Source organism: Lutra lutra, chromosome 3 (genome assembly GCF_902655055.1).
Source record: "Lutra lutra chromosome 3, mLutLut1.2, whole genome shotgun sequence".
Lineage (NCBI taxonomy): Eukaryota > Metazoa > Chordata > Mammalia > Carnivora > Mustelidae > Lutra > Lutra lutra.
The window spans coordinates 160589673-161601703 of record NC_062280.1 but is presented as its reverse complement, the minus strand read 5'-3'; the positions used below and the strand labels follow the sequence as shown (position 1 = coordinate 161601703).

At 35.7% G+C, this 1012031-nt stretch overlaps 1 protein-coding gene across 4 annotated transcripts; it reads left to right on the top strand.

Annotated features, from left to right (window-relative positions):
* Positions 1-67397: 67397 nt before the first annotated feature.
* Positions 67398-994758, top strand: LOC125094686 (protocadherin-9). Of its 4 annotated transcripts, none has more exons than XM_047720109.1 (5): positions 67398-68019; positions 69230-72400; positions 406345-406446; positions 682431-682506; positions 992533-994758. In XM_047720109.1, exons 2-5 carry the CDS (start codon positions 69365-69367, stop codon positions 992904-992906), a joined length of 3588 nt encoding a protein of 1195 aa, XP_047576065.1. In that variant the 5' UTR covers positions 67398-68019; positions 69230-69364; the 3' UTR covers positions 992907-994758. The 4 variants fall into 4 exon arrangements, with proteins under 4 accessions (XP_047576065.1, XP_047576062.1, XP_047576066.1 ...); XM_047720106.1 differs by having other exon boundaries at positions 682305-682506; XM_047720110.1 differs by lacking the exon at positions 406345-406446.
* The last annotated feature ends 17273 nt before the right edge of the window (positions 994759-1012031 follow it).

Sequence of the window (1012031 nt, the reverse complement as noted above, 5' to 3'; positions counted from 1 at the left end):
AGAGACTAAATAAGGAAGCTTTTCGTCAGCCTCATAAGCGATGCTTGTAAAAGAATGAAATGCATGCAGTGGAAAGACCATGAGGTTTATAAGGGTTTAGAAGACAAGGAGGATTTAGCTTGCTCCTTCCCCTTCTTAAGGACAAATGAAAAGGGGAGAACTAGAGAGAGGTTGCCAGTGGGCACAGGAGTGACTCTCCCTTTGACCAGGGGAAGGATGTTCCCAGAGAAAGGGAACAAACAAAGGAGAGTAAATCCCTGTTAGTTGGGAGATAAGACTTCATTCTAAATAGCCCATGTCATATCTATCCTGCCATTACACTTTTTTTTTTTGAGGCAAATGAAGGCCAAAATTTTAATACATTCTACATTACATAAATTACCATAGTGTGTTTTGCTGTTTTGACCTTTTCAGCATTCCTTCTATAATTTGATTGGGCAGCTATTATACTTGCTTTCTGTTTACAACATTTAACCTGAAAGGAAGAGAGAGATTGAGCCAAACAAGGAAAATACTAAAATAACACAGACACTTAATTAGAGGTATAATGTGCTACAAGTCAGGGGACCAAAATGCCAGCAAGTCTGGAACTGCCTTGTGAATTTCTTGATTGACAGAGGCACCGAGAGAAGTGAAAGTGATAAGAAAAGTGAGGACAACCAAAACCAATTATTGGTATTATTCAAAGTTCATTTACATTAAAATTTTCTCTAATATAGTAGATGCAATAATAAAAATGTTTTAAAAATAAATTCACAATTGAGGAACATGGAAAGTGCTGAGTTTACAATACAATACCTTTGGATAAATAAGATTTGGCAGAACAAATCCAATCTGTCAGGTGGTATTTCTTAAGTGCCTAGAATGTATAATACATTGGGTTAGGAACTGAGCACAAATAAATATAATACATATTTCAAATAGCTTACAATCTCTAGCTAAAGTTGCAGACAATGAATGTGTACTGACACAAATCTGTACATCTGAGTGATTTTCCCCAAGAGCATTCAGCAACCTGAATGAAGTAGTCAGGATGGACAGTCGGATTGATTGAGGGTTGAACTTTGCCAGTCGGTGTAACAGAAAGATTAAGGAACAAGGAAGTTGAAGTTGTTTGTAAGATGGTGGTTTTAGTGAGTTCTCGGAGTATGATGAATGGAATACAGTATGTGAAGTAGGGAAAAGGAGACACAGTAGACACTAAAGAGAATATACAGTGTTGTAAAAGAGGAGGCAGAGATTAGTTTGGAAATACATGTAATAGAAATGCTGTGAAACTAGTACCTACATTTCTGATGCTGAAAAAGAAAGACAGGGATTTGTGGCATGGTAGCAATAGCTGATTTTTATTTTTGTGAGTATAACAGAGAAAGAATTATGAGAAAAGTAATTACATAAGAGTATGTGAATCTTAATTTTTGAAAGATAATTTAAATAAACCAATAAGAAAACTATCTTTAGCACAGCCAAAAGCCCTAATTATATTCTATATTTTAATTGGTTAATTTATGTTTTTAATTTATTATAATCCACTAAATGTACAATGCCTGCCATTGTGAAATTACTCTGAAATAGAAAAATGATTATAAAACTAGTTCCCAAAAATATGCCAATGCCCATGTATTCAAACTAGTACTACTTTCAAAGTAGCCTGAATCTATATCCAAAAAAATGGTACATGACTGAGTGACTTTAGATTTCGTTGGTTGATGATATTTCTAAATCATTGATTTACAATTCTCATATAAATCAATATAGACACATTCTTTAAAAATAAGACATAAACCTAAATAACTAATCTTGTCTAGATTTGCCTGCCAGAAATTTCAATTTTCTAAACTTCTAAAAATAATACAAATTATATTTTAGTATTTCATATCATTGCATGCTAGTAGTACAAATACTCTGGAAAGATTTCTACAAAAACAAAAACACAAAACCTCAAATTTCCAGCTAAAACTTACAGTATCTTGAGCTAGCAGGCTTTCAAGAGGATAAAGGCAATCTCTATAAATCCTACTCTTGAAAGGGGGGACATGAGATTCCATTTCTGAGAAGATGGAATAGATACACTTTTCCCTATTCCCCTCTCTAATTATATCTAAATTCCTTGACATTGCATATAAAACAAACATAAAGATGAGGATCCTTGGTGGCTCAGATCGTTAAGCATCTGACTCTTGATTTTGGCTTAGGTGATGATCTTGGGATAGTGAGATTGAGCCCCACACGGGGCTCCACACTTAGCATGGAGCTCATTTGAGATTCTCTGTCTCTTCCTCTGCCCCTTCCCCTGCTCACATGCTCAGTCTCTCTTTCTCTCTCAAATAAATAAAAAAATTCATACAGTAAAGCAAACATAAGGACAATCTGAAAATATAGAGAGAAAAAGGTAAACTAACTAGAAACCAGGGGACCCAAGGAACATCAAGGCTGTAAAGTCCTAGGGTTCCTTTTTGCTTCATATACCCAGGATTTAGAAGTGAAAGAAACCAGCATCCCAAAATACCAATAGGTACAGATAGGAAAAAAAGGAAAAAAAAAAAAAAAAGCCATCTCTTTTTAGCCAAAAGAGTAGGGGAAAAAATGCAACATAACAAGACAATATTCTTAAATATTAACTGTTCTACATCAACTAATACCACAGGAAACACAATAAAACTGTGGTCCCATCCTTAAGAACAAAGACTTAGTCAGAAGTGTAGACTTTCACTTTTGCCAGGAACTAACAAGGCACTAACTTCTTGCCAGGGCGGTGTCAGAGAAAGCTAAGTAGTAAGCCAAAACTTAGTCCTTCTGGTTCTAATTCACCACCTGACCCCACTACCCCACCCCACTTCCACCTCTGCCTGGCAGTGTTAAAGTCTCACTCCTCTTCACTGCTAGGAAGAGTCAAATGGGAATTTTAGAGCTATCAAATGGGAATTTTAGAGCTAACAAATACAACATGCAAGATAAAAAACTCAATGCATGGACTTAACAGCATAATGGAGATTATAGAGGAAAAATCAGTGAATTTGAAGATAGAAGAGTATAAATTATCCAATCTGAAAAACAGAGAGAAAATGAGAGGGAAAAAGGAAAGAGTATCAGTGACCTGGGTGACTATAACAAACTATTTAATATTTATGTCATCAGAATTCTAGAAGGCAAGAAGAAGGAAGCTAATAAGAAGCATTCAGGGCTAAAAAGAAACTTGAAGAAATAATGGCTGAAAAGTTCTCAAATTTGACTAAAGACTTAAACCTACAGATTTAAGAAACTGAGTGAAACACACACGCACACACACACACACACACACACACACACACACACACCAAGACAAATGGCAATCCAACTTTGAAAATTAAGGATAAAGAAAAATCTTGAAAACAGTGAGAGCGTAGTAACACCTTATCTATAGATGTAAAACAATTAGAATGATATCAGGTTTTTATCAGAAATCATGTAGGTCAGGAGGGGGTGGGACTACATTTTTTCAAGAGCTGGTAGAAAAGAAATGTCAACTCAAAATTCTACATCCAGAGAAAATCCTAGAGAATTTATCACCAGACTTACCCTAAAAGATTGGCTAAAAGAGATTCTATTAATAGAAAAGAAAAGAGGGTGCCTGGGTGGCTCAGTGGGTTAAAGCCTCTGCCTCCAACTCAGGTCATGATCTCAGGTCCTGGAATCAAGCCCTGCATCAGGCTCTCTGCTCAGCAGGGAGCCTGCTTCTCTCTCTCTCTCTCTCTCTCTCTCTCTCTCTCTCTGCCTCTCTGCCTACTTGTGATCTCTTTCTGTCAAATAAATAAATAAAATCTTTAAAAAAAAAAAAAGGAAAGAAAAGATACAAGGACTCTTCGAACATTGGGAAGTAAAAAATAGCAGAAAACAAAATTGGTGCAAATGTAATACTTTTGCCTCCTTCTCCTGAGTGTTACAAATTTTGTTTGATGGTGAAGGAAAATTTAACATTGTCTGTTTTGGTTTTAAATATACATAGGAAAGAAATTTAAGACACTCATGTTATTAACAAGAGAGGCAAAAGAGCAGAATGCTAGGTTTTTACATTTCATTATAGCTGGTAAAATGTCAACATGAATCTACTGTGATAGGCTCTTGTAGATATTATGGAATACTACTGAGAAACACTCAGAGCAATCCCACCAACAATATGAGAGCTCTAGTTGTTTCACATTCTTTTTATCTACTAGTGTATGTCAATCTCTTTAATTTTAGCCATTCTAGTAGGTGTGAAATTGTTGTCATGATTTTAATTTATATTTCTCTAGCAAGTTTATGTCTTCTTGCCTTTTTGTTTTCTATATTGTATGTCTCATTAAGTAGAGATATTTAATTCTGATGAAATTAAATTTATCATTTTACTATTTTTACTATCATTTTTGGCTTTTGGTTCCTTGTAAGAATCATTCACTGCCTAATCCAAGATCACAAAGATATTCTCCTATATTTTCTTCTACAGGCTTTGTGGTTTCAGCTTTTAGATCTATGACTATAAACATATTTGAATTAGTTACATGTGGTGTGAAATAGAGATCAAAATTCATTTTTAATAGATTTTTCAAATTCTCCAAGCAACATTTGTTAAAAAATCTTTCTTTTCTCCATTGTATTGTTTGGCTCCTTTGATCAACACCAATTAATTTTACTCATCAACTTTCTATTCTGTTTCCTATATCTATTTTCTCTCCTGTAACAATACTTTATGCTTTAAGCACCTAATTTTTACAGTAAATTTGAAATAAGTTAGCATGAGTCTTTCAGCTTTTGTTAAAGTCATTATTGTTTACTTCTCTAAGATCTTTACATTTTCATAATGTCACTTTGCAATTTCTCCAGAGTCTTGTTGGAATCTGATTGAAAATGTGTTCATCTACAGATCACTACATCTGAAACTATTGCTGTACTATATGTTGGCTAATTTTTATTAAGTAAGAAAAAAGAAAATGTGTTCATTTAAAAGTCATTTTAGATTGAATTCTCCTCTTAACAATTCAGTGTCTTTCAATCCATGAATATTGTACATTGCTCCATTTACTTAGATATCCTTAATTTCTCAAAATTTTTTGTTTAGTTGATTTTACTTTTTAGCTTTCATTGAGATGGTCCTGCACAATTTTTTATTAATTTTTCTCTAATATTTTAAGGTTTATGATGTTATTGTGTCTTAGTCAATTATTAATATAATAACATCAATTCAAGAATAACAATAATAATAAAATACTAATAGGTAGTTAGACATTCAGTTTAGGCATTTGCTATAGAAATATTTTTTTATAATGGATTATGTTATTTTTCTCCCTCCATGAGAATAGATTGTATGAACATATTGAGAATAAAACATTTCATTTACAACCATGACAAATACTTCTAGGAGAATGTTGCTTTAGGAGAGCAAAAAATAATAAAACATATAGCAACAGAAAAAAATTGTATTATGCAAAGGAACTGGTCTATTTAATGATCAAAAGGCTAGTGTTCTGGCCTATGATGTTCTATTAATTAGTTATATGACCTTGGGCAATTTATGTAATCTCTCTTGTCTCTCTCTCTCTCGCTCCTTTTTTTTTTTTTTTAGGTTTTTATTTATTTATTTGACAGAGAGAGACACAGTGAGAGAGGGAGCACAGCACCAGGAGCCAGAGAGGGAGAAGCAGGATTTCTGCCAAGCAAGGAGCCTGATGTGGGGCTCAATCCCAGGACCTGAGCTGAAGGCAGACACTTAACGACTGAGCCACCCATACACCCCATCTCTTTTGTTTCTTGACTGCAATTTTCCCCATCTGCAAAATAAAAAGCTTAAGCTAAATGATCCATAAATTCTTATCAGTTTTAAAGACACTCTCTTTTCAAAGATCACTCAACCAAAAAGTAAATATTGTTATTTAGAAGTTCAGGGAAATTATTGTGTATGTTCCTTCTGTAGAGGTGGAGTGGCATGGTGGAAATATTTTTGCCTTGGAGACATAGTTTAGGGTTTGAATCGTGTTTCCCCATAAAAGATATATTGAAGTCCTAGCCCCCAGTACTTCAGAATATGACCTTATTTGGGAATAGTGCATTGCAGATGTAGTTAGCTTGGTTAAGATGAGATAATACTAGAGTAGGATGGGCCCCTGATCCAATAAGCCTCTTTTCCTTATAAGAAGATGGTCATGTACCCACAGGGAGAATGCCATGTGATGACTGAGGCAGAGATTGGAATTACGTAGTTGCAAGCCAGGGAACATGAAGATCATCAGCAAACCAACAGCTAGGAAGAGGCAAGGAAGAATTCCACTACAGATTTCAGACAGAGCATAGCCCAACTGACACAATGATTTTGGACTTTTAGGCTCCAGAACGCTGAGAAAATCAAGCCAACCAGTTTGTGTTAGTTATGGCAGCTCTAGAAAACTAATACAAATGGAATACAGATTTTTATACAAGCTTTTTCCAGTTTATATGACTGTGCTACTTAATCTGTTTGATCTTAAGTCTCTTCTGGTATAAATTATGGCTCATGAAATCTACTTCACAGCTTTGTCTTGTGAATGAAATTAGAGAACATGTAAAAGTGACTCAAATACTCTCTCACCATAGCAAACATTCAACAATTTCATTCCTTATAATTTATATTACTGGCAAACTTTTGGATAAGTTTTGTAAAATGTAATTTCTTAGCCCCATCCAATTTTGTGAGCTAAAATTTCTGGGAGTGTGTTTCTTGACTGTATATTATTTTAACCTATTTCTAAGGTGACCATTATCTACATTAGCCAGCCTACTTGTAGATCTCTTTTGGGGAGGCACTTATTTGAATAAGAATGGTTTCATTGCTGGTCTAAAAAATGTCTTACATCTATAATATAGAGTTACTCCTTTCAAACTTAAAGCACTCTTCATAGCTAGAATTGGTCTCTGGAATTTATTATTTCTTTAAAAGAAAATCTATCTTTCCCTTTGGAAAGTAGTTTGTATACATATATTGTAAATTTCAAAATTTTTGTAAATTTAGTTTTCAACCAAAATTCTAAAGTTTGCCTATGAAATCATAACCTAAAAAAAGTGTTTCAAACTTCAAAGTTTCAAGAGAACCACATAGTCTTATTCAAAGACTATGAAATAATTTTGGTTACATGCATTTCACAAATTTGAATGTGTAACTTCATTGATATTCTCTCAGAAATATTGTTGTTGTCATAATAATCTTTATATTTTTAAAGGTTTTTATTACACTCTAGATCTTTATGTGTGTGTCTTATTTAACTTTCATTATAAGATTAGTAACTAGTTCCATCTCAAGTGATGGTGGACAGGGTAAGTTCATCGTTTCTGTTATAAATTATATTTTTAGAATTTGTATTTTTATTGAATTATGGAAAATCATATAACAGCATGGACCCAAAAGCAATTTTTGAAAAGATAAAAGTTAGTGATAAAAACAGTCATATAAATATTACAGTCAAGACTTGTCATAAATAAGTAGTGAGAAGGATGCCAATACTGATGTAGATTATGAATCTGTGTGAGCTGGAGAAAATAAAACTGAGTATGATAATTTTATACAAATAGACTAAAATGATTTGAAAGTCATAGGATTGGAAAATGGATTATATTTTACTAGAAATTCATTAACTCAAGTATTTAGTATATCATAATTTATGAAAATTATAAATTTTCAAAGCCATTTTCATTTTGGTAGATAAATCACATTTTTTTCTAGAACAAATACTCAATATTAATTCCACTGTATTTTGATAAATTTATCATGATTTAGGTACCAAAATTATAGACATATTAAAGTGTTATTTCTGTAGGAAATCATAAATAATCATACTAGAACACATTGTTAATATAATTAATAATTATTATATTATATATTATATTATTATATTATATAATTATATGTTATATAATTATATTATATAACTAATAGTAAACATTATCCTTGGAGAGAACACAGAATGGAGAATTAGCAAATGTCCTTTATCAATGGAAATATAAATAGTAGCAGAAATAGCATTTCACATTTTAATTAGACCACTCATGTAGGTCATGAATCAGCTCTTGGCATATATGATTATTAGGTAGAAGTCTTCAAAAATTTATGGTCAATTCTCATTATTCCCAGATCATATTCTATATTTGTGAATTCATCTACTTCCTAAAATTTATTTGTAACCTCAAAATTAATGCTTGTGGCACTTTCATGGTTATTTGAGAATATGCTCACAGCAGCAAAAAATTTGAGACACCTGGCATCTACATTCCCAGCTGAGATAATATGAGTAGCAGCTTTACCTTCTTATTTTATCTGTCATGTAGAGATGACTGGGAAATGGAAACAGTAGCAGGTAGTGAAGTCAAGTACAAGAAACTCCAGCTCTGGGATGAGGACTGAATCCTAACTGGCAACTGATAGTGGGGAAGTCTTAGGCAAGTCACTTAACACTCCGAATCTCATTTTCTCTTTTATACACACACAAAGAAAAATCAACCAGGAGAGTTGTTTTTAGGGTTTAAGATTATAATTTATATTAATTACGTGTATCTATATGTACATATTTCCCTTGGGGAATGGTTCAGTATTTATAAATTCAGCTTTTGGTAACTTTATAGAACATAACTACTGTGCATGATAATAATTAACTGACCATTGTCTCTCGCTGGAAGTTGTATGAAGGGAGAAAAATTTATATATACACTATTTTATGAACAATTATACAGATTGTAAAGGTGTGTTATCTGGAGCAAGTGTCTTCCAATTTAAATGGAATGTTGAGCAGATGAGTTTTTACTAGTTCCCCAAACACACTAAAATAACAACTAAGAGATAAAATGTAGATACACAGAAGAAAAAGGAGGGAGTAGACAAGTTACGTGAACAACTTTTGGGAGACTGAATGTGTATAATTCAAGGTAATGGTTTAGAGACTAGAAAGCTGAAAGTATCAGGAGAAGTAAAGGCAAATGGTCTTTTTCTTCCCTTCAGTAATAAGTCCCTTCTCTTCTCTCAAAAAGATAGAAGGAAACTGAGTCCCTGGGCAGCCTCTAGGAGTAAAGTTACTATTCATTTTGGACAATCTTCCATAGCAGTTTGCTGGCTGCTATGAAGGACAGGGGAAGAGTTAGCTGAAACTGATAGTATCTCTAGGTCCCTTTCTCCATTCCAGCAGGACACAGGAAGTTGATTCTCTTGAGAGACTGGATCAGAATTACTCTGAATAGGAGGAAACAGGGTTTAGCTGAGGGCAGCAGTAAAACACCACACCAAAATAGTAAATATTAACTAACTAAATGTTTTAAACTGAAAACTGTAAAATCCTAGTCTTTCCCTAGCTCTGTAGCAGGCTTCTCACCTAAAAAATTGGAAGACTCCTCTCTGAGGAAACGATAAGCCAAAGAGTAATATAGACAATGACTGATAGGTAGGTGTCCCTAAAAAAAATGGTAAAGTCTACAATTTTTTTTTTAAAGATTTTATTTGCTTGACAGAGAGAGAGCAAGCACAAGCAGGGCAAGCAGCAGGCAGTGGGAGAGGGAGAAATAGGATTCCTGCTCATCAAGCAGCCAGATGTGGGGTAGATTCCAGGACCCTGGGATCAAGACCTGAGCCGAAGGCAGATGCCCAACTGACTGAGCCACCCTACAGTTTTATAAGAACCCTGAGAACACAAGCTTTTAGTTAACTTTTTAATATTTTACTCCTAAAACTAAACTGGCAGTCAAGGGGAAAAAAAAATGCCATAAACAGAGGATAACAAAGCAAACAAACAAAATAGGAAGAGGAACTCATAAAATAATAGAAAAATGCATAGGAAAGCAACTTCTTAATCTGAAATTAATAATATCCATATTAGTTATCTAGTGATGATTAATAGATTATCTTAAAATTTAGTGGTTTAAAACACAATAAATGAGTGAGAAAATCAAGAGGTACAAACTTCCAGCTATAAGATAAATAAGTCATTGGGACATCATGGCAACTATAGTTAATAATACTATATTACATGTTTGAAAGTTGGTAGAGAGTAAATCTTTAAAGTTCTCACCACAAGAAAAAAAAAATTCTGTAATGATGCATGAGACAATGTTAACTAAACTTATTGTGATGATCATTTCCCAATATATGTAAATATTAAATCATTATGTTGTACAACTGAAATTAATACAATGGTTTATGTCAATTATATCTCAATTAAAAGATAAAGGTTCCAGATGATTTCTAGGTCAAAATGGTAGAGAGATCACACACCTGCCGCTTCCTTTTCTCCCTAAATACTAATGAAGTAACACCCAAAAACTCAAAGTGTGTTGAGAACAGGAAGGAATTCTTCAATATTACAGAGAATCTGAAAAAAAAATAAACATTGGTTATCTCCCACAGCTTTTTGGAGTTAGGAGTTTGGGAGAAATTTAGCAATGTGGTTCTGGCTTAGGATTTCTCATGGTGTAACAGTTAAGATGTCTGAAACTTTCGTCATTCAAAGGTTTGAATGAGGCTAGGGGACTCCTTCACAAGGTTAGTAGGTTGGTGTAAATTATTGACAAGAAGCCTCGTTTTCTCCCCTGTAGGCTCTCTCCCAAAGCTACTCCAATGTCTTTATGTCTCTGGTGACTGATGTTGCAAATGGTTCAAGAGAAGTCAACACAGAAGCTACAATATCTCTTATGGCATAGCCTCAAAAGTCATAAAGCCACTTTCTCAGTATTCTATTGTCATACTGCCTTATCGTTATTCATTGTGGGAGGGGTCTACACAAGGTGTGGTTACCAGAAAACAAGGATCATCACAGTTCATTCTGGAGAATGTTTATTGCATCATCTGTAAGGAAAAAGTAAATATTAAGTTGGAGAAAAAAAGATATTCCAAAAAGGAACTTCCTAAAAATAAAAATAAATCCTTAGAAACTTAAATTTTGATGTCAAATATTAAGGATCCAGTGGAAATTTTAAAATAAACTTCACCAAATTAAAATTTTTAAAAATGTCTAGATGTTAGAGCTAAAAGACAAAGAATCAGAAAATTTGAAAGATATGAGTATTATTACAAATTGCCTAGAAAGCTGCTTACCAACAATTCCTCCGATCACTGTATATTCATGAAATTCCTCCTATCATGTTTTCTACTCATTTTGAATCGAGGCTGGCTCTGGGATTTTCTTGGACAAAGAGAATTGGGAGCAGGAAGATTGAACATAGTAAGGAGGGGGTGGAGACCCCTTCCAAGCTGGCCACTGATTTTCAATGAATAACATTCAGTTGTTTGTTTACATGAGACAATCTGAAAGACAGTATGAAACTACCTACCATATAGGCATATGAAAACATCCCATGGTGTGCAATATTGGGAAAAGTAAGAGCAAATATTTATCTGCTAACTCCCCCTCATATCCTATATTTCAGGGCCTGAAGTTCACCTCAAGAAGTATGAACTTTCCTACCATTCTAGGTTCTTATTGATGTCAATGGACATTACTTACTGGGGAACTAATTACCCACCACCAGCACTGCCATTCATGAGAGAAGTTCTTTATTTGACTCTGGAAATGGTGAGCTGTGAGAATATCTAGGTGTTCCCTAAGACAAGAGTTGGCTGCTACAGATGCTCTGCTGTTTCCATAGCAGGTGCAGTGGAGGTTAGGTCATCATTTCAAGGATTCCCCCAAGACAGCTAGTTGTAGGAGATTAGGGGACAACAGTGGCAGCTAAGAACATCCATTGTGAAAGCATCTCAATTTGAGAGTCAAATGGGATTTAACAAATTTGTTTGGAGGCAAATAAATTGGGTTACATCCCTTGTACTACTCAGATTTGTTCACACTCTCTATTAACAGTATGAAAGTAAGATTACCACATTACCAAGAATGGAGGTACAAATACAATCATTCAGTAACTGGTTGCAGAACTCTAAAAAGTATCTCAGAGGTTAGCAAACCATGCCATAGTCCTATCACTGAAGCTGCTCCCAAGATGTAGTTGACAGCCCCCATCCAAATTCTAGATTCATCACCTCCTTCTGCCTTGACCAATATTTCACCTTGCCTAGTGAAGTAATGAAATGACTGAAATCTTCATGTCTGTGAGTTCTGAATGTAGCTTTCTCACTCACATCTGGCTGAATTTGCTGCATATATGCGACTAGCAATGTCATCTTGGAATTCATTCATTCCATACATCTTCTTTCCTGCACCTGTTGGACAGAAGTACCCCCAGCTTCTTTTGATATTACGGGTTAACTATACTGGTCAATACAGTAATTCTTTCCTTGCCAGCTAATCCTAGAATAAGGAACCTAATATGGCCTAGTGTTACTTGAAACTTCCATTTCAGTGAAACTCTTATAGTTTCCTCTGGAGGAAATTACTCCCATAGTAAACAGAACCTCTATTTCAGCAGCTGTTACTCTATTTCAGGGAAAGGCTGTACAAATTCTACAAGTTGATCATTGGAAGCTATTATGAGGGAATCAATTCTATTTCTTCCTGTTGTTGCCTGAAACTTTTGGGAATATAGCTCCTATTATTAGCCACTGGATCATCTGATATGCCATCTCCAAGAAGACAATGCATTCAAAGTCATAGTCTCCAAAATGGCCACAATACTATTTTCTATTCCCTATGGTTTTCCACAATGTAACTTTGCCAGGCCCACATCAGAAGTGGGAACCCAACTCCTTCAATTTTATGAAACTGAGCCAGGCTTACTGAGTGTCAATGGTGATATTATAGTTTGAATCATAAGAAGTTTTACAGTTCCCATGTGTCCCTTTTAGAACACCTGGTATGAGAATGCTCCCTTCCCAAACCTAGACATCAAGCACAAGCTACATGGCAAAGCCACGTCTAGATACTGAAGTTAACAGCCCCAGCTGAGCTCCTGACAGCAACTGCTAGTCATGTGAATGAGCTAGCAGTGCCATCAAACTTTCTGCAGTCCCAACTACAGTTCAGCCCCAGTAACAGAGCTAATTTTTCTGGAAACATCCAGTGAGCACACTTCAGCTGAGCCTAGTCAATAAATAGAAGACTGAGAGAGAATTTATTTAAGCCACTTATTTAAGGGTGATTAGTTGTACAGCAACAGATGACCACAATAGTGCCCCAAACACTTCAAGGTGATAACCCCAAGTTGATACCTTAGCATACCATAAAGACTTACCATAAGTCATTCCCTTTATATAGCCCTCTTAGTTAGAGGCTGTGTGGGATATTATGTTATCAGATTAGGCATTCTAAAGGCCATGGTCATAAAATGGTGAAGTTGGCAGGAATAGGGAAGGCAAACCCATATGCACAATATGTATCAATTTCAGTGAAAGGAATCTCCGTACCCTCCAAAGTAGAAGGTGCCTGTATAATCTGCCAAAACTAACTGGTTTCCCTGATAATAGTGTCATACTGAGGAGCCAGCATTGTTCTTTACTTCAGTGGTTGGATATTCTGCTATAGATAATTCAGCCTTTGCAATAGGTAACCTACAATTTTTGACAAATACGTAGCTTCCAGCCATGCCACCATAGCTATTCTGTTCATAGGGCCATTTTGCAGGTATCAGGATGACTGGGAAAAGAAACTTGCTAACATTGATAGTATAAGTGATATGTTACCCAGTTTTTGAAAGCTTGTTCTTCACTAGAAGCACACTGGTAGGTGTGAGTATGAGACAAAAAATTCTCACACTTTGTACAGTCTCCCATTGAGTCCATCCATATAATTCTCCAGACATCCTTACCCTCAGTCTTCCATTCTTATTTCTTTCCAGTCATTATCTACTAAACAGCATTATATGTATTTATATATTAGATGATATCTGCATACAAAATGGATGACTGAGTCTTTTGCTCACAACTTTGTCTCCTGGCATGATTTAATTTTACCAGTTATCTTTAAGGGCCACCTGTAATTGGGGTTATAACATGGCAGCAGCTTTTTTTTCCTGGTGGTTACAACATAGTGTGGTGGCTCTTCAGTGAGCCAGGCCTAAATCTTTTCTTCCTCTGTCAATTGGTCAAAGTTACCCTCCATAAGGACATAGTTGTGAGTAGAAGGATAAACATCAGAAAAACAGAAGTAAGTGACAAGGGAGACTGGGCCATCTGTTCACTTAATTTACTTGTGCTTTCTGAATGTGCTTCAGCCTACTCTTCAATGTGTCACTTCTATTAAATATTTGATTGCTATAGCACCTGCCTAACCTAGGACTAGCTAAATTCAAAACAAGTTGCTTCATCGTGGAAAGTTCTGGTTACATAATCTCTTGGTGTTCTTTGGTCATGTTCACAGACAACAGTTGCTTAGATAAAAGCAGTTTCCTGCATTTGCAGACAAACCATGCTTTTCAAGCAGAGTAGTTCTCTGCCATGGTGTGTGCAGCTTTGCTCGAGGACCCTTTGTGATTATTCCATACCCAGAGACACAACAAAACATCTATATCTATCATGATTTCTCTAGCATAAATTGGTCAGTGGATGACATGGCTACAACAACAGGACAGTCTGCACTGACGACTGGATCTTTGAACCTCATTTGGTACTGACAGCATTCAGAATCTCCTGATCAATGGTTTGGAGCTATATTCTCAAATGCTGTGCCTGTTGCATCGATAATGTAAAGAGACATGTCAATTACAATGGCTCTTTCCTAATGTATGTAGTTCTGTGAGCAGCAGCAACTTGTCTTTAATTTAATGCAGGATATCCTGAATGTCCCAAATCTCTGAACCCCTAAACATTTCCTTAATCTTACATATCTCTGATTTATATGGATTTATTATTACATCCTGGAATTATTTCGCTGTCATGACTCTCACTTGGATATAAGAAATCTGTTGACGCTTTAAAAACAAAACCAAAAATTTTCATGCAGTTCTGCCAATCCCATAATTAGATCTTTGGTCTGATTTTCAACAGAGTCTGTGTAAGGACTGCAGAAGATAAAGGGTTTTTTTTAAACCTACCATAGAAACTCTTTGGCTTTGACGGCCTACCTTAAGTTGGCTATTTACTTTTTATAAAGTCTGCAAGCCATTAAAAAGGACACATCACATTATTTAATGCTCATTACTGGCTGTGTACCAATCAACTGCTCCTGTCATACACTTATACCTTATGTGAAAACATGACTATGATAAGATTGAGTGCAAAAGCTATCAATATCTCACTAATCACAGAAGCATGGTCTTATTTTATTCAAGTGTTAGGCCTAGAGCCTAAATTCCCCTCTTGCAGATTGACTTTTTAGGGCAAGTACCAGTCAATTATTTCAGCCCAAGTTCTTTTGAAACTGTGACTTTAACTAAGACTTGTGTACTAATGCTTTGTTGGTGGATAAAACCCCAGATAATGAGAGGTAAGTAAAAATGAATATGGAGCAATGATGAGAGAAAGCAAATGCAAGATTTGTTACTAAGCTAGTCCAGTCTCAGAAGTTATCCTATGCGGGTGAACCTGGACATCAGAGCTACTCCAGCTCCCACTGCAGTGGAAATAATGGAGACTACCTAGTCCTTAACCCAGAAGAGACATGGGACAGACAGCTGTGGTTAGAGGTTTAGTGATGATGCAATGGAGGCTGATACTTGATTGGTTAAACAACAGAGAAGGAAAGTAAAAATTAGTGAATATATGTCAGTATATGAATTGGTCCCAATAACATAAAGTCAAAACATAAATTCTGAACATTGCTGTTGGAATCATATTTTGTTTTTTAGATTATTCATGTGGATTAATGTTAGTAATTAGTATCATATTCTTCAGGTATTCTATATACCAGACATTTGCAAACATTTTCTTTTAATCTTTACTCTAAGTATTGCAGAAATCTCTAGTTTAGAGATGCCATAACTGAAACTAAGAGAGACGAAATAATGTCCCATTATCAGATAATTAGTGTTTGTGATCCAACCTAGTTCTGAGTCAAAATCCCACCTTTGTTTTTACTATACCTTGACAACTGTTTGTCTGTTAATAGCAAAAAAAAAAAAAAAAAAAGTCAGGAATATATATGTTGTTCCCTTTAAAACTTATAAAATAAGAATGGCATAAATTATTACTCTTATTTTACAATCAAGAAAACCAAAACTCAAAGAAGGTAGGCATAGTACCTAAGTTCACATTCCTGGAGAGCTTAAGGTTACGGAAATTCTTCTATCACCAATCTGAAAATTCAGTAAACCGCTACAAGGACTCCAGGAAACCCAGAAACATTTTTAAAATTCAGCTCAACTTTACATTATGTGTCACATTTGTCAATGCCCATTCCATTCTGCTGCACGTCTGCCTGCTAATTTGGTTATTTTTTCCCTTTGAAAGAGGGAGACAAAATTATGAAGAACTGCCATAATACGGCCTTCACTCAGAAAGCATTTCTACTAATGGAAAAACACAGAAAAAAACAATAACTCATGTTTGACAAGGGAGAATTTCTGTATATTTTTTGCAATGATTAGTTTTCTTTTGCTGCATTAATGGAACATTCTAGAAGGGATAGGATGGTCTGCACCAATAAGGTAGGTGTTTTTAAGGTTTGTGGCGAAGTTCTGAAGTATGAGTATCTACTGCAAAAGCCGACGGAACTGGGATCTAATACTTTGTACAGCCACATGATGACAAGGAGACTTCTGATATGCAAAATGGAGATTTCTAATTGGTATGCAATTTCTAATTGAAATGAGCTTCATAGATGCCTTGTTCTGGATTCCTTAATATCTGTCAGTCCTGTGGTTTAACTTCACCACTTTAAATTCCTATTTTTTGTTTATATATTTCAGAAGAGGTAGGGTGTTTATTCATTTTACTATCACTCTTACTTGGTCCCACAAAGTTGGACACTAATGAAGTAAACTCTCAGTTGCTAACTAATTAATCTGAAAATGCTAAATACCCACATGAATTAAATCCTTGTTTTCATGAGTCACTCACTAAAAATGAAGAGCTATTTAAGGTTGTATAAAACACTGATTAATTATCAAAAATAAGAGTTCAGGGATACTTAAATTCTTCGCATTTTAACAGCAGACAGTGTTTGACTTTTATCACTAAACTAAGTCATTTTGGGATTGAGGATGCAAAAACTGAGCTCTCAACTATGAGAAAGGGGTAACAGGACACAAGAGAATGACCCTATTCCCCATTTTTGTGACAGCATGCAAAGTGTGTTGCTGTGAAGTGAGCAAACAAAATCACATATGGGGAGAGGCAACAGCTGTCTCCATAAAGTCTTTGGCCTCCTGCTGCCCTCCATCCTAGAGGCAGATGAGGTAGTTGATGGCTGCCCACCATGCTATACTTTATTGCTTCATTGACTGTGTTGCAAATGCTGACAACAATTTACCAGCCGCAAAGAAATTATTTGATTTACTCAAGTTCTTTTGCTACCATTCCAGAGTCTTGCATGTCCTCAGTTAAATGGTGCCTTTGTAAAATTGCAAGGCAAAAATAAACTGTTTTCCCCTTAACCAAATAGATATAGTACTGTGATGTGAAATTACTGAAAAAAAATGTGATTTGGGGAAATTACAGTTCCTTGTTTAGTATGTATTTTGCATGCCCTACAGCCTTCCCTAACCAGTAGCTCCCAATTTCATTTAAATTGTAATGATTTCCTTTAAGGACAATTAAGTTGCCTAAGAGCATTGCATGCATACTAATGCACCAGAGGAAAAGCTCAGTGTAGAAGAGAGTAATAACTGTTTATTAATATGATAATTAAGTGTTAATGCTTAGCAACCTAATGATATCTGTTAAATAACTTACATTTTGGAACCAAATCCTGGCAAATGGAATTCTATTAAAAATAACAAAATGCAGTGAATATAAAAATAAATGATGCTAATCTGCCATTAAATCACATATATTTTCTGATTTGCATCTCATATGAGAGAAGTCCCCTATTCTCTCTTTTCTACCAAATATGTGAAACCAGTGTAATTATCCATGCCCATTTTAGAGTTTTTTGGCTTCTGGATATTTATATACATTCAAAAGGAAGGAGAAATAATAAAAAGTAGGGGTGAAGATGAATACCATTTTAGAATATTCCAAACTATCCTCTTAAAATTATGCATTTAGATTTTTAAGAAATTCCCAAATAAGAAAATGAAATGTCCAAAATGTGATATTCAAAATTTTAACACTTTCTATGGGTCTTATTTCTCCAGTCTCAAATTATCTTTCATTTTTTCATAGACTATTTCATAAATAATTGAATATTTCCAATACCCCCAGTGTTATCTGAATTATTTTCTCTTTTTAAAACTCACTTTTAAATTTTAAAATGCCTATCTTTAATTCTTCATTATCATTACATTACACTTTTAGTGACATACACATTTGAGAATGTAATTAGCTATCTATTCTTATATTAATAGTTTTAATCAATGTGATATATTGGGAGAACAAGTAGAAATTGTCATTGTTCTTGCAAAATGGGTAAAAGGAAAATGTGTTCTACAAGTGTAGATCACTCTTCTATATAAATGAAATGAATAAACCTCTTATAGGTTGCTTCCTTTTGGAGATGTCAAACTATTTCCTATGTAGAAATGAGACACAACAATATCTTATCCATTGAGTGATTTTTGGTCTTTGATCTTCAGTCTGAACCCAACAATCAAAGAAGGAAAATATCCCATCCAACAGCACAGTTCTGAACTTCCATTTTTCTCTTGTACCTGCCACCCACCCCTGTCCCAGGGTGTGCTCTCTTCTTTTCACCGCTGTCCATGAGTTAAAGTATACACCAACTGATGTGTAAGGTCCTTTGAAAGAAGACAAAAAGCCTGGGGTGCTAGGGTGGCTCAGTTGGTTAAGCATCTGCCTTTGGCTCAGGTCATCATCTCGGGGTCCTCGGATGGAGTTCCACATGGGGCTCCCTGCTTGGCGGGAGTCTGCTGCTCCCTCTCCTCCCCAGTTTTGCTCTCTCTCACTATCTCTATATTTCTCTCTCCCTCTCAAATAAATAAATAAAATCTTTAAGAAAAAAAAAAAAAGAGAGAGAGAGAGAGAAGAAGAAGACAAAAAGCCTGGTGAGTTTCTTTCCAAAGAGTTACATGTATGAATGTTTATAGAAGTAAGAAGAAGTCAAATGCTCTAGTGGATCAAATAAAAATGAGAATTAGGAACAATCATTGGATTTAATCACAAGGAACTCCTTGAGGGCCTTTAAAAGGGTAGTAATCTCACAATATTAAGAGCTAGGTCAGACTGCAGTGATCTGAAGTATGACTGGATTAAATTAAATTGCATAAAAATTAAAACAAAAAATAATTTTCAGGTGGTAGCCGCACTTGAGAGTGTAGCATTAATGTATAGAGTTGTCGAATCACTATGTTATACACTTGAAACTAATGTAACACTCTGGCAACTATCGTTCAATTAAAAAATACAGTTTTCACAAAGCTTGGCTATAAAGGGAGGAAGATGGAGGACATTAGCTAGAGAAATAATGTAAAATTGAGAACTATTTTTAAAGATGGAGCATTTTTTTTTATAAAGAATTTTTTATTCATTTATTTGACAGAGAGAGATCACAAGCAGGCAGAGAGACAGGCAGAGAGAGAGGAGGAAGCAGGCTCCCTGCTGAGCAGAGAGCCCGATGCGGGGCTCGATCCCAGGACCCTGAGATCATGACCTGAGCCGAAGGCAGCGGCTTAACCCACTGAGCCACCCAGGCGCCCCGATGGAGCATATTTTTAAAGATAGAGCAATGTGTTTAGATTGTAAAAAAAATATTCAGGAGAGATTGATTGAAAATTAACAGGAAAGGAGTAAAAAATAATTTAACAAGTTCCCTGAAAAAATAGGAGGAGATGAGACTCAGGGCACAAAGTTATTGGCCTTGAGTCCTACCCAGGAGCACCTAGATCTCTCAAACTGCAAATAAGGAGGATGAAATGATTGTATAAGTATTGTGAAAGCAAGAATCTCTTACCAAGTCACCTTGAATTTCTCAGTGAAATAAATTAAAATAAAAATCACTGCTATCTAATCTTTTCTTTACTACAAGTAGTTTTATGTTTGGAGTATTTCTCTTCACAGTATTAAGCAGTGGAGTTTTCAAAATCCAGACTTTCAAGGCACATCTGTCATTATTTTCCTTTCATCTGTAAGACCTCTCAACCTTAGTGGTTGTAGTGGATCTAGTTAGTCTTACCTATTTCCAAATCCCAGCTCAAGTTATTGTCTTATGTCTCTCTTTGGTAGGGTAGTGAGTAATTCTTTCCTATTTGGCCCCATGTTTGCCCCTTTGGCTTCTGGTCAAAATTAGACAGACATACTGTCTACCTCTCTGCAAACTTGGCTGATAGCCGCAATGCTAACAGGAGAGGGCCTCTGTCTCTTGGCTAACTCTTCTCTTCAGTCCAGGACTTAAGTTCCACTCTCTCCATTAAAGCATGCTAGATATTCTGTTTTTCTACTTTTTCTACCTGACTCTATTTGTATCTTATCTTTTGTAAAGTATAAAAAAGGAAAAAAATGCAAACAGAATAAGACGATTGCTTTTGTTGTGAGCACCAGTTATTAGCTATTTATGTTGAGAAGTTTGGACTTTCATTAATATTGCAAGAGCTTGGAGGTCTCGTGTCATGTCTCCTGAGCAAAAAGTAAGAGAACAAGCTCTTCGCTAGAAGAAGAGAGGAATAGTTTGATTAATTTGGAGTTAAAATAACTTCTTACTTGATTTTATGATATAATAGAGTAGAACTTACATATAAGGGCTATCCATGTAAAAGTAGTGAAAATTAAACATTCCAATGAACATGTTTCCAAGGAAAGTTGTAGATGGGGGAGGATCAAACTCAGGTCAGGAAAAGTTAGAATATTTAGAGGTCTGAATGGAAATACAGCACATTTCTAAATTTTCTTTGTTAACCTAATGAACAAATACATGTCAATGGTTTGGGGATAGGTAAATTAGTATCTAACAGTGAGTATACTAAGACATTCTAAGTGTGCACAAGAAATTTATCCCTTGATGCCAGATGTTTAAATTTATTGTATTTTTGCTTGATCAGATTTGTTAGTGCAACTGTCAGAGCACTAATAAGAAATTACATGCACTGCCTAGTCCAATAGATAGAGCTAAACTTGTAAAAGAGATCCTATGATTTATTTAGATAGACCTAAAATTATAAAGGAGATCATAAGATACAAAACCAAAAAGATTCACACTAGTTAAGGCATTATGAATGCTTTATTTTTATGAGGGAAAAAAAACAATAAATTTGATTTCAAGATGTCAAATTGTGCTCATGTGTTTATATTTCTTCCCTTTACGTATAATAGAAATTATCAAGTAAACACAATAAATGTTAAAACATGGCTAAGAAAAAAACAATGCTATCAATAGACCAAAACTTGGATTAATTTTTTAATAGAGGAATCAAATGGAATTGGATTAAGAAAAAAGCCAATTAGTTTCAAAAAGCCTTTGATTAAACATATCAGAAGAGAGACAAACACAAACCAGTGTACTAGTTCCCCCCTCCAGAAAATTATAATTGAATTATATAGTCAGTGTTAGATGTGAGCATACACTTTTCACCTATCTTCATGTGTGTGTGCAGCTGTGTGTGCTTCGTGGTTGGTGGGGAATGAAGGAGTATGAAAACTTCATCAGGACCAAAACTGATCCTGTCTTACAGTCGTAGGGGTCACTTGGTGGCAAGTCAAATAGATAGTCCAAGATGGAGAATTAGTACAAAAACTTAGGGATGCACTTCTCCAAGTGAGTGTTGGATTGAGGCTGCCCCCATAAAACCTTCAAACTTGAGGTAGTAAAATCTCCAAATGAGACAAGTTTCCTCATTACCTCCTTCCCTATGTCCTACTCATAACTGCACTTAGATTGAAAGGCATTCTCAATACCTCACAAAAGATGAAAGTCTAGCAGTTGAGTAGTAGACAGAGATTTGATCAAAGATGGAAGGAACCCCTTTAGCCTCCTTCACTGAGAGGGGGCACAGACTGTATGCAGCTCCAGAGGAAGTGCAGAGTGAGTTTTGCCCACAGGCTTCCATCATCAGAGGTTTCTGCCCTGCCCTACAACCCGTGTGGAGGGGAATTCTCCAAGTATAAGAAGACAATTGAAGGGATGACCAGCCAAAGAATTCACTATATTGCTCGTGCTCTTGATACCAAAACCAAAACCAAACAAAACAAGACTTAATATAGTGCCACAATCCAAATTCATAAATGGCACGTTCTCTCAACATAATAAAACTAGAAATTAGCAACAAAAAGCAAACCAAACAGCTCACTGCTCAGAAATTTAACAAAACTTCTTAATAAATCTGGGGTCAAAAGCTAATTCAAAATTAAACTGCAGAAGTACTCTACAAGAGGACTACAGCAGAAATGAGAGCTAATCCACCCTCCTCAATCCCGGAGGAGCACTGAGCTGAAATCAGCGCCTACCACGAGGGCTGGAATAAGATGCAGAGGTCTAGTTGGAAGTCTACAAAAAGGAACCACTCTGCCCTTTGTCTATCACCATCTCACCAATACAAAGGCCTACGCGCGCACGCGCGCACACAACACACAGCATAACTCCTGGCAAAAGGACAAGTGGTTCTTCTCTAAGGAAATTGGAATAATAATAAGGTGAGAAAGATGAGAGCAAAGGTTGTTTTGTTAGTTTTGTTTTGTTTTTAAAGATTTTATTTATTTATTTATTTGAGAGAGAGAATTGGAGAAAGGAGAGGAGCAGAGGGAGAGGGACAAGCCAACTTCTTGCTGAGCACTGAGCCCAGTACAGGGTTTGAGCTCATGACCCCGACACCATGACCTGAGCCGAAATCAAAAGCTGGAAACTGAACCAACTGAGCCACCCAGGCACCCTGAGAGCAGAAGGTTTTTTTTTTTTTTTTTAGATTTTATTTATTTATTTGTCAGAGAGAGAGAGGGAGAGAGAGCAAGCACAGGCAGACAGAATGGCAGGCAGAGGCAGAGGGAGAAGCAGGCTCCCCGACGAGCAAGGAGCCCGATGTGGGACTCGATCCCAGGACGCTGGGATCATGACCTGAGCCGAAGGCAGCTGCTTAACCAACTGAGCCACCCAGGTGTCCCGAGAATAGAAGTTTTTAATGGAGTGTTAAAGTCTCACTGTTCTGGGGATTTAGAGTGCCTGCCTGACAGCCAGCTACTTGTCTGCAACCTAGCACCTGGGAAGCAAAGACTGCCAGTCAACTTCAACATTTCCCCATACATCAGGGCCCCTGCAGACTTGCTAGTCAGGGAAGGTGAGAAATCATTCTGTATATACTGTAGAAGAAGAAACCCATACCACCCTCCCAGGACTTAATTACTGAATAAAATGGACAATCAGAAATTACCAGATAGATATATAATGAACACTGGTAGCATGAAAGACAAAAGTAGATTCTCAGAAAAATGTATAATTCAGAAAAAGATATTTTATACTACTTAGTATATCCAGAGAGATTAGGGGCAAAAATTGACATGTTTAACACAAAAATAGAATGCCAAGGGAGAGAAAAAGGAAAGATCAGGGAACAAACAAAAGCCATTATGAGAATATGGATTTTGTGTGCAAAACATGATATTTATTATTTTGTCCATTCAACAATTATTTATGGAATGTCTACCATGTATATATGTCAGGCACTTTATCCCCATGCTCTCTCATTTGGAAACTGTTTGGCAGGAGAATCTTGCCAAAAATTCAGGTTTAAAATGCCATTATCACTGAGAAATAAAAGAAAATTTTTTAAATGCCCAGTAATACACAAATAATAAAAATAAAAAATTTAGATGAGAGAAGCTGGACACTAGAGGGAGTAGACAGGGCAAAATCCTGAGGCAAAATGACAGAAATGAAGTACAAAAAGATACTGGATGTTGAAGAAATTTGCCTACACCACACTGCTTGCGGCAAAGCTGTGAATGATTAGTTGTCTGGCAAGTGAGTAGATGCTTCTGGTAAGTTTCCCCACATCTGGAGAGTGTTCCCTAAGTACTGTCTTCAGGCCTCCAAGGAGGTTGTACTGAACCAGAATCTCCAGGGGCGGAGCACTGGCAACAATGAGCCTCCAATCAGGAACTGAGAAAAGGAAAGGAAGCAGAAGCGGATGGGCGGGTTTGCAGGTGCTAGAGACAGACATCTTGATTTTGAGAACTTAGTTAGTTACTTAGTTACCTAGTTAGTTAGTTAGTTAGTTGCTTAGTTACTTAGTTCCTGTAACGCTTGAGTCCCTGGGATCTCCCAGAGCTTCAGGCATCAGTGCTTCCTCAGTGAGGTTAGTAACGTCCTTTGATTCTGTCCTACTTTTGCCTTGTTTTATAGTATTTCTCTAAAGTCGAATGCAAACTCTCTGAAAGGAAAGAAATTATTGGTGTGATGGCCACGTGCTTGGCTTATGTTTCTAACCCTCAGTTTTACTGAAATGGAGACACCAACTCCTATTACAGAGAGCTGCCATTAATATTTACTAAAATGGTCATATAAAGAAGACCTGTCATGGTGCATCGTGCATACTGAGAACTCACGAAAAGAGAACTGTTAATGTTAGTGAATTTGTAGCTGCTAATGACAAATATTTTCGTTGTTTTCATGCCTTTTCTCTACAAATATTAATCACTTAAATATTTTTCCTGAAAATATTTAAGAATGTGATTATCTGTATAACTGCTACAGCTAGTGTTTTACTATTACTCTTAAAACTCTTCAGAGAGTTGTCAGTGTGGCTGAATTTTATAGAACGAAATGCTTCATTTATATTAATACATAAGTGTAATTGAGGAAATCTTTTTTTAATCCATAGGAGCAACTGTAAGGAAGGGTTGACAAAACCTAGAATGTACAAAAACCACCAGGAAAATTTGTTAAAGAACACAGGTCCGTCTCTCAAGAGTTTCTGATTTGGACATTGGAGTAATTCCTGCAGAACCCCCAGTTCCCCAATTCTGTACTTGGGGAATCAGCCCTTGCTTATGAATTGTTGAGAAATTAAAATATCTTCCTCTGTCTGAGTCAGCTATTTCTGGATGAGCCATTTATTACATCTTAAACTATTAATAGAGTTTAATATCCCCATCTTTACTCTTATTTTAATTCAAAAGGAAGAGAGTTCTGCTGTAGGGAAGTCAATTAAACTACTCATTACTATAAATATGATGAAGGTAGAAAAATTTTATATTACCATAATCCTGTAAGGTACTTGCAGGCAGATTTAAGAGAAAGCTTAGCAGAATATTTATGGTGTGTTCAACTTCACAGATGTAAACTGTGAGTAAATCTGTGGTTGGGTGTATTTGATTAGTGCTCCTGCTTTGGCTGTGATGGTTCAATACCCAAAAAATGGGCTAGAATAAATTGAGGTTAGAAAAGGGTTGAATGCAGTCAAATGGCCAGTTCAGGCTCTTGTTTGGGGCTCTTTAAAAGCAAAGTTATTTACTTTAACTTTCAGTCGGTTATTTTTCTATCCAGAAACCATTAGTTCATTTGTTTATGCAGTAAATAACTAGTATAAGTGCCCGCCATGTATGAATGGATATGTGAAATTAATTTATCTTATTCTTACACAAGGGCTCTTAGTGAAAAATCTAGAGTTCAATACTGTCCTGACCTAAAAGAATAACATTGCTATCAGAAGGCAAAACATTCAGGACGGACTACTTCCGTTTAAAACCTATTTGAAATTCTCTTTGCAAGACTGTCTTCCAGGGGAAGTAGTTGAGTAGGACTGGTTCTAGAATTTTGCATTTAGGAACCTCATTCATTTACATTTATATCACCCATTCATCAGCACATAGAGCCACACAGATGATTTCATTCTATAGTTTGATTTGCTTATCAAAGGATCACACCCCCATTTTAAAGCCTAAGCATTCTTGTAGCTCTTCACAGGTCATTTTTTAGAGGGCTTCACAAAAACTAAATCTCCTCAAACATGTCCATTATTATTACTTACCAAAAGAAAAAAGCATTTCAGAACACTTTGACCTGGGAAATATTTATTTACTCTTTATTTTTCCAAACTATGTCTGGAATTGCTAAGATAAGATTTAACTTTGGCAAAAATATGATAACTCAATATTAAGTAATACATTAAATAAAATTATATATGATTGGTAAGCTTATTCTACTAACACATTTGAAAAGATTTAGTATTCTGATCTTTAAAAATTATTCATACTGGATTAAATATAAAATATATGGACATTTCTGTTAAAAAATTCAGTGGTATGTCTCTGTCAGAAATATTTTACTATTATTTCTGTAGGAAAATCAGGTTTGATTTATATCATTTTTACTTAAACTATCTTTTATGGGTCTGTAACACACCTTATGTGTCAAGAGTCTTCTTGCCTAGACCCCCACCCCCCTCCCCCACCACACACACTTTTGGTAAATCAAATTCAGATTGACATTTCTTTTCCTAAGGATATCAACATCATAAGAACTACATCTGTGGAAAACAAAGGAAACTTGGAAATAACCTGAAAAGATTACAATAGCTGTCTGAATGCAGTGAGGTGCAAGTAATAAACCTGGTGGAAAGAAATAAAACTGATGGGATATATAGATAGTAATCTGTTAATGAAAAAAATAAGCTCAAGGAAGATCTAGGAGAGATAATGGAAAATAGAGTGAATAAGTCTTTCTAGACAGAAAACCATTTTGATGACAAGTTGATTCTGGTAATTAGAAATTTGGGTACTGAAAAAAGCAATCAGATACAAACAAGGAAGTGATGGTGGCTTGAGGGTTAGGACTTGCTGGTGGAGTAAATGCTGTGGTCCCGACAAGATCACCTTCTTGATTATAGAATAGTTTAAATAACTACTCTATTTCAGTGAGTCTAGGATTAAAAACATGAAAACACCATGGGAAGAATGGGAAGAATATATACATTTCTAGTTAGCCAAATGGGTAAGAACCATTCCAAGAAAAGAAATTCTCCAAACCAAAAGAATAGATGATAGGAGGGTGGAGGGCATACTAAAAATACTGTAATATGCGCAGCACCTTAGAAAGCTGTACATTATTCAGTCTTTCTTATTTGATCCCCACAGTCACCAAACAGGAGAGACGAAGATAGTCTCAAGCAGATGAAAAGTTTTATACTCAGGCTAAATTTTCTAGATCACCTTTGTATTTTTCTCTGATAGTACCCATAACTTCCAACATCTCTTGTTTCTTTCCTTTGATTTCTTCTCCTATGGCTTTTTTGTTTAAGCTAGGAATTGTGACAATAAGTATTATGATCTTATTCTCTAGGATTCTGTTTTGTTTTGTTTTGTCTTGTTTTGGGAAGGGAAGGAGGGAAGAAGGGAGGGAGGGAGGATGAACAAACAAGAGGAGGGTCAGAGAGAGAGGGAGAAGCAGACTCTGCTGAGCAGAGAGCCTGATGTGGGGCTCGATCCCAGGACCCTGAGATCACCACCTGAGCTGAAGGCAGACGCTCAACCAACGGAGCACCCAGGCCCTGTTATTCTCTGGGATTCTTGTGCTTTTTTTCAGCAGAGGAAAACTGAACGGTATTAGCCGGTCTTATGTTTTCTACTGATACATAGTGGTGCAGCAGGGCTACTGTACTGGTTATGTGCCGTATCTTTGTCTGAGCTGCTTACTGTCTGTACTCCAAGACTTCCTTCTAGATTTCTTAAAAATTTTTATTATTTCATTATTTTCTTTTTCTTACAAGTTTTTGTTTACATTCAAGTTAGTTAAGGTATAGTATAGTATTGGTTCAGGAGTAGAATTTAGCATTGCATCAGTTGCATGTAACACCCAGTGGTCATCCTAACACATGCCTTTCTTAATGCTAATCACTCATTTAGTCCATTCCCCATCCACCTCCCCTCTTAAGTAACTCTTAGTTTGTTCTCTAAAGTGAAGAATCTCTTATGGTTTGCCTCCCTCTCTGTTTTTATCTTTTTTTATTTTTCCTTCCCTTCCTCTGCGTTCCTCTGTTTTGTTTCTTAAATTCCGTATATAAGTGAAATCCTGTGGCATTTGTCTTTCTCTGACTTATATCACTTAGTATGATACACTCTAGTTCCATCCACATTGTTGCAAATGGCAAGATTTCATTCTTTTTAATGGCTGAGTAATTCCCTTCTAGATTTTGAGGTGAAGATGTTTTCACCCTTTATATATCTATTGGTAGTTAAGACTGTTAATAAATTACTGCATCTCCTTCTGCTTCTGCACTAATGAAGAGACCCAAAAGTGTGGTATTCAAAGTGAACAAGCTGTCATGAATGGAAGTGCTGGAGAAAGCAATCAGGGTGAAGCCAAGCCACCTGACCCACATCCTGGCACAGTCTCCTTGATACATGAGTTGGTAGAGTAGAAATGTTAGTATAATCCACTGTCTGTCTTGGACATGGAGAAGAGGGGAGGAAGGCAGAACTTTCCACTCTGGAACTTCTAGAAAGCTAAATTGATAGACACAAACTAGAATGGTGGTTATTAGGGGTAGGGGAAAGGGGATGATGCTGGGCAAAGAATATAAACTTCCAGTAGAACATAAGTTCTGGAAATCTAATATACAGCATGGTGATTATAGTTAATAGTATATATACTTATAAGTTGCTAAAAGTAAAAAGAAGATTTTAAACATTTTCACAAAAAAAGAAATGGTAGTGATGTAACTGGTTGTTAGCCAATGCCATGGTAGCGATCATTTTGCAATATATAAATCAAATCAGCAGTTGTATGCCTTAAACTTATACCATGTTACATGTTGATTACATCTTGATGAGGCTGGGGCAAAGCTTAGCAAACTTTTTTTTTTATTTAGAGAGAGAGCAAGTACATAATTTATGGGTGGGAGTGGGCAGAGAAAAGAAGAGAGAGAACCTCAAGCATATTCAGCTCTGAGCACAGAGACCAGCACAGGGTTTGATCTTATCACCCTGAGACCATGGCCTGCGACAAAACTCAAGCGTGAGGCATTTAACCAACTGAGTCATCCAGGCACCCCAAGAAACATTTTGCTTCTATAACACATACTTGAAAAACTCTGGATTATTTTTTTGCTTCTTTATACAAGTATTTAACATGAACTTTTTCTCAGGAGGGTAGTTCTCTTACTCCTGCCAGTAAAACAAAATATCACCATGTCCATCTCTAGATCTACTACAAACATAGTAACCTGCATGAATTAGAGCAAGTAGATGCATAAAGGGGAATAGATGGGTGTGGTGGGCGAGAGTAACTTGCTCGCCTTTGAGCCAGTACCTTTTACTGTGGTAACAGCGCCTCAATTTTTCCTTCCCCTACTTTCCATTCATAGGATTTAGACTTCTGCTCCTGTCCCCTTCCCCCAGATTCCAGGAGTGGGAAGGTGACTCAGGACTGGACAATTGGGAGGAGTTTCATTCCCCCTAGCTGTAGGGATGAGCATGGAGCACAAGACAGATCAATAGAATCCATTTCAGAACTACTTAGAAAGCAGTCACATGTCAGGGGCACAACAGAATCCTGATGGACCTACAGTCAGGACAACCTTGAGGCTGAGACTTTTTGTTAAATAAATTACCTTTCTTTCTTTTTTGACAAAGGCAGTTTGAGTTGATTTTTCTATAATTTTTTCCTTAAAGTCTAGACAAGGTGCAGGTCAGACTGTTGGAATCGTATTTTTTTTACTGTAATCAAACAGAAGCATTTGATAAGGATGTGGTATGTAACCTGAGGATGGAGGTAATAATTCTGGTCTCTTAGTATTCGCAGTCTGGTATAATCCCTCCCTCTGAGTGTCGGCTAACCCAGTGACACTCTTATAATGAACAGAAGGCAAAAGTGATGGACTATCCCTCCCAGAATGAACTTATAAAGGTTTTTGTCCTGCACACCCTTCCATATTCTGTATCTTGGCTCCCTTTCTCTGAGACGGACTAGCTGCAGTGTTTGAGCTACTCAAGGGGGAGGTCCAGATGGGGAAAAATGCCTCCCACCAATAGCCAGCAAGGACCTAAGAATCTAGTCACATAATTGAGCTTGGAAAGGGCTCCTCCTGGAGTCCAGCCTTTAGAGGATTATAGTCCCAGCTTGTACCTTGATCTTGGACTTAAGAGACACAGTGAGTCCAAGGAGCCAGCTAAACAGCACCGAGATTTCTGAACCTGTGGAACTGTCAAGGAACTCTGGTATAACAGATTTTTTTTAAAGATTTTATTTATTTATTTGTCAGAGAGCACAGGCAGGGGAAGTGGCACGCAGGGGGAGAGGAAGAAGCAGACTCCCCACTGAACAGGGAGCCAGAAGTGGGGCTCGATTCCTCGGATCAGACCTGAGCCGAAGGCAGATACTTAACCTACTGAGCCACCCAGAGGTCCCAACAAATGTCTTTTTTAAGCTGCTAAATTTGGGAATGATTTGTCATGCAGCAATAGGTAAGTAATAGAATGAAGTTAACCCCCAAATAGATTAATAAAATACCCTTTTGAAGAAGTATCGATTATAATTTATTAGTGGAACTTAAATTATTAAATTCATGTATTCTTTCTGGTATAATATGAACACCTTGAACAGAATTTTTTAAAAGAAAGGGAGACAAGATAGGGGAAATAGCCAACAATTTCTGCCCCTCTTGCCTTCAACTTCTTGCGCATCAACATGCTTCTACTGGTGGGTAGAGTAACATTCATGTATTCATAGCTTTTCCATCTCTGGCCAATAAGTTTCCAACTGTCTCATGAGTGTTTACCCTTGGTTTGAATGCTGGTGTGTTTTGTTTTGTTTTGTTTTTGCTACTTTTACTTTTTGTCCCTTTGTTTATTCTCTTTATTAGGTGTGGAGAATGGAAATGTTATAATACAGTTTATGTTTTGTCATTTTTCTGTGTCAGCTTTATTTGATTTATGCTCTTGTACTCAGGGTACTTTCTAGTCTTTGAGGCATGTGAAATCTTCTCTCACCCTATAATTTTAAGGAAATTTTAAGGAAAAGTACACATGTTTTATATATATATATATGTGTGTGTGTGTGTGTGTGTGTGTGTGTGTGTGTGTGTGTGTAGCAGGGCATCTGGGTGGCTCAGTCAGTTAAGCTTCTGCCTTCAGCTCAGGTCATGATCTCAGGGTCCTGGGATGGAGCCCCACATTGTGTTCCCTGTTCAGCAGGGAGCCTGCCTTTCCCTCTCCCACTCCCCTTGCTTGTGTTCCTGTTCTCACTGTCTCTCTCTCTGTCAAATAAATAAATAAAATCTTTTTAAAAATATATTATCCTAGCTGTGGTGGAACTTATGAAAAGTACATATCTGGATTACTTTCAGCAGATTGTCAATTAACTTTTAAAATTCATATATCTTTTCTCTTACTGGATTAAAAGCTTCTTGTGGGCAGAGATCATATATTGTTTTTAAGTTCAGATGTACTTAGCTATATAAATATAAATAATCAAGAATTGAAGAAAAGAGAGATGGGAAAGTGGGTTCAGGTGAAAAGGAGAAGGGAACACGGGTGAATAATTTATTCTAAATTTTATGAAATAGAAATATTTGGTATCTAAGAACAGGCTAGACTACCATGGGAATAAACTGAAGGGAAAAAAGGACACTCAATGTAAAGTATCTACCTTCACTACATGTCAATTCAATATTATTCAAATATATAAATATGACAAAACATGTAAATTATAGTCAAGGTAGATAAGAAAACAAATAACACATTTTATTAACTTCCATCTGTGATGCATAAAAATAATTGAATAATTGCCCTTGTGGATGTTTTCTTTAAATAATTCAACTCCCATACTTTCATGAAAAGAACAAACTAAAAGCTAATGAAAATATTATACCTTAATACCAAAAGCTAAACCTCTAGCCAGTGTTACTATTTGATACACATTATTTATGATGGGTATAGTTTAATTTACTCCAAGGCTCAATGATCAACATTGTGTGGTCTGTTTTACCAAACCAAGCATACCCAAAATAACAAACACAGATTTATCAAAACAAATATTTTATTAATGTTGTCATGACTTCCTTGGGATTGCTTTTTCTCCATAAAACTAAAGATACTAGAAAATTTAAAAAAAAAAAAAGGTATATTCTTGCCCATCCATTAGTGGTGGATAAGCCAGGAAATGTGTCAGGAAGTTTAAAAGCTTCTCCTTGCACCTAACTAAATCATTCAGTAGGGTTAAAGTCAACTTTATGGAATAGGACAGAGAATGTTAAATAATTCCTGTGGAAAGTAGTAGCAGGTCAGTGAGTTCTACTGAAACTACTTTCTCCATCTTCTTATTCTAAACTAATGAATTTCTCTTTTCTCCTTACATGAATGTAATTCTCCATCATATGTGTTAGGTACTTATATTACTAGCATATTTAAGTGCTACTTGAGAAAGGATAACTGAGATACCATTCTTGGTCTCTAAGGTCTTTGCTACGAGGAAGGAGTAATCGTCTACAAAGGCATAGTAAACTTATCACTATTAAACCTTACAAAGTTAGTATGTATGCAAGTGTGTATACATACACAAATACACTCTACACCAAAAAGCAGGGTATATAGTGTTGCACTTTCACTCATTTTTGATACCCCCTACCATACCTACAGTGGAGTTTCCAGAATGAATGAGATAGGCTATAGTATCTGGGTACATTTTAAACTCTACTTAGTGAAAACTAGACCCCTTTGTGCTTGAGATTAGGTGAGAATTTTCAGAATTAGAGTGCTAGGAAAGACGCAAGCAGTGTGATTGTCAGTCTAATAGAAGATACATGTTATAGTCCTTGTTTCATGTTATAGTCCTTGGCATGTTATTAGAAATTCAAGTTTGTGGCTCAATTGTCTTAGTAATGTCAAAACTTTATATAAAATTTATCTGGTCATAAAATACACTGAAAACTGATATTTGTAAACACTAGTTCCAGATATATATCAAGGCAGACTAGAAACAGGCCATATGATTTGGCCAGATCCATGTGATTTCAGACAATGTTAAGTAATGTTTTCTATGACTGGCAAGTTCAGTATCCCAAGTTCAGATAGAACCCCGGTGCTATAGGATTAAGGGGTAAGAGAGAAGCTTCAACCAGGCAACACACTTCAGGACTGATTATATCTTGAAATGAAACTAGAATTCTAGGACAAAATCCGGTTATGCTCATAAGCCACAATCACAAAGGAAGTAGAAAACTGACTTGGGAGCAAATTGACTCCTACATGTTTGTTCCCGGGGTTCTAACTAGCTCTGTGGTGGGCCAGGAAGACTAAAGGATCCATGAGGAATGCTGCAGTCAGACGGCAGAGGCAGAGCAGCGCTAGTCCCAGATGAGGGAGTTTTAGGAAGGTATGACCAGAAGAAGTAAGGTTGAAAAGCTGAAAAGTGTGTGCATGTTGGGATTGGGGGGGTGACTAATACTCATCATTTGCATTTGCATGGACTAAGAACAGCCAACATAAAGAGCTAAAAACAAAAGAAATAGAAGTAGTGTACACATTTAGTAAAAATCTTAAAGGAAAATATGTAGAAAAATATATTTTTAAAATATTTTATTTATTTATTTGACAGAGAGAGAGAGAGATCACAAGTAGGCAGAGAGGCAGGCAGAGAGAGAGGGGGAAGCAGGCTCCCCGCTGAGCAGAGAACTTGATGTGGGGCTCGATCCCAGGACCGTGGGATCATGACCTGAAGCGAAGGCAGAGGCTTAACCCACTGAGCCACCCAGGTGCCCCGGTAGAACAATATTTTAAATGACTTTTAAATCGAGTATTTAAACCAAAAATACATTAATTTAAACCAAAATGTATTTTAAACCAAAAATGTATTTAAACCAAAAATACATTTAAAATGGAAGAGCCAACGGGGCACCTGGGTGGCTCAGTCATTAAGCATCTGCCTTCCACTCAGGTCATGATCCCAGGGCTCTAGGATCCAGTCCTGCATCGGGCTCCCCACTGCACAGGAAGCCTGCTTCTCCCTCTCTCATTCCCCCTACTTGTTCCCTCTCTTGCTGTCTGTCTGTCAAAAAATAAAGAAAATCTTAAAAAAAAAAAATGGAAGAGCCAAAAATCATAATGTACTTTGTAGTTATTACAGACTTGGAGAGAATATGCTAATTGTGACTTAGGGGCAGGAACTTGTGATGCACAAGAGGAGATCCTGTGACCTGACAGTGTCAGTGGATTTAGGGCTGCCTCCAACATTTAAGTTGCAGTTAGAAGAAAGATTGATGGAGATTTAATATAGGGATGCAAGACTTGTTCGTAAGCAGTAGCTGGCCCAGAACTATTTAGCAACTATAGGTTTTATTCTAATTTTCATTACAAATTAGCCATCTAAATATCTTTCTTCTACCCCAGTAAGAAGGCTAATCTTCAGTATTTATCACTAATACCAGCCTTGCTCATCTTTAGCTATATTCACTTTCTTAAGGAAATCTCAGCTTTGTAGTCATTAGTGATCATTATCCTTAAATGAAAATGTACTGGAAATAACTTTTATATCATTCTTATTGGGTAATTTAAGGGAGAAAATGGGAATATTAATGTCGAAAATGTACAGTATAATAGCTAAAAAGCCTATTGAAGAGAATAACAAGGATTACCAGGAAAGAAGTATCCTTGTCTGGTGCTTCACATAAGGTCTCTATTATTTCATTCCATTACCAGAAAAAACGCCTTGCCTTCAGAAGCAAAGAGAAAGAATGCCAGCCAGTGCAACCTAACACCAAACTGGTGCTCTTAGCTCCCAATACTTGAAGTACCAGCTTTCTTTCATTGCCAGAATTATTCATGAAAACCCCAATTCATGCTTTAATTCTCTATCTTAAAAGATCTGATAATATAACTTTTACTTAACCATATGCTGCCTCTAATTATCAGAGAAAACAAAGTACCCAAAGGTACTCTCCTTTTGTAGTAACTGTGAGACCTGTGCTTGACAGCAGATGGGACTCAGCAAGTCTAAGTCCAAACAGTAGTGGAAGAGCACTGACCAGCCCTGAAGATGGGAAGCAGGACAAGGCCCGGGGACAGTGCACTTTTGCACTTAGACTGAGTTTATGCGGCACCTGTTGAGATTATTCCACATGCCCATGTGGGCTCCCCACATCAGGTCACCGGTACCCCCTGATGTTCCACTGAATAGTCCCTATTCATGGTATATTCCATCCAAACCTCTCGTAGTTGCAATTCCTGAAGCTGTATTACCCTTCCACTTACCCATGACTCTCGTTCTCTTACTCCTATTCAGCTTTCCACTCTTGTTGCAAAATCCAGCTTCATTGAACTTCAAAAGTTCTCTGTAATTATAGTCTCTTTATAAGAACCTTCCTCATAGGGCACCTGGGTGGCTCAGTGGGTTAAGCCTCTGCCTTCGGCTCAGGTCATGATCTCAGGGTCCTGGGATCGAGTCTTGCATCGGGCTCTCTGCTCAGGAGGGAGCCTGCGTTTGTCTGTCTCTCTGCCTACTTATGATCTCTGTCTGTCAAATAAATAAATAAAATCTTAAAAAAAAAAAAAAGAACCTTACTTATACTTTCCTTCTTAAACTGAAACCTAGATTTCCACTAGAAACTTCTGCTGCTTCTGCAGCCACCATGCATGAAAATCAGTTATTTTCCCTTACCTCATGTTAATTGACTATGAAGCCAGGAAGCAAAGTCTCCATTTTTCTAGACATGCTTTTTCAGGCTTAATTCTTACTCTTTTACCCTTTTAAAGAATCCCCGCTTTCAAATTCCTACCCTCTTACCCTCCTTTTCATTAATCTATTTTGAAGAGTCACTTATCATTCAGGAATTAAGCTGAACCGAAGGCTCTCTGGTCATTGCAAATCTTGCCCCAAGAGTAAGAAATATGCATATAACAATTTGGATATCCATTAAACAACCACGTCCCTCTCTTTTCTTCACTCAGTGACCTCTGTTGCCCCTCAATTTCTGTAGCTGACTCCCAAGAGCATACCTTAAATTTCTAAAAACTTAATTCTTATCCTAACCTTTCACTACAACTTTCTATTCCTTTCGTAACTTCATTTCTTAAAAATAGAATATATGATATATAGATCACTTAAAATACTTGACTCTGCCATGGAGGGAGAAGATGAGAAACCTCTTAAACTTTGAGGATGCTATAAAAGTCAGAGGGAATTTTTAAAGGTATAGAGAAGAAAAACAATTTAAATTTTAAAGATTCAACAGAGGAAAAAAAGAAATGTCGAAAGTTATTTGTAAAGCTGAATAAAATACGAGTTTAAAGAAAAACACACAAGGCACAACTAAAAGGTAAAATTCCACATTAAATTTTTGTAAATAAAGGAGAATGTCCTAAATACCAGCAAATCAAAGTCTTAGATAAATGAGAAATTTCTTGAATAGTTTATAGAAATGGACTCAAGAAGAAATAGAGAACTTGAAAAGTTTATAATTATAGAAATTGAATTTATAGCTGGATTTATGTCCTGCACACAAATACATGAGGCCTAGATACTTACATTCTTTATCCTCTGGCTGTTTATCAAACTTTTAAGCAAGATTTTCTAAAATAAAATTTTAACGCTATGTATTTCCCCCTGAATACAGTGTTTTTTTAATGAAAAATGTTTCTGGAAAGGTAAAATCCCCACGTTTCACAAATGAAGAAACTAAAAGCTGGAAGGTGAGCTTTACATGGTCAAGGGGATGTCATTGCCATTAAGTGTTCCAGTTACTGTGACTGTGGAAAAAAAAACAAAACAAAACAAACAAAAAACAAAAAACAAAACTAGTCCACCATGCTTGTGTTCCCTCTCTCGCTGTCTCTTTCTTTGTCAAATAAATGAATAAAATCTTAAAAAAAAAAAAAAAGAAAAGAAAAAGAGTAAAAAACTTTAATTTGGCACATGAATCTACTATCTGGGGGAAATTTCAAAGAATTTGCAGATGTGTTTTAAAGACATCCCAGTAACTAAGAAGCAGAGTTTTTAAAAGATGGGAGCAGATAGAAGTAAGATGGACACCTAGAACCGATAATGTCTCAAAAAGCCAAGGATCCAAAGAGCTTCGGAACATAGGATTTTCACCCTCAGTGAAATGGTAGTAGGAGAGACCAACCCACTAGGAGAGAGAACAAAAACATGTCTGTTTGCCAGGATTCTAGAGAGAGCAAGTCCCATTCTCCCCACTTCAAGATTTGAATTAGAGATCCAGCCCTAACCTCAGTTTGGCTTTTGGTGAGCCGAAGATTTTAGTGCAACATTGTCAACATATATCTAAAAATATCTGAAATATCTTGAAAGCAAGACTTGCCCCCAAATTTCCAAGAGAATAGTAGAAAAAAATACACCCACCTCATTCATGAGCTTAATATTGCAATGGTAAAGCAGCTTTCTCTCCCCCTTCCTATTATGGTTGAAAACTGACTTCTGTGCTTCAGATCCAAAATACACAAAGCAGAATTTGGGATAAGAGAAACAATAGCTGTATTACTTTGCTGGACAGAGGAGGCTGCAGCAGGTTATGGTCTTAAAACTATTGCATGCCTGACCTGAGGAAAGGGCTTGGGGGGTTTCATAGGGAAATACAAGATCTGATTTTGATGAGATCATGTCCTTGATGCCAGACTCCTTTGTCATGTGTTAGGGTGGTACTAGGTTCCTGAAATAAAAGGCTAAGAAGGAGGGAAGGGGAGTTTGCAGAAGAGAGAAAAAGTTTACTTTAAAATCCCAGCTTCACCGAAGCATTAGGGCAGCCATTTTGATTTTTCTATTACCAGCAGAAAGCCGGAATTGCTGGAGTGGTGCTATACCAAGCAAAGCGATACCCTCCCCAGCTCCTTGTTAGAAGAGGGGTGGGCACGTGACTATTTTGGTCCAAATACGGTTCCTGAATCAGGAGTCTGAGACCTTTTAAAAGAGGCCCCAACTCAACTTCACTTCCCCTTTTATTTTTTTCATCTCCTACCTGGACTGCATATGTCATGGCTCTTGAAGTCATTTCTTAAGCATGAAGATAAGGTTCACAATTACTGTCTGCATTAAAAATCTTTTGTGTCCTCTTTCTAAACAACATGAATTTATTGTCGTCCCCCATCCCTTTCTCCTTGTTCTTCTTTGTGTTTAAAAGTATATAAGAAACATTGCAAAAGTGATTGATGTTCCTCCTATAACAGGAACCCATAACTAGGGCAGCAGCCCTACGATGTCATCAATGCCTCAGGCACCATCTACCTATGGGGCCTGCGGATTTTGAAAAGTGACTTTTATCCTCAATTGCAACAGAGCTCTGCACTCCCATGCATCACAAAGACATCCCAGAAGATAAAAGAGGAGGCGGAAACTAAAAGTAAAAGGGGAATGACAGCTAAATCTGTTTCATTTAATCCAAGAATAAAGCACTCTCCTTGGGGTTCTGCCCAGTATTATGCCATTTACATTTTATTGGCCAGAAGCATATCCCTTAGACCACACCTAGGTGGGCAGCAGCCTGGAAAATCCTGTATTTAGCTGGAAATATTATTAAACCAAATAGAACTGGGTTTCCATTCCTTTAAAAAAAAAAAAAAAAAAGAGGAGGTGGGTGGGAAGGAGTAGACAGCCAGTACTGTCTAGTTACATCCTCTTTCTCCTCAACATTCTGATCTTGTTTGATTATATGTAGCAAACCAAAGTCCTGGGGATATCTAATATCTAGCCCAAATTAGACAAATGGATATTTTTCAAGTTAGGGAAAAAGTCTTAGAATTTCGGTAATGATTTTAACTATTAATACATAGAGACCGTTTGTCCAGTCTTTTCAAAGAGATTACATTAGTGTATGTGGTAGCATTCAGATTATTATATTTGATATTGGCAGTCAGCCCCAATGTATTAAAATAAAAAAAAAACTAGGATAACTTTGTCTAACTTCCCAGTGAAAGCTTTGGATATTATATTCTTAACCCAAATGTCCTTATTATATTTTCCTCAGGCGTTTAGCCATTTTGTTACAACTTACAGCAGCCATAATTCTCTATTCCATAAAAAATGGAATTTTACAAGCGGGACAAACGGTTCCATAAATTAAGAGGAATACCTGCCTATGCTGGAACAACGCATTTCTTTCTTATTCACATTTTTGTGATGTATTTGTCTTAGAATCACACTCTCATTTTTCTTAAATTTACAACTTCTTTTTATGGGTTGAAAATCCGGTGAAAAAATTGGTTGACACCTAGAATATCAAGAAGCAAGGAATTTGTAAGTTAAATGCACATTTCAGATGCGAATGTTTTCTCAAAACCTAGCTCTTCCTAGAGCATTCCTGAATGTATTTAGTAAGTCTTTTCTCCCCACCCACTTTCAGTAGGTGAGGTGTGTGTAAACGCATTTGTACACATATGTAGTTAGCCATGTAGTTGAGAATTTTTTATTGTTTCTCTGAGACACAATCTCATTGGTGTATTTTTTCCCTTGGAAATTTATTATTAATCCATATATTAATCTATACATGACAACTGTTAAAGGAAACTAATCCTGTAGAAACAGTAAGTACAGCAGCAATAATATGCATCATGCCTTTCAGTTCATACTGCTTCGGATCATTTTCTCACAGGTTACAAGTAAGGCAACTTTATCAGAATGGGTAAGCCTTTTCATATTTTCACATTTGAATTATGCAGTTCTAGATCAAGTTAGGATCACGGAACCCAAGTGCTTTGTGCCAGCCAGACACCTCAAAGCCATGCAAATACTGAAAATAGCATTTATAGAAGTAGGACTTTCCAGCATTGTTACCAGCCCAGTATCTAAGTACCTACTAAATTCCAATAAAAAAGTATAAAATTTTAAAAATAACTAAACTTTTTCAAAATACATGTGGCTTAAGAATTTCAACTTAAGGGATGCCTGGGTGGCTCTGTCGGTTAAGCATCTGCCTTCAGTGCTGGTCATGATCCCAGAGTCTTGGAATCAAGTCCCACATTTTGTTCCTTGCTCAGATACCACACCTTGCTCAGCAGGCAGTCTGCTTCTCCCTCTGACTGCTCTGCCTGCTGCTCCCCTGCTTGTGCTCTCTTCCAACAAATAAATAAATAAAATCTTAAAAAAAAAAAAAAAAGCGGGGTGGGGGGTGGATTTCAACCCAGGCAGGGGCACCTGGCTGGCTCAGTCAGTAGAACATGTGACTCCACATCTCAAAGTTGTGAGTTCGAGCCTTACACTGGATGTGGAAATTACTTAATATCTTAAAGAATTTCATCTTAAAGTTTCTGAAATATTTTTCTTCTGATATTCTTAGAACAACTCTTCTTGAGTCAATACTAATTTATTTTTTATAGATATATAATATCTTCGAACTCTTACAGATTTTCTGCAGGTGGATCAGACTTCATTCATAAATATGTATAAGCTATTACTGTATCCCACATCCCATGTTTTGGGGAAAAAAGTTTGTTGATCTATAAACTTGAAAGAAAAAATCCAGGTTTGCCTGGAAGAAAAGTTAAAGCTAAAATTAGTTATGCATTTATACTTCATGTGACTTTTGAAAAATAAAATGTCTAATGCTTTATTTCTAAGTCAGTTTCAGATTAAATAGATCTAGGATTACAAAGAACTCTTAGCGAGCCATTTCTGTATTGGAGAATCATGAGTCCTCTCCAAGTATTTAAAAATGTCCAGTGGAAACTATGCTAGGTGCTTAAAGCTAAGGCAGGATAAGAATGAACAAAGCACATGCTGTGACCCTCTAACACTTAAAAGCTAGCAAGCAAAAAAATAGCACTAATACAAGACAAAATGAAAGGTGGAATGTTAGAGGTGTTTAGGAGAGAAGGGAAAGAAGGAGAAAGAGGGAATGAATGCTCTCTTTGGACTTCAGAGGTGCTTTATGTATTATCCTCAAAAGTAGACGTTCCCCATTTTATTGATGAGAAAATGTAAAGAGACAATTACTTGCAGCGTCTGCATCAGTCTTTCTCTCTGAAAGACTTTGTAGAACAAAATACTCCCTCTGCCTTCCTCCCCCATCCTGCCATATATAGAAATATTTTCATAGTTAGCAAGAAATAAATTTCTATTGGGTTCTATCACTTAGATTTGGGGCTGTTTGTTACTGCAGTATCACCTATAATATACTCTAAATGAGAGGCATTCTGGGTAGAGGAAACAGTAAATACAGATGTTTAAAAGAGTACATGAAGAGTGTAAAATGAAAAAAATGAAGTTCAAAACAGTAACAAATTTAGTTTGGCTAGAGTATGTCACCTGTGTAAGGTAATAATGCGGGAGGAGGTCATGAAGGCCAGTTAGGCCTGTGGTTTGGAAGTCCTTTAATGCTGGAAGGACAGCAACTATCCTCAAGTCAGTTGGTGTGATTCAGTGCTTAGACAGAAGGCTTAATGTAGCCTATGAAGATTGCATCAATATGCAATGCGTAGAATAAAAGTGCTTTCTAAACTAATGAATCTATTATCCTAGATTTTGAATCTGTTCTCTATATTAAGTGGATATAAACAATCCTTCTCTAAAATGGTTTTTATAGGGGCGCCTGGGTGGCTCAGTGGGTTAAGCCGCTGCCTTCGGCTCAGGTCATGATCTCAGAGTCCGGGGATCGAGCCCCGCATCGGGCTCTCTGCTCAGCAGGGAGCCTGCTTCCTCCTCTCTCTCTGCCTGCCTCTCTGCCTGCTTGTGATCTCTCTGTCAAATAAATAAAATCTTTAAAAAATAAAAAAAATAAAATGGTTTTTATAAAAGCTACACAATAGGATAAGCTGAACATAGTCACTTTTGGAATAACATTATTTAAAATAAGCATGTTGGCTCTGTTAGACAATTAATGGTGATAATATGAGGAACATAAATATACTAAGACATAGCATCTATTCAGCCCACAGATAACTTGAAGAAATACCAAAATTTGTTTTGGTAAAGATACGGGTTATTATGGGTTATTCCCCATAGATCATTGCTAGGATTGTTAATATAGGAAAAAAAAGGCTTTCCCATAGCATGGATCCAATCAGCAGTGGCTAGTTCGCATCTGTAGTGTAATAGATACTAAATAGATAATAGATACTAAATAGATACTAAATACTAAATACTAAATACATACTAAATACATACTAAATAGATCCTAAATGTCAAGCTGGAGCGACACATGGTGTAAGTATTGGGCTAGGAGAAATTCATACTACTGCAAATAAAAACTGAAGATGGGAAGCCTGAAAGTGAAAACAAAGATGGTGCTCAATGGACTAGCAAATATCTGGGCTGATAAGGAAATGTTCAAACGGGGTAACAAATAGCAGTGAGGGCATTTTGAAACTCAGGTAGGCCAATAGAACTCAGCCAGGGAAAAAAAGGTAGCCAATCCCTGCCCCAGGTCTCCATATTCTGGGATAGTGGACAAAACTAATCAGTTACTAAAAAAGAGAAAATAAAGGTTTCTGGAAATGCTATGTAAGTGACCAGAAAAAGACCTTGTAGAAAGAAGACAATAGCAGAACTAGGAAAAGTAGAAGCAGATGCACTGTGTAAACTGTGTTTTCCTTAGCTCTAGCTCCTCCCCTTTGAAAATGAAATATACAATCTCTTTGCAGATTTGAAGTTCTAGATATGCTATAGATTATTCCAAGACCTCAATAATTAAGATCTTTATTGAAACAGTCTAAATTATAAAAGATGCATATTTTTAATACATACAATTGATTTTGTTAGAAATGAGGAAGATGAACTGTAAAGCTGATTTTTAAAAAGTGTATTTATCTGCACATTTTCCAAAATTCAATCTTAAGAAACCTTAGGCTCAGAAGATATTAATTTTCTAAGAACAGATCTTTGTTCACATGCTCTTTAGAATTACTAAAGCATTAACTTTTCTCTTGTAGCCTCGTAATTAAGATATCAAAGTTCCCAAGGTGTCCCATAGTAAAGAAACATCTTTTAACTTTGAGTTAAAGAAGGCTATTTCCACAGTAATTTTTTACTTATTTCTATGAAAACAAACTTAGCAATATCCTTTTAGTGCTAGACTAGAATGCGTAAACTATGATTTCTCAACCTTGGTGCTATTGAAATGTTGGGACCGTATTTGTTTTGTTTTTTATTGTTACACAACAAATGACAAATTAGGCAACTTAAAAACACCCATTTATTAACCTGCAGTTCTGTAGGTCAAAAGCCCAATACAGCACAGATGGGTTTTCTACTCACTTGGGCAGAGTTCTTGTCTGGAGGCTCCACGTCCTTTTCCAAGCTCATTCCTATTATGGTAAGAATGCAGTTTGCTGTGGTTTTAAGAATGAATACACTGTTGTCTTGCTGGATGTCAGCCAGGAACTGCTCTCAGCTCGGAGAGGCTGCTAGTAGATCCTTGCCCACAGGCCCCTGAGTCTCAGCAAAACAAAGAACCTCTCCCATGTCTGCTTTCCCCTTTCTGACCATCAGGAGAAAACGCTCTGCTTTTTTTTTTTTTTTTTTTTTTTTAAGATTTATTTATTTGACAGACAGAGATCACAAGTAGGCACAGAGGCAGGCAGAGAGAGAGAGAGGAGGAAGCAGGCTCCCCACTAAGCAGAGAGCCCGATGTGGGGCTTGATCCCAGGACTCTGGGATCATGACCTGAGCTGAAGGCAGAGGCTTCAGCCCACTGAGCCACCCAGGTGCCCCAAATGCTCTGCTTTTAAAGGGTTCCTATGATTCCTGCACTTGATTATCTCCCTATCTGAAAGTCAGCTGTGCTATATAACATCACAGGCACGAAATCTCATTATATTCACAGTTCAGGGTATATGTACTTGGGTGGGACAATAAATCTTAAGGGACATCTTAGGATCCTGCCCGCCACAGGGTGGGATAACTTTTTGTTGTGGGTGCTCTTCTGTGCATTGTGGAATATTCACTAGATAAGTTACACCCTTGACCCTGTTTGTCTCGATCAAAAATGCCTCCAGACCTGCCAAATGTACCCTAGAAAGCAAAATTGTCCCGGTTACCAACTACTGGCAAAAACCCCATTATGGAATTCAGGGCAAAAATATGCATAGTCCTATTTTCTTTAAGTCCAGTGAAATACAGATTTTGTTAACACAATGTATTGGTGCTGATTTTTAAGTGCCTTTCTTAGCCAACATCTGTATAATAAGTATTTTCCTCATTGGGAACCACAGCATTTGTTTAGCTATCAGAACCACGACAAACCGGTTTTGAAAACTTAGGCAGAGAGAAGGCAGAGCAATGGGAACTTCAAATATTGAGAGAACTCATTAATGAAAGTAATAGCTTAGAGAGTATTGGCTTTCAAGTGCTAGTTTCCCTTTAATCTGATATGAACTTGCCACCTTTGGAAATTTCTCTACCCTCTTCATATTTATTTATATCTTCAACATGGGGCATTTTCAGGGTTTTAAGTTTCACAGTTTTACAACTAACTCTGTAAAATGGAAGTTATCTTTTATTACTTCTAAAAAGTATCTTTTGTGAGTTTCTGGGGACAGCCTCTTCAAATGTTCTCAGATTGCTAAAAACTTTCATGTCCATTCTCTCATAATATTTTTGAATTTATGGATTTTGTAATATTCCTTCTTGGCTTTTATTTCTCCAGGTTGAAGAATTCCAAATTTTCAAAATGTCTACTTACAGAGTACCATTTTTTGGCTCCATAATTCATGAGTCCTCAAGCTTTTGTGAAGAGAGGAGAGGAGAGAAGATAGGTTGCCCTTTTTTTTTAGCCTTGCTACTACCAGTAGTATGGAGAGCAGGGTTATGGACTAATATTGCCAAAGCAGATACTAACTCATTGTGTGATTTTAGACTACTTAAATTTGATAAACCTTGCTATCCTTCTACTAATCTTGGGAGTTATATTTCTCTAGGATTGTTTAAAAAAAAAATCTGTAACTTACGCAAGTAACTTACTGTTACTTAGTACTTAGCTCATAGAAGTCCCTAATAAACATATTCATTCATTTAAGAAATAATGTGTTGGAAACTAGTTTGTCGTAATGCTGAGTAGAAGTTGAAAACACACACACACACACACACACACACACACACACACACACACAAGTCTGGCTCTGATCCTCATTGGTCTAGTTAGTTTTATGCTCATATGAAGATGAGGGAAAGAAAGACAAAGATGTTAATTGATGTTCTTGACCTACTAGTAGGAAAACTGAAATTTTACAAGCCACCCCACAGGACTAGATACAATGATAATTTCCAATACTGTCTTTTCAAGCTTTAACAAGAACTAGTAAGCACTTGATGAGTAGTTTATACCCTATGATCATCTTCTGGGGGTGACTTTACAAAATATAGACATCTAGACCATACCCCAAGATAATATGATTCATTAAGTTTCTAGTGTGGAATACCATCTGAATGTCCAGAAAGGATCACAGGTAAGTCTGAAGCATAATTCAAGTCCGGAAGGTATGACTGTGTGGCCAATGAATTATGGCTGTGGATAGCATCATTCACTGACCAGTTGTGTACCACTGCCTTAATTTTATTACATTATATGGACTTTTCTCACTGTTCTAATTTCTTGCCTGAAGAGGTTTCCAGAAATGCAAATACTATTTCATGTCTGAATGTATCATTATTTTACAGAAGAGTACAATATTATTGTATTTTGTGTTCACCATTGCTCAAAGATTCTCACCTTCCCAGCATGTTGTGCTATCTTCAAGGCAAAGCTCACAGTAATTAATCTGGGAATATGGCTGATTACTGGAGAATCAAATTAAAAATGAAGTAATTTTTTATACCTAGTACTGGTACTATGTACTCTATACTGTGAAATTCATGTTTCTCCTCCCTCTAGTATATAACTTCTCCTGCTCATCTTTAGATTTTGTTACTCATGTGCCATTTCATTCTCCACAAACTTAGTAATATCTACAAATCTAGCAGATTTACTAATTACTTTAGAAATCCTATTAAATGGTTATGGCTGAGTAAGTTGTTATGGCCTCAAGCAATTTTTAGAAACTCTTCCATTCACAGCTTTGCATCTATTTTTAATCTATGTTCATTAATTTATGGACAAATAATTGGAAAAAATCTATTTCCTCCTTTCCCTAATCCTTTACTTTTCCACATTGGATTTAACTTTTTCAAAAAAAAAAAAAAAATTGCATGCTATTGGTCTCCTCTTTCAATTGTAAAAGTAATCCAAAATATTCCTCAATTAACCAAAATGATCTTCACTTACAGTTTTATATCTCTTTCTTAATATATGCAATCCCATAAATATCCCCTAATCTTACATTTTATTGTAACCTAAGTAGGAATAAGTACATAAATTAGACTCATTGGGCTATAATTCATAGTTACCCAGGAGCCCCTCTCAGGAGTAAAGTCAACTGGTTTTCTTGAAGGAACTATTTAATTACATGGTACCATACTTTCATAATTTTACCTGGCATTTTTTTCTCCAAATTCTTGGTAATTTCTTATTTAATAGTTTATCTCTGTTTCCTTAAAATTCTGGCTTTCAAGTGTTTACCACAGCTGAGAGTAAGGTAATTATCTGTTAGATCTGTTTCACATGGTGACCAAAGACTATCCAGCACAGTTGTTGATGACCAGAGACATCTTCCCAGTTCAGCCTACCTACTTCCTTCTAATTTTCTTGGATGGTAGTAGCCCCAGATTGAGATGGCACCAGGGTGTATAGTGTGTGTGTGTCATTGAGCTTTTTGTTGGCCTTTGGGTTGGACATTCAGAACTTGATGGGCATCCAGGATTTGATTTGCTTGGCAAAAAGTGAAGAAATGTCACAGTTTTTCCATTTCCAGGGTTCTGGAGCCATTCATACCCATTGCAAACGTAATTCTTGCTGTTTCTTTGCTGCCTTCTAATATTGTTTCACACAAAGTCTAAAATTCACCACGTCCTCTAGAGACTAGAGATCAGGCTCTATAATTGAATAGAAACTGGTTGTGATTTGAACTTTTGTAGTCTTCTAGAAGAGATGAATGTGATGCCTTCATTATAATGATGGACAGAGTCCTAGAAAGTTAAGAATTCTCAGGTTGGTAAACTTTGCATTTTTTTAAGAAGAGAAGTAAGGCTGTTTGCCTGTGACTATTTGCCAAAGGCACTGAAAATCATTTGTTTTACAAAGGTTATTCAAGGCAAGAATAGTTTAGAATTTTCTCTTTTAAATATACAAAGTATCTGCTATATTTTCTAGGATGATGATGAATCATTTCCAAAAATATATACATTTGAACTAAAATGTATTCTACTTGAAAGAAGCCTAAAGGCAAGTAAAGTTTAGATATTGGAAATTATCAAGTTTCATATGGAAACATATCAACTGATATATATACATATATCTATATTTGTATTCATATATATATATATATATATATATATATATATATGAATGACAGCAAAGATTCTTACTTTCTCATACAGAGGTTCTCTCTCAGCTTCTAGGAATATTGTTTTTACTTTGACAGTTAGAATCAGAACTCATAAAATTAAGTTTACTAGCACAGAAGATAAGACTGATAAAATTAATTTATAGGGATGAGAGTCACAGAAGGTGGAAATGTCACTGTCCAAATATTAAATATTTGAATTCTGTCATTAAGCCAAATATAGTAAAGACTTCAATGTCTTTTTAATTTACTTATGCTATTTCATCACAGGATACCATATTTGAATAGCAGATATAATGAAAACATATTGAGAAAGAACAAAGGGGTCATTAAAATATATGTAAAAATGGGAAGTAGGCTACAAAAATTTATTTAAATATTTGTATTCAGAACTGGGGGCTTCTCTTTTATGTAGTATCTTGGTCTACACAGCTATTTTTATTTGACCAACTTTTTAAATTCAGAAATGTATATATCATCGGTATGGTATAGGCAGGGTTTTTTGTTTTTTTTTTTAATGGGATAACTAGGAAGTTAAAAATTTAGAGAGGAACTGACTTGTAAAACTAACAAATATAATATATTGAGTTGATTGTTATAGATTTGGAAGGAAGTCTGTCTTAAAAGAAACAGCCTGAGCTTTGCAGTGAGAACAAAACAATTTTGAATCTCTGCTCTGCCACCAACATGTGATATGAACTTGTCATGGCACGTAAACAAGAGTGTTTCGAGAGGTTTATTTGCAACATGAAGATGTAAGTTCCTAGAGGGGTGAAAAAACCTTACACAGGAGATGACATTTGTAAAATATTTAGTGGAGGACCTGGCGCATAATAGCCATTCAATAAGTGGGGGCTGTTATGTTCAATAACAGATCATTTTTTCCTCAAGGTGAAGGAGTGGAAAGGACTACTAAAAAGGCTGTGATCATCATTATGGTGATACCATTCTGATGATAATGTTATATAATGATAAAATACTATTGGAACTTAACCTCAGAGGATGGATTTTGTATGCTGTCTGCCATCAGTAACATTAATTTGCTCTAAAGTTGTATTTGTCCCTGCCCCTTAACTTTTATAAAAAGGGGTGCAGCATAAAGAAAACAAAAATGTGTCATTATGTTCATTTAAAAATTTTAGTTAAATAATGGACATCAAAATAGGGTAAACCAGAACAGCTTATTCAGAATACAAAGAGTGACACTGAATTAACTACTTTTAACATATCTAAGTCCTATCAACCTTGAACCTCACAAGCTTTCAAATAAACCAATATTGACTTGGTAAATTTCTAGGGGTCAGGACAACTTTAACTATGTTTAGCAGGTTTCCTGGAAGTATCCCTTGATATATCCAATAAGTTGCCAGGAAGAGATCACAGAGGTTGAAGATAGGAAAATATAGTTAATTTCCAGGTTGAAAATAGGATAGTTGAATAACTTCAGACCTGCCACTTTGAATACCTCCAGTCCTATCAACCCTCTTTCATGCTAGGATCTTATTTTATCCTTTTCCATAATAGAGAGAAACATTTGGAATAAGGATTGTGGGGGTTATTGCTGTTTTTGAGGAGAGGTTGGAAATAGTGAAACTGTGAAGGGCTGAGTATCATAAAAGCATGACTAGTTCCTGACCCTTAGTTTCATTTTGTTATATAAGTCTGCTGTGGGAGTACTTGGGTATGTTTACTTTATTTACAAAGTCATTTGTCAAATACATAATAACTAAGTGTCTATTAGATACCCACGACTAAGACAAGAGATACAAAGCAACCAGAAAAATATGGAATGCTCTCCTCACCTTTACTAAATTAGTTTATTGGGTCCGAGGAATTGTGTATTACGTACTGATGAATAGGAATAGAGGGCATTCAGTGAAGTGGAAGACCTAAAATGAGAAGAGCACATGACTAAAAACAGTGGTAGGAGCTGGTTCTACAAGGGGAAAAGGGATGTTATTCTGGGAAAGTTGAAGTCTTTCTGGAACAAAAGCTGCCTTAGTTGAGAGTTCTTGCTAGGGATGAGTTAAGGAAATGAAGGGAGAAAATGCAGTCTCAGGGTGGAAGAGTGATAGCTCTGACAGAGAGTTGAACTTTGAACTAAGTAAATATTTAAAATGTACATTTGTAAATAAGGAAAGATGGGTGTTCAATTAGCAACTACCCATCACTATCCAGTATAGAACAGTGGGTGTTAGAAGATTGAGTTTGGATCGAACATAATTTATTCGACTGAAAGTACTGAGTGAATTTGTGCCAGAGACACATCAAATGTAAATGTTGGGCTCCTGCACCTTTCACAACCTTTCTGTCACTCTAGGTAGACAAATGGTTTCAAGTGTTCTGCATTGTTGGAAAGAGAAGATTGTCCCCCTGGCAGAGTTCAGATGAGCTGAGCAAAGATTCAGACTCAAAAGGCATCAACTCCACTGAACTTTCAGAGGAATATATGCTAATATCAAAGCCAAGTCCTTGCAGGACAGAAGTGGGAAGTACAAGTAATCCTTGGCCACGTGGTTGTGGGTAGAATTCATTCACATAGTGAAAGAGTGGTTATTTGTTGGGTTTCCATGCAACTGTCTAGCACTGATGAGAGGTGGTGATTGATCTCCTGAAACCAGTATAGACTTTTAAATGATTGCCCTGGAACTCTTCTCTCAGATGCCACAGACTTGGAGGACTTAGTTCTCAAATCCAAGCTTTTGGAAGTCAGTTTTTGTTTCTCTCAAATTAATGCCTTTGAGATGAATATCAAGTGTGTTTTGAAATTCAGCAGATAGGCATTGTCTTTCTAGTTATCTAAACTTTTCCTTTCCCAGAGGTTATGTGGAAAACCAGAATTTCCCAGACTAGAAGATTATTCAAGTTAATGCATATAAGTATATAAACAAACTCTTTTTATTTATGTGTCTAGACACAAATACCAAACATATTTATTTTATATATCATAAATACACTATATCTTCTGTTTTCTGAAACAGCATTTTTTTTTAAAGATTTTATTTATTTATTTGACACAGAGAGATCACAAGTAGGCAGAGAGGCAGGCAGAGAGAAAGGGGGAAGCAGGCTCCCTGCTGAGCAGAGAGCCCCATGTGGGGCTCAATCCCAGGACTCTGGGATCATGGCCCGAGCTGAAAGCAGAGGCTTTAACCCACTGAGCCACCCAGGCACCCCCACCATTTCTTTTTGTTCAATCTTTTTTTTTTTTTAAAGATTTATTTATTTTTGAGAGCATGTGCTTGCGAGTGGTGGGAGAGGCAGAAGGAGAGAACCTTTAAGCAGACTCCACATTGAGTGTGGAGCCCAATCCCACACCCCATGAGATCAGACCTAAGCCAAAACCATGAGTCTGACACTCAACAGACTGAGCCACTGAGGCACCTTCTGAAATACTATTTCTGATTGCTCCTTTAAAGTAAAAATGTTCAGTCAATTTAGAAATGCATTATTTCTTTTACTAAGTGATAGCATTTCATAGGATAATGTATTTTATGTGGAGCCCTAATTATATTTAAGGAGGACATTCCAAACTTATTCTCTCATGGAATGCATTTTTCTCCAGATCTGTTTTATTTTTTCATGAGGGCTGAGGAACACCTTACAGGAAATGTTGCTGGATGGCGTAGAAATCAGCTTTATAAGGGAGCCTTTTCTTCTTTCTTCCATTTTCTTACTCTATCTAAGCTCTCAGAGGGCAGACACACTCTTATTCATCCTGTATTCTCAACATCTGACATGTTATATAAATTATAGTTGGGCTCAAACCTGAATTGTTCAAATTTTCTTCATTAATTGGGTCTTTTTCCTGGTAAATGCATCAACATGCATTCCTTGCTAAGGTATTGTACCGATTTGAAATTTGGCTTTTCTTGTTACTGCCATGTTAGTATAGCTTTCAATAAAGATGAAGAATAATTAAGTAAAACATGTTTTAAAAGTCTGTAACTGCTTAATGCTTTTTATGATCTTGGGATGGGTAAGACTCTTGTAGCTATGATGTAGAACTCAGAAATGAAAAGGAACACATAACAGATTTGATTACATTTAGACTTAAATTCTCTAATAAAAAAATCATAAAGTTGAAAGGCAAATAAATAAAAATAATTTGAGCATCTTTTCAAAATGTATTAGCTTCTATATTTCCATAAGAAATATACAATTTGTTAGAAAACAATGGCAAGAACAGGGAACTACTAAAAGAAATAAAAACATATATCATGAAAAGTCAATTCATTTTTGCCTATGGGATTATGATCAATCTTATTCATTTTTATCAATGTTAAAAAGGATTCAGTATATACTATTGGTACATCTTTAAGTTGATAGCTATCAGGAAGACATTTTGGTAATATTTAATATTTGCATCTCCTCTGACCCAACATTCTTAGTTCTAGATATTTATAGGAAGACAAAAGAAACAAGGATATATGTATTGTGATGACCAGTATGGCAATGAGTTTTAAAGAAAAAGTATATTGGAGTGGTTAAATTTCGAGAACCTTCTTACCAATACTCATAAAAGTGATCTCTGTAGTTCCACCCAAAAAAATAAATATTGAATTCCTACTTGTGCGCATGAGTATTGTGGGGGCGAGGGAAAAGCCTGAGAGTCTAGAGTTGTGCACGAATCTGTTGGTAGCTGAAGTGGGAGAGGATACATTCACATTCTATATCACACTGTTCTTCAAAAATTTCTTTCTCCCTGAGAAGTTTATATAGCTTTGTAACTTAAGGAGCTATTTCAACAGAAACATTTTTATATGTGAATGTCACATTTTGGTGGGAGGAGAGTATTAAAAGTAAGATTAGGGGCTCCTGGGTGGCTCAGTGGGTTAAAGCCTCTGCCTTCGGCTCAGATCATGATCCCAGGGTCCTGGAATCGAGCCCCGCATCGGGCTCTCTGCTCAGCAGGGAGCCGGCTTCCTTGTCTCTCTCTGCCTGCCTCTCTGCCGACTTGTGCTCTCTGTCAAATAAATAAATAAAATCTGAAAAAAATAAAAAATAAAAGTAAGATTAAATTAAACATGGAATTTAGTCACTAATGTGAATAGGTAACCATTCTTTTTGTATCATGCTAAATTAAGTAATCCTGTTACTAACGTGAACTTGTTAAAATGTTTACAACACTTGCTTGTTACGTGGGGGAAACACTATTTCTCAGTCATTGAAAGCCTTGTAGGAGCGGTTTGAATTTAAATAGATTAATTGTATAAATTTAAGATACAGAGTGATAAAGACAGTGCAGTTTACAAATTATCAGTATTACAAACAGCAAGTATAATTCATACCGATATTTAAAATATAAAATATTGTTGAAACAAAAACAATAAAGAAGTTAAATTGGGAAACAGAAAAATCCATGTAATTACTCAGTATATGTGTCTTTTTTTTTAAAGAGTAAATGAGAACTTGACAAAATGTCTATGAATCTCATAAAGTCTTAGTAATAAAGCATTTTTAAAAGATAAGATATTATGTATTTTTTCAGTTCTATGCAATTTTCTGGATTCTTTTTCAAGCTTTTAAAAAACTATTCAGAGAAAAATAAACCATTTCCATGTTGCATGGTCCAGACCTCATAAAAAATTAACAGAATTCTGGAAACCTGATCAGTGCATGTATTTGTTTCACTGTTGGTAGTTGAGTTTTACTAAGTATGTGATTCTGTTGAAAGAGCTATGCATGTGGCATGCGGCCCTGCTGGCTACTTTATGGCAATGTCACATATGTCTGGAGTTGGGGTTCAACCCAGAAGCCTCAGAAAAATAATCAACAGACATTACAGTCGGCGGATGCTAGCTCTTCATATTGTAAGTGGTCTATAATGCACTGTGGTATTTTATATCTGTTTAAAGTACAGATGATTATCTTTTTTTTTAACTTATGAAATTATGGAGGGGGGGAACCCTGACTTAAAGAGAAAACATTCTAAGAAGTATTTCTGCAATAAGTTTAGAAGCCAGATGGAAATGCCCTTAAATTGATTTGAAAACCACTGCAATCCCAATAGAAGATTTTTCAGTATGTGCAAGGGAGAGAAGAGGAACAGAGGAAGAATAGAGGGAGGCACAGGGTGTTGAGGCAAGCATCTATGACAGCAGACAAAGGGAAGATCCCATTAGTTCTTAGGTTTAATTTAATTGTTGAAATGCTCCCCATGAAGTACTGAAGGGGGATGGGAATGAAGAAGGTAAGCATTATAAATGTTGACTTCCCAAGACAAACTGATGAATGAGTCCAAAGCAAGTCCATATTTGGTGACCGGAGTCCATACCACAGTGAGATTCAGAATCCTGCCAGTGACAGTATTTGACTTCTCTGTTGCTCTATGAATTGAGGTCTGTTCTGTACAAGGAGGTGTAGCAATAAGAAGAGACCCCAACACATTAAGAGGAGAGAGCTCAGGATGCCTGCAGGCCAGGACTCTGCATAGGCCTCAGACCTTGTGGGGAACGAAGGGGAGAATTAGGAACTTGGCAGGCAGAAGTGGCACCTCAGGGGAGGCTGGGGCTCTAGGGAATTCATGCTCTGACCTTACATTGTCATTGAAGATTCCTGGTGAGCTCTCCAACTGGTGGGAGGCCCCACACATTAGTGGAGTGGTCTCGCAGTCTGCTCCAAGTAATGCTGTAAGAACATATATATAGATTAATTGTAATACATATATATATATACCTATATATATAAGACTGTACAAAAGCCCTAGAAACTAAAATGGCTGAACAGAGATTCTATTTTAAGGCTCTTCCTCAAATGGTTTTGCATATGTAGAAACCTACTTAGCTGTGAATTCATTTGTTCAGTTACCAGTGCTGTTCTTAATGTTTAATATCTGCTGAGTGGTAGAGCAAGGAAAACCATCTTTATACTCAGATACTGTGACTAAGGACTTATTTTTCTCTACCAAGCAACAAGCTGGATATCCTTCATCCTGGAGAAGTGGCATCCCTGACAGCTAGGAAGAGAGAGCAAGGAGCCATGACAAAGCCATGAGAGGTGACGTTTTTAAAGTTTTTTCTCAGGATTGCACATTCTACATGCAAAATGGCAAAAATTAGATGGAATTTATCCTCTTAAAGCAGAAATAATCAGGTGACTGGAGGTACTCTAATTGCAACCAATATAGTTGATTCTGTGTTCAGATTAATGGAAATTAACTCATTTCTGGGATGGATTTCTAAATCTAATATATAGTGTATATGTATTTATACATACATCTGTAATAAGTATACATAAATGCATAATTATATGTAAATATATGTAGTTTTTTTTTTCTAGATACGAGAATGATTGCATGTTTAACTCCTTCAAATAACCCCTCACTGTGACAGTAAAGAAATAAGATGAGGCAAAAGCCACAAGGGTGAAGAGCACAGAAGGTTTTAAGCAGAAATGAAGTTTCAATAAATTTATGGAAGATCAAAAAAAAAAAAAGGAAGCACATGTTCAAAGTGAAGAGACCTTTAGTTCAGGAAACATGAACTTTAGATCTGAACCTAGAAAAATCTCAGCTCACAAGAAGTTTAGAAATAATACACACTGCTCTGTGACTTTACTTTTTCCTAGGTGATCTGTGAGAGAACCCCGGAATCTCAGTCTTAACCCATTTCTCCTTCTTAACCTATTTCGGGTTCATTCTTTCATGGGTACTACTGGTCAGGGGTTGGGTCTCCAAGGTCTGAGTCCTGGGTTTTTGCTACGTTTATCTTGGGGCTCAGCCATCTTCACAGTCAAACCCAGAACTCTCAACTACACAGAACAATTGGCAGAAAAACCTGCATTCAGGAGACAAGAACAGGATACTATGAAAAAGGATCTCTCACAGAATGTGAAGCAACATTGGAGTTTGAAAATATGATTGGGAGTTTTTTTTAAATGGTAGTAAAAGACAACAAGAAGGAAAGGTCTTTACTGAAAAATGACATCTAATAAAAGAAGAAAGGATAATAGCATTAGAAAATCTGTTTTGTAACATGTCCTTACTGATTCAGGTAAAGATCATCAGCACATGCCAGAATCATTTGGTGCCAGTTTGGCTGTCTTTGAATATTTTGTTACTTGACAGTGTATCATCCCACAGATCATTTATTGATTGAAAAGAGGGAAAAGTTCTCTGCAGTAGAGAGGATTACAGTTACTTCCTATAAAATGACCATATTTGACATTGTGAAAAGTGAAACAGTCTGAAATTGAGTCTCCTGATGTAAGTAAATATGAAGAACATAGTCTCACCTGTGAAATATTGTTGCTCTGAATGCTTGGCTCTAAGACTCTGGTTCTAATCCTATGATCTCCAGTATGGTAGCCACCAGACCTGTGTGGCTATTGGAAACATGAATTGGGCTCTAAGTATACAGTGTACACTGGATTTCATAGATACAGTACTCTAATAGCTACTAAATTCTTTAAAAAATTTATATTGAGGGACGCCTGGGTGGCTCAGTTGGTTGGACGACTGTCTTCAGCTCAGGTCATGATCCCGGTGTTCCAGGATCGAGTCCCACATCGGGCTCCCAGCTCCATGGGGAGTCTGCTTCTCCCTCTGACCTTCTCCTTGCTCATGCTCTCTCTCACTGTCTCTCTCCAAATAAATAAATAAAATCTTTAAAAAAAAATTTATATTGATTACATGGTAAAATGTGTTTTAGATATACTGGGTTGAGCAAAATATCTTATTAAAATGCATTACCTCATTTTTTCCTTAAGGATGGCTACTAGAATAGTTAAAATTATATATCTATATACACACATATATATATGTGTGTGTGTATGTATATATATATGTATATATATATATATATATATATGGCCCAAATTGTATTTTTATTGGCCAGCACTGTTTTAGCTCTAATTCCCAGTTTACAAAAAATTCAGGTCACAGAGAATCAGGTTAATGACCCAGGAGGAGGCAATTAAGGAAATCCAGATTGTGGAATAGTCTATCCTACAACTGTCCTAAACTGTTGAGGAAAAAAAAAAAAATTAAGAATGCTTTAAGACTAAAGAGCTAGAACAAAGGCATTGGTAAAAAGATTGGATTGGGTCCAGAAAGAAGGACACATAAATGGCTATAAACTCTCTGAGAATGAGAAGAAAACTTTGAGTATCAACGAGATAATAGATGTTTTGTGATTGTTACTACTACACCATGGTATTGTGGTTTTGTTGGAGATTGTTCTTGGCTGCATTCTGAGTGGTTTTGTGGTGACAAGTCTGTATCTTTGGAATGACTGAGCAAATTACGTGATGAAAAGAACAAGGACACTGGATACGGTATTTAAAATTGCCAAATCTAGATAAAGAATTGTATTTTTCTACATGTAAGTTTTCTTATTAAAAGGCAAGGGTTAGGGTGCCTGGTGACTCAGTCCTTGGGTGTCTGCCTTTGGCTCAGGTCATGATCCTGGGGTCCTGGGATCGAGCCCCGCATCGGGCTCCCTGCTCAGCGGGAGGCCTGCTTCTCCCTCTCCCACCCCACCTGCTTGTGTTCCCTCTCTCGCTGTCTCTATCAGTGTCAAATAAATAAAATCTTAAAAAAAAAAAAATAGCAAGGGTCCACAGTTTCAATTGCAAAAGGATGGCCAAAATATTACATTTTCTATTTCTCTGTCTTTCACAGTTTTCTTCCATGCGTATTTCTTAGTGATAAAAAAAAAAAAAAATTGCAGGGCTGCCTGGGTGGCACAGGCCAAGTGTCCAACTCTTGGTTTGGGCTCAGGTTGTGATCTCAGGGTCATGAGATCAAACCCTGCATCCAGCTCGGCTCCCCACTCCGCATGGAGTCTGCTTGAGAGTCTCTCTCCTGTCTCTCCCACTCATGCTCTCTCTCTACTCTCAAATAAATAAATCTTTAAAAAAATACAGTACATAACTGTTTAGTGTCAAATAATATGAAAATATTAGCAGTTTCCACTGTAAAAGTAATCTTCTGTCCATTGATATTGATTCAGTTCCTTCCTTTCTCATCAGTGATCATTTACAATTGAAACACCAGATGCAAAATGGTGATGATTATACCAGTCAGCATTCCACCACTATCATTAACCCTGTAATTTTTACTCACGTAAATGTAAAATAATGGAATAAAATTGGACTCTACCATGGGTATTCACTGTAATTAAAACATCAAATTATGAAAAGAAAAATTACTTGTATAGTAACTTGTCATAGATTTCTCCTCCAACTAGGTATCTGAACAGCTTTATGGGGACTTTGCAGAACTGCATTTTAATGCTGTGTATCTGTCTTGTTTGACTTGATTTGAAATTTATACTCTCCTTTGTCTTCCTAGTAACAGAATAATCTCTAGCAGTTTACATCCAGATCTAACATGAAGATACTAAAATAGAATATCAGCCATCTAAAAAATTGTAAATACACTTAACATTAGTTATAAGTGATACAAAGTAGACTGTTCACAAATCTCATTAATAATCTGAAATTCAAGGAGCATACAAAATGTTTCAGTAACTTTTGTATAATTTTTAATTAAATGCATATATTTGATAACCATTTAACTTTAAAATGGATGCTATTGGTAATTTGAAACATTGTCATAGAAAATACATGTTTTTCCTTTTTTGTTTTTACTATTCACTGATTTTTGATGATGGAAACTTCCCAAGTGTTAAGGTGTTAGTATTTCTGTTTAAAAAGGAAACACAGCAAGTTACCTCTCTATACACCTTTTTAGGTCCTGAGTACCCTTCAGTCTCAGCCACCATTGATTGATGAATAAGTCCTCAAATATCAGACTTAGAAATCAGCACATTGTAAATTAGTGAAACAGAAGTGGAAAATGTTCATTAAAACACAAAAGAGGAAAGAAAGAACTAACAAGACTAGCACAAGCAATTTTGTTTTTTCTGAAAGAAATTTTGCTTTTCCTGAAACATTTTTTAAAGTACATGCATTCATAGTTGACATCATTGTATTGCTGGTTTTTCTAGCTCTTGATTCTAATGTATCTTTTGCAAGAATCTGACTATAATTCTATTATAATTTATTAAATATCAGAATTAAATTACTATGTGACCAAAGTGAATAATCAACTTAAAAACATGATTAATAAAAATTTCAAAAGAATTTCTTAGACAGTTTTGATACTTGAAATCACAGAAAAAGTTATCTAATGGTTTAATGTTGCTCTTAATTTCCTAAGATAAGAATTTTGTTAGAGTAATGAAATTTATAAAAATTATAGCATAAATACATATGTTTAATACATTTGGGCATTTTAGTTTTGATATGCATTACCAAAAAGGTCCTCTAGATGGCAGTGTTTACCATAGTTAGAAAATATTTTAGCACTACTTTAACTTTTAAAATTCTTCTCAAATGAGTCAAATTGTGCATAGTGAAAACTTCAGTCTGCTAGTACTCAGGATTTCTCCAGAATTTTTATTTTGCTCTGAGTGAATATTTAACCTAATTCAACAAGAGTTTGCTCATTTATTAAGTTATTATTGCAATTTAATCGGCAAATTTCCAGGAACTGTTAAATTGACCCAAAAACTTAAGAATAAACATATATGTGGTCTGTATCCTTTAAAGGAATTAAAATGAGTTCTTGAGACTATGATAACCAGAATGAAAGAAATTTTAGCAACTAACTATTTTTTTCTCCAGGCTTGTATATACTCATAGATTTGAATAGAGTTATAGATGCTTTACTGGGAATTATAATCTTATACTTAAGGGAGGTTTTCATCTTCTATTTGATATAATCATAGTTTAATTTTTTGCCCCGATGAAAAACCAAATGAGTCAGATATATAACAAAATCTAGGGCAATAATGTTTCGTCAGAGAACTTGTGGGTGGGAAGATTTTTTAGAACTATGAAATAATAGAAACGATAATGGCATATAAAATTAACTGATACTAGATATATTATGCACTAGCATAAATTTAGTAAAAATGCCTCACATATACATGAATCTTAAATTTTCTGAAAACAAGAATGGACAAGAAATGGCCAAGTTCAGGTCATTGGAGTAGGAAGATGATTTCTTCAGATTTCAACTAGTATTTCAGAGCTATAATTTGTAACCTATTTTGTCCTGTCGGTTATCAAATGAACTCCAGTGCTGTTTTAACTTTTTAATTTTAACTGTTTGAACTTTTGCTCTGGTGATTTAGAAAACTTAAATATAGATTAGATCACAACACATGAAAAATACAAATGCTCTTCACCTAGAAGCAGCCTTTCTCAACTTTGGCGCCACTGCCAGATTGGGCCAGGTAATTTTTGGGGGGTGGTGTGGTGGGTGTGTGTGGGGTACAGCGGGTTAGGGAAGTTGGGGGAAGCTGGTCTGTACACTAGAGAAGACTCAACATCAACCCTGGCCTACTAGATAGCAGTACAAACAGTAACAACCCTTCCCACGAACTCTTTCTTCTCCCACAAATGCTTCTTCCCATGCTCCAGTTGTGATCATCTAAATGTCTCCAGACACAGTCTGAGTTGAAAACCATGGGTACAAAGGTTTGATTTTTCTTTTCTCTTCATGTGTATTCTCTTACAATTACAAAATGCCAATCACGTTAGTACAGTTCATTAGTCCTTCAGTGGGCAAGTTAGGAATGGGGTCAAGGAAAATTACCAAGCTGCTATGGTGAATTCTTACATTAGGACTCTTGTTTGCAAGTAATCGTTACCATAAAGGCTACTATAAGGTATCTCTCTTTCACCGTGGAAGGGATATGACTGGAGACCAGCAATGAAGTGGAACCAGGTAATTCTCTGCCAAAGGGGGTCCTCATCTCTTGATTCTTTTAGAACCTCATCTTTTTTCTTCTCTCCCTCAAAACTTCCTTTGGTTTTCTGGCCTATGTAATGAAAAACTGTTTCTAATTCCTCCTGAGTACATAGTTCAGAGTGATTACCTCTCAGAATATCACTGTTACAGACTCACGTTCCTTAGTGAAAGGGATTGTGGGTCAGTCTTGAATTTAATATCTTCATAAATCAAGAGTTGGCAGATGGGGTTGGATCCGTATACTTCTGGCAGGGCGGAGGAAGTCCACACCATGTGAAGCTGGCTGTTTTACTGACCATATGGATGGAACGTGGGGAAAAACATTTCCAAAAAAGGAAGTCTGGTAAGCTTTGAAGATGACCCATAGGTGTGCACACGTGTATTTTATCACCTCCTTGCTGATAGCTTCTAGATGAGCATCTTGGTGCCCTCATATTGCTCAGAAAGTGTCTGAGCCCTCCCGTTCTGCCCTGAAAGAATGCCAAAATAGCCTCTTTCTCCTACCAGTCCAAAGTAAAACTAAAACTTAGCTCAAGATACCGAATCTCTGAGGGGGAAAAAACTAAATATATGTAATGTGTAAATTCTTCAAGTCTCTGAGCATTATTTCCATCAAAAGAATGCTTGGTAACAGAAGTAATCCCTGTGTGGTAAAATGATAGGTGTAATTTTTTTCCAATGTTTTTATCTCTCTCTCTCTCTCTCTTTTTTTTTTTTTTTTTTTTTCCTGTGGGTCACAACAGTTCTTAAGATTCCTCTTAGGTCCTTGCTACTTAAGGTGTGGTCCACATACCAATATCAGGATCACCTGGAAATTTGGTAGAAATGTACAACTTCAACTCCCACCCCAAAACTAATGTATCAAAAGCTGCATTTTAATTTAACAAGATATATGGGTAATTCATATCCATATTAAAGTTTGAGAAATACAGAGTTTGAATCGAAAACAGAACTTCGTATTACTTGAAACATCATTCTAGTAACTCATTCTATAGTTAAGCCAAATATTTATGTTAGTTATAGTTAAGCCTAATATTAGGCTTAAAATAATAAACTCAGTAGGCCTTCTGGACTAATATGAAGATCAAAAACCATTCAATTGCTGGCATATTTATTTATGAATATTACCAAGAACTTGCTGCCAAGCATTTGAACTGTTAAGATTAATGTCACAAGCAAAATTTTTTAAATCTAAAATATAAAGGAGAGATACTGTGAAGAGTTAGCAAAGTAGAAAAGAATCACAGGCTAGTATGCCTCAGCTGAATTACACTTGAAAAAGACATTTGCATATTTCTGTGCTGAGCATATAGGAGGTTTTAAAGTATAGTAGGGATGCCTGGGTGGCTCAGTTGGTTGGATGACTGCCTTCAGCTCAGGTCATGATCCCGGAGTCCCGGGATCAAGTCCCGCATCGGGCTCCCAGCTCCACGGGGAGTCTGCTTCTTTCTCTGACCTTCTCCTCGCTCATGCTCTCTCTCACTGTCTCTCTCTCAAATAAATAAATAAAATCTTTAAAAAAATAAAATAAAATAAAAAGTATAGTAGATATTCTTTTCATACAGTGTAGTTCTTAAATAGATTTTTGAGTGAGCTAGTAAAGATTAATGGTACTAAGTTTGTCCCATATGAGTTTGATAATTGCACGTGATTCTCATTTATATTTTCTTAATTGTGCTATTTACATGAAGTGTCATTTGGTCATTAGGATCTTCTCATCTGTTGTAATATACCAAAAAAAATTCTGTCCAGTTTCACGGTGAGAAACATTACTGAAAAATAGTCCCGTTACACCTCTTCACCATAGTTGTTAAAGATACTTCTATTGGTATAGTTGTTATTCCCAGAAATTAATAAATAAATTTGCAATTAGGTCAGAGATACACTAGCATTGATCGCAAACGTGGTGCTCTTTACTCTCCAAAGTCTCAATACATTGCTTGAATATTTTTGTGACTTATTAAATGTTTATGATCTTTTTGAAATTATTATAAGAGGAATTTATTGCTTTTTGTTAAATTTTACAAGTGATATTTTTCCAAAGAAAATTTTCCTAATTAGGTTTTCTTATAAATTCCACATAATGCACTTTGTAACATTTTATTTTTTAAAAATAAATCAATTATGATGTGTCCTGGATTACTTTAAAGCAGATCAACTCCATTCTATACAGTTGAGAAGTTTCTTTGGTGAATTTTCAGCAAGGATTAAAAGAGCCTCAATCTTTTATGGCTGGAGCATGGTAAATTCATAGGTGTAAGATTGAAAAGCTGATATGCATTTTAGAACCTTTTAAAGGAGCGTATTATTATATCCTACATAATCCATTTTCATTTAAGAAAAAATTAAAGAATTATGTGTATACACACAATTTTTGTAGGCAGAATGGTATTGACTTAAGTCCCAGTCAAAGCATAGCAGTATCTTTCAAGGGCTGAGCCATCCTTATATCCATTACTTGGCTCTTATCAGTGATACTGAGTTAAGCCAGGCTGCCGGAGTCCGTGGGATATGCATAGTCTCCCTGACTCATCCTAATTCAATTAGAGGGAACTGTGGGTTGAATTCGGTTCCTGAGAGGAGATTATAAGAGAAAAATGAGGCTTATCCATCCTGCCCTATATTAAGTCTATTTATGTGCACATTATGTAACAAATTGGGCTCTTAGAAGAATATCATATGAATTTGTCCTGAAAAAGACAGGAAAAAATTACAGACATGAAGAAGTTTGGGGGAGGGTACAGAATGAGTTACTAGAATGATTTTTCAAGTAATACAAAGTTCTGTTTTCAACAACATACTCTTATTGAGGAAGTACTGAAAGAATAAAAAACTTGTACTATATTTTAACTTGACAAAGTCCTAATATTTAAGAAAATCATTTCTGCATTTATCCTTGGGCAGATGCTATTGTGCTTGAAACGTGTTTTTTGTCTTGAACATTTTTCTATCTCTATTTTTAAGCGTAAATAGAGGTGCTTCCAAATGTGCATGTTATTTTTTCATTTTTGGACATTTATATAAATATGAATTGAATAGATCATACTTGATATTCTAACAGTTTTTACCCACAAAAATGTCATACACGGTAAAGAAGTTTCATATGTTTTATTTCACTTGAAATAACATGACTTTAAAGTGATCAAATTAGAGTTAAACATATATGTTCTCTTTACAGTCTTTTTCATGTTTTCCTGAGTGATTACCTGTACAGCACTGATGACAGCTTTGCTATGTCTGTATATAACCTTAAGTCTTACATAACCAATAACGAACTTGAAAATTCAATATTTCCTTTATATAGTAATCATGATAAAATAGTTGCACTGGAAAATGTCAGTTAATATTGTAATAACGTTAGAGCTACAAACCTGACATCTGTAATCGTTGTCAGTCATAAAAATATAGCAAATTTGGATAAATTTAGTTCAGTCATTCAAACAGACTGAAGCTTCTTGTCACCTGCTTTCCTTTGTGATTTGATTACCTTGGACTAGGTTTTCCTTAAAGAAAAAAAGAAATGTATTCAAAGGAAAGAGCTAATAGTGAAGCAAAGGAATTATTCAAGAAACTTACCACTTTCCCAGTTTGCACAGCCTTAAAAGGTGTTAATTTTCTTTCTGTGGTGTTAAAATTCTGCATTGTCATTTTCTAAACAGTGATAATACAAATAACCTTTAGTATCTTCACACAATTTTCCCCCTAGAAGTACGCTACAGTAGTGTAGCCTCTTTTGTGAAATGGGGACAATACTACCTGCTGGGACATTAGAGCCCTGGTGATTGATTAACGTCTGTTAGACACAATAAGCTATATGGATTAAAGGAACTTCAGAAGTATAGGGCATGGGAAGTATATTTTTAATTTAATTTTCAAATTTGATTACAATATAGAACCAGTATAAAAGATATGAAAATTTTAGTCTTGAAATCCTTGAGGTCATTTGATCATTCCAAATACCACAGTCTGTCTCTTATACATAATGTTTCTTAAAAAGCCTTTGCAATCCGTGTGAAAAGTAATTTTAAAATGCTGGGCGATAACTAGAAAACTCAAATGAAAATCCAATTAAACAGGTCATAATTTAAGTTATTAAATGTTACTACATGGACACTATTGTTTAATACATATAAGCAGAGCAGCATTAAATTTTTGAAATTTAAAAATTTTAACTTGACATGTTTCCATAGAAATCTGTAATAGCATTTTAGTTTTCAGTCAGCTGGCTGAAGGTGACTTAGCTTCACAAGTGTCCCATGACTTACATAACACGCAGAAAACACCAAAGGCAATTTGACTACAGCCCAGATGATGTAATTCCTAAAGTCCTAATCAGGTACAACACAGGTGAGAACATCTTAATTCCTGGCTATAGAACCCCACATGCATTGACAAAGATGAATAAGGGTTAAAGAGATCTAATTAGAAATCTAGAATACATATTGAAAGCTCTGAATTAGAAGTCATAATTGGAAATCTAATATTTTTTAAGTTCACTAAGGAAAAATGTCTAAAATGCAGAAAACATATTTCCCTAGAAAAACTAAAATTACTGTTTCCCAAATCATAAATCCACAGACGTAACTTTTGAAATAGAGGTGGATTGTGAGCAGCTCTCATTATGAACATGTTCTATATACTGGTTTGGGCAGAAGCCTTAAGTTATTTTTTTCCTGGAATATTAATGAGATCTCTAATCGTAGTTCTCATTCTGTAATTTATAAGTTGGAATATAATAGGGCAAACAATGAGCTTCAGTCGTTCTGGCTTTAAGAGCTGGTACGGTTAAAGAAGCTCAATAATTTAGAAATGCTAAATAAACACAAAATAGGATGCACTGAAGTCAGCTCTATTTCTGTATTCAATTTCCTTCACAAAGAATCTAGAGGTACTTACTTTTGGGGGCTTTGACCTGTAGGTTCCATTAATTGGAGTCTCATGGTCATAAATTTAATCATGAGATGATTTTTTTCTCTTCCCTAACCTTCATCTGTGTTCTAAGATTTCATCTATGAGCATAGGATAATAATGGGTTCTGGCTACAAGTCAAGCTATCCTTTAGCAAACAGAAACAATTACACTTGGTAATAAGGTTAAATAATTATTGCTAAGCTATGTGTTGCGATTACAACAGAACTTTGAAATGACTACAGTATGATTAGAATAGGAATGTGAGATAGCATGATACTTATGAATTGAACTGGAAAGTGGCTGTGCTGCAGTGTTTATTATAAATGTATCAGGATGATGGTTCGTTTATTTTAAACTAGTCCAAAGCATAAAGTAGGTGACGGCTGGAACAACGTACTAGCTTTAACTTTAGATTTTGTGAATGGCAAAATCATCATCACCGGTAAGATAAAAGAATTCCTTTAATTCACATTGTATCAGATAATTTTTTTTTATTTTTAGAAACTTAAACAGCCCTTTTTATTAAATTTATGTATTCTAATCCTATAAAATACTGTTATATAGGTTATTTAAAAACAATATCAACCTTTTATGAGAAACCAGTTTTATATTTTACATGTAAGGGATCAGTGTATTTTACAGTGAGGTTTTAGGCACTGCACTTTTACTGTGAATATTCACTGGAGAAGTGTGAATAAAGAAAGAGGAGCTCACGTTTTCATAGATGAGAGAAAACTGAAATGCCACACGGGTTGGTGAAAAAAAAAGGAATTATATACGATATCTAAGTTTGGTAGTCATAGTGACTGTTTTGTTTTTGTTTTCCTTTTAATATCTAAAAATAAGTTGTTCCTATTGAAAAAAAAAAAAAAACCCAAAAACATTGTACTAAAAAACAAAAGCTATCCCCTAAATTTGCCATCATAGTACCTAACTATGTGAAGAGCCTTTAATGCATCTACAGCCCAGTACAGAATATGGAACACGGAGGTTTAAAATAAATGCTCTTTATCCTCGGTTAGAGCATAGAGTTAGAGTTAGAACAAGTTACTCCATCATGCATTAAGACCTTCTCAGACAACCTTTATAGGTCATTCAAAAATACTTTTTGGTGTGTTCCAACCGAACTGTTATTAATGCCTCAAACTTAGGTATCTGCCATTATAGGTATAGCCCCTTACACAAATTTTCGTGGTTTAGTAACTTTAAGATATCAATTAAAAAAAAAAACAAAACAGTGTTTGGGGGTCTAATATTTACGGAACAAAGCTAATCCTTTCGGGAGTCATTCCATTTAGCTCTTGTATGAAAATGAGAAGCGTGTGAGGATATGCCACAGAGCAGGTCAGAAAGGCACAGGGAAAGACAAGTATTACAATTAAAGTTGGAATCAGAAGTGCAAAGGGAAAGGAAATGTTCTACAGCTGAGGGAGCAGCTGGACAAACTCCTTCCACCAGCCTTTCGCTAGCAAAGTTTGCAGTTAGGTGAGCTGGAAGCGGGTTTTGCTGCCGCCGCCGCGCGACCAGGCGAGCTCGGGTTCCCAGGTTTCTGGCCACCGCGGGAGCCGAAGCGCAAGGACACCTAGGATCGGCCGCCGTGGCCCGTGCAGCTCGAGCGGCGACTTCACACCCAACGCCAGACTGGCCTAGGGGCTGATCACAGGAGCTCCCAGACGCAGCCACTTTCTCTTCCGCCCCCCACCCACTCCCCCGGCAGCTTCCGTCACCCTGCTTCTAGGAAGTGCTCCAATTAATTTTCTTTCCGGTCTTGATTGAGATTCAAATATCCTGTCCCGACCTTTCGCTGTCTGCCCTCTCTGCCCTTCTCGCCAGTGTTCCTGCCAGCAAAAGCCTCTAGTTGCGGCACTGGGCATGTTGTCTGCTGAACGCTCTCCGGAGAGCTGTTGGCCGGTGCTCCCTCCCGAGGGGGTGACCGTGCGTATCGTGCCCCGTACCCCGTGTTTGACTCTTTCCCTTCTTTGCATTTTGGCCCCTCCATTTAGTAAAGACAAGTGCGAAATGTGCGCCCGGAGATGAGCCCTCTCGGCGTCCTCCGTCCGCCCGCCACGGTGCGGTAGGCTCCCCGGATCCTTGCCTGCTCCCCCCGCCAGCCTCCCGCGCCGCCCCGGGCCGTCCCACCACCGGTGCTCCGCCGTTCCCCGCCCCGCGCGGCACAGAGCAAGCCCTCAGCACTGTTCGCGCGCCGTGAGAACCGCAGCCGCGCGGGCTTGGGGAGCACCAGCGTTTCCCTCGCGGGCCGGACCCTGCTGGGCATGCTCAGTGCGCCTCCTGGAACCCGGCTCTCCCGGGGCCAGGATCAGTTCTCCGGGTTTTCGCGGCTGCCGAGGGGGCGCTGAGGAGGGGAGGCTGGGAGACAGTCAGTGCCTTGTTCCTCGCCCCCTCCCTCGCGCCGGGCTGCGGCCGCCCGCACCGCAAGATGCGGGCCAATCAGGCGCTGGGGGCGGGGCTCGGCCAGCCACGCCCTCCCTCTGGGCTTATTGAGAGTTATATCAAGAAATTCAGTTCAGAGAGGAGAGAGGAGAGGGAGAAGGAGAGAGGGGCAGAGGAGAAGGGAGAGAGGGAGAGCATGCAAGACAGGAAGGAGCGCCTTAGAGTCTCTGAAGCACGAAAGAGATAACCGATTAGGAATTTTTCAGGCAACTGTCATCCCGGAGAGCAGCCGGAGACTAACCATCACCCCAACTCTGACGTTTCCTACAAGAAGTTAGAGACTTAAGCAGTATTGACATCGGAGAGATATGGTATGCTTGATGCTGTGGAAAATACCCCAGAGCTGAAGAAGTGCAACTGGATGTTGTGTGTGTGTTAAATACCAGAAGAGCCCAGACCCCGTGGGTAATAGAGACGAAATGTGGAGAGAATGACTAACGACAAATCTGTGAATTTGTTCTCTGGAGTTGCTAATTTGCCAGCCCGAAGCAACACATTTTACAAGGAAGAAACGTTTTGCTGCTTCTGATTTCTCCCCAAACTGGTGCTACCAGATGCATGGCTTTCTATGTGTTGGAACAAATCATTCCTAACTGCAGCATACCGGGAAAGGGGAAAGGTTGAGGCAACTAACGTAAGTGTAAAGTTTCGCATGCACAATTGTAAATTTTGTGTTTAGATATGTCCTCAGTGTGGACGAGGGATGTTTGTAATTGGGTAGACGGTTGGGGCAGAGCTCACCTACTGAGCTGTATCTGCATCCCTACCTGCATCACTCTGCTGGAACTAATCGCGGGCATCAGCTACCGTGCAGCCTAATGCAGATAAGATTAGAGCCTGGGAACTGACCAGTTCTACTCAAGTAGGTAGCTGCCTGGAGGCTTGCACCCATTTAAATTGCAGTTAGGGGAGCATCTAAGCAAAAGCCTTTTTACCTGCGTTATTGGGTTGCAGTATGTATGTGTGGCAGATGTTACTAATATTATAACCAGGGATCAGGGTTAAGAAACTGCATTTTTTTTTCCTTCTATGCTCAGTAGAAAATGTTGTGCTGTTACATGGAAATGTTAGCTGCGTTTCACTTACATCTCAACACTCTCTTCCACATCTAGGGTAAGGAATCCTGTTTTATACATTTTTAAAAGTTTTAGTGTGCTTCTTAATCCAAATGGGGAGAATTTGGCAATATGGAGAAATGAGAGCAAGGTCTGGGCAGGAAATTTGAAGTCTTGGTATTGTGCTTTTAGGCAATGAGGATATGTAGTGGCCAGTGACTATTGCTTCTGATGCTGCAGCAGCATGTCCGGATGCTTGTTTCCCAGTAAGACTGGATTAGAGGCAGCTGAAGAACTGGGAGGAAAGAAAAAGATAGGCATTTTAGACGAAAGAGATGACTCAGTGTAGCAGAGAAGAAAACATCACATTCGACATGTGACAAAGCAATTAGCAGGAACCATAGCTAAATAGTTAGTGTTTTTCACTTGCACCTAAAAAAACTAAGGGAGCTGGGTTAGAAGCCAGGAGGCGGGTAAGACGGGGGAGGGGAAGAAGAGAACATAAGAATGCATGTTTTGAATTAAACAGTGTCCTGAAAAACAGTCTGGGTGAGTACAGGTAAAAATAGCAGCTGTCCTTAATTCAAAAGTAGATGAATTTCATTTTCTCTGGGCAAACGCAACAAGCAGTGGCTATTTAATGTTTTCATCCACAGAGTTAACTTGCAAACAGTGGCAGAGCAAACTGCCATGTTTACTAATATGCAGTGTAAAATGTGTTGTGATATTTCATGACTGTGTGTTTTTGTTTACTGAAGAATAATATTGTCTATACGATTGTGTTGACAGTGGCTGTCTCCAAATAAGCGATGAGATGTAATGCCTCCTCCAGTCCATGCACGCTTCCTCTTGCAATTCGTGCATCATTCCTCAGTGGAAACCCTTAAACCCTAAAATCCGGGAAAAGAAAATAAATACATTATCATGGACCTGAGGGATTTTTACCTGTTGGCTGCTCTGATTGCCTGTTTAAGGCTGGATTCCGCAATAGCTCAAGAACTTATTTACACTATTAGAGAGGAATTGCCTGAAAATGTGCCCATAGGAAACATACCAAAGGATCTGAACATTTCTCACATCAATGCTGCCACAGGGACCAGTGCCAGCCTTGTCTACAGACTGGTTTCTAAAGCTGGGGATGCCCCTTTGGTGAAAGTATCCAGTAGCACTGGGGAGATTTTCACAACCTCCAATAGAATAGACAGAGAAAAACTCTGTGCTGGAGCCTCTTATGCTGAGGAGAATGAGTGTTTCTTTGAACTTGAGGTAGTGATCCTCCCCAATGATTTTTTCAGGCTGATCAAAATAAAAATAATTGTCAAGGATACCAATGATAATGCCCCCATGTTTCCATCTCCTGTCATCAATATTTCCATTCCAGAAAACACTTTGATCAACAGCCGCTTTCCAATTCCATCAGCAACAGATCCTGACACAGGCTTCAATGGTGTTCAGCATTATGAATTGTTAAATGGGCAGAGTGTTTTTGGACTGGATATCGTGGAAACTCCGGAGGGAGAGAAGTGGCCACAATTGATTGTTCAGCAAAACTTGGACAGAGAACAGAAAGATACCTATGTGATGAAAATCAAAGTAGAGGATGGAGGCACTCCACAGAAATCCAGCACGGCCATACTGCAGGTCACAGTAAGTGATGTAAATGACAACAGGCCAGTGTTTAAAGAGGGTCAAGTGGAGGTGCACATTCCAGAGAATGCTCCGGTAGGCACCTCTGTAATTCAGCTCCATGCCACTGATGCAGATATAGGCAGTAATGCTGAAATACGGTACATTTTTGGTGCCCAGGTCGCCCCTGCAACCAAAAGACTCTTTGCTTTAAATAATACTACTGGGCTGATAACAGTTCAGAGGTCCTTAGATCGAGAGGAGACGGCCATTCACAAAGTGACAGTGCTGGCTAGCGATGGCAGCTCCACACCCGCTCGAGCAACGGTTACCATCAATGTCACTGATGTAAATGATAACCCTCCTAACATAGACCTCAGGTACATTATAAGTCCCATCAATGGCACAGTGTATTTATCTGAGAAAGATCCTGTCAATACAAAGATTGCCCTAATTACAGTTTCAGATAAGGACACAGATGTGAATGGCAAAGTGATCTGTTTTATTGAGAGAGAGGTCCCATTTCATTTAAAGGCGGTGTACGACAACCAATATTTGTTAGAGACCTCCTCTTTGTTGGACTATGAGGGCACCAAAGAATTCAGCTTTAAAATTGTTGCCTCTGATTCTGGGAAGCCCAGTTTAAATCAGACTGCCCTGGTAAGGGTTAAGCTTGAGGACGAAAATGACAACCCACCAATTTTCAACCAGCCTGTAATTGAGCTGTCAGTTTCTGAAAACAACCGACGTGGGTTATACTTAACAACTATTAGTGCCACAGATGAAGACAGTGGGAAAAATGCGGACATTGTTTATCAGCTTGGGCCGAATGCCTCCTTCTTTGATCTGGACCGAAAGACAGGAGTTTTGACAGCCTCCAGAGTCTTTGACAGAGAAGAACAAGAACGTTTCATTTTTACAGTAACTGCCAGGGACAATGGGACCCCTCCCCTCCAAAGCCAAGCGGCTGTGATAGTTACTGTTCTGGACGAGAATGACAATAGCCCCAAGTTTACTCATAATCATTTTCAATTTTTTGTGTCTGAGAATCTGCCAAAGTATAGTACTGTGGGGGTAATCACAGTGACAGATGCAGATGCTGGGGAGAATAAAGCTGTGACTCTTTCCATTCTAAATGACAATGATAATTTTGTGTTGGATCCCTATTCTGGAGTCATAAAGTCAAATGTCTCATTTGATAGAGAGCAGCAGAGTTCCTACACTTTCGATGTCAAAGCCACTGACGGAGGACAACCACCCCGCTCCTCTACTGCAAAAGTCACTATCAATGTCATGGATGTCAATGACAATAGCCCAGTTGTCATTTCTCCACCTTCCAACACTTCTTTTAAGTTGGTGCCCCTCTCGGCCATTCCTGGCTCTGTGGTAGCAGAAGTTTTCGCCGTGGATATTGACACGGGGATGAACGCCGAGCTCAAGTATACAATTGTGAGTGGGAACAACAAAGGCTTGTTTCGGATTGACCCAGTAACAGGTAATATTACTCTGGAAGAGAAACCAGCGCCTACTGACGTGGGCTTGCACCGTTTGGTGGTCAACATAAGTGACCTGGGATACCCAAAGTCTTTGCACACACTCGTGCTTGTTTTTCTCTACGTTAACGACACTGCTGGGAATGCCTCCTATATCTATGACTTGATTCGCAGGACTATGGAGACCCCACTGGACAGGAACATAGGGGACAGTAGCCAGCCCTATCAAAACGAGGACTATCTCACCATCATGATCGCCATTGTCGCAGGTGCCATGGTGGTCATAGTCGTGATCTTTGTCACTGTCCTGGTGCGCTGTCGCCATGCATCCAGGTTTAAAGCAGCTCAGAGGAGCAAGCAGGGTGCTGAGTGGATGTCCCCGAACCAGGAGAACAAACAAAACAAGAAAAAGAAAAGGAAGAAAAGAAAGTCTCCCAAGAGCTCTCTTTTGAACTTTGTTACAATCGAAGAGTCCAAACCCGACGATGCAGTGCACGAACCTATCAACGGGACCATAAGTCTGCCAGCTGAGCTGGAGGAGCAAAGCATAGGAAGGTTTGACTGGGGCCCTGCCCCTCCCACCACCTTCAAGCCTAACAGCCCTGACCTGGCAAAGCACTACAAATCTGCTTCTCCACAGCCTGCTTTCCATCTTAAACCAGACACTCCAGTCTCCGTGAAAAAGCATCATGTGATTCAGGAACTCCCTTTGGACAACACCTTTGTCGGGGGTTGTGACACCCTTTCCAAACGCTCTTCCACTAGTTCAGATCACTTCAGTGCCTCAGAGTGCAGTTCCCAAGGAGGCTTCAAGACAAAGGGCCCCTTACACACCAGACAGGTAAACGAGCACTTTTACTGGTCTATAAGTACTGCATACAAGTGCCCAGTCAACCAGTATTAACGTGCCAGTGTGTCTATTGTTTTGGTCTAACTTTAGCTTAGTTTGAAAGAGGGAAAAAAAACTTGACCCCTTTTCTATTCCTCTGGGGCTCAGTCAAGAATTTTTAGAACAGCTTTGAAATTTCTGAGTTCTGAGAATTATTTAACCTCCCAGTTTCCTTCAAATGGCAAAAGATGAAAAGAGGAAACGATTCCAAAAATGTCCCAAGATAATGTTTGCTGAAGAAGAAAACCTGTCCTGATATGCCAAATTCTGCTCCTGGGGTTTCCAAATTGACTGCTTTGAGATTTTTCATATTACCTTTTGATCTAAAAAGTCACCTTCAAATCCCAAGTTTTAAATGACGTTTGAAGGTCTGACCGTAATTATTTTGGAGCTGTGGTTGCTAAAGGGGTTAATTTTTTTTTAGTCTCTAAACAAGATAGTAGATTATTAAACGTACATCAGCTGTGAAGCACATGATTGTCTATAGATTGCAACGAAGCCATATAGGAAGCCTTCTCTTTGATTTCAGATGATTTCATTGTAATATAGTAAATTGGGTATTGAATAGAAAGGTTGGCAAATTGTCCATAATGGCCAAAGTACTCTTTCAAGGAAAAAAAAAAAAATAGAAGGAATGCTTTCTCCCTGATATAACCAATTTATACAGAAAAGAATGAATCCATTGTAAATAGTCTCCCATCTTAGTAATGCATAAGTGATCTGTCATAACTCATTTTAAACTGTGAAATATGCCATATGAAGAGGGATTAAGAGGCTGAGAAACTCATATTTCAACCAAATCCAGAATTAGTTTTTCTTAGGTCTAATAATTCCTTGTTAATAAAGATTTAAATGCAGCGCTGTCTAATTTATTTCACTGGTGCTTGTCTGTTGCCATGAAAGTTGAGTGTCAGTAATAGCCTGTAGATGGCACTAGGGTATCATGTCGCTTGTGCTGGCCAGGTGCCAATCCCGCAGTAGCAAGAACGGGGGGAGGGAAGGATCAAGTTGGTGCTACAGCCAAAGAATACCTTTTATTTAATGATAGTTGCTCTGGAGCAGCTAGATTTAAATTCATTTGCTTGCTCTTTTGCGATCAGCTCTCACCACACCAACTTTCTAGGATTTCGTAATCCAAGTGCTATCCTTGCTGGTATGGAGTCCACCCATGACGATGGCCAATCTGAGTTTGTTGAAAATAAGGGACATACAGATTTCAGAAAATTCAGGAAAACAAAATAATTTTGCAGGATAGTATTGACAGTTGTTGCCTAGTGTTTGAAAACTCAAGAGTTTTTCCTTTGTTATGTATGTGGGGGGTGGGGTGAGATAGAATGTTTTATTGAAAGTCTAGTTTCCTCTTACACTCTAGTGTTTATTGCTCTGGAATGACTTTAAGGTTTGGTAGTAATAAGATACTTACAAAAACAATTTTGTCAATGAATCACATAGATATTTCCAGAACAGTAAGCTTAATGCCTATGGATTATTCAACTATAATCTCCACTTTTTAAAGTGGAAGATTAGATACCTAGAGCATTTTGAAAGTCCACATACTTGGAGCTTAAATGCACAGAAAGAAAGGAACTAAAATAAGTCCATATAGAAATTTTAGAGGAGAGTATGAAGTTTTTCGATAGAAGTTCAAGTTGGAAGGACGTATTTTTATGTTAACTCCCTCAGCTTTTTAAGAGAGGTTGGTGTTGTAAAATTTAGAAAATTTCAGAGCTTAGTAAAGGTTTATAAAAGTTGGTAAATAGTTAATCATGTAATTTATGAAGCTAAATATGAAGTTGCTATTAAAAGAAAATGGCTTTTCTAAAATTTACTTTTTAATGTGAAGCTCACTCACAATATACTGAGATTTTATGATTTGCATAATATCTTGAAAAAAGCTAACATGATGGAAACTTTTCACATAAATTCTGGAATTTGTTTTCCAAAGGAAGAGACTGACATTCTTCTGACATCATCTTTCTTTTGATGCAAACGTGGTGTGTATTAGCATTGACGTACAGGCCCACTTTTTCTGACTTCTCTGCAAGAGTTGAAACTATATGTAGTACAGAGACATAAATGTTAAGTGCATTTCAGTGAATTATGGAAAAGATACTTTGTTGAGGCTTAGTCATAAGAATATTTGTATGACGTAATCTTTAAAATAGGATGCTGACTAATTCTCTAACTGGAACTAAAGTGCATTTTAGACATTCCTTGAGACCATGTGTCTCTGTAGGCATTTTGATGTTCAGACATAGCTATAATTCACGATTATGATAAAGAGCTATTGAAATGGCTTTGCTTTTTACCTTTTACAAGTTTTCATGCTGAGAAAGAAAAATTGCAGTGTTGGAGAAAAGGAATATTGGAAGTAGGGAGAAGTGATGGTGATAGCAAGATGCATAATTTTAGTATAAAAGAGGCATTTTTTCTATGAATGAAGAACACAAATTATATACTATCCTTTAGTTTTCCTTTTTTAACTGAGCCACATGAGTGTTATCTGAAGATGTTCTAGTTAAGCTAAAATAAAAATTCTTTTTTTAGCTCCTTCACTTCAACTGGTGGCTTTTATATAAAATGTGCTCCTGAAGCTACATGATTTTTAAAAAGTAGGGTTTATTACAACAAAAGCCTTCAAAGGAATTTATAAACATATAATCTGTGAAGATTTTTAGTTGAGTGGGCACAGATTGCTGTTAACAGGAATACCTTTTCACTTACTGGTGCTAGGTGATGTGTGAGTAAATTCCAAGACTCTTGAGTAAAGGGTTACCGAATTTAAATATCATTAATTTGTATCATCTATACAATGAAAACATAATGTCTGACTCTTGTACCCTGAGTTTGCTTAGAGTGCATTGGTTCTTACTTTGTCTCCTGATCCCCTGCTGTTTTGCCTTGTGTGACCCTGCAGAGAGCACTGGAAACCAGAATCCCCATCCCCTCTCTTTCACTGAGCTTTCATTTTCTTCAAATATACTAAATCGGCCACTGGATTTTCCATGAAATATTTCACATGAATCTTTGGAAGTATCCTTAGCACTCACAAATTGAGTGAAATGTCCCTTTAAAAAAAAAAAAAAAGCAAGGTCATGTCTTGATATTTATTCACAAAGAAGCAGAGTTCACTGTTAGAGGGTTAAGAGGAAGACAACATAATCAATTCCAGTAGCACTTTAAGGGATAAAGCTCATTGGTGTATTTTTCTAAAAGGAAAATATATTCTTCGTGGGATTATTATTTTTATAATGTGTGATGTTAAGTTTTCAAATTTTAGGGTGTCTCAGAATCTCCTGGAGGGTTTCTTAAAACGTGGGTTATCGGAGCCCTCTCCCAGAGGTTCTGTGTCAGTGCCATTGGGTTGGCTCCAGTGGCACTGAAAATTTACATTGCTGACGAGATACTCTGCCATGTTGGTGCTGCTAGTCCAGGGACCATACTTTGAGAACCACTGCCTCAGCATGTTGGAATCAAACACGTCCGCTCCTTTCCCTTTCAGATGATCATTTCCAGAGTACCTGCTTGTGCACAGCCCAGCTCTCAGTCCGCTTATTGACAGCTGGTTTATTGTAGCTAGAGGGGCTTTACAGTAAGCTGTTTATTGCTATTTCCCAACCCAGTTGACAGCATTCGGGGAATTAATTTTCTTGGCCCCAGTGTGCTTTTTGTGGGGGGGAATGAATGAAAATGTTTTTAGTATTTTTTTTTAAGTGACCTATTTACATTTGACAACTTCTTCCAGCAATAAAACAATCTGTGAGAGTTGTAGTAGAGTTTGGTTCTGGGTAAGCAATCATGTTTAATTTTCTAAATGAAATGCTTATTTTAGAGTTTAAACATCCTGACTTTAACTGGGCACAATTGAGAGTACTGGCTCGTATATACATATGGGTATATATTGAAGAAATTATACATTGAGAATATGTATGCATGCTATACTCAAGTGTATACATGTATTTAGACTGTGTAAAGGGAGTTGCTGCTCTTCCCAATCATTTAGAGATACTATAGTACATTTAGGATTACTTTTCATTTTTGAGGAATCCCCCTGCAGCCACTAAAATGCTATGTCCTGTAAAATGCGTGAGGCAGTCATAGAATTGCTCTTGAGGATGAAAAAAATGCAATTGAGAGTGAAGGGGGCAAATGTTAACTAATGTAAAGTTAGTAAAAAACTTTGAGATACTTTACTAAGTTTTGCAGAATATTGTTGTCTGTTGAACGCGAGAGGCACATGGAGAAAAATTGCTCCCCCAAATGCAAGTTTTTTTTAAAGTGTTGTCAGTTGTGATTTTTATTTCTACTCCTTCCCTTTGGCTAAGTGCCCTATGACCATGAAATCAGTATGAGGCAAAGGATACCCAGAGCCCTTGGATTGACTTAGGAATTTGAAGTGAGGATGGGCCATCTATTCAAATTGGTTACCTTTCCTCTTGGATTTGTGAGACAAATACATGATTTTTTTTTCAACTTGACACACCCAAGCTATGAAATTCAAGGTGCATTTTAGTATTCATTGCTAATAACCTTAAGGAGAATAAAAATAAAAGTTGCCACTATATTAAGCATAGATGTGTCTTCTGATTACTGAATATGTGTTAACACAGAGAATATAATTTCTGTAGTTAAAATACTATCTCCTAAATATTGCAATTATTTCTATATATAGAAACACTCTAAACTGATGTTCCCTTAGTTTCAGATGAGTCATCCTTATGGTGTCCCAGAACATCATTAAAATTACCTTGCGAGTATTGTACTTGTGATAATGTGTTATATTTTTATGGTATATGTGTAGTCTTATTAAATATTTCAAGCTATAATGCATCTTCTCATAATAGCACAAATTAAAATATATGTGAAATAGTAAGAGAGAATTTCGATTTAACGAAAAACCTCAAACCTAAAATCACATCTCCTCATAACTAATTGTGAATTAGTTTGACTCTTGAACTTTCATTTTTCATGTTGACACACATGAGATGTGTGTAAACTGTGCCCCAAATATTAGAAATGGCCTCTTACTGAATTATTTTTCGTATTACATTATCTTATCTGACAGTACTGAGGTATGAAAGTGAGACCTGTAAATTATTTTCTCAGAAGCTCTGTTCCCCCAGTTCTACTTTGTTATTCAGATTTTTTGATTTCCAATTGTTTATTGCTTGGATGGGAATGCAGAAGTCCCCCAGATGCTAAAAACTGCAGTGTTTGTGTTGGGCTAGCGGTACCAGATTGAGCGTTTATAGGATCCAGGGCCATGTCAACTGTACTGCCCTCGTTTAGTACTTCCTTGGTTTGACTCTATCAGAGTTGAACTCTTAGCTTATGCATTGTTACAGACCAAAACAAAACTGAGTTTGGTGGATTATTTACCACTTTCATTTAAAAATCCCTGCAGTAAGTATTCTCTGAGTTTAGAGTGGTGTCTTCTCTGAATTTAGGGTGGTTTTTCTTGATGCAGATCCTTTATTCAAACTAATCTCTCGCTAATATTAACAAATCAGTTACTATCTTACATAGTCAACATAATTGGGAACTAAGAATTATTTAACACAGATCTTAAATTTTTGGCTTTCTTGATGGTTGACTTTATGGTTAATATATTTTCCAGAATTTCACATACCAGGGCCCTAAATTTGCCGGTTTTGTTTTGTTTTGTTTTGTAGTCACAGGTCAGATGTTAGTGAGAATTTAGGACTGCAAATCCGTGAGATTACTCTGAAGTTTTCAGTATCTCGAGGCATAGGAGTTCAATAGCCAATGTTGCTAAGGTGAGACATCCTTTGTAATAGTTAGGACCCCCCAAATCTGCATCGTATCACAGAGGAAAGTCCAAATCTAGAAAGAAGATCTCTCATGTAAAGACTCTGCTGTTTAAGATTTCATAGGTTACTTCAGATAGCTGTTCAAAATGTCAAACATTTCATTTGGAAAGGAACACATGGTTTTTACCTTTGTTTGATACAAACCTATTGGGCTGTCAGTCATCAGAAACATAGAACAAGAAAGACATATTACTATGATTGACATTTTGGTTTTGATTTATATTCTTTTTTCCCGAAGCCAAGATTGATTAAAATGGAAGTTCCTAAGTAAAACAACTACCCTTTCTTTTTTTTTTTTTCTTAAATTTTATTTATTTATTTGACAGACAGAAATCACAAGTAGGCAGAGAGGCAGGCAGAGAGAGGGGGGGAAGCAGGCTCCCTGCTGAGCAGAGAGCCTGATGTGGGGCTTGATCCCAGGACCCTGGGATCATGACCCGAGCCGAAAAGCAGAGGCTTTAACCCACTGAGCCACCCAGGTGCCCCAACAACTACCCTTTCTTAATGGTAAAGAGTGATGGCAGGAACAGGCTGGGAAAACAACCCATATTTAATCTCTCACTCACATGTTTGTCCTCTAGACAGTTTGTATTCTATAGTCAAGAGCGGTAACAGAATTAGTAGAACGTTCCGAGCCATAATATGACTTTAAGGCGTTCAGAACTTGAAGTCGTTCATTAGGGATGTGTTTTTACATAGTTATCCATTATTTAAATGGCATGTGAAAATATTTCCCCTGATCTTTAACAGTCTGATTGATTATAGCGCCATCAGCCCTTATCACATTTAAAATGAGGGACTTGGGACCACCTGTACAGCTGTGGGTAGTGGAGTTAAAAGCACCATCTTTGAGGCATACTTGATTAATTCTTCCTGGTCACTTCACGCTCATTATTCTGGAATTCCTTGAGAAAACAAGTGAAATTAACTTAACTTTTCTTAGTAGGTTCCCCCTACAGCCTCACCCCTCATTACTTTATATAGATTCTTAAACTGTATGCGCTGCAGGGAGATGGAAATTTGGTCAATTTTACCATGCTTGTATAATATCTTATATTTTAACATTCTTCCATTGCTTGACTTTCTATCTGACCATCTCTACCTCTTAGTATTACACTGCTTGTGAATATCCAGTCTCTGGCCTTTTTCAGTCTGTTAGCAGTTGATTAAGAAATACTCTAATCCCTTCCAGGATATTGAGAAACTAATGGATTGCAGAGTATTTGGATCTTTAAGCTTCAATTGTAAATGGTATGAAGAATTGTCATTGAGCTGATATTTGCATATATATCTCCCAGTGCTAGTTACTTTGCCTCCTTTTTGTCCTCCTAATCTTCAGCTTTCATTCTAAGAATATTTATTTTGGTCGGAAATAAGCATGCCAGTGATAGAAATTTGGGATTCACCTCCAAATGAATGCCATCACAGACAGGGAAGTTCTGGCACATTTTGCATAGATCTGTATGAACACAGTGAACCCTTCATAAGCTCTTAGATTGCAGGAAATCAGCGCTGAAAATTAAGTGGGGTTTTAAAGATTTGCAGAGTAGAGAGCTTTGTATAATGCTGGTATTGCAGGTGCCTATTAAATATGAAGTAAAGGCTTTGTAATAAAACTAGCTAACACATTTCCCTTCACATGAGAGTGATTTATTGCCCAGAGAATTAGTCTTGCCTATTTTTTTCCCCAAATGCAGAAACATTGGAAGTGTCTGAAAGAATTAAAATCCCAAATGTATGCCTTAGAAGAGACAGATTTGCTTTTTGATTAATCTAAGTGATTCCAAGTGGACAGTGCAGGCCTGCTCACACTTACCTTTGGGACCTCCAATGCCTGTGATCTGGCTGGCAACTCTGCCTGAGAAGAAACTCTCAATCGTGCGTGTAGCTTCTCCTCTAAACGCAAATCAGATTAAAACCCTAGGTATCTATGCAACTGTAGCATTACATAATGAAGAGGGCTGGCTACTAAGTGAGTGCTTTGATCCTCATAGGAATTGATATTGAAACATTTCTCAAGCTGTATTTTTAGAATTCGTCTTTGTTCCATTTGTAAATAGTGTGTATTTGTAGCACAGCATCTCATTCCAGACATAGGTGCATTTCAGTGTCTTTACCTTCATGACAGTATTCAGTAAAATGCCTTGCAGTTCTTTAATACTTAATGTCTTTGGCCCTGTTAGATATAAATCAGTGGAAATAGCCATGCATATTTTTCAAAGACTTTACAAATCCTATATTTTTGCCTACTAGAAAGAGCACATAATCCATGCACAGTCCACCAGGTACAGTGGACTTGCTGAGAATTATCATAGATGATTGATTTTTAAAACAAAACAGTTTTGGTGCAAGACAATAGCAACCGCAATTCAGCAAATGAGGTTTTTTTTTTCCTCATTAAACAAACCTCAATATGGAGAAGAGTGGAAACACAGAAGGATGTATAAAATGAAACCATATCTTTTATAGGAAGAAAATGTCTTCTGCTGACAGTAGTTCCATAGTAGATCTTTTCTTTGGGAAAAAAAAAATTACTGGTGCTTTTTTGGATTCGTAAGATGCAACCAATCTGTGCCTCTGTGTGATAGCAGCTGCATGCTGAGGGCTTTCAAATACTCAGCTACATCGGATTCTGCAGGAAACTTTGTGTAGAAGGTGCAAGTGACAAATGGAGACAAAATGGAGTGAGTTCTGAGTTGTGAGTTGATGCCCTCCTGTGTCATATATTCATGTCATTGAACCAATTTTCACATTGAGAGCCTAGAATCACAATAGCCTTCCTTCTGTTTGTCAGCTGTGAACACACCTGCACTGGCGACTTTCCTTTGCTCCGTTTCTTGTCATTCACTAGGTGGATTATATTCACTTATGTTACTTGATATACATCTGTTTTCCTAAGTTTCTAGATAGATTTTAAAATGACGCAAAACTATTTCTGCCTGTCTATTCTGCATGTCTGTATATTTTGCTCAAGAACATCCATAAAGTATCAACACACCCACCATGTGTCCTTTCTTCCTAGAAATAGAAAATCTCTATAGTTTTCCTTTGCAATTTTCTAAATCTAGTTTTTCTCACTGAAAACTGTTTTCAAGGTGAAGAAATGATGTTAAGTTTAACTGTATGGATTAATGTTTCAATGTATCCCCAATCTTCAAATTTCCAACACAAAAAAGATGTTAGAATTTTTATAAAAATAAATCCTCTTTTTGCTGCAGAATTGAAATGAGTATCAAAATTACATTAAGTTGTAGTAAAAACAGACACAGTCTTTAGGATATTTTAGTTTGACATGAGCTCATTCTTGGTCTTGACAGCGAAATCTTCTGCCAAGCACTGATGGCAAAATATGTTGAATTCATTGATTGATTTTTAAACATGGTAATAATTAAGCAAAATCATTTTGACACCTCAAGTCTCTGTTTTAGACAATTAAATTCTGCTTTCACTAAGGTTATTGACTTCTGGATGATACTGGAAGCAACACTCCTTGGGGTTTAAACCATTCCTGTAGGACCATCTGTTATTGGCAAGGCTGTGCATCCTCTCCAGCCAATGCAGTATCAACCCCAGGCACAGATTCAGGATTGTTCAAAACACGGCCCTGGTTCCTCACAGTCCTTCAGTCCCAAGTGGTAACTCAGTTAAGCCAAATACTAGTATATCGTAATTTAAGGCTAAGAATTAAGGTGACTGTAAGAAAGTTCCCTAAAGTAAGAGATTGTGTTTTTCCAAGATCAAATCTACAAAAATTCCTAGGAGTGAACTTAGTAGGCATTCAGTAAATGTTGACCAAACTGGAGAGATAAGTTGATATTGGAATCATACTTTATATATGTACAACAGTTCCATTGATTGAATCCCCATAACCATATAAAGAAGATATTCCATTCTTAGTCAGCTAATGTAGAAACTGAGATTCAGAAAATATGTTTTTTTTTGTTTTTTTCAAGTCACATGGCTAAAGCCAATGGCTTTTATTTCCAGTCTAGAACCTACCTTTACACTGGTATTTCTTCCTTATGTGTGGTCTACTTTTATTTGTAAAATCCTATTTTTAGGCTATATATAAGTTTGGAACATTTTCCTCATTAGGGACATATTTTTGTTGGAAAGGATTGCAACCCATTTATATATTAAAAAATATATATATATTACAAGGCAACTCAGTGCACCCAAAATTATTTTTCACAAGTTACCTCCCAGTAAGCTAACTTTAGATTGCATTAAAATGTGGTAAGCATATGACACACCAGAGCTCATCTGCACCCATTGTCGCTGTGACAGAGGCAAAAGTGAATACAGTACCTATGGAGAGAGTGAATGTTTGGTTTTAGCTACCGTCCATATTTTCCTCTACAACATCTGTGGCCTGAAGACAAAAGCTTTAGTTTAAAGAATTATTTGTGGCTGAGGGGTCACCATGCTCTCCAATCTAAGAAATTTTGTTCTCTCTGGTACCCCTCCTTTCACATTTCTGGAGGTCTAACTTAACCATCCTATAGATGAACTAGTAGGGATTATCTTAGGCTCTGCGTCTTACCATTTTGATTTTTTTAACAGTGAAGTATAGTTAACACCTTTGTATCATTTATCAGTGTCTTGACTCAGTGGTTCCTGCATGTAGATCAGAGAGAAGCAGAAAATTAGAAAACTGCCAAACTGCTGATTCTCATGGACATAAATACTCTCCTGTCATATAATCAGATATCTCTGCTTTTCCTCTTCTCCCTAATTTCTTCCACACCGCTATGTCTGCCCATCAAAATACCTTTTTTTTTAATTGGGATATAATGGGAAAAGAAAGGATGAACTAAATAAACAGAATCAGATTTCTTTTTTTTAAGATTTTGTTTGAGAGAGAGAAAAAACACCCGAGTGGGGGAGGGGCAGAGGGAGAAAGAGTCTGAGGCCGACTCCACACTGAGTGGGGAGCCCAACACGAGGCTAGATTCCACCACTCTGAGAACATGACCTGAGCCAAAACCAAGAGTTAGACACCTAAGGACTGAGCCACCCAAGTGCCCCAGGTTCCTTTTATTCTAAGCCTCCTCATCAAAAATTTTTACTTAAACCTTTAAATACTTGGATTATTAAATGAGTAACTCTAAACATAATGATTAATAGATTTAGTTGGTTATTTGGTTGATAAGCACAGGTGTTTTAGAGGTAAAAAAGGAAAAAAAAAAAGAAAAAAATAGTTGTTACATTAAAGTTCCCTTAATAGACTTTTGAGTCAAACCAGACATCACCCTAGAATCACATATGAATTCTATAAAAAGAAGGAAAATAATAATTGAGTAGTGACTAGAGCAGTGTCTAGCTACTATATTAATTTTAGAAAGATAAATTTGGTATCTAAAAGAACTCACAGAATAGTTTCTCAAGACTCAAATGGGCCTTCGAGACTCTTTGGCCTATTTAATTCTTTTTCCAGGTGAAAAAAAAAGGAGACCCAAGAAATAATTTGATATTTGGAGTAGGAAAAATAACTCCATGAACTGCTTCTAGAAACTGTGACACTGGGCACGTCATTTAAATGTACCTGTCCTAGCTTTCCTCGTCTGTAAAATGAATGTAATCATGCCTAGTCCCTAATGTTATCATGAGATGGAGACATGGGCCTCTGTAAATGTCTGCCCCATGGTGGGCAGACACTCAAAAACAAAACAAAACAAAACACCCCCAAACAAAGCCTACCTGCCCTTCTCTTTGTTCTGTCCAATGACTCTGGCTTGCCTCTGACAGAGGTGCCGAGGTCACTTAATGCATGTTCTCTTAGTTTTGCTCCTGGTGGTTTTTTGGAATCTGAGTTTTATATCTTTTCACTAAGAACTTATCTCTGGCAATCTGCTTTTGGTTTAAAACTTTTTTTTTTTTTTTTTGGATGCTTAGGATTTCTGAAAAGTTGACCTTGAAACAGCATCAGAATAGTGCCGACAGGATCTTATGCTTTCTTTTGATGTTAGTCCCCATTGTTTCACATTTATATAATTGCTTCATCTCTCATTTTGAGTATTTCACCATTTTCATTCGCATGTTGTATTTAAAATTATTCTGCTTTTAGCATTTGCTATTAATTTACTTCCCTGTTGATTACCCATAGGAACTCCACCAGTCTGGGGATTTTCACCTTAAACATCACTCCTATTACAAAACAACATATAAGTGAGTGAATCTGTTTCACAGTCAGTACTTAACACAGCTGGAGTCATTTGAAACCTGCTGGTTTTTGCTTCCAATTATTCCATAGACTAGAAAGCGTCTCTGTTGAAGTAATGGCATCCATGGTGTAATCAAACTAGTTAAAATGCCTTGGAGTGTATGGATCATATTTCTGGGATTCATCCTATGTAAGTCAGAAGCATAATAACCAATAGGTTTTTTTTTTCTATCTTTGTCATTTTAAAGTAATATACATTCACTTATTAGTATGTTTTTAATGTATGAATATGCAAGTTTATAATGTTCGACTATGTGGATGACATAGTAACATAAATGGGATCCAACAAATAATAATATAACACAATATGATAGTATCTGAAGAATACCTTTTTTTAATATCCTGAGGTCAAAATCATTGCCTTATGTTAGACTAGCTGAAGTCATCAAGATAAAGTTATTGATTTGGATTTGGAACAAAATGTAGTGGGGATTTTTTACTAATTCAATTAACTTTATCAACCAAATAAGTAGATTTGGCCAATTTTTAGTTGGCTTCCTTGTGACTTGGATTGTAGAAATTAATTTTTTTTTTTTATTTGAGAGAGAGAGAGAGCATGAGAAGAGGAAGGGTCAAGGGAGAAGCAGACTCCCCACTGAGCAGGGAGCCTGATGCAGGACTCCAGGACTCCTGGGACTCCAGGATCTTGACCCGAGCCGAAGGCAGTTGCCTAACCAACTGAGCCACCCAGCCAGCCAGCCCCAGAAATTAAAATTTTAACTTCTTATTCACCTTTCCTACCTTCTCAGTATGATAAAATTGTTTTTGTATTGGCATTTTGGTTTAGTTCTAATTTTATATATAGACAGTTGCTAAGTAAGAAAAAAGGATTTTAGAACAAAAACAATATGAAAACTTATTCCTTGTGCTCAGAAAATTTGAATCAAACAAATACAACATGGCACATTGGCATGATTTCCTTTTAGACTACTGCTTGTTTTGTGCTAAGATGCCCTATCTTACAGTAGTGGGAAGTGAGCAGAACAGTGACAGACATAGATTACCTTGAGTTATCAGACTTCATGGAATTGTAAGGATTATAGCATGGCATTTAGTAGTTGTTCAATGAATTTTGCTTAATTCCATCACAAGGGCAAACATGGTGATAATCAGACAAAACGAAGATGTTAAACACATCTTAAATGCCAAGAATCAGGCTTTAAGTATTTAGATGTGTTGTTGTTTTTTTTAAGATTCATTGTTTTTTATAAAAAAAAATTTAGTCTTCTCATGGCATCAATTACAAGTAAATGTCTACTATATATTGTGAAATGTAAGTTAAGACGACCACCATTTTTTGTTGTCCATTTCAATGAAAACTTCTGTTAACTCTTAGAGAAGTGATTGTGCATCCCAGAAAGTATATGTAAATTCCAGTTCAGATAATGACCAAACACTTATTTTATGAAGAGAATTATATTTCTTATACTGCAATTCTCATAACTCTCCTTCTATGAACAGGGTCCACTTGATTTTCTCCCCTAGAAATGTGAAGGACCTTTACTACTTGTTGAATTCTTATTTGGCCGTAAGCCTGACAAATAGACAATATCCATCCTTATCACTAGACTGCTAAACCATGTTACATTTCCTTAATGGATACTAAAACTTATTTCAGAATTATATCCTGTAGTTTCAAATGTTTATTCTTTTCTGAGAATATTTTTTTATCTTTTAAAAAATACATAACTATGATTTTTTTCTGCCAAAGACCTGTAATATGATCTACTGATCTACTGATATATCATCTACCTATATATGTTATATATATGTGTTAATCTTTATTTTTTATTAATTTGGTTATTTAGTAGACATCTATTGAGTAACTGCAATGATCCAGAAACAGTGTTAGACTGTGGGATTTTTAAGAAAATAAGACACTTGTATTTGCTCTAAAAGATTCCACTGGGTTTTAAACACAATACTTTTTTTCTTGGAATTCCCTTACTTAGAATATGAGTTCTCTCTGTTTTAAATTGATGTCATCATTTCCCTGAAATATATTTTTGAAGCCTTTTTTTTAACTAGAGCTGGAGACTTGATCTTTCAGTAGGGTAATAAAATTCTAAGATCTATTACTCTAATTATAAGAATGCCACACTTAAATTTATCCTTTGGTTAATTTAGAGGGAAATACACTTTTTCATCCTTAAAATCACACTTCTTCTACAGACAAAGGTGTTAATAAAATATAGTTGCGAGAAAACTTCATTTTTGTAACTGTGAGATTAATGTATTTGCTATATTAAAAATCATTTTAAAAACATGGCACACATTGATAATATTGAGTAATAACCTGAGTTGAAGAAGACAGTGTTCTCTACAAATGGAGTTTCACTTATGCATGGACCCCTTTTCAAAGGGACATTTTGAATCATGGTATTCTGCAAAACAGCCTTCACCCTTTGAAAAGACATAAGCTTAAATGGAACATAGATGTTAAACTCTGGCTAGAATAAATGTTTGGCTTAATTGGCATTTACCTCCAGATGGTTATGAGTTGGGCGAGTCCATTTTCTTATGAATATTTATCACAGTATTTCAAGGAATGGATGCAATGAAGTAATGTTGAAAAATAGAGACCTGTATTGTATATATTTTTTTTCTTAAATTGAGAAACATTCATACCCTGAAAATTTGGTTTCCTTTAATCACAGAAGAAAATGTCATAAGTGAGCTTTACATTTCAGGCAAGACAGACTATGATTTTTTTTAACTTTAATCATTTCTAAAACACTAATTTACATATGGATGATGTTTATATGAGCAGGTCATTTCAAAATTTTAACACAGTATTCAAAGAGAATTTTTTAAAATAATGCATTTAATGCCTCACCTGTACTTTTCTTGTGCAGACATTTTTTAAGATAAATTTTTACTGCCAGAAAATGTACTATTTTAATTGCAGTTAGGCTTCAGTGATGACCATCAAGATGGTGCCTAACTCCAAAAAGATCTTTCCAACTGTTCTGTGGATACTCAGGCAACTATCTCTCAGTAATTGCTCTAACGTAAATGAGTTACAAAATTGAAACCTTAGGAATATGTACACCTTAGGAATAAAATGTGTAGTGATATTTAAATACACTGTTTAAAATATAAACAATTTGGGGGGAAGTGATAAACTTATTGATATGACCAACCACTTAAATAACCTAATCCATTTTTCAGTGTGAATATATGAACAGTTAGGTAAGCTAATTTAGTACCCAGAAACAGAATAGATTAAACTTAGCAAAATAAATATATTTAAATAAAGGTTGGATGTGGAAATCATATGAATGTTATTCTGTCTGCAGTAACCATTTCTACATACAATCAGAACTGTAATTGTTAACTTGGTGTTTTAATAGTTTTAATTCTTTGCTTATTATGATTTCTGTAAGTGACTATGCATTGCTTTACCAAAGAAAATGAACCCATAGGGGTTAGTAAAATATATAGATTTTCCAGTTTTTAAAACTTTGGTACTTCCTGCTTTCTAATTTTTGGCAATAATCCTATCAAAAAACACTTACACTTCGCTAAAGTTTCACTTAGCATCTTGAGAATTAAGTTTTCTCATCTGAAAATTAGATCATGGGACTCAGCCATTTTTTTCATTTCCATTAAAAATTGAGGGACGCCTGGGTGGCTCAGTTGGTTAAGCAGCTGCCTTCGGCTCAGGTCATGATCCCAGCGTCCTGGGATCGAGTCCCACATCGGGCTCCTTGCTCGGCGGGGAGCCTGCTTCTCCCTCTGCCTCTGCCTGCCATTCTGTCTGTCTGTGCTTGCTCTCTCTCCCTCTCTCTCTGATAAATAAATAAAAAATCTTTAAAAAAAAAATTGAACTATGGCTTTAATTAATACTTAGGCATCCTCTTTGGTAGATATCCTCATACCACCCAACATCTGCCTGGCCTACTTCTTTCTATCATTTGATAAATGTTCAAACAGTGCAAATCAGTGTTGACATTGACTCATGAAAAACAATTACAAAATAAACCCTATGGTTCAGTCTCTCCCGACAACGGACGATTTGCAGTATCCCCATTGTTTGTATGATCTCTGTTTTCACTCTCTTGCCTTAGTGTTGATAACAGAGCATTGCCTTTATCTTCTTTGAGGTCTCTGCCTGATTAATTTTTTCCCTTCTGAACTAGAAAATTAACTTTTTTCCTCCTAAGTCAGAAATCACAAAACAGAATAACTCTAAAATCTCAAGCAGATTATTGGTGTTTATAGATTGATTAGAAAATTATCCACTTAAAACAGTATGTAGCTACCCTATTTTTATCAGTAATAGTACTCTGAATTTTGTTTTCTGTAATAAAGCATGAAAATGACTTTTAGTATCTTAATTTTTGTGAATATGGAGACACATAGTTTTGGGATAATGTGTAAATTTTTGAAAAGTCAAAGGGGTCATTTGGATTGATGGTGGTGTTTATGATCAGGATATGTCTTAGAAAAGCTAATTAAACCTAGTGCTTGTTGATTCTATTGGCAGGCTGTTCATTCAAAGACAAAATTGGGTTAAAATGAAAAATTAATGTAAATAATCAAAACTGTCAGTCTATTGCTGAAGGAAAATCAAGTTTGGGATTAAAGGGATTGAACTGCAAATTAGCTGACATAGTCCCCAAATATGTCACCTGAGTGTCAGATGACAAGTGCTGTTTGCTTACAGGACTATACTAGAACTATGTTTTGCCACAACAGAGCAGCCTACCATATTCTCTCCAGAACAGTGCAGAAGCAGGGCCTTTCAGGATGGGTCTGAAACCTAAAGGGTAGGTAGCCCAGGAATGCTTATGCTCATATCTAATCCCTCAATGATTTCTGACCCTCAAATACGCTTGCATTTATCCTAACTGCACTGTGTTCTGTAATCTTATGAAAACTTGAGGAAAGAGCAGTTCTATCAGTGTTTTTGCTGGAGGTATTACAAAAAGACTGTTTTACACTGTAGGTGGGTGTGTTTCTGAGTTGACAAAGATGGAGGAGGTATAGTTCTTGAAATGCCACACGTTGGCCACAAGACACTTTGTTTTGTTTTGTTTTATATTAAGCAACCTCATCTAATGCTCACATCTTGAATGTGCAGCAGTTGAGATGCCTTTCTTAACCATACAGCTATGTGGACCTGATATTTTATTTATTTTTTTTAAAGATTTTATTTATTTATTTGACAGACAGAGATCACAAATAGGCAGAGAGGCAGGCAGAGAGAGAGAGGAGGAAGAAGGCTCCCTGCTGAGCAGAGAGCCCGATGTGGGGCTCGATCCCAGACCTCCAGGATCATGACCTGAGCCGAAGGCAGAGGCTTTAACCCACTGAGCCACCCAGGAGCCCCCTTATATTTTAAAATTTTTCTTCCATGGATATAAGGTCATTTGAAGGTTATTCAAAATAAAATCCCCTTACTGTTTCATGTTACTAATCCAGGCAACAACAAATCATAAAGAATCTAAAAGAACCTAAAAGTAATATAAAACAAAACAATAAACCACAAAGATTAGTTGTCAAATGGATGCACTCTGATTTTTGCCTAAGAGGCATCTTCGCTGTTTTGAGCAGGAATGGGTGGAACGAGAAGTAAGAAGTTATTGGCAAGGTGAGCAGCTGGACAGGCCAAGTCTTAAAATCCTATGAGTTTATGGAGCATTGTCAGTGTGAGCCATTCTGGGGACAATACAGTGAATCACAGCTATATGATTAATCAAATCAGTCCTCTATTGTAAAAGTACAAAGAGAATGATGTCCATTGGCATCTGATTTGGAGTTGGATATTTGTATATTAATGAGTTTGTGTAGACTGTGCCTTCCAATGTTTTGCCTGGAAAAGAAATTCATTAGGAATTTGGACGAAAGCAACATTAGACAACCATAATAGAGTAGCCTATACAGAGGAAAAGCTAACATTAAGAAGAATAAACTCATTAATCCTAATAGTACGTTATAGAGTTGAAACTAATTATCGAGTACTTTAACATGATTCGTCATTACTTTATTACTAAAAGATGTAAACATGCTTTAAACGTATATAATAGTAACTGGCCAAAATAAACCACAGTAATTTCAGCTAAATAGAAAACAGTTTCACAGGAGGAATGAGGGATATTTGGGGCTCTGAAAGAGAAGATCACAATATTCACTTTGGCACCATTATCTCTTTATTTCTAAAACATGGTGAAACTAGATTTCCAACAGCAGATAAGGATGATAGCCAACATTTACTTGAGTGTTCACTGTATGCCTGGCCTTCTCAACCATTTACACGTATTAACTCCTTAAATAGGAACCGTGACCTTGTGAGTCAAACTATTATTAATATCCCTCTTTTATATCTGAGAAGAAGTTAAATGATTTACTTAAGGTCACAGTTCTTGTAAGGGAAGAGTAGTTCAGGACTCAAACCCTCCCAGTGTTCTACCAGAGGCTTTGCTCTGGTTGCTAGGCAATACTGTCTCTTCATTGAACTTTAAGTTAAAAAAATAAAATAAAATTGTGGTGCATCACCAGGAATCAGTTGTGCCAAAAATAAATTCTTTGTGTGATGGTATAAAGAAAAGGGGACAAAGTCTAATGTGTTTTGTTTGTGATTCCTTTTGTGCACACATTTTTCTGGTAAGTACTTGGCACGATGATGCTGCCGTCCCTGAGGCAACGTGTGGTTCTTTCCCGTTTGCAGAGAACCTTCTTCACAGACAGTATTCAGCAAGAGCAGGAATAGCATTTGTATCTTTTCAACAGTAGGATTCTGAATAGTTTTCACCAACAGTAGATCTTAGCAGTGAATTTAAAACATTCTGCTAATCTCAAAATAGAACAAGAGTTTTTTGATTATCCTTTTTTTAAACTACTCATATCTGATAAGAAGGGAAGTAGAAGAGGCGGGAGGTCAAACTAGAATGATCACAAAAAGATCTCTCTTCTGCCCTAGACTAGAATGATGCTGTCTGACTTTTGAGGCAAATTTTATTCCAATCCCTGTTTCTGAATGGGTCAGCAGGGCCAAGCACCACCCACCTCTGCATAAACTTGCCAGCTCAGATCAGCCTATTTGTAGTGCACAGGGAGAACACGTCTTCACGTCTATTGGAAACATGCATGTAAGTATTGTTTATTAAATTTTAGCCCTTTTCTCAGGTTTTTCAGTTTTATCACCCAACAACCACAAAAATTAGCCATTGATTTTACGCAGTTCTATAAATATATCATATGTTATTACAGGCTTAATACCTCCTTGCTTAAAACTCTTCACAGTAGGTGGTAAACACTTGTCACCACATGTTGGGCTTTCAGTATCCCCCTCCAGTCTGAGAACTGGAGAGAATGATTTCAGCCCCATAGTCAAATAAAATTTCCTTATCATTGATTCTTATAATGGATGCATTATGGTAAAACTTCGAGGTGAGAAAGTTGCAGTTTTGATCTCAGGTACATTTGAACGTTGAAAAGAAATAGCTAGGAGTTATGCACACACAGCTTTCCTTCTCCCATTTGGCAAAGGAGAATGATTCTTGGAACAACATCCTAACCTTTCTGTCATTGAGTCTAGTGCATGTGGGTCATTGAATACCTTTCATGAATGCTATTTTTTTTTAAAGATTTTATTTATTTATTTGACAGAGAGAGATCACAAGTAGATGGAGAGGCAGGCAGAGAGAGAGAGAGAGGGAAGCAGGCTTCTTGCTGAGCAGAGAGCCCGATGCGGGACTCGATCCCAGGACCCTGAGATCATGACCTGAGCTGAAGGCAGCAGCTTAACCCACTGAGCCACCCAGGTGCCCTCATGAATGCTGTTCTTGTTTAGAACATAAATTCTGTTGCATTCCTAAACAATAAAAAAAAAATGGGCCCTTTGAAAAAGTTTTCTCTTATAAGAAAAGCAGATTGAGGGACGCCTGGGTGGCTCAGTTGGTTGGACGACTGCCTTCGGCTCAGGTCATGATCCCGGAATCCCGGGATCGAGTCCCACATCAGGCTCCCAGCTCCATGGGGAGTCTGCTTCTCCCTCTGACCTTCTCCTAGCTCATGCTCTCTCTCACTGTCTCTCTCTCAAATAAATAAATAAAATCTTAAAAAAAAAAAAAAAGAAAGAAAAGCAGATTGACTTATACTTTTAAAAACCTGTAGTTTGGGAGCTAAAGTTACATTTTGAATGCGTGGACTCAGTAATTATTTGAAGCTTGGTTTGATTTTGGGGCAGCAGCTTTTTCTTGATGACCCTGACTAATAAGCTTTAATTGGCAGAAAAATTTCAATTATTCTAATTAAAGAGCAGAATTGAACATGCTGACCGAAATAGACTTCCTGTTTCCAATTAAACAACAAGAATTTGGTAAGGGCATACTTTTAGATCAACCATTGCTGTAAGAAACCAAAGTTTACCTGTTAATTTATCAGTGAACTAGAGTGGCAAGAGTTCTTTAGTTTAAATTATTGAGGTAAGATATTAGAAAAGCACAATTCTCAGATATGAGTACAAAGATATACAGGCAAGTTTACTTTGAACTCAATAACATATGTAAGAATAGAAATCAATTTGTGGTAGGGATGTGAGGAATGCTTTTGTATATTTGTTTAAAGAGTCATTTTTAGAGAAGTGATCTTTTTTAAAATTATACTTTTTAAATGTAACTCATGTTTAATGAGACTAAACATAAAAGCAAACGCTTTTAGTAATCTCTGTTTATCAGGTTCAGGTAAAAGACTGCCAAACTGTTTTGGTTTCACAATAAGTTATGGTCTTATGATGGAGTCCCCAGTTGGGGGTTGGAAATTAGAACCCTGGCATATGTACATGGTAGTTTAACATGATGTGTTGCTTCAGCTTTCCAGATGACTTAAAATGTGGCTGGAGTTCTCCTTTATTTAGAAACTAAACAGATAAGGGTTCGTGAGAAACTAAATTAATTTTGCATCGACATTCTGGGTGTTGGTGATAATTTGTAGTGACATTATGTCTATTGGTTATGATCGTGATAGGCAAGTTCCATCCAAATGGAAATTACAAGAGCCAAATTTAATAGTCTTAGTGTTGGAAATTCCTGCCTTGAGGAGAGCATAGGCTCTCCAGCATGTACTTTGCTTTCTACCTCCACAATTAGATATTAATATACACCAATTCTTAGAAGTTGAGGAAGGATATGAGAGGATAAATGGAACTGGACATATTAAAGGAGCAGAGTGAAAGTTTTGTGGTGGTTTTTCTGTAGGGATGTGGTAGAAAATGTACACAGACACCAATTCCTGGCCATTGAACAATCAAGAAAATGAATTAACTTTCCAGAAGATGAATAAAAAGGGAAGTGGAAAACAGCTATGTAACTTAAGCTGGTATGTTTCTTCTCATCAAATAAATAATCTTTCACAAATATCAAGAATTGATTCAACAAAGAGGCCCAATATTGTATGGAGTGTATGATTTTGTCCATTTAATCACAGCCACGTTTAGCTCTTAAAAATGTTCACAGGAAAGGTATGCTTTGCCTGACCACAATAAGGAAATTAGATACAATGAATATATACAACAAATCTATTCAACTGTATGCATATAGCTGTGTGAAATGTCTGAAGTGAAAAGATTTTTCCACACCTTACCAAAAGGTTTAATAAAAATATTTTAATTACAACATAATGAAGCCTTCCTTAATTTCAGCTCCTTTTCCTGCTATAAAACTTATCTATGGCAGTAGAATTATGGCAATATACAGTTGACCCTTGAACAACCTGGGTTTGAACTGTGCAGATTCACTTACATGTGGGGTTTTTTTTTTTTTTTTTTGGTAAATACAGTACAGTACTGTCAACTTATTTTCTCTTACAATTTTCTTAACATTTTCTTTTCTTTGCTTTATTGTAAGAATACAGTGCATAATGTATATAACATACAACGTATGTGTGAATCAACTGTTTATGTTATCAGTAAGGCTTACAGTCAGCAGAAAGCTATCAAGTTTTGGGGGAGTCAAAATTATACACAGATTTTCAACTGTGCCCCTAACTCCCATGTTGTTCAAGCATTAACTCCCTACACTGCCTAAGGCTGCGTATTTTTTCAAATTATCTGAGAACTTTTTAAGCATCTTTATTGCAAATTGATAAAATTACAGTTTTAAAATTACTCTATTAGTTTGGCAAGCTCCAGAACATGTTTTTACACAGATAGCTGATGGGGGTGCTAATCTTTAGATTTTTGCCCGTATGACTTTTTTGAAAGGATTAATGCAACTGCACAACATTACAGTAGTAGGGTAAAAATTCTATAGTCATTTCTCTGCAGTGAGGTGATAGAAGAGGAAAATGGACACCCATTCCTAATTTGAAATATCTACTCAGTAGATTATTTCTTTTCCTTGATTGCATGCATTTGATTTTTTTTAACCCATAAAATGTATTTGAATGCTGTCACAGATTGGCAGAAGTGAACAGTAGCAACATGAAAATAACTTAACTTGGTATCACTTTTATAGATCAGGCAGTGGATTCTAGCAATTCATGGTATATTTTAAAGCTTTTAATAATTACCTCTTACAATTATAATTATTAAAGCTGAAAGGGTCAGGAATATGCCAAATGTAAGATCATTTGTAAAAAGTAATTTACAGACTTGATAATCATATGACATTCGAGGTGATTGTAGGTGAGTTTTTGACATTCAGAGTGGCATTAAAATAGAAGTATAAAGTCAACCATAATAATGGAGTTTTAGATGTAGACGAATAAGATGATTGTTTTAAATTTTCAGTAAATTTGTTACCTAATTTGTGGAAATTCATAGCTTGCAAACCCTTATTTATTCAACTTAAAAAATTAAGACTTAAATAAGATTTGAAGTTATTATTTAGTTTCTCGCATTCTGAGAGAGTGGTCAAGAGAGTGGAAATGTCTTCACTTAGTGTGAATGTAGCTAAATGAATCATTGCTATGCTACTCTCCAGGTCTTAAAGGGCAAAATGTTGAAGAGACATAGCAATTTGCTTAATTAACCCCTGTTCATTTTACAGGGCAAAAAATAAGATCACTCTTTGGCAATCACATGTTACTTGAATTATATTTAATTTTTATTAACCTGAAAACATACCAGCACACTCACACACACAACCCCTAATGCATATATGGACAGAAGAAATCCCTCTACTCATACATCAGTATCTTTCTTTCTTAACATACAACAAATGTTAATAGCTCTGATGAAAAAAAAAATATGGTGCCATAGTTAGTAAGGCAAAGGTCATGTTTTACAGTTTATGGCCTGATTAAAAGTAGATGAAGTCTGTATTTGTGTGTTTCCTCTACATTGCCTCCCAAATAATATCGACTGACTTCTTGGAGAAGATGTATACGCTTTCCATTCTGACCAATAAAAGGCAACTTGGTGAGTTATAGAGATTGACTGGGTGCTTGACATGTGGTGCTGCTCCATTAAAACAGTGGGCAATTGGTACTGGGGAGGTTTAGGAGAATTTAACTTGCTTGCTTGTTCTTAACTATGTTGATATCCTAATACTCTAAACATATAAAAGTGCAAGTTTAGTTCACATACGGTAGGTTTCCTTATATTGCTTTAGTAGTTCATATGTTAAAAAAAAAAAAGAAAATAATTCGCTCCTCGTCATTCTATAATTGTGTTCTGATATTACCAGGCAGTTTTTGTAGACATAGTCAGATAAGCACATTGTTCATTATCTAAATGCAAAATGAATCTTTTCGATCATTATTGCCTAAGTAATTTTTAAAGGATGATCATTGAGTGGTCCCTCCTTCCACTCCACCACTTCAAGATAGGTGGATGTGTTTGATTCCTTTTCCATTCTTTTATTATTAAAAGAACCCTAGGGAAAAGAAAACATTTGTTTTCAATTAAAACAACAACAAAAGCACCCTGGTAATTATATTGTTTTACTTCTGCAGGATAGCCACGTTTTTATATACTCCAAATAAATTGTCACATGTAACTATAGGCTGAAAACGATGAAATGGGGCTGAAAATAATTTCCCTTGTTGTACTACGGTGTTTGAATAATTATAGATGTAAACACTTAACATCACATTTTCCTGTAATACCATTATTCCATAGGTACCATTCACAATACAGCATATGCTAATGCTACTTTGTGAAATGAGTTCTTGAGATTTACAGTAAGGCACTACACAAAGCATTAAATTTATTAAAGAATTACAGGGAAATTTTTCCCAATTGAAAACTGATAACCGAAAGTATTATTTAAAATGAATAAACTGCAGAGTAGATAAGTTCAATGTAGCAATATCTTTCTATTTTGGTTTCAGATTAAGTTTTTATATACACACAAAAAAATTGCCTCAAGAATTAGGTGATATATTTTAGAAGATTTAAAATAACCAAAATAATGTTACAGTGTGTTACATTAGGAATTTATCAAGAAAAATTATTACTGTTAATTATTGGTAGAATTTTTTCCTCCCTGTGCTAGTGATTTAAATTGATGGGGATTTAGTAACATGTATAGGGATACATCTTAATATCTACATTTGCTGAACAGTGTTAAAAACACAAAACTGTCCACATTAAGATGGACTTTTGTACACTATAATTTGAATTAAGTAATGAATATATAAAGTATTTAAAAAGTTGTATATCCAAATGTATAACATTCCATTTTTGGCTATATTTTGTAAAACATTTTTGGTGTAATCAGTATGACTCTCACATATGTCAAATCAAGTATTTTACTATTTATTTAAACAGATATATACCTAATGTATTTGGAAGCTTATTACACTCATATAATTGTATATATTGTGGCTTCAAAAGTCTGTACTTATCCTTGCTTTAAAAAAGTAGTATGTGCATTTCTTTCCAATTTATTTTAATTAATTATATTAAGGAAAACATCCTTTTACTAAATGTATCTTAAAATTCACAATAAAGTTTCAGAAATTGTTTTGTACAATGTTGAGATTTTGTGTTGAATTTGTTTGTGAGCATTTTTCGACATTGGTCTCTGGTTTTCTAATAAGGGTTCCCCGAACTTAACCATATTGATAAAATGATGAGTGGCAACGTGTGGTGTGGTGGATAGCTAGCCCCTGGTGAATCGGGAAGCTGTTCTCCAAGTGGTGAAGTGCTAACACCTGTGGAACCTTGGCTAAAAGACACCAAATGGGCTTTCCACTCCAGTTTCTAGTAACTAAACATGTCCAGGGTTCTGCATTGGGATGTCAAGGAATCTGGGCTCTGAGTGCCCTAGAATGCAGAGAAGCAGTTACATGGAGGTAATGTGGAGAAAATACATGCAGGTCTATTTATCCAACTTGTTAATGCTCTATTTACAGAAGTTAAGTAGATATTTAAGAGTTCAAGTTTGGTGTGTTACCTTTGACATCCCATTAAAAAGATAAAGCTAGACCCCAAATACGGTAAATATAAATAAGCATATTTGGTTCAGGTTAGTTGACCGAGGGACAGACTCACTTATTTTGCTAAGAAAATTCAGGTTTCTCAAGTGAGGAAGAGCTCTGCTCTGTTGTGAGTTCACCACGGTATTTTAGGTCACCCTTGAAGCCTGTGGGACACAACCAATCAGCTATTTCCACATGAAACACATGTTCTTCTACCCTGCTGGATGGGGATAAATATGTGTTTCATGTTTAGATTTCCTATGATCAGAAGTGGGGGGTGGCGCTAGATTTTTCTTAACCACCTTCCCAGTTGCACATGGATTATTTTACGCATACTTGTTAAAGACAAGCAAAAAATCATGGATGTCCTTAAAATGTCCCAGCATTTTTCATGTGCAAGGATTCCATTTTGTAATGATACTCACTTGAAATAGCAGAGATGAAAACTTACTAATCATAAATATGGAATGTGTATTAGAAAATTGCTGTTGCTCTTAAATTTATGGTTTAGCCCAGAGAGATTTAGCCCATCTGCCCTACTTGCCGGTTTTGTTTTTGCAGATGTTTTCCCCTTAAAAGGAGTAAGTTGGTCAGGTCCATTCATCAAATGTAGTTGAATGAAAATATTTTTGCCTGCGCTGAAGTTCTGATGCTACCCCTAAGACAGAACACTTTTTTACTTTCCATTCATGTCATGAAAAATCTTTTGAATACTGAAGTAGTCCAGTGTGAGGACCAATAGGAACTGGGCAAGTGGCTTGTTGGCATCCTAAATATTAAACAACCAGGGATAACAGGGTGCTTTTTCCATACGAGAGGTGAAGTGATTCCAAATATGCATTTTCCCTTTCAGATAAGTTCTTTGTAATTATTTCCTGTTCTAATGCTATCTAGCAGTTATATCCATTTCTTCTTTTATATTTTTTCATGAGATAGAATTTCTTACAAAGATTTTACTTGCTTTTTAATTTGTCAATAGTGCATGTTCTGTTAGTATATTAAAACACATTAATACAGTACATTATCCCAAGACATTTTCACCACTTAATTTCACCTCAAACATGCATTCTGATATTAACTTGCAGGATTAATTAAGAATTATTGGTCATATTTTAGAAGATGCAAGTCATTTTTAACAAGAATCAGTGGGGAAATAGGAATGAGTATTATTCCTGGCACCAAGACATTCTGATCAACAATACCAGCTAATGTAGTCTATACATTTAAGTATTTGATGGCTAGAAATAAAGTGCTTAATCTTAGAGATGTATATGCATATGTGTCCATATATTTTATATAAATAATTTATGCATATATGTGTGGAAAGAATATGTATCTTTTTATTTATTTTAATTTTTTTTAATTTAGCTAGATTGAGAATTAATTCTTCTATAATATAAAACCTAATTTTTGTTATTTATTAAATGTTATCAGCTACTTATCTATTATACAATCAGATTTTGATATTTAAACATATTTCATTTGATAAAGCACAACACCCACTTAGTTTTTGAAACTATACAAGTCATCATTTATTCATGAATATATAAATAAGTTCAGAATTCTCCAGTTAGTGTAAATGAATCCTTATTCTAACTTTTTTTTTTTTTTTGGTGACTTTAAAGTACTGTGTCACCAAGGATGATTCCATACTTTATTTAATAAATATCTAATGATTACCTATATGATGGTGTATGTTTTTGCCAAGTGAGTCTTTACACATAATTTGATGTGTCTCACATGCTGCACTTAACAGCCTTCATTTGTACGGTGAATAGGTTTTGGAGGGGGGTGGGGCAGGTGATGGGGATAAAATAGAGTTTTGTATAGCAAGTGGAATTAAATAATATGCTGCAAATTCAAAAGAAATCTGGCAGAGTTCCTGATTTAAAGTAGGAACTCAAATACTTTATGGATAGATGAATGACAGAAGACTCCTAAAGATGGAGTTGTTGTTTTTATTAATGTATATAGCAACTCTAATTTATACCTTTTTCAAATAAAATTTCAGTTAATCTTGTTAGATAGCAAGATGCATGCTAAGATTAATTTTACTTTATTTCTTTTTCCCCAATATACTTGAAAGATAGAAAAAGTTTTGTTCCCTATACAGTGGGAAAAATAACTTTTTTGTTTTGTTATACACAGTGCACACTCAATATTTAAAATAAGTATTGTCCTTATAGCCCAGAAAAGTTATCATCCAACTATTTTCCATGTTGAATATGTCTATATTTAATAAAATGGTACTCTATTTTTTTAAATATTAAAAACAAATACCAGTAAACTTTTGATAAGCATGTGTTATTTGCATTATTACTTCAGGTTTTATATAGAAGAGGATGGGTGTTCAAATTAATCCATTTATGAATCATAACTATTAATTGGTAGAGTTAAGGGATTATTCTTAAATATATGGATTAAATGCATACATGTGATATTGTGCCTTTTAGCAATTACTTATTTTAGTCATTTCAGAAATATTCAGTAGCTCAAGCATATAAATGGTTATTAATATAACAAATACATTTGTTACTATAAGTATTTCATTTTATAACCAGCAGCGCTTAAGCTTTCTGTGTTCTGACTCCATTGAGTATCATTTAAAAACTGTAGGCTCACTCTCCAGAAAAAGTCATATACTCGCAAATATATATATATATATTTTTTAAATTGCAAATTATTCAGAGTTTCCACAGACCCTGTGAAGCCTATCTATGGAATCTGCCAGGGACCTAAGGCCCTGGGTAATAACCAAATACATGTAAATTGCTGGCTCTCTATGAAACTCCTGCTAAATATTCTTTGAAAATAGTTTGAAGTATTTCAAATAAAAGAAATTTAATATTCTTTTTTCAGCGCTATTTTTTAGAAAATGAGCTTTTTGGGGGAACAATTACTCCTATAATAATGGATAGAGCCTAGAAATAGTTTTCCTTCCTTGTACAAAAAAATAAGATTAAAACATTAAAAACATACATTTTGCCATAGGAATGAATACATTGATCATATTAATAAAATGCTCTTCATCACATATATAATTGATGCTGTTAGCAGACATGCAAATAAGCAGCTTGATAGCCAGCGAAATGGAATAGGGCAGATTTAAGTTCTCTTTGATGTATGCAGTCCTCGCTATTTCTTAAATTTGATTTCTTTTTTATATTTTGTCCATTGTCCTTTTGCTGCTGTAAGGTGCACAGAAAATCCCTACAGAGTGACATCACACAGGTGTAATTTCTTGTTCATCCTCACATTTCTAACATAGATTTTGCCTGTCATTTTCTTTCTTCTTATAGAGAGAATAATAAAAACAATACTTTTCTTTGCCTATAGCCATATAAATTTATAATTTCACATAAAAATAGTATGTTCAAAACCCACAAAAAATGTGTGAATTTGATTTTTATCCCCATTCCTGAGAAAATTAAAGCTGAGTGTCTGAGTCTTTTTCAAGGCCACACAACTCCTATGTGGCTCAGCTAGGATTTTTTTTTTAATCTTTCAACACTCATGCCAAGAATCAGGATTGATTTGAAAAAGAGACAAAAATATGTTAATGACTGATATGAAACATTGCATAAATATACATCAAAATGTATTCACCCAGAATTTATCTTTGAAAATATGTTCAAAACTTTAAGGAATTTATTATAATATTTTAATAGTATTTGTCACACATGCAGAGAGACTTTTCACAGTACATTTTCACTGTAGTTTTCTCTAACTCCTGATCAGAGACATTTCAAACTTGAAGTTGTAAAGATTTCTGTCTTCCTGTCTGTGTGTCTTTCTCTGTCCCTCATCCTCCCCCTCTTCCTCCCTTTCTTCCCTCTTTTCTTCCTTGACGTGTGTCTTCTGCCAGAATTAAGAGATAAATGTAGTTTCTCATCTCTCAGGGGTAAGAGGTCCTGAGTGAGAATTCTAACGAGTACAAACTTACTTCCATGTTCTGAGTACGATTCTTTACTAGTCCGTTTTTCAAGGATGGATTTCTTTCTTTATTCCCCTCCTGTTATGATTCCCTTTAGTTTCAGCCAATTGATATTAGTACCAGACCTGCTATATATAATAATTATTATGCATTAAATATATTCCACACATTATTTTATTCAGGGATTTTTTTTTAATTTTTTTTAATTTTTTTTTTTTTTAAAGATTTTATTTACTTGTCAGAGAGAGAGGGAGAGAGAGCAAGCACAGGCAGACAGAATGGCAGGCAGAGGCAGAGGGAGAAGCAGGCTCCTGCTGAGCAAGGAGCCCGATGCGGGACTCGATCCCAGGACGCTGGAATCATGACCTGAGCCGAAGGCAGCTGCTTAACCAACTGAGCCACCCAGGCGTCCCTCAGGGATTTTTTTAAACCCTCAAACAGCCCTATGAAATAAATGTTGCCCATATCCTCATTCCATTGATGAAGAAACTTGAGTCTCATAGGCATTAAGTAATGTATCTAAAAAATTTGTTTCAACTTCGTAACAAACTGTCACAAGATTAAATAGTAAATCACTTCAACTTTTCCTTTAAAAGTTAGTGATCCCTTTGTTTTTTGACTTTATTGAGGAATATTATACATATTATTCACCATTTATATTGTACAATTCCACAGTTTTTAGTAAATACAGCAACTTGTGCAACTATCACTATAAGTCACTTTTAGAACATTTTTATCAGTCCAGTGAAGTCTCTTGTGTCTAGTGACTGTTGATTTCTTCTCCCTAACCCCCAAATCCTGGTCCCAAGTAACCATTAAGTCATTACTTGTCTTTATAGATTTGCCTTATAGATTTGACTCTTCTGGACATTTAGTATACATGAAATAATATCATATGTGTGATTTTTCTCTTACATTTTGCTTTTTAGTGATGATTTTTGACACTTTTAAAATAAATACATCTTTATTACAATTATTAATACTGTAAAAATATAATAACGTTTACCTATATTCCCGTGAACATGAATCACTTCCCCCAACTGGCCTTGATCCTTATATTTCACAGAAAGAACTGATAAAATCAAATAACAAATTATCATTATTGCCCCCCCGAACTGGTATTTACATCCTTCATTACCTACTAAATACATAACAGACTACCTATTAAAAGATTCATTAGAGGACCTCAAAATGTATGAAATTAATAATAGCCACATGAGGCTTCATGGGCATTCTTATAAGCATTTTTTGAGTAGTGCTTTGGATGTGGCTCTGCTGACCTCCTGTTCTGGAGATTCCTCAGTTGATAGAAAAGATCCACCTTCACTGAAACTGGCAATTCTTCCCTGACACCGATCACAACATTGTAATTATAGCCGGCTCATGATAGACATTCTCTTCTTGATATTAAAGGTGTCTCTTCGTTATGGTTTTGAGACATGTTTGTTTTTACCATAATGCTGCAAGTATTCGAACTGCAGAGTGGTTCCAACGATGCCACTCTTTTCAAAAATTTATAGAACCATATAAACTATCAGTTCTCCCTCAGGAAGTTACATGAGTAGAAACAAACTACTTGCTATGTTTTTGCAATTATTTATAGAGATCATTAGAAGAAAAAACTTCAAATTTAAAGGACAAAAAAATCTAACAAAATAATAAACAGGAATATTAATATATTTGAGAAGTAATGATAATATTATAAAACAGCAAATAATCTAATTATATGTGCTTTTATCTGAAGATGGCATTCCTGGGTTTTGGTAGCAAATTTAATTCCTCACTTGTAATTTTTGAGCAAATATTTCAGTGACTGTATTCTCAGCAAATATTAAACAGGTGGTAATATGAGGAGATGACCAGAGATAGTCACTAACAGATAAATAGCTCACTGAAGATTCATCATGCCTATGAAGAATGAAGTACAAAAAATAATGGAGAGGAAAGTGAAGTTACAAAGCTTATTTTTATCTTCCGTGTTCACTACTGAATTTTTGTCTCAGTCCCTTGTTTTAATTTGGAAACAGTGATTTTTGTGAGTGTCTCAAGATTTGCGAAACAGAGAAATATTAAATGTGTTAACATTTCTATAATGCTTATATGAGTGCAATAATCAATAAATTAATATTTGAAAGGCTTAGAAGAGTGCCTGGGACATGGTGAACATCATACAGCACTTAAATAATATTGCTAAGCGAAACAAAGCTCCTCTCTATTTAACTTTAACAAGTATTTTTGTTTTAACAGTATTTAACAGTAGTATTCTGTCCAATCAGTTTTTTTAAAAAGATTCATCTTGAATCTTGTGGGAGAAAGGAACAAAATAATCTAAATGTATAAAATTTGAAGGTTACATTGTTTCTCATTCCTGTGTGTGTATGTGTAACTTAGGTATCAGTGACACTGACGTTAAATGCTAACCCTGTCTATATAGTAAAATCTGAAACAGAAATGTTTAAAACTAGCTTCACTTCCATATAAATGTGGACAGAATTAGTAGAAGGTTGTTGCTATGGGGATTATAGGAGACAATCAAATTGAAAAATTAAAAAGCCTCTTTTTGAAACTTCCATAAACTAAGGTATAGGCTTTTTCTTTCATCATTACCTGTAATTAAATTTTTTCTTTTCTCACTTATATGGAAGTGAACTGAGAATATATATCCAAGGTGATCTACAGCATATAGGCTTTGCATGAGAGGTTACTTATCTTTACGATGGATTTCTTTTGGAAAAATTCCTGTTTTGGACTTTAACAAATAAGTAATAGAGTTGGCATTCAGGTTCACGTCCTAACTTCATTCAAGGTCAGATCGGATTTGAGATATTGTGCTTTTCTGCATTTACTTATGTCAAATATAATGAAATGTTAATAGAGGAAAAATCGATAAGTGACTATGCAAAAGGAGTTGTGTGAATGGAAGGAATAAAGTCATAAGGGAAGTGTGACAGAGACTGTTTTCTTCTGGGTGTGCGTGTGTGTATGTGCGCATGCGCATGTATTTTCAATATCCTGCAGCGCACAGCAATACACTTTATGTATAGTTGACCAAGAACTAAAGCTTCAAGGAAAGGGAAGTTCTTATGACACTAACCACTCTGGTATGGGATTGACTGGTCAGATATCTCTCTTCCACCCCACTGAAGAATTTATCCTAGATACAGTTTGAATCTGACGTGTCACCAGATATATGCTTGATTATAACCAAATGTGAATTTAATCAGGCATAGATGAGTGCAGTAATAATGCCTCCTCTCTAATTGGGTTTCATGTGCATATTTTCAGTTTATCTCTCTAGTTTTTACAAAGTTAAACTGGGCGCTAATGAATTAAGAAAGGAACAATAGGAGGAAGGAGCCCACAACAGAACTGGGCAAAGATGGTTCCTGCTAAAGAGTCTGACCTTCTGGCTATTTAATGGAAGATATTAGAGTTTTGCATAAACTTCCTTACAAACACATGGAAGTCATATATGCTTCCGGTAATAAATAATTCAATGATCAAGGTATTTAAATTGAGTGGTTGTAAAAGTCACACCTTAAAAAAAAGTTGCTGCTTTGCACACAAAAGTAGGGTAAGAACTATCCCTCTTATAGAATATCTGTTTATGTTATGTTACGTATGTTATGTTATGTTATGTTATTTTTATTTTATTTTATTTATTTATTGGTGGTCAGCAAACAAAGTTTATTGAGTGATAGTTATTGGACAATAGTACAAAAGTCCCAAAGAGGGAGGGGGCCTGATCTGTACTATTTCAAATGGCATCTCCTGGAGAATCTGCTTTCCTCACGATGATTTCTACTTTTCTGAGTTTAGCCGTTAATGCTTAGTTGTTTAGCTTTCCATTTTATGAGAAATCCCAGGACTCTTCTGATACATTTTTAACTCTACCCCTCTAGTTTTGAATTCATTTTCATTAAGTCATACTGGGTGTGTTGTTTTCATTTGGAGTCCAAGGATCCTAAAAATATTTTATAAAAGCCCTTATAAATTTATGAATTTTATATTTATAAGATTCGGCAATATATATATGGACAAAAGGCTCTATAGCCAACAGGTTCTGAAGTCTCTCAGAAGAGACTGATACTTAAGAAGTTTCTCAAAGTTTAGGTGGGTAGTAACATATTTGTTTGGTTTTTAGTTTTTTCATATCACTTCAATATTTATTCTCTTGTTTATACTTAACGCATGGGTTTTGGAATGTCAGGTGTTTTTTCCTCACATCTTATCATTGACAAAATTAAGGTCTCTTAACATGTACTAAGAGCTATATTAATCTCTTTTAAGTTTTCCAGCAATCCTTTTGATCATGGTTTGATTTAACCCAATTTTTACTAGCAAGAAATTAAGGAAGTGACTTACCTAGGGTCTTGTGGAAAGTAGACAGTTCAATTCCAGTAAGATCCCTTCTTTCTGATTTGATTCAGATTTTTTTTTTTCCATTCATACAGTTTTTAGAAGGAGAATTAGCAGAGAAAAAGAGAGAGAGGATACTCTTGGGAGATGCCTGAGGCAGGACCAGTAGAGGACAGAGAGTACGGAAGTGTATTAACAGTCTGGGTGAGGGTGCTGCTGGTTTGGTCAAGCAGAGATTTGTGCAGAAAGTGGTTAGAGGTGCTCCAGAAGTAGGAGACTGGAGTCAAATTATAGTGAGCAGCAGAAACTCTACAGGTGTTTCCAGGGTTTTCAAACTGAAGTGTGGGAATATGTTCCTAACATGTAAAATTAGATACTGTTTTCTTCAAAAACCTTGGAAATAATTTTCGCCGGTAGAAAGCAATTCAGGATTGTGAGCAGAAGACATGGACAGAGGAGTAGACGGTGGAGATAAACTCTTCAAATTCATTCAAACACTTTTAGTATTTATTGAGAGCCTGTTATATGCTCAAATATGAGACAACAAAATGAGTAAGACATCCTCCCTGTGCTCAAGGAATTTCTGTTTCTCAGGAAACATACATTTTCCCAGGAATTTACATTCTCGACAGAGCAATATAGTGGTTATATAATGTACATATTAGGTATACATAGGTATATGTTTATTTTACTTATGGAATTATGACTTAGCTCATAACACAGATTAAAACCTCCAAGAGTGGATTATTTTCCCAAAAAGAAGTGTTTTCAGAACTTTCACCAAGTATTAGTGGTTATTAAAACATCAAAAACATATTCAGTCTTCAGAGATCACATATGACCGGAATAGAGGCTAAGGCCTTGAGAACTTCTTGTGCAGTCATTTTGCAATATTTTTCAGTAGGATAGAAAATAGAAATGTGTGGTATTTCTACCCCCCCCCAATTTCCTACTTATTTATAAGAAGGCCAAATGAAAAATTAGCTTTCATTTGACATTTTTAAATATTACTGAGAAGAATCAAGAAGTTAAGGGATAGACATCAAATGCTAATGTATTCTAACTGAAAGAGAAAAGTCAAGTTTTCTGCTATGTTTCAAAATACATCATTTAAAATTACAGAAGTGTTTGAATTATAAATAGTAAAACTATTCATATTTTAATTTTATTTATTTATTATTTATATTTTAATATACCTGTCAACAAAGTTGACAGGTATATTAGTTAATGCATTTGAGTGCTTCTCCTATCTATAATTACTAATTTTACATGAACAGCTTTTTACTTGATTCTGACCACCGGGTATACGGGATTGAGCATTTTCAGAGTAAAAATCCAAAGTTCTGTCTGGAAAATACAGTATTCAACTTGCTAGCTCATCTTTCTAAAAAGGATACATTAATTACTCAATTTCCTCTAGATATTGAATTCATTATAGATACAACAAAATAAAACATTTCTTCCTGATTTAAGTTATTTAAGTCTTAATGAACTTACCATAAAGAAATCTAGTAGTTTCAAATTTGGGAAAAGTAAAAATTAGCCCTACTACCATTCATCCATTAACTCATTAACACTGGTATTTTGCTCACAGGTAGTGTCTCTGTCTGTCTTATTTTTTGCTTCTCTAATGTCTGATGTATTAAAAATACCAGGCTTAGCGCCATCATGTGATAAGCAGCAGGACCGGAGGTAAAAGGCCCTAGTCCCAGGAACAACGTACTATCTCTACTCCTCAGGGTCTTTATCTGTACAATCAGAAGATTCTTTGGTTATTAATATTCAACAAGGACCTCTCCAAAATAGCATAAGCCTTTTGAATAGCGCAAGCCTTACAAAACAAGACTGGCAAATAAGCTTTTTTTTTAAATTTTTTAAAAAGATTTTATTTATTTATTTGACACAGAGAGAGAGAGAGAGAGATCACAAGCAGGTAGAGAGGCAGGCAGAGACAGAGGGGGAAGCAGGTTCCCCAAGGAGCAGAGAGCCTGATGCGGGGCTCCGTCCCAGGACCCCGAGACCATGACCTGAGCCAAAGGCAGTGGCCCAACCCACTGAGCCACCCAGGTGCCCCTGGCAAATAAGCTTTTAGTTGATAAATATAAATCTCAAGAATGGCATAAAGGATGTGCCTTTGTGGCAGTATCTCAAGTTATATCATTTTTGATCATGTTATTTTAAGAATATTTGTTTCATTCTTATTTTAGGAATATTAATTTCAGTGGATTAGTTTATATCCACTAATTGCATTTATAGAGATAAATTTAAATCTCATGCCTTTCTTTTGAAGCTAAGTTACTTTTTCCTTGCAGTATTAGTGTAATAACCTTTTTCTCTTCCTAAGCTCCTTATCTCTACCTGGAACTTTTTGTTTCCCCCTCACTCAGTTCACATCTCAGTTCAGGACTCCCCCAATGCTGTCTGTCCTTTAAAATTATTATCTTTTATAACACTGTACATTTTTTTTTAATGGTATGTATTTTTGTGACTAAAGAAAAATAAACATTATGAGGCTGGTTTCTTCCTAGTAGCAAAGTCATATTCCTATTTGCCTGGATTTGTTTTGCTGTCCAATAAAGTTAAATTTAGTTAAAAGTAAATAATATGAGAAAAATGTTTCCTCAGTCACTGTAGTCACATATCTGCTACTCACTGGTCAGATGTGGCTCATGGCTACAATCCTGGAGAGTGTAGATTTAGAACATTTCCATCAGCCCAGGAATTGTTATGCTGTGCACCACAGTGATTGATATATAAAAGATGCATGATAAATGCGTGGTCAAAACGCAAATCTGAAATTTTAATGTTTTGAATTAAAACCTATCATGTTTCGCTGTCTCTAGATGGAATTATTTCTAGGCAGTGAAAGATACTATAAAAGTGAAAAGGTGAAACCTCAATATCCCAGATCCTTGTTTACCAGCAAAGTCACGATTTCCAGGCCACTTCACTAGCTTTTTCTTTTCAAGTGTGGTTACAAGTAGTTCATTAAAAGAAAAAATATATATTTCTTTATAGATAAATAACGTGCTAAGATTAGCAGAAAATTAATTTGTTAGAAGAATAGAATTATTGTTAACAGACGTGATCATACGAGGAATCATATCTCCCTTGCCAATTAGAAAATACTTTAAATACAATTGTTTATTTTATAAAAACCAGCATTATCAAAATAAAAATCCCCAAACCTTTATCTTTAAACAACTACATTTACTTGACATTAGAAGGTTTAATAAAGATTTAGACAAAATTAAGATCAGGATGGGAGGGCTAAATATTTATGACAGCAAATAGCCTCTTTTATAACAATACTAATATAGGTTTGGTGACATAATAAAGTAATGACTAAAGGCAGTAAATTATTATCAACCAAAATTATTATCACAAAAGCAGTAATCTCACATGGATGCATGGAAATTGGTATAATAAATATAATGCACAGTTTTTTTTTTCCAATTCTGTTTAAAATTCAACTTCATTAGTAAATCATAACAAATAAACTGGCTTGTTAGTTTTAATACCAAAAATTCCTTACAGCTTTTTACAATGAGATTTCACTCTTGAAACTGACTTGCTCATCTGAAGAACATGGGCTTTGAAATTACTGAATTGTGGATACAGCTGTATTTTCCCTTAGCTTATATCAATAAGATAAAATGGATGTGATTTCAAAATTTTACTGTAATTTATAGACATACACATGTGATCAAATGATGATGATACATATTTATACATGAAGTATTATACAAACTATGATGCAACTCAACAATGTTTTTGATCAGTTATCCATTAGAAAAACAGAATTTTATAGATATACTATTTAAAGATGTCAGAAGATCTTCTGCTGGGAGCAGAAACTTTATCTAAGAAAACCCATTATCTAATCTTCACAGGTTATAGCAGACCATACTGTATAAATCATATCCATCTGTGGACACTTTGGTGTACATTTCTATACACTGCCTTTCCTCTATCCCCAGAGGTTCAACAAGATTCGGGGAAAGACAGTTATGATTGTTTTCAGTTACTGAAGGAAGCAGCTTTTATATTTACTGGGAGGATCAGAGAGGCATCATGCAACCTGGAGAGCTCCCTTGGCTCCAAGTTTTAAGTTGCTGGGGTGTGTTTGTTCTTTGGTTTGTCTTTCAGGGCTGCACGGAACAGCATGACCGTCATGTTCAGCTTTGATGCCTGTGGGAGGGATAGGTTAGATATAAAACACAGTACAGAGGAAGACAGATGCTTGCTGCATTTGTATTGAAAAGTTTAGAGGAAAAAATGTTAAAAGCATTTGGGTCCACTAAATTGAAACAAACAAATGAACAAACAAAAGTACTTTTAAATTGCTAGTCAAACTACCAGTGGTTCCTCTCGTTTAATTAGAACATATGCTATAGAAAATGGCCTTAATATTTCAGATTTTGCTTTTCAATACCATTTTTTCATATAGGCTTAAAATCAGCCTGAAAGTTTACCGTGTCTGAAGCTGAAAGTGTGTGTTGATTTGGGGGATTGTACCAAACCCATATGGTAAGAAAGAAACAGTACTATAACTATTGTTACACATTAATTAACGTTATTACCCAGTTGATCTTTGGCCAGATCTTTCACTTTCCCCTTCTTTTTTTCATCCGACTCTTTTCCCTTTAAGACAGATCATTAAAACTTAACTAATTCCATTTAAGGTATTGCTACTAAAAATGTACTCCACCCATGGACCAGAAACATCTGCATTACCTCGGAGCTTGTATGAAATGCAGAATTCCCATTCCTACTGAACCAGAATCTGCATTTCAGCAGGATTTCCAAGTGATCTGAATGCATATTAAAGTTTGAGAAGCAATATTTAATGTGTACATTATGTTGCAATAGACATTTCCTAATCCCATATAAAGTTTGGATTCCTGAAATGAAGAAATTATGCTTTTCTATTATATAAAGTCATCAAGATACGAATTTTTAACTTCACTGTTATTCAACATACTCAAAGGTTAAGTCAACATAAATTATTTTAATATTATACTTATCTGTTAGGATCCAAATTGTTAAGTATATGCTTTTAGGATTCAAGAGAGTATGAAGTATAATTCATTCCAATAGCAGATTATTTCATATCTATTGGTAGCTTAATTATGTTTTCATACACTAGAACAAGTTTTAGCTTTTGAAATACTTATTAAAAATATTTCCAACTAGTTAAAGAATATCAATGGTAACATGTCCTCATGATACTAAGAAGTTTTTCCAGAAGATTTGAGATCTGTGGTCTCAGTGTCATGTCTTTAAATACAGTAGATTAAATATCCAAACGAATTAAATATTTCAAATGATTGATTTTTGGATTATTAAGTGCAGCTTGTTATATATAAGTGCAGCTCATGGATAACTATTTCTTGGCCTATTGATGAAGTACATTGTTTTTTTTTTTTAGATTTTATTTATTGATTTGACAGAGAGAGATCACAAGTAGACAGAGAGGCAGGCAGAGAGAGAGAGAGGGAAGCAGGCTCCCTGCCGAGCAGAGAGCCCGATGCAGAACTCGATCCCAGGACCCTGAGATCATGACCTGAGCCGAAGGCAGCGGCTTAACCCACTGAGCCACCCAGGCGCCCTGAAGTACATTGTTTTAATGAATACTTATTTTATATATTGCAATCACTTATACCGTATGTTACATATTTATATATTAATATATTTTGCATGGATAGCTATCATCCTGATTTATGACATCATGACTGTCCTCTCACACCCAGGATACGAACTTTGGACCTATATACATCCTCTTCTCTTGGTTCTATTTTAGCCATCTTATAAAATTAAATTGAATAATACTTCCTTCTCTCATTTTTAGCTATTTTTTTTTTAGTTTGAAGTCATTTACACATTCAACTACTTTTAATCTCTGAAAACAGTTTGGAAAGGAATACCATTTTAACTTGTTTATCAGACCTCATCATTATTTATAAAGCATAATGCACTTAATAAACACTTGAGTTGAACAAATCATTTACTTCTTTCTATGCTATATGTCTTCAACTAGAAATCAGAGATATGTTGGATTCTCAGAATACAATATGAAATTGCATAGACATTTTCAGAATGTCATAAAGCTCTTTTTAAAAACTATTCTGTGTATTACATAAAGTAAAACATAGTTCTATATTTTAAGAAAATTATAAGTAGCTCCTAATTATAATACTAGCTAAACATTAAAATAGTTTATTTAGTTATGTGCCAAGTAAAAAAACTAATTTTTAAGTTGTTATTTTATGTTTTTCATATACAGCTGGTGATAGATTTTCACTATTCCCCACTAAACACATAAAATACACAGAATTAGGCAATGAGGTAGGGCACCTGGGTGGCTCAGTTGTTAAGCCTCTGCCTTCAGCTCAGGTCTCATCAAGCCCCTGCATCGGGCTCCTTGCTCAGCTGAGCCTGCTTCCCCTTCTCCTCTTCACTCTCCCTGCTTCTGTTCTCTCTCAAGCCGTCTCTTTCTCTGTCAAATAAATAAATAAAATATTAAACAAAAATTAGGCAATGAGAGTAGAAATCTATATGGTAGAAATATCATTAAAGAAAATGTCACAAAATTGTCGTTGGTGGTGGTGGTGGTTGTGGTGTTTCCTTACTGTGTGTGTGTGTGTGTGTCTTTATGCTAAGGACACTTAACATGAGATCTACTCTCTTATTGTGCATTTTTAAGTGGCAAATACTTTGTGTTGTGTTCTTTTTAAAAAACAAATTACAAACAATACATTTATTTTAGTTGACATTCTTTCTAATAGATCAAGAAACTAGTATAACATTTATTCACTGCCCTCAAGGACACTGGCAGGTACAGGGGATAGAGAAAATGAATGGACAAGTAATTACCGTAAAAGGCAGTATATGAACCCCAGAAGGGAAGTCTTGATTATGTCATATGGACATTTTGTGGAAGGAGTTATTGCAGTCAGCTGAGAAGACCAAAAAGAAATGCATTAGGATAAGGTTTGAAAGATGAATCACCTTTTGACAGATCAGAAAAGGTCACCCTAAATGAATGGAAAATAGTGAAAAACTGTTCTATTTCTACAATTCATGGTTTTATTTACCAAGGTAATAAAATTACTTTCCCTGATAACACCAGGCATGAATTTTACAGGGTAGAGTTGTCATTTACAATTTACGAACACCCCTCACCCTGTCCATGCATTAGTTTTAAAATCCTGTACCTCCACAAATTCAGAGATCTAAATGGGGATCAAATTAGATTTTCACATGAACAAAAGGCATAATTTGTTCAGAATTAGCATAGAATCTATTGCACGAAAAGGACCTCAGCCTCCTCCTCCATTTTAACTTTCATTTTCCCTTTTTTTGCTGGTAAAAAAGCTATGTGATTTTTATTTCCAGTTTGTTCCCTATGTCGTGTAATAATATGTTCAGACACCAAACACCTGAAGGAAACTTTATCATGCATTTCCACTGATCAGGTGGTTGTGAAGTACCAGCTAAATAAAGAGACACTGTTCTCTTTTTCACTTGAGCATGAAACATAGACGATTTAGCATCACATGCAGATTACGTGTTTTTAAAAGAGGCAAATACAGCTCTGGGGCACTACTTTTCTCACTAACACCAGGCATTTAAGTAAGAAAATTATCCATGCATCATAGAATGACTGGCAAATATACATGAAAAGATACTGCAGATCTATATCTTCCATCTTAATTTTAACTACTTAAACAATGTTGTTATTTTGTGTGTTGCTCAAATTACTATTTTATTTTTTTAAGACTTTATTTATTTAGGGGCGCCTGGGTGGCTCAGTGGGTTAAGCCGCTGCGTTCGGCTCAGGTCATGAGTCCAGGTCCTCGGTTCGGGCCCCACACCGGGCTCTCTGCTCAGCAGGGAGCCTGCTTCCTCCTCTCTCTCTGCCTGCCTCTCTGCCTACTTGTGATTTCTCTCTGTCAAATAAATAAATAAAATAAAAAAAAAGACTTTATTTATTTATTTGTGAGAGAGAGAGAGAGAGAGCGCAAGCATAAGCAGGCAGAGTGGCAGGCAGAGGGAGAGAGAGAAGCAGGCTCACCACTGAGCAAGGAGCCTGATGTGGGACTCAATCCCAGGATCCTGGGATCATGACCTGAGCTGAAGGCAGCGGCTTAACCGACTGAACCACCCAGGTATCCCTCAAATTATTATTTTAAAATGTAACAATAACCTTCATTATAATGTTAAAATTAGTCAAACTGCTTAGACTATCTTTTACCTCAAACTCAGTCATAACTTTTTTTTTCTTTTTGGCTTTTGAAAAATAAAATACATAATGTATGGGAAATTTTGTAATTAAAATTGATTGCCTTTATCCGCTGAGGCACCCTGCTTTAACAATATCCCAAAGACTTAAGAGAAACATAATAAAAATAGCAACAAGATATTTGGAGTGATGTTTGGATTCTTAAAAAAAAAAAAAAGAAGGAAGAAAGAAAGAAAAAGAAGAAGAAGAAAACAGGTTGTGGATGCATCTAGTTCATAGCAAGCTTTTTCAAAAATATATTAATCTACATGGCCCAAAATTTCACCTGACATGCTAACTTTGTATATTTTTTTCTTAGTAATTAGGAATTTAGGCTTAGAGTTCATAGAACTGGATTTCATTCCTGCCAGTTGCTTGCTTTCTGGTTTTAGGCAAAATTTTAGCTCCCCTAATACTTTCTAAAATGCATTGCAGTAAGGCTCAAATGTACTTAAAAGAGTTAGGCACTCAATACATAGTAATTATTTTTATTATTGTTGATTTCGGCTATAGCAATAGTAACAACAGTTGTCACGATCATTCATATCTGTAGATAAATTAATTGAATCCAATTCAACATCTAGCTAAGAAAGCTGCACTGAGGAAGGAGAGACATTCTTTTTGTTCATTTTCCTTTTTCAAGAGATTGAAGGGAGAGTCATTTTAGAATTTAGATCCTTCCTGCCATGGCACCTACCAAATATTCTACAGAAGTTGGAGGTAGTCGTGAGGAGAATTTTCTCTATTTCCTCACTTCTCCAGGAAGGACTAGTAAACACTTTGACTTCCTTCAACCAATGGTTCCTTAGTCTGAATGGTGAAAACTTCCTCTCCAAGTATTGAGGGATGCTGACAAGTTGAGGACTAGGCAGAAATCGGTTCATCTCAGGCCAAACAGCAAAGATGGAGATTGTATTCTGAGTAGGAAGAAGAGTGATTGGACATTTTCAGCAGAGGGATAGCTTGATCTGACTATGATTTTTTAAAAAAAAATCATTCCAATTGCTATGTGAGAACTGACTTCAGTGGATAAAGAATGAAAACAAAGTTAGAGATAATGGTAGCTTGGACCTGTGTACACAGCCAAGGAAGTGGTAAAGAATGGCAAGATTTGGGATTTACTATCTAGATAGTAGAGCTGATATGACATGTTGACAGATTAAATAAAGAAGTTGGAGGAAACAGATGATTTGTGTCTAACCTTTTGATTCCTTGGGCCTGAATGAAAAGAGGGAATGGGGAATCCTGGCTGATGTAGATTGAGAATGGACACTAAGAGTCCTGTTTTAGTGAGAAGAAGTTTAAGATGCTTATTTGGCATCTAAACATCAATACCAGGAAGGTAATTTAATTAATGGGTCCTGAAAGGGAGGGTGGTTATATCTGGAGATATATATTGGGAATCCATCATTGTGTAGTTTAATGCCCTGAAATCTAGGTAGCATCTGGGAGAAGAGATTCAAGGGCAGGGCTCTGAGACATTCAGAAGTGGGAGGAGGGGAGCCACCAAAGTATACAGAGAATAAGGTGAAGGGCAAATCGAAAACAGTGGTGTCCTAGAAACCAAGTACAGAAAGTGTGTCTGGAGAAGAGGGTAATTAACTGGTAAAATTCTGCTATCGGTGCGTGAGTGCATTAAAAGACAGAATGGGCCATTGGAGGAGAGGTGGTGACCTTGAGACGAATGGATCTAGAACCTGTTTCATTGCAGTTTTTTCATGTCTTGCATTTTCCGTCAGTTCCCTTTGATGACTTTAAAAGAAATAGCTCAGTTACCGTATCCCTCCCTTTCTCCATGATTGACCCCCATTAGTCTGATTCCACACCCACTTAGAGAGTTGGCACACACTGTTACTCTCACCTTGTTTAGGATATTCATGTAGAATGTTTATAATGCCTCTGTTACACTATTACCTATGAAGATTCAAATGCGTCCCATTTTAACGAGTTAAAAAAATTACCTTAACTGCCAAATGCTTTTCAGTTGTTTTCATATTCATTTTGCAAACATTTTGAGAGTGCTCTGTATTCTTTTTCTACTATTTCCTCTCTATTTTCTCTCTCTAAAACCTCTTGTGATATGAATTTCCTCTACAGCTCTCCTGAAATTGCTCTGCTTAATGACACCAATGATTTCTGAAACATTGAAACCAGTGCCTTTTTATGATTGTTCTCTCTATGCAGCTACTTTAAGTAGGAAATTGAAAAAAAAAATTATTTGTACTATTTGCAAGTTTGATTTACCATGACTTAAATTTCAACGATAAATCCCCAGGAACTCCATTTTGACTTTAGCTTTTCATAGACCCTAGTTTGAAAGCCACTGATCTAGAAAACAAGCATTATGCTAATGTCTTTTACAGAGGACAACACCTAAGGTAAAGGCCAAGCTGATTGACTCTGGGTTCCTACACATCTCCCATGGTTAAATTTCACATTAATTTGAAATTGATTTTTAGTAATTAAAATCACAGTTATATTAGCCTCTTGACACAAATTTAAAATGAAGAGCTTTAACTTTATAAACGATAATGCTTATTGCAGTTGATGGTACTAAAAGGTAACAATAGAACTCTGTAAACACATTTGGAGTTGCTATCCCTGAACATGAGCCAGCATCATAATCTGCTTATCAGTGAGAAATGTTCAGGGAGTGTGAAATTCAACAAGACAAGCCAAAGAAAATTAATTCAGACTTGCCTTAGAATGCCAATTGACCTAATCTTCTCAATCTATTAATTCTGAAGGTAGAAGGAGCAATAGATGGAAAAGCCTAGGGGGTAATCATAATGACACGAGACCTAGGGGCAGCTCACGGAGTCAGCCATGCTCCTGAAGACCAACCAGGGAATTTTGAATAGTTACTTTAAATGTGCATAGGCCATTCAGAGTCTTATAGGTCAAAAGCAAAATCCAAAAATCAATAACCAAAAGTGAATTAGGAAACTGGAAGACATAAATAATGTGATGGGGTTGATTTGATACAAGTGACTCTCAGAGTTGAAGGCATCCTGTACTAACAGCAGTGAGCCATGCAGAAACCCAACAGTGAGCTCCAGAGTGAGCTTCACTAACAGATTCCTAGATAATAAAAACTTTGTATCATAATACTTACAAAATGGCATAACTGCAAAAAAAAAGAAAAGAAAAGAAAATCCTACGAAGTAGTGCCAGTTACATAGCATGCACAGTGTGCTTGTGAGTTAAAGTTAGTAGGTTTCACAATCCATAGCCTGTCCATTCTTTAATTTTCCATTACAAATAATAAAGCAGAAAGCATCTGTAATTAAGAGATAAAACTGATCTTCAAGGAAATATTATAGATTGTTAAGAAGCATCTCAATATATCATACTAAAATCAAATATTCATTACCTGTTTCATCTAAACTCCAAGGAATCAAGTTTTATAGGAAGAATTTCAAAGAAATAATATCAATGGGTCGTTTGGAAATTTAGAAGCAATTCTATTCAAAGTGTCTAATAGCCCATAACTACATGCACTGACAGATATATTTTGGTTTGGAGTTTTCTTGGATGCCTGAAATATAGGCCATGGATTTCTTAGCAAACCATAGTTTTAAGTCTATCGCAATCAATATTTGCTTTCCGGTTCTATTTCTCTTTTCCCTTCCCCTTAACCTTGACTTTGAAATAGATTTTAAAAAGATGATAGAAACAGATTCCCAAGAGAAGTAATGAGAGCACATCTAAGAAACGAGAAGAAATGTTGTAGCCTAGCTTAATATTTTATCATTTTTCTCCAAAATAACAACTCATGGTTAAAGAAGATCTATGAAATATTTGCTTCATAAATGATGACCTCAAAATAAATTCTGGTGTTTTTTACCTTTAGTTCTAATAGAGTATGACAGGCATAAAAACAAGATTTAATACCAGTAATTATTATAATTATTATCAATTAAGTAAACAGCAGTTAACACTAGAAATATGTTTTTGCTTAACTTGGTTTGTTGGGATGTAGTCCCTGTAGTTTTGATTTGACCTATAACCTAGTGACTTTAATGACCCACTTAATAGTCAGCAGTTGTGTACCGAACAGGCTTCGTTGCATGGTCTGTGGCTAGACTGCCATGGGTCTATCACAGCCACTGCCTTAAGCCTCAGCAATCCCCTTACAAGGACTACTCGCGCAGATACTTTTTTTTTTTCTTTTTTCGTGCAGATATTTAAATAAAGAAAATAAAATTTCTATATGAACTTTTGTGTCTGACAATTTTGAGTGAGTACTGGCTTTGACAATTACTAATGGGCATTAGACAATAATTGTTTGCCTCTGTTTTCTTTTCCATAGTATAGGGATTTTATTACCTCACTCACAGTAATTAAAGAATGCAAACTCAGAACAGGGCCTGGGATGTAGTAATACGTTCCCTTATGTCTTCACTACTCAACAGTGGTTTTTGTGCATTACTGTATACCACAACTCTGTGTAATTGGGGATATGGGCGTAAGTGCGTAAGCTGATATTTAAAGTGTCTGTCCTTGTGGACTTCAGAGTAGAACTGGGAAGAAATGTAAGTAATTTTGTAATAATTTTAATAATTTGCACTGTGCTCTCTGTGGTCAATATAGAGTACCAGTGGGTTTTATAGCCAGGGGATATCTTCGTCACTCTATTGGAGCTCAGGAAAGTCTTTCTCTGTCATGGCATTGTTTTGAAAAATTTAAAGATGAAATTGCTTGTATAAATCTTTATTCGGTATCTAGCATAAAATAAGTATGCAGCCAATGTTACTTGCATTAACATGTTTAAGACGGACCTAACTGGCAAAGAGAGGGGTGGATGATTCAGGATGATGCAACAGCAGGTATAGAGACCTGGAGTGAATGGGACTGGCGCTTAGAGGAGGGTGGGTGGGGAGGAAGGCTAACGGCACACAGTAACAAGTTCAGACTAAAAGGGATGGAGTATTCAAGGCTAGAGTCATGAAAAGGCCAATGATAAACTAAGTTAAAAAGTGTAGACTTTAAAGTGTAGTGGAGGGGCACCTGGGTGGCTCAGTGGGTTAAAGCCTCTGCCTTCAGCTCAGGTCATGATCCCAGGGTCCTGGGATGGAGCCCCACACCGGGCTCTCTGCTCAGCAGGGAGCCAGCTTCCTCCTCTCTCTCTGCCTGCCTCTCTGCCTGCTTGTGATCTCTGTCTGTCAAATAAATAAATAAAATCTTTAAAAAAAAAGTGTAGGCATTAAAGTGTAATGGAAACTCATCAAAAGTTTTTAATATGAAGAACTGACATAATCAAATATAGACAAAGCAATGATAAGGAACGGTTACTGCATATTAGAATGAACAGTGATTGCATGCCGAATATATCACTTAATCCTCCCAATATAAGATTCATTATCCTTATTTTACAACTGAAGAGGTCAAAAAATAACAAAATAACTTATTTGCTCATGATCATACGACGACACTGGTGAACAGAGAATTCCAACCTATTTTAGTGTCGCTTTTAACATCTATGATACATTTTTTCCCATCTCAATCTCTTTCCACGTACAGAGAGGTAAGAGAGGAGTTGGCAGTAGTAAGAATTGAGGAAATAATGTCATGTTGGACTAAGACAGTAGCAGCGAATAAAAAAGGAAAGGACAGGCTTGAGAGATAAAGTCAACAGCATTTGACACCTGAGTGTTTCTATTGTGTTTGAATGAGAAAGAGGATTCAACGATGAGCTGCAGGTCTGGTTTTGGCACTGGGTTGATATTGCTTCCATTGAGCGAACTAGGGAAATCATGAAGAAGACAGGTTTGAGGAGTGGAGGTTAAACATCGTGGGTTCACTTTTAGACATGTTGAGGTTGAGACGCCTGGAACATATCCAAATTGAGAGGTCCATTGGAGTAAAAGCATGTCTTCCTTTCTGAAGGCTGATACTTGAGGACCATCACCAGTAAAAGGTAACAAACAGTCGCTGAAGTCTTGGTCTACAAGAGGCTGTAAGAGAGAAGAGGACAAAAGGAGAAAACATCAACACAGGGACAAACACCAATACTTAAGGGTTATACATAGAGACAAGATTGTGGACTTGTGTTTTCAGACACAGACAGAGGTATGGAGTGGGGGGGGGGAGGCCAAATGTCAACAAAAGAAAGAGGGTCAAGGTGTTAAATGCTGCCAAGATACTAAATGAGGTAACACCTGGGAAATCAACTGGGTTGGATGCAAGAACTCCTGTGAGAAATTTTGACATAGCGGTTCATTCCGGACGGCAGTCGGGCAATTGAGCAGCAAGTGGTGGTGACAAAATGGAGAGTGAATGGAGATAATTTTTTTGTTCAAGAAGTTTGATTCCCAAGAGTGGAGAAAATACAGGAGTTTGGGACAGGGACAGGTGGCAGAAGATTTTATTTGAAGACACAAAGTGTTAATTATTTAATAACAATAAATGATGGATACTCTCAATTTTAATTTAAAAAAGCAAACCTAGGTTTTGAAAGTAGTTTCAATATCTGAAACTTTTATGATTTATAAGTAATAAATCATAATAATTCAAAGGAGTAATAAAATAATACAGCACTAATAAAGGCACTTAATCAAATGCTTATTATGTACTAGACACAATATTCCATATTAACAATAGACTTTAGTTCTTACACTGGGCTATTAAGAATGTGCTATTCTTGTTCCCATTTTTAGAAATGGAAACACTATGGCTATGAGAAATAATAGTTAGTAGTCCAAAAATTCCACTGTCTTTCCAATAATATTTTTCTTTAATGTTTTTTGTGATAGGATCATAGGAATAAGGTCTTATGAGGATAAAAAAAGTATCTTCACATGCTCTCAAGAAAGGGAATGCCTATGTCACTGCAAAAAAAAAAAAAAAAAGTCCCACGAACAAACTAGGTGTGTAGTAGAAGAGACAAAGCTAGATAAAGGATAAAAATAATCTATTCTTTCTTCATGTTGTTATATATATATATATATATATATATATATATATATATATGTATGCATATATACATTTTTGCTTAGTCTTAGTCACTTACAGGAATAAGTGAAAAGTGAAGCTGGGTAGCACTGTCAGTTGAAGCCTCTCTGAATACGTTTTCAGTCCTAATAGACTTGTATTTTTGCTTTTTGTTTTTATTTCTGGAAACCATTCAGGAGACACTTTAACAATAGTGCTTTGATGGTAGAGTGGTTTTAGTCAAAAACTTTAACATTGAGTGGAAAGTGCCTTTTAGCTGAAGAGAAAATAAATGAAGAAAGTGGGGCAAGATGCGTGTGCAAGGATCCAGGCAGATCATCTGGTTAAGCATTGGGGACTGAACCTGAAAAGATTTACGGGACCCTGAGCAATTTGCTTCAGGCTGGTAATAATTGCGACGCTGCTTCCTCCCCACTTCCCTTATTCACTTTCTCTGCATCGCCGCTCTTTTTGAGTTCATCCATCTTAATGAAATATCCATCTTCCGTCTTTCTTTCCTGCTTTACATTTTAGACCTTATGGGGGATTGAAAGTCGTTTTCTCAGCTGGACTCACTCGCTAGCCAGAGGCCAACTTTGCTTCCAAGTAAGACTCCATGCAATTTCCCCCATTAGGCATTTGTTTCATTGTCTACGTGAGAGCAATAAAACTTATCATCTAGCTCAATCAAACACATCAGCTGGAAATGTCTTCTCGCTGTGAATGAGCAGATCAGTTTAAAAAATAAAAAAAATAAATAAAAAAAAGGTTTCCCTGAATTTTGTTGTTAGAACAGTATGGATATATTGTTTGAATATTAGTCATGGTTTCTATGTCTACATATTTGTGCATTTATAAATCTGGTGCTGGTATTTTAAAGTAAGTACTATCATGATTTGCTTTATAATTAGTTAAGATGTGGGACTGGAGGTATAACTTTTAGGTGAGTTTTGAGAGTTATAGAAATAGGTACTTTATTCTATCTGCAATGAATTTGAACAAATAACCCCTCTCCAGCAACAATTAAGTTTCCATTCTCACGTAAAATAAGGGAAAATATATCTATGAGACCTTTTTCACTTGTCTAGGATGCTCCCTGAGCTTTGAATGAGACGATCGTTGGTGCAGGTGGTAGTGAGTGAGGGCTTAAGGGAAATAGTTGTGGAAGCAGGAAGCTGGGTTTCACCAGAAACAACCATTTGTGTGTGTGTGTGTGTGTGTGTGTGTGTGTGTATAGATTTTATTTTCTCACAATAAATATTCTTGTGATTTTAATGAGTGTTTTATCTTGCAGCTTCTATGGTCTATGGAATATTGAAATATTGAATATTTATCCCCCCCCCCATTTTGTAGCCTGTTTGGTCCAGGCCTTGCATATGGTAGTGTCACAGATACTTCGGGCAGTTTATATGTGAGCGTTCACATCAGATAGCTTACATATCAAGATAATTTATTTATAATGAATCTTGGGTTGTAGTAGATAGAAACCAACAAAGACCCCTTTTTTTCTGGGGTTGTGAAAATTACTTGTCTGTGATAGTAATAATTATTCTTCAACATTAAAAAACTAGTTTCTCTGAAGAATATCATTAATGTCCCATGCATAAGCACCATACTGTCCAAGCTGAGAGGATCATTAAAGGCGTATTGAGTCAAATAACAAAAGATGTTTGCTTCTGCTCATATGTGGATTAGCATGCAAAAATGCTCAAAAACAAAATTCCAGGGCACCTGGATGTCTCAGTAGGTTAAGGGCCTGACTTCTGCTCAGGTCATGATTCCTGTGTCCTGGGATAGAGTCCTGCACTGGAGACGCCCTGCTTCTCTGTCTCTCTCTGCCTGCTTGTGCTCTCTCTGTCAGATAAATAAATAAAATTGTAAAAAAAAAAAAAAAGCACACTTTCACTCAACCTTTCAATAAGTGGACATGCCTCTTTATGAAAAAGAGTATTTACCTTTATTTAAAAGTCAATGAATAAGTATTTTTCCGATATAAGATATGCTTAATTTGTTTTCAAATGTATAGTAACTTATAACACATATATTTGACATTGACACAAGATAAATAAATGAAAGACCTGTTTAAGATGGAAATAAGAAATCTAGGATGGACACATCAGCTAATGCTGTGGGATCTTCCTCACCCAGACCCAACCCATCTTACTTTCTGCTTACCTGAAGGAATGTGGCTTTAGCTATTAATTCAATGAACAGATAAATTTAGCATTAACAATTTTATAATCCATAATAAAAGGGACATTCATAGCTGGGCTTTCTGCAGGTAGTACCACCATAATAAGTAATAAATTTCTTTCCTCCTTCCATACAGTTCATGTGTGCATGTATGTACATATGTATGTATGTAATATCTACTATCTGCAATCAATGGTATATTTCAAAATGAATATGTTATGTACAACTACACAAGAACTTATACAAGTTATACAACTTATATAACTTACACAACTTATACGAGAACATATAGAAATACAATGTATATTTGAAGTGTGTGCAAGGGTGTGTGTGAAAAAGATATTTAATTTTCCTACAAATAAATATTCTTGTTAATCAATGTTTTGTCATGTAGACCATATGGTCTATGGGATATTAAAGATCCTTTTTTCCCTCTACTTTAAAATAGAAAATAATATAAATAAGTTAATTATAAACTTAAAAGTCTATAAATTATACAGATTATTAGCCATTTGTCCTCTTTAATGGATAGTTTCAGTTGACAAGGAAAACCTGCCATCTAAGTTGTAGGGATAAAGTTAGCTTTTGTTTCTGTACAAAGTGATTTTTTTTTTTAAAGCACAAATAATTCATGCATACAACTCTACTGATCAAGCCTCTTTGGAGGAAGTTTATGGTTTGATAAGAGGGTGGGGGGTTCTGTTTTATTTTTGTCTTATAGCTGGAGGCATAAAACAGCATTTTCTGGCTGTAAAGAGTACTTAGAATTCGAAATTCAAAACCTATCGAGGCGCACACACTTCCTGCTGCCTTGCTAACCTATTTTCCAGGGTCATTTTCTTTCAAGTGCAGTTAAATTTTTTCTCTGTCGAACTGAAGTATGTACCAGAGGCTCTTGGGATTTGAGTTCACCATTCCAGACTTTTATCTAGAGCAGGTAGCCTAAGTGAATTTTCCATCTTGCGAAACTCCTGCAGTGAGGCCGCAGAGGGGGAAATGGAGCTAAGTACTGACAGATGTGCCACGAGGCCCCAGATTGTGAATCAGGGTTGCAGTTGGAAAAAATATATATAATTTGCTGATCTTACAGGATATATCTTTCAAAGGGCTAAGCTCTTCACCCTTACATTTTCCACTGTAATATCTTTCACCGGAAGGTTGATTTAGTGCCTACGCTTCTCAGCAGACATAGTTCTCCACCCTCCACTCCTTCCTCTCCTTGTTTTCATAAGCAAATTGTAAATTCTCTCTTTTTTTTTTTAAGATTTTATTTATTTATTTGACAGACAGAGATCACAAATAGGCAGAGAGACAGGCAGAGAGAGAGGAGGAAGTAGGTTCCCCGCAGAGCAGAGAGCCCGATGCGGGGCTAGATCCCAGGACCCTGAGATCATGACCTGAGCCGAAGGCAGAGGCTTTAACCCACTGAGCCACCCAGGAGCCCCATAAATTCTCTTTATTCAAGAAGTGTGCTATGGGGGAATAGGGACTAAAAAAACCCTTCATGTGGATAACTTTTAGTGCTCCCAAACCCTGCTCCAAATTTTTGGTCTCTCTGTATAAGGTAACCACAGTGATCTAAAATTCCCTCTCTCTGATTCTTCCTTAAAGATGTTATTATTATTCTTATTTTGAGTGTTTCAAGCTGTAAGAGACAGAGTTTCAGAGAGTTTAGTGACTCTTTGCTATTTAGATTTTAGCTGCTGTGGCTGCAAAGTTATGAGTTTCTACTTGAGGTCTAAATACAGCCCATAGATTTATTTTACTTGATCTTGCAAGTGGTCTACATTTGAATTAGCTGCCAATATTTAAGAATTAAGAAACATTAGCTTTCCTTGAATGCTTCCATGAACCAGCAACACCACTCTACTCTTTAATAGCCACAAAACCCTTTAAGAATGATCCCCAGCTACCGCTTTAGAAAGCACAGCCTGCCTCAGATTTGTGGGTCCTATACTGCCCATTATTCCCTCCACTTGAGGCCACATCTCTGTCACCATTTTTCCCTTTCTCTCCATTTTAGCTTCACCTATTTACTTTAACTGCCTGTTCATTGAAGTCATTTGAGTTTTTTCCTCATCCTACCGGGAAAGCAATGATGTTACAAATTTTCTACCAACTCTTATGAATTAGTATGTGCTGGGAGAGATGTATTAAGAATAATTCTGGGGCTCTGGCCTAACAGCACAGTATACCTCCTAGGATTACACCTCCTGTCAGGGAAAGCCAGGAGAGCAATCATGCCAGACAAAGCTGACACACACATGAGATGAAGGACAGTAGGGTTGCCTGAAATTGTTCCATTACAGCAACTGGAAGAGAGACTGGTGCTTACTGAACATTTTACTTTAGACAGATGAACACACAGTCACAGATCTTGGCTGCATAATAATCTTGCTAGGCCCAGTTTACAGATGAGAAGCTAAAGTCCAAGGTCTCATCTGATGTGATAAAACCAGTAAATGGCAGTCTTACGTTTTTTTTTTTAATGATAATTTTTTTAAAAGATTTTATTTATTTATTTGAAAGACAGAGATCAGGCAGGGTTGGAGGAAGCAGGCTCCCCGCTGAGCAGGAAGCCCGATGCGGGGCTTGATCCCAGGACTCCGAGATCATGACCTGACTGAAAGCAGAGGCTTAACCTACTGAGCCACCCAGGTGCCCCTTAAGTTTTGAATGTACATCTCTGTTTATTACATTGTATTCCCTTAGTGTTTGAGAAGTTTTAATTTTTTTTAATTTTTTTTTTTTTTTTAGAGCAGCCAATGAATTCCACATACCTGTAAGCAAAGAATTAGATGCTAAGAGTAAGGCTTTTTATAGAAATCAGTTGCACTGCTTTCATTTATTGAGGGCTTATGACCCGTCCATCATGCTGCTCGGTACTTTATAAAGGTTATCTCATTTACCTCTACAATTTCTCAGTTTGTAGGAAAGTATAATCATTACTTTACAGAAGAGAAAACGTAGGTTCAGTGGCCTCAGGCAATATATCTAAGATCACAAAACTAGTAAGTCACTGAGGCAGGATTTATATCCCAAGGTATAATTTCTTCAATGCCTAGTTTCTATGCACTATACCATTAAAGGTCTTTGATGAAATGTATAACAAAATGAGGATATAACTACATTACCGACGATAAATCACTGCATCGCAGTTTTGCCCATGTTTAGTTCTTGAGATTTGGGATGAGATCTCAGCAGCTCAGGATCTTGGTTCAAGGCTTTCAGTTTCACTTCTGACAAATAGGGAAGAAGTATGTCAACTTGATACAGGATTGAATGAATAAAGTTAAGTTTTAAATGATTGATGACAATCTAGTACCCATCTAGTTTTCTAGTTTTCAGAAATCTAGTTTTCTGTTATGAATGGGAATAGAACCTCAAGACATACCTTGAGCTAAAAAGTCAACTGTTACCCTCATTTTAAAGTTTTACCCCAATTTGTAAGTATTTATGCTGGCCTTTACTTAATGTAGATGCCCCATCTTCCTTTTTATCTTTTAAATATTATTTGGGCTAGAGTGGATACAGATAATTAAAAAAATCATTCCCTGTAGAAAAATTTACTTGGCGAAATTAAAAATGACAAAAATTGCTCATTAAGAATATGGAACCAGTTCATGGTAAATGGATTTGGGTATGCTATATTTAATGTAGGAGAGATAAGTTGCTTGGGCCAGGAGTTGTCAAACTTTATGACAACACTCCTTGATAGCTCCAGGGATATGGTGGCCATATTTCTCCCTCACTCATGATTACATCTGACTTTTAAATTACTTCCCTGGTTCTCATTTCTTACTTCTGGTAAGTATATTCCAATATGCATCTCCATTGTTACTATAATGTTCTAATGTTCTAATGTTAGACTGCAAAAGTTTGATTCTTAAGGGAGGACCTCTTATAGAGTTTCCTTTATTTTCTCAAGTCAAAATGGTATTACTCAATTTAGACTTCTTGTTGTCCTTTCTGGACAGCCACTCTCAATATCTGATATAGAAATAATCCTTTCACCACAGATTTTACTCATTTTAAAGTAACTTGTAACAAATGTTTTTTGAAAACACTTATGTGAAATATAGTCTTCTGTGTTAGGAATTATGTTCTCCCTTTATAAGCAAATAGTTTTTATCTAGAGCAGTGTATATGTGTTGCCATTTCTTTCCAGTGGACACTGGGACACATGATCATGTAAGTTTTAAGCTTTCTTAATGAAGCATTAAATTCAAATATGAATACCAGAAAACTTTGCAAAAGGATGTAAATAAAAGTAACCTGATACTTTTATAATACCATAGCACAGATAACTCTGAATAACATGAAACGATTCCCATCCTTAAAGAATGTAGCATCTAGAAGGAGAGACCAGCCTGTAGATAGGTGATACCTATTACCTAATAAATGATATAAAAGAGAAACGAGATGATAACAGGATGCCCTACAAGCATATAGTGGTGTACCTAATCTAGTTCCTGAGATCTGGGGAGCTGGGTGTGTTGCTAGCATTATAATTCAACATAATGAGACACAGCAGAAAAAGAAGCAGAGACACATGTGAGATGTTCAGCAATGAACTAACTGGACAAAAATACGTAGAGAGGAAAATAAGTGCTAAAAAGATTAATTTACTTGTTCAAGAGCACTTACGTGGTTAATAGAAGTTTTTGTTAATCATAAAAATTGCCATTTTACATATCTTGTTAGGAAAACACATGGATACTTTGTTTTTGTTTTTCAGTAGCATCCAGTTGCTAAGATTCTGAGTTGACATTGACATGACAGTTTCAACAGCTACAGGATAAGTCTAAAGTATCATTTAACTTACAAAATAATCTTAGTCCATTTAGAGCTTTTTTGGTGACAATAATTAAAAAACGAACACTTCACAATCTGCTATACGATTCTATTTTAAAGAAGCCAAAAGAAGTGTAAACAGCAATAATGTTATGAGTAAAATCTGTCAGAACTTTCCTTAACAACAAAAACAACAAAATGGAAGGACTTTTCTATAGTAGAGCATTGGAACACATCAGTGTGTAAGTTTTAATTTTCTTAATGAAGCAAAGATTTAAATACAAATACCACAATGAGCATTGCAAAAAATATGTATAAATAACCTGAACTGATAATTTTAGAATGTTATAGCTTTGATTTCCTTAAAGTGTGAATTTTCAATAGTTGCATAGTTTTTGCCTCATATTTACATTCTTGGTTTTTATGTCAAATGCAATAATCTGTGCAAAAAAGGTAGGGGCACATGGGTGGCTCAGTCGGTTGAGCCTCTGCCTTCAGCTCAGGTCATGATCCCAGGGTCATGGGATGGAGCCCTGCATCGGGCTCTCTGCTCAGCAGGGAGCCTGCTTCCCCCTCTCTTTCTCTGCCTACCTCTCTGTCAACTTGTGATCTCTATAAATAAATAAATAAAATCTTAAAAAGAAAAAAAGAAGTAAAATGTAACTGTGGTTTTCATTTATAAACAAGCATTGATTTTCTACAATAACTCTGATGACAGCCAATGTCAACAATATGAATAGAATAATATCTATATGATTGAGTTTGCAATGTCTTGTGAATGTGTGTGAGGAGTAGGGAAGAATAGATAATACATATACTTATAAGAACCTGTTCAATGAACATTAATTAATTAATTTATTTATTTATTTAAAAGATTATTTATTTGAGAGAGAGAAAGGGAGCACAAGTAGGAGGGGTAGAGGGAGAGAAGACTCTATGCTGAGCACAGAGCCCAATGTGGGGCTCAATCTCATGACCCCGAGATCATAACCTGAGCCAAAACCAAGAGTCAGATGCTCAACTGTGCTCCTCCATGAACATTTATTAAACATCTCCTGGAACTAGTGCTCATCTCCAGAAATACTAGTATGGTCCAGACTTGCTGATGAAAGATGCCCTGAAAGTCATTTTCAAAAGTGTTGTATAGATTCAGGGCAAGTTGAGCTCATTCAAGTTAGAGATAACAGAAGTATAAGGATTGAGATAGCATTTTATATGAATCTTGAACAATGGTTGACAACTGGTAGTATCATTAATACTACTTCTGTAGTATTAATATTCATTTTTCCAGTCACTGAAGAACTTTTTAGTATTCTTGGTATAGATCTGTTCCTCTCCTCATATTTCCTCCTTCTCCCAGTTTATTTCCCCATGGTTATGAACATTCTGTATCAGCCTTTAGAATCAATGTTCTTGAACTATAACAATAGAAGATGGTGATATGATGCCAAGGCTTAGCTGAGAGATTATATATTGAAATCATTTTCAAATCAGATATTTTACATTAGAAGAAGGCTGCAAGAATAAAGGTTTTGTCACAACTTGTCAGAAATGTGAATACAGATTGCCACCTGCTTTGGATAACAAGTGATTTTCTAGAGGAGTTGTCTACAACATGGCTGCCTTTATCAGTGTGTTTTCTTCTCTCCCGGCATTGTATTTGTCATTTTTAATATGGGCTTTTGTTATCTATTGCTGTAAAGCAAACAAGTTGTTTCTGCATGAAATAGTAAGGATGTGACCTCAAGTTCCTGAAGACAGCTCCGCCTTTTATTTTTCCTTGGGTGTATTAGAAGATGCTTCATTTCTGACTATTTCATGTAAATCTAAATCCTTCTATACATTAATTTTAATACATTTGCTAACAAATTGGATTATGAATATAACTCCAGTCAGCTATCTGTTCTAAGTTTGCTCATAGCATAATATCTATTATTATGGCATAGTCATAAAAGGAAAAAAATAAATGTTCCACTATTTATTTATTTTTTTCTCTCACTTTTTTTTTTTTTTTAAGTGATCTCTGCATACAACGTGGGGCTTGAACTCATGATACCAAGATCAAGGGTCATACACTCTTCTGACTGAGCCAGCCAGGTGCCCCAAAATGGTCTAATATTTACATGGAATTAGAGCTTAAAAATATTTAAAAGGATTTTGAAAATGAATAGGAAATGGATAGATGCCAAAGCTGGGCTTGAGTCCGTTATTTACAGCAAGTGACTCAAAATGTTGATTTTTCTGCCACAGGGGAACATCAACCCTTGTAAAGAAAAAGAATTGACTTAAAGCAAATGAGTTAGAAGGGTACACCAAAAGCTTTTCCATGGTTAAGTTAAAGTTTGATGAAAAGTCGCTCTTCTCCTTATGAAACAGTAAATTTGACTTTATGTACTCTAGAGTTATATGATACAGTCCTTAGCAAACTCTGGTACTGTCCTTATTGTTTTTATATTAACACCTTAAATCCTCACAATCACACTATGAAGTAAATATAGTTATTATCCTTATCATTTTATAAAAGAGGAAATAGAGCCCCAAAGGGCTTAAGTAATTTGCTGAAAGCTATGCGGTTATTAAGTACTAGAAGCAGATTAAAACTTATATAGTCTGGCCACAGATTCTCTCTGCTCTTAGCCATTTCATTATTCTCTCTAATGATACACATGGTCCTTTTTAAAGTTAAATAACATAACCTAAATGTTTTATACTTTGGTAGGACAAAGCCTTAAAAAACCATAATGAATTCTTATGGATTTATTATTAGAATAAGGAGTGGTATTGTTCTAAGGCAAGAAACCTGTATTAATCACTAATGACACAGTGTTAAGAACACTTGTTTTTCAGTGACCATTTTATAAAATATGTGATTATTAATGTTTTTTTTTTAAAGATTTTATTTATTTATTTGATAGACAGAGATCACAAGTATGCAGAGAGGCAGACAGAGAGAGAGAAGGGGAAGCAGGCTCCCTGCTGAGCAGAGAGTCCGATGCGGGGCTCGATCCCAGGACCCTGGGATCATGACCTGAGCCGAAGGCAGAGGCTTAACCCACTGAGCCACCCAGGCGCCTCTGTGCTTATTAATGTTATAAGCAAAGATCTTTTCTAGTTAACCAAAGAAGAGATATTTCCCCAATAACGGAAATAAGGGCAAAGTTGTGGTCTCTTGGACAGAAAAGCAGTCAGGGATAAACATGGACTTGGGACACTCATTGCAACATTATGTATTTTTTTATCCTGATAGAGAAAAGGAACTTTATTTCTCCTATTACCATTATAATAAGATAGCACAAAATTAAAAAGCACAACAAAAAAATCAAAACAAAACAAACAAAATCCTTAAAAGTTCTTATTGGGCACACTTCCTATATAAGTCTGACAAAATAAGTAGACATTTGCCAAGATATATCAATTATGTTGTGTTACAAAACTTCAGTTTGCTTAAACAGTGTACTAACCAAATAATTTATGTAAACTCATTACACTTATAGTTTAGGTACATACCTGAATAGCTACGTTTTGTATAATAAGTAATTAAATTTTCGAAGAGGTTAAGTGACTTGTTTAAGATTCTGTAGTATAGAGAAAGTGGGCTTTCAATTCAAAGGCATGCCATGAATCCTGTGAGTCACTCTTAGCTTCCTGCTCTAGGCAGTCATCTTTTGGATGCCTAATCCATGTGTATCACAGGTTGGGGGGTACACAGCTAACAAACTAAGACTCTGTACTTACGGCACTTATCTATATCTGATAGAGGAGAAAAACAATTTATTGTAGGTCCTGTGCTCATAAAGATTAAAGGTGAATTAATGAAGTATAAAGGGCCGGGGAATTATGGCGAATGTGAAAATAAAGAGTGTTCAGCAGAGGCTGTGCTGGTAGGAAAATCCAGGGGAAGCCATTTCAAAGCCCTCGATCTTAACCATTCAGACAAACTGACCCCAACCTACAGCATTTTGCACTCAAGAAGAAACAGATTCAGAGAGTCTAATTAATCATATTGGCTTACGTGTGGTTAAGCCATTACTTGCAATATATATAATATATATTAAATCTGCAAAATGGGTAGAATTGTGGCACTTCTAATTAACACAATGCAATAAGCTGTTAAGAAGTAATCACAAATCAATAAATCAGGCCTTCAAGTAAGATTTATTACACAGTGAAAAAATGCAAATGCCAAACACCTTGGAGAATTACTCAAATTTACTAAGAAATAAAATGATATTAAAAAACTAATAATTAATGCCTATCCACTTGCCAAAAATACAAAATGAAGTATCCAAAATTGACTTAGATTCCAAAAAACAGACATTCTCCAAAAGAGGTGATGGCAATGTAAATGAGATCTTTTTTTCCTGGAAGGAATGGCTAGATGGATGGATGGCTAGATAGATAGATAGATGGATGGTAGATAGACTGATAGGTGGAAAGATAGAATAAAATGTTTCTTTGAACAGGGCTCAATCTCAATTCTACCATTTAATTTTAAGGTAGTCTTGACAATTCATAAAACAGAACAATATCAGACTTACTAAGAACTAGATGAAGTAATTAATGTAAGGTTTTTAACCCAGAACATAGTACAATAAGCACTCATGAAATATTAACTATTAATATTATAAAATAAATAATGGTATATTCTGTAGCCATAAAATCAGCTATGAATTTTTGGCATGCTAAAATATTTATTAATGTATTATGGATAAATAAAAATCATAGGTCATAAAACAATATTTATGGTATGATTTTACTTTGTAAAAATAATTGTATTTATTTTCTCACATATGACATTTATGTTTCACTATTTAACTAGATTAAACTGTTTTATTTATTATCATAGTTGCCTAATGAAACAAATGGAATGAGAGAAATAAATAATACCAAAAGAATTAACAGAGTTTATTTCTGAGTGATAGGATTACATGTGATTTTTTTTTTCATTTATTCCCTCACATATTGCTTTTCAGCTCACATTATCAAGCACCTACACTTTGCGAGGGCTCTGTTTCATATGCTGTATATCTGTGGTCTGAGGGTCAAGGTCTCTGCCCGATGGAGCTTTCACTGAGGGGGATAGCTGACAGGTAAATAAATTCATTTGTAAGATAATTTTCACAGGGTTAGTGTCACAGGACCATGAAACAGAGTAAGGAGGTAGAAAGTGACTGGGTAGCATGAGGGAGGCAGAAGTTCCTATGTATAAAGCATGGTAAGAGATCTGAGGAGTTAAGAAATAAACTGAGACCAGGTTGAGGAGACGAAGACACAGGTCAAAGTCCTGAAGGGGAATAACAAGGGCCTTTGCCCATGTGACAATGGGAGAAAAGGGCCTCCAGAGCAGAGGGCCCATCTTGGAGGGTAGTGGAAATTAGACAGCTGGAGTCAAATGCTAGTTCTTCTTTATACTCCTGTTGATTTTAGTATTTTTCTATATAGACATGTTCCATATTTCCAGGTATTTTAACTCATAGTATGTAGAGATCTGTGCTGTTGTAAGGGACAGACATAACAAGTATAAAAATGTTTATCCACGAAATGAGAATAGCAGAAAATTAACTGGGAGATGTATTATAATTGCATGGCGTGCAAATGCACATGCATTTGGGCAATGACTAGAAGATATCAAAGCACATAATTATGTTTGAGTGGATTAATAACTTTTTAAAAACTAAATCCTTTAAGCTTTCAGCTAATTAATTTTTTACAGTAAGGTAAGGGAAAAATCATGTCATTTATTCCCTTCACAAACTTCAGAAACCCCTTTTATCTTTTACTTTAAAATTCCTGTAGGCTGTCATACTTCTCTTTATTATAATGGCCTGGTTTCAGATTACTAATAAATAAATCTGGACTTATTTATTGATAGTTCTCTTGACTATGTATAAAAAAAAAGTGACAATGTAAGCCCCGATTACTCCTTAAAGAATTGTATGGTTTGGCTACTTCAATATAAGTGACGATAGGGTGCCTGTGTGGCTCAGTTGGTTAAGCGTCTGCCTTTGGCTCAGGTTATGATCTTGGAGTCCCAGGATGGAGTCTTGCATCAGGCTCCCTGCTCAGTGGGGAGCCTGCTTCTCCCTCTGCTCTCCACCCCACTCTCTTGTGCTTGTGCTCTCTCTTTCTCTCTCTCAAATAAATAAATAAAATCTAAAAAAAAAAAAAAAATCTGTGATGATACATCTTTCCAAAATATTATGCAAGGTTTAAATTCAATTAACTTGACACAGCAAGTTTTGGGATAAAAATAAACTTTTGGGGGTCCTCTTTGACATATTAATAACTAAAACCAGAAATTATAATCACTACCTGAATATCTTTCTACAAGATAAAATGAAATGTTACATGATTTGAAATTAGGGAGTTTAATGTTTTCGATGTGACCTTGTTACAGAAAACCTGCACTGAAATTTTAAATGGCTGGAATGACAGAAGCAAATTTAACATAGAAAAGTTAGAGCACACATAGAGGATAATTTTAATAATTGTGTTTGACAAATGAGACTAAAGTACCTGATTTATCTTCTGAAAGCACTAGTCAAGATCCTATATATTACATATTTTTAAAATATGGGCTTTAGATATTTTTAATACACATTCTACTTGAGAGTAGCTTGATTCCTATCTGCTGAGGACTGATACATTTATGAACAACTGTCGTATAGAGATCTGTAACTTTGTGCCTATGGGTAACAGTACTATACTGTACCCTTAAAAATCTGTCAAGAGAGTAGATATGTTAAGTGTTCCTACCACAATACCATTTTAAAAAAGAATATAGATGGATTTTTATACTACCATGATGCTGAAATAGGAAAAGAGATTGATTCAAAAAAGAAATTATGAGCAATTAGTGCAATTTTCATGGAGAGTTGTGGTCGTCCCCATTTTTATTTATCAGGGCTCAGATCTATGTGCGTTTCTTTATATTTGATTCCTTTTGATTCTCATTCATGCACACGGAGTTGCTACAGTAACGAAACATTTGAAAGCTCAGAGTTGGTTACTTCTCTGATTTCATATGCAGGAACTTAAAAGTGTTACTATTTATATATGGTAACTAATTAATTGTCCTGGCTACTGTGCATCATGATCTGAATGTGGAAGAAATGGATAGCAATAAAAGACTGCAAAAATACACATACAGGATCTTGCCTGTATTTCCTCGTTAATTTCTACATTTCCCTACTAAATTTAATGACATACTTACGAAATATTTTCTCTTTTAGTGGCCTCAAACCAGAGTGCCGTCTCCTCGGTTTAGAATAGCGCAGGTAGTTGTATATTGGACAGTTAGCTTTTTTCCCAAATACATTAGGACCGAATACAGTCATGTGTTGGGGGTGCTTGATCAGTTTTCCTTCCTCTCTGACATGAAAAAAGATGTGAAAGACTGAAGCACCTTATCTTCTCCCCTCATTTGGGAGTTTTAGAAGAGGGCATTGAAGTCCGGCCGATTTTATTTTCTGTTGCAGAGTCCTGCAGGCCAGGAACTAGGTCAAAAACTGCTGACCTTCTGTGAACAATTTCTTCTGGTGATCAGATAGGAAAGGCTTTTGATGCTTGTTCTGTGAGTTAGGAGTCCAGCAAGTGGAAGCCAACGCTGCTTGTGGTCTTTGGCATGTGAACTTGAATAAAAATATTTCACAGAGAAATTCCCGAGAGAATCTATCTAGTCCACTTTAATCAGCTGAAATTTTGAGACTAAAGTTCTGGAGAGAAGCTTTCAGACAGTCAGATGCTTTCAAAGTTAACATTTATTTTGAAATTGTTGTATTTTAGGAGAACTCCAAGCTATAATTCAATTTGAGAAAGTGACTGGCATATCTTTCTATTTTATCAAAAGTCAAAATTTACAAATGTTCATTTTGTGCAAATGCACATGATTGAAGGTAGCCAGTAAGTATTAACAAATGGAAGGAATAGAGCCAAGGAAAATTTAGCCTGAATATGAAAAATTAATAACCCTAAAAATTACTGGCTATATAATTGCTTCCCAGAAGATGTGGCAAAATCTCTACTCCTAGGTCATTTAAGAAGGCTGACTTGAACAAAATGCTTACACTGTGGGCTAGGCCAGCTAATATGTTTTGGCTCTTTCCAATTCCCAAACACTGTTGACTGTACATAGAATATCACAGTTATCGCTTTAGGAAGTCCTGAGAAGGGCAAAACTCTCTGTAATCCTTGGTGGAATTGTGGTGTTGCTATTATTACGACGTCTTCTCTAGTTGTGAAACTAATGGAAGAGGCACAAATTACAGACATTTGGCAAGGGGAATAGTTTCATTTTCTATTATTCTTCCCTATTAGCTACCAATTCCCGTTCCCTACTCACATTAACCTGCCTGACAGTCCCTAGAAATTTAAGTGTTTATTAGGTCCCAGGCTTCTATACACTGTCAGGGGTACTTTCTCCAGTCACCAGTTCCCCACCACAAATAAGAGCTCTGCATGTGGGGCTGTGACCTGTGGAACGTGACTTACTCCTCTCGGAGTTCAGTGGCTCTCTTTGGAGCTTACCCTCAGATAAGCTGCAAAAGCCTTGGGCTCTGTGGATAAATTACATTGAGAACAAGAAGGAAGAAAGAGATGTAGCTATTCAGAGGCTGGAGTCAGCCAGTCCTTAGCCAGGTGTTTCTGTCGTTGAAGAGCTTTGAGCATGGAAATAGCAGCATGGCAGCAAAGCAACAACTCCTGAATAATTCATCACTGCCCTACGCTCTTTCGAGGCTGTATTCTTATTTATGAACATGGATTATACTGTTATTGATTGCAATCCTCACGGAGACATTTCATTAACTAGGAGGTCTGTCTGTTTGCATATACTTTGTTTCCACGAGAGTTTCCTTGTATTCAAACGGAAATTTATAGCTGAAGTAAAATTAAACAGAATTGTCTAACAATTCTGGCTCATTCTACAATCAGGAAGGGGATTGGAAATGGTTTCCTCTTGATACCCAGAGTATTAAATCATTTTATTCCATTAATTGTACTGTGATCTGAAAGAGTGATGAAAAAGACCCCAAAAAAGTACTCTCTCCAACAATCTCTCTACCTACATCATTTACCACCGTTGTTCCAGATAGATTATCTGAAATTTCAAATAAATTTTCCCACGGTATTTGGATTTCAAGGATGCTAAAGATATCTAAGTGACTAGGCAAATTGCTTGAATGCTCCACAAACTAGCTCCTAACCACATTAATTCAAAGGGTGTGAGAATTCAATTGTGCTCAGCACGGCATGAATGTTCAGAGGGAATCCAGAATCTGCCTCAGTAGGACAAATTGTTCTCTTAGGTGCCTATGAGCAGAAGCAACCTTTCTTAAGAGGAATCCTGAATGATACTTGTGGCACATGATATTGTAGTAGCTGATTAAAGTGAAATGCTCATTTATATCCAGTAAAAGTGTGGTAGTGTAAAGGGTGCTGCAGCCTGAATTTTATCTTGAGTCAAGATATTCAAAACATGAACCCTAAGAATAGCCTTAGACTATGTGTGACTGAAATCAAAACAGAAATATGAAGACAATTTTTATTGCAGGAAAGGAAACTCGGAAAACTTTTGGAGTATTCCAAACATCTCTGTTGCATTTTGTTGCTATTGTGGATGATGATTTGTTTGTTTGAAACCTGTAAGTCTGAAAGGAAATGAACCACAAGAAACTAAGAGGGGTCAGATTTCTCAGGTGGCAGTAATGCTCATCTGAAGAAGCCCTTCCGACTGCCTTTGAGCTGCAGTGCTTTGACAATAGAAGAAATAAAAAAGAAGTTCACATCAGGATTTGATTCACTTGCACAGTTACAAAGAAACTCACAGTTCTAGCTACTATGCTAAAAATAGGGAAAAAGTAAACAGGCAAAGACTTCTTTCTTACAGAAAGAAAATATTTTGGTTTCATACTTTACTTATGTCTTAAACAATATTATTGGTTTTATTTGCACTAAGTGATACTTTTTTTTTTTTTTCAATGAGGTTTATCTTTTTCTGGAATGAACTACATGGTGACCTGCTTCTCTAACATCTTCCCATTCAAATCCCTTCCTTCCTTCCTTTCAACAATTTCCAGTTGTATGATCTTGGAGAAATCATCTTATTTTGCTGATGGTTAATCTCTTCATTCACAAGAGAGGAGTAATTATATTTCTTTTTTTTTTCTTTTTTTTTCTTTTTTCTTTTGAAAGGTAAAGATAGTGTCCCTGGGCTGGTGTCTATCTTATTGTCCATGAATAGAGTGATACTTTTTCCCTTTTTCTCTTTTTGAGTGTGACATAATTTTGGACTACAGGCAGACAGTTATTTCCTCTTGCTGATAGGAACTAAACTAGTATAATTTCAACATGGCAGTCTCTGTATCTTTTGTCTACATCATTCATTCAGTGCTCCTAAGGTTGGATAGCTACAATAAAAACACCAGAGAAGGGAAGTCCCACTTATCATGTCTCATAAATGGTAAAAGCTGTAACAAAAACTTTTTTTTTTTTTTTGTATCCATGCTTTGGGGCTTTCATCCTTTGAGATTAAAAAAAAAAAAAAATCCAATGGGGCGCCTGGGTGGCTCAGTGGGTTAAGCCGCTGCCTTCGGCTCAGGTCATGATCCCAGAGTCCTGGGATCGAGCCCCGCATTGCGCTCTCTGCTCAGCAGGGAGCCTGCTTCCTCCTGTCTCTCTGCCTGCCTCTCTGCCTGCTTGTGATCTCTCTCTGTCAAATAAATAAAATAAAATCTTAAAAAAAAAAAACGAAAAAACAAAAAAACAACTCACTAAAAAAGAAATTCAGTGTTTCTCATTCCTGCTATTTGCTACATAAACATTTGAGCCCAGGTTATGGAAATTAATTGACATTTTGTTCTATTAGCTTGTATGGTAATCCCTTCTTATCCATGGTGGATATGTTCCAAGACCCCTGGTGGATGCTTGAACCACAGATAGTACCCAACTCTCTCTCTATACTATGTTTTCTGTACACATACCTAGCATGATAAAGTTTAACTTATTAAAATAAGCACAGTAAGAGATTAAAACAATCATAGTAAAATGGAACAATTTTAACCATCTGCTGTAATAAAAGCTGTCTGAATGTGGTCTCTTTGTCTCTCAAAATATCGTATTGTACTGGACTCACAGTCCTGTGCATGTGAGATGATAAGATGAAGCGAGGTGAACAACAGACACTGTGATGTAGCGTTAGGCTCCCATTGGCCTTCTGTGGATATGTCAGAAAGAGGATCATCTGCTCCTAGACTGTGGTTGACTGTCGGTAACTGAGGCCTCACAAAGTAAAACTGCAGATAAGGGGGCACTGCTCAGCTGTGTGAAACAAAATGAAGAAGCAGATGCATTTACTTTCTTTGGGCCTAAAATACGCACTGATACCCTTGTCCTTGTAACTTGTCTCTTAGGAACATTAAAAGGTCTAGTGATACCAATTATGCCAATTATAAGAATGTGTATATGATGTACTACAGAAAGACATGGTAATTATCGTTATTTTAGAGGAAAGCTTAAAATTCTGACATTCAGTTACCTTTGCAAGAAGTTTACTTTTAAAATCACTTCATTTGGCATCTAAACCCATCACAGATGCTTTATGATTTTATGTTTTTAATTAATGTCAACCCCCAGGTTGCAGTGAGAGTTGTCTGATTTCCCTGCCAGAGCCCAGACTGAGAGAATTATGCTGGCAATGAAGAAATGATGATGCCCATTAAGGTTTCAAACTCAAGTCTGAAACTTTAACAAAAATCTGCGCCTGCTTATGTGCTACTCTTATGGTTGTCTTCTGCTAAGGGCCCTTCTCTGGTCACTAGAAAATATCTTGAATAAATATTATCACTGAAAAACAGATTACCTTCATAATTATATTACTTCTTCATTATCTTACGTGGCATGTCTTATCCAATTCTTATTCAATAAAAGAAATTATTTGGAATTATAAGCACTTTCGTATGATTTTACATAGGTTTGAGAGTCAGTAGAGTTTCCTCACAGTGTCGGCTGTGGTATCATCATATAGGTGTCATCCCAGAGATTTTCAGAAAACTGAACATTCTTTAAGCTATTGGGAGAAGTAGAAATAATCATTAATAATAATAATAATAATAAGTAGAACAATAATAAGTAGAAATAATCATTCTTAGATTTGCTGTTAATGTAATTTACATTCATTCATTTATATAATATTATCTGAGCACCTACTGGATCTATGTCTTTGAAACATGAATATCTCAACAACAAATAAAAGCCAGCTGTCAAGAAATTTATAGTTTAATAGAGGATATTTTTAAATTACATAAATCCAGAGAGTGATAAGTGGCCCAGGTGATCTATCTACCTATCTATCTCTCTCTCTATATATAGATATATAGATATAGGTATAGTGTCAAGTACAGATAAATATAAAGAGGTATGATGCAGTTAAGATCTATTAATGCCCATAAAGGAGTGTGTTTCTTCAGTCAATTAATATTCCATATATGTCAGACATTGATGTAGGCACCAAGGATGCAGGAGATAACATAAAGGTAAGCAACTTATTTTATAAAGCAAAGAAGGAAATAAATAATAAAAAAAGAATATCAGATAACATTAAATATTCCAAAGAAATGTGTTAGAGATTGAGAAGAAGGACATATGATACAGGCTGGCCTTCTTAATGATGTGGTCTTGGAGCTGAGCCTTGAAGGACGAAATTGGCCAGCCACATGAAAATCAGGGAAGTGGATGTTCCAGGCAGTAAGAATAAGTTCGGAAGCTCTGAAACTGTCACATGTTTGCCTGTTGTATTAGTATTTGAGTTAGATTCTTAGTTATTGATAGAATTCAGACACCTAAAGGCAGATGAGTTTGGTATTGCTTTTTTTTTTTTTAATTTCCATAAAACAGCTTCCTTTTGTTGGTTATTTCAGAGTCCAATGTTTTACTCCTCTTTGTACAGTTCTTAGTATTCTGGATATTTCCTTTAGGGTATCTAGCTTCTGTCAACAGTGAGTAATTCCTCAGCAAATACAGAAGGAAAAAGGGGACTGCCCCTGGGAGGCAAATAGAAGATGGCTTAAAAATAAAATTGTCTAATGGAACACATCATGCATCTAGCATATGCTCCATTGTTATAAAAAAAAATACAAGAATGTTTGCTTTTCATACATTTGGTGATGACGATGAAGATTATAATCCAATCGTAACATAAATAAATTGTGTTTTTTACACCTCTGTCTTTCCTCTGGAAATCTTCCCATGCTTCTGTCATGCTCCAGCCTCTGATACAGTAACATCAAGTAATCACTTAGCCAAAGTCTTATAACAGATTTTAAAATATTAGAAAAGCCTGAAGCATTGAACTGTCTCTGAAAAACTTTTGAAAGACTTAAAAGTGATGCTGGAATTACTTGGGCCTGCTGGCCTATTGTTTTTCAGGTCCAGACAGTTTTCATTTGCTCCTGAAAAATAACAGAGATGAGTTTTAAAAGGCAGATTAGAGAGAAACCATGAAATAGCTGATAAGCTGGGAATGGATGCCAAAACACAAAATTGAAAATCACATGTATAAGAAGCAAAACCCCTTTGATAAAAGACACATTAAGAGAACACAATGAAAATTAGGTAAAAAGAAATCATTATAGAATAACATTTCTTGGGGCGCCTGGGCGGCTCAGTGGGTTAAAGCCTCTACCTTTGGCTCAGGTCATGATCCCAGGGTCCTGGGATCGAGCCCCGCGTCGGGCTCTCTGCTCAGCGGGGAGCCTGCTTCCTCCTCTCTCTCTCTCTGCCTGCCTCTCCGCCTACTGTGATCTCTGTCTGTCAAGTAAATAAACAAAAATCTTTAAAAAAAAAAAAAAAAGAAATGTTATTCTTTTTTTTTTTTTTAAAGTTTTTTGTTTATTTACTTGACAGACAGGGATCACAAGGAGGCAGAGAGGCAGGCAGAGAGAGGGGGAAGCAGGCTCCCTGATAAGCAGAGAGCCCAATGCAGGGCTCGATCCCGGGACCCTGGGACCATGACCCGAGCCAAAGGCAGAGGCTTTAACCCACTGAGCCACCCAGGCGCCCCTAGAATAACATTTCTTAATATAGCAAAAGTTACCAAAGCAAGATAGTGTCTCTGGCATATTCTAAACCAGCAGTGGATTCTTTTATACATTTACTTTTTACATCTTCTATGAGAACTTTTTGTCATTTCAAGTTTCTGTTTATTTTTATTCTCTTCCTCCCTACATTTGTTTCAATTCAACACACCAATTCCTTTTAAATTAGTTGCATAAAACAATATATGCCTTGAGCAGGATGCCAAAGTATATGTGTGTGTTCATTGTGTGTCTTTAATTTTAAGGTCACAACAAGGCCAAATGAGACTCCTATTGCTTTTGTCATTCATACAAAATGATTTCCTTTGGCGATTTAGTTATTTCAGGGTGAACTAAATTTTTCATCAGTGCCTATTATACTGTAAATGTATTTTTTTTCAACAAATGGTAAATCTCCAGTAACTGTAGATAAAAATGTCGTAGAAAGAAAAAAACCCCTGGGTAAGCAAAAGGATAGATATTAAAGGTTTTTGTTTTTTTTTTTAATTGTATGAACTTCATCAGCATCTGTGGAATCCCCTAAATGTGTAAGGTATTTCAAAGTATACAAGGATGAAAATGACATAGCTTTCATAGGTGAGAAGCTCATACAGCTCACTATTTTGCAATAAACATATTGCAATTTGCAATATGTTTAAACAAGTAAATGTGTTGTGAGAAGTGATGTTTAATAGTTTGGAAGGGACAACTAGCACAATAGTTCACAATATTAGAGAAGAAGGTTTGGAAAGAAGAGCTTGGCCTGGGTCATAGGGCCATGAATGTACCCTTGGGATGGCATGGCCACAAAGTCCTAAGGTGAGAAAGAGGCACAGGTCAGGTCCAGGGGGCACTGACTAGGGTTAGTTGCAGAGGTATGTGGAATGCCACACCAAGGCTTGGGGGCCAAGGAGGTAGCTAACCACTTCTCATCCACAGGAAGAGACAGAATCATATACGCATTTTGATAGAACGCACTGCTACATCGAGATCTAAGCCTCAGTTCTTTAATTAACATCCTAGATTTACTCTTCCTGGGGATTTACAATGTAAAACTCTCATTTTCCTCATGCTTATTTCTTGAGTACAGTTTTGAAAGAAGTTCCCCCCAATAAAGTGAGTTTTGCATTAATGATGGCTCCTTTTTCATATTGATTGATAGAAGGCTTTATTTTTTTCATCTTGTTGGGAAAAAAAAAGTGTTTTTGTTTTAAGAGTACAAAGACAAGACAACATGCCTTTGAACAAAGCTGATATTCCCTTCTTTCCAAAAGAGCATCAATCATTTTGAGGCAGCAGGTATTTTCTTGAGATGCTTAAGCGTGTCATGTATAAGGGGATTTAATCAGAGATTTCGAAGTATTCTGTTATTTACCCAAAGAGATGCTGATTTCAACTTATTTACTGTTGTTGCAAAATTGAAGAAATGCTAAGAGATTTAGGTTAGAAAACATACATTGTTCGTAATTCTTTCTTCTTCAATGAGGTAAAATCAGAAGTCTAGCAATGTCATGCTTTTTACTCTGAAAGGTACAGAGAGGCCTTAGGCACAAGTGGATTTCTGGAAGCAGCAGATTTCATAAATTTGAACTGAATTGTATCAGGCATGGAGTGCTGCCAAATTCTAATTCATTAGTTCACTGTTTGGCAGAGTTCCGCTTCCGATCGACAGTGAAGCATACAGGCTTCTTGTGGGGGTATGGAATGTTCTCATTTCCAAAAGGCGGCTTGTGCTTTTGTTTAATGTAAAATGTGATTCTTAAAACAAGTGCAACACAAAAAGGTCTTGTAAGGTCTCTATGTACGAGACGATGAAAGTTTGGGGCATTTATGAAATACTACAATTTCTCTTATGTAATTTGGGATAAGTGTTTTAAGAAGCAAAAAACTATTCTTAAGAATTTTTGACTTCACGTGCATCATCTTGCAACACATTGTGCTCTTTGGCCCAATGACGATACGGGAAGCCTGAGTGCACCCGAGCCATGGTGACTTAAAAATGAGTGTGATCCCAAATTGAGTGGAGATGTTTCCTTTAGCTCTATTCTGGTCACTACTTTCTGAGGTCTTTACAATGCCTTAAAAGCCTTAAGTCCCTGAGCTTAGTGACATTTTTCTCCTGATTATTATTTGCCTCAGTTTTGATCGACTGAAAAGGTAATTTTTTTCCTTCCTCAAAGTATTGAGCAAAAAGCTTTCCCAGCTTCTAAAAGGGCAATATTCCCCATTGTTAGTTGCTGTGTGAAATGAGGTCCTTGGATCAGATGAGGTCTTCCAGTTCTAACGTTAAAGGATTTTAGAATGCAGTGCTTCCTCTTAAATTTCCTACCCAACTCGGAATCATGCCCATTTCTTTCAAACCAATCATGAAAGAAGTTATAGCTATTGATTTGCCAGAAGAAACTAACTCTATCCCCCTTGCACTGCTCAGATACATACACCCACATCCAGCAACCCACAAGGAGAAATGGCAAGGGAGTTAGGAAATACAGTCATGTTCCTTCACGACATTAAGTATTAATAGTCCTAAAGAGGGAGGAAGAAATGTTATTTTTTTCTTCAAGTATTTATTTATTTATTTATTGGTCACCTGCTATATGCAAAGTGTTGTATTAAGCTGCAATGGGAGAGTATAAAAATGAAAAAGGATTCTTTCTCGTCAGAAGTTTGTCTCTAGTAGTAGCAGAAGACACAATAAGTGGTCCTATTTCAAGACAGGACAGAGACAAACCCACAAATGTGATTTAAAAAAAAAAAAAAAGGAGTCCCAGATATTCATAGAATGAATAATTTTGAATAGAAAGGCCAAAGAGACCATCAAGAAAAGGATGAACCTTTCACTATATTTTGAAAAAGTGGAGGACTTTTCTGGGTTAAAATAGGTAAAGGCAGAGGACAAGACCATGTACAGCGTAAGTCATATATGGTGAATGTTGAAACCAGTTTTTCCATAGATTAAGTTTTGTTTATGGAGTGTACAATGGAGAGTAATTGGAAGGTTTGGGGAAGGTGAGAGTCACAATTAAAATTGGTGAGACACGGTTAATCTAGTGTAAGCGGGTGGGTTGGATTACAGAGGATTAGTTACTAACTCTGCTTGGGAATAATTGTGCAATGAAAAGATACGGTCTTCCTGGGGTTCTTGTCAGCGAAAGAACAGCACTGAATGCCCATGCTTACAAAGAAGAAGTTCTAGTTGCTCTGTTTTCCAGTGTTTGTTTGTTTGTTTTGGTAAGTTAAAAACAAATATGCATTCACTGTAAATGGCTTTCTACTTATTAACAAATCATTATTCTCACTCCTTGATATAATTACAAGCACTTGTTTTGGTGTATTGTGGTTAAAAATCACATGACTTAAATAAATTATGCTTAATTGATTTAGCAAAACTAAGGTTGGGGGAGCAACATGGGGCCATGGAAATGAATAGGAAACCAATGATTATATTTCATTGACATTCATTCAAGGTATTTTGATTATGCATTTATTTTACTTGCCAAAGCAGTCAAAATAGGCCTTAATAAATGTAATGGTCTCTATTAGTTATGATTTTTTTGGACTTGTTATAGAAAGCAATACCTTAGACATTTTGTTTTGATTAAAACTAGAATTTTGTTTTACCAATAAAATATGGACTGAAAATATTCCTGCCTACATATAACCCTTATAAGCATTTATTTTCAGAATTTTGGCATTAAAGATGAATATTAGATATTCCTGCCACTAAGAAGTTCTGTAGCTTTGAGTCTTAGTTTCTTCTATTGTTAAAACAGAGATAAACATACAATCCAGGGTGCTTGTAAGGATTAAATACATTAATTTGTGTGAAAATGTCTAGGTAAACGCAGAATTTTTAAAACCATACCAATGCAATTTTGTTACTATGCCATTGCCTTGTTTTAAAGTTAATAATCTTAGGTTTTAATAGGAAGTAAAAGCTTTTAGGTTTTCTTTATGGGAGTAGAAATTGTAATTTCTTGGTGATTTTAGAGTAATAAGAAATCATAAAAATATCAAATAAAAACTCATGGCTATTAATATTTATAGTTTGATTTTCCCTTTAGTGCTACTTTGTTTTTTATGAAAGTGGAGGTTTGTTTCTTTCCTTTCCTGTGAAAATAAAGATGATGACCACAGTAACACAGGCACTGTGCCTGAACTAAGATATCTCATTGAATTATCATCACCTTTAAAGTAAACACTATTGTACACCTTTTATAAATAAAATGAGACTTAGACATATTAAAAATGACATATTTGATATGACAGAACTGGGGGTTGAAGGACAATTCAGGTGAGGGCAATCAGCAGCAGGAGCCCTTATCCTTGCTATATTATGTTTGCTGAATCCATACTGATGGTATGAAGGTAACTTTTGAAGGATCACAAATTCTAGAAGAACAGTTCTGTCCTAGGACTTTTCCCACATAATTCCTCATGTTAATATTCCCTCAAAAGATCTAGCAACATTGTTGGCACATAGTTGCTCCATAAATACGGTTGCGGGCTTACTGGTATCATACAGTAGATAAGGGCAGAGCAGTGGGTGCTGAAGTTTGAATACCAACTTGAGGATGAAAACCATAGCCCTACTTGAGGCATCCTAGTTGCAGCCCTATCATAGAAGCTCAATAAAAGTTTGTTTCTTTGGATGATTCCATTCTTAAATAGGACTGATAAGATCATGGGATAGTTTTGTATCCTAGGAATCAAAAACTTGATGTAATATATTTTTGACGATCAAAGGAACTTGTCTATTTATTACATTCATCACTGGATAGTTTTCTGTTGCTGTATTTTTGCAATTTAATATGTAAACTCAAACCTTGAAGAACATGAAACCTCCAGGCCTTGATCAATTTTTTTTAAGACTTTAATGGTAAATAAAAATGTCTTTATGACAAGTGTAAAGAATGTAGAGAAGGACTTCAAAGGACCTGGAAGAAAAATATGACTGAAGCAAGAAATGCCAAGTTTTAAATGCAAATGAATATGTTGATTGATTCAGAAAAGTGGTAATTTTAAAGAGAATGTTGGTTTCCTTTGCCTTAATCTTCTCATTTAAAATTAAAACTTGTACAAGCATTCTAACCAAATGCTGGTTATTGCATATAACAAGGAACAACATAATTACTTTTTTCTTTTCTTTTTTTTCCTTTTCTGTGTCTCATTGCACATGTGCACACTGCTGTTACCTAGGAGAGGAAGCAGTGTACATCAGCTGTAAAAATCCGGAGAATAGAGGAAATTCCTATAATTGGTCCCTAACTGTCTGGGGAGGCTGCTTCACACACAGAAATGGTCTTGAACAAATCTTATTCTGTAGTATGTTTCCTTCAAATCACAAAGGGGAAGAAAAAATACAAATTCCAATTAATGTAATTTTGCAGGAAAAAAAAAAAGACATAGAAGGTATTCTTAACATCCTAGATATGCTTATAAATTCTCAAAGCCACTGAGACTTAGTGACTTCTGAGGACTTAAAGTATGTTAAAAAGATAGACCGGTATTTAAATGCTGATCTCAACTTTTCACTGGGGACCACTAAAAAGCTTTTCAGAAGAAAAGGACAGGATCAGCAAAACATGAAATCATTATAGCAGCAGACTCTCTAGGTCTGCTTTATATTATACTTTTGAAAAGGACATTTGTTTAAGGATATGATAGTTTTATCCTGCATGTAATGCATGCTCATTTACTGGGGAGGATGGAGCGAATTGGAGGGGTAGGATGGAATACTAGGACAGTGAGTTTACAGACCAAAAAAGCAAGAGAACTGGCCCAGACCCCAGTTATTTCTTAGCAGTTCATCTGCGAAGGTATTTTTCTAATACCTAATGAGGGGAAAAAAAGGAACAGTAGTCTCTGTAAATGTGTCCCTGAAATATAAAGAAATTATTTTGGCTTTTGAAAAGTTGGCTGTCATGGAAGAGTCCCCAGATGTCCTTGCCTTCTTTCAAAATCACTCCATCTTAGTTGTTATTCCTTTTTGGTTGAAAACAACAACAACAGGGGCGCCTGGGTGGCTCAGTGGGTTGAGACCTCTGCCTTTGGCTCAGGTAATGACCCCAGGGTCCTGGGATCGAGCCCCGCATCGGGCTGTCTCCTCAGCGGAGAGCCTGCCTCGTCCTCTCTCTCTCTCTGCCTACTTGTGATCTCTGTCAAATAAATAAATAAAATCTTTAAAAAAAAAAAACAACAACAACAACAACACTGAATGCGGTACCCTCTTCAATCTCATTAACACAGCTGTGAACATTAGCCCAAGAGGTCACTTTAAGTGAGAGGAGCGTGTTCTCCCTCCCGAAACAGCACAGAGTGTGTGGTTAGATGCGACCCAACAGCATGTTATTGCTATCCTAATAAATATACGTGATGGGCTGGTATGTATGATGCAGACATCTTCTCACTCTCTCCTCTTACTCCATTCCCACTTGTGCTGTTGAAAAAAAAATACTGTAAGTAGATTTAAGTAACTGCGAAGATAAACCCATTTTATCTTTCTAAAAATTATCATTTCTCATTCAGAAAATGAAGGACTGACAGAAAGTTTAAGCATACAATTTTCATCTGTTGAAAACAAGAAATTGAATAAAAAAGAACGCTAAGTCTAAAAACGACGGTCTAAGAAGTCTTTTCAGATCAACTGTAATACTTGCAGAACAGATAAAATGCTGTAGCCTAGGGGAGGGGAGCAGAGAAACGGTCCATTAGAGAATCTTTCCATCATTGTTTATCTACTTTGTATGTATAAAAAATGCTTCTCTTTGCCTCTGGGCACCTATATAACAAAATTCAGAGCCTTGAAAGAATAACTAAATTTAAAAAGAAAGCCAAAATCACAGTTGTTCCTTGCCAAACTAGACTCTCACTTCCTATCAGAAAAAGAGACGGGGCGGGGGTAGGGGGGATTAAAAGCTGCTTCACTATTTACTTTATGAAAATGTTTAGGAAAAAACTGCTCTTAAGTAGAAGTTTGTTTTGACTGAAGAAGGCTTTTCTGGCAGAATACGTTTAATAAAAGAGAAAGAAGTTGCCAGTTATCCACAAGCATTGAAAGCATTTCAAAATTGGACCCCTTTCATAAGTCCTTAATGTAACCACTGCCGCTTCTAAATGTGAGCAGTCTCAAAGATTCCTGGAAGGATCTATTTTGGAAAGGGTCATTTGCTGGCTTCCAATGTTCCATGCATATTTTTTGTGCACTTTACAAAATTTACTGAGCAGATGATTTTTCAAGATTTCCATTGACATAAATAGTGGCAGAAAGCCTGAATCAAGATGTCCATCAGAGCAAACCAAGGACAGTATTCCGGATTGTTTGTTTTGTCGTGGTTTGTTTTTTAGGAATTTGGCTTCAAAATTACACTAGAAATTTCATTTGGAGGAAAGAACATATGGCGTGTGTGATCCCCTCCATTGTACAAATCATCATAAATCCACATATCAATTTATATGCATTTTGTATATGCTTAGTTTTTTGACATCTTAATGAGTCAAGTAAGTTAACATGAGCATGTAGCTTCATTACATAAAATTTTAGGAAAACCTTTATTAGAGACACGGATTTCTGCTATTATTCAATATCAAATATAACAGAGACTGTTTAGCATGAGTTTCCTGGAAACATTTGAAGACATTTCAATGTCATTTTATGTTGACTGAAATGGAACGTGGACTATTTCCTCAATTACCTGCCTAAAACATTCAGCAAAAAGAGACCTATTAAATCTGAAGATTAAAGGCAAGCCAGCTTTATAGCAGACAAAATTAATTCTTAAACTTATTGCTTTGCAAGTTAAGAGCAAAAGACTTTCTGATTATAGATATTAAGATCCTATAATGTCATCCTTCAAAAGCACGTGTTAATCTAAAATCCTTATAAAATATGATTTTGGTGTCATTTTATTGACAGATATATCATCTCTTCTGAAGTCTGAGAAATGTCATTGAAATGACTTTCTAAACACTTTAGGGAGACTTTTCATTCATTATACTAGTATATTTTATATGCTATAAAGAATAGTACAATAACCACCATGTAGTAATTTGACTTTGAACTAGACTATTTTGCATTAATGCTTCTCTTAGTCTTTATCCATAAAAGATTCCCGTTACTTATTTCTAGATTTGAAAAGTTACAACATGCAAATCTGAATATATGACTGAAACTTCAAAAAGTTTTCTTTGTGTAGTCTACTATTTTATACCATAAAGCCTATAGTATAAACTGTAGTGTGGATGATAATCTAATAGGGTAAGATATCCTTTCCTATTAGGCATGAAGAGTCCCTACTTGTTATTGAGGAATCATATTTTCTCTTAATTAAGACTGTTAAGCTTCTCTGGTAATAAATGAGGTGCCTAAAATCCCTCAACATTCCTATCATGTATGAAAAACAAAGAACAAAAAAAATTGAAAAGGTAAAAATAATTAATACAGAACACTTGAAAGAAACCTAAGAATCATAATAGAGAGATACTTCATTTATAAGTATCTTGTTCAGACCAAACCATGAATTCTTGAAGAATTCTAGTTCTTTGGTGTTTGCTACTAATATTTAGACAGTCTTCCCAAGAATGCTTTGGGCAGTCATTGACACATGTTGGAGTGAACATTTTTTTTTCTTACTATCATCATTACATTGTATTATGGTGTGTAATAGATTTTTCCTTTAAAGTCATTTAGGGAGACTAATGAATGTCTGATTTAACAGAATTTTCATTTTCTGGTTATTTTTATGTCAAACACAGAAGATGAGGAATCTGAAAATCTGTGAACACTCCCACCCCCCTATTAAGTCTATGGATATACCTTTAAGTAGTGATAAGTGTCCAGAAGAACTAATTTTTGGAAGTAATGGGGTCAAAGTGATAGGTGGGCTTTAAATAACTGACAAACATGAGAGATTTTTAATCGGAAAGAACGTGGTCGCTGAGATATTGTTTCCTACTTTGTCTCATTTTTGTGTAAGGAAAGTACGTAGTGAATTGCAGAACATTTGCATGTCCTCTTTGCATGTTTTTCTCCCTGATGCATACCATACTCACCTTCTCTCAACACCTTTAAAATGTAAGTGGAATGAATCACAAGAAACATTGGATCTGATATACAAAGGTATTCTCTGGACACTCTATTAGCATTCTTTTATAGTAAATAATAAAAGTCGTTCACAATGGGATTTAGGATGGTTGACATTTTTACTCCTTCAATGTCTGTTTGGTATATAGCAAGTGCCTAATGTTTTACGCTTTTAATATGTGTGCTTGTTCCCAGAACTATAGATATTTCCTAGTATGAATATTTTATAAATTGTATGAATATTTCACTAATTAACTGAGGTGGTTCAAGATTAATAGACAATGGTTCTTTATCTGGACTGTATTTTCTTTAGTAATGACAACACCAATAGTAAGATATATAGGGCAAGGCCCTTCTCACCTGAACAGTTCATGAGGACAAAAACAAGGATTATTGTTCCTAAGAAACTATTAAAATTTTTACAAAGTTGTAGCACCCTTTGTCCTTCATTTTAAAACATTTTCTACTTGTTTCCTGAAAAAATAAGCCCACTGTTTTTTTTTTTTTTAATTATTTTTATTAACATATAATGTATTATTTGTCCCGGGGGTACAGGTCTGTGAATCATCAGGCTTACACATTTCACAGCACTCACCATAGCACATACCCTCCCCTGATGTCCATAACCCAGTCACCCTACCTCTACCCTCCCATCTCCCAGCAACTCCATTTTGTGAGATTAAGAATCTCTTATGGTGTGTCTCCATCCCGATCCCATCTTGTTTGGCCCACTATTTTTAAAGCAAATTAAACATCTCTTTTGGAAATTGTGTGGCAAAACAGAGGTTGAGAATTATCACTCTAAAGAGTTCTATTTGCATTTCTTTACACATTTTTCTGTTAGAAAGCTCCTAAAAGGTAACCTTTTTGTCTTTCTTAAGGCTAAGGGGAGTTCCACTGTGACAGTTACTACTGCCCTACAGGGGAATACAGAACCCGTTTCCTCATGAGTAGAAATGGGAAGTGTGTTCTCTGGCAGGGTTCAGTCTCCCAGAATACACAGGTGTTTAATGCTTAGGACACACCTAAGTATAAGGATGCATTTCTTCTTCAGTTTCCCTTTTCTAGTCTGCCTGAGCATGTAACAGCCATATCTTTAAATTAGTTTGAACTGTATAGGACTTTGGTTGGAAGCCTCTATCACAGGGGAGGCTACATGTATATGATGATATATCTCTCCCTTTGTATCAGTCCCCCAGAGTTCAGCCTGCTATTCTGTCTGGCCAGCAGAATGTCCCCTTCTTTCCTTCCCTCCTAGATCTTTTGTGACTTTTCTAAATCTGTAAGCCCAAGACGGAAGGAACACCTTCTTGGAGAGCTCTCCTACTTTTTCCAGTTTGGATACTACAGATGTCTTTTATTTTGTGCTAGAACATTTATGTTAGCTATATTTCGATTTTATGTTATAAATAGATTTATATTTTATATTTATATTTTATTCTATATTAGGCATATTTATATTTTATATTTGATAAGCATCAATGAAGTCAGTGTGATGAGAATCATTTTTCCAATAACTAGCATAAAGGCGCACTACAGAAAACCCCAGTCCTGGAGCAGATCAAACTTTAGCCATAAGGCCTCCTAATTCTAAACCTTAGATTCCTTAATGTTAAATTCTATGTCTATCTCATAGAATTGTTGGGAAGTTCAATGGAGGATAAAGAGTAAAACTGAGTAAAAATGAGTTCTTAAAGTCTAGTCCGTTGCTTTCCAAGATACTAATGTTGTATTTGATGAAATTATTTGTTTTGATGTATTTAATATATATTTAAGGAAAATAAGTCTAATTTTTCAATGCTTGTTTTCTCATTTTATTTATTTTCAAAATCTATCAGTTATTTCTAAATTTTGCAAGGATTTTAATTTCAGAAACCAAATTCAAATATGCTAGCATCTATTTGTACTTATTTATTCTCTTAATATTTTAATTTTACTTTTTCTTAGTATCAACTTGCACTCTGAAAGCTTATATTTATTAATTCTGTAACATTTTCTTGAGCATGTGTTACATAACTAAAACTCTTAATTGCTAGCTAGAAAGTAGTGAACTAGGCTGCCATCTTTGTTTCATTTAAAATTCAAACACCAGACATGAATGGGGCCACTAAAATTGTTGCTGATTTAAAAGTCACAAAATCACAATGGATTATAACCCATAAGAGTTAAAATGCCAGCTTTTTATTTGAATCAGTTTAAAGCCATTTTTCTGGTCTTTGATGCAGAGCAATTTTATTTCCATATTGAATCAATGTAAGATCTTAGCAGAGGAAATTAATGTTGATAAATGGAACTACATAAAAGTTTATTAAAACTTATACCATCATACCTCGGAGGTATAGCAGGTTTGGTTCTAGATCATTACAATAAAGCAAATATTGCAATAAAGCGAGTGAAAAAAGTTTTTTGGTTTCCCATTGCATATAAAAGTTATGCTTACATTATACTGTAGCCTATTAAATCTAGCATTATATCTGAAAAAATTGTATATTCCTTAATTAAAAAATGCATTATCAATAAAAATGCTTAACATCATCCTACAATCTTACCTTTGTGCTGATGGCTTCTAACTGATCAGGGTGGTGGTTGTTGAATATTGGGGTGGCTCTGGTGATTTCTGAAAGTGACAACAATGAAGTTTGCCGCATCAATTACCTCTTTCTTTCATGATGCATGCGATACTGTTTGACAGTGTTTTACCTAAAGTAGAACTTCTTTCAAGATTGGAGTCAGTCCTCTCAAATGCTGCCAATGATTTATCAATTAAGTTTTTGTAATATTCTAAATCCTTTCTTGTCACTTCAACAATCTTCACAGCCTCTTCACCAGAAGTAGATTCCATCTTGAGAAGCCACTTTCTTTGCTCATCTGTAAAAAGCACTTGCTCCTCTATTACAATTTTATCATGAGATTGTAGCAATTCAGTCACATCTTCAGGCTCCACTTCTAGTTCTCTAGCTATTTCTACCACATGGGCAGTTACTTCCTCTGCTGAAGTCTTAACCCTCTCAAAGTCATCCATGAGGACTGGAATCAACTTCTTCCAAACTCCTGTTTATGTTGTTATAGTGATCTCTTCCCATGAATCACAGAAGTTCCTAATGGCATCTAGAGTGGTGAATCCTGTCCAAGAAGTTTTCAACTTACTTTGCTGAGATTCATCAAAGGAATCACTCTCTATGGCAGCAATAGCCTTATATGATGTATTTCTTAATAATAAGATCGGAAAGTTGAAATTATTACTTGATCCATGGGCTGCAGAATGCCTCACTGGTTGTGTTAGCAGACATGAAGGTATGAATCTCATTGTATGTCTCTATCAGAGCTCTTACGTGAGTGACCAGGTACATTGTCAATGAGCAGTAATATTTTGAAAGAAATATGTGTTTCTGGAGAGTAGATTTCAACAGTGGGCTTAAAATATTTAGTAAGCATGTTGTAAACACATTGGCTGTCATCTAGGCTTTGTTGGTCTATTTATAGAGCACAAGCAGAGCACATTTAGCATAATTTTAAGGGCCCTAGGATTTTTGAAATGGCCAATGAGCACTGGCTTCAACATCAAGTCACCACCTGTGTAAGCCCCTAACAAGACAGTCCGCCTGTCCTTTGCACCTTTGAAGCCAGGCATGGACTTTTCTTTTGTAGCTATGAAAGTACTAGATGGCATCTTTTTCCAAAAGAAGGCTGTTTCATCCATCTGAAAAACTGTTCTTTAGCGTAGCTCTTTCTTCATGAATTATCACAGCTAGATCTTCTGGAGAACTTGCTGCATCTTCTACATCGGCACTTGCAGCTTCACCTTGTACTTCTACGTTACGGAGACGGCTTCTTTCCTTACACCTCGTGAACCAAACTCTGCTAGCTTCAAGCTTTCTTCTGCAACCTCCTCACCTCTCTCAGCCTTCACAGAATTGAAGAAAGTTAGGGTCTTGCTCTGGATCAGGCTTTGGCTTAAAGGAATGTTGTGGCTGGTTTGATCTTCTGCCCAGACCACTGAAACTTTCTCCATATCAGCAGTAAGGTGGTTTTGCTTTCTTATCATTCATGTGTTCACTGGAGCGGTACTTTTACATTTCCTTGAAGAATTTTTTCTTTTGCGTTCACAGCTTGGCTAACCGGTGCAAGAGGCAAAGCTTTCAACCTAGCTCAGCTTTCAACATACCTTCCTCACTAAGCTTCATAATTTTAGCTTTTGATTTAGGGTGGAGACATGCGACTCTCACTTCCTCTTGAACACATGGAGGCTAATGTAGGGTTATTAAGCGGCTAAATTTCAGTATTGTCTCAGGGAATAGGAGAGAAGAGGGAGAGACAAAGGAGGATAGCTTGTTGGTGGAGTATTCAGAATACACAATATTTCTGATTAATTTTGTTGTCTTATATGGGAACATTTAATATTAAATGCCCTATAGAAATTATAATATTAACATCAAAGATCACTGATCACAGAAAATGAATATGTAATGATAATTAAAAAGTTGGAAATATTGCTAGAATTGCCAAAATGTGACAGAGACACAAAGTGAGAAAGTGCTGTGGGGAAAGTGATGCCAACAGATTTGCTCAACACAGAGTTGCCACAGAGTTTCAATTTGTAAAAAAAGGAAAAAGAAACAATTTCTGAAAAACACAATGAAACAAGGCATGCTTATAAATTTACTAAACCATATGAAAGTTTAATTCTGTTTGATTTTCTTAAAACCTATAGTATCAAAACAATGGGGATGAAATGGAATTAATTGTCTACATTCTGGATTCAAATGAACATGTTCTGACATTTATATGTATCTTCCCAGACTTGCATATGTGTAAAAATTATTGATATTTCACATCAATAAAACTGTTTGTTTTATTGATGGTAACACAAAATAGCAGTCACCAATACCACCATAATACTTTCTAACCCAAAGTGCATTTAGGTAGTCATCTAAAATTGTTTCAAATAAAAATGTAAAACCCATATTTATAAGCGGTAAGAGGCAAGTCTTAGACCCACTGAAAATAAAGAATTATGGATGCAGAATGGACTCCAGGTGAGGATGTTGTCAGAAACCAAGGAATTCTAGAGTTGGTACAATCATTTTCTTGAGACTCAGGATCATGGTTATTACATGTAATCCAAAAGAGGCACACCATTTTGTTTCCCTTCCTCTCTTCTTCCCAATATTCAACTTCCATGCTTTCTACTTTCCAGTTCTTATTTCTCCTTTTCCCACTCACTCATAACACTTAGCTCACTGTTCCTATTATATATGTGCCCTTGTCTCTCTTTTATTGTCCACACTAAGGGACTTTCAGAATATTATAAACAACAGAGATAGAGCCATTCAAATTTTCTTTAGGACTCCCAGAGCTCTTAATCATATATTTGCCTTATATTTTCTCCATTGTTAGGAATCTAGTTCCTTACCTTTTGTGATGTGCCAAGCTCTTCTCCAAAGTTAGCTTCCAATAAAACACAAAACAGCAATCAACAAATATTACAAGTAAATGCAGGGGAAATGCAAAAGAAAGAAAATGTAGCACCTAAAACTAAACCAGAAAATAATGCATGCCCTGGAAAAGCATGCATTCACAGATTGTTCACTGCTGACTTCACTTTAAGCATTCCAATAGCCAAGACAACAAGAGAATGTATTACATATGATCCTCAGTGTCCAGAGCATGCATTTCTCAAAATAAGAATGAACTCTTTCTGATCCTAAGAGAAGAGAAAGATTTATCCTGATTGTACAAACAGAGATCATTGGAGAAGGCATATTAGAATTCACCAGTGCTTTTAAGAAACACATGATAGGCCCAACTGTAGATCAGTTAAATCAGAATCTTTATGGGAAGGGGGACCAATAATACCTATTTTTAAAAAGCACTGAAGGTAATTATAATGTGCCCTCAGAGTTGAGAACACCTAACACAGAGTAGAGAGGACAGGTTCCTCGACTTGAAGCAGCTATATACCAGATGTGTGTGCTTGATGGTATTATTCTAATTTCTAAATCAAAGAATTTGAATTAGACACTTTAAAGGGTCTTTCAAGTTTGCAGTATTTTTCTCCTTATTCTTCCACCGGTGGACTTTTACCTCTAATGGTTCTCATGTTGCACATTTTCCAGAAAAAGCTAAGATATACATGGATGGCCACCTGCGGTCATCATAATTAATGGTCAATTCTGGCAACGTGAGCCAGACACTTTGTATGACTAAGTTCTGGACCCAGGAGGTACATTTAGTCTTTCAGACAATAACTGACTAAAAGTGCTTGTCATAAATCAGTGGCCATTGACTCTAGTGAGCATGTTCTTTTATGATTTAACCCTTTCTTAAACCCCAAGAATATTGTTGTTTTGAAAAATAAAGCAATGAGGACTGAGTACAAAATAGCATTTTTCAGTTGCAAAAGAGAAATCAACTGATGGAACGATATTATGAAGAGCATACTTCAGATAAAGAGAAATACCCAATCCTGTCATAAAACTAACCCCCAAACACCAGGAAAGACCACTTGAAAATAATCCAGATGACTTAATTATTGTTTGTTATTTGTGACCAAATATCAGCTGATGGAAATTGTTTTGAGGTTAATGAAAGCATAATTGCTTTATTTCAAGGGTTCATATCCAGAATCAGATTGCATACTGTAGAACAGATGTCACGCTATGGTGCAACCTGAGCCTATTACAACAATTTCCTCTCAACTGGATTGGGTAACCAGATGTACAAGTCATATACTTTGAAAAGCAAAACTTCTGATTGTTGGGATGCTTTTAATTTTAAAGTAATAGTAACCTCTTTGGGGTATGTTCAAATCCTTAGTGATACTGGATATTAATACCCACTGCAAATTCAAGAAATAGCAGCTTACAAATAGGTCCATATGATGGTTTCATTTTTATTCACAGAGAAGTGGGAGAAAAGGAGATGAAGTTAGAGAATTTTGTATTACCACTCTATTAGTTTCATTGGTAACTTCTGTGCTGGAATCAAATGGGGAATTTGCTCTGATTGCTGTACCCTACTGTGCTGAATCTCGGAGCGATTAAGACTTGTTAATAGCAGTGAAGAGTCAATAAGACTGCTCATGGGTTCAAATGGCAAAGTTGAATAGTCAGAAAAAAAACTAAGTTGTTTTAATAAGCAAATTTGACTGGCACGTAGTGTGACTGCTAATGCCAGAGGAAAGTCTTCTGTTAATGTTTCAGATGGTTATGTTATCACTGGGGTGATTTGACAAGAATCTACCATGGCTTATGCAAAAGAGGACATGGCAGATGTCAGGACAGCAGAAGATAGACATGTGAAAGTCCCAACTAGAGTTTTGCCCTTGAGAATTGGGGGCGAGTGTCATTTCCTTCCCAATATAGACATCACCTTAATGCTTTGGGTTCTCAAATAGGAGATCCTGAATCACACAGAGGCACACACTGTCGATATTGTTTCATATTATTTTACTTTAAACCATAACTGTTTTATTTTGTTTCCAAGGAGAATTTCGTGTGATTTGATCAAAGTATTTAGTTACTCTGATCTGTACAGGGTATTTTCAATGATACATTAACAGATTACCATGAATCTAGTAGTTTGGATCAACAGAAGACACAGACTGTATGTAACACACAAAACACAAAACACTGTAACACTGTGTAACAAAACACATGATACATGTGTTACAAAACACATGTAACACTGAACACACAAAAACCATTATAACCATCTCTTAAACATATCATGCAATTTACATAACTTGCATAAATCATGGACACACCATGTTTTGAGTACCCATGATGTGCCAGACGATGCACAAATGGTCTAAATAGCCCAGATCATTTGGTCCTTACAACAACCCAGAATATGACATCAGTTATTTTATACCTTTTTATAGAGGAGGATTACTAAGGCTCAATAAGACAAATACTTTGCTCACAATCTCTCAAATAAATAGTAAAGATGGAGATTTAAAGCCACTTCATATGATAAATTCATGTATTTTCCATTGAGCTAAAGTGTAAATAATGCTATAATGAACATAGTCTGTGTATATCCTTTTGAATTAGTGTTTTTGTTTTCTTTGCATAAATACCTAAAAGTGAAGTTGCTGGATTGTATGGTATTTCGAGTTTCAATTTTTTGATGGAACTTCCACATTGTTTTCCATAGTGACTGCACCAATTTACATTCCCAATAACAGTCCATTGCTAAATGGCTAAAATGGATATCTCAGTCTTTCTCTGTCTCTCTTGCACAGAAAATTTCCTTATTCTTTGCTATATTATTTATGCATGGCTTTTTTTTTTCTTAAAGATTTTTGATTTTTTATTTGACAGAGAGAGATCACAAGGAGGCAGAGAGGCAGGCAGAGAGAGAGAGAGGAAGGGAAGCAGGCTCCCTGCTGAGCAGAAAGCCCAATACAGGGCTCCATCCCAGGACCCTGAGATCATGACCTGAGCCAAAGGCAGAGGCTTTAACCCACTGAGCTACCCAGGGACCCCTATGCATGACTTCTAAAAATAAGACTGGAATCAGATTATTTGTGGGCATTCCTTTCAGCTTCAAAATTTTTTTAGAAATTTTTGATGTGGAATAGAATCTCTCCTTTTTGGATATTTTCAAAGTTGTGCTTTTTAGTAAAAGCCACATATTGATCATGAACAAAGAACAACAAATAATCCTTGTGGTTGATGACATTTTTAGGCTGAGCAGATTTTTTGAATAGCTGGAAGAGACCACCAGTGAAGAAAGAAGTCCCTTTTGCTTCTGTATATTAATAGCACATAAGTAGCTTTCTCAGAATCTGTAACAACAGCACTACCTCTCACTATTTCAGACATAGCTGAATAAATGCGGATAGGTTAAGTGTTCTAAAATGTATTATAAAATTACATGTCACAGCAGCTGAAAGCCAATTTCCATTACAACATAGCTTCACTGTGCAGAAGTTGAGTCATTTCTATTTTGGTAACTGTTCTTTATCACTAAAGATAATTCATGTTATATTTTCATCCTCATGATGGAGGCAAGAGGATCACCCCAAAGTTGTGACCTACAAAATTGCACTTGATAAAGCAAACTAAAGAAATAGTGATAGAGACTCTCATGCTTTCATTGAGCTTATGGTTGTAGATTTCAATAAGCAAGATTTGATTTAAGTAGATTATCAGCTAGTCTTCATCCTTACATTATTACCTCAATCTGACTTGGCTTCCATGTTATCACTTTCTAGCTCGTCATAGGCACAGACAGAATATTTACTGAGTAAAATGAATGAATGAGAAGTTCTTGCTTCTCACATTGCTTCTCATGTTGCCACACAATAACATTCCAGGGCACATAAATATAAATAATTTCCATAAATTATTTTATGGAGCCTTCTGCTAATAAACACATGGTGTAAAATTTGTGGAAAGAGAAAATGGAGCCACAGATGTTTTACTGTTCTTTTCTGTTATTATTACCTACTTTGTAAAATGTCAAATTAAAGTCCAAGTGATCAAATCAGATTGCAACTTTAGTCTCCATTTCAAGAATTAGACAGTGCTATTCATCTGAAACTATAGCATTACATAGGCAGTTTAGTTATCCTTCATTTCTAGTGGGTGCAATTAAATACAGCACATCAAATTCTCCAGGTATATACTCAGTACCACCTCCTAATCTGCTTGACTTTGGCAAACTCAGAGGACCAGCAACAAGTCTGGGTTATGATGCCATCTAGAAAACAGGTACTCTTCAAGAGGACCAGGGGGCCGCCATGAAGGACTGATTCATTCTGTACCTCACTGTTTGTAGTTAGAGTTAATAATATTCAGTATGGGTGGAGAGGAAATAATGGCAGTCAAGGAGGCACCACAGCAGACACATCAGAGAAGCCCTTTCTTCCTTTTTAGGGACAGGAAATGTTATTGTAAATAAGGATGGCATAGCTTCACTATATCAACACTACCAGATCTCCTACCCTCCCACTGTCCAAGAAGAGAAAAAAAAAATATATATATATGGCTGGAAAACACTGTCTTCACTTTGCAAGTGGACTACAATTGGGAGTGCTCCCACTTGTATTTTTCTGCAAGTGTTTTTTTTTTTCTTTTCATTGACCCCTGAAAAGTCAGTTTACTGCATGCGTTTTTAAATTCCTCTTGACTATTGTTATTGTACATCCTCCCCTCAGAGCACTGCTCTTTAGAAACCACTAATTATTCATATCTCCTAAACACTGCCCACCAGTGTTCTTAATGTGAAATTGCCTTGGCTAGTGAAGTACTGGTATTTGGTGAGATGTTCTACCTCATAATATTAGAAAACCTTAAGCTTTATGTGAATGAAAGTGAGACCGATTGAAAAAAGACGGGGAAGACACAGGAAATGTTCTTTATAAAATGACATCTGTGGGAAGAAAATGGAGGGAGATGTAGAAAATACAAATTGGATACATGCAGCTAGAGATTAGATTATTTTTTCCCAAGCTGGGCTCTGAGGCCAAATATCCAGTTTGAGCTGCCTATGATACCCCCGTGTGTTTCTACCCTAACTCATGAAATCATAAAACACCAACACATTAAAAACTAGAAAATATTAATATATTTTAACAATTCACAACAGAAGTCTTTATCTGAAATTGTGCTGCATCTTGAATCATGGTATCTTAAAACTAGTTGATAACATTTTTGGCACATGGAATTGTTGTACACTGTAAAACTGATGGCATCTTAGTCAATGAAATGCGTCATTATTACCAATAATAGTTAAGAGTAATCTTTCCTACCCAGGAATGATTTTTATAAATTTATGCATATTACACAGTGGCCTGGAAATTTATCCCTCATGTTATTTCTACCTCATAAGCATGTCCCCTTTCCAGTTTCTATGGGTTAATAACCAACCAGTGCAACATATTTTTTTTCCTCTTTAAATAATCATTTGTTTGACAGAGTTTTAAACATAAATTTGGGAGAAGACTTGAAAAGTTTAAGTTGCCATCTCACCCATGCCAGATGCCACTTTCACATTGGTTTAGAAGCTCCTGGAATGTCTTTATAGATGACTTGTCTATTCTCATGCATGTTGCTAAGTTTATATATGCTGCTGTCTGGAAGTATCTTCAGATGAACTGTGGTAGCAAACCCTGCAATTCAGTCTTGATTCCTGAATAATGTGCTTTAAAAAAAAACAAAAACAAAAACAAAAAACAAAAACAAAAAGAAAGGAGGAGGGGAACCCAAGCTTTAAATAAAGAAGAATACATATGTTAGAGGCAACTGCAGCAAGAGAGGATTGGCTATGGGACCAAGATTTCGGTGACTCATTCTCCAGGGTCATCTTACTGCTGTATGAGCAGCAGGGCTAGTAATTCGAGGTTCCCTCAGGATGGCCACGTATATGAACCATGGTGAATTACAGTGCTGAAAAGAAAGGCCCATTCTGGATTATTAAAACAGCTAATTCTGGGGCGCCTGGGTGGCTCAGTGGGTTAAGCCTCTGCCTTCGGCTCAGGTCATGATCTCAGGGTCCTGGGGTCGAGCCCCACATCGGGCTCTCTGCTGAACGGGGAGTCTGCTTCCCTCTCTCTCTCTGCCCGCCTCTCTGCCTACTTGTGATCTCTCTCTAAAAAAAAAAAAAAAAAAAAAAAAAAAAAAAAAACAGCTAATTCTGTGATAAAGGGTGATTTATATCACTTATTACAAGTTTGTATTTTTATCTAAATGAAATGACCTATATCTAAGAACCTCAGGGAGCGTTTTGAATGTTAAATTCTCCTGAATCCTGATCTTTGCTGTTTGAAAATGGAAAAAGAAGAAGATACAACTATTGGGTTTTTATTTCTTAAATTGTGTATTTTGGTCAATATTGGGTTTCATAGTTACTCTGAAAATGCTTGGAAGCTGTCCTAGAAGGTTTTATGAAGAAAAATCACTTTTATTGAAGTTAAATTGCTCATCATGAAAATATAATTATTGGACATTAATATTTTAAAATCATTAAAATGTTATTGATGCAAATTTTCAAGTGTGGGAGTCTCCCTAACCTGATTTAATAAATGTTCACTGCTATCTCTTTTAAGAGACATCTCTGACTGTGAACATTCACTGGTATCTTTAGGTAGAAGTCTTTCTCATACTACCCTCACCATAGTATGTGTTCTTTTTAAAAGAGCACATGAGACCTCCATGTATTCCTAAATTTAACTAGTCCATGAAACAGGCACTGTTTCTAGCATCGCTTTTGATTAATTTATTGCATGAAGAGTCTAACCTTGACTATTAAGATATTTTCTTAGTGATGTCTTTTTATAACCTTTCATTTGTGGATGAGCAACACAAGAAGAGGTAATGCACTCATTTAGATAAAACACAAAATGCCTGCCAGGGAACCTGGGTTTGTTCCAATTCTCCTCTTAGGCAAGTCTTTTATCTCCCTTTGATATAGACCAGGGTTCTATAGAGCACTAAACTAATGAAAAGGAGTTGTCTTTTTCTCTAATGTTATGACACAGAATTTTGATTTGATATTATAGAACTTCGGAATTTGAAGACCTTTTGGTCATGTAATCTAGCTTTTCAAGCAATGTAAGAATTCCGATTCAGAATTCCTTACATGCAATTCTTCCTGGCAAGTGGATCCAGATACACAAAACTCATCATCTTTACAGTAGCCTATTTTTTTAAATTAACTTATAATGTATTATTTGTTTCAGGGGTATAGGTTTGTGAATCATCAGTCTTACACAATTCACAGCACTCATGCTAGCACATAACCTCCCCAATGTCTATAACCCAGCCACCCTATTCCTCCCCATACCCCAGCAACCCTCAGTTTGTTTCCTGAGATTAAGAGTCTCTTATTTTTATGGTTTCATTTTTCCCTCCCTGCCCCCCACAACACCCCTGCCCCCCACGACTCCCCCACCCCGCTTCTCAAATTCCTCATATCAGAGAAATCATAAGATAACTGTCTTTCTCTGATTGCCTTATTTTGCTTATCATAATATACTGGCAGTCTATTTCACTTTGAGGCTTCAGTTACAAGTCAAGTTAAAATCCACTTTTCTCTTACCTTTATCTGTTGGTCCTCTTCCTACCCTCTGGGAAAAAAAAATGGATAGATCAACTTTTCTCCAACTTAAGACCCATCAAAATTTTGGAGTAGCTTATTATGGCCCTCTTCTACTGCAGATAGATCAAGATGTCACATTCCAAATTTAGTTTATTTTTTATTTTTTAAGATCTTACATTTCTTGTTTGAAAATTTGATATGCAGATTTTATATAGGCACAAGATTACCCACATATGGTCTGACTGTGGCAGAGTACTTTTGAAGTGTTGTTTCTCATGATAAGAGTATCCAATCTATGAATGTATCTTTTGAGAAGCATTACTGAAATATCTTACAGGAATATGTCATCTTAAGTTCTGGTACACAAAATGATTATTGTAGAAATTCAGAAAACACATAAATTACGCAGGATAGATTTCCTAGGTATAATTGCATCTGAGTACGGCCTTAAGGAATGCATAGAGTTTTAACTAGAAAAAAGGATCAGGAGTATTTTCCTTCTATCTGAAAACACTTTGTATTGAATTCCTGATTTTATTGACCTGTCGGATACATTAAGGACCTCAAACTTTTTGATGTATACTTTGTCAACCATATTTGTAGTTATATATTTGCAGTCACTTGTTTTTCTAATGCTATATTCTGCACGTGGCATGAATTACTACTAACTTCTCTGTTTTTGATTTTGATCCACTATTACAGACTGTTAAAATTACTTTGCATTTTTGCCATTATCTGCTGCTGTTGCTATGATCTATGGGATACTTTCTATTTGACACACATGCCTTCTGTACCTTAATTTAAGTTACTGATTAAACATGGTGAAAATGGAAAGTCTTTGCTGCGGTTTCAGTTTACACAGGTACCAGAAAGTGAATCCCTAAGATATTTCTAGCTGGAGAAATCAGGAACAATTTCTGGAAAGGCATAACCTTTTAACTGTGGATTAGAAGATGAGAGGAAAGGAGAATGAGGAGTATATTTTAAGTAATTCAAATATATTCCTGGAGGTAAGAAGGTAGGGTAAGATGGTGAAATGAAAGCACTGGTTGCTGATAGGAACAAAATGAAAATTGAGGCTGCAGTAATATCCATTCTTTCCTCATTTCCCCCGATCAGGAAATCAGCTTTAATTTTCTAACTCTCTGATCCCTTATACTTTCATATAACTTACCAGTTGAAATTTAAGTCATATCTATAGGTACAGAAAGCAATTTGGTAGATAATTAAACTGCAGCAGACACCTGCATTTGTAATCCCTGTGAGAAGAGAACACCTCTTCCCTGATAACAGCAGCAAAAATTTCAGGTAGGTTTTTTTGTTTTGTTTTGTTTTTAAATATTTTATTTATTTATTTGACAAATGGAGATCACAAGTAGACAGAGGGGCAGGCAGAGAGAGAGGGGGAAGCAGGCTCTCTGCAGAGAGCCTGATGCGGGGCTCGATCCCAGGACCTTGGGATCATGACCTGAGCGAAGGCAGAGGCTAAACCCACTGAGCCACCCAGGCGCCCCTTCAGGTAGGTTTTGACTGATGTGGTGTGAGATCACAGAATCAAATATGTGGATAGGTGAGTGGGCAGCAGCTGAGCTCTCACTGAAAGGTGGTCTTGTATCATCAGAACAAGAGTGGGGTTCCACAGTCCATCACAGGGTCTGTTCTAAGTGTGATCCTGTTTCTCATACCTATGCTTTTTGTCTTAAAGGCACTTGGTCTAGACAGTACTGTACCGTGTAGCTGACCCCTGAGGCAGGAGCCAAAAGTTGTGTGAAAATAAGACAAAGTAGTTTGCGCTGAGTTTCTTTGGATTTTATTTATTTTCTAAACATTTTTTTGAACTTCCCCCAATTTTTCTGCAACATTGCCCCATAATTGTTATTAATGCTTTATTATAAGCAATACTGAAAAAAAATTGTGTCACTGAGATTTTGTGAATGTAATATTTTCTATCCTGGCTTAACCTCAGAAGCAATAAATTGTTAGGGACAGCAAACAAGATGTCAATAAGTTTAGTAACACACAAAAAAACTGGAAGAGTTTGCCATGTTAAATCACACATATTAACCCTATAAGTTTAGGAACAATGACTATAACGTGTGCCTTCTTCTCCTTTCAAATCCATTCCATTTTTTAGGACCAGTACACCTATCATAGAGAGGCAAAGACTCTCTGATGGTCAGTGGCGATGTATTTATTTAATATCCATCTCCAAAGAGGTAGGTCTCCTGTGATATGGACACTTCCTGGATCCTTTCTACAATCTCTGTTTTGGGATAAATAATACATTGGAGACCACAGGTCCAAATGATAGTTTAAAATATAAGTCGAAATTTCATATTTAATTATAAAATATATCATCAAGCCCAAACTGTAAGTAATGTAAGTAAGCACCAATTTGAATTAAACATCTAAACATCTGAACTTTCTTTTTGTTGTTCACAATTGTTAGTCTACATTGTAACCTGGTAACATATTTATTTATTTACTTTTATTATATTTATTTAGTAAATATCTTATTTAAGTTTTCTCACTGCAAAAGACATCATAGAATATGAAAACCAATGTAATATCTTGTAAGCAACATAACCATTTTAGAGTATTAGATCTATAAATTTTAGATATTTCATACATTTAAAGAAAAGCTGATGAATTACTTCACTACCTAGAATTAAGGCCTTATATATAATGGTCATCTTATAGTTTTGCTTTTTGTTTTTGCTGTTTGGGTTTTAAACGTTTATTCATTTTTGACGTGTTTTGTTTCTAATAGCAAGATGGTATGAGAGATACATTGAAATAATCCTTTCCTGTAGAGCTAAGGGACTACATCTGTCTCCTGTTTCTTTCTTTGTGTGTGCAGAAAGTGAAAATGCCCATTCATAATAAGAAAATGTAAGTCTGGTAGGCACCAAGGTTTTAATATTTAATTTTCCACATTATAAAGCAGACTCTTCTCTGCCTTCCCATAAATGCAGAAATGGATAAGATTAATTAAACATTAAACCATTATTCTTCATAAAAGAAAAGTCCATTGCCAGTCATGTTTGATATACTTTCTTTCCAAGGTGATCTTTCCCAAGTCTTAACTCTCATCTCTTCTTAAAATTTTTAAAATAATAACAAGGAATGTAGTCATTTTACTGTCATTTTTCTCATTTATTTTTTTCTTATATTATTGTGATAGACTTTCATATGAATTGTGGATTGATTCCAGAATAGAGAATTTATTTGATATTATCCAACATAGTACTTATCTTGTAGTAGAACTGTCTGGTAAGACAGAAAAATTTCTTTTCTAGATCTTTTAGCTATAGAGAATAAATATGTTATATATTTACATAGTCTATATTCATTACATATTACATACACATGTAAATATATAATATATATTGATTTTTTGTTATAAACATAAATACATATACATATATATGTATTTTACTTGAGGGAAGAGCAGATATGTGAATCCTTAGCAGCCAATCACATTGACATTTTTGATTATAGTCTTTTAATGAGTGACTTATTCCTAATAGATTCATAAGATAAAAAAAAGTCAAGAAATATTAGACCCAAATATACAGTTGAAATAAGGCGAGAATATTGGATTGAAACACACGCACAATACACATGCACACATTTCTCATGCATATAATCTCTATCATGCATTGTTACCTCCTACATCTATAAACATAACTCATAATTGCTTGCACTTTTTAAACCATGGGCATAATTACCATGAACATAATTATAGCATTTGCCAGATTCTGTATATCATAGAGAAGTTTGCTTTCGATTTCTTCCCTTCTTTTGTTAGGCAAGGTTATTAGCTATTTTCACTGTCAGATGATGATATACTTTCTGTGTTTTACAATGATATTGAAGAGAATCCACAGAAACATTCCGCATAAAATATACATATAATGGAACTGCTAACTATTTTTCATGATATGTTACAAATGTTCTCAGAGGACTGTCTTCTGTCCTGAGGTGGCATAGAGTTAAAGGGAAAAAAAAAACTTGCCCGTAGTCAAATGGTTACACTAGGCAGGAGAATGTCTGCCATTGGAAAGAGGCAAAATGGATAGACAGACCAAGATCTAACCTATCTTGGCCATCCCCTTTTTGACTCTTAGAGTAGGTAGGGTTTCAGTAAATCTTCAGACTCATGTACTAGTGAGAAGTTTTTGAACAGGATTGTATACTGGCTGTTCCATCCTCATTCCTAGGTAGCACCTCTGATTGGAACATATGGAGGCTCAGTATCTCCTAGGGGAATTCAAGGAATGGAAAGGGATGTAACACTAGTGTTTATCCATAGAAACCTCACTAGTAACGACACTCTACATCTTTTTTTCTAAACAGCAACTGAAGCAAAAGTTTACAACCAATAATACAAACTGGGGGTTAAATGCTAGAGGGAGAGCAGAGGGTGATAATAAACCCACTGAGTGTATGAATTAAATTAAATAAAATAAACAAACTTAGGGAAGACCTCTGTGGTACCCAACTGTCATAACTTTGATTAACCTCACTGTGTTTCAGCACTGGGTCATGCAAGCCTTTGACACAGTTTCTTTGAGATGTCAGTCACATTTCAATAACTTTTCAGCATGGACTTGTAAGTCCTGTCTCTTCATTGACTTTGAATGAGGCAGGTTGCTTATGAATGCAGCTCGATGTGTCACTCAGAGATACATGCATTGTGTTATCTTTGATTGGCATGTCTGGGAGTTGTGGAAAAAATTCCAGCATGTCCAAATGTGCTTCTCTAAACACTGAATATCTTTACATAAGTGTTTTCTCCGGGAGAATCCGCTCATACCCTTATGATCATCATCTGTCACTGAAGTGTCCCCTCTTACTATAGAGGAGGTATATCCTAAAGGGGTAGGTTTATAGGACTTGAGAACTCAGATTGCGTTTGCAATTCTGATCCTACAAGCCTTTGGGGCTACAATTTAACTAATGTATCACATTAACTGCCACATGCAGAGCCTATCTAACAACCTAATTACTTTGATGAGAATACCTGTGTAATATCCTTCTACTTGGCAAAAACAAGTGGAGCTAAAAAGATCCCAAAGCATCTACTTCATCTGGAAAAAAATAATAAAATAATTCCCATCATTAACAAAATGCCAGACATATAAACAACTGATTTGCAAATGATCCTTACGAACAAAGAAGTGCTCTTGTCCCCAGTACTGACTCCCTTGCAACAGATGACACGATCTGTTGGTATCCGCACCAGTGCAGTTAGAGAAACTATGGCTAGACATGTTATATATACATACACATAACAAAAGCAAAAAACCTTGAAATACATAGGGGAATTGACCTCTAGATGGCTGAAGCAAGGATATGCTCAAAATGCCCTTCCCCATAGCATAAGCCTGTTGTGGTGCAAAGAGGGCACACACACACACACGTGTATGCACACACGTACACACACACGTGTGTGCACACGTACACACACACACACGCACACACACTAGCACCCAGCAGTTTACTGGATTATCAAGGAAAGAGTCACAACCAATGTCTCCCCAAACTCTCATTATCCCACAGAGAAGAATGCTTAGGCTGGACATAGGTAGACCAAGCACACCAGGGAAAATGCTCTAGGAGGGGTTCTCCACCCCAATAGTGCTTTACATATTAGAAACAAAGGGACAGAAACATGTGGACAACCATGTACAGGTAAAATTCTAGACTTTCTGGTCAAAAAAGTGGCCTTGGAAGGTGACGTCTTTTAGAGAATACCACATCTGTCTGTTCTTCCAATTGAGCTCATTGGATCTGTTGAGCAAGTTTTTATAAAACTATAATAAGCAGGGGAAAAATCTGCCTCTAGGACCATCTGGGTTGTCTTTCCTCATTTAGAGACCAAATTCAATTAATTTACTATTAATGTTGGTAAGGAGTATCTTTTATAATATAAATATATCTGGGTCCATTATGGGACAGTTGTCATTTATATATTGTTATTCATTTTAAGTCTGAACTCCCACCTAACACATAGCAAAGTTCAATTGGTTTAATGAAATAAAAATCTTGATTGCCACGGAAATGAAATGTGATGGACTAAAATAGCTTGAGGACACTAGGGATATTTGGGAAGTACCAAAGCCAGATTTCAACTGTTTTAAATTTTTGTCTGCAGTCAGCCCTACTCCTTTTCAGGAAAGAGAAGAAACTTCTTCATGCTCTTCTTTGTCGTACCTTTCTCCTTGCTGCCAGGAAACTGGAACATTAATGCCTTAATTAATGATTAATTAATAATGGATTAAACAGACCTTTATAACTATCCTTGACATCTAACCACTATTTATAATATTGTTTCCATAACTCTAATCCTACTAGTGATCTAATCCTACTAACTGATCTACACATTAAATCTTCTTAAGAAAATCCACTATGAACTAATATCCTAGCTACATTAATCTAATGAGCACTTATTTAACAGAGGCAAAATTTCACTCTATGAGACTTTACTACAGAACAATGTTATTGGTTGATTAAGATGGATAAATGAAAAGTGAAATAGCTTCGGTATGGTAATTAACTTACTGTAGTGTCTCAGCAGAAAGCCCGTGTTCAGGAACCACATAGTCTAAATTTGAACCCTGATCACTACTAACTACCATGTCTATAATTTTGTAAACCTTTTTGTACTTAAGTTTTCTGATCTGGAATATAAGGATATTAATAGACCACTAGGAATATTACATTAGTACAAGTAACACATTGAAAACAGTAACTGGCACATGAGAAGTTCTCAATAAATGTTAGCTATATTGAATATTAGCAGAGAATTTAGATTATTTTGAAGAATTTCAATCAAAAAGTAAATACCATATACTAACATGTTAATAATACTAAGTAAGTAATTAATAGAAACTAGATATATTTCAGTTTAAAAATTAGGCTGTTCATTTTAAACACAATATGTATTTTGTAAATCTCTTATCATATTTCTCAAAACTCTCAACTCTTTGTATGTTAATACATGAAGGAAAATGTAAAAAGAGATGCTTTGAAATTCTTAAAATACAAAGAATGTTGAAGGATAGATTAAGTACTTAACATGTTCAATCATGTTTCCATTGTTCTCAACTGAGCATTATATAAAATTATACATACAGACATATAAACTTTAAGGAGAAACTTTCTTCTTTTTTAAATTTTAAGATTCTACTTATTTATTTGACAGACAGAGATCACAAGCAGGCAGAGAGGCAGGTAGAGAGAGAAGAGGAAGCAGGCTCCCCACCGAGCAGAGAGCCTGATGCGGGGTGATCCCAGGACCCTCGATCATGACCTGAGCTGAACGCAGAGGCTTTAACCCACTGAGCCACCCAGGTGCCCCAAGAAGAAACTTTCTTTACTTGAAATATATTTGACATATAACATTGTGTAAGTTTAAGGTATACAACATGTTGATTTGATACATATATATATTGTAATGATTGTCATTATAGCATTTAAAAGAATCTTTTTAAAAGGACACTATATCAGAGCAATTTCTTCTAAAATGATTTTTTTTTAAAGATTTTATTTATTTATTTGAGAGAGAGACAGTGAGAGAGAGCATGAGCTAGGAGAAGGTCAGAGGGAGAAGCAGACTCCCCATGGAGCTGGGAGCCTGATGTGGGACTCGATCCCGGGATTCCGGGATCATGACCTGAGCCGAAGGCAGTCGTCCAACCAACTGAGCCACCCAGGCGTCCCAATGTTAAAATGATTTTTTAAATTTAAATTCAATTAGTTAACATACAATGTATTATTAGTGATGTCATATCCATTTGTATATAATAAGGACAGTTAAAATATTTTTCCAATAAATGTCAAAGAATGAAAAAAAAAGGACACTACTAATGGCCAAACTGAAAGGTAGACAATATGAGTATGTCTGGTCAATCTGAGGCAAATTATGCAAAAATAAGTGAGGCTGTAAGAGACAAGCCCACTGGAATATATGAGAGGTGATTATAGATCACTTATTCTGCATTTTATTGAGTTTAGAACTAAGAATAAATAAATTTCAAATGCATCATAGACTGGATGATGGCAATATTGATAATGAAAGAGGTAAGTAGAGACATAGGTTCAAAAATTTCTAGAACTTCTTCTTCATGTATAACCATGTCCACAATTATGTTGTAATTTTTCTATAACTTAATATTTCTGTAACACAGGGGAGAGAAGAGATTCTTCCTTTCCTCCCATGTTTTTGTTCTCTTCCTCTTCTGTCCAGGTAAAGCCAAAGAGCTTTTATTTTAAGCCATGCCCTCTACACCACACCAACATAAGGTGTGGGTAAGGGGGAATAAGGATTAAGAATAAAGGGTAAGAATTAATTGTTCCCTAACAAGATTGTATTATTCTTACATCAGCAATACTAATATGCATGCACTATGTTCCAGCTGCAGAGTAACTGAGGTGCTATAAAATATGACACCATAGGTCCAAATCCTTGACTGCATAAGGCCCAATGGCATACACAGAGAGTAGTGAGCTAGGAAGGAAAAGAGGTGAACATCTTATTAGTACCTGCTCTGTGTCAGACACAGACACTTTCTTTCCATTATTCCACTAAATTTTCACACATTTCTGTACATTTCTAGTTTTGCAGATAAGAAAACTAAGGCTCAAAAACTTGCTCAAAGTCAGAAGTTTCATAAGATATGGAATGAGGATTTGCACTCTGCACTGATTCCAAGCCCAGGATTCTTCTCTTTCCACACAACTGATTTCTAGTTCCAGGCTTGCCACTGGCTATGTTGACATAAACACATCACTTTCCTAATGTGTTAATTTAGGTACTTGTACCAGGATCAATCTGGATCTTGGGAATATCTAAATTAGTAAAACCCAATGGGGTGAAACTAAATACATTCATGCCGTTGACAGGAATGTATCACACAGAAGGTACACAACAATCTCTCGACAGCAGTGAAAGGTTTAGCCTCACAGGGATAAAGGTTCCTGAAAATGTATTACTCTCCCAGGTCAGATGAAACCTAATTTAGACAGCAATGACTATGGGCGGGGCGGGGGGCAGGGGTGCCTGGAAGATGAAAAATCAAAGAGAAACTAAAATCTGTCTTCTATTCCCATTTCTTCTAATTCACTGTGTATTTCAAAAGAAGATTCCTTTTGTTTCCTCCTCCTCCACTTCCTCCTCCAAAATTTAATCAAAACAAGAGAGAATTACTACAGGTGAGGTCAATGATCTACATCAACAAATAATACCACAAGAAAGGTAGGGGTGATACTGTAGTAGATGTTAGGTTATTAAATTTAATAAAGAATAATGTAGCTTGAAAAGTGCTTTGGGTTTGTCATAAATTAATACTGGGCAGCCAACAATATGTTTATTGTTTTATAGCTAAGAACTGATTAAGAAGTCTCATAGGACCTCTACCTTGTTACAGAATTAATTTTTAACATCCTTTTCTACTTCACAAGATTGAAAAATGCTTGAGGAAAGAGAACAGGTTATTTATATACCCTTATTTTTCATTATGCCTATAATATTCCCATACACATGTTGGATATTTAGTAAGTGTATATTAAAGTCTTCAATTGAATATATATGTCTACTACATCTGAGACCCTCACTAGTCATTTATCTAGTTGCATTTGCTGTATTTATTTGTCATGAATAACAAAGACCTGAGCATATTTAAAACTCAGTTTGATCTCTGTCTCCAGTGGATAGCAGTATGGCATACTACAAATGCCATTGCTCTGACAATATTTAGTAGTTATGGAATGCATGCATTTTACTCTTTTGAGACTGTGGATTCATTATTATTTAGTATTTGAAAAAAATAAAGTTATGATTCAGAATAATTGTATAAATTAAATTAAAAGTAAAGACTTATATGTAGTCATGGCTAGGCATGAATGCCAGTTAATTTTTTTTTTAACTCTTTAGATGAAACATATTTTGAGAATTAAAATAGTGTTTGGGGTAATTCTTTAGGAGTGATTGTTTAATCTGAACTAATTTTGAACAATAGTATATAACATACATATAAATAATGGATGTTTTATAATCTACTGTAACTAGATGTTTTATGAAGGAGAAGTACAGAAACTTAGGTATTTTTTAATAACTTCTTAGAAACCTTTAATTTCTTCTTAATATTCAGAATAAGTTGGTTCTCTAATACCTTATATTTTTCTTTAGATTAAACGAGAATGAGATGACAGATATTAAGTTTAATTGAAGGTACAAACTCTCTCCTAACCATGCTTTCATAATTTAATAATCATATTAATGGGTGTCATAAAACCGCTTTAGAAAGAGACTATCTGAATAAAGGAAAATCAAAGTAGGGCTTGAGCTAGTGCTAAAAACAAGAAAGATAGAAACATAGGGAATGAAAGTTTTTCTCTTCAACCAAGTGTATGTTTATAAGGGATGGAGAGCACTATTCTTTGCCTTAAACATGTGAATAGAGGTGCTATGTTGGAGTACAGCCATTTGTTGATTTGTTCTAACTGGGGACAGGCTAGGAGAGGAAAGGAGGGAGTTCTGGGTGGTTACATCTCTCAGCATATCTTGCAGGAAATATGCTGCCATATGTCCATTTAAAAGTAGGAAACCATGGCAGTCTTGATTTATTTGCTTTCTACTTCTGGGAACTTTCTTCTGTGAGTGAGGTAAGAATATAAAGGTGGGTAGAAAGAGGTCCTTTACTGCCAGATGTCCATAAATGTGAATAGACTTTGTCTTTTCAAGTTTAAAGGGCAGAATCAAGCTAATTTAAGAAGAGTGAAATTGATACCTGAATGAATGAATGAATGAGAAAGCCTACAACAAAATAGGGGGAATTTGCATACTAACTTTGATGAGCTCACTTGCATAATTCTTTTTTCAATGTTTGTACCACTAACACAATAGCAACAGAATTGTTTCTCAGAAAGAATGAAATTAATTTCATGGGTGAACTAATCTATATATTAAAAGTGATATTATTTGCCTCATCTCCTTGGAAGATTTCTGGAATGGGAAAGTTACATTCAGCTGAGTAGGATCCTTTCTTCCTAACTGTTAATTTCACACTGAGCCTCAACTTTCTCATCTGTAAAATGGTGCTAACATATTCTTCATGAGGTTATTGTTAGTGATAACCTAGAAAGTATATATAATGTGCCAAAGAGGTAAGACATTTCAGAGATATTGATGCCTTTTGGCAGGTATCTCTACCATTTTATAAAAAAAAAAATGCTTGATAGTTACAGTTAAATGCCATATTTTATTTATATAGACATTAGTTTCCTTGATTACAGTTGGAATTATCATATCTATAATCAGTTATTCATAAATAAGAAAAACAACACAGCATAAAAACCCAGTTAGGAATCTAGACCAATTAATGTATGTTGGGAGAGGACTTCTCATAAATTCAAGTTGGTCATCTTAAGACAGATTCAAGTTCTTAAATGTGTTCAGTGTATATTTATCATGACCAATTAGACCATTAAATAAAAGAACAAATAATCTAGAGCTAGGTGAGAAAACTGAATCCCGGGCGCCTGGGTGGCTCAGTGGGTTAAGCCGCTGCCTTCGGCTCAGGTCATGATCTCAGGGTCCTGGGATCGAGTCCCACATCGGGCTCTCTGCTCGGCAGAGATCCTGCTTCCCTCTCTCTCTCTCTGCCTGCCTCTCCATCTACTTGAGATCTCTCTCTGTCAAATAAATAAATAAAATCTTTAAAAAAAAAAAAAAAGAAAGAAAGAAAACTGAATCCCAGGGCAACTACAAGAGTTCTGTAAGATTACATACATTGATTTAATGGCAGATCCCAATTTCGTGCCAAGTCTCTTGCACTCTCAAATCCAGGCAACTTTCCACTATGTAACAAAAGATTTTTTCTTATGAGAGCAATACTCATATGATCTTGTATCAAGAGGATTCTCTTGCTGTGATGCAAGGACTTCTTCTAACTAAAAATTTTGAAAGGGGTATACATTTAAGTGGCATTTTCTTGAGATTGCTGATAGTATATAAAAAAGCTTAGAGAGTAAAGTACAAAGTAATATGGAAAAGGGTAGAGAAAAATAATTATTCTGTATGATGGAAAAAAAATTTAAGATATCACAACAAAGACTTTAAAATTTAACATTGCTCTAGGCAGTAATATGTTGTAGTTCTCTGGCAGAACACAGAGCAGATTTCCCCAGTCCCAATACAGTAGCTCATGGGGCCTGCAGGTTCAACACATTTTAAAATAATAACTCATGCACATTGTTTGCTTGTGGGACAAATAGTTGTGGGACAAACAGAAGCAAGAATAGGAATCTGTACGTCTCTGACTACACAGAAGGCCCAAATAAATTACATTTGCAAATCTTATGATGTCCATTTATTCTGATATCTTATAACAATTCCCACATTTTAAAAAATAAATATTTATATAGGAGTACCTGAAAGAGATGAAGACTATTTTATGATAGATTTCTATATTTGTCTCACTGCTCAGTTCTGAGTTGTTTTGAGGGACCAACATTGTCATTAATTGGTGTCTTCAGAATCTTGCAGAGTATATGGTAAGAAGTCAGTAGTTGTTAAATAGATTAATAAGTAGATAGATTCTGTTAGCAATGGAATGTTCCTTCTCAATGCAAAGTGCCTCTAAGCCATTTTCCTCTGCAGTGGTCCAAGTAATTTCCTCAAAACAAGATGTTCTTAAACTACTCAAACATATGCTGACTCCTTATTACCAAATCTATATTTTTCTGTGTCTTAATACATGAGAAAGTAACTTGAAAACTCTAATATGTCATAAATAGGAAAAATATAAATTTATTTTAGCAAGGTTTTTACAGAGGGCTTATTGCATGACACTGAGGACTCAAATGTTAATGAGACCTAGTATTTGTCATATTGGACCAAGTATTCCTGTGACTAAACACTAATATGATGTAACTGAACTTTGTGTAAAGTACTATGTAAGCAATAATGAGAAAGCAATTTGGTTTGTTGGTCCAGGGAAGAGTTAAATTACAGATACTTTAAACTGGATCTCTAAAACTGAATGGTACAGAGATTAAAGGAGAAAAAGGGAGAAGCAAACGAAGGGTTTTGAGTAGGGAAAGCCAAGTTGTTGAGTGGCAGAGAGAGGAATTCAACACTCATTTCTAAGCCCTCATTCTAGATGAGGGTCTTGAGTGAGGACAAGCGAAAATTCACATTCATAGCGAATATCATCAGTATCTACAGGGGTTGCCTGTGTACACAGAAAAATCTATATTGCACATTCCATCATGCAATTGCATAGAGACCCAGTGTAAGAACAATGACATAAGTATTAATGCCTTTTCTGCCATTAGCCTTCTTTGGGGCCTTTATAAAGATACTTCTCTTTTAATGCATAGTCATGATGTGTCATAGAATTTAGAAGACTTGCTTTTAATTCACATACTACATACAAATATGGGCTTGGGAAAAAATAGAAAGTCTTCTTAAATTCTTCATATATTTAAATACATTGTTCTTAGAGACAGCATGAGATTATTAAAGAAGTGGCATATGAAGTTACAAAGTTAGGGTAAGATGAGTACATAATCATTGTTTTCTGTACGTAGTTATATATTTTCTTAAAGAAAAAACACAGACAATGAAAGATCTGGTGCTATAAAACAAAGGTCATTAAAGTGCTTAAAACACAGTGTTCTAAACCAAACACCAGACACCTAGCTCAGTATCTTACTAAATACTTGCATTACTCTTTGGGGGTCCTTAGGTTATTTATCTGGCTCACTGCTACATACCCTATCTTAGCCATTATAAATTATTGCTTAAACATTTCTAAAACATGTAGGTTTCCATATCTCAGGGTAGATTACATCATTTAGTCAGTCAGTGCCTGAGATTAAGTTCTACTCCTGCATCTTGAGGAAACAAATGAACTTCTGTCATTTTCCTATGTAAATCACTGCAATTCCAGACTGCACAATTTTTTTTTTTTTTTGTCTACTTGACTAAATTTTTTTCCATGACTCTTCTCTGCTAGTTTATTGATGAGTGGTGCATTCTGCATTTACCTATCTTACCTTAGAAGTATAAACTAGGAATCTGTTTCAAAGACACTTTAATACTCACTTTTAATTTTTAAAAAGAAGAAAGATTTATATCAAAATGAACCGTCTTTCCTTATTTACTGATGCAATGGTAGTGTTCAGAAGGAAGTAGAAGGTGTTGTGTTGATCCCAACAATTGTTAAGCTCTCACAGGATTGCTTATAGACAGTATAGGGATACATTATGTATTTTATTCCAGGTTAATATCCAAAAGATACAAACCTAGTTAATTAAATGATAAGGATCATAACAACAACAAAATGAACAACCAAACTCAAAGGAAAACAAACAAACTTGTAAACCTCTTAAGGCTTTTAGGTCCAAAATGGATTTTAATTGAAGTTGTAGCCTTTTATTTTTCCATCCAGCACAACCTTGCTGAAAAGACATTCTGTTTCCTATTTGATATATTCTAAACATGATCTTAACCATTTGTACTTTAATTCACTGTTATAAACCACCTGCTACTGCAAAGAAGATGTTTTAAATCCCAAGCACAACCAGATTAATAATCATATGATGCATGCCAGGTCATCTAGCTTTTTTCCGACCAAATAAACTAATTTGAATAAGTTACTTGTTCTATATTTAGATGCTGACCCTGGTAAATTGTGATGACATCCAGAAAATTACTTGTTAGGAAAAGGTATTTAGGATAAATAGGTTGCAGTGTGAAGGTGCTGCAATGCCACAGATATAAATATTTAGGAGCTTGATTAAATTTTGATCTTTAGTTCAGGCCAATCTTCGGTTGAACACTATCATGTTCTATGGCTTCATACCCAGAAAGCTGTGGCCACTTGGAAAGTTAATTTAAGGTGTATGTCTACATTTCACCTTGCCTGGCTTGCAGGGAGTCCCGTTTATAATAGATCTTTCACAAACAAAGAAGAAATGCCGGGAGTTCACTTTAATGAAGCACAGATAAACAAACAAAATCCATTGTGCCATATGGCAATTATGCCATATGATTGAATTTATTACCAAATAAAACTGTTGGCTTATGCATTTCACAGTTTTTACTCTACATATCCAGGGTTTTTTTGTTTGTTTGTTTGTTTTGTTTTGTTTTTTTTAGAGGTTTTCCATAGAGTTATTTGCCCAGAATTCAACAACAACAACAAAAAAAAACCAATGTGTCTTTGTTGCAGGAAGTGTAAGAAAATGAAATCCAACTAGAACAGTGAATAAAATTACAGACTAGTTCCCACCCAGACTTATTACAAGTGACAAGAGCTATGAAGACATTTAACCTAATGAATATAACAATTTTGTTTGGTTATGGAGAAGTGTATCCTTGTATCCAGTATCCAGAGCAAAAGTTTCTGTAGCATGTAATCTTTTGCTTCTAAAGAGAAAGTAGATACTTTCTGACCTTAAAATTATTTAACATTGCCCATTTGAAGTCTTAACTGCCAATTATTGGGCTGCTAAATTGTATTCAGTTCAGACAAACTTGGTGTTGGAAATTTAATGTCATTTTTCATTTATGTAGTGATGTTACATTTTTCTTAATATATCATATATTTTAGTCCTAATCATCCAGTCAACTTAACGTGAATCCCATAAGGAATACTAGCATGTCCTTTGCTTGGGCAGTAACTGAACAGTTCTTACGCTTTATGTGAGTTAGCTTCAAATCCTCAAATAAGTTATATTTGAGATATGACATTTTTATGGCTCAAAATCTTTTTTAATTTACACCCTTAATTAGGTCACATTAAGAAAAGTGCTTTTTTTTTTTTAAATCCAATGTATCCATTCATCTGTGAAAGTGGACATTTATATTATTACTTCAGATAAGATTGCTCTCTGTGGTTCAGAGGCTCTGATGCATTTAACAAGTGTAATTTCATAGCATGCGTACATAGACAATATTATAAATAGCATTCAGTGTAAATTTTATTCAGGCTATAAATTTATACTTTATTCTGTTTTCTTTTTCATTCCTCTGTGTTTCTCATTTTTCATTAGGCCACTTTTAAAATAAACTTAAAGTGTAATGCTTATGTTTAGAACTCATCACAACCTCCTCTCCCAAGAACAAAGCTGGATGAGAACTCTCCTTACTTCCACTTGGATATGCAGTTTGACTTTCTCAAGGAAGTTGGCAGTGATCCTTAAGTCTGAAAGGGAATCCTTCAAGGAGGATAATAGTGCTTTTCTTTGGCAGTAGGAAAAGAAGCAAGAGAACACAATTAATTCCCTACTCTTGCCTTCAATGGTTCAATTCAGCTGGGCCCGTTCACCGGCATTTTCAATGATTGGCGTGGAAAGGAATACAGAAAAGTGGGTCTACAGAAATGCTCCTTAACTAAGACAACTCACTTATCTTTAACCTGTCAAAGTTGCCACCAATTAGTGTCAGTATCATAAATTCTTTACAAATTTGTTCAAGATACATTTTTTTCTTTTTCTTTTTTTTTTAAGATTGGTTCCGTTATCAGAGCATATCCTCAAAGTTCATCCTTCTCCATTATATAAGTTTCTTCCCTTTTTTAATGGATAATGTGAAATATGATAAAGTTGTGAATAATATTTGGCCCCATTCATAGAAATTTCCTGAGAGGCAACATTAATAATGGGTTGGCACAATAAGTTTGTTAGAATGAGTTTGACACCTTGATTGCATTTCTGAGGTGTATTTGTTCTTGCTTTGGGGGAAGTATGTATATTGGGTTCAACAGAGCATAGAATTTTAAGTTAACCTCTTATTTTCCTCCTCTTGAACATAATGATTTTAATAGTATCTTCTTGCCTTTTTAAGGTGGGTGGAATGAAGAGAAATGTGTGTGCTTTTATCAATTATCTCTAGTCTTATTTTGGCAGTTCAGCTTAGAGTGAGAAAGTATCAGTTACTGTTCATCCATCTGTTTTGTAGATCACTTGCCTAAGCCTCATTCCCAAGAGGATTTTTTTTTTATCAAGTTGAATTCAACAGTAATTTACTCTAATCAAATCCTAAGGGAGGGAATGATTAGTACTTCATTTTCCAACTGGCCTACCTAATCTTTTCTCCCTCTCTCATTCCCTGGATAAACTTTTGAAGAATCTGAGGAAATCACTAGTTGATGTTTGAAACTTATCAAACCTTGTCCAGATCTTCTTTTAAGGTAAACAATATTTTTTTTAATGGAGAGATGTAACTAAAATTAATTTATAAGGATGAAGATAATATAATACTTTCATCTAATTTCCTCTGATTCTATGTGGCTATGTCTCTAGCATTATCTGGTTGATACTGTGATCTGTATCACAATATCTAGGTTTGGGTACTTTTCACATACCAAAAGAAATAAGACAATCTCTGGATAAATCTAAGAGAAAGAGGTTGAACAAAAGAATTTATGTGTTTAACGGATTGTACTGAGGCAGGAGAGCTAGGTTCTTGACTCATGGAGTCAAAGAATGACTCTCTCAGACAAAGGAGAGTGAGCAAAGCAACAGAAGTTTACAATCAAGGATACAGAACAAAAGCTCTCAGGAGTGAGAGGGTTCTGGACAGGCTTGTCACTGAGGGTTTCTAGGGATGGTCTTTTATAGACAGCTAAGCAGGAAACTTAAATCCTTTTAACATCTCTATTGCTATCACCATAGATAAGGACCAGTGATAACATCTTCAATGGCTCAGTTCCTTTTTAGGGTCAGGTAATTTTCTTGGTTACAAGGAGCTGTTATAACAAGACCCCACCTCTGACACCTAGGACAGGATGGTCTGGCTTGTTCCCTTATCTCTGGTTTCCTTTCATCTCCTGCATTTTTGAGTTTTGTGAGCCTGATCCCATGGCCCCCTAACTGTCTCTCCCTTACGTAGCCCCACCTGTCCCTTACTGTCATGCGTTCCCTGAGGTCATCAAATTAAAACATGTTGGAATAAGGCAGGAAAGAAAAATACAATATTGTGCTAGTTACAAATAAAGAAAGGAGAAATGATAGCAACTCAAGTATTGCTACTGCTCCCATTGCTACTCCAAGTAGTCCCTAATATTTAGCTCCAGCCATTTAGCAGTCTGAACTCATTGCACTTATATTCTCATTTACTCATCCCCAAATCCCACCAGATAGGAGCTAGTAGTGTTCCCATTTCACTGGTAGGAAACAAAGGCATATTATTATATGAAAGTTATATTATGCAAACCCATTTCTATTGCCGAAATGGACACTTGGAGCACTTAAGTACCTCTTCCAAAATCACAAAGCTGGCAATGTCTGGATTCTAACCCAGATGGTGGTGTGACTAGTGTCTTTGGTCCTAAAAACTATGCTGTGCTGCCACTCCTTATTGAGTTAATAAAGGATTAAAATGTAAAACAGGATACAATTATTACTGTCATCCAGATATAAAATTAAAACATGCCAAAGATTTTTTAAAATTCATTAATTGAGGAAGCCAATAAGTTATTACATGTGGTTCAAAGGGGAACCCCAAATTCCACATATTAAAGTTAAATAAAGAATGGTAGAATAAGTGAACAAATGGCTACAAACTGGCCAAACAGGCCAGTTACCAGAGGGGCTTAAGAAATTACATTCCACTGGACACAATTTATATTTTTATGGATGAGAATAATCTGTATTACTATCTCTATTAATTGCACATTCATCCCCTTAATTTTTTCACTGCTGAAAGGACCCACAAGGGTCACTTTATTCTTAAGGGATACCTTTATTACAGTTAGAAGACACAAAACAGCAGCAGCAGCAGATGCATTGTGCATTAAATAGGGTCCAGAGATATTAGGTAGAGGGTCTTTTGTACTCCCACTCCTGGGTGGGTTGCACAGGACTGAAACCATCACCATAGTATATGCAAAGCACCTCTCTGCCAGGTATCCCAAAGCCTCCTCATGATGGGAAGCATGCTGTTCACATAGGCACATTCTAGCTATATGACAGCATTCACCTTTAAATCCCCACCCACCAAAACTAGATGCAAATCATAAATCTAACTACTATTTAACAATGCTAACAGCTTGATACATCCTACTCCAAAGCAACAAGTAGACTCATGGTTACAGAATAGCATTTATAGTTAAGAGATTCTATAGCATTGGGTCAGTAGCCATGGGAATTAGTATGTGGTCCATACAAACCAGCTGAAATGAACTCGTGCATTTTTCTACAATTTAAATTCTATCTGTACAGAGCCATGAAAGTTCCCCAAACCCTAAACAAAAAGAATTAGATAACAATGAAGTAGAGATGTAACACAGACAGGTGGCAGGGCAAACTGCAGTCTTTCATGACTTCTTCATAGAAAGTATATTAAAAAATAAGACAATTACTATAAAATACCAGTCTAACTAGACAAAAAATAAAAAAATAAAAAAAAAAAAATCCAGGCACTCTTCTGCTTGAGTTTCTATTGAGAACGAAAGTTTCTGATACATGGATATACTTACTGTTGATTTTCTCTTTTGTTCCCATTTCTCTGCACATCCTCACCCTCCCCATAGAGACTGTAATTTACAAAATTAGAATTCACAGAAAGGGGCTGTGCATAGTTCTGGAGTTAACTTAAAACCTTATCTGTAAATATATAGTTGAAATTTTACATTCAGCAATATCTCATCTCAAGAAGTAACTGCTATAATAGTGATTTAAAGATGGTTAAAAAATAGTTTCTTTGCTTCTCTTATTTCTTTCATTTAAAATTCTTTCTACAAAAAGAAACAGAGCAGGTTAAACTATATGAACTGACAAATAAATGCCTCATTGAAATAAAATAAAAATATTATTTTTTAAAATTTGAAACTTTGAGCTTTGCATACTTATACATTCTCGATGGGAGATAGAGTTCTCAGGGGTACTAAAATCGGTTCCTTGAAGAGGATGGTGAAAAAAAAGCCTTACTCTTTGTGTGTAAAAAACAAAGATATACATACACTACAGAAACACTATACCCTTTATCTGTGACATTAAAATTTCATGGGGTTAACAATTAAGAAAAAAAGCTGTAGGGGCACCTGGGTGGCTCAGTGGTTAAGCCTCTGACTTCAGCTCGGGTCATGGTCTCAGAGTCCTGGGATCGAGTCCCGCATCAGGCTCTTTGCTCTTCGGGGAGCCTGCTTCCTCCTCTCTCTCTCTGCCTGCCTCTCTGCCCACTTGTGATCTCTCTCTGTCAAATAAATAAAAATCTTAAAAAAAAAAAAAAGAAAAAAGAAAAAAGCTGTAAAAGGCTACATAGGGGAGAAATGAAAAAAAAAAAAGGTTGACAAACACAACCTCTGTTTAGTTGATGGAAAGTGAATTATAATACAGTTCATAGATGATCTTTGTCTATCTTTTTTTTTAACATTGAACTGATCAGTTGTTTTGACTTTAAGCAGATTGAACTCAAACTTTGCTGGTAAATTATAATTATGCTACGTTATGTTCTTTAATTTGATTCAAAAAAAGTAAATAAATGAAACTTGGGTTACACTGTATAAAGCATTACTCTCTGTGATGTATCAAATTAAACACCTTGACTTTTAATTAGCTCTATCCAGCAAAACAGGAACATTTTATTGCCTACCTCAGTGATTGCATTTCTCAGTGTGATCCAGGTGTTTGATGGGCAAAGTTTTGGCAGTTACTATATCCAAAGGAAAGGTGACTTGGCAATGCACAGACTAACGCAAAGTGTTCTTTCTGTTACCATATGGAACAAAAGCAATTATTAATGATGGAGGGTAGAGCAATTTTATCACTTGCAGTTTGTTCAGAAATAATCTTCATAGATGACTGTGTTGATGCTGAAGTTATAAGACATGGAACATTGGAAGTCACCTATGTTAGGAATGTAAACAATATTTCCTTTGCCTTTTTCTAGAGACAAATGCAGAAGAAATATAGTGACAAATATTTTGTGTGGTTTTTGTTTGGATAAAGTTATATTTACCTAATTAAGATTACAAGCTGATTTAATCTATTTCACTACATCTTAGTGCTATACTTTTACTTAGTATTACATTGTGGATTCAAAATTAATTCTTTTTTTTTTTTTAAGATTTTATTTATTTATTTGACAGAGAGAGATCACAAGTAGATGGAGAGGCAGGCAGAGAGAGAGAGAGAGAGAGGGAAGCAGGCTCCCCGCTGAGCAGAGAGCCCGATGTGGGACTCGATCCCAGGACCCTGAGATCATGACCTGAGCCGAAGGCAGCGGCTTAACCCACTGAGCCACCCAGGCGCCCCTCAAAATTAATTCTAATGAAGTTTCATCTTGAGGGCAAAATATTAATAAGGAACTAAGGTCTAAGTGTAGGAAATAAGATCACACTGAGGTCAGTGATATGATTCTAACTGGAAAATTAAGTAATTCTAGTGAAATTGGGCCAACATCACAAGGCAATGGATGTCCACAATATCTTGCAGAGGCCTTACACATTTTTGCATTTTAGTCAAATGACAAGAAAATGTTACTTTGTTTTTAAAAAAATGGAAAATTTAGCTTCACTTATTCTTCTAATTCTTTGATAGATACTTAGTGTAGGTACTCTTAGGAACAGCAGATCAGGGCAAATGAGAATTCCCACCCTGGAGGAGTTGTGTTGCGGAGGGCAAAAAAACAGTGTACATGGAGAGTTACAACAGAATGTGTCTGCTGTGGGTATGTTCTGTCTCAGAATGCAGCAACATGTGGGTCTAAATGTAGATCCTTCACATGTTGCCTGTGTGTCCCTTGGAGAGATGTGTTACCTCACCTATTGAATGACAATCATGATGACTATCATAAAGCTACTTTTACATGTGTTAAAGCAAATACTTATCATGTGACAAACACCCTGCCTAGCACAGAGTAAGTGTTCAAAGAAACTAATATTAGGGATAAAGAAAATGATGATGGGAATGATAACTAGTAATAATTATATACACAGCCCTGAAAGGTGCACTAAGCAGAGGCATGCTGGGAAGTTGGGGTCAGATGCTACTCTAAGTTGGTTATGTCCTAAAGGAAGAAAATGACTCAGAAATAATCTAACTGGCATTATCCTGATGTCAAGTTGCAATACTAAAAATGTAGCTAAAACTAATGTGCTTGCTCATACGGCAGGAGGATAGTGGCATGACGTAGCTGATGACTGGATAGACTAGATGCATTTAAAATTATGTGTGAATTTCCTGAAATATATTTGCAGGTTAAGACAGGAATGCCATTAGTTACATAAAATTAATAACTTTTTAATAAATGAATGACAACAGCAGCATGGGAGGCTTAATTAGCATAAAGAGGTGAAAGTTACATATAAGCCACATTTTTGTAGCTACTATATAACTATGTTTATATATTTATATATTTACAAATTCAATATATATTTACATATAGTTATACATATATATGATTTATAAGTTATATATTTATTATCTATGTTATATGTTATGTACTTATACATAATATGTAAATACATTAAAATATTATATATTAATAGCTATTTTATAGTGCATAATTAAAGATCAGCAATGTGACAGTGAATTTTAAATTTCTTCCATATTCCTTAAGGGAAAAAAAAAAACTTTCATAGTGTTGACAGGAATTTGCAATTTTCATGATGTTGTACTCTTTGGCTGGTATATATTATTTATTCTTTGCAGCAGGCCATACATACATAGTACAATCTAAGAGTTGCTCTTTTGGCCTAGTGCTCACCTCTCCTGAAATGAAAATGTTTATTTTATGTAAAGCTCTAGTTCCTGGGATCTTTTATCTAAAAGAATAATATGTAAATATCATATATTAATATCTCAGATGATAATAACTATATCTAAATTCCACATGTTACTAGACTCATTACTTCTCTTACTCGCTACACCGGGTTTATGCATTTACCTATTAGGCTTGCTTTATCATAAAGGACTGGAAAATATGATAGAGACAAAATTAGAATTTTAATTCCCTTTGTTAAAGAAATAAAGAAATATTGTTCCAGGAACCCATCTGAAAGAATGGCAAGCTAGATAATGAAAGGGGGATGAGATTCAGTTAGTTCAAATTGTTTATTTATTTAGACAGTCAGTCAGTAAACATGCATTGAGTAGTCAACTGCGTTCTAAATGCTAGGAATACATTAAGTATTGACTTCATGGAAGAAAGAAAATGAAGCAGGGTAGTAGACAAAAATGGATTGGGTGGCAGTACTTTATTGGGGAGTAATATAAAAACAACCACAGGCCTAGAGTCAGAGAGGTTAAACAGATACATATATCAGTCAAAGCTCAGCCATTTCCTGAATATCTATGTTACTCAGGCTCAGTGAACTTCTCTTTTCTTATCAATATAAGAAGGATCACACCAACCTTGCAAAATTGTCATGAGATTACAAATATTATGTGTATAATGCCTGGTGCATTGAAGGTCTTCATAACTGTAATCATTAAAAACCATATAATGAAAGCCACAAAGATCTCTCATGTGGTTGTGTCTCATCTTAATGTCCCTTCGAACGGCTTTTTTCAAAGTCCTCATAAAGTAAATAGTCAGGTATTAATATTGAACTTTTAATTCTCATAGTAAACACAGCATAATTATTCCTTGGTCAGGACTTTTTACTCCTCTAAAAGGGCGAAGAGGTGATGGTGACATGCTCATCAGGTATTTTGGGAAATTATTGATCTCAGTGAACCTGGTTCCAATGCATCACTACCAGCTTGCATTTCAGGGGCCACCTGGCTTATCATCTGCACAACAGGCACTATGACATTAAAAGAATCATTTCCATACTTTAATTTTCTGTAAATGAATGCAGAGTAGTTTTCCATATGAGGAACTTAAACCTAGATTGCAAGGACTCCAAATGTGCGCCTGCTTAGATGTTGCTTTGTCTATTTATTATGAAATTCTGTTGTGTGTATGTAAAGCCTCTTCCACTAAATTGTCAAAACTTTGAGGTCAAGGACTCATCTATACCTTTAAAATAGTATGGAAATGTAGTACACAAAGTAAGTGTTGTGTACATAGTAAGGGTCACTTGTTTCGGTTAAATGTAATTATGTTATATGATGCACTTCAAGAGGCATGTTGTCATTTCACTAGGGATTCATCACAAAAGCTTTGATTTTTCATTTTATAAATAAGAAATCAAAGCTTCAACATGCTAAATAGCCTGTCCTGAAACCAAACAGTGGAGTCTGAAACAGTTTTTTCTCATTATCCCAAAGAACTATTTTGATCTAAAATAAAATATTTCACTTTTTCTAGAAGAACCTGAAAATCAGTTTAGCTTTATGGGAGGATGAGTTTTGAAACAATACTTACGTTATTATGATATTAAATATCAGGATTTTCTAGAGACTTTTATTCAAATGAGTAGTACAAATATTGATTGTGGGTTAGAAAGTATTAGGCACAAATTTTAGAGACCCTTTTAAAGAATCAGTAATGAAGGTTTATGTATGCTTATGAATAGGGAAGATGTCCAGACTATAAGCATACCAATTAAAGAGAGATGCATTTGAAAAATGAAATATGCCAAACTACATGATTAGGCTATATTATTGGCTTACTTAGAAAAATGAATTTGATCATTTTCATAACACACAACTACCTAAATCCCATTGGCAAAATAGAACTTCAAAATAAATCAAGATTATAGCTGGTAAAATGTTAGGCATGGATTTAAAGTAGGAAGAGGGTGAGGAAGTGAGGAGGAAAGAGAAAAAGTGACAAAATCAGAGAACCTTCTTTCAGTAAGTCAGAGATCACCTTTATTTTTTCTTCTGAGACATGATTAATCTCCAATACCTCTTTAAAATTTCAGATGTGTGAGACTGCCGTCGCTTAGGTATTATTATAAGAAATTTTTACAAAATGTACATAGTTTTCAATTTGCATAGATGTTTTCTTGACACAGGACTGGGACCACTTATCTCATTTCAAATAGGTCACAGGACTTCGACTAACATTAACTGACTATGACATGGCAATGGTATAGAACCAAACTGCTAAAATTATGCAAAAAATTTTGGTGACCTGATTAAAAGTTTTGTGTGTCCATACTGCAGTGTTATTCTTTATGAATTATTAAAATGAGAAACGGTGCATATTTCCTCAAATACACATTCACTACTATAAAATTGATATGCTTATTCAAATTTATTAAAATGTTCACCTAGTGTCCACCCAGTTATTTAATATAATGCCCAGTTTAATTAAAATTGTGTATTTGATAAAGAAATGTTGATTTTCATGTTTGTATATAAAAATATCATCAGCCCCTGCTGTATCCTTGTATATTCTCTATTCCTGCAATAAATGTTATATTAGGCTACATGCTGCATGGTAGAAATGGTACAAATGGAGATGTGTTCTTCCCCTAAACTAGGAATTTTTTATCATCCTGAAGTGGGATTTTTCTACCCTGAAATTGACAAAATAAGTTGTTTATCACTTTGGCATGATTGTCTTTTTTGGCACATCTGCCTCATTCCCACTGTCACAATTTAAAACATGATCCACTGTTTATTATGAATAATCTTCAGTTTCACATAATTATGCTATCAGCTTACTAGTAAGTAATTTGTATATATCATTTAATTATTTCGAAAGAAAATATGCTGAATCTGAACTGCATTACCCTTCATTTACCATGTTAAAATTAGAACTATAATATGGCCAAATTAACTTTCATTATAAAATATGAAATAATCACGACTGATGATTAACCTGCTACTTTTCACTTAAAGATGATATAAACCTTTTTACATTAAATACAAAGCAAGTCCAGAAATATAGTTAATGTTTTAAGATAACTTTGATGATCTTACATTTATCTTGTATTTTACATAAAATACTCTTTTAAAATAAAGCACTTAAAATATCTAACACACAGTAAGTACTTAACATATATATGTTGGATGAGTGAAAAAATGGATAAAAAGCAATTGCATGTAAAGGGCCCCAAAGTTCTCATAAATTATCCAATTTAATCCTCACAGTGACTCTGACATAAGAAAGGGTACTTTTATTGACTGCCTTCCACATGTGAGGCACTTTATATACTTAATCTTCCTTAATTTTAACAGCATTATCTTCAGTTTACTCATAAAGAAACAGATTTGAAAAACTGAGTGATTTGGTCAATGACATCATTATCTTAGTGGTCAAGTGAATATCAATGCAAGTTCTAGCTGACTCAGAAGTCCATCAAAATTTCTTTCCTTATACCACAAACTACTATGTATACTAAACATATATTTTGAGATTGTCAAATTTAGTAATGGATAGAATTACATGTTATGTATCTGATACACTAAATATGTTTATCTTGGGGCTATTAATATATTTTATATTTAAGCAATAAATACAAGCTTTAGAGCTTAATAAATATTATTCAATCATGTATAAATTTAATGACAGCAAAGAAAATGAAAAGAGCTCATTTTGAAAAGAGAGAAGATGGGGCGCCTGGGTGGCCCTGTGGTTAAGTGTCTGCCTTCGGCTCAGGTCATGATCTCAGGATAATGGGATAGAGCCCCACATCCAGCTCCTGGCTCAGCAAGAAGCCTGCTTCTCCCTCTCCCTCTGCCTGTGCTCCCCTTCCTCTGTCAAATAAATACAATCTTTAAAAAAAAAAAAGAAAAAGAAGAAACAAAAATCAAAAAAGTGGATTTTGTCTCTTAGTTTTCGATGATATCGTATCATCCCTCTTGTCACTCATTTTATTTTTATTATTATTATTATTTTTTTTTTTGAGAGAGAGAGAGAGCAAGAGCACATGAGCTGGGTGGGGGGTTGGGGTGTGTGGGCAGAGGAAGAGAAAGAGAATCTCAAGCAGGCTCCTCACTCAGCCCGGAGCCCAACACAGGGCTCTTTCTCATGACCCTGAGATCATGACCTGAACTGAAATCAAGAGTTGGACACTTAACCAACTGAGCCATCCAGGTGCTCTGTCACTCATTTTCTGAGGAGGCTGCTTTTATCCTATAAAATTAGATCATTTCTGAACGTACATCAAAAAATCATAATGTCTTTCAAATTTTTATTTAAAAATACACATTTTTCACAGATAGGCAAGTTTCATAATAGTTAATTCGTGTGCTCACTTCATCTCTGGGTACACAGAAAATTCACAGCTAGAATTATTCATTTCAGCACTTCCCTGCCAATGACCCATTCTTTTCCGGTAATCTAGCATGCAGTTCTAAAGACCTGTAGCCAAAGAACAGGGTGTTTTATGGTCTCAAAGAAAGTGTTCTGTTTCTTGTGTTGTATTTCCAAAATTTAGAGTTCCTTTGCCCAATAGTATTATTGTAATATACTAAGTTACTGAGAGGTGAAGGAAGATTTTTCCTTTTACCTGATTTTTTTTCTTAGAACAAAAGATAATACAATCCTCCATATTTTTCATTTTTTGCCAAAAAGTGTAGGCAATTACACATGATCTTCTTTCCAAATCAGGTGATGACCCAACTAGAGAAAAGAGATATAAAACACTGAATGAATGGAACAGCAACTCAAAGGCCAGGAGGTTTCAATTAGAAGAGTGTTAGTGGAAAGATATGTGACTGCAGATGTAGCAGTGTGTGATGAGAGGAGATCTGAGTTCAAGAGTCAGGTTATCTTGTGAAGGAAAGGTTTCAAAAGAACATTCTAGAGAAGAGGCAATGGTTCTAATTTCAGTGAAGTTGAACTGATTTAAAAAGTGAGATTAAAAATTCTTTTATAGAAGGTAACCCATGGAATGGGAGAAGATATTTGCAAATGACACTACAGATAAAGGACTGATATCTAAGATCTATAAAGAACTTCTCAAACTCAACACCCATAAAACAAATAATCAAGTCAAAAAATGAGCAGAAGACATGAACAGACACTTCTCCAAAGAAGACATACAAATAACTAACAGACACATGAAAAAATGTTCATCATCACTAGCCATCAGGGAAATTCAAATCAAAACCACACTAAGGTACCACCTTATACCAGTTAGAATGGCAAAAACTGACAAGGCAAGAAACAACAAATGTTGGAGAGGATGTGGAGAAAGAGGAACCCTCTTACACTGTTGGTGGAAATGCAAGTTGGTGCAGCCACTTTAGAAAACAGTGTGGCAATTCCTCAAAAAGTTAAAAATAGAGCTACCCTATATAGTGCAATTACACTACTAGGTATTTATTCCAAAGTACAGATATAGTGAAAAGAAGGGCCACATGTTCAGAGCAGCAATGTCCACAATAGCCAAACTGTGGAAAGAGCTGAGATGCTCTTCAACAAATGAATGGATAAAGAATATGTGGTCCATATATTACTCAGCCATCAGAAAGGATGTATACCCAACTTCTGCATCAACGTGGACAGAACTGGAGGAGATTATGCTAAGTGAAATTAAGTCAAGCAGAGAAAGTCAATTTTCATATGGTTTCGCTTATTTGTGGAATAAGGAATAGCATGGAGGACATTAGGAGAAGGAAAGGGAAAAGGAAGGGGGGGAAATCAGAGGGGGAGATGAACCATGAGAGACTATGGACTCCAGGAACCAAACTGAGGGTTTTAGAGGGAAGGGGGTTGGGGGGACGGGTTATCCCAGTGATGCAATATGTGAGGGCACATATTGCATGGAGAACTGAGTATTATACACAAATAATGGATTATGGAGCACTACATCAAGAACTACTGATGTACTGTACGGTGACTAACATAACATAATTTAAAAAAAACTGTATTCATTCATATCATTGAAAAACATTCTCTTATGGAAAGGGGGATATCATAAAGGTGAAAACCATTTCATTGTATAAGCAGATATGATTTATATGTTTAGTAATCCAAAGGGATCATTTGTAAAGTATCATGCTAAGCACATTTGCAACCAGTTTAAAATCTATATTTTAACTGGGAAGGAGGATGGCCCCAAAGAGATGTGGAGGAAATGTGAAAACAGCCCCTATTATTGATAGAACTAGTCTGACACTGCTCTAAATGTCTAACAGCCCTTTAAAAATTCCATGTGAGTTTATTATTTTTGCCATACAATTCTGAAACATTTGAGTTTCCAGCAGTGCAATGCATAAACAGGTTAGTTTGAAGTAATAAAGATATGCATTTCTGTAATCCTCACAGCAAAACCTAGCCTAAACCCAACATGATAGTTTTAAACTTCAGGACTCAGATTTTATTTATTTATTTATTTATTTTTAAAAAACATTTTATTTATTTATTTGACAGATAGAAATTACAAGTAGGCAGAAAGATAGGCAGAGAGAGAGAGGGGGAAGCAGGTTCCACGCCCGAGCAGAGAGCCCAGGACTCTGAGATCATGACCTGAGTGAAGGCAGAGGCCCAACCCACTGAGCCACCCAGGCGCCCCCAGGACTCAGATTTTAGATGAGGTACTATCCGTTCCTTCTTCACATGAACTTCATGCCATGCTTTTCAGCAGATAATCTAGAGGAAAACACACAGCTTTTCAAGAGATAATAAAGAGGGGAACACAAAGCTTAAAATATTTCTGCTTTTCGTGACATTTGATAGCAAGGCCTAAACTGAATATCTCATATACAAACTATGTATTATTCAAGTGTATTTGATTATCTTGAAATGTCTCATGCAACAGTCTTAAGATCACTAAACTCTAACCACACCATCACTACTGTAATTTGATGTCAGTTGGCCTCTTTGCAACTAGAGTCGAAGTATTACATTTAGCCCTGCACATAACCATCAAATTGACTGTGTGAATTCCCTGCTTAAAGAACTTCAACGGCTCCCCACTGCCTACTCAATGACAGAAATTCCTTAGTCAGGCATTCAAGTCCCTGTGCAATCCACCAGTCTCCTGTGTTTTCTATAAGTGCAAGCTAAATTATCTTCTATGAGTACAAACTAAATTAGCCTGTTTCTTGTCCATCATGAATCATTTCTGCTTCAACATAATTTAAAATAATACACATTTATTGTAGACTAGAAAAATATAGAAAAGGAAGAAAAAAAAAGAAAACCACTTGTCGTGCTGCTTGAAGAAAATCAATATTATTTGCTAATATTGTTAGCAAGTTTGAAATTATATTGAATTTAGAGGTTTGCAATACTTCTCTTAAGTAGTTTTCCTTTTTCTAAAATTTTATAATATATATATTTTGTGAGCATCTTTAATATACTTATAAATAAATTCTTGAAAGTGGGATTACTGAATTATAAGGTAAAAAGATTTGAAAGCTTTTCAGTTTTTATCAGCACCTCTGCCTGCAAAGCAATCACAGTGATTAGCCTCCCAGAAGGCAAGGGTCTGGTGTTCATTTTTCCCCTCACATAGGTGTATTTAAGGGTTTAAACTTTTGAATATTTTTTCATGGATGTCATCATTTTCCCAGTACTATTATTGTATTTTTATTGATTTTAAAGATCTAAATATATGTGTAACACTTTGTCATATATCATGACATTTTCTTCAGTTTTTAACTTAAATTCTACTACATTTTATAAACATTTAAAAATATTTGTTTAGTGGAGATTTTTTCTTTTATGGTTGTTTCCTTTGCCATAATGGTTAGAGAATATTTTAGGCAAATCCTTACCTATATTTTTACATATATATTTTAGTAAGTATCAAAGTGTTATTGCCCTGCTCTATAGGGGCCCTGTTTTGGCATGTGATGAGAGGCAGAAATATAACATTGTCTTTCAAACAAATTTATCAACTGCCCAGTTACTATGTATTTAATAAACTAATAGTTTTCATTGTCAATTAATTATGAACTAAATTCATGCATATATTAGTCCGTTTCTCATATTTTTATTTCTCACTATCTTCTGGCAAGTATTCTTTCAGGAATACAGTTGATTTATCATGCATTTTGTATCCATTATTCAAGTCTAATCATTATTTCTTTGCATCTCTCTCCTATGGGAAGTAAAGCCTGAATGTGTTTTTTGTTAACTTTGAGAGGTATGAAGGATAAATAAAGATGGTAAGTAGTTTTAGGCTTTTTTTTTTTTTTAACAGTGTTTCATTTCTTTAGACCTTTGACTTTGTTGTCTTATATGTGAAAACACAGATGTTAGCGCACACTGCTGGATAATAATATTTTTTAATGCCAGTGTTTTACATTTGTGTATCATTCCACGTTCAGAATCTTTCACTTGTAAATGTAGTTTGACTACTTTACAGATGACATCACTGATGGTCAGAAGGATCTCAAGATTGCAAAATCCAAAGAAACTCACTAACCCTTGTTTTGCCTGGGTACCAAGTCTTCACTACTCCAGGTCACAAACAGCTAAGGTCATGCACCTGAAGTCCAATTCTAACAGTTTCACTATGGCACGGTGCAGTTCCTTATGTCTTTCACATCTGGTACATTTTAACTTAAGCTCTGGAAGACTTAAATTGTTTGATCTTTTAATGTAGGAGGATGACTTTTGAAAAAAGAACCTCTCTGTCCTTTTATGATAGAGAAGTCTTATTAAAAGGGACATAAATATCATGGGTACTACAGAAAGAAACATTCTCACAGAGACTCAGTATTGGGACTGAGATAGAATGGAAATATGGAAATGTGTGATTATTTAACAGCATTGGTATTCCATTGAGGCATTCCAGTTCATTCCATAACAAGCTTTGGTATTTCTTCTTTTTAACAGTCTTGGTTATCCATTGTTTGCTTTTATTCTTTTTATTACCTTTTTTTCCCTTCACTGCCACTCACTGATGTTTACCTTGAAGACTTTTTTTTAATTGTGTTATATTAGTCACCATAGAGTACATCATTAGTTTTGATGTAGTGCTCCATGATTCACTGTTTGCGTGTAACACCCAGTGCTCCTTGCAATCTGTGCCCTCCTTAATACCCATCACCAGGCTCACCCATCCCCCCCAACCCCCTCCCTTCTAAATCCTTCAGTTTGTTTCCCAGAGTCCAAAGTCTCTCATGGTTCATCTTCCACTCCAATTCCCCCTTCATTTTTCACTTTTCCTAATGTCCTCCATGCTATACCTTATGTTCCACAAATAAGTGAAACCATACAATAATTGACTTTCTCTATTTGACTTATTTCACTCAGCATAATCTCCTCCACTCCCATCCTTGTTGATGCAAAAGTTGGGTATTCATCCTTCAAAAGAAGACTTATGTCATACCTGAAAGTGGTGTAACATAAACCTAGACTTAAAAACTAATAGATTATTCTCTCTGGGGTTAAAATGCTTATTGAGTGATATACACAAAAATGTTATTTGGGATGTGTGCATCAATATAAAAAACAAAGAAAAATTCCTTACTGTATTTTGGAGTTACATTATTATACATGGCTGATATTTTCAATTTTGTGGATATACTTATAGGTACATATGTATTTTAATATTTATAAAAATAATATATGTTATACACATATATACATGAGTGTATATACATGTATGCACATGTATATAAACACATGTATTTAGAGGATACTAAATGGGTGACACCGATTTATATCCTACTTCATTGGCAACCTACTTTTTCTTTCTTTTTCTAAGATTTTATTTATTTATTTGAGAGAAAGAGACAGAGACAGACAGCACAAGCAGAGGGAGGGTGGAGGAGGAGGGAGAAACAGACTCCCCCCAAGCACAGAGCCCAACTCAGGCCTCTATCCTAGGACCCTGAGATCATGACTTGAGTGGAAGTCAGATGCTTAACCGACTGAGTCACCCAGGCCCCCCTGCTTTTTAAAAATTTCTTAAAGAAACCCCATTTTTTTTTTAAAGAAATTGCTTTTACATTGGATTTTGGAAGAAAAGCTGAAATACAAAACCCCAGAGTGTTTTCTATTCACACATATAATATACTCCCTTTACTTCTTTTTTCCCACCTGTACAGAAGCTGATTCAGTGATGATTAAGTGGCAGTATACATCACAATTACAGTTTTTGTTCTTGCTTCTAACCAGATTGCATTTAAAGCATTTTCTTTCTGAAAGCTTGAGTGAAAAGGTAGGAGTTAGTGTTGGATATTGTGTTTTACATGAAAAATTTCCATTGGTGGGTAGCAGTGGGATGGGTTAAGGGTAAGGAATAGCATGGCTCTGGGGAACTGACAAGACACTTGATAGCAATGGTTCTGCTTTCTACAGATAGACAGTGCTTTTCCAGTCTGATGGGCATGGTTAAGCACCTGCTGACATCCTTCAGGCGTAAATCAGAGATTCTCTGTGCGAGGTACTTGGCACTCCAGAGAAATGTACCCATTCTGTGAGTGTTTACATTACTTTCTCAGAATTTTCCCTCTTAGCTCTCTTTCTGTACTTTTTAATGTGCTAACTTCTTTAGAGGACTTTTTCCTACAGATATCCCATAATCAGCCTAAAGTATAGATATTCAAGCTCAGCTAAATAGGTTGAGAAGGAGTAAATTGTTTAGAGGAATTTGTAAGCAACCAGGCAAAGAAGGTAGTTCTTAAAGTATCTGCTGATACTAGAAGACAATAAGGAAATGAGTGAGAAAAGACCGTGACAGATATCTCTGAGGAAGAAAAAGCAACTTTCTGAAAGAATTTTTGGTAAAACTGAGCTAAGATAGAAACTGCAATGATTACTTTTTTGGTACTTATTTCTGTAGTTTCTTAGTATTAATTCTTACATTAAATTAATACCATTCCTTAAATGCATACATAAGATTCAAGATACAAATATTTCCTGTGTTTCAGCAGGCTTTACTTTAATAAAGATAGTATGAATCTAGACAGAAATATCTCTATGGGTTGTGCTTGACATACACATTTAAGGGTAAGTTATTTTGTGCTCTCCAAGTATTTTTATATTTCAATTAAACAAAATAATACATATAAAACAGTCCCTGGTACATACTGAGTACTCAGTAAATTAGCTCATTATTATTTTTATTTTTACTAAGGGTCTATTATTTCTTGATAATATAACAAGGATTAAAAGAAGCCAACAAAGTTATAGTTTAATTAATTAATATGTTACAGGTTAGCTGACCTAAAATGCACTAGTGACTTAAGCAATGTCAGGTTCTTTAGGGACTGTGAAGAGGGAGCATTAATGAAGATGTCAACCACTTCAGAGGCAAGGGCAAAAAGCCACAGACTTAGTGACATATCTACTCTAATGTTTTATTTTCTTTTAAATGTAGTTCAATGATTTAAAATCACTAGGAAGAGTGTGTTTGAACTTCTAGAGATGTGTAATAGATGTTATACAGTGCCATGGAACACAGGGACCCATTATTATATTTCATTGTCTCTTTTATTACCTGAGGGTAAGTGCAGGCAATAGAACAAGGTGTCAAACTTACTTTTAACCTTTGCTAGAGGAAGAAGTTAGATGAAGGGTTGAAAGGTATTTCTAAGTTATTATCCTTAGAGACACCTCACTTGCTGTCCCTTTGCAGCTACTGAGCATGAATGTTATCCAGTCTGTATGTCAGCCCCTCATATCAAGTTCTACTTAGTCCTGTTGTGTTCTCCACGGGGCCATTCACCCGAATGCCTCTGCTTCATCTAATGCATTGTAGATGAGTTAGCTTTTCCCACTGTGCAGTCTAGTTGAATGAATTGTACTTAACAACACAATAAACTCCCTTTCTGAATATGTAGAAAAAGTTACATTCTTACATCATTTCATTTAGGACATTCTGGATAAAACGTTAAATTTACTGACTGTAGTACATTCCCTTAAGTTATATGGTGAGACAATAAAAAGTTAATATTGGAAGTACTTGATATTTACCTCATTTATTTTAACTTTTACAAATTTAACAAAGATTCTTAAAAGCCCATTGACTTGTGACTTAAATGGATGGTTTCACATGGGCCACATTAGTAATCAGATACGCAGTATACATAAAAGGATGTAGAGAATATGGCCATTTAGATATGTCAAGCCAGACCTATTCAGCAAGTTCTCAGATAATCTTTCCTATGACCAAAAAAAACCCAGGAAAACTAAAGCATCAAGCTATATCTGACTGATGGCAGATACCATATTCACAGCATTTCTAGGTTTATGTAAGTTAATTTTAACCTTTGACAACTTTGTTATTGTTTAGTTGACTTTCAGGATTAGAGTGAGAGAATAATGACGTTATGAATCCACAGATTTTCATGTAAAACTCTAGATTCAGAGGACCCAACTTCGGAACATCATTTGCAAAGGATTAACTGGCATGACACAATTAGGGTAAATGCTTTGTGATTTATCCAATATCTGCCTAACTTCTAGAAAAAACTGGAAAAACTAGTTTACTCACCATCACTCACTTTCTAAATTAGGAATCAGCTTTCCTTTTGTGTTTCATTGCTGTTTTATTTTTGGCATTTTAACTTTATTATTTATTTGGGTTTATGGATATTTTAACCAACCTTTCCTATCACTGCCAATAATAAATCTACTTCATCAAGTAAGAACAGGTTGTGGGAATACAAATTTTCTCTATCTCATTGCCACTCTTGTTTGTATTACTCTTTTTAAATTCATTTTTTTCTAGTACTTTTGGCATAAGGTAGCTATGCAAATCATAAAGCTTAAAGAAAATTTAAAGAAATTTAATCAGAAACAGGATTTAGACAAAGAATTTAAAAATAATTGTGCACAATAAAATGCATTGTTTATAATCAGAAGATATAAGGAAAAAGGCACTACATTTAGGAGACTTTGAAAAAGCCCATCTTTAATAAAATGATAATAGATTTTTTTATTTCACTTAATTTTAATAAGCATTTCCCCTAAGCATTTAAACATTCTTTAAAATTATATTATGCCTAGATGTATAGAATTACAGGGCTGGGCAATGCTTCAGAGATCACTTAGTCCTATTACTTAACAGATACGAATGCTTACAGAATGTCATGATTTAGAGATGATATAAGTATTTTGACATTCTGCAAAGTTAATATTTATGTATTGCATACTATCCTATAGCTCTATTTGTTTGTTTTCTTCCAGTCATTTGTTCCTCCTGTGTCTTTTGTTGTTCTTGCTGCTGCTGCTATCCATGTTGTTTTTAGTCTTGCCAATAATACTGTTTTTAGTTTCTTCATGATCAGAAATTAACTGTTGTGTGAGTACTTTGTGTCTATGTGATTGTGAGTGTGTGTGTGTGTGTGTGTGTGTGTGTGTGTGTGTGTTTAATTTAATCTGCAAGAGTGGTTTTTGAACTGCTTAACCTTCTGCAATGTTTTTTAAAAATATTTTTTATTCATAAATGTGGATAACACTTAATTTCACAAGGATGTTGTCTGGAGCAGCTAATTAGAAACTACTTAGCACATTTATAATAAGTAATCTGAAGTTCTTATTTGATCATGTTTCCCCACAACAGTGAACTGTTTAGCTCTCAGTTGGTTGTGTTCCTTATTTTTTATCACTTCTGGGTATGTAGTTCTTCTTTATATCAAGAATGTATAAATGCTTTTTACCCCATAAATTCGCTTTAGCGATGGTCCCAGGATGCTAAAATTAAAAAAAAAAAATTTCCTTTTTTGGACAGAGTAACCATAGATCAAATGATCAATGAGAGTAGAAAATTCACTTAATGGTATTTAATTTTAACAACTTTTTACAAAACTCCTGTCTTAAAAGGCCCAGTTACTATTTTAGTATAATGAATCCCTTTTTTTTTCCTAGTAATAAACAGCTTAGCAACTTTTTTATCCAAAAATCCTATTGTTTTACTGTGTATTATATTTGATAGATTTATTTTCAAATTGACTGGTTCCTAAGAATAGAGATCATTTATTTTGTAATGCAGGTAAAATGCTTAAATTTAAAAAAAAAAAGAAATTAACAGGATAACTTGTAGTTAAAACTGCAGTTATATTTTGAAAATATTTTAAACTTCTTAAAAATTTTTTTAAACTCTGCCAGTCACACATTTGATAATGAAAGCAAGGTATAGGAAAATTATCATTTTAATTTTACATGGTTTCTAAAAATAGACTTTATTTTTCAGAGAGTTGTTTTAGGTTTACAGCAAAATTCAGCAGCAAGTACAGAGTTCCCATAGAACCCCCATTTCCACACACGCAGTCTCCCTAGTCTACCCTGCACCAGTTTTACATACTTTCTACACTGACTTTGAAAAGAGAAAGAAAACAGAGATGGATAAATAATGCATCAACACAAAATCCATAGCACTACTGTCAAATGTGGGTCCTATCATATACTGTGGTTATCTTGAGCCAGTTGTACGAAAGAGAACCTCTGATAAGAGCAGTTAAAGAGGTGTGAAAAGCATCTAAAAATGGTCTTTTAGCCAACCTCATGTAATTGGAATTCTGTTACTTGAGTTGCTGAGGATTCTTGTGCTATTGCTGAGAACTATATCCATCCAGGGGAAAACTACAGAAAGATAAATTTAGTTTGTCTACCTCTTAGTTGGTACAATGAAAATATATTCTAGAGAGACAAAATTTAAATAAAATGAATATTTTTTGAAACAAACTCTTCTGAGTCTAGGAAATAGAATATTTTTGAAATGAATCAGTTCAATTTTATGGGTTATGGCTTTGTCGTGGTACTGTATGATAATTTAAGTTAAAACAGTGACAGCAATTCTGTCAACTGATAAAGAAAATAGAATATAGGAAACATTCCCTCAAACACAGACACACATATACCATTTATCGTGTATTGCCTCTTTATTAATGGCTCTCCAATGTAGGTATTAAGTAAACTGTTTTTTTTTTTTCCAAAATAGATTAAAACCTGTTTAGTTTCAAACAAAGTTTGTTATTCTTTGTCAAACATTAACTATGTTTCAGCAAAAAGAAAACATTAACTATTAGGTGCTAGCTTATTTTTACCAAGATAATGTGCATAATTTAAAAGTTAGCGTTCTTTTCCTTACTGGCCTGAGTACAGCTTCAGCTTTGGCTTAAGAGAATCAGATTTGCCTTTCAGTTGAAGGTATTTAGTTTCTATTTAATTGTGGCTTTTTTGTGAGGATAATGATTCTAACCGCAGTTATTTGGACCAGGTGTTGTTATATAACAAACCCAACAGTTCATGATAAATAGCGTATTGTCTGAGACCTTGTTTTAGATTCATTTAGCCAGGGAAAGGAACTAATCATTTCTTTGGTAAGAAAAACTCAGTAGGTGACAAGTACTATGATAGGTACTTTATATACATTATCTGATTTAATCTTCACAACAAGGAGTCCATTAAAGTGAATGAGAGAGCAGAAAGCTAACAATGCTTCTAAAGTCACATAGCTATGAATGACAAAGGTAGAATTTAGTAAAATGTATTTGTCCTGATGAGTAATATGATAATGTTTCATTCTGGTTAAATATGTAGCCTCTCTTCTCTATTAACAGAGGCTGCCATCCTGAGCTGCACTTTCTCACATTGTTTTTCTTTAATCTGATTTGCCCCACATGTGCATAAGGACTGACCTTGAGGATCTTAAATGCATTACCTTTTTAAAAATAGAACATTTAAAACCTTTTCTGAATTTTGTAATAATTTTAAGTAATCTATGACTTTGAAGTAATAACCAAGAAACACCTTGGGTCCAAGTCGAAACTGTAATAATTCACATGCAATCCAAGTGAATTCTATACCACAGTACACAGTTTTTTGTTTTTTTTTTAATTTATTTGATAGACAGAGATCACAATAGGCAGAGAGGCACGCAGAGAGAGAGAGAGGAAGGGAAGCAGGCTCCCCGCCGAGCAGAGAGCCTGATGCGGGGCTTGATCCCAGAACCCTGGGATTATGACCTGAGCCGAAGGCAGAGGCTTTAACCCACTGAGCCACCCAGGCGCCCCCACAGTACACAGTTTTTAAAGAAAGTCTGAAATACTTCTTGGACACAGCTATATTCCATGCTGTCTGAGTAATTGGAATGCAAGTAACACTCGATTGAATCACACAGTAGCCAAAGACTAATGCCTACTTCTGTGCTATTCATGCTTCAGTGAAGGTGGTAAAAATGAACACAACAATTTGAAAGAATATTTGTCTTTTGGAAAAAAAAAAAACACTCTCAAGATTTTAAATCAAAATATATGTCATGGGGGTGGGGGCAAATGTTTCATAGTTTTCCCATCAGCTGAAGGAGACAACTTGATTTTCAACTAAGGGTTGCTTTTTGGTTCTTAAAACATTATTCACTGATTTTAGTCTGAAATTTTGGCCAAATTCTGGGCTGAGAAGACAAACTGGTAAGACATCTGAAAGGAGGGGTGCCTGGGTGGCTCAGTCAGTTAAATGTCTTGAATGCAGGTCATGATTGTGGGCTCCTGGCCCAGCAGAAGTCTGCTTCTCCCTCTGTACCTTCCCCATAACCCCCACTCATACTCTGTCTCAAAAAGAAAAAAAAAAAAAAAAAAAAACTTAAAAAACAAAACAAAAACACCTGAAGAGAATGGACCACTTTTAGTTGGGAGGCAGCAATGGTAAATAGTTGGATTTCCCCAAGAATGAAATTCAGAAAATTCGTAAGATTTGGAAATTTTATAGAAGAGATTCATGAATCAAAGTACTGGTTTGGCATTATTTTAAAAAGAGAGAGAGAGAGAGAGAGAGAGAACTTATGCCTGTTTTATTAAGTGTCTTTATACAGGAAAAAACAAACAAACAAACCGGAATGTCTGAGGTCTTTTTTATAAGCAACACAGCAATGTCAGATAGGTTGTATCTTGGTATTCTTACGTCACCTTATCACTTTGGGCAATTTTACTTAATCTTATTCCCATCATCTATAAAGTAAAGAAACACAGAAGAGGAATCAGGGTTAAATGCTACAAAATATCTAGAGCATAAAAGACACTGATTGCCTTAAAAAAAAAAAAAAAGACATTGAATGCCTTCCACAAATGTCAGTTTCATTCTTTCCTCCCCATATTAACCTTGACCATTAGCCTAGGAGTGGAAATGATGACACCAACAAGAAGGGTTTTGTAAAGTTTGCTAAGTTACAGGAATGGGAAATTAAAAAGTGAGAACTAGATAGTAGAATGATTGAAATACTTTTTCACTAAGAGTTCTCACTAGTCCATGATTTGAATTCATCCCCATCACTAATATAGATATTACTTAGGAATGTCCTGTTCTGCTCCTGAATATCCAGAAGTTCTAACACTTGTTTGGGAGTGTATTTCCTATGACTTAACATCACAGCCAAAAATTAAAGGAGTATAAGGATTTTCAATTATATAAATAAATATATTGTTGTAGTCAACAGGAAACCTTGGAGTAGAAGAGGAACAAGAAAATGGAACATTGTTCCATTTTCTCTTTCCTGCCAAATCTACCCATTGCATATCTGGTACCTTTTCTACCACCTCATCTTCTAGATTCCCTAAAACTAGAAAGTGAATTTACTAAGATAAATTGCATTAATAATATTGGAACTATATTGTAATGTCATTTAATGGCAATGCCATCTAAAGCCCTATTTATAATTCCCTTGTCTGTAACTGTATCCACATTACAGGCCAGTGTTGACTGCAGGGGCTGAAATCCCTGCAAATCTGCTGTATTGAAATAGGTATATTAGTCTCCTCATGAGAAAAAATAAGCAAGAGGTGACTTTCAGAGAAATGATTACCATACCTGTACCTGAAGTGTTATTCTGAGGTATTTTGGTTTTGGTTCAGAGTCCTGAAAGTATAGTTGATACTTTTGCTCTTTTATTTTATTTTTTTAAGTATTTTATTTATTTATTTTTGTCAGAGAGAGAGAGAGAGAGAGCAAGCAAGCAGGGGGAGCAGGAGGCAGAAGGAAAAGTAGGCTCCCTGCTGAACAAGGAGCCCGATGTGGGACTTGACCCCAGGACCCTGAGATCATGACCTGAGATAAAGGCAGATGCTTAACCAACTGAGCCACAAGGCATCCCTACTTTTGCTCTCTTAAAGACAAATTAATCAAATCTTATTTTTCACTAATAAACTAAATTTCCCTAATAGCTACTTCTTTGGGTTTCAAATGGTAACAAGTTCTCTTTCAGGGGTCAAAACATGCGTAGCTCAGATCTTCATTAGTGTGTTACCAAATTGTGTGATTACTTAATTTTGAAGTTAGTATAGATATTATCTCCCTTTACCTAGTGGTCTAGTAATCTACCATCACTAAATAACTGAAATTCTAGTCAGTAAGTGAATCTAATAGCTGATTGGGCCCCAGAAATGCTGAAGGCAATATAAGAAACTCATTCACATTGCCCACATTATTATTTTTCTGCAAGAAACTTAATGATGTTATAAAACTGAACATTACAGTTGGGGAGTAAAAGCTCAGGCTTCTAGGATATTTCTCATTGTGCTTTTTATGGGAAATAAAATGAAGTAACATAGGGGAGAAATCATGTGGTTTAGTGCTGTTGAGATGACAACTTTAGCAAACAAGGTATGCCACCATCAAGGAAGGCTGGAAAGGCATTAGGCATTATAACTGTCTCTTTAGTTGGGGGCATAAACTATGTGGAAGGAGTTACGGCAATGGCAGTAGTTCAAATCTCTGTGGGCCCTTAAATATGAGATTTTTTGCTTTTTTCCCTTAGGTTTTTATTTGGATTCTAACAGCTAAACATACATCCAGGAACATTGTTATTGAGTTACTTTCTTTACAACTCAGTACAGGCTTAATGAAGAAATTAATAATAAGCCATATTATTGAAGTTTTGACTTTGCTACAGATTGAGTACTATTAATCCATAGAGTAAAAAGCAAAATACATAAAATAAAAATATGCCAGTAAAAACTGGGATCACTTTCCATGTATGTTTCATAAGTTAGATATAGAATAGATCTTTGATGTGAATATTAAGAAATAGAAAATAAAATAAGAACCACCCAGGAAAGTGGATAAAGGGCTTTTTGTTACCTTAAAAATAAGATCAGAATGAAAATAAGTTTACTTGAAACTGATAATTTCAGCATAGATCTCTGGAACCGTTTTTGACATACACTCAAAATCCTAAATCTTGTTTCTGTGTTTTAGATTTAAGTAAAACATATTTCCTTTAAAAGATTACATTATATCTCAGAAAATAATCATAAAACAATTTAAAAAAGCATGAAACTCAATAAAAATAAATAATACTTAAAGCCATTTTGCTGGAAATGAAAGCAAATGATTATTTTTATTTATCATGAGTCACTAGTTAACTGATTTTCTAAGTGATATAAGGAAAAAAAATGATATGGTGTCTCTGACATACCAGAGGCAACATTAACAGCAAATGTCCCCCACAATTTGAACTAAGCCAGAGAGACAGACTACTGATTTTTACATGTTTTGTAAGTTTAATGTTTATATGAGTATTAGTATCTCCATTATGCAAATGAGGCAATAAAAGGTAGCGCCGGATCAGCTGTGAGTGACATCAAAGGCAATGATCTCACAGCAACACTACCGTGTGTCCTTGTAGGAAATTCTGAAAGCACAATTGTATTGGTTATAAAAGTAAAGAAAGGATGTTTGCATGCCCGTTTATATGTGATATAAAAGTAAGATTTCTAACACGCAGAAAAGATAATCATGGTGTAATGAACGGCAGTGGGATTTTGATTCATAACCCCTGTATTCAGAATACTTCCCTTTAGGCTGTGAGCCTCAGTTTTCTCATCTGAAAAGAAAAGTATTCATATCACCTTCTGGTTGATCCGTGATAGTCATATAAGATGCTGCACATGTTTGGTCAATTACAGAACACATGCAGATGCTGATTTCTTATTACCACAACTATTAATTACCCTAGCAAAGTGGAAATCAGGAAGCAATTTTTTTTTAAAAAGTGCTCCAACCCTGCTGTCTAAATTCCAGTCTATAGTCATTCTACTTATGAAATTTCTTTGGATGATTGAAATGTAGAACATTTGTCTCTAATATCTGAAGAAAGTTGGAAGATTAAACATATGACAAACTAAAGTGAATATGAACAAATTCAAAAGTTGTGGCTGCCATCACAGATTCTTGGGCATGTAAGCTAAAATCTGTATGTACCAGTAAGAGAAAGACACTGACACAAGTCCTACAGGTCATGGCAATCCTCATATTCAATGAAACATGATCATATTTGTAGTTGGAGTTTTATAAACTTCAGCTTTTGTAACTTCGAACAGTGTAGATTTAAATTGGCAAAATCTACACCATATTAGCTTCATCTCTTACATTTTTCATGAGGGTTTTTGTGTAGATAAAACATAGATTTTGTTTTGAATTTCAGTTTTATGTACTTTTATAATATTTAAGTCATTTAAATAAAGAACATATGTGATTTTAAATTTCACTGCACTGAAGGGATGCAGAATTTATTTAAATTAATACTTGAGTTCAAACATGTTATGAATTTACAAATTCACTGGAGGAGGAACAAAGTGAAACACTGTAGAAAGCATTCAAAGGAGAAAGAAGTTGAAATTGAGTCATTTTATATCCACTGCCACATATAACATCAAGGATTGAGGAAAAGTACAATGAAGTTCTAAAAGTGATAACATACTTTTAGGTCTACAGTCTCTATAATGTTCAGGAAAAATAATTTCAGAGAAGATTATAGAATTACTTTATGTGAACACTGGTTCTACCAGTTCCTAGCTGTGTGACCTAGACCAAGTGATTTAACCTACCTATCTTTCCATTTTTTTCATCTATAAAATAGTACTTGTCTCAGGTTATTCATAAGAGTTAACAAATGTGAGCATCTAACATGTGATTCACCCAAACCTTTTGTGATTGGAATATACCCTCGATGTAATAGCATATGTTCTTTTTCTCATATTTCTATCAAGCTTAGCAATTTTCCTTCATTTTTCTTCTTCAGCATTTCAGAACTTCACTGTAAAATTACAGAACCTTTGCTTTTATAGCTGGTAACGGTTAGTATAGTTAATATTACTGTTTTCTCTTAAAGCTGCACAACATTTTTTATTCACCCTCCAGTGAATCTATAAATTCCTAACCTTTAAAATGCCTGCCATGTGGTAAGCACATGGTAAGTACCAAATAAGAAAAAAATAGCATCATTATTTTTTAAATCCAGTGATAGATTATGCCTTCTAATGGATGTTTAATCCAAGTGCTTACAGCCAAGAAACATGTATTCAATAATGAAATTTTACGGTAGTGCCCCAAATTCCTTCTATTTAAAGTGTTGATGAGGACCAGCAACATAAGCATTACTTGAAAACATGTTAGAAATACAGACTATCAGATCCCACCTCAGAAGTAATGAATCAGATGGATTTTCACAAGTTCCTTGATAATTCACATAAATATTAAAATTTGAGAAAGACTGCCCTAAAACATTCTCGTTCAACATTAGTCATTATTTAATCCACCCCTTCAACAGATACTTAGCAAATGCCTATTTTGGTTTCTTGAAATTTTTCTATTCTAATCATTTGAGGTGATGGTGGATGCAAAGGGGGCAAAGGTTGATTTGGAATGACCAAGCTCAGACCTCCTCACTCTAATCAGCATCTTAGCTTGAGCTAAGGAAGAGGTCACAGAAACAATTAACAAAAATAAGGACAATCCTGTGAATTTGGGATACTAGTAAATCGATCCATGACAGGTGTGATTGATTGTACTTCCAGGTATACTAAAAGCTCCAGGAACAAACTGGGTAAAGAAGTAACACCAAATATGGACTTGGTACTTTTTGCCCAGAGACCTCCATGACAACTTGAAAAGGGACTAAAAAATAACGTTAAAATGCAGGGGGAGAATATTTATGTTCTAGAGGGCTCATTATTTGACCAAAGAGGTTCTTTATAAAACTAGCCTAGTATATTTAGAATACTTTTATTTACAACAAGTGACTAAATAGTTCTATTTTAGGAGTTAATTATTTGTCACAGCATAACTTCTTATAAAAGGAAATTACAAAATTTTCACAAAACTCTATATTGACTTAAGGCAGAATGCAAATTTGCTTATCCTTCATATATTCATGGCCTAATGCATTACATGGATATGGTGTATGTTCAGAAAAAAATTGTTCAATAAAAATTTATTGAATGGAACTTGACTGAAGCCTTTGGGTTCATTCATAAGAGACATAGTTCTTCCGATAAATTACTGCTATCTCATCATACATGACCATTGAGGTCATGTATCTTGGGCTCTGTAAATAAATAGCAAACTTAGGAAAAAACAAATAAAATATAATTTATATAAACAAGCAATTATATTTCTATACTTATATATAATTAAAGTGAAAAAGAAGACAAGTGATATTTGTATCTTTAATTATACATCCTTTACAACACTGTTCCTTCTTGTTGTTATAATATTCTGCCTCTGAGTGTGGAAATGGGTATTAGGAAATAATGCACACAGTATTAATGATTTTTACTCTTCCTTCTTTTGGCATATATAACCTAAAACAACCTTAAAACTTTCCTGGGTTTGAATGAAGGCAGTAAATGCACAAAAGAAGATAGAGTATGTCTATTTTATATGGAGTAAATTCTGTCATCTCTCTAGTTATATTGTCTAATTTTATAGCTACTGTTCTTCTTCCATGCCACAAATTAAATATGATTCTGGGGTGTCTGGATGGCTCAGACAGTATAGAGTATGTGACTCTTGACCTTGGGGTTGTAAATTCAAGCCCCATGTTAGGTACAGAGATTGCTTAAACACGAAATTCTTTTAAAAATTAATATGATTCTATCATTAATATTAGAAATAATTGAAATATTAATTCAAATGCCAGAAACTTCCATGACAACCAGTGACTTCCTTATAGTGTTCTTTTCATTGGAATACAGCTAAAATTGTGTTTCTAAGCTGCTCAGTAATATTTTTTAAACATATGTTTGATAATGCAACTAGTCTCACAGAATTCGGAATGCCCGTTCTCAACTCAAGCACTCTGAACTCCAATATTGTGTTATATTTCAAATTATTAAACACTTTGTTTTTTGCTAGATGAAGTGACAATTATACTCTCTGCCAAGACTTCTTAAGACCTCCTACGACATAGTAATAACTCTCCCTTTTCAGGAGAGAACAAGTGGCCAGTCTGTCAAAAATTTAAACATTATTAGTTGAAAGCATAAATAAGTGAATAAATAGATTTTATTAGTTGAGAAACTTAGCTCACCATTAGGGTTTTCTTATGACTTGCCAAAATTCTAAGTTCTTTTATATCAGCCTTATAAGAAAAAATCAGGAAGAAGATGTAAAAGAAAAAAAAAAAGTTTTGTCACTACTGAATTGTCCATGCAACTCGAATCACTGTTACATAGTTAATAGATGCTTGATAAAATTTGGTGAATGAATGGATGGCCTACATACTAATCTTGACGTAGGATATCATCTGAATTTGTTTGCATACCTATTTCTAGAAGCTGGGTAAAACTGAACTGCAGTCTAAGATGATCTGAGATCCAAGAAACATGGGTTAATATAGTATATTAAATAACACTATGACCTCATCCACAGAACTAGAGATAAATGTCACATCAAGCCATTCAAGCAGAAATTCTTGTTCTTTAGGCAGTAACTCTAGGAGGGAAAAAAAAAAAAACCCAAAATGATGAAATAGACCAAATCCCCTTTCACATTGCAGAGTAGCTGCAATTCCTAATAGTGAGTCTCAGCAGCTTTTGGGCTGATCAGGCTATTTTGGTGCTATATCAAGAGAAAATTTTGACAGTCTTGGCTCGCAATTTAACCTCATTCAGAACTGTTACAATCTGGTGGGGGAATATCCACGGAATACTAACCATCTATCTTGTTTTAAAACCAGCCATTCTCTCATAAATAATAGCTGTATTTCATGCATGATCCTCCTTTTGTTCTGCTGCTGCAGAGGCAGCCAACTAAGCAACAGAGGAAGCAAAAGTAAACTAACATATTCCCAGTCCTCTTGGCATCACTGATGAAAATGTCTATGATGCTTATGATGATCCAAAAGACATCAGAAGAAAAATTGTGTTGGCTTGTGTTGTGTAAGTAAAGTGTGTGTAACAGGAAGACGGAGCATGGACAGCCAGTGTTTGCCAGTTGAGAACAAAGCTTGGAGGGAGAATGCGTTATGGAGCCACGATGTGCTGCAGTTCATGCAGAATAAGAGATGAACACTGAAAATATTTTTAACACTCAGAACTTGCATTTACCATTTATATTCTAGTAATGGTTGAATTACTTACTATATTAAAATTTATTTCTTAAGGAAGATTAGAAAGTATAAACCTTTCTCTCTGTAGATTAGAATAAAATGGGGTTTTCAACATATTTGTAAAATTGGTACTAAGAAGATTTATTCCTATATCCTTTAATCTTTGCTCTCATGGAGCATATCAGCTACTTTTTTAAGGCCTACAACTAAGAATCCTGGTGGAGGGTTTTAGCACAGTAAAGCCCCTTCTTTGAAATACAGGCAGTCCTGGTGCTACACACTGGGGAAGAGCCTTAAAAATGACGATCAGCTGAGGTTCTGCAAACAGGTCTGAATAACTGATGGGAAAAATACAATTGTCCTGTCACTTTTTCCCCCAAACATTGAAAACTCTCTCCTTGATGGCTCTATAAGTATAGGAAAATGAACAAATGGTAAAACTACTACTTATTTAGTGTACTATAATTTAAAACCTCAGAAACATCGAGGATTAAAGTATTTTGTTTCTTTGCAAAAAGAGCAAAACAAAACCAAAAACTTACCAAGAGTAATTTAAATAGTGCTTGCCTTTTTCATCTCATCATAGAACTTGGAGTGCAGAAGCAGCATCTTTTCTATGTCTTAGTGAATTGTCACACTCCTTTCCAAGTCTGGATCAGCTAGCAACATTGTATCCACTGCAGTTTCGATGGTTCAGTCTCTGAGAATTCCATTATTGTGATCTTTTTGCCAGAGTCACTTCTTCTGGGGCATCATCATCCTTTCTGTCACAGCTACTTCTCTCAGTTATGTTAAAAAATTTGCCTTCCCAGGCGCCTGGGTGGCTCAGTTGGTTGAGCGGCTGCCTTCGGCTCGGGTCATGATCCCAAGGTTCTGGGATCGAGTCCCGCATCAGGTTCCCTGCTCAGCGGAGAGCCTGTTTCTCCCTCTCCCTCTGCCTGCCTCTCTGCCTACTTGTGTTCTACCTATCTGTCAATTAAATAAATAAAATCTTTAAAAAAAAAATTTGCCTTCCCTAAGTTCCTCTAGCTGTAGATCTAAAATCTCTTGAACAGTAATAGGATCAACACTCCCACACTCAAGTTATTTCTTCTATAACTCATTTATGTTCTATCCAAATTTTACTTGTAATGCTTGTAATATCACTTTTTGTTTCTTTGCTGCACTTTCATCTTTGTTGGCCAGTTGCCTCTTTCAGTTACCCATTTCTGTAAAATGTCACGTGGGTTTATCACGAAGAAACAGAAGACAACAGAATTCTATGCTTTGCTGTCTGTGGATTTTGAAAGAAGTACCAAGATTGGTTACTGATAAATACATAGTGATTTGTGGACTGAACAGCTAGCAGCAAAGTTTGTACTATGTAACTTTATAAACTATGTCAGTCACTGTGGTATCTGAAGTTTGAGCCATGCTGTTGGGACGCTGGTGTTATTTAAATCATGGTAACTATAATACATACATATAGGAAATGTATAAATGACCCTGCCTGTATAAATGATTTGTTAATAAAGTTACATGATTTTAGATGCTTTATACCTGTAGAATAAATTCTTTTAGGTTCTTTATCAAAAATAAAAACATTGAACAGTCTATAGGGGATATTGGTTTGCTCTCAGCCATAGGTGTGCCTGAATAGAATTTGCCTGAGTAGAGTGTTAACATTTCCCATAGTTATAAAGATGATTAGAAAGAAAACTGTAGGATTATATCCAGCTCGGTCTCACAGGATTGGCTACTAGGCTACTTTGGGTCAAGGAGCATTTTGTTATGTTTTGTCTTGTTTTCACCTTACAGACAGTGAAACTTCACTTTAACAAATGACCTGTATAAATGATGAGGCTCTGGAGCATTCATTCTTGTTAACTAGGCTAATAAGAAAACGCTAATTTACATTGGGAGATCTGTCAACCCCAACTGGTTGTTTGTATTTGGCAATTCCTTTAGACAAACTCATTCAATTAAAAGGTGAATTCATTTATTGGAATATTGTCTATTAGTTACAGAAATAGAATATATTAAGAGGCATATCTCAAAGTATTTTCTTCAATCAAATAAGCATATTCAATAATTTGTCTCTCCATATTTCTCTTCAGATCATGGGTACCATTTAATAGAATAAGCACATTCTAACCTTGGTGTGAAATGAGTACTGACAAACTTTAAGTTTCCAATGCTTATTTGTCAACAATGCTTATGAGTGACCAAAATTAATTCATTTTTAACTCTTCCCCTGTAAATACTTGAACTTCACAGTATATATATATATATATGTATATATTCTACATATATTTGAAAACTGCCTGCATACTGCATGTGTATATTGTTTCTTTATCTTTTCTTTTGCTTCCTTTAGTTATTTTTGTGGTTGTTGTTGATAATCTTTCTTTAAGGACCTACAGTATTGCTCCTTGTAGAGAAGAGAAAGCTCCTTAGGATTCTCAAGGGCAATATTTACAGAACACTACCTTGATTATTTTTGTACTGGGAATATTCCCATCAGGAAGCCATTTTAAATTGTTGGTGTAAGTCTTCATTCATAGAATGACTTTTTCCTCTGAAAGGAAAACACAGAAAGTAAATTTTATAACTTTTGACCACCCCTCCTCCACGAGGGTATGTGTTAATATAACATATAACTTCTTATCTGTATATATATTCCCAATTATAAGACTAAATGACAACAATATACCAGGAACTAGTGAGGCATAAATTTTAAATCCAGGCCCTACATTTATTTACTTATTTTTTATTTTTTAAATTTTTGTTAAATTTTTTTTATAAACATATAATGTATTTTTAGCCACAGGGATACAGGTCTGTGAATCACCAGCAGGCCCTACATTTAGATGGGATTTGTATGGGCCAGAAAATTAAAACATACTAAAATTCTCTTTCAAACTAAATTGTCAACCTGTTTCAAAATGAGTGTTCCCAAGACATGGTAATAAATTGATTTGTGTCATGTTTATATTTGGAATCTTATAAAGGCAGGTTTCAAAATAGCCTTCTCTGGTGTTACATGGATGTAGCTCTCAGAGTGTCTTGTACTAACATGATGTATACTCTGACATGTTCCATTTAAGGAGTCCTTTGTGGTCATTTTTCTGCTGCCCACTTCCTTGTCAACTTTTTTCCTTATTACTAGATGAACAACACTCTTGATTTAAAAAACAAAACAAGACAAAAACATATTGGGCTCATGATGTCTCATAAGGACACTTAGTAATGAAAAGTCACAGAACTGATTATTTTCATGTAATTCTCTGCACATACTTTAAACAGTCAGTCATAATTTCCTTTTCCCAGTTGTAGGCTGATATTTTAAATTAATATATAGACCCTCTTTTCTTTCTTTTTTTTTTTTAGATTTTATTTATTTATTTGACAGGCAGAGATCACCAGTAGGCAGAGAGAAAGAGAGGAGGAAGCAGGCTCCCTGTGGCGCAGAGAGCCTGACGCGGGGCTCGATCCCAGGACCCTGAGATCATGACCTGAGCTGAAGGCAGAGGCCTTAACCCTCTGAGCCACCCAGGTGCCCCTAGACCCTCTTTTCTTAATAATACTAGTGACACATTTTTTGTCGCTCTCTCTAATTAGTTATTTAAGGCTGATATAGGAATGCTTCCCACTAGAATCACTAAATGTACCTAACCCAGTTATGTTTCCAGACTGACTTTTGTTATTGTAACATGATTAAAATACCACATTAATTATGCAAAACTTTATAAAATGGAATTCAACAGAGGTAATAAATGCATATTAATAAAACATAAATTATTAATCTGTATAGTCTGCTGAATGAGATGCAGAATATATATATATATATATATATATATATATTTTTTTTTTTTTTTTTAAAGATTTAATTTATTTATTTGACAGAGATCACAAGTAGGCAGAGGCAGACGGGGGGGGGGGAGGAGGCTTTCCGTGGAGCAGAGAGCCCGATGTGGGGCTCGATCCCAGGACCCTGGGATCATGACCTGAGCCGAAGGCAGAGGCTTTAACCCACTGAGCCACCCAGGCGCCCCTATATATATATTTTTTAAAGATATTATGTTTTATTTGTGAGAGAGAGAGAGAGAGAGAGAGAGAGCGCTTCCTCCTTGCAGAGGAAGCAAGAGACAGAGGGAGAAGCAGCTTCCCCGCCAAGCAAGGAGCCTGATGTGGGACTCAATCCCAGGACCCTGAGGTCACGACCTGAGCTGAAAACAGACGCTTCACCTACTGAGCCATCCAGGCATCCCTATATTTTCAATTCATAGAGATTAACTGTACTTTTTATACACTTATTATCTTTAAGCTTATCCAGCTAAAAAAAGAAAACCTTTTTCCTGTTTAACCAGGATTCAAGATCATTGTCATTAATTTTATTTTAGCTTTATAATCTAATTTGAATAATTATTTGGTACATTGAGAGCTCCAGAGACATTTTCGTATTTTTTTAGACTAGAGTTTTCATTTCACAAAAGAACAAGTAGAAATTGATGTCTGAAAAGATAGAGTTTTGTAAGTTTGCTGGTAATTTTTACCTAAACATAGCACTGTTAAATTATTTGGCCTGTATATTTAGGGATTTGTAAATGGGTATAGCTCTGAGAACATATATTTGTGATATATATATGTATATATATATTTTTAAGAAGCAACACAGACCTGGGGATGATAGAAAGTACCATTTGTAAATTTGGCTTTTTAACTAGGTAATTTTTCTCCAAAATCTGAGAAAAACTTTGTAATCTAGAATAAGGGATAGTAGAAGATAAAAAAGATGAAATAATTGGTGAAATTTTGATTTAAAAATTAAACCACAACTCAGAGAAATATTAAGCAAAATCAAGCAAAATTTGTGAGTGTACAAGACCTAAATAATACCTTGTCAGATGCCAAACAGGAACACTGATTAAAAGAAAGTTGAGAAAAATCTGATAAACTAAAATGGTTGAACTCCTAGTCCCAGTCAGTCTCCAGGAAACTATTCAGTGGAGTAGAAATGTTACATTTCAGATATTAATAATAAATTTAATACTAAAGTTAGGACAGGATTTTAAGAAGAGAAGATTTGCAGTACAGGGAAGTGAATACAGATTACATTTGTTGGGTTTCAACACACCCCAAGTAATCATATAAAACAACATCCTGTTCTATGAGACTGTCATTAACCACAGATGGTACTTGTTTAAATGCATGAAAAAAGAACACAAACGAAAGTGATTACATTGCTTAAAGTATTATCATCACCACAAATAACTGTTTATTACACATAATTCATTCTTGAATTACCAATGTTCTCTATATCCTTGTCTTTCATTTCTTTGAGTCAGTCTTGCTATTTCCGACATAATAAATTGAACAGTGTTTAAACTCTAGGACGATTAGGTATGGGTATTCCTTTTTTTCAAAATTAAATCACAGAGATTTCTTTTATCATCAATACTACCTTAGTACACCTCACATTAAGTTAGATTGATTGACAATGCTTTAATGGCTTGCTAATCAAAAAGTTACTGTACTTTTGCAAAATAATGAAATTTATTCCATTAGCCGTTATAACAAGGTCACACAGATAATTTCAGGTGTTTATTATGCACACCAAATATAAATAAATATTCTTCACAGATGCGTTAATTCATGGGTTGTGCTTTTGTTGACACTTCTATTATCCACTCAGCACTGACTATATTTGTTGACTACCACCCTAATAGGCTGTTAACATTGGGCAGTTGATTTTAAGGCAGTTCGCCTAAATATTAAAAATTTGTTTTTATTGGGTGCCTGGGTGGCTCAGCTGGTGGCTCAGCCTTTGGCTCAGGTCATGATTCCAGGGTTCTGGGATCAAGTCGCACATCAGCCTCCCTGCTCAGTGGGAAGTCTGCTTCTCCTTCACCCTCTCCCCTTCTCCCCTGCTCATGCTCTCTCTGTCTCTCAAATAAATAAAATATTTTAAAGAAATTTCCTTTTATTTTCTAAAAAAATTAGGTTTTATTCCTTCTGAAATCCCAAACGGTTTTACTGATTTTGATTCGCTAATTTCCCTTAACGCAGAAAGTGGTCACAGTTGCATGACAACAGCATTAGACTGAAAACTAACACTTCATAGCAATATAGTGTAATAAATGGCCAATCAGAGTGGTACATAAAGAGGGACCTTTGAACATTGACTATGAGGCAAAAAATATTGTTAATGTAGCCATGTAACCATTGTGATTTTGAAAGTTTTAATTCAAATAGCCTTTTCACACATTTTCCACTAAAATCCCAAAGTTGTGTTCTAAAGCCTATGTGAAATATATGAATAAGAATAAAATATTTATTACAGTTTGTTGGGTACTTGGTTAAAATTTTGAGGGCTTTGACAATGATTTAGGAACGATAAAATCATGTTTTAAATTAGTGTAAATTTTATTAATTTACCAAGTATAAATTAATAAAAGACAGTGTTTCTTTTCCACTTAAGATAACACATTAAGAAACCATTTTATGTTTCACATATTTAATCACATTTCTTAAATGGTCTTTTTAAATTTTATTTTTAAGTAATCCCCATACGCAACATGGGGCTCAAACTCACAGCACTGAGATCAAGAGTCACATTCTCCACTGACTGAGTCAGTCAGGTGCCCTTCATTTATAGTAATAGATTTCTGAATATTGTAACTTTTCTTTCCTACATGATAAATGCATCCTAACTGCCTTGCCTTTTGCACTCTTCAAAATCTTTGACTCTAGTCCTCTCACCTGATCTTTAGTGTTTAGGTAATGTATTTTAGGGGGATGGTAATTATACTACTCAAATGCAGACTCTGTTAACCACCCATGAGCCTTTGACTTTGCCCACTACAGTAAAGTGATAGTTTCTTATCTGTGGACCAGATCCAGACTGGCCACTACATAACTGTAGTAGAGAATTACTTTCTGATTTATTGGAATGTTATGAAAGATTTAGATATAAATGTGAAGAGGGCCTCTAGATCATAAATAGTACTTTATTTTGATACGCTAGTCTCACTCTCTCTTAATAAAGAAACTTTAGCAATCTAATTCATCAAATACCTATTGAATTTCTACAATTTCCAAGGTTCTGTGTTTACACTTTATGAAGATAAATAAGACATGGTTCCTGCCATCAAGAGGCTTGAAGTCCAAAAGGAGGATGACATATTATATAGGAAGAGCTAAAATAAAAGATTTTTTATAAAAGTTCACAAGTTGCACAGAGTAGGGAAGGGATATATAGGCACAGTTGAATCCCTGAGTTTGCCACTTTATGGCCAAGTAAGATTTAGGCCTTTCTTTAGAAGGAGAAGGAAGGCATTGTAGGAAGAGAAAAGAGTGGCCGAAATACATTAACACTTTTGATGATGAATGAACAAATATCTAATTTTGCAAGAGAAGCAGGCAGCAGGATCAGAAGAGATCTACAAGCAATTTATTGAAGGATAAAGAGGAAAGAGCTTGGGGAAGACAGAGAACCTAGAGGTATCAAATTCAGATCTCAAATCTGAGGTAGGTAAGGGAGGACTGAATAGGAGACTCAGGACTCAGAGCAGTTCTGAGAAAAACTTATCCAGGCTGATGGCACAGCTGGGAGCCAAGGCACTGGCACTAGTCCTGCTGCCACTATCAGCCTTTGGTAGGAAGCAGCCCAAGGAACCTTGGCTTCAGTATCAAAGGGCAGCTGCTAAAGACTATGCCTAACTGTGGCTCCTATAAAGTCTGAAGGAGATCTGAGTGGCTGATGTCCATTGACATCACAGCCATCTGGAAGAAAGCCATTTTGTTAACGGGAACATACAGAATATAACAGAGGTAAGGAGCTACCTCATGAGGGACTTGGAATGTCATGCTTTGCAATGTGTACTTTATCTAATGGAAAGACATTGAGATGTCTTAGACATTTCTATAGAACTATCATTTAGAAAGAATTAGCATTTGGAACTATATCTAAATTAATATACATATAATGAATATTCATAAGGGGACAGGTTGGCTGCACAAACAGACTCAGTGTCTGTTGCACTAACTGAAAAAATGTTGTCTAAATATTAATATTAAAAGTTAATGGCTGTGAGTAAAATGCAACGTTGACAAAAGAATCAAAGACTCAGGGAGAGATAACAAGTAGGATTAAAGAATGGGAGGGAACAGAAGTGTTTCTGAATTTAAATCTAAATTTCTCGAAGAATGCTAATGTCATCCATTTACTCTTTCAAAAATATTTACTGAGCATCTACTATGTGCTGAATACTATTTTAGCCACCAAAGATATGGTAGATAACAAAAGGGGCAAAAATTCCTTTTTAAATGGAGTTTACATTTGAGAGGGATGAGACTGAAAATAAAGGTAAGATTTTTAACAAGTGGTGATAAATGTTAGGAGAAAAATCAAGCAGAGAGTGTAGAAGTATACCAGGGAGGGGACACCTCATCAAAATGACATTTGAGAAACAAACACAGAAATAGCTGAAGCAGGCAAATAGGTATCCAAGGAAGAGTGAGGGATTGAAGAAAAGTAGCTAGGGGAAAGGCCCTAAGGTAAGAGCATTTCTGTCACATTCAGTAAAGGGCAAGGGAGCCAGGGAGATTGGAGAAAAGGGAGTACAGAAAGTAGTAGGAGACATTGCCAGAGAGTGGTGAATGGTGATGATTATGGGGTGGAGGCGGGTATCTTTTATGACATGACATCAAATTAAAGGTTGTTATTTTTGAACAGAGCAGTTACATGATCTCACTCTGGTCTTCATTCTGCTTATTCTTTTGAGAAGAGACCATAGGAGAGCAATTTCGGAAACAGGACAACCTCATCTGAGGCTCTTCCATTACCAGGCAAGAGATGTTTAGTGATGAGTGTGGTGGGAAGAATTCAGATTTTGGATAAATTAATCAGACATGATCAGACCTTAAACACTGCTACCCTGTCGTTTTTTACACATTCACTTCTCAGAGGTTGAAGCAATGGCAATAAACATGTCTTAAGTTACTTTGAATAGGACAATAAAACTCTATATTGTGCATACATTGAGTGTAGCTGGTGTCAGCCTTGAACAGATGTACTTTTATTTCTCTTGCTTTAGCTTTGGAAAAGTAGCTTCGTTTCATGAAGTTTTATGATCAGTTCTATTAATAGTTTTCATAGAAACTAAAGAAGACTTTGAAGGTGCAGATTCATTTGTCACAAACACTATTTCCTTTCCTCATAGTTTTGCTGTTGGTTTAAAAAACACTTCAGCTGAGAAGTCTTTACTGACCAAAAGCCCACACTATACCTGTGTTACCACTCTATATGCCCACAGTCTCTCCATTTTGCCTGCTATGGCACCTATGCTTTGTAGTGCTTGCTGATTTAAACTTGTCTTCCTCTGAGCTGACTAGCCTTTTCCATTGAATGAAATTCTTTCTTCTGCTTCATTACACAGGTATTTGATTTACCAAAGTATGTTTCTAGTTCTTCACATACGAAAAGGCATAGCTTCTCACAAATGTACTGGATGTTATCTATTTCCACAAATCAAATGCTCCACTACACTAAATCTCTATGTATGGACTCTCTCCAAATAAGACATTTGCTTTTATTCTTGTCTATAAAAGATCTGTAACTAAAATAATACAGGTAAAGTACTTAGAGCAGCATTTGGTACATGGAATGTGCTCAACGTGTTTTTCTCCCTTTACTATTGTAACTATAATCATTTTCTTTTTTGAAATGGTTGGAAGAATAGAAGTTATAAGTGGAGTGCTTTGGGCAATCCACATATTTACTTATTTTAATTATTCTTTTTTTCTTCAAACTTTTAATTTAGGTTAAAGCTTTTTGTATATGAAAATTATATTAATAATATATTCCTATCACTGCCTTGTCAGTATTTTTTGTCAATTATTTCCAAAGCTTTCCAATCTCTAAATTTATAGAATTACATAATGGGGCTAGGTAGTTCTCCACAAAGTAGAGTAGGAGTTTCTTACAGTTTTGATATATCATGCTGCATTGGCATTTTTATTTGTTATTAGCAATGGTCACAGTATTGTCATTCACTTAATCATTATTTTCTTGAATAAAAAGAACACATTTGAAAAATTCTAACTGAAATATTTGGATGGAGTGTTTTAATTTCTTGTAAGGAAACAATGGATATTGTTAAAAAGATTTTAAAATCTGAATCAGAGAGTGTTATCAGGCTGTGTGTGAAAAAATTAGAAAGGGACAGAAATAAATATATACATATGATGAGTTATAGTGCAGAAAGGTGGGGTGAAATTTCAACTAGATGGGAAAATAGATGGTGAGATTTTAAGAAACATTCTGAAATGTGCCTATCGAAACTATCAGAGAAAACAGTGATTGCTCAGTCCCTCTAGAAAGAATGAACTTTTATAGAGACGTGAGAGCTGGGATCCCAAAGCAAGTTTGAAAAAGATTCCAAGGATCTCTATTCCCTTCCCTTATGAGAACCAGATTTTATGAGAGAACCAGATTTTAAAAATCACATTTTTTCCTTTAAACAATTAATTGAATTAAATCAGGTGTTATATTACATAAGAAAGTAGGGATTTAAAAGGAAAGGGGTATAGAAGGGAATGTCCTAGAATCCTCTTGTAACTTACCCAGTGAGCATTAATAAAAGCTACATCTATCAGATTGGTTTTTGTAGTTGTTGTCGTTTTAACTTTATATTTCCAGAAAATCAAAACATTCCCAATTCCTTTCCTCTTCTCTTCCTCTTTCATAACTGACTTCAATAACCTTCCTTTTTGTGCACTCACAAGAAGAACAATAATCTTGTTCCCCAAAGAAAAACAAATGTACTGAATTGACTGAGAAGTTTTGAGCAAAAAAAAACAAAAACAAAAACAAAAAACTACTTCAAAAGAGAGAACTAAATGTTGAAAATGATTCATGTAGGAGAATTATACTGTTTGGTGTCCTGAAATACTTTCATTATTTGGCTATCTGCTTTTAAGCATTTGATTTTTTTTTTTTCCTAAGCATTTCATTTTAAACAAAAAGTTGTACTGTTGTATTTTTTTTGTTTTTTTTTTTGTTGTGTTTTGGTCTATCACACTAATACACTAAGGAATTGCAAATAGAAGATCCATTTCCCATTGAAACAACATAAGGCACCTAAAAAATGTCTATACTTAGGACAAACAAATTCTGGCTCCAGCTCAGGTTTATAGTGTCTGATCGGGTTCCAGGGGATTCTCCTAGTCTCAAGTGTTAGAATAAACCAATATATACTGAGAACCATAGTTTCTATAAAATCTTTTTTTTTTTTTAGTTCCAAACAATCTTTTACATATTAATACTAAAATTCTATGCCCATAATTCCTTTTTACTCAAAGATTATAAATCATATGTTAAAGACACATCAGGCTGCAATATACACTTTAAGTTTTTCTCAGTTTCGCTTGACTTTTATATTTTTACAGTTGAGTAGAACCATTTTTTTTTTTTTAATTTTTTTTTTTTTTTTTAGGATTTTTACTTATTTATTTGTCAGAGAGAGAGAGGGAGAGAGAGCTAGCACAGGCAGACAGAATGGCAGGCAGAGGCAGAGGGAGAAGCAGGCTCCCTGCTGAGCAAGGAGCCCGATGTGGGACTCGATCCCAGGACGCTGGGATCATGACCTGAGCCAAAGGCAGCTGCCCAACCAACTGAGCCACCCAGGCGTCCCGAGTAGAACCATTTCTGTAGCACTTGTCTTGAGTTTTCTTCCCCTGGATAACCTTATAAATGGAATTACCTGTAGGGGTTTCAGGATATAAATATCCTGTTAGATGATTTTCAAGATATAACACTCTTATATTGAATTTTACTCCAAAATATTCACTATTATAGGGAGTTAGCTAGCTAGTTAATAGATTTTTCTATTATTTATTATTACATAGCCAAATACATGCTTCTTTGTAGAAATTCTGGAATATTTACCTAACATTGCCACCAAATCTTGGAAGTATATTATGTAAGAAATTCCCTTCCTCCCCCTTGGGTTTCAGTATGCAGAACCCCACCCTCCACTGTCAACAACTTGGGATTAATATCTTCATAAGGTCAGCAATTACTCCTAGTGTGCTCAAAGGTACATCTCTCAACTGTCTGAAATAAGTCTTATGTAAAACTCTTTAGTTTCTACTAGGAACTCAATTACATTAACCATATTGTCACTTTGGGAACTTCACTAAGATTTTTGGGGTAATGGGTCATTGAACCATATGTTTCTTAAGTATTCTCTTACTACGGAACAGTTTAATTTTTTCTTGATACACTTTAAGTAAATGCGTTTTTTTTTTCTAGGAAAATTATTTAAAAAATTACTGGATAAAAGATTATGATGATTTTAGCTTTGATAGATGCTATCATATTACTCTTACCATTGATTTTGCTAATATAAGAAATAAGTTTTGAATATTTAAAATTTTGCCAATCTAGCTGTCAAAGATTATATTACATGTAATACCCACTGACTTTTTATAGTATTTGGTGAGTTTTGCTTTTTATATTTTGTCTTTTGTGATTTGGAGGGTGGTCGTTGTTCATTTTGTTTAAGAAAAATCACTGCGGTAGTTAGGCACGAAACAGGGAAATGGGATTACCAGTCTGTTACAACTGATCATTATACTGTTGTTTCATAATGTGGTTCTTCCTGTTTTCTCTATTATGCCCAGGTACAGAGGGTTGGGCAGAGAAAGCTGATTTTCCTTAAAGAGAAAAATCCCTGAAGAGAAAGTGCTTTTTGCTTGGGAAATTAGCAGGAATGAATATGTAAATCTGAATGTTCAGATTATTGGTTCAATTTGCTTGGATGACATTTTGTCAAATATATGGCAGATTACCTACAGTTTAGGAGCTTGAGGAAAATGCAGATTACTGCTCCAGACCTTTGAATTAGAATCTCTGGAAAGTGTGGGTAAGGAATCCGCATTTTAGCATTGTTCAGATGCAAACTATAATTTGAGTGCCAATGCTGGGGGTTGGGGGGATGAACCAATTTATAAATAATTATTAGATTTTGCATTCAAGAGCTGAACTGAACAAATATTTAGATATACCTACTAGAGACCACAATGTTTTTTTTTCTTTTTCTAAAAAAGATAGCTATAAAGTTGCATAATTTAAGGAGGAAAATATATGTTAAGACTCCATATGATTTTCCATGGCCCCTGCATAATTTAATCAGTAGCAATCGCATGCTTAGGTGAAGTGTGATAGGCTCAACATAAAGTTGTTTTGCTTGTACTATGTAATCACTAAAAACAAGCACAGCAGGTAGATTCCTGAAACAGTTGTGAGCCTGAAGAGGAAAGGTTTAAAAATAGGAAAGGCAACTTTCATGCAAACTGTAAAGTGTTAATACTTCTCATACTTAACAGTGAAAGGCTGTCCAATTCCCCTTACATTCAATGTTAGTGATTTCACAAACTTCCATAGTATCTGTTGGCAGATTTAAATGAACTTTTTTTGGAAACTGTGAAGGTAAAATGAGCCTCCCTTTTCTTCACAGTAGTTATGCTTAGCAGTACTTAACATCAGGTGGAAATCTTGTGATTGGTGTCTTTATTTTATTTTAAATATTTTATTTATTCATTCGAGAGAGAAAGTAGGGAGAGGGGCAGAGTATCTCAAGCAGACTCTGTGCTGACTGTGGAGCTCAACATGGGGCTCAATCTCAGGACCCTGAGTTTATGACGTAAGCTGAAATCAAGAGTCAGACGCTCAACCAACTGGGCCACTCAGTTGCCCCTTGTGACTGGTGCCTTAAACATTTCTTTTCAGAGGACAGAATCAGGGGTAAATACTTTTTTAATTTATCCCATAATAAAACAAAGTACTAATATGGTAGCTATTAAAAACCTCTACATGGAAAACAATCACATTTTATTTAAAACATATATTTTTGTACTTATAACGTATTCTATCTTGTTTAATTTTCATATGATGGCAGGGTGGATAAAAGTCAAGAATCTGCCAATTATTCAGAATGCTCTTGAAGCATTCTGGGTCACAGAATATCAAGAGACAGAGGAAAGCTTAATGGTCTCTGTCAAAAGAGGTTCTTAGTCTTCTACTTGAAGATGTAACGTGAACAATGGATGATATTCACATGCCTAACATTCCTATGAATATACCCTGCTTTTGACAATCCCAGGATTTTTTCAGAGAAGCACAGCAATTAACACCACAGATTTTTTTTTAAATCAATTAATCTGCCTAAATCTGTTCCCATTAGTACTGTTTATTCTTAACCTCCATAAGGGTAAAAAAACAAAACAAAACAAAACAAAAAAAAACAAAAAAAAAACCCACAAGAGTTTAATTAGAGGAAATTTCCTCACAGTAAATACATGTAATGATTTCCTTACCATAAAGAAGTTTTGTGGCCTGCGAAAAGCAAATTCGGAAAGAAAGGACCTGATCTATTATAGGGTGTGAAAAGCACTAGCGAGAGATCAAGCTGCTCATTCTCAGTGTAGACTGGGAAGTAAGGGAAAATCAAGCAGGTTGAAACCAGCCTGATCCTTCTCAGGCAGATTGTAATCCTATGAATCTGATTTTGGTTGAATTTTTTGTAATTTGTAGATTGCTAATCACAAAATATTTGAGCTTTATTTTATTTCATTTTTTAAAAAAAGATTTATTTTAGAGTGAGAGGGAAAGAGCATGTGCACGCATGAGTGAGGGGGAGGGGCAGAGATAGAGGAAGATAAGCAGACTCTGTGCTGAGCATGAAGCCCAATGGGGCTCGATCTCACCACCCTGAGATCATGACCTGAGCTGAAATCAAGAGTCAGACGCTCAACCAACTGGGCCACTCAGTTGCCCCTTGTGACTGGTGCCTTAAACATTTCTTTTCAGAGGACAGAATCAGGGGTAAATACTTTTTTAATTTATCCCATAATAAAACAAAGTACTAATATGGTAGCTATTAAAAACCTCTACATGGAAAACAATCACATTTTATTTAAAACATATATATATATATTTTTTAAGGATTTTATTTATTTATTCCACAGAGAGAGAGATCACAAGTAGGCAGAGAGGCAGGCAGAGAGAGAGAGAGGAGGAAGCAGGCTCCCTGCCGAGCAGAGAGCCCGAGGCGGGCTCGATCCCAGGACTCTGAGATCAGGACCTGAGGCGAAGGCAGCGGCTTAATCCACTGAGCCACCCAGGCGCCCCTAAAACATATATTTTTGTACTTATAACATATTCTATCTTGTTTAATTTTCATATGATGGCAGGGTGGATAAAAGTCAAGAATCTGCCAATTATTCAGAATGCTCTTGAAGCATTCTGGGTCACAGAATGTCAAGAGACAGAGGAAAGCTTAATGGTCTCTGTCAAAAGAGGTTCTTAGTCTTCTACTTGAAGATGTAACGTGAACAATGGATGATATTCACATGCCTAACATTCCTATGAATATACCCTGCTTTTGACAATCCCAGGATTTTTTCAGAGAAGCACAGCAATTAACACTACAGATTTTTTTTTAAATCAATTAATCTGCCTAAATCTGTTCCCATTAGTACTGTTTATTCTTAGCCTCCATAAAGGTTAAAAAAAAAACAACACCAAGAGTTTAATTAGAGGAAATTTCCTCACAGTAAATACATGTAATGATTTCCTTACCATAAAGAAGTTTTGTGGCCTGCGAAAAGCAAATTCGGAAAGAAAGGACCTGATCTATTATAGGGTGTGAAAAGCACTAGCGAGAGATCAAGCTGCTCATTCTCAGTGTAGACTGGGAAGTAAGGGAAAATCAAGCAGGTTGAAACCAGCCTGATCCTTCTCAGGCAGATTGTAATCCTATGAATCTGATTTTGGTTGAATTTTTTGTAATTTGTAGATTGCTAATCACAAAATATTTGAGCTTTATTTTATTTCATTTTTTAAAGAAGATTTATTTTCGAGTGAGAGGGAGAGAGCATGTGCACCCATGAGTGAGAGGGAGGGGCAGAGAGAGAGGAAGATAAGCAGGCTCTGTGCTGAGCATGAAGCCCAATGGGGCTCGATCTCACCATCCTGAGATCATGACCTGAGCCGAAATCAAGAGTTGGATGCATAACCCACTGAGTCAGTTAGGCGACCCTGGATACAATTTTAAAAATAAGTGCAAACTGAATAGTACTTCAAATTTTTTTCAGTGAGGTTGCTATTTTCTCCACCACAGAGCACCCACACAGAAAATAAGGGTTGCCTTTACTTCAGCTCATTTCTGTTTACTTGGAGTTTTGGAGGAATTGGGAGGGATGGAGAAAGATACTACTATCACATATGATGTTCTCTACATTAACTAATATCTTTTTTGAAAGAAAGGATATTTGCAGTTATTTAAGAAATTCATTAGAATATAATTACTGATATAACTGATATAGTAATTATAATGAGTAATAGTAGTTTTATGAAATTGTAAACTAAATGTACTTTATTATATGCCTTAAAAAGTGAGCATTAAATGTGAATCAAGTGGTTTTATTTAGCTTTCATTTTTACAAAAACATTACTGTAGCAACATCCTCAACTTCAAAATGTTAAGGAAGTTTAGAAATGTAAGAAAGGAAGTTTTATATTGTTAAAAGATAAACTGGGTATGTAATTTCATTTGAGTTTAGTGGGACAGTCTGTAAGTCCTATTAGACTCTTTCAGGTGCCAAGCTGCCCAACTTCTGGCTACTGAAAAAGAAAAAAAATAAAAAATAAAAATCCCTTCAAATTATCTTGTTAGGTTTCAGCTGGGACAAACAGTAAATAGTCCTGGCAGTATTTAACAACCTCTTGGAAGCAAGAGGCATCTCCAAAAAGGGTGTAAAGGGCATTCCTCTTTCAAGATCCAGAGCCACTCCCAAAAATAAACAAAAGAAAAAAGCCTTAGATAATTTCCAAGAACTGGCCGTAGTCAGTAGGACCCTAGCCACAAATGGGTGCAGCCCACATTTCTGTTCAGTCACGTTTTGGGGTTCCCCAACCTGAGAGTTGCCAAGTCAAGTTCTCAGGATACAAAAAGGAGACAAACAAGAAGGCAATAGCTGCTTCTGGGAAAGAAAAGATGGACAACCAATGGGTACCTGACAGGAAAATTCACGAGGCACAACTGCAAATCTAAGTTGTAAACGTTTTTTTGTCTGCCAATCCTAGTTTGGAAAGGAATGAAACCATGAAATTTTACCTTCCTCTGTTGATCAGCACTACAGCAGAGATCTAGGAGAGCTGACTGTGGTTAAGAATTCTCACCCTTGGCTCCTTTCAGCCAGTTTCCCCAGGATACTGTCTGTAGGCTCCAAAGTGAGTGGGCTGTCCCAGGCAGTTTCATCATCGTCACTGGAAACTATAAAGAAAGAAAAAATATTTTTTTTCTTTTATCCTCAATGAGTGTTTTCTTTTACCCTCAATGAGTGAGTGTTTTGCTGTGACCCCTTTATCTCCAGAGCACCTGTAAAGGTTTATCTAAAATGGTTAAAAGTTTTCTCCTGTGGCCATTGTAATTCAGGATTATGTTTGGTATGATTAACCTGATTGTTCAGCCTTAAAATTTTTTTTTTACTCACCTAAGGCCTCACACGGACCTGGTTCAGTTTCAGTCAGAACCAGTCCATCCGTGGACCTCGCCTGGTTTCCAAGTCAGACTCAGTCCAACCAAGCCGGTTTTCTGAATCAGAACTAGTCTGACCCTGGAACAGTTCTGACCCAGCCTGGTTTCTGAGTCGGACCCAGTCCCACGCCGGACCCAGTCCGGTTTCTGAGACAGAACCCGTCTGACCGCAGAACCATTCTGATCCTGGAACTGGCTGATATTTTAGTCGACCCAATCCGATCCCGGACCAAGCCGGGTTTCTAAGTCAGAGCGAGGTTGACCCTGGAGCAGTTCTGTTTTTTTTTTTTTTTTTTAAGATTTTATTTATTCATTTGACAGAGATCACAAGTAGGCAGAGAGGCAGGCAGAGAGAGAGGAGGAAGCAGGCTCCCTGCTGAGCAGAGAACCCGATGCGGGGCTCCATCGCAGGACCCTGGGATCATGACCTGAGCCGAAGGCAGCGGCTTAACCCACTGAGCCACCCAGGCGCCCCAGCTGTCCTGTTTTTAAGCCAGACCAAGCGAGAGAAAGAAATGCTCAAATAAAGCTTGGAAGCTGATAATGGAAACGCTGCCGAGCCAGGATCCTAGAGGGACTCCCACAGCGGGGAGAAAGCGGGAAGGCCGTCCGCTCAAGGGCTCCACAGGTACAGCTCAAGGCACTCAGTATTCGTTCGCTCGCTGTCTCTGGGTTATCCGGGTCTCCTTTGGTTCTCTCCTCTGACACCAGAACTGTTAAATGACACCCCGAGGCATATTAAAAACTTCAAGACTTTATCTAGGCAAGAGTTGATTCAAATGAGGCAGCATCCAATCTAGCAGACAGGAAGGAACTCAGGGGAGTTGTACGGAATAAAGACATAGGCTGCAGGGAGCAGAAGCAAGTGTTAATACTCAGTAAAAGAACGGATTGGTTATTGTAAGGTTACTTTCCTTGAGGGCATGGCAGGGGTCTGTCCGGCAGATTACCTCACTGGAGTTGATCAGGTGATTCCTGATTGACTGGTTTAAGATTCTTTTCTGGGAGAGCTAAACTTAATTAAGTCTTGGTTTGGTGATAGGGGACTTAGTGTAAGCAATCCATTTTGGGCCTCTTGCCTTGCTATAAATATTGTGCGACTAAATATAGTTTAGAGACCTTTCTAAACAGAATGCAAGTTTTAAATTGAAGGAGATGACAAGAAAGTAAGATAAAGATTCTGATAGGATTAGCTCTTCGTATTTTCACAGGTAGAGATGACTTAAAATTATATTTAGTGTTCTTACATGTATAGTTGATGAATTAAGTGTACCACTTTGGCAAGTATTTGAAAGAAGATCATTTTTCCTTTATTTTTTTTCTGCTTTCAGTCTTTTGCTAGATGATTCTAAACTGTAAGTAATATGCTTTTCAGAAGTGAGTTTGAGGTTTGGGTTCAAATGCACCTGTTCTAATGCAGACTTTGCCATTTACCTGTAGAAACAGGAATGGGCTATTTAATATTTCTGCTTTAATATTTCTTTAAAAAAAGATTTATTTTATTTTTTTTTAAAAACATTTTATTTATTTATTTGAGAGAGAGACAGTGAGAGAGAGCATGAGCGAGGAGAAGGTCAGAGGGAGAAGCAGACTCCCCATGGAGCTGGGAGCCTGATGCGGGACTCGATCCCGGGACTCCAGGATCATGACCTGAGCCAAAGGCAGTCGCTTAACCAACTGAGCCACCCAGGCGCCCAAAAAAGATTTATTTATTTGAGAGAGAGAAAGAGTCTTGAGCAGACTCTGCACTGAGTCCAGAGCCCTAAGCGGGCTCAATGTCAGGACCCTGAAAATACCTGAGCGGGAAACCAAGATCTGATGCTTGGCCAACTGCGCCATCCAGGCATCCCAGCTATTTAATATTTCTGAATTTCAATTTCCTCATGTGTCGAATGTCAACGATAATATCCAAACTTTAAAGGCATTGTGCTAAATGTAGTAAATACGAAGCTCCTAATTTTCTAAGCACAATAATAGTCTCTTTACTATAGCTCGATAGAGATCACGTATCAGGCATCTTTGTATATCCAGCTTTTAGTATAATGCATACACCAAGTGCATGCAAAGCTAATTTTTGTTGATAACTGCTTCTTGAAAAAATAAACTTTTAATGAATATGCTTTACATAAAAAATCTTCTAGAATATCCTCTTCTTTAATAGTTGCAGTAAGTTTTTAAAGAAAATTTAAATGAGGTAATATTTACTAAATATATATTGATTTTTATCAGTACTATTGTTTGTGCTGGTACTGTGTAAAATTGGAAAATATTTGGTATTTTTTTTTAAAGATTTATTTATTTATTTATTTGACAGAGATCACAAGCAGGCAGAGTGGCAGGCAGAGAGAGAGGAAGGGAAGCAGGCTCCCTGCTGAGGAGAGAGCCCGATGTGGGGCTCGATCCCAGGACCCCGAGATCATGACCTGAGCCGAAGGCAGCGGCTTAACCCACTGAGCCACCCAGGCGCCCTGGTATTTTTTTTTTTAAAGATTTTATTCATTTATTTGACAGACAGAAATCACAAGTAGGCAGAGAGGCAGGCAGGGAAACAGGCTCCCCGCTGAACAGAGAGCCAGACATGGGGCTTGATCCCAGGACCCCGGGATCATGACCTGGGCCAAAGGCAGAGGCTTAACCCACCAAGGCACCCAGGCGCCCCTATTTGGTATTGTTTTGTACTTAGTATGCTTGTTTTACATTGCTTTATTGGGTTATTCTGTTGTAAATTAAGTATGTGCAGGAATTGAGAAATTTGCCCAGGAGTTAAGAGCTATCAAAACTGAATGCTGTGCCACCACAAGTGGTTCTACTAAAAAAAAGAGTAGTAAGGAACTGTGAACTTTGAGTGACCCAGGGATGACAAACCTTTATTGGAAGTAACTGAAAACTTTTCTCACTGAGGATTATTGCCATTAAATCCTGACAAGATTTTCCTAACACACAAAGAGGTAGCTTTTCATCTTTGCTACCGTTAGTGTATGTTGCATGAAATCCCCCCTCTTTCATAGAGGCCCAGCACTCAAACCATGGACTCCTCTCCCTAAATCAGCTATCTATACAGCATACTTCACTGCCAGACATTCCCTTGCCTGGTAAGTTAATACACTTAGATTTTTGTTTTAGTTGTTGTTTTGTTTTTTAACTCTGGTGACTTTGTTTTAATCTTTAGAAGTCCTCTCCCCCTTGGGGCACCTGAGTGGCTCAGTCATTAAGCATCTGCCTTTAGCTCAGGTCAGGATCCCAGGGTCATGGGATTGAACCCCTGTTCAGCTCTCTAGAGGCTCAGTGGGGGGACCTGCTTTTCCTTTTCCCTCTGCCTGCCTCTCCACCTGCTTGTGTGCTCTTTCTCTCTCTCTCTCTCTGTCAAATAAATAAATAAAATCCTAAAAAAAAAAAAAATTAAAAAAAATTTCTCTTCCCCTTCATCCCCCCTTCATATTTACTACATTTAGCACAATGCCTTTAAAGGTTGGATATTATCGTTGACATTCGACACATGAGGACACCTTTTATATTAGTAAAGACTATGCTGTCTAATGTCTACATGAGCCACAGGTAGCAGCTGAACCCTTGAATGTGACTAGTTTAAGTTGAAATATGCTCTAAGGGTAAAATACACAGTAATTCCAAAGACAGTGCACATACCCATGTAAATTATGAAGATCTCATTAATATTTTAAATTGATTTCCTGTTGAAGAGATGGTATTTTGGATATATTGGGTAAAATAAGGAGCATTATTAAAATTAGTTCCACCTATTTCCTTTTGCTTTTAAGATATGACTATTTGAGATACTTAAAATTGCATATATGGCTTATGTCTTCTACAGGACAGTCCTGGTTTAGAACTTAACTTGCCGATTCTCTGCTCATTAACAGAAATCTTCTCCCACAATTAAATTGAGGGACAATATAAAGAATGGTTAGAAATACGAATGAAGGGGCGCCTGGGTGGCTCAGTGGGTTAAATCCTCTGCCTTCAGCTCAGGTCATGATCCCAGGGTCCTGGGATCGAGCCCCACATCTGGCTCTCCGCTTGGTGGGGAGTCTGCTTCCCCCTCTCTCTCTCTCCCTGCCTCTCTGCCTACTTGTGATCTCTCTCTCTGTCAAATAAATAATAAAATCTTTAAAAAAAAAAAAAAAAAAAAAAAAAAGAAATACGAATGAAAAGATTTTGTTTGGAATTCTTGGCTAAAAAAAGAAAAGGAAAAAGAAAAGCGTCGAATAAACCTGGCAGGCATGACAGCCCTAAGTGGTTTCCAAGTCTTAGCCATTTATCACTCTGGGAAGTAGAGTTCAACACCACTAATAGGCAACAATGCCGCTGAGGATATAGACTCATTTACTTAATATGGATATGCTGCGTCTACTCTTAAGTATAACAGTGATAGGTGTAGGAGAAGAAAAAGTTTTCCTCCACCTACCCTCTTAGGATCCCTTGAGGATCTGAAAATTAAACTGGCAAAGACATATTAACAGGATGAAAGCACATGTATTTGTTTAGTGTATGTTTCATGTGACCTAGGAGCCTTCATAAGAAAATGAAGACCCAAAGAAACAGACCTGAGTATTTTTATGCTAGGTTTCATGAAAAGTGGACAGTCATGGAGAGATATGATAGGTCAACGAGTATGAGGTAAATATAGTAAACCGGGAAAACTTAGCGAGGCCTATTTGTTCTCATTCTTTGCAACACTCCTTTGCTCTGAGATAAGGATGTTCTGTTCTTCCACATATGAAGGGAATCTTCTCACATAAGAGTTTTATGACCTATTTCAGAGGAGAAGGGTGGGGTAAGATCAGATTGAACTTCCTGCTTCTGTTGTTTTCTCAAGCCTCTTCAACTTAAAATATTCATAATGTCAAGGAGTCCTATTTTGGAGGTAGCATGTCCTAGACCCCCATCAAGGGACATTATAAGTGCATAGTTTTATTATCTGCTTAGGGAAATGTATGACTTCAAACAAATTGCAACAAAATAGGACATATTGAAATTGGTCACATAGGGAAAAAATTACTAGGTCTATATTAATGTGGAAAATTAAGAAATAGCTTCCTTTATTTCATGATAACCATATCCATTATCCCTTAAGCAAGAAAAACACTGACAAAATCCCTGGAATTGCAAAATATAACAAATATAAAAAACATTTTTCTGTATGAAAAATCAACTTAAAAAATAAGGAAAAGAAGTCTCCTGCATATGTGGTTTAAGTTAAAGCATACTTTTTCTTTGGGTTTTCAAACTAACTGAAATTTATGATTGCTTATTAATGACTTCCAGATATTCCACTGAATCGATTGGCTAAAAATGCACAAATATATAATTTCCATTTAAAAAAATGTTGTGAGGAACAACCCTTAACCCTCATATAATAGAAAACACATCTTTTTTTTTTTTTCACCTTTTTTAAGGGAGGGGTGCCTTGTGAAAGGAAACATATTGTAATGTGATTGTTAGAGCCATAGTTTGTGTCACTGTGTATGTTTACAGGCAACATAGGAGACTGACTCTTTTTTAACTATGGCTTCTCTAAATTTTATTCATTTATTTTATTTATTTATTTATTTGACAGACAGAGATCACAAGTAGGCAGAGAAGCAGGCAGAGAGAGGAGGAAGTAGGCTCCCTGCTGAGCAGAGAGCCCGATGTGGGTGGGGCTCCATCCCAGGACCCTGGGATCATGACCTGAGCCGAAAGCAGAGGCTTTAACCCACTGAGCCACCCAGGCGCCCCTTCTCTAAATTTTAATCTTTCAAAACTTACACTGATTTTTATTTCCCAACTTGATGCCTAAGTATTCAAATTAATATATGTTTTATTTCATAGTCTTAATTTTTTTAAAGTAATCTCTGTGTGCAACATGGGGCTTGAATTCACATTCCCAGGATCAAGAACCACGTGCTCTTTTGACTGAGCCAAGCAGGTACCCCTTAATTTCTTTTAATTGTAAAATTAAAGTACCACAAAAGGAGTAACAAGAGCAAAATTCTTTTCATATCAAGTGAAAGAATATTGGACTTGTGTGATGAAACCTGTTCTGCCCCCAACAACCATATGGCTTTATGATTTTCATATCATCTGAGTCACAGTTTCCTCACTTCCAAAGCAGCAGTGGTGGTAGGTAGTATTTGCCATTGGAATTTTTGAAGTTCCAAACTAAAATTTTGTTTTAAAGTTATATCATGTAAACCATACCATTATGGAGTATTTAATGGAATTTTTAACCCTCACAGTTTCCTGGTATTTATATAACATGGTTAAGAAGCTTCCAAACTCTGAGCACCTGGGCAGCTCAGTTGTTAAGTATCTGCCTTAGGCTCAGGTCATGATCCCAGGACCCCACATCGGGCTCTCTTCTCAGTGGAAGCCTGCTTCTCCTTTCCCATTCCCCCTGCTTGTGTTCCCTCTCTTGCTGTCTCTCTGTCAAATAAATAAATAAAATCTTTGGGGGGAAAAAAAAAAAAACTTCCAAACTTAATTTTATCTCACTGTTAGGTTGGAATTGAACTTCAGTTAATATCTAAAACAAGAATATAATTTTAAACAATTGAATAAAATCTTTGAAGGCATAATTATATATTTAAATGGAAGTTTACTTGTTCTGAGGTATTATTTTAAAATTAGGTGAATAAAAAACTTTTTTGTGGGCCACCTGTGTAGCTCAGTAGGTTAAACATCTGCCTTGGTCCTGGGATCGAGCCCCATGTCAGGCTCTCTGCTCAATGGGGAGCCTGTTTCTCCTTACCCTCTGCCTTCTGCTCCCCCTGCTTGTGATCTCTCTCTCTCTCTGTCAAATAAACAAAATCGTAAAAAAAATAAAAAATTAAAAAACCACTCCCCCCCCAAAACAAACCAAACCAAAACAATAACAACAACAACAACCTTTTTTTCCCCCTAAATGAACACATCCAAACTCCTGTTCTCCTTTTATAAAGCTCAAATGTGGTGAGTGGGGACTTGCCTGTTTTTCTTTTCATTTTATCTATCACCATTCAGTGGACTTGCAACAAAAGAATGATTAAATACATGATTAACATCATGTAAGCATGCTTCATTCCAGTTTCCTGACAAGATACCAAATCCTCTGAGTTTTATGTGAGAAGTAATCCCAAGATCCAGTGTCAGCATAATTCCTCCAAGACAGCTTAAATATTTATCATTCTTTCTTAAATCAGGTAATCCCTTAGGTCTGTTTGGATTCCATTTCTGCAGATATACATATCAATATCCATCTGTCTATCAAACATCTATCTCCTTACACAGGCATATACACACATATACAGAAACACATACATATATTTTTTCCCTTGGAATACCCTAAAGGATTGTTGAAATGCTTGCCATTTGTTTCTCCTCATAGTACTCTAATGAAATACGTTTTTAAAAATGTGCATGGTTGACAAATTATATCTTTTGGGGAAAATCTAAACCTGGAAAAAAACATGAGGGGAGAGACATTTATTATGATTACTAGACTGGAATCTCAATAGGCTAGGATTATTGTAAGTAAAATTGATTGCGTCCATGATTTGATTTTAATCTAGTTTTGCAGAATCATATTCTACAAGGAACAGATATTTTATTTAGTACATTATGATGAAAAGACTTCAGTTCAAAGGAGTTCAATGCATTTGATGTGATAAAAACACTAACTGATTATTAGGTTTTTAAAAATAGTTGTTCCTTATTATTTTATCACCATTCAGATAATTTCTTCTGCTCATAATATTTATATTAAATGTGGAAAATATTTTAGACTCTCATATTAGCACTCAGGCTGATTGTCTCTGTAAAATGCAGCACTTCCTTAGGAAAAAATAAATAGGATTTAAAATTTGCAGCACAGTTGTTTCGTTTTGTTTGATCTGGAGATTTTCAGAGAAACCACTTGCCATAGAATGAGTTGGAGCCGTCTCCTTACCAGCTACAGTTGTAAACAAGAGTCTATGGAAACCAATCTCCTGTAATTTTCCAGTCTACTGTTTTCCATTATCAAGGAGTTAGAACACTTGGCAATTTTGAAGATGCTGCTCAACAGAGGTCTCTAGCACTTTAACGGTTGGGACCAGATAGAGCTATTTTCTGAGGTTAAAACCAAGGCCAAGAGATCTACCCAAGTAAAGGAAAAGAGACAAAAGGGGAAATTCAGAGGGTGGCATATCATATTTCTTTTTTATTGAATAATTTATTCCCAAACGTTCTTGCTCTCTCTTCATTTCTCCTATAGGCTCTTGATGCTATATAAATACCGTATCAATTCACCACATTCCTTGAAGCTCCCCAACTTATTTGTAGTACAGTGGTCCCTCCCTTTATCTGTGGTTTCATCTTCTGTGGTCAAATGAGGGTAGCCTGGAAGTAGATAGTCTTCCTTCTGACTTACTGTCAGAAGGTCAGTAGTAGTCTAACACTACATCACAATGCCTCCATCATTACCTCACTTCATCTCATCAGGTGGCATTTTATCATCCCATGTCATCACAAGCATACTCATTGTACTTTTATTAGTTTATTGGTATAATTGTTCTGTTGTACTATTAGTTTTTGTCATTCATCTCTTACTGTGCATGATTTATAAATTAAACTTTTTATAGGTCAGTATGTGTTGGAAAAAATATAGCATATGTAGAGTTCAGTACCACCCACAGTTTTGAGGCATCCACTGAGGGCCTTGGAACATACCCACTGAAGACAGAGGAAGACGGTGATATATTTTTGAGTTGTAATGAATATGAAGAGTATCCACATTTTTTCTTTTAAAGATTATTTATTTATTTGAGGGAGAGGGAGAGAGAGCATGGGAGGGGAGAAGGTCAGAGGGAGAAGCAGACTCCCCATGGAGCTGGGAGGCTGACGCAGGACTCGATCCCGGGAATCTGGGATCATGACCTGAGCGAAAGTCATTTGCTTAACCAACTGAGCCACCCAGGCACCCTCCACATTTTTTTTAAAGCTAAGGTTGTGCTTTCCTTTTCTGTAAATAATTAAAACCATCTTTTACTTCTATATCATTAATTCCTTTACATCTTGTTATATTAAATTTCAAAGTCACATCAGAATGGCTCCATGCATGCAGCATACACTTTGTTGTTGCTTTAAGGTGAAGAATTAAATAGTACCTGAGACCTAATGGGAGACTCTGCAGTGCAGTGTAGAGAAAGGAGGGTGACCATTGTCAGGTAGCAGTAGCTCTTTTGCTTTGGAAAGCTTCTTAAATTCTATGATCCGCAGGTTCATTTAGTAAGCTAAATGGAACCCTAGTAATATCTACCTGCAAGAGTTGCTGTATGTATTAAAATTATGTTAATTAATTAAAGTGCCTCCCCAAACTGAGCACTTAGTTGGTCCTTCATAAACGGTGGCTGCTTCTTCTGGTATTTATACTTCCTGACTCCCTTGTGGTTAGATGGTCTCTTGTGAATAGTACACAATGAATTGTGGGCAGGAGTGAGGTTTATTCCTGGTGGACGGGAGCATGTAATTGCTCATGTAAGATTGTCCAGAACTCTTTATTTCTCTCTACCATGGCAACCAGCAGTGTTACAGGTAGTAGTTGCTCCATAAACTTAGATCCCAAAGTGAGTAGGACACAGAGCAGGGCCTCTAGCTGATCTGTGGTAGACGTGTAATATGTGTGAAGAATAAATCCTTTTTATTTGCCTTAAACTACTATGTTTTGGGGGCTATGTACTGAGGCATATCTACCCTATCCTGATTTACATAATCTTTAGATACGTATAGAGTATAATACCAACATCATACTGGTTTCTTTGAAACTGCTTACTGCCCTGCAAATTCTGACAAGGATTAGGAAACTTTCATGCTTGCATTTTAGATTGCTTCTCTTTCAAGAGAAAAGTGATGAATATATCCTTTTGTTCTCAAACACATTAGAAAAGACCAAATCTACATCAATCTAATTAAGCTGAAGCCTGTTTTGCTAGTTTCTTCAAAATTGTTGTAGGACACAAATTCACTCCCAGTACTTCTGATTTCAGAATAATGTTGCAGTTCACTTCATTGCTGAGTGAAATCTATCTGTATACAATTTTGAAAGTTTTAAAAAGATGTAACAGTTTAAGACCAGCACTCCAGATGTTGTAAGGAGCACACAGTTGTTCATAGTTCCTGATGATTATCTTTTTCTTCCTTTTCAACATATATCTGCCTCTGCAAATGTGAGTTAACAGGATACAATGTGCAATACGCAGTCGCACAGTGAAATGGCAGGAGATATGCTTGCCTTTTATATTATCTGAGATGGTTAACGTTGTGAAAGAAGTCTTGCGTCCTCTGCAGATTTCTCCCTTACCACTCTTGGTAACTGCAAAGAAGGCTTTTCTTTTGTCAGATGGTGTAGCATGCTAGCACCCTTTCTGATTAACACTGGGAGTTTTTCTTGTAATATGTTGAAGAATTTGAGGTGCAGGTCACACTTTTTTTTTTTTTTTAAAGATTTTATTTATTTATTTGACACACACAGAGAGATCACAAGTAGGCAGAGAGGCAGGCAGTGAGAGAGAGGGAAGCAGGCTCCCTGCTGAGCAGAGAGCCCGATGTGGGGCTCGATCCCAGGACCCTGAGATCATGACCCGAGCCGCAGGCAGAGGTTTAACCCACTGAGCCACCCAGGCGCCCCCAGGTCACACGTTTAAATGTGTTTTTTTGTGTTGTTGTTGTTTTTGTTTTTGTTTTTGTTTTTTTAAATCTATCTGCCTGATCTCCAATTTCTTGTCTGTGTTTCACTATCTGTTTGGGGCAAGTAAGATTGATAGTGCTACCTTGGATTCCTGTCACTTGGTGCCTGGTGAAATGGTGTAAGACACATCACCCACGCTGAAGCAAGGAGCACTCCTTTGGACTTCTTATCAGTAATCTTTGACTTCTACCAGCTGCAACTGCTAGAGTGCTTCACTCAGCCTCCTTTTCCCTCCTCTAGATTCAGAAGTAATGAGAATTCCCCGAGTTCCTGCCTCCAAGTCCTGCACTGAGATTACATCAGTTCATTTAGCTGGAGCTTTTCAGGCACTGGTTGGCAGGAATTGATTTCCTTATTTTGGTCTCTTTGCTTTTGGATTCTGCCCAAAAGACAGATTCAAGGAAGTGAATTCTCTCTTCAGAAGGTCTGTTTCAGATAATTACCTGAAAATGTTAGAAAATGTAAGCCAGTAGGGAGGTTGTTTTTCTTTATCTGTAAACCCACTAAGAACGTGTCTATAATGCACTTTTCTTCTTGGGAATTTGTTGAGAGGCAAGAGACAAGAAGGGAAATGAGAAAGTTAATTGATTTGCCTTTCAAATTGTTTCATTAGAAAGTTTCTAAAAGATCAAAGGTTCTGAAATAACAATAAAAAAGTAAATTGAAAAAAATATAGCATGTATTTTTAAACCAATCTTTTCTTCATCAGTCATCATGTCATTTCAAATACATTTCCTGCCAGTTTTCAAACCACATCTTCTTTCCATTCAAATACAGCAATTATTGTATGCCTCTGCTAGGTGTATATACAAAAATATGATTAATGCATTGTTCCTGCTCTCAAGGACCTTGCAGTTCAACGAATATTGGGTTTTCTGCTCATTTGACTGTCTCCATAACTGGCCTGCAAGGCCTCTGGGGAAGGCAGTCAAATGAACAGAAAAACTGGTATCTGTTGTTAACTGTTGTGATTGGAAGGAAACACTTCCAGGCTGCTTAACCTAGGACAATGGAAACAGTAGAGAAATGAGGGGGGGAAAGTCCCTGTTTGAAGGCGAGGGAACTGAGGGTTGCTGGAGGGAAGGAGAGTGGAGGGGTGGGGTAACTGGGTGGTGGACATTAAGGAGGGCATGTGATGTAATGAGCACTGGGTGTTATATAAGACTGATGAATCACTGAACTCTACTTCTGAAACTAATAATACATTATATGTTAAATAATTGAATTTAAATAAAAAATTAAAGGGGAAGGTTTTACCTTTTGTTTCTGTTTTTACTGCTACTAGACAATACTAGAAAATATTTTTTCATAGTACGTATGACATAATCTAACTTCATGAGTACAAAAACAGTAATTAAATTAAAAAATCGTTTGACTTGTCAGCTATGTGAGGTGTAGCTTTATTTGGTTCTATAATGATGATAATGATGATAGTGATAATAATAATAGTAAAGTAGTACAAACCAGATTTTATTTGCCACACAGGTTGCTCTTCTTCTCCAAAGATTTTATGCAGGAGCATTCTAGTGTAAATGATCTTAAAGGAAGTCTTTATAGAAAAGACACCAGAGAAGGGAATTGTGGAGGAAAAATCCAATGCACATCATCTGGGAAATGATTCTAGGATGGATAGAATTGGCCTATATTATTTTTGATGTTCTGTTGGATTTGAGTCCATGAGTGTTGCTCTCAGAGTAATTTAGAGAAGGTAATTTGGGGATAGAGGAGGAAACGGAAACAAAAAGGGTGATTTGAATATCATATTTCCATTATATGGTGATAATTGTTAGAATTGTGGTACTGGGGGGCGCCTGGGTGGCTCAGTGGGTTAAGCCGCTGCCTTCGGCTCAGGTCATGATCTCAGGGTCCTGGGATGGAGTCCCGCATCGGGCTCTCTGCTCAGCAGGGAGCCTGCTTCCCTCTCTCTCTCTCTCTGCCTGCCTTTCTGTCTACTTGTGATCTCTCTCTGTCAAATAAATAAATAAAATCTTTAAAAAAAAAAAAAAGAATTGTGGTACTGGTAGTGAGAATGGAAATGAAGGGATTTATAGAAGAGCCGTTTAAAAAAAAAACATAAATAATATCCAGGTCTTACAGAGTGATTAGACATGACAGGTGAGAAAAAAGAATGTAAAGCATTTATTATTTGTGAAGTGACATAGCAAACAAATGAAAAATAAAAACAACAAACAAATGAAACCTAAAAAACAAAACAGGTATTTGTGGTAGTAAAGGTCCTAGATTTGAAATTTAGCTCTTCACTTCTATTGTGAGAGGTCGGAGGAATTCCCTAACTTTTCAGACATTTCATTTCCTCTTGGGTAAACTGGGCTGTTGTAAAAATTACATGGAATAAAGCTTGGGAAATACCCACCACTTGTAGTCTCTGTTGCTCCTCTAGAGTGCCAAGCAGTGCGCCCGTGTTTTGTGCACCTGACCTCTTGAAATCCTTCCACAGCAAAAATGCTGAGGAAGTTTTCTTCTCATTATGATTTGGAAGAGTGAGGATCTTGTGATGTCATCAACCTGCTCTGTCTTCCTTCCTTCAGGCTGTCATGACAAACCACTGCAGACGGGGTGGTTTACAAACAGAAGAAATTTATTGTTCCCAGTTCTGGAGGCTGGAAGTCTAAAACCAGGGTGCCAGCATGGTCTGGTGATGCCCTCTTCCAAACATAGTTCTTATATCCTCACATGGGGGGAAGGCAGGCTAGGGGCCTCTGTGGGGTGTCTTCTATCAGAGCAAGAATCCCTTTCTGGAGGATTCTACCCTCTCCTAATCACCTCCCAATAACCCCACCTATAAATCCCATTGTCTTTGGGGATTAGGATTTCAGCATATGAATTTGGGGAGGGATACAGACATTCAGGCTATGCCTGCCTGAAGTCACATAGATAATGAGTAGCACAATTAGAATTTCTATCTAGGTCTCTCTGAATTCAGAGTCACCCTCCCTGTTACACAGCACTCATTCAATAATGGCATTTCTCCTCTTTGCAAAGTGTTTGTTACACTTTTCGAACATACAGTAAAAGTGGTGGGCCTTCACCCCAGAGGAAAAAAAAAGAACATACATAAACACAATATGTTGGCATTATGGATGCTCTTAAAGCAGTAAAAATCTCTGAGAAGCTGGTAGTTTCAAAGTTAATTTTTTTTTAATTTATTTGATAGACAGAGATCACAAGCAGGCAGAGAGGCAGGCAGAGAGAGAGGAGGAAGCAGGCTCCCTGCTGAGCAGAGAACCCGATGTGGGGCTTGATCCCAGGACACTGGGATCAGGACCTAGCCAAAGGCAGGCTTTAACCCACTGAGCCACCCAGGCGCCCCTCAAAGTTAATTTTTATAAACTTGAAAATATGTTAATTAGAAAATAAATACAATACTAGAAATATATTTCCTCCTTCAGAATGGTTTCTTCTGTTAAGCTTCCTATGTTACTCTAATTAGGCAAATGTTGAGTAGCTTCAGTGTTGTCTTGAAAGGGCATTTAGACCCACAGATGCCTGGATTCTGTTCCCAAGACTTCCCACAACTACACTCATTCCTCTCATTCAGGTCTCTGCTCAAATGTCAGAGGCTCTCTTTGAACAACTGCATTATCTACAGTCACCCCACAACATGCTGCATTCCATATCCAGCTGCATTTTTCTTTTTTTAGAGATTTTATTTATTTACTTATTTGAGAGAGAGAGAGGAGCAGAGGAAAAGGAACAAGCAGATGCCACACTGAGCGCAGAGCCCAATGTGGGACTCGATCTCACAACCCTGAGATCACAATCTGAGCCAAAGTCAAGAGTCAGTTGCTTAACCAACTGAACCACCCAGGCACCCCTGTATTTTTCTTTATAACATTTTATAATTACTTTACAGTGTGTATTATAGTTTTATTAAAAACATTTTTTTCCCCTATTTCCCCACTGGAATGTAAGATTCATGAGGTCTTGGATTTTGTCTCACTTGCTTTTTGTACTCAGCACCTAGAACAACTGTGTCAAACGGTAGGCAGTAAGTATGTACTATGCACATAAATGGAAGAGTTTCTAGGTAGCAGCCAGGTGGACAACATCTGTATGGTGCTTGCTGTTTTCAAATAACAGGACAGAACAGGAAGGAAAGAACAGAGTAATTCTGGAACTTTTTTTTTTTTTTTTAAAGATTTTATTTACTTATTTGACAGACAGAAATCACAAGTAGGCAGAGAGGCAGGCAGAGAGAGAGAGGGAGAAGCAGGCTTCCCGCCGAGGAGAGAGCCCGATGCGGGGCTCGATCCCAGGACCCTGGGATCATGACCTGAGCCGAAGGCAGAGGTTTAACCCACTGAGCCACCCAGGCGCCCTAATTCTGGAACTTTTGGTTCAGAATCCCCAAGACTCTCTTGGGGAGTGGCTATGTAAGAAGAAGACAACAGCATGCAGTTGGGTATATTTGGAATATCCTGACTAATGTGCTTATTTACTAACATTTCCTTTAGACAGACACTTTTTACTTAAAATATGTTGAGAGATCCCTATTTAAAAATGCTCCACCTGGGTGGCTCAGTCGTTTAGCTTCAAGTCATGATCCCAGGGTCCTTGATCCCAGGAATCAAGCCTTGTGGGTAGGGCTCCTGCTCAGTGGGAAGTCTGCTGCTTCCTCTTTCTCTCCCTCTACCTCTTTCTGCCCTCCCCCCCCCTGCATACTCTCCAGCTCTCTCTCAAATAAATAAATAAAAGTCTTTTAAAAAAATTATACCTGAAAAGTAGTGTACATGTGTTTACAGTAATTAGAAAAAGCCCTAGGGGCGCCTGAGTGGTTCAGTGGGTTAAAGCCTCTGCCTTCTGCTCAGGTCATGATCCCAGGGTCCTGGGATCGAGCCCCACATAGGGGTCTCTGCTCAGCATGGAGCCTGCTTCTTCCTCTCTCTCTCTCTGCCTCTCCACCTACTTGAGATCTGTCTGTCAAATAAATAAATAAAAATCTTAAAAAAAAAAAAAAGAAAGAAAGAAAGAAAAAGCCCTATACTTGCAGGTTAGCTCCATCCAGTTAGTTTCAGGATGTGGGCTTCCCTGTGCCAGATAATGCCTTCAAGTCTGGCTAAAAGCCCTTTCCAAAGGTGTGCTAATGTATAGCAAACTATTAATACAATTATTTGTTACTCTTTGAGGGTCAGAGGTGAGCCACTTACAGTGTTGCCATTTAGCATTGATCATAGTCATGCTGTTATTGCTATTTAAGATTCCCCGCACACTTCAATGCATAACAATCTGTTTGCTCTCATTTATAGTAATACTTCTGTAGTAGGAGGAGAAGTATGTATAGTTATAAGTTCAATTACAGCTCCTGGTTTATCATTGGCAGTGTCCTAGACTGGACTGTGGCCCTGACGAGGGCAATGCAGTGAAAAATGAGGATCATGCAGAGTACAGTGGAAACTTAAAATGAGATTGGGTTTAAATTCACTGCTGGGACTTGCACACTTGGCACAGAAGAACATGGGGTCACTATAGTAAGATAAGGAGTATTTAATCACAGCCTTCAGGGAAGCTAAGATACTGGTTTTATGGCTGTTGTTTAAATGCCTAAACTTTCTCTTGGGTGATGTATATGTTTATATGTGAATGTGTGTGTATACATGCTTAGACACAAACACATAGATATGTATATTTTGAACAAATAAGCTTTATTTGCATATTGAGAGATTAAAATTGTAAAGTCATAAAAAATGCCTTTTCCAATATTATTTTTTACAATGCTTGATAACATAAGAAAATATCAGATAATATAAATGTGAGATTTTAGAAATAATGTTTCTTTATGATCTTAAAAGCTATTTAAAGGAGTGTTACTATTTAAATATGATATAAATTCAGTTTTTTAAATTTTTATTTATGCATTTATAATTTCAGAGTTTCAGAGAATAAGACTGAGTTGGAAAAAAAACTACAAAAATTATAAGCAAGAAAGAGAAAAAAGAGCACTGCATTTTATTTGTGGGTTTATTATGAGCCAGGTATATTGATTGGCCATTTCTTTTTGGGGTGGGTGGCAATACTAGTTATGCTCAGAGAAAATAGGGAAGCTAAGTATCATCTCTAATTTTAGGGGAAAGGATACAAAATTAAGACATTCTGTGATTTGACCATTTTTAAATTGGCTGTCATTGGTAGAGCCATAATTTCTATTTAGATCTTTCTGAATTCAAAGTGTATATTATTTCTGGGTTTATCTAATTTTTCTCTCTCTTTCCACAAAAATAATGTTAACTTGGTCTTTGTTTACTGTCTGTTTTTCTTAACATCTAATTTAGGGAAGGGCATCACAGAGTAAGCATATTTCAGTGCTGGGATCCCAGTGCATGAAAGACTCTCAAACACAGCAAATACATGGTTAAGTACATCTCTGCTTTTGATGGCCAACTTTTGTGCTGATGATCTATTACCTTGTTGTAAGGTGCACACTTTGATTATTTCCAAGTGTTGTCATGCTGAGAATTTCATATCCTCTCACTTATTTCCCTAGATCAGTTGTCAATGGATAAAAAATTGGTTTGAATCTGAGAAGGAGTGGTTAATTGAAGAACTACTGTGCTTCCCTTTGGCTTTCTGTCATTTATTTATCCATTCAGCAGATACGTGATGAATGCTTACTTGTGTAGATACTGTGCCAGACCTTGGCCTGATCTTTATGGAGCCCAAGGGCCTCTACAAGGGTTGAGGACACAAATTTTCAGACAGGTAATACAAAGAAGACAAGTAGTGTATAGGGTCCATCTGTAATAACCCAAAAGATACCTACCTCATGTTAAAGAGTATCATTGTTACTCAACACTTGCTAGTCATTGCCGTATTATGATATAGCTCAGCATTGCCTATAATGTAATTGTGTATTTGTAGAGAATATGTTTAAAATGTTTTTTTTACCAGTAGATAGTTTCTAGAAGACTGGGGTTATCTTTGCATTTGTAGAGTTTAGGAGGCAGTATAGGTTAATAATTGCTCAATAAGGTAGAAATACTAATTTAGGAAGCAGTTGGTGATACCCAGTAAGTGGGAAATAAGTCTCTGATCAGGATAGGAAGAAGATACTTATAAGTACCTACTATCATAGGTATATTGAATTGGTAATACCATTTAGTGATCTAAATCAATGTTGTTATTAGAATTATCTGTTTTATAAATGAAGAAGATAACATAATTAAATAAGGTAAATGGGGTTTCATACTGCAATAAATGCATGTTTAAAATAACTAGAATCTTGAGTCAAATATACCTGACTTCAGTTCTGGTGATTTCAAATTATATTCTTGTAAAGCATTGTGTAAGATATTTAAACTCACTTATCATCAATTTTCTGACATATACAAGGGAACATAATAAAAACCTTATAAAACTTCTGTGATATATGATATTCTTTGACAAGTGTGTGACATCTAGTTGGTTTTTAATGACTGGTAGATAACATTGTAGTGGTTGTTTTGTGCTTAAAACTGTTCTGTCTGCTATACCTCCAAGAGCAAAGATTTCCAAACAGTGTATCAGTGGTATTGAATTTTAGGAAAGCAGAGATAGTGGCTTGTTATCTTTCCACATATTTGGTTATTTTTAAGTTGTTATGCTAGTGGGCCCAAAGGCCACCCAGACTATACCCATGCTTCTCTGTAGGTATGGAGTCAACTTTAGCATCTCTCTCCCAAGCTCTAGTCAATCAGATTCATACTATCCAGTTAATTTCTCTCAGCAACTAAGTGGCCAATCTTCTATGGAAAATATACATTGAATCATGGATTTCAACCTGGAAAACACATTCAGAATTCCTGAGTTAGCTTTGTCTAGTTATTGGGGGTATTCCTAACCCCAAGGAGGCATATCTAGTAGCTACACCCTGAGTTGAGAAGAATTGGTTTTCAAAGAAGCCTATATTCAACCAGAAATGTTAAAAAGATAAGAATACCCATTCCATGGTGATGATTTATATCTTTTTAATTAAATATCTGTATTGTCATGAATCTGAGAATATATGATGAACAGTATAGTAATATAGTTATAGACTAAAGAGTCATTCATCTTTGTATCCCAGATTCCTTGCATGGTATATATAAAATAGGGCCTATATTATCAGTGCTTGCTTAAAAGCTTCAGTTGAATCTGCTCTTCCTGCTTTTGTGATAGTGTGGATGATGATGATGATGACGGTGGTGATGATGATGATAAAAATAAATCAGGCACTCACACTCATGGAGTGCCAGGCCCTATATTAAGTGCTTTATTTGTAGTATCCCTTAAAATCTTCACAATATGCCCATTACTAAGGTGCCACTTTCATCTGCATTTAACAGAGGATGAAATGAATGGATGGGGAGGTTAATTAGTTAAGGTTTACACACTATTATAGAGCCATGATGTGAACCCAGGCACTGACTCCAGAACATGAGCTCCTAGTGTTATATTTTGTTGTCCCCTATGAAGAACAAGGAACTCTTGAGTCTAGGGGTCTTCCTTAAATAATTCCCCTGAGACACACTTGTACCAAGAAAGCTTCTTTATCATCTGTAATATTGGACCTCCATCCCTTCCTTTAGTGAATATAATTAATAATTGACTATGCATCTTATTGGAAGCAGGAAATCAAACACAGAGATACAAAAATAGACATAGAGATACAAAGATAGATAGTATCTGGTCACCTAGCTAACTAGAATAGATGTAACAATCAGATCCAGAAATAATCACATTTTTGTTGATTAGGCTCTCAGGTTTTTGTTTGTTTGTTTGTTTTTTTAAGTGCCATTCATTCTCCTAACAAATAAGTACTTAATCTCTTAAATAAGTAAATTGCAGCCGTGGTCTCATTTAGTACATTAACTGCCTTATGAGAATTGATAAGACCTCTTTAAATATCCTAATATCCTGTGGTTCTCCTTTTAAAGTAACGGTACTTAGTTTTGTAGATTCCACTTGAGTAAATCCTTGAATTTTGCTTTCTAAAATATGCTATTTACTTGTTTTATAACTACTTGTACCGTTTCTGTATAGACAGTTTTTCTTAGAATATGACCTCCCCACACCAGCCACCCCCATGTGTAGAATACGTAATTCCATTTGAATCTGACTCAGAATCCTAGAGATAGTGCTGAACATTTAAAGACAATGAATATGGATTGGATGTCAGCTGATTCTATCCACACAACCTTTTGAGATACACACATCTTACAATCTCAACAAATACTGAGAATTTTCAGAAAAATGATTTGATATTTGTAAACCATTTGGAACTTCTCCGAGTTCATTTTGACCAATGCTTTAGCAACTATTAATCTTATATTTAGTGTTTCAACAAACATATAGTAATAATATCAAAAACGCCAAAGCAAATAATAATTTTTAGTAAGTGCAATATTTTCTTCAAAGGACAAAAAAAAAAAAAAAGATCAAAATAGTTCAGTGACTTTTAAGCAGAGATAAAGCATTCCACTAAAGGGAAATTGAGTTTCTTAATAGAATCAACACAATGGTGAGAATTTTAAGCAAGAATTTAGCATCTCAAGATACTTTTAGCATCATATAGTTTTTTGATGGTTTCAACGAATGGAATACACTTATCCCAAGCAAACATATTCACTTCTTTATCCATGCAAAAAATACATATTTTTTGAGTATCTACTGGCTACACGTCCCAGTGCCAGATAATATGACAGATGCTATGTAGTAAATGTTCCTGACATTAAGGATTGTGATTTTACTCAGGGTGAATTTAGTCCTGTTATTTCTACTTTTAACCCTTTAAGCTGTTTTGATTATAACAAGTTTCTTAACATTAAAGCATTGCAAAGTTTTATTTTTTTAATTTTGAATTGTTGAATGTTAACATAATAACTCTGTCAAAAATTTGCATATACCCATAATGCATTTTCTAATATGCATTAGAAAAATATAGCTAGAAAAATTCTGAAATTTTACTAATACTGATTTATTTAACCTCCAGAGCTGCCACATAAGTATTTTAGGGCTCTTAGATGAATTTTTTTTCAGACAAAATTGGAACATACAACAGAATCCAATAATTAATCCAACATCTTTTGAGCCACTATGTGCAAAAGCTCACATATTCCCAGACAAAAATAAACAAAGGTCTTTGCATGCTTTGTCTGTGGGTGTGTATGTATATATGGTAGAATATACTTATGCTTTCATTTATGGATTAAAATACATGAAAATAGAAATGTTGCAGACTTAAAAGAGCAGAATTTTATTTCCCAATGTATTTCTCTGTTAACTAAGTTATGTGCCTTCAATTAAAATGAACGATTATTGATATTTTGAAGAGATTTTAGAAGTGATTCTAAATATATGGTCAGAAAGAATAAAAAGAAAACATTTATGTTTTACCCTCCCCTTCCTTTTTTTCCTTTATTTGCCTAGTCTATCTGTTACAACTAGGTTTGCTATTTTTTACCCCAAAGTGGATAGGTGAGTGAGTAGGGGGAATCAACAGTTTCTATCTTCCACTGATGATAATTCAGAGATTCTGTAATTTTAGAGCATCTTAGAATAGAGTGTTTTCCTTCACTGAAAGGAGTGTGATGATCTCTAGCTCACTGGGTTTTTATGAGGATTCAATGAATTAGTAGCTATAAATTGTTTAGAACAATACCTGGCATGTAGTAAGTGTCCATTAAAAGTTGTCGTAACTCAAGTAATCACAGAACTTGTTTCAAACATGAGTCTTGATAAATACTATAATAAAAAACTTCAGTGTGTCATCTATATTGTTAACATATTTAACTTAAATGACAACTTTGCCTGAAAAGCAAATCATGTATGCATGTAAGTATGTATGTATGCATATTTACATTTTTTTTTTAAGATTTTATTTATTTATTTGACAGAGAGAGATCACAAGTAGATGGAGAGGCAGGCAGAGAGAGAGAGAGAGAGAGGGAAGCAGGCTCCCCGCTGAGCAGAGAGCCCGATGCGGGACTCGATCCCAGGACCCTGAGATCATGACCTGAGCTGAAGGCAGCGGCTTAACCCACTGAGCCACCCAGGCGCCCCAGATTTAACATATTTACATTTTTTAACCAGCAGATTACAAAAGTGTTTTGCATTATTTGGTTTGTTTTGGTGCATAAATCACTGTTTTGAGATAGCTTATGGACTGGAGACCATATTTGAAAAGAGAGAGTGAGAGCAAGAGAGACCAAGACCTAATTTCTTTTATGTGTATTTTAGTCTCTGCCCCCCTTTCAGTATTTTTTAATACTGTTTTATGCTGTTAACTGAAATTTCCCATCCCCAGAGTACCACACTTTGTTTCTTCATTCTGTAGTACTTTGCTGTTTCTTGTCCTGTGTGGTATTTCTTCTGTACTATTTGTGGCTTCCATATCCCTCTGCTCCTCCTTTCTAATTGTGGACAAAGTTCTGGCATAAATTCTGCCCCCCCAACCCCATTTTTAATAATATGGGTCAGTGGGTCAGACAATCAAGATGAAATTTAAATTCCCAGTTTATTTCATTTGTAAATTGTGCCCAAATGTAAGTTTTACTCCAATGATCTTTCTTTCTCCTACCTTGGGATCTCTCCTGCTCCCCTTGGCTTCACTGAAAAAATATTCTGTATTGCACTTGACCTCTCCACCCTTTCTCAGACTATGAGCTGCTCTCTAGATGCCTGTTCCCTTTCAAACTGATAGGTTTGCTTATTTGTGTTATTTGTCATGTCCATATGGGCACCACCATATGGATATCTGCAGTGCATCAAACTCATCATTGTCTAAAATGGCACTATCTATGCTCTGCCTTTGTAGCTTGTTTTAGTAAACAGCATACCATTTCCTCAGACCAGAAACCCTGAATACCCTTCGTTCCCTGCCCTATCTCTCCACAAATAAGTCACAAACCTTATTCTTTCTTCCTAATACACATCTCATGAATTTATAAACATATATGTGTTTATATATAATTTATATAAACAGCTCACTTCCTCCTGTCCAGGTTCACTGACCACTTCTCCAAGCCTTTCATCTGAATGCCTGCACCTCCCTTCTACCTGGTCTTCTTGCATCCACTCTTAAGCCACCTCTACTTGTGCTTTGTTTTGTTTTGTTTTTAAAGGTGCTGCTGGTGAGATTACAAATATGATTCTGCAAGTAGAACTTCCCATGGATTTTTAACTATCCTTCAGATAACCTCCCAACTCTTTAACAGGGCTTACAAGGTGATGTGTATACTGACTCTTCAGCCTCATTTATTTTAGTTCCTAGAGCCCTTCAGCCTCCTTTCTCTCCTAGCCTCAGGGTGTGCTTCACCCACCTACCCAAAGCATCTTCCCTTTTCCCCCTCCCCACTCCTTAAAGGGATAACTTTTGCTGTCACTTCTGTGACATTTCTTAGTGTATCCCCTTGGCCCTTTCCTACTTGCCCTACTGTTGTGTATGCTGTGCACCCTGTTTGTTTACACTTATCCTGCTGTTGCTCATTGATATCTCCCAGCACATAAGAACACCAGGTAATTATTTGGGAAACTGAATTTGGATTCAGAAACACGAGGACCTAATCCCAATCACATCCCTTGTAGCTGAGTAACTTTGTGTATGCCATTTAATTTCTCTGGCTTTTATTTCTCCCTTTTATAAAATATGGACTATAATTTCAGTCTTGCATGGTTGCGTTAAGTTTTAGTAATATCATACAGTAGCTAACACGGTACCTGGAACACTTAAAACACAGCACGCATGGCAGCTGTTATCTGGATATTTCCCAATGTAAGTTCTTAAGCCTTCCAGTGACTTTAGTTGTATAATCTATTCATCCTGCCTACCAAGACCTAACAAATACTAAGATAACTTAACATATATTAGGAGAAAGAGAGAAAAGTTGAGAGGCAGATGGTTTTTGCCTGCCAAAGTTGTAAAAAATGGCCAGTTTCCCTTAGGTCTTTTCTTATTGGCCCTTCACTACTTGATAATGAATTTTTGTGGTGTTTTACCTTTTTATTGTGCTTCTGGCTTTTTAGCCTTAATTAAGAACCACTAATCCTTACTCCAGATCATGCAACCCATCTCCCAGAAAGACGGAGACAGGAGGATGGTTAGCAAGTCAATGCCAATGTTAAACCAGCTAATGTTTTCTTTCCCTTTATAAATGTGTTTGCATTTTATAAGCACTTTCAGAGATAAAATGGTTTAACCTAAAGGCTGTAAGAGTAGGTATTTTCATTGCCAAGGTCAGTCTGGTAAGTAATTATTTTGGAGCAGGTTCTATTGAAGGAATCTTAAAACATTCTCTACTTTATCTGTGCTCTGAGTAGAGCCTGATTCCTAAGATGTTCCTGCATCTTCATTTGCAGCCATTAATACAATTCAAAAACCAAGTGAAGGAATAAGATTTCTGATCCCCCAAAGATCTATATATATTGCTTGTTGAGCTTTTAGTTGTATTTTTTTATTACAAACTCTTGACATGTTTGTGTATGCTGAAGATTTCAACTAAAAGAGACAGCAGGGTGATACTGAATCAATACTTATTGTTTTGTATCTAGGGAAAAAGAAGCAATATGAAATATGGAAATCTGAAAGAATATAACTGCTCTAGGATCTGCTATGAGATCTACCCTCTTGCTTGTCAGATAGACATGATTTTTAGAGCAGAGAATTTGTTGGCTTAACGACGACAACTTGCCGGTTTCATTAGTTCCATATCTTACTCTAGACAGAGTCACTGATCCAGTCATTAAAGTACCAGTCCTAAGCTTCCATTAAGTTTGAGCCAAATGATAGCATCTTTTGGAAGTGCTTTGTACAACAACACTATGCAGCCAAATACTGCTTATAGATGAGTAAGCTTGTGATAACTTCACTATGAACTGGGTTCTGCTCTCTTTTTCATTCCTGATTCGGTCTAATTTTCATGAGCTTGCCAAGAACCTCAGTATTAGTGCTTCTTATAAATACCCCGTGAAGATCACATAGAAAGAGAGTCATTCTTAGAAGAGTGGAAAATTTACAAATATAAATTATCAATATGGTAGGAACTGAGTGGGTGGAATCACTGATTGATTTTTATTATGGTAAATTTGTGGCTTTTTTATCCTACCTGCTCAGGGGTGTGTGGAGAGGTTGAACAGATTAGATCCAAAGAACAGTGAATTGATTAAACATATTTAAGGAGCTCTTCAGAATAAATGCTATCAGATCATGGGTTGTCTCTTGCGACCAAAATTTGGATGGGAATTCCTGAGAGTGAATCTCTAGTGAAGAAAATAATATATTTTCATTTTTAAAACCAAAGTATTTCATTATTGTGTGTCATACTGTGCACCCCACATAACATCAGCCAGCCTGGGATTCAGAGAACCTGCGGGAAATCTTGTGACAAACATTTAAGGTCAACTAGATAACATTTTCATTCTTTGTGATTCCCTCTGAATTTGCTATTGTTCAATCTGAATTCATTGTTCTCCGAAGGCAAGAAGCAGAACAAACACTAACTGTTGGATATCTTGTCTTGCTGTCTATCTGCAGAATTTTTTTGGCTACATGCAGTTTTTTAGAATATGATAGAAAATAGTATTTATGTTTATACATTTTGTGTTTTTCTTGAACATATCATTTTCTTACAGATGCATTAAACTTCTTAAACTGTAATGTACAAGTTTCCCAAATTGGCAGTTATTTCACAGACAGGCAAGGTAAATATTTCCTTTGTTTGAAAAGTTAACCCTGGAGTAAAGATGAGGATACAGAGTCAGGTGCCATTAAGTGCTTGGTGCCTTATTTAAAAGTACATGACTTCTTTATAGTCATCCACAGGCAAAGATTCCTACAAAAGGTGTTAATAAGTTCTTAATATATATGTATATATGCCTCTTGGGGTTCTTCACCAACAGTGAAGTGAGAACTATAATAATCGGCCCCTTGAGAAAACTCTTTTCACTGCAGGGAAGAAGAACCTGGTTGCTTTTTTTCATAATGCTTGGATCATGTTTCATCCCTATTGTTACAGATGTCCAAGTATAAAACAATCTGGTAAATGATTTTCTACAATTTATAGATTTCTACTGTGAGCAACATTATCCCTTAATGTGTGCCTGTAAAACAGTTCATCAGGACTCTATGCATCATATGCTCAAGATTCTTTTTAAAGCAATATGCTAAGCCCATGAAGTAATAGTTCTATATCATTCAAATATTATCATTTTTACATTTATTCACATGTTTCATTTATTTTTAAGATTTTATTTATTTTTTAGAGAGAGAGAGCATGAGCAGGGGAGAGGCAAGGGGAGAAACAGGCTCCCCTCTGAGCAAAAAGCCCAATGCAGGACTGGATCCCAGGACCCTGGGATCATGACCTGAGCCAAAGGCAGATGCTTAACCAGGCACCCCTATTCACATTTTAATAAACATAGCTTAGTATTCAAGAAAGCTATTTTCCATTAAAATAGTAATAAAAAATAACAATTAAGGAAAAATTAAAGTTAAAGAGGGTAGATACTTTTGAGTTTTAGACTATTAGAAATATCTGATTACAAGCCCTCACATCCAAAAAGTAATTTACCTTTCAAGGGTGACTAGAATTTTTGGTATCCTAAGGCTTTAAGCACATGTCTCCACTGCAAACCCTGCAGGTATGTCAGTATTATAATGTCTTTCACTGGTTTGGCTTTTAATTCAAACTATAACAGGCCCCCATGTTTACCTGTCAGTATAACAGTACTGACCCAGCAGCAGATTCAATTCTACAGACATGATATGAACACCTAGTGTGTACAAAAACTGTGCGAACCACTGAGCAGGACATACCTGTGAATAAGGCAGAGGCTCTGCCTATAAACTGACAGTATCTAGGGGGAGAGGCATAAGCTTTATTGAGCTATTAATTAAAGCCAAATAGCTTCAGAGTTAGCAGGCCCAGGGAAACTCCATTCAGCATACATTTGTTCTATCTCCCTCCCACCCATTTACCGTTATCTTTGTTTTCCCATGCAGTCTGATTTCTTTCTTTTGGCTTCCTTCCTTTGAGGCTGAGAATATACATCTGTGTGGGAGTAAATGCCCCTAGTCACTGCACAAGCACATGAAAACAAACAGAAGGGATAGGCAGCATGTTATCCTTTTGGAAGCATGGCCTTATTCCTCTTCACTCCCGACAGTGTCACTTCAGGCCCTGAGCATATGGGCAAGGGCTTGTCTTCAGAGCCACTCATGGCACATAAATAAAATTTACTTTACCTTCCTGGAAAAATGCAGTGTTTGTGAACTACTTGGGAGAGCAATGGATTTATGCAAGGGAAAAAATACACCCAGTCAAGCTATTAAACACTTGTTTCCATTGCCATTTTCAGTCACTAGGCTATGAAAGAGGAGCTCTCATGTTAGGCTATAAGGTGAGCAAGTGTTTGGATCCTTTTTGAAGTAAATTACTTGTCAAGATTTCTTTTAGGGATCAATTTCACTATATCTTTGGAAGCCTAGGTTTTTGAGGTCAGTTATCAAGGATTAGGGATGAGCAACATATGTAATGAGAGAAGTAGCATAAAAGTTATTTTTTCTATTACTGAAAAGAAGTGCAATGTCAGAAACAGACATTTCTCAAGTAATTAATTCTTCTGAATTGATTTTTTCAGAGAAATCTTGTGTAGAGTGTACCATGCTTTTGTTGATTAAGAAAGTGATAATATGTTCTATAGTGCTTTGGGGTAAATCTTAAAGTTTAATGAATAATCTTAAAATTAATTAATTATCTTAAGGTTAATCCATGCAGGTCCTTAAATCAACTTTCCAATTTGACATTCATATATCCATTTCACTATGCATAATTTTAACATTAGGAGAGTTGACTTTTAGTGTAGGTCTGGATTAGAACACAAGATCTTGGTGGCACGCAATTAAGATCCTGTTTTACTTGGAATGGCGTTATACGTTTTCACTAATATGTTTTATTTTGCTTAAAGGTATTATACTTATTCCTTCCTGTATCTATTTGTGAAGTTGTATCAAGAACTTCTCATGATGAAATGTGATCCCAAATTGATAGGCAGCAAGGCTGGGAAAGAAATAGAGCATTCATAGAGAGGACCTTCTGGATGTCAATTTCCAATGAACAGAAGGAGGGAGGGTCCTTATATGCAACTGTATATTTTACATAACTTAACCTTTTTTTTTTTAAAGATTTTATTTATTTATTTGACAGAGAGAAATCACAAGTAGGCAGAGAGGCAGGCAGAGAGAGAGGAGGAAGCAGGCTCCCTGCTGAGCAGAAAGCCCGATGTGGGGCTCGAACCCAGGACCTGGGATCATGACCTGAGCCGAAGGCAGCGGCTTAACCCACTGAGCCACCCAGGCGCCCCCCATAACTTAACCTTTGAAATAGATGTATTTATATATATGAAATCAAAAGAAAATGCCATTCTTTTCTATTGCAGATGTCCTTTTGGTTAGAGCTATAATTAGAAAAACATAACTTGAATATTTAGAAGGTGTTTTGTTTTTACTTGGGGGGGGGGTTGAGGAGGAAAGAGAATGGCAAGTGTACTTCTGCAGGTGCTGCTTACTATTCAACTGAAGATATCATCCTGGTGGAGACAGTTAGCACCATGGTCTTTTGGAGAAGGCATTAGAGTGGGTGTTAAGAAACCTGGATTCTAGCTGGTTTTGCCACTAGTTAATGTAACCATAAAAACCTCACTAATCTTGTCTCATTGCCTCTCCTGCATTCCCCATTAGCACTTTATGTTATATGCATATTATCTGAATATGTATATATTACATCATGTATCCTGTGCTTATTATGCAGGTATGGTGATAAGTCCTTAACATGCATTGCTTTATTTGAAATGTCTTCTCAGAATATTTACTAGATTATATTGAAATTATCTTTGTGTAAGTCTAACTTTCCTGTGTGACAGAGACTATAATTTACTGACATATACTGGGTGCTTATTAAGGTTTGTTAAGAGGAACTGATCTTTTATGTCCCTCATTTCTCAATTGTTTGGGTTTTTATTTTGTCAAATAAAAATATGATTATATTTTCTTCTCATCAGGGTGAGGAGGGTTTTCTTAGTGTTTTCCATACTGTTGTTATGTTATAGTTTAGCCTTTTTTGGGTACACATTTCCTGTGTTATCAGAGATCATTGCTATTTTAATTTTATGCTTATAGCTCAGATGACTCACTCAGACACAGTGAAACATTCTCTCAACAGATTGTTCTGAGTGATAAAATAAGCAAAAACATCATAGATTCTCAGTTCCGTGAGACAATAAAAATATGCAGCAAAGCCACAGGGGTTGCCAAAATCTTTGATCTTTACTTTTGATCTTTACATTGATCATTGCGAACTTGACCTTAGGTCTTTTAAAAAAGCTCTGCTTCTTTATATTTTTGTATTTTTGTGATGCAAATATTAATGTATTTACTAAGCTTTATCAGTTTTATCAAACAGAAAAAAGTTTATTTGATTCACCAAGATTGTTATTTTGTCCCTGTTAATCTAAAAACATCTTTCAAGAGTTATTTTCTAAAATAGTGTTAGGGTCTATATCTTAAAAGCTGAGTGTAAAATCCATTAGCAGCCCACACCGAGGGCTAATTGCTGGAGTGTAATCTTGGCAACGTTTTTATAACTGCTAGTGAAGCCCACATAGCTAAGAGGGTACATTATCTTATAATAATTATATTCTCAGGGGAATAATTATATTCTCGGGGGATTTTGTTCTTAACATATTAAATAGTGTGAATAATAGCATGGGCCTTTGACCGAGGATGGAATTCTGATCTGTTGGGATGAAGATCTCCTGCTAATATAAACTATGTTTCAGGTGTTTCAAGTTTATATTTGGGGTGAATGAGTTACATTTAGTTAAATACTCTTCCTTTTTCCCTTTCTTTTTGACCACTAAAACACCCCAGTATGATTCAGAAGGAGAGGAGGGAATAATGAAAAATAAGGATAAGAAAACAAGGAGAAAATGAAAACAAAAACAAAACAGGCCAAAAGTAATCAGGGGACAGCAGTCATCAGAGTTTGATGGGAAGTTTCTTTCCACACTGTTCTGGACAACCAAAATGAGGCCAAGTGTTTATTCTTTTGGAAAGGAATACTGAAGTTTCTTATCATATTTAGTTAAGTTTTAGTAGGCATGATAGGTACATTAAAAACATTTATAGGATTTATGTAAGGAAGGGGTGGTAAAGAATAAAATAGAAAAGGGAAATTTGAGTCATATTGTAGAATAACTCAGACTCAACTGAGAACATTTACCACATCAGGCACTAAAGTTGTATATTAGGCACTAAAATGGTAAGGATGCTAGATAGAGGACTCTGTTTTTAAATGTTATTTCACCCAGATCTTTGCTGTGGCTCCCCTTATCTCTTGGAGATCCAAGTAACCTTTTCTTTCTAATTCCTTAGATCCTGTGAATGTCTCAGTCTCCCCTCCCCGCCCCCATTTGTAAATTCCTGAGGGCTGGCATTTCCATTGTCAGTTACATTTGTGCCTGTTGTCTATGCATAGACAATCTCACTTCACCTGATATGTCCAGATATCTGATAGGATATCAGACCCAGCATCCTCATTTTTTCCCATTAAAAAAATCCATTTACAACAAGCATTTTACGTTTTAGGTAATTTTACTGAAAATTTCAGAGGCCATCCCCTGAAGGTGCTTACTCTTTACCCTCTTTCTCCCATTTCACTGGGAATAATCTCTCCCCCTTCTCTGGAGCCCTGATACAAACTGACATCCATGCCCTTAAGGGGCTTCCCCACCACCTCCATGAATTTGCTCGTTTTCTTGAATTATTAATGTTCAGTAAGATTTAGCCACAGCTTTTCCTATCTCTGAAACTATAGTGTAAAGTCAGCAGCCTTTGGAAGATCCCAGGATATACTTTAACATCTGCCATTCCACTTATGATACTCCATTGAAAGCATTAGATTTGTTTTAAAAGGGATGGCCTGGAGGAAGCCTAGGGCATAATTCTCTTGGGGCTAAAGAAATGAGTGAGTTATTGCACTTTTATGTGCATGTGCATATATTGTGCACAAATACACACTTTCATACATGAAGATAACACAGTGAATACTTTTGAAAAGCACTAAGAATTCCACATGGAATTGGCATTTTGGGTATCATTTTGATAGCCATACAAAATGTGATATGAATTTTAATTTCTTCTTTCTATCCACTCTAGTAATGGAATTTTGTTTTAAGATTATATTTCTTACTATTTTCTGATGCAATGGGTATTCAAGCTTCTCTTTGAAAAATGATACTGCTTTCTTCCATTTTTCCCCCTTTGAATGTAGCTTCAGGAAAAAGGAGTTTCAGAAATTGGCTCAGTTTCTTCTTGACCTTTGTGGGCATTTTTGGTTGTCTGCTCAGTATCTGTGACTCCACTTCTCATTCCCAGTAGAACCCTGATTGTGTTTGGGTTTCTTCCTTGATTCTAGCCCTCTTTCCAGGGCTGGAACTTTGTTCAAATGAGCTAATTCTATTAATATCATTCTTCTTCCCTAAGTTAGGGATGGATTAGTCTAAACCAGTTTAAACTAATTTGAGAAGAGATTTGCAGTGGTCTGCTTAAAGTTTCTATGCATTTATGGGGCACCTGGGTGGCTCAGTGGGTTAAGCCTCTGCCTTTTGCTCGGGTCATGATCTCAGGGTCTTGGGATCAAGCTCAGGGTCTTGGGCTCTCTGCTCAGTGGGGAGCCTGCTCCCCCTGCCACCAACCGCCACCTGCCTCTCTGCCTATTGTGATCTCTCTCTCTTTGTCAAATACATACATAAATAAAATCTTTAAAAAAAAATTCTATGCATTTAAAATAGACAGTAGGAAGCTCACACAACTTTCCTACAGGACCTCAACAAAGTCACACATGCATAATCATGATTGTTACACTGGGGGGCCATCCCATGACCATCGGAGATAGCACACTAATGATGATAACTACAGACCACAGACATATAAAGGAGCTGGAACTTGATGGTGGTATTAAACCTCCAGGTCAACAAATGCTGACATGTGCTCTAACTTTGGATTCTTGTTAGAGGAGTCACTACTTTTCCATGTACTCTAAGCCATTTCTTCCCTCTTATTAAACCACTGTAGACATTTTGCTGTTACTTGAGTCTATGTTTTCAGTGATTGCATATTTCGGTCTCAATGTCCCATAGGCCCTGCAGTTACGTCACATTATTTCCATTGTACTATTTCCTGTATGCTTTATCCCTGTATTTGGTACTGCCATTCAGTTTGTCACAGAAAAGAAATCTTAGATTTTTCCCTTCCTCTTCTCCCTCACTTTTCACATCCAACTGATCACTAAGTCTTATTGATTCAAACTTCTGGATAGCTCTTAAATTCATACAGTCCTCTTATGCCTACTTCAACTGGCTTACTTCAGTCCTTAATCATTCTTTATGTGGATTGCTGCAATACATGCCAATCACTTTCTTGGCCTTAACATCTCTTCCCCCAGCAATCCAGTCTCCAAAATTACTTCTAGGAAGAGCTTTCTGAAATACAAATTTGGCATGTCATTTTCTTGCATAAATTTGTAAGCAATTTCCTATCCCTTGAGGATAAAGTCCCAAGTCTTTTCCATGATATTTAAGACATGCTATTTTCTCTTTTCATTTTAGTACATTTCCTAGCTTATTACTGTATAAACCCCTTCTTCCAAGTAAACTGAATTTTCCCCAATTCCCCAGATTTGACTTTTTTTCTCACAAGTTGATGGTTTTTTAAATTCACCTCCTTCCATGTACTCCCTCTAGTTTATAATATTTGTGTATGGCAAACTCTTTTATCCTCACAGATTGTCAGGGATTAACTTTTATGTAATTGCTACCCTAACACTCCTTAGGAAGCACTGGGTCTTTCTCTACAGGGCTCCTGCCATGTCATTGCATACCTCTATTAGAGCACAACAAAGCAAATTCTAATTGTTTCTTTTCTTTTCTATTTCTCTATTAAACCCTGAACTCTTGGAGCTAGGCACCATTTGTCACTGTATTTCTGATATTCTCATTGTGCCTGGCACATAGCAGACAAGCAATGTTTGTTTTCTCATGACTAGAAAGAGAGTTGCTAATGCAAAGACTAAAGGCTTTCTATATATGATGTCAGCCCAGTGTGTTAAAAAGGAAAATTTCAGAGAGTTAATTGTTCTTTTTCAGCTATCCTTGTAATAACATGTGACCAGTTTTATATTTGTTTTGGTCATTTCATTTTGTTTTTCACTTAGATACTTGAAGTTACTTTGTAGTTTTGTATTGATTTTTTGCTCTGGGAAGTATTCAGGAACGGGAGATAGGGTGGATTTGTCTGACATGAGAATTTAAGCCACTAATCAGAAAAACAATGGAAATCACATTTTTAACCAAAATTATTAATTACATGTTATTAATTGAATGTATATTCTGTCCAATTTAGGGTTAGACTATAGAACTTAGAGTACACTCAGAAGATGTCTTCTATAGCTTATTGTGGGTGAAGATATTGTAGTTATAAGGATAGACTAGGTCATGTTGTAGTAAAACTAAACAAAGCATCCATACACCCCTCCCCAAACCCCAAGAAGCTTAATGCCACAAAACCTCATTTCTCACTTATGCCATAAGCTCCATGCATGGCAGAACACCTCCATTCCATGCACTCGCTCAGGGACCCAGACTGACAGAATGTGCCTATCCTGGAGATACACCCTTAGGAACATTGTTCCTCCCTGACGAGGGAGTCCAGGAGCAACTGGGACACCAAGCTTCATTTTGGGAGCAAACAGATAAGAATTGTGCAAGGATTTTTTTTTTTCCCCGTCAAAACTTGCAGGTGACACAATTCATTTTAATCACAATTCTGTGGCAAGAACTAGTTATATGGCCTTGTCTAATGCCAAGGGGCTGAAAACCCAAGGGAGCAGATAGCAACTGTGACTGTTAGTGAGTAATTCATTCTACCACAGTCTTTTGATACCCCTTTCATAGATGGGGCTATAGTAATACAGTTTTGGACAAGTTAGTGAAATTTGTGAGGAGGCAGGGAGAGAAAGGAAAGAACTTTTCTTTCTTTCCAGTAAACAATACTGCTTTTCATTTGAGACTCAAGTTCTCTCTCTCTTTCCCCTCACCATCTTTATCTGTTTATTTGGATTTGCACTGAATTGCATATAGAGCATTAAATGAAATATAAGTAACATATTAAAATAATACATCATCTTACTGTTTTTATCAGGATTTCTCATTCTAAGGTGCACTTCCCAGCTGTGTTTTCATTTTATTTTAATTTTTAAAAAATATTTATTAATTTGAGAGAGAAGGAGAGAGAGTGCCTCACACGAGCTGGGAAAGGAACAGAGTGGGTGGTGCAGAGAGGGAGGGAGAGAGACAAGTTGACTCGGTGCTGAGCATAAGCCCCAAGCAGAGCCTGAATCTGAAGGTTGTGACCTGAGCTGAAACCAAGAGTCAGATGCTTGACCTGAGCTGAAACCAAAATTCAGGTGCTTGATCTGAGCTGGAACCAGGAGTTAGATGCTTAACCAACTTAGCCACTGAGGTGCCCCTAAACTGTGTTTTTAAACATGAAGGGGAACATGTTGGCTGATAGCCCTCAGAAGTTTAAGCATAGCCTGCCTACACTTCCTTCAGGTTCAGCTGTGCCCTGTTGCTCTAATGAAGTGAGGACCTCTAATGAACCCTCCTCCATTTGGGTTTTATTTCTAGGTAGGCTCTTGTCACTTAGTGTTCCCTGGACATCTCCACACCCTACTTGCTCAGTAAATATGGGATTAACATTAGGAGCACAACATTTGTTACTACAGGTAGTGTCTAAAAGAGGGCCTGGTACTTGGTAGACTTTTATGTATATTAGTTATTTTATCTTTGCCCACTGTTCCAGGAGAAGTCCTAAAAGAGGATTTCATTACCTTCGCTTATATGAAATGCTCAAGTCTTAACAAATTAATGTGATTAGTAGATCAAATATATTGAATGGCTGGGGTATCATTTGCCCAACCTTGGAGCAGGGAGGGATGTGTTGGTCAGCTGCATCTGACATTTTTGAACTGATTGTTGGGGAGGGGGATTACTTGGAGAAGAGGATCCTGGGAAACAAAAGAAACAGACAAAATGCCTACTCTGCTTATTATCCAAATAAACATTAGTGTGTTCATTTGGAATTGTCATATGCATATATGAGGAGTACTGATGAAGTCTCATTTTCTCTGAAAATACAGTATCTATCAATGTTTTTATACATTATTCAAATTATCAGTTATAATGTAGGGAAATATTTCAGAATGAATCGAAGATACATAAATTTTTAAGTCCTGAAGAAGTAGAAATTTTCCTTCTGAAATAATAAGTATTTTATGACTTTAGGAGTTAATTATTTAATGAAACTGTAGTTTGTTTTATTTGTATAGATGAATTTTTATTGGTTCTTCAAAATACTAAGCTTTTTTTTTTTTAAAGATTTTATTTATTTATTTGTCAGAGAGAGAGAGAGAGAGAGTGAGCACAGGCAGAGTGGCAGAGGGAGAAGCAGGCTCCCTGCAGAGCAAGGAGCCCGATGCGGGACTCGATCCCAGGACGCTGGGATCATGACCTGAGTCGAAGGCAGCCTCTTAACCAACTGAGCCACCCAGGCGTCCCCAAAATACTAAGCTTTTACCAGGAAAATTTGTTATATATTTCTTACCTCCAGCACTCCTCTGTGCCCCTATTGTGTACTGCAGTTTTTAACCTGAGTTAAAAATTTGATAAGCAATTGGTTATTGAAAAACATATTTTTAAGTTTTTAATGGAATCTTACTGTTTATTTTTATAAATAAGTCATATTAATGTGATTATTACTTAAGTGCTTTCTTTTCATGAAGAAGAGTAGATTGAGTGCTTCTGGTATTAGATTTATAATATCATCAGGAAATTGGACAGTTTGACTCAAATCCAATAAATTTAGATTTGGGTGTGTATATGTTTGTTAAGGCAACTAGCTATATTATTTTTTTATTAGTAGTTACATTAAAAAAATAATACTTTAGGGGCGCCTGGGTGGCTCAGTGGTTTAAAGCCTCTGCCTTCGGCTCAGGTCATGATCCCAGGGTCCTGGGATCGAGCCCCGTATCGGGCTCTCTGCTCAGCAAGGAGCCTGCTTCCCCCCCCACCGCCTGCCTCTCTGTCTGTCAAATAAATAAATAAAATCTTTAAAAAAACAAAATAATAATAATACTTTAAATATACCAGATTACATTTTCCTAAAATTCTAAACCTATGTCTGCACATTTAAATTATTGTATTTATCAGTAGTGATATGTACATAATTATATAAACACAATATATATTGTAAATGTATTTATAATGATCATAAACATAATCACTGTATTCTTATTCTCTCACATCTATGGTGATTTTATTTTATTTTATTTTTTTTTAAAAGATTTATTTATTTATTTGTCAGAAAGAGAGAGAGAGAAAGCACACAAAGAGGCAGAGAGGCAGGCAGAGGAGGAGAGAGAGGCAGGCTCCCTGCTGAGCAAGGAGCCCGATGCAGGACTCGATCCCAGGACCCTGGAATCATGACCTGAGCCGAAGGCAGCAGCTTAACCCACTGAGCCACCCAGGCGTCCCTCTATGGTGATTTTAAAGTATCCCTGAAAAATGTTTGAAATATGTGACTTCATGGTGTAATCAGTATTTAGTATTTTTATTCTAAAAACACTTCTTTTAAATTAAAATTTAATTTGTTTTATAATATAACCCCCCAAATAATTTCTTAATACTGATAAGCAATATCAAAGCCTATTTCCTTGGATTATAGGTGAGTTCTTGACTTCAAGTGGAATTTCATGCAACTTACTTTAAAGTGTTTGTGATTTCCATTTCTGGTGTAAAACAGCTGTTTTCATCATTCCCATATGAGCTGTTATTTATATCTTCATGGTAAGTTTCTAGGAATTTCTTTTCACTGGACTGTCTCATGACATATTCTGAAATTTGCTATCTTCCTCCCAGCTCTCTCATTACTACCTCTTTCCATTTCTATTACAATGATCTTTTCACTATTTTTATTACCAAAAAATTGTTCTCTATGCCAATATTCCAGTATTCTTATTGCTCAGAAAGACATTTTTCCATTGGCCAAGAATTAAGACTTATGGGATTAAATGGACTACTTCATATTCTCAAATTGGTCTTCTTTATCAGAAGTTCCCATTACTTTCATCTTGCTGAGATACTGAAATATATAGCAGTAATATGCTTTCATTTATGATGTGGAATATTCCTGAACCACGACCCATATGAGATTTTCCATCTCTCATTCCTGTGATCTGTGACAGTAAGCTTGGTACCAGAGTGGAACTTTCAGAGTAATTCTGTCATCTGAAAGCTATAGTACGGTTCTCACAGGAAGAGCTCTCCTAGTATCAGTCAGATTTATACAGCATAACAAGAATAGCATTGTGTACTCAACATAAACCTCAAAATTTCTTTAAGATGATCCATATAAATCCAGAATCAAGACCTCATAATTGTGTGTTAATACTTTGGATCGTAAGAGGTCACAAAGGTGGCTATAGTCATAGCAACAACAAGAAAATAACCCTTAAAAATGACACTTTTAGAATTGAAAATATATGGTGGAATATTACATCTGTTCAGAGAATACCTACAGTAAAACTGCAGAAAGTTTAAGTATCCCGAGACTCAGGGTGAAGAGTACGTATGAGAGGGAAGAAGCTAAGTCCAAAACTGCTTCTGTGCAAGCCAAACAAGCAACGTAATGTCATGATTTCATCTTGATAAAGTGAGCATTTTTCTCCCAGTTCCAACACTGCTTAATCTGGATTTTGAAAGAAGTTGAACAAAAATCCACAACTTCTCTTGAACTGACTTAGACTTTTCCTCCCTCTGAAACAGCAATCAGAAAAAAGTGTAGGATTTTGTGGAAAGTTGAAAGGGATGTAATCAGGGATTGAGGGGTACTCTAAAGCTGCTTTTAACTAAGTCTGTGGGGTAATCTGAAAACTAGATCCTCCAGTGTCGGTATATGCTAAACCCCAGTTTTAATTTACAGCCCATAACATAGTGTCCTTGGCAGTGATTCATAAATCCCCATTTCAGCAGACCACCGCTGCATGATAATGGTGCTTTCTCTGGAGCAGCTTCTATCTCTGCTAAGCCTGTGTCTCAGGTCATGAAGGCTTCCGCTTGGAGAATACCACCCAATGCCAGTCTTAACAAATGCATACATAGCCTTATTGAAAAATGTGCTGGTGCCTCATATCGTTATGCCGGTTCATGGTCATTAAAATTTTATCATATAAACCCTGCTGTCTGCACAGAAGAGGAATTGAAAATGTTGGCAAGAGATGACCACATATTTTATCAGAATCTCCTAAAAGGGAAAACCAACATGTTTAGAGCAGGAAGGAACCAAAATAGCATCGCCTTTAATTTAAATATAACAAAATGTCAAAACCCCTGAAACTGACATTTATCTACTACAGTTCATTTTCACATTTTCATTGAATGTCTCAGTCTCCCAAAGTTGCCTGACAGTTTGATCCAGTTGCACATGATATGATTTTCATATGTTTCTCTTAGAAAGCTGATATTAATCAAAGGACGCCACTGAGACCCAAAGGCAGCGTGCTATTGATTGCAGTGTTGACTTATCAAAGGGCTGAGAGATTAGTGGGCTTAGCACTTTATGTAGGAAGAGAGATTTCAATGGCTGGAAACCTGATTTAGGGAGTGTACTTTAGCTTGTGAACACAGATAAAATATGGAACAGTGGGGACAAAACCGAATCTCACAGTATCCACAACATTTTCGTTAAATGCCCATGTATTCTGCTCCCCCATCCACTCATATCCCTCCATACAGTTGTGTCTGAATACATTTTGTTTATTGTGAGATGTGGCATTTCATGTTACTCATTTTTAGATTTAGAACAGACTGTAACTCTACTAAAATGCTCATGTGCTGTTCCAATTTTCATCAATGGTAGGAGTAATCATTTTAAAAAGAGAAAATCTATCAGAGCTTTGAAAATAAATGGGAGTTGTTCTTTCTTGTCTGATTTTAACATTTTATTGTTTGTAATAGTTGTAATTATTAATGTCTAAGTTTTCAAGGTTATAATCAGAGTGTATTTAATTAACTTTTTAGCGGATGAGAAAATCAACCAAGGACAAATGTTGGATTATGTGCTACACTGGTAAACATTTGTATTATTTTGTGTGTAGATGATACAAGAGTTCCCATCATTGGTAAGCAGTGTCTGGATAGTAGTATTCTAGAAATAATAATAGATTCACTCTCATTTATCATTTTCTCTTCAGCCTTTTGAGATTATTGTGGAGTTAGATGGGGAGATATCTTGATCCCAAGCAAAATTAATTAATCTGTGTGGACATTTACCTTAGGTGCACATAATATTCATTTTTTTCTCTTAACAAGTCAAAATTTAATGTATAATTTAATTTAAATTTTTTTTTTTTTTTTTTTAAATTTGACAGAGAGATCACAAGTAGGCAGAGAGGAAGGCAGAGAGAGAGGAAAGGAAGCAGGCTCCCCTCTGAGCAGAGAGCCCGATGAGGGGCTCTATCCCAGGACCCTGGGATCATGACCTGAGCCAAAGGCAGAGGCTTAACCCACTGAGCCACCCAGGTGCCCCTATAATTTAATTTTAATATGTAGTTTAAATTAATATATAGTTGTATATTTATTTGAGGCAGTCTTTGTTTTTATTGAAGCCCAGTTTCTGAGTTTAATTTTAAAAGGTTCAAAAGATAAGAGAAGATAAGCTTGTGATGAATAATTGCAAGTATTTGCTTAAGAAATTGAAAATTACATACAATTCTGTGAACATGATTCTGTCATCCTGGAAATTCTGAGTAAATACAGTGAAGAAATTTAAGTGGGGATTATATCTATTGTATGTAATGTATATGCATATAAATGTTATATTTAGCACATTCATTTAAGAATAAAGCTAGTCAGGATATTTTGATAAGGGATGTGTGCCTTCTACATGACTTGCAGAGGTTGGAGAGTTTATGCCTGCCTACCACTGTACCCTGTAGAATACTCTTGGTCTGAAATCTATATGCAATAACAGAGCAAGTTTTTCAGCTCAGATTTCATAATGTCATAAAGAAATTAATAATTTCTTGATAATAATTGAGTCTTCCTTCTTTTTTCTTTAAGCATTATATGACATAGCTATACATATATTAATATATGAATATACACATATATGCATGTGTACATATAGGTACATATACCAACAGACCACAATATTTCAGGACCACTGTATTCATGCTGTAACCATACAGTTCTTTTCAGTGGGAATGTAATATTATTCTAGGACTGACGAGCATATTTAAACAAATCAACTAAACTTATAGCAATGAGGTATTCCTGAACTTATGCTTATTAAATCATACTTCAGATAGTTTAAATAGTTCAGATGCTTCAGATAGTTTTAAAATTATAACAGAATAAATTTTAAGAAGGAGAAGAACATTCTAGCATAAAAATATAGACCTAAACAATGCCATGGTGTATTTTGCAAAAAAAACACCCATATTTATTCTTTCAGAGTTAGTTATGTCATCTAGTTCCTTGTGCCCAGGGTGGCATGGGTGGAACATAGGTCTGTATTTTACAGCATAGTTTATGTTTTCTTTTTCTTTTTCTTTAACTAAACATGCTAAAAGATCATCAGTAAAATCCCACTTTACTCATCATGAAGGCTTGATATGAATGTCATAGGCAGGATCAGTATATTGAAAATGTAAAGAATTGGTCTTAGATTATTACATTCATGTTCTGTTGTTTATACTTCAAATAGTATATTAACATGTTTAAGATTATGTCCCTGTCCATTTTATTTACACAAATTCAAATAAGGGGCACCTCAGTGACTCAGTTGGCTAAGCCTCTGACTCTTGGTTTAGGCTCAGTTCATGATCTTAGGGTTGTGAAATTAAGCTCCCTGTCAGGCTCCACACCTGGGGCATGGAGCTTGCTTAACATTTTCCCTCTGCTCCTCCCCCCCCGCAAATTTTTAAATAAAACACCATCCATTTGAAACTTGAACTTGTAAGTTTATTTCCTATAAAATAATTTCGTAGTCTGAATTTCTTCCTAATCCTTACTGTCCTCAGTGGCTAGATGTTTTGTTTATCATTACTGAAATGAAAAGGACAGTAAGTGTTCAAAGGATAGTGAATGTCTTGCTTCATGGAATTATCTCAGAATAATTTCCAGGATAAGAATACTCAGCCAATTGTTCCTTCACCAACAAAGACATTTAATAATTTAAGAATCTTACATTACAGAAAGTAGAGAGATAGGCAGTTCTGGGGTCCAGTGGCTCAGTGACATAAGGGTAGCTTTCATGAAGGGTGAAATTTTGAAAATTCTCTTGGCTTTCCCACAGGGACATAATAAGCCTGCCACAGCACTGATTATGAGGCCCTCATGCCATTGTTTCAGGCAGGAAGACACCTTAAAACAACATATCCTCATTAGCAAAACCTTTATGTACAATTCCAGCATCTATAGTTTCACAGATTGACTAACACAATTTTCTTCTTTCAATGTCCCATTTTTCCCCCTTCAGTCTTTCAGTATCACATCTATGACACAGAAACTCAGCCGCTCTCTCTACAATTAGCTTTTCCTTGTTTGTTGGGTCCTATCATTTATATGAACACTGACTTCTCTGCACTCACCTATAGCTCTAAGTGTCGAAAATATTTCATTGTCCTGCCTCAACACTTAGGAAAAATTAGATGCACTATTTGATAACATAGGACCACAGCAAAGAAAGAGAATTTCTAATTTCCATTGGCAAAAAGATAACTATTATAGCCCCTTGTTGTTGTAGTTGTTGTTGTTTTAATTTTATTTATTTATTTGACAGAACACAAGCAGGGGGAGCAGCAGGCAGAGGGAGAAGGAACAGACTCCCCGCAGAGCAGAGAGTCTGATGCTGGGCTCAATGGGGAGCTCAGGGTGGATCCATCCCTGGACCCTGAGGTCATGACCTGAGTTGAAGGCAGATGCTTAACCGACTGAGTCACCCATATGCCCCCATAGCTACCTTGCTTGTAAATCAGTGTAAGAGGAATGGCAGAAGAAGTGGACAGAAAATCAGGGAAGTGAATACAGCTTGTAGTCTGAGGAAATTCAGACCTTATGATTTGCTTACTTTTCACCACTTATCATAGCAGTTAAGAGCCAGCATTTAGAAGAAAACTTAACAAGCAGACTAAAAACATGGACCAATCTTCGAAATCAGTGACTCATATTTTACAAACTATGAAAACCATTCTGGTAGATCTACAAATAAAAGCTGATTCTAATTGTTTCAGAACAAAGCACTGACTTAGGCAAGCTCTTCAAATTGTTACTCAGTAACTTGCATGGAACAGCATCAGTCCTGTTATATGTAAAGAACTATTTTCTTAAACTTGGTGCCCTTTATGTAATATAGCTAATGATACTTAATGCTTCACAGTTTTAATTCAAACTAAAAAATAGCATGGCCATTTGTCTAAGTAGTCTTATAATAAATCTCATTCAAATTGTGCTAATGACATGTAAAAACTTTCTGGATTTACATTTAATCCTTAGGACAGGAGAGATTTTGTTTTAATAGCAGAATTTTTACATAAATACAAGCAATTATTCACTTTTCCAAGTTGGAAATATTTGCTTATTAAAACTGAAATTTTCGGGGCACCTGAGTGGCTCAGTGGGTTAAAGCCTCTGCCTTCGGCTCAGGTCATGATCTCAGGGTCCTGGGATGGAGTCCCGCATCGGGCTCTCTGCTCAGCAGGGAGCCTGCTTCCCTCTCTCTCTCTCTGTGCCTGCCTCTCTGCCTACTTGTGATCTCTGTCTGTCAAATAAATAAATAAAATCTTTAAAAAAAAAAAAAACTGAAATTTTCTTTTCTTCCTTTTTTTTTTTAACTGAAATTTTAATTCCAAAAGCCGCTAAGTGATTGCCTTCACACCTACATTCCATGACTGCTGACTTTAGCAACTTCCACTGGAAACTTAGTAGCTAATTACAAAATTATTGTTTGTATAGGTACACCTGTACTCTCTATAGAGTTGTCCTCTTACTAAGGCTTTTTACAACTTCTGTTTTGAAATTGTTTTTTCCCTGTATTTACCAATGGCAGGTTTCTGTAAAAATCATAGGAAGCCCAAGTAAAAGACCAGAAGGGCTGTAACTCCTTGACAGGCAGTTTCCAAAGTTGGTTTCTCTTAATTCTCTAATAGTAGGTCAGAAGCAATATAAAACATTTTAAATTTAAAAAGTGCACTAGCAAGATAAGTGTTTCAGACATAAATAATGGAAAAAGCTATCAAAATATCCAAACAATGAAAAATTCAGTGTTTTATAGAATTGTATCTTAAACATAGGTTAATGGATATTTTGGAGAGATGTAAGTGTTACTTGGATTGGATTTTACAGGTGGGAAAAAAGGGTTAAGAATTCTGATTGAAATTATTACAATGGATTGTAGAAAATGCAGTTTATCCTTAACTTCACTGTGTGTGTGTGTGTGTGTGTGTGTGTGTGTATACTGAATAATTTTCTGAAATAATTTTCTGAAATAACTTTTTTTTTTTTTATCTGCTTGCTCATTACAAAAATTATGGATGCTTTCAACTTTAGATTACTCTGGTTTTGTTATTGGTTCTTTTCTTAACATATGCTTTCAAAGTAGTTTATGGCTGGGAAAAAAAGAGACAACATTATAGCTCACTGAAAGCTTTCCATAAATGGTTTAAAATTTTTTACTCATTTATGCTTTGAATACAAAGTTAGTTTGAATCAGTAATTTTTTCTTCATTATTTTACTCTCAAAATGTCACTTGTGATACCACAGCATATAGTTATAGGGTTAGGTATTCTAAATTTTCTGTATCAGTGTTACTAGGACTTCAAATGGGTTACTGCGAATGACTGGTTTAAAATACTAATAAACAAACTTGCTTTAGGAGTTGAGGATTCTTTAGGTCTTCTTATACCTGCTACATTTTATTTTATTGTCCAGAATTTTAAATTTTGCCTTCTAAGTCATAAGGTAATACCTTATATCAATAATGAGAGAAGAGTGAAGGTAAACTCTAATATATGGAGTGAGAGACACTCGGGCTTCAAACTAAAGACTCTAAGGTTGGTATAGAGAGCATACTGTTCTTTTCAGGAAGAATAAGTTTACCAGAGAGCACCTGAATTTCGGTAGGAGTATCCTGAATCTCAGTTGAAGGAAAGAGTATTGGCTTTAGAGACTCTTGTGAGCATTCTGAATAATAGAAAAAGTATCATCTTTCACTTTGCCTTTTGCACCCATGGAGAGTGTTTTCTTACCGGTTTAAAGCTATAGTTGCAGAGCAGGATATGCCTGGGACATTTCTTTTTTTCTAATGCACAATAAAATGTAGTCTCTTTCTGATAATGGGATCACCAAGCCAGTAAGAAGAGTGACTGGTTTAGAAATTGTGAAGTTGTGGGTGTCCCAAGACCTTCACTTATTTTTATAGTTGTTTTGACAGGAGGATAAAAGGTTCTGCCTTTTTTCCAAATATTATTTATTAAATTGAGAGACTTAACCTGGAAAGAATGAAAAAGTAGTAGAAAAACTAAAACTTCGAGTTTGGGAGTTGAAAAATGGAGAGTAATGAGAGGTTGCATGAGGTTAGTATTATTATTTATGTTTAAATGTTCTTGGCAAAATTTTGATGTGTTTTCCTAGTTGGAAAAAATGATGAATAAGCATAGTTCCATAATGCATATTGATCATTCAAAAGCACATTGCAAACTAGAAGGCAAACAGTTCAGTCAAGGCTCTTAAAACATGCAGGGAATTATGCCAGTAAAGGAAGCTGCTTTCTAGGGAAGATAGGGATGTATTAGCTTTCAAATGAAGAGGTTAACCACTAAAGAGGTATTTTAGAAGTGATGGAAAAACAGAGAATATTGAAAAAAAGATAGATAATTCTTCATGATTGGGGAAAGGCCTCCATGTAAGTCTATGCAGGATATTTTCAAGAACTAGATAATTGCAGTGAAAACTGTCAAAAGACTAGATTAACATTCTTTTAAAGAAACCATTATATTTTTCTCATGCTTCCCTGTACAACTTTTCACATACAAATCCTATCTAAGGACAAATTTGAGGAAAATATCATCCTCCTTTCTTTCTCCTCTTCCTTTCTGATAAAAAATGATTCCAACAGCTTTTTAAGTATTTTATCAAAATTATTATTCCATCTGTCTTGCCTTGATATTATGAGTTCCATGACAGCAGATCATTTTTTTTCTGATTAATTTTTTGCATAATCAGTGTTTAAGTCAAAATATTATTGAATAAATTAAGAAATTGATAAGAATATATTAAGATTTATTTAAAATTATAGAGTTCGTATAGGCTATTTTTAGAAGCTAATTTGATTTTAGGCCAACATGATTTTGCCAGAATTATCTTTCTGATATAATTCAACTCTAGTAATCTACCTGAAGTTAAGAGAGAATAAAGGTCTTTGAAGATGCTAAGATATCTCTAACCTCATTTGTAACTAGCCCATTAAAGTTAATGTGTCATTTAATCTAAGGAGTCATTGTGTGTGCAGTGAAGCAGATTATTTATTTATTTATTTTATTTGACATTTTATTTATTTATATTTTATTTATTTTACTTTAAATTTTTTTTTACAACTTTTTAAATTAACATAAAATGTATTATTGGTTTCATAGGTAGAGGTCTGGGATTCATCAATCTTTACAGTGCTTATTCCATCACATGCCCTCTTTAATGTCCATCACCCAGTTACCCCAGCCTTCTACCTCCTTCCCCTCCAGTAACCCTCAGTTTGTTTCCTGTGATTAAGAGTCTCTTACAGTTTGTCTCCCTCTCTGATTTTGTCTTGTTTCATTTTTTCCTCTCTTCCTCTATGATCCTCTGTTTTGTTTCTTAAATTCAGTGAGATTGTGTGATAATTGTCTTTCTCTGACTGACTTATTTTGCTTAGTATAATACCCTCTAGTTCCATCCACATTGTTGCAAATGGCAAGTTTTCATTTCTTTGATGGCTGAGTACTCTTCCATTTTATTAATACAGACACACACACACACACCCCACATCAAAGCAGATATTTAAATAGCATGTTTTCAATGTAGAGAAGTAACACATGTTAGTAAAATACTTAGAAGAAAAACAAACTTGGAATGCAAGTACAAGAGAGGAAGTTTTAAAGTTTGCAGTCTTATAAGCCTTGGGTTAACTTTTAATAGTTCAACATCTTTATCTTTTTCTCTACATTGCACACTTCAAAAAATGAATTTATTCCATGGATATAGTGTTGTACTTGCTTAAAAATATAGAACAATTTACATGTTTTATACTTTTAAGAACATAATGAAAGAAAAAGCCACAAGATCAGCTATACATCTAGCATATAGCATAATACTAGGTTTTATATAGTGTTATATAGTATTATATGGTATTATATGATATAGGTTATATAGTATTAGATATACTATATATAGTTAAAGCCATTCTTTCTTCATTCTACAAACTTTTGGATGGGTTTATTGAGGTAAATTCACAGGGAATAAAATGCATATTTTAAAAATAGCAATTTTGTAGGTTTTGACATGTGGCTATACCTGAGAAATCATCATGTTAACCAAAATAGCAGACCTCTTCAACACCCACAAAAGATCCTTCAAGCCTTTGTAACTACTCCCTCCTACTCTACCTTAGTAACTTTTAATCTATTGTTTCATGAATGGAATTGCTTTAGCGTATAGTGCATGTTCAACAAATGGAAATTAAGTAAATCAATATTAAGTTCATGCTCCAAAGCAATTCTTTTCAGAGAGAATAATTAAGTTAATTTTTGATGCCAATGGCAAAATTGCTATTATATACTTCTGAATTATGTGCCCCTGTAGTCTGGAAAGAAAAAGATAAGATAAAGGGGCTTTCCTCAATAGCAATCAAGATTTTTGAATATTTAACAGTAAGGAAGCATTCATATTAATTTTTTGGACACCCCATGAATTATATTTGAAATGACTTGGTTTTGTTGTTTTATTACATTTGTCTAGTATCAGATAAGAACCTGTAACAGAGGCCTGGGTTTTCCTAGGAGAATAAAAATAAAATATTCTAGACCATTTTCTTCTATCCATTTAGAAGAAAAAAAAATAGAGTACAGTACCACAAGTAAGCAATACGTTCTTCTTCCCTAGCACATGGACACATATGTATGTTCACACTGACCCACACACATTTATTGTACATTTTACCAATATTACGAATGGGTAGCTCACAATTTATAAATAATGACATGTACTCATGATAAATTCCATATAACCAACTGATTCTTACAGAATATTTTTACTAATTGGTGGTAAAGGACAAGCGAGTATAATTTTAACATGCATGTTGGTTGATATTTTCATTTATGTTAACAAATAAAGCAGAAGTAAAACTAACGGAAGTAAGGCATATTTCAGAACTTCATTCATCAAAAATGTAAGCACTTATTTCATCAGAGAATAGTTTTCAAATACAGGAAGAATTATTTCATCACTTTTTTCCTCTTGTATGTAATATAACAGCTACAGTTTATTTTGTAATATTAATATTTTTCCATCATGTTCTTAAATCTAGATAATCAACAAAGCAATAAATCAAGCCCTGATATGTAATATTTGCCAATTTCTATGGTGTAAGTCTTTCTACCACAGCCAATTTCAACGTACCAACATCTTTCAGAACATAGAGTTGAGAAGGATTACACATAGCACACCGTTATATACTGTTTTTGTCAAAAGTTAAAATAGATGGAAAAATCTTGAGAGGATACATAATAGTGAAAGTAAAGCAATGATTTTAATATCATTTATTAAATTATAAATTCATATGCATTAATTTTTAATAATGATTGCTTAATAACTAGCTCAAAAATTCCTGAGAAATATAACAGATTTTAACAGCACCAGTACACCATTGCCCACAGAGCACTGCACCACTAAAAATAGAAACTATGACCAATGGCCATTGAGTGTTATGATAGCTTATTCTGACACAGATTTTTGCTCTTTAGCAATTAATCACTGTTCAATCACATGAGAGTCTTCACTAAAGTCAACTTAAGTTTGTATCAGATGGTAAAGTTCTGTAACTCTTAATCTAATTAACTCAATGGTTTCCCACCATTCCTTTGCATTAAAATACACCAATTTAGGGCTCGTGGGTGGCTCAGTCCTTAAGGGTCTGCCTTTGGCTCAGGCTCGGGTCATGATTCCAGGGTCCTGGGATCCAGTCGCACATCAGGCTCCCCACTCTGCAGGAAGCCCACTTCTCCCTCTCCCGCTCCCCCTGCTTGTGTTCCCTCTCTTGCTGTGTCTCTCTCTGTCAAATAAATAAATAAAATCTTTTTTAAAAATTAAAAAAATAAAATACACCGACTTAAAGTTAAAATAGAAAAATCGGTTTGTTGGGCCATCTGATAAAATAATTTAGAGTAATACATGACTAATAGTTGCATGCAGGTGTCACTTTTCTGAGGTTCTTGGGCATAGAAAACAAATGGCAACCAGAGCTGGTACTAGTTTCACCTCCAGATACAATGTCTTATAACATGGGACATCCTTAAAATACAGTCTGATTTCTTATTGATATAATTTAATAGATTTTATTCATTTATATTATTTCTGATAGACTGTCTTTGCATAAAAATTGCATTTAAATATGCATTCTTTCCAGTCCAACTTGCTTTTCTTGTAAGTGTTTCCCAACTGCCTCTTTTTTAAGTTAGTTTTGTTTTTTTTTTTTTTTCTTTTTTTCTTTCCTGTTGGCTGCTTGTAGCCATGGCAACAACCTGGGGTAAGCCATTGTGAGCCTCTCCATCCAGGAGCTTTGTAAAGGCTGGCCAAATGCCAGGGATATATGTTGATTCACAGCTTTGAAAGGGTCCATTTAGTTGTCCAGTCTTTGATCCAAATTGAGAGTTCTTTGCTCTGTTTGCTTCCCCTTAGGCAAACTATCTTTCATTTACTCGTTTCAGATTCTTGACTTAGCTATTAGGTGTCACTTCAAGTAACTGTTAAAACAAAAAGATTCACTTCAAATATGTCTTATTTGCTTTTCTATTTCCTGGAAGTTGATTATGTTGGCATATAGAAGATGCAGTTTTACTATAGAATTTCTGGTATGTCTTTGAAGTTTTGAAATTGTGTTACAAAGGATGCTAATGTGATTGCTTTTTTATGAGTGAAGGAAGGGAAATGACAGTTGGTGGAGAAGAGAAAAAGAAGTGTAGGACTGGAGTACTAATTTGAAACAGGTGTTGATCATTTTTGCCTAGATTAAATAGAGTAACTATAAGCAAATTGTTTTCTGAAATAAAGGCTCAAAGTTAAAAAGCCTGAAAGAAAGTTTTTCTGTGAAAGCTTCCCCAAGCCTCTTCCTGAAACAGAAACGTTACTGTAAAACAGAAGTTTCAAAGTGTTAAGAGTGGTTGGTTGGGAATACAAGCTGAAAGAGAAAACTGCATTGCAGTGATTGGTTTGATTTGGTGAATAAATTGTTATTTTCAGATTCAATTTGTATCAATAGGTAAAGCTCTGTACACCTGCAGACCCATCACAGTCAGTATCAGGTCACTGAAGCAGCTGATCTTAAACAGTCCTTTTTCCTTTCCACAATAATTGCACACCGATTCTTGAATCCTCAGCCTAGGAGAGGAACCTTTGATGTCTGATTGGCAAGCCAATACTCTTTTCTATTTCGAATGGAAAGAACACCACGATTTAAAATTTAGAGAATATCTAAGAAAATTCTGCCTCCTTGTTGTTTAAAGAGCTGAGGGTGTTGAACTGCTAGAAAGATTCATCTTTATTAAATGTGAACACTGGAAGTTTAAGATACTGTTTCCTGAAAGAAAATAAAGAAATCACAGTTTGGTTATTCAGAGTACTCAGTATAGAAGGTTTAGTTAAACAGGTATTCGTGAAAGTTGTGCACAGTTCCTGGCTAAGAAGAAAAGCAGTGAAGTAACTTCACAGACTTTTCACCATTAAGGGGTAGGGATTAAGGTGAAATACCTCAGCCTTCCTAGGCTCTGATGCAGGTCCATAGTTAAAGACAATTTCCTTGTCATTTTAGCTCTCAGAAGCTGGAGCATTTTTATTAAATGAAGAAATCTTCCATTTTGAGGTCCTAATGGATACAAAATAATTCACAAATATATTTTTTAATTAAAAAAATTAAAGATTTTATTTCTTTGAGAGAGAGAGAGTGAGAGAGAGCATGAGTTGGGGGAGGGGCAGAAGGAGAGGAGAAGCAGACTTCCTGCTGAACAAGGGAGCCCAATGGGGTTCGATCCAAGGACCCTGGGATTACAACCTGAGCTGAAGACAGATGCTTAACTGACTAGATGCCCCAATTCATAACTATTTTTTATAACTTTCCACTTGGTGAATATTAACAAAAATGTAGCATTTATATATGTAGAAAGAAAGAACCAGAAAAGCTTACATTTGAAAATGACATCATAATCAATATAAAAATGCCATGCCACATCCCTTGGTATATTCATAGTAACATATAAACTTTTAAACCCAGAGGTATAGGAGGAAAAAATACATAATTTATTTCAATGATACTTTTCTAGTATCAAAAACTTTTATGGGTGCTTGAGTAAAATAAAGCTGTACTACTTGTCATGTATAAGTATGCATTGGGGTATTTAATGATTCTGTTTTTCCTGTTACATTCATTTATTAAATATTTATAGAGTGTCTGGTACTCAGGCACTATACTAGGTGAGAGATATACAACTGTGAATGGTTCTTGCAGGATTCCACTTAATCTTCTGAAGAGAGCCTATAGGTATAGCAGAATATTCTTCCCTGTCTGCTAGTAGTGGTACAGTATAACAATATAACATAAGCAGTTGTCAGTTTATTTCTTGAGTTTGAAGCTTGAGTAGGTCTGTATTGGGTAACATAAGAATGAGTTGTATACTGAATGACAAGAAATGTAAAGAGAGACAGGAATTTTGAAAATGGAATATATTTCTTTTATTTCACATAGACAAGGAAAGAAAATGAGGATATAAATGCCAAATTATAATATGTAGATATCTATATAATGAAAACATTCACATTTAATTGTATACTTTGTTTCAACAAAGTTTTCTCATACTTATTTTCACCAGCGTTTTAACTACTGATAGAAATTTCATATATTCAGATTTTGTGGGCTTAAAACATTTCATACACCAAATAAAAATTTTCCATAGTTTCACATGATTTAGGTTAACAGATGACAGATACATAATCCAGTCAAAACCAAACACATTGTTAGTGGTATTATTATGATGATTCTATTCCCATAATTCTGCATATGGTATATTGTAACAGGCTGGATTGATTTATTTGACCTCTCCTCAGATATTTGTTTATTGACTAAAATCTACATGGCATTTTTCCCTGTGGGGATTTGGCTAGTATGTAAGAACAACATGTTTTGATTTTTCCAGCTGCTTTCTTGATGGACAGTCTGTTCCTGATTTTTCTTTTTGCTTTACAAACAGTTTGTGAAGAAAGAAATGCCTGCATTTCATCTCCTGATGTGGGGATACTTTTTCAGGGGTTCAATCCTCCTGACCCATACTTCGCCTTCTTAGTAATTCAGACAGATATGGATATTGTTTGGGTTGCTGTGGATTCAACAAAGCTTTACTTGAGCAGTGAATCCAGAAATAATTTTTTTTGTCAGTGTACTTCAGCTTCTATTTAACTGCAGCTTGTCAATGGCTGGTGGGGAGAAGGCAGGTGGTTGGATGCATTGGCATTAGTCACACATGATATAGCATTGTCAAACTGGGATAAGTGAGTATCACACAACCAAATAAAAGCTTTTTTTGTTGTTGTTTTTCTGTATTTTTTTTCCACAGATGGATGCTGCCGGTAAGCAGTACTTGACTTTTAGAAAAAAAGAAACATATACTACACACAGAGACTAAAAAGGAAAATATAACTTGATACATGTGCATTTTGAAATATAAAATACAATATAAAATTAAAGGTTTGCTTGCAGAAAATTTATTTTAAAAATTACCTTTCTTAACCATAGAAGATTTGTTTATAACTGAAAAATTCTTAGTTTGTAGATGATTGAGAGTATGTCCACTAAAGCAAATTATTGGTTAAAAGCCACCTTACCCACTTACCATCCCTATCCAGGCATCTTTCTTTCCCAATTAATGTCATATAGGCAAAACAGTTTGCTCATTGTCCCTGGAATGTGCCAGGAATTCCCCTCTCCTGCCCCTAAAGTGTTGCTCTGTCCCCAACAGAAGTCTCTTGCAGCTTTCTCTCTGCCTTCAGATAATCCCTTTATAATCTTTTTTTCTCACATTTCCCCATTTTCCCCATCTACCCTAGCTTGAGGTTATCTTTCACCTCCTTAAGCATTTTCTGAAGACTTAGTATAGTCAAGGTAATGTTCAGGTCTTAGGAACCGTGTCCTCCCTCAAGGGCTTCTAGTCTTGTAGGAGTTCTATACAAAGCAGACATCACAATGGAAATGCATAGGTAGTAAAATTAAAGGAGCTACTGCCTGAAGATACTGGGATAGCCTCTTAGGCAACTATTTGAACTGACATTTTCAAAAGGAGGAGAAAATTCTTATGTGAACTTTGTGAGGGAAGACATTTCAAGAAGAGGGAAAAGAAAGTATGAGAAAACAATGATGTGAATAATGGGCTGTTCAAGGAACTATAATTAGCACTACTTAGGGGAAAGTGAGAAACAGGCAGGGCAGGTGATAATGGTTGTTATGAGACTAGATATTTATGAAGTTATGAGATCACAAATGTTCTTATTTGGCCAAATTAAGTTCAAACGTGCATGGAATGGAGAATGAGAAAAAAAAACGGTCTAGGAGAAGAATGGCAAATACAGCTGTGAGTGCCATCGCTCCCACTCTTGTACCCATAGGCACAGTACTAACCAATTGGGGTGCTCATTGTAGCTAAACCAGAGTGTGGCTCAAACTTCTGAAACCCACCCTTAGTCAATCCAAGGGGCCAAGTGAGGGACACATTTTGTCATTACTCAGATCAGATGACTCTGAGTTTATTGTTTCTTTTGGGAATCTCATGGAAAAATATGTTCTATTTAGTAACTCACTATTTGGCTGCCCCATTTGTTATGATATGTATTTTATTTATTTGTTTTTCTTATGAAATGCAAAATGAATCTCACATTTTTAAATATTTTACCCATTTATGACTCTTCTAACTAAATTGCAAGTTCACTTAGAATCCCAGTGATGTTATTTACCTAACGTATTTTTTCTTATTCTGAACATAACTTGCACATTATTAGGAATTAGTCCATATTTGCTAAGTGAACGTGTGAGCCATATAGGCTATCAAAAGGCAATGTACAAAAAATAGTAACAGACAAGAACACATGGCATGTTAGTGATAGATGAATTTGAAATAAATAAATAAGTAGTAACAACAAAGAGTTGGCTTACTACTAAAGAAAGAAAGGTATATAAATGTATTATCTCCAAATGTACTTGAGTCCTCCTGAGTTGTAGAGCTATGGTGTATATCAAAGTAGTTATTTTCCCTCACCTACACCATTACTTCTAAATTGATATGTACGTTCTAGAGTATCAGTCTGAGATTATTGGATATGTAATTTTATTCTGTGGACAGCAAAAACTTTGAACATTTTTTTCTCTACTTACCACACTGATAAATTCATGTGTACTAGAGTTTTAATTACTCATAGACTGTTCACAGCAGTAATTTTGTCAAATTCCTGAAGTCTTTGTAATTCTTGTTTTGTAATTCTTATTAAAAACAGTCATTATTCAAAAAATAAAAAACAGTCATTATTTTACATTTGGGATATATTTCAGTTCTAAAAATATAAAAATAGTTAAAATGTTTTAAGTATGATTTAGCCTATTCTTCCTTCATAACTGAAACAAAAATGTAAAAATAGAATTATTTCTTCAGTAAACCTGGGATCATGGGCACATACACAGTAACAGGTGGGCACCTCTCTTTTTCCCCTCATGGTGCCCATCTGCTGGTACCCATCTGCCTTATCTTTGTAAACAGGGATATTTTCAACTGTAAGGGAATATCAATGTCTGCAAATTGCTTAGAGAGCAGGATTTATTTAGATTCCCAAAAGTGACAGTATAATTCACTTACAGTGAAACTTCATTTATAGTAAAACCAAATGAATGTTCAGATATCTAAATGTATTGTGTTGTTTAAATTGCATTTTTGGTTTATATAGAGCCACTTTTCTTGGAGCAGGGTTTACTTATGAAATCAAATTGAATTCTACTCTATTTCTGTTCAACAGATCACGATTCTGCCATAAATGAAATCATTCTGTTTTCTAAACGGTGGAAAACAGGACATGGCTAGCTTTGTCTGGCTGGCATATGATTCGTATTTCCCATGTATCAGAGCTGCTTCTTCATCCTCTATGGCTATTTCAATGGCATTCACATTGTTAAATTCAGAACCATTGGAGGTTGCATTGATTGTATTTCCCTTCTGAGAGTGCTAGAAATCCTCTCAGAGGACAAAGAAGTGTCTTGTAGAAAATATCATTGAGCACTTAACGGGTGCCCTTGGGTCCTATGTAGTAGGTGCTATTATTGAAAAAGACTGCAGTGTAAGAAGTACACTTTTGAAGGCTTATGTGAATTCTTACATAGAACCTACCCATAAATAATATGAAAGAGAAAATGCTTTTATATAAAATCAATATTGTTATTTGAGACTATTGCTAAAATATTAGCCATGAAACAAGTCAAATATGCTTGTATTCTGATTTTGATGAGCAGTAGCTTTGGTGATGTAATAGGTCAGTGAACTATTTGAAAGAATATGGGAAAAGTACAAATAAAATTTACTGAATTGAGACCAAAACTCATTTTCAAGAAGTTCATTTACTGAGCTTTATAGAAGACTTGCATGATTGTAAAGCTTGAGGTAAATTGGCAAGATGATTGGAAAAATGACACAGTAACTTCCTCTCTATAGAGGCTTTGAGCCAGTCCACTTATTTGTGAATCCAATTTATCAAATCCATCTCTTAAATTATAGAGCCTGCTTTTCCTGAGTAGCTCAAATTGTCTTACAGACATTATCTCATTTGTCCTTATAAAGAGATGGGAAGTTACTATTGAATGAATACTTCATGGAGTGAATATGTTAATGAATGGAAATTCAAAGTAAGTGTTTTTAATCCTTACTGTATCACCCACTGGCTTTATGACAATGATAAATAACTTAACCTCTATTAGTCTTCTTTTCTTTATCTATACCATGGAGAAATATTTGTACTTTTCACTTAATATCATGGGGAGTATTGTAGGAAGTCATGCCTATGCTCAAGAAAATTCTTGGACTTTATCTGAAGATAAGGCGTGCACTAAATTTTAATAAACTTTAAGCTATGCTAAATAAAGTGTGTTTTGCTATTGAATTAACCTCATCTAAAGGCAGTTTATTCTTATAGTTATCAGACTGATTTTAATTCATGAAAGTAATGTTTAGTTATTTATTTATTTTAGAGAAAGAGAGCATGAGTGGAGATAGGGGCAGAGGGAGAGAGAGGGAGAGAAATCCTCACGAAGACACCCTCCTGTGTGCGGAGCCTCATGCAGGGCTCCATCCCAGGGCCCTGAGATCCTGATCTGAGCCAAAATCAAGAGTCCACTGCTCAATCAACTGAGCCACCCAGGCACCCCCTGCTGAAATTAATTTTTAAAGCATTTCCTGAGCCCAAAATATTTATCAGGTATTGTGCTTGTATAGGTTATAGAGATGAATAATGTGGTTGCTACCTTTCAGGAACTTCTAATCTAACTGGAAGGACAAACATGCTAAGAATTTAATAAAACAGGAGGAATCAAGAGCTTTAACTGTCCCCATGAACACTGAGCCATGGGAGCATAAATGAAATAGAGATTCATTCTGCTTGGGTGAAATAAAGAGAACAATTATGTAGGAACAGAGATTAGAAAAGGAGATTAGGACCAAATGTAAAGGAGTTGAATTGTAGATGTAGATTGAATCCTGTTAACAGAAACATCAAAGTTTTTAAGCCTCTTGAATCTGATCAGTATATTTAATCTGGTCTATGTGTTTGAATGGTAATTGTGATGATAGTGAGAAAAGCAGATTAAAAATGGTTGTGGAGAGGAACAACAATAGAGACAGATAAAGCAAACTGGATTTGATGACTTCTAAATTGAATTAACTGGGTATGTAGTGATACCATTAACCAAATATCAGAAGTAAGGAAGTAAAGTAAAGCTAAATGGAAAGAAGGGATAACATAGTATGATCTTTATAAATTAAGTTTGATGTCCTCTGTATCCTACATTCTGATCTTGACTTAAAAATCCACCCAAATATCCACCCAAATATATGCAGGTTTTTTTTTTTTTTAAAAGATTTTATTTATCTGACAGAGAGAGATCACAAGTGGGCAGACAGGCAAGCAGAGAGAGAGAGAGGAGGAAGCAGGCTCCCTGCAGAGCAGAGAGCCCGATGCGGGACTCGATCCCAGGACCCTGAGATCATGACCTGAGCTGAAGGCAGAGGCTTAACCACTGAGCCACCCAGGTGCCCCCCAAATATATGCAGTTTTGATACTTATCCTTGTTTACGTAACAGTAGAGCCATGGAGGCCACTGCACCTGTCCAAAGAGAAAAAGGGAGAAAGAATACAATAGTGAGGACCAAACCTAATAACATTTAAAAGGTTGTTCCCAAGCAAGGTGCCCATGTAGGTAGCAGGAAAAAAAAGTTGTTTAAGTGAAGAGACAGAAGTGAATAATGCAGTGAAAAGCTCTAGAAGAAAATCTCAGTAAGTGAGTATCTTATTGTTAAATGCTCTAGTGATGTCAAAGAAACTTCATTGAGCCCAAAACTCATTTTGTAAGATCTAGAATTGCTCTTTGGAATGAACAATTACAAATCCACTGTGGGGTGGAATGTGATGGTTATATTATAACAATCTAAAAGATGATAAGATATCTAAAAGAAGATAAGACTAGGTAATTCAAAAAGTTTGGTAACTAAGGAAAGGAAAAAATAGGACATCCTCTTGAAGAGGAACTAGGCTCAAAAGAGATCTTTGTGGAGGATATTTTACACATCTACAAGCAGAAAAAAAAATAGATGGAGGCAGTGGAAATTCAGGAGGGAGAATATAGCATTCTCAGAGTACAGCTGTAAGAAGTAGAAGAAGAAGAAGATCAAAAACATAATTCAGAATTAATTGAACCACTTATTCCCAAGGACTGTAAGGAAGTCCGCTAGTGGTGGTATAGAAATAGGTCACTTGCTGAAGGGTTACTTATGTGTGTTTGGTGGGGGAAAGATAGGTATTTTGAGTAGGGTAGTTACAACTCAGAGCTTTGTTAAAGGAAGTGGAAAAGGAAGCCAAGTAGATGTGATTAAGTGTGCCTAGTGGCCCCGAGATGAAAGTAGCGATACTAACAAAGGAAATCTAGACTTCAGGTAAGTGGAGTGATAGAATGTTGTGGGGGAAAGACTGAGGATGTGGATTTTCTCTCAGCAAGTGAATAAAAGTTCTAGAGGACACAGTCAACCTAGAAAGGACTTTTTTCAAGGCAAGAGACATGAAAGGGTCCAGCACGGGCCTGTGCCTATGGCAGCCCTGCTTCTACAAACAGCCGAGTCTCTGTTTACACAAAGGACGTCTAGATAAGACAGAACAGCTCTCTGTGGATAATATTCCAGCAAGACGTATATGTTAGAAGTTATAGAAAGTGATCCTTCTTATAGTGGGGATGACCACATTGCCTAGATTTAAGGAAGGGAAAAGAGGTTGTGTGGTTTTGAGTGGCTTCAAGTTAGAACAGGAAAACATATTTTGATCTGGATTTTAAGTCCTTAAGTATAAAGGATATCAAAATGGTTCCAAAGAGCATGTAAACAGAGTTCAAAATGGGTTGATGGCCAGAGCATTGGGTTACACTTTGAGAATGGGAACAAGAACGTGAGACCCAGAGAATGCTTGCTTCACGATGTAACACTTTTCCTCATAGTGTCTGTCTTCCTCCCTCAGGGCCTTTCCTCTCTTGGGTGCCTTAGCTTTTTTCATAGTTAAGGTCAGTAGTCTTATGCTAAACGTGTTTCTTCAATCCAAAATTGCTTTTATGCTGAACATTTTATTTCTCCTATTTAACCTCATCTTTTTTTTTTTTTTTTTTTTTTAATTCATCAACTATGGGTAGAACTCATTTGAGGACAACCCATCAGGAATGAGTGAGTTTATCATCTGAAGGATGCCAAGTGAATGGGCCCAGTCTATGCACAAATCATAGGTTATGTGGTCAGCCCGTGGATTTGAATGTTATATTTTTAAAAAACATTTTGTCATAATCACAACATATAAAAATCAAAACCTTGAACTACTTCCTGGAGTTTTATATCAATGAAAAAAAAATCAGACATATGGAGAAAGAATTATGCGTAGAGTTTATCAGAGACAGATATATGGTTAAATGTATATGGTATATCCATTGAATGCAATTACAGTTTTTTACTTAACATTTAATGATACTGGAAAAATGCTTGTAATAAAGTTAACTAAAAAAATAGAATAGAAAATGATCCATATTTTAGAAGGGAGAAATGTATATGTGTATGTGCATACATGCGTGTGTGTGTGGGTGTGTGTTTCACAAGCATGTATTTAGAACAAAATCCTGGAAAAAATACAATATGATTCTTGCTCTGGTTATTCCTGAGTAGTAGTTTCATAGATGACTTATGCTTTTCCAATACACTCACCTAGATGGGCTAAATTTTTCGTAGTGGCCATGTATCACTTTTCTAATCATAGAAATGTTACTAATAAAAAAGAATACTTACGTGATCACAATTGTAATTTTGTTATGTCACAGTTTTTATGGATATACAGAAGTGTGCATGAACACACACACATACACACACACACACACTTTAACACATTGTCTGGATCTTAAATGAGTATAGTGGCTTCACTTAGTAATTGAGCCTAATTATCTCCTGCAGGTCTGGGAAGTGTGTTCTTTTTGCCACAATGCCTAATGCCAGCCAATTTACACTTAGGTCCTCTACAATTGATCTTCTGTGCTTTTCATGATACAATAACACTTTAGAATTTTCTCAACAGCATGACTGGTTAATCTTTTTACATAAAAAATGAAATTATTTTTCTATTATTGAGTGTTTCAGTGTTAACCATTTGATTTATTTGGAGGCGAGGGGTGTAGAAATCATCCCAATTATGGGGGTAGAAGCTGGATGAATCAGAGGTTGTCTCTGCTGTTCATGAGGTAGAAAACAATGTGATTCACTAACCATTAAATTTATTTGTACTCTTCCTGTTCATTAGTCCATGAATAGCATAAACTGGGTGAAACAATGATTCAGAAATTTCTTATCAGTGTTCATTCAGCAGGAGAAAATTTGAGGTCCCACAGTTTGTTTTACTTTTTTTCTTTCCTTCTTGCATCAGTGATAAATTAGAAAAAAGTAATTAAATACTGTTGGTAATAATTTGCTTGTTGTACCTTGAAAGAGAATATGACTCATTACAGAAGACCCGCTGTCTGGGTTTATTCTGATTCTTTCTGTCTTTCTCTCCTGCATACACGTGCACACAAACATGCTATCAGATATTTAAACATTGTTTTGCTGATGTGACTACAGCCTAAATCCCACTAAATCTCATAGTCATCAATAATGCAACCATTATTAAAAATACTATTAGAGAAGAGTTGTTGAGCTCTGAATTTGGGCCAGGTGCTGTAGAACATGCTACACATGACTCATTCCTTGTTGAGGCTTTCATATTCATTTGCTAGTATTTAAATTAAATATTAATTTACTTATAACTTTTTAAAAGGTTACATTTATTTATTTTCTTGTAACTTAACAATTAACAACAGAATCACCATTCAAAATTTTGTTAAATCAATTGTTTCAAGATCCAGTGCTTTTTTAAAAAAAAATTAAGCTTTTTAGGGGCATCTGGGCAGCTCAGTCTGGTAAGCGTCTGCCTTCAGCTCAGGTCATGATCCCAGGGTCTTGGGATCCAGCCCCACATCAGGCTCCCTGCTAGAGGGGAGTCTGCTTCTCCCTCTTCTTCTGACCCACCCTCCCCCACCCCGGCTCATGCTCTCTCTTGCTCTCCCTCTCTCTCACTCTCAGATAAATAAAATCTTTAAAAAATAAGCTTTTTATTTTAATTCTAGTATAGTTAATATTCAGTGTTATCTTAGTTTCAGGTGTACAGTATTATAATTCAACTCTTACATACAACACCCAGGGTTCATCACAAGTACACTTTCGTTAATCCCCATCACCTATTTCCTCCATCCCCTTACCCAACTCCCCTCTGGTAACCATCAGTTAGGTTGCTCTCTATAGTTAAGAGTTTGTTTTTTGGTTTGTCTCTCTCTCTTTTTTTTTTTCTTTGCTTGGGGCTCAATCCCAGGACTCTGGGAGCATGACCTGAGTTGAAGGTAGATACTTAACTGACTGAGCCACCCAGGCACCCTGGAATATATCTTTTAATAATATTCTGGTTTATTGGACTTCAGACTATAAATGGAGGATATGAATACAGACTTCTCTTTCCTCATGGTTATATTGTTCATAACATGTGCCTAATAAATTCTGAATGACAACTCTTTACACAATTGATAACATTTTATTGTAGAGTTGGTGCTAATAGTATTACAGTTAAAGGAATGATTAAAAATGATATATGAAAAAGAAATGTGGTAATATATTGAGTCAGAAGTTGTTTTGCTCAGGTGTTTTATATATGTCTTAACTTCCTTTCTCTTTAGCTTTATTTTGATATACAGAATTGTATTGGTCACCTTTTTTCATTTTGTTTATTTTTATTTTATTAACATATAATATATTATTTACTTCAGGGATACAGGTCTGTGAATCATCAGTCTCACACAGTTCATAGCACTCACAATAGCACATACCCTTCCCAATGTCCATAACCCAGCCACCCTATCCCTCTGCCTTCTATCCCCCAGCAGTCCTCAGTTTGTTTCCTGAGATTAAGAGTCTCTTATAACCATAAGTCTCCCTCCCCAGTCCCGTCTTGTTTCATTTTTTCCCTCCCTTCCCCTCATGACACCTGTCCTGCCTCTCAAATTCCTCATAAACAGAGCAATCATATGATAATTGTCTTTCTCTGATTGACTTATTTCACTCAGCATAATACCCTCTAATTCCATCCATGTCATTGCAAATGGCAAGATTTAGGGGTTTTTTTGATGGCCGCATAATATTCCATTATATATATATACCACTTCTTCTTTATCCATTCATCTGGTGATGATTCTTTTTGTGGACATTGCTGCTGTAAACATTCGGGGTCACGTGCCCCTTCAGATCACTACATTTGTATCTTTAGGATAAATACCCAGTAGTGCAATTGCTGGGTCGTAGGGTAGCTCTATTTTCAACTTCTTGAGGAACCTCCGGGCTGCTTTTCAGAGTGGCAGCATCAGCTTGCATTCCCACTAACAGTGTAGGAGGGTTCCCCTTTCTCTGCATCCTCTCCAACATCTTCCGTTTCCTGACTTGTTAATTTTAGCCATTCTGACTGGTGGGAGGTGGTATCTCACTGTGGTTTCGATTTGTATTTCCCTGATGTATTGGTCACCTTCTTTCTAGGTCACATGAATATTATGATTAATACCACAATGTTTGTGAAATTTTTTTTAATCCATAGAAGGGTAACTGACAGGGAGTAAGAACTAAGTATTTAATGGAAAAATGGAAGTCAAATACTTTCATATTTGATTTTACCTGCTATTTTCTGCCTCCTGCCAAAGGTGACTGATCTGAATTTGAATTACTTTCCTTTACATCGGTAAAGTCCAGTGGAAATGTTAATATGCCCTGAGGTGTAGTATCTTTATCACTGGGACAAGGCATCTCTGCATGAGTTAAGAGTTGTCACAGATTGAGCAATATATATACAAGTAAGGAAAAGAATATTGCAAAGAGACCAGGATAATCTATTAATATGGAATTCTGAGTCTAATAGAACATTCATCAAAATAATAGCAACTATCACAATCTGTTAACTAGTATTTTATCAGTCTGGAAGCTGTATCATTTCTGATACTCTTCAGTGTTATTCTTCTGGCTTCCAAATGCATTTGTTCTGTTTGGAGTTGGTGGAGTGCTATTATCTGTGGTGCTGTTGTGCTTTAACTAAAGTTACAATCTTGCCTCACAGGTTTTTGTAGATTATAGAGAGAAGAAAAGATGATTGAGAGAACCTCCCCACATCCACTGCATCTAAACATAATGGATTACAGTTTCTAGTTTAGCTGATTAAAAGTTAATGTTTTGGAGTTCTATAATTTGGAGTTTGAATCCATACTCTATGTTAGCTGAGGGACTTTGAGGAAGTTATTTAACCTTCCTATGCCTCAGTTTTATCTTGCAGCAACAGCAATCATTGCAATAATAATAATGGTAGCTTATTTTAGGGAAAATATGAGGTTAGAATGAAATTATATGTGGAAAGCTCTAGCACGGTGCCTGCTGGTTGGTAAGTTTTCAATAAATACTAGCTGCTATTGTTACCGTTATTTTAATCAACATGATTAACTTATTCTTCACATTTCTCTAACATTAATTTGTTAATTGAAGATACGTACCTCGGTAAGTAACATCCAAAAGGGTTTTTACATGTATTCTTTTCAGAGAAAAACACATAAAGTGCTAGTAGCAACACAAAGCAGTTGACAGTTGATTAAAAAAAGTGTGATAGATTGGTCTAGTAATTAAAGCATTGGTTTTGGTAGTAAACGATGGGTGGAATTTGCTATGAAAGAAAAGCAAGTGCAGAGTGAGGGCTGAAGGCTTATTAAGCGAAGGGAACAGATCAGATGGGGTCCATAAATGGAAAGAAGTTTAACATGCTCATAAATCAGTGAAAGACTCTAGATCCCTAGCAGCAGAGGAGGAACCAGTCTTTGTGTGACTAAAAGCATATGCTTTTCAGAACTCTCTATAAGGAAAAGAATACGCCTTAACCATAAGGCCTTTGAAGAGGCCTGTGCAAGTGAAGGGACTGATGTGTTAACTTTCCTATAAATCCACATCTAAGAGAAGTATTTACATGAAATGAAATGAGTAGGGTGGCCTCCAATTATGGAAAGCCCTGAAATCCCAAAAGAGGACTTGAGAACTGAGTTAGAGCAGTGTTTCCCAAAGTGTAGTACTAGCACCGGCAGCATCAGCCTCACATGGAAGCTTGTTAGAAAGACATGTTTTAGGGCCTAATCCCAAACCTGATCCAGAAATTTTGAGGCCAACAGACTATGTTTTAACAAAACCTCCTGGTGATTATGATGCACATTCAAGTTTGAGAATCACTGTATTGGATGATGGGCTGTGGGCTCCCTATAATGAAGATGGGTTAGGGAATAGCCTGCTCTGAATGAGAGGGGTTTAGGCATGTTCCTAGTGCTCAGCATTGGCTACACTGGAGGCAGACTGGCAAGTGTTAGTGCTGTTGGGTCGGTAGGTATACAATACATATAAGAAGGTATTTAAGAAGAGGGGAATTAACTAGATTTGCATCCTGTCAAGTATGAAGGAGGTTTAATTCAGAATGAGTCTGGATATCCAGTTTGCTTTGAATACCAGTAGTGAAAGTAAGGACTTAGAGGTGGTTTGCTGGATAGAGATGATGGGATTGATGGATGATGAGAAGGATAGAAAATTCTGTTTTTAAATGTAGTTAGAGACCCAGACTAAGCCGAGTTCAGTGCACATTGTGAATTCTTTTCATTTCTGTCCTGGAGGTGTCCCTTGAAGTCTCAAATTGACAACAGCATTCATTCAGGGCTGACATTCTCCCAAATCGGTGTCCCAGGTAGGGGGCTTTAAGGCTTTAAGGCTTTAAGGCTTCAGCAGGTGATGTGGGAGATGTAAGACTTTAGGGAGGCATGGGCTTAGTCTCTTCAGATTCCTAGCATCTTCTCCCCCTCAAACGGGAGATGAGTTTATACCAGAATTGGCTATCTGAATACACTGGGAAGAGGGAGGCAAATCTAAATGTGAGCAAAACATAGAACCACTTGGAGACATCAGAAAATGAAGTTTGAGATTCTACAACAGCAATAGCACAGATTAATTTTTTCTTATTCTCTTTAACCGTTTATAAGTAACACACAGAATAAAACAAGAGGAATAACAGCAACATTACCTGGAGTTGTTTAGCATCTTCTATTTTCCCCCAACTTTTATTTTATTTAATAAAAATATATTTTTTTATTTCATCACTCCTGTGATATAAATAGGGCCAGAACTATTATTCTTATTTTGAAATGAGTGTGGGGAGGCCTAGAAAGAGGAATTATCCTCTATTAAGTTTAAAAAAAAAAAAAAAAAGTAAAGTCTGTTTTGAACATGGTAACCCTGGAATATCAGTGACATATCCAACTTAAAAGTATCTAGTACACAATGGGGTAAAAGGAACTGAAGTTAGTTGCAAGGACTGAAAGTATAGAGTTAACATATTTCCTGGATAGCAACATAATGCAAAACAATATATAATAACTATGCCCCTCACCTACCCAAAAGTAAACTAACAATTTTATAGATTGTGCACTAGCTGATTTATCCTTGCTTGAATTGTTTACATAGAAAAGAAATGTGATACAGTGTTTTTCCCAGTAGGTAGCTGTACCTAAAAAAATTCCACTATTGGTTTTAGTGCTTTTTACTTTCCAGTAACTTTGAATAGGCTCTAGTGATTTTAACTGCTAGGAAGACTGTAAACAGAAACAACGGATTTGTTGAGAGCTTTTCATTATTTTGTCCCATATTATTATGGTTTTGTTTCATTCTTTTATTCCAAAGTGTACATAATATATCCAGTGCTGATTGGGAATTATTCTAACTTTAATAAAATCTGCCCATTTTATGTGTACTTTTGCGTTGGGTACATAATAAATGTATTTGCATTTCATCATGTATGCTAATATGAATGATGAAGTAAGCTCTGATTAGAAGCCCTCTTTTTGTGTACAATCATACAAGACCAGGAGCATTTCCACATACCAGTTATTTCCAAAAGCAGTGGTGTAACTGCGTTCTATGTCTTTAATTGTGTAAAATTGTTATGCTCATGACTCTCTCCACCACTCTCAGATTGGCTGTTGTACATGTTAGGAAAGACCCCTGAATAAAAATATTAGTGACAGTCACCAGGACTCAAAGGTTTATAGGCCCTGAGGTTTGATCACACAAATTGCTGACCAGCACTAGCCAAGATGAGGAATATGGAAACAAAAGTGGACATCGCCTGCATACACACATGAGGATTCTTATTTAAATTCCACTGCATGATGTGAACATACTATAGGGTTAGTAACTTATTGCTGAATGAGTGAATGAAAGTTATGTATCCCCCCTTCTGGTTATCCCATGCTCCAACAGCCCACGAAAGGAGGGACTAGTGCTTTCAACTATGCCACAAATGACAACATACTGAAAAGATTTCTTTTCTTTTTTTTGTTTAAAGATTTTATTTATTTGACAGAGAGAGATCACAAGTGGGCAGAGAGCCAAGCAGAGAGAGAGAGAGAGAGAGAGGAGGAAGCAGGCTCCCTGCGGAGCAGAGAGCCTGATATGGGGCTGGATCCCAGAACCCTGAGATCATGACCTGAGCTGAAGGCAGAGGCTTAACCCACTGAGCCACCCAGGTGCCTGAAAAGATTTCTAAGCCAAATTAATATAGTGTTTCCATACAGAAAATTTTAACTTAAAAAATTTTATTAGCACACTTTCTAAGTTGATAAATATAAGTAATATTTTAAAATTTAAATATTTCTGAATCCCTCATAATCCTACTATTTTATCATGATTAATGTTTTAGCTCTTTCCTTTTACTCTTCGTGTTTTGATACAAATATATCTACAGATTTATTATCTTAATGTGTATAAACTGTCATTTTTTTATTCAAAATTATATCTTAGATATTTTTAAACATTTTCACATTTTTACTATTATTGTTTTGATGACAGCACAATGGTCAATGTAATAATATTGGATTGATAATCTAAAATATATTTAGCCATTTCAACTCTTGTTGTAGATATTGCTGCTATAAAATATTTTGGAGAATTGTTCTTTCTACTTTTATAAACATAGGAAGATTTTCCAGGGAAAAAAAATTCAGAATACATTTTCATACTCTTTGGGATATTTCATTGTAATGTATTCATGCATTGAGAGTATTGTTGAAGCTTGAATATGTATTATAATTATAAATAATATATATTTTAATTATAAAATATATTCAAGCTTCAATACTACATATATATATACATATATATAACATTTGTCTTGACATTGGAGGCCAAATTAAGCTTAGATGAGTTACTTACTTTAAAAAGTCAAACTATGGAAAGAACCTAGATGTCCATCTACAGACGAATGGATAAAGAAGATGTGGTATATATACACAATGGAATACTATGCAGCCATCAAAAGAAATGAAATCTTGCCATTTGCGACGACGTGGATGGAACTAGAGGGTATCATGCTTAGCGAAATAAGTCAATCGGAGAAAGACAACTATCATATGATCTCCCTGATATGAGGGAGAGGAGATGCAACATGGGGGGTTGAGGGGGTAGGAGAAGAGTAAATGAAACAAGATGGGATTGGGAGGGAGACAAACCATAAGTGAGTCTTAATCTCACAAAACAAACTGAGGGTTGATGGGGGGAGGGGGTTGGGAGAGGGGGGTGGGGTTATGGATATTGGGGAGGGTATGTGCTATGGTGAGTGCTGTGAAGTGTGTAAACCTGGCGATTCGCAGACCTGTACCCCTGGGGATAAAAATATATGTTTATAAAGCTGTAAAAAAAAAAAAAAAAAAAAGAAAAAGAAAGGATGAATCCCCAAGTTTTGTAGCAACATGGACGGGACTGGAAGAGATTATGCTGAGTGAAATAAGTCAAGCAGAGAGAGTCAATTATCATATGGTTTCACTTATTTGTGGAGCATAACAAATAGCATGGAGGACAAGGGGAGATGGAGAGGAGAAGGGAGTTGAGGGAAATTGGAAGGGGAGGTGAACCATGAGAGACTATGGACTCTGAAAAACGATCTGAGAATTTTGAAGGGGTGGGGGGTGGGAGGTTGGGGGCACCAGGTGGTGGGTATTGTAGAGGGCACAGATTGCATGGAGCACTGGGTGTGGTGCAAAAATAATGAATACTGTTATGCTGAAAAAATAAAAAATAAAAAAAAATTAAAAAAAAAAAGTATTTCTCCCTAGGAAATGTTATCATTTCCATTTGAAATTGAATTATATTTAAAAATTTGAAAAATATATGAAATTATTTCCCTTTAAAGTTATAAATATAATTATACCTTATTAAAATATATAACGCCTAGCTATTATATTTTAAAATGAAATATAATATTATATATAGTAATATATACCACAAAATAGGAGCTAAATAAATGAAAATTATGTTCAAATTAATGGTCCCAAAGAGATGCTTTTTATAGTAAATGACCTTAATGAAACTTATAAAGCTAAAAGAAATTTGTTTTTAAATCTTTCCTTTCACTGATCTTCCCTCTTCTAGGTTATTGAGTTCTAAATGGTCCAAGGACCAGTGTGGAAGGGACTATATAAAATCACCAGGGATATGGCTAAAAATACTTATTTCCAGATCTCATCAACCAAATCTTTAGGGGTTGAGACTTGGGAATCAGTATTTTTAATAAGTTCCCCAGGTAGTTCTGATAATTTCAGACAGGATTCAGAACCAATGACCTAGATTACCAGAGATGCCACTCTATTTCTATTCCTGTTTTACATTTCTTCCAGTCCATTCTTCATGTTTTAAATAGACCCCATTTTCTAAGGGCTTGGGCTTAGGTATGATATTTTCCCTGTAATTTTAATCCCATTTTAATTTTAGTACCATTATTTTAATATTTTAATTTTAATCCCATTATTTAATGATGCCTCCTACTTCTTTTTTAGATTTATCATCTAATCCTTATCTAAAGCCATTCTGGATATAGGGCAGGACAAAATACCTGTGAAATAAGTAGAAATGTATTACTTAAAGGACATTGAAATACCTTATTCATTCTTCACTCTAACTGACAAGGTGCAATTATCACTTACTACTAACTAAATTCATTCCTAGTGTTTGAAAATTAGAATGTGTATATTATCACTGGAAGACATTTCTAAATGTATGTATTGACATTATCATCAACTAAATTAACATGATTGCCAGTACAGGAAGCACAGAGGCCTGAAGAGGTATTTGGTGGCAAGGAAACCGAATGACCCACTGGATATAGGGTGCCACCCACATTGAGCACACATGGGATGTTTGAGGAAAATGGAAGGCGCACTTAAAGTTTTAAAGTGGGAGTTTGGAGAAAGGTGCGGAGAAGGAGTTCTGAAGACAAAGTGATTAATAGTGCAGACATATGGGCTGCACAGAAAAGCCCATCTAGCTCTGTTTTTGCCTAGGTTTACCGCTAGCCAAGCACATTTACCCAAACCCTAAACAAAACAAAACAAAACAAAACAAAATACAATCCCACAATGATTTAAAGTGAACTCAAATAATGAAAGTCCTCTTACTTCACCAAACCAAATCCCCCCCAACCCCAACCCCAACTCCTCTTGCTACCGTGTTTTTTTTTTTTTTTTAAAGATATTTTTTATTTATTTGACAGAGAGAGAGAGAGGGTCACAAGTAGACAGAGAAACAGAGAAAGAGGAGGAAGCAGGCTCCCCGCCAAGCAGAGAGCCCGACTCGGGGCTCGATCCCAGGACCCTGGGATCATGACCTGAGCTGAAGGCAGAGGCTTTAACCCACTGAGCCACCCAGGTGCCCCTGCTACCGTTTTTTTCATAAAAATCTAGCTGAGAGGCCTGTGATTCTATTTGCCTTAGTTTTTCAAATTCCCCCTATCTCCTGTGTGACATTTTTAAACAGGAAACACTTGCTGCACCCTCTCTCCCTCCTGTATCCTCCTCTTTCCAAAGGGGACCTTGTTTAATGTCTGCTAAATACAGAGAGGAGAAAAATGATGCCACAAATAGTTTGGGAAAAGATATTTGTTATGTGGACCACTTCAAGGTACACCTTTTATTTTTCTCTGGATGCTGACCTTCCCAAAGAAAAGTCCCTTGAAGATTGGTTGGACAACTCTAATGCTAATCATCCCTGTCATCATCATCATCATCAACGAAAAACAGCAGCAATAACAACAGCTGAAGCATTTAATTACCTGCTATTATTTGTCAGAAATAACAAGAGCCTTAAATAAAATAGCTCATTTATTCATTCCCCAAATCCCATGAATCTACTATTTCCCTTCCCACTTTAAAGAAAATTAAAACACGAATAATTCAGGAAACATCTCCAAAATCACACATTTACCAAATGAGAGGAACTGGATTCCAAGCTGGACTCCATAGAAGCCTACAGTCTACTGCTTACTGCCAAAAATTTTGAAAACGTATTTGTTTTAAAATATGTTCGATGTGATGAAATACTTAAAAACAAAAAACAAGGTATACATTCCTTCTTTAAGAAACTGGTATTTCCTGTGAATATTTTAAAGGAATCTGATTAGTGTATAGCATTGTGAGAAGTTTCTAAATCTATACTTAAATCTATTTTTAAGTATATGATTGCACTAAGCAAATAAATATATCAAAGGAAAACAAAAGTTAATTTTTTTCCTCTGTGACCTAATCCTTTTTATGCAATAAATCAGGACCTTGGTAACACTACACTGCAGAATAGGAGCATTTTTCAAAGGCATTTTTTCTCTTCTCAGTTTTTCAAAGAACTTCATCAAAACTAATGGGACTGTAGAGAAGATTTATCAGAAAGTCAGTCAGGCCTGTTAGATCTCCCCTGCATGTGGGAATGGGCACATCCATCTGCCTTCTCTAGAGACTAGTAGGATAGAGAACTCATGACAGATATTATGCCTTTTAAAGAGACTATTTTTTTAAATAAAGGCTCTTTCTTCCTATGCTATTCTCTAATAATGAGTAGCAATCATTAAAATAGTTCTATAAAATGTTATTTAATTTTGTAGTTGTAATGGATAGACTAGAGAGTGAAATATCTTAATATCATGACTGATTTTACAATGGGGACAGACTCTTTGGCAGTATATGTAGTAATGAGAATTCCTACTTCGTATGATACTGGTTTCCTTTTAATCTTCATTTAAATAATTAGATGTGATGTTTGTAAGTATATTCCAAGTCCAGTAATATTAGATCTATCTAATGATATGTGTATCTGTCAGGGGATACTTCTGCTGAAGAAAAACATCTTGTGTAGATACCCTCAGAAAGAATAAAAGATTAAAATGTGAAAGTAAACTTCTGTCATTATAGTTTCTTAAAATAATATAGTGGTAAATATATGTGAATAACAAACATACTATAGAATGAGGAGATAAAGTGATTGAAACTATCCCCCCCACCATTTTTGAAATTTAAACTGTTGTTTGAAGCCCAGTGTAAGGGGGAGAATGTGAAAGTTTTTGGAATAAGCAACTTTTTAGAAGTCATATTACATACCTATATAATATCTTTGTTGCAAGAAAGTTATTTATAAAGCTGCTTTTATTTCTTTTTTAAAGATTTTATGTATTTGAGAGAGTGTGAGAGAGTGAGTAGGGAGACTGTGGGGGTGGGGGTGGGAGAAGGGGCAGAGGCAGAGGACGAGAGAGGATCTCAAGCAGACTCCACACGGAGCATGAAGTCCGATTCAGGGGCTCAGTCCCATGACCCTGAGATCATGACTTGAGCTGAAATCAAGAGTCGATATTTAACCGACAGAGCCATGCAGGTACCCGTGTAAAGCTGCTTTTAAAAATGTAACAGTACTTCCAGAAGTATATTTGCTCTATATAATGGATTTCTCAATCATGTGCACTTACCATAGATGTAAATGTGTGTATACTTACAATTGGGAGAAAGCTCCATAAATGAACCAGGTCAATCAGTTTGATAGAGCATTGTGGAAAACAGATCTGGTAAAGACCAATATAATGCAGAAGGAGGTTTTATAAACTGATGTGTGACTCTTTTAAAAACATCTCTGTCTCAATACAGTTGTTATATTTAAAGTTAAAACAACAACCAGAAAAGAAAAGAGAACAAAACAAAACAACCCCAAACAGGCTTCATGTCCACACAGAAACTACAGAAAGACCCAGAGGTAGATGTCTGAAAATGAAAGCATTAGATAGATACACTGATAATTAACAGACTAGTCAATATGTCCCTTTCTAACTCCATTCATAATATTTTCCATTAGAGACAAAAAACAGCCTAATAACCTGACAATAAAAGTGTGGTCAGATGGCAAATGAGTAGAAAGAAGGAAATTCATAGAAGATTAAACTCTCTCTTAGGAAAGCTAACTTTGTTTCAGTGAAAGTTAAGTTGTGACTAATTAGATTTAGCACCTCATTAGTTCTATTTGGAAACCAAACAGGGATAATCACTGACCTCTAAAACTTAGTAGTTGTCTTTTTTAAGTTGGGGGGGGGGGGAAGAAATGCAAAAATTGGATATCTTAGAGTCCTGGTTAATTGTTAAGTTCATTTCAAACACAGAGTAGTGACCTTTGGGGCTAGCTCCACAAATTAAAAAATTCAGTCTTGAACATATTTTATTACCATTCTAACTCAGTATAAAGTATGGTTTCAAGTACACACCTAGGTGATATCCACTTTGATATAAATTTTGAGAAATGTATTTTGTCTTTGTTTATTTGCATTAAGTTAGGATTTTGAAGAGCTTATGAATTATTCTAGGCAACTTTAAAATCCTTAATAAAATCTTTTACTGTGAGTTTATTGATGTAGTAAGTTAGATTTTTAATAGTAAATATTTCTCTTAATGATTGCTATGTTGTCCCTATTTCAGTATTGATAGATTGATGGTTTTACATAAAACTAAATGTTTTGAAGTCTTTAAATATTTACCCCAAGCAATTCTGCAGATAAAGACATGCTATGAGAAAATTTAACTTGCTTACTTTTTTATTAAGGTAGTTGGGTTGTAACTGTTTCTGGAGACATTGGAAACAACTTCTTAGCATTATGTCAAATAATAAATATTTATTTTGCAAATGATATAATACAGGAGAAACCTATTTTGTATGGAAACTTGGAGGTGTAATAAAGTTGAAAAGTTTTCCTGATAAGAACTGATTTCTTTTAAGCTTCCTGCAGAGTACTCACCTTTTACTGATAGAAATTAAAACTAGAATAAGAAATAAAAGCTAAAAATGCTTAATATAGCAAATACATCCATGTTTTTGGTGTGGCTATTAGTTGTCTCTGGAAGATTCTCTTGAGCAGGGTTTCTGGGATTCACTATTATCATGGGGGACTCTCCTGTCCCCTCTGTCCCACTAGGAGAACACGACTCCGTCTGTTCCTCCTAACTTCTTAGATCCCATGTTGCTCTCTCTCTGTCTTTCAGTCACAGCCAAACAACTCCAGTTTTAATTAAACCAAGGGGATTGACATTCTCTCCTAGGTACTTAGAATGCTGTACCAAGAGCATTCTCAGACCATGCCAGGCAGGGAACAGCCATGGCTTTTCCCATTTTGGGATTTCTCTAACCTTGTTTTGTTAGCAGTAAGAAACAAACTAAAACTTGGATTCCCGGCAGCACAGCATAACTCCTGCTCTTGTTCCTTTGTGTCTGGTGAAATGATTTTCAGGGACATAATTTGTAAAATTTTATGGCACAATTTTTCAGTGTTTTACATAGTTTTGAAATGTGGTTAATGGAAACATGATAACTGTGTATTTGAAATCGTCGTTCAAACATCAAATCTCCCACTTTTATTTGAGGATGGTAATTTAAAAGAACTAGCTTAGCTCTATAGTTGGAAAATAATCTTTTGATTAAGACAAACTTAGTTTTATGTTGAATTTATTAGCTATGTGACTTCAGGAAGATATTTTGCCTTTCTAAGTCTTAGTTAATCTTTGTAAAATGTGGGTAATTATAATATAAGGTAGTTTTCATCTGTCATTTGGTAAGTGGGTAAAGGACGTTAAGTACTTAGAAAACTGACAGGCTTATATCAGTAATCAATAAATGCATATCAGTAATAGCAATAAAGATATTATTTCATATAAATATTTTTACCATTTAAAAAGTATCAGCATAAATTAATATTCTCGGTATTAGGAGAATTTTGATATTTGTTTCCTAGCTTAAGATTATTTAAAAATACTGTGAATAAAATGAAGTGGTCATGAATTACATCTAACACCCACTTGTTAGCATGGATAAAAATTGAGAATGTTATTATTTTCTTCTGTACAAAGAGAACTTGATCCTTTTCCTTGCTAAATTTTATTTTCTCAGAAATATGATTGAAGAATGGGAATGAAGCTAAATTACATTGTCCTTTAACAGTAACTTTATTTAGTTTAAAAGTCGAAGAGTGCCAAAGAAACATGCAAAGGTAGCATATACTTGAGAAATATAAATAGGTTTTGCTCATCTCCCTTCACATCTTTTTTTTTTTTTTTTTTCAAAGATTTTACTTATTTATTTGACAGACAGAGATCACAAGCAGGCAGAGAGGCAGGCAGAGAGAGAGGAGGAAGAAGGCTCCCTGCTGAGCAGAGAGCCCGATGTGGGGCTCGATCCCAGGACCCTGAGATCATGACCTGAGCCAAAGGCAGCGGCTTAACCCACTGAGCCACCCAGGCGCCCCCACATCTTTTTTTTTTAATGTTTTTCCTTTGCTACTTCCATTTGTTATCGGCATTTCTACTACTTGCTGCTAACTCTCAAACCTGCTTGAAATTTCAAGCCAAATTAGTTGATTTTGTGATTAAATGACATATGAACTGGGCCTTGAAGGTTAAGCAGGACTTTGTCAGACTGAGTACAAAAGGATAAATGCTATATAGCCTGAGCACAGGCAAAGAGGTGGGGAAGAACCTGGTTTGTTTGGAAAGCACAGCATTCTAAAGGGTGGATGGTCAGGCACGTGGTTATGAAGGATGAAAAGGAGCCTGGTATAGTTGGCAAAGGATTCTGACTCTTTCTGAGGTATTGATGATTCATCTTGGTTTGTGTTGTAGTCAATAAGGATTGATTGAAGTCTTCACTTTTTGTTTTTGAATTTTAATAATAGGACGTTTTTTCAGCTTTCACTGAATGAGTGGGTTAGTTTCTTTTGGGTATGGCCCAGTGTTCAAGTTCCAATGTCATAATCTGAGATGAAGTCTGTGTTATCTCTTTTAAAGAATATTTAAAAACCTATTAATCACCTCTCCTGTCTCCAATCTAATCTAATGCAGATAACCTTTACAACACAATTCTGTTACCATTCTTTTCTTCTCTTTTCCATGACACCTTGACTCAAGTTAAAAACCAGTAGTTTTCAGTGCTGTACCAAATTTCCCATAAAATCCTTTATCTTTGAACTTGAAATAAGACTTTGACCTAACTTTTTAGCTTTTGTTACAGTGATCCTGCTACAAAGACACCCTTTCCAACTAAATGGGACTGTTCGCATTTGGGCAAGTGCACTAGGTAATACTCTAAATTTGCTCATGCCTTTATTCATTATACTTTTCTGTGCCTGTTCTGTGTCAGCCTGTTTAGTACTAGGCTCTTAGGATAAACATAAAAATGAGCTATAATTTTGATGCTATATCCTTCCTTAAAACAGTCTTTCCCACAAGCAAATTCTTATTAAAATTCTTCAAGTTCTTGTTCAAATGTCACTTTCTCAATGAAGCCTATCTCATTCACCCTATTTAAAATTGTAATCACTTATTCCCAGCGTGGGCACTCTGAATCCCCAACTAACCTCTGCTTTTCTTTTTTTCTTAGCATTAATGTTCAAACATGCCATATAACTTACTTTTATTATAACTATTGCAAGTAATTTGCCTCCACTCACTGGAATGTTAGCTTTGCAAGGGCAGGCATCTGTGACCGGTCACCAATGTATCCTAACTGCCTGGAACATAGTAACGGTCAATAAACTGTCTAGCTCAAAAGACAGTCTCTTAATGAAATTTCCTCTGAGGACCCAAGCTACAGTTTATTTAGTACTTTTCTTGTGCCTCTCAGATAAGACTTAATGTTCTCCCTTGCCATATCTTCTTATTAAAAAGCTCTGTGAGGCTAGGCTAGGGTTGTTTACATATTTTTATCTTCCTTAGCATGTAACCCCTTTGCCCAGTGAGTGGCAAATTAACTGTTTAATGGAAAAAAGATGAATGAGGATTATAAACTGTGAAGTAATATACTGTGAAGATCTGCCTTATCTTTTTTTCAAATATAGTGGCCCAATAATAGTCATCTAAGAGGTCTCAGTAATTATCACTTTGTTCATTCAAGCTCTTTTTATTTAAGTTTAGTATTTCAGAGCATTTTAGATAGCAGTAATACAGATGATCTCCTCTCTCTGACCTGGTTGAATATGTTTGATATAAACTATTTTCTAATCATTTTACAGAATGAGATTGAGCTCTGCCTGGAAGGAAGAGAGTTCAAGATGCTGCAATGTTTGCTGCAGGAACACACAATACAACAGATGTTCTGTTCTTCTTTATAGTCATAGAAAACCATCTTCACTTTGCAAAATTAAAGGGTAGAACTGACACAAATATTGAACAATTCTCCTGACTTCTTAACCCCACCCTAAAACTTAGAGTTTGAAAATTGGTTACAGCTGTTTCTTTCTGTTTCTTAGGGTTTCTTGTTCCTTTCTTTCTTTCTTTTCTTTTTTTTTTTCAACCTTAGTGGTGGACACATTTATGCACCAGCACTAAAACAGCCTCTGACTGCAGGTGCATTTACCATTTGGGGAGTGTGCCGCCCTTGTTTTGTTAGCCTCAGCATTTTCAAAAACCTCACTTTGCCTGTGGTGCTGGTGAATATATCACTGTCCACCTCTTTTGCCTTTTGTATTTACTGTTGTCTTATGCTTCAGCGTTTCTGATGCCCTTGAGAAGCTGTAACCATACTTTACATTTGAAAGAGTGCCAGCTCATTTAATCAGGAGGAGTTTGAGAGGCATGGATGAATTTATTCTATCTAACATTTAATAAAAAATAAATTAAAAATGTGACTTACGCCATGACATGCTTAGCATTACCTTTCTAGGTTTAAATTTGAGAGTTGTCAGCACCCTTCCTGGTCTGGAAACTGACATGTTATCAATCTGGTGCGTGGGTGACAAGGCCGCTGATGTCTTCCCAAGGTTCTTGTTTAATAATTAATTTTTCATTGTAGGCATGTTCAATAAATGGATTACAAAACTTAAGCCCATTTAAAAGGTTTTAGAAATTCATTATTAGTTTTAAAAGATGAATGCACAAATTAACTGTCCCATGATAGATGGGGCATACCAAATATAGCCAGATCCTCTGTGGTTTTAGCCTATATTTATATACAGTATAGAATAAGATACGAAGTTGGTACAGTTTTGTAGACAATGCCGCTGAATCACTGAGGGAATGATTCTTTTCATAGGAGAATCAAAAAGGGAGATCAGATGACAAAATCATACTTTAAAGATTTTCATCTTTTCGCTTGCTCTCAGAAGTCCTCAACCACCTAGCCTATGGACATGCTTCATGCTATTTCTGGAGTCAGTACCTTAGTTCGAGTTCTTCCACTGAATGATATTATGATTTAAAATGAAAGGAATCTTGGGGCACCTTGGTGGCTCAGTGGGTTAAAGCCTCTGCCTTCGGCTCAGGTCATGATCCCACGGTCCTGGGATCGAGCCCCGCATCGGGCTCTCTGCTCAGCAGGGAGCCTGCTTCCCTTCCTCTCTCTCTCTCTCTGGCTGCCTCTCTGCCTACCTGTGATCTCTGTCAAATTAAAAAAATAATAAATAAATAAATAAATAAAATGAAAGGAATCTTATCAGTTATCACATCTTAATTTCCTTGATTAAATTTCGTTGCCAGTTATTAAGCTGTTATCTTCCAGCTGCAGACCTACCAGCTCTGTGATTTCAGGGAACAGGATCTTGGAACTCTGTTTCCCCTTGGCCATCTGGCTTTCCCTTAGGATCTACCAACAGGGAACTCCTGAGGAAGGCTCACTGTCCTGAGAGAGGGGAACGTGGCTTCCTTCTTTGCTAGTCATGTCTTTCATTGTCCCTTAGCCACAGTACCTCACCTGGCATCAGTCCTTCCTTTTCACATTGCTTTTCTTCTTTTTCTTCATTCCTAGACTCTGTCCCATTGTACCCCCTCGGAGTCACCAGGCAGAGCCAAGCAGTGCTCCTCTTCCAAAGTCCAAGTTCCAGTTCTGTGGGGTCCTCTGACAGGCATCCATGTCTAATAACCCCAAGCTCTTCCCTTGTCTTAAGCTATATAAGTGTTTGATCCTTTCCCCAGGTATTCATAACTACGTTATCTCAGTGTCTTTTTTTCATTCCTTTTCTTCCTTCCCTCCTTCCTTCTTCCCTCCCCTTCCTTCCTTTTCTTACTTTTTTATTTGCATCTTTAACTGTCCAACATCTGATTAATAATTCTCTATGTTAAATTTTCTCTGTTAAAACAACTAGTATGCTTTGTGTTTTCCCAACTGGTCCTTGGCTGGTACTAGCGCTGCAGAACATTAAAAAAAAAAAAAAAAAGAACCTATTTATCTCTAGCCTTCTGAGGGGTTTCATGTAATTGGATGATTAGAGAATTCTGATATTTTTCATTCTTAGACCATGAAAATGTTTTATATATAGATGATTTTTTTTTAAGATTTTATTTATTTATTTGACAGAGAGAGATCACAAGTAGACAGAGAGGCAGGCAGAGAGAGGGAAGCAGGCTCCCTGCTGAGCAGAGAGCCCGATGTGGGGCTCCATCCCATGACCCTGAGATCATGACCTGAGCCGAAGGCAGCGGCTTAACCCACTGAGCCACCCAGGCACCCCTATAGATGATTTTTTTTTTTTAATTGTAAAATCAGAGTTCTTAACAGGTTACCTCACAAATTATTTACCCATTGATTTTTTTCCCTCCCACTCCTCCCAGCTTTTTGGTATGTCTTTTGTATTATGAGCCAAGGTGTAAAGAAGAAGGACAGTAGTATGACATGGCTACAACTCTGAAATTCTTCCTTATTTACTGTTGTATTAGTGAGGAAGTCTGCTATTCAGTCTCTCTGCTCCCTGCCCCTTTAGAGTAAATGAGAAGCTTCAATAGAAAAACAGAGAAGTCATCTTCCTTCCATTAATGTCTTTCATTGACAGTATACTAACAGTTTTGCTTTCTGAAATGGCTAGTCTTGCTTCATAGCCATGCCTCAGATTATACTGAACACAGGTTATGTCAGGACTTGGTCTAACTTAAATCTTTCCCCAAATAAAATAATTAAAGTGTTTATTTATAGAAAGTTAGAATTATTGATGTCTTATTTTTCCATATTTAGTATGCAAGTAAATATCAGGTAAATCAGGAAAAGAAAAAAGAACTTTCCTTGTTTAATCATTTTTCCATTTATTATATATTAATTAATTCATTTTTTTCCAATGGATATTTTACAAATGGTTATTACCTATTAATACAACATACTAAACACTGAACATTTTTAGGGGCAAATTCTTTGTGGAGTCATTCCTTACAAAATAATAAATAATGTGAGCAATTCAGAGAAAATTGTTTCATGAAGACTGAAGATTATTTGTTGTCTCTAGTAGAATTCATTTTATAGTAAATCTAAATTTTAGTGTCTAAGCTTTGATGTAGAACATTTTCTTCATAAGACAATGGCAGATATATGTTTTCTCCTTTGTTGCTATCTTACTTTTTAGCTGTAGTCCTTTCTGGATTTTTTTTTTTTTTTTTTTTTTGGATCAAGACTCTAAGTGATCCGAGATTTTTACTCTGTAGTTCTGATTTACATTTCATTAAAGACAATTAACAGGCAAAAATAATGACATTCTTTAGCCCTAAGAGATCCTTCATGATGAAATTCATTGGCCTGTTTCTTTGCTGTTCTGTCCTTTGTCTTTTGGAACACACATTTTTATCAGATAGTTTGTTGTTGTGACTAGTCAGAAGTTGTCCAGGGTTTTATGTCTGGATTAAGTCATTAATTAGTCAATGTTTTTGTACCACCCACTCTATTGAACTAAGAATGTCAGGGGGCTGTGAAGGGAAGACAGATACTGGCTCTAAAATTAAAAAAGCTCATCTTCTAACAAGTGTAATGATGTATTAAAGAATACATGAATCAATATCACAGAAGAGGTATAATAGTTAAAAGAACATTGCTTAGATGTAGTTAATCTGGTGCACTGGCAAGGAGAACAAGCAACACTTCTGATGGCTTGATGTCATTTCAGGGTGCCTCACTCCACTGGAGAAAAGAGTTTCCTCAATATCGAGTTAGATCCCTTCCCTTCCAGTGTCTTTCCTCAGTGTACCCCATCTACTAGCACAAAATATGCAGAATGCAGTAGGGCCTCAGAAAGAATTTAATGAATGAATGTATCAGTAGATGACTAAAGCATTTGTTTTCCTGTGAGGATATTTGTTTCCTTACTTCTCCTGAATCTCAGGTTATAATCTGTTCATTGATAGATCAAAAGACATAAAAGATTTGTTAGAAGTCAGTGGTCACTATCTTAATATATATCTCTAAAAATCTAGAGTTTGTGGCACTGCTTTTCACTGTAACATTAGGCCAAAAGAAATTTTACTCTATCAGTGGAGACTTAAAACTTCCATCAAATGGGAAGGAAGTAATATTAAATAAAAAATATACTCTAACATGATCATCTATCATTTCCCACATTCTGAAATATTAAAGTATGAGACTTCTTCTAATAATCAAGAAGTATGCCCCAATGATTTTTTACATTGCCTCCTTCTCTCATTTCCATTTATATTTTTGCTAGTGAAACTTATTGCTATCCTTCATGAAAACACTATTATTTTTCCCCTAAGGAAAATATTTTATTTCTTTTATGAAACTATGCTTTACTTTTACTTGAACTTAGGTGAAAATGTTAATGGAATTGAAAAGCAGTTAGTTAAGTGAAATTATAATGAATTAATTAAATTTGAGATAAACTGAAATAATAGCATATGCTAAGTTTGTTAAAGAAGAGTAAATCAAAATTATGCTTTAAAAAAAGTGTGTAGCTGGTGAAAGTAATTTTATTGTGACGTCTCCCATGATTCTTAGAAATAATTTTTTTTTTTTTCCTTCCTGGAGAGTACTCTTTGGGTAACATGTACAGGAGACAGTTAATTTTGGTAAAACAGCATGAATCATCCTGGTCCACTGCAGTGGGGGAAAATGTGCTTCGTCTGTTCTTCCCTATTAATAGTTTTTAGATATGAATGAATTGGTTTTACAAAATTAAGTTTATACCTGCTGGTGCCTTGGAGCTCCATGTTGATTCTGTTATATATACAGATAAGTTATGGAGTGTAGACAGGTTAAAAGCACTGACTCACAGAAAAAAGATTAAAATATTTTATGAACTCTGGTGTTGGCAAACTAGAATCAAGGACATACTAAAAAAAAAAAAGATTACTAATGTTGAAATCCTTCAGACTGGTCTTCTGGAAAGGAAAATTATCATTAAACAATAACAAGAAAACCAAATTTATGAAGAGAGAAATGCCAGAGCCTATTTTTTTTTCTATTTTCTGTAGTGAACTTTTTCCTTTTTTCCCCATTTTATGATTGTAGCTTTTTTGATACAGTAAAATAGTCATAACATCAGATTTCCATTTTTAACAATTTTAAGTGTACAGTTCAGTGGTATTTAGTACATTTTATGGTGCTATGCAGCCATCACCAAAATGTAGTTCCAGATTCTCATCACCCCGAAAGGAAACTCCTTGTGCATTAAGTAGTCACTTCCACTCTCTCCTCTCAACCCCTGGCAACCTCTAATCTGTTTACTGTCTTTATGAATTTGTTTGATCTTGATATTTCATATAAATGGAATCATACAACATGTGGCCTTTTTGTGACTTTTATGGCTTCTTTCACTCAGCATAATGTTTTCATGTTTTATGCATATTGTAACAACTATGGCCATACATTATTCCTTTTTATGGTTGAGTAATGTTCCACTGTGTGGCTACACCACATTTTGTTTATTTGTCAGTTGATAGACATTTGGGTGGTGTTCACATTCTGATTGAATAGTGCTGCCAAAAATATTTGTTTGAACACCCATTTTCAGTTCTCGTGAGTATATACATAGGAGTGGAATTTCTAGGTCACATGGTAATACTGTGTTTAATTAACTGCAGAACTGCCAAACTGTTTTTCACAGTCACTGATTTTATACTCCCATCAGCACTTTCCCAGTTTCTTTACATCTTCACCAACACTTCTTTTTCATTTTGTGTTAGTCAATTCTAGTGTGTCTGAAGTGGTATCTGTTGTGGTTTTGATTTGCATTTCTGTTGTGACTAATGATGTTGAGCATCTTTTCATGTGCCTGTTGGCCATTTTTATATCTTTTTACAATTTGTGTATTGTAACTTATTTAATAATCTCCCTAACTTTGACTTTGGTTCTTTTCTATTTTTTTTGTCATCATAAGTATCATTGCTATGAACATCTCTCTATAAAAATTATGTGCATATCTAGTTATTTCTATAGGATAGCTTCTTTAAGGTGGGATTTTGGGGTCAAAGCAGGTATTTCTAGGGTGTTGATATGAGTGAACTTATTCTTTAGAAAAAAATACTTCTCTGTTAAGAAAAAAATATGGAAAATTTTAATCAAAATTAGTATGAATAGGAATTAGAAGATAGAAATTATGTAAGTTATCCAATGGATAATGAAAATATCAAATATAAGCATAAACCTTAGTATTTTATTAGAAATCAAGTGTGGAGCTATTTATGCTCTTCAGAAACATGAATTTCTTTTGAACATAAATGAGAAGTTGCTATCAATTTTGTTTGCTATTGAATTTATTTATTTTTTAATCTTTTATTTATTTGAGAGAGAGTGAGAGAGAGTATGAGCGAGGAGATGGTGAGAGGGAAAAGAAGACTCTCTGTGGAGCTGGGAGCCCGATGCAGGACTTGATCTCAGGATTCCAGGATCATGATCTGAGCTGAAGGCAGTCACTTAACCAACTGAGCCACCCAGGCGCCCAAAGATTTTATTTATTTAGTTGACACAGAGAGACATGGTGAGAGAGGGAACACAAGCAAGGAGTGTGAGAGGGAGAAGCAGGCTTCCCGCTGAGCAGAGAGCCCGATGAGGGTCTCGATCCCAGGACCTTAGGATCATGCCCTGAGCCGAAGGCAGATGCTTAATGGCTGAGCCACCCAGGCACCCCTTTGAATTTATTTATTTATTTAATTATTTAATTATTTATTTATTTATTTTAAAGATTTTATTTATTCATTTGTCAGAGAGAGAGAGGGAGAGAGAGCGAGCACAGGCAGACAGAATGGCAGGCAGAGGCAGAGGGAGAAGCAGGCTTCCTGATGAGCAAGGAGCCCAATGCGGGACTCGATCCCAGGACGCTGGGACCACGACCCGAGCCAAAGGCAGCCGCTCAACCAACTGAGCCACCCAGGCGTCCCTGAATTTATTTTTGATATTGATTTGGTTCTGACATTTACTTAACTGTCACAAATGCTGTATTCTTCTAAGGAAAAGGAAGAGGATAGGGAGATAATGGACTGTCCCTTGAGTTTTCACCAGCCCAGGCATAGCTAGTGTTTGGAGTTTACTGCTTATAATTGTTTTTGATAATCTGAGTTTTAAAACTATCCTATTTCAATCCTCAAGATTTAAGGCTATACTTGATTATTATTTTAAATCTCATCCAGTTTAGTCTTTAAATTAATAGCTCCATTCACCGGACTATTACCAAATTTGTAAAGGAGTTAGAAAACTGTAAACAATTACAGAAAAATAAAAGAACACAAACAAAAAACCACAAACTTTCTTCCATTGAAAAGAATTACTATCTTTTTTTAGATAAAAAAAGTTGCTGATACATTTATTATACTGCTATGACTTGAAAACTTATTATTTTTCATCAGTCTCTGAAATGTGCTATAATAGAGTACCTTGTTTCTTCTAAGGAAATGGCCAAGGCATCTAGTAAGATGGTAATTTTGAGTTGTTCTACAATGCAGGTGAAAATGCTGCTGGTCTGAAAAAGTATTACTCCTTGTTCAACTTTTTATTTCCCCATTGTGCTAATGGCTCACCCTGTTCTTTAATATTCTGTGAGAGTCTTAGGAAGTGGCTGCTTTATCAAGTGCATAGTCAATTAGACACTCTGTCACATGAAGTGAGGATGTAAATTTTAACAATAATTTAGATATCTAAAATAATTCACAAGTACACAGGATTGTTAGTTCATTATTCATGAATAAAGTGATTTAAAGCTAAAGCTGAGATGAAAGTCTTTCTGGTAGAGAGGTTGAATAAAAAAAAGACTTAGGAGCAAAAAGTAATTTCATAAAGTGCTATTTCTACAATCACCAAGTGGCATTTATTACTTGATAAAATTAGTGGAGGAATAAATTTTTGTCTGTTTCTCAAATTATTTTATTTGTAAGATCATAGGAAGCAAACCATTGGAAAGATGAAATTAAATTGTAGACTATTTAATGGCTACAGCCTCTATATTAAGGAACTTGCCTGTTCCTGATAGCATTGTGACTGTCTTATTTCATAAGGTCATTTGGGGTATTGGTGGGTCAGATAAGGAGAATATTTCTAGCTAATTTAACATTTCTTATTAGTTCATAAATTAAATAGATTATTCAAAAACTAATTAGAATGTAATTTTTTTCAATGATACACATTCTGGTTGCTCCATATTATTTCAGTTGGAGTCACAATCAGTTCATGTTGTAACATACAGTATATTTATACCAGTACTTATTCACTGTGTTTGAGAATTAAGCATGGGTCTTTAATTTCACCCCTCAAAAATCTTTCTCCTAAACTCACCTACCATCCGAGTAGTTTCTGTTGCTTAGTGTATATGTTGTGTGCCAACAAAATTTGCTGCACGTGAGAATCTCTTTCACGTCAGCAAATTTGCACATCGCTTTTTTTTTTTTTTTGCCCTGAATGGCTCCCTGTAATCTCTGCAACCGCCATCAGCAACAAAGCTCTGGATAAATAGTTACAAGATCTTTTTGGTGTAGATCACCATTGCACCCCCTACTAATACTGAATGAAGCTGTGAACAAATCATGTAATGATCATGGGCATTCATTTCCTCATCTGTAAAAAGAAATAGGGATAGGTAATTGCACCTAGCTCCAATATTCTAATGCCTACTAGTTCTTTCCTCCTTTTTTCATTTGCATTCTTGCCTCGTTCCTTCATTTACATTCCATATGGGAAATATTGTGTGTGTTCTACTTTCTAAACCATTTTCTAAGCACTCAGAGCACTGTATAGAACAATAATCTCCAATAATGAAAATTCAACAAATATCCCAAAAGTCTATGTCATTCTTTCTGTCATGAAATGTACTACCTTGTCTTATGCTTTTTTTTTTTTTTTTTTTTTTTTTTTTTTTTTTTTTAGAACACAAAGTTCACAAACTTGCCTTTTGGTGTCTAGTGAGGGAGAAATTGTGTGAGGACTCTTAAAAAACCTTTTCTTGGCATTTTGAGGGTGGACTGGAAATGGAGAAACTGGCAGAAGTGCTTTGTGTGAGATTTTATTGTATAAACATCAGACCACATGTTAAAAAGTTGCCTTCAAGATAGAGCATTTTATTTTCATCTTGCATCATACCCAAATTTCTATGGCCTCGATTAACTTGTGTGCATTGTCCAATAAACTTTCATTTCTTGGGGAGCAAAGGATTTTATTCAGGTTTTACAAACAATCCATTAAAAATACTTTTGAATAGATATTTATGGTGTCATAAAGCACATTCTTAATTTACTTGACGTTCTTAAGAAGAATCTCTATTTAAAGTTTACATTTTAGAGCCACTTCCCTTGCTTCAGACCATGAATATATTGCCTGGCCCACTCATTAGGTAATTATTATTTAAAAGAAAATTACATTTTAAAAAATGTGGAGCATCTTTTCTAATCATGAGGCTGTAGCATCACGGTTTTGCGATTATGCAGTTCTTTGCAATATAAATTCTGCCTACCGATGATTTAGTTGATTAAAAAAATAATGAGGTGCATATCATATGACTCTTTTTTCATTTTGTAAATTTATTAGTATAATACACATTATGTAGGTTGTTGAATGTGGCGATTCACTAGAAAAGTGCAAAACAAGGTCAAATTGGAATGCAGATGAGGTCATAAACTTTTAAAATAGTCAATAAAGCAATTAATGTATCAACAGCATGTGCTATTAAGCAGCAATGTAATGATGCCAGTGATCACACCAGGGTCCTCTGAGTGTTTATAAACAGGCGAGGAAGCTGGGCTCTGTAGATATTTCATGTGCATGAAAAATACCAACTTGTAGCCTTGGAATCACTAAATAGGGTTTGATTTCAAATGTTCACAAAAGCTCAGAAATACACATATTACAGAGCATACTTTGAAGTAATAAAATAGGAGCATACAAACTACAAATTACAGCTCCCTTTTTATTGTAACTTTCTTTTAATTGCAAAGCAATATGCATTCACTGTAATAAATTTAAGTAAAACTAAAGTGTAGAAACTAAAAAAAATCAAAATCCCTGCCCTTTTTAATACCATTTGTGGAGGTAGGCTTTGTTCATATTTAGTTTGAAGTATTCCTTTAATTTTCTGCTTGTGATATATATCTATATGTTGATCTAAATACAGATACAGGTATAAATATAGATATTACCATAGGTATATGCCAATCTATCTACTATATATGCATTGATAGTAAAATAATGGAATCATGCTTTATTGTTTTGCATAGTTACTTTTTCTCTATTCCACTCATTAAGTGATTATTTTATGTTTGTTTTGAACACTTGAAATATTATTGAGAATGAAGCAGATCTTCTCATGGAACACTAGATAGCTCAATATTCTGTGCAATTGATAATACTTTGCAGTATATTTTTAGGCATCTCAAACCATCATGGCTTTAGTACCCCTAAAAGTGTATTGGAAATCACTATGAAAATTCACTATAGAAATTGTAATAAGGGGCACCTGGGTGGTTCAGTGGGTTAAGCCTCTGCCTTCAGCTCAGGTCATGATCTCAGGGTCCTGGGATTGAGCCCCGAATTCGGGTCTCTACTCAGTGGGAAGCCTGCTTTCCCCCTTGATCTTTGCCTGCTGCTCTGCCTACTTGGGGTCTCTCTGTCAAATAAATAAATAAAATCTTAAAAAAAAAAAGAAATTCTAATAAGATGTCAATTAACTTAAATATCAAAGATAAAACAAGCAACTGAAAGTCATTCTTCCCTCTTCAGTTGTATAGATGGATTATCTAGTATTTGGGCTTTATTTCCAATCTACATCTAAAAGGTAGTATCAGATTAAACTGAATTTTTTGCCCTGTTGCATTTGTTTTGTTAAGATTATTTATTCATAAGGTGTCAAAGAAAATATAGGAAATGTTTATGCTCCTGTTTTGGCAGATGTGGTGAAGAGACCTTACTAATGAAAAATAGTCTGGGAGTGCCTGGGTGGCTCAGTTGGTTAATCGTCTGCCTTGGGCTTAGGTTATGATCCCAGAGTCTTGGGATGAGCCCTGCATTGGGCTCTGCTCAGTGAGGAGCCTGCTTCTCCCTCTCCCTCTGCCTGCTGCTCCCCCTGCTTGTGCTTTCTCTCAGTCAAGTAAGCAAAATCTTTAAAAAGAAAAAGAAAAATAGTCTGTGAATTTCTGAATGTTTAGGTCATGTTTATGGCTAGGGAATGGATATAGTGCCTATTGATGATCTGGGTATTTAGGGTAGGATTGACTATTACTTTTCTGTACATTTTTTCCCTCTTAGATTGTATAAAGAGCATGCACCACTGTATTGAAATGCAAGGACACAATACACTCAACTCCAACATTCAAACACACACACACACACACACACACACACACACCCCTAAACATCTATTTTACTAATTTACATGCTTTTGTAGTAGAAAGACGATAAGCCATTATCAGTTAGTCGTCCTGCAGTTATTATTACAGAACTTGAACAGTACAGCAGATGAATATCATTCAGTGAATAACTAAATTTTATAATCAGTCATGCAAATAAGCTATGTTGATGCCTGGTTGAAATCAAAAGAGAAGTATAGCCTGTGAACTTTGATATAGTTCATGGCTGAAGAAGAAAACAACCCTGGTCTTGTTAACACCTGAAATTTAAAATAAGCTTTAGGAGAAAAAACATATTATCAGACTTCACTGTATATACAATGCATTTTATTAGGCATAGCTCCTTGTTCATAGGCCCAGTTATGAAAACAGTTTAAATATGAAACATAATCATAATTTATTAACTGTGAATGAATTAACTTTATATTATTTTAATAATAATTTAGCATTTTAATATATTACAAATGTTCAAATGCACTTTTATATTCCTTCAACAATGGTAGTTTTTATTGCCAGGGACTGATCTTGGTACAGTGGTAGAGAAGACAGAAAGAGTGCATATTCTTGTCAAGGCAAAGAAAAAAACAAGCCGATACACAAGCAAGATGATTTCACCTTGTAATAAGCACCCTGAAAAAGATAAACCTGAGAAGTAATAGTAGAGACCAGGTGTTAATAGGCAGTAATAGCTAGACAAATCTGGGACTCTCTTCTGAGAATATGAGAGTCGAGCTGAGATCTGAATGGTCTAGGTAAGCAAAGATTTGGAGAAGTACTTCAGGCAGAAATAAGAAGTGCAAATAACCCGAGGCTGACTTTCTTGGCCAGTTCAAAGAATGGAGAGATAGCCAACAGAGCTGGAACAGGAAGAGTGAGGTGTAGGGTCTTTTGTATAAGATACCTTTTCAAATCAACCTTTGACAACAATGTAGGAAATTACTAAAAACCTGCTTATCATTAAAAATAGTGAGGAAATATCCAAGTGATATTTTATAAAATAACGTGTCAATTGTTTTGTTAAGGAGAAAAAGATAGGGGCACCGGGGTGGCTCAGTGGGTTAAAGCCTCTGCCTTTCGGCTCAGGTCATGATCTCAGGGTCCTAGTATCGAGCCCGGCATAGGTCTCTCTGCTCAGCAGGGAGCCTGCTTCCCCCTCTCTCTCTGCCTGCCTCTCTGCCTACTTGTGATTTTTGTCTGTCAAATAAATAAATAAAATCTTTAAAAAAAAAAGTAGAAAAAGATAATAAAATTTTGATAGAAATTATTTTGGTAATAAATTTCAATTATAGTTAAAGTAGTCCCTGCATAATTTGTTGTATGTAGATGGATTTTACTTCTGTTGTTTACTTTCTTGAGTGTAACCAGTATGTGGTTCCATTTTAGAATTAAAGTGTTGAAAAATATTTTATCAGATCCAAATATATCCTTGCTTCCGTTTTTTACAAATGAGGAAACCCAAGACTGAATGGTTTCAAGGATTTTTGCTATGTCAGTCAAACAGTGGAAGAAAGCATCTAGAAGTAATATCCTGAGCACTCAGAGCAGTGTGTTTTTTCCTGCTGCACCACATGTGAATCTTTCTTATGGAAATGCTGAAGAGGTGGGAAAAATGTTGTGGTTTGAAAATGCAGATTATAGATGCCTTAAAAGCATCTGACAATTTTCATGAGCACTTAAATATCTTATTTAAATAATTCTTAAAGCAATCTTAGATGATGGCAAATATTAAAAAAAAAATTCCAGCCATTAAAAAAAATATTGAATGATTTCCTTGTTCTCTGTTTTATAATAAATGGAATCTTGAGCTAGTAAAGATGTTTTTTCAATCCTAATCTAACATTTGATAAAGTTACCATTTATTTACAGCTTTCTTCATGAAATTTCGAATTTTATAAAACTTAGTATGAGTATTTGTACAGTAGTAATGTATAAAAAGGGTATATAGATTGTATAAGTTACCTACAGTTATGAGCATTTGTATCATTTATTTAGTTGGTATTAGGATATGATGTTCAGGATGAGAATTTTGCAAAAAATAGCTTTTCAATAGAATGCAATTCTTATTTACATTAGATTACATCAGTGAAAATAAGAGTGGATGTATAAAGTAAAAGTTTATGATTTCTGTTGCCAGATCACACATTAAACTCATGTTTTAATTTGAGAATATTTTTAAAGCCATCTGCTGCATCTCTAGTAATTCCAAGAATGCAATCAGTTCCCAATTACCTTCTCAAAAGAAGGGTGAAGTAAAGCAGTGAATAATCCAAAACTATTTATATTTGACTAATTACCTTTCTATCTTTCTTTTTTTTCTCTCCCAAATTATCTCACACATATGCCTGACCTCTCTCACACACTCCCATTTTCACAAATTGGAAATGAACATTTTATTTATTTATTCATTCATTTATTCATTTATTTTACTTTTTTTTTTTTAAAGTGACTGCTGGATAGTGAAGAGAAGAGTATTCTCTCGTAATGCATCATCTGTAAATTTTATTCTTCAAAGTGACATTTTAAAATGTCATAGCTTTTTTTTCCCCTTCTTAAAGGTAGTGAGAACTCAGAAGAATCTTTAGCACCTAAGAATAATTCATAGGAATCAGAAAACAGTCCATTAAACAATGGGGTATCATTTACTTAACACATGATTTGTGTTTATAAGTATGTAAGTGTAAAGAAATAAAAATGTACAACTTCAGATATATCTGTGTTAACAGGATAGCACTACTAACTCCTGCAGGGATCCCGTTCACGTTAGCCTGTAGTTCTGCAGCTACTTCTTAATTTTGAAAACACTCAGGAGGTCATAGTAATATTGTATGTATTATGGTAGATCTTGGCTGCCAGCAGCAAAACAAAGCACAGCAAAACAGAACAAAACAACTCAAACTGTCTTAAACAAACAAAAAATATGTTAGTTCTCCTATCTGAAAGGCCAGGATGTACAGGCATCAGCCATGGTTTGATCAGGAATTTTGCTCTATAATGCTGCCATTTTCTGAGTTTACCTTTGCTTTGTCATAAGATGACAGTCTTATGGTTTCTCTCATGGTAGCAAAAATGCTTTAAAAGTTCTTGACCTCACGTAGCACATTCTACCTGGAACATCAAACCCAAGTTTTAGGCTTCTGTCTGGTTAGAGCAGTTTAATTCATTGGGTCACCTTGAAATAGTCATTGATGTCTATGGATGCCATATGTGCATTGGCTTTCTTGGGTTGTGTACCTGTTCTTAAACCAACCACCATGTAAGGAATTTGATCCTTTGGATTGGCAAAGCAGTCATAGGCCATCCATCCTTAAGGCCAGGGGTGGAGTCATCCTTCCTAAACTCTGATAATGTGTAATGTAAAAAAATACCAAGTGCTGTAATTTATGTCATGGAAAGGATGAGAAACAAATAGAAGTACTTTTATAATGAGAATGAATGTAGGGAATTATTATTATTTTTTTAAAGATTTTATTTATTTATTTGACAGAGAGAGATCACAAGTAGGCAGAGAGGCAGGCAGAGAGAGAGAGGGAAGCAGGCTTCCTGCTGAGCAGAGAGCCCGATGTGGGACTTGATCCCAGGACCCTGAGATCATGGCCTGAGCCGAAGGCAGCGGCTTAACCCACTGAGCCACCCAGGCGCCCCGGGAATTATTTTTGATTATATAATTTGCTTCACACACATACATACATTACATTTTTTAAAGTGCTTCAGTTACTATTAATGCTATGTTACAATTTTATAATGAGATATTGAATTTTCTTCTTCCTCAATAGTAAACATATATTTTTTGGAAAAAACAATTTTTAAAATTTTCCTTTATTTATTTTAAAAAATTTATTTATTTGTCAGAGAGAGCACAAGCAGGCAGAGTGGCAGGCAGAGCTATAGCGAGAAACAGGCTCCCTGCTGAGCAAGGAGCTGATGTGGGACTCGAACCCAGGACTCTGGGATCATGACCTGAGGGGAAGGCAGTGGCTTAACCGACTGAGCCACCTGGGCATCCCTTTTTTTTTTTTTTTTAATACGACAGATCAGAGGGCTTTATTATGCAAGGCAAGCTTCTTATCAATTCTGATTGCTCTTATTACCTTATAATTGTTACCTTTCCAACAACACAGTAAAAGTTGGGAAAATTGTTAACTTCCTAATTACAAAACAAAGTATGTTTAGTTGTAGTTAAATACCTTAAAGTTAAACATAAATATAATAACTGTGTAATTGTAACAAAATAAAATAATATGTGATGTATGGTACCTAGCTCATACTTAAAACTAGAAAATAAAGAGGTGCCTGGGTGGCTCACTTGATTGAGCATCTGACCTTGGCTCAGCTCATGATCTTGAAGTCCTGGGATCGGCCACTCATTGGGCGCCTTGCTCAGCAGGGAGTCTGTCTGCTTCTCTCTCTGCCTCTGCTTATCCCTCTGCCTCCCACCCCCCCTCTCTCAAACAAATAAATAAAATCTTAAAAAAATAAAACTAGGGGCGCCTGGGTGGCTCAGTGGGTTAAAGCCTCTGCCTTCGGCTCAGGTCATAATCCCAGGGTCCTGAGATCGAGCCCCGCATCGGGCTCTCTGCTCAGCGGGGAGCCTGCTTCCTCCTTTCTCTCTCTGCCTGCCTCTCAGCCTACTTGTGATCTCTGTCTGTCAAATAAATAAATAAAATCTTTAAAAAAAAATAAAAAAAAATAAAACTAGAAAATAAGATATAATTATTCAGAGAAAGGTAATAAAATATTATCCTTCTGTAGTGTCCTAAAAATATACTGTAATAAAATTATTGGACTGTTATTTAAAGCAACTGTTACAGTCTATGATCTGATTTATCTCAGAAAATATAATCTTTGCAGCAGAAGCAAGAGAACACCATGATGTTCATGCCTGCCCAGACCCAGCTTTAATCAATATAACACAAGTACTTTTTGTCTTACTTCAGAGTTGTGATTAAAAACATGCAATTAATGGTTGGAGCATTGAGAGATAGATACTCTCTCCCATCATTTTGTAAATATACACACACTTATTTTTGTGTGAATTGTTTTATATATATGTATATATGTATACATAATGTGTGTATAGTGTAATAATAGGTTACATGATGGTTCCTCCTTCTCTGAAGTCTTACTGAATATAGAAGTATTTTTCAAATAAGGGAAATTTTTTTTAAAAGATTTTTATTTACTTATTTGACAGACAGAGATCGCAAGTAGGCAGAGAGGCAGGCAGAGAGAGAGGAGGAAGCAGGCTCCCTGCAGAGCAGAGAGCACGATATGGGGCTCCATCTCAGGACCCTGGGATCATGACCTGAGCCGAAGGCAGAGGCTTTAACCCACTGAGCCACCCAGACACCCAAATAAGGGAAATTTTTGACATGAATTTTTTTAACTGAAGTTGAAAGAAATATGTTCTTACTTTGAAAAACTCTAATTAAGTTCTTCAATACTGCATATATGTGCCCAGATAACCTATTAGGTAATTGAAATGCTATTGATGACTAAAGCATTAGGTCTTTCTGAGTGAATTTGTTGGGTCATCATTTTCTTTACTTCTGTTGACTGTCACTAACAGAGGTTGGGATTGTTTTTTATTTTTTGTGTTTTTTTTTTTATTTGTTTGTTTTTTCCTAGAGAAATTTTAAATGTTGAGAATAAAACTAACATTTAATTTATATATTATATATATTTTATTCCTTAAACACACACTCAGCCACAGTAGTCAGTGAGTGTCTATATAGTGTAATTGGTCACATAGTACAAAGTTGCAAGTATGTACTGTATAAAAATATGTCTGAAAACACCTTTTCTGGGAATCACCTATCATTTTTTTAAAATTTTTTTGAAGATTTTATTTATTTATTTGACAGAGAGGGAACACAAGTAAGGGCAGAAGGAGAGGGAGAAGCAGGCTCCCCACTGAGGCAGGGAGCCCAAAGTGGGACTCATCCAGGGACCTTGGGATCATGACCTGAGCGGAAGGCAGATGCTTAAGACTGAGCCACCCAGGCACCCCGGAAATCCCCCTTTAATACTGATAAATAAACTGAAATGTACTAGATGATGTGAACAGGTATAAATTCTTCTACTTAAGTATTCAGGCAACTTATCCATGTAAAAAGCTGAAATTAAGAGAGAGAAATGGCATAATGACTACTATATAATAAATACAAAAAAATGAGCTCATAATTTTTTAGTGCTTCTAATATCTCATGCAAACTTTTCAATAACCTGTGAGATAGGTATTATTGCCATTTTAAAAAATGATAAACTAGTTGACTTAACCAAAGGATTTTAAAACCAAACCTATTTGACCACAAACTTACGATCTTACACCACCTAATTTGAAAGCGGTACGTGACAAAGGGAAGTACATCTTTTAGGAAAACTAAAGAGGGATATAGAATTCCTGTCTGATTTGTTAAGTACAAGAAAGAAAGAGGATTGTATTTGCCCTATTTCATTTGTCATATGCAAAGAAAACAGTAACGTTATCTAAAGATACTGAGAAAGAATGAGAGAAAAGAATAAAAAGAATAAAATTATTTATTTCCCAGCTTCTACTTCGAGCAAGACTCCTATATTAATGGACTGCTCCTTTCTTAGAACTTTTATAGAAATCTTAATTGATAAATATAAATTTTTCTCTTTTTCCATTAAGCTACCTTTTGTTAACTGATAGCTTTTTCAACTTTAGAGTTTTGATGAAAATTTCACTCTTGAAAAAATGGAACATGCAGTAAATTTAAACGTACGTCAGAACCAGGAGTACACATTGTTAATAAAAACAAAAAGAAATGTTGCTTGAGAGATTGAAGAATCCTGGTGTTTTCTCTTTTCCCAGATTTTTGCTTAAAGCACACATTCTCACCTTTTCTTTTTTTTTTTTTAATTTTAAATTTTTAATTTTTAATTACTTTTCAGCATACTAGAATTCATTGTTTATGGACCACACCCAGTGCTCCATGCAATACGTGCCCACCAGGCTCCCCCAACTTCCCACCCCCTGCCCCTTCAAAACCCTCAAATTGCTTTTCAGAGTCCATAGTCTCTCATGGTTCATCTCCCACTCCAATTTCCCTCAACTCCCTTCTCCTCTCCATCTCCCCATGTCCTCCGTATTATTTGTTATGCTCCACGAATAAATGAAGCCATATGATAATTGACTCTCTCTGCTTGACTTAATTCACTCAGCATAATCTCTTCCAGTCCCGTCCATCCATGTTGATACAAAAGTTGGGTATTCATCCTTTCTGATGGAGGCATAATACTCCATTGTATATATGGAGCACATCTTCTTTATCCATTCGTCCGTTGAAGGGCACCTTGGTTCTTTCCACAGTTGGGTGACCGTGCCCATTGCTGCTATGAACATTGGGGTACAGATGGCCCTTCTTTTCACTATATCTGGATCTTTGGGGTCAATACCCAGTAGTGCAATTGCAGGGTCATAGGGAATCTCTTTTTAATTTCTTGAGGAATCTCTACATTGTTCTCCAAAGTGGATGCACCAACTTGCATTCCCACCAACAGTGTAAGAGGGTTCCCCTTTCTCCACATCCTCTCCAACACACGTTGTTTCCTGTCTTGTTAATTTTGGCCATTCTAACTGGTGTAAGGTGGTATTTCAGTGTGGATTTGATTTGAATCTCCCTGATGGCTAGTGATGATGAACATTTTTTCATGTGACTGATATGTCTTCATTGGAGAAGTGTCTGTTCATGTCTTCTGCCCATTTTTTGATATGATTATCTGTTTTGTGTGTGTTCAGTTTGAGAAGTTCTTTATAGATCCTGGATATCAGCCCTTTGTCTGTATTGTCATTTGAGAATATCTTCTCCCATTCTGTGGGTTGCCTCTTTGTTTTGTTGACTGTTTCCTTTGCCGTGCAGAAGCTTTTGATCTTGATGAAGTGCCAAAAATTCATTTTCACTTTTGTTTCCTTTGCCTTTGGAGACATATCATGAAAGAAGTTGCTGTGGCCAATGTCGAAGAGGTTACTGCCTATGTTCTCCTCTAGGATTCTGATGGATTCCTGCCTCACGTTGAGGTCTTCTATCCATTTCGAGTTTATCTTTGTGTATGGTGTAAGAGAATGGTCGAGTTTCATTCTTCTACACATAGCTGTCCAATTTTCCCAGCACCATTTATTGAAGAGACTGTCTTTTTTCCAATTCCTTTTTATCTCTATGTCTATGTTCCTTGTTGGGAATAATAATTGAAGAGCCCCTTTCGGTTCCTTGCGGGCACCCAGCCCACCCGCTTTCTGCCGCCTCTGCCTGGAGTGAGGCCATGGTCCACACGGGGTCCGAGGGGCCTGCGGCAACCCCAAGGCCGGTGACGCCGCCGGCTTCCTCCAGGCCCGCGGCGCCACGACCTCACCTTTTCTTTTTAAGGCAGCATCTGGAAGAGGTGCTTAGACCAGGCCAGTATTGATACAGGTGGTAGAAATGATCTAAGACATTTCTGAAGAGGAGATAGGTGGGGTGAGCCAGTGATAGTATTCTCCTTTCCGGAAAACCCAGTACACACTGCAAGACAGGGTTCATGTGTGTAACAAATTCAGCGAAAGCAGAAAAAGGCTACTTCCAATCCTTGCCTTTGTAACTATTGAATTATACTGTAGTACTTAGTCATCATGTCTACTTTTATTTACATCATGTAATTTTGGCTTTTTGGAATATTTTGGAAGCACATTCTATAGGAAAATGTGTATATTATAGGAATTGACTTGGATTTGTTACTTCATGGTTACTGGCAAATAAGTTACTGTTAGAGTTATTTTCCATTATAAATCTTACCTGTGTCATACATTTTAGGCCAATTTTCCATGTTAATTTTTAACTTTTACCATTTCAGTGTATTTTAAAATATTTAATAATGTTTGCAGTTAGCATTATGACAAATCAAGAAAATGGATGTACATGTATTGCATTCAGTAAGAACAGGGCTTTAATTTATAGGATAGGAAGAATTTCATTAATAAGTTAATCAGGGAAGGTTTTTTTTTAGTAGAAGTTGTATAATTAATGATATCTTTAATAAGATGTAAGAATTAAGTACATTTAAATTAAGTCAAGTTTTAGATAACTAATTATATTAGTAATAAAGAAAAATTAAATCTTTTTCAAGTATAATTTTCAAGTATAATTTACTGCCTTTTATTTTTTATGTCTTAGCCTTATTTTACCCTATTCCAGGAATTTCTTTAAGATCAGTACTTTATATATTCTGTTAATAGATACAACACCTAGCATATAGCATGTGTTTAAAATAGACTGCTAATAGCAAAACACATGGAGCTTACTTTAATAAGCATTGTACAAAGGCTGACTATGATGGAACAAATGTAGCTTATAAAACAGCTTGGAACCAGCATGTGTGTTTTTTAATGCATTTTTTGTTTATTTTGTTTTAGATTTATACTGAGTTTCACCCTAATGCTCTTTACTACTTGAAAGGGTTTTGCTAAAATATTTGTTTATTTGGCAAATATTTATTAAATACCTACTGAGTGCCAAGTATAAAGCAAGGGGTTGGATATAAAGTAGTAAAGAAAGCATACATAAACACAATTTTTATGATTCTTTAAAATTAGTGATTAGTTTTAAATAAGTAAGCATGCAAAGGAATATATGATTACAAATTGTGATAAGGCTTGTAATGAAAAATGTAGAGGATATGAAAAAGGAAAAAGGGGCTTTCTTTAGATCAAATAAGGAAAATTGTCTTATAGACGGTAATCAAATTGAGATCCAAAGGACGGATAGAAGATTCTAGAGCATTGGGGAGTGGTTGAAGTGGTGAGAAACCATAAGGAAATGTTGGCCAAAATAATAATTCTTTATCTTACTTTAAATTAACAATCATTTTAGGTAGAAAAATACATGATCCCATTATATTTTTATAAGATTATCTTGCCATCCTGTATGATGTGGGCTTGCATTTGGTTTGAACTTGGTCTGTAGAGATGGAGAGGGGGTGTGTGTGTGTGTGTGTCAGAGAGAGAGAGAGAGAATGAGAGAGAGTGAGAATATATGGTGTGATCAGGATCATCTCTTGATGGTCTTTTAAGAACTTTGAATATGATTGAGAGAAGAGAAAATGGGTGATATTTTAAGGGAAATGTGGAACAAAATATAATTAGTTGCATTTGTTTTAAAATGAGAGTCACGGGATATTTGTATCTTGTTGGAATGATCCATTAGAAAGGAATGCTAAAGATTCATGGGAAGGACGTCTGAGGAAGTGTGGTGTGTGGGGGTTCAGTCCAGGATAGATGATGGTTGTATTAGCTTTTTTTTTCTTTTTTTTTTTAAAGATTTTATTTATTTGTCAGAGAGAGAGAGGGAGAGAGAGCAAGCACAGGCAGACAGAATGGCAGGCAGAGGCAGAGGGAGAAGCAGGCTCCCTGATGAGCAAGGAGCCCTATGTGGGACTCGATCCCAGGACGCTGGGATCATGACCTGAGCCGAAGGCAGCTGCTTAACCAACTGAGCCACTCAGGCATCCCTGTATTAGCTTTTAATATTAAAAGGATATTCCCACCATTATTAATGAGGAAGATGATGGGAAAAGATAGATTTAGATTCAGGACCATGTGGATTTTGTAGACTTTTTGGATAAAATATGAAGTTTCTGCTGAACGACTTTTAGTTTTTCAATGAAATGTGGTACTGGGTCTTGATTTTTCATTGGAATCCATATTAGGGCATTCCGTTACAAAAGTAAAGAAAGGACATAATTATAAGAAAGTTTGCCTAGGGCACCTGGGTGGCTCAGTGGGCTAAGCCTCTGCCTTCGGCTCAGGTCATGATCCCAGGGTCCTGGGATGGAGCCCCGCATCAGGCTCTCTGCTTAGCGTGGAGCCTGCTTCCTCCTCTCTCTCTCTGCCTGCCTCTCTGCCTACTTGTGATCTCGCTCTGTCAGATACATACATACATACATACATACATACATACATACATACATAAATAAATAAAAGGAAAGTTTGCCTAGGATCCAATTTTGCATTTTTGCAACTAGTCAGAGCTAATGAGAATTCTAAGTGTATGGTTTTATATTTTGTGTGGCCTTTAACCTCTTTGCTCTGATAAGGATGCTAGTATCAACACAAACAACATGTAGTTGAGAAAAATTAGTTCATTCTTTGCTAACCAAATATGGATATTGACCATAAGAGTTAAGGATAATTTTATGTAGTTCTTCATAAATACAAATATGTTTATTCTTTATAAATACAAACAGGTATAGTTTTTTGGCTTTGATAATTTAAATAGCTATATATATATATATATATGCATACATATATATGTATATATATATGTACATATATGTACACACACACACACACACATCCTTATAGAAGTTAATAGCCTAAATAAGAAAGTAGTATATGTGTAGGTCTCTAAACTATGATTCACTTATATAGAAGACTGGATAAATATAAAATAAAAATACAAAAATACAAAGTATTTGTAAAAGTAAAGTAAAAACTACAAGGTATTTTTTGTAAAAAATACAAAATATTTTGCAAAAAATACGAAGTAGATATGGAAAGATTAAAATAGGAAACATGTTAATATCTGTAATAAATTTCACTTTATGAGCAAATACATACATATAACAGGTACCTTTCAGAAATCTGTAATAAAGCATGCTAGGTAATACTATCCTTTTCTTTTGTAATCATGAAGAAATTATAGTAGCTTAAATTTTGCAGATAGATAATCCTGAGTAAGAAGAAAATTTGTGTTGTTGTTTTCTTTTCCTATATTTGGTTTGCAGAGTAACTTTACCCTAAATATCTTATAAGCTCTAGCTGAAAAGTAACATTTATTTTTTTAAGATTTTATTTATTTATTTATTTATTTGTTTATTTATTTGACAGAGAGAGAGAGAGGGAGGGAGAGAGGGAGCATAAGCAGGGGGAGCAGCAGGCAAAGGGAGAGGGAGAAAAAGGCTCTTCCAACTGAGCTGGGAACTCAAAGTGGGACTGGATTCCAGGGCTCTAAGATCATGACTTGAACCAAAGGCAGATGAATAACTGACTGAGCCACCCAGGTGCCCCTGAAAATGATCACTTAAATGTGTTCTTAGATTTCAGCATCTGAAAATAAGTTTCTTGATCTCTTACGGTTAATAGCAACAATAACACTAATAAACATAATTTAAAAACTAGTAAAGATAATAATGCTAGAAAAAACATAAATATCAAATAGCTGAATGCATATATCTAAATCCTTTCTATTTTGGTAAATTAATATGTTGTGAGAAAGTTGGATAGCTTAGGGTTTGTTTCCATTTATGTTATGAAAAGGTTTAGAGTATATTGAGTGGTCAACAGATGTGAGTAAAGATTAGCTTAGCATATTTTCACTTAACATTGTTATGCTATGTGGGTTAAATGCTTCATTCAAATATTACAGTTTCGCTCTTAAAACCAGGGTTCTTTTCCTTGCACCTTAGCTATTTTCTTTAGGAAATCCAGTGGCCTGGGCCATTTCCACTGAGGAGAACAGATTTCACCAGAAGCACTATTTCCCAGCACTCCTTTCTGGTAGAAGCTGGGTTCCTAGTGGAAATGATGCTGCTATTAGGATGATCTGAAGTACGCTGGAGAGAGACCTTCTGCTCAGTTACTGTTCAAGCTGGAGCCTGCTATGACAGTTGTCAACAGTGCCCTTTCTGATTTCTCCCAGTTGTGTTCCATTTAGAATAAGTACTTAAAGAGACACCTGCTAGGAAAGCCAGAATAGAGAAGCTGCATGATTCTGGCAAACATATGTAGACAATAATATCCCTTCCCTACCTTGGGCAATAACTTAATAAAGCCTTTAAGACAACAGAATCTTAAGTAGTCATCCTTTTTGTGTTGATAAGAAGGAGGAATATGGATACGAGCATCAGAACTTCCTTTGTGTGCCTACAGCTGTGATCTGGGCACTGCCACACTTTCCTGCTGCTATGACTCTCTAGCCATATGCTGCCGCTTAGAGCACAGGCTACAATTCAGGCTATAGTGCTTGTGAAGTTGGCATATAGGCTGTCATCATCGTACTCTAAACACCCTGCAAGCAAGATTTGTCCTCTTCCTAAGAAAATCAGACAAGATCCCCCGAGTGTCAAACATATAGGTGTATATATTCTAAAGATAGAAAGAGAGGTATGCTATTCAAGAAGAGTGAAATATTATTTATTAATTATTACCTAGGGGGAAGAACTCAGAAGTTTATTAATAGAATGAGAACAGAAAGATATACCCCAAGCCTATTATAGGTTTCCAGTGAATAAAGGAACAAGACACTGCCAACAAATCATTTAAACACGACAGATTAAGTGTTTGGATCCCTAGGGTTGGGGACCATGGTCTACTCTTGAGAATTTGGAAAGGGTTTAAATGGAAAACAGAAATGAAAAATTAGGTTCAAATTTGTGAAAGAGGTATCTTATTTTGTTTTTTCTTTATTCTCAAGAACTATAAAATTTAAAAAAATGATAGTGCAGATGCAGCTATTGATAGAAACAAAGGTAATGTAAACTCTCCTCACTCTCCCAGACGTGCTGTTCATCCTTTTACTGTTATTTGATTACAGATAAAATGTAATATCCTGGAGTGAATTTAGGTCATATAAATGACAAATGACAGTTTGTGTTTGGTTTTCCCACCTTCCCTGACTTCAGCTTAAAAGACATGCCCCCAAACTTAGCCCTGCCTGTGTTGCCTAAATATTGACTCCTGTTGTCCATACTGGTTCTCAGCTTTGTTAGGTTTTACTTAATTGCTACTCCCAGTAAAACAGAGTATGCATGGGAATCATGTGTATTTCTTGCCTAGGGGGATCTACAGTTTATTCATGAAGCCAAAAATCATTTGAAACTCAAGGAATTATTTTACTGGTTAAATTTCAGGCACTGAGAGATGCCATAGAGGAAATGAATTTTAGCCAAAGGGCCTGTAGAGTCCTCCTCAAATTATGCCCCAAAAAAGAGCTACCTAGTGGAACTTTAAATATATCTCTAGTTTCTGTATCTCTTAGACTGACTGCTTTATAAATAACTACCATATCTTTTATACATTTTTTTCTGTTAAATTTTTAAGATGATTAATCTTTTCTTCCTCCAATACTTAAAACTGAAAAAAAAGTGGAAAAAATAATTGCTTTTAACTGAAATGCAATTTGCTAGTTAGGGGATTTTAGGATTGAAGGATATTCATTAGATTGATTGAAGTAGACAGTAGACAATAGTTACTTTGCATATTTTTCCTCAAAGGACAAAGGGAATATCTCTTGTCTCACTTTGTATATGTCCTGTCTTTGAAAAGAAATATTTTTTCAATGCCTCCTTTTTCTTTCCCAATCTCAGTTCCTCATTCTTTTAAAAAAAAATGTAGCAAAAGCTCACATCTTATGGACTGTTTCATGTGATTAACTAAATCACACTGATTATTGAATTGCTCTTCCACACAGTTTTACTTAGAAATATATTACTTTTCACTCATTGTAAAGTTGCTTTTGGAGGGGGATGATATCATAGCCCTCAGTATATAAATATATTGCTTCTTACTATATCTTACTGCAGTTATTTCTGTTTCCTTTACTATACTGAGATCTCCCCAAGGTCAAGTACATTATTTTTATATTCCTGGCACCTAGTTATCTAGTTCCTGGCACATAGGGTACACTTGATAAAGGTTTGCTGAATGAGAACATTAATGAATATAGAAATGCTTATTGAATGATTCTTCAGTTTCTTTGTCCCCACTTGCACCTACCTTTCTGTATCACTGCTCTAAGTAAAATGTTCAGCATTGACTGGAGTTTTTTGAACATTGCTGATACAGCCTTCAACTTGCTAAGCAGTAGTTTTTTTGTATCAGCAAAGTGGTTTGAAGCTGGATGCCTTTGGGCAGGATTCTCACACCTTTGCTTTTGTTTCCCTGCCTATTAAATGGAAGTAATAATACCTATCTACCTTGTGAGATGGTTTTTGGGTTAAGTAACTCCATAAATGAAAAACATGTAGGAGATTGTCTAACACGTGTTGGTCAATATAGTAATTATTATTAATTCTTACCCTAATAAAAACATCCATTGAGATAATTTAACATTAGAACTGATTGTTCCTCTCCCAAATAATTTGTATTTTATTCACATCTCTTCAACTGAGGAAACTTTGTGGTATCAGAACTAATTCTGATTATTATAATTCCATAATTTGAGGTAATTTATATGTTTACATTCTGTAGCATGGCCTATCTGTGACTCTTCTGTTCATTATAAAGTCTAGTTAGATAGAGATACCTTGTAGCGACTTATCATGCTAGTTCATGGCAAAGATATGGACTTTTTAATGAAAATTTTAAACCCACAATTTTCTTTTATTAGTTTAGTACGATGATTAATATTCTCAAAATAAACAAAGGAGTAAAAGCCTAAGCTTCTCTAACATCAGACAGGCTTTTATTAGTGTCATATCAAAAGTCATTTAACTACTATGTGGTTAAAATTGTCTTATTTAAACCAGGTTATGTCATAACACTGTTGCAGATAAGGTGAATAGTTCATATTGTACTGTGTGTTCAGTCGCTTGTAATTAAACTTCACAATCTTAAATTTCACTTCAGAGCTGCTTTAGACTTTCAGTTGGTATAAGACCTAGAAATCTCTACATGTGCAGTTTGTCATTTATGAATGGGTTTTATTTCCAAAATATGTGGTTAAGGTCAATTGTTTGAAATTAGGAAGATGTTCTGTTATAGAAACAGTAGGTTTTAAGAAGAGGTTAGGTAAACATGCTAGCTCACAACTAATTTGCCCATAAATTACCTTAAAAAAAAAGTTCTATAGAATGTTTACTAATACATGACTGTTATGTGGAAAAATGCTTTCAGAAGTTCAAAATAGAATGTCAAGATTGTCTCTCCCTCAATTCTGGACTTTTAATTTCCCTGATTTTTATCTAAGACAGTTTCTACAAAAATGGAGTCAAGTCTGTTTCATCTCAAGCCTGTAACTTACAGTAGGAAGTTGAACAAGGTAGGCATCAAAAGGCTCTGAATAAAGGATTGTAACTGGAGAGGGAGGAACGGAATGGGGTTGACTTAGGGAAAAAAAGAAATGAGATTTTCTTTTCTATAGTCATTTATAGCTACTCCTTTATATCAATACCCTCTAACATGGGAAACACATTTCTCAGAAGGTAATTGATATGATACATTGTAGTGTAGGGGAAGATATTAGAAATCCAACTTATTTTTTTTCCTAAAGAAAATAACATTTAACCTTCTAATATTTAATATATGAATTGAGACTTAACTCCATCCCCAAGGTCATTGTGGTCATAAATACCTTTGCTAGGTGTTCTGAGGAAAGGGTAGGAGAACCATAATGTGGAAAGTTGAAGAATGGCATCCTTAGTCACACATTTCCTTTCACTATAATGTATAATGTTTCATGTTTACTCCTGTTAGGTAAAATAACAATTATATTATTCCATTATGCCTAATCCTCAGCAAGTGGGCATGTGTCTGTATTCAAATGGCCAAAGCACATAACTGATAATTGAACATAATGTAAGTGAGTGTAAACAAACTAAGAAAAATCACTTGTCTAGTCCTAGAATAAGCTTTACATCAGATATGCTGTATTTTTAAAACAGATGATTTATCTGATCTAAGAAGTCATAAAAATGGAAACTGTAAAAGGTATTTGAAATTAGGTATTACATTGTCTATGTTAATAATGAATTTTACCCTAGGTTTTTATTGTGCCTTAGTAAATTAGTGATGTAAATACATGGCTATAGTTGAAATTGGATAGTTACACAAAGTAGCTCCATGTTTCTATCTCATTTTTAAAATTGATTGAAGTATATGATCAGAATAGATTGAAACCACTGGTCTAGAACAGTATCCTGTTGCTTTTTCATTTTTCTTTGAGGGCTTCCAGTGTTAGTCTGTCCTTTTCCTCTTTCACACCTACACCTTATGGCTCATGAATAGTTTCTCTCCTTTTGTAGCTTTCTGTACAGTACAACCCAATCTCATGTGCATTTCTTTTTATAAAATAGCCATGGTGTGGTGTCTCATTATTTGGGAGTTTGCTTTTGTTATTACTCGTAACAACTTACATCTTGAGAAGGGGTAAAAAAAAATAAAGGTGAACCTTTAGATTTCTAAAAGGACTAAAGCAATATTTTAAAAGATCTCATAGCATTTAGTACATGAGTGATGGATTAGGAAAAAGAGGGGAGTATTGAGGAGTTGGATGCCAGGACTAGGCCCTGGGAAGCCACAATGAAGAACAAAACACAGAGCTACTCAGAGGGCGAATTCCCCCAATGATACTACAGTTCATTGAATACAAAAGAAGTAAAGTAGCACTTTTAGGGTATAGTTGCAGCCAGTAATATTAGATAGAGTGTTGATTAGAAAGGGGATGGACATACTACATAAAAAAAATTGGTCAAGAAAGAAATTGCCTGAAGCTTCTTATCTATTTACTAATACCAGATGAATTTTTTAAAAATATTTTGTTATTTATTAGAGAGAGAAAGAGAGCAAGTGAGAGAGTGGGCACGAGCAGGGAAGAGGAACAGAGGGAGAGGGAGAAGCAGAATTCCCACTGAGCAGGAGCTCAAAGAGTGGGATTCAGTCCCAGGACACTGGGATCATGACCTGAGCCAAAGGCAGATGCTCAACCAGCTGAGCCACCTAAGTGCTCCCAGATGAATTGTTATATATAAAGCATGAACAAAGAAAAGACAGTGACCAATCTTCTAACTTAGCTTTATTTCCTTGTTTTATTTTACGGTTAAGAAAGGATGGTAGAACAAGTGTAAGTCATAAAGCTTAAGTTTCTATTAGAACTGCCAACGACTCAAGTTGATCTTGAAACTTTTTGTTTGCCAAAACCAGGTTTGGAATTTCTGTATAAGAGTAATGGAGATTAGAACTGTGTCAAATCATTCTTGTGAAAAGTAAATGAGACAGTGAACCAGGATTTCAGATGGACATTTTTGGAACATTTATCTCAAGAAGGCCGCAAATTAGTGATTTCAGGACTTACTGTAAAATATGCTCTAGTATTTTGAGAAAAACTATGGTATTACACATATGCTTGATGGGGAGAATAGCAGAAGCCATTTCTTAAGGAGAGGTAACTGCAGACATACAGTTTGCCTACAATTGTAAGTCATATATCCCTTTCACGACTCAACACAAGGTTATATTTCGAGGTTAGGAAAGGCCCACAAAAAGAAAAAGCATGGCATGTGGAAAATATTCTTTTGAAAACAAATTATGTTTTCCTGGGTTTAATAGCAGTTGTCTCTCATTCTCCATTATTTGTGTCTGCATTTGGTAGGAAGACATGATCAGTCTGTTTAACATGGAAGAGAATCTAGGTTTGACTATCTTTCAGCAATTCTATTTCTAAGAACTAGAACAACTACCTTCTATAAGTAATTTGATTTCTTGCATTGTGCTGTGTGTGTGTTAGCAATACATTCAGGTGGAGTTCCTCATAATTAGTGTGGATTAACATAGGATTAGGAGATAGTCATAATAACCTAACTTAGTTTTCTTCTTTGGTTATTAAGAACATTTGCCCTCAATGGAGGTTATATACCAAAATTTATATCACATCAGTTGTATTAAGATCATATTTATAACCTAATGTTATCTTTTAGTATATAGCACACTATTGTTTAAGGGTAGCCAGAAGTCTTAACTGTAATGCAATTACATTCCTTATAAAATATAAAAGATATAGGAGCTATTTAGTTTTATTCCTTTCAACTTAAATATCTTTGGGCTTCTAAGATCTCTTGGATATATTGTTTGAAAGGGCTTTCTCCCATTTTATTATTCTTGTTTTGTTTCTGCTCTTCATCAGGACAAACACATGTTCAAGGACACATCTGAAGGATGGAATTTATGGGCTGCCTGTTCCAGTGTGCATTAGATTTGCAGTCATTGAATAGATTAGTTTAAGCAATTAAAAGAGACACCATATAAACCTTACACAAGCATATAATGATGCCAGGAGGCAGTAATGGCCTTGGGAGAATATAAATCAAATAATCAGGATAAGATTATATTATGGTTCCTTTCCAAAAATGCAAGAGAGGAAGCATAAACTTTTCCATGCATTCATCCTTGATCTTATTTAATGTTTTTGAAAGGATAGGAAAAATGTGGTTCTAAGAAAGGGATTTTTTAAGGACACATCAGTAAACATTATTCTGGAGGTTTGTGTTTGGTTTTGTTTATGTTCATTTGCATATTATGGACTGCCGTTTGCATAATAAGACTACTGTTATTTCTAGTCAGTCCATGGATGGTTACACATATGAATAACACAGTCGTGTATCCTTTGTGATATATATTATTGTAATCTATAAAAGTATCCTGACAATTCTCTGCACTGGAGGCCTGTGAATCATGCTACAGTGTTAGATGACAATTCCACAGTATTGTACTGACATTTAAAAGGAGGAAGATTCTAAAAACACATAGAATTCATCCAGATGCACTTTAGATCTGCAGTGCTGTGATTAGGAAGCTGATCTCATGCATGGCCAAAGATCTGGACGACTTGGCCCTCCTTTGATCAATATCTATGACTGACACGATTGCACAGTGATCTGCATAGATAAGACAGCCAAACAATTAGACTGAGTAGCCAGCAATTCTGACACTGATCATTATAGGCTAGACAGAAAAATTCGATATAGGCCAACTTCTTCTTTTTTTTTTTTTTAAAGATGCCCTCAGAGATTTGTAACCATAATGGATGAGGGGATGGTGTGGGGAATAATGTAAATCTCACTGCCTGGAACACTCCTGCAACTCTCTGGAAACATTAGGATCAGTGTCATTAGCCAGAAGCCACCCCGAGTAAGAACTCAAGAGTAGTAAGCTGGCCAAGTGTGAGAAACGGGAGTGTTAAGCCTTTTTTTTTAACTCCTTAAGTTTTTCATAAGGGCTGCCAAAGAAATGCCCCATTGCTTGTTATTCTCAGTATGCATGTAACTTCACGTAATACTACACATTTCAACAAATTATTTTTTACGTTCTTCTACAGTGAAAATTATGTGAGAGTAATAATCATCACACTATCTCTATTTGTTATGCATCTAGGTTTTCTGAAATTCTAATCAATTTCAAGAAGCATCGACCTGGAACAACTTTCATAGGTGTGAGATAATCTCGTTTTCCTTTCCAAGACTATCTAAGGGAGATTCACTTTTCTGTTTTCTCTTCTTTCAAAGAGTATGTATTTATAATGACAGAAAAGAGTAAAAGGAGAATTGGATCTAGAATGTTATCGTAATAACACACCTATTGCAAATAATAGCACACATATATGCAAATACTTTAGACTTTAGAATGTTATCATAATAGCACACATATTGCAAATAATAGCACATATATGTGCAGATACTTTGGACACATAACCAGGAGCTAAAATGTTATCAATATTATTATCTTAAGACCTGTGATTTTTTTCCAGGAAACACTTTGCAATTAACTTTTACTCTCAAAAAAGTAAAGGATAGCTGATTACGCCTCAAGAGTATGTATATGCTCCATTATATAAGAAGAAAGATCTAATAGCTGATACTCAGAAGAATAGATTTAACTTCTGTAGTTGATTCGGGATATGTCTGTGAAAATAGAATATGAAAATACCATGTTGATGCTTTAGGTGAATGCACAAATATTTCTGAGATTTTGGTAATAATTGTTAGAAAATGCATCAATCAATGCTTGTTATTGGAAAAAAAAAATGGTTTGAAACAGGGTATTTAATTGATGTGAGTGATCCTATTTTCCTGAGAAAGTGTTGCACAAAAGAGTCAAATTTTGATTTTGATTTCTCAATCATACTATAGAAGTTGAAGAGTATAGTATTCTTTAACCTGACAGGATTATGCTGTGAACATAATTGTAAGCACTAGACTGTAGTGATTTCAATTTTTTAGTACTTTATATGCTTCTGGACATAACAATGAGCAATAATATGTTGAAGTAGAAAGTGTCTACATATAAAATTTGCTCTTGGGGGGCTGAATTAAAAAAAAGTATTTAATGATATATTTTAAAAAGTAAAGATTAATGGATTTAACTCCTTTATAGCAAAGTATTGGACAGAAAATTAGGTATGTTGCAAACATTTAGGAAAAGAAATAGAATCACTAAGAAGTATTTACAGTAGCAAGAATGCCAAACAAAGTTCATTTTTATTTTTGAAGAAATAGATTGGCAGCTTATTGGAATGCTAAAGAAATAAATTAGCAATGTCAGCATGGCTTTTGACAGCTTTTGTTATATTTCAGGGAAGAGAATAGATAAATAGTTTCTAGGTATTAGGTCTGAGAGGATCCAGCTATACTTAAGGGGAGTCATTGTGTTACATGGTAACAGGCAGGTTTTGGAGTGAGAAGATTTCAGTTGGAATTCCAGCTCTGATAGCATCTAAGGATCTTGATGAAATCATTCACATTTTCCATTTCTGTCTCTATGTTAAAGAGTTGTTATAAGAGTTAAAGATCATATACATGTGGTTCCTAAAATATCATTAAGTGATAAAATATGGTAGTGTGTGAATATTGTCTTAGAAAGAGTTTTCTGGTATTGTGGTGTGGGTATTTATTTGCCCTTGGTCTATTTTTATCATTGACTCTGATGTAAACATATAGGTTATGCTTATCAAATTTGCACTCAACTCAAGGCTGAATTGAAAGCTCATGTATTGACTGACATAATCAAGGTTTAGAAAATCTTGACTGATGGAAACAACATTGCCCAAGCCATCAGCATGAGATAAAGCCCTCCCCTCAAATAAAAGAAACCAACTAAAAGAACCAAGGACGAAGGAGTCATGATTTGACAACATCTCAAAGAATTAGGAACTCAGTTGATTTTAAGTGGACTATGAGTCATCCTATGATGAGAATGCCAAGAAAAGCTAATGGAATCTTGGGCATCATTAATAGAAGTATACTGTACAGAGCCATGGAGTTAATTCCCACAGTTCTCTGCACTGATCAGAGCAACTGGTAGATAATGCAATGTTCTGGACATTGTACTTCAAGAGATGTAAAATTAGAAGAGAAAAAAGAAGTATCTGGAAATGTTGGTAGGTTAAGTGTTATAGTTACCTGCAAGTGTTTCAAAAGCTTTTACATGGAAAAAGAAATAAACTTCTTCTTTTAAACTTTATCTGCTAAAATGTAGGATTAATGGAAGTTATATAAGCAGGTAAATTTGGATTTTCTGTAATTAAGAAACTTCTTTCTAACTGAACTGTTAAAAATGGAATGCTTTTCCTTATGAGGTGGTAAATCCCTTGCCAATGTAAGTGTTGAAGCAGATGCTGAATGATTTCCTGTTAGAACTGGATGAGAGTCTCCCTCGTTCCACAAACAAGTACTGAGTGCATGCTAGGTACTAGGGTTACGAAGATGATAAAGAGAGACTAGTGAATGGTACAGATTTTAAAATGGCAATATGTGCCAGGAGGCATTGCAGGAGAACCTAACCCCACCTCCTGTGAGGACTTCTAATTATCCTGTAAATGTGAAATCCCATAATAAAGTTTAACAGATAAAAATAAAATGAAGTGGGATGCCAGGGTGGCTCAGTCGGTTAAGCATCTGCCTTTGGCTCAGGTCACAATCCCAGGATCCCGGGATTGAGTTCTGCATCAGGCTCCTTGCTCAGCCGAGAGCCTGCTTCGCCCTCTGCCTGCTCTGCCTGCTGCTCCCCCTGCTTGTGTTCTCTCTCTGGCAAATAAATAAATAAAATCTTTAAAATAAAATAAAATAAAATAAAGAAATTAAACCCTTGATATCAAAATATTTAGTTTGATTTAACTTCTGACTTTAGATAGCATTTATTCTGAGAAAAATGGTGCATTTTCTTTGTATTTGTATTCTTTGCTTTTCTTGTTGCAATTAGTAGTATTAGAGTTACATGTTGGGCTTATCTATGATTTTAGACAGTCCCATCACTTATGAAATATTCATCTGAATATTTGAGAAAACTATATTACATTAAAACAGTACTGTTCAAAGAACTTTCTGCAGTGGTAGAAATGTTCTGTATCTGTGCTAACCTATACAGTAGACACATGGTTCTTTTTTTTTTTTTTTAAGATTTTATTTATTTATTTGACAGAGAGAGATCACAAGTAGACGGAGAGGCAGGCAGAGAGAGAGAGAGAGGGAAGCAGGCACCCTGCTGAGCAGAGAGCCCGATGCGGGACTTAATCCCAGGACCCTGAAATCATGACCTGAGCTGAAGGCAGTGGCTTAATCCACTGAGCCACCCAGGTGCCCCAGACACATGGTTCTTGAGCAGTTTAGATGTGAGTAGTGTGATTAAGGACATAATTTTTCAATTTTATTTAATTTTTATTATCTTAAATTTAAATAGCCACATGTGACTAGTAGCAACTATATTGAACCATGCTGCTTTAAATAATTGGATTAATTTGATATCAGTAAAAAAAAATAGCACCTGTCAATAAGCATACATATATAGAACTAGAGGAGTTATTTATTTTTTTTAACATTATGAAGATTTAAATCCACGTTTCTATTTGAAGTGATGCTTTTCCTCTAACATAACTTGGAATCTGTCTCATGTTTGACAAAATTTTGTATACTTGAATCCTTAAACCTTACTTTTCTAATGTCCCATCAGAAGCTATCTTGGGATAGTCCTCCAGCCTTGTTCCTTTGCTTTCACATTGTTCTGTCCGTTAAGCTTGCATTTGGCATGTTTATTTATTCATATATTTCGGGGTCAGGCTATGGGCCACTTTCAGTTTATCCCTTCAGCTTCATGCCATTGCATTTTATTTGCTGATGTTTCCTGATTCCGAGTTCCTAACAGCTCTATACAGAATATGTTTCTAGTTTTCTTCTCTTTTTCACATTCTGGTTTTCATTTTCTTACCTCGTCCCCATAGAGTTCATTTCTGAACCTTCATTCCATTGAATGCACCGCTGCCTCTGTGAATGCTGGCATGCCCTCACAACACTGTAGCCAAAGGTTTAGGGCACTAACATTACTGTGAATAGTTTTTACCTGAAGTCAGCTTAAAAAAACTGTCATTTAAAAATCATAGAGACGGGGCTCCTGGGTGGCTCAGTGGGTTAAAGCCTCTGCCTTCAGCTCAGGTCATGATCTTAGGGTCCTGGGATCGAGCCCCACGTCGGGCTCTCTGCTCGGCAGGGAGCCTGCTTCCCTTCCTCTCTCTCTGCCCGCCTCTCTGCCTACTTGTGATATCTCTGTCAAATAAATAAAAATCTTTAAAAAAATTAAAATAAATAAAAATCATAGAGTCATAGAAATTTAGAGCAAACCTGAATTTAAGAAATATTTGAATCTCTCTAGAGGTTTTTTTTTTTTCTTAATTTTTAAAATTTACATATAATGTATTATTAGCCCCAGGGGTACAGGTCTGTGAATCTCCAGGTTTACATACTTCACAGCACTCACCATAGCACATACCCTCCCCAATGTCCATAACCCCACCACCCACTCCTTACCCACCTCCCCCTGGCAACCCTCAGTTTGTTTTGTGAGATTAAGAGTCTCTTATGGTTTGTCTCCCTCCTGATCCCATCTTGTTTCATTTATTCTTTTCCTACCCCCCAAAAAGTTGCATCTCTACTTCCTCATATCAGGGAGATCATATGATAGTTGTTTTTCTCCGATTGACTTATTTCGCTAAGCATAATACTCTCTAGTTCCATCCATGTCGTCACAAATGGCAAGATTTCATTTCTTTTGATGGCTGCATAGTATTCCATTGTATATATATACCACCTCTTCTTTATCCATTCATCTGTTGATGGACATCTAGGTTCTTTCCATAATTTGACTATTGTGGACATTGCTGCTACAAACATTCGGGTGCATGTGCCCCTTCGGATCACTACATTTCTATCTTTAGGGTAAATACCCAGTAGTGTAACTGCTGGATCGTAGGGTAACTCTATTTTCAACTTTTTGAGGAAATTCCATGCTGTTTTCCAGAGTGGTTGTACCAACTTGCTTTCCCACCAACAGTGTAGGAGGGTTCCCCTTTCTCCAAATCCTCACCAGCATCTGTCATTTCCTGACTTGTTAATTTTAGCCCTTCTGACTGATATGAGGTGGTATCTCATTGTGGTTTTGATTTGTATTTCCCTGATGCCGAGTGATGTGGAGCACTTTTTCATGTGTCTTTTGGCAATCTGGATGTCTTCTTTGCAGAAATGTCTGTTCATGTCCTCTGCCCATTTCTCGATTGGATTATTTGTTCTTTGGGTGTTGAGTTTGATAAGTTCATTATAGATTTTGGATACTAGCACTTTATCTGATATGTCATTTTAAGACTAAATTGCTTTTATTCTCACTTTATTCTTAGAAAGATATCTTAGTATTTCTTAACAAATGATTCTATTTTCCTAAGAAAACCATCATTATTAACAGTTCTCATGAGTATATATAATTATAACCACCATAGAGATTAACATGCTGAACTATATATACCTATAAGTATAGTTACTTAGTTATAAAGTTATATATATATACACATGTGTGTGTGTGTGTGTGTGTTTCAGGACATGAAATGTATGAATTTAACAAAGTATAGCAGTTCTAGGTTCACATTGAAGGGAAGATAAAAAAATTTCCTATATACCCTCTGGCCCCATACATGCCTCCCCCATTATCAACATTCCTCACCAGAGTGGTACATTTGTTACAGTTGGTGGATACATTGACACATCATGATCACCCAAAGTCCATCTTCTGCATTAGGGTTCACTCTTGGTGTATATTTTATGAGTTTGAACAAATACATAATGACATGTATCCACTATTATAGTATTATGCAGTGTATTTTCATTGCCCTAAAAATTCTCTTTGGTTTGCCTTTTCATCTCTCCCAACCCCCAGTCCCTGGCAACTACTGCTCTTGATACTGTGTCTCATAGTTTGCCTTTTACAAAATATCCTGTAGTTGGAACCTTTCAGTATGTAGCCTTTTCAGATGGGTTTCTTTACTCAGTAATATGCATTTAAGTTTCTTTAATGTCTTTTCATGGCTTAATAGGTCATTTATTTTTAGCACTGAATAATATTTTGGGTTCTGGAAGTACCACAGTTTATTTATCTATTCCCCTAGTGAAGGATATCTTGGTCACTTACAAGTTTTGGCAATTTAAAGTAAAGGTGCCATAAACATGTATGTGGAGGTTTTTGTATGGACCTAAGTCTTCAACTCCCTTGGGCAAATACAAAGGAGCACAATTGCTAGATTGCATTAACGTGTTTGACTTTGTAAGAAACTACCAAACTGCATTCCAGAATGGCTGTACCATCTCTCATTCCCACCAACAATGATTGAGTTCCTCTTGCTCCAACTCCTTACCAGCATTTGGTGTTGTCAGTGTCCCAGCTTTCGGCCATTCTAATAGATGTGCTATAATATTTTGTTTTAATTCTATTTTATTTTTATAAAAATGTTGTTATGTTATCTCATTTGATACTTGAAACAAGTTAAACAGTGAGTGAGGTAGGCGGGACAATCATTGTTAGCCTTGTTTGCTAAATGAGAGAACGAAAATTCAGACATAAGGGACTTGCCCAAGAGTTTTTGTGTGAGTTAAAGAGATGGGAAAAGAATCAGACCTTTTCTTGCTTAATGCCCCTAATCCTTATGGCAAGAAATAAGAAATATCATGTGCATATATAATAAATATTTTTAATATATGACATATAGTTTAGCTATTTCCTTGTCATAGCATAAATTAGTCATGAGAACATTTTCAAAAGGATTTAGGTGACCTAAATTTAATTCTTAAAAGTCTAAATACTCTTTGACCTCGAATTTTTAGCTTCCCCTCCTTAATTTATAATTTGACACTGACTTGTATATTTTGAAGAAATTTATCTTAATTTTTTATGTAAGAATGTATATATTTATTTTTACATATTTTATCTTCTCTTTACTAGAGCAACTACAGCTGACATTAAAAATAATCAAAGATTATTCTATTAATATGGTAATAGTGTTATCACCTTCTCCATGTTATTAGGGCATAATGAGTTGCTATGATTAAAAATAATCATTCATTCATAAGCATTGCAATAAATAAATTATGAAACCTGCTGCATTTGATTAATGATAAATTTCTGATCTAAGGTGTGATGGCCCTGAGTGGAAAAAAAAAGTAGAACAATTTAATATAAATAGGAAAAATCAAGATTTGTAAAAGGTCACGATTGGAATGTTTGAGCAGGTTGCTTTTTGGAGATACATGGAGGAGGCTGCAGTAGCTTAATGCGTGTAATCTGGAAGGCTTCCTAAGCATATGGAGTGGTGAGAAAAAGTGGCACAGAAATGCTAGTGACGAAAGATGAAAATTGGATACATCAAGGGAAAAGGCTGGGGGAAGGGAAATGTCTGAGGGAAGATGAGAGCAGATGCAGAGATGGTCAGTTTATTTTTTGACATCATAAGTTTATTTTGAGTGTGCTCTTTAAAAGAATAAACTACTAGAATAATTCAGTGATAGGCTACACTGGTTGGAATGATTACAGGAGGTTATACATGATAGCAGTTTCTAGTTGCAGCATATTGATTAAAAGAGAATTTAAAATTAAGAATATCCAGTAATGGGTGAACTACAGTTTTTTTTTTTTTTTAAGATTTTATTTATTTATTTGACAGAGAGATCACAAGCAGGCAGAGAGGCAGGCAGAGAGAGAGGAGGAAGCAGGCTCCCCGCTGAGCAGAGAGCCCGATGCGGGGCTCGATCCCAGGACTCTGAGATCATGACCTGAGCCGAAGGCAGCGGCTTAACCCACTGAGCCACCCAGGCGCCCCTGAACTACAGTTTTTAAGTTTATGCTTTGCATAACATCAAACTGACTTGACTTTATGGTGTGTGTTATTTCCCTTCAGAATATAAGGGCATTAACAAGGTATGAAGAATTTTAAATGGTTTATTTTTCCTTTAATTCTAAAAAGAAACATTAACATTTTTTGGTCCAAAATGTGCAGAATTTTATTGGCATGTTCTCATTATTGAATGTGTTATCACTAATAGATGAAAAAATACATATTTAATAGTTTTGGATTTTTATTTGATGATATTTAGGCAGAAGCAAGGTGTTTAGTTCTGTAATGCTCTTGATTTTACATGTGTCCCAGATCTCTCACTCAAAAAAATGATGATGTTAATTTACCTTGAACATACACTTTTACTTCAAAAGGATATTTATATGTAGATGCTTTTTCCAGATAATTGAAGGAATATTTTTAGAATATACATTTTGTCTGTCATTCTGAAACTGGAAGGAAATTTTGCCAAGAAAGGACTTGAGATTAAAAGGAAAAATTTCTTAATTGAAGGTCTGTTAGAATCCTAAACAATTTTTTTTTGTATTTTTCCCAAGAAGTCATCCCATTCCAGTAGAGTGAGCCATAGAAAACACACAGTAGGTCCATGTTGCCTTAAAGCAATCATTTTAAGTCAAAGAGTTGACATACAGAATTTATTTGACAGTGACCTCCTAGGCCAAAGCTAAGGACTGCACTTGCTCCACCTCAGAAGGATACAATTTATTTGCTGTTCACTGCTAAAGTATGTAATCACCACAGTCCCTTTCCTTTATAGTTTTGGTGTTTACTAATATCATTAGATTCTTTTTTCTGTCTTTATCTGGTATACCTAACCTTGTCTCAGAAGTCAAATATATAACCATAATGAGAAGTAGTCCATTTAGGCCTAACCCTTAAATACAACTGATAGTATTGAGTTCTCCAGAAAGTTATACAAAATTAGATTTCACTGCATGTCTGTTTAGAACTTCCCCTACTGCCAATAGAGATATCCATATTACCATTGGCTTTGTGAATATAAGCAGCAACTGAGTTTTGGCTATTTATTCATTTCACACCATTCTAAAACTCACAAATTATCAACCTAAGAGATAATGTATTATTGTTTTCATTATTAAATCTGTAAACTATTCATAGTATTACTAGTAGTTTCAAAATTTATATCACTACAATTTTAACATGTTACTTAATAGATAGTATGAACATGAATTTTCTCTAATGTCTAACATGTTATACTTGTTACCAAAAAACAAAAATGTTGCCTTATTAGAAATTATTACCATCTACAAGATTAGAAACAGACAGGATCCTTTTGCTTTTAGATTGGTAAGATGAATCCGTTAGTCCATTGCATATTGACTCATTACATTGTGTTTTGTATTGATTCCTCAAAAAAAGAATAATAAACATTTGGAGTTTTCACATGGAGATGCTGCCCTCATCTGTGTCATCTTTGACCAACAAATATGTTTGTAAGATTATTTAAATAGTTTTATCCCATCATCTCCACACTATTAAGGGAAGGGGGGAATAAAAAAAGTGAAGATACCAGTCATAAAAACAAGGCTTTTTCAATTTAATTCACTTAGCATGGGGATCAGTAAGAGTCAGTAGTGAATTTTTATTTATTTATTTTATTTTATTTTTTTAAGATTTTATTTATTTATTTGACAGAGAGAAATCACAAGTAGGCAGAGAGGCAGGCAGAGAGAGGAGGAAGCAGGCTCCCCGCTGAGCAGAAAGCCCGATGCGGGGCTCGAACCCAGGACCTGGGATCATGACCTGAGCCGAAGGCAGCGGCTTAACCCACTGAGCCACCCAGGCGCCCCAGTAGTGAATTTTTAAACCTTACTTGGATTCGTCCTGGGTTTAAAGTGATCTACAAAATATTCAATTATGAAAACACATTAAACCAAATAGAAAATATAAAATGCTGGAGATAAAAGATTGTATTTAAAAACCAAACTGAAAACCCTCAATTGTATGGTCAGTCTTCAACAAAGCAGGACAAAGAATGGGAATAGGACAAAGAATGACTCTTCAACAAATGGTGTTGGGAAAACTGGATAGCAACATGCAAAATGATGAAACTGGACCACTTTCTTACATCACATGTTAAAAAAATTAAAATTGGATTAAAGACCTCAATATGAGACCTGAAACCATAAAAATTCTAGAAGAGAACACAGACAGTAACCTCTTACATCGGCCATGCAACATCTCTCTAGAAATGTCTCCTGAGGCAAGGGAAACAAAAGTAAAAGCAAACTCTTGGGACTTTATCAAAATAAACAGCTTCTGCACAGTAAAGGAAACAATCAATAAAACTAAATGGCAACCTATGGAATTGGAGAAGATATTTGCAAGTAACCTATTTGATAAAGGGTTAGTATCCAAATGTATAAAAAACTTATAAAGCCCTAAAGCCAAATAAACCAATTAAAAAACAGGCAGAAGACGTGAATAGACATTTTTTCTGAAGAAGACATCAGGTGGCCAACAGACACATGAAAAGATGCTCAATATCACTGATCATCAAGGTAATGCAAATCAAAACTATGATGTGATACCACCTCACACCTGTCAGAATGGCACAAGAAACAACAGGGGTTGGCAAGGATGGGGAGAAAAGGAAACCCTCTTGCCCTGTTCATGGGAATACAAATGGGTACAGCCACTCTGGAATGGAAAACAATATGGAGATTCCTCAAAAATTAAAAATAGAGGGGCGCCTGGGTGGCTCGGTGGGTTAAGCCGCTGCCTTCGGCTCAGGTCATGATCTCAGTGTCCTGGGATTGAGCCTGCTTCCCTCTCTCTCTCTCTCTCTCTGCCTGGCTCTCCGTCTACTTGTGATCTCTCTCTGTCAAATAAATAAATAAAATCTTTGGAAAAAAAAAAGACTATCCTTAAAAATTAAAAATAGAAATATGCTATGATTGCAATTGCATTACTGGGTATTTATCCAAAGAATACAAAAATATCAATTTGAAGGGATACATGTGTACTGATGTTTATAGCAGCATTATCTACAATAGACAAATTATGGAAACAGCCTAAGTGTCCGTTGACTGATAAATGGATAGAAGATGTGTGTGTGTCTATGTGTGTGTGTGTGTGTGTGTGAAATAGATATTCAGCCATAAAAAAGAATGGAAGAATAAAATGTTGCCATTTGCAATGACATGGATGGAGCTCGAGAATATTATGCTAAGCAAAATAAGTCAGTTAGACAAAGGCAAATGCCATATGATTTCACTCATATGTGGAATTTAAGGAATGAAACAAAGGAGCAAAGGGGAATAAAAAGAGGGAGGCAAACCAAGAAACGGACTCTTAACTATAGGGAACAAACTGATGGTTACCAGAAGGGAGGTGAATGGAGGGATGGGTTAAATAAATGATGGGGATTAAGGAGTACATTTGTTGGGATGAGCACCAGGAATTGTATGCAAGTGTTGAGTCTCTGTATTGTATACCTGAAACTAATAGTACATTGTGTGTTTACTAACTGAAATTTAAACAAAAACTTAAAAAAAAAAACCCACAAGGTATAAGGTGGGAATTCATATGGCATTTTACTCTTCTGGAATTGAGTCTCTTCCTAGCATAATAATCCAAGGTTTGATTTTTGCTGTAAGTTTTCATTGATACATATAAAAGAAAAACATCTGCTTATAATCAATGAAATTTTCTTGGTAGTATCTGTAGCATTTTAGAAACTGTTCTGACTCATATCTACTTTTGCAGATTTCCTTGAATACTTAAAGACAACTACTTATGATCCCTCTACTTTTTTTTTTTTTAAGATTTTATTTATTTATTTGAGAGAGACATAGCAAGCATGGGGAGCAGCAGTGGGAGGGAGAGAAGCAGGCTCCTGGCTTAGCAGGGAGCCTGATGTGGGGCTTGATCTCAGGACTCTGGGATCATGACCTGAGCCAAAGGTAGATGCTTAACTGAATGAGCCACCCAGGGACCCCAATCCTTCTCTAATGTGAATCTAGGAGAGTGATCATGTCTTCAGAACATTGAAACTCTAGGTAAGTCTATCACCAAACTATATTCATGAAAGATCTTTCTTATTATCCCTTTCTCCAATGAATCAGTTTTATCTAATGCATTATTAAGTAATTACTTGCCTTACAATTTTTATTAATGAAAGACATCTATAATTTATAATTAAAGTTTTTGGTCAACATAAACAATTTAATGCTAATTTTCTCAATTGATTCAATTGATTCCTTTCTCACCAAATAAAAATACTTGATGTTTTAGGCCATGCAGACTTATACTGGATGAACATTTAAATTATATTAATTTGGAGTGCCTAGGTGGCTCAGTTGGTTAAGTGTCCCAGGGTCCTGGGATCAAGTCCTTCATTGGGTGCTCTGCTTGGCGGGGAATCTGCTTCTCCCTCTTTCTCTGCCACTCCCCCTCTGCTTGTGCTCTGTCTCTAGCTTTCTCTCTCTCAAATAAATAATAATCTTCTAAAAAATAATGAATTGTATTAACTTAATTTAAATATTTCTTAAATTTATGGAATATAAGAAACAGTGCAGAGGATCATAGGGGAAGGAAGGGAAAACTGAATGGGAAGTCATCAGAGAGGGAGAAAAACCATGAGAGACTCTTAAGCATAGGAAACAAACTGAGGGTTGCTGGAGGGGAGGTGGGTGGGGGAATGGGGTAACTGGGTGATGGGCATTAAGGAGGGCACGTGATGTGAGGAGCACTGGGTGTTATATGCAACTGATGACTTCTTGAACAACACCGCTAAAACTAGTGATGTACTATGTGTTGGCTAATTTAAATTAAAAAAAATGAAAAAAAATTCTTAAATTTGAAAAGAACATAGACATCTATTACTCCTTTTGAGAACTTCTTAACAATTCCATTTATTTTGTCAGTTTACTTCATAACTATTTAACATCAGGCAATGTGTCCATTGGGATCTATGTTGAAACTAAAGTAACTTGTTTCTTGATCATTGTGCTCAAAGTCTGGTGGACCTTATTTCAGGGATATAATCCCCATGTTACATAAATAAACAATGAACTCTGCTTGTTTTTATAACATCCTTTATAATATGCCAATGGAGTATATGTTTTGTTCTGTTTTGGTTTGGCTTGGTTTCAGGAGTAGAATTTAGTGATTTCATCACTTATATATAATATCCAGTGCTCATCACAAGTGCTGTCCTTAATCCCCATTACCCATTTAGCTCTTCTGCTACCCACCTCCATGCCAGCAACTCTCAGTTTGTTCTCTGTAGTTAAGAGTCTCTTCTATGGTTTGTCTCCTTCCCTTTTATTTTTTTTCTTTCCCCTGTGCTCATCTGTTTTGTCTCCTAAATACCATATCTTAGTGAAATCATCTGGTATTTGTCTTTCTCTGATTGACTTATTTCTCTTAGCATAATACACTCTAACTGCATCCATGTTGACCAAGGGAGTGTTTGAACCCATGCTTTAAAATATATCACAGTGTTTCTTTTGCAGTTCTATTTTAAGTTTGTATGGTTGTTTTAAGAAAAATAGAAATGGTAAAGCTTTTTGTACTATAGTCATGTTAAAGTTGGTGCAAATCAGTTGAAGAAATAATAACTAGAAGATATACAGTTGTTTTAAATACATATATGTGTATCTGATATATGTGTGTATGTGTATATATCAATTAATTTTCCACAGCTGCAATCTTTTAGACCTGACTAATAAATAAATTGCATTATGTTCTGCTTATCTTACCAACTGATAGTCAATATAATTTAACCTTCCATAGAAACCAAGCCAGCCATGGATAAACATGTATGGTTTTTGAATAATTTGAAAAAATAACCAGCATTACTTTTAGAATTTTACAAGTTAATTGAACATTGTTATTAAGAGTTATATTAGTGATCCTATTTTCTTTGGAAAACATTTTTTTTATTCTCTGTGGTGCATTAAAATTGTAATGAATGCTATTTTCTGTTTTCTGAACTGCCCAATTATAAGTTCTGTTAAAGTAATAATTGTAACATCCATAGCTAGAATATTAGAGCATCTAATCTAATCATGTAAAATTCATGTAAAACCCAAGGAAGTAAATAATAATGTGAGAGTGACCTTCATTATTTCTTGGGCAAAATTTAATTAACAAGAGATTGTCTCCTTCCATGAACCTACTGTGGCCCTTTGAAATTCTTTGGAGTGATTGAATTCCTATCATAAATTCTTTACAGGACTTTCAAAATTACTGGAGGAAAGTAAATAGATAAAATAAATCTAGATTTTAACTTTGATGATAGTCAAGAAAGCACTCTGATTCACATGGGGTCTGATGATGTGGCATTGGTTGGAAATATTTAGTTATATGTCACTTTTAAAAATTAAAACTGTTCTTTTGTTGTTATTTTCTTTTAAATTGCCTCTGTAAGATGTTTATAGAACACTGACACCTAATTTTGGCTGATGACCAAAAACTCTGTTTGTAATTAAATATATTTTTTAAGTGAACACTAGATCATCAGAGGTGTTTTGATTTCAGTTCAGTTACAAAAGTATGAGGACTGATCTTTATTGGCTGTAAGTCAATTCAAAAAACAAAAGTTTCAGGTAATTTTCTGAGACTTTTTGCTTTAGGTTTTTTAGTGTCAAAATTATTCCCTAGTAGGTACTCTCATATGTTAGATGCTGTTTCAGAATACTGAGTCACTTGGGGAATGAAATAAAGGTCCTCAGTAAGTTAAATGGGTTCAGAATCTATGGAAAACTTTTGACATAAAGTCTCAAGCACTTCAGAAAGTCTGTTGATTTCTGTTTCATTGATTGAGATGATTTGAGCTCTTAGGCCAAAAGAATATCTTATTTAATTTAATTTATTTTTTCTTTTTAAGATTTATTTATTTACTTGTCAGAGAGAGAGAGAGAGCGTGAGTGAGCACAGGCAGGGGGAATGGCAGGCAGAGGGAGAGAGTGAAGCAGGCTCCCCACTGAGCAGGGAGCCTGACCCAGTACTTGAATAGGGACTGGGGTTGTGACCTGAGCCCAAGGCAGATGTTTAACTGACTGAGCACCCAGGCATCCCTTATTTAAGTACTTTCTTAATTGATATTTTTGTATGGATGGCTTACAGTTGCCCAAATGCATGACAATTTCTTTCTTATTAAGAGAATGCCTTTGTTATAGCTTATGATTGATAAATACCTTATAGAAAAGAGTGATACAGGATGTTAGTTTTATTTATTTTTTAATTTAAAATCAGGGCACCTGGTTGGCTAAGTCAGTTAAGTGGCTGCCTTCAGCTCAAGTCATGATCTCAGGGTCCTGGGATCGAGCCCCGCATCCAGCTCCCTGCTTAGCTGGGAGTCTGCTTCTCCCTCTGCCCCTCCCCCTGCTTGTGCTGTCTCTGTTTCTCTCTCTAAAATAAATAAATAAAATATTTCAAATAAAGTTTTAAAATCAGATGTATTTCAAGGCACCTGCTCTAGTCTTAAGATTTTCAGAAGCTCTACGTGCCAGCTCTTTTGTGTGCTCCATGTTATATGAAGAATACTATATTCAAACAGATGTGGGTTTTTTTATCATGTCCTTTAAAAAATATCATTTAAGTATTTCCTGAATTTTTAATTTAAGGATGTGAATCTGTTATTTAAAACTATGTTAACCCACATACACTCTCACTTTAAAGTAGGTAGTAACTTGCTACAAATTGGAATATTTGTAATTGATCATTTAATTCAGGTCCTAAAAGTGAAGAAAAAGACCAAGGTTGAGTTTAGGATAGAAAGAACAGCAAGTTTTCAAAGAAAAACTTGTCAGAAAATAGGATGGGAAATTTGAATGTTTTCATTCCTGAGAAAAATGTCTAAGTATAAAACACAGCATGATGAATCTCTGTAGAGAGAACCACCTACTCGCTTTCGTGAGTACTCCTCTAAGTGACACTTCAATGGAAATGGGGAGATCGCTTATTTATGTTTTAACTTAGCTTAAAAACAGCAGTAAAGCTGTGTGCCTAATATAGAAATGCTCCCAAGATCTAGTTCATTTCATGAAAAAATAAAAGAATAAAAACTTAAAAAAATACATCAATGAATAGAATGTCCTAGTTGCACTTGTAAGGGGAAAAATGGAAAGATAGTTTTGTTTGTTTGTTTATTTGTTTTGGTAATGTGACATATGAGAAAACAAATATGGGTCCTTAAATATTAACTGCTAGATAGTGCACATTTATAAAATTGAAGTCATTTAAGTCCATGTTACTGACTCATCATCTTTCTCTGTCTCTAGTCTTATACAGTTGAAGGCATGCCATGAAGAAAATGGAAAATTAACCCTCCTGCTATATCAGTGCTGTTCTCTGATGGCACTTCTTTCTTCCATTGATCTTATTTGCAAGCAGTGAAATTAGTCATAGAATTTCTTGTCTTTATCCAAACTACTTCATAAATCCATCATTATAAATACTCCAGTTTTAATATTCCACCTCCAGGATTTTCTTTGCATCATTAGTTTCATTTCAGCCAGTTGCTTTTACAACTATACCATCCCTCCTCATCATCTTCAGTTGTAGTGTTTTCAAGGATGTCATTTCTTCTGTCTTAATACTGGGGCAAGTCTCTTAAACATGAATACATCTTCATGTATGATTCTTCCTCTTCTAATCATCAATCATATTTCTCTTTGTTTTTGGAAATGAAATTCTCTTTGGATGATATGTAACATACTTCCTATCTTATTCTTACAAATCTTATAATACTCCATCATCAAATGTGTAATAACTCCTTTTTTTTTTAAGATTTTATTTATTTGACAGATGGAGATTACAAGTAGGCAGAGAGGCAGGCAGGGGGGGCGGGGAAGCAGGCTCCCTGCTGAGCAGAGAGCCTGATGCGGGGCTCGATCCCAGGACCCTGAGATCATGACCTGAGCGGAAGGCAGAGACTTTAACCCACTGAGCCACCCAGGCGCCCCAAACTCCTTTCAATCTTATAAGTAACTCTCTTTCATTTTACTTTGTCATTTTCATTTACTTTCTTTTAGTCAGCTCCCCCTGCCATAAGTAATACCATAGACTGGGTGTTCTCCAAACAGAAATTAATTTTCTCACATTTCCAAAGGATGAAGGTCTAAGATCAGGGCACCAGTATAGTGTGGTTCTGGTAGGAGCTCTCTCCCTGTCTTGCAGATTGCTTCCTTGTTGCTAAGTCCTCCCAGGGCAGGAAGAAAAGACACCAAGTTCTTTCGTGTCTCTTTCTTTATAGAAGGCACTCATCCTATCATGAGGGCCTCACCTTCCTAACTTCATTTGAACCTAAGCATCTTCCAAAGGCCCCATCTCCAAATACCATCACACTGGGGAGTTAGGGCTTCAACATACAAATTTTGGGGAGACACAGTTCACTTCATAGACACTTTTCTGAAGTATTTAACATCTCTGACTGATCTTTCTTTAGGAGAGGATTGGTTTGTATTTCATGACATCCCACTGATGCATCTTAATTTGCCTTTCTCTATAAAAAACTTCAGTTAGGTCATAGATAGCTAATAGGCATCACATTTGCAGATTATGTGAAACTTGGAGGTGTAGTACTTGGTTACAAGGCTATCTTGTTAAGATGGACAAAAGTAGGGGTGAAAATAGAGTTCAGTGTAGCTGTGGTACTGGTATGGTTGGAGGATTATGAGGCTTATCAGCACATGTCAGAAAGATGTTGGGATTTTAGTTGCTGGAAGTCTGAATATTAGTCAATAGTGTGATGTGACTGCCAAAGTGCAAATGCAATTTTAAGCTACTTTAGTCAGCATACAGCTTCCAAAATAAGGGAGATAAAAACCTCACTCTATGCTCTATCTAACTACAAAGAACTGTTACATTAAATTCTGGGTCAACATACTCAGTGATTTATTAGGGTGAGTCAAAATCATGAGTTATGAGTATCCCCCTATGGAAATAGAAGATTCAGTCTAAAAAGACAGCAACTTGGAAGGCAAGGTTTCAAATTCCTCATAAACTGGAACATTTATAATGCTACCCCAAATAAAAATAATCCTGTTTCCCCGGAAAACAAACAATGACCAATTTGAATATATAAACATGTAGGGATATAAGAAATAGTCAGATCTCTACTATAACATTTAAATTACAGCTGTTATAACACATCATCTGCTTTCAAGTTACTAGAGAGATGGTACTTTCTAAGGGTGATGTTCTCACAAGAAATTTCTCATTTCAAATGGTAATCAACCACATCCCTTTGTTCCTTTAGTCAGCAAATGCATTTTGAGCACATCCTTGCCTTCAGTCACTGTTGTAGGTAATGGGGATGACTCAGTGAGCAAGAGTAACAAAGCCTAGCCCTTGTATTCTTAGATTTGCATAACAAGAAAATCAGTTTTCATTCATCACTTTGGTTTCTTTACCTCATTGCCACACCTGCTACATTTTGTCCCTTGAATTTTTTTTTATTAGTTTCAGAGGTAGAATTTAGTAATTCATTGGTTGCACACAATGCTCATTAAATCATGTGTCCTCCTTAATGCCCATCACCCAGTTATCCCTTCCTCCCACCTACCTCTCCTCCAGCAACCCTCAGTTTGTTTTCTAGACCTCTGTACGCATCCAAAATGGAGACTGATTCATATTCTCTGAGCTGATGTGCCTTCCTCAAACAGGGCTCATAACATGAAAGAATCCTAAAAATGTTCTGCATAGTGCAGCATCTTTTGTTTTGAGGGATGGTTTTTGGAAAAAGATCACCTTACATTCAAGCATGTATGGTATTTGATGAACCTTAAAAAAGAGATACTGCAATCTTTCTGGCTCCAAAAAGACCAATGTTTGGGGGCAAATTTCAGCTAATTTTATCTATTTGAATAATATTCCAATAACTACTCTTAAATATTCCAAAAATGGAAATAACTCATTAGGAGAGCAAGTTTACTGTCACTGGAAATCCTAATGTAGAGCTGGGTAACCAGTTTCCTTATTCCCTCCCTCCCTCTTTCTCAAAGTTCTACTAGTGAATCCTTCATTCCTCTGAATTCTGATTTGTTATATAATTTAATCAGATCTTGTTTGTTGATGACATGCTCTTGAGCAAGGAAGTATAGGTAGCATTCTGAGTTGCGATGTAAGATATTTGATTGGAGGGAGAGAAAGTTTGGGGTGGGTGGTGCCTGGTATAATTGTCCTTGGTCTGTGAGACAGAGAGAGGATGCTGTTGGGATGTTACACTTTGTTCTAGAGTACAGGCTGGATCCATGAGCTGTCCCTGCAGTGATGTACAGCAGAGGTTTCCACAAGGAGGCAGTGGGGAAGGGCCCAAGTTCCCTTTGTGGAAACACTCTAGCACCCTTGAAGCATCGTAGTGACATGCAAGTTAATGTTGCTCCTGTAAAACCCAGAAACTGCTCTTTCCATCAGCTTCAGCCCATTCAGTATTTAGGTTAAAACTTAGTATGAGTCAATGCAGTGAGTGCAGAGTAGTGGGTACAAAGTCATGGGCCTAAGTTTGAAGGAAATGCAGAGTGGCTTTGTACAAAGACTTAATCTTTCCAAATACCAGTTTTATGAATAAAACGAAGAAAATAGTTTCTGTCTTGCAAGGTTGTTGTAAGATTATATATTCACATACATAATTATGTACACATATGATTATAGCATGTATCCATATAGAGAGAGACTCACAAGTGTCATAAGGCATGGGCTAGCAGCAGTTGGGGACATTTTTAAAAAGTGGATAATTGTGTTGTTTCAAGGTTGCAGTAGCCCCTGATACTTGGCGGATGCCACTGCCTGACCCCACTCCTCTAATCTTTGCCCAGAGGTTTCTTCACTTGCTATTGTGCCTTGACCAGTTATGCTAGAGTGTGAGGCATCCTGATTGCCATGTGTCCCTGAACTTCCAGTTGGTTTGCTGAACTGCAGACCTACTATATTCCAGTTGGAAGCCAAAGGGAAACGGAAACTGAAGATCACTGTTATGCCTTCCAGCATCTCTTCAGGAAAGCAAGTATGTTTTTCTTGATTTTCTATGATTTGATTCCCTTATCCTTCATTTAGTATAGCACCCCCAATAGAATTCTGAACCTAAGGAAAAAACCCATATACTAGCTATAGTAGGTAGAATTACTCTGAAGAAAGCTATTTCAAACATATACTGCACAATAGGTTTGTTGGCAAGAGGAGTAGAAATGAGGAGTCATGAGCATGTAACACTAGTGCCCCTCTCGTTATTAGTGGGTCAGGATGGAGGATTGCCATGCGACAAGAAAAGAGCAGACAAAAAGGAAGGAGAGAGGAGGCACTTGTGCAGTTAGAAATATTTTGTGTAATATTTTTGTAACAATAAGTCTGTACTCTAGATTATTTGCCAAGAAATTTTGGAAATAAGTATATAAGTGTATGTATACAACATATATACTAAATTTGGCAGTGACCAAGTAACCACTAGTAACTAGTAACAAGTAACCTTGTGGTTAAGACATGTAATGGAAGGGGTGCTTGGGTTCCTCAGTTGGTTAAGCTCTGACTCTTGGTTTTGGGAGGTCAAGCCCCATGGCAGGCTCTGTGCTCAGTGTGGAGTCTGCTTCAGATTGTCTTTCCCTCTGCTTCTTCCTCTACCCGCGCTGACACACACTCTCTCTCAAATAAATAATAACATCTTAAAAAAAAAAAGAAAGAGAGAGAGGGAGATAGTGGAATGTTCAGTCACTGATTCAGCAATTACTTTCGAACATGTACTATGTTCCAGGCATTGTAAACACTGGGGGTGCAAGGGTGAGCAAATCCTATTAGGTCCATGACATGAAAGACATGAAAGGGTAAATAATTACAACTGTGGCATGTGGCTTCAATATTAACATTTTTTAGTAACATTTTTAAAAAATCATATTATCATCTATTGGTAATTATTTACTAGCAGAACTTTGTAAGCTTTAATGCCTATTGCACATGTTTGTATATATATCTTCATGCATACCCGTTCTGGTTTTAGCTTTTCTTTTCTTAAAAATCAGAAATCCGATTATCTGTTTTGGTGCTTCCTGCTTTCACACTGGGGAATGCCATGAGTAGTCAAGGTAGAGGACAGGTTATAGCATATAATTAGTATCCCTTAAATCTGTGACCTTACATTTAATACTTTATATTTCTTTGGCTTCACATTACTGTTTACCCCCTAGGGCAATGATTTCACTCTGTTATGAAAAGAATTTTATTTTGGATGAGATGAATGAGAAAAGGATAGGATATAAGAGTAAGAAACACATTTCTAGAGCACCTTTGATATGCTAGGTACTTTCATGTACTTGGAACAAACTATTAACTTACAGTACTTTTTAAAACATATCTTTGGGGATGTAAAATAACACGGTAGTGGGAAATGTTAGTTTGAATAATTAGGACAATGTTGCTGTAGATGCGGGAGGTTGAACATCACTCGGTAAATATGAGGAAGCAGGATTTGTTATCAATTACTGCCCAAGGTGCCTTCCACAATCCACTGTGCTTTTGCTAGAGAAGCTTTGTACCCAAGAGTGTGCCATCAGCACCCTGCTATTTCATGAAGGAGAAACTAGATTGTGCATAACCATGTGAGCTGTTCATCCTTGGGAGTGTAAGTTTAAAAGATACAGTGAAATTGAGAGAAATGACTTGGAGTGTTACCAGACCAGTAAAACCGGTTTGCTTACTTGAGTACAGATGCTTCCCCCTACTGGAGTTAAAATCATCTCTAGTAACTGATGAAAGAACTAATTACAACCCACCCCATGTTTATTTTATAAGGAGAGGATTAACATACAAATTCACCTTCTCCTTTGAAATTTTCTTTTAAACAGATAGATCCCTGCAGGCACTTAGAAGATGGAAACTGTATCTACATTTAAAAGGGGAATGAGGAATTTAAGGTTGTTATCAGGGAAGTGGAACCCCCAAACTCCCCTTTTCTAACCAAATGCTATAGGAAGTTCAGTGAGGAAAAGCTAGAGAGCACCATCAATTCTGTCTGTTTTTGTTGGGAGACCTAGTTTGGTGTTTTGACATCTGTGTCCTTATGGATACTGACTCTTTAGGAAGTGGAGGCACTGGGAGACCATTTTGCTCAGGCACACTCATCTTTACTTTCTTCCTTCTAGTTCACTCCCCCAGCATTTAAAATGACCACCCAGGTTGCTTATGTGAAAACAGGGTCTTTGATGACAATTTCACTTGTGACTGTGCTTATTTCTTATTTGAAGTTACGAGTCCAATTATGTCAGCGCTCACTCTTTCTGATGTGAAAAGAAAACTCCCTGTGGCTGAGCGAAATATATTCCATTTTCCTCATCCCCTGAGACACCTTTCAGTCCAGGCTGCTTTGGGAGACTTTCACTTGGATGTGTCCCTATATAGCCTCGCTTCACTTGTAATACCATTTGCTATCACCTTGAGTAAATGGTATGTATTTCTGCTGCTGTAAAAAATCAAAAAAGGGGGGGGGGATAAATTGATACTTAAAGCCAAATCCTTCATCATGATGAAGTATTTACTAATAATCTATTTATATGTGATTCTGGACTAGAGGCTTTGCAGAGTAAGTTAAGAGCTCTTTGCACTATGCTCTAAGGCTTTACCAGTAACCAGCAAACAGGGCAGAATGAAAGACATTTTACCCAGTAAACAGTGAGAAAAATAAATTAATGATAAAATTCAATATTTTTCTTGCTTACAAGCCAAGGGTTAAATATATCTTATAGAAAATTCACATTCAACCAGCTGTCCTTATTAATGAGAAAAAATAAATATACAATGGGAAAACCTCTCCCATACCATATGACAGATGGATGGATAAATAGCTTGTGGAAGAAGAGCTGTTTGTGGTTAAGTAGACAGTTTTATAAGCTCTTCACATGGTTTTAATCATTTAAAAAAGTCCACATGATCACCTGTCTTGAACGTTTATTTTCCTTGTCAAGGTCCTGGCAATGTGTGTAGATACTTACTAGTGAAGTTTTTCTGTTTATACATGTCTGTGGTCATCTGCTTTACATTTTTAAATTCTACCATTTAGTGTTATACATTAAGATAATAACACTGTTTAACCAAATGTATACAAAGACCTAATATACAAAGAGAAAGCAATAATTTTCCCAGAACAGAATCTGAAATTTTCATTTAAGTAATAACCCTAAGAGTAAAAAATATCGCAAATTCCTTTTTGTGAAAGTATTGTGTTCCCCAACTGTAGATACTATACATCAGGCATCTCAAATTTATTTTTAAAAATCCTACATGACATAGCATAATGATAATGATTATATAGATGAGGAAATTAACATTTGTAAAGGTTGAACAAAGTACTAAAAATCTCATAGCCATTAAGTGACAAAATCTGGATTCAAACCTTCTTTCTGATTATACAACACTGCTCTAGGATGTCACAGAGATGCAGGAGAAAAAATGGCAACTTCTGAGGGAATTCTGTGTATTAAATTGGAACATACACAACTATCTGAGTTATAGACAAATCTGATTTTCTTTAAATATAGTTATTTTTGTCACTATATACATCATCTAATTTAATATTTATAGAAATCCTATGGTGGGTATTATTATTTTGCTTTTTTTTTTTTCTTTAAGATTTTATTTATTTTGACAGAGAGAGAGATCACAAGTAGGCAGAGAGGCAGGCAGAGAGCAGGTTCCCCGTTGAGCAGAGAGCCCGATGTGGGGTTCGGTCCCAGGACCCTGAGATCATGACCTGAGCCAAAGGCAGAGGCTTAATCCACTGAGCCCCCAGGCACCCCTTATTTTGCTTTTCATATCATAATCTTGTTTACCAAGATTAACTAAGTTTCCATAGTCATTTGAAAGTAGATAGAACCTAGGGCTAGATAGCAAGGTCCAAGGACATTTCTTCTAATCATGAGATTCTTTTGTTAAATATAACTTGTTCAGGGGTGCCTGGGTGGCCAAGTGGGTTAAGCCTCTGATTCTTGATTTCAGCTCAAGTCATGATCTCAGGGTTGTGAGACTGAGCTCCAGCTCAGGCTCTGTGATAGGCGTGGAGCCTGCTTAAGATTCTCTCTCTCCATCTCCCTCTGCCCCTCCCCCCTAAATATATATTTTATATATATTCTAAAAATATATATTTAATATATTTATGTATATATATACACACATATATGTAAATTGTTCAGTTTTTTTTTTAAGATTACTTATTTATGAGAGAGAGAGAGAGAATGAGAAAAAGAGCATGAGAAGGGGGAGGGTCAGAGGGAGACACAGACTCCCCACTGAGCAGGGAGCCCATCACAGGGCTTGATCAGGGGACTCCGGGATCATGACCTGAGCCGAAGGCAGTTGCTTAACCAACTGAGCCACCTAGGTGTCTTTTTTTTTTTTTTAATAGCATTTAAATCTGAGTTTAAAAGCTTTTCTGTCTTTTTTCTTTCATATACAGGTACCCAGTTTACCCAGAACTGGTGCCAAGCAAAATTGTGAAGTATAGAAGTTTCTATTTCAGGGTCTTCTCACTCCTGTCCGTATCCCTGTTTCCTTTATCTTGTTTCTGTATTCATTTTTCCAAAGCTCTATTTTATTTCTTGTTTCATTCCAACTAGTCCACTAAGATAATAGTTGATAAAAGATTAAGGCTCTGCATCTCCCAGGAGTATTTACATTTTAATGGGGGTCTCTTGCTGATCAAAATGCCTCCTCGATGCAGAGGAATAAATTCTAAAGGTAACAGGCGGGAGAGATATTTTTAGATAGGAGCATCTGGCTTGGCCCTCTAATCACATCCATAAGCTGCGTACTCCATTTATTTGTAAGACCTCGGCTTTGCTGTTTATGGTGAGAAGGTTCTCTGTAATTGCACATGCTTTTTCAAAGGTTTGAATCCTGTCTCGGAGATGGTGTGATACTGGTACCTCAGTGTTTATTCTCTCTCCTAGTTCCGCATTTTTGATGACTGGAACAAATTCTAAAAGGCTTTTTAACGATGATGTAAGGCCTTGAACAAAATGAGAATCTGTTGTTTTAGCATATTTGGAAGAGAATAATTCAGCTGTCACGGGATGAAAGACTTGTCTGGAAATGCCATCTTTCCTCCGATGTGTTATGATGCGCAACTAAAAGGGAAATACCGTTTTGTATAAACGTTAGAGTCCTCTTAGATATAAAGAAAAGAATGCATAATAAAGCACCCAGCAAGCTTTTGTCACTTCACCTGCAGAAATCTCTCTTTAAAGCATATTTAGCCAAACTAGTACGCCTACTGGTTTTATTAACTGAAAGACCTGAAAAGATTAAGAGAAAGTTTTTTCTTCTTTTAAGCATTGATTTAGCATATATGGTAGATTAAATTGGGTGCTCTCACATAGTAATTTTCTATGCAAAAATAGATACCCTACTGGGTAGTTTCAAATCTAAAATGCTGAATAATTTTCAAAAAGGATTAGTAATTAAGTGTGATGATAATGCATTAAAAATGGAAAACAATTAAGGGAGGCTTTCAAACACATTCTTGAAGTGAACAAAGTTGGGGAAACATCCTGAAAAACTTGGCTTTCATTTGGTCAATTAATTAATATCCTAGTTTTTAACTGCTGAGGACAGCTGTTTTGTTCGACAAAATGTTAACATTTGCCACTCATTTTAAATTTTGAATAAAAATCTCTGGGCATTTACCTATTTCCTGCTTTATGTTATTCAGTTTTCCAAATACTCTCAGGATGCTTTTGTATTCTAGAGCTTACAGTTAAAGCTGTTCAGTGCCATACCTTTTTTTATTTTCTGTATCACTATAAATGCTCAAGAAGGAAGCAAAAAGAAAAAGTCACATACATCTGAACCCCACATACAAATCCAGCATTCCAACTTCTTTCCCAAGAGCAAGATGAATAAGTTTGAGACATAAAAGGGCAAGACATCACTATAATATCTCACGTAGCAATTGATTTTTTTTTTCAGAAGTCCCTAATTGTTATTTTGGTTTACCGTAAGTCATTTAATTACCAGCAATTCCTTAAATGTCTATGGTATGCTAGGACCTGTACTAGTATTAATAGCATCTACTTCTCTCCAAATAAATCTTAACATTTATGCAGTTTGAGGTCTCCAGATAACCTGTTAGTATGTCCTGCAAATTTTGTGGTAAACCAACTATTTCTGCAGAATTCCCAATTTCTGTCAATGGCACCATTGTTTTCTGAATCATACAACTTCAGTTTGTGAAAGTATCTTTAAAAGTCCATTAGTCTCCATAGTCCCACATCTGTTAATAAGTCTTATCACTTCTACATCTGTACTATCTCTCTCAGCAATTTTCCCCATTAACAAAAAAAATTCCCTACTATATTTTATTTCCCTGTAGTTTAGGTAGTTGTAGTAACTACTTGATTTTCTTCTTATTATTATTCTTTTTGTTTTTTAATATTTTATTTATTTATTTTGAGAGAGGGAGAGAGTGAGTGTGAATGGGGGTGGGGACAGACAGAGAGAGGGAGAAGCAGACTTCCTCCAAGCAGGGAAGCTGAAGTGGGCTCAATCCCTGAGATCGTGACCTGAGCTGAAGGCAGACGCTTAATTAACTGAGCCACCCAGGTGCCCCTTGATTTTCCTTTTAATCCAGTGCTTTCTGTTCAATCCAGACAACTCCCTGAAGACAGATATACCTTGTCAAAGAATACATTTAATATCTCAGACCTCTAACCCTGCTGTTTCCCCCGCAAAAGTATGAACATATTTGCCTGTCTGTGCATGGTCCTTTTCAATTTCACCCCAATCTATCTTTTTAAATTTATCTCACATGTTTTCTCTAAACATAACCTAATTTCAAGCTAAAATGAATTATGTATTCTTCTCTAAAAAAGATCCCATACATTTCCACCTCTAGATGTATACTCATGCTGATTCTATCCTTCTGTTCCAATTCTTTAATTTTCATTTAAATCTGTCTCCATGAAGTCTTTTCTCACCAACACCCCTATCTACCATTAAAAGGAAAAAATAACATGTATCAATAGGTTATTTTAAAACTTTTTTGGTTCTTTATCTTCATTTTTCCTGTGGCAATTATATTCTGCTTTGTACTGCAGTAATCTGTGTACTTGTCCTATTCTCATACTGGGGAGTATTTTTTGGAGGGAGAACATATTTTACCAGTTTATTTTTACAATAAAGTTCATTTTTTATACTAAATTTATGCTAACAGCTACTGTCTCTGACTTCTGGTTTTCTCATCTGTAAAATGGTGATAATCATTTGTTTTTGACAGGGATATGTTGGTAGATGAATAAGGTAACACTATGTAAAAATCCTTTTGCAACGTTGTGTTTGTTTTAGCTCTCATTACAGGGTTTTCAGAGATTGATATGTAAAGTATGAAAATTTCAGACGAGTTGTCTGACCTTGAGTATTCTGGCTATTTTACACTTCCCTGCTGTCATGCCAACCAGCTCCTCACAAAAGAGATGCTTCATGTGAGGATAAGCTCTCAGTTGAGCACAGTTGAATTATATGCCATAAAATCAACCTAGTCAATATTACTTGATTAACATTTTATATCCTTATACTAAAATGTGATTTTGAAGTTATTTCTCTTTCTTTTAAAGTTGAGACTGTTTGCATGAAGGATGAAGAATTCATGGCAGAAACAGAGCACATTTATTGAACATATATGTTGTATAAGGCATATGGTAGTTTCATTTTATAGAAAAGTGTCATGTTTTTGGAGCTATTTTTGAAAGATTCATATTTACTAGATACTTTCCCCCTTCAGGCTACTAAAATTCCATGAGGAATTATTTCTAAAATATACAGTATTTTTGGTAGGTCAGACAGAAATAAAAAAAGAGAGATTTTTGCTGTAAAATCTATGAACACTTTATAGTTTTGAGAAGACCAGTGACTCCTGGATTCTCCAGTTTTCACAAGATGTTATAATTTAGGATTACATATTTATGGCATTTGTTATGATTTATTTATTCATTTATTTGTTTATTTTTTACTGTTGTTGCTGTTAAATACTCAGTACCACAGTTGGGTATTCTTTTCACTGGTGTTATATAGGACCTTTTACAAAATATTTTTAAGGCAGCAAATGAAATATAATATGAGTCCATAAATGTCACAGTATAATATTCTTTGTATTTTCATATGCCTTCAATGTGATTTAATTGTACCAGTGTTTAATTAGTATCTGTTTTGTACTCAGCATTTCTTCACTCTAATCAAGATTCCTTTGCTTAGCATTCATGCTATAATGTGATCTCCAAATTTTTCATGTTTTACAATTAAAGAGGTAGTTCTATTAAAGGAAGAAAGATTTATGAGAATACAGAACATTAATTGATAGAGATTTTGTGTAATAAATATTAGTGGCTTGGTTGTTGAAAAGTATTGTGGTTTTGAGCAGTTCTTGAATTAATTATAATAACTGCTATTTGAATATTTCTTAATAATTTTCAAAGTCATTTAATAGTCATTGTTTCCCTAGATTCCTCACAGAAGCCCTAAGTTACAGACATAGAATCATTATAATTTTTGAAATATGCCATTGGGAAGAAGGAATTTCTGAGTTTTCAGGAGACAGACCCAGGGTCCTGCAGTTCCTATTTAGGAAGGCAAAGACTCAAAGCCCAAACAGATTTTCTGGCCCCACCTTGGTGCCATTTCAAAGCAAATTCTTTGCAATCTCCTTTCCCACTCCCCCTTCCTTGCAAATGGCAATTGCTTGAAGTCTTCTCATATTCCTATATTGATAGAAAAATTGCACCAAGAGTCACTCTTCTTTGAATACAAAGTGTAATGATAGATATAGAGAAGTAGAAGGTCCTTTGAGTGTAGAGATATATTAATCTCTAGGAGTCTCCAGAGAAAGCTATAATGTGACAAGTCTATAGTTAATTTCAAAGAAAGTTTTCAAAACCTTAGGATAATTGTGTTTGAATCTAATGGAGATAATTTTCATGTAATTTTGAAATTTTTGAGTTAAGTAAACTGAACATTTCAAGGAACAAGAATTGTCACTAGGAAAATTATTGGCAGTAGCGGAATGGAGAAATGACATCATTGATTATCTATGTAGACAATTTAAGGTGGAACATTAAAATAATCTTTGTTATTCATCTTCTGTTGTCCTATTTCAAGTAGATAACTGTGCCTATGACAAAAATAGGCTCTGCCGTTTATCCCAAAAGGGCACAATGGTGAATGGGGGGCAGGTGAAGGATGGAGTTCATGACTAGAAAAGGAGCAGAAGCCTACTATTGTGAAATTATACACAAGAAGTAATGTAAAGATAACAACTTACCGTGATGTGTTTGCTTTGCAAGGGCAGTAAAAAGCTATCTTATTACTACCTTTAATATGAATCAGTACCAGAAAATGATGTTTAAGTCATGCTTAATTTAAGAAAGTCATGATAATGCTTTTCAAACTATCAAGTAGGGTTAATTGTAATCTCTTACCGTTTGTTTTTCTACTCATAAATTTGATATAATAATGGGAGGGATATATCAAATGCTATTCAGAGAAGGCTGTGTGAGGTTATAGGTACTTCTGTTCTTCAAGACTTGCTCTCCAGCTGTTGTTAATCCCTTACCTCACTGGTTAGTTTCTCTAGAGATATTTGGATCCTTGGCCCACACCACTTGAGAATTAAACCAGAAAAATCAGTTCTATCATTTAAATTAAGGAATTCAGATTTGATATTAGGTCTTCACTAGCTTTCTTTCAGGTCAGAAATTATGCAATTCTGAATGATTAAACATTCCTATTGAAATAATAAGAATGATTTCTAAAGAAGCTTGAACAGGGTATGTATCATTTGCTCATTTGCTAAGGAGGAAAAGGCAGCTAAGGCTCTAGAACATGTTCCGGATCTGAGGGACTTGGTGGAGGCACAGTCCTTGTTCCATTTCTTCACCCTCCTCACGTAGCCTTGAAATGTGCACTTGATTGCATAAACCATATAGGGAGAACATATAGTTTGGATTTAAAATATGGCTTAGTCAGTGACGTTACTCAGAGTGGCTTTAAAAAGAGTGGTGCAATACCTCATTATTCCGGAACGATGAAGGAATGGTCAGATGAAAATTTCCAAAACTGAATTAGATAATATTGCTATATGCAGTGAATTGCAAACTCACCCAATCTCAAAACTTTTGTTCTTTTTTTGGTAGAGGAGATCAAAATATGTAGGTTTATTGAATAAAAATCAGAGGCCGAGGAGCAAGTGACTCTCGGTTTCAGTCCAGGTTATGATCTCATGGGTTGTGGGATGGAGCCCTGCATCAGGCTCTGCACTCAGTGGGGAGTCTGCTTGAAGATTCTGCTCCCCCCCCCACTCATGCTCACACTCTCTCTCTCTCTCAAATAAATAAATTATGATGTAATGCCATTGAATATATCATGTGTTGTAATATAATATTAATAATCCATGTATTGTACATATTCACCCATATTTCCAGTAGCTTTTGTATATTGAAATGCCAAAATTTCTTTACAAGATCCCTTTACAAAATCCCTTTTAACAGAACATATCTTGAAAACCACTCTTTATTAAGATTTATTTATGTATTTGAGAGAGAGAGAGAGTACATGCACATGCTAGTTGGGGGAAGGACACAGAGAGAATCCTCAAGCAGACTCTCAGCTGAGTACAGAGTCTGATGTGGGACTTGATCCCACAATCCATGAGATCATGACCTGAGCCGAAACCTAGGAATCAGTGGCTTAACTGACTGAACTACCCATGTGCCACAAAAACCTATTATGAAGGAAAGCTCTCATAAAGATATATTTCCCTAAAAGAGAAGTGTCATAAAGATTGTGTTCTTGACCAAAAAGTCAGAGTAAAATATATCAGATAATGACAAACAGTATATCATAAGGGATAGATACAATATTTATAAACTTTATTATAATTTAGAGTTGAAAAATTATGTTCAAGGCATCAGCATGGTTTTAAGGATGCCTAAATATTTCTCCCCTTTCCCCCAAATCCATATTATTATGCAAATGGATTCAAGACTAATGAGATATGAGATTGAGAATTTCTCATGTTTATAATCTAAATATTTCAGCACAATAGTATATTTGTAGTTTTTATAATATGGTTTTGCTTTGCAGGTGATACCATTTATACTGCTTTTTTTTTTTTTTAACTTTTAGATCCATTCTCTGCCAATCTCAATTTTCCTATTAGTTGAAATGCAGATTAAATTTTCATTAATGAAATGTATCTGGGTTTTATGCAATGATCTCTCCTCCCTTCCAGTCCTCATTCTTTATTGATAAATCTTTTATTATTTTCTGGTTTATATTTGAGTTATCTATGTATTTATCTTTTTTTAAGATTGTTACTTTATTTTGTACACAAATCCATACAAAAAATAAGAGACCTGGGTTGTATTTTCAAGCATAGCTTCATTAGTTAGTAACTTATGGAGCCTTTGATTTGTTTTATTATAATATAGCATGATTTTATTAAGATTCTGATAACCAGGATTCCTTAATCTACACAATTACATTAATTAAATTAAATTCTAATTAAATTAGAATTCTTGGTATCCTAATTGATTTATCGATAGCTAAAGTTTTTCCTTAATGATTCAGTTATTTTAAATGCATTTGTTTTGCATAATGAAAAGTAGCCAAGCATTTACATTTTTTTTTCTCCAAAGGAATCGCTTGAGATCTCTACCACAAAATCAGTCTATTAGTTTAATAAATTTTCTTTGAAAAGGTGGCTCCCCTTTTAAATATCTGAATGTTTTCTACTCTTTTGCTCCTAAACGAAACCCCAGTGAGTTGCTAATTGGATGAAATGTAGTCATGATGGTAACTGCCTCTCTAATCTATTGATTTAAAAAAAAATTTTTTTTGAGCATGATATTACCTTAAGCAATTCCAGACTTGATTCAGAGACATATGTTACTAACAAGGAGGAAAAAAAAATGTGTTAAAATCATTCTGAATGATTCCATGGATGGGGTACCATATATCATATACAAATGAAAACATTTGTCTCTATTTTAAACTCAAAAAGAAGAAATTAACTGAAATAGAATTGGTAGTGTAGCATTTATTGAATGCCCAATGTCAGTCAATGTTTGAAGTACTTTAAACATGTTTATATATTAAATATGACTTTATATCATGCAAGTATATCGTGAGCCATCAGTTAAATACAGAACAGCTTGAATAAAACCATGGTGCCCAAATGCAAGCAAAATCCATTATCTCACAGTAACTAACTTATTCCATCCCATCCCATTTATGTTGAATACACAAGTCTTCCCCTTTTATATGTTTTCTGATATTAGATGTCAATATGAGGAAATAACTGATAGTTCCTTAATTAAATTGAATAATATATAAATAAATGTATTTTAAAATAATTCTCTTAGAATTTTGCTTGTCATATATTTGCATATACATGCAAATTAAACTGATTAGACATGTGAAATTTGCAAAGGTAGATACGTAAATAGACTTATAATACATTTTACTCTAAAGTATAAGTGATTATATTAATCCAACAAAAGTAATTTTCTGGATTTTCCTACTCTTCCAGTGTTGTTATGGTGATGAGTTTAAAGTGAAAGATATAAAAGAACAAAAAGGAGATAGTTTCTTATTCTTTTATTTAAAAGGATGACATCAATGACAGTAGTTTCTGCATGAAGTTAGGCATTGTTGAAGAGAATACTGGAACAAAAAACAACCATCGCATGGAAAGATTGCATTTTAATTTGTGACTGCTGCAGTTTTTACAGGGTTTTCTAGAGTTTATTTCGTGTTCCCAAATTCAGTCAAGATCCTCCATTCAAAAAGAGCCATGACTCCAAGTTTTGTAGATGTCCACATCCAAATTACTGCAACTAAATTAATTCATTATTATACCTTGCAAGCTTCCCTATACTCTAATTCTATGGCATCATTTTTTAACCACTATTTAAACATCAGTGCTTTACTTATTCTTGTCTGTCATGTAAAGATTATTTCATTTAAATCTCAACTTTGTAACCGTGATCATCTTAAATAAGCCCTACTGATATTTTCCTCTTTTATTTTTCCTAATGGTAACTAACTATACTCCTGGTACTTGAGGGCTTCTTGTCAAACCACTAATTACCTCTCAGAAGGTTTGGACTACTCTAGTTTGGAAGACTGAAATGTCTGCTACTGATAGAGAGGTTGAAAAAATTTATTTTGAATCATAGGAATGAGGTGTACTTTTAGAGTATTGAGGTAGGAGCCACACACAGTTTTACTCCATCTGAAAGATTATTTATATATTTGTTCAATAGAGTTCCTGCAAAAACAAAGTTTATACCAAATGTGAGATAAAAAGTAATGAACAAGCAATATATTTCCTGCCCTCATCTAGCTTAGGAACAAGACAGGCAGTAGCAAGAATAAAGAAGTAAGTATTTAACTTCGTATAGTTTTACAGTTGCCCCTTGAACATTAAGGGTTTGAACTACCTGGTCCACTTGTATGTGGTTTTTGTTTTTTATAAGTATAGTACTATAATTGTATTTTCTCAACGTTTTATTTTCTCTAGCTTACCTTATTATAAGTATACAGTATGTATTACTTTAGCATAGTATATTACTTTATTGTAAGCATACAGTATATAATATGTAATATATAATACATAATATATATGGGTTAATATAATATAATATAACCCATAATATATGGGTTAATCAACTGTTTGTGTTACTGGCAAGCCTTGAGGTCAACAGTAGGCTGGCTATTAGTAACTGAGTTTTACAGGAATCAAAAATTATATGTGGGGGCGCCTGGGTGGCTCAGCGGGTTAAAGCCTCTGCCTTCGGCTCAGGTCATGATCCCGGGGTCCTGGGATCGAGCCCCACATCGGGCTCTCTGCTCAGCAGGGAGCCTGCTTCCCTTCCTCTCTCTGCCTGCCTCTCTGCCTGCCTCTCTGCCTACCTGTGATCTCTGTCTGTCAAATAATAAATAAATAAAATCTTTAAAAAAAATAAAAAAAATTATATGTGGATTTTTGGCTGTGTAGAAGGTTGGTGCCCCTAATCCTAAGGTTATTCAAGGATCAACTGTACACTGTGCAAAAAGAGGAAGTTAATACCAATTTTCTATTCTGTATGTAACAATTTCAGATAAGAGTTAAGAGCATACTGTTTAGGGTCAGGCATTCCTGGATGTGAAACCTGATGGCACTGCTCTGCAAATATCTGCAAGTTACGTAACTTACTAAAGTTGGGATTCCTTATTTGTACACAGAATAATAAAATGAACCTAATAGAGTACCTATGATTACCAAATAAGATAATTTATATAAAATGCATAGCCAAATATCTAGCACATTATGCCCATTCTAAAATGATTATAACAGTACTAGTTGTTTTTACATGTTTCTGACAAATAAAAGCAGATGGTAAAACTAGAAAAATTATATTGAGAACCATAATGATTGCCACAAATATTTATATTTTATATCTCGTTGTTTAATAAAAAAAGCTGCATGATCTGAACAGAATTGTTCAGTCTTTCCAGATTGTGTACCACACAGTTGTGTAAAATGGCTTATACAATCTGACGTGTAGGGTATTAAGTCTTTGATACAACATATAATAATGAGATAAAAATATGTCAAAGAATTATTTAAAAATGCCTTTGCTGATACCATTCTGGTTTAGGAAGATTAAAGAACTTGGTTGAGAGCTCACTGTTATTAACTGGTAAAACATTGCTATTCAAACTCATATGTCTTTGAATCCAAAGACATTGTAGCTTTTATTGTTATATTATTGATATGTCTTTCTCATTTATTTATTTAGTGGACAGATAATGAAAGAGCCAGGTATAACTCAGGGTTTTCATTACCATCTATGTGCAGAGACTTCTCCAAGCACTATTTTACTTTACATTAGTTTCAACCCATGATTACTTATTTGTTTAGATTTTTTCAGAATTTTAATTATGTCACTCAACATGATGGCATAACTGTCCTTAATTTCCTTTTCCAGAAATCTGGTTAAATATGCCATTTAAAATATGAAAACCCCTTAAAAATAGTCCTTAATTATTCCCTACATACACCTAGTTTTTAAACCCACATTATTAATTGGAAAGCAAAATGGCACAAAACAAAAACTGAAGCTCAGGAAAGTGCTCTAAGTTATGTTGTCAAATTGTAAAATTATTAAGAATAGAGTGTATAGATCCCTGATGCAAAACTGTGACATTCATGCCTTCTCAACAAAAATATTCCAAGTGACATTGAGCCTGATAATACCTCAAAAAATAACCTGTATAATATATTTAGGAAAGACCAGATATCATTTTTAACCCAAATACCCATCTTTTACTACTTTTACAAAGTAGGTTTTGTGATTCTTCAAAGGATGTTCCATTACTAACATTGAAAACATTGGGATTTTTAAAAACATAACTTAAACTTTTCTTTATTTCTAGTTAAATACTCTTATTTTTCTGCTGTTTCTATTAGGGTCTACTTTGTAATCAAAACAATGCACCTCCAGGTGAACAACTGTTACACAGTAATTATCCACAATAAAGATTTTACTTCTCATTATTTTACTGGAGTTAATTGTAACTAGTCACCTTGACAGAGCTTATTTCTTCATTTTATTTGTACCATCTGTCACTATATTTCTATTTGTACAGTAGATACCTAGTTTATTGTACTGTACCAAGTGAAGCAGACACCACTGAGTACAACTCAGTATCAGATTAACTTGATAAACTTTAAGTACTCAATTAGAAAAAAAAAATAACGGGGCGCCTGGGTGGCTCAGTGAGTTAAGCCGCTGCCTTCGGCTCAGGTCATGATCCCAGGTCCTGGGTTTGAGCCCCACATCGGGCTTTCTGCTCAGCAGGGAGCCTGCTTCCTCCTCTCTCTCTGCCTGCCTCTCTGCTTACTTGTGATTTCTCTCTGTCAAATAAATAAATAAAATCTTAAAAAAAAAATAACTGAATGAATTAGTAAAATGTAAAAATGCAAATATACTGAAATTGAGTACAAATATCAGAAGGAAATGTTATCCTCATAAAATATTCACTACAAACTCAACACATAACTGTTCTGCTTTTTGTTGTATCTGCTTTTTTTCTCTTATGCCTCACTACGCTTTTACATTTTTCCCAGGTAGTATATGGTAGGGAAGAAAATAGTGTACAAGTCAACTTAGTAAAGTTGCTACAAAGCTATACTATCAAGTCATTCTGGTGACCAATGTCATGGTGAATTCTGGGATAACAGTGACAGGGGCAGTGCTGGCTGGCTTTAGGTACTTTGGGTTTATTTGTCAACCATGATTTTTATTTATATAATTTTTGACATTTTAAGATTGATTATTTGGGGTTGGGATCATTACATTGTAAGTGGATCTTCTTCTTAGTTCAGTTGAAACCCAGTTCTGTTCTGCCCCAATATTTTCTGCCAAGTTTATATTTTTTATAGAATTACTGGATTCCAAATGTTTCATATAAAAACAAATGCCATGTTTTGAGATGTTTAATTAGAGCTGAGGCAAATTAATACAGATTTTCTAATTAATATTTACAGATTCCAAAACACTTTACAAGATTCTAAGATCTGATTGATGACACTTTTTTTTTTTTTGCCTTGTTTGCCTGACATTCAAATTGCTGAAATCTAAATGAGAACTAAACGTTTTTGTCTTGACAGTAAAACAACAACTGCAAATATATCCTACCTTGGGTTGAGGGAAAGCACTTTTATAAATCTAATCTATGAACCACCAAGGGCGTTCTTATTCCCAATTTAGATACTGGGGTCTAATAAATCTACTCTGCTATTATAGCAGTACCAAATCTTGAAAGTGTTTTTCTCAGTGGGTGCCAAATTTGGCTGTGTTATTTGGATTATGAAAGAACATCAACTACAACCACGATAATATATACTATTGACAAGTCATCTTAATCTTTCCTGTTGAGTTTTACAAGATAGATACTTAGCTTATTAAGCTAAGAAACTGAGAAACTTGTTTTCTCTAAACCCATTTTTTAATATTCTCTTTATTAACAATTTGAAAATAAATTGATATCATAGATAAAAGGCCATTTAGATCACAGATTATTGAGAAAAAAAGTCCTTTATAGAAAGAAGGCATTTGCTTTTGGACAAAGACTTCCATACAGTAAGAAATCACACATATCTTAGGACATACGGAGCAGAACCTAGAAAGGCAAAAATATACTGTGAAAAACAAATAGTATTGGTTCCCTGGGTGATAGAATATAAAGAATATGCAATATTTCTAAAATTTCTGTTATATTACTCTTACACGACAAAGAATAGTGTTCTCAGTAACTCAATAAATGTCATTATTTTAACTCTTTCTGTATCAATGCTTTATATAATTTATAATACATTTTTATAGTAATGCAAAAACTATAATATTTGTATACAACTGTCAATTTTCCAAATGTTTCACATTAGATATTCTAGAAATGGTTTTATGGACATATTTTCCCCTTTAGTTACACTACTATAAATATACTATATTCTGAATTTGTAATATATAATTAAAAAGCATCATAAATCTATTCTAAAAAATTAGGGTATTTACACATTTGAGCCTGGTCAAAAATGTTGTTTTTTTTTTTTTTTTCTTTATCTTTCCAAATGAATGAAGTAGCTTTTCTTCTTATGAAGGAAGTAAATAGAGTACTTAGTTAGAATATACTACTCTATGTAGGGAAGTCATCTTTTTCCTTTCTTTTTTTGTTTGTTTTGTTTTGTTTTGTTTTGTCAGTGTGTCTTTTGAATATTCAACTGAGTTTGCAGGTATAGCAAAAATATTTTAGAAATCATTTTGGGATCAAATAAAAATAAACGGTTTCAAAAGTTAATTTCTTTAAAATGATTTAGTATGGAAAGACAGTTGAAGGGATGTTCTTAGGTAACTTTGATATTATATGGAGGAAGAAATGGAGACGCTGGAAAGCTAAGTGAATTTACTTTAATATTAAACATCTCACAAGTGGCAGAGCCAAGATTTTTACTCAAGGCTTCTACATCCTGCAAATCAAAAGTGCTCTGAAACTCTTTCAGGAAAGAGAGAGATCATGAATTATTCTTGAGGTGTCCCAAAAGAGAGACTCTACAATTTCCTTCCTGTTATGATAGCAGATTCTAATATTTGTGTCCATTTGACTACTGACTTCCCCTTCACAAATCTGCCATTTACTTCATTTCTAGTAATGTTAACAGTTTCACTCAAACAAAAGGAAGCAGACTTGTACACCCCCCACCCCCCCCAAACACACACATGCATATATATGTGTTTGCCTGTACTGTCACTCATATGCATCCATCATTGCAAATATAAATTCTCTCAGGTAACTCCATAGTACTTTGCTACATAGTCAAACATTTGTGAGGAGGGCAACGTTGATAAACAAATTCTGTCACTTCTGGAAAATCTTCATAAGAATTGAAATTATTAATAGCATTAAATCAGGTATAATTACTTGGGTGGAATCAATGGCTGATTATATCAGGTGTTGAGGACTTGGCAAAGGAAACTTCTCTCTTCTAGGAATATACGTATGAAGTAGAAAATTCATGCCAGCTGTTTGATGCTTCCTACTTTTGAAAGCATTAGGAATACAGTGCATTAGAAATCCAACGAGTAATAGTATTTTTCTCTTTGATTTATGGGTGTGTGTTTGTGTGTGTGTGTGTGTGTGTGTATGTAGGTGTGCTTGTCATTCTTCTGAAACATCATTAGTTTCAAACTAAAATTAAATATATTGCATTTTTCTTCTATATCAAACTTCCATTTATACTTTTCTGAGGATACAGCAGAATCCCTCTGATTGACCATGGAATTTTTTTTCCTCAAGATTCCTCAGCAATATATTTATAAACCACCGAGTGGGTGAGATACTTGGAGGTTGGATGCTCATTATTTATTGTTCTTAATATTTTGTTTGTTATGTAGACCCCATATATTTTGAGACTATTTTTACATCTCTTATTTTTTTGCTGCAACGTGATTAGCTCATCTTTGAATATTAAATGAACAAAGAAGAACAAAAACAGAGTAATGTTTATTATTGGAATTTAACTTACAAAGAAAATTTAAATACATAATATTCTATTAATGACTAATACAGTTTTTTGCAAAGCTTTAAGCTGATCCCTTTTTTGGAATAAGTAAGATGGGGTGGGAGTTCAGTGAGCTGCAGTCAACAAAACAGAGCTGGAAAACATTAGTTGATGTGGGCAGAAAAGATAGGTTTCCCTTTTGAAAATTTAAAAACCCTGAGCACATTCAGTGTGTGCTGCCACTTAATGCATTGTCCAAGTATTTCCTGCACATCCAATTTTTATGAGAACCTTAAAAGGTTTCTAGTAGACAGTTTAATCACATTTCCTCTCGCCACTTGTATGTGTGCTTCTTATATGGAGGTTATTGTCATAAAAAACAAAGTTGTTTGGTTTCTCAGTATGCCTTTTCATTTTCATTTGTTTTTGGTGGGGAGGGGTCAGAGAGGGATGTGGAGGCTGGATAAATACACCAAAGCAGATAACATTTACAAATGCATGCCAGTGCTTGATTTGTCAAATGAGCTATCATTATCATGTGTAAAACACATATTTGTATGTCTCTAGACTTGGCTCTGCCTCCTCCCCTCCCCTCCAAAGGAATTAATGACCAGGAACATTAGTAGATGAATGACAGCAGGACAGTTGCACATAATCCCTATGATATATGTGTAGTCAGATGAAGTAATCTTTTTATTTTTTTTTTTTTTAAGTTTTTTTTGTTTTAATTTATTTATTTGTCAGAGAGAGAGGGAGAGAGAACAAGCACAGGCAGACAGAATGGCAGGCAGAGGCAGAGGGAGAAGCAGGCTCCCCGCCAAGCAAGGAGCCCGATGTGGGACTTGATCCCAGGACGCTGGGATCATGACCTGAGCCGAAGGCAGCTGCTTAACCAACTGAGCCACCCAGGTGTCCCTGAAGTAATCTTTTTAAAAATAGCTTCCTAAGATTTTCATGCTCATACTTCTTCCGTGGCATTTACAACAGATATCCTAAATTTACAGATCAAAGGTTATAAGGAATAAAAACAGAGCCCTGAAATGGAAAACCAAGCATTGTCCTCCCCAGGTTTCATTTACCACCTGTAAATTTTCTTTAGTTGAAGTTTTCGCTGCTGCTATCACTGACAGGACATAGGAAAGTACTAAATCAAAATTACTCTTCTTGAGAGAGATTTTATAACAGGAACAATGGAAGAAATAAATTTTGGTCATTTTGCGAAAACTACTCAAAATGATTTTTAAGGTCACAAAATGGTGTTACGGATTTGAATGACTGTATCCTTGGAATGAGAGCAGAATGATAAATAGCAAAACTTTTAGGTAAAATAAAAGTGCATATTCTTTTGGTTTGATGTGGTACTTTCAAAGTATATACAGGCCAGAGCATACCATAGGAAAACAATTTAGATTAAAAGACCATGTCTACATTTCATCAGAAACCAGGTGAATATTGGTTTCTTATTAACATAGGTCATCAGAAAGCAGCAAGTAATTTCTCAATTTAACCAGATAACTGCCAATTAATAGTGTGAGAATACAAATTATACTCTGTCACAGGACTAGATCATGTGTCACCTAGGAGCATGGTAGAACACAATACTTCTCTCAAGTTTCTATTCATTTCATTATCAGGAATTACGAAGATTTTTCCATGATATACTTAATGTGAAAATCTCCTGCTTCATTTTATCCCTTAGTATATCTAAATATTTTTCTTACTTTGAAGACTAAATAATATAGAAAGTATACGTGTACTAACTAGCATATTCCAAAAGGTTCACCACTATATTTTATTATATGGGTGTGTCTACACCATTATGGTATAGAACAAACTTCAAATTATCAAAAATATTCAGTTTCTAAAGTTTTAAATTTTCACATAAAAAGTAAAAATAAAAAATCAAATTAATATGAATTATTCAATTTAATAGTAAAGATATGATTTAATCAGATTATAAGGCTATTAGACATGAAAAATGTCAGTATAACATTAGGTATTGAGTTCGCACAGTTTTAGAACTTTGAGTTTTGACCAAAATATTTTGATAGCACGAGTTTTTAAATTTTTTATGTATGGTATTTAAGATGAAAATGATAAACAGCATAATCAGCATTGTTCTTTGGTTAAAAAAAATCATTGTTCTTTTGGTTCTGCTTAAAGGTAAATATATTTAAAATATCAGAATCATGTCCTATAACTTGTATTCAATATAGAAGTTATCCTCAGTCCAAAAAAAATATTTTTAAGCATAGAAGATGGAGTCAAGAGATTTTTTTTTTTTAAACCTGTACATGACTGTGAAACTGTAGGCATACTTACTTTAGTCTGATATGGAAAGGTGATGAGCTGTGGAACACAAAGTCAATTTCTTTCCTGGTTATGTGACTTTAGAAGATTTCTTTAACATTCTGAGCTTCCATTTCCATATCAGAAGAGTAGAAAAATAATGTTTACCTTGTGTATTGTGAGAACATTGAATTTTGTGCAGAAATGGCCAGAGTAGAACCTTGTACTATGTACCTGGGACCAGATATTATCATCTTCATCATCATGATCCCACCACCTTGTTGAAATAGATGTCATTAAAATCTTCTTTATCTTGGAGAAAGTTCAAAGTACTTCTCCTACAGGTTTTATACTTAAAAAATGAGATAATTGAGGCCCTAATAGATGACCCACCAAGGCTACACAGCAAATATATAGCAAACTGAGAAGAAACCCATGGCTCATGACTTGCAGCCTAGTGTTCTCTCCACATGATTTTAAGTAAAGAGAATAAATATAATATGCTTTGCTTTTCTCACATTTTTCCTATTTCTGTGTGGCATGTATACAAGTTAGGGTGATATGAATTCAAATAGGACTTCAAATTAAAGAATTTGGTTGATAGGGATTACTTGGCTATTTATGTCATTTTGTATCCTATAAATGTACATTAACTAGGGTTATATGCTGAATCCCCACCCTTCAAATATTTTGTTGAAGTCCTAACACTTAGTACCTTAGAATATGACTGTACTTGGAAATAAAGTCTTTTAAGGGGTAATTAAGTTAAAAGGAGGTCATGAGGGTGTGTTTTAATCTAATACTGATGGTGTCCTTATAAGAAGAGGCAATTAGGACATCAGTATACACGGAGGGAAGACAATGTGCCTCAAGATAGGAATATGGTGACTATCTATAAGGCACGGAGAGAGGCCTCAAGAAAAACCAATCCTTTTGATTGGTTAAGTACACTTTTGGTACTTTAATTTTGAACTTCTAGCCTCCAGAACTGCTAGAAAACAAATTTCTGTTGTTTAAGCCAACCAGTTTGTGATACTTTGTTAAATCAGGGTTACCAAACTAATACAGTAGGCACTAGACACTCTTCTGAAAACTTGATCTACATTGTCATTCAGAGAATTTCAAGACTAGTTGTTTCCAAGTCTCATGAAAATGTTAAGACCATTTACCCAAATGAGACTTTATTCTTTTCCTTGAAAAAAAAAAAAAAAAAAAAAAGACCACTGAGAGTCAAAGGAGAAGAGCAGTTCCCAGAAATCTCTCATTGGAAAGCCATCCTCATGTTACTGAACACTTTCCTAGTCCAGTCGTATGAATCTACTTGAGTAGTAGACTGTGTGAACTACTCCTAAGAAGAAACTCTTTATATCATGTTTTACTGCTTCATTGTATATCTTTCTCTCCTAAAAGAATGTTTGTTAGTTCACGTAATACAGACTCTATCCCCAAGCACTTAGCACAGAAAATTGTAGTGTGTGGCATATGTAGGTTCTTGATAAACGCTCATGGGATTATACTGAAACCTCTTCATAATGCTGATCTTAGTACTTATGCTATGTAACTATTTGCCATCATTGTGAATCAGTCTTATAACATGATCATGTGAACACCTCAGTAATTAAATTTGCTTGGATGGTCTCCAGGAAAGACTAACTCATGCCAATGTTATTATAGCAAAATTCCAGAATGGTAATTCTGGTTCTTGGTTGTAGAGATGATCCCTGGTACCTAAAGCTAATTAACATAACAATACAAATCTTAATCCATGCAGCTTACAAGTGAAAACCCAATTAGAGTGATGTGATATTAATTAGAAGAAAATAGGAGTTTGGATTGAGAGCATGGTGACACAGCATGATTTACCAATAGGGTCATGTGTGGAGGGAGGGACTAAGGGGTCCTATCAATACAGGGCATGACAGCTTCAATTAATTGAGATATTGTGAGTGTTATTTTGAGAGTATTTCAGATGTCTTTGAACTCATCTAAAAAAAAAGATTTAACGTACAAAAGTGGTGATTTGGGGTTTTTTCACAGATACTGTACAGTAGGCAAGAAAGGGAATGGGAAAATTGTATCAGGGAAAATCAGTAAAGGAGCACCTACTTCCTCACTGCTCAGGTAGGACGGGAGCCACATGCAATGATAGAGCCATATATGGGTACTGTTTTTTTAGGGGAAATTGAGTATGTTGGTTTATAGTGCTTTTCTAGGAAAATAAGGTTTGGAAAGAAAAATAATATTTGGAAATATAATAATGTAACTCAGGTATTGCTATTGCCATGACAGTTTTATTAAGATGATTGTATGTAGATAATAAATAAATGAAGCCCTGCAAAGAATTAACTATAGTTAAATTACCATATCCAGAGGCAAAGCTTTATTTTAAGAATTATCACAGAAAATTGTTAAGAAAAATATTTTTATGCTATTATCTATTTATTTTACTTCATATTATTATATTATAATACATTACTATGCTATAAAGTATTTGACAAAGGGAATATAATTTTAAATGTGTCCAAATATGCCATTAATGAAAGAGGCATTGAAGATGTAGTAAGAACAACAAGAGAATGTACAAATCGACTTAACTTGTTTAAGTGGATCAACATACAACAACTGATGACTAAATAATTATGTCAAACTCAAACTCAGAAATGAACAGGGAGTTCAAGTTAAAGACTGTTGTTCAGGGAAAAACAAACTTTTAGAATCAGTGAGACTTAGTTAAATCAAATCTGTGCCTTGTGACCCCTCCACATAAGACTCCAAAAGGAACACATACACAGTTCTCAAAATATTAAACAATGATATATTTGGGAAAACATTTTCTGAGGTGGGTTTTAAAGATTTGGTACAGAGACACACAGGTAAATTGAAGGTTTTTATGACCCTGAACATGGAAAGTGAGTTATTTTCACCATTGGAAGAAATTTTTGATTTTTAAAATAAAATGGCTTATACAGTGGCACCTGGGTGGCTCAGTCAGTTAAGTGCCAGCCTCTTGATCTCAGCTCAGGTCTTGATCTCAGGGTCACGAGTTCAAGCCCTGAGTTGGGCTACATGCTGGGTGTGGAGCCTACTTTAAAAAAAAAATGGCTTGTAAAAGATATTTAGAAATCATATTTTAAAGTTTCTGAATGAACAGTCATATATCATAACATATCTCTCAGTCCTTTTTAAATTAGTTGAGAATACAATTTGGGAGTTGAATCAAATTGACAAAAATTAGATTTAAAGTTTATTTGTAGGTCATTTATTCATTTTAGTTTTATGATTTATATACTTCCTATTTCCTCTTTACTTCCTATTTCAGATCATTTGCTGAGATCTTTAATGTCTCTTACAAAAATTTATGTTTATATTTGTCCCATTCATTTATATATTCATCCTACTTTGTGAGTTTTAAAAAAGCATCCAGGGGACACCTGGGTGGCTCAGTTGGTTGGACGATTGCCTTCGGCTCAGGTCATGATCCCGGAGTCACGGGATCGAGTCCCGAATCAGGCTCCCAGCTCCACGGGGAGTCTGCTTCTCCCTCTGACCTTCTCCTTGCTCATGCTCTCTCTCACTGTCTCTCTCTCAAATAAATAAAATCTTTAAAAAATATATAAAAATAAAAAAGCATCCAGGGTTTATCTGCTGTATCACAGCAGGCCAATTTGCCCTGTGGGATGTGCATTCTACTAATCCCAGTCCCTACAGATTTTAATAATAATGTAACTACACCAGCAAATTTGAAATTCTAAACACTCTAACTCTGAGCAGTGAAATTCTCTAATATTTATCAAACTTGTAGATATTTAAATGTTTTTATATGTGTATACTTTGTGTGTGTATGCTCATGTATGTACACTTTGCTATTCATATATGTATTAATAACATTATTTTCAAATATTTATTAGATTGACTATACACATTTCCAGATGACATTTTTATTTGTTTGTTTTAATCAGTACATGATGAAGTTACCTTTTTTTTTTTTTTTAATGAAGAGCTTTCCTAGTACATTTGAATACTGGTAGAATCTCATTTTCAGTCACATTACTAAGATCATCAAAACTCTTACCTTGTGTTTAGACCTGATTATAAACAGTAGTTGATTGAGAATATGTACAAAGTACAGATGCTGAATTTTTTACATTTTCTTTTCGCACAAAGCCTGTGCTTACCTGTGTAATATATTTAAAATAATAACATGGTCGGGGAGAATGCATTGTGATGGAAATCTTACTGTATTCAAAGTGGTACTATCTGAAAGGGTATATATTTTTTTTAATCCACCCTGCACTGTCTCTCTTTGAGGACTGCCTGAAATGATATAGATACGTTTTAAATGTAACACTAATAGTTTGATTTGATGAGAGCTAAAAAAAGTAGTTTTATAAGTCACATACGTTTTTAAATGATACACTTTCTTGAACAGTGGGTGGCTACTTGTTCATGGATTGAATTGAATTCTTACAATTCAATTCAAACATTTGAATTCTTACCCAAGGGAATTTTCCGAAGGATTTTAAGGAATACAAGTTGAAAAACAGTATTGAATAAGAGAGTAAGTAAGCAGTGGTCAAATATGTTAAGGATAAAATAAAATTTAAGAAAGGCTGTCTTTTAGGTTGCAGGATTTGAGAGAAGTCGGTGGTCTCTTTATTTCTCTTATGTCACTTTTCTTTTCTTGGCCCTCCTGTTTTCTGCTTTAATTCTGTGCCAGAATGACTGCATGCTTTCAGACCTGACCCCGGTTGAAAGCTCATTGCAGAGACTAGATGAAGCAGGAAGATCCTGTATCTTTAAACCGATTTTAAACATAAAATTATTAAATTGCATTGATATGTTAAATACTGTATTTAAACACCAAACAGACAACAGTTTCATGAAATAGGTAGCTAGTAAAATGGAAAGAATTGTGGAGGTGCATTGAAAACATTTTGTTGCTTCTTAGAATCTACTTCACCCTCATTAATAAGCTATAATAGGAGAGTGCAGTTGCCAACATTAGGGCCTCTTGCCATGGCAGAGAACTCAGAAGTGGGCTTTTTAACCATTTAGCTTTGTGACATTGAGCAAATTACTTACTCTATGCGTACGTTTCCTTATCTAATAAAAAGAGGATGTAGATTGCATACATTCTATTGGGTATTATGAAGATTTATGAAAAGATAATACATTTGAATTACTTGGAACCATATCTAGTGCATAGTAACGTTACCTATAATTATAAGCTTTTGATTTTTTATAAGGTTTTGATTTTAACTTGGATATTAAAATAACCCCAATCATATAGAACTAGACATGTTGATTATCTTGATTAAAATGGAATCTTTATTCAATTTATAAAGTTAAAATATTTGAATACAAAATTTTCAGAAATAATTCTTATGAAACAGAGTTTACATATAATTATGTACACAGCTAAAAGGTGTTCTGTGCTTTTCTCATTTCACTTATTCTTCATAGTCAAGATTTGGTGCATATAATTAACGATCAAATGTGCCAATTATACAAATGCTTATGCATATTAGCCAGGTGTATCATACCTTAAATATTAATTCTGTGAATTTGGAGAAATTATATGAATGATGCTATCTTCTGCTCTTCAGATAATGGGCATACAATAATACATCTATTTAATTTTTTCATGTGTGTGTGTTTTAGTTATCTGAATCATGATACATTAATATGTTATATTTGTAGTTTCTGAATCGAGCATAAATATTCTCTTTCATACTCCAGTGGTGCCTGGAGAATATTAGATAAGTAACTAAAAACTAATAAACATACACACTAAAAATTAATAAACATACACTAGTTCTGTTTATTTCTAAACATTTAGTAAAATGATAAGGGTTTTTTTTAAGGATTTTATTTATTTATTTGAAAGACAGAGATCACAAGTAGGCAGAGAGGCAGGCAGAGAGAGAGAGGGGGAAGCAGGCTCCCCGCTGAGCAGAGAACCTGATGTGGGGCTTGCTCCCAGGACTCTGGGATCATGACCTGAGCTGAAGCAGAGGCTTTAACCCACTGAGGCACCCAAGCGCCCCAATAATAAGGTTTTTTAATATGATGAAAAAATAAATGAGTTATAAAAATATGACCATTGCAATAATAGTTAGTCTTGGGAGGAATTATCCTTTCCTCAAGGAGATTGGAAGGGAGATGTATTTTGATTGGCTGTATCACCTAAAGAAAGACTAAACTGTGAAACTGAGCAGGACTGTCAAGTTCCTCATACCTAGTACAAGAGTGGCAAATTAGAGTTATCTGCAGCACTAGCAATAGGAATAGATTGCATTATAAATCATCATATCATTGACAGACAATTACATTCAGAACTTCCCAAGCATGAGATGGTGGCAATATTTGTCCACCAACAAAGTTATTCAAGCCAAAAGCTCAGTGAGGATGTGAACATAAGGAAGTTACTTCTGGGTGAGTTGCTGGAATTAATTTCTCCTATTAACTTCCCCATACACATCTCTAATAGAATCATGAAAATTAAAGATAGAAAATGCCTATTAGTGCTCATTGAGTCTGCTCTCCTGGCCATTCAGAAGCAATTTGAATGCAGTGTCTTTCTTTCTTTCTTAGGTCAGGGGAAAGATACTTCTTTGTAAAAAGGAGGCAGAGAGGTAGCTCTTCTGGAATTGAAGAGGAAAGAGGTGATTTTTTTTTTTTTTAAGATTTTCTTTATTCATGGAAGAGAGAGATGGGCAGAGGGAGAAGCAGGCTCCCTGATGTGGGACTCTGTCCCAGGATCTTGGGATCATGACCTGAGCTGAAGGCAGATGCTTAACCAACTGAGCCACCTAGATGCACTGATCATTTTTTTTTAAATTACAAATGTGACACTTGATATTTGCAATTAGATATACTTATATATTCAAAACATTTGTGCAATATTAAGTCAATAAGTTTTGATAAGTTGTTGCATCACATTTAATTTCTACACAATCATTTTATCAAAGCATAGTCAACCACATGAGTGAGTGTAGTGAAGAGATGGCATGGCTTCTCTATATGAAAGGCAATCAAATATTGGTATCACTTATGCATGAGACAAGTTAACCCAGCTAAGCAAGTTACTTCATGACATAGTTGACAAAGTTGACCTAAACTTTTTTTATTTTCTCAACAATGATGTTCCTCTGACATTTTATTTATTTTATTTTATAATATTTTATTTATTTATTTGAGAGAGAGAGAGACAGTGAGAGAGAGCATGAGCGAGGAGAAGGTCAGAGGGAGAAGCAGACTCCCCGTGGAGCTGGGAGCCTGATGCGGGACTCGATCCCGGGACTCCAGGATTATGACCTGAGCTGAAGGCAGTCGCTTAACCAACTGAGCCAGGTGGCGCCCTGACAACATTTTAAATTAATGGTCTTAACTATTCTACAAATGGATTAATTTATTAAAGCTGGTACCAATAACATGAAAAATTTTAGAAGAGTTTAAATAACTGTTAGAACTATTACTATTAGGATAGTTTTGAATATTTCCCCAGAAGTTTTGCTAATCACCCAACTCAACTCCATTGTACTCATTAGGAAGCATTCAAATAACAATCCACCTCATTTTAAGTCACTTTTTGTACATGTGCTCTTCCCTTGAGGTCTAAGATTCTGAAAGGGTGATGCTATGTTTTAATTTTAATTCTTCCAGTAGGTTTGAATGTATGCTTTTCTCCTGCTTTAGGTGAGACTCTGCCAGGTCTTCCACTAAAATTGGCTTTGTCTGTATATAACTTCAGTAAAATAAAGAGTACTTACCTACTATGAGAGGACCAGATGCAGCAAATAGAACCCTTCACCTTAGTTTTATCAACTGGATTAGCCAATAGAACATATTCAAGATGATTTAGTTGTCTGCCTTATAGAGGGAACTAGTCTGAATCTAATTCTGGTTTTTAGTCTTTTAAAAAAAAAAATCCTATTTCTTACATAAATACAATTTCTGCTTTCATAATTGCAATAATTAAATGTAGTTAAGAATATCGAGTTTTAAAATGCTTATCCAATATTCCTAATTTATTCACTTTGGAAATATACCAATCACCTGAAGTCTTTTAACAATGTTTTCTGGTTTACCAGAGAATTCTCAGACATAACTCTACCATCTGCTCTAGATTATGCTTTTCAGGTAGAGATCTTTGCAAGCTGAGGTAAGAATTTATGTTAGTTTGTTGATTGTATACTTTATGGTCTTTATGCATAATGAAATTTAGTACAAACATTCATCAGTCTTACTCAAAGAGGAAGCCTCCATCACTGAACTCTGAGATTCACTCTTAGATAGTTTTATGTAAATGGTAGTCTTGCAGATTCCAAGAATAACCCTATAATCTGGCTTCACCATAATTGTTGACGCATTCATTTGAAGAGACATTTTTAAAATACTGATTGAAAATATGCAAACATTCGGGAGGTTATTGTTTTAGGATGCCTTTGATTTTGGAAAGGGGTTATTTTTTGCTCTGAAAATTATGGCTCACTAGAAACAAGAATTCATTCAATAGAATTGATTTGGAACACAAAATGCTACATAATTTTCAATATATCCATGTTATATAAGTGCAGAAGGCTGCATAATTTTATATTACATGGATTGAGGATTGGGATATGTGTTTTGTTTCTGCTTCAACAGTTGCCTGTAAAAAAGATGATGAATTGCAAGGTGGTTACAGGCTTTAATTTTTTGATTGAATGAAGGGATTGTGTTTATAGAAGGTCATTCAGCTCCTGAGGGGAAGGTTATTAATATAAGAAATTATGTGCTGAGGTAAACCACCTCAGTCAGACAGTGAAATTCATCATTCACGACTTGTTTAGGGACATGCAAAATACACTGTAAATTGAGTGTCTCCCTTCCAAGGAGATTAATGCTGCAGCTCAGGAATTTTCAGAAGTTGTGATGAGAGTCCTGAGGTTTAGTGACAACCAGCAGACAGTCAATGTTTCCTTACTTTATCTGGAAACCAAATCCATTTTAGGATACTTACTTAAATTCTTGTTCTGCTTATCTTGCTTGAAAATAGAAAAGGAAAACTGTTTATTCCTGTCATTCTTGAGTAAAAATTAAAAACACACATCTTAAGATATGTGGGTTCATTAAGTCTCTTCCAAGGCAAAGAGTGCATAAGTAAATGCAAACAGTGTTTGGATATCAAGCTTAAGTCCTTCTGAACAATGGCATGCAGTGTTTATTCTTGGAACAATGTTATGAGGGCCACAAACAGCATATTATTTGGATTTTTCTAGGATGTGGACATATTATCAGTTATATGAATATACTTAAGAAGGGAAAGAATGTTAAAAAACATTGCCCTAATCTGTTATTTTTTTTAAAGATTATTTATTTATTTATTTGACAGACAGAGACCACAAGTAGGCAGGGAGGCAGGCAGAGAGAGAGGGCGGGGAAGCAGGCTCCCTGCTGAGCAGAGAGCCCTATGCAGGGCTCGATGCCAGGACTCTGGGATCATGACCTGAGCTGAAGGCAGAGGCTTTAACCCACTGAGCCACCCAGGCGCCCCGCCCTAATCTGTTATTTTGAGAAATGAACATCATGCTAGCTTTAAAACTTAATATGGAATAGTAGGAACATGTTTTATATAATTTAAAGTGTTAATGTTAATTAACAAAACCTGATTTGTATAGCCCCTCATACTTGTCAAATTCTTTCACATCTAATTATCTCATTTAAGCCTCTTAGCCACCTTCCTTGACAGGCAGGAAAGGGGTTATTATCCCCCTAGTGACATAACCATTTGCTCATGGTGTTAAAGCTTTTTCCACTAGAACACTCTGAAGACTTTGCCTGCATGCAACCAACCTGTTTGAACGAAACAATCCCAAATACTCAGTACTTCCAATTAGCTGCAGAAAATCTATGGGGTCCTGTGAATGCCAATGTATTTTGTGGTTCCAAAGTAGAATTTGAAATTGAAAATACTGAATATTTTGAAGTCAAAAACAGTTTTAAGAATATACTACCTGCTACGCACTGTGAACAGCACTGGAACATCACAGGGAAAACAAGCATGAAACCACATGATTATTTTACAGAGAAATGGATGTTCAGGAAGTTGTATTTGGTATGGACGCATAAGGAAAAGAGTAACGAGAGTGTAAGCCTATAACTTGGACTTTGGGGGAGTTGGTTTTAAGATGAATGAAGGAATCTTAGATGGAATACTTAGCAGACATTTAAAAATGCATAATGAAGCCTAGCGAAATAGTTGGTTCTGAAGCAGTGAATTTGGGTGTCACTTAAAGGCATATAGGAGATAATTAAGGTGTGGAATTACATGAAGTTTCCCAGAGAAATAAGAACATGAGAAGATAAGCTAACCAAGAAAGTAGATTTGGACAACACCAATGTAGACAGTGCTTCTGGTGAGAAAGGGACAGTCAAAGATAATGAAATGAAGAAAATTATTGAGGAACAGAGAGATTAGCATTAGGGAAGGAAAGGGAAAGAAAGAAGAGTGGTAGCTTTCTAAGAGTAACTTGTCAAATGTTAAGGAAGCTGAGGCATAATTGAGGAATAAGGAAGTTGAATATAAAAGGTGCAGAATACTCTTTCCAAAGCACACAACAAGAGAAATATGTGGAAAACAGAGGATTGAAAATACCAGTGAGAGTTAGATTAGTTACGAGTAAATTCTGTGACAAAGTTGTATCATTATTTAGACTTAAATCCATTTGGCATGACAAGAGTACTCGGTGGTCTTGTCGTGATAATATAGGAATAGCAGGGCACCCATCTGATACTTGGGCACATATCTTACTTCTCTGCTTATTTTTTTTCAAGAAGAGAAATTTAGTGAAAGTTATTACTGTACGTATTATAAAAAACTGTTGAAATGGTTAATTAAGACATTCTTTTTTCTCTTTGCCTTAGTAAAACTGAGTTTAAAAATCTGTTCCCCTTTACTTGTTGTACACTTTCCTGCAAAAGGAGAGTAACAGAGTGATATAAAGCACGGTTGAAAAAAGTTTTAAAAAAGTATAATATAGGGGTGCGTAGGTGGCTTAGTCAGTTAAGCATCTGCCTTTGGCTAGGGTCGAGATCTTGGAGTCCCAGGATGGAGCCCTGCATCAGAGGAGGCCTGATGCTCCTTCTCCCTCTGCCCTTCCCCCTGCTCCTTCTCTCTCTGTCTCTCTCTCACTCTCTCAAATAAATAAATAAAATCTTTAAAAATAAAAAGGTATAATATATACAATTATAGAAGTTGATGGTGAAGAGTCTTATGGTTATAAAAAAGAGAAATTCATTTATACCAGCTAGATTAAAATATAGATCTGGAATTCAGAGAGAGAAAACGAAGAACACTTGGGTTCTTACCTAAAGTGGAAAAGAGAGTGATAAATGAAGGACTTTCTCTGTGTTATCTCTGTGTCTCTCACTGTCTGTGTCTCTGTCTCTTCTTTTACACTTGGTGCTTTTTTGTTTCTAGAAACATCTGTTTACTTTCTCTGTACTGTTTTGTCACTCTTTCACATGGCTGCTTCTGGGACCTTGTATACTCCAACCCTTGAATTTCAACTTCAGTTACCAACTGAGACTTTCTTTTCTCCATCTTGATATCCATTTCCTCTAAAGCATTGGGAAAGAACTCATCATTTTTTGAACATAGCATATGCAGCAGTTTTGGCATAAGACATGGTCATCTTAGATTTTGCCTCTCTGGGTGTCAAGGCACACCACTTTGCTACTAATGTGCCAGGTTGTAGGGGAGAAAAGATAGGAGAGATGTGATTGTGTCTTGTATGTTGGGGTGTCTCTTCAGGGGATTTGGGTATAGCAGAAGGAGATGTCTTAAGTAGTTTGTAATGTACATAATTTAAAGTGAAAACATAGCACTTTATATTTACAAATGGTTCATATAAAAAAAGAGAATTATGACCTTGGGAATATTTTAGTAAGGGGATATTTATGTATTTTTTAAACTTGTAATGAAATTAAAAGGGATCTTCTGGTAGATTCTCCCATATGAACTTCCTGCTTGTATTGGGTTTTCACACCAAGTATTTGTCACTTCTTTTCTGTAAACTTATTTTACACTGCATCACAATGAATGACTATCACAAAAACAAATAACATGTCAACACATTTATTGGACCAGAGCCCTCTTGAGATAATCTCTGAATTTTCATCAAGACTATAGTGATTAATGTTTCTGATTATGATAATCAAATAACTCATTCATGGTTGTTTCAAAGAGCACTTGAAATATAAAATGTGTCTAGAATATGGTGAGTTGTTTGACTCAGACTATTGGAATATCGGAAAAGCTGAAAAATATTTTTGGCCCTTAATATTATGCACTTAATATGTGGGGACCCCGCTTTTATATGTAACACCTTCCCAAAGGCCTGGGCAGTTCATCTTAAAGTGTACTATTATTTGTGAAAGTGTACTCTTTGTTTATGAGGAGTGAATTGAGCAAGAGTTGTTGTCTTATCCAACTTGACATTAACATAAAGCATCCAAAGATGGGATAAAGTTTTCAACAAGTGAGGTTTATGTTTTATTACTTGCTGCTCAATAAATGCACTAGGCAACTGAAGTATGGGAAAGAAGGTTATTACTTTATTTTCCAAAGAAAACTTCGTTTGTACTTAGTTTCAGTTGAATGAGCAGCAAAAAATAAGATTTTGTTTTCTTTCATGTGTACTTTCTATAGCTTATTTAAAAGTTTGCAAATATTTGCTGAATGTGTCCTTTATTGGGTGGGTTTGTGTGTGAATGAGTTTTCCGTTCTTAGGCAAACTTGCCTTGTGTTTAGCTATTTATTTTAATAAGCCTGTGGACAAATTTTTATACTTCTCTGCGCTTTAGAAAGCTCACTAGGGAATAAGATTACAAAGAATATTCTGTATTTGGAGAAGATACATATAATGTCAATTAGCTTAAAAGCACAAAATACAAGTTGGTAAGGTTCAGTCAGGCCTTGCTCAAAATCAGCCATTAACACAAAAGGGTCTAAGCTACATGGATAAATTACATATACAGTTACAATACTTAGACCTACAGTTCTGGCCATATTCAAACATGTATTTTTCATAGTATTTGGTTTTAAACTCATGAGACTCTCCTTTTTAGCTGATGTTTCACAATACCTGATTGGCCCTTTTAACTCCCCCAAATCTGAGCATGGGGTATTTCAAGTTGAACTGAGAAAGATGTGTTTTATGAATACATTTGAATATTGAATTAAGCAGATGGTTTCTTGAGATTTGGTTATAAGTCCCTTCCAGGGAGAATTTTTTTTTTTCCTATTAAATTGAATGGCCATCTGGATTGAATGAACTAGAGACTCTAAATTCAGTCTATTGATGGGTCTTTGTTATTAGTCTTTTTCATGAGAGTGATCTGGGCAATTTGTGAGAATATTAATGAGCTGGGTTCAGAGGTCCCTTTAAACTCTTTGAGCCTATAATTTAAAATATGGAATTGAGAATATGACTGAATTTCTTTTTGCTTCAATTATATTAAAAGAAATTAAGATAGTTTCTACTCTATGTCATACGTCATCCAGAACAAAATATGTCACCCATTGGCCTCTGAATATTTGACCTTGGGTCAGTCAGTCTCTATGCCTTAATTTCCTCATTGATGATAGAGTTTAAGAAAAGAATCTTTAACAGCCCTATCAACTCTAAGATTCATTGAGCCTATCAGATATTGAAGTCACCCAAAGGAAGGGAATTGCTACAAATCCTTACTTGCAAGCACAATTTTCAAGCCCGGATTCCAACTCTTAAAAGAGTTTCAGTGCCACTGAGGGGAATAAAAAGAGACCTAATAGAACTTCAAAGGAGCAAAGGCTAAAAGAAAGGCAAACAGGGATTCAGAACTACTGAGCTCAGTATCAGGAGTATGAATCATATTTACTCTGATTTCCTGTTTCTTTTCATGTTGAGTCTCAAAAGAAACCAGCTACCTTATCTGGTTGCTTCCGTCTGCTTCTCTACAGACACACAAATATGCAGATTCACACACACATACACACACACATACTGCAAGCCCCTGCCTCTTAGAAGCTGGATAAAAGTTGTATTTTGTTTTTTAAAGTGTCCCATAGCTGTTTGGATTATTGCATGATATTATGGATTGCAAGATTAATTTAAACAATTTCTTGCCACAGTGAGGTAAGAAAATCAACACAAATTAGTGTTGGTGGTCTCATTCTCTTGGTATTCAAAACAGTAGGAAAAAGATATTGTGTAGTCTAGCAGAATCTTCTCTTTTATTTCACTGAAGGAAGGTGAAAAAGTCTACTCATTCTTGTCTAATTCTTATCATCTAAAGTTGAATAACAAAAATCCTTGTAAGAGAGCTTGAATTTGTAATAGAGTGCTAATTCAAGATAACAAAGCATCAGTGGTATTGAATTTAAGAGGTGGTATTGAATTTAAATTCAATTAAATTGCATTTATTAAATTTAATAACAAGAATTATTGAATTCAATATGGTATTGAATTTACATATACATATATATGTATTCTTTTTTCCTAAAAATACTTTTTTATTCATGCATTTTATTAGTTTGGAAGTGTATTTCTGTTATCAGTATTATTTTTAAATTTTTTTTTTATTTGAGAGAGAGAGAGAGAAAAAGAGAGAAAGCATGAGAAGGGAGAGGGCAGAGGGACAAGTACACTCCATACTAAGCGTGGAGCCTGCCTTGGGGCTCCATCCCAGGACCCTAAGATCATGACCTGAGCTGAAACCAGGAGTCAGACACTTAACCAACTGAGTCACTCAGGGGCCCCTCTGTTATCAGTAATATTAATATGAAGAGAAATGTTTTATAAAATGTTCTTTATTTATTATTTAATCACTGTTAAATATTGCCCCTCCTCCAACTCATGTAAATTATTATGAACCGAAACATTAATTTAGTTGGAGTATATTTATTGTAATATCATCGTAGGACAAAAGTTATGTTATTGTTGGTATATTTCTAAAAAAAAAAAATAAGGAAAAAAAACCTATAAAAATACTACCATCTATTTCTAATCTCTTCAGTTTTACTCTCGTTTCCCTTCTATTTTGAGATATGTGTATATATGTTGCTGAACGCATTTGTGAATATAGAGTTCATATAAATGACTACACTGAAAATACTGTCAACTCTTTGAGGACAAGGATTATTTCTTAATTGTATTCTTTTAACCAAATCATTAAAAAGTATTTGGCACATAGAGGTTATTAAGAAATATTTGTTGAATGAATGGATGTGTTTATTTGGAAGAATTTATGAAGTCATAAAATTTATAACATTTAACATGCTTCTTGAAGAGAATATTGAATCATGTGTTTTATCAACATTTTCTTGCTCAGAAAACAAATGTTTCCCAGTTATACTTGATATTTATTACTATAAATTTTCAGAATAAATTTTTATGTTGCTGTAATCTATTTCTGTTCATTTTCATACCTCCCTTTGCCAAGGGAACAACTTCATAAGGAGAAATCAAAGAAGTGGTAGTGTTTTAGAAACTCATCTAAGTGTTAACAGTTCTATGACCTGAGAATTAAAGATAAACAGTTAAGTGGTTTTGCTGAAGCTATATTAGTTTGGAGCTTGGAGATAAAGTAATTTAAAGGTGGACTCTATTAGCAGTGACTACATCTACAGATATTTCCTTATTTGTTAAAATATATTCCTTCAGGGATTCTCAGCACAAACCTGTAAAACAAACCGTTTTTAAGACCTTAAAAGTGATCATGTTTCTCATGTGACTTGGTTTTGTTCCTTAAAGTACATAGAACTTCAATTTTAAAAATAGATTTAAAAAATGCTCTAGCCTTTTAAACATTCACAGCTTGATAGATTCCAGATTTGCTAAAGAGTTTCCATCCAACAGCACTGTGATTAGTTTCTTTAATTTGGCCCTAAATACTCTAAACTATTTCAAAAGTTACCCAATGCACCAATTCTTATCTAGAAAGAAGGTAGAAGTGTAGTCAATAGACTTCAGGCCTTTGACAGTGTTTTGTTTTTGTTTTTGTTTTCCCTCTTCATGAATAAAAAGATATCTGTGGGGCCTGAGAATTCACGTTTTACTTTGGTTTTAATACAGCCACACACATTTTCAAAGCTATCAGCAAGATGAGAGCAAATGCTTATAACGGAATGAGTGGTAAATTTTCCACTTTCCTGAAGTTTCCTCTATCAATGAAATTATTTACACCATTTTATGAAGATCTAAATTTAGAGATTTATATTTAGGGGGAAAAAACTTCTTTAAGTTTTGGGTAACATTTCTGATAATGTCTCACATATATACTGCATTTTTTACTTTGAGAGGTAGAGAATATCTAAACTCTAAACTTCCCATTTTATAGACAAAAACAATGAAGCAAAAACACATAGTCATATAGTTGTGGGGTTGTGGGTCAAATCCAAGACCCCAAGAGCCAGTTGGAACTTTCCATTGTATTCTGGAACATCCTTTTTACTCTAAATCATGAAAAAGTTACGAATTTTCACTCAACTTTAGATACTGTACAATTTGCATAAGCGAATTAAAATCAAAATATGAAACACTCAACTTAAAAAAAAATTAAAATTATGTATTCAAGGGATAGTATTTGTTATTAGTATACTACAAAAAATCAAAGTGTGTTTGCTCTCTTTTTCTCTTTGTATAGGCTATTAATACTATCAGTTCCAGCTTCAAGGTATGTTTTAGAAAACTTTCCAGGAAGAGAATTATAATAAACCACTGAACTTATTCAAGAATTTGCCTAGAAAAGATAATGTCCAAATAACTGGCACAGCCTTGAATTTTGAATTCATTTTTAAGCACTCTGGGTGTGAATCTCTAAATTTATTATCTGATTTCTTTGACTCAAGGTTAACTTGAAGGCTGTTGTTAGACTGGCATGCAGATAGTGAAGGCTAATATTATGTTAAATTTTTATTTTTGGAAGACTTTTTCATGATATAAGGACATAGTCTTACTAATGGAAATTATATTCAGTCAAGATTTTTAAAACTTTCTCTCTGTATCACAGAAATTTTAAAACATAATTCTTGATAGAATCATTTTTCAGACATATTTCACCCTAAACTCCAGATGCATTTGTGTTAGACATTATATATATTAACTTAGTATAATATAATATGTGATTTATTTATAGCAGATTTAAAATTTTATAAATAGAGGAACCTAGGTGGCTCAGTGGCTAAGTCAGTTATGTGTCCACCTTTGGGTCAGGTCATGACACCAGGGTCCCAGGATTGAGTCCCATGGCAGGCTCCCTGTTCAGTATAGAGTCTGCTTCTCCCTCTCCCTTTGCCTGCTGCTCCCCCTGCTTGTGCTCTCTTTCTCTCTCTTTGTCAAATAAATAAATAAAATCTTTAACAAATGTATGCGTGAAAAAAAACAAATGTATTAGTGTGTATGTGTATATATATACACACACACATACATACATACACATATACACACACATATACATACTTTATATAGTTAAGGGTGAAATGTTTTAGAAAAATGTAGTACTTGTACTATTAATTAAAGTAATCCTTTGAAATAAGTACTCCTTCATATACAAATATATGCAATCATCTCTATGAAAAAAATATATGAATCACCCACACAAAATATGTATTTACAACCATGGTGTGTGTGTCACACATGTAAATGCAGTTCACAAATGGCCACCACTGTAAGGATGGAAAGCCCATCCCTGTGTCCCTGGACTCTGCCACTCTGCACAGGCTCATATAACTTTTCTGTGCATTTTGATAACTAATACTGTTGTTTTCTGATAAGTTGTTTTTAGCATATGTATTTGGTATTCCTTCAGAACTGCTGTCTCAGGGATTTTAGTACAACAAATAATGGAATAAACTTAAATGAACTACAAAAAAACCCAAAACAATTGCCTTGAATAAAAATAGAGCATGAATAATCCTGATCAACCCCAGTGCCAAAAACGTCTGTTATTGTATTACTTGAAATATGTTTGGACAGAAGTTAACTTCTCTCTTAAGTGTATGTGGAGTGGCAAAGGCTTACATTGCCTGCATCATTTATTTAAATGCATAATTAAGTTACAATGTGAAGTGTCGACTGCATTAATAGGTCTTTGCTCAAGCAATATAACATGTAATCGTTTTGTAATTTGAAACCTTTCAATGTAGAATTGCTCTTGTGAAACGGCTTTACAGTAAGGTAATAATACAAGGAGGGGACCAATAGAGAAATTTTAAAGTACAGAACATTAGTGTTTGAAATATACTTCCTGAGGAATTTTATTTCCATACATACCCAAAGCAACTGGCTCAAAAGAGGTACATAAAACTCTAATAGAACATCCAGGAAGCATTTACAGAAAAATGTCACAATGTACACAGAGCCGCTACACTTTGTTGTCCTCATAAATGTGGCTTTGCGTTGCTCCTCCTTCGTGTGTAATGATTTGAAATTGTGTTTAGTTTATCTGTATGAAGTTGGAGAGCTTGGTAGTAATTTCTCATGAAAGAATTTGTAGCCAGATGTGGGAAAATGTATGGGTTTATTTGTGTATTTATTTGTTTAGCAAAATTTTGTTCATTCCATGTACCCAGCACCCTAGCACCTTAATTGTTCAATTCAAGGAGCTCTGCTTGGCTGTTGCATATTTAGACGGAACCTGCTAAGGAACTATGACCTAGGGTGCTGTTGTTTAACTCTTAATTGAATTATCAAAAATTCTACGGAACTTCAAAATTATTTTTCCCTTTCTTCCCACTTTCATTATATATTTTATTGAGAAAAGGGGATAAAATTCAGCTGAATGCAGCCTTTTTGAAAACCAAATGATTATTTTTGGAATCTCTCTCTCCTCTCTCTCTGTCTTACCTCTATTTCTGCATTTGTGAATAGTCCCTTGGGAAAAACCTTGCAAGGCTTTGCAAAAAAGGAAAATCAACTGAAAAAGCATTCTCAGGAAATGGACAATATACAGAGTTGCTGAAACTTTATAGTAACCAAAGTTATTTATGGCAATAGGTTGTTCTCAAGTATCACTTAAGCAATAATACATTGAAAGAAAGCTATTTCTTGGTATGTTACTTGGCACCTATACGTTTTATTAAATTGTTAGAATTATTTGAAAAATGTCAGCCAGCCAGTGATAGAGGCCATTAAATTTTGGAATAAGGTATGAGACAGAAATTCCTAAGCAAAGAAAAAATGTCTCATCCGGTACTTGGGCTAGTACCTCTTACTGAATTTCCTCAGACTTTAATTTCACATTCTTAAGATTTTTTTTCCAATCTTTTTTTTTATACTTAGTTAAGATTTTTTTCTGCTTACAAAGTATCCCTTGTATCTTGACTGTTTTGGAAAAAAGTGGGTTTCACTTAGTGTATCATAAAGTTGTAAATTGAGGTAAGTTTCTACTAATGCTTTAAACATGACCTACTTGCAATAATAAAATGCACATTAAGAAATACTTTTTTGGGGGCGCCTGGGTGGCTCAGTGGGTTAAAGCCTCTGCCTTCAGCTCAGGTCATGATCCCAGGATCCTGGGATCGAGTCCCGCATGGGGCTTTCTGCTCCATGAGGAGCCTGCTTCCCTTCCTCTCTCTCTGCCTGCCTCTCTGCCTACTTGTGATCGCTCTCTGTCAAACAAATAAATAAAATCTTAAAAAAAAAAGAAATACTTTTTTTTAAAGATTTTATTTATGTGTCAGAGAGAGAGAGAGAGAGAGAATACACAAGCAGACAGAGTTGTAGGCAGAGGGAAAAGCAGGCTCCCTGCTGAGCAAGGAGCCCAGTGTGGGACTTGGATCCCAGAACCCTGGGATCATGATCTGTGTCAAAGGCAGACACTCAACCGACTTAACCACTCAGGTGCCCCAAGAAATACTTTTTTTTAAATTTTAATTTCACTTGATCACAAGGAGCTACAGTTGAAGAAACCCAACTGGTCTACTTAATGGGCCTGTGCCAAAAGTCTTATACAAAGTAGTAAGGGTTATTGGTCATTTCAGGGAGTCTGAGGCAGATCTTAGTCAACTTGCTTACCAGGTGGTTTGCTGCCCTAGAAAAACCAAAGGTGAACTTGGCAAAGTCTCCTGGGTAGGACCCGGGCATTGAACAGGAGCTATTTGTTCATGTATATAGTAGGTAACTTCAAATTTATGCACTTGGGTAATATATTACTGTGAGAAACTTCCTGTCATAAATTGCTAAGGATTCAGTTGGAGAAACAAAGCATGAAGCCTAAAACCACTGCTCTGTTTAATGTTTTAACGACAGGTGCTCTCAATCTATGCTATTAGTGCACCTTATTTTTGTGATAGCATCTATGAGACAAAATGCTAATTTGGGGATACAAGTTTCCAATGGATTTGTCTGCTGTGAAACAAAAGAAAAACAAATAAAAACAAACAAAAGAAAACAGCTACAAAGAAATTATCACCCAGAGAATTAGAAGCCAAAACAATCTAGGTGACTATAAATCATTGTAAAGTCTTGCATTTATTCATTTATCCCACTTAAAATTTTCACTTAAAATACTATAAAATACCAAGTAATACTGAAGGCATTGTATTATATGCCTCTAATAAATTGTCAATAAGACGGTCATGTTCTTTAGTGGAGTGAAAAAAAGCAAAACTATGTTTAAACGAAGTAGAGAAAGACCTTTATGCTATAGCACCATAGAAGGAAGAATTAGCATGTTTCTTACCTGACTTTAGAGAAACATTTCCTTTTCTTTTTTTTTTTTATTTTTTAAGATTTTATTTATTTGAGAGAAAGAGAGCAGGAGCGGGGGTGGGGTGGTTTCAGAGGGAGAGGGATAAGCTGACTCCTAGCTGGGCAGGGAGCCCAATGTGGGGCTCAATCCCAGGACCCAGAAATCTCCACCTAAGCCCAAGTCAGATGATCAACCAACTGAACCACCCAGCCAGCCTAGAGAAACATTTTCTACTGACAAGGGGAGAATCAAAAGGTAATAACATCCACATGGTATCTTTACTTCTGAATGTGCACACTTACAAGATTTTATGGCTTATAAAACTGTTTTACCACCATTATCAAAAGTCTTGTTGAGGTTTTTAACAAAGCCATGCTAATCCGTTTCCCTGTGTGCTTATTCATATTTAGGTATTCGAAAAAATGTAGAAAAACTTAAAAAAAAATAAGGAAAATACCTATGTCCTTCTACCCAGAATTAACATATGCTAATATTTTGTGATATTTCTGTCTCTAATTTTTAAAGAAAAAATACAATTTTTTTAGAGAAAGAAGCAAAACAAACAATTTTAAAAAAATAAATGATTCCTATTTACTAAAGGTATAGTTGGCATTCCTTTTGAATCCTTTGATGGTCCACCTTTGTTTTTCATTTTACTTAAGGAATCTCTTTTTTTTTTTTTAATTTTTTTATTTTTTTCAGCATAACAGTATTCATTATTTTTGCACCACACCCAGTGCTCCATGCAATCCGTGCCCTCTACAATACCCACCACCGGGTGCCCCCAACCTCCCACCCCCCACCCCTTCAAAATTCTCAGATCGTTTTTCAGAGTCCATAGTCTCTCATGGTTCATCTCCCCTTCCAATTTCCCTCAACTCCCTTCTCCTCTCCATCTCCCCTTGTCCTCCATGCTATTTGTTATGCTCCACAAATAAGTGAAACCATATGATAATTGACTCTCTCTGCTTGACTTATTTCACTCAGCATAATCTCTTCCAGTCCCGTCCATGTTGCTACAAAACTTGGGGATTCATCCTTTCTTTCTTTTTTTTTTTTTTTACAGCTTTATAAACATATATTTTTATCCCCAGGGGTACAGGTCTGCGAATCTCCAGGTTTACACACTTCACAACACTCACCATAGCACATACCCTCCCCGATATCCATAACCCCACCCCCTCTCCCAACCCCCTCCCCCCATCAACCCTCAGTTTGTTTTGTGAGATTAAGAGTCACTTATGGTTTGTCTCCCTCCCAATCCCATCTTGTTTCATTTACTCTTCTCCTACCCCCTCGACCCCCCATGTTGCATCTCCTCTCCCTCATATCAGGGAGATCATATGATAGTTGTCTTTCTCCGATTGACTTATTTCGCTAAGCATGATACCCTCTAGTTCCATCCACGTCGTCGCAAATGGCAAGATTTCATTTCTTTTGATGGCTGCATAGTATTCCATTGTGTATATATACCACTTCTTCTTTATCCATTCGTCTGTTGATGGACATCTAGGTTCTTTCCATAGTTTGGCTATTGTAGACATTGCTGCTATAAACATTTGGGTGCATGTGCCCCTTCGGATCACTATGTTTGTATCTTTAGGGTAAATACCCAGCAGTGCAATTGCAGGGTCATAGGGTAGTTCTATTTTCAACATTTTGAGGAACCTCCATGCTGTTTTCCAGAGGGGTTGCACCAGCTTGCATTCCCACCAACAGTGTAGGAGGGTTCCCCTTTCTCCGCATCCTTGCCAGCATCTGTCATTTCCTGACTTGTTAATTTTAGCCATTCTGACTGGTGTGAGGTGATATCTCATGGTGGTTTTGATTTGTATTTCCCTGATGCCGAGTGATATGGAGCACTTTTTCATGTGTCTGTTGGCCATTTGGATGTCTTCTTTGCAGAAATGTCTGTTCATGTCCTCTGCCCATTTCTTGATTGGATTATTTGTTCTTTGGGTGTTGAGTTTGCTAAGTTCTTTATAGATTTTGGACACTAGCCCTTTATCTGATATGTCATTTGCAAATATCTTCTTCCATTCTGTCAGTTGTCTTTTGGTTTTTTTAACTGTTTCCTTTGCTGTGCAAAAGCTTTTGATCTTGATAAAATCCCAATAGTTCATTTTTGCCCTTGCTTCCCTTGCCTTTGGTGATGTTCCTAGGAAGATGTTGCTGCAGCTGACGTCGAAGAGGTTGCTGCCTGTGTTCTCCTCGAGGATTTTGATGGATTCCATTCTCACATTGAGATCCTTCATCCATTTTGAGTCTATTTTCGTGTGTGGTATAAGGAAATGATCCAATTTCATTTTTCTGCATGTGGCTGTCCAATTTTCCCAACACCATTTATTGAAGAGGCTATCTTTGTTCCATTGGACATTCTTTCCTGCTTTGTCGAAGATGAACTTAAGGAATCTCTTCCTTGAAATTGTTACAGATTCTGGCCATGTGTATTTCTATGATTTGAATAGGTATTTATATGGTGTTTGGTTTTAAAATTTATTATAATTCTTTTTTATTTTAAATCAAAGTATCTATTACCCAAGCTGATTAACTTTGTGTTCACCACAGTTTGGTGAACATTTTAGCTTTGTTTTCAAATTATATTTAACGATGATAAGGAAATTAAGCCAATTGAGAAGATACAGAGAAGATATTAGAAGGCCGTTGACACAGGCTCCAGGCTTTCCAATTTGAAACAAAGTAGGTTCCAGGACAGTAAGTGATTGGGACACATTTTCAGAAATGGTGAGAATCCACACTATATATCTCTTAAACTATACATTTTCATCAGTTTCTAGAAGTACTCTTAAAATATGTCTTTAAAGTAAGCATGTTTAGGAACATTCTAAGAATTCTTCCCTTGTCTGCTTATAAACAAGAAATTCTTAGGTGCCTGGGTGGCTCAGTTGGTTAAGCGTCTGCTTTCAGCTCAGATCATGATCCTGGAGTCCTGGGGTCCCCATAGTGGGTTCCCTGCTTAGCAGGGAGGCTGCTTCTCCCTCTCCCTCTACTCCTCCCCTGCTCATGCTCTCTCTCTCTAGATAAATAAATAAAATCTTAAAGAGATAAATAAATAAGAAATTGTTCATTTGTCTAACTGAGGAAGTATTTTAGAGTCAGGAACTAATGGAGGACATTGTCAGACAGCATACTTTCTGAGAAAGTACTTAGATTTCTTTTTCTCTATGCTTTGCAGTTTTTTTTTTAAATAACAATAAAAACATAAACAGTTAAATGGTTCCAGAAAGAGAGCACAGTGGTAAAAAGAAAACCATGAGTGTGTGGTGTCCTAGAAGGCTAGTGACATAAATATGTCCAGAAGGAAAGGAGTTATCAGTTCTGTCAAGTGAGATGAGAATGGAGAATTTCTCTTTGAGTTACTAATGTAGAAATCATTGGTGGTTATGACAGAGCAATTTCAGTGGAATGCTGGTGGTAAAAACCTGACACACGTGGGTCCTCCAAAGGAATGAATGGAGAAAAGTTCAAGACATCAAGTACACACAGTTCTTTACATCCTTTTCTGTAAATGGGAATTTCTTATTAACCTTAGAGCTCTTTTTAATCAAAAGTTTTAAGAATATTTTATAGTTCTTCACAAAAAGAATTTCTTAAAATGGGTAGGAATAACATTTTCAGTGGGAGTTTTTAACAAATGGAATTATTTAATGAAACCTATAGCACAAAAATATAAGGCTACTGCCTCTATAATGATTGCACAAAATTTTTAACAGTGCCATTGATTTTTAGCAAACAATCATGATTTTAGAAGAAGGTGGGAGGAGTAGTAGAATAAAAGAACATATTGTTGCTGCTATAGAGTTTGGCATAAAATGTAAAGAACCCCCTTTTTAGCAAGAAAACACCTCTGTCTTAGTGATGGTTCTGTGATTTTTCATAAAACTTTTGTTGCTTTTGCCACTGTTGATAGCTTTTCTCTTGATATCATGGCTTTGAACTCCCTTCTTAGAAATTTGTTAAAAACGAAAAGGCTAATATTCCTGACCATGAGGCAAGTTTGAGTAGGTATTTCTTTTCCTTCCTTTCTTTGTAGGTATTTTTGTAAGTAGTGAATGACAACTTCCCAAGAACTACATTGGGTGTTTTGGGGAAGCAAGATTTATCCACATATTAAAATGGAGACTATTAATCATAGGTAATGAAAAACATCAAATGGATTTTAAGGTATAAAACAAATGTATTTACAGTGATTTCCATTTAATACGATTGTTTTTATTGAGCTCTGGACCTCTCAAGTGATTTGTCTGCAATATGAAATCTGATTTAACAAATCTGTCTTAACCATATTCATTATATAGTTATTCGTATCAAATTTGGCAAACGGAAAAAAAAATTAGTGGATAAAATCTTGAGACATTTATAATAAATCTTTCCATTTCAGGCTAAGGCTCTCCCTGAAATAGAAACTTGCTAGAAAGAATTCATAGTGATTAAATTGTTCTTCACTTAAGAACTTGTTTTCCTTAAAGGTTTGGCTATTGATAGTATTTGATCTCAAAATATTGCTTATAGAGTTACTTTAATTTTTTTTTCCTCAAGCTTATAGATTTACAATCTCCAGAAGCTATTTACATCATAATATGCAAAAATTTTAGAAAGTGAGGAAGGCAAAGTGGGTTAAACTTTTCCTCGGGTGCCATTCGCTGCTTTACAGAGGCTGCCCTGAATTAGGCACAGGAGAGGCTTAAAGTTGAGCTCTTGTTGGGATGGGAGGACTTACTCAGGTGTTACAGTCATATTGCAAACACACCCAGTCTGCTTATATTTCTTTATTGAATTTGGAAGAGAGAGGAAGGTGACGCAGGCTCACCCTTGGTACCACCACTGTGAAGCACTCACCCCATTATTTGCTAGTCTTCCCTTATGGTAAGCCCGATTCTGTAACTTCTCATCTTGGATCCACAGTTAAATTTAATGCTGTAATAACTTGTCTCTATCCTCAAAGCAGTCCTCACAGGCTTCATGGTTAAAGCACTGTCAAAATCCTTGCAGCTCACAGACCAAATCACAAGAATTCATGTCTTCTAGCCTTTGCATATGCGGTTTGTTTTGTTGTTAATGTGTGCCAACCATGATTCGCTCATTGGCCCATCTTTCCAGATTCTTCCCACATATCAAATGCAGGAGTCTAGTCATTCTGTCTTCTTTGTCCCTAAGCAACCTGTGCATACATTTTCATATGGTGTTTTCACGTATCATAGTGGTTATTTATTTCTATGTGTGGTTTCACTGCTGGAGTGAATATTATAGATATTAAATCCCATATCTTAAGGAACCAATCAAATCCTGACCCATAGCATGCACTCAGTAAATATCTTATGATCAAACGAATGAATAAACAAGCAGAATAGAATATGTGGATGAATGAGCAAATGAATGAACGAACGCCTTAAGGGAGATATGGCAGAGGAGAAATAGCCTGAGTTCTGTCACTTAGGAATGCATTTACTTGGCAAATTTTTGCATGAAGTCACTGAATTTATCTGAACCTGTTAAAGAAGGTTTGTTTTTATGTCTCTGCAGAGGTTTCTGGTAGATAATACGTAAAATTTTGTACATAAAGGTATAAAGCATTATACAGTATAGGGTTTTTTTTTTCACATTCAAAGGCATTATGATATATTCCATGAAAAAAAAAAAAGCTCCCAACATATGACATTAAATAAGGAAAAGGAAGAACAAATGCTAGAGAGCAAGAGATCAGATCAAAAGATGAGTGAGGCCAAAATTTGCTATATTATCCTGAGCACCAGACAAAGAAATGTTAACCCAGGGATTCTAAACTCAGGCTGCATATTATAATTACCTGGGTATTTAAACCATGTTTTTGCCTGAGTTCTAATTCATCTGGTGTGAGGTAGGGCTCAGTTATTGGTATTTTTTAAAGCTCTCTAGGTGATTCTAATATACAGCCAGAGTGAGAGCCACTGTCAGGCCAGAGGTATTGAAATGTTTCTAGGGAGAAACACTGCGTAAGACATGAGATATTTTAAAAAGATTCATCAGCATGAATAGATAAGAAGAGAAGCTAGGAACAAGCATTGGATGATTAAAACGTCTAGGGAACATCATAGATGACAATAACTGTTTTAAGGTCGAAGCTGTTTTCCTTAGAAATCAAAGGAAGCCACTGTGGAGAAATACGAAAGATAGTCCTTCATAATTAAGTGACATTTTCAGACAAACCTAGGCACATCCCAGGAATTAAACTGGTAGAGCAGCATTTTAGAAACTTCACTTAGAAGTTACTTATATTACAAGCAGAGGATAAAATGGTTATTGCTATTTGCTTATTTACCCATGAAAATTCCTAGAGGAGGTAAGTTTTGAACATGGTTGAAATGATACTATTTGTACAGAGGACAGAAACAATGTATCTTTTTTTCCATGCAGAAAGGTTTCTTTCTTTTTTTTTTTTTTTTTTAGATTTTTTAAATTTATTTGACAGAGAGAGATCTCAAGTGGGCAGAGAGGCAGGCAGAGAGAGAGAGAGAGAGCGGAGGAAGCAGGCTCCCCACAGAGCAGAGAGCCCGATGTGGGACTCGATCCCAGGACCCTGAGATCATGACCTGAGCTGAAGGCTGAGGCTTAACCCACTGAGCTACCCAGGTGCCCTCAGAAAGGTTTCTAATAGGGTTTTGAGAGCCATGTTTTCCTAGTCTGTCCTATTGCTTTTTCCCTTAAACTAACCATGAGATACTCGACTGATATTTTTCAAGTATTAATTCTTTTTTGGTGTTTTGGTCCCTTTTCTGTGTTTAAAAGTATTTCAAAACAAGTCTAAAAGAATGTAATGTGTTTAAAAACATAGTTAAATATATAAAATAGTGGCCTTGAGGTGAAAATATACTGAACTTAACACTAGCCTCAAAAATTAATTCACTTTTTTAAAATGTCTTTGATAGTAATTTTCTTTTTTTTTTTTTTAAGGATTTTATTTATTTGACAGAGAGAGAGAGAGATCACAAGTAGGCAGAGAGGCAGGCAGAGAGAGAGAGGGGAGGAAGCAGGCTCCCTGGTGAGCAGAGAGCCCGATGCAGGGCTCGATCCCAGGACCTGGGATCATGACCTGAGCTGAAGGCAGAGGCCTTAACCCACTGAGCCACCCAGGCGCCCCTGATAGTAATTTTCTAACAGATTATTTTTTGGCATGGGGAAAGTAAAATTTCATTGGTTAATTGAAAATGTGCCACACTAGTTTGAAAAAACATTACCTTCCCTACTTATGTCATACAAATCTGTTCATATGAAAGAGTGAAGGTTATATTCCAATGGTGAACCTTTTTCGAAAGCACTACAGTATCTTTCATTAATGTAGAAGCCTTAGAAATTCCAACATTATGTGTAATAAAAAACTGCAAATACTTATAAATATTTCTTGCCCTGAATCTAATTAAGAGATTTAGGAAAGAAGGAAGCAAGGATAACAGGAAGTGAATAATATCTTATTTTTGCATAAAAAAATCTTATGAGGAATATGGAAAACAACCATTTTAGTATTTTCATGGAGAAAGGTCAAGCCATAACTTAATGTCTTACATTGTACAATTCACATCCTTTTCCAAGTGCATTATTTTGGTTAACCTGTTTCAAAAAATACTTGGTATTGGTACAGAAGAAAAGTGAATACTTCAAAACCTTAAACTAAGTTTTTCACTTTTGTTTGCTTCAAATGTATCATTTATAAAGGCTGTGCATGTAAGTAGATAAAGCATGAGGTGTGCTCCTGGAAATTTAGGTAAGCCGCCCAACCTTAAGAAGAATAGTTTGTATGCCTAGTTTTCCTTACCTGTAAGTGGGGAGAATAATAATATTTATGTCAAGTTTTGTATGATATATATCAAGCACTTAGATAATACCTCACACAAATAGTAGCATCATGTAAGATTTAGCTACTAAAATCATAAGCATAATGACATGGCTTAAAAGGAGACAGGGTAAAAATAAAATAACTACACTTAAGATTTTTTTCATTTCACTTAAAAAATTCTGACAATTTGTTTATCCTGGGGATATTTTTAATCTTTTTTTTTTTTTTTGGAAAGTCTCCATATTAATGCATGTTAGTATGAGTCTAGACCCTTGCTAGTTCAAATGGTACTCCTTTAATTAGACTCTTAGCAAACAACCATGTCTCTCAGTAGACACTCTAAATGTGGAGTAGTTTGTCACAATTATTTGGTAATCTCTTTCAGTGTAACTCACACAGCAAAAGTGACAATATTCCTGTCACTCCTCAGAAATGTCCCAGCTCTGCGGGTTTCCACATTCAGGAGAATGAAGAAAGCCATTACGAGGTATGCTGTATCTCTATAGAGACCATGTTAGTACTGAGCAATTTGTATTTTCCTAGTGATTTATATAGTCTGAGTTAACTATAATAAATATTTTCTTTGCCATCCTCTTTTATGTTCATATTTTTATACTAATACTTTTTTAAACAACATACAGTTTTAGAACAAAAGATAAATAATATTTTCCCTCTTTGATAATAGTCTAGCTATTAAATATGCTGTTCTTATCATTGAATGCAAAGTGTTGATTATTACCTAGTTGGGAGAAAGTAATGAGCAACTTTCTTTCTTTTGGAGTTAAAGATTCCTAATTGGTTAATTTTTATTAGTTGAGCTCAAAGATACGAAAATCTGTTGGTTGAAAGACTGATTTGCTTTATCCCCTATACTTAAGGAAGATAAAGAAGACAGTGTTGCTCAATATGAGCAAGTTAGCTGGAATTTCCATTAATCTTTTCCCTTTTTTCCTGCCTTTTCTCAGCTTGATCTTTTATTTCCTTGTATATTTGGATTTAAAATAAAAATTACTTTTCTTTTTCCTTAATGAGTCCATCCATTGTAAAATGTAAAAGACGCATATTTTATTCTTTATTCTTTTTTTTTTTTCTATATTGGGAGGGGTATTCCAGTACCAATTATTCTAACATGGCTGGTTGCAAAAATCTGTTACCTTTCTTTTTTTTTTAATTTTTTAATTTTTAAAATTTCTTTTCGGTGTACCAGAATTCATTGTTTATGCACCACACCCAGAGCTCCATGCAATATGTGTCCTCCATAATACCCACCACCTGTCTCACCCAACCTCCCACCCCCCGCCCCTTCAAAACCCTCAGTTTGTTACTCAGAGTCCACAGTCTCTCATGGTTCATCTAGGCCTCCAATTTCCCCCAACTCACTTCTCCTCTCCATCTCCCCATGTCCTCCGTGTTATTGCTTATGCTCCACAAACAAGTGAAACCATATGATAATTGACTCTCTCTGCTTGACTTATTTCACTCAGCATAATCTCTTCCAGTCCCGTCCATGTTGATACAAAAGTTGGGTATTCATCCTTTCTGATGAAGGCATATGTTACCTTTCTTTTAATTTATTAAAACTGTGGTTTGAAAGATAACATAAAATTTACCATTTTAATCATTTTAAAGTTACCATTCAGTAGTGTTAAGTATGTTCACATTGTACAATAGAATATCAATTTTTAAGGAATTGTGTTTCAATAGTTAACTCTAATATTAATACATACAAATTTGTTTCATGTATTTCTATAGTCTTAGCATATAGATTGTAGATAGATGATGGAGAGATAGATAATACAAATATGTATATATGTATGTGTGAGTGTTAGTGTGTCCTATGTATTCTATTTTCTCATTGAAGCTAGGTTTTTCCCGCATTTCCTTAAAGGTATTGAAAATATATTGATTGTTATTAGTAGTACAGGATTTTTCCACTTGTTTTTGCCAAGTAAAGGGATCTATCATTCTCAAACCTCCCAGTAGTAATGTAGGTCAGAGAAACTACTTTGAATAATAGAAATTTGATGGAATAAGCACCTTCGTTTCTAACTATTAAATGAGGCGGAAAAAGGATAAAGTGGTGTTTTGGATAGTTTTATCCCTTAATACTTCCTTTACACTTTTTCTTTTTCTTTTTCTTTTTTTTTTTTAAAGATTTTATTTATTTATTTGACAAAGATCACAAGTAGACAGAGAGGCAGGCAGAGAGAGAGGGGGAAGCAGGCTCCCTGCTGAGCAGAGAGCCTGATGTGGGGCTTGATCCCAGGACCCTGGGATCATGACCTGAGCTGAAGGCAGAGGCTTAACCCACTGAGCCACCCAGGTGCCCCTACACTTTTTCTTTTTCTTTGTGTGGATCTTACTAGTCAGAAACATCCTTCTAACCAATAGCATATATTCTTCTTCCTATTTTGCTTTTATTTGCTCTCTTTCTCCAAAATCTCAATCACTTGATGGTTGAGAGAAGAACTATAATTTAACCCTTTTATTTTTCATCATTACTATATATATTTCAGGTGTGTAGAACACAGAAATTTCTCCCATGAATCACCTTTATTTCATCCAATAATAACACAATAACACTTACTCTATGGCAGAAATAAACAAGTTTTATTCATATATAAAAAACTATGTAAATATTTTCAAAGCCCACATAGAATGTTCTGAAAGCCATTGAAATCCTGAGTATTTCCCAATTTTTTGTAGAGAATTTAAATGAGCTATAATTAAAATAAGTTTCCATGAACAATATTTTTATTCTTCCTTAGGTATTTTATAAGGCCCAAAGCACAAGAACACAGTTTGTACAGGGTTTATTTGTCTAGAGAATGTGGATAAGAAAAAAAAAATAATAGAGTTATCATGTTGACTTACGAGTCTAGTTATCAAAGAATAGTGAAAAAATCTACTGTGTTATATTGATAAACAAAGGAAAATAAATTATTTTTGGAAATTTTTATTCCACAAATTCTCACTTTACCATCATATTCCAGGTCCACTACAGTCTCAGCAGTTCCCAGTTAGGTCATCTCTAAGGTCCTAGTTCTCTCTAGTGCTCTGTGATACTAAATAAAGATGATGATATTGACAGATGACATTTTTGTGGCACCTACGCTATGCCAGGGTCTGTGTCAAGCTTTTTATGTATATATGTGGCCATCACTTACATTTTGCCCTTGATGAGTTTAGATTGCTTTTCATCATAATATACCTAATTTAGTAAGTATATGCTTCTATTTTTTAATGCAGAGTGAAAATCTCTGATGTTTCTAAGAAAATAAAACTTGGAAACAGAAGTCATGCCAGCTTTGGAGTGCTATAAAGTATTCTGCGAGACAGGGTTTCTACATAAATGCTTAATATCTGTAGACCAATAACAAAGGGGATAGTTGCAGTAACCTGTTCCTTAAAAGTTATTAATCTAGTATTAACCATTCTTGAGAATTTATGAGGTGATTATAACCTACAAAGTTGGTTCCTGTGCTATGCTGTTACATTTTTTTCCCTTTATATTGAATAATGTGGTAAGCCTCATAAATATATTACTGTTTTATTTTCTCATCATTTATACTTTCCCTCTTTAATCATCTTAGTAAAGTAAAAATAAGAACATGTTAAACTTTTAACCATAAAAAATATTTAATTAAATAAAACTATTCTGTTCAAGTAGAAAGTCATACTTTTTGTTGACTGATATTGATTAATCTGAATGTAGTTATTAATAAGTTTGTATTATGAATTTAGATATAAAATGGAGCAAAGTCTGTATGACTAGCAAGCTTTTAATCATTCTTAAATCATCAGACTTTACCCATCACACTTAACTTAGATATAACAATTATTGCTTACTTATAGAAAAAATGATAGTATCAGCTATTGGGTAATTTCTGTACCAAACATTACTTCAAGCATTTCATATGTATTACCAAATTTTGTCTAATCTAAGATGTTCAGATGTTACTGTTTAACATCTTAGTGTAACGTATGCTGCAGTTTCATTTACCATTGGGGGAAAAAATGCTGTTGATTAAACTCTCGTAAGTGCTTATTTATGGTTTCTTTAATACGTTTCCTGCCTCAAGATATGTTAAAATGTAAGAAAGCTTACATATTGAATCATTAAAATATAGCTCATTTAATTCTAACAACAACCCCATTATTATTATTCCCATTTTACAAATAGGGAAACTGAGGCATACAGTGGTTACATAATTTGCTTGAGTTCACACAGATAGTAATTAATAAAGTTGGAATATAACCAACACAGCACAGTTTCAAAAACTACAAGGTTAACTACTCTAAGATAGTATTTAAGTCAAAAAAATTCACAGGCTATTTGGCTGTCAGGGACATAGAGATTATATATTCATACTACTGAAGCATAACTTGATAACAAGAAAGATGGAGTAGCTTGCTGTAGGTCACAGAGCTAGCTGGTGATAGCACTAGAATGAGATCCAGATTTTCTGGATCCTGGAGTGATCTAATGACTACCTCTAAGCTGCATAAAAAATGTCCAAGCAAATGTTAGAGAAAATAGTTCATATTTGAAATTTTTCTTAAATTAGATTTTAAATAAGGTGTGGAATTTAAATGGACTATCATATTTAAGTATTCTCTTCCTGGTAGGCCTTCTGTCATTGGATACACAAAGTGCCTTGATGGTTAAAATAGAAGCATAGAAATGAATAAGTGCACATTGTTTTCATGCCATAAATGCATATTACCTTTACTAAGCATCTTTGATCTATAAATTTTATGTCATTTCCCTTCTATTATGTTCAGTTCCCTTTATCCATGAAATAGCATAGAATGCAAGCAGTTAGAGCTTTGAGTGTCTTATATTCTGCAATCTGTAGGAAAATGTCTCATAGTTATTGGAATTCACACAAGACTGCATCTCAGTATGAGTAGCTGTTCCCTGTCACTGTTTTTGATGCTTGAGCTGAAGTATTTTTACAAAATGGTATAGTGTTCAGTGTATGAATTCTTGAGATAAGACTTTTCCCTTGTAGCAATGAAATCCGAAAATCAATGTCAGATGGAAATCTTAACTCTAAGAGTTAGGGAGATTGGTGGAAGAGTTTTAAAATAAGTATGAATTTTAGCCGCCAGACTTTGGAAATGTGGCAGTTATCGCAAGTGTGAAATTCATGGGTGCAGATGGTTGATCAAGATATCCAAGGATGGACTACTACTATAAATCTCCCGACCAAAACTGGGAAAACAATTTTGATAAGGGAAATATATCTGACCTTTTACATAAATTTGTAATACAGGTTTTGCTGGATTCAGAGATACACAGAAGTTAAATTATCATTGGAATTTCATGAACATTCCAATTGTGTCATTTGATGGAAATATTTAATAGAATAAAAATGTGTCAAATGGAGAGTGAAAGGAGCATGTGGGAAGAGAATAGAACTAAAATGTATTAGAGTGTTACTATTTTTGTGTGTCTTCCATTTCATACTTATAACCTCATTTAGGACAGTAGTCTTCTGGTACACCTTGAGCTTGAATTCACTGAACCAGGGGCACACTGAGAGCAAGAAGAACAAGGATTCTCCATGTTTGTAACTACAGTTTAGAACCTTCCTGTTTAAATTAATAATACCAAATGGAGTAACAGCAAAATGGTAACATTATCTGTTACTTTCTGTGAAAGATATGTAAAGACAAAAGCCTTTTGCTTTTGTTTTACTTGATCTTGGTCTTTTCTTTCCTTTTCTTTTCTCTTTTCTTTTCTATACCTATCACAGATTAACCTTAACTAACAGTTTGGATCTAAATAAATAGAATTTAACATGTATATTACACTACATATTTACATTTTCCTGTTTTTGGTGTTTTATACAGTTGTGTGACCCAAACACATATAACTTCCAATGAAATAAACATGTTCAGTCCTTAGAATAGGTATTACAGTTGATATCAGCTTTTAAGTTAAAATAATAGGCAAATCATTTAACAATAAGTCTTTATGTGTTACAATATTTGGGAGTAATATAGGTAATTTAAATTAATAGATTTTCACTAATAATAAATAATTCACAAGCCAGTTTATTTTCATTTCCTTTCCTCATAAGAACAACCTTTTCTAAAACTCCAAAGGTAAAAATATTTAAAATACACACACAGGCACAAACACATACTATAGACATATATATCCATACATATATATTTGGGGAATAATTCCTAATATCAAAATATTTAAATTCTTAGTAACATATAGGATTACCCTCCAAAATTAAATGTTAACAAACATGATAAAAGCTATGTTACACCTCAGTCACTTACTGTGAAACTTTGCATGTATTATAATCAGTAGAGACAGTATTCTAGAAGACACACTGGCTTACTCACTAGATAAGGATTTATTCCTCTTTCATCCTTTATCATAAAGGAGCCGAATCTGCACTTTGGCAAAATATTAACAACAACAACAAAAAATACATATCATTTACAGATTTATTAGAGTTAAGTTCTCACATGTCCACCTGGGAGAAGTCAAAGATCTTACAGGCCATTTTATGTAAGATTGGTCTTGCAAACAGTTTCTAACAAATCCCGGGACAATTGCTGACTATCATTATAAGTAGTTGAAAACTTTCCTTGATATGTATTTGTTATATGTAACCTATATATGGATGAATTTTCCCTAAATCTTTAAATTTTTTAACCACTTATTAGCTACCAAATAAGTATATATAAATTTGAAATTGAATTACTAAAAACTCATTTATATTACAGTAGTACATAGATACTACATACATTCATGTCTAATGCCTATGTATATTTTCTAGAAACATGAATATTGTTTTATTTCATACCATTGAACTTATGTTAGAAAATTGTAGGAGTATTAGTAATATAGGAAAATATAAAAATACACGCCTTTGACCAACTCTATATACTACAATCTCTGCCTTCTGATGTAGTTTGATTTAATTTTTAAAATGGAACCATTCCCTAAACCAGATAAACAGGGATTGGGTGCTAGACATTCCTTCCTTTGTTTCTTTCCCATAAATATGATGTTGAGACTGTTCTTTGGAGGAGAAACAAATTATCTGTCTCCCTTTGTTGACCTTTTCCATAATTATGCTGAAGTCAATCTATAAGTCTCACATTAACAATCCCTGTCTGCCTGTCTGCCTTCCACAAATATTCATCCAGCAAATATATCAGAGATGCTGTTATGTGATATGCTAAGTTCATTAGGTTGAGCAGGCACACATGCTTCTTTGTGTCTCGGATATTATAGGGGATACACTCTTAATAGTAAGTTATCATAAAGTGCAAAAGTACTACAATATGTTCAAGATTCAAGAGCACATAACAGGGCCCAATTTAACCTGTTCGAGGAAAAACACAATAATGTTAATGTAAGTCTGGAAGAAGTCTACCAGGTGAATGATCAGGAGTGGTGTGATCACTGTGATCATGGACAGATGAGAATGTTTCTCCAGAATATTGCATGTGTGAATGCTGTGTGTTGGGAGAGGTCATCACAGGTTTAAGAAAAGTTCCACTGGTTATTTCTCTTCCCAATTCAGGGCTCTTTCCTGGCTCTATTTTCAAGACCCCATGCTGTTTCAAAATACAGAATGACAATACCTATCAAACTTGACATTCTTAGTTAATGTGGTATCTACCTACACTTTTAATTATTAAGAACAATGACTATGTAATGTTTCTCAGTTCGTGTTCAGTATTGTTGGTTTAAAAACTCCTAAGCACTTGGGGCTCCTTGGTGGCTCAGTGGGTCAAAGTCTCTGCCTTCTGCTTGGGTAATGATCCCACGGTCCTGGGATCGAGCCCTGAATCTGGCTCTCTGCTTAGCAGGGAGCCTGCTTTCTCCTCTCTCTCTCTGCCTACTTGTGATCTCTGTCTGTCAAATAAATAAACAAAATCTTAAAAAACAAAACAAAACAAAACAAAAAAACTTCCAAACACTTAATTGTGAACTCAGATATGTGTACTTATAGATGCATTCTTAAGATTTAGATTTTAAATGAATCTTATATATTATATATATTGTATGAATATATGTAATAGATGGGGTTTTAAGGTTGTATCCGCATGTAAATGTGCAAATCTGATTTTATTTATAATAGTTGATAGCCCCCTATTATTAAAGAAAGTGCATGTTAGTGTTTTTCAGAGGCTAAATAAATATAATTGATCATTTGGGAATTGCTCCATTGGAGATTCATGGAGACGTTTTCAGTTTGATTCCCTGTAATCCAGCAACAGCAACGGCAACTAGCAACTAGCTACACTAGCAACTAGCAACAAGTTTAAGATTTGTTTTCAATTACTTAACTCTGGATAAAGAGTATAAAGGATGGCCATCACCTTTTTTTACTTTTTATTACACATGTTCTGCCAATTTCTTCTTTACCATAGAACAAGTGGCCTTGGGTTTATTCATAGGAAGAACCACATTTGACAGATTTTCTGATGGTGTTAGTGCTGGTTGCATGCTTGATGGACAGCACCAAACCTTGCTGTGGCCCAGCTCCTTCTAATTAGTTGTTTGAAGCCACTCTGTGTGCCACAGGCATAGGCTTATCAGTCAAAGACAACTTTGCCATTCCAAATGACAGGTGTGATGCAGCTGTTTGTGGAATGAAGTGTACAAAGACAGAGGAGAAGGGCCTTTCAAATAAGTGACAACCATAGTACTGTTCATTGAAAGATCCTGAAAATATAACAAAACAACCAAAAGGTAGAATATGAAAAGGTACAAATCAATATTTGTTACATCAGCATGGGAAACCTACATGAAATGACAATAAGTAATATCAAACTGTGAGAATGAGAGAAAAATATACCTGCCTCACAGTACTTTTTAAATCAACTGAAGTTGTATGTTGTGATCAATACAGGTCAGCCATTTGCTAGTGGAATTAACCTAGATGTGTAGAGTTTTCAGAAGGCTCTGCATATATCCGTGGATGCTAATAGGGAAGCCTGCTAGAAAGTCTTGTATTCAAAGTCCTACAGAATACATGGTCATAAATAATTTATTGAGACACTAAATATCTCAGGATATTGAAGAGGAGTAAAGGTAATACAAATACATGTGAGAAGAGTATAGAAATGGAAAATACAGAAAAATGGAAAATGTTAACATTTTTTCAGAAAATTGAAATATTGAGGGGCACCTGAGTGGCTCAGTGGGTTAAGCCTCTGCCTTCTGCTTGGGTCATGATCTCCAGGTCTTGAGAGCGAGCCCCCCATTGGGCTCCCTGCTCAGCAGGGAACCTGCTTTCTTCTCTCTCTGCCTGCCTCTCTGCCTGCTTGTGATCTCTCTCTCTCTCTCTTCTCTGTCAAATAAATAAATAAATAAATCTTAAAAACTTATCTGACATTCTTAAAAAAAAGAAAATTGAAATATTGAAATAATAATAAAATTTTCTTCTACTCTGTGATAATTGTGAACTATGAGATTTCTTTCTAACTACCATTGAAAGGATTTGGAAATTGAATAGAAAGTCAAAAGATTCACTGTTAGAAGTGCACATTGACAAATGAAATATTTTTCACAAAAACATTTCATGTATAAAATCCTCATTCTGATTTCCAAATATCTACCAAGAATCAGTGTTTTATACATGATATTTAATATTTTATAAAACAATTTTAATTGTATATATACATTATAGGATTTATAAATATGTTTTAAATTATTATGTAAGCTACAAAAATTCTGATAATAAGATACTTCAAACATGAAATGGGTTTTTGGGTGTTTGACTGATTTTATGTATTTACGTAATACAAATATTGTTATACTCTATAGACATATATAATAATTACTCCAGGGAGCACATGAGATGTCATTGGTTGTATCACCAAATTCTTGGAAGAATGGAGGTAGAATTACAGCTAGTCCTCTTACCTGTTCTATAGTACATAATATTGTAGGTATAGATGTAAGAATGTTTTACCTATTTAAAAGTCTTGATGCACACTTGTCTATACCAGATAAGAATACAAAAATGTTAGAGATAATATAAACTACATAATCCAAACTTTGACTTGATTTTAGCTTTTTTTAATTATAAAATTCTGGGTTTAAAAATGCTAAAATTTCTAAAGTGGCATAGAATCGCTGTCATTGTTGAAGAATGGTTATCTAGATTTATTTTTCCCCCCTTTTACTCCTTTGGAACTGCAACGACCAATAGTGTGTATTAGACTTTATGTGTATGTGTTGCATATATTAAATACAGATAAAATCTTTAAAAAGAATAGATTAAGTAGATACCTTCTCTTTAAATCCCATTTATTTCTTCAATTTTGGACTTGCTAGAAACCTAGATGGTTTGATATCTACAGCTTGTTATGTGTGAGAGAGATTCTGGAGCCAAGACCACAAGGAGATCCATATTCAGCAAGTCAGGAATGGAGTCTGAATATGGCTTTTTGAAAATTTTCAAATTTTATTAAGTATCTAATAACTTTGATATGGAAGGTGGACTGAGGCAGAGTTTCATTAATGACCGGTAGATAGGTCATAGCTTTTTTTTTTTTTAATTTTATTTTTTATAAACATATATTTTTATCCCCAGGGGTACAGGTCTGTGAAACGCCCGGTTTACACACTTCATAGCACTCACCATAGCATATATCCTCCCCAATGTCCATAACCCCACCCCCCCTCTCCCAAGTCCCCTCCCCCCAGCAACCCTCAGTTTGTTTTGTGAGATTAAGACTCACTTATGGTTTGTCTCCCTCCCAATCCCATCTTGTTTCATTTACTCTTCTCCTACCCCCTTAACCCCACATGTTGCATCTCCTCTCCCTCATATCAGGGAGATAATATGATAGTTGTCTTTCTCCGATTGACTTATTTCGCTAATCATGATACCCTCTAGTTCCATCCACGTCATCGCAAATGGCAAGATTTCATTTCTTTTGATGGCTGCATAGTATTCCATTGTGTATATATACCACTTCTTCTTTATCCATTCGTCTGTTGATGGACATCTAGGTTCTTTCCATAGTTTAGCTATTGTAGACATTGCTGCTATAAACATTTGGGTGCACGTGCCCCTTCGGATCACTACGTTTGTATCTTTAGGGTAAATACCCAGCAGTGCAATTGCTGGGTCATAGGGTAGTTCTATTTTCAACATTTTGAGGAACCTCCATGCTGTTTTCCAGAGTGGTTGCACCAGCTTGCATTCCCACCAACAGTGTAGGAGGGTTCCCCTTTCTCCGCATCCTCGCCAGCATCTGTCATTTCCTGACTTGTTCATTTTAGCCATTCTGACTGGTGTGAGGTGATATCTCATGGTGGTTTTGATTTGTATTTCCCTGATGCCGAGTGATGTGGAGCACTTTTTCATGTGTCTGTTGGCCATTTGGATGTCTTCTTTGCAGAAATGTCTGTTCATGTCCTCTGCCCATTTCTTGATTGGATTCTTTGTTCTTTGGGTGTTGAGTTTGCTAAGTTCTTTATAGATTTTGGACACTAGCCCTTTATCTGATATGTCATTTGCAAATATCTTCTCCCATTCTGTCAGTTGTCTTTTGGTTTTGTTCACTGTTTCCTTTGCTGTGCAAAAGCTTTTGATCTTGATAAAATCCCAATAGTTCATTTTTGCCCTTGCTTCCCTTGCCTTTGGCGATGTTCCTAGGAAGATGTTGCTGCAGCTGAGGTCGAAGAGGTTGCTGCCTGTGTTCTCCTCAAGGATTTTGATGGATTCCTTTTTCACATTGGGGTCCTTCATCCATTTTGAGTCTATTTTCGTGTGTGGTATAAGGAAATGATCCAATTTCATTTTTCTGCATGTGGCTGTCCAATTTTCCCAACACCATTTATTGAAGAGGCTGTCTTTGTTCCATTGGACATTCTTTCCTGCTTTGTCGAAGATGAGTTGACCATAGAGTTGAGGGTCTATTTCTGGGCTCTCTATTCTGTTCCATTGATCTATGTGTCTGTTTTTGTGCCAGTACCATGCTGTCTTGATGATGACAGCTTTGTAGTAGAGCTTGAAGTCCGGAATTGTGATGCCACCAACTTTGGCTTTCTTTTTCAATATTCCTTAGGCTATTCGAGGTCTTTTCTGGTTCCATATAAATTTTAGGATTATTTGTTCCATTTCTTTGAAAAAAATGGATGGTACTTTGATAGGAATTGCATTAAATGTGTAGATTGCTTTAGGTAGCATAGACATTTTCACAATATTTATTCTTCCAATCCAGGAGCATGGAACATTTTTCCATTTCTTTGTGTCTTCCTCAATTTCTTTCATGAGTACTTTATAGTTTTCTGTGTATAGATTCTTAGTCTCTTTGGTTAGGTTTATTCCTAGGTATCTTATAGTTTTGGGTGCAATTGTAAATGGGATGGACTCCTTAATTTCTTTTTCTTCTGTCTTGTTGTTGGTGTAGAGAAATGCAACTGATTTCTGTGCATTGATTTTATATCCTGACACTTTACTGAATTCCTGTACAAGTTCTAGCAGTTTTGGAGTGGAGTCTTTTGGGTTTTCCACATATAGTATCATATCATCTGCAAAGAGTGATAGTTTGACTTCTTCTTTGCCGATTTGGATGCCTTTAATTTCCTTTTGTTGTCTGATTGCTGAGGCTAGGACTTCTAGTACTATGTTGAATAGCAGTGGTGATAACGGACATCCCTGCCGTGTTCCTGACATTAGCGGAAAAGCTTTCAGTTTTTCTCCATTGAGAATGATATTTGCGGTGGGTTTTTCATAGATGGCTTTGATAATATTGAGGTATGTGCCGTCTATCCCTACACTTTGAAGAGTTTTGATCAGGAAGGGATGCTGTACTTTGTCAAATGCTTTTTCAGCATCTATGGAGAGTATCATATGGTTCTTGTTCTTTTATTAATGTGTTGTATCACATTGATTGATTTGCGGATGTTGAACCAACCTTGCATCCCTGGAATAAATCCCACTTGGTCGTGGTGAATAATCCTTTTAATGTACTGTTGAATCCTATTGGCTAGTATTTTGGTGAGAATTTTTGCATCTGTGTTCATCAAGGATATTGGTCTATAGTTCTCTTTTTTGATGGGATCCTTCTCTGGTTTTGGGATCAAGGTGATGCTGGCCTCATAAAATGAATTTGGAAGTTTTCCTTCCATTTCTATTTTTTGGAGCAGTTTCAGGAGAATAGGAATTAGTTCTTCTTGAAATGTTTGGTAAAATTCCCCTGGGAAGCCATCTGGCCCTGGGCTTTTGTTTGGAGATTTTTGATGACTGGTTCAAACTCCTTACTGGTTATGGGTCTGTTCAGGCTTTCTATTTCTTCCTGGATCAGTTGTGGTAGTTTATATGTCTCTAGGAATGCATCCATTTCTTCCAGATTGTCAAATTTGTTGGCGTAGAGTTGCTCATAGTATGTTCTTATAATTGTCTGTATTTCTTTGGTGTTCATTGTGATCTCTCCTCTTTCATTCATGATTTTATTTATTTGGCTCCTTTCTCTTTTCTTTTTGATAAGTCTGGCCAGGGGTTTATCAATCTTATTAATTCTTTCAAAGAACCAGCTCCTAGTTTTGTTGATTTGTTCTATTGTTTTTTTGGTTTCTATTTCATTGATTTCTGCTCTGATCTTTATGATTTCTCTTCTCCTGCTGGGTTTAGCGTTTCTTTCTTGTTCTTTCTCCAGCTCCTTTAGGTGTAGGGCTAGGTTGTGTACCTGAGACCTTTCTTGTTTCTTGAGAAAGGCTTGTACCGCTATATATTTTCCTCTCAGGACTGTCTTTGTTGTGTCCCACAGATTTTGAACCATTGTGTTTTCATTATCATTTGTTTCCATGAATTTTTTCAATTCTTCTTTAATTTCCTGGTTGACCCATTCATTCTTTAGAAGGATGCTGTTTAGGCTCCATGTATTTGGGTTCTTTCCAAATTTCCTCTTGTGATTGAGTTCTAGCTTCAGAGCATTGTGGTCTGAAAATATGCAGGGAATGATCCCAATCTTTTGATACCGGTTGAGACCTGACTTAGGACCTAGAATGTGATCTATTCTGGAGAATGTTCCATGTGCACTAGAGAAGAATGTGTATTCTGTTGCTTTGGGATGAAATGTTCTGAATAGATCTGTGATGTCCATCTGGTCCAGTGTGTCATTTAAGGCCTTTATTTCCTTGTTGATCTTTTGCTTGAATGATCTGTCCATTCCAGTGAGGGGAGTATTAAAGTCCCCTACTATTATTGTATTATTGTTGGTGTGTTTCTTTGATTTTGTTATTAATTGGTTTATATAGTTGTCTGCTCCCATGTTAGGGGCATAGATATTTAAAATTGTTAGGTCTTCTTGTTGGACAGATCCTTTGAGTATGATATAGTGTCCTTCCTCATCTCTTATTATAGTCTTTGGCTTAAAATCTAATTGATCTGATATAAGGATTGCCACTCCTGCTTTCTTCTGATGTCCATTAGCATGGTAAATTCTTTTCCACCCCCTCACTTTAAACCTGGAGGTGTCTTCAGGTTTAAAATGAGTTTCTTGTAGGCAACATATAGATTTTTTTTTTTTTCCATTCTGATACTCCATGTCTTTTGATTGGGGCATTTAGCCCATTAACATTCAGCATAACTATTGAGAGATATGAATTTAGTGCCATTGTATTGCCTGTAAGTTGACTGGTACTGTATATTGTCTCTGTTCCTTTCTGATCTACTACTTTTAGGGTCTCTCTTTGCTTAGAGGACCCCTTTCAATATTTCCTGTAGAGCTGGTTTGGTGTTTGCAAATTCTTTCAGTTTTTGTTTGTCCTGGAAGCTTTTAATCTCTCCTTCTATTTTCAATGATAGCCTAGCTGGATATAGTATTCTTGGCTGCATATTTTTCTCGTTTAGTGCTCTGAATATATCATGCCAGCTCTTTCTGGCCTGCCAGTTCTCTGTGGATTAGTCTGCTGCCGATCTAATATTTTTACTATTGTATGTTACAGACTTCTTTTCCCGGGCTGCTTTCAGGATTTTCTCTTTGTCACTAAGACTTGTCAATTTTACTATTAGGTGACGGGGTGTGGACCTATTCTTATTGATTTTGAGGGGGGTTCTCTGAACCTTCTGGATTTTGATGCTTGTTCCCTTTGCCATATTGGGGAAATTCTCTCCAATAATTCTCTCCAATATACCTTCTGCTCCCCTCTCTGTTTCCTCTTCTTCTGGATTCCCAATTATTCTAATGTTGTTTCGTCTTATGGTGTCTCTTATGGTGTCTCTCAAATTCTGCCCTTGTGGTCCAGTAGCTGTTTGTCCCTCTTTTGCTCAGCTTCTTTATTCTCTGTCATTTGCTCTTCTATATCGCTAATTCTTTCTTCTGCCTCATTTATCCTAGCAGTGAGAGCCTCCATTTTTGATTGCACCTCATTAATAGCTTTTTTGATTTCCACTTGGTTAGATTTTAGTTCTTTTATTTCTTCAGAAAGGGCTTTTATATCTCCCGAGAGGGTTTCTCTAATATCTTCCATGCCTTTTTCGAGCCCAGCTAGAACCTTGAGAATCGTCATTCTGAACTCTAGATCTGACATATTACCAATGTCTGTATTGATTAGGTCCCTAGCCTTTGGTACTGCCTCTTGTTCTTTTTTTTGTGGTGAATTTTTCCGCCTTGTCATTTTGTCCAGATAAGAATATATGAAGGAGCAAGTAGAATACTAAAAGGGTGGCAACAACCCCAGGAAAATATGTTTTAGCCAAATCAGAAGAGATCCCAAATCGTGAGGGGGGAGAAAGGTTCAGAAAGATGTTCAGAAAGATAAAACAAAAATAAAAACAATTAAAAAAAAGAAAACGAATAAAGAAAAATTATAAAAAAGAAATATATATATATATATATATATATATATATATTAGATAAACTAGTTAAAAACGTTAAAAAAGAAAAGGGTAAAAGTTAAAAAAATTTGGCAGGAGAAAAAAAATTGAAAAAGATAAAAAATTAAATTAACTACAAGGCTAAAGAATCATGGGGAGAAAGCTATGAATTCCGTGCTTTGCTTTCTCCTCCTCTGGAATTCCGCTGCTCTCCTTGGTATTGAAACTGCACTCCTTGGTAGGTGAACTTGGTCCTGGCTGGGTTTCTTGTTGCTCTTCTGGGGGAGGGGCCTGTTGTAGTGATTCTCAAGTGTCTTTGCCCCAGGCGGAATTGCACCGCCCTTACCAGGGGCCGGGCTGAGTAATCCGCTCCGGTTTGCTTTCGGGAGCTTTTGTTCCCTGAGCGCTTTCCGTGGAGGTCCTGAGGACGGGAAGGAAGATGGCGGCCTCCTGGTCTTCAGAAACAGAGGAGCTGAGAGCCCGGGGCCCCAGTCCTCAGTGCGCCCTCAGAGAACAGCGCCCAATTACTCCTGTCACCCTGACCTCCGGCCACGCTCCGAGCTGACCGAGCCTGTGACCAGTTCAAGGTAACCCCGAGTTTAGAGCTCACTCCTCGCCTCTGTCTCTGTAGCTGGCTTCCCCGTTCTAATACCTATAAGCTCTGCGACACTCAGACACCCCTGATCCTTCTGTGACCCTGTGCGACCTGAGGCCGCGCTGACCCCACCTGGGATTCACCTCAGTTAAGCCTCTGGAGCGATGTCCCTCAGCGGAACAGACTTTTAAAAGTCCCGATTTTGTGCTCTGTTGCTCCGCCGCTCGCCGGGAGCCGGCCCCTTCCCCCGTGGTCTATCTTCCCGTCGCTTTGGATTCACTTCTCTGCCATCCTACCTTTCAGAAAGTGGTTGATTTTCTGTTTCTAGAATTGCTGTTCTTCTTCTCTTTGATCTCCCGTTGGATTTGTAGGTGTTTGCAATCTTTAGATAAGCTATCTAGCTGATCTCCCGCAACCTAAAGTAGTCTCAGCCTGCTACTTCTCCGCCATCTTGACTCCTCCCCCGGATGCTAATCAGTCATAGCTTTTTCTTAATGGAATGGAAAAGAATAGAGTAGAATAAGTTGTATAGAATTTAGTAAATGGAACAGAATAGAATGAAGAAAAAAGAGGTTAAGAGAAGTAAATAGAAGAGAATAAATAATATTAAAGTGCATGGTATATGCAGTTGTTAAGAATTATTTTATTTTATTTCCCATGTGTATTTTTGTATGTATTTGAGTGTTTATACTGTGTTTCTATGTAAAATGAATTGCTTATTGTGGGTCAAGATCAAAAGTTTGAAAGCCATTGATGAAAAATAGCTCACACTTATGTTCTGCTTACCATTTATCAGTAACTCTTCAAAAATACTCTGATTGTATTAACGGAATTAGCTTCTCAGTTATCTTCTATGACTCTGGTTATAGTTGAATAAAGGAAGATATAGGAGACAAGTGCCTTGTATGGTCACGTAGCAGACAAGGGGCTGTGAAAGAATTCAAATCTAGAAAGTCTAGATCTGTAGGTTGTGCTCTTGGCAGCTACTCTAATGCTTCTGACAAAGCTGGTGGCAGATCTAGGGCTTGAAATCAGCCTCCTGACTCACAGTATTATAGAAGTCTCTTTCACTTCACAGTGACCTCTCTTGTTAGCCAAAGTCCAATCTTAGGGTAGAATTTACAGATGTGTCTCTCATGGATAATTAGGCCTTGTAAAGAGGGTGTCTAAACTGGAAGGGTTTAAGACATTTTCCCCCCAGTAATTTCTCTTGGTGATTTACAATAGATTTAAACTTAACTTAACGTTGACTTAACATTAACTTAACATTAACTTAAAGTTAACATTAACATTAACTTAACGTAACTTAACATTAACTTTAACTTTACTAAACTTTCAGTTAAGTTAAACTCTAACTTGACTAACTTGCATAGTTAAGTTAAAAGTAAATGAATCTATTTTCAATTGTTCAATCTAGTCCTTGGTAAACTAACTTGACTATAAAATCATATTGAAAAAAACACCTATTCATACTATTTTCCATATAACTCATTTTGATAAATAATAGCTGAGACCATGAATGATATTATATGCTAAAATTGACTTAATGATGTTAAAGTCAAGATTCTTGAAATTTAGGTGCGCCTGGGTGGCTCAGTGGGTTAAGTCGCTGCCTTCGGCTCAGGTCATGATCTCGGAGTCCTGGGATCGAGTCCCGCATCGGGCTCTCTGCTCAGCAGGGAGCCTGCTTCCTCCTGTCTCTCTGCCTGCCTCTCTGCCTGCTTGTGATCTCTCTCTGTCAAATAAATAAATAAAATCTTAAAAAAAAAATTCTTGAAATTTAAGTAAAACCTCTATTTATAAACAAGATGCACATCAGAATTTAAAACAAAAAGGGCAAATAAGCATTCATTCAAAAAGCAGAAGCCCAAATTTTCACTGTTTTTGACATTGTTACCCATTCAAATGTGGTTTTTTTTTTTTTAAGGAGATGTATATGTCTTATCACAAATATGTCTTCTTTTTTCCGGTTTTGCTAAGAATTTTTAAAAACTAAGATCAAAATTAAATTAATTTTCTAGTTTTTATCTACTTTACAAAATAATAAATCCCAAACACAGTGATATGTTTTAATTATTGCAGAAACACTGTTCTACAGTGAAAAATGACAGAAATAGAGCTACATTTTGGGTGGCAGCCAACTCTAGCTTCTTTGTTGGGTAATTTATAGAAGTTTGCATTTTGCATACAATGGACATTTCCTGAATCTGGACACATAACAAATAACTAAAAATTTTATATTGGTTAAGTACTGCTCATATATATGAAACGTAAGTTGTTTCAAATTGGTCATGAACATTAAAGAGCTAGCCAATTAAATTTATAGAGTAATGGGGCACCTGGGTGGCTCAGTGGGTTAAGCCTCTGCCTTCGGCTCTAGGTCGTGATCTCAGGGTTCTGGGATGGAGCCCCGCATCAGGCGCTCTGCTCGGCAGGGAGCCTGCTTCCTCCTCTCTCTCTCTCTCTGCCTGCCTCTCTGCCTACTGTGATCTCTATCTGTCAAATAAATAAATAAAGTCTTTAAAAAAAATTTATAGAATAATATGAGAATAGAGGGAAAGTCATTAATTACTTACCACTTTCTTACATATTTTAATTTTTGAGTATGTCACTCACATGTTTGCATCTTAAAATTGAAATGAAAGTGAGGAGACTGCCACTACATTCAAACATTTTTTTTTTAGGAATCTGTTGTCTAGTTACAGAAGATGGAAGTTGCTTGATGCCCAGGAGTCAGATTCTCCAAATAATTCCACTCACAGTCAGTTAAAGATGAAAAAGGCAGCCAAAATAACTAACTAACCAACAAAATCCCATAACATATGTAGCTTTGATAATGAATTTAGGATAATGAAGTTCATATATTTAAAATACATAAATATGTGAGTTTAGCCACATCTAACAGTAGGAATTTTCTTTAAAAATATACTTTTAGGGAAGAGGTTTATATGCTTTTCAAATTAGATCTTCCATATAACATTCCTATTCTTTTGGTGTGTTGTTATTCCCATGTTTTTGGCCAGGAGGCCAAGCAGCTTTAAAATGTACTTTCTGGCTGAATTATCTCAATTTTGACTTGAACGGATAATTAGGACATGATATCTGTTTAGAACAAATGAACAGTATAAAATGTCAACAAATTTCATATTGATATTTAATTTTAAGCAATTTGTAGATATTCATTTTACCAAAATTTTATAGAAGATTTGGTATTGTTTTTAGGGAGGTGGCTGGATATTTTATTCACATATTGGCCTAGTTATTATATGAGAAGTTTTCCAGTGGAAACCATGGAAAACCTCCATCCAGCCTGGAAAGGAAAAGTAAGGACCTTTTGGGTGAATCCAATCTTGATTCGAAATTTATCTAGAAAACACAATACTTACTATATTAAGACAAATATCGATACAATAAGAAGAGTCGAATTTAAATTCAAAATATGAATTGAGAACAGATCAGTTGTGGTAGTATACAATGTAACAGTATGCAGCAGTGAAAAGAAGAAGTCATGGATACTGCAATAACATGGATGATTATCATGCTAAGTGAAAGGAAAAACAGATATAAAAAGGTTACATATTATATGATTTAGTTTCTGTGACACTTTGGAAAAGGTAAAGCTTTAGAGACAGAACTCAGATCAGTAGTTACCTGGAGTTGGCACTTGAGGGACTCAGAGGAAGTGCTTAGAGTGATGAAGATGTTCTGTAATTTGACTATAGTTGTATGTCAAAGAAAAATTGCATGGATGGAGTTAAATAGGCAAAGGAGTTTATTCAGGACTATGGTTAGGAGAGAAATGAACTCAACTCCTTTGAAATCAATGCAGGAGAGTTTTTAAGCACTGCGATGAGCTAGTGGGAAAAGACTGGAGGATGTTAAGAAGGAGAGTGGTTAAAAAAAAAAAAGACGAAGAAAAAGAAAAAAAAAAAAGAGGGAGATTGGTCAGTGTGGATAGGCTGGCTGTGCTTCCTGATTGGCAATTAGCTAAGTTAGGCTCCTCCCCTCCCACGAAGACGAGGAGATGCAGAGACTATTTTTCTTGATGTGTACGTTTTGAAGGGATAACTACTATGAGAAAGACATTCCTAAGGTTTGGAAGTGGCAAGAGCTGGGAAGAGTTACATCTCAAAAGGGAAGAGACAATTTACAAGTTTTGTTTTTGCTTTTAAGTAAGTGTTCTAGAAAAAGGGAGGCCAGTGACCTAGAGTCAGGAAGAAGCCTGCCTCAAATTGAGTCAAGCTGAGGGGAGCATTAAGGGCATCTTAGGTTCCCAGATTGTGTGTTTCAGAACTCATAGAACTTTACTTCTAAGTGGGTGGCTTTCACTGTATGCAAATTATTCCACGGTACTCTAGAAAAACCTGATGAAAAACAAATGCAGCTAGGAAAAATATCCTCATTGGTATAGACTGAGAGCAGTAGAATCATGATGCCATGGAGAAAGGGAGAAAAAGTGAGATTATAACCCACAGGGAATAAGTATATGGAACATCTAACATCTTTTGTTAGTGATGTGATAATTCATAAAACCTAATATATACACCAGACAGCAGGTCTCTGATGAGAAATACCAAATAGAGACACTAGCTGCCATAGATAAATTATGTTTGCATATCTTTCTGTTTACTAGATTGTTAAGAAAAGCAAGAAGCCCCTACCCAGAGGAGCATATTTGATTAAAATCAATACACTTATATATCCACATGCTATGCCACACTCACTATTCCACCTTCAAAGAACTGAAGCAACTGTACTATTCTTTCCACAACAACTGGTGTACATAGTGATGGTGAAAAGCATCTCAGCAGGAGTGAACTTTGCTTTTTGTCATCTGCCTCTTTCTCAGAATGCAATAGTATAGTGGCAGAAAAAGAAAAGAGAGTTTCTATATGTTGACTCTATACTGCTGAATCCTTTATTTTATTTCCAAACCAGAGTGTCTACTCTCCCTAAGGTGGCAATTGGAGGGTAAAGTTCTTGTTTTCACATAGGTGACAAAGGGCTGGGGGCACACGGGGCCAGGATCTCCAGAGGACAGCTTGTTAACAGGATTCACAGGCCTCTCTCCCTCCACCCTTTAGTCACTTCACTAAAAATACAAAAGGCTCATTTAGCAGCACCCTTAGGCATATGCTTCACAGACCCAATCAACACAAATATTTCCTTCCTGAGGCTCTCTTGTGACCTTGGAAAGTGTGACAGAGGACTTAAAGGATGGACTGACAGAAGTTTCATGATAAAACAAAAAATTGTTCTGCTGCATGATGAAGAGAAATAAAAGGGAGTAAGCTAGATATATGTTTAGTTTAAATAAGGCTCGATAAATTCTGTAACACTTTTGTGCAGTGTTGGCCCTAGATCAGAGGTACTCAGCCTGCACAGTAATCAGGACTTTCGCAGTAAACCTCAGCATGTTACAGTTCTTATCACATTTACTTTCTCAATATGATAGTACTTTACAGCTATCTACTCGATTATGGCCAGAGTTCCTAGCAGTTATTGGTAACCATACCATAGACTTTATATCTCAACCAGCACAGGCAGGAGGAAGGCAATCAGTGCAGTGAATTTCCTAACCGGGATCTATCTTCCTGAAACGTGAAGATGATGACTCAGTTCTACAGTTGAGCTTGTGATTCTCACTATGGTGAAACTTCTTATGTCATTTTTATTTTTAGCTCTTTGGCACAATTATAGAAAATTATTGTAGGAAAATCACAGCTTCCATAAGGAGGAGCCCTGACTGCTTTTAAGGGGTTCTAAATGTTGGGAAAACTCATAAACCCTGTGCAATGCATTTCTTGGTGGGGAAATGCAGATAGAAATTTGTTTACTAAAAGAATGAAGCAAGATTGCAAGACAGTTTCAGTTTATCTTTTCCATTCTCTACCCTCTTTTTTTTTTTTTAAAGATTTTATTTATTTATTTATTTGACAGACAGAGATCACAAGTAGGCAGAGAGGCAGGCAGAGAGAGAGGAAGGGAAGCAGGCTCCCTGCTGAGCAGAGAGCCCGATGCGGGACTCGATCCCAGGACCCTGAGATCATGACCTGAGCCGAAGGCAGCGGCTTAACCCACTGAGCCACCCAGGCGCCCTCTACCCTCTTTTTGAACTCTGCTTTGTATTTCTTTTGCCAGGGCTGCTATCAAAAATCCACAGTCTTCTAAGGCTTACCTTTCTTCAAAAATCACCTCTCTAAGATTCAAGGGTTCATTCCCTGCGTGTGCAGCATAACTAAGTTGTGTGACCATGTAGTTGATGAGAATGACAATTTTGAGTAACCACTCTCCCACTTCCCTCTCACTGAGATGCAAGTGAGTAAAATGAATTAGTTTAATATAAACCCAGAGGTGTTTGCAAAAACTAAATTCAGTAGGACCATGTCATAGTGATTTGATACGTCAGAGTGACTTCAGTACCACAAAATATGGGACCAAAATTTTGGATTGCCGCCTATACACTTTAATGTATGGTTATTATCCATGTTATGTCTGACTCACTCCTTTACTAAAAGCAGTATTTTAGGTCTGGAACAATATAATTTTTGATATTCTTATTATGTAAAACAATGACAGATTTTACAATTTGGGTTTTTAGTAGATTTTAGATATATGGGTATGTTTTTACTTCTAAGCTAGTGTCTAGTACACTTCAAATACCAGAGGTGATGTGAAATAATGATATGAATGGAAGATCTAGGTAATATTTTATAATACAGCTGTTACTTAATGGTCACTTCTGATGGTTTGGTAGTAATTAGTATATTAGTATTACTGTAACTAGTACTAAAATAAAGAGGTAGCTAGTACTAAGAGTACTCGTAATGATTTTCTATTATTATGAATGCATGCTATTTATGAGGGCACTCTACAGTTACAAATTAGTGCATTCCTTATTTGAAAGTTTCAAATGCTTTTATTAACATCTCCCTTTTATACAAATATTTTCATGCTTCCTTTTCTACTTTATGTTTGCTAAAAAAGTGCTCTAGAAAATAGGACGTAGCATTTTTTTTTTCCCATGGCAGAATGCATATCTCCGTTTTTAATGCATGAGCAGGCAGTTTGGTTCATTAAGCTCAGTGGCACCGACAGTAAACTAAAGAGGAATGAAAGGAAAAGGAACTGAAATACCGTCGTCCCACTAATGATACTGAAACTACTCAGCTTTATTGGGAGACTGCCCAGACATCCACTAACAGAAGGCATGGTCCAGGATGTGAACTTGGTGCTGGAGTACCAAAACCACAAATCTAGAGGAAAAAAAAAAAAAAAAAAAGTATTGCTTAGAAGAATGTCTGGAATAATTTAAGGAATTACCCAAAATTAGGGTGTGTGTATGTTACTATATTTGCTCGTGGGTGGGTTAGAATGAGAGAGAGGGTAGACACACAATAGGATAGAAGAAAAAAATGGAAGTGGGGGAATATCCAATTATCTCAAGACTATATTGAATGAGAATAGCAGTTGTATCACAGGGATATATGTATCTCAGGGTGTGTGAATTGGAGAATATCCAGATAGCTTGGCGTCACATTTCAACTTAAAGAATGTAGCTTCAGAATGTTAAATAATTTCTAAATAAATGCATTTTTTTTAAGAAGGAACTAGAATGCATGGCTCTTCACACATCCATACACTTCCATATCTCAGTATTTACTAACATGGTTATAATAATTAACTATGATTTCTTTTATAAATGAATATTATTGTTCTCAATTCACCCCTATGCATGAGGAAGTATTCAGAAATGTGGCCTTTGAAATGAGGAAAGAAAACAGATTCTCTGTTCAAATTGGGCTTATGCCCAGTGCGAACAGAGAATCACTCAGCTGGGGATGGCAGCTTTCGTGGCCTCTGGCTAACACTAACCCCTCAGTGGCTTTTCACAGCCACTTAGAATCAAGTCCCAGGAGGCTCCGAGTGGAAGCTGCAGCTGTGGACACTGGGGAGTCACCTTTGTGGCCCTCAACACATGCTCACAGGTCCCTTTCTAATTTCAGTCCTGCGAAGGTTTTATGCAGGAGGTGAGGGCAAGTAGAGAAGGGACATTCCTCTCAACCAGTGTTCCCCTCCTCTTTGATAAGCCCTCAGAGAGAGAAAAACCTTTTGGACATAGGTCAGATATGCTCTGAAAAACACAGATCAGAGATTGGGCTCAATGACATCTTTGCCCCTCAAAAAGCACATAACTAAACACAGAAGTCCCTTCTTTAATGTTCCACCAAAGGCAAATGAGTTAACAGAACAGAGACAGTAAGAAGGCCAGGGCTGATAATTGTACCTGAGTTCATGCTGAACATTTAAAGGTGGTAGGGGAATCAATCCATAGTTAAAGCTCTTCCTGCTGGAGGACTTCACTGAGAAGCAAATGATATGTTTTACAATACCAAGAGGATCTCTCCTATAGGGGAAGGACATGGAACATATGGAAGAAATGGAAAAAGTCCAGCAGGATGTCCTTAAATAGAAATGAGTTTCTAGATAAAGAAAAGACTTTCATGAAAAAGAAATACCAGCTCTTTCTGGGTCCCAGGTATTCATCACCCAGCAGAAATCTCCGTTTACTATCACAGACTCTAACAAGTTATTACAATTCCTCCCATTTGCTTCCATTTTATTCCTATACTCTTCAAAGTAACAAAAGATAAATTAAGTATTCTAACCTATGAGGGGACTAAAAGGCCTTGATAAAACTAAAAACGTCGTAGAGTTCAGTAACATCAACGGGTGAACTGGAATATTGGCTGGTTTGACAGTATAAAAAAACAATCCTGATTTTCACTCAAACTCTCTCTCTCACCAGTTTATCTCCATTAAATGTTGAGCCCAGGAACTTCATATTTTAAAAAGCTATCCAATAAAAGAAACATCTTGAACCTTAGTGAAAGCAAATTCTTTGAGGCATCGTAAGTTTTTGTTCTATAAGATCATGGCTCAAAAGTGAGTAAATGAATTTAATTCAGAATAGCCTGGCTAATTAGGTATGTTCTTTTAATAGTCAGTTTAATATACATATGTTAGTATATTGCTTATGTTCAGTACTTCGCTGTTTTCCTAGGCACTTCAGGGATAAACATTTTAGCGAGTTCTTAAGTTCTACATCCAAATTTTCTAGAGTTGGGGACAGATCCTGCACACACGTTAATAGTGCAGCCTTTGTAACTGTATGCTGTGATGGGGCACATCAGCTGGAAGAAGGCTGGATGGTGAGAAAAGTTCAGGCTGACATATCAAGGAAGGCCTCAGGGAAGAAGTAGGGCTTAGGAGAGCATCAGAGAACAGTAGCAGAGCTATCAGGAGATTAGAGTGCTAATCAGGAAAGAAAACTGTGAGTGTTGTGCAGTTTAGACAAATGAGGCAGCAAAGTAAGGGGCACAGGATGTGAAATTTTAAGCTTCATCATGATATAGAGAGTGCACTATAAGGAGGGGTACATTTTTTTTTTTAAAGATTTTATTTATTTATTTGACAGAGATCACAAGCAGGCACCCAGGCGCCCCAGGAGGGGTACATTTTTACCCTTGATCCCAGCTGAGAGGCCAGGAATTGGTAGAAGAGATACAGTTTAATCAAATTTATTGTTGATATGAATTTGTAAACCAGAACTAATATTATGGCACTCACGATTTAGTGAGACAGGCAACAATAGAGTTTAAGATTATAAATGTTTTTAAAATGTTTTTGAGAGGTGAGCACCTGGGTGGCTCAGTTGGTTGAGCGACTGCCTTCGGCTCAGGTCATGATCCTGGAGTCCCAGGATCGAGTCCCGCATCGGGCTCCCAGCTCCACGGGGAGTCTGCTTCTCCCTCTGACCTTCTCCTCGCTCGTGCTCTCTCTCACTGTCTCTCTCTTCTCTCAAATAAATAAATAAATAAATGTTTTAAAAAAATGTTTTTGAGAGGAACAGCAAATAACCTGTCTTTTTTTTTTTTTTTTTAATTCATAAAGCTTCTAGTAGAGGAATTTTTCTCGTTTTTTTAAAGTTACCTTTTTTTTTTTTTTAAAGATTTTAGTTTATTTATTTGACAGAGAGAGATCACAAGCAGGCAGAGAGGCAGGCAGAGAGAAGGGACGGAGGAAGCAGGCTCCCTGCTGAGCAGAGAGACCCATGTGGGACTCCATCCGAGGACCCTGAAATCATGACCTGAGCCAAAGGCAGAGGCTTAACCCACTGAGCCACCCAGGCACCCCAGGAATTTTTTTCCTTTTAGGCAGTAATGTTTTGGGAGGTAAGAAAGAAGGGGAAACAGAGAAAAATAACATTTTTATTAATAACATTGATGTGGCATATACCCTTTATTTTCATCTCTTCTTCAAAGGCCTCCCTTCTGTTTGATGACCTAAAAGCATTGTAAACTTGATTAGTCTACGAAAGTATTTATTTTATAGATGGTTTGGTCAACTATCAACATTATGTCACCTAATAAAATATTATAATGAGGCAAAAGCCAGTTTAGCTTTGGGGTTCTTTTCTTATGCTGTTTCTCCTTTTACCTTCTTCCCCCAAATGAGCATAACCACCACCCACCCACTTCCCAACACACATCCATAGAAAATCGGCCTCATTCCTGAGATCCTTTCAGTATTACATGCATTTTAGATTGCCTGGTGAGTGCAAGGCTTTACACCCACATAAATTAAGAATGAGGACAAGTATGAAATAACTAACAATGATGTGATATCTACCCTATTGTAGATGCTGTGAGAACACAAAGAAAGGAGCAATTAGATTCTGATAGAGGCCAAGTGAAAGAACAGTAGAGTGTGATATTTAATATCTAATATCTACCTTTTGGGCTGAAGTCTTTGTTGGTATAAGAATGCTTTTTCCTGCTGCCCTGGAAAGCCCATACAGAAGAAGGGACCAGAAACTCATAATAGTTCGGAATGCTGAGCTCCCTACACGGAGACCCGTGGCTCTGGAGAGTCCCACAGTCCTGTGGTGGACTTTATGGGAATAAAAAATAAACTTGTTAAACTACTGGAAAAAACAAACAAACAAATAAACAAAAAAGGTCTACTTTGAGTGCTGGTTAGGAGTTAAGTAGGTGAACGGTTAGGAGCAAAAGCCCACCAGGTGGAGGGGACAGCAGACAGGAAAGGCAAGGGGACTGAGGTGTATGCATGTCGTTCTGTTACTGGAGAAGCTGGTCACATCTGCAGAGGCTGGAGCAGTACTTCCCATTCTATGTCCCAGGAGATGGGGAAAAGCAAACAAACCAAAAAACGTGGTATGAAAACAGCAAATATTTAAACCTCCAGATTTCTTTCCTAGAGGACTTCTTTATGTCTTTAATAAGCTAATATGTTTCATTACTCTTCCATAAGATATTTCCATTATTTCAGGAGGCATCTAATGTGACTAGTGTTTTATGGTCTATAACTTGGGTAAGGCTGACTCAGTAAAATGTGCCTATTTTGTTAGAAGAAGGCAAATGAAAGTATTTAAGATTCACTGGATGCTTGAAACTGGGACAAATTCTTTCAAACAAATACCCGCCCTGCCCTCCCCCCAACACTAGTACTGATTATACATCTGGCAGTATGTCTGTGGCTTCATAAGCATGAGAAAAAATGAGCAAGATAGGGTGTCTCTAAGTAGCTGACAGTGTGTTCAAGTTGTACAAAGGAGTGAAGATCATTTCCAACTGTTGGAACAGGTGAACACTCTTGAAGCAGGTGACATTTCAGCAGTGCCTTACAGCAGATACAGATACACGTGAAGGGTGTTCCAGGTGGAGGCAATAACAGGAACCAACATTCTGTCTTGAGCTCTGGAAGAGTGAGGTACCCTGGCTCAACTAAATGTGCGCAGCTTGTTTTGGGGAAAAAAAAAAGATGAGAAAAATGAGAAAAAGAGTTTAATCTTATCTAGATACTAAAGGACACTGAATGTCATGATAAGGAGTTTGAAAGTCAATCTCAACATAGTGTGAAGTTGTAAATTTGTGAACTCTGACATCATCATAAGAAAGAAACTGAGAACTTCATGGGGTCAGCATTATTTATCTTTAATTAAGATAGTGTGGGCAGATAGAATTTATGCACTGATATCTTTTTGAAGACAGTTTTGTTTCATGGGATTTATTTATTTTTAAATTATGTCCTTTAACTGGACAGCTTTCCCATTAATTAGTGTCATAGTAAAAGAGTAGTTGCCATTGCCTTGTATTTAAAACAGTGAACAAATTACCATTGAGTAACTGCTTTCTGGATATGTTTTGAGGGCATACAAAATTGAACAAATATTTATCAAGTGCTTTCTGATTGAGGGAAGCCATATCTGCATATGTGACATTTTCTGAGGGCAATTATATTCTAGGTAATATGGAATTGAAATGTAAATGCCTGGCGGAGAACACAGAAAGAGGAATGCAGGTTTCTCTTTAGTAAAAGAAGTGAAAATGGGGTGCAGCCTTGATAAATGAAGAAAATTTGGAGAGGTAGAGAGGAAGCATGAGGTTAATGTGGGAGGAAAAAGCATGAGCAAGACTGCACCATCAAGTCTTGTTGCTGTATGTGCCTGGCATTGAAGAAGAACAGGCAGCATTCTGAGATGGCAAATAAATATTGTTTGTGGAGTGGAAGTACACTAAGGATATATATGGCAAATTATGACAACCAAGAGTTTACTTTTAGATTTCTAAAAATGTTAACCAGAGTTTCTCTGTGGCACATGAGATAAATGTTAGTTTCAGAAATAATTATACTGCCACCAAGATAATTTCTTAGAAACCAATGTTCCATGGAGACAGAAAACTACTTGTTTTTGAATTGGTGACTTGGCTTTCTAGATCAAATAGGCAGTATAGCAGGAAAAGTGTAAATTTGCTTTTAAAAGTGGATTGTACTAAAAAAGGGGGGGATTATATGGCATGCAGATTTAATAGGTTACGCATAAAAGCTACAACAAGTAAATTATTTTTAAAAGGATTGTTAAGTTTACCTTAGATAAACCTATAGAGCTAGCCTGCTTTACCCAATCCTAACAATGGTGGTGAACTTGCCTTATTTCACATATGTGATGATTTCTCTTCCTTTTGCATTGTTTCTGTGGTTGTGAGTTCAAGAATATTTACAACCTGAGTATTTATAGAAGGCATTGGAAGTAATCTTAGAGTTTTAGGACTAGAATGCTTAAAAACAGATATTTTTTTATACCTGTTACAGAATCCATTTTTAGATGTCTGTCATTACTTTCTTTTGTAAAATATTTTCAAACAACATGTTTTGGAATTACATATTGTTATCCCTTACTAATATAAACTGCTTTCCTAATCGCAAATCAAAATTGCAAATTATAATAATCTAATTCTTCAGTTAGTTGCAAATAGATATGTGTAGATGACCCGACTACTACTAGTTTACAAGTATTTTTATCTAACATGTCTAAAGTTACTTTAAATGAATTATTTTATTTAAAACTCAATTACTATCTCCCTTTTTTAGAGGAGACTACTGAGGTGTAAAAAGGTTTAGCAATTTGTCCAAGATCACACATTCATGGTTAGTGTTGGAATTTGAATTGTAGCTCCAGAATCTACTATTTTTGGCACAGTATGAAGCTCAATGTCATCAGAATATATAAGCAATAAGCAATTCATTGAGTTAATATATTTAATTTTTACCATTTATGAAGGGAAATAACCAAATATATGACCCCCCTGCCTATTACCTGCTTTATATATATTATGTCAAATAAATACCCTGTTAGTTAATTCTTCTTATATTCTTTACAGGAATCTTTTTTCTTATATAGAAAAGGGAGACCTTGAGATAGTTTTCAGACAATTAAGATTATTCATATGAGGACTATGAAATATTAAATGCAGTAGAATTACAGAAAGATACCTGAATAAACTTAAATATTTTTTTGCTTTAAATTTTTATTGTTTTCTTACCCAGTAATATAATTATTTACTTTCCTACTATTTTTTTTTTTTTTGTAGTTTCAAAATCTTTCTGTTCATGATTGCCAGCTTTCATTACTGAGAGTCGACCATCCCATTTGAGAGGCACATGTCTCATCCCTCATCAATTTTCCTTTATTTTGGAGTTGTTGCTGTCACAAGTGATGATGTCTGATGTTTGAACTTCATAGGATGATTGTACCCAGAGGCTTTTTAGGAAGCTGTGTTTGGTGTCTCATGGACATTAAAAGGAATGCCCTCACGATAGCTTCCCAGCAAAGTACTACTCATATAGTAAGTACGATGAATCCAACCAGTGTTTTATCATTATTCTACTTACTTTGATTTATTCTTTAGTACTTCAATAGCACAATGTAACCAATCTCTTGTTTGTTCTAATCCCTGCCACTATGCACTGAGCTCAGTGCTTTGTAGCTATTTTTCCTTAAATAATAACATCTCCTTTTTCATTCTGTATCCTGAATCATTTTTTGGATTTGTCCTTTGGCTCCAGGATTTGTTTGCATTCATTTGCAGTAAACTACATTTAAAAAAAAAAAAAATTGTCTTCAAGCCAAGCCACTTAAATTATCTAAATGTGTCAGTAAGTTCTAAAGGATGTCTTATTTCATTTCCTATTCTGCTTTTTAGTTTTACAGTATTAGTAATTGTGCAACCTATTGTAAATCTAATTTGAATAATTTTTTTGTTCAACTAGATGCTTGATGTGTTATCACACAAATGCATTTTTGAGATTTCCTTTCATGTTCCTTTCTTATCTCTAGGTCTGGGCAAAATGAGTAGAGCTGCCTTTGTCAAAGATACCTTTTCAGTTGAGGTTATTTTTAAAATGAGCAAGGTGGGAAAATGGACTTCTTACATACTCATGTTATTTACACATAATTAATCTTAAATTGTCATTTGATACTGGCAAGTGCATTAGCTTATTTTACAAAGCTATCATGCCATCTGTAGGGTTATGTGTATGTGTATATCTCTCAAAGGAAAAAAAAAAAAAGAGAGAGAGAGAGAGACAATGGTAGCCAACCCCTGGGACCAACCATGTTCATTCTGTTGGGCTCCCTCAGTTTTAGCCATCTTGATATTTAGCCATCTCTTTTCAATATAAGAATACAATTTAGAGTAAAGGCTGGCCTATGACTGTTGGCAAGGCAGTTATGTAGCCAGCTGCAAAATTTGCTTAAGATTTGTACTTGTTTGTTTTTCCACTGCCCTAGAGAATGCCTCCGCTGGTGGTTTTGATAGTGGAAATTCCCCTTTTAACAGGATAAAATTCCAAGTAGGAGAAACGCAATTATTAATCGTGCATTAGTATTTTTTTTTCATTTGACTTGAGAAGAATCACTGTTCTTTACTCTTTTAAAATTAGCTCACAGCAAATCTGCTAAGTGTCTGTTTTCCGAAGTGACTGTCTTCTCCACGGGAGAGGCAGAGCTTTTCACAAACAACAGCTTTACTGTTTCTATGGTGATGCCTCCTCCTCGCTGCAGTGAATGACAGTGTGCCGTCGTCTTAGGTTAGGTTCTTCACACTCACTCATGGATTCCTTGGTTTAATCATCTTCTAGGCACATGATGCCCTATCCAATTTGGAAGCAGAGAGAAAAAGGAAAAACATTGAACGTTCTAGTGTTCTTGCTTGTCATCTTACTCTGTTCTTTACCTTCTGTTCTCTGGTGTATTTCACCTTAAAACCACCAAAACTGCTCCTTAATCTCAAATACCCAATGAGTCTCCTTCCTTGTAAATATCTTATTTACAAATAGATTTTCCTTTTTATACCTCGTTTATTTGGTTTTCGGTTGCAAAATGTATAACTTGCCAACTATTCCTCATTTCACTTTCAGGATCACAGAGGCTAAAACCTAGCTGTTTATTTTGCCTCTCCACCATGATAACCCGCATCACACTCCATAGAGATGAAGATAGGCTTTCAAGGTCCATAGGTGAAAAAGGTTTTCTTTTCATTTCTGTTTAAATCAGTAGCCCTGCTCTTGCAGTTAGCCTCTGTGAGTTTGATTGCCCTAACTCATCTCCCTTTTTTCACCCTCTGCATCTCTTACTTTCTCCTTTATGATCCAGTCCTTATTTTGGTATCTGTCATTATGAGGGAAGCTTTTTTTTTTTTTAAGATTTTATTTATTTGTGAGCGAGTGGCACCCTGCATGACTCAGTCGGTGTGCTTGTGCTCTTTCTCTCTCTCAAATAAATAAGTAAAAACTTTTAAAAAATATGTATCTGAGAGAGAATGAGAGCGAGCATGAACAGAGGGAGGGGCGGCCAGAGAGAGAGAGAAAGGGAGAAGAAGCAGGCTCTCCGCTGAGCAGGGAGCCTGATGCAGGACTTGATCCCAGAGTCCTGGGATCAAGACCTGAGTTGAAGGCGGATATGTGAAGCTATTTCTGATGGTATTTAAACATCTCTTGGGTTGAAGACTGGTATCAAATGCTAATGAAGGAAAAGGGAGTATTGGATGAGAAGTTTGCCTCCGATCGGCAGGCCAAATGATAAGTGCCCATTTAGGTGAAAGGACTTGTGGGAGTCAATGAAAGATGTTAGTGTTTCCTATTCCTACTGAGTTTAGAGGCCTACAGTTCCAAATAAGATATATTTGAATTCACAGGAGCTACCCGCCAGAAAAAAAGAAAAATGTAGGTTCTAAGGAGTTGAAGAATAATCTTTTTTTCCTCTATGAACACCAAACATTGTGTACTTGAAAGGTGCCCTCCAATGAAGATGTTGTTTCGTGACTAAGGTGTTGGTTTAAACATAAAACTAACCATATGATGCCTCGAGGGAGAAACTGGAGCGAAAATGATCTGAGTGTTTCCGAAAGTATCTGAAGCCTGGAAGGGGCAGAATGCAGATACATTTTCCCAGGGGAAACACCTGAAAATCTGTTAACTGAAACTGATGGCTTATAAATTCATATGCTCTAGTTCATTGACCACTTCTGATTTGGGATTCTCCTTGAATTTGAAACCACTTTGGGAAGACTACAGAGGTTTAGGTGCAAAGCAAAAATTGCCAGAGAGAAACTAATCCAGTGGTGCTCAAATTTACTTATCTTTGACTCTTGCTTCCTATTAATTCTAATACTATTATTTATTTCTAGATTTAGGAGACATTCCATATTTTCCCCTTAGGTAAACTGTGGACGTTTGGGTAATCATTATAGAATACAGTGTTGTTTTGAACAGAAATTTATTTTTTACGGTCAAAAGGATATATCTGATTTTCTTGCCTTTCAACTAGTGCGTTTCTTTCCTTTTTTCTTTATTTTTTTGTTTCAACTTTCTATTTAAATTCTAGTTAGTTAAAAAATAGTATAATATATAATTATATGTATTTATATATAGTACACAAATATATATAATTCTAGTTAAAATATAGTATAATATTGGCAAAATTGGTAGTGGAATTGAGTGATTCATCACTTACCTATAACACCCTGTGCTCATCACAAGTACTATTCTTAATACCCATCACCCATTTAGGCCACTCATGTTCAGTTTTCAGTTTGGCTAAGATTAATTAAATACCAAGCATTACTGGGAGGTTTCATATACATTGTCTTATTTAATCTTCTCAATTAAATCTGTGATGTAGATATTATTATTTTAATATTTAGATTTAAAACTATTTCATTATCAAAAAGGAATCTAATACCAAATGATAAAAGCAGTCTAAATGGCAGGGCAGTGTTCCAAAGATACATAACTTTGAGAAATCAGAAAATATCATCATATTAAATAAAAATAGAATATGTGAAACCATCAGATTTTTCTTTTTCTTTCGAGTCATGCTTTGCCTGTGACATTTAAAGCATTTTGATCTTTAGAAGTCTCTTTTCTCTACTTCTTCAAAAATAATTTCTCTTAGTTTGTAATAATGTCTCTTTATTATTCATTTTTGTTTCACTGCTAATTAGGCTACACACACCATGACTTGAGTTCATCATCGTCGATACCCATGTCTATAAACAAAAACAAAAATCAAGTAATATCCAACACTAGAGAAACTGAATTTCTCCTAATTCATTCCTTTAAATATTAAGTTCATTAGTTTCTTTATTGACATGCTGAAGAGCAGAGAAATGCATTTGAATTTGAAGTAACAGTAAGAAACTTGATGTTTTGTAATTTTCTTTTTTTTTACGTCACTCCTTCTAAGGCCAGTTGTTACGCTGAGCTTTCTTTCTTAATCAGCAGCAACTGAATATCTGATGTGTTGTCATGCTCTCATTTTTTACTAAGGAAGATAGATGCGCAGTAATTGAGTAATCTATTTTTTTTAATTTCCTTACTCTCTGATTCTTGCGGTACAGTATTCACTTTAATTCACAGTACAAAGTCTAATCAGTTCCTGCCTTTGGTTTAAGTAAGTTCTGGCAATATTTTAGTGAATAATTTTATCAACTACTAAACAATGAGAATTCATACTCTTGCTATGAATTTATAGCTGTGTTTACAAATTCTGAGGGGACAGTGAGCCCTTTCATATTTATTTACACTTAAACTTATAAATTGTTAGAGTTAGTGATATAATGTGAGAAGGCTTGGAATATATATTTTCATTCTCCCTGTGTACTATAAACGCATGTGTTAGGCAGCATACCAGGTCCTAAAGTCGCACCTTTCTCTTGAAAGACACCCCGGTTCTATCTAATATAAGTCTGTTTGTTATAAAGGCTGACTGGATTTTAAATATAGATACTGCTGACCACCAAGACAATTCATCAAGGCATTAAATACTGTCATTGTAAATTCTACTTTCCTGTCTTCTCACCATATGAATCATAATGAATTGATTAATGTCTAGTAAGCTTCAGCAGTGAACTATAAATAAATTAGGGACAGATTACTTTTTGGAATGTAGATAACAAACATACAGGATTATATAGAAAAGACAGGGTAAGATGTGATTTTTATGATAAGTGAAAACTTTTCCCTGCTTGACATTTAAAAATATATAGTGCAGTTCTTTTCACCAAAATAGATGCTGGAATGGAAACTGCCCACACTCTCTCCCTTAGAAAAGTAGGAAAATGTTTCCAGCAGTCACTCACCCCTTGCTTTGTATGCTCTGTGTATCTGGCATCATGTGCACTCAGTGAGAATCCAAATGTGTTGATGTTTACTAAACAGCATGGTGCACAATTTCCTACCACAGTGCATAGGAAAAAAAGCAGAACATATGCTTGAATATTCCAAATAACTTGTTAGAAGATGCATGTAGATCTATATCTAATATGAAATTAATTTTTCACACACACATGGAGCTTTGTAACCAGATTTCTACACAGTGGGTTGTGATACTGTAATCCCTCATTCATGAGCTATGTGTTTGAATTACACTACTTGAATTATCAAAGTCATCTTGCTGTTTGAATGCCTCTGGCATCATATTTGAAAAAATTTTATAATCAAGTCTAGCTCCTTTAGGGGAGATGTTGATACTGCCCCTGTAGGTGGTACAATAGATGTTAGTTAGTGGCTCGAAGCTAATTTTTCTATTTCATATATTTATGAAACATTGTTCTTCCAAAAGATACCAGAGCTCTGAAAGGCCCTTCATTTTCCTCTCTCTCTCACACACACAAACACATGTCCACACTTTTGCATACAGAATCTGTTACCTTCCTCATCTATAAAACTCCAGTAAAAAGATAATTCAATGGACTTTTAAATGTTTGAAAAGTTTCAACAATTTCACAGAGGATTGGATACTTACAGAAGTCTTCAAACCTCCAGATACCCAGTTAAATGAGTCTTAAGCAGGGAAATGAATCTTATTTAGTGTTTTGGCCTCAGAAGGATCATACCAAGTATATTTTACTGAACACCTATTCTAAGTCAAATATTTCCCTAGGCATTCTCATTTATCTCTCTTCCTTGTGACAGCTTCATGATGTTATAATTATTTCCATGTGAGAGCTATGTAAAGCTGTAGGAGTTCCATATATTGTTATGCAACACTGTGCTGCTTCTGATCCTATTTTAGTCTGGCCTTACTTTATTACTGACTTTGATAAAGATCCAGAAAATATGTTCATCATATCTAGATGTTGTATGAAGTAAAATCTACGAGGTAGGTGACAGAATCAAAATGAAGAAAATTTCTAAGTGATTGGAATAACAAAGACAAAAATTTTTTAACTGTTTCATGTGTGATATTCCATATGCTTTAGAGCTGAGGAGGAATATAATTAGAAAATGCACTTGACCTAGCTTTGCAATGAATCAAGTGATGAGATTTGGATTATTAAATTCATTATAACTCATTGTAATTTAGCAGGTTTACATTGTTTCTGAAAAATGATACTATTTTCTTGGACCAGATTAAGAAATATTCTGGGTCTATGTAATGACTGTAATGGTTTGAATTTATCTTGGGATAGTTGAATCCTATCTAGAGTTTTACATTCAACTCTGGGTACCAAATTTTCAAAAGTACATTTCTATATTGGAAAGTATACAAATGAGGTAAACTTGGATAGTTGTGATCTGGACTCCATTTCCTGTTTCAACCAAGGCTGATACATCTGGAAAACCAGAAACTTGAGGAGCTGAGACAGAGGGTGGGAGGGGGAACTGTGTATGTTCTATGTATCTTCATTTTTAAAAAAAGATTGTATATATTTATTTATTTGAGAAAGAGAGAGAGTGTGTGCGTGTGCATGCACACACATGAGCAAGGGGACAGGCAAAGGTGGAGTAAATAGGGGGAGAGAGAGGCATTGGGGGAGGGAGAGGCATAAGGGGAGGGAGAAGGACAAGCCCACTTCAGCTCTGCGCTGAGCAGAGCCCATAGTGGGGTTTTATCTCACTACTCTGAAATCATGACGGGAGCCAAAACCAAGAGTCAGGTGCTTAATCGACTGAACCATTCAGGCACCTCTCTGTGTATCTTCAAATATTAAAAAAATTATCTTGGTAAGTGGAATGAACTGAATCTAAGGCATTCAGTGGACCAGTGTATGGAGATGAGGAGAAAAGCCTGCCACATTAAAAAGAAAATTATAGCAAGGAAAAATGTCCCACAATAGGACAGTTTATAATGAGCTTCTTTTCTTTGGAAATGCATTTCTCATATTAAAAGGTAAATTGGACTGTTTGGCAATCACTGTTCCTTCCATTTTAAATGCTTAAGACTTTATACTTAAAATGTAGAATGAAGTAATGAGAGAAAATAGCTTATGCATATTTTCAATATGTAAAAATGGCATTTCTCTTACTTTTTAAAGTGTTTTTATAGATATTATGGGGACATTTCATAGCAGGCCATAATAACACAAAATGGCATAAGTAGACTGACTCATGAAAGTTGTTTACAAAAAAATCCTATTCAGACACAGGTTAAGTTAACGTGACTTTTTTTTTTCTAACCAAGAAAATAGAAATAATAATAAAATAAATAGAAAAAAATAAATAAGTAGAAAAAAGAAATGCTTTGTACTATCTATATTTAATGGAAACTTTAAAAATCTGTCTACATACACATAAATAATTAGATGTTCATATTCAAGATTTAGACATAAATTTCAAAATGATAAACTACTCCTTCCTACAATCATCCATAGAAAATGACATGATATATGTCTATATTTATTAAGTCTCTGTCATCTTCCTTTCAACTACTTTATACCAAGGTTTGCAGATATTATTGCAAAAAAAATTTTTTTTACTTCATAAGAGCACATTCTTAAAGTAGATTGTAACTCAAGAAAGGAGTAGAAGAAATACCATTGACTAATATATTTGAACGCATCTATTTAAAGACTTGCAAATTGAATCCCATAGAATTTGATCCATAATCATGCTTACATAATGTTTGGCTTTCATTCATGCTTTTCATTTGGCCTCACTGAAGAATGTGATATAAAGAACATAAAAAGTAGTACTTTTAAAAGTATTAATACAGGTAAAAGGTTTGGTTTAAAAACTTATTTTATTAAACTCCTCTTCCTACTATTTGTGGACTTTTTAATTTGCCACCCTTATCTTTATTCTAAGACTATATGATTTTAAGAAGAATTACTTGATAATTAAAGCTCTTCCAAACAATATAGCCAAGCTAGATGTATACTGGGGACATAGGTATAGCCAGATATGGTAAAATTATTTCAGCTCTATTCATCACCGCTAAGAGCAGGTCAACCTTCTAGAGAAAAAAGGAAACAGAATCTTATGTTTCTGTATGAACTGTTTCTATATGAACATCACTGACGAGATGAATATAATTAATTGTATTTTATTTGTCCAGATCAGATAATAAAATAGTTGTGGCACAGAGTGAAAGGTGTATTTCATTCTCTTGAAATCAAAGATTTATAATAGATCAGCAATATCATTAATTTTGATCATTTCCTCAGATTTGATTCATTCTTTCATCATATGTCCTTTATTGAGAATCCTTAGTATCTGGCACTTTTGAGATAATTTGATAAGAATTTGAAGTGTGGTAGTAGATAGACATGTTAAAATAATCAAAACACTGTTTTACAAATATGCTAGATATATGTGTAGAAAGAATTGTCACTCATTCTGATTAGGAGGTTTGAAGAAGTCATTTAAAGGAGATAACGTTTGACTTGTGTCTGGAAGGATGAGACGTTTGCCATGTAGGAAAGGTAGGGCAGACTATTTCAGACAGAGAGAGTAAGAAATGTAGGAAGAAAAAAGAGAGAGATGAAATAGCATCGGCCTTAAAAGCTTTGGTTTTGTATGAGTGCCAGGAATTAGGTCTTGAAATTTGTACTAGTGCAGATCAAGATATGGCCAATATTGATAATCAATATAGAGAGCATGATAAATGTAAATAATAAGAAATTTAAGCTGGTAGTGACTTGAGTATACAGGTATGGCAGATGACACTCTGGACACAGTATGGGCAGAGGAATTGGAGTATGTCTCATTGTGATTCAGAAAGATGAATTATAAGACTATCACAAAGGGTGCCTGGGTGCCTCAATTGGTTAAGTGTCTGCTTTGGACTCGGGTCATGATCCCAGGGTCCTGGGATTGAGCCCTATATCCTGTGTCAGGCTCCCTGCTCAGTGGGGAGTCTGCTTCTCCCTCTTCCTCTGCCCTACTCCAGCCCCTCCCCCCTGCTGCCTGCTTATGCTCTCTTTCAAAACTTAACTTTTCTTTTCTCTTCTCTTCTTTTCTCTTCTTCTCTTTTTTTTTAAGAAGACTATCACTAAAATCCAATTCTGAAGCAAAGAGAAACAGTGACAATCAGCAGTAGACCATGATGATCAGTTTATCTTTCTTATACTCTGTGCTCACAGAAGAATTAAAGGGAATTGTGTTTTAACTAGAGTTCATTTTCCTCTATAGACCTAACCCTCCCTTCTTTCCATCCAAAAGTATTTTTGAGTCCATAGTCTATCTTCATTCTTCTAGTTACTAGAGAAACAGTAGTGAACAAAGTAAGAAAGGAGTGACAAGAATGTGTTTAAGTTTGTGTGTATGTGCATGTGCGTGTGTGTGTGTGTGTGTGTTTGCGGGCCAGTGGCTAACTAAGTTTTGGAAGTTCAAAAGGAATGAACAAATAACTTGACCAACAACAAAACGTCTGTCAGGTATATAACATGTCTTCTATGAAAATGAAACATGGAGGTATGCAAAATAAATCCTCAGTTCCCTGCAACAGTATTATTATTGTCCAAAATACTTGTATTAGAGCATGGCATCTGAGCATGATGGGTGAGAAAGTAGACAGGATGGAAATGGAAAATTTCACCTGTTATAGTCCCAAGAAATCTGTGTTCAAATCCCATCTCTATTGCTTTCTAGCAGTAAAACTTGAAGCAGTTTATTTCTCCTCTCCAAGCTTCAAGATTTTTTCCTCATGAAAGGTGGCAAAACAAAACAAATAATGTATTCAGTATCTGGCTCGTTGAAAGCCTTCAATAAATGTTAGTTTACTGAAAGTGATAATGATTAAGACTCTTTTAGGATGAGGATATTATTAAGACTTCTCTTTATTGTTACTGCTCTAATTGTTAAACTCAGTATTAATTTTGTCATCTTCAGATCACTTCTTAAATGCTCCATCTCTTAAATGCTTAAGAGAGCATAAATTCTGATGAAGGACATCTTATGGTGGGCAGCTTTGCTAAATGAAAATCTCATTTGGCTTGACTGAATCTAAAATTTAGTTGAATTAGACCTATTTAATTAGACCTATTTAATCAGAAAGTTTATAAGTTCTTTGAGAAAATCCATTTTTTTCTGATGTCTTTGAACTCTGCACTTCTTAGCACAGTGCCTGGCACAAAGTAGGTATGTAATAAATACTTGTTCGCTAAATCGGGGGGGACTTAATTCTTTTCCTGACTTCTCCTTGAAGTGAACAGAAGTTATCACCTGCAGTCAGTCAACTTCTGCCATACTCTTATACCACATGACTTCTAATCATTGTATGTAACAGCAGGTTTATTTCATAAGCAGACTGCAAATGTCCAGTATTCATCTTTGACCCTCATTCACTGGATTCGTGTCTGTGATATTTCTTCCTCATGCCATGACAGAGAGAGATAGTGCAAATACTATCTATACAACACTCAACACATTTTTGTTCCTACAGTTCTTAATTTTTTTTTCTTGCTCATGTTTGATATTCCTCAAATATTTGTTAAAAAGATGTAAAAGGAAGATGTTCGTGTATTTGGATATATTTTTCTATAAGAGAATATTCAAGCCTCAACCAATAATTTTAAATGATTGTAGTATTTCGTATAATTGTATATTATCTTCTATAAAAATTTTGACGATGAATTGAAAACGAGTTAGTATTATTGAAATTTCCCATGTAAATAAATGTAATTATAAAACTAATTATAGTATTTTGTCATGGTAAAATTACCTAATTTACCCAGTTGTACTGTTATCTTCATAGACTAATATTGAATTTAGCCATGCTAAATTTGTACTGCGTATTACATTCTAGCAGCAGTTTCAGGAACCCATTATTAACTGTCGGATGTCATATTATATCAGTGAAATTTGAATCACACATTACATTTTGGCACTTATATTATGACAGTAATTCAGTCTAGAAAACCTATTTAGAGAGTGATTTTAACTTCAGCTAATTTATTATTTAAATAATACACATTTAACTATCTATCAATTATGCTTATTTGTCTACAGACTATAGATTGTTGTTGTTGTTGTTGTTGTTTTTAAGATTTTATTTATTTGTCAGAGAGAGAGAGAGCGAGCACAGGCAGACAGAGTGGCAGGCAGAGGCAGAGGGAGAAGCAGGCTCCCCACAGAACAAGGAGCCCGATGTGGGACTCGATCCCAGGACACTGGGATCATGACCTGAGCTGAAGGCAGATGCTTAACCAACTGAGCCACCCAGGCGTCCTTGTCTACAGACTATAAAGTAAACTTCCAATTGATCAGAATCAAATTAATTGAACTCCACATTTACTTATTAAGTCACAAAAGTAACTGCAAACTTCTAATATTTGATTTTAAAAGGAAAAATGAAAGAAGAAAATCTAGTATTTGGATTTTTTCATAAGGTTGCTTATACCTGGTAGGGTTGGAAAATATTCTCTTCAATGATCTTTACTTGACCCCTACAGGTTTACATTATCAATGGTTTTGAAAGGCCTACTTTTTGACAATAGCAAGATCCAACTCATCCAAGAAAGATGATTGCTTGATATACATCTACGATAATACATTATGGGTGGTTTTTGCATAGCATGGCTTAACAGATTATTTTTCCTGCAACTTTCAATTATTCAGCATATTTCATGTTTCTAAGCTTTTTAAAAATTGTAGCTCTTCTCATCACATATCCATGCCTCTGTTTTGTCTTGTGCACTTTATGATTCATATAAAAATATTAAATCATATACTATTCAGTAACTCAGTATTGTACTCCACAGGTTCTCTAAAGGGAGAAAATATTACTTAAAGATAGCAATTAGGTATTTTAAATATTTAGATACCTAAGTATCATTCTACAGTCTTAGTCTTTCTTATTGAGACAAATTATTCCCTGGTTCTGCATTCATAAACATCACCAGAAAGAACATTAATAATCATTAGGTATGTGCCTCAATAGAAATCGGGAAAGAGTTTAATGGGATTTTAACTTAAATCAAGACCAACCATGAGTAACATTTACCTTATGATGGATCCTCAGGGTCTGAAAGATAACCACTAACAAGAAAATGATCAGTTATCTTTCAGTTTGCTCTTTCTTCCTGCCTAAGCTCCAGAATAAAAGGCTTAAAAAGTAAAACCAGGATTACAATTCAGTCCTAGTTAATGTTGAGTATAAAAATGCAACATAAGAAACTGATAGGATCATTACCATAAACAGTTTGAGAACCATACAGACTTAGTTTTTGGATTTTTAATATTAATATCCATTGTCTTAGAATAACTATGTTTTGCTTCAGGCTTGCTGGATTTCAAAAATGTCAGAAATTTAGTTTATCTCCCTACTGTGAAGTGATGGTGTTTTATATACATGTGGGCAAGTCTTTTCTCCAAGATTACCATTTCCCCCACATAGTGATACCTATAGAAATGGATAAAATAGAAACAGATTCTCACAAAACAAAAATTCCAGATATATCTCATGTAACCCTTATTCTTGCCTTTTCTTCTTTCAATGTTCTTTGTTCTCTTTCCTCCATCATAACAACGCAATCTGCTCCACACCATCTATCCTTAATATTTTTTTTACTTAGTAATGGAAACAAAGAAAAGCCCACTTCTAAGTAAAAATTTGTAGTAAATGAATGAATTTGGAACAATACAATTTAGGGATAGTTTTTAATTCCTTTTTTTTTTTTTTAAGATTTTATTTATTTATTTACTTATTTGACAGATAGAGAGAGCACAAGCCGGCAGAATGGCAAGCAGAGGCGGAGAGAGTAGCAGTCTCCCTGCCGAGCAAGGAGCCCAATGCAGGATTTGATCCCAGGACCCTGGGATCATGACCTGAACCGAAGGCAGATGCTTAACTGACTGAATCACCCAGGTGTCCCTAGTTTTTAATTCTTAATTAGACTGTATAAATTTCTGACTCAAACGATTTTCTGAAAACAGATAGGGTTACACATTTAAAAGGATATATTTTTAAAAACTCAGCTAGTTAATATTGCTACATATCACTCCTGGATATAACCATCATTATTCAAGAGTTTACTTTAGAAGTAACTTGAAAGAGCGTAATAGAAACATAATCTCTGCCACACTGTAAAGCATGTATAATAATAGCATTTTGAGGAAGAAATGGACACTCCCCCATTCTATACTCTTCTCTGCAATGTTCATCAGGCATCCCTAAGTGATCAGGAAGATACATTGTGGTGTGTCTTAGCAGAGACCCACTGAAAATGGTCTAATCTGTGTTGATTGATGCTTCTAACCTATGAAAAAGTCAAAGAATTAAAACCGTCCCTACTGGGGTGCCTGGGTGGCTCAGTGGGTTAAGCCGCTGCCTTCGGCTCAGGTCATGATCTCAGGGTCCTGGGATCAAGTCCCACATCAGGCTCTCTGCTCAGCAAGAAGCCTGCTTCCCTCTCTCTCTCTCTCTGCCTGCCTCTCCGTCTACTTGTGATCTCTCTCTGTCAAATAAATAAATAAAATCTTAAAAAAAAAACAAAAAAAAACTGTCCCTACAAAATAAAAGCTAGTGAGGATCAAAAGACATCATTTTTTCAATAAGTTCTAATCACTCAAAACCATTGAGTCATTTCGGTAATAGAAATCATAGCAATTTGTAATAGTACATAAAGAAATGTTTAAAACTACAAAGGAAAAAATTTGACTACATACAAAAATAGTTAGAGAATACATCATTCTGGGATTGTAAGCTCTATTAATATATTATTTGTTTGCTTTTGTGAAGTAAATGCACCCATATACTTGAAGTGATCGTTAATGAACATAGCAAGCACAGAAGATTATAATGTGTCTATAACATGCTTAAGGGTAAATTATTTTAATTATATTTAAAAATTAGCCTTAAAGTCCTTTACCATGTTTTGAAACTATTTAGACAATATTTTTTTAGGAAAAGAGTAAAGGTAAAGAAATAAAAAAAATGTATGGTGATTCTGTTTCCGTTATATATACTTTTCAATTTTTAACATATTTGTAAAACTCAATTGGAAGCAAGGATTTGCTTTTAAGATCTTGGCTCATTCCTTTCCCTTGTATTTATTCTTGTTCTTGTCCTTTCTCCAACCTTCTACCATGACAAAGTGATTGAGAGTATGTGCTGGGTTTTCTTCCTTAGTACTTTGTTCAGCAAGTGTTCTTTTTTCATACTTTCCACGCAATTGGTCCGCTTTCAAGTTTATTTGCATTTTTAAGACAACACGCAAAATAAAACACTCTCGGATCTGATTAATGCTCTCAGTTTAACTTCTGAAACACAAACAAACAAGCAGTGCAGGCCAGCCACCTGCAAAATACTAATGGGGCTTCATGATTATTGGGAGAAAGAGCATTGCATGAGAAACTTTGCAGACAGGAAAAAGTATGCAGGGTTGATTCTAGGGAAAATGAGTTTGCTCACCAATTTTGGATAGAGTTAAATATAAATAAAGGAAATATTTCAAATGTGCTTTTGTAGTAGTATGATGGGATATTGAGAGTAAATCATCTATAATCACTTTTTTTAATTAAGTGACTTCAACTATGACAACAATAACAACAAAAGAAAACCACATAGAATTTAGAATAAAGCTGATCTTCTTTCAAAGCACCTAATACTTGCTTTTCTGTCCTCCCAATCCCGCTTTTCGAGGGAGGGAGGTACACCAAGTGAGCCTCAGAAATTGATTGCTCAGTGACCAAAGAATATTAGAAATGTTCTAATGAAAATGAAGGATAAAAATACAGAATGTCTGCACTATAATTTCCCATAATACTATAAAGCATTTTTTATATTATAATTTCCCATAACGCCCTATACTGATAAGGTTCCCAGGATATGTTTGTTATATGTCACATAGTTCATACAGTGGCTTTTTTGTTATTATTATTATAATTATTAGGTATTATTCCAATAAGTCAGTTTTAGAATGTGTTCAATCATATGTTTTGTTTTGGAAAAGCAAAACTACATAAATTGATTTCTGAGAATTTGTCTCAGTGATCATTTATTATTTGCTAGTCAGTATGCTAGATGGTTATCCCCCTCATTTCTCAGTTAATCCTCAAAACCAAATTCTGAGGCGTTTATTACTTTACCACTATTTTACAGTTGAAACAATGAAGCCTAGACAGGTTAAGTAACTTTTCTAAGGGTGACATGACCAGAGAGTACAGAGACAGAATTGGAATTTAAGCAGCCTATTTTCAAACCTTGTTTTTTAAAAATATACTCCAGCCCTATGAGACAACTAAATTAACCTCTGAGTAGGTATATTTACATATTTGAATGATATTAACTACTTTTAAGAAAATAGGATGTTAAGACTTTGAAAATGTGACTTTCAACATTCTACTGTTGAGACAGTAGACTATTGTAGGGGTAAGAATTTTTTTTTTTTTTTAATTTGTGGTGAGCTGCTAAAAACAGTTTTGGGGATGTTATATCTTCCCAAATGTCTAAAAATATGCAGTTAATTTTCTCAATATTTAGCTTTTATTTCATAATTATTTCTCAAAATGTTCTTGCTTGCTACCCTTTTTCTACTAGGGTGTGCTGGAGGATGACAAAATAGTAGCAAATACATATTAACTGAGAACCTTGGACAGCAATGATACAAGTCATAGAGGATTCTTTCTTGAGGGAAGTGTGTTCATTTCATCAATCTAGATAGCTCATGTCATATGATATAGTAATAATTTTTGTTGGCAAATTATTCTATCTTTTATATTAAAAATTACTGGCTTTAAGGGATTTACAGAGTAGTTTGGAAGAGAAAGTATGGGTAGATCATTATAACGCAAAGTGACAGATGCAGTGAAAGCTACAGGCAGGGAGGCTATCCTGCACACAATTGACTCAACCCAGTCTGGAGGATTATCTGAAGAGGTATTTTGAGAAGGAAAACCCTAAACTGAAACTTCATGGACTAGGGAAACAAAAGTTGACTTCATTTTCTTAACAATTTGCATTTCAGATAGTTTAAAAGAGATAACGAGAAGAATAAACAACTAATGTTCTTCAGTGTACTATAATAAATACACTAAAGACACTTCTCAATATTAACTCCCAGTAAAAGATCTATATTTAGCAGCCGTTTAGGTGCAGGCTCTCCATACAGCAGAGGAATATGGGAGTTGCAAAGCAGGCAATAATATAGACAATTTAAGTCCTTTGTTTCTCTTTAACAGGAAAAGTTAACAGCACAGGTTTTTCTTCTCAAAATCACTAGACTTAGTATGCTTTACAACCCTACACCTACTCGCCAGAAACACACATCACTGAATAGACTTTTTCCTGGCTTAAAATCAAAGTTTTTTTTTCCAAGTGCTTCTTTTTGCATGCACTCCCTTTTCAGTTAATAGAACACCTTCAAGACATGCCCCCCCCCCAAAAAAAAATGCTTAGACACGCAGTATCCCTTTCTCTAAAGATTATTAGGTATTAGTTAATTGAGGTTTGAGAACATAGTATTTAAGTGGCTACAAAGCTAATGTAAAGACAATAGAGCAATACTGTTAATACCATTTAGAGAAATGTTGGTATGAATAATGATGGTGTATTGCTGTAAAGTTGAATGCAAAACAAATAATAGGTGAACATGATAGAGTCTATGATTGGTTGTGGAATTCATTTGTTTCACTTTTACAATTCTCCTTTTATAAAATGAGAATGACATAAAAATAAAAAATCATAAAAATATAAAAATCAATGACACTTGTTAATGATGCTAAGGCAGACTTTATTCAGGACCATGGCAGTAGGCATAGGGACCCCTGCAATGGCATTTTATAGTAGGAGAGAGAGATTGGACTCAACTCTGAATATAGCATGAGCAAGTGGGAATTTATAGCCAAGGGTGGAACCCAGAGAAAACATGGGCGGTTAAGTGGGGTTCTGGCTAAAGCAACGTAATAGGATTATTGCTGAAGACAGTCCCAGGTGATCAGTTATCACCTAGGGGTGGAGGAGGATGAGGAAACTGATCAGACATTCAGGATGATCAGATAACTTGGAATTTGCAAGAAAGTGCACAGATGAGCCTAGAAGAAGGTTCAGTAGCCTGACTAAAGTTTGGTCAAGCAAAGAATCTTTGTCTGAAGAGAGAAAGGAGAGGATATTATAGTTTACAAGGATTATTTCTCACAAGTGCTTTAAATCCTTCAAACCCCATATAGATATCGTTTCTTTCCTTGTTCTGTGATTTCGTTAATGATAGTATATAAAGTATATTGTCAGCACTATTTCATTTATATAAAAGCAAGCCATTTTATTTATTTATAGATAAGTAAAGCTCTGGAAATATTGAAATATTTTTCTAAGAGCTGAAAATAATGGGCAAATTGTATGTAATGGAAACAACATGGCTAACTGGAGGCATTTAGTGTCCAGAACGGAATAGCCTTTGACTGATTAAGTGGGCAGACTTTATTGACTACATTATTAAATATGAAATCTATTAAACTTAAGTACAACCTTTCCCCCTTCAAATGTTAACATCAGTGCCAGTGGGAGAGTAAAACTCGTGACATTTAGAAAGGAGAGAGAATCAGATGAGATTTACCAGAAAGAGGATGTATAAATAATTGAATATGAATGTCTGTAACAATGCAGCTCTTTTAGATAATGTGTGACAAAATATTTCTCTATTTTCTAATAGGGAAAAGTTTCTAATAGAGACTCAATCAGTTGTTCCTAAGGTGCTGCAATCAGGGTAATTTTGGAGGCTTCCTTCCAAGTTCTGATTTATCACCCCAGTATCCCAAGGGCCCTCCATGTGATTGCCTTGGCACTGATATTTATGCTGGATGAACTCAAAGTGCCACACTTAACTCGATATTATCCTTCTTTAGGTCACGAGAGTGCTATCTTTCAAGTACATTTGGGTAATCTTCACACCACCCCATATCTCACCAACACTAGAGGTATCTCTTCTTTGAAACTTAGAAGGCGTCTGCTAGACCCGTAAATAAAATTCAGCAAGTCTCAGTAAATATTTCTTTTCCCAGCTGAGATGCCAGTTCACAGAAGAGGAAAGTCGATGCACTGAAGTGGGATAAATTAGTGCATTGGCTCCTAGTACCAGCTTCGCAGCTGTGTCATGATTTCCGTTAGGGGTCTAGGAAAATGTAGCTTTTCGTGACTGATATTCTTTCTATAATTGTTATCTGTATCCTCTTTAGAGGTGTAGAGAAATGACCTTTCCCCTGGAAATGCCAAACTGATTCTTTTGGAGAGACTGCTGTTGCTTCTAAAGCGACAGCCCTCTGTTTTGCTCTTTTGAAGAATCTGCCATTGCAATCAGAGGTAAAGTACTTAGTAGGAAGAAGACAGTGCCAGGAGTCTCCAAGGTAGGCTTGCTCTCACCACGGGGCACGGGGTTGGCCACTGCCTCACTGCATTCAAGCTGCCAGAGTGCTTCTTGCATGCTGATAGCTTTAGATGGGAAGACCTTCACCGTCCTTGTTTACATTCTTAAAGTGAGGCTTTCTTTCTGCTCCAAGATTGCCAGCTGACAGCTTTGGAATGTGAATTTTTCTGTGTCTTTTCAGATCAAGTAGCACTGACAGGATCTTCCCACACTGTCTCAAGTTGGTTTTCTACAAAACTTGTGTGGAGACTGGTGTCAGCTCTGCTGTCCAGCTAGCTGGAAGTCGGGCCAAAGGCAGAGAGCCTTCCCTAGCCCAACAAGGCGCTCAAGTGGCATTGTACCACAGTCTGCTCCTAATGCCCATACAATTTTTTATATGGTGAGGTCTTACAAAGAGTGGGTTCACTGGTATAAGACAGGGGTGAAAATGTTCTCCTTTTTGATTCTTTGCTAAAAATATATGCCACGTAGGATATCTATCGTTAGAATGGTTTAGACATTGACATTGTTAGGAAATGGAAATTCTTTACTCTGGGAACCTTGACATTATCACTCTCTTGTCATTTGAATAATGTTAACTGATTGGCCAACTCTTGATTTCCATATATACCTCTCTCTAATCCAACCTATCTTTTACTGAAATAGACTGAGGACCTAAAACATATCAGGCCATAATAAAAACTACACTGTAGATGTTCGTAAATTTTTAAAATTTGAAGATTCATTAAATTCAAATGACCTTATGCCTCTTTAAGTTATAAGAAAAGCAAATGGTGTATTAGTAGAATTGCATTTCCATAAAGCCAAAAGGGTTACAAAGCAATCAGCAATTATCTGGCAATAACATCAGAATGTATCTCTCTATGTACTTTCTTCTTGGATTATATAGTTATTCTTATACTATATTGTCTTAAAATAATTTTGAAATTTCTGTTTTAGAGATGCCTTCATAATCAGGCTGGTAATTAACACAAGATGAAATTACTTTATTTGATTGCTTTATATTATTTCACCAGAAACAATATTGCATACCAGTTTTATCACCAAATACATTGCTGATGTATATGTTAAGATATTTACCAAATATCCATATTTACAGTGGACATTCTTTTCCCATAATCTCATCTCCAGCTTACATCATTTACTAATTTGGGTGCCTGTTGCAGCAGTCCTGAATCAAAGGGACAGGATTGATAGACCTGTAATGAAAATTTTAAGGGAGATTCATATTGTTCCGGAGGAAGTGCTGTGGGGTTGTGTACATATTATCATCTCTCTAAAAACGATAAAACAAAAACAAGACAAAACAAAACAACAACAAAAACCCACAGGGGAAACATTATATTTCTATTGTTGTTGCTACAGGTTTCAGAAAATACTTCCCAGGCATAGAACTATTATTTTCAAAAGAAGCTATTTATTGTGGTTGATAACCTATTTTCAGGTGATCAGAGAAACTAATTACTACTCTGTTTCATATTTATGCTCTAACACTAGCTGTCTTAAATGCATTTGAGCCCTCATAAGTTAAAAAGGTATTACTTCCAACTTTCTTCCATTTCCCTTGATGTGCAGTATATTTTGCTATTGTTTTACAATCTCTAAAATGGTGATAAACATTTAAACTAATCTATCATCTGTCAGACCTGCTACAGTGTACTAGAAAGTAGCAAAATAGTATCACATTTTATGTTTCCATATATACATGTTACTGAAGTTAGTAAATTATTTCTTTATTATTATGGAAAGGACTAAAAATAAGAAAATCCTTTATTTTTGTCTTTGAAAGTAAAACTACATTTATGAAGCCAAAAAATCCATATCGATCATGTATTCAAACGAGCCACCTTTTTCCATTTATTTCTTTGTAAAAAAGAAACTGTGAACCATAATCATCACTGTTTTGGTGGATTTCTGATTTCATCTCTTTATTTTATTTTTAGAGTAATTTACAGACTTCCTAATGCTTCACCGTTTCAATAGATCTTATCCAAGATATGTCTCACTTTTTCTCAAGTAGATAAGTTAATATGTGTTTATGTTTATGCGTATATAAGTACACATAAAATTGTATTCCCTGTGAAGAAAACAGAAGAGACAGTATACAAGTACATTAACTAAGGGTTTGAATTCCCAGCTCAATCACTCACTCAGTTGCTTTGCATGCATTACTTAACTTTTTTCCATGGTTTGTTTTTTCTTTTGGTTTCGTTTTATTTTTATCAGTAAACTGGCACAATAACAGTAATAATAACCCCTAATTCATAGAGTTGCTGTGAATATATATTCATATGTATCCTGTTTAACATAGTTTCTGGTAGAATGACTCAGTTAATATTAGCTATTTGTTTAGTCCTGTGTCAGTTGAAAAGTTATTTATAATTTTTGAGGAAAAGTCTAACAAAATCAGGAAATACATGTTACAAAAGCATAATTGTATTCTAATAGCAATGGTCCCATCCTAGTAGATTGGGAGATTTGTACATTGTAAGCACTTAGCACATATTAAGGAAACAATCAATCAAGATATTGTTACAACAGGACAATCCTGTCCATTATTCATTACTGAAGAACTAGTCTGAAGGCAAAGGTCTGTCTGTTAGAGCTGATTTACTACCTTATCACATGTGTTCATTTTTTGGTGAATGAGAGAAGTGGCTTTTCTCCATGGACCAAATCCACGCTATTGCTGAATAAAATAGAATGAGAAGAACATGATCCAAGGGCACAAACTAGTCATCTTTTCGTGAGCATTAGTAGCATGACCAAATCCACTCATTTCTTTTATAATTACCTCATACTTGTCACCTGCGAAGTAGAAGAAAGAGGAGTTTAGTGTTTACTGAATTTTCAAACTCCATGTTTATATTTCCATTTAGAAAGAAATACATTCAGGCTCTCATTATCCACAGTACTTATATTTGATAAAGTTGTCTCAAACACTGAATTTGTGAATATTGAACCATTGCTCCTGGGGCAACTAACAGGGTTAACCTTTGTGAGTCTCTGATCCTCACATTTTAATATACTATCGGTACATAACTTTGTCTTACACGTGTTCCTATTTAAAGACATCTTTTTTAATACATATTTTTGATTCATTAATGTTGAACTTGTGGCCAAGAATACTGTAACTCATGCTTGAACAAAGCTTATCTAACACACATATTTTCTCTGTAAGACACATCACAGTCTTTTTGTGCTTAGGAACACTAGAGAGCACTTTATCACTGTACTTGGAGTCCTTTTTTTTAAATATTTTATTTATTTATTTGAGAGACAGAGATCACAAGTAGGCAGAGAGGCAGACTGAAAGAGAGAGGGGGAAGCAGGCTCCCCACCGAGCAGAGAGCCTGATGCGGGGCTCGATCTCAGGACCCTGAGATCATGACCTGAGCTGAAGGCAGAAGCTTAACACACTGAGCCACCCAGGCGCCCCCTTGGAGTCTTTTTTAAACAGCAAAGTCAACAATAAAAAGCACATAAGTGCAAAGAACATGGCTCTAAATAGATTGCCAAAAAACATGCTCATTTACAAAATAAGAGCTGAAAGAGGAAGACAGAATGTCATGCTATTTAGCTTTAGCTAGAAATATGTGTGTTGGGCAACTCAAATTTTTTGGACCTCTGGGCATGTCCAGAGTGACCACAAAAGCACTGTGATTCCTGGCTTTAGGATAGCAAATAAGATTCAGCAAGTAGGCAAATTCACAAATGTGAAATGTATGAATAATGAAGACTGACTCTACCTACATAATCTATATGTGAAAATATTTTTTTTCATTACACTAGGTAAGAATTTATAATAATAATAAATATTTATTGAGTAATTAATGAGTAAATTTCAGGTCAGGCTCTGAATTCATTTAACCACCTTGATTATACTATTCTTTGTTACAGACAGGAAAATAAAGGCTTAAAGAAATAATGCCACATTCTCACAGCTAGAACTGAAGTAGCCAGGATTTGAACCAGTCTGCTTGAATCTAGAGACTACAAGCTCTTAACCACTCTGTTATACTTCTCATTTTAAGGAATACAATTTTCAGTTGTTCATAATAGAGCAAGATTAGTGAGTAAAAGAACAGTGCATTCTATTTTAGTGCTTCTTTGATCTTTGAATCTCATGTTCAAGGCTTTACTTCTCACCTTTGAACATTCTATTCGAAAGTAAAATATTTCCCTCTTTGTATATATTGTGAAGCTGTATTATTTACATTTTTAAGTAAATAATTTCATGTTTTTCTCTATTTGTATTTCCATTAAAATTGGTTCATGTGTGAGTCATGTTACTGAAATTCATGAGTCATTCAGAGGCTTCATTATTTAACCCTAGCAGGTGATACCCTGGGTCAGCCTATGTAAGCCCACTTATCTCAGTGAAACTTGACTAGCAAAAGAATACCAATAGTACATTTGGAATCACCTTTTATAACAATATTTTTTTTGGGACAGCAGAGTTTCTTGGTAAAAGGACAAAAAATATATCCCCAGTACAGTTGGTTAGTCACTTACATTCACCTGATGTATGGGGGGTATGGAGACCCTCCCGTCTCAAAGGCATTGCTGGCAGCCTAAGAAAGGAACTGGGAGAAACTTTAGAAAATTTGAATCTGGAGAGAGTGACGGAAAGAAAACAGATGGAGTCAGAAATCTGGGAAAAGAGAAGTAGTTGAGAGTAATGAATAAGGAGACCAGAAGGACTCCTAGTCTTTCCAACACTCTTTCTACCAGGGGACTCTCTTAGGGCCAGGATATCTTCCTATCTAAGTAGTATCTCTTTTTACTGCTACTCCCTCAGATTTTGATTGGTAAGCTGACATTTTCACATTCATATTTATTGCTTTTGATCAGTCTTCTCATCTTCCTGCTACCCTGCAGACGATAATTCTACAGATTTTCACCTATACTTTTGTCCCTAAAGTTCAAAATTCACAAATAATTGAAGCATTCTTAGAATATATAATGTTAACGAAAAAAAAATTAACTTACTAAAGAATTCTCTATTTTTCCTCTCCCTTTCTCTCTCCCTCCCTCTGTAATTGTTTTGTCTTTCAAATTTTAGTATAAATAAAGATTATCTAAAGAGTGTGTATTTTAAAAATATAAAGATCCATGGATTTCACCTCCAGATAGTCTGATCAAATAGGTCTGCAATGGAGTTCAGGAATCTCCATGTCTAAAATGTGTCCCAGGTGATTCTGATAGAGGTGTTATAGGACCATCTTGAGTCCTATGACTTAGTGCTTAATAAGAAATGAAGTTCATAGAGAAGGTTACCAAAGGATCTTTACATACGCATATGGAAAAGTAAACGGAATCAGCATTTAGAGAGCCCAGAAGAAAAAACTCTACACAACATTTGAGTACACAATTAAGAGCAAGAAGTTGGTAACAATGGTGCCATCTTTTGGAAAGAAGTGTTAAGAATTTGGCCTGGGAGAACTTACCCTTCTCAGCCACAATGATCAAGAGAAGAAAATGAAAGATAACCCAAAGATAATCCATAGAAATCTTTCCTATTCATATCCTTTCCTTGTACCAATTTCCCACTGGTAATTTGGTCATCAAATGCATTGACTTGATTGGATTTAAGCAGAAAATGAAGACAGAAATTAAGTTTGGAGGACAGTAATTGGCAGTGCTTATGTCAAGAGAATGAGAAGGAAAGGAAGATTAATTTACTTTTTGACTACCAAGTCATATTGTTGGGTGACACATTCTGGAAAGATGTCCTTCTTTTACTGGATGAGCAACATTATCATATAATAGTCATCATCATGCATTGTTACCATTTATTTATAACTGAGGACTGAATGCTATGGACTGAATTTTGTTCCCCCAAATTTATATGTTTACCCTAAGCATCCAATGTGATTGTATTTGGAAATGGGGCCTATATAGAAGTAATTAAGGTTAAGTCAGGTTATAAGCATAGAGCCCCGATCCGATAGGATTAGTCTATAAGAAGAAGAGGAGAGACCAGAGCGATCTCTCTCCCCTCCCCCCCGCAACCTGGAAGGACCTTGGAAAGGTCATTTTAGAGACAGAAATAGTTGGCCATCTGCAAGCCAGGAGGAGAGCTCTCACCATAAACTGCCCCAGCCAGCACCTTGGTCTTGGACTCCCCAGCCTGCAGAACTATGAGAAATAAATTTCTGTTGTTAAGCTGTTCAGTCCATGGTACTTTTTTATGACAGCCCAAACAAACGTGTTTGTTCTTGTTAAAGACAAGAACCTTAATACATTCTCATTTAATTGTCCTAGGAATTTGAAAATAACTAGTATGATCCATTTTAGTCAAAGAGCCCAAGTCTAGAGAAGTGAGGTACTTGTTAAAGGGTAAAAATTGTGTGTGTTTGGAGGTGTTAGGTATAACCCAGTCTAACATCAGAACTTAAAATCCTAGTGATAGATAAAGCCTTGCATATTTTTCATAAATGCATACAATTTGACTTTTGTTTTTTATTATGGGTTTATAATTTGAATATTATATTTTTCTGTTAAAATCACTTTTCATCTTAAGTTATTTATTTGATAAGAGAGAAAGCAATTAATCATTGTATAAACTTACTGGTGTATGTTGAATAGATTCTTTGTCAATAAATTTGTTATTATTTCTGTTTTAAAGGATTTCAGATTCTGTATGATACAGTCAGAAATTTTTCAGTCTCTTCAGAGGAGGGTTCCCCCCCCCCCCCAATAGGTGGAATATTTCTAGACACTAAAGCTTTGTGGCAGACTTCAAAGGAAAGTTGTCTAAGGGCAGCATGTATTTTAGAAGAGTTTCTCAAATGCTTTCTTGTTCTTTGTTACACTTTGTATTTTTAAATTCTTTGAAAGTAGGTATAGTGCCTCATATTCAAAAGATGTTAGAAGAACCTAAACTAGATTTCTATTGGTTTAATTCAACATTTCTTTGAAAACATGCAAGTTGGCAGAGATAGAAGTTCCTCAAGGAGGTCCAGAATTTCAGTTCAGAAAAGACTGGATGTCCGTAGACACACTGTTTCAAAGCATTTAACACTGTGATGTAACTTGAGAAGAACACAGGGCCCCACATAGGATATCTGAAAGATCAGCTGGGCGTATTTTCAAACAGAAGAATTTTCTATTAAGGTTAACTCCCTTGCTTGAATTAAGTTTCTGTTTCAACTCGAGGTACAATGATAAAAGAATTTGCAATCATTGTAAATGAAAAATCCAACAAATATGTTAGCTAACGATTGGGATATAATTTCACTTAAGGAAAAGGAATCATAGGTGTTATCTTTAAATTAAGCTTGAATAGATTTTGAAGTAATTCATTTTATTATTTTAAATAACTTCCTTAACAAAGGAAATAGGTGCACCTGGGTGGCTCAGTCGGTCGAATGTCCGACACTTAATTTCAGTGTGTGATCAGGGGTGTGATCTCCAGGTCGTGGCATCCTGCTCCATGTCAGTCTCCAAACTTAGCGTGGAGTCTGCTTGAGATTTTCTCTGTCTTCCTCTCTCCCTGCCCCTGCCCCCACTCATGCGTGTGTGCTCTCTCAATTTCTCTGTAATTTTTTTTTAAAGGACATAACTCTTGCTGTTTGTCTTCTTCCTTTACTTTGCTGTTTTAACTTACATTGTGATAGTACCAAAGAATAGAAACAACAACAACAAATCTAAGCTTTTGCAGTAGTGTCACTCTAACATTCTGAGCAATCAGTCACAATTTCTGCACTTCCAGTTCTGTTACCATGTTTAGTGGCACTAAATTATTGTTTTTCCTTGATCGGTGGTAAAATGGAAAGAATAGCAATTTTTAGGAGGGAGGAACCTTGAGATATTAAGTGACCCTCTCTTTCCTGAAGAGTGACTCAATGCTGAAGGAGAACAGGTGCTCCCAGGCATCACACAGCCTGGTCTGACATTCCGTTTATGCTAATGTGGCAGCACCATGGTCAGAGGCAGTTCTCAGCAGTTTCCGTTCCCCTTGTCTCTGGTAGCTCTTCCCAAAGACTTGCAGATGCTAAAAGCAGCATCACCTGGTGGCTCCTTATGTTACCAGATTTCTTCCTATCTCATTTCTTGTTGGCAGTAAGTCCTAGTCATAATTACATAGCTCTTTGCCTCCTCCAACGGATTCAATCACATGCTTTTCCCTAAGGCTAGATACAGATTCAGTGACTCTCAGAATCCATTACCTTAAAGTAGCACAGCTCCCCCATTCCGCTCATGCCTGAAGGGCATTGTTGCCAGAAAAGACTTGCAATCTCTATCCTGTCATCTCTCTCTATCATCATCTATCTGTCTAGATATGATATAATCCCTAAATATCATATAGGTCCCCTTGAAAAGTTATATATATACTAACCAAGTGCAAAACCATTTATCAAATACAGTGTACCCAAAAGAAGGCTGTCTTGCAAGTGATATTTTAACAGAACCTCTATCACTGGCACACACTGCCAATATGAAGTATACCGTCACATTGACTTGAACAAATAAGCGTCACTGTATTGCTGTATCTTATTTAATGGCAGTGGTGTTAGTGATATTGGTCAACTCATAATAACAAAATATTACCATGGCAGAAAAAAATGAGTAATACTAAATCCTTATATAGCCAATTATCATTACCTGAATAGTTTGTGAAAGTGGTTATAAATGTATAATATATAAAAAATGCCAATGTGTTAGAATTTCCAACTTAAAGGGGTCACAAGTAGAAGAATAATGGGTAATGAAGTTACTGGGAGGTCTTTATAACAAATGAAAGAAAGTTAATTTTCTCTCCCCTTACACATTCTAGAAATTATGTCCCTAAAGTATGTAGAATTATCTAAACTGCATACATAGGAAAGGATTTAGCTATAGAGCAGTGTTTATATTTAGCAGTTAGTGACAGAGCATGAACATTTATTAATACTCCCAGATTAAGCTAATTTAAATTATACATCCTGAGACCTGCTATTATTGCTTTTTAAGGGTAAATGTTTGACCAATGATGTCCTAGCCAGTAAATTAAAATGACAGTATTTTGTCCTTTGGTGATGTAAGACAGCAATAAAATGTGATTGGCCACTTGAATATCTCTTGCCAGGTTTCAGCATAGGCAAAGCTGAAAAATTAAATTATGGAATTTAAAAAGTATATTGGCTATTTTAAAATTTTAAGTGTTCCATTATTCTAAGTATAGTTTATTTTTAGTAAGCTTAGTAATTTTAATATCAATTTAAAATATAGCCAAAAAAGGGGAAACAGATTCTTTTTTAAAAAAACAGATTCTTTATAGTAATAAATCTTTTTATTCAAATATGACTTGCTTTTTAGGCCCTAAATTTTGTTGATAAGCCAAAATACTGACAGGAGATTTGAGTACATGGAAAACCATGGATGATAAGATATCAGAGATTCTGGACAATCAGATGAAAACACAAGCATGGCCACAAACACATAAACATACAGAATAATCAAGTTAAATACATACAAGTAGAAATACACTTTATACAAATATGTAGACATGAAATAGTAAATTACTTTAAAAAGTCCTATAATAATAGTTGAAAGAGAAAATGATGTATTATGAAATCAGTTCTGCTATAGAAAAAGTACTTGAATGCTTTAAAGGAATATTTGAGTGTATGAAAATAATTTTACATAAACCTTGTTTTGGACACAACACCAATGTACAATTTTTTCTAAAGGCAAGAGCCACTTAATAGCTTTAATGGATCAAATTTAGAAAATGTATCATTTAGACTTACTTTTATTTTTGTATGTGTAGTTCCTACTATTTATTTCTTTATCAGTTCAAAAGAAATGGGAGAAATGATTCACTAGAATTTTGAGATCTGCTCTTTAAAAAATTGTCTTGTTTATCTGGTAACAATAGCTGTGTGTGTGTGTGTGTGTGTGTGTGTGTGTATAAGGGATAGAGATAGAGATGGCTGGTATGCCTAGAAAAAGATCTTGTTCTATTAGAGTATTTACACAGAAAGTCAAGGAGAAGGAAAATATACTTTAAACATTTTTTGGTTATTTTATTACTCACTGCTTAAAAATTCTGCTCTATTGTCAGTAATATCCGTATATTTTTCACAGGTGGAAATTAATTTGATGTAAAGGGACTGTAGCTGAGTATATTTCCCAATAATTTGATCTGTGAAAAGAGAAAAAAAAAAAAGCAAAGATCAATAAAATAGGAAAGGAGACAAAAAGAAGGAAAAGGAATGTAACAGCTCTCAAGGTCTATCAATATGAATCATGTTTCTAAAAAATATAGTTAAGAAAATATCCACTTAATTTAGGTGATAGAATTATCTTCTGTTTCTAGTATTTTTGATAGGTAATAAAACAGGAGATTTAATACGTTAGTGAAAAAAACGCATGAATATATTCTCTCATTCAGCAAGATTGGAATCTGCTTAATTATTAAGCAAAATATGTTAATCAACAATAAACCACATTTGAGAGTTCCTTTTATATTTAGAGGACACAAGATTAAATTTTTCTATTGAAAATGTATTTACAGATTTAGTGATACATTTCCAAAGTTCTTCATAAATCATTTTCTAAATATATGCGCAGTGTCCTGTATTTTGTTCCCAGGAAGCTTTTATACAGTGCTTTTATACAGGCTGATTTTCTCTTCCCCTCCCCGGGCCCCCACATTATCTATATGTGTTTACACGTTTCACTATAATGGCCCCAGAGGAAGTATTATGGTCCATCTCGTCGATAATCCATGTTTTAAATTCTCTAAATACATGGATAGCATTATCAGCTATCAGTGTACTGCTCTCCATTTTAAGAAGTACCTAAATACATATTTACCAGCTTAATCTGTATCTTGAAAGGTCCCTAAGTGTGTATTTATATGATAAAGTGTACTGACACAACGCAAACTGACCTTTTATGCACTGTTTTTTAATTATTAAAATAAAACACAAAGCTGTAGGGTACATTTAAAGCACATGTTTAGTTGCACAACTTTTTTCTTTTGGAAAAATGGCAGAAGTATGTAAATGGCTTTTGGCCACTAACTTTTATAAGTGTCCTAGAATCAAAAATTTTGAACAAATTACCTGAGAGTCAATACAATATAAGAAATGCTTAGGGTATTTTCTTTTTCTTCCCCCACCTCTTTTTTTCCCGCATGGGCAAGGATATATGTGACAGGATAAAGTATCTGTTTCCAAAAATAGAAACCTTCATTGATTATAAAATATGATATTTATTTATTTATTTATTTATTTGACAGAGAGACAGAGAGCACAAGTAGGGAGAGAGGCAGGCAGACTGGGAGAGACAAACAGGCTCCCCATTAAGCAGAGACCTTATGTGGGGCTCAATCCCAGGACCTGGGATCCCAGGACCTGTGCCGAAGTCAGATGCTTAACTGACTGAGCCACTCAGATGCCCCTAAAATGTGATTTTTAGATATGCCCCATTACTCAAGGAATTCCTACAGAATGGATCTTCTTAATTTGCATGTTACTTAGGTTGTGTGATTTTTAGAGACTTTTATTTGGTTTAGAGTGGAATACTTTCCTTAGTTTTATATGTTTAAAACTTTACTGATTCAAACTAGAAAGCAAACTTGTGCATAATGTTGAATATGAGGTATTCAGAAAACACACATAATACGGAATTAAATAGTAATATGTATATTTATGTGTTTTTTCCCCTAAATTAACTAGACTGAAATCTCTCATAAGGCAGTCACAGATCTTCACTCACCCCATGACTCTCCTTGTCAGCTGTGTCTCAGAAATGTGTTCTTGAAAACATGAATTGGAAAGTCTATACTACTGCTGTATATTTGAGTCGGGTTTGTTAGTCGCACAACGCATTGGGCACACTGAAGTAAATTTGGATATTTAAGCTACAAATATACATATACATGACACCTTCACAGAAGAGCATTTCTCGGAGCATTTGCTGACTTGTACCTGGGTTGTACCTTCATTTAAAATCCAAGTGATGGTATGAGCTTCCATCTCACAATCCCATTCCTCTGGGCTGTTCCACTGGCAGATCCTCTTTGTGACCCCAGCAGCAGGCCCAGCTCATGTGTTTCAGGTTCGTCCAGGTGTTCCTACAGTAGATTTACTATTCTCCGTATCTCACCAAGGATTCTGGACCATGCTCCTGTCCCTGAACAAGCGTCTGTGTCTGGGAAGATAGAGGTGCTGTTTAGAATAGTTTTTGCCTCTGCCCTCAGACTCAGGGATTGAAAGTGAAGAAAGTCTGTGTAGAACAAGTTTGGGCTGTGATTACCAAAAGAAAAGGAGGTAGATTCTAGTCTGAAAATAAGGACAAATATCCAATACATGTGACTCTAAAATTTTAATAGGTCTAGACGCTAGTGTGTTCACCAGAGAATATTGGGGTAGGGTGTGTGTGTGTGTGTGCAAGCATGTATTTGTGTCTGTGTCTCTAATAGACCTGATCTTCTAGAAGTTCAGCTCCATCGGCAGATAATTTTGTTGGTGCGGTTAGGTGGTTTATAATATTTGGGCTTTTCCATCTGTCTCTGTCTACATTTAAAATACAACCATTTACCATCTCAAAGCAGTGAATGCAGTAGCACTTTACTTAATGAAGGCTTAGTCAGAATTATCTTTGCTGAGGGCACACACCTGCATGTAGCTGGCATCTCAAACCTGGGTCTACCTGATGTTCACTGCCGATAATAATTGATTTCCTTCCTTCAGTCAACTTAACATAGATCAAGAGTGAAGTGGTACTTGGCTACATACACAATCTCAGCAGCTGCAATTTTCCTGTTGCCTGTCAGAGTCCATCTTTTATGGTTTCCATAGAGGCTGGGCATGTTACTGAATTTAATTTTGAAGTGCTGATTGATTCCTCCCTATGCATCTGAGTTAGAGAGACATCCTACACCCATAGATCTGAAAAGAAAATCATCTCCTTTACCATCATTGAACTTGTACCTTTTCCTCTTTATTAAGTACTTACAATAATTTTATAATATTTCATCCTCATTACCCAAACATTGACAGATGACATTTTATTCTCATGCCCCAAACATCAAGATTAATAAATGGGTAATACCAAACAAGGTATATACAAGATCCGTCCTAAGTTGTTGTTTTATGCTCAAATTGGAAGTAGTTTTATGCCATTCTCAGTTTAGAAAAGAGATGATGTTTCCTTATTTCTATAATTTGAGGAAAATAATGCATAGTCTTGGGGGCTACAGTAGGTCACATGTTCAGTGGGACACTTACTGTTCCTTTCGGAGGCATCATTCAAAGCCTGAAAAAAAGTGATGGAGAAAAGAGTAGGGACCAGGGGAAGGGACCATGAATTGCTCTTCCCTCTTCAATGCATGTAGCTTTAAAGAACTGGGATTTGAATCACATTAGAATTAATTTGCTATGCATACATTGGGAAAAGGAGTGAGGAAAATAAATTTCCTTTTTCCAAGATAAAGTTTAAAATAAGACCAGGTCATTGGTAAGTTTTTTTTACTGCTGATACTGCTGATAACAGCAGTATCAGCTGATACTGCTCTCATACATGATGGTAGCTATGTGAGGATTTATTGGTTTTCAAAAAACCTTATATATAATCTCATATAGAAAAAAATAAGATAAAGATAATTTTAAACTATGAACTTAGATGAAGCTACATTTGATGTTAGTGAAGTATGGCATTGTATGCCTAGAGGAATCCATGGCAATATTCCCATCTGGCTTTCCTCCAGTGTTCTCCACTCCTAGTTTCCTATACTGGGAATCAGAGTTACCCTACTCTGTCCTTTCCCTCATCTCACCTTTGATTGTTCTCTGATATCTAATTCCTACCTTTAGAATGTCATATTTCCCCCACACTGTCCTAATTGAGCCCTAATTGTCTTTTATCTGAATTAATATGATGATTTTATACCTTCCCATGTAAATTTCTAGTGAGAAAAATAAAGCAACAAAGAGATTTACCTTGGGGGGACTCCAAACAAAACTTCAGATCATGTTCAATTCTCCAACTTGGACGGCAGGGTTGTGTGAGCTACAGGGTAAATCTTAGAGTGTCTCCACTAATATTTACAAAAAAAAGAAAAAGAAAAAAAGGATAATAATTGTTATTATTTTCCTAAACCCAGATATGTGAATTTCCAAAGTGTTATAGATGGGGCAATTCAAATATGGCATGATTCTAAAGTCATTTTTATTGTGTTTTTTTTTTCATTATTGTTTTGAAATATGTTGATGATGAAAACTAGAGAAAATGTGCTGTACTATAGAGCTCTAACATTTTATAACCTGTGGCTAATTCTTAACTGTATTGCTAGATTCTAACTAGTTAAAAAATACTTAATTTATTTTCAATAGCATATTATGCTGTTTTAATTTGCACTGCTTATAGCTCATTTAATTAAACATAAGAAAAACAGGCGTATGGGGGAAAATCACATAATTGTCATGCAGTGTACATAGTAGAAGGATTCCTGATTTTTTTTTCCTAAGACTAAGATGTTTGTCAAGAAGACTTTTATATATGCCTGTATTTATGCATTTCCTATTTAGGGAGCTACAGGCTATTGTAAAACTCATTATCATAATTTTCATTTTTTTTCACTTTGCTACCTCTTAAAGATAGATACCCTGTCCTTTAAACATATTTGGATCTAATCTAAATCCCCAGATTTAATCACATTGAATTTTTAAAAATAAGTTATCTTTGAAAAAGTAAGATATTTTTATGCTAGAGTTTTCTTTTAAGCTGCTCATGAGGCAACAATTACATGAGAATTCAGACTGAGACAAACCACTGAGGTGCTGTTTTCAGTACCCAAATGGTCTCCACAAAACAGAGCATCGAGGGGTATATTTTCTTTTAACTTGACTTCATTTCTCTCTAATTAGTAGTGTGCAATGTACCATTGTGGCGCCTGCTTCACCCTTTCAGTTCCTGCACACCTCCCCTTGGGGATTTCCCAGCTGTTTTGCTCTCCTGTTGTAATTGAAATCTTACTTGTTCTAGCCTGAAACTGATAGTAAACCCAACCATTTTATGTTTGTCATGCAACAGATGTACAACAGAAACTCTCAAAGTGGCATATGGAAAAACTGCCCTACTCGAGTGAAATCAGATGCACTTCTATGTCCCAATTCCATTCTCTCAACACTTTGTGATTTTTCTCTTCCTTTAAAGTGCTTTGTTGCTGCAAAATCAATGTAAAATCATAATACTCATTGGCTATATGATGAGTCTTCTTTAGCCTTGTTACATGATTCTCTATCTATAATAAGGGCCTCACAGAATAATGTAGATGATTTAATATAATAGGGCTCTTTACACACTTTTGTCAAGTCTGGTCACCTCCGTTAAAGTAAAATAATTAAGCTTCCATGAACTTGTCTTGCTCACAAATAAATCGAGTGATGTTTAAATTAGTTAACTATATTTCTTAAATTAAAAAATAAAGAGCTTGGGATACAGCAAGATGGCGGAGAAGTAGCAGGCTGAGACTACTTCAGGTGGTGGGAGATCAGCTAAATAGCTTATCTAAAGATTGCAAACACCTACAAATCCAATGGGAGATTGAAGAGAAGAAGAACAGCAATTCTAGAAACAGAAAATCAACCACTATCTGAAAGGTAGGACTGGTGGAGAAGTGAATCCAAAGCGACTGGAAGATAGACCGCGGGGGGAGGGGCCGGCTCCCAGCAAGCGGCGGAGCAACGGAGCACAAAATCAGGACTTTTAAAAGTCTGTTCCGCTGAGGGACATCACTCCAGAGGCTTAACTGAGGTGAAGCCCAGGTGGGGTCAGCGCGGCCTCAGGTCCCACAGGGTCACAGAAGGATCAGGGGTGTCTGAGTGTCGCAGAGCTTACCGGTATTAGAACGGGGAAGCCGGCTACAGAGACAGAGCTGAGGAGTGACTCTCAGCATGGGGTTACCTTGAACCGGTCGCAGGCTCGGTCAGCTCGGAGCGCGGCCGGAGGCCAGGGTGACAGGAGTAATTGGGCGCTGTTCTCTAAGGGCACACTGAGGAGTGGGGCCCCGGGCTCTCGGCTCCTCCGGGCCGGAGACCCGGAGGCCGCCATCTTCATTCCCATCTTCCAGAACTCTATGGAAAGCGCTCAGGGAACAAAAGCTCCCGAAAGCAAACCCAGCAAACCCGAGCAGATTACTCAGCCCGGCCCCGGGTAAGGGCAGTGCAACTCCGCCTGGGGCAAAGACGCTTGAGAATCACTACAACAGGCCCCTCCTCCAGAAGATCAACGAGAAACCCAGCCAGGACCAAGTTCACCTACCCAGGAGTGCAGTTTCAGTACCAAGGAGAGCAGCGGAATTCCAGAGAAGAAAGCAAAGCACGGAACTCATGGCTTTATCCCCATGATTCTTTAGCCTTGCAGTTAATTTAATTTTTTTTTCTTTTTCAATTTTTTTTCTCTTCTTCTGCTAAAATTTTTTAACTTTTACCGTTTTCTTTTTTAACGTTTTTTAAATAGTTTATCTAATATATAGATATATATATTTTTTCCTTTTTATATTTTTTCTTTCTTTTTTTTTCTTTCTGAACCCCTTTTTATCCCCTTTCTCCCCCCTCACAATTTGGGATCTCTTCTGATTTGGCTAAAGCATATTTTCCTGGGGTTGTTGCCACCCTTTTAGTATTTTACTTGCTCCTTCATATACTCTTATCTGGACAAAATGACAAGGCGGAAAAATTCACAACAAAAAAAAGAACAAGAAGCAGTACCAAAGGCTAGGGACCTAATCAATACAGACATTGGTAACATGTCTGATATAGAGTTCAGAATGACGATTCTCAAGGTTCTAGCCGGGCTTGAAAAAGGCATGGAAGATATTAAAGCAACCCTCTCGGGAGATATAAAAGCCCTTTCTGGAGAAATAAAAGAACTAAAATCTAACCAAGTTGAAATAAAAAAAGATATTAATGAGGTGCAATAAAAAATGGAGGCTCTGGGGCACCTGGGTGGCTCACTGGGTTAAGCCACTGCCTTCAGCTCAGGTCATGATCCCAGTGTTGTGGGATTGAGCCCCGTATTGAGCTCTCTGCTCAGCGGTGAGCCTGCTTCGCCCTCTCTCTTCCTGCCTCTCTGCCTACTCGTGATCTCTGTCAGTCAAATAAATAAATAAAATCTAAAAAAAAAAAAAATGGAGGCTCTCACTGGTAGGATAAATGAGGCAGAAGAAAGACTTAGTGATATAGAAGACCAAATGACAGAGAATAAAGAAGCTGAGCAAAAGAGGGACAAACAGCTACTGGACCACGAGGGGAGAATTCGAGAGATAAGTGACAACATAAGACGAAACAACATTAGAATAATTGGGATTCCAGAAGAAGAGGAAACAGAGAGGGGAGCAGAAGGTATATTGGAGAGAATTATTGGAGAGAATTTCCCCAATATGGCAAAGGGAACAAGCATCAAAATCCAGGAGGTTCAGAGAACCCCCCCTCAAAATCAATAAGAATAGGTCCACACCCCGTCACCTAATAGTAAAATTTACAAGTCTTAGTGACAAAGAGAAGATCCTGAAAGCAGCCCGGGAAAAGAAGTCTGTAACGTACAATGGTAAAAATATTAGGTTGGCAGCATACTTATCCACAGAGACCTGGCAGGCCAGAAAGAGCTAGCATGATATATTCAGAGTACTAAACGAGAAAAACATGCAGCCAAGAATACTATATCCAGCTAGGCTATCATTGAAAATAGAAGGAGAGATTAAAAGCTTCCAGGACAAACAAAAACTGAAAGAATTTGCAAATACCAAACCAGCTCTACAGGAAATATTGAAAGGGGTCCTCTAAGCAAAGAGAGACCCTAAAAGTAGTAGATCAGAAAGGAACAGAGACAATATACAATAACAGTCACCTTACAGGCAATACAATGGCACTAAATTCATATCTCTCAATACTTACCCTGAATGTTAATGGGCTAAATGCCCCAATCAAAAGACACAGGGTATCAGAATGGATAAAAAAACAAAACCCATCTATATGTTGCCTACAAGAAACTCATCTTAAACCCGAAGACACCTCCAGGTTTAAAGTGAGGGGGTGGAAAAGAATTTACCATGCTAATGGACATCAGAAGAAAGCAGGAGTGGCAATCCTTATATCAGATCAATTAGATTTTAAGCCAAAGACTATAATAAGAGATGAGGAAGGAAACTATATCATACTCAAAGGAACTGTCCAACAGGAAGATCTAACAATTTTAAATATCTATGCCCCTAACGTGGGAGCAGCCAACTATATAAACCAATTAATAACAAAATCAAAGAAACACATCGACAACAATACAATAATAGTAGGGGATTTTAACACTCCCCTCACTGAAATGGACAGATCATCCAAGCAAAAGATCAACAAGGAAATAAAGGCCTTAAATGACACACTGGACCAGATGGACATCACAGATCTATTCATCTATTCTATTCTATTCAGATCTATTTCATCCCAAAGCAACAGAATACACATTCTTCTCTTGTGCACATGGAACATTCTCCAGAATAGATCACATTCTTGGTCCTAAATCAAGTCTCAACCAGTATCAAAAGATTGGGATCATTCCCTGCATATTTTCAGACCACAATGCTCTGAAGCTAGAACTCAATCACAAGAGGAAATTTGGAAAGAACCCAAATACATGGAGACTAAACAGCATCCTTCTAAAGAATGAGTGGGTCAACCAGGAAATTAAAGAAGAATTGAAAAAATTCATGGAAACAAATGATAATGAAAACACAACGGTTCAGAATCTGTGGGACACAACAAAGGCAGTCCTGAGAGGAAAATATATAGCAGTACAAGCCTTTCTCAAGAAACAAGAAAGGTCTCAGGTACACAACCTAAACCTACACCTAAAGGAGCTGGAGAAAGAACAAGAAAGAAACCCTAAAAACAGCAGGAGAAGAGAAATCATAAAGATCAGAGCAGAAATCAATGAAATAGAAACCAAAAAAACAATAGAACAAATCAACGAAACTAGGAGCTGGTTCTTTGAAAGAATTAATAAGATTGATAAACCCCTGGCCAGACTTATCAAAAAGAAAAGAGAAAGGACCCAAATAAATAAAATCTTGAATGAAAGAGGGGAGATCACAACGAACACCAAAGAAATACAGACAATTATAAGAACATACTATGAGCAACTCTACGCCAACAAATTTGACAATCTGGAAGAAATGGATGCATTCCTAGAGACATATAAACTACCACAACTGAACCAGGAAGAAATAGAAAGACCTGAACAGACCCATAACCAGTAAGGAGATTGAAACAGTCATCAAAAATCTCCAAACAAACAAAAGCCCAGGGCCAGATGGCTTCCCGGGGGAATTCTACCAAACATTTAAAGAAGAACTAATTCCTATTCTCCTGAAACTGTTCCAAAAAATAGAAATAGAAGGAAAACTTCCAAACTCATTTTATGAGGCCAGCATCACCTTGATCCCAAAACCAGACAAGGATCCCCTCAAAAAAGAGAGCTATAGACCAATATCCTTAATGAACACAGATGCAAAAATTCTCACCAAAATACTAGCCAATAGGATTCAACAGTATATTAAAAGGATTATTCACCACAACCAAGTGGGATTTATTCCAGGGCTGCAAGGTTGGTTCAACATCCGCAAATCAATCAATGTGATACAACACATTAATAAAAGAAAGAACTAGAACCATATGATACTCTCCATAGATGCTGAAAAAGCATTTGACAGAGTACAGCATCCCTTCCTGATCAAAACTCTTCAAAGTGAAGGGATAGAAGGCACATACCTCAATATTATCAAAGCCATCTATGAAAAACCCACCTCAAATATCATTCTCAATGGAGAAAAACTGAAAGCTTTTCCGCTAAGGTCAGGAACACGACAGGGATGTCCGTTATCACCACTGCTATTCAACCTAGTACTAGAAGTCCTAGCCTCAGCAATCAGACAACAAAGGGAAATTAAAGGCATCCAAATCGGCAAAGAAGAAGTCAAACTATCACTCTTTGCAGATGATATGATACTATATGTGGAAAACCCAAAAGACTCCACTCCAAAACTGCTAGAACTTATACAGGAATTCAGTAAAGTGTCAGGATATAAAATCAGTGCACAGAAATCAGTGGCATTTCTCTACACCAACAACAAGACAGAAGAAAGAGAAATTAAGGAGTCCATCCCATTTACAATTGCACCCAAAACTATAAGATACCTAGGAATAAACCTAACCAAAGAGACTAAGAATCTATACACAGAAAACTATAAAGTACTCATGAAAGAAATTGAGGAAGACACAAAGAAATGGGAAAATGTTCCATGCTCCTGGATTGGGAGAATAAATATTGTGAAAATGTCTATGCTACCTAAAGCAATCTACACATTTAATGCAATTCCTATCAAAGTACCATCCATTTTTTTCAAAGAAATGGAACAAATAATCCTAAAATTTGTATGGAACCAGAAAAGACCTCGAATAGCCAAAGGAATATTGAAAAAGAAGGCCAAAGTTGGTGGCATCACAATTCCGGACTTCAAGCTCTATTACAAAGCTGTCATCATCAAGACAGCATGGTACTGGCACAAAAACAGACACATAGATCAATGGAACAGAATAGAGAGCCCAGAAATGGACCCTCAACTCTATGGTCAACTCATCTTCGACAAAGCAGGAAAGAATGTCCAATGGAACAAAGACAGCCTTTTCAATAAATGGTGTTGGGAAAATTGGACAGCCACATGCAGAAAAATGAAATTGGATCATTTCCTTACACCACACACGAAAATAGACTCAAAATGGATGAAGGATCTCAATGTGAGAATGGAATCCATCCAAATCCTTGAGGAGAGCATAGGCAGCAACCTCTTCGACCTCAGCCACAGCAACATCTTCCTAGGAACATCACCAAAGGCAAGGGAAGCAAGGGCAAAAATGAACTTTTGGGATTTTATCAAGATCAAAAGCTTTTGCACAGCAAAGGAAACAGTTAAAAAAACCAAAAGACAACTGACAGAATGGGAGAAGATATTTGCAAATGACATATCAGATAAAGGGCTAGTGTCCAAAATCTATAAAGAACTTAGCAAACTCAACACCCAAAGAACAAATAATCCAATCAAGAAATGGGCAGAGGACATGAACAGACATTTCTGCAAAGAAGACATCCAAATGGCCAACAGACACATGAAAAAGTGCTCCACATCACTCGGCATCAGGGAAATACAAATCAAAACCACAATGAGATATCACCTCACACCAGTCAGAATGGCTAAAATGAACAAGTCAGGAAGTGACAGATGCTGGCGAGGATGCGGAGAAAGGGGAACCCTCCTACACTGTTGGTGGGAATGCAAACTGGTGCAACCACTCTGGAAAACAGCATGGAGGTTCCTCAAAATGTTGAAAATAGAACTACCCTATGACCCAGCAATTGCACTGCTGGGTATTTACCCTAAAGATACAAACGTAGTGATCCGAAGGGGCACGTGCACCCGAATGTTTATAGCAGCAATGTCTACAATAGCCAAACTATGGAAAGAACCTAGATGTCCATCAACAGACAAATGGATAAAGAAGAAGTGGTATATATACACAATGGAATACTATGCAGCCATCAAAAGAAATGAAATCTTGCCATTTGCGACGACGTGGATGGAACTAGAGGGTATCATGCTTAGCGAAATAAGTCAATCGGAGAAAGACAACTATCCTATGATCTCCCTGATATGAGGGAGAGGAGATGCAACATGGGGGGTTAAGGGGGTAGGAGAAGAGTAAATGAAACAAGATGGGATTGGGAGGGAGACAAACCATAAGTGACTCTTAATCTCACAAAACAAACTGAGGGTTGATGGGGGGAGGGGGTTTGGGAGGGAGGGGTTGGGTTATGGATATTGTGGAGGGTATGTGCTATGGTGAGTGTGTAAACCTGGCGATTCGCAGACCTGTACCCCTGGGGATAAAAATATATGTTTATAAAAAATAAAATTAAAAAAAAAATAAAGAGCTTGCAAAATGAACCTCCAAATCAATTAATGCCAGTTATAAATACACCTGTAATTCAAGAGTAATTTAAGAACCATTTGCTTAAAAAGAAATACTATCTTTCTGGGCTCCTGGGTGGCTCAGTCGGTTAAGTATCTGTCTTCATCTCAGATCATGATCCCAGGGTCCTAAGATTGAGCCCTGGTGTCAGGCTCCCTATTTAGTGGGGAGCCTGCTTCATCCTCTCCCTCTGTCACTCCCTCCACTTATGCTCTCTTGTGCTCTGTCAAATAAATAAATAATTAAAAAAAAAGAAATATTATCTTTCCAATATAACATGAAGGATCTTTGTAATTGATTCCAGATTATAGGATATATTATATTTTCAACAAGTAGTGTTGGATGCTTTGTAGATTGTTTGGTAGGCTTTTTTGGGATATGTTAGGCCCTGATTAGCTTAACTAGTGTGGAAAGAGGGTGGGCACCTGGGTGACTCAGTAGGTTAAGCGTCTGCCTGCAGCTCAGGTCAATATCCCAGGGTCCTGGGATAGAGGCCAGTATGAGGCTCCCACTCAGTGGGGTGTCTGTTTCTCCCTCTGCCCTGCCCCCTGCCATGTTCTTGGGCATGCTGTCTCTCTCTCTCTCAAAAATAAATTTTAAAAAACTTAAAAAAAAAAAAAAGAAAAAATAGATAGGGCCTGGACTGAGCAGGACTGTCTAGGGTAATTGGCTATTTCATAGGATGGAAAACCCTTTGCAGGTGAAATGGGATATCCAATTACAACATCCATTGCCCTAGGACTTTTAAAGTAAGTTATCTAACAGGGGCGCCTGGGTGGCTCCGTGGGTTAAAGCCTCTGCCTTCGGCTCAGGTCATGATCCCACGTCCTGGGTTCGAGCCCCACATCGGGCTTTCTGCTCAGCAGGGAGCCTGCTTCCTCCTCTCTCTCTGCCTGCCTCTCTGCTTGCTTGTGATTTCTGTCTGTCAAATAAATAAATAAAAAATCTTAAAAAAAAAAAAAGTAAGTTATCTAACAAAATTAAATCCAGAAGGAAAAATCTGGAAGTAAAATATTTGGGTAGTGGGGAATAAGGAAATAAAATGAACAGCAACTTCATTCTGCAAGTATTCTTTTTTTTTTTTTAAAGATTTTTATTTATTTATTTGACAGACAGAAATCACAAGTAGGCAGAGAGAGAGATTGGAGGAAGCAGGCTCCTGCCGAGCAGAGAGCCTGATGCGGGGCTCGATCCCAGGTCCCTGGGATCATGACCTGAGCCAAAGGCAGAGGCTTTAACCCACTGAGCCATCCAGGCACCCCTGCAAGTATTCTTTTTAATTTTTAGCAGAACCTCAGTCAGTCTCTGAGAACGTGAGGACCAAGGTAGGAGGAAAAAATAATTGACAAGTGTTTAGGGTACCAATCAATGGTCATATAATCCAAGTCAAAGCTCTGAGCCCCAGTGGAGACCACAAGGGCTCATTAGCTAAGTGAGGCAGAAGCCTGAATGACTGATGGTATCAGAGATGTATTTTTATAAAAAATGATTGGTGATATTGTAGCCATCAGGTTTGAGAATAGATAAGTGGAGGATGGAGATGAGTTAAAGAGCTACTAAAATATCCAGGTAAAATACCAGAATTGAACAGAGAACCTGGGGATTGCCCATGGCATAAGATATTTCAGACATCAAAGTGTCATGACACTCCATGAAATGTGAAGCAAGGAAAATGTGGCAAGTGGCCCAGATATCTGTAGGCTGACTGACCGGAAAATGTAATATTGACAGAGGTGTGAGTGGGGAAATACTGAAGGCAAAACAGATCTGGGAGATAAAGTAAATAAATTAGGCACCTAATACCTTGGAAATTCTTTTGAAATATCTAGACACAGTATAAAGTAATTATTTAGAAGCAGGAATTGGGAGGGATATCAGATTAGATATACATTAAAAGGTAATAATTGCATATTAACCAGTTATATAATATTTAAATATATTTCAGAACCTTCTGTAAGAGGTCATTTTTGAATATAAATATATTGAAAAGTTAATATAATATTAAAAACTTTAAATAATTTTAATACCATTCTTTCCCTGAAATAACTTATGTTTATACAAAATATGTTAGCTAGGAAAATGGTTAAAATCTCGTTATTATATTTTGCTGTTTACGAAAGCAGATTGGATTATCATTAGAGAAGTTAATTTTCTTACACAAGTTCAAAATTTACTTGCAGTGCCTTTTTTTTGTTCTGAATTATTCAAATAGCTGATGTTATTTTTAAAGTGATCACTTCTCCCTTTTGAATAAAAGTCTGTTACTAGAGATTAGTGCCTCATACATTATAAACAGAACAGAGAAATGAACTGCACTAAATAATTCTAGTATATCATGTTCGCCTTTTAAGTGAAAAAAGAATAGAAACATGGCACTTATATTTAACTATGTTTGTAATAAGATGTGGCTATAAACTCATACATTTTATTTCAATTGTAATATTAAAACGCAAACATTCACATGGGTTTTTATGTACTATAGTTTTTCATGCTAGCAAGAAAGATTGTGTTAATATTAGTTCAATTTTAATGAAGTAGAACAAAAGGTTGTAAAATATATCAAATACATTTTAGCTATTAATATCAGAACAAGTTTTCTCCATTGAAAGCCTGGCTGAATTTTACATGATGCTTAAAGTATATATGAATATGTAAAATTTTACTTTATTTATGATAAATTCATAGTTTACATTTTTTCAAATGATTAACACACCAACAGTATGCTTTTTTTAAAAAAAAAAGTGAATACTTTTGAAGGTTAAATTAAATAAAATACTTTTGTGGACATACAATTTAAAGTCCGTGGTACTGCTGAGTTGATTTTACTAGTCTCTGTATCTCAGATGGCTGAAGTACACCTAGAGAAGGTCTTTAAAGGAGAAAAAGTAAATGGCTTTCTGGTTAGACTCTGGTGAGTTGTCGAGACTCACAGAAGACTGAAAGATGAGAAGAGATAATGTGGAATGAAATATATGTTCTGTAACATGAATATATATTTAGAAACCTGGAAGTAATGGTGATGAGTACAAAACTGGAAAATTTGGCATAGTGGATTAATCTCATTTTTAATTTTTTATGCCTTAATTTTAATTTTTGATGTTTCATTTTTTCTTTTATATTTCTGTGAAAATCCAGATTCCAATTTCATTCACACCGTCTTCCTATTGTTTTTGCGCTTTCTGGCACTGATTAAAATGGGAGAGGAAGAAGCTCTTGGTGTGAATTCCCATGGGTGTGTGTTTGGCAGTCTTATAGTATAACTCTATCTATTCCCTGGGGATTGCCTTTATCTTCCTTGAAGCTTATTTGATGAAAATATTACCAAACTACATAGCTACACAAAGATGGCTTGGAAGATTGCTATTTATAGACAAAGTCATTTCAGCATAAAAATTTGAGACGCATGATACTTTGGACACATTTTTTCATAGGCTTTGGAGCAGGGCAGAATTTGAAGCAAGGGACGGAAAAAAGAAAGATTTCTGTTCACTCTGTAGTTTGTTCCCCTCCTTCCCTTCCCCACTACTTGATTCAGAAAAAGGATGTGAACAGGAATCAGGACAAGAAACGAAGGAGGCAGAAACAGGCTTAAAAATAGCAGGTGTTCCAAAGGGAGTCCAGCTTGCTGAGGGCAGAGGGATGCAATGGTTCTTCTGAGTGTGATCTTTGGAGCCACTTATTTTTGCCTCATTTTATTCAGATCTGTTAAGTTTCCTACCCCTCACTTTCTGTCTCTATAAATTGAAGCCCCTTTCAGTATGTTAGTTAGTTCATGAGAACTGGGTGAGTTAATATACACAAAGTGTTTGAAATGGACCTGGTGTATTGAAAGTGCTGGGTGAGCATTTGTCGAATATAAAATAAAAGGATACTCAAAAGAGTACTCCTTTTTGAGAGATTTTGGAATTAAGGCAGACAAAAAATTAAAACATGTCACTTAACAGTACCTCAGAAGTTGACCTTCATAATTTTGGTGTATTTTGTGACATAGCAATTCCATCCATGGGTATATATGCCAAGGAAACCTTCACAGTTTCCATACAGGTGCCTCCATGCCGTCAGTGGGGACGCTGACTGTTAGCGTTTACTTGGGTACTTAGTATGTGCGGAGCTCACTGGTAAGCAGTTTTTGTACATTAACACATTTACCCCTCGGGCTAACTACATGAGTAGACTATTTTATAGGTGAAGTATTGAGGCCCAAATGAATGACATGCCAAAGGTTACAAACCTAGTCCATCAGGGATCCGAAATTCAAGCCCAAACCGTCTGACATGGAATCTTGCTTTTACCTATCAGTCATACCAAATGAAAAGTCAGGCACAGGGAAAGCTGCTGATAGATTGATTCAGAAGCACTTTCTCGAAATCCACAGAGGGCCAGAAACAGTTTTAGATATCCCAATGAAGCAAAAGTGGAGGGTTGGGAAGAATGGTGTTCCCAGTCTCAAACAGTTTGGCTTTTCTTGATTAAGACAGATATATCAGCAAAAATTACCATGTACTGAAATGGGTTGTAAAGGTGCATGCAAAATAGAGTTAACTTCTGTGTCTCTATGTGTGGGATTCAGGTGAAGACATAGTAGAGAATGGAAACTATGAATGAAATCACTAAGACGGTCAAGAAGAGGTTTGATAGGTACCAAGATGCCTTTCCAAACAATAAGACATCTTTAAAAAACCATGTGGCAATGATATTTAAATGTGAAAGGAATGTGATAAAAGAAAGAAGGACAATTTGTAAAATTTGCATATCATAAAAATTACTGATATTCCAGTCATCAAATTGAAGTAAGCAGTTGGGAAAAAGATTTTGCATCAGATTTTCATTCTTTTTTATTCCTAAGAAATGTAGAGCCAACAAATTAGGGGCCAAAGGTATAAGAGAAATGGCTTTTATTTTGAACTTCAGGGTTCACTAGTGTGGACAATATCAAATTCAGACAAATATCGTTTCTTTCATCTGTTTCCATGTGACTAAGTGTACTGTCACTTTTATTCCTCTCTATTCTGTACACAGATGCTGTTTTCTTTGTTTCTGATGTTTCAACTCACTCAACATTACTTTCATGCTCAAATCTCAGTATTTCTTATACCTGGAAAAAGAAATGCTGGTTCTTTTATATTTTAAATTCATAGCACTTTTGATTTGCAACTTTTATCCCAATTAGATATTTAGGGTCATATTTAAGCTTTTTTCCTCCTTTTTATAATTTGAGTGAATACCTTTTTTTTTTTTCTCCTTAAAAATCTGTTAATAAGTATATATTAAATGAGTTGGGAGGGGAGCCTGGGTGGCTCAGTGGGTTAAGCCTCTGCTTTTGCCTCAGGTCATAATCTCAGGGTCCTGGATCGAGCCCCATGTCTGGCTCTCTGCTCAGCAGAAAGCCTGCTTCCCCTTCTCCCGCTGCCTGCCTCTCTGCCTACGTGTGCTCTCTCTCTGTCAAATAAATAAATAAAATGTTTTAGAAGGATTAAAAAATGAGCTGGGGGGAGGATAACCCCTTTCAAAAATAAAATATATGATTTTCTTCTAATATTTTCTGTTCAAAAGAAATAAAGTGCACTGATTTTAAATTCATTATTTAAACGTACATAGGCTAAAATTCTAGCGCAAAAAATACTTGTCGTGGTGGCCGGGTGGTTAGGAGGAAAACAAGTTTTGTAGCATCATAACAAACCCTCCAAGAAAAGTGAACCCAGCGTCTCCCCCAGATTTGGTGCAGATCATTCATCACTTTTGTGTCATGACCTCTGCTGAATCCACTAGCAAAGTCTGTGTTACTGAATCACAATGACAGAGCCAAATACAAATGTCATGACTTTCCTGTGTTCCCTGGGTCTTGCCACATCACCATCACCATTTTCTATTCCCTTCCTGGGGACACTTTGGAAGATTTAAAGGCTTTCAGCCTCATCTGACTGGCTCCACACAAACACCTGGAGCTTTGCCAAGGAGCTGAGCCCGATTATGTCAACAGGATGGCTTCGTCCACAGGGGAGCTCCAGACGGGTAGGCAGGAGCTCTGGGAACTGCCATGAATTAGCTTTATATGCTCCGAGAGGCAATTTCCTATAAAAACAAACTTCAGAAGCACCAGAGGAAATTGTTTCCCGTCGGAACCGGGCCTTCTCTTTAACAACTGTGTCACTTCGGTAGCCCGTCCTCAGGATATACCATGTCCTGCACTTGGACTTCAGTTTCAAGACAGAAAACCAAAGCCCAGTTAACACTGCCCATGTTGAAACACTTCTGTAAGAATCCTGGAGCTGCTGTTCAGCACCCCATTATTTAAGTTATTGTTTTTAAGTTTCAAAGTTAGCTAGCTAGCTAGATATTTTCTGATCTCAACTTAAAGAGGGTAGGTCCTATGACTTCAAGGAGGTCACTCTGTGAAACTTAGAATCCAGATTATGTGAAGCACAAAGCACTCCTCCCTTCATTAGCCTTTTGCTAAAGTGTTAAATGGAACAGTAGGAAGCTTCACTTACAGGTATATTTAAATATTAGTGGTATTTAAATAAGCCTTATGCATTTTGACTAACTCTGTTCTGTTCTTTCCAAAGTTTGTTCCAGCTGAAAAGACCACAAGGAAGGTTAACTCTTAGCTTCCCCAGTATACTCTGAATTTGGCATCTTAAACAGCAATCAGTTGGGGTACAATAGCTACATATATGAGCAGTGCAATATAATGACTTTCTTTTTACGACCTATAAAGGAAATACCTAGAGTTTGTGATGATTCTAGTGTTCTTCTGGGCTTTTACAAAATTTAAAAATATCTGTAAATTGCAATTTTGGGTATGGTTTTATATATACATTCAAAAGTGCATAAACATTTAGCTCATTAGGCATATAGAAATTATATTCGAGCTAGTAAATTGGTAAATGTATATTGAGGGGATGTCAGAATATAAAGACTACATGGATATAAAGAATGTCATTTTAATGGAAAGGAATGAATTTATAAGAGCTGAGGTTTTTTTCACTCTACTGGAAGGTAGAATAGGTGTTCTTTTCTTCCATAGAAACAGATATTTTGGTGGTGCTTTCACTGAACTTAAGTATTTGTCAGTTAATTGTCAGCTATGTAAACAGTACCAAGTAAAACTAGTCATGGTCAGGGCATCTCTGTTACTAATCACCTGCTATCCATATTTTCCTACACAACCAAGAAAGAATTCGTTCAAATCTCAAGTTTATGAAAAACAGTTTTCTTTATAAACGCCTAATCTGCAAACATTATATGATGTCATTTCCCTTCTTTTCTATGTGAAATTGCAAACTTAAACTGAAAGCTATATGTAGAAATGGGTAGAAATGTCATAATCATTTATTCATTTACCTGCTAAAAATCATTAATCATGTGCCCTCATTAAAATAATCTTCCTGGCAGGGTGCCTAGGTGGCTTAGTCCATTAAGCATAGGACTTTTGATTTCAGCTCTGTCTCTCCCTCTGCCCCTCCAACGCCCCCCCCCAAAAAGTAATTAAAAAATAATCTTCCTGGCTTTTTGAAGAATACAAAGATAAGAAACAGCGCCTACCCTCAGTGTGGTTGTACTCCCTAAATAGGAAGGGCAGGTATACAGTTGGTAAAGAAAAAAAACAAGACAATAAAAAACAGATTCTGATGCTGGTCACAAGGAACAGAGTGTATAAGGAAGATGACATTATAATTCCCATGGCCTTGGGTTGGGGAGAGGATCAGCTAGGATGTTATAGAGGAGTTGACATTTCAGACAGTGAATTTAAACCTGTAGAAATAGGAGTAAAGGAAGGAGAAAAGACAACAGGACTAGTAAGACCAAGGCAAGACCTGGGCTTCAGGAAGGAGTTTCAGTTTAGTTCCGTTAGAATGAAGAAAGAAGGAAATAAGATGGGGCACATCCCTTGAATGTTACTTCGAGGAGTCATTAAAGATGGTGGAGCAGGGAGGTGAGAGCATCACAGCTGTCTTTGGGGTACGTTGACCAGGTGTTAATGTGCAGGATTGTGGGGAAGGGAGAGATTTATTGGCTGGGAGATTACATGTTCAAGTGTTTGATTTAAGATAGGGGCAATGAGAATGAAAAGAAAGGGGCACTTTGAGATGCTGAAAGACTTGATAACTGATTCTTTTGTGGGGTGATGAGACAGGGTTTAAGATCTTGAGCCAGAGTGACTCTGAGCCTGTCACTTCTATCAACAAGCACAGGGAGCAGAAGGATACTGATGGCCTTAGCTCTGAACTCTGCTGTGTATGGTTAGTGTAGCACTGATGTTATCATCCAGTGGCTTAAAGACCTTAGGAAAGGCTCCAAGACCAGGGAAACAGTGGGTGATCATCTGACTTAAGCTAATGTCTCTGAATTGATATTAACAGCAATTTTTAAGACAATCATCATGGGAAAATACATTTTTAATTTTATTTGACTAAATATTTGAGAAAGGCATTATAACCTAAATAGGTTATAACCTAAATAGGATCACCCTATATATAGAAAAATAGAGATTGAGAAATGGATAACCATTAGTGATATCTATATCTATATATCTATATATATATACACTCATTCATATATGGTACATTCTCAATATATGTAAAATATTTCTATATATTTGATTTTGCATAAATGTCTATAAAACATATTAATAATTATAACTTATCATTAGAGGTAAAACTTGGGGAAAATATAGTGAGTTACAGTGTTTAAATTTCTGCAAGATGTTTTTTTTTTTTAAGATTTTATTTATTTATTTGACAGAGAGAGATCACAAGTAGACAGAGAGGCAGGCAGAGAGAGAGAGGGAAGCAGGCTCCCTGCTGAGCAGAGAGCCCGATGCGGGACTCGATCCCAGGACCCTGAGATCATGACCTGAGCCGAAGGCAGCGGCTTAACCCACTGAGCCACCCAGGCGCCCTCTGCAAGATGTTTTAAATACTTCATTGAATCCAAGAATATTCTAATTCTGCTTTAATTATTAGTCACTTTTTTTTTAAGATTTTTATTTATTTATTTGACAGAGAGAGAGAGACAGTGAGAGGGAACACAAGCAAAGGGAGCAAGAGAGGGAGAAGCAGGCTCCCCACCAAGCAGGGAGCTCAATATGGGGCTTGATCCCAGGACCCTGGGATCATGACCTGAGCCGAGGGCAGACACCCAACCCACTGAGCCACCCAGGCGGCCCAGTTATTAGTCACCTTTAAGTATGTTAAATTTTATATAAATTTTATATGCTCTAAGTTTGTTTTCTTGAGTATGATCAAACAATACAAATTTTATTTATAATCTTTAAAAAATGATTTGTATCTTGGGTTAGATTGTGTTCTTTTCAGCTAGCTGTGCTCCCGTGCCCTTTATGTACTGTTATTATATCAAAAAGAATTTTTTTTTGAGGTTGTTGACTAGTTACTATTATCCTTTAACTCTGTGAAAGTTGAGGGGCCTGCTCTGGTTTGGTGTGAGTCCGATAGCATATTTAAGCAACTGTGTGAAGAGAAAACAAATGTATTTGAAATATTTTCCCATAATTTTATGTCCTATGAAAAGGTAACATACAAGGAATTATATGGCCTTTTTCGAGCTTTTGTTTTTCCACTGAGGTTTTCATTATATTACTCAATTGATAGGCATCTAACTCTATTAACAGTGTTATCCCAGAAGCTGAGAGGCATGTGCATACCCAGGTAAAATCTATTCTTCAATTTCCCCCACAAATTGTAACCCCAGTATACCAACAGTGATCTACAAATCTGAAGCTAAAAGCCAGACACTCATCATGACAACAATTACTTTGGACACATCTTAATATACAGGCCTATTTCTCAGTCTCAGATTTAATTTGGTGCTTCAGATGAAATCCTATTTGTGAAAATCAAATAGAGGTTAACTGAAGATTAGGCTTTTCTGCTGTTTAAATGTCCTCAGCTTTGATGTGACACCAGTGTGACATCTAGGTTTTATTTCCGTATCCCTATCGGTTCTACCTCTGTGTCTCAGAGATCATTTTCTTCTGCCAGTTAACAAATACAATTGGAGCACAAGAATTAGTGTGCTCGTCACGGCTCCTATCATTTTGGAATTCCCTTGTAACAACTCAGAATATAAAAGGCAAGGAAAACATTGCCTGCTTCGTGCCGCTTAATTTCTAGGAAGACTGGTGTTGGAAGCCACACCTCATACTTTATACTGTCAATTTTAAAAAAGACTTTTAGGCTTGAAACAAAAAGAGGTCGAAAGTGTTTTTTTTTTTTTTTTAAGATTTTATTTATTTATTTTTCAGAGAGAGAGATCACATGTAGGCAGAGAGGCAGAGACAGAGAGGAGGAAGCAGGCTCCCCGCTGAGCAGAGAGCCTGATGTGGGGTTCCATCCCAAGACCGTGAGATAGTGACCTGGGTTAAGCAGAGGCTTAACCCACTGAGCCACCCAGGTACCCCATGAAAGTGTTTTTAAAAAATGTAAAATACTGCACAGCAGTCAATACAAATAATACTACACATTTTGGGTCAACAACCTTGTATGCCCCAAAGATTTGTATGACAGACAAGAGATCCCACTGCTGAGGGAGAACGCCCTCCTCTGTAGTGTGCATCCACCCAGAGAGCCTGACTCCATGGAACTCACAGTCCTCTTCAGGCTCATAGAGTCCGTTTGTAACAAACCATGGTATAAACTCCTCTCCGTGTATTGACCCACCTGAGAGACCTTGTTTTTGTAATAGCTGCAGCTGTTCCATCTAATGTGATTTCTATTAGCATTTTTTGCTTGAGTATTTGTGTCCCAGGCACAAAGTTTGTGAAAGGTGCAATTTGCAAAGGTGAAATTTACTAAAAAATATTATCTAGCTCTAATGTATGTATGTACTCATCTTGAATTCATTCTCTTCTTCCTAGAAAAAAAATATTTAAAAGCTGTTTATGCAATTGTGAAAACTAATCAACTCTTTATTTAAGATACTTTGGGTTGGTTTACACATTTATAGGCCAGGGATAAATTAAAGTATTGAAAATGTATACATTTTGAATTTCATAGAAGTGATCTAATAATTTTACTGTAGGTATTGACACCTACAACTAGGGTATAGGACCTTAATTAAATACCAATGTCTCATAACTCAGTACTTAATCTCTTGGGCTTTTTTTTATAATATAATTGTAAATAATACCTTTGATTATATATTATATGTATTTATGGATGTACATATATTAATATTTTGTCTTTGGTTCATATTATTTTTAATTAGAATATATTTATGACCTAACTTTAAGAACCTGGAGTTGTTCATTTGTGGATATATATTTACTATAACCTGCTCTTTTTTAGAGAAATTGATATTAAGGGGGGGTTAATGACTGCTGGCAAACCAACCAAATTGTCTCAGATAAGGTAGCCATTAGCCTTTTAAAGAATCAGGTTGAAATTTGAGCAGTCATAAAATCACTTGTTGAACCCAAAGTCTTTGGTTTCCTTCCTATCTGTAGTCCTATCTCTATTTAAAAAATCATATCCTAGTGTACACTGCTAATCAGTGTACTGACTAGAAGCAAAGTACATGTTATGTATTTTGTCTGTAGTTCCAAGGACTTGCTCTGGCTTTATTCACATTAAGTTTCAAAGATGTTTTTGTAATATTTATAACTCAGCTTGGCCAATTTGTTGCTGTTTTGTTTTCCTCTCAACAAACTCAAAACCAAAGTAATAAAAAGTTGAAGCAGTTTCTCTTTCTTTTATATAATTTTTATATGTTTTAGCCTTAGGGTCATATGTAAATGAGTTATTTTTTTAATATAAACTTCAGATTTTTTAATAAAGATGTGATAAGTTTAAAATGGGCTGCAAATTTGTGATTTTGAAAAAAATTATAGAACCCAAAATTCTAAAACAAAATCTATAGCTTTTTAAACATGATTTTATCTCTCTATCTATCTATCTATCATCTATCTGTATCTGAGAGAGAGAAATCATGCATGTGCAAGTGAGCAAAAGGGCAAGTTGGGGTTGGGGGAGGAAGAAAGGGTAAATGGGGAGGAGGAGAAGGACAAGTTAACTCCTCACTTAGTGTGGAGTGTGGGGCTAGTGTGAGATCATGACCTGAACCAAAATCAAGAGTCAGATGTTCAACTGGCTGAGCCATCTAGGTGCCCCCCAAATCTGTAGTTTTTGTTTGTTTGTTTTGTTTTTTTAAAGATTTTATTTATTTGACAGAGAGAGATCACAAGTAGGCAGAGAGGCAAGCGGAGAGAGAGAGAGGAGGAAGCAGGCTCCCCTCTGAGTAGAGAGCCCAATGCGGGACTCGATCCCAGAACCCTGAGATCATGACCTGACCGAAGGCAGAGGCTTAACCCACTGAGCCACCCAGGCACCCAAATCTGTAGTTTTTTAAACAATTTCAAAGGGATATCTTTTTATTTCACTTTTTAAAGTAAGGTTAACTGAGGAATAGTTTCACACAGTAAAACTTCTTTCAATATACAGTTGCTGTGTATTTGACAAATGGACACAGTTCTATAACTACCAACACAGTCAAGATACGGAACATTCTGTCATCCCCAGCAATCCACCTGCCCCTTATGATAGACCCCTCCCCCAAACCCAGCTTTTGATAACCTCTCCTCTGTTTTCTGTTCCCAGATTTTTGCCTTTTCCAGAATGTCACATAAATAGAATCTTCCATTGTGTAACCTCTGAGTTTGGTTTTTTACTTGTCTTTCATTTTAATAATGCCATTATTAATTCCCTTTTATGCCTGTTTATAACATTTAATAGAGACAAACATCCTTATCAAATGTGGGTGTGGTAGGAGGTATAATTGTTAACTCAACCTATGTAAGTGATAAATATGTTTATTCTCCTTAAATTATTACCATAATTTTGACAAATGGCTTACCATAAAATTTAAAGAGCAATTACTGTGGATCTCCAGGAGACATTTAAATTACTCAAATTTCTTTAAAAAATTCTTTCTTTATTCTATACCTTTTCCCTGATCCCCTGCTCATTGTCACTTTTTCTTTTCTTTTTTCAGATTGTATTTCTTTATTTGAGAGAGAGAGAGAGCACACACATGTGTGAGAGAGAGCAGTTAGCAGGAGTATGGGGTAGAGAGAGAGGGAGAAACAGACTCTCCAGTGAGCAGGGAGACAGATGCAGGGCTCAATCCCAGAACCCATGACCTGAGCCAAAGGCAGACACTTAAGTAACTGAGTTACTCAAGTGCCTGTCACATTTTATTAATATACTATGTTAGTATTTACTAAAACAAGCGAGTGATTTAAGGACATTTAAATTATTTTAGTTTTGTCCTACTACTCTAAAATATTGTATACTATCTGATAGACTTTTTTTTTAATTTTATTTTTTATAAACATATATTTTTATCCCCAGGGGTACAGGTCTGTGAATCACCAGGTTTACACACTTCACAGCACTCACCATAGCACATACCCTCCCCAATGTCCATAATCCCAGCCCCCCTCCCAACCCCCCTCCCCCCATCAACCCTCAGTTTGTTTTGTGAGTTAAGAGTCACTTATGGTTTGTCTCCCTCCCAATCCCATCTTGTTTCATTTACTCTTCTCCTACCCCCTTAACCCCCCATGTTGCATCTCCTCTCCCTCATATCAGGGAGATCATATGATAGTTGTCTTTCTCCGATTGACTTATTTCACTAATCATGATACCCTCTAGTTCCATCCACGTCATCGCAAATGGCAAGATTTCATTTCTTTTGATGGCTGCATAGTATTCCATTGTGTATATATACCACATCTTCTTTATCCATTCGTCTGTTGATGGACATCTAGGTTCTTTCCATAGTTTGGCTATTGTAGACATTGCTGCTATAAACATTCAGGTGCACGTGCCCCTTCGGATCACTACGTTTGTATCTTTAGGGTAAATACCCAGCAGTGCAATTGCTGGATCATAGGGTAGTTCTATTTTCAACATTTTGAGGAACCTCCATGCTGTTTTCCAGAGTGGTTGCACCAGCTTGCATTCCCACCAACAGTGTAGGAGGGTTCCCCTTTCTCCGCATCCTCGCCAGCATCTGTCACTTCCTGACTTGTTCATTTTAGCCATTCTGACTGGTGTGAGGTGATATCTCATTGTGGTTTTGATTTGTATTTCCCTGATGCCGAGTGATGTGGAGCACTTTTTCATGTGTCTGTTGGCCATCTGGATGTCTTCTTTGCAGAAATGTCTGTTCATGCCCTCTGCCCATTTCTTGATTGGATTATTTGTTCTTTGGGTGTTGAGTTTGCTAAGTTATTTATAGATTTTGGACACTAGCCCTTTATCTGATATGTCATTTGCAAATATCTATATCTGATAGACTTTTAAAAAATAATGATTTTCTTAGATGATTATTGATATGCAGCACTATTTATAGATGTCCCTGGTTTTACCTCACACAAGCCAATCAAATAACATATTTAAAAGAGATATACATGTTGGAGGAAAAGTATGCACTATTAACAACGGGGACAAGCTTAGTATTTTGTTCTGTTTTCAGTATTGTTGTCATTAATATTTTTAAAAATTTAATTTTGGTGTGCTGTATTTATATTTCTTTTCCAAAATGGTTATGTTAGAGGAATTTAGGAATTATTTTGTATTTAGGATAAAACTGACTATCACATAAGGCTTTAAAGTCCCAAACTGTGCCTTGATTTACCTCTAGATACTATAATGTTACTGATTTTCATTTATGTTTTCATTTATCTTTCCATCAGTCATATAAATAAGTTATTAGTACTTTCATGTTTTTTCTTTTATTCTGTCTGCCAGTATTTTCCTCAGACATTGTTCCACACTGGCTTGAATTTAATTAGTAAGTGGGTATGTTTGCAATTTTACCTGTAAGAAAGTGGATAGAGAGAAGAGATGAGATCTATATTTATATTCAGTAATAAAATTTTTAAATGGTTGGTTTTATTGTTTAATTACTCGTTATTGATAACATATGTGATCCCTGGGGAAGTCGTGTGTGTGTGTGTGTGTGTGTGTGTGTGTGTGTGTGTGTGTTTTAATGATGTCCTCTAACTGTCCGGTTGGAGATGAGAGCATAGGGGCGACTATCATCTTCATTGTCCCTGGTCATTCTTTTTAGCTGAATCTCCTTGTTACCCATTAGTTAAAATTTAAAACAACTCCACTGCTTCAACTAGAATGTGAATAACATATGAACTCTCATTTCCTTTTCTGCCATTTCCTACCATCGATATGCTGGCTTAACAGTCTCTTATAAATGGTGTAACAATCAGCCAGTTGCTCTAGGGTTTTGGACAACCTCAGTCCACTTATTCTAACCATTGGCAAGTACCGTCAATACCACCTTCAAAATATAGCCCATACTTGAGCCTTTTCTCTGTCTCAAGCACCACCACGACCCAGGTCCCATTTACCATCCCCTGATGCTTAAAGTATCCTTTTCTATTACTGTTGTACAAATGACCACAAGCTTAGTAGCTTAAAGCAACACAAAGCTGCCTACAGAAATTCTGCATCAGTTTCACTGGCCTACAACCAAAATGTCAGGGGGCTTGTCCTTTCCGAAACTCTATAGAGAAGAATCTGTTTGCTTGGCTTTTCTTGCTTCCTGCTTCCTGACCTGTTCTTTCCATCACTCCAGCCTCAGGTCACGTCTCCTACCACTCCTCTGTAGTCAGTTCTCCTTTTGCCTCCATTTTATAAAAACACGTGTAATTAGTGGTAATCTAGGATAATCACTCCATCTCAAGTATCTTCATCACATCTTCAAAGTCCCATTCCTCATATAAGGCAGCATTTACAGTTCGCAGGGATGAGGATTTGCACATCTTTGGGAGTCATTACTCAACTTACCACCCTTAAATTGCTTTGCTGAAAACAAAGCTGCTTTCTTAAATCAACTTTTTATAGCTGAGCTTTTTTGCTTCCTGTTCTTTCCGTTGAGAATATGGCCTCTTTTTATTATTTAGGTCCCTGCTCAAAAGCTGTTTCTTCAAAGAGATCTTCCCATTCACTCTTTGGTTCTGCATTATTCTCTTCACAGCCCTTATGAATCTGCTATCATTTTATTTGTTTGCTATCTAATTGACTCCATCACCATAGGTCAGAGTTTTTGTCTTATTCACTGATGCATTCCCTGGATTAACCATATTGGCAAGAACGTAGTAATCTCTTAAATACATATTGAGTAAACATTGTATTATTCATTCCAGTTATAAAAAGGAGCAAAAGCTGAGACTCACAGGTGTTAATTGTTTAAGATCACAGATCTAGTAGTAGCAGAACTGAAATTTCATCTCAGATTTGTCTAATTTCAAAATCCACATTCTTTATATTACCTCTTTCTCTTTCATGGAATTTAATAATGATGACCTTTATCAGTATGCATCTACATTAGCCACAACAAGAAGAACCAAACCCAGAACAGACATCATTTGCATTTTTTCAGGGAATCCTGGAGAGTAATATGCTAATAAGTGCTATTGTCAGTGCTTTCCTGACATTGTGCCATTTTGGAATCCATTCCATGACCATGTGGTGAATTCAGGCTCAGGGAATGATTTATGTAAGTCCTTGAATATGTTATACAATATGGTCTTTAACATGCAAGTTATCTTTCTATCATCTAAAAATGGTTCTGGAATGTTAAATGCACTTACTCTTTGGGTAGTTTTACTGAAATCCTTAAGGAGTCTCTAGGTTTTAATTCAATATTAGAAATTCAGTTTTATATATGTAATGCTTTTTTTACTTACTGTTTCTTTAAAGATAAATATTAATGCCTTACCAAATCAATGATCCTAGTCAATATGCAAAAACTTACATATGATTTTTTTAAAAAATGAGAATAGTTTCTACAGTGCCACGTAGTTTTGTGATTTCTTTTGGCACCATTTATTTTATCAGGCTGGTTGTCTATCACCCAGATTCTTGAATCATGGCATTCATGTGGAGTAGTTGCTTGGGTGTGTGAGAAAACAGGAATTTCATCATGTTAATTTTGTTTTGAAACCCATCAATTTTTATCACTACTTTGGCAATTTTGATTTAGCTAAACAGATAACCTAACAAACTTGCATTAAGCTTTTTTAAAGATTTTGAAGCACTCTGCTTAATGTTACTTAGAGATAATACAATAAAGTTTAGTACCATTCCTAAATGCTCCTCAAATATGGTATAAAAATATATAATGTGCCCAAAAGAAGGAAGTACATTTGTACTCATTCCTGTGTCATTTTGTGACAGGTCAAATGGAATGAAAACATTCTAGAACCACCTTTCTCTTTCAGGTGATTAGAAAATGCTAGTAAATTAAAATTAAAGAATGCCATGTTGTTGATTTAAACAGCGTGAACATGAATATCTTAAACGAATGGAATTGTTTTATTCCTGAAGAGTTAAGCTTCTCCTCTTAATTCATTGATTTTGCTGATAATAGAAGCATCTTAGCAGCTTGAGATATTAAGCAATGGGACATAAAGTTATCTACAAAAACCCATCCTTTTCTGTGGGAATAATCTTTTGAGCAGATTTTAAACTTTCACTTGATCATTTTTTAATTGGAAAATCAAATATAATAATCCTATATCCAATTGGACTTAACATTTTTTGAACATTTAGCTGTATACATACTATTTCAAGCAAAGGAAGGTAGAATTAAAAATTTAGCCCAAACTACCTTTGGCAAGTCAAAGAAAAAATTTTGTTGAAAATATCTTAAATTTTAAGACAAGTTTTTGTTTGTTTGTTTGTTTGTTTTAAAGATTTTATTTATTTATTTGACAGACAGAGATCACAAGTAGACAGAGGCAGGCAGAGAGAGAGAGAGGAGGAAGCAGGCTCCCCAGTGAGGAGAGAGCCCGATGTGGGACTCGATCCCAGGACCCTGAGATCATGACCTGAGCCGAAGGCAGAGGCTTTAACCCACTGAGCCACCCAGGTGCCCCAAGACAAGTTTTTAAAAAATAGATTTAAAATAGTTTAATAGGTTTAATGGATTCCACTTTTGTATTAATAAGTAAAACATCTCTGGGGTGCCTGGGTGGCTCAGTCAGTTAAGCGTCTGGCTTCAGCTTATGTCATGATCCCAGGGTCCTGGAATGGAACCATGTCTTGCTCCCTGCTCTATGGGGAGTCTGTTTCTTCCTCTTCCTCTGCTGCCCAACCCCCAGCTTGTGCTCTCTCTGACAAATAAATGAATGAAATCTTTAAAAAAAATAAGTAAAACATTTTTAATGACCTAAATTGAACAAATTAATTTTGACTACTTTATGAATAATGAAAGGAATTGTTGGATACAAAAACAACTAGTGCTCTATAAAAAAAAAAAAAAAAAAGTTGCTCAGGTATCCTTCATCTTTGGAATCCACATAGAGCCCTCTTGGAAGATGCTTTATAAATATTACATGTTTTGTAAGTTTAGGTTGACTGGGTGAACACATTAGATGAGATAATACATAGAAAAATGAATCAGAAAACTTGACTTTTTTTTTTTAAAGATTTATTTTTTTATTTGACAGAGAGAGAGATCACAAGTAGGCAGAAGAGCAGGCCGAGAGGGGAGGAAGTAAGCGTCCCACCGAGCAGAGAGCCTGATGTGGGGCTCGATCCCAGGACCCCAAGATCATGACCTGAGCCGAAGGCAGAACCTTAACCCACTGAGCCACCCAGGTGCCCCAAACCTGACACTTTTGATAACTGATATAATACAGTGTCAGAGAATCAGTTTTGTTCACTAAAACAGCTTTTTTGTGGTCAGAGTCTAAAAATACCACAAATATCTTGGACCACCTTATGAATTTTGTCTAAAATTACTTAGAATGTTTAATATTTAATATTAGGGCACAGTTGCTGAGATGAACCAAAATGTACTTTTAGAATAGGGTGAGATTTTAAACATACCTCAATAACTAGTCTGAGTTCCTGAAAGATCAATACTTTATCATTTGCAATTAAAATTATATTAAGATGTCTTATGAAAATTCATTATTAAAGGAAGTCTTTGGCTAACTCATTGATATAAAGAAGCAACTTGCAAAATTATACTTTCATTCTATACTATAAAATCTCTACTTTTAATTATTTAACCTAGGTTTTTTGCTATAGATTTATGGCTTATTTATTAAAGTCTGACTCTACCTGATGAAATTTTTTTAAAGACGTTTATTTATTAGAGAGAGAGAGAGAGAGCATTGGGAAGAGGGGCAGAGGGGGAGAGAAACTCAAGCAGACATCATGCTGAGCATGGAGCCCTTAACGGGGCTCTATCTCACAACCCTGAGATCATGACCTATACTGAAACCAGGAGTCGGAAGCTTAACTGACTGTGCCACCCAGGTGTACCTCCCCCATGAAATATTTTGAAGTGATTATCTTTATAAATTATTTTTTATATTTTTTGCATAAAGTTGGGCATTGTGTATTTAATGTTCCTTTTTTATTTATTTATTTTTTAAAGATTTCCTCTATTTATTTGACAGACAGAGAACACAAGCAGGCAGAGAGGCAGGCTAGGGAGAGAGGAGGAAGCAGGCTCCCCACTGAGCAGAGAGCCCGATGCAGGGCTTGATCCCAGGACACCAGGATCATGACCTGAGCTGAAGGCAGAGGCTTTAACCCACTGAGCCACCCAGGTGCCCCTAATGTTCCTTTTTTAAATGGAACATGACTCAATATGTTGCCTTTATTAGATACATTGTGTGAAAATACTGTGATATAAAAATGACTTAATTTTTATATTTTAATATTTATGGAAAACTCAAAACCTATAAACATGTATTGAAAGTAGAGCCACTTTTTCTGTTTATCATATAAAAATAATTAAAATTCTTTGATATACATAATTTTTAATATTGTTAAATTTATAATCTAATGGAGAATATGAGATAGAATGGATTTCTATTTCTCAATAATTTTACATTTTTTAATGTTTTATAATGCCTTGTTAAACATATAGGTGATTATGTATTACAGTCTCTAAAAACTCATTAACTGTTTAAAATACATGTTAAAATTTCACAATAGAGCTCTCTCTATAAATATATTAATAATACTTATATGGTGCTTATATACTAGCTTATATCCATCCAGAATTTAGGGAAATCATTTATTTAATACATAACTTTTTAAAGTAATAGTGAAAACTAATAATAGGTTTAAAAAATCTAAAGTATCACAAACCCAGACTAATTTGTTGTATAATGTAGCTGTAGCACTGCATAATAAAATCTTCTCATAATTATGTCTTATAAAAAAATATCAAGAATTGAAAGTAAGATATTCTTGATAGGATGCAGGTTCTAAATCTTTGAATATTGGTCTTCCATTAACCACATACATTTTAACTTTCAACTAACTTAATCGGAGATGTCCATTTCTTAGCAGTTACGGATAAATTTGAAATTACTGAGCACACTAAGGCTCAAGATCCGCATGCCAAGACAGTACATGAAGTAAGTACATGAAGTAAATAAGTCATACATATGTTTGTGGGTGTAAATAAAAAATTCTAATACTTATGTATACAGTATATGTGTATATTTTTGTGTTAAATGAAACTCATTACACTCGACTCTTGAACAACATGGGTTTGAACTGAGTGGGTCCACTTTCACATGATTCTTTTTTTTAATAGTAAATACAGTACAATACTGGGAATGTATTTTCTCTCCCTCATAATTTTCTTATTAAAATTTTCTCTAGTTTACATTTTTATAAGAATACAGTATATAATACATAAAATATACAAAATATGTGTTTAATTAGCTGCTTATGTCATCAGTAAGGGTTCCAGTCAATAATAGATTATTAGTAGTTAAGTGTTTGAAGAGTCAAAAGTTATACACAGATTTTCCACTGCATGGAAGGTGGTTAGTGTCCCTCCCCCTCACCCATGTTGTCAAGGGTCAACTGTATGTAGTTAGTATCTGGAGGGCATTATGCCAAGTGAAATAAAAAAGAAAGAAAGATAAATACTGTATGGTATCACTTACATGTGGAATAATAAAAAAAAAAAGGCCAATTTCACATAAACAGAGAATAGAATGGTGATTACTAGGGTCTGAGAAGGGAAACAGTGATGTAGATCAAAGGGTATACACTTTAAGTTATAAGAAGTGTCAAGTTCTAAGGAGTTAATGAACAGTGTGGACTATAGTTAGTAATATGGTATTGAATATTGAATAGTTAGTAATATGGTACTTGGAAGTTGCTGAGACTGGATCTTAAGCATTCTCACCAGAAACACACACAAAAGTTACTTATGCTAACTATGGGAAGTGATGAACTTATTCATTATCTTGATCTCGGTAATCATTCAACAATATATATGTATATCAAATTATCACATTGTACACTTTAAATATACACAATTATATTTGTCAATTATTCCTCAACAAAGTTAGGGGGGAAAAAAAGAATGAAAAGCCAAGGGAGTAATGATCTGATTCAGGCTGCTTTGTACTGACATATTCAAAATATTGACATAGGTTGAGGCATAAAATTCAATAATAAAGAAAACCTCTCAACATTTTCTGAAAGCCGTGTTCATCTAGTCTGCGATTTTACGAGTAGTCAGTTGACATAAAATCATATAGACAAACTCAGTAAGAAATCTGTGAAAATAAATGTGCAGGATAAAAGAGCTATCTCCAGGCCAAATTAACATGTTTCTTAGCTAAATCTTCTAGACATGTTGCTAATTATTTCCAGTTATGATATTAAGGCACATTGGGAATTGAATGCACCACAAAAATCCTCACATAAGGATAACAATTTCATACAGGAACAATTAACAGATGTTTTTATTTTTAAGTTGGGGATTCTGGTCACAGAGTTTGTAGAACTGCTATGAAATTAGGATGACTTAATAAAAAAAGTTCCTGCATCATTTACCACTCCAAATTTATTTCCTCTGGAAAATAAATGGTCTGGCTTACTCTCTTAAGGATGCCATTTAAAATACTGCCTTTTTCTATGAAAACTGACTAAGTACTTGGTAGAAGATATGTTGTGCCATTGCTAGTGAAGTATGACTCTTATGAGTTTGGCTTCCAGAAAGTCTCAGAGGGATATAAAATGGTCCGTTTAGCTTATGTTTATATAAACCCTATTACTCTGTAAGGTTCAAAAAGGAATAGCTACTATATTTCTGTGATTCAATTTTCCTCTTGTTGCCTATTTCTTTTTGATCCTCTGAAGTATCTTCATTTTTTCCTAATCCAGAGGTCTAAGAGAGATCTGAGTAGGAAAACATGATTGTACTTATTTATCTAGTGTAAAATACTGCTTTCAGCTGAACGTAAAAATGGAGACAAACATTTTCCCCTTTAACTTACAATTGTACAACAAAGAATTCAAGGTCACTAGAGATATAAAAGGTTTGGAAATATAAATAACTAAAGACATAGAGTTCAATTTGAATTTATATTATGATCAGAACCAGGTAACCATAGTTTATGAATAGAGTACTTTTATTAGAGAAGGACTCCTTTTAATACTTAATGAGTTGAACAGAGTTTAGGAAGTTAGAAATATTGACAGAAGAAAACAAACCTACCAGAAATAGAACAGGTAAGAAATTAAATATGTTAAAAATGCTTAAAACAAATTAGGTGATATAAAATGAACTTAATTTAACATCTCATGGAATGAACAGTCTTATTTTGGAGAATTGCAAAATGGTCCAGAAGGCGGAAAGCTTTAATAGGATAGAGAATAAAGAACAACAAAGAGGAAAATAGAAAAATCTCATGGCTGGAGCCACATAGTCCACTTTGTTTGGGGTGAGACGGGATAAGAAAATGAGTATAAAGCCCATTTGCTTAGTATTTGGAGCTTGGCTGCCTGGATGTATTCTATTCTGGCCAAGCAGGGCGTTTATAGGAGCTTATCTAAGTTTTAGTTTTCTGACATGTTACCCCTGGCAGAAGTGACTTCATCGTGGGTCTAGAAACTTATTTCAGCAGTTCCTCCTTTTGGTTATCCTCTTGATCATTTAAGAGGTTTGATTGAAAGTATCAATTTTGGGTAGCCGGGGTGGCTCAGTTGATTAAGTGTCTCCCTTTGGCTCAGGTCATGATCTCGGGATCCCACATTGGGCTCCCTGCTCAGTAGGGAGTCAGCTTCTCCCTTTCCTTCTGCTCCTTCTCCACCCCACAACGTGTGCTCTCTCTCTCTTCTCTCAAATAAATAGATAAAATCTTAAAAAAAAATGTATCCATCATAGTGTGATTCTTAGTTACCACTGCCTCTTCAGGTGTCAGTGTAGCATATACAAGAGACCATGTCAAGAGTGTATTCTTACCCATGGTTACATTCTTTTGTTCTTCTGACATGGCCTATTAGAGAGACAATAGTAATTATTAGCAACAAAACAATGTCTGTGGTTTGGAGAATGCTCCTGAGCCAGGGTCCCCATGACCCAAACCAACTAGAATCAAGTAAGTCAAGAAATGGTCCCAAAGAGAGGGATACTTCTATAAGCCGGTTGGTCTCTTAATGCATTTCTTATAGCTGTGTCTCTACTTCCCTAGAAGTGTTTACTCAGCAAGACTCTCTGAGAGAAACTGAGACATTGGAAAACAGAGTCCATGTTTTGGTTATGGGCCCCTGGGAAGGGTGCATGGGGGAGGCCCAGGTGTTTTAGATCTCTGGTCTTGGAGCTATTGTAATTGTAAGCCCACTAACTTGGTGGCCTTTGTTTGTAGGTTTGTGGTCACTTCAGAGTAGAAAGGTAATTTGGATAGAGGATAAGTAGACCGTGAGTAGTCAGATAAAGGAGATTAGAGGAGAGTAGTAGAAATCATGTCAGTCTTACAGCTTTTTGTTTAAAGTATGTCTTTAATTTTTCACTAGCCTTTGCAATGAATAATCCAGTGAAGCTACTTTGGAACTTTGAAGCCTTTTGAAGGCTTCTGCATGCCAGTTGAAATAGGTATTTCATTCTGTTTGATTTGGGGACTCTCTTTCAAGCACTCCTGTGGATGTAAATGATCTTATATAATTGGAACATTCCTCATAATGGTCATTGTAATACTAGGCTGTCCTAGTAGATTTTGCCATTTTTGTTGGTATCTACAGTTTCCAAGACCATAGTTCCTAGATGGAAAATAAGCAGGCATGTAGAAAGGTGGCATGCTCAATTCTTTGAAACGTGAGGATCTCCTTTCTTTAGCTAAGCTCTGGGTCTCTCAGAACCACTTTAATATCTAAGAGGGGTGTGCTTCTGGGTTGGGGATTTTGTGGTATTTTACACTGTACCACCCTGCACAGAAATTTTCTTGAGGCTGGCGGGATGATTTAGTGTCAATCTAACCCATTCCATGATGAATTTATCCTACCACAGGAGTCTTAGAGTCGGATGGTGAACTCTAACAACTTTAGAGCACTCTACCCCATGTCCACCAATATTGCGGCTTTGGCTTCTGAGATTGCCATTAGGAACTTGTCTATTTACTCCTTTCAAGAGAAGATTTCTTTACAGCGATGGACACCCTAATGTCTTTCAATAGTGGCATTTGTGCCTGCTTAGATTTTGATTTTGATTAATTTCTTGTCTTCATTTATTTTCCCATGTCCCCTATCGGTTTATACTGTGGATTTACCTTGAGGCTTTGTGAATCCCTAAGAGCTACCACCCATTGTGGACCTGCAGGTAGCTCTCCTGGAACCTTTCCAGAGACCCAGAACTTCTCTGGAAGTTTTAATAAATCCAAGAATCTTTTCAGGAGCTCAGAACCTTTCTGAGATCAATTGCTTGGTAGATTGACCGACCTATCTATCCATCTATTTACCTACCTACCTATCTATCTTTGAAGGCTGCACCCACAGGAGCAGAGTTCAATTTCAAGAGTAACGTACTCACAGCCCTCACTCACTATGACAGAAACCTTGAACTCAAAGCGTTCAGGGGGCATGTGAATCTCATCCTCCCACAGGTTGTTAGTAGTAAGCTTCTGATCTCATTCCTCACCACCAAAAAAAACTTTAAAAATCATATGAAAGAGAAACAATTTAGGTGATGCAAACATGTATTTAACACTATATGAAGTGGACACCCTCCTTTTAGAGAACTGCAAAATGGGTCAGAAGATGGAAAACCTTTAAAGGATAAAGAACAGAGAACAAGGAAGAGAAAAGTAGAAAAACATCTGATTGACTGGGGCCACATAGTCCTTCTTGTTTGGGGTGAGAAGGCTGAGAGTTGGATTGACATTTGGGGATCAGCTGCCTGGAAATACTGCTGTTTCTGTTCAAGTGGAGAATTTACAGGGACACAAAGGTTGTTCAAATGTTGGTTCGCTGATGTGGTACTTGGATAGGAATGGCTCCATTTTGAGCCTAGAAATTTATTTCACCAAACATAAATCATCTTTTTATCTTATGGTAGTATCTATTACTGTGAATAGCACATAAGGTAGATAATGTTTTCGGTTTGTATTTGAAAGACTAAATTTATTGTCACTGAAAAACAGATAAGCATTTTAATCTAAATGTTTACAAAATACCTTATTGGCACTAGATAAATATTAAAATTTGCTCATTATAGGGGCACCTAGGTGGCTCAGTGGGTTAAGCCTCTGCCTTCAGCTCAGGTCATGATGTCAGAGTCCTGGAATTGAGCCCTGCTTTGGCTCTCTGCTCAGCAGGGAGCCTGCTTCCCCCTCTCTCCCTGCCTCTCTGCCTACTTGTGATTTCTGTCAAATAAATAAATAAATAAAATCTTTAAAAAAAAATTTGCTCATTGTAATATCCTACCTCCTTTAAAAATTACTTACTTGGAATTACTGTAAATAAAGAGTAACAGGTAAGCTTTATTTTTATTTTAAAATACCCATAATTCTCTTTTCTGTTGAAACTTGTATTTGTCCTTTAGAATTAATAAGAATGAAGAGAATATTTTTAAAAATACAACAGTTATTCTCCAAAACATACTCATATTTTAGGGATTCTATGAAAGCCTAACCAGAGGTATTGACTTTCAATCAAGTAGGTTCCAATAATAAAGGAGTCTACATATTTCTTGTCATAATAAATACTATCTTGAACCAATGTGGACTACACAATGGGTAAATAACAGAATGTAGGTCTTTCTCTACTTTCCTTTCAGAATTTACAGAATTCTGTAGAATTTACAGAATCTCAGAATTACAGAATTTCAGAATCTACAATCCTTTCAGAATTGTTCATTTTATTTTATTTTATTAAAGATTTTATTTATTTATTTGACAGAGAGAGAGAGATCACAAGTAGGCAGAGAGAGGGGGGAAGCAGGCTCCCTGCTGAGCAGAGAGCCCGATTCGGGGCTCTATCCCAGGACCCTAAGATCATGACCTGAGCCAAAGGCAGACGCTTAACCCACTGAGCTGCCCAAGCACCCCCAAAATTGTTGTTTAATTTTTTAAAAGATTTTATTTATTTATTTGCCAGAGAGAGAGAGATCACAAGTAGGCAGAGAGGCAGACAGAGAGAAGGGGAGCAGGGAAGCAGGCTTCCCACTGAGCAGAGAGCCCACTGCAGGCCTTGATCCTGGGACCCTGAGATCATGACCTGAGCAGAAGGCAGGGGCTTAACCCACTAAACCACCCACGGAGCCACCAGTGTCTTCCACATTGTTCATTTTAATAAAGAACAAAGCAAAACTACTTTTTCAAAGTTTTTTTTTTTTCTTTTTCTTATCAACTACTTTGGGAGAAAGCAAATGTAAAGTTTTATGATGGAAAAAAATAAATATATAAATCAATGCTTGAGTAAGCAGCTCTGTTAAGATTTGAAAATCCAAATTTGGCAAACTAGTGGTTCAGGTAGCTTCCTCTTTTATTTGTTTAAAATATGGACTGCACAGCCAAGCACTTTATCTTTCTTATGCTCAATTGAAGGGAGTGATGAGCTGGAACGCATCTGTTGGTTTGGGCTGCCCTGATAAACCCCTTCTTTGTAGCTTTCTTTGCTGTAGTCATGCATATTGACACCCATTTTAAGCTTTACTTGAAACCCTGTGGCTTTTCATTTGAAATAAATTATCACACCTTTTCGACAGAGAACATGGATTCTTTTCCCCACAGCTTGTTTCTGGCCTAGCCAGCATTTGTAACATGGAAGGGGAGAGTACTATGAGTTATTAATTAGTCTATTGATTTGATATAGTCTCAGCATAGGTTTTGGTTTTTTTGGTTTTTTTTTTTTGTTTTGTTTTGTTTTTCATTTTTGTTTCTGCTGCTACTGTGCTACAGCTTAAAAGTTTAGACATAGGCATTTTCTGTGCTTTTCAGGGTAAATGAATTTATTTAAAAAGTTAGATACTGATTGAAATTCAAGTTGAGGTACATCCTCCTCTCCTGAGAAACACTATCAAATATTTTTTTAAAAATTATAACAGTAAACAACAACAGAACTTAAACACCAATAAAGGGTAGCAATAGAACTATAAAAGATAATTTAAGACTTGCTTTTTTGGGACACATTTTAATTAAAATGTATGTTTTGTCATTTGCTCAACAAGTGAATTTGCTCATGGCTAGGAGGAAAGGGCAACATCATACACCTGAATTTATGAAGACTGCTCCTCACCACAGCAATATTCTGAAACCAGTCAAGATTTCGAATCTTGATAATAGATATATATTCTCAAAATGCTATCAAAGAAAAAACTAGATGAGACTCTGTTCTTTAAGCAGGACAGTGCTGTGTATTTTATATTCAGTAGCAGTGATTTATTTGGATATATTTATTTTGGTTCCTAGTAAAATAGTTCCCTGGAGTGTTAAAAAAAAATTCTTGGGATCAATTATTTATCTCTGTAAAATGGCAAATCTAAATGCATAATTTCATTGGCATGAAATGTCTTAAGTGATTTTACTCGAACATATCAATAGTATTATAATATTATAATGACATTCTGCTAAAATGAGAACTAAACTAAAAATGCTAAGATGTTTAATGTACTAATTTAGCTTCTATCCATTAGGTAGTTTTTAAAAACACAATGTGGATTTTTGCAAATGGTTCAGTAATCATTTCAGTGTAGTCAACAATAGGTCCCAATCACATAGATGTGAAAGAGATATATAGGTATGTGTGTGAGAGAGAAACACATTTTATAAAAACTAAAATTCCTAAACAAAATGGTATCCTGTATGGTATTAGTCTTCTGCAGACTCCCTTTCCCAGCCCAAATTTAGGAAGAGGGAGCAGGTATATGCAACATTCATCATTAAAAGAATCAATAAGCCTGTACAACTTTGTGATCCCAAAATGTTAGTAATGCAAATAGTTATTAATATCCAGTGAGTTGAGTTCGTATTCTAACCATATGATATCACCAGCACACCAAGATTCACAAAAATATGGTTTGTTTCACAAAAAAAGTTATGTTTCTCTAATAACCCACTGAAATTGAAAATACTTATGAAAGTACACCTAACTTTTTGGAATTCCTACAGAGAAATTTCTCCTCCTATTCTGTCCAGGCTGTCCACAAACCTGAAAAGGAACATTAATGCTAAGTTAGGTAAGGTCAAAGAAATTCAGTTTAAAGGTACTGTGATTATGAGTGTGTGTGTGTGTGTGTGTGTGTGTGTGTGCTGGGGAGATTGATTGTGCACCAGTACCCTACACTTGGGTTTTAACTCTGGCTGTATTGGCACTTGATCACAATCCTACTGATCTAGAACTGGTTTAGTTTTAGTTTGTTGGTTTCTTAGACACCTGTACCATCTTATCTAGGTCCAGACCAAGGTGTTCTAGAAAGAGTGTGCAGTTGGTCCTCCAGTGTACATGCTACATTCTGGACACCTAAACATTATGGAGAATTTGAGGTAGTTGCTTAATTTCTTCACATCTTAGTTTTCCAATTTGTGAGAAGGAATTATAATCTCCAACTTTTAAATTTGTTCCAGGAAGCATATAAGATACTTGTAAAGCACCTGCCATAATAAATAGCAGTACTAAATCAACTTTTCCCTAAACTTTGAAATATCATGGAAAATAATTGCATTTCTATTAGAATCATGTTATGTAATGAGGAAGACCAGTCCAGTATAATATTTCCTTTTAATTTAAAAATTCAATTAATAGAACTAGTGCATTTGAAGCTGATTATTTCATTGGGAGCCCAATAATGGATGTTTGGATATTTGTACCCAGACAGTTAAATGTATTTTTTTTTTCTATGTATCAAACTTGCTCCAGTCACTGGTTACTAACAGACTTGCATTATTACCTAATCTGATAAGTATTTATTTCTATGTAAATGTAACACTTTAATAATGTAAACATTCAATAAATTGCATTATACGAATAAGCAGACTTTGGATTAGTTAGAAATTGTGCATCTTGTCTTATAACGATCATTGATTAATAACAGTTTACTAAATTTATTCTAGGGAAAATTATAAGTAAAAAAGAAGAAATGGCTAAGCTACAAAGAAGTTAGACTAGTTAAGTCTTAAATTTCCATGATGATTATTTACAATTAGTCTATGACATTATTGAATACATTCTGAACAAGCCTATTTAGTTGGAGGACACTTTCTTAATTTTTTTTAAAGACTTATTTATTTATTTGAGGGGGAGAGGTGGGAAGGGACAGAGGGGGAGGGAGAGAGAGTAAAGCCAGGCTCCATCTCACAACCCTGACATCGCGACCTGAGGCAAAACCAAGAGTCTGTTGCTCAAAGGACTCTGCCACCCAGGTGTCCCTACTTTCTTAATGTTACAACATCTTTTATCTTGTAACTAAAAGAAATCTTAAATTCTTCCATTAAATGGTAAATTTTTTTTAAATATTCTATGTATTTATTTGACAGAGAGAGAGCATAAGCAGAGGGAGCAGCAGACAGCGGGAGAGGGAGAGGCAGCCTCTATGTGGATTTTTTTAAAAGGTGTTAGACCTGTTGTCCATTTTTCCCTGTCACCACTGGTTAAGTAAGCATTTGTGGCATTTGCCTGTTTTATTTCAGTAGTAAATTTACACATTAATGCGATTCTGTTTTACTAATTAGTCCTAAAATGCTGGTAACTTGTTTGTAAATGGCTCCAGTCCTTCCTGCTAGTATTTAAAAAAGCCTGGGTTTTGGTAGCAACATTCACTGTTTTTCAGCTTTGACTTTTTTTTTTTTTAAAGAAAATTTCTTTAAAGAGGCTAGATTATTTTTGAACCTGAATTTCACTATATGGTATATAATAAAACACTTGTCCTTGTTTTTTTTTTTTTTAAAGATTTTTTATTTATTTATCAGAGAGAGAGGGAGAGAGAGCAAGCACAGGCAGACAGAATGGCAGGCAGAGGCAGAGGGAGAAGCAGGCTCCCCGCCGAGCAAGGAGCCCGATGTGGGACTTGATCCCAGGACGCTGGGATCATGACCTGAGCCGAAGGCAGCTGCTTAACCAACTGAGCCACCTAGGCGCCCCTCCTTGTTCTCTTTTTAAAGAACAATTGAAGGTTAACTTGTCAGGTGGGCTAGCATGGTTAACAACAAAAAAAATCTGCTATACTTAATAAAGAACAGAATAATGGGCAAATTATTCTGTGTACTATCTGCAAAACCACTATGAAATCAATACAATTTCCAAAGATATTTTTGTTTTTGTCTTTAAGGTTTTTATTTATAAATGTTATATAAATAATGCTCACCTTTATTTTGATATGTTTCTTCCTTTCTTCCTTTCTTTCCATATTTCCTTCCATCCTTCCTCCCTTCTTTCCTTCCTTTTCCATTCATTTATACATTTCAGCAAATATTTATTGAGTATCAACTATGTACCAGGAGTTATTTGGCAATAATCTTTGTAATTTTTTAATGTATTCTGCTTAAAGAATAGAATGAGTCTGGGGCGCCTGGGTGGCTCAGTGGGTTAGGCCGCTGCCTTCGGCTCAGGTCATGATCTCGGAGTCCTGGGATCGAGCCCCGCATCGGGCTCTCTGCTCTATCGGGGAGCCTGCTTCCTCCTCTCTCTCTCTGCCTGCCTCTCTGCCTGCTTGTGATCTCTCTGTCAAATAAAAAAAAAAAAAAAAAAAAAAAAAAAAAAAAAAAAAAGAATAGAATGAGTCTACTTTTCTTTAATGCATGCCTTCTTTGCTTATGATCAAATTAGATACTGTTTTTATTGCTTTAGGAATTCTGAGAGTCAGAATGCCTCGAGGCGGTCATCTCTATTCTATTAATTCCACATGCATCAGCCCATGGTAGCGATCTGCTCATTTTTTGACAAGTGAAAAGAGTTGGTGCTTATGAAAAATCAATTTCCACAACCAGCACTGACTCCATTCATCATTCTCCTGCCAGAAAAGGGGAAAGTGAACAGTTCCATGTGAACAATTTGCATTTACGCGTGTGAAGAATTACACTGATTGTCTATTGATTGCTTATCCTCATTTAGGCTGCTCCAGGATGACGAGCAAACATGAGCACATATAACCACAGGACTGGGATAATATTAGGACAAACTGGGGTCTATGATGGTTGCCATTGGATCTATAAAGGGTAGTGAGTTGTGTTACCACTTGACCTTTATAGAAAACAATGTTTAAGCCAAAGAAAAATAACAGAACTGATACATCTGTTCTTAATAATTTCCTCAAATATTATTTTTAATCCTGTAACAACTAAACTGTGGTCACCTAGTCATAAGATTAATGCTTTTTTTTATGTGTTACTGCTTATGGAAATAACATTCCACAGTTAGATGTCATGCTCTGCACTATTCTATTTTATGGCACTTAGATGCTCTTTTTTATCCACATACTACTTTAAATCCCCCCAGGCTCCATCAGTGCCTTAGGCTGTGAAATCGGAATAGAAAATGAGTTGCTCCTAGACAAATCAGTTACATTTTATATGCAAATAATTTCCTGCTCAATATCATCAGAGTACAATAATTTGGTGTTTGACATAGTGATTTTTCAGTGTCTATCTAATATATCTTTTATATATTAGAGTTCTCCTGACCCAACAGGATTTGATTGGAATGGTAACTAAACTTTCTAAGTTTTTCTTTTCCTCTGTTCCACTTTTCCTTAGATATCTAGTTTAGAATTACCTGATTCTTAAAAGATTTATTATATAATGATATTAGGGATTTTATATTTCATCAGCTTATATATTTTACACCTCCACCTTCCAAACTTTTTTTTTTAATCCTTATAGGTATTATTGAGTATCCTGGAAGTCTACTCATAAGACAATATCGAAAGATGAGGCTCAATCCAGAAGCGATTTTATGAAAACTTTGTTTCATGATTTTCTACATACAGCCTTGTGAGGATATTTTGGGCTGCAAACTTTGTAACCAAGTAAAAGAAAGAATGAGAGAGAAAAAAAGAGAGAGGGAGGGAGGGATGAGTCTAAAGAATATTGGAATTGACTGCCAGGGAGCAAAAATATTTCAAAGATGAGCTATTAATTTGATGAATTATTTTAAGCATAGGAAAAATAGCATTAATATGGAAGCTGAGTGAGAGCATTCCTTAAAATATCTTTATTAGTTATTCCCCTCATGATTACAAAATCTTTGACAATCACACACCTGGTATAGTGCAAGATGCTTAATACAGGACCATAGGGGCCTCATTAGCAGATTCTTTAATTCAACTGTTTTGCCCCCTTTGTCAATTAAAATTTCTTTGTAAAATAGCAAGAATATCTCTTTCCACTTGTTTTCGCCTGGTGGATAAAAGGCCCATGAGACTATAAACTAATAATTGAAATCACTATTTATAGTACCTAGATATTCACTGTTTTAATAAGTTTTTGGTTTTTTACTGAACTAAAATGCAATTTTATTTGTAAACAAATTTGGGGCAAAATTTGTAGCAGCATACTTCTTTTTGACACAAAAATGCCTGTGCTAAAATAACATTACAATTAAGTCTCAAAAAGTGCGATGAGAAGTTCTATTTCATTATCAGCTTTCGTTAAGATGATCACCAGTGATAAGTATGACAAAAAGTGTATTTATATTAGCTAACATGGAATTGTATATACGTTGTTCACTCATCTATAAAAGAAGATAGCAATACATATCTTGCAGTGTTTTGGGCAATACCATAGAAAAATTCCCAATCAGCTTCCATAATGATGTTTATTTTTCCTAAGCTGGAAATATTTTCACCAAAGTAATATTTGCTACGTAAAAATGTTTTGCTCTCTGGCATATTCAAATTTCTTTTGGTGTCTTTTAGATACAGATTTAGAGCTTAATACAGCTCTCTTAATAGAAACAAAGTGTATTAGTGTTAGAAACTTAATTTAAGCTTGTGTCATCGTGTATCTAAGTGCTTACTCTGCTTTATATGAAGTGACAAAAATAACCACAGCTATTGCTTATTGAGCAACTACTTGCCCCAGTACTTTACTCTTCATTATATTCCTAGTAACATTGAAAATTGTATATTTTACCTAGTTTTTAACAGATGAGGAATTTGGGACTCTGAGAAGTTAAATAACTTATCCATTGTCATATAATTAATAAATGACAAGTCTAAACTTAAATTTGAGTAGCTTTGTTGGGCTATAAAGCTCCTAAATTTTCCATACTGATTAGTTTTGAATTATAAATTATTAAAAGTACAATGTAGGCAGTAGGTCACTTAAAGGAAAGAAATCTATACTAATCCTTTGCTTTCAAAAGAGAATTTTAAGTCCATTTATTATTTGGACTTATTATTCCAAACCCACGCTAAAAAGCTTTTTGTAAAGGTAACAGAATGCTCAATGATTTGTGTCTGCATGGTTTTATGATAGCAAATAACAGTAGAAAAACACAATTGAGTATCATATTGTCCTTTTTGGCTAGCATTTTTCACAGATATTCTTCTCCCCCCCCCCCCAGATATTCTTCTTGCCTAATTGTCTTTCCCTTGGTATTTCATGCCTCTTTCTTACTATTATATCTTGTGTATTTTTCAATAATAGATTTATTTTTATTTATAATAATTATTATTTTAATAACATTGCTTTCTCTAGTCACAACAGTCAAGGCCAAAATGTGAAATATTCTTATAAAATTTATGAAAGCTCTGATCATATTGACTTTATTGAATATATTTTCAGTGGTATTTTCACTGGTATTCTCAAATAGTCATTGAGCATCTATTTTTTTTTAAGGACTGAAATAGATAATTAGAGTTATAAAAGCTAATCAAACATGAACCCTACTTTCATGGATCCATAAATACTGCAAGATATAAGTATAAACAAAGAAATACACTGAAATTAGAAGGCAGTGAGCTGGAAGTATATACAGATTGGTGCTAAATTGTTGTAATCATGAACATTTGCAGGAAACATACAAAAAAGTGTCATTTCAATAATGATACTGACCCTTAGGGACAGAGAGACTTGTTACCATATTTAGTGCTTTTGTAGAATTTACTGATTTTTTTTTCTACTTTGGCTGCACAATTGGTAATAATTTAAACATTCCTGTTTATTGCAGAACAATTACCAGAAAAACTAGATTCCAGAAAGATCTTGTTACCTTTATCATCTTGCCTGTTTTCTGTTATAGTGAAGCTAGACAAAATGTTCTATAAATCTTAAGATGTATTCAGTATATTATCTACTTAGTACCCAGATTCCAGGTGCTCTTCTTTTTTGTTGTTGTTGTTGTTAAATGATTGTTTTAGTTTTTAAATCATAGGGATAACTTTAGTGCAGTTTCTCAAAGTATAATATGTATACAGTTCCCTTGGAGATCTTGTGGAAATGCAGGTATGCATTCAATAATCCTGGGGTGAGGCCCCAGATTCTGTATTTCTAATAAGCTTTTCAGTTTTGTTGATGCAGCTGGTTTAGGGTCTGTAGTTGAAGAGGAGCCAGAGTAGTCATGACTAATCTGCATTCTGTAAGTCTGATAGCATATTTCATCTCTGTGGTCAATTAGCCTAGTAGTGCTTTAAGGGGAAGCAGGAATAGAAATACTCTCAATGAACGTGAATTTAATCAGATTGGATTTGAAAGACCTATGAGGCAAGTATCAGGAATTGGGTCATATTACCTGCTCTTAAGTCTAGGAACACTTAGTTAAATCTTTTTTTTTACTTTAGCAGTAAAATAATCTGAGGTTAAATTATTCTATTACTGTGTAATTGTTTAAAAGATGCTTTTATAAATATAAAAACCATAGATCACATATTTGCTAAAAGGAGAAAACACATATTATCTATACTGACTTATATCTGGTCCATGTTGTTCATGGCATATTGATGATAGATCATTGGACGATGGAAACTTGATTAAAATAAAATTTAATCTACCCTGTTCTACTTCAATATCAGAGAGAAAGAAATGCACATTCCCAAATACAATCCGAGTCCTTACATTTGTCAAGATTTGCTTTCTTCATTAGGATGGACTTGGGGGTTCTGCGTGTTCTACGTATTTTTATTTGATACTACTGTCTAGCTTTTTCCTGCAGGTCTGGCCATTTGCATAACTCCGGCTGCAAATTTGAGAGGAAACTACCCACAATACTCTTAAATAAATAAAGTTTGTCCTCTGATCTGGTCTTTTATAGCAATGGTTCTGAAATGTTCTTCTGTTCACCCCTACCTACCACACACGTCACTATTCCTCCATATCCAGCCCTCCCAGGATATATCTAGAGAATGGAAACCAACTGGAAGGCTATCCTTCTTCCTCCCTTTATCTTTTTCTTTTTAATATTGTTTTATTTCTTTTCAGTGTTCCAGAATTCATTATTTATGTACCACACCCAGTGCGCCATGCAATACGTGCCTTCCATAATACCCACCACCAGGCTCAACCAACCTTCCATTCCCCTCCCCTCCAAAACCCTCAGTTTATTTCTCAAGAGTCCACAGTCTCTCATGGTTTGTCTCCCCCTCCAATTTCCCCCAACTCACTTCTCCTTTCCATCTCCCCATGTCCTCCATGTTATTCCTTGTGTTTCACAAGTAAATGAAACCATATGATAATTGACTCTCTGCTTGACTTCTTGCACTCAGCATAATCTCTTCCAGTCCCATCCATGTTGATACAAAAGTTGGGTATTCATCCTTTCTGATGGAGGCATAATACTCCATTGTATATATGGGCCATATCTTCTTTATCCATTCGTTTTTTGAAGGGCATCTTGGTTCTTTCCATAGTTTGGTGACTGTAGCCATTGCTGCTATGAACATTGGGGTACAGATGGCCTTTCTTTTCACTACATCAGTATCTTTGGGGTAAATACCCAGTAATGCAATTGCAGGGTCATAGGGAAGCTCTGTTTTTAATTTCTTAAAGAATCTCCACACTGTTCTCCAAAGTGGCTGCACCAACTTGCATTCAAATTGGCAATGAAGAAGTCAAACTGTCTTCACAGATGACATGATACTTTATATGGAAAACCCAAAAGACTCCACCCACAAGCTACTAGAACTGATACAGCAATTCAGTAATGTGGCAGGATACAAAATCAATGTACAGAAATCAGTTACTTTCTTATACACTAACAATGAAAATACAGAAAGGGAAATTAGAAAATTGATTCCATTTACCATAGCACCAAGAGACATAAGGTATCTGGGAATAAACCTAACCAAAGAGGTAAAGCATCTGTACTCGAGGAACTACAGAACACTTATGAGAGAAACTGGAGAAGACACAAAAAGATGGAAGACCATTCCATGCTCATAGATCAGAAGAATAAACATTGTTAAAATGTCTGTACTGCCTAGAGCCACCCATACTTTCAATGCTATCCTGACTAAAATTCCACTGGCATTTTTCTTTTTTTTAAATTTTTTTAATTTTTAAAAATTTATTTGGCAGAGAGAGAGATCACAAGTAGACAGAGAGGCAGGCAGAGGAAGAGAAGAAAGCAGGCTCCCTGAGAAGAGACCCTGATGTGGGGCTCGATCCCAGGACTCTGAGACCATGACCTGAGCTGAGGGCAGAGGCTTAACCCACTGAGCCACCCAGGTGCCCCTCCATGGGCATTTTTCAAAGAACTGGAACAAATAATCCTAAAATTTGTATGGAACCAAAAGAGACCCCAAGTTGCTAAGGAAATGTTGAAAAAGAAAAACAAAACTGGGGGCATCATGTTGCCTGATTTCAAGCTTTACTACAAAGCTGTGATCACCAAGACAGCACGGTACTAGCACAAAAACAGACACATAGACCAGTGGAAAAGAGTACAGAGCCCAGATATGGACGCTTAACTCTATGATCAAATAATCTTTGACAAAGCAGGAAAAAATATACAGTGGAAAAAAGATAGTCTCTTCAATAAATGGTTCTGGGAAAATTGGACAACTATGTGTAGAAGAATGAAACTTAACCATTCTCTTACACCATACACAAAGATAAACTTGAAATGGATAAAAGGCCTCAACGTGAGGCAGTAATCTATCATAATCATAGAGGAGAACATAGACAGTAACCTCTTCAACATTGGCCACAGCAACTTCTTTCAAGATATGTCTCCAAAGGCAAAGGAAACAAAAGCGAAAATGAACCTTTGGGACTTCATCAACATCAAAAACTTCTACACAGCAAAGGAAACAGTCAACAAAACAAAGAGGCAACCCACAGAATGGGAAAAGATATTCGCAAATGACAGTACAAAGGGCTGATATCCAAGATCTATAAAGAACTCCTCAAACTCAAAACAGACACAAAACAGATAATCACATCAAAAAATGGTCAGAAGACACGAACAGACACTGCTCCAAAGAAGACATAAAAATGGCTAACAGACACATGAGAAAATGTTCATCATCATTAGCCATCAGGGAGATTTAAATCAAAACCACATTGAAATACCACCTTACACCAGTTAGAATGGCCAAAATCAACAATGGCCAAACAACATGTGTTGGGGAGGATGTGGAGAAAGGGGAACCCTCTTACACTCCCTTTATCTTTTACCATTAAAGAGTTGAGAAAAGTTAATAGACTTTTTACAATTATGAACACCTCTGAAGAGTAGAGAACAATTAAGATGTTTAATTAATATTTATTAAGACTTATGTATTGCTTTGAATGTTACAAAGGATTCAAAATTCTAGGACCTGAAAATATCACATTATTTATTAAAAATAATACATCTCTTTGCCTAATAATTTATACCTTTGAAAGCATTTAAAATTATGTTAGTAATAATCACAAATATTTATTTCATGTTTTTTTGCTATGCACTGTGTGAAGTTCTTCACATACATGATCTCATTATAGCTCATTAAAACACTAGTTATCATTCCCATTTCAGAGAAGGGAATTGATGCCTGAGAAAGAAGTTAATTGACTCATGCATCTGTTGAAGGACAGAAATGCTTAGAAAGTTTTCACATCCCAGCCCCAGGTTCTTTTTATACCAACCCACAATAATTGTTTATATTTAAACAATAAGGTAGACTAGAGTTTAATGGTTTTCTAATTTTTCAGTTTGAAGCATTTGAAAAATAGTGTGTTTAAGAGTGTTACCCAAATCTATATATAGCTATTTGGCAGTCATTTAAAGTTTTAAGCAATGCAATATTTTTTTTTATTAGATTTTGAAATCTGTAAGCTAGAACAAAACATGTTTTTGATGAAAAAAGGGAATGATAGGGAATGGTAAAGCTGTAACTTTTAAACTATAATATAAAATAATCCTGGAAGTTAGTATATATTTGCATTTGTCTTTCTCATTAGGTGAAAAAAATGGTTGTGGATGGTCTGATTTCATACTGATTAAAAATATGCCAGGGGCGCCTGGGTGGCTCAGTGGCTTAAAGCCTCTGCGTTCAGCTTAGGTCATGATCTCAGGGTCCTGGGATTGAGCCCCTCACTAGGCTCTCTGCTCAGCGGGGAGCCTGCTTCCTCCTCTCTCTCTGCCTGCCTCTCTGCCTACTTGTGATCTGTCTGTCAAATAAATAAATAAAATCTTTAAAAAAAATATGCCATAAATATGAGATTTAATTATGGACCAAACTTGAGGTTTGAGTATGTTAGTGGAGTTTATATTTATATTGTTAAGGGAAAAGTAAAAGTAAAGTGCCAGCTATGATAATTTTCTAACTTAATTTGTAGGTACCTTGGATGGAAAGGGAGGTGTGACGAAAGATAGAATTAGATTGTTTTATTACAAATGGGTACAAATGGCCCTGTTTTCCTTTTGCAAAATGTGCAGTAATTGCTACTATTATGTACATGCTAGTTGCCAGTATGTGAAAATTAAATGGATTGATGGATGAAAGCTTACATGTAGACATAATGTGAAGCACTATACTAATTTATCTCACCAAATACAGCAAAATATTATCCGAAGTTTATCCCAAGTTTATATTATTATTATCCCAACTTTATATACAGAATTTAGATGGAGTCCTATACTTTAGATTGCATTGCAAGAAATTATAAACAGCAAAGTCAGACTACAAATCCAGAAACAGCCCTAGTCTTTATAGTAGTTATTTAATTATGCTAATGAGTATATGTGGGTTGTGAACCTGTTTGTAGAATAGATGACTAGCTGTTTGCTTCCATAACAACAATGACAAAGGTAATCATACATAGCCAAGATTACACTGGGCAAAAGTGTTCAGCAGATGGGCCTGTTCTAATATAGTAACTAATAGTCTGATTCATGTTGGATATTGGCTTGGAAACAAGTTTCTAGTAAGAGGTGTTTGTATGTTCTTCCAACATCTTCTAAACTATGAGTTAGTCAACATTAGATCATACCACCTGGGGCTACTCTGAATTACCAGAGCTCCAAACAGCTGCTAGTCTGGTAACACTGAACTACCCATGGTACCAAGCCTCAAAAAGAAAAGATTAAATTGAATTGTATTTGGGACTTAAAATAAAATTTAACATAAATATCTTTAGCAGGAATGTTTATACATAGATGAATATGCATCTATGTGTGTGTGTATAGATAGATAGATATACATCTATTTGCACCTGCATACACAAGTGTCTAAAATTTGACATTTTCCCCCTGGATTTGAACTATTAAAAATATATTTTGCATTCAAAAAAAAGATGCTATCAGCAGCTAGAGCTTCGTTGGCAACCCATAGAAGAAGTCATTTTTTTTTTTTTTTTCTAGAATTGATTGATGGTTTACTGAGGAAAAGAACATTGAGCTTTGGGAAAAAAATGTCATAAAACACAGAAAATAAATATGAACTACTGTGGTATTTGGCAACCTTTTATCAACTCTGCTAAGTCAAAAGGGCAGTCTGCCAAATATTGTATCCAGAATGGATAAAAATACTGTAACAAAATAAATAAGGAAAAAGCCATGGTATCATCTTAATCTGAAGAAAATAAAAGGGAATTGGAATATTGACTACTTTTTTTTTTAAGATTTTATTTATTTATTTGACAGAGAGAGATCACAAGTAGACAGAGAGGCAGGCAGAGAGAGAGAGAGAGAGAGAGAGAGAGAGGGAAGCAGGCTCCCTGCCGAGCAGAGAGCCTGATGCGGGACTCGATCCCAGGACCTTGAGATCATGACCTGAGCCGAAGGCAGCGGCTTAACCCACTGAGCCACCCAGGTGCCCCTTGACTACTTTTTATACTAACAAACCTATCAATTTTTTTCTTTCATAAAATGTATAGTGGAGGGAAGGATAGCTTACAGCCCTAGCAGGCAAGTGCCTTGTTGGGTGAGTTTGTGCCTGTTATTTAACTTCAGTGATCTTGACGTCTGCCTGTGTACCATAAGGGGATTAAAATATATCACCACTCATCTCCTTCCAGCAATACAAGTTCATGTTTCTAATTTTATAGATTAATATAAAAGTTTATTTTTATTTATTTTAGTTAAAAGATTGCATCTTTCTTGAACTTCTCTGTGGATACAGACTCGTTGCCCTTAGATTCTTTTAAAATGTCCTCAAGTCTTAAATTATTGTCTTTGGACCAGTGCTATTGAGTATACTGAATAAGTTTGACTGTAGAATTAATTCCCTTGTTTGGCAATTAAAACATAAAAAATATTCTCTAGAGATCTGCTATATATCCTGTAGGTTTTCTATAGTATGTATACTTTAGGAAACATTGCAAAATTGAATTTTTAAAACGTAACAACTATTTACTTACTGTAAACTGAACAAAAATGGTGTATGATACCATCAAATCAAGTGTTTAAGCACCTATAGGAAAATAAGTAAACAGTGGCTCACAAAATATTTATTAGGTGTCTGTGAGGTGAAGATAAGAGTAGCATAGGATACATTCTGGCCAAGGTATCCCTTCCATGGAACCCCTGTGGTCAGTAAGCTTAGTAAATGTCTTTAGAACCTCAAAAAACATTGCTTAGAGGTAGGTTGACCATATATCCCAATTTGTCCTGGATGGTTGTCTTCATACAATTATTAACAGCAGTCTCCTTTATTCTCAAAAGTGTTTGAAATTGGATAATTAAATAGTTTATCATTCTACATAGGAAGTATAAGAATTCTCTAGCAACTTTCTAGAGTTGACCTTTGGGTCTTCATAACTCTTCCTCCCATACTCCTGGAGAAACTTAGGGTGTATCAAATATATTCCCAACTTTTCTGAAAAAAGAAATAATTTTCATTTAGGAAAATTATGTGAGCTATGGCTAAGAACTAACTTGACTCTTAAAAGAATAATTCCAGTTAGTTAACAGATCTTTTGAGCAGTAGGAGGACAAAGGAGGCACTCTGTATGTTCAGTTCTATGTATTAATTTGTGTGTTAATACTGCTTCTTTTGCAACTCTAATGGAGAGAGCTACAAGACAGCTGGCTGTTGTCCTGCAGTGCTTCTGAAGCTGTGTACCCTTTACAGTCTTTATCTTTAACCCACCCAAGAGACTTTGATGAAATAATTTAAATTTTACCAAAAGTTAAGCAATTTAGGAATCATGAAAATGTCATAAAATATATCTATGCATTTTGGTTATACCAAATACCAGCCTCTTCTGTTCTTTATATGTGTGGTATACATTCTTAGGATCTAAATATTTACTAATCTTTAGGAAAATGAAGGACTGACAAGGCTCTTAACCCAGAGATCAGTTTTACAGCTGACTTACTTGAATGGTTTGTCCAAAACAAAATGTAGAAAAGTGTGACATGCTACGGGGTGGAGGGGTAGGGTAGGGCGGAGAATTAGATACAAATAGTAAATTAGATAGGATGGCTTCTGATTGATAACAGTGGAGTCACATGCCCAAATGCTGCTATTCCAGCAAGATTTCATTGATATCAACCAGGATAATGGCTGCCTGTATCAAATCACATTGTGGTCACTCAGCAGTCTCTGTTGGGCTCAAGGCTGAGCTGTTCAAGTCACCCCTGGCACCCAGTGAGCCAGAGACAACTGGTTATTACACTAGGCTAATCACACAGATCACTTAACAGCATGTCTGTCTCAGTCTGTTGGAAAGCACCTTCCTATTTTGTGGACTATTCTGCAAGCCAATACAGTTATGCCACACATATTTCCAGATACTGTTTAAAATACTTTACTAAGCAAAAGAATATAGCTGACAGTTCCTTCTCATGGGTCAAGTTAACTGTAACATTATCCAAACATTTTTACAAAGAGCAGGCTCTAAACCTGTTTGCCATATGCATATGAAATGAATCATTATTGTAATGAAATTCCAAACACCCTAGAGTACTGGAGAGGAAAGGGAAAATAAAATAAAAACCTGCTGGCCTGGTATTGAAGACTGCCAAAGAAAGGGAATTGCTTCAGTGAGCATGTGGTTTGTGATTTCAGACAGTCGCTGCAGGCTGGTGCAGCAGGTATTGGGGAAAGGTGGTCCCTCCAGGATACTCCAGAGTAAACATTAAATGCATAGCGACGGTCACTTAGGCTTTGCTGTCTAGAATATTATGAAATGGTAGTGTTTGAAATTAGAAGTGGTTGAAAGTGGGCACTTGTTTCATTCAGCTCTTAAGTGTTACCTTTTGATCTAGTTACTGCCATATGGGTTTCCTCCATAGCAATGCATTCTTCATCCCTGCATTTGATAGCTTTTTATTCCAGCCATTTATTGCATTGGGAATTGCATGTTTATAGAAAGCAAGAAGAGAAAAAGAGTACTTGTTTTATGGCATAGGGCTGAGAACAACTCAGATTCCTGAGTACCTCAGGGGATAGGATACCCCCTCTGGAGAGTCTGACATCATAATTAATTACACACATTTGTTTCTTAGGAATTCAGTCTTGACTCCAATGTGTACAGAGAGTTGATCCCATTTGTAAGACTGTATACCACACTTTAATAACTTGAACTCTAGAAATATATCATTAAATTAATAACGTCTTCCATACTTCATGACTTGATTGCTAAGTTACAGACTTACTCAACACCTGGTTGAATTTGGAAAAAAAAAAAGCCCCTTATAATAATCTGTTAGTACTAATGACTCCACTGTCTCTCTGTTTAATTAGCAAATCACTTATGACTTTGAAAAAATTGAAAAATAATGAAATGAAAGGAAATAGTAAGAAATTGATGTATTTTAAGGGTTTTTTGTTGGTCCCAGTTGTTTTATAATACTACAGAAACAAATTACTTTGTAAATGATATATTAATATCTTTTATTATTTGGGTCAATTTTTAAAAGTTTAATGACTCTTGTGAGAGAAAACTTAAGTACTTTTTTAAAAATTTTTATAAACATATAATATATTTTTATCCCCAGGGGTACAGGTCTGTGAATCGCCAGGTTTACACACTTCACAGCACTCACCATAGCACATACCCTCCCCAATGTCCATAACCCCACCCCCCTTCTCCCAACCCCCCTTCCCCCAGCAACCAAAACTTAAGTACTTTTAACTTTACAATGACCCATGGAGGTGGACATTCTTTATAACAGATTAAATAACAATGAAATGGATAATACCTGCCATATTTTTCAGTTGATTGAAATTCTCCATTGTCTTTAAGAAGTAGGCCATAGAAAATATGTTATTGTAATGATAGTTATTACATCTCTGATATCAAAATATTCCTAAGGTGAAATATGTGAATAATCTCAATTTTTACTTATTGAGAAAAGTTATGCCTAGTATCTATTAATTAACATTTTCGTTGTTTTAAATATCCTATAAGAATAAATGGCCTTGTGTGTGCCGGACTCAGAGGTTCACAGTATTTTATAGTGCAGAGATAGTATGTTAAAAAGGAACTCACCTTTCTGAGAAAAAGATTCTTTACCTGACCAAACTTTAGTCAGGCTCCTGAACCTTCTCTAAGGGTCATCTGTGCACTTCCTTTAAAAATTCAATTTTAGCAAGAATTGTGCTAAGTCAGCTTAACCAGAACCCCCACCCTTGGTATTTGATCACCCTCCATATCTGTCTGGATTCCTGGTCCTCCACCATTTTCCAGGTGATGTCTCATTACCTGGGCCTGTCCTGTTAGATAGGTTTAGCCAGAATCCCCATTACTCCTGATGTTTTCTCTTAGTAATTTTCCATGCACTGACCCCCATCCTTCTCCTTGGCTAAAAATTACCATTTGCACAAGCTGTATTTGGAATTGAGTCCAATCTCTCTCCCACACTGTAAAATCCCATAGCAGTGGGCCCTGTGCCTTTTGCAATGGTCCTGAATAAAGTCTGCCTTTGCATCCTTAACAAGTGTACTAAGTATTTTTCTCTTTGACAGTATCTGTGATCATGTAAGACTAAGTCGGTTATTAGAACTATATTTTGGAAGCTTTGATAAATACTGATTGGAATTAATTTTTAAGAGCAGACTAAAGCAACTAATAAATAGGTCTAAAGGAAAAAGAGAACTGATCCGTGGATTCTGTGCAACTGGTTTAGAAGTGTTATCATCATTTTGTTATATTTCCTCCCAGAAACTTATATAAAAAAAATCCCATAGTCCACACATAAAAATTAAGAATTCAATGTACATATAAATATATATATATATATATATTTTAAAATTCTGATTTGGGGTCTGATGAATTCTTTGGAAATAAGCTGTTTAAATTATTTTCTGAGGTTAATATAGTCAGTTTAAATAATTTGTAGAGAAATAGGATGTGTGGATTTTTGCTTAAAAACTGTTCAATAGAATTTTAAAACCCACAGGACTATACTCTATTTGCTTAATAATATATATCTTAACTTTTCTGCAATTTGAACTACATATGCATTGAATTAATATGTGTTTTTAAAAATAATCAAATAAATAAATAAATAAATAAATGAATAGTAAAAATAACCAAAAACTGGCATGACGGTTTTGAACATTCAGGAATTATATAACATTTCCGTGCTTGAATTCATACGGAAGTTTGTAGAGATAGCTGCTTGATGTTTAAAAGCATTTTCTCCCTTAATCCTCAACCAAATAAAATGATAAATTCTGACACTCCGGTAATTTGCATAACAATTGGCCACAAAGAGTAATTCATTAATATTCAATGAAGTTCTAATTTGCACAATGCCTGCAGCAATATGTAAACTTCATTTTGCTTTAAGATGGAAATTTGTTATAGTGCAAATATCGTAAGTATAATTTTATTAATCAGTCCCAATGAGCATTTGATTCTGTGACCTTGACAATGTCTATAGTTTTTTCCTAGAACACACAGACAAATGGAAATTGAGGTCATTGCATTTTCTGCTGGTTGCTACTTAGTTACACATAGTTCTAGATAAACACTACAGTGCAAGAAACCCTCCTTATTCAAAAGAAAATTAATGTCATTGGTTAACCTTCTCCCCCACCCTAAAAATCAGGCTTATTTTCAGTCACTTCATTAACTTAATCAAGTAGCATTTGTTGACTCTCTGTTATTTTCCAGGCAACTTATGAGACGCTGGAGATACAAACTTGCTTTGGTTTTCTAGAGTTTTCAGACTACACATTTTGAATCAAGAAGGATGCATTTGCTGTGAAATAGGAATGGAGATGATGTAAATGCATTTTGAACTAAATAATAATAATAATAAGAGTCAATATTTATTGAGTGCTTATAAAGTAACAACCACTATTCTAAGTGCTTGACATGTGTTATAAATAACACTATTCTAAGTGCTCGACATATATTATAAATAAATAGTTTGTATGTATTATAAATAAATAGTTTGTTTATTTATAAATAGTTTGTTTAATTTTCACAACCACCTCAGGAAGTGCATATCATTATTATCCCCATTTTAAGTAAGAAAAATAGGGAATAGCAAGGTTGTTAAATATGTTTATACAAAGAGCAATTTGACCTATATTGTGATTTAAAGTCGAAGTTTAATTTCTACCAAGATTGTCTGGTTAGATTTAAACGTACCAAGAAATTTAATCAAAATTAATATGCAGGTGATGCATCTTACTCACTGAAACCTTATTGTCAGAATCTTTAGATCAGAAAACTACTTTTTATTTATCCATTTGAAATGCATCTTTACCCTATCCTGTCTAGGCACTGAAGATTTATTGGTCAGTAAAACAAATAAACCTTGTAGTTAAGGTGCTTATATGAGGGTGTTGGAGACAAATGATAAACAAGTAAATATATGCACAATATACACTCAGGAAGTGGTAAGAAGAGCAAAGCAGAGCCCCTTAGTGGCACAGTCAGTTAAGCACGTGGACTCTTGGTTTCGGCTCAGGTCACCATCTGTGGTCTTGAAATGGAGTGGCCTGGTTGGGCTCCAAGCTCAGTGGAGAGTCTGCTGGAGTTTCTCTCTCTCTCTCTCCCTCTGCCTGTCCCTGCATGTGCACACACTCTCTCTCTCAAATAAATAAATGAATCTTAAAAACAAAACAAAGCAAAAAACACAAAGCAGTAAGGTGATTGACAGGTGGGTTGGATAAGGTTAAGTTGTAGTTTGAGTAGTTAGAAATTGCTTAGTTGAACAATGACTTGAATGACAGAAAAATGAGGATAAATTCAACAATGTGGAGGAAAGTACTTCAGGGAGAAGGAATAGACCCTAGGGAAAACAAAGGAGATTGGTTTTATGGAGGAAAAGATCAAAGGTTTGAACTGAGTGTATTATAGTGTCAGAGATTGCAACTGCTGAACAACATTGTAACTCAGTGACCACGGAAAATAGTTTGGATTTTATTCTAAATATAATAAGAAACCAATGGAGATTTTGAGGAAGGAAATCAAATGCTATGGATTATGATTTTAAAAGATGCCTCTGACTTCTGTATAGAAAACAGGCTATAAGGTGCTGGAAGGGAAGCAGCTAAGTTAGATAAGTTAGAAGTTCCTGTTCCAATCCAGCTGACTGGGTGGTACAGAAGCAGTGGGACATGGTCAGATTCAGGGAAGATTTGAATGACTGAGCCAACAAAACTTTATGATGGGCAGGAATTTTAAAGCTGTCACTGAGATTGATAAATGTCCAAATTTCAGGCAAACTCATACATGTTCCATTTTTTGAGCTGGTTTCTTTTTGTTTGTTTGTTTTTTAAGATTTTATTTATCTATTTGACAGAGAGAGTGAGAGGGAAACAGGCAGGGGGAGTGGAAGAGGGAGAACCAGGCTCCCCACTGAGCAGGGAGCCTGATGCAGGGCTAGATCCCAGGACCCCGAGATCACGACCTGAGCCAAAGGCAGCCGCTTAATGTCTGTGCCACCCAGACTCCCCTGGTTTCTGGTATAGTAAATTGACATTTAAAAGAAGGTAGAGTTTTGGGGTACTTGTGTGGTGCAGTTGATTAAGCAGCCAACTCTTGGTTTCAGCTCAGGACATGATCTCAGAGTCGTGAGATCGAGCCCCATGTGAGGCTCCAAAATGAGTGAGGAGTCTGCTTAAGATTCTCTCTGCCTCTTCCTCTGCCCCTCCTGCAAGTGCTCTCTTTCTCAAAAATAAAATAAATACATCTTTAAAAAAATGAAAGAAGGTAGTTTTTTTATTATTATGTTCAGTTAGCCAACATGAGTACATCATTAGTTTTTGACGTAGTGTTTAACAATTCATGAGTTGCATATAACACCCAGTGGTCATCACAATATGTGCCCTCCTTAATATCCCCACCCCCCACGTGCCCCTTCTGTAACCCTCAGTCTGTTTCTTAGAGTCCAGAGTCTCTCATGGTTTGTCTCCCTCTCTGATTTCTTCCTATTCAGTTTTCCCTCCTATCCCCTGTGGTCCTCTGCACTATTCCTCATGTTCCACATAGGAGTGAAACCATATGATAATTGTCTTTCTCTGCTTGACTTATTTCACTTAGCATGATCCCCTCCAGTCCCATCCATGTCAGTGCAAATGATGGGTATTCATCCTTTCTGATGGCTGAGTTATATTCAATTGCATATATGTACCCCATCTTCTTTATCCATTCATCTGTTGAAGGACACCTAGGCTCCTTCCACAGTTTGGCTATTGTGGACATTACTGCTATGAACTCCTTTATTCACAGATACTTAAGTTGTTTCCATGTGTTGGCTATTATAAATAATGTTGCAATGAACATAGTGGTGAAAGTATCTCTTCAAAATCATGATTTCAACTTCTTTGGGCATACCTTGGGGGGATTACTAAATAATATAGTAGCTCTGTTTTTAAATTTTTTAATTTTAAATTTTGAGTGCATAGTGACTGCACCAATATACATTCCCACCAACAGTGTACAAGGGTTCCCTTTCCTTCGCATCCTCACCATCATTTGTTATTGCTTATCTTTTTGTGAATAGCTATTCTAACAGATGTGAGGTGATATCTCATTGTAGTTTTGATCTGAAATGCAGTAAGATTTCTTAAGTAATTTTAATAGTGCCCAGTCTCCCCTTTGCAAACCATATGCCCTTGGCATGATGTGTGTAATAACGGGCTCTTCATAGTAGGCTAACTGCTGGTCTTTATTCAGTCAGTGTGCTTACCTTTTTGACCATTTGATTGTGTAGATGATCTCTTGTACTTTCCACCTTGGAAAAGAGCAATATGTGGATGTAGATCCAGGGATTCGAGATAAGAAAGGAGTTTAAAGTACGTAGTAAAATGTGGTTGTGATTGTTTAAGAGAAAGCATGGTAAAATATTCTCTTTAAAAATAAAAAGGGGACACCTGGATGGCTCAGTCAGTTAAGGATCTGCCGTTGGTTTCAGATCACGATCTTGGGGTCTTGGGATATAGCCTCGCTCCCTGCTCAGCGGAGGTGGGGTTTACTTATCTTCTCATGCCCTTTCCACCTCTCATGCTCTTGCTCTCTCAAATAAATAAAGTCCAAAAAAAAAAAAATAATAAAGAGGAACAGGAATACAGATCATAGAGTAAAATAATTCAAATAATTTGGAACCTTTTTTTTTGCATCTTTATACTGCACCCTATACCAGTCATTTCTGGTTGAAAGCACCTTCTTTGGAAAGAAAATACTGTGGGTCAAAGATTGTGTTTGCTCTTAGGAAGTTGACTGAATGAATGGATGAAGCAGCCCTGAGGTCTGAGGTTCCTTTTCAGCAGCCAACCAGGACAAGTTCTATTAGGTAAAACTCTCCTTCAGAATAACTGCTTCTATTGGCAAGAGATCATTTCACCTATGTCCGCCTTTATACAAATCCAGAGGAAATCAAACTTTCTCTTTCTAATTTTGATGGGCAAACTGTAGTCCTTTCTGAGAACACTTATGCCGGCTATTAGAAATGCTTACCACTCCAGAGAAGAAAGTAAGATGAAAGGAAGAGAAGATGGGTAGAGACTCTCCTAAAGGAGCATTTGGCTCTAGAGATTTACTGACCAGGAAAAAGTAATCGTTTTAATTATTAAATCAAAAAATAATAGAATATTAGAATAGAATATTGTGGTTATGTCATATTTAGAACATACTTCGAAGAGGTGGTCATACATTTCATAGAACTACATTTGTGTTAGTAAAGAATTTAGTGAATATTTAATTTAACACCAGCAAATGGGAAAATAAGAAAAAAAGGCTTATTTCCAAGAATTACTTCCTTCTTCCTCTTCCTGTTCATTCTCCTCCTCCTCATCCTTGTTTTTTTCTCTCCTCCCTTCTTTTCTCCTCCTTCCTTTCATCCCGTAAACAAAACAAAACATTGAATGATCTCTGTGTGTACACCACATTGTAACCAGCTATGATTGGTAGATAAAGCTAAAGAGAAAGATTCCAGCTAAACTGGGAAAAGACATTAATAACCCAGCTGAGAGTTACAATCTCCTGTTTCTGTCTATATACAATGATGCTCCTTATTAAAAAAAAATAAATAAAAAAAAACAATTTGTGTTTATTTTAGCGTGTGTATTCTTTAAATACAATCATGTGGGGGAATTACATATAAAAGGAAGGAAATTGTGTCATATGGAGAGGATTCAATGTTATGTTATTTTGTTAGAAATAATCGTATGTGTTTTATTCACATTGACATATGTACCCACTTGGCGATGTCTTCATTTACCATGTGTGCAAATTGTTTTTGAAAATTATGATTTACATCATTTACTTAGAGTTTTCATTAGCAGAGGACTAATATTTTATATTCTGCCATTACTTTATTCTTTAATAAATTTGAAGTAGCCAAAGATTAATTTTTATGATTCAGAAAGCCATGTCACTATGGCCAAGGGCTAAATTCTAATTCAAAACCTATGCACATTTGGATTATGGGTTAAAAATTCATTTTAAATAAATATGTATCATTATCATCTTGCATTTTTAATGACTCCTTATACCACTTTCCCCAAGAAATCCAAATATGGGCAGGTTGAATGTCATTAAACCAATACAATGGGCGCCTGGGTGGCTCAGTGGGTTAGGCCTCTGCCTTCTGCTTGGGTCATGATCTCAGGGTCCTGGGATCGAGCCCCGCATCAGGCTCTCTGCTCAGCAGGGAGCCTGCTTCCCCCCACTCTCTGCCTGCCTCTCTTCCTACTTGCACTCTTTCTCTCTGTCAAATAAATAAAATCTTAAATAAATAAATAAATAAATAAATAAACCAATACAACACAATAGCCTGGGGCACTAGAAAAATTGAAGCAGTGCTTATTTTGAGAGTAAAATCCCAATCAACAGATCCCTTAACCTATGCAATAGAGTCTTAATTACTTTATGTAGCATAGAATTATACCCTCAATTGTTCTTTGTTTACATCCCTGGCTATTTCTATCTCAACATATGAATTAGCTATACAGAATTTCTTGAAATTCCTTTATGAAACCATATTATTTCATCGCTTTAAGTCTTTGCACTTCTTATATTCTTTGCACAGAGTTTTCTTCTCCACTACCTGCCTTTTAAAGTCTTGCTCTGGCACAAAAATGAAAATTTTCCTTCTCTTTATAGCTTTGCCTAACATTCTCCTACTTATCCTACTGTGCCAATTATTCTCTCTCTCTGTCTCTCTCTCTCTTTTTAAGATTCATTTACTTACTTTGGGGGGGGGGGAGCAGAGGGAGAGAATTTTCAAGCAGGCCTCCTCCTGAGCAGGGAGCCTGATGGAGAACTCGATCCTGGGACCCAAGAGATCAAGACCTGACCTGAAACCAAGATTTGGATGCCCATCTGACCAAGCCACCCAGGTGCCTCTATTCTCTTCTTGAATCTTAATGTTCTTTGATTGGCTTTTATTCTATCAATAATACAAATGTAGTATGATTATGTATCCATAGTCTGTCTCCCTAGACTTTGTGCTTCTTGAAGGCAAGAACTATTTTATTCATCATTTTTATAAAGTGTGTAGTAGAAGCTCAGTAAATATTTGTTGAATGAATTAATTCCCTTGAACAAAATTATATTCTCAGTAATACTATTGATTTGCTCAGTTTATTATTTATGTCTACTTTCTATAAGGATCACTGAGTTATATTTGCCTTATATTATTGTCACCCAGAACTAAAAAATAGTTTTACCTTCTTTTTCAAACTAAAGAAGGAGAGTTGTTTGAGAAAGCTGCCACTGTCTGCAGTAGACTGGGCTACTGCTTAAGTGATTGTCACTAATTGAAGAAAGGAGACTAATGGTTACAGGCAATACCACTGCAATAATGAGAACATTACATTGACATTATCATGTCGTGCCTTGGTAGGCTCACATGTTTTGCATACAAGGGGCTGCAACATTACTCTTCTCCAGCTTCTTTGCACATTAAAAAATGCCACAATGCTATAGTAAATGTGGAGCTGGCTAAGAAATAATCTTCCTTCATGCATACTCAAATGGATCAGAGTAGTCACGATATATAAGTGCTTGCCAACTGCAGATGAAAGCCAGAAGTTCCCTATAAGCCAACAGCTAGAAATAAGTGGTAGAAAAATGCCCCCAAAGAATCACCCTAATTGTCATAGAAATATCATATTGCAGTGAAAGCCTAAACTATTTGTTTTGTTGAATGAATCACTGATTAACCTAATACTGCCTGTTAAAAGGGGAAGGGGGAAGAGTTTGCAGACAGCGATTCTAGGCATTCCTGGGCAACAGTTACTGCTTCCCAGAGGAGAGAAGAGCAGAATCTTTCCAAAAACAATGAGCAAGTACACAAACAAATCAGTGGGGAAAGCAAGAGGATACAGCTGAATTCACTGTTTGTAGTAACAAAGGGATGCTGTTTTATAGCCACAGTAAAAGTTCAGTTGTAGAACAAAATGAGCACAAACATTCCTCCTTGTAATGAACTGCTTTAAATTGACAGCATTATCATGTTTTACCATCTTTGCAAAAATATTTTTATTAGCTTGATTGGTAATGAATAAACAGATCCCACTTCTTTTTCCCTATCATTTAAATATGAAGAATGCCTTATCTAGAAATAATGACAGGCGTGAAATTACAGGGGGCATAAAAACACTGCTTCTAAGGTGGAAACACTTCATACTACCAGTAAGGAAAGAGAGTAAATGAAGAAAGAATGGGAAAATATCACATTGCAATATTTTCCTCTAGCCAATATTGAGTAGAATTGTTTAACTGAAGGTATTTATAAATTATTTTTAGGGAAGCACTTCTCCTGAAAGTATAGGCAATGAATATTTGTTAATCATGTTATATACGTATACACAATGTTATTTATTTTAGACTACAAAGAGAAAAATGATTGATACCATATTAAATAAGCCATTCAGAAACTTGATTATCATGTCTTGGTTAACTTTTAACACAATATATCCTTTTTTCTTATTTCAGTCTGTGCGTGTGTGTGTGTGTGTGTTTGAGTTAATTCCATTTGTGAAACTACCTGATTATTGTCCCTAGAACTGAAATCCAATTAGGATTCATTTACTTTAAATGTATTTATTAAAATACTTAGCTGTACCCTTTGAGTGTTTTAGGAAAGTGGAAGCAGAAAAAGGACCAAAAGTGCTAATAATAGTGCCAAGGCTTTTATACAGTTTCATTGCTTAATCAAGAACTTTACAGTGCAGTATACACACAGGATGAAAAAGCAAGTTAACAGGCTGTGATACAGTATTGACAGCAGGAGAGTTAAGGTCAAGCAAAGTTGAATGGCAACATTACTGCTAGCCATTCTTCCTTGTAGATCTGAACTTTAATCCACAGAGATTGTTAAAGCCTCAGGTGGAGGCTGGGTGATAATGGTGGCTGTTATCCTAAGGAACAGATGGTAGAGTGAGTGACACCTATAAATGTGCAGGCTGTGTTGCTTCAGTGACAAGATGCTAAACCCTTCTGGCACTGAAGTAAAAAGACAGGTGTCTTGACACAAAAAGAGGTATTGAAACTATGCCTCTAGCCATGTATAACAGTGGAGCCAATTCTTCAAGCCTAAGTAACTGAAAATCTAAATTGGGGTGTATTAGTATGGGAAGATTGCTCTTGGATCTTCCCCATTAATGTTCTTCCTTTATTCTTTCCTTCTTCTTTCCCTCCCTCCGTCCCTTGCCTGCCCCTTCCTCCTTTCCTTCCTTCCTTCCTTCCTTCCTTCCTTCCTTCCTTCCTTCCTTCCTTTAAGACTCATTACCTTTTATCCAATAGTAAGTTAGGAAGTTGGAATTAGGAAGTTAGGAATTGCACTCTGAATTTCTGATTTTAATGGGTTCATGCGTTTATGTGAATAGCCTTTATTTCTTATTTACAAGACAAATAAAATAGCAAACACAGTTTTTCTTTCTTAGGATTATACATGACAGTGGAATTCTTCAGTTACCTCTGTGTCTCCTTTAAGTGTAGTGTGAAGTTAATCACGTATACATATACGGTTTATTATAATTGTAATTAGCAATGCCAGGTTTAGAGATTCATGTGGCCAACAGGGAAACCACAATAGTGTAAAAACCAATTTAATGAATGTACTTACTTTAAATTCCATTATCACTTCAACAGATTACTTGTTTTAAAAGGTATTAAAGCTAATAACATTTAATCTACTTGCTTGAATGTAGCAGCATTTTTTGGGGGAAGCCAATGAAAATAAAGCTTCAATAATCAAGTACAACAGATGTTAAAGTTTTCAACACAATTCTTTCTTAAAGAAATTAGGTTCTAATAGCCAACTTGTTATACTCTCTTTTTCTTCCCTTGGATTTTAAATGATATAGTCATATGTTTTTCTACAAAGAGAGATAAATCTGATGGGACAATAAATTATTTCATAATGCTCCAATTAAGTGTTTTGGCACTAGTAATAAATAAATAAAGACATTATAAATGTTGAAAGACAACATGAGGATTGTTTAGATCTATTTCAGTGAGGTGGTAATATGAGTGGATGGTATCACTAGATTCAATGTAGTAGTGGTATTTAAAATTAATTACATCTTGGGCCCTACTTTTTCTAACCTGCAAATTCAATGACTTATCTAGAGTAGCATTAAAATTCTTTTCTAGCTCTATTATTCTAAACTGTATCTTCTTAAAAGAAATTTTCTTTTCATCTATCCACAGCAAAATTAATTCACTACACCCACTTTTGTAGTGAATCTAATATTTGATGAAAGATTATAGGTAAATGTATATCACTCTAGGCTTGAGGCATGCATACAGCCATGGTTAATTAACAGTAAATCAGTAGAGTCCAAGTTCTCTGAAGGTGATTATCTGGTACATGATAGAGATTCACAGACTATATGAAGGGCCAGGTTCCAGGTCTTCTGACTGTCATATGACAATGTATTTTAAGATACCATGTTGCTTATTTATTTTACATAATACACGTGTAATATTGTAAAATTGTTAAATAGGTAGCAAAAGCCAATTTTAACCTTTTTTGTTTATTTTTCGTTTCACAAACATGATAATGAAATCCACCATGATAATGAAATCCAACCAAGAGGAAATACTATTTTTTGATCACTGTTGAAATTATTTTTACACTATTTTAGTGATTCTTTTTAACATTTTAGATACCAATATATTCTATGTAACTATCTTAAGTACTCTAATTTAGTGTTTGATTTGCTTTGTCATTCTACTCTTAAGTGCAAATTCCACGAACATATTATTGAAAAAAATTTTTGATCACAAAATTAAGTTTATACATGTTTATAAATATTACATGTAGGAAACGTGTATATAAATATATGTAACACATATACAACACAGATATGTGACCTATATATGCATACACACACATATACATGTATATGCATGATGTGTGTGTTTTGTCGGTGTGTGTATGTATATGTGTGCATCAAGTCAATTTAATGGTTGGAAGTTTTCAAAGGTAACCTATTATAATGCAATAAATTATCATGGGCTTTGGTTTTATAATGAGCCACATGTACATGGCCTGTTTCCTCTTAACTGCATAGAACTAATTTGTATACATGTGTTATATATTTAATGAAAGCTTAGGTTCACATAATTTGAACTGGCATGTCCTTGTAATAATGTATCCCCAGCTATATACATTAATACAGTCAGTTTCCTACTATTGAGAAATTCTTCATGACCCTGAAATAAATCCTGAAGGTGATAGACTGACCAATAAGAAAAAAATATTTTCAATGACTGCATTATATTAAACCACACAAATATGCCTTTTATAGACCCTTGGAGTTTTGTGAAGTGAAATTTGCAAAGTGCTCTGGTGTAGCAAAGTAAGCATTCTAAATAAGAAATTATTGATTTCCATTGTAAAATTCATAACCTGGGTCTTTAAGAGTCTTAGAATAAGTATCTATTGACTTTGGGTCAACAAAGATTTTGGGGGACATAATTCGATATATTTGGGTGGTAATTGATACCCTATAATATTTATATTGTAGGAAAGCCCACATGTTAGGGGAAGAGTAAAGATAGTGTGGTTTATATATGTTTAGAAAGCTATTACAGCAAAATATTATTATATGGAGTGCATGTTAATCTCAAAATCTTTACAGTCTTGCAGAGTTAGTCATTTTAACATTGCCAACAGCCTAAATTTATTTCACTGAAGGGTTTACCATCATAGCATTGTAATGAGCTCTCTTTTAAACATATACTTAATTATTTTTATAGAACAGTGCCCAAGTTGTAATATATTGACTACTGCTTCACAAATTCAAAACATGTAATGATTGTCAAACATTAAATTCTCTGTGTGTTATGACTCACCAACCTTGATTTTGCTGTACTTATTTAAAATGTATTAATTTCCCAATGTGTTTATGTGCAAAGCCATGCTCTCGCATTATTGCAGATTAACAGAGCTACAATAGGAAGTGAAGTCATTCCACCTACTCTGGCGATAAATCCGCTGCGTGGTGAAAGATGATAGCTAACCTTACACAATGGGGTCTATCTTGCTACAGGCTCAGAGCTAAGAATTTGCATAGTGATAGTAAATTGCCTGTTTAGAAATTGTCTCACATTTGAGCATTAACTTTCCTGCATTATGTTTGATTGATTATTTATTGAAATGTTAACTCCCACAGAGAACTTACATTGACTGGCTAAGATAAAATACAATTTTAAAAACAGCTTAGGTGATTAGAATGACATGAGATTTCTTCTTTAATCCTGTATAAAGTTTCAGAGATTAAAAATACGGCTGAAGTTTTCTGGCTGTATGGAGGAATACTGTTTGAAGCTGTATATGAGATTGGGCCTCAAATAGGAAATAGTGATATTTGATACATGGGACAGGTGGCATGATATACCATTGGGTTAAGAATAGAATTTTCAATAGATATTGATAGGAGGGTTGGTTATTCATTTGAATAAAAACATTAAATAGGTCCCTGGCTCACACTATACACAAAGATCAATCTCAAATGCATTAAAGAACCAAATATGTAAGGAAAAATGAGTGAACTTTTAAAAGTCAATATAGAAATATATCTCTACATGCAGGAATCTCTTTTAAAACAGACAAAAGATTATATACCATTCAGAAAAAGGCTAATCAACTCAAGTACAATTAATAAGAACCTCTTTGTGAAGTTACCAAAAAGATGAATGAAATCAAACCATTAACTGGGACATATTTTCCACTTATTTAATCTATGAAACCTATGAGTGATTACTATGCATGGTATATAATGTACTCTCATGAATCAGTAAGAAAAAAAAGCCAATAATCCATGGAGAAACAATTGGCAAAATAATTTTGCGGAAGAGAAAGAATTGAAACGATATATGTTTGAGATGATATCTCACCTTGTTAACTACGAGGGAAATGCTAATAAACCTATAGTGAAATATCATTTTACACCTCTCAGACTGAAAAAAAAAAAAAGTCTCAAAATACCAAGTTGTCTGCATGTGACTTCAGTGGAATTCCTATTCATTGTGGAAACAAACATTGGAAGAGCCAGTTTAATGACAGATTAACATTACCTAGTAAATATCCTGCAATCCAGCTATTTTGCTACAAAATAGTCTCCCTGGAAATAATCTTGGATGGTAAAGTATTCTAGACTTCAGTATTACTCAAAATTAACAGACTTCTTTACTAAAGAATAGACACATCTGTCTGTTGTTCACTTTTTTACTTATTAATTTAACAAATATTTATTAAACGCATATGCTAGATGTTGTTCTAGATGTGGAGGATATAGCAGCAAACAACACTGACAAAAATTCTGTCTTCATGGAGGTTGTGTTTTATGAAGAAGAGCCAGATAATAAACAAAAGAAGCAAATAAATTATATTTATATGGTATACTAGAAGATGGTAACTGTTAGCAAGACCAATAAAACCGAAAAGAAGGATAGAGTGCTGGCAGGAAGTTGCAATCGTTTTGTTGTTGTTGTTGTTGTTTGTTTGTTTTAATTTACTTGAGAGAGGCAGAGCAGGAGTCAGAGAGAGAGAGAACACACGGGTTCATGGAGGCGGGGGCAGGGGGGAGGGGTGGAACAGACTCCCCTCTGAGGAGGGAGCCAGACACAGGACTTGATCCTAGGATCTCAGGTTCATGACCTGAAGCAAAGGCAGTTGCTTAACCGACTGAGCCACCCAGGTGCCCCAGGAAGTTGCACTCTTATATTTTGCTTTACTAATAGAGAATATAGAGCTACGGAAACATGTAATCCAGTTTGGATTCTGGAAGTAGCTTCAGTTGGTCTGGAAGTAGATGCTAGGTTGGGAACAAAAAACTTCCTAACTGAAAAAGAATCACTGTGGGTAAATTAATGCCTTACTATGTGGAGACTGTTTTGATAAGCTGAAGGTAAAAATTTAAGTTTGCCCAAATGCCAAGGAAGAATCATTTCAGTATGCCTCGAACAGCAGGCACTGGTTGAAATAGAAATTCTTGTAATGTTAATGGCCTGGCTAATAGGAACCATAAGCCACCTAAGAGATCACTTTGAGTTGGAAGACTGCTGGTTAAGAGTCTGGACTACTGAATCAGATAAACATTTATACACATCTCAGCTTTGCCAGATGTTATCCACCTGAACATAAGTAAGTTCTTCAGGGTTGGAATTACCCATGATCCATAGGGACTTTATAAGGATTAAATTGGACAATGTCTATCAATGTCTCACTTCAGACCCCTGACACATGGAAAGCACTCCTAAATGGGAGGTGTTTGTTGTTGTAATTGTTGCTTGGGTGTTTAGGATTGCTTACTCTCCCTGGTGAAGGCCAGGAAACAAAGAAGAACAGCAATTTTTAAAGCCCGGTGGATTTGTAAAGAACCAAGGGAATTCTGGATGCGCTCCTCAGAGTGGAAGTCTTATCTCTAGAAAACTCGGCCTGTATTCTATGATGGCAGGAAACGGAGAAGACCAAACAGGGAGGACAGAAGTACAATAAATATAGTTTGCTGGGGTTTTTTGCTTTACTTGTTTTGATTTTTCCTTAGAGCCTTTACGATATTGACTTGAAGCCTAGGGAGAAACAAACACTGTTTCTTTTTGTACCCTGGGAGATAATAGACTGAAATTTCAGCCTGAAATTCAGAGTGGGAAGTCTGTGAGCAAACAAGCAATTCCAAAACTTAATGTTAGAACAACAGGGAGATGCTTAATGTGCCAGGCATTATTAAATGACTTTACAAATGCTATTCAATTTAGTAGTCATATTCTATGACATATATATTATAACTATTATTACAAATGAGGAAGGCAACAGTCAAATAAATCATATAATTTACCCAAGGTTGCCAAACAGTAACATTTTAAACAGGGATTTAAACCAAGTGTAAGTGTCTCTTGCCCATGCCATCTCCCTGACTGCTTCAGCCAGGAGTTGAAATGAAAAACGAACAAACAAAAAACAAAACCAAAAAAAGACACAAGAAACCAAGATTGGGTATTTCCAAGATCTGTATCTTTAAATTTTGAAGAATCTCTCTTTTTAAAAAGTGGGTTAATTTCCCTAACATGTTTTCTTATCAAAGACTTTAATATGGTGCATTGGTAATATAGAAGGCGTGTGTTCTCCTTTGTCAGTAAGGTGTTAGAGCACTGGGTCCCTAAATGACTGGAGAAAAAGTTCTCATCAGGTAATTCTAAAGGCTACCCAGGTGTGAGAAACACTGGGTTACAGTTCAAAAGCATTATTTAAAATAAATAAAGCAGTAATTACAAATTTAGCATTTTCTCAACATTTACCTTTTAACAGACTTGACTTTGGGAAAAATTTAGTAACACAAGTACCACATGTAAAATATTCTGTGTTCTTTACTGAGTGTCTGCTGCTCCAACCTTGTATGTCAAAGATACTGGTTTAAGAGACAAGAATTACACCAAACAACACTGAATGTAGTTGAGTCATGCGACTGACTACACACACACACACACACACATATTCACATTCACATGCACAAAAGGGACAGACCTTATCACTTTGATGGCACAATATTATAGACTAGAAACCTATAATTTATTTTACTTCCCACTAAATTTAGTTTAAGCATGGTTTAGGAAGTCAGATAAATATTATTTTGATTTGCTTTTTCATTTTGTTTTGTTTGGTTTTTGTTTTGTTTGGTTTGGTGTTATTTGCTTTTGAGAATCTGTTGCCATTATCTGTGTTGTCTTCTTTATCCTTCTTAATATATTGCTTAGACATCTCATGTAACAGACCATTGGTTGTGTTTTTTTTCTCTCTCCTTAATATACATGTCAAAGTCTTTCCCTTATGTTTTATTTTTGAAAAAAAATTAATCAAGTTTAAATTTTCTCCACATGAAGAACTTTATTGTTTGTTTACTGTCTTAATTGTCAGTCAGGGTTTCCAATTTGAATCATTCAACTATTTGCTACCTTTAAATCATATGTTTACCCAAATGGGATTTTCCCTAAATAACGCTAGCCCTACTTTCTGGAAGGATAGGACAGTTGAAGGAGATTGGCTGTTGTCTCTGGTAGTCCATAGGAATAAACTGGATGATTTAGGCTGCACGTAATCGAACCCCCGGTCCAAACGGAACTTTTTTAAAAATAAGAGAATGTGTACTTCTCTTAAGTATCTGGATGCAGTCAGATTAATGACTTAATAATGTCAGGGAGAAATCCAGAACTTCTGCATTCTGCTGTCTAGCCTCTGGGTCATTCTAGTTCTCATGTTTACAGGATGATGCAAGTGGCAGTTTGAACAGTTTGCAGGAGTCCATAAAGCCTCTGCCCCAAATGTGGAACCTTCTCCTTTGATCCTGTTGATTTTATAAAATGGTTCTAATCCTTGGTCAGGAGCGGTCACCAGGACAGTACCACATAGCTGGTTCTCATGATTATTTACTTTCTGGAGCTGGGCATGTGCCCAGCTGTTCTTGATGCATGTGGCTGTATGTAGCAGAGGTAGACACCTCAAAAGGATACCAACGTTCTATAATTACTGGAGAGGAAGAAATGGATATTGACCATTCAGTCACCTTACCCACTGGGGCTAATTAGCTGTGTGACCGGGAAAACATTGATTAAGCTCTCAGAGCAATATGAATATAGAGATTAAAACTATTTCATAAGGATCTAAGAAATTAAATAAGATAACATGGTATGAAGTAATAATATAATACATGGGTAATTTTCTGTTGTCAAAACTGTTACATAGTTGTATTATAACAGTCTTATGTTCATAATACTGTTGTAAAATGTGAAAATTGATCATTGCTGTCTCCCCCTAGTTTCTATGAACTAGATGAATAACATTCTCAAGTAGTTAATTTTTTTTTTTTCTTTGTAAGGAACTGTGGAACCTCAACAGTAATCAGTGAGCTAAAGTCATGACACAGGATGACTCACACATGTGCTGTTCAGTGATGTCCCTCAATTGAGGAAAATGGTGAAATAGTGAATTAATAGTCCATTTTTCCAGAAACCTTCTATTGGGTGACAGAATAAGAGGATGTAGATCAGAATGATAGACACGCAGATATGTCACCTTGATGTTACTGATGTCCTGTCAATTATCAATAGAAAGTAATTTTCTGAAGCAGAAGAAAACTAATGACACCATTCCTGCCTTGACAGATATGTTTCCTGAGGTAAATGGTTCTAGAAAAGCCCTACTTCTCCCATATTAAAAACCAAGAGAAATCTATTAATCAAATAAGTGCAAATTAAATCAAAAGTATTATCAGTAAAAATGAAAAAAAATAAGTTATCTATTTGGGCAAAGTCTCAGTGGAAGAGACTAAAATGATGTAGCCTTCAAAGAGATCAATTTGAAGATATTCATCACAATAATATTAAAAATACTCATGCTTTTGGATTCAAAGTTATACTCACCAGTTTTCCGAAGGCACAATTGATGCAGACGGACTTATTAACTTGTTATCATGCTGTATTTTGGTAAAGCATTAAACAAACCTAACAATATCCAATGATAGATATTTAATGTCATGGCTAATAAAGCCATTTATAAAATAAAATAACAATATCCAATGATAGATATTTAATGTCATGGCTAATAAAGTTAAGTGAACAAAACAAATATAAAAAATGCAGTTAGTGTCATCCCATGTATCATCTCTTAAGGAAAAAATACAATAATAATTAGTATTTTTAATGCATTTTAGAAGTTTAAGTTTCAATAATAGTGGAATTACTAAACCAGAGTTTCAGCATTGAGAGTAAAGGAAAAGATAGTTTTCAGAAGATTCCTTCTAAAGCTTAGAAAAACTATTAAGATAGATGCTCATTACTTAGAGATTACATATAGTTTATGGAAGTATAGACATCCTAATTATGATTTTCCCTTTGGAAATAGTATTAGGATGTATTGACATCAGAAATATGTTTCAACTGTCCTTTGTATATAAAGATGCTATTGGTAATCTAAATGTTTTACATTACAAAGTATATGTTAGACTTTTATTTTTTAATACAACATTTGTAGAGATACTGATAGAAGAGTTTTAAACTTTTAAGTTTTGGGAAAAATTCCCAGGTGAGTTAAAATAAGAACATGACTTTTACATTAGTAAAGCTCTATCAATAAGGATTAGTTTCAGTTGCTTGTCATAGAAAAACACAGAATGTATTAAGGTTTATTAATCTGCATATAAATTAAGTCTGGAGATGGGTGGTCCTAGGTTTCTGGAATGCTTGCTGGTGTGCTCAGAGAGACCTGCCACAACATCCTGGCATCTGGCTTCCATTCTCAAGTTCATCACAGATCCTAGAAGGTTAGGGCTGCATTCCTTCATTCCAGGTAACTGGAAGGACAAAGGGAAGAAAATGGGTGAATCTAATCTCTTTTACAGAAGATTTCCCACATGTCTCATGCATTTCTGCTGATATCCCATTGGCTCAAATTTACGTGCTGGGTAGTATATGGAGGCAAGGGGCACTGGCAGATTTTTTTTTAATGTGTGGTGGCACTGTGCTTGCTAAACATTACAATACTACCACTAAGGTGGAAGACTAGAATAACTCTTGGAGTAGGCATTGGAGTATACAGCTTTTTCTGCATAATTAAGTTTCTACTATCAATGTTTGTGATACTACTGTCCTTTCCTTAATGAAATTTCTATTTAATCTAAACTGTTTATGAAATTCTTCTCAATTATATAATCCCATTTTACCATCTTGAAATCAGAGATTTATCCTGCTATGTTTCAGCCCTTAGATGAAATTAAATCATATTCATTGATACATCAATCATTAAAAATGAATTTAAAAAGAGTAACTATGCTTTATAAACATATATTTTTATCCCCAGGGGTACAGGTCTGCGAATCGCCAGGTTTACACACTTCACAGCACTCACCATAGCACATACCCTTCCCAATATCCATAACCCCACCCCCCTCTCCCAACCCCCTTCCCCCATCAACCCTCAGCTTGTTTTGTGAGATAAAGAGTCACTTATGGTTTGTCTCCCTCCCAATCCCATCTTGTTTCATTTACTCTTCTCCTACCCCCTCAACCCCCCATGTTGCATCTCCTCTCCCTCATATCAGGGAGATCATATGATAGTTGTCTTTCTCCGATTGACTTATTTCGCTAAGCATGATACCCTCTAGTTCCATCCACGTCGTCGCAAATGGCAAGATTTCATTTCTTTTGATGGCTGCATAGTATTCCATTGTGTATATATACCACATCTTCTTTATCCATTCGTCTGTAGATGGACATCTAGGTTCTTTCCATAGTTTGGCTATTGTAGACATTGCTGCTATAAACATTTGGGTGCATGTGCCCCTTCGGATCAAAAAAAAAAAAAAAAAAGAAAGGATGAATACCCAAGTTTTGTAGCAACATGGACGGGACTGGAAGAGATTATGCTGAGTGAAATAAGTCAAGCAGAGAGAGTCAATTATCATATGGTTTCACTTATTTGTGGAGCATAACAAATAGCATGGAGGACAAGGGGAGATGGAGAGGAGAAGGGAGTTGAGGGAAATTGGAAGGGGAGGTGAACCATGAGAGACTATGGACTCTGAAAAACGATCTGAGAATTTTGAAGGGGTGGGGGGTGGGAGGTTGGGGGCACCAGGTGGTGGGTATTGTAGAGGGCACGGATTGCATGGAGCACTGGGTGCGGTGCAAAAATAATGAATACTGTTATGCTGAAAAAATAAAAAATTAATAAAAAAAAAAAGAGTAACTATGCAATCTTGCATGCAGTTTGCTAATACTCAAGATAGTTCAATTCTGCTGTGTTATACCTAAAGTAAGTCAGAAAATATATAGGGATAAAAAGACTGATAATTTTTTAGGGGAAAGAATGTAGTATGTCTAAGGAAAACATTACACATTACTAAGAAATATAGCACTATGATTATCTCCTTCATTTTGTTTCTTCATTCAGTAATGTGCTTTTGGGGGGGCATTATGTTTTTTATTTCTTTTTAAAATATATTAGAATGAATTAAAATAGTAACTGTTAAAAACTATGCATGTTTTTGGTAAACATACAGTTTCTATTTTGGTACTAGGCATTGTTTATTAGTTTTACTTAGATTTATTCCATTTCTTTCACTGTGTATGACATTGTTCAAGATATATCTGTCTTAGTATGGCACTATTGAAAGAAACTGCTATGCTCATGTTCTGGACAAAAGTAGAATCTGTGTGTTGTGTTTGTTTTTGTTTTGTTTTGTTTTGTTTTGCCAAGTGACCTTGTCCCTGATAGTTGCAGCATCTAGAGTTTAGCCAGTAACCTTTGAGCTATGGCAGAGAATGACAAGATGAGCAAGGACAACCAGATTCCCTCTCTAAGAAATGTGTGTTATAAAATAAAGAGAGAATTGACTGAGACCCCTGGGAACAAACGCAAAAAAAAAAAAAAAAAAAGAAATCACAATCAGAGAGAGGCTGGAGGACAGCCCTCTGGAATCAGGTAATGGCCAAAGCTGAGGGAGACAAGGAATAAAGTGGGGCAGGAGTGGAGAAAACATTGGCTAGAGAGAAAAGCCAGAGTTAGCATGCAGAGAAAAATAGAAACCCATGGAGTGATTAAGACCATGTATGTGTCTCTTCAGAGAGTTAAATGGCCTTTGGAGCTGCTTTGATTCTAGTCCAGACCAGCCCTGCTGCTTTAGAAAAAGTTTCTGTTCTTGCAATGGGAAGAACAAAGCTAAAACACATAAATGTGAAATTGTTTAGATTAATTTACGTTAAATGAGCCATAGCTGTATAGTGGGTCATTAATTTAAAAATAATAATAATATCCATTATGATTTGACAGAGAAGAAAGCTTATTTATCTGACTGAAGTTATGTGTAATTACCTCTTGCAGGACACACTCCCCTATTTAAGATATTGTCTCTGAGTAAATTCTGGAGTACTGCTGTCTAATAGAAATATAATGTGAGCCACAAATACAAGCCACACATGCAATTTAAAATTTTCTAGTAGCCGTATTAGCAAACGTAAAAAGAAATGGGGAAAGTGAACTTTAATCCATTAACTGAATAATTAATATTAATGATATTTTTCATTTAATCCCATATATCTAACACATTCTCACTTCAACATGAAATCAGTGTGAAAAAAATCAATCCAATATATTATATTTCTTTTTAAATATAATGTGTATTTTACATTTCAAGCACATCTCTGTTTGAACTAATCACATTTCTCACATTTCAGCCACTCAATAGCCACATGGGGTGACTGGCTACTGTATTGGGCAGCCAGATTCTAGAGATTACCGTGACTGATTTCACTGGCCTCTAGTCCCCTTCCAAATAAATGAATCAGCTGGCTGACAGCCATCTCTCATAAACTCTTCTTGTTTTTTCTAGTTCTTTTATTAACTAGGAAATAATTTGTATTCTGTGCTTATGCCAATATAATTATTTCTAGTTCCTAATTCATAGGAGATAGGAATTTTCCATTTCATAAATAGAAAGAATATATAGCCTTAAGAACATTTGCAGTAGATATTGGGGGGGGGGTTGGAGAATAGGAATAGGAGCGAGGAGGAACACCCAAAGCAAGATGTTGTAAGGTTAAGAATGTGAGATGTAGTTAGTGAGATACAATGTAGTGCAAGATGTTAATTCTTAGAAAATGGCAAAAGATTAAAATACCAAGTTCTGAATACAGAAAGTTTAATATATTGAGATTTACTTGAACGGAAGAATGAAAATATCATATCTCTTTACTGGTTCTTTTCCATGAAGGGAAGAGCTCATAATAAAGAAGTATAGGTGTTTGTGGCAAATTATCAGATTGTGTGCAGATGCTGTTGGTTGTTTGAGACCTAGATGCAGCCATTTCATCTGAAACTCATTATTGTGTAACTTATTTTATCAAAATAGCTTAACATATCACTAAAATAAGTTCATAACTTATATACTAGTTTCATGATTAAAGTATTGCTTTTATAATTATATTTCAGATCAGGCGGAATTTAAAAAATCCAAACCCCTGAAACACTTTAAAATACACGAATTCATATGTTTTGCCATTTTGGCATGTGACTGAAATGACTTAGTCCTTCCTGGGCCAAAAAATATCTCATATGAAACCTGAGAATATGTTAACCTAGTGTGTACTTTTATATTTTTCTTCCCAAATATGTTTCTTTTCCTGCCAAGTACAAAATATAAGTGCCGAGCTAATCTAATCTTGAGAGATCAAGCCCCTACTAATTATAATTTCCTATGCTGATTTTTAATTCCTTTGTAATACCAGTAACAGTTTTAACACCTTGTCAGGCATTCAGGAACTTCCATCTGTGCAGTATAGTGTATTCATGAAATAAACCCATCTGTACAGCTGATTAAAAGTTGGATTAAATCCATGTTTTGACTTTGCCCTGGAAGAGGTGAATCCTAGTGCAGTTGTTGCTGTTAAGGGCAGAATGTGGAATGACTGAATGTATAAAGGTAATAGAACCAAAAGTCATTTTCTGTTTGTTTGTTAGTTAATTTTAATATTATACAAATTTAAATAAAATCAAATAATACCTCAAGTAAGTGTGATAATTTGACTGAATGAGAAATAGCATATTTCTTGTCATGATTCCTTTGTAGTCAAAAACATATCTATAACAAGACCTACCCAATTTTATGCTACTTAATATGGGCTACATCATACGAGCTATTTTGGGGTAATTATACTTACAAATTATATTATTATTATGAATATTATGTTGTTATTATTATATGATATTTCAATAATAAATTCTGAAATGCCTAGCTTTCTGTCATTCTTTAGCATGGGCTGAAATTCCAACATTATGGCTTCAGGCCATTACTTCAGTTAATATTTTATCGTTCTTTTAAACTGCATGTGTTATGGTAAAAAGAAAAAGAAATTTTTAATTTATTCAGTGAGTCAAAAAATATTTTGAGTACTTAGTATATGGTAGGTATTGTTTTATGCACTGAAAATAAAGCACTGAGCTGAATAAAAATCATTTGTTTTCCTAGGACTTATATTCTGTTGTGAGGAGAACTAAGAAATAAATAAGTTTTATATAGATTATATATAAAATATATATATAATGTTAAATATATTGGCTAGTATATAGAGGGTGTGGGAAATCAGTTTTAAATAGAATGGTTTTAAGTATCACTGAAAAAAGATCTGTTCAGTGAGGATCCTGAGAAAGAGAGCAAGCTGGCCATGTGGGTATCTAGTCAGAGGAAATATCCCAGTTCCTAAGTCAGGAGAGCACCTGGTGTGCTTGAGGAACAGCAGAAGGCATGCAGTCAGGGTTTGAGCCTGGGGGTTGGCAACCAGAGTGTACTCTCTTCCATACTCTGCATGGCCTCACATGGTCGTGTTTAAAGTAGAAAGACACAGATGCTGTTCCTACTGAAATATAAAATTGTATCTTTAGGAAATACAATTTTAAAAATAAAATGTAAAACAAAGGAGAGATTTGCTTTTATGCACAAGCTTTCTAAACTGAAATATTGCTCAAGGTGAAGGGAAATGTAAAAACAGAATTACACTGTACCATTATGAATAAACCCAGGGAGTGATCAGCAGAAAAGTGAGTGCATCATAGGGAGCTCCTAACAAACTAATACTCTGGTACTATGAAATATTGATAGAATAAACTGGAAGTGAACCAAAGATAAATAAAAAAGAATAACATAATTTGTAAAAATGATGTTCTTATGCTCAATATGTGGAAATGTCAAGGAATTTAGAAGTGATTTAACCTATGTTGAAAGTAAGATAAACAAGGTGAGGTTTACCACCTAAAGTTAATGTTAACAGAAGAGAGCACACAAGGAATAATAGAGTATTGCTGGTTATATTACTGCATTAAACACACACACACACACACACTCAAACCACTGACAGGACTGAGTTTGAATCCCAGCTTGGTCAATTAGTAGTTCTATGACTCAAGACATAATATTTAAGTTTTCGAATCTCAGCTTCCTCATTGGCTTGTTAGATATGTGTGGTTTAGAATTATGTGAAATAATATTTCAGAGCACTTATCACAGTTCTGGGCACATAGACAATAACTGTAGGGTAATTCCTGTGTAATTACCTCTTCAGTAATCTGTTTAATCAACTCAGTAAACATTATGTAGAAGTCCACCGTGACAGGCATCATGGCAAGTCAAACATAGAAGACGCACCATTCCTGACATCTGGGAAGAATGGCGTATAACTAATTATCTGCAATATGAAGGAACGTATTTTAAAATTTGAGGTAAAATATACAGTCGAAACCTGGAAGCCAGAGTAAATACTTCCACAACTGTTACTGGAGATGATATTGAAGAGAAAAAAAAAAAAAAAAAAGCCTTGGTCTGGGCCGCTCTACCCAAACTACTGTAGACTGGGGGGCTTATACCTAACAGCCTTTTGTTTCTCAAAGTTCCAGAGTCTGGGAAGTCCAAGAACAAGGTGCCAGCCAATTCAGTGGCTGGTGAGCCCATCTCCTGGTTCATAGACAGCAGTTTTTTCACGATGTCTTCATATAGTGGAAGGGACAAGGGAGCTCTCTGGTTCTCTTTTATAAGGGCACTAATGCCATTCATGAGAGCTCCATCTCCAAATACCATCATGTTGAGGCTTAGGTTTCAAACATCAATTCTGGGGGGACAGAAACATTCAGCCTATAACCAAAGACCCATGGGAAGAATTTTAAAATGGAATATGATCATGAAATTTTAGAGAATAAGAACAGCAAAATCTTAAACAACGTTGAGTGTGCAGCAAGACTTGAGATAAAAACATAACAATTAACAGGGGCCTTTGATTGGGTAGATTAATGAACCACCCTGTAACAGAGGGGAACTCAGGCCTGACTTTAGGGACGGCTTGGTTTACTGTATTACCAAGGATTCATTTCCACTGAAGTAGAATTCCTGTGAAATATCCAAGCATCCTTAAATCCAGGTCACTATGTCCTGGTTTACCCCATATACAGCCGCTTGCTTAATTATTTATATAGCCTGATTTCATTCTCAGAAATGTCCCATTCTGGGATGATAAATTATACGGACTACTCTACCCAAGTCAGAGAGATAACATTAGGCATTTTGCAAAGGTGAAGTGATTTAATTTTACCACATACATACCCTGCTTCCTGAGACACTGATAAATCTCTTTATTCCACTTCTTAGTCTTCAAAAGTGATCCTTTTTGAAAAGCAAACAAATGTTAGGTCATTTTTGAAAGAAACACTGCATTAGTTCATAATCCATAAATCAAAACTGATCACGTAAGAGGATCTTACTTTTATAAAGCATTAGCAGTAATCAGCATAAAAAATGGTAACTTAATCATATATACAGAATTTGATAATTATAAAGGATTTCAATGTCATGTACTTAGAAAATGATACCAAAATTAAATCAGGTGAGGAAAGGTAATAAGCTAGTTGATGGTAAAAAAGAAAATTTTCCAAGCTAGCCAAGTACCCAAACTTGAGCAGATAAAACAAAGCTGTCTGTTTGAAGATGAGTGGATATGAACATTGGCTAAAAGTTAGGAGGACATGGATAATTGTAATTATACACAATAGAATTATTACCCACTGAGTACTGATTTTGCTTGAATGTAGGCCACTTCAATGCTTAGGTGATAATAACAATACGTCATTTAGAGTATTGTAAATCACCTCAAGGGATCAGTATGAAAACTCTAGGGTGAACAATGCCCAAGTGTTGGTACCTTGATGAAGCACAATAAATACATCAGCTTCTTTTATAGAATAAGTAGGACTAAAATATAAGCAGAGTGCGTTATGTTTGGCATGACATCCTCAATCTGTCCATTTTATATGCCTTGGAAATATGTTAAATATCTTTTTTAAAATTTGCTGATGAGTTCTCCCCAGAGTGAAAAGCTAGTGGATGAGCAGGGGGAAAAAAAAATGACTCCATCACTTTGCCCATCTTTCTGCACGGTGAAAACCATGTGTTTGGGAGCTGCCTTCTTCCTTTCATCACAGAAGCAGACGGTGATTCATGCAGGGACAGTGCAAGCACGTTAGGTTTGCAAGGTGGCTTTTTATTCCCCTAGGTAAAGATGGGGTGAGTCAGACATTGCTTCTCATAATAGCAAGTCTGTCTCTTATGATCTTCAGTCCCTTAAGAATATAACTAAGGAGACTCAGGAAGATTCATATTCGTCAACTTGAAGCAGCTTATTATTATGTTTGGGCACATTTCTCTTGTTCCTAGATGCTGATGTTAAAAAATGCAGAAATAGATGCAGGATGCAGGGACACTAATTCAGATCATCCTCTGCTGTCCAGTATGGTAGCCACTAGCTACATGTGGCTGTTGAGATTTAAATTAATTAAAATTCAATAAAACAAAAAATGCAGGCCTTTAGTCACAGTAGACACATTTCAAGGGATCAATAGCCACATGTGGCTTGAGGCTACCATATTGGACAGCTCAGATATAGAACATTTCCATCATTGAGGAAAGTTCTGTTGGAAAGCACTGACTAAGCATGTAAGTTCCTCTTCCTTTTGTACTTGATGTCATGGGAACAGTCGTAAATGCGTGACACACCAGCTGGCTCACTTAGAATCAGTCATGTGGTTGAATGGATACTTCATATTACCATAAGAAGTGAAATTCCACAACTTATACATTTAGTTTAATTTATGCGGTTCATGTCTAATCAACTAAACTTAAGAGGGTTGCTGGCATCCTTTGTAATCAACTAAATTTAAATGACTAAAACTATTTTTGTGAGAGCTTTTTTTCCTGGCTTACTTTCCACCAAATGTGAATCTATGCACAGAGAGTAGAGAAATAATAATGACTAATATGCTAGGTATACGTATTGATAGTCCTGTGACATTGGTATAGCTTGTAATGCTATGCTAAACCATTATATAATCTGATATTTGACAGTGAACAATAAAAAAATAGTATTTTTTAACTTATAGGGCAGACATCAAGTGTTTATGGTATTATTTTTTATTATTCTCATTTTATTAACATCTTTTTTTATACCATGCTGACCCCCACTTTGTGAAATTTAGAGATATTATGTAAACCGAGAGGAACAGCTCAGATGGAGTTATTTATATGTAAGTTTACATGGTATGAAATAAAATTAAAAGACAATAGTGTTTCTGATTGGCATAATTTTCTCGAAGACAATTCAAACAATTCAACAACAGAGTCTATAATGAAGTACAAGGCTTTTATTTGCTTATAATTTCCCATATATATATATATATATATATAAAACCTTCCAAAGGTAAGTTTATAAAAGGAGCAAGAATAAGCTAGAAATTGAACACTTGCATGTAAGCAAAGCCTGCCACTGATGAAGAGGTGTGGCTTTCAACTTTGGATTGCAAGTGAATACTCAGCAGAGGCCACCAAGGATGGGAGGGTTTTTTTTGTTTTGTTTTGTTTTTTAATTTATTTATTTGACACAGAGAGAGAGATCACAAGTAGGCAGAGAGGCAGGCAGAGAGAGAGGGGGAAGGAGGCTCCCCGCCTAGCAGAGAGCCCGATGCAGGGCTCAATCCCAGGACCCTGAGATCATGACCTAAGCTGAAGGCAGAGGCTTAACCCACTGAGCCACCCAGGCACCCAAGGATGGGAATTTTAAGAATGTATAGAAACATGATTTTTTTCTCCTACTGCAGGTGTCTTGAGGCATACGGGATGATTGCTAGAGCAAATCTGATCAGATTTATGCATGAAACATACTGTATTAATAAAGCTGTTTTATTGCATTTTCCAGGTGGCTTCTTATACATAAAGCTATATTTCTGAAGCTCATATAATGTGTGTGTGTGTTGTTGTTTTTTTCAAATTCCTTATGCCACATTGTTGGCTACCTTATGCCTTGTGATTAAAATTCAATTGTTCCTTGTTTTTGTGAAATTTTAATTATGGTTAATTTAAATTGTGATAGCCTTCTAAAAATAGAAAGGATATAGACTACTTTTAATTATGTTTTCCTTTTCTTACAAATTACATACATAGACCCAGATATCTTTGTTTCTCTAGAAATACTACCTTAATGCTACCTCTATACATCTATCACATTTTCTTCTCAGGGATTTATATAACTTTTTCTTATTTGATGTTTACACTTATTTCCATAGGGATGATTTTCTAAGTCCTATTTATAATTAAGAAATAGAGAATTAGGGAGGTAAGTCAATTTGCCTACTCCCATAGGTAAGAAAAGGTAGAGTCCAAAATTTGAATCCAGTTAGAACTGAGAACACCACCAATGTTCTTTATCAAAACTCTACACTGCATCCTTGCCTTATGGCAGGTCTATTATCTGCCAGTTTCTGTTGGTTCTGATGTTAATGTAGTAAAGATGGTATATGACCTTGAACGTTGTCCTCCTAACACTTATCATGATTATAATTAAATGATTAGTATTTCAGTTAATGGTTTAATATCTGCCTTCCCTGTCAAAATGTAATATCCAGGCGGGTGAATTAGGTGAAGATGAGGTCTTGCTAAATATTTATGAAAAGAGCAAACTGAAAGATGAAGACTGAATGATAAAGACTAAAGACGTGAATAAAGGAAAGAAGGGAGAGAGGTGGGAGGAGGAAAGAAGAAAAACAGTCCATATTCTCCTGTAAGCCAAAAGCTAATTAAACAAATCATTCACATTCATATGGCTACTAAGAGGAAGTGCAGGAACACATAGGGATGGGAACCTGGTTAGCATGGGACATTTAGGTTGAGTCCTGAAGGATAAATAGGAGGTGATTCAGGTGAAACTGGGCTGTTAGGGAGTAGCCAGGACCTACTGTGTTTTCTAACTCAGATTAATAATTTAGGATTTATCAATGACATATTTACATATTTGAAATATAAATATAATGTAAATATAGAACTATAATATAAAATATAAATATATTTTTCTTTGCCTTCAGTGTTAAAACAGACTTAAGGGAGCTAAATGTGGATTTTTTTTTTTTTTGTCTGAAGGGCCCCAAAAGGGAAGAATTTTCCAGGATGAGAGAGAGAACTGTTGTTTTCTAGTAGGAGAAGCTCTTTGGCCAAGCTGTGACTTCTCTTGGAGGGACACAAGAACAGACTTTTCATAAGGGATCCCTGGGAATAATCACCCAGACTTGTATCTCTGCCCACCATCTAATCCCCTACTGATGTCATCTTGCCTGAACCCAACAAGAAGACAAAGGGCACGAGGATCCTGTTATTGAGTGTCTATAGGGGTCAGCCTTCTGGGCCCAGAGCAGGTAGAAAAGGCAAAATATCCAGCACAGTTAGAAATTAGTCATCTTGAAAGAGACTAGTCCTCTTGAGTGAATCTAAGACTTTTGGGCATACCATAACTGAGCCAACGTGAGTTCACTCCTTGGTGAGTCGCAGATCGAATCTATACCAATTGGAGTTGTTGCACAAAGTAAACTTTATTTGCAGCAAATAAAGAGATCACAGAAATAACTTCCAAACCATGACTCCCTGAGCAAGAGTGAATGTTTGTGTTTGTGTTTGCGTTTGTTTTGTTTTGTTTGTTTTCGGGTTGGGATGAATATTTGGATAGGGAAGCATTGTCATCCTCTGTAGATGCAAGCGTAAGGACACATGTGCATTTGAAGAAAACATGCCTACACGTACTTTGTCTGTTATGTAAATGAAGCTTGTGCTCCTCCTTGGGCAGATATTTTAGTATTATAATGAAGTAAAGATAACTGGTTGGTTAACTGGTCACTGCACGGTCCATCTGTGCCAGTGTGTGTCTAGAGTTAAGCCCAAACTGGTCTGGGTGGTCTGGGCTAGCTGCAACTCTTTGTCTGAGAACTCTTTGCCATTATTGCTTGAGGGCTAGTTTGGTTTCCATCATGGGATACTTTGTCCCTCCAGTCTTTTGCAGTAGTTAAGAGACAAGCTGGAAGGAAGAGCTTAAGGAAAAGTATGGGACAAAGGTCAATAAGTACAAGCAGGTGAGCAGGAAAGATTAGGTCTTAGGGTCTAGCTGGTGACAGTGCTACTGTAAAACCTACAGAGGCTAGATCCTACTAAAACTTTTTTTTTAACTGCCCTATTTGCTTATGTAGGTATTCTACTCTTTCTGTTGATAGTAAGAATTGAATATTGTTTCTTCCTTTTTACCTAACAAAATTGAATAACTTTTCATTATTAAAGGGTACATGTAACTCCATTTCCCAGTGCTAACAGAGTGTTTCTCTCTTTGCTACCTCTAATAGTTTGCCACCCTTAATAGTAGCTTTTAAAAGATTATAGAATCACACACTATTGAGGTCTATGCAAATGACTACTTTTTCTCAGGGATTTATTTTTCTAAATGAAACACCCTTCCCTGACCAAATGAACCCTCACACGTCCTGGTCCCCAACAGAGGCCTGGAATTTTTCTAGAACTTTCAATCATTTGTTTTCATGGACTCCCTTCAACTGTAAAAACAGGGTGTTTGATCAGATAAATGATCACTGAGGTTCCCCGAGACTCTATAGTTTTGTGGTTCTGTTTCCTGGAAGATCATCTAATTGAAAGTCAGTGTTTGTTGCCGTGAACATTTAAGGACGTCCTCTTCAGAAAAGCAGCCCATTTTAACTTCAATTACAGAGTGATGCGATCTTGTTGAATTTCTAATTGCAAAGCAACTACATATGGTCTGTAGGTCAACTTTTAATAGCACAAGTATATTTTGGTTGATAGAATTGTAACCACAGTGTTATCAACGTGGCTCCAAGAAACCTAGAGAATTTCATCTTTGAAAAAAAAAAAGCTATTAATGATGCTAGAGAACTTCAGGAGATTGCCTTCCCAAATATTAATTTTTCTATATTATTCCTACTTTTATTATAGTGTTACACCCAATTAAAGCATCAGGCACTTAACCTATACTTGTGAAAAAAGCAGTTTATGATGGGTGTAATCATATTCCCATAGGTCCAATTATCTCAGTTGGCTCCCAATTAATCCATGGAGTTGTTAGGGACTCCTTTTAATTAGATCTCTTCCTTTTAAAGAATAGTCTTTTTTTTTTTTTTCATATTTCACTTTATTATTTCCTTTACTGGAACCCTGCAGGGTGGGGATACTACTTTGAAATGTAGTTGTTTGTTTGATAACTAGTTGAGATTTAATAAAGATGATATTTTTAACCAGAGTCTTTCTGAGATATAAATGCAAGTCCTTCTCTATGAAAATTAAATGCAAATATGTACAAAGTGAGATGAGGCTTTTCTTGTATATTTTAAGTTTAACATTTTTCTTATTAAATCCCATTGATCTTTTGCATTATCTTCCTGAATGTGAAAATTGGCATAGAATTAACTGCTTTTTTTTTTTTATACTATCTGATCTACCTGTTAGCTTTATTACCTTTAAGGACATTAATTTATGTTTTAAATTAAGATATAATAAAGTGAGCTCTAGAAGGAAGACATTTGATCCACACTGACATTTTGCCTGTTAAATCTCCTCTAGGCCATAGATAAAATACGAAGGATAAAAGGTTGCTTTGTCAGCAAGGGGTTTCTTTTATATTTGCTTTCTGGTAGCTGGTATACGCTTGCTTTCTTTTTAGAGTTCATCAAGAAAACTCTGAAATTGTAGATTAAAATCTAAAATTGTGTCATTCTTGTCCAACTTTCTAAGCTGTTAAAAATATTGTTTTATATATGAGTAAAACCTTCTCATTAAATCCAGAATTGATACAACTTTATAGGAGTGTGATTCCCTTTGTCGTATCCCGCATACCTTCTTCATTGGCATAGACTGTATTTCCCTGGTGGGAAGGAAAGTAAACCATTTCATCTTTAAATTTATTGACATTACAGGAATTTAGGAAGTTAGCCTTCATGAGGACTGAATTACCTCAGAAACTTTGTTACATATACTCAACCTAATATAAATAAGTATAAATTTAAAGTTTTATTTAGAAGATCTGGCTAACCACATGAGATATAAATTTAGCCCAGTTTCCTTTATTATTTATGTCTTAGATTGTGTCTACTATGGCCATCGGGGAAAAATTGAAACATTTAATTGGGAGCCCATATTTATCTGGGATGTCAATGAACAATGAAAGCCACAAATAAACAAAATACACTCAAAGATATACTATTTGTAGTAAAATAAATCTTTATTGACTGGGAACTTTTAGAATGATAAACTAAGACCTTGACTCCAGAATTTTCTCAATTCTAGTCTTTTCCACTGATGAGTTGGATTTTTCAACCCATATATTTCTTCCTCATAGCAACTCTCAGACTTTGTTGCTATTATTACTTTTCAAGTCTTTCCACTCTGATAGATTAAGTAAATGTAGGACCCAGTCTTAGGAATCTATGCAGTGGCAGAGATTTTTGTATTGCCTGGAGTAGTCACGGGGCTTTCAATAAATGTTTATGGAAGGAAGGGAGAAGAGCAAGAAGGATCGCTTTAAATATCCATGTGGTGGGCCTGTTCTATAGACAAGATCAATGACTACACACATTCTTTTAGTACTTAAGGAATAGACATCTATACCCAACACAGTTCAATAGAACTCTCCTCACCTTGCATCCCACCTTTGGCTGTCAGGCTGGTCAACATCATTAACTCTTTCTCTGAAAGGGATGCGCTGTGTACTGTTAATAGAAGTTCTAAAGGATCAGTGAATATATTGCTATTGGGGTGGGCGTCAATTCTAGTCTCCATTTGGCATGAACTAACAAAAATGTATGTATACCAGAGTCTCCAGGTATTAAATGAAAATGAAGAATACTTGAACAAATATTAAATTGGGAACAATTCAGATGATCTTGACTCACAGTTTTTCTCAGGTGGGAAATGGAAAGGGAAGTAAATTGCCAGACTGTCATTTAGTGGTGTAAGAATTCCAATGGTGGGATCTTTAAAGGAATTAGGCTGAGATTGCCTTAAAGTTAATGCATCTACACTTTGCAGATAAAACCTCTCCTTTGGTCTTACGGAAGATTTTTTTCCCCAGCACAGTGCCTGGAAGTTACTGCTAATGTGTGTTTCAGTGACTCCTTTTCCTTGCCTGTTTTGTCAGCCATACCCCCTTCAGATGGGCACAATTTTTCTTTACGTATGTTTTTACTTCAGTTATGATTTTAGACTCTAGATCAAACCTGGGATTCAGTTTATATAAAGAGATTTTAAACATCTCCATTCAGACCATTAGGTGTTGATTACATGGTTTAACTTGTTTGAAATCAGTGTTACTTCACTTTTTGTGTGTATAGAACCCTACTGTAGCTTCAAGTGACAAGTACATTAGATGTTCAAAAAAGCTTATTGAAAGAAACCACTATGTGGTACTCTAATACCATGTTACAATAGCTGGTATCAGTGGTGAGACATATTTATTGAGGAAGCTAAAATCTCAATTTGCATTTGGGCTTGCTGTTTTACATAGTAATCTCCAGTCATCTAGCACCATTGATCACTAACTTATCCCAATAATTAGCTTTCCCAAATACATGGGATTTAGAATGTTAGAATATTTAATGCTGTCAAGACCAACCATACCTATTTTTAGTATTCTCCCTCTCCTCCTTCCCTTTCTCCTCTCCTCTTCCCCCTTCTCCTTTCCCTCCCCAACTCTTTTTCTCCTCCTCTCCTCTTTTGTCCCTCCTCCTCTAATTCCTTCTCTTTCTTATTCTCATTCTTTGTTTTCTTCTTATTCTTTTCCTCTCTGACATACAAAATACTTTTCTAGCTCAGATCTGTAGATTCCTGCTGTGCTATTCCTCATTAGAATCATCTGCACAAATCCAAAAATTTCTGTAGGGATTGTGTTTCGATATATCTTGGATTGCATTACTTTTCTTTTTAATGTCCAGTTACATTTGGAAATGATTATGTCCTATATTTCTCCATCAAGTCTTCGAGAGCTCCTGGGCACCTCCCTTTCCTAAGCAATAGCCTCTTCTCTGGGCCATGGGCTGGCGGCTCTCTCTTGCTCACTGAGTCTTAACAGCTGTCAATACTGATTGCTGCCATCTGGCCCTGTCACAACCTCCAAAGTCCCTTCAGAGGGGCTGCCACTTGTACGTCCCCATACTTTCTTTTTTTTTTTTTAAAGATTTTATTTATTTATTTGACAGAGATCACAAGTAGGCAGAGAGGCAGGCAGAGAGAGAGGAGGAAGCAGGCTCCCCGCTGAGCAGAGAGCCTGATGCGGGGCTCGATCCCAGGACCCTGAGATCATGACTTGAGCCAAAGGCAGAGGCTTAACCCACTGAGCCACCCAGGCGCCCCATCCCCGTACTTTTCTTAACTCTACTTTTCCTCTCTTTTCTCCCCTCTCTCTGTGGTGGTGAGTTATGTCTCTTGTGCCATCACAACCTGAAAAGTAGTCCCAGTTTATGACAAGCAAATAAAATTACTGTTATTTTATACTGTGCATGAATTAGGCCATTACAGTACATGCGTTGTGATCATTAGGGTCTTAATTCATTGTTGCTGCTCGTGGGCTGGGCTTTTTCTGGATTTAACACCAAAGGATCCTGGCAGACTCTTCTCAAAGTAATGGAAATTAAACTGTAATTGCTATTAGACAAGTTACACGACCATCATTACCTAATATTTGTGGATGGAATACTCTGTACCAAGCCCTGTTCTACGTAATTCACAGCCATGATTTGTTAGGAGATTTCTTGTCACTTTCTTCGAACTATTTAACCTTTAGTTTAATAGATGTGTAACTTAATGATCTATGGTTATTTCAAGGTCTGGAATTGGAACATCTCATATAATCTGTAGAGAAAGTTTTACATGCAAATGCTAAGGGCTGTAACCCAAAGGAATTTAAATAAGTTAAGTCCTTTCTGAGTTACAGGCTTCTTGTTGCCTGGGTCGTATATTTTAATTGACCTTGACTTTGTTTAATTTAAGTAAAATCTTCTCTAAAATAAAGACTGAATGAGATTCAAGGCTTTTTTGTTTGTTTTGGTGCACCCATGCACGTTTGTATGTGTGTGCGATTGAATATTGTGTTATTATTTTTACTATATAGACCTTCTACATATTCCACCTCTTAAAAAATATAATATAAAAGGCCCTATCTATAATTGCCTAGTTTTAACTATCAAAAATAATACATTCTCCCTACCTACCATAGAATAAATGAGTTCTAGCTTGGACAAACTTAACATGGGACTCCATGGAAACGTGGACTGAGTCACCTGGTTGTCTTGCTCATGACATCCCTGTAGGCAGCTTGACGCTATCTCACCTCTCCTACTAAATGCTACACTTGTAATAGGGATGACTTTCCATCCCTCTTTACTTTGTGTGACAAAATAATTTCTTCCTCTCTTCTAGAAGTCTCTTTGGGCATCTCTAGGAAAATGGAGTGGGAAAGCATCGCGGGTATGAAGTATTTGGCTCTAGCTATATTTTAAACATGGAATTAAAGTTCTATTAGCCTCAGTGGAATCATCTTTATCTTAATCGAGCCTCATTGTTCTTTCTCTTTTGCTTACATACTTCAAACACTTGCTGCTAAATATTGCCTCTTATTTGGTTCTGATTTTATCTTTCAATACAACTGCTACTCAGTTAATTATAGCTTATTTTTGTTTGCCTATTGCCCTGTCTGAATTCTGTTTACTTTTTATTTTATATGTATTTATTGTTTTCCTTTACTCATGTATATAGTTTATAGAGAAAATATATGTGCTACTTCATAAAATTTATATACACACATAAAATATATACACAAAAAACTAAGTGCTCTTGTAATTCTAGAAAATGACTTACTATACTTTTGTTTTAAATACTGAACTCTGAACTTAAATGTGACTGGTTCATAGAGTTTTTTATTAAACTTCATTTTCAGTTCTCAAGAGTCCTATGCTAATAAATGTGTATATTCATATGGTATGGACTGATCCAATAACTTACCATAATTAATCTTTCATAACATCAAATATATAAATTTTAAGATATGTACCTTAGAAGCAATCTGTTTACTTTGCATAGTACTTGTCTTTAGTATCATGCCAATAACATTTAATAATGTTGGAGGTACTTAAGAAGATAATTATTGACATTTTAAATTTTAAATCCTTTTAAGAATACATTAAGGAATTTTGACTAAGGAACTTTGAGCTATTTCAGTTCCTTAATAATAGAAAATTGGAAGATCTTTCTCTATAATCCATGTGATTAGAGTTTGGTAATATCTTATTTTCTATACTTCTTTACTCTTTCATCTACACAAAAACATTTTAGTTTAATTAGTACTGAGATACTTGACACTAGCTGGTGCATATGAGCATGTTGAATAATTACTATTGGATATTTTCTTTCCAGAGTAGTTAGATATTTTCCCTTTTTTGGGTAGGATGAGGTAATATCTTCCTTCATATGTGATATGTAAGTTAGACTCTGTAATTTACATGTTATCTTTGAGTTCTACTCCTGTATCCTGAAAGGTGAACTCTAGTTTACTTTCCATCATATCTAGGGATTTTTCATTCTAGGAATTTTTCTTTTCTTTTTTTTTTTTTTTTAATGAGGACACAGGAATTAATTGAGTGAATAAATGAATAAAACAACCAAATGATGATAATTTAAGTAAACCTGCATTTTAACTTTCAGAACTATATTGTAGTAGTTAATTTGACTAAGCCTTTAGGAAGGGCCCCCAAATAATTCAGTGACTTAACGACTACCAAAAATAAGAATAAAGTAAAACAAAAAAAATTATTTTAATGGCTTAAGTTAGCTATTCCAGTCGATGAATGGTTGTATTCCATGAAGTCATTGAGAGACCCAAGCTAAGGGCAGCTGTGTCATCTTTAACTCGTGCTCTCCAAAGTCATTCTAGAAAAGGGGGAGGAAGAAAAGCACTGAGGATCTAACATGCAGGTTCGTTCAGAAATCAACCATATCACTCTACCTAGCTGCGGGGATTGCTGGAAAATACAGTCCCTTGATGGTCAATAACTCCCATCTACAACTCTATTATTATAAAATAAATAAAGAACAAAATCTGGTGTGTATTTACCAATATCCACCATAATCCCCTTGACATATAAAAATATTTCTTTAAAAGACTATAAGTTTCAGGCAGAAATCTCAGAAACTTGGGAATTAGAATTGCAATTCCTGTGATATGCAGCCTTAGATTCAAACTGGTATTGCATCAAAGATTATTCTATGAAAGATGTTGTTGACCTCACTGATATGAACATCAGAGATGCTTGATCTTCTTGCCAGTATCTCCTTGTTATCTTTAATAATATACAGTGGTGCATCATCTAATACAATTCCTAAAACTATTTACATATTCACACTTTATAGCCTCATATGATAATCAGTTTAATGAGTTAACTTGTGGTTTACAAAACATCCATTTATCTTAATCTTACCTTATTCAAGATTCTTTGATTTTTCATTGTTCTGATATGCTAGAATTTATGGTAAATATATTCATATTCATCTTATATACCTCATAATTTTTAAAATGTGTTTATTTGGACTGTACAACTGTTTTTTTTTCCTTAAACACCAAAATACATTGTTTTATCCACAATAACCATTTAATTATGAGTTTGTAGATCTAAATCTCATTTTAGACTTTTAAAGAGCGGCCATGTCTTTCCTCCCCTAAGTAATGTATGTTGACTTTGGACCTTCTGCAGGTCCATGGTACCAAGATATGACCATACTTACCAGGCACTTGTTATTACTAAGGCACCTTATTGAGAGCCCTAAGGGATGCAAAAGTTTTTGACATGCACATGGAGCCACTTAAGGACAGAAGCCTCATGGTCCATAGCCATCAGGACACATGATCTAGGATTCAAAGCACACTCTGGAGAAATTCTCTGTAGTTGTCTATTTCTTATTCATCGGAATTTTCTTCTTGTAATCTTCTGCTATTTTGTTCATCCTTGTTTTCCTGGACAACGTTTCAAAATCCAGGACATGTATTTCTTATTTCCTTAATTTTATGGGATTCCTCTGTCTCCATCCGCTAACACTTTAGGCTCCCAATTTCAGTTACTTTTATGTTTTGGGGAGTTTTTTGGAGGGGGGATATAGTTACTATGGATTTTAGAAAACCAAAATTTCTTTTTTTCACATTAAAGATAGTTAGGCAAGAGGGATTTGCAATGTAGTATACAATATTTTATGAAAAAAAAGTTCTTTATTCTACAAGTGTTATATAACACAGTTAAAAGATGATGAGTTTTAATGCTAAAAAAATACTCAATTTTTATTTCTAGTTCCAATACTTTATTTCAACTGCATTAAATGCTTTCCTATGATATGTCAGTCACTCTCCTAACTATACACTGTAGGTTCAGAAAAGAATAAGACAGTTATGACCCTCAAAAATATTTATAGTCTGCTAACTGTGTGATATAAACAATTTAGTTCATATTTGTAGGTACTAGTTTCCTTCTTTGTGGAAAGGGAATAAGATCTGCCTCATAAGAATATTATGAGAAATTAAATTATTTTCTTTAATTCCTGTTACTATAATGAATATTAACTTTCATGTTTCTACTCTGGGATCAGCCACTTTTTCCTTCTATGGATTAAAGTAATTTAAAAATTTTAACATTACAGGTTTAGAAATTCTTTGAATATTGACTTTATATAGAAGAAGCAAAAAGTAAATATCCCTAAAGTATATTACAAGCTTGTGATAAACAATTTATTACAAATTGTTTCCACATTTTTATAATTCATATAATTCATTTTTCATCAGTGGTTTCTTCGCATAAAAATAAATCCTAGTGGTGCCTGCTGGCTCAGTCAGTTGAGCAACTGCCTTCGGCTTAGGTCATGATCCAAGGGTCTTGGGATCGAGTCTGAGGAGCCTGCCTCTCCCTCTGCCTGCCACTCCCCCTTCTTGTGCTCTCTTTGTCTCTGTCAAATAGATAAATAAAATCTTAAAAAAATAAATCCCAGAGATATATTCATTTCATATGAACTTCAACCTGCTTTAGAATATTAATACATTAGAATATTAATGCATTTGAATTACATATATATGTATTTATAAATATGTATATGTATATGTAATTTCTTTCTTGGTTAATACTTTTTACAAATAAGAGGAGTCAATCAATTAGCAATATTATTTATAATCTTGATATAGGAAGAGCCAGACTTTCCATTTTAGATTCTAATATAAATGCTTGATGTATTTCTACTTATATCAGTTTCATCTGGTTAACATATTTATTACATAATTATGAAAATAGGCAGTCAGCAATTATGCTTCTTTATGGAATTCTCAAGGAATCAGAATTCCTAAACCCTGTGTAGATTAAGTATGTTATAATATATTTTAAAAAATCTTTTGTGCAATATTTCTTCACAACTCTGGACTACAAGATTTGCTTCAGAAGGTCAATTTATCTCTTCTCTACCCAGAATCAAACACACACACACAGTTCTTCTAACAAAGAGAATGAAGAAAAAGTTAAGAAGCCATTTAGTTAAGAAAGATAGGTTCAGGAAGAAATGGCTGACAACACTACCAGAAATTATAAGAAAAAAGTAATGATTAAGTTTACTTATTGATAATGAATGAATTTCTTATACTAACAAAAATATGAAGATTCAATATTAACATTACTACAAGAAAGTTTATGTTCACAGTGTTTATTTGTCCCCATGCATCTTTTGACAATTTTGGTTGTCTGGATGCCATGTTTAAGAAAACTGTGGCGTATTTTGTGACTTTTTGCCATTCTGCTAAGAGAGGGACTATGGTATCATTTATCTAGAATGATTAAGCAATGTTGAGGTTTGGGACAATGCACTGAAACTTTTTATAGGTAGAGCCAATATGAGAGTGGGAGTGTAGTCACAACCAGGGAAATAGAGAGTAAAATAGACGGCCTACTCTGTTTACCTTACCCCCCCTTCAGAAACCACTAAGCCAGTTTTCTTGAATGGATGATATTTCCCCATTCATTTTTTATTTGAAATGGAAAATTCCCAGGGCGCCTGGGTGGCTCAGGGGGTTAAGCCTCTTAGCCTTTGGCTCAGGTCACGATCTCCGTGTCCTGGGATCCAGCCCTGCGTTGGGCTCTCTGCTCAGTGGGGAACCTGCTTCCCCCTCTCTCTCTGCCTGCCTCTCTGCCTACTTGTGATCTCTATCTGTCAAATAAATAAAATCTTTTTTTTTTTAAAGGAGAATTTGCTTAAAAAATATATATTAACAACCTACTAAAAATTTTTTAGAAATACAAATATGAATGTGTGTCATACTTTTCTTCATATCAGCTCCCATTTGAATCTCTTCATTTAGTCCTTTCTTTGTTCATTGTCGCCAGCACTAACTCATAAATTCTAGGACTGGTTTCACTTTTCACTGCACACCTGCCTACTGGATCCCCAACTGTGAGTACAGTGGAACTGTGGTGTCCAATATGGTAGCCAATAGACACATGCGGCCTTTACAGTTTAATGAATTAAAAATTAAATAAAATTAAGTTTAGTCCCTCAGTGATACCGGCCACATTTCAGTTGTGAAATAAGCACATGAGGCTAGTGGCTACCCTATTAGACAGGGTGGGGAATATGTCTACGACTTCACTGAAAAAAGAGTAGTGCTGCTTTAGAATGAGTAATAGTTTAGTGGCTTGCTTTTGAGAGATTTCTACATTGTTCTTCTGAGACAATTGTTAACATATCACAGATATGTAAAAATCATACATTATTGGTACATGGACTTAGTGAAATTTTATCTTCTGTAATAAGTCAAGGAGATTTTAACAGTGGGTGGTTTTTAAACTTGTTTTGTTTTTGTTGCCTTATTTTTAAACCACTGAGCCACCCAGGCACCCTTGTTGCCTTATTTTTAAATTAGTTTTTAACTAAAGCAAATTATTGTTATTTAGTGTCTTGACATGAAAAAAAACTTCAGTTTATATATTACAAACCTTGCTCATTTCCTTTACAGAACGCTTTTCTTTGAAGTCATTGGGAGATCCAACCAGGAATAGGAGATAGAAGAATTGTGCCAGGGGCCAAAATGCTGTTTCTTTTCATGTATCTATAAAATGAAATAAAATATGTTTGATGAATTGCCAGTCTATTTGTTCTGCTTCAAAACTTGCAAGGTACCTATGTTATTATGAAATATAGATGGTAAGGAAAACTGGAGTGACTGAGGAGGGAGTGAAAATTTAGAAGGTGTGGTGAGGAACTTTGTAAAAGAAAGTAGAGGAATTAGAATGCCTGGGTCTATTGTTAGCTGTTTGTTGTGTGCTAATGTTTCACATAGCCTGAAAGTGCCCTCTGTGTGTCTGATATTTCATGATTTCGGAATCCATTCTCATGAATGGATTTCACTAAGTCTTAAACAAATGCTATGCATAATGTTTATAAATATAAGTAAAACACATCATCCGGCGTCAAAAAGTTTTAAATATTAGTTTGATATGAATATAGCTGTACCTGCTTCCCCTTTCTAATGTTGAATGATTGTAGCTATGCTTATTCCTTTTTATATTTATTTGGAAATTTTCTTTTTAAGCCTCCTCATGTCTATTTTAGGCAAAATCTATTTAGATTAAAAAATTCAACCCAAGATACATTTTTTAATGGATTAATTTAGTTGATTATATTTGTCATATTTTGTTAGAGTAGGTAAGTTTTCATTTGGCATTCTAATTTATGCTTTTATGATTTATCTTTTTTGGGTTTTTGTTTTTGTTTTTGTTTTGGTACAAAAGTGGATGGAGGCACGGTTTTGTTTTGTCACAAAAGCCAAGGCAGCGTCAGTGACGTGAAGGCGGAGAAGAGAAACACAGTTGCACTTCAGTTTCCGCCTCTTTCACACTAGGAGATGCCTTCTCTCCCCTGCCACACCTTGAATTGGCAGTAACAGGCAGTAGCCCTCCTCTGTTCCCGTAGTTCCAGCTTGGGAATTGTATCCCGTGTCGGGAAGTTCTCACTGTAACTGCAGGAACACAGGTCCAGTGTTCCTATCTCTCCCCACCCCACCATATATGCACACCCACATCAGTATGAAAGAGTGCCCTGCATTTTAAAAGCTCTCTCTCTCTCACTCTTCTCTCTCTCTCTCTGTCTAAGAGAACGGGGATCAGGGGTGGGGGACTCACTTGATTGCAAAGGGAATGTGCTTTAGGACTGCGAAGAAGAAATACGCAGTGTTTTGTCTCAGTGCCTTGCTGGTAAATGACTTAACCGCAAGGTGAGCAAGCCTCCCCACTTCTCTTCTTAAACCTTTGTTAGGCAGATTTCAACCCCACTGACAGGACACAGAAGAGGCCACAGTGAGGATGACTGTCCCTGGGAAGAAGGGGTCCAAGAGCACCTCATTCCCAAGTCCCAAACAGACCAGGCTCGGCCACTCGCTGCTGACAAAATCCGAAGGCAGAGAGAGTAGTGGTCGTGGAACAAGAAAGGCATTTATTTCAATGAGGCCCATACTGGGAAAACAGGGGACTAGTGTTCTCAAAGCTGTCTCCAAAGTGCTGAAAATACTTCCTGGTTTATATTAGGAAAATGTGGGGCAAAGTTCGGTGGGTGCATGCACGTGGGCAGTAAAGGTCAGGTTGATCATTGTCTCAGGGTCCATCATGCAAGGTCTTTATTGCTCGACGTGGTAGTTTCAGTTCCCATCACAGGATATTTTGCCCTCTGGGTCTTTTGCCTGAGTTAAAAGATAAACTGGAAAGGAGAATTTAATCAGTTAGAAAGCGCAGACTGAGGTCAAAATGGAGGGAGTTGAAGTCCTCTTCCATGATTGCTTTCACCCTGGCTCCAAGAGGCTTGGAGTTGGGGCCTGCCCACAGGCAGTGCCCTGCTTTTGGAGGTTGTGAGGAGTAATACCTCAGCTCTACCAGAACCCAGAAGTTATTGGGGAATGCAGGGCTGAAGAATAAGGAGGGACAGGATAGTGACATCCTTTCGCCTTCCTAACCTAAGCGCGCGCGCACACGCGCGCACACGCGCGCACACACACACACACACACACACACACACACACGTGTTCTGTTGTTAAGGCACTGAGGGATCTCAGTGATGTGGTGGGACCATGCTGCTGCCCCAGAGTACCAAGACCTGAGTGGGTGTGTCTATCCCCACCCTGGGGTAAGAGGCAAAGTTTGCTTGGAGAGGCAGAATAGCCACAGATAAAAGAATCCCAAATGAGGACAGAAGAGGAGCCCATGTGAGAGATTCACTCTTGTTCATCATATTTTTCTAATACGGCATCTATTTAAAATGTTGGCTGAGTATTATTTCTGACTTATTTCTTATTTTCTTTTGTTTCCCTGATCGATGTTTTAGGAAATTGATGAATTAGTTTCAAGACTGGCTCCATGACTTCAGCCCACAGAAAGGTCCTGCCCTTGTTTTAATGTTCTACTGTTGCCATCTTGGAATTCTTAAGTTTTGAACAAAAGGCCTCACATTTTGTACTGGGCTCTGCAAATGATGCAGCCAATCCTGATTTATTTTACCAGTAACAATATTAACTAGATTAGTTTTAGAGGTATCTCTTATTTCTCTATCTACTTCCACACTTCATCATCAAGTATTATCTATTACATCTTTTCTTTGCCCCGTAAATTCACTTTTCTTCATTTCTGTTGCCACTCCCTTATTTCAGGATAAGATAGTTTCTCACCTGGACCATTGTAGTAATGGCAGATCTTTCTGTTTTGTCTTTACAATTCAGCCTTCACACGTCTGCAAGAGCTATCATCTTAAGGTAAAGATATCACCCAGTTACTTAGGAGTTTGTTACTACCCATGACAAACTGCTTTTTGTAAAATTATTTTTCTACTCTACATATGTTTCTAGAGTGTTTTTTGTATTTAGTGGTAATTTACTGATTTGCTAATTTGACAGTTTCTTCTATTAATGAATTTTCATCATTCTCTTCTTGTTTAACAGTAATGGTGTTTTTCCTCTGTATCTAAGATTAGATGATACCATTTTTTAAAAGATTTATTTACTTATTTTAGGGAGACAGAGAGCACGAGCAGGGGGAGGGGTGGAGGGAGAGGGAGAGAGAGAATCTTCAAGCAGATTCCCCACTGAGCATGTAGTCTGACCCAGGGCTCAATCCCTGGACCCTGAGACCATGACCTGAGCCCAAATCAAGAGTCAGCCACTTAACCAGCTGAGCTACCCAGGCCCCCCAAGATACCTGCTGATTAAGAGTCATTCCGTATCTTACCTCTGATTGTGTGTGTGTGTTTGTGTGACAGAGAGAGAGAGAGAAGGAGGGAGGGAGGGATTGACCAAAACTTTCTCTTTGTACCTACACTGTTTTTGTGCTTATTCTTACAGAGGTTTTCTGTTACAGAATTTAGAGCTAGTATAAAAGAGATGGTCAATGTCAGGTCTCTGATTATGAAGTAGATTTTGTCTTCTGGTTCACTCTACTCCTGAAGCAAAGCTTAAACCAGAGGGTTAAACCAGAGGGGTAGGTGTTCAACTTCTAGTGCAGACATTTACCCTGATTTTAGGAACCGTGCATTTTCATTTTGAAATATTCTGGACTCCTTCTAAAATCTGGTTTGAGCTAGTGGTAGGAATGGTTCTTGTGGTTAAGATAATGGATTTTGGAATTAAATTGAATTCCAATTATACCAACCTTTCTTAATATAATTATATCTTCAGTTTCTAAACTATGGTTTTCTCATGTGAAAAATCAAATTGTAATGCTTATGTAATAGCATTATTCTGAGGATAAAAAGAGGTAATTGCCTGTCAACAATCACAAATGATTGTTGTTTGTCATGTAATATTTATTGTTATTGCTCCTGGGGTGGGTGCAGGAAGGTGCAGATGAATTGTGATGATCCTGTCCTTTTAGCTTTTGATACTGGCAGAGTTTAAAATGGGTTCAGCTGCTGTTACCTATTACAGATATTGCTGGAATTCTCCCCCTACACACATCATATTATTGGTGGAAATGACATTTAAAAAGATAAAATTCTTTGTGCTAGTAGAGAGTCAATAATCTAGATGAGTGATTCACATATCTGTATATGCATGTGTATCCTTCACAAATATTATATTTTGACAATGGTGGCTATAAATGGGAGAATCTCAAAAATAACTGTACAATCATTACTGTGGTTTCTGCCTGAGTCACCATGAGCAACTTTCAAAGGAGTGGCATAGGGAGTGTGCTTTGCTGACACACAGTATCTGTGTGATCAAGAAGAGACAAGTGGCCAAAATTTAAAGCACAGCTATGGGGAATGATCAGGATCAGAGCAAATCACATCAGCTTTCGAAAATAATGGCCACTTCTAGAGAATTATCTTAGTGATACTTGAATGGCCTGGAGCATTGCAGAATGGGAAAAAGTCTTGAAACGCCTTTTGTGATTTATTATCATTTAACTATTGTGGATTCATCCACTTTAGGAATGAATTTGACTTTTTGACAACTATATAAACCAGGCAAGATATATGAAAATAAAATTTATCTCACTAAAGTTGTCTAAACAATATACAACATAATTCTAAAAGAATCTACATTTACCCATTAACATTGGTTTATTTCTCCATAGTCCTAATGGGGTATTTAAACCATTACCATAGCCTTGTCAAGGTATAATCAGTACCCTAAGGCTAACCTACCTTTCAAATGTACAATATGCTTTGGGATGTATCAGCAGTTCCAGTTTTTCTGCTTGAATGTGCATGTTCAGTAGCACTGAACCCAAAATATGAAGGTCTAATGAATTGGCTTTAATGGTTTCCTTGCCTCCTTAAATGTTTTTGTTTTAATTGGTTATACCACACTATATCCTGAACTACACTGAAAAGTTCACAGCATTGATGCTAATGGTCTCTTTTTAATTACTGCATAATGAACAAGGTCTGACAGTGCAGTTTTAGAGGTTAGACACCACACTTAGTGATTATCTTCATATTTTTAGGAAGTAGAAATCTAAGGCTTCCATTATACTGTGGAAATTATATATGTACACATGTGCTTCAGTGTATATACAGTTGTGTATGTGTGTGTCTGCTTTAGGTAAATGTCTGGCAAAATGTACATTTAGGATATTTTATTTTTAGCTTATCTGCATGAGTGTATGTATGCATATGTAAACATACACACATACATTGGAGAAAAAAATACTATATAATAATCAAATTCTCAATTTATTTACCAAAAGCTTTATTTCCAGTTTGACATATTCTTTCATAAATGTGTCTAGTACTTACAGAACATCTCTCTCTCGCTTGCTCTCTCCCTCTTTCTCTGGTCTGGAATTTGAACAAAATATTCATATTGGTTACAATTAAAATGCTCTGATGAAAAGCATTAGGATCATGCCATGTACGTAACAGATTTAAGCATCTTGTTTTCATTATAAATATATGCCTCTGCATAAAATCTTTATAAATTGTTGTTACACTTTGATATTTAGAGGGCAATAAGAGCAAGAAATCAAACAAATTGTGAAAGCTGGGGAGGAACAGCCACATTAGGAATCCAAGATCCTTGGTACACAAAAAGTGCCAAACATTATTAGACTTGCCACTTCTAGCATTGGTTTTCCAAGACACTATATATTTTTATTTTTTCAAAGGTGGTGAGAAAATTTTAACCTCATTTGGCTATGCACATTTTAGTTTGATTTGCCTTTCCAGAGTGAAAATATTACTATTTAATTTGAAAGAAGTTTGATGCCACATTATCTATCAAAAGAGCAAGAGACACTGTTTTAACTTTTTAGAAAAAAGACCTCTAAATATCTTTTTTTTTTTAAAGATTTTATTTATTTATTTGACAGACAGAGATCACAGGTAGACAGAGAGGCAGGCAGAGAGAGAGAGGGAAGCAGGCTCCCCGCTGAGCAGAGAGCCCGATGTGGGACTCGATCCCAGGACCCTGAGATCATGACCTGAGCCGAAGGCAGCGGCTTAACCCACTGAGCCACCCAGGCGCCCCGACCTCTAAATATCTTTTACGCCAATTAAATTGTACATACTTTTATTGATTTTTATGAAAAAGAATTTCAATTGAATTTTTGTGCATATTTGTTTTAGAGATTTTTATGGGTAATGAATTTCAATTTTCTTTTGATTCCTACACCATTATTCTTTTCTTTGTTCTATTTAATATTCTGTATTCTATTTATCATTATTCCTTAAATTAAGCTTAGGTAAAGCATGCTTTCATATCTGAAAATTCTATTTATTCCCTTTGTTAGCACTGCAACACTTTTAGGTCTTGTAAGCAAAGTACACTGCAGGGAAACATTACTATTATATTGTTTAAAATAATACACAAATTAAATGTATATGACAACATACAGATAAGGCCAAATGAGTGGAAAGAGAATGATAGAGGAAAAATGATTTAAATGAATATATCAATGTGTTGAGTAAAATGAGCAGAAATGAGTCAGTTAGCATTTCTGAGAGGAGAAAAGCTCAATACAGAAGTAGAGGAAATATTTAAATTTTTTTTTGTATAGATTTTATTTATTTTGTCAGAGAGAGAGGGAGAGAGAGCGAGCACAGGCAGACAGAATGGCAGGCAGAGGCAGAGGGAGAAGCAGGCTCCCCGCCAAGCAAGGAGCGCGATGTGGGACTCGATCCCAGGACGCTGGGATCATGACCTGAGCCGAAGCCAGCTGCTTAACCAACTGAGCCACCCAGGCGTCCCGGAAATATTTAAATTTTAAACAGGAGGCAATTGGGAGCCGGTGGAAGGATCTAAGGGGGTAATAATGTGTTTGAGCAAAGTAAAAATGTTCTCCATGTTGGCAAATCTTAATCATTTCTTGCTGTGATAATTAATCAGACAGCCAAGCACTAGCCACTCACCTGCTTCGAAACATAAATTTTACTTTATGTACACAACAAATTACCCTTTCATGCACACATAAAAAATATACAAATTCTCTATGGGATGGAGGAGATGTTCGATATCTGCCTTTGGTGGAAATAATTATTATTAATTTAAGATTAGCATACTCTAGACAGACTGTTAGCATTCTCGTTTTATCTAAACACAGCCATGTGAGGGGCTCAGGGCTGTCGGTGTATTGGTGGAAGCTCTCCCACTGTTCCCAACAGCTGCTGAAGTCACAAACATTTCAATCCTATTAATTCAACATGAAAAAATCATTAGCATTGTACTGAGGTGTTGGAACAGACTCATTCCTGCTTGGTTGATCTCTCAAGTCAAATTAGGAAACCTCCTGCTCAGGAGCAATTTACTTTTTGTTGAATAAAGCCTATTATTCTGGTCACATTTTAAGATGGTGCTCCTTTTGCTTGTCTTATAAGCAATGATGAATTTAACTCAAGAAGGAAATTGAGTATTAGGATTTTGAGGGGAAAGACTTTTCTGTCTCTTATGAGCCTCTTCAAATATAATACTTAGAAAAAAATCCATAAAATATTTAAATGAATAAGACATCATCATCATCATTGTCATCACTGTCATCAGCAACAATAACAGTTAACATTTATTTAATCTTCATTAAATGTGGGACATTATTCTAATTGCTGGGCGTGTATTAACCCTTTTGATCCTCACAACATCTTTATGAGTCAGGTTCTGTTTTTCTCATTCTCCAGATGAGGAAACTGAGATGCAGAGAGAAAAAGTAAATCATTCACAATTCTAAAGCTAGTAAGTCATGGAGCCCGAATTTGAGTCCAGACAGTCTGACCCTGGACTATAAGCTCATTGTATACAGTTGAATGTAGAAATAAAATAGGGAAAGTGAAAGGAAACGAGAAACTTTTCTAAGGTATTTAGAGGCAGTCTTTTTATTTCTATATGTGAGGGAGAAGCTAGAACTAATATATTCCAGAACTAATATAATAAATGCCAGAACAAATATAAATTTGAAATATAAGATTTATGAAAATTAGTATGTCAGTTGTCCAACTAAGACTAGCAGCCATATTTCCTTTCCATCTAAAACTCTGTCTAGGGGGCACCTAGGTGGCTCAGTCATTGTCTGTTCGGCTCAAGTGATGATCCTGGGGTCCTGGGATTGAGACCTTCATTGGGATCCCTGTTCATTGGGGAGGGGTGAGGGGTGTGGTGGGTGTGGGGGGAGCCTACTTCTCCCTCTCCTACCCCCCATGCTTGTGTTCCCTCTCTTGCTGTGTCTCTTTCTGTCAAATAAAGAAATAAAATCTTTTTAAAAAAATAAAAATAAGTAAATAAACTCTGTCTATATCTTGCTTGGAAGAATAACACTGAACACAGCATGATTCTTTATGTCTGGATTTCTTTCTTGTGCTTGTGTTGGGTATATTATGGGGTCTGGAGGGGACAATTTAATAAGGATTTGTTTCATTACATAATGTTTGTTTACTATACAAAGTAAAATAATGGCAAACTCGACTTTATGTGTAATTAACCAAGTTTGGGAAGTGTATTTTTTTTTAAGATTTTACTTATTTTTGAGAGAGCATGTGTACCAGCATGTGAGTAGAGGGGGAGGGGCAGAGGAAGAAGCAGACTTCTTATTGAGCAGGTGGCCCCATGGCCCCATGAAGGACTCAGTCCCAGAACCCCATGATCATGACCTGAGCCAAAGACAGATGCTTACCCGACTGAGCCACCCAGGTATCCAGGAAGTGTATTTTCTTGTATGAACATGTATTGGATTTGATGGATATTGAAAGACTGACATAATTACCATGCTTACTTAGGACAGTGGTTTTATGCCTTTCATTTAGTTTTGGGCTTCTCTAAAAACAGCAATTCACTGATATTCCTGATTAACCTTTACTTCAAAGTCATGCTTTAGATTCCATCTTCATAGCTTCGGGCATTTGATCCAAGTAAGTAAGTTGCTTAGCTTTTTTCGTAAAGAGAATAAGAATTTTTGCCCTGTCATACCCATTTTTTCTTCAGAGAGTCATAAAGTATCTCTCTTTCAAGAAATATAAGTGGATAAGTATTAAAGTGATGATAATATGTCCTAAGAATTGATAACTATTTAAAAAATAGTTTACAGTTTAGGAATTTCAAGCACAAGCATCAGAATTCCATTATCCAGAGTTGTTGGGCTCTCTGCTTCTGGTCAGAGTACTGAGAGAGGATTACAAAGGAATAGGGGTAAAGCGCTCATCTTGTTCAACACCTTTGGGCTGGCTATTTGTGAACTTAGTACTTTATATTTCCTTCCTCTTTTGCATCTTTGTGGTGTTTGTTGTTGTTGTTTTTCGTGGCCAAAACTTATTTTCTCATGTGCACCCACATGAAACTTCTACCATCAGCATCATTCTCTGTCTGAAAGGCCAGGTCAGATTTGGGGGGCCTCTGACCCAGGCAAGGCAGCGTGGAGCTAGCTAGCTTCATTGTCGGCACACCAGGGAGCTGTGTACCAGGACAAGCAAAGGGCTTGTGCTTGAACAGCGAGAGTCACTCCCTCCTGAGAGCCTCAGGATAAAGGGATCTGAAAACTCCCCTGGGACTGGGGCTTGGAGCTCAGGCGAGGACCCTGGCTGGATTTCCCAAATTCAACAGCAGAGATTTGGGGTGACTGTGAGGCTCGGGACTTGGGCCAGGTGGACTTGAAGCTACTTTAAAAGTAGACACTACATCTTACACGAGTTTAAGATGTATCTTGTGATTTCACTTGTTTTTTGTTTGTTGCCTTACAGAAGATTTAAAAAAAAATTCAATAAAAGTAAAATAAAATAACCTGTTTGGTTAATGCAATGAAATGATATTTATTACATTAGTTAATAGCAAGAGATGTCTTGTTGTGACTTTTGCAAATTTCTGGGTTCTCTTTCAAGTTATTTCTGCATCCCTGTGAAGGCTTCATATGCCTAGGGCAAGTCTCAAGCAGTTAGTACACTTTCATCAAATGGAACCTTAATGGCTCTCACATATCTCATTCCTACATGAAACTAGTGAACTCCATGGCAATAGTCTATTAATCGCTATAAAATAAGTGTGTTTAAGGTGGTGTTCATAGACATGAATTTTGGGCAATCTGTGAAATTCTGGCACTATTGTGAAAGTGTCTGTATGTGTGGGCATGTGCGTCTCAGTTTGGGGTGAGAAGTCCTATAGCTCTTGATCAGATTCTGAAAGAGATATCTGACAAATAAAGCTTCAAGAACCACTACTGATTTAAGGGTAAGGACTAGACAAATAGGTGTAGGCTAAATTTATCCACCTTGAATCACTATGCTAATGACATAGCAGGAAACTAGACCAAACTAAAATGTGAGCAGTTGTGGGTTTTTATATGGCAAAATGAAATAAGGAGAAAATGATCAAGAATATTTTTTAAATTTGTTAGTGCAACCTGTATAAAATGCTATTACCTGATAAATGAATATTTTATTAAAATTATCCATTAATTTAGCATCTTTTTCATGCTTATTAGTTTATGGAATGCACTATCCTGGGTCTTGTGTAAAATACCAAAAATATATGCTCCTGTGCCTTTTTCCTCTCAGGAAATTACATTTTATATTGCTTTATAAGTAAAGCAAATGATCTTGAAAGGTTACCAGATAAAAAAGATACTAGTTAAGGGTGAATTCAGGGGAAAGATCTCTGGGGGACTGAATCATTAGTTACGTCTTTAGGGAGAGAGCTAGTTTCTGCATGACAGATTAGATTCAGATAGATGTAAAGGACGTGTACGTTTCAGAAATGGGAACTCCATCATGAGTACACATAAAAGCGAGACTCTCATAAGTAACTTCAAGGTAAAAAGAGTAGAGCCACCTACGTGGATTATGTGATACGTGCTTGGGTGCGTTCAAAACTCTTGTAGTAGTGACCAGTTTTCAATGTCAGCATGAGCATTTGTACTTCCAATTAAATGTTACCCTGAAAACTGTTTTATATTAGAAGAGTGTATTAGTTTACTAGGGCTGCCATAACAAGATCCCACCATAACAAAATACTAAGCAAGATTAGATGGCTTAAATAAAATAAACTTATTTTCTCACTGTTCTGGAGGTTAGGAGTGCAAGATCAAGGTGTTCCCTGGTTTGGTGTCTTCTGAAGCTTCTCTCCTTGGTTTGCAGATCATTGCCTACTTATGGTGTCTTTAAATGGTCTTTCGTTGTGGGTGCACATCCCTCTCTCTCTCTCTCTGTGTCCAAATTTCCTTTTCTTATAAGGACCTCAGTTAAACTGGGTTAGAGCCTACCCTGTCAGCATCATTTTAACATAATTATCTCTTAAAGACACTGCTTTCAAATACAGTGACATTCTGATGTACTGTGTATTAGGGCCCCAATGTATGATTTTGGGGAGAATATAATTCATTCTATAACAAATCCCAAAGTTCTGGATGTAAACAAATAAATATTATAAATATATTACACTACAATAGTTTATTTAATAATATAAGAGTGAATCAACATTTTAATATCCTCTACTAAATTTTATTGAATAACTATAATGTTTCAACATATATAAGGAACATTTTAGAATATGTTATGTTTCATTAAATTCTTATAATTACTGCATGAGAAGATGAGTAAAATCATAGAGTGACAAACCTCAGATTAAAATTCATGAAATTCAGACTCCGAATTTATTGCTTTTTCTATGAGTTTCTGTCATGCCTGTATAGTTCCTATATGTGCCTGGACTAGAAGATTTGTGATTCTCTTTGACTTAGTTTGCATAAGTTCTAGAAGTTTCTATTCATCTACAGTTCCATTCATATCTAAATGTTTGTAAATATATGTGGTACCAGATAGCCTTGTGTTTGTGCACAAAGTATACCCAATCTTTAGTTTATGAGCCATTTTCTGATATTTCATCAATCTCTCCCCATTTTAATAGTCGGAAGCTTCTCTAGCCTTCATAGAATGAGCTTTAGTTACATAAGATTTTGCAAGTGTTTGATAGTTAAACTTTACATTATATTTGGGAGCATCTTGGCAGCATGTTGTGTCAAATGAAAGTAGTAAAATCAGTCTGAGATTTCACAGCTGCCCTAATTAGCCGATAACTCTTGAAACTTTGAGAAGTCAGTAGCACAATCTGTTGTAGATATAATTTTGCAATGAACAACTATATATTTTGGGTTCACCAAAAGTGTCCAGCACTATATTTATGTGTCTAAACTAGCTATTCCTTGTATATTTGCTAATCATGTTAATCAAAATTGCATATGCTTTTAGCCTTAAGATATTTCAGACTTAATCAACTCAGCCTTAAAATAGGTTTGGGAGCTGTGTTAACAAGGAGAGGCTGCATTTGATAGTCATTCTGAGTGTGGGATTTGAAATGGAGCTGGTTTTGAATTCTGACTTTGCCACACATTAGGTGTTGAATCTCAGACAAGTTATTTCTTTCTCTTCCCCTCTGGAAAACAGATGTAACAATATCTATTTCGCAGACTGATAAGATTAACCAAGCATTTAATACAGGTACAGAACCTACCATATAGTTAGCACTCTATACATAAAGCTGCTATTTATTTTACCAGATACGTATTTTAATTATTTTTCAAAATAATTGCAACTAAGCAGAGGTAGAGTTTAATTAATATTGGTGTCTAGTATAGACTAGTAGTATGCTAAAATGTTGAAAAAGTAGACAGCAAAGGCTGAAGGCACAGTCCCCAAGACCACCTTCACTTCTGACACCACTTGCAAATTTGGGGGTTCATAAAACCATTCTCAGATATAATAATTTATTGGAGGACTTACAGAACTCAATGAAAGCTATTATACTCATGGTTACAGTTTATTATAAGAAAAGGATGAATATTAAATCAGAGAAAGAAAGAGACTCATAGGGTCAAGTCTGGGAAGGTTCCAAATGCAGTTTCCAGTGTCCTCAGAATGTGTTATCTTCTTGTCATTAATGTATGACAATATTCAGGGAGTACTGCCGACCTGGGAAACTCACCTGAAAGCTCTGATGTCCAGTTTTTATTGAGGGATCATAACATAGGCCTGGCCTGATTGACTGATTGACTGATTGGCCATATGGTTGAACTCAGTCACCACATTAACTGATACAATGAGGCATCCTAAATCACATGGTTGGTCTGTTGGTCTTTTCTAGCATGGTCAACCCACTCTGTGAGATAGTCAGGGTGTGGGTAGCATCACTCTAATATTTGATGTGGTCAGTCTCTTCCCTGAATAAAGTCACTCTTGTCAAGTGTGACATGGATTACCTTCCAGAAGCTGAGAGAAAAGCCCAGGCCTCTCATTGGGCAAGGCTAAATTGCGGACTACACAGTTACATTGTCCGAATTATACAGGTAAGTTGATTTGTTATATGTTTGTTGAATTGTTATTTTATAAGAACCCAGTAAGGTGATTAGTGAAATTATATAGAATATGAACATAAATACACAATGTTGCAATTGTTATGAACATTTTCAAAGGATAATCTCCAACAGTCAATATTATAATGATATTTTTAATGTTATAACATACCTACAAGATGGACTGACAGCTCTATGGCCTAGAGAGAGTTAATGCTGTAATAAAAAGTCCACTTTGATACCTTTTTCTGCATGTAAAAATGTCATTAATCTTAATATGTATCTAAAATATTAGAACACTATATACCTATAAATATTTTCCACAGAAATTTGTTGAGATCTGAATAGACAATTGAACTATCTGCCTTGATTGTTAATTTGTAGTATATGAGCACATATTCAATAACTTATACCTACTATTTGGGGAATGAATTCTTGGCACCAGTTTTGTAGTTTGTATGTTTTCAGTTACAAGATTAATAAATATATCCATCAAAATTGATTAGCATGGAGGAAGGTGATCTAAACAAATAAAGGTGATTGAGTAGCACTTTCTAAATTTAAAAATGTGAAAGGAATAATTTGTGGTACACCCGATAGAACTGTAAGGAGGAGTTCTAAGTTTCTATCCTGTTGATGTCATAGTTAAAGGGACATTGTGAGAGATGGAAATATCCTCAATAGGATAATTATGTAAATGAAAACACTCCCTGATGACTAAGTTTATAAAATTATATGCAGAGGATTTTCAAGGTTAGATTCAAAGCCATAGAGCCAGGTCTCAAATCTCTCTAGAGATCATGGCTACATCATGACCTATAAGGCTTTATTTGTGTTATTGATGATGTAACCAACTCCTGTTTCTATTAGAATATTTAATTTAGTAAAATAAATGAATATATGCTTCCATTATTTAGTATCAGAGATAGTAAATATTACACATGTCCATGTTGATATGAAGTGAAGTGAGCTGAAGTGAGGTGATGTGAGCTACAAGACCTAAGTAGGTAAAATATCAATAATTAATATTCTTATCACAAAATTCCTCTCATAAATTACATTTCTTGGAAGATTTTGAAATTGTGGCTTAATCTTAAAATTAATTAAGATTAATCATAGTCTTAGGCTAATTTTCATATATTTGTCCTTATACAAATAAAAATGCCAGTTTTCAAGTGAACCTGTCTAAATTCAAGAACTCATTTAGTCTTATATTAACACAATTTGGAAATATAAGCAATTTAGCAGAAATAAAATATCATTCCTACTTAGGTCTAAATGGAAACAAAATAATGAAGGTATCTGGCAGGTATTTTGGATTTAGAAATTTGGCTTTAATGACTTTGGAAAATTATTTTTTTAAAGTTTTTATTTGTTTAAGTAATCTCTATACCAACATGGGGCTTGAACTCATGATCCCAAGATCAAGAGTCACACGCTCCTCTGCCTGAGCCAGCCAGGTGCCCTGAATAGTTTTTTAAAGGTTAAATTAGTTTTGCCTTCGGGGTGGTAAAATTTTGTCTCTTACCTCTAATAGAAGCTAATCATTGAATAATTTTAAATTATTTTCCAAAGTTGGCCTAGGTGAAACATCTAGATATTATTTAAGCCAAATCAAGGTAAATAGTAAATTTTATATTACATCACAGATGATAGTAGCAGGTTGACTTCTTAAAATATTATTGCCTAAAGAAGTTAAAGATTGCATTTTATTTTCAAATCAAAAGAATATCTTAAATGCAAGAAATAAAATGAAAAATAATTTTTCCAAATATTTTTTGACTTTTCAAGGGAAATGTACTAGTGCTTATAGCCTTCCATATAGGGTGACATTCTTAGTGTTCACAAAAGATAATAAAGCAACATCAAATGTTTTAAGACATATGCAGTCTATTTTTTTATGCAGTCTATTTTTAATGATGTAAAATATACACTTTTCTTGAATATTGATATAAAACATTTTAAATTGTGTTTTCAAAAAAGGTGTGGAAGAGAAATCTATTGATAAGTAGGGCATATAATTTAATACCATGATCATACTAGATTGGATTTGGGCTATGGCATTTATAATATATCTCCTTTGACTTACTTTGGGTTTTACTGCTTGTGAATTATTGAAACTTGATTCACTTATGAGATATGTTTATCTCAATTCAGTTCAAAGTGAATTTCCTTTTCCTTTCCATGCAAGAACTCATATTGAATGTTCAGTGGGACTATAATCCATCATGTTGTGTCTTGGAAAACACATTTATAAACTTAATATTGTACAGATAATTTACATTTCTATTGCATAAGAAACACAAAGTTTTATTTTATTAGGGTAATGAAATAATACAGAGTATTACTGAGCATACAATTCAAGAATTTCATAATCATAAGTAAAATAAAGTGGATTCAAAATCTAAAGGCTAAAAATAACCCTGAAAAGCTATCTTCTCTGTTTTTACTAGAACCATATTCAGACACAAATTGGATACAAACTGTCTGACTTCAACAGCAATCCTATATATAACTATGATACTTGTACAGAAGAAATTCCATAAACTTCCCTAGCAGGTTATTACAGTATCTAATAGCTTTTCTTTGGAAATAAATTAAAACCTCTAATGAAGGTTTATTCCTTTGATTACTACCATTTCCTCCTGCTTAGATTTGAGAAATAACTGGCTATTTTCTCTCTCTCTTTTTAAAAGATTTTATTTATTTATTTTTGAGAGAGAGAGAAAGAGAGAGAAAGCATGAGCTGGGTGGGAAGAGGCAGAGGGAAAAGTAGACTCCCTCCTGAGTAGGGAGCCCAATGCTGGACTTCATCTGGGATCATGACCTAAGCCCAAGGCAGATGCTTAAACAACTGTGCCACGCAGGCACTGCTGGCTATTCTCTTGGAAAGCTCCTTTTCTAAGCCTAAGGCTTTTATTGAATCACATTTGACTACCCTCTTTGGAGTTATATTTATTCATTCTGTGTGTGTGTGTGTGTGTGTGAATATATAAAACATTGTCAGTAGAATTAAATGTTAAATGTTTGAATTTATAGAATATACTGAATTTGTAGAATATACGATAGAGAATGCACAATGGAGCAACAGGTTCTCTGTAATTGGTGAAATGTGTTTAAAAATGAAAGAAACAGGGGCACCTGGGTGGCTCAGTGGGTTAAAGCCTCTGCCTTCGGCTCGGGTCATGATCCCAGGGTCCTGGGATCGAGCCCCACATTGGGCTCTCTGCTCAGCAGGGAGCCTGCTTCCTCCTCTCTCTCTCTCTCTCCCTGCCTCTGCCTACTTGTGATCTTTGCCTGTCAAATAAATATATAAAATCTTTAAAAAAAAAAAAAAATGAAAGAAACAGGGCGCCTGGGTGGCTCAGTGGGTTAAGCCGCTGCCTTCGGCTCAGGTCATGATCTCAAAATCCTGGGATCGAGTCCCACATCAGGCTCTCTGCTCAGCAGGGAGCCTGCTTCCCTCTCTCTCTCTCTCTCTCTCTGCCTGCCTCTCCGTCTATTTGTGATCTCTCTCTGTCAAATAAATAAATAAAATCTTTAAAAAAGAATGAAAGAAACACAAAGCAATGGCTTGACCACCATTCAGAAAACTTTCCCCTAAACATGTGTATTCTATAGTCTTTGAGGTTATAGGGACTAAAAGGAATAAGACGCTGTATTTTGAGTTCTTAAATAATCCATAGTCTACTTGGCAAATTAGACAAGCGGAAATTCTGGCTTACTTTTTAGCACATTGTGGTCAGTTCTAACATCTTAGCACAAAGGATAATCAGTGCGTAAAAAGTCAGGAACTCTCAAGGAGGTCTTCATGGTGGAGTTCAACATTGAAGAAAGAATAGGAGGTAGGCAGGCAAAATTGGCCTAGTAGATGGTTGAAAGCAGTTTTCTCAAGCAGAAGGAGTGACAATAGCAGTGTAAGTTGGTAACTAGAATAAATAGCAATTTGTTCAGTGGCAGGAAGAAAAGTGTTCAGACTTTAGAAGTAACGGCGGCCAAAAATAAAGACTGAAACTATCATCAGAAGCATGGCATAATATTGTAAAAACTTTGGACTTTCTAATGAAGCTAAGGGGAAGGTTTGAAGATTGTTAAACAGGGGAGTACCACAAAGTGATTTGCATTTTATGGAAATGTTTCTGGAAGCAGGAGAATAGTGAATTTTTTAAAATGCATGCTCGATAGCATACACAAACACATGAATAAAAGCAAGGAGTGCACTTGATTGTCTGTTGTACTAACACTGGAGTGAAATGATAAGAGCCTGATCCAAAGGGAATTTGTGATGAATTTTGAGGCATAGAGAAATGGAGAACTAAAGATATCCAGCAGGGATCCCTTTGGGAATCGCATTACTGGGAAGGATGTGATACTATCTTTTTTCACTCATCAAAGGAACACAAGAAGAACAACAGTTTGGGGAATAAGATGTTGAGTCTACTTTTAGACATGTTGGTTATTAGAGATTTCTAGGATGTTCAAGTAAGTATTACATAGACACTTAATGCTATGAAAAGTCAAGTTTGTAGGTTGAAAGCTCAGAAGAAATATCTAGACTGATGATACAACACAAATCATCAACAAATAAGTGGTAATTGATGATGGTGTCATCTGTAAACAAAGATAGTTTTATTTGTTCCTTTCTAATATGTATACCTTTATTATCTTGTCTTGTCTTTTTGGATTAGCAAGGCCTTCCAGTATGACATTGCAATGGAGTGGTGAGAGGGGACATTCTTATCTTATACCTGATCATAGTGAGAATGGTTTTGAGTTTCTCACTATTAAGTATGATGTTAGCTGTAGGTGTTTTGTAGATAGTCTTTGCCAAGTGGAAGCAAGTCCTCTCAAATGATACTTAGTCCAAAGATTGATGACTTATTTATTTAAAGAATCAAACTTAAAAGAAATCTTAGAGAATCTTAAGAGAATCTTAAGAGAAATGTAAAAGTACCAAATTTAAATCAAAGAATTAATTGCACAAATTAAGAGTGGGCAAGATCTTTTTTTTTTTTTTTAAAGATTTTATTTATTTATTTGACAGAGAGAGATCACAAGTAGACGGAGAGGCAGGCAGAGAGAGAGAGAGAGAGAGGGAAGCAGGCTCCCTGCTGAGCAGAGAGCCCGATGCGGGACTCTATCCCAGGACCCTGAGATCATGACCTGAGCCAAAGGCAGCGGCTTAACCCACTGAGCCACCCAGGCGCCCCGAGAGTGGGCAAGATCTAGTTTGAAAAATATTACACCTGGAGAATTAAATGAACTATTATCTCCTAAGGGATAGCAATATAATATGATGATGAGACAGACAGAGACAGAAGGAGTAAATACCAAAATTAAAAACAAACAAAAATTCTCTAATGAAGCTTCTAGGTTTTATTGGCATATCTTCAAATTTTACAGGCCCCACAGAGATGAGAATATGGTTTAAGAACAGTTATTTGTAAACTCTAGTGTACAAAAGAATTGAGCAGAATGGTATTGTTGCCTTGAGTTAAAAGTAATGCTGAAAAAAGTAGGGTTATTGAACAGTACAATTAAAATAGGGAATTATATGTATATCATACAGTCTGAAGGATAGTTAACTGAACTGAGATGCTTTAGGAAGGGTATAACAATTCTTCTAAATTTAAAGATTTATCATGTGAAAGAAAATTGTTTATATTTTATTATTCTTAATGACCAAGTAGGAATTATAGGAAACTATATTTTGAATTAGTGTGCAAAAATAAATTTACTCATAGTTGTTAGTACATGAAATGTCTGCCTATCAAAATAATGAGTTCTTTGACACTTTGACAATTCCAGAAGTGTTTAAAAAAAAATACTAGTGGTTTTATAGTCTTTTGGATTACATAGGCCTTAAAATTCTTTAAATTTCATTACAAAGTGATGTTCCTGATACTGATACCCCATTGGAGAAATGAACCGTAGGAATGTTTTTTCTTTTGTACCCAGTTTACATTAATTTTCTACATCAAGCACATTTTTGGAAGAAGAAGAAAAAAAAAAGATGAAGGAAAGGAGAAAGAAGAAGGGAATAATTTGGCTCTACCTATCATGGTTTTACCTATTCATTTCTATATCTATATCCTTAACATGCACACAAAGTGGAATATTACCTGCAAAAGTATAATTTAATTTTATTTGACTTTCCTTTACTCTTGGTTAAAACTCAAAACTTTGTAATACATTCTACTGGGAATCTTTTCCTCTGTTAGTGTAACAATTTCAGCACATCTCTTCACAGTTTTATTTTTTGAGAAATAGAGCTTAAAGGAAAGATAGATAATGAACAACAGATGCTTAAATTTCATTATTAGGCAGGTGACTAAAGAAAAACTCTGAACCATCCTCTTTTACCATATTTGAAAGAGATTGTAAATTTAATGTGTCAATAATCAAGTTATTGAACATTTTGGATTAAAATACTCAATATATGTAAAGATAGGTAGGGAATGAGGTAAGCAAGAGGCTAATATGTGCGTAGCTACTTTTTGCTCTTAGTGAATGCGCTTGAGATTCACAGTCTCTAAAAACAAGCTTGGCTAACTTAGAGAAATCTGGTTACATTTCTTTAAGTCACTTTACTTCTCTAAGTATTTATATAACACATGCTACACCCCAAGAAGTGTGGTAGAAATCAAATACTAACTTGAATAGTGCTATATTTGGGGTCTTTGGTATGTGGGAGGGGGAAAAAGGCTAATTCAAGCTACCTCAAGTGTTGCAGGATTATTTTGAGGTAATTTTGAGAGTACGTAGAGCAGGAATCTCACCAAAGCCTTGGAACAGCTGGACTTCACAGAGATAGGTGTGTGTTCTCACAACCAGGAGAGACACAGAGACACTCCAGTGGACTTGTAGGAGCTAGAGTGGCGAGCATTCTTGTCTCTTCATCCCAAAGTGCTTTAAAGAGATTCATTTCCGTCTCCATTTTTCTTACTCTCTCTGTATGTATGCTTCTTTTATCATCTAATTGCTTTCTCTTTTACTTTCCATCATGCAAATTTTCACTACCTGAAAATTTTTATGAAGCCTCCTTTGGTCCACCTCTACTTTTCCCCTGTTTTATCTCAGAATCTATTTCCTGAGTTCTCACAGTACATCTTACCATCTTCAGTCTGCTTTCCACATTGCGTTTTTCAAGTTAAAGAAAAAAACTTCAATCCCCCTCCCCTGATGCACATTCTTTCTCCTAGATCCTCCTCCCCTCCCCTTCCCTCTCCCTGTCTCCCTTCCCTCTACTCTCCTTCCCCTCTACTCCCCCTTCTTCCCTTCCCCCTCATTCTCAATTTCTTTCTTTTGCCAAGAAGAGTTTTAAAACATTTTTAAATTTAAAAAAAGAAAGAAAAAAGAAGAGACTAAGAGACTAAAAGACTAAGTTCTGTCTAGTTCACTCATGCGAATTTCTTGTTGGACTATTTTAAAACTCTAGAGGTTGTAGAAAAGTGATGATAATGGAAATTATCCTTATACATAGAAAACTGATTGTTCCTTTGGATAATTCTGGTCTCTTTCTATTTGTAAATTCATTTCAGAATTGCTGTTCTCTGTATGTGTCTCTGCTTTTTTGATTCTCCTTTAAACAAGTTGTAACATCTTACTGGTTCCCTCATTAATTGAGAAGGTAAATAAATTATTTGGCAGATGTTCATGTTATATTTGTGTGAGATTTATGATTACATTCTCTTTTTTATTATTTTTAAAGATTTTATTTATTTATTTGACACAGAGAGAGTGAGAACACAAGCAGGATAGGAGGAGAGGGAGAAGCAGGTTCCCCACTGAGTGGGGAGCCCAATGTGGGGCTCTATCCCAGGACCCCAAGATCACGACCTGAATCGAAGGCAGACACTTAAACCACTGAGCCACCTAGGCGCCCCCTCTTTTTATTTTTATTTTTTTAAAGACTTATTTATTTGAGAGAGAGAATGCAAGAGCAGGTGAGCAGGGTTGGGGGAGGATTGTGGGGGGTAGAGGGAAAGGGAGAGAGAATCTCCAACAGACTACCCACTCAGCATTGAGCCTGAAGCAGGGTGCCATCTCACAACTCTGAGGTCATGACCTGACTGAGCCACTCAGGAGCCCCTGCATTCTGACTTTAAAATGTATCCTTTAACACTGTTTGTTTGTTTGTTTGTTTATAGCACACTCTATCAAAGGTCATTGCGTAGCTTTTGAAGAGGTAACTATCACAGTCCAAACAGCTGTACCTGAGAGGGAACTGGGGAAAAAAAAAAAAAAAAAAGATGTTGGTAAGGAGATTATGTAAGGCCTTGTAGAAAATTTTACAACTTTGACAATTATTCTGAGTGAGAAAGGGAGCTAAGAAGTGCCAAATTGATTGACACTTTAAAAGGACTACTGTGGATGTGGTTTTGACAGAAAACAGGAGGTCAAGGGTATAAGCAAGGAAATCAATTAAAAGGTTGTTACAGTTATCTGGATGAAGGGTGATGATAGCTTGGACAAACAACTAAATAGGCCATGGCAAAATGTTACAATTTAATCATATTATGGATATCTTTTGAGCGAACAGAATTTGCTATTGAATTAGGTACAAGGCAAATGAGAATGAGAGAAATCATGAGCTATGGTCAAGACATTAGACTTCGGAAATTGGAATGCTGGAGTGTTTAGGGAATGTGCACCGTGTGGGTATTTTTGGGCATGTTAAGTTTTGTTAAACTTTTGCTAAACGAATGAGTTTGTTAAACTCATTAAATTTCCATGTATAGATGTTGTGGAGGGAGCCAGACATTCAGGAGAAGTCTGGGCTGGAAATATAATATTGGGAATCGTTACCATCCATATGCTACTTTAATCCCAAGCATTTGTGGAAATATACAAAGACCACCTAAACAAGACCAGAGAAAGGCTACTAACTAAGGGCTTATTATGTGAAGAGAGTCGGCCATCACTTGTGTTTGGCATCTTTCATGGCGGGCGGGAGAGTAGGAAAGCTTTACAGTAGGGGAAAAATGAAGGAAGATTTCAGATATGCTCTGATTGGAGGTTATTGGCATGGGGAAGCTGGAGGTAGGGTAATGGAAAGTGGGGCTTTTGACTGAGTGGTTCAAGAAGGTGATTTGTCTTTCTTTTCAGTCTCACTTGAGTTGTAAAGGGAAAGGGCGGTAGCAAAATAGCGTTTGATGACAGAGTACTAACTGTCCTGGAATAGTGGCTGCAGAGATTGTGGTTTGGCTTAATGGACACCTTACATAGGTCAGAGTGCTGTTGTCATAGTTGTCTGGTCATTGTCTACAGAGTCAGTCTCTCACACCAGAAGTGTGATTAAGAGATTAAGAGAAAAGATAAGAGTGGAAAGAGGAAGATTTACATCCATACCAATGTGTCTAGAATTTCGTTGCTACATTGGATGAGGCATGACTCCTAGTGGTAATTTTAAGCCCTCTGCTTTTGTGTATTTCCAAAAGTGCTTCTTTTTTTTTTTAATCATTTTTTTAATTTATTTTCAGCATAACAGTATTCATTGTTTTTTGTACCACACCCAGTGCTCCATGCAATCCACCTGGTTCCCCGACCTGGTTCCCCCAACCTCCACCTGGTTCCCCCAACCTCCCATCCCCCCACCTCTTCAAACACTTCAGATTGTTTTTCAGAGTCCACAGTCTCTCATTGTTCACCTCCCCTTCCAATTTCCCCCAACTCCCTTCTCCTAACTCCCCATGTCCTCATGCTATTTGTTATGCTCCACAAATAAGTGAAACCGTATGATAATTGACTCTCTCTGCTTGACTTATTTCACTTAGCATAATCTCTTCCAGTCCTGTCCATGTTGATACAAAAGTTGGGTATTCATCCTTTCTGATGGAGGCATAATACTCCATAGTGTATATGGACCACATCTTCCTTATCCATTCGTCTGTTGAAGGGCATCTTGCTTCTTTCCACAGTTTGGCAACCGTGGCCATTGCTGCTATAAACATTGGGGTACAGACGGCCCTTCTTTTCACTACATCTGTATCGTTGGGGTAAATACCCAGTAGTGCAATTGCAGGGCCAAAAGTGCTCTGATCCAAGTTCAGCTTGTCTCTGCAAGGACACAGCTAACTGAAATATTGTTGTTGCCTTGTTTAAATTACACCTATAGTAAAAAATAATCAAATGAATTGTGTGGAAATTCTAAGTATTAAATCAATATGTGGAGATACCTTAGCTATGAGTCAAGGTCATTTGGAAAGAACCAGGAGGTTTTCTAAAGGGAGAAAAAATTCTGGGCACTGGCAACATCATAATTGATTAGGACTGCTGTTATTGTAATTTTGTCCACTTTTGTCTTTCACCTCTTTTCCTCTTTCATTGCATTCTGATGTCAAGTTTTTCTCCCCTAAACCTGTGGCCTTCGTTCAAAGAATGACTTCCAATTAAGGAAAGCCATGTACTTTAGATTTTAAAGGACTCTCTGTGGGGCGAGACTCACTACAAGCCCTCTGGCACAATGCTACATTTAAAAACTGTCCAACTGTTGTGTGGCCTTTCACTGTTGCTCCTTAGCTCTATGCTCTCTGGTCCTGCAGCTTTTCATTAGAATTCTGGGCATGTTACATCATGTTGGCATCCCTATCCTTCCCTTTATTACTATGCCCTTCCTTTTACCCCCTTCTCTTTTGCTTCTGCCTGGATCTTTTGTTATCCAGCTTCTTTTACCCTCCTTGCCTTGCTTCCTTGTCCTTTGTCTTCTTCTGTTATGATTTATGATCATGCCCTGCTCCTTCCTTCTTCAGGCCATCTGCTTCCAAGCAAACTCCCTACCTTAAACCACAATCAGTACTTTGTGTATCTACTTGACTATTTGCAACTGATTTTTTAAATAGAGCACTGAGATAACTTTCATTTTTACAGTTATGTTAAAAACACACAAATCCTTTAGTATAATTTTCTTATACCATTTCCCTGAATTTGGCCAAACCTAATGCTATTCCCTTTTTCAACACTTTATTCCAGAAATTTCAATTACAAATGATTGTGATTTTATCAGGGATGGTTCCTTTTCTGCAAGATACTATATGTAGATCCTTCTCTGTTATGTAGGTCCAGAAAGGAGGGGCCTACATAACTAACGAACTTTTTCTTTCTTTCTTTCTTTCTTTCTTTCTTTCTTTCTTTCTTTCTTTCTTTCTTTCTTTTCTTTCTCTCCATCTCTCCCTTTCTCTTTCTTTCTTTCTCTCCCTCCCTCCCTCTCCCTCCCTCCCTCTCCCTCCCTCTTTTTTTCTTTCTTTCTTTCTACCTTCCTTCCTTTCTCTCTCTCTCTCTCTCTCCCTCTCTCTCGATCTCCCTCCCTTCCTCCTTTCTTCTCTCTCTTGCCCATAAGGAGAAGGAGACCTAAAGGAAAGGCAGCATAATAGGACAAAGAATCAGGCAGACACAGAATATTAGAAATAGAACTATTTGGTTGCATATAATAGAAAGCAATGCCAAATTGTGTAAGTCAGAAATGGAATTGTGTGGCAATTTATTATACCTAGGACTCTTTCATTGTTTCTCATCACATTCGTTTTATTCTCCCTTTCACTTGTCTTTCTCCATGAGGAAGAAAATGGCTGCCCCACAAATTATACATTTAAAAAATTAGCTGACCCTGAGACAGGAATGTCTCCCACAGGAGAATTTGAGAGGGAAGGTACTCTGCTTGGCTTGTCTACAGCAGCTTAATCCAATTAATAATTGTTGGAGTAGAAGAAGGGTGACACGGTGCAATTAATCATGGCTTCCAGGGAAGTCTGTCTTCCACACTTCCTAATTGTTTAACTTAGAAAAATGTGCTCAGTCTCTTAGAGATTTAGTGTACTCATTTGTGAAATGGGGATAATAGTACCTACCGCATTAAGAACAACAATACTTGCTAGCTGTTATTATTGCCAAAAACAGAACATTAAGGGTATCATATTCTAACTATATAATTATTGTGGAGCACATTCTAATTTGGTATATTCATGCACCTGATATATAGCCTTAGTTTTAAGAAAATGCAAGCAGCACTTACCTCTTAATATTATGAGGTCATTTGCACATGGATGACAGTTCTGGCAAATGTCCATTATATCTAGGTCACCCTAAGTATTGCAGAAAGTAACGAGAGTATTTAGTCTTCCTTTGAGCAAGTATATTTAGACAATGGCTGAAAATGACACCCAATAGAAGGAAACAGAGTAGGAAATCTCTTGCAGGTCTGTGTTCATAAATTTATCCCCTCAGAAAATGCTTAGAAACCATAGTAAGGTTATAAGCTGGAGTTTCATATTGATGGAAGTTTGGGGAGATAAGAGGAATTTCTAGTACTTGAGGTAGAATGAGAGCAGCAGTATAGAGGACTGTGGCAGGCCAAAAGGAAAGATATGGGCTTCAATGTTTTTTAAAAAATATTGGAGGATTTACAGACTGACTAGGCGTGAGTGATACTGGTTATCAGAGATCTAGCTGTGGTGTGAGGGTTCCTGATTTCACATCTGGGATAGCTGCGAATCCTTCAGGAGAATATTGTTGATGAAATGACAGAGAGTATTTTAAAAATATAAATGCCCTCTATAAATTCCAGGTGTTTTGTTTATCTGAATCAGCATATGGCTATAGAGGAATATGAGTTCTGTCCAGTTCTGTCTCTGTCTTTATAAGAAAGAGCACCAAAATATCCAAGACCTAATATATTGAGAGAACTTTTATAATTTAGATCAGCACTTCCTAAAGCATATGGTACATTCCTTAAATGTTAATGGGTGATAACAAAACACGCAATATTAAGCAAAGATAAATAGCTATCTTTACTGCAGGACTTCACAGAAACTTTAGTACATCAAACGTGCATTTTAGTCCAAGAAAGGACATGTAAGATGCCAAATTTCCAAGATAATATTTGATCTCAGTGCATTTTTGGTATTCTGAGGACCTGGCTTGAGGAAACATAACTTTGTTCCATTGTCTCTCCATATTGCATTATATTATTCCCAAATTAGTAAAATATAATGAGCACAGCCTATATAATAGCAGGATGGTTTTATACATACTGCATTAAAAGCACTTGCATTTCCTATGAACAAATACATTGTATTAAATTAATAATAGTGGTTATGAGCCCATAACATTTAGAAACTATTGCATAAATAGAAATTTTTATGTGTATGACAGTGACTCTTACACTGTGACATAGTTGTATTCAGTGTAGTGCACAGATATTACTGACTCAGTTAATGCTATTTATCTTCATTTGACCATCCAAAATTTTTTACTATGTACACCGACTATTCCATCTGGATTTTGGGGCCTGGAATGTACAGTCATCAAGTTACTATTATAGTCTCTGATTATTCTCATTATCATAACTTTCTCTTTTGTACTTTGTTATGTGTCAGGAGTGCTATCCTAATTTTGTTTAGTGTGTTGAGGGTTTTCTTGTTGCTGTTGTCTTGTGTGACTGGCATCTGAATATTAAAAATTATTCCATAGGTTGTATTTAATATTTTGGTTTCCTGCCAGAAATGGCTCCTAAACGTTCTTAATTTTATATTTTGTAGCAGAATTGTGTGTGGTATGTATGGCACTTGGTTAGAATTAGAGTGGTTCTGGGGAAAAAAAATTGTTTGGTTATTCTCAGTTTTTTAAAACTACTGGTGCTATATCGCATTATAAATTTTTTCCTTATGTTTTTATCATCTAATGTAAATACCTTTTTTAAAAAGATTTTATTTATTTATTTGAGAGACCAAGACAAAGTGAGAGAGAACACAAAGGGTGGGGAGGGAGAGAGAGAGAGAGAGAAGCAGATTCCCTGCTAAGCAGAAAGCCCTAGGCAGGGCTCAGTCCCAGGACCCCGAGATCAAGTCCTGAGTTGAAGGCAGATGCTTAGCCGCTTAACTACTGAGCCACCTGGATGCCCCTAATGTAAATACTTTTTCATGCAACATGGGAATTGGTAACATTTAACACTGATTCCGCGCATTCCTGTCTTAGGTTACGTAAGAGCTCAGACAGGTGGCTGGGTGATCAAGAATTAACTTGATACTTGGGTCCAACCAAGGAGGGGGAGGATTCAGTTATAATTTTAGGTCCACAGATGCTTCCTTCTTGTTTTGAACTGCCATCTTATTTTTACTTAAGCCATTGGTGTTTTCATCAGTCTGCCCCCTTATTTGTTATTAATTATGTCCTGGCTGAAGAGCTTCATCATAGTTGCTTAGTAAAAGATGTGAAATCATTTTCCAGTTATTATGTTGTTTGTATTCTGATGCCAGAGGACTTCACTATGGTTGTTTAGTAAAAGGTCTAGAATCTTCATTACATTATTCATTTAAACAAAAGTAATATGGATGTTTAGCTACCTTCATCATTACTATCATCACTTTATACTGAGTATTAATCATGTTTCATGTTCATACTTAATCTATCATGTTAGCACATTCATGGAAATGAGAGGGATTATTTTTAGGGAAATGAGATATTAAAGACTTCTCTAAGACCACTTAGCTACAGAGTACCAGAGCTGGGATGGAAGCCGAAGTATAACTACCTCCAAAACCAAATTCAGTCTATTAAATCACCCTTAAACTTCTATAATATCTGAAAAATGCATTCTTGAGATTTTCCTTAGATAAAAATGTGTTCCCGTTTGAGACAAGAAATAAAAAGTTAAGTGATATTGGAGCACCAGCGTGGCTCAGTCTGTTAAGTGTCTGTCTTTAGTTCAGGTCATGATCCCAGGCTCCTGGGATGGAGTCCCATATCTGGCTCCCTTCTCAGCAGGGAGTCTGCTCCTCCCTCTCCCTCTGCCCCTCCCCCTGGCTTACATGCTCTCTCATTATTTCTCTCCCAAATAAATACATAAAATCTTTTTAAAAAGTTAAGCCATGTTAACTAAGTTTTGTAAATTTAGATTAAAAACTAAATCTGTAGGCAAGAAATACTTCAATAAGCTTCTTTTTCACCAACTCATAGGCTTCAAGTTTGTCTTAGCTAATATCTAGGCTGACTCCAGGAACAGTCCTGCATCATTCTAAGGCAGCTAGCTGCCCCAGGCTTCTGGCCAGGTACTACCAAGACTTTGGGAAAATGAAAATAAATCTGCTCAAGGAAATATTAGAATTCTTCTCTTACAGGCCATGCTTAAACTCAGAACTACCATGTGACATACTTGAATCTGGTGTTTATTCGGGGAGCCAACACTTTTTTTAAGGTGCTTTTGTCTCATTGTAAAGTTTGAATCATCAAAACTATTTGTTGTTGTTCCCTCCCCAATTGATTATAATTCTCATGACAACTTAATTATAAGCTTTCTAGAAATTACTATCTGATGATAACTTTTATGCCTTTTTTTTGCCTCTTAGTACTTAGCAATTTTAAGATGAATGACAGTAGAATATTTTATAACTTTTTAATTCTATTATTCATAGTTTGAAGGTGTACACATAAACAGGAGTCATTTTTCTAGCAGCATAGTACAGTGGATTCTTGAATCAAATTCAAATACACCTGGAGTCCTCAGTTGGAGCCCCTCCTGAATAAGCTATAGTAGGAGTATTTTTAAATGCATTTAACCCCTCCGAACCTCACTTTGTACACCTTTAAAAAAAAAATGTGACACAACAGAATTGTTGTGAAGGATAAATAACACAACATAAATGAAAATGCTTTACAAAGTGTTAACACTTATAATACCTTCCCTCTTAGTTTGAATAGATCTTAAGGCGAGTAAGCTAAATATGAATTCTAGTCCTCATACTTACCTTTTAATTTAGCTAAGGATATGAGCCCCAATTTGCTCATCTACAAAATGTAATTAAAAATAATTGTTTCCAGGGTATTTTGGCCATGAACATATTTTAAATAGGCACAATGGTTAAAAGACAATTACTTTTCTCTCATCCCATCATCATACCATCATCCAAATCTATTTGATGTGCCCTTCTTCGGTTGGTGGTTTTCAGGTAGTTCCTGAAATTTTTAAAGTACAAAAAGACAATGGTTTGTGTTATAATGATCTTGATTATTTTGACCATTATCGAGAATACCAAAATGATCTCTATCTTGGTCTATTTGGGAAACATGGGACTATATAAATAAATAGATTACCTACTTATTAATTACATAGGACATCTCAATAAGGAACAGATGAGACATTTAGGAAGTTTTGCTCCAAAAATAGACATTAACATTAGTACCTGCTTAGAAAATATCACACTAAAGAATATTTAAGAGGTTGAAAGTAAAAGAATGATACAAAGACCCAGTGCAACTTTGCGGGACATGTTTAAAATGGCCTGCAAATATTAGGGCTATTTAAACAGCAGACAGTAAATAAGTTGAGACTGATAAAACTCTTAAGCGAAGTTGCACTCATCTGTTAGCCATGTCCTTTACTGCTTAAATTTTGGCTTCATTTTATTTTAAAGTTGCCATGTGGTGTGAGTAGGTGGAAAACACCTTGAAGATTCCCTAAGATGTTAAAAACAAAGATAAGATAATTTTATGAAACTTACACTTTAAGATCAGAATATGCACATGAAGAATCACCATAATATGACACAGTGGCTCCCAGACTAGGACTATAGTGTTTAACCATAACGAGGAATGAATTCAGGTTTTGTGGGGACCGAAGTTTGTCTTGGAAGAAATTTCAGACACAAATGCCTTCCTTGTGCAGACATTATAAAAATATATTACCATGTGAACTTTGCTCTGGCTTTGGAAGAGACTTGTTCAACCGAAGAGCTTAAGCTTCTTTAGCTTCGGGGTTAGTCTACCAGCGAGTAAAGCTATTTAATGGATGAGCATATGTGAAGGAAGAACATGTCAATAAGAAAGAAGTATGTCAGCCAGGAAATGGTACAACCAGGAGAATCCCTGAGATAACTACTGACATTGTCCATCCAAGCAATGCCAAGAAGAAGAATCAAAGATTTGAGAATTTGAGTTTTGTCAACAAAATTGCTTGTACTGTGAGGTGGATCCATCTGGCCCTTTTAGAGTCCTACCAGCATCTGATTCCTTATTTTTAAAGCCAAGGTTGGATTAGTCCCGACCTAAAACTTACCACTGCTCTTCTCCTTCCCCTCCACTATCCCTCCATGCTAATATCCCTATAAAGGAAGAGAATGAAAAGGCAAGATGTTTCCACCTCTCTGGTCTTTTCCACACTTCTTCTTATAAATTAATACTGATGATACATATAAATTTATCCAAGCCTAAACATTACTTAATTATCTCTCTAAAGGTATTTGGTAGAGAGCCCACATGTTGACTCAGTAACTCAGATTCTGCTTTCAATGAGACAAATAGAACTATTTTTCTGTAGCACTCTCTATATTAGTGGAGATTTTACTAATCTTCTAGACAAAAACAAATTCTCAAGTAAATTAAGAGCTCATCATTTGGAATTTGAAAAAGAGCAATTAGAAATCAGAGCTATAAACCTATTCTCAATGGTTTGCAGCCACACTCTTAGTTCCCTCTGATAAGATCAACCATGAAATGCATTAGTTCTATTTTATACAAAAACAGTGGCTCTATTCTTAGAGCTGTTTCTATAAGTATTGCAGATAGGAATACTCTATTGTTTCTGTTTTTCTTTATGAAATGTTTTGAAGGTTCCGAGTGCTCCTTTATACTAGTATATCTAGGAAAGCAGATGTTGAAAGAAGGAAGAAGGCAAGGCATGCATGTGAAATGGAGCTTTTCTTTAAGTTAAACCACCTTTGAAATGCAGACACTAATGTACATTCATATTGATCTATTGGTTCATAGTATCTGTTTAGTGTTGCATTTATTTGTCTCTGCATTATTTATTGACAACCTTATACTCAGAGGAATTAGATAAAGACTAGACTTTTTATTATGGGGAAGTAGAATGTTGTAGAAACATAGCACATTACGCATAAGGACATGCACAATGATGAATTAGATATGTATATCATCTGTACTCTAACATCTCTCAGTGTCATGTAAATAATTGAGTTAATTTATTGAGTTGAAACCCGATTATAAGTTATATAGGGCTCAAGTACACTATAAATACAACATGTTGACTGCTGTATTATGGATCCTCTTATTTTCAGGTAAACAAATGTCTCATTATTACATGTTCTTTTTTATTAATCACCTCATTTTTAAGTCAAATCTCTGGAAGCCTGGTAAACCCATAACTAGCATTAGTGAAACACCAACAAAACCTGTTACTTTGAGAAGGGAACTATTGATCACTTTGGTGAGGTAGTTGAACAACTCAGATCTGAAAGAAAAATAGGTTCAAGATAGCAGAAAATGTAAATAGCAAGTGCAATTTGATAGGAAGTAATTTGGAATTTTGACCATATACATACTATAAAAGTTGGAGCAGGAGGAATCTCTATAGGCTTAGAGCAACAAAAACATGCCAAAGCACTGATGATTTAGGGCTGAAATTCGAAGTGGCTTGCTATGATAGCTGTGTAATTGTCATTTTCTTCTCCAAAGATACTAAGTTTTTTTTTTTTCTTCTATCTAGGTAATTCTGTAAGACCACAAATATCTTATTATTCTTGCTTTCTCCAGTAGGGGCAATATGACCACTGCTTTTAGACAAATTCACAATCAGTTGCTGATACCTGACTTAGTCATGCTAGGCCATAAATTATTGTGCTGGGGTTGGGAAGAGGGAGAAACAATGAGTTAATGGAATTTAAATAATTTAAAATATTTGATTTTCTGATGATCATTGGTCCTCAGGAAAAGGTAATACTATTTTAAGTTTCAAGGAAAACTTACTTACAAGGAAAATGGGAGGTTTTTAACTAAAAGCTTGAATTAACTAATTCAAGGCACAAAAAATGGCAAAATCATACTTCTATTATAGCATTCAGTATATAGCCATTAATATAACCTCAGTTGAGGTGGTGGTGTGATGAGAAATGGAAACAATTTGCATGAACACCTAAGTAAACCAGATTAGATAGATAGAAATGTAGTCATATGCCATTTATTTACTGATCTTATTTCCATTACTTATTGCATTGTTGGACTCTGAAATTGTTCTCCACACTTATAAAACAACATGTAATGTTTTCTTTAAAACACCACTGATAAGCAATACTCTATATATACCCTATGCCCTAATATAAAGTTATATATTTATTTATATTATATAGCATTAACATATACATAGTTATCTACTTGCCTAGAAATCTGAAGTAACCTTAAAAAACATATGAGTTTTTATCACCCTTAGAATAAATTATACAACGAGGAAACAGTAATCAAACTAAAGGATCAATCATTCACAAGTAATAAGTAGAGATCAAATGATTAGGAGCGAAAATAACACTTAGCAGGCTTCATTCTCTATGACCTTGCATTGCAGGAGATGTTGAGGGCTATAAGGGCTTCAACAAGTTCCATGAACCTCTTACTTCTCAGAGATTTAATTTATTCCACTGCAGTTTGATTGGCATTATTAATTGGTTATGGGTATCAAAACACAACTGTGCACATAAATGAAAGGAAAATAGTTAAAGATTAAAAAAAAAAGTAAAATTCAGTTTTGTTTTGAATTCACACAGGATCATTCAGGTAACTTTAAATCCACCCATTCTTGGGGCCCCTGGGTGGCTCAGTGGGTTAAGCCGCTGCCTTCGGTTCAGGTCATGATCCCAGGTCCTGGGTTTGAGCCCCACATCGGGCTTTCTGCTCAGCAGGGAGCCTGCTTCCTCCTCTCTCTCTGCCTGCCTCTCTGCTTACTTGTGATTTCTCTCTGTCAAATAAATAAATAAAATCTTTAAAAAAAATAAAATAAATCCACCCATTCTTAAAAACTCACAATGGTACCATCCATTTGTTTACCAGATCTCAAAAATGTATTAAGTAGTAGAGATACCAAGAGAGCATGCACGGTTTCCTTTCTTCTTCCCATTTATAAGAATTTACATGAGCGTAACTATTTGACAATATTTTTAATTTCAGTCCTTTTTCCTAGGCAATAACTCAGAGTAGGATAAAATAATTTTTGAGAATAAGGTAATATAGGAACCAGAACAAAACATCAGGGGAGGGAGAGAATTCCTGTTAGAAAAGGACATTTGAACATAAATTTGGAGACTGAATAGTTATAGACTGAATAGTTATAAAATAGTTATAAATAGTTATAACTATAAATAGTTATAAAATATATAAAGAAGTATATATTCTTCTCCATGTGTTCCTTATTATTGAAGAGGAGCAGGTCTATAGTCTAAGAAAATGGGGATAGATGGATCTACTCACTTATAGGTATGATTTAGCCTATACTATGATAGATATAGGTCAGATATATGAAACATATATATACATTATATGTCAGAAATATTTCAGAAATATTTAAAAGAAGTGAACCATTGCAAAGATAATCTGAAAGAAGGATAATTAATCCAAATATTCAAATATTGGAATTTACATGTGGCTTATAATGGTGGACCCTCACATTACTTTTTTAAACTAACTTGGACAATGATTTTTAATTTCTTTCAAAGGTATTAAACCGTGGTAACATCAGAAGGGAATTTTATAAAAAAAAAAAAAAAACACTGATGAAAAGGAGATACATTCAAGAATAGTAAACATAACAGAAAACTAAATTTAATATGAACCTTTTCCTGGTAATAACAGAAAAATAATATTATCTATTCTCAAGTTATGGAGCATCAATTCTACAAAATTTGGATATTATCCTAGTATCTTTGGTTGCATAACCAATAAGGAGGTAAAAGGCAACAGATCATTGTCAACCCTTATTTTTACAGAAAACATCAGTTTCATTTCTTTTGGAATATTTTATTTTTGGTCTCCACATATTTCCTTAGATTTGCAGTAGTTATAAAAGATAAACAAAATAATTAATAGAAAATGCATGGTTTATCTAAACATCAAAAATTTTAAACATTTTCAGGTATCATTTTACTCTTGTTATGACTTCTATAGGGTGATACCTTGAATTGTATTTAGCACTTACAAATTGATCTTATTTGGCTACGATTTTTGACTATTTTAAGGTCAACTGGGAGTTGGAATAGCCAGCAAATAATGTTGGTGAAACTTATAGTTTAATTAGAATACATAGTTTGACTCTTGTATATTTCAGTTTGTGCTCCTTTGTAAGTCAGTTATTTAGAACCCCCCCAAAATGTTCTTGTAGAGTAGATGTAATGAATGGTCGATAGTGTCCCAGGCTGGATTGTGAAAATTATTTATTCATTTACTCTTTTATTTATTGAGTTTTTATTACATGTTACCTCAGTGAGACCTTCCCTTGGCACCCAATCTAAAATGTCAAGCTCTGCACCAAATATTTCATATTTCTTTTTTTTTTTCTTTGCCTTATTTTCCCTTCTGCTTATCACTGTATAGTGGCTACCTATTTTTACATATTTATTGAATCTGTTGTCTCTCTTCCCCAGTAGAAGATAAGATTCACTTTTGCCAGCTTTTTTTTTTTTTTAACTACTCCTTTTCTAGGACTAGGAAAAGGCACAAAGTTGATGCTCAAAAAATAAATGATAGTGGTGATTCTTTGTGTTCTTAAAGAAATGAAATGAAGTACAACTATACAGTAGAATCCCCAGACTTAATCACAGTTCTGAGCATTTTATCTTTTATACTGAGGCAGAACCCATTGGTTAGAGCATCATTTAACTGCCATCATTAAAATGGGCGCGTTGAGACAACTAATACGTACTATCTCTCACCCTCCATAATAGCTCTGCCTAATGAGAAGGAAACTGACACTCAGATATTTTTATTTTATTTCATTTTATTTTTTAAGATTTTATTTATTCATTTGAGACAGAAAGACACAGCAGAGAGCATGAGCAGGGTAAAGGCAGAGGGAGAGGGAGAAGTGAACTCGCCACAGAGCCTGGATCCTCAATGACATGGGGTTCAATCCCAGGACTTGGATATCATGACCTGAGCCAAAGGCAAACGCTTAACCATCTGAGCCACCCAGACACTCCAGACTCAGAGATTTTAGGTAAAGAACTTGTATTCACACAGCTACAGAAAGAGGGACTATTGGGTTACCTTTCTTTTGTTCCCCTCCAGATTTCACATTCTTACTCACCAACTAAAACAAATAAAACAGAAACCTTTCTTTTAATTCTTTATTCCTGCTGTTAGTCTTCTCTGGTAGTGGTAATGCTTTAGTATGGCAAGGTAATCTAGATTATTGGGAGAGAGAGAAGCTTTAAGGGAGCAGGGAATGGAAAGGACAAAGAGAACAAAATCCCAAGAGGGATAGCTGGTAGAGTTCGATCTTTGTCGCTATCTCTGTTTTTTTTCTCTCTCTCTCTCTGTCTCTGTGTCTCTGTCTCTATATATAATGTGTATATATTTTACATATATATATATATATATATATATATTTCTGAAGGAAGGAGAGTAGAGCGATCAAGCTTATTTGAAAACAGTTTGAGACTAGCAGTTAAAGTTTGTGATCTTCTTGATCTGTCAATCATTCCTGTTTGTAGCTTTATTAGACAGTGAAGTCTGATTCCATTGATTTAATGTTTCTTTTTTATTTTATGAAATGCAGCATTCAGATTTTTTTTTAAATCTCACCAATACAACCCTGCGTCAAGAAGCAATAGAATTTCCTTTACCTGACCTCCAATAGGAATATAATAAATACTATGATTGGTCCTGTTATTAATATACATTTCTATTTTGAATATTGAAGACTTTTATTATGAAAATCCATGACTTATTGCAGTGTTAGGATCATAAGATGAAAAAACATAACCATATGGTGCAAATAGTATCCTGGTGGAAGCACAAATGCCACTCATTCATTTATTCTTGACCTTTATCATGTCCCTTTGAAGTTTGAATGACCCAGGTTTGTTTAGATTATTCATGCTAAAGAAATATGTAATGTTTAAGGCCGCATAAAAATAAATTATCTGAGCATTTTTCTTCTAGTGTTAACCTGCTGAAATTAAATCCAGTTTTTTAAAAGTTAATTTTTACTGCCCCTGAATATAAAACATTTCTCATGACACAAAATGGTAGTAAGTTGTAATTTACCTAACCATGCATAAGTAGGGATTTATATTTGAAGCTCTTCATGGTAATAATTTTATTAACTACCATCTTGCCTCGTTTTTTTCTCACCCACTAGAAACATTATTCCAAAAAGAGGCTAAGATATGTTATTTTAATATATTATTTAATTTATGCCTATTTAATTGAATTTTCATGCGACACATAGTTTTTGTTCTATCTGATTAGACAGAGGAGATTGTGATGCAGCCTTCAAAAACCCAGACGGGAACTCATACTTTTCCATACTATTTAATATGATTTAATTGTTTGCTGAATGAGGTATCTTCTACTTGACATGGGTTAGCAAAACACCTTTGTATTTGCATTGGGAATGATTTCTCAAGGGAAATACCTTCAGAAAATATATTTTGGATGAATGTTATTGTCAAAATAACTTATTGGAGAAGTGGCGTGTGAGTTGTCCTTTTCACTCAGGAATGTCACCTAACTTCCTATGTTAGAGAAGAGGTAAAAGAATCAAATGGAACTTTCAATTCCCAAGAACTCCCTGCTCATTTGAAAAAAAAATGTATTTAGCTATCCCTCCTGAGATTATGTAAAATACTTTGTTAAACAGCTGGATTGATACCCAGTATTTGTGAATATTTATATCTTTTCCTTTAAAAGCTGGACTGGGGGCACCTGGGTGGTTCAGTCAGTTAAAACGTATGACTTTGGCTCACATAATGATCTTGGGGTCCTGGAATGGAGCCCCACGTTGGGCTCTGAGCTCAGTGGGGAGTCTGCTTCTCCCTAGGACCCTCCCTCTTCCCATCCCCCTGCTCATGCTCTCTCTCTCTTTTTCTCTCAAATAAATAAAATCCTTAAAAAAAAAAAAAGCTGGACCCCATTATTATGTACATGATTATGACTGAGCTTAAAACAATATAAACCAAGTAGCAGTATCTGGTTTTTGTTGATACACAAACATGCATGTATACACACATAGAGACACATACCTGGATACACTTTATGTTTTAGATCTTTCAGTTAGTTTTGACTTGAATAATTCTCTCAGAAGAATTTTTCTACATCAAAAGTAAATATGACTCAAGTGTTTGGTGTGTGTCTCTTTCTGTGTTTTTGAGTTATTTAAGTCCAGTTCCTTTATCTTAAAGAATGACTTTACTGAAAACCAAATCTTAGGGAAAATGATCATCAGATTTAGTAAACACCATCAGGAATAAAAAAAAAAAACAGAAAGAAAGAAAGAAAGAGCAAAGGTATTTATAGTTTATTATTATTAAAATATTAGCTTATAATAAATATAGTTTATTATTATTAAAATAGCCAGAAAATTTCCAAAGAAATTTGGACAAAGTATAATGACTTACAGTTTAGCTCTTATTTCTTTTTTTCCCTAAGAGAGCCACTATTTTTAATCAGAACAGTATGACAATGACATGAGGCACACAACACAAGCTTTATTATAAGACATGTAATTTAAAAATAAGCAGTATATTTTTGTTTTTATTGTTGCTTTTTTATTTCTGTTTTTTTTTTGAGAACATTTGTAAGGTTATGATATTTTAAGACTATTCTATAATTTCCTTTCTGAACCCCCAAAAGCTCTATAGTCAGGTTTTGAAGAATGACCAGTTCAGCCCCCACCCAACTCAAAATAAACAAAATAAATAAATGAATAAACAAAAAAACACCAAGAACAACAACAACAAACAACAAAACTGGCTCATACTGTCTAAAAAATTGCTGTGCCATTTGGAAACATACTGATGTTGAATTGCTAACACAGTCACTGAAATAAAATAAATGTTAGAAGATTTATTGGCAAATAAAATCAGAACTCAAGGCTAATATCGTCTAAGGTGATATTTTAATTGTCCTCTTACTTTTGCAAGTACATTTGCCGTTGAGGGCTGAATTTGACCATTTGCTCTATGTATATATTTAATAAATGCTTTCTAGCTTATGTAGAAAAAGCCCATCCAAAGGCTTCAATTTTGTTACAATGTACTAGAAAATATGTGACGTGTCTGCAACATCAATGGCTCCACAATTCTACCTTCAAAATTAGTAACAATAGAAAAAATAACTAGTCATTTGAAGGTAAGACTGCTAATATGGAACAACAGACAATGTTATCCAAATGACTTCTGCCTTCAAAGCTTGGCAGTGTCCATTTTCCTCTTAAAAAGGAAATCTTATTTTAAAATTTTAATAGGAAATTCTTCTACATTCAAATGAATTAGTTTTTCATTTCCTTGTGCCCATTACAGTATTTATTCTCATATTTAAATGAATGAAAATCATCATATTTGTGTGAAGGCTATTTTGTGGAAAATCAGAATTCTAAATTCAGACTTGAGTTTTAACAAGCATTATTATTAACATGACCCTATCATATTGAAGCTGAGTAGCAAATACGTAAGTGCTTTTGTTGTTGTTGTTTTGTTACATTTTGATTCATTCTCCTTCTTTTGACTATCAATTTGGTGGAATAATAACTCTTTTTGTTCACTGTAATCTAACAAATGTGTCATATCATATAATTTTAACTACATGCACAATGTCTCTGATAAAGTCAAAAGAAAAATATTCCTAGAAATACTAAAATATGAAAAATAATACCTCGATTTATTTCAAAATTAGTTCTGAATCTCAACAAATGTCAATGAAATATTCCCTCTTTTAGTTTTCCAAATACCTGTCTATGTAATTTTTTAAAAGTTCAGATTCACAAGTACGTATACTCTTGCTCTATAACCCATGAAGGAGGAACATAATGAAGGAGGGGGGGGGATAAAAACAAACTTCATGAGCTGGGAAGGCATCATGCAATGTCGTAAACCTGGGATTTGGGAAACAGAGACATAAAATAAAAGTGAAGTTGCTATTTTGCGAGTTTGAATAAAATCTCAGCAGTATGTTGCTGTCCAGAGCAGAAGCCAACAAGGGCTAAAAAATCAACTGAAACTATTGCAGCAGATGTTCCTTGAAACACTGAGCATACAGCAGGCTCCAAAAAGCTCAAGGCTAAGAGTATAAATGATTCAGATAATGTGACCATGGATGATAAGAGGGATAAGTAATCTATGGTAAAGAATAAACATATTTCAAATGTAATTTTAACTCCAATTTTCATTATTTCCAAAATTGCTGACATATCGCAGTGTCTACCAGTCTTGGATTTTATAATCTCATGTGTAAAACATGAAAATTAAATAGCACTTCTTTTTAAGTAAAATACTGCTGTATTTCTTCTTTATTTTTGGCACTGATAATGCTCAAGAATAAGGCTAAAAATATATATATACTCTGAACATCACCGTCTCTATGTGACCTTTAATAAAACCACCAATAATACACAGGTTGCTGCAACTCAGGTTAACTTGCTTTACAATTTTCTTCTTCCTCAATACATAAAGATTCCTTGCTATAAAAAGTCAATATATAGATTTGGATCTGAACATGGTGGGTCTGAATCCGTGGATCCAACTGTCTCAACAAACATACTTGAGAGCACCTTGCTTTTTGTATTTAATATATATTGTTATCATATTTCTGTGCCACTATATATGTGGCTGCCATGTTCTTTGTAATAGGTATGTAATGTTGCATTTCATGTATGTCTCAAAATTTTCTTAGTCAATTCTCTGTTAATGAGTAGTTTCCAATTTAATGTGAATTTAGAAAGTACTTTATATGTTTATTTATACAGTAGAAACAATACCCCCTTTTCCCAAATGCCATATCCTCATCCCCAGAATCTGACTATGTCATCTTGCATGGCAAAGTGGACTTCAATGTGTAAATAAACTAAGGAATTTGAGACAGGGAAATTTTTTTTGTTTGTTTTTTAAAAAATATCTTATTTGTTTATTAGCCAGGGAGAGAGAGAGAGAGAGCAAGCACACAAGCAGGGGGAGCAGCAGGCTCCCTGAGCTCAATGTGGGACTCATCCCAGGACCCTGGGATCATGACCTGAGCTGAAGGCAGGCATGTCCTACTGAGACATCCAGGCATCCCTGAGACAGGGAGATTATTGTAGATAGACAGGGAGATGATTGTAGCTTACCAGAGCCATCCCAATGTAATCACAATGTCTTTAAAAGTGGAAGAGAGAAGGAAAATAAGAGTTAGAGGGAGATGTGACCATGGAAGACTGATCAGAGGATGCAACATTGCTGGCTTTGAAGATGGAGAAAGAGTTGTGAGCCCAGAAATGCAAGTGGACTTTGGAAAACGGAAGAGGCAAGGAAATGTAGCCTGAAGAGGAATGTAGCCCCACCATGGCCCTGATATTAGCCCCATGACAACTGAATCAGACTTTTGACCTACAGAAAAGAAAGATACACCTGGATTGTTTAAGCCACTATATTTGCAGTAATTTATTACAGCAGCAAGATAAAACGAATACATTATGCTTGTATTAACATTTCTGTAAATAGCCATTTCTTGAGACAGAGTTACTATAATACAGAAAACCACATGCTTTAAGTGTTTCAAGAGAGGTATAAGGGCTGCCAAGTCAAAAAACACATATATTTTTTTTTCCCAATTTTAATTTTTTTATTTTTTCAGCATAACAATATTCATTATTTTTGCACCACACCCAGTGCTCCATGCAATCCGTGCCCTCTACAATACCCACCACCTGGTGTCCCCAACCTCCCACCCCCCACCCCTTCAAAATTCTCAGATCAAAAAACACATATATTTTACAGTAAAAGCAAATCTTATACCTGACAAAGGGCATCACTCTCTTGTTATCGTATATGCTTTTCTCTTTTAAGAGGTGAATGGTTAGGTATTACTGTTTATGGTACCAGAATAATGCAATACATTTTGTGTTCTGGAGCTCAAAGTGAAATCAAATTAAGGCATACTTTAATTTGCATTAATATTGCTACACCATAGCAATAAATAATAGAAGACCTAAAACATTCTAGCAAAATGTGCAAAGAAAGTTACATATTAATTTTCAGTAAGAAAATAAGTATTCTAGTTACTGTTATGTGTTGAACAGGACAGATTTCATTCCACAGGTATCATCCCGGACTATGTGTAGTAACGTATTTAATGCCAAATCAGTTGGCGGTTGCATTTGTTAAACATGTCTTAATGGTTGACCATTGAGTAATTTTTAACCCACATATTTTAAAGATTTTATTTATTTACTTTAGGGAGAGATAGAGAGAAAATACAAGTAGGAGGACAGGCAGAGGGAGAGGGAAAGAATCTTAAGCAGCGGGGCTTGATCTCACCACCCTGAGATCATGACCTGAGCTGAAATCAAGAGTTGGACTCTTAACCAACTGAGCCACCCAGGTGCCCCAAACCCACAGATTTTAAAAACATAGAGAAATTCATTAATATTTTTAAATCATTGTGATAAACTTGATTTTAAGTGAGAAGATTTTTTTTTCTGATGGCATTTAAATTATTTGATATTTCTTTTTCTGAGAGTATTTAAATATTTTACTTATTTATATATTCAGGTATGCACAAATGTATTGAGTGATTGATTGTCTCAACCCAAATCTTTGGTCAGGATTAGCCTTAGAAAATATAACAAAGACACTAATATTTTTCTTTGACGTCCTGTTAACTTGTCGGCTACAGCGTTCTTCTAAAATGCATTTGTCTCCTTAGATGAAGGGACATCTCAAATTTGCATTTGCCCTGATTCTGTCAATAATATACTTCCTCTTCCACAACTTCTATCATCCCATCAAAACATGCATGTTCTGTATCACAGCACTGGGGCTCTTTGCTAGAATATAAATTGAATTAGCCATTGGCAGTTATTTTTAACATATTATTCGTGTGTTGCAAACATACTCATTTTAACATCAATATTCAAAGGACAGTGTCTTGACTCGAAACAATGTATTTGACAGTGAGATATGCAGGCACCTGAGAGGAAACTGATGTTTGTTTGCTTCTTTATTTTGTTTTGTTAGTAAAGCAACCTGTTGGTAGCTCACTAATCAAGCTTCTGTTCTCTGATATGTGTTAACTCGCATGCTTACTTAGAGAAGGGGACTTGAAATTTGGCTTTAGAAAAAAAATCTCAAGATGATTACATAGGGTCATGGAGTGTACCATGTAACCTGCTCTGGGTAAACTGAAACTGGAAACAAAAGTAAATAAGTGTATCTTCTTTGGTACAGTTGTATTTAGTTATTGTTGGGACTAGGAAACATTTTAAAAGAGTGTAAATCATATTCATGAATATAGTTTATTTTTGGAGTAAAATAATCAGTTTCAATATGTAGTCTCTTGCTGTCCTTCACAGTGCCACGATTCCCTAAGTCTGTAAATTTTAATAACAGCAGTATAGAAAATATTATGTTATTTTCCAGTGGATTGGAAAAACCTCCTTCCAGGAAGTTGTGCAGTAAATCAATTGTCAAGTCGTGTTTTCTACCAGCACATCTTGCTATATCCTACAAATGAAAAAGCCTGAAGACTATCTTATGGCTAAAGCTTTCAATCTCAATTCTGATCTTGTCCCTGAACCAAGGGCTTACTTAGAAATGGTATGTTTCCCAAAGATATATCAGAGCACACCATAACCACTGTGACACTTTTGGGTGGTATAATCATCTCCCTAAAACCAAACCTCTGAAAATTTGGTTGGGGGCAGAATGAGAGATCTCTATCAGAACGGCAGCTGAATGTCATAGATTTTGCTCTTGGGTGTTATTTTTGAAGCCGGGAATTGTTTTATCAACACTCTTCTTTTGAGCTACAGGGTCTTGGGTTTAATTGCAAATTTGATTCTCCTCTCACTGAACACAGTGTCTATTATTTGGGTCACACACTTAGACTGAGGAAGACATGTATTTTCAATATATCTGTATGTTTTTGATGTGGAAAATGATTCTGTGATAGGGTACATTCAGTCCTTTCTTACACTGCAAACTGAAATATGGATTCCACTTATTGTCACTAAGAGACATTATGTATCAGGCTGTAGTTTTCCACAGCTATTAATTTTTCTAAAAATGATATTATGCCTGAGGAAATAGTGTTTTATGGAGTACCTCCCAGAACTGCAGTTGTTGCCCAGCTGTTTCAAACTAGACCCGACACAAAGAAAAAGATCTTGAACTAAATCACCACATACACTTCTAAGTTTAAAAGAAGAATGGGGGCGCCTGGGTGGCTCAGCTTGTTAAGCGTCTGACTCTTGATCTCAGATCAGGTCTTGATCTCAGGGTTGTGAGTTCAAACCCCACGTTGGGCTCCATGCTGGTTGTGGAACCTACTTAAAAAAAAAAAAAAAAGGAATAAGAATTAAAAAATAAAGGGGCTTCCCTGTGTTTAATTTGAATATTTCCTTGAAAATAAAGAAACACAAATGAAAAAAGAAAATTCTACTGTGAATTGGTGTGAAGATTGGTGTCAGGAAATTGGTGTAAACACAAGAAATTAATAAATAGGCAGAATAATTTTCCAGGAAGAACAAGAGGTGCTTATCATGGCATATCAAGGAAAGCATATTAAATCTTACAAATATTTTAACTAGTAAATTGTTATTATATTGCTTGACAATTCAATACAGAGTGAGATATTCATGAAGTATTCAATAAATGTTAATTGATGGTGATTAGAGAAAATCCTGCCAAACAATCCCGTGCATACAATCAAATGAGTGACCTGAGCAAAGAGAGGAGCATGTTGCTTTTCCATTACTACTAATTTGTCATCCTTGAAATCTTGATAATCTTTATGGGTTATTTTCATTGATGAGCTAATTAATTAATGTTTATTATCTGAGTTTAGTAAGAGAGCCTCTGTAATCTCATTTATCTTTATGCTGATCGGTACTAACAAATAAATGTGATGAGCATTTCCCTCCAAGTGTAGAGTGAATTAAGTACTGCCTAAGCTAAGGTAAGTTCATTTTAAATTGCCAGTACGTGAGGGTTACTGTAGCTTACTAAATGAGTTTACAAGCTGCTTTTGGAATCTCTTCTTTTTTCTAAATACTTCATCATTGTATCTCCTTATTCAGGGCTGTGAAATAAGTCAACAGCACAAATATTTAGAGTAAGAGACCCAGTCAAAGATACTCTGCAGTGCTTGAAATGGCAAAAAGAAGTTGAAATTATCAACCTGATCCTGTCTTAAATGGCAACTGCTTAGCTTCTGGGACCACGTTCCAGCTATGTTTTGGTTGAGGACCAAGTATTAGCATGCTAAGTTCAGGTCTTTCACATCAGTGCTATATTCCATATCTAGGGTAGCGAGGAGGGTGGCTAAAATTAAAATACTTGTTGGGGGGAAACTTAAATGGAACCTCAGCACATACTAGTTTGAAAGATTACTTATTCAGATTTGTGCTTACCTTTGGCTCAAAGCTTTGACCCTAGCTCTGTGATCCTGCAATTGTCTTTTTACAGTCTTAGAATGCCGAGCCCAACATCCGGGGATGCCTTCCTAACGCCAAAATAAAGGATGCTCTATGACTGAGCTAGATCTCCCCTGAAAACCCATTGTCTTGACTTGATGGGCAGTACCTGTGAGCCACTGGATAAGTGAATATTTTTAGTCCTGGCCCTGACAGCTAAGTTCCTTGCTTCTTAAGTCTTTCTGTCTCAGTTCTGGTTTCCATAGTTTTCATATGGTAAAGAATAAAAGTAATGACTAGCCTCTTACCTTTCATAGTCTTCCAGCCTTAACTTGTCAGTCACAATTTCTCCTATTTTTACTCTCTAAAACATCGTTTGGCACTTGGCATTGCATTTGATTTATATCTTGGGTATATAGGTTTTTTTGGTTAATAACTAGTAAATATTACTGACACTATGGCAGTTACTAGTGTTTTAAAGTTGGTTGAGCATGTTATAATTACCACATATTTCACTAATCACTTTATGTATCTCAGTTGATTCAATCCTAACCAAAAAAAAAAAAAAAAAAAAAAAAACCAAAACTGGGATCTAAGTGTTTCTTTACTCTGTATTATTAAAGAAATAGTTTCAAAGTGGTTAAGGAACTTGTCCAAATTTGTGCATCTGGTAAGTGATAGAGTATGAATTTGAACCAATGTTAGGCTGCTGAAAGAACTTTGAAGAAAGGGTTTCTGAATCTAACCCAGTCTCTGTATATCTGTCACCCAGCACAGCCCATTACGCCTGAGGGTGCTCTTAAAGTTGATGATGATGGTGCCAAAGATTCATGATCTTGATTTCACTCCCAGGTTTCTAAGCATTTCCAAGTTAAATTATTTCTTCTAACGAGTATTTCTCCTCTTCAAATACATACTCTACTCCTCATGTTTTGGCTCAGCTATAATTAATAACTCTTCATTTACATAATGTTAGCTGTCTTTTGGCGCCAAGTGTGCTTTTTATTCTTCCCTAACCAAAGTATTTCATTACAGACACTTGGGTTGTGATCAATAGCTAATGAATAACTTCAAAGGAAATTGTCTAAAATCAGATGCCTACAGGGCCAAGGGAAAGTAGCCATGAGATGAAGGACTTTTAAATAATGAACAATCGAATATATTTATTACTTGTAGAATCGAGTTTTTTATAGTCCTCTTATGTTTATGATTATTTATATGCTTTCTTGAATTAAATCCTCAGTTAAGTTTTAACTTACCATCCTGTCTTATGATGTATTATTTTCTGTCATTAGCATATGTACATCTCATGTGATTCTATATTTCTATATGTGTGTAGAAAAGAGTGAAAACTGCATATTAGTTTTTATTCCTTTGTATAACATATTTTCACACACAAAAGGGGTTTGTTTGCAAAGTTTTAATATATATGGGATATGAATTTATTGATGAAAAATGCTATACATTACACCAGTTCACAGGCACTTTCAGGCTTCTCCTTCTAAGATAGATGAGGTGAACTTTATTTAGGTGTGATGGGGGATTGGGCGATTTGTTGTTTTCCTCTAGCTAACTGTATAATTTAAAAGGAAGTCAACATAAGCAAGAAACATGTTGAATCGAAATACAGTTAAGCTTGGAGAAATGTACTAGCATCCAAATTTGATTAATGCCAGTATGGAGAATAATCTTTCCCATGTCTCCTATAAACATTATTACAATAGCAGCAGTTTATATGCTACTTATTTGCCTTTGTTCTTCACTTTAGAAAATGATGTCCTGGTATGTACATATGTTATGTGTAATATTCCTATAATGTAAAATTATCCCAAGAAACCTTATATATTTTCATGAACAAAAGGAACTGAGTTACCTATTGCATAAAATCTTTATTGTATAAACCATCACTATAAATTTAACCCTTTGTAAGCATTTCTAGAAAAACTGATTTTGATTAGAGAAAATGTATATATTTTACAGTTTCAGGTTTAATGGGATATTAAAAGTTATAAAATCAAATTTGCAAATTTAAATAAGTTTTTGTATTTTAGCATTCATGAACACAAATTGCTATAAACTATAAAATAATAGTTAAATGTTTAGCATTGGCAATAGGTTTCAGTGAACTAATATTTCAATACCAACATATTATTTGCCCAAATGAAGAAAAGTACATTTTAAAAAACTCAAAATAGAACACAAATGAACAGATTAAGTGCTTTATCTTTTTTTTTTTTAACACTTCTTTGTTGGGGTACCTTGATGGCTCAGTCGATTACGCATCTGACTCTTGATTTCCACTCAAGTCAGGATTTCAGGGTTGTGGGATCCAGCCCTCATGGGGCTCTGTGCTCAGTGTGGAGTCAGCTTGTCCCTCTCCCTCCGCTGCTCCCCCACCCCTGAAATAAATAATTTAATAAAATCTTTTAAAAATATATTGATTTATTTATTTGAGAAAGAGAGAAAGAGACAGCACAGGTGGAGGGAAGGGCAGAGGGAGAAGGAGAGAGAGACTCTCAAGCAGACTCCCCACTGAGCACAGAACCTGACCTGGGGCTGGATCTCAGGGTTGTAAGATCATGACCTGAGCCAAAACCAAGAGTCAGATGCCCAACCAACTGAGCCAGCCAAGCACCCCAGATTAGGTGCTTTATATCACTTGCCTTTATTTTCTCTCTCTCTCTCTCTCTCTTTCTTTCTTTCTTAACCACACCGTTGAGGCATGATTGACATGCAAAGAGCTGCACATACTTTATGTGCGCAACTTGATGAATTTTAGGATCAAGTATGGACCTGTGAAACCATCACCATAATCTATACCATAAACATATCTGTCACCAGCCAATGCAGCATGATATCACTTATAGGAGGAACCTAAAATAGTCAAACTTCTAGAAGCAGAAAGTAAAATGGTGGTTTCCAGGGACTGGGAAAAAGGAGAAATGGGGAGATACTAGTCACAGTGTATAAAGTTTCAATCATAAAATATGAATAGGTCCTAGAGATCACTGTACAACTTGGAGTCACTTGCATTTTCTAAGTTAGCATGTAGAGAATTGTTTCTCTATAATATGTTTTCATACAGTATCTATTATAATGGAAATGTGATTTTATTGTCCTTTGCTGAAAGTTATACTTAGTCTCTGTCTTTCATAACATTATTCCCATTGTCATCATTCTCTCTTGGTTTATAATAATAATTTATTATAATTTAAAAATGAATTGGAAATCTTCTTCCACCTTCCCAGCAAACTTTTTCATTTTCTTTAGTTTTTTCAAATTCCAGAAGCTTACTTTATTGTCATTTTTACATTTTGCATTTAGGAAAGGGTAAATAAAACTAAACTTGCTTTTATTTAGACTCTTAATAAAACATGAATTATCTGTGTAAGGCAGAAATGCTACAGAAAGAAAACAGCCCTAAGAAATGTCTAGTCTTGTGGCTTATATCAGCTTAGCCTCAGGCAACTAAACTGCCTGTCACATATAAGACATCGGTTTATGCTTTAACTATAGTGAAGGCATGTTACAAAATTGAAGCTATCATTTTTTCCTAAATGTATAGTAGTTTTATTTTATTCATAAATGAATATATCAGATTTCATTTCATGAACAAGCTTGGTGTTTTAATCAGAACTAAGCATCTACTCAAAGTTGTGTTTTTGGATGTCTTACATACCTGAGTATACAAAAATATTCTGAAGAAATGATTTTTAAACTGTGCACTATGAGTGTAATGAACTGTAATGAAGCATTTTTAGTGTTGTTAAAAGAAAAAATAATTAGGGCAGATATATTTCATCAGTTTCTATTCTTTGTGGACTGAATCAACATCAATGAATAAGAATTTATGGCTATAAATATTTTACTAAATGGAAAAATCTTTAATTTTAATTAGTGGATTTGTCTATCACATGCATATAGAATATCTTGAAAAAGCAAATGATTTCTTAATTTTACCTCTGGATCCAAAGGTGAACAACACTAAGAAAGTTGAATATGATTGTTAGAGGTCCTTAACACAAAGCTTGATCTATCTTGGCATATAACTGTTGTTCATTAGGCTAATTATTCAAATCCTAGCACTCTGCTCAATTAATTATATAAACAAAGCAATATAATCCATTATATTAATGCAGAGTCAAAGCCAGAGAGTTATTTGTGGTATTGCTTGTATGAGCAAGAGAGGGAAGGGCAATTCCTAGAAGGAAGTAATTGGGTCAAGTGTAAGCATTGAATAGAATTATATATACTTAACAAAAATATAATAATAATATAATGTATTGCATGATAGTAGTAAACTGAAATATTAAAATTCTGGGCAATCTCTACTGGTATTTATTTTAGGACATTTTTCTAGCAATAATAACTTAATTATGTTAATATTTATTCAATGTATAATTTCATTGTTTATTCCAAATTTATCATGAAAAAACCACACTCACTTATGTCCATATATTTATACATACATGCATATATGTATACATGCATATATACCTACACATATATGTTATAGTTTGGCATTATATTTTTCAAAATTGATTCATTTTTCTATCACTGGGAGTCTAATTCAATTATGATAGTGCTGATATTGGAGGTTGAAATATTCAAATAAAACTCACATGACATATATTTTAAATTTATGTTTTTCTTTGGAACACTCCAAGCCTTATCATTATCAGTTTGAATGTTCTGATTCATATGTCCTTTATTAACAACACATTAGTATACCTGTTTTCTAAAACTTAAAATCTATGCTCTGAAAGGATTATTTTTTAGTTTCCTTTTAAATACCTTTGGATATGTTAGTGCTAAAATATAATTTAAGTATCTTCAGTGCATCATAATTTTCAAATGTTCTCTCTTGCAAAGTTTTTTTTTTAAATATGAGTTCATTTCTTGAAGTACATATTCAAGTAAATCGGGAAAATTAAACTTCATATCATCACACTCTGCATGAGTCAGTGTCCCTTATGTTGCTATTTGAAATGAAACATAATATAAGTGAAAAAAGAGTAGAAATGAGTAGGTTCTCTGGACAGCAAGTGCTTCTAGTTAAGGCCATGTGCTTTAGAATTAGATCTCCGTACCTATGCTTTTCCTAGACTCCTGACTTTGGGCAAGTTACTCATTTTGTTAGACTTCAATTTCCTCACTCGAAAAAAAGCAAATAACCATGTCTGTATCACAGGAATGGACATTATCAGGATTAACTTAGAAAACCTGCATAGGATTTGAATAATTGGCCTAATGAACAACAGTTTTATGCCAAGGTAGATCAAGCTCTGTGTTAAAGACCTCAAACAACCATATAGTTACATATGGTTAACATGTAGTTAACCAGTGCTAAATGAAAACTTTGCTATTTTCTTTACTATACTTTTAATTCTTATTATGCCTCAATGTAGAATATCAGATGAATGAAATTCAGCTTACAAAAGTCTAAAAAATTATCTTGTTAGTGGTAAAGTAGATATATGAAACCAACAGAAAGAATAAACTCAGTTATTGATGAAGGCTTCTGAACCTGCCCTTTAAAAAAATGTGGTTTTATTCCACACATAAATAAATATCAGGTCAAGCAAAAAGACAATCATGATAATTAGGAATTTTATGTTTTCTTAACTTTCTGTTGAATTAATCTCAAGCTTTGGGTAGTCTTAGCCTCAACAAAATGTAGAAACACACACACACACAAACATATGTATGTGATATATGTATAGGTATGTATGCATACACAGAAATATTGGCGTATATAGAGAGAGAATGAGAGAGAGAGAGATAAACATACAGTACTTTTATTCACAGCAGCCATGTCGCAGAAGTATGATCAGAGAGAAGGCATGAGGCACAGTTCTATCTGAAAAAGTCTCAATGCCTGAGTCTGATGTTGTTCCTCATTTCAAGATATCCAAAGCCTTCGCATAAACATATCAGTCTGATGCAAGTTAGGGGATGAACATATCTCTACGTTTTACTTTTCATTAGGTTGTATGTTTGTTTATTCCAGACCAAAACTAACAAGAATTAGAATTCTATGAAAAGGTTAAGATATATAGGTAGAGGAAACAGGGAGTCTAATTTAATTCCTTATGCCTAAGAAAAGGAAAAGAAACATGTACATAGTGGAATTTATAGAAAGAAGATTTCAAAGCATGGAGAGGATAAAAAATAATTTGTCAAAGTGTGAGAATTATTTCCACTGACACGTATTTTTAAATAATTATATGTGGGCGCCTGGGTGGCTCAGTGGGTTAAGCCACTGCCTTCGGCTCAGGTCATGATCTCAGGGTCCTGGGATCGAGTCCCGCATCGGGCTCTCTGCTCAGCAGGGAGCCTGCTTCCCTTCCTCTCTCTCTGCCTGCCTCTCTGCCTACTTGTGATCTCTGTCTGTCAAATAAATAAATAAAAAATCTTAAAAAAAAATAAAATAAAAAAAAATAAATGATTATATGTGAATCTTCCTGTATGTAAGAAAACAACTTATTGTTGGAGTAGGTCAGCACATTTTTCCCATTCAGCACATGTTTGACAGAAGAAATAACTTTGCTTTTGAAAGTCTCGTCCTCATTTATAAAGAGCACTTAATTTGTTTCCTTTTGTTGAACTTGAGATTAATCCACCCACTATTTTCCAGCTGGAATTTTGGGTGTTCGTCCCTGTTTTCCCCTCCACGGTAATTACTTACTGGGAATTCTTGTGTTCTTTTAGAGCTAGCAGTGAGACAACTCAAGTTGTGAATAATGGGTTCAGACTGCTATTGCATTCCAGCTCATCCTTTGATAACCTTTTGGAAAGCTTAGAATCCCTTGTTTTATCAGCGGCTTATATTAGTTTTAATCTCAGCTATGTCCTGAGAAACCTTTGTAAAATTAAAGGAAGACGGGAAAGGAATGACACCGGGTTTGTGGTTTGTGTTTTTTTTTTTTTTTTTTCTGCAGGACCTCTTGTAGGCAGGCTTCTGTCTCATTATGTTAACAATCTGCCAAGAGAATGGAGTCAGATCTCAAGAGCAGACTAGATTGATTTACTTTACAGGCCTTTCCACCCAGCCTAATTATTGCATTACAAATAGCGATTCCATGGAGGAGCACTTTGATTAGTGCTTGTGATACAGGTGCCGGGGTCCGCTGTAGTACGTGCATGTTAACTAGTTTCCTGTATCACAGTCAAACGGCCCTAACAGCCCAGAACGGGGGCAAACACCTTCTCTCACATTTTTCTGACGTCTCTAGATGAACATGTTTAGGACCATCATAGACAATGCACTATGATGCTTTTATTGTTGGGTCAAAATAGACACACAATATAGCAGCATCCCGTAAAAGAATAGCCTAGCACAGTTTCTCCTATCAACATTAGGCTTGAGATGTGGTTACATATTTGAAATCTTGTTTTATTTTTTTTAATTCTTTCTTTTCTTTTCTTTTCTTTTTCCCTCACCATAGCACATATCCTCCCCAATGTCCATCACCCAGCCACCTATCCCTTGCTTTAGAAAAGAGTGAGAATAGTGTTTCTAATCGCAAATTGTAACTGCCTTTTGTATTAGCTTTCTGTAACTGCTCTCACAAATTGCCAAAAGTCGGGTGGCTTCAATAATAGAAATTTATTCTCTCACAATTCCGAGGTCAGAAGTCTAAATTCAAGGTGTTGGCAGGACCGCACACTCTCTGGAGGCTCTAGGCAGTCATCCCTTCCATGCCTTTCTCCTGGTTTCTGGTGGCTACAGCCACACCTGGCATCCTTTGGATTGTGGTGACATCCATTCCAATCTCAGCCTCTGTCATCACATTGGCCTCCTCCCTCTGTGTGTCTCCTCTAAGGACACTTGTCACTGCATTTAGGGCCCCCCTGGATATTACAAGATGATCTCATCTAAAGAACTTTACCTTAGTTTTATGTACCTTTTTTTTTTTTTTTCCTAAATTCACATTCACTGGTTCCAGGGATTAGGACATTGACACAGAATTTTGGGGACCACCATTCAATCCACTACCTATCAGACATGCCATTTGGCCAGGGTGTTCAGTGATGTGTCATATATTTGCTAGTCTTTAAACAATTATTTTCTGTTTAAATGAAAGACTCATTTAAAAATAGAGACTGTTTCTAATCAAAAATGGGCTTGTAAGAAAAGTAATATTAATCAGTTAAAATAGGAGAAAATGTTTTCCTTTTAAGACAGGAATTTGAAATGTGAAAGAACACTAGCATTATGTGAAATAAAATGATTGCTTAAAGATTAAAGAAATGTAAATACAAATTATGTTTTTTTAACAAGGTGGTACCCAAACATTGGTGATTTTGTCCCTGCCGCCCACCCCCTAAGGAACGTTTGACGATGTCTCGACACATTTCTTTTCAGTGTGGCAAAACATACATAACATCAAGTTTACCATTGTAAGCATACAGTCCAGTGACACCAAGTATCTGCAGTTCACAACCATCACCACCATTTATCCCCAGCGTTTTTTCATCTTCCTGAGTGGAAACTGTGTACCCATTTAACAATAACGTCCCATTCCTCCCTCCCACAGACCCTGGCAACCACCATTCTATCTTCTGTTTCTATGAATTTGACTACTCTAGGTACTTCCTATCAGTGAAATCACAAAATTTGTCTTTCAGCATCTATCCTCTTTCACTTAGCATAATATTTTCAATGCTCATTCATGCTGTAGTATGCATTAGAATTTTATTCCTTTTTGAGATTGAATGATACTCTGTTGCAGGTTTATACCACATCTGGACATTTTTGTTGCTTCTACCATTTGGCTGTTGTGAATAATGTTGCTATGTACGTTGGTATATAAATATCTACTTGAGTCTCTGCTTTCAGTCACTTGGGGTACATACCCAGAAATGGAATTGTTGGATGATATGATAATCTGTGTTCAGTTTTTGTTGAGAAGCCATCATACTACAGAAATGTTTCCTATTGTCTAGACCAGAGGTGACAGTGCTACTGGCATCTAGTAGATAGAAGCCAGGGACACTGATAAACAGCCCACCATACACAAGACAGCACCCTTCCCTATCAGCAAAGCATTAACTGGTCCGGAATGTCAATAATGCCCCGTTGAGAAAGCTTGTTTAAAAAAAAAAAATCTTAAATTAAGAATGATCCTCATCCTCCTACCTTAATTCTTCCACATATCATCAGAGAGATATGGAATATTGTGGTATATAGTTCCATAAATAATGCTCCAACCATGAAACTTTGTATAGTACAATTTCTATTTACCTATGTGAGAGCCCATTCCCTCTCTTTTCTGCTGTGGCTCTGCTCTCTAATATTTGTTTCCATGGTGGGCAGTGAAGAGGATTACTGTTTAATTGTATTTTTTCCCTCAGTTTGGGGGTCTTTGGGGGTAACTTTTAGAAAATAATTTGTGAAATCATGCATGAGGACTACTAATATTAGTGTCTTCAAATTTCATTACATAATTTGTGATTTCCAAGAAAATAGCTTAAAAACTTATTTCCCCTTGTTTAATGAACATATTTTTAAAAGAAAAATACACTAGAGCCCTTTAAAACCTTGCAGGACAAATTTAACAACCAATGATTAGAAGAGAAGATATAGAAAAGAAAGAATTTAACACCTCTAGTGGTTATAGATTTAGAGCTAGAAGAAATTTCAAGTTGTAAGGGCCTATATGTAAAGGGAACTGTATAACTATTACTACAATGAATCCACAATCCCTATTTCATTAATAAAGAAAATGACACTCAAGGAGGTTAAATAAGTTCTTCAAAACTATCTAGCTAATGAGTAGTAGATCCAAGAGTCAATCTCTTCTCTGTTGGCTCTAATGATTCCACTCCCAATCCCTTGAGTCAATCTTTCTTTCACAAATGAAGAACCTGATACGGGAAGAGTTTTGACTTGGCCAGAGTCACCAAACAAACAAAGACCAAACCTAGCTTTCAGACTTGTGCATTGTCTTATTATAGCTTTTATTCAGTCCATGAATCTTCAGCCTCTTCCACCCATGGCTAGATCCTAGCTAACTAGCAGCTCTTAGCCCAACAGGTCCTACCTGCATGGACAACAAGCAAAGTGTCTCCTTCAAAGTCAGAAATGGAGGATTCCAGTAGATCATTGGTCCACATATTAGAGGTAAAAAACTATATATATATATATATATCTACAAACATTTAACTCCACAAAAGTGAAGTTATATAGCATACCATTAATCGAAACTTCTTCCCAAATGATCCAGTTGTGCTGTTCCTAAGTCAATTACATCACTCAACAAGAGTCATGGTCTGTGTAGACATAAACTAAGATATATATTGTAGAACAACCAGTGAATAGCATGAAGAATACTTCTTTACAGAAAAGTAAGAGAATAGTTATTTTGCCTGCCATGGCTATGAATATGGAAATTATTGTAAGATCTCTTTTCTAAAATAGGTGATGGCACAAAGCAAAAGGACAGATTAATATTTCAGTTTTCTTTTCTATAAAAAGATTAAAAATTATCAGAAAAGTACATCAATGTTTACTGAAATATTGTATTATTGTAACATAAGCAAATTTTCAGCAATCATTAATTTAGTACAAGTGAAAATTATTTCTCCTTTTTTTAGTGTGATATTATCACTGAAAATGATTTTTAAAAGCCACCAGATTCACATGTCACCTGTAGCATAATTCTAATTACCAGTGAATTTTAATCCATGCATAATTTTCTGCTTTTTAATCACCATACAAACATAATTCATGAGTTTGTATAATTTTCAATATAATAAATATTTGTTATATTTTCAATGTGATAAAGATATGCATCAAGATGGATAACTAGTTAAATTTATTGTTTACTCATTATGTCCATATTTTCTGAGTCATGATAAATGCAAAGATAATGCATGATAATGCAAAGAAAATTATGTTCTAATTGCTTTTTAATATATATTCACAAATGTAAATTTAAATATTATTTAATAACTTACTAAAAATTTTAAAATGGTTATACAATATAATAACAAATATAATCTTCTCATAATTAAACTAATATGTAAACTGCATTTAATTTCACATTGAAGCTCAGAGACATTAAAACTGACACACATATTTTTGTGTTTACAATGCAATCAGTTTATTAATAAAAGATTTTTATGGGGCCAAGACTTAAAAAAAAATACACTTGTGTGGCACATGGGTGGCTGAGTCAGTTAAGTGTCTGACTCTTGGTCTCTGCTCAGGTCATGACCTCATGGGTCATAGGATGGAGCCCTGCATCCATCAGCTTCATGCTGAGAGCGTCTGCTTGGGATTCTCTTTCCCTCTCCTTTTGCCCCAACCCCTGCTCTCTCTCTTTCTCTCAAATAAATAAATTATATATATAATAATATATATATTATATATATAATAAATTATATATATAAATAATTTATTTATGTAATTATAAATATTATAATATGTAGTTATATATATATATATATATATAATATAACATTATATATATTTTTATATACTTGTGTTGGGGCCCAACTGAGTGGCTCAGTTGGTTAAGCTGCCTTCGGCTCAGGTCAGGAACTCAGGGTCCTGGGATTGAGTTGCTCCCTGCTTAATGGGTAGCCTGGTTCTATCCCTCTCCCTCTGCTTCCCACCCCCCCCCACCCCGCTGTGCTCTCTCACTTGCACTCTCTCTCAAATAAATAAATAAATAAAATCTTAAAAAAAAGAAAAGAAAATTTATTTTAAATAAATAAAGTGCTTGTGTCGGCGGGATAAAGTTAGGAAAACAGAAATTCTGTTGTTTATTTCAATAGAGAGTTTTTAATTTAGGCAAAAGGTTAAAGAGATATTGGAAGACTAAAATGACAAAGTGGGCACACTGAAGGGAAATTGAAATAGAAACTGTTGGAAATAGTTAACATCCTTAGGACAGAGGAGCAAAGGGAAGGGAGTGTGGAAACTAGGAACTTGGAGCAGGTACCCTATCTTACTGGGATCAGATCTTTGGGCAGAGGGACCTATCTGGCTAGTGCTGATTTCTCAAGAGCTTACGATCAAGATCAAGTTCCATAGAAATAGAATCCAGACCCCAGTAGCTCAGCTGATGCACCTATGGAATTTGGATTCTAAAAAGGTGGCACTAGTGGTACATCTTCTATGTCATGACAGGTCTGGCAATGTGGAAAGGAGCTAGAATCTGAAATGAATTGCAATTTGGAGCTAATGCCACAACCTGGATAATGTACCATTGCTTCAGTTGTGCTATCAGGAACTAACTCTTCTGACAGGAACTGTCTCTTCTAAAATGTATGGGTTGTTTATTCGATGGGGGCCCTCCAGCATACACCAGCCTGGCAGCGGTTCCTCCTTCCACTCAGCTAGTGCCCCATCCTGGCAGAACCTACCAGGGAGCCAGGTGACAGAAAAGTAATGCAGTTTGCAGAGTTCAGCTTCTGTCTCATAGAGACTAGAGGAGTAGATTTGGTTGGAAAGACAATTGCATAATAACCAGCACAGTGCCCAAAAGCTGGTTTCAAAACCTGTCATATAGGGCGCCTCAGTGGCTCAGTCCATTGAATGTCTGCCTTTGCCTCAGGATGTGATCCAAGGGTCCTGAGGATGTGATCCAAGGGTCCTGAGGTCCCTGCTCAGCAGGGAGCCTACTTGTCCCTCTCCCTCTCCTGCTGCTCCTCTTGCTTGTGCTCTCTCTGTCAGATAAATAAATCAAATCTTTAAAAAAAATCTGTCTTATATAATAAATATGTTACATTTATTTCTAGCATAGCATATTACCATCAACCTACTAGTACTTACTGGTGTACCTAAAATAATTACTGAACGAGAAAGCATGATTGTGGTATATGTGCTCAAGTCATATCATGTGAATCATGGTTATTGAGATTTATTTTTAAATATCCTCCTGACTTGGGGACATTAGACTCAGATTTCATTGAGTCAGTTGTTAGAAGAATCTAGATTAAAAATAGGTTATATTATAGGACTTAAGTCTCAGATTTAGTGACAGAAACCAGAACCCACATATTTTGATCCTCAGTTCTGAACTTGTGTTAATATAACACAATTAGTGATTAAAATATTTTCCTAAATGAGGAATGTGTATTTTTAAGAAATGTTCATATATTTAATTCAGCAAATATTTATTTTTGCAGACCACCTGCAGTGTGCCTGATATTGTCTAAATTGCTAGATATGCAAAGATGAATGAAAAAAAAAACCTTTAAAATAGAGAAGTTTCTAAAATCTATGATATAATATGTATTACATTTGGCTATTTCAGTCTGATATTGTCTATAAAATGTGTTTAAAATAACCAGTTAACATACAACAACCACAAATTTTTACAATGATGTTTTTCCCTATATGGGCCATATTTTTTAACCTCCTGGTGCATTTGTGTGAGAATAACCACAAATTAATGCCTGATATCACCTTAGGGGGTCCCTGATGCAATCAATATAAACCAAAATACTCTCCTGAGAAGTAAATGCGACTTTAGTTGTGTGATAATGTCTTTCCCTTAACTGACCTTATAAATTAACTTGCCTGAAACCCACACAGTTGTTTTCTGATGTTTTGGTTTATGTTGATCATCTGACAGCCCCTTAGGCCAATGCTGTACACAGCCACTATTAGCAAGGTGTTTATGCTTTGGTAATGCTTTTCTTGAAATCACATTATATACAAGTTTTTATTACAGACATCCATTATAGGAATTCAGATTAGATCCTTCCAGCTTTGGCTTACAATGTCACCCACAGATGACTTTTTGCATTTATAGAATATTTTCAATTGGTGGTATAAAAACATTTTTAAAACAACAGGACATTAGCTGGATTTCTCAGCCGGGATGTCCCTATGGCAGTGTCCCATACTCTAAACCAGGCTGTCAAAAGCCACCTGCAGAGTTCACCTTCATTTCCTTTTTATTTCTTGTGTATTTCACAATAATTGTGAGGTAATGTGTGACTGGGGACATGTCATTGTATTTTACTCTCTCTGACAAAACTGTTAACTGGAATACTGCCATTTGCCATGGAAAAACATCTCACAGATGGAAGCTGAATATCTTACCTACCACTCTCCTTCATGCTACTGATATTCAGACTAATTAACTAGATCCACCTAATGACATATTTGTCATTTTTCATGTGGCTCTATAACATATTTCTGTTTAAGAGAACACAGTTTGACCAATCTACATACAATTTGGAAAAATATAAAGCCTGCCAAAACAAATTTGTTACTGGGAAAACAGCTGACAAATTCTAGGGCATTTGGATATGGAAACAATTGGCAAATTGTCCATAAAAAGTAATCTCGGGAAACATACTGATGTTTCTAACTTAAAAAAATATAGATTTAATAAAGTCATGAGTTATAAATAAATAATAGATAATTTTGTCACCAAGTATTTATTGGTGGTTACTATGCTCAACACCCAAAAATAAATCCCTTGTACTTTCTGTTCTTGTCTGGGGTTCTGAAAGAATCTTAGACCAAACTCTTTTTTCTTAGTATAATAATGTTAAAGCTTACTGAAAAAGATAGCAGAATCTAAGAAATGATTTATAATCAATTTTTATTTGAGGTTTCACAATTTCAAACTATTCAAAGTTTATGAAAAGTATAATGCCACAACTCTGTGATACAAGCAAAAAATGTTATACCAATACATATGAGGAAATTAATGTTTACAAAGAGTAAAACATTTTGACAAGATGGTATAGTTAATGGTAGAGCCTGAATTAGAATTTATGCTTCCTGCTATCTAGATGAATGCACAGGATAACACACTATTCTAAATATTCTCTAAACCTTAAGTAATTCCACCACAGAAAGCTTGTTTTTTTTGAAGTCTCATAATATGTATTGTTAGTGTACACTCATACTAAGCTCAGTGTTTTATAGTTAATTCCTCGTACTATAGGCATATTTTATTGTTCTCATCAAAGTATAATTGATCACTTATTCATATCACCTACTTTGCCGAGCATACTACCAAGTTGATGACTCTCTAGTGATAGATTATTATACAAAATGTTATTGTTTTTTATTAGAAATTATGTATAATTATTTCACCAATGTATGTCTACACAATACAATGTTTGGATAATTCACAGCAAAAATTAAAGATAATTCTAAATGTAATTGAAATGACTAATACCTAAATTATATTGTTATACCATAACCAAGAGTACTTGTGTAAAATACTGTATGATATCTTACACTGAATCAAAACATAATGTATAAATAGATGGTTATGGATTAGTATGGGCTTCTGTGGATGCTCTCAAATGCCTTGGCTACCTTGGGATTAGAACTAAATATCTTAGAAAACAGAAATAAGGAATGCCTGGGTGGCACAGTTGGTTAAGCATCTGGCTTCGGCTCAGGTCGTGGTCCCATGGTCCTGGGATAGAGCCCCACTATCAGGCTCCCTGCTCAGTAGGAAGCCTGCTTCTTCCCCTGCCTGTGTGCTCACTGTCTCTCTGTCTCTCTCTCTCTCTCTAACAAATAAGTAAATAAAATCTTTTTAAAAATAGAAATAAAATCTAAGAATATTATTTTTTCTTAATGCCTAACATATGGACTTTAATCAATACTTGTGGAGTGAACATAATTATATTATTCTATCTCAACACTTCTTTTTGAATATCTTACTGGAGGTGAAGGACACTGAATTATGTAAAGGTCTTCAAAGCTGAATGTGATTCTTTCAGTCCTCCAAAATTAAGAAGTTTTCCTTTATTTTTTAACAATTTATATATTATGATCAAGGAAATGTTTTCTCTCTGAGATTCTAACATGTTAAACATTGATGAGAAAGCCATAGTTTTAAGCTTCTGTCAAGACTGATTTCTTATTCAGAATTATAATTTAGAAGGTGAATTGAAGATTGATAAAATTACTCCATGCCATAAGGAGGCTTCTATCAAAGAAACTTTGCTTTGCTTTGTCATTGATTTATACACTGAGGGTGAGGTTCTATTTTATTTTATTTTTTTTCAAAACAGTAATTTATTCTATTTTTTAATTATTATTATTATTATTATGTTCAGTTAGTCAATAGAAACTGTTAGTAAATAGAAATTTAAATAGTAATTTAATTTAAATAAATTTAAATAGTTAGAAATTTAAACAGTTAGTAAATAGAAATTTAAATAGAAATTCAAAAGTCCAATGCTCCAAGACTCAAGATGGCCTAGCTAGAGCTTTGGATGAATGATAGAATCTAGATTTTTAAAAAGTAATTTTCTATGTGTATCAAACATTGCCAGGTTTTAAGCAGGTGGCACACCATCCTTCCTTCCCTGACTTCACAGGTGAAAATGCTTACTCTTTTTCTAAAATATGCCAATGAAACTAAAGATAACAAACATTTGAAGATAAGAAATAAAGATACTGGCCATTATTTCAAATATTATGACTTTAATAAGAAATTTGAAAACATACCATTATCACATTTTTAGCATTTTATGGCACAGAACACATTTTTACTAATATAATATGTGTTATCTTTTTCGTATTCTTATTCTTTTCTATAGAACTCTAATTTCAATGAGTATAGGATATGTGGGTTTATTTTCCCACTGGTGATTATAGTGATTAAGTTTATTTTTCCTCTGAGATATCAAGACAGATATTATAGTAATTTTCAGATGCAAAAGCATCTATGTTTAAGTAAATATATATTGCTTATACATAAAAAGTTAAAATAATCAAGAAACATCACATATAGTTTTGTTTTGTTTTTTAATCCTACAGCAACAAAACACAAGAGGACAGGTGTTTTGACAATACACTGGACCAGGTGTTGATTCTTAGCATGCTTTGAAACATCCCATAATGACAGGAATTCAGTGTTCAGTTATTCTGGTTAAATCAGTAATTACACAGCAGTTGAAAAGTATTAAAATTTGCGTAAAATCAGTTGTTTAAAACTTTAGAAGAGTGTTAATAATTTTAAAAAACCTTGGTACAATGTGTCTCAGGACTAAATCCCTGAGATTCCCGATACAGTTCCTGAGGTTCATGGTTGAGAGCAGATGCTTTGCTTGTGTGCCGGCATCTGTTATTAGACTGTTATTCACTAGGACTCTGTAATTCATTCTGAGAGATTCTAATATATACTTCACCTAGAAAACGTGTTTTGTTGTTGAAAGAATTCAGGAAGGAAAACAGGGAAAGCTCGTTTCTGACCCTGTTTTTGACACCTATCAGCCGTGATGTTTTGCCAAGTCAGTTTCCACTTCTGGAAAATAATGAAATTTTCCTAGGTGACCTTAAAACTTCAGCTTAACTGACTTTTTAAATTGCCTTTCTGATATACCACAGTACTTATGGTTAGAGTTTTCCTCTCCATTTCCACAGCCCTCTACACTGTCCTAAAGCTTTTGATGTGTCGGTTATATACTGTAACTGTAAAATTCTTGAAAGCAGGAGATGGTTTAGATGATTCTTTAATCCTTAACAACAGCCAAATGTAACCATTCACATGAGTTATGTTTGTGTTTGTTGAAAGAATAAATGAATGATTCCTAATGTCTCTTCTAACTCTAAAAATCTATCAGGGGTGCCTGGGTGGCTCAGTTGGTTGAGCAACTGTCTTCAGCTCAGGTCATGATCCTGGAGTCCCGGGATCGAGTCCCACATCGGGCTCCCTGCTTCGCAGGGAGTCTGCTTCTCCTGCTGACCTCTCTACTCTCATGCTTTCTCTCTCTCAAATAAATAAATAAAATCTTTAAAAAAAATAAAAATCTATCAGATTTTGTCTGGATTATCACCAAAGTTCTTTTCAACTCTAAAATTAGATAATTCTATATTCATCTATTCCTTACTTAGATTTTCTTAAGAAACTATGTCATCTACTTTCAATAATGTGATGTTGGAGTATTTGACTAAAAAAAAAAAAAAAATGTATTCCCTCACAGAAAGTATAGTTTAAATACTAAATGTTAAATAACTTAGTGTGTTATGTTCTTAATTCCCGTTAAGAAGGGAATGATACACAGAGCCTATTTCTACACCATTGTTTCTTATATTACATTGTCCCTCCATGTACTTGAATTGCTTTTCACTGGCATGAATCTCTATTTTTATTTATGGAGGTTTTATGTGTTCCAATTCTGTAACTAAGATAATGCTCATCAAATTTTGAAGCTGTTTTTAATTTTCAAAGGATAGGTTTATTTTAATTGAAAATATAATACTAAGGATATGTCTTGAGGCATAATCCTTAAAACAAAATTAAAAAAAAAAAAAAGGAAAGAAACATTCAATAAAACTTGCCTGCACCCTGCTTTTTCTCAAGTGGATAGTACTGTTTTGTCAATAGCTCCATCTGCAGACCAGGGACAGCTTGTGAATCTTGCTTAGTGATCAGTTTATAAAGGATAAGCTCTCAGCTCACAGTTGTCTATTAAAATTTGATTTGAAAGACAACATCCGAAGACACCTTTTTGAGGTTAATTTTTTAGCAGTGTCAGGTTTTATATGATTTCTGAGAGGATAGCTGTAGGCTCTATCGATGGGAATTCACTGGGAAAGGGGGAGAGAAGGAAAAGGAAGCAATGCCCATTGCTGAAGGCCTGCAATCAAGCATAATAAACTCTTCAGTCAGCTGTTTAAATAAGTACACAGCAAATTAATTTTTTTTCCTTTTTTTTCTGCAGAAAATTGATTTATCTGAACATTTTCCCCCATGAAGGCAGTTTCTTAGCTGTCATGTACTCAGCACTCCTTGCCTAGCGATGTGAGAACACTTCAGTTCCTACTACCAACGCTATAATTTCAGTAATTTAAATAATATGTGCTCCTAGCAGTGGTATTGTCAGCAGTGATTCTGCATTAAAGGAGGTGGGTGAAGGGATGAGTTTTGCCATGTTTGAATGTATTTTCTGCTGGGGGTCTCTAGCTTTGGAACACTAGAGGGCTGTATAAGTCTTTTCTTTAGTAACCTGTAATGGTCTTGGAATCCCTGAGAAGATGGGGTTCACATGTTAAAATCAAATCTCGGTCTTTGAAAATGCAAAAAAATATCAGCAGAATTCAAAAGGATAGTGTATACTCATGGCTAGATACATACATGGCACCTCCCTTTATATAGTGTCTTTAGAAGCATTAATTACTAGAATTGAGAACACCTGCTTGTTGAATGTATTGGTCTTCAACGCAACCGTACCTTAATTTTTAAATGGCCATAGATTTTTTTCCCATAGAGGCATCAGAGGCAATATGTTTTCTTACATAATTAATATGTTTGTAATGGAGCACATTAATGTAGGATGCGAAACGCACATAGTTACAATGAATTTGTTACTATGTGTGCCATATTCATAATAGCAGGGTCGTTCTGAGGCTGAGATGAGGCAATGGCTGAGGAAATGCTTTGAAGGTAGGCAAGTGCTGTCTAAGTATAAGGTGGCTATACTTATTGTTGTTAATCAGTAAGTTTCCATGGTGTAATGGTTTTCAGACAGTGGTTTCTGGAACATAACAGACTGACTTAGATCAGGGAAAATTGCATTCTTGGTGAAGCAATTTATTCAAAACCACATCGCAAAGAAAGATTATTCTCTCATACTTTTTGTTGTTGTTGTTGTTGTTTTTGGCTTAAATGCTTATATAGATCAACTTTTAGTTTCAAGCTAATATGATCCTTCTGCTTCTACTTTCATGCTGAATAAATAGCAACACTTTGTGCATGTCTGTTCTTAAATACTCTTTTTGAAGAGTAGAAAGCACCTTTACGCAAGACGCCTACAAACATGGTCTCTATTCATCAGTTAAAAACTGAGGAAGAGTGGGAGACAGGTCAATCTATGTAAACAAATAGAGGGAGCACGTGGTCTAAATAGTCTATTTATTACAAAGTTGAGATAACAACAGATGTATGAAGTGTAACAAACGTAAGAGGGATAAACAGTGCACTTTCGGCATTTGTGACAAAAAAATTAGGCAAACGTGTTGAGTCAGATGTGTAAAGTGACAAATAGTCATGGAAAAAAGGCAGACTATGATAAAGGTCTCAGAAGAAGAAAACATTAAGAGAAGAGAATATTATATGTAGATATAAGTGTAGAAAACCCTTTATAAACAAGGCAACCTTTGAAAGAGAGGCTTGGTATTTGGTAATACACTGAGAAGTACAAATGAAGAAAATATTTTTAAGGAGAAAGAAAAGCATGGACAAAGTTTCTCAGGCAGAAAAGAGGAAGACTTAATTCCATGACATAAACTGTAATTCAAACTAAAGAATTTTTTTTTTTACTTTTTATTTATTTATTTATTTATTTATTTATTTTTAATCATTTTTTAAAATTTATTTTCAGCATAACAGTATTCATTGTTTTTGCACCACACCCAGTGCTCCATGCAGTCCGTACCGTCTCTAATACCCACCACCTGGTTCCCCCAACCTCCCACCCCCCCACCTCTTCAAACCCTTCAGATTGTTTTTCAGAGTCCATAGTCTCTCATGGTTCACCTCCCCTTCCAATTTCCCCCAAATGCCTTCTCCTAACTCCCCATGTCCTCCATGCTATTTGTTATGCTCCACAAATAAGTGAAACCATATGATAATTGACTCTCTCTGCTTGACTTATTTCACTCAGCATAATCTCTTCCAGTCCCATCCATGTTGCTACAAAAGTTGGGTATTCATCCTTTCTGATGGAGGCATAATACTCCATAGTGTAGATGGACCACATCTTCCTTATCCATTCGTCTGTTGAAGGGCATCTTGGTTCTTTCCACAGTTTGGCGACCGTGGCCATTGCTGCTATAAACATTGGGGTACAGATGGCCCTTCTTTTCACTACATCTCTATCTTTGGGGTAAATACCCAGTAGTGCAATTGCAGGGTCATAGGGAAGCTCTATATTTAATTTCTTGAGGAATCTCCACACTGTTCTCCAAAGAGGCTGCACCAACTTGCATTCCCACCAACAGTGTAAGAGGGTTCCCCTTTCTCCGCATCCCCTCCAACACATGTTGTTTCCTGTCTTGCTAATTTTGGCCATTCTAACTGGTGTAAGGTGATATCTCAATGTGGTTTTAATTTGAATCTCCCTGATGGCTAGTGATAATGAACATTTTTTCATGTGTCTGATAGCCATTTGTATGTCTTCACTGGAGAAGTGTCTGTTCATATCTTCTGCCCATTTTTTGATATGATTATCTCTTTTGTGTGTGTTGAGTTTGAGGAGTTCTTTATAGATCCTGGATATCAACCTTTTGTCTGTACTGTCATTTGCAAATATCTTCTCCCATTCCGTGGGTTGCCTCTTTGTTTTCTTGACTGTTTCCTTTGCTGTGCAGAAGCTTTTGATTTTGATGAAGTCCCAAAAGTTTATTTTGGCTTTTGTTTCCTTTGCCTTTGGAGACATATCTTGAAAGAAGTTGCTGTGGCTGATATCGAAGCGATTACTGCCTATGTTTTCCTCTAGGATTCTGATGGATTCCTGTCTCATGTTGAGGTCTTTTATCCATTTTGAGTTTATCTTTGTGTACGGTGTAAGAGAATGGTTGAGTTTCATTCTTCTACATATAGCTGTCCAGTTTTCCCAGCACCATTTATAGAAGAGACTGTCTTTTTTCCACTGTATATTTTTTCCTGTTTTGTCAAAGATTAACTGACCATAGAGTTGAGGGTCCATATCTGGGCTCTCTACTCTGTTCCACTGATCTATGTGTCTGTTTTTATGCCAGTACCATGCTGTCTTGGTGATCACAGCTTTGTAGTAAAGCTTGAAATCAGGTAACGTGATGCCCCCAGTTTTATTTTTGTTTTTCAACATTTCCTTAGTGATTCAGGGTCTCTTCTGGTTCCATACAAATTTTTGGATTATTTGCTCCAGCTCTTTGAAGAATACTGGTGGAATTTTGATTGGAATGTCATTAAAAGTATAGATTGCTCTAGGCAGTATAGACATTTTAACAATGTTTATTCTTCCAATCCAAGAGCATGGAATGGTCTTCCATCTTTTTGTGTCTTCTTCAGTTTCTTTCATGAGTGTTCTGTAGTTCCTTGAATACAGATCCTTCAATTCTTTGGTTAGGTTTATTCCCAGGTATCTTATGGTTCTTGGTGCTATAGTAAATGGAATCGATTCTCTAATTTCCCTTTCTGTATTTTCATTGTTAGTGTATAAGAAAGCCACTGACTTCTGTACATTGACTTTGCGCAACCACCAAGCCAACACTGCAGGAAATATTAAGGGGGGTCCTATAAAAGAGGAAAAGTCCTAAGAATAGCATTGAACAGAAATATAGAGACAATCGACAGAAAGGAAGACTTCAAAGGTAACACGATGTCAATAAAAACGTATCTATCAATAATCACTCTCAATGTGAATGGCCTAAATGCACCCATAAAACGGCAAAGAGTTGCAGATTGGATAAAACGACAGGACCCATCCATATGTTGTCTACAAGAGACCCATTTTGAACCTAAAGATACACCCAGACTGAAAGTGAAGGAATGGAAAAGCATCTTTCATGCCAATGGGCCTCAAAAGAAGGCTGGGGTAGCGATTCTCATATCAGATAAATTAGATTTTAAACTAAAGACTGTAGTCAGAGATACAGAAGGACACTACATCATTCTTAAAGGGACTATCCACCAAGATGATCTAACAATTGTAAATATCTATGCCCCCAATATGGGAGCAGCCAATTACATAAGAAAACTGTTAATCAAGATAAAGAGTCATATTTATATGAATACATTAATAGTAGGAGATCTTAACACGCTTCTCTCAGAAATGGACAGATCATCGAAGCAGAAAATCAATAAAGAAACAAGAGCATTGAATGACACATTGGACCGGATGGACCTCATAGATATATACAGAACATTCCACCCTAAAACAACAGAATGCTCATTTTTCTCAAGTGCACATGGAACCTTCTCAAGAATAGATCACATACTGGGTCACAAATCAGGACTCAACCGATACCAAAAGACTGAGATCATTCCCTGCATATTCTCAGATCACAATGCTTTGAAACTGGAGCTCAATCACAAGGAGAAGTTCAGAAGGAACTCAAACACCTGGAAGCTAAAGACCACCTTGCTTAAGAATGCTTGGATCAACCAGGAGATCAAAGAAGAACTAAAACAATTCATGGAAACCAGTGAGAATGAAGACACTTTGGTCCAAAACCTATGGGATACAGCAAAGGCGGCCCTAAGGGGGAAATACATAGCCATCCAAGCCTCCCTCAAAAAAATTGAAAAATCCAGAACACAACAGCTGTCTCTACACCTTAAAGAACTGGAGAATCAACAACAAATCAAACCAACTCCACACATAAGAAGGGAAATAATCAAGATTAGAGCTGAGATCAATGAGGTAGAAACCAGAGATACAGTAGAACGTATCAATGAAACTAGAAGCTGGTTTTTTGAAAGAATCAATAAGATCGATAAACCATTGCTACACCAATCCAAAAGAAAAGAGAGAAAGCCCAAATTAGTAAAATTATGAATGAAAAGAGAGAGATCACAACTAACACCAAGGAAGTAGAAACAATCATCAGAAGTTATTATCAACAGTTATATTCCAATAAGCTAAGCAACCTAGATGAAATGGATGCATTCCTGGAAAACTGTAAACTCCCAAAATTGAACCAGGAAGAAATCGACAACCTGGATAGACCGATATCTAGTAACGAGATTGAAGCAGTGATCAAAAACCTCCCAAAAAACAAGAGCCCAGGACCTGACGGATTCCCTGGGGAATTCTACCAAACTTTCAAAGAAGAAATAACACCTATTCTCCTGAAGCTGTTTCAAAAAATTGAAGCAGAAGGAAAACTTCCAGACTCTTTCTATGAAGCCAGCATTACCCTGATCCCCAAACCAGGCAAAGACCCTACCAAAAAGGAGAATTTCAGACCAATATCACTGATGAATATGGATGCTAAGATTCTCAACAAGATCCTAGCAAACAGGATCCAACAGCACATTAAAAAGATTATCCACCATGACCAGGTGGGATTCATTCCTGGTCTACAAGGATGGTTCAACATTCGCAAATCAATCAATGTGATAGAACAAATTAATAAGAAAAGAGAGAACAACAACATGGTCCTCTCAATTGATGCAGAAAAAGCATTTGACAAAATCCAGCATCTGTTCCTGATTAAAAAGCTTCAAAGTATAGGGATAGAGGGAACATTCCTGAACTTCATCAAATCTATATATGAAAAACCCACAGCACATATCATCCTCCATGGGAAAAAGCATGCAGCCTTCCCGTTGAGATCAGGAACATGACAATGATGCCCACTCTCACCACTCTTGTTCAACATAGTATTAGAAGTCCGAGCAACAGCAATCTGACAACAAAGAGAAATAAAAGGTATCCAAACTGGCAATAAAGAAGTCAAACTCTCTCTCTTTGCAGATGACATGATTCTTTATATGGAAAACCCAAAAGACTCCACCCCCAAACTACTAGAACTCATACAGCAATTCAGTAACGTGGCAGGATACAAAGTCAATGTACAGAAATCAGTGGCTTTCTTATACACTCAAACTAAAGAATTTTAAAATTTATCCTCTAGGACCTATAGTGTAGGCAGTGGGAATGGGAAAATGCCACGATCTCTTGAAGAAAGTCATCTTATTGCATAAAGTGAAAGCTATGAAAAGAGAATACTTGAGGGCACTTTTAAACCTTATTTCACATTTAAGGTTTGAAATAGATGAGGTCAGTAGATATGGGTGGGAATGAAGTTGGGAAAATTAAGGAATAGAGGCAAAAATGTGCATGACTTTGTGTATCTATTAATTCATCCAAAATCAGTGCCAGATACTGGAGTTCTAAAAACCAATAGAATATATAGTTGTAGTATCCAGTAAGTAACAAATTCAAGTACAGAACATGGAAAAAGAAGTCTGAGTGTGTAGAATTGGGAGAAATCTACATAGAGTAATGATCAAACTAGAGTAGATGTGAAGCCTAAGAGTAGTAAAGACAAAATGATGGAAGAAAGCCCCAGGAAATGCATTGTTGAGGATCTGGAAGGAAATCAGTATGACATCAAGTAAAGGAATAAGTGAAACAATGTAGAAAAAAGTATGAAGAAATAGACATCAGTAATGCAGAATTTTAAAGAATGGCTACTTAACAGTTTGAAATTCTGGAGAATGGAAATCCTTATCTTAAAAAAAGAGAGTAACTCGAGCATCTGGGTGGCTCAGTCAGTTAAGCAGCTGACTCTTTTTTTTTTTTTTTAATCTATAAACATATATTTTTATCCCCAGGGGTACAGGTCTGCGAATCGCCAGGTTTACACACTTCACAGCACTCACCATAGCACATACCCTCCCCAATATCCATATCCCCACCCCCCCCTCCCAACCCCCTCCCCCCATCAACCCTCAGTTTGTTTTGTGAGATTAAGAGTCAGTTATGGTTTATCTCCCTCCCAATCCCATCTTGTTTCATTTACTCTTCTCCTACCCCCTTAACCCCCCATGTTGCATCTCCTCTCCCTCATATCAGGGAGATCATATGATAGTTGTCTTTCTCCAATTGACTTATTTCGCTAAGCATGATACCCTCTAGTTCCACCCACGTCGTCGCAAATGGCAAGATTTCATTTCTTTTGATGGCTGCATAGTATTCCATTGTGTATATATACCACATCTTCTTTATCCATTCGTCTGTTGATGGACATCTAGGTTCTTTCCATAGTTTGGCTATTGTAGACATTGAGCAGCTGACTCTTGATTTCAGAACGGGTAGGTCATTCTCCCTGATCATGAGATTCAGTCTCACACTGGGCTCTGCGCTCAGCATGGAGTCTGCTTCAGATTCTCTCTCCCTCTCCCTTTTCTTCCAGCTCACTCTCTTTCTGTCTCAAATAAATAAATAAAATACTTTAAGAAGAGAGAGAGAGAGCAACTCATGGATTTACTATCTGTTCATTTCCTAGAATTTCTATGTTTGAATAAAGCAAATTGGTCCTGGAATCAGTTTGGTCCTAGAAAAACTTCTCAGCTGATCGGATTTGTGATCAACTCAGAAGAGTAACTTCTATGTCTCCCATAATCACCTTTGTCTCATGGGTCACCTGCCGTTTACTTTGCAGCTACCCCAACTGTATCTGGTTCTACTTTATGTCTTTGGGCATAATTAGGACCCAGAGGTTTTGTTCTGAATAGTCTTTTCTAAAAGTTTCACTTGTCTATATTCAACCTCCTCAGACTTAAGTTTAGGACTTATAATTAAAATTTTGGCAATCTGTACTTCTATTTTCTGAACTGAGTAATGCTCGTTTTGCTAGTCCTATATTCTTTATTTTTTAAAGATTTTATTTATTTATTTGACAGATAGAGATCACAAGTAGGCAGAGAGGCAGGCAGAGAGAGAGAGGAGGAGGCAGGTTCCCTGCTGAGCAGAGAGCCCGATGTGTGGCTCGATCCCAGGACACTGGGACCATGACCTGACCTGAAGGCAGAGGCTTTAACCCACTGAGCCACCCAGGCACCCCGCTAGTCCTGTATTCTGCCTGGGAATGCCACCTCTGAAGGAAAGGGTGAGGCCTTTATTCAAAATCTTACTAATGAATTACTCACTTATTAGCAAATGTTATAAAATGGTAACAAGTAAGAAACGGTTATACTACCACCTGCAACTGTAGTCACAGACATATTAGATAAGATCAATGTGTATTTTCTAGAGAATAACTAATTTTTACTTTCTTCTGTGGGGTTTTTTTTGGTGCCATATGGAAAAATTGGGATTAATGTGTTCTTTTATTTTTTTTAAAGATTTCTTTATTTATTTAGGTTGGGGAGGGGCATAAGGAGAGGAGAAAATATCAAGCAGACTCCCCACTGAATATAGAGCCTGATGTGGGGCTAACTCACACAACCCATAAGATCACAACCTGAGTGAAACCAGGAGTTAGAGGCTTAACCGACTGAGTCACCCAGGTGCCCCTAATTTGTTCTTTTAATTGCAAATATTTAATTAAGACTATGGGCTGACTATGTAGTTGACCTCTCCAAGAGATATGAAATTGTCCTACATTGATGGTGTGCCCTTAAGGGATTGAATAATTTTGGCTATTATAAATTTCCCAGAAGTAAATTGAAAGAAATTAAACTTCTACTAATAAATAAGGTATACTTCAAGCTCTAAGAATGAGTGCCATCACAACTAATTCTTTATTTCTTAGACATGAAATGCAAGACAATTACTTTCTTCATATATGCATGATCAATGATATGCTTTTAAAGGGAGTATACTCACGTAGAGTATAAACTGTATGTAACAGAGCATGAGAAAAATCCTTTTCTCTCCCTTCTATATTGCTTTTTAGTAAAGATCATGCTTATTCAAGCCAAGAGTTTACACTCAACCACAAAATATAATACCCATTGCATAAACAAAGTAGGAATTCATAGACAAGGCTTATAAATCAATTCCTTTTAAATGTGTATGCAGGGACACCTGGGTGGTTCAGTCAGCTAGACATGTGACTCTTGATTTCATCTCAGGTCATGATCTCAGGGTCCTGAGATCAAGCCCCTCACAGAGCTCTGTGCTGAGTGTGGAGACTGCTAGAGATCCTCTCTCTCCCTCCCCCTTCTCTGCACCCCCCACCAGCTTGTGCAGTTGCACATTTACATGCATGTGCGCTCTCTCCAGAAATAAACAAATTTGTATAGAGATGTTGTAAACTTCCAAGTTCAAGAATTTCCATTTGTAATAATTTAATTATAATTGTTTCCTCAAAATACCAATCATTGACAAGAATAGATAATGAAAAAATGTATATTGTCAGGCTATCCTTATTAATGACTGTGAACATTTTAGGTGAATACTTCATAGTGTTACATTTTATTTTCTTGACATAATTTATCAAAACTACCTTGAAAAAAGTGGTGATGTGTAGTGATGATGATGATAATTAATGGTAGTATTTCCTATAATGATGATTAGGATTAGGATAGAGTGTTCCCGTAAACAGTTAAGTGCTGTGTATGTAGGATATATTTTAGCTGATTTACAAATGAGAAATTAAGAGTTGGGAAAACTAGATTATTTGTCAAGGGATACAACCACTTAATATAACTGTATCTTCCAGCTTCAACTTCTGTTGTTTCTATTTTGGATCCTAGGTTGCTATAAAAGCTTTTATTATTTTTTTTATTTTTAAAAATAATTCATTTCCTTATTTGAGAGAGAGAGGGAGAGAGAGTTGGGGGAAGGCAGAGGGAGAGTGAGAGAGGGGCATAGGGAGAGGGAGAGAGAGAATCTCAAGCTGACTCCATGCTGAGCCCCAAGCAGATCTCAGGACCCTGAGACCATGATCTGAGTTGAAATCAGGACCCAGACCCTGAGACCAGGACCCTGAGCTTAACTGAGCCACATAGGTGCCCCAACCATAAAAGTTTTTAAAGTATGGTTTCCTATCATTACTATTAGATAACCATTATTATTATTTTCTAAAGAGTCATCATTTTCATGCCACTGCTTTTGATCAATGTCACTGGCAGCATGATTTGATCTCTCTTTCTCTGTCTCTCTCTCTATATGTAATATACACATAATCATGTATGTACATATATATTACATATATAATCATTATGTATGTGGGTACATATATCTTTTTTTCCCATTTGGAAAACAAGAAAGAAACCAATAAGCAAACTTCTGAGGGACAAATGCAGTAATAATTTTGTGTGCCCAGGAGCTAAAGACCACTTAATTTACTAGGTCAATAGCTAATTGGTTGCTGCTGGAGACTCTTCTGCTGCTTTTCATACTCATATGTCTGCCCTTCAGATTTGACTTACAATAATTAGGAGCTTTCCAAGAGATTCTATAATTTGTGCAAAGAATTTCAAGTATTATTTATGTATCGGTACGTTAGAGTATAGCAATAGGTAGACTAAATCAGAGAAATGACCAATTATACAGAATAACCAAGGGGCACAATTGTAATTAAAATGCACGACTCTTTAATTGACTATTCTGTAGGAGTCAAGTAAAAGACTGGAGAAGCTGCCATTTGTTTTCCTGGACTATATGGTAACTCCAGACATTTTCCATCTATTGCTAAATAAAAGGATTTTTTTTTTTTTTGCAATTTCATACTATGTACAAGGCATTGTGCTACTCATTATAAAACCATACTGAAAGTATCAGAAATAGTTCCTTCCCCTGAAACCTTTTGACCTATTCAGAAGACTCTATTTAAGGCATAGTCTTGAAAAGTTAAATAGTAATACATAAAATGATATTCATAAGGATTTATTTTATAAATGGATTATATGAGTTCCTACACTTAAAATCTCACTATGAACTCCATTCTTTAGAGAGATACAGAGTAGGAAAAGGGCTTGGATTTGGATTTGAAAGATGGCAAAAATTGGGGTGCTTGTGATGAGGAGGAAATACAACTGGCTTTGTTCCATGAGACTGAACGAGGAGATGCAGTCAGCATAAAGAGGAAGCCTGTGGGTTCTGTGTGCATACCCTCAGATTTTAAATCTACGATCTATGCTTTCCTGGCTGTTTCCTCATCTGTAAAAATAGAATGATAATATCAGCTCTCTCCTGTGGCTGGCGTGAGGGTAATTGAAGCGGAACACTTAAATGCACTGCCTGCTGACAGAGCGGGAGCCAGCTGGTGTTATCAAGGTAGGGGCTGGGAATGCATCCACGGGACCACAGTAGAGGGTTCGAGACAGAAGCAAAATGAGATATTACAATGCCCGTGGTTAGTGTAGGGAAGGGGAATTGCGAACATTTGGAGACTCCTCTAAATTTTGCTGTAACTAATGGCTGTTTGTTTTTGAAGTCAGTTGGTATTGGATGACTCCATTGAGGGCAGCAACTAATGACTTGTGACAAGCATGACTTGTCAGTTAAACCATGTAAATTGACAGTGTGTCTGGACTAACCTGGTGTTAGGCAGATAGTTTGTGAGTGCCTGCTGGGCAAAAGCAGGGTGGGGGGAGCGACAAATAGAAAGTGTCTTTTAGATCTGGCATCATCACTGCAGCTTCCTTCATTGTGGGCTTTAACCTGCCACCCACCTTCTGTGTCATAACAAGTTGTAACATTGTATTTAAATGACAACCACCGCTGTAAGTAGATTTAACAAGGTGGTGGTCCCTAGAGGCATAGTAAAATGTTCCCAGCAAACCCCTGCCATTTGTTTCTAACCATTCCGTGGACTAATGAAAGCCAGAAAAAGCAAGAAATAGGGCTGCAATCCCATTCTCTCTGCAGCTGCTCATGTAAGACCACGGTTTTCCCCACACCTGAGATGTTTGCCTGTAGAGAGTTATTTTTCAATCTGCCTGTGGAAACTGAACAGATCCTAATGCCACCAATAGCTTTTAAAGCGTCAACTCTGATACAGCTTTGAAAGTAATTAGATAAAGAAAATTAATTCCAGTTGGGAACACATAAAACATTTCATTTGGAAACTGACATGAATAAAATTATAACTATGGCAAATATAAAATATGAAAATCTAAAATTACAATACGTTCTGACTTTAATATTTCCATACAAATTACTGTTTTGTTAACACTCAGTAAAGTACATAGTAGCCAGGAGACCAACACAACAATCAGAGAGGATGCTCTTTTTGTGCAGAGCCTCTGGGCAGACCCAAACTCTGAGACTGAGTTGGAAGCAGGAAAAGATTCTGCAAAGCTCAGCTGAAGCAATACATCAAAAAGTGCTCAATTGGACATTTTCTCTCTCCTTCTCTCTCTCCTTCTCTTTCTCCCTCCCTCTCTCTCCCTCCTTTTCTTTTCTAGCTAAAAAGAAAAACAAAACAAAACAGAACAAAAACATGATAGATATAAACAGAGACAGACAGACAGACAGACAGACATAAAGATAGACAATACATTTTCAACAGGGACAATATTGCCCTAGGGGGTGAAAATTCATTTCGGGGAGCAAAAAAGATCTTAGATATTGTAATGATTATAGACCCTCCAAAGAAAGGGCCACAGTACCTAAAGAGGTATAGTGTGTGTGTGTGTGTGTGTGTGTGTGTGTGTGCGCGCGCACGTGCGTGTGCACATGTGTGTGATAGTGAAGCTTCACAGGGCATGGGTGATTAAGGACAAAAGTGTCTAGTAATAGCAGTGAGATAATGTAAAAATACTGGGAAACACTGCTGTAGTTATATGGACTTCGGGTGGTGGATACCTTCCATCAGGCCCTCTGATTATGTGGAGAAGGCTCACAGGACAGCAGCATCATGGAAACTAAAACCAAAACAAGTAAAACAAAACCCTTCAACTCTAATGTGCATATATTTATGCCGATAGGTACAATATCAGATAAACATATACTTCACTTCTGCTGAGCTTTGTGGATATTTATGAAGCGCCTACTGTATGCTATGCATTGTACTTCCGGTGGAATAGAGCAGTGACTGTGCTCATATGGAGCATATGAGCTGGATGAAAGCAGGCATCGAACCATCATTAGCAGAGAGGATGTTGGGAGGAAGAAGGAAGTTCCTCCTCAAAGCTCTCCACTTTGAGAGCACATCCAGAGGAACCCTTGGAAGGGGATTTTTAATGAGACTTGGGTGATGAATAGAAGGCAGCCGGACAAAGTTCACAGAAGAAAGATGTTCCAAGCAAAGCTACCAGCATGATCAAAGGCCAGAGGTCAGAGGCAGTGTAACGTGTTCAGGTAAACAAGTGGGATCCAGAAGGCTGAGATTTGCAGGCAAGGAAGAGGCTGGTGGAAGACAATGAGGCTGAAGATGGAGCTCAGAGGTGGATGGGGGCCACATAGGTCATGTTAAGCATTTTGGAATATATCCCAAAAGGAAAGGGACACTGTCGTATAATTTTAAGAAGGAGAGTGATTCATCAAAATTGTGTGACTAAAAAACTGAATTAGGTCAAGTTAGATTTCCAATGTATATGAATATCTAACAACAGATTTCCTTCCAAGTACTAGTAAATACTCTTATAAGCACATCAGGCTCTTGAGTAACATAAAAACTTTGAATGTTGGAAATCTTGCTTGGCAATATACTGTCTGGAAATTGCAGAAAAGAATGCAGGGCCTTGTTTAGCTAAACACAGTATGCACAGTTTCGCTTCGTGTAGTTTCAATTCTCTGCGGTCAACCCTGGTCTGGAAAAAGATGATCTTCCTGACCTATGTCAGAAGGTAAATAGCCAAATGCTAGTACACAGTGCCTATGTCATTCCCTTCACTCATCTTCTCATCTAGGACTTTTATTATCTCACACCAACACAAGAAGAAGGGTGAGTGCAGCACAATAAGATAGTTTGAGAGAGAGAGAGCACATTCACATTGCTTATTTCTGTGTATTGTTATAATTGTTCTATTTTATTATTAGGTACCATTCTCTTTTAGTGTGTCTGATGTATAAATTAACTTTTATCATAAGTATGTATTTATAGGACAAAACATAGCATATGTACAGTTTGGTACTATCTGCATTTCATACTGGGGTCTTGGAATGTGTCCCCTGTGGATAAGGGGACTATATATAGAGTGGACTTGTAGGAGTAAAGCTATTGTGACAAATTTTTACAGGACATGTGGGACACTTTGAAATAAGATGCCTGTGACATTTGTCATGCATTTGTTCAGTTAATGGGGCAATCCATGTTAATGAAATGACTCAAGACAGAATTTAAATAAAGTTAGGAATGTAATTGAGCTGGTTTTCCTGACTTGCAACATAGGAATCATATATGATGCGTATGGATTGGCTGGGGCCAGTCTAGCCCTGGTAATGGGAAGCCAAAGACCCTCTGTGAGCTGTAGGCAAGAAATCTTTTGGAACAATGATTATTTTTTCCTAGAGTTTAAAAGAGTAGAAGATTTTAAGCCCTTTTTTAAATAAGAATACGCTGTCAGGCTGCTGGGTGGCTCAGTGGATTAAGCAGCTGCCCTCGGCTCAGGTCAGGATCCCGAGGTCCTGGGATCGAGTCCTAAATCAGGCTCCTTGCTCAGGGGGGAGCCTGCTTCTCCCTCTGCCTGCTGCTCCTGTTGCTTGTGCCCTCTCTCTCTCTCTGACAAATAAATAAATCTTAAAAAAAAAAAAATAGCTACACAATCCATTAAATTATTCCACCAGCCTATCACTGCTTTTCATTCATTCACAATATAAATTGTGAATATAAAACAAAAGTTTACCTCAAAATATTTTCTATAAAACAGGTGACAACTAAGAATTTAATAATCAAAGCTTTTGTAGGATGTAAATAGTTTACATATGAACATAAAAATACACTGCAGCGAAGGCATAAAAATAAAAAAATCTATTGTCTATTTTGTTTTGTATCAGTACATAGTTATTATGAATATACATATAATATTTCTTTTTGGTAAGTTCTTTTTTGTTGTTGTTTTGTTGTTGTTTTGTTGTTTTCTCCTTTTTTGAATTATATTTGGCTGCAAGAGTATAAGACATTACATTTAAATTCATATTTCCTTGAAGTGGATTGCTTTTGTAGTTCTGTTTTGAATTTCAGTTTAGAGGAGTTTATTTTGGTACTGTGTATTGTGTACAAGTTCTCATTGGTAGTAGCTCCTGAGTTCACTTAGAAAGCTACAGGGCTTTTGAAGTGCCATTAATCAAAATGGGAAATTATAAATGACAATGCAATTTTATTTTATGGCAATAACCTGTGGATGAAAGTAAGATCTGAAAAAGACCATAAGCTTGTCTAAAAACACTTTGTGAAATAATGACTCCTAGAAAGCAGAGTATTATAGAGTGAATGGATGTGACTATTGCCTTTAGATTCAAAATACTAAAAAAAAAAAAGAAAGAAAGAAAGAAAGAAAGAAAAAGAAAAGACTAATCCAACTAAAACTACCCAGGTTATCTAGAGAATAAACTGTGTATTAAGCATAATGGACTGCAAAGTTGCTGATTGGCTGCATTCTAAACTGGCAAGATCCCACTAATCTGTACTCTTATCAATGAAAAGAAACTTTGCAAATTACCTGTAACTAAGATGGTCATTGTTAGAAGGTGAGGAAGCATCGAATCAATGTCTATATTTTTGTGTATTATTTCTGTTGCCATTTGATGTAGATCAGTTTTACAAACATCCAAGATGATGCAGTATAAAACTGAAATGCTATTTGGTGACAGCATGCATACATCATCCATGCTGTTGTCAGTTTCTAAAGTGCCTCAGACATAGTTGATCTTCCATATGTATTTGCCAAAGAAATTGGGGAGCTGAAATTGTGACTCTAAACTCTTAAACATGTTCTGTCTCTCACTAGAAGTAACAAGAACGAAGAAGATGTGAAAACCCTAGCTAGGTTATCAGAATTCTTTAGTCACATTAAAGAATTTTTAGAAAGCAATTTAATTGGATGGTTTATCCCATGAATCATCTGCCTCTTTTTAAATAGAATTTTCAAAAGATCATCTAATTAAAGATGCATTCAGGACCTTGCCATGTATCAGGTGAGCTAATTTTCAAAAGCATTTGCATATAAAAATTATATAAATTGTTCTTTTCAGCATTGGAAATCTATGCATATTATATCACTGAAAGCAATTATGTCTCTATATTCTTAGATAACATATTTAAATAATCTATTGGGGATTTGCTTTTCAAATTAAATTACTGTAACATTAACACTGCTATATTCTTACAAAAATGAAGGTTTCAGATACATTAATTCCAATTTAAACCTTTTCTTCTTTTCATCTTTCAGAGCATTGCAATAATAATTTGGGACAAAAAAAAATTAAACACACATGAGAAGGTTATGTTGAGTTGGGATCTTTAGTCTAAAAGCTTCAAAAAGCCCATTATTGGGTCTAGTGCTTTTGCCTGTATGGTTATGCGCTGGTGAATGCATGTGTTATTACAATGTGTAAAATACAATTGAGTTCAGTCTTTTCAAGGTTTCAATTCCATCAAGCTGTCACTATAATTATGTTGATATTTGTATTATGGCACAATGAGAATTATTTGTTGAAGTTTTACAATTAATAAGAAATTATTAAGGGACTCTACCTCCAAATTGTTAAAGATGCAATTGCTTTTTCAGAATACTAGTTGTGTGTACAAAATGTTCAAGAACTTGACAGTCACTGCAATTAAATGATTTGAGGGGAAAAATGCTGGAAAAGGACAATTAGCTTAATTAATGTTTCATTTGAACACCTATTATGTATTTATACAATGTATTCGTGCATCCAAAGTGATCATGGTGAATAGATTAAATATAATAAGTATGTACCTAGAAAGATGTATTTTGCCTCAGAACATGTAGAGGCCAAGGCCCTTCTTTGAATGTTGACTGGGACTCTACCCCTTCTTTCTTGGAAAAGCAAACCAAAAAGAACTGCATTAACCATGAATCCTAGGTTTTTTTCAAGAGCCAGTGTGAGAGTCATTAGAGATTTTTTGACTCTCTACTTTTGCTGCAATTGCTCTCACCCATCTAAATGGAACTTTTTAAAAACTTCATCAAAGTTTACCTAAATACTCAACTCCATTTCCATAGAAACAAAATTTCTTTTCTACAAGTTCATATTATTTTATAACATGTAATTAGTTTATATAGTACCAATAAAATTATTAGTGAAGTCAACAGATTGGGAGCAAAAACAACTTGATGTGGTAAATGCCTCATCCCACCAGTGGGCATTGACATGCACACACCAAGCCAGCTGCAGAGTGTCCTGTGAACTCTGAGTCTCCACACTGCTCTGGGCAGTGTGGTTATCAAGTGCAATGTAGTCTGGCTTATCAACTATTCAAGGAACAGGAAACAGTAATCCATTAATTGCAAGGCAATTTGGAGAGATTATTTTACTATACTCAAATTGTGACCTGGAAATTTTTTGATTAATAATCTGACCTCTTGGGACGCCTGGGTGGCTCAGTTGGTTGAGCAGCTGCCTTCGGCTCAGGTCATGATCCCAGCGTCCTGGGATCGAGTCCCACATCGGGCTCCTTGCTTGGCGGGGAGCCTGCTTCTCCCTCTGCCTCTGCCTGCCATTCTGTCTGCCTGTGCTCGCTCGCTCTCCTCTCTCTCTGACAAATAAATTAAAAAAAAAAAAAAAAAAAATCTGACCTCTTTGCAAAACCCACAAAGATTCACATAATATGCAGCTCCTGGAGAAATTTCTCTCTCCCTCTTCCTCTTTCTCTCTCTCTTCTTTTTCTCTCTCTTGTCCCCCTCTTCCTGCCATATAGGTATATATTTATATTTATGATTATGTTTATTATTTTTTTAAGGTTTTGCTTATTTATCTGTCAGAGACAGAAAGAGAGAGAGCACAAGCAGGGGGAGTGGCAGACAATGGGAGAAGCAGGCTCCCTGCTGAGCAAGGAGCCTGATGAGGGAGGGCTCCAGTCCAAGATCCTGACATCAGGACCTGAGCTGAGGGCAGACAACCACCCTGGCGCTCCATGTTTATTATTTATATGTTGAAATATCATATTTGTGACCAGCCCAAAGACCTCTGCACTGGAGTGCAAATATAGTTAAAGAGCCCACATTTTCCATTTCCTGATCCAGTTATTTTTCCTACTTTTTTCTAAGAAAATTATTTCTCTGGTTAAATGTTCCTTCCAGTATAAAGGAAAAATCACTATGGTTGATCATATGCAGAACATATGCTTTGTATTGACAAACCCCGTTTCCAATCTTGGCTTTGTAATAACTATTTGGCTTTGTACATGAATAAATTATTAGGTATATGTGATAGGCTTAGAATAGTGCCTGGCCCACAGTAAGTGTTATGTATATTAACTATTACTAAATTACTCAATCACTCAGAGACTTAGTTTCTAAGCCATTTAAATGGGTATTTCATAAAAAAATGTATATTAAGAACCTAAGTGACTCATTTCTATACTACATACAAGGGTTTGTATTCAGCTGTGGTTCATTCATTTTAAATTAGCTACAAAATTTTGAGGAGTTTTCCAGGTTTAGATGTAAGATCTAAATGCTATACACCTATGTATTCATTACTTTATTTATGCTAATTTATATATACATTCAAAAGCACATGACTTAACATGACAACAATTGACTGTAATATTTGTTACAGTTATTAATGAACTTCAGAAATAAATCTCCAGTGAAAAATAAAAGTAAGGATAAAGGGAACCAAGACAGCAAACTAAAGCCAATCAGGAGTAGGTGGGAGGAGCATTAGGATTAGGTGGGAGGGAAAATGAGAACCACAAGTGTATGAACTTTATAAAATAATCATAAATTTTCATAATTTACAGAATAACTTACAATAATATGATAAATGTCTCTTTAGAATATTCTGTTCATGATTTTTAAATTATAGTTAAAAAAGAAATTATTGTTTCTAATTTTTAAGTAAAAGTGAAATTCTTTTTTAAACAAATATTCAAATACAAAGCAAATATTTTAAAAGAAAACCAAACTGTCACTGAAGCAGGATATTGACTAATAAATATTTTTAAAAATTTCTTCAATACCACATGTGCTATTTACTTTAAAACACTTTATTTTTTTTTAAAGATTTTATTTATTTATTTCACAGAGAGAGATCACAAGTAGGCAGAGAGGCAGGCAGAGAGAGAGAGAGGAGGAAGCAGGTTCTCCACCAAGCAGAGAGCCCGATGCGGGACTCGACCCCAGGACCCTGAGATCATGACCTGAGCCGAAGGCAGCGGCTTAACCCACTGAGCCACCCAGGTGCCCACTTTAAAACACTTTAAAAATGTTTCTATATATCTCAAACCAGCTTATTTACTATTGTAGAGCTAAAATTAATGGAATTCATATTTATACAACTTAAAGAAATAATAAAAATGTTGTTGACAAGTGGCTTTTTATAAGTTCAAGGCACTTAAAATGAAATTTCACATTGATTAGATAGCATTTAAAAAAATTCTATTATCTTAAAACTGCTGTTTGGGCATTGTGTTTATGGTTTTTTAAATTGCTTTATAAAGAAGTTAAGAGGACAGGTACCATGATGGCTGTACACCCTTTAATGATTTTCTAACTATGGTCAATCCATTAACCTTTAAGACATTCATGTATCACTATCTTTATCTTCTTGAGTTTGAGACTGAAAGAAGTTTTAATCCACATACCTACTTTGAGTAGTTGGAAATGAATCAATATTGACATGTAAATAGATCTCCTTGTTTTAATAGTATAAAGGAAAACAAATACTACAAATTAGGATTGCTAAGTGCAATGAACATTTTACAGAAAAAGATGTTTCTGTACACCCAAGGGTCTACAGTTTCATGATTTTAACAGTTAGGATTTGCATGATCTGCTCTCCAAAACATAAATGCCGATTAGTTATAAAATGAGACCACCTGTGCACACTTAAATTCAGAATTGCTTTTTTTTTTTTTTAAGTTAGATTTTGGATTCACTAAGAGATAGATGATAGTTACCCATCATGAATCCTTAATTTCAATAGCAATATGTTAGTTTTTAAGAGAGTGACCTAATAAATGAAAACAGCATTGGTGTCTGGAGTAACAGACCTAGATAAAGATCTTAGTGTCATCAATAACTTGTCATGAGAACTTTAGGAAGTTTATAACCTAACCACAACTTTACAAGTTTTTAGCATGTATGTTAAGTCACCCGAGGATATGGGCAGGTATATTTAATTTTTCCCTTTATACCCTTGCAGTGTTTCAGCCAATTTTTGTACCAATTAAGAATAATTAATGTTTAAGCTTGGTCTGAGGGAATAGGATTTGATTACTGATATTATGTGATATGTCTCCATTGGACTGCAATGATTCTAATGATCTCTTTTGTAGAGGATGAGTAATTCAGTGCATGATATTAAAATATGAAGCAAATACTTTCTCGCTATTTTTTAAAAGTAACAGTGCTGAGGTAAGAGTTTACTTGGGATGCCAAAGCTAACTGGCATGAAATGAAGTTCCTGAAATTGTGGTTCTTCATGCTGTGAGGATTGAGATAGAATACATGAAAAAAAAAAAAAAAAGAACAGAAACTGACAAGTGATGGATGCCCTTAAAAAAATCTGGACCTAAAAAAAATTTTTTTTAAAGCACCTATTCGTGAATGTTAAAATTGTCTAGATGTAATATTCATGTAATGCTTGAATATAGAGCAGAACAATAAAAGTAGGGATGAAGGGGCGCCTGGGTGGCTCAGTGGATTAAAGCCTCTGCCTTCGGCTCAGGTCATGATCTTAGTTAGGGTCCTGGGATCGAGCCCCGCATCGGGCTCTCCACTCAGTGGGGAACCTGCTTCCCTTCCATTCTCTCTCTACCTGCCTCTCTGCCTACTTGTGATCTCTGTCAAATAAATAAAATCTTTAAAAAAAAAAAGTAGGGATGAAAAGATCTAAAAAGGAAAGGGAAAAGATTTCAGATGTTAGACCTCTCTTTCTGCAAACAAGAAAACTGACACAGTGTGCTTAACTGCCTGCATGTGAACAGGACCTTCTTGGTGAGAGGGCTATGAAAGCCGGCGATGCTGGTACCTGCTCTTAGCATTCTGTGGAAAGGTGAAGAAAGGGTCAGGCAAGGAGGTAGTATTTGCTAGGTGCCAGTTAGAGATTCTGTACTATGCACTTTAACACTATGTACTTAGTCATCCCAAGTGTAGACATCATTTTGATCACTTTAGGGAGGACATCTGAAACTTAATTTCGTTAAGTTACTTGTTCCTTTCACAAGTGAGTAACTCCAAATAATGGATGAAAGGTTTAATCCTCTGTCAGCTTGGGTACTGACTGTAGACCCTGTTCGAAAGTGAACATTTTTTACTACTCTGTAGGAGATAGCAGCATTTATAACCAGAAACATTCACAGAACAATTAGCAGCACCATTCTCTGCAAAATCTATCAAGACTTTGTAACTTTGAAAACCAGATATATTTGTATTTCTTTTGGCCATTTAAAATATTATTCAAAATTGCAAGAAAGTGATATTTATGATTTCAAAAAAGAGCACTTGGAGACAAATCAAACCGTAGATAAAGGCACAGGCAATAGGCTTCTGAAAAGAACACACCGGTGTTTGTTATTTTGTTTATTGAATTTTATTCTTTAGCTTCAAAACTGAAACTCTACAAAAAATCTACAAGATGCAAATGTAGGATTTTATCTGAAAATCTTCAGTCTATTTTTATACATAAGGGATATGAGACATCAGGGGTTTAAATTTCTTGCTTCCACAAAATTCCTGTTTAGTTTTCTAATGACATTAAACAAACCTCACAAAAATTTAAGATTGGAGTAGTAAGTGGAAATACGAATCATGACAAGAGGTAAATGCAAAGATTATCAGGACAGATTTAGAATTAAATACACTATGGAATGCCTGGGTGGCTCAGTCAGTTAACCGACCAACTTTGGTTCAGGTCATGATCCTGGGTCCTGGGATCGAGCCCTACATGGGGCTCCACATACAAGAAAGGAGTCTGCTTCAGGATTTTCTCTCTCTCTGCCCCTCCCCCCCATTCACTCTTTCTTTCTCTCTCAAATAAATAAATGTCTTTAAAAAAAGAATTAAATACACTGTGAGATGTTTTTAGAATCATAATTTAATGGTAGTTCCCCTTACTCCATTGGAAGCATCAGTTAACTACACTCTTACACCTGAACTCAGTGTAGGTTTTCATGTCTGTAGAAAAATTTTTGTTGAGCTTTTTTTTTTTTCTGTAAGGTTTAGAGCATTTTAGAGAATTGAAATAAATATTAATTAAATTAAAGTGAATTCCATTAAAGGCAATTAAAGGCAAACATTTATTTTACAGATAATTGATTCAAACTCACATACCCACAGTTGTGGTACAGTTTTTTTAATAAGCACAAAAGAAATGTAGTTATTACTTTTTCTAACCCTTACTGTTAATTATATTCCTTTGAGATAACCCTAATATTTAATGAAAAACTTCTATATTCAATTTTACAGCATGTAGAAAGAAAACTAAAAATGGCTGTTTCTTTGTAGGTTATACAATTCCAAAGTATAACACAAGTTAACATAATGGTTTGCCCACAGAGCCCATTTATATTAATATTAAACTATATTACTAGTTATCCATCTGTATTCAATCATTTTTTAATCAATAAGATATAAAATGGAAATCCTTTCTACATATGTAAGGGTTGTCAATACATTATTTACATTACTGATAGTTCTTTTTAGTTTATACTAGAGTCAAGCAAATGTGAATTTTCAGGGTTAAAACAAAATGTGATAATTCCTTTGGCAATTTTATCAGACAAGGTTTATTTTAGAATATTCATTTACTGTGGATATAAATAAAGATTTGTAAATCATGCTCATAAAATTAACACCACAGATTTTAAAATGTTATATTAATTTTATTCTTAATATTAAACATTTTGTTTGATGGTAGGAAAAATCTCTTGTCTGATATTTGAAGAAGATACAAAAATTATAAATTAACTCCCCATATGTTTATGTGAAAATTGTTCTAATATTTAATTTTATATACTCTATAAATAAAATTCAAAATAATATCTCCTAATTTTAGGCCTTATGATAATTCCCTAAATGTGTTGATGGCAACAGAATGATATCATAATCTAATTTCAGAGCCAAAGAATAACACAAAGAAGACAAATTATTGAAACAATGTTAAATAAATTATTAAATTAAATGCTATTAAATAATGTAAATTATTTAAATGAATGCCATGGAACATAATATGTTAATCGAGCCTGTATCTAGATATCTAGATATTGGGCTTATGTAGTGACATAACCACTGAAATTGAGAGTGGATTGTGTGTTAGTTTACTAGGGCTGCTTTAACAAAGTACCCAAGCTGGGTGTCTTGAACAAAAGAAATTTATTTTCTCACAGCCCTGAAAGGTAGAAGTCTGAAATCAAAATGGTTGCAGGTTTGGTTTCTTCCAGGGGCTTTAAGTGAGGATCTGTTCCAGGCTCCTCTCCTAGGTTCTGGTAACCTCAGGATTTCCTTGGCTTGATGGTGTTGTCCCTGTGTCTTCATCCTCCTCTCTCTGTGTCTGTCACTGTTCAGATTCCTCCTTTTGATACGGACACAGTCCTATTCCATTAGGGCCCACCCTAATGACCTTATTTTAATTTGATCATCTGCAAGGACTCTATTTCCAAATAAGGTCACAATCATAGTTATTACAGATTAGGATTTCAACTTTTGGGGGATGTAATGCAATTCAGAACATATGAACCTTGTATAAATTCACTATATGACCAAGGTTTTCCAGAAATAGTGATTGTTGCATATGAATGTAGAGAAATATATTTGTTTCATTTAGTATCACACAGTTTCTATCTGTCGTTGAATATTGCTCACTTTTCTCACTTAACTGAGTGCCTACTGTCTTCTGGGAGATATGTCAAAATATAGTCATGCCATCAGGTTGGTTAAGATTCCGTTTTTTTAAATATGCTGCCCTAAATGTTTGGATCCTGAGCTAGAACTAAGATAATATTGTTTTTGTAGGCTTTATCTCAAATCTCCATTCTTTTCTTCGTTCCACATACATTTATTGAATACCTACTATGTGCCATACTTTTTATTAGGGATATCTCATTATGAATTATTTCAGTCAAATGAACAGATTACTTAAATTGTTCTTTTTAATTTTACACTTGTATTTCTTTTATCTTTTGACAAATATTTATTAATACCTACCGTATCCTACTATTCTGTAAGGTGCTGGTGAAAAAGACACATAAAGGCACTCCCTTTATGGAACTTAAATTCTCATAATGGAGCTTAAATTCTTTTTTTCTTTTTTTGGAAGGGGTTAAGATTTTATTGGGGCACCTGGGTGGCTCAGTGGGTTAAAGCCTCTGCCTTCAGCTCTGGTCATGATCCCAGGGTCCTGGGATCGAGCCCCGCATTGGGCTCTCTGCTCAGCAGGGAGCCTGCTTCCCTCTCTCTCTCTGCCTGCCTCTCTGCCTACTTGTGATCTCTCTCTGTCAAATAAATAAATAAAATCTTAAAAAAAAAAAAAAGCTGTACCAAAAAAAAAAAAAAAAAGAAAACTTCTCTGTAAGATTTTATTAATTTATTCAACAGAGAGAGAGACTATGAAAGAGGAAACACAAGCAGGGGGAATAGGAGAGGGAGAAGCAGCCTTCACACCAAGCAGAGAGCCCGATGTGGGGCTTAATCCCAGGACCCTGGGATCATGACTTAAGCCGAAGGCAGACACTTAACTAACTGAGCTACCCAGGTGCCCCGGAACTTAAATTCAAATAATATAGCAGATAATTTAAAAAAATCCAAATGAAAAATTTCAAATAGGAGTGTTAATAGAAGGAAAATAACAGGACAGTGGGAGAGTCATGTTAGGGAGACATTTATGCATGGAGCTACTTTACATACAATCAAGGAAGTCTTCTTGGAGGAGGTGCACTTTGGTTGTTTATAAGAGAAACCAAGTAAAAACTTTTGAACAGATATGATTACTTATGTTTAGTGTCTCATTTACACATTACATGCATAAAGTAAAAGTTTTGTGAAAGGTTTTTTGGGTTTTTTTCCAGTGTGTAGTTAAGAAGAATGAACCTTGTAACACATTCCTGATGGTTCAAAGTCCCTTCACTATCTTTGTTTTTTTCATGTAAGTGTGTCATCTCAGATAGCTACTAGTTAACTCCAAGTGTGTGTCTTCTTATACTTTTGTAATCTTCTTGCTTTTCTTCTAACTTCCACTTTCTTATCCTCCATTTCTTTTTGGTTTCCTGAGGTGTTAGAGGGAGGCTCTGGCTGGTTGTTAGGAAATACGGCTGCAACACCTCTGAGAACGTTGGCTCCGTTTCTGTCAACCTGGCACAATTCACACACCTTCAATTCCCTTCATTATTTATTGTTTTTTAAAACAGTGACAGGATACTTGGCTGGGGCGGGGGGGGGGGGGGGGGGGGGGGGGCGGGGGAGGGGAGATGGAAGGCCGCTTTCTGCCCTAAGGACATGCAGTTTAAGTTAGACGATTCAGACATAAAACACAATGGCTGAGAAACTGTTTTGTTTTCAGAGTGAAAACAACCCGAGTTTCTATTGTTTGCGGAGGTAGCAAATTTACCATAGGACATATTTTCTTAAAGAATAAATAGATGTGGAGAGATAGACAATGCTGTCTTTACATTTTATTCTTTATGTTTCAGACTAACTACTAGCCAGATTTTCATCCCTCTAGTGAACTACTAGAAACCATTCCATGATGTAGGCTTGGATCCGTAAGCATGCATGTAGATATTTCATTAGCTTATAGGATGAAAAACCAATGCAGTAGATTCAATGAGGTGAAATCAAATTCAAAATCAGATGCAAAATGAGATTATCTTAATTATTACCAAAAAATGTAGGTGAAATATTTCCCTAAGTCTGAAAATGTTGTGTCTAGCAAATCAGTGGTCTGAAAGCAGGGGGACAGAAGTTATTGAAAACGAGTATGAAATAATAATGCTACAATGAAACAGTAAAATCTGTTAAATACACTAGATTAAAAAATCTGAGCAAATATTACTATTGTCTCTTTGTTAACAGTGAACTAATTTAGATGGTAGTGGGTGCTCAACAATGTTTGGGAAGGAAGGGAACAAGAAAGTCTTCAGAAAATGACTGATTTACAATAGTAAGTTGCTTTCAAAATTCTGGTCTGTGAAAGCCGGTTGTTCTGGAACAACCTTGGAACAACAATCCTTAGAGGATTCCATATTACATGTACATTTCCCCAAGAAATTCGTATCTTACTATGAATTGCTTAAGAAGAACAAGTGGGCCACTTAGATTGTATATTTATGAGAGAATGAATAAAGCTTGAATGACAGTAATCAAAGAAATACTAGTATTTCTGAGTTCGGTTCCCTCAGTACAGAGTAGTTGTGGGTAGGATGCCACCACATATGTGAGATTGATCTGCAAGAAGAAAACATTTAGGATTTCGGATCCTGGAGGAAAAGAGAGATGAGCAGAAAGGGAGGTTAGACAAACTCTTAGAAAAACAAATCACTATGTACCAGTTGTGTTGAAGGCCAACTATAGCCATGTATGCCACCAAAAAAATGTTGTATCTTTAGTTATAAAATATGGTTGCCATGGGGCGCCTGAGTGGCTCAGTGGGTTAAATCCTCTGCCTTTGGCTCAGGTCATGATCCCAGAGTCCTGGGATCGAGCCCCACATCGCGCTCTCTGCTCGGTGGGGAACCTGCTTCCTCCTCTCTCTCTGCCTGCCTCTCTGCCTACTTGTGATCTCTGAGTGTCAAATAAATAAATAAAAATCTTTAAAAAAAATATGGTTGCCAGTGTTTTATTTATATATTTTCTTAAAGATTTTATTTATTTATTTGTCAGAGAGAGAGAGAGAGAGCACGCAAGCACACAAGCAGGAGGAGTAACAGGCACAGGGATAGGCAGGCTCCCCACTGAGCAAGGACCCCGATGTGGAACTCAGTCCCAGGACCCCAGGATCACTACCTGAGCCTAAGGCAGATGCTTAACCGACTGAGCCACCCAGGTGTCCCTTGTTTATATTTTTTTCACTCACCTTTTCAAACTGTTCTAAAAGAAGAGGCAGAGAAAAATTATCACCCTAATCTGCCTTACTGAATATGGGCTGCTAGGAATTATAACTATAGAACCTACAGACACAGGGAAATAAGTAAGTAAGTTAATTCCCAACCTCCTGAATCTCTATCTTTTCAAATCATTCAGTGGATTTTATTCATTGTAAAATTAGATGTACAAAGAAATACATAATTTTTTTATTTGCTATTGGTTATAAATCTTTAGAACAAGCTTAGGCTACAGTTATTTAAAATTATGTATCATGACCACATTTGCAGGTTTTTTCCAATATTTAGTTAATACTACATAGACAGATACTTATTAAGATTCATTTAGTTGTGAAGCTAAATATAGCTTGCTTTCAAATTATATTGGTGAGATATAATGATATATAATACAACACTGTGCATAGTACTAGACAGGTGCACTATTTTCAGGAATACATTATGTAGTTAGGGAAATGTGATGGCGATTGTATGGCAACAAGAATGAATTCATACATGCCCATTTGTAGGTATAAACAGACCCCAGATTTTAGTAATTCAAGGGGATTTATTAAAGCCATTAAGCAATAAAATGTTGTAAATTTGAAGTTCTTAACCTGTGATTCATGAACTCTGTTAGCTCCATGGACGTGGGTTCCATAGTTCAGGATTCCTGTAAACCCCAATATGTATTGTACTTGCATTTGGCTGGAGAGATTTCATTCGATTTTCAAAAGGCACTGAGAAAAACCAAAGAAACGAACGAAATTTAAAATCAGAGGACACAATCATTTTGTAAAATTCTATTCCAGTATATTTATGTTTCCATTGCTATAGGTGTTTTATAAGACATCCAAGTGTTTGGGAATAGCAAGGCTTATAAATAATAAACCATGACATTTGTGAGTGCTTTAGAGTTTGCAAAGAACTTTCACTTGGGTGACATGCTCCCAAGTTCCTCCATCTCTCCCTGTCCCTCCTTCTTTCTTACATAGTCATCAAGCCAGGCACTGTGTTAGGCATGGGCACCTTGTGCCCACTGTTAGATCCATTCTGACAGGTTTTTTTTTCTCTCCCTTTCTTTTCTCAGCTTAGTCTGCTCACTTCTTTAGATAAAATGTGCTGACAGACACCCTACTAGTTCTAAAGCTTGGTGTCCTAATAGATGATTTATATTTTGAACCTAAGGCTGGCATTATAGCTTCCTTCTATATATCATAGTTGCTCTTTTTATTTGGTATATTGAAGTTTCACTTTCCTTAACTATAAAAGAGGAAGAGAGTAATAATAGCCCATCTCATAGGTTTGTATGAAAAATAAAGCTGAATATAAATTTCATATGTTCAAATATTTTTGCTAATAGCTGGAATATAGCAAGTCAAGACAAATATCAATAATTGCCAGCCATTACTAGGAAGTAACTACTGTATTGTGAAAACCTCTTGATTCTCACAGTCTGTTGTAAATAGGAAACTCTTATCATGATTATTAATAACAATAAAAATAGGTGGTTTTCCTGTGGAGAATCTAGCACATTATAGAGCAATTCTTCTGGAAGCTCATTCTGGAATCTGCCTGGCTAGCATGGCAAAAATTCCTGAACTTTTTTATTAGAGTACAGAAAGGTATACCGTATCTATCTTTCTAGGTAGTTAAAGAGGAAAAGGTATCCTTTAATTTACTTCTGGCATTTTCTACAAATGGGTCACCTTATGGAGCTTCTGGCAAAATAGCTTTAGGAGGTTTCTTTGAGAGCAACCAAAAGATAGAAAACCATAGAATGTCAGAAACCAGTTGGAAGACTCTGTGCCTGAGGAGCAAATGGGACCTGGAGCCAGCTGGAGCCGAGAGCAGACATCCAACAGAATTCCATCTGGACACACACAGAAACTACCCTTGGAGCCCGAGCGGCGTGGAACATTGCCTGGCTTTGACCTCGTCTGGTTCTCCGGCCGTCACCTCTCTGCTCTGACCAGCAGCCTGTTCCACATTTGACCTGCTCTTTTTTTCAGCACTGACTTCTGGATGTGCCCCTGTTGCCATGACGACCAGTCTTGGTTTTGACTCAGCCTGGCTTCTGGTCACAGCTTCTGCACTCATGCACAACTGGCTGCTCAGTTCCTAGCTTTGGTTTAATTTGCAACCTTATTTGTACACTTGCTTCAGGCCTCTAATTCAACAGTAACCTCTTTGGTTTCACTCACTGAATTGAGGTCCAGACCCAAGGTCCCAAAAATGGGCCCGAAGGAGAAAACTTCAGTTTGATTATTTGATGTTATTTGGGTCCTGGCCATGTCGCTCTTTAGTGGATGGCTTTGAAACAGCACTTCATTACTCACTCCTAGTGGGGAATGCTTCCCTACCCTAATCTAATCTCTCTTGAAGCCATAAGTAAATCAATCCTGCCAGCATGCATTTACTCTTCTATGAATGGTGCAAGTGTTAACTTGCATGAATTTATATCAATAATTCAATTTAAAATTATAGTGAGCACAGACAAGGGGAAAGCATGTGTAGAGGACAATACTGGGCAGGGAATCGCCACATAAATAATAATCAGGTTATGCCAAGTACCTCACAGGTGCATTAAAAAATAATAACAACGACGAGAAAAACAGAGCAAAGGGAGTGCATTCATAGGAGGCAGAAATGATGTATACTGGAGACACCATGGAAGTCTTCATCGTGGAGGTAAAATTCGATATGGATCTTAACGAATGAGCAGGATTTGGGCAGAAGTTGCATAATATATGCAGACCATAGCAGGATGAGAAAACAGCGAGGAAGAAAATATGGAATTGGTAAAACATGGAACATCATCAGAAAAGTAGTTATCTGTCTGTTTTGGTAAGAGGATAATGTTGGTACAAGAAAATAATCCAAGAACAAAGTTGAGCGGTTGGCTAGAATTTTCCATAGAGAGCTTCAAAGCTTGTGTGAGGAGCATACATTTTCTTATATAGGTACTGGTAAGACGTCATATATCTTACTTATATGTTAGGAAGATTATTTTTTAAGTTGTATGGGAGAAAGACTGGGGGTGGAGTTGCAGGGATAGGGAGAAGCCTCAGAAATATTCCAGGTAAAAGTGTGGAAGTGCTGAAACAAAGACAGTAAAAGAGAATATAGAAGTAACAGTGGATAGGAGATACATGGCATAGAGTAGACGTGAGAAGGCTACACTGTTTATCACCATATCTGCACTTCTAAGCAAATTATTTTCCATGGGGACTATAGATCATAGTTTAAACAAGAAACAAATCACATTTCTTTTTTTAGAAAGAAAACTTTAAAAATGAATTATTTCTTAACTTCATAGAAGTTTTCAGAAGCCACAATAGCATCTAGAACAGTGGTCCCTAAACTTGGCAGTATATCAGAATCACTTGAATAACTTGTTAACTTTTTAAAATTTAGTAGGTATTAGGTAAGATGTTTGAACCTTTATTTTGAAAAAAGCAGGTAGCTATTTGGGAAGGGGTCTGAAAATTGCTGATGGCAAGACACGAGTATCTATGTTCAACCTCCAGCTTTCCCCGAAGTCATTACAAACTACCACTAATGCTCTCTTGACCTGATGGCATCATTACAAGTTATTTTAATGGCAACTCAATAAAATGAATTTCTTATTTGTCCTTGTCCCAAATAGATAAAAATATACAGACTGTAAATGGCATAATTATGTATTCATGCAGACAAATTATTCAGAAGAGAATTTCAATAAAATAAATCTTAAAGCTGTTTAGAAACACTTTTCTCATTTTTTAATGGGAATGACTATTGGCCAATTAGACAAGATTGCATTTTTTATGTAGCTAAGGGGCTAGTGAACTTCTCCCTCACTGGTCTGGTTGGATGGATTCAGTGTGCCCTGCTAGCAGAATTACAGTTGAAAGTCTGTAGTTCTTTTTTTTTTTTTTTTAATCTTGCTCCAAGCTCCATGGTGCTCAGCCAAGCAAGGAGCTCCTATTGCCTTCAAAGATGGTTCTTCACTCGAATGAGCACTGTGGGGTGCAGAGCAAGAGGAGAGTCTGGCCTTGTGTAAGAAGCTTTAACATATGCCTCATTTTAGATCAGACTGTACCTAACGAGGACTTTATGGAAACCACAAGGCATGTACGCATCTGCATTTCACAATAGGAAATTATGAATTGCAGAATAAACCAGATTAACCTGTATATTTGAGAGAGATTTAGAACGTTAGGATAAAAAATGTATGAATTAGTGAATTTTCATGTCTGGATTCTTTCCATGCATCTAGTTCATGTGTCAGGAGAGATAGTAATAATTTATAGGTCAGTGGTACAGATAAGGTTTATGTAGGTAGATGTATGTGCATGTCTTTTACTTCTGTAAAAAAAGTTTATATTTTGGAATATAGGCCACTTTTCTATGTTAGTGAAGATACTTGCATAGTTAAGAAAACTTTCATTTTTATTTCTCAAATCTCTTTTCATCACTAACTACCAAAGATGATAATATATGCTCTGTTCCCCCAGGTCTTCTCAGACAGTGATAATTCAGTAGCATTTTTTCTCATGCTGTCAGGTTCTGCCCAGATTTTTTTTTTTTCCCCTGACATTTGGAAAGATCCTGCTGCCCTCAGTGCTGTCAAATAATAGTAATGGTTACAGAGTATTCCAGTTTTGTTTTCTTTGGATGAATATACACCTTAAATATCCCAGGAAAAGAATCTCCATGGTAATATAAATAAGAAATCTGCCAAAATATTTATGAACTATCCTAAGTCAAAAAGATCAATGGGGGACACCTGGGTGGCTCAGTTGGTTAAGCAGCTGCCTTCGGCTCAGGTCATGATCCCAGCGTCCTGGGATCGAGTCCCACATCGGGCTCCTTGCTCATCAGGGAGCCTGCTTCTCCCTCTGCCTCTGCCTGCCATTCTGTCTGCCTGTGCTTGCTCTCTCTCCCTCTCTCTCTCTGAAAATAAATAAAAAAAAAAAAAAAAAAAAAGATCAATGGGTGCTACAACCTAGCTAAGAATAGGACAAATTTATCGTGTCTGTTTACAGGTCTGTTTACCTCCCTTCACATCGTTTCAGCTATGGTTGTTAAGATTCTCCCACTGAGACCAGTGTGTCAAAAAGATGCAGAAAAAAGAAGATACTGAATGGTGTCACTTGACATTAAATATATAACATTGTTACTTATATTGAAAAACATAAGAGGGGCGCCTGGGTGGCTCAGTGGGTTAAAGCCTCTGCCTTTGGCTCAGGTCATGATCCCAGGGTCCTGGGATCGAGCCCCGCATTGGGCTCTCTGCTTGGCAGGGAGCCTGCTTCCTCCTCTCTCTCTGCCTGCCTCTCTGCCTGCTTGTGATCTCTGTCTGTCAAATAAATAAATAAAACCTTTAAAAAAAAAAAAAGAAAAACATAAGAGAACTCTTGATGTCCTGTGGTCTTAGAAGATAATGACCTCTGAAATCTAAACTAGAAGGGTTTCAATTAAAAATTAGTTATAAGTCTTAGCCACTAATTCTGTCTCTCATAGTTTTCCTTACCAATTTTAACATACTACCTCATGTTGTGAAAGAGAATTACTTAGGTCTTAACTTTCTCTGTCTTCTCCTATTTGCATTTGACTGGTATTGAGCTGGAAAAGAACAGGCCAAAGCCCTCTCCCACCTCCTTCCTTTATCCATTGATCCTTCATCTCCCATTCATCTTTTCCCACTTAAAACCTCTCCGCACATTATCTGAGGATTTGCAACACACCAGTCCCTTGCTGGATACAGAATATACAAGATTCAGTATAATAAGTTAGACAATTCATCGAACTTGGAAGAATTGTGTGGTTTTTTGACATTTAAGTTTGTTTTCCACATTGTCTTATTCTTTTTTAAAGATTCTATTTGAGAGAGAGAAAACAAGAGAGAGAACATGAGCAGGGGGAAGGGCAGAGAGACAAGCAGCTTCCCCATTGAGCTTGAAGCCTGATGTGGGCTCCATCCCAGGACCCTGAGATCATGACCTGACCTGGAATCAGACACTTAACTGACTGAGCCACCCAGGCACCCCCACATTGTCTTTGAATCATTTATTTTACTCGTTCTTTTGGGTTTCATCTTTAGTATACTTGAGAATTTTTTTCTCCAAGTTGTTAGCTGCACTGAAGGGATTAAAATTTTTGGAAGCCTTGCTGTCCCTACTCCCAGGACACACACACGCACACACGCACACACGCGCGCTCGCACGCACTCGTGCACTTCAAAAGTACACACACACTCATCATAACTTTCCAGTATGCCGTAGCATTAACCTACTGGGGGAAAGTAAGCCTGAGCTATTTTATTGGTTGGCTTTGAGTTATTATATCCTAAAGGGTATATGTGTTAATTAAGGTCGGAGGACTGTGCTGTTAGAACTCAAGAACTATATGGTTGGAAGTATAAATCAGGGATGCCTGAACGGTTCAGTCCGCTAAGTGGCTGCCTTCAGCTCAGGTCATGATCCCAGGGTCCTGGGATCTCCCACATAGGGCTCCTTGCTCAGCAGGAAGCCTGCTTCTTCCTCTGTGTCTGCCTGCCACTCCCCTGCTGAACTCTCTCTCTCCGACAAATAAATTAAGTCTTAAAAAAAAAAAAAAAGTATAAATCAACCAGAAAATGTAGTTTGTTCAAAGTCCAGCCTTCTCCCTTGCATATTTGGAAGTTAGTCAAATAGCGCCACTGGTCGACAGATAGGGTTTGGCTTCTGGCATCGGTCTGTATACCAGTGGATACATTTATTTGGTTTATGATGAACCCAGTTGTATTTGTATATGGATAAAATTGTAAGCCAATTTACCGATTTATTTTCAACTTTTTCATTTGAATTATGCCACAAATTATGCTCCCAGGGTTGATTCAACCATGATTTCATGGTCTAACCCAGATAAATAAGGGTAAACCTCAGGGGACCTCTCAGTGGTAAAGTGATTTTAATTAGTAGAAGATCCTGAAACTGCACATTCAAACAGCCAGTCTTGCTCAGTAGACAATCTTGGTGCCATCAGTCAGAGTTCTCATTCACCACTTGTGAAAGGCAGGGAGCTTTGGGGAAGAGCTGGTGAGGGGTAATGAGAAGTGTCATTTAAAGTTACTTCCTGGAAGTAAAGATCAAAGTGAAGGACACTCATCCTCCTGGCACTAGAATTCATATCAAAGTGTCAGGCTTCAGAGTTATCTCAATTCTGCAGTTACAGCCAAGAAAGGGAAATGCTCAGTTAACTTTCTGTAAGAAATAAGGTTCTTCATCTTGAAATTCTAAGTTCTTAATTTTTATTCCCTTATTAAAGGAAATAAGAAATGGTAACATAATAATGGCTGTAGCTAAACCAACATGTCACCAAATCAAAATCCTTACCTCAAAAAGGGGGGGTTGGTTAAAGATTCATATGTGGGCTTGGTTTTTCACTATATTGTTTATAAATGCCAAATTGTTTAATTTTGCTTTTTTTTTAAACTGACATCCTCACTTGTATTTTCAAGAATTATTTTCTTTTAATACTCCGTAAGAATTGTTTTAGATTTCAGTTATCTGTACTAAAAGGCTAATAATATATTGTGATTAATAAATTGCTAGATGTATTTCTAGAAAGCATCACTAAAATATTTGCACTGTGTAACGTTAGAACTATCACTGCAGTTTAAATTGAGTATTACAGAGAAAATTAAAAAAAAAAACAAGTTGGATTTTACTCTAAAAAGCTTTTACATGTAAATTTATTAGGCATTTGGAGTCAGATATGAGTACATAGGTCATTATTATAAGTTGGAAAAGTCAGTAATCGATATTGGAACACACCTTTCATAATCTCAGGCCACCTCGTCTCAACACAACCTATTGCTCAGACAATTGAATGACAAATTAATAAGACCAATGAAAACAAAAAAAGGAAACTCAATGTAGAAAAGGGTGAAGAAATGAAGATCTCATGTCTGTAGTGCAGGTATCCAGGATAGCTCTTGCTTCTCCAGGTGTCTGAAGTGGTGCTAATTAATGGGTGCTAATGGGCTAATCCAACTTTCCCAAGGAACGCTTACCAGCCCGGAAAGTTTCTCTTCCAGTATTCTTCCAAGTCCCAAGCCCCAATAAGGATTTGCTTAGCTGTGTGGTATTACGTTAACATTTTCAACTCACAAGAAAGAAAATGGAGCAAGAGAGCAAGAAAGAGGGAAAGAATGAGATTTTAGGCATTTGTATGGCTCTGAATGTTGGAAAGATTTAAATACTTAATCACTTCTCAGGTAGTGAGACCACATTTTTAATAGTTCCATGGGTGGAGTTAAGATGAGAACAAGAGAAGAAATAGAGAAAGAAGGGACCAAGACAGGGAAGGGGGGGAGTGGGTGGAGGAGGGGGAAAGAAGTAACAATGGGAAAGAAATGTTTAAAAGTCTCTCAGGAAAAATGCAGCAGGATGCATGTACTTTAAAATTGGAGAAGAAAATTAAAACCTGCTGATGAAAAAGCAAACACTCTTTATTCTGCTTCTTCTGTCAACCCCACAAAACATATATCCTAAGTGGAGGGATAAACCGCATTAAACTGCATCTGGTTTCAGATGTTCCAACGTCTGATTTAGCATAGTTATTTTTCCATAAGTCATTTTGGAATTACTTGCCACACTGGTTTTCCCCAAGGATGTAAAACTTAGAAACACTTATAATTAAGTCTATGATTCTGATGGTGTTAGACCTCTTTTTGGATAAATAGGGAATGTATGAAATCAGCCTTCATTCATGACTGAAATTCTATGACTCTTGTCAATACTTAAAGAACACTGCTGTAAGGCTAGGGATATATTTGACAGTAAAACAAACATGACCCTCTCTTCATGGCCCTTATACACTAGTGGAAAAGTAAGCTAGTTTATTATTGCACTGGTTATTTTCTCTATATATACTTTTTAAAGTTTTTATTCATTTATTTGACAGAGAGAGAGAGAGCAAGCGAGCACAAGGAGGGGGAGCTGCAGGCAGAGGGAGAGGGAGAAGCAGGCTCCTCCCTGAGCAGGAAGTCCAACACAGAGCTCAATCCCAGTTCCCCAGTACCATGACCTGAGCTGAAGGCAGAAAATTCACTGACTGAGCCTCCCCGGCACCCCTGTTATTTTCTATATTATTATCATTTTAAATATTAGTTTTATTAGTTTATGATATTATCATTTAAATATTAAATTTAAATATTAGTTACTTTTCCCATCACAGGATATAATTTAGATTTTCCTTTGCTTTTCTTGTGTTTATTTTGTTTGTACAAATGGGGAGAGTTCATGCAAATAACATGCAAGGGACTTGACCCTGACAATTGCAATTAAAAATATGACCTGGAGCAAGTTAGTTACTGAACCTCATTAAGTCTATTTCCTCCTTTGCAAAAAGAGGATACTAGTTCATAAGTCAGAGTTTGTTGAATATTATCATTTGTCTAAAGCACCTAGTTTAATGACCAGAAAATAATAGATGCTAAAAAAAATGTTAGTTCCACTTTTTTCCCTTCTCCTAGCTATTAACATAGTATTTCATCAGTTCTGAGAAGCCAGAGATTACAAAGTACAGAGTATAATTATTTTATGTACTGTTAAGAAGATAATGCTGACAAATTACAATATGATATCTCCTTAGCACATTGATTATATGACACATCCTGAGTCTAGAATGCATGTATGCATTGTAAGAAATGGGTGTTTAAATTGTCCTCCCGAGACATAATGGTGGTGGTGTTTTAAGTTTTAAGATAACTCATGTTAATGGGTATAGAGAAAAGATAAAATTGATAACTCTATGTATATACATTCATGTGTGTATTGAGGAAGGACATAGAAATAAAAAGTACATTAATCAGTAAAGGATCATGGGTAAACATTACCCTTAAGAATTGTTTATTCTGTAGTTTAAGCAATGGACTGGAACAAATGAATAAATAATCTTTAAAAACTAGAGATACCTCTTAAGTTAAAATAGATTTGTTTTATTTCTCCTTGGGAAATTAGAATAGATGCAAGAACATTCAAAAACCAAATACAATTTACGTTGATAGTATTTCTTACTATATTCATTATTTTTTTAAGATTTTATTTATTTATTAGAGAAAGAGAGAGAGAAAGAGTAAGTGAGAGAGAGCATGAGAGGGGAGAAGGTCAGAGGGAGAAGCAGATTCCCTGCTGAACAGGGACCCCAATGTGGGGACTCCATACCAGGACTCTGGGATCATGGCCTGAGTGGAAGGCAGTTGCTTAACCAGCTGAGCCACCCAAGCACTCTCTATTCATTATTTTTTAAGTGGAAAAAGTTTTATTTCTGAGTATAATGAATGACACTGGCATTATTCAACCAACTTACCCAGTAATGTTTTTCCCCAAAATTTGATTGTTATAAATAACTTGAGAAAACTCAAATCACTCAATGGAAAATATCAAAGTGTAACAAAGACAAGGTTTTCCTGATAGATTTCTTTGACGTGAAAACACTGGAAGACTAGAGAGGAGAAGTGAGTTGGGGGAAATTGGAAGTGGAGGTGAACCATGAGAGACTATGGACTCTGAAAAACAACCTGAGGGGTTTGAAGGGGCAGGGGGTGGGAGGTTGGGGGAACCAGGTGGTGGGTATTGGAGAGGGCACGGATTGCATGGAGCACTGGGTGTGGTGCAAAAACAATGAATACTGTTATGCTGAAAATAAATTTAAAAAAATTCCTCATAAAAAAAAAAAAGAGAAAACACTGGAAGACTAACATTAGGCTTATAATAGACATCACGGCAGACTGCTAATCCATGTAAGTGATGGCACTTTGCACTCACAAATGAGCCCGGGGTTTTGGGATGCTTTGTCATGCTCCACTGGCAGGAGGAGATATTATGGAATGTCCTTCTTTGAATTCTTGGAGTGAAATACGTAGACACACATGCACACATACACACACACACTCATACACACACACACACACACACACACACACACACACACACCCCATTCAGATCTACTGGATTTCAAAGGATCACTTCAATACTGGATATCAGATTGTTATGAAATGCTGCACAGAGAATGAAAATTTTGTTTAAAGTCATATTTGGAGTTAGAAAGTGCATAGTTGTTAATCCGGCAAAAGCCATTTTCATGAGGTAACCTGAACCTCGTAGGGGCTCCTTACCTGCTAGTCTCTTTGTTCTCCTCCTACTTCCTGAACTGCTCAGATTCATACCCGTGTGGAAGTCCGTACGGTTAAGGAACTTTATGGGCAGGTGGACTGATGGCAGGTGCCTTTCTTTCATTTGTATTAGCTGCTCACCTAGAAACAGCAGATGCTACCATGACTCAGTGAGAGCTGTTTACAGAAGAGGATAAGGAAGTGCTTGCTCATGGGAAGTTAAGTGATCCACACAAATGAGCTGAGACTTCCATAACTTGTATGAAGCTGGTGTGGAAACTCATGTAAATGCCTGTCGGTTTTTAGATCCCCTGATCTCTACATGCTGAGACATCCTAACAAATTTCTAATGTAGCCAGGCACACACATGTAATTAAAATGCACAAAGAACTTTGTTTTAAGAAGCTCCTTTCTGCTGTTTTCTTTTTCTTATCCTCCACCCCTCCCAAAAACAAAACAAAACAAAACAGACAAACTCTGACTTACTCTTCTGGGGCAAGAGGTAGTTCTATTTTATACTCTTCTTTAAGTGTTCTTTTGGGGATACAAGAAAGCAATAGCAAATGTCTGGAAATTCACCAAGTAAATGGCCAAGTCTGCCATTTGTTTTCCTCTCTCTGTGTAAAGGGAGATCTGCAGTGTACCTAACCATTATGAGAGATTTCAGACTTCAAATTTTATAAATATTTGTCTGCTTCTTGTCAGATTATTCTATGAGTGGAAAGGACAGAAGCATTAGCTCTTAGAGGCTCCCCTTTCAAGGGATTATGGAGGAGGGGATTTTTTTTTTTTTAAATGTCCCCCACCCTGCAGTATTCTCAGGCAAGGCATGTACCTTTAAATGTGTGCGACAGGCCTAAAAGGAGTCACTTTCACAGTAGGAGAATGACACTTATTAAAGAAAGAAAAAGAAAAAATGTCATTAACTTTGGAGGAAAACTGTAGATTTTTTTTTTTTTTTTTTGTCTTTTAAGAGAGAACAAAGTACCTAACCAAATTTGTTTTTCAAAGAGTAGCCTGGATGCAAAGAAGAGGGAACTTTTCTAATTAGAATGTAATTCCAGAAACCTCTGATGGTGTCTCAACTCTACTGAATATGGAAATTTCAAGCCTTCTCTGTTAATTAACTCAATTCACTAATATTGAGATGGACCGGGCTCCTGGCTGCTAAGCTTTAGTATTACCCTCTGAAAGCAGTAGGTCAGTGGGGCTTCTACCACCATGCTTGCGTGCACAACTGGCTTTGTTCGGTAACAGTACTTGAACCAAGTAACTGGCCTGCTGACAAGCATTTTGCTTTGGTTTTGCTCTTTTTTTTTTTCTTTTTTCCTTTTCCTTTTAAAATCTTTCATTTGTTTTGCCAACATGCTTGCTTTTCTGGCGCACCTGCTTTCTTCCTTAGATAGTGTTAGTTCTCTCAGAATCAATTGCGAGCAGCTTGCAACCAAATGCCTGATTAAAAAGTTAGCAGACCTTGAGTGCAATTACTTCAGCTCTATAGCACTCAGGCATTAAACCCGGTGTTAATTGTTTCCCATTTTTGTAACGATCCTTATAATAGGATAAAAACAGAAGAGATCATTTCTTGTAGTTAAAACAGCAGAAAATAAAGTCATTCACTCTAATTAATCATCACAATATGAAATTAAACTCTTTTGGGAGTAAATACATTCTAAGATATTTTTTGACTCCGGCAAAGGTCGTTATTCTTTCTGTGTCAAAACATATCTGCCAATTGCCACTGAGACAAATTACTCACCTAAGTAAAAGATCTATGTAATAAATACATTTTAATGGAATTATTTGAGGATTTTATGTTGTATCTGAGCATTATTTGCTTTAAGTATGTTTATCATAAATACATATTTCCTTGATAAATCATTTTATGGACATTGTGGTTAATTATATTTTCTTGCACTGTAATTTTTAAAACATTGAAACTAAATATTTTTAAAGGATTGACTTTCCATAAAGAGAAGACGCAGTAAGAAGGTTGCTTGAAAAAAAATTCTAGCCAACATTTTCTATTTCATCATTTCATAGCATTGAAAATATTCTTTAAAATTTAGAATTTGGGGCGCCTGGGTGGCTTAGTGGGTTAAGCCGCTGCCTTCGGCTCAGGTCATGATCTCAGGGTCCTGGGATCGAGTCCCGCATCGGGCTCTCTGCTCAGCAGGGAGCCTGCTTCCCTCTCTCTCTCTCTCTCTGCCTGCCTCTCTGTCTACTTGTGATCTTTCTCTGTCAAATAAACAAATAAAATCTTAAAAAAAATAAAAAAAAATAAAATTTAGAATTTTATTATTGAACACACCTAACATTTTAAATGTCTTCTGCATGTGAGAATAAGGAAACACTTGACAGCCTTTTTTCTATTTCTTACTCTATATAGCTCTTCAATTTTTTTTTTTTTTTAACCTGGTATCAAGAAACTGGACATCACTTGTCAAGGGGGTATTTAATGTTTTGTTGTTGTTGTTGTTGTTGTTTTAAGATTTTATTTATTTATTTGACAGAGAGATCACAAGCAGGCAGAGAGGCAGGCAGGGAGAGAGAGGGGGGAAGCAGGCTCCCTACTGAGCAGAGAGCCCGATGCAGGGCTCAATCCCAGGACCCTCAGATAATGACCAGAGCCAAAGGCAGAGCCTTAACCCACTGAGCCACCCAGGCGCCCCTACTTAATGGGTTTAAGTGATGGTTTTGATTGTTGAGATCCAGATTATGATTCCATTTTCTTTTATGATCCAAGGGGCCATCCATGGCAGAATCCCTTAGTTCCCAGAGAAGAAGACATTGTAGGCAGGGATACAACTTGTTGAATGGCTTTCAGAATTAAAATGGTGGAAAAATCCATTGAGACATTCGGCACTCCTGTAGAGTCTATTCACTTGCATTTGTATTTACTTTTTAAATTATTATTATTATTATTATTAAAGATTTTATTTATTTATTTGACAGAGAGAAATCACAAGTAAGCAGAGAGGCAGGCAGAGAGAGAGGAGGAAGCAGGCTCCCTGCTGAGCAGAAAGCCCGATGCGGGGCTCCAACCCAGGACCTGGGATCATGACCTGAGCCGAAGGCATCGGCTTAACCCACTGAGCCACTCAGGCGCCCCTACTTTTTTAATTATTAAAAGAAATGCAGAGCTTATCTCCTCTTTTCTCTATCTGTCAAATCAGGTAATTTTTTAGTATTATTTTTTGAACAGATAATTACTTTCTTTTTGTGTTTAGAGGAAAAAGTCAAGCTAGTTCTTTTATTTTGACACTCTTAAGGAAAATAAATCTTTGTGGTTATTTAGATTTTCATATATTTTCATTCAATACATATTTAGAGTGCCTACCAGACATTAAGGGCTATATATACTAGGTGCTAGGTATTTCAAGTCAAAGAATATATGGTTCCTTCCTTTCAGGAATTCCTACTTCTGGTTCTAATTGGTCATAATTTCTTCATGTATGATTTTGATCATAATTTCCAATAATAGACTGATAATTTATTTCAGTTGTCTAAAGAAATCCTGAAAGAAACAATGGAGGCTGTTTCAGAACATGATTATTAAGTATGCAGCATTACTGGGACCTAATAATTTAAACTCAAAAAGATAAATGTTACTACATTCTGTATTTATTAAGGCATTTGGGTGGAATCAGTAAAAAAAGAGATCCTCATACACATTGGGTAATGTGCTTCAGTAGCAACTAGAATTTGTAATGTTCTTTTTATTTAGGAGTTAGAGTGTGTATTCTACCAAGAAAAGCAAACAAAACAAAACAAGAAATGGTTAATCCTGGAAAGTTTTTATATGAATTGTAGCCTCCCAGTGTCTGACAAATGGTCATGCATACTCTGGAATATCCTGTATTGGAAGACTTCCCTGCCTGGTTGGACCTTTCTCTTACATACATCTCTTGGAACCTAAATTTCTCCTTTATAATATCTAACACATTTTTAATTACTTATTCCAGTCTATTTTACTTACTAGACTGTAAGTAAGACTTGTGAATGAAAAGACTGTGTCATTCTTGATTACCAAGTTCCCCTCAGTATCTAGGAAAACTTTATACAAAGTAGGTGATTCACAGTGTTTTTTGAATAGCTAAATACAACTCTCTTGGGAATTTCTTAAATCTTAAACCATTCTGTCTTAGCATGTATTCTCCAGGTTTATGAATTCTTCAAATGGTATAGTTTCAGAGGTGTCCAGTTTATGAGGACCCACAATTTGGATAGTTTTCCTTTTACTCTGTTCTTCTAATATGCATATCTCCTGCAAGAAGTTTGAAGCGTAGTAACAAAATTAGTGAATAGATTGAGTTGGAAAATTTTTAACATATATTTATAGATAAATATATTTACTTCTTATAGATATATTTAGCATCTATTTAACATATACTGCTAGAATAAATTTAAATCTCAAATTGTTTTTTAATTCCCTCTTTCACCAGAAACATGATGGTTGCACTTTTTAGTCTAATGATATTACCCTACAGACCTTAGGAGAGATTACACATATATGGGAGTCAAATGATCATGCTCTTGCACTGAAAGAACTTTTTTCCAACAGAGTTTTCCGGAAACTGAAATTGGCTAGCTGCCATGTTTGATCAGTTATCACCCAAACTCTATGTCTGATGAAAATCTGCTAGATTTTCATATCTAGGAAAAGTTAGAGATCAAAAAAGATATCTGGGCTGCATTCTGTATGCAGTTTGTCAGTCTGTGAAATCTAAGATAAAATTCCTTCTATGGACACTAAACTCTATGATCTATTCCAGGATAGGTAATTCCTTAATTCCCCAAATACCATCATCTATCTTCTTTCATCTGTCAGACTAGGACATGGACTAGATCAGAATTATTTTCCGAGATGAGGAACATTTCATTTCATCCTCATGAAGTTAACACTGAAATATGTTCCTAGAGGTGTCAAGATTGGTTTATATCAGTATAAAATATGAATTAAAATGTCTACTTAATGGAATACCTTTAAAAGTATATAGTATTTCAAATATTTTTAAGGGAAGAAAGTATAGTTTTAGACAATAAAAATTGTGTGCATATAGAAATATTCTTTTTTAAATGTAGGTAATTATATAAATTTGAATCTTTACTTATGACTTAAAATTTGTATTATAATACAAATACCTGAGTATTTGTATCTCCAACACACACTCAATAGAATTTAAATTCAACATAATATAGAATAGTGATATCATTTAAATTCCTTGAAGTTGGCCTGATGCCCCTTCACCATCACTACAGAAATCCTTGCCTACATCCTCTCCCTAATTTTTGGGTTTTTTTTTAAATAGAGCATCTTTAGAGGGGCTTTGGGTTTTTCAAAATACTGTGCACAAAGAACACAGACTTTCCATATATCATCAATTCCTGAACAATTTCTCCTATTAATGTCCTGCATTAGTCTTCTACACCTGTTATAATGGATGAACAATATTAATATGCTATTAACTAAAGTCCATAGTTTATGTGTTAGCTCTTTGTGTTCAAATCTTTTTAAATATAGCCTAGATGAAGTTTTCTTTCAAATATTTAATTGTCCTTTCCCCCCATTTTAAGCATACATATAAACAATTGTTGACTACAGTAGTTCTTCGGGAAAAATGTATTCTAGGGGCACCTGGGTGGCTCAGTCATTAAGCGTCTGCCTTTGACTCAGGATATGATCCCAGGGTCCTGGGATGGAGCCCCGCATCGGGCTCTCTGCTCAGCAGAAAACCTCCTTCTCTCTCTCCCACTCCCCCAGCTTGTGTTCCCTCTCGCTGTCTTTCTCTGTCAAATAAATAAATAAAATCTTTTTTAAAAATGTGTTCTAGACTAGCAATTTGTTCATCATTTTTAGCATTTTGTAAACAGGATGATATATTTCTGAATTTCAAGGTCCTAAATATAAACTTCAGGAGATATAATACATTTTTTTCAAATTTCAAGCTGTCTTACTGTTCTCGAATTTTTAGTGCACAGGCTAAATTGTACTATATAGCAAGTTACCCCTGGTGTGGAAATCCTGTAAAGTTTCATTCTGAGACTGTCTTTCCCTCTCTGCCCCAGATAAAAGTTAGAAGGCATTTCTGTGCACCTGTGAGTCAAGTGGACTTAAAATGTTTACTTTCTTCTCTTCAAAAAATATTGCTCAGATTTTCAGATCTTTACCTTCTGGATTGCTGCATTCACATTTGGAACATATTTGAGAGTTTTGTCTCTTCAAAAGTAGCCATCCTTTTCTGAGTACACAATACTTTATAGATGCTACCTAAAACTACAGAAGCTTTTGACATACAGAAGTTCCTGACATGTGTTTGAATTATATATTTGTATTCAGGGAAAACAAATGATCCCCAATACACGCATAGCTGAGATTGATGACTCAGTAATGTTTCAAAAGAAAAGACTAAGAGCCACGAAGAGCCACGGGGCAAGTGCGATTATCAATGAGATATAGGAGTGATTTTTGTTTCAAATATCAGGCTCAAAGTCACAGTTACTGTCGGCAATAATAGGAGGATATATTTTTTAAATACAGCCCAGCCAATTTGACTTCAGAACAAAGGCGGCTTCTACCCAGGAGAAAAGTGATACAAAATCTTGCTCATGTTTATTCCAACTGGGTTAGTTTCTCTGTTTTCTTAAAATCATTGTAAGGCTCTGATTCTTGCAGAATAGAGGAAGTAGTTACGTATTACATTTTTCAAAGCAATAGAGGCTTAAAACATTTTCCTCCAGCTTATCAGGACATCAGTGCTTTTCCCTCTACAGAATAAGGCTTATTTATTCTTTTAAAAATATTTTGGTATGATTTCCATATCCAAGTGGGACTGCTTTGTACGTATGCAGCAAAATTGTTTTAAAAACATATTCTCAGATTCCTGTAATTCAAAGCCCCTATGAAGTCCATCACATTCATCTCATTCTCTCATACTATGCCACCTTCACTATACTTTCTAAATTTATGATCCAAAAAGAACATTCCTCTACATTAAGCTGAGAATAAAGTCAAGACTGATCTTTATCCCAAGGAACAGAAATTATGCATTTAGATGAGTGTTGTCCTTCAAACTTGCCTTCTTTTTTTGCCTACTGGACTTAATATTACCATTTCTCAAAATATTTTGGAATTCCTCTTTCATAACAGTCCTCAAAGAGTTTTGAAGCCATTGAAGAAAATGTACCTATCATTTTAGTCTCTCCTTCTTGAAGTGCTCTTGTTCACCATTGCAGATGGCTTTTAGTTGTTTCAAAAAGTAAAATCAGATCATAAAAGGCAGAGCTGACACCTTGAGACTGTACAATGTTATGTTATGCTCTCATAACAGTTCAAAACTGTTTACTGCAAAATATGTAAAAATATTTTCCTATCACTTCAGTAATTAGATTATTAAGTAGCTCCTCTCTGAAAGATTAAAAAAGTTGTTTTATACAATTTTTATTTATTTAATAAATGTTTTTCCTCATCTTATAATCATAATCTTATATGATGAATTCTATCCTAAATGAAATGTTTGCTGAAAAAGTAAGTTTTTGTCACCAAGCAAGGCCATGTATTATATGGCACTAAATATAACCCAGAGACTGTTTCTAGTATGTACTTTATGGTATCAGAAAATATCTAGGTTAATTCAGGTTTTCTTAGATTCAATTAATGAAGTTTGGATTTCATTTTCAAAATTAACAAATAAAGTACAGATCCCATGTATAATTGACAATTTCCTTGTCTAAGAATAGGGAAATTTCATGATCTAAGACATCAGTCTACAGTGGAGTTTGTGCATAAATTTTGTGTTACATATGCATATGTAAATACACAGACACAAATTTATATCTATGTTGTATTATGTTCTTAAACATTACCCTTATTTTCTTTGTAACTTACTCTGAAAAAATATGACTTTGGATATCACACATTCTTAATAAAAATTTTTCTTTCAATGCGAACAGTATTTTCGTTGAAGCTTTTGAGACAACCAAAAGAAGGCAAAGCTAGAAAATGCTTGTCTTTCACAAAGCAAGTGTTTTTCATGTTACAATTACAAAGGATATATGAAGTTAACAATTATTTAAAAATCTGATAGTCAATACACACAGTGTTTAGAAGACAGTCATCCTAGATCAATACATCTACCAATGTATCACCTGTTGGATGATTTGCTAATGAGTCCAGGATTTCAGTTGAAATTCCAAGGATGCTTGTTTATTTTTTGTGTGCTCTATATGGCCAAAGACAGCTCTTTCCTTATTTGTATTGTTTTTACCTTCCCCACTTTGGGGAAATGCTTCTCAAATATGTGTCATGTTTATGGGAAAGCCTAGAAGAGAGATTCAATAGTTGGTCTGTAGCATCATCATCGTGTTCTATGCCTATACCCACAATTTCATGTCTTTGAAGTGTCATATGGATATTTACCTAAGTTTTGTGAACTGTGTTCCACTCTCCACTTTTTCCATACAGCTCAGCCCTCCTCCATTAACTTGTCTATGGGGACCCTGTTCTTTGTCATTCATGACTGATTGTTTTGGTGGCTCCTGTGCTGATTAATAATTATATGACCATCTCCATTTTTGAATCATATAATCATAGACTAGAAAGAGGCTCCTCTTCCTGGGGTATCATTCCCATTGCCATTTTCCTTTTTTTTTTTTTTTTTTTTTTTTTTTTTTGGTGAAGAAGATATGTTTGATGGCTCAAAATTAATTATAATCCAGGATATATTGCTGCCAGTGATAGATATCTGTGACATGTGTTAGGACTACTTCAAAGAACCTTTTTTTTTTTTTGAGAGAGAGAGAGAGCAAGCATGTGTGATGGGGAGGGGGCAGAGTGAGAGCAAGTGAGAGAGAAGAGAGAGAGAGAGAGAAGACTCTAAAGCAGGCTCCGTGCTCAGCTCGGAGTCAGAGGGGGCCTTGATCTCACATCCTGAGACCATTACCTAAGCTGAAATCAAGATTTGGCTGCTTAACTGACTGAGCCCACCCAGGTACCCCCCTCAAAGAAATTTTTACTCCTTCACTCCTTCTAAAGAGATTTAACATTCTTCCTTATTATACTACAAAAATAAGACCAAAAAATTGAATAAATAAAATCAAACTGCCATGTGCAACACAGGATCCATTGAAACAAGTTATACCACATTTTAAGCGTACATTAACAATCCTTCATGAGGAATTTGTAACGACCTTATAGTATCATGATAGTATTTCTTGAGGATTTATACAGATGGCTCCCTCCGCCCCTCTATTTTGTCTAACATAGAATAACACGAACTGTCCTCTAAAGCCTTGAATTACTAGTTTTTATTCTTACTAGGTAATTAGGATCTTGTGCCTGTTCAGCAGTTATGCAAGAGGAAGTTTGAAGCATACGTGTCTGTGTTTACGTGTCTGGGGGGGCCTGGGTATGGGTATGGTAGCATGCTTAAACTCTTTTCTGAGTCAAATGCCTATGGTCTGAGGTTAATTATAAAATTAGGGCTACCTCCTAAAAAGATACTACTTACTTAAAGTAAATATGGCCTACTTTGGTTTTCCAAGTCTTATTTTGTATTGAGAATTATTAACAGAGATGCTAGGCAGATGCCCATTATCACTCTGCTCATTCTGCTAAAATTTCCGGAGATAAATTATTGAATTCTAGACACTAAATCAGACTCTATTTCTATTATCAATATATACAGATTTGACACATTATTTTTCAGTGATTTTTTTTTTTATTATTCCCAGAGAGACTCACTTTTTGTAAAAGACCAATGCTGCGTCAATGGGTTCTCTATTTTTACCTAATAACAGCAATAGCTTCGTGTAATTTCTAATTAAAATGCTGTAACGATTATGTGTACTGATTTTGTAAATATGATAAGGGTAACTTACTTTATCACATGGGTTTGTTTATACTAGAAAACTAAATTGGAAAGGACTCTTGCTGAGTCGTTTCTTCCCTATTTCTGTACATATAATTTATAGATGCAAAAATTCTGCTTGCAGATTCAGGAGCAGCTGCTCCTGTTTAATATAGTCATTTTATATTTTTTATAAAATAAAGATAAAGTGCTGCCTTCCTACTGGGCAACATTTAACCATGAGAAATAGGTTGAGGTTGTTCTCTGATAGCAGGAACTGAATAAGAATATAAGAAGCAAAATAGCCAACAACGCTGACAATTCTTAATCCTCTCTACTTTCCGGGGACCCCAGAAGAAATTTAAGGGTGGGGTCACATCACCAAAACAAAGAAGAAAGTTGATTCAAACCGTTTTGATGTAGGGAGGAGATTCCTGTTTTATGTTTTTTCCCAGTATTAAAGTTCAAGCACCAAGTTTACACCCAAAAAGAGTACAAAGAATTTACTTTTATTCTTGAAGCTACCAATTGTTTTTGTGCAGGAAGAGAAATGCGACCTACCTTTCTCACAAATCATACTGAGATCAAAAGGAAATGAAGATAAGACCATATTAAAAATTTCACCACATGTTATATTAATATGAGTCTTCCAGCCCGTAGGCACTTCTAAGAGGTAGTCAATCCACTTTATTTATAAAGCACAAAAACACATAGGTCCTTACTTTGAGGGTCATTTTGTAATAAGATTACAAACTAAATGGGCTAAGATTAAGTTAATGTGGGTTTCCCACACAAGCTGAAACAAGTTTCCTCCTTTAAATTTCCAGTTGAGCAGTGAAGGTCAAACAGAACTTGACAGACTGCCCTGAAATGAAACAGTGGCTTGGCTGCCAGTAGCCAACTAGTTGATGAGCAGTAGGTAGAATATAGATGACCGCTCACCATTTCCCCTGAAAATGCTACTCAAGTTTATATGGTCAGTAATCATCCACACCCTAGTCCTATCTATAGATAACATAGATATCACTTAGAATATAAAATCATTTTAAAGTTGCTGACATCTTTACATTCATCACATATGGTCAGGGAAGTTGTTATACATCTTTCTCAAACATGAGTGGAACCTTCCCATTTGTCTCCAACTACTCTAAGATGTTAAACACTGAAAGTAAAACGAAGGAAAAGACTGCCCGTTAATAGATTGTTATCATGTTTCATTTTGCTACTTTTAAAATAAGGCAGTAAACTTTTTGCTGGGGAGACAGAGAACTTTTTCCATGGGAAATCACCTTTGGAGGATGAACCATGATACTTCATTTCTACTCCATCCTCTTTAGATTTCCTCATTCAATTCTGGGTAAATCATCTTCATCCAGTAAATATTCATTATAAGCTCATGAAATGTCAAGTGTATATGTTCCTCAGAAAAACTCGATGGGTTTGATTTCATCAATTCTTATTTGAGATTGTTAACATTTCTTTATCTAATTGGAGACGAAAAGGAATTGTTCAAGGATATGCAAAGTTAACAATGATTCTGTATTTGAGTCAGGAATAGCCTTTTCTAACAGTCTCGATTACTCTTTTAGCTTTTTTATTTTTTATTTTCACAAATTGGCAATAAATTCCAATCCAAGGATGGCAACAGATCTAGGGATTGTTGTGGCAAAAACTCAGAAAGCACTCCCCTTCCTTCTTTTCTTTCTCCCTTGGCTATTTTTAATGAATGAAGGTCTCCCACTCATGGCACTGACCTTGCCTAAGTCTGCAGAGTTTGCAAGAATTAGGAGATCACATTTTAAAAGCTGCTGGCCAAAAACATCAGAAACTAGCTTAATAAAATTTGACTTTTTAGGAATTTGTGGACTATAGTTTTTGTCTTGTTCACCGTTTTATTCTCAGCAGCTAGAGTGGTGTCTAGCATAGAGTAGGTGCTCAACAATTATGAAATAGAAGGATGAAGGAATGAGCAGTGCTTCCTGTTGAAAATCAGAAAATAGAGTTCTAGTTTCCACTGCAACCTACATAGACATGTCACTTTACCTTATTTCCTCATCTGAAAAAAAAAAAAGTAACATTAAAATAGATGGAAAATCTCTAAGTAATTTGCAGCTAAGATAAAGTCTACATTAGTAGAACTGTTTTATCATATGTACTTCCAATAAACAGGAGAGGAGAATGACTCAATTTGTCAGGTACAAATCATAAAATGACTCATTATAAAATAATTCTGTACTCAAAACGTTTCGTTTATCACCCATCAAAAAAGTTCCTTATGATTTTGTCCTTCAAAACTGTTCTTTGTTTTTGATAATGGTCTCATTTTACTCATAATTGCTAGTAATTTTCCTAAGTTGTAGATCCAGAAATCTTTTCTTGATTTACCACTTTGGATCTCATCTCTCAAATATGAATGAAAAAGAACATGTGTGTGTTAATAATAGTGTCCCTTAGTTGAACCTACAAGTATTGAGCAATAGCAAATTAAACTTACAATGACGGATTGCTTTTGGGGCCCTTTTTACCTTACTTTCTAATTTACCAGGACTCTCACTCATTTCTGGATTTTACTGAAGATAAAGGTGCATTGATTTTAGATGGCAAGAAGATGTTGAGGAACTTCCTATTGAATTAAATTAGTAGTTTTAGTTGAAAATGTGTTCTTTTGTCATTGTGTAGCCGCATCCCAGGGGACTCAAAGTGAAGGGTGGCTGATGGCCTGGCAAGGCTAAAGAAAAGACCCAGAGGCAGCAATTAAGACATAGGTTTATTGGGGGAACTTACAGGCAGGGAGTCCAGGAGCAGCAGACAGGACAAAGCATACCCTGTTAAAATCGATATGCAACAGTCTTTTATAATGTAGCAACTAGCCTAGCAGGTATCTGTAGCCACTCTTTCCTTGCATGGCCAGAACATTCCAAGGATATTAAGACCTACCATCCGGATATTCTTTGTTACAAAGGAGAAGCTCTAGGTTGTCGACCCTTGCCCCACGACCTCATTCTCAGAGCTTGCAACCTAAGACTATCCCCATAACTGTTATTTCTTAAATCTCAGTTAAAATACATCTCTTAAAAATAAGAAAGGTCCAAATGTTTCCAATTAATATTATTAGAAATGTTTGTATTAAACTTCAGTTTCCAGTCTCCAGTTTTCTTTTTAACCCTCTTTGGGGTAGATTCCTTTGCTACTTTGTGAAGAGGTGTATAAGAAAATATTATTTCATATAAATAAATAGCATATATTCATTGGATTTAATGCTGGATTTAATGCTGGGGTAAGGGAAAAACAAGTTCACATGTGGAACTTTAGGATCATTTTTGTTTTTTACTTCATCATGAATAATTTCTGGCAGTTTGTGTTTGTGTGTATGTATACTATTTAGGGATTAGATAGATGAATGATGCATCAGTATTTCTTAAATGGGGTTAAAAGAACTAAATCAGAGTTAGGAATATTTCCTTGAAAAGATATTTAAGGAATTCTGCACAAATGAAACCATATTTAAACAATTCTAAAGCACTTTTTTTTTCCTACTTCCATAATATCGATGTATAATTTTAGAGAGTATAATTATTTTAAGTATCAGTTATTAACTAGTGAACTTGTTTATTTGTCTTGTAATAATTGGCTTAGTGTGCCAAATTTGTGCTGTTATTTTGTGATTTGAGGAGAAGATAAGAATTTTTTTAAAAAATATTTTATTTATTTGACAGATGGAGATCACAAGTGGGCAGAGAGGCAGGCAGAGAGAGGGGGAAGCAGGCTCCCCGCTGAGCAGAGAATCTGATGATGTGGGGCTGGACCCCAGGACCCTGAGATCATGACCTGAGCTAAAGGCAGAGATTTAACCCACTGAGCCACCCAGGTGCCCCAGAAGATAAGAATTTTTAACTGCAATCATTAAAAATCTTAGGTAGAGAAAGTAAAGAATAGAAGTTAGAATAGCAGAGCAGGGATAGTAAGCTTCTTTGGCATTCCTTAGCTCAAAGAAAGCCTGCCTCCTATCTGCTAGACTTTTTCTGTTCTTTTTTTCACTATAAGCGATGAAGGGGGATACATAAGTATTAGGATTGCCAAGATAATCCCTACAAATTTTAGTGTGGTCAAAATAATGAAATTTTAAAATGCCATATTCTGTGACAGACAATAGTAACTTTAAACAGTGCGCCCATAGCCAGATCTTAGCTTATGCATATTCATACCCAAAAACACCTTAATGAAATGTAATTCAACTAAGCAAAATCCTTACTAACCTGATTTTTACACTTAAGAATAGATTAAATTTTCTACATCAATAAACATTAATAAAATGTTAAGTATTGTGATTTGTTCAATTGTATGATATATAATTTATTTATTAAATATCTATTTGTGTTAGGCATGTCACTCATTTCTGTGTTTTTGCTATTTTATGCAAAGACACAACGAACTTGACCATCAAATCTTTGCACGTAGAAATCCCAGGAGGCTAGTGGGGCTGGGATTATACACTTGAATGTGAGTCATTCATTGGTGAATAATATTCTGTACCAGTAAGAAACACACAAAGGAAGCATTCAGTCAATGATTGAGATTTCCTAGGTGACTCAGAGTTCTTTTAGTGACTCTTGAAGAACAGAGCCCAATACAGGAACATGTGTACCTTCCCTGAGCTTCTTGAATTTCCCCTCTCTTTCCTTTCTACTAACCTGCAAGAAATATTATTGTAAAAGTGTTTGGTGATATTTCTTAAATTAAACCAGTGTGGCATCTCCCGACTTGTAGCATCCTGAACCTATATTTGTATGCATGGCCTTTTATGCTTGTGTAGAGTACAGAATTTCTGATGAAAGTTTTGCATGGTTAGAATTCATATCAGCAGCCCTGAGATAAAATAACATGAAGCAGCCTTAGTAGTTACTGGTTCCCATCTTATTCCTTCTCAGGGCAGCCAGGGACCTAGAGCTAACTTGTTAGTGATAAATCAGATAAATAAATGTGACATTCAAACCGTTAACAAGACATAGCCGATAATAATAATAATGTTTACCATGGGAGAAAATGGAATGGGTAAGAGAGAGGTTTTTGGAAAACAAAAGTGCAAAGGCTTTGGAAAGTCTGAAGTAGTCTCATGATAACATATGTTGTCCCAGTTCAGTCAGGCAGGGCTTGACTATATTTATAACACAAATTGGGTATATTTCCATGGGGATAACCCAGGAGCAACATTCCCAGAGGCAGTAAGAAAGCTTACCCCTCTTTCTCTCTTCAGATATGCAAACAATTATAGGTTTCTTGAAAGGATAATGGGAAAACCTTCACTTTCTCAGAGGAGAAATCATGTATTCTAAAGTGTCCGTCTTCATCTGCTGTTCCCACCAAAAACAGCTTCCCCTCACAAAGACTCTGAGCTGACATGATCTGCATCCCCTTTGGGAGACATGCCAAGATTATGGGGTCTAGGCAGTTGCCTTACAAAATAACAATATTTTTCTTTTTCTGTTGTGAAGGAATCACATCTTTTTTTAAAATTTTTATTTATTTATTTGAGAGTGTGTGAGAGCAAGAGATCACAGAGAGAGAAGGAGAAGCAGGCTCCCTGCTGAGCAGGACCCTGAGATCATGACCTGAGCTAAAGGCAGATGCTTAAAGCACTGAGCCACCCAGGCACCCCAGGAATCACAACCTTAAAAGTAGATAAACATTGATAGCTCTGCAGGTTAAAAGAATATGCAGCAGTTGGGGCGCCTGGGTGGCTCAGTGGGTTAAGCCGCTACCTTCGGCTCAGGTCATGATCTCAGGGTCCTGGGATGGAGTCCCGCATCGGGCTCTCTGCTCAGCAAGAAGCCTGTTTCCCTCTCTCTCTCTGCCTGCCTCTCTGTCTACTTGTGATCTCTCTCTGTCAAATAAATAAATAAAATCTTAAAAAAAAAAAAAAAGAATATGCAGCAGTAAATTTGAAGAATTGATAAGTACTTTTACTGAGTATCTACTATGTGTCATATATTATGCACCAACAATGCTTCTTATTTTATCTGCTCGAGCCTTACAACACTTCTCCAGTGAAGGCACTATCTTCTCCATTTTACAAAGCCAGGAACTCATTCAAAGAGATAGTCACTTGCCCTGGGCCAGTCTCTGCAGAGCAAGGGCTCCTAGCCAAGAGGTCTGGTTCTGGCTTTCTCTGCTGGTGTTCTTCAGCAACATCTCAGCAAGTCTGTCCAGTCCTTGCTGTCACCTGCACCTCTTATTTCGTAACACGTCATGGATCCTTGTTTTCCTGCATTTCAATTTCTTCAGATTCTTTCCTTACATCTACCTTGATATTTCAGACATTGTTGTACTTGCATCAGTCATTACGATGATAAATTATAGTTTGATTTGCTTGATCAGTTTGCTTCATACTATAATAACCATGTTCCAATTCTTAGTCCATATGCCACCTCCCACCCCAAACTCCCATTAGACTGATAAACTGCACAGGTTTGCCACTTAAAACTTAACATCTTTGAGTCAAATTAATTAGGAAATAGTTCCATAAGCCACCGTAGTTTAAGCATTGTACCACTCTAATTTACACTGTCCTATTGCAAAGGACTATACCACTGCAAATAGATTTCTGTCTTTGCTTATTCTCACTTACAAAGTGGCAAAGGAAGATCATAGCATAATATATGTGAGATGGAATTTAATTGGTTGTATTTGAAACAGTTTTCAAAAGAGCATTTTTCTTCTCAGCAAAATCATAGTGCCAGGCTGTGTACCAGTGGGTGCTTAATAAATGCTCGTTCTAATGACTGTTGTGTGAGAACTGCTGGGTTCAAGTGTTACTGGGGCTGCAGATTCACATTTCTCAGGGGGAAAAATACAAAGTAATTAAAACAATATTAATTATGCTTAGAAGAATATCATGCATGGAGATTTTCCTTTTCTCTTCTGTCTGTGGAACATATGCTTTATAATGGCTTATGGACCTCTAGAAATGCTTTAGAAATACTGAAGAATAATCTGTCCCAATATCGCTTATATTTGACTACTTTTTTACTCACCTGAGGTATTCCTCCAGAGGTAATACCAAAGATGCTGTAATCACTGAAACTACAGACTTTTTTTTTTTTTGTAATTTAATTTTTTTATTTTTTCAGCATAACAGTATTCATTATTTTTGCACCACACCCAGTGCTCCATGCAATCCGTGCCCTCTACAATACCCACCACCTGGTGCCCCCAACCTGAAACTACAGACTTTTTAATAGGCCACTCACTTTAAAAGCTATGTTGGTACTGTATAATGGGCAGCCTGGTCATCGACCTTAATGCTGTGTTTATCACCAAAGGATACTGATGAAACAAGGGCATATTGAAACATAAACAAAAAAATACTTACATTACTGATTTTCTCTAAAGGGTTAAATTCACACAAGAGAAGAAACACTATAGTAAATGGTAGCATTTTCCTTCCTATCCAAGATATTAATATTCAAGTCTGGCTTGCATATTGTGGAGCACTCACCTAGGCACGTTTTAAAATACATTGAAGGGTGAATGAGATAGTTGTGCTTGAAGGTGAAATGTGCTACAATAGACTCAATTAGCACCATTTATGATTATAGTTTATGTGATGTCGGCATCAGTTCATTAAAAATGTACTGAACTATCAAATCGTTTCATACAGGTCATTGAACAGCAATAAAGTGGTATCCGCTCTTCTCCATTAGGACTCTGAGCTGGATTTGAACCAGTGACTCATAGGAAATATGCTATGTCCTATTGTTGTCTATAAAAATGCATTTATAGAGTGGCAGTATATCTATCTATAGCATTTTGTGTCTATTTGCATTCTTTTTTCTTTGGAATGGATACAGTCTATAAATTGCCTCTCCACAAAACACACAAATGTTAGGTATTATGAAGTGATTATACATTATGCTTTTGTATTTTATATACTTTATTATTTATGCATTCACAATTTTGTTAAACATGAGTAAAAGTGGTCACATGTGACAGGATATTGAAAGGTCTTCTGACTGTTAAAGCAGAATGAAGATTAGGTGCAGCCAGACATACAGCGCAAATTTATTACTCTCCTATAATTCCATAAGTCATAAATCTCCACCCCACACAGCTGTAAATATTCTCCTATCTCATGGATTACATCAGCTAAAAGAACATTTACCAAGAGTACTAAGCAGCAATCTGTGCTGAAATGCACACTTTTATTTTATTAAAACACTAAAATTTATTGAAGTACCCATGCACATATTTTAGGTTACTTCCGATAGTGACATTGTAGAAATAGATGTCAAAATAATACTGTAAGCATCTTTCTACTGGGATGTTCTATAACCAGTGAGTGGTAGTAATATCTGAGCCAATGGGCAATAATGACTTCTTTGCAAAAACTACCTTAAAATCATTAAATAAAGAAAATGCCTGTTTCATTCAAAAGAAACTGAATGTCACATTGTCTATGTATTTATTCAGATCTTTGGAACAAATATTTGCATATTTCTGCTTATTTCAAGTTTTTTTTTTTAACGTTGACAACTGGTATATTCCTTTTTTGCTTTTCTTCCTGTAATTTTCAGCGGTTTACCATTAGTGCCTTTTTTGTCCTTCAATTAAACAAGACCATAATTCCTTCTTGTATTTTGCAAGTTAGACATGATACGGTAAATAGCAAGTGCTAAATTTCGTTCCTAGCTTTGTTCCAAGTTTTATCTGTTTTGCTTTTACATTGTATCTTGTGTTGAAAGTTGTTCTGATTTTGTGTTCCGCCGCGCCCCTTTTCTCCGGGCGGAGTGTTAATCCGCGTGTCCTGTGGTCTTCTTTGTAGTCGCAGCGCCGGGTTACGTTTCACCTCCCCGATGGCTCCCAGGAAAGCTGCAGTGACAGTGGTCTAGGAGACCACGAGCCGGTGGGTAGTGGCACCCTGATCTCACACCCTCTTCCTCTGGTTCAGCCACAGGACGAATTCTACGACCAGGCCTCTCCGGACAAGAGGACCGAAGCAGATGGCAACTCTGACCCCAACTCTGGTGAGTCCCCTTAAAAACTGTGATCGCTTGGAGTTCTGGCTTTTTGTTGTGTGCACTTGAGTTCTAACAGTGATTTGGGGAAGCAAATAAATGGACATTCGGTTGGTTTTGCTAGCTTTCTTGTTGTATTCAAAATATATCAAGTCTACTGTGTTTGTTGTTCGGTGGAATGATGTTTTCCAGTGAAGACTTAAAAAAAAAAAGATAAAATAGTTGATTAAAACAAGTGTGAAGAGGGATGATAGTGATTTGGGGGTTTTACTTTTTTTGTCTTTTTAAATTTTGTCTGTTTAAATTTTGGATATGTTTTAACCAATGCATTGAATGAGTGGGATGAGTGAGATGGAATTAGCCAAGATCTTAATTCTGCACACCTTAGAAATCATTGCCCATTCAGAGTAAGCCCTGTGAGGGTGCTTTTTTCTTTGCCTTTGGAGGAAAATTTGGGCAAGTACTCTACCTTTTCTGGTGATTCTGTTATATATATATATATATATATATATATATATATATATATATATATATATATATATATAAAATAACTGACTAGTTCACTTTTATTAAAATGCTCAAAGTCTAATTTAATAATAATGTCCAGTCCACAGTAATGACCAGGATTTCTACTTGATTTGAATTAAAACTGTTTTCTAACTCATTTTGAACCTGCATCACACTGCTCGCCTACAGGGAGAAATGTGGACAGGATGAGTTTTCCCCAATTTTCTAAACTCTTCTACTGCTGTAGACATACATGTGCTTCTGGCAATTCTGTGGTTGAAGTAGAATTCCAAGAGGAGGTAAAAAGCTTGTCCTGTTGTGAGAATCCAGAACTGGTGTTCTCTGATTTCTAGGATTTTAGAATTTGAATTTTAGAATTCGCCTCTCTTTGTATCCAGGTCTGTGGTCTGGGATATTACATATTACATATTACCCCTTCCTCTCCCTGAAGCTGGCATCCATTTCTGCCTGTTTCTCTGACAAATGTCTCTCTTCTCATTGGCATGTATAGCTACATCTGCATCTTCTTTCTGCTGAGGTTTCTCCCTACTTCAGCCAGTCTTTTAGGAAGAGCTAAGTAAATTGCACACCAGCTCTGATTCTTTATCTTTCTTTCACGTTCTGTATCTTCGGGTCATAAGAGATATATAAGTGCATCTTTTTACTTCACATATCCAGAAGGGCAGGCTATATGCAAAGAGGGGAGTTCTCATTACACAACATTTGGGGGAGCTGGCCAACTGTCCTCCTTAGAGCTTGGTTTTGATTAAACATCATTGAATCTAGGTGGTTCTACTGAATCATCCTTTCCTGGACTTGTGTGAAGAGGTCAGATACGTAAGATAGCTTTTTCTAAACTGATTTCCTGGTTTTCAGCTTCCCTCTCTCCAATTTTAAAACATCTCTTTCGTCATTAAGCTGAAGGTACCAAACTGGTTCTTGGCTTCCTCTTCTGCATATGGGAATGGTTGGCTTCTCTTGTCTTTGGGCTTCAGCTAAAACCAAGACAGAAAGACTCCCATTTTAAGAAAATAGTTTTAGGTCGTGTCTATACAGTTCTCCAAAGGTGTTTTTTTGTTTGTTCGTTTTTTTACAGAAGTAAGAGGAAAGAAGGGGGAAAAAGTATACATAAGTATGGTTAACATAAATTACCTTAAGCCAGAACTTCACCCAAAATATATAGCTATTCCCCCAATGCCTTCTTAGACCAGGGAAGTAGCTGAGTGAGCTGCCTAATGGGAGAAGTTAGAAGAGATTCTAAAACAAACAAACAAACAAACAAAGGGCCTTTTCAGAATAGCTTCGAGAGGTCCCTGGGGTTGTTACCAATCTAGTCACAAGGAAAAAGAGACCCAAGGGATGACACACCCTTGCACACTCCAACATTCAACCCAACACAGTGACTTTACCCAGGAGAATCATGGTCAATAAAATGTGTTAAACTGCTCCTTGGTGGAGACAACATCCTTATTCATCATTAAGAAAGAAGGAAAATCGGGAGATAAGGAAAAGAGGCACTGTGAGGGGCCCTGGAGGCCAACTATACTTTCCACATTTAATAGGACTTAAAATTTTAACCTCCTCTGTAAATGTCTAGAGCAGAATTAATTAGAATAGCCTAGAAATATTAAGAGATTCATAACCAAATGGTAATTCATATTAGGATAGTATTATGATATATTATCTTAAAATTCCACAGTCGCATTTTTGTAATTAACTTTGAGGAATTTGTGAAGTGAGATATAGCATAATTGAAGCAGTAATCTTCAATAGTAATAATCTTGCTATTCAGATTTAGATTGTATCCTTTGTCTTCATTGGGGTTTTCTGTCTGTGGTGTGGTAATTCTTGAGAAGCCAAGATTTTAAAGTAACCATGCTATCTCCATAGAAATCATGAATGTCAGTATTAATCTGTACAGTTATTAAGTATTCAATTTGTATGGATTCCTATTTTTATAGGAATATTTTTAAAATATTATGCTTCTCAATAAAAAAAAAAAACCTTTGAAGATAAGTAGTAATTCCATAGTAACTCTTTTCATTATACTTTTTAAAAAAAGATTATTTATTTATTTATTTGACAGACAGAGATTCCAAGTAGGCAGAGAGGCAGGCAGAGAGAGAGGAGGAAGCAGGCTTCCCGCTGAGCAGAGAGCCCGATGTGGGGCTCAATCCCAGGACCATGGGATCATGACCTGAGCCAAAGGCAGAGGCTTTAACCCACTGAACCACCCAGACACCCCTTTTCATTATACTTTTTAAAGGAAAACTAATAAAAGAACTATCTTCTGGAGGAGTTTTGGGAAATATTAGGCTTTAGTATAGGGTCTCGCTTCTGTACACACACACACACACACACACACACAGTGTCATTTAGCTACAATATTCTTTACTTCTAAGTTTATACTTCTAGGTTGTTGACATCATAAGTTTTATATTCTATCAAACACATGAATTTTGAAAAAAAAATTAGGAAAGTATGAAGGTTTTTACATGCAATCCCAAAAATAAAGTTTGGAAGTTATGTTATAATTGATGGTTTTTGTAAATAATACCATGTAAAATCTACAGTAGTCTTTATTGTGTTAGATGTGACTCATGCCAATAATTTAGATGTGCTGGACATACAACATTTTTTTTTCTTTCATTTAGAAAAAGACTTGAATCCCCATTTTACTAGTGTGATGGAAACTTCGCTTTTCTCCCCCCTCAATTTCACATGGTCTATGTCATGCCAAAAAGAATTGAAATATTCTGGTCCCTTGGTCATCTGCACACTTACATGTCCACGGAGATGCCCCTTGTTTCATTGGTTCCTCACGTGTCTCAGATGATATTGCCTTCATCCCAGCCCTCCTGGCCCCTTCATAACTACTCCTAATGCCTTCAGACCACTGGTGGGCAAAGGAGTTTGTGCATGGCTCTGGTGCCTAGATGCTTGGTGAGTTTATCACTCCAGGATCTTCCTGCTTCCCTGGACTCTGCTGTGGAATCTAGCCTCAGGACTCTGTAATCCCAAGCCGCTGGATTTCTCTGAGTTCTGCCCAACAAGCATGATGTAGTCTCTACCTCTGTTTCTTTCTTTCATCCCTTTCCTTTCCAGCAGGGCTGCATAAATGCTTTTAATATCTGGAGTTGGAGATCCTCACTGCATCTCTTTTTTTTTTTTTTTTTTTAAAGATTTTATTTATTTATTTGACAGAGAGAAATCACAAGTAAGCAGAGAGGCAGGCAGAGAGAGAGGAGGAAGCAGGCTCCCCGCTGAGCAGAAAGCCCGATGTGGGGCTTGAACCCAGGACCTGGGATCATGACCTGAGCCGAAGGCAGCGGCCCAACCCACTGAGCCACCCAGGCGCCCCCTCACTGCATCTCTTGATAGTTTTCCACAAAGACATAATCCCTCCAACTTTTTTTTTTCTCTAGTACCAACTGAAAAAAATAATCTGTGTAGTAGGTTCAGAACTTTGAAAAATAACAGAATGCCTTTTAACCATTCTCTATCTTGTCTCATCCTCATATATGCAATGATTATAAAGCCAGTACCTGTTTGAAAAGGCTGGGGTAGGTAAAGGGATATATACAAGTAGAAATATATATATATATATATATATATGTATATATATATATATATATATACACACATATATATATATATAAACACTTCAAAATTATTTTCATAAATAATTATATAAAATTATACTTGTGTTTATTGCTAAAATAAAATAATCAGAGCATGCTATTAAATTATACAGGGAGTGGATATAAAAGTGATAAACAAAAGAAATTATTCCTTTTTAATGAAGTAGTTTTAAAAATCCTATGATGAAGAACTTCAACCCATTAGTCATTGATTACTACATGAAATCGAGTTCACACAGGAAATCCAAGACACACACTTGCTTGGTATATTAATTTATAAAATGAACTGGTGCCCTAGAAACTTCCAGTGGTGACCAGCGAGTTTGTTTCTTTATTCAGTATCATAAAAAATTTTTAAGAAAATTGTGGATATATGAGTATGTGTTGCATTTTGAATGATATTAATTACTTATTTTGTTAGATGTGATAATGGTATTATAGCTTTATTAAGAGAAAATCCTTTATTGGTAGTGATGGATTGTGAAGAACTTATAGAAGAAACAAAATAATGTGTGGAATTTGTTTTAATGATACCCGAACAAAATACTACTAATGATGATGATAGTGATAGTAATGATGGGAATAAATTAAACAATGAAATGTTAGTGGTTGTTGAGGTTGGATAATGGATGTATAGAGTCTTATTATACTGTTGTTTCCTAATTTTATACTGTTTTGAAATTCTCAAAATGCAAAGTTTATTTTAAGTATATAGTGGGAGACTGATATAAAACTCAGAATCAATATATGAAATATCCAGGTTCTTCCTTTTTCTATTAATTGTTTTGAACCAAAGATACGGTTTATTGTACGGAAGTATAGCCAGATGGTTGTGTATACATTGAAGTGTATTTCAAATGGTGAAATTGCAATTAAACAGAGATTTTTCAGTAATTACATTTGTATTTGGAAGACTAGAATATAAATTGGTATTTTCCTCCATTAAAGATCTTTCGAGTAAAATAGAGTCTTTGAAAAGTCCTTTTTGGAATTTAGCAATAAAATCATTAAGCAGAAACTTCAGCCCTTCTCTGTATGACACCAGGGGGAATTTAAGGACAGGGCATGAGGAGTAGCCTTCTGCAACCAAATAGATAGTGTCTCTGTGTTCTAGGGACATCTGAGTCTTAGAGCATCCTTAGTCAGCTACACCGCAAATAACACACTCACGTGCAGAATGTCTTGCACCGAGTTTTGTCACCTTTTCTGAATATAGAGACTTGGTCTATTCTTGAATAGCAGATAAAGCATATTTCTTTAAGAAGTTAGCTCGTTAATGTGATCATACACTCCACGTATAATTCAATAAAATCATTACATCTAAGAACACATTAAGGGGATTTTCAGTAGGAGTTTTCTATTTTTAATAACTGTAACTAGACTGATGAAAGAATTTCCCTAACTTAAAAGCAAACAAAAACAATTATGTGATCAGATCAGGAACAGCTTATTACCACTAATTCAGAATTAAGGCTTAATCTTGTCCCATTGAGAATCATGAATAGAGTTATTTTTATATCTGGCATTTCTTTTAAATGTCATTTTAAAGGATTTTCTGCTGTTTAATCATGTGCAAAATTGCAGATTGTATTTACTTTATTAAAGCCCTATCTGTTCCTGTGCTTCTGCCTCTACCTGGACTGTATGTGAATCAGTTGGCGAACTTCTCACTAAGGATAATTTTGATACCTGAGGATATGGATGGGTAGTATTTATTCAGGTGTATGTACGAGTCAGGAATGCTAATAAATGTTTTAATATATTGTTTATGATTCCACACAATAATACAAGTTAGACAGTATTCTAAGTCAATTGAATTTCAGAAAATGACAGTTATCTGTCTGAAACTACTTAACAGATAGCTGAGGCAGAATAGAAACTTAAGAGTACCTGACTCCACAGCAATGCTCTACTATTTAGAGAAGCACCTTCACTGTCCATATGTTTTATGGCAGTGTCATCACTGGCACTGAGGTGTGAATTCCAAGACACTAATGTTATATGTTGTGTGTGTATGTGTGTATACATATGTATGTGTATACAGATAGATATTATATCCAGCTGCCCCAGCAACTTCTTCTGGTGTGCCTGGGTGCTCAGTAGGATAAGCATCTGACTCGATTTCCTCGCAGGTCTTGATATCATGCATTGTGAAATCGAGCCCCACATCAGGCTCTGCCCTGGGTGTGGAGGTTGCTTAAGAGTCTCTCTCTCCCGGGGCACCTGGGTGGCTCAGTGGGTTAAAGCCTCTGCCTTCGGCTCAGGTCATGATCTCAGGGTCCTGAGATCAAGCCCCGCATCGGGCTCTCTGCTCAGCAGGGAGCCTGCTTTCCTCTCTCTCTATCTGCCTGCTGTTCTACCTACTTGATCGCTCTCTCTCTCTCTGTGTCAACTAAATAAATAAAATCTTTAAAAAAAAAAAAAAAGAGTCTCTCTCTCTCTCCCTCTGCCCCTCCCTTGCCCCCCTCTACATACAAATTGCTCCTTCTCAGGCTGTTGGAGAAAACTCTGTATGCTTCTGGGTGGACTTTAGGATCTGGTTCACGTGGAAGTGGTCTCACCTTTCAGCTCTCATAGTGGAGTTCTTGTCAACACTAATCTTATTTTTTTTAAAGAAAATTTGAGAAATTGAATTTTAAGAAGATGAGTTGGTTGAACGGTCTGCTAGTAAGATGAACAATTTGGGAAAGATCTGCTCCTGCAGTTTTTGTTTGTTCGTTTGTTTGTTATGGTTTGGTTTTTGGCCTTAGGTTATTGGCAGTTGTGTCCTTAGTAGAACCCTGCAGACCATACGGTATAAAGTATTTTTATACAGAGGCATTACAAGGGAAGACTTTGCCTATAGTTACATAGTTTGTGAGTCAAGAATTAAACTCATATACACCACCTCTTGCTTAGTGCTCTTTTCAGTGGAATAAATTTCCCTTTTTATTACCGCTGTACCTTTTCTTATTTTTTTTTTACATTTTTTCCTCAAAGAAAACCTGTATGATATTTTTGATTAACAATTGTCTCTCCCATTATCAGTAAGAACTGTTTGCTCACCTTCCTATTCTCTGTGCATGACAGCACCTGACATAGAGTAGGCCAGCAACGTGTATTTGTGACTGAATGAATAAATCAATATTTCAAAAACTCATGAAACACAATCAGACAAATTAAAAGTGTTCTATCAAGATAACAATGGATGAACAAACAAACAAAAGCTACTGAGAAGTACACCATGTTAACTGTAGCTATCTTCAGTTTGAAACATTGATTTCACCTTTTTAATTCGTCTATATTTCCCACAATTTTAATAACAAATTCAAAATTATATTTTCATTTGGTGATGAGGTGATATAAATGGAAAGCACCTGATATAGAGCTGGGAAAAAAATTCATTCTTAATATTACAAAATTTGCATTAAAAATATTCTTTCTGTCAGTTGTACATGCTAAGAAATACTGAGAATTTAAAACATTTGGGCATGAGAGACAGACTGTCATTTTGCGAAGAAAAAAAACAATTAAATAAAAAGGACTTAAAAAAATTCAGAAAAAATATATAAATCCAAATTTCAATCCTAAGAATTTATGCTAATACTAACCTGCATCAAAAAAACAATCATTAACCATAGTATGCTTTGAAAATTAAACATGAATTTGATTTTTTGGCACAGTATAGTATTAAATAATACGGACTCAAAGAAAATTGTTCAGAAATTTTATATTGTCACCTGCTGTGTTCATTTCCCCATGGGATTTTCATAATCAGTTCATGGTGATCCTACAGTAGTGGACCCTGAGTTGATGAATGCAGAGTTCTTTAAAGAATAGTATAGAGAAAGAGAAATCAGTCCTACTGTGATTTCAGTTTAAACGGGGAAGAAGGTGCCAAAAACCCAGCAACTAAAAAAAAAAAAAATAATAATAATTTGATTACCCTTTTTAATCCTAGGATACTTTAATTTTCTTCTTTATTAAACATTTTTCTAAATCTAACCTCAAAACTTATCTATTATTATCTATTTTTGCCTCAAAATCAGAGAAGGCAGAAAGTTTTCTGGAATGAGATCATCTAGATTATAAAGCAAATATCTATCTCCCCATCTCCCCTCTATCTACCTACCGTCTATGTTATGTTGCTAATTATAATACTTAGTGCCTTTTAAGAGCACACATTCATAATCTCACACTACCTTTAAGTCAGGAGTCTGAACATGGTTTGTCTGCGTTCTCTGTGCAGGGTCTCAAAGCCGGCAATCAAGGTGTCAGCCAGGTTGCATTCTCATCTGCAGGCCAACTGTGGAAGAATTTACTAAGAATTTACATACTATTAACAGAATTTTTTTTTAATTTTTAAATTTATTATTTATTTGAGAGAGAGAGTGAATGAGAGAGAGAGCATGAGAAGGTGGGTAGGGGCAGAAGGAGAAGCAGACTCCCCACTGAGCAGGGAGCCTGATTTGGGGCTTGATCCAGGAACCCTGCGATGATGATCTGAGCCGAAGGTAGCTGCTCAACAGACTGAGCCACCCAGGCACCCCCTGTTAGCAGAATTTATTTCCTTGCATTGGTAGGACTGAGCACCGCAGCATCTTTCCGGTCATCAGCTGGAGACTGCTCACAGCATCTAGAGGCCACACTCAGCTTTTAGCTACACATGCCTCCCAACATATCCACTTCTTTAAAGCCATTTAAAGAAACAGAGTCTCTCTCTAAACTCTAGTGAGCTTGTAGCAGCATAACATTTTATACAACCTAATCACGAAAGTGACATCTCTCACCATTGCCATATTCTGTTGGTTAGAAGCAAGCCTTAGGTCCTGTCCACACTCAAGGGAAGGGGATACACATAGTTGTGAATACCAGGAGGTGGGAACCATGAGGGGTCACCCTAAAGTAACTCTGCTGCAATCTGTATAAGTCTTAGCCATTTTGATATAACTTCATATTCAAAAGTTTTTGCTTAAGACTCTTTATTCACTTGACTTTTCCATGATTTACTTGTTTATTCATTTATCTGTTCATTCTGTAAGTACTCACATAGAGGCTACTGTGGTGCCAAGTACAATGCTAGGTTCTAGGAATAGACATTAAAACCAAGGCTTCCTAAACTTTCAAAAACTCTGTTACCAAACCGGGAAAGCAAGAGTTCTTAATCTAGAGTTGCTCAGTCAGAGAAGGAGAAGAAGCTGATGAGTAGATTTTGGGGAATCTATGAAGTTCCAGAAATTGTTTTGCAATTTTCTTTTCTATGAGGGGTGTGCTCTGAGCATTTTATAGACTGTAAGAGGAAGATTGAAGAAGAAGAAGAAGAAGAAGAAAAGGAAAAGAAACACTGATTTTTTAGAAGATACTGGATACCAGTAACATTAGTGAGCTATAATAAATGCTAATGGTAAGTGTATAAAAAAGTGGGTTTTAGGATTGAGTAAGTCTTAAATAAGCAATAAAGATTCTTTTGGTAAAAATGATACTTTATTATTTTTTAAAATTTCATTTTAGGTGCTGTATACTTTTTTTTTTTTTATCTTAGAGGGAGAGAGCGAGAGAGAAAGTATGCACATGTGCAGGACAGGGAGGAGGAGCAGAAGGAGAGGGAGAGAGAATTTTAAGCAGACTCCATGCTGAGCGTGAAGCCCCATATGGGGCTCAATCACAGGACCCTGAGATCAGGAGCTGAGCCAAAACCAGGAGTTGGACACTCAACCAGCTCCACCACCCAGGAGCCCAGACAAAGTGATACTTTCAAGAAGTGACATTGGATGAAAAGAAATTGTCTAAGTAAATAAAATGTTTGTGCATGGGTGTGTGTGCATGTGTGTTAACAGTTGCACGAGTGGGGGTTTCTTGGTGCTATGAAAGGTCATGGTGCTATGAAAGGTTCATGCTTGGGCAAGCAATGAATACTTCATTATCTTTGGAGCACATGCAAATATGATTAGCTCTACTACTTGGGCTTAGATTCCTAATCTCAAAAATGGGACTATTAATAATCTTTAAAAATATGGTCATAAAAATTATGGTTATTTGATAAAGCTATTCACCCTAGCACAGCACCTAAAACATAGTAAATATTCAATAAATGGTTAATATTAAATTATTCAAGTATGTGACAATAAATGAAGCTGGATTGAGAAATAAGTTGGGACCAGATTTTGAAGGATAAGATAGAGCAGATAAAGAAAAAGATAGACTTTTGAGGGTCTTTTCAAGATTTTGGTTTGTGAGACATTGGAGAATTATGCAATTAAATAAATTAGAAAACATAAGAGAAAAACTCAGATTAGGAATTAATATTTTTTCTTTAATTTTAAACTTTGAGGTGCTGGACAAGAAAATCTAGGAGGTAGGAATACAATTCTGCACTGGAAATTGTAAACTAATAAAATAGAAGGTGAATGAAATTCTTTGAGCAAATGCAATAATTATGAGGAGAGAGAAGAGACCCAAAAAGAAATCATGACAAACCTTAACATTCAAGGCAGGCAAAAGTGAAGGTGGAGTGGAGTAAAGATATTCGAAAGCCTGGGGAGATTTGAGTCCATACATAGTTAATGACTTTTGGGGGGAAGCAATGCAGAGTTGTTATTAAGAACAAAGACTGTGGGGGCTCCTGGGTGGCTCAGTGGGTTAAGCCTCTGCCTTCAGCTCAGGTCATGATCCCAGTCCTGGGATTGAGCCCCACATCAGGCTCTCTGCTCAGCGGGGAGCCTGCCTCCTCCTCTCTCTCTCTGCCTGCCTCTCTGCCTACTTATGATCTCTGTCAAATAAGTAAATAAAAGCTTTTAAAAAAAAAAAAGACCAAAGACTGTGGCATCAAAATAATCTATGACCTAACTCACTGACTTTGCAGCCACAGGGCTATTGGCACTTAACACAGGCTCAGTTTATAGGTATCATTATATTTTTTTGCTGTTGTTATTATCAGTAGGTAGCAAAAAAAAAAAAAGTGTAGAATGAACGAAACCTGTATCTGATTATTTAGCAAAGTTTCATATCAAGTTTTTAAAATTACCATAGTGAAGTTTGAAGTGTAAAATTATTACACATTTGAAGACAGAATAAAATTCTAAAAAAAACTCACATTAGTTTCAAATTGTAAAATTTTATACTTTAAATTCTTGTCATTTGACTTTTTCATATAATATCTGATGAGTGACCTCAAGACATTGCTATTTGCTAAAGACTGATAAAAATTATAAAGTAAAGCATATTTATGTTCTGATATCTGCATTGTTTTACTTTAAACTACTTAAGTTCACTTAATTATTTTAAAGTATTTACTGTTAATTACTCACATTTCTGTTTTATTACCAATGAAATGACTTTTTAAAATATTACCTAACATGTAGTTAAAAGATGGCTGTAAAATAGGCAGGGGCACAAGCTTTCTCTGCTGGAAAGTTTTAGATCTCATCAATTTAAAGTATGACTTTAAATTCCCAAAATAATTAGCTGTGAGGACTCATTTATTGTAAATACTTAAAAGGTTTTAGTAATACTCTCTTGCATTTGAGCTCATTAAACCAGGTCACAAAGTGTTTAGTATGATAATAGAAAAAATCTGTAGTAACAATATGCCTCCTAGTGTAAAGTAAGGGTAATGTCAGCTTTCATTGGTGTGGGGATGGAATCCATTTGCATAGCTGTATGCTGTCTTGTGCTTCATTCTTTAAGAATCCATAAGACAAAATAGTGTACTTAATACTGGACATGTGGTATGCCTTATAGGTGAAATGACTATTAATTATATGTCTGTGTTTATAATAATTTGAGAGCGGTAGAAGTGATAGATAAATAGATAAGCAAATCAATAGTTATATCTAAAAATAAGAAGCTTACTGATTTCATTAACACTTAGAAACATAAAATTAAGGTTTTTTTAAAGCTCAAAATAAAACTATTTCACAGAAAAACACGGAAATAATTACGAACTATAAAGGACATATACTCATAAAATCAGACTAATATTCTTATTTTATCTTAATGTATAAAAATAAATAAAATAAAGAAATTGTCCATGAAGTTTTAAAGCAATTTGAAATTTTTGACAAACTTAGGTTTGTCTGAAATGTCCCCAATATACCTTAACACTATCTTGACACACATTTTTGCCAATGGACTTATTCTGATTAGTGTGACTAACAAATACATAAATGCCCAAATTTTAATAACCCTAACCCTAAAGTAAGTTTGCCAAATAAAATATAGGATGACCAGTTAAATTTGAATTTCATATAAACAATGATATTGGGGGGGTCTATGTATGTCTGAAATATAGCAATATTGTAATGTACCTTATAATATTGAGGACTTACATAGACTAAAAGAATATTTATTATTTATCTAATACTCAAATTTATTTTTAAAATTTTTCTCTCAATCTGGTGACTTTACCTTAATGATACACTGTTTTAGTAAAATAGCATTGAATGAATTAAATGATACAATTCAAATATTATGAGGAAATCTATCCCTGCTATATATTTAATTGTAAGTAAAATTTAGTGTAGTGATCAGTTGACTTCACATTAGAATTAGACATTTAACACTGCCCCATGCAAAAACATTTCTTTTTTCCCCCCCTAAGATTTTATTTATTTATTTGACAGACAGAGATCATGTGTCCAGAAAATCATATCTCAATATTAGAAGTTCAGCTTGTACTTATATTCAACACTATAAATGTATTGTTCAATCATTGAATGATGATTTCTCTGTCATTCTTTTAGTGTTGTTGCAAACAGAAATTCTGGTTAAACTTTTTAATTCCTTTTTTTTTTTTAGTTTGATGTTACTTTTGATACATCAGATTTTAGGATTCTTTATGTTTTCCTTGACTTTCACATGCCTTTTTTTTTTTTGCTGTCAGTTTCTGATCTATAGATTCTAGGATCTCACCACTTCCAAGAGAGAACCTTTGTCAACATAGGAGGAGGAAGTAGAAAGAGAGGGAGAAGGAGAGGGGCAGTGTTTAAATTTGTTTCTGGAATTTTAAGGCTTTGTTTATATATCCTAGAAAATATATCCATCTAGAAAACACAAAATACTTCCTAAAGACCTCAAAAGAAAGAAACTGAGAGAAAATTGTGTACTGGTTAATTGCTGTGGAACTAGACAGACTGAGCACAAGCAGGCCTCTTCCATTTGCCAGCCAGAAGACCTTGGCAGGTTACTCTGCCCCAGTGACATCTGTCACCTGGGATGAGCGCCAGACTACTTCCCGATAGACTTACTGTACAGATTGCAAAGGGTTAACACATGTAACTCACTTAAAATGTAGCTTCATGGTAAGTTTTCAATTATGTTAGCTGTCAGTGTAAGAATTAGAGTCAAACTTAAACATTTATGTAAGCAAACTCTTTGGCTTCAACTTTGTCCTCACAACTAATACAACAAGGAAAGAAACATGAGACCCATCTTCCCTAAATTCCAATTTCATGCTGACCAGTTGAGGAAAGATAGGTATTGGTTCTTTAGTGTATCTCGAATTATCCATATAATGTCTTAGCTCTGCATTTTCACATATATAGAAAATTTTGTGTTTAAAAATTGTGATTTAACACCAGTTTGAAAGGTTAAATAGATTTAATAAAAGAGAGAGAGAGAGAGTGAGAGAGAGAAAGCTTTGAATAATAACGTGGAGGGAATTTGGTATTTCTGAACATCAACCCAAGCATCTACAAATAGATTTAACTGGTAAACACTTAGTTATATATGAGGAATATTAATGACAATCTTATGATATTCCAGAATCCTTATCTTTACTTGAATTTTGGACCTTTAAAGATTTATTCTTAATTGGCCAGAAAACTCTTTATTTCTTTGCAATTAGTAATAACCTAACTCATAGTCAGATATGCGAACAGGCAGTATACTATACTTCGGACAAGTTTGCCATTTAATGTCTGCAAATCAACAGCGCAGTTAAAAATAACACAATAACAATTTCAGTTTAAGTGCTCATTGGAAGGAAGGAATTAAACCATAAACTTCCTAAAGTGCAGGCACTGGTTTGAGTGATATTTTTTTCCATGTTTTTGTGTTTTGATATGAACAGCTATTTTATCATTTCTCAGTATTCAGATGAAAAACTCTTTTACACTGGCATAAACTAAGAAAACTTGAACTGGTTTTTAAAGTATTCCATGAAAGAAAAAAGAAATTACTTTAGTTAAAGAAGAGTGTACATTATATTGTATTTTTTTAAAATGCTAAGCACTCTATGAGAATTGTGAATCTGTATCTCGGGGCCAAGAGTAGAAGGAGGGGCCCCACAAAACAACACATTGAGTCTTAGGGAAGGTGCCATCCTATCATAGGAAGAGTGGTGCCTCATTGGAATATTTTCTCAAGGCCTCTGTTTATTTGGGAAATGTATTTTTTATTTTTTATTTTTATTTTATTTTTTTTTTAAAGATTTTATTTATTTATTTGACAGAGAGAAATCACAAGCAGGCAGAGAGGCAGGCAGAGAGAGAGGAGGAAGCAGGCTCCCTGCCGAGCAGAAAGCCCGATGTGGGGCTTGAACCCAGGACCTGGGATCATGACCTGAGCCGAAGGCAGCGGCTTAACCCACTGAGCCACCCAGGCGCCCCATGGGAAATGTATTTTTTAAAAGATGGAAAAGAGGTTCTTCATTCAGAAGAGGATGTTGAGTTCTGATTTAAGCTCCTTAAGAAATAGCTATAGAATATCTAACAGTAACTCCTTAGTAATCTCTCCTAAGTCAGAACTATTGTGCGGTAGATTATGTTTTAAAATAAGAAGTGCAGGTATTTTGAGCCAGAAATACCAATACTCCACATGCACTAAAGTCTTGACATAAGCGACAAGCAGCATAAGAGAGAAGAAAAATTGGTCTATAGTCTATCAATTTTACATGATGCTAGCACAGTTGGAAGGCTTTTTAGTGCTTTAGTTTGTTTGTTGTTCAAAAAAGGTATCGAGTGGAAAGGTATTTTATGATCTTCAGGGCTCTAGGAACATGTGCTTTGGAATAAGGAAAATTGAGGTTGACACTCACCCTTTCTTTCTAGTGATGCTGTGAAGTTTCATTGTCTCTCTTTGTCTCTCTCTGTCCCCCTTTCTCTTTTTCTGTCTCTTTCTCTCACCCTTTACCTTCTCTTGTTCTTGCAGTCTTGCTCTCTTGTTCTCTGTCTCTTAAGATACCAATGTAACTATTAAAGTATTAGAAATAATTTAAGCAAAGTGTCCTGAATAAGGTCTGGCATATATAATAAGAGCTCAAAAATGTCCGTAATATTGTTAATAAGTGAGAAATGCTCTCTGTCTTCACACCTAGTCCTAACAATATGATGTTTCTAATCAAATTTGAGTTAATAAACTGAAGAGATAATTTGAGTGAATAATGAGGAAAAACCTGTGGGATATTTCCATGAATCATGTGTTGTGTGCCAGCATTTTTATGAACACAGGGAACTGTATTTTGACTGTTCAGACAACATTTTTATCTATTTCAGAGTTTTCAAGAAGAATTATTTTATTTTATTTTTTCAAATACAAAATCAGAGGAAAGGATATATGCAAAATTTTGATAGCTTAGGTGGTTACTGAATAGTTTTAAAATTCTCAAACGGTCAACTATTCAAAAATAGTCTTCCAAATGTATATGGAAAGTATAAATTTTCATGAAGAGTTTTTAAAACTGAAAACCCACTCTGTCTTCTTTCATTTTTATCTTCACACAATAAAAACACACAAGTTACTGATTTAGGTCTCACTAGTAGATATTTGAGTTAGTAATAGTAACCGATAGTGAAATAAAATTGCAGTGGAAGAGATAAGGACAAAATAAAACATGCTTTTATGATATATATTTTTATGTTAACGAAAATGATATATTGATAATAATTTATGTATTATACTAAAATGCTATAGATACAAGAATCAAATTTTCTATTTCATTTGGAGTGTGTTTCTATTTTCCTTCTATCTTCGAATTGCTTATTTATCTGGACCTTAATGAGTTGGGAGCAGACATTCTGATTCATTGTTAGAAAGCCTGATACATGGATTTTCTTATTTTCCCTGAATTGTATGAGCACCTGGAATAGTGTTTCTTTTCTCCAGAGCTAAGTATTCCCTTCCTTTTTGACATTAGCTACAATGTGTTCACACACTTGCAACATTTCCCCGACACACACCCAGAGATCCCACTTAGTACACACAACACCAAGTTGGAGGTCTCCATGGAGGGAAAAGTAAAGCGAGACCTTGAGAGGGCTATTAGTAAATTCCTTTGCTACTATTCAAGGATAGAGTCTATAGAGATGATCTTCTCTCTGTTTTCCTTACTGGCAGTTACATTTTTCCTCCTCTAGCAATTCAAGATGCTAATTTTGCCCTACAACATTTTAACCTATTTCCCACTATTTTAGGAACTGTTACTTCCTTTCTGTTACTTCCTTTCTTGTCCTACAGTGATGTGAAGGTCAAACGGAGCAGCATGCCTAAAGAGTCCCTCGGTTTGATTCTGGGCCTGAGTGCAGCTTAGGGTATCTCCTGCATGGAGGAGTTTGACAGAACTTTCCTCTATTAGCCTTTAGGGTGAGGTTCAAACTCTGTCTATTCCCTTCACCTCTTTCCTAGCACTATTAGCTTGGGGAATTTGAGGTTTGAGTGAACAATGTGACTTGTCCCCTTACTGCAAGCAGCTGGAACAAAACGTTAACCATAATGCTGCCTCTTTGTGCTAGTAAAGCAAAATGAAGGGCCTTTTTAAATATTAAAATTGTTAAAATTGTTTCCCCTCCCTCCAGTGTTTATTCAGAAGAAATGTGTAAGATTGTAAATATGTGAGACTTTGTAATTATTAAAAAGTCAGTATGGTGTCCTTGAAGTTTTAGACTTTAGCTTGGTTTCCCCAGGCAATAAGGGCAGCTTATGGAGATTACACAATAAATTAAAAGTTTAATCTTAAACTTAATGATACTTCGTAAACTCTATAATCAATTATCATGGACATCTAACTTGTAGTTTTGCTGAAATTTTTTATTAGCTCTTATCTGTTTATGTTTTGAAGGACAAATTTACCACAAAGTACCACAAAATATGCAATACCGTCTGGTCCAGATTGTTCCCAAAGAGGCAAATTTCTTCCCTATACACCTTATTCATTGGTTCATTCTTTTATTCAAACATTTTTCATTTATTTCAAAAATTATTTATTATAAAAATTTCATTTTTTATTTACTCACACACTTGGTAGATTTTTACTCAATACCTATTTCTGTTGCAGGATGTTTGAAGAAGCACATTTTAAAAATGTGCTGTAGTTTATTTGCTTTTGTTGACTTGAGTGATGCTCATTTTATTCACACTTTCTATGAAAAAGAATTATGTATAAAATATGTAGTCACATAAGAATTAAATAAATTATGAAACACTCTTAAACTGGAAGATTTCCCCAGTCATTTTAATTATGATGTAGGTGAATATCAAGAAATTTTACTGTCCAATATCTGGGTCACCATTACAATGAAAGCAGAAGGAATACCTATTGCTTCAGCCTCTTTGCTATAGGGGCAAGCAGATTTTACTCCAGAATTCCAGTGTTCTTCCCCTCAGCATATTTTGCTGAGCACTTGTTGCCATCTAACTTATTTATGAGCTTGTATTAGAATGAAAGTTCCATGAGAAGTTTTGTTTAGTGCTGTATCCCCAGAGCCTAGAAAGATGCCTACCACACAGCAGGTACTTAATCTGTTAAAAATGCAATCAATGAATACAAAAAGCGCTCACCATAGTAGTTGTATTGGGTATTCGACATATAGTGACGAGGGAAATGTGTACATTTTTCTTACCATTGATAGAAACACAAAAAAATGTTGCAGTGACCCTCTGTGCCAGAAGCAGTGAACCAGCCATTTGTTCTCACTGCCTGTCCTCCTAATTCTGATTATGTGTGGGAAAAATAAGTGAGTGGGTGAGCCTTGTTCCTCTGTAAACTCTAATCCCAAGGACCACTGATAGATGAAAGGGCTGCCTGCAGCTTAAAGAGCTGCATGAATGCTGAAGGCAGCCTTTTGATTTCCATTTCACTCCACCAAACTGCATTTTAGATCCTGCAAATCTTGGCAGACCCTCAAGGAGGTGGATGCCCCTGTTATCCAGAATAATAAAATGTACTTGAAAAAGTGAACTCAGCCAATGTTGCTATTGGAAAAAGAAAATGGCTCTAGCACATTATAAATGAACATTTCTACCCCACACTGAGAATTCTAGAAGAAAAAATGCATTCATTTGAGACACACATGTCATTGTGTAATATTGTTTTTGCATCATCAAGTCTATTAAGATAATGTATGGAAAACATGTTTATTCATCTAAACTGATAAATAAATAAGAACTGTTAAATAAGTAATCAGAATGCCAGTTCTGCTGAATAGTCTGTCATGTGGACACTTCATTTACTGTTTAGCTGAAGGCTGAACAGGGCAGACCAGGAGCCAAGTAGACAATAACTTTTAAATATAGATGAGGCTTTATTATAAAGCCTACAGTTCAATATTTGTAAGAGCTGCTTGTAAGAGTCACGTATCGTCCTCTGGTATTTTCTCCTTTGTTCTTTTGTGTCTTTTCTTTCAGAACTTTAATTTTTAACCTTTGGAGTCAACAATGAAAATATAGGAAGTACATACAAGGAGTCCCAGATACCACAAAGTCACACATGTGTTCCTTGCTGATTTATGCTCCTACTAAAATGCAGTTTCTGCGTAAATCCAGTGATTTTCTTTTCCTCAGCATAATTTGGGTCAGCTCTAGTACAAATATTATTTTGCTCAAGTATTTTGTCTAAAATGTAGAAAATATAGATGAATCTACAACTCCAGCTTATAGATATGTGTGTATGCCAGTTGTGGTAAATTTGGATAGAAGATATATTTGATATGCCATAAATATTCTAGAAATTAATATTGCACTCATATAGGAAATTTCAGATGTAATAAGATGCTAAAATGTAACTCTCAAGGATTCTTATGCCTCCCTTATCATCCAACACCAGATATCTAGTAAATATTATGGTTTGATCAGTATGTGATTACCTCATCTAGTTGGAACTTTTTAGCCTTACTTAAAGCGAGTATTAAATCAGGAGATAGTATAGAAAGTGATGCAGTTGTTGTTCTCCCAGCAGAGATACCTTTGGGGAAATATGCATAGAAGATACTTGATAGTGTCCATTGAATGATGAGATTGAGAAGTAATTTTTCATTTGTTCTATTTTTCTGAGTATGTTAGTTTTGTATTTCAGGGAAAATACCTCTTGTTAATAATTTTTTTAAATTAGTTTTGTTAACCATGTTAGGATAAATCAATTACATATCTGGTCATTAGCATTTGTTAGGTTCATATTAATTAAGAGAGATATGCTTATTTTGGATAGAATTAATGTATATTAGTAATACATAATAATTTACCTGAAATAATAGAGGTTCATTTTTTACATTTAGTTCAGCAGAAAAAAAATATTTCGGTTGAATAAATACTATTACTTGTCCCATTATTACAATGAATTGATGAAAATAAATGTGTGCATACATAACTTTTATCTGTCTTTATACACATTTAAATTCTTTTTACAATATTCTATTCTGCAAAGAAAGATTATAGTATAAGAATCATCTGTTGAGTCAGGTGCATTGGAGAAACATTGATTTCAACCTTAAAAAGAATCTCTTTGAAGCAAGCAGAAGAGCTCAGAGCTGCTGAGAGAGTTGCTGATACAGTCAAAGAAAGCATAAAATAACCAAGTACCAGAGACGGGGAAGTCAGAGAGGGAAAACTGGGGCCAACGTTGAGTGCTCACTTTGAGGAACTATATTTTGAAATATAAATCTCACAACCTAAGATATAAATTATAAAAAATAGTATATATATGTACAAAAAGGAGTCAAAATATCTATCATAAATGAAAAGGAAATGCATTATTACAGCCATGTTTAAAGAGAGTTTTACTAGAGAAAATCAGTAAATGAAAAACTACACCAAAGTTCAATTGAACAGGTGTGAACTACAATTTTATGTTCTTGTACTTGTGATTTGTTTGGTAATATCATATTTTCATTGATTTTTTTTAAAAGATTTATTTATTTATTTATTTATTTATTTATTTGAGAGGGAGAGACAGAGAGCTCGGGGGCCTGGTGGGGGGAAGAGGCAGAGGGAGAGGGAGAAGAAGACTCCCCCCGCTAAGCAGGGAGCCTGACGTGGAGCTCCATCCCAGGATTCTGGGATCCTGACCTGAGTCTAAGGCAGATGCTTAACCGGCCGAGCTACCCAAGTACCCCTCATTGATTTTTAACTACTTAAATTAGATAACAAAGTTTTAAATATTGGAAGGAATTCTGCAACTAAAATGTAAAATTTTTCAAAAGATAGTTGGGACAACAGAAATATGTCATACTTTTTTTTAAAACCTACACTTACATGAGTGGGTGTCACACCTAAACATAGAATATGAAAGTGATAAAAAAGAGCCATTTATAATAAAGAAAACACTTTGATTATAGCTCAACTATTTCTAATGCTCTATGTTTGAATTTCAGTGTATAACTTATAAATGCACATTCAGTCACATATTTCTATGAAACTTCTGGGATGTAAATTAAATACATTGAACAATTTCTTAATGACTAATGTATCACTACTTTGTACATGGAAGACATCTCTTTGATAGTATATGCAAGAATATTTAGAATTTTGGAAAAATTATGCTGAATACTTGCAAGAAATTATACTTTCTTAAATTCAAATTAATTTTCAGTAGAAAAACCCATTGTATTTATCACAGCCACATTTTCCAGGTTAAAAGGCAATTAATCTCTCTCTAAATGATCTATGCTGTATTGGATTTCTACATATTTAATAGTTAATCTCTGCATGGTCATTGGTAGTATGTAAGTATTGATCTTAAGAAAACTTTTTAACTCTACTTACCTTTCTGAACTCATATAATTTATTTTTTTGAATATGCTCTTAGAATATTTCTGTAAATACAGCCTTTTGATAAAATGTCAATACAAATAACATGTTTTATATATTGAGCTATTTGACTTGATTTACTTGTGGTACTGATGATGACAATCATGAGAGAGGATGAACTATCACAATTAAGTCAGTTACAGTTTTAATAAGTTGGTAACCTGATTATTTAACTCTTTCTTCACTCTCACCAAATAAAATAAAGCCAATTTCACAGTTACCTAATGAAACTAATATCTGTTTTTAATATGCACCTTAATCAAAATAACTAACAAATTAATTGTTCTTGTACTTGTACAAGTTCTTGTACTTGTACTTGTACTTTACTTGTATGTAAGTGATCAATATCATTCTCTAGCAAAAATTGTCCTGAGTGGTGTGTGTGTGTTTATGTGCATTTGTGCAGGGGTATCCATGTTTTAAATAATAGACCAAAATACACTTTAAGACATAGGACATTGAGAAAAGTTACCTATTTTTTAAAGACAGACAAAAGACACCCATACCTCTTGCAAGGGATACCTCTCAAAACTTTTATCAGTTGTAAATAAAATCCAGAATTTGTAAGACCCAGCCCAGAGTTATCAACTAAAGAGTATGATTCTTTATGTGACATACATGTTTTATGAACAAAATAGTGTAACCTGGGTTAAAAAGACACTTCAAATATAAAGTAGTATTTTCTTACAATGTGAGTACATAGAAGTGTACAAATGAATCCTGGGTATGTCCCTGGGAAGGATTTGTTTAATTTATTCATGAAAACCACTGGAAATGGAATTACATGCATTCTCTCTCTCTCTCTCCTTGGAATTTTATAGTAATTAGAAAAAGAAACATGAAAAAAAAATTAAAGCTGTTTTCAAGTAAATTACAGTGCTCCCTGTGACTTGTGTGTAATTTCAGTCTTATTGTATAAATCTAGAGAGAGAAAAAAATTATAACGTAGTATAAAGTTAGCTCTTTTAAACACACACACACACATACTTTTACTTTGTCTAAAATATTATACTTGCGTCTTCTTGAAAAGATAAGGAGTTCAGACATAAAATTCAGTGTTAATGTCTATACCCGTATCCATAATTAGTATTCATAAAATGCAAAGCACAAAACACATATGACAATATAATATTCTACTTCAGAATATGTAACAGGACCAACTGCTAATTGCTAGTATAGGCCAATTAAGTATTTTATTATGCACTTACACAAAATGTTAGAAGAAAAATGTGTAATTACAGAATTGCTTGAAGTGCTTTTAGTTTGTATTTATCTATTGTCAGCTTATTAGAAACATAAGGAAACCAGTCATAAGAAATAATATCAGCAGAACAAAATATGATTTTTTTGTTTTTTACAAAAAGCATAATTGACAATCAATAATATCACCTGCTAGACAATTCCTTAGTAAACGCTGTGGTGCTAAAATATTTCATCTTTGAATTGACTCAAATGAATTATAAAGCATTGGTTGGGTCTAACCGTAGCACAAGAAAGCAGATTCTTAACTATAGGGGCAAACTGATGGTTACCAGAGGGGAGGTGGGTTGGAGAATGGGTGAAATAGGGGATGGAGATTAAGGGGTGCACTTGTGATGAGCATAGGGTGTTGTATGAAAGTGCTGAATTTACAGTTGATGTGTGCATTCTGGAATTCAAATCACTTTGGAAACATGAACAGTATATTTAATAGTTCTTTCTTGAGCTATTGGTCTAATATACTCATTGAAAGTACTTAGATGGAGGGGATCTAGTTTCATTCCATTTCTGGAATGCATATTCCAGTCATTTATTTGTGCTTTCATTAATTTAAAATTTACTGGGGGTTTATATGTAACTGGCAAAGGAAGTATAAATGAGATATGGTCTCAATTTGAAAGCTGCTATAATTGAGGTAATGGGGCATTTGTAAGTATCACATCATATCAGTCAGAAAGCTTATCATTGTTAAATATTGAAATTGAAACCCAAATCTGAAATCTGTCTTTAATAAAATTTTGAGAAAATTATATTAGGAACAAAATTGATCACAGAAAAAATTGAAGTACTGAAGTTTAATTCTGGTATTGTTTTTCTTTTATATATGCAGAATATCCTCATAATTAAATTGATAGCATTAAAATAATTAAAATGATTGTGCATGTGATGGAAATTGTTAATAATATGTAGTACAATTGTTTTTCAAGAAGTAAAAGCAGTTGCATACGTCAACAAAATTTTAACATTTAATTTAATAACTTATTTGGAAAACACTAGAAAAGTAACCCACTGAGTAATATACTAAGACCTTGGGTGTTTTAAATATTTCTAAATAGTGATTTTAAATATTTATGTTTTTTTAAATTAAAAAAACCCTCAATCAAAACAAGTACATATTGAATTCCCAGAAGAAAAAGAAAAGTTTTTTTTTTTTTAAGGATTTCATAAATCTATCAAGTAGTAAAATATAGAGCCCAATTTATATTATGGACAGTTAATGGAAATATTGCTAAATGAAAAAGTTAAAAAAAGAACTATCCTCTGATCCAGCAATTGCACTAGTAGGTATTTACCCAAAGAATACAAGAATACTAATTCAAGGGGATATATGCACCCTGATGTTCATAGCATCATTATCTGCAATAGCCAAATTATAGAAACAGCCTAAGTGTCCACTGACTAATGAATCATATAGATAAAGATATTACTCAGCCATAAAAATGAGTAAGGTCTTGCCATTTGCAATGACACGGATAGGACAGAGAATATTATGCTAGGTGAAGTCAGTCAGTCAGTCAGAGAAAGATAAACATATGATTTCACTCTTGTGAAATCATGTGGAACTTAAGAAACAAAACAAACAGGCAAGGGGTAAAAAAGAGAGAGAGAAGCAAACCAAGAAGCAGATTCATTCTTTCTTTCTTTATTTTATTTTATATTAGTATTATTTTTTATTAATCTATAATGTGTTTTTTGTTTCAGGGGTACAGGTCTGTGATTCATCAGTCTTACACAATTCACAGTGCTCACCATAGCACAAGAAAGCAGATTCTTAACTATAGGGGCAAACTGATGGTTACCAGAGGGGAGGTGGGTTGGAGAATGGGTGAAATAGGGGATGGAGATTAAGGGGTGCACTTGTGATGAGCATAGGGTGTTGTATGAAAGTGCTGAATCACTCTATTATACACCTGAAATTAATATTACACTGTGCGTTAATGAACTGGAATTTAAATAAGAAGTTAAAAAACATGAAAAAAAACAAATGAACAAGGAGAAAAGATATTTTGACTACCCTAATTATAATTTCATCTTCTCTTTTATACTTATCATTACGTCTGAGAAAATTTTTTCTACCACTTACAGCAAAACAACAACAAAAACAACAGCAATATATATCACTACATATCAAAACAGCTTGAAATTAAAATGTTTTCAAATGCTCAAAAAGATGGTTTTGGCAAAAGAAACCATTTTAAGGTTCCAGATGTAACAAGAAAAATAAATTACATGATTTTAAATTGTTCACTTGAAGTAATTGTTACAACAGAGAAGCTCTAAAGAAAGCTAGTATTCTAATTATATTCTACTTTGATTATCACTGTCTTTCCTTTAGAGCAGTTTTATAGATACACTGTACTAATCAAAGTTGTTTCAGTTTAGCAATATAAGGTAAATAATTACAAGGCCAAATATATGAACTCATTCCCTCAAGTTCCTGATATAGTTCTTATGAGGCGTTTATGTAAGATCTGGTAATTGTCCCTTTTCCCCTAAAACACTTTTAAAATTTATGAATACACCCTTAGTTTTTAATCTCCATTAATGTGTCATGTGCTAAACAAATTTAAGCAAGCACAAAATTTTGCATGTTTAGATTAATTAAATCATTAAGCCAGTAGTTGCTATGCTGCAAATATCCATTTGGCCCTGTTGAATTTATTATCTAATATCTGTGGGCACTGATTAGCAGTTTTGTTCATTATTAAACTGAACTTGTTGCATAAATCAAGGCCCTAAAACATTTACTTAGCATGGCTGTTCCCTGAGCCATTTTTAACCTTTCTGGCTCAAATGCTTCATTAGTTTAAAAAAGACAAATATGTATTAATTTCTTGAGCATAATTTTGAATACAAATCATTAGAGTATTTGAAAAATTTTCTCTCAACTTGTATATTGTTTCTATATATCCTCTCTCTCTCTCTCTCTCTCTCTATATATATATCCTCTACATTTAATTTAATTTTTAATTAAATGTAAAGATAACTAAAGGAATAAAAAACAACAAAAAATTAGTTTATTTTGGATAGTGATGTTTTGCTCCAGTACAATCTCCAGCCTTATATTTTGAATTGTTCCCACCTGCCTTTTTTTTTTTTTTTTTTTGAGTTTTATAGAAGTGGTTACTTGGCAAAAACAAATGAATCATAGCAAAATATCTTTTTCTCATAGAGTAATGAACCATATATTGGAGTTCTGTCAAACAGATTCCAAGTATTTCTGTTGCGTTTTTAATCATTTGATAGACTATAGTAAAGGCAAATCAATGAACCAGTGAGAGAGAACATTACTTCCACGTTCTCATGAAGTCTTTGACCCATCTGCTTATTTAACATGTCATGTGTCAAATTCCTAAAAGGAAGATTGCAAATAGCAAATATCTACCGGTATTACATATAGAAGAAATGAAAATACAATGTATCTGTCTCACATTTACATATATGTGGATGTATACATCTGTACTTCTCTATAAACCTATACATTTGTGTGAACGGGCATTTATAAATCTAGGTATATACATAGATAATATACGGGCATTTATAAATCTAGGTATATACATAGATAATATGCCTAAAACCATCTTAATCTTTGCATTTTATTTTTCAATTACAGAATTTTTCTAGAAAAAAATGGACAGTGTTCATTTGTTAATGTTATGCATTAAAAAATCATTTGTTGGGAAAGGGGACAGAGAGTTGGTAAGTTTAATGAAGGCTTGGTATAACAGTTTTACCCCTGCCTGGATAGGGGCTATGTAGTACTAGTCATTTTTTTTTGTTGTTGTTGTGTGTGAAATAAAAGGAATTTGCACCATGTGGAGTTAAAATTTGTATTTCCCAGATACCTTCAATATTGGGTCAAAACAATGTGACCTTCATTTGAATCATGGGAATACAATATATTTGTTTTGTTTGTAATAAATTATTGCATATCGTTGTTACATGATCTTATTGATTAAAAATAATTATTTTTTAATGTTTGTCAGCATAGCCTATGACCTTGTGCATTTAATATGCTATCCAAGCCAATGCATTTTTAAAAACCTATTCTGCTAGAGGATTATGCCAGATTTTACTTTTACCTTGTAAGGTCAGTTTTTCTTGTTCGCTTAATTAACAATGGTGTTCATGTGCTAAGAGAAGAGTCTCACACTCTTTAAAGAGATTCTTCATCGTTACTGGAAAAGGAAATAATTCCTAGATGCTAGTACATTATATTTAGAAAATATGCTTCTCAATAACTGTGCATAAACTTGTTTTAATTTATGTCCCTAATACTAAACGTTGACATATATTTTCTCTGTGGTGCATATATCCTGAATTCTTTGTTTCTGACTAATTTTTGCCATTGTTAGGCAATTATAATTAAAAACAAAAACTTCTATAAACCCAGAAATCCTTTCTACAAATATAGGAGAGAGAGAAATCAGTTTCGTTATTGAATAAGTGATGAACCAGAAAGTGCTGAGTGTCATAGGCAGCCCTGCGGGATTGCAAAGACAGCAAGGAATCTCACCTCCTTGTTTGGAGAAGCAGATACAACCCATTACAGACATATATTCAAGATAAACAATAATCAGTCCTCAAGTAATAGGACTTCATAGCACTAATTGTCACGTACAGTGCAATCAGCTTTACCTGGATATAGGGGTGACCATCTATATTTGTTCATCGGTGTCTCAAATCTTTATGACTACAGGTAATTTTGCAGCCTGTAGCAAAAGGCTCCTATACTTCCACAGAAGTTGGGGAGATAGAGGTGCTGTCTACCTTGACATGTAAGATTCTGAGAGATGGCTCCCAGGTTCTTGAGAAATATTCCTGGATTCTACAATGACAAAAGGCCTCTCTGGTTTTCAGAAAGATTTATATGTATTTCAGACAGATGAGAACAATTTTTAAGTTTTATAAAGTAAATGCTTTAAGAAAAAAAGAAGGGGTGGTAATCCCTTCCTTTATTATCACCCAAGAGAATTAAACCTTTTATTTTTATCTTTCCTTTGTACTTATACCATTAAAACTGTAATTGTTTAAACTAATCTGATGTTACCTTAATCTTGGCTATCTTGACTAGTTATGTGGTCTGTGTTCAACAATATTGTTCCTTCCAAGAATTTTGTTTTCCTTAAAATAAGAAATTGATATGGTAGCTGCACATTGCTTTCGCATAAATTATCATGTGGATGTTTTTCTCAGAGAACCAGGGTTGGAGGTTTTTTCTTCCTAGTCTTTGATTCAGAAGATTATACTCAGATGTTGACTTGCTAAGTAGAATACTGTTCATGAAAATGTAATGGGCATATTGTTTCTCTCTTCCCTCATATCACACATCTCTTAGTCATATTATTCTGACTTCAGAAAATATTTTGCCTTGATTCATTACTTCTAAATTAACTTAAATTTAGCAAAGCCCTGTTTCCAAGTGGATGTTTTGTGTAGTTCCACAGTATGTTACATTAATAAAACATAATTGCTTCAGTTATGTCATACCATCTGTTGCCCCAAACACTAATATCCTTGAAAAAAATTCATGCTTAAAAACTCTATAAAAATATTTTATATATAATAATATTAATTCCACCATGTTCCAAACCCTGATGATCAGCATAGTGATGTATAGAAGAATTTGATGTCATTTAAAATAAAATTACTTTTACAGAGTGTAGGGGAAGAAAAATAATTTTCTCCCTACCCTTCTGAATTTTTGGCTGAGACTCCTTAATAAAAGACAGATTATTATGAGAGAGAGAAAAAAAAGAACACAACAGAGGTTTATTAGCATTTTGTATCTCACATGCCCATGTGAGATACCCAGGGAAAAATGAGTAACTTCCCAAGGTGCTATCCTTGAGAGTAGAACAAATTATAAATCTTCTTCATCCTTGGAAAGAGTATTCTTTCTGCTTTGTTTTCAAATCAAAACTTGGAGTTAAAAAAAGAGAATTCCAGCCATGGTTATTTATAATTAGACTATTGACTAATGCTTTTAGGGTATTAGAAAAATCATTTTTCTGGCTTTATAACCATTGTCAAGTAAGGAAACCACAATGCATTTTTAATGTTTTCTGTGTTATAAATGATTTTTTATATGCACAGAATAAAACAAATTTGGTTATAAAGCAGTATCCCTTACAGATATTGTACCATCCTTGTTCATTGTTGTAGAACCACTTTCTAGGGGAGGAATGCATTTCTTAAGAATACTATACCATATCCTCTTTTCCTGAATTTGTTTTTTACAGCTTCATAAATTAATTTACTGCATTCCATATCTTCTCGGAGTATCATTAGAATCTCTTTCTGCTACATCACATGAAAATCTAGCTCTAGTTAATACAATATCCTTAAAATTATCTTTTACAATGACAAGGAGAAATGCCTTAAGACAATGGTCTTTAATGTCAAGTCTACATGTACACATTGAGTGAATGTAGCACTCAATCTAATAAGACACCAAAAATGGCCCATATAATTTTAATAGTTCTTGATAAATACTTCCAAATACAGAAAAGATCTCAGAACAAGTTTTAAAGATTCACAGTCTGTTGTAATCTTGAAATAATATCTTTCCCTGAGCCTTTGTTAATGTTGCCATAACCTTTAACCTTAAGGTACAGTGGGAAATACATGTCCAAGTAATGGTTTTTTTTTTTTTTAAGTAAAATAATAGGAAGCTGACTACATTGAAATATTGTTTTTTTCTATCCTCATTTTTATTTTTCCTCTCTCTTATATTATTATTAACTATCCATGTGTTCGTATAAAGTAGTCTTAACCCTTTAATAATCAACTATTATTGTAACATTTTATTCTGGTCATTATCTCCTCGTTTTCTTAGTCATTTTCCTAAAACAACATTATAGAAAGTTAAGCTATTTTTGGGGGCGCCTGGGTGGCTCAGTGAGTTAAAGCCTCTGCCTTCTGCTCAGGTCATGATCCCAGGGTCCTGGGATTGAGCCCCACATCGGGCTCTCTGCTCCACAGGGAGCCTGCTTCCTTCTCTCTCTCTCTGCCTGCCTCTCTGCCTGCTTGTGATCTCTGTCTGTCAAATAAATAAATAAAATCTTAAAAAAAAAAAAAGTTAAGCTATTTTTGCCTCACAATGGACAAAACAAAAATGTGAAAAAATGTAAACAAACCAGTTACAGTAAAGATATGTGTAACTGGAATAAAGCAATATGCAATCTTCAATTCACTGGAACATTTTTTTCTACATTTGACTTTAGGAGGGAGAGGAAAATCACAGAAAACAAAGGGAAATTGCAGTGTCTTTGAAAAGCACCAATGTTCCCGATATCAGTGCAAATTTAGTTAGTTTCTTTTACTTTTAATATCTTGAGCCACTGGTACATCATATTTCAATAGCACTACATTCTGAAAAGGTCTGAACTATCAATTAACTATTAAATATTAAGGCAGGAACGCATTACATAGACTATTTTAAATTCTTCCTTCCCTCTCTCCCCCACCTTCTTTCTTATTAAAAGCTAATACTGATCTCTGAATTAATAAGTACATTAGATGCATCATGATTCATGCCCATTGTTCTAGTTAACTGGGGCCATGTTCTACTTTTCTGTGTTGTGGAACATACAGCACTGTTTGGTTGATTAACTGTTGGCTTTTCTTAGAGGTGAGTTTGGTCCAGTCACACTCAGGATATAAATAAAGCCTCTCCCTTGTTGTGCTTATTTGTACCATATGTATTGAGAGTCACTGCTGCAAAGAGGCTCACACCAAATTGATACTCTCTGAAAGTCTCTCTGGATAATGCACAATTCACTAAATAGTTGACCTTTTCACAGGTGTCAGTCATTTTCAGTTTTCTCTTTTTATTGTTGTATTTTCAGTGGGCACTTTTTAATCAGGATTGTCATGAAAACACATTTTGTTTATTTGTAATGTTACTATTTAAAATAGTACAGATATTTTCTTCAATATTTAAAATTATTTTATCATTTTATTTTCCTTCCAGTGTGCCTTTCCCCCCATTACTTTTCATTAAGAAAATCAAATCATCAAAATTTTATTCTATTTCAATATTATCAAGGCTATAACCATTGTAGATCTTTTTTTCTGGCTTACTCAGAATTCATTGTTGTTAGATAATTACAAATTAAAATATGTTCTAAGCCTCTTGTAATTCTGTCTGAGTCAACTCTTCTTCCCTTGAAGCTTAAATCATAGCTGATCATTACTTGTTACATGCTAATTGATTTCTGTTTAATTTGGCTTCTTTCTTTATTGCAGTAGATCAAACTACTTGACAAGATTCCAAAAGTAGGATTTTGCTTTTAGTTTTTCTTTTAAGATAGTTACCATCTGTGGGTAAAAGTTAGGTTCATATTGGCTTAGTTTGTTTGTATACTACCATTTTTCTTAATGTGATTCATCTTAAGGTAAATGCAATATTAGCAAAATCTAGATTTAAATGAGAAGTATGTTTTAGGCCAAATATATTATTTACAAAATATTTACATAAAAGAGCTGCATAAAGCATATGATATGCTGGAAAAACCAACATATCACATTTGCTTAATTTTAGATGCAAAACAACAAACTAAATCTAATATCAAAATAAATAGGAAACAGAGAAAAGAATGATGAATTGATGTCAATGCCTTCTGTGGGACATTAACATAGAATTCCTATAGAATTTTTTTATATAAAATAAATATAGAAAACAAATTTTTGTTTATCATAGATTAACATTAACCTGTAATATTAAATAATAAAGAGCAACTGAGGTACTTATTACTTTTTAACATCAAATAAAGATTACCTGTAGTAATTAATGTAATTTTGTATTTTTAAAAAATTATGGTTTGACAGAGCCTGATACAGATTTGATGGTTAACTTGGATACCTACATTTTTAAAAAATGTTCTTATGTTAAATTGTATATGTTACTATATTTAGGTTATATATTAAGTGAAAAGAGATGATACAGCAATATAATGAAAGAATTAAAAATATAAAAATAAAGGGACATCTGGGTGGCCTAGTTGGTTAAGTGGCTGCCTTCAGCTCAGGTCATGATCACAGTGTTCTAGAATGGAGAGCCCCACATCTGGCTCTCTGCTCAATGGGAGTCTGCTTTTCCCTCTTCCTCTCACCCCTGCTTGTGTTTGTGCTCTCTCTCTCTCTCAAATAAATACATACAATCTTTAAAAAAGATATAGAACTATATGTAAAGGAAATATTTTAATCTAGAGAGTTAAAGTATACATCAACTTTTAGATTTAGTTCTGGGATTTTTTTTTTTTTTTAAGTGGACTCTATCCCCAGTGTGGAACCCTTTGAGAGGCTTGAACTCACAACTCTGAGATCAGGATTTGAGCTGAGATCAAGAATTGGATGCTTAACCATCTAAGCCACCCAGGCATCCCAGGCTTTGGGATTTCTAAGTATGAGTGGGAATAGTAAATTTTAAGAAAGAGTGTTTTCAACCTAAAGTGCAGCTGTGCAACAAAAAAACAAAAGCAAACACTGAGAACAGTTTTCACTGAATACCTGTATGTTTCAAAAGACAACTATAATCATTTTCTGAAGACGGTAGATGGAGATCAGATGTAGATCTCCTTAAGAGATTCTCATTCCCTGCTAAATAGTGTGTTCATTTCCTGTCTCCAGAGCTTTATTATCTCACACTCTAAAGCTATGTCTCGCTTAGTCAAATAATCAACCAATTCATAATTTAACATACATGTAGATAATTTTGAAAGACTTTGTCTCATATTTATTATATTAACTTTTGAAAAAATAAGTTGAAGGAAATTTTTTGTTTGTTTTCTCTTGCCCGGTTACATAGATTTTTCAACTATTTTGAGGGCGGGATTACTGGTGTTTATGGACTCTCTGATGTTCAGAACAAGGATAAAAGACTTAAAATATCTGTGGAACTATTGTTAATTTTTGTATATTTAGAAGTTTTAGGGTTTACGCAATGAGATACCACCTCACACCTGTCAGAATGGCTAACAGCACAGGAAACAACAGATGTTGGTGAGGATGCAGAGAAAGGGGAACCCTCTTGCACTGTTGGTGGGGATGCAGACTGGTGCAGCCACTCTGGAAAACAGTATGGAGGTTCTTCAGAAAGTTAAAAATAGAGCTACCTTATGATCAGAAATTTCACTACAAGGTATTTATCCTAATGATACGAAAATGCTGACTCAAAGGCATTTACATGCACCCTGATGTTTAAGCAGCATTATCAGCAATAGCCAAATTATGGAAAGAGCCCAAATGTCCATTAACTGGTAAATGGATAAAGGAGTTGTGGTATATATATATATATATATATATATATATATATATATATATATATATATATATATATATATATATATATTGGAATATTACTCAGCAATCAAAAAGAATGAAATCTTGGCATTTGCAACAAGCCTGGCTAGAACTAGATTGTATTTTGCTAAACAAAATAAGTCAGTCAGAGAAAGACGAACATATCTGATTTCACTCATATGTGGAATTTAAGAAACAAAAACAGATGAATATAGGAAAAATAAAATAAGATAAAAACAGAGAGGGAACCAAACCGTAAGAATCTCCAAAATATAGAGAACCAAATGAGGGCTGATGAAACGGAGGTGAATGGGGAATAGGCTAAATAAGTGATGGGTATTCAGGAGGGCACTTGTGATGAGCACTGGATGTTATATGTAAGTGATGGATCACTGAATTCTAATCTGAATTTAAATTAAATAAATACATTTGAAAATTTTAGAAACAAAAGGAAGTTTTAGGGTTTAAAAAAATTTGTTCTTAGGAGTTTTGGGGTCAGGAGGTCTTTTGGAGTTCCAAATACCTTTTCATTAATGTTTTCTTAACTACATCTTTAGAACATTAGTCAGAGATAATAATCATATTAATAACTTTTTTAAAATGCAAGAATTTATCAAGCCTCAGCTTTGAAAATTACCACATTCGTTAAATAATCACTGTGGAATACAAATGTAGTCAATTTTGTTGGTTGTCTTGAGACTCTAAGCTTGTATAAATGTGTAAAAAATAGGAAACCTTAAGCAACACTAAACAAAGTTATAAGACATCTATCAAAAATGATCATTTATTTTTCTTGTAAAGTTCTTTCTACATTTCCCATTTGATTAGACATATCTATATGTAAAAAAAATCAATGAAACTCTGCTTTTAACTGACCCAGAGAGTGTGCCAATCATTTCTTGACATGACATAATATATCTACTTCTGATTTCTTAAATAGCTCTGTGAAATTACTGCAGTCACATAATCTCCCCAGATGTAAGATTATTAAATTTGACTCTAATAGGTATTCTCAAACTGTTTTTCATTCAATTATAAAACTTTTCTATCACATACAGTATTATTTATAATATCAAATGGCTGCTGTAGTTGAAGATAAACAGCACAGAGCACAGCCTCTTACCTTCCCCAGCTTTTCACAATGATGACCACCTCCCCAAGGGACCCTTGGGTGCCTTTGAGCTTGTAGGGATCTACTGAGCACCACTCTCAAATCATACCATCCTACATGACTATCCCATACAGTTACTTTAAAATTCCATTCTAAAGTTTTGTTATAACTGACAGAATTTATCAGAGTTTATTTCAAGTAAACTGGCCCCACATAATCTGTACATATCGATAAGATTAAAGACCGCGAGGCACAGACTAAGTTTATTTACAAAATCATGCAGTATTCAATTAGATTTAAAGAATAAAACATACTCAAACCTTTTTTGGAACTAGGTAAGCAATAGCTAACCACTAACACAGCTTTTTTTTTTTTTTTTTTTTGGTTTAGGCAAAAGCAGACATTTAATGTAACATCCGTATTAAAGGAGAACAAAAGCAAAAAAAGAAGTATGGGAGACCTTTCAGAAGTATTGATTATTAAGTAATTTAAAAGTCAAACTTTGTTTCTGTTCTCTATTTGTGAAACAGTGGAAAGTTTTAAAAAATGTTTTTATAATAAAAGATTTATAATTTCCCTGGAAAAATAGTGGGGTTTTTTAGTTATTTCTCCATTTCAGGGTACTGTCTGCATTAGAACCCCAAACCATGTAATTAAATAAAATGTATTCTTCTGTCAGCTTACTGAGTTTCCATGAATTATATTCAAGAAAATAACTAGTTTCATCAGGCTTAAGTATAATCCTCAGGAATTTTATCCTGTATTTCTCTCTCCTGTGGACATAGAAATGAAGGACAAAGTATGACAGATTTTAGGTCAAGAAATTTATTTAGAAATTTTCATGTGCATAGTTTTAATTTTCTTTAAAATTTCAACAGTTTAATAAACATGAAACACATGAATATATGTGTGTGTGTGCATGTATACATACACACACACAGACACACACATAAACACATACACATGTAATAAAGGTTCTCTCCTTTGAGTGAAAAATAAAATAAAAAGTAATAACAGTAAAAAGCCGATGGGCAAAAATTGATTCATAAATGAGATGGTGGCATTCATCTCAACGCTCTTATTGGAAACCTAAATCTCAGTAAATTTGTAGCCTAAGGATACAATGGGCTTAAAGGATTTCTGTCTCTGAAGAAAAATTAGAAGGCCTTTGAGGTAAGGTGAATGGAAAAGGTTGTTTGGGCAAATGTGGAGCTCTAGCACTATTAAATGTTAAGCACTATCAGGGGGTATCTCAGTCATTAACAAGAGTGGCATGTGGGAAATTGTTTCAAGCAGGAGAAAAATTATAGATGGCTATGTGAAGGTGGCCCAATGCCATAGGGAAATTCCGTCAAGCAAGAAATGATTTTTTTTACAAAGTTATTGTAGAGAAAAAGTGAAGAGGTTTTGACCATTTCTTCTCATTTTCTGCCCATTCTCCCAGAGTATGGGAGAACAAGATAGTTGTAAGAGAGAGGGGAGAGAAAGAACGATTTTGGAGGTGAGTGGATCACTCAGTGGCATTCAGCTAAAAACATGAGGGCAAGTAAAGGTGTAAAATTGAGGAATTATTATACTCTAGCTGTTTCGCATCCTTGATTGTTTTGGCAGTGTTTTATTTGGTTTGAAAGTTAGTTTTCTGGAACGTTAAAAAAAATCTCCAAGACTGTTTCTTTCCTCTGCTGTATTGCTGCTACATGCTTTCGCTTGAGAAGGCATTAAGAACTAATTCAGAAATTCTATCTCTAACCCTATTAGAAACCTAAGCACTACATGCACACACAGAGGCCTGGATTTTGACACAGCTGTTTTCACGTAGCACCAGGCCATCCAATTGCCAACTCTGAGAAATATCCTCAGATTCAGAGCTCTAGGAGAAGACTTGGTATACTCCCAGCTGGAAGTGTGTAGTGATGACAGCGGTTCCATAAATTTCACCAGTACTGGGGTGGTGGGTTTACTTTTAGAGTGTTAACTCAACGTGACACTTAGATTTTCCTTAAATAGCCCAAAAATTGGGAGCCAGTAGAGATGGTATCTGTAATTATTTTTTAGATCTAATACGGTGCTCATTTTGTCTGCATGTTTGTATTTTTTGTTCATATGTTTGTAACTCATCTTGATTCATACTGTATTCTAAGCACTAGTAGTTTAATTCTATTTTCAATTTTTCTTTAAGTTATGTTGATGCCATCAGAGAATTAATAATAATATACTTCAATCAATATGATCAGTTTACTTTAAAAAAGAAAAAATGTTAATGCCGTGAGATGAGTTTTTTTTTCTTTTAATCCTTTTTGTAAATAACAAATTATGCTAGCCCAAAACTTTGAATTTATTTTGAGATTTGGCACTTAAAAGTTCTAGCCTTGAGCATATTGTGTATTAATTTTATGGTAGATTTTCTTTAAAAAGCCATGTTATTTTGCAACTCTTCCCATAAAGAGGTGGGAAAGTGTAGGCTTGGAGTTTGCTGTGTTTTGCCGCTAGGAACTCTGAGACTTGCAGACAGACATGTTTGGGCCAGTCTTCCAGCTGAGCCCTGACCCCAGCCGATCTGCTGGAGGACTTGTTGCAAAGGCTAACAGCTATACATTTAGGTCTGCTTTCCTCAGAAATGTTTACAGTATCATGGTGATTACTTTCTTTTATTTTTAAAATAAAATCTTAAGAAAGAGAGAGAGCACAAGCAGGGGGAGCAGCAGAGGGAGAGGGAGAGGGGCTCCTGGGTGGCTCAGCTGGTTAAGGGTCTGCCTTAGACTTTGGTCATGATCCCAGGATACTGGGATCAAGCCCATCAAATCGAGCTCTTTGCTCAGCAGGGAGCCTGCTTCTCCTTCGCCCACTCTCCCTGTTTGTGTTCCCTCTCTTGCTGTGTATCTCTCTGTCAAATAAAAAACTAAAATCTTTGGAGGGGGTAGAGGGAGAAGCAGGCTCTCTGAAGAGCAGGGAGCCCAATGCGGGACTTGATCCCAGGACTCGGGAATCAGAGCCTGAGCTGAAGGCAGACACCCAAGTGACTGAGCCACCCAAGCACCTCGTGATTATTTTCTTTAAAAAGACATTGCTTGAAATGAAAATTAGAATCAGTTAAAAAAAAATCTGAAATTTAATCTCTGAATTTTATCTAATGTGTTTCTTTTTCGTGTCTGTGACATACTATGATTTTGGCCCTCTGATGGTTTTCATTTTTTTTTTAAATGTACTGGCATGTATCTGCCTAAAGTCTAAGCTGTCATTCTGCTAGTACTTTAACTACTTTTAGTTCACTTACGTTTCTCTCTCCTGGAATCTGCGGGAGAATCTAAATAATCAGTGCGTGATCTCCAGTACATTTAACGAGTGTATGAGCCAAAGCTCAGATGCAGATGCTCTCTCTGGATCCTTCCTGTCCCACAGACGGACTTTGATAATGAGAGGTCTATGTTTGATGGGGTTTGAAACAGAGCAAGCTTGTATCACACAGGTAGAGTGTGCTGACCCAGCAGAGCTGACCCGGTACACATCACTCATTTCACAGTCTCAGCTTGAAACACTAGAGTGTTGGCCAGAAAGACACAGAACATCTCTTTTAGTTTCTTTGTCTTAGGTCAAAATTGAAACTGAATTTGTTGGTCATATATTCATGTTATAGAATCATTGGTTCACCTCTACACACTGCAAAACAGTTCAAAGTAATTGTCAGTCCCAAGAAAGTAAAAAAGAAAAAAAGGGGGGGTGCTGGTGGCACGACAGGCCACTTTGGAGGTCCTCTGACATAATGTGTGATGTCTTCAAGTCTGCTGCCTAGTGCCAGTCAGTAGTGCTTTGTTTTCATGACACATGCAGTTAATTTTTAAGAGAAAATAATGAATAATGGGGAGTATTTTAAAGGACTTGATTTCTGAAATCATCTTTTAAGTTCTTAAAAGAATGGATAAAATACTCTAGATGACTTATTTTATTTTTAAAAATTAATAAGAGAAAAAGCAGCCTTATACAATCTCAGTTGGGAAGGTCTGTCAGAAATGTAGAGATAAGAATCTGTTAAATATATAGAAAGGAGATACACATTTAAATTAATCTTAATTGGTTGCACTTGATATTTATGTAATGGTTAGTAAAAGTACTGGTTATACTAGAAAACTACCTAACTGGTTTCAACCTCACACTGATAATCACAATTTTTCCACAGTACAAAGGCAATTTATTTGTGTGTATTTATATTATACATTCTCCCAACATGTACCCCCGTATTCCAGTCTCCCCAAGCTACTAATTCATGTGCTTTCCTAATTATATGCTTTCAGGTAAACTACTTCCCCTAACTAAAATGACCTTACTACTTTTCATTCCATAAGAGAGTTTTCCTTATCTTTAATTTAAATACTCGGGACACCTGGGTGGCTCAGTCTGTTAAGCATCTGCCTTCAGCTCGGGTCATGGTCTCAGGGTCCTGGGATGGAGTCGCACAGCGGGCTCCCTGCCTGCTTCTCCCTCTCCCTCTGCTGCTCTGCCTGCTTGTGCGCTCACTCTGTCTCTGACAAATACATACATGCATACATACATGCATATATACATACTACCTTCTCCGGGCAGCTGGGTGGCTCAGTCGTTAAGTGTCTGCCTTTGGCTGAGGTCATGATCCCAGGGTCTTGGGATCCTGCCCTGCCTGCACTGGGCTCCCTGCTCAGCAGGAAGCCTGCTTCTCCCTCTCCCACTACCCCTGCTTGTGTTCCCTCTCTCACTGTCTCTCTGTCAAATAAATAAATAAAATCTTTTTAAAAAATGATTTAAATACTACCTTCTCTTTGAAATGCTTTTAGCTTATTTCTAGTTGGAATTAAACAGTTTCCACATTTTCTTAAGTGTTACAACTTTTAGCATTTATAAAACTAATACTTCAGTTAGGAGCCTCTAGACGTCAAGGACAATTATTTCATTCCTCCCTTTATCAACTGTCGTGTGTTTTACATATTTGGAGTTAAGTGAATGCTGTTTGAGCTGAATTTAATGATACTCTCTTAGCAGCACTTAAGATAATAAATATAATTAGTAAAACTGTTCAGGATTGTTTTCGTGGAGTTAGAGATGGTATAGAGTAAACGAAAGTATGGGGGTTAAAATGAATATTATATTTGCATCATTTGAATCACGTGAGTCCGAAGTAAATGAAACTTCTATCACTCATTTAAGAATTGCACGGTCATAGTTGCCAATGGTTCTCCACGTTGGTCAATGATTGGTAACTTGAATCTTGCAGTGACCAAATGGAAATGCACGTTGTTTGGAGCAATAATATTTGGTTGCAATCTAGGACTTCACTTGAATGTAGAAATCATCACTAATTTTCTACTTTCTACTCAAAATAATCTTGTTGATTCTAAAGTTGACCCTTGAACAATGCAGAGGTTAGGAGCACCAATCCCCACACAACAAAAATGTGTGTGTTAACCTTTGACTCCTCAAAAGTGTAAATGCTAACAGCCTACTGTTGACCTGAAGCCTTACCAATAACATAAATAATTGATGGATACATATTTTATGTGCTATTTGTATTATATACTGTATTCTTATTGTAAAGTTAGTTAGAAAAAAGATGTTACTAAGAAAATCATAAGGAAGAAAAAAAATTATAGTACTATAGTATAAAAAAATCTACCTATAAGCAAACCCACACAATTAAAACTGGTATTGTTCAAGGATCAAGTGTATATTTTACTGGGATTTCTTTGAGAAGCAGTTTTCTTAGGCTTTTCCATGAAATAACATAGTTTCTTTCTTGACATATAAAGTGATTAAATAGAGCACGGGATGATAAACTCGTTTGAAAAGTTTTAATTCTAAATATTGAGTAGGTAATCATGTGGTAAGAAAATACTCTCAAGTAAATAAAAATAATCCAGATATCATAGACTTGTACATACATGCATTTGTTTTTCCTGGAAAGGATATCCATTTCTTTAATCAGACTGTTAAAGTGATTCATGACACCAAAATGAACCACTAAAAGAAAAATACATATGCACATATACTCAATTTTGCATATAATTTCAAGCATAGTCTTAAACTTGTGTGGATCTTGTTTAGCAGAGTATAAAAATGAGACTGAAGGAGGGAAAGACAAATTTAAAAAAGCTGTCTAATATAATGAAAATAAGGGCTTATAAAACACTAAACTTGGTGCCCAGAGGGATGAAAACTAGATGAGGTGTTTTGGTAGAAAGTATATGGAGTGTTTTGGTAGAAAGTATATGGAGAATTTGTGTTTGGAGCACAAAGAGAGCTTGAGAGATCTAAAGAAATATTAACAAGAATTGATGGTAGATCCCTGTCCTCAGAAGAGTATTAAGATGGAACCAAACTTTTGCTTCAGCCTTTGTATATTTCTTGTGCTTACTGAGAAATAGATTTTATAATAGTTCCCACTAGTGGTAAACAAGGGCTTAGAGAGTACAAAATTATGATTCCAAATCCAGTTGTCTATTTATGCCACAGAGTAGTAGTTTTGCAGTTTATTGGACATAATAGTATTATCAGCATTAGAAATTTTTATGAAATACACTTTTAGGTGATTGTACTAAATGTGAGAAATTATACAAGTCACGTGTCTTAGTGCATTAAGAAATGTTAAAAGAACAAGCCTCTCTAGAAGTAACAATTACCAATAAATTTAATATTTTTATCCTTAATATGAGATAAATAGTTCTCCTAAGATGAGTGAACTCTCAGGATGATTACTGAAATGGCTTAACAGCATTTTAATCTATACAGATTATTTTTAGAACAATCTAAATTCTCCATCTTCATCTAGATGAAGAAATCTGTAACTGTGAAATTGCAAAGGTAAGCCAATTTTTTCAAAGAGAAAACCCAATGCTCTGTACTTCTATTAAAAAATAAGAGTAGTTTCTGTCTCTCAATAGATTAGGTGTGTAGTGATATATTCTTTGGTCTCAACACGTTACCCAGAATGACTGCGTGAGCATAAGATTCTCACTGGCTTTCAAGAGGAAGATTTAAGTTTGAAACTGTCTGACAAAGGGCGTGAAGAGAAATGGATTAGTTGATGATGTGTTGCATATCCATATGAACAGTTATTATGCTGACTAGATGAGGTACATTTTTTCAAGATCCAAACAGGATGAGTGGTGGATGGTGTAAATTTTGTTATTATGTAGATCTCGAAGGCAGAGCTTCAGGCAGTAGGCCTCTGAAATGAGAAAGAGACTGAAGCAGAAATGTGGGAAGGCCATTGAGTGGCTGGTTTTCATAGCAGCACCTGGCACTCTTCACTTTTTTGGGCATACGTGGACTATAATTGAATTTCTGTGGATGAAATCTAAATCTTTTGAGGAAATGTTAGAGTAATTAAATGATTCTGCTTCACGAAGGGAACATTTTGTTTTCAAGTTTGTAGTAGTGTACTTCCTTTTAGTGGTCTTATTTGCATGTTTCCTTCCTATGTAAGTTTGTTGTCATGAGGAGTAGGAATAAATGCTACAATTAAAAGCATCTCTGATAACATTGTACTTCAGGGAATTCACTTTTGCTCTGCATCTTCTTTGAGACAGAAAACCCACAACAGATGGTGTATTTAATGTTAATCTCCTTATTATTCACCACCCAGTATTGCAGGAAACCTTCACATAGCAAAATATAGCCTGGCTTAATAATCATGCCATCTCGATGCTTATTTTATCCCATCCACCGAATGATACTGACTTGCCAGTGGCAATAAAGTCTTAAGACTTTGATTTGCGTTTTGAAATTTGTTCTAGAAAGCAAAACCATTTTCCAGACATAATCTATTTACAAATTTTCACTGTCTGGAATTCAAAAATTACGACTTCATGGTTTCTATTTGCAGCAAATATGAGGCATTACATATTTTATGGTAAAGTTTAGTAGCTCTCATAGCATTTTTAAAAATGGCAATAAAGGGATTTAATCTAAGAATTAGGGCTTCATAAATGTAGGAATATCGGTGGAACTGAAAAATGGCAAGGTTGCAGCCAAGAGATCACTCTCACTGACCACCTCTGCATGGTCAGAGCTCTGTCCTTGGTCAGTACTAATTGAGCAAACTCCAGCTTTGTAATCCTCTCCCATTTCCACTTATGTCCTCTCATCCTGTTCTGATTCCTCTCAATTATTTGCAGCATCAGCTTGAGGATAAGGAAGAAAATTGTCAAAATTGACATGACAATTATTGAGCTCATTGTATTTTAACAGCTATATTGAGCTACTATTTGCATACTACAAAATGCACTCATGTAAAATGTACATTTCTGTGGTTTTTAGTATAGTCACAGAGATGTGTTTGTCATCACCACTCTCACTTATAGGATATTTTCATCACCCCAGAAAGAAACCTGTATCCATTAGCAGTCACGTCCTACCACCACCACCCTGCATGCCTTATTAGTATTTGATAATATTTAGCACTTCATGAGAGGCTTAACGACCTTTTCCACACATGCATTATGGTGATGAATTTTATTGAGTATCTCCCAAGTGTCAGACAGCATGGTAAGTAGGATGGAAGGATGACTGTAACCCCAGATCCAGGCCTCAAGCAGCCTGGTAAGCAAGTAATCTAGTAAGAAATAAAATCATGTATGCCCATATTTCTAGAAAAATGGGAGAAATAGTTCAACAAAGATGTTTTAAGTTGATATGTAATCTCAGAGGAATATTTGGTTATAGTTTATTGTAGATGGAGAAAATACAAAATTTATACACATATACTGCAGAAAATTATCGCCTTTTTTTTTTTTAAGATTTTTATTTATTTATTTGACAGAGAGAGATCACAAGTAGGCAGAGAGGCAGGCAGAGAGAGAGGAAGGGAAGCAGGCTTCCTGCTGAGCAGAGAGCCCGATGTGGGACTCGATCCCAGGACCCTGGGACCATGACCTGAGCCAAAGGCAGCGGCTTAACCCACTGAGCCACCCAGGCGCCCCAAATTATCGCTTTTTAATTAAAGCATTCATTTCATATGATACTGACTGACATCCTTTATGATAAGACTGAATCCATTATCTTTTGAGATATATACGTTCTGTTAATACTGGAAAATTGGAAGTTCAAAGAAAGATATTTGAAAATTCCTTTTTTTTCCTTCTTTTTCTTTCTTTCTTTTAAAAAATGGTTTAGATCTAATTTTGACTCTGGAGATAGTACCTGGGTGTTTAATTATGTCCACTATCAACTCACTTAATGTGCTCTGATGAGGGCTCTTTGAAGACTTTTTTTTCTAAGTTTATAGTTGAGAACACCAGTGTTATCAGATCTAAAATAAATTCTACCTTTAGCACTGTTTATTTTTCTTCTTTCTACCTTCTTTTTCACTCAGATATTTTAGACATTTCAGTATTTATGTGCCAGGTACTATTTTGCTTTAGTGTTTGGCAGTCAGCTACTTCAAACCATTTTTTAAATCAAGTGGGTAAAAGCAAGTCCAATCTAACTGATTGCAAGGCTCAATCCCAGGACCAGGAGATTATGACCTGAGCCAGAAACAAGAGTCAGCTGCTTCACTGACTGAGCCATCCAGGCACCCCTCACCATACTGTTACTGTAAAAACATTGTTGCTTGATAACTTTCTCTTACCTCCTATCTCCCCATCACATTAAGACATCAGATGTCCAGATTCATGGCAAAATTTTCTGAAAAAGCAAATCTGTTTTTCCATCCGTGGTCTACATATCTCATAACAGCCATTTTCTCATTCATGTCTTTGACCTTCAGTAAATGAATGTGGCAACATTTTGTTTGGTGGTGATTTAACACTGCTTGTCCCTGTTGCAATATTTTTCCGGTTCGAAGTTTAGCATTTTGGCTGCTGATATACTTCAGTATATTTATATGAAGCCATTTTATGTAGTAGATTTTATGATCTCCATTATGGAACACTTATTATGATTTATATATTTATATTTTAGTTGTGGTTAATGGCTTCTGCAGAAGGAAACTAATAGGAGCATCAATTTCAGAAGAAAGAGTTCCCTATTTATTATGCATGCCAAAACTACAGACAAAGCAATTAAGAGACCATGTACCTGTAGAATGGAGGGGCTTCTATTAAATACGCAGTTTCCGTGGTTATAAAAAATGGGAGGAAGTTTATTCTAGGGGCCCCAGCCCCTACTGGTTGATCCCTCAGTCTCAACCTATACAGGCAGGAAGACAAAGGCCCATATTGAGTGTCTCCGGTGGGGATCAATGATAGAAACAAGTTGCCTTGCATTGCAGAGATAGTTAAGCAGTACTCAGGTCTGCAAAGATTAGAGGAGCTTAACGACTGACTGGAAATTCAAGGGAGGAGGGGTCTGTGGCTAGTTGGCAGAGAACAGTATGAACTCCACTGATATTTTCAGTGTTTACTGAATTTATTATGTTGCCTCATATTATTTGTCATTATGGTATTATCATTGCCGTGGTTTTAGTATTATTTTTAGAGATTAAATGCAGTAAATGGGTTTTCAATGGATCATTCAAACACTTCCCTTTCTTCTACTTATATGATGGACTCTTGGAAATTCAAATGTGGTTTCTAGTTCTGGACGTTTGTTTCTTTATTGTGAAATGCCTTTGCCTAAGATGGAAACATTTGAGATCAGGTTTTTAGAAGTTGGATAGTGTGGGGCACCTGGTGGCTCCATTGGTTGAGTGTCTGCCTTCAGCTCGGGTCATGATCCTGGGGTCCTGGGAATCCAGCAGGATGTCGGCCTCCCTGCTCAGCAGGAGAGTCTGCTTCTCCCTCTCCCTCTGCCCCTCCCCAACTCCCATGCTCTCTTACTTCCTCTCACTCTATCTCAAAAGGTAAGTAAAATCTTAAAAAAAAAAAAAAAAGTTGGATATTGTGAGCAAGCTTTCTAGTTGTTCTGTCCCCATGAGGCAAACCTGTAACCACTCAGTAGACAGACTGAGCACTTATCCAGGCCCTATAGCAGACTAACGACAGGCACTTTTTCCCTCATCACCCTGCAGAGTGAATAGTTCTTATCCTCACTTTAAAGATAAAAAATCTGTAGCTCATTAAACTTACACTTATGTAATTTGTTCAAAGTCAGACAACTAAAACCATTCAATTCAAAGTCAGGTTGAGGAGCCTCACTACGGATACTCCTCTCTGAGTAGAGAAACCCCACATTCAGACAAAATATGACTGCGGGTAGTATGATGTTTTCTTTGAAGGTAAAAAATATTTTAACAAATTATCTCAAAGAGTACATGTTTATATGGATTTTAGTAATTGTTTCTGAACTTGCTTCCAGTGTCTTCATGGGGTATATTAATACATTAGGAAAAATTTAAAATATCAAACTTTTAGATAATTTATATAGTCTTCTAGATAGGTATACAGTACACCTTTTACACAGAGACAAATATTAACTTTGATCTTAACCTAATTGCTGGTTGTGGTAAGAGAAAAGTGCCAGAAATGAGTTTGTGATCACAGCTTTCCCACCTTTACCTTGGTATCAGCACTTTAAGAAAAAATAAGTCAGTGGTAGAAGTTTATCAGCTGAGCTTACAGTTGTGTGTCCTATTTTTAACTTTTCATGCATCTGTCATATTCTAGGTTTTAGCCAGGTTTGCTGAGCATCAGAATCCTCAGTCAACAAAGTGCTAAAATCCATAGCTCTGAAAACCCTCTTTAACCAATAAGGAATACTCTTCAGCTCAAGTGGAACTGAAAAACTTAAGAAAATCTGAAAGCAATCCCCTATCAGTGAACCAGGCTGCTTCTATTTCAATTTCTTTGAGGATACAAAAGTAGTAAAAATATAGATAGGAACGATACATCCCCTGCAGTCTATTTCAAGGCTGCCAACCAGGGAAAAGGACTAAATTCTGACATAGGTGTCCGAGCATACAAAGTTTTCTGGCAGTATAAATAGTTTGCACTCCAAATGTAGAATTTATATAATATTGATAATATACATATTATTTCAAAACGTCATTAATGAAACAGATTTAAATTAAAAAAAATGCTTCCATTATCCATTTTTGGTTCTATTATTTACCTGGTAATTCCTGTTCCTAAAATCCAGGATAGTTTGGTTACTGCAAATAATAATTCTACCCCTAGGATGAATCAATTCTGAAAAGAATTTTTTTTTTTAAAGATTTTATTTATTTATTTGACAGACAGAGATCACAGGTAGACAGAGAGGCAGGCAGAGAGAGAGAGGGAAGCAGGCTCCCTGCTGAGCAGAGAGCCCGATGTGGGACTCGATCCCAGGACCCTGAGATCATGACCTGAGCCGAAGGCAGCGGCCCAACCCACTGAGCCACCCAGGTGCCCCCTGAAAAGAATTTTTTAAAGTAAAAATCCATCTTAATTTGTATACTATTGGCAAAGACTATACATGATATTTCTAACTTTAATTGACTATATATATATATATATATATATACATATATATATATTTATTTGTTAGTAGACTGGTTCATAGAACAAATCAATACCAATAATTCTGATCTTTTATAACAGTTGCAAGTACTTTTGAAATTAACTTAAATTATATAAGGTTGCTTCTCAGTGAAATAGCTTGTCAGTTACTTGTTCCATGAAATTATGTGCTGCTTTTTTTATTATTATTATTCAGGCAGCTCTAAAGTCATACATGTAATATTATACATAATATAATTATATAATACATATTATTTTCTTTAATGTCAACTTACATGGAAAAAAATATACCGTGCTGATAGAAATGCATGCCTCTGAATAAATTCACTGATGAGTTATATACTTATTCTTATTTTAATTACCCACAGAAGCTATTTCTCAATCCCATGGCATAGTACTGCATCCAGTTTTTCTATAGCTTCTTTTCTCATAGGATTTCATTCCACGCAAGAATGGAAAATTGAAAAGGAGTGAGATTGTGGCAAAATAATTGATGTCCCTTTAGGTTTTCCCCATGAGACTGCTCCCATAATAGCTTAAATTCCCCAGATTTAGGTCTCACAGTTTAATTTGTCAATATGTAATTATGATTCCAAAACAAAACAGATTACTTTGCAGTTATGGTGTGGATGCTGTCATGCTGAATAAAAAAGAAGCATTGGCTAGAGGAAGGGAATGTCTCATTAGTAGTTTCTTATTTAATGATCTACCAAGGTTAGGACTCTAACTGTGAATGCTATCTTTAACAATCTTAAGCAGGATTCCTCCAGAGGCTCTGTAATAGCTGTAAAGGTTTGAGTTTACAACTTTAAATTTGACTGCTGTGATTATGGCCATTATAAAAAGAAATATATGTACAAGTAGCAATATGCATGTATCTCTGTGTGTAAAGAAACTTATGTATTAGCATATAACACCTAATCATATAGAATTACACACTTCATTTACAATGGACATTTTTGGATTACATATTAACTTGGAAGTTCTAAAGGAATGAAACTATCAAAGCAATAAAATATTTATATTTAAATAGTTGATTAGTTCTAACCTCTTGTTGATTATAAAAGCAAAGGTTACTTGTTTAGGACTGTTAAATAATTTTCTTTGTTTTTTTTTTTTTCCCTCTGTTGTGATGTTTTATGCTAATTGCTATTTTTATTTAGGTTAAAAATAATCCAAGGTGTTTAGCTTACATACTCCAATCTGATTATATTTTGTGCTATATCCATGTGTTAATTTTAAGTACAAAAAGGTATAGTTAATGTATTTACTCAGCAGCCACCATTTATAAGGCCGTGCTAAGTATTGGGTATAATATATATTTAATTTATATTTATATATGTATATATAAATATATATATTTATATTATTATATATAATACCTATGTTATAATATTATATATTAATATATATTATATCTATATTATACTATTATTATTGTATATATCATAGCTATATTATCAGCTATGATCTATATCAGTATCTATGTATATGATTTCTTCTCTCATTAAACTTGTCTAGTGAGGAAATAACAAATAATTAATTGGGGCCACCTGAGTGACTCAGTCTAAGTTACCAACTCTTCATTTTGGCTCAGGTCATGATCTCAGGGTTCTGGGATCTAGCCCTGTGTCAGGCTTCACCCTCAGTGGGGAGTCAGCTTGAGGATTCTCTCTGTCCCTATCCCTCTACCCCCCCTTAAATAAATAAATAAATAAATAGATAAACAAATGAATAAATCTTTTTAAAACTCCCAAAAGAACAAACAAACAAAAATTAATTTGTAGAAACTACAATAAATTCAGGAAAATTGCAGAGTGTTTTGCCAGTTAATTAAAGAGAAACTTACTTGGTATAAATGGATGGAAATGGTCAAGGTATGTCTCTGAAGAAATGACATCTCAGCTAAGACCTACAGAATGGAAAGGTGTGTTTGGATGAGAATAAGGAATGCTTAAGACCTGGAGGGAATTAAGAACAAGCCATATACCTTTAAGGAATGGAATAATTATATAATACACATCATTTCTCTTTAATGTAAATTTACATGGAAAAAATACATTGTACTGATAGAAATGTATGCCTCTGAATAAATTCACTAATGAGTTATATACTTTTTCTTATTTTAATTGCCCATAGAAGCTATGTCTATGGTTTTGGAGCATACCCATCATTGAAAAAGAGAGTGGTAGACAAAGGGAGATCATACAAAGGCTTGTGAACCGTGTAAAGCTTTTCAACATTATCCCTAAAGCAATGGAGAGCCAATGCCAGATTCTAAATAAATGCTGCTGGGACTGGATGTGAAGAGGAGTCAAAGGAGGTATCAGTAAAGACAGTCAAATTTCTGGCTCCAGCAACAAGCTGGAATATGGTGCTATATCCTGAAGTATGAACCAACCATCCATGGGAGAAATGATGAATGCTTGTGAGAAACACAACTGGATATTTTTATGAGGAACCGGGAAAGAGCTAAGGCTGACTATGTAAACTTAGGTGTTTTCACACATAAATATCTGCCTTGTTGCTACACCACTTCTTATTTCTCCTCCTAAGGCATTTAGTCATATTGGAATCATCAGTAAATTGGAGCCAGGCCAGCTTCTATGAAACAGTCATGGGCAGAAGCTGTCACTGAAGTTTGTTGAAGAGTGAAGACTCACAGCTTGGAAATGGTAAAGGATGTGATTTTTTCAGGAATCTGGTGGGAAGGAAGAAATCTAAAGTGGTAGCTAGACACATTGGCTTGAGGAAATTACTTCTGAAGATAAATATGATTTAATCTATTTGAAAGACCCATAAAATAGTAGGACCTTGAAGATAGAAAAGAAATGGATTTAATAGCAGTAAAGTATGGAGAAGCCTAGAGAGATTGGGATATAGAACCCAGAAGTAAAAATTAATTAACAGACACTGCATTTTAAAAGAAGCATGTGAAAAGAGGATCTGTTGGTAGCTTGTGCATCACCTATTTAAGGTTTTCTCATATGAAGACTTCTATTTTCTCTCTTTATCAGTGAGTAGATCATTTGTATGGGAGTTAGGGCTGGTTCAGGAAAGAAAAGGAGAGAGAGAGAAGAAATGTGGAAGGAGCAAGGCAGAACATATGTTTGAGAAGATCAAAACTAGCAGGAAAAAGTGATCATGGAGAGTACTACGGATTGCCCAGAGAACCAACCCTATTGTTACTATGCAATGTTCAGCTTTTCCCCAAAGGCTGGTGATCACAAATACATTGCTGAATCATCCTGGTTTTTCTCCTGCAGTGGTTAACAACTTGGGTATAGAGGTGGACGAAACCTGCTGGGAATGGCCAGCAATCCCTGTATCAACTGATGGAAAATGACTCCAAACTTTGCTGTGTAAGAGAGGAGAAGGCAAGGGGGTCAATGCTCAGAGACAAAGACCCTTTGCTTTTCTTTGATCCCACTTTTCTTTTTCTTTCTTTCTTTTTTTTTTTTTTTTAAGATTTTATTTATTTATTTGATAGATCACAAGTAGGCAGAGAGGCAGGCAGAGAGAGAAGGGGGGAAGCAGGCTCCCTGTTGAGCAAAGAGCCCAATGCGGGGCTCGATCCCAGGACCCTGAGATCATGACCCGAACTGAAGGCAGAGGCCTAACCCGCTGAGCCACCCAGGCGCCCCTGATCCCGCTCTTCTTGATCCTTCAGGATAATCACAAATCTTTATCACTATTTCTCAAACACTGATGTGTGACAAGGAGTCTCTACTGGAACTAGGAGGATCTGTTTACAGGAAAGATAGGATATGCCAATCTGTGTGTTCCATGAGTTCTGCTAAACATATGCATACATCTCTTAGATGTGTGCAGCCACAGGGTGGCTGTTAGGGCTAAGAAAGCTTTGGGAAGGCAACTCCCCAGGACATTCCTACGGCAGAAGGGTCACACAGGCCTATGCCCTTCTCCAAAATCTTCCTTGCCCCGAGCAGCCTCTGTGTTACATTTTAGCAAGCCAGGTATTATGGCTGATTTCACGCTCTACATTAACCCCAACAGAAAGCAGAAATGAATTTACAGAGAAGCAGTGTTTTCCTCAGTGGTTTTGCCTGGAGCCACAGGGCAGGTATCCTATTGAGTAGAGGGATTTCATGAACAGACTATAGAATTTTAAAATGAAAAGCAGGGGAGAAAATTAAATCTGGAATAAACTAGTTGAGAGAAGGAAAGTAAAGGAGATTAACCAGACAGTAACTATAAGGTAAAAGGAACTGTAGTGGAATTGTCCAGGATGTCTGTCCTTATGCAAGTCATGTTGAATGATTAGTTGCATTGTATTTCAGTTGGTTTTGTACCACCCCACAAAAAAAATCACTGCTCAACTAAATACCCTGAATTGTGTGACTACCATTTGATAGCACTAATTATCAAGATGCAAGTCTGTAAATCACTTTTCAGTTCATAAAGCATTGAACATATATTATCTCAACTTGCTACCTCAAGGTAATATCTGCTCAGCCACTGTGCTAGAATCCAGTGATACAAGGTGAATAAGATATGATCCTTGCCTTCAAGAAACTCATATAAGGCAGTGGGGAATTCTATTTAGGAGAGTCATACAAAATTACAGAAAGATAATGATAGTTGAATTGGATCCTAATTGAGAATAGGCAGATTCAGAGGGTTTAAGAGTTTTACCCAAATTTATATGATCAAAAAGTCAGAAGTTGAAGTAGAATCCAACTGTTCTGAATCTAAATCCTATTACTTTGTTTTCTGCATTTGGACACACTGTCTGCAAAATCACATGTATTTAAAACTTGATGTCACCACCAATTTGCTTCAAGAGCAACTAGAGCGAATTGTAAATTTTAATATGTAATCAGACATTATTATTAAATCAGGCATATACAATGACATACTTGTTTCCAAGACCCAGCCAAGATAGCCAGGAACAAAGTGTCAGATTAAGAGACTAGAAAAAGGGGAAAAATTATTTTTATACTCAAACATTTGACTATTCTATAACCTCAGCAGAATTATTTGCCCATTCACTGTTGAGCTTTCTCATTTGTAACTGCATATGCAATAGACTTATCAGTCTATTTCACAAGCTTTTTATGAAAAATGGCTAATAAGAATAATTATATAAAAACAGCAATCTTTTAGCAGTTGAACTGTCAAATGATAATGAGGATGTTAACTGGGAGTACGACTGGTATGTAGGGCAGAAGAGGACAATTATTTCTCATGGCAACAAGGTAAAAAAGAACATCAGTGCCATTTAATTGCTATTTTTATCCTAAATAGAGCCTGGTAAGACTTTGATAATGCCCTTCTATTTATCCATAACACTCCATCTCTGGCTATTATAATTTTTTGTATACAGTTAGGTGAGCAAATCATTCTCATAGATCTACAAATAACAAGGCAAGGGTCAATGCTTTTAAATTACATGTATTTATTGCTCATGAAGAGCCTCCCAAATGTATTGAACTATCATTTGAATTAAGCCATCACAATTCACAGGAAATGCCTGGGAAGACCAGAAATAGAACAGAGTATATGGTATTATATTTGAGTATCTTATTTAGGTAGGATAACTTACCATAACACACTGAACGTATTCTTTTAGGCATATTCTTTGATAAAGCAAAAGCTCTTGAAAAGTTACCTCAAACCTGTGGTAAAATTTGATTCTTTTGTGCCTGATAATGTTAAAAATTTTGTTTATGATATAAAACATGATATGTTTCCATTATTGAAGAGTTTATTAATATAGTTGTTTCTTTTTTTTTTAAGATTTTATTTATTTATTTGACAGACAGAGATCACAAGTAGGCAGAGAAGCAGGCAGAGAGAGAGAGAGGAGGAAGCAGGCTCCCCCCCCCCCCCCCCCCCCCCCCCCCCCCGAGCAGAGAGCCCAATGCGGGGCTTGATCCCAGGACCCTGAGATCATGACCTGAGCTGAAGGCAGAGGCTTTAACCCACTGAGCCACCCAGGTGCCCCTATTAATATAGTTGTTAATACATATTGGTCAATTTCACCTTTTTCTGATACACAATGTTCAGTTATATAAGTACTGAAATTGTTATAAAATGTGTATTTTAGACTTACTAATTTTCCTCCATTTTTGATAGCCATTTATTTAAATGTATCTTTAATTCACAAATGAAATAAATATCTTCTTATTTTATGTCTTATAACTGTCATATATGAATTCTGTAGTCTTCAACCTTTACAATTCTGTATTTAAAATACATTGCCTAAATCTAACCACATTGTGAAACTAACCATTTCCATTTCTAAAATCTCATTTGTCCTTACTCTTTTCCACTATGAATCTTCTTCTCCAATTAATTTTTTTTTTACGAAAATGTTGATTGAGATAATTGATTCACTTGCTGCTTTAAGAAATAATACAGAGAGATCTGGAGCCTGCTTTGCCCAGTTTATCAAATGGTAACACTTTCAAAACTGTAGTACAAAATCACAATCAGGGCATCGGCATTTGTATAGTCTACCCATCTTACCCAAATTTCACCAGTTTTACTGATACTCGTGTGTGTGTGTGTGTGTTGAAATTACTTATATACAATTTTAACTCTGAGGTAGGTTCATATATCCACCATAACAGTCAAGATACTGAATAGTTCCCACACTACAAATATCTCTCCTATTGCTCTTTCATAACCATCTTCCCACCATCCTATCCTCCCCTAACCCATTGCTAACCACTGGTAACCACTAATCTGTCCTCCTTCCCTCCTTCTTTCCCTATTCCTTCCTCCCTCCCCTCCCTTCCCCTTCCCTCCCCTCCTCTCCTCTCCCCTTCCTTCCTTCCTTCCTTCCTTCCTTCCTTCCTTCCTTCCAAGATTTCATTTGCTTATTTGAGAAGGAGAGAGAGGACAAGCCAGGAGTGGGAGAAGCAGAGAGAGAAGGAGAAACAGACTTCCTCTAAGCAGGGAACTGGACTTGGGGCTCCATTCCAGAATGCAGAGACCATGACCAGAACAGAAGGCAAACATTTAACCAACTAAGCCACCCAGGTGCCCCTGTCCTCCATTTCTTAAGTTTTGTCAATTCACAAATGTTATATCAATGAAATCATGTAGTATGTCACCTTTTGGTATCAGCAGGTTTTTTTCAACATAATTTCCTGGAGATTTGTCCAAGTAGTTGCATGTATCATTATTTAGATCTTTTTTTTTTCTTTTTTTTCCCTGAGTACTATTCCATGATAAAATCAGTGTGGTGCATCATTCATTAATTCAAGGATATCTGGGATATAGCTGCAACTGAAGGTATGTTGTACAGGTTTTTGTGTAAACATAAATTTCTATTTCTATGTGATAAGTGATCAAAAAGTCTGTCATATAGTAATTGCAGATTTGATTCCTAAGACTTGGTAAGTCTTAGTTTCCAGAAAGGCTGTACCATCTTACATTCTTACAAAAATACATCTGGCTGTGAATCCAGTGTGATCCATTGTCTCCACACCCTCACTGACATTTGGTGTTGTCTTCAATTAAGTTTTGATCACTATATCATTGCCAAATAACCTTTAAAATCCTCTGGATGTTCTTCATAAATACAAGCATCCCCCAACCAGTAAACAAACAAAAAGCCTATAGATGGCGATTTGACTGCACAAAATTTTTAGTATGAGTGGACTTTGTGGTAACCTTAAAAATAATGTATGGATAGGGGCTCCTGGATGGCTCAGTCAGTGGAGTGTGCAACTCTTGATCTGGAGGTTGTGAGTTCCAGCCCCATATTGAGTGTAGAGATTGCTTAAAAATAAAATCTTTTAAAAAGTAATATATCTAGGGGCACCTGGTTGGCTCAGTGGGTTAAGCCTCTGCCTTTGGCTCAGGTCATGATCCCAGGGTCCTGGGATCGAGCCCCGCATCGGGCTCTCTGCTCAGCAAGGAGCCTGCTTCCCCACCTCTCTCTGCCTGCCTCTCTGCCTACTTGTGATCTCTCTGTCTGTCAAATAAATAAATAAAATCTTTTAAAAAAAAGATAATATATCTATAGAATGACAATGGTATATAATGACATCGAAAAGCAAACATAATATTAAGTGGAAAAAACTTACATTATTGTATGTATTGTACATTATATATGGAGAAAATCAAAATGTTTTATTATGTTTAACTTTGAGTAGTAGCATTATAAGTGACACTAATTTATTTTTATTTATCTGCAACTTCTATTTTTTTAAATTATAATTTATAGAGAAAAGAAGTAGTTAATAAAAACTCCAAACATATCAACACTTCATGATACATATTAGTATTTGCACATTAAGACCCATCTCTCATATCCAAGTGCTGTAAAGAAACCCTCTCCTTTTCAGAACTTCCATTAATTTTCACCTTCCGTTTGCAAACTTATTTCCCTCTTTACCTTTAGAATGTTGCTATGGATATCCCTGGGTAGTTTCATGAATATATTTTGCAGTTGTCCTCTGACTGCCATTAAATGGTAAAGGGACATTTGGATTTCTCTTGTCATTTCTCCCTAATATACCTTACATGTTCCTTATAAACCTTATAAACTATGTATGTGTATATGTGTGCGTGTGTGTGCGCGCGCGCACACACATGCACGCATGCGCACATGTGTATAAATATCCTAAGCCTTAATCAGGCAGTGTCTTAGTCTGCTTGGGCTGCCATCACAAATTAACACAGACTGGGTAGCTTAAGCAACAGGAATTCACTTTCTCATAGCTCTGGAGACAGAAATCCAAGATCAGGCTGCCACCCAATTCAGTTCCTGGTGAGAAGTCTCTTCCCGTCTTGTGGATGGCCAGTTTCTCAATGTGTTCTCCTATGATGGAAAAGACACAAAGCTCCTGTGTCTTTGCTTCTTCTTATGAGGGCACCAGGCCTTTTATTTTAGAGCCCTGCCCTTATGAGCACATCTAAACTTTATCACTTCCTCCTAGGCCCTATCTCTAAATACAGTCACATTGGGGGTTAGAGATTCTTTATATGAATTTTTGGGGGGGAAGGAAACACATTCAATCCATAGCACACAGAATAACACACAGTAGGTTTGCTTATTAAGCGATCCCTTAGTCTTTGGCTGTAAACCAACAGAAAAACATATTTTTCAACTAAAATGTAGTTCTAAGTTGGGTTAGCATGGGTGTAATCATGTGTGCTTAATATAATAAGAATTAAAATTTCACATCAGAAATTCTAAAAACACTACAATTTTTCTGAGTTTATAAGGATAATTTCTTACTGCTAAAATAATCTGATAGTGAAAAGTCACTGACTGTAATGTCAGTTATATTTGCTTTTGTATTTTATTTTATTTTTTTAATTTTTTAAATTTTTTTTGCTTTTGTATTTTAAAATGGTACTTCTGACAGTTTTAAAGAAAACTTTCTGTTGAGTTGTTGATATTGGTGGTAAATTGTGTTTCACTAAATATTGCTCCAAACATGTCCTCTTGACCTATTCTGCAAAAGAAAGAAGCATAAGGGCTGAAGAGGTTTACGCATTTCTTTTGTTAGGATCATGTATTTGCATTGCAATATCATTTGTTGAGGTCAAGACTATGGATTTATTAGCTGGAGGATGGATTTATTCAGTGTTGTAAAAAAGAAAGAAATTGAAATAGTAATTGAAGGTCAGTCCATGATTGGCATTTTGATGTAACGTGTGGGAAAGGGAGAAAGAAGACATCTGTCAGAGGAAAGGGGAGGAGATTAAAAAACCAACGTAATAACCCTTAAAACTACATAACCCATGCTATGCATTTTTATTCAGATCTAGTCTGGTAGTGTCATCTATGTAAATGTTTCCTCTGTAACTAGGAAGGGAGCTCCTTGAGAAAGAAACAGAGCTGTAGATTCCATCATATCCTGGGTATCACCAGCAGAGTGGTCTTCCCAGAGAAACACTTAATGCACTTTCTGAATGGAATTGAGTTAAACTGAACAACACTGAATTGATCAGACTTTTCCCTTAGGACTGGCTGAAAGTCCAGGAAGCAATCGAATCCTAAAGGTTTTTTGTTCGTTTGTTTGTTTGTTTGCTTGTTTGTTTTAAACATAAGGATGGGGATTTTTGCTTCCTTGTTTTTTTCCACTTATGTACCATTTTTATTTTACATACATTTCTGACATAATCCCAGTGGATTTTCTGTGATCCCATCATCCCCTTCCACAGTTTACTAATTGCAGTTTGTGTAACTCTGAGATGTCAAAATAGACTCCATTAACATTTAAGACACTATGTTTTACTCTTGGTATATAATTAAATGAATGCATCAAAAATTTGAGCATGATTTTTTCATAAGATGCTGTCTAGCAAAATTATAACTACATGTTAAAATTATGACCTGACTGTTGAGACTAGCCATTAATTTGGTTTCTAAGGCATGAAAGACAACTCCACTTCAGAACAACTAATAACAGACCAAATCACTTTGATATATCAAGTATTATAACCATGTCAAGCAATCGTACTGTTAATAAAATGAATGCATGTAATATAAAGCACTTTTGGTAGAGTCATTGTACTTTGAGATTTACATCATACACTCTCTTACCTTTTTACTGACTAGTTGTTTGGTATGAAGAAAGGAATAGGCAATCTATTCAGACCTTGTTGCTACTTCTTTATTAGATAAGGCACATACATATAGAAAAGAGAAATCATCTAAAGACACCCTGTTTCTTGATATGGAGGTAAAAATGGATCATTGTTAACCCTGGTTACCTTGTGGAAATCCAAATCTCTCTTTATATTTTATGGATATCTACACTGGGCTTACTTTCCTATGGCTGGTTTACCTCCAGAAGTTTTCTTCTTTATCTGCATTCTGCCACCCCAAATATGAAGTAGTGGACCTTTTTTTCTTAATATTCTAAAATTTGGGAACATCTGATGAGTTACATCAAAGATCAAATAACTTCAAATTTAAGATTAAGCTTTCATGTTTTTAAAAATCTTTTGAGGGACTCGGCCACCTTGAATGTCTCCAAAGCCCAGCTCCACTCTGAAGCCAGATTCTCATACTCTTTCCTTGTCTCTTGTCCAAATCCCCTCCTTCTCTTCTGTTCTCACTCCCTCCTCCCTCCTGGAACAACAAAACAACTAACATAAAAACCAAGAATTTCTTTTTCCAAGTCGGCAGAAGGGGGATTCTCCATGTTTGATTAGGCTCTTGCTACCATATTTTGAAGTCTTAGAGTTTCTCCCAAGCAGAGGAAATATGAGCACCAGATGTTAAAACAATGAACAGATTAACACTTCATATTTATTTTCTGATAGACCAGTATTCTAGAAGGAATGCATTTAAATATACAGACTGTGTGTGAATGCCTCTATATTTTCTTGCTTTCATAAAATAACATTTTTAGCACAAAAAGAAATCTTATAATTGAGTATGAAAATGTTCAACGATAAAAAAGGCTAAGGATGATATCACTAACCACATGAGAGGTGTAAAGCAGAGCATGAAATCTAAGATAGAGATAAATTTGAAGCTTTCTCTGGACTAGCATTAGCAGCTGTTCTTTCAAAATCTGCCACTCTCCCCAGTTGCTGTGAACCCGGGACTGAGAAAGTTCATTTCAGGAATTTGTTTCACTACACTTTCTAGGCTTCCCATGTAGCTTTTCTTCATTATATCCTGTGAATCTTGAGGGCATATCCATTCATGAAAACAAAAAAACAATCTTTATCACAAAACTAGATAATTATTCTTTTGCACTTAAGTTGTTATCACTGTTTATTTATTTGCATGCTGTTATGTTCTCGATACAAGAGTGAAAACTTTGTATATCAGCATTAGGATCAATTTGAGGTTACAATTTCAAGACAAAGCAATTTACCAACAAAAGTGATTTACATAGCATTTTAGCACCGATCAAACATGAGTGAGTATATGGTATTCAAAATGTACATTTATTGATCTGAAACAGTTATAAGAATATGTACACATTTTATGATATTGTATTATACTTGTATAGCTTCCTAAGGGAAAAATATTCTCCACATGATGTCTATCAGAGAGAAAAGAGGTTACATCTGTGTGGATGCGTATAACCCTTCCATTGATTTATGAACAACAAGAAAAAATCCTCAGGGTATCAAAATTTAAAAAAAAAAACCTACATTATGTGCATGATGTATCTGAGTGAGTTTAATTTTTATTTGCATTTCTGAGATGGGTGAAGATGTAGAAAAAAATTGTGAAAGAAAACTCCCTATTGACTGTGCGTCAGGAAAAAAGTAAAATGTGTTGGTATTTCAGCAACTAGATGGAATATTTTTATGACTAATATACTACTTTCTGAGAGGAGAATTCAAAGAAGAAGAAAGAGAAGGAGGAGGAGGGAGAGGGGGAGGCAAAGACACATAGTTCTCCCTGTTTTAAAATGGTCTTGCATTTTCAGATGTTGTCGTTTTAGTGACATCACATGTAGTGATCCACTTCTCCTCCATCAATCTTTTTTGCCATATTTAAAAATCATTTTTAAAATCTTTGCCAAGCCATTGATAGGAGATTATCAAAATTTCTCATAAAAAATATTGAAACAGGATGTCAATGCCAGTGTTCCTTTGGGGTTTGCCAGCTTTTAAGATTGCATCCTTCTAGTCTATTGTCAGCAACAAAGCACTTCCATTCCTGTCTAACACTTGTTTTCTTAAGCATGGACTGCATGGCAGATACATTTTAGCCCCTGGGAATATAATGGGCAATGACAGTCATTGGCTTTTATAAAGGGCTGTGGTGAGGGAGGGTAGAACTAATAAATTAAAAAAAAAAAAAAGTAATATTTTGGTTGCAAAAAGTGCTTTGATGAAAATAAAAGTGGATAACGCGTTTCAAAAAGGTGGGTGGGTGGGCAGTTAGGCTGCTAATCTGGCAGGGCTAGATAAGGACTCACCATCTAAGTGGTAACATTTAAAGCCAGACTTGAAAACAGAAAGATGTCAAGGGTGGGACAATGGTTTTGGCAAAGAGGGCCATGTAAAGGTCTTGAGGATTGAATGGGCTTTTCTCTTAAAAAACAGAAGAAAGACCACTGAAGGTGGAGCCTCGTAAGTAAGGTTGAGTGTGGCGGGTGATGACAGCAACAGGCAATAGTCAGATCACACAACGCCTAATTCTGAAAATGAGTTCAGGTTTTATTTTAAGCCCAAGGAGAAGACAATGCGATGTTTAAAACAGGGGAAAAAGGAGCTCTCATTTATAGTTTTGCTGAATTGCCCTGGCTTGAGTGTCCATGTGGATTTTCAGGAGCACCCTAGAGAGACACGGAGAACATCTGGAGTGTGCAGCAGTTGTCCAGGAAAGAGGTGGTGGTTTTGGCTAAAGCAGTAGGGGTCAAGAGATAGACTCCATGTGCGTGCATAGGATCTATTCTGAAAGCACAGCCCATAGGACTTGCTAATAGATTGGATTTATCTGTGGAAGGAAGAAGGAAGGATGGCTCCTGGGTTTTCCACATCATGGCTGGGTAGACAGTGATGCTGTTATGAGAACTGGCATGTGGGAATGGGGCAGGAACAGGTTTATACAGTGGAGGGAAGAGGGAAGGGAAGAATCGCCAGGATTCTACTTAGATTTGTAAAGATAGAGGAACATAGAAGACATCGAAGTGGGCACATCCGTCTCTGATACCTAATTCCCCAAGCCTGAGCTATGTCCAGCCAAACCCATGAATGTTAAATAAGCCCCACACAATTCGATGAATTCAACCAGGGGAGAACGATGATAGAGGAAATGTTAAGCTGAATGCCCTTTAGAGTATTACTATACACAGTGTATACATAAGCACACATGGAGGCAGCGTGTGTATACTTCAGATACACAGATCCACAGACCCATAAACCCGTAGTTTTAATATGAACGAAGAGCGTGACTGTGATCTGCTACTGGTGCTTCATTCCATCCCATCTGGGTGGCTCTGGGCGTTCTTATGACTAGGTTTCACAGCTCTCCATTGCCTTACTCAGGGGAGACGGATTTGCTCTGATCACTCATGCACTTAGTATATCTGCTTTACTGAGATCTATTTGTGTCCCAAACTAGGAGCTTTTTAAAGGTTTAATGATGTGTAAAGCACAGTAGCCACATGCTGGGCACAGAACAAAATATATCAGGGTGATGATGTCATCGGCAATAATAGATTTACACTTTGCTGTGCTTGAATATTTCCATTTTTTTTTCCTTTTAAATACAGTTTTATGTGGAAGTTGTGCTCCATATAGTTCAAGAAATTCTACATCTGCACCGTCCCCGGCTTCCGGGCTCGTACTGGATCACATTTCCGTAGGTAAATGTAGAGGAGATGGGGCAGTGGCAGGAGTGGCAGAGGGCATGGGAGGATGCAGACCGAGTACAAGTTAGCTAAGGTAGCTTTAAACCAAAAAGATATTTTAAGTTATGGCCCAGAGACAAAGATGTCTCGAGTTAAATCTTCCCTTTCAACTCTGCGATTCAAGAGTAGCTTGCAGCCAATTTTGTTAATTGACCATTTATTTGAATTCTCATAATTACCTACTATGACTTCCAGAGCTGAGTGTTTTCACCATTCACTGGGAGGCCAGGCTGTGCCGTCAAGATTAAAAGGCAGATAAGTGCCACTCAGGGAAGAGGCCAGATTATGAGTCACTGTTCCTAAGAACGGAAAACATACCCACCAGGCTCAAGCGGTGAGACCTTTACTTAGAGTGAAAAAGGAGATAATGCACAAGTCCCAGGCCCTCGTGATGCCATGGGTCCCTGCTGGCTAGCAGCTCCTCCCTGCAGCCTGGGCCCGCAATGGAGCTGCGGTGGAGGGACCCCACCCCCTCCGCCGTGGGGTCGGAATAAAAAAAGTGGGCCTGAGGACCATTGACTCATGTGGTTAAACAGAATAAAGCCTAGATCAGAGAAGGCTATTCCCAAGGGAGGCCAGCACAGACGGAGGGCTCTTTAGACTCCAGGCTTGTTCTTGTGTGGTCCAGTAAGGGTTGAAAGACTATGCACGAGGTTTCCTTTCCCGGCACTGAGAAACAATTATTTTGAGACCCAATAAACTCCATGTTTCTATTTTTGAATTTCTGTTGCTCTCCTATGTGTAAAAATATGATGGCCTGCAAATTAAAGCACCTGAAGATGCATCTCGGTGATGTAAGAAAGAGTGGGCGTGGCCTCAGGTTGACCTCCATTTGAATCCCTAGCCACTCTTTCAGTTAGTTACTTAACTTCTAGGAAGTCCACTTTCATAATATTAAAGTAGAGATACTGTCTGCCTCGAGAGATTTGTCAGGTTAAATGAAACAACATATAATAAAATAGTGTTCAGATAGCAAGCACACAGTGTCTTCTTAAAAAAAAAAAAAAAGTCGGAAGACAAACTTTCCTGTTTGTGGGAATAGAAAAGAAGGGGTTTAAGAAATATGTGTTCTTAGTAGCTGATGTGTTTACACAAATCTGTTCAAGATCACCAAGATTACCGGGTACTAGGAAGGGAACAATCAATAGTTTGAGCAGGATGTAAAGTAGTCAGACGGTTAGATGTTTTCCTTTACTCTCCTGACAATTCTCGTCCGGTTGTGATCAGAGGTAAGCCTGACAGAAACAACAGGTTTCAGATTCACTGCACAGAAGAAACCAAGTGCAAAGTTTCCATTCCTAGCCTTTTAATGATTCCTTCTGACCCCACTTCTTAAGTCTTCAAAACTCTGTGCTTGTCAGCTTTGTCATTAAAGCACAAATTAAGAGCTTTCCACTACCACCAGGTAATCATGTCTCACTTCATTGACAAAGTCTTCCATTTGGCTTACCGAATTTCAGTTCCCTTAATTACAACCAAAAACAATCCTAGGAACAACTTATAGAATAAGCCATTTGAACCTTTGCCCTAAGGAGTCTTGAGAACCGAATTTCAGCTTCTGGCTGAGTGCGTCCAGAGTGGTCTGAAGGGAATCCAGCATTTTCCAGACTAAGCCCATACTTTGCATCACTGACTTCTTTTACTGTTAGCGCCTGCCCTCTCTGCTTGAGGTGCTGACTCCGGCAATTGCTCCAGAGGAACTCACAGTGTACTAGGGCACTTTCTTAAAGTTTCAGGGAGGGAAGAAAGGCTTTTTTTTTTTTTTTTTTCCTGTCGGTGCCAAAGAGGGCTTTGGGGTATTTTCTTCCTCAGCAACTCTTTAACTCTCCCCTTGTGAAACATCTTTCTGTGTACTTTGCAGAGAATGGAATCTCACCAGAGGCCCTCTGAAATGACTGCAGCAAAGCATAGACAGGAGTCTAGTGCAGTCACAGACTTCCGTTGTCTCCCCCAGACCGCCTCACAGGGCAGCTGCAGGACAGGACTTTCCACCTGTCTTTTGACTATGCTAAAATCGTCATGGCATAAGAGGCTTTTTTTTCAAGTCCGAATTTGTGTGATGCTATGTAAAACGATTTCCAAAAGCAGAGTCTTTTTACTTAAAACAGACTTGCATGTGTTAACAGTGCTATTTAGTAATAAAAGAAAGAGTGGTATGGCTGGCTTATTATTGTTCGCTTCTGTTCTTTGTCAATAATTCGGTCATACTTCTGATACTGACCTTGGTATAAAATTCTACATATCTTAGTCCAGATATAGCTTGTCATATAGCTTGTCATATAGCTTCATACACACACACACACACACACACACACACACACGATGCTTTTCTTTAAATATCTTTTCTATCACACACTGATACTACTCTTCACTTAGAATGTAATAGAACTTTATAAACTTCTGAACATTTATCATGTTGTAACAGACTAGAATTTTTTGCTTTAACTTTTCCCTCTGTTTTTAAAAATGCTTATCAAATTTATCAGGGAATTCTATTATAATTAGTGCAGAGTAAAATCATGGTTCCTGTACAGTAAAGGGAAAGCAATATGAATCATTATATAATCATGTACATGGTGATATCTGTATCTATTAGCAGATGAGAAGCATAATGTTTCTCTGAAGTTGTCTAATTTTCTGTGAAAGGAAATCTCCTTAATAATAAAATAGTTCTAAAATCTACGTTTGTAAAACAGACTGCACTCAGTATTACATATTCAAAGTCTCAATGAATATATTGTTTTTCACTGATAATTTTGTATATTTAAAGAATTTGCAGTCACATTTTTGGATTAACCAAGGGGATTCTTCTAAGCTTCTAACCAAGTCTTTATGATAAATAATTATCAGCTTCTTTTACAATGTAATTATGTCCATAAGATTTTTGCATGGTTTACACACAAACAAAAAATACATTCTTTTTCCATTACTGCTGGCAATTTTTTCCCTTTATGTTTATCTCTAATCCATTTGAACTTGAAAGGATGGACTACTTCCTCAGCAGTATTTGGGTGTCTCTCGTCCATAATCTTATTGATGGGCTCCTTTGTAATTTGTAAAGCAAAATTAAAATCGACCTGTAATCTGTTAAAACAGTGCTAAGCATTCACATCAACCATTAGCTCTGATAACTCCTTTATCTTTGTGAAGAAGGAAAGGCTCTTAAGTATTGATTTTAAATAACAAAACATAGCTGCTGATCTAGTTTTCCCTGTCACCCATGCAGGTTCATGGGTTTTGTTCTTTCTTACTTAATGGTTGCTCTTTTTGTTATAAAATAATATCCTCTTCTATTTCAAAGGAGTATTGTAGACTTGTTTCTTTCCTGACAGACAACTGTAGTTTGAGTTTTTGCCACAATAGAGACCTAAGTAAAGCGATGTAAAATTATAATTGAGGATATTTTCCTACAAAATATTCATGATTAAATTATGTGCTTCAGACAACATTATAAAAATAATTTATTAGCACAATTTGATCAGCATAGGACAGTACCATTCACAACATATAGACTACTGATTTTTTGTGGTGGAAAGAGTCACCCTCTCCAAAAATATTCTATCTGCTTCCCTGTACTTCCCAACTCCTTTGCAGCTAAGTAGATTCATCTTCCGTGTGTCTACCGATGGGAAGAAGTATATCATTTCCCGGCTAATGAAGAGCCCAGCTCTTGAGTCCCTCTTTTTCAACTGAGATGACCTAGAAGGCTGCATGTTCATGATGAGAATGGAGTGTCAGTTAGACTGGTCTTTGAGTGGCTCTGTAAAGAGACTCCAGCAAAGGTGATGTAACATAAGTAAGAAATAAACTTTTGTTTTATGATAGCAGATATTCAGTTACTTTGTTATTACATCATAATGTAGCCTATCCTGGATAATAGAATTATCATGAGCAGAAATTATCATGTCATCACCTACCATGATATGTCCCATGAAAATCCACTGCAAAACTTTCAGAAAAATCTTATTATAATAGTATTCTCTATGTTAAATTGAGGAGTTTCTTATTATTCCATTCGCTTCTTACATATCAAGGATACGAGTGAGTGAAAAACCAGAAAACAGTGAAATTGTTCTTTAACAGAAAGAATTGTGCTTGCTATAATTCATCTTACCAGAGAAGATTCAGGGCAGAATGTTTCTAGAGTTTTTGGAGACATTATAGGCCAGTTTCTCGAAGAAGACAGTTTTTAATTTACTTAAAAGTCCTACTAGATTATTTTTATGTTACTTTCTCAGGTTCAGTTGTCAGATACCAAAATGTGATTTGTTTCCAGTGAACTATATGTAATTTGCATCTAACTTTCTCAAACTCAAATTTTACATTAAAAAGCACCTTGGAGGGGCGCCTGAGTGGCTCAGTGGGTTAAGCCGCTGCCTTCGGCTCAGGTCATGATCCCAGGTCCTGGGTTCGAGCCCCACATCGGGCTTTCTGCTCAGCAGGGAGCCTGCTTCCTCCTCTCTCTCTGCCTGCCTCTCTGCTTACTTGTGATTTCTCTCTGTCAAATAAATAAATAAAATCTTTAAAAAAAAGAAAAGCACCTTGGAATCTACTAACTGTTGATGTTTTATTTTCATAGAAATTCATATACAATGTGATAAAGCTTTTGATCTTATCACATTGATTTATCTAAGAATCTAATTCTGCTTTTAAAGTTCTGAAATGTTTAACTACCAGTGAAGAAAAAGATTGACTTTCTTCTGTTTTTTGAATACTATGACATATCCCATGTATGGAAACAGAAATTACCTGTTTGTTTCTTTGAAGAAAATCCACTCAAAAGTAAATCACCTTTCTATATACAGGGAAATAGAGTTTACACCTTAATGCTTGAGTGGCAAACTATTTATAGTATAGTAGCCAGTTTTCCCAGTACCCACATCTTGTATTCAGGCTCTAGCAGAAACACAACTATATATATAGTGTATATAATATATAATATAAATTATATACATAATATACATAAGATTATATTATATACATATACAAAGTTGAAGTCTCCATTACCTACAAAATTTTTAAAAATTTAACAATGTATTTTAAGACTATATCTCTTGTTAATTAAACTGCTACTATGGGACTCTGGACAATTTAGAATCGGTTTCATACTGCATTTAGAGCTTACCATTGGTAGTCTATGCTCAGAATAAGAGTCTGAAACTAATTTTATTCCACTCGTATACTGTTTTAGATGATAGAGGCTAAAGAAATGAGTATGTCAGGGACCTTTACCCTCTGGATTTACCAGTGTAATGGAGAACATCAATGTGTAAATGGAAAACTTCAAATACAAGTTGATTATTATAACTGTTACAATAGTATGACTAATTGAGTACTTTCATATGCAAAAAGAACCTCAGATAGTTTCAGGAGAGAAGATTAAAAGAAATAATGCATATATGAAATGGGCAGTAACAACGGTAAAAAAAAATGAAAAGTATGTTTTGCAGATTATTTTTTTTCCTGAATTTAGCCAGCATTTGGATGATAAAAGGAACAAAGAGGTTTAAAATTGCTACCAAGGTTTCTAGTATAAATAACCCAATAATTCCATTGATTATATTAGAGAATCGAATATCATTAATTTTAACCATTAATTTGCTAGTGTGTTGTTTGTTTTTCCTCCAAATTTCTTATTAATCTTTACTAGCTGCTCTAGATTTTCCTAGTTTTATATTAACCTTGCTAATGATGATGTCCTGTGCCTATTCAATAAAATCTGACACCTAAGCAGTTTTTCTGCATGCCAATTAAAAAAAAATGTCAAGCTGCATATTTATTTGTCACTCTTCACCTTTTGGATATAAACTACATGGATTTTAGCTATTTATCTGAGTTCGGAAGAAATACTTCAGAATATGTTTATATATCTAGCTATCCATTTACTATCTATATGCCCTTATTCAGTAAAGTTTTGAGGTTGAGTTACTGCCTTACTGTTTGAAGAAGTTACAACTTTGACAACTACCTTCTTGGAAAAGATGTTATTTCTGAAAATGGTCCTACTATAAAGTTGCAACAGAAAACATTATAAATATCAAAACTCAAGTTATAGCTACATATTTAATGTCTAGAAAATAAATGTGTGGCATTCTAAAAACTCACTTCTAGGGGTTAAAGAGTACTTTTTAGGTGGTTAGAAAAAAAGTAATTACTATTGATTAGCAATTGGCTCAGATTCTGTAGAAGGGTTATTAAGTTCTTAAAATACAGAACAGAGTGTTATAAACAATATTGTGTTCTCCCCAGTCTGTCTTGGACTAACCATTTCTTTGTCTGAAATGTCCTTTTGACATAGCTTATGCATCTCAGGAGCTTTGATATAAGGAGCACTTTAGAACTAAATACTATTTCAGCACTTAAAAGGGAGATTGCTCGGAAACCCCCATAGAGGCAGTATAAACTCTGAGTGAATGGAATGGAATAATTCTAGCACCTATCAATAATCACTCACTGTATATGAAATTGTTATATGAAACTAATTCCTCTAGATTTATAGGATTATAATGAAAATAGAAATGACTCCAAAATGTGTAAAAATGGGGATATTATCAAATGACAGAGGAAATAAAACGTCTCTATTATGTATGTATTTTTTATATACAGGATAAACTTTATATTATTAAGAGATACTTCTTGAAATCTAAGTTAATTTTCAAATGGTTGAGCACAGAATTGTTTTTGTGCGTACCCGGCATTTGCCCAAATGACATTTCTATTGTGAGTCAGGTCTTCTTTTCCCCTTGCATACCTCCTCAACACAAGTAACCAATTTAGCTCTTCAATCTTCCACAGAAGTCTTCTCTCTCTTTTTGGGCAGTTTTTGTCCTGACTGAAGTAATGTATAAAGCCACACTACAAATCAGCTTTATGTGTTACAGTGTAGTACAAATGGCATGTATATTTGAGTTACAGCTGACATCAGTGAGAATTTCACATTAATCTATTTAACTTATACAAGTTTAATTTGCAGTAAGAATAATCATTTATTCATCCCATCAGTAATCCACTCAACAACTGTTTAGTGAGTTTTCACAATATACTAGACTATATGTTAGGCATTGGGAATAGAAGGATACACAAGGAACATTCTGCTATTATGTTGGTCCTTTCTTCAATCTTCTTCCAAATTAGTGGGATGATTTTATTTTAGAACTAGATGTCCTTTTGACCAGTACAGATGCCAATTTTTCTTTCTTTTTTTTTTTTTTTAAGATTTTATTTATTTGTCAGAAAGAGAGAGAGAGAAAGCACACAAGCAGACAGAGAGGCAGGCAGAGGCAGAGAGAGAGGCAGGCTCCCTGCTGAGCGAGAAGCCCGATGTGGGACTTGATCCCAGGGCCCTGGGATCATGACCTGAGCCAAAGGCAGCAGCTTAACCCACTGAGCCACCCAGGCATCCCCCAATTTTTCTTTTTTTAGCTATTTCATATTGTTAAATCTCTGGGCCAATCAAATCAAAATAGTGAACACATTACATTGATTTTTATATGTACGATTTCCCACAGATACAATCAATATCTTATTAATTTTAATCCGGTGCCTGGAACTCTGCAGGTTCTGAACATTGTTTGTAGAACTGAATTAACCATAAGACTGACTATCTCAATAACACAAAAGGAGTTGGGATATACCTCAAGTTCTGGCACTGGGCTCAGTAAATATGTCAGAAGTTATTGGGATTAGGCCCAGCTGATAGCTGAGAGGCAATGACACCGTCCACATTTTGGTCTTATACACATCTGTACTGAAAGTCCAAGGTGGAATTTAATGATGCCCAAAGAAAGATGCCCTAGCATTAAGGAAGTGAAGAAGGAAGTAAACATTTAGACAGGCAAATATTGAGCCTAGGGGACATAGGAAAATAGCTCAGAGAATCTCTGGCCATGAAACTCTTGGCTGTGGTAGTATAGGCTGTGATGGGGAAAATAATCTAGAATCTAGAAATCAGCATCAGGAAATTTCAACGAAGATCAGATGTTTAGGAATGTATGGATAATAATCTGCCTTGAACCAGATTAGGGTGAAAAGTGGACAGGGATAACTTGCATAGTAAACAGAGGCACCTGTGGTTTCATCTTTGGTGGACTGGAGAAAGACCTTTATCAGGGATTGACCATTATAAGACAATTTGTCTTAGTATTCTTTGTGTTTGGCTTGTTTATAAATGGGTTCATTTTACATTTAAAATTTGGCAATAGGTATTAGGAAAATCAGACACTTCCCTCATTTGGATAAAATCCCCACACAAAATGTATTTTTTCCATAAAAACTGAATAAAGCAAGTGTAGGTTATTTGGCTGAAATTGCATCCTATATTGTATGATACATGTTTCTGCTCCACTTTTTGAAGTAGAGAATGGTTCCACACTATTTTCAGTGCAAAAAATGAAAAATGTACATCAATAGTTAATCATAGCTTTGGGGTTTATATTAACCAAACTTTGTTTTTGCTCAACACCAAGCTTTAGTAGAACGTCATTCTTCTGTATCATTAGGGGATCATTATTTATGTTATACTCTCAGGTAGGTATCAGAGTGCATGGAGAATTTTTAAAAATTAGTTAGCTGTCGTGGTGAGTTTGCCTTAAATTCAACATGACTTCTAGACCTCTTTCCTTTCTTTTTACCTCCTCCCTCCCAGTTTTCTCAGGTGTTGCTACCTTCTTTGTAATTCTTTCTAATTTAATTCTTTCCGATAGAGAAAAAGCCAGGGAACAGCGGAAGGGCATGTTATTCCAGGTGCTTTTCCCAAAGTTGGTGAGCTATCAATGCTATGAATCCTATGGCCGCTGTGATGCTATGAATCATATTCTCTATCTTTTCTGCAGTGAGATACATTGTGCTTCAAGTCTGTCTGTCGCTGTAAAAAAATAACCAGTTAGTCTCCTTTTGGCCGAGAGGGCTTAAATTGAATATTTTAAGGTCCTTCGGGATCATAGTTCCAAGGTCATTTTAGGGAGGTTTCACATCAAATCAAGGAAAAGACACTGTTGGCCAACCTACAGGGAAGGATTTGTTGCTAAAAAAGCTCTGCTTCTCTTAGAAAATTAAAAATTAAAAAAAAAAAAATAACTGCCGAGTCACCCTGAGCTTGAAACCCCAGCTGACAAGCTCGTGAAAGTAGATTAGCCAAATTTCTGAAAATGCCATGAATTACTTTTGCTTTCCCTCAATTGAGAAGAGTGTCAAGGGGCTAATCAAACAAGTTGTAGTAGAGAAATCAGGGATATTAGTCTAGAGTATCATTTGTAATGTCGTAAACATGCAGTATGTAACATCTCTCTTGTGTGTTCGTGAATCACTTAAAAGATAAAGAATGACTGTTCTTTGATAAAAAAATGCCAAGCTGTTTAGTCGGCGTCATCCCTCTTCCTTCCAACAATTCTGTGTTAGTTAAGATGAAGTTTAGCTGCAAGTGACACAAAACCCAAACTAGCATGTGACATTAACAAAATAGTAATCTACTTTTTGCTTATATACAAGTTTAAGGCTGGGGTGGGGCTTTGAGCTCTCAGGGACACGGCGTCTTTGTACTGTTTGGTTTGCTATGTATTGCCTCTAACTGAAGACAGCAGCTCTAAAACCTAGTCAGGAGGATGGAAATGGTGGAGGTGATGAGGAAGAGGCTTAAAAAATATCCTTTAGATACCTGTTTATAATCATTGCCCAGTACTTAGCATCAAGGCAGGCTGGAAAATATATTGTGGTGGCCGCGTGCCCATCCAAAATGTACATTTCTGTGGAACAAGGGAGGAATAGACTTTGAAGGAAAGCCAGATGTCTCTGCACCTCATTTGTTTCAGAGAAGTCTTATAAAATATTAATATTCTTATACTATAATTTTTTTGAAGAAACAATTGGATTTTAGATCCTCTGACTTACAAAGAATTTTGTAAACCTTGCATGACATTATCTTACTTGAATGTATCCGTTAAACTTCATTCAACAATTATAAAATAATGATTGCAAAACAGCAGCAAGCAGATGAGCAGGAGCATTGGGCATATCTTAACTAGAAAATTCAATTTTATAAAAATTCTCTAATTTTGCTGAGTTAGTATTTCTTTTAATCCAATTGTATTTTGAATACTAATCCTATAACATATAATAATGTATTCATTGTTTTGTTTCATTTATCTAGGCTGTATCTGTAACAAGAAATTCTTTTGAATGACTTTGTTCACTGCTGTCCTTCATAGACATCATTTATTTGCTGCCTTTATTCCATCTCACTAGTAATAGAGTAAAAACAAAAATGAAAGGAAAACATTTATTATTGAAAACTACCATGTAGCAGGGATGATACTTAGCACTGGAAATACAAAATTAAGGTAATCGTGGACTATAATTTTAAATATGGACGAGAGACAAAAATTGTTGCCTATCCAGAACATTACTTAAAATCCTATAAAACACTTTAGAATTGTCTAGAACAATTGTCTAGGACAAAGAAAAATATCCGTATCATCAACCTTCTAATCAACTTTAAGAAAACCAACAACATGTTTGTTAGTTGTTACAAAGACCAAAAAGGTATTTGCATATAAACCAAGTAATTTTAAATTAATTAATCTTGAGTGACAGTAAATATATATAAATTCTGAAAGCAGGAATTATGAGTCTGGTTTTCTGACTATAGGGCATGATAATTGGATGTTAGTAGCAAGATTAAATGACGCCTACATGGAAGATGCATTTAACACTAAAATGGTAAGCTGTTTTGAAAATTAGAAAAATTAGAAAAAAATTAGAAAAATTTAAACTAATAGAACACAAACATACACACATACACGAATGTATATGTATGTGTGTGTGTGTATATATATTATATATATGTGTGTATATATATATATATGCTATAAACATATTTAAAAGTCAATTCACAGGCCTCGATCCTTAAATTATTGAACTAATAAGTAAAAAAGAAAATAACTTTTTATTCAACAAGGAAGAGTAATCAAATCCAAATAATTAAGAATAAATTAATAATTAAAGGATCTATGACATGGGAGATAGAAAAATGATAAGACAGATAAATGTATATAAGAGCTGGAATGTTTAATTAGTAAGAAAGGGAAAAATCATAAAGGAGTGGGAATAAGAAATAGGATCTAAACAAAATAATGGAAAAAAATTTAAATTAGTACAATTTAAGGATTTCTTTTTTTTGCCTGTGAATTAAGGTAATCTTTAAATTATAAAAAAAAAGCAAAAACAAAAATAAAAACTAACATAAGAAGAGTGAAGGGTTGAAACTATCTGAAAGGTTATACATACTTGTGATCAGAGCCTTGTGATTGCAGCCTCTAGAATCAGAATGTCTGGTTCCAGAACCTAGCTCTGCTGAATATCTGTTGTGTGATTGTGGGCAAATATGGGAACTCCTAAGTGCATTTTTTCTCTCTTCTGTAAAATGGTGATAATAAAACCTACTAAATAATATTGTTTTAAGAATTAAATAACAGAATATATAAAGCACCTAGTATTATTTAAGCATTCTAACAATTGTTTGCCAAATCTAAAATTGCCCCTTTTCTATTTTAATCTCCATTATATAAATCACCTCTGCTTAAAACAAAAAGTGAACATACTGCCTTTTTTTCTATGTAATATTTTGCATTCCTACTTGTCATTTAATTTTATCCTCATTATAAGCTAAAAACAATTGTCTAACATAATGAGAGGGCATATATCAGTAACCAAAAACTTTTTAAAAATGCATCTACAAATATAAAAACCATTCTAAAAATGTTTTATTTTCATGTAGGACCAAAAAAAAAAAAAACCAAAAAACCAAAACCAAAAACAAAAACAAAAAAAAACCCCACCTCATTTGTTAAGTGGAAAAATATTCCCATGCAAATTCATACAATTCATTCTTCTCCATCTAAATCTTTCATACACACACACACACACACACACACACACACACACACACACATTTCAAAAGCTATTTAAGAAGTACGTGTTGGAAGAAAAAAATGTCTTGCAAATAGGGTAAGACTAATTGCAGTGAGTTGAGGAAAATTTAACTCTTTTTTTATTTGTAGTGGTATATTTTCTTTAAATTAGCTATCCAAAGCAAAGGACATTTTAAAATGTATTCCTGACTTTTATTTATTTTTTAAAATTTTAATTCTAACATGGTTAACATACAGTGTTACATTAGCTGCAGGTGTACAATATAGTAACTCAACAATTTTGTGCATCACCCAGTACTCATCATAACACCTTAATCCCCATCACCTAATTTACCCATCCTCTAGCAACCTTCCCTTTGATAACCATCAGTTTGTTCTTTATAGTTAAGACTCTGTTTTTTTGTTTGTCCCACCCTTTTTTCCCCTTTGCTCCTCTGTTTTGTTTTTTAAAGTCCACATATGAGTGAAATCATGCATTATTTGTCTTTCTCTGACTTATTTCACTTAGCATAATACTCTCTAGCTCTATCCATATCATTGCAAATGGCAAGATTTTATCATTTTTATGCCTGAGTAATATTCCATTGTACATGTATATACCACATCATCTTTATCCATTCATCTATTGGTGAACACTTGGGCTGCTTCCTTAATTTGGCTATTGTAAATAATGCTGCTATAAACATAGGGATACACGTGTGCCTTTGAATTAGTATTTTTGTATTTTGTATTAAATACCATGTAGTGTGATTACTGGGTTTGCATTTTCCTGATGACGAGTGATGTTGAGCATCTTTTCATGTGTCTGTTGGTTCTTCTGTATGTCTTCTTTGGAGAAATGTCTGTTCATGTCTTCAACCCATTTTTAATTGGATTATTTGACTTTAAGCTGACAACTTAATTAAGTTCTGTATAGATTTTGGATACTGTCCCTTTATTGAATATGTTGTTCGGAAATTCCTTCTCCCATTCAGTAGACTGCCTTTTAGTTTCCTTGATTATTTCCTTTGCTGGGCAGAAGCTTTTTATATGGGTGTATCCTAATAGTTTATTCTTGCTTTATTTCCCTGCCCTCAAAAGACATATCTAGAAAAGTGTTGCTATGGCCAATGCCAGAGACATTACTGCCTGTGCTCTATTCTAGGATTTTTATGGTTTCAGGTCTCACATTCAGGTGTTTTCTCAGTTTTGAGTTTATTTTTGTGTGTGTATGGTGTGATCCAGTTTCATTCTTTAGCATGTAGCTGTCCAGTTTTCCCAACACCATTTGTTGAGGAGACTGTCTTTTTATTATTGGATGTTCTGTCCTGGTTTGTTGAAGATTAATTGACTATATAAGTGTGGGCTTATTTCTGGGTTTTATGTTCTATTGATCTATGTGTCTATTTTTGTTCCAGTACCATACTGTTTTGATGACTACAGCTTTGTAAGATCACCTGAAGTCTGGAACTGTGATACCTCCAGCTTTGCTTTTCTTTTTCAAAATTGCTTTGGCTTCTTTGGGTATTCTGTGGTTCCATAGACATTTTAGGATTGATTGTTCTAGCTCTATGAAAAATGCTGGTGGCATTTTGATAGAGATTGCATTAAAACTGTAGATTGCTTTGGGTAGTATAGATATTTTAACACTATTTATTCTCCCAATCCATGAGCATGGAATTCTTTCCATTTCTTTGTGTCATCTTCAACTTCTTTCATCAGTGGTCTATAGGTTTCAGAGCACAGGTCTTCTACCTCTTTGGTAAGGTTTATTCCTAGGTATCTTATTATTATAAATGGGATTATTTTCTTAATTTCTCTTCTTTTAATTTCTGATGCTTCATTATTAGTGTATAGAAATGCAGCAGATTTCTGCACATTGATTTTGTGTCCCATGGTTTTACTGAATTCATTATCAGTTCTAGTAGTTTTTCAGTAGACTCTTTTGGATTTTCTATATATAGTATCATTTCATCTGCAAATAGTGAAACTTTTGCGTCTTCCTTACCAATTTAAATGCTTTTTATTCCCTTTGTTGTCTGATTGCTGTATCCAGGACTTTCAGTATTATGTTGAATAAAAGCAGTGAGAGTAGACATCTCTGTCTTATTCCTGACCTTAGGGAAGCTCTCAGTTTTCCTCCACTGAGTGTGATCATATGAAATTTTAATAGAAACAAGTTAACAAGCATTTTTCATAAAATTAAAGATCGTTTTTCACTTTTTGGTTACTTTGGAGGATTATTTCAGAAATATAAATGGGGGGCCTGTCCAGGTCATAAATACTATTTGTAATCACCTTTGAAAATTTCATACGAATTCTATACCATTGAAATATAGGCCATTTAGAGTGAATATCACTAATATTACCCAGCCATTAAAAAGGATGATGTTTTGCTATTTGTGAGAACATGGATAGACTGAGAGGGTATTATGTTAGGTGAAATAAGTCAGGCTGAGAAAGAAAAATACTATATGATTCCACTCATTTGTGGAACCTAAAAAACAAAACAAATATATAAATGAATGAGCGGTGGAATCAAACCTATAAATACAGAGAAGACTTACAGATGCTTGGGGGAAGGGGATGAGAAGCTAGGCAAAGTGGGTGAAGGGGAATGGAGGATAAAGTCTTCCAGTTATGGAATGAATAAGGCATGGGAATAAAGGACACAGCATAGGGAATATAGTTAATGATATTGTAATAGGGATGTTACAGTGATAAACACAGTTGTGGTGAGTGTAGCATAATGTATAAAGAAATTGAATCACTGTGTTTTACACCTGAAGCTAATGTAATATTGTATCAACTACACACAAATAAAAAATATTATAAAAATAAATTGGATATCATTATAGTTATTGCAATCACAACAAAATAAATCCAAGGCAGGAGTTTCATAAATTATAGAAAATTACTAAAATAAAATTTAAAAAAGAATAAAACTAGCATTTATAATTTTCATATGAATAGATCTTTAAAAAATTGAGTAATGTTTTGAATTATAAAGCTCTAATATTGCCAAGCTAAAAATGTGTATTTAAAAGGCATTACTGTTATGTTTTAGTATACCTCATCTCATTACACAATAAAGAAGGTATAATTGTTCTTCTCAACATGAAGACAGTGAAAAAACAGGCACTAAAACACACACACACACACACACATATGCCATAAAGCGTCCTACAAGTTATAGTGTCTTTAAGGTCATTATTTTATAATGAAATATTATTTAAATTTAAGTAGTTACACAAGTCATTTATATATTGGTGTATCTCTGACTCTTTAGATTATTTAAAAATGTGCATTCTATATTACAGGCTTAAGAGTTTTGCTTTATTTGGAGGGGAAAATAGGAATACCACTTTTTTAAATGATACCTCTAAGAAAATTTCCTTCCACAGGTTACTAAAGATAAGCAGCAGCATGGCAGTAGTTCTTTGTTATCCTTCTGTAAAATTAGGGGAGGGATATTCAGGGACACCTTATGCTTATTAGGATTAAGGAAAAAGATGACAACCCAAGCAAATATACGAGGGATGTGCGAAGGTTTTTGCCAATACTGGAAGTAATGCAGAATGCAGTCAGTCACCTTTATGCCCATAAGAAAATGTACTGTATGGTTCAGTGGATGAGAATGGCAATGGTTAGTAGAAAGTCAATTTAATTAACCTACTCTCCCAACAACAGCTTTGTATACTCTGTTTATTTGAATATTCAGTTATCAAATGGAGAATGTAAAAACACTGGTTTTGCTTTTTTTTTCCTTTTTTGACTATGGCATATAATGCCCCCAAATTAAGAATAAATGCCCCTAAGGCACCCTTGACTCTGCAAAGTCCCACAAAGAGTATACAAATCATAGCTTGATTTAAATAGTGGTTAAAATAAAATGCTTTTAGCAATTGCTGCTTACATGGGAAATAATAACTGATTAATTTAAAAATTATCAATGGAATTTCATTTCTATAAAGTTGATGCTATGAGTGACTGGGATGGAGGCTGAAGTAATTATAGGGTAATGAACCTATATTATTTGTCAAGTTGTTAAAACCTAATTTTATCAAATACAGAAGTATACCATCATCAAATTAAAACAAGCTTGATTTTTATTACATTTCTTGAAATCTTTTATTTACTAATTTAATATGTTTTTATCTTACATCTTCTTAACCTAGAGAATGAAAACCTAGGGATGGGTAAATCAATATCAGAATGTTCTGTTCTGGCTCACCAAGGGAAAAACGAATTTGAAGATTTCTCAGTGAAAATGACTACTGTTCTCTTTGTCGTGATTCTAAGTGGCAATAAAACAAACATAATTAGACTGAGCATACAAATCAAGGAAAGGAAATTAAATGTACTTTATGTTTTTCTTATTCAGTGCATTCATATAATCTTAGGATAACAAATGATGTTCCCAATTCTGTCTCACTCCCTGTATAGCACATAGAGGGTAGTTTGGGTCTAGATGATTTTTGATTAGAGACAAAATTCTTATAGCGGGACACCACTATATTTCATTTCTATATGTTATTTGGATTATTTGTTTATAATACATGTTGTTTGAAAGAAAAAAAATTTAGAAATGTCTTTTTGAAAATGTTTAATTCAACTGACTTTTCTCTTTTCCCTCTTTAACCACTTTACAGTGCACTTATAATAAGTTTATGGGACAAATACTCATTTCTCAGATTGAGAAGAATTATACCACCTGGCCAGATTACAAATTCATGTTTGAGGTGCAAATTACATATGCTGCTTATTATTTTATTCTATTTTCTAGTGATAGGAAAGAATAATGTTCCTGTGATATTCAGTCTAATGTGCAGTTGACTTAAAATTATTTTATTCTCTTCCTCAAGAACACCATTATGTTAATGAGTATGTAGAAAGAATAAAAGAGGAAAAAAATAAAATTATTGTAAATAAAAGATATTCCAGAGATGCCTGGGTGGCTCAGTTGGTTAAGCGTCTGCCTTTGGCTCAGGTCCGGATCCCAGGGTCCTGGGATCAAACCCTGCATTTGGCTCCTTGTTCAGTGGGGAACCTGCTTCCTCTTCTCTCTCCTGCTCATGCTCTCTCTCATGATCTCTCTCATGCTCAAATTAATAAAATCTTCAAAAAAAAAGAAAGTAAAGATATTCGGATCAATGCTCAATTGTAATAATCTTTATGTTTCTCCTAAGTTAGAGGTATATTTTGTGACTACATAGCTTTAAATACATATATATTAATCTGAAAATTATAAATATTGTAAATTTCTCTATGCCGATGACTATGTAACTCACTCTTTTTTATTTGTAGGAGTTCTCCTGAGAAACAGAACCAGGAGGATGAATATATAAAATTTTAAATGTAAATGTAAAATACATGCAAACATAAAGGGATTTATTTTTAAGAAATTGGCTCCCATGTTTTTGCAAGCTGGCAAGTCCAAACTTCATAGGGTGGGATGACAGGCTGCAAACAGGCAGGGGTCAGTGTTGCTGTCTTGAAACAGAATTTCTCCTTGCCCAGGATACCTCAATTTTTTCTCTTAAGTCCCTCAACTAGTTGAATGAAGCTCATTCATATCATGTAGGGTAGTGTTCTTATATTCAAATGATTATAGATGTTAACCACAATATAAAGTACTTTCACAACCACACCAAGATTAAAATTTGATTGCATAACTTGGTGCTATAGCTTAGTCTAGTTGATATATAGAACTAACCTTCCACTCATTATTAGTAAAATCTGCTGGTCAAAATTAATTTAGTTTTATAGCCTGGTGTCATTAGTGGAAATAGTCTGTTTGATACTTCACACAGACCTTAATAAAGCAAGTATAAATGAAATAATGTATGGTGAAGATGATTACTAGTCTAAGCCCACCAAAAACTTTCACATCACTTCATTCAATGGCTTCTCATCTACTACTTCCTTCAGGAACTTTCTCAGTAAGTCTCCTTAACTCACTTTACCTATATGTTCAAGTCTTTAAAATGCAAACAAACATTGCAGGAAGTAAAAAACTAGAAGGGCATATGTAATTCAATTCCGTTATTTTACAGATACATATAACTTCAATGAACATCTTTGATTCTCTGGGTCATGGAGATATATGAACACATTTTTCTAGTTCTTTCTGTGTTTTGCCTATGATTGAGTATATAATGTGACTTTTTTTGGAAATAGTTTCTTTGCTGATATAATTGGTTAAGAAGTCATACTGGATTAAAGTCCTAAATCCAATGATTGATGTATTTATGAAAAAAAAAGGAAGGAAGGAAGGAAGGAAGAGGAAAATCATGCGAAGATACAGAAACAATAAGAGAAGATGGCCCTATAAAGACAGAGGCAGATTGGAGTTAGATTGCCAGAAACCGGGGAACACCAGAAACCACCAGAAATTGGAAAGGGCAGGAAAAAGTTTCCCCAGTGCCTTAAGAGGGAGCATAGCCCTACTGATACCTTGATTCTGGACTCCAGCTTCAACTATAAGAGAAAAAAATTCTGTTGTTATAAGCCACCCAATTTGTGGTAATTTAGTATGACAGCCCTAAGACACGAATACACTCTCATTGCAATTAACCCTTGGATCTTTTCTGCTTTCCTTACATTGCTTTTGAAAGGAATAAAGAGTCTTAACTCTTACATGACTTGTATTAAATCTAAGAGATTCTTGGGACTTTGTATATGGAGGGAATGCCCCATTTTGGCACTACTCTTTAGAGTGTTTCATGGTAGAAAAAGTAGTGGAATGAATTAGGCTGCCATTTACACTGACAAGGAAGAAGGGTTTCTTCTTCAGTGAATATGTTTAAAATGCCACATTAGTTGAATTGAGTTCAATTGTCAAAATTCTTTTCCTCATCTAATTTATTCTTACCCAGAGATTTACCTGACTGAATCTGTGGTGTGTAGAGTACAATAAGTTACTTCTGTGATCTTAAGAAAGAGCAGCCAAGGCTATCAAAGATATAATCTTTTGAGGTGTGTTGCTCAGTTTAGAGCCATGCTGCAACCAAAGACTCATGAAGCTCATCTAATTGAATAAAAATAATAACCCATATAATTAAGAACAAAGTCATGACCTTTAATGATCCCTTAGCTTATCACTGTTACAAAATGAATTTTAATTACCATTAATGGTCTATGTATATGTAAGGTATGACACAGCAGTTATAATCTACCCAAAGGGAATCCTCCGTTCCTTTTGCACAAGAGGTACCCATTTGGGAATGGTTATTAATTACTCATACACAGAAATAAATGTGCATTACGTTCTCAAGACATTTTCTGACAACTGTCATAAAATTTTAATTGTATCCTGGGTGGCTTCTAATATAAAATTATCCTTGAGAGCTTTTAGGAGAACTTTAAACTTTAGTTGCCATGTAAAGAAAGCTTAATATCTAGTTTTCTGTTTATGTTCAGGCAGCATAAGTTACATTTAGTTTACATGAATAGAACTGGCAGTTTGATATGTGGTTCAGATCAAATTTAATTTCCTACTAAAATTACTAAATTTGCAAAACCAACACTACAATGTACTGTGCTTATATGAACCTACAATTTGTTTTTCAGTAGTTTCTTTTTAAATATGTGTGTATAAATAGCTCTCCCCCCAAAATTCAATGTATTATTGCTTACATTTATTTAGAAGGCTATTCAGCAGTCAGTTGTTCATATTCTAAATTATGAGTCACAACCTAGGAGATTTTGGGAATCTCTTAGAAATGAATTTTGGAGAGATAGTAAGGTTAAAAAAAAAGTAGTGGGGCGCCCGGGTGGCTCAGTTGGTTAAGCGGCTGCCTTCAGCTCTGGTCATGATTCCAGGGTCCTGGGATCGAGCCCCGCATTGGGCTCCCTGCTCGGTGGAGAGCCTGCTTCTCTCTCTCCCCCTTTCCCTGCCGCTCTGCTTACTTGTGCTCTCTCTCTAGCTCTCTGTCAAATAAACAAATAAAAAAAAAAATTTTTTTTAAAAGTAGTAAATGTTAAACTTTTAGTATTTATAAGAAATAACCTACGGGTATATATTAATTATCTGTTACTGTGTAAAACCAAACTAAAGCAAACAAACAAAAAAAAACCCTAAAATTGCATGATTTAATGTAATGACCGATTGTTTAGCTTAAATCCTGTGGGTCTGCAACTGGGGCTGAGCTCAGCTGGGTGTTTTCCCTAATCGTTGGCTGGGTCCTTTGACCATATTTAGCTGCTGGTCATATGGTGGATTGGGTAGGGGATGTGTGGTCTAAGATGGTCTCACTCATATCTCTGGTTATTAATGTCCTGTTGGTCTAGGTGAAGGGCAATTAGGCCACATGTTTCCATCATCCTACAGGCTAGCATAAGCTTGTTCTCAAGGACAGCTTTACAGTGTCTTGGTGATGGAAGTGGCACTGGGAAAGATCTCCTGAGTCCTAAGCTTAGAACTGGCACAGTTCCATTGATTCCAGCCCATCAAGATACAAGGCATACATAAATCGACTTGACATAATCAATGGGAGAAGCTGGCAAGTCATAGTGCAAAAATAATGTGATTGTAGAGTAGAATGGGGATTTGTGATCCCTTTTGCAGCCTATCACAAGATGCTTGTCAAACATGAATGGTTCCATACAAAGATTCTAATTTAGTTGGTCTAGAAACTACTTCAATAGCATTTAGAGCAGAAATAGCCCATAGTGACACTCACAGTACCTATGGTTCTCATAAAGTTGGAGTCAGTCATAATGTTGTTAAGTGTTAAGTTCTCCACCAATGAAATAACAAGTTAGAGCTGATAATTCTACATGCCCACTCAAGTCTACAAGTCTTGCCATCTAACTTCAGTTATCTAGGAAAGCATTTCACATTCAGTATAACATTATTAAATATTGTATTACCCACAGATGTTTAAAACAATATTCCTATTTACATAATTTATACTAATTATTTTTAAATATCTTATTTAGTCCAGTCCACTATTTTATATTTATAAATTAATGGATCAATTAAAAAAACTGATATCCTTATCTATCAAGTTTCAAAAACCACAGTTCTTTTTACTATAGGGCTCTTAGGTTGTCTGGATTATAAACTTTTTAAATTCAGGGAACATCTTTCTTTATGCTTCTGTGTTTTGAAATAGTGCTTATTTCAGTGTCTCTATGCTTTATATGGAGTGTCATACAGCACAAAAAAGAGTACAAGTTCATGGTTGAGATATGTCAGAATTTTTATTATTTTATTTCATTCAATAAGAGGAAGAAACATAAAATACCTGAGTGTGTGGCTCTTAGGAAGAATTTCCAGGGAAGTCCTATTTGAACTAAATCTTACTGATGAGGTTGAGATGTCAGATCTATGGTTAGGGAGGGTGAAGGAAGTAGTAAGGCAGAAAAGAAGGAAATGTCCCAGTTTGGACAAAGATGTCATGTGGTATTCATTGTGTAGTGCAAAAGCAGAAGAGAGGAAGGCTGACTCTGGTCCACAGGGCCTGGGACATCATGTAAAGAACTTGAATATAACCCAAAAGTTACCTGAGAGTTTCAGGAGATAGAAAGTAAATTTTCCCAAATTACAGACATTTCAGATCAGTCTAAGTGAATGATACTGACTCTGGAATTTGTGTAGAGGGAGAAGAGACTCTACAAAATCCTGGGATGATTAGACAATAGCCCACAAAGGAAACAAAGAAGATCTTGACTTTCAGAAGGTAATGTTGAGTATGAAGAACAAAAAGGCTCTACAATTAGTAAGACTGGAAAATGCCCATAGCCGTGAAGAGGTCAATGGCGGCGGCTTCAGTGAAAGTGGCTTCAGTAGACTGTAGGAAGGTCTTGGGTGATGTTAAAGACAGGAGGGTGGTGGATGTAGACCATCCTTCTGAACAGTTTGGAAGTAAAGGAAGAAATACTTTAAAAAAATCTTCCTATGAGCAGACACAAAAATATTTAAATGTCTTTATAGATAAAAAACAATACATATATAGTTTAAAGTTTTACTTCCATTTTACTTAATGGCTTAGAATCATGAGATACTATATTGATAATATACACTTCTCACTGAAGAATAAACTTTTGCCAAAGGTTCTGTTGAGACAAACCTTTCACACTCCCCAGAGAGAATCTTTTCACTTCATCCCATGCATGATGGTTAATTTTATGTGTCAAGTTATTTACGTCACAATACTCGGATACTTGAGCAAACATTGTTCTTCATGGCATTGTGAAGTTATTTTTACATGAAATTAACATTTACATTAGCAGACTTGAGTAAAGCAGATTATCCTCTATAATTGTGGTGGGCCTTATCCAATCATTTGAAGACCTTAATAGAAAAAAGCATAAATAAATAAGTGGCTTTCCCAGAGAAGAGGGTATTTGCCAGCAGACATCCTTTGGACTCAAACTGCAACTCTTCCCCAGTTCTCCAGTCCACCAACAGCATACTCTGTAGGTTTTGTACTTGAGAGATTCCACAGTTGTGTAAGACAAGTTCCTTAAACTAAATCTCTTTCTGTCTCTGTCTCTCTTTCTACACACACACACACACAAACTTTGCCATTCTGGCAAAAATAATTTCTCTGAACTTTTTAATTGTGGATGGTGTTTGCTGAACATTTGTATATATGAAAGTATTAAATCATTACCTTCTAGTTATATATGCTCTTTGAAAATATTTCCCCCACTCCTAATTGCTTTCCATATTCATATTTTAATTGTTATTCCATTACCTTTCATTGTTTCTGTGAATAATATGCAGAAACGAAGAGCACAAAGCACTAATTAATGAAAATATAAGTGAAACATTTATATTGTCTGAACACCATTAGCATGAAGGACTTTCTAAGAGTATTCTTGTCACTGAATTAGACAATCAAGGTAACTCTAATGAGAAGTACAGAAAAAAATAATCTTACCTTCTTGTATTCCTGTATTGCATTTTTTGTTTTCTAGTGGCCTTGTCAAAGAGAAAAGCACATTCATTTTTGCACAGGAAGAATTCACAATGATTAACTTGGAGGGTCCTTTCAGTGTTTAATGAAAATTTTACCCAGTAGCTTTTAACAGGAACTTGTGAAAAAAATGTTTACCTCACTTCGGTCACTGAATACCCAAATACTTCCTGTTCAGTGACTAAGTTATTCAGTGACCAATGTGCCCTGGATAAAAGATTTATTTTAATTAGAATAACTGTTTGAATGACTTCTGTGTTAATCTTTACAGTGTAAACACTAAAGACTTTTCAATAGTCTGCAAGGCTCTACAGAATCTGGCCGCTGGCTGTCTCCTTGACCTCATCTCTCCACACATCTCCCTTATTTCTCTCAGTGTCAGCACTACAGGCCTGCGTTTATTCTGCAGACATGCAAAGCTAATTCTTCCTGGAATGCTCTCCACAGGTATCTTCAAACTCCTTCACTTCTTTGAAATTTTCTGTTTAAATGTCACATTCTCAGTAGGCCTTTTATGCTCTGTAAAATGTCAGCCGATCCTGTCTTCTTACCTGTTTGTTACGTAGATCAAAAAACTGTCTGTTAATTATATAATTAGTTAATTAAATAGTTAATTCAACACATAGATAGGTTTCGGGTTCACTCCAATCCAGACTCTGTATCGACCAAGAGTCATGCCAGTGCTCAGCACTCGCTGAACATAATGCATCATTAGCTGACTAATGAGCCATGAAAACTCAAGGGTGCTCATAACCAGGGTGCTCATGATCGCTGTGTGCAATGCAACTAGTGGTTCTCATCTAGGCAGATAATTAGAAATACCTGAGCACACTCCCAGCACTCCCACGAAACACATGCCAGCTATACATTATCTCCATCCTTTCCCCCCGCCTCTCAGGTTGAGGTGTATTCTTCAGAACAATAGTGTTGAGAGCCAAAGAAGTCGATTCATTTAGAGCTGCGATTTAAAAAATTGTATGTTGTACCCCCAAAATCCTTCCAAGAGATGTGTGAGAGTTTTTAACTACTAAAATTCAGTGGCAGAAACCACATTAATTATAGGAAGACAAGGCTTCCTTTTGAGTCTTGCTTTCCCATCACAGACAGGTGAGAATGAAATGTAACAATATATGGGAAGAATTTAGAAGACCATAAAAGGAGTATACAACAAAATTTTTATAAAAACCAAAGAAATAAGTTTATTTTTATAGTGAAAGAAATTGTGCTAAGTGATTAAACTTATTCCTATTATTAATTAATATTTTGGTTCAGTTGCATCTTTCCTTGTACAAAAGGAAGGGAGGCACTGGGAAGAGGAAGATAAGGCACAGAGGAGGGGACGCTAGGTGAGGACTCAGAAGACCCGTGTTGGGGCTTCAGCTACCTTAGTCCCTAAGGTGTATGACATTGAATAAGTCACATAATAAAATCAAATTGCTTATTATCTATAAAATGCCAGTAACGCTTTTCCTAAAACTATATGGACAGTGAGGATAATCGAGTGAAATAATACTTGAAAAATTGCTTTCTAAACTTAATGGGTCAAAAAGATATGTACATGTATTCCCACGTGCATATACAAGTCTGGTTTTTAAGATACCAGCGCCAGGAGGGGCGCCTGGGTGGCTCAGTTGGTGAAGTGTCTGCCTTCAGCTCAGGTCATGATCTCAGAGTCCTGGGGTAGAGCCCCACATTGGCTCCCTGCTCAGTAGGGAGCCTGCTTCCCCCTCTGCCCCTCCCTCCACTCATGTGCATTCTGTCTCTCTCTCAAATAAATAAAATAGAAAAAAATTACATTTGATAACTGATTACTTCAGCTCATTGATATTATCATAAAAAGGCTAGGATTCTTTACAAAAACACTTCAGGGTGGACGTTTTGGAGTTAAACTTTGAAACTTTCTTCTGGTAACTAACATAATCCTGAGAGGGACTGTTCGCTCATGCTACTGTTCCAGCACTGTGAATTATGGTGGAGCTGCCAGTGATGGTGTCATTGGCTCTTAGAAAACTGGAGAGAAGGTACCCAAGTAGTCTCCATCAGAGCCATTCCTGAGCACGATTTTAAAGAAAACATAGAATTTTCCAGAATCCATTGGCAATTATAGTATCTGTTTTCTAGGTAGCCAGGGATAGCTTTTCACCACTTACATTTCTGAATTAACCAAGTTTGATATTAAATTCTGGTGCATTATAACTTAAGTTAAAATGAATCTTTATAAACAAAGTGGCATAAATTTTTGTATTTGAGATTATTCCAGCTATTGTTCTCACATCTAGGTTATTTAGTCTAGAGCTGGGGAGAAAAAATGCTAGTATGTACAGCAAACCTAACATCTTGTTGTTCTAAGAGTTTCAGCAAGAATATGTGTGATAATAGTATAGTGTTTTGGATTTAAAGGAGTCGCAAAAATGTTCTCTGTGTGTGGGAGTGTGTGTGTGTCTAAAGGGAACATCTTACTCTGTAACTCAGGGCCTCGTAGTAAATTGCTACAGAAGAAACCAGGCACGTCAAGAAAATGTTTTCCATTCTGCTAACAATTTTTAATGTGCCCTCCACATAGTTTATCATTTCTACTGTTACTAAATATTGAAGTGGCTCTATTCTGATTTTCCAGTGTTGCATGTTCTGAAAAATATCATTTAAATATTATTCTCTTATCATCTCTCAGTAATCAGAATGCCAGAAAAATTTAGCAGGTCACTGGTTCGGGGCCCATTTATGCCATGTAAACATACAGAAAGAGCTTTGGATCACAGGACTCGGTAACACTTCTCTATTACAGAGTCATCATACACTTTGGGGCCAAGTGTATTTTTATATAGTAAATTGAGGGAAACCAAAAGGTGAGCCACTGTTTTATAATAAAATATGCCTGCCAGGTATTAATGTCTGTAGCTTTTGTCACACTTGACAAGAGCTATTTTTGAATTTGTTATGAATTTCAGAATCTCTAACAACAGATTATGCTGCCAGTATTCATAAGGGTACTAAAAAGACTGTCAGCCTTGATGTATGCTGCATTCACTAGACAGTTACACTGAGTGAAGAGTCATGATTTAGTATAACTCTTGTAGGAATGCCTGCAACTAAGGCCAATGTAAAGAGAAAGTGTATATGAGAAAGAATTGGAAAGAGACATGCAATAACATTTTAATTAAGGCATCCTTTAAAAATATCTGTTCATCTTTATAAAACTAGAGTTTTCAGATTCTCCTGACTTTTCTCCAAACATTGCCCTGACTCTTCTGAATTATATAGCTTTGTCAAAATGACATCGTAGAGTTGGGGCCAGTTGAATTTTAAATCTTGAAGTCATCTGGTTCATTCTTTGAGTTGAAATATCAACATTAATCAGCATTAATGAAAATAGCATTCCTAAAAGCAAGAGTAAGGAAGACAATTGCGTCAAAACAACGTGTCTGTGCTGCCATGATAACCATTTCATAATGTTCTTTTCAGTCATACTTTCAAATTGGATGGATTTGAAAGTATGGATGGATTTTCATTATTTTCATTATTGGATAGATTTTCATCCTTAATAAATGTGTGGCTCCTACAGAGCTCCAGAAGTCAGCCAGTGATCCCAAATTAGATTTAATTAAATAAAATTAGTTCCGGTGGAGGTTTTTTTTTGTTCATTTTGTTTTTGTTTTTGTGATTTTGGCTTTTCTTTCTGCACCCTCATATTTAGTTGCATTTCAATCAAAACATGTTCTTAGATTGTATAGTCAATTAATAAATAGTTGGAGAGCTATGGAAAATACTTGTTGACCTCTCTCTAAGTTTATGTCTCTTAAAACTAACAGCATAAACAAATTAAGATAATATTGTGGTTAAATAAGGGTTTCTTGCAATGAATAGGTAATGATATTTTGTCTATTTAAATTCAGTGACATGAGGAAAAATGCCTAAAAGCAGATGTTTTCATCAGTGAGTGTGTAAAATTGGGATATGATACTTTTAAAGTGAAGTAGATTTTAGAAGTATTTTGATTGTTAAATTGCTGAAGACTGAAATATGGATGCTGAAACTTTGAATAATTCACTGCTCTTTGCTTAATTATCGTACATTGATACTTGCTATTCATGGGAAACTACATGAATAAGGTTTAGAGGAATTTTCAGGAAAAATCTTCTCTTTTGGTGTATTTTAACTTCAATGTGGTATATTTTACTTCACTTTATGATGATGATTTGTTTTCTTAAAATTTCATGTTTTTAAAATAAGACTCTCTTGCTTTATTTTTGCTTCTAATAGAAGCATATGGGAACTCTGTCTTCAAAGTTAAATACTGCTAAACAAACTGTTATGATCAATAGGGACATTAAAACTAATTTTTTAAAAGCACATGGTTCCTTTCAGTAGAATGTATTCGTGCCAATTTCTTTTTTTTTTAAAAGATTTTATTTATTTATTTGACAGAGATCACAAGTAGGCAGAGAGGCAGGCAGAGAGAAAAGAAGGGAAGCAGGCTCCCTGCTGAGCAGAGAGCCCAATGCGGGGCTCGATCCCAGGACCCCGAGATCATGACCTGAGCCAAAGGCAGAGGCTTAACCCACTGAGCCACCCAGGGGCCCCTCATGTTAAGAAATTGACATGAGGTTAAGAAATTTCTTAACCATCGTATAGGATATTGATGAAAAAATAGTGTTTACTCATCAAAAATGAAAGATGCATACCTAGACCCTCTTCATGTATTTTGTAAACTTAATCTATATACTCAGTACTTTCACTGTTATTGTACTATTTCTCCCAGTATGTAAGTGCACATACTTTTACTATTTTCTATTTTATATCTGTGCTTTTCATTTCTTTTTTAGTTATTTAACTACTAGAACCTTTATGTAAAACTTAAAACTTAGAGGTCTATATGGAACTTATAGACCTCTCTATATAACAATTTTAGGAACAGGGGCGCCTGGGTGGCTCAGTGGGTTAAAGCCTCTGCCTTTGGCTTGGGTCATGATCCCAGGGTCCTGGGATCAAGCCCCATGTTGGGCTCTCTGCTCAGCGGGGAGCCTGCTTCCTCCTCTCTCTCTGCCTCTCTGCCTACTTGTGATCTCTGTCTGTCAAATAAATAAATAAAATCTTAAAAAAAAAAAAAGAAGCATAATATACTTTATCATGGCTTAGAAAATAGTTTATAACTTAATTCAACTCAGTGGTTATCTTATATTTCATGTTCAACTAAATAATAAAACCACTGCAGATATTTCTTTTATTCTCATTGTCTTCCTACATTCTTTAAAAGTAGTTTTACTATAGGAGTGCCTGGGTGGCTCAGTTGGTTAAGCCTCTGCCTTTGGTTCAAGTCATGATCTCAGGGTCTTGGGATCAAGCCCCTCATCAGGCTCTCTGCACAGTGGGGAGCCAGCTTCCCCTTCTCTCTCTGCCTGCCTCTCTACCTACTTATGATCTCTCTGTCAAATAAATAAATAAAATCTTTTTTTTAAAGTAGTTTTACTCTAAAAATAAAAATCATTTTTTATAAAAATCAAAAAAATAAAAAAGTTAAATACTATAGGTATGTAAAAATATAGATAGTAAAAATTTCCATAAGTTCCTGTCTCCCACTTTAGTCTTGTGTATGTTTTCAAGATCTATAAATAGATGTAGGTATAAATATAAAAGGAATCAAACTCATCATGTTGTTGGTAAGTCTTTCTTTCTTTCTTTTTTTGAACAATATATTTCAGAAAACTTTCACATTCTGTCTATTCTGCTGACTTCTACCACTAAGTTGATTATCTACACCCAAATTAACTGACTAACATCTCAGGATCTAGCTAAAAAAGGATCTTAGGATCCAGACAACAATGACTTATTAAAAAATAAAATAAATCTTTTCTCAAAATAATTATTATACTCAAAGGCAAAGGGAATTTGATGATTAATTTATGAAGAGCTAAATAGTTTTGTACTTTCTGTTTATTTTTACATATTCTCAATATTTGACCTGAAGAAAAGTATCAGCCATGAGATGTAGAAAGGGGTTCAGTGGTCATTATGTGAAAATAGAAAGTGAGTTAAAATTTTAAAAAGGAATAGATTAATAGTCTGGAACATATCCACAATTATCTGGAAACAGCTGGTGCCCTTTCACCATTGCTTCAAGTAGAGGCTCTGGTTTTATGCCTCTCTGCCAGAAATAACATCAGTCCAGAAGCCTTGAATCCCAGCAGCCGGGAACTGCCAGAACTGGAGGGTCTATGAATGCACAAGTGACTTCCTCAGCCTGCATGAAGCTGGGTTGCTAAGACCATGGGATAACCTTTAACCTTTTAACTTTTTCATAGATGCTTTGAGTTATGCATATCTTTAAGCTGCTACATCTTATCTGTAGTTAAACCGTTTTCTAAAAACTATCATTGGTTCTCATATTGTCACTTAGTTTGAAATAGTGTATTGCACTCTGCAAAATTATTGTAATAGCCAAATGCTAGTAACAGGTAGAAAGAAAAGTGAAAGCCAAGGAGAATGGCTATAATGATATGGGAGTGAGCAATAAAAGATAAAATCAATCAAATATTTATATATTTGGAACAGAAAATAACACTACAATTAATTGCTAAGAATGTAAAAACAAAACATTTAAATTTGTTTCTCCATTTAGAACTCATTTTCAGTGTCGTAAATATTAAAACTCGCCAGGCTAATCATAAATCTCTTCTAACTCTTATTTGGACACCTGGTATGCTGACTTATAGGACATATTTAACCATAGAGATCTCTACTTATTAAGTAGACACAAATAAAATATCTGGGGATAAAAGAAATAGAGCAATTAGAGATGTGTAGACATTTTCCTCATCTTACAGAGAAGGAAATTTTATAACCCAGAGAATTTAAGTTATAGGGAGTCTATACCCTAAGTCTCTAAGTTCCATTTTGTTATTGATTAATAATCGCATGATGGGAGTCTAACTTAAAATTCCATAAACATGTTTGTTTTAATGCTTCATTATTAGAATGCATAAACAGTATTTTTAAATGAATACTACTGAAAGCCTCAAATAAAAATCTCTTCTCCTTGTTTGTCCAGGAGGCTTCTTATATTTTACAGGTGTAGGGAGTAGACCACCACCCCAAATGAATCTGAAAACATGATTGATATTTCTTAGAAGAGCTGCTAAAATTTGGATGAGACTTTCTTTCTTTAGTACAGATTATTGATTGTAAAGAATCTCAAGTGAATGAAAAAAGATTCATACCATAACAAGAAGATTGCTTCTTGAGATGCTCATGACATACTATCCTTTTATTTTAACTTTATGTCTTGTTGGTCATGGTGCTTTCCACTGCCAGGTTGAAAACAATGATTTTTAATCAGCTCTCCATATATAACTTTTAATGAGTACATCACAGCAATCCATTGAGATTAAATGGGGATAAAAGCTGTTGTTTTCCTGAACTTGATAGGTATAAAGTGCAGCATCCTCCCAGTCTGAAAATAAATGCAAAAGTGGAGCTATCTATTATCAGCAAGTTCTCATTTGTCTTTTGTTCCTTAGACCAGAGTTCTTATCACCATCAGAGTCTGATAGAACTAATATTACCAAGAAAGCAGAGGACAAAAGGGATCAAAGACAGGCGACAAAGGAAACACACACACACACACACACAAAAGGTTTCAAAAACAAAACAGGGATTTTTTTATTTTACCTCTAACACTTTTTAATCATTTAAAGTTATTTTTAAAGTCCTATTTCTTAAGGCACTCCAGTACTTCATGATAATAAGCATGGGGAAAACAATGGAAGATTAAAACAAACAAACAAACAAACAAACAAACAAAAACCACCCATCAAGCACCTAGCATCATCACCTGGCCTGAGGAAATAGTGGTAGAAGTCAGGGAGTTGAAGGTAAAGGGAGATAAACACTTCGATGAGTAAAGTATTTCAGAAGTCAGTGTTCTCCTCAGAGTAAATTCTCAGAATGATAATGCAACAAACACCAAAGGATTTACTTGTGCTATAATTGGCTAAAATCTCTTATTCCCTCACCTTCAACTTATTTGCTGGTAAAAAGAGGGGGAAGGGAAGACTGTGTGGGTGATGTTAACCATATTTTTATGTTTTCATTGGATCAGAAGGCACATGGACATAGGCATTACTAATTGTATATGGAGGATTCTGCTAATTTCTAAATAGCATTTCTTTTAGCATGAATGTGATACTAGATTATTAAACAATGGAGACTTTTTTTTTCCTTTTTCTTATTAACGTCATAGATTGCTTAAAAAAAAAAAAAAAAAAAAAAAGATACCACAAAGGCACTTAACACAGGGATAAGAAGCCCCTGAATAGAGATATGACTATGGAATCAACCTGCCTTGATTAATAGATACCTAATATTCAAAGCCCTGCAGTAAGAGGGAAGTAAAATGCTACTAAGTTAGCGTTAAGTTTTCATCTCATTTGAGATGGTTTCAGGAGATAAGCCACACACTGTCTAAAAATAATGAAGTCTGAAAGGTTGGCCACTGGGAATCCTTGTCACAAACACATATCTTCCCATGCCCTCACAGTATTAATAATTTCTTTTCATAGAGAAAAAACCTTCAAAACCAGAGGCCATATCAAAAGGAAGTAGGAGAATCTTAAAAAGGAGTTGAAATTAAAACCTGTGCTTAAATTTGATATTGTAAGCAGAGAAATTATTGCTTATTCTACCAGTAATGATTGACAATAAATATATCAGCATAACTTAATTACATTGCAAGGAGATATGGGTGTGTGTGTGTGTGTGTGTGTGTGCGTGCGCACTCATGGTGTATTGTGTGAATGCACTCTCTGTGTATTTATGACTCTTAGAAAAGCTGTGGATCATTAAATTCCTGCAAAAGGAGATTTTTTTTTTTCTGAAACAAGTAAAGTCCTTTTCCTCCCCCCCCCACAGTATGGTAATATAATTTCTTTGTAGTATGCAGTACTATCTTGTGTTTATATGGTATTGATCTGTATGAGGAGGCTTTTGCTTCATATCTTTGTTCTGCAATAGTGGTGTATATCATGTTTTTATGTCACAGATATATACTACCTACCGTGTAAGACAGATACAAGAAGAAAAAAAACAAAACAAATCAGTTTGATCTATCAGATACTTTTGCAAACAGGAAAAAAACAACAACTTTAAAATAGACTTCTTCTAATAAAGAGAGATTGCATAATATTCAGTTCCCATGCAGTTTTATTGAGTATTTGAGAGACAATCAGATTTCATTAGATCTCAACAAACAGTGTAGTTATTAGTTTTTGGAGCAAATTTGACTCTACTGATGTGCAAACAAAAAGAAAAAGACACAGACCTTTTTGTTGCTCAGAAAACTTCATACAAATGATAATAAAAGGTAGTTACTTTTTCCCTGAAATTGTTCACTTTAGTGCAATAGGTTCTATTTTCTCAGCTGTCAGTACTATTATTGGCGTAAAGACTGGGTGTATAGCTAGAATTTTCCAATTCCCTTAAGTGGGGATTCTGTGTCTGAAGAAATGGTGCATTTCAAGTCCTTTTCAACCTGTCAGTATTTGAGAGTTATTAACTTCAACTTCCTTTCTGCCTTTTGAAATCTGACACTGATTTGTCCCATATTTCCCAGAGGCCTCTGTGTGCAATTAGCCATTGGATTCACTGAGTAATTACTTCATTTTTCATGTAAAATGCTCTTGATTTATTATATACTTGGGAAGCAATGGCAGAGATAGGTCAACAGCAGTTAGAGGAGATTAAAGTAGATTTTCTGTTTAACTGTGGAAGCAATCAATCCCCATAAGTCTGCGAGCGAAGAGTTAAGAAGGGTGCCACTCAAAGTTTAACAGTGGTTTTCTAGAGGAATTTACCATTGCTTTGAAATTTCACTGAGTAATGGGAGGGCATTTTGAAAAATCCTACCTCAAGAACTTATCTAAGTGAGTAGTGGAATGACATATCACTTACGACAAATTCAAGAAAAAATGTTTTTAATTCTCAGCAAGAGTTTTACAGGTCTTATAAACTGCGTAAATCAGTGCAGTTGTACTGTTTAAAAGGAAAAAAGGAGGTCATTGCTAGCCTCTTCCTGCCATCCTTTGAGGAGAATTTTGCTAGCAATTGCTGTGCTAATGTAATACTTTTCTAAATGGATTTCCCCTGTCTATGGATAGGTTACTCTGACTTAAATAAATGATACTTTGCAGGGTAATACAAAAGGTACGACTGGCTTGGAATGAAGAACGATTGTTTCCTTTTGACTAGGTACTCACATTTTATGTGCAGTTTTGTAGTTGATACTGTAAAGCTGAAAATTACACTTCACTTGCTTGGGAAAACACATTTTAGCAAGATGCCAGTACTTTGTTTCTGTTTGTACAATTGCACCATCACTAGGAGCTTCCTCAGTAGAGTAGTTTCCTTCGGTGTGACTGGCATCTGAAGAGAGGATAATTGAGTGACCTTGTATCACGGAGGAGGAATGCCAAGTCGGAAATGGAAGACTCCCCTGTGAACGGAACTGCTGAGAGTTTTCATTGCACAAAATAACAAAGCAGGGGTGGATCTTTTAAAAATTATAAAGCTAGCTCCAAAGGCACTAGACTGCCTCTTCCTCTGCCATTTCTGTGTTTATATTTCTAATTCTAGTCATTGAGAGATGGTGAAATTGTAGGAAGGGAAAAAAGGGAAAAAGATATTCCTTCAGGGTTATCGCCATTAACTTCAACAATATATTAGTTATTGTTAGTATTCTTTACCCCTCTTACTTTGGAGACTGCGGCATAATAACTCACCAATGGAGCTACTGTGATTTGATTATTTTTAGGGACCCAGATGGGTGTCTTTGGACATTTGACCAGTGTATGCGTAATGAGTGTGTTCGAAAATTTATCTCTAATAACTGATCCATTCTTTACTATTTTCTTTTATCTTCAACTTTCTTACACATTTTGGGCCATTACATCGAGGCATGTTTGAAAACATCAATGGGAAGCAAGTTTCCTTATGCAGGTTTAATCATATGGAACCTCATCAGCATAAAGAGTACTGAATCCGTGAAATAAGAAGTCCAGAACACTAAACTTTCTACTATGACGTATCAGCACCGTGTCCATGTAAGCTCCTTAATACTGTTACCTATGTTACAGAAATTAAAAGACAAGGGCAGAGATAAATGCAGAAAAAAGAGAAACCAATCATCTGTAGGTCAAAGCAGTAGGGAAGATTTAATCTAACATACTAAGTGATGAATTCAGAGAGAGAATTCTATCTTTTTTTTTTTTTTTTTAAAGATTTTATTTATTTATTTGACAAAGAGAGATCACAAGTAGACGGAGAGGCAGGCAGAGAGAGAGAGAGGGAAGCAGGCTCCCTGCTGAGCAGAGAGCCCGATGTGGGGCTCGATCCCAGGACCCTGAGATCATGACCTGAGCCGAAGGCAGCAGCTTAACCCGCTGAGCCACCCAGGCGCCCCGAGAATTCTATCTTTTAATGAAAAGAAATGACATGACAATATTTGCTGGTTTGGAATTCTTTTTTAGCAGCTTGACTAAAACAAGGTCTCCTGCTATATTTCACCCTGATACAGTAATTTGGGAATGATCACAACATGGAAAAATGGACGAAACTAACGACGTAAGTTTTACATAGTTGGGTATTTTCTGCAAGGAGCGTCCTGCAAGAGTGATGATGTTTTCTGAAAAGCTTGTGTAGAGGATTAGTGCTACTTCATTTTTAGTGTCCCAAAACAAAGCTGGCCAAAGAATGAGGAAATCCCAGAAATATTCATATTCAAATCGCACAGCCACTGCACAGCTCAAATGTATCTCAAGCAAGCACGAATGGCTCTTTCCTGCCACTTTGCAGCTGAGAGCATTTGGGGCTAGACTAATAGTACTTTGGAGTACTTTTGCTTGCGCAAAAAGCAATCATGTAAATGGTAACATTTATAAGTAATCCAAAAGACAGACAGATTCTCTTATGCACAGAGATTTTGTTAAAAACAAAAGTAATCCTAACATTTCAAAAGTGTATGACTTTGAGGTACTCTTCCTGGGGGTGTGTTAAGTCTGTTTCAAACTTACATTCACGTGAAATTTGACGTTACTATGTTTGAGATTTCATTTCAGATATTTGTTCCAGATATTGGGTTTCAAATATTCAGAGAAAAACTGAATCAAAAACATCTTGGGTATTAACTCTCAATGCAATGTGAATTGATCTCTCTCTAAGTAGTCATAAAATAAAAGGACAAATTATGCCAAATTAACAAATACTAGTGGCTTTGGGGCAGTGGGGAGAGATTTCAAAGCATTGCATAAGCTAAAAAATACACGAAATTTAAGACTATCATGATTGTTAGGCATTTTAGCTTGGCAGAATTTCTGAGCTTTGAGCCATACAGACTTTCCTCTTCTGGGGGATCTTCATTCTGACAAAATTATTAATCAAAATATTTGTACAAGACACAGTACTTTTATTTTTATCTTTTATTAGCACCATGGGATCACAGTCACTTTATATGACATTTATAACTCAAACCTCAGGTGTTCCTGCCTTATGCTTGTTCAGTTCATAATTAAAATAAATAGCATTATTCCTTCTCTAAAGCGCTTACAATAGAGAAACTCCAGTTAGTGGAAGCTTTCTGCCCTTCTTGATAGTGGCTTTACACTTATAGCTATTATTTATTTTTATTGAGCACCAATTATATCCCAGCCTGGTGCTCAGTCCTAGGAATGTATAAGGAATAACACTGTTCTGTCTCCTTCTACTGGGGGAATCAGACCAACATCCAATGAAGTAGCACACCTGAGTGCTTTGAAAGGGAAGAGCTGTGCAAGGGTGACGTAAATTAATGGAAGGATTTAAATGCTTTGTAGGAGCTAACATCGAAGGGTTAAGTTGGGTTGATTCAGGAGAGGGCTAAGTCAAGAAAGAACCTTCATGGCCCTCACCATGGCAGTAAAGTGAAAGCTGCAGAGTTTGAAAGGGAGGATTTGAAAAGATGAGAGGCCTTGTATTGGACACGCTGATTTTGAAGTACCTTTGGAGAAGATGAACAGAAATGTCCGAAATGCAATTGAGTGTATGTTGTGGGCAGAGGCCAAATGGGAGAACCTTGAAGCACAAACGGGTAATAAAGAGTCAGAGACATTCAATGTAGAGAAATGTGTTTAAAGAGATTTGGCTTAAAGCAGCAAGAATGAGTCAATGAATTAAAGAGAACTTTTCTTTTCTTTGTTTTAAGAAGGAAAAGATTTGGACATATATAAATGCTGAGGTGCTGAGGGCCAGAAAAGGAGGAAACATTGAAGGCTAGGTAGAAGAGTCAAAATTGGTAACATTTAGTTCCACGGACAGGGAGGAAATTGGATGCAGAGTGAGCATAGAGGGGCTGGGATGTGAGAGCGTACAGGCCAGTGTTAATTTTAAACACAGGAAAGGAGAAAAGGGAAGTGAGAAATAAGGAAGGATTGTAAAGAGGTAGCAGACTGGGGGATTTTCCTGCTGATGACGTCCGTTTCCAAGAATTGATCTGGCCTTTTTTGAGGTGAAGGGAAATTGGTGGAGACGAGGGGTTATAGAGAGCGAGGGAGATGGAAGATGCTGTTGCAAAGGAGGGGAATGAAAGGGAAAGAGAGAACTAGAAGAAGTGCCTGGCAATATTAAGGAATACATGGCTGAAGTTAGACCCACAAATGCATAGTGACAAGCTCCTGTGACAGTCTGAGATTTTCCTTCTGAGGCATACCTGTGTGTGTGTGCACAGCACACACACGCACATCAGATTTTTAATAGCAACTTTCCCCGGAAAGTTGCCAGCTATGTTAAAACAAGAGCAAAAGTTGGCAATTTTTTCAAGATACCTAGGTTATCTACATATTTTGGTTTAAGAATAATATTCTCTATTTTAAGAATGAATATTCTCTACATTTTTATTTCCCAATTTATATAATTGTAAACTGCCTCACATTGGCTTCTGTTGGCCTTACTAGGAAGCTTATATACCCACTTTAGCTCTTTTGCATTTCTCAGCAGAGGTTGAGTTAACATTTGGAGGGATGGGGTGGCATAACTAAACATTCTCACTTCCATCCCTCTCCCTTTGGGTTGCCCTTTTGATAGCTCTGAATTTCTAGATTTCTCCATGTCATTTTGCAAATCCAAATTATGTTACCATCGACAGTCCCCTTTTGTTGAACAGAAGAGAGTTCTTAACAGGTCTTAAATTTGCCTGTACCCTCTTTAGAAATTCTTGAACAGAAAAGGATGCTGATTATTTGTTCTGGAATTATATATAAAAGTTCAAGACATACAAGATTGACAAAACTAAAATGTCATTCTTCTGTGATGGAATAGACACAATTAAAGAAAAAACTGATACTTCTGATATAAATGGAATTCATACTCCAAAGGAAATTGATAACCATTTATATGATTATAAAGTGATGAAGATTTATCAGACATAAGATACTTTCAAAATATTTTTATTACTTTCAATTTGTTTGATTTCAACAGAAGTATTCTTATAATTAAGTTGTGATCAAGATTTTGATAGCTTATCTTGGCAAAACCATGAGCTCATTAAAGTGCCTTCCCACTTCATTTTTTTCCCACTCACATCTCCACCTGATTTCCAGGTGATTAAGCACATTAATCATTATTTAACATCACTTCATAATGGGCTACACTGACCTTTCTGCATATCAATGGAGGTTTCATTGGTGTACACTAAATCTCAGTATATAACCCAATTCAAAACTTTCTGATTGTGTTTTTAGGTAACTCATTTTCTATTTAAATGTCTTTCAAAGTTGAAATTTCTAAAAACCATAGGAAGTCGAAGTCCCCCCATCCCACCCCGGATACCGATTTTTTTCTTCTGAGCTAGCAAAGAAATGCAGGTTATGAGAGTGAGTCTCTGGATGCTGCCACTTGATCCAGTCATTTTCTTAGTGATAATGATGATAATGATGATGATGATAAAAAGCATCTTTAACTTAAACTCTTCTTGCCGCTCGCTCGCTTTACCCCTTTCCTGACTCTAACTCCCCCACACTCCTGTGGAGCACCCTGTACACATCCTTCTCTTGAGTCATGGTGCATCTCCTCTTATCCTTACATATAAGTTCAGTTCATCTGAACCGTAGTTTGGGGAATGATCCCCGTGCTTAGAAGACACACGTCATCTGTTACTTGAACAAATGCATTCTTGTCATTACCTATAAGAGTGTTACCACTTGGCAGTTGCTTTTCCTCATGTCAACTCTTTCTCTTTACTTCACTTTTGGGCAATGACTCAAGCTCTGTTTTTCAGTTCCTCATCTGTAAATCCTGCATAAAGCAAGTGCTATGTAATTGTACGTGATGACCATGATGGCAATGGGGAGGAGGATGATGGGGGCATTTCACAGAAAGGCAATGGTGCAGGAAAGGCAAATGAGAGAGTGAGTTCACTTTCAAGAATGCTGACGATTCTTTTCTGAACACATTGCTATGTTTTCACCTCATATCACCCTTGCTTTGAGGTCATTTTGTGGAAACATCCTGCAAGTAAGACGAACACGCAGTGTATTCTTTTCTAGCTTATAATTTCAATCCAGTGAAGGAAATTAAGGTTATTCTTCTATCCACAATTATGCTATCTACTGAGAGTTCAAATAAGAATAAGAGGTTTTAATCGTTTCTTGTAGCTGTTATATCAAATTACCACAGACTTGGTTATGTAAAAACCAGAAATTTCTTCTCTCCTATTTCTGGAGGCCAGAGGTCAGAAATCAAGGTGCCAGCAAGACTGCACTCCCTCTGCAAGTTTTAGAGGCGATCTTACTCCTTAAAGCTTCAGTTACTACTAGAAGTCACATATTCCCTGTCTTGTGACTGCATTATGTTAGTCTCTACCTTCATGGTCACGTTGCTTCCTCTTCTTATTTCTATGTTTCTGTTGTCTGTGTGTCCATTCTGAGGACACTTATCATTGACTGTTGGTTCCATCAGAAAAATCCGGGATGATCTCATGTCTAGATCCTTAATTCCATTTACAGAGACCTTTTTTCCAAATGAGATCGCATTCACAATTCCAGAGATTTGGATATGAACTTACCTTTTTGGAGCCACAATTCAACCTCCTACAGATATACTTAAGTTATATGAAGCTATGTTTCTAAATAACTGTGAAATTATCTTTCTTAATCAAAATTAAAGTTAGTTAATCTTTTTCCTTAGTTCTAAAAAACTACCCCCATCCTTTGATGTCCTAGACAAACCTTTTCCACAAGATCTTCTCTGGCCACTCACATTCATATCAGACTCCCATTTTCCATATGTCAATAGCACATATTGTCTGTGTTGCTTGTTTTAGTTCCTGCTTATGTGTTATTGTAAGATTTGAGGCCTTTAGAAAAAATTCCATGCCTTGATCCTATCCCTTGATATTTTGATTCATAAAAATCCCTAAATAATGGGTGAAGTTTGTGAATTGTTTCCCCTATCAAATTTTTCTAAAGCAGGCCCCACCAATCAAGTTAATTCATTTTGGACCACTTTTGAATCTTGAGGATTCAGTCAGATTATGGCTTAAACTGAGCCTCTCTGTTTATAAAAGTGTCTCATAATAGCATCCTATGAGCGTCTGGAGGCCTGAGCGATATAGTGGGCTCTTCCTTATTTTTACTCATGATAACAGTATCAGTGCTCCTGTGGAAAAGGTAGTTTCTTTTGACAGTTTTTATATAATTGAAATTCTATGTTAGCCACCTATGATAGGATCTGTGATGTTCATAAAAGCAGTTTTCTTATTCTATCTTCAAAGAGGTGACTGTGTTTTGAGTGACTGACAGAGAGCAAGATTCTACATCATGTGGCAGAAACTACTGACCTCATCATGGCCCATTTCCTTTCAAATTGTGCAGGAAAATAAATGATGAAAAAATGTGAAGGAAATGTTTCAGAAACAATCTTTCATGTTTCTAACCACATTACACAACACATGGAAAGGCTAATACTGTAGTTTATCTCAGTTAGTGTAACTCATAGTCATGCTTTCAACAGAGGGAAAAAAAGATTTAAATGCAGGTCTTGGTTTAATTTAGAACTGATTGCTCATTAATCTTTGGAATAGGTATGCAAGCTGTCTTCCAAATGCAGGGGAGGCTGTTGGCTGAGTACCCTAAACCCTACTGTGCTGTTTTCAATTTGTTTTTCCATATGATATTTAATCTTTCATTCAGTGTTTAATACTAAACATTAATGGGGAAAATATTGCTTAATGAGCTGTTGTGTTGGGCAGAATCAGTGAAACACGCCTCCTTTGCAAGAGCTCGCCAACTTGTGCCGGTATTTAGATAGTGTCATTAATCATGAAGTGTTTCATTCTCCTCTATCCTGGAAGACAAGGGTTTCCTGATGTCATGAAAACAAGTCCTTTTAAAACTGGTTTTGAGGGACGCCTGGGTGGCTCAGTTGGTTAAGCAGCTGCCTTCGGCTCAGGTCATGATCCCAGCGTCCTGGGATCGAGTCCCACATCAGGCTCCTTGCTTAGCGGGGAGCCTGCTTCTCCCTCTGCCTCTGCCTGCCATTCTGTCTGCCTGTGCTCGCTCTCTCTCCCTCTCTCTCTGACAAAAAAAAAAAAAAAAAAAAAAAAAACTTAAAAAAAAAAACTGGTTTTGAATTAAGATATAGGCTACCTAATACAAGACATCACATGGTTCAATTCTGTGAGGCAAATACCCCATATAGGGTTCATAGGGGCTTCTGTTGTGGATTTTATTAGCTCTAAAGCGTAAAAAGTCCATAGTTAAGCATCCATCCTGCCAATGCACAGAACTTGAAGATTATGCCATCAGAAAAGATCGCCCAAGTAATCAGATACCTGATGGATCAACTCTTAAGGCAATGAGTGTTGAAATAAGCTTGTCTGGTCCCAGGGAGACTGCTTTGCCTCATAGGTTTTGTGTGGCTTCAGACCTGCAAGGTGACCCGTGGGACAACCGCAGAAACAGTGCAGTGGTCTGTGGTACCCAGCCATTTCTGACCTGATATTATCTCGCACACAGAGTAATGACCAAAAAATAAAATAAAATATAGATATATTTCTTTCAGGTTCAGATTACTGGTTTCTTTTATTCGCAGAAGAGAAGGCCTAAGGAGTTTCAGGACAATTATAAATTCCAAATTTAATGGGAGAGAGAGAAAAGGTCATTATATACACCTTTAATACAAATTCAGGGAAGTCCACTGTCACTGACTGACATTTTGTTACATAGTATTTATCAGTTTAAGATGTTAAAGGGACAAGATGCCAACATAAATAATAGTCTTGAGGGCAAGGAAAGGACAGAAAGAGGACTGAAGCCACAAATACCCCATAGCCCCACCTGCTGGGAGGCACATTGCTCCCTCTCATCATTGATGATAGGAGAGGACAAGGCCTCCTCACTTTTGTGGTCGTGAACCTATTTGGGTTGCTGCTTTGGCAGCAGAGGACGAGCTGAGTAATAGGAACTATGTGTCAGTCAAAAAACTTTTATTGAGTGTAATCCCTTGTCAGTAAAATGTGAAAGTGTAGACTCGGCCTTAATAGGAGTGCCACGGTTCTCTCCCAAGCGAGAGCTTGAAAGCTGTGAATGCTGGTCATCTTGGCTCTGCATAGACTGTGCCAATGGCCTCAAGCTGCTTTGGTCTGCAGAATCTGAGGAATACTTAACAAAGTTTATATAATTGAGAATGTTACTGTGTTGTGCAAGTGTGGATTAAAAAGCTCTTGAGTCATAGCAGCGTCAGAACCTCTGGTAGGGAAGGGAACTGGCTGGTGTTTTGTCTGTTTCTTTCATAATGGGTAGCAAAGGTCTGAAAATGTGATACTCATTAGGAGGATTCATAGACTAATAAAATCTTTGGGCCAAAAGGACCTTAGGGATGCTTTAGACTAACTCATTTTTTATCTTTCAGCTATGGAAATTGAGACTCAGAGCTGTAAGTGGTTTACTCAAGGACATACTGCTAATTAGAAACAAGCCTGAGATTATAAAAAGTATCCCTGACTCCTCCCTTGATGGTCGGTTTGATCATCACAAAGCTTCTGCCCATTTTTCTATCACCAGTTACATATATAATCCAATTAATGGTGAACCCACCTTGACATATATGGCCAGTTGGACTGATTGGCTATAATAATAAGCAATCTCTCATGTAAGACTTATTAGGTACCTGAATTTTTAGACATTTTACATATATGAACTTATTTAATCTTTACAGAACCCTGAGAGGAAGACACTGTTACCGTCATCTTCTTTCAGAATAGGATATGAAAGTGCCGACAGCAGAAATAACCCATCCAAGGTCACAGAGCTCAGGTGCTCACTCCGCTTTCCCAAGACACAATGTTAGTGGCAAGTGGCTGGGTCCACAGAGGTTTTCCCAGCCTCAAACACAGACATTTCTCCACAAACTCTGAGAAAGGTTTTTGTCGTTATGTCTGGGTCACCAAACAAAATTTCTTAAATTTAAAGCAGTTTTACTTCAGAGATTTTGTTTCCCTGTTTGCCTTTAGGAATCTGTTAGACCGCTGGGTTCTAATTAAAAAACAAAAACAAAAACAAAACAAAACAAAAAAAACAAAATAATGAGTTAGGATTCTGATTCTTCCCACTCTAAAAGTTTTACAATCCATTGTAAAAACAGATTGACCTTCCTTTGAATCCTCTTTCCCCCCTTCCAACCAAACAACATTATAGAGCAAGGGTTTTGGAATATGGCAAGTCAAAAGTTTTGTCGCCCACACACTTTAAAGTAAGTGCATATCCCTTCTACATTTACAGCCTTTAGGTATTTCTTCATAAAGCAAATGTCTGCTTTGACATGACTAACTTGTCACCCCTGATGTAAATAGACTAACATAAGTTTTAAATCCCCCAACCTGTACCCTTTTAATCTCTGCTTAACGGTCCCAGTGTTGCACAGAGGTCTCTTTCCATAATATTTAATTACTATTTAATATTAGATTAGGTAACATTTTAGATAGATTAGGTAATATTAGATTAGATTAATATTTAAATCTAGTTTTCATTTGGGAGAGGCATTTTCCTAACTTTGGGTTAGGAATCAGCTATTATTTCTGAATTTCACTATTTGAAGCTTTTCCAGTATTGTTCTATTGTGACCTTTTTGATGAGATGGGAAAATAGGATTGGATAGAACATGCCAGTTTTTTTGTTGGGAATAATGAATGCCATACTCTGTAATGTATTTATTAGTTCCTTCCTTCATTTATTTATGCATGCATGCATTCATCATTTTTTTGTTATGCATACTTCCAGAATAATTATATTGTACATATTTTTTAAATATAAAATCATTAAAAAGAAGAAAAACAAAAATTATGTATTAAATGAGTGGAGTGCAGAAGTGTGGAGAGCATGATAGGAAGGGAGATGTAAGATTAGCTACTAAAAATGAGCTTTAATATTAGCTCTGGGTTTCCAGAAGGCCAATTTTAAAAGGAAGGACAGTGGATTGGGTAGCTGTCATTGTATAATAAAGGGAAACACACACTTTTCTTTAATGTTGAATCCTGGGAAGATTTTCAACATGAGCTTTTAAGAGAAACTTTGAAGAACACAATGGATGTTGTCCTTGATGGCAATTCATTATTATTATTATTGCTATTATTTTAAATTACAGAGAATTCTAAGAATGCCTGTTTCATTGGAAAAGCTAAAAGCATAATTATTGTCAAAGGTCCTCAAAGCTATCTTTAATCCTACAGTTATGCAGTCCAGTTATGTAGTACTCTGGTGATCTCACTAGATAAAGGGATCAAGTTTAGAGGAAATGTGGTTTATACCATAATTGGATTTCTTGCTCCACAATGATTTAATAAATCAATTAGGTATCAAGTGTTCAATATGTCCTTTGAACTGCATGAGGCGCTTTGAGGTCATACTCAAAATATAAGTTTTAAAAAATGATTCTTAATCTCAAGTATATTATATTTTACTTAGAAAAATAAACTTACTCAAAGGATACTGGAAATATGCAGTTAAATTATATTTTTTATGTTCTATTCTGTATCAAACCATCCACCAGGGGTTAGCAAACTTTCTGTTAAGGTCTAGATGGGAAATGTTTTAGGCTTTCCTGGTCATAAAAGGCTTCATTGGCAGTTATTCAATCCTGCCATTGTAGTGGGAAAGCCGCCATAGACTATACCAACCAAATGGCAGGGCTGGATCTGGTCTGCTAGCAGTGGTTTGCAAACCCTTATTAGAAAAAATAGCATTTAACTTAATTCTAAACCACGGGATGCTGACTACAGATGCATTATGAATTTAAGGGAAAAGAGACCTTAAGTAAGGAGATAGTTGCTGCTGATGACGATGAATTAGAACATGTCCTGATAAAATGACCGGTACGTGCACAGAGTGTATGTATGTGTTTGTTGATAATTGGTGGCAGCTTGTCACCTTTAGGTACACAGCCAAATGGCTAAAGACAAGGAATCAGATAGTCTCTAACAATAACTAAATCCATTAATCAAAATATTGAATTGCTCAGGGGTCCTGGGTGGCTCAGTCAGTTGAGCAACTACTTTTGGTTTCAACTCAAGTCATGATCTCAGAGTCCTGGGATCGAGTCCCAGATCAGGCTCCCCACTCAGCATGGAGTCTACTTGTCCCTGTCCCTCTATTCCTCCCCCAACTCATGCTCTATCTCTAAAATGAGTAAATAAAATCTTTAAAAAATACTGAATTGCTCACAAAATATATATGGAAAAATGACAAACCATCTTCTAATGTCTTTCTACTCAAGCTTTATAAATATTTTCTTCCCAGAAGTTTTCTAATTTGGAATTATATTTAAAGTATAAACTTGAATTAATAAATATTAGGAAATATCAAAGGCTTAGAATATCATGTTGGCTTTTTTGCCTTTACAGAGCATTATAGAACAACAGAGGAGAAGCATACCTTCTAGGATCATGATTGATAATATTAGAGGTATTCATTTGGTAGTTCTCTTGCCTTTACTTGAAGGACTTAAAGGACTTGAAACCATGAAACCATCTTGAATTACTGTATACATATATCTTTGAATATTTTTGCAAATTGTGTTTATTGAATACTGTATGTATTTTGTAGACTCTTGCTTTATAAAGTTAATGCATGTTTCATCTACTGAATTGTACTTAGGAAAATTAAATTATATTGGGCTATTATACTATTTTCATGTTGATGAGAGTTAAGAAAGAAAGTAATGGTATATGGGCCAATATTTTTTTCTGAAACAGAAGTTATTTCAAATGATATTCAGAAAAATTCTTTAAAAAATACTTTGTTTTCAAAAGGAGTAAAACCAAAAACTAGTGTTTATGGGAGGAAAATATTACATTGTAAATTTGGAAATATAATAGTCATCCTCCTTTGTAGGAAAATACACAAAAAAACCCAATGTGGATTCCTCAAAAGTGTAACTGATTTTTAAGGCTAAATCCATAATAGTGAGACACACTCTGTATGCTTAATTTATATGAATTCATTCCTATACACACAGAAAAGGAACCTCTTTTTGTATTCTAATTTTATATTCTCAAAGAAACTTTTATTGTTTATAAATCTGAAATTCATTATAGGGGGATTCTAAATTTGTTTTATGAAGAATTAGAGAAAATAACAAGCAACAAATTTGCTTCTGTGCAAAACTTGTGTAGAACGCCTCTACATGATCCATAATCTTCTACCAATTTTACTACTCATTCATGTTTTTGCTAAATAATATTTTTAATTCTTCCTTTTTTGATTATGAAAGATTTCCAATATAAAGAAAAAATGAAATGCTTATGTACTTTCTTTGCTTCTGCTTGCTTAATTTTTTATGAAAGACATAAAACATACAGAAACAACATTCTCTTTCTTTCCACCCCCACATGTCTTTCCATGTATGTATGGTTTTTCTAAATAGGTGTGTATTCCCCAAGCCATATATGATAATTATTTTCTTATTTTAAATTTTACCTAGATGATATCATGTATTTATCCCTTCACAGCTTTTATTTTAAAAATCAGATTATCTTAACATTTTAATGACAGGAAATTTGATTAGCTGAAGTTTATAAAATATAGTTACTAAATGTATTAGTAACTCTAATTGTTTGAAAATAATGAACTTGAATTTGTTCAACCATCAGTCATATTTTGATTTTTTATTCAAATATAATATATTGTGTTCCTGTGAACAAAGCAAGGTTAATATGAGTACCCTGGTAATACAAATAAATATATTTATTTATACAAAACTGGACATCATGCATTATCCAGAGGGAAACTCTCCATAAATTCTTTCTGACTCTTCTGCCCTTTTTACAGTGACTGTGTTATTCATTGTAGAGCAGGGACGCTAAAGAACTAGGAATGAGATTGGTAGCTCTCTCCTAGAACTTGCAGAATTCCAGGTATAATCAGGAAGCTAATATAGTTTTATGATGATGAAAACACTGTACTTATAAAACAGAATGGAAATAAGTAGATATTTGGGCCCTGAATTTAAACTGAGACAAATGTCTCTGTATGAAATGGACTATTACAGGTTTATCTTCAATTCATTTCAGAAATACACTACAGTAGACCAGTGGACCAGATAATCTCCATATAGTTGAAAGTGTGAACAATGCAGTGTAGCCTAGCCATTCATTGCTTTTACATTATGTAGCTGGCAGGAAATTGGTAAGAATTCAAAATGCCTGCAAATAGCAGCCTCTTCTGAATAGAGATTTTCAGAGTGCTTACTAAATAAGACAATGGAAGCTTGCTAAATCAACTGGTTTTCTTATGTCAGCTGCAAAAGCGCACCTGAAGAATAAATTTTCTACATTGAGTTTCTGAATTCGATATAATATACTTAAGAAAACCTTAATGTAAACTGTTGCCTAAGGCATCTCCTTCCTACGTTCAGCAACCCATTTTGCATGTCTCTCTTCTTTGTGTGTCTCCTTCATTTTCCCATTCATTAATTTTTACACTCAAACAGTTATGTTTTTCGGCACACTGTCGTTCTCTGTCTGCGTACAAAGAAATGCCCCCCACACCATGTCTCTGTCCCACTACTGAATGAATTTTGTACTATATAAACTGGGTCTAGATCTTTGAACAAGGTGAATGTCCCAATAAGGGTGGCTATTTCAAGTCCAAAAAATAGATTTTATTGAATCACATTTAAGGACTTGGGATATGCCAGGCAGCGATGTCCTAGCAAAATCAATTTGAGAACTTTGATTAAGTATACAGTACTGTGTATGCCTAATCAAACTTTATTTTACTCAGACCTATTTAACCAGGTTTGCAAATATAGAGTCCATATTTTTAAAGAGATAAATCTCTACTCAGTCTGAATCTACCTAGTGATTACGAGCTGCTTATTTTACTTCCTAATATGTGGATGTGGGCTTGGGGTCACAGAAGGGAATTTACCCAAGAGCTGTTGATTCAGCTAAAACAAAAATGCCATGTCAAACCTCCTTCTGCAGTTAGTGCTAGTTACTGCCAGGAAATAGCTTTCTGAAAAGGAGTTCTTAAATTTAATCTCCACTTGATTGAATTAAACACACATATCTGAAAAGAGAGTAAGAGAAGGAGAGAAAAAAAAAAAAAAAGGAAAGAAAAAGCAAAAGTTATCTCATTGCCAGACTGTTAAAGAAAAGAATGGCTAGACCTTTTGAGAGAAAGATATCTTGACTTCAAGTTATTTCAAGGGCATAGTCAGGGTGGGTTTTTTCTTTTTTTCTTCTTTTTTTTTTACGTTAAGAAAGGTGACACATTTGTATTCTGTCAGCCATTCTATTGTTTTCATTAAAGACTGAAGAATGAAAGACCATGAGAATATTCAGCTGTACCTGATAAGATTTTTTTTTCTTTAAAGATGACCCCAACCTGTGGAAGATGATTTATGAAATCATGGTTTTCATTATTGGACTTGGTGCTGACTGTGTTGTTTTTGATTGATGGGCCTGGAGTTTTCGTCTTCTTTTGTCTTCAGTAGAGAACAAGGGCATAAGAACACTGTGGCGAATGGATGAAATTATGGAAGAGGTAGCACTATTTAGGGATGGGTCGTTTTAAGGAAATGTAGAGGAAAGCATTTTAATACTTCAGGTACATAATGAAACGTGAGACTGTATTTTAATTTTAAAACAGATTATTGTTTTTTAAAGAATATACACAAGCCATGGCAGACAATTTGTAAAAGTTTTCATTTGCTGTTGATGAAAATAATACTAAAATGCAAGAAAAGGGATATTTCATTCACCCTGGCATATAAAATGTTCTGACAGAGAGGAACAGCTGCTGTTTTATAGACAAACAAAATAGAGGTGCCTGTGTTTATAGTATATATAGGAACGTGTGGGGATTTTTGTTTTTGTTTTTGTTTTGCTGGAGTTAATATTCCTACAGCTTAAATTTCAGGGGATTTCTTATCACATAAACAATATCCAATATGAAATAATATTTTTCTTATTTTTTTGTAATTGTAAAGACTATGTGTGTGTGTGTGTCCATCTATGTGTATGTGTTCTTTAAAACTTCTCAAAATAAAACGGGCAAGCCTGTAAATTAATGAGGATAGACTTTCACAGCAAAGCGTTGGCACACAGTATCTGTGGGTATTGTGGAGGGCCGGCTAGGACCACAGACTGTTGAGAAACGTCTTCATTCCCCTCCATTGAAATACTGTCTAGTTTTTCTCAGAGCCTCTTCTCCCTTAATATCTTGTGCATTTTGATTTCTCAAAGGAACTTTAAGAGATGTTACTTAAATGCCACATGTATGTTATCAAAGGCAAATCTTTACAGATGATTGATGTAATCCATTTATTAATGAATACTGCCTCTTTTCTATTAAGTATTCTCATTATATGCATCGAATTCTTAATGTATCCATATATACATTTTTGTTGGCTAAATTAACTTGTTTTCTGTGTTTCCCTAAAAGTTCAGTAAAAAAAGTAGGCAGGCATGGATCCAGGCCCAAATATTATAAAAGTTCTGCGACCCTCTTTAAGGAAAGAATATAAAATTATAAATGTGGACCTTGCATAAGGAAGTAAATATATGAATAGGAAGAGATCTGTACAAATGAGAATGCCTGAAAGTTAAGCTTCATTAACTTCATGATAAACTTATCTCTGCATCTCTTTTCAAATCGGATTGGATTTAAAGAGTCATCCAACATAGGTAAAACACACCAGTTACGATGACTTGCCCAATCTATACCCGCTATGGCCACCACCACTGTCACTGCTAATTGAGTGGTTAATAACACAGCAGGCACTATGCAAGAACTCTGCATTAAATATCTCATTTAAGTTTCATAAGAAGGCTACAAGGCATATGTGATCTTCTCTGCATTTTAGAGATGAGATGGTTAATCCTCGAGGAGGTCAAATAATATTCTCCAGGGCATGCAGCTAGTCTGTGGAGGAATAAAAATTCCAATTCAACTTTATAGGGATTTCAAGTCAATGAAATTAAATAGGATGCTCAATTGTATAGATACAATGAAAAACAACAACTGTAATCCAAAACTGATGTGGACATTTTTGTCTAGAACAGGACTCAAATTGACAGTGATTGTATGTTTCATAAATACTTTAGGAATTTTAATGCAACAGATTTAATATCAGAAACTTTCTGGATATTAATCCTGGGAGGAAAACTGGAACATTCAAAGCTCATCACAATTTCAGGCCTCATTGACATCATTTATCCTGCATGTTTATGGGAAAGAGTGGTTTTCTTTAGTAAGCAAAGGAAGTATCACCACAACAAATCCTTGGTTTCCAAATTTCACCTAGTGGTTTATAGCTAACAAAAATTTAACAGCACTTTGATGAGAAATTTCAGGGGTCTTCTGAAAGGTCTATTTTTGCATACATTGTATCCTTGTAAAAATTCAAACACAGGTACTCTGTAAGTAGAGAATTCATGTAAAGATGTTAAAAATATGTTTTTCAAATCAAAATACAAGATTCAAGACTTAGACTGCTTTAAAAGTGGAAAACCAAAATAAGAATTATTAAATCCCTGAACAGCAAGGCAATGCATATATTTTTAAAATGAGGTGCATTAAAATGCAAAACACTCAATCATTTGATTAAGCAAAAGTGCTTTTATATAAGATATAGAAATAATGACATAGATTAATAACTCATAGTTCAGTGTAGCTGTTGGGTCCTGGCTCTACCAGTTAAAACCTGAGAGATACCTTGAGACAGAGCTTTTCACAATTTTCTGCTGTAATTTTCTCAGGATAAGTGTGAACATCAGTAAACAAGGGGAACCTGTAAGTTCAGACCAAATTTATCCGTCTTTATTTGGAAATACACCTCATAAGTACATACGAACAGTGAATTCTCCATAACACACACATATTGGTTTTCATAGAAAAATGTTTTAAGTGTCCAGGTAAGTTACATTTTTCTTTGAAATCTTCATGTAAAATGTGAGTGCCAGGAAGAGATCAGTGGGCTCTCTGTGTGATCTGTCAACGCAAATACTGCACTAGCTAAAATTAAACAGGCAAGGAAGACTTTATTCAAAACTATTGCAACAGAATGGAGAGACTGGAGCTCCAAAACGAAAGGTGAGAGGATTTTTAAGCACAGAGGTGAGCCACGGCAAAGTTCTGGAGGACATTGTAGGCAGAGGTTGATCGGTGGGCCGTGTCAAGCTAATTTAGTTATTCGTGAGCATGTAGATGTTTTTTTCTTTGACTAAGCCATTTTTGTTTGCTAATTGCCACCCATCTAAGAAGTTAGGGGTTAGGGTCCAAAGCTCCCACAGAGACTGGGAGATACGGGTGCTCGCTCCTTTTTCAAAGTTACATTTTAAAGAGATGTTTCCCAGGTCTTTGAGAAAGACATTTCCTGGCTTGTAAAACTGACAAGAACCTGGAAGAAGATTTGTAAACATGTCATAGAGGCAGAAAAAGAATTCACAATTTCCAGTTTTCAAAAAGTAAGTGCTCTATGAATGGGGAGTTCATGGGCCTAGCTTCAGGAAGAAACATGTCTAAAGTTTAATCAAGTGCAGGGTGGGTCCGGGGGGGATTTGGTCAAAGCTTAGTCTCAGTGTCTATTTGTAATCTGACTTGAGAGTCTACTGGTTTCTTTTTGTCTACTACAACATGCCTCAACCTCCTTTACAGCTAAAATTATATAATAACCTTTTACAACAGGCACATTTATAAATATTTATTATATGCCATGCAGAACTCAACAACATTATGTTCATGATCTCCTTCAGTCTTCACAGCATCCTAAGAAGTTGTTTTTTTGTTTGTTTGTTTGTTTTTTTCATTGTCAAAATTTACCTAGGAGGGAAGAGAAGCTTTAGAAGGCCAATAAATGAAGGGGTTGGGGTGGTTTGAATCAAGGTCTGTCTGACTTCCAGTAGTAGTTATACGGTATACCTCCCCAGTAGTTTTTCAAAAAAAAGTAGCTTCCATTTCCTCATTACAAACATAAACACGCTTTCATAAAATAGATTGGATGTCACAATGTCTGTTACTCACTCTTGCCATATGGGGCACAATAGTGGGAATGAAGAGGTTGATTGGCTAATAGGATAGATGGTACCGAGTAATGATATTTGGTGTGGGCTGGGCTCTTCGTGAATAGCTCTGGGATGCCGAGATTCCCTGTCTCTTGAAGGGTATGCTTGTTAAAAATGGATTAATTGAGTATAAGTTCTAGCTGTTATTTGTACTTGCTTGATAACTGTATTTCAAAGTATGCATTCATTCTTCCATATTATGATTACTAGTGAGCAACACAAAAGTGAAGAATTCAATGTTAACTGATTAGCACACTTTTCAATGAACTGTTGTGTTAGAGAAAAAGCACATGGAAAAAAGAAAACAGGAATATGCTCTTGAGAGATATGCAGATCAATACTTTGAAAATGTTGCCTCCAGGCCCACAGCCTGCAGGTGGTATACAGATCAATATATTTCTCCTCTCAGCATGTGGCTGAGACCAGGATGGTGTGGGGTAACTCATTTGGTTCCTGAGAGTAAGAGGTAAAATCTGGTCCTCTAAAAAGGTCTTTACTGCTTTATGATTTAAAACCTTTCTTTTTGAGGATAATAGCATCTGTTTTCAGAAAAAAGGGTAAAGAAGGTACTTCCATATATCCATAACTCAGATTATGGTAGATTCTCACTCTGTATCAAAGAGTCGTAACTCTGTTCTAAATTATCTGAGGACCTTTTAAAGATACAGCTATGTAGGTGCTTCTCTAGAAATTCTTATTCATTTGGACTGGGTGGTGTTTGGGCTTCAGTAATCCTGGAAATCCTTCCAGGTGACTCTAATATTAGCCAGAATTGAGATCCCTTGCTCTGTATCCCCATAGTTCATGATAAAACGAACAAACACACCCACACACATTCACGCATCTATCTCAGGTCAGGGATGTAAAGATGTAGCTAACAATTTGTCATTTCCGTGTGAAACTCATAGTCTTGCAGACAGTCCAGTTTTTGTCAAAAGCGAGCCATCTCTTTGATGAAGTTCTAGAACCTAGGTGAGGTTCGGTGGGCTGAGGTCCGGAGCCGATGACCAAGAAAGAATTCTTGAGACATCTTTGGTGCAAAATGGTGGTTTATTAAAGCACGGGGACAGGACCCGTGGGCAGGAAGAGCTGCGGCCCCGGGTTGTGAGGGGTGGCAGGCTATGTTCCCTGCGGTTGGGGGAAGGTGAGGGAAAGGGAGGTTTCAACGGAGCTTTCATATGCTAAAGAGGGCCTACAAGGTGCTAGGGTACCGGAGCCCTTGTGCCTTGATCAATGTTGTCTTTTGGCAAGCCATTAACATCAAGATAGTTGGGAGATTCCAGTCTTGTAGGATTGTGATCTCTGCAAGTTAACTGTTTCTCCTTTATGGCAGTCAGGGGTGCCTGAGGAATGTTACACATATTACCGAGGGGAGCGAGTGGAGAGGGGGTGCAAGGTGCCAGCTTTTGCTTTGTCCTCAGTTAGCCTCCTGCTCCCTCATCATCTTGAATATTACCTTCCATCTTAGAAACAGAGAATAATTTGGGCAATATTTACTCCTTCTGGAAAGCTGTGTGGTATAAGGGAAAGAGCATTTGATTAGGTGTTTAAAGAGGAGTGTTCTTATTCCAAATCTACCACAAAATGTCCTTGAGGACTTGTATCAGCCATTTAACACACTAAGCCTCAGTTTTCCCCCTAAATATGATCTTCCCTTTTAGCTCTTTTACTAATGTTTTATACATCTAATCTCTATCTTACAACACTTCAAATTAAGTATTGTTAACACATTTTGTAAATGACTAAATTACAATAAAAAATCATCTTGACAATGTACCCAGGTTCATTTCTTTAAGAATCAGAGATAAGAATTCCATCCAAGTCCCTTTGGCTTTAATGTTGAATAGGTTAAGATTCATTTGCAAACAAAACTCCTTTAACTTAACTAAACAAAAAGGCAGCTTACAAATTCAGTGAATGAACTGGAGGGGCAGGCTCTAGCTCAGCTTCCAACAGTGATTACCAGTGCCCTCCCCACCCCACCCCACCTGGTCCTGGATTGGGAAAACTCTTGCTGACTTTGTAAGGAGCCATTGAATTATGAAGCTGTTAAGAAAGAAAGACGCTGTTGGAATCCACACCAGCAAAATTGATTCATGGCACTTTGCCTGTCCTTCACTTAACTCAGTTCTGAATATAAACGTAATGTAAGTTCATCTGATTGGTGAAAATCTAAATTTAATCAAGCCCAGGTTGCAAAACCATTTGGGAAATGCCGTTTTACCCTTTGACATTCTGCTGTGCAGGGAGGTACAGAAGGAGGAGGTAGAATGATCTTGAACAGCCAACGTACAACATTTTTGCCCCAAATTTATATGCAAGTTTTACTGTTTCTGACTATTACTCTGTGTTTGTTCTGATCCTGAAATGCGGTAATGTGTGAGAAGTCTCTAAAATGTCAGGTCTTTTTCAAATGCAAATTGGATCTTCATGAAGGGTCCACATAATAGGTAACACTCCATTAGAGCAACATTTACTTAGAAGGTACCATGTCCCAAGCACTATTTTAAATGCTTTATGTCAAGTAATTCATTTGATCTGTCGGCAACCTTGTAGACGAATGGAGGTGAAGTGGTTAAACAGCAATCCCGGGTACCATGAAATAGAGCCAGGCTTGTATGCATTTAGTCTGTACACGTAAGACTGGGTAATCCTATGTTTCTGTGGCAGATGTAGACATAACTATGCTTTCATTGAATCCATGGATGCTTTAACTTGATTAATGCTAGAACATGACAAATACCAAAAAAAAAAAAAAAAGCAGACAATAAACAACACCCACGAATATATACATGCAGTTTTTCTGACAAAGGAGATAAATGGATTAGGCCGGAAACAGTAAAGAGGTTACATAAGGAAGAAGAAAAGCCCAACCCTCTCGCCACGTAAAGTTCAAAATAAATTATTATTTTGCAATTTGTCCACCCATGATACCCATTCTGAATTTCTTCTGCATAAAAATGAAGAAAAAATGTGTTTCAACTTAAATACATTTTGCCTTAAGGAGCCTCAGACAGTTTGAACTTGAAATGCAGCCTGTGAATGAATATTTAATTTCACTTTCCTTATAAGTGAAGTTGAATCACTTTTGCAAGTCTGAGGGTGACAGTTTCAAATTTCAACTCAGGCAGGCAATCAACAGAGAATAATATTACAGCAGGGTAAAAAGTTGGTGATTCAGTAATGACATTTTAATGTTACAGAACAGAGTATTGGTATAGAAATTTGCAATCCCTTGTGATAGCTTTCTGTTGACTTAACAATCAATACCATCATAACAATAAAAATATTCAAGTCTCTAGCTATGGGCAATGCCTGAGAATGAGAACTTGTCCATCATTTGTTATAGCCTTCCAGCTTTTCCTACACAACAAAGAATTTTCCTTGTATTTAATCTGGTGTTATAAAGCAAGGCATAGACATTTAAAGATATTGAAAAAGTATTTCTTCCTTTTGGCTATTATTTACTAAAGCATAGGTAGTTTCACAGAACACTTTTTTAAAGTTAGCTTCTAAAGCTCATTTGCATTTTTATTTTAAATTCAAATAGCTTTGGATGCAATAGATAGTATCTTATCCTCATTAAGCATTTATTAAGCTTCCTTGTTGCATGGCGCCTTAATCAGGATTTAAAACAGACATGGTCTCTGTCCATTAGAACAGAGCGGCCTATAACCTACTATAACCACAGAATGGACTTCAGCCCACTCACTGTCTTTACTTACTGAGTTAAAGTATGATGACTACAACAGCATGGTCTTTTCTAGTAATGATGCTTATAAATTGATCTTCTTTCTTATTATGATCCACAAGCATTTTCTCATTTTTAACATGTTTTTCTGTTTCCAGGGAACCTTGAAATAGACTGTTATTATGTCCATCTTCCAGAGTGGGAGCAAAGAATGAAACATACCAAGAGTTTATAGCTTTTTAAGTTTTGAGTTAGGGAAACATGATCATAGAAATTTCCAAGCCTTGTTTTGTGGGGTTATTCAACTCTATCCATAAACAAACTATGTGTAAGCTTGTAGACCCACAAAAGACAAGGTGGTATAGGATCACTCTCCCCTACCAAATACTTCTAGGCCTTATTTGTTCACTTCACAACTGTTTATGGTGAATATCTATCTGCCAAAGATAAGGAAGACAGTGAGGTATGAGGTCTACCCTCAAGGAACGTGTAATCTTGAAAGAGACAAAAGTCAGAAGGTTTTAAAATTTACTGAAGGAAATGTGTTCTACGTATGTGCAAGAAGTATTCAGGGGTAAAATTACTCTCCTGCCTTAGTGCATCTCATGAGACATGAAACTAGAAATAGGCTTTGAATGATGATTAGAGGCAGCCCAGGCTCAGAGAGGTAGAGAGGGCACTCTCGAGAGATGAAAAAGCATTAAGAAATGTTCATCAACCTCAAAACTCAAAGTATGTCTGAAAGTGGTACATAATCTGATATGGAGAGAGTGGAGGATGTGTAAGGATGGAATTTCTGAAGGTAAGTGTGGAAGAGAATACAAGTGCCAGCTTTTGAAGAATCATGTTTGCTCTGCTAAGGAGTTTGCATTTATCCTGATAAAATTAACAGCCATTGAAGGGGAGTGATTTGTTAAGACCATTTAAGGAAAGATAACCAAGGGAATAAATGTTTACTTGGAGAGTGTTTTACCTCTTAAGCATTACTTATCCTGTCTCAGATTCTGTGTGGAGTGTCCCTGATACCTTTCCTAGCAGGCAAAAATTTATCAGTCCACTCTTTTATCCAGCCACCTCTTTCCACAGGCATTTTCTTTTCTTTTTTTTTTTTTTTTTAAGATTTTATTTATTTATTTTACAGAGAGAGATCACAAGTAGACAGAGAGGCAGGCAGAGAGAGAGAGGGAAGCAGGCTCCCTGCTGAGCAGAGAGCCCGATGTGGGACTCGATCCCAGGACCCTGAGATCATGACCCGAGCCGAAGGCAGCGGCTTAACCCACTGAGCCACCCAGGCACCCTCCACAGGCATTTTCTAAACACCCATCATTGCAGCCATAGTTCTTGGCCCTGTGGACACAGGGATAACCAATGCTGACATTCTCCACGCTCAAAGAAATTCCATTTCTTGAGGGTGTATGAATTCATTATATATAAACAAACCACCCAAACCATGACCGTTTTCTTTCTCAAAATTCTGTGGGTTAACCTGGCAATATTCTCTTTGTCTAATCCAGGCTTACTCTCGGGGCTGCATGCAGCAGAAGTTAGCTGGACGGGACGTAGTGGTCCATAATCGTCTTACGTGACCAGTCCAGATCAAAGGGTAGATAAATAGACTCCATTCTTTGAAGGGAGAAGCTGAAGAGAAGTTTGGGCTTCTATGACCAAACTTTATGTGACCATAGCAGGAGTTATAATTAAATACATAAATAAGAAAATGACAAATATCAAGACATGCTTTGAAGGAAATAGACCTAGTCATGAGATAGGCATGAATCCAGCAGATCATTTTAGAAGAAAGGATCAGCCAAGGCCATTCTAAAAGAAGGTTGTATTAATCTGCAACCTGAAAAACAAAATGAATCAATAAGTACAATGGCTTATCTTGCAGAGGCAGGAAGGGATATTTGAGAAGTAGAGAAGAGATCAGTGTGTCTGAGGAATAGTGAACTCTAAGGGCCAAGTGACTTGAAAGGATGGATTTGTAGTTAAGATCATTCTGCTTAGTGAATTTTGTGGACGATGGTAAGAATTTTTGAACTTCTGTTTTGGGGGGCACCTGGGTGGCTCAGTGGGTTAAAGCCTCCGCCTTCAGCTCAGGTCATGATCTCAGGGTCCTGGAATGGAGCCCTGCTTCAGGCTCTCTCCTCCCCAGGAAGCCTGCTTCCCCCTCTCTCTCTGCCTGCCTCTCTGCCTACTTGTGATCTCTCTTTCTGTCAAATAAATAAAATCTTTAAAAAAATTAAAAATAAAATAAAAAAATAAACCTCTGTTTTGGCACACCTCACACATTATCTGTCTCTTTTGTTGACTTTACAGATTTATAGGGATGTGATGATATCTTATATATCCCTTCATTTAACAAGGTTCTACCTAATTTTTGCATATAAAGGGTGGTCAGTAAATGTGATCTGAGTGAAAGAGGTAGGAGATTAGGTAACAGATATAATTTGGAAATGTTAAGATTTAAATCTGTCTTTGAAAGATACATACTTTAAAGAGGGACATTGTTTTATGATCTTTTGGACCTTAAAATAAGATGGGATCAATATGATTATTATCCCTCTTATAAGGATTAGAAAAATGAAGCTTGAATAAATCAGATTGCTTGTTCATATTCCCTCAGAAATTATCAGTGGATCTAATTACCCTTAACCAGTATACTATATCTCCTTTCATGCTTTCGCTTTCACAAAAGAATAAAAAAAGGATATATCAGTAAAGGAAAAAAAATGACACACTAGCATTTTCTTACAATAATTCTAAAGTATCATTTAGGCTTACCATGAAAGAGAGCCATCCTTTGTGTTTGGTTAAATGTAGATTCTAACTAAATCAAACAGTCACTATGGAGACTCTGGAAATACATATCTTTAATCTCTTCCCTGAAACACTGATATATCTATACTGTATTTTGGAAAACAGGGTCTTCATGTTTCTTCACAGGTTGAAGACATTTGTTCTGAAAACTTTTGACAAATGAGTTATTCTGTTGCTTAAGAATTATGTGATAAAGGGGTGCCTGGGTGGCTCAGTTGGTTAAGTATCTGCCTTCAGCTCAGGTCATAATCCCAGGGTCCTGGGACCACGCCCCACATTGAGCCCTACATTGAGCCTCACACTGGGCTCCCTGTTCAGGGGGAATCTGCTTTTCCCTCTCATCTGCCCCTCCCCTTGCTTGTGTTCTCCTGCTCTCTCAAGTAAGTGAAATCTTAAAAAAAAAAAAAAAAAAAGAATGATGTGATTTAAAAAAAGAATTGTGTGATGTTGGAGATTAAGCATACATTTATGTAGATAAATTAATAGTAAGATATAGTGCAATTCCAAATTGCAGATAATGAGCATTTTTGTTGAAGGAATTGACTGACTCTTAAGGGAACATTTTATAGTGGGACTTTTACTTTACAAATATTTCAACAAACTGCCTTGAGTGTTTACTTCTATTTTATTAAAAGTTTTATTCTTCATTAAGTTAACTTCTGTTTAGATATCTAGACATGCCTCATATGCATGTACTTTTGTATTCTTCTCATCCTTTTGCAATACAAGGGGAAAATTGCTTAAAAGTTTTGGTGGATAAAATTGCTAACCTCGGGAGAGCATTATTTTTCTTAATGTGTTTTTATATAATTTTAATTTTTATAAAAGAATAAATCACTTCTGTATTTAAAAACCTAGTAAACTTTAAGAAAAACATTTTCAGCATATAAAAGATCATATTTTTTCATAGAGCAGTCCTGTAGAATAGAAGTATGTGAGCGAAATAGGAAATTCTAAACTTTCTAGTAGCTGTGTTAAAAATAAAGGTAAAAAGCGTACGTGTACTATAGTAATACCTTATATGATGTGACAGCTAACGTGAAATGAAGTTTTACTAGAACAGTAGTCTGTTTAACAGAAAAATATTTTACTTCAGTTTGTAGAGTTAAAATATAATTAATTAAATTTAGCCCCTAGGCATATTTCCAATGCTCAGTAGCTGCATGCGAATAGTAGCCAGCTTATTGGACGGCACACAGAAAGATTATCAAAGCTAGCCATCGGCAGAATTGTAAAAAAACTGCTGTTCTCACCTATATATTAATTAAGTTTTTGTATCACTTTCCGGATGTCTAACGCACAACCTCAGACCAGAAAGCACTGAAAGGTTCTCAGACTTTATGGATTTTTTTTATAACTTTACCTTCCGTTATCTGACATTGCTTTGTCAGAAGTTACTTTGACTCTACTTTCTTTGTGCTTGCTGGAGAGCTTAATGCCTTTAAGTAAAATGCACTACCTTATTTAAAGGTCCTTGAAGGTGAGTGTGACTGATGGAGGGGAGATTTTTGGAATCAGTTTGATTTTTCAGTTCTTTGGGATGCTATTTACTACAATAATGAATGCTTCTTGGGATTTTCATTTATCATAATTGTTTAATATGTCTGCATATTTGAACCTGTTAGAGTTTACTAGGATGGTTATTTTGTTGACTATTGAGAAAGAGACTTTTTAATTCTAGGTATATCTTTCTTAAATATATAAGTGGACCATTGGGGTAGAAGTTTTTGGAGGAGGAAGACATGATTTTTAGTTGGTGGGAGAAAACAGGATGGAGGAGAAACGATAACCCTCATAATGAATGCAGAGGAGCACAATTTCTTAAAATCACCCCCTCCTTTTTTTTCTGTGTTGTTTAATGAAATTCTTTATGACACAGGAAAATATATTTGCCATTTGAGTGTCAGCCAAATGTTTAATAATGATATACCACATATCGAAATACCTTGGGGTCTAAGGCTGCTTTAACCCGATGGAGAAATGGTATGTAAAACACTCAAGTTTTTGGGGTGCCAGAGTGGTACAGTCAGTTAAGTGTCTGACTCTTGGTTTCAGCTCAAGTCATGATCTCCCTGTGGTGGGATCAAGTCCATGTTGGGCTCCACGCTCAGTACAGTCTGCTTCAGATTCTTTCTCCCTCCCTCTTTGCCCCTCCCTTCAATCTCTCTCTCTGTCTCAAATAAATAACTAAAATCCTAAAACAACAACAACAACACAACAACAACAACAACAACAACAACAAAACAAAACCAAAAAACACTCAAGTTCTTGAGTCTCCCCATCAAGAAGGAGATCGTTCTCTCATAGGGAAGCTGGGTACAAACCTTACAAATAACACGTGTATTAATTTCAGACTTCTTAGTTTGGAATACTGTTTACAATGTGCATTTTACGTTTTAAATTAAAAGGGATTTTATTTTCACAGTTCTTTAAATTTGGTCCTGTTTACCAAGAAGCTGAATATCTCTAGAACTTATAGCCTTGATTGGAAAGACTGTGGTGATGTAGAATGGGAGATACCCAAGAATCTGGGGACCCCATCAATGGCAGGACTAAATGGAGAATGATTATGGCCATCTCTGCAACCCTAGTTTCGGATTGTATTTTGGGGAGTACCCCTTTACCCAGTATCTTGGGTGTTTATTTTTATTTTTTTATTTTTTTGTTTTTTTTTAAAGATTTTATTTATTTATTTGACACAGAGATCACAAGTAGGCAGAGAGGCAGGTAGAGAGAGAGGGGGAAGCAGGCTCCCCACTGAGCAGAAAGCCCGATGCCAGGCTCGATCCCAGGACTCTGAGATCATGACCTGAGCTGAAGGCAGAGGCTTAACCCACTGAGCCACCCAGGCACCCCATCTTGGGTGTTTAGATGAGCATATTCCCATAGGCTGGAGAGCCCTGGGATCCCACTGCCAGTTGTACTACATTCCTGATTCAGAATGTCAGGGTCCAGTCCCCTTCTGCCCATGTGCTGGGAAGAAACACAGGGCCTCTGTGTGAGTCAGGTTTCCAGGTGTCTCTCATCAGTAGATTCCCTGGTGACATAGGGGTGGATAGGTGAGAGTTCCTGTGAGATCCGAGGTGTGTTGTGTATGTGTATAAAATTCTCTTCAGATGTATACCCAGTACTAGGACTGCTGGATCATATGGTAATTCTGTTTATCCTTTTTTAAGGGAATCTTCATACTGTTTTCCATAGTAGCTATACCAATTTAAATTCTTACCAGCTATGTATAAGATATTTCTTATGTTTTGCATTAAATTTGCAAGTTTCTGATGATTCCTTTCCCATAGAAATACTTCCTGTGGAAATAACAACTAATCAGTTAACTCAGCTATTAGAAATATAATTAACCCTAACTATGTTATGGAAATGTGAATTATTGTATTTTAGGTATTAGCTTTTTCAAGTGATTTTGTTATTGTTAATCTCAACCAAATGGAAAGTGCTATGTAGAAAGAAGAAAAAAAGAACAAGTAATTTTCACGTCATACAAGGAATATATCTCATTTATAATGAAAATGGTGATATTAGAACATTAGTTTAGGAATTATTGAAATGCATTCTACAGAGAAAAAGTAGAAAATAAGAGTAGGAAACATATAGGGAAACCTGGACACCAAGAGTGTAATGTAGTCTTTCAAATGGCTTAACTTTTTTTTTGGAAATGTACTAGTTTTATCAACACTAAAATATGCTCAAGTTGTAATTTTTGTAATGTAAAAATCTTGATATTTCAGACTTTGTATAGTATTAATAAAAATAACAATTGCCAGCTCTTCCTAAGAGCCAGTTACCCTGATAAATGTTTTATATGTACTCTCTTATTACAAATTTACCCTGGTTGGAAATTTTATTCTTCCTATCTTAAATGAAAAAAAAAAAAAAAAAAAAAAGGAAATAAAAAGAAACCCTGAGACATACCCTGGACTTACAAACTGGATTACAATTATTGTAACAATGAAGTTATTCTCTTTTTATGTCATAAACTTAATAATTTATTAATTCTACACAACAGAATCAGGAGAGATTGTTAGTAGGTTGCCTATTGTTTATGTGTCAGGATGGTATTCACATAGTTAGCATATTTCTCCCAGTGCTATTGCACTCAATGACTTTCAGAGGAAATGATGAATAACTGTTCTGATTCACCACTCACCCCCATGGGCTATGTGGTTTGAACTGGTATATGCCAACAACACTGCCTCCATCAGTACCAACTCAAGAATTATGACTTCTAGGGGGGCGCCTGGGTGGCTCAGTGGGTTAAGCCTCTGCCTTCGGCTCAGGTCATGATCCCAGGGTCCTGGGATCGAGCCCCACATTGGGCTCTCTGCTCTGCAGGGAGCCTGCTTCCTCCTCTCTCTCTCTCTGCCTGCCTCTCTGCCTACTTGTGATCTCTGTCTGTCAAATAAATAAATAAAATCTTTAAAAAAAAAAAAAGAATTATGACTTCTAGCTGAGTCATGGAGATGTTCAGATCATATAGCTAGTTAACTGGAACTACAGCGTTCCTTACATCCTGCCTTACTGTTTTGGACACTTTTTTTTTTAAATGAATTACTGTGTATTATTATATTCTTTCATCATTATTCAAATATATATATCACAGAAATTGATTTTTTCATATATGGGCATTTTTAAAATTTAAAAAAATATCTGTTTCAAAGATTTAGTGTGAAGGAAAGAGTAAATAAGATAAAACACTTACACATTACTCTTTCCCTTTTTCACTCACATATTACCTTTCTGTTCATTTCAAGTTGTAGAATTTTTATATTTTAAACATAATACTAGGATAAAATATATATGGTATAAATATTCTTCTAGCTTATCTCTGTAAACTTTTATTTTGTCTCTCTCTTCCACATTTGCCTTTGGGTGTTTAGGTCTAACACATCCATTGGAATATAAGTAAACAAGAATGCAAAATAAAATATTTCTTTAATACTTCATTCTATTTGCTGTTCTTTAAGTGAACTATGACCATGTGACTTTTGAGAATGACATTCTTTATTTTTAGATCTAAAAATTCCTCTAGTCTTCTATTTTGATTCTGTTGATGGAAATTAACTTTTGGTATAGCTGCCAATGGACCTAAGAGCCAAACTCAAGGATCAACTGTAAGAATGAATTTATCCAAAGGCAGATGAAAACTACTTCTCTGTTCTTTTTGCTCTTCTCTTTCCCCACATCATGTGGATACAATATCTGCATTTTGCTTTATTTTTAGTGTTTTCAAGATTCAGGATCTTAGTTTTAGAATATACATTTAATATTGCAGTGCTATTTCTTTGATTTAACCCATAGCATGTTCTATGTGAAAATAAGAAAATTTGTGGGTGTTGGGAATGAGATATGAAAATATATAATTATATATAGGGAACAAGTTCCAACAAAAGTTATATTTCTTTTCAGACCATAAGAAGTGTGTAGGTTTGTATTTAATGCAAAGACTATTGCCTAAGGACCATGTGTTCTTGCCTGTGTTCTTCCAGCTTGAGAGAGGGGACATTAGATTAGGAATGCTAGGTTGCAATTTTGGGGAGAGGAGAGTGTCAAAAACAATGAGAGTGTAGGGGTGCCTGGTTGGCTCAGTCGGTTAAGCATCTGACTCTTGGTTTCAACTCAGGTCGTGATCTCAGGGCCCTGGGATCAAGCCCCCTGTCAGCTTCATGCTCAGCAGGGAGTCTGCCTGAGGATTTTCTCTCTCTCCCTATGCCCTTCTCCCTGCTCGCCCACACAGGATCTCTCTCTTGGTAATAAATAAATCTTAAAAAACAAAAACAAAACAAAACAAACAAACAAACAAACAAAAAAAAAAACAAAGAGAGTGTCTGTAGCAGTTTTTCTTAGTCACTTTCTTAGCTTTTGGTCCCTCATGGGGAGGGAATTTGTGCTGTGTAAGGAACACCTGCTCATAAGTCAGGGAACCTGGATGATTAGCTGCTCTTACTACCAGCTAGTGATGCTAAAAATGTCTCCTCACCTCTTTTGGTCTCAAATTCCTGTTAATGTGTGGCATTTGAAATGTGATCTCTAACATCCCTCTCAGTTACAAACATGACAGCTTGAGAAAGAGAGGAAGAGAGATGGCGGCTTTTGAGGATAAACTCGGATTTATATTGACTATTGGACTTTTAGACAAGTGAGGAATTCATTTAAAGTTAAAACAAACTAGGCATGGTAAGTAAGTAAAACAAAGCCTAGCTTGTTAAATATAGATGGTTTATGAGTAACTCTCTTCTTTTTTATTGTATTGTATTTTATATTTTTTAGAGAGAGAATGTGCACATGCAAGTGGTGGGGAGAGTGGGAGGGGGAGAGAGAGAGAGAATTTCAAGCATGTTTGATACCCAACACGCAGCCTGATGTGGTGGGGCTTCATCTCAGGACCCTGAGATCATGACCTGAGCCAAAACCAACAGTCTGACACTTAACCAACTGAGCCACCCAGGTGATCCAGGAGAGATGCCAGGGATCAAACCTGGGGCCTCATCCATGCAAAGCATGTGCTCTACCACTGAGCTACATTCCTGAGTACTATTCTTGATATGCTTCTAATATTGAAAATAAGTAGGAACTTCAAAACATTCTTTGCAAATGTCACAGTGTTGAGGGAAAAAAAAAAAAAGGCTTGTGATTGCAAGGTGTCAAGAGAAGGAAAATCAAAGATTGTACATGAATTATGTGTCCTTATGAAAGTGATAACTAATCACAGCCAGCAATGGATATAAGAGCCTTAACAGAATATAGGTAAATAATCCCACACTGCCTTGGGATTTTAATAAGAACAAAAAGAAAACTATTTTTTTATTTGCTTGCATTTGGTCTTGCCACTAATCGCACTATTAAAAACTTAATTGCTTGTGATATGAGGCCATGTTCACTATTAAATAAGGGACAAGTAGTTAATTGTTGATATAAGTATGTGATTGTATCTCACTGAGGAATTATTGACATTATGTTCCATGTTCCAGATTGCCAACTTGTGTAAACCTGTATAGGCCATCTTAAGACAGATATTCAAAGTATGTAATTGGTATAGATAACATTTATTCAGTGTGTGTGTGTGTGTGTGTGTGTGTAAAACTGGGGGCTCAATGTTAGCAATGAGGGGAGGAAATGAATGTAGCAGTGCAAGAAATCCTTAAAGAATGGAAGAGTGGAAGAATGGAATAGTAGGATAATTGTTATCTAGGAGAGAGTGAACTTTGGGATTCGGGGAACAGAAAATGAAAAAAAGGACCGGGGATATATAATATAGAAGACATGAAGATAGTTTGGCAATAGTGGGCAAGGATTAAAATTGGTTAGAGTTAATGGATTCACTTAGCTTACTGGAGAAATACTGAGTTCTCAAAAATGTGATCTAGTTTGAGTAGCAGAGAACAGTACTGTTTTGAATATGGGCCAACTCACAGGGACCAACCAAGTTAACAGTTTTCCTAGTCAGGGAAGAATGAATGAAGACAGTACTGAAGATAGATATTTGAGTGTTAATACCACGAAGAATAATAACAATAGTAAATATCAAACTTCTCTTATTGTGGGTCAGGCACAATCTTAAGCACTTTAAACATATATGCCATATAATTCCCTTAGCAAAGCCATGTGTGTGGGTATCACTAGTACATCTATTTTATAGAGAGGAAACTGAGTCCCAGGAAAGAGAAGTCAAGCAATCTGTTCAAGGACACTAAATAATTGTAGTCAGGATTTGAACCCAGGCAGTCTGATTGCAGAGTGTATGCTCTCAGTTATTAGCAATGAGTAGTTCCTAGTGAATCCTGCAGAGATCAAGGACTGAACTTCGAGTGGCATACATATTCTGGGTTTAGGAGGTAGAAATGCAGCCAGTAGAGGAGGAAAAAGAGTCATCATTATGATCGCTAGCTAGTGCTAAATTCAACAACTCTGTCATTTTATGGTGTTCCATTTCAAGAAGGAAGGTTTTAGGATGATCACCTATGGACCCGGAGTTTTTCTCAGCAAGGAATCATTAATTGAATGCCAGCTGTTTCCAAAGTACGATGTTAAATCAGAAACATCACCTTAGTGTTTAACAGGGAAGAACTGGATCCTGACTGACCAGGGATAACTCCTGTCAGTCCCCACCTGGCCATGAAGCGGGTGCCTTTAAATAAAGTAACAGCTGAAAGTGCTTAGCAGTTCTTTATGTTTTATTTCAAAGGATTTATTCCAGAGAGAGCCAATCTGATTTTCTTTAGTGTTTCGCCAAGTGTCATCTGCTGACCACCTGCATTAGAAATACCTGGTATGGGGCGCCTGGGTGGCTCAGCGGGTTAAGCCGCTGCCTTCGGCTCAGGTCAGGATCTCAGGGTCCTGGGATCGAGCCCCGCATCGGGCTCTCTGCTCAGCAGAGAACCTGCTTCCTCCTCTCCCTCTGCCTGCTTGTGATCTCTCTCTGTCAAATAAATAAATAAATAATCTTAAAAAAAAAAAAAAAGAAGTACCTGGTATTTCTTTAAAATACAGGTTTCTGGGCCCAAACACACATTAGAAATCAGATCCTGATAGAGAATGCATAAGAATCTCCAGTTGTTTGCCAGAAAATTTTTCTTTGCTTCTTTTGATTTTGAAAAATTTTAGCCATAGGTTTAAAGAACCTCTGTCTACCCATCTACTAAGCCCAACAATTATAAAAATTGAAATTTTGCCATACTTTTGCACTCCTCTCTTCCTCCCTTTTTTCCTTCTTTGTTGTCTTTCACCGAATTACTTTAAAGCAAATCCTAGACATCATGTAATTTCATCTTACATAGCCTGATGTGCATAGTGAAAAATGTAGATGTTTTCTTTTTTTAAAAAGATTTTATTTATTTATTTGGCAGAGAGATAGAGAGCACAAGTAGGCAGAGAGGCAGGCAGAGGGAGAGGGAGAAGCAGACTCCCCACCAAGCAGGGAGCCCAATGCAGGGCTCGATCCCAGGACCCCAGGATCATGACCAAAGCTGAAGGCAGCCACTTAACCGACTGAGCCACCCAGGCACCCCTCGATGTTTTCTTATATAACCAATGACATCATCATACCAAATGAAATGTGCAATACCTCTTTCTATCATTCATATTGAAATGTTCACAACTGTCTGAAGAGGATTATTTGTGCGATTGTTTTTTCTAACCAAGGACCAAACCAAATTCAGACATTGCCTTTGGTTGTTATGCCTAATAAGTATAACGTATAAGTCTCTTCAAATTTAAAGGAATCCCCCCACCCATTTTAAATCATTTTTTCATGTAATGAATATGTTGAAGAAACCAAGTCAACTCTCCTTTGAAATCTCCCACAATCTGGATATGGTTCCATGCTCTTAATTCTGAAAACTTACGCAAGTATTTTGAATGTATATATATATGAATGTATATTTTGAATGTATATATCCCTAAAAAGCCTGCCAACCCCAGGTTTTCTGGTTTAATTGTTGGCAGAAGTAGAGAATGATGGAGAAGAATTGTCTGTAGATAGAGGATAGGTGGGTAGATGGATAGACAGGCAGACACACATACACATATTAATACTTAGGTAATTCTTAGGTATAGTCAGGAGATATATATCCTTAAACCCATTCAAATTCGAGACAGCTGTTTCAGTCATCTCAGGGTTTATTTACAAAATCAAAAACCACCTCCACTAGATCTGCATTTCATTGTTTGTCAGGCTTGGTGGGTTGTTGTCCATGTCAGCATCATCTAGTCCTAATATTTCATGCTATGATGGAATATCTCAGCATCTTGACTATTATCAGTTAGTACTATTTCATGCCTTGAAAGCTGAGAGCTTGGTGTTTACTGAATGTCTGCCCTCCTAAAAGCATGTAAGTCTCTGAATAGAAAATTCACTGGATAAGTAGCTCTGTTGACCTTGTTCTTTAGCCCCCCAGATTCATTTTCTAGTAATGTTTCACATCTCTGGATTCTTATCAACAGAAAGTTTACATTCCATTTCCTTTCACTTGTTACAATTTCTTTCCTTATCTATAACAAAATTCTTTTTAACTCCCAGGTCTTACAAATGAGATTCAAACAATTACTCAGTGATCATGGTTATCATTGCCATTGTTATTTATTAGTGACACATTATATCATCATAAATATTTCCTGTTATATTGAAAAATGTTATTAAGCCTTTTTAATCATTGCAATTATCATTAATAATTATAAACTTCATCATGTGGTATACCATAATGTGAATTTTTATGAAAGGCAAGTGTATTGACAAAATGAGCTGTTTTTATAAATCAGCCAATCTGTCAAATTCCTTCATCAGTGGCTGGTAGAGAGTAGGAAATTAATGAACATTTGCTGAAGGAGTGAGTGCATTGTTTCGATAATGCAACGGTGTTTTAAATATAAATTATGGCATTGTCTTTGGTGTGGCAATTCCTTGGTGACTGTGGATACTTAGGCGTTAAAGTTATTTGCATTTGAGAAATCTGGAATTAAGTTGCTCTTTTGACCACTCACACTTAAGGGTTTAAACTACTTTTTATGCTAATCAATCAAATTACCAGGATTGTATGAAACATGAGCAGACAATGTTGCTTGTTTAAAAATGAAACTGTTTGGATGATTGTTACTTGCTCAAGTTTGCTGAATAATATATACATGTGTGCTAAATTTACTAATAAAACTATTGTACCAGAAGACTTAATTATTAGAAGAGGGACGAAGAGAACAGTCTGCAGTAGCTTTAGAAGTTGAAGTTAGGGATGTAATTTGTTGCTTTGTCTTGCAAAGGAAGACTTGCTAGCTAGTGTTCAAATTTCACAAGAATATATTTGCCAAACTGATAGAAAGTACAATTGAACTTTTCCTCTAAATACCAAATATGAGATTTACTAAAAATCTGCAAAAAGATATAAATGTAAGAATTTCTATACATGTTTTCCTCTGAATATTTTGCTTGCATGTGGAATATGCTCTAACAAGTTTACACTTTGGAAACCTGTTATATAATTTATTTATTGTATAGTATGCTAGTCCAGACTGGAGTTTAGGGTTATTCCATCGGTGGTGAGAAATCACTCTTAGGATATTTTTAATGCGGCAGGATTTTCACTTCATTAATAAAACATCCAGTAGGACTAAGTTCCAGGATCACACTTAGCTCTAGCCTGTTCACCTTTTCTTTGCAATAATGTCTCTAATTTGTTGTATTAATTTGTATATATTTCATGTATTCACCAGAGAAATTCATTTAATTTGATCATGACCTTATTATTCAAAGCTTAAATGTGAAGCATAACCTTTTCTCCTCAAGTGGTGTCACAAAAGGTTGCATCTTAGTCGTGCAGCCGATCAATGACTGTCATGCAGAATGAGGCTTCCATCAGCTCTGAGTGGCACCTGGTGGTTATTTATAGCATGACCAGCAAAGCCATCTATCTTTTCTGACAGCTTGTAGTGTTACTCACCCAGCATCATGTTTTCCTCTAGTGCTACCTGCAAAACAGCCACCCATCTCTTCATCATTCATTTGCTCAACCTGGTTTTAAACAAATACATATTGAAGATTTAATGCCAAGGATAGAATGGTCAACAAGATACCTCCCTACCTTCAGGAAGCTTTAATTTTCTCTTTACTGATTAGAGAAAATTGGGTGTTATACAGATATATGCATATTCAAGACCAGGCTCCTAGACTCAAGGACCCTACTGTCTTATAAGGAAGTATAACCATGAGAGCAAATGACTACGAATTAGGGAAGTTAAGAATAAATACCACCAGAAAGTGATAATACAATAGAGAACATGGAAAGTGTCCTTTCTATGTATTCCTCCAGGATATTTCTCTGAAGGGAGCTTCTTCCTCCCCCCCCCCCAAAGATTTTATTTATTTGTTTGACAGAGAAAGAGAGAGAACCAGAAGGTAGAGAGGCAGGCAAAGGGAGGGGGAGAAGCAGGCTCCTCGCTGAGCAGAGAGCTTGACTCATGGGCAATAAAACATGTCTTCAAAAAGGGGGAGAGGGAATCTAATCAACAACTGTCAAATAATTACTGTAATAAAAATTTACCTTGCCTTATGAGGAAAAAATACCATTGTAAAAAACCAGATACATCATGTTACAATTATCTGAGCAGATGATATTTTGACAAAAGTAATTATATGATATATGAGTTAAGTCCTCAAATATCTATATGGTAGATGGAATGATTTAAAAACAATGCCAGTTCCTTAAGAGGAACCAGATTCTTTTTGGTATCTTACTTTATTGAATGGGTAGCAATGAAAGAAACAAACAACTTTCCAAGAATTGAACGTGGAAACCGACATGTTATTTCACTCATTAATGTCATGGGTTTGGGAGCCCTTAGTTGTTTCTAGATCAAAAAATGTTTGTATTCTCTATTGGATCATAGTAGGTCCTCACTAAATGTTTTCTGACTGAACACACACACACACACACACACACACACACACACACACACACACACACGTTTGTCCAAAGTCTGGTTAGTTCTAGGCAGAAAATTTACCTGAAAATTTCAATGAAAGCTAGCTTCTCATAAAATTTCCTTTTTGTGTTTTAAGCCAAATGATCCTTAACCATTGTCTAAAAAGAAGAACTATGGACTCATTAAATGCAATCCAGATAGCTGGGTCCTATCCAAATGTGTTTTTATTAAACAAAGAAACAAAAAGGCAAAGGAAGCATCCGTTTTGTTAGGAGGAGCGGAAGTGTTTAGTGAGGTTTAGTTTCAGTTTAAAATCGATGTTGAGGAGAAGCTGAGAAGAAGGCTGTAAAACTAATACCCCAAAGTGAGAGGATATCTTATTTCTGTAAACTGAAGTCTTAATTAGCTGAAAGAAAAGGTAGTTCACTTCCAGACCAGCTGTGATTCTCTATAGGGTAGCCTGAAGCAGAGACAGACATGCTGGGCAGAGAAAAGCCACAGAAAGTTCTGACCAAAGAAATACATTTTATACATATTTAACTTTTATCTAGAAGAGAAAAGCTTATTTGGATCAGGTGCCAGGAAGATAATTGCCCTAGCTTTGCTCAGAGTTCTTTGTGTCAGGAAACTGTTTTGTGTTTTATGTGCTCTCATTTGTCTATTACAAAATAGTTAAGCAAGTTACAGATTTATACAGTTGACAATTTCCTTGCGTGAAACACTCTTTTAGGTCAGCAGCCCATCCATTAAAATAGTTTAACATCACAAGCTGACCAAAAAAATCCACCCCCCCAACAAAAACAAAAACTAAACCACAGAAATAGATGTAATAGCTGTAAAACAAATATACACACCTAAAACCTGTGCTACAGCTCAGGAACGACACCCACAGAAGTTCTGTCCATATGCTCACCAGCTCGGTTACCTGCTTTTAAAGTGCAGAGTGGGAGCACCTGGGTGGCTCAGTGGGTTAAAGTCTCTGCCTTCTGCTCAGGTCATGATCTCAGGGTCCTGGGATCAAGCCCCACATCAGGCTGTCTGCTCAGCAGGGAGCCTGCTTCCTCCTCTCTCTCTTTGCCTACTTGTGATCTCTCTTTCTGTGTCAAATAAATAAAATCTTAAGAAAAAAAAAATAAAGTGCAGAGTGATTGCAGGAGCAGAGAGACCCAGAGCAGCACCAGGAAGCTCCACCCCCCCGCCCCCGCAGCCCCCCCTCCACCCCATGACGGTGTTGCAGGACCCAGCTCCTCTCCAGAGAAAACACTCACAGGAGCTTAAAAAATACCATTTAGGACTTTGGGCAAAAAGGCAAAAACTGTGCAAAACTCATGAGGCCTCCATGGCCTTGGCGTCCTTCAACAGAGGACAGGCGTTTCTATTGCTAATGGTAACACTGGGGTAAGCATTATTTTCAACACAGTCTCCTTAAGAAGTCAGGATGCAAGCTTTAAGAACTATTTCAGCCAGGTGCTTGAGTTTTTGTGTTTAGATGGGGATCAGGAAATCACTAGCTCACTCTGTTGCTAGAGTTCATAATTGAAATGCTTTTCCTGTTTGAGGACAGTAAAAAACTGAAATTTTTTTGACTGTACCTCTCTCTGAGTTCTGATCATAACAAAAACTGGTTTTACTTGAAGCTAGTAATAATGTGTGTAATTGATGAGTATCCTTCACTGGTTTTCTCTGTATGTATGTGTTCAGTGGGATCAACAAAATTACACAAAGCAGTGGGCATACAAAGATGGAATTTTCCTGAAGGGATTTTCAGCAGACTAAATGGATATATACACAGTATATATATAATTGTGTACTAATAAAAAATACTGAGGGAATTTTAAAATAAGAATAAGGAGCAGAACCCTCAGTGTGGGATGGGCTCCTTTGGAAGTAGACATTAAAATGTTGTTTTCAATGCAATCACAGAGTAATATGTAATATACAGCATCAGCTGTCAATCATGACACACTTAGGAAGAAGAATCATGACTGATTCAAAAGAACAAAATATAAAATTAAAACCATTTGTATTTAGTCTAAAAGGAATCTACCTATAGGATGACTCTGTAGATTAAAAACTTTACAAATTGTAAGATTATAAAATCTCTAACAAATACAAAGAATTTACAATGCAATGAAAATGCAACTGTGTCTGTGTGTATATACACATACACACACTTTATATTTATTTATTTTATATTTTGTATATTCTGGTACACTCACCTGTGGAAACTAATTACTAAACCAATTAATAAACTGTTTTTATTGTTTAGTTTTATTTAAGTGACTAATTCATCTGAAATAACATTTTTATGTAATGCCATATAGAGATTCAATTTTATTTTGCTCAAGATAGATTAGCAGCACTTTTTATTTCAGCAACTTTTATTAGGTAATTGATCCCACTCACACAGAACTGAATTATCACCGGTATCATACGCTAAACTCTCACAAATGGATAAATTCTCATATGAATGTATGTATATGTATATGTTCTGTTTTATTGCTATAAATTATTCATCAACCAATACAACATTAATTTTATTACAGTGAGTCTATAGAATTTTATGGTATCTGTTAAAGCAACTCCATTCATTTCTCTTCCTACTCTTGGCTATTTTGGATGTTTAGTTTTCTATATAAACGGCTGAGTTTTTTTATTTGTGCTACACAATTACTCCTAAAAGTCTCTTATCCTTTCACTATGATTAATCACGGTTTCACCGTGATTATTTATTTTTAGAAGTAATTTTTTAAACTCTGCTTTATGATATCTCTTGCATTTGTTCTCTAAGGCCCTCATTTGGTCCTCGCCAGTGACCATCCCTTTATCAGTTCACACACTCTGTTGTTAACTGGGAAATCAGGTTAGTGAGTGCCAGAATTCGCTCCAGAAATTGGTATTGTATTTGAATCTCTATAGGTTCCCTCCCCACTCTGTGCATTTCTTTTCCACAGCATCTGCTGGTGTTTCTCTGGGCCGATCTCCCTCCTGATAATTACAACATAAGCCTGATTTTGACTGCGCAGTGTTGGCTTCTTCTAGTTCAGAAGTGGTGGCTGGAGTTCCCTAGTGTCGACAGTCGGATGCTGTAGAAAGCATCTTCAGTGGTTTTAAAACAAATGTCAGCTCTCAGTCATGAATCCTGTTGGAGCCTGTGGTTGTGCTTCCGGGCGGGGCGGCTGAGGCTCTCCTTCACATGCCTCCCCCACTTGAGCTCACAGCTGACACTGAACTTCCCGCCACACAGGTTTCTGCCCGCCATGATCTTCTCAGGAAGTGACGCTGTTGGGTAATCCCCAGTGGTTCTCCTGATCCCGGCCAAGCAGCTTGTCTAGTCGACTTCCCTCCATAGAACCTTAGTCCTCATTGCATCTGGCTGGCCTATCAGTTTGACTCAGGAGAGGCAAAATTGGAGTTGGTAGTAGAGGGGAAATGAGACTTTTACAGGTATGTTCTTAGAATTCACCCAATAACTGTCCTTAATATACATTTGAAATAGCTCATTTCTCATAGAGAGAGAATATTTTTGATTATTCATACAACAACAAGCCGTTTCCCTCTTTATATACATTCCTTTTTTAAAAAAAATATTTTATTTATTTGACAGAGAGAGATCACAAGTGGGCAGAGAGGCAGGCAGAGAGAGCGGGGTAGCAGGTTCCCTGCTAAGCAGAGAGCCCAATGCGGGGCTCGATCCCAGGACCCTGAGATCATGACCTGAGCAGAAGGCAGAGGCTTAACCCATTGAGCTACCCAGGCGCCCTTTCTGTACGTTCCTAAACAGTTTATAAGTACTAACCAAGTAAGTTTGGCAAAGGATGGAAAAACATGTTATCTTATCGATACTATAAATATGCAGGCTGTATTAAATTTACAGGTAGAATTTCTTTAAAAATGAAAACATCCATAAGAGGGAAATTTAGAGAGAGATGCATATGTATTTTTAGTAACTCAAAAACTATAAACTGCACCTTTCTACATAAATGGAAATTATTCCTTTTTTCCCTAGATAATATAAAACCAAATGTGTGCATAATTAGACAATGCTTTCAGCAATTATTGCATGTCACAAGTATATCTTGGTAAACTGTAGTTTATACAGTTATGTTGATCATATACTTAGCTCATATACTGAAAGCCTAAAATTATTTTCTGAACATCAACAGTCCAGTTTGATTTACAAAGGAAATCTCTGGCACTGCATCCTGGCAAGACAAAGGAAAAATTGTCAAAAGCCTTGCAAATGTGTATATTTAGTGTTAACAGGATATAGTACAATTAAAAATATGATAATATGTTCAGTGTTCCTTTTAAAAATACATATATCACAGGCACCTGGCTGGCTCAGTCAGGAGAGCATGAGACCTTTGAGCTTGGTGTTGTAAGTTCGAGCCCCATGCTGAGTATAGAGATAGCTTAAAAAAATAACATCTTTTAAAAAATACATATATCAGGAAAATTAAGTTTAATCAATTTTTAAACTCATAAGTCTTATGAAAAAAAATTTTATGTATATGTATACCATTAATGCTTCCACAGAATTTTTTTAATAATGTGTAGTTAATGGCATGTATGCACTTTCTAGACCACTTCTGAAATTTCACTAGTAGCTAATAATCCAGTGGTTTATTATGAGCCACACACAGATGATGCCAGTGCCAGCCTTATTTGATTGACGTAAACCTCTAGCAAGCAAGGTTGTTAGGTTGATATCTATTTATCTATGTGCACACACATATAACAAATATATACTTATATTCATATGCATATACATATAATATATACACACATATTCATTCACACACCGCTCCTTTCCCCATTTGTCCCTTGAATATAGGAACTCCTGTGTGCAAAGACCATGTCTTACTATTGTTAAATACGAATTCAGAACTCATTGGCTAATATATGTACATGGTAGATACACAGGAAATTTTTCCCAAATGAAGAAATTTACTTTAAATCATCTAGCATATTATTTTGTAAATCTAATAGTTCATATTCTCAAAATACATCATTATTGCATAAGAATAATTATAAACATCAAGAATAAGCCTTTAAAAGTGAATTTTAGAGTGACTAGTATATAAAGAAATTATGTGGAGAATTAGCCTTGACAAGGTTATTCCATAAATGTTAGACTTGTTTCCATGGCACAACATTTTATTTTTTTAAAGAAACAGAAAACAAAAGTAGTTTTGAATTTTCCCCAAGCTATACTTCAAATTTCCAAGAATACTATTTAACTGTCAGAGCTGAACATCTTAGAATTTATCATCCACCTTTCTACTTCACTTTCTTGCAGAATGGGATAAAAAAGTGACAGATATCAGTGTTTTAAAATTGATTTTGTGAACACATAAATAATACAAATTGCAGGTACCTTTTATTTTTTAATACCAGAACAGAACTTTAAAGGGTACATGTGTATGTCTATACATCCTTTATTCAATGCATAACAAATATTGTTAGAGCTCCTCTCATCTTACAAAGCACTAGTACATGTTTTATTCTACTTGATTTTTACAAGTGAATAAAATATTCATGTAATTATTGTTGTTTTACAGTTAAGGGAAAAAAGTCTCAGAGGAGTTAAGTGACATTCCCATGGGTAGAATTTGAATCCAAATCCATGTCTGAATTCAGATCACACTTTTCCTATAATGCCGTGCTAGTGCTCTGTCACCGTATATGCATATAAGTGTCCTATAAAGTTTCCTGGCAATGAGTAACTATGCTATAGAGGTGTCTACATGAGAGTTTCTCAGTATCATTGGCAAGAAAACTGGGGAATAATTGTAATTTAATCATAAGCCTATTTAAATTATATGTCACCAAATACTGCCCAGAAATAGACTCTTCCAGAATTTTCTGTTTCATTTTCATTTAGGGTACTTTATAAGGAGAATACTGGTTAAGAATAACTTACTGTAATGCCCTTTCCTGTTAGAAATGTAGGTACCAAGGTGCTTTTAGAAAAGTAATTTTTCCATCTTTATTGAGATATAATTGACAGATGACCTTGTGTAAGTTTAAGGTGTATAATCCAGTGATTTTATATATAAATAAATATATATATATGCATATATATATATTTACACACATATATATGTGTGTGTGTAAATATATATATATATATAATGATTACCCCAATAAGGTTTCCATTGTGTGTGTGTGTGTGTGTGTGTGTGTGTGTGTAGTGAGAACATTTAAGATCTACCCTCTTAGTTACATTCAAGTTCACCATATAGTGTTGTTCATTATAATTACCATACTATACATCAGATCCTCAGAACTTATTCATCTTACAACTGGAAGTTTGTACACTTCGATCAACATCTACTCATTTCCTCCACCCCCTAGCCCCCGACAACCTCTAATATACATTCTGTTTCTTGAGTTTGACTTTTTTAGATTCCACATATGAGTGAGAACATGGATTAGTTGTCTTTTTCTGACAGTTTTTACTTAGTATACAATGCCTTCAACATCCATATATTTTGTCACAAATAGCAGGATTTCCTTACTTTATATGGCTAAATAATATTTCATTCTATATATATATTTATTTTCAAGGCATGGAAACAAACTTTCTATTCACAGGCGAATATTTATCACATTTTTCTTATCCATTCATCTGTCAGTAGACACTTAGGCTGTTTCCATGTCTTGGCTATTGTAAATAATGCTGGAATGAACCTGAGAGGGCAGATCTCTCTCCCAGAGAGTGATGTCATTTCCTTCAGATATATACCCAGAAGTGGAATTGCTGGATCATATGTTTGTTCAATTTTTGAATGAATTTTTTAATAAAATGAGTTTTTCCTTCCTTTGATATGTATGCATGAACATTACATAAGTGCCAGTGATGATAGTTTTCTTATGTTGGAGGTGGCATAACAGGGGCTCTCTTCACTTTCTTCACTTTTCACGAGATTGTTATAGTGACAAAGTTATGGTAATGATAAATTTGACTTTTGGTCTGCCTACCTTAGTTGTCCTTTTAAATAAAGATACTGACACAGCTGTCTCCTTTTCTGGCCATAATATGTTGAGTCTATAATTCCTATGGGGTATATACTTGTTTTCTGAAAGACATAAATAAGTCAGAAAGTGAGAGTATAGCATAGTTTTGAGTGTATTCTCTAATCAGAGGTCATAATTACTTTCAAGCAAACATTAAAAATGTTTGAGGACAGGCATTCAGATGTAACTACACATCTCTCTCTGGAACATTTCAGATGAATTAACATTTTCCAAATAGACTCTTTAGAACACGAGTCACAAAGAACAGTTTTTCTATCTTCAGTCATCTGGTTGACATTCCTCTTCATAGCGGAAACTCTCTGCTGTGTCCATGTGTTTTAGAGTGAAACACAATGGAGCTTAGTATGTGTGGAAAGGTACCAATAGCTAGGGGAAGTGAGGGAGCCAGAAGATAAAGAAATAACTGAACCATTTATTCTGTTAACATCATAAAATTATACTTCAAGATTATTTCATATTGTTCACCTCTGCAATGCAGGTTGGATATTGAGGTTGACTTTGTAAGATTAATTTTTTGTCTACGAGTGTTGGAAAATTCTCAGAATCAACTGAGTATTTGAAGAGATCAAAGTGGAAGAAAAATAAGAGGGAAATAAATCATGTAACAGTAATGCAAATGCTACTGCTGCTATTGTTGAAATAGCTGCTTATTGTAGATGCTTGGAGTTGCTTGTAGATGCTTGGACTTGAAAGTCACTGGTAACTTTCTTCTTTGCTTTCAGAGCGTTACTACTGTTTGGGGTAGCAACATACCCAGAATCATGATTTGTATAAGCTTATCATGAAAATTTGATTTCATTTTGTCAAACACTTAACTTCTTAGTCTTGCTGTATTTAGGCATGGTAAGGTGACCCACTTCTGATCAGTAAGGAAAGAGGAGAAGACTAATAGGAATGGGCAGCAGTGGCTGGGGCCGCTTTCAGATGTTATTCGTGGAGCTGAAGTAGCTATATTGGGAGACTAAAATGACAAACATTGGGTCAAAAGACCAACTGCCAAAAATGGCAGAGAGAAAAGTAGAAAGGGACTGGCCCTTGCAGACATTGTTGAGCTGCTGCTCTGCCATTCATCTTCTTACCACCAGCCATCTTGTTCTGTGAGATATTGATGCCTTTTTTGCTGAGGCCACAGTTCGAGGCTTTGTTACTGTTGCTTTAAGCTGAGAGCATTCCAGCCTCATAATCTCCCCCTACTATCTGCAAGCAGATGAAAAGTTTACATCAATAAAGTTTATAGATCTTGGTTTATACACGGAGTTTATTCATTTATGAACTTTTTATTTGTGTTTCATTTTGTGTGTGTGTGTGTGTTTCTCTGAATTTTTCAATATTTCCTGAAGTGTCCTTGTTAATGACTTTTGCTCTGGATATCTTTCGGCTCTTGAAAGGAGTAGAGATTTTGGGTTTTGCTTAATTTAAGGCAGAGGGTAGGAGGAGATAGATTATAGTTGTTGATTACATTTTCAAAGACAGACATTTGTAATTGGATCCACATTTAACTTTGAATAATTCAATGTTGTTTTGTGCTCTTTAAATTGTTTTCACAAACCAGATGTTTTAACTGACAATAAATAGTTTCTCATAATAACCCCTTTATAGTTTCATGGTCATGATAGGTCCTGCTAAAATGAATTATGAGTTTATGTAAAATAAGTCATATTTTTATAATGTAAGATGATGGATAGAGTGTGATATTTTTGGTCATTTTATCTTTTTTATGCTAATTATATAAATATGTATGTATAAATATATATGTATATATACATACACACATACACATATATACATATATTTGTCGGGAGGAAAGTGATTCATGTATAGTTTGCATTAGATTTGTATTAATAATCAACTTTTATAAAAAGCTTATATGCCAGGTGTTGTAATAAATGTTTTACATGGTAATTCTTTTAGTCTTCACAAATAGCCTCAGATGCATACTGTTATTATCCCTGCTTTTCAAATGAGGGAGCCAAGGCACAGAGAGATAAAGCAGTTTGCCAAACGCCATATAGCCAGTACCAGTGTAGATAATCCAAACTCAGGATGTCTGCTGGATAGCTCTTTTTTGATGTCTGTAACTTGCCCACAATCCATCTCAAGTTTCAGATAATTTAGGTAAGCATCAAACCACATTTAATTTAGGTAAGCATAAATTCCCATAAATCAGATCATAATCCTAACTCGTCACGTCATTGACAGTTATGAAATACATACTGTGAAGTGCTTGAGTGTTATGATCTCATTTACTTCTCACACTAATCCTCTTAATTAGGTATTGTTATCATTTAGTTTTATAGTTGAGAAAACAGGTTCATAGAGTAAGTTGTCTAAGCCATATAGCTTATAAGTAGGTGACATATTGAACGTCACCCAGCCTGTTTGCTGGGCTTCAATGGCATTGACATATCAGAAATACTATACATTGAATCCATATTCCATTGGATTGGTTTGAGTCTAATCTAACCTAATATGTTGAATGCAACAGAGATGTTGTTATTGCAGTCTTTTAAAAATATTAGAAATGTAACCCATCTCTTCTATTAAAAAGGTATACTTATTTCATTTAAAAAATATTTATGATAATGTTTTTACTTGATCTGGTAATAGTTTAATATAGTTATAATTAATTAGGATTGCAGATCATCAAATATAACAAGAAGATTGGAACATCTCACTGAATGCATGTAACAGTATTCTATTGACAATTCTCTTTATAATAAAGTAGTGTTTTATCTATCTTTATATAACAAAGCCTAAAATTTTGTGTAATATTAATGCCATGGTGTTTTACTGATTTAAAAAAATGCAACTCTCCTGTTGAGGTAGGAGATTTCAGGTCATATAGTGATAATATTTTGTATGTATACCTGACAGTGGACAGACACAAGCAAATTCCCTGGGGCATCAAGAATACTTGAGCAAAGACCAGTTTACTGGCTTCATGACGGTATGTGAGTGTTGTAAATGAGGTCACAGTAAAATGCTAGGGCATTTGTCTTAAAAATTTTTTTGAGAATATTTCTAAAGAAAGAAAGACAACCCAGTTCTCAGCAAGTGAGGGACACAGTGAAGAAGGCTGTAGAACTGAGATGGAAAAACAAAAGCAAAACAACAAAACAAACAAAGAGGACATTAAACCTAAAAGGGCAGAATACTTGAAGAGTTAACTCAAAGAGAGTAAAAGATAAAGGACAAGGGAGGAGTCAGGAGACAAGGCTCTGTCAGACGGGGAAGAGAATTGGAGAGGAACTGAGGCACTTGCATTTTGAGAGACAGAGAAAAGAGTGGAAGACCATCTGGTGCTAATAATGCTTTCTCGTAATATTCACGTTGAACAAATGTTTACAGTTCATTGTGACTAACTGAGCCTTAAAGCTCCCTATCTGGGCATGCGGCTGTTAGGACTTCAGTGGTGACCTGAGGATTTTTCTTTTCCTGACAGAAGACCGGTTTAAGGGCACATTACTAAGTAGAGCTCATATCAAATATGCGTTTATTGTGTTCTCTTTCATCTACCTTGTGTGGATATAGGAAGACAAAGGTAAGAATATACAAGTGAAAGGGAGGAGGGGAGAAGACAAGGGGAGAAAGGGAATATAATCATGAAGGAAAAATTGGAAACCTGCAAAAAATAGTCCTCTGGCTCCAAATGGTTCATCTCAGGATGGACGAATTTAGGCATCTATGAGAATATAGAAGTTTTAAAACTTATTGTTTAGGAATTGAATAGAATGTAGTAAAATATGATAAAAAGCCCTTATAAGGAAACATATTTTCTGCGAACCTATTTTCAAGTCACAGTGACAGCAGGGGTGTAAGAAGGTGATTAACATATTCTGCGCATCTACTATGTGCCAACAAGTGTGCTTTATACATATGGTCTCTTTTAGCAAAACTGGCAGATATTTGCTAATCTTGTATCTAGATAGTCTCCACAACCAACAACAAATGCGTTTTTTTTTTATGCTATAAGCATATAACTCTTGTATAATGAAAAAGCATCTTGTTATACTCAGCAGTCTCTTTTCCTTAGAAATTTTATGGAATTCATCTTTTCTACCAGTCTCGGAGTCTTCACACATCACCTAACTTGATAGGCTATATTTTCCACCTATCTGTTGTGACATAGTGTTGTTTCAGGATGATATTTATCCATAGGAAAAAATTGTAGATGTAAGACACAGTTTCAATTATTCTCTGGGATGGCAGTGAAATTCATTCCAGGAGACTCTAGGTAAACTTCTTCTGTTCTGCCTCAGAATTCATTAGTACTGAGAATAGGAACTATAGGGACAAACTATTTAGAACTCTAGAATTTCAACTCTGGATAAAAAAGATAGAGGATTTGTTCACTCTGGTAACTACCCGTCTAAGAATCACATGTTGATTCAGTGATGCACAGTGATGAGCCAAGAAATTTCAATCCCATTTCCGTTTCAACTCCAGTCATCTAAATACTTTTATAAAAGTAAATTTTCTGCATACTAAGCCTAAGTTTTTGATACATTTTAATCCTACTCAGTAACCATTATTCATATGTGCATGTTTTGGTATATTTTATACTATAATTTTTATGATTTTTAATTTACTTAATATTTTCTTCTGTGACTAGTAAAGGCCCTTATAACCAAATACTGACTACATATATGTTTCAAAATTTCAATTCAGCAAATATTTATTGGATGCTTAATATAAATGATACTCTTAGCTATGGTTCAGTCTATTGTATATAGTTTTGTAAATAGTATATCAGTTGGTGGAAGTGACTCTCTCAGTTTTTTTTCTGTGGTTTTCTCATTTTATCTGTTGAAATCGTGTCTTCAAATCAGCTGACATCTGTATGAACTCAGAGAAATAAGAGCCATCTTTTTCACTGGTGACTGTCTATATGTTCTGTGTGCCCTGGAGCTGTGTTCCCTGAGTCATACTATAGTTTGCCCATGCAAGTGGATAAGCCAAAATGAGAGATGGATGCAAACTTGCAGTTTTACTGAATTTGGTCATGATCATAAAAATATCCATAGGTTACCTACGCCTTGGTTTATATTAATATATTGAATAGATTGATTGTCATAGTCAATTTTCTTAAAGGGTGATGTTAAGTAAAGCTAAATACATGGTAATTTAATTTTGCTTTTTTGAGATTTGATGGACATTAAAAGTTGTGATTGGTATATGCACGTCGAGATTAAAGAGTTAAGGATTTTTATAACTTTTATTAAGGCAACTGTGTATGAAAATGCTTGCTAATGGAAAACTTAGGCAACGTAGAGAGTCTATGTATCCATAGGAGATAAAGAGCCAGATCTGTTTCTTTTATGGATACTGTATGAATGAAAATCCACCTTTCTCTTTGCAGCATTATAGAAGAAGCTTTACTAGTCCCCAGGGAAAAGTCAAAATCTGCATTTAAATAAAGATATTAATAACTTGAACTTGGTTCTCTTTAGAAAGCTAAGTGGTTTGAGATATTTTGTATAGGTAAGAATGTGACGTGAATTGCTAATGACATATACAGAATGATTTTGAAGGGCTCATCTTTTGTCATTTATCACATTGTATGCAGTAAATTACTAGTTACATTATAACATGAATTCTAAAAAATGTATTATTCAAGACTTATTGATAGAATTTTAATAGAGATATACAAGTTTAGTTTCAGTCTGCATTTATTAGTAGTATGCATTATAATAATTTTAACAGGTTTCAAAGTGGCTTCTGTCTCTCTATATATGCCAAAAGAAATTTTAAAAGAACATGTAATACCTTCATTATTATTAATTTATCATTCATATTTATATTAGGTTATTAAAAGTAAGACTGGCAAATATTAATACTGTAGTTCTTTTTGCCTGCTAATTTTTTTTAATTTATGCTATGCATCTCCTTTATTATCTTTTTGTTAAAATCTCTACCAACATAACCTTCCAAAGTTGCCATATAGATAATAACCATAAGATATATAATTTCTTCTGTAAGAATTAGCATCTCTGTAAAATCCAGAGGAAATTAAGTAAGCAGCTGTGGTTTAAGATCTTATACTAGATATAAAACTACAATTGTCTGTTGGAAGTTCCTCAACTGTATAAAACATACTAAGAAAATCTTGTAAATTCATGATCATATATTAGTATTTACATGGAATAAATACAACTAGAAATCAAAAAGTTTCAAATATCATAACTAACAATAACCTGCTGATGCTGTGAGAATGAGTAGTTACACTTACACAGTGTTTTAAAATCAATGAGAAAGTGCAACCAAAACTTCTTCATGGGCTCAGAATGGCTCAGCCTCATAGAGGCACAAGACAAAGTTATGAGGGAAATGGTTAACACCGCCATGGAAAGGAAGGTTCCCTGGCCTCATTCTCTTGTCCTTTCAGAAACTATTCAGTGTTACCAACCGTCACGATATATATTTTTGAAATATAGAGTGCATTGAATACTTGGCTTTCAAATTCTTTCCTCCCATCTAGTGCTTTCTGAGTTTGAGATGATTCTAATAATAAGATAGGCTTGGATGCTTAAACTCAAAAACTCAGAAAGTTCTTAAATGGAAAAAAAGATTTTTAAAGATGAGGGTTCTGGAATCATTTTCAATATTGAGACATGGCCACAGATGTCCAAGTAGGAAAATCAACGAAGCCAAATTGTAGTACAGATTCATTTTTCTTTCTGACAAAGAACTGTATTGCTGTATTTCTATTTTAAATCAGTAAAAATGTTATATTAAGAAATACAATCTTGGGGAGCAACAAAATAACCCAGATCTTGCCCCAACACACATTCTCTTTTTGTTGTTTTGCATAGTCTCCTGATAATAGCAGCAAGGTCATGCAGCTATGTGGTGGAGCTAGATACCAGGGTTCAAATTCCAACTCTCCTTTAGTTGCTATGTAAATTTGGGCAAACTACTTAAACTCTGTTGCCCCAGTTTTCTCACCTGTGAAAGGGGCCAATAATAGGATTTTCTTCATAGGGCTTTTATAAAGATTACATGTGTTCATCATAAGGAAATTGTTTTACATTGTGTCTGAGAATATGGCATATGTGTTAGTTGCTACAATGTTCAACTAAAACTGTGTCTGTGTTTCAGTCACATCAAACAATTACACATCCACAAGGGGATCGAGTTGAGATGCATTTTTATGGAATTAAAATTATTGCCAACTTTTATTTCTGCAGATACCTTTAGTAAATCTACAATAGTTATCTTTTTTTACCAGTATCTCCATGAGATCAATTACATGGAATTGACTGTTTTTAGCTAAACTAGTATGAGCTGAGTAACTGCTAAGAATGTCATTTTGCTTATTTCACAATTGGCTCTTTTTATTAAGGTAACAATTTAAAAATCACCTTTTCTCACTGCCTCTTTCCTGAAAAAAAGCATGTACTAACTGATCAGTCCTTTTGAAACTGTAGCTAAAATATGAAGTAGAAAACACATAGATTTTATGAGCAAGTAAGTTTCTTTTAAGTGCTAGGCAAGAGTTCTATGGTGGTCTGGTTGACTGGATAAGGAATCATTTCCCCTAGGTTCTTTATATTTTTAGTATGAAGTAGTTTCTTCATACCAGATATTAATAGTTGAACAGCATTAATAAAGGCTGCCTTTTATCAAATACTTAATATTTTCCATACAGTGTGTTTTGTGCACTTCATCTGTATTCATTTTAAAAATTAATCTTTCTTAATCACCTAGAGGTCAAATATTATGTCTCATGTTATAGCCATGAAAGTTTAGATTTGGAGACACAAAACCCTTGTCCAAGTTTGTACAGAGAGAAGTAGAACTGGTAGAACTTGAACCCAGTCATGTTTCTGCATAGTCTTTAATGTTAATTTCTACATGAGCTTCCAAAATTATTTTTGGATTTCAAGACTCGTGTCTGTACAAAACCACATGATCCACCTCCCCCCTTGGCTTTTTCCTCTAGATATTTATAAGATTTCACATTTTTGGTATTTTGTACCTCACAATAGAAGCTAGGGACGTGTTTGTATATGTTATTGAGTGCGGCCCTGCTGAGGTGAGCTTTTCTTCAGAGTTAAACTGACCCAGATTCCAGTAAATCACCAAATACTCTTCAGGAATATTGCACTTTTCAAAGATGCATTAACACTTTCAGATTTGCAGATATTTTAGTGACTAGCGGTAATGTACTTAGGGAATTGAGTTAATGCATCTTATATAAATGCCTGAATTTTAGGGAGTAGGCACTGGATAAATATGGCAAGCCATGTGTTGGGCGTGCACATGTACTAAAATTCAACAGAAGGATATATATATAATTTCTAAGTATAAAAGTGCCTTAAGTCACACTGTTTCTTTTTGGATTTTATTTTCTTGTTATCCCCTCAATTCTCATCTATAAGTATATATACATACCTACAGATGTCACAACAAACTAGCAAGGAAGGGCCTGTCATATTCTTTTAATTATGGAAGCAATTATACTAATATAGAAGTGGCATTAATCAGGACTTGCCTGATCACTTAGAGAGAATAAAAACATTTCCTATGAAACACAAAAATGGAGAGGAGAGGGAGGAGAAGGTAGAACTTGTGTATCCCAAGGCTTCACCAGAGACCGCTGCAGAAAGTAGACAACTTCCAGAAAGACAGGCATACAGTGGAATTCACAGGATCGCCCCTTTGCCATTCACTTTGAAGGATGATTATAGTGCCCCTGTCAATAACATCCTCTGACTTTTTATCCGTTACAGACATGACAGATAAAATGTCCATGCTAGGGGCTCCTGGGTGGCTCAGTTGGTTAAGCATCTGCCTTCGGCTCTGGTCATGATCCCAGGGTCCTGGAATCGAGCCCCACATTGGGCTTTTGCTCAGCAGGGAGCCTGCTTCCTTCCTCTCTGCCTGCCTCTCTGCTACTTGTGCTCTTTCTCTCTGTCAAATAAATAAATAAAATCTTTAAAAAAAAAATGTCCATGCTAGAAGGAGAAAAGAAAGAAGGGGTGCAGATAAAGGGGGAGAGAGAAAGCGAGCCATTAGGGAATGAGAAGCCTGCAGAATGTTGTGATGAGAAAAGTAGCTCTGTGTACAAACAGGAAGCCCTCTGAGATACGACATTTTTCATATTTCCAGTGTACTATCACCACACCTTGAAGGGATATTTAATCATATTAAATGTAAAGTGTAATAAAGATGTCCAGTGGCACAGAAGGAATTGTATCAATATCTGCTTAGTTATAGAGAGCTTGTTAAAAAAAGAGAGAAAATGGATCCTGTTTGAAGTGTTTGGTTACAAGTTGAGCAGTTGTTGTTCTTTCTTTCCTTCCTTCCTTTTTTCCATCCCTCCCTCTTGCTTCACTCTTCCCTTCCTTCTTCTCTCCTTCCTTCTGCTCTTCCTAGCTTTCTATTAGTGATTTTTTTTTGTAAATCAATATTAAATATTAAATATACCATTTATACTAAATATACTACATATATTTAAGTAGGTATCTGAGAAGACAGCATAATGTGGTTTTGTCACAGCAAAGTGTTTCTTTTTGTGTAAACAGGAATGTTACTGTCCTCATTAAAACAAATTAAACTGTCAACTGTAACTGCCCATCTAATTATTAAATTTTATAAGCAGCTTTGGAGCAATGTGAAAAGAAATAATAGCTAGAAATTTTAAAAAACCCAGTTCAGTCTCAAATTGATAAGGGGCATAAGGAAGACATTGACTGGTCATTAATTAGGCAATAGGGATATTTTTGACCCAGTTTCTTTTTAGGTCCGATAAACATACACAAACACATATACTGCACAGCACAAACACCACACATACATGCACAGCATACTCACAAACATGCATAAATGAGTCCTTTATAAAGCATCCTTACTGGGGTGTCTGGATGGCTCAGTCCATTAAGTGTCTTCCTACAGCTCAGGTCATGATCCAAGAGTCCTGGGATTAAGCCCTACATCATGCTCCATGGGGAGTCTGGTTCTCTCTCTCACTCTCCCTCCTTCTCCTCTCTCTCTCAAATAAATAAAATCTTAAAAAAAATAGAAAGGATCCTTACTTACATTATGTTTTTGAAATAATGCTTTTGCATATATTTTTCCCAATTTTATTCCTTAACCCTGTCTCCTTGGATGCAGAATCACCGTATTGGGGTGAGCATGCTTGTAACTTTAGGTATTTAAACCTCTTTGGGAAGCACACAGAAGAAGGCTCAGAAACTTTCTCTCTGGAAGGGGTATACTTACAGCTTTATTCAACTCATTACCAATGTAAGGTACTTGTAGATATGGAAAGAAGGTAAGTAACCTAATTGTTAATACGAAACAAATTTGGGTGCACAAAACATTGAGCAAATGATCATTTTGTCATCCAGACTTTATCCATGAATAAACTGGGACACCAGTCAAAAATATATATAACTGGTAATATGCCTTGTATTTGAGAGACGTTTAATAGAGAGTATTACCATTATCACTGTATTGCAAGCAGAGTGTGTGTATTGTCATGAAGTGTAAGGGACGATGAATCTTCTTTTCAAGAAATTATGGTGTGAAAGTGGTTAATAAAAAGTGGATGGCTCTAAGAAATTCAATATGAGATAATTAAGAGAAATGACAGTTGCCTACCTTACATTTTTAAAAGGCTCATTCTGGATTCTATATTAAAAATATAACATTAGAGAAGTGTATGCGATGATGGTAGTTTGGATCAGCATGGTGACAATGGAGGTACAAAGAAATAATTGATTCTCAAATTATTTTTGAAGATATGGTAAATTAACAACAATAACAACAAACTATTAGCATTCACTTGCAGGTATGGTGAAAACAGTTGGATAGACAAACAAACCAAGAGAGGACAGAGAGCAGTATAGATATGCATTTCAGAGAGGAGAGGCAGAGGAGAAAGTGTGATAAGGACTTGAAATTTCTATGGGGTTTAGTAACAGAAAGATCACTGTTGACGTACATAAGAGAAGTTTCAGTGACAAGAAATGAGCATGAAACCTATTGGAAGGGGTTCATGAGATAAAGGTAAACCGGAGAAAAAAGTGTAATCAACTTGGGAATTTTTGCTATAAATAAGAAAAGAAAAATGGAATGGAATGGGGTGAGGGATCAGATAGATTTTTGGTTTGTTTTAGTTTTTGTTTGTTTTTCCTTTTTCTAATTGATATGATCCATTCATAAGATAACATAAATGATGCTAGAGAGATAACTGTTGGAATAATATCCTTGAATCAGCAACAAGGGATAGTTATCTAGAACACAGGTGATGGTATCCCGAGCATGGGGATGCCAGGGCAATGGGCAAGTCAATCAAAATCATGAAGAAAAACTGAGGATATGGACTCAGATGTAAGTTGACTGGTAGATGTGGGGTGCTTTTGCTTTCTCAGTGAAATAGATAGCAAAGTCATCATCTAAGAATGAGGTTGAGGAAGAAGGCTTTGGAAGTTTAAGAAGAAAGAGGATAAACAACTCCTAGTGAGTAGACTTGGGTAGTCCATGGAGGAACTCTACAAAAATCCATAAGAACAGGAACAGTGGTTGTCTTTGTGGTAAAGGTCTGATGAAACTGAAGGTTGGGGTTGAGGGAAAACAGGGTTAGTAACACATAGTGATGGAGTGAGTGAGGGGGAACATTTATGGAACTAGGTGTGTCTTCAGGTCATCTCAAGGACGTCAAGTTAAATAAAATTGTGAATAATTTCAAGTGCTCTTATTCATATGTTGTACCTCTCCATCTGAAGCAGACTGTGTTTCCCAAACACACCTATATTAGAATCCTCTGAGACACATGTTAAAACACAGTTTGCTGTCATTCCAAGTGTGCTAACTCATCATCTCCTTCAACATAAAAGTTTGAAAATCACATTTCTACTTCCTAGGAAGTCATTAAAGGAAAAGTAATGGTGACCAGATATCATTTTAGGAAGATTTCCCTTGAAGTAACATGGAGAATAAACTCACTCCGTGAAAGCACGTCTTCAGAAGCTGCACTAACCGTCTTAGTGTGGGGTCTTGAACCAAGGCAGTGGGAATAGAAAGCACAAATAAGATCTGAAACATACTTAAGAGGTCTTAGACTATGTAGAACATGAGGATCAGCAGATGTTTGGTGGGTGATGGACTGGAAGCCTTGGAAGAATCTCAGTTATTGCCTTTAAAGGAATGCTGATTGCATAAATGAAGATCAGGGTTCATGATAAAAAGCAGAGTTTTGGTGAGATGATGGAAGTGAGAGGTGTAGAGGGCATTAAAACTTAGGAATGGATTCGTTACACTAGAAATAGTGTATCAGTGGCTAGAACAAGATAAATATTTCTAAAGTGAAGATTTCTTCTTCCTCTTCTGTCCATGGTTGGGGAGGTAGTAGAAAGGAGGAAGAAGAGTGGAGAAAAGTGAATCATATAAGTTTGTACTGAATTAAAGATTCTGTGAAGAGATTTAGTTTCCTTTCTTTGTGTAAAATAATTTACCAATATTCAAAAAAAAGTAATTTCAGAATCCAGGTTATGTATCTTTGATGGTGAGAGTTCTTTATTTCTCTTGGTGTACTTGGCACTTTCTAGAGAACATATTTAGTGCATTAACATTTGATTAAGGTGGCCTTTCTTTACTTACCAAATTATAAGGATTTTGCATAAGAGGCTTGTACTATTTCTTTTCTTCTTTAGCTTAGGTTGAATTTACCGTATTAATACATTTTAATAAAACATTGTATTGGCTAACACAGAGGAGCTTACCCTTAAAAACATATACATTTAATTTATTAAAATAACTGTCAACATGTAATTTCTGTGGGATTATTTATACAATAAAAGCAAACGCTATCCTTATAACAATTTAACAAATGAGCCAGCAGAGGCACAATGATACGAAACGGCATTTCAAAGATTAGCGCGGGTTGGAAGAGCCCCTTCATTGCTCATTCTTCTATAATGCTTTGGTTGGTTTAAGCTCACCAAAGCATGAGAAAGATTTTTGATGTGAACAAAACTAGACGGTGTACTGCCTACCTTAATAGTATAATTATTTTGAAGTATATAAATCATACTAATTGAGCTGTCACATATACTTACATTTTACTAAAATTAATTTTATATGTGTTTAACTGGCAATTTAGTTATAATCCAAAGCTAAACTACTCAGTCTGAGTCATTATAAATACCGTTACATCCAGGTTCTGACAAGAAAGATTTAAATGATTTTGAATGCATTTGGGGGCTCATCAGAATTTCTGTATTTATATTTCAGGATTTGTTCAGACATATTTTGGTCCCCTATAAATGTTTTTTATCATTTGAATCCTGGCAACATCAAGATTATGTTAAGATCATGCAAGGTTTTAAATGAAAAAAAAAAAAAAAGAAAGAAAAGATCGTGCAAGGTTACAATCTTGATACTGTCGATTTCCACAAGCTGTTGTGGTGTTGGTGCTGCGGTGTAAATCAGGGCTCCTTCTTTCTATTAAATCACTCAAGTCACATTTCCCCCAAGATGGTACAGATGTATAAATTGCTACTGCTGAAACTTCACTTTCCACCAGATGTTCAAGAAAGGCTAAAATGCTTTCACCCTAAATACGGCTCAGTTGTTTCCTTTCTATAGAAAAGTATGTGTTAGAAAGAGTAAGATGGGATCCTTAATGAAGGTGAAATTTGGTGTGGCCAAGTAGAGAGGATGGGAAAGTAGCGGCAGTAAATTAAATGGAGCCTTTGTAGCTGTTTTGTATGAAATAGAAATTGGAACCTTTGAACATGAGAATCAGATTTCCAGGAGACACACCAAGGTGAAGATACTTACACTTGTCCCTTTCCAGATCCTCTTTTTCCTAAGAGTGCCACCCCAGTCTAGGAAGCTGTGCCCTAGCACTTTCCTACAAATCAACCACTATTGGTCCCCTGTCTGGACTAAATGGAAGAGTAACAGATTTATTCCGTTAAGCATGCCCAACCTTTGATTACTTCTACTACTGCACAGTCCCTGTATCTGGCTATTAAATTGTGCAATTTTCCATCATCATAGACTCGGGCTGCTTCAGTTTGAGCATACTGTACTCTGTCTTCTAATTCCAGTATAGTCAATTATATAAAATCTTTTGCTTTTACAAAATGCTCTTTAGCACACTGGCTCACTCATAGCAGGCAGAGCCAAGCAAAAGAGAATTGTAAAACCTTTTCAGGTGTAACTGTGTTCTGCTCAGCAGGTACATTTATTACTAATGGGTAAAATAGTCTCCCTTTTTAGCTACATAATGCTTCTGAAGCCTTCCGTTTTCTGGTTTTGATAGACATTCCGGTTACACTGAGAGAGGAAGGTGAATGCCATTGATCACACTATGAAGCTGCCACAGGAGCACTTTTTTTTTTTTTTTTTTAATCATTCGCTTTGCTTCATAAACCAGTGACTGCACTTGTCTTAATGGGCTGATTTGCATTGTATCCTGGGGTCCTCCCTGGCTTAAATGCTTGAATCTGCTTGCTGGTCTGTGCAAATACTTATAAGGAGAGGAGACCTCAAATATTTGGTTTCATATTTTCAAAATAAATGATTGAACAGAAAGGATGCCATATATCACGTTGGTGCATGTAGTATAAAACAGACATGCTCTGTAATTCTGGCATGCATTAAATTTAAATTCTTAATGCCCCCCCCACACACACCAGACATCTACTTATATATGAATAAATAATACAAAATCATATGTAGATTCATGGCTAGCTGCTAGCTTAAGCCAATACTGGATAAAACATTCTTTGCTAATAATGACTAATTGTACCTTTGAGGAAAGCATGGTGATTTGGGCAGGGGGCTGGAGGAAGATAGTCTGTCCTCCTGTGTATTATGATATTCTGCATCTGAGTGCAGTATTTCCATGAACCCTGGAGGGTGTAAAGGGAATGAATCTAATGGATCCAGTAAACTTTTCATTCTGGTCATCTACCATCTTGCTATTCCAAGTGAGGGGCATGTACCAGTAGACTTGAACAACATCAGCTTTCCCTGGGAACTTGGTGAAAATGGAGACTCTTGGGTCTAAAACCTGGATTCTGAGTTGGAGTCTGTGTATCATGTACACTGAGTTCCAGAAATCCTTGAATCCCAGGATTTGTCTCTGCTCTCTCTCTGGCTTGTTTGTTGCACTTCTTGAATTCAACCAGTAGAATCAAGCTGATTGTGATATTAACAAAGTCTCTATTAAAATATTAACATTATGATATTAACGAAGGAGAACATATGCCTAAGGAGGCAGTTCTCTGTCTTACAAAATATCCTTTAGGAAGTGGCTGAGCTACTTCTTCCACCACAATTACAAAAAATATTTAAAGTATTATACTTGGTGGGTTAGACACGTGTTATGCAAGGTATAAGACATTTTATTTTGGATACCTTGTGCAAATGGTGACATCACATTTCAGTTTATACCAAGAACAACTAACTTTTTTCTCACGATTCCCTGACTACCAACTGTTAAAGTGTGGGGGTAGTGAAAAGCCACTGAATTCATTTAACTGAACTCCTCTTATGTGGTTGAAAATAGGAGTGCTTTTACCTTAGCTCTGAGTAATGGCAGTAACTAGCATGCTTTGAGGGATGGACCTGAAAGGCCCTAAAGCTTGTGATGTCTCCATTTCTCTGTGTTTCAGGAACTGAAGGCATTAAAAGACTTTTACATGTTGGAATCATAGATGAGTGTTTCCCAAACATGTCTGCACATTAGAATCACTTGGCATCTTTAAAGCTTTCCAAAACTCAGACCATATTCCAGACCAATTAAGCCATAGTCTCTGGGAGTCGTACATACAGACATCAGTATTTTTGAGATTCTCAGCTGATTTTAATGTTCAGACATTTTTGGGAACTAGTGGCATACCCAAAAATGGGATCATGGATGATTTGAACTCTCATATTTAGCTCCCCTCATGTTTCTGCTGAATTTCCTCTTTAGGCAGACAACTCAAGTCCCAAGCAAACTTCCCAAATGAATGTCCTTCCTGAATTCTGTATTTCTGATAATGGCACTTTCATTCTCCAAAACCATAAAGGTGTAAGCTGTCATAATTAGCTTTTTTCTCTTTTCAGTTTTAAGCTTCATCTCTCCAAGTTGATCTCTTCAAATAAGTATGTTAAGAACTGGAGCTGGGGTTTAGGGATTATTTTTTGCCCCTGTAGCACTCTCGCACAGATTTTTTTTTTCCCCTAAATAGTTAGTGGTGTAATAGTAAAGAGGCTAGTGAGAGGTGTAATTTGTACTATTTGCCACTTCCTGTAGTGCAAATTCTCACATCCTGGCAGTGATGGCTTGCAAGAGTCACAATATTTAACAATCAGCTCTCATAAGCCAGCATGAGCTGACTCCCGAATACCACGGCATCAGGTACTTAAAAAAAATACAGGTGTTGAGCAGGATCACTGAGTAAGGAATAGGAATACTAGGGCAAGGGCTCTGATCACACAAGAGTTTTGACATTAACATCTGTTCTCTTGTGTGCTAAATTGTTTGACTTTATGTTCTCATATACTCATGTATTTAATAAAGAAAAATTAGCATTTGGTACTCTCATATTTTTCTTCAGAACTTACCTCAAAATTGCACATTGTTTAATGCAATTGGTGTATCTAAAGTAAGTGTTTATTACTTCTTAAGGCACTGTATGGCATTTCTTTGAAACAAAAAGAACCATACATGCCCATAAAACAATAAAGTAAAATTGTAGGCCTCACATTTTGTGCATATTGCTTTAATGTCATGATGTCTCCTGCAAGGAAGACAAAATCAGAATCCATGTTAAGCATAATATTATATTTTTTTGCATAGCTGATTTTATGGACACTCAGTTTTTTTTTAATGGATTAGAAAGTATATGCATTTGAAATGTAAGTCATTTAAACTAAAACCTTTGTTTTGCTGATCCATTTTTTTTTCAAGATCAATATTACTTCTAAACATTTTCTTTTCCATTCAACACAAAACACTAATTTTAATTCAGTGAAGTCTGAGAATAGAAATGTACAGTTCCCAGAGGAACTTGAAGATTAAAAGGTATTTTTGGCTAAAGATGATTTATTTAGTTTTGATATAACTGAAACTACGCAACAGGAATTTTCTTAAATGTAACGAATGTGATTTGTAGTCTTAAATTCCACATGAGTGAATAATCAAAGGAGGTTGTGAGTCAGGCATAATCTTTTAAGAAGGCTTAATATGGTAGTGATATCTTAGGAACTGACTCCCAATTAATGTATTTTAGCATTTTGAAGACAGTCTCTTGAGGCATTCCTCAGTGGTAGGCAGGCAGCAGATATGCAGTCTGAATTGTTGACCAGCATTAGCTTTCCTTGTTTTAGCATCTAATAATTTGAGCAGATAGGAAGAACCTTTGGGCAATTTCTCTTGTGGTATTCGCCCCATGAGTGTTAGTCATCTAAACAGTATTATTTTTAAAAATGAAGAAACGACCTGAGTGTAGGTAGAAGCTTCCAGTATTGTCATATCTGCTGAGATTCTGTAATGATTAGGATGGTGTCACCAGTTAAGGGCTTACGTGCTGGAGTCGTTGAGGCAATTTTGCAGATGTTGAATGAGAAAAGCGTCTACAGTGCCTGCTGTCTCTGTCACTCAGCAGCTACCTGCCTTTCCCACTGACTCATCTGTGTGACCTTGGAAAGAGTCACTTAAAACCCGGGTATCTTTCTTCTGTTATCTTTAAAACAGGAAGTTGGTTTAAATTTAACCATCTCATGGTAGCATTGGTACAACACCCATTCAGTGCTTTGCAGTCCCCGTGAGATAAGGCCAAGGCTTTTTATACTTTTTTTGTTATCTGTTATTTATGTCCTTACTTTTGAAATTTGAATTTCCCCTCACCTGGCAGAGTTCCTGAATATCCACCATTTCTCTCCGCAATTATTGACATCCTACTGTCACCTTAGATACAGAACATTGCTGTTAAGTAAGCCGTATTGGGCCTGCACAGAGTTCGTTCCCCCACGGTTTCCCATTTCTTGTTAAAGTAGCTTCAGGCTGATAAAGCTCTTCAAATTAGGAGAGGCAGCAGTCCTACATATAGCTATTTACATTACATTTCTAAATTATAAGCTGCTTTCCTGTTTCTCTTATCTCTCCTATTATCTGAGTCTAATTCAGTATATTTTACTTGATAGTGTTATTGATTTTCTGTCATGCTCATTTGAATTGTATATTTTAAACAATATACACAATATTTATATTTTATAACTCTTTATAACAAAATCTGAAAAAAATATATATATACAATAAAAATGCTAAAATAGCGCTATTGATTTGACAAATGAACCAGTACGAATGTTTTGTGAGTCCTCTTGTTGGTGTTGTTCCTCATTTCTTTTATCTAAAATACGGATGCTCTTTAACTAAACAAACTGTGGCTGTAAACTGGAGGTGGGCTTTCAATAATGTTATTCTGCATGAGCAAAACAGTTGCACACCTCCTCACCATATTTTCCAGGGCTGTGTATGATTTACATAATTTGTATAAATGTTAAAGGATTCAAAAGCAAGCCCAGAGCTAACTTTGAATCTGGAATCCAATTTGATATGCAGATATTTATTAGATGCTATAACATTAAACATTAACGCATAGCTTTAAGCACAATGATATATTTTGTCTTCAAGTTCATTAGGAATACGGGGTAAACTACCCAAACTGCCAGAGCAGTTGGGTATTGGAGCGGCAATCTTCTAACCACCTCTCCCCTACTCCTGTAAGAACAGGCTATCTTTTTCTATTACTGTTTTTTGGTCGTTGTCATCTACGGTTTTATATTTTTAAGCCCTCCAGAAATTCACATCAATGAATACACCTTCAATATAGTAACTCAAACTCAAAAGCTATAAAAGTCCAAATGAGGTTTTTTTTGTTTTGTTTTGTTTTTTTAGTTCAGAAGTAAAACCTCATGTCATTTCAATCAATAGCAACCACATGAAAGGCAGAAATAAACATCTTCCTGATTTTCATTCCGACATGATACCAGTGTCCTAAATGCTATCAATTCTCTGTTCCTCTGCACTGTTGTACTGGGTGACAGTTGAGGTTAGGAACTGGACCCCTTAATGCTGTAAACAACCCTGAAGCAGAGCCCCATAAAGACACATGCTTCTGTGACCCAGCTGCTTGGATTCTTGTCCTGTGGGTCCCGCTCCCCGCAGGCCACAACTTAACCACAGGCTTAGTGTCTTCCACCTGCAACATCATGCCCTGAAAGTAGTATTCCCTATAGTTTCAAGTGAAAACAGACAAGATTGAATCACAGATTATTATTTTCAAGAGCCAGAAGCAGCATACTTGGGTCTTTTTGGAATTCAAGTCCCCCTATCCCTACCTTCCAAAAACCACGTTGCTTTGATTTCGGTTAGTGGCCATGGTATATTTGTCACTAGCTTTGGATTTTCCTACCACATAAACATTACTGCCTCCTGCAGAATGTCATCTTAGTGGAGAGCAACATGCAACTGACACAATTTAGTTACTATTTAAACTAAATGGCTAGACCTGATGTATTTTAATAATCTTTTCTTATGGGAAGATTTGGGTATGTAGCGACTGTAATGCACAGTAAGTTTGTAGTGTTTGAATGTGACCATGTGTCCTCTCAGTGGATAATCCAAATTGTCTTAAATAAGATTTTGTATACGATCAAGGCACTTTTCCGACTTTACTGGTGATGCACAGGACCTGATTACATTCTACCACACTTCAATTACGTTGAGTGTAGATATGTTAACAAGTTTATATTACCTTTGGAAGTGATGGAGAAAACCAGAAAGAAATTGAGAAAGTGAGGAGAGCAAGAGAAATCAGCAAACTGTAGGACAACAGAAAAAGTTGTGTTCCCTTTGTCCCTTAGCTTCATCAGGGGTGTGTGGCTTCCTACATTTAGGTTAAATTCAATACATTAATTTCTTTGTACTGAAAATAATTCTCTGTTAAAATAATAAAATATTTTTGGAGCATACATTATTGGTTCTAAATGCAAATACTATATAGTTTCTGTTTAATTCAGATGTGATTATATTTAAATAAATACGAATACAATTATGATCTGAAAGAAGCTAAGTAAAAAACTATTGAAATGATTTAAACTATTTATGACTACATTAAATGGGTAAAGTTGAAAAAAAAAAGTCTACAATAAAAAGAGCTGATGTAATGTGTGATTTAAGATACTCTGTACAAGATTTTAGAGTTATAATGTTTATTCTGTGCAAGATAGTCATTATCAGAAAAAACACCATTTGTTTTTCTGCATGTACCAGTTTGTTATGTACTGTATCGAGCTAATTCACTAACTTATTTCCAAATCTTTAGGACCTTAAGATGTACAATTGATAACAATATAAATATATATAAAGGATTTAAAAACAACAGAGAGCAAAACTGAAAGCAAGGTGAACTAAGCCAATTTAAGGTATTTCATTCAGAGACTACAGGTGGTTTTAGAGGTAATGTGTAAAGAAATTGAGCCAAAAAACAAACAAACAAAAAACCCCAAAAAACAAAAACCAAAACAGAACAAAAGAAAAATGATACTTTCTCAGGGAAAACTTCCTAGAGTAGAGGAAGGTGATAGAAGTTAGTCAGTGTGGTTGGAGCTATAAGGGAAGTACTGAAATTTCAATACTTTAAATAAAAAATGGCTCAGCATAACTCACTGGTTGCCAACTTTGCCATATTTTGCAATTACCTGGGGATCTTTTAAAAACACTAATGCTTGGCTTTCACTTCCAGAGATTCTGATTTGATTACTACGGGGTGTAAGCTAGGCATTGGGATTTTCAAAAGCTCCCTAGCTTACTTTAATGTATAGCAAAGTTTGGAGATCACTGGCATGAATGTGATACCCTTTAAAAAATAAAATGTAACAGGAAAACATTTCTTCTTTCTCTAATGAGCAATAACTTTCTGTATTTATAGCTTTTCTTAATTGTATTTAAATATAAATATAACTTTTATTTTAAAATTAGATAGGCTCTCTAACAACTTGGTTTCAAAAAGCAATGCTGGTTTTTTGGGTTGTCAACAGAAGGCAGACACATTTAATGAAATACCATATAGTGCTAAAAATGGACATATTGATGCCTTACATATTAATGAGGGTAAATATCAAAATAATAAAGTTTTTTGGAGAGGGGAAACTCAAGAAGCATTCACACAGTATGATAACATTCACATAAAGTATAAAAAGATGTAAAATAATTGCTTTTGTTTATGAGTATGTAATAAACATAAAACACATGAATAAGCTAACAATCACTAAATTTAGGATAGTGATTACTTCTGGGAAAAGTGGGAAGAATTAGAAAGATGAAGGGGTAAACAGTTATTATCTTTAATTTCTTTAAGTAATATCTCAATCAAATACAGCAAATTGATAAGATTTGTCAAAGTTGATGGTAATACACATGAGTCTGTTAAAATTTTTTTTTTTTTTTCAGTTTTTTCTGTACTTAACATATTCCATAAGTTTAACAAATGATGTTGGGAAAACTGGCCAGACACATACAAAAGAATGAAATTGAATCTTATCTTGCACTGTATACACAAATAAACTCATAAAGAGTAAAGAAGACACTAGGGTGGCTCAGTCAGTTAAGCATCTGCCTTAGGCTGAGGTCATGATCCCAGGGTCCTGGGATCAAGCCCCAATCAGGTTCCCTGCTCAGTGGGGAGCCTGCTTTTCTCTTTCCCTCTGCCCGCTGCTCCCCTTACTTCAGCTCTCCCTCTCTAATAAAGAAGTAAACTCTCGGGTGCCTGGGTGGCTCAGTTGGTTAAGCGACTGCCTTCAGCTCAGGTCATGATCCCGGAGTCCCGGGATCGAGTCCCACATCAGGCTCCCAGCTCCACGGGGAGTCTGCTTCTCCCTCTGACCTTCTCCTCGCTCATGCTCTCTCTCACTGTCTCTCTCTTCTCTCAAATAAATAAATAAAATGTTAAAAAAAAAAAGAAATAAACTCTCTCTCTCTCTCTTTTTTTTTTTTTTTTTTTTTTAAGGATTAAAGACTTAAATATTAGACCTGAACCCAATGAAACTCGTAGAAAAAACATAGGGGAAAAGTTGCTTTGACATTGGCTTTGGCAAGGAATTTTCAGAATGACCCTGAAAGTCTAGGCTACAAAAGCAGAGGTAAATAAGCAGGGTTACATTAATCTAAAAAGCTCTGCACAGCAATGGAAACAGTTGACAAAAGGAAGAGGCCATCCACGCAATGTTAGATAATACTTACAAACCATCTATCTGATAAAGGGTTCATATCTAAAACGTATAAGGAACTCCTAAACCTCAACAACAAAACCCCCCAAATAATTCATTTAAAAAATGGGTAAAAGGGCCTAAACAGACATTTTTCCAGAGAAGATATACAAATGGCCAGTAGGGATATGAAAATGTACTCAACATTGCTCATCATCAAGGAAATGCAACTCAAAACCACAACGATATATCACCTCACACCTGTAGGGATGGGTATTATAAAAAAAAAAAAAAATCAAAAGATAGAAGTTTTTGATATGAATTGTAAAGGAAAGGGAACACTTGTGCACTGTTGGTGAGAATGTACATTAGTACAGCTACTATGTAACACAGCATGGAGGTTCCTCAAGAAATTAAAAATAGAACTACCATACCATCCAGTAATCCCATTTCTGGGTATATACGCACTATCTCTAAGAGATGTCTGTATCCCTAGTTCATTTGCAACATGTTTCACAATGATTAAGAAGTGGAAATAGCCCAAGTATCTATCTACAGATGAATGATATAGGTCACATTTTCTTTATCCATTCATACACACATAATAGAGTATTGCTGAGCCTTCAAAAAGAGGGAAATACTGCCATTCATGACAACAAGGATGAACTTGGAGTAGAGTATGCTAAGTGAAACGAGTTAGTTACACAAAGACAAATATCCCATGGTTCCACTTTACATGTGTAATTAAACAGAAATAGTTCAAATTCCTAGTAACAGAAGGTAGAATGATGGTTACCAGAGTTTGGGGATGCAGGAAAGGGAGAGATGTGATTAAAGGGTATAGACCTTCAGTTTTAAAACAAGTTATAGGGGCGCCTGGGTGGCTCAGTGGGTTAAAGCCGCTGCCTTCAGCTCAGGTCATGATCCCAGGGTCCTGGGATCGAGCCCCACATCGGGCTCTCTGCTCAGCGGGGAGCCTGCTTCCCTTCCTCTCTCTCTCTGTCTGCCTCTCTGCCTACTTGTGATCTCTGTCTGTCAAATAAATAAATAAAATCTTAAAAAAAAATAAATAAAACAAGTTATAAACATCAAATGTAAACCATGGAGACTATAATTAATAAAATGTATTGTATAGTTGAAATTTGGTAAGATCTGAACTGTTCTCACCACACACGCACGAAGGATCACTATGGGAAGTGATAGATATGTTAATTAATTAGTTTGTGTGATTATTTCACAATGTATACATAAATCAAAATATCAAAGTGTATACCTTAAATATGTGTACTTTTTTTTTTTTTTGTCAAACGTAAGCAAATTTAAAAGAACATATTCCATAGCTAAAGTGAAGGATTCCTTCCAATTTTTTTATTATTCAAACTATACAAGATGGAATTAGGTTGTGATAGTTAGAAGAAAAAAAGGAAAAAAAATTCCAAACTGAATAGGTTATAACGTATTTTTAACAATTTAGCAAGCTGAGAAAATGCAAGAATTGGGATGCTGCCATCTTATTATAGAGTATCTGAGACTCAGAGTTGGGTTTTAGTAACATAAAACTAAACCAAGAGGAAATTCAATAGAGGTCCTTGAGCTCTGGATTTATCTAGTTCTTTATTACCAAAATGTGGGTTTTTTAATTTTTGGTTTGATTTTTCTGGATAATTTTATTAAATTTTTCTTTTTAAAAATACTTAACTGTCAGAAAGAAAGCATTTTATTTTTGTTTTCAGATTATTCAAATATATTAGAATGTGTTCTTTATAAACTTTCCATCATATTTTCTAAAACAGTTCTAAACTCTTTGTTACACGATTTCTATGAGATATTTGAAGATCAGTGGACCCTCAATACAGAAAAATGGATATAGATATATGTATCAACATCCTTCATACAATTTTATAGCCTCTGTAGACCTCTCTGATGTTTCTACATGGACTCTGAGCTGAGTGTCTTATCTTTAGACTAAAATAACAGTGAAAATAGTCTTTGTTTTCTTTCCTTTTTTTTTTTTAAGCGTATGAAAATTTAACATAGGACATTATACTGACTGGAATTTTCACTTAAGATGAATAACAAGTAAAAAGGTAAAATATTACTTTCCTAGTTTGGGATATTCTATTTTTATAGTGAAACAATATTAGAAATTAAATATTATAAGTGAAGAGTAACTATCCTTTAGCATCCCGTGCTTTCTTTTTTGCTCTAAAAATACAAATGTGGAGGGGCACCTGCGTGGCTCAGATGGTTAAGCCTCTGCCTGCAGCTCAGGTCATGATTTCCAGGTCCTGGGATTGCTAAGCAGAGAGCCTGCCCCCGCCCCCCCACCCTTCAGCCTCTCCCAGGGCTTGTGCTCTTTCTGTCTCTTTCTCTCTCAAATGAATAAATAAAATCTTAAAAAAATATTTAAATTTAAATATGAATGGTCACAGTGAACAATTTAAAATAGAAGTAGTCCAAATGGGAAGAATTGTCCAATTGAAATTAACCAGAATTCATTCGTTTATTTTTTAGTACTCTCATTCTTAAAACATTCATTGGGAATCTAATAAGTGCCTCATCTTGGGCCAAAAAAGCATAATAGTTTGCCCTTGGGTTCTGGCATACTATGGGAACAACAAAGGATATTTTAATAGAATTTTATATTTTTATTCCAAAAATATTAAAAACTATTGTGAAAATGTTATGAGTGGGAAAAAATGACCACTTCTATGTGCAGGGAGAAGAATTTGTGCAATAAACAATTCTATGTTATGTAACATTTTAGTTTATAAAGTATGGAATATATGAATGAGAAGGCAAGGGATATATGGTCAGTGTTGATCAGTTTCAACACAAGAATAATACCTTAGACTGGGGTTATTAACAGAATTGAAATGAATAAATATAAACAGAAAAAATTATAATATTTTACAATTAAATCATTAAACCCAAAATTGAATTAGGTAGGTGATGATCTTACCTTAATCTTTTTGTATAACTGCAGAAATATGTGAAAAGAAAATTGGCAAACATTTCTAAAAGATATAAACATAGCAGAGGAAATTAACACAAATAATTGCTATACTAAAATACTTATCTAATTAGAAAAAAATTCTCATGTTCCTTAAATGAATTTCCTCATATTAAGGTACAGACTTGGTAATTTTTCCAATCATACATTCAAGAGGATCAACTAATAAGTTTTTAGGACGAATTTATATCTCAGAATTCACTTTCCCTATGTTTGCCAAAAAATGATATACAAAGATCATGTTTTCCTGGAAGAAAGAAAATGTTACCAGTAATCCTCTGACATTTTTTTTTTTTTTTGCTACTTCTTCTATAAGAGAAGGCATAGTCTGGGTCTCTTTTCTTCAAGTTCTCTGTGACTTTAGGTAATGCATCATTAAGGAATAAAGCCCAGCCTCCCATATAATGGGAATAATCCACATTCCCATTGAGCGGAAGAGAGCGAATGGTTCCTACCTCAGCACTGCTTACTTTTGCCCATCATACATCATTGGGGAGGTCAAATTTTATTTATGTTTAGGATAGACAAAGATGAAAGAGATCCCCATGACTTTTTCATTACTGTTCTATGATTAATATATTTAGTACATCTATGAATGCTCTTAAATATTATAGGTGCTAATTAAAAATGTGATAGGAAATTCAAGTTTGCTATTTTTTCCTCCTATATTGTAGCTCATTATATTTTATTTGCTTAGAGATAAACTTTTATGTGGCTGTAAGAATGTTTTTTTTTTTTTAAACTACCTCATAAACTACATATTATTTTTAGAAAGAAAATGCATTCCTTTAAAGAAACAAGTCTTTGGAGACTTTTTCCCCAGACTTGTGGATATATTTTAGTTTGGACTGAAATTATGATATATGCTCATTAGAAAAGACAAACAAAAAAAAGGGTCTTGTAAAGTTTTTAGTTTCAGGACTATTCACTTATCTATAAAAAAGTGATTGTGCTATAAAAAATCGTAGTTATTATTCCAAAGACAAATATCATATTTTCCTCTACTTAAAAAATGTTATGAATACTTTTTGGATTGATTATTGACATTAAAGTGAATGGGATGGAAAAATTGATTTTGTTTATTTTTATTTCTGAATTATTACTAATGTGGTATGGGAATAAAGTAGTAATAATTCAAAAATTAATAATTCAGGATATTTTTAATAATTCAGGAATTAAAAAACAAAACATCTTTGACCAATGTAGAATCCATTGATGTCCTAATTTCAGATTCTCAAAAGAAATCTGATTTAACCCAGCTTGGGCCCTGTACCACGGTGAAAACATGGCTACTGGTTGCCTCCAAAATGACATTTCCACAGATGTCCCCACGGGTGTCCACAGTGGCTGGAGGGTTACTGGGAAGAAGAACTGACTTAATTAACTTCAAGAGTGTTTGTGTTAGCACAGTTAAAAGTAATTCATCATTATATTAGGCACTGGGGCAACAAAGAAAGGGAGCCAGTCTGCCTTTGAAGAAGCTAGTGATTTTCTGGGGATAGATTATCGTTCTGGGACTTGCAAAAAGGAAATATTAGGGAACAATATCACAGAATCTTACTATATTGAGTCTGTTTGACAGCTAGTGGAGTAGCTTTCTAGGTCAGCTCTCATATTTGAGGACAGCTTTATGTACAAAGTTAGACTTGAGATTTTCTCTTTCTCTTTTTTTTTTTTTTTAAGATTTTATTTATTTATTTGACAGGCAGAGAAACAGGCAGAGAGAGGGGAGGAAGCAGGCTTCCCGCTGAGCAGAGGGCCCGATGTGGGGCTCCATCCCAGGACCCAGGGATCATGACCTGAGCCGAAGGCAGAGGCTTTAACCCACTGAACCACCCAGGCATCCAGACTTGAGATTTTCATTGAAAGAAATGGAGTCCATTGTTTGTTTGTTGTTTTGTTTGTTTGTTTGTTTGTTTAGGCAGGGATTTTATACGGATAGAGGTAAAAAAGAAAATTCTAAGATTTCATTTAGGTTTCACTTTCTTTTCCTGATTCTTGAAAGCTGAGTTAAAAGCCCTTTCAAATTCTCTCATAATACATATCTTATTTGTAGTATGCCCTGCCATGTAATTAGGGAATTTTGATCTCCCAACTTGACTGGGAACATCCTGGGAACAGACCAATGTTTTAGTCTGTATTTCTAACATCTAGCACAGTGTGGGCACTTTGGTATGCTTTTTGACTGCCTGGCTGGCTAGATGGGCAGACCAACAGATAGGATGCGATGGGATGGGATGGGGTGGGATGGGTGGATATATTTTAACTGAAAAGACTGGCTTGGTCAAAGTCATGTAAGAAGGGACCCCTAGGGAGTGATGATAATAGTGAAGGAAATATCCTGTCTGAAACAGTGTATGTTTAGGTAAAGTAATATATTTGGTTGTATAGACAAGGTAAAATCTATGTATGGTGCTTCTCAGAGGCCAACAAGATAAATCTGCACCTGATCACACTTTGAGAAGTTTGCTGAGAATTCTTGTAAGAGTAGCATCATGAAAGTAGCAATTTGAGGAGACTGAAAGACTAGAAACCAGGAGCCTATTGCAGTAATCTCGGCATAGAGAAATGGGGTCTTGGACTAGAAGAGTAGCACTGAGAATATAGCAGTTCAGACAAATCCTAGAACACTCCAAGGATTGGATTTCCAAGAAATGTACATATATTACAAGTGACGATGATGAAGAGGAACAGAAAGAAATCCATCCAAAATTTTGAATTTGGCTCTTGGGAAAATGGTAAAACATTGACAGAACTGATAACTTGGCAAAGGATAGTTTGTTTGAGGTAGGTGGCTAATATGCTATGCTTTGGACCTATCAAACATAATATACAATTCATTTTAAATAATATAATTTAATAACAGTTACAAAAACAGATTATAGCCACACTAGTAGAATAATTAAGTTGCCATTTTTCCCTCCCCCGAAAGCATCATTTTCTCCCAGTGCAACCTATATGTAGCAATTTTGCACTCTTCCTGTCAGCTACAATATCAAGATATTTTTCTCTTGGATATTAGCTGATAGAGTTGTCATCCATTATAGTGATATGTTCACATCCTTCAGAGGATTATTGAAGACCTAAGAGTCATCAAGCCTCAAAAGACTGTTTTAGAATTTAGGGGGCCCACGACAGGCAAGATCTTTGCTCAAGCTTAAAAACAAACAACCAAACAGAAATACTGAAGAAAATTTTGTCGGCATTATCAAAATTACTGTAAAGGATAGTAATTGTCATTATTATCTTTGAACTCTAATAGTATGTAAATTTATTCTAAGTTCCGAAATAGTCTAATGAAAAGAGAATATCACAGGATCTCCAATTTATAGCTCTAGATGAACTTTCCACATATTAATAATATACTTTGGACTTTTATGTATTCATTTTTATTTATTTTTATTTATTTATTTTTAACGATTTTATTTATTTACTTGAGAGAGAGAGAGAGAAAGAGAGAGAGCCTGAGAGGGGAGAAGGTCAGAGGGAGAAGCAGACTCCCTGAGGAGCTGGGAGCCCCATGCGGTACTCAGTCCTGGCTCTCTGGGATCATAACCTGAGCCGAAGGCAGTGGCTTAACCAATCGTATTAATTTTTAATAGCGCATTTACTAGATAGCTAATCCCCAAGACGCTTGGTTTTTAGTCACTCATGTCTCACTTGCTAGCTTTGTGACCTTGATGCGGTCTTTCTAAATCTTAGATTCTTCATTTGTAAACAGTTTTGTGAATGTGCGGAAATACTGAATGTAAAATGCAGAGTATGAACAATTGCTATCATTTTCTATAAATATTATTTAAAAGTTTATTTTGTTAAACTAATTAAAATAGCTTTTCAAATATTTACAAAATAATTGTTTAGTAGATAAAGGTATATTGAAATTCATCAAAGTTGTTCTAATGCTCAGATTTATATAAAAATGTCACCATAGCACATGCTTGGGACATTATAATTCGAAAGAATAGAGCCTACTTAAACTATTTTGCAAAGCCAGGTTAGGTAAATTACATCAAAGCACATTCTGCAAAATAGAGGGAACTCTGTGAAATATGAAGAATAGACAGTAGTAATGAATTAGATTTATACATTTTCCAAATTTTATTCTAGAAAAGTATTTTCCTTCATTCATTTTGTGCAGAATAGATCTGGCTTTAGAAATAAAGGTTTTTGAGTGAATTTCATTACCCATTACTTTGCTAAGCTATCAACAATTTTGGCATAAAAATTATATAAAATATAGATTACAATTTGATAACATTAGCAATGTCACAATTCTGCTTGAAAATGCTATCGGTCACCAATATTATTCAAACATGTTCTTGTATGTCCAAAAGCTTGCATATTCTTCCTCTCTGCTACTTCCCAATATCTTCCAGTTGAAATATGACAGTTCTTTCTACATCCTTCTAAATGCTTAGTCTTCTTTAAAAGCCTCTGCAGTCTTCCAGCCAACAGGAAAGTGTTTTCTCTTCTTTGACTCATCATTGCACTTTAGTCAGAATTCTCTGAAAAATACCCTATTCTGTCATTCATTATCATTATTTAATCCCTCGTTTTCTCATATTTGTAGGAATGAAAGCTTCTTGGAGGCAGGGACTCTTTGTTACTGATCTCTGAATCTTATTACATATTGTATAATAGCATATATATAATAGGGGTTCATTGACTATGTTTTGTTAAATTGTCCCAAAATGACAATTTGTTTAGGGTGCTATCAGTTTCACAAAATCTAGATTTTGTATAATTTTGAAATAGTATGAATAAAATCAACTGCTGGCTCCTGAAATTTTCTTGGATCAAATTTGGTTGTCTATATTTTTCATTCTTTGAAAAAACAATATCCTTCAAAGTGAATGTTTGGAGGAAGTATTGAAGTCTAACCTTCTACTGCCTTCTTTATATTTTATGTGGCAGTTTTCAAACCAATATTCCTGCCTGTTGTGTAGAGAAGGTAAGTCTCATAAAGGTGGTAGAATATTCAACTGTTTTGTGTTTTAGAAGTTGCAAATATTGCTCATGTACAATTAATATAATTAGTACATGTAGGAAAACTTTTTCTAACCCCTAGAAAGACTCATGTATGAATGTCTGGTAATCATTTTGTTAAAGCGATGTTGTAAGTAATATGCCTACACTAAAGTAAAATAGGGGTATAGAAGTTTGATAAAATTCTAGAAAGACATTATGCATAAATTTAAATATATGTTTTGATATTTCATTTCAAAAACCCTTCCAAACAGGTCTTGTTATTTATTTATTAATAAAAGTTCTATTTAACTTTACACTTTAATTGTAAGACACGATTTTCTTCACAATCATGTGAGGTATTCATGACGTCATTCATGTCTCCATTATAGTGGAAGATGATAAAAATCAGGTGACAAGACTGTAGTCCCAAAGCTAAGAGTGGCAGAACAAAATATCAAGTCCAGGTCATTGCCTTCTCTCAAAACAAAACGAAGCAAAACAAAAAGCAACAACAACAAAAAACCTGTATTCTAAACCAAATACAGAAGAAACAGGAGGGAAGAAGGCAGATAGGAAGGCATAATAATAATGAGAAATAAAAAGATGGAATAATCACTCTGAAGTTATATCTTGTCATTGCATAACATATGTAAGCATGAAATGATGTTAAATTTTACTCTTGTTAATTTTCCTGGCTGTCTGAAACATTCTGAAGGCCTTTTCCTGGTTATATGTTTAAATACTAGTGGCTAATTGGGTATTTAATATTGAAGTACCTTAAGATACAGAGTTTTTTTTTTTTTCTTTTTTTCACTCCACTCAGTGTTTCCTAAAAGGTTGTATAAGCTCAGTAAGAGGAGCAGATGATTTTATTCCTTTGTCTCTTGCTGAGCTGCATTAAGAGGACTGTCTGCACTATTAAATTTCTTTATATCAAAGGCTTCTCACCTCTGCTGGGGGCTGAAAGGTTGATTGAAACTAAGAAAGAATTGGACAGCTAAAAGGGCCAAAAGCACCAAAATGTGGCTGATAAGCTTCCATGACAGATATATTCTCAGCTAGAATTTCATGTTTCAAAGAAGATCTTGCAGCATAACTTAATTTCCTTGAAACAAATCTACTCAGTTGATTATATGGCTGAAAAAATTATTTAAAAGTCAACAGTAGTGGGGAGCAAATGTCTTCTTTCTTTCCATTATAAACCAATAGATGGTCCTCTCAGCTGTATTTCCAAGTATTTTCCTTTCAATTATATATGGTACTTTTAGCATATGGCCTAATTTACCTTTGCTAGCCCACAATTAAATCTCTGTCCCAGTTTCTTTGATGTGGTATTATCAAAACTGCACACCACCACCACCAAGATAGGTCAGTACATGGAATTTCAAAGATTCTCTTTTCACACTAAGATTTTTAACCTGTCCTCATAACTCAGTCTCTTTAATCCTAGGATTAACCTAGCTACAATTCTAGGAATCTTTTCTTTAAAGTGTTGCAGTGTCTCTTTGCTATATGGTGAAAAGAAGTAACACAGGACTCCAATTAGGGCCTGACCCTTACAATGTGAAATGCAGCTTTCGCTCAGTTTATCTCACACTTACACGTGGACTGTGCATACACATTCATTGCTCACAATGTACGCCTGTGTCTCTGGGGATGTAATTGGAGTTCTGTGGGTCTGAGCCATCAAAAATATACTTCTAGAGCCACTTCTCACAGAACTATGTGAATTTCTGACTTTAGGTCATCCATAAATACTACATGACATAGATTTTCCCATCTGAAAGCCACCATTTTCTTGGACTTGAATTTGTGTCTATTTTGGTCTGAGAAATTCCTTTCTAAAGAGCCAATAACTAAATTTCCCACTAGTTTTTGATCTTTTTTACTGGCTAACAAGAGAAAAGAAAGGAGCCAATTCAGCCAAGTAGGACCTAATTACAGTATGATAACAAAATGATTAAGGCATTAATGACTATGGTGAAGCTCAAATAATGAGGAAGAGGTAGAATTTTTGTAGTTCTCTAACCTGATGGAAAATAGATACAATGTCATTACATGGTATTTTTTCCATACTTGAATGTTGAACTGAATTAGCAATTTGGTAAAGATGCAAGATCAGGATCTAATCACGTCTTATGTTGTCCTTGAAAATCAAACAGAATTTGTTAAATACTCAGCCTTTATAAAAATCATAAGACAAACTTTACTCATTCTATTTCAATTATTATTTTTTCAAGTAATTCTAATAACAGATTAGCTTTATTCCAGGTAACCATACTTTCTATTTTTATTTTATTGTTTTGTGACCTTTATGTACCTGGCATTTTTTAAGAACAATAAGTACCAAACCCAGTTCTGATTACCTCATAGAGATTTAATTGGGGACAGAATATCAAAACATTAAGTAGAAAGGAATGTGAAATGATTTTTTTTTTTTGCAGGAAGAAAAAAGTCACAAGTAAATTTCCTGGGAAAAGTTGCATTAGTATGGGCAGATTCCTCTGACATAGACTCATAATATGTCGTAATTATTCCCAGTTATATTTCTTAAGCATTAGCAGTTTATTATGAACACAGTGCAATTTATAGCCTAATATTAGACTCAAGTATCCCAGGCTGTTACTTATGTTAACTCTGAATACACATGTTCAAACAGAAATGTGTTGCAAATATCACAAAATGAGGGCTTAATTGATAAAAGAAATCTGTTTGCAACCTAAAAACTGTATTTTAGACTTTTCAACTATTTTTATAGAGCCCAGAGAAGTAACACCTCATAGATCTCATTAAATATTTATGATTGTAAATAGATGATGAATATAAAGTTTATATTCCTATATTTGTAGAAAGATTTTGTTATCGAAGTGAAGAAAAAAATGCTTTAAAAATTGCATGATTGTTTCTATGTCTGTAAACTTATAAACAAACAAAATATTTAGAAGGAAAATGTTAACTTTCTAATTTTACAGCCCAAATTTTAGGGAATCTTTTATTTTGTTTATCCCTACCGATTTATGTATAGAATATGTTGTCTATAAATGCATTTTTGTGTTGATTTATTTAAAAAATGATTATATGTCAGAAAGACAGAGTAAAAATTAAGGTTTCCATTTTTCAGAGTCCACAATTTTACTTTTCACTAGATAAATGGGTCCTACATTTAACAGAATCTACAATGAGATATCTGAATATGATAGGCAACATAAACATCCATCCGTTTAATATGAACATATTATTTCTTGATCTTGATTCTTTGCCCAAGGAAATAAAAATGAAATTTCTTTCACCTGCTTCATCTTAAATATAAAATGTGCTTTATCCTACAGAACAGAAAACTAGCAACATTGTTTTCATATGTAGCATGGATATTTTGATATTCTGTATGTCTTTATAAGGACTTTTGACAATTCTTGTTTATTTCAGGTAAACCTCACTTTGGGTTCTCTTTTTCCTACCCACCCTTCAGAAATTCCAATAACGCTATTTTAACTGAGTCTCTATACATTGGAATAAAGTTACAAATCTATAGTGTGTTTCTTTAATGTTGCAATCTCCAGTTGTCTTTTTTTTTTTTTTAAAGATTTTATTTATTTATTTGACAGACAGAGACCACAAGTAGACAGAGAGGCAGGCAGAGAGAGAGAGGGAAGCAGGCTCCCTGCTGAGCAGAGAGCCCAATGCGGGACTCAATCCCAGGACCCTGAAATCATGACCTGAGCCGAAGGCAGTGGCTTAACCTGCTGAGCCACCCAGGCGCCCTCTCCAGTTGTCTTTTACTTTTTTTTTTTTTTTTTTACTTCCAAGTGTTGATTTTGACTTTTCTTAGCATTTTTATTAATGTCTGTTATCTAAAAGTCTGTGTTTATAAGATTAACTCTTAGCAACAATATGGGTTAACAATATGAGAAATTTGAAACATTCCCTGTACCAGTATAAATAGTCATTGGTATATCTTTAGCATTTTTTAATTGAGATATAACTGCTATATAACATGTCAGTTTCAGGTATGCATCATAGTGATTTGATATTTGTAACACTGTGACTTGATCATTCATTACAAGAAGTCTAGTTTCTGTCATCACCATATGAAATTATATAATATGTAATACAATATTATTGACTAGAGTCACCAAGACGTACATTAAATCCCATTGACTTCTTTATTTTATGACTAGAAGTTTGTGCCTCTCAACACCCTTCTCACATATCCCCACCCCACCACCACTTCTGACAACCACCAATTTGTTCTCTCCGTCTATGAATTTTATTTTGTTTTGTATTTTAGATTGCGGATGTAAGTGAAATCATATGGTTCTTTCTTTGTCTGAATTATCTCACCTAGCACGATATTCTCTATGCCCAGCAAATCACGTATTCAACAAGAGATTAATACACAGAATACATAAAGAACCCTTCCAACTCAATACAACAAAAATCCAATTTAAAATGAGCAGAGGACTTGAATAGACATTTTTCCAAAGACATACAGATGGTCAATAAGTGCATGAAAAGATGCTCAACATCACTAATCATGAAGGAAATGCAAATCAAAACCACAATGAGATATCATCTCACACTTATCAGAATGGTTATTATAAAGAAAAATAAGAAATAAGTTTCAGCAATGAAGTGGAGGAAAGGGAACCCTCCTGCACTGTTGGTAGGAATGTAAATGGATGCAGCCATTATGGAAAACAGTGTGGATATTCTTCAAAAATCTAAAAATAGGCATACTATGTGATCCAGCAATTCCACTTTTAAGTATTATATAAAGAAAATAACAACATTAATTTAAAAAGTTATATACACTTCTATATTCACTGCAGCATTATTCTCTTAGCCAAGGTATGGAAACAACCAAAGTGCCAATGGAAGAGTGAATAGATAAAGAAGATGTGGGATATATATGTGGGATACACACACACACACAAACATATATGTATATGTGTGTATATATATATACACACATATATATATGTATATGTATATATATGTGTGTGTGTGTATATATGAATACTATCCTATGTCATATGGGTTAAAGATGAATATATTTCTTTGTCTTACCTAGTTGTTTTGGCTAGGATTTCCAATACTATGTTGAATAAAAGTGATAACAGTGGGCACCCTTTTCTTATACCTGCTCTTAGAGGAAAAACTTTCAGCTTTTCACTATTCAGTATGATATTAGCTGTAGGCTTATCATATATGTCTTTTATTGTGTTGAGGAATAGAAAAAAGAAGTCCCTTTAGCATTTTCTATAAGGCCAGTTTAATAGTGACCTTAAAATAGTGAAATGTAAAAGACAGTAGAGTTCTAATACACACTTCAGGCAAGTTAATCTTTCATCCACAGTTGCCTTATCAGCAAAGCAGAGAAAATCTTATCTATTATTATAGAGTTATTATAAAGTTTGAGTTTTATATTTATATATCTCAACTGGGTAGATGCTGAGTGATTGAATTAATGAGATATCTAGGGTTAATGGTTTGTATCTCTCCCAGATATTCTTCCTTCCTTTTCAAAAATTGGTGTGTTAAATTCAGCTCTTAAAGAACTTGAAGAAGTCCCTTTAGCATTTTCTATAAGGCCAGTTTAATAATGGTGAACTTTTTTAGTCTTTGTTTATTTGGAAAATTCTATCTGTCCTTCAATTCTGAATGATGACCTTGGTAGATAGAGCATTTTTAGTTGGAAGTTTTTGCTGTCAGGACTTTGAGTATGTCATGCCACTTTTTCCTGGCCTCCAAAGTTTCTGATGAAAAATCTGCTCATAGTCTTATGGGAGTTCCCTTGAATGTAACAACTTGTTTTTCTCTTGCTGCTTTTAAGAATCTGTCTTTAACTTTTGACATTTAATTATAATGTGTCTTGGTGTGAATTTCCTTGGGTTTATCTTTTTTGGAAATTTTTGGGCCTCCTGGATCTGGATGTCTCTTTCCTTTTCTAGGTTAGGGAGATTTTCAGCCATTACTTCTTCAAATAAGCTTTCTTTTCCTTTTTCTCTCTCTCTTCTCCTTATGGGACTCCTATTATATGAACATTGTTATGCTTGATGTCTTTCTCATAAGTCCCTTAAGCTATCTTCATTTTTAAAAAATTATTATTTTTTTTTTCTTTTTGCTGCTCTGTTTGGATGAGTTCCACTGCCCTGTCTTCCAGATCATTGACCCTTTCTTCTGCTTCCTCTCATTTACCATTGAACACCTCTAGTGTATTTTTCAGTTCAGTTATTGTATTCTTCAGCTCTGTGACTTCTGTTCGGTACTTGTTTATATTTTCTGTCTCTCTGTTGAAGTTCTTTCTATATTTATCCATTCTTCCCCTGAGATTGGTAAATATCTTTATGACCATTACTTTGAACTCTTCCTCACTTAAATTATTTATCTCTGTTTCATTACCACTTTTTTTTCTGGTGTTTTATGTTATTATTTCATTTGATGCATATTCCTCGTTTCCTCATTTTGCTTGACTCTCTGTTTCTCTGAATTAGGTGACTGTAGCTATCTCTCCAGTCTTCACAGGAAGACTGGGGGGGGGGTGTTTTAGTCTACTGTCTGTGAAGTGCCCTGGAGGTGGTAGCCTGCCAAGAATTGTCTCTTCAATTGTTTCAATTCTTTAGGACCCAGAAACATATGGCCCCATGGCCACTAGAGCCAAGCATTCAAGGAGTGTCTCCTGTGAGGAGTGTGTGCACTCACTTTCTTTGGTGGGACAGTGGGGGAGGAACAGGCTGGGATAATTCCACCTACCAGGTTTAGTGGGGCAGGGACACAGGCGATTGCTCATTTTAGCATAGCGAGGCTGGGAGGGAGTGCCAGTCCAGGCAAGTCCACCTGCTAGGATTAGTGAGGCAAGGCTGCAGGAGAATATAGAGGCAGGGCAAGCAGTGCTCTCAAGGCATAAACGGAATGCAAAAATGGTGTCTACCAGCACCTCTGTCCCCAGAGAGAATTTCAACAGATCCTTGCCCTTCAAACAGAGGCTCTAAAATTAACCAGTGAATCTCCTTCATATATGATATAGGCACTCTTCAACCTGCTTCTTTTGTGCTACATTCCTAAGAGAGTGAGTGTGTGTGTGAGCTTTTTAAGAACAGAGTCTCAGTTTCTTACTGCCCTTTTGTTCTCCTGGACACATGCCCCTTTGATTTTCAAAATCAGATGGCTTGGGTGCTAATCTCTCCAGTGCAGATCCCAAGAGCTCAGGTGCCTGATATGGGTTCAAACCCCTTGCTCCACAGGTATATGCTCCCTAATTGTGAGATCCTTCCTGCAGGATGGTCACTGCATGGTGGAGGAAGTGGGCTTTGACTAGACTCCATCTTTGCTTCTTCTGCACATCGTGATGTGGCTTTTTTATCCTTTGTGGTGGAGGAGCTGTTCTTCTACTTTTCAGGTCTTTTTCAGAAAGAATTGTTTTATATGTAGTTTTAGATTTGGTGTACCTATAGAAGAGGTGAGTTTAGAGTCTTCCTATATTGCCCTTTTAAACTCCTCTTGATTTTGCCTTAGATATAAGAATTAAGTGCTGAGCTAGCTTATCAAATGTTTGCTACTCTTTTCCTAGGGTTACCAGCTGGAAACTGGAATAAAACCCTAATAGACTTCTTGTTTCAAACTTTTAACCTGCAACAAACACAGAGAAACATACTTACATAAACACACACACACACACACACACACACACACACACACACTGAGCTTTTAAAATATCTGTTAGTTTGGGATATCACAATTATTTCTAATGTGCTAACATTTTCCAAAATATAAGCTCTCTAAGATTATAAATTATTTTTCTATTAGCACAACAAACTTTCAGTGAAATTCTCATTATAGGTATTCCACTCCTGGCTCCATTTCTTATAAAAATTCTTTTCAAAATATCATCTTTCTAATGCATAATTTTCCTGGCTGGAGAAAAAAAAAAAAGTCTTATTAGAAAGAAGCAAAATAATATCTTTCCTTGTGGAAGCTTTCTAACAGTTAAAGCTCATAACTTCATTTCCTCTGCCTCTAAGCTACACTATGTAGAAGTCACTCCTGGTAAGTTATAATTAGACATGTAGGATAATTCTAATGATGTCTTACAACTGATGAAATCAGTTTCAGTGCTGTCTACTACCTGATTACCATGGAAACCATTGCTGGCCAACCAAGTAATTCTGATCAAAAGGAATTATTATTAATCCTCCTAGTATATGTTGGATAGGGATTTGCACAGCTTTTGTTAAAGTTTCTTGTGGAGGTTGAAAGGTCCAGTAAGGGTAAATATTAATTCTTAATGTGCTGGAGAGCAAGAATGGCTTAGTCTCTATGGGGCACAACTGGCTCTTGGTAAATCAGATATTAACAGATTATGGGATCAGCCTTGTGCTATCCAGGGATTAGAGATAAACAGGTGAATTTGTAGAGGAGGAAAATAATTTCCAAAGCTGACTTAACCAAGTCATTGCCTTGTCAAGTTGGAATTTAAAGAAGAAAAACAGAATGAGCAAGAAATCAGAAATTTGTTAAATCATGTTTTGGGTAATTCCCAAGAAATTGGATGATAACACTGAACAATTATTCTCCTTCTTTGCATAAGTATAGGTATGAGATGATGTGGAGGATGATGACTAAATGTCTGTGATGAGAGGCACAGTGTTGCTTAGGGACCTTCTTTACATATCTTTATCTAGATATTTACCATACTATATTGTGCACATAAAAAAAATGGATAAAAAAGTAGATATCATGTTAAGGAAGTACTCTTAACTCATTAAAAATGCAAACCCAAAATGAAATAAAATTTGAAAATTATGAAATCAAACTTGACATAACAAATACTGCCAAGAACTGAAAACAAGCTCTTAATTAACAGAATCATCGTGCAAACTCATGTCATGTAAAGTTGTGAAAAAACGATAAGTGTTTTCCAAACTTTCAGTTTATATTCCAAGACTAACAAAAGAAAAAAACATGAAAATCAGGACTATTAGTTATATTAGTATTTTGTCACTGTTAATCATAAACATTTAAAAACTCTTTTGTCTTGGTAGTTTGTTGGTATTTTAATGAATGTATAGAAGCTCAAGATTGATAGCAACATGGAAACTAATTCATTCAGGCCAATGGAAACTTAGAGCCTTGAAAAATCTTGCAGTTTTCAAGATAATGTCAGAATTAGAAAGCTATACATTCTTCAACCAATTAAAGTCCATTATCAATGCCAACTAAAAAATGTTTCAGCCTGTTGGCCAAGGGATGAATGAGTTTTTTTTTGAAGTGCTCATTAGGTATGTGGCTTTGTCTTAAATCCGTTTGTTTTGTGTAAGGAAAGATAAAAGCAAGCCAGTGTTTTCTGAGTTATTTCTTGGCTACACTGACCTTGCATGCTACTTAATATATTTCATGTCTGATTTAGTTTTCTGGTGTGTGTAGATAGGGCCTTGCTTTACCCTTGTTTTGGCATTCAGAAGGAGGTTGAATTGGCATTTGTGCCATGTATTTTTGGCATGCCCTGATGAAATGTGTTAATTTCCGCAGCTGTGTAAACTGAAAAAGAAAATACCATGTAGATATGCCTGGAATGAGGAGCTACCATTTACACATTTTGCTGACTTAATAAAGTTAATCATGACAGTAAATTGTGTATATTTAATATGTATTTTTTTTTTTTAGGTCAGTGGTTAAATCTTGAAAACCTGAAAAGAAATGATATTATGGTAGAGCAAAGATGCCACTGTATGATACGGGAATCCAAACAATTTCAAAACTGAGTTAATCATTTATTACTAAACTAATATTTTACACTAATAATACCTCTAATGTTCATGAAAAATGATTTAGATTAGATAAGATTAATAAACAAAAAACTAAAGGTGAATTTATTCTTTTAGGCAATTAGTCTGAAATCTAGAATTTACTTATTTGAATAATTTAAATATTTTATATATTCAGTAATTTATCCATCCTTCAGAGGAGATCATCCCTTTGTCACCATAGATTTACTTCCTTATATGCTTTTTCAATGAAGAGAATGCTGGTCCATAACCTAATGAACAAGGAGGAAAAATCTTTTCAGACTTCTCTCCAACTAATTAATTAAAGACCTGACTTAACAGTAATCTTTGTCTCAAAACCTCTGTGGTTTTATGTGAGGAAGAATTTGTGTCTTCTCTTTGAAAGACTAGAGTATGCTCTTTTATCCCTACTTTATTCTCATTTTCTTAAGAGTGCATTTAAATACTCTGGATGTTCCCCAGGGACCTTTGTGGTGATCTCTCACCTTTTGTGTACATACTTTTTAAGGCAGCCATTGCAAAGTACTCACAGAAGAATCAACGTCAGTTGCTGTATGTAACAGTCAGTGCTGCCAGAGTCATGCTTTGTCAATAGACAAGAAAGCTTGTAGAAGTGGAAGGTAGAATCCTTCCCGATAACTTTGTGTTGTTGGAAAACATAACAGTAAATTTATGCTGTAGGCACAATCAGATACGTTTGTCTAACTTTCAGTTTGGATTAAGAACGGGACTAGATTATACTTCTGAAATAACATTTTCAAATTTGGTATTTGCATACATAACATAGCAGCTATGTGTAATCTGAGGGTATATAAAGAAATGGTTTTAAGATTTATAATGTAACAACCTAGAAACTCTACAGTATAAAGGAAATGTAGTACTGAGAAGTCATAAAACATATACTGCTTCTATCCTGTTTTTTAGATACTTTTAGTGTTTTTCATTATTCACCAATGAATACTCTTTTCCTCTTTTAATTCATTAAAATAAAAGCACTAACGAATTTAATAAAAATATAAAGTAATAAAATAGAAAAGGACTAGCCTAGTGACGGTTTTTGTTCTGAAATCATTAAAGATAGTTTATTAGCTTTGGAAACTGTCCTTGCATTTAGTAATTTCAAAACAAGCCCCTGAGGTTAAAACACACACACACACACACACACACACACACACACACACACACACACACACTTATTTTGGAATATCATTTAACAATTATTTAAGAGAAACCAATTCTGTTAGAGTGGAAAAATTTACTTAATACTTATCTTGGTTTGCAAAGTACATCCTAAAATTAGAAAACAACTTTTGCTTCAATGTATTTTTAGGTGGTTGTCCCACTAATTTACCTCCCTTCATTAGGACACAAAAAAATTAAAAACAAAATACCTATTCCAGTCTCTTACATTTTCATTGCTTTCAGAATGCAAAATTTGTCTCTAGCTTTGGTAGATACTTGTGAAAACACTGGTGATATTCAGACTTGTTAATGTAGCTTGTCTGCCCACACCCTTACAGGAAGCGCTCCCCATCCTCCAGAGCTCTTACAAATAACACACTTCGCTTGCTGGTGAAGTCACATCCAAAGAGTGGTTTTAATGTTCTAGAGATGTAAATGGAGTGTATGGTAGAATGGCAATAAAAAAGCAATTTCATTTAGGAAAACTCATTTCTTAGTGTATATCCTGTGAAGGGATATTGTTTGATTAAAATAAAAGACATTAAAATTCAATAAAGACAGAAAGATCATGGCTGAAGAAAGTTGAGTCATTTTAAAGTTAATTATGCTTGCAGTTGATCTTGTGGCTGATATATGTGATGTAAAATCTGTATGTTTCTATGAAATCATATTGTATCTCCATGTTGGATGCATGGAGGAACATGCTGGCAAGAAGGAAAATAAAAAGAGGCACAGGAAAGAAGAAGAAAAATATGAAAGTTTCTTTACAAAAAACAAGGTTTGAGAATAATGTTCTGTTAGATATATTTGTCACACATTTGCTGGGGCACCTGGGTGGCTCAGTGGGTTAAAGCCTCTGCCTTCTGCTCGAGTCATGATCTCAGGGTGCTGGGATTGAGTTCCACATTGGGCTCTTTGCTCAGCAAGGATCCTGCTTCCTCCTCTCTCTCTGCCTGCTTCTCTGCCTACTTGTGATCTCTGTTTGTCAAATAAATAAATAAAATCTTAAAAAAAAAAAAGTTCAACAGAGCTTATTACCCAGGATGTAGAAGACCTTTTCTTGAGCCCCTCCCTACTCCTTCCATTTGTTACCTATATGACTTTAGACTTGACTTCAACTTTTCTAAATCTATTTTTTCATCAATAAATTGGAGATAATGCTACCAGTTCTATATTTCATATTGCAAAGAATACAAAAAATTAAATACATTGTAAAATTAACATATTTTAAAATATCCTTATTACTATAGCATTTACAAATGTAATATTCATTATAGAAACTGATTTAACTCTTGAATCTCCACCAAAATCTAACAGTTGTTTCTAGACATCAAACACAAGTTGATAATAAATTAAGCAATGGCCTAATTTCTTTCAGCAATGGTTTAGGTGGTTTCTCCTATAAATCAATGTGGCAAGTGACATCAACATTGGCATACATGCCTCCTGGATCAAAAAACAAATAAACACATGGGGGAAATTCTGAGACTTTTTTTTAAATGGTCAAACTGAAAATTTTGCCAATACAGTCATCACTGCATTGGCTTAATTTGGCCTGCTTACAGCTCATGAAAGCATACATATATACCAACTGTTTGATGGAATAATTCACATTATGTGGAGAGAAATGCGTTCAATATAAAGAACTACTCATCACTTGTGCCATGTGTGTAAGAATCTTACTGATTTGGGTTTTTTTTTTTTTCCCTCAGTATGATGAGGTGTATTACCTTGTGTGATGCTTGTTTAGCTCGAGGTAAACTTTCATTTACTCAACAAATGTATACTTGAGAAATTAAGGATAAAGTATAAGCTTACTTACAAACTAAAATGGGTTGTGGAGTTAAATTCAAAAATAAATTCTTCTAACCCTTTATTAGTTAGCTGTAGTATCTATTTTGGGGCACAGAACCCACTTAAACCTCCTGAAAACCCTGGAGAGCTTCAGAGAATGTAGTGAGAAACTAAAAAGGGGTGTATATACAAAATTTTGTATAACTTATAAAATGCCGAGACCTACCTCTATGAATAAATTGTGTGAATCTAAAGCATGATTAACAAACTATTTTTTTTTTTTAAGATTTATATATTTTAGGGCGCCTGGGTGGCTCAGTGGGTTAAGCCGCTGCCTTCAGCTCAGGTCATGATCTCAGGGTCCTGGGATCGAGTCCCGCATCGGGCTCTCTGCTCAGCAGGGAGCCTGCTTCCCTCTCTCTCTCTCTCTGCCTGCCTCTCTGTCTACTTGTGATCTCTCTCTGTCAAATAAATAAATAAAATCTTTAAAAAAAAAAAGATTTATATATTTTAGAGAGAGAAAAAGAGAGCATGTGAGTAGGGGGAAGGGCAGAGGAAAAGAATCTTCAAGTCGACTCCCCGCTGAGCACAGAGCCAGCTGGAGGACTCAGTGCCAGACCTGATCTCACAAGCCATGAGATCATGACCTGTGCCAAAACAAAGAGTTGGACACTTAACCAACTGATCTACTCAGGCACTCCAGCAAGCTCTATTTTGAAGGATAAACCCTAACTAGGATTTATCAGTTAAAAACAAATAAGGAACGGTAATAGGCTGTGGCAGCCACCATTTATTGACTGTCCCCTGCATGAGAAGTGGCATATATCGCATATATTTATTATCTAATGAACTAAACAAAGACTATCAGCTTATTAATCACATTTCAAGATGAGATAAGTGACATCTGTATTAGTCAATTCAATTTCAATTCAGATTCAGTTCAATTTCATCTAAGTCTGTGCAGATAAGAAGTGATTATTTTATATAAAACTCAGGTGAACTTTGGGAAATGATTTAAAACAAGTCCTGTTTTGAAGATACAAGGTTGCACCTGAAGTGAATAATGATGTTCCTAGGAAAATGGCAACTACATACTCAAAATCTAAGAAGGAATGGGTGTTTCAGCCTAGGCTGAGTCACAGTGTTTGTTCAGAATTTTCTGTGTAAGTGGTTCTCCTTTGGCTTCATCCAGAGCCACTTACTTTTGTTTAGGATCAGACTGTCCAGATTACAAGCATGATGGGGTATATTGGACCACATGTTTCAGTATCGAGGAGAACTATCCTTTCTCAGCCTCCTTGACTATTTTTAGCTACCTTTGCTTACTGAGGTGCTTTCAGTGCTAGTAATAGGGTATGCTTGCTGTCTTAATAACCTCAAATCTTAATGACTAAACACAATGCCATTTGTTTATTCTTTTTTTAATCTTTTTTTTCTCATTTTATTTCTTTTCAGTGTTCCAGCATTCATTGTTTATGCACCACACCCAGTGCTCCACGCAAAATATGCCCTCCATAATACCCACCACCAGGCTCACCCAACCTCCGACCCTTTTCCCCTCCAAAACCTTCAGTTTGTTTCTCAGAGTCCACAGTATCTCATGGTTTGTCTCCCCCTCCGATTTCCCCCAACTCCCTTCTCCTCTCCATCTTCCAGTGTCCTCTGTGTTATTCCTAATGCTCCACAAGTAAGTGAAACCATATAATTGATTCTCTCTGCTTGACTTATTTTACTCAGCATAATCTCTTCCATTTGTTTATTCTTTATATCACTATCCGGACGAGGTCTGAGATGAGATTTTTGTTATATGATTGGCTGGGTCTTAGACTCCTCTATCAATTCTTTAACTCCTTTAGACAAGTAGAGAGATATGGAGGGGAATTGTGTGGCGTTTTATGGGATGGGCCTGCAGGTGATAAATAACACTCATGCACACATTGTGTTGGTCATATCAGTCACATACCTGCTATTCACCAACAGGAAAGAATAGGAAATATTTCCTTGATGAGTGCCCAGGAGAAAAAGATGAATAGTTTTGTAAATAATTAACCAGTCTGCCATTCTGCCCTAGAACTGTTTACTGATTGAAATAAGCTATCAGCAGTTATTTAGCATGCCTTCCATTAGTCGTACCTAAATGTATAGGATGCATGGTGGGAATGCTCTGTTTGTTCAAATAAAAAAATTTGCTTCTGATGTCAAAGAGTGGCCAAGATGCTTTTTTTTAAATAAACTTTTTTTGTTAAAGTGTAATATAGTTAAATTTTAAAAATATATATGTATGTATATCCTAAGTGTATTTGCACAAACTTGAAAACAACCCTATAAGTAGTGCCCCAATCAAGAAACAGAACATAACCTAAATCCAGAATTCCTTTTAGGGGTCCCTTCCAATTCCTTTTAGTACATGTCTTGTGGCAAACATATGTGTGGAATTATTTTAGGTATAGACATAGGAATGGAATTATGGGGCATAAGACATGTATTTTTTTCAACGTTAGCACATACTGCCAAGCCAAGCAGTGTTCCAAAGTTGTCATGCCAATTTACATCCCCACCCACAGTGCATGAGACTTCTGGGTGTACTGCATTCTCTCTTAGTTGGTATTTCATGTCTTTTTCATTTTATCCATTCTGTTGGCATACAGACTATTTTATTGCCATTTTATTCTTATGTCCTCGATGGCTAATGTTATTAAGCCTCTTTTCATTCTCAGATTTTCTGATTTATGTGATGAGAATCCCACTCCTATTTGTTATTTTTTTTTTCTGTTTCATTTCAAATTATGACTTGAAAATTTAGAAATAGCCTTTGTTTTTTTTTTCCCTTTGTTTTCAACAAGATAAGCGTGCAGGAGTTATCTGTAGGGTGAGATCTGCACCTTAGATTGTGGTTTTCTTATCACAGAGTAAAGTGAGAACAGGGACTGAGTACATTTGAGCATAATTCCTTTACTGTACACCAAAGAGAGTCACCTATTGTCTATTCTCACCTGAACTTGGCAGGAAAATGCTTTGTTATGACTATTTTGCCATTCATAAAATTTTTAGTTTCTGAAAACAAAGCGCATTTTGAAGGAATCAGTTAAGAAAAATCTAGCACACTCTTGAATGGAAATTGCTTATAAGCTTTCTCTCTTATAATTTTTCTTTGACTTCAAAAAATATTTCAATCATATGTTATGTATGAATTTAAGCAATTTAAAGGTATGGAACTTAGGCCTGCATTATCTTTATGTCAAGAATTTTAACAATTTAGGGGTCCTGGGTGGCTCAGTCAATCAAGTACCAGACTCTTGGTTTCAGCTCAGGTAATGATGTCAGGGTCCTGAGACAGAGCCCTGCACTGGGCTGTGTGCTCAGCGGAGTCTACTTCCCCTCTTTCTCTCTCTCTGCCCTCCCACCCCAACCTGCTCATGCACTCTCATAAATAAATAAATAAATAAATATTTTTTTAAAAAGAATTATGACAATTTAATTGAAATTAAGGCACAGTTTAGGTTTCCATATTCAATTGAATATGAAGGAATGACCTCAAGGCAAAGTTCGTATACCATGGTGTGTTTAAAAAGATAGTTCAGGATGTAGAAGTAGAATTGAAGAATACAGAAATAATTCTGGGAGATCTAAAATTATTTTTGGAACCAAAGATGGATGCAGTTTCCAACAGTACAGAGATTGTGGTGACTTTCCATGTTTAATTTTAATTAAAATAATACTAAGCCATAAAACAAATATAAGAAAATTTAGCATAATGGGGCTTATTATTGAGGTTACTAGGTAGTGATTTTTTGGTGTACCAAATGATTTTGAAAAATAATGCCCTTGGTTTTCTGACAATCCTAATATTGCCAGGTATGTGAACCATTAGAATGAGGAAGTGATTTTTTGGTGTACCAAATGATTTTGAAAAATAATGCCCTTGGTTTTCTGACAATCCTAATATTGCCAGGTATGTGAACCATTAGAATGAAGAATGACTGACTGATACTTAGGGTCCTACAATAATACTAAAAAGTTAGAGCACTAGAGAAAATCATTTCTTCTTCTGGGAGCTGAGTTCCATTAGAACCTTCCAGCCAGCCTGTGCCTTCAACCATGGACTTGTAATACAAGATTTCTTTTCTTAGCCCTTCAGCTTTTTGTGATTTTCTGTGGATGATTAAAACAGAAACATCTTGTAGTTCATCCATTATTCTCAGGCAATATATAACATCCCTAGTCTCTGCTTTGTCTTAATGAATTCCATTTTAATGAATATTATGTGAAAGTACTTTGCTATATATAATATTAAAGCTTTAATGTGTGAATGAACATGAAATGGGATAATCTTAGTAAAGTTATTAATACATCTTAAAGTATTATCACTGCTTTAACATATTAGTGACTTCCATACCCCAAATTGGCTCATGTGATAAGAAAGCAATTAGCATACTACCAATACAAATATTATGCTAAGAGTTTTATATTGAATTACCAGCTTTGATAAAACTCTGGTAGTTCCATTTAATAATTGATTTATATGTTCAGATAATGTACTAATACCCACTATGGACATGAAATTTAGGGAATCATATATCCTGTTTTTCTTTTTCCAAATGTATTTCCACTTAAAAGGAACTGGATATAGATTGAGTTACTTGTTAAAGGCACAGTAATTTACTGTTTTACTTAATTCTTCAATCACAAATAATGATTAATTTTACCAGCTACATTTCCAGACTTATTTGCTGTCATTCCTCTCCCAACATATCCTTCAGTACAACTTACTGAAAAAAAAAATGAACAGTTTTACCAGCTCATATAATGAATTCCTTTACACCATTGTCATAATCCCAGAGTGATCTTCTTCTTTTTTTTTTTTAATTTTGATTTTACTTGTTTATTTGACACACAGAGAGAGATTACAAGTAGGCAGAGAGGTAGGGAGAGAGAGAGAGGGAAACAGGCTCCCTGCTGAGAAGAGAACCTGATGTCGGACTCGATCCCAGGACCCTGAGATCATGACCTGAGCCCAAGGCAGAGGCTTAATGCATTGAGCCACCCAGGTGCCCCTCGAGTGACCTTCTTAACTTGTGATGTCCACACTCCGATTTCCCCTCTCAGTCTTAAGTCAAACCTCACTTTCAGTGCAGCCTATACTGATTTCTAGACAGTCAGACATTTCCTTTTTGGGCTCTCCTAACAGTTTTTTTTAATACTCTGTTATAGCCTGTTTTACATTGATATTGAATTATTTTTATACATCATTCTCCTTTTAATGGATCCAGAATATGATTCATAGACTCCTAGTATTATGGCTAGCATATCATAGAAACATTCACAAATGTTTTTATGAATGGATAGAGGAATGAATGAATGAGTGAATAATTATAGGTTAGCTTTAGAAGATAACTTACATATAAAGTTAAAATGTTTGAATATTATTTTCAGTTTACATCCATGCTGTTTTAAAACCTACATATAGGGATGCCTGGGTGGCTCAGTTGGTTAAGCCACTGCCTTTGGCTCAGGTCATGATCCCAGCGTCCTGGGATCGAGTCCCACATTGGGCTCCTTGCTCAGCGGGAGCCTGCTTCTCCATCTGCCTCTGCCTGCCCCTCTGTCTGCCTGTGCTCACTCTGACAAATAAATAAATAAAATCTTTAAAAAAGAAATAAAACCTACATATATTCTAAATTTATGGGACTTTTTAAGAAAAGTGATGACAATTTTTACTACTGTATTTCAATTTTCTTGGCCTTATTCATCCTTTTATCTTGTTGACAAGCATTGATCACCCATTATGTGCTCCACACTGAATTCTACTAATGATGCAGCAGTGAACAAAACAGAGAAATTTTCCACTTTAATGTACCTTACTTTAGAGTCAGGGAAAGCAGAACACAAACAAATGAATATGTGATATATAATATCAACCCAGAAATGCACAGCTCCTTTGGTTAACTTTAAAAGACAATTCATTTGAACTTACCTTCTAAATACTGAAATTCAACTGAGAATAAGAACAAGAATGATCTGATATGTTGTGTTTTCTATGTAAAATCAGAAATGCTTATAGATGTTAAAATGCCTCAGGTATTTGTCAGTTTAAAGAGAATTGGAGGGATCCATGTGAAGACCATGTCATAAAAATGTATTGGTATCATGTAGGATCAAAATGGCTTCATTGCAGATTTTTATAGAATTCTTGAAATCTCCAGCCATTTTCACAGACTATCTTGATAATTTTGTATTTTATATATTTCTATTTCTCATATATACTTAAAGTGAAACTAGATCCAACTCTATAAAAAATAATACTATATTTAACACTTAGGTCTAAAAAATTAATTATTGCCTCTTGACCACGATAATATCTATCTGATCATGATGTTGGTTTCAACCAAGATTATCCAAACAAAAAGTCAGTTAACATTATTGAAAAAAATATCCAATTGTGCAAGTCTAAATAACACTCTTTCTTCAATTTTTACTTGGGGAAAAAATCCTTATTTGATTAACTCTGTAGTTTAATATTACATTTACCAAAAAAAAAAAAAAATCCCAAAAAGCAAAAAACAAACAAACAAAAAGCATACTTCTAATTTCAGAGTATATGAAAACAACAAAAATAACATTTTACCTAACTTAAATATGCACAAACTTGAGTGGAACCAGTGTTTAAATGGCATTTTAACACCTGGCCTATTAATATATAAAGTATGATACTTTGTAGAGGTAATAAGTATTATGATAAAACATTAGAATCTGTTGTAGCTCAGGTTCTCAACTCTTATAAGCCAATCAAGAGATACACTTTAATATGAATGCATACATGCGTTTAAATGAACGTCAAAAAAAGAAGTCATTTATGTAGCATATGAATTGTTCATATGAGCATGCATGCATCATTCTCTGATATCTAGATTTGTTTATGAAATAGATAAATAGCTTGAAAAATAAGGTTTTCATTAATTTTCAATTACATGTTAATTAAGATAATTTTTATGAGAGCATTTTTATATGTTAAGTTAGGTTTAAAAAACTGACAAAAGTGAGAGAAGATTAATTGCTTAGTAAATTGTAAATATATAAAAATGTGAAAACTCCAAAGGCACTAAAATTAAGCTAATAGTTAATGTTTATTCTTTTAATTAACATTTGGCAAACTTGCTATTGCAAGTTAGTGTGATATAATTTAGTTGATGAAAATTATAATTGACATTTAATAAGTGTGTTGATTAAAATATATGTTGTTTTGTCTTCCATTCCAAATGACAATTACCTGCTTAAGCATCCCTTTCATTTCACAGATTAATAAGAACAATAGAATTTTAATATTCCTCTGGCCCCCAGACTGTTATTTATAAGATTTATACTACATAGGATTTTCCCAGGACAGAATTTACTACCTTGTAGTAAATTAGGCATCTTCCTAAGGGCTTTGAGCCATATTTTCCTGATGTGCACAATCTATGCCCTGGGAGTAATTGAAGAGCACTGGGAGCTGTGTGAACTCATGCAGGCCAGTGGGGTGCTATTTAGTAAATAACTACTTAGACTAGATGGTATTCACCATTTCCTTCTCATTCTAAACCAATCATTTTATTTTCTAATTGCTGTCTACAAATTTGCTTTCTCTCAGGTCTTCAGTCTCATGGTCACCTGTGGTAGGAACACGCGGTGGTCCAGAACATGCTAGTTGTGAGGGGTGGGCCCAACCGGCTGAGAAGGGCAGGATCCAGTCTAGGAATTTCTACTCTATCTTTTCATCTCCTTCACATTGACCTTTCTCTGTACAGGATCTTTCCCTCTTCTCTGGTTTTCTGTGAGGGATGATAAAAAATGAGTTTTCCTACCAATACTTTAGTGTTTTTTTTGTTGTTGTGTTTGTTTGTTTTCCTCTCTGTGGTCTGCATTTTTCTTCCTGCTGCACCTGGGTCCTTAAAGAGGTCTCTGTCCAACTTACTTTTCATGACAAGATATTAAGTCCTCTAATTTCACTAAATATTACATATTTTAAAATTCTAAACAATAGGGACACCTGGGTGGCTCAGTCAGTTAAGTGTCTGCCTTTGGCTCGTGTCATGATCCCAGGATCCTGGGATCGAACCCCACATCAGGCTCTCTGCTTGGCAGAGAGCCTGTTTCTCCCTCTCCCTTTACCTTCCTCTCCTCCTGTTCATGCTCTCTCTCTCTCTCTGACAAAAAAAAAAAAAAAAAAAAAAAAAAAAAATTTCTAAATAATAGCTTTCATGAAAGGGGAATATTATTTAAGGGTATCAAGAGGGTTATTATACTTATAGTAAAAAACTTTTGGAGGATTGACGACTATTGCTTTGAAAGTTCCCATGCTCTACCTGCCTCAGGTCAGTTATCTCCAGCTTTAGGTATGATGTTGTCATAAATTCCCAGAGGCAGCCTGAAGCAGCCTTCTCGTCCTGTATTCTATTGGGCCTGTTAGCTTGTTATACACATCGGGCATTTTTAGACCTGGCAAAGCCATAATATTCCATTTGATTGGAGACCTCTCTATAGCTAGGGCTTACCTAAGTATAAACATTTGGATAATAAATATTATCTACTTTATTTCCTAATGTCTTCTTACACTATAACAAGCAAGTAAGAAGAACTCACTTAAATCATTTTTACTTACATATAAGAGAAATTTTACACAGAAGAAAAATTTATACCATCAATATCATTAAAAACAACCAATAGAAAAAAAAATCTTGCCATTTAAAGCATATTCCCAGAAACTATTTGGAAATACCGATGGAATAAAACAAGTAGTATTATTAATAATCGAAACTGACAATGTTAGAAATCTGCCCATTGACTGAATTGGCTTATTATTCACTTGTCTTGTTTCCATAGTCTATGAAACCATACTGGAGAGAATGATGAGACACAAACCCTAATAGATCTCAGACGTCATTAAAATGCAATCGCCCATGTTTTTGCAAGGCTTTTCTTTTTAATACCTCTTTCCATATCACCAGTACTTTTTAAATAATCAGTGTGCTTGTGGGTATCTTGGTTTCAAAATATAAGACATTGAAATGAAATACTTTTAGTTCTACTTTGATTTTGATGAAGACTGAGCCGGCATGTATGGTTAAACTGTCGTGTGTCCACGTTATACAGGAGAAAACTACTCTGTGACTAGCAACATAGATGCTTAAGAAGATCTGTTAATATTCAATAGGATGCACATTCTTTATGGACTTAACAGTTCTAACAAACTATATTGTTGACAAATCAGTGTAAACTATGGACAGTCTGAATAGGACCATGCAGCATAGTGGAGTAAACACAGATGCTTTGGGTTTGGGTCTCTCCTCTACCATTTGCCAGCTTTGTGGCTTGATCAATCTGCCTGTTTGTGTATTAGTTTCCTATTTTATAAAATTTAGATGTTAATACTTACCTCATAGCACTCATATACAAATTAATACGGAGAGAGTGCTTTATATAGTTCCTTACATGTAGAAGGTACTAAATACATCAACCCTTCTTGTTAATTTGAATCAAAAATAATCTCAAATTTTGCTCCTTTGATTGAGAATGGGTAGTGGTAGGACTTGATGAACTATTGTAGACACAGATTTAAGCTAAATGGAAAATTATTCTTCCCTTTTCCTCAGACCTACACACACACACACACACACACACATACACACTATCACCAAATATGCCTATCCCCCCACCTCTAGAACTTCTGTGCCTATGCTGTACTTTGGGTTGGCCCCCATTGCAGTACTTACCACCCCACATTTTAAATGACTGTTCACGGGGCTCCCATATGGCTCAATTGATTGGGCATCCGCCTGTGGCTCAGGTCATGGTCGTGGTCCTGGGATTGAGTCCCACATTGGGCTCTCTGCTCAGCGGGGAGTCTGCTTTTCCCTCCCACTCTCCCTCTGGGTTCTGTCTCTCTCTCAAAAAAAGATCAATAAAATCTTAAAAATAAATAAATAAATAAATGACAATTTACATGTCTATCTCCCTTCCGTTCATTTAGCAACATTCCAAGACTCTGCTATATGTTAGTGATAACATGAATCCAAGATGTTTGCTGCTCTCCCAGAGGCAATAGCAGGGTGAGGAATAGGGAAGCAACCCTTGATGGCACCATGTTAGTGTTGCCTAGCTACTAATAGATGGCCAGTTTCTGGTTGCTACTCAGTACATGTTTGCTGAGTGAATAAATGAATGTACTATGTTATTCCCTCACTGGAAGGATTCAGCCACATCTTTAAAAATGCATCCTCCACTCTCCCTTGAAGAGAAGACTGTGTGGAGCCACGATTTGCAGCTGTGAGGAAAACAAAGGACTAGATTCTTTCATTTTTCTCTACTTTCAGCTTAGCCAATTCATATTCTGACCCACAGTTGTCTTATTTATTGATGTAGAAATATGCCCTTGATATATTAAGTAAAATAATTAGGTTAAATGAGATGTGTGGCATGATCCCATTTTTTAAAAACCTTATGAGTTTGTCTCTCATTAGTATAAGTGAATATTTATAGTGGCTGTCATTGTGCAGTTGAATTAAGAGTAATCTTTAGTTCTCTAAATGTTTATAAATAAGCATGTATACCGCTATAAATAGGAAAAAATAAGCTATTTTAAAAACAGAAATAACTTGGATTAGAAACAGAATGTAAAATGGTCAAAGGGTCTGGATCTGTGCTCATCTACATACAAGAGGGCCCTTTGGCTACTTCAAGTATGGTTTCTAGGAACTTGATTTACCCCCTTAGACATTTACCTCAGGGAGAAGGGGATGAGTCCATGAAGGTATATTAACTTTGTCTCTCTAGCATTTGCATTCCCTTTAATAAGCCCTGGAATGTTAAGGATGATATGGATTCTAACACGCTAACTTCACCAAGGGTGCTGATACCTTTGACAAAACACCCTTGACTATCAACAGCGGTCATTGCTGTGTGCTTGTCTGCTAGTGATTCAAAAGAGTTGACCTAAGTCTTAAGAACTTTTAAAATAACCAGCAATTTTTTTTTCCCTTCTCTTTCGTGATAGGCCATTGTTCTGTGTCCTTCTATCTTTTGACATATGAATGATGTCCTTCCCTTAGTCACACGGTTACCTTGAAGATATTTATAGACCAAGTTCAGCTCCCTCTGAGGGAGCTCTTCAGTTTGCACTCTTCAGCCTCAGTGTTTTGTATCCTCCAAACCTCCTTTGTAACATGTGTATTCTGGCACAAATGTTCCGTATTAGGAAACTTTTCTTTGGTATATTTTTCTTACCCACTGTGGGTGCAAAACAAACAAACAAAAAATATAAAAAAGAAATGAAAAAAGAAAAAAAATCAAGTCACACCAGGAGATTTGTGTGGTTCACATAGTCCTCAATGCATATAATGCATAATTTCTCCCATCCCCCTCCTTTTTGTATTGCTTCTTCTTCAGGAAATGGCATTGGCTTGTTCCTCCTATGCGCCAGATTCTTCTCTCTACATTCTTATTAATGCCTTTTGCTTTCTCAGATATGTCATCCTTTAAGTGCTTTATTTATCTATAGTCTGAGAGTAATCTTATATTTTGCTCAATTGCAGTCATATCAGAGTAAATTTTACTGTATAAACATTTTGCCACAAAGCAAATAGGACACAGTGTGCATTCTTTCTTATTTCAGGTCACTATTGTAAAACTGCATGTAGTAGAACTAATTTAATCATATGCATGCTACAATAAAAGTTCTTTACCCTCTCTTCAACTCTTTATTTTAGACTAAGATCCTATTTTACACCCTGAAAACATGACTGTTAATCCACCAAATGTTTAAGTTATTTGATTATATATAGATTTATATTATTTTTAGCAAATTTATTTTTTTTAAATGTTGAGGCATATCTTTAAAAGATTGGTATGTTAATTACTGCAAGATCTGAACCAATACTCCATTTTTATTGATTGAAATGATTGGCAAACCAGGAACTGAGTTTAATAATCCAACTTTTGAAAAGGAAAGAAGAATATCTGGGAAAGATACAAGTCCATTAACCCTAGATATCTCATATATTCATTCAGTCACTCAACATCTAACCAGTTGAGATATATAAATATAAAACTGAACCTTTATAATAACTCTATAATAATAGATATGTTTTTCTCTGCTTTTCTGATAAGGCAGCTCTGGATGAAAAGATTAACTTGCCTGAAGTGTGTATTAGCACTCTACTGTCTTTTTATTTGCAGATTAATATTTGTCAATAAAAAGATGACACAGTTGCAAAGACTGTCCTGAGGGAGTTCAGAGTACTATAGTCTTACATGCATTCTGTACTATCCCTTGCCAGGACCTTAATCTAGTTTCATGGGGCTATAAGTCAAGCTTACAGTGAAAAGTTCAGCATCCTTTGCATAAAGGTTGTGCAAGAACACATATTGTTTCTTTAGGCCTTTGTTAATATAGCCAATGTAGTCTTTATTAATCAAAAGTCATTTTTTCTGACATTTACAGATTCATTGATCGTGATTTTTCCCTATCCTTTATGTATTGTGTTATATAGAAGGAAATCAGATATTTAAAAAAGATTGTAGAGAAATTTCAAAATAATAGCAAAAACAGGATAGGCAAAATGCTACTACTTACAGCCAAATATTTTTTTAATAATTTTTTTTATAATAAAGAAGAGAGAAAAATATCAAAGCTTTAGCTTTCAGGTTTACTTAATAATATTTAATTACCTCAAAATATATAATGTTGGTTCTCCAGTTGTATTTTTTATATCTATTGGCATTTTTATTGAGCTTGGTTAATTTTCTTTCATCAGTATCAACATGAAACATTTACTGAAAGTGATCACCCTTGGTAGTGACTGAGCTTACTATGATAAACGTATGTGAGGTAGAATACTTAATGCTAAAGACTCCCAAACTTGGTTGATGGGCTTCTTCATAAGTGGCTAGAAAAGTTATATTCTATGTCCTGAAAATTTTTAGTAGGTAAGGGAAGCCATTCTGTGAGGTTGCAATTCCAGTGGAAATGGGGCAGTTGCCCAGATTTTATTCCTGGGCTCCTGCCTGCCAATTTACAACTATGACAAAAGCAAACTTTCATATCTGGAATTAATGCAATATATAAATCTAAGTAAACCAGTGAGCTGCTTATTTCCCACACATGAGAGTACATGGATTTGAAAAGACATTCATTCATAGAAGAATAAGTGCAAACAATGGGAAAAAATGGAGAGAGAGCATATCAAGTAAGTCAAGTAACCAAACAGGTTCCATATTGCCAATGAATGTGCAGACAAGTTGTACTATAGCTCATCAAGGCTCATATAATTAGAACTTAACTGTTATGGTAGTAAGATAGCTTTGTAATGAGAAGTATTTACCATATTTATTAAACAGTTGTTTTTCACAGGGTCATGACATACATTAGTAATTTCGAAAATTGGTACCGTTAAAGATTTTGAGTTTTATTTTATTCACATAAAAGCATTTTGTTAATCTTTTCAAAGCAGCAGTGTTAAATTTCCTGGTGGCACTGTCATTAAAACCTATTTCCTTTTTCGTTTTTCCCTATGTTTGTATGCCATGAAAATGACAGCACATGGCTCACTGATTTAAAATTTAATGTATAAAATCAGAATTTATAAAACAGATAAATTAGACAGTAGTTATTCTCTGTAAGATTCTATGACAAAGTGCTCTAATTGTAAGTCATGTTCAAGAATTGTTTTTAATGTGAAATTCCACTAGCAAGTTTATTATGCAAAAGAAGGATATCCATTCTAGTAATTTTTAAAGGGGTGATTAATAGTAAAATATACATGGTTTCTTTAAATGTGGTAAACTCTTTAAAAAATTATTTTACTTATTTATTATAAGCAGGGGGGAGACGCAAGGGGAGAGGGAGAAGTAGGCTCCCTGCTGAGCAAGGAGCTGGATGATGTAGGACTCGATCCCAGGACCCAGGATTATAACCTGAACTGAAGGCAGATGCTTAACTGACTGAGCCATGCAGGCACCCTAAATGTGCTAAACTTTTATTAAGATGATAGCAAAAAAAAAAAAAAAAGGTAGAAAGTTACTCAGTACAACGTTGGCCTTTAATAATAACTACCAGATGATTTCAGCTCAATAAATTAAAGGTCTTTTTTTTTTCAGTCTGTATCATGAATTTCCAGGCAACTAGAGACTCAGTTATGTTTAGTTTCCACATATTTATTCATGATCATCATCATCATCATCACAATAATAATAAATAGTGATTTCTGTGAATGAGTTTTTAACATCACGTGGTATACTTCTCCCCATGTTTACAAGTAGTATCAGAGGAAACCTAAATGTGTACTGTTCAAAGATCAGGGAGTAGTCTGGAAAATATAATAAAGTAAAATAGATGCTCCAGTAGACTGAAGGACTATTTAAAATACTAACCAATTCAGTGGAGATTTTCTCTCTAGATGTGCTTTAAATTCAGAGAATATACTAATGGTTCATATATTCTTCTGAATACTCTATAGTTGAGGAAAGATAAATAGAACTATGGTGTCTACTGCTCTCATTAGACTTCATTAACATGCAGAATCCCAATTTCTGGTTCTGGCAGGGCATTATTTTTCCGTTTTCATTAATAAGATGAGTTGAGTAGAAAGAATCATTGTCCTGCTACTTACCAGATAGACTAAAGTGTCCGTGTGGCCAGTTTTACCACTTTCTTCTATAATCAGTATTTAGTACAAACCAGAAATTGTTTTATTCCTACCTCCATTTCCTGTCATGGCTATCAGTCCCGATCAGCTTCTGTCATTACAACATTACATTATGATGGACATGTTTATAATTAATTAGACTATAACTTAGCTTTAGTTAATTACATTTTGGATGGATGTCTTCATTTCTTGCTGCTGATGAGATTTAATGGGGATTAGAATTCTTAATGAACTTCAGAAGTCACCCTTGTCTGTTCAACCAAGAGCATGTTTACCAAACTTTTATTAGGATACCTTTTTTCCTTTGATATACCATCCATGGATTCCCAAATTCATCTAATTTATGATAAACACTAGTTATTCTAACCAGAAGGATTTTGTATAAAACTATTCTCCCACAAGTTTGGCCTGTACATACACAAGGGAAATGCTATGCTAGATAATCCTGGTGACCTGAACATGCATATCCAGTTCCCTCCTCCATTCCTAAGACATAGTTTATGCCTTTGGGGAATTTTTTAAGAGCACTCTTGTATAAACAAAGGCACATTCACAGACAAATCTCCCTTCTTCTTCTTCTTCTTCTTCTTCTTCTTCTTCTTCTTCTTCTTCTTCTTCTTCTTCTTCTTCTTCTTCTCCTCCTCCTCCTCCTCCTCCTCCTCCTCCTCCTCCTCCTCCTCCTCCTCCTCCTCCTCCTCCTCCTCCTCCTTCTTCTTCTTCTTCTTCTTCTTCTTCTTTCCTGTTTTCTGAAAACAGGATGAACTCTGTAGCCATAGGGATGGATTGTCTTCCCAAATAAATGGACAAAAAGGTCTTTAATGAGATGGGAAAATTAAAAAGTCAACCTGTAATTTATTAGTTGTGTTTTCCTTGGATTCTTGCTTTTATTATTGATAAACCATAAGAAACTGACTTATACACTTAGTGTGATAGGAAGTCACTGAGATTGTCTAAATTGTATGTCTATTGCACCATTAAATTTTATAACTTCAGAAAGCATTGGGAATAAAAAGTTCACTGTGACCAAAATTGTCAAACTTTAATGGTCTTTATTTGTAATGTCTTTCCCAAAGCTCTTTAGGCAGAGAGATAAAGTGTTATTTGTTTGATGGTGGAATATATTCTAACAAGATACATAGTGCAATAGTCATTATTCTTTTGTGTCTAACAGCAAAAACCATAAAATAATGACTGTACTAGAACTTCAGATTTTGGATTTTTCATTCAAATTATGCAAAAACAGTTATTGTGCACTAAAATATTAGCATTCCGTTTGTTAGAGTTTGAGCATCCTGGTTTGAAAACATTATTTCTTTAGCAAATGGACTGTGATTGTATGTATTGCTTACAGGTATAATTGCAGGTATCATTGATGAAGTTTCCAGGTAGATATTTCTTTACTTTTCAATATAGTAATTAAGAATAATTAAAGAGTAACTAGTATAATTCCAGGTATTGCTAAAATCTTGGGGAAGATTACACATGGATTTAGCCCAGTGCCTCTTAACCTGCAAACTCCAGACAACTTTACTCAAGGAAAAATTAAATAAATTGATGAATCTAATAATCTGATGACCTTTTTCTTTCTCTCTTTTTTTCCTTCTTACTTTTTAAAATATAGATATGTATTTGTTTTGCTAGTATAAACTTATGGGTAGTGTATAAGGTATGTGTAATAGGACTCCTTCAGAATGATAGTGAACACTTGTACACAAATTGGTGAAAACCAGCATTGCTATCCAGTGGTACTTAATTCATGTTAGGCTTATGTTTTCTAGTCTCTGGGCTTTGTAAATGACAGTCTCAGGATTGGAAGAAACCATCTGTACAGGTTGCCTGAAACTTAGATTCTTTCTGTACTACTTCCAAATGGTCTTCCACACAATGTTTATCTGTCTCGAGGGAAAGGAACTCATCCTTCCTCTGAAGAAATTCAATTTTCTTAGGCTTGCTTAGATTAAAAGTTTTGTTTTTTTCAAGAATGGAACAAAGATTCATCTTATCATCACATACTTATCCTACTCACAATCATACAATAAGAGGTTAATATTTTATTCACATTATAATACTTGAAATATTTGATGACATTTCCTTTCTTATGATGCACATCTTTGATGTTGGTCTAAGTTCCTACACCATTTAAATTGTTTTCCCAGAATTATATTTATATGTAATATATGTATATATTATATATAATTCATATAATTCCCCAGATTGTATCTCCTGACACCTAAGTTGACATCTAAGTTCCTACACCATTCAAATTTCTTTCCCAGAATTATATTTATATATAATATGTATATTATATATAATTTATTTAATTCCCAAAATTTTATCTCCTGACACCTCTGTTTTTCCCTTCTCATTCAGAGCAGAACACAATAATCCTAATGTCCCTGGCCCACACAGAGAAGAAGCCAGACTATCAACTTCATTGCTGTAGATAAAATTCTAAGGGTGAAGCCTTACAGCTTTGTTAATGCATGTTATGTCTGCCATCCACGCCACATTCCCTTTGGCCTTTCTGTATGCCTGAACTATAACTAAGTCTACACTCATGATAACTCCGTGCTGCAAAGTTCAACTTGCCAACTTTGGTAAACTAATACACATTTAGAGCAATGGGCATTGTAACTGCAACTTCTGAAAATAGCATCCTATCTTAGGGCTTTGGTTACTCTAATTTTAGGAAAATATTAAATTAGATATTTGGAAGAAGGTAGGGATAAAATCACAGCTTGAGAATCAATTGCCCAACTGGTAGACAGTTGGAGTCTTGGATATGATCTGAAAGAGAGTTTTTAGAAATTCTTGTGATTTTTTTCACAATTCACAATTTCACAATTCTTGGTGCCCCCCCCACCTTTTAAATCTTTTTGGGCTGGTAATATGCACTGTGCGACAAGAGCACATAAATTGCCAACAGTACCAAGATGTTATCTCCTTTCAACTTTGACTCACACCGTTGAAAAAGAAGATGATTTCAGAATTCTCAGGTCCTTTTGCTTTCAGAGTGCCCAGAAAAACAGATAAACAAAAATATACGAAAAGTTATATTCCATATGCCATTGTCATTCATTAAAAAAAAAAAGTTCCTTCCCTCCACCCCAACAAAATAGCAATATCTATTAAAACAGCTTGGAATTCACTGAAGCAACAACACTTAGAATTTAGTAATGAGGCATTCCTCTTGCTTCACATCTGCTAAAATTTTTGCTGTAGACTAAATTTTGAAGGGAAGAAAACTAATAAAAATTCCTGACAGTGATCAAGAAATATTCTGAAACAATTACACATTAGAAGTCCATTCTCGTAACATTCTTTTTTTTTAAAGTGAAGTACTATCCGATCTCCTATGAATTAACTTATAGCCTCCTTGTATATTCAGACAACAATCGTATTTATACTACATTTACATTATTTGTTTTTGGAAATCAAAAGGTAAGGTATAAGACTGATGCTTTTGTCACTTCCCTTAGTTTTTCCTATTATCTTGTATCTCTTTGATTTTTCAAGTGTCTATTTTTTTTTTCTTAGCATTCTTATCTATTTCTTGTTGAGATGATAATGTCTTTCATTCTTTGACATTGAATGAGGGTAGAAGGGAACTGGGAAGTGGCTTCTGGAGAGGAGCAGGATAAGGGAATGCAAGATAGCAGCATTCAGCAAATGGTAGAGCATTCTGAAGCAAAACAATCTGACAGTTGTTACACATTGGCCACTTCCTAGCCAGTTATAGTAGAACTTATTTGTGGGTGGCGGAAAATTATGTGCAGTGGATTCTACCCCGGAAGAGATGACATTTATCATAATGTGGACAGAATTGGAAGTGTGGCACTGTAGAGTAGGTGGTCAAGGAATCTGAACTGTTTTCTGTAACAGATGGATTTGGGGGAGACATTGCAGCAGATACTGTTTCCATTATAAACGCTCTCCTGAACTTTTACTTCATAGCAGCTTTTTTCATTTAAATAAGAAAGGCATAATAATGGGATAAGAGGGGAGAGGTGGAAGGTAAAAATAATGTTGGAGGCAGAGCTAAGTTTTGGTTGATATTAAGGAAGTCTTCAATCACATTCTTTTTTTTTAAAAGTAACTTATAGAATTTATTCAGCCTATTTATTTTAGAAACTTAATCCCAGATACTACATTTGGCACTACCCAATCTCATCGATTTCTCTCATTCACATTTTTAGCATCAAAATTTTCATCTATTAATACCATAGGGATGGCTGAGAAGTTCTGAGCATCTTCCTCTGAGTGATGCTAGTTCTTTTAGCAGTGTAGTATTTTTATGCCTTCAGAAGTCATATTTGGCCCATTTTCACAAATCTGTCCTTTCACAAAGAAAAACGGACATGATATGCATTTGGTTTTGTTTGTGCATCCATAACATTTTTACCATTTTGAAATTTAAATCCGTTTATTCTCTGGGGGTCAAACTAAAAAAGCATGATATAATGGTTTTCATGTTGAAATAGTACACTTCCAAAGCTGACAACAAATTATAGTGAGAAGGATTGTACTAGTAACTTTATCACATGGACAAGTCTGATCTCTCAGAAATAATGTATGTTCCACATTTTTAGCAATTTTTAGTGGCATCCTGCAAAAACTCCAAGCCTCAAAACTTCTTTAACTCCTGGCCTTTATTAACACCTATCATGGACCATTCAGAGGTCAAGTACACCAAGCAAATGTATTTATGCTTCCATAAAGTTAAAACAAAAAGATCTACCTCAGGATCATGATAGAATCTATACCCCCTGCAAGTTTTTATCATGCCAAATGTTCTTTATCCACGAAGGAAACAGCTGTGGAGAACTACTCTCCTTTCTATCCAGAAGGGGCTTTATTAATGTAAGGAACCTGAGACCAGCTTCAAAGTTTCATGTAAAGTTTGCATAACCACGGCCCTCCTTTATTTTGTAAGAGCCGTGCAATGTAACATATGCCAAAGTCGTAACTGTTGTCGCTAAGTCAGCATCTCCGCAAGTTTATAGAAAACCAAGCCCATTTGTTTATTTTCATTGCAGTTGAAAAACACTGACACATGAAAGCAAGTTGATCAAATCTGTTCCAAATTGCCGAGTGAAATTTAAAGTGTTAGGAAGGAGATGAAAATAAATGAACTGCATAAAATACATGTTTAGTCTTTGATTTTTTTAAATGTAATCTTTTTAATCTTTTAAGATAAAAAATGTAATTTTTTTCTTTCAGTTTTTAAGTGCTTGAATAAAGGACCCTTCCCTATTAATCTAAGTGAGAATTTTATATGCAAAAGAAACAAAAAAAAAACCCACGTTAGATACCTATTGGGCAAGTTCAAAACCTGAACTTCAAAACATGAAACTGCATTAGGAGATATGTTGGTGATATTTTGAGGGACATTTGCCTTTTGCTAGTTTGCCCCATATTCCGTCAGTAAACAGTTTGTATATACAAATTATAGAGCTTTTTCCTCCTCGACTTATTATAGTTCAATTTGAACAAAGATTCTTTTAAATAAAAAAGTTGTCAAAAGTCTAAGAATTCTTGGAAAAGACAGTTTCAAAGGAATGTCTGTATCCTTTCAGTTTCTTCTATATTATATTTGTGGCATATAGGTAAGGGGGTGTTCCTAGAATACGTCGCTAAGTGATTATGAGCCTATTAAAGTTGCAATGATTTCAGAGTGTTAAGTACAATTTAAATATTTAAAAGTCAAGAGCTATATCCTGAGCCCATAAGTAAATGGGCATACAGAAAGATGGTGAGATATGAAGAGATGGGGAATGAATTACAAGCACTTGCATTTTTTCCCTTGTAAGATTTCTTGTCTTATGACAGTTCTACTCAAACATGGAGGTGTCAGCTTGCAGAACAATGTACTTGGAATTAGGCACATGATGCTTGTTAACAGTAACAAGGCTTGTTATCTAAATCTCTTCAGACTCCACTGAAAATATCCTTTCGTGCATAGGTGTAGCAAATAATGAACATATTCCCTGTGTGTTTGCTTAGCTCAGCCAGTGCCTTCAGCTTTCCCTATAAAACACTTCAGACATCTAGGGCACTTTACCACATCCAGCCTCCAGTTCACTCAGCATCTTGCCAGATTATTTTTACTCAGTTAACAGAAGGACAAAAATGGGGCAGGGGCCAAAGGGAAGCAACTGAAATACAAAAACCAAGTACAAATTTGGACACTAGGACTGTTACGGAAAGTTTTTTAGCCTAACCGGGAAAAAAGGTAACTGAATAGCATCGTTCAGTTATCTGACTGACTGTATCGTATGTTGAGGATACCAAATTATCTATGTCTACAGAAGGGAAAAAAAAATAATGCTTAAAATTGCAGAAGATTTAATTTATACATAAATAAAAAAATAGCTATACTAGTTATATAATGAATTCCAATGAATGGTGCATTATAGAAAAATCCGTCTGCTTTGCCTAGCCTACATTGATGCTAATAAGCAAATTAGCTTTCTTTAGCTTTTTTTCTTTCCAAAGAACGGTGCATTATAGAAAAATCCGTCTGCTTTGCCTGACCTACATTGATGCTAATAAGCAAATGGCCTGTTAGTGATATCCCTCTGATTAGACTGTAACTCTGAGTTTTGGATGTCACTTGAACAGGGTCCCAACCATTGATACCTGCTACCAAACTGGTCTTGAGGGTTCTCAAGTATTGTAAGTTCCCCCAGGAAAAGTTCAACAGCAGAGAATTATTTGATATACGTTCTTGTGGTCCCTAGGTAGATTATGGAATTTATTATTTTTAAATGAGGAGTACTATTTGAAAAATCTGCAGGGTGATACTTCTGTTCCTCTGGGAGCAGCCCTCCATTCTGGTGAATGATACTGGATTTCGGTGTCCATTGCCACATCCTAAGTATCTGTCTAGATCGATAGTGAAATAAAACAATTTGGAAAAGGTTGACCTTACCTGAGTAAAAACTGTACACATTTCAGAAGAGAATCCATTTCTTGTATGTGCACAATGTATCTTTCTCTTCCTCCCTGCCTTCAGGGTATTTAGTTTAGGATATCTCTCTGTATATCAGCCTTTCCATCGTCTATGTACCTATCTGTCTACCTATCCATCTTTCTTCACTGATCAGAGCCAAGCATGTAGCTGGCCAGATTTTCAAAACTGTAATAGCATTTCAGGAATTTTTCTGTAACATTTTAGGCAAAGATAAGTGATATTTCTTTAAATCACTGCACCAAGAAGTGATTATCCAGTTCTTCCAGTTTAAGGAAATACTAGATGTCATCCTCTGTGTAGAAGAACTTTCTTGTCATTAAGAAGGTCAAAGTATTTCTTCCCAGTGACATGACTAAAGAATACCAATCACATAATAATACAAGTTTGGGACATTTAAAAAGCAAAATCAAAAATAAACTACTTATGAGTATTATTTCTTTTAAGTTTTACTTAAAGGACTAAGAGAGCTAGTATTAAATTTGCTTGGAGAACTCTGTCACAAGTAAGGTATTTCATTGTTTTGGGGGCAAACTTGTGGGTTTTAGACCATCTGAGTATTCATATAGCCCGTCACTTGGTCAACAGTTTTTACAGATGTTTGGCAATAGAAGCAGGAAAAAAATTAAATTACTAAAATCTTTCATCATGTTTAGGAAAAAAAATTAGCATTTTGTCTTCCATTAAGGCCATTGATACTGAGCCTATGGGCCATAAAGAATTGTATGTCATAATCGATTCAGAAGGCACCATGCAAGGAGTGATACTCAGCTTCTCCCTTCCCTGCTTATCTCCTCATGCTCAGTAATATTTTTGTCCTAAGGAACTACACTTCTTACCAAGAGGTGTAGGTATGACTGCAGTGGCTGGCAAGTTTCCAAATTTCTGGTTCATCCACTTTTCTGGAATGCCAGAAGTCATTTGTTGTGAACAGTAACATCTGGCCTTGAAAGTGGCCATAATAACTGAGAAGAATCAGAAAGTGACATTAACACAAGTTATAGTTTCCAGTGACCACTAAGGAATATTCAGCATTACTTATGGGATTATATCTAATTTCCTATTCTACATTGTTCCCAAAGGTATGAACACCCTATGGTTTGAACATTGTAAAACTACATTAAACCTCCTGTGGAGAACACATTTCTACATAGTAGCCTTCCTAAAAATGTCACTCTTTCAATGCCATTGAGCTTTTTCCTTTTTTAAAAAGAACGAAATGATTTCAAAAATATGATTTTATTTTTTGTATTTCCATTATTATCATTACAGATAAAAGTAAATGTGGAGGCTACTTTTCTCATATTTGGCAGTGGTAGTTTATTACTTGATATCCAAGTTAAAAAATCTAAAATTGATTTCCCATGTGAAGCGAGTTTTAGCCAACCATCTGCTTAGGAGAGGGGAAAGGCAAACAAAGCTCATTCTTTCCTGCTGCTGCTTCTCACTGCTGTTAGATGACTACTGGGAACCTTAAAATAGGATTGCCAGGTTTAACTTTTCAGAATATGGAGTAGGCATATGTGTCTACCAGGGATTTGGGACAGGGTAGGTTGTACTTAGACCAATGGGACTAACTCACTTACTAGATACTGACGTTGCTGAATGCCATACATAGATGGGAGCACAGATGGCCCCACCATGCCCTGCTTCCCATCTCACATTCATGATTCAGCAGTAAAAATGGGATGATCTTGAATATATGGATCACTTGGAAACCTTGGTCTAGACTTCAATGTTATTACAATACCTGGATTGCTTAATCTAGTGGATGGCAATTTTCAGGATGCATATATCAGAGAAAACTAGCTTTGGTGCTGGCTACAAATTAAAGGAACATCTATGAAGAAACAGAAATTCTGGAGCCAAAGAATTTGTCATGATGTTCAAATGTAGAACATGCTGGAAACTTTACTGTTCAGGGTACAGCCCAACTGTGGAATAGAATTCCTGGCATTATAGTGTTTGCCATTGCAGAATATGCCTTGATAGGAAAAAAAAAAGGGGGGGGGGTGAAAATAATTAAAGCAATGTACCTAACTAAGTACTTAAATCTGATATATGAAGCTAGATTTTGAAATGCAGCAAATATGGAATCATATTTTTAAAGACCATAGAATTCATAGAAAGGCAACATAATGTTAAAGATATTTTCTGTTGAAATATATAAAAAATTATTATAAACCCTGTATTTATGTCCTCATATTTATGGTATTTTCTTGGCTTCCTGGCTTCTTTTCTTCATTTATCAAAGTCTGTGTGGTATTCAAGCATTAAATCTCTCTGGTCCTACATGTGCTCATCCTCATTTTAATCTCTTCCCCTCTCTCCCTCACCTCCCATCCTATTCCTGCCTGTCTTTCTTCCATTATATTACCTAATCCTTACATATAAAGAATTTCTATACTGTCTGCTTTACTTCACAGAATCTCTTAAATACGTTTCTATAAATTTCGAAGTAGGAAGATTTTCTTCCTTACGTGTCAGTACATATTTTTTTCCCGCGGAAAACCTCAAAGACTAACATTTATCAACTGAAACAGAAATAGTCATGTTGAAGCAGGAAAAAGTTTGCTACTTGATGCCATTTAACCTGAACCTATTTGATGATTTAGTATGAATGACCTCCATAATTGCTATTTGAAAAACAGAGAAAAGGAAGAAGAAAAGAAAGAGGAAAAAATAATGAAGTTGGGAGGGAGGAGGGAAAGAAGAAGAAAAATGTATGCATTTGTATGTGGCTATTCAAGACTCAGGGCAAGTAGACATTCACAAGGACATATCCCGATGTTTCAAGTAGGTTCTACTATTTAGTTAAAGTACAAGAAATTAAAACCAAGAGTCACAATTATGCTTTTCTCTTTCCAGAGTTTTAAAGAACATAAGTCAAAATTGTATCCATGTGTTTTCCTGTTATTCTCTTACTTCTACCATGTTTGCTAATGTATATCCAGAAAAAAATAATTGTTTTTGTTCTATGTGCCAACATTTTAAATTCTGTAGTCCCTGTCAAGAAAATGGCAAATGCAGACAATTCATAATTAGCTATACTCTGGTTCTTGCTGATTCTTTGACCTTCAAAAGTGACCCATGCCGGGGATCCTGGGTGGCTCAGTGGGTTAAAGCCTCTGCCTTCGGCTCGGGTCATGATCCCAGGGTCCTGGGATCGAGCCCCGCATCGGGCTCTCTGCTCAGCGGGAAGCCTGCTTCTCCCTCTCCTTCTCTGCCTGCCTCTCTGCCTCCTTGTGATCTCTGTCTGTCAAATAAATAAATAAAATCTTAAAAAAAAAAAAGTGATACTTGCCAATAAAGGATCCATTTCAGTTCTGGATATTTTCACTTGAACTTTGTTTAAAGTCTGAATTGTCTTTCTCAGTTATATAATCCACTGTGGTATAGTGAACTTAACCTTATTTTATTTAACAATATTTAAAATACTGAAATAGGATAGACAACGGAGATAAAATTTCACTAAGTAGGTATATTGAATTTAAGAACATTTAAGGGGCCATCTAAGGGACTTTTGTTTCAGGGGCTATAAATGGATGGTGTTTTATTGTAAATTGTCAAGAATCTCCAGAATCCCAAAACCGATGGAATGCAGCTTTTCATGTTAAATGCTTACGGCATAGTAAGCTTTCATGTTAAAAATTGGTGTTGACCACAGGTTGTATTTCTAATCCTTTGGCGTGAGATCAAATGAAAACCATTTTCCCATGAATGTTGTAGGTGCTACAATGAAATATTTAAGATATGATTTGTTGAAATGTTCTAAATTATGTTTTACTACACAGAAAGCCCACTTAAAGCAGCAGCATTAAAAAAAGAAAAAAAAAAATCCCTCCATGGTTCCAAGTTAAATAAATGCTGCCCAAGGGCAGGCCACACGATCAAGCTCCCCACTCTGTACAGTGTCCTGGAATAAATACGTTTGGGGTAATAAAGCACATCTCTCTATTAGTGAGTCCAAACCCGTGTCCTTTATTGGACACAGTGTTCAGCATGTGTGAGAGAACATAGATGAGAAGGAAGAGATTCTGTTGGGCAGAATTCCTAAACTGCTTCTTGCGTTGTTTTTCTCTCTCAGATATATTTACACTCAAGCATATTTATGGCTGCTTTTCCCCCTTGCTTTGTTAGTATTACTAGTACTTTAAAGTTTGAGAAGTTCCCCATCTCTGAGGAGAAATGATGGCAGTCGTTTAATGGGAGGACAGCGCTCCAGTGGAAAGGTTTACCCTCTAATGCTTTTTAAGTGGGTCTTTTGGGCTCTAAGTGAGATCTGTGCCTTGTTTTTGAGAAGAGCATATAAACTCTGCTTTGGTAAGGCATGGCTTTTTCTTTAGTTGTCTCTTGGGTGCTTCTTTCTAAACCACTGTACATGGTTTCGCTGAATCATGGAAAATAGACATTCCTCTGTAGCTAAACATCTCGTATATATTTTAAACTGAAAATTGGTAATATTAGATGAAAAATGTAAGAATCTACAACCCTGTGGCATTAGTAGATATTATATCCATGTATTTGACTGTCATTAGTGCTGATGTGGTTGGTTTTTATTTGTTGGTTCTGTTTTGGTTTTGTTTTTGCACTGTGCCAGACACCGATGCTACACAGTGGTGAATAAAACCATAGAGTCCTCCTGAAAGGATGTAAATTCTAAGTAATTCAAAGATGAAGGATATAACTTTGGATTTTAAGAGACTTAAACTGCGATCTTAACTTTGCCAATTATTAGTCCTGTGAAGATGGAAATGTGTTGGAAATTCTCTGAGTCTCGATGTGCTCCTGAGTAAATAATAATTACATTTTGGGGGTTTATGTAACATAATAAAAGCGAAGAGCCTAAGACATGCTTTAACTTTCAGGAAGTGTAAAATAAATATTAGTTACCAGTAGTGTTTGATGTGTGCTAAGATTCTTTTTTTTTTTTTTTTAAAGATTTTATTTATTTATTTGACAGAGATCACAAGTAGATGGAGAGGCAGGCAGAGAGAGGGGGAAGCAGGCTCCCTCCTGAGCAGAGAGCCTGATTTGGGGCTCTATCTCAGGACCCTGGGATCATGACCTGAGCCGAAGGCAGAGGCTTTAACCCCCTGAGCCACCCAGGTGCCCCGTGTGCTAAGATTCTAATAATAATAGCAGTTTGTACACTGACTGTGTCGGTCACAAATATTGTTGGCAGATTTTGCAGCCAACCCGCGAAGGGGTATATAGTTATTCTGTTTTATAGCTGAAGAACTTGGGGCTTAAGGCAAGAGTCTGAGAGAAAATCGCCCAAGTCTCATAGCTGCCGCTTTGAACAAAGACTTGAACCACGTTCACGGGATGCCAAAACCCATGTGTTTTCTACTGCATTCATCCAATCCTTGATCTGAGGTTTGCACTGGTTGGAACAGCCATCCTTCCCTTTTTTCCTGTTTGGAAGAGAAATGAATTATACCTTTGCCTATCTCCAAGGCTGATTTCTGAAAGCAGCAAAGCAGTCAGCAAACCTCCTCATAAAAACAGCACTCTGGCTGTAGAACCGTGGAGCAGATTTTGGCCATCTACCATTAAAATAATCTCTTTCTAGAATCACCTCCTTTCTAACTTAGTCCATTCCAGATCTGTGCCCTAATACATGAGGCCTCCACATAGTTTATCTCCCCAAATGGGACATTTTGGAGTCTATGCAGGCGCACTAGTGGTAATTACTCTGGGCTAACAGTTGTACACCAGCCCCAACCTGGAGACGCTAAGATGTATGGTCATTCTATTTACAAGAGTCCAAGGTTCAGATTTTCTGTTAGATTAGGAAAATGCTGAGCATAAAAGGCAGAAATATTCTTTGCCCCGATAAGCAGACACATAAACATTTCCCTTGTAAGGCCAGAGTAACGTCCCTCCTGGATCACTGCAGCTCAGCTGGTACTCAGCCCCCTGCTATGCTGTGTGATAGCTATTTCCACCTTTCTTACTCTTTCAGACCAGAGAGAGAGGAGTAACTGGCACCTTCTTATAACATTTAAATTATCTATTTTCTGTTCAGGGGGACGTTTGGATAAAAACACTTTTTTTTTCCCCCTCCCGCAAGTCCTTTGGTCAGTGCCCAAATACACACCCCATGTATTTGGGAGGAAATGTGCTGTGTAAATGGTTTGTTGAATCATAGCTAAGTATCCCTGCTAAGGAAGAGGTATTTGTAAACTGTGATGCAAATTTTGCTATCACAGCAACCACCAGTTATTTGAAGCAGTTTCTTATTATAACTGACATCTTAGAAATTGACTGCTAGGTTAAATCTTTTATAGAGGAATAATGAAGAGAAGTGTAGAGATAAACGGAGTGTTCAGTAGGTGACTGAACCTAGGGGTGGGGGAGAAAGAAAGAAAATAGAGCAAGTAGAAAGGTAACACGGTATGGTTATTACGATTTCCCTCAGATTTTACTGAGTTTTAGAGTCAGTTTAGAATCAGAGAATTTGCTGAAATTGGTTGTCCATCTTTACCAGGTATTTCTGATACCGGTGATAGGTGATGTCTTTTAAAATAATGTTTTTGTTACAGATACAGCATTTAAATAACAAGCAAGCTATAAATAAAGGGAAAGAGAGTGGACTATAAATCTGGTTTTGTAGTATTGTAGTTACAAGCAGGAATGTTTCAATAATATCCTTAAAATTCACATAAAAGTCATAATTGATAGAAAATATATCTTAATCTGATAGCAACTTAAGTCAAAGTAGAAAGGCAGGAAAAGGTTATTTACATGCAAGTAGGAATATCTAAAAATTCTTTAATCCCCCCCAAAAATCCTTATTTTTTTTTTTTACAGATTTTATTCATTTATCTGACAGAGATCACAAGTAGGCAGAGAAGCAGGCAGAGAGAGATGGGGAAACAGGCTCCCCGCCGAACAGAGAGCCCGATGCGGGGCTCGATCTCAGGATCCTGAGATCATGACCCGAGCCGAAGGCAGAGGCTTTAAACCACTGAGCCACCCAGGCGCCCCCCAAAAAATCCTTATTAAAACAGCATAGGCCAATTATAAAGCTTACAATTACATAGTGAATTTCAAGGATGTATTTAAGTTGAATGAGTCTTGCCCTCATCCATAATTCCATTTACTCTCTTTTCCTTCCCTCTAATCCCTTTTTTTTTCTTGCTTCATTCATTATTTCATTTTATTTATTCACAGTTCTGAGATAACCAATTTATTTCTGAACCTGATTTCCTTAGAAGACTCTTACTCCCACTTCTTTATTAGCTTTCTATATAGTTACACAACTACATTTCCATTTCTAGGCTCCCCCCTCACTTCTTATTAGTTCTACTTTTCAGAAGTTCTGGCAATAAAATCCTAAGCATCTTTTCATAGAAGTATTGGACTCTGCTCATCTAAAATTCCTGCCTGACTACAGCTCCTTTTCTTTATTATTTAAAATATGAGCAGTTCATGTCTTCTGAGGATTCCTATCACTTACACATAAACAAGCACCAGTTTTTCCTTACTTATCCGAATTAAGCCAGGAGGAAGCAGTGCCTCTATTTATTTCTACTTTCTATGAGATAAAATTGACTTTAAGGCAAGTCTTAAATTTTATCAGATATTCTACTTTTAGATAGTGGAGCCGTCTAGCAGTTTTCATGATAGTTAATGTACCCATAAACACTGCCAGCTACACACTGAATTAGAAAAAGCATTTTCCATGTTGCAGGCTTTTCAGTAAACTATCTGCATTTATTTTTCTTCCTTCAATCAATTGTTCTTTTTGAATCCTTGCCTGAAGAACAGAGTTGTACCTCCCAGCAGCTTTGGTATATTCATTTTGCTCCAACTTTTCCTCCTGTTACCACAGGCCAGTGGTTATCAGAGTAAGGGCTGGGGACTCCCAGGTTTCTGAAAGATCAGGACTGTTTTGTCAGTAATACTAAGACCGTTTGTTTGCCTTTTCCACCATCATTCTCTCACATGTGAGGAGGTTGCCAGAGATTTTATTTCATGTGTGATGGCTTTATTGCTCTGATCACTAATGGAGTGCGTGCTTGGTATTCCTATGTTTTGAATGTTTCTAATTTCTAATATGGTAAATATTGATAATTATACCTCACAGAAACAGAAGCTCATTAGGGTCCTCAGTACCATTTAAGAGCGTACAGATCTCCTGAGACCGAATGATTTGAGAAGGAACCAATCAGTCTAATCAGGGGTAGTGATTTACCCAGTCACATTGATAACTGTAAAGATACAAATAATTTGTGCAATGCTGGGAGTATGTTTTGCTTACTTCTCATACTTGGTGAAATGTGATTGTACACCTTAAGGTGAAGTGGTTTTATCAGCCTTTTCTGTGATAGTTTCTGTAAAGAGTTACCAGTTTCTCTCCAGCATTTTTCTGTTGTTTTGTTTTCTAATATACTTGCTATATCTCTGAAAGTCTTTTAGCCTGAGGACAGCGTGCTTTATTTGTTAAACGATATTTAGAGAAAGAGACATTCATATTTGTTTCATGAAGCGGTATTAGTAGTAAGTAGTATGATTTTAGTCAGCTGCCATCACCTTTTTTTTTTTTAAGATTTTATTTATTTATTTATTTGATAGACAGAGACCACAAGTGGGCAGAGAGGCAGGCAGAGACAGAGAGATGGGGAAGCAGGCTCCCTGCTGAGCAGAGAGCCCGATTCGGGGCTCGATCCCAGGACCCTGGGATCATGACCTGAGCCGAAGGCAAGGCTTTAACCCACTGAGCCACCCAGGTGCCCCAGCTGCCATCCCCTTTTGATAAGAATAAATAACTGGCATTTGGAAAGATGATTTAAGACACATAAGGGCATAATGTAGGTTAACTTTTCCTTATTATCTCTGACCTTATCATACCCATGTGACAAATAACTTCTATTTTTCATTGTTCACCATGATGTTGAATACATTTTGTGTGACTAAGTTAAGGGTCGGTATTATTTCGGTTTAAAATGCTGAGAAACAGAGGTTTTCAGCAGAGGTAAATTTAACGTATTACACATTTAAGTGGCATGTCAGCATTAATAAGAATCTGAATTTATAACAAAATTAATAGTGACATCTCTGCTGCATCCATTAAGATGATTTAATAAATCAAAGATCCAGGTCAATCAACAATCAGATTGTGACCATTATGGTTTCAAAGTCTTAAGTTAGGAAGATGGATGTAAATCTTTAGTTTAAACTATATTGGCATTTACTTTATGTAAACAGTAATAATATAATGATAATAACATAGATATTGGGTATGTTAGTGAACTAGTTTTTAAATAAAGTGTTTCTCTTGGTCAAGAAATATGTGCAAACGAAATAAATCAGATTTTTCTGAACCATAAAGATGTTTCTTGTTTACTTAATAAGACTTCAGTTATACTCAGTTTCTAAGTTGGCTTAATGACAGTTTAATGATGTCACTGAGGCCTGAATGTTTTCTATTCCTCTACTATGTCACCTTTTTTTTTCCTTTCGTTCGTTTCAATATGGTTGTACTAGACTCAAATTTCACATATTAACTCTGTCTTCTAAGGCAGAAAGCAGTCTGAGATAAAGATTTGACTTATTTATTAATTGATTTTTAAAACAAAAAGGGTAGATTTTCTCAGAAATCCTCCAAGAGACTTCTCTTAATGTGTTCCTGCCCAGGACAGTGTCATATGGCCATCCCCTAGGGAAAGCAAAGGTTGGAAAGTGAGTATCAGGTGGAAACTAACATTTGAATAATTGGTTTCTGTCTCTCAGTCACTTTCTAGGCTGGGTGTACTGACATTCTGAGAAATATACTAGTTCTCTTAGGAATGGAGGGGGTTATTCCCTTTGAATAGGAAACTAACAGCTTTTGCCACAACTGATAGGTGATAAAAAACCAGGATTTGCACAGGATGCTCAGAAACCCAGAGGGTCAGGAAGCCCTGTGTTGGTAGCTGGGGGAGGCACACTGGGAGTGTGGATTAAGTGATCCAAATCTAGAAGGCACAGTAAGAGTTGGCCAGATAAAGTCAGGTGGAAATGCAAATGGAATGATATTATCCAAGGCTTTAAGTGTTACGAAAAATATGAAGTGATCTCGATAAGGAAGAGTAGTTTTTCATTCTACAAATTATATTTGTTAGAAGACATTGCTGTCCATGTCTCCTCACCCTTTCATGGGTATGTTTCAAGACACAAGCAGTGCTAGGGTTAAACCAGTAGGATGCATGTCCACATAGTCATAGCATTGCACTAGATCAGTGAGGTACTTTCAACACCCATGATTTCCCTACATATTTAAAGTTGTGTGAGGAAGCCATGTCTTTTTTTTTTTTTTTTTTTTTTTTTTCTGTTAGTCCTTCAAAGAATTCCCTGTTGCCTTCAGTCTTCCACTGGAATTCCTTATTACAGTCTGTTAGATTACATTAACAGTCCCTTGTGAGGTCTTCTTAACTGCTAAAGCACAAAAGAATTGAAATCACTGAGCAAAGAGGCCTGGGACCCATTGGCTTGGCTTTTTTTGTTTTTCCTCTAATACTATACTCTCAAGCTGAGCAGCTGAAATCAGACACCTACTTTTCATGGTATTTGCTTTATAATGATTGTTAAGACTGTGCTTTTTCCACACAAATTTACTTGAGATTCAGTCAATTACCTGCCAAGTCCTTCAGCACTCTTACAGTCCCATTTGATTACGGGTTTACCTGGAGAATAGATATTCCATGAATTTGCTTCCAGGGCAGGTGGAAGCCCGATAATTGTGACTGGGCTGTTTCTGTCACTCTTGCTAGTCATTATGGCAAATACAAATTTATAACTTGTCTGGATATAGAATGACTCTTTTCAATAAGAACAGCATAACTAGAGAGCAACTACTGTGAACAAGTGATGGTCATACGTTTTTGCCTTTAGGAATTTATTGTATAGAAGTGATCTGTTATTCACACATTACCTTGGATTAAGATTTACTTGTAAAGATTTTTTTTAAAGATTTTATTTATTTATTTGTTAGAAAGAAAGAGAGAGCACAAGCAGAGAGAGTGGCAGGAAGAGGGAGAAGCAGGCTCCCCCCTGAGCAAGGGTTCGATGTGGAACTCATTTCCAGGACCCTGGGAACATGACCTGAGCCAAAGGCAGAGGCTTAACCAACGGAGTCACCCAGACATCCCAATTTACTTGTAAAGATTTAAAAAGTATCTTTTTTTACTGCTTGACTAATAAATAGTGCCTCCTTGCCTATGACCAATGCTCATTGTATGTATCAGGAGGTTCCATCCTGGCATTGGTAAGCAAAGCTATACCTTGAGAGACATGTATTTTTAGCTGATTATTAGAAATAAAGTGGATAGACTTCATGCCAAAACATGAAGATAGGTAATGCTTTCTAAATCCAGTTTTTGTTTAGATGACCTATGACAGTGGGTACTTCCTCCAATGATAGGATAGGAACAGGCTGCATTGACCTGAAATGATTTCAGGGTGTGAGTGAGTACAGAAGCCCTTGAGCTGTTAGAGGATTAGCCATGATGTTGGACTGCCCTAGCGATAACTTTGCTTAATGAACCCCAGCTTTTTTCTCTAAATTGAACTGGAAAGTCAGAAAACTTAAAAAAAAAAAAAAGACAAATTATAACCAAGGGCCTAATGTTCACTTTTTCATTTAAACAAATTAATTTGTGTATATGATAATCAAATGTGTTTTCCTATTTACTTACACTGACCCTCCCATCCCGATTCCAAAGAAATATCAGTAACATCACCAAATCTCGTTTCCCAGCTTCCGCTTTTAAGTATTACCAAAAGAAAAGGAGAGAAATCTTTACTCTTGTCTAAACCACTTGAACATCAAAAATAAAGCTTCTGACAAGAGAGAGAAAGATGCAGGCCTACCCCGGTAATACACACCTTTCAGAAGTTTGTTTCTAGCACAGAAAATGGCATAGTCTCACCTTGGGTGAGCTTCTGGTTATACCCAGCTCAGATCAGTGGAAGACCATAGGTAGAAACCTAGGCTGATTATTCAGGAGAGAGAAATAATTGAACACGCATGGTGTCAGGCTGTATTCTCGGAGCCTTCAAGTGCATGTTCATTTATACTTCACTATAGCTCTATAGGACAGGGATTATAATTCTCACTATTCATAAATGGAAAAAAAAAAAAACAGTGAAGCTCTGAATAGAGTAATAATTTGTCCAGGGTCCCTTATTTGCATGTGGTAGTACCAGGATTCAATTACAGGTGTGCCTAATTCCATGTTTTTCCCACCGCATAGCTCAGTAAAAAACTACTGTCTTAATGAGTGGTGAGATGAGTATTGCCTTATCCCTTGGCAGCATAATCAAGAAATCTCACAGCATGCAATTAAAAATTATTTTGTCCAGGTGGATGGTGTCTGCAAACTACATGTCACTTTCATTATTTTTTTTGCTTTTTTTTTATAAGTTCTTTGTGTTTAGTGGATGGAAATCACATTCTCATTTGCTATAAAAATTATTCTCAAAGATTTCAATAAATATTAGCTATGGTTTGGTGATTAACATATGCTTTGGTCTTAGTTTTTAAACTTTCTTAGTAGGTACTAAAATGTTATTTTCTTATATATTTAAACTTTTATGTAACCAGAATTCAATTTAAAATTCACTTAAATGTGATCCATAAACTTTCCTATTTTCTTCTTTCACATTCAATGAGGATACCTCAATTTTACATATTTGTGAAAATCAACAAAAGAGAAAGGAAAATCTAATGCAGATTTAGATGTTTTTATATAGAAAGACCAAGTCCTAAGTAAATCAAAAATACCTTTGAGTGTACAAGTTCTTTTGTGCTCTTCACTTGTATAACCCTAAGCCCAAGGATCTTTTACTTATAAAATTAAGTCATAATCCTTCCAGCAGTAGAATTTGCAAGTGCATTTATTGAGTGCACCTAAAATAATTTAAGAAATATCGACCAAAACCATTCTGTACTTTCTACTGAGAATTTACCCTTAATTTATACATCTCAACTAATCTTATAGAGTTACTTTCTTACTGCTTATACTCCTCACTCTAGATTTTTATTTAAAGCACGGGATATGGCCTGTGGTGGCCTCATTTCTTCCAATCCTAATTCTGCCTATTTTGTATTTTATAAGGTTGGGAAAATCATAACTTTTTAGACTCTCAGTGTTCTATTTTATCAAATAAAGCTCAGAGTATTTTTCAGTTTTGGATAACTAGGATTGTATGATATTAAATATGCATTACTATTATTAATTCTATACCTTGATTTTATCTCATTTTTCTTTTCTAAAAAATTGATTATTTCACAGATGTATTATTTAACTATACAAAGCTTGCTATAAGCCATATCAGTTATTTTACACCAGTAAATTTTGTTATGAGGCATTCATATTGAGAAGCTTGGTGTCAGTATCTTCCTCTTACATAGAGAATAAAAGAAGATGCTTAGAAAAGGAAAATTAGTTCAATAATTAGTAGAGAACTGTTCAGCCAGTCAGGGATAACAAGGAAGCATATAGAGCAGAGCTTCACAAAGATATTTTTAAAAAATTAGTAACAATCTATTAATGCTTTGCTATTACTGAGTTTAGAAACAGGACTGGATACTCCTTTAATATACTTCAGTCAATGATTACATGGTATCAATCCCTGTTACCTTCTTGGAGTTGAGACATTTCCTAAATTGAAAGTGTGTTTATGATTCAAGAGGCATGAGCATACATTTTGCTCATATGCTTAAATCATTGATCCATCAAATGATTTTGGTTTTCTTTTTTTTTTCTTTTTTTTTTAAAGATTTTATTTATTTATTTGACAGAGAGAGATCACAAGTATACAGAGAGGCAGGCAGAGAGAGGTAGGGAAGCAGGCTCCCTGCCGCGCAGAGAGCCCGATGTGGGACTCGATCCCAGGACCCTGAGATCATGACCTGAGCCGAAGGCAGCGGCCCAAACCACTGAGCCACCCAGGCACCCTGATTTTGGTTTTCTTATCAGGCAAACAGAAGATCCTGCTGCACAATGCTCCCTGCTATCAGTAACATTTACCTTTTTAAACAGAAACGGTAATGCTTATTCTAGAATGATACTAAAATGTATTCTTCATGACCTACCCATCTCTTCTTTTTCCCATCCCAGTGTATTAATATTTCTTCCTCATTTATTTTTCTCAGGCTTGGGCCTATATCACTTATGTTCCTTTGTTGATTTCCAAATTCAGAGTCTACAGTCATCTACTCAACTGAAAGCTATTATGTGCCAAGCCCCATGGTGCCCATTGTGAACATTTTCTCCCTTCCTTCCTTCCTTCCTTCCTTCCTTCCTTCCTTCCTTCCTTTTTTTCTTCCTACTTTTAAGATTTTATTTATTTATTAGAGAGAGAGAGAGCGAGAGAGAGAGTGAGCACAAGTGGAGGAGGAGGGATGGGCAGAGGGAGAGGGAGAAGCAGACTCCCCACCGAGTAGGGAGTCCAGTCCAGGCCCATTCCCAGGATCTGGAGATCATAACCTGAGCTGAAGGCAGATGCTTAACTGAGCCATCCAGGTGCCCCCATGATGAACATTTTCATACACATGATTTTATTTATGACTTATAACAGTTATTATGAACAAAAATGTTCCCATCTATGTCTATGGATTTCGTATGTGGCAAGGCAAGAAGTTAAACTGAGATTCTTTCAGTTCCAAACTAGTGTCCTTCCATGATAGCAGAGCTGCCTCCAGACCCACAGATATTTATTTGTTTGTTTCTTTGTTCATTCATTCATTCATTTAGGATCATGGATAGGAAGCAGACATTATAGATTGTAATGACTGGTGCTGATAAGTATTTATGACATTTGGGATCATTGTTAGGGTCACAGTGAATGGTAGTTAAATTTTGTGTAAAATAAGCCTTAATTCAGATCTGCAGCAGGTCTAATTCATTCTGCAGCACGGGTTCATCACATGTTCTGTCAAGCCAGTTCATCACATGTCCTAAAGAAGTATTAGGTTCTTGGGAATAAATATGTGAATAAGACAAAATTCTTGTCTTTGAAGAACTTACTTTTTAGTAAAATGATTATCTGTGAAGGGGGAGTTCTCCCTGGATGGCCCCTCTAATATTGTGATATTGCATGAGAGACAGGAAGTGCTTGGCATGTGACTTTGCTCAAGTTCTCTGGGTGATTCTGATACTTAACATTCCTCTCCTTAACCACTCCTCTCCCTTGTACTAGTTTTATACCCTTAAACATGTTAGGTGCATACTATACACAAACTTAACTCCTACCCATACTTTCTTCAAATATTTTTGTTTATATATGGCTTCCTCGATAGATTTAAATCTTGAAAAAAGAAATTATATTTATTTTTGTCCTCATTTTACAATGTGTACTTGAGTCAGACTATACTAGAAGAATGTTTTTCACTTGGTAGAAAATTTTTAAAATATTTGGCAGATAAAAAGCTCATAGTGTAATGAGATTCTAGAGTTAACATAAATACATCATGGAAAATATAAAAGTATTTCTTTTAGTGTATAAATTTTTACCTCATATTTTCTTCCATAATGATCAAGTGTCTAATGACTTTTTGGTTTAAGGAGGAGAGTATTTTGCTAATATAGAATAGTTTTCTCATTATGTGAATATCTTCTCTGGGTACTATATAAGTTCAGTCCTATTTATTTCAAACTTTCTATAGATTTACTTTTAAATAGAGTCACTCTATAGGGGAACATCAGATTCTTGAAAACACCCACCAACAACCCACAAGAATATCCATCAAGGTGTACTGAATGGAAAGACTAATAAAATATCCTTAACCTTTCCCCACCCGTTAAGCCCTAACACTGAGATTTAGTTTTATTCATTCAATGTTTCATTAGATTTGAAGTTTTTCTCATATATGCGCATTAATATCATGTTTAGATCTTTTAAGATGTAAAACTGTACAAATAAACAAATGCACGAAAAGAACATTGTATATGACCAACATTGTTTTGAAAGAATATTCCCCTGAACCCTGCCACTTTTAGAATTCCCTTCTTATTAAGAGACCAGCAGAGTTACTTAAATATATATGCCCATATTTTGATCATTGACATACATTATAATAATTCAACTTTATTCCGTATATTTTATTCAGTATAGAATAGTCTCCTTTTATCTTCTTGCTGTCAGACAGCTACATTTATTTAAAAGTAACTGTTCTGTGTCCTCTGCTGTATGTAATTGTCCTTTTTATTCATTTAAAAAGTAGTATGTATTCATTAAGGAAACATCATCATCTGTTCCACTCCTTTTTCTGCTCCATTTCTCAAACTTGTATATTAATTAGAACATTTTGTATTTAAATCAAACATCAAGTTAGAAAAAGGGCAGTTGACATTGTAAAGATGATGGCCCCTTAATGTATTTTAAATGAGATAGAGGTTTAAAAAATTCTCAGTCTTTTTCCATAGTCTGCAAAGAAGATGTGAATGCAAATATGCCCAAGCCACCAATAAATAAGCATACTTAATTCTGCTATGGGTAAATGGTTATGTTGTTGTAGTTTTTTGTGTAACTGATTATGGCGGACCATTAAGCAAAAGACCACAAAACATGGAAATATTTATTAGTCCCAATCTTTAACTGAGGCTTTCTTCTCCTCCTTATCCCAAGCAAATAGGTAGACCTATAAGTAAGCACCATATAAATAAACACTAACTGCTTTCTGGAAGCAATAGGAGTTGTAAATTCTTTTTTTTTTTTTTAAAGATTTTATTTATTTTATTTGACAGACAGAGATTACAAGTAGGCAGAGAGGCAGGCAGAGAGAGAGAGGAGGAAGCAGGCTCCCCGCTGAACAGAGAGCCCGATGCGGGGCTCGATCCCAGGACCCTGGGATCATGACCTGAGCCGAAGGCAGAGGCTTTAACCCACTGAGCCACCCAGGTGCCCCAGGAGTTGTAAATTCTAATGGAAGGAAATCTGGGTGCTGATGGTTCTTAAAGTAAAGTAACTTCCTATATATATCACCAAAAAGGATTTGTTTCACTGCAGTGCTATAGAAGGTAAACTTCCCAGTTTATCATTTAGGCCAATGACTCGTGAAAACCTAGGAGAGTTTGCCACCGCCATCAGGTATCAGATCTTCATCCTCCTGTCTGGATTATCACAAGAGTTTCCTTACTAGACTCTCTCCCACTAGTCCCAGCCCCTTTCTACCAGAAGAAAAATGAAAGTGTTTTACTTTTCAGCCTCATATCCTTGTATTTCTCCTATCACCCACAGGATAGTATCAAATGTTTTAGCATTGTACTGGTTATCCCCTAACAAACTCTAGATTTGTCTCTTGCCTCACCCGCTCCCTTTTCTCTTATTCAGCTAATATTTCCTAACTACCCAGTAGACACAGGGATAAATGAACCTCAGTCCTGCCTTCAGTGTACTCATCATTTAAAAGTTAACTCAAGAGTCACCTCTGGAAACACATCTTACCTCCTTCAGTTAACCTGGATCCTTCTCCACAACACCTACCCACAGTTTTGTAGTTCTAGAATAATTTATGCATACTTGTTTTGCATATTTATTCATGTGACTTATGCATGATATACCTTTAAAGCTATTCACTCATTTAATAAATATTTATTCAGGGCGCCTGGGTGGCTCAGTGGGTTAAGCCGCTGCCTTCGGCTCAGGTCACGATCTCAGGGTCCTGGGATCGAGGCCCGCATCGGGCTCTCTGCTCAGCAGGGAGCCTGCTTCCCTCTCTCTCTCTCTCTGCCTGCCTCTCCATCTACTTGTGATCTCTCTCTGTCAAATAAATAAATAAAATCTTTAAAAAAAATAAATATTTATTCAGCATAAATTATGTGTAAATGACTCGTCATTGCCAAAAGCCACTTTGGATTCCTGCCGTCCTTCTCGAGTGGCATGTATCTCTCATGCTTGTCAATGTGTCCATACTTTACAGTATTTTCAATGTTGCTGGGTTTCTGTTCCCCAGCAGACATTAGCTCCATCTTCCTCTGTGACAGCTCCTCTCCCTGCAGAGTTTCAAAGACACTGTGCCAACTCAGCTTTTTGCATAAAAGTAGTTAGTGATGGTGCTGTGTCCATGGTTGTATTCACAAGTCGTCTTTTTCTCCCATTCTTACAACATAAATCATTACTTGTCTGAGTGGACTTGTGACTATTTGCAAACATGAAGTGCCGTCTACATTTTAACTTTTCTATTGTTGGTGTGCAGATACTTTTTTAGAAGAAGAAAATTTTAGATTTAGTATTTTAAACACCAACAAATGAGAATTACATCATTTTAAGACTGGAAGGAAATTTGCACTTGGAACAATCAAGCCCAAACTGTCCAACAGCTCAGCTCAAGTTCCTGAAACAAGTCAGATGAGGCATACAGAAAACAATAAAAGGAAAAGTATAGAGCAATGTTTCAGTTTGCATTGAAAGAACATCCAAGATTTAAATAAGTTATCAGTATTATAAATGTTGCTTACATAAGAAATGAATCAATTACTCCTCATCCCGTGGGTTTTTGAAGTCTGGCTTTAGGAAAGAAGGAATGCCCCTATTTTTCCCCCTACTCTGCTCCTTTGAAAAGAAGAACAGTATGTTGCCTGTGGAGATAGGAAGCCTTCTCCTAGCTCCCACATTGGAGGGGCAATTCAGTCACAGAGATGCGACCTTCAGAGCATTTTTTACGCAAAATTTCTGAAATTAATTTAATAAATATTTTTAAAATGATGAGATACCTGAATAATTTCTGAAAATACCATGAATTATAATCCTGTTGTGTTGTAACTTTTTCATCCATCACCAAAATATACATATTTAATACTCTTATCTTAGGTATATGTCTTAATTGACTTAGTAAATTATTTCCTCAAATTATTAGCTGAAATAATTGTGCTAACCTTGGAAAAATATATTTTATCCAGCGACTTCCAAATCTTAATATTTACAATTAAGTTTCGTTTGACAAATTTATTTATTTATTTTCATTTCCATGTGGCAGATTTACTTATTTATTTTTTCATTTGACAAATTTATATTTGATATCTACAGTATGTATGTAATACTGAAGTTATCCAAACTAGCAAGGCAAAATTCCCTGTTCTCAATGATTTAAAATTTGTCTCTAATTCCTAGTTTTATAGAGCAGTAGGTTTTGAAAAGGTTCCAAGTGTGTCACTTGATATATAGTTTCCCCCTTACAGAAATTACCATGTAAACTAAAAAGGAAAAAAAAAAAAACACTTTACGTATGTGTATATATATGTGACTGTATGTGTGTGTGTGTCTGTGTGTGTGTGTGTGTATGTAAGTATATGTAAAGAGTTTGAGGTATATTTTTACTATAAATTGTACATTAGATTTATTTTGAGCAACTTGATTACATCTCAGGATAGATTGGACATAGATCGTTTTCATGGCTGTCATAAACTGAACCCTCTAAACTGAATACATGATAAATTCCTTCTCTAAGACTCCTACAATATGAGCTACCTTTGAATTGTTCATTCATTTATGAAAGTTTAGGTTTGGTTCTCTGAATTGGGGGAAAAATTGCAATTCATGATACCAAGAAATGAGCATAGACTTCTTGCCATGCAACATTGAATTTGTGAATCTAACCTGAATATATAATGTGAGTTTCCTAAATTCGTTGGCAAGTTCCTCTTTTATGAAATCACTGAAGCTCAAGGCTCTATTAGATACACTTGTTGACACTTCGGTGCCTTAAAAATGTACCTGTTCACTGAAGAAAATGATAAAACAGACAGAGCATTTGTAGAGTTTAACAGTGTTTGGAGCCTCCTAGTTACATTGTACAACTTTCATTAGGAACTTTCAAGACATTGACATGAAGAATATCTTTATAATTGCATAGCTTGTCAGCAGACAGTACATATGCAGGACCTAAAATCTTAAATAGATTCTGATCACTGACTGTAGAACAACTCTCGCTCATAAAATTGTTGATTGCTTTGGATTATTTTTTTTGAAATTTTACTGATGACAGTTTATTTTGTATTACAACATTCTACTGATATAAGATAAAAAGTAATGAATGAATTATGGATCAGTGTTAAAATAAGGTATGATACTCATAATTTTACATATTATACACTGCTTTCCAGTGACTGTGTTAGTAAAACACAAAGATGTCATTTGAGTTATTTTTCTCAAAGAGCTGTAAATTAAAAACTGTGGTTCCTCATAATAGCATGCTGGATTGAGATAGAGGGCAGAGATAGGAGAAACACCCTGGTGTTCTTTACTCTCCACTTAATTGAGATGAACACTAGTTTAAGCAACAGTATGAGAAGCTTTGAAAGGAAATTCAAGGAAAAGCAGCTCTAGGTATAAGGTAAATGGAAGTATGAAAGGTTGATGACCTTGGAAGCTAGTCCCACTTCTCCATAGTAGTAGTTTCTGTGCTCATCATACAGAGCCATCCATTTCCTAGCATGTGACAGTGGGATGCTAGAAAATAAAAATCATAGAAAAGAAAGCAATGTTGTGCATGGGATGGTCTTGCCCAGATTTTTAGAAAACAAACAGATATCCCATTTTGTTTCTGGTTGTTGTCTCCCCAGGAATTATTATTCACTCAGGAGATCTGCTAGAGGAAGCAATCTAATCATAAGGTGATTATGATTAGAAATAGAAGTCACAGGATGACTTCTATTTTTGGGTCAGAATGAAAAAAAAAGATACAGGGTCAAAGATAAATCAATGGCCCCAATTGATTTCTCATATCAGAGATAATACAGATATAGTCTATCATGTTTGCACTTGTCCACAGTTTAAGAACAGAGGGGATTAACTCATATCATTTGGGTAAATATATTCTCCTTTGAATCAGCATTTCAAAACATAGGTAAGTGCATTTTAGAGATTATCAACCAGGTTTTCTTTCCAATGGAAAATTATGTAAATATTGTTATTTAGATGTGGTTCAGAGCCCAGATGTTATATCTTTATGTGTTTGTCCCTGTTTATGTGTCTCTGTCTCTCTGTCTCTGATTATGAAAAATATGTGACTATGAAAAGAAAAATGTGTGTGTGTGGTAGTATGTGTGTGTGTTTGGTGGGGGGGAGCACTTTATTCCAGCAAAGACAACAAGGTGATAGCATTTTCATTAAAATAGACATGTATATCTGTATAAAATGCTATGCAAACATTATAAAAAATTTTTTTAGTTAAGGTAAATAAAGATCAGTATCTGGAAAGAACTTTCATGACTAAAGTCATTGACTACATTTTTGAGTCTGCATGAAACTGGAAGATTAACTTCTAACAGGCCAAAAAAAAAAAAAAATCAATATGGCTCTGCTTATCTGATATTACATTTAATCCCCTCTAACTAGTCAAGGGAATTGAAGTCTCTTTACCAGCTAACTTTGAGCCACCTGAGAGCCCATTCAGACATCAAGATTTTAAGCCTCTGTGGCACCTGTTTTCATTGACAGAGGAGAAGCTGTTGAAATAAATTTATATACCATTAGAATTTATGTTTAAATCTCAAAGTCATTAGGTACAAATTCTGTCTTTGAAGGCCCTAGAAAATTAAACAACCTTTTGAGAACTGTTATAATTTCAAATGGTCATCCTTAATCTTTAGCTCAGAATTTGATTTATGTGTAATGGCAGAACATATTGGTTTATGTGTTTTTAGAAATCACTTGTCATGAACCAATTCCTGTGTGCATCTCACATAGAGAAAAGGTCACATTTCTTTAATGATCTTTCACGTTGGATTCAACCATTTTTGAAACAGAGTTTGAAAAATGGGAAGAAGCTGAATGTTGAGAGATAGAAGATGGTAAATGGGCCCTGGGATGGTACTTTAAAATACATTACATAGTTAAATATTCGGTGCTGAAATTTGAAGTGGCTAACTTTTTTTTTTTTTTTTAAGATTTTATTTATTTGTCAGAGAGAGAGGGAGAGAGAGCGAGCACAGGCAGACAGAATGGCAGGCAGAGGCAGAGGGAGAAGCATGCTCTCCGCCGAGCAAGGAGCCCGATGTGGGACTCGATCCCAGGATGCTGAGATCATGACCTGAGCCGAAGGCAGCTGCTTAACCAACTGAGCCACCCAGGCGTCCCGAAGTGGCTAACTTCTTAATCCAGTGATTTTATTGATAAAATAAGGAGAGTTTCCTTCTTGCATGATTTTGTCTTACTACAATGATTTGACAAACACATGTTTTAAGAGTGTGAAGAAATGGGATGAGAACATAGGACAGACAAAATGAGATTGCACACGCAATGTAAAGGAAAATGGAGCATTGTCATTTATTGTAGAAAAATATAAAACATGTCTAATTCAGAATAATTACATTAGCTGTTACTAATTTCATTTCTTAGAAATGTGATCCGCATGTACACGTAGGCTTACTCTCTGAGAAGCTACATCATTACCTATTTATGAAGATTGGCATTTTTTCCAAGATACTTACTTGTTTTTGAAAATATATATTGGTTAGCAGGATTTTGAAACAAGTGTTCGTGATATTCACCAGTATAAATAGCAGTATCATATAAAATGGAATTGTCTGCTCACAGTTTACAATGAACATTTAAAACTATTTTTAATTTATTTTTGTAAATATTCAATCACAAGTCTTGGATAAAAGGCATGAACATTTTTCTTTTAATTCTTAAAAAAAAAACTGCCAGCAGTTTTTGATGGGAACTTATCACAGCCAAAAATAAAAACCTTCAAATCTTCCAAAGCACCACATATAACCATTTAAACATTACTGAAAAATCCTATAAAGTGGTCATAGTGGGGAGTAGAAGGAAAAAAAAAACTTGATAAAATCATAAATACTACATTGACTGTCTGAACCTTGGTAACAGTCACTGTGAAATCTATTTTAATCCATTAATGAGAAAGCTAAAATTGGTTCACTGAAGGTGAAATCATTATCCAATATAGACTAATTCCATTTCCAGTGAGTAGGGAGTATAATTCTTATGAGTGTAAATATAGTCATATCATCTCATAGTTTCATAAATATAAATGATATATCTACCATTCCTTTTAGTCTAGAAGAGTTCATTCTGTTGGCAAGCACAATTATTTAAAGGAAATAAATATTTACTTTGAGTGGTCATGGATAAAAATTGAGACAACTATAAATTAATGATATTCTCTGATAGAAGGCTCTTTGAAAATATGTTTACAATCACCACCCTGTCCTTAGACATGTATTCCAGGGAATTTGACTGGTATCCAGATAATAGCAGACCGATTTTTAAAAACTGCCCAATATCAGCCTGAAGGAAAGAGCCATATTTATATCTATTTAATTCATTCAATTATTTTTTATTTGTCAAATAATTGTTACAGCCATGCACCGTGCACGTAGTAGGATCTGGAGTCAGACATAAATGAAACAGAAGGCTACATTTGAGAAACTTCCAGTGAAAATTACAGAGTAATAATTGCAGAAAAGGAGGTTTTTGTCAGCAAACCTACCCAGAGAGCTCAGGGGAGGAGGCAGCAAGCTCTTTGTAATGTTATAGGAAATTTCACACTAGAAATAACTTTTGAGATACATTTGAAGGATGAGTAGAAATCAATCGAAAGGTGGGGACTTTCATTGCTTAATTGGTTGGCTGGAGAAGAGAGTCTTGTAATTGGTAATAGTGTACAGCCAGGAGGAAAAAAAAAAAAAAGGTAAAATAATGCTTTGTATCTGAGGGGTTTTGCTTGTGTGTGTGTGTGTGTGTGTGTGTTTAAGAATATGTCCATGAGGACCATTTCTCCAAGATAGTACGTTATCTTCAAAGTGCAGAATGATAAATGGTAATTTCAATACTGGGTATTAATTACAGAGTTGATTTTTGTGTCTCAGGGGACTATTAAATTGACAAGTTATGATTTTCTTGGAGAATGTAAAGCATTCAAGAATTATTAAAACTGCAAATATAACTATCCTGCTATTACTATGTGAGTTAAAGAACAGAGAAACTGTGACATCATGTAGCAAAGCTGATGTTCAGTGATAGAGCTTAATGACTTGGTATACTTGACATATCTCTGTCTGGTGTTTTGTTCCCAATAAATTAATGTTAATATGAATAGATAATGTTGTCATGTAAGATGTGCCTGCTAGTGTTGGAGACTACTCAATTTTGTCATTAATTCAGAATTAAGTGGCTCTCCACTTCTGCCAGTCACCACTAGCATATTTCTATGACACCATAATTTCTGGAACTCATTTGCATAGTAGAGGCTGTAGTCTAATTCACAGACTAATATGACTGATAAATAGTCACAAATAATTTTACTACCATTAATGGAGCTTGCTGGGAGTACAATGAAATAAATCACTATGTTTTTAAGTTACATTTGGTAAGCCCTTCCTTTATTCTTTGATGGTATAAAACATTTATCCAACTAAAAATACATCACTTCACGCCAAAACACTAAGGCATATTCATTATATGTTCTTTGGGGACTTCATGGGGTGGAGTGGAGTGGGAATATGAAGAAGTTAAAGATACAACATTTGACTTCCAAAAACATAAGACAAAAAAAAAAAAAAAAAACCCTTTCATAATGGAGAGGGGAATACATTTCACTAGATTTTCTGTTGAGAAGGAAGATTTAATGTCAGTTTCATAAAATTGTTGTAAATTATAATGTTAAGAGAAAAATGTATAATGGCATAGTAGTATTCCTTTAATAGTATAGACACAGTGCTGTTTTGGAGTAATGGATAATGTGCAACATTATTGCAAAATATACATATAAATTTGGATATGTATTAGAGAAGAATCTTATGGGCCATTAAACTGATTTATTACCAACATTTTTGACTCTAATTAAAGATACCTTTTCTTCCCTTTCTTTGTCAGACTTGTTTCTTACAACAAATACAGAAAATGCAGTTGTAACAGTCTTTCATTTGCTATATTAAACACATTTAAGTGCCTGTCCACCATAGACTCACATCTCATGCTTTCTCTCAAGATTGACATATTATTCCCCAAAGTTCTTAACTGGATTTTTTTCAGGTAATATCTGAAACCATTGTTCGAATTAAAATGTAACTGAACCCACTTAACTCTTATTACAATGATATCTGACTGCCCTCTTATAATCTTACTGTTAGAATCCTCCAAAAATCCGTAGCAATTTTACTATAAGCTTTACATTTAAATTATAAGTAAGATAATGAAGAATACAGAAGCTTGAAAAGCTGTCGATCATATCATGTTAAGTCTGGTTAATCACTTCCATGACTTCATCAACACCTTATTTAGATAACTTGAGACCCTTCTGGTTACTTTGTGGGACTGAAATGGGAAAAAAGGAGAATTCCTATGCCAAGTCAATAGTTGGATTAGTGGTTTTGAAGCTCTGTTATGGGGGGAGGCACAGAGGGAGGTGAGGGGTCAGGGTGGAGATAGGCATGAGAAAAATTACACACTGGATTCCGTTTATATTTTATTTCCTTTAAAAAAAGATTTTATTTATTTGAGAGAGATAGAGAGTGTGAGAGAGAGAGAGAGAGAAGGAGCGGAGGGAGGGGCAGAGAGAGGGCCAGAGGGAGAAGCAGACTCCCTGCTAAGCAGGGAGCCAGATGTGGGGTTCCATTCCAGGACTCGGGGATCATGACCTGAGCCGAAGGCAGATGCTTAACCGACTGAGCCACCCAGGTGCCCCTATGTTATTTACTTTTTACCTTTCCTGAAAATTGATGTAAATATCCTTCATGTTTTCTTACCTAAAAATGACTCAACTCTCTTTCTCTGCACTATCAATAGACGTACACAGATAACATTAGATCTTACAAACTTTAAGACAAGATGCTTAACTAGTAATCAAAATAAGGATATAAATACGTTAAAACCAAAGGTTGTCTATTGATAATAACTCTAGCTGGAGTGCCTACATAGAAAATTGTTCATTTATATGTTAATTGTTCCTATAAGTTTCATGTTGTCAAAATTACCATGTATACTCTGATCAAAGGTTTTTTTCCTGGAAAATAATGATTTAGTTTAAATTCCCTGTTTGAAAGCTAAGTCCTGAAAAACATAAGGATAATTAAAGGAAAAGAAAAAAAAGGTAGGTATATTTAAGAATGGTTACTAATCTCCTGTGAATAATTAATATAAATAAACAGCACATTTCAATAAATATTATGTCTTTGAACTGTTATTGCTCCTTTGTTAGAAGATCATCTTCCTAAGGAAATTTTGTTTCAATTATTTTTAGTTAGAAACCTTTTAGAGCATTTTTATTAATCTTCATATAGTGTTGCATACGGGGAAAATGAGAATTTGGAAAATCAGAGTGGTTGTTGAAAATTCCCAGAAAGTGAAAAGACTGATATTAGGTCATAAATGGAACATTGGCACAAGCAAGACGTATGTATTAGCCTCTTTATATAAAAAATTATGAAAACACTGTATTTTTGTTATTTTTGCTGAAATCTGGATATGAAATGATCAGTCTCGCTTCCCTTGGAATTGCTGATGGACTAACTATGTAGCATTCATAGTTCTTGAAGAACAACTAAAACCAATTAGCAAATTGACTTTGACATGTACCATCCTTGAAAATGGCATCGCATTTCCCCTGAGGAGATACAGTATTTCTGAGCATTGCAGATGAAACATGAACACCAAGAACTCATATTTGTTTAGAAGAAAGGCAGTGGGATACAGTGGTTTTAAACCAACCTTATGAGTGTAGGAAAGGCAATGAACTAAGAGTCAAAAGATCCTTCTTTTATTGTGATGAAGTACTGATACAGAAGCAGGCTCCTTTTTTGTGTTCTTTGTGTCTGGTTTGCCTCATCAGATAAAGGCTCATATTGTCATCTTCTTTCTTTTGTGACACCCTCATTGATCAGCAGAAATTAATGCCTAATAACATTTAATGTGAACTATATTATGCTTTGTAAAGATAAGGTACATCTTCCCTCATATAGGAAATAATTAAATATATGTTATTATCCTTATATTGTAATTGAAGACTGTCTCTTAGTGATAGAAAAATCACAAATCCCATCCCCTGGACAGCAGTTTCTCATAAGTGTTCAGTTCTTCTCCTGATAGTTTTGTTCCTAAAACAAACAAAAAGCAGTTGATTAAATGACCAAGTGAGTAAATTCACAAGAAATTATTATAACACTTTTATAATTGAAACAGCAGAAATGTCATATGTATTTGCTTGTATTTTAAATGTTCTAGGAGCTAGGGAAAGAGAGCTGTCTCAAAGTATACAGTTTCTGGTTTGGGGGGTTTTTTGTTTGTTTTGCTTTTTTCACTCAACTTAGCAACTATATTGCTTCTGTATCTGCCAGTTCTGCCAGTCTTGACATTAATATCAACCCCTTTTCTGGGTCTTATCAGATAGCTTTCCTTGGCCATGGGCTAGGTGGCCTATTCTTGCTAATTAGATTCATTTCAAAGAATTTGACCTATCCATATCCTTTGCATTTGAAAAGGGGTCATTTTCAAGAAGTACATTTGTTTTCACAGTGTATTTATAAGATGAAAAGTTTAACAATTAATTGATTTCCCGGGTGAAAGTTCACTTTTAAGCATAGCTTTAAAGGAAAGGTTGCGATATTTTTCCTCTATTCACCTACCCTTTCTGATCCTCATATAATAACTTCTTTTTAGAAGAAATTATTGGAGTGCCTAACCTGTACTCTTTACACAGGCATCGATGCCAAGTCACAGGTTTTCTTTCTTTTTTCTGTTTTTCCTTTTTAATAATTCAACCCTTATGCACCCCTTATCACATTGAATTTGCCCTTGGTATGGATGGCAAAGCTCTAAGTGAGGGTTTAATTATAGCCATTTAGAGAGAACTTAAAAACTCCTCTTGTCTAATTTACTGCAGTTCTAAAGTAGACTCTGGATAAGGGTACGAAAGTTCTAAAACTACTAATAGATAACATGCTTACAAGGTGGTTTGTACAGTTTAAAATGTTTTCAAGGAGAAATGAAAGAATCAAGAGACTTTTTCATAATAAAGTCACATGACCAGATCTAGCTTAAAATTTTAACTCCTTTACTTGTACCTTAGAATGTAATGGCTTCAATGACTAGCTTTGTGTTATATTGCCTAAGATGACCTTCTAAGAACCTTTTGCTGTACTTCTGATTTTAGGACTTCTTTGATGTGTTTTGTTTTTTTCCAAGAAAACTTTAAATCATAAAAACTTGATTTTGTTTAGTTTGGTGCTAAGACTCACAAGGTCTGACAAGAGGAAAATCACACTGAGTTATTTTTAACTCACATAGAAGTTATTTCAGATATATGTGATAATTTTATGTGAGCAAGTTTTCTCTTATTATTTCTCTTATCATACTTTAATCAAATATTTTATGTCACTGTAAAACAAAGAAATACGTGCTCCAAATACTTATCCTGTATGTTTTCTTTACTGTCAAATGCTAAAGCTCTTCCCATAATGAATTTCCTAAGTGAATTCTAATCCTTTATAAAGTCCCATAATGAATTCTAATCCTTTTAAATTATGAGATGTAGGTTTGTCTCCTAAAGAATAGAAAGTGAAAGGAGTTAAGGAATGAAAACACTATCCTTAAGAGAGAGGCTATTGCCAAGTCAATGGTCTTCAGAAGGAGAAATATTTTAACTGCTATTTTAAAAGTATAGTTTCAAATTCCATTCTTCAAAGAAATAAGATTTATTTTTACATGTATACAGTGTTGCAAGTACTGTGTACACTGATAGAAACAGTGTGTTGTCAACTCATGGTTGACATGACTGTTTTTTTCCCCTATTTGAACGAGGGTTACACTTCTGGGTCCCAAAAAAGGAAAATAGATAGTATCATATTTTATAGACCATGGAAGAAAATGGGATTTTCTCCCTTAGAACAACCACAATCTCTTCACCATCTTTTCTCCCCAGCAGTATGTGGCATCCATGGTACGATTACAATGCCAGTTCCTTATGGAGGTTTGTATTGCTTATGTCTTATCACTTCCCAAGCTTCTCCACTCACTTACAGTTGTTTCAGTATATGGTTTAATGAAATCCCTGAAATAGGAAAGTAATATGAAATATCTTCAGAGGATATTGGAATGGGTAAGAGTTTTGAAGATTTTGTCTTGAACTTCTAAAGATAGAACTATCATTTTATCTAGTGTGACTCTTATTATCTCAATATTAGAAAGCTACTTCATATAGGTCCATTAATTCATGAAACCCAATATATTCCTCAGGATTAAACTCTTTATGGCTTAGTCTAAATTGTTTATGACTAAAGAGCCAATTTAGAAAGAAGTTAGAGCTTTTTTCTTTATGCTACGTATAAATAAATCCCTGATCTCAACTGTGTATTTGGATGACTTTGAGCTTCACTAGATCCATATATTTTCTAGGTGTAATCCTTCTTGACTGCTCCTTTTTTCTCTACCTGGTAAACAATAACTTAATCTTCGTGTTTTGTTCATTGTTTGTCCAGTTATTCTGAACCTCTATCAAACAGCCAAGAGTAGTTTTTCCTTTTTTGTTTCTTAAGATTTTATTTGAGAGAGAGAGAGAGAAAGCGCATGAGCAGGGGGAACAGCAACCAGAGTGAGAAGCAGGCTCCCACTGAGCAAGGAGCCAGATGCAGGCTCAATCCCAGACTCCAGGATCACGACTTGAGACGACTAAGTTACCCAGTCATCCCAGTTTTTCCTTTTTAAGAAATAACTCCGGAAAGTTAATTGCCTTCATCAGCTTTAGATGTACATGCACAAATATAATGCACAGAGATTTTAAACTTTGTGTGCCCCATTTCTCCAAGTAGGTTTTCCTGTCCTCCTTTTCCTTTTCTCCCCCCCCCTTTTTTTTTCTGTGCCTCCTTTTCCCCTCCCCATCTCCCTCCTTCTCTTCCTCCTCTTCTTCCAAGAGGTTACCCACAACAAGGTTAGGTTGTGTGCTGCACTTAGATATAGCCCCTTCATCCCCAGGCATGAATCTCTGTTGCACCAAGACCTATGTCAGCACACCCTAGTCACACCTGTCCCCCTAAGCCTGCCTCTGCATGCCACCTCCTACACACCAGTGAAATGATTCTGTCCTTGTAATCATTCAACAAAGATTGATTCATCCAGTTCAGTGTGCCAGGAGCAGAATTGCTCTTATCCTACATTTAGGTTTTGAAAGTAATGATTAGTTAATGTAACACCTGAACTGTGTTAAAATATTACACTGAGGTGTGTGTGGGTGGCTTAGTCAGTTAAGCATCTGCCTTTGGCTCAGGCCATGATCTCGGGGTCCTGGGATAGAGCCCCACACCAGGCTCACCACTCAGTGGGGAGTCTGCCTTTCCCTCTTCCCTCTCTCTCTTTGCTCTCCCTCCTTCTCTTGCTGTCTCTCAAATAAATAAATAAAATCTTTAAAAATATATTGCACTGAGTTCTGACCTGCTGTCAGCACTAATATCAGGGTGATCCAACTGTATAGCTACCATGCTTCTTTGGCTTGGGACTTCATCAGCATGAACTTGATCCGTGATAGCCTGTAACAGCCCCTCTCAACCTGTGTTTCATCCGTGTGGGATAAAACGTCTCGGACACGAGAAAGTGCCACGTACAATTCCTGCATGGCAGCTCTAGCCATGCGTCTTTCCCTGCCACTCAAGAATGAACATTAGAATGCAGCAAAGGAAAGGAAAGGATACTGTGACACTCATTTATTTTTTTTTTAAATATAATAAAGTCTTGGGTCCTTGAAGTAACGTTAGCAGCACATCCCTTGCCATGTTACTAAAAACTCTTAGGTGCCAGTGTCACCCTGCTGTTGGAAGCCATCATTAGTTGTTCTGGAAAAGTCCTCTGTAAGCTGTGCTCAGCTGTCCACTCTCCCCACATCCTCTTGTGATGCGGAGCCCACACGGTGGGACAGATGGCCAGAGAGAGGGGTGTATCTGTGCTCGTGCAGCAGTTCCTCTGCACATCTTTACCATTAGCATCTGATTATTCTGCCCTTGTTTTCTTCATATGATAGTGTTAAGTGAGGTAGTCACATCTGCTGTACAGATTGTTGGGGTCCTTGCTGCAAAACAATTAGGTAGGGATTGCCTATACAGTGGAAAATTCTAAGTGTTTCTGCCTGGTTTCCCTTGAGAGGCAAAGGCCATCTATTGGCAGCTTGAAGGTGACTTGCCTGGTGAACTTTTGTCATCTTCCTAATTCAGCAGCAAACTGCACGTTCACACAACAGGATGGCCTCAAAATCTTTTCTTTACCTTACGACCTCTAAAATGCCTAACCGTACATATTAGTCTTGACTATAAATGAGAGTATAAGACTTAAGACTAGTCCTCTTACGTAGAAACATTTGACTGATTAATGAACAGAAAGTTGTAGCAAGTTCTAAAAACCACCAAAAGAGTAGTCTTCTTACATTTTTCCACTTTAATAGTTAATAAATACATTGTTTGGAACAATGAATAAAAGAAGGATATAAGACATCTCTTAACCTCAAAAGGTCTCAAGTCCAGTTGAAGACGTGAAAACTCATAGTTTCTTTGAAATACATACTGTGCTTGAGGGGGAGGGATAGGTGGGAGTGGCTATGTTTTGACTTATCTGTAACTTATCTTGGACTTATCTGTGAAAGACAAAACTGCTATATTACACTTGTAAGATATGGTGCTTGAGGGTAATTCTGTGCATTTTGATATTTTTGTATTTCGGATAATATGACATTCAAAGTGAATTAGGTTTTAATGTCATACTGTAGTTGTATTCAGTGGTCGCATTAGAAATACATGGCATTTACTCAATATTCTATTGAAAACTCAGTTTTAATTTGTACTATTTTTTATTTAATAAATGTAATATCAAAATTTAGTTTTTTTACTGTGTCTGTTTAGAAGCCGAAAGCTGTGCTCATTCTCATTTACTTTCTGTATATAGATAGAAGTAATGTTCACATGGCCACTTCGTTCTTGGAGCATATAAAAGCAGTTCTGTATAAAAAGGGCACATCCCTTATTATAGCGAAAGATAGTTACATTCTAGCTCTTTAGCACAGCCCCTAAAAACAGAGCTTCATATTATTTTCAGGTTTCTCCTTTAGCTTTGAAAAAATATGCACCCCAATCTCATGAATTAATGACACTTTCTGATGGAGTCAATGTGAAAATGGATAGTTTTAAACCCACCCCTCACACACACACATACACACACAATGGTTAACTTATTGTCCCAATCTCAAAGTGCTATTTTACAGAGAGCATAACTTCAAATACAAAGCAAGCACTTACCCATCCACAGTTTAAGAGCTAACAACTGTAAAATGAACTCGGGATGGATTACTTCTCACAAAAACCAGGGCTCAGGCAAGGTGGTGTAAAAAAATTATTACATCTTCAAAACGTTGAACGAAAATAATTCCAGCACAGTCCGTGTGATTAAATCTGTTTTCATTTAACCACACAATTTGTACTTCTCTTCATCCTCAGGGCTTTTTAGCAAAGTTATTTGTATAATCAATCCTTTAAAGAGGAAAAGAAAATGTAACCTTGAGTATGTCTTTGAGGATTTTCTTTTCTCTCCACAATTTGAATTTCTTCGATAAACTTTTTCCAAATAGATTCTAATCTATTATACTGATGACCAGAATTGTATCTTTAGGACCAGCTTGTGACACAGTCAGAGCTATTGCTGAGATATTGACTTTAAAAACCTCATTTGTGATAGTGACTACACCTAAGTGCACACCTAGTAACAAAGAAACATTAGGAAGAGAAACAAGAATATCGGGCAGAAAAGGTAAGATGAAGGAAAGATAGGCATAGATATGAGAAGAGTGATAGTAAGCATCTTCTCAGTTCTCTCAAATTGCAGAGTCAAATTTAAAAAAAGGGGCGTATGATTCTATCAGCTATTTCTTAGCACATGCTAAGGCACATTTGTTTGTTCGTACAAGTATGAAATTACCCTTTCTTAGGAAAGAGATTTTCTGGCTAATTCCCTTAAAATCCTTTATGTCATGAGCTCTAGACAACTCTGGGATGCATAAGTGGACAACCAATTGGTTAACATATATTAAACTGTGTATATGTCTTTCCTTTTGCATGTCTTCTTGGCTGATGTCAGTTTTTCTAGATTGTGAAATTTTCTTTTTTTTAAGTATTTAATTCCAGTTAATTAACAGTATTACATTGGTTTTTAGGTGTACAATACATCACCCTGTGCTCATCAGGACAAGTGCTACAACATTTTCTAGGATAAAAGTTTTTGTTTGTTTGTTTTTTAACATCCTGAAAGAGTTCCTAAAATAGTGCCTGTTTTGGTTCCTAAAATGTGGTCTTTGGGCCAATGGGAGCAGTATCACCTGGGAACTCACTTGAAATGTAATCCTGGAGCCCCATCCCAGGCTCTTAAATCAGAATCTCAAGGGGTGGAGCTCAGCAGTCTGTTGGTGGGGGGATGGGAGTGGCGGGAGGAGGGTGGGGGCTGGGAGGTTGGACAAATCCTCCAGGTGATTTTAGTTTTTCTAATTTGAGAACCAGTGCCCTAAAGCATGTGCCGCCCAGTGAGCTAGACAGACCAAGTGTCCACTAAAAATAACATGACTGTTGGTCCCACTTTAGTCCATGTGAACAGAAGACTAACAATTCAGGCTCAATTATGTTTTGTTCATAGGCAGGCGTGGTTGCTTACAGATGACAGAATAACCACAGCAAAGCACAACATCCTTTAAACCTATTACATTCTGGGAAGGAATCTTGATTAAACTGGTTGCTAGTGTTGTTTTCAGTACAGCTATTTTTTTTTTTTAATTTTTTTCTACTATCAATAATTACATGTATGTATGATACTGATGCTGTTGGCCTAGGTAGATTATTGATTATTTAAATGCGTTGATGAAAGTAGGAATACCAAAAACATTTTAATTTAAAACCTGTAAATGTATAACCATTTGCTAATTATTTTTATGTAATGCCAGGGCTATTTTTTGGTTAGTCTCCATAAGGAACTTGTAATTTTCCTTTGATTAACCCATACCACAATTCATCCATTTTTGTGATATTTAAGTACAAAATTGTCTAGAATTTAAAATACAAGTAAAGAGGGGCACCTGGGTGGCTCAGTCAGTTAAGCGACTAACTCCTGGGCTCAGCTCAGGTCATGATCTCAGAGTCGTGAGATTGAGCCCCGAGTTGGGATTAGCACTTGGCATGGAGTCTCTCCCTTACCTTTTACTGTTCCTTTCCCCCCACTTGCACATGCTCTCTCTCCTGAAATAAATAAATCGATCTTAAAAAAAAATACAAGAAAGACTTTTGATACAGAGCTTTTCCAGATTTTTATGACATTTCCCTCCCAACTTTCATACATTTTACCCACATGTAATTCAGAACTTTTTGTTTTAATTTTTTTTCTTTTTCTTTCTTTCTTTTTCTTTTCTTTCTTTTTTTTTTTTTTTGTTTTTGTTTTTGATAACTCTTTCATTTTGTCTTTCAAGAGAGATCACGGTAGATTTCATGACAAAAAAATACAATTTGACACTTAAATTATGATACATAAAATATTTAATTAAGCTATATAGTCATAAGAACAAGTGCAATAAAAAGATCATGTTAAGGGGCGCCTGGGTGGCTCAGTCGGTTAAGCGGCTGCCTTTGGCTCGGGTCATGATCCCAGGGTTCTGAAAAGATCGAGCCCTGCATCGGGCTCTCTGCTCAGTGGAGAGCCTGCTTCTCCCTCTCCTTCCGCCTGAAGCTCTGCCTACTTACTTGTGCTCTCTCTATCTCTCTGTCAAATAAAGATTAAAAAAAAAAAAAAAAGATCATGTTAATTAAATTTTATTATTAAAAAAGCAATAAAAATATTAAGATTAAGTTTGAGAATCCACAGTGACTTTTGGAAAGCAGGCAGCCCAGTGGGTGAAAGGTGAAATACAGGAGCCAGTGAACCAGAGCAGCCAGCTCTGCATTCATTGCATTAGGGAGCTCCCATCTTTAGGTTTCAGACAACAGAGGTCCTCTTAACAAGTGAGTTGGCTAAAGGCCTGATGTTAAGTGATCCTCTCCTGTATTAGAATAAGGGCTACTGTGCTAGGTTCTCTTGACTCAACCTTGTTTTTTCTGTTTTAGGTATTGGTAAATTTAAGGGCATTGACCTTTTTTTTTGTTTTCCTTCTTTTGTGCATGTGTGTTCTAATTTTTTTTTTTAAGATTTTATTTATTTATTTGACAGACAGAGATCACAAGTAGGCAGAGAGGCAGGCAGAGAGAGAGGGAGGAAGCAGGCTCCCTGCCGAACAGAGAGCCTGATGCGGGGCTCCATCACAGGACCCTGAGACCATGGCCTGAGCCGAAGGCAGAGGCCTTAACCCACTGAGCCACCCAGGCATACCATGTGTTCTAATCTTTAAGGAAATTTTGAGTGGTCTGACTCCATGGGAAGTCAGTTTTGAGGATATTCTGACTTTGTTTTTTGATAGTGTGTAAATTGAACATCTGTTTCTCCTCAGATGCACAGCCGTCACAAAGGAGAACTGAAGCATAGTTTTTTGTATTTTTTGTTTTGTTTTGTTTTGTTTAAGTATCTCATGCAGGACTCTGACCCTAAAGGAGGCTCAGTTTATTCTGTGGGCTATACAAGTAGTGGTTAGTTGTAGTGGTGGTGGAGTTCATTCCTGGGTCTGGAAATAATGTTTAAAAGCCAATGTACTACATTTACATTTATTCAATCATATTTCATCTTAAGTAATAGCTCCACTATTATTAACTATTATTCTTAATTTTTGTTACCTGCATTTTCTTAATATTACATTGCAGCTTAATGAATGTTTTCTAGCATAGCTATATTCACTTACAAGTCTATAAGAAATAAAGCAAGATGAACTTTAAAGTCCTGTAAGTCACACTAAGAATCGAGGAAGCATAGTTCTCTTACTTGTCCTGATGTTTCTTATTAAAATCATATTAAAGTATACAGGTTATTACCTGTAATGAAAAAGAATGAAAGGGCAAACATACTTCCTCTTTTTTTTCCTACCCTGTAGATCAAAACAAAGCCACAGCCTAATATTAGGGACTAAGAAAAAGAGGATGAAATTAATAGGGAGCAATGATAACAGGAAAACACCTGTTTCACCAAGAGTGGAACTACTGATTTTTGCTGATTTTTTTTTTTTAACTGATTACAGGTAATAGTATGGAGTTACTTCCAAGACTTTTGGTAATCGAGTTAAGAAAGAATATCACTTACTAGTAGGCACCTGAGTCATAATATGCAATTACAAAAAAAGTAGCCTAACTCCATCTGGCAAATACTGACAACTTTTGATAAAGTAACTTTGCTATTGGCAATGAAATTTCTGTTATCTTTTAGTAACAAGTTCAGTGTTTTTAATGGAGTTAATCACATATCAGACAGTACTCTATTAATCCCTGAATGGCTTTAGAATGTTGATAAGTAATACTTAGCAACTTAAATCTGCGCCTGAAACTGCCTGTGTCTTGTGGAACAGCAGCATAATATACGGGAAGAGTTATCATCAGCTGGTCAAGTGCATTTGAACAAATTCTTTTCTTTCTCTGGGTCTAATTGTCCTCGATGAGAACATAAGCTGTGGTGATCTCTGAGCATTCTTTCAGCTCTAAACCACTCTGACCTGTCTGTTCTCACGGAAGAAATACATGTTGTTGTTCACCAAAGGAATATACTCTGTTTTATAGACATATGCCCTCTAGTTAGAAACGGTTCAGATTTAGAAGATGAAATGCCATGGAGGCTGTGATCTTTCTGGCAAACCACCCGAGTGCATTTTGAGAAGTGGAAGTTTGGTCAAATGGTAGTGTAGAAAATGCCTGTGCACAGGTGCTAGAGAGAACTGGCTAGAAACTCACCCACCATTTACTACTGGTGTGCTTTGGGGCAAAGTACTTACAGTGCCCCCATCTAAAAAATGAGGATAAAAGTCTATCTGGTAGAATTTTTGTGAAAATTAAATATAATAAAATGCGTAAAGTGCTGAGCTTAGTGGTGGAAAGTGCTGTTCCCTCTCTCCCCAGCTTCCTGTCTGTTGCAGTCAAAATGAATGAGAATTCCCTAATCAAATTTCTAAAAGTAGTATTATCCTATCACTTTTAGTTCCTCCTTGATGCTCATTTTTCCTCTTGTCTTTTCATATACTGTCAAATTCACAGAGGCTGCCTGTTCCCTTCCCATCCCTTCATCTCTTACTGCAAAGTAGAGAATTTACCTGAAAGATCTACAATTATTAACAAAATATAGCAATTAACAAACTATAGCAAGGGGGAAAGGAGTTCTGGGTGTTAAAGTAAATTATATGAATGCAAATATAAAGACCTGGTAAATGAGTCCAAACTTTTGAGTCTAAATGATCTAGTTTGTTCTCAGTGCTGACCTCAATGCCCTGTGTGATGTTCATAGCTAATAATGGTCTCGGCCCGCCCTTGACAGTCTGGCAATATTCTCTGCAGCAATTAACCTAGAAATTGCTCTCATTGTTTATACAAAACCCATCAAGGAGGTCAGCAGATAATAATAACATTTGCCTTTCTTGTATACTGAGCACTAATAAATGCATTATTTGAATCTCATAATAATCCCATGAGATAAGCAGGTATTATTGTTTATGAATTGTTTGTTTTAATTGAGTCATTAAGTAACTTTTCCAAGGTCTTATAAATAGACAGTGTCAGAAGCCAGGACTGGAAGTTAGGCCTCTCGTTATATCATCCTCATACTTTCACAGTGGGGACTCTTTGAAGACCTTTCTTTGACAGGTTCCAATAATTAATTTCATCCACCTGTTACAATAGAACCACCTACCCTTACATAAACCGAGTATATCTACCTTGTTCACATTGCTTTTAAATAGATAACTGGTAAATTTTAAAGGCCATCTCGTTTGGTCCTTTCCCTTCTTTTTTTTCTTTTTTCTTCCTTTTATTTCTCTAGTAAAATTTAAAAAACATAATTTTGATTAAGACAAAATGCATTGACACACAGTTTACCATCATTAGAAAGATTTTTTACTTGTACAGTTCAGCAGTGTTAACTATAATCATACTGTTGTACAACCTATATTCAGAACTTTCTCATCTTGCAAAAACTCTATAGCCATTAATAACAACTCCACATCTCTCTTTCCCCCAAGCATGTGGCAACTACCATTCAACTTTCAAAATTATCAAGTTTGACCACTCTCAATACCTCATATAAGTGAAGTCAAATGGTATGTGTCTTTTTGTAACTAGCCTATTTCACTTAGCATAGCAGCCTTAAGGTTTATCCACATTCTCTCATATGTCATAATTTCCTTCTTTTTTTGTGACTGGATAATTGTCTCTTGTACATATATGCCACATTTTGTTTCCATTCACCCATCAATGGGTATTTGGGTCATTTTCAGTTCTTGGCTATTGAACTAATAATATTGCTGTGATTGTGAGTGTACAACTATCTGTGAGAGCATTCTTTCACTTCTTTGGGATACACATTTGGATGTAATATTGCTAGATTATATGAAAATTCTAATTTTTAATTTTTGAAGAGCCACTATACTGTTTTCCATAGCAGTTGTGCCAGACATCAATAGTAAAAGACCTCCTAGGAACCAGGCTAAGTTAGAATTATCTGGGACTTTCTGTCTGCTCTCTGCCTTTTCTTTACATCCAATCTCTGGTCATGTTTTACAGATTCTACTTCTTCAACATATCCTGATGCTTCCATGTTTATATACCAAATTACCTCATACCCAGATAATTATAATTATGTCCTTAGGGACTTGTCTTGCCAATGGTCATTTTCTCCCTCTAATATGTTTTTAAACTCCTGCCAAATACAATTTTTTAAAAGATTTTTAAAAATTAATTTATTTGACAGAGAGAGAGAGAGACCATGTGCAGGTAGGCAGAGCATCACAGAGAGGGGGAGGGAGAATGTCCCCTCCGAGCAGGGAGCCTGATGTGGGGCTCAAGCCCAGGACCCTGGGATCATGACCTGAGCAGAAACAGACACTTAACTGACTGGGCCACCCAGGTGCCCTGCCAAATACGTTTTTCATATTAGAGCTCTGATACTGTCCTTCCTTTGCTTGATACTTAAATGCCTCCCCATTTATTGGCTACTATATAAAATCAAAACTGCTTAGTTTTGTGATCAAGATTTGCTATAGTTTCGTCTTTTCCAATCTAGCTTCCACTGTTTCCCTTTCCCAAGCCTGGGTTCTAGCCAGGTTGAATTATGTACAGACATGTTTTCTATACTTTTTATTTTTTGATCTTGTCTGTTTATATGTTGTCCACCATCTGGAATGTTTTAAACACATTCTGCTTCTAATCCAAATCCTTCATGTCCTTTAAAACCAGCTAAAATTCTGAAACCGTCCCAGATTTCACAGTTTTATATAACCTCTCCAAACCCAGGCCCCAATAATACTTTATTGATTGTTATTCTGTGGCATTTATCACTTTCTTTCTTGTACAGTAGTTATTTAGGTACCTTAAATTTCATACAAGATTTAGCTTCCAAACTGCATCTTGAGGACAGATGTGTGTGTGTGTTTCCGCATAATTAACAATCAGTGTGTATGTTTTGAGGGAATGAATCAACACATAAATTAAGTATTGTGAAATGGGACAGTCACAACTTATTTAGATTCTTGAAGTTGGAGAAAATTTTATATTTGCTGAGATGAAGTAAGAGAACTGTATTTAAATAGGACTAGCATGTGAACCCACAACCACAGATCTTTTAAAGAAAACTACTTACAACTTTCCTGGAGCATTGAGGAGGTGTTAACAGAGCCTGGACTAGATCCTAGCCAAAATACCAAGTGGCGCTTGGAGACCTTGGAGGAGCTTACGGTTTACTTAATGCCAGCAAGCTCAGAGGAGAGTAATCTCCCAAGGTCTGAGCCCTGAGCACAAAGGGGGTAGTTTATACATTTTTTACTTTGGTATCTGTGCCGCTCTTGCTCCTGGAGTGGGCAGGCATGGGGGAGGAGGGAGGAGAAACCTGGGCTGGCCCTGGGTCTGGGACTGGGATTCCCCTGCTGGTTTGGTCAGCCACCTTAGAACACAGATTGTCCTTATCGGAGGTATTTGAGGAAACAAATAAACCAAAATATTTGGCTTCTAAAACATGTGTTTGAGGAAAAATTGTAAGTAGTGGCAGTAGGATTTTCCTAGTCAATGAGAAGGAGTATTTTATTTGGTAGTTAACGTCCTGTTTTTTTAAAATTATTTTGTTATTTTTCCATATACTAGCCTGAATACTAAGAACTAGCTCGATTTAAAATTAATTTAAGAGTCACTTTAATGTGTTAGTACTTCAAGTTCTACCTCCATTTAATTTCAAGTGTATTAAACATTGAAGAAAAAATATTTTAAGGAGTTTTATTGTAGCTAAAGAGGTACAAAAGGATACATCATTTTGAACACACTTAAATTTTGCCTTAGAACATTACAAAATACATCTTAGTACCCATCCCTTCTATAAAGGGCAACACTTTAATTAAGAAACAAAAAATATTTCTTTTGAAATATAAACAAAATTTTTCCACATGGTGAGAATATATAGAAAGTCAAGTACTATTCTGGTAGATTGTATGGATGTTTGAGTAATAAGAATGGGTGATCCCAAGTATCCAGTAAAATCTCATATCATGCTATTATGAAAAGTTAACAGAAAAGTTAGTGAACTAATTTCCTCATGTTCCTCCTGCTGATTGACTTCAGTTATGGGAATGCTTCTTTATAATTAATAATTCAGAAAAAAATTAGAAAAATATGATTCACGGAAGACATTACCAAATATGGAGAACAATTGTATCACCCTTGTAACATTTTTAAATTCATAGTATTACTTTAAAAATTATCTTATATCATCAAGAATGATGGTCTTATAATTAAAAGAGAACATTTATAATTTTCTCCAAACATCATTAAGCTAAATCAACTAAATCTGTGTCATTATCACTTCTATATATTTCTTATTAATTCAGCAAAATATAATTTTATGAATTTACCAATGCCTAGAAGTTTCAAAGATATAACTGGCTAATATGGTTCTAATTCACAATACAAAGAAATAGTGACAGCGGTTCAAGAAAAATTGTATCAGATACTTGTTAAAAATAGCAAGGGAGATTTTATTCAAGACTATTTCAATGGGGAAGAAAATTGAACTCACTTTGCTGAAACAAAAGAGAGGTAAGCTAATGGTAAAGTACTTTAAGGAAGAGGTTAGTCTAAATTATTAAGTTATTTGTGTTTCTTAACTGTCCCCTTATCCGGGTTCATCTCCTACCCTCCCACAGGGACTGGGAAGTAGGGGTCTGATTTTTTTCTTCATGATTACATTTCAAAGGGATGGCTTCCAGGTGTTGGAGAAAGACATTCCTAGATGATAGAAGATTTCTGTCTCAAAGGGGTAAAGAAAATTTATCATCACAAGTTTTCTAGAATAGATGCTTTAAGAAAAAGAAGTCAGGGAACTGGAATCAGGAAGAAACATTTCTAAAGTTGAGTCAAACTGAGGAAATGTTCTGGCCTTCTTGGTCACAGCAGGTATTTGCTTTATAGGAGTGTTAGGTACTTAGCAAAATTTTTGAATTTGTTCTTTGTTACACTTTTCACTGGAGCTCTTCTGACCCAGTACATGACAGGAATTCTTCCCAAAGGAGGTACTTCACTGCTCTCTGGAGGAGTTAATTTTCAATATTTTTGACAAATAAAATATCATACCCAGAGGAGTAGAAATAGACAATTGTTAGGCTTTTCTGTCAATAATATCCAAATACTAGTCTTTCTGTGACCTCGTGGCGCAATGGTAGCGCGTCTGACTCCAAATACTAGTCTTTCTATCAAAAGTATTTCCTGCTAGATCATCCTCAGTCCAAGCCCCACCATAAAACTTGCTTCCTTACTTGCTAATTCAGGATGAACTGACAACTACTGTTATTTCTAAGTGCCTAAGTTCGTATTCTGTGATGAAAGAATTTTCCTATATACTTTCATCCATGTGAGAATTATATATATAATTTTAAAAAGTGAAATTAAGTAACTTTCTTTTTCAAAAACAAGGGGCATTGTACTTTCCTTCATAGCATGTTATTTTAAAGCCAAAGTGATTATCAAAGAGTGGGAGAAAAAAGGGAACTCTGTTCTATACCTTAAGAAACTACTATTTTACTAAAGAAAAGGGAAATGGAAGAGATCTTAAGTTTTCTTCTCATCAACTCAAAATCCCAATTAAAAAATTATTTGATTCTAATTTTACCTTCTATACTAATTATAGAAAACAGAAAAGTGTTAAGTATAAAGTGGTATGTCAAAGTTGTACACATAAACCTTTAAATATTCCTGATTTATACTAAATAAAGTGAATTAGCAAGTAAGTACAGTGTGCAAATTTAACCACATATTCTTCTCAGATAACCGTCAAAGTATCTACATAGTTGCAGAAAAGGGCACAGATGTTCACCCTAAAAAAACCTGTAATTAAGACACATTTATGCTCTGCAGATGCAGCCATTTCTAAAGACTACCAAGCACTCTTGTAAACACACCCAAACCAAAGAAAAATCTTTTTGAACTTTCTTAGTTTTATTTTAACAAGAAAATCAAAACAAGAATCCTATTCATATAAATGTGACAGCTTAATTAATGTAACATTTGCTCTCTAGCCATATATATTTTACAGGATGTGTTGAACTTAAGTTAATAATATTTAATGTTTTTATCCCAGACACTGCTTCTGAAACTTACCAGGAAGATTTATGTCATATGTCATGGGTAATATAAAATTAGAGGTATCAAGATTTTGGTAAACCTAATATAAATCAGTATTTGAACAATATAAGGAACTAACAAATGCCTATTGAAAAAAAGATTATCTTAAAATTTTGTTTTCATAATGTATTCAATATTTTGGGCACATTTTATTTAATCTTGAAACTACTAGAAAGTAATACTGGATACATTCATCCTTCAGTGAATGGAGAACAAACTTACATGCTTTCAAGTTCATTTTTGCGTAACATTTTAACGCTTCTAGTAGTGTTAACAAAAGCATCAAAAAAGAGTTCACTGTCTGTTCTGGTAGTGTCAAATTTAATTGTTCTCCTTACAATGGAGTCCATTTTTTTTTCCTTTTTTAAAACTAAATTTTGTATACTTAATCCATTTTTACTTCAAATATTTGTCACTTAAATTTCTTAATTTAAATATTCTGTGTTTCAAAAATATATTTACATCTTGACATCTTGATTATACTTCAAGAGATGTAGAGATTTAATATAACCTGTAAGGGCTGCATTGAAGTTGTACAAAAATAGATTTTGTTTCTTGGGTTATATCCTGGAGACATTTTTTCCCATCTTTTCTAGGCATTACAGTGTTCCTGGAGTTACCTTTCTAAAACAAATTTTATTACACGTCATCAAAAATATTTTAATGGTTTCTCCTCAGCATCATAAAAAAGTTCAAACTCCTGAGCAAGGTATAAAACCCCTTCATGGGTAGCCCTTTATTTCACTTCCCCAGTTCTCTACAACCTCTCTGCCACCCTTCAACTTCAGGGACTCTGCTGTGCAGTACCCTGGCCTCATCGTTTTCTTTCTAGAGGGGTACATGAAGCTTCTTCCATTCACTGGTCACCTTTGAACCCCTCATTTTCTAATCTTGATATTAAATTGCAATTAACCTGTTAAGAATACTTTGTAAAAGAGCTTCCTTGATGGGCACCTGGGCAGCTCCACTGGTTAAGCCGCCAACTTCTGATTTCTGCTCAGATCATGATTCTGGAGTCCTGGGATCAAGCCCTGTGTGGAGCCATTTTGGGCCCCCTATTCAGCAGAGAGTCTGCTCCAGGTTTCTTTCTCTCCCTCTACCCTTCCCCCCGACTCTCTCTCTGTCTCTCTCAAATAAATAAATCTTAAAAATACATAAATAAATAGATAGATAAATAAATAAATGGCTTCCTTGGAAAGTGACATTTGAGTTTTAAGAACTACCCAAATCACTATTTTTGTTATCACAAAATGGACCTCTACAGATTGAGAAAATTTATTTCCTGATTATAATCATTTTTTAGTTCTATTTATGTATCACCTAATGCCAACAGAGTATATCCATGAAATCAGCATGTTATCTAAAATTACTGACTAAAATAATCTTTTTTCAAGAGAGAAAATACCAATGGTTGTTGAGAAAAGGTTAGTTTAGGAGAAACACATTTTTAACATGAACTTGTGGAATTTGAAAGGACCTTGTAAATCAGCCATGTTGAATCTAAAATCCAAGGAAGAAATGATAGGTTCTCTATGCTTTTATTTTACCTCTTCATTTTGATATGGTGAATCCTAAGATGAATACCTTGATAGAAAATTTTACTAAATGTACACGTTGAGTTATTTTGAAAGTATTGTAATAAATTTGTGATAAATAAATTTTGTAATAAATAAAGTTTTATAATAAATAAAAATATTTTTAAAGATAAATTTAAAAAGTGATACTTTTTAAAATTTGCAAAAAAATAGCTATATACTAACATCTGATTACACCTATAGGAATTCTATGTATGAATTATATAATTTATATATCATTACTCAATAAACATTTATTGGACCCTTGTAATATATTAAGAGTTGTACTAGGTGGTGGCTACTCAAAGATCAACAAAATTTGTTACTGTGAAGAGATAAATCACAGGCCACTTGAGATGGAATCTGAGTGATTTGTACATGTCATTCACATACCAAAAAACAACCAAAAAGGACTACTTTATCATTTTTCTCTACCTTGTAATTTAATAAGGCCCATTTTCTCCTTCATCTCTGCCAGGGTGCAAGAAAGACAAAGGAAATAAAAGCATAAACCTAACCGATTATCAGTTAACACAATAGTCACACCTTCAAAGGAATAAAAATAATGCCTCTTCTAAAGAGGTCTGTTTCTGTTTCTAGCACTATAATTCTTCCTTGAGTTGGAAGTCGCAGTTTTCACAGCTACTCAGATTTTTCCTGATTTCATGTAGCTGGTGACAATGTTCCAGTTAAAACATCATCTGCACATGTTGACAAGTGTCTAAAGAAGAGAATCAAGTGTTTGAAATACACCAAGATGACTCAGAAATAACTGTCAGACAGCTGTGTTCTCCAGAGGTGGCACATCACTTGGACTACAAGAGCCATTAGATGACATTTCTCCAAGAGAGAACCTTGTCGTTCTGCTCCCTGCCTGCTGTTGGGGCTTCACTCTTGCAATGTGATGAGCCAGAAATTCGAGTAAAGGAATGTCCAGGGGCAGCTGTGAGAGGGAGGTGTATTTTCACTTCAATTCTGTGTACTATTGAACGAAAGAAGGCAAGTTCATCTGTATTACTCCCTTTTAGGACAAGGGAAGGGCCGATCCTTCAAAAAGGGCAGTCATAATTAAAAAAAAAAAAAAAGAGAGAGAGAGAGAAACAAAAAACAAACAAACAAACAAACAAACAAAAAAAAAACATGTCTGGAGATGCATCCTTCTTTTGTGAAATGCAGAGCTAGGGAGTTAAAGGGTTGGAAGAGTTTGTGAGAAATACCTCCTGAGCCTTTCCCAGTTTTGAATTTGTTAGCATCAGAGCCTCTATTCAACTTGAGTCCTCAATTCACATTGGCAGTTGTACAATTATGTTCTCTCCTGTTTTCGGCATAATCTTTGCATCTACTTTGCAGAATGCGAGAAAATCACTCTCTGACTCACATAGTTAAGGGATGTAGCAGTATCTAGCTATTTCTTCTCTCCAAGGTTTTCTTTTTCATATAGAAATCATTTTTTCCTCTCCTTAATCTGCATGGGGTTTCACTCTCTATTCCATTCTATTTTCTGTATACTCCGGTAATGTATTTCTAGCTGTCAGAAAATTAGGCAATTTAATGCAGTGGGTAGAAAGAAGATATTCCTAATCATTTCCCCATATATCCTAAGTATATTAGTTCTGCAAAGAAGACTTTAAAAAAAAATAAACTTACTGCTGGGTAAGATCATGCTTCAGACAGCTGTTGGAATGAAATCATCATCTTTTCAGTATAAACATCTTAAATGTTTACCAATTAAAATAAGTATTACACTCCCAGTGATAAAGGACCTGCTGAAGATTTAGACTGATCAAATCATCACCCATGATGGAAGATTTAGGACCTCCAGCTCCATGGCTAAAGGAATCTGTGTATTTGTAGACAGTCAAGTCAAGAAGAATTTACCAAACCTGCTCCAGTGGATGAATATGTGTTTAAATAAAATAAAGCAAAAATGAAATCAAAAAATAAACTTTGTTTCTTTAGAAACTGCAAAAGTAATAGGCCCAACATCATTATTCCAAGCCTCAATGTGTGTTCATGGAAATATGTACACACTGACATGCGGAAAAGAATGCATAATGCATGAAGAAAATATGCTCACATGTACCAATATAGTTGCTCATATTTAAGTACATTTTCTCATGAAAGTCAATAAAAATTGAACTCTGCCATCTGGCTTTTACATATTTTGGTTATAGAGTTTACTATGGAGGCTGTCTTGAATCTATAAAATAAGCAAGGAGGACCTGGAATGATCTTCATAATTTTCTCTCACATTTTGAGGGTATATCTTTTGGAGTGAACTCCCAAAGGTAGTATTTCAATACCAGACTTCTATTTTATGATTTTATTCTAATTTCATGATTTATCTTTTTATTTCCATCAAACCTGATATATATACTTCTCAACTGATTTCTGGCTAATGCTTCAGCTGGATATTCCAGTAGACAACCTTAATCTTGACCATTTTTTAAATAAAAATATACTGTATTGTTAATTTTACCAATGGAGAAAAATAAAAAGATCTGATAAGATGGTGATAAATGAAAACTAAAGGGCATTTGGATTGTTTAGTCATACTAAGAATCACAAAAAAATAAGGATCTTTACATAATCATCTCTTTTTATAGGTGAAGGGAGAAAGAAGCTAGATAAAACATATAAGTTGTTTAAGATATTGCTCATAGTTAGCAGTTAGAACTATACTGAGCACAAGAGCTACAGTTAGAAAGTGATATGGTTGTCCTTTTCTTACACTTTGTGCCTCAGTTGGTCGGTCTTGTTATATTACAAGATTATATACGTGCACACACACATATACACATCCCTCAGCCACATTCATGGCCAAATCAATACAAAGAGAGAAAGAGGGACAGAGGGACAAAGAAGAGAGCGAGGCAGAGAAACATGCATACATATATTGGTCATTTCTAGGAACTTGTAGGATTGTAATAATTTTATTTTAGACAAAGAAAATGTAAGGGACATGTTCATGGATAGAGTCTTCTCACAATGGATAGAGGGTTTCACCCTCAGAATCTCAGTTGGATCCATACAATGTTGGGATCATCCTGTGATAATGACTTTGAAAATAGCTCCCTGATGGAAGGGACCAAACTTTCGCTAATGCCTAAATTCAATATTCCTGAAATGTAGCTCTCATGCAGGAGTACTGTATGAAACAGCAATTTTGACTAAAAGATAGATATCCATTATGTTTACATATCATCAGGAAATTACTTCCTTTAAGTTGATAGACTGAGTTTTAACTTCTCATGAAAGATTTCAAATGACTGTTTAAACGAGTTGGTACTCTATCCATTTTAAAATGTTATTGATGGATTTTATTGAAAAATAACAGAGGAAATGCAGATCACATTTGAAGTGCATTCTAACGACAGTACTCCATAGCAAGTCTAATGGAGATTGGTTCAAATTTCCAAAATGATGTCAGACAAAGAAGGTAATTCCAGTATCTTGACCAGGGACTTAAAATAGAACTCTGCCCAATTTAATCAAAATATTTTCAATTTAAAAATCTGACATTACAAAATTAAGAGGTTTTTTTTCTTATAAATTTAAAAGTGTTAACTTTAACATAAGCCAATAAATAGTATCACATTACACAGCTAAAGAAAGGATCTTGAATAGCTGCTTAAACACTAATGGAGCCAGTGGTTAACACTGCACATAAGCTTACACATTTCTTAATGAGCTTGTCCTATGGCATATGCCTTAAAAAAAAAAAAAAAAAAAGAATCCAGTACTTTGGGGGGCCTGAGTGGCTCAGTCATTTAAGTCTCTGACATTGTTTCAGGTCATCATCTTGGGGTCCTGAGATAAAGCCCCACATCATCAAGCAGGGAGACTGCTTCTCCCTCTCCCTCTGCCCATTCCCTGCCCCCATCCCCTGCTAGTGCTCTGTCTCTCAAATTAAAAAAAAAAAAAAAAAAGAACAAAATTAATCCAGTACTTTGAGTCATTTTACAATCAAACTTTATTGTACCTTAAAATGTATATTCTGGGCATCAGTAAGTAAAACAAATCAAATTTATGTGGTATGTATTTGTTGTTTCCTCCTTTTTTGTGCACAGAAAACATATTTATATATATGCTTTAAACACATGCCTTAAAACTATTCACCAAATTCAATTTTGAAATCTCATTTTTTTTTAATTTTTTTTTTTTAAAGATTTTATTTATTTGACAGAGAGAGGTCACAAGTAGACGGAGAGGAAGGCAGAGAGAGAGAGAGGGAGGGAAGCAGGCTCCCTGCTGAGCAGAGAGCCCGATGTGGGACTCGATCCCAGGACCCTGGGATCATGACCTGAGCCGAAGGCAGCGGCTTAACCCACTGAGCCACCCAGGCACCCCTTGAAATCTCATTTTAACTATGATTTTTGCTGACACTGGAGATACCAAATAAATGAATCTTAAAAAAGAGAATGCTATTTCGACAAGAAGAACTAATGACATGAAAGACTAATGTATTTATTGCTTTCTAAATAAATCATATTTTCACCTATTTTTCACTCCATATAAACACTACTGTGTATTATTTATATATATTTGCATTAACATTTATCAATTTGAGTTAGTAATTATTTACACACATTTAGTCCATTTACCACACATACACACAAATAATTAGAGCTATGCATTTTAACTCAATTTAACTTAATTAGAATTATACGTGGAATGATACTTACTTTACTGCCAACAGTAAGTGGAGGAGTAAAGAGGTGTAATTATGAGCTTAGCACACAGTTCTTCCTGTCAAATGAGTAAAGATATTGTGGGTCTATAGATCCAGTCCACTTCATAGTGGTACTTTGATATATATTCAATGCTTCATTGACTTAATGGAAACACACTAGGACCATGTTATTATGCAGATTACCTCATCAGCCATCCAACCCAGGGCTATGTAAGAGCTCTTGAGGACACACAGTGGCAGCCCCACTTCATTTGCTCTGAGTGACCTATTGTTCTCAATGGTGTTCCATCAAAAATTAGCTCAGCTAAGAAAAGGATAGGTTTAGGAGATTATTAGGTACTCACACAAATACCGTATCTAGTGCTAGGTAATTGCTTCAGATTTGGTTACTGTTAGTTATACCTCAAACTCAGAAATCTCGATGTATTAGAAGAGTATTGATGAGGTTAAAAAGAACCTTCATTTAACATTTATTTCAGTTCACCTTGAATTCACTACTGCTTTAATGCAATCATCAAGACTCTGGAACATGAATTATGGCAATTTTCAGTAATTTTTCAAAGAACCTAATATTACTTTCAATTTTTAATGTGCAATTGACTCAAGCCACATTCATTACTTGCAGGTAGAAAATTTGAATAACAGCATAAAAGGAAAGCAACTTTCAAATATTGTCAAATAAAGACTTTAAATAGTTGCTCAAACTAGCCAATGTCTCTTTTAATTAACATTCATAAACACATAAGAAAGTAACCTCTGAGTTTTAAATTTAAATTAAAAGTCAAGCTGTTTTAAGAGAGGGTAGGCATATTGCACACCAAAACATCCTTTGAGGATTACAGTTAAGGTTTAATAAACACTCTCCCCATTTCTGCTGTGCGGTGTGAGTTTCATTTTGCATATGCTGACCTTGGCTCAGGGTATGGGAAGTTTGTTATTAAACTTACAACCTGCCATCAACGTGGGCATCAGCTTTTGCAAAACAAATCCTATCCATATATTTCCCTTTTTAACAACATGTCTTTTCAGCTACCACAGGAATATCCAGGGCATCAAACAAGGACATATGCAAAGCAAGATTCTTGGTTTCCCTGCAGATGAGTCTCTATGTGGTGGGTTTGCTCTGCAGAGCTCTGTGGGATCCTCCCCAACATTCCCTACCAGCTGCCAACATCTCCCACATAGCCTAAATGTCCTTTTACCCGAGACAAAAGCACCTTTTTTTAGAGCTAGCCAAATAAACCTCAGACTTGTTTTCTCATCACACCTAAAGATAGTTGAAAGAGATATAAATAACTATCATCCCCTCAACTCATATTCAGCTCTTATATTTTAAAAGTACATGTACTTATGCCACTTAACACATGTAATTATACCCTGGTGTTCATGAGCTCAGAGTTAGAACAGAGATTCTGAAAACCGAATAGCCCAAATAATGGCCAGATGAACGAATTGAATGGTTAGAGAGATAATTTCTATGGATGGTTCTATGTCACCATTTAATTCATACCGCCTTGTTCCAACAACCTTCAGCTTAAGACATAGAAGAAGTAGTTTGTGCTTTGTCCTCACTGTAGATTTGCCACTATGTTACCAGACAGTCTCAATGTTTCTCCTAGAATGTAATTCATCTTCATTGTTTCTGTGCCGACAGGATGGAACCTGCTTACAAATTTTACAGCTAGCAATACTTTTTATTGTTGTTCTGAAAGGACTCCTGAGGGCTTTCTATTTTATTTTTAGGAACATTCCAAATTTTTTTCCCCTTTATGCTATACTTTTCACTATTATGAGTGATGACCCTGGTATACTAGGGAGGAAAAAACAACCAACACCCACCAAACTCTGTAACTGTCATAAGTTTTAATGCAATCTTCCAATACTTTGATTTATTGCAGGTGCTAGATTTTAACTATATTATAGCTAATGAAGAATATCAACAGCCTTTGTGGAATGCTGACATTCCTTCAAACTAAAAAACCTTCAGGATGGCTCAAATGACTTTCAGACGAAAAATGATACAATAAGGGGTGTAATGCTTTTCTTGTGCTTTTAGGTACTGAATTAGAACTTTAGGCATCTGAAATGTAGTCAATTTTATGATGAAACTGTGAAATGATATCATTCAGTGTCAACTAGTTGTGTTACCTTAAATGTTTTACTTTATTTCTGTGATATCCATCAGGTTTGATTATACTTGAGAGAGGCCAAAAAGAGGCCCAAGAAGCCAGTGTAGTATGAAATCACCATTAGCAGTTGTCTTTTGCCTGAAATTAAAACTAATTTACATGACTTCAGAGAAAAAAATTATTTACCAAACAGCAGTGGGGAGAGAAGCTTTGTGAAAACAAAAACAAAAACAAAGTTCATGACATTTAAAATGAAACTAAAAATAAATGTGACATTTTGTACGGTAACATTTTGCCCACCCCTCTTTATAAATGACTTTGCAAGAGGTTAGTTATCCCCATGAAAAACAACACAGGCAAACAAAGAAACATGCTGAAACTAAAAAGATATAGTCTATAATGTACCATATACTTATTTTGTTATAGAAGAGAAAGATTTGTTCTCCTGTGCTCTTGCAAAATCAAGAGCACAGGAGACCATACTAATGGTGAAATCCAACTGCCAACTAACTGTTTTATAATTGTTTATAAAACAAAGTAAATTCAATCCAAGTCAACATTCAAAAAAAAAAAATCAACGGGCATCCTTAAAAAAGAAAAAAAATTGTCCATATGTATTGGTTACTTTATTAAAATGGGATTTTATAATTGTTTTGTCTAGAAAGGTGAATTTAGCTACTTTGAAAGTCATCTTTGAATTTATTAAGGAACTTTTATAAACAATATATATTAATGCAATAAGAATTTTGTCTTATTTTTATGTAACAATAGCTGTATGAAATCTGGTAAATTCATTCTTACATTTTAAATACTTTTTTTCTAGACAAAGACTAATAAAAATGCTGAAAATAATTAAACTCCTGCCAACGGTGTCCTATTGATAACAGAAATGACCATGTCATTAACATTTGATAAATCAGAATTTTCCTTTAATTAATAGTTTTGCTTAAGATGAAATGATTAATAATTTACTGTTTTTTTTAAAAGATTTTATTTATTTATTTGACAGAGAGATCACAAGCAGGCAGAGAGGCAGGCAGAGAGAGAGGAGGAAGCAGGCTACCTGCTGAGCAGAGAGCCCCATGAGGGGCTCGATCCCAGGACTCTGAGATCATGACCTGAGCCAAAGGCGGTGGCTTAACCCACTGAGCCACCCAGGCGCCCCAATAATTTACTGTTTGTTGTATTAGGGAGATTGTAAAATTCTGTCAAAGTATTATCATTACATAATCATTAACTTAAACTTAATTTTTATAAGCAACTTAATTATACTGCTTACATTGTATCAAATTTAATTTTAGTTGGAATGACAAGTCATATTGCATTGCTCAGAGTGTATCACTGGTGAGTATTTTCTATGCTAGTTATAGAAGCAATACATTAATCCAGTTACTATGACAATAAAAAAATCTTGTGAGCTTTCTGCATTGATAAAATTATTGAATAATATCGGAAATAATCTTAAAGTGTATGATTTAGATTATATTTTAGGGGCATTTGTGTTAATAGCCAAAGGTGTGTGTCCAATGCAGATACAGCTTATAGTTAACTAAGTTTTGTTTTCTCATTTGTAAGGAAATTGTTGTGAGAACACACAAATGAGTTTTAATCAAAGTATACCTCAGTGGGGCGCCTGGGTGGCTCAGTGGGTTAAGCCGCTGCCTTCGGCTCAGGTCATGATCTCGGAGTCCTGGGATCGAGCCCCTCATGGGGCTCTCTGCTCAGCAGGGAGCCTGCTTCCTCCTCTCTCTCTGCCTGCCTCTCTGCCTGCTTGTGATCTCTCTGTCAAATAAATAAATAAAATCTTTAAAAAAACAAACAAACAAAAAAAACAAAGTATACCTCAGTGATCTAGTAAACACTGATCGTGAGATCATTCTTATCCAGTGTGGTCTTACAATGTAAGGAATAGACATCTGAGAGGAAGTAATCATGTGAAGTTGAATCTTTGCATGCAGTTTAGCAACTGGGAGTTTAAACACCTGTTGTTAAATGTACACCTATGTTGATGATCTGTCGTATTCCCTGAAGAGTCTGAAGTTGGCTGTAAAGGATTTGAGAACCTGCTGGTTTAAATTACCTAAAGAATTAATTGATAAATGGTTTCATTCATTTTGGCATCTGTAGCTAATCTTTGTTAGAGTAAACAATATACCCCCTACCTTCACCTGGAAAACATCCAGTTTTCCTAATAACTTGCCCTTCAAGGTTTATCTCCCTAACATTGCCCTGAAGAAATCCTCTGATTCAGAAAAACTCATTTCACCAATGTCCTCATTCAAACCTTGTACTTCTCCGTTTGTATATTGCAACGCTTGCCACTTTTCTTGATAGAAATACTTTACTGTCCACATTTCTCTTTACCCACGCAAATCTTGCCTACTTACCAAAGCTCATCTTGGTGCAGCCTTGTTTATGACAGTTTGGGTGGGTTCTCTGAATTTGTCTGGCTTAATTCATCTCAAATCTTGATCATCTTTTGACTTGTGACGCTCTGTACTCCTTTTCTCCTGTGAGAGAAGCTGCAAATTCCATAGTGAAGGGATATACCTCTCTTAGCTTTCATTTTTCTTTTTTCTTTCTTTCTTTCTTTCTTTCTTTTTTTTTTCTTTTTTCTTGCTCATGACAGCAAAATGGAAAGGTGTGGGACCTTGGAGCTCATTGCCAGACTTGGTTTCTACTTCTGCTATGTACTAATTCTGACCTTGAACAAATTACCTAAGCATTAGGTATCATCTCCTATAACAGACCTATCAACAAAGAAGTGTTGTAAGAATTAAGTAAGTTATTTAATTCAGGCATGAAGCTTCATCTCACTTAGTAGATGCTGAACATGTATTTGTTCAGTGGTTAATTGATTTGGCTCTCATAATAGGATTTCCTTTTGCTCTTAATAGTCCTTAGTTTACTCTATCTAGACTGAATACAGTCACTGTTACAGTTCTGATGCATCATCTTCGTTTTTGTACTTTGTCTCAATTGTCTTTTGTAAAGAAGTTACATTATTGTCTTTCATACAGTGATGAATTTTAAACCTTTTTTTTTTTTTAAAGCAAAATGGACCGACCAAAAGAGAAACTATTGGTGAGAAAGATAAATACAGAGTATTATATTTGAAGAACAAGAGCTATGAACCTGTTAAGGGGTTTGCAGAGGAGATTTGAAGAAAACAGTTTTCGGTTTATCACAGACAGGAATTGAAAGAGGAAGTATATTGTAAAACTGGATGACCTTGTCAAATGCCTAAACCGGAAGATTGTTTCAAAAGAGTGGTTTTGGGCTAACCTTTAAAATGCAAAGCTTCTGTAAAGCTTTAGCGATTCTGTAAAAGCTTAATCTTTCAGTTAATAAACTATTTTTTACTGCTTAGTTTAGAAATATCTGGCTTGAGAGTCAGAGTGGACACCCAAAAAGGAATATTATAGTCAAAAGGGACATCAATTTGGAGTCTTTGTTCCCATTGAAGTTTTCTTCTGAGATTAGCACAGAAAGCATAGTCAATTCTTGTTATTTGCAGTAGTTTTGTTCTATAAAGTCACCATGAACACTAAATTAGCCAACACCTAATCATTGCTCTTTGAGGAAGTACAGGGTTAGGTTCCTATGAGCATCTGATCACAATATTTTCATCAAACAATCAATATATAAACTTTTTTTATGCTTGTTGCTATTTAAAGACACTTTATTTAATATATATCATTGCTTCATTAACATTGAACTCATGGCCAATAGCACCATAACTCATGCCTGAACAAAGCTTATCTAACACAGGCACTTTTTCTGAAAGGTACATCACAGCTTTTTTGAGCTTAAGAACTCTAGGCCGTACTTCTTGCCTTATGCTTGGGGTCATTTTAGACAGTGAAATCATCCAAAAAAAGCACAAAACTGCAACAAAATGTGGCAGTAAATAGACCTCAAAAAGGACATTTGATTAGAATGTAAGATATGAACCAAGAAGGCAGAAAGTCACCTTGCTGAACTTCAGCAGTGAACGGGGACATCAGACAACTCAAATTTTCCACAGCTCTGTGCATGTGCATTACTGACGGCAAAATCATGGTCATTGATTTCTGTGATTACAAATACGTTTTGGCAAGTAGGCAAATTTGTAAGTATAGAATGTGTGAAGAAGGGATATGACTGTTCTTTTTTGATCAAGCTGGAGGGAAAAAATAAAAAATCTTCACTCGGTTTAAGTTGTTGGGAAGGTAAGAAACCACTTTGCACAATCAAGCAATGAATCCTCTGTAGATATGCCATTAGATGGTGTTGGGAAACTCACCTTCAGCTTGCACTCTGGTCACATTACTCCAGTGTGGCCATGACACTGCAGCAGAGGCATCACCTGAGAACTTGTTGAAATGCAGACTTTCAGGCCCCACCTCAGACTTACTGAATAAGAACATGTATCAGTAGCAATTTTTATGCATATTAACATTGGAACAGGATGAGTCATGGGATGGAATGAGGCCAGTTTATATGAAAATTCTAGGTAGCTCTTACATGCTATAGAAATTAGAAGTGGGAGCAGCAGGCCCTAATGGTGGTAGAAAGAGGGAGGGACTTTTTTTTTTTTTTTTTTTTTTAACATAGCTAAACTACCTTGGTCAAAATGAAAGCGTTTCCACATTTGATCTTGTTTTATAACTATGATGTTCTTAAACTCCATTTTTTTTTTAAGCAGGTACGGCTCTTTCCATTTTCTTCTTACTTTTATTTCTGTTCTAAAGTGTTTGTCACTTTCTACTCTTACTTTAATTGCATTTCAAAAAAAAAAAAAGAACTGTTAGTTTTTTCTAAGTAGAGGCTTTGCAACAGGCAGGAAATTAGACTTTTAAAATGCTATTCTCGAGATTTTTGCCCATATAATTTTTCTCATTAAAAACAAATGAAAACAAACAAAAACAACTCACATTCATCTTAAAAGCAAGAGGTAGGCATGTGAGAGTTTAATGGGTTGTTGTACTGTTAAATACTGTCATATTTTATTTCTGCTTCTTTGAGTTAATGATTAAGAAAATATCTTTCTTTTAAAAATAATACGTCAAAGAGATTTCCAACTACAGAATAATCTGGAAAATCAGAGAGAACCTGATATTTAATCATATCTCTTTCAGCTTCTCTTTGGGTAATGTTAAAAAAAGAAAAAAAAAAAAGAAAGAAAAAACCCACTCAAACCAAGTTCAAAATTCATGTGGTTGCAAAGAAAGCAAAAGAGAGGAGTAAACATGAAAAAGAGTGTTGCTTCCATTAAAACATTATCAGAGCTCCTTAGCGCAAATTTTTGTTTCCAACACATGGAACACTGTGCACTGCTGTCTTCTAACAAGGGGATTTTCCTTCTTGCCAGTTGTTTCCGTTCACAATATTTAGCCATCTAGTGACTGATTTGTGCCAGGTGGAATTTTTCCAAGCATGCAATATTTACAATTCTCTGTTTACTAGTTCTGGAGACAGTTAGATAAAAATACAGCAGCAAATCGTTCTATCTCCAGATAGAGGAATATACGTATATTAAGTTCTGAGACTCGAATGCAGACAGAGCTCTGAAATGCATTTGTTCCACTTACAGAACACCATTTTATTACATTTTTATGAAGATGAAAACATCATTATATTAAGTAAGCACAGAAGACATGACTGTAGATTATAACATCCAAAAAGGTTATTAGCAGTGTGAAGAGGTGTCAGTAAAAACCAAAAGTGGTTTTTATTTTATTCTGGTTTTACTTTATTCTGGTTTTACTCTATTTACTTTGTTCTGTAATAAATAGTAAATTACAGAATAAATAGTAATAAAGAATAAAATAAAGAGCAAAAATGTATACCAAGGAAAAAGTAAAATGTATATGGAATTTGCCATGTAAGTACCAAGAGCAGTTTCAAGAAATAATCTGAAATTGTGCCAAAAATCAGAGTTGAATGAAGAGTGATACTTAAACACATTATTAATAGTATCCTTATGTTGTTTTATTTTCAATACTCACTGATACACTGGAGGGAGTTCTTCCTCTAAATTGATTTATGAACTACCTACCTCCTGCTAGCAATGGGCATCTCTTAAATTCCACTTCTTAAGTATGCTCTTGAAGTTTAGGCATTAATATTTTTATTTTTCAACCTTTTCATGCCTTCAAGGTTTTATAACACTATTGATTTAGATGCCAGTGAATCATTATGTTTTTTGAGGACCACTCACTTTCTACCAGTATGGAAGTGCAGCTGTTATAAAAATGTATTTTAAAGAAACCATACTTAGATCACAAGAAAAATCAAAAGAGGGGAAGGTAAAGGAAGGGATTTTGTTGAATCTTGAATCAATAGTATTTGACCTTATCCAGTGGTGAATTGATTGGCTCTTCAAATCTGTAAAATGGAGGATTACCCTCCCTGGTTAGAGAGGCTGTTTTACGGCCACGGTGTATATATGTTATTGATCATGCCTGTGCGTTAGGTCATGGTTATCATTTAATGGATAGATCAGAATGGGAGAATCCATTTAAGTGCTCCACAGCATTCCAATCCATCAGCAAATGGCCTGATGTTTGTGACACTTGGTGTCAACGAGCAGGTTTATTTTGGTATCGTGACCTTCTAGAAGCACTTTCAGCTCTTGTTTATAAAACACGTGTACAGGACCAGCGACAAGATGGATTGTTGTTATACACTGAATATTTGTGTGTCTCCAAAATTCATATGCGAAGCCCTGACCCCTGTGTAGTTGTATTTGGAAATAGGGTTTCTAAAGAAGTAATTCAAGTTAACCGAGGATATAAGCATGAGGCACTAATTGATAGGGTTGGTGTCCTTAGAAGATGAGACACCAGAGAGTTCACACTTTTGCTCTCTTTCCATGAGAGCATAGAGAAGAGGTATTCTGAGTGCACAGAGAGATGGTTGGCACCCATCTGCCATGAGAGGAGTCCTCAGAATGAAACCTACCTTATTGGTGACTTGACTTTGGACTTTCCCCTCTCCAAAACTGAGAAAAAATTTCTGTTGTTTCAGCACCCCAGCCTGTGGTATTTTGTTATAGCAGCCCAAGCAGACTAATGTTGTTACATAGGGCATAGAAAAGAATAAGAACATGTATGAGCATGGATGATTTCCAAGAAACCCCTGAATTAGATGACTTACAAATAGAGGCACAGAGTAAGTTATCTTTGATTGCTATCTATTTATTTGTGATTAAAGTTAAGAAGGTCTTTTGAGAACATTTCCATGTATAGCATCAACTATAACTTTGAGGGGAAAGGATGCAACATAAGCATAGAATATATAGGGTGAAGCCAGTTTGTTTTTTATTTCATTTCAGTGAGGAATTAAACGGGCCAAAATCAAGAAGATAGAGGTTGGAATATATTGTTCAGTCAACCTTGTGCTTTATGGTCCTGAGCATGTCAGCTAATCTCTTTCAAATGCAGTTTCTTCATGTGTAAAATCTAGATAATGCCCTGTGTGGTTAATGTGAAGATTAAATGAGGTAATATGAAATAACTTAGCTCACTATGTGATACCTAATAGCACTCAAATATATTTGAGGATTTGGAATGCTGTTCCCGTTTTCCATTATTTCATTAACATTGACCTTGATTAAAGAAAATACAGTTAACCCTTGAACTACATGGGTTTGAACTACATGGGCAGTTATACTTACACATGGATTTTTTTTTTTCCAGTGGATACAGCACAGGACTATAAATTTATTTTCTCTTTCTTATGATTTTCTTAACAATTTCTTTTCTGTAGCTTATTTTATTATAAGAATACAGTATCTAATACATAAAACGTACAGAATATGTGTTAATCAACTGTTTGTGTTATCAATAAGGCTTCCTGGTCAACAATAGGCTCTTAGCAGTTAAGTTTTAGGGAAGCAGAAGTTATACACAGCTTTTCAGCTGCACGGGAGTCAGTTTGCCACCCTCTGCATTGCTCAGGGGTCAACTGAGATTGTATTTTTCCTTTAAGATAACTATACATCAAATATTTATCTTTTTTCTTTTACCAGTTCCCTACTTTTTTTTTTCTTCAATATTTATTTATTTATTTTAGAGAAAGAGAGAGAAAGTGAGTGAATGGGGGAGGGACAGAGGAAGAGAAAGAATCTTGAAGCAGATTCCCTGCTGAGTGTGGAGTTTAATGCAGGGCTTGATCACAGGACCCTGTGATTATGACCTGAGCCAAAATCAAGAGTCAGCTGCTCAACCGACTGAGCCAACCAGGTGCTCCACAACCTCCTTACTTTAAATATACAATATACAATCAGTTTCTTAGAAAGAACTGAAGTAGCATCATTACTGGTAGCTTTTGGTATTGTTAGCAGTAGGAGACTCCTTTCATGAAGACATAATGTGGTTCAAATTACTCTTTCATTATTAGTCACTGGCATAATCCCATTATCTTGTAGTACTCTTTAAATTAACTTGCCCAAGATTTGGCTGGCCAAACTGAGCTCATCTGTCAAAACTTGGCTACTCTGCCAAAGAAGGATAATTTTAATAACTAAGTTATAGAATCGTAGAGGGGATTAAATGAGAGAATACATGTGAAGTGTTTAGTATTGTGTCTGGCCCGGAGTAAGTTCTTCATAAATGATTATTGCTGATATAATTCCTTTTTTATAAGATTTATTCATTTATTTTAGAAGAAGAGAGAGAACACATGTGCAGATGCACACCCAGTGGGGGAGGGACAGAGGGAGAGAGAGAGAGAGAGAGAATCTTCAAAAAGACTGCACACTAAGTGGGGAGCCCAATGCAGTGTTCAGTCCAGGACTGTGAGATCATGACCTGAGCCAAAATCAAGAATCAGAGGCTTAACTTACTGATTCTTAACTTACTGAATGGCTTAACGAGCCATTCAGGCACCCCAATTCTTTTTAATTTCTATGATTATTAATATTACAGTGTTTTCCTATGAGTCATACAGGCCATCTTCTTGGTTATGTATAGTTGGTCATGTATTCCTTGGAACAATATAAATGAGAAAAGATTAGCCAAGTTTGGTGAGAAGACAAGTAGCATTTTTGTCTACAATATTATTTCAGAGGTTATTAAGTAACAAACACATTGGCCAATGATCCAGTGATTAAAGTGAGGTGGAAGCTACAGGAGAGTCGTGAAGAGAAAAATGCCACACTCTGACATCAATGTCAAGAGATTTGTGCTAATTGGTTAGAAAAATAGATGTAGAAATAAGAAGTAGGAAGACTACTTAGGAAGTTACTATAATATTGAGACAGAAAACGGTGGCGATTTGGACAAAGGTGCTAGGCACGGCCAGAAGCGACAAATTCTGGATTACTTATGAAGATCCACAGAACATGACTGTGCATTGAACACGGGGCGAAGTAGAAGATAGTTATAGGGAATAAGTATATGATTTTCATCTTGAGACACCAGGAGAATTGAGTTTTCATTGCCTGAGAGATGACAAGAGAAAACAGACTAGATGAGATTCCATCCGCCATGAATGATGGTAGGGAAGTGAAGAAGTCTGAGGACTAAGACTGCACTCTGTACAATACTGCAGCATTTAGGAGTCCTCACACAGCACTGGAGAAGGATTGGGCAGTGACATCAGGGAAAAACTCCCAAGAGTGTTTGCTGGAAGACAGATGAAGCAAGGACAATATTTCGAGAAAGAGGAGGTGATTAACTGTGTACAGTGCCATCGTAAAGAGGGGTGGAATTGCTTGAAGATTTTATGCCTCTCTCATTGGGAATATTATGTTGCTTTTAATTATGCCTTGGGGGTTAGAAAGAAGAAATTTGGGGCAAAAAAGCAATGAATTTACTTTAGGATGAGTTGATTCATAGTATGGGTGAGACATCCAGTCAGATATATTTGACTAAAATATGAATCTGGAAGTCAGGTCAGAGCTGGGTCAGGTCTGGAATTTATACGTCAAGTATCATATGAGTAGAGATTATGTGGAAGCTGTGGGATTTGATACCAGTGAGCATATAGAGTGTGAAGTGACCAAAGGAAGTATCTTGGGAATGCCTAACATTGAAGGGTCTGATTTAAGATTAAAAAAAAAAAAAAAAAAAAGATTTAGAAGAGGAGAGGGTCAGTGAGAGCAAAATGTACAGGACTCAGTCTGTGTAATATTTTTAAAGTCAAGGCTTTCTTTTGACTGCACACATCTATAGCTAAAAAAAAAAATTGAGTTGGGAGTAAGAACCAGTGCTTCCTTAGCATTAATCCTTCCAAACTTGAAAGACACGCAGCTTCCACAGGATCCATTCCCTCAGCTTGGAACTGGCGTCCAGCATTTCCCTTCTTCAGCCCTCTTCTGTTTATCCAGTTGGCAGAGCTTCCAGCCCCCAGCAGGTCAGGTAAAGGTAGCACCACCGCTGGTGGGCTGACTACTGTTCATGCTATCTTCTATTGCTCCAAAGCCCCTGATACCCTCATCAGCTGCTGCTGAAGACGTTGGCACTTGGTGCCCCTGGCATGTCGGATGCTAGGAGACCTGCCAGGGCTGCAGGCACTGGTTCTGTGCAAAGAGTCCTGGATGTGCCAAAGCGACGGCGCATTTTCTGTGTCCTCCAAACCACAGTGCCACACTCTGATGCAAAAAAGGAGGAAATCCTTTCTCATGTTCTCTGTGTTGATCACAATAATTTCTTCTTTGGGTCCTAAGTATCAAATAGCAATAACTTGTCACCCAGGAGACAATGGGAACTAAGTAGAAAAGAAAAAGAGTGAAAGCAGAGGATTGTGCTTCAAATCATCGCTTCTCTGTCACAGCCAAAGCAGTCATTCATACATTTATTTCTTCAGCAAACCTTTTCTGAGATCCCAGTATGCACCAGCGTCCTTCTTCCAGCAAACACCACATGCTGGTTATTGTATGAGGAGGTGTTTTCCTCATCCCGGGAGCCCTCTGGATCCATGTTGACAAACTCTCATTCCAGTCACACCACTATAGTTTCTGATTCATGAGGTGTGGTGTGAGTCCGGGGATCCGTTTTCCACCTTAGTCTGATGCATTAATGTGTCTGGCCATCATTGTTTCGGCATCCCATTTATATCTGAATCATACATGTGCACAAGCTTATATCCTAGGCTGACGCTCCAAATGCACAAGGAAGGAGGAGGTTTAGAGGTGGGATGAGCTGTGTGGGTGCTGAGACAGGGAAAAGAACATGGCTGTCGGGAAATGAAATGTAATTGGCTGACATGGAAGTCAAATGTGACCTTGAAAAAATAATTTTAGTCAGGGGGACGGTGCTGTTTTCAAGGACTTGAAAGGTGATGTGGAAGTGGAATCTATGAGGCCTTAGGCTATCAATCATTAGAGAAACTTAGTAGCAAAGAAGAAAGGTGAATTACAACCGTGGAAGCACCTGAGATAAAGGAGCAAGGTTAAGGGAAAGTGGTTTTTGTTGTCGAATTTTGTTTCCTGTTGTTTGGCAGTGGGGTGGATGGGGCAGTTATTTCTACGATGGAAGGAGTCTGCAGATGGGGGAAACTGAATAGAACTGCGTCTTGTGTGGTCGGTACGGGGATGAACATTTACAGATCAAGACCCAGTGGTGTGCTGGTCAACCAGCAAGCACCCCGGAATGCGACAGTGAAAGAGATAAAAGAAAAGAGGTGAAAGATTGGGGTGAAGCAGGAGAGAGGTTCTTTCTCTGAGAGACTAATGAAGGAAAGGAATGAGTGTAAAGGCAGAGAGATAAAGAAAATTAGGGCTTCAGTAGTCTCAGTTAGATGACAGATGGGGTCATTTGCCAAGAATGAAGTGTTTAGGCCTGAACTGAGGCCTGAGGAAAAGCTACCATGTTGAATTCTCCCACAAGTCAATAAGCGATCATTACAGGAACTGCTGAACACCAGGGAGGGTCGAGTTGAGGTTGAAAAGCACAGATTTGTAGAAGAGCCTGTCAACACCGGTTTTGGAGTGGCTCCAGCAATAGCTGGCAGCTCAGGGGAGAAGCAAAGAAAGCAGAGAAATGAGGCTCTGGCAGGGTGAAGAATTAGCAAGGAGGGCAGAACTGCAGGTCAGAAGAGTGAGGCTTTCTAAAGACCCTGTGGGAGCATCTAAAATGGCTGCCCTCGGCAGGGAAAGGCTGGGCAGAGGGCAGGTGAGGCCAGGAAGGAGTTAATAAACGTGGTAGCAGAAAGTGCAGAGTACTCTAGGTCTCAGTAAGGATGGAGAATGCATTCAGTAGGCACACGAAAGAAGATGAGATGGATTTTGTGTGCGGATCATTTCAGAAGTCATGTTTTTTGGGACTGTGGGACACTACTGAACGGTGCCATCATTTTTGCCTCTTTTGACATTTGTTTTGGTTTACTAATTTGCCATCTCAACCATAGCCTAAGCCCTGACACACTTATACATTTTAAGTACACTGGATGATAAGGGGATTGTCACTGTTAAAGATCTTTTTTTTTCCCATCTAAACAGAGCGACTCACTGAAACTATTAAAATTCAAGATGTAAATGCAAAATACTATTGCATTCTATTTGTGTATTACATATGTTCAGAAACATGAATACATTAAAATACACTTGGTATGCAGCTGAACAGGAGCTTTAATATACTTTTCTTTAGAGACAGTCTTAAATTTCCTGTGCCAGGTACATTTTATATCAGTGTATAAAATTTATATAGCTAGCTGTAACTTATAATTATAATACGTAGTGCATTTTTAGTTGTAAAATTGTGTTGTTTTGACACAAACCCCCTCAAGGCCTGAAAGAGTTAATGTGCCCCCATAATCCTAAATTTAATATAATGAAATGACTCAGTTTGGGGGAAATTAGCATTTTTCTTTTGCCTATTATTGCTTGCTTTTATTAAGAGCCTTCCTGACTTCTATACATTTGTTTAGAATGAATAAAAACACTTCTTTGGGTGTTTGTGATTCAAAGATTCCTAGAGCTGGGAGATGCCCTGTGCATTTGTCTGTTCCTCATTTTAAGGATGTGTTAAGCCATCCCAATGCAGACTACTGGGTTAAGTGACATGACCTATAGCCCGGTGGGGAAAGAGCTGGGACTAGGAGCAAGGGCATCTGGTCGGTATTTTCTGAACTCTACAGATCATGCATTCTCTGTGATTGAGGAACAGAGTTTAGAAGTAAAACTCTCATTCCTGCATTTCCCTAAGTACCCAGGCTTCCCCCAGCGACAGCACGGACAACGTTGGGAGGTATTGCTGTAATGGCTGCCTCATGATGGATGGGTTTATATACTAGTGTCAACCCCCAGTATTGATTCAGAAGGTTTCACCTCTCACAAAATAAACTTCTTCATCTTGCCTTCAAAACTAGGGAGGGAAATGGCAAAATTTTATTGCAAAAGGATATTTCAAGAACCACATAGTCTAAGCTCTTGGAGCTCCCACACTCAGTGCATATAGTAGACGTGTGTCTATATGTACAAAAATCCCTGGTCCAGAATCAGTCTTCCAGTGGTGCTGTGCTCATCCTGGAGGTTAACCTAAGAACCAGAGGCTTCTAATTCTTGCTGTTTGGGTTGGGGGTATTTGAGAGCAATCAAGAACAGCTCACTGCTTCGTTCCTACTTCAAAAACAGGAAAATACTCCATATTAATTGAATGCAATTGGCTCAGTAGTGTAAGTGTGACAAATAGAGATGTGCCAAACTGCCTGAAAATAATTTGGGTCATCTGCAAATCGCTGCGTCTGCCAGTCTGCAGACAATTCCTAGTCCTTGTGGTCTGTCATATTCCTTTTCCATTAGCTATTTACCATCTGACGAGTGAAAGAGTACACTAATTTATTTCTTGAAAAAGAGAGACCCCGTTTTATTGATTGATTTTTTTTTCCCCTACAAGCTTATCGTGTGGCATAAACTCTAGTACCTTTGCAAGTGCTCACTGGGATCTCTCCCCAACAAGTGGGGGGGGAGGGGCTGTTAAAGTTCAAATATATATATATATATATATATATATATATATATATATATATAAAATTCAGTCTGCCTGCTGTGCTTGATCATCTGAACTGACAGTTGTTTTTAGATTGGCTCATACTTGGGATACGCTTTAAGACCTTAAGGAGTATTTATGACGGTGGACATAGCACATCTCTGTGGATTGGACAGCAGGCAGCGTTCTTGCTCTGCGACTGACGTCCAAATCAGCCTTATGTTTCTGAGTTTACAGGAAATTCGGGGTAAACCTTTTATTTACAAACAGGGAGTCCTTGCCAAGATGGAATAAAAAAGCCACTGATTAATCAGCATGCAGCCTTCATCTTGAAGGGCCTCACTGCCAGGCCCTTTTCAACATTCAGGAGATTGGCCCTGTGTGAGAGGGATGTAGTGTGGAAATGCCTTTGATAGCTCGGTGATTGAGTCCATCATGCTTTGGAAAGGGACAGGACTAGGTTTAAACAACCCTGCCTGATAGAACACAGAGTGTGCATGGCTGGAAAAAAAATTACCTCATTATAGCTCAGTGCTGTTGCCCTTTGGAGTAAAATGAGAGAAAAGCTTGCTCTGGTACTTCTGCTGATAAAATTCACTTTCTGGAACACAACCAAATCCCAGCATATATCATCGGAGAGAAATAAAGCAGTCAAAAAATTGTATTCCTAAATAGGCCCAGAACATCTTGGCAACTGCTAAAGCAACACAAATAAGGAACAGTGCCCTACTAGCTCGACCCTTAAATTATGCAGCTGTTCATTACCCGAATTATACATCTCAGGCTGCCCTTTGGAAAAAAGGCATGGAGCACGGAGCTGGAACAATCCCTGAATTATAGTACAATAAGAAAGACCTCCTAAAGTGTCACATGCATGTAGTGGAAGATAAGAAAGGCCAGCTTAAGTTCTTGGCATTTTAAAGAAGGCAATCAAGAAAGCCTTTGAATTCCTTAGTTTTCTTTCTCAGCAATTCATTTGCATTTTGGTGTTGGTTAGACAAAGCATCCCATTCATGTGTCAGCAGTCCTTGGTCAGTCTTCTGCAGCGGAGACCTGCATGTGTGTTTTGGTTCAGGCTGCACGCTATTTACAGATGGGACCGTTAGAAACATTAATAACCACAGTAGCAAGCCTGCCATATTTGGAGAATTAGGAATGACAGTATTTAGTATCTCAGAGAATAAAGACATCATAAAAATAAAGCTATCATATAGAGCTTAAGGGCAGGACTCCAAAATTCATTTTGCCCCCTGTAATGGATTTTACATTTGTGCGGATGTGAAACTTAGCACACTAGTTAGCTTGAAACTTTTGAGAAGCACTCATGTCTTATTTTGATGTAAGAAGATTCATATTTCTTCACCAGAGTTTGCTAGTAATAATTACATTTGCATCCACTTTGGTTGTGTTAATAATATGTAGATATACTCTTGAACTGCCATGAGGTTAAAACTTGAAAGGTTTTACTTTCTCATGCAGTTTATAATTTTTTGGACAAAAGTTGATGAGGAGACTGACGCTTGGTATCATTTTTTTAAATTTAAATTACATGGGCAAATTAAGTTTTTACAATTCCCTCTTCGATACATATTTGGTATGAAGACATTGTCTTGCATAAAGCAAATAATGAAAGATTATGTGTGAGAAGTGGGCATTATATTAGGCAAAAGTAGGCGGTTGCAAAGTTTATTTTTAGTCCCCCAGTTAGGCTCTCTGGGCTCCCTTACCATCCTTCACTTCTTCCAGACCCACTGTCATATGCAGAACGTCTCCTCCCCCAAAATGTCCCTGCCCTAACCCTGGGACCTGTGAATATGGCACTTCATATGGCGAAAGGGATTTTGTGCATTGTAACTTCAACTATGGACCTTAATATATGGAGATTTTCCTTGGTTACCTAGGTGGACCCAATTAATCACATAAAGCCTTAAAAGCATGCAACTTCTTCTGGCCAGAGCCCAAAGGCATAAGGTCAAAGGAGAACACGGAGGGATTTAAAGTCAAAGAAGGTCTCAAAGGCTGTTGCTGACTTAAAGATGGGAGGGGGCAATGGAATAAGGGATGCAGGAGACCTTAAGATGGCTCCCAGCTGACAGCTATCAAGATAACGTGTCCTCCACCCATCAGCCACAGGAAACTGAAGCTGGCCAGCACCTGAGGGAGCTGGGAAGCTGATAACTCATCCCAGAACCTCCAGAGGGGACAGCGGTGTTACCCGTACCTCTGTGTTGCAGAGGGCCTAGCTCCGTCATCTGTACCCAGACTTCTGACCTGTAGAACTGCGGGATTATAAATGGATTTTGTTAAGCCGTTAATTCGGGGTATTTGTTATATAAGCAATATAAAATTAGTACACCTGTCCTCTGGTGTTCTTTTCTTAAAGATTATTTATTGATTTGAGAAGGGGGAGCACGAGAGGGGGAGGAGGGACAGAGGGAGAGGGAGAAGCAGGCCCCCTGTTGAGCAGGGAGCCTCATGTGGGGTTCAATCCTAGAACCCTGAGATCATGACGGGAGTTGAAGGCAGGCGCTTAAAGGATGCAGCCACTCAGGTGGGTGGCTGGTATTCTTTCAGAAGTTTACTCTTCCCAGGAACATATTCAGTTTAACCATTATTTTTCCTTGTGGACCTTAGTACTAGTTACCAGCTGTACCAATGACAGATGCTAGAGACATTGTCATGAGTTGTTTATTGCTTGCTTTCTTGCTTTTTTGGGGAGAATGAAGAGTGCCTTCTGATTACCAAAACCATAACAAGTCAGAAGGTAGGAGAGAGTAATATTTGGTTACACGGACTCTGGAGATGGGCTGAAAGGGTTTGAATCCTGACTCAATCACTTGCTGGCTTTGTGACCTCAAGGAAGTTACTTAACCTCTCTCAGGTGTTTTTGTTTGTTTGTTTGTTTTTGGTTTTGTTTTTGTTTGTTTGCTTTTGGCTTTGTTTTTTTATCTATAGAAGAGAAGAATAATAACATCAATCCTGTTATGCAGAGATGATTTGATGATTATTACAATTGTCCATCCATCTTTATAGTTGTAAAAAGTGCATTTAGCTATTTCAATAGGAACTCTTTATTTAAAATAGGAATCATGTTTTATTAATTTTCTAGTACATTTCAAATATAGTAGTAGTAGTCCTTGAGCGTAACGTTTTGAAATAGAATTGATATATTTTTTTAATTGAAACGTGTTTGTTTTTTTTTTTTTGGGGGGGGGATGAAACGTGTTCTTAAATAGTATTGAGTCAACCTTGATGTGAGACTTACTCCATAAAATGGGTATTTAAGAAATGTATGTTCAAAGTCATATTAATCCCAGTGAGTTATGAGTTAAGAGTTTTTTTTTTTTTTTTTTTTTAAGATTTTATTTATTTATTTGACAGAGAGAAATCACAAGTAGGCAGAGAGGCAGGCAGAGAGAGAGGAGGAAGCAGGTTCCCTGCTGAGCAGAAAGCCCGACGTGGGGCTCGAACCCAGGACCTGGGATCATGACCTGAGCCGAAGGCAGCGGCTTAACCCACTGAGCCACCCAGGCTCCCCATGAGTTAACAGTTTTAATAAGAGTTCTTTCCTTGGCAGAAGTAATGATGTCAAGTGTATTCCTTTGAAGTTATGAAGACATTAGGAAGGGGCCCGCTGTCCCCACCCAGCCCAGCCCAGATGGAGCAAGAGTTCTCTTTTTTATTTTCTCAGTTTTCCTGAGACCTAGATCTCCCCGAGGTGGGCGCTTGCAGCCAATGCAGCTGCTAGCAAAACGTATGTAAACACACACTTCCAGTGTGCAGATTTATGTCTCCCATGAGTGCAGTGGGGCCACAAGCTCTCTTCCATTCTGCCTCTGTTCTGCCCTGACCGTGCCCTCATTCTGGAGATTTACGAGCACCACTACACAAAAGTCCTATGCCTGTTAGTGCAGGACTCATTCTAGCAAACCAGCTCAGTGCAAGCATCCACCTTGTACCCTGGGACGTGCGCAGATAGAAGATGTTTGTTTTCTCTTTGGGTCACTTGTACAACCCAAAATCAACAGAGTCATTAATTAGATCAGCGTGTCTCAAGCTCCAGAGTGCCTCGGAATCACTGGTGGGTTTGTTGGAAAGCAGATGCAGATTCAGATGATCTGAGGTGGGGTTGAGTCAACCTTCCTTACAGCCTCCAGGGGATGCCCTGCTCCCGGTAGCTCCCTTCACGGAGCAAGAAATCTGAACACCTTGTAAACGTAGTAATTATGTTCTTTTGAAACAGATCATTGTCACCTTCTGAGTAAGTGCCAATATCTTTGAATAGGCGCTCTAATTCTTAATCATTGCCAAGTATTCCATTTTGTTATGAGGATATGGATTTGGTATTGGCTCTTATGTAAGGACTGCTGTAATCACGAGAAAGGCCTCTGTGTTTAACTTAAATAATTTCCCTTGAAGCGAAAGTATAAACCCCACCGATTTGATATTTGGACTTCAGCACTAATACACGCAGAAAACCAAGCATAAACAATCTTCAGTAATTCACATTTTAGAAAAGAATAACTGTCGGCTTACCTATGAGCTGCTTATAGCAAGTGGTCTTGAGCAGGTTAGCCAACCTCTTTGTGTGATGGGGGGATATAGTTGGCCCTGTGGCTAGAGTTTTTAGGCAAGAATAAAATGATCTATGTCAATAACTTAGGGAAAAAACCCAAATTGAAGGAATAACCCTCTCCAAGATATTCAGCAGGTATGAAAAGGTGCATATATGCAGATCCTTACTGAGAAACTTCCATCCTTTAAGAGAAAGTTTAGCTCTCACGGTGGAATTACCTTTCTATGGGCATCGCGAAAATGTGCAAGGACTGTTTGATGTGTCATTAAAACTTCAGCTCTAGGGGCGCCTGGTGGCTCAGTGGGTTAAGCCGCTGCCTTCGGCTCAGGTCATGATCCCAGGTCCTGGGTTCGAGCCCCACATCGGGCTTTCTGCTCAGCAGGGAGCCTGCTTCCTCCTCTCTCTCTGCCTGCCTCTCCGTCTACTTGTGATCTCTCTGTCAAATAAATAAATAAAATCTTTAAAAAAAAAAAAAAAACTTCAGCTCTAGCCTTGCCAGTGTTCTGTGTCATTTACATTTATTCTAAGCTCATTGGCTTGAGGCAAAAACAAAAACAAAAACAAACAAGCCACAGAGTAGAAAAGTATCACCATAAAACCATTCCCTCAAAAAAAAAAAAAAATACAGAATCCTTCACATCTCCTAATTCTGAATTTCTCCTAGCTGAGCAAATGTGCTAGGATCAAACTAGTTGGGGACAAAATGAAAAGATCCCCAGGACTTTGAAACCATTAGGTGATTCTTACCAAATGAATTTTCGTTTCATGTATAAGGAGTTTAATTTGAAATACTTGGAAATAATATGACTTTATCATATTATTCATTGACTCGGTGACTGGATGTTTATATTACTCTGGAGTTTCTAATTGAGGAAATCAGGTCTAGTAAGCTTTGGTCTAAGTAAGTTTCTCTCTCTTCATCTTTTCCCTCGAGGAGAGTTTCACAGGGACTGTGAAGGAGGAAGCTTATGTCAAAGGTTACTGAGCCTAAGGAACAATAGATTTTTAAGAGGTAGAGAGTCTGCTTCAAAGAGAATGAAAATTATGTGCCAGGAGAAACAAAAAATTGAATAAAGAGCATTTTTGATATGATGGAAGGGCTGGAAAAAATCCAGACAAGTGAACCAGAAGAAGCTACAGGTTGCTATAAGAGGCCCCTTTTTAAAAAATACCTCCAAGGTGTGGCTAGAGCTCTCTTTCCTCACTCTGCTATTTAAGTCGGCCACAACTGCACGTTCAAAAAATTAAAAATAGAGGAAAATTCATGCATGTGTTTTGTTTACTCCCTAATTTTTGAAAATAAAGCAATGCATACACTTAACAGCAAAAAAATACAGTTGTGATACGGTGCCTTTACTTAACATCCTTATTCTGAATGTCTCCTTGTACCTTAGGTATATTATCTCAATAATTTTTAATAAAATATCTGTGATGTAAGAGGCAAGTAAAAATATCTCTTCAGAAAAATCTAACCATTAATGCAGTCGGAAAGCTAGAGACTGAGGTCATCTCAGAGACAGAATAAGCAAAGAAATGTAGTGAGAGTTCTCTTAGAATCACCCTTGTGCTTTTTCTTGCTGTTCTCATTACTGTATGGTATAGAAAATTGAAATCAGCACCTTCCTGGGTCTGCTTTAGCTGTGGTCATAAAGACTAGAACTGCAGCCGTGCTGAGTTGAAGTTGTGTTTTCTCCTTTCTGGTCTAATTCACTTTTAGACTCTTGCTTATGTGAAAAGCTCAAGTCCCCTGAAACTAAGAGATGTGCATGTTTGTGGTGAAAGTTTTCATTAATAATTTCAAATCATACGCTGCCAGGGATCTGCCACTGTTTCAAGTTATGGCTATTTGGAGTTCTCGTGTTTTTCTGCCAATGTGAAAATTGGTTTTGCGGGATTGTTTATTGCTGCTTCTTTACTGCTTTTTTTTTTTTTTTCTCCTTCCACCAAGAGAATACTTGTGTTCTGCAGAAACAATGGAAGCCTAAAAAGACAGAATGTTTTCACGTCAGAAAAATTAAAGTCATAAAGGAGATAGATTTCCAGAATTAAATTAGAATTGAACAAGTCAGTTATGTGTACATCCATCAGCCCAGTGGTCAGGATCTCATTTCCACTGAAGCAAACTTAGCTAGAGGGCAGATAGAATTTCTACACAGAGAACCCCCCCGCACATCTTTCACAGCAAATTATGCTGAGAAGAGAATGCACTCACCTACCAGTGAGTATAGTGTATTAAAAAAGGCATTTTCCTATTTCAGAACAACTGTGAATTAAGTTTACAAAATATTCTAAATAAGTATAGGATGAAACCAAGTATTAGAAAGAAATTCCAGATAGATTTACTGACTGTCATGCACAGAATACAGCATTGATATGCTCACATGTCCATTTCTTATCATGTTCAAGTTAGTAAAACCCTTTATTCTGAATATTAGTCTTTTAAAATTATCAAATTAACATTCACTAGTGATACCAGGTAATATTTACACTAAATAGCATTTTTAATATGTCAGGTGTATATTCTCACTTTTATGATTCAGGAAGGACCATTACAATTTTGTCCTTCAACTGAGTAACACAAAAAGATAAATGTCACGGAGGCAGAAAAGGAGAAAGAGTAGATGCATATTAATTGAGTACCTACTATGTCCTGTGTATTATACCACTTGATTTTATTTATGTCTTTTAACAAATTTCACAATGATTTTCAGAGGTAGCCATTACCATCCCAGACTTCACAAAGTTGAAAACTAAAGTTCTGACTGCCTAATTAGTTTACCCAAAGTCACAATATTCACACTGGATATGTAGTTTGTCTGAAGACAGGTCTGAATCCAATGCAGAGAAGAAAAATTGTTCACCATTTATGGGCATTCCCTCTAGCCACCTTCATCATGTGATTTATACACACACACACATAATTATATTTACACATATAAAAATTATACATACACATTATATGTGTATACATACATACATATATATGTATAAAGCTCTTTTTTTCTAGAGAGAAGGAGAACACATGCTTGTGAGCCGGGGTGGGGGAGGGGGAGTCTCCAGGCCCAGCCCCAGCCCAGACCGCTGAGGAAGGACTCAGTCTCACAACTCTGAGATCATGACCTGAGCTGAAATCAAGAGTCAGACCAGAAGCTTAACTAACTGAGCCACCAGGCACCAGTACATGCTAATTCTTATGCTATATTCGTAATAGTATGTTGATTTTCTAACATCAGGAGCACAGATTACCCCCCACAAGGTTATTCTGTAGATTTATTTAATTAAATTACTTTTCATTTTAAAGTCCTTGGCTTAGATTCAGAAATTCAAGGCATTAACAGGCATTATAGTACCACTAGACTAGTGGTATATTTTTGTTTCGTTTTTTCACAAGTACCCCCCAGATGAGTTTACATCCAATGGGGACAGTTGGAAATACTGAACCGCAATCTTAGTCTTCAGATACACCAGATTTTAAGCGGGGTGCAACCATTCCAAAGCCAGATATGCAGCCTCATAAGTCAGTCACCAAGGGCCTTTGGGATGGAAAATTCCTAACTTAAGACAAGTCAGTACTGGTCCCTTTAATGAAATCCCCTTGTTTTTCCAGGATTAGGTAATCTTTTTTGTATTGCATTTCTCTCCAGAGACCAAATCAAATATCAGGAGATAAATTTTCAGAACAATCTGAAGTTTCAAAATCTATAAAAATTGAAAGAAAAGTGTAATTCTTGAGCCTAATTTTTACTTTGTATTTTCAGCATGCTTTATAAAGTGCTTTTTACATTGGATATTGAAAGGCACCAAATGGGTGCGCCTGGGTGACTCAGTGGGTTAAGCCGCTGCCTTCGGCTCAGATCATGATCTCAGGGTTCTGGGATCGAGTCCCGCATCAGGTTCTCTGCTCAGCACTCTCACTCTCTCTGCCTACCTCTCTGCCTACTTGTGATCTCTCTCTGTCAAATAAATAAATAAAATCTTAAAAAAAAAAGAAAGATACCAAATGTTACTTTATTATTATTACATTTTATGATTTTGTGTATGCAGTCATTAAACCCCCTGTTTAGTATTTGGTATTGATTTATATTCAAATGATCTTCAAGCTTAAATTTTTTTCTTATTGCCTAAGAAATAAACCTAATAAGAAAATTTTTGAGTTATTGCACAGTATGTTCTATAGTTGCAAAGGAAAATTTTATTACAGATAATTTATCTTAATTTATTTTTTTAATTTTTATTTTTAGATAGTTTGCATATAGTATAATTTACTTAATCAAAACTGCCTATATTTAGTTGCCAAGAGACTTGGAGCATTTGGATTAGGAAGAAACTGATTCCTATGAGACACAAGCAACATTATTACCCTGGGCTGAGGTTGACAAAACGATTTTTAAAAGTAGAATTTTTTCTTACTCTATTTAAAAAAAAAAAAAAGAATGATGTTCAAGAGCCATAAATTACCAGGATGCATTTTATCATTTGCAACTTAGGAAATATATGCATTTTAAAATTTAACTTCTCCCAACTTGTGTGCAAATAACAAAGCTCATTTATTTTCCTTTTGTAAAAGACTACAAGTACATTAAACTAGGTTATTCAGCATTTTTAAAAGCATCTACGGGCTATTTTATGTTAGCATATTTCTCATTTTATTAATTTATATTAAACTATTTTTTTCAGTGATGTCTATTATTAAAATAATCGAGATAGCTTTGCATTTCCCAGAGTATTACATCATCCCTCTAACTTACCTGACCTGGTCTGAAGTGAGTAACATAGGCCATATCAGGGCTAGATGGTGATTTTGCACTTTCGCACCAAATCTTACCCCACTGCTGACAATCCAAACATGTGTTCCCAGTTGGCAAGTACTGTGAACTTTGTAATCAAACACCCTGCAACTTGAAGCCTTTGGGTAGGTTACTAGAATATAGGATCAGTTACTTGTTTCCTGTATATATATATATATATATATTTAAATGACACTTTATTTTTTTTTTATTTTTAAAAAGATTTTATTTATTTATTTGAGAGAGAGAAAGAGAGAGGACAAGCAAAGGGAGAGGGAGAAACATACTCTTCACTGAGCAGGGAACCTGATGCAGGGCTTGATCCCAGCACCCTGAGATCGTGACCTGAGCCAAAGGCAGATGCTTAACCGACTGAGCCACCCAGGCACCCCTAAATGACACTTTAAATTGATAATGTTAATAGGATCTCAAGTAGTGTTCTTCTCCTCTGAGTAGGGAGTGGATTCCTATAGGAATCCTTTCTCTAGGGCCTTTTATTTCTGTTTGTGTTTGGAAGAATTCTCTTTCTCTCATGTGCCTGTAGAAGTAGACAACTTTTCCCTTCTTCCCTTCTCGGTTCTTTGACTAGTCTAATTGTTAAATTGGAATATGACAAATTCACAGGAGAAGAACACATTTTATGTGTATGAAGCTTCATAAAAAAAGGAGACTCCCTGGGTGTCAGGTAATTGAAGCTTATGTACTGTCTTGAGCTAAGGGGAAGGGGTGTGGGGCGGCGAAGGGGAAGAAGACAATTCACAGGAAGATGAGAACAAATGTTAGTAGACAAATGTTTGTCATAACGTGCAGATAAGTCTTTCTGATTAAAAAAAAACAAAAACAAAAGTTGTTTCTGTGCTAGTCCTTATGCTCCGCAAGTAACATGGAGGACATTGGGAGATGATGAGGAGAAGTGAGTTGGGAGAAATGAGAGGGTAGACTCTGAGAAACAAACTGAGGGTTTTGGAGGGGAGGTGGGTGGGGGGTTGGGTGAGCTGGTGGTGGGTATTATGGAGGGCACGTATTGCATGGAGCGCTGGGTGTGGTACATAAACAGTGAATGCTGGAACACTGAAAAGAAATAAAATAAAATAAAAATAAAATGAAAAAAAATAGAGAAAAAAAGTCGTTTCTGGGAATAGCTTTCTTTCTGGTACAGGCCCCTGTTTAAATTCTTTTAGGCAGTTCAGGGGGAGGTGAGAAGTTTTTCCTAAGTCTGCAGGTTCCTGATTATCTTAATCCACAGGCCAAAGAGGCACATTGTGTGGTAGTGTATTCTGCTTATGCTCCTGCCCATTACCATACGTGATTGCTTATCTTTAGAAGGGGCTGCAGGGCGGAGAACATTGGGGGATATAGTCAGACAATTATTCTCGTAGGGTTTTCCAGTGTGTGCCCTGCCAAAGGCCGTCATTGCTGCGTGGGTTCTCGTGCAGCAAACCTTGCCTAAAAGTGGTGAAATCGTCATCAAGAAGCTGTGTTTTCAGTTTCAGTAGAAGCCCCTTATACTTCTTACTAATGATTTACTGGGTTACAAAAAGAGGAGTCATTTTTTTCTTGTTTATTGTTAAAAATCATTAAAAACTGTCAAGAAGAGAGGTTGCAGGGTTAAACCACATTTCGCAATAAGGGAATATTTCATCCTATTTACCACTGTGGCCAAAAGTATGTTTTGTAGTCAAACAGCCCTTGGTTTAAATCCACTTTTGAGCTCAGCTATCTTGTGCAAGTTAATGTCTCTGACTTTGTGGTTCTTCTATGACAACATGAAAAGAAAAAGACCCGCTTCACAAGGTTATTAAGAGTTTTACGAAATAATGCATAGCAGATACTTGGCCTGGTGCCTGGTACATAAGTACACAAAATGTTAACTTTTTCTTCTTTATTTAATTTGGCTTATGTTGGTGTTGGTTATTATTGTTGTTAATGTTATTATCTAACAAGCTAACAAGCTAGGAAATACATAAATATTAAGTGGATCAAGCACATACCTAAAGGTCAGAGCAGGCTCTGTGTTAAAAAGAGTTAAGTAAGAGATGCAAAAATTCTCATATATCAAATGAGGAGGAAGGAATCGAGATCAAGAAACTTAATGCTTTGAAGTAAGGGGAAGTGAGGTGTCCATCTCACACTTTCTTCTAACATGTTCCTACTGGACTAACATATAAAAGCAGCGTGAAGCAGATGGTTAGGATCACCATAGTGTCTGTTTTTGACTTGGGCAATGGTGATGTGATGGAAAACAAAAGCTTTCCTTTGACAGTCCTAACTCTGTAGCACATTATTTTAGTCTTGAGATGAGTTGAGGACACCTTGATATGCTCCCTGGGTATGACTCTTGGCTCCAATTCTTGGTTCTGACACAGGATTTGCACTCAGAAAATCTCCCCCCCGCCGCCATTTCCTTAGTTCATTGGTGAAGATTTGGGCAAGATTCATCCTCATTTATCATTTATTGGATAAATGTAAAAATACCTACATCTTAGGGTGTGTGTGTGTGAGAGAGAGAGGGAGGGAGAGGGAGATAGAAAGAGAGGGAGGGAGATAAACTCAATATTATGAAGTCAATGAATATAAGTGTGCTGCAAAAATTGAAGAATATATTTGGGGGAGTTGCTAGGATTACAGGCACATCCTTAGAGTATATATTTACATATTCAAGTATGAAGGGCCATACCATTATGTTTACAAAGTATGAATCCACAGAGACGTTTTTGTTGTAAGGAGTTTGTGCCCCTTTCACTATCATCCCATTAAGTGAACATTGAAAGCAAATCATAAAGAAAAAGGAGATGTATAATTAGGCAAGGAAAAATTTTTTGTTAATAGAGAAGTATTACTTGCCATGAAGGTTTGTACTTGTCAGAGTTCTCCAGAGAAATAGAATAACAGTGTGTGTGTGTGTGTGTGTGTGTGTGTGTTAAAGAGAGAGAGAGACTGACAGGGAGAAACAGAGAAGAGACAGAGAGGCTTATGTCAAGGCATTGGCTCACATGATTGTGGAGGCTGATAAGTCTGAAATTCTCAGGGTAGGATGACAAACTAGAGTCCCAGATGTTTCAGTCTGGAGGCAGAATCCCTTCTTCTTGGGGGAAGTCTATCTTTTTTCTCTTAACACAGCTGATTGGATGAGGCCCATCCCCCCACATTATAGAGATAATTTGCTTTACTCTAAGTCTGCTGATTTAAGTGTTAATGTCATCTTAAAAATATCTTCACAGTGACATCTAGACTGGTGTTTGTACAAATATCTGGGTATTGTGACCCAACCAAGTTGACACATAAAATTAACTATCACAGGGTTGTATCATTTTTTTTTTCAGAATTGAATTTTTTAAAGATTTTTAAAATTTATTTATTAGTACAGGCAAGGGTGGGGCAGAGGGAGAGGGAGAAGCAGACTTCTTGCGGAGCAAAAAGCCCAAAGTGATGCTCGATCCCAGGATCCTGAGATCATGACCTGAGCCGAAGGCAGAGACTTAACCGACTGAACCACCCAGGCATCCCTCAGAATTAAATTTAAATTATTTTGTTATTGACTGACTTTATGTTACTAATAAGTACTCCAAGCACCAGGAGCAATCATCATACAACAAAATGATCCTTCAAAATCTATTTCTGAATGAAATATTTTTTTATTTAGGTAACTTCTTCTGATTTTAAAATCTGCAATTTGTATAACAACAACAAGAGAAAATCAGAAATAAAGATCTTTGTTCTTAGGTCATCTCATTTTAAAATTTCCATCCAGAGTAATTTTTCTCCTTCAGAGAAGTAGCTGGTCCTCAGGGACCCCACTGTTTACTTCAAGCCAGAGGAGAAAGAGCATTGCAAGGGGACAAGTTGCTCATGACTGTGTTGTGAAGAACATGGCTCCCCTGCTGGTCATGCCTTCATGGGGGGTGCCGAACCCATCATTTTTACCTCAGTGCTATATTTGTGTACAAAGAGCATTGCAGGTTTCTGATGTCTCCTGCAGTTAACGTCTAGGACCAGGTTAAAAATAAAATCTCCATCTTATCCCTTGACAAACATTCTGAGACCATTACACTATTCTGTTTCCTGAAAAACTATACACGCTGTATACTTATTTCTCTTACCTAAGAAAATAGTTCCCGATTCTTTTCTTTTTCAGTTTACCTTGCAGTGGGTGTTTTAAATGGAGATGTGTGCTGGTAAGAAAGTCTTCCCTATAGTGGGAGTCCTGTATGTTTTCAATTCTATCATAATTAAGAGTCTTTGCAGTTGTAAATGCCACCTTTAGGTTAAATATAAACCAAGCATCTGTCAGCATCAATGTAAGAAAGCAAATAATGCCATAAATGCGAGGAGAGTAAAACTCTAACTGCATTGAAATGAGCTTGTCATCCATCTCAATGAGCAGTGACAAACAAATCCCTGTTTAGTTCAGTAAAAGAGCGGAATTAATAAGTACATATATTTTCACAGATAGTGACATATATGATATAAACCTTTCCTTAGAGTTGTGTCAAAAAGCATATGTGGTTTTTCTGGGTCATGCTGCCCTGTCTCCTTCTACTCTGGCTCCCCTTCCCCAAAATGCCTCTTCCGTGGAACTGGTTGCAGAAGCCAGCTCTTCCTGGAAGTTTTCCCTGACCTCCTCCCCCGCCCCCCGAGAGGCCAGACCTCAGTGCTCTGAAGCACACATTTATCATTGTATTTGCCACCTTACCTGTTGACTTGTGTGTTTTACCCATGTGTGTTCCTTGAACTTCTTTGTCTCCCTAGCACCCAGCGCTGGGGACTGCACAATGACGATTTGTCGGGTGAATAAATTAACATAAAGTAATACATCGGTACACAACTGGTGAGTGTTATTGATTCAGGAATTATGATAGAGGTCTGAAGATTGTGTTATGAAAGGGTTTGGCAACATTTTTTTTTTTTTTTCCCGACAAAACAGAGATAATCATGGACAAGCCATGGCGTTTCAAGAGTTGATTAAAGGGCCTCTTTCTAACCTGGTGTACTCTGCCTCTCATACAACTTTGTTCTCTTTGCTTCAAATCCCCTCCATCTCCCCTGAATGGGCACAGCAGTATCACTTCATAATGGAGAGTTACTTAGCATTGCTGAATGCCTCAGCAATTTGCAAGGCACTCCTCTCCTAGGTGAGCCCAGGAGGCATGGAGAGTTCTTTGAATCTTCTTCCTAGTGGGACCACCGAGAGCAGTCTTCTCTTTGCTTTTCAGAAAATACCTGCTGGCAACTTTGATTCTCTGTTATTCTCTCTCACTGCCCACCCTTCCTTTGCTTTATAGCATTTATCACCACCTATAATTATTTTTAAGTGTTTGGTTATTGCACTGCAGGGCCAAAAAAGCAATATGGAATCCACCTTCTGCATCTCCTCTCCATTTTCACGTCCCCATACTAAAGCTTCCCCTGCTCCAAGTAAAACATAGAAATTAAATAAATATATTGTTTCTCAGGTGAGAAGTACCTTGCTTGCTTGCCAAGGATCTTGCTGCTGCTGAGTTCTCATTTAGACAAAGTCTGGCTTGTTTACTGGTTTAGTGCAACTAAAGTGCTGTCCTAATGGGGATAAGCCTTCTTGTTCTAGTTGGTTGTGGCCCCTGTTCCTAGCAGTGTCGGAAACAACGAGGGGAGGACTGAAGGCTTGCCGAGTAGTAATCCTTCTGCCAACTCATTGGGTTTGATCACCAGTTTAAATAAGTTGGTCACAAAAGTCATGAAACATTTTATACCATTTTATGCTACTTTTAAACTTCATCAAATCCTCAGGGAATTGTGGATCACTTACATGACTGTCTCTTAATTCACATAGAGATACCTAATGATAAATTGCACCAAACACTAAACCAAATAAAGAAATTTATCATAACCATCACTTTTCCTCTGGCTCTCATGGAGTTTGGGGTCAGAGTGCTTCCATAATAGTATTTTAATATGTGTTGCTCAAACTTCATCTGTTTCATGAATGGATTTGCCAAGATTCAACTCTTCCCAGTGACAATCAGATATGATTCTTACTTTAATTCAGAAGATCTCCCGAGTTGTCTGAAAATCATGAGGACTTGTTTACCCTAGATTTAGCATTTAGTATAAATGCTCCCCTCCACCCTAGATTTATTTATTTGTAAGAGAGGAAGAGAGAGAGAGAGCACAGGCAAGGAGTGGCAGGCAGGGAGAAGCAGACTCCTCACTGAGCAAGGAGCCCGATGCGGGACTCGATCTCAGGACCCTGGGATCATGACCTGAGCTGAAGGCAGATGCTTAACCTGTTGAGCCAGCCAGGCAGCCCTATAAATGCTTATTGTAAGCATTTATACTTAGTATGTTCCAAGAAATACATATATCCATGCCGGCATGCACAAACCCAGAAACTCACTCTTCTGAGCAGAGTGTGAAGTTTGTGTCCGTAATTTTCTGGGTCTGACTCAACCAATTTCTAATCAGGATCCTTCTAATTATACATTTAAAAAAATATGGAGATGTACTTTTGGGAGACATTATCTCAGACTTAAATAAAATATCCCACAACACATTTACTCCTGAAGAACTACTGAGCCTATTTTTATCTAAGCAGTATCCCCTTTGCTTAAAATGTAGGAGTCAGTTCAGGAACTATCTTAATGCTAAGGCTGGATGTGATGAACGTTGGCCATTTGAACTTGAAACAAAAGCATTTGTTTCATACAGAATTGTATGCTTATGTGCAGGAGTTTCCCACCTCCCCTCCCTTACCCGCACTGCCAGATAAAAAATAAGGCTTAAAGCCTTTGAGATCTATACCTATATTCTACCAGAAGAATCCTAAAGAATTTTTTTTCTGGAAGTTATTTTGTCCCCGATCTCTTCTTTTAGGTAATAGTTTTGTTTATCACATTTCCCTCTTCTTGCCTTGCAAGGGAATAGGGTGGAAAACAGAGCGAGCACTGGCAACAGATCTGTCCAGTGGACTACAGTTGAGCACAGTAGGTGTTGGCAGAAAGGACGAGAGTCTGAAACATGGTAAATATGCAGCCTGGGCAAGTGCTTCTGGTGCTGAATTTTGCCGCAGGACATGCTGAGGCAGACACTTGTATAGACAACTGCTTCTAAATATGCCACTCTATCAGCAGGAAACAGAAGATCTCCCCACTTCTATTTTTCAATTCTGAAAATGGGTCCCTCTGAGTAATTACGTGGTGAATTAGCAAGCATCCTGAATAAGCAACCGGTGCCAAAGCGTCGGACAAGAGGATTTTAAAGAGCAAAGAAAAACAGGAAGAAACCATCAAAATAAGCATTGAGCAGACTTCCATATGATTCATACCATGTGCAAGTGGCGTGTAAGGGAAGAAGTGAGGGAGTGTCAGGTTTCTCAGGCAGTCCTGCTATCAAGCACTTACAAAGTGTTTTTAATCCTCTAATTGGGTTAACTTCATTTAATTAGCACTGAAAAGATGCAGTTTAAGTGTTTAATAAAACGTTTTAATTCAGAACAGCTACCAGATGTTTTTCATTGTAGATGTGAAGTTATGCACAGTTTTCTTCTAGAAATCCAGCACTTTCATAAAATGAGAAATATCTGTTTTGCTTCCATAGATGGTGGCCAAGAAAAGAAAGTTCACGTTCATGGTGTTGCCTTTGTCATTTCAGAAAGATCTTTGTTTTTATACTCTCCGTTCAGTCTACCAGTATACACTTCTGTTCACACACATTTTGCACGATGTGCACACACGCCTGCACCAGTCTGTCAGGAGCGGAGCAAGGGCACAGCTTCCTTTGGTTGACAAGGGTTAAAAAGGAATCCTTGGACATTTTATTAAAAGCCCATACTATGTATTAGCCCCAGGGAGAGACGTTAGAGAGCATGATGAATCATGGCGTCCTTCGTCAGCTGGAGACATTCTCCTCAGAGTGTGACTCCCTCTCAAGCAAAAAGTTGCTGGGAAAACATTGAACATAGATTCCTTTGGGCAACAGTGCTGGGAGATGGGGGGCGGTGAGGGGAAGTGAAATAATAAGTTGAAATTATATACTAGAATTGAATCTTCACATTCAGTGACTGAGCAACTCCCAGAATCCGTAGATGTAATTTTTTTTCTCTGTTTAATACAGCTTTTCTACACTGTTGTACAAATCAGAATAATTGTGAAGCATTCAGAATCTACCAATCACCCAGTCACACAGGCAACTATGCCTGAGGGCTTTGACTCCAAGTTACAGGTACAAAAGTACTGAAATTACAGAGATTCTGAAATTACAGAGATTTAGTTTCTAGAAAACCTATCTTGATTAAATGATACATGCTTTCCGACATGACTTAGTATTCTCTATCTTCTTCTGCTATCATTTTAAGATTTCTTAAACCCCTAGAGTTAACATAAAGAAAAAGTGCAGAATTATCTCCAAAGGGGAATTCTTGGTAAGCTTACTTTCTTAAAAATGAAAAAAAGAAAATAGTAAGAGGAAGCGTGTGTAAGAGGAAGCTAGCAAATGACATCTTCGAATGATTAACTGAAAGCTCACATATTGAAATAGTAACTAATCTTTTAAAGCGAGGTTTAAGAACTCCTTAAGTTATGTTCTGGTTTCAAAAAGAACATTCGACTTTTAGGGCCAGTCTCCAAGAAAATGTGCTTTGATATTTCTTTGAAGTTCAATTCAATATCTTTGTCTAAGGGGGGAAAAAAAATCACATCTTGACTGTAGAAATCATATTGAAACACTGAAGTGCTTACTGGTGCTGCTGCTGTCAGTCATACTCGTCACACTCAGTGACTGTCCTCAATCCAGGCAGAAAACCCATTCTCAGTTAACATGGATCAATTGGAAAGAATATAAACCACTCCACTGCCCTTAAGACATATAGACGTCAACTCTCACACAGGTTATTTGAGGCTCAGTAGGAATGGAGAGTGGCCTAGGAGGGTTCCTGGTACGTAGAGAGGTTTGACTGTAATACCACGTTGTAAATTTTCCATATGTTGTATGAAAAATTAAAAAAAAAAGTACTTGAAAATCACATATTAATGGTCTACCTTATCTATTGCCTCATTACTGTAAATGACAACAGCCTACTTCTGAGGTACTTCTTACTTTCATTGTGTTTTTCTTCGGATGCTGCCAGAGTGACCTGGGCCAGTATTATTTATGTATGAAAAATATCCTTAGTTTAGTTTCTGTAATTATAAAACCAGAGGATAAAAGTAATAAATGATAATAATTTGGTAAAGCATTTTGTTCGATGCCTCAAAACTATTTGGGGGGAGAAAATATTTTTCTCCTTGATAAAAGTAAACCTGAGGAGATTAAAAACCGGCTGATGAATTTAGTGTAACAAGTAATTGTCAAGTATCCTACGCTCATTTTTGATTCCTAATGGGATCTTTGAAGGGTCAGTGATATTTTATTTATGTTTTCAACATTGATCTTTAATGAGTAACTGAAGGCTTATTAATTAGATGCTACGGGATGCCAAATCAGCTCCAAGGATTCTGGAAAAAAACAAACCGTTTCACAGAGATTAAAGACACCTGAAGGAATAAGCAAAATTAGGTTAATTCTAGGTTTAATAGCTGAAGAATGTAGAGTACAAGATTTTGGATTCATTGCCTGCATGTCTTTCATTTTACTTTTATTTTGATTGTGTACCACGGTCACCTGATATATTTTTCCAGTTGATTTTGATGCTCACAATAACCTCCTAATGGATCAGGTATTGTAGGTTATAATTTTAGAGATGAATTTAAGGTATAGAGACATTAGATAAGGCCCCAACTATCTATGATGACACAGATATTTGAACCTTGGTGTCCAAAAGAGAGCCCAGAGCTCTTTTGCCTACACTGTGCTATCTCTCATGAGACTATGTTTTACATCTTTACATGGTTCTTTTTTTTTTTTTTTTTTGGTTACTCCTAGGTTAATATTTTTAAAGTAAATAACATAGTACCTTTAGGAAGAAGGGAAGACTTGTGAAGAATATATTTCAGGGCAAATAATTTCTTTTAATTCTCAAAGCTCTGTACCAAGTGGTCTCACCTTCTCCTAGAGGTGAGCTCCCCCAAACCAAAGTAAAGAAAAGCAAACTTAAAAGGGCTGGTTGTCTGTTACTCTCCCTTCCACCAAATATAAAATAATATACTATCGCTTTATGGTCACCTAGGACCATAAAAAGTGAGGGATTTCCGTTTTCCAAAACTTCTGACATCATAAGTTTAAGGCATATTGGTCTATTGGGCAGGTTTTTAAGCAAATTATTTTTAATTTTTAAAAATATTTTAAAGCAAAATATTTCAGAATTTGGTTAAGCAATTCTTAAGTTTTTTTTTTTTTGTTTTTTTTTTGTTTTTTTTTGACAGACAAAGATCACAAGTAGGCAAAGAGAGGAAGGGAAGCAGGCTCCCCTCTGAGCAGAGAGTCTGATGTGGGGCTCCATCCCAGGACCCTGGGATCATGACCTGGGCTGAAGGCAGAGGCTTTAACCCACTGAGCCACCCAGGTGCCCCTGGTTATTCTTAAGGCTATTCTGAAGGCTTTGTATACAAGAGTGTCTGAATCACTTGTAAGATAATACATTAAGAATGATGATTGCAACTTCCTTGAATAGAAAAAAAAAATCTAAAAGAAGGAAAGCATCTTTATGGCAATAGGGAGTCCAGACTAAGGTACTGCATTTATCCAAGTGAGAAATGGCAATTTTTAACCTAAGACAGTGTGCTTATATTGGATGGGGGAGAGGAGGCATTGGTTTTGTAATTTTAGTAGCTTATTTTTACTTAAATTCAATTTATATTTTTAAGAGAGACAGAGAGCACACGCATGTGCAGGAGTGGGGGGAGGGGCAGAGAGAGAGGGACAAGCAGATTCCCTGCTGAGCAGGGAAACAGACTCAGTGCTGGACTCCAGGATCAGAGGCTTAACCCACTGAGCCACCCACAAACCCCCCAATACATGTATTTTTATCTATAAAGTTTAAAATTGGATAAAATTTCATGATGTCATTGTCATTAAGTTCACCCACAGGAATATAGTTATGAATTAAAGTGCATTATGTAGCTATGGAATTGCTCTGGTATCTATGGGTGTTTGTAAGATAATGTTTGTAAAATAATGGTCAGCTTAAAGGACTTAGAATTGGGAAATGGGAAAGACAGGGACTAGCTAGCCAAGAGTGTGACATACATGTAAGTAGCAAAGGGTCAGTAATTATGTGTTTCAATTCCTAATCCATCTATGCCCTGATCAAAATGATACGAAGATGTAATCAAGGTCACACAAGAGGAATATCATTTTGTTGTCATGGTATTTAGAGCAGACTTGCCAACAATGCGAGAAGCAGGAGACCAGGGCAAACAGGCTATTAGGGTATTAAGAATGCGAGACAAGCAGCCACTGGACAGAGGTTTGATAGAGTAATGAGAAGAGTAATGCAGCTGAGATGTAGTACAAGGGAAATGTAAGCCACAGCTCCTGTCAGATTTCTGAATAAGAGGTGGGAATGATCTGCCAATTTTGCTTCATGATGTTAGTAATGAACTTCTGCTTCAAAGCTGTTTCATTCTAATTCAGTCCAACTCCATGGACACAAGATCACATTCTTAATCTAATTCCGTGACTTCTTCCCTCAGTATCTTCCCCAAATACATGTATTCATTAGCAGCAACCAAAAGCATTAGCTTTAATGATTGTGAATCAAACCAGGGTGACTTCCCACAGATGTATGCTTGGCTAAAATACGTGTAATAGGAACAGTGCCGCTACAGAAAATGCATACAGTATGTAAATGCAGGTGCACGATGATGATTCTTAAGTACCACTTTTCTAAGTAAATTCTGGTATAAGAAAAAGAGAGTCATTCTTGTATTTCTCTGAATGCTGGCCTATTCAGTAAAAGAAAATCAGAAATTTAAACTTGTCAGCTCTGATTGTACAATAAACTGACATAGTTTAACTTGACACAAATGTTATCTCTGTCCTTAACATTTTTCTGGCCTTCTGGAAACTTCTTTTGTTCAATTTCCTTGGTAAAAACAACTCGTCACAAGCCCCAGAGACATCATAAGTGCAGTTAAAGCTTAACCCTTGAAAAGAGGGAAGCACTCTGTCACAAACCTGAAGATCAACGCTCACCCTTCTAGTCTTCATAGATTAGCTTTCTGAGTAATGATTCTCTCTTAGCAAAGGCCACAAAATCCAACTCCAGAATGGAATGGCAAATGTTTCTTATACAGACCTAAAAGTAGCTAGGGGACGTATTATGAAAATGTCCGCGAAGTTTGCATTACAGATTTCCTATCTGTTTTCTCTCCAGAATTTCAGTAATGTGGATTTCTAGTGAAAGATATTGTTTCTAATGTGTCATTGAATTTTTTTTTTATAAGTCACAATACTTGTGACTTGTTAGTGCAAGTGGAGGTATTGACATCTAGTTTCCCGGAATGGGAGTGAAAGATAGTCGATGCTCTCAGTTTGTGTATGTGTTCAGATTTGCTTATTGCCACACAAGGAGATTTTCCAGGTTCTGAAACCAGAAACACTGGTGACAGGTAGCAAAGCCATCACTTCCCGTTGCTTGGTGAATTATATTAATCTGAGTGTTCTGAATAATGCCGGTTTACAGGCTGCATATTTCTGTGCTTATGAAGTTACCTTGTTCTGTTTGCTTAGGAAACATGACTCTTAGTAAGACTTTGCTTTGGAATCAATTTTTCGGTGCCATCTTGCACTGGCTATTATTCTCCTTGCTGAAGTGTTTTCATCCCATAGAAGGGCCTTATGGATGCATCTGCACTTTAGACCATTCTAATTGACATATACAGTTTTATTTTATTTTGTTATGTTCATTTTAAATACCATTATAATCTAAAGTTGATGTCCTCTGTCAACAACAGAGAAGCAGCAGCATGCAGTACTGTCTTTTGGAATTAGAAGCTCTAAATGATGGCCTCATTCTAAAGAACTGTGTGATTTTGGGAAGTCACTTTACCTCTCAGAACCCATCTTACCTAATGAAAATGACAGGGCTGAGGAAAATGCTCTCTACTGTCTCTGCCCAATATTTCCAAAACATTTAGTCTCACCTACAGTATTCACCAATGTATCTGCCTTTTTCCATCTTGTGAAGGGAAGAACATGGCAGGATAGTGGAGCGAGGTGGTGCATGTCATCGCCGCTGAGGTATTCTCTGAGACCCAAAAAGGAACATCTAGCCTCACTGCTTCCTATGGTCCTTCACTCTTCTTCTGGAGAGCGCTCTGCTCGAGTCTCTCTTTTACTTTTGCTCCTTTACAGTCCTTCTGTAGGAAAAACAAAAAGAAAGGAGGGAGGAGCTAGGAAAGAATTGCAATCCAAGTCAGCACTATTTTAGAGAGCGAAGTCCCGTCCTATGTATTCATGTGCATTTCAGCGCTACAACTTCAGCTACACTTGCTGGACCAAGATCGAGAAACAGCAAGGAGAGAGACATAGTTAAAATAGCCCAGGTATTTCTGCTAGTCCTTCCTCTCAGGACTGCTGTGGGTGACGTGAATGTTTGTTCCTTTGGGCCCCTCATGTTCCTTTTAATTCAAGCAATTTGACATGCTGAGTGGGCTTCAAGGGTCATTCTGCCTACCCCTGAATTTGCCTTAAGCACTCACTTTAAAACCTGCTGATGATGTGATGCCACCGTTTCCATATATGTAAGTCCCAAAGCAAAACAAAGTCAATAAAAAGATTTAAAATACAGATCAGCTTATCACAAAAGAATCTCCACATGGCCCATAAAATCTGTTATTTAGAAGTGATGATTCAAATTACAAAACCAAAGAAACAAACTCTTGACCTCCTTAAAATGAAACCAAGCATGTCTTCTGTTTCTTCAGTGACACAGTGATTTCTTTTTATTTTATTATACTTGTCATTATTATTATATTTTTAGTATTTGGGATATCTCATTGCATGCACACACTCATGCACACAGACACACAAACACACACACTTAACAGCTATTGCCTTTAAACTGCTTGCTGCACTGGAATTGTTTCTGGATAATTGAATCCACCAAGTGGAAGGGTAGGCAGCTGGGTAAGGTGCAACTGCAGACTCTCTCAAAGAAAATTTTATAGTCATTCCAGTAGTTGAGGTTAAGCCAAGTGTTCTGGAAAGGTATTTGAGGGAGATGAAAGTCTCAAGTAATAACGATCGTTAGGAGTCCACTTCCTTATTTCCCTACATAAGCCAATCATCAAACCCAACAGAGGACCAGAGGGCACAAAGACCAAGGATTTTAGGTGTCTTGATGCATCATTCCTGTGTAGCGTAATTAACGTCTGCCCTGCTATTCCTGTCAAGAAAGGGAAACACTGAATATGTTAATATTTGGGAATGCAGCAAGTCTTTTACTCCTGATCTCACATAATTGTTCTCTTAAAACTATATTTTGCTCTTAAAAGGTGGAAACACATAAAATACCGTAATTCACAGTGGAGGAATTTTCCTGTTAAGTATGATTGGATGATTTCAAAAAAAGGAGAAAGAAAAATAGCCAAAGAACTTTACTAACCCATCGTTTTTGTAATCCATTTGCACATGAAATGTATAAGGATTTCTCATACATCGAGTTTTGTTAGCCAAGCATAAGGATGAACATACGTGCATATGCAAATGAAGCTAAAATGTACACTAAATACTAATTATGACATCATTGGCTCTACTTCGGAAGATTTGACCTTATAGGTTCCTAGAGTATATAATTTCCAACATCCATATAGCACTCTCCCCTATTTGAAAATTCAAGTTCTTGAATTAATAAGGATGATATGCATGCAGTCACTAACAAGTATGCTGTTAAATAAACAGGAAATGTGGCCTATGCCTTGTTCTCTATTGATATAAAGGCAGCAGATGGTTTGGAAAAAGATGTGTCAGTACACGATGGTAAATCATAAACAGGGATAGATTGCCAGCTCACCTCAAATCTAGCCTTTTTTCCCAGTCCCAACAGCTCACTAAGTGCTGCCACTCAAGTTGAACTTAACTGTGTCAGATTTTTGATTCATGCCTTTAAACACTTAAGCAGTATCTAATGTCACAAACTGAGTTGTGGCCATTTTCACAATCGATTCTGATTGTCTCAGCCAAAATGATCATAGGTTAATATACATCTGTCACTGAGATAACTAGAGAGAATGGAATGGCTTGGCTTCTTTCCATTCATTTGGTACATTTTGTTAGGTACTCAAATACTGTGATCCAGGAATGTATTCTTACAGAAAGAAAGAAAGAAACAAACAAACAAACAACAACAACAGCAACAAATCAGCATATCCTTCAGAAAAAAAAAAAAAAACAGCAAAAATAATGTGACACCAATTTAGCAGCAATTCCAAATAACAATAACAGTCACACAATTGGCCTGTTAATATAAGGTGGGCATTTTGTCAGTCTCACTAGTAATTTAGACTTAATAATAGTTGGTGTAACATCACAGGCCTGGATAGCTCTAGTCCGCTGGCACTGTAGCTAGGAACTAAAAACACAGGTGTTGAGACAGTGAAAAAAACAAAGAATCACAAGAAAGAAAAAAGGTGGACTACAGTGAGATACAGTGAAGAGCAGCCCAGAAGGAGAAGACAATAAATAGTAATTTCAAGTCTTACAGGAATTCAGAAAACACTCATAGAGATTGCTTATCTTGTCATGTAGTAATTGGAAAGAGTAAGTTTTTTTTAAAGCTGTGTATGTTTACAAACACAATCTGTTCACTTATAATGATCATATTAATTAAACAAACGAAAACAGATTTGAATTTCATGTATTGACCTGACCATCTTAGGGATCCAAAGGGCTTTGGGGTAGGCAGACCACCAAGTAACACACTTTCAAACAGCATCAGCTCCTAAAATAATAGCGATGGTCATTAACCAAAAAATGATTAATATAAATACAAATTAAGTCTTCAGTGTCACCTTGACCTACATCCCTACTCATTCACCTGGATACCAACTTTCAGGGTGAATTTTTATGTAAGGAAAATATGGTTTATAGTTGTCATTTCTAGTTCTCTTTGTGGAATTAATTAGTATCAACTCCTCATCCCCTGCAAACAAGCCTATTTTTAAAAAGCCTTTGAATCTTTATTTTATCGCAAGGAAAAAAAATTCTCATGGCAAATTAACATCCTGCATTTGAGGAAGATTTTTGGTATGTATCCTGGTTCATGACTTTGGCTTTCTCCAACTTTATGTCAAAGAATTTGAAGGACAGATTGTAACCATTAGTATATATTCATAGTTTGTTTCTGGAGCCCAATTAGGCATGATCATTTAAAAACATAAAGGATACTTCTTTAGCTCTGCATAAGGTTTTTGTAGCATATTCCCTGAGAGGAGATACATTTTGGTGGCTGTAAGAGTAATTACCAAGAAGCAATGCTTTGGGGTCAGTGAGAAACACTCTGAAAGAGAAAGAAATTTGTGCCAGTTGTATTGCTTAAAGGGAGGATGCTGAAGCAATATGTAATCTTCAATAGTCTATTTAATCCAATAACACCATTTTATCTTCTCTCATCTGTGTCATCTCTTAGCAAAATGAAGCTTGGTGAATATAATTAAGACCTACATAGTCTAGTTATATTAGCAAAATTAATGCTATGTCAGTTTGGTAACTTGAAGATCTCAACCTGATGGATGAATAGATGGATAGATATATTCCCCAAGTAGAATCTCCAAGCAATTTATTAGTTTTAGCATGGTGGCAAAATATGCTTTCATTGTTCTATTTACATTCCATGCTGACAGAGAGAACATTTTGAGGGCATTTCAGCCAGATCCAGAATACTCATAATGATTGATTTTGAACCAAAGCCATACCAATTGTTCTAGATGACAACTTAACTTTATAAATCTTGCCAAAGGTTCACAGATCTCAGGACCTTTGACTGTCATCTAGATTAAAAAGTAAAGGTTCACTGTGCAGGTCACTTCTATTAGAGAGAAACTAACTGACATCCTAAGCAGTATTGATAATGTTTGGCAAGGGCCAGCTGTCTCGTGATTTTATTGATGTGGTAGACTGAGGTACAGAGGTCAACTCAAGAACTCGAAACAAGAATCAAGTGCTTTAACTTTATTTTCCTGCGTATAGTCAGAAAGGCACAGAAACTATGACTTATGAATTTACAATAATTTTTATTCTCAATGACTGTATACTAAGTTAGTTATTTTTGTTATGATCTACATATACAAAGAGTGTGATTTTTGGTGAGTATATGAAATGCAACATTTCAAGAGTTTTTACTAAAATATTAAGAAGAAATGGTGTACTTCATTCATTCTTACTGGCTCTCTTTTTAATAACTCACATGGCTACTCTAAATTTTTTAATATTTATTCCGAGTTGTTATCCTTATAATTGGCTTATATAATATGTACAGTTAATAGGAAGCATTGTTGTAAACTGGTCAGACTTGGATTTGTGGTAGACGACCATAAAGGATTTTGAAACTGGCTTTAGACCAGTCAGGCCTTTGTGACTAGATATTTATTGGCTTTGTGTCTAGTGATTTACAAAAACAAAAACAAACAAACAAACAAAAAAAAACAGAAACAAAGACTTTCCCACATTTGCTCTTATCTTTTATATCATAATTTATCTTGTCTGTTCACTCTTTGGTTTCCTGAATGTATTCTTTCCAAATCTTCCGTAGTTCTTTCTAGATTTCAAGCCTGTCCCACCCTCCCTGTTCCTTACCCCTTTAAGTATGGGAGTGGTAATAATTTCATACTTTTTGGGGCGCCTGGCTGGCTCAGTGGGTTAAAGCCTCTGCCTTCAGCTAGGGTCATGGTCTCAGGGTCATGGTCTCAGGGTCCTGGGATTGAGCCCTGCATAGGGCTGGCTCTCTGCTCAGCAGGGAGCCTGCTTCCCCTCTCTCTCTCTCTGCCTGCCTCTCTGCTTACTTGTGATCTCTGTTTGTCAAATAAATAAATAAAATCTTAAAAAAAAAATTCATACTTTTCCAGGTCCTTGCCTCCCTCCCTAGTTTTTATTAGTGTACTCTCTCCAGGCCACACTCCACAAAGCCACACTCCACAAAGAGTTACTTCATTAAACTCCTCATTAATCCTTTTGAGTGCCCTCTCTTCCAAGCCAGGACATTGAAAGATATGCTAGCTACACGAGCTTGTGGAGAGGCATATTTTCACCTTGAGATTTGATGGATGCCTCAAAGCCTTCTCTATCTCAAAATCCCAATTCATCTGCCATCATGCCTCAAGCCTTCACGTGTATGAATTAAAATGGCTTTCTATGGCTCTTACTGAGGTGTAGATATTCTTCCAAAGGATAACACTTAGCATTTTAGTCAATAACATTATAAGACTAATGAGTTTGTCAGAGTAACCAACCACCAATTATGCCCAAGAGATGGGTCATTTTGAAGAGACATATTGGAAGATAATTAAACATTTCATTGCAGAGGGACAGAAGACCTAGATAGGAAACAGACGTGATTAGCCATAACACCTCCGAAGAAATTTTGAAATAACCCAGAGGAAGAAAAAAGAAGACCCCTCAGAATAGAAGGTCAAATTCTGCTTACCAAGATTTTTTTCTCCTGGATACAGAATTAATGGCAGCCCTATCCCCTCTTTTGTTTTCCTACTTCACTCTGAAACTCTATCCTGAGAATAATGCTAGTTTGCCTAAAATTTTGCATGTAAATATAAGCTTAATCTTGAGAAATTTGTAAATATTTTTGTTTAGATGGTAAAGTACATTGATGTTGCAGTGAAGTTTTTTCTATATCAAAAAAAAAGGGTAATGATTTACATCTCATAAAATCATAATGACAAAGAGTTTTTGGTGATAAGTATGATCACATTGTGCCTGTCGAATAGTTGAGAGTTAGGGTCAACTACCAATAATATCAAATTATTAAAGAGATGTCTTCTAGTATCAGAAAACTATGGTCTCCAATTGGCAATAGGCAGAGCAGAAAATAATGCAGGAAATCTCAGCTGAATTTGTATAGATGTTATAAAATTCCCATGTAACACTTATTATTTTAAGAGAGAAATTTATCTTTCAAAGACCGATATTAATGAAGTAATTTCTCTGGATTTGCAAGGTGCATTCAGAGATAAACATACATTTTAGACTGGAATGGGTAATTCTATGCATCACCCTGAGAGGGCAAGATTTCTCTCCACAATAGTCTATTATACAGGCCATTTTCAATAATGAAGTAATGCCATTTTCAACAGTTCCCTTAGGAGATTCTTTCAAAATATAACGTTAAACTTCTCATTTTTTAGAGTAGTTTTCTTTATGTACAACTGAATTTAAGCAGTGAAGTTTACCATGATATTCTATGTGTACTCTAATGTGACATATTAGCTTCTTTTAAAATCACCTTTTCCCCTAAAATTAATGAAAAATAATTTCATCCCTTAGAGTTTTAAGCCAGTATATTTACAGAGTCTAAACTACATTTAAGTTTTCAATACATTCCCTAATCAACTTCATTTTTTCTAAATGTCTTCCCACTTACCTGAACATTCCTGTACTGAAGAGCTAAATCTTATGCAATTATCTGCATCTCATTAGCTTCTGCTTTACAATAATGGCTAATAATTACTTTGGTGTCTTCAGGCTTTAAAGAATTATTTTGTCATGGATCCTGTGAATCTGGACTTCAGAGGACATCTAAAGATCTCTGATGGTTAAAGGAGTTATAAACTTTCTGGCATGATCAAGTAGTTTGATAAGACATAGGAAGGAACCTAATTATGTTTCATTTGGGGTCATTCCACTTGCTTCATCTCCAAAGTAGGGTAGTGTGTAAGTGCTTTTAAATGTAGCTGTTTTGCATTAATTAATTCCATCTAGATATTCCAAGTATTATCCTAGTGAAGTTTTATAAAGCTGTGAACTCTTAGCAATGTTTCTTATGCACAGGTAAAAACTATTTGATTACAATTTTCTAAATGTAAATTAGTTGTGACATAATGTTTTGTGTACAGTTTTTATGTTAACTCACTGACCTGAGGGCTCAGAACAAACTTAATTTATTCATTTGTTTTGAAACATATCCAGTAATTATCTACAACGTCCCAGTCCCTGGTAACACATGCAGTTATCAAAAAACAAACTACCTGGCTTTGTGGTGCTTACATTCTACTGTGAGAGCTAGATCATTAACAGATAAATATATTGTGGCAGGTAGCAATGAGAGCTATCAAGAAAAAAATCAGCTGGGTAAGGAAATAGAGTGACTGGGTAGCAGATATTTTGTTTTTATAAAGTGCTCAGTAAATGCCTCTATGATTGAATTTGAGGAAACCTCTAAATGCAGTGAGTGAGTTTCTTTAAGGCCAATGAAAAGACAGTCCAGACAGAAATAATAGCAAATCTGAGGACCTCATTAATCTTGGTGTATTTGAGGCACAGCAAGAAAGTCAGTGGAGCAGAGTAAGGTGAGGTTGAGGAGAGCAGGTGAGAGATAGGAGTTTAGAGAGTTAGACAGAAGCCAGATCATGTGAAACTTTTTGGACCATAGAAAGGAGCATGTCTGTTACTCTGATGTGATGGGAGGCAAAGGAGTGATGCATTCTGCTCTAAAATTATGTTAGGCTGAGTAGCCCCCAAATAGATTCACATCCTAGTCCTTAGACCATGTGACAATGTTATCGTCCATGGCAAAAGGGACTTTGCAGTTGTGATTAAATTTCAGATTTTGAGATGAGAAGATTATCCTGGATTTGCCACCTAGGCATTATGTAATCACAACGGTCTTTATAAGAAGGATTCAGAAGTTTGAGGAAGGCTATGATAAAAGCAGTGGAGATAGACATGCTTGGTAAATGGAGGAAGTTCCTGAAAGTCAAGGAATGTTGGTGGCCACTAGAAGCTAAAAGAAGGAAAGGGAATGGAATCAACCCCCACAGAGTTTCCACAAGGAAGCAGTGCAGTTGACATGCTGACTTTAGTTTCATGCAATTGATTTCAGACTTTTGACCTCCAGAACTGTAAGAGAATAAACTTATGTTCTTTTAAGCCACTAAGTTTGTGATAATTTGTTACAGCAGTAATAGGAAACAAATATAAGTGCATTTAGTTACATACTTGTAATGCCAGTTGAGTCTTGAACAACATGGGTTTGAACTGCATGGGTTGGGGGCGCCTGGGTGGCTCAGTGGGTTAGGGCCTCTGCCTTCGGCTCAGGTCATGGTCCCAGGGTCCTGGGATCGAGCCCCGCACCGGGCTCTCTGCTTGGCGGGGAGCCTGCTTCCTCCTCTCTCTCTCTGCCTGCTTCTCTGCCTACTTGTGATCTCTGTCAAATAAATAAATAAAATCTTAAAAAATAAATACATCATTATGAACTGCATGGGTCCACTTAGACAATTTTATTTTTTTTATGAATACAGTACAGTACTACAAATGTATCTTCTTTATGCTTTTCTTAATAACATTTTCTTTTCTCTAGCTTACTTTATTATAAGAACATAACACATAATACCTACAACATACAAAATGTGTGTTCATCGACTGTTTATGTTATCAGTAAGACTTATGGTCAACAGTAGGCTATTAGTAGTTAAATTTGAGAGGAATCAAAAGTGTGCAGATTTTCAACAGCATGGGGGTCAGTGCTCCTAACCTCCTCGTTGTCCAAGGGTCATCTATATCTTTATTTATCAGTTGATTAAAATGGATAGAGAGATGCCTCTAGTTAGACATTGGAATGTCAGAAGAGTGGAGGAAGACTCAGTCAGTAGAGCATGAAACTCTTGGTCTTGGGGTTATGGTGTCAAGCCCCATATTGGGGCTCCAGCTTTAAAAAAGTGGAAGAGGGGAGTCCTGTTAGGAAGTAACAGTGGCTTGAGCTGGTGGGTTTTCAGGGAAGTAGGCAGACTAAAGAACTTTGGCGGTGTGTCTTGAGTAAATGACAGATGTTATATTAGTTTTCTGTTGCTGAGTCACAAATTACACAGTTTTGCTGGGTACAGCATTACAAATATATTCTCTCAGCTCCCATCCATTTATTATCCCAAGAGTCTAAGTAGACTCAACATGCCTAGGGGCTCACAAAGGTGAACTCAGGGTAACAGCTGGACTGAATTATTTTCTGGAGGCTTTAAGGAAGAATCTATTTTTTAGCTAACTTTGAATATTAGTGGAATCCTGTTCCTTATGGTTGTGGGACTGAGATCCTTGTTGTCCTAATGGCTACCCAGTTGGCTGCCCAGTTGGAGTTGTTCTCTGCCACTCGAGGCTGCTCTCAGATCTTTTCTGTGTGTTCTTTTCTATTTTGAAAGCCACCAATGGCACAGTGAATTATACTGTGCTTTGAATGTGAGCTTCCTTTTGCCTCCTACTAGAGAAAACTTCCTGCTTTTCCAGGGCTCACATAGTAATATTAGGCCTACTGGATAATCTCTTTTTTATTTAACTAAACGTCAACCTCATTTGTTAATAAATGACTTTATTGTGTCTGCAGTGTCCCTTTTGCCATTGTCTTCATCCATTTGGGCTGCTGTACCAGAATCCCATAGTCTGAGTGTCTTAAACAATAAACATTTATTTTTCACAGTTCTGGAGGCTGGGAAGTCCAAGATCAAGGCAAAATTTGTGTGTGGTGAGATCCCTCCTCCTGGTTTATAGACAGCCATCTTCTTGCTATATCCTTATTGGACTGAGAAGTGGGGAGGAGGAAGGGAACGGGAGGATGAGGTAGAGGAGAGGGAAAGGGGAACTGCGATTGAGGGAGCTAGCTTTTGTTCTCTTCTTTATCCCATTGTTGAGGTTTTCATGACTCATTTAAATGTCATCTAATCCCAAAGGTCCCACACCCAAATACCAGCACACTGGGTGATAGGGCTTCAGCATATGAATTTGGGGGACAGAAACCTTCAGTCCATAGTAGCCATATAATGTAACACAATCACTTGTATGATATCATATTCATGGTCCAAGGGATAGTTTAGAGAATATTGAAAGGAGAGGCATTTTAGGTTTCTGCCTAACAGGTGCCAAGGCTTATTCCTTTCTTTTTCTTTTTGTCTGAATTGAGCAAGCAGTGTGCCTTATATAAGAATGGCAAATGCAGACAGAGTAGCAGGTTTGGAGAAAGGATAAATAGCAAGAATTATGTTACTTGGAACGGCCAGTTAGAAATTGAAATGATGTCGAGGAGCTGATGATCAGATATGCTGATGTGGCCCCAGGAGAACAAACTGGGACTGGAAATATAAATATATATAAATATATGACATGTGAGTCCCCACCATCATGTGAGCTCACCTGGAATGAATTGAGATAAGGAGCACTGGGCAGTCCAACAGTTAGAAGTCTGGAAAAGGAAACAGAAACAGTGAGGCTAGTGATGGACTGGAGAAATCAGGAAAAAAAGTGACAAGGGAACTTGTTAAATTTGAAAATTTGGGGGTTTCACCTCAAACCTACAGAATCAACATTCCTGGGATGGGGTCAAGCATATATATGCACTAAAAAGCCCTCCAGCTAACTCTGATACATGCGGAAGTTTGAGAGCTTTAGTTGTTTGGACCACAGGGACAGCACAGAATGGAAGAGGGTAAGTCCGGAATGTCCTCAAATCTCAAAGTCAAGTCCTTGAACATGAGTAGCAACGGGGTTTGTGAGATTGTTAGCAGTGAGGGAACTGAGGACCCAAAATGCTTAAAATAAATTGGGACAAGTCTCTAAGCCCTCTGAAGACAGTGAGAAAAATCTGTAGCTCAGACTAGGGAGGAAAAAGGCTGCAGTTACAAGCGTCCCAGGTGAAGATCATCAGAGTCCACTGTGCAAATGAAAGTTAAGCTCCCCAGTTTATGTTTCCCTTCCCCATTCTGCAATATGGGAACCAGTGGAGATTGTGTACAGGCAGAGTACTTCACAATATTGTGTACTACCGACCTAGTTTTAGATAAACAATGGAGAATTTTTTTTAAGGGGACAGAAGATTACATAGCTTGTTTCTTCGTTTTTAATCTGGAGCTCAGCCTAAAATTAATCTGTAAAAACTTACTTTATTTCTTAACACCTTAGATTGGCTCCTTAAAATGTGTTGCACAGCAGATAAGATTTACTACATTTTTTTGAGAAACAATGCGATTTGCAAGTAATGGAGAATAATTCTGCTAAATATCAATGTGTGAATGAGACTTGAAATGAAAGTTATTAAATATAATCAAAAGAAACGGTAAACTATAAAAGAAAGTAAATGTGATCTGCAATAGTGTAAATAAGGTGTTTCACATCATACAATTTGGTCAAAAGTTGGTCATTAACTTAAAGAATCTCTTCAACTGACCGCAACATCGAAGACTGAGAATGGCTAAGAAAAAATGATCAAAGATAATTTTCTTGGCAACAGTTGGCTTTTGCAGGTGAGAAAAAGGAAGCAGATATTTATGCCATGCAGAAGAAAACTAAAGATTTTTAAGGGAGTGCCCTCCATTCTTTGTGAGCTATAACGTTTGTCCAAATAGCAATATCCTCTCCCGCAGAGAATCTGCTACTTGGGCTGGCCATGTGTTATTGTATTTGGACTGTCTCCATCTGCAAATGTTGACTTTTCATCTGTGACCAAGGAAAAAAATCGGTATGAGGAATGTGTAAAACATTTAATCCTTGTTTACTTGTTAACCAAAGGTTTTGTCAAATCCTGCTAGTGTGGGTTTTTGCGTTTGCTTCTCAAGGTGACTTGTAGGGGCAGTCACAATGTAGGGTTTAAATCTGAGCTATAAGCTAAAAACTCGGCCAAAATCATTAGGTTTTTACTTAGATTTAGAAATCTAAATACTTGTTCTAAATATAGTTTTACATTCAAAAACCTAAATGTGACCTAAATAATACAATAGTCAATAGGAAAAATTGATTTATAATTCCTTTGTTCTGTCTGCGGCTTCTCATTACTAAAACGAATATAACACTGAAAAGTTTGATTATCTATGGCAAACCACAATGGAATTTGATAAGGGAATAAGAAAACGGTAGAGGTCATTCATCAAAATCTAGTCTCTTATTCTCAATTTATAGATGAGAAACTGGGAGCTGAAATCTCTTAGGAATCTAAAATTACTTTCACAAAGTCTATATTAATTCATTGTTTTATTGTGTTTCAAATATGTTTCTGTTTGCCCTGGCTATCGATGATGACCATGTGATCTGAGATTTCTAGACTGGTTCTGATTTTTGATGTTCTATGCAGCAATCTCTTGAAACTAAAACAGTTTTGTTTTGTTTTGTTTTGTTTGAGATCAAACAAAACCTGTTGAGTGAATGAATGAAAAATATTTTTCCCATAAGTATACTCAAATATGCCAGATCTATTTTTGGATTTAGATCATCAACATAACTGTGCCGTACTACATCATATACCAATCTCAGTTCATGGCCATGGAATTTATTATAGCTTTTGATTATTTTTCTATGCAAGAGCAGAGTAATAGCTGATATTATTCCCATGTGACATTGATTTAAAAGTTTTGATTTGGCATCGTGTAATATTAGTGATCTGAAGTAGAATGATGTATCAAAAGGGAGTGTGGGCAATGCTCAACAACTTCCTCTGTTTTTCATGCCAACTTCTCATATTTGAAATTAATTTTTCCCATATTTAGATTGGAAGCAAATTAACTGATTTGATTTTTAACAGCAACTGTTTAATAAAGATAGTGATGATGGAGTAGTAGATAGGAGGGGTACCTAGCAGATGAATTTATAGGACTTTTTTTCAGGGCCCTCTGTATTTACATAAGCATTTAGCTTTGGCTTTCCATTCAAGGTGATCCACAACAATGATAAGAAATTGTTCCACTGTTACAGCTTGCCTCAAAAAAAAAAAAAAGGAAAAAAGAAAAAGAAAAAGAAAAAAGAAAGATAAGGGAAAAACGGAAAAAAAGTTAAAGAAGAAACAGAAATAAGCTAAAAATGATGGTGAAAATGAGCTAGTAAAAATACTAATATTTTTGGATTGGTTTCTTAGAGATGCTAAAATTAACTTCAAATGTAGTGAGTGAAAAATATTTGTTTCCCTGAAATTTTATTATAGGAAAATTGATTTAGGCAAGAAATAAGTATGAAAAGTACAATTTTTCTCAGTATATTAATAACAGCAAGTGTGAAGTAACATTATAGGATAAAAGCCTACATAAAATGGAAATTTCTTTAGGACAAGTGAAGAAGTTTCATCGTTGTGCCTAGAGATCTGGGAAACTCTTCAGCAAATCCGGATCTGTGGCTGCATCCTTCACTCCAAGGTGTTTAGGAATGCATGACTCTGCATATTCCATTCCTGCTACTGTAAAACTTGGGAAATCAGCAAAATTAGAACTTAAGGACAAATGTTTTGCATAAAAATGGTGATATGTTCTTATCACAAAAATGCCATTATAACATGAGAATCAGGTGTGTTCTGCATGGAAGAGGTATTTTCCTATAATAAAAAATTGAGCAAAATGAAAAATTGAGTGAGAAGGGATGAGTTTGATCCCAAATGATATAAAAATGACTTCTCTCTTTTGCAATTCAACTCTGGCAGTCTGTTTAAACTTATTTTACCTAACAGTAAAAATTCTAAAGAAAATTCATTCACATAAAAGGTCAAATCTTCATATAGTATGAAACCTAACCGGAAATAGGAAAGATCTCATGATTTTTTTTTTTTTTAATATCAGTTTCAAGCTTTGGAATTAAAAGGTTTTAAAGTCATCAGGTTGAAAAGTATGTGGAGGACAGGCCATAAGGTACTTGTTAATTATAGCAGTGAGTTAATCAATGAAGTAACAGTTCTGCTTCTGGGTATAACAAAATGAGATCAAGACCCATTCAACTATCCTACCATTCAGGGTTTGCTGGAGATCCATTAATTTGGATGGTTTCACATTGTAAACTCACTTCTTTAAAAGTCAGAAATTCAAGCAGCTCTCTGACAGGTTGATGCTTAACCACAGAAGAAGTGTTTTGTTGGGTTTTGAGTAAGAAGGTGAGCTGTACAAAGGTGGAGAGGGAAATACACTGACACCTGATATAAATATTAACTGAGACAACTTTCAAGATTTCAGTTATGTGCTTTTGTATTTGCTTTCAACATTTAAATGCAGAGACAGATGGCTTGTATAGTTTTACCAACCCTTGTGTCTTTATACATTCAGAAACCTGGAATGATAACCAAGCTCATACATTGCATATTTTGAAAGGGAACAAATAATTTAGGTTTTTAAGAAAAAAATCAATAAAAGCTTCAGTGTTAGAAAAATCATGATGGTGGATTTTAATTATTTTGTGAAGAGAAGAGGAAACCAATTGCATAATGCTGAAATTGTAAAAAGTATTGGTTAGAACTTGGGTTCTAAATAGATACTGTGTGATGTTGCACAAGTAGGACAAGAAAGTAAATAAAAAATTGGAGAAACAGGGAAAAGGGATGTGGATGCACACATGTAAAATTCTTCAGACATTTGTTAAGAATCCAAAAAAAAAAAAAAAAAAGAATCCAGTACAATATCTGATATATGTGGTACATGACAGATATTCAGTTGTAAGGACCTATTTTACTGTCCCTGCTCCCCTTCCCCCAGGGGACTTAAAAAACAAGTCCTGGAAACCAGCTCCAGGTGTGGAGGCCAAGAAAAACAAGGCTGTACCCACCTCGAGTCTAGCCCTGACATAAGTACAGCCATCTTGGCAAAGCAAAAGCTGGCACCTTGCTCTGCAAGAGTGGGTTAGCGTAAGAATGGCCATCCTGAAGGCCGGGAAGCCATTTTACTGAGCGTCCCTAACCAGCCCACAGGGCTCATGTAAGTTAAGAGAAAGTAGCTAAAACCTAAGAAACAAGTTAATCATATACCACCATGGCGGTTAGGCGATGGTGCCACAGGGACCAAATGTTAAAAAAAAAAAACAGTTAACTTGCAGAGATCACAATCCTGCAAGTCAGGAATCTCCCTTGGTTTGCAAATGTCCTGGTGATTTACAACAAAAAGGCCATCTCTTCAATGGCCCAATTTCCAGAGACAATGGCTCAGTTCCTCAAGGCCTCAGGTCGCCCTCCCCACCATAAAACTGAAGGAGGCTGAGGCAGAAAGAAATGTAGTTAAGGTGAAAGTTCTTCTAAACCTAAATCTCACTTAACCGCCAGGATGGCGCCAGGGTGACACCGGGGTGGCAAAAGGTTAAACAAAGTTAAACTGTCAACGTGGGGCGCCAAGATATGTATGTAGCCATGAAGAAGTGCCTTGAAAATGCTATATAAACCCTTGGCTTTGAGTGCTCGGGGTCCTTGTTGACGTCCGCTGCGCCAGGCGGATACTTGGACTCCAGCCAGCTGGAGATGAACCTCGCTGTGTGACTTGCATTATCAAGAGTGTTCTCTGTCTAACTGAGGGGTGGTCGACTCCGTACCCTAACACAGTAAACACTTTGAGGGAGCTTATGAATGGAAAATAACTATAATTAATCATCAATTAAAATAATTACTTATAGTGATTGCATTAAAAATAATCATGTCAAAGATAAAGAGCAATATTTTAATGTATATACTTTCTGCAATATTATCAAAACTTTCCTGATATCTCAAGGGCCCTGTATTTGATGGAGAATGAATAATTATTTTTAATTATATTTTAGAAAGTGACAGTTTTCCATATCGGTGCTTTAGAATGTTTGTCTCCTTTCAAAAAGTATAAAACAACTCATTCACTGTTTCTAAAAATAAAAGAAATGAATTGGAAACTCTTCCATGTTCAGCATGGTTCCGTTTATAAACTTCTAAAGAGCAGGGGCTGTCAGGACTTTTTAATTTAAAAAGTGGGTTTTGTTTTTTTGTTTTTTTGTTTGTTTGTTTGTTTTTCCTTTTTACCCATTCATGACAACTTGGAAGCATTGTAATTTCCCAAAATAAAACCCATGGTTTTTTGTTGTTTTGGGTTTTTTTGTTTTGTTTTGTTTTGTTTTTGTGTGTGTGTGTTTTTTTAATATCAGGGCAACTGCCGGTGATTATATAAAGGCCCAAATAAAAAAAAAAAAGAAAACATTTCCCTATTTAATGTCATGTCCCAAAATAAAAACTTAGCAAAGCGTAAAGCAAAGTATATTTTCCCATAGTGCAGCTCAAGCATTTAAGGACACTGGTATAATATACTTTAATATAGGTTTTTAATATAGGGTTTTTTTGTTTGTTTGTTTGTTTGTTTGTTTTCTTTAATGCAGTCTTGATTCGGTTCTGAGGCCCTGGCTAGAGATCCCCTTCTTGAATAAACCCAGACCACACACTACTCCCCTTCTAGAGCTCTTACGGTCCTAGATCATTTTGCAACCTCCCTAAGTGCCACAGCTCTTAGGTACCAGGATAACTGGGGACAGACCCTATGCCCTAGATTTTCAGGAATTATTCAACTATTAGTCAATCCATGGAGAGCCCAGGAAACATCCCAGCCTATTTGCCATGCATAAACTGCCCCCTGAAATCCCAGTTTCTTTTTAACCTATTCTTTGTTGCAGTTCTCTGTGTGGCCCCTGCCCAGAGGCATTTTCTCCTTCATAGCTGTAAGTAACAAAAACTCTGGGCTTTCATCCCAGTGTTGTGTTGTCTTCCACATTGTGGTGGATCTTTAAATCTTATACAGCCATCGAGTACCTGAAAGACTTACCTAAGAACATACAAAATGTCTGTAAATTTACTTATATACTTTATCAAAGGCTTTCAAATTTATTCATAAACATAAATCATTAAGTACAATTCTCAGAGAGCGATTAATATTGTTTAATGGAAAGAAACTAATTTTCTTTCAAGTCAAAGATTTTGGATAGTACACATAAATTTTGACTGTGACGTCTTCAATTGTCAATTACCTGTAAGAGGAACTTTCAGAAAAAGGTAGAAATGACATAAGAGGGAACAAAGTCCATCTTTCACCTTGTAAAGAGACAAGCCTTCTTAAATCAGCTAACTGGTAATGACACCTATTCATTCCTAAGGACACCTTTTGCTCCCTTCTTTGTTCACTGCTTTTAAAATAATTGTTTCCCAAGATAACCTGAAAACTCTATGAGGACAGGGTTGACATTGATTTTGTTCACTGATGTATTCTTGGTGCCTGTCACAGTGTCAGCATATAGTACATGCTCAGTAAATATTTATGGAATAAATAAATGTTACTAGTTCTGAAAAAATATGCTCTTTGTTAAAATATGTCACTCACTGCTGAAGACTAAGGATTCACATATACTCACACACATACACACTTTCTCAATCTCTGGATAATATTCTTAATTTAATGAGAGGGTAATGAATGTTGGATGAAGCTATTTTAAAAATAATCTTGCATATTCTCCCTTTTTTATGTACTCAATAAAAACCTGATTCTATTGCTATTTCTGAGGTAGCCGATTATTTGTTTTCCTTTGGAGGTATTAACAACAAGAAAAACTTAATGGTTCTAGAAAGGTAAAAACGAAAGGCTGGTGCCTAGTCCTCAAGCTAGATTATACATCAAACTGGTGATTACTTTACCTCCATTGATGTCTTGAAAGGAGTGATAATTCATTTATTAGCTGTCACAAAGTATTGCTAGGCAAAGAGATGTGTTGTTGAGGAAGCTTTTGGTGTGATGTTTGTTAAATCAGCATCTTCTATTATAATTACTTAAGGTCTGCCTTTAAGCAGAGGATATTTTTAATTATTTCTCAGAACATTTTCAACCCCATAAAATTTTAATTAACAATTAACATTGTTCATAGATCATCACTATTGCTTAGCACTATGAGAAATCAGAAGACTTGAGAAGTCATTTTTTTTTTCCATTAATGGATTTTAAATCTAGTTGGGATAAAACAAAAATAAAGTGATCCTCATGAATGTACAGAACCTCCCCCAAAAGATGAAAGTATCATTAAGGCAAGAATTGAGAGAGCTCAGTTGGGACATTTGTCACTCATAAGAGGAGATCTGTGAAAATCTTCAAGGTGCATATAAGCTATGAATTGTTGTAGTTATGGAAGTTAGTGGTGGTACTTGGGAAGCAAGCTGACCTTGAAAGAATAAGTAATTAAATAAAAGAAAATGGAAGAGGCAAAAAGCATCTTCTAAATTTGTGGTCTCAATATATGGAACATGGTTTGGTTTAAGCAAAATGTGTTACATTTGTGGATATAGAGTCCTTGAGCACACCTCTGTGAACCTAAAAGGAAGAAATTAGTTTGAACTTTTGAAGCGTGGGCAGAATTCAGAGGGCAAAGAAAGGTCCATAGAGAAGTTTAAGTTAAATATACTAGGAAGTTAGTAATCATTGGAGATTGGTGAGAGAAATAGTTTTGAGTAACAAACATGTGTTTAAGCAAAATAAAACTTTTCTCTTTTGAGGGGATGAGAATAGAGGTCAAATGAAAAGGAATTTTAAAGTTATTCTAAAGAGAAGATTTTAGATTTTAAAAATGACTAAAATTTGAGCTTGTAGGAAATGGTAAATTTCAGCCATGTTGTTTTCACATCTGGTGTCCATTGCGATGTTCCTCGTGTTTTGGGGTCTCAAGTATTGGCCATCAATTTTTACCTATTTTGGAAGGTATTTTTCCATATGCAAGGAATAACTGGAATATTAGTAAGCCAAACAGATGTTAATATTAAAAAAAAAAAACCAACAAAAAACAACCCACAATTATTGGGCACTTAAGTGCCAGTAGTGCTAAATTGGGTTTTAGCAAAGACACACATTCCAGTTGTTAAGTGTTTTAATCATTGTTGAGGCAATCATGCAGATGTTTTCTTCATTTTCTTCTACGTTTTTACTCTGATAACTCTCTACTCTTGCCTATCCAGGTAACTTCATTCGTAAAATCAATTCCTAATTTCCAGTCTATCACTTATCACTTGACTGTTTAATCAAGGGGCAAAGAACAAAGCAAAATAAATTTTTCCTAAATCATTTTGGCTGTTGTTTTTCAGTAAAAGGTTAATTTCCTTTTTATAGAATCAGAAAAGAGTTTACTTTTGAAATCTGGTTAAAATGTATGTGCTAGACTGCCTGCTAGTAAAAACAAACAAAAAAACCCACAAACTAATAGATAAATATCTATGATGACTTTTTCCCCTGAATATTGGACTTCATGTGATCCAATTTGCAACTTAGCTAGACTTTCCTTCTAGTGAAATCCGGTTTATTTAATACACTTAGAAATATAGAAAATAGTTTAAGCTTGGAAGGAACCAAATGCTGTCTTTAGATGCAAATGACTTTTTATTTACTTGGATTTCAGAATGTTTGCAGCAGACTAGGTGTTCCTTTAATAACATACACATTAATTAAAATATTCTTTTAATTATTTTTGATTTTTTAAAATGTGCAGTTATTTTCATGTGATTTCATATAAATTAACATGTGTTTATATGGAAAAATGGTATTTTATGTAACCATTTATTTACTTTTATTTTTATATTTATTTATTTTTTAAAAAGATTTTATTTATTTATTTATTTATTTATTTGACAGAGAGAGAGAGAGAGAGAGAGATCACAAGTAGGCACAGAGGCAGGCGTGGGGGGGGGGGGCGGGGAGCAGGCTCCCTGCTGAGCAGAGAGGTGGGTGCAGGCCTTGATCCCAGGACCCTGGGATCATGACCTGAGTTGAAGGCAGAGTCTTAACCCACTGAGCCACCCAGGTGCCCTAGAGTACTTACTTTTAATATAATATTTCAAGCAGCACTTTTGCATTTTATTTTTATGGAGTTGTACATTCACACATTTTTCAACATCGTACATACAATTTTCCTATTTTTCATGATTTCTCATAAATAAGAGCTTTTTAGTTGAGGATTAGAAGATAAATCAGTAATAATACATATGCCATGGAAAGGGTTGATCTGAAATGATGTATCTGTTTACTTTTGTTTGTTTCTAGCTGTAAGTGAAGGCCTAAGGAAAGAGATGATTCTTATTTTCACAGCAAGGAATTTGATTCCTTCTTGAAAGCATTGAATTCTTTGAATTGTTTAAGTTACGCTTTTCATGAGAAAATGAGATCACTGATGCACTTTTTGTCTAAGGAGACAATTTTACATTAAAATTCTAACCACTTTCTTTTCTTATTCTCTCTGTCTCTTGCCCTCTGTAGATGGGCCTTTGGGTCCCCGAGGATTAGCTGAAGCTACAGAGATGTGCACTCAAGAGTGCTTGGTTTTGGGTCACTCTGATAATTGCTGGATGCCTCCTGGCTTGGGTCCATATCAACACCCTAAATCTCCTCTCTCAACCTTTGCACCCCAGAAAGAATGGGTCAAGAAGGACAAGCTTGTGAATGGGCACACCCTTACCAGATCCTGGAAAGAAGATAGCAACAGGAACCAGTTCAATGACCGTAAGCAGTATGGCTCCAATGAAGGCCATTTCAACAATGGCAGCCACATGACAGACATTCCTCTGGCAAATCTGAAGTCTTATAAGCAAGCAGGAGGTACTATTGAGAGTCCGAAGGAGCACCAACTCTAAAAAAAAAAAAAAAAAAAGCTATATGGGACCTAATAACTTTAATCTAAATAGACATGCTAATACCCTGTGTGTCAGAGCTTTATGTATTCAATAGATCTCTATAACTATGCCCCTTTATAGCAGGGATATCCATAACTTTGTGTTAGCACCATGGAGGATACAATATTTTACAACATAAAAGAGAAGATAGTTCTACTAGCCATGTGATCTTGTTTACTAGAATTGATTAAACTCTCCAGAGATCACTCCATTGTGCAAATATCCTTTTTTTGTTTTTGTTTTTGTTTTTTGTTTTGTTGTTGTTGTTGTTTTTTAATTGAATTTTACTTTTGACCCTGGACTGCTGCTATGAACAATAGAATATGCATTTGGAGAGTAAGAAAGTTCCATGGATTAGAGTGACTGACAAACATATCCAGTTAGAAACTTGTGCTCTTTTTGTCATTGATTTGTGCTGGGACTGCTATACTTGATATTTTACTTCAAGCGAAATTTAAAAAGATAAGCATTAAACCTATCGTGTTGTTAACAACGTTAGTGGATACTTGTAAGTCAATCAGTGTTAAAGTATTTGTAAATAGAAGCAAGTTATTATTAACAACTTTTGTGTACTTACGATGTTCACCTAAAAACTGTTGTAGCATAACTCTGTGTTTTATGGTTGCTTCTTCCTTCTTCTTAATTTGCCTCTTTGTCGTTATTTTTGTTGTTTCTTTTAGTGAGGTGTTTCTGCGTTAGTAGTCTGTCTTGACACACATTGTTCAAAGGATCTCAAATACTTGTGTTTAAAAAAAGGTTCTGGAATCTTGCTTCTTCTGTGACGCTTATGATGATAGGCTTCTGTAAAAAATAAAGATAAGATGAAAAGTTTATATAAAAACAGGACTTCTGCAAAAGCTTGGAAATTCAGAACCTATTTTCTTGACATCCTTGTTTTAAAAGTAGGCGAAGCAAAATCGCTTAATTAGTAGCATTAAGTGAGAGAGTAATGGGAAAGTGTTAGCCTTCAGAAAGTAATATAATATCCTGTACTTGTCACTCATACAAAACTAATGTATCAAAATTAGCATATATCAAAGAAAAATTACTATTCAAAAATAGTTTCAACTGGGCAAATGTGTGTCTACAACTTTGTTGAAATGGCAGAGTTTGTGTTGATCCTCATATACGATAATGTTGTTGTAAAACAAGTGTTAGACCATAGCCACAAAATATTTAATGTGTTGTGCCTTCATGATGTAACAGAACATTCTCCAGGTAGGCTAGTTGGGGGAAATAAAGGGATAAATCTCTAATTATTGCTGTTTAACTGTTTGTTATCATAGTCGGTCAATGCCTGGCAGGTACCAGCATCTTGTCACTTAGGTCAAACCAGCAGAGTGACAACTAATGTTAATAAGATCTCAGTTGCACGTGCAAACAAATCCAAATTCGAACATTCTTAGGAGGTTTTTGTTAAGGCATGACAGATGATTTAAACAAATAAATAGCATGCAACAAAATGTCTTTATTGAAAGAAGTGAAAGTTATCTTAATGCCACGGTTCAACATCAGTTTAAAAGTTAAAAAAATAAATAAAGAAAAAATTAAAAAAAAAAGGTTTGCTAATCTGATAGTTAATTTGTTCTTACCAAAAATAAAATTACTTTGTAAATAGCAATTCACGTTTTCCACAGTATAATGGAAAATAACGGGTAGGGGTGCATTGCTTATTACAGTACATTTTTTGTCGGTTTGTGAGGGGTGTTTGATGACTTTGACAGAATAAATATCTAAACAATTATCCTTGTTACTGCTTTGCCAGTTCTACGTTATTTACAACTATTCAGCTCTTGCAATAAATGTTCTGAATTCCTGATCGTAGTGTGTTAATTCTTGGTCAACATCCAAAGTGATGATTTCTACTCTAATTGTCATACAAATATATGTTGATAAAACAGCTCCTAATTAGAAATCAAGGCAGACTCATTAGGGGCTGACTACCTGTGTTCTGAAAATAGGTTTCAAATTTTAGTTACCCTCCCTTAATGGTCTATGCAATCATTTTCTAGGGAAATTCGTGGAGAGAGTTGGTGCGCTTTCTAGTCACGATGCATTCAAGTTTTATCCAAGTGGAATCCTGTGTCAGGAAGCTGGCAGGGGGCACTAGTTAGTGCAGTTACCTTCTTGACTCTCAGTCTCTTCAGCAAGATTGCATGAAACAAACTCTCATATATTTTATTGTTGGCTAAGCAGAAGAAGATTATTCTAGGACTAAGGCCTTGAAACAAGGGCGAAAACTTCATCTGTATTTATTTCAGGTTAGGAAAATAGGTAGAGAAAGCTATCGAGGATCATAAGACATGCTCACACACATGCCAGGTGCTTCTATTCTCCAGAGGGCAGCTGAGTCCCTTTTCACTCATGTTGGGGTCTGAGGGTAGGTAATCTGGTCTGACTCTTCCTCTAGAGCTTTCTGAAGCCCTAAGAAGTAGGACTCAGGAGTTAGAGACATGGAGATAAAGATACTCTCTTTTTTTTTTTTTTTTTTTTTTACAGCTTTATAAACATATATTTTTATCCCCAGGGGTACAGGTCTGCGAATCGCCAGGTTTACACACTTCACAGCACTCACCATAGCACATACCCTCCCCAATATCCATAACCCCACCCCCCTCTCCCAACCCCCTCCCCCCATCAACCCTCAGTTTGTTTTGTGAGATTAAAAGTCACTTATGGTTTGTCTCCCTCCCAATCCCATCTTGTTTCATTTACTCTTCTCCTACCCCCTCAACCCCCCATGTTGCATCTCCTCTCCCTCATATCAGGGAGATCATATGATAGTTGTCTTTCTCCGATTGACTTATTTCACTAAGCATGATACCCTCTAGTTCCATCCACGTCATCGCAAATGGCAAGATTTCATTTCTTTTGATGGCTGCATAGTATTCCATTGTGTATATATACCACATCTTCTTTATCCATTCGTCTGTAGATGGACATCTAGGTTCTTTCCATAGTTTGGCTATTATAGACATTGCTGCTATAAACATTCAGGTGCACGTGCCCCTTCGGATCACTACATTTGTATCTTTAGGGTAAATACCCAGCAGTGCAATTGCTGGGTCATAGGGTAGTTCTATTTTCAACATTTTGAGGAACCTCCATGCTGTTTTCCAGAGTGGTTGCACCAGCTTGCATTCCCACCAACAGTGTAGGAGGGTTCCCCTTTCTCCGCATCCTCGCCAGCATCTGTCATTTCCTGACTTGTTCATTTTAGCCATTCTGACTGGTGTGAGGTGATATCTCATGGTGGTTTTGATTTGTATTTCCCTGATGCCGAGTGATATGGAGCACTTTTTCATGTGTCTGTTGGCCATCTGGATGTCTTCTTTGCAGAAATGTCTGTTCATGTCCTCTGCCCATTTCTTGATTGGATTATTTGTTCTTTGGGTGTTGAGTTTGCTAAGTTCTTTATAGATTTTGGACACTAGCCCTTTATCTGATATGTCATTTGCAAATATCTTCTCCCATTCTGTCAGTTGTCTTTTGGTTTTGTTCACTGTTTCCTTTGCTGTGCAAAAGCTTTTGATCTTGATAAAATCCCAAAAGTTCAAAAAAAAAAAAAAAGAAAAAGAAAAAAGAAAGGATGAATACCCAAGTTTTGTAGCAACATGGACGGGACTGGAAGAGATTATGCTGAGTGAAATAAGTCAAGCAGAGTGAGTCAATTATCATATGGTTTCACTTATTTGTGGAGCATAACAAATAGCATGGAGGACAAGGGGAGATGGAGAGGAGAAGGGAGTTGAGGGAAATTGGAAGGGGAGGTGAACCATGAGAGACTATGGACTCTGAAAAACGATCTGAGAATTTTGAAGGGATGGGGGGGTGGGAGGTTGGGGGCACCAGGTGGTGGGTATTGTGGAGGGCACGGATTGCATGGAGCACTGGGTGTGGTGCAAAAATAATGAATACTGTTATGCTGAAAAAATAAAAAATTAATTAAAAAAAAAAAAAAAAAGATACTCTCTTGCACCGTGACTGGGTTTGAAACCATATTCCATCACCTCTGAGTAAGCCCGACTTACTGGTTACTCAGGTGCACCTACAGGGGCACAGCCTGCCCCAGGGCACGAGAGTGAATGAATCCTGAAGACAGGCTACTCTAGAAAAGGTAAAAGAAAATAAAATTCATGCCTGCACAGTCTTTCTTTAGGTTTTACCAATCAGATAAGTCATTCCCCTCTGCCTTTTAGAGTGAAGGGTGAGAGAAAGTAAAACAATTTCTCTTATATTTTTCTTTCCCCTAAAGAGTGGAAATATACTTAAATAAAAAAAAATAAATAAAAACAGGGGAAAAAAGAGAGAGAACAAACCACAAGTTTGGGAAAGAAGCTCCCCATCCCTACCATACCATATTTCTTTGAATAAATACAACAATATCTACTCTTTTTTTTTTTACAATATCTTTGCTTTTCAAGGCATTCAGTTATATGCTCTGAAATTTTATTTATTTATTTTTTTGCCCCATGAAATTTTATCGTTGATAATATCACAAACCAAGATGAAGAATGTATCAAGTAAATAAACTAGTATATTCGTAATGACTATTCCTTCAGTATTATACACATTGTTTGATTATGTAGACATTGAATATTATGAATCATTATTTACCTGGAAACTAAAGCCATTTACATTTCCTAGAAAAACACACCTATATGAAAGGTACAAAGATAATAACTTTTAGAGTAACTAGCAGACGTTATGATGCTATAAATTAATGTTTTTAAGGCAGGTATAGAAATAAACTTTATAGGGATGCCTGGGTGGCTCAGTTGGTTGGACGACTGCCTTCGGCTCAGGTCAATATCCCGGAGTCCAGGGATCGAGTTCCACATCGGGCTCCCAGCTCCATGGGGAGTCTGCTTCTCCCTCTGACCTTCTCCTCGCTCATGCTCTCTCTCACTGTCTCTCTCTCAAATAAATAAAAATAAAAATCTTTAAAAAAAAAAAAGAAATAAACTTTATAAAGCTGAATATGACCTATTTGAGTATTTCTACACATACTATAACATAAAATATATTTTTAAATAATGGCCATTCATTAATAGGTCATTTGTGAAGAGTCTTTTTGCTGCACTATTTAGCAGATCTCCTTTGGCATAAACTGATGCTTCCTGCCCCCATCATTCCTTAGCTAATGCTAGAAATACAGCTGAGGCCCCAAAGCCCTTCTAGTATTTATTAAACTCTCTTGGCTAGAAGCCAGGAATGGCTAATTATTATTAGTGAGGAGTTTTGGCAGCCAGGGATGAAAGGGATGCCTTGTCGGTTTCAATTCTAATGTGGATGCCAGGGTGTCGCTTTGTAAGAGGGCAAACCAAACTATGAGAAGGAGGAGTGCTGTTGCCAGTTTAAAAATGCTTCATTGTTCTGCTTTGTTTTAAACAGAGCTGATCTTCTCTCCCTCAAGGAAGCTCCTTCATTGGTTCTTTTGGGAGAGATTGCTTTTAGATTCTCCCAGCGTTCTTAAAGGCACAGAGATCACATAATGAGTACTCTATATACTGTTCCTTCCTGTTCACAAATACTGATCTGAATTTTAGTGGATATCAACCAGGCTTTTCACCGTTGAGAAAATGCAAAATTGTCCTCTTAGGATTAGAATATCTTTGTAAGATAAATACCATTAAAACATGACCATCATAATAATTTTGTGTTCACATTTAGTTCACTCAAAGTTTAAAGTAATGGGTATCCTCAAAATATCAATTTTCTGTTATCTTGATGCTACCATCATCTGTTTTAAAACATTAAATAAGGACTTTATTTTCCACTTCTATAAATGCATCTTATCTTCTTATGTCTTAAAATTCTTAGTGTCCTGCACATGGAAATGAGTTCTGTGCATTTTTATTTTACTAACGTATTACAATTTTCTTGAAGCTTTATAGTAAAAATCTCTTTTGAAATAGTCTTTCATTTTTTATCCTCATATTTTCTCTTCAAAGTCCTATCGTTGGGACACCTGGGTGGTTCAGTCGTTAAGCGTCTGCCTTCGGCTCCTGTCATGATCCCATGGTCCTGGGATAGAGCCTTGCATTGGGCTCCCTGTTCAGCGGGGAGCCTGCTTCTCCCTCTCCCACCCCCCCTGCTTGTGCTAGTGTTTCCTCTCTCTCTGTATCTCTCTATCAATTAAATAAACAAAATCTTTTAAAAAAATAAAAAATAAAGTCCTATTGTTGTAGTCTTATTAGCATATATACAACACAATTATTATTGGACTTATTCAATGCCAGCTAATCTAGAATTCATATATTTGCAAATATGTTCAACTGCAGTGATTTTTCAAAGAGTATCACAGTTCCACTGTGTCTTTTCTAGATCTTTGTTGTTCTTTTTAAAATTTTTTTATTGAGCTATAACTGACATATAATATTACATTAGTTTCAGGTATACAAAATGATTTGCTATTTGTATATATTGCAAAATGATCACCATAACACATCTGGTTAACATTCATCACCATTCCATTATTATAATTTTTTTTCTTGTGACAAGAACTTTTAAGATTTTCTCTCTTAGCAACTTTCAATTATACAGTATACTGTTACTAACTATAGTCACCCTGCTGAACATTATCTTTGTGGTTCTTCTAACAGGAGTTTATTATTTCACTTCCAAATTCGTCATTAGTTATGACATCATTGATATCATCCTGAATAATGATCCTCAATTATAATAAGAAAAATCTTCGCCTTGGAACTCTAACACAATTAAGATGTATTGTGATACAGCATTAGGTGATTCTACATGAAATTACACTGTTTTTATATTTCATGACATCACATCTATTTTCTTGTAACGAACTGTTCACATAAGCAGTTGTGGTCCATATTATTTTGTAGATAAAGTGTTTTCACTTTGTCAAAGACAAAAATCATGAAAAGATTTAAGATAACATATATGCGTTCACCATTAAATCCATACATCATAAACGTACTTCAATGTCAATATAACAACTTGGCCTCAGTGGCAGGTCCTCAAACCTCTTACTGATAGACACATGATGGGACACTCCTCCTCCAGGAGACATTTCTTTGTCCTAGTTTCTTGGATACTACAACCTCTTACTTCCTCTTACATCAAAAGCCCTGTCTTCTCACATCTCTTTTTTTTTTTTTCCCAACATATTTGTTTACATCTGTAAGTTTCCCACTGCCTTCGCTTCACCCCATCAGTTTGGTATGTTGTATTTAAATTTTTTTTTTAAGATTTTATTTATTAGAGAGAGAGAGCACAAGTAGGGGGAGCAGCAGGCAGAGGAAGAAGCAGGCTCCCAGCTGAGCAAGGAGCCTGATGCAGACTCAATCCCAGGACCCTGAGATCATGACATAAGCCGAAGGCAGCCACTTAACCAAAGGTGCCCTTGTATTTTCATTTTTATTCAACCATAAGTATTTTCTAGTTTCCCTGGTGATTTCTCCTTTGACATATTGGTTGTTTAAGAGTGTATTGTTTGATGTCCATATATTCGTGAGTTTCCCAGTTGTCCTTCTATTATTGATTTCCAGCTTCATCCTAGTGTAGTCAGAACAGATCATTTTATAATTTCAAACTTCTAAAATTTATTGAGACTTGTTTTGTGGATTAACATATCTGCCGATCCCCTTTTAGAATTGAAATGCTTCCCTGGGCATTCGCAATCCTATTTTCAACCTGCGCTACGTCCCCACACCCATGGCACTGAGCCCTTTCTAACTATAAGCTATAATTTACTTCTTTCCAGAGCTTATTGATCATTGTCTGTCTCCCCTCACTAGAAGATAAACTCCACAAATATTTTGGGCAAATATTTTGAATTCTTGTTCACTGATGTATCCATTACTCTTGGATTGGTGCCTGGGACCAAGTAGATGCTCAACATATATTTGATGAGTGAATGAACTATCACCCATCTCTCCACCTTTACATTTCTATAGGTTTTATACATGCGATAGGGAGAAATTGATCTTACTTGATCAACATCTCAGTTTTCACGTGGATAACAAGGTCCTTAAATTTAAATTTTAACTAGGGGTGCCTGGGTGGCTCAGTGGATGAAGGCCTCTGCCTTCAGCTCAGGCCATGATCCCAGGGTCCTGGGATGGAGCCCCACAATGGGCTCTCTGCTCAGCGGCGAGCCTGCTTCCCCTCTCTCACTCTGCCTGCCTCTCTGCCTACTTGTGATCTCTCTCTGTCAAATAAATAAATAAAATCTTTAAAAAATAAAAACAAAAATAAAAAAATAAATTTTAACTAGGAGACTTTGGGGTTATGTAATTAGGAAATTACAACAACGTGCATTATTTGAAAAAGACTGGAGCACTCCATTTTCCACATTTTTCCTTTTCTATTCCTTTCAGTCTACTCATTGAATTTGTCTATTTTTCCTTAAGGAAATGCTAGGCTTTGTTTCAGTAAGTTTCAAGTAAAAAATTATATTTCTAAGAATTTGCTGGTTTGGAAGAAACTACTTGTAAAGCAAATAATTTCCATTCTACCCAGCAATTTTTCTTCATGGAATCTATTTTCCCTTCTACACTTCTTGAAGTCTGCACACTCCAATGCCTGGTGAACGTGATCACTATTTTTATAGGTTTTTGTTTCTTCCCTGATGCTTCATGACTCAAGGTTCTAATATAAGCCTCCTCACTCTCTGGGGCATTCACTGTGCATACTCCCCCAGTGCTTTCCACCCCCACCAAGGAGATGCTATCTGTGGCCATCAGCCTTATGGGAAAGGCTAAGATGGTAGCAGCTCTCATTTTTAAACCATATCTTATTTCTACCAGAAACAAGTTTTGATTGTTTTTCTCCCCCCAAAACCCATACATCAGAGGAAAACAAAAATACCAAAAGAATTACCAAAACAAAAAACAAAACAAAACAAAAGAAACAAAAAAAAAAAACAAAAAAAATGAGTCAAAGAGAATGTGTGTCTGTCTACTTTATGTATGTGTGTATATATATTCATAATTTTATGTCACCAATTCTGTATATGTTCTAGAACTGGGCCATACATTTGTCTCTGATGTTATTGGGAGCCAAGGCAAGACAAATGAACAGAAGTACACCACTTATCAGTAAAATAGGTTTTTAAATTTCAGAGGATCATATTCTATCTTTGCAGTCTTCTTCACAGTCTGATAACAAATGGGCCATTAGAAACAATATTTTTACATAGACACGTATTTTCAAAGTGGAGCATATCTTAATAGTTTCTGTAAATTATGAACATTGCTATCTAAACTATACAAAATTTTATGTAAATATATTTTTTACTTCACTTGTAATAATATTTTTAAATGTTCAGTTGCACATCACCTAAGTAATCTTGCTTATGTTTCTGCCCTTTGGAAGACATCATAATAATGGCAACTCTGCTGGTCCCAGACCACTCATTTCCTGTCACTATCTAATTCTCTTCCTTGCATTATGGGAAGGATTGCTTCCCTCAGGAAAGCCTAAAGTTTCAAAAGGAGGAAATAATTTCCTTTCCAGCCATAGCCAGGAGAACCTTGATCATTATAAAAAAAAATATATATATATATATTCGACTTCAGTAACGTGTTCTCATTCCCCGGCCTTTGGTTAAAACATCCCTAATAACATTGTGTCCGGGATCTAACTGAAAGACCACTGTCCTTGGATATGGCAGAGGTTACAAGAGACTTAAAAATCCTTACTGCCCAGTGCTGATGGGTTAGAAGGCCTTTAGTTGTATCATAATATGACAACTGATGTAGAGTCTTTTTTTTTTAAATCAGGGTTTTATTTATCTTTGGTTGGAATTATCCCAAAGAGCACTGGGGGCTTTAATCAGGGCTCAGAGATCTTCAGAGTAACTGACAAGAGAGGCCTGACACACATCACGAGACAGAGTATAATTTCCTGGGAAATCTATCTGCACAATTGTTGGACTAAAACTCAAATACATGGGAAACTTACTTGCTGTCCTTTGTTTTTCTGAAGCATGTAAACATCCTTCCATGAGGTTTTGTCTTATTTATCCATCAGTGATTACAAAGGTGTTTATACAGCCTTACGCTGTGCTCAGCACAGTTCTAAGGATTTACATGTGTTAACATTTCATTTTCTCATGTACTTTTTTTTTTTTTTTGAAAGATGTGTGCTGTTTGTCTCACATCCTATAGACAAGGCAACCGAGATACAGGGAGTTTAAATGAATCGACTGTAGATCCTTGACCAAGCAAACAAGCAGGAGTGTCAGTCTGCGGGTCTGACCGCAGAGTCCTGGCGCTTGACCCCTGTACCATGCTCCCTCCTTATGAAAGATTCAAGCACTCTTTGATTCTGAGACTGAGTGATAACCTTTTCTTTTAAGATTTTATTTATTTGAGAGAGAGACACAGAAATAGCGACAGAGAGCACAAGTGAGGAGGGGAGGGAGAAGCAGGCTCCCTGCTGAGCAGAGAGCCCAATGCGGGGCTTGATCCCAGGACCCTGGGATCATGACCTGAGCCACCCAGGTGCCCCTACCTTTTCTTTTCTTTTCTTTCTTTTTTTTAAATAACAGCAATAAAATGATGTATTAATTTGTTCTAAAATAAATATCCCCCTTCCACTTAGAGGTGGGTTTACCCCATGAATGGCATAGTCATATGTTGGCTTAAATATCTCATTTATTAAATGTGTAACAATTGTGCTATTTAGCCTTGGGACAAAATCATAGAGTCTAAAATGGCACACAGCTTAAAGTGAATGCAGCCTAAACTGTTCTTGGGAAATCTAGCTAAAGTCCCTGCTCCTGGATAAAAATGCCCAATTCCTTTCACATGCCCTATTTTATATCTGTTCACTATACCTTTTTAAACGTAGCACTTGCCTTCTGTTCCTTGCAAAATCAGGTGAGGAACAAAGTGAGCCACATACCAGGCTCACATTGCCAATAAGCAGGACATTAAAATGAGAACCAAATCAGTCTGATAATTAACTTCAGCCAGCCCATTTTCTTCTCGTCATGAAAGTGCAGCTCCCACAGGCATCCAGGGGAGCTACATGCTCACATGGAGGAGAGAATGGACTCTCCGAGCATCATAGAGAAAGCTATACATACATTAAGCTTCAAAACATAAATGCCCTCTCTTACTGTATCACCAACTTTAATCAACTGTTCTTACTTCTACAGTTATTTTCCAAATGGAGATGCACCTCTTAATTTGACAAACAAGAATCCCAGATTACAGATATGAAATAAATAAATTACAATGCCAAGGTCATACCATCTAGCAATACTTTGCCAGTCTTTTCTTTCTTTTAAAGACTTATTTATTTGAGAGAGAGCATGAGCAGGAGGGACAAAGGGAGAAGGAGAGAGGATCTCAAGCAGAATCCACACTGAGAGCAGAGACCAACACAGGGTTCAATCCCACGACCCCAAAGTCATGACCGAGCCAAAACTAAGAGTTGGAAGCTCAACGGACTGCAGCACCCAGGCACCCCTAGATTTTAAATGTAAGTTCCCTGTAGTTCCCAATCTTACAGGGCACTCCTTTGTAACAGCATATGATGACAAACAAAGTATTAAATAATATTAAATATAAATATTCAATTAATAAGAGTTTAATAATATCACAGCATCACTCCATAAACCATTAGACCATTAAGCCATTTATATAGGATAACTTCTTTCCTCCTTTCTACTTTGATCTTTAATTATTGCTGGGACATACTTGCTGATGTAAATAATTGAACATCATAAGAAATATCTGTCTCTTTATGTACACACAGTAATCACTATGAGAAAACCAATAATCTGAAACTTCTTGAGAAAGAAAACATATGAGTATTTCTTTTAAAAATGTTATCCTGGGATTTTTTGCATATTTTATCATTTATAGATAGAGATATAAAATACATAGTTATATAGATGTGTAGACTATTGTATGCTATTTTTTGCATTTATTACTAATGACTTATATGGTTATATTTTTGTGTTAATTTGGTGATGCTTATACAATTCCAGAATTCTAGGCAAAGAAGTTCATCTAGTACAAATACCAATTTCCCAGTGGGCTGGCATTTAAACTACTTAGTGCAGATGAAAAATCATAGAGAAGAGCTTGCTTTGGTTATGCATTCTAGGGGCTCATGAATTAATTTAAACTTAGATGGTACAAAATGAAATACTTAACTATTTAGTTCATGGTTGATGCCTTTAGCAATATTTAGTGGTAGTGAGTTCTTTATAATATTTCAATATTTATTAAAATTAATAATGGAGTGAGGATAAAGAGATTTAGCTTATAAATCCTACTTAGGTAGAAAAATTTAAAGGAGATAATGATCCTGAATCTCATCAACTTGAGAAATTTCCATTTTGCAGTATAAAATCTGGCATTTTATATAATTGACACAATTATTTTTTAATGAAGGAAAATTGGGAGAGTAATACTCACTTCATAGGTTTATTGTGAAGATTGAGTGGGTTGATTCATCTATAGAGCTTAGAATGGTGCCCAGAATATCATAAGTGCTTCATGAATGTATCTGTATTTAATTATTTTTGTTAGTAATGGCAATAGTTTGTTCAAAACCTTTTCTAATCACAAGACATTTAAAATATATTAATTCTTCAGAATATAACAAACACATTTTCCCCTAGTGCTGCTCCTACATATGAAGAGTTAAACCAAGATTCTCACTAATGAAGTTCCCTCTATTAGAGAAGAGTTTTGCTTGTCACTCACTCTAGAGAGCTGAGAGGCTGTTAGTCAAGAATTCTCCCCACTTTCTACCAAAACAGGTAGAAACCTAGCTCTGTCTCCTTTCTCTCTTTCTCTCCTCACTTTTGTTAAAATTCTTCAACTTTCCTGAATCCACATCTTTTGGCTCTTTCAGGCTTATTCTATAATTATCCTATTGTTATTCTGTAGGTCAGCCCTCACATACTGAAGCATTTCCAGAGGCCTTTGAGAATGATAGTGGAGTCTGTTTGGCCACCACAGCCACTTGCATACAGAATAGTGGGCCCTACTTGCCAGATCTTCCAAACTTTCAAGGGAAACTTATATCCATAATGTCATGGGAAATGTCTCCCTAGAATACATTATAGACTTAAAACAAACAAACAAATCTAGCCCAGATTGGAAGTCCTCTCTTCCATTTTCTGTAAATTCAACCATTTTTATTTTACTTTTTCATAAGCTTTTGCCTTTTCATAAGCATTTTCAAATGCTCAAGTCTCCCTAATTTAAAACAAACAAGGAATAACAAAGAAGTAAATAGAAAGCCTTCCTTCACTCACTTTATTGTCAGACTTTATTGTCAGACCCATTTTTACCCATCTCATGATCTTCTTGAAAAAAAGTCTATCAAAACACCACCATCTTTTTCTACTTCTAACTACTCCCAACAAGATGTCCCTTGCTAAATTCTCCAAATTATCTTGCCCAAATTTATTCCTAACTCAAAAGCCACTTCTCAGGCTTTATTTCATTCAATCTTTTAGCAGCATCTCACATCTTCTTAGGACATTCTACTCCTTTAAGTTTTGAAACAAGGAATTCTGATGGATTTCTTTCTATATCGTCAGAGCATGTCTTCTTAATACCCTATGCAAAACTCCTTCTTTTTCCACGTTTTGACTGTTAGTTTTCCCCAAGTTTCTGCCCCCCCCACTAAATACAGCATCTCACTCATGCCAATGGTTCAATTACAAGTGCCCCAAATGTACATGTATGTAATCCAGCTTTTTCTCCTTCACACCAGATTCATGAAAACAACTGGCCAATAAAATATTCCAGAAATGCCTCCAACTCAGTTCCACCCAGTGTCTCCATGTAGCTTCTAGAGAAGTCAGATCTCACGTGTCCAGATTATACCTGAATGTGGAAGTAAAGAAAGAACCAGAGCCTCTGTGTGTCTGGGCACCAGAGCTGCTGTGAGCCCTCCTACAGCTGGGAGGGAGGATGGTGGTGTGTAGAACAGCCCTTTCAGGGGAAGGCCAAGATCACAAATGACGCTATGATGGGAGGGGTAGTGTGGTAGCCCACTTCATTAAATCACTGAAAGCCATTAAGCCCCTAAACTCCTAAAGCCACCAAGGGCCTCAGAGTTAATTGGTACTGAGCAAGTTGGGGGCATTGTTTAAATTGGATCTGATTACAGGCACTGTGGTGGGGGTAGTATGCTCTAACATAAATTTATCTGCTTCTTGACTTGAAGTCCTGAAAATCTATTCTCCACAAGTAGTCAGTGTATTTTGTCTAAGATGAAATCTGATCATATCAACCTGGGTTAAATCTGTTTGGTGTTTCTCTATTACTCTGGGTCCAAAAGTCTGTATGTCTTAAAATAGCCTACAGACTCCAGCATGCTCTGCCCTCTGATGACTTGACCAGCCTCTTCACAGTCTACCCCAAAACAGGGATCACTCAGTGAACCAGCTTAAACTGAACTCTTTTAAGTCCCTTGAAAACACCATGCACTTTTTTTTTTGCTTCTAGGCCTTTGTGAGTGTTCTTCACTCTGCTGGTTCGTTCTTTCCTTTTGTTCTCTTCCCTGGAGTAGCTAACTCCTTCTTACTCTTTAGGTCAGAGCTTAAAAGAGGACTTCCTTTAGAAAGGCTAATAAGTCTGCCCCCAAGTAACCAGGTGCTATTTATTGCCCAGTCACAGCATTGCCCTATATTTTAATTGTTCATTTACTTGCCAGTATCCTTCATTTGGCTCCGCACTCCTTGAGAACGAATACTCTGTGCTATTCACCATTGTGTTCACTGAGTCTTTGACACAGGTGGTGTTCAATAAGTGTTTGTGGAGCCAATAAATGTTTGTGGAATCAATTCAGGACTGTAATATACTTGGAGGGTTCTACCCATGGTGAAATGTTTTGAATTCTTGCACGTGTGCATTGGTTCTTCTCAGAGAACTTGGAAGAGGATCTGAGGGATTGTGACAGAGGTATGACAGGTATTATAAAGGTAGTAAGAGTATTACCAAACCAACTTAGGACTGTTCTGCTGTGGAGGCCGAGAAAATTAAGGCCATCCCAGCTCAAGTTTAGCATTAGCACAAATACAGCCATCTTAGCTTTGGCAGCCATCTCAGGCCGCTGCGACCAGGGGCTGAACTTTACCCTGCTTCAGTTCCAGAAAAAACCGCTAAGCTTTAGTAACAAGGAAAAACCGCTATACCCAACCCTGCAACACTCCGGCAACAGCTAATCAGCTTACTGCAGGAAAGTCTGAAATTTCCCCTCTTCCCCGCCCCCAAGCCTCTTGTAATGACACATAAATACCCCTGCCTTAGCTAGACTCGGGGTCCAAGTCCCTATTCCCCTGTGTTGCGTATACTTGGGCCCAAGCTTAAGCTTGTCGAATAAACCCTTGTGTGATTGCATTGGTGTCGGCTCCTTGGTGGTCTCTCAGACACGAAAACTTGGGCATTATACTGCTTTCTTCTCCTCTGATATACTATGTGTTTTAGGTTTTTCATTTATATCCTTTTTGCTTTTTTTTCTGTGTGAGGAAAAAGTAGACCGACTTTTTACATAGGTGCTGACTAAGACTTCACCCTCTTTGCCAGGGTGTAGGTGACAGGAAAATGCCAAAGTGGTGGTGATTACCTCTTTAGTAGACAAGGGCTATAGAGAAACAGATGGGTTTTCCTCTTGCCCGGGTGCCCTTCCTGAGCACTTTTTTAATGTCTTCCTTATCATCAAGTTGTAGTTGTCAGTTTATTTGTTGCTTGTTCCTCCTAGCTGGGAACATTTCGAAGACTGACCGGTTATTCCTATGGAATAAATGTCTCATCCAGGATTTATAATACAGTAGGCATCTAATGAATGCATAGTATGAAATATGTAATAAAACTCTTCTGCCTCTAGAAGTAGCAAACTAAACTTGCTATAAGTATGTCAACAATTTGTCAGAATTTCTTAAAAGATAGACATCAGACGTGGGTTTGATTAAATGGCTTTTCAGTATCATTTCTTCCAACTTAAGGTTCTATAACACTTTGTAACATGATAAGTAGGGTGTATTTATGGAGAGGTATTAGGATAAGATAAAGTTGGGAAATAAAGATCTATAAACCAAAGCAGAAAATTGAGACCCAAAGTTAAGTCTGTTTCTTTTAAGTGTAATTATTTTACTGGAATTTTTTTTAACATGCTAATCAAGTAGACAATAGACTCGTCCTGAAGTTAAAAAACCTTCCGCTCAAAGTTCTTTTTTGATTCCTCATTCTTCAACTTTGTATTATAGTATAAATAATTCAAAAACATTTCAAATTTTCAAGTTCAAATATGAACTACTCAAGAATTATGCTGCAATTGTTAAATGGCACTATAAAATAAAATGGTTGGGCTGTGGATATGGAAAAAGCTACACTCAAATAGAGTTGTTCAAAGTTTTATGCATTAAATACTGAATTATGAGTTATCAGTCATTCTTAAAAGGTTTATTTTATTTGAAATACTAGAAGATATTCCATAAGAGACAGTAATTTGCACTTACTCAATGCTCCAGTATATAGAAACGGTAACACTTATGCAGTGGAGATAAACTGCTGTTTTAAATTTACCAAGAATTCCTTCTATTGGTGCAAGTGGAATCTGGATTTTTAAATTATTGAAGCTGACAACATGGCAAATATGGTATTTATAAGTAGATTCTGAATTTTAGATTGGGCATTGGAATTGTGCTTGGGAAATACTCTCCCTGTATTCTAGTCAGGTCAGCTTGAGAGCAACAGTGACTCATGGAGATGTGAGCTGCAATCTCATTAACAGTGATGAAGCCCAAATGAAGACAATTAGACGGGGTTGTCGTGACGTCATTATGGGCTCACTTAGAGCTGAAGGAGATGGATGCTTATTCATCCTCTCCCTGTCCACGCCCCCAGCACATACACCTGAAAAAGAGAGGCGGTGGGAATTTGACTTCAAGCATGAGGACTAAAGCTGACCCTCAGCACAATGATTCAGCTGAACCGAAGGTCCTTGACATGAAAAGACTGCTCGATGCTAAGACTAGGTTATCTGATAACCATTTTTGAGGTGCCCCTTCCTGCATCGTAGTTCTTATTGTTATAATCAAACTTAAGCAAAGTTGTATTGCATCCTAGAAACTGGTGTGAACTGCACTGTGCGGGAGGTGTAGAACCACTCCCTTGTCTTGGCATGGCAGCATTTGGAGAAGCAATTGGAAGACTAGAAGGAACAGAATGAATCCTGTAAGGATACTGCGTGAAGACGTGGCAAGAGAAAACCAGTATCAGTCTGTGGTACTAGAGAAGCATTTCTTGGAATTCCTTGGAAATAATAAGGAAGGTAAAGCTATGAAAGACATATATTTTCTGTAATCAAATAGGAGTGGGGGCCTGAGGGTCTGTTATTTGGTATTACAGGAAGAAAAACTGCTTAATTCATTGAAACTGCTTAAGTTAATAATTCATGTAAATAAGCATTCTGGTACTCCTAAGTAGGTTATACTCCAAAAGTTTGCGTGGCTATTACTGAATATTAGAAATCTGCATAATTTTTCTCAAGGAGGGAGTGATGTGTGTATAGGACAGCTAGATGCCTCGATAAAATAAAGAGACTTTACACGTTATCATATTTTCTAGAGACATAGTCTTCTGCTTCCCCACAAAGCCTATTGACCCAACGTGGATCTAAACACAGCCTTAATTGTAAACCAACTGCTCTTTTTGATTTAAACAATGCTATTGACAGAATAAGAAGCTCTTTCTTTTTAATCACTTCTGTCCCGACATAGGTCCTCCCTTTCCCCTCTTTTTTTTTTTTTTTAAACCTCATGGTTGTAGAAAGATATAAAATTGTGGTGAGTTGCCACTGGTGGAACTTTGTATACTGAGAGCAGAATCTGCAGCTGACCCCAGTTTTCTTGACAATTCAAAAGACCAGGGAATTAGGGATGTCACGCTGGGGCTGATCAGTTAAACCAGGAGCCCTCATGAGGCCAGGCAGTAAAGCAAATCTTGGGACCTGTCCTGGGTCATAGTGAAAAGTAGAGTTGGGGTACAGAAAGGGGCAATGTGAGGCGGTGGCCATTGGGAGGAAATGAATGGAAAGGCACTAAAGAAAACATTAGCTCAGATGCCAGAAAATTCTAAGAAACTATTCTTGGGAGCATGACTTGATATAGTTCCCACTTACACAACAGACTTAGCTTTTCAATTTCAGTAAGAAATATTTATCAGAACACTGTTCTTAATGCTTGCTTTACACTTGCTGAGGTGAAAAATCTTTTCCCAACAATTTTAATTGATTAATCACACTTTTCTTTAACTGTAATTTCCACTTTTTTATTAGAAAACTTATTTTGCTTTTGGTACACCAACCAAATATACAGTCATTGACTTTGGCTTGTGCAATTTTCTTGAGAAAATTAATACTGTATCTTATCTCAGTGATATTGATTATTTTAAAGTTCATTGACATTGATGTTTCTAGAAACCTATGCCACACCTATTCCTTTAAATTTAATCTTATCTTTTATGTGCAACTGTGTATGAAATATTGGAAAGATCGTCTATCATTACTGACCACCTTCTGAATTCAAATATCCAAAATATAAAAGAGTAGGAGGCGGTGAACTTAAGGTTATTTTATTTAAACAAAATGTTCAGTAATACAAAGAGTACAGTTGCCTACTTAGTCATATTAACTATATAACATCTGAGTATAATTCTGCATTATAGCACTTCTCTCAGATTTCACATGTCATATTCACTTGAATTAAATTTAAGAAAGTTATCATACATGAATAAAATGTGCTTTAACTTACTGCTTTTAAATATTGACAATTTTTTAATGTCTCCTTAAAAAAAGAAACCAACAAAATCAGACAAAAAATTTTCAGTCCATTTTTCTTTTTTGTTCTAAATTATTGTGCTATTTCTATCCAGAAGATGTTGCTAAACATAGCAGGTAATTATGAATTTTCAAAATATGCCAACCTTGCCTTTATTTTTTTTCTGTACATGATATGTTTATATATAATTTTCTAAAGGTTGACTTTTTAACCTCTCTCCAAACTTTAAAGTCTTACTGTTCTAGGTTCAAAATATCTTCTTGACAATTCTGAGTATAAAAACTTGTCTTTTGTTAGAG

Coding starts and splice junctions, on each gene's coding strand:
- LOC125094686 (XM_047720106.1), top strand. CDS start 69,365: ATGGACCTGAGGGATTTTTACCTGTTGGCTGCTCTGATTGCCTGTTTA. Junction 72,401..406,344: donor GCCCCTTACACACCAGACAG/GTAAACGAGCAC, acceptor AATCTCTTTCAG/TGTAACTCACACAGCAAAAG. Junction 682,507..992,532: donor CAACTCTGACCCCAACTCTG/GTGAGTCCCCTT, acceptor TGCCCTCTGTAG/ATGGGCCTTTGGGTCCCCGA.